This window comes from Miniopterus schreibersii (assembly GCF_964146895.1).
Source record: "Miniopterus schreibersii genome assembly, chromosome: 9".
Taxonomy (NCBI): domain Eukaryota; kingdom Metazoa; phylum Chordata; class Mammalia; order Chiroptera; family Miniopteridae; genus Miniopterus; species Miniopterus schreibersii.
The window spans coordinates 44,932,420-45,997,628 of NC_138118.1; the positions used below are offsets into that span (position 1 = coordinate 44,932,420).

General features: G+C 37.4%; 7 protein-coding genes and 2 pseudogenes across 19 annotated transcripts in view; 4 read left to right on the forward strand and 5 right to left on the reverse strand.

The window, feature by feature from the left end:
- The window catches only part of LHFPL3 (LHFPL tetraspan subfamily member 3), a 567,539-nt gene extending 522,312 nt beyond the window's left edge, over positions 1 to 45,227 (reverse strand). The window contains exon 1 of one of the 3 annotated variants that reach the window (XM_081146478.1): positions 44,479 to 45,224. In XM_081146478.1, coding sequence (XP_081002604.1) covers positions 44,479 to 44,905 — 427 coding nt within the window. In that variant the 5' untranslated portion in view covers positions 44,906 to 45,224. Of the gene's footprint in view, positions 1 to 44,478 lie in introns of all 3 variants that reach the window. The other 2 variants (XM_081146480.1, XM_081146479.1) reach the window with 2 other exon arrangements.
- A 125,812-nt stretch (positions 45,228 to 171,039) lies between these two features.
- LOC308561605 (keratin, type I cytoskeletal 19 pseudogene) lies at positions 171,040 to 173,496 on the reverse strand (annotated as a pseudogene). The gene is made up of 3 exons: positions 173,437 to 173,496; positions 172,856 to 172,995; positions 171,040 to 172,037 (listed from the first exon to the last, which is right to left on the reverse strand). The product of its transcript is annotated as a keratin, type I cytoskeletal 19 pseudogene (transcript).
- A 10,375-nt stretch (positions 173,497 to 183,871) lies between these two features.
- ORC5 (origin recognition complex subunit 5) lies at positions 183,872 to 400,023 on the forward strand. 6 transcript variants are annotated; one of them, XM_081147838.1, is made up of 15 exons: positions 183,908 to 184,083; positions 186,598 to 186,690; positions 190,336 to 190,536; positions 194,294 to 194,368; positions 197,297 to 197,408; positions 202,766 to 202,896; positions 211,990 to 212,038; positions 212,121 to 212,211; positions 218,382 to 218,434; positions 220,068 to 220,180; positions 221,149 to 221,196; positions 234,362 to 234,472; positions 252,515 to 252,627; positions 350,514 to 350,594; positions 399,975 to 400,023. In XM_081147838.1, the coding sequence occupies exons 1-15, from the start codon at positions 184,012 to 184,014 to the stop codon at positions 400,003 to 400,005; spliced, it is 1,374 nt and encodes a 457-aa protein (XP_081003964.1). In that variant the 5' UTR covers positions 183,908 to 184,011; the 3' UTR covers positions 400,006 to 400,023. The 6 variants fall into 6 exon arrangements, with proteins under 6 accessions (XP_081003969.1, XP_081003965.1, XP_081003964.1 ...); XM_081147839.1 differs by lacking the exons at positions 350,514 to 350,594; positions 399,975 to 400,023 and adding an exon at positions 261,276 to 262,052 and having other exon boundaries at positions 183,894 to 184,083; XM_081147840.1 differs by lacking the exons at positions 350,514 to 350,594; positions 399,975 to 400,023 and adding an exon at positions 313,816 to 314,167.
- LOC308561720 (phosphoserine aminotransferase pseudogene) lies at positions 280,624 to 281,728 on the reverse strand (annotated as a pseudogene). Its single transcript has one exon. The product of its transcript is annotated as a phosphoserine aminotransferase pseudogene (transcript).
- Positions 400,024 to 405,395: 5,372 nt separating the features above from the next.
- Positions 405,396 to 890,352, forward strand: RELN (reelin). Of its 2 annotated transcripts, XM_081147441.1 has the most exons (66): positions 405,396 to 405,929; positions 475,323 to 475,433; positions 555,404 to 555,539; positions 607,191 to 607,261; positions 629,241 to 629,273; positions 631,866 to 631,944; positions 646,453 to 646,549; positions 651,565 to 651,616; positions 678,924 to 679,020; positions 681,712 to 681,952; positions 697,922 to 698,067; positions 715,011 to 715,162; positions 721,415 to 721,527; positions 723,257 to 723,465; positions 724,212 to 724,340; positions 725,320 to 725,429; positions 728,978 to 729,044; positions 733,118 to 733,351; positions 734,024 to 734,185; positions 738,635 to 738,871; positions 755,695 to 755,887; positions 756,682 to 756,794; positions 766,997 to 767,134; positions 768,027 to 768,213; positions 775,127 to 775,332; positions 778,781 to 778,952; positions 779,433 to 779,633; positions 791,380 to 791,612; positions 795,771 to 795,928; positions 797,671 to 797,878; positions 799,677 to 799,753; positions 806,249 to 806,407; positions 806,593 to 806,781; positions 807,459 to 807,732; positions 812,048 to 812,188; positions 812,295 to 812,472; positions 815,699 to 815,783; positions 816,614 to 816,796; positions 818,679 to 818,850; positions 818,952 to 819,054; positions 820,777 to 821,006; positions 827,202 to 827,422; positions 829,008 to 829,155; positions 831,410 to 831,668; positions 832,532 to 832,781; positions 838,993 to 839,161; positions 851,136 to 851,276; positions 852,546 to 852,723; positions 854,076 to 854,269; positions 857,992 to 858,248; positions 861,559 to 861,713; positions 862,958 to 863,172; positions 865,338 to 865,515; positions 866,152 to 866,327; positions 866,475 to 866,581; positions 867,826 to 868,068; positions 868,988 to 869,163; positions 872,470 to 872,543; positions 873,011 to 873,172; positions 873,944 to 874,101; positions 876,027 to 876,246; positions 878,065 to 878,262; positions 879,460 to 879,558; positions 880,188 to 880,271; positions 884,039 to 884,174; positions 888,620 to 889,719. In XM_081147441.1, exons 1-65 carry the CDS (start codon positions 405,704 to 405,706, stop codon positions 884,166 to 884,168), a joined length of 10,494 nt encoding a protein of 3,497 aa, XP_081003567.1. In that variant the 5' UTR covers positions 405,396 to 405,703; the 3' UTR covers positions 884,169 to 884,174; positions 888,620 to 889,719. The 2 variants fall into 2 exon arrangements, with proteins under 2 accessions (XP_081003567.1, XP_081003568.1); XM_081147442.1 differs by lacking the exons at positions 880,188 to 880,271; positions 884,039 to 884,174 and having other exon boundaries at positions 888,620 to 890,352.
- Positions 890,353 to 905,627: 15,275 nt separating this feature from the next.
- On the forward strand, positions 905,628 to 964,943 carry SLC26A5 (solute carrier family 26 member 5). The gene is made up of 19 exons (XM_081146781.1): positions 905,628 to 905,670; positions 920,747 to 920,949; positions 922,823 to 922,962; positions 935,435 to 935,545; positions 936,760 to 936,926; positions 937,465 to 937,629; positions 939,914 to 940,066; positions 942,688 to 942,770; positions 947,047 to 947,194; positions 948,272 to 948,385; positions 952,049 to 952,126; positions 952,797 to 952,892; positions 953,128 to 953,234; positions 954,248 to 954,317; positions 955,537 to 955,629; positions 956,117 to 956,224; positions 956,859 to 957,059; positions 957,647 to 957,701; positions 958,699 to 964,943. Exons 2-19 carry the CDS (start codon positions 920,798 to 920,800, stop codon positions 958,881 to 958,883), a joined length of 2,226 nt encoding a protein of 741 aa, XP_081002907.1. The 5' UTR covers positions 905,628 to 905,670; positions 920,747 to 920,797; the 3' UTR covers positions 958,884 to 964,943.
- A 582-nt stretch (positions 964,944 to 965,525) lies between these two features.
- PSMC2 (proteasome 26S subunit, ATPase 2) lies at positions 965,526 to 979,622 on the reverse strand. Its single transcript, XM_081146782.1, has 12 exons — positions 979,431 to 979,622; positions 977,108 to 977,145; positions 976,661 to 976,742; positions 975,846 to 975,945; positions 971,233 to 971,364; positions 970,732 to 970,804; positions 970,266 to 970,361; positions 969,435 to 969,599; positions 968,123 to 968,210; positions 966,063 to 966,265; positions 965,870 to 965,966; positions 965,526 to 965,786 (listed from the first exon to the last, which is right to left on the reverse strand). Exons 1-12 carry the CDS (start codon positions 979,498 to 979,500, stop codon positions 965,629 to 965,631), a joined length of 1,302 nt encoding a protein of 433 aa, XP_081002908.1. The 5' UTR covers positions 979,501 to 979,622; the 3' UTR covers positions 965,526 to 965,628.
- Positions 979,623 to 982,172: 2,550 nt separating this feature from the next.
- On the forward strand, positions 982,173 to 1,017,744 carry DNAJC2 (DnaJ heat shock protein family (Hsp40) member C2). Of its 2 annotated transcripts, none has more exons than XM_081147158.1 (17): positions 982,173 to 982,467; positions 984,724 to 984,914; positions 989,006 to 989,081; positions 997,426 to 997,524; positions 1,002,267 to 1,002,408; positions 1,003,982 to 1,004,062; positions 1,005,173 to 1,005,238; positions 1,005,725 to 1,005,816; positions 1,005,890 to 1,006,011; positions 1,006,444 to 1,006,593; positions 1,009,549 to 1,009,637; positions 1,009,904 to 1,009,973; positions 1,011,436 to 1,011,620; positions 1,013,178 to 1,013,278; positions 1,013,402 to 1,013,509; positions 1,017,265 to 1,017,419; positions 1,017,654 to 1,017,744. In XM_081147158.1, exons 1-17 carry the CDS (start codon positions 982,404 to 982,406, stop codon positions 1,017,726 to 1,017,728), a joined length of 1,866 nt encoding a protein of 621 aa, XP_081003284.1. In that variant the 5' UTR covers positions 982,173 to 982,403; the 3' UTR covers positions 1,017,729 to 1,017,744. The 2 variants fall into 2 exon arrangements, with proteins under 2 accessions (XP_081003284.1, XP_081003285.1); XM_081147159.1 differs by having other exon boundaries at positions 982,197 to 982,467; positions 984,813 to 984,914.
- PMPCB (peptidase, mitochondrial processing subunit beta) lies at positions 1,017,416 to 1,033,464 on the reverse strand. 2 transcript variants are annotated; one of them, XM_081147160.1, is made up of 13 exons: positions 1,033,333 to 1,033,464; positions 1,032,129 to 1,032,269; positions 1,031,293 to 1,031,379; positions 1,030,784 to 1,030,913; positions 1,025,187 to 1,025,385; positions 1,024,730 to 1,024,809; positions 1,021,505 to 1,021,617; positions 1,020,510 to 1,020,653; positions 1,019,527 to 1,019,687; positions 1,018,564 to 1,018,649; positions 1,018,396 to 1,018,484; positions 1,018,184 to 1,018,259; positions 1,017,416 to 1,018,094 (listed from the first exon to the last, which is right to left on the reverse strand). In XM_081147160.1, the coding sequence occupies exons 1-13, from the start codon at positions 1,033,426 to 1,033,428 to the stop codon at positions 1,018,030 to 1,018,032; spliced, it is 1,467 nt and encodes a 488-aa protein (XP_081003286.1). In that variant the 5' UTR covers positions 1,033,429 to 1,033,464; the 3' UTR covers positions 1,017,416 to 1,018,029. The 2 variants fall into 2 exon arrangements, with proteins under 2 accessions (XP_081003286.1, XP_081003287.1); XM_081147161.1 differs by lacking the exon at positions 1,033,333 to 1,033,464 and adding an exon at positions 1,032,841 to 1,033,003.
- Positions 1,033,465 to 1,065,209: the final 31,745 nt, after the last annotated feature.

A 1,065,209-nucleotide genomic window follows, 5' to 3' on the forward strand; every position in this document is an offset into this window, starting at 1 on the left:
ATGTGTAAACACAAAGACTTGTACATGAATGCTCATAGCAGCTTTATTCATAATAACTGAAACCTGGTAACAACATAAATGCTCATCAAGTGGTAGCAAATGTAGTACATACATACAATGGAATAGCATTCAGCAACAGAAAGAAATGGACTTACTGATAAACACAATAATTTTAATAAATCTGAAAAACATGTTCTGCAAAAGAGGTATAAGACAACATACTACATATTCCAATTCTCTGAAATTCAAGAAAATGTCAATTGATCTATAATGACAGAAAGTACAGCAGTGGTAACCTGGGTTAAGGGTGAGGGGAACCACTGCAAAGAGGCAGGAGGAAAATTTTAGGGGTGATAGACATAATCTGTCTCTTGATTTTGATAGTGTTACTTAGATGTATAGTTTGTTGAAACTCAACTGTACATTTGAAATGACTGCATTTCCTGAAAATTATACCCCAAAAGAGGTGATATTTTTAAAAGACTAGGCTAAATGGACATTAAAATTAAAAACTGAACTGCCATTTGACCCAGTGATCCCACTTCTAGGAATATATCCTAAGAAACTTGGAACACCAATCAGAAAGAACTTATGCACCCCTATGTTCATAGCAGCACAATTTACAATAGCCAAGATTTGGAAACAGCCCAAGTGCCCATCAGTAGATGAGTGGATAAAAAAGCACTGGCACATTTACACCATGGAATACTATGCAGCTGTAAAAAAGAAGCATCTCCCATCCTTTGGGACAGCATGGATGGAACTGGAGAGTATTATGCTAAGCGAAATAAGCCAGTCAGAGAAAAACAAGTACCACATGATCTCACTCATATGTGGAATATAATAAACAAAATAAACTGATGAACAAAACAGATCCAGAGACATAGAAGCATGGAACAGACTGAGGGATCTCAGAAGGAAGGCAGGGGTGGGGGAATGGGTAGGAAGAGATTAACCAAAGAACTTATAGGCTTACATGCATAACCTATGGACACAGACATTGGTATAAGGAAGGCCTGGGAGTGGGATGGATGCAGGATGGAGGGGATCAATGGAGGGAAAAGGGGGACATCCCTAATACTTTTAAAAATAAAGATAAATTAAAAAAAAAAGACTAGGCTGAATGGACATTTCATTTGGGTAAGTTCAGAATTCTAGGACAGTGCTGTATCCACTTAATTTTCACAATTCAAAATTTTACAAGAATTAAGCCACAGGCAAATAAACTCTCAGTTTCTCAGTTAAAGGCAAATAAAATCTTAGCTATTTTTATTGAGAAGACATAGAAATATTTAGGAAGCATTATTAGTTTTTTTTAATGTGCAGATTTGTCCTTCCCAGGGGTTATGAAATACTAAGAAGACACTGCTGACAATTTGGGGTAGGACTGAAATGTGGAGCAGTCACTGTTTTGCCAACTGTCACAGAAAATGGTGAGGGTCGACTTATGTTAATTGACCCAGTTTCTCACAGGTGCAAGTTGATTCTTCAGAAAAGCTAATAGATATTGTTCAGTATTCCAAGCAATGAGGCTTTTGTCATTACTTTAAAAATTGATTCCAAAGAATAAAAAGATACTTTGATGAAGAGATGCTTTTCCAAACATTCAATGTGAAATGCTCCATTCCTTAAACTCTGGGTTTTCCTCCTACCTATGTGTCCCTTTTTGAGAAATCAAAACCTGATTTCCCTCCTTTTCCTATAAAGAATGGAGCTATGTCTCCCTCCAAGTGACAAATAAGCAGAGAAAAACTTTCCTAGGGATGGTTTAAACCAGGCACCTGAGAGGATGGCTGGTGAGTCAGCAGATTCTTGCCTTCTGCCCTGTGATTAAATAAGGCATGGAACTTTACAAGATGTCACAATGCATTCAGTCACCCACAACAGTTTGGGATATTTTCAACCTTCCTGCAGTCCTAACAAAGTTAGTTGGGAACTAAAAAACCATTCAGATACTTGGGAAAATGCAGCCAATTTGTGATTTTGTGTGTAAGTCTTCACCAACAAAATATCCAACAAGAAAATTAAGCTTTATACTACATCATACATCAAAATTTTAAAGTCATAACCCAGGTATACTACATACCAACAACAATGCTAACGTGCTTTGCAGGACTCCTAGAACTTTCAAAGAAAAATCTATATATTCTAAATTGTAGATATATAAATATTGCTGGCAAAATGACTAAAATAACATAATTCACTGTATATTCTAGCAATGAGGAGGAATGTAGCCATGGTTTCCCTGCCAGCCCAGAGTAATAGAGATTGGCCTGCAGACACTTGACCAACATTATTCCTTTCTTGATGTCCACCCAAAGAGTATGTTTTGACAAAAGCTTTCATAGAACAAAAATTCACTCTCACGATGCAACTTTTCACAACCTCCAGCCAGTTCAGCTTCATCTCATCATCATGACAACCTACATTCCAAGGAAAGTAGCAGGGATATTACCTGGAGAATTGAAAGAAGAAAACTTCCAGTGTTATCCTTGCCCCATGCTAGAAAGATGACTGACTTCAGAGACCTCATCTAGCATCTCCCTTCCTGTGGGCTCTGGGAATTTGATAATATACTGAAAAGTTCTCTATAAAAACTTCTTTACATTTTATTCATTGCAATTATCTACCTGAAAATGTATACTTTTTACTTGTGTACAGGCAATCTTTCACACTAAAATGTAAACTTAATGAGAGTGGAGTCTTGGTCTTGTTGAATATCTCCCGTACCACACCTCCCTCTCCAGAACCTAGGACAGAGGCTGATGCAAAAATCAAACTATGTGTTAAGTGATTAGATTCATCAATGAATGAATGATTTTGTGCTGTCCTGATGTCCTGCCACCAATAGTATTATTTATATCCTTTCCAATATCCAATATTATGAATCTTACATATTAACCAGTAGTTCCCAAATTTCAATCTGCATCAGGATCACCCATGTGCTGTAAAAGGATCTGCATAAAGATCACCCAAGCCCAACAAATTCAGCTTCAGTAGTCTAAGAATAGCACCCAAGAATCTGCATTTTTAGCAAGTATTCCAGATGATGCTGAAGCCCTTTGGAGAGTAGAGAGGTAAGCAAAAAATGATGGCAAACAGTTTAATATAGAAAATGAAGGCAGGCAGCTATGATAATGGTAAGAGAATGCCGGATGCTAGAGAACTGTAATAATAAATTCTCTGGAAAATAAAGTGACATAAATACTAGCCTGTGGAGGTTGGCCTCCAGAAACCCATTATTAAAGTGGATGATCCACGATAGTGTCTGTGAGGTTTCCTTTACTCCCATTGTTTCTGTCAAATGTATTTTTCTGGGATCAAATCTTACAAATCTAAATGTTGTCAAGATTTCATTATTCTGTGAACTCTTAGCCAATAAGAAATGTAACCATGTGTAATTTTGAGTCTTGTTAGTTTTATATCACTTTGATTACTTTTCCCCAAGTCCAATTTTTCCCAGGCCAATTTTTCCAGATTTCAGTTTTACCAAACAGATTTGGTTTTACAACTAGTTTGCCAAAATACCAAATTTTACCATGTGCAGTGTTTATCATCCTCATTTTTACTTTGCATTATCATTTCTACAGGTGAAATTCATTATGAATTAAATTTAAAATAAACTAATAGTTTGTACTTATTGCTTGAAGCAAATAGCATTAGTAAAGCAAAGAAATGTGATCTGAATGCAGGTGGAGTAAAAATATTCTGCTTTCAATTCTACTAGTTCATTGAAGATTTTTTTTTTTAAATTCCTGTTTATCCTGTGCCTAGCACTGTGCTAAAACCTAAAGACACAAAAACACACAAAGTCTATCCTAAGAAGCCCACAGTCTGGTGAAGGAACCCATACTTCCGGTGGGTTCCAAAATTATCTGCAGTAACAGTAGTCCCTTTGATGCCCTTCATATGAGTCTGTTACTAAAACCATCCCATTAGATCAAGGCAGGGAGGGCTCTGTGTGTTTCTAACACTCGGGAAACATCCACATAGTACTTCCTGTGCTTGTCTTAATTTCCATTTTTCATGTGTGTCTCTCACCCCTCATCCCTAGTCTGCAAAAATACTTTAACATCCATTCATAGATAACAGAGTTATCCTCCAAATCAACGAACATTCAAGACATTTTTCTTCCCAGATTGGGAGTTGAAATGATGGCAGGATATAACATACCATTAATAAATAGAAAGCAAAAATAACTTCAGAAATATTAAAAACATATATAATACTTCTGAATCAAGTGTTTCCCAGTTTCATCCAACTAAAAATTCAGTTTATTTCACAATTTTTCCTGAAATGTGACTGCTACTGTGCAAATAAGTAAAGAAATATATTTTTTCTCTCTGTTATTTTCAAATAAAATCCAATCACCCATTGTCTTGAAAAATTTGCTTAAAGCAGAATATACCTAATGGATATATTACTCCATTATATATTTGGGAGAAAATGGCTAATAGTTAAATAAGTAGAATACATTGGGTTAACAAAGTTCACCAGCATTATTTATTGTGGGACTTCTCGGAACGTTTAATATGTTCATGTACTTTGTTAATCATTAGTAGAGACCTAGAGCATGCAGCATTTCAAAAACTTACTTGCCTATGAAACTGCTTTTTAAAAAAAGTATCTCTCAGGAAAACTTTGGGAAACTCATGTTTAAGCCATAGCCATTTTCTTTTACTTAGAAGTATGGTCAATGACAGGCACAGAGTGTTTTATTTGGATTAATTCCACTATTCACTGGGTGATATATAATAAACTCTCAACCAGCTGATCCTCAATATAATAAAATGTGAACAGCATCCTGGGAACATTGAAGTCACAGAAGAATCAAGAATTATGCTAATACTAAGATGCAAGTATCAGATTTACTGCTCCTGTTGGTTCCACATCAATACCATATATTCAGAGCTGCAACCCTGAATTTCCGTCTCACAGGCTCTCTGACCAGAAAAGGACAAGAGCCTAAAAGTCAAAGTATACATACGAGTGTAGCTTCCTCAGCAGTACTGTTAGTTCCTCAGCAGGCTGTTAGAGGCTGGATTATGTTGTGGGTAGGCATGTGTCTCCAGCTACAACAATGAAGTCATGTTTAGGTCTTGACAACTATGGCTGAATTCAGACTGTTTTTAATGGCTGCTTGGAATAGTAACAAATTATCACCAAAGAGAAAACAGTTCTGAAAGGTCTAGAAAAGAAAAACGAGTTATCCAGCCATTAACAATCAACCCACAAATTTTTTTTCTTCTCTGAGGTTCTCAATGTGAATGAAGTGAGATAAATTCTGGTCCAAACTTTTGGTCTGCATAAATCTGTCATGGAAAATACATATCTCCTACATGTATATTTATAAATGGGGGAACACTCATATGCTATGTGCATATCCTAGACAGCTCATGGTTTTTATATTGTTGTTGCAACACTATTTGTCTATGTAAAATTATGCACTTATATACTCTTATAAGTATCCAAAATTTTCACTTTCAAATTCTAAGCATAAGAGTACCACACAGCCTACTGTGGATTATGCGTTCATATTGTGTGACCTCTACATTGTGACTTATCTGGAAGAAAAAAAAAAGAAACTTTACCTACTTTCTCAATTGGAGAAAGTCATGGTAATATCACTGTTCCAAAATTTAAGTTAAGCAATGAAAGCATCAAGTCCAAAGTGAAAACAGTGAACTATATTCTGAGACTTGGAGAACTAGAAAGCAACTGAAAAATAGAAGCGAAAGATATAATCAACTGGAAAATACAGAATCAAATGAATTAGACCCTTGCCCTAAGGGAGAACCATTTCCAAATGACACTCCTCTAATGCCAAATGCCCCTGTCCCCTGTGAGTAACTCCAGGGAAGAAAAACCATGTGCCCTTATTAGTAAGCTATTTTAATGTTATGGGAAGTGGAGAGTTGAAAATGGGAAACAAGAGTTATGAAAAAAAAAAAAAAAAAGGAATAAACCAGGTGGATTGGCTTCTTCTTCTTCCGCATGGTGCAATCAGAGAGGCAGACCAATGAAGCAGTTAAGAAAATGGGCTCTGGAAGCAGACATGTGAATTCAGATCCCAGCTTTGTTACTTATCAGCCTGAATATCTTGGGGAAGTTGTATAACATCTATTTTTCAGTTTCCTCATTTGTAAAATGGGAATAATTCCACCTACCCATACTAGTTATTAAGCTACTGCCTATCAACTTCAAACCCACACTTCTGTACTCTGTTCTTTGATGTTGGGGCTGGGACTCTGCTAATGACATTTCTGCTTTGTCATCTTGCTCCTTGTGAGGGCTCTGCTAATGGGGTGAATTGGGGGAGGGGGCAGAGGGAGACAGAAGGCCGGAGGAGGAAAAGGGACTTCTTGATTTCTCTGTCAGTTGACCCAACCTCTCTTCTTTCTACCAGTGGCACTTTGTTTCAGTAGCAGCAGTTGATTCCAGTTTTTCTAACATGCCAAGAGCCAGCCTTGGTGTACCCCCTGCCCCCTCCCTGATACACCAGCACACTGGGCTGCATTCTCTCCTTGGAGGACCAACTCTGAGCCCCTTCTCCAAGCTTCTGAGCCTTATTATTTTAACCTCTTCCCTTGCTCCTCCATCCTCAGCTGCTCCTTTCAGTGGCTGCCTCCTTACAGCTTTTGTGTTCTCTGTTTCCTTTCCCTTTCTTCAGTACAGACTTAACATGTATGTTAACATGGTTAATAATTCTTCATATTAAATTTTCTCTATTAAAATCATTGATATAGCTCTAGCTGGTTTGGCTCAGTGGTTAGAGTGTCAGCCCATGACTGAAGGGTCCTGGATTCGATTCCTGCCAAGGGCACATACCTCAGTTGCAGGCTCAATCCCTGGCCCTGGTTGGGGGGAGTGTGGGAGGCAACCAATAGATGTGTCTCTGTCACAATAATATTTCTCTCTCTCTCCCTCCCTCTTTTTCTCCTTTCCACTCCCTCTGAAAAGCAATGGAAAAAATATCCTCCCTCAGGTGAGGATTACAAATAAATTAAATAAAATGAAATAATTGATGTATGAAAAGACCAGCTACAGCTTGGGAGAAAACATTTGCAAATTATATATCTAATAAAGAACTTGTATCCACAAAATATAAAGAAGGCTTACAACTCAAAAGTAAGAAAGCAAACTATAAGAAAAAGACTGGAATAGGCAATTTACCAAATGAGACATGTGAATGGTTAACAAGCACATGAAAAAGTATCCCAAATCAGTATTCATTTAAGAAATGCAAATTAAAACCACAATGAGATATCACAACCTACTAGTATGGCTATAATCAAAAGGACAGACAATAGCAAGTATGGGCAAGAACCTGGAGAAATTGTAACTCTCATACATTGCTTGTGGGGATGTAAAATGGTACATCCACTCTGGAAAATAGCTTCACAGTTTCTTTTTTAAAAATCTTCACCCAAGGATACACTTATTGATTTTAGACAGAGGAAGGGAGAGAGAGAGAGAGAGAGAGAGAGAGAGAGAGAGAGAAACATCGATCAGTTGCCTCCAGTATGTGCCCAAACTGGGGATCAAACCAGCAACCTTTTGGTGTACAGGACGATGCCCCAACCAACTGAGCCACCTGGCCAGGGCTGGCTGTTTCTTAAAAAGTTACACATAAACACACCATACTAAGAAGTAATTCCAGTCCTAGGAATCTATCCAAAGAAATGAAAAATATGCCCACACATTATTCTTAATAGTCAAAATTAGAAAAAATGTAAATGTTCATCAATTGAAGAATTCATAAACAAAAGGTGATATATCCATACAATAAAATCTATTCAGCAATGAAAAGGAACTTCTGATACATGAAACAACATGTATGATATTCAAAAACATGCTAATGAAAGACACCAGACACAAAATACCACATATTATACGATTCCATTTACATGGAATATCCAGAAAAGGTAAGTCTACAAATAAATAAAGCAGACTAGTAGTTGTATGAAGCTGGGAATAGGAGCAGGTATTGACTGCACACAGTCTTGAGGGAATCCTCGGGCGGGGGGAGGGGATAGAAATCCTCTAAAACTGGATTATGGTGACAACTGCACAACTTTATAAATTTACTAAAGCCCTGGCCAGTGTAGCTCAGTTGGTTGGAGCATCGTCCTGTGCACCAAAGAGTGGAGGGTTCAATTCCAGGTCAGGCACATATCTAGGTTGTGGGTTCAATTCCTGGTTTGGGCATGTATGGGAGGCAACTGATCAATGTTTCTCTTGCTCCCCTTTTCTCTCTCTAAAATTAATAAATATATCCTTGGATGAGGATTAAAATAATTTATTAAAAATTTTAATTGTGTATTTACAATGGATAAATTTCATGGTCTATAAATTATACCCAATAATACTATTTTTTAAATGGTGTAGTTTCTGTCTCCCAGATGGGCCCTGACTGGTATAAACTCATAGAGTTGCTGTGAATATAATACAAGTTAATACTATATAGAAAGTGTATAGAACAGTGCCTGTCAGGTAGCAAACGCTATGTAAATGTTAACTCTTTTATTATTTGTACTACCACATATTAAGTACATGTAAGTAGCGCTTGGCACATAGCAGACACTTTATAAATATTAGTGCCAGTGCAGAATAAGGGGGCCATGCCCTTCTAGGAAGCCAGTATGGAGGTATCCAAAATGAGATATCCTCATGGGAACCATAGAACTGTTGGTCTGTGGAAATGCTGTGCAAAGAAAAACAAAACAATGCACACATGTGTACATAGGCATGTGTGTACACTCACACAGTGTCTGGAAAGAGGACAAGGATGCTGGGGCTGGGAGTGGGGACAGGGGTTGGGATATGGGGCCTCATAGAGACAGGAACAAAGAAACAAAGCTGGTGAGTGGAAAAGAAAAGACTGCAAGCCAGGGAAGTGGGCCCCCCACCCCGTTTAGGTAGCTAGGTGTCTACAAGCCTCTTGCCTTAGACAAGGTTCTGCAGCTTCTTGCTAAGCTAAAATCAGCCTTAAAAGTCTCAAACTGAACCATTCAGGTACCTCCTTCCTTTCTCCCTCACACTTTTCAAAAGAAGCTGGACAGAGGTTTAAACCAGAAGGAAAATGTTATTCAAATCCAAATTGTCCTGCTGGGGAAAATAAAATGCAAGACCCACAGCAAAGGCTGCCTGGCAGGCCTCCTAGTTCAGCCTCCTGAATTCAGGGGAACCTAAATTACACGCCCCGCTGCTAATGAGCTGACAGCTTCACTCCAAACTGCTCTTTATGTGTAAACAACCTAGCTGGAGCACTAAATGCCTAGTGAAAGGAAAGCTAGGTTCATAGGCAAGAAGATAGCCAAAGAATAATGATGACAGATTTCTCGGTGCTTCTGGGCTAAAGGCTTAAAGTTCAGAAGTACAAAAAGAAAGTAAGCCTGGGAGATATAGCTGCTTCTAGTGAAAGGACTATTAGATATATGCATTTTCACCCTGTGTCTTTAGATAAAATAATAATAAAAAAATTTACTGTGAGAGACTTCCCCCGCCTTAAGTCCCAGCAAGCCTTCAGCAACAGCCACTTTTATCTGCAAGTCACAGCGAAATTTTATTTACCTGGGCAGCCAAAAACAAAAACAAACAAATAAACCAAAATATGCACACATTTTTTTCTCATACTGTGTGAACAGATCTAAAATTTCCAAGTTGGAAAACACACATCCATTATGCTGTTTCCAAATCCACTAGTTTTAGCTGTGGTCATCAATAAGACAGCAGTCTCCCTCTTCTGCCTGCTTAAAATCTGATCATGTGTGTCCCAAAGCCATCAACAGCCCATTTTATCTGAGCCAGTATTAGTGCTGGATAGGAGTTAAAACTGAATCCCATCTTAAGACACAGAAGCTTGAGGGTAACAACACACTAATTCTCTAATTTAAAAATAGGAGAATAAGAAAGATGTGCACTCAGGGTATGAGTTAAACACAAAGCATGTAATTCATCAGCTGGAAATAAAAGGGTTGCCCTAACATTTATAGTCCGTAAGATAAGCTCCTCAGAACTCAATACCAAAATAGTCTTCTCTGATAATCAAATGCATTATTTATATGCAGTAAAAGCAGAAACTTTACAGAATCTCTCAAAAATGTCTCTTTAGTATTTTAATTTGATCATGAGAACCCAGCTAAATTGCCCCAATATAATTAATCCATAAACTCCATAGCAAACTTAAACCACTTCTCAGATAAAGTTTAATAGCAGAATAATGGAGCAAGAGGGCCCCATGTAGTCCAGGCTTCATTACATTCAGAAAACATGCTTCAGGACATTCATAATTAAGCCATAAAGTACTGTCATAAATATGTAATTAACAGCCATCCACACTTAGCAAAATAGGTGGAAAGAAACCCCCTACATTCGGCAGTGCTGTCTGTTTGATTTGTTTGTTTTCTCTTTGCTGGCTATTTTTCAAAATTCAGTAATCTTCAAATGGACTCACCATCTCTAATATACATTAGCTGGGTTCTCATTTCTCTTTCATTTTCTCATTATTATATTTACTGAATCTCTAGGAATGACTCTATATCAAGAATGTAGTCAAAGCCATGACCATAAAATATATTCATACAGGCAAGCAGAAGGATATAATTTTATATTAAATGATAGCAGAAACCCTTCCTGTGGAAGTAGAAGACACTGCTGGTCTAGTTAGGGAAATGACCCCTTATTTGTGGAGCCAGTCATGAAGAATGCAAAGGAAAGCCCTCAATGGAATGCTTTGGCAGGAGAAACTAGGTCACCTCCTCTGGATGAGACAGGACCTGCACATGCCAACCTGGTCTGTGGCCCAGTCATTGTAGGATTTTTTCCTGGCTCCATCTTTTGCCATCATCCTGGATGACACTCAGCTGAACCTACTTCTATAAAGATTGACTGAGCATCTCTATGTACCTGACAACATGCTAAGGGCTAGGATATCAAAATAAAGAAGACCTTTGGCCCTGGCCTCATTGTACTCAGTCTTGCACTCTGTCCCCTCTTCCTCAACCTTCTCAAAAGGAGAATGCAATTACCACTCCATTTCAACCACTCACCGGTCTTAGTACACCTTTGCTGGGTATTGTTTTATCTCCAGTGTTCCTGCATCTTTCCTTCCATCTTTCCTGCACTCTTGTGCCCACTAAACCTTCTCTACTCCCTCCCAGAGATCACAGGAAACCTCAAACTCTGTTTTCCTTCCAAGCCAAGTTGCCAAGGACAATCATTCCTGTCTTACATTTACACTCCCTCACCCCTTGTCCTGGTGTGACAAATTATGAAAAATATGGTGGCTGGGTCCAACACAATTCCTGTTGTTTAACTTCATTTGAGTCCTTTACTATGTTCCAAATGTTTCTATTCCCCTCCTGCTAACTCTCTTGGTCATTCTCCACACAGTGTTCCAAACTTTTTCTCTACTCCTTAGTATCTCCATCTCCCCTCCCTGCCCACACATTCTACACAGATGACCAAGCTGGCACAAGGCTTTTTATCTTCTTGATGCTCCTCACTTCCTGTGTCCTCCCTCCAGAGCAGAGAGAGGAGCATCCCCACCTTTCAGGACTGGATCTTCCACACTGGCCTCCTGAGTCACTCTTCTCACCTCCTTCACAACCTTGCTACCACAGAACTGTCCTTTCTCCTGCATCTGCAGTAATTCTCTCAACTAACTCCTTCTCTCAGTCTAAGTACAGGTATTCTAAAGTCTCTTCTAACCTAAAAATGAAATTTCTCAGTTCTGCTATCCCTCTGAACTAACGCTCTCTTCCTTCATTGTCATCGCCAAATTTAGAGCAACAATCTTCTCCCAGTTTCATCTTACAAGTGAAGAAAGCAAAGTGAAATGACCTGCCTAGGGTTGCACAGTTTGTGGATGGTACAGCGCACCAAAGCATAGGGATTCAGCTGGGCCGGGTGTGGCTCAGTGGTTGAGCATCGACCTAGGATCCAGGCGATTGGGGTTCGATTCCCAGTCAGGGCACATGCCCGGGTTGCAGACTCCATCCCCAGTTGGGGGCATGCAGGAGGCAGCCTATCAATGACTCTCTCATCACTGATGTTTCTATCTCTCTCCCTCTCCTTTCCTCCCTCTAAAATCAATAAAGATATATTAAAAAAAAAAAAAAAAAAAAAAGCACAGGGATTCAACCATTTTTCACTATAATATGATTTCCTACTCCCTAACACCTTGCCCTCTCTCCCAGCATCTAAATTCTAATCCTGACTGAACCACACCATTTTCAACCCCTAGAACTTACCCCCAAGACAAGAGGAGACTTTTTGTAGACGATCTGGGTTCTTTGGACTTCTAAACAGGGCTAAGTAGATGTTTGGTTACTATGTCTGCTATCAGCTTTGCTCTTATTTGTTCAAAGACAGTTTTCTTCTTGCAATACCTGTTTGAAATGCATGTGTGTGTGTGTGTGTGTGTTTTAGGAGGTGGTGGTGGTTAATATTTCTTTTATATTTACTCTGTTTGGTTCCCAGCTCACAAAGAAAATGCAGCCCACAACAAAAAAAGTTGCTGGATCACATACTGAAAAGCACAACTACTGGTAAACAAGCTCCCCACCACCATCATGTTGTATTATTATCAAACTGTGCCTATTGCCAAAGGTTCTTATTGCACACTCCAGACAAAATGGTTGGGTAATAATTGTCTCCTCTGTCTCCCATGCCATCTAGGAAATGACAAAATCCCAAGACTAGCTTTGGATTGCTGACTGGGATAGACACTTTTACAGAGCATCCTCCTCATTACTTCTAATACTCAAAATATAGATCTTTCAGCTGCAGCACTTGGTTACTCTAAATTTTCATGAGGCCACATAAGAAAGTCAACATCTGAATTAAATATAATCCAAGCCATGATGAAAAGCTTAATAGCTTAAATTTGTTAACCTATTAACAAGAAAAGAATGCTTGTAAAAGTGAATAAAATCAAACCTACTCTGGAAGACTGTATTATTATTCAGCAGTTTCTGGTGTCCTTCCCACTTTTTCAATAAAATGTGAATAAAAACAGCAATGTCACCCTGGGTGAGAGCTTTAAGAAGCTACATGTGCTTCACCAGACCCTCTTCCCTCTATCATTTGGACTGGACTAGGGTAAAGGAAGTGAGGCAGCATCTATTGTCAACTGATGGCAATAGGTACCAGCTCACTGCCAACAGTAATCCCCAATTTTGGGTCTGGTGGATAACGAAACTTCATTCAGTGTAAAATAGCTCAATTGCAATACAGCACAGTTGTGAAAACAGCACGGCTATAGGGCAGTCCTGAGACCAGGCCCCCTCTGGCTAGACAGCTCTGCTCTGCTCCTAGCTGGTCTGCTTTGCCCTACATTGGTCTGCTCCACTCTGCATTGGTCTGCTCTATGGGATAAGTTTTCAGGGGAAAGGGAAAGCTGACTCTCAAAGCCACAGGAGAGCTGACTTATATAGACAGAAATCCCTACCCCTGGTGCCGGATTGGTTCCTCCTCACGCAAAGGATTGCAAATTCTCGCAGTTTGATTGATCCAAAAGGCACTGTCCTGATTGGTCAGAATGGAGCTGCTTTTATTGGTCAGTGAAGAAGCTAGTGGGGATAGAGAAGTGCAGCACCTGTTGGGTGGGGGAAAGCCTTAGTCCTATAGGTTGAAATAGGAACTCCTTTACAAGAGCTGGCTCCAGTGCAGGCAGGCAGTTCAGTGAAGAAGCAAGCATCTCAGTGCAGGCTTCCCCCTGAAATGCATTTTGCATGGGACTTCCCTGTGTAGATATGGCTGCTGGGCTTTGTTTTTGTTGTAGTTTTTGTTTTGTTTTTACTAATCCTCACCTGGTGCATGGGCCAACACTCTAACCACTTAGCCGCATGTGCCAGGGCTGTTTTTAAATTTGAGCCCAGTTAGCTGATGGGAGCCCTTTTTAGTAAGTATCTTCTTTCTCAGGGTCCACACTATGGTACCCAATTTAGTAGGCACTCACTCCCAGGGTCAGTGGAGGGTTGGCACTTTCATGACCCTGAAAGTGAGTGTCAGAGGTGCCTCAATTGTCTCATTCTAGAGCCAGCACTGTCAGATAGCATTGCCCCATCAGCCTGGATCCCCAAGTGAGGACACTATCAACATGAAGCCACCCTGCCACCCACATGGATTATAATGAAAAAAATAAGTTGTGATTAAATCACTAACGTTCTGAGGGTTATTTGTTAATGCAGCATAACCTCCTAACATACACCCCTCCTCCCAACACTACAAATTAGAGACAACTTAAATTTTAGTAGGAGGCAATTACATTCTTACATAGCACAGAGGAAAGAGCATGAGCTTTCTTTTTGTTAGGCAGACCAGGATCTGTGTTATAGGTTTAACACTTACTAAGTGACTTTTTGTAACTTATACTAACTCCTCAGTTTCTCATTGTTAAATATTACTAAATATACCCTTCTAGATTTTTTTTTTTCAGAATTAAACAAAACTACTTAGGCAGAGCTCCTGGCACAATGTAAGATTACAAAACCTGGCAATGGTCATTTTTACCATATAATGAGTTCACTAATTCCAACTTCCTTTGGAAAGACAATCTGAGGCTTAATTCTACACAGTGCCTCAGAGAGTCCCCAGCAGATGAAGCCCAGTTGTCCACAGGTTAACCATCCCAGAAAATACATCCACATTGGCTTTTTTTCTTCATTTTCCTATTCTTTTATTTCCTCACTTCTTTTTCTCAGAAACATCTGCCCAAAATCATCTATTTTAAAAATCAAGACAGGTATATATCTTGAAATCACAATGGTGTCTTTCATTACTCTGAGATTTCCTTGCTACTTTGGCCCCATTACAAACATTCACTTAATCATCAAATCTAAATTGTTTTAGTAGAAACCTATTATTTTGTGATTCAGAAATGAAGATCATTACCGCAAGGCCCTCTCTGTGTTATTAATAATGTCTTATACTTTCGTAGCATCTTTCCTTGAGAAGCACAAAATTCTGCCTATACATTTTGTCATTAATGCTCATGGCAGTCCACGAGGTAGCATAAGGCCAAGGGCTGCCATCTCACCCTTTCCCCTTAGTGTTCACTCTCAGATGGAAAAGTTCAAAAGCAATTTAAAAATTAAAGCCTCTTCACCAAAATCAAGCATGAGAGATTTTCCAGATGCTATTTAGAATGTACCTTAACAATGTACAACAATTATTCCAGGCCCTTCATGACAACACAGATTAAAGTAACAACAAAAATCAATAGAAATCTATAAATGAAATCAATATGCTTTGCAAGAAGGCTCCTGAAACAATGGAAACAATGCTATTCTATTTTCTTACGTGTCTTAAAAGAGAATGACATGTTATGGCTTAGAGCAGAGGTTGACAAGCTTTTTCTGCAAAGAACCAGGTAGAAAATATTTGAGGCCTTTTGGCCTTATGGTTACTGTTGCAACTACACAACTTTGCCCTTTCCCCACAAAAGCAGCCACAAATAATGCATATATGAATCAGCGTGGGTGGTTTCCAATAAAACTTTATTTATGGGCACTGACATTGCATTTCATATAGTTTTCAGATATCATGAAATATTCTTTTGTTTTTGTTTTCAACCACTAAAAAAAAAAAGTAAAAATCATTCTTAGCTCATTTTTTGTAAAAATAGCAAGAGTTATTTGGCCCACAGGCTATAGTTACCTGATCCTTAGCTTAGAGGCCAAAATAAGAATTTCTGAATCTTCAGAGCAGATGACCTCCACATTTTCACTCTCTCTGAAGTCTTTCTACACATTCTTTGTTTTCATTTTGGACAAAAATGTATGTAAATGTATAAACACACATGTGCGCAAGCACACACACACACAAAAAGCACTTACTTAAAAAAAAAATTCACTGTGGAAATGAACCTTCCCTACAGTTGAAAATACAATGAATAGAAAGTCTGGATTTTATCATCAAGTCTGTCACTGTGTTTATATTTCAGGTGCTAGCTGATCCATCCTCACCAAACACAAAAATAGGTGGCTTGTCTTCAAGTCCAGTTAGCTCATCCCTGGTCTCCTACTTTACCTGCCCCAGTCCCCCTCTGGTCCTCCCATTCTCTGAGATGTTCCTAGATACCTTTACCTGATTAATTCAATAAACACTCATTAAAGTCTTACTCTATGCTGGGCTCTGTGACAGGTATAATAAGGTACGACAAGTGTGACTACAGACATATGGGTGGTGTACAATGAGCACAGAGGAAGTCATGGTTAACTGTGGAACAGGACACGTGGGAGGGAAGGCTCCAAAGCAGAGGTTGTGCCTATACTGTGTTTCCTAAGAGAACAGAAACACTTTAAGTGATTTACTTGCCATTATCCAGGTTTTCTTATCAGGAAACTTCCCTGGATCACCCTGTGTTCTTTAAAACTTTAGATGCCCTAGGCCTTATTTTCTGGTGACCAGCAGCCATAGTCTGAATGTTTATGTCCCCTCAAAATTTATAGGTTAAAATCCCAACCCCTAAGGTTATGGTATTTGAAGGTGAGACTCCTGGGAAGTGCTTAAATCATGAGGGTGGAGCCCCCAGGAATGGTATTAGTGCACAGAAAAAAGAGACCCCAGAGAGCTTTCTAGCCCCTTCCACCATGTAAGGACACAAGAAGTCGGCAACCCTGAAGAGAATCTTCACCCAACCATGCTGGAGCCCTGGTCTCAGCCTTCTAGCCTCCAGAACTATGAGCAATAAATTTCTGTTGTTTATCAGCCACTCGGTCTGTGGTATTTTGTTACAGCAGCTCAACAGATTCAGACTTTAGCTCTGTGGCTAAAAATCCTGAAAATCCTTGTTGGTGTGGTGTAATGGAAAGTGATAGGGTTTGAGGATCAGGCTGCCCTGGGTTGGAAGTCATCTCTGTCACTTGTGAGACCTTGGGCAAGTTACCTTTCTGAAGGTCAGTTTTATAATATGAGACATACCTCACAAAATTGTTAGAAAAAATGAAATCACACGTAAGCAGTGCCTAGCGCACCTTAGACATCTAACATACTACAACACACTCATAAATAATGGCTTTTCAATAGGTGTTCCCTACAGATTGGCCAGCCTGAAATGTGGATACTAACAGTGGCCATTTCAACATTGTGTTAGGCCATTGGTAGATACATTGGGGCAGAAATATTCCTCCCATAAATATAAAGCTGTTCATATGCTCCCATGTGCAGGACTCAAAGGCCTGAGTAAGTCAAAGGACGCCTTAGATGTATATGTCTAACGGCTCAATTTTGTGAAAAGAACCACATCATAATTCACTTAGCTTTTTTATAGTTATTGAGTCATTTAGGATGGGAACATTCACACCTCAAAAAGTTAATTTTGTCTAAAACATGTTTTTAAAGGTTAAAATCATCTATATATGAAATCAGCATACATGATGATTAATAGTAACTTTAAATTTTATTTTTTACTTGTAAAAGTGACATAAATGAAGCTCAAAGATTTTTTCAGTTATCTGAAGTCCCACTTATGCCAATAAATAGATCCTTCCTTAGTGACTTCAAATACTTAATGTTGCTTCTAAAAGAGCAAAACTATTTCCAAGGAGAAATCTCTGTTCTGAGGGCATTAACCGTGCCGGGTGTTGTTTTCAGGTGAGAAGGAAGAAGCATGGACATAAACAGGACACTCTTAGCTGGCCCTCCCTGTGCAGCTCTGCACATCAGCTCTGAACATATCCTACCTCCCCACCCCGCCCCATTAGCCTCTCCCAGGGAAGGTCCATTTCACTCCCCAACTCCAGGGCACTGTCAGAGCCCATTTTCTTGGTGATCCATAATGCTAGTTGGGAATTCATCTATGTCTGTCAGTAGCCACAAATTTGAAAAACATTTCTCTGAACTGTCACTGCTGTAAAAAGATCATTATGCTGACATCCACCGTAAGCAGAGTGAGAGCTCATGCTATACACAGAGGAAAGGCCCCACACATCACAGTTCCCAATAAAGAGCAAGTCTGAACAGCATTTATGGAGAAGAAAAGAGCCACGGCAATAAAATATTCCCAGGAACCCAAGTACAACAGCCAAGCTAAATCTCAGTTTTCTTTCTGACAGGCCAGAGATTCATGACCGTCTTCCCAATAGGCACACTCAAAACAAAAGCTCCCTGCATTTGAAGATCTCCATCGTGGGCTCTGTGAAAGCCACCAATCCTGCATTATCTTTACTACTCAATACACTTTCAAAGCCTGCCTGTGTCCTCGCATTATAAGCTGGGGATTCAGAACAATAGGCTTGAACAATGTCCATCTCTAGTGTATAAGAGCTGAGGCTGCCACTTGTCAAGGACCTGAATCCCCAAAGGTAAATACACTAAACTGGCATTTTTAAATCACATCCTACTGACCAGTAATGAGAACTGTGTTCCAATCTTGAGCCCATAGCAGTCAGCTTTGCAGAGTGCTGTTTAATGACAGTCACATTTGATTACTCTTTATTATGATAAAAATACACATAACATAAAATTTGCCATTTTAAAATGTACAATTCAATGGCATTAGTACATTCACCGTTCTGTGCAGCCATCACTAGTATCCAGTCTCAGAACATTTCCACCATCCTTAAACAGAAACCCCGTACTCAGTAAGCAGTCATTCCCCATTTCCAGCTGCCTCCAGGCTTTGCAACCACAAATCTGCTTTCTGTATCTGTGGATTTTTCTATTCCAGATATTTATATATGTAAATAGATTCATATAACATGCAGCATTTTGTATCTTTGATTGAGTCCTCTCTGCGATTGCTGTAAGTTACTTGATCCCATTATAATATAACCTGCCCTCACCCTAACATCAAGTCTGGCCTATGAGAGGTGTGATGGTACATTTTACATGTCAACTTGGCTAGGCTATGGGTCTGTTATTCAGTCAAACATTAATCTTAGTGTTGCCTTGCAGGTACTTTGTAGATGTGATTAAAGCCCATAATTAGTTGGAAGGCATTAAGAGCAGAACTGAGGCTTCCCTGAAGGTGAGGAAGAAATTTCACCTATGGTGAGCAGCTTCAGCTTACGCCCAAGAGTTCCAGCCGGCCTTTCCTGATAGCCGGCCTGATGGTTTCAGATTTGCCCAGCCAGTCCCCACAATTGTGTAAGGCAATTTCTTGGAATAAATCTCTTAATATATATCTCTTGTTGGTTTGTTTCTTTGGTTGAACCCCGACTGACACAGGAAGGGGGAAAAGGCTTAAATATGTAATATTCTGCTTTTTTTCTAGTCCACCGAAGTTGGCTACCTGAAAGTCAGTGCTTACAAAGCTTCAAAGATGTCCTATCTTAAATGATACTTTTAGAGAGTCATTTGCCCAGATGCCCTAGTCAATATGCCCTAGTCAATAACTATTACTTGCCATTAAGAGGAGGAAAAAGGCCAGACTCCATCTGTATCCTGGGTTCAGACTCATACTTGCTGACCAGGTATCTGGCTAATACTACATATAGCTTGTCAAGGAAGCACTTGTCTCACAGCTGAGACAACTCTGAGTTATGTTCACAATGCTGTGAGACCTGGAGAGCACTGGCATAGAAGTCTTTACTACTTAGCTCTTTAAGTACAGCAGGCAAGGAATTCTGCCTGCATAATACGACTTGGGACTTCCTCTTGAAGGAATAGCCTACCATGCTTTTCCAGCTTATCTCTGTCTATGGAAATCCTACTCATCCTTTAAAGCTCACCCCAAAGACTATCTACTTGATAGTTCATCCCAAGTCCCCAAACTAAATGAAATGTGAAGATTTGCCTTTGAACTCCTATAACACTCGGTGTCTCTCTTGGACCACTTAATACACTCTGCCCCTGATTTTTGTTGTCTGTGTTTGTGCCAGTCCCTCCCCCCCCATCAGATTGTGCAAGTGATGCATCATTGATCTTTGGGACCCTACAAAGACTAGCAAAGTGTCTATTAGGAGATTGTTTGTTCAAGTGACTTGAGTCTTAGGAGTCTGGGGAGCAACGGGAGCCAGAGAGTCCATCTTTAATCCTTTTGGGTCAGAACTGGATTTTTCTTTTCTTTATTCTTTGTCTGCTCCCCAACCCACTCTCCCTGCCACCCTGTTCTACCAACACTAAAGAAAAACATTTGAAATCCATAGTTGCCATGGTTGAAATGAAATTCTTCCTGGCAATGACAAAATCTGGGAGGGTTCAGAAGGGTCAGGTAAGGATGATTCCAGGCCCACGTATCTTCCCATTCTCTAGATTATTTCTTTTCATCATGTGTTTCTCAAATTTGTCCTCATCTAATTTAAAGGTTAAAGGTGTTACCTATTTCTCTGGATATATGGTCAGGGGAAGTCTGTGGTCAACACTAAGGAAAAGAAAAAACAAGGAAGATTCTTTTATCTGCTACATTCTTGCCTTGAGTCTGAATTCTGTCCCTTTCACTCCACCTGCCCTGGGCTGAGCAGTGACCAAATCTGAATATGGAACTGTAAATTGCAAGCAATCGCATTTTTCATTCTTTTGTTATAGCATGTTTCCTTCTGTTATAAAAGCTATATCCTAATATGATCATTTCACTGTTACTACACTTGTCCTACAATCTTTCACACTCTATATTATTAATGCCTACCATATTGCATATCATAATCTCTTAATTTGGTACATCTATGTAATGAACTATATCAATAATATCAAGGTAAAAATTTACCTTTCTATATTATATTTTTCTTATTAGTACGAGACTGTGTGTTGGCTTTGCCTTTGCAGTAAATGCACTAACTAATCCTTATGTGAGACTAACAACAAATCCAAAGATTGTTCTACTAACTAACTCATTCTGAATTCATGCTAGTAGAGAAAGAAGCTTTCCACTAATTTCAGGTCCAAGAAATTTCTCCAGGCACTTAAGACATACTTCAGTTATTTCAGAAGGCTTTGAGCAGGGAGTTTTAGTGGAGGAGGACTTACTATTTTATTTAAATAAATTTTACTTTTATAATCTTGATTCTCTTTGCTTAGAAATTTTTCTGAGAAGGAAGTCACATCTGATTTATACTTTTATAGATATATTAAACATACAGTGGGTGCTTGAAAAACATCAACAGATAAATTGACAGACAATTGTTAACCAAGTCCAAATGTAATCAAAATTAGAAAATTAGAAGAAAAAATGAGAAAACTAGAAGTGCCAGAGGGGATGAGAGGACACAGGGGTGCTCCTGCACTGCTGGTGGACATGTGGACTGGAGCCGCCAGCCTAAATAGCAAACTGACCCAACACAGTCAAAGTCGGTATATGTGCGCCCTATGGCCCAGCAGTTCCCAAACAGTCCTACATAGATTCATCAAGAGAGGTGAACAAGATGTTTACTGCAGGGCTATTCAGTGTGGTGGAAATTTAGAGGCAATCTGGGTGCCTGTCACCAGATGAAATGTGGGTACTACTCGGAGTACTGTGCAACCATCGGCAACAATGGGCCAGAAGTACATACAGCCACATGGATGGGTCTTCAAAACCTGGTGTTGCATGAAAAAAATAAATAAATAGATAACTAAAAGAGAAAGAAATCTATAGCAGAATACTATTTACTGAAATTAAAAATACAGGAACACAAAAGAGAAAGATATTTTTTACAAGAACCCATACAAACAAAAGGATACACGATCAGGCTTGTTATAATGGTTTGTCAGTGGGTGAGGCAGGTGATGGGAGTGGGAAATAAATGAGGGGGAAAGGAACCAATGAGAAAAAATACATAAAAGAAGAGAGAGACACAGAATCGAGCCTTGCTTTTCCACTTAATGGGGGCTCTGGACAAGTCACATAACCTCTCTGAGTTTCAGTTACATCATCAGCAAATAATAAAATCTGCCTTAAAGGAGTGTTAAGAAAATAAAGGTGCTGTGTATAAAGTACCCAGCAGAGCACTGTAAATCCCAGAGTTTCTTCAGTGGAAACAACCATTGTCACTTGGATGTTATGCAGGGTCACCCTTTGAAGCACATCCTTCCCTCTCTGTCAGGCATGGGTGCTCATAGCTTATTTAACGATGGGCTAATTGGACACCAATGAAGAAAATAAGGCACCATGATGCAAATTTTAGGTAGTTAGACAGGATTATCCTTTATCTTACAGCAATTTCTCTCACTCTGCAAATACTTCTTCCATCCAGCATCTGCTCTTTATTTACATACAAATGAATAATTTATCACTGTATCTATCAGGAACACAGACCCAAACTAAGACCTGAGGAAACATAAATTAAAAGAACTAATGTAATGACAGAATATTAAGAAATTTTGAAAAAAGTGTGATCCCTCCTCACATTACCTTCCTCATTTAGTCTCATCTAATATGCAACACTGCACATCTTATTTTACTCTACTTCAGTATAGTCACCTGTATGCTCAGGGAGTTTTAATGTGTGAATTCCTCCAACAATGCCTACTGCTAGATGTCTTACACTTCCTCACAGAGTCGACTGTAGTGTTATAGATATATGCATTATAGATATACAGAGATAGATATAGAGATAGGTATAAAATGGACAAAATGCTTGGTTTCCTGAACATGTCAGAGCTTTCAATGCTTCCTCACAAATACACTGCTGACAGAAATCAGTTTTAACCCTTTCAGAGCTTCTGTGAGGCATCCAGAACTGCGGAGGGAAAACAGCCTTTCTGCAGCCTTCACAGGCTCCCCAGTGCAGAGGAGACTGCCCTCTTAGATGTTAACTCTGAACTTTTCTAGATTGTTTTTAAATGGGTTTGGGAAGCCCCAGCTGTTATGGAAGATTAGCCAGGGGCAAGCAGCTGATTCTACCTGGATCCCACCCACACCCACTGGACCCAGACTTTTGGCTGCAGACTGGAGGTGGGCCCACATGACTCACTCGACACTGAGGGAAAAATATGGAGAAAGTTGCACCCCTACACAGTCAGCCTATTATCCTCTGCCTTGAGGCCCTCCCTCCTTCTAGATTATAAAAGTGCTGTGGTGAATAGGCAAAATCTCAACAGTGCTTAGTATAGGATTGTAAAGGGTTTTCAGGGTATAGGAACTCCAATTTTAAGGGAAGATTAGGAGGATTAGTTGGGGAAGTGGTGCTCATCAAAGGAGACATGCACTGTGTCTGAACTGTCTGGGAGACATGTGGATTGCAACAAGGAGGGGTAGGATGCTTTGAGGCAAGACCTGCTTAAATCAAGCAGAGAAAGGGATTAGAGTGTTGGGAATAATAATAATGATAATAGCTAACATTTATGGAATTCTTTTTTTAAAAAAAATATATCTTTATTGATTTCAGAGAGAGGAAAGGAGAGGGAGAGAGAGGGACAGAAACATCAATGATGAGAGAGTCATTGATCAAGCCCACAACCGGGCATGTGCCCCGACCGGGAATCGAACCCTGATTGCCTGGATCCCAGGTCGACGCTCAACCGCTGAGCCGCGCCTGGCTGGGCCGTTTATGGAATTCTTATCATGTACTTGGTACTATTCTAAGAATTTTACCTGTAAAAGTATGTTATATGTAAAATGATTAGAATATAAATATAAAAGTATAATTTTACATATAGTAATTCATTTGTCTTCACATGTATGAGGAGAAGGGAGTAGTGATCCAGTTGTACTAGATTTTTAACAGAGAAAAGGAAAGCATAGACTTGGACTTACAGGATGTAGAGACCTAGGGATGAACAGTGCCACAGTCACAAAGGGAGAGTGCATGGAAATTTCTAGGTATTGCCTTATGACACAAATCTTTACTAATGCTAATGGCAAACAAGACATTGAATGTATCCATTTAGGGTGTAAATGTAGTTGCTATCTTCAAATTTTTAAATTTCACAGATCTAGAACAAATATTCCAAAAATTTATATGAAACCACAAAAGAACCCAAATAGCAACAGTAATCTTGAGAAAGAAAAATAAAGTTGGAGGAATCATGCTATCTAATATCAAACTATAGTACATAGTCACCGTAATCAAAACAGCTTGGTACTGGCACAAGAACAGGCATATACATCAATGGAACAGAACAGAGAGCCCCAAAATCAACCCATGCCTTTATTGTCAATTAATATTTGATAAAGGAGGCAAGAGCATACAATGAAGTAAAAACAGTCTCTTCAATAAATCGTGTTGGGAAAATTGGACAGATACATGCAAAAATGAAACTGGACGACTTTCTTACACCACACACAAGAATAAATTCAAAATGGGTTAAACACTTAAATGTTAGACTTGAAACTGTAAAAATCCTAAAAGAAAACATAGGCAGTAAAATCTTGGACATTTCTCATAGCAATATTTTTTTTATCTATCTCCTTGGGCAAGGGAAACAAAAGAAAAATAAATAAATGGGACCACATCACACTAAAAAGTTTTTACACAGAAAAAGAAACCACAGACAAAAATGAAAAGACAAGGGGTTGATATCCAAAATTTATAAAGAACTTATAAAACTCAACACCAAAAACAAACAATCCGAATAAAAAATGGGCAAAGTACCTGAATAGACATTTCTCCAAACAGGACATACAGATATCAATAGACATATGAAAAGATACTCAACGTCAATAATCATCAGAGAAATGCAAATTAAAACCACAATGAGATATCACCTCACACTTGCAGAATAGCTATCATCAATAAATCAATAAACAAGTATTGGCAAGGATGCAGAGAAAAGGGAACCCTTGTGCACTGCTGGTGGGAATGCAGATTGGTGCAGCCACTGTGGAAAGCAGTATAAAGTTACTTAAAAAAAATTGAAAATGAAACTGCCCTATGACCAAACACTAATTCAAAAGAATATATGCATCCGTATGTTCATTGCAACATTATTTACAATAGCCAAGATTTGAAAGCAGCTCGTGTCCATCAGAAGATGAATGGATAAAACAGCCATTGTACATTTACACAATGAAATACTACTCGGCCATAAAAAGGAAGACAATTTTACCTTTGCAATAGCATGGATGGACCTGGAGGACATTATGCTAAGTGAAATAAGCCAGTCAGAGAAAGACAAGTACCATATGATTTCACTTATGCGGAATCTAATGAACAAACTTAACTAATAAGCAAAATAGAGACAGACTCATAGATAGAGAGCAGGCAGACAGCTCTGGTCGGGGGTTTAGGGGGAAGATGGAGAAATTGAGCAAAAGGGAAAGAACTCATGGACATGGACAACAGTGTGGTGATTGTGGGGGGAAGGAGGGTGGAAGTAGAAGCTTATATAGGAGAGATAAACGGTGATGGAAAAGAATAAAATAAATAAATAAATTTTAAAATTTACTCAGAAACTTGGAATTCATGCTTGGTCAAACCATTAAAAATTAAAAATTAAATTCATAAGACTATTTCTTGAGTCTAGAAGTTAAATTTTAGACAATGATTTTCTTTCTTTTCAACTTAATTTTCTTCTAAAAATAATTTTGTCAGCCTGGCTTTACATATGGTAACTAACTGCTGATCTGGTAGGCTAGTCCCGTTTATTGGGAGAAGGAACCCATGAAAAGCAGAAAGACTTTTCAAATAAAAATGATCCTGTAAATGCCTTTAAGACCATAATGGGACGGTGCTAAGATTTCTTTACGTTCTAAAGTCTGAAAACTACAAAATTATGAATATTTATATGAGAAAATGAAATCAGTTCTAATGACTCAAACAAAGATATATAGGAACTGGGAAAGAAAGGGGACATCCCACCATGGTTAAGAACAGCTGAATAGATGGGATATGACATGGAAAGAAGGGATTTCTGTGGCTGCCTGACCGTGGGAGCTGAACTCACAGATCTCTGCCTCAGGCTTCTGCACTGCTGTCCCACTGCCTGGATTCTCTCACTTCTCCCTTGTCCTCTCTCTCAGGTCTCATCTTAAATGGTGTTTTATCAGAGAGACTTTTTCATTGTTGTCGTTAATCCTCACCCGAGGACAAATTTTCCATTGATTTTTAGAGACAGTGGAAGGGAGGGTGGGAGAAGGGGGAGAGAGAATCATCAATGTGAGAGAGACTCATCAATTGGTTGCCTCCTGCAAGCACCCCACAAGGGCTGTGGATAGAACCTGCAACCCAGGTACATGCCCTTGACTGGGAATGGAACCCTTCAGTGTGCAGGCGACACTCTAACCACTGAGCCACACAGGCCGGGGCATCAGAGAGACTTTTCATCAGCACTCCCTATCATCATCCTGACCCTGCTGTGTTTTCTCAACAGTGTTTATCACCACCTGATATATTAGGTATTTCATTATTTGTTTGTGTTTGTCTGCACCAGTAGAATGTAAGTTCTGTGAAGTCAGAGAATCCATGTTTGGTTCCCTGCTGTATCAACAGCACCTAGAACAGTACCTGTCACTCTGCAGGTGCTCAGTAAAGATTTGTGGAATGAATGGATAAATCTTCCATTCAGGCTTTACTCTTTAATCTTGCCCTTTATCCTTCAAGTTAACATCAACTTATAGATTTTGATACTAGTCCCTTTATAGTTAAGAGGGGGAAAATAAGGCAATTCAGTGTAGCAGTTATGAGTATGAACCTTGGGACCACACCACCTCGGTTCAAGCCTGGCTTTGCTTCCTCAACACCACCGTCCAATAGAAGTTTCTACAATGATAGAGATGTTCTGTTCTGCAATGTCCAATATATGGACCTATTGAGCACATGGACCTATTGAGCACTCAAAGTGTGGCTAGTGTGACTGAGCAACTAAATTTTTAATGCCATTTAACTAAAATTTAAATTTAAGTAATTGCATGTAACTAGAGGTAACTATAGATTGGACAGCACAGTTCTAGCTGTATGTTCCTGGCAACATTTCTTAATCAATCTGTGCCTCAATTTCCTCATCAATGGAAAGAGAACAGCAACAAGAATAAATAGCACCTCATAGATTTTATGAGGATTACATGAGGTAATATGTAGTACACTGGAATTGTACATAGTGAGCTACAGTAAATGCTACTATTGTGGGCAAAAGGAGTTGACTTTGCAATAACATTGAATCCTTAGACATAACAACAATATTAATCTAATATGTAAATAAACATACAGAAATATAGGCATTTCCAAAACGTAAGATTATATCAAATATGCGATAAGTCAGAAAATAGAGCAAATATAAAAGAAATCTAAAGTAGCATGCCAACAAGTTGACAATTTTAGTTGATTATAAATGTTATTCTTTAATAAAATAGCAGTTGCCATAGCAGCCAGACATCACAAAGTCATTTCAAAATCAAAGACAAGGAGCATCTTCTTAAAGAAGCCTTGTGAACAATGTAACTGAGCAATATCATGAAAGGGATCCGTTTATGTCTGGAGTTTACCATAGAGAAAAATTCATTTCCCAAAACTGTTCTCCTTCAATATCAACCTTACAACTACACCTTAGATTCTACATATTTTCTTATATCTGAGGGTTTATTTATGTTTTTTAAAAACTTACAACAGTGAAAAAGGTAAAACAATTATTTTATAAGAAAAAAATGATTATGAAATATATCTTATGACATCACTTTATTATTGCCCTCGGAATCAGCAAACTGATGTTATTGTATTTTAAAGGAGGCTTGAATTAATTTTTTTTGTATTGTCTTTTTGTTACGCTCCAAATAAAATGGTCTTTCCCTACCTATATAGATTTTTTCATTTATAAACTCCATGCTTTTTCTCCTTCCCAGAGAATTTGAATGTCAAGCTAAATTTGCAAAGAAATAGAAGGAGGCGGGGGAGGAGAAGGAACAAAAGGGTTTTTGGTTCCCTGATTAGACGTTACCTGATCAGTTCTCCTCTTGCAACCATTATATAAATGTCTGTAAATGGAGCAGGGATAGTGGAAACTGCACAAGATTACTGCTGCTCCATCACATGCCAGTCCCATCTGTTTAGCTCCTTGAATTATACTGCTCTCCGTTTTTTTGTATTTTCCTTTGTCCTCTAGATCTTTCCACCTTGCTCTACTCTAAGATTTTATGGTTGTTACTTTAAAGGCTGAGAACCAAAATAATTTCTTTTGGAAAATAATATGTTTGAAAACAACTTTATATGTATGTTAGTGTTTACTTGGTTCTATAACATTTTTATTCTTTGCGTTAAGGTAAAAATTTATAAACCATAAAAATAAGACCTGTTTTCTTGAGTAGAGCTTAAATCATACAGAAATAATAAGATACTCAGTTGTACTGACTCTGTGGGAAAATCACTATGTTGACCCCTTCTCTAAAAAGAGCAGAGAATTTGTTTTTATACCACTTCCTAGAATAAAGCTTTGAGTTGCGGTATAAGTTAGTGCATTGGAAGATAAGGCAAATTTACAACAAGCATCCTACCTAGGCACTAAATGTACCATGGTGACGAAAACAGCCATGATCCCTGCCCTCAAGAAACTTCCAGTAAGAAGGTCAAAAGGAGCTGCAATTGCTAAAGACTACAATTCTTGCATGAGCCCTAATGCTATTCTACAGATCTCAATCTCCAACCCCAAAAGAGGGCCCAAAGGGCACCCACTGCAGGGAAGTTCCACAGCTTCTTCTGTTCTTCTCTCGCTATCATCAGCCCCCACACAAACCTAGGATCCAGGAGATCGAGGTTCAATTCCCGGACAGGGCACATGCCCGGGTTGCGGGCTAGGCAGCCAATCAATGACTCTCTCATCATTGATGTTTCTATCTCTCTCCCTCTCCTTTCCTCTCTCTGAAGTCAATAAAGATATATATTTTTTTTAAAATGGAGTAGCAATGAATTGACAGCTCCAATATGTACATGATTTCTTTTCTAGATTAGAAGAGAAATAAAATAATGAGGTTATGTGAAGTTTATATAGAACAGCAACATACTAGGTCCTTTACTTCTTTTTGTTCCTTCTGGGACTGCCTTTCGACAGTGATGACAATGATAATGATGCCAATGATGGCGAAGTTGATGCTAATACCTAACATTTATGAGTGTTTTCTGTGTTCCAGACATGAGATAGGTACTATATTTATCCTTGTTTTACAGACAAGGAAACTAGGGCACAGGTAGGCCAAAACACTGTCCCTAGGTCATACGACGACCTTGTAAATGAAGCAACCACCACACAAACCCAGACGTTTGAGAGCTTGTGCACTTATCTAGTATAGTACAGCTGCCTCCAGTTCTCTTATTAGTGATAAAAAATTCTTTCCAAACCTAAGAAGAGAGCCAATCACAAAGAAATCCTAAATATTAGAAAGTGTTTTAGTCTCTAATACACATCACAGACACACAATAAGGAAGGGTAAATTAATGAATGAAAGAATAAAAAAAGGATTGAGAACCCAAATTACAGTATTTCTGTGATTTCACCTGGTATTTTCATATTAAAACTAAAGGAAATCTACTGCATTACACTGTAGCATATACCATTGAAAGTAGAGACCTTCATTCCTTTGCTCCTAATATATATCTCATCTCAGAAAAATATGACACTAACTCACTGTGGGAGATTTATGAGTTTTGAGTAGTAGGCTCAGAAATTATAATTAGTTTGCATACATCAATTCACATTTCTCTGATCCTGTGCCTCTGTTAGCAATGACATAAATTGGTGACTGGCACTTTGAAGTTTGGAGTTTATGTGGCTATAGAACTAACCTAAGCAAAGTCAACTGAATATTATTCATGGGATTTACATCTTAGGCAATATGGCAGACATATTACTCCCCCCAAAAAACCCTCTCAAATAGAACACCTCAAAATTCTGCATAAAAATCCAGAACACTTTTTAACACACATGGCTGAGCTGACTGTAAGAGAAATCCTTAAAGGTAAGAAAAAAGACAAAGCAAGAATCCAAAGAATCAAATGCACAACAAAGCTGACACTGACCTTGGTGGCACCAGCTGAATGTTAGTGATTTAGAGTTTTCTACTCATCTTTTTCATGACACAATTTAAAAGTGATATTAGTACAACAGCAATTGCTAGAATACATGGGAGGGTATTTTGGAACATCTATATGTAAACTTTGCAAGAACATTGATTATGTTTACTTCATATAAGAAAAAGAGAACATTAAATATATTGAATATACATTCAATATTATTTATATTGAATTTGTATAAACCATACCACCATAATATTTGTAAATATTTTAACAAGTAACTTGAGCTTTCTTTCATGAGCATCTTTTTTTTTTCCTTTTAGGTTATGCTTGAGATTGGTTACATGTAATTCCTGATCAAAACTTTTAAGGATGATGTCTAAAGAAGTCTCCCTCTAGATAAGCAGTTTTTCATAAGTTTGTAACAGCTAAAAATTAATGAGTTTGGTAACCAAATTAAGAAGTTAGAAAAGAATAAGAGAATAAACCCAAAGCAAATAGACAAAAAGGAAATAAAAATAAAAGCAAAAATTAATGCTATAAAACAGAAGGTAATGGAGAAGAACAACAAAGATAAAGTTGGCTCTTTTATAAAGACTAATAACTCTGGCAAACTTTTGGCAAAATTGAGCTAAAGGAAACAGAGAAGACATCAATAAACAACTCATATGATTGTAAGAGTATGAAAAATTATATGCCAATAAATTTGAAAATGTAGATAAAATGGAAAAATTCTTAGAAAAATATATCTTTACAAACTGATTAAAGATAAAAATAAAAATCTGAATGATTCTATAACCATTAAACAAATGTAAGCAGTAGTTTAAAATCTTCCTACAAAGAAATATGAGGCCTGGACAGTTTTATAAGATAATGCCATTAAACATACAAGGAACAGATTATTACAATTGCCACAAATTCTTTCAAAAACTGAAAAAGAGAGACTTCTCAACTACTTTTATGAATCTTACATAATCATGATGCCTAAACTAGATACAGACAGTAAGACAAAGAAAAAAAATAAAGACCAACCTTACTCATGAAAATACTTTTTAAAATATTAAATAAACTATTAGAGACTGAGACTCACAGTATATATCAAAGTGGTATTGTTTTTTAAATGCAGGATTATTTTGACATTAGATAATCTAGTATTATAATTCACTTCATCAATATATATTAATACAGAAAAGTTACTTGGTCATCTCAACAGATGCAGAAAATGCATTCAATAAAATTCAACGTATATTCACAATCTAAAAAACTTCTTATCAATGTTGAAATATAACAGAACTTCCTTGACCAAATAAATAGTATTTGAAAAAATATCTACTCCATATGTCATACTAAATGATGAAATATTAAAAACATTTCCTTTAAAAATAGAAAGATAAAAAGCAAAGAATGTGTTACTTTGGAATATGTACACTAATGTGTATTAGATGATGTATATATATATATTACACGTATATGTACATTAGTATAATAAGGAATGTAGGCTAATAACACAAAACTCAGGAAAATGGCTACCTCTCTGGGTGAATATAATCAGAAAAGTGGGTGGCAGACACACAAATGGTCATTTTATATTATTCTTTAAACCATACACACAAATACACACACAGGAACATGCACACAAATGTAAAATATATTGTTCATAAGATGCTTGCAGATGAACTGAAACAATTCATTTTGCAAATATTAAACAAAACCAGAATGATAGGCTAAATAACATTATAATTACAAAAGATATTTAAATCATCTTCTCTTTCATTACATAAGTTCAAGCTTGCCTTCATATAAGTCATATTTCTATATTAAACAGATAATACTTTAACACATTTGAAAAAAAATTCTCATGTCAGCATGAAACTTGAAGAAAGAAAAATTATATATGAGGCTCGTTCTATCACTTGAAAAAAATCTCACAATTAAAACTTTAGTTTTTAGGGACCACCTCTCAATCATTAGATTGAGAGACTTTTTGTAAAAAAAAAAAAATCAATTCTTTAGCAGTACTCAAAGGAAGGGAACAGTCCTTGACAAATGAGCTCACATCAATTGCAGAATTTTTCCCCTTTGTTCTATGCACATTGAATCAGCTCCCAAATTCTAAGAGGTCCCACCACATTGCTAGGGTGCTGTATTGAACTGCAGGATCAGTACAGTTTCCAATTTTCTGCTTGGCTTGTTTAAGCACAGACACTTCAGTGGACACTGGGGCCAGAGTGGGGCATTGGTCTACCGACGAGGAATTCTGGTGAGGATTATAAATAATGTTTTTGAGGGTGAGATGGGAAGAAAGGCTTGATGTTGAGCAAGAACGTGTGCTTTTTGGAAGTTTTCCTCTAATGAACTTTCTGCACTTCAGGCTCCCAAAGAGATAAAATAGCAACTGGATTGAGCTCAGGTCTCATTTTTCAGAGAGAAAAGAAAAAAGAACAGAATTTGTGTTTTGAGTGGCTTCTAGTGACCAATGCTATATCACAACATATGACTGTGTCTGATTGCAATGGCTAGGGAGAAAGCAGTCACTCATTCCTTCTTTTTTGCTGTTGTTTTTAAGGAAATGGAGACTGAATATGATAGGTAGAAGCTAGTAATGAAATTAGATACCCAGTTTTTTATCCTGATCCTGCGAAGTATTGTTTGCCTGTGGCTGGGGTCCATGTTCTGAGTTACCAAAAATATTATTTTTAAATTCTGAAAAGTCCTTAAAGTTTCCCAAGAAATGGAATTTCATTTTTCATTTGCAAAACATGTTTGGGCTGCTGCAGAAATGCAACCATAATGCATAGTTCGTGGCCACCAAGATCAAATGGTTGTTTAGAATCCTGTAGTTCTGAATCCCTCATCTTCTTTTGAATTCTCCAGTGATGTCCCAGTTATTACAAAGTGTCCATCTCCAGGCGAAGAAACAACAGTTAAAATGTTCCGATCGAAGACCACCATGTCAATGAGTCCTCTAAAAAAGTAGGCCACTCTAGAGTCACAAAAGCTGCTCAGAAGGTCAGATAAGTTATAGAGACTAATTTAAAAGAATTTATATCAAGACAATGTGCTGTAGGAAAGTCCAGGAGGAGTTGGCTTTTTCCTTGTAGGTAAAAAGAGCTTTCCTCCTACTGCATGTATTCTGGATAAATCCCTTTTCTCATTCTTTTTCAATCTTCATATTTTCTCTTCTGCCCTCCATCTTCTAAAATGTTATCTTATAAGTAGTGTCAGGGTGAAAATGACTCTGGACCTGACCCTATAGAAGGCGAAGTTCTGATAAGCACAAGATGACAGGGCTGGAGCTCCCTCTAGAGCCCATCCTGCAGTGAATGGAGGGGTCCTCAGTAAAGTGAACTAAGTTTCTGAGCAGATCCTGCCCATTTCCCCATCCTAGCTCATCTTGCTAGAGAACCCCTTTGCAGAAGACCAAATTTTTGGAAGAGCAGAGCTGTTCGCTGTGACCTACAGGATGCATATGGGAGACTATCCAGCTGTGCTCACCAACATCTCTTTACCAGCATCTCTCAAGATGCCTAGTTAATAAGTTCCCTTGTCAATATCAACTCTCGGTAGTCACCATAAAAGGAATATTGATAATATGTAGAGCAGAGAATGTTCATTTGTTCATTTTTCAACGGTGGCTTAGGTCATAGTCATAGACGTAGTAATAACAAACTGATAGTCTCATTTTATAATAAGCTGATGTTTTTAAACCTGAAAGGAAAATATTAATAAGAAGCAATGTTGAAGTTTGTTTTTTTAAGCTTCTTTAGAAAAGCTAAAGAATTATAAGAAATTGACATGTTAATGAAAAACAGCAATATAATTTCATTTGAGCATAAGTCAGAGAATCTTAAATCACTGCTTTCTATGCTTGGGAAGAAAAATAAAGATTCGCAGATATAATATTGAGGAGCAATTTTCAAAACATTACAGCTACATTTAAAACAGAAAAAATGCTGCTTTGGATTTGTTCCTGTTGTTATATGATGTTATTACAAGTTGAGAATATTCCATTTTGCTTTTGGTAAGTGTGAAGAAGAAATAATTTGGTCATTTCCCTATCGCTTGGGGAAACTTAAGAACGCCTACGTGCTTATGTCTTAAGATAATCAAATGATTGACTCACAATGACTTTAAAACATGGCTTTTCCCCCCAAGTTTGTTCAGTTGAAATTATTAAACAGTTTAAAATCATCTCCAAAATACATTTGTGTTACTTTGAGTCATTACTCTAGACAAATAAAATGGAAGAGCTAGACCCTGTTAACACCAAATCAAACCCTTAACTGAATATGGTGTTTATTAGTAATGTACAATGTCCATTATAGGAATCACAGTGGCATTTATACAACACTGTGCAGTTTCTAAAAGAATTTCATAGCCATTATCTTTCTAGATCCACAGAACAAGGTATGTCTGGCATATACAAGTTGTGAAACAAAACTGTCCCTTAAATTGGGCATGGTGAGTTTAATTTTTCTGTCTAAATTTTTTTAATACTAACCACTCCTCCAGCCTTGTTCTCTTTAATGGTAGCAGCAGTAATCATAGCTAAAATTTATTGAGTTACTTAGTATGTGCTAGTTATACTTGTAAGTGTTTTACCTGGATTAATTTAATAATCTTAAGAACACAGAAGATAGGTATTTTTATTTAAGGTCATTATATTGAGGAAATCTAATTCTGGATACCCATGTGTTTGTCTAGGATTACACCCTACTTGCCTTCTGCTTTAATTTCACCCTATTTTTTATTTTCCTAACATTTACTTTGTTGGTAAATGCTCAGAAACAATTGGTTAACAGATGACATATTTTTAATGTTGAAAACTTTTAATCTCTTAGTATTGGGAATACAATTACATACAACTTAGAAAAATAGCATTAAAAAATGAAAAGTCAAGAGTAGTGCCAGGCTGGGCATGGCTCAGTGGTTGAGCATCGACCTAGGGTCCAGGCGATCAGGGTTTGATTCCCAGTCAAGGCACATGCCTGGGTTGTGGACTCGATCCCCAGTGGGGGCATGGAGGAGGCAGCCGATCAATGACGACTCTTTCATCATTGATGTTTCTCTCTCTCTCTCCCTCTCCCTTCCTCTTTCTGAAATCAATAAAGATATATTAAAAATTAAAAAAAGAGTAGTTAGATAACTTGGCCAAAATCATCCAGTCAATAAGTGGCCAAGTCAAGATACAAATCTTACAACCCACTTCCCAACTCTGATGCCTCCAGAAGCTGTCAGGTCTCTTATTACCCTCTCTGGAACGGTGTCTGTGACTTGGTGATCCTATTCACATCACCACTTTCACCACCAACATCAATAAGCAAATCTATTAAGAATGTTTCTGCATTTGATTCAGGGCAGGAACAGATGATACAGAGCCAGTAATGCTGACACTTGCCCTTGTCCTGTAGAATGCACAGCCAAAGATTAACAGCAATGAGATCAGAGATATAACCAAGGGGACAGTGTGGGCAAAGAACCACCCACCCAGACTCTGGGTTTGGGAAATGAAAAGGATAGGATGAGGAGTACCTCATTACGCCTATGCATGCTTGAAGAGGGAAATCTGGTAAACATGTAGACAACTATTTTCCCTGTAGACAGCAGTTCTTTCCCTTCATGTTATATAGAATGGTGCAAGTGCATATGGAAGACTTATACTAAACAAATGTAAATTAAGTTGGGAGGCAAAAGAAAGTGGTAGAAATAGCACCACACTGAGAATCAGATGTGTGTTAGTCAATTTTTCCAAGGTGTAATTTTGGCAAGACTTAATTTCTCAGACTCCAAGGTATTATGCTACAGGGCAGGGGGAGAATCTGATTTTAGTTCAAACCACTTACTGGCTCTGTGACTGTGAACAATTTTTAAGCCTCAATTTCTTCATCTGCAAAAATAGGTATTATAAACTAAACCTGTAGGGTTATTGTGAAGGTTAAATATACTAAAGTTTTTTTCAAAAGATAGTTGCTCAATAGTTAGTATTTACCATTATTATTTATAAATAAGTTTTACTATCCATCCACCTTCTAAAGGTATATCCATTTGGTACTGGTTAAGTATACTTTTTAAAATGTTTGCTTGGAGCAATTGTTGCTTAGAGGTGGACCATGTCATTTTTATATATGAATAGCCAATGAAATCACATCTGGAAAATAATTCTTATTTTCAATCAACCCATACTCTAATTGGGGTACATTAGCAGTAAAAGTCATTAATGGAGGTGAGAAAAGGCAACCAAAGCAAAATGTCTCAAATTGCTTAAGTTAAGCATATTTTACTGACTCTACCCTATAATATAGAATTACCTATAAATTGGTGCAAAAATTCATACTATATTATCATTTGCCTGGAATAGTGTCTTTCAAATGTTTTGAATGCAGCCCACAGTAAGTACTACACTATACATTGCAATCTAGTCCATACACACATATGTAAATATTTTAGGAAATGAAGGTTTCATAAAACCTTTGTTATCTATATTGTATTCATATTTTCTATTCTGTTCTAATCCAAATTTTAATGCTGATCATTACATACTAAATTGGTATCATGACCCATCAAAGTGTCGCCAACCATATTTGTAAAACACTGCAGTACAGCACTCCTTTACCTATGAAGGTTTTCAAAAAATGCCAATTAGTCAGTACACCTTGCCCAGTTAACTGATTAAAATGTGACTATTCAGTTAACTCATATTTGGTATTCTACAGATCTACAATATTGCTGGTTATTATTCATCTGAATCTTAGATAAACTCAGTCTAGCTTGTACTTGTACTATACATGTTCTTAAAATATCCTGTAAATATATTTACCCTAGATGCCCACTGTAGGTCCCCTTTCCCCATTAAAGGAACTATGGAAATCAATTTAGTTTCATAATCTGTAACCAGATTTTCAAAGAGAAACTATAGAATGCGTTTTAGCGAATTTTACAGTGACCTTTTCTTTCTTGGGTTGGCTCATCTCAGTCCTTCTCCATATTCCCATCTGCCATACAAGAACTTTGAATTCCTTGATCTTAGAATCCATTATTGGGGAGGGGGTGGAGCCATAATTTTTCTTTCTTGATAATTGGGGTTTTCACACAGCTCTGCACTGTAATGCATACTCCAGCTCTCTGCCTGTCCCGTACATACATTTGTAAGCCATTGATTATATCAAATTCAATAGGCTTTTGATGTTATCAAATTCCACAGGCTTTTCCACCTTGAATTTCCCTGAGTCTTTTTTACTCATACTTCATTTGTTTTTGGAGTCACTCTTCTAATCCTCATCATTCTGCACAGCTGGATATATTTGCATGGTTTTCAAATACTGAGCCTTCTCACAGTGCTAATACACATTTCCCTTTTTGATTTTGCACCCTCACTCTTGATCTTCATTAAAACCAAAAAGGGATATGCAGGGCACTCCCCACACAGACTATTTCCACAAATAGTCTCTAGACATTAAGTAAATGGGCCTATGATGCATTCAGTACTGAAGCTAGAGTTGAATTTCCTTCAAACTCCTGTCTGTCACTGTTTTCTAATAGGGCAAAAAATGTGGAGAACGCTCTTGATTGGTTAAGTTAGACATGTCTGATTCTGAGCTAAGGCCTCTTTTCTAATAAATAATTATTTATCACCCATTTTACTACCTTTCACTACTCTTCCACTAGCTCTTTCATTGATAAGCCATAATCTCAAAATTTTATGCAATTAGGCTAACTTCACTCAGCCTATCATTTACAATCTCTTCTCCTATGAAACACAGACACACCTACCCTGCAGGCACAGACCTGGTTTCATTAGGCTGGACAAGATGTCAGAATCCAGGTTTGCAAGACCCATTTGGCAATTCCATGCTAGCAACTCTATTTCAGAAAGGTTTGTTTTCTTCTTTCATTCTGCCCAAGAGAAGTTCAATAAGAATCATGTCTAGACTGATTGAAAAATTATTTATCTTCCTCTTGCAAGCCACTCATTTTTCTGTTTTACTTTAGGAAAAGAGATGAGAAATGTGCTCAAGATTACAGTTAGGACAATTTAACTATGAAAGGTACAATGACCCTGTGCAGGAGGAGCGTCATAGAATAGTGGCCATAATTTGAGAGCTTCATGATATGAATGATGTGAATATTTAGTATTCTGGAAGAGGTTGATTTTGTTTATTTCTCTTTTAAAATGCCTCAGCGACTTTTCATAACAGCTTTATGTTTAAGTCATCAAATAATCTACCTACTATTTGCTAAATAAACCAGCCTCTTATTTTCCATCATTATTATTTTCTTGTTGTTGTTAAAAATAAAAGTCAGCTCCTTGGCCTTTCTCATATCCAATAAAAATTCCAGTTTACACATTATAAGGAAAAATCACATTAATTAAAGCTGGTACTGACCCCCAAAGTTCAAATCTATTATGGAAATTACACTTTTAAACTCTCCTAGTGCCCAGCCAGTGTGGCTCAGTTGGTTGAGCATCATCCAATGCATCAAGACATCGCTGGTTCGATTCCTCATCACGGCACATGCCCAGGTTTCAGGCTCGACCCCTGGTAGGAGGCAGCCGATTGATGTATCTTTCTCATTGATATTTCTATCTCTCTCTCCCTCTCCCTTCCTCTCTCTTAAAAAAATCAATAAAAAATATACATTATTTAAAAATCTTAAAGAAAAAAAAATCTCTTCTAGTTATCATGCTATTAAGCCCCCAAATTAGAATTTTCCTGAAGTAGTCTTGGTTCACACCAGTGTGATCTGAAGTTCTTTCTACTCCTCTTCATGCAGTTTATCTCTTCACACCACACACACAAGTGCACTGAGCCACATACTTCAACTATAGCTATAGGCTCTGCTGTTTCTTTTTCTTTATCTTTTTAAATTTTGCTCAGTTTGAAAGATTTCTAAGGTATGCACATAAAATGTAATATACTGGCCTGGCCGTCTGGATTCTCTTTACTGGGTAGAGCCTCATACCAAACATAAACACCAATCACTGATGCCACATTCTGGTTAGGTATGTATGTATGTATGTATTTATGATTTATAGAAGTATATAAGCATCTTGTTAACATTTTTACAAGGAATAAAAGCTGTTAAATGTGCAGCCTTGCATTAAGGAAAAAAAAAATCACCTAACAGTATATGTTATGAGTTATATGGATCCTGTCATTTTTCACACATATTCACTCAAAATCTGTTATAAAAATCATTTGTTCTGATATTCACATTAATATTTTCCAACTTCTCTTCGATTGTCACATTCCTGTCACATTACATAAAAGCAAAACAAACAAACAAAAACAAAAACAAAAAAGCCCACTAGTTTCTAAATTCTCATTTCAAATCACTTCTTTATAAGCTTGGCTTAGTAAATAAAAAATTCTTAAAAGTAGAATATGTTGCTAGAAAATGAAAACTGCTCTCAGTAGGGTACACATTCTTGCTCTGCATCTGGGGAATGTTTAAAATGCTCTGGCAGATGAAAAAGCCCTCTATGGCCATTATGTAACTGAACTTAGGATGGATTAGCAGCTCTTTGAGGCAAGCTCTCCCTCATACTACTCAGCACCAGCCATTGGTAGGAACTGAATTTGGTCCTGAATGCTGAGTTTGCACTTGAGAAAGTCCCAATCTTCTTCCCTTTCCAGAGCACTCACATCATAGCTCTGCACACACGGGGCCACCCATCTGAGCAGGCTTGGCAGGCTCCCCGGCAGGTCAAAGAAGAGCACATCTGCACGATGCCCAGAAAGGAGAAATGAGGAAACCTGGAAGACATATCCTCCTCTGTCTGGATTGCTCCTGAAGGCACATGAGGAAAGCCAACGTGGACCAGGATGCCTGCTCTTATGAAAAAAAAGCCTAATCTTTTGATTCTTACGCAAACTTCAATTTTGAATAATGTGATTTTTTTCCATGAGAAACTAAGTGATAAGGGAAAATTTGCTAAATTCTAAGATATAATTGATTCTATCACAATGTGATAACAAACATGCATCAAAAAAAGTCTCCATTTGAGAATAAGCTCATCATGAATTAGGCTATCAAGTCACAACCATTGCAGTCAATGGAAGAATTCCTCTAGAACGATTACTGCTGATGCCACAAACCAATGACAAGGATGAGCGCCATGGCTTTCAAAGTATATGGTATTCACCTCTCAACATGGCATGTGGGAAATTTTATATCACTCCTTTCTCCTTTCATTCTTTGTCCCATTGATTGTTCATTTTTTAAAAAAGTCATTAACTCAACATACCTACTATGTGCCAGACATACATATTGTGTGCCAGGATACAACAATAATAACACAAGAACCTAACTCTCAAATAGTGTTTCCTTACTATGCACTGGGCACTATTCTCAGTATATACATTAGCTCATTTAATTCTTGTACCATTCTCTTGAGGTAAGGACAACTATATGCCCACTTTGCAGATAAGCAACTGAAGTACAGAGAGATTAATTCCCCAGGTCACAAATCAGTGACTATCAGAGTCAGGGTTCAAACTCACATCTTTTTTACTCCATTGTCCATGATCTTGACCTTTATGCTATATGAAGAAAGACAAACATGGCTTTATCAAACTTTCAATGTACTGGAGAAGACAGACATTAAACAAATAAATACACAAACACATCTTATCACAAATGCTGATAAGATATATAAAAAAGAGCAAGGTGCCATGAAATAAGATGGTATACCAATACAAAGGCTAGTCTTGCAGGCTAAGAAATGCAATGATTATTACCTCTGGTGATTCTCATCTCACCTAAATGACAACGTTATAAAATTTAAGATAACAAGCTGGCTAAGAGCAGCTGGGGAAAACTAAGGCTGGGAGGTCAGGGAAAATGTCTAGCAATTCAGCCCTTACCCCCTGCCATAGAGACTTGCCATCTTGGTGGTTTTTCTTGTTGATACACTAAGAGTGACAAAATATAAGGGATCTGACAACTGTAACCCCTTCTCCTATCCTTACCCCTGTGAATAAGGAAATTCAACCTGGATCAGGTGTCCCTTCTTCACATGTGGAAGAGAGTAACTCCTTATCTGCTGCCTTCAACCAAGAAGTCCATGGTGGATGTCTTAAAAAAACCTTAATTTCTGCTTTAATGCTTTAGCTTATTTGAAAAAAAAAAAAAAAAAAAAAGATTTCCTTGGCCTATAATGGCTAACACTTGGGCTTCTGGAAACAATTCAAGACATGACTTATAGTCAGTAAGACAAACATAACACCTTATGAGACTTGGAAACAGACTAAAATACTGTTTAAGGACCAAACCAAGAAAGCAGACAATCAAGTTTCCAGAGCGACAAAATTCCCTTTCCATCCTGAGTTTGGTTTTTTTAAAATTCTGGGCTTTTTTATTCTACCCGACCAATTAGAGATCTGCCTCTTTTAGTGTTAGAGAAATCATACAGACAGAAGAAAAGTCTCTCTTTTCTTCTCAAAAAGCTTTCTCTATAGATTTGAAAATTTCGCATCTCTGATTGTTGTTATTTATTTATGTATTATTTCTATGTCTTCAGTCTTTATATCAGGCATGGCCCATAAGTATAGGATTACATTCAAAGTAATGTGACTGTTAGCTCCTAATTCTGTAGTTTCACTCCACTGAGGTTATTAACGGTTTAGAGGGGAGAGCAAAAGGAAGAGGGAGAGTGTTCATAACAGCACTGTTAATCGTATAGAAAAACAACATCATTTTCAGGTCCAATAAACTAAGTACTTTTTCTAGTTTATTGTTCAGAATCATAAAAAGAATAATACTTGATGTTGTATTGCCACAAGGAAATCTCCTGCCTCATCACCTTAGTGTATCATTTCATATGGGATTTTATAGTCTACCTGACTTTAATTAATGATGTTACTATATTAAAATGCCTAGATAACTAAATACACAAGTTAATCATTTGACTTTCAATGAGGGTTAAACAGTCTCTAAACAAATGGTACATTAAGTCTCATTTTCATAGTTAGCACATTATACTTGAAAAGTCTCAACGTTAAAAAGGAATAGTCTACATGCTAGAAACTAAACTCTGAAAGTAACTTACAATACATTATGTTAAATTTCTTGTTAGTGTCATGAGACTTAAAAACAAAACTCCCCAAAACCATGTAAAATGTGAAGTTCTTCAGAAGTATCTTCTATATCCCATTCCTTAAAAAAAAATTGTGAATATAATTTACTTGATTCTTAATTGCCCCATTGTCATTATCCATTCTTTTTAATTAATATACTTCATTAATAAAGTTATGCCTTTCTGTGGTTTATCTAGAAATAAAATACCACATAAACTGCAAATAAAGGCTATTAAAATTATGCCTAGAACTTAAGGATCTGTACTGCTCCAAAAACGAAGTACATGTCCTTGTATCTTCTTTAGTACAAAGGCTATCATCACATTTTACACTGACATATAGGAAACAAGCTAATATATTTGTGTAAAATTTCTGAAAAAAGTCATATTTCACTACCCCAGAATAAATTATTTTTGTGTACTCTATTCCAGGAGGAAGAAAAAATATTGTAATAGTTACATTTTGTTAATTTCAAAGCTGGTAATTCTTTTCCAAAGATAGTTTTCTTTCCTTTTAAAAGGAAAAAATGCCCGGCCGGCATGGCTAAGTGGTTGAGCATGGACCTATGATCCGGGAGATCTCTGCTTGATTCCTGGTTGGTTTAGGGCTCGATCCCCAGTGGGGGGCCTGCTGGAGGCAGCAGATCAATGACTCTCATCATCGATGTTTCTATCTCTCTCCCTCTCCCTTCCTCTCTCTGAAATCAATAAAGCTATATTTAAAAAAAGAAAAGAAAAAAGAAAAAACAAATCTTTGGTATAGAGTACAAAAACCTCATTAAAATAAAATATTTAGAAATATGTTGTTGAGAAATCACCTGCAAATTACTTTTAGACCTTTGAAAAACAATCTAATTTGAATCACCAGTCTAAATAGGTCATTTAACTAAGAAAAATTAAAATGAGCTGTGCAGGGTCACCTCTTTTTCCAAAACATCTGCATCTTGCATCCTGCATCCTCAATGTCCTATTGTCTTCAAAGTCAAATAAGAATTAAGTGTCAAAAACAACTATAATACATTAATTTATTCCAAATCTCAAAGTTGGTCCACACATGAAATAGCCATAAAAGTCTATATATTTATATATAAAATATAGTGTGTGTGTGTGTGTGTGTGTGTGTGTGTGTGTATGTGGCAGTGGGGGGGGGGTTGGTGCTTCAAGAAGTTGGAAGTGGAAGGACAGAAGGGAAAGCAAAGAATGCTTACCTTTCAGGGGGATAATGGTATATGTATGGGGGCTCTACTGGTGCTCTTTTCTTGCCTTTCACATGGGACACACTCACAGTTCATGGCAAATGAAAATCAGCTCATACAAACTTAATACAAAGCAAGAACTTCCATGCTGGCTTAGTCTCCCACCAGCTTCTCTTACATCCAGCTCTCAGTACAAGATCATGAACCTTCTCCCTCCTGTCCAGTACCTTTAAAGACTTAATCATCCGAGGACACTCCTAAACTCAGGGGTCAAATCTCTACTCCCCAGAAAACCTTCCTGAGCATAAGAATAACTACAAAATCTTGAAGGTAACATTTTTGAAGTGTGAAAGCAATCAAGTAAAACAAAACACATGAGGAAAATTGGCTGCCCAAGACACCAGACCATCCATAAAATCAAAAGGACCCCGACAATGCTGGAAAAAGAGGGTGTCCAGTGCAGGAGAATGGAGTCTGCCTTTAGAAGGCAGGGCACCCAAGGTGGCTGGCAGAGAGGGAATCAGCTTCACGCCAGGTAGAGAAAGGAGCCGGTTTTATTTCACGAGACTCTCCAAAGCCACCAGGAAATGCGCCCCATCCTTTCTGGGTTAAAAGTAACTTTGATGCTCAGGAAAAAATACTTTCCTATTCTCCAGCTAGCAACAATCTCTCACCAACAGGAAAAGGGTGGCCGGGGATGCTAATGAAACAGGTTTTCCTCTCTGCCCATCTTCCTAAAGCCGCGTCCCCAGAACGAGACCTTGATTCTCTCCGGTTAAAGACGGAATGGAAGCACCGCTGCCGTGACGAGGAAGTAAACGAAGACTTCACGCTGGGGACCGGCTCAGAACAGTTCCGAGCGACATTTTTCCCAAAAGGGTCAAACCCAAAACAATTAGGATTTATTCATTTCTAGATGCATGATAAAAATTTTATAACTGCCCGGACCAGAGAGAAACAATTGCACTCCAGCCACCCCACCCTCACAGGGAGCCGCGACAGACCCCGTCCGGGAGAGGGACAGAGCAGGCTGACCCCCGCCCCGCCGCCTCTGTCCCCGCCCAGCCCCTCGGCGCGCTCCGGACGCGGCCCCTCCGCGCCTTTAGTTCTGAGGGGACTCAGCCCAGCAAACGCCCGGCCTCCGCCGGGTCCCCGTGGGCGGCGTCCGGGCACTTGGGAGGTTCTCAAACGCCTCGGGACAGGGGGCTCGAGCCGGGTCCGGGGAACCCCGGCGTCCGCCCCCGGGCTCGCGCCCCCACGCCCCCACGCCCCCACGCCCCCACGCCCCCACGCGCGAGCGGTTAAGTTGCCCGGCACCCGCGGCGCGCGCAGCCCGGCCCCCGGCACTCCCGCGGCTCCCGGCCCGCCCGCGCCCCCGCCTCCGCGGAGGTGAGCGCGCACTCACCGGAGGTGAGCTGCATCCAGGCACAGATCTTGTACACGGTGGCGGTGTTGCAGAAAAAGAAGAGGGTAAAGCATACGATGCAGGCGATGATGAGCATCATGGAGAGGCCGATGAAGAAGGAGGCGGCTTTGAAGGCGCCGGAGGGCAGCGTGGAGAAGTCCGTGAAGCTGCCCCTGCAGGTCAGCTCCCGGGAGAAGCCGTTGCCGATGCAGTAGTGGAAGAGCCCGAAATAGCCGGCTTGCGGGGTGTCCACGCCGTCGCCGATCCAGTAGGGCTGGATGAAGCACACCACGTTGACGATGGCAAAGCAGATGGTGAAGATGGCCCACAGCACGCCGATGGCCCGCGAGTTCCGCACATAGTTGGTGTGGTACAGCTTCGCAGCCTCCTGAGCCGGCAGCATCGCGGCGGCGGCGGCTCCGGGCATTCTCCCCTCCGCCTCCGCCTCCTGGGCCTCCGCCTCCCGCCTCTCCGCGCTCAGAGACACGCTCCCCGAGCCGCGCGCCGCAACTCCGCGGCCTCTGCCTCAGCCCAGCAGCGCCAGTTTCAGAGTCCGCATCCTCGCTCCCGGAAGGAGGGCGGGGGAGCCGAGCCCCCCTCGGCCTCCTGGCACAGCCTCGCGGCCCCCTCCCTCCTGGCCCGGGCTCCAGCCCTTCTCACCACCCTCCACCCCTCTTCCCGCCGCGGCTGCAGCTGCTGCAGCTGAAGGCGGCAAATCCCGCACCGGGCTCCCGCCCCCCACCGGCTCCGCGCCGCCCGCCCCTCCTCCTTTGCGCCCGCTGCGCGCCGCCCGGTGCCCCGGGGCGCGGAGACCCTCGGCGGCCCTGGGACGCCCCTCACGTGGCTGGCGGACTGGAGCTGGCGGAGGGGGATCCTCGGGGGGGACGGGAACACCCACAGGGGTCCTAGAGGCGATCCCGGGATCCCAGCTGGTGTCAGGAACCCCGCGCGCCAATCGAAATCTGGAACCTTTCAGCGCCGCACAGCAACGTGCTTCGACCTCCGCACCTTCGCGGAGGCGCGCGGGAGACCCGAGAGCAGACGTACTGCCCCCAGGGCGCTTCCCGGGACCACCGCGAAACGGCCCCGGCTAACCCCCGGGCTGCCCCGGACGGACGACGCGGAGAGGGGAGAAGTCGGGAAGGAGCTGGCAGACAGGAACGTTAAAGGCAAACCTCGAGGGTGGTCTCAGTTCTGCTCAGCTGAGCTGGTTCCCTCTTCGCGCTTCCCATCCTCTGCAGCCAGATGAGCTGTAGCCGTTCGATGCCCTATACATTCTTTTCAGTCAGGTCAGTTTCCCCACCAATCCTGCCATTGACGAGCTTCTGGGGCATGGAAGTGACCGTATCACAGAAATAGTTTGTCTGAAAACATTCTTACACAAGTTGTCACTGTGCTGGGTGCTAAGTGTGCAGTAAGGAAGACAGGCGATTGCTTTCATTTTCCAGGTATTTCTCCCTGCCCCACAACCCAAAGCTCCAGTAACCAGAAATGTTTTCAGAGTAATTGCCTCTGAATTATCCATACACAGTTCCTTACATTTGCATGTGGTATTGTTTTATACTTGTACTTTGTGCTGTTTCCTTAGCTTAATGTTTTCTCTTTACAGTCTTTCCTTTTAGCTGTTAATAATCCTTGCCTTTCAAATTCCATTTCTTTATTTCCATTAGTTAACTTGCTTGGTTCCTTCTGATTCTAATTTAAAAACAAACAAACAGCAACAACAAAGCACACAATCCCCACTCAAAACAATGGAACCATAAGGCTCCATAGCAGCAGCAGATTTGGGTAATAAAGTCAGTTTGAACCATATGACCACTAAATTCTCTGAGCAGAAAGGAGAGAAGTCTGTTATAATTTGCCCCTAAGTCTACACTTACTTGCACACTTTATTACAATGCAAAAACATGTATAAACTTCTTGGCAGTGTCTTGCCATGATGCCCAATCTGCCTACCTTCTTAATAGAGCAGTGAGAGACATGAGATACCAGTGGAATATGAAACTACCAGGAATAAGTAAGAAAGCTTAGAACGGCTCGCTTGGGGGGGGGGGCTCCAAAAGGTATTCAGGTACATAAATTGCTAGTATATGGAAGAGGGGTCATACTCTAAGTGATGAATACTATCCAGGCCCCTCTCCTGATAACCTGAAGATTTAAGATTGTAAGAGAGAGAGAAAGAGTAGGAAGAGGAATACGGAACACACAAGATAATGAAGCAGCTGAAACTTGGAAAGAATTTAAAAGGGTGTTGGAATCTTACATTCAGCTTTTCCTACAGGTATGAAATGTAGGTGTTACAGTTCAAGGTCCATTAGGCGGGACTTTGGAAATATAGAGGACAGAATTAAACAGTAGCATGACACATGTAAGTTTAGGCGACTAAGAATTTCTTGCAAGTATGATTGTAGAGACTCAGAAAGACTTTAAAAAATAAAGGCATTAGGGGGAGGTGGGGAGGATGACCTAAATATGAGATGGCCCAATATAACACCATCAAGTCTCTAAAAATATAATTCATGATGATGCATCTTTAGTGCATTGATGGCAATGGAAGGTCAGAACTTGTGTTAGGTTTCATTTGTCTTAACCCCTTTGAAGTTGCTGTTAAATCAGAAAATCAGAAGAGTTTTAGCATGGAAAGAGAAAAAGGAAAGATGAGAGTAATCTGATTTATGGGGCCATCTGGTAGGTCATGTGTCCCAGGCACAGATGTAGCTCTACAGCATGAACTGACAGTAATTTCTAGTGACTCCCAAGCCTTCAAATCTCCAAACCTGCTTGTTGTATGAAGTGGTCTTTCTTTAAAAATCACTGCATAAAACAGATCTTACTGTTTCCATGGGGTGCTAGAGATGGGAGTTTGCTAAGAGGGGAAAGGCTGAGAATCAAAAGCACTTTAATAGATTTTTATTGATTTCAGAGAGAGGAAGGGAGAGGGAGAGAGAGAGAAGCATCAATGATGAGAGTCATTGATTGTCTGCCTCCTGCACGCCCCCTGCTGGAAATTGAGCCTGCAACCCGGTCATGTGCCCTGACCTGGAATCTAAGGTCGATCTCCTGGACCATAGGTTGATGCTAAACCACTGAGCCATGCAGGCTGGGCTCAAAAGGCCTATGTTAGACCTCAGTGCTTAAATTGCCTTTATAGGACAAAGACAAGACTGGTGAGTGACTCAGATTCAAATGCTGTGATTCAAAGAGCTTTTCTTTTTGAGTCATGCCCAAAGAGAGCCTTAATCTCATTCTAGGTTTGAAATTGCCTCTGGGTTCGTGCTTGGAATCACTAAGCAAAGGGGCAGACTCAAGGTGTTCCCTCTTTCCAAGAGCAACTAGGGACAGATCAGTATTGGTGTACTCCTGATGTAAAGTGACAGCATGGATTTCCCCTTGAGGTGAGGAATCAGGGATAAACTGAACCCTGCCAATGGCCCTTCTTCATACCTTATCCTGCCCTGCACCACAGCAGATTTCCAGAATGAAGCAGGGTTTCCCAAGACTTGGAATTAGGGATGAGTTAGAACACCTGTAAATGTTTCAGTTGTCATCAATGAAGGCAGATCGTTCTACATCTTCCCAAATCCCTCTGTTGCCCATCTCCAATCTTGACCTTGGCAACCAGAAACCCCAGAAGTAAAACTGTACCTACCCTTAATCTAGAGTTTTGTCTAGCACCAAGCAGACTTTAGGAGTTCAGACAGCTAAGCATCTGGACAACTAATTACAATCATCAAATATGATGTGACCAGGAAAGCTGTTTTGGGGAGGAGGAAATAATAAAACTACCCTGATTCATGCTAAGAAGTTACTATTGATAGAAACCTATTTTGAAACTATAACATGATTCATATGTGCTAAATAACTAGTGGAAGTTAGTGTCATTGACAGCATCGAATTAGAAACACTGAAGACTCAAATCTCAAACTTCACTGTTAAAGATATTTTTCTCTTACTGCCACAAAGGGTCAGTAGTGAGACCCACTCTTTTCCCTAACTGTGCCTTAATGAATGTTAGGTCTATGAAAGAGAAAACAATGGAAAATTGGGCTGTGTAACACTACTAAAAAGATTCTGGATGAGTTAAAGGACTAATGTTTTGATCCCAAACTAATCCAGGAAGTATGAAAGCCATGGAGGGCAAGAGGCTTGAGATCCATACCCAGAACCATCTCTGCCTAACTGTGAGAGCCAAACGCTCTGGGGGCTCCACTTTCTCCTCTCTAGAATTCTGGTGAGGGAGAGGGAGCATCAAGTGAATTCTAAGGTCTCTTTCTGTAGTAAAATTCTATTTTCTTCTACAAAGATTATTCCAGAGTGACTTTGCAAAAAATGACAAAATCAGTACTTGAAAAACAAAACAAAACAATGAAGCAAGACCTAACAAGAGATATCAGACTCTAATGATGCAGCCATTTTATTTAAATTGAAAATACCTTCTGGCCTGGCCAGTGTGCCAAATGATTAGGCATGGGCCTGTGGATCGAAGGGTCATGGGTTTGATTCTCTGTCAAGGGCATGTACCTGGGTTGCAGGTTTGATCCCCTGCCCCTGGTCGGGGGGCATGCGGGAAGCAACCAATCTCTCACATCAATCTCTCTCTCTCTCTCCCCTTCCACTCTCTCTAAAAATCAATGGAAAAAAATATCCTCAAGTGAGGATTAAGAAAGAAGAAAGAAGAAGAAAAGGAAGGAAGGAAGGAAGGAGGGAGGGAGGGAGGGAGGGAGGGAGGGAGGGAGGGAGGGAGGGAGGGAGGGAGGGGAGAGAAAGAGAAGAAAGAAAGAAAGAAAGAAAGAAAGAAAGAAAGAAAGAGAGAGAGAGAGAGAGAGAGAGAGAGAGAGAGAGAGAGAGAGAGAAAGAAGAAAGAAAGAAAGAAAGAAAGAAAGAAAGAAAGAAAGAAAGAAAGAAAGAAAGAAGAAAGAAAGAAAGAGAAAGAAAGAAAGAGAAGAAAGAAAGAAGAAAGAAAGAAGAAAGAAGAGAAAGAAAGAAGAAAGAAAGAAAGAAAGAGAGAGAGAGAGAGAGAGAGAAAGAAGAAAGAAAGAAAGAAAGAAAGAAAGAAAGAAAGAAAGAAAGAAAGAAAGAAGAAAGAAAGAAAGAGAAAGAAAGAAAGAGAAGAAAGAAAGAAGAAAGAAAGAAGAAAGAAGAGAAAGAAAGAAGAGAAGAAAGAAAGAAAGAAAGAAAGAAAGAAAGAAAGAAAGAAAGAGAAAGAAAGAAAGAAAAAGAAAGAAAGAAAGAAAGAAAGAAAGAAAGAAAGAAAGAAAGAAAGAAAGAAAGAAAGAAAGAAAGAAAGAAAGAAAGGAGAAAGAAAGAAGAAAGGAGAGAGAAAAAAAGGAGAAAGAAAGAAAGAAAATCCCTTCTAAAATCTAATTGTTATAATTTTTCAGGCAGGCAATGGGTTCTTAGTGTTCTCCGGTGAGTTATTGCTATGACCTTGGGAAATGGAGAAAGAGATGAGTTCTAACATCTGTTACTTAATTGACTTCTGGGGCTATCACCAAGGTCAGTATCAGATCCTACTCCAGAACATAAAGATTCTAATAATGAAGCTGTTTTCACTTTCCAAGTGTTTCCTTCTGCCCCCCCTCCACCTTAGTTTTCTTTTAGGGCTTTTCAGAAACACCTCTTAGTTAATCAGTCACTAGGTTAGTGGCAATCAGATGGAGTGAGTGTTTCAAGGCCCCTGCAAATCAAGGTCAAATATGTCACAAGGCTCTGATTTCATTGCACCTTAGTCTAGACCACTTTGCAAAGAGATGCAAGCTCCACAAGTGAAAAGAAATGGGAAATAGGAATATAAGTCAGTTTCCTTCTTTCCTTTTTCCTTCTGTTTTCCTTTTTCCTCTGGATTCTGTGTAAAAGTCACCCCTTTTATCAATTCACTTTTCCAGATCCCAGCTAAGAGCATAAGCTGTTTTCTCATAAGGCTGATCCCCTCCACAGCCTATACTACAAAAAGCATCTCTCTGTCAATTTTGTAAATCCTTGATGATTTCAGAACAATTCTGTCTGAAGGCAGGTAGTGACCTCTATTGAATAAAGTACTATGGGAAAATGATCATCACTTCAGTATGATTTTTTAAGCCTGTAATGGAGCGATATTACATTAAAGTTTTAATTTAATGTGTAAGTTCTGTTTTCTTTCAATCTAGTACTAGATAATCTTTCTGATCTTTAAAAAAATATTTCTATCTAATGTTCATCTGAACGTGCTTCATGAAGTTTCCCACTCAAGGTGCACCTTGATTGAAAATCAAAGCCTTCATTCAGAACATCTACCCTCATACCTTCAATTTGGGGCTCATATTTGAAACCACTGTCTGGATTGTCAGCTAAAGACATCTTTATCCACAAAGCTTGTCTTTCCTACAATTACTTGAGTCTCCCAAACTTCAGGTTCAGCTTTTCTGAGAATCTCTCTAAACCACAGAGCATGTATTTTAAGTCTTATAACCTCAAACACCCCTCTAAATGTGAAGAAAACCCATCCAGATGCTTTCCTTTACTGCCATAGTGACACCAAAATATTAATCTTGATAGTTCAGTGCTTTTGTTGAAGAGGCACATTTTTATGCCTATATTAATCAGCATTTGCTGCAGAAGCAACACAAATTATCAGTGGCTTATAACCACAAGCATATACTTCTAACCCACACCACATGATGGTGCTGGTTGGCTAAGGTCCTACTCCAGGCAGCGACCTGACTGCAGGCCTGCTGGTATTCTCATTCTGAGGTCAAAGTTGAAGGAGCAGGCTCTAGTGGGGACATGCTGTTGACATAGGACAGGAGTATAAGAGGCTGAGGCAAATTATAAAACTTTATCTAAAACTTCTGCTCAAACATAGCACACAGCATGTCATCTCATATTCCATGGGCCAAAGCATATCTTATGAAGAGGCCAAAAGTCAATGTGCTGGGGATACAAAATCCATTTACAGGAAAGAAAGGAGTGAAGACTCAAGAGCTTCAGTCAAGTCCATTACAGTGCATGCCTCCTCTGGCAAAACTGTAACACCAACTTACTTTTCTAATGTTTCCTGGAAAGAACATTTGACTTTTGCTTTAAGACAATCTCATTTTGAATAAATGCTTCATCCTATTCACTCTTTTATTGAAAACTCTGCCTCTACTTGTGGTTTTTTTTTGTTTTTGTTTTTCATGGAAAAATTAACAAACTGAAAAAGTGTCCCATGAGAAGCTAAATTCATAATGAATTTCTTTACACTATTCAGGCATGATATATGATTCTGCCTAGCAAGGTGTGTTTAATCAGAAATGGCATTTAGTAGTTTCAAAGTGGAGAAAATTTATGTTACCTTGTGAATTTTCACAAGCCTACAGTATTTTCAAAACTTGGTATACATCCATTTAAAAAACAAAAATACCCTTGTGTACCCACAGTAATGACTTATAAAATTATTATTGTGATGTTACCTAAATGTACAGAGTAAATATTAAAAGCATAAAACTTAATTTTATTGACTTTCAGTCATGGCAGCATGAAGAAATCAGTGCATCTTCTCCCCAAAAATAAATATAAAACTGAATGAAAGTGTCAAAACATCCATTTTAAGGCCCTGAAGTTTGATCAAAAGCAAACAACAAATTGAGAGGTATTTATTCATGGATAACTTCTGGAATTTGGATTTAAAAAGTGAGAATCTATGCTTTTCTTGTCTGGAGTATATCCCTTCCTACTTACCTCCAGCTCAGTCAGCATATTGTTTTAGCGGGACAGGGCCAGCAATGAACATCATCAGCTTCTTCCAGAAGGGGGAGACTTCATTCCGAGTGGAAGACAAAAATCCATGCCAAACAACACTATTGCTGAAATTAGCAAACAGATTAGGAAATGAATGTGGGAAACTCATGACTCTCCCAGCCTAGGTCCCACTTGGGACAGCAGTGGAGTAGTCAGAAATTTAATGGAAATGAGAGAGCCGTAGAAAAGCTAGATAAGCCCTCCACACATCCCTGGCCATCTAAGAAATGACATGCACACTCAGGGAAGACAAAAAATAATTTGATGGAAAGTAAAACCTGAGCAAGACTTGAGAATTACCTGAACCCACTGTCAGAGGTAGGAAACTTTACAGGTTTGATGTATTCGAGCATAACCATTGCCCAAATCACTGCCCGAGTGCTAAGCTATGCAGACTCAGAGGAAACCTTTAGGAAACCAGACTAAAAAATCGATATAAGAATAAAAATTAAAATCACTCCATGAGAGAGACAGATTCTGTAAGTTAGTCCAGGCAAGTTACTGAAAAAAAAATCCCTTAGGAGGGACAAATCAGGGTCTAGAATTGCTATAATTTTTTATCTTAAAATGTTTGCTACTGACGAAAAACATTACAAATCCAAGCAGGTCAACAACTCTCAAATAGGATAAACACAAAGAGATCCATATGTAGATATATTCTAGTTAAACTACTAAAACACTGAAAACAGCAAGAAAAAAATTCATAGAACACTGGAATGACAGAACAATTTAAGGCTAATTTCTCATTAGAAACAATGAAGTCAGTGGCATTGGGATGACATATTCAAAATGCTAAAAGAAAAAATAACTGCAAACCAAGAATTCTATATTCAGAAAAACTTCCCTTCAAAACTAAATATCACTAAGCAATTTTTAAAAAAGGAACAAACTATTGATACATGCAGTAACATGAATCTCCAGTGAATTAGCTGAATGAAAAAAAAAAAATCTATCCCAAATTATATACTGCATGATTCTATTTATATAACATTGTTAAAATAACAAAATTATAGAACTGGATAACACATTAACAGCTGCTCAGGGTTAAGAATGAAGCAGGTATGAAAGGGAAGTGGGTATGGCCATAAAAAGGCAACTGTGGGAGGGGGAGGATCCTTCTATTGATGGAAATGACCTGTGCGTGGACTGTATCAATGTCAATATCCTAGTCATGCTATTGTACTAGTTTTGCAAAATGTTACCAATTAGGAGAAACTGGGTAAAGGGTGTACAAGAATCTCTCATTATTTCTTATAACTGATTGTAAATCTACAATTATGTCAAAATAAAAAGTTTAATTTAAAAAGTTATATGTAAAAATAAGCATATACATAATTTAAACTTAAAATCTTTCAATGGGCCAAACACTCCAATGAAAAGATGGTGATTGTCAGACTGGCTAGAAAACAATCCATTAACTGGGAATGGATAAACAAATGTATTTTATCTATACAACAGAATGTATTCAGCCACAGAAATGAAAAAACTGATACAAGCTACAAAATGGATAAACCTCAAAAACATTATACTGAATGAAAGAAGCCAGACACAAAAGATTCCTTTAAAAGAAATTTTCAGAAAAGGAGAATCTTGAGAGACAGATAAGTGATTGCCTGAAGCTGGAGGTGGAAGCAGGGACTGACTTCAAATGGGGACAAGAGAACTTTAAGGGAAAGTTAAACAGTTCTAAAACTGGGTTATGGTGATTGTTGCACAACTGTAGAAATTTACTAAAAACTCATTAAACTACACACTTACAATGGTTAAATTTTATGGCATGTAAAACTACTCACAAAATTGAATTTAAATTCCTAATACTTATACTTCTTTAAAAACCTGCTCATGAAATTATCAACCCAAAAGAAATTTACAAATTAAATGTATTTAATCACCAAACTAATAAAATTTAAATTAACATTTCCAGAATAAAACTGAGAAATTTAAAGATATCACCTAATAAAAATATTTTTCTTAAATATTATTTATTCACTTATACTAATCAACTTCATGCAAGTTGATATGCATAAAAACAAAATAATTAAGTTCTCTCGCACAGTGAATTTGGCCATGGTTGATATGGTATAGGTTTTGTAGAGGCAACAATGTCTTGACTACAATGTGCTCTCTGGCAATTCAGTTCTCACCACTTTTTTCCCTTAAAAAAACAAACAAACTACTCTATAACTGTCCTTTGCACAGTTGAACCATAATATGCTTTGGCTTTGCTTGGTGCCTAGATGTCATTCACTAGAATGTAAGCTCCATGGGGCCAGGAACTTCTTTTGAATCACTGCTGTGACCTCAAAGCATAGAACAGTACATGGCATATTGCAGATATGAAAAGAATAAATGAATACATTTACACATAAAGACCACTTTTATTATGTGTTATTACTTCATAATATTACTCTGAAACACTCTATCATTTTCAAATGATAGTATTGTAGTCACTAAATAAGAAATTAACATTGTATTTTATGAAATTGATTTTCATTTCCAAAATATCACTGCCAAAAAGAAGAGATTTGTACAATAGTAGTTATAGGATGAGTGTTATCATCTTGACATTAGGATATGTAGTGGAGCTGGACATGCTTACCAGCACATTTAAAACTATGGTTTGGTAGATCACTCAACATCAATGCAATCAAATACAAAGCCCGCCTCTGTTCTCAAAATGTTTATCTGTACTGTTTTTCAGGCTCTTTCCTCACCAGACAGTAAGTGTTTCAGATAACTTGAAATATGCTTATGTTATTTTTTAAATTAGCACCTAATTAAAAACTAAAATTACAAATTCTCCTAGAGAACTCACAAATGCTGAAGAATATGTCATGTGGATTTCAGTTTAAAGGGCACTGGCCTAAATCATCATGCATTTCACCTGGTAGTGTTTCCCAGTTTTATGAGTATTTATATTTCATTAGTGTCCGCACTGAAAGAATGAAATAGTGCTTTAACTAATTATTGTATTAGGAAGAGTGTTCTGCTTACTAAATTTTTTTTTTAGAGAGGGAGGAAGGGAAAGAGAGAAAGAGAAAGAGAGTGAGAGAGAGAGAAACATCGATGTGAGAAAGATAAATTGATCAAGTGCCTCTGGTGTATGCCCTGACTGGGAACTGAACCCACAACCTAGGTATTTGCCCTGAATGGGAATTGAACCTGTGACGTTCTGGTACACAGGACAACACTCCAACCAACTGAGCCACACTGGCCAAGGCTGCTTAGTAAATGTTTAATTGAAAACACCTTCTTTTAAATATATTTTTTAGACCAAATTCATTCCTACTGTATTTTATGGTGGAGAATTCTGAAATCACAATTGAGTATTTCTTCAAATGCCAAGGCAGATTCTTCGTTGCACTCTGGGGAAGGAGGGAGGGAAATGAAGACTGCTCACCAGCAACCTTCTAACCTACTCCCAGGAAGAGGCAATGGCAACCCTTTGGGAAAGAAGACTAGTTGCACTCCTAATTTCCCTCACAGAATGTCAGCTCTGAAGCACTTTGGCATTTGGGGGTCTTACACTCAGAATTTGTTTCCTTTATTCATTGATATAAACAAATACTTAACTAGTATCTACTAGGTTGTATGCTGTGCTAGTTGCTGGGGTTACAGATGTGAACAAGACATAGTCCTTATCTGAGGGAGCTCACACAATCAAATAACAGAGAGACAAATTGCATATTGCAATGCAGTGTGGTCCTAACATCTGAGAGAGATGCCCTCTGGAGGCACAGAGGGGAACCATCTAACTAGCCTGATTCAAGAAAGCTTCCTGGCTGAGGGTTGGATTAATGAGGGGATGGACAGAAGTAAGAACAAGCAGAGAGAATATTATAAGAGAGAGCAATAGGAATAAGAGAGCTAAGGTAGGAGAACTTCTAATTGAAAAGGAGAGGTATGTCCATTTTCTTATCATTCTTCTGTTCATCCATCCATCCATCCATCCATCCATCCATCCATCCATCCATCCATCCATCCAACAAACATTCATTAACTATCTCTTAAATTCTAGATGCTGGGTTAGGTGGTATGGATTTCAAGGTTATTAGGATTTGACTCCTTTTACTCTAGAGCTGGGGTGAGAAGTGTTCGGGCCACAGGCTGTGTACTGCCTGAAAAGCCATTTGGTCTGGCCCTACCAAGGCAACCACAGGCAGGATTAGTACTTCAATAAATCTAGGAGCTTTTTACATAGCTAATTTTTAAGTTGATAATTTCGTATGGACTGAGAATGATGTTATAAATATCCAAATGGCCCTTGGCAGAAAAAGGGTTTCCCATCCCTACGAGTCCAGTAGTCCAGGAGAGACCCAAGTAAATGTAGGATCTCCTGTCGGTTTCTTGCACCTGTTCTATTCTCTCCATCTCTACCACTCGGCTAGTCTAAGTTATTAATTACCTTTTGCGTGAACCGCTACCATAGCCACATCATTTTCCTCCTTGCTTTCACTGTCTCCTATTTATCCTTCGCTCGAGGTCCGCGTACTTTTTGAAATGCAAATCTGATTATGACTTTGCCTGTGCTGCACTTCAAGGACTTCTCACTGCTCTGAGACTAAAAGCAAAATGCCTTAGCAGGCTCCCGCCTGGACACCCCTTTCAGCTTCTCTAGCCCCAGCTTATTCTGTTCTCTTTCTCACTCGCTTCTCCAGCCACAGAAGCCTTCTTTGTGCCCTTGTTCTCACCATGGTCTGTCCTTCTGCCATAGGACCCTTTCTTTTGCATGCCATTCCCTGTGCAGGAAACGCTGTTTTAGAAATTTACTGCTCCTCATCCTTAAAATCTAAGTTTAACTCTTATTTATTTTTTCAGAAAGAAGCCTTTGCTGACCTCTTAGATCTCCTCATTCCCCCCTCATGATTTCTCATTTGCACAGTTCATCACAGTTATAATTATATATCTATTTATGTAACTATTTGAATAATGTGTATTTTTCCCTCACCAGACAGTAGGTGTATATTTTTCTTCAGCATTGGAAACATGACTCCTAATTTGGTGTTCAGTAAATATTTATTGACTGAATGAATGAACACATATGGTGTGGCAGGTTGCACTTTCCAAATATGGTCACAACAATATCTCCCATCCCACATGCTCTTCTTAATGTGTAGTTTTTATGCTTCTCCTGTTGAGAGGTGGGAACTAGCTTGGCTTATGATTACAGTAGAAGTGATGCATTGTGACTTCTGAGGCCAGGCCATAAAAGACAACAGCTTGTGACTGGTTCTTTTGAGGCCTTTGCTCTTAACATCAGACACCAAACCATGAGGAAGTCCAAACAGCCTGGAGAGAAGTCCATAAGATGAGGAACTGAGGCCCCATTCCACAGTCCTGGCTGAACAGCCAGCACCATCCTGCAGCACTGGGTGTGAGCCACCTTGAAAACAGACCCTTCAGCTCCCAGTTGAGCTACCCCAGCTGGTGCTATGTGGAGCAGTGACAGCCACCTCTGCAAAGCCTTGCCCAAATAAATGATTGCTATTATTTTAAGCTGTGAAGTTTGGGGTGGGGGAGGTTGTTACACAGCAAGAGATAACTGGAATATATAGTAAATGAGATTTGTGCTTCACTGAAAAAAAATCCAGGTTAGATTGTCAAGATCACTAAATCAGATCGAATATTTGGTCACTCACAAAGTACTTTTCGATCAACCATTTTAATATCTGAATAGAGCAGAACAAGCCTTCAAAACAGTTCATCAAAGAGTCACAAAGAAATCATATAAGGGATGTATGCCTTTTTACACAGTCTAGATCCCAACTCTCCTTTATTTCTGTCTACCTCCTTCTTCTTCTTCTTCTTCTTTTTTTTTTTTTTTTATAATATATCTTATTGATTTCAGAGAAAGGAATGGAGAGGGAGAGAGAGACAGAAACATCAATGATGAGAGTCGTTGATCGGCTGCCTCCTGCACGCCCCTTTCTGGGGATCGAGCCCCCAACCTAGTTATGTGCCCTGACCAGAATCAAGCCATGACTTCCTGGTTCATAGGTCAACAGTAGACCACTGAGCCACACAGTGGCTTCATATTCTTATTTAGTCTCTCCTCCCTGTCTTTATTTCCCATTCTTATGCTTTTGAAATCTATTGCATTGGCTCCTTCTAATCTTTGTGATACCAGGTTCAGGCCGATGACAATTAATTATGTGATTATTATAGAAGCAGCTTAAAAGACCATTAAAAGGATAATATAAATAGTTGATCAAAGGATTTTGAGTGGCATCTCTTCTGAACAAAAGTGTCTGGAATGATTTAGATTCTTGGTTGTACATTTGCATGCTTTGCGGTGTGTGTCTTGCTGGATATGTAGAAATCAAGGGACTTTATGGATTCACTGTGACATGGCTGATAATTAAGCTGGTAAGGCTATCGTGGTTGTGGCAGGGGGTATATAACAATAACTAATCTCTCTCTGGAGTACACCTTGAGAAGCACTGTTCAAGTCCTCCCCAAAAGTTAAGTGTCTACTGACAGAATGAAAATACTAAAAAATAGTATATTTTGAGTCAAGAGTGCCAGATCTTGAGTCTGGCTACCTGGATTTGAATCCTGGCTTATTATTTATTGATTGGGTGACTGTGGTCAAATAACTTATTCTTTCTAAGGCTCAGTTTCTTTAATTGTGCAATGGGTACAAATTGGTACTCCTTCTGGATGATTGTTGCTGAAAAGGTGTTTGGCTACGGAAAGTGCTCAGTAAATATCAAGTCATACATTGTATCTATCATGACTCATTGCTTCCAGTTTCATTCTAGATGGCCAGTCTGTGCATTGCCTTTATAGAAAGAGGTTTATGTGAAACAATAATGAAAGAATTGAGCCAGTTTTCGATTTTTAAGACCACCTTCATAATATCAAATCATTCCCCTTCCCATTTCTGTTATCTTCATGTTTGTTTCAGTTTTATTGTAAGTTCTCTAGGTGAACAAGCCAAATTCTCAGTTTGCCCCAGTATCTTGGGGAACCAGAATATCATTTAAGAAATTAAGACCATAGTACACTAACTAACACCATAGAGTTTTCAGTAAATTCCCAGAAATGCTACTTTACTTCCAGGGAATTGTTTAATAAAATTTCAAGTGAATCTAGATGAACACATGTTTAAATGTGATCACAAGAATGTTTTCCCAGTGATGTTAAAGGGAGAATAATAAAATGTTTTCTTTTTCAAAGAAATATCTACATAGTGCAGTGGAATTTCACTGTATTAAGGCATAACTAACATGATTAAATATAAAAGTGGGTTGAGACAACTGAAGACCCCAAATCAACTGTGCTGGCAAATTGAATGCTTTCTAGTCATAGATTCTAGACAATGAGAAACTCCTTTTCTCCTGCACTCCTGATTCAGGCCTGCAATGCAATATCAAACACTGCCAGAAAGTTATCTTTCTATATTAAAGTTAATGTGAACAAATTAATTATGTTTACTCCATGATGTGAACCTTTTAAAATTGTGGTTTTATTATATGGATATTTTAATGTAGAAATAAAATAACGAGTACTATATTGATAATGATGTGGAGCATAGTAACAAAAGTTTGCACACCTAGTAGTGTTCTAAGTGCTTCACACAAATGGTCCTATTTAATCTTCACAGCAGTACCATGTGGGAGAAAAGATTACTAGTCCCATTTTATAGATGAGGAAACTCAAGCTTAGAGAAGTAACACAATTTGCCCAAGTCCCACAAGGGTCAATAAGAGTCAAAACTCGGGTTTTAACATATAACTGTCCAACTTGAGAGCCTAATTTCTTAACCACTATGCTGTTGATAAGTTGGACTGCATTACAATTAGAACTTCTATTATTCAAAAGGCACTGTTAAGAAAGTAAAACAAACAAACAAACAAAAAAACAATGTTTGAGAGAAGATATTTGTATTACCTATATCTGACAAAGGAACTATATCCAAAATAATTTTTATATACTGTTAAAATCAAAAGCAAATAGAGACCAGCCTTGGAGGTTCCCTGAGCAGATGGCCGGTTTAGCCACACAAACATAGCTTAATTTAGCTTATATTGCAAGACTAATGATGGGATTCAGGGCAGGCCTCCTCAAAATATGCCACTTTGGAATATTGATTATTTTGAATTAAAGTTACTTAAGAAACAGCTGGTGCAAAAAGGGCACTCTGACCCTCTTTTGCACCCTCCCCAAAGGAGAAAATAAATTTCCCATGTAGAAGCTACCCTCCCTGTACCAAGAGAAAGAGGTGTCCTTATCACCAGAGTTAGGAATTCAGGGCCAAGAAGTTGTACAAACAAACTCTGTTACTTCTTCAGTAATTTGCTACCCCGAGACCAAAGCTCTTTGTCAATTCTTCACAAATAATTGTTTCTAAGTTTAAAAAATATAAAAGCTGCCTGCTTTGGTCACCTCTTTGAGCCTCATTCAGTGTTTCAGTTTGAATGATCTTGGTTTATAAACTGTTTTTTTTGGTGTGAGCACAAAAATCTTTTTACTAATTACTACTTCAGTGATTTTTTGGTATTACTTTGGATTTATGAACATTTGAATATGTGTGTGTGTATATATATATATAATATTAAAAGAATTTTACCAATTAATAAGACAAAGAATATAATAGAAAATGTGCAAAATATTTGGCCAAGCACTTCAGAAAAGAGGATAACCAAATGGTCAGTAAACATATGAAAATATGCTCAACCGTATTGTTTATCAAGAAAACGAAAATCAAAACTATAGTGAGGTGCCACTGCATACCAACCATTAATGCTAAAATTAAAAAGACAGACAGACATACCAAGTGAGAATGGAAAGCATCCAGAAGTCTCATAAACTACAAGTGAGAGTACAATTTAGCAAAACCACTTGGGCAAAGTGGAGATACTGGTTTATCAGTATCCACTAAAGCTAAACATTCCCATTCTCTATGACCTAGCATTTCCCCTCTTAGGTATACATCTTAACAAAAATGCAGGGGATTTTGTACAAATGTATATAACAAAAGACAGGTATAGAAATGTTTATTGCACCACCATTTGTAAAAACCCCTAAATGGAAACAGCCAAATGTACATCAATAGTAAATGGATTAAAAATTGTTGTATATTCATGCAATGGAATATTGTATAGCAATGAGAATAAACAAACCACAACTGTCACAGCATGGGCGAGCTTCTAAAGGTCCTGATCACCAATCCCAGGGTGTTTAGAAAGATGGTTCCCCACACCAGCAAGCAATTCCCCAACACCAGCTGGGTGTCCTGCAATTCAGCTCAATTCTGATACTATCTACCTGGAGGTAGTGTGAGATCCCACATGTTAGGGGATCAGTCCTACAAAACTGCCCCCTTCAGATACCAGTTGCAAGTCTAGGTCATCACCTGTGCTTCTGACTAACTGGCTATAGATTAGATGCTTCAACAACCCCTTCCTCGAGTTCAGTTAATTTTCTAAAGCAGATCAGAGAACTCAGAGAAACATTTTACTTACTAGATCACTGGTTATTATAAAAGTATATAACTCAGGAATAGCCAAATGGAAGAGATGCACAAGGAAAGGTATGGGGGAGGGCCCCAGAATTTCCATGCCCTCTATGGACACACCACTCCCCCAGCACCTCCACAGGTTCACCAACTTGAAACCCTCTGAACCCAGTCCTTTGGGGTTTTATGGAGGCTTCATTACAAAGTCATGATTGATTAAATCATTGGTCATTTGCAATTAATTCAACCTCCAACACCTATCTACTCCTTCCACCCCACCAGTTTGGCGGTTTGGGACTGAAAGTCCAAAATCACTGAACTTGGTTCCCCTGACAACCAGCCACATTCTTAGGTTACGTCAGGGCTTCCCAAAAATCACTTCATTAACAAAAGACACCTTTGTCATTCTCACCACTTAGGAAATCCCAAGGGTTTTAGGAGCTTTGCACCAGGAGCAAAGTCAAAGACCAAATATATATTTTTTATTATAAAGCACTGTCTCAGAAGAATATTGTTGATGAAAAGAAACCAAACATGGGATTATATATTGTATCTTTGTTTAAAGATATTCAAACTATTTATAAAGTTAAAAGATAGAGGAAACTAATTAACAATATTGGGAAAGTGGTAACCTTTGAAAGCAGCAATGGCTGGGAAGGGGCCTAAGGAAGGCCTCTGCTATGCTGATAATATTCTTTTTTTACTTGACTGGGTAGTAGGTGCATGAATGTGTTCACTTTGTGAAAACTCATCAAGCTGTACACAAAATGTCTGTGTTTCTATATGTATGTCATACTTGAATTAAAAAAAAAAAAAAAAAAGCAAGCAGCTTGACTCAAGTCTGCACTCCTAACCCATAGCTGTTAGCTAATGGTAAAAGTTTTATTTTTGGATCAAGAAACTCACTTTGTTCTCCAAATCCTTCTCTGTTGTACTACCAGAACTCCTTGGACCAAATGAATGGAGGGACCTCAGTTAGCTGGTTACTACCTTTCTTTGTCTCTAAAACAAGTGAACACAATAAGCCTTACCACAATCCTCTTCTATTTATTAAACCTTACCAAGCCTTTTCTGCATGTTTTTGCTAATTTTTTTAAAATTTATTTTTTAAATTTATTTTTTAATTACAGTTGACATACAATATTATATTAGTTTCAGGTGTACAACATAGTGATTAGACATTTAAATACCTTACAAAGTGACCACCCTGGTAAGTCTAATACCCACATGACAGATTACATCATTATTGCAAATTATTAATTATATTTTCTATACTGTACTTTACACCCTTGTGACTTTTTATAACTGGCAATTTGTGCTTCTCAGTCCCTTTCACCTTTTTCACCCTTCCCCTCAACACCTCTTTCAGCTGGCAACCATCAAAATGTTCTCTGTATCTATGAGTTTGTTTCTGTCTTATTTGTTCATTTATTTTGTATTTTAGATTCCACATATAAGTAAAATTATATATTTGTCTTTCTCTGCCTGACATTTCACTTATCATAATACCCTCTAAGTCTATCCATGCTGTTACAAAAGGCAAGATATCACTTCTTTTTATGGCTGAGGAATATTCCATTGTATATATGTACCACATCTTCTTTATCCATTCAGACACTTTGGTTGCTTCCATACATTGGCTATTGTAAATAATGCTACAATAAACATAAGGGTGCATATATTTTTTTTAATTAGTGTTTTAATTCTTGCTTTGGGATTGCTATTTCACATTATTCTTATTGATTTGAGCTTTTTGACAGCTCTTGCCCAATCTCCTATTTTTTAATATTCACCGACATGGCATACTTATACCCTTTATTTATCTCACTTACCAAACTATAGACAAATAGGAATTAAACTGAGCCTTGTCTTTCAGGACTTGCCACTCTTGATTATGATTGAGATTAGAACCCAAGCAGAAGCATAATGAAGCAGTGAGAGATCCAGAGGAAGGCTGGCCTAGTCATCTTTGAATAGTGTTTCCAATTACTAACTGAGAAATGAAACACATGAAATTAGGAATAAAAACAGAAATAGAATGAAATGCCTGAGAATTACAATTCTAAGAACTTTAATTTTTCTGTGATTTTAAAAATTGCTTGAAATATCTATGCCTATAGGCCCATGAGCAGTATTTTATGTATAATAATAAAAAAGTAATGCCCGGCCGGGCGTGGCTCAGCGGTTGAGCCTCGACCTAGGATCCAGGCGATCGGGGTTCGATTCCCTGTCAGGGCACATGCCTGGGTTGCGGGCTCGATCAGTGACTCTCTCCTCATTGATGTTTCTATCTCTCTCTCCCTCTCCTTTCCTCTCTCTGAAATCAATAAAGATATATTAAAAAAATAAAATAAAATATTTTAAAAAAATTAATATTGCCCTGCCGGGCGTGGCTCAGTGGTTGAGCCTTGACCTGGGATCCAGGAGATCGGGATTCGATTCCTTGTCAAGGTTGCGGGCTCGATCAGTGACTCTCTCATCATTGATGTTTCTATCTCTCTCTCCCTCTACTTTCCTCTCTCTGAAATCAGTAAAGATATATTTTTAAAAATTAACATTTATAGTATTTAATATGTGCTAACTTCTCTGCAAAGTGCTTTTATACACATTATCTCACTTAACCTTCACAACTACCTTATAAAGGGGATTATAATTATAATTATAGTTATCTCCACTTGACAAATGAGGAATTTGAAATTTGGAAACATTAAGTAAGTCACCAAAGATTGCCCAGCAAATGAGTGGCAGTGTTTGAATTTGAACTGAGGTCTATCTAGTCCCAAACTTCATTATCTTAACCAATATATTCTACTACCTATTACATGTATGCTGATTGGAGACCAGGGATATGAAGGCTGAAATGAGATGTATTACAGTAAAATGTCATAGAGCAAAATGTCATGGAGCAAAATTCAGGACTTGAAACTGCATATGATGCTAATCAGGTTTGATATGGAGAGTCCATCAGTAAACCCAATCATATGCCATATTATTTTATTTTATGGGACCTGGATACATTGTACATTCATCAGAGATGTCCCTACTTTCTTAACATTCATCAGCAATTATTTGTTTAGAAACTCAAGGTAGCTGTACGAGTTAATGGAGATTAATTTATAAACATTATGGGCATTACACATCATCTGGAACCATTCTTTACTATTTAATGCCAGCACTAGGCAAGAGAAAAAGGTGAACTGGAGGCTAGAGACTCACTTTCCTGTATTACTGTTGCCATGACAACTTTTAGGCTCTTCTCTGATGAACTGTTGCTATCATTAAAAAAAATACTAAGTTTTGTGTTTTTATTTTCTGTCATTGACTTTTTCAGTATGTTTTATTTCTTATTTCTTATGACCCATGGCCAGACAGACCACAAGGCATGAGTAATCATCTTAGTTGCTTTGGGGTCACATGCATTGATTTGTATAATTCAAATTTTTTAGAAACATGAAAATAATTATTGTACTTTCAACTTAAATTTAAGGCCCATTATGGTTGAAGTAATCACAATGTTGGTTTGGGTTGGTTCTGAAGGATTATGTTGAAATCAATAAGCAGCTGCATAAATGACAAGGACCAGGCTTTCTAGTCTGGTGAGGTAGATTGTGGAGGGCAAGGTTGCCTATGTGAGCAGCAGAGTAAACAGTTGGGTATATAGTGTGCCTGAGAAGGCTATGAGTCTGCCCACCTTACCTAAAAATATCTTTCCTGCTACTTGTTAGACACAGCACCTAAAATGCAACCCTGAGAGCTCTATTTCTGTGAGTCTTGAAACTTTTACTAAAATATTTTTTTGGTGTAGACTATAAGATACAGTTTACACCAAAGTGCATAAACCATAAAGTTTAACAATTACAGTAATTACTAAGTGAACACCTGAGTAACCACCACTTAAATCAAGAAATAAAACATAGACAGTACTGGCCAAGTATCCCATTCAACTCACAGTCCCTTCCCTCTTTCCCAAAGGTAACAGTGTTCTCATATTTACTGTAAAGATTTCTTTTCTTTATGGTTTTACCAGCTATGTATGCCTTTCTAAGCAATATAATTACATTTTTTCTTTTAAAAGAACTGTAAAAATGGATTTGTGCTATAGATATTCTTCAAGTTCTTGCTTCTTTTGCTAACACTATGTATAAGACTAATTTCTATTGTGGCATTTATCCACAGTTAACTCTCTACCATTTGGTATATAGTATGGCACTGACCTCTAATGGTGCATGAAGCTGAATTTTCTTTATCTTTTGAGTTGTTCATATGATTTTTCTTCAAAATTTTTTTTTAAATCCTCACCCGAGTATATGTTTAGAAAGAGGAAGAGAGAGAACGAGAGAAAGAAGAAGAAAGAAAGAAGAAAGAAAGAAAGAAAGAGAGAGAGAGAGAGAGAGAGAGAGAGAGAGAGAGAGAGAGAGAAAGAAAGAAAGAAAGAAAGAAAGAAAGAAAGAAAGAAAGAAAGAAAGAAAGAAAGAAAGAAAGAAAGAAAGAAAGGAAGATTAATGAAGGAAGATTAATGTGAGAAACATCGATCAGTTGCCTTCCATAAGCAGCCCAGCGAGATCAAACCCACAACCTAGGTATGTGTTCTGACTGGGAATCAAACCAGCAACCTTTTGGTGCACAGGACTATACTCCAACCAACTGAGCCATTTGGCCAAGACTACTTCAGTCTTGTGTTGTGATGAATTACATTGATTGATTTTAATGTTAAACCAATCTCACATGCCTGGGTTTTGCAACTATTTCCACATGTTGAGATTAGCTTCTATTTTTCCTTTGGCATACTAGTCTTATTGAGTTTTGGAATCAGGCATACACTAGCTACATAAAAGAAGTTGGGAAATGTTCTCTCTTTTTAGTCTCTGGAAGAGTTTTTCCAGAATGACTTTATCATTGAAATATTTCATTATTGAATGTTTGGTAGAATTTTCTGGTGAAGGACTTGATTTTTGTCCCCCTACCCATGAGATTGCTGAATCAAAGCTCCAGTTTCTTGGTATCCCTCCTCACAGTGGCAGATGCCCTTGGGCAGTGTTGGTACTCAGTGACTTTCCTTACCTCTCTGGGATCTGGCTTTCTCTCAGAGTTTGTCTGGCAGATTCCCACTATTTTCTCAAGTATTCAATGTTTAAAGGTACATTTTAAATAGTTTTTATTTTCAAGTCTGCATTTTTTAAGTCTGAGAAATGTAGGTCTGAATAAATGTTTGATTCCATATAAATGGATCTATAAAATGCAACTGCTTGGGAGGGTAAACTCTGAAAAGCTGATTTATTTGAGTTTATTCTTGTTCAAGTATATTCCAGAACTGAGCTAGGGACTGATGGGACAAAGGTGAAGGATATAAGGCTCTGGCCCTAAGTAAGGAAGACAAACTCTTACCTCCCATGCCATGCCAGCACCAACTTCTACTGGAAAAAGTAAGTATTGCTGCTGTCTTGTGACTCATTTGCATCATCATTTTAGTTCTGACTCCAACATAACTAGAGTCTCTGATGCCTCCTGCTGAGCCCACTTCTGGCTCTATATCTGCTCTGTTCACAGTACTAAAAACAAGTTCTGTTCTCATCTCTTTCACATCTTCAATATCTAGTGCATCACAGTTCATTAATCTCCTGAAACCATGAGATCACCCTGCCTTTGAATCTATGAGATTTCACTTCAAAAGAAGTAAGTCTTTGGAAAGATTCAGGTGACACCATCAATTGAAACAGACTCTGAAGGAAAATCCCAACTCTGGGCACTCCCACAAAGTGAGCTAAGGCCTCTCTTGCAGCTACATCATGGATCAATTTCTCTTTGGTCAAATTCTACTTCCTTTACTACCTTATAAGTACTGTTCCACAGTGCACTCCCCAATAAACTTCCTGCATGCAAATATCCCAGACTCTGTTTCATGGGGAACCTGAACCTAAGGAAAGTCTTCAAATAACTAGGAGGAGGCAGTGGGTAATATCAACCAGAGAGGTGGTGAGTGGCAAATTCTCATGACTCAAAGTTTTAACTGATCTTTGGTGAAAAGGAGAATTCAGGAAAATGGTCTACAGGAGGCAATGAGAAACAAGGACTATCTCTGCACCCAGTTATACAGAAAGTAGGAGAGAAAACAACCTTCGTTTGAGAAGGCCAAAGCAGAAGCAGAGTCCTAAGGGGATTGTTATCTTTCAGTGGGAGCAGGAAAGTGAAGGAAATGTCCATGAAGATTGAGAAGATTTCCTGATGGTGGAACATGAGTTTCAAAGAACTGGTGGAAAGGAAAAAAGTAAGATAAAAATCTAAAGGAAGGAGTGCCAGAGGGGGAGGAAAGAGAGCATGGGATAGAGAACTTGGTGGAGGAAATAATGATAGAAAACTTCCCTAGGCTGGTGAGGGAGAAGCCACACAAGTTCAGGAAGCACAGAGGGTTGCAAACAAGAGGGACCCAAAGAGACCCACTCCAAGACACATCGTAATTAAAATAGCAAATGTCAAGAACAAAAAGAAAATATTAAGGGCTGCAAGAGAGAGACAAGCAGTGACCTACAAGGGAACCCCCATAAGGCTGACAGCTGATTTTTCAACAGAAACTCTTCAGGCCGGAAGGGAATGGCATGAAGTGCTCAAAGTAATGAAAAGCAAGAATATGCAACCAAGATTGCTTTATCCAGCAAGGCTATCATTTAAAATTGAAGGTGAAATGAAGAGTTTCCCAGACCAAAAAAAAAAGGCTAAAAGAGTTCAGCACCACTAAACCAGCATTGCAAGAAATGCTAAAAGGACTGCTTTAAAAAAAAGAAGAAATAGTGAGAGAAGAGTACATCAGCATAAAGGGGGAAAATGGCATTAAATAAGTTGATATCAATAGTAACCTTAAATGTAAACAGAATAAATTGTCCAATCAAAAGACATAGGGTAGCTGAATGGATAAGAAAACAGGACCCAAATATATGCTGTCTACAAGAGACCCACCTGAGAGCAAAGACTCACACAGGCTAAAAGTGAAGGGATGGAGTAAAATATCCCATGCAACTGGAAAGGAAAAGAAAGCTGGAGTAGCAATTCTTATTTCTGACAAAACACACTTCAAAATAAAGACCATAACAAGAGACAAAGATGGTCACTACATATTACTAAAGGGATCAATCCATCATGAGGAAATAACCCTTTTAAACATTTATGCACCTAACACAGGAGCACCTAAATATATAAAAAATTTCTTGGGGGACTTTAAAGGGGAGATTGACAGCAACACATAGTGGGAGACTTTAACACCCCACTGTCAGCATTGGACAGGTCATCAAGACAAAAAATCAACAAGGAAACGCAGACCTTAAATGAATCACTAGACCTAATGGATTTAATTGACATTTACAGAACATTTCACCCCAAAGCAGCAGAATACACATTCTTCTCAAGTGCATATGGAACATTCTCAAAAATAGACCACATGTTAGGGCACAAGGCAAGTCTCTACAAATATAAGAAAATTGAAATCATATCAAGCATCTTCTCGGATCACAATGCCATGAAACTAGAAATCAACCACTATAAAAAAAAACTCAAAAATATTCAGACACGTGGAGGCTAAATAGCATGTTATTAAACAATGAATGGGTTACCAATGAGATCAAGGAAGAAATCAAACACTTCATGGAAAGTAACAGAAATGAACAGACAACAACCCAAAATCTATGGGACACGGCAAAAGCAGTCCTGAGAGGAAAATTCATAGCATTATAGGCCTATCTCAAGAAACAAGAAAAAGATCTAATGAACCATCTAATACAACAACTAAAAGAACTAGAATGAGAACTGCAAGAAAAGCCTTGAGGAAGTAGAAGGAAGGAAATAATAAAAATCAGAGCAGAAATTAATGACATACAGACTAAAAAAAAATAGAAAAAATCAATGAAACCAAGAGCTGGTTCTTTGAAAAGGTAAATAAGATTGATGCACCTTTAGCCAGACTCACTAAGAAACAAAGAGAGAAGATCCAAATAAGTAAAATCAGAAATGAAAGAGGTGATATAACAACTGACCCAACAGAAATAAAAAGGATTGTAAGAAAATACTATGAGCAACTATGTGCCAACAAATTGGACAACACGGGGGAAATGGACAAATTCCTAGAAGCATACAACCTTCCAAAGATGAATCAAGGAGAGGCAGAAAACCTGAACAGGCTGATAACAACTACTGAAATTGAAGCAATAATCAAAACACTCCCAGCAAACAAAAGTCCTGGACCAGATGGATTTACAGTTAAGTTTTACCAAACATTCAAAGAAGAATTAACACCTATTCTATTCAAACTATTCCAGAAAATTCAAGAGGAGGGAACATTCCCAAACTCTTTTTATGAGGCCAGCATCATCCTAATCCCAAAACCAGATAAAGATACTACAAAGAAAGAAAATTACAGGCCAATAACCCTGATGAACATAGATACTAAAATCCTCACTAAGATACTAGCAAACCGGATCCAGCAATACATTAAAAAGATCATACATCATGACCAAGTGGGATTTATTCCGGGGATGTAAGGTTGGTACATCTGCAAATCAATAAATGTGATACATCACATAAACAAAATGAAGGACAAAAATCAAACAATCATATCAATAGATGCAGAAAAAGCATTCGACATAACTCAGCACCCATTTCTGAAAAAAACTCTCAGCAAAGTAGGAATAGAGGGATCACACCTCAACATAATAAAGTCCATATATGACAGACTTACAGCCAACATCATACTCAATGGGCACAAACTAAAGCCATTTTTCTTAAAAACAAGAGCAAGACAGGGATGTCCACTTTCACCACTCTTATTCAACATAGTACAGGAAGTCCTTGCCATAGCTATCAGACAGGAAGAAAACATCAAAGGTATCCAAATTGGAAAGGAAGAAGTAAAACTGTCATTATTTGCAGTGACATGATAGTGTACATATAAAACCCTAAAGACTCCATCAAAGTACTACTAGATTTGATAAACGAATTTGGCAAGGTAGCTGGATACAAAATCAACATCCAGAAATCAGTGGCATTCTCATACATCAACAATGAACTTTCAGATAGAGAAACTAAAAAAACAATATCATTTGCCATTACAACTAAAAAAAAATAAGATACCTAGGTATAAACTTAACCAAGGATGTAAAAGACCTATACTTGGAAAACTATGAGACACTGAAAAAAGAGATAGAGGAAGATTTAAATAAGTGGAAGAATATATCATCCTCCTGGATTGGAAGAATTAATATCATTAAAAGTTCATACTGCCCAAAGCAATTTATAAATTCAATGCAATTCCTATTAAAACACCAACAGCATATTTTACAGACCTACAACAAACATTTTGGAAATTTATATGGAACCATAAAAGACCCTGAATAGCTGCAGCCATCTTGAGAAAAAAGAACAGAGTGGGAGGGATCACATTGCTGGATTTCAAACTGTATTACAAAACCATTGTAATCAAAACAGCTTCGTATCGGTACAACAACAGGCATATAGATCAATGGAATAGAACAGAGACCCCAGATATAGACCCACGCCGTTATGGTCAGTTAATATTTGACAAAGGAGGCAAGAGTATCCAATGGAGTAAAGACAGTCTCTTCAATAACTGGTGCTGGGAAAATTGGACAGATACATGCAAAGGAATGAAACTAAACCACCAACTTTCACCATACACAAAAATAAACTCAAAATGGATAAAAGACTTAAATGTAAGTCACGAAACCATAAAAATCCTGGAAGAAAACATAGGCAGTAAAGTCACAGACATCCCACATAGTGGAATTTTCACTGATACATCTCCTAGGGCAAGAGAGACAAAAGAAAAAATAAACATATGGGACTACATCAAACTAAAAAGCCTCTGCACAGCAAAAGAAAACAGCCTCAAAATACAAAGGAATCCCAGGGTCTGGGAAAACATATTTGCCAAGGATGTATCTGATAAGGGGCTAATTTCCAAAGTGTACAAAGAGCTCATACTACTCAGCAAGAGGAAGACAAACAGCCCAATTAAGAAATGAGCAAAGGACTTGAATAGACACTTCTCCAAAGAGGACATTCGGATAGCCAAGAGATTAATAAGAAAATGCTCAACATCACTAATCATCAGAGAGATGCAAATTAAAACCACAATGAGGTATCACTTCACACCTTTTAGAATGGCTACCATCAACAAATCAACAAGTGACATGTGCTGGTGGGGATGTGGAGAAAGGGGAACCCTAGTACACTGCTGGTGGGAATGCAGACTGGTGGAACCACTATGGAAATCAGTATGGATGTTCCTCAAAAAATTAAAAATGGAGCTGCCTTTTGACCCAGTGATTCCACTCCTAGGAATGTATCCTAAGAATCCTGAAACACTAATCAGAAAGAATATATGTACCCCGATGTTCATAGCAGCACAGTTTACAATAGCTAAGATCTGGAAACAGCCCAAGTACCCATCAGTAGATAAGTGGATAAAAAATCTGTGGGACACATACACCATGGAATACTATGCAGGTATAAAGAAGAAGGTTCTTGTTCCCTTTGGGACAAGTATGGATGGACTTGGAGAAAATTATGCTAAGTGAAATAAGCCAGGAAGAGAAAGAAAAACATCACATGATCTCACTTATACATGGAATCTGAAGAGCTTAATAAACTGATGAACAGAATAGATTCAATGACATGGAAGCATAGATGAGACTGAGGAATGTCAGAAGGATGGAGGAGGGCAGGTGGGTGGAGGGGGAGAGAGTAACCAAAGAATTTATATGCATATATTCACAACCCAAGGACAGGAACAATGGTGGGGAGAGGGACTGGGGAGGGGGATGGGACGGGGTGGAACAGGTCATTGGGGAGAAAAAGGGACATCTGTAATATTTTAAACAAAAATAAAAATTTAAAATTAAAAAAAAGAAAATCTAAAGGAGGATACATAGAATTACTTGGGCATTAGCGTGAGTGGGAGGAGAGATGACCTGGACTAATATGAGATAAAGAACATAATAAAATTAGGGCTAGGGTTGTCAAAGCAAAGCAGGCAAGAGAGGCCAGACCTGTAGAGGAAGAGGACAGGTGAGGGGTGTTGCCAAGAATGTAGAATATTGGAGGCTCATTTCCTTCCCCCAGAGTTGATGTGAAGACTGAGATGAAGTGGCTTATATTGAGCATCAATACTCTGAGGCTCTCTCTTCAGTTCTGCACAGGGAGAAGTAGTCCTTGCTTAATTTAGAACTTCTAGTACATTTTTGAGATTAGGTGAATGAATTTGCTTTCTTTCTCACAATTACAGCAGTCAGAAGCTATAAAATATACACTTCCCATCATAAAAATTTTCTTTTCCTAATTGCTGATATAGTATCAAATTGAAGATGTTTGGTTTTAATAAGAAATTTTAGAAATTGAAGCAGTGAAGCAAAAACATCCATGTTAATCTCAGCTCCATTAAACATACATATACAAAGAAAAAATGATTATCTGCAAAGTAGAAAGAATAAAATCATCAAGAAATGAAAATATGTCCATGTTTATTAGAAACCAAGGTGAGGAATAGATATGGGGAGTGGGGAAAATGGGTGTATTTAAAATATAATTCTGCTGCTTTTTAAAAATGAGGGTTTATGTTATTTGACAAATCATTTCTTCTGACAATTTCAATGACTGCTGAACAAAGAAATCCTTTCCATTTTGTCCAAAGAATTGGTCAAATGCTTATGGAGGAACAACTTCAATTCTAATGCCAGCTGTGCCCTGAGTAACCTGGGGAAAATCATTGATTTATTGATTCATTCACACACACAAAATATTTGTTTTGTACCAACTATGTTTCAGTCACTGAACTTAGTCTTGAAGATAAAGCCATAGAGAAGATGGAGACCATCCTTCCCCTCATTGAACTGGGGTTAACTAGCTGGATACAGACAAATAAAGAGGGAACTACAGTATGGTAAGTGCAAAGAAAGGATTCTACTGTAAGGTAAATAGGAATCAAAATAGTGAGTTAAATGGAAGGTGTCTGAAGCAAAAGCAACAGCTCCTGATGCCCAAGGTAGGCAAGATCTTGAGAAAACAGACTTGTTGATACATGATAAGGGGAGGGGAACAACTAGAGAGTTAAACCAGGTGAAATAGTTTGGTCTTTAGCTTGGGAATGGTGAGCCACTGATCACATCTGCATTTTAGAAATATCACTCTGACTCCTGTGTGTGGGGGCGTTGGGGAGGAAGGACTGGCAACAGGGCTTGAAGGGACTAGACCAGGTGACTTTTATTTTTTTACCACAAACATTCCATGATTGATGTAATAAATCTTTTTTTAAAGATTTTTCATTGATTTTTAGAGAGAGAGGAAAGGAAAGAGAGAGAAACATTGGTACAAGAGCTAAACATCCAGCCTAAGCATGTGCCCTGACCAGGAATCAAACCAGCAACCTTTCAGTACACAGGGCAATGTCCACCTAACTGAGCCACACAGTCCAGGGCTGATGTAATAAATATTACAGAAGTTCTGTAAGTAACCACTAGGTCATTCAGAACAGCCATGGGTTATAATAATTGCAAACACTTATTATAAACCTACTGAAGATCAGAACATGTTATAAGCACTTTATATTAATCAATGAGTTTAAAACCCACAATGATCCTTGGACACATGTTCTATCATTATTATCGCACTCCACTTTACAGAGAAGGAAACTGAGATGCAGTGAGATTAATCGTTCAGTAAATGGTAAGTCTGGATTTGCAGTCAGGCAGTCAGTTTCCAGTGCCCATGTTTTGTACCTCAAGATGTAAATATACTAACTACTCTCCTTCCCATTATTCAGAAATATAATGTCCTAGAGGAAGTATTTCCCAGGTGAAGTGAGAAGGAATCTTCCTTCATTGACTAGGAGTGGCAAACCTGTCATCTCTGCCCGCAGGTGGGATGCACTCCAATAGGAAAGTAGAAAATACCCAAACTGATTTTCTTCAATGTCTGTGCTCAGAGATCACCTTTGTTTTGTCACAAATATAAAGGTTTCTAGCTTTCATAAAAATCTCCCTAATCCCACCACCACCAAACTTAAATTGGTTAACCAACTGCTTCCTCTTTTTGAGTAATAAAGTTAGAGAAAGAAAAGTGTAAGAAGCAATATGAGCCTATGATCATGTCCTTTATAAATAGAGGTATTCTTTTCCTTTTTTAAAACTAAGTGTAATTATTCCTAATAGTTTTCAATTGAAAGTGGCTTGAGTTAAGTAAATGAATTAAATACACAGATGGGAAATCACTTTGATATTCCAGGTTTGGTAGCTGAAAGTGTTGCAGTTCTTGTGTAAAATTTCCATTAATAACAGTTTCAGAAAACTGGTAGTTTCTAGACAGCCTAGTGGTTAAGTGAATAAACTTTCAGTTTTGTTATTTTCAGAAAACAAATTGTCCCCCCAAATTGGGAGCAATTAGTATATCAAGACATTAATTCATTAAAAAGCCCACTTATATTTTAACCTAGCAACAATACTTCTAACATATTCAATAGCTGCAATTCTTACATGTGGGTTCCATTTGGGGAAACTTCTCTAATTGATCCAGATTGGAAATGCCTCATATTTTATTAATTGCTCTGATAAAACATTACTCAAAATTATAAGAGTCCATTTTCCCTTTCCTTCTTGCTTTCTGGTGTTCCTCTCTCTCACCATTCTCTGGTTAATTTAACTCACCATAGGAGCCAAATGTTAGGAATTTACACATACAGAAGCACACATCATGTCATATAGTGTTAGGATACTTCATATTTCCCTTTGTGACTTCTTAAAATCTAGTCCTATGTATTCTGTATTTCTATGGATCCAGTTATTTTCACTGATTGAGTTTAGAAATTGATTTTAACTTGCCTCTTTTGTTGTAATCTTTAACAAATTATTACTTGATGAGGGACTTCTTTAATAATTCATTCATCCAGCCTGAGTGGCTCAGTTGGTTGAGCATCATCCTGTGCACTCAAAGGTTGCTGGTTCAGTTCCTGGTCAGGACACATACCTGGGTTATGGGTTTGATCCCCAGTTGGGAACCCAATCAATGTTTCTCCCTCCCCCTTCCTCTCTCTAAGCATGTCCTTGGGTGAGGATTAAATAAATAAATAATGATAACAATTCATTCTATTTGTTTTAAAATAGTGTGTCTATTACTATGTGCCATAAAATGTGTTAGAATGTGTTAGGCCTTGAGAATACAAAAGGAAATAAGACTATTCTTGCCCCCAAAGACTTTGTGGTCCAGTGGGAGGGAAGTGATAGTGCTGTAGGGAAGGTGAAACTGGGTGCAAGTGGGGAAGAAAAAGGAGCAGAGGTGAGGGGCCCACCCTTCTTTCTGTTCTGTATTAGTTTTCTAGTGCTGTTGTAACAAATTACCACAAAGTTAGTGGCTTAAAACAACAGAAATTAATTTTATTATAGTTCTGAAGGTCAGAAATCCAAAATGAGTCTCACTGGACTAAAATCAAGTTGTTGGCAAGACTGTATTTCTTCTAGAGGCTCCAGGGGAAGGTCTTTTTCCTTATTTTTTCTAGTTTCTAGAGGCTTCCCACATTTCTTAGCCCCCTTTCATCTTCAAGGAGAGCAATCACATCATTCCAACATCTACTTTTGGGTTCACATCTCCACCTTTGGTTCTGCCTCTCCTGCTTCTCTCTTTTATTTGTAAGAACCATTGTTTTTCTATTGGGCTGACATGATAATCCAGAAAAAATTTCCCATCTCTGGATCCTTAATTTAATTAGATGTGCAAAGTCCTTTTTAACAAGTAATGTGATATGTGCACAGGCTCCAGGAATTTGTACATCAATACCTTTGGGGAGCTATTATTCTGCCTTGCACAGTGTCCAAGATACCTGTGCCTTCTCAACAGCTTTTTATTTTTTCTGCCACCTTGCTCCCTAATAATAGAGCCCAATTTTTTCAGCAGATAGGTGGGATCCCTCGATCTTAGGTGGGTAGGTCCTTATCCAAAACAGTTTTATAATCTCATTCCTTTTAGTCAGTGATCCATCTAAGGGTAGGTATTATTATAGTATCAATAATTCTGGTTGATTATAGTATCAATAACATTATGACAAGATATATAAAATGTACACAAGTGTTGTTTTAAGATCTTTACAAAAGTTTGATAATTTAATCTACACAGTAATCCTATGAAGTAAGTTGGTATAACCATTTTACCAATGAGAAAAATGAGATACATACTGGTAACATGAGTGAAGTCAAATGACTTGTGAACTGCTGAGGTGGGATTTGAGCCTCATGAATCTGGCTTCAAAATCCATACTCTTAATTGTGACACTTCTTTGCCTCTGAGGGAAAATCTCCTGAGGAGACCTTCTCTTCCCAAACACAAAAGCAAAGCTATGGGAGGAGAAAGTAATGCTTCCATCCCTTTCTTCCTGCCTTAAATAAGACATGATACCTGAAGATAGCCATCATGAAGTCATGAGTCAAGAAAAGCATGAATTAAAGACTGAGAATTACAATGATTCTGAACTTCCTGTTGAAGGTCACTAAACCAATGGTAGTAAAGATCTGCCTCTAGATTTCATACTATGTGAGAAAACTAAACTTCTATCTGTTTAATCCATTGTGATTGGATTGGCTGTAACTTGCAGCCAAGCACCTTGCTAATCAATACACTTGTGTACTACCCCATTACATCACTTTTCAAATTGCTGCAACTATTTCTACCCATATCTTCCTCTCTTCTTAGACTGGGTGTTCCTTAGTAGCAGGAGAAAGCTAGTTCAGTAGTTAGTGCCTGTGAGAGATGATACTATGATTCCCTCCCCTCCCCAGGGATTCATATCCTTGTTTTATCCCCTCCCTTTGAATGTGGGCTAGTGGTTTGCTTCTAACAAATACTTTATGGTAAAGGTGATGGGAGTCTCACTGCTGACATCAGGTTATAAAAGACTTTAATTTTCATCTTGCTGGTCCCCAACCCCTTGTTTTCCCTGATAAAGTAGGCTCCATGTTGTGACATGGTTTGTGGAGAGGCAAGGAAATTGTTACCTCAAACCCATAGCCAGCAAGAAGTTGAGGCCCTCAGTCCAACAGCTATCCAGGGATTCAATCCTGCAATCATGAGCAAGCTTGAAAGTTAATCCTGCAGTCAAATCTTAATATGACTGCAGCACTAGATGACACCTATTGAAGCCTTATAACAGAACCTGACCGAGCAAAAGAGCCCAGCTAAGCTGTGCCCAAATTCCTGATCCACAGGAACTGTTGTTTAATAAGTGTTGTTTTTCAGGTCTCTAAATTTGGGGGTAACTTATTAGGGAGTTGTAAATAAATAATTCAGTGTCCAATAAATATTCTTTGAATAAATAAATAAATGTTGAATTGGAATATGCATAAAGGGTAGAAGTAGGGAAAATATTAGGTAATGCCCAATAGAGAAGGTGATAACTAAGCTGAGATTTGAAGGATGGACAAGAGGGGATAGAATACACCCAATAGAGAAATCAACATGTAAAAGACAGAGAATGTAAGGACATGTGAGTTAGGAAACCTACTAGTTGATTGATAAGAATAGAGGGCAGGGTATCTATGGAAAGGAGCTGGAAATAAAGGTAGAAAGTTATAATAAAAGGAAAACTCTAAAAGGCTTTGTATGCCATGTAAAGGATGTGAGCTTTCTTCTCTAGGCAATGGGGAGCCAGTGAAGGATCTCCAGTAGAGATGTATTAGATTGTAGTTATGGAAGGAGGTGGAGTCATGGGGGGCTGGTAGTGGGAATGACTGGAGGGAGAACAACTGGAAGACTACTGCGATAGTCCAAATAAAAGATGAATGTACCTCAAACTGAGATAGGAATTGTAGTGGGAAAATGAGAGAGTAATTGATTCAAAAGTTTGAAGGGCAATGGGACTCCACGTGGGAGTGAAGCAGAAGATAGGATCTAAGGTGACTTGTAGTCCCTGATAGGGTGTATACCTTCACCGAGAGAGGGTCTGAGCTAGAGAAATAAAGAAAGGCATTATCGACAGAAGTGGGAGGTAAAAAAGAATGAACATTTACTGAGCACATCTGGCAGATCTACTCTTTACCTATGGTTTTACATTTATTTCTCACAAGGACTTGCTGAGTTATGCATGATGAGCCCCGTATTAATGAGGACAAGGAAACTGAGGTTCAGAGAAGTCAAATAACTTGTTCAAGATCATATATGTAATAAGTGTCTCAGAAGCTCATATTATTTCCACTCTCCCTGGTTCTCGGGGAGATTGACAAAGCAAGAGGACCAACGATGGAATCCTGGGAAAGAATGATATTGAAATGGTGGGTGGAAGAAGAGGTGCCTGTGAATGAGTCATCAGAGAGGAAGGAGATTTAAAAGAGTGGTGTCATACAGGCAGTGGTAAAGAGAGATTCAAGATAAAGAAAACTGTCAACAGGATCATTGCAGTCCTAAGAATGAGGACAGAAAAGTGGTTGTTAGTGATTTTAGGAGAGCAATTTCAATAGTGTGGTGCCAAATTTCTGGTGTCTGAAGCAAAATTTAGATAAATAAGCAAAAGCAATAAGTGCTGACAACTCCTTTTCTGAGTTTGGCTGTGAAGGGGAGAAAGATTGAGATATGTAGAAGGCACTCAAGGTTCAGGTAAGATTTTGCGTGTTTATATGATTAGTTTAGACATAAGGAAGTTAACCAAATTCTGTGCTAAGAACCTAGTGGTCAAGGAGAGACTTGGTAGATATAGGAGAGGAAGATTATTGATGGAATAAAATGTGTTAGGTGATGGGAGAAATCTGTCTGGAGAGAGAGACTAACCTCCACCTTAGTCTCCAAATTTAGTCTACACTCTGTGATCAGGAATGATTCTTGCTCTCCTGTCTGAAAAGTGGCCCACCTGGTTCCATCACTCTATATGTATGCTATTGAAAACAAGTTGATATTTCTAAGGCCTAATCCAAAAGTCTTCTTCTGAGGAGAAACACCAGACTACAAAAAGAAGTTCTAATGAAATTTCTGGCTCTACCATAATGTTTTATGTGACCATTTCTTAGCTTTTGCTCCTTTTTATCCCCTTAGATTTCTGATATATTTTAAGGATCTTGACAAAATCAGGTCCATATAAACCTCTTAAAGAAGACTTCTACTTTTCTTATACAGGAGAAAAATATCTACCTCAGAATTTAATCTCTATAATCCATAGGCAAGAGGCGAGGTCAAACAATAGTATCTAAGTAGACTTTGTTATATTTCTTACTGGGTAAAATTGTCATAACAACATCTAAGTATACTGTGATTTAGAGGTAAACAGTGCCTCTTCAGGAGCTGCTGGCTCCCCTCTCCATGGAGATGCCCAACTCTCAGTGTACAGGGACAGAACAATTATTCATTCTACATATCTCAGTAGGTTGTTTGCAGGTGGTTGTTACCAAAGTGAATGAATTATATAATATTACAATGACTAGTTGATGTAGAAATTTGACCCAGAGACCAATCCATCAACATGTTTCTGCTTGTTTCTAATTTTAGAATTCTATCAGATTAAGGCAAAATTGAGTCAAATTACCATTAGGTTCAACCTAAACTGAAGTCAAAAGGCTGTTCTTTTTTATTTCTATCTGGAAACCTATTCTATCTAGCATTTAAATTAAATGCAATGTAATAGACATGTATTTAGTGCATACAGGATGACTGAGCTGCCTTGTGGATACTAAACAAGTTCACATCTGAAAGAAAGGGAGACATATTTAGATTTCTATTCAGGTATTTTTTGGTATAGCGGTTGACATTTTTACTCTCTGTAAGCCTGCTTTGATATTGTGTAGTCACTCTCCTTAAATCACATCTCTATGTGTAGATGAAACCCCTGCCCACCTCAGTATCCCTTAGTCTTCAGCAGCAATGAATGTTAAAATCACAGAATAAAGTGGTCAGATTGTTTTCTACTCCCTCCAGACTCAAGATCAGGTTGAATATGAGTGATATTCCCACTGCACTGGACAAAAAAGGACACTATAACTGCATCATTTACATCATATTCTACCTGTGTAGACAGTCTGGTGGTCAAGCCCTATTCTGAGCCCTATGGTGGGAGAATAAGGAGTTTTTTGAAAGCTCTGAAGAGCGTTCCCAACTTTATCTGGAGTTCTCATCACTGGAGTATTTGGGGGCCATGTGCCTGAGGGGGCTGTCCATCAGCAGAGGCATAAAGCAGTGTTCTTGGCTGCATGTGATCAATAAATATCCCTTGGCCCTTCTCTGAATAGCAGAGATGGTGGCTTCAGTGTCACAGAAAGTTTCTAATTTGGATAATTATATTCAGCTTCTTTCTGATGCTCCTGTAGCTTAAACAGAAAATGAAATTCTTCATTTTCATGTCAACTACTGCTTAAGTTGCACTGCTGTGAGGTGTTGCTGTGAGCTGCGAGCTGTTAAACATCTGCTATGCCCTACTTTGGAGGTGGTTGCATTTTAATTGAATTTAACTTTAATTGACTGGAACACATTATATAGGTAATAAATCTGTTTGCAAAATGCTTTTGAGTCTATTTGAATAGAAAGATTCACATAAATATTAAAACACAATAATTTGCTTTATAAAAGATATTTTGGGGTCACATTTTTCTTAAAAGATATTTTGTGAAACAAAGTCTATTACTGAGTGTTTTTCATGAATGTACAATAAAATGCACATGATTTTTGTTTTATAAAGCTAAAAGTTTTCAGTTAGCAAATCAATCAGTGGATACATCCTCAACACTTGCTTGGCACAGGGCTGGGCTCTGGCTTTTGTAAAAAGAAGCTAACATCTAAAAATAAGTGATTTCCACTAGGGATCAGGTCTGTCTCACTAAGGCAAGCACTGGGGGGGAGGAATACAGATGCTCTACCTGACCCAAACCACCTTTTTCTCCAGTCTCCCACAAATACCCCAAAACCCACTATTAAAATTTGGTGTAAAAACCCCTTGAAATGTGAATTTAAAGGACTACAAAACTATCAAATATTCTTACAAGTTATTCCTTCAACATTTATTGAGAGCCTTCTATGTACTAGACATCTTGTCTACAGCGTTATCATCACTATTGAGCAGGTGAAGAAATTCTGAGAGGGGCAATAAATTGGCCAAGGCTGCATGGTTAATAAATACTAGAGAGGGGATTCAACTCTTGGCAAGTTGTTACAGTTTCAGCCTCCTCAGCTGGCCTCCTTGTTGATGGATTAGATGCCGCCTTGTCCCACAGGCTGAGAAGACAGACATGTACCTATCTACAATAGTGTGATGAGAACTATCACAGAGAGGTGTACACTGTGGTACTAGAGCTCAGAAGAGGAAATGACTAACTCTCTCTTGGGGATCAGAAAAATCTTCACAGAGGAGGTGTCATTTTAAACTGAGCCTTGAAGAACACAGAGAAGATGAGCTCCAGAGCACAGAGAAAAGTGCTTGGGCTTTAGAATCAAGGAGACTAGAATTTGAATTCTGGTTCTAGTTTTTAATCATTCTATTAATTTGAGCAAGGTTTTAAAATTTTCCTATGGACAATCCTTATTTTAAAAATAGGAAACACAACTAATTTCTAGGAGTATTGGAGAAGGAAATGGATAGCACAATGTTTGGCACATAGTGGAGATTCAGTGATGATCAGTCACCTTTTTTCTCAGGCAAAGAGACTTACATGTACAAAGCTTGACTGATGGGAGTGCCAGAAATTTGGCTTGGCACCAGTAGAAGGGTGGAGCATCTTGATCAGAGACAAAGTTTATGCAGATTCTGAAAGGTCTTAGATGTTCCATAAGGAATTTAGATTTTATCCTATAAGAGATTAGCCATTTTGAAGCAGAAAAATGCCATTATCAGATTTATGTCTCAAAATAACTCTGGTGTCAGTGTGAAAAATGAATATTAGAGTGATAAGGAGGCCAGTTAGGAGGCTGTTGCAGTGGGAAAGTTGACAAGTATTTTTTTTCTTTTCATTTTTTTAAAGTGTATCTTTATTGTTGAAAGTATTACAGGTGTCCCATTTCTTTCCCCCTTGACTCCCTCCACCCCTCTTTCACCCCCTCCCCAAGCCTTCACCCCATTATTTTCTGTGTCCATGGGTTATGCATATATGCATATAAGTTCTTTGGTTAATCTCTTCCTACCTCTCATCCCCCTTCCCTATTCCTTCTGAGATATGACAGTCTGTTGCATGCTTCAATGTCTCTGGCTTTAATTTGTTTGTTAGTTTCTTTTGTTCATTAACTTCTTAAAGAAAACTCTTCAACATTTTATGTAATACTGGTTTAGTGGTAATGAACTCCTTTAGCTTTTTCTTATCTGTGAAGCTCTTTATCTGACCTTCAGTTCTAAATGATAGCCTTGCTGAGTAGAGTTGTAGGTCCTTGGTTGTAGGTCCTTGCTTTCCATCACTTTGAATATTTCTTGCCACTCCTTTCTGGCCTGCAAAGTTTCAGTTGAGGAATCAGCTGACAGTCATATGCTCCCTTGTAGGTAACTAACTACTTTTCCCTCTCTGCTTTTAAGATTCTCTCTTTGTCTTTAACCTTTGCCATTTTAATTATGTTTTGGTGTGGGCCTCTTTGGGTTCCTCTTGTTTGGGACTCTCTGTGCTTCCTGGACTTGTAAGTCTATTTCTTTCCCCAGGTAGGGGAAGTTTTCTGCCATTATTTTTTCAAATAGGTTTTCAATTCCTTGATTTTTTTCTTCCCCTTCTGTCATCCCAATAATACGAATGTTGGGCCTCTTGAAGTTGTCCCAGAGGCTCCTTATACTATCTTCATATTTCTGGATTCTTTTTTCTTTTTGATCTTCTGTTTGGGTGATTTTTGTTTCCTCATGTTCTAAATTGCTGATTTGACTCTGTGTCCTCTACTCTACTGTTGATTCCCTGTAAATTATTCTTCATTTCAGTTAGTGTAGCCTTCATTTCTGACTGGTCCTTTTTTATGTCCATGATGATCTCACTAGTTTCCTTAAAAGTCTTATTAAGATCCTTGACATTCTTATTAAGTTCCTTGAGCATCCTTATAACCATTGTTTTGAGCTCTGTCTCTAGTAGGTTGCTTGGTTCCATTTCATTTAGTTCTTTTTCTGGAGATTTTTTCTGTTCTTTCATTTGTGACATGTTTCCTTGCCTCTACATTTTGGCTGCTTCCTGGTGTTTGTTTGTGTATTATGTAGAGTTGCTATGTATCCTGAAATTGGTAGGGTGGCTTTGTGTAGTAGGTGTCCTGTAGGGCCCAGTGGATCAGCCTCCCCAGTCACCTGAGCTGGGCCTTCTAGGTGCTCCCCTGTGTGGGCTGTGTGCACTGTCCTGTTGTAGTTGAGCCTTGGTTGCTATTGGCATCACTGGGAGGAATTGACCCCCAGGCCAATTGGCTGTGAGGACCAGCTGCAACTACAGCCAGAGAGCTGCTGTGCTGGAGACACCCCTATGGAGCAGGATTTACTTCAGTGGAGCTTTGGTATTCACCAAGTCCACCCCTTGAGTGTGTCACTCATGGATGTGGTAGGGTTGTAATTCAGCATGGTTAAAGTGCACCACTGGGTGCACTGTCTCTGGGGCCTTCTGGGAGGTGCAAAGTCAGCCTCTGCCTGTGCCTTGCCTGGGACCACCCAGCATGAGCTACACAGCAATCCATAGATGGCTGCTACTTGTGCTGAGCTTGGAGGTGTCCAGGAGAGGCCAAGCTATGAACTAATGCAGGCTGCCACTAATGCGAGGCCTGGGGCCACTTATCAAGAGGCATGGGGCATGTGGAGTCCAGCTGTTGCTTGTTTGAGAGATTTTAGGAAAGTGCTAAGCATGAGACTAGAGAGGCCACTTGCATAGAAAAACCACTGGAAATGGCTTGGATGAACTTGCAAGTAGGGAGGGGCAGGGTCTCCAGGAATCACCAAGGCAGGGCAAAATGTGTGAGTCAGGTGCTGGAGATTCAGAGAAGGTGCCTGCCTGCAGGTTCTGTGGGGGAAGGGCTCATCAAAGGAGCAATGGCTTCTGCCAGCTCTTCTTTCTGTGAGAAAGCTGCCCCTTCAGCTCTCGTGCTGATTCTAGGTAAGTTAGTTCCTCCCTGAATGTTCCAGGTTTCCTTCAAGCTGTTTCCCAGCACTGAGGAGCTCAGAGGGAATGTGTCTTAGTAAGTCCATGCATGGGCCCTTTTAGGGGAACTGCCTGGGACTCCAGCAGCCTCCGCTCACTCTGCCACAATCCTCACTGGTTTTTACAGCCCGAAGTTGTGGGGACATCTCTTCCTGGCACTGGAACCCTGGGCTGGAGGGCCTGATGTGGGGCTGGGAGCCCTCGCTCCTCTGGGAAACCTCCACTAACTGAGATATCCCTTCTGGTTTTAAACCACACCTGGGTATGGGACCGCGGCCGCATCTCTGCAATTCAGCCCAGAAACCTGCATATCTGCCCTTCCTACTGGTCTCAATGTGCTCCTTCAGTTCCCTAGTTGTAGGACTTCTGTTCAGCTAGATTTCAGGAGGCTCTGAATGATAACTGTTGTGTATTTTAGTTGTAATTTTGATATGGTTGTGGGAGGTGTTGGGTACTGAATTTACTTATGCTGCTATCTTGTTGTCCAGCTTGACAAGTTTTGAGACCCAAAATCTAGGTAGTGAAAGTAAAAATGGAAAAGTGACACTCAATTTATGGGATTGATGACAATATTTGACTGATATAAATTAAAGGTGACTTAAGTTTTTTAATTCATGGGTCTATGTAAATGGTGATACTACAAACCAGTTTAGGGGAGTGAAAATGCTCTGGGAGGAAAGATTATTAATCTTATTTTACATAACAATTAGAATTTGAGGAGCTGTGGGACATACCAGTTAGCATCTTTAGTAAGTAGTCAGAAGTTTGGCCTGATGCTCAGAATGGAGATCTTAACATAAATGTTAATGTAATCTAGGTGAAAGTTGAAGTCATGAGACTGAGCAAAATTACCCTGGGAGAGCAGATAAAGAATTAAGAGAAGGTCCATGGGAGGAAGTGTGGGAGAGCATAAGCATTTTAAGAGGGAACAGAAACTGTGAAGCTGAAAAAAGCCTGAAGAACTATCAGAAAACTTGGAGGAGACTTACACAAGCAAGGAAGCCAAGAAACCGCAAAAATTTCCTCCACTATTGGGAAGAAAGTTCTATAAGGTCAGGAATTTTTGTTGTTGTGTTTCACTGATATTTACCCTAGCTTCTGGCACCTTGTAAGTGGTCAATTTTTTTATTGAATGAATAAACGGTAATTAACATAAGAGGGAAGAAGGGAGTTTCAAGAAAGGGTGGCCAATAGCATCACATGTTGTGAAGAGATCAGTAGAATGTGAACTGAAAGATCAACAATTGAAAAGGCATTTGAGGCCTTTCAGTATAGTGTTCATACTTCAGTGGGTTATATTCTAAAGGAAGACAGAATGGAAATTCCTCTAAAAACTAAAAATAGAACTACCAAACGATCCAGCAACTCCTCTTCTGGGTATATACTCAAAGGAAATTAAATCAATACCTCAAAAAGATGTCTGCACTTCCATGTTCATTGAAACATTAATCACAGTAGCCAAGATATGTATGGAAACAACCTAAGTGTCCAGTGACAGATAAATGGATAAAGAAGTTGTGGTCTGTACATACAATAGAGTGTTATTCAGCCATTCTGCACTTTGCAACAACATGGATGAGCCTAAAGGACAGAAGGGCAAAACACCAAAAGGGCCTTTTGGGAGAGGGTGATAGGTGGAGTGTTCAAAATGGAAATAGTGCAGAAGTTCTTAGAATCCATAGAATGTTGAATTGAACAGGAATTTAGAGGACATCAAGTCAAAACTCTCATTTAGAGAAGCAATGTAACACTATGAGCTTGGTACTACATGAAACATTTATATATGTAACCTAATAATAGTTCTTTAATAAATGTGTTTTTCTCTTTTGCCTTTCTAGATACTTAAGCTTCACTCCATTGAGCCTGAATATCTAAATGTGGTGGCGAGAGTATATGTCTGAGAGATTAGGAACTTTAAAGAAGGAATGTAGAGTAAGAACATGGTAACATTGTAAGATTCAGCTTCTGATATGTAAAATAGGATTAGGTGACAAGATAACTTTTCCCACCAGATTTTGTCTTGAAAGAGGATTTCCTAAATTCCCACATCCCTCATATTGGCAAATTTACTACTGAGCTTGGAGAACAAAGCTCCATAGTGTTATTCCATCTTAAAAGTGACACAGTCCAGCCCTGCCGGGCGTGGCTCAAGGGTTGAGCATCGACCTGGGATCCTGATGATTGGGGTTCGATTCTCGGTCAGCGCACATTCCCGGGTTGCGGGCTTGATCAGTGACTCTCTCATCATTGATGTTTCTCTCTCTCCCCCTCCCCTTTCCTCTCTCTGAAATCAATAAAGATATATTAAATTTTTTAAAAAAGTGACACAGTCCATCCTCCAATAGGCCAGAAGGCAAGGTAGAGAGTGTGGAAGAGATGCTGGTCTTCTCAAAGAGTGGAAGAGGAGAGGAGATCATGGCAATCAGGCAGCCCAATTGGGTGCTGACCTCATCCAAAGAGACCTGATTATGAATTACACATTGCAAAGCCAAAGCTTTTGTTTAAAAAGTTTATATTATGAGTGAGGTACTCTGGTATTTTCTATTTAGTTCTATTCTATTCTATATCATTTTATTTTAAAAAAACACTGGACACAATGTCTACATTGGTTTCAGAACCTACAAATGGGTTTTGAGCCATAGTTTGAAGAACATCACTTTAGGGTTTATAATGAGGACTTATGCATTCTTTATTTCCAGTATGATGGAGAAGTTTTCTATGTTCTAATCCCATTGGAAAACATATTGGAATGTCAAAGAGGCTAATGAGAAAGACAAAGAGAAAAAATGAATTTAGAAATTAATGAAAAACAATGTCTCTGGGTTAAGAGCCTCATACCAGCTCTCCGTACCCCAAGCCAGAAGTCTAGATGTTAAGGAAAGTGAACATGGAATACAGCTGGAAGATTCTGAAGAACAAGAAAGTATAGGAGACAAGATGGGTAAAGAGAAAGTTTTGAGGGGGCACATTTGGCTCTCACCAAGGTGGCTTCCAGGAAATCACTGAAGGGAAATCTCCCACTTAAGTCTGCCTGGAACACAGTTTGCTGGAGAGAAATAAACAGGAATCATCCCTGAGAACAGTAGATGTGCAGACTTTTCTGGCCTTCTGCCAGGTGCTTTATTTGAATTGCTGATGGTCCATGATAAATATCTTTATTTGAATTGCTGATGAAGTAGGATCCAATTTTGGTATATCAGCGTTTCAGATGTGTAAGGAAGTACCTCCAATCTTAAGAAAAAAGGGATTTGACATCTAAAATACCAAATGTTTGTTACTAAAATCCTTACTTGTCTCTTTTCCTGTTCTTACTATATTCTCTTGAAGAATCTCCACTCAGCAGTCCTCACATCAGTCACTAAGTGTCAGTTAGAGATTGTGAGGAGAGTGGAATAAATGGAGAAGATTGGCCTTGGGGACAGGTATTCCAGAGAGAAAGATTTTACAGGCTGAGCTGTTAGGGTTGTTCATTTGTAAGCAAGAGAAAAAAAATAGCTAATTTAAGCAAAAGGGAGAGGGACAGAGAATGTTGATGTGGTGATTTGCAAATTCAAATTAGCAAGTATACAGTAAGGACAGGATCTAAATTAGGCTGAGTACCTCAATACCAAGTACCAATGGACAATCTCTTCTAAGCACCTTATTGGAATGGGCCAGTTCCTTGTATCAGTCTCAGTTCAAGAGTCAGCTTCCCAGAAGAAAACCTCTAATGGCCTAGCCTGGGTCATAGTCCTATCCCTTGACACAAGGATGTCAGGACATTTTGATTGTTGTGCCCATCAAGTTTGCATCTAGTGAAGGAGGGAAAAGTAATTTTCCAGAGCAAAATTGAGACAAGAGACTGGATGGTAGGCAGGGGAACACCACAGTGTCCACTACCACAGTACTGATAAAGAAGGCAGCCTCAGGAGACCTTACTAGGCCCAGAAGGGACAGAGCAACTGACATGGGTTCTGAGAGGCCAAGGATCCTCACATGGTTCATGTTCAGAACAAATATGCTTGACTGCCTACATTTCCTTCTATAACTGAATTTGGAATTCAGATCAAATGCTATTTGGATGGAAAAAAAATATGACTTCACTGGGCTGTTTCAAAGAGCACATCAAAGGAGCTCTTTATAAATAAGTTGTCCTGCTGTGTTACATAAATCGTGAAGGACTGCAACTGCTCTTCAATATGCAACTGGGTTAAGTTACAATTAATGGCAAATGTCAGTCCATTGCTAAATATATTTTTTCCTTTTCCTTTTATCCTTCCAAGGGGTAAAAATGTTGATTTCCATACCTTTGAGAATTGTGGATCAACCCATTCTATTCTCCTCATCACCTGCCATGCTATTCCATATTTTAATACTCTCCAAATGCGAATTTGGCTTTTTCCCATGCAAGTCTTTACTGAGAGCACTAGATTATTTTTAAATCAATGGAGAACACAGATTATTGAAAGATAAAGTACAGCTGTAATGCCACTTTCTTCAATGAATAAACTTCACACACAACTTGAGATGTATCTCTTCCTTAAGTTTAAGTAACATACCACACAGGCACCAGCATGCAAATCCACATTCGTATTACTGCTGCTGCTACAACTTCCACCATTGCTACTTCCTGAGTGCATGAGCCCATCTGAGGACAAAAATATCCATTTGTGATCAGCTCTTCTTTCCCCATAAGACAGAGGTATACCCTAGGAAAGATTGCTGTTTGCAGAGCTCAAATTGAATAAAATACATATTATTTGCCTCACGGCCTGCCTTTACTAAAAACTTTCAGCAATCTTCTGATTGCCACTCAATTTGTGGTCCCTGCTGCTGCTCTTTCTCAATAAGTCATAGCTTTGGTGTGAAGACAAAGCAAATTCTAAGCAAGAGCAACAGTATCTAATTTTAATGTGATGTTATAGAAGATGCCAAACACGAAACTACTTACTCAGAAGTTCCTGTGAGATTTAGGAGCAAAGAACCCCCAGATTCCAACTCCTAGGCCACTTGCTTTTTCTTGGTGCAGAGTTCTCTAATGTTGCATGAGACACCTGTGACTCTCTATTGGGCTAAGTTTATTTAACCTTATAGGTATAAAGGACCCGAAGACTGATTTCTGACTAGTTTCTATAAGTCACATAAAAAAAAAGGAGAGAAAGTGCAAAAGCTAATATAGCAACAGAAACTGTTTAAGAAGGCCACCATCTTTTTCAATCTATCAATATTAATTCTAGTTGGGGAGGAAAAAGATGACCCAGAGATAGTGAGGAATCTGAGAAGAAGGCCATCTGTTTTATATAAATGAAATTAGATATGTCAACAAACCATTCATTCACATTAGGTCACTAGACAATTTCCTACCTTCTGATAGAATACCAATTCCACTGAAAGCTGTACTTGCGTGTATATACAATAGGTTTCATATCTTTCTCTGATTTCAATTTCCTTGAAAATATACTAATATAAATGAATGAAGATAAATATATCTATGTATGCAACTCCTCCCTACTATTCTAAGGAGGGCTATTTTTAAAGATATTTGTTCAAAATGTCTAAGCAAAAATTTTGAGATATACGGAAAATTCAGCATCATCTGAGCAACCAACTAATTCTGCTTCCACTAATGTCAGCCTTGCTAGCATACCACCTCTTTAACATGTTAAATGTTGAAAGTTCAAATTTAATTTTTCCAGACCAAATACTGCATTTTTCATGACTTGAATCAATTTGAGAAAGAGACTAATTTTTATAAAAGAAAGATTACTTTCATACTTCCTGGGCTTTCTCTTTCCTGAATGAGATTGGTCTTATATGAGGAATCACCAATAACTTGTCATTATATGAAGTGCTACAGTACTACAGTAGAGCCTTAAATTTTTTTAGTTGAAAGTATCATCTTTTAATCTCCAGTATGGCTACATGTCTTCAAAGGGACCAATATTTTTCTGTCTCAGCCAATCTTGCTAAGAGCCAGGACTTAATAATTTTTATCAAAAATTACAATTGACCTCATGTAGGACTTGTTCTTCCATCAGGCATACACAGGGGTGGGCAAAAGTAGGTTTACAGTTGTTAATATGGAAAGTAATACAATAATTAACAAATAATAACACAAGAGTAAACTCTATGTTTTGCATACTCACAACTGTAAACCTATTTTTTCCTACCCCTGTAGAATCAACTTAGTCAACTGCTGCTCAATATGCTATTTGATAACTCATTGGCCTGTGAAACAAAAATATAATTTCAATATAGCTATTGAGTTCTTAAGAGATTAAATTACAGTCCTGAAAATTATGAAAGAAGTGTCTGTTGTTTCATTTCCTTTTGGCTATTCCAGAGTTTAACTGGTAGTTTCAATTTTCAGTCTAAGATCTTTTATGATTTCTTGTGTTGGACCTCTTTGTAGATTAAGGTAACTATCAATCTAAAAATTACACAATTGCCTTGCTGGGCATGGCTCAGCAGTTGATCACCGACCTAGGATCCAGGAGATTGAGGTTTGATTCCCGGTCAGGGCACATGCCTGGGTTTCAGGCTGGATCCCCAGTCGGAGGCATGCAGGAGGCAGCCAATCAGTGACTCTCTCATCATTGATGTTTCTATCTCTCTCTCCCTCTGCCTTCCTCTCTCTGAAATCAATAAAGATATATTAGAAAAATAAATAAAAATAAAAAATACATAATTGGTTAAATTAATTGCTACATATGACTAAACTGGGGGGAAGGGACTGTTTATTTTCCCCCCCAAAATTTTGCCCTGTAGTTTTCTTGAAATAATTCTCTTAAGGGATTGGCCCAGACCCTCCATTGCCCATTCTGACCAAGGTCCCCTTTATGTCAGGCCCCCTAAATAAAGGGCAAAAAGGAGCTTTACTGTCATAGCTAGCCTTAGACATAACGTGATTCAGGAACAAGAAGAAAATAACTCCCCCACCTCCCACCAGAAGCAAAACTTTCTTTTACCTGCTGACTATGGCCTAAAATTATTTTCACAGGAATCAAAGTGTCTCATTTCACAGCTAGAAATCAAGGGCAAACACTTGAAAAATTTAAACTTAATTGTAGATGAGACATAATATAACTGCAAATGCTGCTCATGAGGGTCAATTATGTAGGCTTGGGAAGACAAAAGATGGACCAGAAACAATGAGGATGAGAGGTTGTCAGTGATGAGCAAAAGAGAGTAAAAGAGAAGTTCAGGGAAATGCAGCTGTACAGTAGGTGGTCAGAAGGCTAAGAGAGCAGCTAGAGTTGTTTTGCTCTGTTGGGAAAGGCCCTAATAACAACTAGGTGAGGGGAAGTTAAGAAGAGGCAAAACTGAAAGGTGATGCCATTTACACATGTGTATTTGCTTGACTAAGATGTTTCTGGAAAGCTGTGAAAATTGGAAGGAACAGATTTTCAACTATCAATCTTGAAGCAATATTTTGGAATGTGGAAGAATCTTGAGACTGAGCATTTACACTGCAATCAAAGTGTTTAGAATGTTTGTAACTGAGTGAAATAAACCCATGATATGGCTAATCAGAATTTCCTGAAATATGTTTATATTCATGTGTCTGGGATTAAAATATTGAATGAAAATCACACTCTGAATCTCACGAACATACTTAGGAGACATTGATATGCAAAAGACAATAAAATCATCATTTTTATTTTTGGGGGGACTCTTGTAAGACACTTCAGAGGAGTATCTATGTTACTCAAGTTATAGAGAGTTTCTCATCACTGTGACAAACTAGGCTGCAGAAATAAGTCAGCAAAATACTCTAGAACAATGAAACAATTCCTAACAATTCTCTCTGGTCAATGACCTGGCCTAACTACTCAGGCAAGTAAGTATACAGATGAGAAAGAAATAGGAAAGGCAAATTAAAACTTGTCTAAAAATTGAAATAAAAGTCAAGATAGCCCGGCCGGGTGTGTCTCAGCGGTCGAGCATCGACCTGGGATCCAGGCAATCGGGGTTCAATTCCTGGTCAGGGCACATGCTCAGGGTTGCGGGCTCAATCAATAACTCTCTCATCATTGATGTTTCTCTCTCTCTCTCCCTCTCCTTTCCTCTCTCTGAAATCAATAAAGATATATTAAAAAAAAAGTCAAGATAAAGTGAAAAGTTTTGTACATATGATAAAGCAGAGTATTTAATGAAAAGTATAGTACTCATTGGCTACAAACACAATTTCAGCAAGAACAATTATATTAAATGAACCTTTTTCTTTTTGGATAAGATTTATGGTTTGGTGGAACACAGCAATATCATAGACATTTAATATATCTCGATTTTTAATAAATATTTGATGAAGATTTCCACAACAGCCTCATGTTTGGCTTGTTGACATGAAAGTGTCGTTGGTGAGTTATGGAAGCTTGAGCAAACACATTGGTGCTGTGAATGACATCGTGTGGGTCAGCCCACTTCCAGAGCAAACCCTTAGTAAAGCACACAGCACTGCCAGTGAGGCAGCATCTTCAATAAAGTGTAAGAGGTTCTTCCTCACTTCATCCTGTTCAACAATATCAGTGACTTGGAGAAAGTCCCAGAAAGCAAGATTATTCAAATTTCAAAAGGTAAAATTAGAAATAATGATTTATTCAATAAAGAAACTACACATTAGATTACATAATTACAATTTGTTGTTTCTATGAGCTAGAATACTAAGTAAAAAATCTGCAGAGTGAAAATTCAATGAAAATAAATTATAATTTGTGGATTTTCCACTAAAAAAAGAAAACCCCAAGTGTGCTTTGGAAGTGTTGTTTGGAAACAAGTTGTTTTTTATGAAAACATCTTGTAAAAGATCATTCTATCTTAAAACTAATAGTGTCCAGATAGTGAGGCAAATAGTTCCTTTACTTCTGGAGTATTGTGTTTGATTTTTGTGTGACACATTTTAAGAAATAATTGACAAATAGTGAAGTATTTAGAGGTCATTGGAGCAGCCTGGGAACCATACCTACTGAAGAACAAAAGGTAATAGGCTACTTAGTGTTGGAGAAAATTAAGAAAATCCATTATAGAGATTTAAAAACATATATTTTAAGGGTTTTCTTAGAAAGGTGAGAGAATACATTTGTTTTATATTGCCACAAAGGGAAAAACCAGATCAGTCAGGAGGCAGATTTTAATTCCATCTGAAAAAAATACTTGTTTAAATGACTAGGACAGTGATACAGGTTGCCTGGCAAGGTAGGCAGCTCCCTTTGCATCATGGACAGAGAGGCCCAATAGTGAGCTATAACAGCACAGAGGCAGTGCTTAAGGCATGAAGTGAGTAGAAGGAGAGGATATAGATTACAAAGAGAAAGACCACCAAGGATGGAACCCTGACATTGGGGTCCCTGAGGAAGACAATCCAAAGGAGACTGAGAAGAAGAAACTCTGAAGCTAGGAGGAGTCAGAAAACAGCATCATGTCTTAGAAGCCAGAGGAAGAAGCCAAGAAAAAATATAATGGTCAACAGCATGGGCACTCAAGAGACATAAAATAAGAACTGAAAAGCAGTATTTGAACTTAAATATTAAGGTCACCGCTGATCTTAATGATTTCAGTCACATTATCAGTAAAGAAGCCAAACTGTGGAGAGTTGTGGGAAAATGAGAGTGAAGAAGAAAAGCAGGAAGTGAAAGTCATTTTTTCTAAAATGTTATCAGCAAATGTCCAGAGGAAAGATAAGGCAATGTTATAAACTGAATGTTTGTGTCCCCACCCCAATCCATATGTTGTGACGCAAGGTGCCATCACAAATGTGCCCCAGCAGGCTTGGCTCAGTGGGTGGAGCGTCGGCCTGAGGACTGAAGGGTCCTGGGTTCCATTCCAGCCAAAGGCACATACCTCGGTTGTGGGCTTGATCCCCAGCACTGGTCCTGGAGCATGCAGGAGGCAACCAATCTATGTGTCTTTCTCACATCGATGTTTCTCTTTCTCTCCCTCTTTCTCTCTCTCCCCCACTCTATCTGAAATAGCAATGGAAAAAATGTCCTCAGGTGAGGATTAAAAAAAAATACACCAGTGTGATGGCATTTAGAGATAGGGTTTTGGGAGATAATTAGGGTTAGATTAGGTCATAAGAGCAGGAACCTCATGATGGGATAAGTGGCTTTATGAGAAGAGGAAGAGAGAGAGAGAGAGGGCCCTCTTTCTCTGCCAAGTAAGGACACAGTGAGAAGATGGCTATCTGCAGGCCAAGAAGGAAGTTCTCACCAGAACCCCATCATGCTGGCACCCTGATCATGGACTTTCAGCATCCAGAACTGTGAAAAACTAAATTTCTGTTATTTAAGCCACTCATTCTATGGTATTTTGTTGTGGCAGTCTGAAATAATACAGGCAATAACCAAAATAAGGTTCTGGATCAAGGGAAAGGCTTTAATTTTAATTTCTTTTGGGATGGGAAAGATTGACTATGTGTCTAGGCCAAGAGGAGGAAGCCAATGAAAAGGAAAAGCTAAAATGGAAGATAGAATGGATAATTTGCGGACCAAATCTCCCAAGGAAACAGTAGGAAGTGGAACCAAGTGCATGACCAGGGATTAAACTAAAATAGAAAAAACACTTACTGGATGTGTATGAAGCAGAGTTTCCAGATCATTACTCATCACTGGTTGTTGAAGTGTTTACTATTCTGCATTCAAAAAGTATTGGAAGAGAATAAAGTGTCAGGTTGGAGAAAAGTGAATTCCACAAAATGCTTAGTTAATCAGGATCTCTGCTGGTTTCCTACTGGCCTTCCTCCAATTATAGAAACTTCCACCTATTTTCAGGGATAATTATTTCCATTGTAGCTTCTTGGTTTTATTTTTATTGTAGCTTTATGGTGAAAAGACACAGTAACAACAACAACAACAAAAAGCAAAGCTTAAATAACTGCTTCTAGATAGAGTTGGTAAAAACTAGGTACATACATGTCTACAATAGTCAATGAAAATAAATAACACATTACTGATGCTGAACAATACTCAGCCAAAGCATTTTCAAAAGATTTCCAAAGAAAATTTGAGAGTCAGAAATATTTTTCAATGGAAAATAATTTCACCCTCTCCTGGGGTTCCTAAATGCCCATTATTATATACACGTAGCCCCTATTTCAATATTGGGTTCTTTTAAGAACACATTTAATGTTATCTAGGCTCTATTAGAATCTGCAGATAACCATTATTAGCAGAATTTAAATGTGACTTTTCTTGCTCCCATAGCTCAGGGAATTTCATGTCCTTCCCAAGTAACACCTGGTATCTCTCGAGTACACAAATAATGTTTGTTAATTCAAGTTTTATTGCTTTTTAGCATTATCCCAGGAAGTAACAAATGTGAAAATCAAAGCATGACTGTCTTGTATGGACTCATCTATATATAATGTAAATAGCCTGATTTAAGATAAGCATCCAGTCATCCTGAATTGCAAGTGGGGGAAATTTTACAACACTGCCATCTTTTGTAATAGCCACAAATTGCATAAGCATTTTATGAACTGAAAGTAGATGAAAGAGAAAATGTTTTGCCATGCCATATACAGGTATATCATTAAACTGTTGAAGATTATTTAAAATAATAATTAAGTTACTGTTCTTAAGTTACTGTTCTTAAGTTACTGTTGTGAAAGGTAAGTTTATATATGCACTTCTACAATACTTTTTAGAATAGCCAGGCTTATTCAAAGGCAGGATTGGGGATTACTTGTGAGCCCTGACATGGGAAACCTGGTGTGAAACTAGTGTATTTAGTATACTACTTCAGTTAGTAGCCAAGAACCTCCTGATGTGAGTCACTAAGTAATAATTACCTTGAACACTGAATATAGTCTTGGTTTAAAGGGGAGACTTATAAACCCTTCAGTGAACTAAACAGCTTTTGGTCTGGCTCTCAGAGTCCTTGAAATTCTCAGTTCAAGGGAGGTCAAATAATTATATTATAATGCATAAAGTTAATTCATCTTTTTCTGCAGATTATTATTATAAAAAAGTTGCTTTTGATAGAATAATTCACTGATTCTTTTTATATCTCATTTGAGTGTATATATTTGGTAGAGAAATTTTTATGAGAATATTATCTGCAGGGCCTCTATTGCCCTAATATCATGAAAAAGTAACCTTGACTGAATTAAATGAAAAGAATATACTTTTATTGTTAAGTCTCCATTTGTCTAGGAGAAAATGTTCTCTAAATCTCAATCATCTTTATCTGTTTGTCTTTCACTGAAGTGTATGACCTGTGATTTTGCAGTTATTTTCTAGTAATACACATTAAGGTGACATATCTTAGGATTTCCATTGGCAAGACAAATATAAACAAGCAAGATCAATAGCCTGATGACCACATGGATCAGAACTTTGGAGTCTTAATGTTTACCTATTATCTTTCACAGGCCTCTATTTTGGTATGTGCCATGAATACCAAGTTTACCTGCTTGGAATCTCTGAACAAAGCATATTGACTGAGAAAAAAGAATTGAGAGTAAGCATGATTGGTGCCCTCTTATTCTAACCATTAATCATTAAAACAAGCAATTTTAAAAAGTATAGAAGGGAATTCTGTAACATTTAAATTCAACATGTTAGACTGGACTCAAGTTACATTGTCTTAGGCATTCACTTTTTGGGTTACTTACAAAAAGACCAAATAGAGTTATCTATAGTAATAATTCTTCATTTATAATGCAGATTTTCAGCATTATAATTAAAGCTTTATTTATTTGCTGTGATGGTTAATTTTATGTGTCAATTTGGCTGGGCCATGGAGCCCAGATATGTGGCTAAACATTACTCTGGATGTTTCTGTGAGAATGTGCTAGATGAGATAAACATTTAAATAGGTGAACTTTGAGTAAAGCTGAGTAGTTTCTATTGGGTGGGACTCATTCAATCAATTGAAGGCCAAAATAAAACAAAAGATTGACCTCCCCTGACAGGGAATTTCCTTAACATTTAGCTTTCAGACTTGAAATGTGACATTAGCTTTTCCTGGGTTTCCAGCCTCTCGGCCCACTCTGCGGATTTTGAACTTGCCATCATTCATAATAGCATGAGTCAATTCCTCAAAATAAATAATTTAAAAATAAATTATATATATATATATATATATATATATATATACATACACACATACATACATATATATATATATATACACACATACATATATATATAATATGAATGTATATATTTGGAGAACCCTGATTAGTATACCTTGTGTTTAATTTTTTAAATTAAAGATATATGTTGTATTAGAGTCCAGTTTCAAGCAACAGATTCTGACTCTGGCTAAGTTAGATATGTGTTCCATAAGCCCACTGAATACGCAAGACTTGGACTGTCAGATGACCTTGTCTGGCAGCCTCTACCTGCAGATCCAGGGAATCTCTAGAAGGGCATTTGATAAGCATTCAAAGCAGGCACTACTGGGTCTAAATTTCAGTCAACCAATGATGCAAAAAATGTTTATGTAATTCTCTCAAACATTAATCCAGTAACTCTGCTAAGTGCACTCATATTGATATATTTAACCCAATCTAAAATTATTTTCCCTCTCCTCTTGTTCTATTTTAGAACAACATATTCTCTTTCTTCTTTCCCCTCTCCCTTCTTTCTTTCCTTCCATTCATCAACACAAGTTAACAAAATCTTGCAATTCTTTTGGAGTGTGTCTTTGATTCTTGGGTTTGACTTTATATTTGCCAACTTTGGGCTTGATGGGGGGAACTGATTCCAGGTAAAGATCTGGAGACAATGGGAGATGATACAGTGGTAAGAGGAGAATTACCTTCCCCTTGCAGGGAAACTGAGGTGAGATAATCACAGCACCTTAAACAAGTCAGGAGGACCCTCCTTGGACAGAGGAGCAAGTGGTGCTGCTTCTCCTGGAGAGAAGGCACAGGAGAATTTGTGAATTCAAAATACTCTGGATCACTCAAACCTTCCCATAAGTCCCCACTCCAATTCTTGGGGTTCCATTCTTTCACTTAACTTTTTTTATAGAGAATAGGCACTGATGGCTGTGAAATTCAACTGATATAATAAAGCAATCCAGAGAATCAAATTTTTAGTTTGGTTTTCTGATATATTATCCTACAAATACTTTTGATAAGAAATTCTATATCATAATCATAGATATTCCATGGTTTTCTGTGAACTGAAAATTTAATAAACTGAGGCTTCAATTTTCTGTCTTTAAGCTATTCAGTATAATTAGAAGCAACCAGCTTATCCTATAGCCCTTAAATTCCCCACAACCTTCATGTGTTTTCTGTGGTAACAGGTGCTTGGTCATACAAAGTCTTTCCTTTAATGGGCCCTTTACTCATGTGGCTGTAGGTGTTAATTGTATAACTTAATCAGCTCTTTTGCTGCTGTGCATGTGCCATGTGATGCCAGAATCTATCTCTTAGTAGTAGGTAGATTTTAGGATCCAACAGCCCTGACGAGTTCAGATAACCTATTCCAGATTTTCTCCATTTCTCTGTGGTTATATATCCTTGAACTATTTCTATACTCAATTTCTGCATCTAGAGTTCTTACCTATAAGAAAAAGTTGTTTTGGTTGATTCAGCATAAATTATACTTTATATTAAGATATTAAGAAGATCATGGAATTGTAGGAATAATGAAACTAAGCTTCTAGAGAAAATGTCCCCGAACACACATTAGAACTGATCTGATAAACATCCACCATAGCCCTCATCAAGCACTGATACCAAGACCTGGACTTTTCTACAACCTTTACTACTTCAAAGCCAGGGCCTCAAGCTTGCAGCCACTGCCTTCCCTCAAAGCTGAATGCCTCTTGTGTTACTCTGGACCCTCCTAGAAGCAGACACCAAGACAGAGTTACATATGCAAGGTCTTTACTAAAGGAAATACCCATGTGAGAGAAAAATAGAGGGTACTGGAATAGGAGAGGAGAGACATCCGACCTCCAACCAAGTGTGACCCTAAATGAAGGGGAAAGAGAGGGGAGGGGAGTAGAGGTGTGCTAAACTGCTACCGTCTAAGGAAGTTTCTTTGAGGAGTTTTCCAGCTGAAGTTGGTCATCAGAGAATACAAATGGGCCTGCCTGGATATTCCTGCATCATTCATTGAGCTAATGTATAGAAAGTGTGGCCTCAGTACAAATTCCATGATGGTTCTCAGAGGGCAGCAGCTGGGGCCTGTGGTCACTCATGTTCCTCATTGTTGGATGTCTGGCATTAATTCTCGTGCTTGTCACACCTTTGTCACCTTGCCTTGCCAGTATGCAGACTCTCCTGCTCCAAGTTACCTTCTTCCAAATAGTAAGCGCCATGTGAGTGAGTACCATTGGTGGAATCTATTAAAGTCGTATGCCTGTGCTTTGGCTGCACAGAAGGCTGGGAAGGAGGCATTGAATTCAAATTCCTCAAATATAGCAAGGGTGTTAAAGAATAAGTTGGGCAGCAAAAGAACATAACTGATGAAAACCTCAATAATGAAAATAAAATGACATTAACAAAAGACTTGAAACTGGGTATACTTAGTTATTTTATTAACATTTGGTAAATGGTTAAAAAAAAGCAACCTTTGTGAATATCTTTCAGCAATAGAAGTAGAAAGACTGAGCACAACAGTGACTAGGAAAAAGAAAAAGAAAAAAAAGAGGGCAGTGGTGAAAGAGAGAGAGAAGCAGGAGGGAAAGGGAAGATGCTAAAGGACATGTTGACAGGAAAGAAACTGGAGGACTGTAGGAGAGCCTAAGGGAAGGAAAAAGAACTGGGGACGGAAGAAACGGAGAAAATTCAAACCCAAGAGCTGGCCTCCAGAGGCCACACTTTTAAACATAATCCAAGATTATACAACTAGTAAGTGGCAGTTGGATTTGAACCCAGATCTCTTAACTTATTGTTTTGAAAATCTTTATTTCATCAAAATGCTTTCTGGACAATTCAAACATATTGAAAGAACTTTTTGCAAATGATTTTTTATTTGATTTGGTGAATAGAAAATTATAAAATCATGTACAAATGAAGATAGTAACTCATCGCTTGAACCATGCAGTTTACTCCATCCAGTCAACTCAAAAATACTGATTAACTGGCTCCTTTGATTCTGTATTTTGCTTTGCCTTTTGAGACCTTGCTCCTACCTGTCCTCCATCCCAGAAAGTACCTTATAGGTTTTCTTCTTGTTAACCAAATAATCCCACAGTAGATTACCTTTCTTTTCTTTTTTACAAAATTCTTCCAACTTTAATTGTGGGGGTAAGATGGCACTTTAGTTGGTGCTTCCATTTTTTCCTGTTTGTACAATTCTGACAGGACTATGTGATATACAATTTAGATAGGAAACACTTGAGTTAAGTCATATACAAAATGTGAGTAAATGAATTAATTTTTTTCTGGTGCAAATTCTCATTTTACTTAGGCCAGTAAGATTAGAGTTTTATAACATGATTTCAGATTATAATGACATTACTGTGCTAATCCTGAGGAAGTCCACTGGGTTTTATAGACTAGCTATAACAATCAGTACTATTTTATAGGTCTATGATACTGTTATGAATATTAATTGCCACTATCAACTGTTCCTAGACTGCCACCATTTATTCTCTAGTCCTTTGGCTTTACAATTAAGGCTCTATAGCAAAATCTACTTATTATTTTCTGTGCAAAGCAATGTTTAAAAATGCCTTTTAAAAAATCTTTTTAATTTCTCTAATTCTACTTTCCTATTTTTAATAAATGAATATTGTAGAAGTAGATTATTTTGGAGGGAGGCCTGATTTTACCTTTCTATTACTCATACAATTTCAGCCAGTCTTTATCCATACACATAGAATATATTATTTCCTAGCTGTTATAAATGAAGAAAAAATTTTTTAAAAAAATTTTATGGATATAAGAGTTTACACATGAAAGAAATCTCTTAGAAAAATCTGGATAATCAGGTAAATTTCAGAATAAAATAATTATGTTTAAAATTAATAGCTATGTAGCATCTACTTCAATAAGACCTAGTCAACAATACTACTTTGTAAGAACTCTTTACTGTATATCCCAAATATGACTAAAATATTTTTGTTAAAAACTTTTGTCAAAAATATACTAAGAACTCTTAAAACTTAACAATAAGAAAACCAATTAACCCAATAAAAAAAATTGGACAAAAGATGTGGATGCTTCACCTAAGAATATATACAGATGACGGAGAAGCTTATAAAAAGATGCTCAACATCATTTATCATTAAGGCAATGAAAAATAAAGCAACAATGAGATATGACCACGACCACACATCTATCAGAATGGTTAAAATAAAAAAAACCCTGACAATAGTAAACAGCACTAAACTGGCAAAGATGTGAAGCAAGAAGAACACTCATTCATTGTTGGTAGAAGTGCAAAATGGCATAACAACTTTGGAAGAAAGTTTAGCACTTTCTGACAAAGCTAAACATAGTCTTTAAAAAAAAAAAAAAAAAAGAATGTTTTGATTGATTTTTAGAGAGAATGGAAGGGAGAGGGGTAGAGAGATAGAAACATTGATGAGAGAGAATCATTGATCGACTGCCTCCTCCATGTCCCCTACTGGGAATTGAGCCTGTAACCCGGGCATGTGCCCTGACTGGCAATCAAATTGTGACTGCTTGGTTCCTGGGTCCCACTCAACCACTGAACCACACCGGCCTGGTGCTAAACATAGTCTTAACACACAATTACACAATTGTGCTCTATTTATTTACTCAACTGATTTAAAAACATATGTTCACACAACAACAGGGATATTTATAGCAGTTTTATTAATAATTGCCCAAACCTGGAAGCATTCAAGATGTCCTTCAGTAGGCAATGAATAAACAAACTGTGGTGCAGCCATACAATGAAATAGTATTCAGCAGTAAAAAGAAATGAGCTATCAAGCTACAGAAAAATATGGAGAAAAACTTAAATGCATATTGCTAAGTGGAAAAAAAAACAGCCGGAAAAGACTGTATGATTCTGATTATATGATATTTTGGAAAAGGTAGTGGAGAGACAATAATAAAAATCAGCACTTATCAGAGGTTCAGGAGGGAGCAGAAGGAATGATTATGTGAAGGCTAGGGGACTTTTGGGGTGCTGAAACTATTTTGAAACATATATAACAGTTCCGTGGGACCAGAAACACAAGCTCCCCTGGCCTCCAGAGCCAGATGCTCAAGAGGCATTCCTTAGGCAGCAGCAGCAGCAAATATCAGGGCTCCAGATGTATCTAAAAGCTCCCTTCTGGGAGAAACTAGTACCCTGGAGCACAGCAAAGGGAGAGTGCGAAAATGGCATTTACCAGTCTTAGTCCCGGGAGAGTGTACCAGCAGGCTTCCAGATGCATGTTAAATAGATGCTTGTCTCACAGTCTGATGGTTTAGTGTAAGCAGCTAAGCTTCCTTCTAAGTCTGGGTGTGACTGGCTACCTCTGAGCTGGGCCCTAGGGCAGGTGAGTCCAATCACAGGAGCACCTTAAGAGCAGTTTCTCAGGTCGCTTCAGTCTTGTGGGTGCATGGAAGAGAGCCCCGTTGTTTTTCAAAGCTATATGATTCGGGAGCTCCTCTCTCAAGTGTATGTCTTAAAAGTTGGGGTGTTCTATATGAGATTCAAACTCTTCACTCCTCAGGGAGAAGCTTTGGGTTTTGAGTTCCCTCCCTGTCATAGGTCTCCAAGCTGGGGGAGGGGTTTATGGCACGATTGTGTCTCAGCCTCTCCTGCTTGGATGTGGTTTTCTTCTTGTTTGTCCAATATGCAGATGTTACTCAGCCAGCCTTTAGGTTTCCTTAAGAGGTAATTGCTCCTTATGTAGCTGTAGACTCAGTGTATCCATGGGAGTAGGTGAGTTCAGGGTCTTCCTAAGTCTCCACCTTGAAAATGCTTGTTTTCCAGGTGACCTCCCTGCACTCCGTTGTCATTCTCCAAACAAACAGGTACCGGGGTGTTATTAATTAACCATGGAGCTACAAACATTGTGAAATTCAAGTTTACATGTTTTCAAACAACATATTTTAAATAAAGTTATTTTCAGCCAGAAGAGGAAGCTCATTTATTCCTCATTCTTGGAGGAATACCTGCCAGCATCTCCTCTGTGCCAAGCACTGCAGTAGACAGGCTGCTGCAGTGAATGAGATAGTCCCTTCCTCAGAGACTATGTGTCCTAAAAACCTTTTCAACAAAGTTTGGGTGTTTTTATTATGATGACCTTGTGGAGTAAAACTTAAGAAAAATCAATGTATTGAGAAGGAAAGGCATGGATATAGCCTTTCCACTACATAAAATGTAAATTATCTCTAGATTTTCCTGTTTATCTGGCATACTTAAAGATGCTTCTTGGATGAATGCCTGTCAGAAATTCAACTTTTTCATTGTATAGAGTGTATTACAAGTTGCAGTGGGGGAAATATGGATGTTTTCTTAAGTAGGCTAATAGAGGAGATGAGACAGGCTAAAATAAACAAGGAAACTTCTAGGTCAGGTGTTGGCAAATGTTATGTAAAGGGCTAGATACTGATGTTTAATTTTAGGTTCTGCAGCCCATGTGGTCTCTGTTGCAACTACTCAGTTCAGCCATTGTAGCATGGAAGCAGCCATAAACATTATGTAAAGAAATGAGTGTGGCTATATTCAAATAAAGCCTCATTTACAAAAAAAGGCAGCAGGCTGGATTTGACTGACAGATTCTAATTTGTTGACCCCTGCTTCAAGTGAAGGCAATTTTGCAATATATATACCCTCCCGTGGATGGTCAATATGGTGGTATACATAGAACTCCCCTTTCTTTCTCACTATAGATGTATGTCCTTCACAAAGTGGCAAGATCAACTGCTCAGATAGATAAGCCATACTTAGGACAATTGCTTTTTGAGTCAATGCCTTCCTATGCCAGAACTTCCAAAAATCACACTTAAGTCCACATTTAGAAATTAAAATATTAAATTAAAATTACCAATAGTTGGTGAAGAAAAGTGGGACAATCACTGCAAACAGAAAATAGAATAGGCCCAGACTTAGGTGAGGGAGAATATGAAGGTATGGGAAATGGCCTGGAAGGAAGGGCATGCATGTGCTTGATTGAATGCAGCAGGAGGGTTCCATGAGAAGATAATGTATTCTCGGAGTTGGAATTTTAATTTGATTTGGAAAGCAAATGGGACTATGTAAAAGAGAGACAAACTTAACATAATAAGTGTTGAGGCAGGAACAAATTGTAGTTTGGAAGCCAAAAGTATCTAGATCAATAATCTAGGCTGTGGCATGGAATGTTTAGTCTACTCTCCAGTCTAGTCTATGGCTTATGCTGAAGGAGATCAAAGACCTTGGTGACTAGGAGATGTGAAGTTGAAGGGAAAAGAAAAATTGAAGGCTGATAAACCATGATCTGGTCACCTGTGTAGACAGGACTGGGTGATATAATCCCCACTTGGGCACTTTGCATACAGAACAGAAGAGCGCTGAACACCATAATCTTTAGACAGGCATCTTGTGTAAGCAGCACAGGCAGATGATATCATAATCCTGTACGTATCTGTCCAACAAGCCCAGTTATTGCCCGCCAATGAATGACACTCTGAAGCTTTGCTTTCCTAGTATAGGATTGACAGTTCTCAGTTATTTGTCTTTGAAAGCACTACTCCATTTCCCCTTTCCTGAATCTCATCAACTGGAGTCTAAACTGTCCTGAATGTGTCCTTGTGTCAACTTTGTTCTCAGTATTTATTGTTTTAGGGGTGTTTTTTCTTTAAAGAGGTGAAACCCAATTTCTACTTGACCAATTATTTACAGTTATTTACTTCGGTTTTTTTGCTTTTTGCATTTTCATATTCTGCTTCTCCTTAGTCTACCCTATTACAATGACCCACTTTCCCCATCATCTGGTTCGATTAGGGCCAACAAGTAGTTATTGAGCATTTGCAATGTCCAGACACTGTCATAGGCTTTGAAGATATAATTATAAATAAGATACTGCATTTTTCTTCAATGAGTTAGCATTAAAGGGAATGTATTTACAGTTGATAAGAAATTTATCTATAATTATTAGACATTGTTAATGATACATGCACCATGGTAATACTATGAGTTTCTTGTAAAGTATGGATAATATCTTACATTTGCATAAGCAAAATACAAGTTCAAAATCTTTCAGTTTCAGGCAGTTTATATAAATTAATGAAACCTACCAGGTGTTAAACCTGGGGACTGGCATTCTTCTGAAGGCACCCCAATTTGAAAAAAATTTTTAAAAGCAGCCAAACATGTCTTTGGGCTATGTGGTTGAGATAATTGGATTAGTGCTTTAGTTTTTATTAAGTGAACTCACATGTTTTCATTTGACCTGCACAATAAACTGTATGGCAGCCTGGACAGGCATTGTTATGCTTATTTTATGGACAAGAAAACAGAGATTAGAACCCACTCTTATCTGCCTGAATGGTTGTAACTATTATTCCAGTAAGATAATCTAAGATATTTATTAGTATAGCAACTGTCTCTGAGGAAGTCTTACTGTGAAATATGGTCATTTAGAAATAGCATGTGAGTATAGTATACGATGTGGAATGTGACCTCACTTGTCTAGATTCTGAGGCCAGGATTCTGAGCTTTAACCTCCTTAATTACCATGATTAAATATAGGTCAGGGAAAATAGCATCTTAGGGCTGCCCATCCTTAAATAATTACTTGGCATAAAAGAAGGATGTTACAAAAAGATAAAAGGATCAATCAAACAAGTGCATATAAACCTTGTAAATGTTTATACACCCAACATAGGAGCACTTCGATATGTAAACCAAATATTGATGGACAGAAAGTGAGAGATCAACAGTAATGCAGTCGTAGTAGGGCACTTTAACACCCCATTGACATTAATAGATGGATCTTTGAGACAGAAAACCAACAAGGAAACAGTGACCTTAAATGACACATTAGACCAGATGAATTTAATTGATATTTTTAAAGCATTTCACCCCAAAGCAGCAGAATATACATTTGCTTCAAGTGCACATGGTATGTAGATAGACCATATGTTAGGCCACAAAACAAGTATCAATAAATTTAAGAAGATTGAAATCATATCAAGCATTTCATCTGACCACAGAAATCAATTGAAACTAGAAATCAATTACAAGAAGAAAACTGAAAAACACACAAAACCATGGAGGCTAAATAACATGTTATTAAGCAATGAATGGGTTAACAATGAAATCAAGGAAGAAATCAAAAGATACCTTGAAACAAATGAAAATGAGAACATAACAACCCAAACTCTGTGGGACACTGCGAAAGCAGTCCTAAGAAGGAAGTTCATGGCAATAACTACTTCAAGGCCTACCACAGGACATAAGAAAAATCTCAAATAAACAATCTAACCTAACACCTAAAGAAACTAGAAAAAGAACAACAAACAAGGCCTAAAGTGAGTAAAAGGAAGGAAATAATAAAGATCAGAAGGGAAATAAATGAAATAAAGTCTAAAGAAACAATACAAAAGATCAATGAAACCATAAGCTTATTCTTTGAAAAGATAAAAAAGACTGATAAACCTTTAACCAGATTCATCAAGAAAAAAAAAGACAGGACCCAAATAAATGCAATCAGTAGTGAAAGAGGAGAAGTAACAACTGACACCATAGACATAAAAAAAGATTATAAGAAAATATTACAAATAAGTATATGCTAGCAAAGTGGACAATCTGGAAGAAATGGATAAATTCCTTGGAACATACAATCTTCCAAAACTCAATTATGAAGAATCAGAAAACTTGAATAGACTGAGAACAACTAATAGAATTGAAGCAGAAATAAAAAAAAAAAATTAAAAATTCCCAACAAACAAAAGTCCTGGACCAGATGACTTCACAGTTGAGTTTTACCAAACATTCAAAGAAGCACTATCACCTATCCTTTTCAAACTATTCCAGAAAATTCAAGATGAGGGAAGACTTCCAAGCTTTTTATAAGAGGTCGGTACTATACTAATTCCAAAAACAGATAAAGACACTACAAAGAAATAAAATTATAATCCAATATTCCTGATGAACGTAGATGCAAAACCATCAACAAAATACTAGCAAAACAAATTCAGCAATACATTGAAAAGCTCATACAGCACCATCAACTGGGATTTATCCCTGAGATACAAGGTTGGTATGATATTTGCACATCAATTAGCATGATACACGACATAAACAAAATGAAGGATAAAAATCATATCATATCAATAGATTAAGAAAAGGCATTTTACAAAACCCAGCACCCATTTATGTTAAAAAAAAACCAAAAACCTCTCAGCAAAGTGGGAATAGAAGGAACATACCTTAACATAATAAAGGCCTTATATGACAAACCCAGAACCAAGATCATACTCAATGGGTAAAATCTAAAAGCATTTTCTTTAAGAGCAGGAGCAAGACAGCGATGTCAACCATCACCACTCTTATTCAACATAGTAATGGAAGTCCTAGCTATAGCAATCAGACAAAAAGAAGAAATAAAAGGCATCCAAATTGGAGAGGAAGAAGTAAAACTGTCATTATCTGCAGACGATATGATACTGTATATAAAGAACCCTAAAGATTTCATCAAAAAGCTACTAGAGCTGATAAATAAATTCTGTAAAGCAGCAGGGTACAAAATAAATACAGTGTGGGAAACAAGTAAGTTTACAGTGTGAGTATGCGAAGCACAGACTTTATTCTTGTATTATTATTAATTATTGTATTATTTTCCACACAAACATCTGTAAACCTACTTTTGCCCAGCCCTGTATTTAGAAATCAGTTGTATTTTATGCACCAATAATAAACTATTAGACAGGGAAACTAAGAAGACTATTTCATTTACAATTGCATGAAAAAAGAATAACATATCTAGGAATAAACTTAATTAGAGGTAAAAAACCTGTACTAGGAAAATTATAAGACACGAAAGAAAGAAATTTAAAGAGATACAAATTAATGGAAGTATATACATTGCTTGTGACTAGGAAAAATTAATGTTGTTAAACTGTCTATATTACCCAAAACAGTCTATAGATTCAATGCAATTCTTATCAAAATACCAATGGCATATTTCACAGAATTAGAACAAATAATCCAAAAATTTATATAGAACCACAAAAATGACCAAGCGGCAGCAATCTTGTGAAAGAAGAACAAAGTTGGGAAAATTATGCTATCTGATATCAAACTACACTACAAAGCTATAGTAATCAAAACAGCATGATATTGGCATAAAAACAGATATGTAGATATTGGCAAGAAACAGAATAGAGAACCCAGAAATAAACTCATGCCTATATGGTCGATTAATGTATGACAAAGGAGGCAAGAATATACAATGGGGTAAAGACAGATTATTCAATAAATGGTGTTGGGAAAATTGGACAGATACATGAAAAAAAAATGAAACTAGACCACCTTCTTACACCATATACAAGAATAAAAGCTCAAAATGGATTAATGACCTAAATATAAGACTCAAAACCCATAAAATTCCAAGAAGAAGAAAACATAGGCAATAAACTCTTTGACATTTCTCTTAGCCACATTCTATGTGACTTGTCTCCTTGGACAAAAGAAACAAAAGTAAAAATAAACAAATGGGATTACATGAAACTACAAAGGTTTTGCACAGCAAAGGAAACCATCAACAAAATGAAAAGACAACCTACTGAATGAGAGAAGATATTCACCAATGATACATCCAATAAGGGGTTAACATCCAAATTTATAAAGAACTCATATAACTCAACACCAAAAAAAACCCAAAAAACAATCCAATTAAAAAATAGACAGAGGACCTGAAGAGGACATACAGAAGGCCAATAGATGTATGAAAAGGTGCTCAAGGTCACTAATCATCAAAGAAATGCAAATTAAAACCACAAGGAGAGCCCTGGCTGGGTAGCTCAGTTGGTTACAGCATCATCCCAATATGCCAAGTTTGTGGGTTTGACCTCTGGTCATGGCACATACAAGAACTAACCAATGAATGCATAAATAAGTAGAATGACAAATCAAGTTTCTCTCTCTCCTTCAAATCAATAAATTTAAAAATAAGTTTAAAGCCACAATGAGATATAATCTCACACCTGTCAGAAAGGCTATTGTCATCAAATCAACAAACAACAAGTGTTGGTGAGAATGTGGAGAAAAGGGAACCCTTGTGTACTGTTGGTGGGAATGCAGACTGGTGCAATCAGTATAGAGATCCCTCAAAAAATTAAAAATGGAACTAACTGCTTTATGACCCAGTGATTCCACTTCTGGTTATATATTCAAAGAAACCCAAAACACTAATTCAAAAGGATATATGCACCCCTATATTTATTGCAGAGTTCTTTACAATAACCAACATATGGAAGCAACCCAAGTGCCCATCAATAGACAAGTGGAGAGAGATGTGCTATGTATACAATGGGATATTACTTGGCCATAAAAGAGAATGAAATCTTACCACTTGAGACAGCATATATGGGACTAGAGGATATTATGCTAAGTGAAATAAGTCACAGAGAAAGACAAATACCATACAATTTCACTTTATGTGGAATCTAAGTCACAAAACAAATGAACAAACAAAATAGAACAGACTTATAGATGCAGAGAACATACTGATGGTTGCCAGAGGGGCATGGGGTTGGGGGAATTAGTGAAAAGGGTTAAGGGATTAAGAAGTACAAATTGGTAGTTACAAAATAGTCATAGGTTTGTATAGTATGGTGTAGGGAATATAGTCAATAATATTGTGATAACTATGTATGTTGCCAGGTGGGTACTTGAAAAAGGGGATCACTTTTAAAGTATGTGATTGTCTAACCATTATGCTGTACATCTGAAAATAATATTGAATGTAAACTGTCATTAAAAAATAAAGTTTAAAAATTAAAATTTAAAGGAAAAATAATTCCTTGGCATGCAGAATGGGGTTCAGTGACTAGTACTTTTCCATGAGCACCCCAGTGACTAGTGCTTGTCCATGAGCACCCGGGTTGATACAATCATTCTCATCCACCACCCAGTAGGATAAGTCAGTAGACAGTCAATTGTGGCATTTTGTCTGTTCACACACTCAGGTATGAAGCACCTATATGAAAGAAACTGCTGGATGCCGAATCCTGTGGTTGGGACAGCTTTGACTGACCACAAGGAGATCCTTAGAGCTAGAAAGAACCTTCAAAATTAGCCCAAACTGGATCAAGATAGCCAGACTTTTATACTCCTACTTAATCAGTTATCAGGTGGAGGATGCCCTGGGAAGGGACATGACCTTGGCAAAAGCACTCTCTGCAATTGAGGCAATTGTTGAAAGGGCTAGGCTGGAGTGTGTTTAATCAGTATTTCTGAATGTTTCTGAAGCTCACAGAAAGAGCTGGGCTCTGAAAGAAAGGAAACATGTAATGTGTGAAAATCTAAAGTCTCCCATTGCTCCTGGGTTAGTCTCCAAAGGAGGAAATTGCTAGTTCAGCACATTTTTGTAAATTCTTTGGGGAAAAGACTTAACTCATCTCTGTAAACTCCCAGATGGCAGCTTGGTGGTTCTGTTGCAATAGATGAACAACTACTAATAAACATTAGTTGAATTGTATTTCCTTTTCTGTGTGATCTGCTAAAAGAGATGTAACCCCTGGCTAGAATAGTAGGGTATTATTCCAAGGCCCCATGTCTTAACAGTAGTCATGACAGGGAAGTGTGAATGATTAAAGTTGGCTGAGAGAAGATGCCAGGCCAACTGGATTTATATCAGGAAGAGGACCCCATTAGCTGAAACCAAGGGCTTGAGATTCCTAAGCAAGACTGATCCCAGGTCTGAAGTATTGATAAACAGTGGTGTGAAGATAACCCTCATCCAGGAATAATGATGTGATTAGTCATTAGGGAACTGTCACAAAATGGACTCCCTGGGGAACAGAATCTGAGTTCAGCATGCAGGATGTTTATTTAAAAGAATCCTTGAAATCAGTACCTATGGAAGGTAGAAGAAGAAAGCAAGATTGGAAGGAGGAAGAAGTGGAGCTGCAATACAGCCCAGTGACAGCCTTGGCTGACCTCAAGGAGAACTCTAGAGCTAGAAAGAACTGTCAAAGTTAGCACTCCCAGCAACTGGGGCAACAAATCCTTCACTGAAGAGGGACCTGGGCAGTGCATCACAGTGTCTACCACAGTGAATGATTTGTGCCACTTGGGACCACTTCTTCACTTATATTTTTGAAGCAGCTCTGCCAGAATTCTAGCTGATGACTCTTCCTGGAGGAACTTAGCAGAGAAGATTAGTGGGTTGAATTATATCCCTGCCACCCCAGCTGATCTTAAAGCTGCAACCAATACTCATCATTTATCTCCCCCAATGTCCATTTTAGATTCTCCTAACCCTCAGCTACCACATCCCTGAAGGGTCAGACCCTAGTCACCATGATTTTCTCAGGACAAGGTTGCTGTGCTTCTTTTCCACCCACCATAAAAATTGGGCATGGAAGTACCAATTGATGTCCCAGTGAGTCATGTAAGTGTCAAACAAATTTCTTATTGCTCTCATTGTTCAACTCTGCCACTTCTCAATGATCAGGGTCAATTATCACTGCCAGGATGGTGACTCTCCTTCTTACCCTCTGGTCCCTTGGCACAAGGACCCTAAAGTGTTACAGCAGTCATAGTTTATAATTCCATGGGAATTAGGACCCGCAAACCTGCAGAGGTCAGAGTTGTAGGGGTGGGAAGAACCAATTCTTCACATGGGAAGCAATGGGAGTCACTTGAGAGGGATAGCAAGCAGGGCCACTCCTGCTTTCACCTTTTGGTTTTTGGACCCATCTCTTCTTCTTACTAGGGACTCAGAACCTTATTAAGTTTTTTATTCAGAATGTATATTGTGTCCTTACATTCTTGTAAAGTATTGTCTCCAAGTTTATACATCAGTTATGCTTTTAACAGGATGTTTCAATGCCCTATTGGACTGAATTATGTTTCATTGTATGAATAGACCACATTTTATCTCTTCATCATCAGCTGATGGACAGTTGAGTTGTTTCCATCTTTTAGTTATCATGAGTAATGTCACTATGAACACTCATTACATGTTTTTCTGTGTGCATGTTTTCAATGCTTCTGGGCAATGCAGAATGATAGGAACAATGGATACCATAGTCAAAGACCTACTACCACTCCTCCTGTGCTATAAAGCAAGTCCCCTGATCTGAGATGATATTATGTGGGATCCTATGTCTTTGGACCAAATATTCTGCAAGCCCTTGAATAGTGGTGCTGGCTGAGGCCTTGTAGGGAGGAAAGGCAAACCTATGCAAGAATATGCATTGATTCCTGCCAGAATGAATTGATGGCTCTTCCAGAGTGGAAGAGATCTAATGTAGTCAACTTGCCATCAAGTGGCAGGTGGATTCTTCAGGAGATAAAAACATAATGGGAGCTCAGTGTTGGTTTCTGTTGATAGCAGACTGGATATTCAACAGCAGCAGTAACTAGATAAGTCTTGGTAAGTGGGAGCCATGCTGCTGGCCCATTTCTCCATCCCTGCCACCATGACCACTTTACTCATATGTCATCCTATTGAAATCTTTTTTTTTTTTTTTTTTTTGCTTAACTTCTAAGATACAAGGATTTCCTAGTTTTTCTTCTGACTCCCTGTTTACTCCTTCTCTGTAATTTTCCCTGATTTATTTTCTTCGGCTTAACTTTTAAACATCGACACTCAAAATTCTGACCTCTGATGTCTTTTCATCTTTAGTCACATATTCTCCCTGAGTGAACTCATCTATTGCCAAAACTTCTTTAGTTGATTCTAAGCCCTTTCTTGGATCCAGAGTGAACACAATCCTGAACTCGTGTTTACATTTTAGAAAGAGAACCCTTGAGACATTGTGGAAGATGGGTTTACCCAACCACACACCTTTTTTTATTATTATTATTAAATATTCATTGAGTTCCTATTACCCAATTGGAAATGGGAGAAATTGGAAGCAAAGAGACCAGAATTCAAGCAGGTGGTGGTTGGAGCCATGAGAATGGATAAGATCATGCAGAGTCTGCATGTAAGGCTAAGACAAGGCAAGCAAGAATCAAATCCTAGGATTCATCAACATTTAATAGACAAGCAGAATATGCTCTACTTAACCAGGCTGAACTGAAGAGGGCTCAAAATCAGCAGGGAGATTCCCCAAACTCTCTCATATCTCTTTTACATACCTTGCTTTTCCCCTTCCTCTCTCTCTCTCTCTCTCTTTTTTTTTTTCCATTAATCCTCACCTGAGGATATTTTTTCCATTGATTTTTAGAGAGTGGAAGGGAAGGGGGAGAGAGAATAGAGAGAGAAAGAGAGAGAGAGAGAGAGAGAGAGAGAGAGAGAGAGAGAGAGAGAGAGAGAGAAACATTGATGTGAGAGAGACTCATCCATTGGTTGCCTCCCTCACATGACCAGACTGGGGCTGGGGATCAAACCCAAGACTGTTTAGTGCACGGGCCAACGATCTAACCACTGAGTCACACTGGCCAGGCTCCCCTTCCTCTCATATCCTTAGGTCAGGTATCCCAGTCTCTCAAGCTGGAAATCTGAAAGTCAATTGCCACACCCTCATCTTCATCCTCTGCATTCAACTGGTAACTAAGTCTCATTATTTTTCCTGTGACATATCATTATTCCCCAAACCCTCATCTTTGTTTAGTCTTGCGTCACCTCTCACATAGAGGTGACATTAGCCTCCTACCCTCTTGGGTCAGCTCATGGGACTAAAGAAAATCTGGTACGTGCAGCCTATGAGAAATATGTGGAAGGTCTTGAGGCTGTGCCAAAAGGGGGTTTGCTACCAATTATTACTCTGTGAGGCTTCCTGCAAAATAAGAGATCTTAATTAGAATCCAAACAGGGGATCAAAAGGTCATGAGGGAGGAAGAAAGTCATTTTGCGTAACAGGTGAGAAAAGCTAGACTGAATCCAGAGAAGCACACATACAACTTGTTCCTGAAATCTTCCTCTCAAGTGTGTTTTCATTTCCTATGAGGGTGAGAGTTAGATTTTAAAGAAACTGAGCTGAATGAGATGCTAATAGATCTATCTCTTGGCCACTAGTCTGTCCCTCTCCAAACCTGGTACATGAGAGATGATCAAGTAATCTCCACACTGCTGTATGTGTAGTCTTTCTAAACAGTGAATTTTATTTTATCATTCTCTTACTTAATTGTTTCTTTTTAAAAAATTGATTTTTAGAGAGAGAGGAAAGGAGAGGGAGAGAGAGAAAGAAACATCAGTGTTAGAGCAGAACATTGATCCTCACTTCACCCCCATGCCCCCCACAGAGGTTTGATCCTGCAACTGGGGCATGTGCCCTGACTAGGAATCCCTCAACCCCCATTGCACAGGATGACTCCCAACCAACCAAGCAGCAGTGGCCGGGGCATCATTCTCTAACTTAAAAGACTTCAGTGGTCCCTACTGCCTTTAGCAGGGATTCTTAACGTGAAGGTAGTAGGTGTGAAATGGGAGAAGTGAATCTATAAATCATGTTGAATTTTCTTGCAGAATGGTATGTGTGTGTTTCTTAAGGCTAAGAATCACTGACCAATTAGATAAAATGCAAACTCCATCTGACTTCCATCTGTCTTTCTTTAGTTAAATTTTCTAATCTTATCTAAGTTTTCAATCGCTGTTCTAGCTAAATTAACTCAATTGCTCCTCGCAAACATTCACGTATAACTCCATGTCTTTGCACAGGAGCTTCACTTTTCTGGAACACTCTTATATGCCTGTGAGACTTCTTATCACCCCTCATGACTCAGCTCAAACATCAAGTACTTTCTGAAGCTTTCTCTTGACCCTTCTGGCAGAATGAGACTCTCTTGGCATTTGGAAATATTTCCATGTCTGAACTTAACACATATGTATTTGTAAATCTCTTCTCGCCTAAATTTTGGGCTTCTTGATGGTAGAGACCATGTCTATTTCATCTTCATTTCCTCAGATCCTCGACTCTGGTGTCTTAATGAATGTTTGAGGAATGAAAGAATAGTGCCAACATGTTTTCAGTTGGGGGAGTCTTGCAATTACATTGAGCTATGTATAGTGATATTGTCACAGCTTCTGGAGGGGACATGAATTCAACAGAAATGAAACTACTAGAAGGTAATTTGTGCCATGAGCCTCTCAGATATGATTGGAATTATAAAGAACACCAATTATCACTTCTCTTCTTTATAAGTAATTAACATTTCTATTTGAACCAGAAATGTTAAATTTTTAATCAGCTCATTAGGCCACAACAGTTTAAACTCTAGCTACTTCTTTTTTAAAAAAACACAACCATAACTATCATTTTACCATCAGTAATGTTCAACTAGCTCCTCCTGGACCTACCAGCAGGTAACAATTATCCTTGGATAAAACTGAGTACTGGTTATGATATTACAGGATGGGGCAAAAGTAGGTTTACAGTTGTTTAAATGGAAAATAATACAATGATTAATAAATAATAATACAAGCATCAACTGTAACATTAAGTAGTCAATGTTTTTATATTCCAATCATGTAACACAGTTGATGCTTGTATTATTATTTATTAATCATTGCATTATTTTCCATATAAACAACTGTAAACCTACTTTCAAACCACCCTTATTGGCTCAATTGCAGAATGAAAAATGGACTCCATTATAATAAATATTAAATGAAAAGGAAAAAGCTACATATGTAGACAAACACCTTCATGCTAGTCTAGTAGATTTAAATCTTAAATGCTTTGGTTTTCATTTTTAAACATGACTTTTAAAATCACTCTTACAGCCCGACTGAAATATGTTAGTATTTAAAGAACGCTTCTATTTGTGGCGAATGAATAAAGCTTTCCTAAACAAAAGTCCATTTTAGCCTAATTTTCACACAGTTCTCACAGTTTGTTTAGAGAGAGTTCAGATTCTAAATATAAAATGCAAAGGAAAGGAGAGAGGAGAAAAGAAGGGAAAGAAGGAGGAAGGGAGAGTTTGTTACCTGGTTTTATGGGAAACTTAAATTCCTTAGACTTTTCTTATTCTGAAAATCATTTTAAACGTGTGATTACATAAAATGCTAAAGGCATGTTTTTTCTTAAGTTCCTATTATTGGTGTGGTAAGAATGAGAGAGGTATTTCTGAATTTAAAGACAAAACAAAACCACACATAACAAGATTATGTATGCAATCAATCATCCTGATCACGTGCCTTTATTACAAATTGAGATGTCTTTTTGGGCACCATAAATCTGAACCAGATGCCTGAATGCAGCTTCATCCAACTGCTTCTCCTGTTTATGAAACAAATGGTGAAGATTATATCCTTCCAACTAGTATCTTAATTTATACATATTTATTTCCTACACACTTTCATGGGTGAAGTTTTCCCATTTTTCTAAATTGTGTGGAATATAAAAACATTGAATGCCCAGCCAGGCGTGGCTCAGCGGTTGAGCATCGACCTAGGATCCAGGCGATTGGGGTTTGATGCCAGATCAGGGCACATGCCCGGATTGTGGGCTCGATCCTCTTGTCGAGGGCGTGCAAGAGGCAGCCGATCAATGACTCTGTCATCATTGATGTTTCTATCTCTCTCTCTCCTTCTCCTTTCCTTTTTCTGAAATCAATAAAGAAATATTAAAAAAAAAAAAAAACTACTTAAACAGTGAGCTGCCTTACTTAAACCATTTCATTAGATTTATACAAGAGCAAAAATGGATTCCAACTGTATTATGAGTCTAAAGAAAGAATCTTGCTTTCCCTCCTGCAAAGTATTTTTTATTCTATCAACTTAAGACCAAAAAATGGGAGTGTAAATATCTGAGTAGTTGGTGCACAGGAATTTAGTAGGCTTTCCATTTGTGTCCTCCCTTCACTTTTACTGCGGATTCCAGAACTCACTTCTTGCAGACTACTCTGTCCAGGTTTGCTTTAATGCAAGTCCATGCTTTCAGGATGACAGAATGTCCTCTCCTGTCATGGATGTTGCTGTAGTCCTCAGCTTCGGCACCATCGTCTGACTGTTATGACTTTATTAACCTTTTCTATCTGATGGCTGCTCTCATGGCTCTATTTGAGGTACCTCTAAAAGAGACATATTTTGTGTTTCTCTAATTACAGAACTATCTTGACAATGACAGTTACTGCCTATAATTACTCATCCCAGTTTCCTCCGAATCTGAAAGAAAAAAAAATTGTCAAGGCTGACAGGATATTTTAACATTTCAAAAATAGTTATTTCTTTAGGTGCAAAATTGTCTCCTATCTTGCCTCCCCTACTCTGCTTAGTTGGTTGTCCCTATGCATCCTCCTCCTCCATCCCAAAAGTCGTCATCAATCATTCAAGAACAGACCTACACATATTTCTCCCCTCTGTGCCCATTGCCCCAGAGAAACCCCCCAAACATTGAATTGAATATGTGTATTTGAAGGCATTTTATACATCTGTGCAGCTATCCCATACTTCACTGCATTTTTCCACCAAAGGATGCGAGTCAGAGGAGCATAATGAACATTTATCAAAACATCAGTCTTTTAGACAAAGAATTTCAAGTCTTCTAGTCTTATTAGTGTTCCTGTGGAGGGAAAAAAAACCAAAAAACCAACAATGCACACACTAACGAATTATCTTGAAGCATACTAAAGAGAAAAATAGACACAAATCTGTAGGGGTAATGAGACTTATCTCTATGTGTTTTTTTAAAATTAATGATAGAAGTATGCCTTTTTTATACAGAATGAAATCGTTAGGCAAGAAAAAAATGACTTAAGAAAGATCACTGAAGCCATTGTGTCATCACTTGTCATACATCTCTAATTTACATTTGTGCTCTGACACAGGAAAGAACTGAAATGTGACACTTCTGGATACTAGAAATATTTGTAATGACACAGAGCAAAATTAATCATCTGACTTTCTTGCACTTACTGTATATTTTTCCTTCCAGATTGCTCCCATTGAACCTCAACTTCTCAGGGAAAAAAAGAGAGTTTATAATGACGGCAAACCATACTGTGAGTGTCTGCACTAAGAAAAAGTGATTGATGCTGTGATGTTTCTTCTCTATGAGGCTAATTAAGAATAGTGATAGCACATCTTAATTAGTAATTATTACCACTTACATTGTATTATTCATCTCAAGCCAGTCAACAAAAGTAGTGTGAATCCAAATTCTGCATTTGTCACTATGTTAACTGCTGAAAATTCAATCAGACTGTGATCTGGGAGGAATCAAAGAGCATTGAGTATTAGGATAGAAAACACCTTAGATATGAATGAGTCCACTACTTATCCACGGTAGCTATGAATCAGAATTACCTAAGGTCATTTAAAAATTACAAATGCCTGCTTGGGCCACATTCTGACAGATTTTGACTCAGAAACCTACTAGGGAGCTCAGGCATCTGTATGTTTTAAAGCCCCACAGAGAACTCCAATGACCAATAAAGATTGTGAGTTACCATCAGATCCACTTCTCTTATTTCAGAGGAAGAAAAAACTGAGACCTACACAACTTTTGAGATTTTTCCAAGAGTTATACATATAACATGTGACACTGTTTGCCTAAATCCAGCTTTCCCCACTCCCCATTCCATGCTCTGTTATATTGACCAGGATTCTTTTAGTTGCAAAGGGCAAAAATCCAATTTAAACTACCTTAAGCCAAAAAGAAAGTCTATTGGCTCATGTAATTAAGAAGTTCAGGGGTAACACTGGGATGAGGCAGTGTCTCTCCAACTCTCTCCATATGTCCACTGGTATCCTTAAAATTATATTCTACCAATTTGGGAACTCCAGTAGAAAGAATTCATTTTTCCTGATATCTCTAGAAAAACAGCAAAAAACATAAAACACTTGATTAGACTGGCTTGTGCCACTTGCTTCTCCTCTTCAGCCAAACACAAAAATGGCCAGGGGATGGAGGTCTCTGATGACAAGGCTGGGGAGGTGGAGTAAACTCTGTCCAAGAAGCATGGAATGGAAGTGGTTTGGTTCTAGAAATGTGGTTGGAAAAGATGTTAAACAAAAACAGTGTCTAGTTCATCTATCTAACCCGCTCTGAAATCTAATTCATGACCTCTAAACTTTTTAAACCATGACCTACAGTGATTAAAAAATAACTTGATTCTAAGTTTCACAAAACAATTGTTTTGTAATGCACTCATATTTTCCATTTTTTCACATTCTACTTCATTTAAATAAATATCCTTGTCCTGACTCACCAAAGTGTTTTTATGACCACAATTGATTGTATTTTGTTTGTTTATTATATTCCACATATAAGTGAGATCATTTGGTACTTGTCTTTCTCTGACTGGCTCATTTCACTTAGCATAATACTCTCTATTTCCCTCCATGCTGTGCCAAAAGCCAAAAGGTCCTTCCTCTTCACAGCCACATAGTACTCCATGGTGTAAATGTGCCACAGCTTTTTTATCCACTCATCTACTGATGGGCACTTGGGCTGTTTCTAAATCTTAGCTATTGTGAATTGTGCAGCTATGAACATAGGGGTGCATAAATTCTTTCTGATTGGTGTTTGGGGTTCCTTAGGATATATTCCCAGAAGTGGGATCACTGGATCAAATGATAGGTCAATTTTTAATCTTCTGAGGAAACTCCATACTGCTTTCCATAGTGGCTGCAACAGTCTGCATTCCCACCAGCAGTGTGCTGGGGTTCCCTTTTCTCCACACCCTCGCCAGCACTTGTAGTTCGTTGACTTGTTGATGGTAGTCATTCTGATAGGTGGGAAGTGATGACCTCATTGTGGTTTTAATTTGCATCTCTCTGATGATTAGTGACTTTGAGCATTTTTTCATATGTCTCTTAGCCATTTTTATGTCCTTCTTGGAGAAGTGTCTATTTAGGTCCATTGCCCATTTTTAAATTGGATTGTTTGTCTTCCTTTTCTTAAGTTGTATAAGTTCCTTATATATTTTGGATATTAACCCTTTATTGATGTCGTTGGCAAATATGTTCTCCCATACAGTGGGTTCCCTTTTAGTTTTGTTGGTTTTTTTTACTGTGCAGAAGCTTTTTATTTTGATGCAGTCCCATTTGTTTTTATTTTGAAAACTAGTTGATTGATATTCAATTTGACAAATAGTCAATGAGCAATTAATATTGTCCAGCCAAAAAGATAGGCCTTATGCAGAATTTAAATTACATATACAGCAGACTTTGATCTCTAAATGTATAAATAATCAAGGAGAGTATGAATAACAGTGTGGCACAGAAGGAGGAAGCTAATCAGAGGGGAAACTAGTACGGCATCTCTCAGGAAGATGACCGAGGGAATAGGGATACTGAATCTAGCCAGAGATGATGCTGGGTGAGAATCATGTAAACAGGTAAAATGGATGACATCCCAAAGCCAGAAAGTAAAACACAAAATAAGGTGAACAGAAGGTAATCCCAAGAGGCAGCCAAGAAAATGTGAGAAAACAGTCAGAAGCTGAGAGTAAAGACAATTAGCAAGATGCTGGAGGTAATGTCAGATGAGAACCAGCAGCACCTGAAAGTAGATCAAAGGCTCTTTCTACAGCTTATGCTGGAAACCTGCCAGTGGACCCCACAGTGATACAGAAGGGTCAAAGACCACCCTGCCACATCTGTTGAGTAAATCAGCCTGTGAGGATTGCACCCCTCTTCCCCAGCCTCTTCATGAGAACGTGCATTATGGCGCAAACATTACTCTAATACATACAGTTGACAAGGATCTCTACAGGACAGATAGATTGCCAAGCTTCAAAGGATAACGGAAGATTCTAAACTGATCAAACAAATCCTGTGGTGAGCTCTTTAAAGCTCACAGTGATAGTATTATGTAAGAAACACACTGAACATCTCCAAGATATTTTGTATACTTGTTTATTTACTTAAGTAAGCCTCTTTTATTCAGCAAAGCATTTGAACTAGCTCATATGAATGCTTTTTTACATAATAAAGTCTTCATATTATGGATGCTTTCTCAAACTGTGAAAGTAACCCCCAGATGTCTTTTCACACTATAAAATAGCTGCAAGGAGCCTGGCCGGTATGGCTTAGTGGTTGAGAGTTGACCTATGAACCAGATCATGGTTAGATTTCTGGTCAGGGCACATGCCCAGGTTTTGGGCTCAATCCCCAGTAGCGGGCGTGCAGTAGGCAGCCGATCGATGATTCTCTCTCATTATTGATGTTTTTATCTCTCCCTCTCCCTTTCTCTCTCTGAAATCAATAAAAACATATTAAAAAATAAAATAAAATAGCTGCAAGGAGGCCCACATGTCAGTACCTTATTTCTTGATTTTCTTTTACTCTCATCTGCATCTTTACTTCTTAGAGAACTTTCTCTGTGCATTAGCTCTGATCTTCTCATGTGAAGAAATAAACCACTTCCTATTGAAGTGACTTCCTAGTTCATTTTCTTTACTGCTTTCTTTTTCCTAACCATATATTTTTTATATAAAACTATCATCTAGTAAGCATGTGGTTGCTACTTGGCAAATCCCTTGGTATGTTGCAAGACGTGGATTTATGTTCCCCAAAAGATCCCTTTTTGCTAATAAGCTTCAGGCTGGGTTACAGCGACTGCCCACTCCTCTCTCTTCTTACCCTGCACCTCCATCTCAGGGACATAGAACATAGCCCCCGCTTCCCCTTTAGTTCCCAATGCGTGAATAAAGCCCAGTCAAAGGGAGGGAGTTACTGCTATGCCAAATTTATTGCTTCCTTGGCCAGGAAACTTACACACTGCACAGAGAGCCAGGGAGCCCTAGCCACATGCTACCTCTCCTCTTGTTTCATTACTCCCTGTCTACCCTTAGGTGAGACCAGGTCTTCAGGTTAATCAACCTTGAGAGTGATCTGCTCTGATGTTGTATTTCCCTATAGCTGAAAATAAGTGACTTGAGGAGTCTATCTTGGAACAGTTGTTCTGTGTGTGAGCCAGTGAGAGTAAAGTATACAAGTTCCACAATAATTTTTCTAAACCCTTGTGGTTTAGTCTTTTGGAATTCAGAATTTTTCAGATTTTATAAAGAAAATATGGTGCATGGGTCATATATTGTTTACTATGCCCAGTAAGTCTAGAACAACACCCTATTATCAAACATCAATCTCTCTCCAACAAAACATATGACAACTCACACAAAATAAGGCAAGTAATAACTATGAACAGCTTCAAGTCAGATCAATGCAGATATTACTTCCAGATAATTACCAAAAAACTTTCATTCTCCAGGACTTTCTACATTTTGAACTGTGGACCTGTATTCCAAGCAGTAGCTAATAATGGGTAGGGTGCAGAATATAGCGCTTGGTTATTTACTCAGGAGTGGCCAATCACCCGCTGAGGATGGTGCATTGTTAGCTCTGTGAGTCATGGGTCTTTGATCAACAGTCTTCACTTATAACTTCCCTTTTCTTGAGTCTGAGAAGTGCAAGGACCCATTCCTATGTGATACCTCTGTTTCCTAATCAATATATTGAGTCTGCTGAAATTATACAAGGTTTGTTTGACTTTAATGTGGATAATTTGTTGAGATATTAATTTCTATTTTTCCTTAGTGTTTTCCCTAATCCCCTGGTTCCAAGGAGGTAGCCAGGTCCTTTATGTTCCTTTGCCTCTGTGTTGGCAACCTCCTTCTCTGGCATTTGTTTCACAAAAGCCTGAAATTCTGGAGGAAATTATAATGGAAAGAAGTGGAAAGTGAATAATTTTGAAAAGTGAAATATAGAAAAAAGGAGAGAAAGTAGGTTTTTCAAAGATTCAGTAGAATTTGGAGGTCAGCAGTCTCCACAAGGAATGGGGACCTGAGGCAGGATTGGAAAAGTTGACAGAATTTAGGTGGGAGCACAGTCACTGGTATGGATTGAATGTTTGTGTCCCCTCCCCAAATTCATATGCTGAAGCCCCTGATATAATGGTATTTGGAGGTGAAGGTTTGGTGAGGTAATTAGGTTTAGATGAGTTCATGAAGGGGAGGCCTTATAGTGAGATTAGTGTCCTTATAAGAAGAGACCAGATTCCCTCTCTCTCTCTCTCTCTCTCTCTCTCTGTCTTTCTGTGTGTCTCTTTTTGCCACATGAGGACACAGCAAGAGAGACAGCCATCTACAAGCCAGGAAGGACATCACTGGGAACCAAATCTTCTGTGCTTGATCTTGGATTTTCCCACCTCCAGAACTGTGAGAAATAAAAGTCTTTTGTTTAAGCTGCCCAGACTATGGTATTTTGTTATAGCAGCTCTAACAGACTAAGACAGTCACCTAGCATTGGCAAAAATTCACATGCCCAAAGAACTAGAAGATCTTTTAAAAGTCTAGCAAAGACAATGGAAATATTAATGGCAACTAGGTTGGACTCAGAGATGGGAAGTATCACCCATAATATTTTAATAAGTTCCCTGGAGTCCTTCATAGGATTGGGGTGAGAGATAGGGGGTTTCAATATAATTGAGATTGTACTTTCTTTCAGCATGGTTATGAGAATTGGGACCAAAGTCACATTAAATTAGATTTTTAAAAATAAAATGAGAGTAGATTTTAACCTATGGACACAGACAATTGCTTGGAGGTGGGGCAGATGCAGAGTGGAGAGGATCAATGGGGGGCGGGGATCTGTAATGCTTTAAACAATAAAGATAAATTTTAAAAAATAATAAAGTGAGGTAATAAGTTTGTGCCCCTGAGTGTGTGGATTCATATTTGCCATCATTAATTTTCCAACATATTTCTCTCACCTTTATTATCTCTTAGCTGCTTTTTAATATATATTGCTACCCTACTCCTGATTAGCAGAGTTTGATTTATATTTTTATTCTTTATATTTTAAATTTTTTAACTTCATGTTTCTTCCTTACCACTCCATTTTATTCTCATCTTTTCTTTTTTTTTAAATTTATCTTTATTGTTGAAAGTATTACAGATATCCCTCTTTCCCCCCTATTGATCCCCTCCACCCCTGATCCACCCCTCCCCAGGCCTTCACCACACTATTGTCTGTGTCCATGGGTTATGCATATATGCATATAAATTCTTTGATTAATCTCTCCTTGCCCACTGCCCCCTCCCCTCTGAGATCCCTCAGTCTGTTCCATGTTTCTGTGTCTATGGATCTATTTCCTTCCTTAGTTTATTTTGTTTATTAGATTCCACATATGAGTGAGATCATGTAAAACTGAATCAGGAAGAATCAGAAAACCTGAATAGGATAATAACAACTGATGAAATTGAAGCAGCAATAAAAAAAACTCCCAGTAAACAAAAGCCCTGGTCAGGACAGCCTCACAGGAAAGCCTTTTAATTCTTTAAGTTGCAGGGTTAGATAGTTTATTAAAAATTTTTCTTGCTTTTAAAAAAAAAATCTATATTGTTGAAAGTATTACAGATGTCCCCTTTCTTCCAACATTGATCTCCTCCACCCCATATCCACACCACCCCCAGGCTTTGCCCATATCAATGTCTGTGCCCATGGATTATGCTTATAAATGTGTAAGTTCTTTGAGTAATCTCTCCCCACCCACTCTCCCATCCTCACCTTCCTTCTGAGATTTTCAGTCTCTTCCATGCTTCTATGTAACTGGATCTATTTTGCTCATCAGTTTATTTTGTTTATTATATTCCACATATGAGTAAGATCATTTGGTACTTGTCTTTCTCTGACTGGCTTATTTCACTTAGCATAAGACTCTCCAGTTCCCTCCATGCTGTCCCAAAGGGTAAGAGATCCTTCTTTTTTACAGCTACATAGAATTCCATAGTGTAAATGTGCCACAGCCTTTTTATCCACTCATCTACTGATGGGCACTTGGGCTGTTTCCAGATCTTAGCTATTATAAACTGTGCTTCTATGAACATAGAGGTGCATAAGTTCTTTCTGATTGGTGTTTCTGGTTTCTTAGGATATATTCCTATAAGTGGGATCACTGGGTCAAATGGCAGGTCAATTTTTAATCTTTTGAGGAAACACCATACTGCTTTCCATAGCAGCTGCACCGGTCTGCATTCCCACCAGCAGTGTACTAGGGTTCCCTATTCTCCACATCCTCACCAGCACTTGTTCATTGATTTGTTGATGGTAGCCATTCTGACAGGTGTAAAGTGATACCTCACTGTAACTTTAATTTGCATCTCTCTGATGACTAGTGACTTTGAGCATTTTTTCATGTGTCTCTTGGCCATCTGTATGTCCTCTTTGGAGAAGTGTCTATTTAGGTCCTTTGCCCATTTTTTAATTGGGTCGTTTGCTTCCTTTTGTTAAGTTGTATGAGTTCCTTTTATATTTTGGATATTAACTCTTTATCAGATGTGTCATTGGCAAATATGTTCTCCCATACAGTGGGCTCCATTTCGTTTTGTTGATTTTTTTTTGCTGTGCAGAAACTTTTTATTTTGATGTAGTCCCATTTTTTAATTTTCCTTTGTTTCTCTTGCCCTAAGAGATGTATAGGCAAACATATTGCTATGAGAGATGTCCAGGGTTTTTGCTGCCTATGTTTTCTTCTAGGATTTTTATGGCTTCAAGTCTTACATTGAAGTCTTTTATTCACTTTGAGTTTATTTTTGTGTATGGTATAAGTTGGTGGTCTAGTTTCATTTTTTTTGCATGTACCTGTCCACTTTTCCCTACACCATTTATTGAAGAGACAGTCTTTACTCCATTGTATGTTCTTGCCTCCTTTGTCAAATATTAACTGACCATAATGGTGTGGGTCGATTTCTGGGTTCTCTGTTCTGTTCCACTGATCTATATGTCTGTTCTTGTGCCAGTACAGGGTGTTTTGATTACAGTGGCTTTGTAGTATAACTTGATATATGGTATTGTGATCCCACCAACTTTGTTCTTCTTTCTGAAGATTGCCATAGCTATTCGGGTTGTTTTTTGGTTCCATATAAATTTTCAAAGTGTTTGTTCTAGATCTGTGAAATATGCTGTTGGTATTTTAATAGGGATTGCATTGAATTTATAGATTGCTTTCGGTAGTATGGACATTTTAATGATATTAATTCTTCCAATCCATGAACACTGCATATTCTTCCACTTGTTTATATCTCCCTCTATCTCTTTTTGCAAAGTCCTGTAGTTTTCCAAGTACAAGTCTCTTACCTTCTTGGTTAAGTTTATTTCTAAGTATCTAAATTTTTTCATTGCAATAGTAAATGGGATTGTTTTTTTGTTTCTCTTTCTGAGAGTACATTGTTGGTGTATAAAAGTTCAATCAATTTCTGGGTGTTAATTTTGTATCTGCTACCTTGCTGAATTCATTTATTAAATCTAGTAGTTTTTTGGTGGAGTCTTTAGGATTTTTTATGTACAATATCATGTCATCTGCAAATAATGACAGTTTTACTTCCTTCATTCAAATCTGGATGCCTTTTATGCTTTATTCTTGTCTGATTGCTCTGGCTAGGACTTCCAGTTGAATAAGAGTGGTGAAAGTGGACACCCCTGTCTTGTTCCTGTTCTTAGGAGAGTATGATGTTGGCTGTAAGTTTGTCACATATGGCCTTTATTATGTATAGGTATGATCCCTCTATTCTCACTTTGCTGAAAGTTTTTATCAAAAATGGCTGTTGGATTTTATTGAATGTTTTTTCTGCAACTATTGATATGACCGTGTGACTTTTGTCTTGCATTTCTTTATGTGATGTATCACGTTTATTGATTTGTGAATATTGTACCAGCCTTGAATACCTGGAATAAATCCCACTTGGTCATGGTGTATGATCTTTTTAATATATTGCTGGACCTGCCTGGCCGGGTGTGGCTCAGCAGTTGAACATCGACCTATGATCCAGAAGATTGAGGTTTGATTCCAGGTCAGGGTACCTGCCCAGGTTGCAGGCTCAATCCCCAGCATGGGGTGTGCAGGAGGCAACTGATCAATGACTCTCTCATCATTGATGTTTTTATCTCTCTCACTCCCTCTTCCTCTGTCTGAAATCAATAAAGACAAATACACACACACACACACACACACACACATGCATATACACACACACATATATGTATTATATGTATTGCTGGACCAATTTGCTAATATTTTGTTGAGGATTTTAGCATCTACATTCATCAGGGACATTGGCCTGTAATTTTCTTTGTAGTGTCTTTATCTGGTTTTAGAATTCGTGTATGCTAATCTTGTAAAAAGAGCTGGGAAGTGTTCCTTCCTCTTGGATTTTTTGGAATAGTTTGAGGAAGGTAGGTGTTAGTTCTTTTAATGTTTGGTAAAACTCCCCTGTGAAGCTGTCTGGGCCAGGGCTTTTGTGTGCTGGGAGCCCTTTGATTACTACTTCAACTTCCTCAACAGTTATTGGTTTATTCAGGTTTTCTGACTCTTCCTGATTGAGTTTTGGAAGGTGTATTTTTCTAGGAATTTGTCCATTTCATCCAGGTTGTCCAGCTTGGTGGCATATAGCTGTTCATAGTATTGTCTTATAATCCTTTGTATTTCTGTTGTGTCAGTTGTTACTTCACCTCTTTAGTTTCTGATTTTGTTTATTTGGGTCCTCTCTCCTTGTTTCTTGATGAGTCTGGCTAAAGGTTCATCAATCTTGTTTACCTTTTCAAATAACCAGCTCCTGGTTTCATTGATCTTTTGTATTGTTTTTTTCTCTATGTCATTAATTTCTGCTCTGATCTTTATTATTTCCTTCCTTCTACTTATTCCAGGCTTTCCTTATTGTTCTCTTTCTAAGTTTTTAAGCTGTAGGGTTAGAAAGTCTTTTAGAAGTTGTTCTTGTTTATTGAGGTAGGCTTGTAGTGCTATTAACTTCCCTCTAGGGCTGCTTTCATTGTGTCCCTTAGATTTGGGGTTGTTGTGTGTTCATTTTCATTTGTTTCTGGGAAGTTTTTTATTTCTTTCTTGATCTTATTGGTAACCCATTCATTGTTTAATAACATGCTATTTAACTTCCATGTGTTTGAATGTTTTTGAGTGTTTTTATTGTAGTTGATTTCTAATTTCATGCTATTGTGATCTGAGATGTTGATATCAGATTTCAATCCTCTTGAACATGTAGAGACTAGTTTTGTGTCCTAACACATGGTCTGTCTTTGAGAATGACCCATGTCATTTGAGAGGAATGTACATTCTGTGTACATTCTGTGTATTTGAGAGGAATGTACATTCTGCAGCTTTGGGGTGAAATGTTCTATAAATGTCAATTAGATCCTTTTGATCTAGTGTGCCATTTAGAATCAGTGTTTCTGTGTTGACTTTTTGTCTGGGAGACCTATCCAGCAAAGTCAGTGGGTGTTAAAGTCCACAACTATGATTGCTTTGCTGTTGATCTCTCCCTTAAAGTCCTTAAGGTTATTGTTGATAGGTACTTATTTATTGCCATTTTCATTCTTTACACCTATCTTTCTCTCTCTATTTCTTCTTATTTTTACAGCAGTCCCTTTAACATTTCTTTCAGCCCTGGTTTGGGATGATAAACTCCTTTAGTCCTTTTTTGTCTGGGAAGCTCTTTATTTCACCATCTATTTTGAATGATAGCTTTGCTGGGTAGAGTAGTCTTGGTTTCAAATCCTGTTTTGCATTACCTTGAATACTTCATGCCATCCCTACTGGCCTGTAGACTTTCTGATGGGAAGTTAGCCGACAGCCTTCTGGGAGCTCCTTTGTAGGTAGCAGGTTGCCTTTCTCTTGCTGCCTTTAAGATTCTCAATTTGTCTTGAATTTTTGGCATTTTAATTATGATGTGTATGTGTGTGGTCCTCTTTGGATTCTTCTTGCTTGGGACTCTCTGTGCCTCCTGGACTTGTTTGACTTTTTCCTTGACCAGGTTACAGAAGTTTTCTGCTATTATTTCTTCAAACAGGTTCTCTAACCCTGGCTAACTTTCTACATCTTTTGTTACTCCTGTGATGTGAATATTGTTACATTTCATATTGTCCCACAGCCCCCTTAGACTATTTTAATTGTTTTTCTTTCTGGTTCTCTGATTGAGTGATTTTTTCTACCTTGTCTTGCAACTTGCTGATCCAATCCTCAGCTTCCCCTAATCTGCTATTTATTCCTTCCAGGGTACTTTTTCTTTCTATTATACCATTCTTAATTTGCTTCAGAGTTTCCATATCTTTTCTCATGCTGTTGAGCATCCTTATGATCAGTATTCTGAACTCTATATCTGATAGATTGCTTATCTTCTTTTCATTTAGCTCTTTTTCTGGAGACTCCTTTTGTTCTTTTATTTAGGGCTTTTTTTTTGTCTCCCCATTTTGGCTGCCCATTTGTGTTGTTTGTATGTATTAGGTGGACCTGCTAAGACTCTGTCTTTTTGGAGGGTCTCTGGTGCAGGCCAATATCAGATGCTGTTTCTGACTGGCCTTGAGTAACCTGTTTGGAGCTATCAACAACCCATGGCTTGTTGTTCCCTCTGCTGGGGCTGAGTGCATTTGGACAGGACCAAAATGCACACCAAAGTCTACTTTCCCAAGACCTGGGTCCAGAAGCAGATCAGGCAGACTCAAAGCTCCCAAAAGTCTGCCTCTGCCTGCAGACTGATTGATCTTAGTCTCTTAATGAGCCTCACGGTGTAGACCACAATAAAGTGTAAACTCCACAGGATGGGGCAAGAGGTTTTCCAGTGGGTGGGGCAATTGCCTCCCCCCAGGCAAAAACTGCCTGGCTGGTAAAGGTCTGCCTGAGAAGGATGTCCTTTGTAGTATGGAGGAATGACTCAGCACAGGAATCCAGTTGGCTGCCCTCTGAGCTCCATCGCCAGAGCTTGAAATCCCAGATTCTTCTCACACTGCTCTAGTCTACTCTATCCTTCCTCTGCCAGAGCCCAAAGTGAGTGACTGCACATGAAACTTTGCATTGGCTCTTTAAGAGCATGCCTGCATTTCTAGCCATCTCTCCCTGGCAGACAGAAATCCAGCTGTTTTTCACAACCAGATGTTATGTGGGCACCTTTCTCAGTTCTGGTGCTCTTGGCTGGGAAGCCCAGCTTGAGGTTTAGGCCTCAGAGTTCTCAGTGGGAATTCCCAACAGCTGAGATACCCCTCTTGACCTTCAGCTGGTGCCTGTGGGAGCCCAGCCAGCCCTCTCGTACCTCCGCACTTCCTACCAGTCTCTATGTGGTCTCCGCTTTAGGTCCTTGGTTATGAGGGTGGTCTCCAGCTCATCTTCAGTTACAGTTGATTAATCAGGATGGTTTTTCTCTATTTTAGTTGTTATTCCAGTTTGGTTCTGGGAGAGTGCCATCTTGGTTAATCTCCTCTCTTCTTTCTTGATGAGAAAGAATCTCTTTTCAGAAAACTTTGGGATGACCCAGTAGGACAAGAATAGAGCTTGAATGTGACCTCCTATAACACAAATACCAAAACCAACAAACAGTTAAATTACATTTGTTTCTACCTGAGACCCTTGACCCATTTTTGTCCTCTCTTAGGTAAAGCTCTGGCTTAGTCTGGGATGTGGGAGCAGAGACTGACAGTGGGAAAGCTTTGAATCCTTAGTAGCTCTATCATCTTTGCTGCTGGGTTAATATAGAATAGCAGTGGGTGAGTATAAGTACATGTGAAGTGCCTTGAACAAAGTCCTCCATAACTGCAACAATACTCCATGAGTGACCCCCTCCTGGTTGTGTTGTCTTTGAGAATAAAAAAAGGTGAAGGATGAACTTTAGGAATTATATATCAAAGGTGTTCAGGGACTAGGAAGAGCTCCCCAAGATGTAGAATGTTACTTATGAAGGAGAACTAATAGACTCTTCGGATGTCATTCCACATCTTGAGTGGGCCATAGTTGTCTGGCTGGGAGGTATTGTGAAAAAGGAGCAATACATGGATTGAGGGCTTCCCTGACTTAACAAGCATCCATTTTTTTTATTAGGCCTTCTCAACACCCTCCCTCCCCATCCCCCAGGGTCTTCCTGAAAGTGGCCCTGAGGATTTTGCCTGTGTTGCTGCCAGATGACTGGAGGTGGGACAAAATAGCTCAAAGTTTTCACACCTGTGTATATTTTTAAGGTGATAAACTTGTGATTGCTTTAAAGTCTTGCTTATTTTTTTAGATTTATTGCTAGGAGCTTATTTTATTGTTATTGCTTTGGTAAATAATTTTTAAACTCAATTTTATACTATTATTATCATCATTTTTTGCAAACAATGTTTTAGATTTATCTATGTTTAACACTTTCTTACCATTGCTTCTTGCATTTCAGATCTTCTTTCTGATGTAATTTGCCTTCTTTTTGAAGTACAACTTTTACATGTAACTTAAGTATTGATCTGTTAGTAGCAAACTCTCTTAAGTTTCTATTTATCAAACTAAATTTATTAATTTTGTTCTCATTCTTTAAAGAAGATTTTCTGGGCACATAATTTGAGATAGTTATTTTCTCTCAGCTCTTGGTAGATATTTTTCCTCTCCTGGTCCTCCTTGTTGAGTAAGTCTACTGCCAGTCTATTTGTAGTTCCCTGTTAAGTTTCTTGGACATTCTCTTGGGCTGTTTTTATAATAATCTGTTTGTTTCTGCTTTTCTGCAATGTGGTAAGGTGGATAGAGGTATATTCTGCAATATCACATGGCATGAGAAAAGAATAGAATTTATTGGGGGACATTCATAAGCCAAGGGCACCAAGCAAGAACCTGAGTGTCTCAATTCTTCCTCTACCCCATAGAAATCTCTGCTACTACAAACCACACAACCAAGTTGTAGTGAAGAGTCACCCCCCTCACCTGTCTTTTATTGAGCAAGCATGGGAATAATTGTCAGCGGGGAAACCTCTGAGACTCCTTAGTTTCCAGGAAATGATGACTCAAATATCAGCTGTTTACAAGGAGTGTTCTGGGATACCCAACTGCCCAGAATCTTGGAGGTTTTGGAGCCAATAGGAAGTTGCAGGCTCTCCTGTTGGGGGTGGGAGGTAACTCCTGGCCCATACTAGTTTATTGTCCAGGCAACAGAGAGAGTCCTAGAGTCCCTTTCAGGCAATTCAATTGCTGTATCATTTATTTCAGTCTCTAACCTCCAGTCCCCTCACATATCTGACACAGGAAGAAAGAAAGCAATTATTTATCCTTCACTCCCACCCCCACAGCCCTTCACTTTTGGGGTTGAATGTGTCTAAGTTTAACCAATTAAGGTTTGTCATTCTCCCAGAGGACAAGATAGATTTAGAGTCCTTTTCTTGGAGCTATGTGTTCTTAGGGATCCAGTTGTTATTCTGACTCCAAGAGCGACATCTAGGGACAGAGAAGAGTAGCTGCAGAACTAACTGAAGCTATTTGTATAGTCCTTCCAACCACCCACTGAGGTCCTTTCCCCAGTGACCTGAGCTCCTGCCAGGGTAGAGTAGCTGAGACTGCTCCAGTTAAAGTCTGACACCCTCCAGCCCATTTTGGCCTGCATATTGGTTAGACTTGTCTTGCCCTCGATTCTAAAAACCATCAGCATGGAGATGTGATGAGCTCTCATGGCCAAAAGACCCACAACTAAACCTGGTAAGTGGAGTTATCCTGACTGTGAGCATCAGCAACTTCAAGGGGTCTGACCACCAAGCCACACCCTTATCCCCTTAACCAACCAGACCTGGACCAGACTAGCCTGGTTTGCAAGGCAGCACCAGAGCTGGGTGGATGGGAGAGGCATAAGTGGGACATCCTCACATTCTGGGACTAGGAGTCTGGAGTTTGGAGGGCAAAGACAAAGGCCCTGATCTCTGAAAGGAATTGAATTTCCCCATCTCCAGGGCTTTTTGTTTGTTTGTTTCCCTTTTTCAGCTGACCTTCCAGAAAGTTTTCTTTCCCTAAAAACTGCTTCAGGTTTTTATCTTTTCCATTTACCCAGCCCCTGAGCACCTTTTGTGGACCAAATCAGGATTTTTCTCAGTTCCCTGGCCTTCTGTTTCTTCACCCCACAGTAGCAGCTGCCTGCAAATGTGCAAAGAATTCTGCCCAGGACCAGAAATACATCACTCTCCTTAACAACCTTGCTGCCCAGTCAAGGGATTTTCCTACCTTGTCATGCTGTCTCCAGGTGGAATAGCCTCAGGTTCAGAGAACCCTTTTTTGCCTCTCCCATACCATTCGCCTGTCTCTCCTCTTGGGTCTGTCTAGCAATTTATCCTGCAAAGCAGGCCCTAGTGTGGTAAGCAGTTAGACAGACATGAGCAGAGCACAGATGATGGACCAGGTACAGAAATTTGCCAAAGCAGAAAGGTCTGATTGCCTAGCATCAGGAAAAACTAGGAAAATAAGGACCTCACTCCCCAGGGTAACTTTTCCTCCCCTGGAATATTGCTGGTCATGCAGTTTGGACCCTCTGACCTTTCATATCACTGGTCATGAGGTTTGGACAACCCCCCGCCCAACCTTTCCTCTCTAAAGATAACATCTAGGCCTCAGTTATATTTCAGCTCCAGGCCCAGAAAAGCAGCAAAACTGTTAAGGGCAGAGATGTTAATGATGCTCTGTTGACTGTGATTGTTAGCTATAGTTATAAGAAATATTAATCATGTTCTTTTAACTGTGATTATTCTGTTCTAATTAGAAAAGCACTTTCTTATCTGGCTGGGAGTTTTACTCCCCAGGACATGGGAATTACCCCTGGAATTCGGTCCATTCTCCTTTTTCGAGAACTGTCTATCATCATAGAAATATTAACAGCCTTGTTTCCAAAACAATGAAATCCCAGAGCCTCCCACCCTTTGTGACTCCCAGGCCACATTGCTTGTAACCTGTTAGCATTATACCTTGGCTACTTCCCCATGCCTGTAATTCCTAATTTCCAATGTAATCTTTGTCCTACCCAATATAAGCAACTGGCTTATGGGGGTAGCAGAGCAGATCTTCATGGGTGACCCTTACTGCTCTCCCATATTGCTGGCAATATTGGAATAAACACTGATATATGATTCAACCCTATCTCTACTTAATTGGCTCAAGTGGTGACCGGCAGCCCTGACCCATCTTTATCCAGTTTCAAAACCAGACAAGTGACACATCAGCTGACCTCAGAACCAGCTGCACTGACTAATTACTCCCTGACCTGACACTGACCAGTCAGTGGAGACCATGACCCTGAAAGGACACACCTGGAAAGTTGATGAATATTCTATTGAGATTCTCCCTGGGACCTCCTCTAATATCCCCACCCTTAAAAGCCCTTGAGACAGAGGACCCATGGATATTTCTCTCTTGAGAGCACACCCTAGCTTTCCCCTCCTTACCTCCTCTTTCCCCAACAAAGCATGTTACCTTTACCTTTTTCTCTCTTAAGCTCTAAGGACCTCTTCTTTTGCCTCTGTAACTTGTTTCCTGAATGCAGTTCTTCTACCGCTCACTTCTTTTACCTCTATGACTTTCTAAATAAACTTTCTCTTACCGTTTGAGTCTTGACTCTGAATTCTTTCCTAGCCAGAACTCAAGCACCAAGGTTGCTGAACCAAGGTTCGTTCTGACCCCACCAGTCTAATACTTGGTGCTGTTCTCTTCACCAACACTAGGATTGGTAGGTCATAATTTATGGAGAACTGGTCCATAAATGTATGCTTTTCTCTAAAGAAGATGTCTATTTCCTTCTGCCCATAATCAGGTGGCATTGTTGGCTTGTGACCACCTTTTCAGTCTCTCAGGTTTAATTGATATGTCTTAAGTTTAGCTAATTGAAGCAAATTTCTAGAAGACAATTTGGTAAATATATCAAAAGTCTTCAAAATCTATAGAAATTTTGACCTAATAATTCTGATTCTCAGATTTTAACTTAAGAAAGTCTTTAAACACATGTCAAGATCTCTATATAAAGATATTCATAAAAATATCTATAAAAGCAAAAATTGGTGATTGGTTAAATAAATTATGGTGCACCCATACCATTGAATTCAATGTAGCAGCTGCATTGTAGCTACTTAAATTTACAATGCAGATTTATAGTTATTGAAATGAAAACATGTTTGCAATATCTTGTAGGAAAATAACAGTCTACAGAGCAGCATAAATAAGGTAATATCAGTATGTATTTCATGTGATTCTGCAGATCATTCCCTCTTTCTTGAACGCCTCTTAGTTTCATTGACATTCTTGTCACTCCTAATTTTCATCCACTCTTTCTCTGTTGTCTCAATCTGTTCATCTATCCTTTTGCCCACTTCTGAATGTGGACTTTTTCAGATTTCCCTATTCCTCTTCTTTTATCTTCTCCATCTATCTACTCTCCTTAAGTAACCTTACTTATTACTTGAATTTGTTACCCTAAAAATAGAAGGCCAAGGTGAGAGCCAAGAAGCATTTATTTGAGATCCAAAAGAATAACTTTTGAGAAATAATGATTCAGGCAGAAACCCAAATAGTGTTCTGATTAAGAGATGAAGACAAAGGTTATTGATGAGAAAGAGAAGGGGATAAATTACCTGAATAGAAGGAAGAAATTTCTATTGGTGTTAATAAGCTACGAAAGGAATTTCTATAGGTGCAGATAAACTAGTACTGTGATGCTAATTCTAAAGAATGTCTTTAATTTTAAGTTCTGTAATTATGTGTCTGCTCTCCTGTTGGCTTTGCAAACCATTGTTCAGAGTACAATGCTGCTTTAGGCCCAGTTCAAAGGTTATTTTGCCCAGTTTTAAACATTCCAAAGGTATGAGGAGTAAGACATGCAAGGAAGTTCCTCTGAGATGGCAACTACTTCCATTTTTGAAATGGCTCTGTTAATATTATTCTACAAATGTAACAACCACTTAAATCTTAATGGCTCTCAAATCCAAGTGTTAGGTCAAATGGTTTTCCTGAATTCCAAAACCATTAGCCAACTGGGCATCACCATTTGGATGTCTGCCAGGATCCTCAAATTCTGCTTTCCCAAAACAGAACTCATCTTCCTTCTCCTCTCAAAATCACTCCACCCTGTATTCCTCCCTTCAGGGACAGCCACTACCTGGCAGTCATTCTTGTCTTCTCCCTCTTTTTAACCCAACAAGTCTGTCAATTCTACTATCAATAGCTCTCAAACCTGTTTGTTTTTCTTAATGTCTTCCTGGTGTTGGATTATCTAATAGCTTCTTCACATGATTAGGGCATTTAGTTACTGATAAAAAGAAAGAGAACAAAGGGAAGTCAGACTGTTGAGCATATTCACCTGGCAAGCAGAGGTTTATTTGCTTTATCAGGAAGATACATCTTCATACCCCAATAAATTACATCCTTATTTCTCCAAGGGGGTTAATACCTCTCCCTCATCCCTCTGGTACCCAATTGTGTGTGGGGGAGGAGGAAGCAGGGGGAGAGGACATGTTCAATAAAGTCAAAATGGTGCAGGGGGATGTTCTAGACCATAGAGATCTGTCCGTCTAACCTGGGAAAAAGATCATTGGCTAGGGGGATCGAGCCAATGCAAGCCCATAAAAATTTGGAAAGCTGATTTGTTATTTTGAAAAAGCTTTAGGTTCTTCCCAAGCCTAAGGATACATAACTCCAGGTGCACAAAGAAGCCTCTCTCCTTTCTCTGTGACCCCCATTTGCCCATGCATTCAAGAGTTCTCTCTCCACAGTTATGTGCTGGGGTAGCAGCGGCATGGCTAGCTGCCACACAGACTCCAAATGCAGTTCCAGGCAGAGCCTGGATACCACAGCACAGCAGCTGATTGCCACCGGAAACACAAGCTAAGCTAGCTAGATACTGGACTGGAGCTAAGCTTTAATATGGCACAGGATCTCTGGACATTGACTCTATTTCTGGCCCTGATTCCATGGTGAGACAGACAGAGACATTGGATAGGGCATCTTTTGGATTTTACATCACAAATAAATATTACCACCAGACCTCACCCTCCTTTGTGTGTCCCCAGAAATGCTTTTCCTTATGACACCACAAGAACCCAACTTCCAACAACAGCACTAGTAGAGTATGGGTCCCAGGGAATCCTCAGAAACTTCCACCTTACTAGCCCAAGACTATTGGTTATCTGTTATGTAAGAATTCTGTCCTCATCTGAGAAAAAGATGACCTTGATAAATGGCACCAAGAGAACAAAGATCTACCTCGCCCTTTTCCCAAGAAATAATTAATATAATTATTGCAAGGAAAAGATATTAAAACATTAGATGTTCTTCAAAATTGTACCTTACTTGGTAATGGTGTTAAAAAAAAAAAATCAACCAAGTAAATTTTAAAATCTATTTGCCTTAATTAAATGATTCATGACTCAAGCAGCATCCAGTAAATGGAGGGGGGGAGGGAGTACCCTACATGAAGGTTTTTAGGAAACCAGGTTGGACAAGAGAATAATTAGCAAAAGAAAAAAAATGGGTTGTTTCAGGCAAGGTCTTTGGGGGAAGAACAGCAGGGGTCTTTTCAGGCAGATTACTTCACTAGTGTTGATCAAGAAATTACAGACTGATTGGTTGTAAAGTCACATTCCTGGTGAGACAGGCTAGTAAGCCAGGACAAGTGAAATAGGGAAACTGAGACATATAGTTAAATGGCCAAGCAGTTTACAGCCATGTAGTATATTGCAAAATTTTATCTTCCCTAACCAAAGACACTTAAGAGTAAATTTTTTAGCCCTGGCTGGGTGGCTCGGTTAGTTGGAGCATCATCCCATATGCCAAAAAAAAAAAAAAGTAGCAGATTCAATTCCCAGTCAAGGCACATGCTAAGTTGCAGGTTTCATCCCCAGTCAGGGTGTGTATGGGAGGTAACCAATCAATGTTTCTTTCTCACACTGATTTTTTTCTCTCTCTCTCTTCCTTCCTTTCTCTCTAAAATCAATAAAATATCCTTGGGTAAGGATTAACAAAAAAAGAGTAAATGGTTTATACTTCTCCTCAACAAAAAGGTAATAGCTTAAATCACCCTACTCAGGGAGATAGATAACAAAGTATCAATTAAATTAGAACCATTTGTGCCAACCATACTGAAGGACAGATGAAGTCAGGGCAATAAATCTCATTTTGGCACATCAGCATAGAGCTGAAAAATATTGTATTGAGATCCTCCCCTAACACCTCCCCTAGAATTCCCAGCTTTTAAAACACTCAAGACAATGACCCAGTGTGCCTTTCCCCTCTCTTTCTTCCCCGCAAACATGTTACCTTTACCTTTCTCTCTCTTAAGCTCCAAGGACCCTTCTTTTGCCTCTGTAACTTTCTAAATAAATTTTCTCTTATAGTTTGAGTCTGACTCTGAATTCTTTCTTAGCCAGTACTCAAGAACAGAGGTCCAATTTTGCCAGAAACATGGGAGGGGCTGAAACTGCAACTAAGTCTTGGTCTGTTGTACTGGGAGCAAGTGATTTACCTTAAGCCTGTCATTTGTCTTTAATGGTGGAAATTTTAATATACTTATTACTGTTACCAAACAAAGGAAGTGAGTTTGTTCCCTGCCACTTACTGAGAAGCCAAAAGTCTGAGACAGGAGGTGTTTGCAGAGAAATAAAGGTTGATTCATTGAGCCAGCCAAATGAGAAGACCAGAGATGGAGCTCAAATTAGTTTCCCTGAACAAAGGCTTGGGATTAGTTTTAAGAGGTGAGGGTAAAAAGAGGTTCTACATATTTATTAATTCTATTTCAGGAGGTCTGATTGGGTAGTCTTGGAACTAACCCATCTTAGGTTAGAGATGTGGAAAGGTCAGGAGAGAACAGAGAAATTCCAATCTGGCAGAGTTTGATTTATCAGCCCTACATCTGTCCAGATTTGGTCCCCGCACCACATCTTCCTTATTGATGGACCCCTCACTTCTTAATGAGCTCTGAGTGGTAAAAGTAGCATCTCTGCTACTTGAGTTCCATGAGTTTGGTTTCACCATACTCTTGAGGTCATCTGCGGGTTATTTACCTATTTATTGTGTCTGCTCAAGCCTCTGGGACTGATCAGGGAAAACTTGGTCTAAAATGGCCGACAGTTCCTTCTGGGGCTTCACCTTCCTGCACCCGCCACTTTCTGGAGTGCACCAAACTAGATAGGTTAGCCCTGCCCTCCTACCACAAGGTAGGCAGAAGCATGGATGGTATATAACTCCTTGCCCGATTGTGCTCGGGGCTCAGACTTTGGACTTGGACTCCTCTGGGCCTGCAGGCGTAAAATAAACCTCCTGAACCCTGAGCCTCTGAGTGCCCCTTGGTCTTTCCTTAAGGTGGATGTCTCAGGTTCCACAACAGGACCAGTCTGGCCTGGCTTGGTCTGGTGGGTTGAGCACTGTGCAGCCTGTTGTTATCGCCTGAAAGACACTTAATACTAGGGAAAAAACTATTAGGGTCTGGTTTCAGTGTTAGGGCCTGGTTTCATTACTTTGCTTTATTTTGAATAAACAGTAGAGGAAGCCCACCTCTAACTGTCCCAAATAATAAATGAAAAGTTGTACTGAGACATTCCAACAGTCATTCATCTTAAATGTCTTTTATACAAAGGCACTTAATTTGCAGCATAACTGTAAATAGACATTTTATCAGCTATTCCTGTGACAGGAGAGGCAGTCACTATTAGAATTGTGGGACAGTTCTAAGAAAGAATCCTTACCAGTAGAGAACTGAAAAACCACTGTGTAGATGTAACCACAAAGAAACTTCATTTCTTTAACATGAACTTTTCCTTAATTTAAACTAGCCTTTTCCAGTCTAATAGCACCATGACACACTTGACTTCTTTCAACTAGATCCTTCTAAGATAGGAAAGATGCATGAGAAGTAAACAGACCAAAGTGAAGCCATATTAGATTCAGAGCCTGTTACATGCCACCAAATACAAAACTTGGTCAATCAGTTATGAGATAAGATTACTCATACCATAAATGAAATACAGACCACAAAATATACCTTGTAAAGGTTAAAGTAAAACCCAACATGTGTTTGTTTTTTACTTTCTATTTCCCCCACCTGTAACTTTCTATAGAAACTACAAACAGATGTAAGCTTAACTTCTAGGGGCAGTTGGGGTCCCTCTTACTTCTCTTGTGAGGGGAGACCAACTACTACTCTGTGTGTGGAGTGGGTTTTTTTGCTTGTCTTGTCTGCTCAGTAAAACCTGCTTTTCCACTTTACTCCAAGGCTCATTATTGACTTTTTTCTTTCATGAAGCCAAGATTCCTTGTGGCTCAGGGCTTGGGTCCCTGGTAGGGAACTTGTGACTCCAACATCACTTCCACCTTTGCACATACTGTACATCCATTCTCTTCCTTTTTTTTTTTTTTATCCTCACCAGAGGACATGCTTAGAGAAAGAGAGAGGGAAAGAGAGAAAAATTGATTGGCTGCCTTCTGCAGTCTCTCCTACCAGGGATCAAACCCACACCCCAGGTATGTGTTTTGACAGGGAATTGAACTGGCAACACTTTGTGCCCAGGTCGATGTTCAACCAAGTGATTCCAGTTGGTCACCATCCACTCTCTTCCCTAATCATTAAGCCCTTAAGACATCAGCTTCTGGTCAGCATCAAACTGTCTTAAGAAAAAGCTCAAGGGTGTTGACCACAGATAGAGTTTCAATCAAACTAAAGATAACATTGTTCCTCAGTTGCATTTCACCCCCAGGACCAGGAAAGCAGAACGACCCTATTGACTGCATGCTCATTGAACTAGAAAGAACAATAGCTATGACTGATATCAACCTGATACAATTAAGGAAGGATAGGGAAATTCCTTGACAAGTGGGATAAGGTAAACTGAGACAAAATAATTAAACAAGGCCAAACAATTTGAGTAATTTATAGCCAGCAAATGAATCACAAAATTTTAACTTCCCTAACCAAGGACACCATTAATGTAAGAAAACATTCTAGAGGAGGGAAGATGGCAGCACTGTGAGAAGAAGCAGAGCAACCCTGGTCCCAGCCACGGACTCGATTTACTCCTAAAATACTATGTAACCAGCTTGGAAAAACCACAGAAATATACCTCAGTGGACATATTTCCAGTAGGGAGAACAGAAGAAACATCATAGAGTCTGGTAAGAGAGGGGGACATAGAAAGGGGGAATCCCCCCTGAAGCCTATGCTGGGCTCTAAGCCCCAAAGGCTTAGAGGCTGCAAAGCTCCTTCCCCTTGGGAGTGTGGACTGACATCCAAAAGCGGGGATCTCAAACTTGGAGTGGAGGAGAAGGGAAGGAGTGTCATGCATAGAGAGCAGAGGGACCCAGGGGAGTGGTGTGCCCATGAGGAGGGGACAACGCCTTCCTAGTGAAACAAAGCTTCTAATGGTGGCTGCAACCAGCATCTTATGCTCAGGGTACTGACCATAGGGAAGGCTGTCTCAAAGTGTGTGGCACCCAAGTAGTAAGGGACCAGAGGTCTGCACTGAGCAGCCACATACAGGGGCCCTCTGCATCCCTGTAAGGCATTGTGTTTAGCCCCAGAAAGCATTTGATCTGTGTGGTGCTGGGAAGGGGAGGAGAGCCCTCCCACCCTGATGGGGAGATTCTGGAATTTTTGACCAGCCCTGAGTGACACCGTAGTGGTGTGTATGGAGCCACCCCAGCTTTACTGAGATAAGCGGTGCAGGGGAGCTGCATGGAGCTGACTTTGTGTCCCCTCCTGCTGGGTGCCTTGGAGCAGGGGCCGCAGCACCTTGCAGGGAGGATTCTTTGCTTGTGTGTTGCTTTGTGTTTTTGAATTTTTTATAGCTGAACTGGCTTTCACCTTCCTGGCTTGCATTGGGTGGACAGACCAGAGGAAGCTGGGATTTGGGTCTTCATAGTAGAATGCTTAAAATACGTGTCTGGTGTGACCAGCAAACTAGATCTAGGAAAGAAGGGGCAGAGCATGCCTACCTCTCCTGCAGCCTAGGAGCACTAGTCCCAACATGAAAGGGGATGATTCAGCTCACAGAAGCCCAGAAACCCCCTGCAAGGCACAGTCCCAATGGGGAAAGGAGAACAGCTCACAGTAGGACATTACAAGAATAAGACTCACAGGGATTACTGTTTGGGAACTGGAGGAAAAGCTGAAAACACCTGCTGGGGGCTGGGCAAGCAAAGTGCTCACTGGGATGTTTTTTAATTGAACCCACTGAGCCCAGACTGCTGAAACTGCTTATACAGAAAAGGCAACAGACTGAAGTCAATCTGAAACTGCAGCAGGCCAGTGCATGGGGAACTAGATTTGGAGGATAGGGTAGATATTGAGGAGCTGGCTGTGGAGCAGAGACTAACTCCCTCACAATGAGTGCTTGACAGAAAAACCTCTAAGTAAGGGAAATTATATCCCAAGCTACACTAACCAGCTTGCATACTAAGGACTCTACAGAAGAATCTGGAGTAAGACCAGGCAACTACAAGGTTGCAAAATAGCTGACAAGAGGAGTGATTCACAGAGAGCCTCAGATTAACCAACTACCTAAGGACACCAGAGCCAAACCTAGACAACTCCTCACATTGGATGATACACAAGTTACCTCCCAGGAGAACAGAATTCAACATACAAAACAGTGAGCCACATCTACAGACAGCATAAGCTGCCCAGAAGAAACCACCTGATTGACTTGCCCTCCACCCTTAGGAAAAAAAAGGGAAAAAAGGTGTTTTTTAAAATTTTATAATTTTTAAAAAATTTTTAATTAATATTGTTAAAAGAATTTTGCTTACTTTTTTTGTTTTGTTTATTTGTTTTGTTTTGTTTTGTTTTTCTTTGCTTCTACTATCAAGATTTTCTTGATATTCTCTGCTTAATTGCTGGGACTTTATCATTATAACCAATAAGTTTACTGCTTTTCTCTATAGCTTCCCCATATCTCTTATTGGACTCCCTCCCTGTTCTGGCTTTATCTCTCTCTCTCTCCTCTTGATCCATTGGCATAACTTTTTTCTTCTTCTTTTTCTTTTCCTTCTTTCTTTTGTTTTTCTCCCTTTTGTCTTCCTGTCTTTTTGTTTGATTGTTAATTTCTGTTATTCTCTTTAGTCTATTTTTATTTTTTATTTTCAACTATTATCATATTCCTATTCTCTTCCTTAATTTTTTGCTTGCCCTTCTTTCAGAATCCTCTCTCTGCCCCTTTGATCTCCCAGTTTCTCTATTTTTTACATTTTAGTTTAGCTTATTATTATTATTTTTTAAATTTTCATCACTATTAACAACAATATAACTTTCTCTCTCTAGCTTTACTTTTTTTCTTTTTTTTACCTTTTTTTTTTGCTTTAGAATTTGTGTTCTCTCTTCACTCTCCCAGTTCTATTTTCACTTGGGTTGTTTTCATTGTGATTGTCAAGATATCCCTTGTTTCCTGAAAGTTTAGGGGCTTCCCATAAGACTATCAGCTGATTTCTCCACAGAAACTTTGAAGGCCAGAAGGGAGTGTCAAAAAATATGCAAGGGATGAAAAGCAAGCACATGCAACCAAGATTGCTTTATCCAGCAAGGCTATCATTTAAAATGGAAGGTGAGATAAAGAGCTTCCCAGACAAAAAAAGGCTAAAGGAGTTCAGTACCACTAAACCAGCATTGCAAGAAATGCTAAAAGGACTGCTTGAAGAAAAAGAAGGAACAGTGAGAGATAGGTACATCAGTATAAAGGGAGGGAATGGCATTAAATAAGTTTATATCAATAGTAACCTTAAATGTAAATGGAATAAATGATCCAATCAAAAGATATAGAGTAGCTGAATGGATAAGAAAATAGGACCCAAATATATGTTATTACAAGAGACCCACCTGAGAACAAAAGATTCACACAGACTAAAAGTGAAGGGATAGAATAAAATATTCCATGTAAATGGAAAGGGGGGGAAAAAAGCTAAAGTAGCAATACTTATTTCTGACAAAATAGACTTCAAAATAAAGACCATAACAATAGACAAAGATAGTCACTACATAATACTAAAGGGATCAATCCAACAGGAGGAAATAACCCTTATAAACATATATGCACCCAATACAAGAGCACCTAAATATATAAAAAATTTCTTGGTGGACCTTAAAGGGGAGATTGACAGCAACACAATCATAGTGGGGGACTTTAACACCCCACTGTCAGCATTGGACAGATCATCAAGACAAAAAATCAACAGAGAAACACAGACCTTGGGGGACTGAAGATGGCGGCACTGTGAGAAGCGGCAGAGCGGCCCCTGCTCCCAGCCACGGACTCGATTTCCTCCTAAAATCTTACACAACCAGCTTGGAAAAACCAGAGAAACACACCTGAGTGGACGGAGTGTGAGTGGGGAGTACTAAAGACACATCACGGAGTCCGGTAAGAGAGGGGGGGCGTAGGAAGGGGGAGACCTCCTGAAGCCTGTGTTGGGCTCTGAGCCCAGAGGCTTGGAGGCTGCAAAGCTCCCTCCCCTCGGGAGTGCGGACGGCCTCCAAAAGCAGGGACCCCACACCGGGAGCGAAGAGGGGAAGGAGTGCCCCGTGCACAGGGCAGAGGATCCCAGGGGAGCGTTGAGTCTGGGAGGGGACGGCACCTTCTTAGGAAACAAAGCCTCTAGTTGCAGCTGTGACCAGCGTCTGGCACTCGGGGTGCTGACCGTAGGGAAGGCTGTCCCAAGGGCTGTGGCACCCAAGTGGTAAGGGACCAGAGGACTGCGCTGAGCAGCCGCACTCAGGGACCCTTTTCCTCCCTGAGGGGCATTGTGTTGAGCCCCCAAAGCAAGGAATATGCATGGTGCAGGGGAGGGGAGGAGCCCTCCCCGCCCTGAGCTCCAGGTGCCTGGAGGCTGGGACCAGCCCCGAGGGGCGCCGTGGTGGCTCGTGAAGCCGCTCCAGTTTTGCTGAGACCAGCAGCGCAGGGAGATGTGTGGAGCTGGCTTTGGGTCCCCTCCCGCTGGGTGCCTTGGAGCGAGGGCGGTGGGAACCTGCAGAGCGGACTCTCTGCCTGGGTGTTGCTTTGTGCATTTGCAAGCTTGATTGTTTGCAAGTTTGATCACAGAACCAGTTCCCACCTTCCTGGCTGGCACTGCACGGACAGACCAGTGGAGGCTGGGGTCAGGGTCTGCACTGGAGACGGTCTGAGGGGCTGGCCTGGTTCGACCAGCGAACCAGAGCTGAGCAGGGAGGGGTGGAGCCCACCAACCTCTCCAGCAGTCAGGAGCACCCCCTCCCAACAGGAAAGGGGCCTGTACCGCTCACTGAAGCCCCAGACATCCCCCAGGGCACAGTCCTGAGGGGGAAGGGAGAGCAGCTCATGGGAGGAATTTATAAGAATAAGACTCTCAGGGACTGTAGTTTGGGAACTGAAGGAAATGCTGAAAACCCCTGCTGGGGGCTGGAACGGCCAAGGGGTGACCAGAAGGTGTTTTTAATTGGACCCACTGAGCCCAGGCTGCTGAAACGGCCCATACAGAAAAGGCAACAGGCTGAAATCAATCTGAAGCTGCAGCAGACCAGAGCCTGGGGAACTAGAATCAGATGGCAGGATAGGGACTGAGGAGCTGGCGGTGGAGCAGAGACTAAGCCCGGCAGAATGAGCACCTGACAGCGACACCTCTAGGGGGAGTGATACCCTGAGCTACACTACCCACCCTGCACCCTAAAGACTCTACAGAAGACTCTGGAGTAAGACCAGGCAACTACAAGGTTGCAAAATAGCTGACAAGAGGAGGTGGTCCATGGAAAGACTCAGATCAACCATCTACCTAAGGGCACCAGAGCCAAACCTAGATGGCTCCTCACATTGGGTGATATACAAACGCCTCCCAGGAGAACTGAATTCAGCACACAAAACAGTGACCCTCAGACAACATAAGTTGCCCAGAAAAAAAACTCACCTGATCGACTACCTTTTTTTTTTTCTGCTCTTTTTTTTTTCTTTTGTATGGTTTTGTGTGTTTTTTTGGTTTGGGGGGACTTTTTTGTTTGTTTTTTGTGTGCTTGTTTATTTTTTTCTCTTTTTTCCTTAGGAAGAAAAGAAAGGGGAGAAAACTTGTTTTTTCTTCTTTTTTAAATTTTATAATAATTTTAATTCTACTTTTTTTTTAACTAATTTTTTTTTTCTTCTCCTTTTTATAAAATAATTTGGTTTTGCTTTGCTTGTTTTTCAGTTTTGTTTTGGATAGTTTTCTTGTATCCTTGCTTCTAATATCAAGACTTTCTTGATATCTCTGCTCAACGACTGGGACTTTATCATTATATCCAAGTTTACTACTTCCCTCTATGGTTTCCCCCAAATCTCTTACTGGACACCCTCCCTGCCAGGGCTTTTCTCTCTCTCTCCTCTCAATTCATTGGCATAACATTTTTCTTCTGTTTCTTTTTTCTTTTTCTACTTTACTTTCATTCTTTCATTACGCTCCCTTCTGTCTTCCTGTCTGATTGTTAGTTTCTCCTATTCTCTTTATTGTATTTTTGTTTTCTCATTTTCAACTACTATCCTATTTCTATTCTCTCCCTTAATTCTTTGCTGGCCCTTCTTTCAGAATATTTTCTCTGCTTCTATTACCTCCCAGTAGCTTCTCTATTTTTTACATTTTAGCTTACTATTAGTTTCTAAATTTTCACCAGGATCAACAACTATATACATCTCTCTCTCTCTGAGCATTACTTTTCTTTTTCTCTTTCTTTTTTGTTTGTTTTTGTTAAGCACCTTTATTTTTTTCTTTCTCTGTATTGTGTGGGGGGGTGGGTGTGTTGTGTTCTCCCTTCACTCTCCCAGTTCTATTTTCATGTGAGTTATTTTCATTGTTACTGTCAAGATATTTTGTAAAATACCTCTTGTTTCCTGGAATTTTAGTTGTGCATTGGCCTGCCTTGCCAGCACCTGTACAACAGCTTACACATCGAGGTTGGGGCTGTGACACAGTTAGCCAACCTGAGAGAAGGGTCCTCCCAAGGACTGATCAACAACAATCTAGACCCAACCACAACAGGACAACATAAATAAACCACAAAAGGGGCACCCACAAGAAGATCACGACTAGAGCAAAGAGTTCAGAGGTATAAGGAAAACACACCTCTGGGCTACACTGGACCCACAAGACAAAAATCCCATGCCACAAGACTGGGGGTCAGCAAATATATCTAATATATAGATACAAACACTAAAACCTACCAAAATGGGGAGACAAAGAAACAACCCCCAAATTAAAGACAAGGAAACATTGCCAGAAAAAGACTTTGATGAGATGGAGTTAAGCAACCTATCGGAAATGGAGTTCAGAGTATGGATGATGAAGATGTTCAAGGAACTTAAGAAGACTCTAGATGATAAGATCAAGGACCTTAGTGAAAGTATGAAAAAGGACATACATACCATAAATAAAACTCAGAGATAAAGAATGCTGTATCTGATATCAAGAATGCACTGGAAGGAATTAAAAGCAGGCTCAATGAAGCAGAAGATAGAATAAGTGACTTAGAAGACAAGGTAGAACAAATCACACAATCAGAGCAGCAAAAAGCAAAAACACTTAAAAAACATGAGGACAGTCTAAGGGAACTTTGGGACAACATTAAGAGAAACAACATTTGCATTATAGGAGAGCCAGAGGGGGAGGAAAGAGAACAAGGGATAGAGAACTTGGTGGAGGAAATAATTATAGAAAACTTCCCTAGGCTGGAGAAGGAGAAAGCCACACAAGTTCAGGAAGCACAGAGGGTTCCAAACAAGAGGGATCCAAAGAGACCCACTCCAAGACACATCGTAATTAAAATGGCAAATGGCAAGGACAAAGAGAAAATATTAAAGGCTGCAAGAGAGAGACAAGCAGTGACCTACAAGGGAACCCCCATAAGGCTGACAGCTGATTTTTCAACAGAGACTCTTCAGGCCAGAAGGGAATGGCATGAAGTGCTCAAAGTAATGAAAAGCAAGAACATGCAACCAAGATTGCTTTATCCAGCAAGGCTATCATTTAAAATTGAAGGTGAAATAAAAAGCTTCCCAGACAAAAAAAAGGCTAAAGGAGTTCAGTTCCACGAAACCAGCATTGCAAGAAATGCTAAAAGAACTGCTTTAAGAAAAAGAAGGAATAGTGAGAGAAAAGTACATCACCATAAAGGGGGAAAATGGCATTAAATAAGTTGATATCAATAGTAACCTTAAATGTAAACGGAATAAACGGCCCAATCAAAAGACATAGGGTAGCTGAATGGATAACAAAACAGGACCCAAATATATGCTGTCTAAAAGAGACCCACCTGAGAGCAAAAGGCTCACACAGGCTAAAAGTGAGGGATGGAGTAAAATATTCCATGCAAATGGAAAGGAAAAGAAAGCTGGAGTAGCAATTCTTATTTTAGACAAAACAGACTTCAAAATAAAGACCATAATGAGAGACAAAGATGGTCACTACATATTACTAAAGGGATCAATCCATCAGGAGGAAATAACCCTTATAAACATTTATGCACCCAACACAGGAGCACCTAAATATATAAAAAATTTCTTGGGGGACTTTAAAAGGAAGATTGACAGCAACACAATCATAGTGGGAGACTTTAACACCCCACTGGCAGCAATGGACAGATCATCAAGACAAAAAATCAACAGGGAAACGCAGATCTTAAATGAATCACTAGACCTAAAGGATTTAATTGACATTTACAGAACATTTCACCCCATAGCAACAGAATATACATTCTTCTCAAGTGCAAATGGAACATTCTCAAAAATAGACCACATGTTAGGGCACAAGACAAGTCCCTACAAATATAAGAAGATTGAAATCATATCAAGCATCTTCTCTGATCACAATGCCATGAAGCTAGAAATCAACCACTATAAAAAAACTCAAAAATATTCAAACACATGGAGGCTAAATAGCATGTTATTAAACAATGAATGGGTTACCAAGGAGATCAAGGAAGAAATCAAACAGTTCATGGAAAGCAATGAAAATGAACAGAAAAAAAACCAAAACCTATGGGTCATGGCGAAAGCACTCCTGAGAGGAAAATTCATAGCATTATAGGCCTATCTCAAGAAACAAGAAAAAGATCTAATGAACCATCTAATACAACAACTGAAAGAACTAGAACGAAAACAGCAAGAAAAGCCCTGAGGAAGTAGAAGGAAGGAAATAATAAAAATCAGAGCAGAAATTAATGACATAGAGACTAAAAAAAAATAGAAAAAAATCAATGAAACCAAGAGCTGGTTCAATGAAAAGGTAAATAAGATTGATGCACCTTTAGCCAGACTCACTAAGAAACAAAAAGAGAAGACCCAAATAAATAAAATCAGAAATGAAAGAGGCAATATAACAACTGATCCAACAGAAATACAAAGCATTGTAAGAAAATATTATGAGCAACTATATGCCAACAAATTGGACAACATGGTGGAAATGGACAAATTCCTAGAAGCATACAACCTTCCAAAGCTGAATCAAGAAGAGGCAGAAAACCTGAATAGGCCAATAACAACTAATGAAATCAAAGCAGTAATCAAAAAACTCCCAGCAAACAAAAGTCCTGGACCAGATGGATTTACAGGTAAGTTCTACCAAACATTGAAAGAAGAATTAACACCTATTCTATTAAAACTATTCCAGAAAATTCAAGAGGAGGGAAAACTCCCAAACTCTTTCTATGAGGCCAGCATCATCCTAATCCCAAAACCAGATAAAGATACTACAAAGAAAGAAAATTACAAGCCAATATCCCTGATGAACATAGATACTAAAATCCTCACTAAGATACTAGCAAATCGGATCCAACAATACATTAAAAAGATCGTACATCATGACCAAGTGGGATTTATTCCAGGGATGCAAGGCTGGTACAACATCTACAAATCAATAAATGTGATACACCACATAAACAAAATGAAGGACAAAAATCATATGATCATATCACTAGACGCAGAAAAAGCATTCGGCAAAATCCAGCACCCATTTCTGATAAAAACTCTCAGCAAGCTGGGAATAGAGGGATCATACCTCAACATAATAAAGGCCATATACGACAGACCTACAGCCAACATCATACTCAATGGGCAAAAACTAAAACCATTTCCATTAAAAACAGGAACAAGACAGGGATGTCCACTTTCACCACTCTTATTCAACATAGTACTGGAAGTCCTTGCCATAGCCATCAGGGAGGAAGAAAACATAAAAGGTATCGAAATTGGAAAGGAGGAAGTAAAACTGTCACTATTTGCAGATGACATGATACTGTACATAGAAAACCCTAGAGACTCCATCAAAGTACTACTAGGTTTGATAAACGAATTTGGCAAGGTAGCTGGATACAAAAGCAACATCCGGAAATCAGTGTCATTCTTATACACCAACAATGAACTTTCAGAGAGGGAAACTAAAAAAGCAATACCATTTACCATTGCAACTAAAAAATAAGATACCTAGGAATAAACTTAACCAAGGATGTAAAAGACCTGTACTCAGAAAACTACATGACACTGAAAAAAGAAATAGAGGAAGATTTAAACAAGTGGAAGAAGATACCATGCTCATGGATTGGAAGAATTAATATCATTAAAATGTCTATACTACCCAAAGCAATTTATAAATTTAATGCAATTCCTATGAAAATACGAACAGCATATTTCACAGACCTAGAACAAGCATTTTGAAAATTTATATGGAACCAAAAAAGACCCTGAATAGCTGCAGCCATCTTGAGAAAAAAGAACAGAGTGGGAGGGATCACATTACCAGACTTCAAACTGTATTACAAAGCCACTGTAATCAAAATGGCCTGGTATTGGTACAACAACAGGCATAAAGATCAATGGAACAGAACAGAGTCCCCAGAAATAGACCCACGCCATTATGGTCAGTTACCATTTGACAAAGGAGGCAAGAGTATCCAATGTTGTAAGGACAGCCTCTTCAATAAGTGGTACTGGGAAAATTGGACAGATACATGCAAAATAATGAAACTAACTTTCTCCATACACAAAAATAAACTCAAAATGGATAAAAGACTTAAATGTAAGTCACGAAACCATAAAAATCCTGGAAGAAAACATAGGCAGTAAAGTCACAGACATCCCACGTAGTGGACTTTTCACTTATACATCTCCTAGGGCAAGAGAAACAAAGGAAAAAATAAACATATGGGACTACATCAAACTAAAAAGCTCCCGCACAGCAAAAAAAAAACAGCCTCAAAATACAAAGGAACCCCACGGTCTGGGAAAACATATTTGCCAAGGATGAATCTGATAAGGGGTTAATTTCCAAAGTGTACAAACAACTCATAGCACTCAGCAAGAGAAAGACAAACAGCCCAATTAAGAAATGGGCAAAGGAGTTAAATAGACAGTTCTCCAAAGAGGACATACGGATGGCCAAGAGACACATGAGAAAATGCTCGACGTTGCTAATCATCAGAGAGGTGCAAATTAAAACCACAATGAGGTATCACTTCACACCTGTCAGAATGGCTGCCATCAACAAATCAACAAATGACATGTGCTGGCGAGGGTGTGGAGAAAGGGGAACCCTAGTACACTGCTGGTGGGAATGCAGACTGGTGCAACCACTATGGAAAACAGTATGGAGGTTCCTCAAAAAATTAAAAATGGAGCTGCCATTTGACCCAGTGATTCCACTCCTAGGAATGTATCCTAAGAATCCTGAAACATTCATCAGAAAGAATATATGTACCCCGATGTTCATAGCAGCACAGTTTATAATAGCTCAGATCTGGAAACAGCCCAAGTGCCCATCAGTAGATGAGTGGATTAAAAAGCTGTGGGACATTTACACCGTGGAATACTACGCAGCTGTAAAGAAGAAGAATCTCGTACCCTTTGGGACAGTATGGATGGTCCTGGAGAATATTATGCTAAGTGAAATAAGCAAGGCAGCGAAAGAAAAATATCACATGATCTCGCTTATACGTGGAATCTAAAGAACTTAATAAACTGATGAGCAGAATAGATTCAATGACATGGATACATAATTGAGGCTTACAAAATGTCAGAGGGAAGGGGGAGAGGGGGTGGAAGGGGAAAGAGTAACCAAAGAATTTATATGCATATTGCACAACCCAAGGACACGACAATGGTAGGAAGAGTGACGGGGGAGGGGGAAGGAATGGGGGGGAACGGGTCATTGGGGAGAATAAGGGACATCTGTAATACTTTAAACAAAAGTAAAAATTATTTTTAAAAAAAATAAATCTGTGCTTTTCTAAAAAAAGAAAAAAAAGAAACACAGACCTTAAATGACTTACTAGACCTAATGGATATAATCGACATTTACAGAACGTTTCATCCCAAAGCAGCAGAATACACATTCTTCTCAAGTGCACAGCAAACAGTCTCAAAAATAGACCACATGTTAGGACACAAGGCAAGTCTCTACAAATACAAAAAGATTGAAATCATATCAAGCGTCTTCTTGGATCACAATGCCATGAAACTAGAAATCAACCACTATAAAAAGACTCAAAAATATTCAAACACATGGAAGCCAAATAGCATGTTATTAAAAAATGAATGGGTTACCAACGAGATCAAGGAAGAAATCAAACACTTCTTGGGAAAAAATGAAAGTGAACAGACAACAACCCAAAATCTACTGGGCACAGTGAAAGTCCTGAGAGAAAAGTTCATAGCATTACAGGCCTATCTCAAGAAACAGGAAAAAGCTCTACTATGCCATCTAATGCAACAACTAAAAGAACTAGAATGAGAACAGCAAGAAAAGCCCTGAATAAGTAGAAAGAAGGAAATGATAAAGATCAGAGCAGAAATTAATGACATAGAGACTAAAAAAAAAATACAAAAAATCAATGAAATCAAGAGCTGGTTCTTTGAAAAGATAAATTAGATTGATGCACCTTTAGCCAGAACTCACTAAGAAGCAAAAGGAGAGGACCCAAATAAATAAATTCAGAAGTGAAAGAGGTGATATAACACCAGACCCAACAGAAATACAAAGGATCATAAGAAAATACTATGAGCAACCATATGCCAACAAATCGGATAACACGGGTGAAATGGACAAATTCCTAGAAGCATATAATCTTCTAAAGCAGAATCAGTTAGATGCAGAAAACCTGAATAAGCCAATAACAACTATGAAACTAAAGCAGTAATCAAAAACCTCTCAGCAAACCAAAGTTCTGGACCAGATGGATTTACAGGTGAGTTTTACCAAACATTCAAAGAACAATTGTCACCTATTCCACTCAAACTGTTGCAGAAAATTCAAGAGGAGGAAAAACTCCCAAACTCTTTTTATGAGACAAGCACCATCCGAATCCCAAAATCAGATAAAGACACTACAAAGAAAGAAAGTTACAGGCCAATATCTCTGATGAACATAGATGCTAAAATCCTCACAAAATACTAACAAACTGGACCCAGCAATACATTAAAAAGATCATACACCACGACCAAATGGGTTTATTCCAGGGATGCAAGGCTGGTATAACATCTGCAAATCAATAAGTGTAATACATTACATAAACAAAATGAATGACAAAAATCATATGATCATATTAATAGATGCAGAAAAAGCATTTGATAAAATCCAGCACCCATTTTTGATAAAAACTCTCAGCAAAGTGGGGATAGAGGGATCATATCTCAACATAATAAATGCCATATATGACAAACCTACAGCCAACATCATACTCAATGGTCAAAAGCTAAAACCATTTCCATTAAAAACAGGAACAAGACAGGGATGTTCAGTTTCACCACTCTTATTCAACATAGTATTGGAAGTCCTTGCCACAGCCATCAGACAGGAAGAAATCATAAAAAGTATCCAAATTGGAAAGGAGGAAGTAAAACCGTCATTATTTGCAGATGACATGATATTATATATGGAAAACCCTAAAGACTCCATCAAAGTACTACTAGATTTGATAAACAAATTTCACAAGGTAGCTGGATACAAAATCAACATCCAAAAATCAATGGCATTCTTATACACCAACAATGAACTTTCAGAAAGAGAAACTAAAAAAAATTAAAAAAATACCATTTACCATTGCAACTAAAAAAATAAGATACCTAGGAATAAACTTAACCCAGGATGTAAAAGATCTGTACTCAGAAAACGGGACACTGAGAAAAGAAATAGAGGCAGATATAAACAAGTGGAAGAATATACTATGCTCATCGATTGGAAGAATTAATATCATTAAAATGTTCATACTACCCAAAGAAATTTCTATTAAAATATCAACAAAATATTTCACAGATCTAGAACAAACATTTCAAAAATTTATATGGAACCAAAAAAGACCCCAAAAAGCTGCAGCCATCATGAGAAAAAAGAACAGAGTGGGAGGGATCAATTTACTACAAAGCCATTGTAATCAAAACAGCCTAGTATTGGTACAACAACAGACATAAAGACCAATGGAAAAGAACAGAGACCCCAGAAATAGACCCACGCCATTATGGGTTAATATTTGACAAAGGAGGCAAAAGCATACAATGGAGAAAAGACACCTCTTCAATAAATGGTGTTGGGAAAATTGGACAGGTACATGCAAAAAATTAAACTAGATCACCAACTTTCACCATACACAAAAATAAACTCAAAATGGATAAAAGACTTAAATGTAAGTCTCGAAAGTATAAAATTTATGGAAAAAACATAGGCAGTAAAGTCACAGACATCTCACGTAGTGGAATTTTTACTGATACATCTCCTAGGGTAAGAGAAACAAAAGAAAAAATAAACATATGGGACTACATCAAACTAAAAAGCTTTTGCACAGAAAAAGAAAACAGCCTCAAAATACTAAGGAATCCCAAGGTCTGGGAAAACATATTTGCCAAGGATGTATCTGATAAGGGGTTAATTTCCAAAGTGTACAAAGAACTCATACTACTCAGCAAGAGGAAGACAAACAATTTAATTAAGAAATGGGCAAAGGACCTGAATAGGCACTTCTCCAAAGAGGACATACAGATGGCCAAGAGACATATGAAAAAATGTTCAATGTTGTTAATCATCAGAGAGATGTAAATTAAAACCACAATGAGGTAACATTTCACACCTGTAAGAATGGCTACCATCAACAAATCAACAAACGACATGTGCTGGCGAGGGTGTGGAGAAAGGGGAACCCTAGTACACTGCTGGTGGGAATGCAGACTTGTGCAGCCACTGTGGAAAACAGTACGGAGGTTCCTAAAAAAATTAGAAATGGAGCTGCCTTTTGACTCAGTGATCCAGCTTCTAGGAATATTTCCTAAGAATCCTGAAACACTAATCAGAAAGAATATATGCACCCTTACGTTCATAGCAGCACAGTTTACAATAGCTAAGATCTAAAAACATGCCCTGCCAGGCGTGACTCAGCAGTTTAGCATCAACCTAGGATCCAGGTGATCAGGGTTTGATTCCTAGTCAGGGCACATGCCTGGGTTGAGGGCTCCATCAGTGACTCTCTCATCATTGATGTTTCTATCTCTCTCTCTCTCTCTCCCTCTCCTTTCCTCTCTCTGAAATCAATAAAGATATATTTTTAAAAATATAAATAAATAAATAAATAAATAAATAAATTAATTAATTAATTAATTAATTAAAAAAAACAGCCCAAGTGCCCATCAGTAGATGAATGGATAAAAAAGCTGTGCGACATATACACCATGGAATACTACGCAGCTGTAAAGAAGAAGGATCTTGTACCATTTGGAACAGTATGAAAGGACCTGGAGAATATTATGCTAAGTGAAATAAGCCAGGTAGAGAAAGGCAAACATCACATGATCTCACTTATATGTGGAATCTAAAGAACTTAATAAACTGAGGAACAGAAATGATTCAATGACATGGAAGCATGGATCAGACTGACAAATCCTAGAGGAATGGAGGAGGGCAGGTGTGTGGAGGAGGGGGAGAGATTAACCAAAGATCCTATATCCATTGTGCACAACCCAGGGACACAGACAATGGTGTAGAGAAGGACTGGGGAGGGGGGGTATGGCAGAGTGGAATGGGTCATTGGTCAGAAATAAGGACATCTGTAATATTTTGAACAAAAATAGAAGAAAAAAGAGAAAACATTCCAACCTTTGAAGAATTTTTTTGTGAGTTTATTTGAACCAAACTGTCAACACTGTGCTGGGAAACAGAATCTCAACAGATTGAGACAATGCTCTGGAGAATCGCAGTTTTGCACTTTGTTTTATACATTACAGTCAAAAGAGGAGATATAAGTGGATTCCGTGAAATCCATTGGTGATATATTAGGGAGGTGGGGGAAAGCAAAGTGAGGAAACCTCTGGGGTTGGATAAAAATTAAAATGATGGACACACTTCTTTTACTTAGTTGGGTGCAGGTTAGTTAACAGTCAACAATTAACTCAATAACAATGAGGGTATTTGTGGTCTCCTCAGAGTGGTGCCTGTGCTTTGAGGAGTCAAGGAAAACAAAAATTACTTTGACATTTCAAGAATATGTTATCATAGATGCAAAAAGACAATCAACAGGCTTAATTAAGGTGAAAATTGACCTTTGTTAGGGAAAAATGCTGCCTTAGGACATGACTACTCACCATAAACTGCTTTTAGTTAAAATTTTTAATTTCAGACCATCCTTCTGCTTACTTTAGGTCTCTGAGTTTGCAAGGTCACCATGCAGGCCTTTCCTGAGCTTGTCAGGTTTAGCATGTGGCCCCTTTTCTTCCACAACACTTAGGAGCAAGTGGTTTACACATTCCAGATATTCCCAGGGCAGACCAAGCTTGGTCCCTGTCCCTCTACTATATATTCTTAAAAAATGAGACTAACCAGAAAATAACCCGGACCCCTCTATATGCAGATTTTGATCAATCAATATATTGAAGGACACACCTGGAAAGCTAATGAATATTCTTGTAAGACATCTCCCTCCAACACCTCTCCTAGGATTCCCACCAGCTAAAAAAAGATAAAAAGCCTCAAGACAAAGGACCAGGTATGTTCTCTCTCAAGCATGTCCATGCCTTTCTCCCTTAGGTATGTATCTCTGCTCTCTTTTTCCTAAACTCTAAGGGTCCCCACGAGACTTTCAACCAGGGAAGCAGTGGGAAGCAGCAGCTGGGTCCAGGCTAACTCCCTGAACCTGTCTGACTTTCAAGTGAGCCAACAGCATCCCTTCCTTGTCTCAATTCTGTCACTGTGACTTTTTCTTCCCAGTAAGTTCATGCAGCCCAGCGAGGCCCACTTCTTCTGATAACATTTCTAAAAAATCAAAGCAGCCCTGCCTAGGCTCTCTCCTGTTGCTTCTTTTACCTTAAGCCCTTCTTTTGTTTCACTGTCCCCAGCTTTAATAAGCATATTTTCAAAATCACTGGGACTAGCATTGTGAAATCTTTCTTAGATGATGTCAAGAACTCACACACTACTAGTTGGCCCAAGGCAGACTTGGCCTGGCCTTTGCCTAGTTCTCCCTACCCTGGTCCCAACCAATCAGTAAGCCAGGACCCCAACTCCATTAGTCACCACAATAAATGATTTTTCCCATATATAATCTATGACCTAGTAGTCATCAAGAAGGCAGCTTTTAGATACTAGCTTATCTGTCTCACTTGTTTCTCTGGGTTTGGTGCTTTTCTCTTAAATAGACCTTTGCTTTCTTTTCTGCAAACTCCTTTTCGAGTTTTATTGAGCTTTGATGCATGCGGACAAACAAACCCCTTTAGTTCAGTAACATAGATAATATCTTATGATTATTTAACAAAAATATTAAAGAGAATTGAAAAAAGACTTTGTTAAAAAAAAACCAAAAAACCCTTTGAGTTGTCACTTAATGTTCTGTATCTTTTAAGTCATATAATTAATTTACATCCTGACAAGCAGGAGAAAGTCTTCCTTGATGTTTGACCAATAAGTTTTCTACAACACCAGAAATCAAAAATTTTTTTTTAATTGGAAAAATAATATTTGATATATCAAAAATGATTATATTCAATATAAGAAAATAACAGCATAACTGAATTAACTTGCAAATATTTTTATGGCTTACTAATAGTTTTTATTTGAAATACAGATGGGGGAAATTTGAAAGCATCATAATCTTACAAGATTTTAATTCTTAATCTGACCCTCCTTCAGCCATTCCTTATTTAAATTCCTTAAAAATTCTAAAACAGTTTAATAAATCAGAGATTTAAAAGGCCTCTGATTCCAATCTGCCTATTTCAATGTTCTCAATACTGCTGCCACTGTGATCTTTTCCAGATGCAAATACCCATGTTTAAAATTCTTCAATGGCTCCCCATAATCTTCAAGATTATGTCTAAATTCCATATCATGGCACACATCACCTTTAATGCCCAGGTCACCCTTATCTCTCCAAAATTTTTGGACATTCTCCCCTAGCCACCTTCTTCCATTTCTTTCTCTCTACCTTGTCCCAACACTTGTTCTACTAAATCATCTGCAACTTTTCTAATATGTTCATGCTCTTTCTAGCATTGGACCTTTATGCATTCTCATTCATCTGGCTAACTCCTGCTTATATTTCAGTATTCATATTAGACATTTCTTCTAGAAGTCTTCTGTAATGTGCACTTTTGACTCTATGTCTCAGTATCAGTATTTTTGTGTGAACTGCCCAAGTCCTCATTTCCACAGGGCAACACAACAAAGACAAGGCAACACCTGCACATGCAATGGGTTTTATATCATGGGAGAAAACCCTGAGCTCGGGGAATCTGAATATTTTTAGAGTGGGCAGTAGACATGCCTGCTCTTTGCTCCTGAAAGAAATATTATATTTATTATACTGGACAGGAAGCTTGTCTGCCCCTTCGTTCCAGGGAGAGATACCATCTCTATCTTCCAAAGCTGTGTGCTAGATAAACATCCTGAAAAAGATAGTGTAACTGCATAGAAACTTCATTTCTTTAATATGACCTTTTCTCCTTTCTTTCTTTTTTATTCACATGGACCTCATTCAGCACCTTGACTCACTTGCCTCTTTCTCTCTTGTATGTCCATTCCCTTAATTATTAAGCACTCAGGATGATGAGGTTCTGATCAGCATCAAATAATCTTAGGAACAGAGCCTCACTTCTGTTGACCATATAGACAGACTTTTGGTCAAATTAGATATAACTAACATCTAGGCTTCAGTTGTGTTTCAGCTCCAGATAACCTCCAACCCTCACTCCATGTGCATCCTTCTGAAACCAAATGAAGTGATGCCATGGCTGACATCAGGACATACCCTAGCACTGACCAGTCAGTAGGTACCACTACCCTGACCATGACCCTAACTCCCTTAGTCACAATGATTAACAATTTTTCCCTATATGACCATCCCCTAGAAGTCATCGAGGAGCAAGGTCTTTGAGCATGTGCTCCTCTGTAACTCTGGGCATGGGCCACTTTCTTAGGTAATAACTCTTTCTTTCTTTGCTATAAGCTCCTGCTCATGTCTTACTGTACTTTGATGCATGCAGGCAAATGGATCCCTTTAGTCCAGTAACAGTGGTCCTGAAAAAAGATCAATCAGTACCTTGCTCACAAGATAGGCAGAAATGTGAGAGTCCCATGGGAAAGTGTCTCACAACAACATCTTGGAAATAGAACCAGGATTTATGATGGATTTGTGAGGTACGAAGGAAAACAGGAAATAAATATGACTTCAAAATTGTTGGCCTAAGCAACTAAAAAATGCAGTGCCATTTTACTAAGGTAGAATGAACATGGGAGCAGCAGGTCAAGAGTTCAAAGTTTTGTTTGGACATTATATATTGAACATAGTCTATTTTGATATGTTAAATATTCTTTTTCTAATTTTTTTTTTTTTTGAAAATTTTGATTCCTGTTGTTTTAGAAAAGTTATTGGTCAAATATCAGGGAAGACTTTGACAAAATAATTATAATCATAATAATTATTGGATATTTTCCATGTTTCTGGGCACTGTGTTAAATACATCACATATATTTATTCAACAAATATTAATTGAGCACCTTGTACATGCTAGTCATTATTCTAGGAGCTGAGATACAGTATTAAACAAAGCCAGCAAAATCCCTGCCTTCCACTGCGGTGCTTGACCGCTAATGAAGGACAGTCAGGCTGCCAAGGAAGTTCAATGTGGGGGAGGTTAATCTCTCCCTGTCGATACAGGAATCTCAACCTTGTGAGGTAGGTATTATTTTTATTTTCCCCCACTTTACAGATGAGAAACCAAGGCTTAGAAAAATAATATGCCTAAGGTCACAGTTAACAAGTGTTGGAGCCAAGATTCTAATATAAGTCTGTTGAACTCCAGAGCCTTTGCTTTATTACTGGTCTTTTGAATAAGAATGTGTTCATGAATATTCACTAGTAAAAGAGACTATGTCTTTTAAGCAATGTCAAAATAGCCTGTCCCATAAATTTTCCTTAGAAATGCAATATTGAAAGTTTTAAAAGAATGTAAAACTAATGGATTTTGCTGTTGCCAGTGTGAAAGTTAACTGAATTGCTTTTTCAACTTAATATTGATTTAATTTCATTCTGATATTGGATTTCTTATATTTTACTACATAAATTACTTTTGAATATAGTTTCATTACATAGCCTTATTACTTTATTTTTCTTTTGTGGTATAATTTTTAAAATTATTGAATTAAAATAAATTTGAGTTGAGTTGAATTTCAAAATATTTGTCCTACTTAATGTAATATTAAGAAAAAATTTTAATATATGTTAGTAGTTCTCAGAGAGTATGAACCACTGAAACTGTGGTCCTGTAAATGAAAACCTGACACTTAGAGGTACTTTTTAATCATTTATCAAAGAAAAAGTTTGGGGAAAATATTTCCTGGAGCTATATACAGTGAAATTCTCAAATAATGTGACAGGGACCATAAGGAACATATTTTAGGCTAAAAGTAGTATAAAGAAGAGAGGGGGAAAATTGTGGAGAAGGGATTATTATTCACACATTTACTCAATCACACATCTATTTATTATATGTGTTTATATTAATTATTATTATTTACTGAGACTTGGCATCTGTAGCACTCAATAAGCTTCAATTACATCTTCATCTTCTTTTTTCTCCAATAGATTGTGAGTTTTATGAGGATGAGTACAATGTCTCTCTTGGTCACACTGCATTCCTGGCACTCCAGCATGATAGGTCCTCAATACATGCTAGATTAATGAATGGAACTAACAAATTTGGGTATTTTAATCCAGTTGGTGCCCAATTGACCATAAGCAAAAATATTCATAATACAAGGTTGAGAGTTTTAAGTGCTACAAGTGTAAATAATAAATTTTATGAGACTTCAGAAAATGGAAAATTTTGTTGAGAAAATTGGGGGAGTTTCATAATATTGGAGATGGGATTTAAGATAGGCAGATGTCTTAGGTTTGGTTTCCTAGAAATACAGCCTGAGTCAATGATGAAAGTGCTTTCAGATGGAAGGTTCAAACAAAGGGTAGAAAGGATGAATACAAGTGGAAATAAGATAAGAGAGCACAAGCGAACTTGGATCTAAAAAAATAAATAGTTGAGGTCCTGTCCAGGTAGCTCAGTTGGTTAGAGCATCATGGGAGCACACCCGCACCTTTCCTTTTCCCATCCCTTTCCCCCTCTTCCACCTGGTTTTCCGAGAGGGTGAGTGCACTGGGTCCTCCATCCTAAGAGTTTTAAGAGTGGAGATTTTAGGGGAGGTTTTATAGAAATAGATTTGTGTGTGTATTAGAGTCAGGAATATAAGTTTGATGTATGTATTAGACTTGAAATAAGTAACTCCATTTTGTGTGACTGAGTGTAACTGTGATGCCTGTGTGCCATGATAAGATTAACATTTTGTAGCCCCGGCTTCCAACCAGGCCCCACGCTCTGTAGGACCCCGATAAGACACACTGAAGATGCACCACACCCTTCAACTGAACTGTTAAAAGCAGGAGCTTTTTGGCCACATCCTTGGATGCTTGTCTGCCCTCCACAGACTTCGTCCCCAGCTCCGGGAAAGCTGACCCTGCCTTGCTCTGCCCTGCACCTCTCTAGGAGAACTTCCAGAGGACTGCACTGACTGACGCCGTCGTGGCCACATCCCCAGACCTGGTGTGTGTCTTTCGGTGGATCCTCCCGGTGGCCCTGCTGATGCCGAGAACCATCTGGAACTAGTAAATAAACCCTGTGTGATTTGCTTTATGTTCGTCTCTGTCTCCCTTCTTGAAATTTGAATTATTGGCTCAGTCTCACTGAACCAAAGTGTCTCTCGACCCTCATGGTGGTATATCCACGTATTGGGAGTTAGACCACCTGCGTTTACATCTCCAGAGAAACTGGGACAGAGGTCCCAGAAGATCTCAACAGAATATTCAGCAGCTTTCCAGGTGTGTTCACTCAGGGTCTAGGTCTCCACTGATTGATTGGTCAGTGCCAGAGCAGGGGCTCATTACTCAATGCATCTGGTCCTGAGGTCAACTGTGGCTGGTTTTGTCACTGGTCTGGGCCTGGAGCTGAAGTACAACTGAGGTCTAAATGTTATCTCTAGGGAGGAAAGGTCAGAGGGTCCAAACTGCATGACGATTGATATGCTAGGGGAAGAAAGATCACCCTAGATGTAAGATCCCACCCTATAATTGTTTTTTGCTAGGTACCTGGGGCTTTCTGCCCTGGTGACTTTCTGTACTTGGCCCATTGTCCTTGTTCTGCTCTTGTCTGTCTAACTGCCTACCACAAGTCTGTACCCTTATTATGTATAAAACAAAATGTAACCAAAGAACCAGCTCAAAATAGTCGTATTCTGTTTCTAACAAGATACTGAGTTGCTTTTAAGAGACAATAGACCAAAACTACAAGTCATGTTGCTGAAGCATGTGTAGAGGAGAGAACTTTAACCTACAATTGCACTTGGAACCAAAGTCTCGATGACCTCCCTGCCCCCCCACCATGGAACCAAAAAACTGGGACAAGCTTGGAATGACTAGAACTTGAACACAGGAACTCTTTCCAAAGCAAAGGGTTCATTGTGCAGTTAGATCCTGTGTTGAAGCCCCTTACCAATATCATACCACGAATGGCCAACTTCCAAAGTTTTCCAATTAAAATCTGCCCTACCAGCACTTCTGCATACCAGCCTGTTCCCCCTAATCCCTTAAAACTTGCCCTGAACTCTGGGAGACAGATGTCAGCCTTGCCTTCTGCCTCCTTGATAGTTGACTTCATAATAAAAACTCTTTCTTTCCTCAAAGGCCAGTGTTATAGTGTTATTGGCTTTTATGTGCATCAGGCAGTGAGCTCTTGCTCAGTAACAATTTTGATGACTAGAAGTGACCAAGATCTTGTGATTGCCTCACTAAGGTACCATAGCCCCTCTAGAAGGGGCCGCCACAACTGACCCAAAGTGGCCACCTAGATTGGTTTGTCTAGAAGCTCTGCTGCTGGGTTCCAGCTTCTCTGCTATAGCACTCCAGGCTCCTTGGCACTACTTTTACTTTTGAGAAACAGCTTCTGGATCAGAGACCTTCTGGGAAAATGACCTTGCTAATATGTGCTTGTGCCTAAATTGTCTAAGAATCTCTTGAGGATTGTGGGTTCAAATCCCACCCTTAGAGACTTGGGTTAGAGTACTGAGGCTAGGACTGTGGATTGAAGTCCTACCCTAGGGAGTCAACTGGAGGAAAGGTTATAATTGCTGAGGTCCTCAAAAATCAGGTTTGAGTGCAGATCTTTGTGTTTGAGTCCCAGGGTCTTGGATTTCTTTATCCGGAGAGTACTCAATCTACTATATGTGTATTGGTCTTGTTTTGTGTATATTTTGTTTAAAATTAAAGGTTCTATAATTTGCCACTCTTTAGCAAATTCTGAGAGCGTTGCCAACAGTAGCCAGTCAAACCTAAATTAGAGCTGTTCATTTAAACTCTATTGATTGTGTTGTAGGCTGCGGGAACAACACCCATGGAGTCAGACTGAACCTGGGTTCAGCAACCTCAGTATTTGAGTTCTGGCTATGAAAGAATTCAGAGCTAAGACTCCAACTACAGGAGAACATTTATTTGGTAAATTATAGAGGTGGAAGAAGTAATTCATAGAAGAAATGGGTTGAGGAAACAAGTTATAGAAGTAAAGGAAGGGCCCTTGAGAGTGAGGAAGCTAATGGTAACATGTCTAAGGGGGAAGGGGGGGAAAGGGGAAAGGGGAAAGGGGGGAGGGGGGAGGGGGGAGGGAAAGGGAAAGGTGCTGGCAGGCTGTGCTCTGGGAGGGAGAGCACACTGGGTCCTCCATCCTAAGGCTTTTAAGGATGGAGATTTTAGGAGAGTTCCTAGGGGAAGATCTCACTATATTCAGCAGCTTTCCAGGAGTATTGGTACCAGGGCAGGGGCTCATCAGCCAATGCAGCTGGTCCTGAGGTCAGCTGTGGCTGCTTTTGTTGCTTTTCTGGGCCTGGAGGTGAAATACAACTGAGGCCTAGATGTTATCACTAGGGAGAAAAGGTCAGGGGGTCCAAACCATATGACCATCGATATGCTAGGGGAGGAAAGGTCACCCTGGGGGGTGAGGTCCCACCCTACAATTTTCTGTTGATAGGCACCTGGGTCTTTCTACCTTGATGACCTTCTGTACCTAGTCCATTGTTCTTGCTTTGCTCATGTCTGTCTAACTGCCTACCACAATTGCTTGATTGTCAATTAGCCCTCTTCACCTTCAGTGAATAAAAGGTGTCTGGTTCTGGCAAGGATGAGCCTGAGTCATCAGTTTGTCCCCAAAAAGGGGATCAAAATTCAGGATCTAAAGCATTATGGTAAGTTCAGACACTGAAGCCCCACGAAAAATTGGCTTGAAATTGGGAAGTCATTGACCTAGTTACCTTAAACAAAATTTTTGTAAAATTAAGGGAAACACAAGTAGTGGGTTTTTTTAAAAAAGTATCTTTATTGTTGAAAGTATTACAGATGTCCCCTTTTTTTCCCCATTGACCCCTTCTACCCTGCACCCACCCCCACCCCAGGCCTTGGTCACACTATGGTCTGTGTCCATGGGTTATGTATATACGCATATGAATTCTTTGGTGAATCTCTCCCTACCCACCCCCTTCCCTCTGAGATTCATCAGTCTGTTTCATGCTTCTATGCCACTGGATCTATTTTGTTCATCAGTTTATTTTGTTCTTTAGATTCCACATATAAGTGAGATTATGTGATATTTGTCTTTCTCTGCCTGACTTATTTCACTTAGCATAATTTTCTCCAGGTCCGCCTATGCTGTCCCAAACTTGAGGACATTTTTTTCCATTGCTTTTCAGACAGAGTGGGTGGGAAGAGAGAGAGAGAGAGGGAGAAACATCAATTTGAGAGAGACACATGTATTGGTTGCCTCCCACATGTGCCCTGACCAGGGCCCAGGATCGAGCCTGCAACCAAGGTATGTGCCCTTGGCTGGAATCAAACCCAGGACCCTTCAGTCTGTGGGCTGATGCTCTAACCATTGATCCAAACCAGCTAGAGCACAAGTAGTATCTTTAACTGCAATTCCTTGGAATGTATTCTTCAAAATTGGTACTCTTTTTTGTAACCCCCTTTCCCCAAGCCTCCTTAATAACTATAAAGGGCAAATGAAAAACCTTGCATTTTCTCTATAATTATTAGTAATTCTGTTTGTGATTTTATCTCTGTGATGTTTTTGTTTTGTTTTTGGTCTGCATTTTTTATGTATAATATAGTATTTTCTACATGCAGATGGTAGTATTACTTTATAAACTCTGTTTAATTGACATAGGAATTAAGAGCTTATATGAGAATTCTCAAAAATGTAATAGAAACTAGCCCAGATGCTTTTCAGTTTACATGACCTGGGAAGATATTTTTATTAAAGCTTATTTAAATTTGGTTTGGTTCAGTAGACATCTTTTTTAGAGTTATTAACATTAAATATTTTTGTTTTACCTGGTTTTACAAAAATGAGTTGATGTTGTCTCTGTTGCAAAATTTGTCAGCAAGAAAATAATTCAACATGATGAAGTTTCATGGGTAATCTAGACATGATTATTGAGAGCAAATAAGTTAAAATAGGTTTAAGTAAAAAAGGTTTCTACATGGAACTGATTTTAAATTATAATTCTATTGTATATGTGCTTGGAAATTGTTTTCTAGGTCTCTTTGGTTGAAACTTTAAGTTTCGCTGGCTAGATTGGTGATAGATGGCCATTGAATGTCTAGATTATCTCTGGGTGGGAAAATAATACATTGTTAGATTAATCTAAATTGCCTACTTTGAGCTTATTATTAGAGAGAAACTAAAGATAAATTTGGATCTGTTAATATGACTTGTGCTTTATTGAAAAAGCATGTTTCTAAAAATTATATATTTGCCAATAAAAAAACTGTTTCTAGAGGTTATAAAATATAATAATAAATTTGACAACCTAAAGAATGACAATTGCTTACTTTCGGTTTTCACTAGAAATTAAGGTTTCTAGGGTTAAGAATCCTAATTAAGATGAAAGAAAATTATATGTTTTTAGTAGTAGAAGGTGTAATATATGGAAGTACTGATAGTGGGGAAGAGCACATAATAAGAATAGAGCCATGGAATACTACACAGCTGTAAAGAAGAAAAATCTCATACCCTTTGGGACAGTATGGATGGACCTAGAGAATATTATGCTAAGTGAAATAAGCCAGGCAGCAAAAGACAAATATCACATGATCTTGCTTATACGTGGAATCTAAAGAACTTAATAAACTGATGAACAGAATAGATTCAATGACATGGAAGCATAGATGAGACTGATGAATGTCAGAGGGACGGAGGAGGGCGGGTGGGTGGAGGGGGAGAGAGTAGCCAAAGAATTTATATGCATATATGCACAACCCAAGGACATGGACAATGATGGGGAGAGGGACTGGGGAGGGGGAAGGAATGGGGTGGAATGGGTCATTGGGGAGAAAAAGGGACATCTGTAATATTTTAAACAATAATAAAATTAAAAAAAAAAAAAAGGAATAGAGCCACAGTTGCTTAATAATCATTCACCTTACTAACTACAGGTAAGAAGTTTTCTTACAGACCCTGGGAGACTGGAGGATAAAACAAGGCTGTAAAAAGATAAGATGCCTCGGTGGGTCCATTACTCAGAAAAGAAATACAGTTTGAGGACAGACCAAGGACAGGATACACTTTGATTTGGTTGATGTGCCCTCTAGGAGTTTGTCTCAGGAACACTGACCATTCTTTGGTCCCAGGAATGGGCTGAGCTGTTTGTAACATCATAGAAGATTAGCCACCTGGTTATTGGACTTTGAGCTCCTGAAGGCTGGACTGCAGACTCTCCCCTCCCCTCCCCTCCCCGTTACACTTATAGCTCGCAGCGGCATGTAGTTATCTTCTCCTTCACTGGTTTATAATCAGCTGCCAGAGCCCGCCGGCAAAATCAAACGGTCCTGAGGAAGGGGTGAGGATAGAGAAAAGACAGACACAAAAAAGATGGGATCGGGAGAACTGCTGCCAGCCCCAAGTTTATTTTCTCAGCTCAATTTATACAGACACTGTTGATTTTGCTGAATAGCACCCCACCCGGCATTCCTTTAAGGCCATATGAATGCTCTTTCAAAGTAAACACTCTGCCACCTGCATGAGCTCAGACCTTGGTAACTATCTTTATCTCAGCTTGTAATGGGAACTTTTGGGGAGGATTGAGTCCTTGGCTTGGTATATGGCTTGACTGTCCCTTAAACCTTCAGGCCAGGGCCAACTTCCTAATAAGCCTTTCTGGAATTTCTGGCTGCAAGCTAAATTAGTACTGCCTTGGTGCCTCAAGGTCTGGGTCAGGGAGCAGGAGAGCAGATCTGCAGCTCACCCAGGCAGCTCCTCCATGCCTGGGGCCACAGTGGCTCCCCACAATCAGCCAATTGGTAAGGGGAGTCAGAGCAGAATTTCCAGGGTGACTGACTGTTCTCTCATTTTGTGGCAATAATGGAATAAACGCTCACATTTGATTCAACCTTGTCTGCTTAATTTGGCTCAAGTAGAGAGAGGCAGCCTTGGACCCCTTGTGTCCAGTTTCAGTACTACATTTTGAGGAATTAAAAAAAAAAAGTGATTTGTCCTAGGCTGGTTATTTCTGAAGAAGTAAGAAGAGACAAACTAAGCTGGACAAGGAAAGTTGTAAAAGGTTCATGTAAAGAAACCTTGAGAAAGAGGAAGTTTTATATGTGGTTAAACTGAATAAACATTGGAGTAAATGTAATTAAGTAAATGAATTTAAATATCAAAAGTACACCGATACAGAATTAGAGTTTGGTTCTTTTACAGTGTTAAAAGGAAGTTTTCCTGTATTGTTCTGCTCCAGATAAGATATGAAAAGTTTCCTGCCTATAAAGCAAAGATTCTGTTTTATTAAAATAGTTTTCTGTGTTTATGTTGTCTTAATCAGGTACTCGATTACTCAAGAAAGCAACCTTTTCAATCCTAAAAACTAAAGTTTTGCTAACAATAGGTAACCTGTATTTATGTTTGAGATATTTTATTTTCATTTTGGGTAAATAGATAATTTAATATTGTTTCATAAAAATATATGATCTTTTTGGTCAAGTATGCTTGAAAACTTCTCAGGGTTCAGGTTTTAAAAAGAAACTTTTTCTTAACCTGGAAATGGCTTTGGTTATTCCAGTGGGCCCCTGGAATGCCTCAAAGAATTCTTTTCTCTATCTCTATAAAAGAGAAAAGTTAAACTAAGTAGGCCTACTTGATATACTAAAATTACATGGGAAACTTTATCAAATAAATAAATAAAATTATGTTGTATTTGTATACATATAGTATTACTAAAATGTATTTTCTAGAGATTATAATCTCCAAGAGTCTACAAAATATGTTTTTAAGAATAAGCTTCTGGATTATACCTTTAAACTGATAAAGATTTATAGAACTCTAGGGAAAAACTAGATTGATGAAATACTGGCAAATGGTCTAGCAAAAAAAAAAAAAATTAACTACTGGGGACTACATGCAATAAGAATGATTATCATTTTTGTGATTTAAAAAATATATATTGCTGATATTTAAAATCTTTTGCTTCCCAGATATAAGGAAACTTGTTTCTCTTAAACTACCTACGATTTAGAGCAGCAATTTTTAACCTTTTTCATCTCATAGCGTACATAAATTATTAAAATTCTGTGGCACACCAAAAGATATATATTTTTTGTCAATCTGACAAAAAAAAAAGGTATAATTTTGAGTCATTCATATCAGATGGCTATTGTTATGTTGGCTGTTGCCATTTTTTTTGTTTGGCAATCTAAGGGCAAAGAGGTCAGTGTGCCTTACTAAATAGCCAGGTATTGCATGTTTTAAAAGTTCTTGTGGCATACCAGTATGCCATGGCACACAGGCTGAAAATTGCTGACTTAGAGCACTTTGGTAAATTATACATTTATAAGCAGAATTGAAACATTTATTTTTCTCCCTATCAGATCCCTCCAGAACATAGAAACTCTTAATGAGTATTTTTATTTTCATATTTTTAATGAGTATTTTATTTATATGATTGCATAACTTTAATAAGAATGTATTTTCTTTATAACAGGACACAACTGGAAACTGGTTTTATTTCCAAGGCTTTGACAGAATTGTCATGATTGAGACAAACATTTATAGACTCAGATATGACCAGAAAGATTTAAAGAATTAAGATTGACTTTGGAAGCCAATAAAAGCCCCTTGGAAAAGAGCCTGGTACCTTGCTGACATGTTTCACAGAAGTCATTCCAGGTGAGGAAGAAAGATTGCTTCTTGAGAGATGCAAAGAAAGAACCTCAGTATATGTTTGGGAACCCTAGAAGAGAGGAATTCACTCAAATCTGTAGGTATTGCAGGCAAAGTCTGATGGCAAGTATGTGGCTTGGTTTCTTGGTCTTAAGACGCTAATTTTCATAAGGAGATTCCTTATGAAAAATTACAGCAAAGCAGATTTAAAAGAGCCTATGTAGCCCAGCTGGGCATGGCTCAGCGGTTGAGCATCAACCTAGGATCCAAGCGATCGGTTCCATTCCCGGTCAGGGCACATGCCTGCGTTGTGGGCTCTATCCCTAGTTGGGGGCATGCAGGAGGCAGCTGATCAATGACTCTCTCATCATTTACATTTCTCTCTCTCCCTTCTTCTCTCTGAAGTCAATAAAGATATATTTAAAAAAATAAATAAATAAAAAGAGCCTATGTAGTTAATTACTATTCTTGCTGGACTTATACAAATAATCAGGCAAAGTTACTGAAACTAGACTAACTTTGCAAATAAATTAGTCCTAATTTAGCTATCTTTGGTAAAAATGAGGGATCTTTTAGAAAGAAAAATTGTTTTCAATTTAATATTCACAATCATTGATATTAGATTCTAATTCAGTTGATTGTCTTTGAGGTTTTGGTTTTTTACCGGTAAACGGGACTACATCCTGATTCTTCTGGTTTTCTTCCCCCCCACCCCCACCCCCACCCCCTTGGGCCATAAAATTTTATTGACAGGTCAGAAGAAGAGCCAGAGGTAAGGGTCCCTCCCCTCCCACTACCCCCCTACCCAGGAGCATCCACCCTTCTGCTGAAAGCAGGAAGCCCAGGACGCTGCTGGATTCAGCCAGTCTTGGTGGTGAACAGGTTGTAGAAGACATCCTGGCCCTTGAGCAGGCTGCTGTAGATGGCGATCTCCTGCTCCAGCCACATCTTGAGTCCATGAGCTGCCTGTACTCCAGGTTCTGCAGCTTGATGTCAGCAAGAACATCACTCAGCTGGGCTTCGATACTGCTGATCAGTGCCTGTATCTATGCCAGTGGGGGTCCAAAGTGAGCCTCTGTTTCCGCCAGCGTGCCTTCCATGGCAGCTTTCATGCTGAGCTGAGATTGCAGCTCTATCTCCAGACCTTGGAGGGTGCTGTGCAGGTCAGTGACCTCCTTCTTCCTAATCTGCAGTTGCTCCATGTGGCCAACAAGCTTCCAGTTCAGCTCCTCATTCGAGCTAGTGAACCAGGCTTCAGCATCCTTCCAGTTCTTCTTGGCCATGACCTCATATTGCCATGTCACGCAGGATCTTGGCTAGGTAAATGCTGGGAGTAGAATCCACCTCCATGCTGACCTGGCCACCTACCTGGCCCCTCAGAGAACTGATTTCCTTCGCTTGGTTCTTCTCCAGGTAGGCCAGCTCCTCCATCAGGCATTCAATCTGCATCTCCAGACCGGCTCTGGCCTGGGTAAGCTCATCCAGCACCCTGCTCAGGCCACTGGTGTCAGCCTCCATGCTCAGGCACAGGGTCTGCTCCATACTTGGTTAGGAAGTCATTGGCAGCAACAAGGGCATTGTCCATCTGCAGGATAACCTTGCAGTTCTCAATGGTGGCACCAAGAATCTTGTCCCGCAGGTCCTTGATGGTCTGGTAGTAGTGGCTGTATTCACGGGCTGGTTGGCCCTGCTTCTGGTACCAGTCTCGTATCTTCACCTCTAGGTCACCCTTAGCCGCCTCCATGGTGCACACCTTCTCCAGGTAGGAGGCCAGGTGGTGGATGAGGTTCTGCATGGTTACCTTCTCAGCAGGAGTCTCTCTGATTTTCCTAAATATTTGACTGCAACCTTCTGACCTAATGTTTCATTTTTCTCTCATCATTTAACTTGGAATTATTGAAAACTAACCTGCCTTTTTTGTGAGCCTTGCAATTACAAACTGCAGCTGGATGACATAATATACACTTCAGAGAAATCGCCACAACAGCTCACCCTTAATCTCAGTGACTGATGCTATATAAGCCATGCCAATAGTTTACCTGAGTGTCTGGTGACCTCATCAGAGACATTTCAAACTACAAAAGATGATTCCAGTTTTACATCTAGAAATCTTCTCAACTGACACTCTTACAAACTCAAAAATTGGTTTATAATTTGATTTTCTTTTGTTTTCATAGACATACCTCTTATTAAATACCTGATGGTATGGAATTTAACCTGTACAATCAGCCATTTGGCCCATTCTACTGCTCAAGCTCTAAGACTCCACAGACCATCTTAGAGTCCTAGGCACTTGTGTTCTTAGACAACAGGATTGGTTTAGATTATTTGTTAGCTGAGTAAGGAGGTGTTTGTGCAGTGGCCAACTCATCATGTTGCATTTATATAAACACTTCTGCAGAAGTTGAAACCCACCTAGATGAAATTAGACAGGAAGCCACCTATCTCCAAAAGTCTCTGACAAACAACCAAGTTTGACCTACTCCATGATCTTTTCAGTTGGCTTCCCCAAGGCATTGAGTCCTTCTTCCCCAATGTGGGTTACAAATTTTCCTGCTTATCTCTTTTCTAATATGCACTATAGAGATGTTTAAGCTGCTCACCCTCTGTTGTTCAATATGTCTTTTTCCCCAGGACTGGGTTCAAATATCTCCTTTTAAAACATAATCCTAACATTGGGAAACTCTTATAGCTAGGAGCAAAGCAATTGCATTCATCCTGCTGATATACATCCCTGATCAGCAGGAAGCAGCCACCAAACTCCAAACTTTCTTCGCAGTGATCATTATGATAGTTATTATCATGGTTCAGGTCCTGCAGGGCACAATGACAAAAGTTAGTTTTTATTTTTTATCTCATACTAAGTTACAGGTGTCCTGTCTTGCTGCTTCCTCCACTGTTACTGTGGTCTCTGCTTGCAAATTTACCCAGAATGCCTGCTCTAAGGCTTAGGGACCATCACAGAAGGAAGAGGTGGGCATGTGAGATTGTAAGTGCACAATGGGAGGAGAAATCTGACTTCATCGTGAAGTTAATCCACCATCTTAACTGAACCTGGACCCCATTGCCCTATTTCTCTCAAGATAGAGGAATGAACGACAAAAGTGAGGGATTTGGAACTGCAGACCATCTCAAACTGGTCCTATCCTATTTTCTAATATGATATTGAATTGCTTTTAAAAGACAACAGACTAAAACCTCAAGTCATGCAGCCAAAACATGCACAGAGGAAAGAGCTTTGACGTCCAGCTGTACCTGAAACCAAAGTCTTGCCCCTTCCCCACTCCCACCAACAGAACCATAGGACCAGGACATGACTAGAACTTAAACACAGGAACCCTTTCTGAAGTGAACTGTCCATTGTCCAGGAAGATCAGCTCTGAAGTCTCTTACCATATTTTACCACAAATGGTCAAGTTCCAAAGCTCTCCAATAGAAACCTGCCAGCACTTCCACATACCAGCCTGTTTTCCCTAACCCTTTAAAACTTGCCCTGAACTCTGGGTGAGAGAGACAGACTTGCCTCCTTTCTTTTTGCCAGTTGACTTCACAGTAAAAGCTTTTCATTTTTTCAAAACCCAGTGCAATAGTATTGGCTTCTATGCACTTTGGGGAGCAAGCCCAAAATGTCTTAAGCCTTTGGAAGAAAGGCAGCAAACACTGTCACTTTCAGGGTACATGTGAAAAGCTGTAGAGCTGAGAGAAGGGTAAAAGGAAAAAACCCTCTACTCCAAGGGTCAGAGCAGGAAATACTCTCCCACACAAGATCTCCCAAAGACACATTGCCGAGTTTATCTTCAATAGAGAGGAGGACAGGTTTACTGAGGAAAATCCAATTCTGAAGTTCAGGGCCTGCCTAAGACTAAAGCAGGACAGGACAGCAAAGAACATTCCCCACACTCTAATTAGAGAGGCAAAAATATGGAAAGAGACCACCTCTGAATTACAGGTACCCAGGAAAGGCCAAAAGTTGAGGATGCAGCAAGAATATTGAAAACAACAACAACCAAACAAAAACCCAAAACAAAACCTAAACGATGTCTTAGTCCATTCAGGCTGCTATAATAAAGACCACTGACTGGGTACATTATAAACAACATTTTTTCCTCGCAGTTCTGGAAGCCAGAATGTCCAAGATCAAGGCACCAGCATAGTCGAGTTCTCATAAGAGCTCTCTTCCTGGTTCATAGCTGGCATCTTTTTGCTGTAGCCTCACACAGTAAAAGGCACTTGGGATCTCTGTGGGACTCATAAGAGCACATCTTATCCAGAGGGCTCCACCCTCATGACTAATAGCTCCTAAAGGCCCCACCCTCCTAATACAATCCTATTGGACATTAGGATTTCCACATGTGAATCTTGGGAAAACATAAACATTCAGATCATAGGATTCAGTTTTCAAATATATAAGCATAAAGCTTTTAAATAGTATTTTCCTTGTAATTTTAGCTGTATATTTATTTATGTAAACTTTCCCACTCATTATTAATACCTTTCTGGTCCACTTTGTCACTTTTTTCAAGACTAAACTTTTGGATGTATTGATTCTCCTACTCAATATTTGTTATTTCATACATTTCTGTTTTTATCTTTATTTCTATTCCTTCTGCCCTTTCGGTTCATTCTTGCTACTTAAGTTTTACTATTTAAGTTGGACTCAGCATTAATTTCTAGATTTTAAGGCTCCATTTCCCTCTTAATACTGCTGCTTACACTGCATTCCACAGATTTCGATATTTACTATTTTTGTTATTAAATAACTCAGTATTAAATATTTCTAAAAATCTCATTTCTTATTTAACTTATTTAAAAGCATGTTTTCAAATTCTCAAACTTATGGATATTTTTTATCTTTTAATTGCTGACATCAGTTTTGATCACATTGCAATGAGAATACCATCTTTATGAGGCCAATCCTTTAAAATTTGTTAGGTTTTGCTTTATTCCCTGGTACCTGTTGGTCGACTTAAGTAAATGTGCTGCACATGCTTACAAAGGTTAATTCTTTATATTATTTGTTGCATGGCTTTGCCTGGTAAGTCAAGCTTGTTGTTTTCCAAACCTCCTATATCCTTACAATTTTTGTGTGCTTAACCTAACAATAATTTAGAGATTCTGTTGAAGTCACCTGCTTTGGTAGTGTACTTATCAACTTTTCCTTGAATTTCCACCATTTTTTTGCATTTTATATTTTGATGTAACTTTAATAGAGTTGTTCTATACGTTGATGCATTAAAAAATTACTGTACTTCAGGGTATATTGTATAATGACTCTCACTCTTAAAATCTATGTGACAAATATCCTTTTTAATCACTTCAATATCCCTGAATTTTTTCCAAGCATATTATGAAAACTCATATGAAAATCAATATGAGTACCAATTAGTAGATATATAAAGTCAGAAAGATCAGAATAAATGCTAATAAACAGGTGGTGTATTAGTTTTCTATTGCTGCTGTAACAAATCACCACAGAGTTAGTGGCTTAAAAACAACACAATTTTTTTTCTTATAGTTCTGGAGGTCAGAAGTCTGAAATGAGTCTCACTGGGCTAAAATCAAGTCTTTACCAGGGCTGCATTCCTTTCTGAAGGCTGTAAGAGACAATCCATTTCCTTCCTCTTTCCAGTTTCTACAGGTTGCCTGCATTTCTTGGCTCATGTCTACCCACTTCCAGGCCAACAATGCCTCAGGCCAAACCATTTTCACAGTCACTCTCTGGTTCTCCTCTTTCTGCCTCCTTCTTCCACTAATAATGACCTATGTGATTATACTGGGCCAATATGGATAATACAGTTTCATCTCCCCATCTAAAGGTCAGCTGGTAACTTTCATTCCATCTGCAACCTGAATTCCCCTTTACCATGTTATCTAACATATTCACAGGTCCTGGAATTAGGTTGTGGCTATCTTTGGGAAGCAATTATTCTACTTATCATGGGTGGTAAATAGAAGAAGGGAAAAAGTTGGACATCGTGCTTAGATTGAATTAAAGAGAGATTTATAATAAAGTTAGAGAAAGTGCAAAAATAATATAGCAACCTGCTTAAGTATGACATGCTCTTAAATCTACTTCATGTTTTCTCCTAATATAAATATGTGAATATACGTAATTGTTATTTATTCACTATTTATATGTTATTAAATATATTTATTTTGAAAAAAAATATTTGGTTTATTTTCAGATAATACTCTAAACAGTGTCCTCATCTATCTAGGGTGCCTTTCACAAATGTCTAATATGGTACTAAGGATGCATTACCTAATTTCTAAAGACCATGCTGGCTCTTCACATTCAAATTTCCTTGTCAGTAGATGGCCAAAGGACCTAAAGGTCACTTGGGATAAGTAAAGTCATTAATTCAATAAATATTTATTGAGTGCCTGCTTTTGCAGAAACTGAAACTTTTCTAGGTTATTTAAATTCTTAAGACTGTTTACATTTTAATATGGGAGACTGACAATAAACAAGGAAAATATATGGATGATGATAAGTACTATGAACCAAAATAAAGAAAAAAAATAGGAATGGCGCATAGCAGAGAGAGACTTAAAGTGGTCAAAGAAGGCCTCTTTAATAAGATGATATTTGTGTAGAGATATGAAGGAGTTGAGTGAGTCAGCCATATGAATAAGGTTCAGAAAAAGATTCCAGGAGGAACAGTAAGTGCAGAGTCACAAAACCTGGAGAATGCCCAGCATTTTCCAGATAAAGCAATGAGGCCAGTGCAGTTGAAGAGAAGTGAGTTTAAGGAAAAGAAGCAGATGTTCAGGTGAGGGTGGTAAGGTGTGAAGTGGGGAGCCGGTTCTATAATGTCTTATACATTTCAAGGATCTGGGAGGGAGGGGAGACAAAAGGATTTGAGCAGGGGGTGGAAATAGAATTATTTTCATAAAATTAGATTACCTTGCTAAAATAAAATCTTCTTGAAGTTTTCCATGTATTTTGTGGCTTACCTTTAGTTTCTATGATGCTATGACTAAGTTCCACAACTTTTACTTGAGATTTTCTTTCAGCTTGATTTTTTTCTTGTCCATCCCGCCTTCCCCCAATTTTAAAATTAAATTTATTGGGGCAACATCAGCTAATGAATAAATTTCAGGTGTACAACTTTATGACATATGATTACTTTTTAAACAATTAATTTGTACTTTATTAGTCTTGGGATGCCAGCACATCACAATGTATATCAGACTTTCAAAATGGCATTTAAAACCAATTAACCTGAGAAAGATGGCAGCAGACTGAGTGGAAGCTATACTTACACTCTCCTGGGATCAAACTGGAATTACAAGTAAAATAGAGAAAAACCATCCTGAATAATCAACGGCAACTAAAGACTAGCTGGAGAGCACCCTCATAACCAAGGACCTAAAGCAGAGATTGCACAGAGACTGGTAGGAAGTATGGAGGCACCAGAGGGCTGGCTGGACTCCCACAGGCAGCCACTGAGGTCTGGAGAGATAGCTCAGCTGTGGGGGTTCCCACTGAGAACTCTGGGATCTAAATCCCAGGTTGGGCTCCCCAGTCAAGAGCACCAGAACTGAGAAAGGTGCCCACATAACATCTGGCTGTGAAAAGCAGCAGGGTTTCTGTCTGCCAAGGAGATATGGCTAGAAATGCAGGCACCCTCTTAAAGAGCCAATGCACAAAGTTTCAGGTGCAGTTACTGACTTTGGGCTCTAGCAGAGGGAGGGCAGAATGGACTGGAACTGTGTGAGGAGAATCTAGGGTTGTGGGCTCTGGAGACAGAGCTCAGAGGGCACCCCTCTGGATTCCTGTGCTGAGTCATTCCTGTATACTACAGATGACATCTTTCTCAGGCAGACATTTTACTGATTTTGCCTAGGGGGGAAACAACTGCCTCACCCTGCTGGAAAACCTCTCACCCTACCCTAAGGAGTTTCTAGAGCCTGAGGCTCATTAAGAGAATCAGATTAAGCAGCCTGCAGGCAGAGGCAGGCCTCAGAGTGCTTTGAGTCTTTGCCTGACCTGCTTCTGGACCCGGGCCTTTGAATAGCAGACTTTGGTGTGTGTCTTGGTCCTGTCCAACCACATTCAGCCCCAACAGAGAAGACCTTAAGCTGAGGGTTGTTGATAGCTCCAAACAGGGTATGCAGGGACAGTCACAAACTGCGTCTGATATCAGCCTGCACCAGACAGCCTCCAAAAAGACTGAGAGTCCTAGCAGATCTACCTAATACATAGAAATAAACCCAAACAGACAGCCAAAGTGGGGAGACCAAAAAACAAGCTCCAAATGAAAGAACAAGAGAAGTCTCCAGAAAAAGAGCTAAATGAAATGGAGATAAGCAATCTATCAGATACAGAATTCAGAATACTGATTGTAATGATGCTAAACAACATGAAAAAAAGATATGGAAACTATGAAGGAAATTAAGAATGACATAGCATAAATAAAGAATACATTGGAAGGAATAAACAGCAGATTAGAGGAAGCTGAGGATTGGATCAGCGAATTAGAATACAAGGTAGGAAAAATCACTCAATCAGAGATCTAAAAAGAAAAAAACAATTAAAACACAGGACAGTTTAAGGGAGCTGTGGGACAACATGAAACATATCACTATTTGCATCACAAGAGTGCCAGAGGAGGTTGAAAGTAAGCAAGGGCTAGAGAACCTGTTTGAAGAAATAATCGCAGAGAACTTCCCTAACCTGGTCAAGGAAAAAGTCACACAAGTTCAGGAGGCACAGAGAGTCCCAAGCAATAAGAATCCAAAGAGGCCCAAGCCCAGACCCATCATAATTAAAATGCCAAACATTCAAGACAAAGAGAGAATCTTAAAGGCAGCAAGAGAAAAGCAATCTGTTGCCTACAAAGGAGCTCCCATAAAGCTGTCAGCTGACTTCTCAGAAACTCTACAGGTCAGAAGGCAATGGCATGAAGTATTCAAAGTAATGCAAAACAAGGATCTGAAACCAAGAGTACTCTATCCAGCAAGGCTGTCATCCAAAATAGGTGGTGAAATAAAGAGCTTCCCAGACCAAAAAAAAAAAAAAAAGGCTAAAAGAGTTTATCACCACCAAACCAGCACTGCAGGAAATATTAAAGGAACTGCTATAATTAGAAGTAAAAAGAGAGAGAGAGACATAGGCATAAAGAATTAAAATGGTAATAGATAAGTATCAATCAATAATAACCTTAAATGTAAAACAAGCCTCTACAAGTTCAAGAAGATTGAAATCATATCAAGCATCTCTGATCACAATGGTATGAAATTAGAAATCAACTACAGTAAAAACACTCAAAAACATTCAACACATGGGGGCTAAATAGCATGTTATTAAACAATGAATAAGATAAACAATGAATAAGATAAACAATGAACCAATAAGATCAAAGAAGAAATCAAAAACTTCCTGGAAACAAATGAAAATGAACCACACAACAAAGCAAAATCTACAGGACACAGAGGAAGCAATCCTAAGAGGAAAGTTCATAGCACCACAGGCCTACCTCAAAAAGCAAGAAAAAATTTTAATAAACTATCTAACCCTACAACTTAAAGAATTAGAAAGCTCCCCTGTAAAGCCATCCAGACCAGGGCTTCTGTTTGCTGGGAGTTTTTTTTTATTACTGCTTCAATTTCATCAGTTATTAGCCTATTCAGGTTTTCTGATTCTTCCTGATTCAGTTTTACATGATCTCACTCATATGTGGAATCTAATAAACAAAACAGACTGAAGAACAAAATAGATCCAGAGACATAGAATCATGGAACAGACTGATGAATCTCAGTGGGAAGGCAGGGGTGGGGAGAGATTAATCAAAGAATTTATATGCACATATGCATAACCCATGGACACAGACAATGGTGTGGTAAAGGCCTGGAGGGGGGCAGATGCGGGGATGGAGGGCACCAATGGGGAAAAAAGGGGGGATACCTGTAATACTTTCAACAATAAAGGTAAATAAGTAAAAAATAATAAATAAAACCAATTAACCTGAAAGCACATTTTATCACCCTATATTTTAGGACTAAAGTTTCTATGTTTGTTTGGCAAACAAATCATTGAGTTAAAAACTAGAGGATAAGTAACAAAATATTAAAAGAGCACAGAGATTTTGTTGATAGCATTAAAAATATAGTAAAACTCAGTTTCACTTATTTTTTTTGGCTCTTAAACACTATTACAAATTGAGCTTGTTTTGTAAAATAAAATTTTCTTTTTATATTTAATTAATGTTTTAATTTTAAAACATCAAAATTGTGGTTAAAGATTCTTTTAACACATAAATACTGTACTTATTTGCTCCCTGTTTACATATTTATAAATTTGGCAATTTTCAGGACCCTTTAGAACATCCCTACTGCATAACTATTGGTGATCCATGGCTTGTGATGTATTTACTTTTTCTTTTCTATAGGAAACCATTCCTGCAATATTCTTATATTCTTTAAACTAGGGCCATATGTACTGTGAGAATTCTGGGTTTATAAAATTAATTTTGATAAGTAGAAAGTCTAGTGAAATAATCTACTTGTAACTGTAAGTACTGACTTTTTCTTCAACTAAAACTTGAATTTTAATACAGCAGGCCAAACAATAGCTATTAAATGTGCTGTAGGGGATTTCAAGGAGCTTCTTAATATTGGGGTGTTTCTTGAGGATACATTCTTTCTATGAAAAATAATTATAGCACTGGAGCACCAAACATTACCTCATTTACTATTACATTTTTTAAAGGATTATTTGCAGGCTTAGCATTTAACAAATATATATTCTCTGTGGGTAGTCTAAACCAGCACTGGCTCAACTACCTATACAGAGGTGACTTCTGTATCTCCTTCTCTAGGTCAATCTTTCTAGCTCCAGATCTTAGGTTTACTCAACTTCTTTACTTGGTTATCCTGAAGACGCTTCAAATTTAATATAACAAACTCACTTTGGTCATAAAAGTAAAACTAAATTTAACCCATCAAGATAAAACTAAATCAATAAACCTCATTATTTTTTATTTAATTACTGGCAAACCTAAAATCACCTAAGTCAGAAACCTAAATGCTGTTCTCATTGGCTCACCCCTCCATCTCATTTAAGCTGTCACTGAATCTATGAAATGTATTTCTGAATTTCTCTGGATTGAGCCCCTTCCCAGTATGGTGTAGTGGAAAGACTAAGGGCTTTGGGAGCCCACCATACCTAGGTTTAAGTATATAGTAATTGTGAGATTTTGAATACATTATTTAACCTTGGCTAGTTTTTCCATTTGCTAAACAAGAATAATACTCTATTATAATAGTTAAGGTTTAAATGAGATAATATATCCATCACAGTGCCTGCCACATTATGTTTAATAAACTTTAATTGCCATTCTCTTTTGCCCCTATTCCTAGCAATTTTCAACCAGTGTACCACAGAACACTGGTGTGCTGCAAGAAAAATTTAAAACATGCAATACCTGGCCTTGGTCTGGTAGTTCAGTTGACTGGAGCATCGTCCCCATATGCTAATGTTGAGGGTTCAATCTCTGGTCAGGGCGCATACGAGAAGCAACCAATGAATGCATCAATAAATGGAACAACAAACTGATGTGTGTTCCCCCCCATCCTTTTCTTCCTCTCTTTCTAAAATCAATCAATAAATTAAAAAAACTTTTTTTTTTTTTGGAACATGCAATACCTGAATATTTAGTCAGGAGCACTGACCTCTTTTCCCTTAGATTGTTAAATTAAAAAATGATGACAACCCAACAATAGGTGTCTGGTGTGAATGAATCAAAATTAAATCTATGTTTTTGTCACATTGGTCAGCAAAATATATATTTTTTGGTGTGCCACAGAATTTTAGTAATTAGCTTATGAGTGCCATGAGATGAAAAAGGTAAGAAAATCGCTGGTTTAAGCCATTATTGTTTGAACACTGCAATAGTCTTTTTAACAAGTCAAATTGATTTTAGAGAGGAAGGGAGAGGGGAAGAGAGAGAGAGAGAGAGAGAGAAACATCTATTTGTTGTTCCACTTATTTATACATTCATTGGGTGACTCTTTTAAGTGCCCTTCTGGGGGATTGAACTCACAACCTTGGTGTATCTGGACTATGCTCTAACCAACTGAGTTACCCAGCTGGAGTCCTGCCTAAAATATTTCATTGGCTCCTTGTGGCCTCCAAAGACATAGTCCTTTTAGCATAACATAAATTGTTCCCAACCTGACCTCCTGCGACTCACTAGTTTTTTTCTAGTCCCTGATATGGGATTGCCTGTTTGCTCCCTTTTGTCTTTTTCTTGTCCTTTTGCTCTTTTGCTTAGAATTTCTTTGGTGGTCTCACAGGTGAACCTTTTCTCTTTAGATGCAGTTTCTTGGTTTCCTCCTCTGGGAAACTTTCTTAAATCTGTCCAGGCATAAGGCACTTCCTTTCAGGTCAACAATTATTTATTGTCTGATTATTATGTATGTACCAGGAACTACAGTATATACTGAAAATGGAGCTATGAAGACAGGGTTTCCTGCTCTAATAAAGCATCTGGAGAGGGAGACCAACATTTAGATGATTAGTTATACTTTTGTTAAATGCTATAAAGATGTAGTGCTATAAAAACGTTTAACAGTCTTAAGAGGGTGGGTAAGGGCTAGCTTCCCTTAGGAAGAGATATTGAAAGATTTGATGGTCCTATTGTACCGTTTATCATTCTCTCAAAATATTTAGGCAACTGTATTTAAATTATTGCTTTAAATATATAATAAGAAATTCTAATATATTATAAGAATTCTAATATATTATAAGAAAATCATGATTATGAAAAGATCCTGTGGGTCATTAGAAATGCAAGAATCTGATCATGATGTCCACAATTTAAATCTAGGTATACCAGACACTAAGCATATAATCTTTTACTTCTAGCAATAACTCAGCTAGTGCTGTTATTATTCATGTTTTATAAATAACCAAGTTGAGATTCAAAATGAATGGTTCCGTGATTCTTCCAAGTTCTCTGTTCAGAAGTCATCAAGTAGCCCCAACCCAGGGGTTTCAGGAGCCCAAGTCCTCTTTTCACTACACACTTGTCTAATTGTTTATCTTCCCAGAATCTTCTAGTGTCTGGTTTCTGGCAGGCGTTCCAAGAATACATGCATGAGAAAGCCTTATGCCAAAGGTTGCAATATTTTCACTTGTTGCCTTCACCAACCTACACGAGGACTTCCTCCCTTAGGGAGAGGCGCTCCAAGATCTGGTTTCAGGCTTGCACCAAGACTAGCAATTCCAAGTTGCTCAATCCCATTACACTCTCTCTTTTACCACCCACCCAGGATAACACTAATTTCCCACACCCTTCTCAAGGAAAAAAATCCGAGTCTGTCTTGCCCATGCCCCTTTACGGGTGCGGGCCTCCGCTCCACGCCGGCCTAACATTCCTCCAGGTCTAAAGTTCCCGGGTAATCAAAATTTCTAAATTTGGGGCCTCAAGCAGGGAAAATCGAAGCCAGGGTTTCGCGGATCATTGGGAGCCCACAGAGCCCCCTTAGCTCTTTCAGTCCTATCTCTGTAGGGCCATCCTCGCGCCCTCTCGGCCTTTGGGTGGCAAAGGCTGCGGATGGAGATGCCCAACCCGAAGCTGCAGCCTGGGCAAAAACCCTCCCTCAGGAAAGCTCTCAGAGAACCCTACCTCACCCATTGAGACTAAGGCGGGGCAAAGCTACGCGTGCGCGCTGACGTCACGCCGACGCACGTCCGCGCTGGCCCCACCCACAACCCGCCGCCGGGTTTCCGGCGGGAGCGGGCGGTGATGTGGAGGTGAAGCTGCTGCTTGCTTCGTGAGACTAGCTGGCCGGGGGCTGCGCCGTCCCCTGGTAGCCGCCAGAATGCCTCACTTGGAAAACGTGGTGCTTTGTCGCGAGTCCCAAGTGTCCACGTTGCAGTCACTATTTGGAGAGGTATTGTGGCCAAACTATCTTTTCCAAATCCCGAGGCAAACGTGTCTGTGGTCTTGCGATGTGTTCTTTTTTTTTTCTTGTGTGGGTTGAGCATCTTTTGCGTTGAGGTAGGGAGCGTTGTACCGTCTATCCTACTTCACCCAAAGTAACTCGTGTTAGTCCCTTTAAAAGACCACTGCACCGGAAGCACCGGCCTGCACCGCAGGATGTTGGCACCGGACGTGTTCGTTTGCACGCGCCACACATTTGAAATGGTGTTAACCCAAGGTAGCCAGGTATCAGTTGCTTCTTATCTTCCCCAACTCAACAAGATTTTATACAGCAGGAGTGTTTGCAGATGTAACTTCGCACAATTTAGTGAGGTAGTTGGTGTAAGTCCAGTGTGGATCGGTGATGGTTTTCAAGGTGTGGATAGGAGAGGGCCAAAGCAGTGCTTCAGGTTTAAAAATTAAGCGGCTTTTCCAGAATTGTGAAAGCCCTGAAGAAGTCTAGTCCACACTTCTAGACTCGCAGTTCAGATGCTGTTGGAGAGAAGAGGTTAAGGGTCTTCTTTGGATGGACACCCATAGGAGAGTCCTTTTCATAGGCAGTAGGTAGCATTCACCAATTCAAAACTTATTTTTTATTATATTCTCACCTTTGGGGGAGGCCTTTTGATTCCTACACAGTATTTAGACTTGGAATTAATCAGACTTGGATCTTCTCTGTAAGGAGAGTAAATGAGAGTTTAGAGTTATGCTCATTATTTCACCCCCCTCCCCACTCCCCATTTTCTGGTTTGCCTGCTTAAGTCCTTTAAGTACTTTCATCCCTGGAAATGTTGGATGACAGTCTGAGGTTTAGTCATAATGCTTTCAGTTACAGTTAGCCATATTATCACTGAGCCGTTTTTTGGGTTATTCCCTATGCATTCCTTCCCTGGAGTTGATAAAACCAGATCACTCCAGCCAGAAGTGTTCCTCCTGAAAGAGAAATATTGGCAAATAGAGATTAGCAGTGTCAACATGGTATGGACCACAGAAAGGGTTTTGTCCTTTACTCTTACTGCAAATCATGTTTAACAATATTAATATCACTTTTCCGCAAGGTGCTGTGCACGTGGGACATACAAAAAACTAGTTCATATTTTTAAGCAGATTTATTTATTTGTTCAACAACAAATATTACTGAGCACCTTCTCTGTGTCAGGCACTGTGCCAGATTCTGGTTTATTGCAGTTTATGTTAGGGAGTTCTGTGAAGGTGAAAGGTTAAATAACAACGCAAAAGTTCAATTTAATTCTAGGGAACAATAGGAAAGATGTTATGAGGTGGGATATTATTAAGGACCAAATAGTGGATGCAGACAAGTGTGGCAGGATTCCAGAAATGGAGAGTTTTAGTGTAGCTTGAAAAAATTTGCTGAAGAATGTCTTGAACTTTAAAGAATTAAAGGTGAAATATAGTATTTGTTTAGCGAGATGTTCAGCAAATATGCTTTTAATTCTTGGGACAGAATTTTTGAGCCAGTTAATTTACAAGATTGTTACATACATTTTCAAAAATGGATTAGTGTATTAAAACATTAATTTTTAGTTTATTTAGAAATTATTTTCCTGTATAAATCTTGATTTCCAATATGTGTTGCAAAAGGAAAGGTATAACTTAGTGGCCAGAATGTAATAAATGTTTATGACTATTATTGTAGTGGTAGATGATAATCATAGAGACTCTACTTTCTCATGAAAATTGCATCATTTAATTTTCTTGTAATTATTTTTAAAATGTATATCATCTCACTAGACTATGAACTCTTCCAAAGCAGATTTTGGCTTTAACTGATATTTATACTCTTCATTGCATCATTGTTTTCAGCATTTAATAGGTGTCTAATAAATGTTCGTTACGTGACTGAAGCATATTTGTAGTATTGCTTTTTGCTAGGCAGCTGACTCTTAATGTACTGCAGAAGAATCTTGAAATTGATGCCCTGGCTGGGTGGCTCAGTTGGTTGGGCATTGTCCTATGCCCCCATAGGTGGCAGGTTTGATTCCTGGTTACGGCACATGCCCAGATTTCGGGATGATCCCAAGTTAGGGGCATGCAGGAGGCAGCCAATTGATGTTTCTCTCCCTCTCCTTTTCTCTTTCTCTAAAAGTCAGTTAAAAAAAAGATAAAAATGGATTATGGTCAAATTATCCTTGAAAAGTCTCTTAAATTGCCTATAAAATCTCCTTTGAAAATATAACAGTTTGTATATATAAACCTGTACAATAATATAAAAGTGTGGGTATATATACTATATAATATATAAGCCAAGTATAATTTTTCAGAAATTTTAATTTCTTATCAGAGAAAGTGCTTAAGACTTGAATTCAAGTAAATTCAAAGTGTGGTGATGACGCCACTCTATACTCATTGTTAAAATAATGTGGATTGCATATTTTACTTTACCATATAAAACTTTCTTGCATGTTAATAAATATTTATTTTCTCTTTTGTATGTACAGACTGACAATCATCTTTTCTCCCCTAGAGACATCATTTCAGCCTTCCATCCATTTTTATTTATGGACATACTGCCAGTGGAAAGACCTATGTCACACAAACTTTGTTGAAAACTTTAGAGGTAAGAATAACCCCAAGCTCAGTATTAATTGATTTGTGTTCAGAGTCCTAGAAATGGAAGGGATCTAGGAGATTATTTAGTCCCGTTTACCTTTCTCTGAAGGAATATCATCTACATAAAACATTTCTGACCAACTTTTGTTTGAATACCTTCAAAGACTATAAACTTCAGAAAGGATTGTTAGATAACTTGAGCCTTTATGTTAGAAAGTTATTTTTTATTTCATTGGCTGATAATATTTGGGAAGAACACATATGATGATAAATTCTTCACAAAATATTAAAATCTTTTTCTTTTACTTTTTTTTTAAAATTTATCTTTATTGTTGAAAGTATTACAGGTGTCCCATTTTTTCCCCCCCAGTTGACCCCCTCCACCTCACTCCCACCCCCTCTCCAGGCCTTTACCCCATTATTGTGTGTGTCTATGGGTTATGCATATATGCATATAACTTCTTTGGTTAATCTCTTCCCACCCTCCACCCCCTTCCCTCTTCCCTCTTCCCTCTACCCCCTGAAATATGATCGTCTCTTGCATGTGTCAATGTCTCTGGATCTATTTAGTTTGTCAGATTCTTTTGTTCATTAGCTTCTTCTTAAAGAAGATCCTTCAACATTTCCTGTAGTGCTGGTCTGGTGGTGATGAACTCCTTTAGCTTTTCCTTGTCTGAGAAGCTCTTTATCTGACCTTCACTTCTAAATGATAGCTTTGCTGGATAGAGTCATCTTGGTTGTAGAAAATCTTTTTCTTTTCCATTGTTGTATTTATAATATTTATACTGATAATCCTGAAGCTCCACAGATACAAAACTGACTATCTCATCTTTACCCTGCCTTTCTTCCAATATTGCCTATCAGAGTGAATGGTGTCAATATTCACATAGTTGTCAGAACTTTCTCTTTACTCCTCTCTCATCCTTGCTCTTCCAGTAAATGGAACCAGTAAACATGTTCTACTCATTCTGCATTATTAATGTCTTGACTTCATGTACCTTTAATCATAGTCATTGGTAATCAGCTTCATTTACCATTGTTTCTTCCATGTATTTCTGCAACAATCTCAGTGCAATCTGTCTTTCACCCCATACCAGTTCATGAAAATCTCACTTAAGATCATTAGGAAAATATTTAAGTGCTTTGTCTGATATATAAGACCCCAGATAAGCAGATTCAGTTTATTTTTCATAATCTCTAAGAATTTGGACTGGAGAGTCAGGCAGACTCATGTTCTTCTTCTGGATTTACCACTTAATGCTTTCCCTATCTGAAAATGGGCTAATAGTGACAACATTTGGAATTGTTGTGAGAATTAAATAAGTTAATACATGAAAAGTGCTTAGTATGGTACTTAGTATGTAATAAGCACTCAATGAAGGTTAGCTGCTATTATTAATGACTATTTCCACACCGTATGTCATGTTCTGGGCCAGGATGAGCAAACTTTTTCTTAAGGGCCAGATAGTAAATATTTTAGGCTTGTAGACCATATAGTTTCTATCACAATTACTCAACTCTGCCTTAGTGTGAAAGTAGTTGTGGACAATATCTATCTGAAGAGGTATGGCTGTGTTCTAATACAATTTTATCAAAACATGGCCAGCCTGTAGGCTGTATAGTTTCATTTTCCCAATCCTAAGCTCTAGCTCTGAGGGTGCACGTTTTATTTAGCATACTAAATGACTTATAGTTCCTGCTCTGACTTTCAGGCCTTGGCACATAATGCTCCCTTTGCTTGGAATAGCTTCCCTGTATTCACTTGCTCGCCTCTATTATGCTGTTGCTTGGCAAATGTTTATGTATTTTGCTAGATTTTCTTGTACTTATACCTTGGGAAGCCAGTCTTGACTCTCTAAGGCAGGGGTGGGGAGCCTTTTTTCTGCCAAGGCCCATTTGGATATTTATAACATCATTCTCAGGCCATACAAAATTGCCAGCTCAAAAATTAGCTATGAAAAAAGCTCCTAGATTTACTGAATTTCAAGTCCTGCCTGTTGTTGCTTTGGCAGGGCCAGACCAAATGATTTTGAGGGCCATATATGGCCCTCGGGCTGGATGTTCCCCACCCTTGCTCTAGTGTGTTAGATTCTCCTCTGTTGTGCAACCTAAGCATTTTGTGCTTAATTCTGTCATAATACTTAGCCCTTTTAGCTGTTTCATTGTATTTGTGTTTTGCTGGCTCAAGACTGAGTTTCTTGAGATTATCCTCATCACAAAGCACAGTGTTTGACACATATCAACTTGTGAAATTTAACCTTTGATCCCTAAAAACACCTGTGCATTTTAACAGTATGGATGCCTGGCATTCATACCAGACTCACATCTGAGTGTACAAGATCCTGGATCAGGCATTTGCACTTAAGAACCCTGAGTATGAAGTGTCCATATATATATATTTACATAAAAGCGTGAAAACTGAATAAGGAAGTTATATAGTTAAGGCATATATTTCACTTTTTAACATTATAATTTTTGCTGCTATTTAATCATTGTAATTAAATAATGACTATTAGTACTTCTGATACAAGTACACAAAGAGACCCTTAGAATATGCTGCCATTAAAGGTCATGCATAGTACACAGATGGTCATAAGCAAGACACTTATTCAGAATGGAGAGCTTGTGGCTTCTAGTTCATAAAGGAATGGGAATAAAGGAAGTCAGCAAATGATGGTAAAACTGTGCCTAAGTAAATATAATGTAGCCTTAGTTGCACCATTACTCAGAGAAAGAAAAGCGCCCTTATTGGGTGAGATTTATAGGATATCACTAAAAATAGTTATAAGTTCCATTGCTTGTGCCAGTGCCACAAGTTGTCTTCCTCTGAATGATCAGTACTGCTTTTGTTATTTCATCATGAAAATCTGTATTTGTGAGCAAGCCTTTTGTTTCCTTGTTAATTTAGGAATTACCTCCATTTTGATAGTTATCTAAATAAAGAGCTAGTTCTCAATCCTCATAGGAGGATTACTATGGTGTCTAACTCTTACATTTCTTTTTTTGATCTAGGTTCATTCATCATTAAGGACATTATCTTAAAATTCTAAACGTGAAATTTCTACTAAGAATTTTAACATTCAAACGTGCTTGGGTTTCCTTATAAGAATTTTTTAGAGGAAAATACAAGTTTGCTTTGAATCCCTGTAGGAAACAAATGTCAAACTCAAATAATTGAAATGAGTTTAATGAAGAGACTATTTTACAAGGGTTGAAGAAATGTTAAGGGAACCAATAAGGGATGGTGAAGCAGTGATAGCCTTTACCTCTCCCAGACCTGAACAGGCCACAGGAGGGAGTTGCTATCAAACTCCCACAAGAACTGTAGCCTTTGACTAACGGCTACACACCTGGGGCTGTGGCCTTTGGTGGGGCTGGAAATCAAGGAAATAAATATTCAACTTCTCTCTCTTACTACTCTCCTTTAGTCTCCTGCTGGTTCTTCCCATCGGCTGAATCCAGTCAGTGCCAAAAAATAAGAGAGAGTCTGGGTGATACAGTGTGTAATGTTCAGACTTCTGGGACACAGAGCAGGTTGGAAGATTGTGGGGTATAGGTTTAAAAGGGCAAATGGGAAATATCTAGCAGAGTTACACTTGTGTATGTATGTGTTTTTTTCTACTTACACTTTTTTTTTGTTTTTTGTTTTTAGCTCCCACATGTCTTTGTGAATTGTGTTGAATGCTTTACCTTGAGGCTGCTTTTGGAACAAATTTTAAACAAGTTGAATCATTTTAGTTCTTCAGAGGATGGATGTTCTACTCAGATAACCTGTGACACATTTAATGATTTCGTTCGCTTGTTTAAACAAGTAACCGAAGCCAAAAGTCTCAAGGATCAGACAGTATATATTGTAAGTATTTAATTTCATATATTATCTCTTATTTGAAAACTGGTTTGTTTATTAGCTCATTTTCCATATATTTGTTTTGAGTCATATACAAATTTGTTTTAAGTCTCATATGCAGTGCTCTATGCAAAGTGCTTTGGGATACAAAAATGTTGTAGGTATATTTCTTATTCAAAGGAAATTTTGGTTTAATAGAAGAGTTATGACATATAAACTGACATATGACTATATGCAGAATGTGATCTAATAACCGTGAGATACAAAGTACTGACTTAGGCATATTTGGTTTAGCTTCAGGAGGTGATAACATTTGAGATAGACCGAAAAGAATGATTAGAGTGTTAATAGGATGAAACTGAGGAAGAGGGATTTCATTTGGAGGAATTATATAAGCAAATGCATACAGATGGGAATGAATGTCAAATAGTCTAGTTTTAGTGGGTTATAAGTTTGAAGGGAGAAAAAGGAAGACTAGAAAGGTAGGTGGTGGAAGATCGTTATTTCATTTTTCTAGTTAGTGAGAGAAGATAGTGACAATTTTAGAGCAACAAATGTGCTTTAGGAAGATTACTCTGAAGGCATATTGAATAGGTGGGTTGGAGGGGGTGAATGAGCGAAGGCCAGAAGAATGGTTTTGAGGCGTTTGTAGCTGTTTACATTAGAGGAAATTTGGGCCTGGACTAGAGTTGGGCATGATATGCAGAAAGGAATAAATGGAAGAGACAGCAAAAGGTCAAACTTGTCAATTGTATATGGGTTAGGTTTGTGGGGAAGGATGAATCAACTAATTTTTGGTTGGCTAAGTTTAAATTGTAGTTGTTACATCAATGTGAAAATCTTCAGCAGATAGCTAAAAATGTAGAGTGTTTTACATTAGTGAATTTTTTATAATACTTTAAGAAAATGACCTTTTTAAGAAAATGATTGTCTATGGAATTGGAATTGAATGGAGTATTCCAAGCAAAGAGGTTTATATGAGAGTACAAAGATTAGAGCGTGCCTTGTATATTCAAAGAATATCAGGGAGGTCATTGAAGCTGGAATAGTTTAAGTAAAGGGGACAGTGGTAATATTGAGAATCAATGGAAGATTGCAAGGATAGAAGCATGTAGACTAGTGTTATGGATTGATTTGTTTCCTCCAGAAATTCATACATTGAAGTTCTAACTCCTGATACCTCAGAATATGACCTTTTTTGGAAATGGGGTCATTGCAATTCTAATTATTTAAGATGAAGTCATACTAAAGTAGTTTGGACCCCTAATTCAATATGATTGGTGTCCTTATAAAAAGGAAGTATGGAGACAGACGTGCACGTGGGAGAATGCCATGTAAAGATTGGATTTATGCTGCCATAAGCCAAGGGACTAACAGAAGCTAGGAGATAGGCCTAGAACAGATTTTTTTCTCTAGCACTTCAGAGGAAGCACAGCCCTACCAGCACCTAGATCTTGGACTTCTAGCTTCCAGAAATGTGGAACAATAAATTTCTGTTGTTTAAACCATGCTGTTTTGGTGCTTCGTTATGGTAGCCCAGGAAACCAGTACAATTAGTTAATGAGGTATTTTAATAATCTAGGGAAGATATATTGGCTTAGACCAGCTTAGTAGCAATGGAGGTGGTAAGAAGCGGTCTGGATATATTTGAAGGTAAAGTTGACAGAATTTTCTGATAGGTTGAGTGTGGAGGAGGGAAAGAAATCAGGATGATTCAGAAGTTTGTGTGCACCTGAAAGGATGGAGTTGTCAGTATCTAAATGGAGAAAACTATAGCAAGTGGGGTCTTTCTGTGGGGAAAAGAGTAACCAGGAATTTGGTTTGCAGCATGGTAAGTCCTACAGAGATGTTGAATTGGCACTTGGACATTTGAGTTTGAGGCCAAGAGAGGTCCAATGTGGAGATGGTTTTTTTGAATTATGAACATAGGGGGGTAGTACTTGAAGCTGTGAAACTGGATTAGTCACCAAGAGTGTTTGAGTTAGAAAAGAGGTGAGTCCTGTGACTGAGTCTCCTGTGGCACTCCAGTGTTCAGGGAATGAGGAGATGAAGAAAAAACAAGGAGATAGAAGAAGTCAGTGGTGTACCAAGAAAGGTTGGGAGAATGCAGTGTTCTAGAAGTCTTGCTAAGCTGCCTTTTCCTGGCCATTTGGCTAGAGAGAGCAGACTTTTGGGGCTTTTTTGGTCTATGCTTGTTGGCCTTTCTGTGTTACGGCTTCTTCAGCTCTACATCTGGGATATGTGAGGCGATCAAGACAACTTAGGCAGTTTACTGTCTGACATTAGTTGCCATTCCTCTGATCTGAAGTCCCTAGCTGGTCTGCTTACTTCCCTTCACCTTTCAGAACCCTGCTTCTTTTATATATAATAGTCAAGATTTTTAGTTTCACTTGGGAGAAAGAGTAGGAAAAAGTACATTTATTCCATCTTTTCAGAAGCAGAAGTCTTTTTTTTTTTTTTAATGCAAGTGCATAGTGAAGAATACAGCAACTGTTAGTACAGTTTGGCATCATTACCATTTTGAATTATGCTAAAGAGGCTCTAGTTTAACTTACTCTTGCTTTTGCACCACCAGTGCAAACGTCAACATGGTGAAAAAGGCAAATCATATTTTAATATTACTATGAAAATAATTTTAACCTTGCCAACCTCCCTCCCCAGGGGGCCACAGATCACCCTTCAAAAACAGTTGGTCTTTCCCTGAGGTAGGGTAGGAGGCAAGATCATTGGTGGAGAGGAATTTAAGGAACATCCACCATATCAGAAGAGGGTCATTCATGTAGGTTTGAAATATCAAAAAATATATAGGAATTTTATTAGAGAAGCGATAGAAACTGTAATATTTGAGAATGAGGAGGAATGACTGCAGAATATGTGAATGACTTCAGCAAGTAGAATTTCAAATGGGTGACATCCTCAAACAGGTTTTTAAAAAATTTTTAACTTTTTTTAATGGAAATTTTAAACATATAAAAAGAATAGTATAGTGTACCCAAATGAATCCATTACTAACATGTGGCCAGACTTTTGGGTCATCTGTACCCCATTCATTGTTCCCTGAGTCACATCATGTGATCCACTAAAATATATGTATGTACTGCATCTACCCTGTATATCTCCTATATTATGTATATCATATATATGTTATTTTTAAAACTATGTACCTGTACTGTATCTCTATAGTATATGTACTATATATCTCTAAAAGATAAGTACCTTTTTAAAAAAACACAGTCCTAATAGCATTATCTTAACAGTTAAATAAACAGGGTTTAGCATGCAGTTAAACTTCAAGCAAGAAGAGTTGTACATGATGAGATTCAGAATTTTCTGTGTCTTTCTCTCAGGTCAGAAAGAGCTGTAATTTTTGTTCACGGTAGACATGTTTCTTTTATCAAATGGAAGAGAAGAATGCACATGGTCGTATTTCTTAGAAACCTAAGAAAATGTCCTTAGAGCACCTTATATCATTATCTTTTTAATAGTATACCTGTAAAATAAACCTTTTTAATGGAGCTCAAAGTCACTCATTTTCTACTTAGAAATTTGAGTTAAAACATGTCATAAATAGTCCCTTTTTAACTTATTTGACCTATTTAAAATGTCTTCCACAAATGTAAATAGCAATTAAAAAATTAGTTTTTCTTTTTAACATGGAATGTTCAATTCTTGAATTGTACATTATTAATATTTATAATATTTGTAAATGTTTTGTAAAGGGCTTTGCAAATTTATATTGATGCCGCTTTTCTTTTTTTATAAGGTTCTAGACAAAGCAGAGTATCTAAGAGATATGGAAGCAAATATTTTGCCTGGGTTTCTTAGGTTGCAAGAATTGGTAAGTAATGTATGAGAGTTTTTTCCCTATGGCCTAATCAATAGATTGTGTTGTCAACTTTTTTCCTTTTGCCAATTTGATAGGTGAGAAATGACACACATCTTAATATATTAATTTGCATTTCTCTATTATGAGTGAAATTAGCATTTTTTCAAAGTTAAAGCAATTTGTGATTTGATAACAGTTCAATTTTAGCTTTTTATTTATAATTGTAAGTGACTAACACTGCTTTCTAGTGAAAGATTTTAGGTATTTGCTAGAATAAATGGCAGTGGGCTAGACTTTGAACTTCCTGCAAAAATTTAAAAATTTTCTTTTCAGTAATTTAAGAAAATAATGATATGTCAATTCTGGATCATTTCAAATTCTATATATGGTCACTGTGTCAGAACCAGCTTTGTATTTTAATTTACAATTGTGTTGGCATTGAATGGTATTCGTACTACTTTTATTGTCATGACCTGGGAAAAGAGCATGCATCTTTCTTCATGTGTGTATGTGTCAGGTGAAAGCCAAGTATTATTACTGCAAAAACAGGGTTTTACAGTAGTTTAAATAAATAAATTGGTGAGAGAATTCATTGTTCACCAATATCAGTTGGTATAAGAATGCTAAACTCAAAATAACTGTGGCTGTTTCTTATTAGAGTCATGTTCACAAAGCGAGCAAAGATTTTGTTTGAGCAAAGTATTGTTCATCATATTCAGTTATTATTAATTTAAATTTTTTTGGTTTTCTAATTTTTCATGAACTTATAAATTTATGTTGGTTTTATAATTTCCTAAGTGCTTTGAGAATAAATAATTTATATTTACCTGGTTTTATGGCTGTATTATTTAAGTATTAAGTAACATTATAATAAATTTAAGGATATTTAGGGATAGTGCTTAGAGTATTTCCAACTTTGAAAAGTTAAACACATTGCTCAAATTTGAGAAACTGCTAGAAGTTCAAAGAGGCTTTCCACGTGCCACTGAAACATTATGTGCCTAAGGCCGACTCCTAAAATTCACTTTTAGTGATAATTTTCTAGGGATAATATGGAAAGGACTGGAGGAGATTAAGTATAGTTCTTGGTGGCCTATCTTGGAAATTTCCTGTCACGGTCCAGCCTCTTGCAGTTTGATTAGCTCTTGGCGTTTTACTACTGAGATCAGGAATCCATCTTGTTTGAGCAATGTCTCCTCCTCTCTTTTATTATTTTGTTGTGTTTGCGTGTCCACGTCCAATATTTCCCATTGCTTTGGTCTAGAACTCCCTGTAAGGAATCCAGAGGGCATTACTGCTATCCTCTTGCCCTTCCAGGGTAGCTTTCCCCATTTTTTCCTGTCATGTCCAGTAATGGTGATTATGCGTCCCTTCACAGTAGTTAGGTGTTTTACTTTTGTTTTAGTCTTAATTAGGGAAACTGAAGAAAATTAAAAGATGTACAGTAATATTCATTCTACCAGGAAAGAGAATTGTTGTCTCACATTTCTGAATACCTGCCTGGTTTTTTTTTAAATGTATTTCATTTAAGAGAAATATAGCAAAAGCATTTTCCATTTTTTATACTAAATATTTATGTGAGTAAAATGAAGTTTAAATTATGATGGTTGCTGTATATTGCAGTACTTTCAGATGAACAGATGAGAACATTACCAACTTAAAATCCTTTCAGACTGACAAATACATTTTTTTAATCTCTCAGTATTTTTAACTGATTTTATAAAATGCTTTTGAAGAATCATATCTTAAAACAAAAACAACTCAATGATTTGAATCAAAATTGTGTTTAGAGCATACTTTTTTACCCCTATAGAAATAAATTCAAGGATTCTTAAAAATTAATGAATCTATAAGACAAAAAAGCATTTGAAAGTAAAAATATTTTTCTTTCATAAAGATGCTATATTTTTTGTCAGCCAAAAGAATTTTTTCTAACTAATGAAAAGTGGAATATAAGATTATATATAAGCTAGGAATCAATAAATATTAAATTACCATCAAAGTACAGTATAATTTATGAGATAGGGCTCTAAGAATAGTTATAGAACAAAACAGCTTTCGCTTTTTAGTTTTAATTATGGAAACTGAAGAAAATTAAAAGATGCGCAGTGATCTCCACTCTACCAGAAAAGAATTCTTGTTGAAGCTGCTTGTCAACTTGGGAGATGTCAAAAAGGATATGGGAAAAATTAAAATTTGTGTTGAGAATGCAGAGGTATCTATAGATAAATTCTCACTAGCATGCATAGGGCATTTGTGGCCACTCTGTAGAAAGATAACATACATGGTGGGCTGTTCTCTTAATGTTCTTTTTCTATACTAATTATAATTTCTAAATATACTTCAAAAGATCTCTGTTTACTTAACATTGGTATTTTAGATCATACTTGTTTGTGTTTTTAATGTATATGCAAAGTCAATTTTACTTAATAATTTGTGTGAAAATACCCTTTAAAAAAACTTACGTTTTCCTAACAGTAATAATGTGGTTACATAATATGGCTTAATCTGTTTTTCTTCAACTCATATTTCTTTTTTTCTGGGTTGTTGTAGCCATTTTCATAGTGAGAGATGTTAAGTTTTGCCTTTTTTGTTTATTAATTGAAAGCTAATGATTTCTTTGAAAATGCCTATAAAAAGGTTTTGTCTTAATTATTTATGCAAATGTGTTTCTTAAATTCTATAAGTTGTAGCTTCATGGGTAACTGAAATGCTGATTAACCTAGAAGTTTTATGGAAATTCCAAGTAATTATGTATGAAAATATACAAGTGGATGAACTCCTTGATTAGGTTTTCTAAGTGTGGCATATTAACATGCAAATAATTTGTTATATGTTGGAACTTGGCTCAATTTATTTGAAAGTAAAATTCAAATGAAATTACTGCCCTGATTAAGATTTTTAAATGCAAAGTTACTTTTATTTCTTTTTCTTTTACAGACTGACAGAAATGTGACTGTTATCTTTCTCAGTGAAATTATTTGGGAAAAATTTCGTCCAAATACAGGATGCTTTGAGCCATTTGTCTTGTATTTCCCTGATTATAGCATAGGTAAATTTTAAAACATTATTTTGACAAGTGATATTCAATAAAATAGTCTGTGGAAGATTAAGCTAGCATGTTCAGATGGGAATACTCTCATGTCTTAATCTGTTAAAGTTTACGTCCAATTTAAAATAAAATATTGCTTATGTTTCTACATTTATAGAGGTTTTATTTTGGAACTCTGAGGGGTTATTCTTGTGTAATTACTACAATTTTTTGAATAAGCACTTCTCACATATTTGTGCTAATGGTTTGTTTTCACATTTTTTAGCTAGTACGTTCAAATGTAAGTATTGCAGTTGTAACACCCATACAAATAAGAATCAGACTAGGTTGCAAAGCACGTTAAACTGAAATCTTTACTTACCATGAACTTAGCTTAAGTACTATGTAAGATGTATTTTTGATTTTGTAAATCTCATTTTTTATTATTGTAACTCTTAGAGTACCAATTACTAGCCCTTGTGTTTCTCTTTTTTTTTTTTTTTGGCTTGTCTTTAATCTTAAATTTTATAGATCTTGATGGTTTTATTTTTGGATAAAAACAAAAGCTTTTTGTGTTCCTGAATAGTTTTGTAGATTAATACTGGGATGTCACTATACAAATATGATACTTCTGATTCACAGAGTATAACTGTGAAGCATAAGATTGTTAGTAGGCTTTGAAAAAAAATATCATTCCTTGACCTTGGCCTCATTAACATTATCCTTCTGAACTAATCAGCTGTAAATATTCGTCGTTAAGATCAACACCTTTTTGCCTATTTTCACAAGAACAGCAATCAAAAAACACCTTCTGCGTTAACTAATTAACTGAGATTTTTAAACAAAGAACCCAAGAATAGATGATTGGAGCCCTTATTTTAAATAGCTTCTCTTTCTTTTTTTTCTTTCCTCATTGCTTTTTAGAGAGAGTGGAAGAGAGAGAGAGAGAGAGACCCAGAAATATCGATGTGAGAGACATGTCGTTTGGTTGCCTCCTGCACACGCCCTGACTGGGCTGGGGATCAAGCCTGCAACTGGGTATATGCCCTTGGCCAGAATCAAACCTGGGACCCTTCAGTCTTCGGGCCAACTCTCTGACCATAGAGCAAACCGGCTGGGGCTCAATAGCTTCTCTTTCATGAAAATCACAAAATAAGAAGAGGAAACAGGTAGGAAGAAAAGAACAAATCAAAGGATCTCATTAAAAAGTTTTATTTGTACCTATGTCATTATTGTTTGAAGTTACATTTTTTCATGACCCGTTTTAGGCTTCAGTATTGAAAAATTACTTAGAATATTTAAGAAGATTATAAAAAATGCTGATTTTGTACATCTTAGTGAAGTTGGATTAAAGTGTGGTATGAATTATAGAATTTGATTAAAATTTTAAAAAGTAAAAAGATACAAAGCAGCATAGGTAGAGATAATTTAAATAACTAAAGTGATCTTGCCAATTTTATCGATTTTATTTTGAGAGAGGGAGGGAGGGAGATGGAAACATTGGCGAGAAACATCATCCTCAGCTCCTCCTGCACGCCCCCTACTGGGGATCAAGCCTGCAATCCGGGCATATACCCTGACCAGAAATCGAACTGGTAACCTCTTGGTTCCTGGGTTGATGCTCAACCACTGAGTTGCACCGGCAGGGCAATCTTGTCAATTTTAAGAGAGTGTTGTAAGCTAATAGATTTTTGAAAAGTATATCATAATGGAGCTAAATTTAATCTGATCATTAAATTCAAGTTCCTTTTACTTTTGAAAATTTTTTTTCTTTAAGCAAAAATACCATAATCACACAAAAAGGAATTCAGAAAGGAAGCATTAATTGATAAGCCAAATTAGGGTTAGAATAAGTAAGCATGGAACCAGGGCAAGAAGATAATCTTAGTGACTAAGTCATCTAACTGTAATTTGGTACATATGTCATCTTTAGGAATATGGTGTCTGATACTGAGGATACCCCCTCCACTCAGCAGTGACACTAGGGGCAAAATTTGGAATTCTTGCTTTCTGGTCTCTGCTACAGGAAGATTGCTCGTGTTTTGGAAATGCATTTTTTTTCTTCAGGCTGATTATAATGCAGTTGATCAAGTTTTTGGTTTAGTTATTGTATCAGGATAAGTTATGCTTAATAATAACAATCTGAAAATCTCAGTGACATAATTTTCTGTCTCACCACCTTTGTGCTATTGTCCTACATTTTAATTCTACATTTATTATAAACTTCATAATACTTTATTATTTGGGCTTTAAAGAAATAAAAAGACAAGAAAAAATATCTTTTGTTGTTTATTCTACTTGAGATTTGTTGAACTTCTTGGATATATGAACGTAGAGTTTCATCAACTTAGGAAATTTTTCAGCTGTTATTTCTTCAAAAACTTAACCACCCCTTCCCCTTTTTCTGGGACTACACTATATGTATGTTAGACCACTTGATATAGTCCAACTGAATTTCTTTTTTTGTAATATATATTTTTTTCTCTGTGTTTTATTTGGGATAGTTTTTCTTTTTGTCTTTAAAAGTTAATTCACCTTTTTTTTTCTATAAGTGTCTAATCTGCAGTTAATCCCATTCATTCTTTTCATGCCTCATTATGCTTTATTTTCCTTCATACCCTTGAGCATATGAGCATATTTATAATAGTTATTTTAATGCTCTTATCTATTATTTCTGTTACCTCTTTTATTTTGGGTTTGTTTCTGTTGACTAATTTTTCTCTATTATGGGTATCCATTATACTTCTTCATGTGTTTCGCAATGTTTGATTGAATTATATATATATTTTTGTTTTTACATGTTGGACTTTTTTCTGGTAAGGATTTAAATTACTTGAAGCTATCTATATTGGATCCTTTCAAGGCTCTTTCTAAGCTTTTTTGGAGATAGCCTCTAGAGTAGCCTTTATTCCATTACTAATTTTAGTTCTACTTTTAAGGCACAGCCCTCTGGGATCTCTTCTGAATGCCCATGCATTCAACAGAGTTTCTCCATTCTGACTAGTGGCAACATGAATGATTCACATGTGTGAACTCTGGGAACTGTTTGACTTATAGCTCTCCAATATCATTTTTCCCTAGAAGTTCTTGTTTTTAGGGGGTTTTACCCTGTTCATATACGGATTGGTATTAAACTAAGACTCAAGGGGAACCCCTATGCAGATTTCTGTAGCTCTTTCTTACATAGCTCTCTTATGTACTCTGCCCTGCAAATTCTAGCTGCCTTAGCTCCCTCTACTCTCATCTCTGTCTCTTTAACCCTGACATTAATGGATTCCTTTTGAAACTCTAAAATTACTTCTAGTTAGAAAACCTGGCAGATGGTAGGACTCATCTTATTTCTCATTAGGTATCACAACTCTGTACTCTATACTGTTATATGATGTCTGAAAATAGTTGTTTTCTATATTTTGTCTAGTATCTAGTTATTTATTACAGGATACTATTTTTGGATCCTCTTACTCTGTCATGACTAGAAGCAGAAGTTTCTCTCCTAGTTAGAAATGGTGGTTTAATGAGTACTAGTTCATACATCAGTAGTGAAATTTTAAGACACCAGAAGACCAGTCAAATGTTTTTTCCTTTCCTTTACTTACTACCTGTTAGTATACTGTTTTTAGCTTCCTGTTGGAGATGGGTTATTTTTTAATAAGTTTGAGTAATCCTAGACTATTAAGCTGACATGGCTTACTTAATGTAGAGTTGTATTCTGAGATTTTGTCTGTAGCCTTTAACTGAGCTGGTTTACTTTTACAGCAACACAGTAAGATTTCTAATTCTTATAAGACTTTCATCAGGACTGAAATGAGCCAATGGTAACATCTAATCAGCTGTCACATGTGGCACTAAGGGTCACCAGTAAGGAGTATCTAGATAGAGATGTTATGGAGGAGCTCAGGAGTACAGTCTGAGCTGGAGACTTGTTTTCCAAATTTCCTCATCCATGAACTTATACACCATCTTTTTTGCCAATATATTTTCATCTATCTGACCATTTATCCCTTCCTTCCTGCCTTTTCTCCTTCCCTCCTTCCTTTCATCTATCCAGTTATATGGAAACTTTTATATAAAAATATCTTTATCCAAGTTTTAAGGTACCCTTGGACATTTTCTGTCTATCAAATGTTTTCTCATGCATAGTTTAAAAAAAGCTTAGTGACATTAGATTTAAATTTTGCTATTAGAATATAAAAATACATAGACTCCAAAGTCAAATTTTGGCCTTTGTGTATTTTTTTCAGTAGTTGTGTCATAAAAATGCAAATAAGGTAACAGTCTTCCACCTGGAACCTGTTCATGATTATATTCTAAGCCTGAAACTAGGCTTTGGAAAAAAATTTTTTTAGATCAACTGCCCTGTTTAAAAGATCCCCTGAATATAGCTATTTCTAAATTTCTGTTTATGAATATCTATTGATAGTCCATGTACGTTATTTGATCTTGCACCTATATCTAACTCATTGTTAGGAACAAGAGAATTAGAGTGGTTAAAGTCAGGAGCTGTTGGTAAATGGCATAGTAGCCATGATAAAAATGTTCATTTAATCAGAACATTAAACAAAAGGAAATTGATATCATCAGAACATCCTATAAGAATTTTTACTTGTAAGTATTGCAAAAGTCTTAAACCTTGTAGAACTATGTTTAAAGTATCAGTCATATTCAAAGAGCTCTTAACTGAAAAGTGTAAAGAAACCATTGCACCAAGAAGTCAGAGGGAATTGCAATAAGGAATTGATTCATTACTGTAACTGGGAAATTTTGAATAATAGGTGGTGGTTTTTTCTTTTAACTGTGGTTCTACAATATGATATTTCTAGCAACATTAAATGTAAGTTTAGGTCTCTAAATTTATGATACTGTATAAAGACTTTAAGATAAAAGAGAAATAAAGATACCAAGATTGTAGGAAGAAAACATTTTATCAAAAGGGGAATGACAAAGTAAGTATGACCATTTTCATTAAAATATTTATGAATTCACAAAAACTGAGCATTTTCCAGTTTGGTGGTAGTACCCCTTGTTTATGTAGTGCCCCTTCTTGTTTTTACAAGTTGATATAGTTAGTAGGCAGAATAATAAAATAGAATCTGTATTATTTTTTGTCTGTGATATTGATTTTGCCAGTAATAATGTTCTTGAAATTTTCTTTAGATGTCATTGTTTAATATTTGTCTTAAGCAACATTTAGTAATTTTTTTAGAACACTAGATTTATAATTGTTTTTACCTCAGTTTCAAAATTTGTATTACTTTTAAAATCTTGTAGTAGTTTTATTCTTTTATTATTGGTATTTTAAACCTTTGTTATAAAATGCTAGAAGATATAAGTAGGGTGCTGTATTAATCATTCTACATTCATTTGTGTCCTGGGAACAGGGAACCTTCAAAAGATCCTGTCCCATGATCATCCTCCAGAGTATTCAGCTGATTTTTATGCTGCTTACATTAATATTCTTCTTGGAGTTTTCTATACTGTCTGCAGGGATTTGAAAGAGCTCAGACATCTGGTGAGTGAGCATTTTGCTTTAAAAAAATGTACACCTTTTCATATTTTTCCATGTAGAAATGGTGTGTGACAGGCTGGAAGCTGAAAATTTATTCTGGAAATTTTTATTTGGCCCTTTGAGGCCAATACACCATAAGATGGAAGAAATCTGTGGGTTAGTACAAATTTTGACCTGCTTAGAAAAACTTGCATTTATCTTTAGTTAGGTCTTTTCCCTCATCCTTGGAAGTATTTTCCCCTCTTCTTTCTTTTTTTTTCTAATTACAGAAAATGTAGAATCAAATGTTAAAATCAAAATGAAGAGTAACAGAAAGGTGTAAAAACTTAACAAAGAATTTCACATCTCTTTGATAAATTTGTAAGAAATATCTTTCAGGTTTTATGTATATAGTGATAGTGGCCTGGGATCTAGATAAACTTGAGAATGGTCAGAAGCTTTAATTTCAGGTCTTTCATTAGCCATTGATCTTGAGTTACTAATCTATATAAAATATTACTTTTATCATTTATAGAAAAGATTACTTACATATTTTTAAATATTAGAACAGCTGTTTATATTTCACAGACAGTTTGGAAAATGATCATATTTAATTTTTTTTTTTGACCTTTTTACTTTAATTGTGGAGATGTGAAAGAAAGGAGGTAAGAATGTCTGGTTTCCCTTTTAGAAACCTTCCATTAATAAAAAATCTTCTCTCCATGTAACAGAAAATAATAATATATCTAAGGCAGGAAAACAGTTACTTTTAAAGTGACAAATTCTATATCTCTTAGCACATTTTCTTTGCTTTGCTGTTTTTGTGTTTTGTTTTGTTTTTGCTCTGAAAAGTATTACTCAGAGGGATTCAATGTGCGTTTGAGACAGTGTTAGGAGATAACCAAGTAAAACTTGTGTTTACATTTAGTACCTTTCAGAAATTTTAGATTTTAGGCCTTTTCTGATTTAGATGTAGATACAAGCATCTTCTGAGTAAGGAACAAACAAAACACAACTTGTTCTAATTCAAGCTCATCAGTAACATCTCTCCAGACTTTGAATGTCTTGGATCCCTGGCACCCAAGGGAAATGACAGCAGAGGGGTTTACAGAGAGGAGAGAAATGTCCCTCGGTGGGATAGAGTTGGGAGCAAATATTCATCCTCTGTCTGTCCTGGGAAATAACTTGCAGTTACTGTGGTTACTGCTCCTTAGCACTGATGTTCTTGAATCCGATGGGAATCTGTGCTGGCAGCCATTTAAAACTACATTATACAAGAAGGAAGAATTATTTAGGGGAACTATTTCTAGGGAAAAAAATATAAGAGGAGAAAATATGTATATTTAAATATGGTATTTTATAAAGTCCTTTGGGTTTCACTGAGGAATGATTTTGTTTAGGGATAAGGTTATAGCTATTTTTTGTTATTGTTACATCCTATTTCTAAACTTGATCTTCAAATATGGTCTAAGGCTTTATTACTGTTATTGATACTAATAAATATAAAAAATGGTATTTAAGCATTGGAGAAGAAAATAACATGGTGTTCTTATTTCCTCCATATGTAGAACGTAGAATACAGATTTATTTTCCTTTTTTTCTTTCAAATGGATGTTATTTGTTTCAAAGTTTGCAAGTGGCATATTTCTTGAAAGTTTAATAAATCACCTGCCAAAGATTCTTTTCAGTCATCTTTTATATGTGTGTGCTTTTAAATTTGCTTTAAGCATTGGTATTTCTTTAAGTATTATATTTTGGAGGCTAGCTCTGTAGGTAGCTCAAGACAAGAAAAATAAAAGTACTACTTTGAGTATTCATTTAGGTTTGTCTTCTCTGACATTCCATGTTATTCCTAAAAAATAGTAGTTATAATTTTTAAAAAGTTCAGTTGAAGAAGTTATTTTAATACTCCTATAAATGCCAACCACAGAATAATTTGTTTTCTAAATTTTAGTTTTGCATATTTTTTAAAACATGTCACATATTAAAATTATTGTATTTCAAACTTTTTATCCCCAAATATAATTTTCTTAGAAATTATTCAATAAAATGGTTTAGCTAGAGCTTAGCAGCCTTTTAGAGTGCAGTTCCAAGTTTCTGGTGCCTGTTTTTTTGTTGTTGTTGTTTATTTGTTTGGCCTTGTGGCCAGTGGTGGTGGCTAGTGACATAGTGACAAAGAAGAGGGTGCCAAATAATTGAAGTATATATGGTAGACTGAGCAGAGGACTTAATATTAAAACACCTTAGCTTACTGCTTACCAGCTGTGTTATGTTGGGTATGATACTTCATTTTCTGTACTTTAGTTTCCTCATTTCTGAAGTGGAACTAAGAATTCATACCTCAGGTGGTTTCTATGAATGTAAAATGAGATGCTCTGTATTAAAGTGCATATAAACAAAATCTATAAAGATGTTAGGTGACATTACTGATTGCACAGTCATTTGACTAAGTATTTTAAAATACAAATAATTTCTGAGAGGATCATTGATATTTGGTGAATTATTTTAATAAAATAATATAGCTGCTTTTTATAGCCAAGACCCACCATTTCCTGGGGTTTTGATTTCATTTTTGAGCGTGGGGCTAGTTAGATGGGCCCCTGGATGTTAGAAGAGCGGGAGAAGTGGGTACTAGGCAGCAGGACTGAAGGAGCTGGCACAGAGAAGCTTTTTAAAGTACAGATAGACTTCTGATGCCTCACTCATAACTTAGTTATCTCACATGAACTGACCAACCAAGGTAATCTCTGACTACTTCAAAAGGTATCATGACATTCTCAGATCTCAAATTCTTTCATGTTTTTTTAAACAATATTTTTTGATGAGGAAGAGATTGTTCTGAAATGGTTGTAAATCTGTCCTTCATCTACCAGTGGATTCATAAAGACAGTATACACTAATGTGTTTCTGTACATATTAGTTATTTTTGCTTATTTACCATGTGATTGTTTGGTAGGAAAAAATGGTCCCTGAAGACTAAATGAAAGATTATAAAATTTTGTGAATTAAGAATCATAGTGTCTGGCTCCATAGCATATGTTCACAAGCATTATACTATACTGCCTCTTAAATAAGATCTAGCCTTTATTTTATTTTATTTTTATTTTTTTAAAATTTATCTTTATTGATTTCAGAGAGAGGAAGGGAGAGGGAGCGAGAGGGAGAAACATCATTGAAGAGAGAGTTGTTATTGATCAGCTACCTCCTGCATACCCCCAACTGGGGATCGAGCCCACAGCCTGGGCATGTGCCTCTACCTGGAATCGAACTGTGATCTCCTGGGTCCTACATTGATACTCAACTGCTGAGCCACACCCAGCCAGGCAGACCCGGCCTTTATTGAGTGTTTACTGTGTGCTGGGTACTTTTGTAAACCTCTTACCATTATTAGTTCAATTAATTTTTTTTTTTTTTTTAATTTATTGTTGAGAGTATTACAGGTGTCCCATTTCCCTCCACCAATTGACCCCCTCCACTTCGTTCCCACCCCCTCCTCAGGCCTTCACCCCGTTATTAACTGTGTCAATGGGTTATGCATATTTGCATATAACTTCTTTGGTTAATCTCTTCCCACCCTCCACCCCCCTTCCCTCTTTCCTATGAGATATGACTGTCTGTTGCATGTGCCAATGTCTCTGGATCTATTTAGTTTGTCAGATTCTTTTGTTCATTAGCTTCTTCTTAAAGAAGACCCTTCAACTTTTCCTGTAGTGCTGGTCTGGTGGCGATGAACTCCTTTAGCTTTTTCTTATCTGTGAAGCTCCTTATCTGACCTTCAATTCCAAATGATAGCTTTTCTGGTTAGAGCAATCTTGGTTGTAGTTCCATGTTTTTCATCACTTTGAATAGTTCTTGCCACTCCCTCTGGCCTGCAAGGTTTCTGTTGAGAAATCAGCTGACAGTCATATGGGTGCTCCTTTGTAGGTAACTAACTGCTTTGCTCTTGCTGCTTTGAAGAGTCTCTCTTTGTCTTTAACCTTTGGCATTTTAATTATATGTGTCTTGCTATGGGCCTCTTTCGGTTCCTCTTGTTGGGGACCATCTGTACTTCCTTGACTTGTAAGTCTGTTTCTTTCCCCAGGTAGGGGAAGTTTTCTGTCATTCTTTCAAATAGGTTTTCAATTTCTTGGTCTCTTTCTTCCCCTTCTGGCTTCCCAATAATATGAATGTTGGGCCTCTTGAAGTTGTCCCAGAGGCTCCTAATACTATCTTCATATTTCTGGATTCTTTTTTTTGTTTGCTCTTCTAGTTGGGTGTTTTTTGTTTCCTCTTGTTTCAAATTGCTGATTTGCTTCTCAGCGTCCTCTACTCTACTGTTGATTCCCTGTAAATTATTCTTCATTTCAGTTTGTGTACCCTTCATTTCAAATTGCTACTTTATTATGTTATCGATTTTCTCTTATTTCCCTAATAGTCAGCTTAAACATCCTTATAAACAAAATTCTGAACTCTGTATCTGTTAGCTTGCTTGGATCTATTTCATTTAGTTCCTCTTCTAGAGATTTCTTCTGTTCTTTCCTTTGTGACATGTTTCTTTGCCTCCACATTTTGGCTGCTTCCAGGTATTTGTATGTATTAGGTAGAGCTGCTATGTCTCCTGGAATTTGTAGAGTGGCTTTGTGTAGTAGGTGTCCTGTAGGGTCCAGTGGATCAGCCTCCCCAGTCACCTGAGCTGGGCTTCTAGGTGCTCCCCTGTGTGGGCTGAGTGCCCAGTCCTGTTGTAGTTGAACCTTGGTTGCTGTTGGGCGTTACTGGGAGGAATTGAGCCCCCAGCCAATGGGCCGTGAGGACCAGCTGCAACTACAGCCAAAGAGCTGCTGTGCTGGAGACACCCCTGTGGAGCAGGATTTACTTTAGTGGGGCTTTGAGTGTGTCACTTGTGGATGTGGTAGGGTTGTAATCCAGCGTGGTGGAGTCTGACCACCAGGTGCACTGTCTCTGGGGCCTCCCGGGAGTTGCAAAGTCAGCCTCTGCCAGTGCCTTGCCCAGGGCCCCCCAGCATGAGCTACACAGCAGTCCGTAGTTGGCTGCTACTTGTGCTGGGCTTGGAGGAGCCCAGGAGAGGCCAAGCTATGAACCAATGCAGGCTGCCACTAGTGCCAGGCCTGGGGCCACTTATCAAGATGTATGCTGAGGCCAGCTGCTGCATGTTTGAGAGATTTTAGGAAAATCCTAAGCGTGAGGCTCGAGAGGCCACTTGCATAGACAAGCCACTGGAAATGGCCAGGATGAGCTTGCAGGTAGGGAGGGGTGGGGCCTCCGGGAATCACCGGGTCAGGGTGAAAGGTGTGAGTCATGTGCTGGAGATTCAAATATGGCGCCTGCCTTCGGGCTCTGTGGGAGGAGGGCTCATGGAAGGAGCAATGGCCTCTGCCAGCTCTTCTGCCTTGGAGAAAGCTGCCCCTCCACCTCTTGCCCCAATCTCAGGCAGCTTAGTTCCTCCCCAAGTGTCCCAGGTTCCTTTCAAGCTGCTGCCCGGCGCTGGGGCTCATACGGAGTGTGTCTGAGTGAGTCCATGCGTGGGACCTTTAATAGGAAAGCCTGGGACTCCCGCAGCCTCCAGGACCCTCAACGATAGTCCCCCCTGGTTTCCACAGCTGGAAGTTGTGGGGATTTCTCTTCCCGGCCCTCTAGCCCTGGGCTGGGGGACTGATGTGGGGCTGGGACCCCTCACTTCTCTGGGAAACATCCGCCGCTGAGATATCCCTCCCGGGTTTAAACTGCAGCACCGGGTGTGGGTCCGCGGCCGAGTCTCCTTGATTCAGTCCGGATTTCCCACGTCTCTGCCCCTCCTACCGGTCTCGGTTCTTCTTCAGTTCCCTGGTTGTAGGACTTCTGTTCAGCTATATTTCAGGAGGTTCTGAGTGATGGTGGTTCTGTATTTTCGTTGTAATTTTGATGTGTTTGCGGGAGGCGGTGTTACCGCCTATGCGGTAACCTATGCTGTTACCTATGCTGCCATCTTGTTTCCTCCTCTATTTTTTTCATATCATTCTGGCTTTGGGATTAAGACAGCAATATCAAGGTGGTTCTCATCTAATCATGGATTCCTTAAAAAAGGCGAGTTTTCTCAGGCTGATCAAAGAAATGGAAATCAGAGATTTAAAGCATAATTTAACTTCTCTATAAAATGGGGATAATAATAATGTCTACTTAATGGCATTATTTGGAGAATTAAATAAGTTAATGCATATAGAACACTTAGAATAGTAATACCTGGCACATAGTAAGGCCTCATTGCTTGATGAAAATTTCTATAAATTAATGTTAATGTAAAAGTTCTCAGTTCTGATTTTTGTCCTCCTAATGTTTTGAAATAAAATGTAGGTATTCTAAGAAAGGCAAGGCAGTTTAGAAATTACTTTTACTTGGTCATGGAATATGTTTTTATATTTATACTTCATTGTATATATTAATTTTCTGTTGCTGCAAAATAAATTACCACAGATTTAGTGGCTTAAAACACATTTATTATTATGATTTAATTAATTTATTTTTTAGTCTTCCCCAAGGATATTTTTTCCATTGCTTTTCAGAGAGAATGGAAGGGGGAGAGAGAGAGAGGGAGAGAGAAAGAGAGAGAGAGATAGACAGACAGACGGACAGACACACACACGTCAATTGGTTGTCTCCTGCACTCCCCCACATTGGGGTCAGGGATCAAGCCTGCAACTGAGGTATGTATCCTTGGCCAGAATCAAACCCAGTACCTTTCAGTCTGAGAACCGGCGCACTAACCACTGAGCAAACTGGCTAGGGCAAAAACACATTATTAGCTCAAAGTTCTGTAGGTCAGAAATCCAGGTACTGTGTTGCTGGCTTCTCTGCTCAGGATATCAAAAGGCTAAAATTAAAGTTTTGGCTGAACTGCATTCTCGTCTCGAGGATCTGGGGAAAAACCACTTCCAAGCTCATTCAGATTGTTGACAGAATTGAGTTCCTCTTAGTTGTAACAATGAAGTCTGAAGTTCCCCTGTTAGTTCTCAGCCAGCAGTCTCTCTCAGGCCTCCTAGAGATCACCCACATCCTTTGCCACATGGCCCTCTCCATCTACCAGCCAGCAAGGGCATTTTGAATTCAGAGAAACTTTGCTTTTAAAGGGCTCATGTGATTAGGTCAGACTTACCTGATCATCTCCTTATTTTAACTCTCCCATAAATAGTATGGTTTTAGGGACCTTAATTCCATCTACAAAATTCCTTCATAGCAGTGCCTAAATTAGTGTTTGATTGAATAACGGAGAAGATGTGTGTACACTTGGGGCCAGGAGTCTTGGGGTGTGTCTTACAATTCTGCTTATTACAATGTACATGTATCAGATTATTTTCTAATAAATCATTTCAAATACAATAGTGAGGGCTTTCTGAAAATCTCACTAAGGGGGAATTGGAAAAGCTCCCAAATTGCCTCTCCTATCTTGTGACAACCTACTCAGTATTCATCATAGATTGTTTTGCTTCTTAAAGTAATGCAAGTTTTTCTTTGCTATATAAGCGAAATACAGGTATACCTTGGAGATAATGCAGGTTGGTTTCTAGATCACCGCAATTAAGTATTGCAGTAAAGCAAATATCGCAATAAAGGAAGTTGTAACATTTTTGCTGGCAGAGGGTCTTGCCTTCAATTTGTAAAAAAACACAACACCTGTGAAGTGCAATAAAACTAGGGATGTCTGTATTTTCTGTCTCACCTGAATAAGGCTTTGATAACATGGCATCCTTATTGGTTTAGAAGTAAATTCCCACAACATCTCACAGATCCACAATCATAAATTCAGGCAATGGGATCTGTGCCTGTAGGCAAATTATATTTTGCTTCTGTTCCTTCAACTGACAAATGGGTATAATGAAAGTTCAAGTGTCAGGAATGAGATAACAGATGGCTATAATTAGCTCTTGATGATTATGCTCCTTTTGTTACTATTATGAGTACTAGTATTCCCTGAGCACTTGGTCATTTCTTAATAAAGTTATGCCTATCCTCCCCCTCCCCCAATTACATTAATGAGACTAGTTAAGAGTAAATTATACACTTAAATGGTAAGGAATAATGGGAACTATATGGGAGAATGTACAGTGTTTTTTACAAATTGAAGGCAAGACCCTCTGCCAGCAAAAATGTTACAACTTATAAAAAAATCATCTAAAAATTATTTCTGCTTGGGCTTTTGAATTATTTTTGTGATTTTTATTAGTACCCTTTATATTTTCATTCTTTGGGTAGTTGGGAGGGCAGTTTAAAATACCAGTGGGCTTGAATTTAGATTTCATTGTAAATAACCCCAATACAATTAAGTGGGAATTTGCTTATATTTGAGGATTAGTATAGGACAAATGGGCATAACATTGGAGAGCATATTTGAATGTTAATAGCCAAAATTATGAAAAGTATTTTGTATTTGACAAATATTTTGTTTTTAAAATTCCACTTTTTAGTAAGGACTAGCTTTTATAGGTGTACTTAAATATAGAGACTGTGTTTGGACAACTACATGTACTCAATTTGCTTAAACTACCTTTCAGTAGAATTCATGGAAAACAACTAAGTAATTATGATTAATTAGTGCTTCTCAGACTTTAGAATACATAGAATTCCTAGTGAGATTGTTAAAACATAGATTCCTGGGTTTCATCCTCAGGATTTTGATCAAGTATGCCTGGGATGGTGCTAAGAACTTGGATTTATAACAATCTCAGGTAGTGCTCCCAGTTGAAGTTGTTTGAGTTGTACTGCACTGGATGATGTTTAATTTATGAGAATGATCAGACCTTGGAAAGCAAAAGGTTAATTCTTTATGCTGGGGGTATTTCATCTGTGTTTTATGGTCCTTTGTGATGTAATTATGACCTATGTCATAATTTGTAATTGTGCTTTATTGTATTACTTTATATCTAGGGGCTACTACATTAGGCAGGATTTGGCCAATTAAGGAGTATTTTACATATTATTTTACTACCATTATTGATATTTGCTGTTTTATTATTGTAGTAATAAGCTATAATAACATTTTACTTTAGCAATTAAATCAAAATAAGATTACTTGAATAGTAATAAAAATTTTACCTGAAAAATAATTTCTAATTGTGGTAGATAACTACGTTTTTTGTTTGTTTACAGGCAGTACTTAATTTTCCTAAATATTGTGAACCTGTGGTTAAAGGAGAAGGTAACTATGTAATTTTATTTATTAACTTTAAAAAAAAATTGTAAGCTCTAAATTATTGAAATTTTTTTCCCCTTTGAGGTAGCAAGTGAACGTGATACTCGCAAACTCTGGAGAAATATTGAACCTCATTTGAAGAAAGCTATGCAGACTGTTTATCTCAGGGAAATATCAAGGTAATTTTTTATTTAGTATGTATACTTATATCTTTATTTGGAATATATACTAAAGTATACAAGTTTTCCTTTACCTTCTTCACACTGGGAAAAAACTCTGGAGGTCTGAATTACTTCTTGTTGTTTTGGGAAGGACAGACAATTTTTAATTGTATGTTACACAGTTTCAAATAAGGTATATATCTAATGGTTGAAAAACGTAAAAAATCTGGATAGCTACAGGAAAATCAGTTTTAACTTTTAAAAATATATTTATGTGAGATATTTGAATGGTATCATGAAAATTTGATTATTAAAGGAATATGTAAATCAAGTCATAAGTCTACATGTGTCTTTTATTAGAATTTCATAGTAATGAAACTTTAGGAGACATGGTGGCACATAGTACAGTGGGAAGAACATGGTTTTGATTTCCAGCTCAGCCATTTTCTGCCTTACAGGGTCTGAGAAGTCACCTTAAAAATGCCAGTCCCCAGCTTCCTCCTGTAACAGTCCTTAGAAGATTAAATAAAATATGTAAAAATTATTTGTGAATAATAAAGTGCTTTATGGTGTTAGATTAAGCCTAGGTTACAAAGCAATAAAGGAAATTTAAAAACATCAGTGCTGTCTGCTTTTCTCCCTTTCTAGTCAATTTTATTATTTTTCTCTCATAAATTCCTTATTCTCTAAGCTGCTTTACTAACTTTGCTTCTAATTTAATTAGCTGGTGAACACTTAATAGTTAAAATTTACTTAAAATTTAATAGTTTCTGAATAAGTATGAACATTACAAAGATACTATTCTTCTTTTTAGTAATAAAAAATTATTGATGAGAGGTTTGGAAAGTCACAGAATAGAAAAGCTTGTGATCTGCTCTTTTAAAGGTAGAAAAAATTGGCTGTTCCTTCAGATGATTCTTATATAACAATGAATGAAAGGACTTTGTTTCTTTATAGGATAATTATGGCCACCTAAATCCAGTTCTTTCCACAGGATCCATAAGAACAGCAAATAAAACCACCTATAACCCTTTACTGCAGCATAACTAGGAGTCTATAGAGTTGACTACTGACTTCAATTTATATGTAAATAGTGAAATAACAAGTCAGCGGAGCCAGCTCTGGAGCTCAGGCTGAAGTGAAAAGTTAATCAAAGACTGCATGGAAAAGAGGAGAGGACAGTGAGGGCATGGGTTAAGATTGACTAGTAGTGGTGAAATACAGATGAAATCACTCCAGAAACAAAGTCTAACCCTGACTAGGAAAATACTGAGGACAGGTCGGAGACCCTAAGGATTAGAGTGCTGGCTACTGGAGAATCAAAAGGAAGTATCTTAAGACTGCATAGGACAAAAATTAGCATGGCAGTCCTGGGAAAGTATGTGTCTGAGGGGAAACAGGGAGGTGAATTGGAAAGACATGGCATATTCTGGTAGCTTGGTAGTGAAGACAGAGGCAAAGGGTAGAAATTAAGGATAACACCCTCCACAATTCCTATCCCCACCTCTGTCAAACAAGAAGGTAATGACAAACTCCGAAGAGAAGCCAGTTCCTCCCAGTTAAATTGGCACTATAACTATAATAAAGAAACTGCACTTGATTAGTCTTTTTTTTTCTTCTTTAATCCTCACCCTTGGATATTTTTTCCATTGCTTTTCAGAGAGAGAGAAAGGGTGATGGAGAGAGAGAAATATCGATTGGCTGCCTCCCGCACTAGCCCCGACTGGGGCTGGGGATCCAGCCTGCAACCAAGATAACGTGCCCGGGATCCTTCAGTCTACGCTCTAGCCGCTAACCGGCGAGGGCTGAACTTTATTAGTCTTAAAGAAAAAGGCACTTTAGAATTAAGAAATGTACTAAGTCATCTAAAACACTCACACCTGCATTCACAGAATCATCTGTTTGGGCATTTCAAAGTGAAGAGAAAACAAAATAGAAAAGCCATGAAAAGGTTATAAGAAGAAGTAGATTATGTGAATAAAAATAATTTAGCTGATGAAATTGCCCCTTTCCCCCCAAAATAAAGCAGAGGAAGGTATAACACAATATTCCAACCTGATGTAAAAATTTTAAACCAGCATTTTCAGATACAAAAAGATACCTTAAATTAGAAATTCAACTCAGAATAAATGGCCAAAGAAGAAGTGTTTGGGAAACAAAAATTAACCAAACAGGAATAGAATTCAAGCAAAAGTAGTTACCTTAGAAATGAAAATGAAATTTTAAGATTTCTTTGGAAGAGTAGATTCAGCTGAGAATATAATAAAGGATATTGAGGAAAGGAATGAAAAACAAGAGGACAAAACTAAACGAAGATAAAAATAATCAAGTAGAATGTAATAAAATGTGATGGGCAAAGAGGATTCAATATATATATAATTAGAGTTCTTGAAGAAAGAAAACAATGGATATAAATTAAGATCTGTTCCCTAGCTGGTTAGGCTCAGTGGTTAGTGTCAGCCTGAGGACTGAAGGGTCCCGGGTTCGATTCCGATCAAGGGCATATACCTCCGTTGCAGGCTCTATCCCGTGTGCTGAAGGCAACCAATCAATGTGTCTCTGTCTCATCAATATCTCTTTCTCTCTCCCCCCCCCCTTTCACTCTCTGAAAAGCAACGGAAAAAATATCCTTGGGTGAGGATTTAAAAAAAAAAAATCTAAAATGTTGCAGAAGTAAAAGAAGACCTGGCTTTGCATATTAAAGGATTTGTCTCCACTTGACCCACAATATTCAGTTCTGATACTGTCCTAGTTTGTTACCCTATAACAAATTAAATTACTACAAATTAGTATCTTAAAACAAGGCACATTAATTATCTTACCTTTCTGGATATCAGAAGTCTAAAATGGGTACATAGGGCTCATTCATTCTGGAAGCTTTTGGGGAAAACCTGTTTCTTTGCTTTTTCCAGCATATAGTGGCTACCTGCATTCCTTGGCTTGTGTTCCTTCCTCTGTCTTCAAAGCTAGCAACAGATCATTTTCTCTTCTCTCTGACCTCCTATCTTTTTCTTAGAAGAATCCTGTGATTACATTGGGCTACTCAGATAATCCAGAATAGCAGCCCCATCTCAGGATCCTCAAAAGTCCTTTTACCACATAAAGTAACATTCACAGGTTCCAGGGATTGGAGCATGGACATCTTTAGGCACTGTTTTTTAGCCTACTGCAGAGACTTCCTTATACTTTTCACTTTAAAAATAAACATTAAAGAAAAATACTGTCTCTGAGCCTCCAGGCAGAAAGATAGGTCACGTACAAAGGAAAGTGAATCTGTAATAAAGATAACAAATGGAGCAACATTTTCAAGAAACTCAAGGAGAGAGGAAGTGTAAGGCAAAGAATTTTATATCCAGCCAATCTATCATTCAAGTATCAGGGCTATAGAAAAACAGTTTTAAACATGTAAGAACTCAGAACACTATGCTCATAAACCCCCTCTAAAGAGTCTACGAGTGACAACATTGGTGCAACAGAGATGATTGGGGAAACTACCAAAAGGATTTTTGATGAGCACTAATTTAATTTTAGCTGAAAACTGAAATATGGGAACAAAGGTTGAAAGAATACTATATATATTACATGTTCTGACTGGATAGGAATAGCACAGTGACAAAGTTAAAAAATGCAAAAGGGGAGGGAGAGAGAAAGGGCAAAGGAGTAAAATACTCTCATTGATTGTTGTAAGAGAAGGGTGCCAAAGAATTCAGGTTAAAACTATATATTTTAAAAAGTATATTCAAAAAGTCTCACATCCATCCCTTTCACTGTTTTCCTAACCACATAGAATTTCTGGTCTATCCTCTATCTTTTTTCAAAAATATTCAAATATATACATATGTATCTTTATATCTGCAAAGGTATCTACTTCCCTTTGCAATTAATATATAATTTGTAATATGTTTCTTTCACAGAAAAGTATAGAGCAAAAAAATAAGCATTGCTAATCTGACCTGCCTCACTGAAGCATTCTGAAAACCTTTTTCTCTGTTGGGTGAATTATACCCATTTGTATTTGTTGATATGAAGTATATATGTTTTATTAACTTTGTCATGTTAATTTGCTGAAATTCTTTATGTGGTCATTGTCTTTTTGGGGGGAAAAAAAGTTAGGATACTTTGCATTTTTATTCCAACTGGTTACCTTTCTAGTCATATTATATATAATACCCTTAGTCCCCCCTTTTCTCACAGTGTGGCATAAAGGACCAGTGAGACTTTCCAGTAGTATATAGTAGAGAAATGGCAGTCTAAGACTGGTGATATCTACTGATCCATTTGAAAGTGTTCAAATTGCTTCAAGTTAAATAACTCCCATTCTTCCCTCCCCCAATATCCTTACCCCTTTACCCATGTAAAATAAGTTTTACTAAATTAAAAAAATAATAATAACCACATATTTCATATTTCCTAATTGAGATTAAATGCTTGGGATAAGCACAGTAAAGTCAGAGAAGGCTAGATCCTGGCTCAACAAACTGTTTTTTTTCTGTTGTTTTTTTAATGTATGTTGGTTTTATATAACTTTTATAAGCAGTTTGGACAATTATGAAAAAAGACTCCAACCTGGTTCCTAGTTTATCTTAAAATTCTAGCCTATTCAATGTCAATTAATACAAGTACTGTGACTCTGGTTCACCGCTGGAAATTAATAGTTCATATTTATTTAGAATATGGATTAACTTTTTAGTCAGCTCTCAGTTGAAACCCTAGTTCCACCACTTAGAAGCTTTGCAACCTGGTTAACCACTCCGACTCTCCGTTTTACCATTTATAAAAGAAAAGAAATGATAATCTCATAAGTTTATGAGGATTAAATGGGATATATTAAGAGCTGGGTTCATATTAGAAATTCAGTAAATGTGTTATTTTCCTCTCTTTCCATTAAAGGTGGTCAGTTTTTCCCTGGTTGTCCTTTGAGAATTTAAATAACAACATTAAATGTGTAATTACTATATAAGAAAATCATCAATTTAAATTGTCTGAAAGAAATGTGAAAATGCCTTCTAAATCTGTGAAGCACTATCAACTGTAAGGTAGAAGAAATGACCTGTTTTGAAAGTCAGCTTGTTAGACTAGGTTTGCTCTTATATCGTTTACTATTTTGCCTATTTCCCACTTGATATATCCCCAGAATTTTCAGCTATGCTTGCAGATTTGAAAAAATAGTTTGACTTAGTATATTTAATTTTTCTGACCTGGCATTTACTTTTAAATTAGCGTTTTAAGAGCCCTGTAAGAGACTTTTAGAGTTGGAGAGGGTCCTTACAGATCATTGCATCTAATTGCCTTGGTTATTAATCCTCACCAGAGGACATGCTTTTTAAAATTGATTTTGGAGAGACAGGAGGGGAGAGGGAGAGATTGGGAAGAGACATCGATTGGTTGTCTCCCACATGCACCCCAACTGGGGATCGAACCAAGGACCTTTCAGTGTACGGGACAATGCTCCACCCAACTGAGCCACACTGGCCAGCGCTAATTTCCTTAGTTTTTGATGAGAAGGTTATTGATTTATTTAAGGTCATACAGCTAAAACTTCAGTCTCCCAGGGCAATCTTTTCACTACACTATGGTGTGTTTCCGTATGAATTTGATTTGACATATTATCACTTCATAGTCTTAATAATATTTGGGGCTGTTTAATAGTTCTCATTGCAGGTAAGGTCACAGTGGGGCAGTGGAAATAGCATGAATTCTGCAGGCATCTACAAGGAATTCAGTTCTTAGCTCTAGTACTGACTGGCTGGATATCCTTGGGTGGCTTAACTTGTGGGGCCTCAGTTTTCTGATACAGTGATGCTTATTTTAAGTGATCATTACTGAGTTTAGAAATAGTGTATAACAGTTGTATCTAATATAGTAACTGGAACATTGGGAGTTTTACTGAGTAACAGGTAATATTTGTTGGTACTTTTTGATAGCTTTACAATTATGATCAGAGGATGAGATTTTTAAAAGAATTAACATCTGACTATTGATATCTAAGTTTATGTTGTTCTAATATACACTGTATGATTTTTGTAGAGGTACAAATGTATATTTCATGTGTACATTGTCTTGTTTAGAGGGAAATTGAATCTATTTTGTAAATAAAGTAAATTTCAGTTTTTCTAGGACTCTGTTTAAGTATGGTATATTGATTTAGTATATTTTCAACCCATTATTGCCTTTCTATTTTTTTTCAGTTCACAGTGGGAAAAGCTACAGAAAGATGACATAGATCCAGGACAAATGGAAGGTATCAAGGAAATATTGAGACAGTTACCAGAGACCCTATTTTATTACTAGTAATCAAGATACTAAAGTTAATTCTACAGATAACATTAGTAGTGTTATAAAAGTAAATTTACTTTATAAGCTATAATGATATTTTAATTGATTTTCCTTTAAGTGAAATTCCAATTTAATATGAGGAAGTAAAGTTTGTATACCAGTTTTCTGAGTGTTGGATTATATCATGCAAAAATCAAGTAGTTTATATTTTGTTAAATGCTTTTGTTAAAACAAGTACATTACATATTTTCATTTCAGTATGTATGTCATGAGTTTTATGGAATAAAATTCAACTTTATGTTAACCCAGTTTGTAGGATACATTTCAGTTTATTATGTTTTAAAAGCTTTGTGCTTTTGTTTTCTTTAAAAAAAATACTACTTTGGATTTATCCCAATAGAACAGCTTTTACTTAAGAAAAAATAAGCGAGTATCTAAAATATTCTTATTTAAAAAATAGATCAGGGGAACTGGTATGAAATGAAGTGGTGCTGAGATTCTGTTTTGTCTATTTTGGTTTCTCACTGCTCCAGATGCTATACAAGTGATTTTTAGTTGTGTGTTTTAATGGAAGGAAATAGATGCTAGAGTTAGAAAATCTGCAGTAATTGGTGTGCACTACTCCCTAACTGTGATCTTGAGCCCAGCTCAGTGTCCTCATCTAAAATGGGAAGAACATCTAGCTTTAAGTTACACCAGAGGTTCAGAGATGCTTAAGTAAAACACCTAGAATAGTGTCTGACATGTACTATATTTTCAGTAAATACCAGACTTCATCTTCCCTTATAAAAATCAGTGCTGCTTGAGTGACCCAGTTGTTTTATTTATCCATTCATTCAATCATTCCCTTTATGAAAGGCACTGTAGGGATACAAAAAAAAAAGTAGATATAGCTTCTTCAGTGAACAGTATAGCTTGGTAAGAAATTTAATTTCAGTATAATTAACTGTTCAATATAATTATAGGTGTAACGGGGGTGTGTGGGTGGGGAGAGATTAATCAAAGAACTTATATGTTTATAAGCATAACCCATGGGCACAGGCATTGGTATGGGGAAAGCCTGGGGGTAGGATGGATGTGGGGTGGAGGGGATCAGTGGGGATAAAAAGGGGACATCGGTAATATTCTCAACAATAAAGATAAAGAAACTTAAAATAAAAACTGTAGGGGAAAAAAAGAAATTTAATTTCAGTATAATTAACTGTTCAATATAATAATTATAGGTGTAAAGTTATGTGGGCCATAAGTGAAAATAATAAAGTGAAAATTCATAGTAGAGACAGATTTTCCTATTTTGGTGTGGTAGAGGAGCATCAGGAAAGGTTTAATGGAGAGTGTGGCTTTAAAGGGCAGGCTGGATAGGATTTAGACTTCAGAATAGGAGGAGCCAAACAAAAATAATAGAATGAGCAAAGCATATCAGTAATAATGTTCACTACCACCACCATCATTGTCACAGCACTTTAAGCTCAAGGAGTAGGTCATTTTGACTAGCTAATGCTGTATGGAAGTCAGAAGATAAGTGAGAAAAGATAAGAGATACTTAAAATCTAAAGGTAGCCTGTTCAATACCTTCATAAAAGTTTTTCGTTGTGTAGGTCTCTCAGCATATACTCACGTGGAACTTCCGTATTACTCTAAGTTTATTCTAATTGCTGCATATCTTGCTTCATATAATCCATCAAGAACTGACAAGAGGTTCTTCCTTAAGGTAATAATTATTTCTTTTCAATTTATTTTTAAAGATCCCATGAATAGTTTGAAATTTCTCAATACCTGTAAATTTCTAAGGGGTAGAGATTGGAATAAGAGATCGCTAAATATGTATTTAGTACTTATCCTCTAAAGGCTTTAATTTAAGATCATAACCTGAATGGGAAAAATAGTTTCATGGAAGAGTTCAGGTATACTTTATAGGTAATAATTCTAGATTTTAAAAGTGCATAAGGTTTTGTTTAAAGTATGAGTGATGGGAATAATTTTAAGGTTGCTAACTTTATTGTTCTAAAGCTTCTGTAGTGTCGTGCACTTATACATATCATTATCTAGAACATTCAGGAGCCTCTTCTGCATATACACTAGCTGAATAAATTCCATTTTAGAATTGTTTTCTTTTTGAAAAAAATAATATGCAATTTTATTTATTATTAAATGTATTTGAAAAAAATAAATGTATTTGTAATAAACTTTTATTTATTTTTTTGCCTGTGTCTCCTACCAGTCTTTTGTTGCATGAGGACAAGGACCATATTAATATTTTTTTCTATTATTGAATCCCAAGTGCTTAACTAAATGTTCTCTATCAAGATTTTTAAATATGAATTGGCAGCCTGTCATAAGGGATAAATAAAAACCCATTATCTTGAGAATTTTTGTTTTTATAAAAATAAATATGCTGTAATGAAACAATATAATATTTTTTTTTAGGAAGTATCACTGTTTTATTCTAAAAGCTGTTTCTTTATATACCAAAGTAATCTGTACAATCAAAATCTAAGTCAAATCAGACTAAAATATGTTGATATTTTAAGGTGATATTTTAGGTGATAAGTAGAATAAAGTAAAAACCTAAGATACATAAATTAGTATTGTCTGTGCCATGTTTTAAACAAATTCTGTTTTGTTTTTGTGGAGTACTATCTTTATTTTAATCTTAAAAATTATTTTCCTTAATTGCAGCATCATGGGAAAATCAAGAAAACCAATTTTCTAAAGAAACATGAAAAGGTATTTACATTTTAATTTCTCTAATGGGAAAAACTCATGAATTTAGGATACTATGGGAAATGGATAAATTTATGCTTTTATTAGTCATTTGGATATAAGAAGTTATTTGTATTGCTATGGTACTGTTATAATATTGTACTAGTATTTTGTTATGTTGAAGTGATTGAAGGCACATTCAAGGGAGCTGATACTAGAGATAAAAATTGACAAGTTTTTTTAGTGAATTAATAGATGAAAAAGATCACCCATGAATCTTTAATTAAACACAGGAGATTTTCTTCTTTTCCCCTTTGAAACACCCACAAAAATGACATTGAAGAAATGAAAAAGGCCCTAGCCAGTTTGGTTCCGTGTTTAGAGCATCAGCCTTTGGACTGAAGGGTCCAGGGTTCAATTCCAGCGAAGGGCACATACCTCAGTTGCAGGCTCGCCTGGTGCATGCGGGAGGCAACCAATCGATGTGTCTCTCTCACAACAATGTTTCTCTCTCTCTCTCTCCCTTCCACTGTCTCTGGAAAAGCAATGGAAAAAATATCCTCAGGTGAGGATTTAAAAAAGAGAGAGAGAGAGAGAGAGAGAGAGAAAGGGAAAAAGGGAAGGGGAAGGGAGGGGAGGGGAGGGAAAAGAAAAAGGTAAACAAACAAAGGATTAAACAGATAAGAGATCCACAAAATATGGAATTGCATAGTAGATAGATACACAAGTGACTAAGAAGACCAGAGAGGCTGAAACCTAAACCCTGATGCAAGCTGATTTGATCTGAGGAATCTGGAAGAGCTTAGGAATTGGAGGCATGAGTACCTTTGAAGGTGGAGGTGTGGGGCAAAAGGAGCATTTTTGTTCCACTTTTTACATCTAAACCACTGCTGCTTCTCTTGGCAGAAGATGGAGAAGTTTGAACTATAAACTTGGCACTGTAGAATCTGTGGCAGTTTTACGTAGTGAATACTTCTAAATTGATAGTGTTTTCTTAGGACTTTGAAGACTGTGTGTTTTTTTCTGTCTTCTGGCTTTATTGCTTCTGCTAAAAAAGCTTTTTGTTGTTGTTTTTTTAATTCTTTATCTGTGTTTTCTCCAGCTGCTTTAAGTTACTTTCTCCTTTTCCTTTAGTGTTTTTACAGCTTCACTGTGGTGTGTCTGGGATTCAATTTCTTTTTACTTAGAATTAGTTGCTTTCTGAATTTGAATAATGATGTCTTTATTTAGTTCTTATAAATTCTCGGTCATTAACTTTTCAAATATTGCCTCTCCTCCATTCTCTGTACCATGTCTTCCTGAGATATTGAGTAGACACACAGGTCTTCTCACTCTGCCCTTGTTCAAGTCATTCTCATTCTTCATTCCCTTTGGTCTCTATGCTCTATTCTGGGTAATTTCTTTAGTTCTGTGTTGAGATTTTTCTCTTCGGCTTTGTCTGTTCTGTTCTTTGTCTTTGTGTATTTATATCAACTATGTAATTTCAGTAATCTTATTTGTAATTTTTAGAAGATTTATTGGTTAATTTCAAGTTTGTTCATTTTTATACTTTATTTTAACTCTTAACACTTTTATTTATTTTAACTCTAGTTAAAATTCAATTCCCGGTCAAGGCACATGCCCAGGTTGCGGGCTCGATCCCCAGTTGGGGGCGTGCAGGAAGCTGCTGATCAATGACTCTCGTCATTGATGTTTCTCTCTCTCCCTCTCCCTTCCTCTCTCTGAAATCAATAAAGATATATATTTTTAAAAATACCTATTTTATATTCTGTATCTTATATTCAAGTATTAGAAGTCCTTGTTGGTCTAATTTCACATTTTCTATTTTTGCTGACTCTTGCATTTATTTCTTGTTCATTGAACATTCTGTTACTTTTAAGTGTTGACTCAACTTAATCTTTAGAATTTTTGAGACCTCAGGTGTGTTCCTTTAGAAAGGTTTTACATTTATTTCTGTGCAGGCACTTAGGAACACCAGTAACCTGGGATCATTTGAAATTCAGTTCTCTGAGGATTTTCATTTCAGACCACAAGGAGTGTGAATTTTGCTCCCACTTCATTGTTAGCCCTACTTTCTAGTTAAAATTCTCAGGGAAGACTTTTTTCTTCCCTTTACACAGCACCAGAGTTTGGAAGGAAATTTTTCTTAACAAATTCATTTGCTTCGGATAGGAAGATTTTTCTAGTATGCCCTTTCACTGAGACATCTTTGATTAGGCTTTCCACCATAGGCAGATTGTTGATTTTATACCCTCTCTCTTAAACTTGTGGCTGCTTTGGATCATAAAGGATTGGTAGGAGAGAATAATTATAGCTGGAGTGGTCAGGGAGGGATTTGTGGCAGGGCTTGCATTTGAGTGGGCACTCAGGAATGGTGAGGGTTGGATATGCAGTAATGGGAGAGGAAGACATTCTAATTGAGGAAGTGAGTTAAGCCAAGAAGCAGATGTGAGGAAGTGTATGGTATATAAAAGATTAATAAAATGTAATTGGCCGTAGTGGATGGTGAATTTCAGAGAAAAGTCAATTGAGGACAAATTGCGAGAAATATCCTTACTAGTTCCTTAAGGGAAGGAAGCCCATCTGTTCACCTCTGTATCTCAGCACTTGGTGGTATTTGATGGACGTTATTTAAGAAATGAATAAATTTAATGAGTGAATGAAGAAAATTAAAGAATGAACAAAAAGCTAATAATTTTATCTTTTAGACAGAAAATCATTTAAGAAAATTGGGGAGGGAAATACATGAGTGATGATTGAGGACTGTGAAAGAGCTGGCATTTTAGAACATCCTTGTGGAATAAGTGGATTTGTACAAATCTAGGAAAAGGACATTGTTGAGAGAGGGAACTGTCTGAGCAAAGACATCATGATGATGTCTCTAGTTCTAGATGAGCTCTATAGTTTTGACTGACTTTTATGGTAGTAGCCTCTTTTGTCTTTCATTCATGTTGTTTTAAAGTCTGAACTTAACTGAAAGCTCCCTGTGTATACTTACTAGTTTCTTTATATTTTTTTCCCCTCTCTCCCTGAAATCGTGATTTTATGCTTACTTTATGCCAAGCACTCTGCTAGATGCTACGGATATAGTGGAGAACAAAATAGCCATTGCCTCTGCCCTCATGAAGCTCTCAGTTTAATCAGCCATCAGACTTTAAAGAGCAAACCACATGAATAATTATCATAACAGTTGTTTTTAAGCTATTATATGTCTTCAATTGTGTAATTCTTTGTCTCTGTGTATCTTCAGTTGACGTTGATTTTTTTAAAGATTTTACTTTTTAATTCAATAAATAATTATGGTATCGTATCAGATTACTTGCCACTTAGTTTATGTGGAAAAGTAACAGTCTTTTTCCTCTCCTCACCCTTAGTCTCTTTCCTCACAGACAATTTCTTTTAACTGTTTCTAGTTTTAGTTTTTCTGGCATAAATATTCATAACTAAGTTTATGTTCTGTCTCTCTTTTTCTTGACACCAATTTTGATTCCATATTCTACCTCCTGAAAAGTTATTTTATTTGGTTTCTTTTTTTTTGTTTGTTTAAAATATCACAGATGTCCCTTTTTCTCCCCAATGACCCATTCCACCCTGTCCCATCCCCCTCCCCAGTCCCTCTCCCCACCATTTTCCGTGTTCTTGGGTTGTGCATATGTGCATATAAATTCTTTGGTTACACTCTCCCCCTCCACCCACCCGCCCTCCTCCATCCCTCTGACATTCTTCAGTCTGATCTATGCTTCCATGTCATTGAATCTATTCTGTTCATCTGTTTATTAAGTTCTTTAGATTCCACATATAAGCGAGACCATGTGATGTTTTTCTTTCTCTACCTGGCTTATTTGGGATATATACACCATGGAATACTACACAGCTGTAAAGAAGACGAATCTCACCCTCTGGGACAGTATTGATGGACCTGGAGAAAATTATGCTAAGTGAAATAAGCCAGGCAGAGAAAGAAAAACATCACATGATCTTGCTTATATGTGGTTTCCTCTTTTGATTCTTTCTTCTGTTCTTATAGGCCTTCATTCTCTCTAATGACCTATTTGTTGATCAAGTGAGGTATTTCTCAGACTGCCTTTTTCTCTAGGTGGGAGGCCAGTTTGCACTGAACCAAATCAGCTCAGTGAAGAAAATTAATATCAAATGCCCTATTGCTGCTAGAACACTTTAATTTTAAATTGGAAATATCTTTTCTAATTATAAAATAAAAACAAAAGTGAAAGTCAGAAAAGTATCAATAGCTTTTACAATGTGATTCTTTGTGTGTGTGTTTATTGTTTTTTTTTTAAGTACTTTATTGAATTTATTGGTGTGACAGTGGTTAATATGAACATATAGGTTTTAGGTGTGGGTTTCTATGTTACAAGATCTGTATATTGCTCTGTGTGCACAACACCCAAAGTCTCATCTTCTCCCATCACCATATATTAAGACCCTCTTCACCCCAGCCCCACCCCTTTCCTTTTGCAACCACCACACTGCTGTTTGTGTCCACGAGTTTCAGTTTTGTATCCCACACATGAGTGAAATCATATGGCTCTTAGCTTTTTCTGCCTGACTTACCTCACTTGGCATAATACACAATGTGATTCTAAACCTCCATCCTCTCCCGTATTCCCAACACTTTAGGAATTTAGCTAATTTAACTAACTTCAAGTTAATTTTTACTACTTCTAAGTGTTAATGAGGACAGGGACACCAATTCCATTTAGATATCTCAACATTTACCTATTTTCTTTCTTTTCTCTAATACCATTTTATTCATTCATTATCCATTTAGCTATTCATTAAACTAACAATCCAAAGTACTAGGCATAAAAGGGTGAATAAAACATTTCCTGTTTTCAAGACATTTGTCTAGAAAAGAAAGAAAACCACATAAACAAGTTTCTTATGATGAAAATAATAAAAGCTACTCAGCACCTATAAGTCAAACCTTGTTAAAACACCTTGCTGACCAGCTATTTCGATCCAGAATGCACCAATGCGGCTGGCTACTTTTCTGCACTTCAATATTAAATGAATGCATCTGAATAAACTTAAGTGTACTTTATTTTGTCATATCTTATATTACCATACGTCAAAATTAAACATTGCATGTATTTTAATATTTATTTTATATTTTTAATATTTTTTTGAGTGTGATATGTTGTATAACATGTATCTACATGCACTGGTACTAAATAAGTTTTACACATTGTGTTTCCCTACATTTTCCCTTAGAAGAACATACTTTACATGCCATAGTGGGACTTTTTTTACTGCTGGTTACTATTTTTTGTAAAACATGATCTTTTAATTTTCCTGATAATCTGAATGGCTAATCTTTATTTGGAGCTCTCCTAGACAAAATGGAAGAGGTGCTAGTTTGTGTGCTGCATTCGGTTGAATTTTCTGTAATCCACTTTCTAGCAATTTTGAGTTATATCATGACCCGTCAATAACTTGGGAGTGGAAACACAATCTCAGCAACGTTAGGACACAGAAATGTGTATACTCGTGACCGGTCAGTAAGGTGTCTCTGCATATGATCTCATTTAATTCTCACAATGACTGAATAAATATGGTTACTATTACTATTTTCATTTTGTAGATGTGGAAACCGAGTATTAAAGAGAAATTCAAATACTTGCCCAAAGTTACATAGTTAATGTGATAGAACTAGCATCCAAATCCAGGACTGTCTGACTTCAAACCCACCATGATGTTAACCACTATTCTTGAACTCAGACAGCTGACAAATGATTAGTATTTACAGTTTTTAAAGACTCATACAAACCAATAAGAAAAAGGCAAAAATACAATTAATAAATGGATAAATGATTTTTAAAAGTAACTAGAATGTCTAACAAACGACATAATTGTCAGCCTTATTCACTAATGAAAAATGCAATTTTAAACAACAGTGAGGTATTATTTCACACTCTCAGACTGGCAAAAATGAAACATGTCTGATGATTCCAAGTATTGGTGATAATGTGGAAGAATAAGGGCCTGAATATTCTGCAGGTTGGTGATATCTAATAAAGTTAATATGTGAATGAATGTACTTTGTATTGATCAGCATTGGCTGAGCTACACTGTTGTAAAAAAATCCCACCCACAGCCCAGTAACTTAACATAACAGGTTTATATATTGCTCATGACACAATTGAATATGAGTTGGGTGGCATTCTTTCGTCTTATGTTAAGTGATACATGGTGGCCTCCAAAGTTGCATCCAAAGGAAAAGAAGACTAAAGGATTCAATGGTTTGAAAGGCCCATCTTTACAGTAACTTACATCACATTCACCCATGTGTCATTGGCTGGAACTCAAGCATATGACCTCCATCTAACTGCAAGAGAGACTGAGAAATGTAGTCTTATGTGCCCAAGAAGAAACAGTGTTGGTGAACACACAGCATTGTCTCTTCCCTGTACTTTAATTTAGCAACCCTACTTGGAGAAACTCACACATGTGCACAAAGAGAAATGTACAGGATTGTCCATCACAGTATTATTTGTGATAGTGATGAATTTTTAAAAGGAGATAGTGATTTGTCATAAAGTGGAAATTTGTAGGGAAGTTTAAAAATGGACTAGAGCCACGTGTGTCAATACAGATAAATCTCAAAAACGTAATGTTAAAGGAAAACAATTGATAAGAGTGATATGTCCAAAATGATATCCTTTATATAAAATTTTAGATCAAGCAAACAATGCTGTGTATTTTTTATGAATTCTTCAATTTTTAAAAAAATCATTTAAAAAAATTTTCAGTTAGTTGATACACTACAATTGACATACACCCCACTGATTAAACAGTACATAACTCACTAAATGGTCATCCCAATAAATCTTGCACCCATGTGACACCATACATAGTTATTAGAATATTACTGACTATGTTCCCTGTGCTGTACTTTATATCCCCGTGATTATTCTGTAACTACTAATTTGTACTTCTTAATCACTTCACCTTTTCACCTATTCCTCCAACTCCTCTCCCATCTGGCAGTTGTCAAAATGTTCTCTGTATAAGTCTTTCAGTTCTTGTTCATTTATTTCTTTTTTAGATTCAATTATTGATACACATTTAATGCCATTTTATTTTTTATTTTTTTGAACGTTTTTTCCTTCTTCTTAAAGAAGACCCTTTAAAACTTCATATAATACTGTTTGGTGGTTTGAACCACTTTAGCTTTTTCTTATCTAGGAAGCTCTTTATCTGTCCTTCGATTCTAAATAATAGCTTTGCTGGTTAGAGTAATCTTGGTTGTAGGTCCTTGCTTTTCATCACTTTGAGTATTTCATGCCAATTCCTTCTGGCCTGCAAAGTTTCAGTTGAGAGATCAGCTGACAGTCTTCTGGGAGTTCCCTTGTGGGTAACTGTTATTCTCTTGCTGCTTTTAAGATTCTCTCTTTAACCTTTTGCATTTTAATTACTACGTGTCTTGGTGTGGGCCTCTTTGGTTGTATCTCTGCATTTCCTGGACTTGTATGTCTATTCACAAGGTTAGGGAAGGTTTCTGTTATTTTTTCAAATAGGTTTTCAATTTCTTGCTTTCTCTCTTCTCCTTCCCGCTGTCCCATGATGCGAATGTTGGCACGCTTGAAGTTATCCCAGAGGCTCCTTAAACCATCTTCATATTTTTTGATTCTTTTTTTCTTTTTGCTTTTCTGACTGGGTGTTTTTGCTTTTCTGATTGGGCGTCATCTACTCTACTGTTGATTCCCTGTAAATTCTTCATTTCAGTTAGTGTATCCTTCTTTTCTGACTGGTCCTTTTTTATGTTACTGAGGTTCTCACTAAGTTCATTGAGCATCCTTATAACCAGTGTTTTAAACTCTGCATCTAGTAGATTGCTTGTCTCCATTTTGTTTAGTTCTTTTTCTGGAGTTTTGTTCTGTTCTTAAATTTAGGCCATGTTTCTTTGTCTTCTCATTTTGGTAGCTTCCCTGTGTTTGATTCTATATATTAGGTAGAGCTTCTACATCTCCCAGGCTTGGTAGAGTGGCCTAACTTGGTAGGTATTCTGTAGGGTCCAGTGGCACAGCCTCCTGGATCACCCAAACGGCATTCCAGGTATGCCTTCCTTTTGTAGTTGAGCCTTCATGGCCGTTGACATGTTAGTGTAGGGATTTATCACCAAGTCGATCAGCTGCAAGGACTGGCTGGGACCACCAACCTCTGGATGATCAGCTGTGCAGGGCAAGACTTATTTCAGCTGGGCTCTGGTGCCTGCTGAGTTTGCCCCTTGAGAGTTTCACTGTAGAGGTGGTTGGGTGGAACTTTGACATGGTCTGAAGCTGTGCTGGCTCCTGGGAGATGCAGATCAGGGTCAAACACTGTCTATGTTATTTCTGGGGCTACCTAGCATGAGTTACAAAGCGATCTGCAAATGGCTGCTACTTGTGCTGAGCTTGGAGTTGCCCATGCGAGGCTAAGCTGCCAAGAGAACTAAGGCCAGTTGCTGCTAGTGCTGGGCCTGGGGTCACTTAGCAAGAGGTATGGGGCACACTGAGGCCAGCTTCTGCCTGTTTGAGAGATATTAGGAAAATCTGAAGCATGAGCCAAGACTAGCCATTTCTAAAGAAAAGCAACTGGAAACATCTTGAGTGGGGCCAAAAGTTGGATGGGGCCTCAGGGAATCACCAGGGTGGGGCAAACAATTTGAGCTGGGTTGCTTGTCTCAGACAGCCTGCCTGCTGCCTCTAAGGGGAGGGCTCAGAAAAGGAACCTCTGCCAGCACTTCTGTCTGGGAGAAAGCTGCCTCCTCCCTCCAACCCCCAGCTCCTGTCCTGATGCTGGACAATTCAGTTCTTCCCCACATTTCTCTGGTGCCTTTCAAGCTGCTGCCCCAGTGCTGGAGCTCAGAGGGAGTGAGTCAAGTGAATCCAAGTATGTCCATTTGCAGGCCCTTAAAGAGGAACTGCCTGGCACACCAACAGCCCTCCTTCTCAGCCACAGTCCCCACTGGTTTTTATAGCCAGAGTTACGGGAACTTTTCTTCCTGGCACTGGATCCCTGGGTTGGGTGGCCTGGTGTGGGGTGGGACGCTTCATTCATCGGGGAGGATCTCTGTAGCTTGATATATCCCTCTGGATTTTAAACTGCCACATGTGGGTGTGGGACAAGCCTCTTCTGAGTCTATGCTCCTCCTACAAGTGTGAATGTGGCTTCTTCTTTAACTCCCTACTTGTAGGGCTTCCATTCAGCCAGATTTTAGGCACTTATGAATGATGGTGGTTCTGTAGTTTAGTTGTAATTTTTTTTTTTTAATTGATCTTTATTGTTGAAAATATTACTGGTGTCCCATCCCCCCCCCAATTGACCCCCTCCACTTCGCTCCCACCCCCTCTCCAGGCCTTCACCCCATTATTGACTGTGTCCATGAGTTATGCTTATATGCATGTAACTTCTTTGGTTAATCTCTTCCCACCCTCCACCCCCCTTCCCTCTTTCTTCTGAAATACGATCATCTGTTGCATTGATCAGTGTCTCTGGATCTATTTAGTTCGTCAGATCCTTCAAGACCCTTCAACATTTCTTATAGTGCTGGTCTGGTGGTGATGAACTCCTTTAACTTTTTCTTGTCTGAGAAGCTCTTTATCTGACCTTCAGTTCTAAATTATAGCTTTGCTGAGTAGAGCAATCTGGGTTGTAGTTCCATGTTTTTCTTCACTTTGAATATTTCTTGCCACTCCCTTCTGGCCTGCAAAGTTTCTGTTGAGAAATCAGCTGACAGTCATATGGGTGCTCCCTTGTAGGTAACCAACTGCTTTTCTCTTGCTGCTTTTAAGATTCTCTCTTTGTCTTTAACCTTTGGCATTTTAATTATATGTGTCTTGCTGTGGGCCTCTTTGGGTTCCTCTTGTTTGGGACTTTCTGTGCTTCCTTGACTTGTAAGTCGATTTCTTTCCCCAGGTAGGGGAAGTTTTCTGTAATTTTTTCAAATAGGTTTTCAATTTCTTGCTCCTTTTCCTCTCCTTCTGGCACCCCAATAATACAAATGTTGGACCTCTTGAAGTTGTCCCAGAGGCTCCTTATACTATCTTCATATTTCTGGGTTGTTTTTCCTTTTTGCTCTTCTGGTTAGGTGTTTCTGTTTCCTCATGTTCCAAATTGCTGATTTGATTCTCAGCATCCTCTACTGTTGATTCCCTGTAAATCATTCTTCATTTCAAATTTGTACTTTATTATATCATCGATTTTCTCAGTTGTTTTCATAATACTCTTACTAATATGCTTGAGCATCCTTATAAACAAAATTCTGAACTCTGTATCTGTTAGCTTGCTTGGATCTATTTCATTTAGTTCCTTTTCTAGAGAATTCTTCTGTTCTTTTCTTTGTGACATGTTTCTTAGCCTCCACATTTTTGCTGCTTCCAGGTGTTTGTTTGTATGTATTAGGTAGAGCTGCTATGTCTCCTGGAATTTGTAGAGTGGCTTTATGTAGTAGGTGTCCTGTAGGGTCCAGTGGATCAGCCTCCCCAGTCACCTGAGCTGGGCCTTCTAGGTGCTCCCCTGTGTGGGCTGAGTGCACTATCATATTGTAGTTGAGCCTTGGTTGCTGTTGGCATCACTGGGAGGAATTGACCCCCAGGCCAATTAGCTGTGAGGACCAGCTGCAACTACAGCCAAAGAGCTGCTGTGCTGGAGACACTGCTACAGAGCAGGATTTACTTTCAGTGGAGCTTTGGTGTTCACCAAGTGTGCCCCTTGAGTGTGTCACTTGTGGATGTGGTAGGGTTGTAATCCAGCGTGGTGGAGTCTCACCACCAGGTGCACTGTCTCTTCGGCCTCCTGAGAGGTGCAAAGTCAGCCTCTGCCAGTGCCTTGCCCAGGGCCACCCAGCATGAGCTACATAGCAAACCGTAGATGGCTGCTACTTGTGCTGGGCTTGGAGGAGCCCAGGAGAGGCCAAGCTATGAGCCAATGCAGGCTGCCACTAGTGCCAGGCCTGGGGCCACTTATCAAGCCATATGGGGCACACTGCTGTTTGTTTGAGAGATTTTAGGAAAGTCCTAAACATAAGGCTCGAGAAGCCACTTGCATAGACAAGCCACTGGAAATGGCCTGGATGAGCCTGCAGGTAGGGAGGGGTGGGGCCTCTGGGAATCCTCGGGTGGGGGGTGAAAGGTATGAGTCATGTGCTGGAGATTCAAATATGGTGCCTGCCTTTGGGCTCTGTGGGAGGAGGGCTCGTGAAAGGAGCAATGGCCTCTGCCAGCTCTTCTGCCTTGGAGAAAGCTGCCCCTCCACCTCTTGCCCCAATCTCAGGCAGCTTAGTTCCTCCCCAAGTGTCCCAGGTTCCTTTCAAGCTGCTGCCGGCGCTGGGGCTCAAAGGGAGCGCGACTGAGTGAGTCCATGCACGGGCCCTTAAAGGGAAAGCCTAGGAGCCCCGCACCCTCCGGGACCCTCAGTGACAGTCCCCGCTGGTTTCCACAGCTGGAAGTTGTGGGGATTTCTCTTCCTGGCCCTGGAGCCCTGGGCTGGGGGCCTGATGTGGGGCTGGGACCCCTCACTCCTCTGGGAAACCTCCACCCCCGAGATAATCCCTCCCAGGTTTAAACAGCAGGAATAGGCCGAGTCTCCTCGATTCATCCCAGATCCCCCACGTCTCTGCCCCTCCTACCGGTCTCGGTGCTGCTTCAGTTCCGTGGTTGTGGGGCTTCTGTTCAGCTAGATTTCAGGAGGTTCTGAGTGATGGTGGTTCTGTATTTCAGTTGTAATTTTGATGTGTTTGCGGGAGGCGGCGGGTGCAGCTGTCACCTACGCTGCCGTCTTGTTTCCTCCTCTCGTTGTAATTTTGATGTGGCTGTGGTAGGAGGCACGGACCCTGTTTACCTATGCCACTGTCTTGACTGGAAGTTCAGTGCTGTTTTTGTTTATGGATACATACCTATTCTAAAAACTGTCGTGAAAGTGGTAAAAACACCAAGTTTTGCATAGTGGTTTCTTTTAGGGAAAGAAAGAATGTGATATAAGAAGAGTGCAAGGGAGCTTCAACTTATCTGTAATGTGATGTAATGTTTTATTTTTTTTTGCATGTATTGCAGAATGTTATGGTTTGATAAAATTTGTGTGTATACTGTTATTTATTATATTAACTTGGAGTTTCCTTTTTAAAATAAATTTATTTGTTTTTATTGATTTTGAAGAGAGGGAGAGAGATAAAGAGAAACAAATGGATGTGAGTGATAGACATCAATGAGTTGTTTCCCGCTTGTGCCCTGACTGGGGATTGAACCCAAACGCACTACCTTTTGGTCTACGGGACCACACTCCAACCAACGAAGCCGTACGGCCAAGGCGTAATCTGTACTCTTCTAAATGTTTGAAGTAGTTAATGAGGAAAGCATGTACAATTTAACAATTGGAAAATGACTTCTAAGCTATCTTTTAGAAATAGTTGAGGTAAATACTTCATGTTGTAATTCTGAGTAGGCATTTGCCTTTATAGTCATTCTTCTTTAAAGAAATAGTTATTCCCATGCATGTAAATATAGCTTCCCATTTTATTTGCCAATATAGAGTACTTAAATTCTTACATTGCTACCAAACTTATCTTATAGAGTGGACCTTGAGCACTGCAGTTTTCTAATGACAAGAGATTGTATCACATGACTTTGTATACTATTATGAACATTTTACAGTCTTTAAACTTCTATAAATTTTTCATTGTTTTGAGCTGACAGCTTATTCATAAATTAAAACATTTTATTAGTTTTCTAAGCTAGTATTTACTATAACTGATCTTTTAGAACTATTAATGTTGAGGAAATACATTTTACAGTCTGTGGCACGAAGAGGAATGGTGAGAAGTATTAGTAAATTCTAGGCTAGGAGTTGGACCTCGATCCTGCTTTTGGTTATGTGCTATCTTGACAAATGACTTGGCTAAGTCACTTAACATTTGATTACAACAGCAAAATAGGGGTGATGTTCAGGACTAGGCTGGATGACTTCTGATTCCTTTAATATTTGTTGCTGCTAAGTCAGAAAATCTTGAAGAAAATGTTAAGGGATAAATCATGGTTATGTCAGGTAAAGTTTTTACGTGGAGACTGCAAGTTGGATTTTTTAAGCATCTTTGGTTAACTATAGAATATAAATATTTTGTTACTGGGAATTTATAGTACAGAAAGTGAGTCCTCTGCTATAAGGAGAAAATCGATTTTCTTTTTTCTTACAGACAAGCAATCACCTCCTTGGACCAAAGCTGTTTCCACTAGATAGATTATTAGCAATATTATATAGTATCGTGGACAGTAGAGTTGCTCCAACAGCAAATATCTTTTCCCAGGTAAGCTTTGTGATAGGTTGTTATCTATCATCTTTATCTTTATGGAATTTTTCAGGTAGAATAGTTGGTAGAGTTCCATGCATTTAGAGTTTTGGTCAGTATGAGTTAGTTTTAACTATATAATGAACAATGTTCTTGGTAAGTAATTGAAAATTCCAAATCTTTGAAGGTATTACTGAATTTGCATACAGGTATAACTGGATAATAAAAACAGCTTAATGTTCCTGGCTTTTTTTTAAATAAAGGAATTTTAACATGAAACTATTATAATGATCTTGATTAAACAAGTGGCCTTATGATTATTGATTAATTATAATATAGAAATATAATTTAATGAAAACAAAATTTTAAAAATTTTATTTGCAAGGAAGTAGTATTATTTCCTCACATATATAACTTGCAGGTTGACAGTGCATTTTTTACAAAAATACTCTTTTATCTTCAGAATGATTAAGTTCTCAAATTTTTCACTAGATGGCAGCAGTAGCCTAAAAATAGGAACCATGACATATTTAATAAAGTTAAGATTTTTTTAATTGCCATTTTAAGAAACATTTACTAAAAATATAGTCTTAGTACATTTCTTAAATGGTCCAGAAAAACAATATTTACGATGTGAATGGATAGAAGGAAAAGCAAATGATGTGGCTAGAATTTTTGAAAAGCAGTCACCTGAGACATTGAGGTGAGGAATTTGTTTTGTGTATGTTTTTAGGCTGAGAAATATGTAAATAACAGCATTTACATTTAAATTCACAGCAAATAAATTTGGTCCCTGAGTGGATGTTAGACTTTGTAATCTAATGTGTGGTGATAACTTTTAATTCTTCACTTAAATCTTTGAGAATAAAATATATGTTTTCCATTTAAGTCATTGTTTAAGTTAAATAATTTTTATGTCAGCATTTACAGAAAATTTTATCTACCTTTAACTGTGTTCTTGAAGAAAGGTAATGTAGTCAGTTATTAGGCCATGCATATAACTAGCTAAATAGGTAGGTAGATTGGTAGCCCTAATGCCAATAGTTTAAAAAATCCAATTTAGTTTTAATCTCTATTACAGGGATTTTTTTTCCCTATATATGTTTTAAAAATGCTTTGTCTGAAAAAGTACTTTTTAATCAACTTTTCATTTTATTAATAGCTTTCTATATACAATACATATATTTTTAAAATATATATATTTTTATTTATCTCAGAGAGAGGAGGAGGGGAGAGGGAGAGAGAGACAGAAACGTCAATGATGAGATAGTCGCCACTGACCGGCCGCCTCCTGCGCCTCCTCCACTGGGGATCGAGCCTGCAGCCTGGGCTTGTGCCCTGACCGGGAATCCAACATTGATCTGCCAGATCACAGGTCAATGCTCAACTGCTGAGCCAAGTCAGCCACGCTACTTTTTTGTTTATTTTTGCTGTTGGAATAACTGTGAAATCGGTATTATGATCGTTATTGTAAGGAACTGAGGCTTGGAGAGGCTAAATGATGTAGCCAATCAATGTGACATGTGTAAATCCTTGAGAACGAAAGCCTAGGGAGGTGAGATACTTCTAAACAGAGCAGGAAGGCATTTGTATCACATCTTATTGTACTTCTCAGGTACCCAAAAATTATCTTTGTGGGAGATACAAAGATGGATAATCAATGTTTTTCCCTTTTAGAGAGCTTATAATTTATTCAGGGGGATTAAAACATGTATTAGAAAATAATGGATGGCTGTAAATGAATGCTAGTTAGTGCTGCTGAGAAGTTTAGAGTAGAGAGATCACTTCTGGATTGGGCAGGACGAGAGAAAGATGACTTTATAGAAAAGGTGAAGAATGGAGCTGGGTTGTAGAGAATGAGTAGGATTTTTTTCCTTTAAATATTTCTGACTTATATAGTGATCCATTTCTATTACACAAAAATGAGAAAATGGGTGAATAAAAAGGAAAAATAGTAGATAAAATTAGCCTTTCTTCCAGTGGACACCTTATTTCCAGTGGATAGAGTTTAGTAGACCAGATATTTATGATGGGTGGGTAATATGACCAAAGGGATAGGACTAGGAAAAAACAAGACACTTTTGTGAACCCTCACACTGGTTTAGTTGAAAGTGAATTATGTTGTGTTAGGGATAGCAGTCACTATTGCAATCTAGTATGTAGTAATACTGCCACTACCACCCATCATACCTTGTTGGTACCTTACTTAGGTAGGGCATTTTATGTTTTATAGTCTTGTCATATACTAATCTTTAAAGAAAAGGAACTGAAGCTCAGAATACCTAAGAGATCTGCCCAAGGACACATAGCAAATCACTGGTAGCATCCAGACTTGATGAAGATTTTCCCAGCAGCAGCCTTTGAGTATTGATGAACCATGCCATCTGTCTTTGTTTTCAACACTGCTTGTAATGTTGTAATTAAGAAACAAGTTAGCCTAAAATGTATCTTTATTTTTTAACCAAGTTAAATTGTTTTCCACCTTAACAATTGTGAAATTCTTTTCAATATTAACAACAGTTTTTTTATTCTTTATCTCTTCTCAGCAGTAATCAAAATGATAAATTTTGTATATTTAAAACATAGCTTTAATGAATTTATGTTCATTTGATGACAAATCATTTAGGACTTGATCTCCCTTGAGTCCCATTTAGGATACAAAGGGTGGGAGGCTACAAAGTGATGATGCAACTAACCCTAAGGAGTTGACCTTTACTTTTGGCTTGGTCAATAAAGTATCCAAGACAATCAAGTCACATATATACTGTGTGTAAGAACAAAATGTGGCAGAAATTGCATCCATAGGAAGGATATTTCTCCCCCATGCCTTATTTTCTTTTTCATCCCATTGATTCCCAGTGACCTTTACTGTTTTTTCCTTTTATTCATCCATGAAAACTATACTCTTGTCCATAGGAATGACAATTTGTATTTAACCTATGCACACATAATTTTTTAAGTGGAAAACAAAAGTGTGACCTTTGTATTAAAAGTGCTTATTCGATATGAACACTAGATGGCAATATCGTTACATTATAGTTTTTAGATAAACTAGGAAACAACTTGTTAATACTGTTTTTTGATAGAGAAAGCTGTTTGTTAATTTAGCACATTGGTTTATTTGAATAAAAGAAAATTACCTGGAGATAGTTAATGATATACATTAAAGTATGCTGTACACGCTTTCTTAAAAATATAAATAAGATTGGTAAGGTATTGTGTTACCATAAGTTTTTCCAACTGGAAGTAAATTTCTTTTTATTGGCTGTAATGTGTTTATATGTGATGATCATTTTTTTTCTATTTATTTCTTTTATATCAACTATTTTAAGGATTTATTTTGTAGTAATATGCTATTTTATAGCTTGATTTACCAGTTACATAATTATTTATAATTTCTCACATAATAAATTGATCAGATGTGTTATGTATGCTCAAAATTCTCTTGAAGCAAAAGTTTATTTCCATTGCATTTCATTTAAATCTATTCTGTAATAAAGTTATAAAAATAGTGAATCTTTAAAGTTCTTAAAATTGCAATTGAGAATAATCAAATTCATAACAGTATTAGTGATAGTATTATAGTTGGTATTCTTAATTTATATATTCTTTATTAAATTTTAAATAAAATTCTACTCATTAACTTTTTAGCCTCGAAGATGAGTAAAAGAATATTAGTACATTTAACATTTTACATTAGAATAATGCTCATATTTATTAAATTAAAATACAGTTTTTAAATTTTCTTAGACTTGGAAGAAAATTTAGCCTTATACAATTTACTATAGTTTTGCAGTCATGACCCATGGGTCATTTTAAAATTTTTCATTCAAATAAAATAAATACAGTCCCATATATACCTGAACATTGTGAATGACAAAGCTTTAATTCTGGTGGTTTCATTTTTTTTCCCCCTCTCAGCATGGATAGAATGTATAAGCTATATCACATTCAGGAAATGGCAAAGATAATTACTTTCAAAACACTTTGATCAGATATGTTATTGAAGACCATTTATCATCTTTAAAAGAAATGCTATTGAATTGTGTTTTTTCCCTCCAGATATATACTAAAACCAGGTTATGCCGTTTAACTTTATTTTCTTGAAGAAAAATAACTTATTTGCAATTTTTTGAAATATCTATATATCTGTGTGATTTTCTGTATTTTCTCTTACTTATCCTTGCCCACCCCCTCCATAGTCTTGTAGTTAGGCGAAGGCAGTAGAAGTACATACAGTTCTTTAAGACTATCATCAGGTATATCACTTATTTAAAAATATTAAGCCACAATGCTTTATCTTCTCCCAGATGATGAAATTGGTGAAGAATTTATTTCTAAGATAATTACTATAGGTTTCTAAAGTGACTTTAAAAGGAGAATTCTCTCTTAAAAATTAGGGACATTTAATTACTAGTATTTATATCACATGTAATCATTGAACTTATTTAATCAGGTGGCATTTTGAAAAATTATTTTTTAAGACAATTCTCTATAATTCTATAATTTAGAAGTTTTAAAATAATACACTTATTATATTGCTATATTATAAGAAACAGTGTACTCTGAATTAATATTAGAAGTAGCTGAGAAGAGTAGCATAGTAGCTTTAAAAAATAGTTCTTTGTACCATATTGACAATTTGCTTTTTTTTTTTTTTAGTAAGTAATGTCTAGTTTCTGAATCACTGTATATTTAATTGTATATAATTTAATAACAAAAAATTAAATTTAAATGCCTATAAATGTAATTTCATTTTTAAAAGTATAAAAAACATTCTGGAGCAAAGTATAATGTACAAATTTTTTTTTTTTAAATATACATTTCCATTTATAATTTCTCTGCTCCAGAACTTAAATCATGATATTGGGATATAGTTGGAGTATTTTTGTTACATCAATTTAATTTTTTAGTCATGAATCAACTTGAACTTTTCTTACAAAGGTTGCATTAATTCTAGTAGCATTTATATAATCTTATGCTCTACTCATTTGGGTGTTGGTTTATGAGCCATACAGGATATATTTAAACTAATTACTTTGATTTTTCCAAATGAATTTATCAGTCAGAAAGAATGATAATTTAGTTATTTTATCTAGGAGGGTGTTTTGAAGCATGTGCTTCATCTCTACAACAGCTGTAGGAAGATGTTTTTGCTATGCTTATTAGGGCAGCCAACATTTTATTCAACCAAAAACAGATTTTTGGCATTTTTCTTCAAACATAGGTAGATGTATAGTAATTTATATAATTTTTAAATTATAGCTAGTTATGTTTATTGGTATCTTAATTAAGACTTGAAACCTAAGTTATGAACAAATAAGTAGTATATTGTACGTGGCCTATTATAAACTAAGTGGCTCTTAAAAAGTTACATGGCTGTACACTAAACCCTTGATTTTGCGGGCCTTGATTTAACAGACTTTGGATTTAATGGACAAAATTTCCGATCTGTATGGCATATGTGAAAATTAACACCCTGTTAACTTTAAAGTGTTTTTAACCAAGATTTGCTTATACTTAAAGTAACAGTTGGGGTTTTTTTGTTATTAATTCACTGTTATTTTTAACAAATTTAGTGAATAGACCATATGTTAGAGAAAACACTGTAGTAATTTCATCGACATAAATATTACATATCTACATATTTAAATCCAAGAGTCACCATTTGTAAACAATGTTCAGCGAATGATTATCACAAGATCATGCTGCTTCTCTTGGGGTAATTGGTTCAATTGTCCTGTGATGTGACTTTCTGCAGCCGTTTTAACACATTATAGGGATGTTCCCACATGCACTAAATCACACCTCAGCCGTGTGCATTTGTTTACTCTCAGTGACTGCTGAATGCATGCATTTACTAGACCTATTCATTATAAATTTAAAATTACTGTAATACATATAGAAAACTTTTCTGTGAAATTAAGCTTTTCATAAATAATTTTAATTACACAAACATATCTGCATAATTAAAAACAGGGAAACTAATTCGTCAAGTTTTTAACATACTCATTTGGAAAGCCTACTTTATTATATAACAGACTTTCACCTGAATTTGTCCGTTATATCAAGGTTTTGCTATATTTCAAATACTTTATGATTAAATGTTATACTCATATCACTTTTATATACAATATTTCAAACTACTTTTCTAGATTTTTAAGCAAAAGCACTTTAACCAAATAATTCTCTATAAATGATTTTATAGACTTGGTTTATAATTATAAAACCTCTGTCTTAAAAATTAGTTTGTATATTATGTAATATTATGGTTTTATATTTTACAAATAAGTAATAACATTTATCAAATGCTAGTTCTGTAACATCAGATATCATAGTTGATGAAACACTACCCAATGTGTATTTTTATATGTTTTTATTGACTTTAGAGAGAGAGGTAAAGCCAGAGGGAGAGAAAGAAAAACATCAATAAGAGAGAGACATTGATCAGCTGCCTCCTGCATGCCCTCCACTGGGGATCGAGCCCGTAACGGGCATGCGCCCTGACCAGAATCGAACTGGCAGCCTGTCAGTGCATGGGCTGATGCTCAACCAACTGAGTCACACTGGCCACGGCTCCAATGCATATATTGATTAATTAAGAATTTGAATCTAGTAAACACAAAGTGTAGTATCCTAAAATCTAGTTATATTCATATAAAGTGATTTTAGTATGAGAATTATCTTTATAGATATTAAAGTTGGTGAACAAATGGGACAGTTTTCTTAAAAATAAATTGCTTGGATACTCTCATATTAGAAAATGTGAAAAGCTATTTATTCTTTTTCAATTTCTCTGTGCTTCATTTGGCTTGTGCCAGCATTCCAGTGTGTCTGTAATATCCAACTTAAATACTTGATGCTGTTAAGGTAAATTATATAAATCACAGAAAATATCTTGAATGCTAACATTTCTAATAATCTTGTGTGTTTTTTTTCTTAACCACAATTGAGATTGTGAGGCATTCCATTCAAAGATGGTAAAGAAGCCTTACTTGATACCTACTTCTCTGATGAATAGGTCATAAGGGTGCTGTTTGACAGAGGTGACCCTTTTCTAGCAGCAAAGAGCCATGATGCTCAGTCTTCTCTGGGGCAATAAATTAGATTCTCAAATCTCCTACTGTCCCTGGTGTGGATACATTACTGTTCTGCCATCCTATAGCTATGAGTAGGTGCCTGTTTCAGATCTTTGAAAACTGTTTTGGGATGCTTCGTATTTGAAAAGAGTAAAGTTGATCTATGATTTTTCCCTAACTGCACTTATGTTGTAAGGGATACTAATATTAATCATTGCCAAAGATAATAAGAAGGAGGGTATCTTTTACTCTCTTGCCCAGGGGTAAAAAGTTGTCTTTCTTGTCTTCATTTTTAAAAGAACAGTGTTTACCCCTACTCTTTCCTAAATCTCGTGTTAAATTTCTTCAGTTTTATCACTTTGCCTTTCTAAGTCTATCAGCCCAGCAATATGCATTTTTACTAAACTCTAGAAAAATGGAACCGTTGCTTAAGGGTGACATGTAAAATACTGCATACAGAATTTTAAAATGCATAAAGTAGGCTTTCAACTTTTGAAAAAATAGTACATTGATACCTTATTTTTCTAGGCGATATTTTATAACTACCTTTCTTAAAGTCTAGTATTGCTTCCAATAAATATACCAAATGTATACCTTTTATTCATATTTTTGAGGAAATGTATTTAACACCAATAAATTTTATTTGACTTGCAGATTTTTTGCTGAAAGCACAAAAAAAAGTTTGTGTGAATATGTGCTTGCACATGCCTATTTAGGAAAAGAAATACTGTCAGTATAGCAACTATTTAGGCAAATGAACACCTTACATATAGCTTTATGACTAGAAAACGAGTTAGGGATAAATGATTTGGAAAAATCTGCATTATGGAAGTGTGCTATATTTTAAAATATTTCTAATAGAAAGAAGATTAAAACAGATGTTGATGCTTAAGGCAATGGTTTCCAATGAAAAATTGTCTTGATTCCTTGTCAGCTCACAACTCACTGGAGTTCTTGGAGATTGGCCTCACCTGCTTATACGTACACATATTTCAGTAGCTGGTGCTTCAGAAAAGTCCTTGCCATTTCCCCTGGATGAGAAATTAGGTCCTCGGTCCCAAGTCACTATGGAACCTAATTGCCCCCTCACCTTGGATACTCTGGTGATAGCTGAATTCTTAGAATAGAAAGTAATCATGTCAGTGTAGTTAGGAGTAAGAAAGCGAACTAGGCTTATATGGAACTGCCTTATCTGTTCCCCTGGCGTCAAATGCTGTGTGTATGCTGATATTTTTTGAATTTTGTATTTCTAGCTCTGGACCCAAGTTGCTAACTGAACAGTAATACCTGAATGTGTCATATCTGTCACACACTGTTATATATCCCAAAACAAATTATTCCCTAAATCTTTTCCTTTTTTTCAGATTTCAAAACTAGTCATTTATTATTCATTCTTTACTAAGCATATACTTTGTGGCATGTATAATGTTAGGTGCCAGAAAAACAAAGATAATACAATGGTACCTCGGTTTTGGAAAGTCTCTGTTGACAAACATTTTGGTTTACCAACGCCATAAACCCAAAAGGAAATGCTTCCACTTTTGAACATGCCTCGGAAATCGAACATGCCACTCGGCTTTTGCTGAGGGCAAGACCCTGAGGCCTAGCTGTCAGCTGTTGATCCCTCGGTTTTCAAACATTTCAGAACCCAAACAGTCTTCTGGAATGGATTACATTTGAAAACCAAGATACCACTGTATACGGTTTCTAGTATTTAGTTTACTTAAGTGGAGAAATTATCTCTGGACCCTGTCTTTTGTTTTTACTTCATTGGTCAACAAGTCCAATCTATTTTTCCTCCTAAATACAAATGTCTCTTGAACTTACTCTTTTCTTCCCACCCCCACTGCCATTGCTTTAAATTCATGGTTTCATTATTTCTTAGGCTATTGCACCCACATCCTAACTGGTTTCTCTGTCAGCAGACACTTTTGGCCTCATTTTCTGCTTATACTTTTTAAATGAATTACATTATCTACAAAATCAAGTCCACATTCCTTAACAATTCTTATAAGGTCTTTCACAAACTGGCTCGTTTTCTGCCACTTCTTTCATTCTTCCTATACACCATTTACAATAAGCTGTTTGTTCCCTTACAGCACACCAATTTTTCTTTTGTATTGTTTTCTTTTGTGTTGTTTCTCTACCACTGATGAGCTCTCTTTTATGCTTAATGGTTTATCCCCCAAATATCACTTCTCAATGAATTCACATTTTATCTCCCTCCCTCTTAGTCATTCCTTTTGTACTCAGGTAATTGCATGTATACATATCACTAGCATAGCTCTCATGTTGTGTTGTTACCGTTTTATTTTGTTTGCCTCCCCAATACCTTGAACTCTTTGAAGGCAAAATCCTTGTCCTTCCATTTTTGTGACTTTGGCACAGTACCTTGAACATGGAATTCACTCACTCAGTGATGTTCTATTCCCTGAAACATACAGTTGTGGTCTTTCTGGGTACTAGAGTTTTGCAGTCATTTGTGTGCTAGCAGGTTCCAGAGATGAGAGGCACTATCTTTAGTTCCTTTGTGCATAAATACACACTGCATTTTTTGTCCGTCTGAGCTTATTTGAAGACTAACAGTTCATTTCCTGCCTTTTTTGAGAAATAGAAATTTCCAGAGGTGATGATTTTAGGTTTTATAGCTTTGACAGTATTTGCCTACCCCTTTCATTGCTGCACTTATCACCTCTACCTTATATGTGTAAATATCAGTTGAACTTGCTTGTTACATGCCACATGCTCAATGAACCATCACATCACCTGAAATCAGATCAATTGTAGTGTTTGTTGGGTTGCATGAACCTCATACACTGACATATCACACATTAAGGTTTTTTACTTAAATAATTTAATATGTTTCAGATTGTAAAGTTCCTCCAGAACAAGCAGGATAGGCTGTTTCACAAATCAGTTGACATATACCAACCTATAAAAGCATAAAAATAATGAGCATGTTAAAAATTAATTACAGTTGTAAATTGATTTTCTTTTGTTGGCAGAAAGAACATAGTTTATTAGCCTGGGAACAGGTTCACACTGTTTTAACATCAAGCACTTCCAGCTGAAGCTTGTTAGTGACTGCCTCTCAGATTAAGAAGAAAAAATCCTCTATACTGTAGTACATGAACTCCTATTGTTAAGACATAAATAATCAGCTCATCCCCTGCATGGACAAGAACAAAGAACATAATACAGAGCAAAGATTAACTAAGCAAATATTGCACAACCCCACTTAAGATGTAAATTTAAAAATATTCTATGTATAAGGAGGTTTTTCTTTTTCTTTGTGAATGCATCAGTCATGCCATAGGAGGAAATACTTAGGCTTTGAATTAGATTATTTTAAGCAAAGTAAAATAAAATATTTTGATTAGTGTCAATATGCTGCTAATATTGAAAGCTAGGGAAATACCATTTTCTTTGATAGCAAGATGCTTCAGATTTGGGGGGTTTTGTTTATTTTTAAACCAAGAACTAAGAACCAGAATTTATATTTTGAGGAAAACTGTCAGTGGAAACATGACTAAACCTTAGAGGTGAAGTCACTGACTTTTAGTACAACTTAAAAACAAAAAAAACTTCATTCAGTATTTCCTAGCACAAAATCTAAATCCTGACTTTGAAAATCTATTCTCTAAGCCACTTTTTTATTCATTTGATTTTCATTCATTTGAATTTGAACTTGGTACAATAGACAAGAAAGCAGCTGTGAAAAACAGTATATGTGCCCCTAAAATCAAAATTACTGGCAAAAGATTGTATCTTCATAGATAACAGAAACCAAGAAGGGCAGTAATAATTTTTCTACAAAGTCTTAAATTTATTTAAATAATTAAAATTATGTTAGTGTTTCAGGAAAGACTTTTTTATTGTCTTTGCTTTTAAAAATGTGGATGTTCATCCTAACTTAATTTATTTAACTATTAACATATTTATTGTGATTTATAATCATGATTTTTTTTTTTTTTTGGTAAATGACCTTTAATCCACAAATATATAAGTTGTTTTGCATTGGGAGACCATTTTCAGTGTTCTCTAATAATTTCAGGTTTTAAAAAAATCATGCTTTTGTCCCCTACGTCAAATTATTTATCTCTTAAATGGTTAGCCTTAAAAACAGTAAAATTTTTGTCTAATAAAATATGCAATCTGATTTATGAAAAGTTAAATATTTAGGTTAATAAATTTCACGTTAATATTTTACTTTGGTGACATCAAAGCCATCACATATAATAACTTGTTCACAGGATTGTCCCTGGGCAGGACATTGCCTATATTGAGATAATTCTTTATTCTTTTTGCTACGATTTCCTTTAAGTTGCTTTCTTTATCTTCAGTCTCTGTGCTGCTTGATTTCTAACCTCCAGTACATTCATGGTACCCCTCTCAGTGTGGAATGCTTCCAGAGTTGTCATTTTACTCACTTCTTCCATAAAGCTTTCTTTAATCTGTCCCAACAACGTTACCTTTTCCCTGGGTTCTGCAGCTCCCTGTGTGGGGTACTATGAGGAATATGGGCTTTGGATTCAGATGGTATTCAAACCCAGAGTTGCTATTAGCTCAATGGTCCTAAACATTTACTACTCTGAAGTTGTTTCTTCATCTGGAAAAAAGAGGTTTATTTATAGTACTTAACTCAGGGCAGGGTTGTTACGAAGACTGAAGAAACTACAGTTGATGCTTGAACAATGCAGGGGTTAGGGTTGTGGATCCACACACACGCCCAGCCCCCCAGTCAAAACTCATGTAACTTGACTCTAGAACTTAGGTACTAATAGCCTGCTGTTGACTTACTGATACCATAAACAGTTGATTAAACATTTAGTGTGTTATATGTATTATATATTGTATTCTTACAAGAAAGTAAGCTATAGAAAGTAAGCTTGTATATTGTATTCTTACAAGAAAGTAAGCTATAGAAAAAATGTTAAGAAAATCATTAGGAAGAGAAAATACACTTATAGTATTGCACCTATTTACTGAAAAGATTTGAGTATAAATGGACCTGTGTAGTAGTTCAAACCCATGTTGTAGGGTCAACTGTAACATGCCTGGCACATGTCTATATCTATAATCTATAGATAGAGGTCTGTCAATGTCTGTATCTGCTCTATAGAGCCTGGACTCAATAATAAGTTCCAATCTCTATACCACTGGTTACCCATGGTCACTGATATTAACTAGTTCCCATAGCTCTTTTTTACTCTCCCTCTGAAATTTTGTCCATACCCTTTGCTAGGTCTGAGGGAGGAGTGAGGACCAGATGACATATGTGTCCTCCTTCTGAATTTTGAAGGGCAGTAGAAAAGATAAAAGCACCGACTGTAGTCTTTATTCTAATAGTTAATAGTCTGGACAGACCACGTTCAACATTCAGCACCACCCAAAATGAGGCATTATTTTGGCTAAACATTTTTTAATATGTTAAATATTCTTAAAATTAAGTGTTAAATTTAAAATTTGGTGTTACAGCTTCAAAATTTTCTTGTAGACCTCTAGCATAGTGAATGTGCTATATTCTTTTTCATTTGGACTTTGGATTAAGTAATTTTGAAGCATCTGTTTAAGTGCCTCAACCTATTTGTTTGGGGTGACTGACTAGGGACTGATAATGTCATTCATCCTTTTATGATGTATGTTTTCTCATCCATAAAATGAGGCATTGATTTTCAGTCCTGAGAGGCTAGCTCTGAATTTTATTTTGTAATAAGTTTTACATTGGAACATTTTACTTTTTAATAAATTTGAGTGCAGTTGGTTTTTATAGCCTACAATCAGAAACAAAACTTTCACCATTTTAAAATAAAAAGTAGAGTTTTGGAAAATATAGAACACTCAGGTTTGGATTTATATATAGTTTTGTTATAATTCTGTTCTATAGAGGTAATAAGCTGTACAAGCCACATGTTTGTAGCAACATTTGGGGCTCACAACATGAAACCAGCAGCTACAAATCTCTCTTGCAGCTGAACCAGAAGTCATAAGTAATCATCTGACTTTTTAAAAAAATCCGTAAAATCTATAAACTTTTTAAAACCCGTATCACCTCACCCCAGTAACATATCAATATGAAGTAATTAACATTCTCTGATTTCCCTGCTTTAAGCAATATTTTGTCAAATAGTTTCTTTAAAATCCCTGTAAATAAGCGTCAAAACTGTTTTATTTCTATAAGTAGATTTTCGTAACTTCATAGGTACTTAAACATTTTGAGGTAAAATTTATTCTGTCACTTATAAGGTTTTTCTTAGAGCCCTCTATATTTTGTGTATTTTATCAGTTTATGTTTTTATTGAGGTATAAATGATGTAACATTGTTAGTTTCAAGTGTATAATATGATTCCATATTTTTTATATTGTGAAATGGTCATTACAGTAAGTCTAGTTAACATCCATCACCATATATAGTTATAAATTTTTTTCTTGTGTATTTTTAATTAAACATTTTTTGAGGTAATTATAAATTCACATGCCATTTTAAGAAATAATATGGGCTCTCTCCCTGTGTGCCCTTTACTCACTTTCCCTTAATGGTAACATCTTGCAAAATTGTAGTACAATATTAACAACCAGGAAGTTGATGTTGATACAGTCCACTAATCTTATTCAGATTCACCACTTTTACATGTATTCATTTGTGTATATGTTTGTGCATATTTGGTTATGTGAAATTTTATTCCGTGTGTAAGTTTGTATCTCTTCCACCACAGTCAAGATACAGACCAGTGCCATCATCTCAAGGAGCCCTCCTTTGATAAAAAAAATCCACCTTCCTTCTGCCCCTTCCCTCAATCCCTGGCAGCCATTAAATCACCACTTCTAAAATTTTGTCATTTTAAGGATGTATATAGACAGAATTATATAGTAAGTAAATTTTAAGGTTGGCTTTTTCTCATTATAATTAAATCCTGTGAGATTCATCCAAATTATTTATTGTGTATGTTAATAGTTTACTCTTTTTTATTGCTGAGTAAGTATTGCATGGTATGAATGTACCACAGTTTGCTTAAGCACTCACCCATTGAAGGACATCTGGGTTCTTTTCAGCTTTTTGGCTGTTGCAAATAAAGCTACTATGAACATTCATGTACAGGTTTTGTGTGAACATATACTTCTTTGGGATAAATGCCCAGTGATGCAATTGCTGGGTAATAAGACAATTGCATATTGAGTTTTATAAGTGCTATCAATGTTTTAGCACTTTCAGTGAAGTATGGCAGCCTTACTTCCATTTAGATCCCTTTACTTTTAGGTGTTTTAAATATTATTGTTTTTGAGTATTAGAAGGTGGTATAATTTTTAATCAAATATGATTTAGAAGAATCATGAGGAGATAGTCTCTATGGTAGAAACTCTTACCACCCATCTATCTTGCTTCTTAATGCTTAAGGTTCTTTTCTCATTGCCTTTTTGTTTGAAGAACTTCCTTTAGGTAGGACTGCTAGTGACAAATTCTTCAGTTTTTTTCTTATTTGAGAATTTTTTTCTCTACTTCATTCATAAAGGATAGTTTTTTGAAAAATGTAATTCACAATTTCCATTTCTTTTTGTGAGTATTCCTGTTCAGTCCAGGGGAAGAATAAACCTATCTGGGTAGCTTTCTTTTCTGGATTGAGGATTGAAGGATTCAGAGCCGGGTCACCTTGTGATATTGGGCTGGGAGTCACAAGATTCCCCGCCTCTATATTATTCCTCCAGTTTTGGGTCCCTATGCAGCTTACCTTCCTCTTTCTACCTTGCGGAGTCCTCCTTTGGTTCTCTTATATTAGTTCCAGGGTTTATAGTTGTCCTTAGCAGGGAAGAACAGTAAATATGAATTTGTATCATCTTGCCTGGAGAAAAAGTTCTGTATTTTTTTATTCTTTCTAAACCTTCTCTTTAGGTTTTTTCTTAGTATTTGTTTATGAAATAAGTTCCAGGGTAATTCAAAGTTCAGTTGCATGAGAAGCCTGTAACTTAGTGCTAAAAAGATTTCAGCATATTCAGGTATATTTTACCATTATTTAGAGAGCTTTTCCCCAACAAAGTTAAGTCATTCTAAGATGTTAATTTTATTGGCTGTAAAATATTTCAGTTTATTCTTTCCTGGAACTGGAGCCTTACTCTAAATCACTTTCTGCATTTGAGACCCTAACAACAGGAATGGCTACTGCAGCATATGGGAAAGAGTCTGGGCCACCTCCACCTTATGCAGGCACATGCGTATGTACAAAACCAAGACACCACTGTGAATCTGGTCCTGAATACCTTCACTGACTAAAGACTTCTGTCATGTGCCCACTGACCATATCAAACTACTTAGGTATTAATGCCAGTGTGGAGATACGGCTTCATCATATTGTCATGAACATTTAAATTTGGGCAAGGAAGTAAATCAAGTATTTTCTGTGGTCCTATTCATCTGAATGCACAGGACCTAGAGCAAGTCCTCAAGCATTTCATGGATATGCAATTGCAAAAAAATAATAATAATTTGAAGTATTGGATAATGGAGAAGATGGCTATTCTTATACTTCTGCATGTATAGAAATAATTTTCCCAGAGTTGTGTATATTTTTCCAGAACTTTTTATTTAGATATAAATTAATATGTTTCAGAGTCACAAGGTTGACCCCATAACTTAGTCTTTGTACTTGGTTTTTTTCAGTTTTACTCTAGCAATATTTTAATAAACTGTCAAAATACTTTGAAATTGTTGGTACATTTGTACAGTGCTTTATGGAATGTTCTCCTAAACTCTGTATTTGTGTATTGTTTTTTGTTCATATGGTAAGGTCAAGGAATAACAAATTTCTGAAACTGGTATTTTTTTTAATGTGAAAAATCACATCATAATTTAGTTACTTCATTTTGACTTAAATTTTTTTGTGTGTTAACTTTTCCTAAATGAGATCCCTTACCTCCAAATTGAGCAGGTATCTTAATATTTTGGAAATGCCTTTTGACTGCTACATTTTGAAGTGATACTGTATTCTTTGCACAATTTTCATGATTAATTTATCCATGGAATCCTGGTAAAACTGAGTGACTTCAAGGGACTGTCTGGTTCAGCTTACTGCCTTTGGAAATTTGTTGTAACTAGTGTGGTAAAAATAATAAAACTGTATGATATCTGAAAATATTCTTGAAATTTAACTTAAATCAATTAAGGGGCAGATTTTGTGTTTATGAAAAAATATGGAAGAAGAGTATTTTAGTATATTATTTGAGTTAAAGAATTGATTAAATATGAGGGTATTTGAATCACAGGAAAGTAGAAGTTATAAGAATATTATAAGGAAATGCCACTGGCAAAATAAAAGGTAATCAGTGGGTTTTTTTATATTAAAAGAAAAAGAACTACTAAAGAAACCTGCCGTTAATAATAAAGGGAGATTAATGTGTGAGTTTCAAATGACTGTTACGTTAGCAAATGAATCCCTTATAGAAAAATAGAAAGGATTGAAGTTCATGAACATATTTTGCCATAGGAAAGTATATTAACTTCTTTGTATCTCCCATTTGTTACAATTTCAGGCCTGCTTTTATCATGATTCCTACTTGTTTCTAAACTGGAAAGGACACGAGTTTATCTTGACTTTCAGTAATACTTTCCCCAAAGACTCCATTATCCCTTGACCCCCCCCATCCTGTTCTGTCTCATCCCTTCATCATAAAGGTCTCAAGCGACTCATATTGTAAGAGAGATGAGCTCAAGGCCTGCATTTTATCATTACTAAGTGAACTTTTCATTAAATCTCTTAACATCTGTTTTATCTGTGTTAATATATCTTCATTTTTCTTTTTGTTAGTATTTGATGTATCTTATTCTGTCCCTTGACTTTTAACCTTCCTGCATTCTTCTGTTCTAGATGTATCTCTTCTAAGCAGAATATAGTTGGATTTATTTTTTCAATCAGTCGATTTTTGTCTTATTTGTAGTATTTAGTTAATTTGCTTATAATTACTAATGCAATTTTGTTTATATCTGTTACTTTGCTTTATACTTTTTATTTGTCCTGTTTTTGTTTTTATTTTCTTTGGATTGATAATTTTTTAATTTAGTTTTTCCCCCCTCTACTAATTTAGAAGTACATGCTTTTATTTCTGTTCTCTAAGTTGCTACTTTGAAAATTATAATGTAAGTACATATTCATAGTTAAATTACCAAAGTTGAAATTTAATGAGTACTTCTATTTTTCTCTCAGATGCCACAGGACCTTAGAACATTCATACTTTATTTTCTCCACTGCCAATTTATATATTACTGGTATATTTATCCTATTTTTAAACCCATATACATTATTTTTATTAGCTATACAGGCAAATTTATTTAGATATACTATCAGGTTAACTACTTTCTCTATTCTTCATTCCTTACATTTCTGACCTTCTAAGTGGGATCACTTTCACTTGGAGGTATAGTTTAGGAATTTCCTTGAATAAGGATCTTATGATAGCAAACCTTTGGTTGTTTTTAGTTTGGACTAATCTTTCTGATGATTTCCTGGCTACTTAATTGGCAATCAGTTTTTAAAGCAAGACTAAGCCCAGGGCTGAAGGATATATTTCTTATTGCTTGTCTAACCAGCTACCCAACTCTGAAAAGGCCCACATACACATTTTAACTCCTTGATTCTCAAGGGAGTGTAGATTTGTTATTCTGAGGTATTAGAAACTCCATAAAATTCTTATGTAGAGAGAAGGAATGTGATTTATTTGTAGTTTTTAAAGGTTAGCAACTGTATGTGAGTCATTAATGGAACAAAGCTGTCTCTCCTGGAATCTTTAAAGACTCACTCTTAGTTTGATTAACTAGGACTTTAAGCATATCTACAGATTTGTGTATACAAATTTCATAGCAGTAACAATTTTTGCATATATTCTTGTGAATTCAGTTATATATTTTTATCAAAGGACTATAAAGTTTTAGAAATAAGGACATGATGTAATGTCATTGCAACATTTCCTCATAAAAATGCTTTCTTACATTTAGATTACCTCTCTAGTGACCCTGCAGCTATTAACCCTGGTTGGCCATGATGATCAGCTTGATGGACCAAAATACAAATGCACAGTATCTCTAGACTTCATCAGAGCTATTGCTAGGTAAGCAGAGAGTAATTGTGAATGTAAAATGTCTTGAATTATGTAAATTATATACTAAATATAAAAATTAATGTTCTTCCTAATGTAATGTCATTAGTCATTTAAGCAAGAAAAGATAATTTTAGTGCCAAGATTGAATAAGTTTCACTGTAGAATGAACCCTCTCATCAAATTTACAAATGACATAAAATTGTGAGAATTAGCTAATATCTTAGATGGAAAAAAAATCAAGATTCTCAAAGACCTTCATAGAATGGAATAATGGTCCCATAGTAGCAAGGTAGGATTTAATGGACATTTGACTACAAAAAACTCTTATGTACTAAAACAAAGTGGAAGAGACTTGCTTAAGTTCTGAGTATTTGAGCTAACTATAAGGTTTTAAAAATCCTGGTGTCTTCTTTGAGGGATGTAATAGGTCTGACTACTATGTGTTGACATAGGCAGGTCAAATCTGGTGTGCTGTGTTGTGCTTGGAGTTTTAAGAGGGGCATCGACAAATGGGCACTTGCTGAGGAGGCAGGAGGACAGTGGTAAAATGAGAAACCATGTCATATCCCTGACCGAGGGATGGGGTGTGAGAAAAAAGCCTTATGAATGATATGGTAACCATCTCAAATATTTCAGGAGTTGTCATGTGCAAAATGGATGGAACTAATTTTGAGTAATTGTAGAGTGTTAGAAGGTCTAGGAAAGAACTATGTCTGTCAAAATGAGAGCTGTCTAAAAATGTAACGAGTTCTCACAAAGGTGTATCTGCTGCTATGGAAAATGTACCAGCCATTTATATGAATAAATTATTTCATCTCATGGTTGCAGCTGGATAACAACCTGTTAGGACTTGTAGTAGAAGAGGTGATGTGTATGTAGACTGGCATGTGGAATAATACAATCCATAAGACAGTGCTTGCCAGCCTTTTCCTTCTAAAATCAATCATGAAAGTATTTACATTTATTTCAAAATTAATAACACATAGGCATGAAACATTACTCATGTTATGTTAAAACATGAGCCTAAAGACAGTGATTGACATTATGGATTTGCAAATCTCTAATGAATTGAAGTTCTGAAGTGTACAGGTTGGCAGCCTGTACCCTGAAGTCTCTTTTGAATTAAACGTTCTGTGATAATATGATGCAGGTATTTGAGATATTTTGATAGCATGTAGACTCTAAAACATAAAATGAGGATTTTAAAATGTGTTGTTACAGTAAAACTGGGCAAATTTTTACACAGAAGAAATTGAGCAAAAAGTTTTTGAATGCATTCAGGATGACTGTAAGGCAATAACTTTCTTTTTCCAAACAATTACATTAAAAATTCTATATCTAAGAGCCCCTATCAAAGGCATAGCTTTCAAATGAAGCATCTTTATTTCAGGGATTTTGTCATTGCTCTGAATGTGTGGGTAGTGCCCTAGCATAATCAAGAACAGGACAGAGGTCTGTGAAGCTCAGTATGGTGAATATGTAGTGATCCAAACTGAATTGGACGTGACTTGATCCACAGCATCCGCGATGTTAGACACGTGCAGAGAAACGCACTTCCATTTGCCATGTCAGAAGGGAGCAGGAATTGTAGACCTGGAATTCTGCCATAGAACTTGGCAGTTCTTTAACTTGCTTTGTTACCTTTGTTTTCTGATTCTTCCTCACTTGCTATATGGGCAGTGTCCGAAGAACAACTACCTCTGTCTTCCCACATCAGCCCCCTTCCACTCTCTCATCCCCATAATACTGTGTATTTCCTTACTGCTGATTTAACCTTCCATCCGTTCCCTTTCTCCCATATCCTTCTGTCTTTTCCTATCATTCTGCCATAATGAAAACCTGATTGTTACCTGGGGATACTCCTTCCCCTGGAGTTCTCTGTAGTGGTAGCTATTTATTTCTCAAATCCCAATCAGTTGTAGGCACTTTCAGTGCCATCTTTTTATCTTGTTGCCACTTCCAGATTGTTACTAACCCCAAATTGTTGTAAAAATGTGGGCTTTTTTGATACTCATGCAGTCTGACTCTGTATCCCTATTCTCCTACGAATAATTATCATCTACCAGCCTCCCAACCATTCTACCTTCTGTACTGAAGACTGGAGCACGTGGTTCACATACTTCTTTTCAACCTAGATTCTTGACTCTATTCAAACTACAAATCCTAACATCTGTATTCACTCTGTTCAGCATTCACTGTGTTTCACAGAACAAATTAAAACCAGCAGTTGAGAACTCCTTCAACTGCCTACATTGGTGCCCATCTTCTTTCCTTCCTTTTTCAGCATGGTGGGTTTCTCTTCCTATCTAAGGTAGGTTCTTCCACCTCAGCTCTGAGTTGCATTTTCTCCATTTCCCTAGGACAATTTTTATTCTTCAGGCTATTTGTCCACTCTCTGGCACCTAACACTGTTGACTGCTCTCTCTTTCTTAAAACTCTCTTCTCTTAAAGCCCATGATTCCAATCTCTTGTTTTTCTCTTTAGTCTTTGGCTGTTTTTTCTAAGACTCATTTGCTAGCCTATACTCTCCACTCCATCTTTAAATGTCGCTGGTTCTCGAGGCTTGGGCTTTTTTTCATGTACTTTTTCCTAGTCAGTTTTAGGTATACCCATGATTTCAACACTTTATATTAATATCTTCCTAATTGTAAAGGTCAAACCTTTCTTCTAATATTCCTTACCTTTATTGGATGTTTCCCAGCTGCATCAATACATTTCTAAAACTAAACTCAGGAATTCTAACCTCTGTTTCTGCCTGCCAGCAAAAATGGAATGATCCAGCCTTCCTCCTGTGTCCTTATTTCAGCCATCAGCACTGCAGTCTTGCCATCTTGCACAGGCCTGACACCAGGGATTCTTGACATTGCTCTCTCTCACACTCCTGATAATCAAGTGTTAGTCCTGCTGAGCCTATAAGTCCCACCTGTTGATCTCAAAATCATTCACTTTTATAACCTGTACTGTAATCCCTCTAAACCAGCCCACCATCATCTCTTCTCTAGTAGCCTCCTAATTAGTCTTCTATCTACTTTTATCCCCTTATAATTTCTTGTCTGCACTATAGCCAAAATGATCTTATAAAAATTTAATGTCACCCTCCTACTTAAGTCTTTAATAGTTTTCCAGAACACTAAATTGGGATAAAAACAGAATCTTTGAAATAGCCAACAAGGCCCCAGTGATCTGTCCCCTGGCTTTGTGCCGTGACACATCTGGCACACACGTCTTCTCTCCTAGGTATTTGTACTTCAACCTGTCTGGCTTTTTCAGTTCTTTATATTCACTGTTGATTCCCACCTTTGCATAAGTGTAGGACTTTCCAACTCCTCTCCTTTATCTAGCTAACTACTGTAGAAGCCTCAGATATACCATGACAACCATCCTACCCCCCCACACACAATTATACAGGTCCCATTTTCATGTTCTAATACTTATCATAGTTTTAACTAATTAATTTAATAATTAGAATTCACCTTTCTTCAGTGTAAGTCAACAAAGCTCAGAGACTGTATTTGTGTCAATCTCTGCTTTACTTCAAACGTAGCACAATGCTTTAAACTTAGTATATGCTAAATATATAAATATTGCATATTTTCCTATAGTTATTAGCAGTAAAACTTCAGGTGAAAGGGAACCATTGTGGGCTTGTCTTTTGGGGCAGCAAGAAGAAGGGAGCTAAAGAGACAGTGTAATTCCATATAGAGGCCTGGTAGAGAGAGGAGATCCCAAGGTAGTTACCAAAGGAGAGGTAGATAGGCCTAGATCCAGACACCTGTGGCAGACCATCAACAATTAGATCACAGTACACAGCCTAAATGTCCAAAATAAGGGAATGGATCAGTAATTTATTGTAAATTCTCATTTGAAAAACACTATATAGTTATTAAAAAATCTTACAGTTGAAGTATAAGAACATGGAGTTAAGTGGATAAATATGAGCTTAAATGGATAAAGTAGTTATTTATAAAGTATATACAAGGAAAACCTAAGGGAAGGGAGTAATGGTCAAAATTGTCAGTTCCTGCCAAGAAATAAGAGTCCATCTAATTTAATGATAAAGCAGTCACTTGTATCTTTATCAGGGACACTTTAGGAATCCAGTGGGATGGAAGTCAGATTATAGTGTATTTAAATAGTATTTATAAGGAAGTTCCTCAAAACAGCAAATAGAATGCCTTCATTCATTTAACATTTATTGTGTTGCCCATTATAATCACTGTGCTAAGCTTTGAGGATATAGCAACAAGTATAACAGTTTTGCCATAAAAAGGAAGAGTGAGGATTATTACCTGCTAAAGGTGTTATGAGAGGGTCATTATTTTTTTGAAGATTTGAGCATATTTAGATAGTGATGGGAAAGGACTGCTAGAGAAAGAACGTTAATAATACAAAAGAGAGAGATTAATTTAAAGCATCATAAAGTCCTTGAAGTGGTATATTAGCATGGGATTTAGGAAGAAATAGCCTTAGATGAGGAGGAGAATCCTTTTGCATTGTAACGAGGAAAAGGTGCGTTGAGATAGAGTTGAATATCGAGCTTTGGTAGCAAGAAGTGGAGGGAACTTTGATCTGATGGTTCCTATTTTATCTGTAAAGTAGGGTGCAAAATTAAGACTAAGGCCAGAAGTGGTAGCAGTTTGAAAGAAATATGGATATTTGAAATAGCTGCTGTGAGGAATGGAAGAAAGTGCTGACAAGGAAAGCAACTTGCTGCTAGTGTTGAGGGCCCAGTTGAGGTTCCTAACCTTGAATTTACGGGGGCACCAATCTGTGAAACTTGTGATCTTCTCCAACAGCATTCCAGAAATATGCTAGGTACTGGACAGCAAAATGATATAATTGAAATAAGATTGGGGTTTTCCAGGTGAATTCAGCAAATGCTGGCTTTTGAATGCTTGAAGTGACAAACTGTGGACCCTAGGCTAGGAAGGGAAGGAAGAAAGTAAACCCAGTAGAAGGCTAATAGTTCAGTCCCTGGCACTTAGATAGTACTCAGTAAGTATTTGTTGGTGAGGAGAACATAAAGATGTTTATGATCTGGTTATCTCAAGGTGTTCCAGATAGCTTAAAGGGAGAGATTGGGCATCAGAGGCTAGAATGTACAAATTTGTTTTTAGAGGTAGGACATTTCTGAGTTTGATCATGGATCATGAGAGTAGAAAAGAAGGCCACTGAAGGTAAAAAAGACACGTGTGCAGTGAAGTCACTAAGGTTCATGTAGATCTTGGGATGGAAAGGTAGTCGAAACTGGGTGCTGCATTATTCAGTGAGTAAGAAATGGTGATAAAGGGGCTAAAGGATGGTGAATGGAATGGTCTGAGTCTCAGAGGAGCAGAGTTTTTTTGCACGAGGACTACCTGGGGTACAGGAGAGAGTCTGACCATCATGGGAAAGAGCTAAAGAGAAGGGTTGGTTCTCATGAGGAGCCAGTGTTCAGTTAGCCTGGAAGAGGGAAAAAAAAATTCCTGGAAAGGATAGAAGTCATAGAGACCCTTATTGACCAAGGAACAGTGGAAAGATTTGGACAGAGAAGCAGTAGGAGACTGGTTCTAGAAAGGGAGCACAGGATATAGAGGTAGAGAATGGGGGAAGACAGATGACTGAGACGCTTGTTGAACATTTTCCTTGGACTGTTCTTAATGTGAATAGTAGTTCTTAGTTTCCAATTTGTTTTTCCTCCGTAGTCAGTCAGTGGGAAGACACTATAAGATAACTTAAGGTTACAACTTGAAGTTGTACAGTTGCAAGTTGTCAGAAGAACGAAGCTGAAAAAAAGAATTAAAAATCAAATGGTCCACCAAAGTAAAAGGAAATAAAATAGCCCCCGTGAGAAAGAAGTATTTTGGTATTATAAAAAAATCAACAAAATGGAATAAAAAGCTAAAGCCTTAATTAAATCCTTAGCTATATACCATGTAATTAACTTGTATTAAAATATTCTAAATTCTGATTTAGGAATTACTCTTAGGCGAGTTGCCACCAACACTGTTTGTGTTTATCCTGTTTCTTTTTAGATGCTTACTTTAAAGAAAATAATTCATTTGGTTTCTATGAGAGAGAATCTTCTACAGTATATAAAAACTGTCCTCAAATCTTAATGTATTTATATGAATCTAGTATACATCTGAAGCCATGAAAAACTAGAGAAAGTACTTGCAAAGTACATAACTCCCTTTGTAAGTTAAAACTTTCTTTAAAGTGAATTGTTTGTCTCCAAGTCCTTAAAGCACAAAGTTACCTTTGGAATATGTTATGTCAAATTCTTCCATGTCTTAGAATAATATATGTGAGGGTCAGTTGGCAAGTCACCTGTTTATATTGGAGGTGGAGGGATGGTAGAGAAAGGTAGTCATACAAGTTGAGCAGCAAACGTTTTTTAAAAGAATGATCTTACATATTCAGGTCCTGGTTAATTTAGTTTTTAATAAAAAGTTTTTAATTGTATGATTCAGTTTGCTTGAGTACTTCCCAGTGGCAAAGCAGAGAAGTAGAATATAGTGAAGCTTTATAAATGAATACATTTAAATTGCTTAGTGTTTTTAAGTCAGTTCATTCTATTAAAGAAAATTTTATTGCCCAAACTCTGCTATAGTTACACAAATAGATCACTTAATAAAGGAAAGGAGTCCTACCACTAACAAATCATAGTATTTTCAGTTGTTTATGTTCTCTTCTAGTTTTAGTCCATTATACAAACATTTATCCTTAGCTGTCATAACATAATGCAATTCTGTTCACCTTTTCCCTCTTCTTTTTTTTAAGCAGTTTATGGTTTTATTGATTTTTTTTTTTTTTTTAGAGAGAGAGGAAGGAAAAGGGATTAGAGATAGAAACATTGATGAAAAAGAAACATTGATCAGCTGCCTGCTGCACGCCCCCTTCTGGGGATCAAGCCCGGAACCCGGGCATATGCCCTGGCCGGGAATCAACCGGTGACCTGTTGGTACATGGGATAATGTTCAGCCAACTGAGCCATACCCACCGGGCCCCTCTTTCCCCTCTTAATACTTTTCCCCTCTTAATATTGATCATTTTATATGGCTATGTAATACTCTATCAAATAATGTCTTCTAATTCCATAGTATTAGAATTTAAATTATTTTAATCTTAGCTTCTTCTAAACTCTTTTTTTCATCCAATGCCAAAGAAAAATAACATTAAAACTTAGCATTAAGTTTACTTTACCATATCACTGTAGATTTGTAACCTTAAGACCCAAAGTCATTATGGGGAAAGATGCCTGGAGAGATGTACAAATTTCACTTCCCTTTTTGCCTGTGGTTAAAAATAGCTACTATGTTTGTTTTCTTCTAAGATCCTCTAAAACACATCTTTTTTAACCAATATGATTTTTTTTTAAAGTGATTTGTTAGTAGTACCTTGTTTCCAGTAAATTGTTGGGGGTATAAGTCGGGGGGGCGGGGGTGATCTAGAGTTGAATGAAAGAAAAACACATAAAACTAAAATAGCTTTTATGAAATATAACTATACCTTTTGTGTTTTTGTGCCTGTGATAAGATTTTTAAAAATTTTAGTACCTATTTTTTTTTGTTTTATTATTGCTAGTGATAATAGGATTGTTTTGGCAGTGTTTTTATGCATTTGGAAAGGTTAAGTTCTTCAGAGAGGCACAGTTGTAATGAGACAATTAGGTATTTTTCAGTCCACCACTGGGTACCACAATAGCTATGGCATCTCATTTTAGTTATTTTTAAATGTGTTTTCATAAGCAGTATCTATAATTCCATATTCCAGATTTTAAAAAATATTTGATATGTCAGTCATTTGCTTAGAAACATTTTTAGAAAGTGTATTACAAAATGATAGACAAAAACATTAATTGATGATGGTTTAATAAATAAGAGCATGCAATTACTGAATCTTTAAAAGATTCACATGGATGAGTATTTTTGCAGAATTGAATACTTTAAGGCTTTAATTTTATACTTATTGCTAGATCATTATATCTAATTATTTTGACCATTTATTCAAATAATAAACCTCCAAGTTTGAATATTTATAGTGAAGAATGAGTTTGGAGAAAGGAAAATAATTATATGTCTTTCTCTCCCTGCTATTTTATTCTGCCTGTTACCAGAGTACAAAAATACACATTCACATCGTCTGTTGTAGCGTATTCTTGGATCATACAGATTTAGTTACAATACACACACAGGTCAGCCAGTGTTAAAAGACTGAAAAGAATGAAAGCTACAAATGGGGACAGATGAGCTATGCATTCTGTAAGATAAAACAGGTGTTTCGGAAGATAAACAGTATTCAGAAGCAAAGAAGATTTAAATACTTTTGCATCTCTAATTACTTTATTCTGGTTATTAGACAAAAAGCAAATAGCTTTCAAATGAAATCTAAACTTTCTGTAGTATAATTGAAATACAGAATGTTGAATAGTTCTAACTTCGTTTCCTTTTTTTAGAAAAGCAAACTTGATGAGGGGGAAAATAAACTTTATAAAGCAACTCTTCCTAGTAACATTTTGAAAAATTGTCAGTTCTATCACCACACTTTTGACAGCACTATAGGATTATTTACCATCAGTTGTGAATTATTTTGCAGGTGCTTCCCAGAATCATACATGCAAAGCTGAGCAGTCTGGGGGGTGAGGATGCTAACCTGTTATCTGTTTTTGTTTATAGGACGGTGAACTTTGACATAATAAAATACTTGTATGATTTCTTGTGAAAACAAGCTTCAAAGCCATATGGACACTGTGACAATGACTAAGCCAAGCTGTGTTCATCCAACTACTTAGCTGGCCAGGGAGAGGAGTTCTTTGGCTCTATTGGATTTGTCCAGACAGGTGCTGGCCCAGCATGGAATCTGATGAAAATACTCTGATTGGTCTGGGTGGATGTGAGCAGAAGACTATTTACCAGGGACCCTGGAGTATTTGGAAGCAACGTGTTAATTATAAACAGCAGGGCTTGAGCACAATCTGTTCTACTCTTAATGATGTTATCTTAACACTGAAATTGCCTGAAACCCATTTACTTAGGACTACATTTTGCTGCGAACCATCCCCTGCGCTTTGAAGGTGCCAGCAGCCCTTGTATATAAGCCCAGTCCTTTCACTTCCTCTCCGCAGGAGCCTCTGCAGTTGCTTGCCAAAGCAGATTTTCCTAAGGCCACTGTTTTAAAAGATCATAGTTGCAAAATATAGTAAATAGAAGTGTGTTGTTTTTTTTTAATCCAAGCTTGTATATTCGTGTCTTTCACCCTGCTTTTCTCAAAAGGCAAGGTAGTTTGATCAGATCTAGGCCAACTTTCCATCTCTAATCCTACTCGATAACTAGTGTGCTTGTGTGAGGTTTATCTTGCAATTAACCACTCAACCTAGCTTTTTAATCCACATGATAGTTTTCTGTTTTTAATCATTGACCTTTAAAGTTCCACAATAAAATTTTTCTGTGTTATATCAGTATGAACCTTGGGACTGCTTTTCTTGTCTGTTCATATTTTTAAAGAAGCTTTCTGTTAGCATTTGAATGTTTGAAAGTTCTTCTGAGCAGATTTAAAGTGCTTAATTACAGAGCCTAGTTTAAATTTCAGTGGCATTTTATTCTTTCATTCCTTTCTTGAAGGAAAATTCTCACAATGAGCACTCCAAGGAAGCCTTTTAAAAATGTAAAGATTATCTGACACTTTCTGGATCAAAAAAACGGAAGTAGTTGTCTACTTGCATCTATTTAGAGGTAATGAGTAGAGGGAGAAGACGAATTTCTTTTTGTTTCCCTACATAAGACAGCAAGGGAAGACTTTCTTGCCCAAAGGATAGCACCCATAATGAGTGGTAGGGCACCCACAATGAGTGGTAGAGCACCCTCACTTTGAGTCTCTTGTCACACAGAAGATGGTGAATTTTGTGTCCCACAAGATGTTTAGAGAAGCTAGCCTCAGGTGAAAGCGATGTGCATTGCAAATTCAGGCTTAGATTTCCTGCACATAGAAATCCATGTGCTGTTAAAGTAGTGAGGAAAGAGTAAAGAAATGAAATGGAGTCACTCTAGTCAAATTACCGCTAAATTACTAAAGTGAAGTAGCTTGAGGCATGAGGAGACGATGGTACCCTTGCTTTAACTAGCCTGGGAACTTACGATTTGAACTTCTCAAATGTGTATCAATGCCTGTATATGTCCTATAGATAATTCGCTGAAGAACTTCGGGAACAATGCCCATGTATCCAGGCCACCTGACACCCATATCTCCTAGCATCCTTTATCTGGACCACCAAACAAAGATTGCCATCTCGGACCAATCCAGAAGCTAAGAATGCAGGACTGATTTTTCTCTCTCAAGAATGTACTTTTTACTGTTAAGAGCTCTCAATTTTTCTCTTTTCTTTGGAACACTCTGGGTATTACCTGGTAGTGTTTCCGATTTGCAAATCTTTAGGCCCTTGAATAAAACTTTGCCATTTTTAATTTTAGCAAAGCCAGGTTCATTTATGCTTGGTTGACAGTTTGGGTAGCTGATTCGGAAAAGCAGTGCCACTTGGGGAAGTGTCAGCTCTCATAGTTTTCTATAAAGTGATAGGTCTGCTGTGCAGCCTTTTTGGATAGGCTGGGACTAGTCTCCATGTCCAGGGAAGAACTTTAGAATATCAGAGGGAGAAGAGATTGTTAAATAGAAACTGCAGAGGACAGAAAGGAGGCAGTTTCTTGTGACTCTCCATGGCTTCTCCTCTCCGTTGGCCATCTGTCCACTGCCTAGCACATTGCCTATCGCGTATGTCCCACACTGAGCTATACTGTAAAATATTTTGTATCCTGATTTTCTCGGCCCCTGACTGGGCCATCAATCAGAACTTCACTGTTTTGTAATTTACTTTCTAATGGCTTGCTAAATAACTCACTAATTTGATTAATTTACTTAAATTAAGACTAACAGTTTAATATGGGTATTACCATTTTACAAGGGTCATCTGCAAATGAATTCTCTAATTGGAAGGTATAAATCTCCAATTAAAGGAGGGAATATAATGATGCAAATTATGCTGTTTGGTGGGTCAGATATTTTCGTTAAGGGAGAAAGTTCTTAAATTACACTCAGGATCTGTTCTACCTAGCTAAAAGTGATTTAAGTGGTGGAAGGAGAAGGTTACCAAGCTGTGGGTTTTTAGATTTTTTGTATGTGGCTGATCCTCCATTTTTAAAATGTCTTCTTTCAATTACCATGACTCAGATATGCATAGTCAGGTAGAGACATTAATTCCTCTTCCCTCTTTCAAGTCAATTTCAATTCCTGAATTCATTGCTGAAGCAATTCCTTTTTAATAACTCTGGAGGGGATTGTGAACTAACAAGCCTCTTACTAAGTCCTAAAGTCAGAAAGGGATCAAGTACCTAGGGCAACAGTTAAGAATTAGGGCTCTGGAGTCAGACTAACTTGGATCAAATACTGGCTGTATCTCTACAGGCTGTGTGACTTTAGGCAAGTTATTGAATCTCTGTGCCTGTTTTCTCACCTGTATAGTAGAGAGTAGAACTACTTTGTGGAGTTGTTTAGAGGATTAAATAAATTATATATTTAAGGCAGTAGTTCTCAACTAGGGGCAGTTTTGCTTTCCAGGGAACATTTACAATTTTTTGAGACATTTTTGTCACAACTAGATGCGAGTAGGGAGGGTAGAGGCCTGGGATGCTGCTAAACATCCTAAATGCATATCCCACAACAATTATCAGGACCAAAATGTCAATAGTGCCAAAGTTGAGAAACTCTGAGTTAGTGCTTAATAAATGTTAGATACTGTTATTTGTGGCCTAGAAAAAAAGGTGAGAGAATGTAGTAACATTCCAACTAAAAAGAGAGGAAGTACTCTTACCTAACTACCTGTGGAAATTATTTCTTGCTTAAAATTTTGGAATTATTTAAATGGATACAGAGCCTGGTATTTTTATTTTTAGAATGGAAGGATTACCTGTGGAGTTCTAATCCACATACAGACTTCATTACTTATTTTGCAGGATCTTGTTAAATAGTCAAAACCATCAACTGAGAATGATTGAATCAGGGAACAGGTCACTGTAGAACTACATTTTTGCCCTCAAGGTGTGATGGCCAGACAATTAGTGGTGTACCTCCAGTGGATTTAGTTAACCAACTACTGTTTAATGTAATTAAGGTGGCCTGGGCATGAAAGCTCAGTAAAAAGAAGCCTCGTTAGCCCTTACAAAGTCTGAACCACTCTGCTTGTACTATACAAAGAAAAGTAAAGTAATGGACCAAATCCAGGAATAATGATGCATCCTTCATTGCATTAAGTTACTTAGTAGGTCTCTAAAATAGTAGATGAAATGCAGCAGCTGTGCCGTGTGTGCAGTCAGGGCTATAGTAGTGTCCTCCCTTGCTACCTGATGCCTCACACTATTGTGTGCCATAATTGTTTGCATTTTATGCCTTTAGCCATGAACAGAGACTTGGAGGTAATTAGACCAGAGGTTGATATTATTCAGCTTCATTTCCTACACTTTGAAAGCTTCATCTGCTACAAAGTGTGAGTGCCTATCATATGTGAATAGTTTATTTTGCATGTAATTTCCGTCTGCTGACACAATTTGCTTTCAAAAATGCTTAGTAGAGCTCAAAGAAATCTTTTCTATCAAGATATCAACATTTCACTCAAATTTGCCATTAAATGCCCTGAATACACAGTTAGTGTTCCTTTTCCAGCAGTGACACATTCAAGAAGCACAGTATGAGAACTAGAAATTTGGTCGAGCAGAGAAAATTATAATCAATTCATTCACTTAACTGCATGTTGATGTGCAGTAATGATGGGAATTTTAGAAGGCATTCAGCTGTTTGAGTAAATATGGTAGCTTTGGCATGATGGAAAGAGCTTGGATTTTTTAAGTCAGTAAAGATCTGCTTGGATTTTGGATAAATCATCACTCATTTCCTTAGTCTGTGAAGGAGTTAAGAGTCTGATTTAACAGCAGTTCCCATAAAAGTATTCAATAATCATTCAACAAATACTAAGTACTGGCTGTGAGCCAGGCATTGTGTTGGATATAGCAGATACAGATTTCTGGTACTGTCAGCATTGGCAGAGCCATTCCTTGAGATAGGAAATCCTGGAAGAGGAGTTAGGTCTGTGGCATGAGGAAGATCGTGAGTTCAGTTTTAGACATTCTGCCCTTGGTGTCCTTATAAGATATTCAAGTAGTAATGTAAAGTAGATGGTTGGATTTAGGTTAGAGATCAGAGTTACTACCAAGTATAAAACGGGAGTCATCAGAGTAGAGGTGGCTATTTAGTGAGTTAAAGGTCTTAGTTCCTAATGTAGTGTCCATTGACATGGTGAGGAATAAACCATCTTGAAGTGACTAAAGAAAATATATAGAAGGTGGTTATAACTATTGCACTTCAACTGAAAGTTAATTTAAATTTTTTAAGTAACAATTCTTCACTATTTATGTAAACCTCATTCCCTTCAGTATATGAAGTAACAGTAAGAGACCGAAGCTAAGTTCCATAGAGTATATGGTCCCAAAGGGAAAAACCAACCCCACTTAGAGTTTTAATTTTGTGGAGAATGTTAGGTCCAAACACAGTTTGATCACATTTGTCTGACTTTCATAATACAGTTGAACTTTGAACAAACTGGGTTTGAATTGCACAGGTCCACTTATATGTGGTTTTTTTTCAGTATATTGGAAAATTATGTGGAGATCTGCAACAATTTGAGAAAAACTTGCAGACAGACTTCATAGCCTAGAAATACTGAAAAAATTAAGGAAAAGTTAGGTATGTCATAAATGCATAAAATATATTCCACATTTTCTCTTCCTTATGATTTTCTTAATTTCTTTAGCTTATTGTAAATATACAGTATATAATACATATAACATACAAAATGTGTGTTAATCTACTATTTATGTTATTGATAAGGTTTCCAGTCAACAGTTGGCTATTAGTAGTTAAGTTTTTGAGGAGTCAAAAGTTGTACATGGATTTTCGACTGCGTTGTTCAAACGTCAACTGTAAGAGAGGCATTATTCTGGCTCAGGTGTTTCTGGAATTTCTTAACCCTCTTTAGATTCATTGATAGGACTCATTCACTTGGAAATGAAGAGAGCCTCAGAGGAACTGAGATGCAATAACCCCATAAACACCCATGAGAAAGGGTGCTGAATAGAAACTCCTGCTGTTTTCTACATCAGTCTTTCTTTAATTGAGAATGTTGCTAAGTGTTAGTTCAAGTTTTGGTATACACTGTTACCTAGGTTTTCAAATGTAATGCGTTCCGGAAGACTGTTTAAGTTCTGAAATGATCGAAGACCGAGGAATCAACAGCTGACAGCTAGGCCTCAGGATCTTGCACTCAGCAGAAGCCGCGTGGCATGTTCGACTTCGGAGGCGTGTTCGAAAACCGAAGCATTTCCTTCCAGGTTTATGGCGTTTGTAAACTGAAATGTTCATCAATGGAGACATTTGAAAACCAAGATACCACTGTATTTACTTCTAGTTACTATATTATTCTTGTTATTTAAAGAAAAATATAATTTTCTTTTATATTGAGAAAGAAATGACAGGTCAGGTAGAGATCAATGGCAATCATAGCAGCCTGTGAAATATGATTGGTAGGAGAATTAAGATTGACGTTTCACCAAAGATCAGTTTTTTTGTTGTTGTTGTTTTTAAGTATATCTTTATTGATTTCAGAGAGAGGAAAAGAGAGAGATAGAAACATCAATGATGAGAGAGTCATTGATCGCTTGCAGCCCGCAACTTGGATATGTGCCCTGACCGGGAATCGAACCCTGATCACCTGGATCCTAGGTCGACGCTTAACCGCTGAGCCATGCCTGGCCGGGCGAAAGATCAGTTTTTTAAAACATCATTTATACATAAGTAGTTGAAATGTGAACCTATATCAACATAATGAAAAACATCAAAAACTAAATCTCAAATATGTGTGGCCAGTATGTCTCTTAAATGCTTATCATGATAAAATGGAAGAAGAGCAAAAGAAACTCTAAAGTGAGGAAAGAGAGTCAAACCACTTGAAGTATGGAAGGAGGAGGGCAGTGAAATACATGCTTGGCAGTGACTGCTGGTCGTACCTCCACCCCCACCCAGTATCTCTCCTTCCTTCTAAAGCATAGGAGCTGTGGCTATAAGGAGGCCAATGTCGTTGGAGCACAGGAAGCAAAAGCAGCTGTGGTAGGAGATGGGATCAGAGAGGTGATGGGGGCTAGGTCATGTGTGGCCTTGCAGGACATTGAAGAACCTTGGTTCTTGTTTTTTAGTAAATTATATTTTTAATTGAATTTATTAGGGTGACATTCATTAAATTATATAGGTTTCAGGTGTACAATTCTATAATACATCACCTGTATATTATATTGTGTGTTCACCCCAAGACCAGTCTCCCATCACCATTTACACCCCATATATCCTCTTCTACCTCCCTATCGCCCTTTCCCTCTGGTAATCACCAAGCTGTGGTCTGTGTCTATGAGGTGTTTGTTTTTGCTTACTCTCTTCACCTGTTTCACCCAGCCCCCAACCACCCTCCTTTTTAACAGCTGTCATTCTATTCTCTGAGTCTGTTTCTATTTTGTTTGTTACTTTATTTTGTTCATTAGATTCCACATGTGAGTGAAATCATATGGTACTTGTCCTTCTCTGACTGGGTTATTTCACTTAGCATTATGCTCTCCAGGTCCATTCATGGTGTTGCAAAGGATAAGATTTCCTTTTTTGCAGCTGAGTAGTATGCCACTGTGTAAATGTACCACAGTTTTTTTATCCACTCATCCATTGATGGGGCACTTGGATGCTTCCAAATCTTGGCTATTGGAAATTACACTGCAGTGAATATAGGGGTGCATATATTCTTTTGAATCAGTGTTTCAGGTTTCTTTGGCTGTATCCCAGAAGTGAGGTAACTCCATACTGTTTTTCCACAGTGTCTGTACCAATCTGCATTCCCACCAACAATGCATGGTTCCCTTTTCTTCACACCCTCACCAACACTTGGTGTTTGTTGCTTTATTGATGGTAGCCATTCTGATAGGTGTGAAGTGATACCTCATTGTAGTTTTAATTTGCATCTCTCTGATGATTAGTGTGACATTGAGTACCTTTTCATATATCCATTGGATATCTGTATGTCCTCTTTGGAGAAGTGTCTGTTCAGGTTCTTTGCCCATTTTTAATTGGATTGTTTTTTGGTGTTGAATTTTATAAGTTCTTTATAAATTTTGGATATTAACCCCTTATCAGATGTATCATTGGCAAATATGTTCTCCCATTCGGTGGGTTGTTTTTTCATTTTATTGATGGTTTTCTTTGCTGTGGAAAACTTTTTCGTTTGATGTAGTCTCACTTGATTATTTTTTGTTTTCCTTGCCTGAGGCTATATATCAAAACAAATATTGCTATAAGAAATGTACAAGATTGTACTGCCTTGGTTCTTTATTTATTTATTTTTTTTATTGATTTTAGAGAGTAAAGGAGAGAGGGAGAGAGAGAAAGGAACATCAGTGTGAGAGAGAAACAGTCAGTTGACTCCTGCATGCACCCTGACCGGAGATCAAATCCACAACCTGAGGATGTGCCCTGACCGGGAATCAAGCCAGTGATGGGATGACAACTAACTGAGCCACACTGGCCAGGGCTGCCGTGGTTCTTATTCTATGTGAGATGGGGAGAGTTTTGAGTAGAGGAGTCAAGTGATCTGGTTTTGATTGGATCCATGATCTGGCTCACTGAATGCTACATTGAGATAGGCTATCAGGGAGATGAGGGTGGAAGGAGGAAGAGCAATTAGAAGACTATTAAAATAATCCAAGTGAAAGATAATGGCAGTTCAGGAAATGGTGTTAACAGTGGAGGTGGTGAGAAGTTATTAGATTCAGGATATAATTTGAAAAAAAATGTCTAATTGGATATTGATTGTGAAAGAAAGAGTCAAGGTAGACTTCAGACTTTTTGACCTGAACATCTGGCAGAGTGGAAGGGAGAAAAGATAAGGAGTTCAGGTGTGGACATGGTAAACTGGAGATTACTATTAAGTATCTAAGTGGAGATGTCAAGGAGGCAGTTAGATAGACAGGACTGAAGTTCTGGGTAAGAAGCCCAGGCTGGAGATATCAATGTGGGATTGTCAGTATCTAAATGGAAGTATGTAATGGAACAGTGTATATAAAAGAAAAGTGGTTGGCTCTTCTGGGTTAGAAAATTTTTCCTATTAGCTTGCTGAGCTCCTGCCCTGTAGAGGGTGACTTTCCTGCCCAAGGAGTTGCTGCCAAACTGTAAGGAATCTTTTCTATGGGAAGATGGGATTCACTTAAATACTAAAATTTCAAATGTTAAATTTGTATTTCAAAAATTTCAACTGGTCCTTGCAATATGAAAAAGAAAAATGGCAGGAAAGGGGTGAGTGCATCATAGATTTAGATGTAACAATATATATCATGCCCAGCCTGCACAAAATGGCTTCTAAATACTGGGTTCACAGATAAAATATGCTCTTAAAATTTTAAAAGCCTTTGTTTTAGAGCTGTTCTTATTATAAACATTTACTTTCCATTTTAGAAATAAATAAGATTATATGGTGAATTTCTCCATTATATATAAAAGTTTCTTCTAAATAGATCTGTGTGGATTATTTGGTTATTAGTAACTATTTTTTCCTTCTCCACGAAATATCCATCTATCTCTTGTTGTGCTTTTACCCTAATCTTGACTCATCCACCACTGCATCCCACTCAGCAGAGGACACACTTGGAGTTGTGGCTCCAGACATTGGATTGGTTTGCACTGATTTTTCTCTTAATTTCCATTGTGAACAGCAGGAGTCATTTAGCAAGACAACTGTAGGAGGCAGAACAGAGTGAAACTGACAGGCCAGTATAATGATTGAAACTATCAATATGGTTTCATCATTATCATACAATAAGAGCTACCTGAGTAAGGAAGATGACAGAAGGTTACTGAACATATATTGTCCTTTGAGATGGAAAGTGATTTTTCTTAACCTCATATTTCTCACTGTTTATATGACAGTAATAATGATATTAACTACCACTTGCACATCTGTGTGCCTGGCACTGTAATAGACAATTCACATCTTATATAGTTTGGATTAAAAAAATGTATTCACCCAATAGCTGACAGCAGAATGCCTTTTAGGGAAGAAAATACCTTGGTGGGTAGTTAGGAGCAGAAGTTGAGAAAGAAGATGCAGAAACAGAAGATGAGATCCTAAAAGTACCCTGGAAGAAGTAAAGCAGCAGAAAGATGGCTAAACACTTCTGTATAAGAAAAAAATAATTTGTTTTTGATGCTGAGGATCAGGGCAAGAGCACCAAATAAGAGCCTGTAAGCTGGGCTCTATGGGTGGTTGGTACAGCCAAGGAGAAATTTTAAGTTATTGCTTTACAATTCAAGATGTGACCATTTTTTAGAACCCTTAAATTTTGTGTAACAGTTTGTTACATGCAATAGCCATGCTTTGGGAAAGATCATCAAAAGAGGCTGTTTCCTACAAATGGGTTGACAATAGAGTACATTTCTTTTAAAGCTTACAAAATACCAAGTGGAAACCACAAAGCTAGTTGAAGTAAGAAATTGGTTAGAAGTGACCATGAGAATATAAACCTTAAGCCCCCTCTCTCCAAACAAGGAATTCGGATACATCTTAGATGTGACCAACCCAAGCAAAAATTCACATGCTTTATTTTTTATAACTGAATCAACTTTTGACCCTTCTGTTGATGGTAGAAATTAATAGGCCAATTTAAGATTAACTCAGCCTTTACTAGTTTGAACTCAGCCTCCTAGGATTCCTTTCCTCTCCCTCCACCCATATTGTTAGGCCCATACATAGCTGGACTCTGTTGTGCAGGCACTGGAATAGCTGAGGACAACCTAGCTGATATCATCTGACTCAGCCTTTCTTTTCACTTGGTGAGTTAGTACATCCTCTGCAGTGGATGTAGAAGATCCTCACAGGCTGTGCCCATTCTCATAGGGCTGTCTGCGTGCCTCTTCTGCAGACCTCTTTGTCCTTGATTTTTCAATCTTGTACCTTACAGGCTTCTGAACAACCAGCCAAGCCATTCACCACTGCCCCTGAGTCTGACTGTAATCTTACCTAGGTCTGTTCTGTCTCCACAAGAAGTGATGACCACTCAAAACTGTCCACTGGGCCTGGCCAGGCGTGGCTCAGCAGTTGAGCGTTGACCTAGGATCCAGGCGATCCGGGTTCGATTCCCGGTCATGGCACATGCCCAGGTTGCGGGCTCGATCCCCGGTCAGGGGCGTGCAGGAGGCGGCCGATCAGTGACTCTCTCATCATTGATGTCTCTATCTCTCTATCCCTCTCTTTCTTCTCTCTGAAATCAATAAAGATATATTTAAAAAAAAACACAACTGTCCCCTGGGAGGATTTCCACTTACCACTGTCTTTCACTTCCACTTAGTAGGGCTCTAGTGCAACAACACACAATTTTCAGCTTTTATCAACATACAGAGCTTACCCATCCATGAAATAAAACCAACCTTTTTCGTCTTGCATCAGTTGATCATGGGGAAACCCACCATGAAGTCATAGATATTACCTGAGGAAGAGACATTGGTGCAACAGTGGATCTGGGCCACCTGTTCCTTACTTTCTTATGCTTTCTGGACCTATTTGAGGTTGATCTCTGATGTATCACTTCCATTGAAAAATTGATACCTGCTGGTGAATTGGTGGGTCTGTGAGTACCCAGTTCATCGTAATGGATAATTTCGGCCATGTGACACTTGATGTCCCATGGTTAGATGCCTAGCTTCTACCAAGACACTGTAGCATGCTAAGAGCTATTTGCTTCAGCCTGAAGGAGGGCTTTGCTACGCATCTGCTATTGGAACTTGCCAGAGGCTCCACACAGCATCCTACTCTCACAAATCTCTATTACCGTGGGACCTATTGGGTTGTATGGCCCACGAGACAAGGTTGCTTGTACCACAGCCTAGGTCCACTGCAGACCTCTTTCCTGCTCTGCTCCCCACTCAGAAATAGCAGCCCTTCATATCACTTATAGATGGGTAAGAATAGTATATGTGGCCCCCAGAATCTGAAGAAGCCTATGAAGCACTGTGTTTCTTCATTAGCAATAGGATATACACATGAAATAACTTACCTTTTGAAGGGATGTCACATCATGTCCCAGACCACCAACCCCTAAAACTTCACCAATGTGGAAGGCTTCTGTATCATCATGAGGCTTATTTTCTATTCAGCACCTGGGACATGTATCATCATACCAAGGCATTGCAATTCCTTGCAAGTTCTTGCTTAATAGGCCCAATTAATAACCATGTCATCAACACAGTGGACCAATATGTTTTATGTAATATCCAGATGGTTCAGGTCCCTTTGGGTATATTGTAACAAAGAGCAGGAGAATTAGCATAACCCTGGAATTCTTATTAATTGTTCATTATATGTAAATGAGAAATGCATGTCTTTCTCCTTCCTGATGGGTATTGAAAAAAATGCATTTGCTAGATCAAAAGCTGTGTATTAAGAAAGAACATTTCAACCCTACAACAAGAAAAAGATCAGTCTACAAAAAATGACCTCTCTTGAGCAGAAAGAGAGGCAGAAAGCTCTGCCTGATGGCAGAAAGCTCAGGTAGCAGAGCAACCAGCTCGCTTGAGATCTAAGGAAAGATAGGTGACTTGAAATATAAGAAAATCAGGATATGAACATTTGTTTAACCTGCATCAGATGCTGGGTGTCATATAAGCTCGTAAAAATAATGCAGCTAAAATTTTTAACAAATTGCTAAAGACTGAGTGTGGGCACTTATGAGAATATAGAGTTCCTGGGAGATGCAGACAAAAGGTGAATTTGCATGCATTCACAGGCTCTTCTCTAGGTGTTCACAAGAGAAACTGAGGGCAGGGCAAGACACTGAAGAAATCTTCATTGTGCAGACCTGGGAGAAGGAAAACAGCTGCTGTGGAAAGGCATGAAGCCCCACTCATATGTCTCTCCTACCTCCCCATGGGGAATGAAAAAAGCCATAAACTACTAGCGGAAAGGAAACAAATCTAATACACATTGGGGACACATTGCAGCTAGGGGAAAGAAACAAAAAAAATCAGTGTACCACTGGGGAAGATCAGCAAAATTGATAAACTTGTAGTCAAACCAAGAAAAAAGACACAAATAACTGTAAAACAGAAAGGATATAACCACTATCTCACAGATGTTGAAAGGAAAAAATAAAACATTATGAACAGTTCTATGCCCATAAATTTGATTATTTAAATGAAATGAACCAAATCCTTGTAAAACACAAACTACCAAAACTTAAGAAGTACAGTAATAGATAACCTGAAGAGCCATTCTTCACTGGAGAATTCTAACATTTATTTAAGGGATAAATAATAGCTATTCTACACAAATTCTTTCAGAAAATAAGAAGAAATGGGAACACTTCTCAACTCATTTTACAAGGCCAGCATTACCCTGATACTAAAACCAAAGATATAACAAGAAAACTTGCAGACCAATATCCCTCTTTAAGATAGATACAAAAATCCACAACAAAATATGAATGAATCAAAGCTGGCAAATATATAAAAATAATAATACACCATAACCAAGTGTAGTTTTCTCAAGAATGCAAGACTGATTTAAGACTCAAAATATCAATCAATATAATTCACAAGTCAATAGACTAGAGAAGAAAACCACATAACTAATAAGTAAAGAAAATCATTTGACAAAATCCAGCATCCATTTATGATTTTAAAAAAACTGAACTCCATGCAAATGAGAAATTTAAACCTCTACTTGATAAAGGGCATATGTGAAATACCTACAGCTAACATCACAGCTAATGTTGAAAGATCTAGCGCTTTCCTCCTAACATCAGGAATACGGCAAAGATCTTTACTCTCACCACTTCTATAAAATATACTCTCTCCATTCCCATTAAATATACTCCCAATAAATAAATTAAATATGCTGGAGATTCTAGCCCACGCAATAACAAAGGAAAAGGAAATAAAAATCATGCAGGTTGGAACAGAAGAAATAAAACTGTCATTAGTTGCAGAGACCTAATTTACTATGTAGGGAATTCCAAAGTGTCTACAAAAAAAGGCTTCTAAAAGTCATAGGTGAATTTAGCAAGGCTATAGAATACAAAGACTATACAAAAATCAATTGTAATTCTTTAAACTAGAAATGAAAAATTAGAAATTGAAATTTAAAAAATACAGTAGTACCAAAAAGCATGAAATACTTAGATGTAAAAAATGTACAAGGTTTGGCCCTGGCCAGTGTGACTTGGTTGGTTGGAACATTGTCCCATGCACTGAGGGGTGGTGGGTTCAATTCCTAGTCGGGACACGTACATATCTCACACCAATATCTCTTCCTCTGTCTCTTTTTCTTTCTCTTCCTCCCTCTCTCTAAAATCAATTTTTAAAAAGATACAAGGTTTGTATGTTGAAAACTACAAAATGATGATGATGAGAGGGCCTAAATGAATGGAGATATACACTTAAGTTTATGAACTGAAAGATTCAATATTAAGATGTCACTTCTCCCCAAATTTATGTATATATTTAATGCAATAGCATTCAAAGTTCCAGCAAGATCTTTTGGGGGAAAATTGATAAAGCTGGTTGTAAAATTTATATGGAAATGCAAAGGAAGTAGAATAGCCAAAACAATTTTTTAAAAAGCAGAAAAAAAATTGAGGATTTACACTAACAGATTTGAAGACCAAATATAAAGCTACAGTGATTAAGATAGTGAAGTATGGTTAAATGTATATACATGTAGGTCAATGGAACATAATATAGACTCCAGAAATAAACTATAACTGAATTATATTATATACTTTTTGTATATAAGATATATATATCCATTAAATTATCTTAGCCCCTTTGTCCAGCATCAGTTGATCATAGGTGATAAGTGGATAGATAGCTAGATAAATTGATGTTTGACAAAGATGCTAAGATAATTCAGTGGAGAAAGGATAATCATTTTAATTAATGATGCTGGAACAATTGGACATCCATATGCAAAACAGAAGAACTTTAACACATAATTTGGATCATATATAAAAAATAATTCAAAATGTGCTATAAATTTATATTTAAAACCTAAAACTATAAAGCTCCCAAAGGAAACATAAGAATAAATAAATCTTTGTGATCTTGGGTTAGGAAAAAATTTATTTGGACACAAAAATTGCAAACAATATAGGGAAAAAAAATGAATCATTTCTCATCAAAGTCTAAGATTTTTTTCTTCAGTTAACAAAGGAAAACACAAGCTGGGTGATCATATTGGCAAAATACTTAGGGCTGGTATCCCTATGTAAATAACTCAATAATAATAAAATAACTCATTAAAAATTTGACAAACAGTTTCAACAGCTACCTTATCAAAAAGATATAAATATGGCAGAAAACACATGAAAGACATTCAACATCATTAATCAGTAGGAAAATGTCAAGTTAAAACCATAGGGAGACACCACTACACAGGTATTAGATTAGCTAAAGATAGCAAGCAAACAACAACAAACTGAAAATACCAAGTGCTGACAAGGATGCAGAGCAACGAGAATTATTTTGATGTTGCTGGTAATGCCAAATGGTACAGCCACATAGGAAAAGAGTATAGCAGTTTCTTAAAAAGTTTAATATACACAAATCACACAACACAGCACCTCTACTCCTAAAGTTTATTCAAGAAAAATATCAACCAAAACAAAATAAAGCTCCAACCCCAAATACAGCTGTACTTGCATGTTTATAGTGGTTTTAATCATAATAAATAAAACAAAAGGCAAAAAAAGGGGGAGGGGAAGCATACCCTAAGTTTAAATTTCCCATTTTTATAAATTCTGCTACATTTTATTTTCTTAATTATTTCAAGGAGATTTATTAAATTAATTCTACTGAAAAGAAATACATTTTTTTAAAAAACTTACAAATAACTTGTGTTATTTTTCAGGAAGAACATTTTCAAATCTAATAATTAGTGACCTTAAAACTTCTTTTAAACTGGATTTTTAAATTTTATGTATGTATGTATGTATTATTGTTGACATTATTACAGATGTCCCCATTTTCTTCCCATTTGTCTGCCTCCACCAACCCTCATCCCCTCTTCCCTCTGGCCATCACCACACTCTTGTCTGTGTCTATGGGTTATGCATGTATGTTCCTTGGCCGATCCCCTTCAGCTTCTTTCATCCAGGCCCTCACTCCTCTTTCCCCTCTGACAGCTGTTAGTCTGTTCCATGTGTCCATGCCTCTGTTTCTATTTTGTTTGTCAGTTTATTTTGTTTATTAGATTCCACATATAAGTGAGATTATATGGTATCTGTCTTTCTCTGACTGGTTTATTTCACTTTGCATAATACTCTCTAAGTTCATTCACGCTGTCACGAAAAGATTTCTTCTTTTTTACAGCTGCATAGTATTCCATGGTGTAAATGTACCATAGCTTTTTGTTGTTGTTAATCCTCACCTGAAGACTTTTTCCATTGCTTTTTTAGAGAGAGTAGAAGGGATGAGGGAAGAGAGAAAGAGAGAGAAACATTGATGTGAGAGAGGGGAGCAAACCTGCTACCAAGGTACGTGCCCTTGACTGGGATTCAAACCTGTGATCCTTCAGTGTACAGGCCAGCACTCTAACCACTGAGCCACACTGGCCAGGGCTACCATAGTTATTTTATCCACTCATCTGCTGATGGACACTGGGCTATTTCTAGAATTTGGCTATTGTAAATAATGCTGCTATGAACATAGGGGTGCATATATTTTTTCAAATTAGTGCTTTGGGATTCTTTGGATATATTCCCAGAATTGGGATCACTGGATCAAAAGGCACTTACATTTTTAATTTTTTGAGGAAACTCCGTACTGCTTTCTACAGTGGCTGTACCACTCTGCATTCCCACCAACACTGCCGTAGAATTCCCTTTTCTCCACATCCCTCCCAGCACTTGTTTTTGTTAATTTATTAATGGTAGCCATTCTGGCAGGTATGAGGTGATATTGTGGCTTTAATTTGTATCCCTCTGATGATTAGTGACGTTGAGCATTTTTCATATGTCTATTGGCCATCTATAAGTCCTCCTTGAAGAAGTCTTTTCAATTCCTTTGTCTACTTTTTAACTGGATTGTCTTCTGGGTGTTGAGGTATTTAAGTTCTTCATATATGTTGGAAAATAACCCTTTATCAGATATATCATTGGCAAATATGTTCTCTCATACAGTGAGTTTCCTTTTTATTTTGTTGATGGTTTCTTTTGCTGTGCAGAAGCTTTTTAGTTTGATGTAACCTCATTTGCTTATTTTTTCCTTTATTTCCCTTGCCTTAGGAGACATATTGGCAAAAATATCGCTACAAGAAATGTTTGAGATTTTACTGCCTATGTTTTGTTCTAGAATTTTTATGATTTCATACTTACATTTAAGTCTTTTATCCATTTGTTTATGGTGTAAGTTGGTGGTCTAGTATCATTTTTTTGCATGTACCTGTCCAATTTTCCCAACACCATTTATTGAAGGACTGTCTTTACTCCATTGTATATTCTTGCCTTCTTTGTCAAATATTAATTGACCATATAGGCATGAGTTGATTTCTGGGCTCTCTGTTCTGTTCCATTGATCTATATGTCTGTTCTTATGTCAGTACCAGGGTGTTTTGATTACAATGTCCTTGTAGTATAGTTTGATATCAGGTATTGTGATACCTCCAGCTCTGTTCTTTCTCAAGATTGCTGAGGCTATTCAGGTTCTTTTTTGGTTCCATGTAAATTTTTGGAATATTTGTTCTAGATCTGTGAAATATGCCATTAGTATTTTAATAGAAATTGTGTTGAATCTATAGATTTCTTTGGGTAGTATGGACATTTTAATGACATGAATTCTTCTAATCCATGAACATGGTATATATGCTTCCATTTATTTGTATCTTCCTCAATTTCTTTCTTCAGTGTCCTATAGTTTTCCAAGTACAGGCCTTTTACCTCCTTGATTAAATTTATTCCTAGGTACCTTATTTTTTGTTGTTGTTGCAATAGTAAATGAGATTATTTTCTTAGTTTCTCTTTCTGATAATTCATTATTGGTATATAAAAATGCCACCAATCTCTAAATACAAACTTTGTATATTTCCACATTACCAAATTTATTTACCAGATCCAGTAGCTTTTTGGTAGTGTCTTTAGGGTTTTCTATGTACAATATCATGTCATCTGCAAATAATGATAGTTGTACTTCCTCCTTTCCAATTTGGATGCCTTTTATTTCTTCTTCTTGCCTGATTGCTGTGGCTAAGACTTCTAGTATTATGTTGAATAAGAATGTTGAAAGCACACATCCCTGTCATTTTCTTGATCTTAAGGGAAATGCTTTTAGTTTTTGACCATTGACTATAATGTTGGCTCTGGGTTTGTCATATATGGCCTTTATTACATTGAGGTATGTTCCCTCTATTCCCCCTTTGCTGAGAGCTTTTATCATGAATTGGTGCTGGATTTTATCAAATGCTTTTTCTGCATCTCTTGAGATGATCATGTGGTTTCTACCCTTCATTTTTTTCCTATGGTGTATCATGCTTATTGATTTGCAAATACTGTACCAGCCTTGCATAAATACTGCAACCCAGAATAAATCTCACTTGATCATGGTATATGACCTTTTTAATGTATTGCTGGATTTGGTTTGCTAATATTTTGTTGAGGATTTTAGCATCGATGTTCATCTGGGATATTGGCCTATAATTTTCTTTTTTTACAGTGTTTTTATTTGATTTTGCAGTTAGTATAATGCTGGCCTCCTAAAATGAGCTTGGAAGTTTTCCCTCTGCTAGAGTTTCTTAGAATATTTGGTAAAATTGACCTGTGAAGCTGTTCATTTGAGGACTTTCATTTGTTGGGGGGTTTTTTTTGTTTTGTTTTGTTTTTGTTTGTTTTGTTTTAGGTGTTTTAGGACTTTAATGCCCTTCACGTATTCGACATAAAATACTGATGATGGATAAACAACAGGAGCAAAGACTCTTCAGCAAGGATCTTCCAGAATCACAGTGTCACTCTGGTCAAACACGATTAATAAGAAGTCAAGTGAACAAACGCGAAAGGAGTTTAACAGAGATTGTTTAGTTTCACAGCATTACTGAAAAATAAAGAACCTACCAACCTTCTCTTCCACCTACTGAAAGAAAATAAAAGTGAATCAGGAACTTCTAAATCTTATGAAGCAGCTTCCAAAGGGAGGAAGGAAGGGAGAGACACAACTGTTGAAAACATAATGTTATAATGCACAAGGTCAAGGACTTTAACAAATTCCTGAAGTCTCTACATTTATCACTGAGAGCTGCAGTATTAGAAATATGTGTATAGAGATATAAACTATTTGGTATTAAAAACAAACCTTGCTATATAGACATATAGTATGTCACTTTTATCTCTTTATGAGAAAAATAGTGTAAAGATCTCCAATTGGCCCTTTAGCCTAGAACTCCTGAACACTCACCAGGTGATCAAGGTTGACTTGAATTAACAGCTGTGGAACCCAGGAGCCCCCATTGCTGTCATTTTTGGGAAGGATCAAGATGCAGCACCTAGCAGACTCCACCCACTCTCAATGCTAAGAGTCTGTGTCTCCAGAAACATTAACTGCACTGTGTGTAAGTCCACAGGCAAGTCTGAATACTGAGACCTAGCTAGAAAAAGTAGCAGCAAAGACACCATAAGGTGGAATCGTTAGAAAAGCTAAAGGTTTTTTTAAATGCTTTCAGTTCAAGTCAAAATTAAGGTGGCTGTTAAGTCCCATTAGCTTTGCAGAGCTGTAGATATTTTGCTGTTCTTTGAAAAAAAAAAAAAATCTAATAAGCATGTTCCTTTGATAAAATTACCATGGTTAAGTTTTTGAAAATGTTAAGTTACTTAAAATTGTGGACATTGTTCAAGAGTAGAGTATATATTAGTTAGGATGTGTTCACAGCTGATGCATCTCCAAAATTTCATGAAGGCTGCCAGCTCCTGAACATCCTGGATCATGACGGCATTGTACAGAGAGGCCCGGATGCCTCCCACAGACCTCTGTCCTTTCAAGAAGATCATATTGAGCTCAAGGGCTTTATTGAAAAACCTCTTTTCTAAAGCATCGTCTCCCTTGGCGCTGCCAACGCAGAATGGAATATTCATCTTGCTTCTGTTCTGGGGCTCCACTGGACACACATAGAATCCTTGAGAATTATCACTGATATCATAACTCATCTGAGATTTGATGGAGCTACGCTTCTCCAGGGCTGCCGCACCGCCATTGTTCTTAATCCACTCCAGGACCAAGCCCACGACCTAAACGCTGAAGCCGGGAGGTGTGTTGTACAAGGAGTTGTTTCTGGCCTGCACTTTGCACTCCAGGACCGAGGGGCCCTCTCTGAGGCGAACTCCAGCAGGTCGTCGCGGTGATCACCACCGTGACCCCTGTAGAGCCAACGTTCTTCTGCACACCAGCAAAAATCACCCCAAACTTGGAAACGTCCCCTGGCTTGGATAGGAAGTTCGCGGGCATGTCGCAAACCAGCACTGCTCCCTTGACGTCAGGGATGAAGTCAGACTCCAGGCCATGCACGGTCTCATTGGCGCAGTGATACACACAGGAGGCGTGCGGGCTGAGGGTCCAGGTGCTTGGGTTTAGAATTTTTGTGTAATTCCCAAGTTTAGGGTGGACGATGTTCACAGTCCCAAACTTCTTGACTTCTTCTGCGGCTTTACCTGACCAGGCTCTTGTCACCATGTAGTCGGCTCACCTTCCTACTTTCAGTCCAATCAGGTTTAAGGGGACAGCACTGAACTGGCCAGACCCACCTCCTTGCAGAAAATCCCCTTGTAGTTGTCTGGAACAGCTAGCAATTCCCGAACAAGATTGTCTGTGTTGTTAAGAATCTTAGCGAAATCCGATGACCTGTGACTCATTTCAAGAACACTAATCCCAAGGCCTTTGTAGTCTAATAATTCTTTTTGTATCTCTAACAATACCGAGCGCGGCAGCTTGGGGGGCCCAGCCGGAAATTGACCATTTGTTTTGGGGCGTCCATGGTGCTCCGACGCAGGTGGCGACTAAGCTGCTCTGGCTTGGCGAGTCTCTGTTGCTGTTTTTTAAATTGCTGCTTTAATATCACTAGCTGTAATCTGTCTATTCACCTTCTCTGATTCTTCCTGATTCAGTTCTGAAAGGTTTTGTTTCTAGAAATGTATCCGTTTCTTCCAGATTGTCCAATAGTTGGAATATAGTTGTTTGTAATATTCTCTTACAATCCTTTGTATTTCTGTTGTGTCAGTTGTTACTTCTCTTTCATTTCTTATTTTATTTATTTGGGTCCTTTCTATTTTTTTCGTGATGAGTTTGCTTAAAGGTTTTTCAGTCTTGCTTATCTTTTCAAAGAACCAGCTCTTGTCATTGATCTTTTTAATTGGTGGAGTTTGTTTGTTTGTTTGTTTTTAATACTCTATTTCATTTGTTTGTGTCCTGATCTTTGTTAGTCCCTTCCTTCTACTTGCTTTGGACTTTGTTGTTCATTTTTCAGTTCCTGAAAGTGTAAAGTTAGATTGTTTATTTGAGTTTTTTGTTTTGTTTCCTGAGGTAGATATGTAATGCTATGAATTTCCCTTTTAGGACTGCTTTTGCTGTGTCCTATAGATTTTGGGTTGTTGTGTTCTCATTTTCATTTGTTTCAAGGTATCGTTTGATTTCTTCTTTGATCTCATTGTTAACCCATTCATTGCTTAGTAACATGTTATTTAGCCTCCATAACTTTATGTGTTTTTCAGTTTTTTCTTATGGTTGATTTCTAGTTTCATATCTTTATGAAATAAAATATGAGTAGATGATACAATTTCAGTCCTCTTAAATTTATTAAGACATGTTTTGTGTTCTAACATGTGGTCTATCCCATAAAATATTCCATGTGCACTTGAACAGAATGTATATTCTGCTACTTTGGGGTGAAATGCTCTGAAGATATCAATTAAATCCATGTGATCTATAGTGTTATTTAAGGCCACTATTTCCTTGTTGATTTTCTGCCTGGAAGATCTACTCATTGATGTCTAATGGGGGTTAAAATCTCCTACTATGACTGTATTATTGTCAGTCTCTCTCTTTATGTCCATCAAGATTTGCTTTTATATATCTGGGTACGCCAATGTTTGGTGCATAAATGTTTAACAGAGTTATATCCTCTTGTTGGATTGCTCCTTTCATCATTATGCAATGCCCTTCTTTGTCTCTTACTATAATATTTATTTTAAAGTCTATTTTGTCAGATATACGTATTGCTATGGCATTTTTTTTTTCATTTGCATGAAATATCTTTTCCCATTACTTTACTTTTAGTCTGTGTGTATCTTTAGTTCAGAGGTGGGTCCATGTAGACAGCATATATATGGTTCTTGCTTTCTTATCCATTCAGCTATCCTATGCTTTTTGATTGGAGCATTTAAGCCATTACATGTAAAATGATTATTGATAGGTAAGTAATTATTGCCATTTTATTCTTCTATTTCTGTTCCTTTATGTTTGTTTCTCTTCCTCTTCCTCCTCCTCCTCCTCCAAGCAGGCCCTTTAACATTTCTTATAATACTGGTTTGGTGGTAACAAACTCCTTTAGCTTTTTCTTGTCTGGGAAGCTCTTTATTTCTCTTTCAATTTTAAATAATAGCCTTACTGGGTAAAGTAGTCTTGGTTGTAGATCCTTGCTTTTCAGCACTTTGAATATTTCATGCCAATCCATTCTGGCCTAAAATGTTTCTTTTGAGAGATTGGCTGGCAGTCTTATGGGAGCTCCATTGTAAGTAATTAACTGTTTTCTCTTGCTGCTTTAAAGGTTCTCTCTTTGTTTTTAACCTTTGCCATTTAAATTATGTGTCTTGGTGTGATCCTCTTTGGGTTCATCTTGTTTTGGATTCTCTGTGCTTCTTGGACTTTTGTATCTTTATTCTTCACTTGATTAGGAAATTTTGATCATTACTTCTTCAAATAGATTGTCTATCCCTTGCTCTATCTCTTCTCTTTCTGGTACCCCTATGATGCAGATGTTGTTATGATTCATGTTGTCCCAAGGTACCCTTAAACTAGTCTCATTCTTTTTAATTTTATTCTTTTTGTTGCTCTGATTGGAGTTTTTCTACCTTGTCTTCCAAATTGCTGACTTTATTCTCTGCTTCATCCAATCTACTTTTTATTTCTTCTAGTGTATTCTCTCTTTTTTTTTCCTTTAATTTTTAGAGAAAGAAAGGGAGAGAGAGAAACATCGATGAGAGAAAATAGTGTATTCTTGATGTAAGACATGGTATTCTTCATTTCTCACTGGTTATTTTTATGTTTTCTATGTCCTTTTTCATGCTGCTGTAGTTCTCACTAAGTTTCTTGAGCATCCTGATAACCTTTCTTTTAATTCTATAGAAAGACTGCTGGCTTCTATTTCGCTTAGCTCCCTTTTCTGGAGACTTCTTTTTGTTCTTTGTGAAGTTTGTTGGGTCCTGCTCCTATGTTTTTTGAAGCTGGCAACTTGATATGTCAGTTATGGGCCTCTTGGGAGAGATTATTCTGGTGCATGCCTATGTCAGATGCTGTCTGTCCCTGACCCTTGGCAACCTGTTTGAAGTTACAAGCAATCCACAGTTTGTGGTTGACTCTGCTTGGTTTGGCTTGCACAGGAAGTACCAAGCTGCACTCCAAGTCTGGTTTTTACTCTCAATGGGCCCTAGGGTGGGTCAGCAAAGGTCCCAAGACACTCCAGTATCCACCTCCCCCTGCCTTTGCCTGAGGGCTGCCTGTTAGGCTCAGTCACTGAAAGAGCCATGAAGGGGAGGTGTCATTCAGACTTCAGAGGAGGTGGTGGGTATAATCTCCTGCCCCAGAGTCACATGACTGAGTCTGTCCTGGATTTTGCCCTGACCTCAACCCCTAGTGGTCAGTCAGGTGGGGCCACCAGATCCCAGAGGATAGGTCTTCCAGAAGCTGGAAGGACATTTCTATTGGATCTCCCATGAGGGGGGAAGTGCCAGTCAGGTTCATGGTAAAATAAGGGGAATGGCCCCACCCAAGAGTCATGAGTCATTCACTAACACCCCGTGGGTCTGCCCAGACTTATACACCCCAGCCTATGCTGCTAACTCCTCAGCAGGGCTTAATATACACAGTGTGGGGTGGGCAGGATTCTAGATGGTGGCACTAGGGTGGGGTAATTGCTTTCTTCCAGGCTGATTGCTCTATCCAAAAACATTGACTAGTAGATAAAAGATGGCAGGGGACTGAGTGGAAGCTACACTGACACTCTCCCAGGACCAAACTGGAATTACAACTAAAATATATAAAAACCATCCTGATTATCAACTGCAACTGAAGACAAGCTGGAGAGCATCCTCATAACCAAGGAGGAAAAGTGGAGACCACATAGAGACTGATAGGAAGTGTGGAGTCAAGAGACGGCTGGCTGGGCACCCACAGGCAACAGGAAAGGATATCTCAGCTGTGGGGGTTCCCACTGAGAACTCTGGGGCCTAAACCCCAGACTAGGCTTCCCAGCCAAGAGCACCAGAACTAAGAAAAGTGCCCACATAACATCTGGCTGCGAAAAGCAGCTGGGTTTCTGTCTGCCAGGGAGAGATGGCTGGAAATGCAGGCACCCTCTTAAAGAGCCAATGCACAAAGTTTCATGTGCAGCCACTTACGTTGGGCTCCAGCAGAGGGAGGGTGGAGTGGACTGGAACTCTGTGAGGAGAATCTAGGGTTGTGGGCTTGGAGATAGATCTCAGAGGGCACCCATCTGGATTCCTGTGCTGAGTCATTCCCCCATACTGCAGAGGACATCTTTCTTAGGCAGACATTTTGCTGCTTTTGCTTGGGCAGGAATCAATTGCCTCACCCTGCTGGAAAACCTCTCACCCTACCCTAAGGAGTTTCTACAGTCTGAGGCTCATTAAGAGAATCAGATTAAGAAGCCTGCAGGCAGACACAGACATCAGAGTGCTTTGAGTCTTTGTCTGATCTGCTTCTGGACCTGAGCCTTGGAAAAGCAGACTTTGGTGTGTGTCTTGGTCCTGTTCAACCACATCCAGCCCCAGCAGAGGAGACCTCAAGCCAAGTGTTTTTGATAGCTCTAAGTAGAGTACTCAGGACCAGTCACAAATTAAATCTGACATCAGCCTGTACCAGAGACCCTCCAAAAAGATTGATATTCATAGCAGATCTGCCTAATACATAGAAACAAACCCAGACAGGCAGACAAAATGGGGAGACAAAAATACAAGCCCCAAATGAAAGAACAAGAGAAATCTCCAGAAAAAGAGCTAAATTAAAAGAGATAAACACTCATCAGATGTAGAGTTCAGAAGACCAATTTTAAGGATGCTCAACAGCATGAAAAAAGATATGGAAACTATGAAGGAAATTAAGAATGACAGCAGAAATAAAGAATACATTGGAAGAAATAAACAGCAGATTAGAGGAAGCTGAGGATCGGATTAGCGAATTAGAAGACAGGGTCAAAAAAAATCACTCAATCAGAGATCCAAAAAGAAAAAACAATAAAACACATGAGGACAGGCTAAGGGAGCTGTGGGACAATATAAAACATAACAATATTTGCATTATAGGGGTGCCAGAGGGATCAAAAGTATGCAAGGGTTAGAAAACCTGTGTGAAGAAATAATGCCAGAGAACTTCCCTAACCTAGACAAGGAAAAAGTCACACAAGTTCAGGAAGCACAGAGAATCCCAAGCAAGAAGAACCCAAAGAGGCCACCCCAGACACATCATAATTAAAATGCCAAACATTCAAGACAATGAGAAAATATTAAAGTCAGCTAGAGAAAAGCAATCTGTTACCTACAAAGGAGCTCCCATAAGGCTGTCAGCTGACTTCTCATCAGAAACTCTACAGGCCAAAAGGGAATGAATTGAAGTATCCAAGGTAAGGCAAAATAAGGATCTGAAACAGACTACTCTATTCAGCAAGACTATCATTCAAGATACATGGTGAAATAAAGAGCTTCTCAGACAAAAAAAAAAAAAAAAAGGCTAAAAGAGTTTATCACCACCAAATCAGCATTGCAGGAAATGTTCAAGAAACTGCTGTAATTAGAAGTAGAAATATATAGAGAGAGAAACATAGGCATAAAGAATTAAAATGGTAATAGATAAGTATCTATTAATAATAACCTTAAATGTAAAACCAGTCTCTACAAGTTCAAGAAGATTGAGATCATATCAAGCATCTCTGATCACAATGGTATGAAATTAGAAATCAACTACAGTAAAAACACTCAAAAACATTCAAACACATGGAGGCTAAATAGCATGTTAGTAAACAATGAATGAGTTACCAAAAAGATCAAGAAAGAAATCAAAAACTTCCTGGAAACAATTGAAAATGAACACACAACAACCCAAAATCTATTGTACACAGTGAAAGGAGTCCTAAGAGGAAACTTCATTGCACTACAGGCCTGCCTCAAAATAACAAGAAAAATTTTTAGTAAACTATCTAACACTACAAGTTAAAGAATTAGAAAGCTCCCCTGTGAAGCTGTCCGGACCAGGGTTTTTGTTGCTGGGAGGTTTTTTTATTGCTACTTCTATTTCATCAGTTGTTATTAGCCTATTCAGGTTTTCTGATTCTTCCTGATTCAGTTTTATATGATCTCACTCATATGTGTAATCTAATAAACAAAATAGACTGAGGAACAAAATAGATCCAGAGATACAGAGTAAGAAATAGACATCAATCTCAGTGGGAAGGCGGGGGTGGGGGAGTGGCTGGGGAGAGATCAATCAAAGAATTTATATGCATATATGCATAACTCATGGACACAGACAATAGTGTGGTAAAGGCCTGGGCGGGGGTGAATGCAAGGTAGAGAGGATCAATGCGGGGGAAAAGGGGGGCATATCTGTAATAGTTTTAACAATAAAGATAGATTAAAAACAAACAAAAAAAGTTGGCTACTGGGTTATCCGAGAATGACTCAGTATAGGGATCCTGATGGCTGTCCCCCTACATCTCTCCCCCCAGCCACTTACCCCATACTCTCCTCAGGCTTCTCTAGTTCTATCTGCCCTCCCTCCACCAGAGCTCAAGGTGAGTGGCTGTGAACAAAATTTTGCATATTGTCCCTTTAAGAAGGTGACTGTGTCTCCAGCAGATTCCACATCTCCGTGATGGACAGAAATCCCACTGCTTTTCACAGCCGGTTGCTACGTGGGTGCCTCTTCCTGGCTCTAGTACTGTGGGCTTGTTAGTCCGGCCTGGGGTTTAGGCCCCATGCCTCTTAGTGGGAACCTCCTGCAGCTGACATATCCCTCCAGCACCTCAGCCACTGTCCGTGGGAGTGGCCCAGTCCCTTTCACATCTCCACCCTTTCTACTTGTCTCAGTGTGGCTTATTTTGCAAATTCTTGGTTATAAAACTCCTTTTCAGCTAATCCTCAGTTGGCTATTCAGGGTGATTGTTCCCAGTTTAGTTGTATTTCCAGTTTGTTCCTGGGAGGAGGTGAGTGTAAGGTCCACCTACTCTGCTGCCATCTTAAAAGTCCTCCTCTGCTATATTTTCAACAACCATGCAAGGGAAATACTATTCTTTTTATCAGTGAAGGAACTAAAGCTTTAGTGGGGTTAACAGGTATATTGAAGGCACAGCTAAGTAAGATACAGAGCCAGGTTACAAACTCAAGCTGTTATATCATGACTACAATTTTGGTGATGCTAGGTTGATCAGTATTTTTTCAATAATGTTCTCTACAAACTGCATATATCACATATTGAGTCCTTGAGAATCCTAGTTAATGGGAATGTAGATACCACAAACATCAATTTCAAGGTCTCTTAGTTTACCTTTGCCAAATACTGAGTCCCGATATTTGCTTTATATTGTTTTCCAAGGAGTCCCAAAATGTTTGTGGTGAGGAGCTGGTCTGCTTCTCCTTTGAAGACTTGTCCTTGATTAGCTCAGAGAAGAACTGCAATCAACAAAGTTCTTGTACAGAGAAGGGGCAGGTGTTGCTGACAGATTTAAGCCAGGCACATCTCCTTCTCTACTGGAAATGCTTTTGGGTCATGGTGAGGGGCTGCTGCTGAAGCTTGTGACCCCACAATCATTCTTGGCTGGCTTTTCATTCTTCCAGAAAGTCATGAGCAGCCAGTAGGGACCCCGTGTGGTTCAGTTGTCATGAGAATCTGACTTTTAAATGCTGACAGTAAGAAGAAAATGCATTGAGCATAACATGCTATTTTAAAAATCTGTGACTTGTGATGCTGAGACAACATAATGGACTTATTAAGAACACAACAAGGGTTTGAAAATTATTTACTGAACCTCCTAGCCTTTTATCTGTAGATTCCCAAGCTTAATAAGAAGAATCATTAGATGTCTATATTAAAATAAAATCATCTGAAACAAAAGCCTTTTCCAAACTTGTTCTTATAAATTAATACATCTAAAAGTGTATTGGTTAAAAATACTAAGCCCATAGAAGGTCAATCGTTAGTGGTATACGGAAGGGTGAGGCGTGCTCAGTGGAGGCTGGGGCTTAGGTTAGGCCTCATGTGTGAACTAGGTTTGTAAACATGTTCTATGGAACAAATGGTGCGTTAATGACATTTGATAATTATTCTGGTTGTAAATCAGTGTCAGCAGCAGTAAAATTAAGTTAAGCAATGCAAAGGTAGAAAATAAGCAATACAAACAATAACAGCCAACATGAGCATTTAAAAAACAGCAACAACACAAAAAGGGGCTCCCATCACATTGTTTCTCCATCTGACAGTCACTTTAAGGATCATCTAGCCATGTTCTTGATGAATTCAGAGATGTCCCTTGTAGACAGTATCTTTATAACCAAGTTCTACTGAATATATATTTGTTGAATGCAAGAAGACCCAGGAAACTATAATGCCAAAATACATGCTGAGTGATGGGGAAGAGGTAATTGACTTTGCTATCATATAGTGGCACAAGGGCTGTTCACAAAGGCTATACTTGGGTCAGGGGCATGCAGTTTTGTATGGAAGACATGTAATTATAGTAGCCCCCCCTTATCTGCAGAGGATACATTCCAAGACCTCCAGTTGATGCCTGAAACTGGAGAGTACTGAACCCAGGCTCAGGTCACACACAGAGTGTGGAAGTTTTTCTGGGCTTATCAACATATAAAGTAAAAACTACTCATTCTCAAGTGGAGGCTTTCCTTAAATGGTGCTTTCTAACCCTGAGCAAAGTCTGATCTCAGTGGTGGTGGTGGTGGTAGGGTGGGAGTGGCCTCTGCCTCTATGGAGACATTTAAAAGGACATGGAAGGTTGTGCAAGTGGAGGGCATTCCTCATTGCTGAAAAGACAATGAAGGAGTTCAAAGTGGTGTTCCATGAGACTGCCCTGGCTCACATGCCCCAGAGGGAGAGGCCTCTCTCAGCTGAAGAGCCAGTGGAGTGCATTAATTTCCTATTGCTGCTGTACCAATAACCACAAACTTAGGGTCTTAAAACACCACAAATCTACTGTCTTACAATTCTGGAGCTAAGAAGTCTGAAATGGGTTTCACTGTGCTAAAACCGTCCTGTCTGCTGGCCTGAGTTCCTTCTGGAGACTCCAGGGGACAGCCTGTGTGTTTGCCTTTTCCAGGCTCTGGAAGCTCCTGCATTCCTTGCTTTGGCACCTTCCTTCACCTTTAAAGCCAACAACAGAGCATCTTCAAATCTCTCTCTGACTTGACCTCCTCTCTGTCATCACATGTTCTGTGCCTCTTCTGCCTCCCTCTTTCTCTTACAAGAACCCCTGTCATTACACTGGGCCCACCCAGATAATCCAGGATAACTTCCCCATCTCAAGTTCCTTCACTCAGTCACATCTGCAAGGTCCCTTTTGCCATGTAAGGCAATATATTCACAGCGAATAGGATGTGGACACCTTTGGGAAGCTATTATTATGCCTAATATGAGTGCTTATGAGGACTCTTCTTTGTTAAGGAGAAAAGTAGCTATATTACCATACGCAGATATTCATCAAGCACCCACCTCTTCCACCAGGCACTGTGCAGGGCATACACAGGTGAATGGGACCTCATTCTTGCCTTCACGGAGCTGCATCTAGTAAGGATGGTGGGACCAGGATGCACACATCATGTTATGTCATGATGAAGGAAAGTGCTAAGGGGCTCAGGAGACAGAAAGGTCACATCCACTTGGGTGTCAAGGGAGGCCACCTTTCACCTGGTTGGGATAAGTGCTCTGATAGACACAAGGTGGAGGAGTAGGAAGGCAATTCACCAAGCTGGACAAAATAAACAGTTCATTGTGTGGGAACAGCATGCGAGGGAGACATGGCATGTGGCCCGGGCACTGAAGAACCGGTAAGATGTTAAAGGGAAGGAACCAGTGGAAAAAGGCTGGAGGCAAGGAACACTTTCCTCTTTAGAAGGAGTGGGGGGGACGTCTGGCTGGCAGAGGAGCCTCACATAACTGGGATCACACCACTCAGTTCACCTCTCCTGTAGTGAAATAACCTTGCCCCCTGGCTTTGACCATACCGTACAACTTGTGTCACTCTGCCCCAAGTGAGCTGTTCTCTTATGTTAAGCTGCCTCCTCTCTTGGCCTTTTTAACTCGCTTCATTTTCACTATTACTTTTCTAAACCTCAAGTTCAAGAACATTTCAGTTTCTCAGGTAGTTCTGCTTTGGGTGAGATACACTTCTGGGGAACAGCCCAGCTCCATCACCTTTGGTAAGAGGCACTGGGTGTCAGGGAGTGAGAAGGTCTCACACACAGCTGTAACCAGACATGGAATTCCAAGTAGGCTCCATTCTTTACTATGTGGTTAACCCAAAGTCAGTGGTGGTGCAGTGTTCCCAGTCCAACCTTTCCCAGGACTTGGTTTTTCAAATGTGGATAAGTCAGCAGAATCAAAAAGATTTGGATAGGTATTAGGATTTTTTTAAAGGTGGGAATATATTTTCTAGAAATTTAAAGTGCATAAAAAATGACAACTTCTACCATTATCAACTTTCTTCTTTGTTAAATTAAACAGCCCAATTTTTCAAGCTGCTTGTTCTCCTTGGAATTTATCTCCAGTGATGCTGCAAAGTTAGGTGCAGGTTTTGACAATTTCCTTACTGCTTACAACCTGCAGTTCCCTGCAGAGGCCTCCTCTCCACTGCAGTCTGCCAAGTGGTTGTCACGGCGTTATTTAAACTGGAAGAATAAAGGCATTGCCTGTCATTTTCTATATTGGATGCCTTCATGCTATGGACGTATCTCCATGGAGAAATCCCGTACATAAACTGCAAGCAAATGCCTGGTAACTACAAAAGCTCAATCAGGCTATTGTTAAGAGGACAAAGCATAGCACACCGAAATATGAACTCTGTTGCATGTATCCTATTTTTCAAATGTCTAGAGAAATATGAGTTCACTGCCTTTTTTATTTTCCAAATTATATTTCAACTTCCTCCCCCAAAACATATTCAACAGTTTTTAAATGGTCACATCTTTTTTGTGAATACAATTCTTATTATTACTTTATCCAGACAATAGACTGTGTAGTAAAGGAAATATATTGCTCACTACATCTATGCATATGGATAATATTTTAGATTTATTTTTAAATGATCTCAAGTACTATATATACAAACTATATTAAGCATGTTGCATTTTAAGAAATGTTTTTTATTAACAGTAAGCATAATAAAATATAAAATAATCTTTAAAAAGTAGCCTTGCCACTCTCTAATAGAAGAATAAACAACTATAGAAAGATAAGGCTTTGCCCCACATTCTGAGATCAATTCACTGGATTTCCTTTAAATGAGAATTTTCAAGGATTCCATAGCAGGCCTCTGGAGGCCTCTCCAGGAAGACATTGTGGTCAGAGTTAGCACAAGACATTGGCCAACCTTGCGAACCTGCAGGCATGAGGGCCGGGAGCATGCTGAAAGCTTGGGAGGGGCAGGAGAGAAGAGGGAATTCTGAAGCAGAGTCTAGACTGGTGCTCCTCCAAGCATGTCTCTCCAACTGTTGTTACATCCCCACCATGACATAAGGATAGAAAGTAAGTGTTGAAAATTTTTATAGCAATTTGAGAGTAATTATGTTTCCATTAAACTTTATAATACTGCATTATATTTTATTAATTTATTATTACTAGCATTATACATCTATTTTAAAATTTTATTTCTAGTATTTAATTTTTATTGTAATATATAAAAGTATTGGTCCATTGCAGATTGGAATTTCTTTTAAAGGTCCTTCACTGAAGATAATTAGAAGCACTGGTTGAAATCAAATTGAACTATGTAAATAAATTCATTGCTCAGGAGTGCAATCTTTGTAGAACTGAATTTAGAGTATAGAAGTACAGACTGCCCTCAGTTTGTGTATTAGATGCATCTTGAGGTATCGGGTGGGAGAGGTCATTATTTCTAAAGTGTCTTCCTACCCTGCTTATGTGATTGATTCATCTATTTAATAAATATGCATGTTTAAGTGTTCCGGGTACTTAAAATACCTAGTTAATAAAATAGCAAATATGGAGTTTATGTTCTAGCGGAGGGAGATGAAGAATAAACAATAAATATAATAAGTGAGTGAATTACACAAATGTAGAACAGTAAGTAAATGATAGAAATGCAAGTTAAGTGTACCAGAGTGCTAGAGTTGTTGTTGTTGTCGGGGGTGGGGGCAGGGAGGATTTAAAATGTTATGATAAGGGTAAACCTCTTTGGGATCATGAGGGGTTAGTCACATAGCTTTATGGGGAAGAATGGTCCAGGCTGAGGGAAGAGCTTGTGCAAAGACCTGGGGGCAGGTAGCTAGGATGATGAATGAGGGAACAGCAAGGAGTAGTAGAACAGAAAGGTCAAAAGGAGGTGATAGGAGATGAAGTCAGAGAAGGAATGTGATCCCAGATCTATTAGGGCCACTGTGAGGACCTGATCTTTATAGGAAACCATAGAGCATTGTGCCTTGAGTATTAGGGTGGCATGCTTTAAAGGGCGACTCAGTCTGTTGTGTTTAGAATCATGTGATGGGAGACCAGTTAGGAGGTTATTCCAAGTGAGAGATGGCTTGGTCCCGGGTGGTAGAGGAGAGGTGGTGAGAAGTGGCAGATTCTAGTTATATTTTTATGATAGAAGTAACAGGATTTCCTGACCTAAGAGATGTAGTGTATAAGAGAAAAAGAGACATCAATTGTTTTGGTCTCAAATCTTTTTTTCTATCATTATACTCTCAGAGCTGCACTTCCTCAGAGAAACTTCCCTGAATTCAAACACTGGACTGTGGCCCCCTTTGGGCAGAGGCTGTATTTTCCCATATCTGTTTCCTTCATAAGACATGATTCCGGTTAGGTTCAAAATAAATATTTTATAGCATAAAAAAGTTATTATACTTTTATTTACACACAGGATTCGTGCATGTAATTCTCCCATACATCCTTTGAGATAATTATCAGCAATAACCCCAGCACTCTATTATTACTTACTATCTATTAAAGTATCTATATCAGTATCTATATGATATTTATTCTTATTCAGTGGGTTTTACCTCCCAATGGGCATGAAAGCAGTTTGAGCTGCTGTATTGGCTAAGTTATTATTTCTGATTTTTTTTTTTTAATTTCCATCTCAAAGAAGCATGAGGAGATGCTTCTTTAGGAGCACTTCTCTGTCATTCAAGGTCTGGGTCCTGGTGACAGCTCAATGAGAAGAGAAGATCCTTAGATGCTATCTGTTGTCAAGGTGATAGGACCTCTTGCCTTCCAGATGATCTGTTCATCAGACATGCATACCAGAGAGCTACAACTATGCCCCTTCTGAAATCTCCAATAGGACCTGAAATCTGGCCTCTTCCAAAATCTGCATTTTACCATAGGGCCCAGACATCAGCAAGCTTCTGCTTGTAGTGCCAGAACATCCTCTCATTTAAAAGCAGAATCCCATCCAGAAGAGATAAAGACACAGCTCACTGGGGGAGCTGTGCCAGGCCATGCACCAAGTCCACACAAATAATCGTACTGATTGCGGTCCAGCACCTGCAAGGCCACTTTACCATCCCAAGTGAAAGACTGGTGAGCAGCCTCCGAGTTTAGGAAACTCGCTTAGGGTCACCCAGCTAGTTGATGCAGCCAGGATTTAAATTCAGATGGTTTGATCCAAAGCTCTTTGATGTTTACCACCTCAATGTTCTGCTGTTTAACATAACATTCTATTCTGTCCTCTGAAACTCCAATCTCCCATAGAGGGAAACCCCGTGTAAAGCTATCTCTTCCAGTTTCTATAATTTACCAGTCCTGGGCATTCATCTTGACTAGATTGAACTTCAGCCAGTTCATTGTCAGCCAAGACTCCAATTTAGGCAGCCAGTGGGTAAAATACAAAAACCACCCAGCCGGAATCAGATGAAAAAAATACAGGCTGGGGTTTCTTCCATAATGATGCAGTAGGAGGTTCAGGTCCCTTGCTGATATCTTAAATACTCTCTTATTGACACTGAACATAGAGCAGAAGACACAAGAGCAGCACCCCTTCAGTGGGCCAGCATCACCACAAACCACCTTTTGGGTTTTCAGAGAGAAAGATGGATTTACAAGAGGCAAAACAAAACAGAACTCTATCCACAACACCTCAACACCTGAAATTGAATAGTGCTTGGCGATGGTAAAGGGGCACAATAAATATTAAATCAGCTAAACCCAATTCAGTTGACCACAGGACTCAACGTGGGAAATGAAACAGAATTGATTGAAATGGGTTTACCTGTCCCTTCTGTTCATCCTCCAGCCACATCTGTCCTCCCTGTTATCTGTCCTTTCCACCTGCCCAGCCCTCAGCCGTCAGGAGTGCTGTGAGCACTAAGGAAGCCACAGGGGAAGGTGAGTGGGCAGAACATGTGGGCATCGTAAACACAAGCTTCAGGGTTTTGTCTCCTCTCACCCGGGAAGAAAGGCTCAGTCAGGAGAGAAGGATCCAGAGCAGATGTGGGGCAAGAACCCACAGATTCTGATGAGAGGGAAACAAAGAAAGAGGGGAGAGGGAGAGAATTCAGAGGGAGGGGATGTAGAGGAGGACGGGGTGGAGACATTTTAAAAAGGAGGAGGAATGGAATGAGCTGAAAGGGAAGGACCCCAGCAACAACCCAGGAAGTCTCTCCAGAATGATTTGTTCATACAGCACTATTATGCCTTCCTACTCTTTTTTCAAGTCCTCATAGAACTTAAAAATTTATAATAGATATCAAGATAAACATCTAAGAAGTGTTCTTATTTTACCTATTGAGCCTGAGTGGGATGGAGCCCCATCTGCTTCAAGCCCCACTGTATTCCTTCACAGAAGCACTAACAGGTACCTGCCCCCATCTGTACACTCCTGTGCCCCCACCCCCCAGTGAGACTCTCGGGGGATGGTACTGTCTCTATAAGTCTTTATATAGTCCTGCCCTTCATATAATTCCTGCCTCTGGCAGGCACTTAATAAATAAATTAAAAACCTAAGTACCATTAAAGCCAAATCTTTGAACAGACACAAGACTACATCCTGTGCGACTGCATGGATAGAAAGTTCCAAAACAGGCAAAACTAATCTGGATTTGGGAGTCAGGATTACTTTTGAGTAAGGGTAATAATGGGAGGTGGTGTGAGAGGCCTCTGAGGTAGATGATGTTCTGTTGCTTGATCTGAGTGGTACTTTTTTGTTTCCTTTGTGAAAATTATTGAGCTGTACACTTATGATTTGCACACTTTTCTGTATGTATTTATGTATGCTGCAATAAAAAGTTTACTAAAAGGAAAAATCAGATAATTAACTACTCCAGTCAGGAAACCTATCAAAAGAGATTTAGGTGGATAAGAGATTCTAATTATACAAGGAGCTGCTTCTCCTATTCTTTCTTTTGCCGAGGATAAATTAAAATAGCTTGCAAATTATATGACAAGTCTCACCAGCACTTCCTAAACATAATTACTCAGTACCATATCTTATTTCACTGCTAATCAATCATTGATCTTTAACAGGTCAACAAAAAGAAATACATCCATATGTATGTACAAATTACAATTTAATTAAGGACCTCTAAGGACTATGTTCTATATTATTGATTCCCAAAATGTTGTTACACTGGATGTAAACCAAAAGACTTTTCTACATCGGTAAGCTTCCAGGATGTCAGACACTGAAAAGTGAGTTGGGCTTCTGATTAATTGACTTTAATAATAATAATTTTATTTATATAGAGACCTTGCCAAGGCATTCAGGGAGCTGTAAAGCAACTCATAATCCATGATTAAAGCATTATTCAAGCAGTATATAACAAGCCTCCCTTCTAAAGTAAAACAAAGGGGGGAGATGGATGGGCTGAGATATGAAGGTGCAGCAGAGGGAACAAGCTGTAGATTCAATGTGGAGAGGGTGATAAATGCTTCATTAGGGAAAGAGGGGAGTTTCCTGGGATTGGTGAGGGAGTGTAATTTAACAGAGTTGAATTGAAATAGTGGCCCATAGGGAGTCAGTTCCAGCCCTGCTGAGATGTGTTCACTTCCTCCTCTCCGAGCCTGATGGAGGAACACAGATAATAATCACATCTCTCCTGCCAGCTACATCCTATCTTTGAGCAGGATTTCTCATAATGATCCAACCAGCAGAAGTTAAGAAAATACTTATAAATTATTCCTCACTTCTTGACATTGACAAAAGATCTAGGTAATTTTCTTTTCATCAGCTCTTATTAGCAAAGTCCTGGAAAATATAAACATGTGAAAGTGACTGTGAAGGTGCCCAAGTGTGCAAGTTCTGAGAACAGCAGCAGGAGTAAAGAACGCGGTACATTAGTTGACATGTCCTTCCTCCTTCCTGGGCAGACCCTTCCCCAGCCCCACCTGCACTCCTCCCCCATCCCATTCACCCTGCCTACCCTTGGCTGTCCCTCTGCCTAACTCAGGACCTCTCTTGTCGCCATGGCTCCTCAATTAGTTTTTTCTTTTCCTTTTTTGTGACTTGTCACCAATGCATGGACATTATAAAAAGTGTGGAAAGCAGAGAAAGAGGTAAAGGAGTAGGAAAAAATTTGTCTTTAATCCAACCATGTAAAGGCAGCTGCTTTTGAGATTTTTAAAAGTATTATATTTGTGTTTGTGTGTGTGTGACATATATATGAGAAAAGCATCTCCATGGATATGTACCAAAGCATTGTCAATGTTATTTCTATGTGGTGGAATGATGGTTGATATTCACTTTTATCTTTATACCTTTTTATAATATTAGAAAAAATTATATATGGAAATCTATTCGTTAAAATCAGAGAAAAAGAAAGTAAAAAGAGTCAAGTAAGTTATTTTTTATTGAGCTTTGCCATGTGGTATTAAATATTACCTAGATTATCTTTTTTTAGGTGGAATGATATAACAAAATATGACTTCCAAAAAGATGATACGACAGATGCTAAAACATTTTTTAACAGGGAGCTAAATGTTGCAAGTTTAATTTGTGGTTAGCTTGGCAATCTAAGTAACAAGAAAGGAAAGATTCATTGTAGGAAAATTTAAAGTAATTAACAAAACCCACAACTGATGAGATGGGAGATTAAAAGCGATGCGGCCTCATCAGTAAGGTGATATGTGCAGTTAAAGAGAAAGGTTGAAATGAATAAAGAGAATTTTCCTCTAGCAAGAGCTGGAGCAGGGAATTCCCTATGGGTCAATTAATTTCACCAAATCCCTGGGTAAATCGAATAAAATCTTTATCTTATTCTGGGTAGCTATAATGACTAATATCTACCCAATAGACTACGATGCTGTCTATAATGAAATAAACCCCTCTTTTGTGGTATTTTTATTGAGGTTGGCTTTGTAATCATGTGCCTTTGTTTGACGAAGGCTGAAAAAGATGTTCTGGCCGGGGAAGAAGGGGAGCCAGAGTTTACTGGGAATCCTTGAGCAATGAGTAATTTATTAGTGGGTGAGGAGTCAAGTGAGAGCTAGTGCCCTGGATGGAATAAAAGAGCTTCCATTATTCAGAGAGTGCAAGAGAAGGATGGGGAGAGGCTGCGTGGAAGGCTGCCATAAGTCCAACAGAAAAGCAACTTTCTGGGAAAGAAAACAGACATCAGGACAATGAAGGCAACCGTATTCTACTTACTGAGTAAAAACACTGACATTGGGGAGGACAGAGGATAAAAAAGGAGTCCAGAGAAAGGCAGGTTGTAAGTGCATGCGTTTTGCTTTCTGTGTGTGTGGGACTATTTCTCCTTCAATTTGTGCCCCTCTTTTAATTGCTGATTACATCATCACCAATTTTATAGACTGTTATGTTCAAGATGAAGGATTTTTTAATAGCCTGTGACTGATGCTACAAGATTGCTGAGTCTTATCTCTTTGTGTGTGTGTACTTGCCGATGGTACGTGGCATCTGAGGCTACTGCAGAAGAAAGAAAACACGAAAGAATATAAGCTGCCTTAGTCACTCGAGGAAGGGTATCAGCTGAGTCAAAGCTGGGTTATCAGGTCACAAACTCAGGTCCAATTCTTGGATTACTCCAACGTGATAAGACTGTCTTTGAAGAGTGTTTATCAAACTGCAGGTTGGGAACTATCACAAAATTGTGAAATCAGTTGGGTGGATTGAGTTGCACTGTAAATCTTTTATGTGAGTCAGGGTGAAAAAGAAATTTCAAAGATGCTATCATAGACTACATTCTTGAATAGTAGCAACTTACAAGTTAAAAAATGAAAGCATTAAAATCCCAATTCTCTGGAAAAGTATACTTTATTGTAATAATTTTCCACAAGAGTTTTGTAGTAGGGAGAGCCCAGCTTGAGTTGTTTCAAACCAGACCAAACAAGGATGTTCTCAGAAACTGCACCGAACTGGCAGGTTAAACCTTTCAGTAAAATGAGTGATGGTGAATGTATCTGTGTGTGAGCACATGTTACCTTCTGAAGCCCAGACACCTTCAATCTACATATGTTCATCTTTTGGTAATTTAGGAAATTACATGGGAGGCTAGTAGATCGTTGAACTCAAAATATTAGATAAGAAAAATATCACATATTCATTTTGGAATATGCTACTCCGGTTTTCTTTCTAGATTTACTTCACTATTTATATTTTCTGTATAGTTGTATTAAAATGAATTTCCTTCTCTGAACATAGAATCTCTGATAGTGGAGGAAGGTGGGTGACTGAGAAGCAAACTGAGTGATTGAAAGTTGCCACTTTGAGACTAAAATTTTCCTCATATGCCCTGGCCAGATGGTTCAGTTGGTTGGAGCATCATCCTATACACCAAAAGGTTGAGGGTCCGATCCCTGGTACCTGTGAGTATGGGAGGCAACTGATTGATGTTTCTCTTTCTCTCTCTCCCCCTTCCTTTCCCTCTAAAAATAAAAACACACACGTATCCTCGGGTGAGGATTTAAAAAAAATTTGCCCCGTGTAATCCATGAAGTAGCCATTTTATAAGAGATTTTGCAACTGGCAAAATTCACACTTATAACATATATATTTGAGTATTATTTTTATTCTATTATATAGTATTTTCAGTAGAGAAAAATTTATTTTGTCCAATCAATTTTGAGTCCTGTTGAAGACAAATTTGCTTTAGAAGTACCAGAATTCTTTTACTAGGAAATTTTACACCTGGAGTCCGTGGAGGGTGAATAGCATCGTATCTTGGTGTTCATGTGCACACTCACCTGAACAGATCCATACTCTCCCCAGCCAGGTCTCTGCCCCTTTTTAGGGATGTAACCCAAGGGTTTGATGTCAACAGTAACCAGATGTAAGAAAATCAATTATTTAAGTAATAATATATCTTTATTTTAATATACTTTTGCAGATCCATACATAAAATTCCCAGAAAAACAAGGAAGCACTCAGTGAGGAAGCTGTGGGGTGAGGGATGGGGAGGGATTGAAGAAGAGAACAAGCAGTGATAAAAATCACCTGCAAGGGTTTAGCATGCAATCCCATATGGGAAGCATTTAAAAACCTCTTAAATGCTGACAATATCTCTGACAATATCTCTAACTGAAATCCTAGGCAATCAGACTTCCAGAAAGTAACATTTAAGAGCTTACACCAACAGATTGACATGTGGTTGTTGCTTTTTGAATTTTCATTTGCTGAAAATTCATCTTTCAGTCTGTTCCTCACTTAGTTGCTGGAGCTATGTAGTACTCTTTTTAATAATTAGCAATCAGATTTCTTCAAAAGAAAAAAAAATCCCTTGCAAAATTATCTTATTTTTTTTAAGTTGCTGATTAAAGAGCACTGGTTCTTGGTAAGAGTGCTGTAGATTACTTAGCAGCGCACATCTTTATTCATGAACACCCTTTGAAATTCAGTTTTGCATCTATTTTAATTTTTCTTCAAAATGAATGAAGTTATTTAAAAATGAGAATAAATACCCCATATTTAGTCCACTCAAACAATTAAAATAGTTAGAAGTGATTGTTCTTTTTGCTTAGAAAAGCTTATTGACTATCACCTAAAAGTCACTCTTTGTAATTTTTTAGAATATTAAACATAATCTCTATCAAAACTCTACCTGTCATTTCACAGAATTTGACAAGCTGATATTAATATTCATATGAAATAAAAGATGACTCAGAATAGCCAAAACAATCTTGAAAAAGAAGAGCAGAATTTGAGGACACATACTTACCAATTGCAAAACTTATTGCAAAGCTGCAAAAATCAAGACTAGCAAAAAATTAGCATATGTTTAGACATATAGGTCAACACAACAAAATTGACAGTCCAGAAACAAACCCATACATTTGTGGTCAACTGATTTTTGACAAGAGTATCAAGAGAATTCAATGGAGAAAAAATTATCTATTCAACAAATGATGCTGAATATCCATGTGCAAAAAAATGAACTTGAACCCCTACTGCATGCCATATACAAAAATTAATCCCAAATTAGACTTAAATGTAAGAGCAAAAACTATGAAACTCTTAGAAGAAAATATAGAGGTAAATCTTTGTGACCTTGGATTAGGCAATTGTTACTTAGATATCATATCCAAAGAATAAATAATAAAAGAAAAAATAGATTGATTGAACATCATCAAAATAGGAAATGTTTGTACTTCAAAGGATAGCATTCAGAGAGTGAAAATACAACTCCCAGAATGGAAGAAAATATTTACAGATCATATATCTGATAAGCATTTGATATCCAGAATAGATAAGAAACACAGCTCAATGATAAAGGACAAATAACCTAATATTATGAGCAAAGAATTTGAATATACAGTTCTCCAAAAAAGTGAATAAAAAATTTCTCAGTATCATTGCCATTAGGTAAGTGCACATCAAAACCGCAATAAGATACCACTTCATACATATTAGGGTGTTTAATATCAAAAGATGGACAATCATAAGTATTGTTGAAGATCCGGAAAAACTGGAAACCTCTGTGCTGGGGAGAATGTAAAATTGTTCTGCTGCTTTGGAAAACAATTTGGAAGTTCTTCAAAACACTAAACATAGAGTTATAATATGTCCAAGCAATTACACTCCTAGGTTTAGATCAAGGGAGTTGAAAATATGTTCACACAAAAATTTGTACCTGAATGATTATAGCAACATTAGTCATATTAACCAAAAAGTATAATCAATCCAAATGTCCATCAACTGATGAATGGACACAATATTGTGTGTTCATACAAGGGAGGATTATTCAACTATGAAAAGAAATGGAGTGCTGATACATTCTACAGCATGGGTCAACCTGAAACCATTGTGCTAAGTGAAAGAAGCCAGACTAAAGGCTACATATGGTATGATTCCATTTGTATAAAATCTCAGAATAGCAAATCCACAGAGACAGAAAATGTATCAATGGTTGGCAGGGGCTGGAGGGAGGAAGGAATGAGGAGTGACTACTAATGAGTAAGGGATTTTCTTGAAGAGATGAAAATATTCTGGAATTAGATAGTCATGATGTTGTATATTAATACCACTGAACTGTACACTTTGAAAAGATAAATTTTATAGTATGTGAATTATATCTCAATAAAAAAGACCCTTTAGGGGACAATTAGGAAATTTAGACATGGTCTAAATATTAAACAATATTAGGGAATAATTTCTAACTTTTGTAAGGTGAAAATAGCTATAAAAGAAGAATCATTATTTTTAGTGCATTCTGAAATATTCAGGGATAAAGTTTATGATGTTTGCAAATGCTTTCAAATGGTTCAACAAAAGGCAAATATTTTTATATGTGTATAAGTAAAGCAAAAGTAACAAAATATTAACAATGGGTCAATCTAAGTGGTGGGTACCTGAGTGCCTACTGTACTTTTCTTTCAATTTTATTTAAAATTTTTCATATAATAAAATTGGGGGGAAAAGAAAAAAATAGTCCCTTAAAGCTTCATCATTTGTCACAAAGTAAATACCATTCTTACCTCCTTTATATGTTAGCTGTGAGAATGAAGAGATATTTTGTTAAATGCTACACAGATTTTAATGATTTTTATTTCAAAACTGCATTTTTAGAGATTGGAGTGTCCATCACCAATGAATTGTGACAAATCAAAACCATATTTTATAAGTCAATTTTCGACAAGTCTAATTCCTTTCTTTTAGAAGTTTGAGACATGCTTTATACTTAATTCATATTATTTTTAGAACACTTTCAGGGCCATTTAGGTTAGGTGATGTGTAGTGAGCATCGATTATTTTGATGGCTGACATTATCTTCCAAGCTGCTGGGGGGAAAATGTATCAGGGCAGTCTTCAGAGAGTAAGAACAGAAACATTTGACATAGCTAGAAACTCACATCATAGGATTCTTGAGAGGAACAGCACATAAATTAGTATTAGACACCTTGTAAATAGGATTGATGAGCTGACTGAATCAAGAACTAGTAAGAAGAGCCCGGCTGGGTGTGGCTCAGCGGTTGAGCATCAACCTATGATCCAGGAGATGTGGTTCGATTCTTGGTCAGGGCACATGCCCAGGTTGCGGGTGTGATCCCCGGTGGGGGGGGGGTGCAGGAGGCAGCTGATCAATGATGACTCTCTCATCACTGATGCTTCTATCTTTCTCTCTCCCTTCCTCTCTGAAATCAATAAAGATATATTAAAAAAAAAAAAAAAAAAGAACTAGTAAGAAGAGAGAGAACTTAGGCAAAATTGAGTAGAGATAAACCTCATTTAGGCTGATAAAGCAGCCCTCTTGGTGATCAAGCCCTGGAAGCCTGGTTATCCTGGACTGTGTCTCCCTGCCAGCCTATCTTCCCTTGACAGCCTCTTTCTGACCCATCCAAACATAAAACTTTTTGCCCTCGGGGAGAGGAAGCTTTGCACCTCTGTAGACACCTTTATTGTTAAAATAAAGACAAGTTTTCAACTAACGGGTTTCATCCCTTTCAATAAGGACCTTTATAGACCTTAATATCCTGGCAACATATATAGTACCTGAATATACAACATCTATTCATTCACTCCATTCAGTTACCCACTCCCTGGCAGGCATTGCATGGAAGCCCTGTGAGAACAAGAATCCCACTGATCTTGTTCGCCATTTTATGCCATCTGGCATAAAGTAGGTGCTCAATTAGAATTGATTGAATAAATGGGTATTATTGACTGCCAAGTATGTGGCATATCTTATGTCAGGTACTGGGGTTCCTAGGATAAATAAGACATGATCCCAGCACTTAAGGGCTTTCAAACTCTTAGAAAAAACAGCCATAAATGGATTATTATAATATTGCAAGTACAATGGAAGGGATATTATTGGGCATTTTGAGGTTACAGAAGGTAGGTAGACTTAAAAAAACAAGCAAACAAGCAAAAAAACCTTTCCAAAGCTGTGATCCATGGTTATATTAGTACTGTTAGTGACAGCGGGAGTGGTTTGTTTCATTGAAAAATTACCTCTTTTCTAATAGTGTAATTTAAACCCAGAGGCCCATGTAACCAATGTTTATACTCATTTGTACATGTTGGGCAGTTCTTAAAAAGCAAGAACAAAAATACCTGGGGATGGCCTCTTCCTTGATGATTTGTGTCTGACATTACCTTTTGGTGGGGCTCTGATCTCTTCCACAGGATGTGTTCTCTGATCAATCCTGTTCAGATTCAACTTTCACTTACATACTCTCCCTGTTTTACTAATTTGTACTAACAGACATACTACTTTGAATTGCTGTTACTTGTTTCGTAAGGATAAGGGCATTTCAAAGGATAAGGGCACCTAGTTCTTTCATTTCTGTTTCATTTCATTCTTCTTCCTTCACCATCTTTAAGTAGAATTTTGCCTAAAGCTGCTATTTCATTATGGTTGATCAAATGTGTTGACTTATGACCTACCTGATTGTTAGCAACCACAACACAATGTCACCTTTTCCTTTTCCTTTTGACTTGAGGTCTATTATAATTTCCTCTTTATAAAAAATTTCTTCCCAATTCCTCCTGTGGTATGCCCAGGCCCTCTGATCCCCCTTTGTTTCAGTGACTAAGTGGCCCAGTGAGACACTGACCAGTCAGTCAGAGATGGTACTCTGAAGCAGGACTTAGATGACATTGGTTTTGTTCTATGCTCCTGTCCCTCATCTCTCTTTCCTGAGATGTGTTCTTATTATTTCTTTCCTTCTCTTCCTAAAATGTACTCACAGGGTAGGCTCTAAAACTCAACCACAGCAACACACAAAAATTGGGAGGATTAAAAATGTCTCCTTTCCTTAGATTAACTGCAATTCAATAACCTAGCAAAGTCTTAAACTGAGGATTGAAACTCAAACCATGGAATTTCATATATTTTCTCTTGCAAGAGGGTAAAGTATTTCTGGCCAGCTTAGTTTCCTCACCCATCTCAGCACCCTTCTTAACTTACATCTAGGGTCAGCGTGCTCCCAAGGGGTCGCCTGTTCATATCTGAAGTTGGCACTGGTTGTTGCCTTCTTGGTGACAACTTAATATATATGTGAAATGAAGTGGTAATTTCATTTCCTGTTTCTTGTACAAAATTGCCCAATGCACAAACTCCATCTAACAGGTTTCCACCAATAATTAGCACTCTGTAGGAAACAGACACAGGGGACTGAATAGCTTAGAGGAAAATGCCTCTGTCCCTTGAGTGTTTCCTTGAACAAAATGTTGACACATCCTTTAGGAAGAAAGGCTGAGAGGAGGGAGAGGTAAAGTTTAATGTACAACTTTCCAACTTCAACTGGGGATAAATTGGGTAAGCACTGGGATTCACCAGAATCACATCTTCTGATCATCTTGAGAAAGCAGCTTATAAGTTTAATATGATCGTAGAGATGCTCTTGCCAGGAGAACCAGGCAGTACATGTGTTATCCTTTTTTATTGACAGCTGCAACAGCAGACCTTGAATGCATTTCAGATGATGTGATCATATTCTATCAGACTCTATGGCTCTAGTGTAAACTCTGGGTAGATCACTTACTGACTGACTCTTCTGATAATAAAAATGTCAGCATATGAACATTTCTTTCTTTGGGAGCATAATAGAGAGACAGGCACTGAGGCAGCTCTGTGGTTGTATAAGCCAAAATACCATTATCAATCACCCATAATAACCAGAGCCACTGTGAGTGACTGTCATTTGACCCAGTTACCCACTTCTAGGAATATATCCTAAGAAACCTGAAACACCAATCAGAAAGAAAATACGCACCCTTGTGTCCATAGCAGCATTTTTCACAATAACTAAGATCTGGAAACAGCCAAAGTTCCCATCAGTAGGTGAGTGGATAAAAAAGCTGTGGTACTTTGCACCATGGAATGCTATACAGCTGTAAAAGAGAAAGATCTCTTACCCTTTGAGACAACATGGAGGGACCTATAGAGTATTATGCTAAGCTAAATAAGCCTGTCAGAGAAGGACAAATATCACATGATTTCACTTATATGTGGAATTTAGTGAATAAAATAAACTGACAAACAAAATAGATACAGAGACATGGAAGCATGAAACAGACTGAGGGATCTCAGAGGGAAGGGGGTGGGGTGGGAAAAGATTAACCAAAGAATTTATATGTATATAGGCATAACCCATGGACACAGACAATAGTAGAGTGAAGGCCTGGGGAGGGGGTGGGAATGGGGAGGAGGGGGGTTAATGGGGGTTAAAAGGGAATATCTATAAGACTTTCAACAATTAAGATAAATTTTTTTTTAAAAAAATGTTAGTTTGGATTCAGGTAATAGAAGTATTTAAAGTCAGAGAACTGAATCATAGGTTAGAAGTACCAAATGTCATGAACAGTCCTTGAAAGTTTCCATATGAGATACTGCTTTCTAAAAGAAACTCACATCTTAGAATAGTTATTTAATCAGAATAACATGGAAACTTCCTATGTTGATTTCTTCCAAATAACAATAATGCTTTACATACATATAGTGCAAAGATTAAGAATACAACATTGCTAATTACTAACTGTGTGACCTTGAATAAGTTTTTTAGCCTTTTGTGCCTTGGTTTCCTCATCTGTAAATTGGAATAACAGTAGCACTTACTTCCCAAGAGTCTTGTGAAAATGAGTTTATTAAGACACACTTGAAGTCCTTAAAATGGTGCCTGACCAGAGTAAGGCCTCCACAAATGTTAGCTTTTAGTACTATTTTCTTTTTCTAACTATATTCACTTGTTATTCACTATAAGCTTTGTAGTGTTAAAATATATTGATGTTGTAGTCAGTGACAGAACTAGCTTAAGCAGAGAGACAACTTACTGATTGATGGAACCCAAGGAAGTTGGACACCAAAACTGTGGGAAAGTCTCAGATGTATCTGAGTCAGGACTTGGATGCCCCCAAGACATGTTTTATTTTTCATTCCTGCCTCCTCCTGAGATCAGCTAAATTTGCCTTTCATTGTGGACTAGCTTTCTTGCCATGGATGTAACAACTTCTGATTTCAACTTAGGTTTAATTCTAATCACTTCTGACACTGATAAAGAATTGACTGCTTATTTATCATTCCCAAGTTTGAAATCCTGGAGAGGGATCCTGATTAATAGAGATTTGTAGGGGCCATTAATAAGTGGAAGCCAGGAAGTAGGGTTTTATAAAAACATGACTATCCTATTAGATATACAGGGAGAGTGAGAAGTTGATATATATGCATTATACCAGGAAAAAATTTTTAAATTTTATTGTAGTTATAATTCACATACCATAAACTCACCCATTAAAGTGAAGAATTCAGTGGTTTTTAGTGTATTTGCAAGGTTGTGCAACCATGACTGCTATTTAATTCCATAACATTTTCTCACTCCCCCAAAGAAACTTTTACCCATTAGCAGTCACTCCTCATTCCCCTCTCTCCTAGCCCCTATCAATCACTAATCTACTTTTTATTTCTATGGATTTGCCTATTCTGGACATATCATATAAATGAAATCATACAATATGTAGCCTTTTGTGCCAGGCTGCCTTTTTTTAGCATAATGTTTTCAAGGTTCATCTACATTGTAGCATGGATCAGTACTTTGTTCCTTTTTATAGCTCAGTGATATTCCATTAACTGGATATACCATATTTGTTTTTTCATTCTTCAGTTGATGGACATTTGGATTGATTCCAATTTGGGGCTATTATGAATAATGTTGCTATGAACATTCATATACAAATTTTTGTATTTTCAATTCTCTTGAGTCTATGCCTAGGGGTATAATTACTGGGACATATGCTAACTATGTTTAATATTTTGAGGAACTTCCCAACTGTTTTCCAAAGCAGCCGAACATCTTACATTTCCACCAGGAATATATGGGGTTTCAGTTTCTCTGCATCTTCAACACTTGTAATTGTCCATCTTTTTCATTATAGCCATTCTAACATGTGAAATAGTATCTCTTTGTGGTTTTGTTGTGTATTTCCCTAATGATTAATGAGTTTGACCATATTTTCATGTGCTTATTGGCCATTTGTATATCTTCTTTGGAGAACTCTCCATTTACATTCTTTGCTCATTTTTAAATTGGGTTATTTGTCTTTTTATTGTTGAGTTGTAAGAGTTCTTCACATACTCTGGATACTATGCCTTTATTAGATATATGATTTGCAAATATTTTTCTCCCATTCTGTGGGCTGTCTTTCACTTTCTTGATAGTGTCCTTTGAAGTAAAAAGTTTTTTATTTTAAGAACTTTTAATAGTTTCTTTTGGTGTCATATCTAAGAAACAACTGTCTAGTCTAAAGTCACAAAAATTTACCCCTATGTTTTCTTTTAAAAATTTCATAGTTGCGGCTCTAACATTTAGGCCCATGATCAATTTTGAGTTAATTTTGTTATATGGTATGAAGTAGGGATTGAACTTCATCCTTTTGTATGCGAATGCCCTGATGTCAAAGCACTATTTGTTGAAAAAACAATTCTTTCTTCCTTTGAATGATCTTGGCATCCTTGTCAGAAACCAATTGAACACAAATGCATGGTTTTATTTCTTTGTCTCAATTCTACTCCATTGCTCTATATGCCAATACCACAGTTTTGATTGCTGTAATTTTGTAGTAATATTTGAAGTGGGAAGTGTCATTCTCTACTTTACTCTTATTTTTCAGAATTGTTTTGAAAGCCAGCCCTAGCCAGTTTAGCTCAATGGTTAGAGCGTCAGCCTGTAGGCTGAAAGGTCATGGGTTTGAGTCCAGTCAGGGGCCCATACTTCAGTTGCAGGCTCAGTCTCCAGCTCCACTTGTGGGAGGCAACCAACCAATGTGTCTCTCTCACATCGATATTTCTCTCCCTCTTTCTCTCTCCCTCGCTCCCACTCTCTAAAAGAAATCAATGGAGAAAATATTCTTGGGTGAGGATTAACAACAAAAAATTGTTTTGAAAGCCAGAGGAGATTGTGATAAGGATTGTGTTGAATCAGCAGGTCAATTCAATCTGTAGGAGAGTTGCCATTTTACCAATACAGTGGTTTTCAAACATCTCCGTGAACGAACATTTCCGTTTTAAAAGGCAGCAAACCCGGAAGTAAATGCTTCAGTTTTCGAACACGCCTGGAAGGTGGAACCTGCCACACGACTTCAGCTGAGCGCAAGATCCTGAGGCCTCTCTGTTGGCTGTTGATTCCTGGGTTTTCCAATGCTTCAGAACTCGAACGGTCTTCCTGAACAGATTACATTAAAAAACCAAGGTACTACTGTATTAAATGTTTCAATCCATGAACATGGGTTTCTTTCCCTTTAATTAGCTTTTCTTTAATCTCTGTCAACAATATTTTGTAGTTTATAGTATGCAAGTTGTGCCCCTCCTTAATTAAAATTATTTATTATTATTTAAAAAAATTTTTTTTATTGATTTCAGAAAGAAAGGGAGAGAGAGAGAAACACATTGTGAGATCAATGTGAGAGCGACACATTGTTTGCTAGCCTCTGGCACATGGCCAGACCAGGGTTCAAACCTGCAACCCAGGTATGTGCCCTTACCAGGAATCAAACTGACGAGCGAGCTTTGGTGCATGGGATGATGCTCCACTCAACTGAGTCATACTGGCCAGGGGCTTGGTTAAACTTACTTTTAAATATTTTATCCTTTCTGCTGCTATTGCAAATTGAATTGTTTTATTAATTTCTCTTTTCAGATTATTGATTTCTGATGTATAGAAATACAACTGATTTTTGTATGTTAATCTTGTATTCTGCAACCTTGCTGAACTCATTTATTAGCTCCGATTGTTTTTTGAAATGTGTGTGGATTTCTCATAATTTTCTATATAGAAGATCATGTCATCTGTATGATCTAAAATAGAGACTGTTTTACTTTTACCTTTCCAATCTAGATGACTTATATCTATTTGTTGCCTAGTTTCCATGGTAGGATATATTATTGAGCACATTTTATAGATGGAAAAACTGAGATTCAGGTAAGTCACATAACTTTTTAAGGTTTCCATGTGCTTAGCTTGAGTTTTATTCCTGATTCGATAATGACTTGCTTAATGTCCAGTTATTTCCCTGGACCTCAGTTTACCACCTGTAAACTTTAGGCATTGAACAAAGCAACTCAATAAACATTAGAAATAGTAATAAGTGCTATGAAGGATATAAACAGGGTACTATGACAGGAGAAAATATCAGTGTGTGTTGCAGGGCAGGGCTTAGATAGAGTTGTTAGGCCTCTAACAATTCAGCTATAACCTAAAGTTTGAGAAGAAGACTTGAATTTGAAGTTCCTTCTAGGCAGAAGAAACAGCATTTGTGAAGGCTCAAAGGCAGAAAGGAATTTGACTACCTCTTACCAGACTGAAACTTAGTGAAGGCAAGAGACCTGTTTTGACTCATCAGCAAATCACTAGAGCCTAACACAATGACTGGAACATTGTAAGTGTTCATGAGATAGTTGTTGAATGAATGGATGACCAAATGAATTTATAAATCAGGTAATATGTAAGGTTTCTTTAAGTTCTGACAATTTACCTTTCTTAGTGGTTAGAGCCAAATTCCTGACTTCAAATTTACTGTGCCTAATAAGTTTACTCCAGTTCATTTTGTTCCACTCAACAGTTCATACTCAGGTTGAGGGTTTTGATTTAGCCTCTGTGCATCATCTCTGAGTTCTAGTTACTGCTAGGCCTTATAGGCACTCAAGGACCTACCTTTGTACATTTATGGCACCAATTTTGGCCTTCTATACTTGGAATAGCATTGGTGAGAACTGATAGAGTGGGTAATATGGTGTTTCAGGGTAATGGGACAAAAGGAAGTACTTGGAAAATACCCATGGCCTTGGTGACAAGGTAGAGAAATTCTAGTTCAGTTCTGCCTTTGCTCATAATCCCAATCTCTCATCAATCAGAGTCCTAGCCTGACAATAAATCTCTGCACATCTATTACCAGTCTCAGCAACTGACCCCTGGCTTATGGACATTCACCAAAATCCCACTATGTGTGTAAATGAAGAAATCAGCTTTCCCAGGGTCTTCTTCTTGGGAATACTTCATCTTCGACCCAGGAGCATCTCTTCCCTACCACCCTTAGAGGGATTCTTCTGGCTAAGGCTGTGGCTCTGGTTCCCTGTGTTATAAATGGAGTTGACTGACAACCTGACATGCTACCTCCTTTTTGCTTCATTATAATGCACTCTAATTTTTTCCTTCCTCCTCCTCATTATTTCTAGTTTGGATTTTTCTTCCTCCTCTCGTGGTATGGTGGGTTGGATATGGACTCAGAAGTGCAGAACTGAGTTGATTATGCTCACCAGTTCTTTGTACTCTAGCATCATTAGTCTGTTCAAGGCCATCTTTTGCTTTCTTTTATTTGATAATTTTTCTGCCTTCATCCTTTCTCTTCACTCTCATTCCTCCCTTTCAAACTATTCTTAATTTACTTAGGTATGTGTGCTTAATTGAAAATAAAATCTAAAGATTTTTCACATGTGTTTTTAAAGGCAATAAATAGTATTGTGCACTGTGTTAGTTTGCTAGGGATGCCATCAAAATACCATAGACTGGGTGGCTAAAGAAGCAGAAACAGATTTTTCTCACATCTAGAGGCTAGAAGTTTAAGCTCAGTGTCAGCAGGTTTGGTTTCTTCTGAGACCTCTCTCCTTGGCTTGCAGATGTTTGCCTTCTTGCTGTGGTCCTCACATGGCCTTTCCTCTGTTCATGTACATCCCTGGTTATTTCTTTGTATGTTCTAATCTCCTCTTCTTTTAAGGACACCAGTCAGATTGGATTAAGGTACCATCCTAGTGTCCTTGTTTTAACTTACCTCCTAAAGACTGTATCTCCAAATACCATTACATTTTGAGGTCCTGGAGGTTGAACTTCAACATGTGAAATTGAGGGGGACAGAATTCAGTCCATAACATACTCTATAGCTCATTTTTTTCTCTTTCAACATTCTAAGATGTATCCATGTTACTATATGCAGTCTAGTTTGTGACTTATGGCAAATATTTCTATTATATAGAATATGCCATATTTTACTTATTCATTCCCCAAGAGATGCATCCCCTGGTTTGTCTGAAACCCTTTACTACTATGAATAATGATGTGGGCCTGTGCAAGAAGTTCTCTGGATTATGTAGCAGAAATGGGCTTGCTAGGATGCAGAGTGCACACATATTAAGTATCAATAAGTACCTCCAGATTACTTCAGAATCATCTGCAGCTGTGGTTGAGAATTCCTCTTTCCCAACATCATCATCAGCACTTAGTGCCACTTTCTAATATTTTCCACTCTAATGAGCAAAAAGTTATCTTGTTTTGTTTAGCATATTTCTGACTACTAGAGATGTTGAGAATCTTTCTATGTATTTAGTAGCCAGTTAGGTTTCCACATCTGTGAATTCCTATGTAAATACTTTGTTCATTGTCCTATTTTTCTTTTTCTTTTTTAAAAATATTTCTTTATGGATTTCAGAGAGAGGAAAGGAGAGGGAGAGAGAGAGATAGAAACATCAATAATGAGAGGGTCATTGATCTGTTGCCTCTTGCATGCCCCCGACTGGGGATGGAGCCCACAACCTGGGCATGTGCCCTGACCGGGAATCAAGCCCCAATCGCCTGGATCCTAGGTCGACGCTCAACCGCTGAGCCATGCCCAGCCAGGCTGTCCTATTTTTCTTGATAATATGAGTTCTTTGTATATTCTAGACATTAATCCTTGTTGGTTTCTTGCAAATACCTTTTTCCAGTCTATCACCCCTTCCATGAGAAACTTGATCTATAGTGCCCTTCATAAAGCAAGAATCTTTACTTTTGCTGTAGTATAATTCATCCATTTTCCTAATATGGTTTGGTTTCTTATGTTTAGTTTCTGAAATTCACCCTCCCTCCCACCAATATCACAAAGATATTCTTTCGCATTTTATCTTCTTAGCTTTATATTATTTAGTTGGCTCTATATAGCTCACATTTATGTCTTTAGCCAATTTGGAGCTTGTTTTTCAATACTCATTATTAGATAGTTACTTCTCAGTACTCAGTGTCCTCTTGCCTCTTAGCCGTGTAGCCTCAGATTTTAGAGGCATATTGCTATCCATAATAAAGATTACATTTCACAGACTTTGTAGTTAAGTGAGGCCACATGACTTAGTTCTCAGCAATAAGATATAAACAAAAGTATGTGGGAAGCTGCTGGAAACATTCTTTAAGATGAAAGAGACAAGTTTCTCCTTCTATTCCTTTGATTCTTTCTGCCACCAGCTCAGACTGCTGAAATGACAGCTGGAATATCAGCAACTATACTGAGCCACGGATGGACCTTGCAGATGGGTGCCATATGCTGTGTATGGCAGAGCAGATAGCTAGGAGACTTTGAGGATACTACGAAGTTGCAGGATCAGCCCTGCATTCTACCTCTGGACTTCTGTTACAAGAGAGAGAAATAAGCTTCCACCTTATTTAACCACTGTCACTGTGTTTTGTTTTGGGGTTTTGGTTATATATGTATAGCTAAACCTCATGCTAACTAATATAGCATAAAGTAGAGAGACAGCCTTATTTTTTTCCATGTAGTGAGCCTGTCTTTCCAAACCCACCTACATAATGACTTGTCCTTTTCCTACTAGTTGTGATGTTATCTCTACCATGTATTTAGTTCTTATATAGTCATGAATGTATCTATTGCTAGGATCCCCCCACTGTTTTATTTGTCTGCTCCTGCACCAGAAAATAAATGTATACTTTATCAAGTGTTTTTTCTCCATTTATTAAAATGATTCTTCTCATTTGCCAATGCCTGTGAGGTAACTTTAACTGTTGTAAGCAATTTATTAGTGAATATTACCCCAATACTCAACATAAAAGTCTGCAGATTATTTATTGAGTTTGTTCCATTTCCATCAATTTCTCTGATTTACATAAATGCTTCTTTTCTGATACTTGTTTCCTATCTTCCATTGAATAGATTAAAATTTTCCTGTGGTGTTTGAACATTAAATATCGATTACTATTTTATGATGGTTTATTCTAATTTATTAAATTCTCACTTATGCTTAGTTTTTCTTCATCGCTATGTATAAAAACTATGAAGTAACAAAGAAACAAAGACAAGAGGAACTTTAGCATACTACGATTTTCCTTCTCAACGCCCCCCACCACACACACAACATCCTTCCCCATCTTATAGGTATCAGCTAAGTTTTAGTTTGAATTATTATGAATACACTTTCTCTTATTTGCCTTGGCCAAGGTTTAACTAAACAAAAATAAATCTTCTGATGCTCTTTATTCACCATTTCTTGTCATATATTATCACTTCCTCCTATATTAATGTTGCTTCTCAATGGAGTACCTACTCGAAGAGTTCATTGGAAGAGAGTGTTAGTGTAGTAAACTTTCTGAGACTTGTAATGCCTGACAGTATTTTATTCTATTATTACATTTAAATGACAAATTAGTTGATTACAAAGTTCGAAGTCAAAAGCTATTTTCCTTCAGCACTTGAAAGAGATTTTATATCTGTCTTCTATACAGTTTTGTGGTTGAGAAATCTGGTTTTCTTTTTCTTTGATGTTTCAGATTTTCACTATAATGTGTTTAGCATAGATTTTGTCTTCTGTGCCCTATTCAACAATTTAAATCCTGGAGTTTTGGTTGTTTCTTTAATTCTGAGAGACTCCTGGTCATTACTTCCTTAAATATGTTCTTGTTTTCATTTAATTCTTATCTGCATCTGGGGCTCCACCAGGTAAATGCTGATCTTTTTTTCATTCTTTTGACTTCTCCTTCATTCTCTCCATCTCTTTATTCCTTCCTAATACCTTCTGGAAGGGTTCCTTGACCTGATCTTCCAACCCACTAAGTTGTTCCTTGACTGCAATCTTTCTGCTGTGAAATCCATTTGTGTGCTATTCTCCATTGCAATATGTTTGATTGCCTAGTTTTCATAATTGTTTTCTCCTGCTTCACGTTTCTAATATTTCTACTTATACCTCTAAATGTTATTTATTGATTTATTTTAAATTTTTACCTGTTGCATTAAGTCTGTTTTTTGGGAGGCAAGTTTTTCATTTCTTGTTTAAATTTTATAGTGAAAATGTATTGATCCACTTTCCACACTCCCCACCATGTTCAGTGTCCCTGAAGGTTGACCTGTACCAGTGACATCAACAGGCTCCCGTGTCTTCTGGCTGCCTATTGGGTTCAGTCGCTGGGGAAACCCAGCAGGAGAACGGTGGGAGGGAAGAATGTGAGGTCAGGGGCATTTATTCTCTCAGTTTACTCTCTAGGGTGTTGACTGTGTCCTTGAGTAAAGATCAGACCACCTGTCAAGACAGCTTCCTCCCTGTGATTCTGATGCCTCCTACCACCCCTCTGCCTTTCAGGCCTGTTACTAGCTCTTTAATACTGCTATATGCTGCCCAAAAAACTATAAATAAGTCTTATTACTAAAGTATTGTCAAATTATCAGTTTGAGCTTGCCACCAGTTTCTGCTAGGACTCCGACTAGTATATTCAAATATGCTCGTGATATCTACCTGGAGAGAGGGACAAAAGTTTATTAGGGCTTACATAGTGTTTCTCCAAATGAGTTAGGATATAGGAAGCTCTATACCAAGTGATTTGGCGGGGAGTGCTCCATGGTGGAGAGGCCCTTGTGTTGAAATCCAAAATTAAGCCACCTCTGCACCATCTTCTCCGCCCTGGGAGTTCAGTCCCTCATCGCAGGAACTGCTTTTATCCAAGGATCTTGCAGTTGTTCAAACTGTGGTGGTGGTTTGAAGAGGAGCAGGTTGCTGAGGTGCTTGCCAGCTCATCTGCACTTATGCTGTTTACTTTTTACCTTTGTATCTTCTGCTGCTTCCAGGATATTATCTTATTGTCACTGTGGTAACAGCAGAGAAGGCAATGATCTGCTCAGGGCAATCTGGGGAGAGAAAAGAGCTCCACTAGAAAATGCCTTGCCAGTTTACCCCCTTTGGGGGCTATAGAGGATGCCTCATCATCTACCCACCCCAGCCACAACTACCTTTTATTTCTCAAAGAGTTTCTCATTTTTGTTTTATTTATTTTTCAAGTTGTGGAGCCAGCTCTGAGCTCTTCTTTAGCTTCCTTTGGGTTCAGTTTGGGGAAGGGAATTCCTTGTACCTATAATTGAATGTGGTTGCTCAGATACTTGTTTTGTTAGTATTGATGTTCTGATTGACTAGGGCAATAATTGCTTGCCCAGGGAAGCCTCTCAACTGCTACTGGCTCATGAGCTGATAATAGACAAGGTCAACCTTCAGAGGTCCTCCAATCTATCCCCCTAGGAAAATATGCACCCAACACTGTCACTGAGGGACAAATAGGAAAAGTCTGCCCAAGTGCGGGAAGCTCTGGCTCTACCTTCTATGGTTATTGTACTTACCACTATCTCAAATGTTAGTGGATGGCCTGATGTACCATCCAGGTCCCTCTTGAGGAATAAAGAACTTATTACCCCAGCTGTTGGGAGTGCTTCCAGCAGACAGTTTTCAGATGTCAGCTTTTTGGGGGGATTGCTTAAGCTGAAGAGATAAGAAGAGATTTGATAATGATGATCTTGATGACAGTGAAGCTGCTGCTGCTAAATATAAGGGAGGAATCAAAGAACTGTAAAAATTCCCACCTTTGAGAAGCTCACACTTTGTCAGGAATATGATTCATAAGTAAAAAGTATAATTTTAAATACAAGACAATATATGATAAACCACAATAATTTGGGAATTTGGAAGTATATACTTGATGTCCTTTAGTCAACACTACTCTTGGAAGATTCTGTATGTAGGAGGGACTTGTTTGTAAAGGGTCTTGGCTGGATGAAATTAACGAATGTATGTTGCAAATAAGGTTGGTTTAGAGATTTCTTAACTCCGTCAGATATGTCTGTCTTATTTCAAATAAGATTGATATATATTTGGGAGAATTCATTCCTGTAATGATCATGGGAGTGGTCAAAGAAAGCCAAATTTCACCACAAAAAAGTACCTACTCATCCTCTAAATAACCCTGTTGGATAGGTACTATTGTTATTCTCATCTTCCAGATAAGGAAGTGAGGCACAGGGTGGGTTAGTGACTTGCCCAAGTTTACACAGCTAGCAGGTGGTTGTTTCGGGACCCATATTCAATGAAGTTTGAGCCAAAGCTTATGTTTTCCTACCATTTTCCAAGGCAGGTACTGCTTTCCTCTGAGACACCAAAAGATGAGAATTGGCTTGAATCTGTTTATGAAGTGATAGCTATGGATAAGCTACTATACCTCTGGGAAGAAGAGCTTGTTTATCATTTTTCATCTTTTCTGCAAAAGCAATTTTTGCAGCAGCTCGAGTTATATCACAAGTAAATGAAACAGGTGCTCATTAGACTTCCAGGCTGGTATAACTCTCACTTTGCAATTACTGTAAGAGGTGGAGAAGATGAACAACCCTAATGTTCACTATGGAAACCTGAACATCATTTCTGTTCATGTGGAGTTCATTAACCCAAGTTTCTTTAGAGTGAGTTTTATGAAACAAGCAAAGGTTTCTGTTGTGGAAGGGCAAAGGAGAGGAAGATGGTGCATCTTAAAAAAACAAGAACCATTCTAGTCAGTTTGGTTCAGTGGTTAGAGCATCATTCCTCAGACTGAAGGGTCCCAGGTTTCATTCCAGCCAAGGGTGCATACCTCAGTTGCAGGCTCAGTCCCTGGCCCTGGTTGGTTCTCGAGCGAGAGGCCACCAATCGATGTGTCTCTCGCATCAATGTTTCTCTCTCTCTCTCCCTCTCTTCCCCTCTCTTTAAAAAAGCAATGGGAAAAATATCCTCAGGTGAAGATTAAAACAACAAACAAAAAAAACACAAAAAAAAACCCCAAGTAATTGAAAAAGATCCCCTGCTCTTTCCTTTTATGACAATCTCTGAAACACATATGCACAGGCTGCCTTAGTGTTTTTAATGAAAGCTAATAAGAAATGTATTTTGGACATGAAACAATACCTTACCTGAAGCTGAACTATCTTGAGTTCAGGGTTTGTAGCTTTAATGAGCAGGGAATGTGTGGTATTATAAGATGCCTGAACAGAACCCATTCAGTTTGCACAGAGACAAATGGGCTTTTTTACAAACATGTGGAGAGCAACCGATTAATCCAAGAGATTCCTGAAGTCACTAGTTTGTTTTAAGGACTCTTCTTTGGTAAAGTGTCTGCTGCCATTCACCTGTGGGTAAACATGGGATCAAAGTTCAGATTCTCTCAGGATTAATCATTTTCTTCTTTATCTACATGAAAGTTCTTTGATATGGCAAAACTTCCTTTTTCAGTTGAACTTACCGTATGTTTAAGTTTCAATCAATAACAGTAAATATTGATTTGAAAGGTCATTGTTTACTTGAAGGAAAAGGGTTATCGTTAGAAAAATTCCAATTTGCCATTTTTAAAGTCTACTTCTTTCTACAAAATAGGCTTATTTTAAAATCTTAATAATCTGAGAATTTGGTCAAAATTTCCTCACTGTTTCACTTTCTTATTTCAAAATATTTGGGGGAATTTTTCTAATTCTGCATGGATTTTGCAGCATAGTTATTATAAGCAGAGAGTTTAGAGTCACAAACATGAGCTGATTTGTAGTTCCACACCTTGTCATTGCTTAAAATTGTGTAAGATATCTCTATAAAAGGAGATAATGACAAGATCTACATTTTATGGTGGTTTTTACTTTCAAAACATATACTTAATATAAAGAATTTAGTTCAGTCGCAGTGATGACCTTCATCTATCACCCTTGACTGATGGAAAAAAAAAAAAGAATTTAGTTCAGTGCCTGGCACATACATGCTCAATAAATATTAGCTATTAATGCTATTAAATTATTTTAAAACATATATATGCAAATTATGGTGTGTGTGTTTGCATAATCTAAATACTGCTACAAATTACAGAATCTGGATGTAATTGGGCTCAGCAATTTTCTTAAAAGATCAATAAATCATAGAAGTCCTTGAACAAAGATGTGATTTGTATGGAGATATCCAACATGATATTTAAAAGTTAGATGTGCACGTCAAGCCAGCTTGACTCAGTGTTCTTTAAAATGGTGAATATATTTTCACTTTAGAATTCAAATTTATAAGCTCACAATGCCCAGGATAGTTAAAATAATATGTTTATAAATACATACTAAGCGAAATGATGATATATGCTAATTGAATATGTACACTGTGTATCTGTATGTGTGTGTATTACTGTGGCCATAAATAAATGTTTCAAATAGGGAACCACAGACCTGTCTCTAGTGGCAATGGCCTCTTTTTCTTCATAGACAACTGGGGAACTGTAAAAGAACCACACTTAAATATTTTTTCAAAATGCAGATGCCTGGGCCTCATCTTTGACTTAGTGAATCAAAATTTCCAGAAATAGGATTCAAATATTTGCACTTTTAATACTGCAGTACTGTAATAAACAACTAGAAAAGTGTGAAATATATAAAAGTATGATTTTTAGGCATAGGATAACAGACCGTGCAAGATTGTGAACCACAGAAGGAGGCAAACAAGTGAGATGAGCCCTTCAATTGCTCCAGTGTCCTGCCTGAAGGCTGTTTTCAGTCCTCAGCTCAGGAAGGAGGAACCCAAACAGAACCTGAGGGTCTCAATGAGGGGTTCTGGGAGGCTAAAGTAGCTAGGGTTTGTGGAGCAGAGTGTCAGAGAGGAGGAAGTGGTACAGAGAAAGCTCTGGAGATTAGCAGGGGGTTCCCTGAATCTGGCTGAGTAGCAACCTGTATATGCATATGTGAGTTGAAACTCCATGAGCCTGGGGAAAGACCAACCCTCCAGTCTCTACTTCCTCCCACACCCCCACTCCCCTACTCAATAATCACTCAAGATTATTTTTGCCTATTTTCAAACATTTTATAGATGGAGTCATATAATATATATATTTGGAGGGGTTGACTTATTCTTTGCAACATTATGTTTGTGAGGTTGATTCATGTTGTATGACAGTAGCAGATTCATTGTCTTTGCTACATGTTCTTTTATTATACACAGTATTTATTATTTGGCAATTAATGGAACTTTGGTTTTTATAGTTTTCTGTTTTCAGCTATTACAAATAATGGTGCTATGAATAGATAGATAGATAGATAGATAGATAGATAGATAGATAGATAGATAGATAGATAGATAGATATAGATAGATAGATATAGATAGATAGATATAGATAGATAGATATAGATGATGATAGATGATAGATAGATAGATAGATAGATAGATAGATAGATAGATAGATGATAGATAGATAGATGATAGATAGATAGATAGATAGATAGATAGAGATAGATAGATGATAGATAGATGATAGATAGATAGATATAGATAGATAGATAGATAGATAGATAGATAGATGATAGATGATATAGAGATAGATAGATAGATAGATAGATAGATAGATAGATAGATAGATAGATAGATGATAGATAGATAGATGATAGATAGATGATGATAGATGATAGATAGATAGATAGATAGATAGATAGATAGATAGATAGATGATAGATAGATAGATAGATAGATGATAGATAGATATAGATAGATAGATAGATAGATAGATAGATAGATAGATAGATAGATAGATAGATAGATAGATAGATAGATGATAGATCCAATTGGCAAGAACATTTGTTGCAAGACCATTTTCCCTTTTCTCTGACATGCCACCTTTCACATATGTCAAGTGTCCATGTGTGGGTGGATCTTTTGCTAGATTCTATTCTGTTTCATCTCTATTAGTCTTTTCTTGTGCCAAGATTACAGTCTCAATTGTAGTAGTTTTATAAGAAATCTTGACATTTAGTAGTGTGGCTTCTCCAACTCTGTTCTTTTTCTTCACAATTAGTTCAGCTATTATTAGCCCTTTCTATTCCTATATAAATTTTAGAATCAGTTGATCAATTTCTACCTTTTGGTATCAATTGTAGTAAGTGTGTTCCGGACATTTTTCCATTTTACTTAACTTCTAATCTCTTACCATAATCCTAATATCCTCATATTATATTTCCTAATCTCAAAAGGATTCATGGTAATATTCCTTTTACATTTGTATTATTGGTTATTTCTGCCTTCTCCCTTTTTCTCATTGATCAGTTGTTTCAAATTGTTATAGATTTTCATAGTTTTCCCAAAGAATAAGTTTTTTGGCTTTTTCAATTGTCTTATGTTTTTCTTTTTAAATAATTTCTGCCTTTGTAGTTATAAACTCCCTGCTTCTACTTTGAGTTTTGTTTAGTTTTATTTTTGTAACTTCTTGAGATAGATACTTAAATCACTAATTTTAAGCCCCTTTGCTTTTCTAAATATATATTTGAGTTCTATATATTTCCCTCTAAGCACTGCTTTAGTTTCATCACACAAATTTTATCATATCTGATTTTCATTATTATTTAGTTCAAGTATTTTCTGATTTATTATTTCTTTTGGGTTACATGGGTTATTTAAAATTGTATTAAGTTCTAAACATATGGGAACTTTCTAGTTGTTTTTAGTGGTGGTATTGCTATTGACATCTAACTTATTTCCACTGTGGTCAAAGAATATGCTTTCTAATTTTAACCTTATGAAATTTGTGACAGTAGCTGATGAGCAAGCATATATTCAATTTTGATAAATGATTCTATACTTGTTGGGTGTATTGTTCTACATATGGCCGTTAGGTAAAGTTCTCAATATCAGTTATTATTAATATTAAGACTTACCAGCTAGAGTATCCATTTCATTCTTCCTTTTTATTTCTCTGCTGAAGTTCTTTATTTTGTTGTTTTAGTTCTTAGAAGATGTTATCTTGAACTTCATGTCTGGTAACTGTATCAGACAGAGTAATAAACATCTACCATATGCTTTCTTATCTTGGTTTTTAGATAAGTTCCATCTTCTTAAATACCCAGGCATTTTTGGTAGGGTACCAGACACTGTACATAAAAAATGGAGAGGAAATTGAAGCTCTGGATAATGTTATCTTTCTTCAGAGAGATTTTTCTTTTACTTCTGGAAGTTGACCTTGAGTGAGGGCCTCCATGTCACCTTACAATCAGAAATTAAAATGACTTGAAGTATAATGTTAGTACCTGGCAGAGTTGGCCTATTTTCAGTTTACTCCTACTCTAAGTGCATATCCCTTTGGGGTCCCAACTCACCTTTAGAAGTAGATTTCTTTTCTTTGGCAACTCTTGAACTTCAGTTTTTGCCTCCTAGACCTGTGTCTGATAAAAGTTCAGTTCAGCTTCTTACCTACTGTTTGTAAGAATGCCATTTCCTTTGTAAGGATGGTGGCACCAAATGCCAGACTCACCTTTGGGCTTCTTCTGTGTGTGACTGCCAGCTTTTCTAGTTCTCAGTAGGGAATTTGGTCCAAATAACTAATTATTGATGGCTAAAAAATAGAACTCTTAGACCAGAGAATTTTAATCTAACAGAGTAATCTCATCTCATCTTATGTGTTAATTAGTTCATTAAACACAGACCTCTGTCTGGAACACTCCTGGAAGATTTGTGAGCTAAAAAATGATTGCTGTTTTCTGTCACTAAGTTTTAAAATGGCTTGTTATATTGCTGTAGATAACTGATGCAGATTTTGGTACTTGTGCCTGATTTGGGTACTGCTGCCATAAGTAAAACCCAAAACATGTGATTGACCTTGGCACCACATGGTTGGTGGCAGCTGGAAGGGACACAAGGAAAATGTTAGTGAATACCCAAAGGGCCTTGAGAAAAGTGTTTGTAGAAATATAAAAGACCAAAAGGAAGCTGTCAGTAGAACCTAAAGCAGGGGTAGGGAAGGGAACATCTGGCCCGTGGGCCATAATCATTTGGTCTGGCCCTGCCAAGGCAACCAAAGTTCCAGCCATCACATTAGGGGTGACTTAATTAAATATTTGACCAAATATAGCCAGCTAATTTTTAAGTTGATAATTTTGTATGGCCTGTGAATTATGTTATAAATATCCAAATGGCCCTTGGAAAGAAAAAGATTCCCCACACCTGACCTAAAGGAAAGAGAGGAAAATATGATTGAAAGCTGGAGAAATAGGGGCTCTTGTTATGGAGTAATAGAATATGAAAAATAGAAAATATGGTAATAAATTTGATGATCTAGCTAAGGAAGTTTCCAGGAAGAGCGCTGATGGTTCTTCTTGAATGTTTTAGCTACCTATAATAAAATGAGAGAAGAGAGATGAACCAAAAAGGAACTGTAGCAGGAAGAATTTTAAGATGGCCCTATGATCTCCACCTCCTGGTACTGTACCCATGACTAAGTTACATTATTTGGCAGAAAGAATTTCACAGATGTAATTGGAGTCCCTATCAGCTAACTTTGAGCTAACCAAAATAAGATTATCCTAGGTGGGCTTGACTAATCAGGTAAGCCCTTAAAAGGGAAGTCCCTTTATGTGAAGAGATTTGAAGTGTGAGAGGGTCATGGAAAGGCCATATAATAACAATCTGATAGTGTCCTCTAAGAGCTGGAAGCAGCAAGAAACAGGGACTCAGTGATACAGTCCAAGGAAATGAATTCTGCCATCAACCAAGGGAGCTTGGAAACAGATCTTCTCCAGTCAATCCTGAAGATGAGAAGAGTTGGCTGACACTTTGATTTCATTCTGCAAGGACCTGAGCAGAGGATTCAGCTAAAATATGCTGGACTCCTGATCCACAGAAATGGAGATGATATATTTGTGTTGTTTTAGCTACTAAGTTTATGATAATTTGTTACACAGAAATAAAAAACTAATATAGCAATTATTCAATTTTCAAGCAAAATTTGAAGAAATATAGAGAAGCCAGGACTTTTTAGATTTGAAAATAAAAGTATGTTTTTTCTTAACCTCTTAAAAAGTCAAACTTCTATTCTCAAATTAATGGCTTCCAAGCTAAAAGTGAAAAATTAGCTTCTTTGGTTAACACATATTTGAGGCAGTATAGTGTGTGTAGTGGTTAACTTGCTTGGGTTGAATTCTGGCCCTACCTTTTACTAGCTGTGTAACCTTGGATAAGTTATTTAAATACTCTGCCTTAGTTTCTAAATCTCTAAAATAAGCTTATTTACCTCATTAGGTTCTTGTTCTGAATAAATGAATCAATACAATACAAATAAAACAGGACTTTTGACATAACAAATACTGAGTAAATAAATAATTAGTAATTACTACTAGAACTAGCTTTGTCTCTTTTTTTTTTTTTTTTAACTTTGTTTTATTTCTTTTATAGGGCATTAAAGGCCAAGCCTAGTTTTAGGAGAGTAGGAAATACAGAGGAGGGAACAAATAAAAGGGAGGATTGGTAAAGAGTGTCAGATACACAATTGAATTATTACAGCCTGTTACTTTTGTGATGCTATTTGGGAGAAAAATAATTTTATGTTCTCAGCATGAACAAAAAAAAAAAGGAAGGAAGGAAGGAAGGAAGGAAGGAAGGAAGGAAGGAAGGAAGGAAGGAAGGAAGGAAGGAAGGAGAAAGAAAGAAAGAAGAAGAAAGAAAGAAAGAAAGAAAGAAAGAAAGAAAGAAAGAAAGAAAGAAAGAAAGAAAGAAAGAAAGAAAGAAAGAAAGAAGAAAGGAAGGAAGGAAGGAAGGAAGGAAGGAAGGAAGGAAGGAAGGAAGGAAGGAAGGAAGGAAGGAAGGAAGAAAGAAAGAAAGAAAGGTTTCCAGGCAAAGATCAGATCTAGAATGGGCTTGTAAGATTCTTTTTTAAAACCTCAGAATGATTTAAGATGCCACCTCATAGCTTCTGTTAAACAAACAAAAGTCGTTCTAAAGATTTTAAGGTGTGCCTCCCAGCCTGTCTGTTAAACAAGGGGGCCTCTTAGAATGTTAAGGGCTGGTCACATAGCAGCTTCATAAGGACTTCAAGACAGAAGAAAGTTTATGTCAAAGAGATTTGAGATTGTGGCTTTCTTAAAAGGATTAAAGCGTAGTGTGATGCATGGAGAACCCCAGAATATTTAAGAGAGTTGTGCTGGTAGAAGCACTGTCAGCCTGAACTGAGAATCAAGGTGAAGGAGCAGTACTGGGCATTCATCAAGAAAAGAACATGTGCCTGACTGTTCTCCAGAATTACTACAGACCAGTGAGCTACATGCCTCCCCTTGGGTTTCCCCCCTTTTCTAGCTTCAACATTTGAATCAGCTCCCTGACTTCCAGTTTTCTTTCTCCTCCGTGATGGTCAATAGCAAAACAAAGCCAAAGCACTTTCTTTCTTGCATTGAAACCCATGGTCTCTGAGGGATCTATGCTGCTGTTGAGAGGAAAAAACTATTGACACAAACTGTTAGGGGCAGAGATGTTGATGACGCTCTGTTGACTGTGATTGTTAGCTATAGTTATAAGAAATATTAATCATGTTCTTTTAACTGTGATTATTCTGTTCTAATTAGAAAAAGTACTTTCTAACCTGGCTGGGAGTTGTATGCCCCGGGACATGGGAATTACCCTTGGAATTCGGTCCATTCTCCTTTTCTGAGAACTGCCTGTCATCATGGAAAGATTAACAACCTTGTTCCCAAAACAATGGAATCCGGGAGGCACCCGACCTTTGCAACCCTCAGGCTACATTGCCCATAATCTGGTCCCTGAGGCACCTGCCCTTTGCAAGCCTTTTGCAATCCCAGCCCACCTTTTCTACCCCCCCATGCCTATAATTCCTACTTTTCCATGTAATTCTAAACTTTCTTCCTACCCAATATAAGCAGCTGGCTTATGGGGGGGGGGGGGGGCGGTTTGCAGAGCAGATTTTCATGGATGACCCTTACTGCTCTCCCATATTGTTGGAAATATTGGAATAAATGCCCATTTATGATTCAACCTTGTCTCTGCTTAATTGGCTTAAGTGGTGACAGGCAGCCCTGAACCATTGCAGTCCTGCTTCAAAGCTATGGTACTTTAGATTAGTTTGCTGACTCAGGTGCCCTTGGGCTGCCACAGACTTCTCCAAACCAAAGGAGAACAAGTTTGTGGGGGAGGGGGCCAACAGGCTGGCTCCTTCATTTTTACCTTCAGAATTCCCCATCCTTCTCATCAAATGCATATATGTAACCATGAATATGTGCGAAAGTGTGTGAGAGAGAATGTGTGTGTGTGTGTGAGTGTGTGTGTGTTGGGTGTTTTTCCAAGAGGATCTTGAAGCAAATCTCCTCTAACCTTTTCTCCTAAAACTGACATATGTCCTTTTTTTTCAATGGAAGAACTTCTTTTGCCCCTTTGTAACCAAATCCATTTCTTTTAAGAAAATCCATTTTCCTAAAAGAAAAACAAAAACAAAACTCTTTTATTAAACACAGGGTATATATGAAAAGGCGTGCTCATGTCAGACCATGCATAAGACCTGTTTTACTAATTATTCCCTCAGCATGACATCTCCATGGGCCAGGCACTTAGTAACCACCCTCAGACATCCCACATGTGGCCACCGAAGTCCCAGGATGTCCTTATCAGTTGCAGGCCCAGCCTCTGCACAGAAACAGAATAGAAGCAAGAAAAATCTGTCACTTGGCACATGTCTCTCAGAGACACCTCATAAAGGAAAATGTGAGCTGACAGTTACATAATCCTCCCTCCTAACATCCCACCCAAAAGCACATCCGTTCTTGAAATGAACTCGCCCAAGAAGAGTTGTCTGAAATGTGCTGCATGTGTTTTTTCCTTTCCTGAGGGAAAACCTGTTTAACTTTGGGTTTCACCACTCATAAATTATCACGTTATTTCTCACTTGTGGCATAAATATCAGTCTAGTCGGTATATGCACCCACACATCAGCTGAGACAGAAGAGAGCTAAATTTACAAAACATTAAATCAATAAGCATGTGCAAATGGGCAAACAGCATGAGATCCTTAATTTAATAAGACCACAGCACTATGTTAATCATCTGTTTTGCAACTTCTGAAGTTTTTTCCATTCCAATTTTATCATATTGCTAGAAGCCTAGATGAGTGAAGTTCCTATCTATCAGAAGAGAACAATGTACCTCAAAATAGGAAATGGGAAATATTCCCACGTTGATGAAGCCACGGTAATATCTGAAGTGCTGCAACCATTGCAAGATTCTGTATTTATTAAGGAAGAAATAAAATGCAGCATATTTTCCTTATTTCAACTAATGACAGGGCTCCCAGATGTCTCAGGAAAATATCAGTCTTCCAGATGGGAAGTAGAGGAAACTGTAGGAATAAATTAATAAAAAATAGCATTTCTTCTCCCTCTTCTGTTCTAGGGCTCCCTCAAGATGTGTCTCCAAACTCACAAGAACAAATTGACAATCCCTTCATGTTGAAAAATATTCTGCTGTAGAGAAGTACCCGCCCCCTCCATGGGCTATCCTTTTACGTCACTTAACAAATGTCATAACAGGCTAGTCTGGAGTATTTGCACCGCATGATTTACAAATGCCCAGAACTTTCCCCAAGGACAATGTACTGGAGCAGACCATTAGCAGATGAGAGATTTTATCTGGTGGAAGATATTAATAACTACTACAAATCTGTGGGAGCTATAGTCCTAAACAGTTCTGTATAAATAGTGAAGGACAATTATGTGGAGAGAGCTGAGCTGCCAGCAAAACCCAGAGTGACTCTGGGCTTGGAGTTGGCAAGAATTTGGGAGTGACCAGGAAATGAAAAACATGGCATTAATTCGAAGTCTGTGTAAATACATAAAACTGCCTGAGAGAAGCTGCTGGGTGGACTCTGGTCTCTCTACTTATACATCTGACCAGCATATAGACCAACTTCAGCCACTTATTCTAAAACTAATCCTTAGTATGGTGCCTTCCACCCTCTCTCCACCACCGTTATCACACATAAACATGGCTTCTAGGTAGCTTTTCTACTCAGGGGTGAGAAGGGGCAAGAAAATATGCTAACATGTGTAATGGGAATAAATCCATGTTTGCTACCTAGAAAGAATAATTTAGTCTATGTTTACATGTGAAAGGACAATAAATCGTATGAAGAAAACCAGAATTGTAAAATAGAAAGTCCAAGATAAAGACAATATCTGATCCCCAATAAATATGAGGTAATTTAGGAAAGAGAAAACAATAGAAAAAGGCAAAACTAAAAAAAAAATTTTCAAAGAGATTCAAGATATATTTTAAGTATGTATGTTTTTAAAATTCATGAAATATCTCTGAATGATTCATAAGAAATTAATAATGAGGTTGTCTCTAAAGCTGGGAACTGGGTGAGAAAGAGCTTACTTATTACTATATATTTTACCTATTGAGTTTTGTCCCAGGAGCATGCATTACTATTGAAATTAATAGATTAATAAAATGTATTATATCTATAACTTAACAAATTACTATCAAAAAGGAAAGACCAGAGAAAAAGAAGGAGCTTTGGAAAGTAAAAACATTATTTTTGAGGATCCTCCATACTGCTTTTCACAGTGGCTGCACCAATCTGCATTCCCACCAACAATGTGCGAGGGTTCTCTTTTCTCCACATCATCACCAGCACTTATTTGCTGGTTTGTTGATGGTAGTCATTCTGACAGGTGGGAGGTGATATCTCATTGTGGTTTTAATTTATGTTTCTCTGATGATTAGTGATGTTGAGCATATTTTCATGTCTATTGGCCATCTGTATGTCCTCTTTTGAAAGTGAAAACATTACTGATGAAATAATAGAAGAGTTGGGATAACAGCAAATATACAGAGACAGCAAATCTCACTAGTATGAGCTTCATAAAAAGAAAAAGAAGGGAAAAAAAAGATATTATGAAATAATAGAAGAAAATTCTTAGAGCCAAAGAAACATGATTCTTTAGATTGAAATTGCCTTTTTCATAATTCTTCACTTCTACTGTTTTAAAAGATAACTGCATAAAACTATAATTATAAAACTATGTTGATGGACTTACAACATGTGAGGGTGTAATTTGTATGACAATAATAGTTCAAGAAGGGAAGCAGGAAGGGATATATGTTGGGGGAAAGTTTTTATATAATATTGAAATTAAGTTAGTATTACTCTGAAATAGGTTATTTTAAATTAAGATTGAATTTACTCACCAAATTCTGAGAAGGATGAATGAAAAAACCCACAAGTAGAAATATCATTGTAAAATTTCAGAATTCTAAGGATACAGAAAAGATCTTAAATACTTCCATAGAAGAAAAGGAAGTCACCATATAAAGGAGTAAGAATCAGACTGGCATGAAGCAACGCCTTCAAAATTCTGAGGAAAATAATTTTCAAGCCAAAATTTTACACCCGATCAAATTATCAATCAATAGTGGCGGTAATATAAGGACAATTTGGATATACAAAGTCTCAGAAAATTTACATGTAAAATATTCCTTCTAAAGAATATTCTTCTGACAAAATAAGATTTAAAGGAACACAACAGTAGTGGTAAATGCAAGAAATGTGGCACTAACTCGGATACACACTAAAAAGAAATTCCAGGAGAAGAATTCTGCAGCAGGCCTGGAAAGCAACTGGCCTAAATTAGAACAGGAAGTCAAGTCAGGGGGCTCCTGTAAGAATATATTTAAGTGAAAACCAAAGGAGAATGGGGTGGGAGGGCTTTACCTATATCAGACAAAATGCCATCAACATCTTCTCTTCCTCTGATTTACTCACCTGACAATAAAAAGCAATGCAGGTTAACTCGACTGCTGTGCTATGTCTGCAAATCAGCAGCTGTTCATAACTGGGGAAACAACTGCAGCTGGGACAAACGATCTCCAAGTACAGGACCACAAATCTCACAGGTGCCCTCAGCACAGATTACCAGTGCTGTGGTACTTAAACTTCCAGTCTCTCTCTTTCATCCAGTTGTTTTACACTCTGTTCTTAGACCTCAAACCTTATACAGCTGTTTCCCATTCCTCACTCTTAGCTGATAACCTACATCACTGATTTATTAATACCGTTTCACATCATTCTGTATGATTCTTCTCATGACTGCAATCGACTGGAACAGTGTGGATACCCCCTACACACACATAAAGCCCGGCATGGTCTGGAGAAGCAGAGAAAGCCTGTCTGCAGAGAAAGAGAAGAAAGAAGCCAGTATGCAGGGATGTCAAGACAAGAAGTGGAGAGAATCAGGCTAGACTCCTATTTCCTGGTTCCAATTTCTTTCTGAGGTCCAAAGGCTTTTTTGCTCTGAGTAATGAACTATCACCTCATCTTAATGTTTAAGATGTCTATTCTCCACCCCACCCCCTTCACTCCCAGCTTGAGTTGGTTTCAATCAACTAATACAGGGAATCTGAATACTTTATGGCCCATTTGGGATTTTTCACACAAGCTACTAGACAAATTACTCTAGTTCCAATGGTGGGTTTCTGGTCTGGGTTAATGCACCCCTCCTGCCACACCAAGTTCTGAACCAGAAAATATAGGAGTCAGGCAAATGAAGACAAAAATATTAGGCTTATTGTTGATTACTGTTGAATCAGAGAGTGCAATTTAGGTGTGAAATAAGAGAGTTTCCTAATGCTGAATCCCAGAATTTAACCATCTTATCTACCCATCACAGATAGCACAGGAAAACTGTGACTTCCCCCTGCAGTGGCAGAGCCTTTACCATTAAGTTTACTTTGTGGCACATTTTCTCTGCAACCAAACAAATCACAAAGAGAAAAGAGGAGGAGAAACTGAACTATATGGTCACAGTCCTTGCTACTAAAGTGACTCAGCAGGTAAGAAATTCCTCCTTTCCTGGGGGTGAAGAAGGGGCGAGAGAGTCCAGGAGTGTTATGTAATAGCTGTCCCTTCACAAAGACAGAAACCTATGGAGGGGAAAATATTTATTCCTATGTAGTCCCACAAGCCTGGTAAAATTGCTGATTCTCTATTTGTTATTGTGTCCTTCATGTACACAGAGGCAGGGATCCCCTTTTGTGTACTCTAATGCAGTAATAGGCTGCCATTATGGAAATAAGAAGGCACATAAAAGTCAGTGAATAATGGGAAAACATTTGGGGGCATCTTTTAAAATAGAGATTTATTTATTTATTTATTTTATTTTTATATTTGTCTTTCTCTTTATTGTTGAAAATATTACAGATGTTCCCTTTTTACCCCCATTGATCCCCTCCACCCCGTTTCCAGCCCACCCACAGGCCTTCCCCAGACCAATGTCTATGTCCATGGGTTATGCTTATAAGCATATAAGTTCTTTGATTAATCTCTCCCCACCCACTCTCCCATCCTCACCTTCCCTCTGAGATCCCTCAGTCTGTTCCATGCTTCTATGTCTCTGGATTCATTTTGTTCATCAGTTTATTTTGTTTATTACATTCCACATATAAGTGAGATCATGTGGTACTTGTCTTTCTCTGACTGGCTCATAAAATAGAGATTTCTATGTAGGAGAATATCTTTGTGAGTTTGCAGGAGAAAGAGATGACTTTTTTAAAAAACAGAAGACACGCCAGGCCTGGCGTGGCTCAGCAGTTGAGCATCGACCTAGGATCCAAGCCATCAGGGCTCGATTCCTGGTCAGGGCACATGCTCAGGTTGTGGGCTCAATCAATGACTCTCTCACCATTGATGTTTCTATCTCTTTCTCTCCCTTGCCTTTCCTCTCTCTGAAATCAATAAAGATATATTTAAAAAAATAAAAATGGAAGACACATAAAGCACAGCCCATTAAGTAAAAGTCTGATAAATTTGTTCATATAATTAAAATCTTTTATGCCCAAAAGGATAGAATAATCAAAAACAAGAGACTGAGGAAGATATTTGTAACTTATATGTTAAGACAATATTTGGAATTCGGAATATGCAAAGTTCCTACAAATCTGTAAGAAAAAAACCAACCTAATACAAATTGTACAAATGATCTCATGAGGCAATTTATAGAAGATGAAAATAGAACAGTGACAATTAAATGTGGAAATATTGAGTAGAAGGCTGTATTCTAAATTACAATGATGGTTGCTTCTGCAGACAATATCAAATATCTAGTGAGGGAGAGGAATAGGAGAGAACAAAGGGGAGTTCACTTGTTATATAGCTCCTAGTTTAAAAAAATAAGAGATTTCTCCATCTAGAATAGGTATAGGAAGTTGACATATATGTATTCCTGATTAGGATTTCTTAGTCACCTGTCACAGATGATTGCCTTTGATTAATTACAGGCAGTATTCTCACAAACACCTCAGTCTTTTACAACCCTTACAATAATGTAATTAATTCCAAGCCACCAAATGTAGCTTATGGCCAAGGACTTCTTGCAAACAATTGCTTCATTGTTTTACCTGTTGTGGCTTAGATAATGTGACAGACTATCTTTTGCAATAACAATGAGATTTCTTCATAAAAGTCATTCTTCATGGGCAGATGATAGCTCATGATAGCAGCTTGTTAAAAGCTTGGGTTTCTCTGACCTTCTTTCCTGGCCACCCTATCCATATTGCATTTGAGTCCAGGCAGTAAATATGTGCCCAACCCAAAAAGATGGATCAAGGAAGTATTTAACATTAAAGCTCTTGCAGGGGAAGTGACTTACCAACACTTTAGAAGCCACTGGGACAAGTGGTCCAGGAGACTGGAATTAGATGTTGTTCTTCCAGCCTACCAATAAGACTAGAATAACATAACTGGGTAGAAATCTTTATTTTTAATACCTCATGACATAATTAAAGTGTAGGTTGATCTTTAGAAAAAAATACCCAAAGGATCTTGAGACCAGTATACTTTTTAAAGGTAATACCACAGACGTAGAATAACTATAGAACTTACTCCTTTGATAGAGAAAAACTTCTTTCTAGATTTATAACCAGGTTGATAGTGAAAAATGAGATTCGTTCTTAGTAGTAAGAAATTTCAATGCCATCTGATGTATGTGGCTGTATTATTCAGAGTAAATAATTGCAACAGACAGCCTTGAAATTTCAGGGGTTTAACACATAAAGGTTTGTTTTTCACTTTCATCACAGTCCAATGTTGGCCAAGCAGTCCTCTATCTTCTCTGGCATCTGTACATGCTCTCCAAGGTCACCTCTGCAGGGGAAGGGAGTGGTGGAGAAAGCATAGCAGTGCCTAAATGCCTAGGTCTGGAAGGGACACATCAGAGCCCATTGGTCAATTTAGTGATATGGCCCCAACCTAACTGCAGTGGGAACTGGGAAATACATAATGCAAGTGTAGGCTTATCTTTAGGAAAAAGTACCCAAAGAATGTTATACCCAACATTATTTTTAAAGGCACTACCATAGAGTGAGCACATGGGTATTTGGTAAGCATGGTCTCTGTCACTGTAGCTAAGCACAGCTCTCAGGTCATGTTTTAAATCAGTAGTCACTTATTTTTAGAAGGCAGTCCTACTGTGTTCAGAATTTACATTTTATATCCTTAAATCTATGAGCAGAGTAAGTATTGGCATGTCTAATTTAATCTTCTGGTATTGTGGAGCATATCTTCCCTCCCACGAGCCTTTTGCTAAACCTATTAGTAAAAGTTTATTTTTATGGATAAGATACTTACTTGTAACAAGTCCTTACATTTCTGAGACTCATTGGCTAGTGCTTTCATGTCAATTTTACTTTAGTCAAAAGGGGTTGAAGGGCCATTGATAATGCCTCTTAGAAGATGATCCTGCAACATTATCAAATAAATCTTTAAGATTCCTGGGTGGAGACAGATGATGCAACCCAGAAGTGAAATAATCAGTGTGCCACTGACAGTTGATTTTATATGCAGATCATAAATCTCTAGACAATGACTGATGGTGCTTGTGAACATTCTCCCACAAGCTCATCAGATGTGTTTGTCATAGTGCAGCCAGAGAACCTAGTGCTCCTATCATGATCATTGTGAGTCACACAGGCAATGGAAGCACAATGCACTTGATCAAAACAGTTTTTGCTTTGCTCTAGGGATTGAGCCTCTCAGCATAAGAATATCCCAAGAAGTGGCCTGACATCAGATTGTTCAACTTGTTTTAGTCCTTGTGTTTGAGGTTGCATTCATTTGCTTACCAGTAGTGTGTGAAGGTGGATTTGTAGCGAGTGTTGTTTTCCAGTGTTTTAGGAAATGCATCTCTCCTCTGTTGTTATAAAAGACCTTGAGCTTGTTAAAAGCAAAGAGCAACAATAGATGAGTAGGCCTTCAGTAAGACTGTTCTTAATAGTTCTAGAAATATACTAGCCACTCCATCATTATTTTCTAAGAAACTCAAAAGGACCAAAAAACACAAAAACAAGTAGCTGGAGTGATTGTACTCCATTTTTTAGATGTTGTAGATAATTAAATATAGTATTTTGAATCTTTTTATTACATGTTTTAATGGAGAAAAGCTGATTTCATGCTGTCGTAGTTGAAGAGGGTTAGGGTACCATTAAGTTCACATAGATTATCTGCAGGCCTAGGAATTGCTAATGTGTTTGAGTTTGCCCATTACTTTCACTGCCATCCTAGTTCATCTCAAAGTTTAGCATAACATATATTCTCAGGAAATCTATGAAAATTCTGCCCCTGAGGATGGGCACAAGAATAAGGATGTATGGGTATTTAGGAAGAAGTGGTTTAGATAGAAATGGCTGTTTTATTTGTTCTACCTTCCCTGCCCATTGAATTCCTTTAGTTGACCAATTAATAGCTTTGTGAATACACACTTAATTTTTTATAAGTTACATATACAAATTTCTTCATTAATGAGTATAACTTGAGAAAGATGAGGTTACCTACATATACCTGACAAAATAAATACTTTTTACATATATAATCTGTTACTTATTCTGTTACTTAATATGTTACTTAAGTGGGGCAGAATAATACAGTAGTAAAACAGCTTAAAATCAAATATCCTGTGTTCAAATTCCATCTCAGCTATGTGACTTTATGTCTCAGAGCCTTAGTTTCTTCATCTATAAAGAGAAGAAAATAATATTATCTATCTTATAGTGTCATTATAGATAACAAGATAATCTTATAAAAGGTTTAGCATAATTTAGTAATTGAAGTTAATAGTTTTGTGTTAACCTGAGTTTAACCAGGTGCTGTCCAAGGTCCTGAGGTGAACTCTGAATCACAGTCCATTATGACACAATATGAACAATACAAATGGTTTGCCTAGGGCTGTACAGTATGTACAGTCTATCAAGTAGATAGCCTCCCATTCAATCAAGTTATATCTACATAGGCCCATCCTTTTTACTAACTTGAAGTTGGACCACTGACAAACTGCTTCACATAAGTTGTATGATGGGATTAAGTGTCACCAAAACAACTAGCTTCTTAAAGAAGACAGTTGTTTTGATTTGTCCTTCTCCCCAATTAATATTCTTAATTGACAAAGTAATATCTTTGAGGAAACACCTTAATTTTAAAAGATGCATATGCAAATTATTTTTGAGTTATGTGTATGAGATTGATGTATGAAGGGAAATCATTATAAGAACCTGTTTAACTGAATAGGTATCTTATTAGCATGTTATATTTATTATTAACTTATTGTGTTTAGAATATAATGCCCAATTGGTTGCTAAACTGTCATCTATTAAACTGTACTCAATAATCAAAACCCTTCCTGACATATTATGTATTATGTAACTTTTCTTTTTTACTTCTTGCCTACCTTTCTTATGAGAGAATATAAGCTCCATAAGAGCAAGGTATGCTCTCTTTTAGTCATTCCTTGTTCCTAGAGCCTGGAACTGTGCAATGCATGTAGAATATGCTAACATATTAGGTAACCTAAATGAAATGAACAAATTCCTAAAAAGACAGAAACTATCAAAGTTGGCTCAAGAAGAAACAGAAAACCTGACGAGACATATAACAAGAGACTGAATTAGTCATTTTAAAACTTCTCATCTGGAAAATTCCATGCCCAGATGGCTTCACTGGTCAATTCTACCAAATGCTTAAAGAATTAGCACCAATTCTTTATAAACTCCCAACAAGTAAAAGAGGAGGCACACTTTCTAACTTATTCTATGAGTCTAGTATTATCCTGATAGATAAACCAGACTAACATCACAGAAAGCTACAGATCATATCTTATGAAAATAGATATAAAAAATCCTCAACAAAATACTAGCAAACTGAATTTATAAGAAAAGATTATACAACATGACCAAGTGGCATTTATCCCAGGAATGCAAGCTGGCTCAACATAAAAAACTCAGTTAATATAATATACTATATTATAGAATATAAGACAAAAACAACATGATACTTTTGACAGATGGAGAAAAATCATTTGAAAAATTCCAACTCCTTCACAACACATACACACACACACACACACACAGAGAGAGAGAGAGAGAGAGAGAGAGAGAGAGAATAGAAGGGAATTTCTCAACCCAATTAAGGACATCTACAAAAAACCTACAGATAACATCAGACATAATGGCAAAATACTGAAAGCCTTTCACAATCCACAAAATGGGAGAAAATATTTGCAAATCATATATCTGATAAGGCATTTGTATCCAGAATATATAAGACAAATAATAAAAATGAGCAAAGGATATAAATAAGCATTTCTCCTAAGAAAATATATACATGGCCAACAAACACAAAATGATGTTCAACATCATTAGACATTAGGGAAATGCATATCGAATCCACTGTGAAATACCACTTAACATACATTAGGCTGTCTATAGTCTAAATGATGGACAATAATAAGTTTTGGCAAAATGTGGTAAAGTTGGAACCTTCATATATTGTTGGTAAGAATGTAAAATAGTGCAGCAGTTTGGCAGTTTCTCAAAATGTTAAACATAGAGTAAACATATGACCCATCATTTTTGCTCCTCAGTGTAAATCCAAGAGATCAAAAACCTATGTGATGTACACAAATATTCATAGCAGCAGCATTCGTAGTAGCCAAAAAATAAAACCAAATGCTCATCAGTAGATGAACATATAAATAAAACGTAGTATTTTAGTCAATGGATATTTATTTAGTCATAAAAAGGGATGAAGTATTGATCCATGCTACTGCATGAAAGAACAGTGAAATTATTATGAGAAGGGAAAGAAGTCAGTGACAAAAGGCCACATGTTATATGATTCCATTATATAAATGTCCAGAATAGGCAAATCCATAAAAATAGAAAGTATATGTGGTTGCAAAGGCTGGGAGGGGAGGAAGAAATAGGGAGTTACTATTAGTAGTTCTGGGGTTTCTTTTTGGGTGATGAAAATATTCTAAAATTAAGTAATAGTGGTGTCGCATAACTGTGAAAATGCTAAAAGTCACTGAATTGCACATTTTAAAATGGTGAAATGCATTACAAGTGAATTATATTTCAATAAATCTGTTCTTAAAATATGAATGAAGCCTGGCTGGTGTGGCTCAGTGGACTGAGTGGTCAATCCATGCACCATGAGGTCTCAGGTTTGATTTCGGTCAGGGCATGGCCCCAGGTTTCAGGCTCGATCCCCAGTAGGGGACATGCAGGGAGCAGCTGATTGATGTTCCTCTCTTGTCAATGTTTCTATCTCTCTCTTCCCCTCCTTTTCTCTCTCTCTCTCAAATCTATAAAATCATATTTAAACAATAAAAATTTTTAAAAATGAATGAAGGGCATTTAATAGCCAAACATACCTTTCTTCCCTGTCTCTTAACAAAAGACATTGAAAGGAATCCAAATATATAGTTCACTTTCCATTACCCTCGCTCTACATCTACTCTGTCACCTTTTTCTTGAACTTTGCAAAAAACATTTGTTCTTACTTTCTCCTACCACCTTCGCCTCTCTCTTTCTCTCTAAAGCCCTACACTGTATGAATAAACTTAGCATCTCTCACAGTGAGAGAGAACTCATCCTCTTCACAAGACTGAAGGGGGCAGTGAATAGTCTGGGAGTTACAGGGTATTTTTTTGGTTGACTTGAGAAAGAAAGAAATCTGCACACATTCCCACATAAAAATTTCTATCCATATGTGTTTGTATATGTAGAAATTTGATATAACATACATTTAATGTGATAAAGCAAATTATTTTGTAGCCAATGATCCATGTTAACATAGGAGTTTCCTAAAGTGATATAACATTGTGGGAAGGATCATCTCTTCCCACTCATCCCCCACTGGGTGTCGCTGCACAGAACTTGGCTCTTCCCAGTGCCTGGAGAGGGAATGGGGGGAACAGAAAGGAGTTCTTTCTAATGTAACTGCACAGATGGAGACATGCATCATGCTAGATGCAGGGGATATACTAAGGGAATTAACCTTCGTGCTGTGAAGTGCCTGAATGGTTGCTAGATTTTTCCACTCTCTGGTTGACTGTTTTGAAAGTTTCTTCCGTCTTCCTATTTGCTCATGGATTTGAAGCTCTCCTCTCCCAGTGTGTTAGAGGAACTGGATGGTACAAAGAGTGACTATCACCATCAGCAAAAGCAGGACACAAGTCTGCTCCTTGGGGGTGGGTAGAGAAATGGTTATAGACCCTGAGGTACTTTCAAGGGAGACAAGAAAAGACACAGGGAGAGGGCCCAAGGGAAATATTCTCTGGTAATTGAGGTCACTGGAGTTACTCAAGAATCTAGGAGTAGGGTCCTGTGTCTAAAAGTGGAAATCAGAGAAAATCTAGAAAGATGAAAAAAGTCAGTTGAAAATCTTTGCCACCTCAACGCCTTTGGGTGGATTGGAAAACTATATTTCTTAACTCTGGTGTAATAACAGATAACACTCAATGGGATTTTGTACCTATATTTAATTGGTTGAAGAAGTGGGTAAGTGGCTCTTACCATTACTCCCAGAATACTAGCAAGCTCTTTGATTTTCCATTCTGAGGGAGGAGAGGCAAAGAGAGTCATGAATGGGACCAACATTCCCTTCCTTGACAAAGGGCCTTCTTTCTTGTTTACAATAATATACATTCAATTAGGGGATGAATGTTAAATTTTTAAAAATTTTTTATTATTCAGATCATGGTTATATATATACAAACACTGTTTCTACATATTTGGGGATCAGTTTTATAGGCTGCTTTATGAGGTGGTCCTTGATTACATTAAACAAATACATTGGGATTGATGGATTAATTTCAGATTAGGGGACAAGAAAGGAATTGAATTTAGAATTAATATCTTACTCAATAGAAAAAGTAAAAATATTCAGTAATTTTATAAAATGACTAAATGCCAATTCTACTTGATAAACATCCCAAGGAGTCCTACAAAAGACAGAGAGGTCCATGAGTCTGGCGTGGTTCACTCTTCCTATTAAAATAAATCTCCAGAGATTTGCTGCAGCCATCCAGTGGGAATTGTGTGCTAATAAGACCCAAAATGAAAGAGATCTAAATTCCTGTCCAGATAGATAGATGGATGGGTAGATACATGAATGGACAGATAGATGGGTTGGTAGACAAATAAACTACTGCCCTCACAGCTCAGAATTTGCAAAACATTTCATTCTTGAATTGTTCAGGCATCCCAGTGATTTAAGTGCGTCTAAAACAAACATACCTATTTTTATGATATGAGGCAAAATGACTCTTGTACCAAAATAATTCAGCATTGTCAAGGGCTGGGTCTCTTTCATTGTTATTGTTTTAATGCCCGGAAAAATGCTTTGTTTGAAGCACATTCCAGGACAAACACATCTTTCAAGTGTCAGATTTCATACGCCTGCATCTTTTCCTAGTCCCTTACCTGTCATTATATGAAACTTTTATGACTACTGGCAGGCAAAGTCCAGAAAGACAAAGGGAAGAAAAAGAGAATAGTTCAGTAAATAACATATCAGCAATTTAAGCTCAGCTAAGGAATTCGGCTCCCAGGCTCCAAACTGCTGAAGAGGCTGGATTCAGATGTAGTTGACACTGGTGAGTCATACAGATGAGCTTTAAGTGCCCCGTGTCCTAATGTTTTGGTGCTAACCCTGCTTCAACCCCTAAATAGATCACAGAATCTTACATCAATTGTTTAATCTGCTTTCCTGTTTCTTTATCTGCAAAATGAACCTACTAACATTGTACTCTCTTTTATACACAATATTGCTAGAATGCATTACAAATAAAAAATAATTAGAAAAGGAAATAACAGCTATAAATTAAATAAGTATAAATGAAATAAAGATGGTCATTATAGGCATAAAGAGAACTTTGATTTCTCCATAACAATAACAGCTTACATTTATGGAAAGTTTTACTATGTGCTAGGAATTATTCTAAATACTTTACTTATTTAACCACTTATTCAAGTGATTTAGCATTTCATCTATAACATGCAGAGAATAATCATTCTGTGCCACAAAATTGTTGGAACAATCTCAGGCATGGAGGAAGCACTCAATAAATGTTAGCTTCTATTCAGTCCACAATCTACTCTTTTTGAAAATTTGATTTTAGAGAGAGAGAGAAAAGGAGAGAGAGGGAGAGAGAAAGGGAGAGAGATTTGTTGTTCCACTTATTTATGCATTCATTGGTTGACTCCTGTCTGTGCCCTGACAGGGATCAAACCCACAGCCTTGGTGTATCAGGACAACGCTCTAACGGAGCTACCCGACCAGGGCTACAAGCTGCTTGCTCTTTTCCACTCTTTGAAAATTCAGGAATTTGTTTTTCTCCAGTTTTCTGTTATTTTTTCCTTCTCCATGATATCACAAAAGTCACATACACAGATTCTTTCCATGGTTTAGGATAAAATGTTTAGTGCTTGAAAGATTGGATGCATTTAAAGCAATAAAGTCCATGTTTACTTAATATTTTCTCTCCTATCTTCCCATCCCTTTTTGCTGAGGTTTATGCTATGCTTGCCTTGAAAATAGTCTTGATATTTGAATAGTATGTTTAAATTTACAAAGTAATTTAAAATGTGTTCTCTCCATGTAGCAGAGTGGTCTTTGGAGGAATATTTAGGCTTGTGTCTGGCTCAGCATCCACTGGGTGTGTAATATGAAGTGATTCACCAACCTCAGCCTGTTTCCTCAGGTAAAAAAATAAGTTAATAAAAATACATACCTAATTAACAAATATCAAATTTTTAAACAATTATTTGAATCAATCTTTTTTCCCTTTTTTTAAAAAAAATTATTGTTCAGAGTCGTGCAGCGGAAGCGTGCTGGGCCCATAAAAAAATTATTGTTGAAATATTACAGATATCCCCTTAGTTACATTTTTAATAAAAATTTATTCAAATAAAAAATACATACCTAAAAATATAAAAAGCATAACTCCCTTGGATTTACGTTAAATGATATAATAAGTGCAGAGTTTAGTCTAGTCTCTAAGCACAAGAGAAATTACACATAGTATTAGTGGAGATTATAATTTGAGGTAATAATAATTGTTGCCTTTCAAATATCTTTTCCATCCCAGAGAGTTAGTCTGAGTTAGCCATGGTCATGCACTTACCCTTACTGTGACCTGCTGTATCCTTACCAATAGAAAAAGGAAAAGAGATTCCAATAATTGTATTAAAATGACTAACTGCCAACTCTACTTGATAAACATCCCAGGGAAACCTAGAAAGCTAGGGGTCCCTGAATCTGGCTAGTTCCGCTCCTCTTGATAAAATAAGTCTCCAGACCTGCTGAAGACATCTACTGGGAATTGTGTCAATAAGACCACAACTGGCATGTCACCCAATTCTAGACAGTAGGACAAGAGGTAAAGTCTAATAAGGATTTTCTGGGAAAGTTCTCCTTGCTGCTAAAAAACAACTGTAAGAAAGAGCTGGTTCTTATTCTTCCTTTGGACATTGTCATGCCTGGATGTGATAATGTGAACATCTGGAACTATCTTACTGCCAGCCTGTGGATGAAGCCAATACAAGAGGAAATCAGGGAAGCTGGAACCTTGAGGTGCTGGCTCAGAGCTGCCCTACCCATGAGCTCCTAGTTTTCTTACTGCTTAAGCTGTCTGGGTTGGGGTTTTCTTTAACTTCCAGCCAAAAGCACTCTCTAATACAAAATGTTGGTAATAATAAACCAGCAACAATATATTAGAAATATTGATGAGCTTTTATATTTCTCTATAACAATTTTTTTTTTTGGTAAATATATCTTTATTGATTTCAGAGAGAGGAAAGGAGAGGGAGAGAGAGATAGAAACATCAATGATAAGAGAGTCATTGATCGGCTGCCTCCTGTATGCCCCCGACGGGGACCAAGCCCACAACCTGGGCATGTGTCCTGACCAGGAATTGAACCCCGATCCCCTGGATCCTAGGTTGATGCTCAACCACTGAGCCACACCTTGCCGGGCTCTTTAACAACTTTCAAAGAGATTCTTCAAGTGAATGATTTAATCCAAATATTCACAAGAAAGACAATCCCTTCCATATAACCCATCTAAAGGTGCCACATTCTAAGCTTATGTGTGGCAAACTGGTTTTCTGAATTTCTTGGGCTTTATATTTCAGCTGGATATGATGGAGGCATAATATATGCTTGGGCAAATATTATGATCCATGAGATGTGGCCACGTCTATTCTTGCCATCTTATGACAAAGCTGGGGTTCTCCAGTTATAGAACTTTTGTAGAGTAATATCAACTAATGGTTTTCAATCACCCTCTTAGTCTTTTTTTTATTATTACCATTGCTTTCTAATGTTCATATAAACATTGGCTTTGATGGTAGATTTTCAAATAACCAACACATTTTCAGACAAGGAATCTGTCTCTGTTTTCAGAAAATTCTATCGACATGATCTGTGTTTGATCTTATGTTTAAAATGATTTTTTCCCCTGCTAACCTGATAGCCAATATTCCTTAGATCAGACAGTCCTTTTACTCTTTGCAACCAGTACTGAGAATCTGCCTAACTTTTATGATCATGTTTTCTAACACAGTGTTGCTTCTGAAATGTTAGGGTGGTACCGAATCTCCTGGAGGGCTTGTTATAACAGTGGGGCCCAAGAAGTTGCATTTCTAACATTTTCCAGGTAATAATCATGCTCCTTGTCCAGAGATCACTGTTATAACAAAACCTTCTAATTTTTAATACATTGAATACTTAGAAGTGAAGAAAGCCTGCCATAGGTGGGAAATATTCTCAGGTCTTTCTTTCCTTTCAAAAGATAATTATGAAATTTATAATATTGTAGTGATTCATTCATTATTGGTTTGATCCATTTTTAATCTACATCTAAGAAAAGACTACTTGGACTTTTAACGCAGTTCTTTTTCAACGTTCTTCCTTGGCCCTTTTCTTCTCTTACTTGATAATCTCACCTATGTTCACTGTTTCAACTGTGTCTACTGCATAGCTATTTCTGATATTCACATCTCTATTCCTGACCTCCCTCCCAACCTTCAGGCCTCCTTTTTCCATAAGCAAGCTCTGCAGGAAGCCTCAAACTTGGGATGTCAAAATATAATCTTTCTCTATACGAATTGCTCTGGCCGGCTTTTATTTCCCAAATTCCTCTAAGCCTTCATATTTTCTGTCCTTCATCAATATACTCTCTCTGCCTTGGGAGTCCTTTGTTAGAGAATTCCCCCATCTTGAGGGTCTAGACCAAGTCTCTTTTCCAAGAAATCTTTTCAATTCTCCCTGGAGGAAGGCATTTCCTTCCCTTCCATTCTTCTCTCTTACTGGGCTCATTGATAAGATCAGGCTCACCTAGAATAATATCCTTTTTTATTAACTCGAAGTTAACTGATTAGGGACTTTAATTATGTTTGCAAAATCCCTTCACTTTTGCCTGTAACATAGCTTAATTATAGGAGTAAAATCCCATTATATACTAGTCCCACCCATCATCCTGGGGAGGTTCTACAAGGTGTGCAAATAAGGGAGTAGGAATCCTCTGGAGCCCCACCAGAACAAGACAGAAGCAACCATCCTGGTTAATACAGAATTCACACCAGAGATTTTTGTTTTGTTTTCTTTTTGTTCTTTTATATTTTATTTTTGTTTAAAATATTAGAGATGCCCCTTTGTCTCCCCGATGACCCATTCCACCCCATCCCCTCCCCCTCCCCAGTCCCTCTCCTCACCATTGTCCATGTCCTTGGGTTGTGCATATATGCATATAAATTCTGTGGTTACTCTCTCCCCCTCCATCCATCTGCCCTCCTCCATCCTTCTGACATTCATCAGTCAGTCTGATCTATGCTTCCACGTCATTGAATTTATTCTGTTCATCAGTTTATTAAGTTTTTTAGATTCCACATATAAGCAAGATCATGTGATGTTTGTCTTTCTCTGCCTGGCTATTTCACTTAGCATAATATTCTCCAGGTCCATCCATACTGTCCCAAAGGGTACGAGATTCTTCTTCTTTACAGCTGCGTAGTATTCCATGGTGTAAATGTCCCACAGCTTTTTTATCCACTCATCTACTGATGGGCACTTGGGCTGTTTCCAGACCTGAGCTATTGTAAACTGTGCTGCTATGAACATCGGGGTACATATATCCTTTCTGATGAATGTTTCAGGATTCTTAGGATACATTCCTAGGAGTGGAATCACTGGGTCAAATGGCAGCTCCATTTTTAATTTTTTGAGGAACCTCCATACTGTTTTCCATAGTGGCTGCACCAGTCTGCATTCCCACCAGCAGTGTACTAGGGTTCCCCTTTCTCCACACCCTCTCCAGCACATGTTGTTTGTTGATTTGTTGATGGCAGCCGTTCTGGCAGGTGTGAAGTGATACTTCATTGTGGTTTTAATTTGCATCTCTCTGATGATTAGCGAGGGTCCAGCATTTTCTCATGTGTCTCTTGGCCATCCGTATGTCCTCTTTGGAGAAGTGTCTATTTAAGTCCTTTGCCCATTTCTTAATTGGGTTGTTTGTCTTCCTCTTGCTGAGTGCTATGAGTTCTTTGTACACTTTTGAAATTAGCCCCTTATCAGATTCATCCTTGGCAAATATGTTTTCCCAGACCATGGGGTTCCTTTGTATTTTGAGGCTGTTTTCTCTTGCTGTGCAGAAGCTTTTTAGTTTGATGTAGTCCCATATGTTTATTTTTTCCTTTGTTTCTCTTGCCCTAGGAGATGTATCAGTGAAAAGTCCACTGCGTAGGATGTCTGTGACTTTACTGCCAATGTTTTCTTCCAGGATTTTTATGGTTTCGTGACTTACATTTAAGTCTTTTATCCATTTTGAGTTTATTTTTGTGTATGGTGAAAGTTGGTGGTCTAGTTTCATTCTTTTGCATGTATCTGTACAGTTTTCCCAGCACCACTTATTGAAGAGACTATCTTTACTCCATTGGATACTCTTGCCTCCTTTGTCAAACATTAACTGACCATAATGACATGGGTCTATTTCTGGGGTCTCTGTTCTGTTCCATTGATCTATAGACCTGTTGTAGCAATACCAGGCTGTTTTGGTCACAGTGGCTTTGTAATACAGTTTGAAATTTGGTAATGTGATCCCTCCCACTCCATTCTTTTTTCTCAAGATGGCTGCAGCTAGTGGAGGCCTTTTTTGGTTCCATATAAATTTTCGAAATGTTTGATCTAGGTCTGTGAAATATGCTGTTGCTATTTAATAGGAATTGCATTGAATTTATAAATTGCTTTGGGTAGTATGGACATTTTAATGATATTAATTCTTCCAATCCAGGAGCATGGTATATTCTTCCACTTGTTTATTTCTTTCTCTATTTCTTTTTTCAGTGTCACGTAGTTTTCTACATACAGATCTTTTACATCCTTGGTTAAGTTTATTCCTAGGTATCTTATTTTTTTAGTTGCAATGGTAAATGGTATTTTTTTTTAGTTTTTCTCTCTGAAAGTTCATTGTTGGTGTATAAGAATGCCATTGATTTCCGGATGTTGATTTTGTATCCAGCTACCTTGCCAAATTCGTTTATCAAATCTAGTAGAACTTTGATGGAGTCTTTAGGGTTTTTTATGTACAATATCATGTCACTGCAAATAATGACAATTTGGATACCTTTCCAATTTTGATACCTGTTATGATTTCTTCCTATCTGATGCCTGTGGCTAGGACTTCCAGTACTATGTTGAATAAGAGTGGTGAAAATGGACAACCCTGTCTTGTTCCTGTTTTTAAGGGAAATGGTTTTAGTTTTTGCCCATTGAGTATGATGTTGGCTGTAGGTCTGTCGTATATGGCCTTTATTATGTTGAAGTATGATCCCACTATTCCCACTTTGCTGAGAGTTTTTATCAGAAATGGGTGCTGGATTTTGTCGAATGCTTTTTCTGCGTCTATTAATATGATCATATGATTTTTGTCCTTCATTTTGTTTATGCAATGTATTATATTCATTGATTTTCAGATGTTGTACCAGCCTTGCATCCCTGGAATAAATCCCACTTAGTCCTGGTGTATGATCTTTTTAATGTATTGCTGGATCCAGTTTGCTAGTATTTTAGTGAGGATTTTAGCATCTATGTTCATCAGGGATATTGGCCTGTAATTTTCTTTCTTTGTAGTGTCTTTATCTGGTTTTGGGATTAGGATGATGCTGGCCTCATAAAAAGAGTTTGGGAGTTTTCCCTCCTCTTGAATTTTCTGGAATAGTTTGAATAAAATAGGTGTTAATTCTTTGAATGTTTGGTAAAACTCACCTGTAAATCCATCTGGCCTAGGACTTTCGTTTGCTGGGAGTTTTTTGATTACTGCTTCAGTTTCATTAGTTGTTATCACCTCTTCATGTTTTCTGCCTCTTCTTGATTCAGCTTTGGAAGGTTGTATGCTTCTAGGAATTTGTCTATTTCCCCCATGTTGTCCAATTTGTTGGCATATAGTTGCTCATAGTATTTTCTTCCAATCCTTTTTATTTCTGTTGGTTCATTTATATTGCCTCTTTCATTTCTGGTTTTATTTATTTGGGTCCTCTCTCTTTGTTTCTTAGTGAGTCTGGCTAAAGGTGCATTAATCTTATTTATCTTTTCGAAGAACCAGCTCTTGATTTTATGGATTTTTTTTTTTAAGTCTCTATGTCATTAATTTCTGCTCTGATCTTTATTATTTCCTTCCTTCTACTTCCTCAGGGCTTTTCTTGCTGCTCTCATTCTAGTTCTTTTAGTTGTTGTATTAGATGGTTCATTAGATTTTTTTCTTGTTTCTTGAGATAGGCCTGTAATGCTATGAATTTTCCTCTCAGGACTGCTTTTGCCATGTCCCATAGATTTTGGATTGTTGTGTGTTCATTTTCATGACTTTCCATGAAGTGTTTGATTTCTTCCTTGATCTCATTGGTAACCCATTCATTGTTTAATAACATGCTATTAGCCTCCATGTGTTTGAATATTTTTGAGTTTTTTTATAGTGGTTGATTTCTAGTTTCATGGCATTGTGATCAGAGAAGATGCTCGATATGATTTCAACCTTCTTATATTTGTAGAGACTTGCCTTGTGCCCTAACATGTGGTCTATTTTTGAGAATGTTCCATGTGCACTTGAGAAAAATGTGTATTCTGCTGCTTTGGGATGAAATGTTCTGTAAATATCAATTACATCCATTAAGTCTAGTGACTCATTTAAGGTCTGTGTTTCCTTGTTGATTTTTTGTCTTGATGACCTGTCCAATGCTGACAGTGGGGTGTTAAAGTCCCCCACTATGATTGTGTTGCTGTCAATCTCCCCATTAAAGTCCACCAAGAAATTTTTTATATATTTAGGTGCTCCTATATTGGGTGCATAAATGTTTATAAGGGTTATTTCCTTTTGTTGGATTGATCCCTTTAGTATTATGTAGTGACCACCTTTGTCTCTTGTTATGGTCTTTATTCTGAAGTCTATTTTTTCAGGAATAAGTATTGCTACTCCAGCTTTCTTTTCCGTTCCATTTGCATGGAATATTTTATTCCATCCCTTCACTTTTAGCCTGTGTAAGTCTTTTGCTCTCAGGTGTGTCTCTTGTAGACAACATATATTTGGGTCCTGTTTTGTTATCCATTCAGCTACCCTATATCTTTTTATTGGACCATTTATTCCATTTACATTTAAGGTTACTATTGATATCAACTTATTTAATGCCATTTTCCCCCTTTATGCTGATGTACTTTTCTCTCACTATTCTTTCTTTTTCTTAAAGCAGTCCTTTTAGCATTTCTTGCAATGCTGGTTTGGTCATACTGAATTTCTTTAGCCTTTTTTTTTTTTTTTTTTGTCATTAAAGTCCACCAAGAAATTTTTTGTCTGGGAAGCTCGTTATTTCACCTTCAATTTTAAATGATAGCTTTGTTGGATAAAGCAATCTTGGTTGCATGTTCTGGCTTTTCATTACTTTGAGAACTTCATGCCACTCCCTTCTGGCCTGAAGAGTTTCTGTTGAGAAATCAGTTGTGAGCCTATGGGGGGTTCCCTTGTAGGTCACTGCTTGTCTCTCTCTTGCAGCCCTTAATATTTTCTCTTTGTCCTTGACATTTGCCATTTTAATTATGATGTGTCTTGGAGAGAGTCTCTTTGGGCTCCTCTTGTTTGGAACCCTTTGTGGACACCAGAGATGTTTAAAGAAGGTAACTTACATAAAACATTTCTCCTGGAAAAGAGGAAGATTTTTTGTTGTTGTTTTTAATCTTTTGTTTCTGTTTTAAAATCATCACTATAGCTTAAAACATTTTTCATAAGCAGTTAGGTTTGTGTAGATAATATGAAGACTATATAGGAATAAAGTCTGAAAATATTTGTTTATTTAGTGGCTCAGTAGATTTATATGTCTGTTTCTATTATAAGGTTTTAAGTAAACATTAAAGTAGGAATGCAAACACCAGAGCTCTAATCATCATACTGTGTGATCATAGGAAATCAAATAACCTTTCTGGGCCTTGGTGTATTAATCTGTAAATTGGAGTTGGGATTCATCTTTTCATTTTTATGGTTTGGCTATAACTCTAGCTGTGGGTGTATTGATTATTTGGAGTCTGACCTTGCTCTTAGTTTCCATTAACACTAGGAGTCAGGGAACTCCCAGGATTGTGTCAGTCTGGCTTGGAAGAGCTGAATGGTAAATATTCAGGACTTTTTCAAGTTAGTTGTAAATCTTTGTAGCTTGAAATTGGCCATGTGGGAGTATTACTCCACAAAATTGGCAGATGCTACAAACAGGGCTCTCCCCCACCTCTTCTCGGTATATCATTGCCCCTGTGTACTGAGGAATGGCCACCCTCGCCCTCAGCCATACTAAGAAAATACTTTTTACTGGTACAGAAAAATGCTTGTCTTTCCTCTGGTCTTCCAAAATGTTAAGGGGCATACCACAATTTCTTAATTGTGGGTTAAAAAAGAATAAGAACTGCTTGGAACATGCATTTGGGAATGTGAAACATGGACCTTAGCTTCCCACAGTTGGTCTCTGAATAGACTATTGGAAAAATATACTCACTATATGTGGATGAATAGTGGTCAAAGTTATATGATCACTTGCTCTCTCTTTTCTCTTTCTCTCTGAACCATTTATCAGCTGCCACTTTTTTTCTTTTTTTTTGTTTCCTTCCCTGCTTGGAGATTTTAGATCTAGGAACTATCTTGCATAGAGTGTAGGAGCAGTCATTTCCTCCCTGAGCTAGGGGGCCACTGCAGCACCATGAGTGAGAACATGGTCTTTGTTCAACAACTGGTCTTACTTCTTTTTAGCTGCCTATTCTTAAACTATTTACTTAAACTTTCTGTTCCTTTGATTCCTCATACACAAGATGGAGATACAGTCAGTTCTGCTATAAGGCTTGTTAAATAGTTTTTTTTAAAGGCAAATTTTCTCAAAGAAGTTGAGCACAGTGCCCTGGTTGGTATATAAGATACACTATGAATGCATAAAACTACACCTAGCTCCATGAAGCCCCAGTGGAATATACAAATCTGCACACATCTGGCATAGACAAGGAACCACACCCATCCACATCTGGTGTTAGAGAGCTTTCCTTCCGATTTCTGATAACCCTTCTTCTACTACTTCACAATAACAAGCAGCCACTTGGGTCATGCAACCAGACACCCTTCCCTCTCATTAATTTTCCCTCTTCATTTTCAGCCTATTTTGTATTTTTTCTCTCCATTCTCTGTTTTCTCTCTTTGTCTTTTCTCTCACTCTTTTCATGTATTTCTTTTATTATCTGCATACAGGGTGGCAAGCTGGGAGCAGGTGCACAGGCCATGGGACTACAGTTGCCCACCCCCACAAACAAACTGTAGGTCTTTTTCAAGGTAAAGTACAATATTTATTGTAGTAATTATGTATTTCTTAACTATTTTGCATCTACAAAAATGCACTGCCATTTTTATTATATGCTCCCTTTTTTAAAATGTGCCACTGAAAGGTTCTTGAGTATTATCCCCAGCCTCACGTTACCATAAGACCTGTGTTTTATTGCATGATTTTGCAGTGTGGTGATTTTTAGGAACACAAAGATCATGGTTATAGTAGAACTGACTATAATATCAGTAACTGCCTCTTTCATAAGGTTGATGATTGTGAGTTAATATGTACAAAACACTTAGGTTAACTCTTGATTATAGAAAGTGGTAAATCAGCAATGGCTACTTTTGCTCCAACAAAGAGAGGACTGAATTAGATATTATTCTCCAAAGACCTTCCAACTCCAGGATTTTGTGCATTCTAGAGCTTAGGCCCCCTCATTATACATACACATGAGATGGGAAACTTGAGGCTTGCTCACAGCCATACAACTAATTAGTGAAGATGTAGGAAAGCACTGGTATCCAGGCTGTTACCTCCTCTCCAAACCAGTGACCCACAGACTAAAGGCAATAACTGAAAACTAATTGCAAAGTCATTAAACATCCCTCAGTTTCTAAAATACACATTAAATGTTAGCAGTTACAGTAAAATGTGTCAGATGGAAGGGATTCTAAGGTTCTTAGCAGTTTGGGCTGTGTTGAAAGTTATAGCTATAACTATATAGCTAGAAGGCAGATGTCTGGCCTATTCAAATTTTACTCTGAATTTGAAGCACTTTTCCATATTTGTGCCTAAAGGGAGAAAGGCATACAAGGGTAACATCCAGTCATTGGCGGACAAATGCCTAAGGGGCAAAGAGAAATCTATTTTTATGTCTCCCACCACGTTATTATCTTTTCAATAGCAATTCCCTCAACTCCCAACATTCAGAACACTTATGCCCATGGGTGAAGGTTTTTTATGTATTGCTTATGGTATACAATGCATGCCAGCTAAAAAATATGTTTTCCTTTGTGATGAAATAGCCTCAAGAGCCACTGTGACCACATTGTGTGTCCCCCCACAATGTGTACACATTTTGAATAATTATTAATTCCAATGGGTTAAATCTTAAAAGAAAGAAACATCAATTGAACTACCAGCTGTTAAGTGTGTATACATTTTTGGGGACACCCAGTATTTATTTTTAGAATTTTTTATAATTTATTTTTCAACTATAGTTCACATACAATATTATATTAGTTTCAGTTGTACAACATAGTGATTAAACATTTATATACCTTACAAAGTGATCATCCTGATAAGTCTAGTACTCATCTGACACCATACATAGTTATGATATTATTAATTACATTCCTTATTCTGTACTTTATATCCCTGTTACTATTTTTGTAACTGGGAATTGTACTTCTTAATCCTTTCACCGTTTCTACCCATTTCTCCCAATTTCCCTTATCTGGCAACCATCAATTTGTTCTATGTGTCTATGACTGTTCCTGTTTTGTTTTAAAATTTATTTTGTTTTTTAGATTCCACATATAAACAAAATCAGATATTATTTTTCTTCTCTCTCTGATTTATTTTATTTAGCATAATACCTCTAGGTCCATCCATGTTGTTGCATATAGCAAGATTTCATTCACTTTTATGGCTGAGTAATATTCCATTGTACATATGTACCACTTCTTTTTTATCTATTCATTGACCCATGGACACTTAAGTTGTTCCACATCTTGGCTATTGTAAATAATACTGCAATGAACATAAGGGTGCATACATCTTTTTGAATTACTGTTTTGGGAATACACAGAAGTGTAATTGCTGGGTCATAAAGCAGTTCTATTTTCATCTTTTTGAGTACGCTTCATACTATTTTCCATAGTGGCTGCACCAATCTGCATTCCCACCAATAGTGCATGAGGGTTCCCTTTTCTTCACATCCTCACCAATACTTGTTGTTTGATAATTTATTGATGATAGCCACTTTGATAGGTGGTATCTCATTGTAGTTTTAACTTGCATTTCTCTGATGATTAGTGATATTCAGCGTCTTTTTAAAAAAAAATTTTATATGAGTTTATTTGAACCAAATAGGACATATCCCAGGGAGCAAGATCTCAAATGCTCCTTGAGCATCTTTTCATATGTCTTTTGGCCATCGGTATGTCCTCTTTGGAGAAGTGTCTATTCAGATTCTATGACCATTTTTTAATTGGATTATTTGTTTTCTGGTGTTAAGTTGTGCAAGTTATCTATATATTTTGGACATTAACTTTTTATCAGATGTATTATTGGCAAATATCTTCTCCCATTCAGTAGGTTGTCTTTTTATTTTGTTGGTAGTTTCCTTCTCTGTGTAGAAACTTTTTTGTTTGTTGTTATCCTATTCATTTATTTTTTTCTTTTGTTTCTTTTGCCTGAGGAGACATATCCAAAATAATATCGCTAAGAGAAATATCAATGAATTTATTGCCTATGTTTTCTTCTGGGAGTTTTATTGTTTCAGGTCTTACATTTAAGTCTTTAATCCATTTTGAGTTTACTTTTTATATATGGTGTAAGAAAGTGGTCTAGTTTCATTTTTATGCATGTATCTAGAACATAATTTATTTAGATGGTTTAATGGGAATGGTGGGTCAATTAATTGTATTTGTGTCACTTCTTTGGGGGAAGATGAAACAAAAAAAATAAGGACAGCTTTATAAATTTGTGTTTTTATTTTCCAGCCTGGATTATATTAAAATAATAGCAAACTATTATTTTGCTAATGAGAACATTGGTTCTCAAAGTGTGGCCCACAGACCCTGGGAGCCCTAGAGACCTTTGCAGAAGGTCTGCAAGGTGAAACTAGTTTCATAAAACATTAAGATGTTATTTCCTTTTTTCAGTGTTGACATTTGTCTTGATATTGCAAAAGCAAGCTGTGGCACCTTAGCCCAAATCAAGGCAATGGTACCAAATTGCACTAGTAGTCATTGTGCACTTGCACTTCAAAAACAAAAAACTCTGGCTTCAATTAAGAATGCTCCTGATGAAGCAGTAAAAATTATTAAATCGATCTTTGAGGACATGTCTTTTAAATCTGCATGGCAAAATGAGAAGTGCTTACGGTGCACCAAAGTCCAATGGTTGTCTCAAGGTGAAGCAATAGTATAATTTTTGGACTTAGGAGCTGAACTGGCCACTTTTTTCAAGGAACATATTTTTTAAAAATTTATCTTTATTGTTGAAAGTATTTCTCCCCATTGATCCTCTCCACCTGGCATCCACTCTCACTCCCCCTCCAGGCCTTCTCCACACTATTGACTGTGTCCATAGGTCATGCAAATATGCATAAAGTTCTTTGATTAATCCTCTCCCCACTGCCCACCCCCGCCTTCCCTCTGAAATTTGTCCAGCTGTTCCACGGTTCTATGCCTGTGGATCTATTTTGTTCATCAGTTTATTTTGTTCATTAGATTCCACATATGAGTGAGCTCATGTGATACGTATCTTTCTCTGACTGGCTTATTTCACTTAGCATGACACTCTCCAGATCCATCCATGCTCTCCCAAAGGGTAAGAGATCCTTCTTCTTTACAGCTGCATAGTATTCTATGGTGTAAATGTGCCACAGCTTTTTTTATCCACTCATCTGCCAATGTGCACTTGGGCAGTTTCCAGATCTTAGTTATTGAACATAGGAGTACATAGATTTTTTTTCTAATTGGTGTTTTGGGTTTCTTAGGATATAGTCCTAGAAGTGAGATCACTGGGTCAAAAGGCAGTCCCACTTTAAATTTTTTGAGGAACCTCCATACTGTTTTCTATAGTGGCTGCACCAGTCTGCATTCCCACCAGCGGTGTACTAAGGTTCCCTTTTCTCCACAACCTCACCAGCACTTGTCATTTGATGATTTGTTGATGGTAGCCATTCTAACAGGTATGAGGTGATATCTCATTGCTGTTTTAATTTGCATCTCTCTGGTGATTAGTGACTTTGAGCGTTTATTCATATGTCTCCTGGCCATCTAAATGTCCTCTTTGGAGAAGTGTCTATTCAGGTCCTTTGCCCATTTTTTAATTGGATTGTTTGTCTTCTTTTTGTTAAGTTCCTTATATATTTTGGAAATTAACCCTTTATCAGATGTATCATTGGCAGATATGGAACACTATTTTAATTTGAATGAACAACTGACATAAAATACGGCGTTTTAGATTTTTCATAAATGCCTTGGTTCTAATTTTAGATATTTGTTGCTAGTGATAAAATTCGAGCTTTTAAGTGAATATTAGGATTTTGGAAAGTTTCTATCTGCCACCATAAGCTTAATAGTTTCTCAATACTTAACAACTTTTATGACAATATTGATGATGATATTAATGAGTGTGATTTTTAGGTATTGTATAATTAAATATGTCTAAATTTGTAAGATATGTATAACTCAGTGAAACAGTATTTTCCAAATGACTAATATATGATGTTACAAAATCAGGAATGTGTAAAAACAATATTCAAAATACAAGTGAGATCAATGGGTTTTAATGTGACAGCGTACGAAGAGTTCATTGGTATGGTTTCAGATTTCATATTACAACCAACCTTTAAGAAGCTTCTACCTGTTGGTTCCTGGTCAAGATGGTGGAGGAAGTAAATGGTACTTGCATCTTCCCACAACCACATCAAAATTACAACTAAACTAAAGAACAACCATCATTGAGGTCCCTTCTAAAGACCAAGGCATCCCAGCCCAGGATTTTAGTGCCAGGAAGATAAGTCCCCATAACTTCTGGCTGTGAAAACCAGTAGGGATGGTGTCTGAGTGAGGGCTGCTATAGTCCTAGGTATTCCTCGTAAAAGGCTCATGCACAAACTGACTCTGAGTCACTCACTCTAAGCTCCAGGCTGGGGCAGCAATTTGAAAGGTGCCAGGTGCCATATTTGAGTGTCCATCAACCTGGCTAACACCATTCTCCGTGCTGTAGTATGAAAGAAGAATATGCACAATTATATAAAAAAATTATTAAAATAGTTACTCCTTTTCCAACTAAGTATCTGTGTGAAGCCAGATTTTCTTCATATATTCAAAGCAACATGTTGCAACAGAGCGAATGCAGAAGCAGATATGAGAATACAGCTGTTTTCTATTAAGACAGTCATTAAAGAGATTTTCAAAAATGTAAAACTATGCCATTCTACTAAATTCTTTTTGTTTTGGAAAATAAAGTAATTTTTCATAACCAATGTGTTGTTTATGTTAACATGTTAGTTGATTTATTATGTTTAAAATAAATTTATAAGTAAATATTTTTAAATGTCTCCGTTTAAAGTTAAATAAGCCAGCCAGAGAAAGACAAATACCATATGATTTCATTCATATATGGAATCTAACGAACAAACTGAACTACCATCCAAAATAGAGACAGATTCAGAGAGCAGGCATACAGCTCTGGTGGCTGGGAGGGGAATGTTGAGGGGAGTGGAGGGATTGAGCAAAAAAGAAAAAAAAAAAGAGAATGCAGGGACATGGACAAGACTGTAGTGGCCTGGCCGGGCATGGCTCAGTGGTTGACCGTTGACCTAGGATCCAGGTGATCGGGGTTCAATTCAGGGTCAGGGCACATGCCCGGGTTGCAAGCTAGATCAATGACTTTCTCATCATTGATGTTTCTATCTCTCTCTCTCTCCCTCTCCATTTCTCTCTCTGAAATCAATAAAGATACATTAAAAAAAAAAAAAGAGTGTAGTGATTTTGGCGGAGGTGGAGAGGTGGGTGGGTGGAGGTGGAAGAGGGCATAGAGGGGATAAGTGGTGATGGAAAAAATAAAAATAAATGTCTCCATTTAAATTTCTAGAATAATATATATTAATGGATATGACCTACAAAAACAAACGCTTTTTGGGATTCTCAATATTTTTAAAAAATTTAAATGGACCCCGAATATAAAAAGTTTGAGATTTACTATCTTAGAGTTCTGAACTTGATTTAAAGATGTAGTTTTTGAAATGTGGTCCATGAACCACTAGCATCAGGATTATTAAAAATAATATATAGAAATACGTATAAAACTCAATATTCCTGGGCCCTTTCCCACATTCTTGAAATGGACTCACAGCACAAGGATGGGAAAACCTCCATGTCTGAGAAGTTTTTCAGTCATTCTGATGATCATGCAGGATCCTGCACTGGTTCAGCATCCTGGACAACAATTCCGGATTGGCTACAATTTATGACATGATCTTGGGTAATTCTGTTGGTTTCTTGAAACCTCTGTTTTCAACATAATAAGTTGGACCCATGGGCTTACAACAATAAAAGCTTATCCAGAGAGCCTCAGATAAAAGGCTTTAAGAACACCCCATATGCTGCCACTTCTTAAATTACATGTGTTAAAATAAATGACTAAAGTACATGTTGCAAAGCTATGTCCTTGACTATTAAAAATAGTTTTTACAGTAATGTTTTTAAAAACTTTAAAAGAAGCCTGCTGATCTATTATCCATCAATTTCAAAAACTCACAGCAGAAATTTTTGTTAATAGTGCATATTAGCTGGGTTCTAACCCAAAATGCATTCCCAAAAAACAATACCTAAAAAGAGAGACCAAGAGGAAAGCATGAAAAAGGTAAGTGTAGACTATCCAAAAAATTAATAAATAACAACTATAAAACTCAGATATAAAATGAATCTGAAGTGCCAAGGGGCTCTGAAAAATGAAAGCTTTTTAAAATGAGAGATGATCCTCTCTTTCCTGGGGCTGCCAGGAAAGAGATGTACAATCCTTTTAATGTTCCACTAAGCTCCAAAGTCCACTGCTTCATTCCCTCAACCCCCCTGAAGGCCAGGGCTGGCCCAGAGTTCATAAAGCTCACTTGGAAGCAGTGCTTCAAGAGCTTTAAAAGTTAAAAGCAAAAACTTTAAATTTAATATGTTGCTTCCAGAAATATCCATTTAAGGAGGTGCATCTATGGGCAAAATGTATCCTCTCTGCCCTTCTTGGGAAATGGTGGAGCTGTCACTTCTTAGGTTCTTTTCTAATAGCAGATCCAAGCCATCCAGTAATTCCTGACCACACATCTTCCCTTTGTGCCCCACATGCTGGTGCACCATTTCAAGGCAGCACATCTTTTCCTAAATAAACAGCCCCTTGCCCTGGCTGGTGTGGCTCAGTTGGTTGGAGCATCATCTCTTACACCAAAAGGTTGTGGGTTGGATTCCTGGTCAGGGCACATGCCCCACATTTCTGGTTTGAACCCCTGTCAAGGCAGGTACGGGAGGCAACCGATTGATGTTTCTCTTTCACATCAATATTTCTCTCTCTTTTTCTCTCTCCCTCTTTCTAGAATCCATTTTTAAAGAAATGAGCAGTCCCTTGATTTCCTACTCTGTGAATAGGGAATTTGATTAATATTAACGGGTCACATTTATTGAATCTCTCATGTCACATACTGAGCTCAGCAATACTTCCAACAATTCTATGAGGTACTGTTATTACGTCTCTTTACACATGAGGAAACTGCGGCATAGAGATGTTGAGTAACTTCCTAAACACTACTCAGTTAATAAGTTGTTGTATCGAATTCAATCTTACAATTGTATGACTCCAGGACTCGAACTCTGAACAGCTACTCTATTGTATTTTCTTACCCAAAGAACTGCGAGGCAGAATAACCACCTCAGGTTGGTGGGAAGAGAGGGAAAGGAGCCTCTCAGTAAAGTCTTTAAAGCCCAATAATAAGTCTTCAGAAAACTATTCTATAGATTCTATTAAATATCTCACCTGCATTAAACTTGCTTATTTTAATGTCTACTTTAATATATGAATGGTAGAAAAGCTGCGAATTTCAGGACCACGGTGGCCAATGGCTTCTGATTCTCCCTTCGCCCTTTTTTCTTTTCTGGTGTGTCCATTGGTCAGAATCCAGGGCAAGGTCATAAGTAGGGATTTTGTGGTATTTCCTAAACCTATATGCAAACAATGTTGATCTTTGAGCTAATTTTATGTTTATTCTTTGTTTCCTAGCATCATAGTAGCTCTTATGGACCATGCCCCAGCAATACTTTCTTGCATTGCACCTGAGAGGAATGGAGGTTTGAAAGTGCATTTGTGTCTGAGGGAATCACTTTTTAGACTTCATTGTAGGGACTGTTGCTGGATGCTCTAGCATTGTGGCCTTTCTGTTTTTTATGTTCCCTCCTACCTTGCAAAGCCCTCAGCTGAGCCTGAAACCATAACTTTTAGCTATCTCCATGATTCTTTTTTTTTCTGACCTCCAGTTCTTCCCCCAATAGAATCCTTCTTTATATCTTATACTCTTAAAACTGACATTTGTTTTTAGTCTAAATCTTACTCAAGTCATTCAAGAGTTATATTATCATTGACTTGAGTTTTACAGACTGTATGTACTGAAAAAATTTAAAGAAATAGCTTCTTTGCTTAAGGGAATGTCAAAAGACAAGGGAAAGGGAGGAAAACAGCTCTGATGTTCTAGAAAGCATGCCTTAGTTTCTTGGGTCTTTATTTATTTGTTTATTATTATTAAACTTCATTTCAGTGGAAAGAAGTCTTTTGAGGATTACCAGTCTGAATTTATAAGACAGTTGAATTATAGGATATGTTGGGAGAGAATGTCTTTTACTTACTATCAAATCCTCAGAGTAAATTATCAAGGTTTGTCTTGTTGACATGACTCAGGTGCTTAACAGCATGCTGTCTAAAATATTTACACAGTTGTATTATTTAATACAATAAATAATACTTATATGGTGTTTTTGCATATATTGCTGCTTGTCTTCACAGCAGCACAGTTCAGTGGGCGTCACTGATAATGTGTAGAATGTTAAAGAACTTGTTTGAAGTCAAGCAGCAAAAAAGCAGAAGAGCCAGAAGCTCTTTCCTTTCCAACAGTACTAATATAAAATGTTAAATTTGCCCTAAACAAACATGCTATCACTCAACAAGCATTTACCATGTACCTCTTAAATTAAATCACTAAATAAGTTTTACTCAAAGGTGAGTAATGGGATCTCCTCCCTGAAATTCCCTACTGAGTAAAACAGACATGCAAACTAACCTCAGTTGCAATATGGACTCAAAAAAAGATAAGACTATAGAATGTGAACTGAGTATGTATTTACTTATTTTTATCCTCACCCAAGGATATTTTTTCCATTGCTTTTCAGTGAGTGGAAGGAAGAGGGAGAGAGAGAGAGAAATACCTATATGAGAGAAACACATCGATTGGTTGCCTCCCACACTCGCCCTGACCAGGGCTGGGGATCAAGCCTGCAACTGAGGTACGTGCCCTTGGCTGGAGCGGAGCCCAGCACCAGCAGACCAGCGCTGTAACCATTGAGCCAAACCAGCTAGGGCTGAATATGTATTTAAAGTTGACGAGGAGCACTTGCTATTTCATGGAGTACTACCGTGAATTATATTGTAATATGAATATTCACCCTTTAGTTGGTTTTGTCAATTAACCTTGAACAACACTCAGCTTGTTTAGACTCTAAACTTTAAACTAAGATAATTTAGATTTTAGGTATCTTTCTTATATCATTAATCTATAAAAGAAAAAGGGAAACTTAATTCAATCCTCTTCCAAATTAGAACAAATTGCAAGTGGGTTGGGTACAAAGCACATTTTAAGAAAATTTGAAATTTAGCTCTGTTCCTAACTGAATGGTCTGTGGAATATTACCCGTGGGGCTATATATAAAAACATCTCCCAAATGTTACTTGGACCAATCCCTATTCTTGGAAGCAATGACAAACAATCCCTGACATTTTGTCTTCTGTATTTTGGTTGGAAGCAGAATCATTGGACCAATTAACCAAGCATAGAACCTGGAGATATTTTAAAATCCTTTGCCTCATATATTTAATTGATTGTGAGTAATCTCATCTAAATCTCCATAATTAGGCATTTCATGCAAGCTCTGTCTGCTAGCCACCATGCCCCCTTTTAGATTTTTGGAGAACCCTCTCTCAGGTCTTTCTCCGACAGCCTGTGGTTAATTCTGAATGCTAAGATTCTTGGTATATCACTCTCTCCTCCAACAGAAAGCAACTTTTGGCAGTGGGGAAGGCTCAGGATTTGGAATAAACAGATTTGGATTAAAATTCTTCTGCTTATTACTAGCTGTGTGATCTTGGACAATTTACTTAATATCTTTGATCCTCAGTTTTCCTCCCCCATGGAAAGAAGGTGATCATAATAAAACTTACTTTGCTAGGTTCTTATGAAGATTAATATATATATAAAGTACCCAACACAGTGTCTGGCACAATTGAGACCATGAACAATTGTTAGTTTTATTCCTAATGGCTTTCATTTGGTTTCTCATTAACTAGTAATTCAGAATCCAGCCTGAGTTATCAGTGAATTAGGCCCACGTTCCTTTCTTCCATCCCCCATCCTCTACTATCTTCCCAGATAGTCACCACCCTGCTTAGCTTGCTTTCTTTGTCCGATGGAGCCTGCTTATCTTCCCTCTCTATCTTGACCTTTCATTCATCTCCAGCTCAGAGTAACTACTCTAAGAGGTCTTCCTGATTAAATCAAAAGTTGACATGTTTATTAGCTTATCTTTCTAACATTTTTAATGTTTGAGTTTAATGTTAACCATGCTGCTGTGTATAGAATAAATACATAAAAGTATCCTTTGCCTGTTTACCCATTCAGTAGCATACAGCAGGCAAATGGTTGGTAGGAAAAATAAGTTGATCAAATGCACAAGCTAGTCTTGCTAACTGAGATCATTCTGAGAGTTAAGTCAAAGGTAAAGAAACCAAGTCATTATTTCTATGAGTTCTACTCCAAGTAACTGTGACTTTGATGAAAACATCAGTTATGATTTAGTGATAGCAAATGCTATATGACTCTTAAAGGAAGACAGCTCTCCAGAGTACTGAGCCACTACTGCCCCCTATAGTCCATACAAGATATATCAGGGAGCAATACAAAATGTTTTGCCTTGACATTCTCAGGGGGAGGTTTTATTGCCAGATCTGTTGATTGTCTACCCATCATTCTATTCCCCTCCCCCTGCTTAGTGTAACTCTGATCTTATGCAGGCATCCACAAAATGCAGCCTATGTGACTTAGGGAAAGGTGACCCCAGAACCAGCCTGGGCTTTAACTAACCTAAAGCAGCCATGGTCTCTTACCTGGGTTGGTGTAGTAACCTGTCTTAAGCAATCAGCTCATGGCATTCTCTTGGTAATGGGGCATATGTTGGGCCCATCAGACTGAAAGTAAGGAATCTTATTGCATATAATTGGGGGAGAAACTTTCATTTGCTCTCTGCTGGATGTAATGAAGAATCATGTACCCTTATTCCTTCTTGTAACTGTTCTCTGATCACTAGGGAAAACTGCTGTAGCAAAAAATCCACCTTGTGGAAGACAAAGCATTGAGATAAAAAGAACATGGGGCTTGTAATTCTTTGAGCTGCTAAATCAGCCAACCCTGACACTCTACCTACATTGGACGTTTTATATATGAGAAAATATATTTTATAACTGTTTAAGTCAGTTGGAAAGCATCCTGTTAACAGTGCTGAAAATGGGAGCAAAGGAAATACTAATGAATCTTTAAGCTCTTGTTGATTTCCAAGCTTTAAGGACATTATACAGGGTGGGGCAAAAGTAGGTTTGCAGTTGTGAGTACGCAAAACAGTTTATTCCTGTATTATTATTTATTAATTATGGTATTATTTTCCATATGAACAACTGTAAACCTACTTTTGCCCCACCCTGTATAAATATACATTCTTGGATGGCACACTTCCAAGGAATATTTTCTCAGTCTCTCTGTGATTAGAAACAGAATGGATCTATTCAGGTTAAATTTCTTATTGGGCTCTTTAGCTTTCTAAACAAGAAGTTCTTGATGTTAAAGCCCATGGGTCTGTCTGTATTCAACAAGCAACATGTGATTTCATTGCCACAAAATTCTTTCCCCAAAGCTTGGCTTCTCTCTACTTAAAAATATATCCTCAAATCAGACCACATCATCAGTTATTTTTACTGAGTTGCCCATTGGTGAGATGTCATCACCATATTTTCTTTTATTTTTTCATTCATCAAGCATATGTTGAGTACCTCTTATAAGCCAAACAGTATATAGGGCATAAACAAATGAGGAAAACCTCTGCTCTTGTTTTCTAGATTTTACAAGCAGTGTCATGAAAATTATTTGCAATATGTAGAAACAACACTTTACCCATATGCCTAGTGTTGCTTCTTTTTCCAAAGTGTGAAATAGTAATTGATTTACAAGTATAATATAATCCTTTTAGCCAAGATTTACCCATTTGCAAAGTTCTGTTATTATTTAAAAATTTTCAATTACAGTTGACATTCAATAGTATATTAATTTCAAGTGCACAGCATAGTGATTAAACATTTATATAATTTACAAAGTGATCCCCAATAAGTCTTCCACACACTTGACACCACATATAGTTACCACAATATTATTGATTATATTCCTTAAGCTATAACTTTACATCCTTGTGACTCTTTTGTAACTGCCAATTTGTGCTTCTTAATCCATTCACCTTTTTCACCCATCCCCTCCAACACCAAACCTCAGTTTTTCCTCTGTCTCTTTGAGTTTATTTGTTTTGTTTATTTTGTTTTTTAGATTCCATATATTAGTAAAATAATATGGTATTTGGCTTTCTCTCTGTTACTTATTTCACTTAGCATAATACCCTGTAGTTCCATTCATGTTGTCCCAAATGGTAAGATTTCATTCTTTTTCTATGTCCAATTAATATTTCATTGTATATATGTACCACTTCTTTATCCACTCATCTTTTGTTTGGAGCACTTAATCCATTTACATTTAAAGAAATTGTTGATAGATATATATTTATTGCCATTTTATTCATTGTTTTCTGATTGCTTTTGTAGTTCTCCGTTCCTTTCTTATTCTCTTACTCTCTTCTCTTGTATGTTGATGACTTTCTGTAGTGTTGTGTTTGGATTCCTTTCTCTTCATTTTTTGTATATCTCTTGTAGACTTTTGGTTTTTGGTTACCATGTACTTCCTATACACCACGTTATGTTTATAGCAGTTTATTTTAAGTTGATGGTCACTTAAGTTCAAACACATTCTAAACTCACTACCATTTTTACTCACCTCCTCCACATTTACGTTTTTGTCATTATTTTCTACTCCTTTTGTGTATGTGTGTGTGTGTGTGTGTGTATCCCTTAACTTACTGTTATAATTACACATGTCCTTTCTAATTTTGCCTTTTAACTTTTGTACTAGCTTAAGTGTTGGTTGATCCACTGCTTTTATTGTGTTTGCCTTTGTCAGTGAGAATTCTTTTTCTTTGATATATTTTCTTTTGTAAAAATTAATTAATTTATTTATTTTAATTAAATTGGTTAATAGGGTCATATAGGTTTCAAGTGTGGATTTATATGTTACAAGATCTGTATATTTCATTGTGTGCCCACCACCCAAAGTCAAATCATCTTCTGTCACCATGTATTAGGCCTCATTCACCACCACCCCCCTGCCCCTTACCCTCTGGCAAATATCACACTGATGTTTGTGTCTGTGACTTAGTTTTATGTCCCACATATGAGTGAAATTATGATTCTTAGTTTTTCCTGCCTAACTTATTTCACTTAGCATAATATTCTCAAAGTCCATTCATGTTGCTGCAAATGGCAGTATTTTGTCTTTTCTTATGGCTGAGTAGAATTCCACTGTGTGTAAGTACCACATCTTTTTTATCCAGTCCTCTACAGAAGAATACCTTGGTTGTCTCCATGTCTTGGCCACTGTGTATAGTGCTGTAATGAACATAGGGGTGCATATATCTTTGCAAATATATGATTTCAAGTTTTTCAGGTATATACCAAGGAGAGGGTTGCTGGGTCATATGGTAGTTCTATTCTTAATTTTTTGAGGAATTACCAGACTGTTTTCCATAGTGGTTGTATCAGTCTGAATTCCCTCCAGCAGTGAATGAGAGTTCCCTTTTCTCCACAACTTCTCCAACACTTGTTATTACTTGTCTTGTTGATAATAGTCATTCTAACATTTGTGAGGTGGTATCTCACTGTAGTTTTGATATGCATTTCTCTAATTGCTAGTGAGGTTGAACCTCTTTTCATATATCTATTGGTAATTTGTACGTCTTCTTGGGAGAAGTGTCTGTTCCAATGCTCTGCCCATTCTTTAACTGGGTTGTTTGTTGTTGAGTTTTATGAATTCTTTATATATTTTGAAAATTAAACCTTTGTCAAAGTTATTGTTTGCAAATATCATCTCCCATTTGGTCTGTTGCCTCTTGGTTTTGTCAGTTTCTTTTTGCTATGCAGAAGCTTTTTAGTTTGATATAGTCTCATTCATTTATTTTTACTCTACTTGCCTTTGGAGTCAAGTTCATAAAATATTGTCTATGACCAAGGTCCGTAAGTTTGGTACCTATGTTTTCTTCTATGCAGCTTACTGTTTCGGGTTTCACACTTAGGTCTTTGATCCATTTTGAGTTAATTTTTGAACCTGAGGACAAACTGTAATCCAGTTTCATTCTTTTGCATGGCTTTCCAGTTTTTCCAGCATCATTTATTGAAAAGACTATCTTTACTCCATTGTGTGTTTCTGGCTTCTTTGTTGAAAATTATCTGCCTGTATATATGTGGTTTTATATCTGGACTCCCAACTCTGTTCCACTGACCTGTGTGTCTGTTTCTGTGCCAATACCATGCTGTTCTGATTATCATAGCTCCACAGTATAATTTTAAGTCAGGTAGCATACCTCCAGCTTCATTTTTTTCTCTCAGTTGCTTTGGCTATTCAGGGTCTTTTGTAGTTTCATACAAATCTGATAATTTTTTGTTCTATTTCTTTAAAAAATTACATTGGTGTTTTGATGGGGATTGCATTAAATCTGTATATTGCTTTGGGTAATATGGCCATTTTAACTATGTTGATTCTTTCAATCCATGAACATATTTTTCCATTTCGTTGTGTTTTTTTCAATCTCTTAATAATGCTTTGTAGTTTTCATTATATAGCCCTTTCATATTCTTTGTCAAGTTTATTTCTAGGTATTTTATTCTTTTGGTTGTAATTGCAAAAGAAATTGTTTTTTTCATTTCTTTTTCTGAAGTTTTGTTGTTAGTATACAAGAAGGCAGTAGATTTTTGTACATTGATTTTTGTATCCTGCAACTTGCTGTATTTGTTTATTGTTTCTAATAGTTTTTGATGGAGTCTTTAGGGTTTTCTATGTACAGAATCATATCATCTTCAAAAAGTGATACTTTTACTTCTTCTTTTCCTTTTATTTCTTTTTCTTGTCTTATTGCTCTGGCTAGGATTTCCAGAACTATGTTGAGTAAGAGTGATGAGAGTAGGCATCCTTGTTTTGTTCCTGATTTTAGAGGAAAAGCTTTCAGTTTTTCTCTGTTAAGTATAATATTGGCTGAAGGTTTATCATATATTCCCTTATTATGTTGAGGTATGTTCCTTCTATTCCTATTTTATTTAGTGTTTTAATCATAAATGGTTGTTGTATCTTATCAAATACTTTTTCTGTGTCTGTTGATAAGATACTACATTTTTTATCCTTTCTTTTGTTTATGTGGTGCGTTACATTGATTGATTTGTGTATGTTGAACTGTCCTTGTGCTCCTGGAATGAAACCCACTTGATTGTGATGTATTATTTTTTTTGATGTATTGTTATATTTGATTTGCCAGTGTCTTGTTTAAGATTTTTGTATCTATATTCATCAGAGATATTGGTCTGTAGTTTTCTTTTTTGTGTTATCCTAGCCAGATTTTGGTATCAGGGTTATGCTGGCCTCATAAAATGTGTTAGGAAGTACCACCTCTTCTTCAATTTTTTGGAAGAGTTTGAGAAGAACAGGTGTTAAATATTCTTTGAATATTTAGTAGAATTCACTGGTGAAGCCATCTTGTACTGGACTTCTATTTTTTTGAGAAGCTTTTGATGGTTGTTTTAATTTCATCACTGCTGATGGGTCTATTTAGATGTTCCAGTTCTTCATGATTTAGCCTAGGAAGGTTATATATTTTCAGGAACTTATCCATTTCTTCTAGGTTATTGAATTTGGTGGCATATAGTCTTTCATTATATTCTAGTATGAACCTTTATGTATTTGTGATGTCTGTGGTGACTTCTCTCTCATTTCTGATTTTGTTTATATGGGTCTTTTCCCTTTTTTCCTTAGTGAGTTTAGTCAGGGGTTTATCAGTTTTATTAATCTTTACAAAGAACCAGTTCTTTGTTTTATTAATTTTTGGTATAGTCTTTTTGTTCCATATTTCATTCAGTACTGTTCTAATTTTTATGATTTCCTTTCTTCTGCTAACTTTGGGTTGCTTTTGTTCTTCTTTTTCTAGTACTTTCAGATGTGATGTTAGGTCGTTTACTTGTGATTTCTCTTGTTTCTTGAGATAGACCTATAATGATATAAATAAACTTCCCTCTTATTATTGCTTTTGCCACATTCCAGAAGTTCTGATATGTTGTATTGTCATTCTCACTTGTCTCCATATATCTTTTGATCTCACCTTTTATTTTTTTCTTTGACCCAGTCATTTTTTAGTAGTATGTTGTTTAATCTCCACATATTTGTGGGTTTATTTACTTCCTTTTGGCAGTTGATTTCTAATTTCAAGGCATCATGGTCAGAGAATATGCTTGATATAATTTCAATCTTCTTGAATTTGTTAAGGCTAGTTTTGTGACCCAACATATGGTCTGTCTTTGAGAGTGTTCCATGTGCACTAGAGAAGAATGTATAATCTGATGTTCTGGGATGAAAGGGTCTGTAAATGTCAATTATATCCATTTGGTCTAGTATTTCATTTAAGGCCAATATTTCTTCATTTATTTTCTGTTTGGATGATCTATCTAGAGATGTTAATGGAGTATTAAGGTCCCCAAATATGATTGTGTTTTAATCTGTTTTTCGCTTTAGTTCTGTGAGTAGTTGCTTTATATATTTCAGTGCTCCCTGATTGGGTGCATATATATTAAGAAGTGTTATGTTTTCTTGATGTAGTGTCCCCTTTATCATTATAAAATGTCCATCTTTGTCTCTTGGTATCTTGGCTATCTTGAAATCTATTTTGTCAGATATAAGTATGGCTACACCTGCTTTTCTGTGGATGATTTTTGCTTGTAGAATTATTTTCCACCCCCTTTCACTTTGAATCTACCTTTGTCTTTGCAGCTTAGATGTGTCTCTTGAAGGCAACATTTGGTTGGGTTTTGTTTTTTGATCCATTCTGCTACTCTGTGTCTCTTTATTGGTGAATTAAGTCCACTTACATTTAGGGTAATTATTGATGCAAGAGGATTTCCTATAACCATTTCATCTTCTGTTTTCTGGTAGCTCTGTCTCCATTGGTTTTTTTCCTTTGTGTTTCTCTTTGTTTTTGTTTGGTGGTATTCCATATTTCTTTCCTCTGTTTCCTCTGTTTTTTTCATGTGTTATAGCTTGCTTTCTGGAGATTTTTTTCTTTCTTTCTGAGCTTCCTCATTACCATGGTTATTCATGGTATTTTCTGGTCTTCTTTGCTAGGCATTTATTGTATTGATGACCTTTCTCTAGCAGCTTTCTCTGAAAAGGTCTTTCCACTATTTTCCAGTAGGAGACACTGAATCACAAAATTTTCACCTCTGTGGTCTCCCAGAGCTGACCTACTTGACTTCCATCAGACAGTTCAGCCAACACTGCTTGGGGGTACAATCTGTTTTGCCCTCACCATAATGGTGATCCAAACTTCTGTGGGTTCCCCCACTCCCCACACACCTCACCTGGGTATCAATCACAGAGGGAAACAGCAATTCTACTGCAATAGCTCTTGGTTTACAGATAATGTGTTCCTCAACCCAAAACCTAGGGCAACTGGAGGTGAGCTTTTGGAGTCCAAGGGGTGGCAGGGCTCTGTGGCTGTTTCTTTGTCTGAAACACCAACACCTGATAGCTGGGGCAAAACCCCTATGGTATATCCTTGCCCAGGCATCTCTGCTGGCTCAACCACTGTTCACACCACTCACCCTGCTGGAGCGCTCACTTAGACTCTTTATTGCTCCAGGCCCACAAAAGTGTCTGCTACCACCAGCTTCCTCCTCTCTCTGGGCCAAGCTGATCACCAGCTCCCAGCTGCAGGGCTGCATTATTGGCTGTCAGGGCTCTCCTCCCTTCTCACCATCCTGCTTATTCCCAGTTGCCCACCTTTAGATGCTTCATTGTGTGAGGCATGCTACTATATTGAGTAGGAAATCCTTTGTTGAATTATAGTTGATGAACTTGTTGAAGTTTCAGGGGAAGAGGCCAACAGGATCTCTCATGCTGCCATTCTTCTGATGTAAAATGTGCAATATTTTCTTATTCATACTTATCATTGTTTTCTTATTTTTCTTAAAGAAGCCCCTTTAATATTTCTTGTAATACTAGTATGACGGTGATGAACTCCTTCAGCTTTTTCTTGTCTGGGAAGTTCTTTATCTCCTTCCATTTAAATGACAACCTTGCTGGGTAGAGTAGTTTATAGGTCCCTGCTTTTCATCACTTGGAATATTTGGTGCCAACCCTTCTGGCCTGCAAAGTTTATGTTGAGAAATAAGCTGAAAGTCTTACGGGAGTTCCTTTGTTGGTAACTAACTGCTTTCCTCTTGCTGCTTTTAAGATTCCCTCTTTGTCTTTAACCTGGGCTATTTTAATTATGATGTGTCTTTGTGTGGGTTTCTTTGGGTTCATCTTGTTTGGGACTTTCTGTGCTTCCTGGCCTTGTGTGTTTATTTCCTTCACCAGGTTAGGGAAGTTTTCAGTCATTATTTCTTCAAATAGGTTCTCAATCCCTTGCTCTCTCTCTCTTCTCCTTCTGATACCCCTATAATGTGAATGCTGTTATGCTTGATGTGGTCCCAGAGGACCCTTGAACTACTCTCATTTTTAAAACCTTTTTTTTTTTTTTCCTGTTTCAATTGAATGTTTTCCACTACCTTGTCTTCCAAATTGCTGATTCGATCCTCTTCTTCATCTAATCTGCTCTTGTTTCCATCTAATATATTCTTTATTTCAGTTATTGTAGTCTTCATTTCTGGCTGATTCTTTTTTATGTTTTCTATCTCCATATTTATGTGTTTTATCTCTTTGTTGAAGTTCACTGAGATAATCTACTCTTCCCCTAAGTTCATTGAGCATAACTAGTGTTTTGAACTTTGCAACTGGCAGATTGCTTGCCTTCATTTTGTTTCATTCTTTTTCTGGAGTTTTCTTGGAGTTGTCCTGTTCTTTCATTTTGGACATTTTCTTTTTGGCTGCCTCCTGTGTTTGTTTCTATGTATTAGGTAGAGCTGCTATGTCTTTCAGTCTTGGCAGGGCAGCCTTATGTAGTAGGTGTCCTGTAGGGCCTAATGGCACAGTCTCTCTGGTCACCTGAGTTGGGTGCTTTTGGTGTATTCCTGTGTGAGTTGTGTGTGTCCTCCTGATATAATTGATCCTTGATTGCTGTTGACATATCAGTGAGTGAGACTGACCCTTAGGCTCACTGGCTGCGAGGACTGGACATGATTGTAGCAGATAGACTGTTGTATGGGGGCTGACCCCAGAGATCCTGATTCACTTTAGTGGGGCCCTGCTATCTGCCAAGTCCACCCTTTGGGTGTGTCATTATTGGTGCTAACTGGGTGGTGCTCTGGTGTGGTCTGAAACTGGCCATCAGGTGTGTTGGTTCTAGGACCTCTTAGGAGGGGCTACAGTGGAGGCTAAGGTCAGCCACTGCCTGTGTCTGGTCTGAGCCAGCTTGTAGGAGCTATAAAGTGATCTGTAGTTTGTAGCTTCCTGGGCTGGGCTTGGAGGTGCCTGGGAGTGGTTATGCTGTGACCTGAGGCTGGCTGCCACTAGTGCTGAGCCTTTGAGAGGTTTTAAGAATGTCCACAAGTGGGGCCAGGCCAGCCATTTGTGTGGATTAACCTTTGATAGAGGTTCGCAATGACCAGTGAATTGAGCGAAGTAGGTGTGGTGAGAGCAGTATTAGCTAGATTAATGGAAACTCAGATTTGGCACCCACCTGAGCCTGCCAGCTATGTGTGTGTGGGGGGGGGGTCAGATTTAACAAAGGAACAATGGCATCTGCCAGCACTTTCATCCAGGAGAAAGCTGCCCTTCCAGCCCTTGCCCTGAAGCCAAACGATTCAGTTCCTCCTTGTATGTCCTTGGTGCTTTTTGAGCTACTGTTCCTTCTCTGGAGCTGATGATGAGTGTTTGTAAGCAGGTGAGTCTATGTGCAGGTCCTTTAAGAGGACACCTGGATCTACAGCAGCCCTCTGTCTCACACAGATGTAATCCCTGCTGGTTTTCATAGCCAGGTGTTGTGGGGGCTCATCTTCCTGACACTGGTGCTCTGGGCTGAGGAAACCAGTGTGGGGCCTGGACCTCTCACTCTTCAGGGGGTACCTGAGTTATCCCTCCTAATTTTTAACTGCCATAAATGGGTGTAGGACCAGCCCCTCTGCCCCTCTTACCAGTCTCAATGTGGCTTCTTACTTATATCCTCACTTACAGGGATTATGTTCAGCTAGTATTCAGGTGATTCTCAAGGGTGATTGTTCTGTAATTGAGTTGTAGTTTTGATATGGTTGTAGCCAAGGAGGCTAGCACAGTGTTTACCAAATGTCCTCATCACCATATTTTCAAGGTTCTCATTTTATTTTTTTGAAGTGCCAAACCATTATTAGTTTAATTCCATATTGTTCTCTTTATATGCCCCTCACATTAGAAATAACTGTCTTCTAGCATGAAGATTAGTAATATCTGAGCAATTTATTTATTGTTAAAATTAAGAACATTGTCAAGTATGCTTCTCAAAAAAAAAAGTGTTTCCCCAAAGAAGGGACTTGAGAGTTATTCATAAGAATACCTAAATTTTGTGTTTTTATTTAAATGAAATTTTATCAAACCAATTAGTTTAAACATACTTTGGACCATTTGTATCTTATAATTAAATACTGCTTGGCAATTTCATTGCCTGAGTTCCTGTTTGTGCTTCCGATAGAGTTGATGCCAAGTGGTACTTCTTCGATTGTTGCCAATCAATGAGAAAGGAACACTGGTGTGCTTGATACATTGAGGATGTCTTCTCACCAAAGGAAGGCCAAACAGTATCACAACAGACCATATGAACTAGGTTTCTCAGTAGTCTAATTAGATGAAAATGGAGGAAAATTGAGTCATGAAATTGTAGCATGCCAAACTTAAATGGACTTTCATCTGAACACTCAATTACATACTAATGTTGCAAACAGAACTTAGTTTCAAACATCATTTATCATATAAAATTACATTTGGTAGCTAGCTTGTTTTTGTAGCTTTGTTTATATTTCATCAAATTCACTTTGTGCAGTTAAATATATAAAATCTATAGATTATAAAATCTATAGTATACAGAGTTTATGCTTTGTTTATTTAAGTGCACATTTAGTAACATCTCACTTTATCTGTTACTAAGTGCACAATCTTGGACAAGATATATACCCTCTTTGTTCCTGGGTTTTCTCATCTATAGTAAGGGATAGTAGTATTATTTCCTTCATTAGATTTTGTGAGGATTAAATGATTTAATATATGTAATATGTTCAGAAGAGTGCCTAAAATTATAATATGTACTCTGTGAGTTAGATTTATTTTTACTATCACTATATTTTTAGTTCTATTATAAATAAAATAAGTCATACAGAAGGTTCATCAGGATCTTTTCCTACTATAAGAATATACTAGGGTTTGATGTCTTCCCCATTTCAGAGCTTGGCAACAGATTTGTGGCCCATGAATAACAAGAGTGAGATTATTATAATATGTCTTCTTTGGCCTTATTTTTGGCTCTATTTATGCTCCCACCCATTATTTTCTTTTTTCTTTGCTCATACTTTTAATTTATGAGGTCTTGTTGCCATTTAAATGTCTTTTTAAGCTACCTTAAGTTCATTTTGGAACAGAAGGTGTGGTACATAAAAATCAATAAAAATGCATATCCACTCCTAGACTGTGTGAAAGTAGAACATTTAATAGACATTAAGGCTCACTGGGATATATTACCACATGCAGGAAGGATCTCGGAGCTCATTTCCTTGCCTGTGAGATATTTTCTCAGGAGTAGAAGTATAATATAATTGACCGCAATTATTTTCTGTCCATTCTATGAATGTTGCAAGTGTTTATTCTATTTCTGTAAAAAACTCTTTTGCAGTATATTTTTCTCATTTTCTTGTATCTCACTCACAATGAGTTCATTTAGGACACTCAATGTTTGTGTATATTTTATTTAAATTTCTAAATTTTTGATGATTTAAAATTTTTTCTAGAATATAGGAAATATAGGCATTCATGGTGAAAATGCTATGAGTCAGGTCCAGAAGAAGAGAATATTATTTGTGATGATAGTTATATAATTTCCCTTTCCTGACCTTTCTGCTCTATTTCCTAGGCCAGATTTCAGCCTCAAACATTTTGTAGTGAGATAAATGAATACCCTGTAAGAGATTTTTAACAGCCTATTAGAATTTGTTAAATGAGATGAGAAAAACAGGATTCATCAGGTGTTAAAATTTGCTACTTATAGCCCTTGGTAAAAAAATACCTATCAGTGTATTCAGAACTATTTTGCTTTTAAAGCAATTATCACTATGTGTTGGGGTTGAGATGGGAGAGAGAAAGGAAGTGATGACTTCACTTAAAAGTGTCATCCATACCTATTAAGGACCATTATTCTCCAATTAAGTTTCCCTCCTCAACCTGATATTCAACTTTAATTTCATTAATTTTTTTTCCTTTAAAAATATTTCTTGGATGTGTGGTTTATTAAGACAATGTAAAAAGAAAATAATCAAGCTGAGGAGTTCCAACTTATAAATAATTTTTTAGCATTTCTTTGTGTTTTCCGCCATCCAACCAGTTCAGACATTATGACATGACTTATGTAAGTTAATGATTTCTCCTTTTATTAATTATTGTAATTTCTACCTGCTGGACTTGCCTATAGGAATAACTGCAGAATATTTATCCTCTTAGTATTGCCATCTGTTCTTTATGTGATCAACGTCCACCTTCTGCTGGTAACATAAAGTTGGAAAGCTACAAATGACTTTTCATAGTGTCCTTGTGAAATGTAATCACCAGCTTTAGGTTTCCTTGAAATATGTACACAACAAATAATTCTGACACAGAGGTTTCTGGTTCTTTCTGATCTGTGGATCAGCCTGATATAAAAAATGACATGTGGTGCAGTGATATGAATAGTATTAATGGACGTATATTATGTTTACCAATCTCTTTCCTCCACATTTCATGGATTATTATCTTAATGCTAAATGTGTCCCTCCCAGCTTCCTTGAAATCCTGACAGCCAAGCTTTTAAGTTCAAGAAGTGAAGTTCTATACAGGAGAAAGAAATATTTGAAGAGTTGTGGTCTGTATGGTATGTTTTGAGATTCCTCTCCTACTGGCCTTGATGATCTGTTTGGAATATAGTAGACTTATTCTTCCTAGATAAAAAGTTCTGAGTCATTCATTATAATTTAAATATTCCTTGAAGGGTGACTATAAGCTACTTTCAATCACTGAAATTAGTTTATCAGGCTTTTAAAAATGAATATGTATTTCTTATTTTTTTAAAAAATGCAAACAGTTCAAAAGGGTATAAAGAGAAAAAGTTTCTTTCCCATACTCAAATTCCAAGCTACTCTTGGTATCTTCCAGAAATTATCTTTGCATATGCAGGTGTTTAATTAGGTTAAATTTTTTTCAAGTGGGAAATTCCATATATTTAAAAGATAATAGTCTTTTCCTTTATAACCACCTCCTTTATTTCACTCCCAGAGGAACTGATATTATAACAGCATTTCTCAATGCCCATATAAAAACAATTAATATCTTATAATGTCTGATTTTTTAAAATGAGAAGACACTATACACAATACTTGCTAGTTGTTTTTTCACTTAACAATACATAGACATCTATAAAGAGTAACAGATATAATCTTACTTTTTTCTTTTTAACAGCTACACAATATTCCTTAGAATGGATATACCATAACTAATTACAACTACAACAATGTTGTAATAAATATCCTTATAAGTGGTCTTACGTTCTTATGTTTTTATTTCAATAAGATGGATTCCCAAAAGTGAAATTTGTAGGTAGAAGGATATGTATATATTACATTTTCAGCGATAAGGCTAGATTTAAAAAGTGTGGCAACTCATCCTCAAATTCCTACCAGCAACATCTGAGTGTGACTTTTTCTGCACATCTTTGACAGCACTAGATTTTTATCATTCTTTGTAATTTGCTACTGCTTTTACTTGTATTTGCCCAGTTGGCTGAACATCTTTTATTATTGGCCAATGGATTTATTCTTTTGTGAATTAACCGTTCATAACCTTTCTCACTGTTTCTTTTTTTTTTAAATATATCTTTATTGATTTCAGAGAGAGGAAGAGAGAGAGATAATGATGAGAGAGTCACTGACTCTCGGCTGCAGCCCACAACCCCGGCATGTGCCCTGACCAGGAATCGAACCCCGATCACCTGGATCCTAGGTTGACGCTCAACCACTAAGCCACGCCCGGCTGGGCATCTCGCTGTTTCTATTGAGTTGTTTGTCTATTATTATTATTACTATTACTACTTCTAATTTTTAGAATTCATTGTATATTGGTGGTATAATTGGTAGTAATATTGTTGCACATATGTTTTCCTAATCAATGATATGAGAAGCAGTTTAGTGTAGTGCCCAGTTTCCAAAGCCAGACTGTCTGAGTTCAAATTCTAGGTTTATAATGTATTCATTGGGTGACCTGGAACTATAGCTTCATCGTCTAAAATATGGGGAAGATAACAGTTCTTAGTTCCTGAGGTGGGATGAGGGTTAAATGAATTAAAGATGTAGAATGTGCAGACTAGATATGGTGCCCAGTAAGCTAGTATGTTTTTGTTTGCTAATGTTATTTTTATAATATATTTTGCCCTAGAAACCTTTTAAATTGTTATACAGGATCTATGTTTATTAGTTTGCTTAATGGTTCCTGAGCTTCCTGTCATATAAAGATTTCTTCTGCCCCACAATTATGCAAGCTAATAGCTTTATTTTTCATTTAAACTTAAATACATATATAATTTGTGTATATGTAATGAGATAGGGAATATATTTTGTTTCTTTTCCTACATAACTAGCCTACTATATTTACACTATATATTAAATAAGCTGTTCTTTCTCCTATAAATGAAATGCTTCCTTTGTCATTTACTTATAACCTGATAGGTTTGCCTTCACTCTTTATTTTATTGTCTATTTCTACTATTTTTATTAAAGTAGCATTATTTTACACTTAATATCTGACAAGGCAAGTAAGTCCCTTATCAAAATTCTCTTTTTCAGAGTCTTCTCAGCTTTTCTCAGATGCTTTCCATTGACTTTTAAAACATGACTCAGTGCCCAAGCTGGTTTGGCTCAGTGCTTAGGGTCCTGGGTTCAATTCCGGCCAAGGGCACATACCTCGGCTGTAGGCTCGATTCCCAGACCGGGTTGGTATGAGAGTGGGAGGCAACCAACTGATGTGTCTCACATTGATATTTCTCTCTCTCTCTTTCCCCCTTCCACTCTCTCTGAAAAGCAATGAAAAAAATATCCTCTGGTGAGGATTAAAAATAAAATAAAATAAAATATTACTCAGTTCCAAAATATGCATATTTGAATGGAATTAAATTTACATATTAATTTGAAAGGGTAACATTTTATGAAGTTAAACTTCCTCATTCAGGATCAAGGTGTAGCTTTCAATAAGTTCATGTCTTTATTTATGCTTCTTAGTATAATTTTGTTTTTCTTCATGTATATATTTTTTGAATGATATATATATATATTTTTTTAATATATCTTTATTGATTTCAGAGAGAGGAAAAGAGAGGGAGAGATAGAAACATCAAAGATGAGAAAGTCATTGATCGAGCCCGCAACCCAGGCATGTGCCCTGACCGGGAATCAAACCCCGATCGCCTGTATCCTAGGTCGACGCTCAACCGCTGAGCCACGCCCGGCAGGGCGAATGATATTTTTATCTGTTATAAATATGCTACACTATTCTGCTGCTTATTGCTAGTATGAAAAGAACAAAATGTGTTTGTGTATTACCTCAAATACATTCTTTTAAAAATACTATTGAGTTATTACACTAGTTTCTTGGAGTTTCTATGCCTAAAATCATATCCTGCAAAAAAAGAATAATTTTGGTTTTTATTTTCCAATATTTACATGAAATTTTTGTCTAATGCTTTAGCTCTAAAATTATGTTCAACAATAATGTTGATGTAGACATTCTTTCTGCATTGTTCCTGATTTTAACAGAAGTGGTTTTAACATTTTACTATTTATATTTAGTTCAATGTTAGCTATTGACTTGTGTCAAGCAGTATCATGTTTTCCTTTAACTTCTATTTTATTTGGAGGTTTTTTTGTTTTTTTTAAATTGATTTTAGAGAAGGAAGAAGGGGGAGAGAGAGAGAGAGAAACATCTTTGTGAGAAAGATACATCGATCAGTTGCCTCCCATACACACCCCGACCAAGGATTGAACCCACAACCTAGGTATGTGCCCTGACTGAGAATCAAACCTACCACCTTTCAGTGTATGGGATGATGCTCCAACCAACTAAGTCACACCAGCCAGGACTCAAGGTTTATAAAATTAGAAATGGATGTTGAAATTTTGATAAGTCTTGTTTTAGTATACTATTACTATATTCATAACAATATTCATTTTCACACCCAATTTGTTAGTGTAATGAGTTATCTTGAAAGATTTTTTAATATTGAACTATCTTTGCATACCTGGGAAAAATTCAAATTATTGCTCTTTATATTTGTTGCTAGATTAGATTGATTATATTTTACTTAGAATTTTGCATCTATGTTTCTAAGCAAAACTGATTTATAAGTTTTTTGTTTGTACTACCTATTGGGTTTTGTCAATAAGGTCTTGCTGTCTTTATCAAATAAAGATTAATGCATTATTCTAAGAGCAAAAGTACATTAAATGACATAAAATATAAGTTTTTAAAGACTAAATAGATCTGTAAAGCCAGCTGGGTCTGTAGCTTTTCTTAAAGGTATATCTTTAGTCTTCTTTTTTTATTGGTCTCTTTAGGTTTTCATTCTTTTCTTAGGCTAATTTTGATTAATGTCTTCCATATCTGTGGTTAAATCTTTTTTTAAAAACTGCTTATCTGTTGCTTTCCTTCTTTTTTCTTAATCAGGTTTATCTTTTTATTTTTCTTAAGGAGCCTACTTTTTTTTTCAGATTGCTCTTCAAATAAGAATTAATTGAAGTGGAAAAGGGGAGACACAGGCAGAGGAGAGCAAGCCAGAGAAAGGCCCTGTGGTGGGAAGGGGATACCTGGATCTCAGCTCTAGCTCAATATTTTGCCTATAATTAGTACTTCAGGGGTTAAGTAAAGCCATTACTTTCTAGCTATCAGATTGTCAGAGGTAGCTTGGAACAGTGAGTGCTAGGATGACAAAGAGATTTCAAATAATATGGCAACTCAAATAGATTGGAGAAAGATACTGAAACCATGCTTCTGAAAATAGATATAGTTATTAGATTTGGGACCATTTATTTACTAGCTGTGCTTGGCATATTGAAGGTAGGCAAGCAAGAACTGAGTCAATTAATCACTGCTGAGTGTTCGTAAACTCACTGAGCCTCACCATTGGCATCTATAGAATGGGATGGCAATACCAACCTCATGAACTTATTTGATGATTAATTAAAATGACTATTTGTGACTGCAAGTGTTCTCTTAATTATAGAATGTTATGAAGATGTAAAATTCATGGCCTAAATCTCTACTAAAATTAGACTGTTGGACCACTAAGTCATCTACTAAACACTGATTGTGTTTTTATTTACTTGACTCTTGTTTAATAGTTTATCATTTAATAATAAGCAACTTATAAATAAATTTCATCAGCAATAGGCTGCTCATTGGTATTTGGGGCAGCATATAAAGTTTGCCTGATATGATAAGATGTGATCCCAGGGCTTCCTTAGTTCCTGAACTTCATCTTGTATATATATTACCTTATATTGACCTAATTTAACATATTCTGTTCTCATTTGAGGTCTTAAAATTGTCTGCTAGGATTGTTAGGAAACTTATCCTGATTATTGAATCTTTGAAATGTGATTTTCTTTTTCCCCAAGTTCATATTTCCTTGTCTATATGTACTGCCAAGAACCCCACCCCCATAATTTTGGCTTCAAGCTCTCCAAAGAATACTAACAATTGAATTCCTAAAAGGACTGTAACAAAAATAAATATCTCCAAGACAACAAAATCATGCCTGGTTTTCCTACTAGTAAGTATTGGGGAGTGCCAGAGTCATCAAAACCTTTGAGGGTTTACCTATGATTTCCTTTCTAAGAGAATGTCATACAGGCTCACTTTCAAATTCAGTGAACAAGTTGTTTTATATATAGGTCAATAGCCATCCTAGTAATTATTAGCCCTTTACGCCAATTATTAGCAAAACACAAAATGTGGTGGATAAAAGAAGCTTAATCCTTCTTTTAGATGTTATATCTTAGTCTAGGTTCAGTTTAGTCATAAGCAGGGAGCATTGTTGTAGTGAGGTCATTTTGAGGTCAACATTATTTTTCAAGAATTAACACTTGTCACGGGACCTGTCTTAAGTTGGCAGTTGTCATTTTCCCCTCTTTTTCCTTTTCCTTTGACCTGGAAATACCAGGGCAGGTCACTGATGCTGGACCTTTATCAGGCTGTCCTAGAATTGAAGCCATGACTCATTCTCAAATTCAGAAAAAGAGAGTTCAACGATTAACAGAGTCAGGGAGAAGGGCTGCAGTGGGAGCCCATTACTGAATTCCCTGAAAGTGCTACTTATTGACATACAGAGTTTAGGGTTTTTGGGTCAGCTAACAAAGCTGCTTGATCTCAATAACTCACCAGCCTCTGTCACCCTGTATGGGAACTGCCCTGTCCACCAATGTCAGAGAGTATGGATCCTTTATACAGAGGGGCATGTCATCTTCACTGTGGGGCATCTGGTCCCTGGGCCTTCTGACTGTGGAGAATTTCTCACTTCATCTCATGTGGAGCCTCTGAATTGCCTGTTCTTGGAGAAAATCCTCTCTCAGGCACTTTAAATGACTCTTGAAAGAACCATGCTTGGCCTACTGGATGGACTTCTGCAAAATAAAGCAGAGTGGCCAGATTGCATTTTCGTGAAAGTAAAGGAGAGTTAGGAAATCAACCCTTTTATTACATGTTAAACATTTGGTAGTAAATATTAAACATATGGATATTTTAACTCTGGGAGTATTTCAGTGCAATATCTGAGAGCTATGCATTATAAAAGCATAAAATGCAGCCTTTTTGCCAGTTTTTTCTACCCATGATATCCCCAAAATGTAAAACTAATCATATTAAATAGAGAAAACAATTATAAATGTTTAATACCTTTGACTTGAATTCTACCTTAACTGAAAAGGCAAGCAGCTAGTGGTTTACATTATTGTGTGTACCTTAAATTATTACCTATTATAAAATGGAAAGAGATTCTTGTGATCAACAATATTTCAAAAACACTTTAGACAAGGGCTATCTAGAATAAACACTTGCAAGTAAATTTAAAAAGTTGTAAATCCATCTTGCAGACAGTTTAGTGAACTAAACTGGGAGTTTTACTAGAAAGGAAGAACAGTGTCATCAGTAATTTTGTGAGTCTTATTAAAAGTAATTTAATAAGAGAAAAGCCATTAACAAAATTTATCTTATAACTAAGAAATCTAACTTTAAGAGTTATAAAATTTATCACTGTTAAGACATGGTTGCACACGTTTGCTGCTCATGCTTCACATACTAGTGCAAAATAATAATAATAGTCATAATTTTAAAGGCTTCAATTTGGCCACACTATCATATGCATATATACATATATATGTGTGTATAAATGTGTATATATATATGTTTGTAAAGTAGTAAAATAACTACCATTTCTTAAAAATGAGCATATAACTTCCAGTTAGACATTAAATTGGGTCAGAATTTTATTAGTGGATTCTTAGGTTTGTGGGTTCCCATAAAACAAAACTCACGAGCCCTCTAGAATAATCAGAACCACAGAAGGCTGACAGTGCTTGCAAACAGGGGGTTTTGTCAGATAGTTGGTTACAACCCCAAAATCTAATGCTATAGTCACACCATTTGTACCACTTGATTATTTATAAAACCACTGGATTTGAGCACTGTTGGTCATGGGTCCAAATTCATTTACATATCTTAATACTGAAGCTACAGCATTTGTCTTGTTATGTGTCTTACCTCACATTTTAATATAAAATGTGTGCTATTTATCACTTTCTGTATTTATTATATAAATGATAGAGAATTTGGCTAAGTTAAGGCTTTTAAAATTACTAATTTTTGCATTAGTACCTGCAGCTTCAGCAGCAACTTTGTGAAACCATGTCTTAACAGTGACCAGTTTTATAACTCTCATAATGTTACATTTTCAATTATAAGGCAAATTTTGTCAATGGCGTTTCTCTTATTAATCCTCTAATATTAATGAACAATGGAATGTCCATTAAGTGATTAGAAAGTAAGATATGTTATAATGGATTGTGTAATGCTGAGAAGTTTATGTCGTCAACAAAATTGTTAGACCTGTCCCTGACTTTGAGCAATATCCACATTATAGTCATTAACTAAAAAATAAAGACAAAAATACACCATTGTGTCCACTATGTGAAAAATAAAATCTCGTAATATCATAGGCATGGAAGTTGTTTATCATTTCACATTTAGTGCTTTGTTTGAACTGACCCATGACCCGTTTGAGATCAAAGTTCATGAAACTGGCAAGTAATGGTGGCATTATTTTGTGCCTCTGACATGTGAAGTGCACAAAAAAGGAATTCATAGAGATAAATTGTTTGGCATGAACAAATCCCCTTTAAGCCTTAAATATTTTCTCAAATTCAAATGAGTATAAAGAATGAGAGAAATAAATTATTAAAGGTAGCCAGTTATATTCTTATTTTCCCCTCCCAAAAGGCTTGGTATTCCTAGTTCTTATTTTTATGCCTTTCGGAGAGAGTTTCATGGTCCAAGACCCACATATTTACTAAAAATGACAGAGCTTTAGCAGTGGAATAATGCTATATTTTAGCTATGTAATGTACTAAATAGACTTATGTTTAGGTTTAACCTTAACTATGATTTACTATATTTGGAGGAAGGTGTTGGGGAAAGAAATAAATTCAGAATTGGAATGCAATGTTCCCTGTAACCTGCACAGAATTACTTCCATGGACACCTGTGTGCCATGCACAAGCCAGACCAAAGGGGAGAAGAGGAATTCTGATGCTTTACAATATAGACTTGAAAGGGAGGCTTATCCCTGGAACAAGGGAAGCCACTTAGCTGTTGTATAGGATTCCTACTTTCTGCCTCTCCCAGGCAGGGGATGAATCAAGAAAGGATAGATAGTGTTTTCCTTCTCTCTTCAGGACCATCTTTCAAATGAAGAAAAAGTCTTATATGATTTCTAAAGGGGTGACCAGTTAAGAGAAAAATGAGGGGGTAGGGTTGTCTGTCCAGGCAGATATTCACAGTCCAAGGTTTGTTTTAGGGATCAGCATGCCTAGGAAGGGGCACTATTTTGGGAATGCAGGGTCTATTTTTTGAGAATCAAGGTCTCTTGATTTTGTTAATTAAGTTCTTTTGGGACACAGCTGAATCGATTTGCTCACATATTGCCTATGGCTGCTTTCACGATACAACTGCAGAGTTGAGTAGTTGCAACAGAAAACATATGGCTTGAAAAGCCAAGAATATTTACCATCTGGCCCTTTATACAAAAAGTTTCCTGACCCCTGATCTAGACCAAACTGATTAAACTAATTGACACTAAGATGTAGATGACTAATATTTCTCCCATGACCACCCCCAAAATATTAACCTATTAAAATATTTTAGGACAAAATTAATTGCAATTATATGAATAAAATTTCAGTGGGCACTTGACATATTTTTTAGTAGATACTCTTCTTAAGGTCTAGCAGGAAATGCCTACATCTTCAGTTACATGCATCCTTCACTTAAGCCTATTTTTAATTAGCTGAACTCACTATATTTGCTCATTTCACTGTTTACTGTGCTTGGGTTGCTCTTTCCATTGTATCTGAATAATTCCTGCTTGTCCTTAAGACTTAGTACAAGTCTCTCCTAAGACATTTATTCCCCTTTGAAGCATTCCTAATACCTCTGCCATCTCATTCCATTATTTTTCTTGCTGATCCTCAATTCTAAGTACCACAATGTATATTTTTCACTTTATCGAAGTATTTGTCATGCTGTATCATAATTATTTGTCTGTGTGTTTCCTCCATTAAACTATAACTCCTTGAGAGTTCAGACTGTCTTTCTTCACTCTTATATCCCCAGGGCTTAGCATGATAATTGGCATACTGCAGGTGAACAATATTTAGTGAATCAATATTTATTAATCTTCTTTAGCTTATCCCTGATAAGCAAAATACTGGCTATTCCAATGGGAGGAATGTTTATAAGGAGAGAATCTACCCAGAAAATTTTCTGGAATACTGTGAAAAGAAAGTGGATAGATAAAATCTACATTTGTACCCTCATCTTATTTCAAAAAACTTACTTTTTGAGCACCACTAACAGCCGTTGAATTCTAACAAGGAAAAGTTGCCAACAAGGTCATGTGCTCAGAAAGTATAGATTACAGTTTTTTATAAGCCTAAGTGTATCAAGGCATTAAAAATGAGGGCAGTATTTTCTTAAAAATGAAATGTCCCTGAATAATTTTCCCATCACGTTAGTACACAGCATTGAATCCAACAGTATTAAGCAAATCCTTCTTTTTTATTTAACTTTAGTGGAAAGGTTTACAGAATTATAAATTATTATTGTAGGTCTTCATCATGGAGGTAGCAAACTGAGGACTCAAATAGGAAACACCATTAATATTATTAAGTTGTATAGAACATCAGAGTCCAGACCTCTATTTTACAATGGTCCAGACATTTCTTGATCAAGTTAAAATTTATCTTACCATGAATGCTACTTCTGAAAATCAGCCCTGATCAGCACTCATTACTAAGCAGAATAATCCATTCAGACATATTGTCAGACATCCTGTAGTTACTGGAGGACTACATGACAACAGAATAAACCTCCACGGCTAGACAATGGAAGGATATTTCAGTCTTCAGTTGATGCCGTTGTTCTGCTTATCATTCACTTCCCCTTCTTTCGGTACATTTTATTTTATGGACTCACCTCTATATCACTAACAGTCCATGTGGTTTTTGTGGGCCTGACTCTACATTCACTCACTCTAGGCTCTAGGAGACATGCTTAGACCAGACATGCCTGGACCAATCAGCATTTCTATTACAGTGATTGATTCAGGGACTGGCACAAGACTAAGTCAATCCAAGGAGACTCAACTCTGTAATGATAAATTATGCCTGGACTCGGCAGGGGCTACCATGTTGAGAGGTCCTGCCCAGGAGTGATACCACTGAAGAAAAGAGCAGAGCTGAGAGTTGGAGAGACAGTGAGTGGAGTGCTGGCAGGATTATTTAATCTATGCTCAAAGCTAGAATCTTCTTTGGATATTTCAGTTATTTCAACCAATAAATAGCATTTTTTGGATTAAACTAATTTGAGTAGGGTCTCCATTGCCTACAACCAAAAGGTTCTATCAACTCTAATGATAATGTAATGGAAATAAATTATTATCTGGAAGAGATGTCTGAGGAAAGTCCAGAGAATTCTTATAATAGAAGAGTGAAAGAAAATATAAAAGGAATGAATATTAAACATCTCTGAAAAACTTTTAAAGCTAGTTTTAAAATTAGACAAATTCTAAACTAAGAATGATATATGCAAAAAGAAGTTATAATGTTTTCACTTTCTATATTTTAGTTTCAAAATTTTGAGTATAGCATACCATTTTAGTCATATTTTGGGCACTAACATTTTGAATATTAAATACTTATTTAAGTTAGAGACTATCATTTTTCTTTAATTACATGATTTTAAAAGGGTTAATTCGTTTTATTAAAAATTTATTATGAGTAGATTCAAGATGGCAGCAGAGTACACGGATATTACACTCACGTCCTCCCAGGATCAAACTGGAATTACAACTAAAATATAAACCCTGGGACAATTGCTGAGTGGCTGAATAACCAACTGAAGACTAACTGAAGAGAAGTCTTATAACCAAGGATTTACAAAGGAAGTCACATTGAGACTGGTAGGAAGGGTGGAGATGCAAAAAGGACTGGCTCCAATCCCACAGGCAGTGGCTGAGGTTACAGAGGAATATCTCAGCTGCAGGGGGTCCCCTGAGAAGCTTGAGCTCTCAACCCCAAGCCGTGCTTCCCAGCCCAGAGCTCCAGAGATGGGAAGAGGTGCCCACATCACATCTGCTGTGAAAATCAGTGGGGGATTTTGTCCATCAGGGAGAGACAAGAGTCCACTACAGACACAGGTGCCCTCTTAAAGGGCCAATTTTGTTTGCAGCCACTCACCCTGGGCTCTTACAGAGGGTGAGTGGAGTGGACTAGAGTTTCCTAGGGAGAGTCTGGGGTTTGTGGCTCTGGGGAGAAAGCTGAAGTGACAGCTGCCAGAATCCTTGTGTTGAGTCACTCTCCCACACTGCAGACACCATCTTTCTTAGGTGGAGCACTCCTCTATACACAGCATCAGCCTGGGGAGAAAGCAATTGCTCCACCCTCTGGAATTCTTCTTGAACCACCTTGTAGAGTTTGCACACTGTTGAGGAGTCAGCTGACTGGGCTGAGGTATAGAGGTCTGGGCAGACTCAGTGGTGTCACTGACTGAGTTGTGTGGTTTTGGAATGGGGGCCATTCCTCCCACTATCCTATGAAGCTGACTGGTGCCTCCCCTTACAAGAGATCTGCTAATCTCACCCTCCAGGCTCCCGGTGGCCCAACCCTTTCAACTCCTGGTGGCTACACCCTGCTGATGTCTGGGAAGAATCTGCGATAGACTGTGTTTTGTGACTCACCTCAACTTCCCCAAAGCCTGACAGGTATCTCCCACTCATAGGACATCCACTAGCCCCACCCTCCTGACTAAAGGAAGTCCCTTCCTGATGAAATTGGGCTTTTGGCAGGATCTGGGAAAGACTGAATTGTGTGACTCTAGGACAAGGGACATTTTTCCCTTGCATGTCCAACTGGTGCAGAGTCCTCCTTTCACATGTCCAAATCTTGGTCTGTTTGGGCTTGATAAACTCAGCTGACCTCACCCTGATGACTCCCTGAAACTCTATCCCAACACAAAGGTGTGTGAGCGCAGTGTGTGGCAGGTAGATTTGATATACCCTGGGACAATTGCTGAGTGGCCCAGCACTGGCACCAAGTTTTGAACCTGTATCAGTCTGGTGATCACCTCTCACCCTTAACTGGTGACTCACTAAGAACCTTCCTCATGCAATTCAAGTACCAGATGTGCTTCCAGTGACTGAGCCTAATCATCAGCAGATCTAGGCAGATCTAGGGGTACCTTGGGACTTTTGTTGACCTGTCCCTAGGCCTGCTGCTGCTAAAAACCAGTCTTGGTGTGCAGCTTGATCCTTCCCACACACCTAACCTGAGCACAGGCAGCCACAATTATGAATTGCTTTGTAACTCTAAGCAGGTTACCTAGGGCCAGTCGCAGGCAGCATCTGACCTTGGCTTGCACCAGAGTCTCTCTCAAGAGGCCCCAGAAACAAAACACTTAGTGGGCAGCTTCAGACAACACAAGAGCAGGATCCAATTAGCTTCACAAGTGGCATACCCAAAGGGAGATCTCAGCAAGCACCAGACCCTACTGAGGCAAATTTCACTTCACGTGGTCAGCACCTACCCAGCAGCTCATACATTATGGTCAGGGTTGATTCTCCAAGTCAGCCAGCCAGCCTAAGGGTCAACCCCATCCCCAAATGGGCCTATAGTAATGAAGACTCAATTACAACAGTAGGGCCCACATAACACACACAAGGAACATTCTTGGAGCACCCAGCTCAGGTGATCAAGGAGACTGTGCCGCTGGGTCCCACAAGACATGCACTACATAAGGCCACCCTACCAAGGTTGGCAGTCATAGCAGATCTACTTAATACACAGAAACAAACACAAAGAGGCAGGGAGAATGAGGAGACAAAGAAACATGCCCCAAATCAAGGAACACAAGAAATCTCCAGAAAAAGAGACAAATAAAGTGGAGGCAAGCAACTTAGTAGATATAAAGTTCAAAAACATGGTTATAAAGATGTTCAAGAAACTCAGTGAGAACTACAACAACATAAAAAAGGACTTAGAAACAATAAAAAATGACCAGTCAGAAATGAAGAATACAATATTTGAAATGAAGAATATACTAGAAGGAATAAACAGTAGGTTGGATGAAGCAGAAGAAGACAAGGTAGCAGAAAACTCCTAATCAGAACAGCAAAAAGAAAAAAGAATTTAAAATAATGAGGATAGTTTAAGGGACCTTTGGGACAACATGAAGGGTAACAACACCTGCATCATAGGGGTAAGCAAGGGATCAAGAACCTATTTGAAAAAATAATGACTAAAAACTGCCCTAACCTAGTGAAGGAAAAAGACACACAAACTCAAGAAGTGCAGAGTCCCAAACGCAATGAACCCAAAGAGGCATGCACCAAGACACATCATAATTAAAATGACAAAGTTTAAAACAAAGAGGATTTTAAAAGCAGCAAGAGAAAGACAAGGGGGCGCCCATAAGACTGTCAACTGATTTCTCAACAGAAACACTTCAGGCCAGAAGAGATTGGCATGAAATATTCAAAGTGAGGACATGCAAGGACCTACAATCTACTTTACCCAGCAAGGCTATCTTTTAAAATTAAAGGAGAAATAAAGAGCTTCCCAGATAAGAAAAAGTTAAAGGAGTTTATTGCCACCAAACCAGTATTACAAGAAATGTTAAAAGGCAAGAAGAAGAAGAAGGAGGAGGAGGAGGAGGAGGAGGAGGAGGAGGAGGAGAAGAAGAAGAAGAGAAGAAGAAGAAGAAGAAGAAGAAGAAGAAGAAGAAGAAGAAGAAGAAGAAGAAGAAGAAGAAGAAGAAGAAGAAGAAGGAGAAGAAGGAGAAGAAGGAGAAGAAGGAGAAGAAGGAGAAGAAGGAGAAGAAGGGGAGGAGGCAGAGGCGGAGGCAGAGGAGGAGAAGGAGGAGGAGGAGGAGGCAGCACAGAGGAACATACTTTAAAAAATAAAATGGCAATAAATACATGCCTGTGAATAATCTTGATGGACATAAAGGGAAAGATTGACAGTAATACAGTCATAGTAAGGGATTTTAACACCTCATTTACATCAATGGATAGATAGATCTTCCAGACAGAAAAATCAACAAGGAAACAGTGGCCTTTAATGACACACTAGATCAGATAGATTTAATTGATATCTTTAGAGCATTTCACCCCAAAGTAGCGGAATATACATTCTGTTCAAGTTCACATGGAACATTTTCTGGGATAGACCACATGTTAGGACACAAAACAAGTCTCAATAAATTAAGGAAGACTGAAATATCAGGCATCTTCTCACGCCATAATGGTATAAAACTAGAAATCAACCACCCTTCCTCTCTCTCTCTCTAAAATGAATAAAAAAACAACAACAAACAAATGTATCTTCAGGTGGGGATTTTAAAAAAAATCATACACCATGATCAAATGGCCTTTATTCCAGGGATGCAAGTTTAGCACAATGTCTGCAAATCAACAAACATGATAAACCACATAAACAAAATGAAAGATAAAAATCACATGATCATATCAATAGATGCATAAAAAGCATTTAATAAAATCCAGCATCCATTTATGATAAAAACTCTCAGCAAAGTGGGAAGAGAGGAAACATACCTCAAGGTAATAAAGGCACTATATCACATATCTAGTTAATTGATTTCTGACAAGGGTTCCAAGACCATTTAATGGTGAAAAGACAGTCTTTTCAATAAATGGTGCTGGGAAAACTGGAAATCCTTTACACAATATATAAAATTTAATTCAAAATGGATCAAACCTATGCTAAAAAGAGTAGCTCTGTCTTCATCAAAGTATACCAATATTTCCACGGAGTAGAAAACTCTCTATATAAAATTTCTAGGACAAAGAATTTATGCACTTTTAATTCAGCTAAACAATGTGAAATTGCCATTCACCTCCCCCCAAATCCTCATATTGTATTAAATTGTATTCTTACTAACAGAGTCTATATTTTCCTTCATCATTGCCACACAATTTTTCAAACCTGATAGATAAAATATGGCACCTGAAAAAAATTGTATCTCATTGCTGTTCTTTCATTTTCTCTGATTTCCTCTGAGCTTGAGTATTTCTTTCATATTTATTAGTCACTTATATTTCTTATGCTCTGAATAACCTGTCATATAACAGCCTACATCATACTAAATTGGCCATCACTGAAAGCTTTTCCCTTAAGATCAGGAACAAGACAGGGATGTCTGCTTTCACCATTCTTCAACATAGTACTGGAAGTCATAGCCACAATAAGGCAAGAAGAAACAAAAGACATCCAAACTGGAAAGGAAAAAGTAAAACTGTCATTATTTGCAGATGACATAATACTGTATATATAGAACCCTAAGATAGCACCAAAAAACTACTAGAGCCCTGGTCAGTGTGCTCAGTGGTTAGAGCATTGGCCTGCAGACTGAAAAGTCTCAGGTTTGATTCTGGTCAAGGGCACATACCTAGGTTGCAGGCTCGATTCCAGCCCCTGGTTCAGGCACATTGGGAAGCAATCAATAGATGTGTCTCTCTCAAGTTGATGTTCTCTCTCTCTTCCTCTCTCTCACTCCCTGTCACTCTTTCTATAAAATCAATGAAAAAATATATCCTCTGGTGAGGATTAACAACACCAGCAAAACTGCTAGAACAGCAATGAATTCAGTAAGATAGTAAGATAAAAAATAAATATTCAGAAATCAGTTGTATTTTTATACACCAATAATGAACTATCAGAAAAAGAAACTACAAAAACTATCCCACTTACAATTGCATAAAAAAATACCTAAGAATAAATCTGACCAAGGAGGTAAAAGACCTGTACTCAGAAAATTATAACACCATGAAGAAAAAAATTAAGGAAGATACAAATAAGTGGAAGCATGTACCATGTTCATGGATAGGAAGAATTAACATCATTAAAATGGCCATACTACCTAAAACAATCTATAGATTCAACACAATTCCTACCAAGATACCAATGGTGCATTTCACAGTACTCGAATAAATATTCTAAAAAGTTATATGGAACAATAAAAGACCCCAAATAGCCACAGTAATCTTGAAAAAGAACAAAAGAACAAAAGAACAAAGTTGGAGGAATCATGCTACCTGATATCAAACTATACTACAAGTTCACAGTAGTCAAAACAGCATGGTACTGGCAGAAAAACAGACATATAGATCAATGGAACAGAATAGAGAACCCAAAAATAGACCCACGCCTTTATGGTCAATTAATATTTGACAAAGGAGGCAAGAACATGCAATGGGGGTAAAGACAACCTATTCAGTACATGGTGTTGGAAAAATTAGACAGATACATGCAAAAAAATTAAACTAGACCACCTCCTTACACCATACACAGGAATAAACTCAAAATGGATTCAAGACTTAAATGTAAGTTTAGAAACCATAAAAATCCTAAAACAAAACATAGGCAGTAAAATCTTAAACATTTTTCATAGCAATATTTTTCCCTGACATATCTCTTGGGTCAAGGGAAATAAAATTAAAAATAAACAAATGGACTGTATCAAATTAAAAAGCTTTTGCCCAGCAAAAGACACCATCATTAAAATGAAAAGACAACCCACTGACTGGTAAAACATATTTGCTAATGATACATCTGATAAGGGGTTAATATCCAGAATTTATAAGGAACTTATAAAACTCAACACCAAAACCACAAACAATCCAATTAAAAAATAGCCAATGGACCTGAATAGAAACTTCTCCAAAGAGGACATACAGATAGCCAATAAACATGTGAAAAGATGCTCAAAATCACTAATCATTAGAGAAATGCAAATTAAAACCACAATGAGATATCACCTCATACGTGTCAGAATGGCTATAATCAATAAAGCAACAAACAACAAGTGCTGGTGAGAATGTGGTGAAAAGGGAACCCGCATGCATTGTTGGTAGGAATGCAGATTGGTGAAGCCACTGTGGAAAGCAGTATGAAATTACCTCAAAAAATTAAAAATGGAACTGCCTTTTGACCCAGAGTTTCCACTTCTGGGAATATATCCAAAGAAACTCAAAACACTAATTTGAAAGAATATATGCATCCCTATGTTCATTGCAGCATTATTTCCTATAACCAAGATTTGGAATCAGCCCAACTGCCTATCAATGGATGAGTGGAAAAAGAAGCTTTGGTATATTTACACAATGGTATACTACTTGGCCATAAAAAAGAAGGAATTGTTACCTTTTCTGACAGAATGGATGAACCTGAAGAGTATTATGCTAAGTGAAATAAGCCAGTCTGAGAAAGACAAATAACATATGATTTCACTTACATGTGGAATGTAATGAATAAAAGAAACTAAAAAACAAAATAGAAACAGACTTAAGATACAGAGAACCGAGTGACTGCTGTAAGAGAGGAGGGCGGTTGGGGGCCTGGGTGAAAAAGGTGAAGGGAATAAGCAAACACACACACACTCACACACACACACACACACACACACACCTCATAGACACAAACTGCAGTATGGTTATTACTGGAGGGAATGTGGTGTGGAGGGAGGTAGAAGAGGGTAAAGGGAGAATGAATGGTGATGTGACTTAGGGTGGTAAATGCACAGGTGATGTATTATAGAATTCTACACCTGGAACCTATATAATTTTATTAACAAATGTCATCCCAATCAAGCCAATGAAAATAAAAAAATAAATTAAAAAATAAATATTTATTATGAAATATTTCATACATATGGAAATATATTGGAAACAAAATATAAACACATAAAATAATATAACCAACATCTGTTTATGTATCATTCTAAGAAATATATCATTACAGTAAAGTTGAAGTTTCCATACCCCTCCCCCCCCCACCCCGCCTTGGATAAATCTCTCTCCCTCCTTGCTAGAGGAAATTACCATTTTGAATTGGTTGTTTATCATTGTCATGTATTTCTCCATATTTACCATATATGTATGAATTCCTAAACAACAAATAGTGTTATTTAGATGTTAACTAAGCTTATATAAGAGTATATTTTCTCCTGCAACTTGCTCGCTTTTTTTTTATTTCAGAGGGAAGAAGGGAGAGGGGGAGAGAGAAACATTGATGAGAGAGAAACATCTATCAGCTGCCTCCTGCACACCCCCTATGGAGATCAAACCCGCAACCTGGGCATGCATCCTGACTGGGAATCAAAGCAAGACCTTCTGGTACAGAGGAGGTCACTCAACCAACTGAGTCACACTGGCCAGGCACAACTTGCTTTTTAAGTTAAACATTATGTTTGTAAGGCTCATTCATGCTGAAATGAGTAGCTTTTCATTCATTTTTGCTACTGTATAATAGTATATCTCTTTAAATATATATATATATATCTCTATTGATTTCAGAGAGATGGAGAGGGAGAGAGAGAGATAGAAACATCAATGATGAGAGAGTCATTGATCAGCTGCCTCCTGCACTCTCCCCACTGGGGATCGAGCCCGCAACCTGGGCATGTGCCCTGACCAGGAATCGAACCGAGATCTCCTGGATCGTAGGTTGATGTTCAACCACTGAGCCATGCCAACCAGGTGGTATTATATTTCAATTTCGTTATAGAACCTGGGGAGGGGGGGGAAGGGAGAGTGGAAATCTATGAAATAGAATTTTCTCTAACCTTTTACCTGAAATTTAGCATTTTCTTCAATTATGAAGTAGGCAACCTACCAGAGTAATACAATTTATTACCAATAGAAATCACAGATATTTCCATATCACATTATGGTTAGTACAGAGATCTTGAAATATAGACTAAGCTCATTAATTACTTTGAAATTGTTAGTTGTTTATCTTGCTACTATATCTAATTTAATGAGTTAATAAAAACACATGTATTGCCATAACTTTTTTAGTATGTTGATAACAACCACATTTTGATATAATTTATTTTTTATAATCCTTCATATTTTATTTAAAGGCTTTACATTTTAAAAACGCATTATATTGAGAAGAGGTCCATAGATTGTATCAGACTGCCAAAGAGGTCCTTGGCACAAATAAGGTTAATAACTTTTGCTCCCAAGCGATGCCCCTCCTAGGCATCTACCCAGAAGGAATGAAAATGTATGTCCATACAAAGATTTGTATGTGAATGTTCATAACAACATCATTCATAATAGCGAAAGAGTGAATGATCTAGCCATACATTAGAATACTCCTTAAGGAATAAAAAGAACTACTGATACATGCTACAACATGGACGCACTTCAAAAACATCATGCTAAGTGAAAGGAGCCAGATACAAAAGATAACAAATTTTATTATTTCATTTATATGAAATGCTCAGAAAAGGAAAATCTAGCCCGGCCGGGCGCGGCTCAGCCGTTGAGCGTCGACCTAGGATCCAGGCGGTCAGGGCACATACCCCGGTTGCCGGCTCGATCAATGACTCTCATCATTGATGTTTCTATCTCTCTCTCTCCCTCTCCTTTCTTCTCTCTGAAATCAATAAAGGTATATTAAAAAAAAAAAAAGGAAAATCTATACATAGAAAGTAAATTAGTGGTTGCTTGGGGCTAGGGGTGAGGAAGATAGGATTAACTGCAAATGGGCAGGAGGGATCTTTCTTAGAGTAATGGAAATGTTTTAAAATTGGATTGTGATGATGTTATACAACTCTGTAGATTTGCTAAAAGTCATTGAATTGCATTTAAAATGGATTAAATTTACGGTATTTAAATTAAATTTCACTGAAGCTGTTAAAAATGAAAGAAATTTTGCTCCGCTGTATGAATAGATCACTTACTTATCCTTCAATTAATGGATATTTAGGTGTTTTCCATTTTTTGTTTTTGCTAATAATAGAATATTACTATGAGCATTCTTGTACTTTTCTCCTATATCCACTGGGCATGCCTCTCTGTTTTAGAGTTAAAGGAAAAATTACTTTATTGCTTCAACTTTACTAGATATTGAAATATTGCTTTCCAGATGGTTGCAACAACTTATATTCCAGCAGCAACGTGTAAGAGTTCTTGTCAATTCATAGCCTCACCAATACTTGCTATTGTCAGATTTTAACTTTTGACAATCTAGTAGTTATGAAGTAGTATCTTTGTTTAATTTGCTTTCCAGCATTTTGTCATCTGGTATAAGACACTGGTATTTCCCTTCTTTGATTCAAGACAGAATAGTGTAGTGGTTAGTTGCTAGGGAACATTCTGTTTATATTTGAATTATGGTCCTACCGTTAACTAGGAGTTAGGTAACTGGAAAAATTGTTTTATAATTTTGTCTGTACATAATTTCACATTTTTGTTTTAACTTATTCCTAGAGGGCATATTTTGTTCTTGTGTTGTTGTGCTGCTCTGAGTAGTATCATTTTATATTTTTCCATGTAGGTAATTGAATCACTCGTGACATAAAAACTACTTTAATCAATATGTGAGTTAGAGTTAGTTGGATTTATATGCAATAAATTTGTCAAACTGAAGCTGCTTCAGACTTTCATGTATATTCTATTGATCATATAAACTGTATTTTTCTTTATTATTTTCATCTTGTCATCTGTATTTAATGTTTGGGAGGGCGCTAATTCTCATAATTTTCATTATCTCTTCTATTTTTCTCATCTATACAGGGGTGGGTCAAGGTAGGTTTACAGTTATTCATATAGAAAAAGACATGCAGGTTATGATTATAATACAAGAATAAACTCTGTTTCGTGTACTCAGAACTGTAAACCTCCTTGTGCACACCCCTGTATATTCTTGGCTATCTTAATTCTTTTCTTTGTCTTAATGACATTGACTATCAGAGTTTTGGGTTCTGTTGTTATGAGGTAGTTTTTGACATTTCAAAACTTTACATCATTTTTTAAAATTTTGTTTTATGTTTTTAACACTCCTTAGAATACTTATTCCTCACCCTATTTGGATATTGGTATAATCAGTAATTATGAAAAACAAAATTAATTTTAAGTCACACCAAAAGCTGTCAAATGCAATTATCGTCAAATTACTCATGCTAATACTACATATCTAATTATACTGATTAATATGTTTAGATTTGTCACTGGAACACTTAATTCTTTAGGCCATTTTACTGCACTGGTGACAAGTTTGTGTACTGTTTTTTTCTGGAACCATCAAACTGTCAGAGTGAGGGCATCAGACACACTAAATATGTGACTTAATCGACTGGAAATTTTGAAACATGAGATTTCACTCATAGGTGTATTTATTTGTAGTGGTACTACAGGTTTGTGCCCCTCGAATATAGAAAATCAAGTTAAATTAAATTACATTTCAGGTGATCCTATAAAAAATATATCATCATTGTAAACTCTGCATTATTTCATGTATTTCTAACAGGAGAATTTTTGAAACATCTTATGATTAGAATAATTTTCCACAGACTAACTTCTGGCTCCATACATTTCAAACCTTGTTACCCTTCCACTATCCACATATTTCTAGTGCCAGGGGCCATAGGACACAGTCTATGATATAACCTCTAATTGGAACCTACATATCATGACTCCAGTTAGGTCCGCAAAATGGACAGCAAAAATATTTCTGGAAGTCACTCTTTACTGAAACAGAAGCTAGCAGTAACTTAAGTGAACAAACACTGACTGTAAACCACATAAATATACCCAACTATACACAAATGTGGTGACTTCCCTTATACATACCCCTCAAAGTGCTCACGGCTGCTCCAGTGACAGTTTACACAAAGAGAAATGTGATGAAGAGGTAGTGAGAATAGAAAGGGACAGTGATCTTAACCAATATGGTCAAAATATCTTACTTCTTACATTTTACAAAAATATGACCATGTAAACCCATTTCTAGTCCCTCACCCCTACCTGGGCCCTGGAAGAGGCTCATGCAAGTGAAACGCCCTGTACTTAAACCTGTGGCTTTAGTTAGGAGGCAGAGGTCCAATTTTATTATTCTCCATATGGATAACCAATAGTCTCAGCACATTTATTGAAAAGTCCATTTTTTCCTCTTTTGATCTGCAGTACCACCTGCTGATATATTGAGTTTCCAATATAATTGGGAACCCACATTTATATGTGCTCACTGCACATGTTCTGGCTTCCCCTCATGGTTGGTTCCTTTTTAAAATGTCTTGGTCTCTTAGCAATTTCCTTTACTTTTTATAAGCCCAATAATGCAAGAAAAATATGTTTTATGCTGGATCTAGTTGTTTTATAGGAAGAGGGCCTCCAAGAATGTATACTAGGCCATACTGTCAGAAACACATGTCTCTCTCCTTAAAGTTCTAAATTATATTTTTCATTGTGAGAATGCCTGGTCATTCTTGATGGTCCCTTTTTCTATTATTTCATTTTTCTAAATTTATTAAATATATACATCTTGTATTTCAAATCTGATAACTGCAATATGTGAAGTCTTCGTGGGTCTGATTCTGGTTCTCTCATGTTTCTATTGACTCATTGGGTTCTGTTTTCTCACAGTATTAGTGATTTTTGATTATGAACATATGTTCAATGCATCTGTCATAATTCTTTGAAGCCTGACTTGTTGTTATTATTTTTTTTCCTTCCTAGGGACAATTTGAAGTTGTTTCTGCCTGATGCCTGGGAGCACTTTCAATCTAGGACCATTTTAATATTAATTCCTGGCTAGAGGTTTTTCTGAATCAAACAGAAGTATAATTTGGATAACAAACTCTTAAGAACCAGATTGTGGTTTCAAATTTTGTTGAGATAATTCCCCTGCCATCTATCTCTACTCTATGCCAATATTGAGACAAATGAGGAAATTTTTTTTTCTCTTTCACCTTTTCATTGAGAGTCTAGCTATTGATGATAGGTCAATATTTATTCATGTGTTTCCTATCACAGTGCTTCACAAACTACTTGTTTGCGATATATTATAGATACTATTGTAAAATACAACCAAAATGAGTTACTAGAAAAATGGAATGCTACTTGGATGGCACTGTACTATAACATTACTATAAAAGTTTCTAAACACTTACTTTCAATTTCTATTCATATCTCTGGACTAGTAACAGATAATTTATAGACATCTCTACAAACTCCACTTAGAATAGCACTATCCTATCATTCTTCCCACCTTGGACAGGCCCTAAGCTTTATCACCTGTTCCCACATCCTACATTGCCATTGGAATAGAAGTTCAAGGTCTATTGAAATGGGCAGATGTCCCAGAGTCCTGAGTGGGTTGGGCTTATCTCTGGATTTCTGTGTTCACTTCATTTTGACCTCTTAAGATATCATTTTATATCTCACAAGTTTGACAGTGCTTTAAAAGTAATCCCCCCATGATCCAACCCTCACTCTCCTAACTGAAATGTATGCATATGTTCACCAAAAGACATGCACAAGAGTATTTTTTACCACATTTTTTATATTTGTCCCAAACGGAAAATAGTCAGAATTTCCATTAACAGATAAGCAAATTATAATCATCTCATATATAATATGGTAATAAGAATGAACTATTGCTACATGCAACAACATGGATAATTCTTACAAACATTATGTTGAGCCAATGAAGCCAGACATAAAATCATATATATTGTATAATTCCATTTAGATAAAGTTTAAAAACAGGCAAAATTAACCATCCTAGAGACATGTTATGTCCCTGCTTGAAATCCATTCCATACCTTGGGAGGAGTGATGGCTCATGGAGGTCACAGGTATTTTTTTTTTAATCCTCACCTGAGGATATTTTTCCCACTGCTTTTCAGAGAGAGTGATGGGAGAGAGAGAGAGAGAGAGAGAGAATCATCAATGTGAGAGAGACACATCAATGGGTTGCCTCCTGCACACACTGAGCCCTGGGCCAGGGATCAAGCCTGCAAGTGAGGCATGTGCCTTTGACTGTAATAGAACCTGAGACCTTTCAGTCCAAGGGTCGATGCTCTAACCACTGAGCCAAACTGGGTAGGACTGTCCACAGGTATTTCTGCCTAATGCTCTCTAGATGCTCTTCACATGGGGTATTCCGTTTATAAAAATGCATTGAAGTTGATATTTACGATGCATTCACCTTTTTGTGCATGTTTACATTTCATTAAGAAGTTTACTTAATAAAAAGTATTTTTAAAAAGTTTACCCAACAGCAACAGTCAACAAGCTGCAAAAGCCTGAAAGTCATCTTTAACACTTCTCTCTCCCCTTAGCCTTTGTCCAGTAAATGATCTAATCTATCACCCATTCCTGTAGTTCTCTCTCTTAGTATTCTCAGTTCCATTCTCTTCTCTTTATCTCCTCTCCAGACCATCATCTCTGACCTGAGCTACTTGTACCACATCCTAACCCTTTCCTTGCATCTACTTTCACTGCTCTCCAATGCACTGCAACCAAGATAATCTTCCAAACATACAAATATGACCATGCCACATGTCCCTGCTTAAAATCCCTTCCATGCTTCACCATTGCTTTCAGGAAAAAGACCAAAATCCTTGCTGTGGCTGACGGGGTCCCGCCCCGTCTGTCCACTGCCAATGCTAGGAGCTCATCAGGGCAGCCTCCCTTGCTGTTCTTTACTCCAGCAGCACTGACATTCTTTCAGGCCTCGAATCAGCTGCTTTCCTTTCCATGTAGGCTCCGTCTTACGTGCAGGTGCTTTGGCCCAAAATACTTTTCCCTCCTCTCCTCAGGACATTTACCAAACTAACTACTCATAGGTCTTAACCTCTTCCTCAGTTAAGCTTCCACTGTTCTCTTTTTTTCTTGCCATCCTTTAAATAAAGAATGTATGCATCACTTTGATAACTCCCTTTGAGCATGCATCAGTTTGATAACTTCATCGCTGATTTTAGTAATTGATGTTGATATCTGTCTTTCCCACTGAAATGTAAGCTTTATGGAGAAGGAGTTGTATCTGTTTTGTTCACCACCATTTTTCCAATGTCTAACACAGTTTAATAGTTGTTCAATTAATATTTGCTGAGTAAGTGAATGAATGTACCTTTGCTATATTGTAATAGAAATGGTGCTGGATGGAGACAATTACATTAAAATAATGTGCTAGGTATTTATTTGAACCCTGCGAAAACTTATTAGAAATTCTTTTCTCAAAACTTTTTGGGCACTCCTATACATTCTATTCCTTAATTAATTTATTTAGATCATGTTTCTCCCTGACCCAATCTCTACATCATATTGATGTGATCTGCCCTTCCTGCTTCTCTGGCCTCATCTCATACTGCACATCCATTCTGGTGCTGCCCTTCCTGAGCCTCGAACCTCCCAAGTGTGGTCCTGCTCTAGGACCTTCATACTAGCTGTATGCTCTGACAGGATGGCTATTCTCCTACATGCTCACGTGGTGGGCTCTTCCTTGTTCATGAAGTTCAGCCCCCATTTTACTCTTCCAGAGTTGTTTTCCCTGACCCCTTAATCTAACGGATCCTCCCTGCCCTAGACACTCTCTATCACATCATCCTCTTTCATTTCTTCATAACAGTTACCAGTGGCAGAAATTATTTTCTTTATTGTAATGTTTCCTGTTCTATCCCCAACACTATAGATTGTAAACCACGTGAGGGTAGGCCCTGTATTAGCTTTATTCACCTATTCACCGCTATGTCCAATGCATCTAGTAATTTGGCATGTAGGAGGTATTTGGTAAATATTGAATAAATGTGTTAGTGACTGAGCATTCACTCATCCATTCAATATAGATTAATGTTGTCCAATAAACCTGTCTGCACTGATGGAAATAACCTATGTATTAGTCAGCATTCTCCAGAGGAAAAATATGAATAGGCTACATACATGTAACTAATAGTGTGGTGGGCATAGGCAGTTAGGCAGATATGAGCAGAGCAAGGGAGATTGGCCAGGTACTGGAAGGTCACCAGGGCAGAAAGCCCTGGGTGCCTAACAAAGGAAAATTGTAGGGTGGGATCTTGTCCCCAGGGTGACCTTTCCTTCCCTAACGTGTGGCTGATCATACGGTTTGGACTCCTTGACCTTTCCTCCCTAAAGATAACATCTAGGCCTCAGTTGTATTTCAGCTCCAGGCCCAGAAAACTAGGAAAACCAAACAATCAACACCACAGTCAAGGCTGACCTCAGGACCAGCTGCATTGAATAATGACCCCCTGCCCTGGTGCCAGCCAATCAATCAGTGGAGACCCAGGCCCTGAAAGAAGACACCTGGAAAGCTGCTGAATATTCTGTTGCGATCTTCCCCTGGGACCTCTCCTAAAACCTCCACCCTTAAAACTCTTAGGACAGAGGACCCAGCCCTTTCTCTCCCCAGAGCACCCCCTAGCCCTTCCCTTCTCCCTCCCCCTCCCAATCCCCCCAAGTGCATCACCTTTGCCTTCCTCACTTCTAAGCTCCAAGGGCCCTTTCTTTGCATCTATAACTTGTTTCCTAAGCCCACTTCTTCTACCTCTGTGATTTTCCAAATAAATGTTCTCTTATAGTTTGAGTCTTAGCTCTGAATTCTTTCCTAGCTAGACTCAAGTGCTGAGGTTGCTGAACCCAAGTCAGGCCTGACCCCACTGGTCTAACACCTGGTGCCATTCTTGCCACCCCCAACAATAGGATATAAATATATATATTTATTTATTATAGGAATTGGCTCACGTGGTTATAGAGGCCAAGAAGTTCCACGATCTGCCATCTGTAAGCTGGAAAACGTAGGAAGCCAGTGGCATGATTTGGTCTGAATTGAAGGCCTGATAGTATGAGTCCTGATCTGAGTCCAAAATCTTAAGAACCAGGAGTGCATACGTCTGAGGGCAGGGGAAGATAGATGTCTCAGCTCAATCAGAGAGGGTAAATTTTCCCTTCCTCTACTTTTTTGTTCTATTTTGGCCTCTAAGAATTGGATGATGCCCACAGACATTGGAGAAGGCCATCTGCTTTAGTCAGTTTACCAACTGAAATGCTAATCTCTTCCATAAACACCCTAACAGACACTCAGAAATAATGTTTTACCATCTATCTGGGCATCTCTTAGGCCAGTCAAGTTGACACTTAAAATTAATCATCGCAGTCTATAAGTGCTCTGACCAATATAGTAAATACTTGCCACATGTGGCTATCAAATACTTGAAATGTGCCTAGTGTGACTAAAGGACTTAATTTTAAATATTATTTAATTTCAATTTGTAGGTTAGGGCCTACCATAATGGACAATGCAGGTCTAGAGAACCTAATTTAGGAAGGGGGATTGTTGGTCAGGAAAGGTCTCTTAGAGGTAAAAACATGTAAATAGAAACGTGGAGGATGAGTTGATAGAATTCTAGTGAGGAGTAAGGTGGGGGAGGGGAAGGTATGCAGTTAAGACACAAGAAATGGGAAGGGCATTCCAGAGAGAGGAAACAACATTTGCAAATGCCTGGAGACAAAGCAGCTTAGAAAAAGGATTTTTAGTGTTAAGAAATTGGGTCCTTTTTCAGAAATTTTATGATATAAATGACTTTTTATTGACCTAGGGCTTCTCTCATCTCAATACTTTAATTTGGGAATGCATTAAGCAACATGTTCTGGCAGGAGGAGCATATCAGAGCCAGTCCTCAAATATCCCACCTTTCCCAGTGCAGTTTCAGTCCCTAAAGACTTAGCTTACCTTTTTTTACTTAAGATCCTCAATTTCTTCAGATTGTATCATGTTTTATATGTTTACTAACTGCTATGTAAAGAAGGGTTTTCTCTTATTTGGCCTTTTATTACCACTTTGGAGCCTAAAGAGTTGATTGATTTCAGTTTGTTCACCCTCGCCATATTTATACTTACATAATTTACCATATAAATGTCAAACAGAAAGTATATAAAATTTAAAAAAGAATAGCAATTCATTTTCCCATATGTATCAAAACATTTGATACTTTGGTTCAAAAAATCAATGAAAGGCAGATAATGTGTGAGCTTTTACAACTTTTAAATGTAATTCAATGTCTTTTTTTGTATTTCATTTAGATTCATCATCTCCGAATGTTTTGAAAGTTGTGGATCTGATATATATATATATATATTCTGATATTATATATCATATTTAATTTCCATTGTGCTATGATTATTCAAATTTAACACTGGTAAATAATTTCTTATCTCAGGAAAGGATTTATAGTCTAAGGATGGTTACGTGTCATTTTTTGGGTACACTAATTACTACTTCAAAACTCTTTTAATTATAAAGAAATCATCCCATTTTAAACTCCTTTTCCCACAGATTTACTCATTTCTCACCCCTGACACAATATTTTTTTTTGCAGATTTTACTTAATATAAACCAATTTTTCTTGAAAAGCACTTCTCTAGTTTCCCATTTAGTTTTACAGATTTTTGTGGAGCAGACAAATATTATTATTTTTTATGAAATAGAGAAGACCTAACCTCTCAGAAGACCATGTTTTTCTTCATTAGACAGTGTGTATGTTTTGTTTTGTTGTTATTGTTGTCAGACAAATATTCTTGATGTTTATTATGGCCCTCTAACTAGAAGTAAGATCTAAGGTTTAGCACACGAGCTGGGAAACTGGAAGTTTTGGATACCATTTTATTGTGTGACTTAAAGTAAAATGCTCTATTAGGATGATGCTATTCCTAATGTTTAAGGTGCTTCTATAACCATCTTACATATTTTCCTGATTTATTTTTAAGATTATTAAAAAGTATTAACAATAACTAGCTGAACTGGATTCAACCAAGAAAGTCTCAGAGATGTGTGACACAGTCCCGTCTAAAGGACTACTAAGTGGAGTGTACATCTACTCTCTTCTTAAGCAGCTCAACACCACTAAGGGCATTATTTAAACAGTCTCTGTGCCTGTTAATGAATAACCATGGGGCTGTAGTCAGAGGTTGGAGCTTGAGTGGATAAGAGTATAAAAGTCACCTGAATGCACATAGCAATGTTGTAAAAAGTTAAGGAAGCACAAAAAAGGCGAAGATTGAAAATAAACTTGGTCACAAATGAAATGTTCAGAAAGCCGTGGTGAGTGATGCACAAGAGAGTACCTGTCATAGGGTGGAAAGAGGGGGACCTCATGGGGATTTCGGACCTTCTGGTAATTAAGTGCTTGTTATGTTCTGAACCACGTATTAGTATTACTAAAGATGATTTTAGCAGCAACTCGGGATCAAGCATGACTGGATTTGATACCAAGCTTCTCTTCTTACTGAGTGCCCTTGATAAATTGCTCAACTTTTATGAATCTCAACTTTCCCTTCTAAAGAATGAGGATAATTATTCCTACTTCACAGGCTAATATTAGGACTAAGTGAGGTAATCTGACATTAGATAAAGAATAGTTCTCTTCCCATCTCTCTAACAACATCAACATGCATTCCTTAGAGGCGTTTTCTGGGGTTAAGTGCTGGGACTCTGGAATCAGGCTGTTCAAGTCATAGCTCTCTCATTTAGCTGTGTGATCTTGAATGAGTTTCATTATATGTAAAATGCAGATATCAATAGTATAGGGCTGTTATGAAGATTAAGAATATATGTAGTGCTTAGCACATAGTAAACATTTTTAAAGTGTTAACTAAAAATGTTTAATAGTGAGGAGTAAAGGGGGGATAAATGATGATGGAAGGAGACTTGACTTTCTGTGGTGAATGCACGATGTAATATACAGATGATGTATTATAGAGCTGGACACTTGAAACCTGTATAATTTTATTAACCAATGTCACTTCAATAAATTCAATAAAAATTAAAGAAATAAAAATGTTCAATAGTTCTGGATTCTTTCTAGAAGTGATTCATTTTGTCTTAGGCTATATTCACATAACTGGACAGGAAGATGTGGTAATAGTCTTGCCAGCTGTGGGTGAGTTTCTTGTAATTCTGTTTGGGGCAACACTGCCTGCCTGGAATAGGTGGTGGTGGTAGCTTCCCTTCTAACTAGGGTTGCAGATGGTTTCAGGGCAGTCCTAGGTGAGAGGCCTTGGAGCCAGCAGCCAGGCTGCCTTGCCTACAGCCTTTGTTACTGACACGGGGCAAATTAACATTTCTGTTTCCTCCCTTGTGAAATGGGGATAATTTTTGCCCCTCTGCGTGGTTTGAGGATTCAATGAGGTAACTTACCTACAGCTCATATAGCCTGCACCCATCACAGAGCTGCAGTGGTAACAATTATTACATCAAATACACACACACACACACACACACACACACAGCAGTTGAGCCCTTAGGGATTTTAAAGGCAGCTAGAAGTGCGCTCTTTCTACCTGCTTGAACTCAGGCTGGGTAAGAGGGAAAAAACAATTTCTTTTGTAACTAAATGACTACAGAGGTTTCCTCCCTGGACCCTGCCTTTCAACGCCCAGCCCCGCCCCCTACAAATGTAGCCAAAGCCACCATCCCTTCCAATTTTATAATCTATTCATTATTGTACGTGCGGGTTTATCTGGGTTTGGTGGAAAGCCAAGGGTGGGTGGGGACAGGCATTAAAACCTGGCAACCCCACTCCCCATCTCCGGATGCCGCAGGGCTCCCGCCAGCCGTCCTCGGTTGAAAACATGCCTTTTATTTCACTTCCCCGCAGTCTTATGTGCAGTAGCTCATTACCACCCGATTCAATCGCCGCTGCCAGCACCTCCCCAGAACGTTTTCCCCTTCCCCCGTTTCAGGGACGTTGGTCGTAACTGACATTGAAAGAAAATAAACACTGATTTAAAAAATTACAACCATCTCGCTTGAAGAACCAGCGGCAATGAAAACAGAACAGTCCAGCGAAGAGCGCCTGTCGGGGCTCAGCCGCGCCAGCCCCTCCTGCCGCACAATTCCCCGCGCCGAGCAGCGCAAACCACCATTTCCAGGCACCACTCGAGGCTGCCAATTCCACTCTCGCTTAATCTCATATTAAATCCGGCTACAGATGAGGATCTGGGGCTGCAGCGAGGAGCAGGTGGGGGGCAGCGGGACGGACTCGGGGCCCGCATGGGAGGGGAGCGTAGGGGCCCCCGGCGGTTCGGGGCCGCGGGCGATCCCCAGAACAAGTGCGGGCTCCGAGGCGACCGAGCCCCGAGGGGCGCGGGGCGCAGCCGGCGCAGACAAAGAAGCCTGAGCCAGCTCCGGTCCCCACCGCCTCTCTCCTTCCCCCGCGCCTCCCCTCAGGAAAAAGAGGGAAATCTGAGGGCCGTAGCGGACGAGCTCCTCCTTTTGCTCCTCGACAGCTAGGCAGGAGGCTCCCTCCCAGGCATTTCGGTCCCTCACGGCAGATTCGCGGGCCCCGTGACCCCCGACAGCGCCCTCCGACCCCGTCGGCTCGCGCCCCTCAGCAGCCCTTCCGGGTGCGACCTGGGTTCAAGCGCCGCACCCGGGAGGCTGCGCCCCGCACCGCGCGAGGTGCGGGCCAGGGAGCTCGAGAGGGCGGGGGCTGGCGGGCGCGCGGGGGGCGGCGCTCGGGGCGGAGGAGCAGCCGGGACTCGCGCGGCGGCGGGGGGGACTCCGCGCCCGGGGCTTTAAGAAGGTGTGGAGGGGGGCGGGCGCTTTCCCGGGACTGGCCGAGGGGCGTTGCGCAGAGGCGGCGGCAGCTGCGGCGCGCAGTGGCTTGGACGACGCGCTCTCAGCGCCCGCAGCCCCGGCCCCGCTCAAGCGCGGCCCAAAGAAACTTTGGGAGCCGCGGTCTCCCGCCGAACTTCCCTGCGGGGCTCCGCTCCCGAGCTCGCTGTGCTCCGGTCCGCCGCCTTCTCGCCTTCCCTCCGCGCGGCTTCCCGTCCCGGCGTCTCCAAAACTGCATGAGCGAGCGGCGCTCGGCGCGCGCGGCGGCATGGAGCGCAGTCGCTGGGCCGCGCGGACTTTCCTCCTGGCGCTGGTGCTGGGGGCGACGCTGAGGGCGCGCGCGGCGGTGGGCTACTACCCCCGCTTCTCGCCCTTCTTTTTCCTGTGCACCCACCACGGGGAGCTGGAAGGGGACGGGGAGCAAGGCGAGGTGCTCATTTCCCTGCACATTGCGGGCAACCCAACCTACTACGTACCGGGACAGGAATACCATGGTAGGTACCGCGGCATCTCCGCGCTCGCCACCCGGCCGGTGCGCCCGCGGAGCAGCGTTTTCTTCTCCTTTTTTCGAGGGGCTCTTTAAACAGAACCAACCCTCCCCTCAACATTGCGCCCTGTGGAGGGACACAGAACAAAGTTAGTGAGAATCGAGCCGCGAGTTGGGGTTTATTAACTACCTTCCCACACACCACACTCCCCTCACGCGTCTGTCGCTTCGCGAGGAGCTGGTACTTGTAAGAAATGCCTGAGCCTTCTCGGGGTCGGGTCTTTGCCCCTCACCCCTTGTTCGTGCAGCGGACCCTCTGAATGAACCCGCGCACCTTGTTTCCTCAACCTCGGTACTTGAATTCCAGACCTTTGTCTTGCGCCCGGTTCCCCCGGAAGGGTCCCGGATGACGCCGGGGCTGGCACCGCGCTTTTCGGACGGTCTGGTGACAGGTTGACGCGCCGGGTCCTCTGCCGCCCGGCGCGGTCGCCAGCCCGCTGCAAAGTTCCCGCTGCTCCGCGGCCGGGGGTCCCTCTCGTTTCATTCAGTATCCAGCAGCCCCCGGAGGTAGCGGCTGCTCCCAGCTCTCTATTCTTTTAAAAGTGTTTAAATGTCAGTAATTGATGCTTTTCCTGCTTCCTCTGTCACTTTAAACGTGCTGTTTATATTTAGAATGCTCTCTGTGATATTTATTAATGACTTCGTCTTTTATTTGCACAGCTTTAAATTCCAGGTAGGGGCTGGAAGGTCCTTATAATTTAAAGATATCTTTTAAAAAGGGACCATTATGGAGTCCTTCATCAAAATTAAATATTAATGAAGAAATAAAATTTAGCTCCAAGAAATACAATTTTATGTGGTGCATGTATTTTTAATGTTTTAAACTAGTAAATCTAGTTTGTGGGAAAATAAAAAGGCATTGTCTGTTTTCTGTATTTCTGCTGGAACTTCTTAATATTTCACTTCCATGGAGCATTTAAGCCATGACAGGCACTACTTAATAAGAAGTTCAAGGCAAAAATTCTTATACCTAACCAAATAGAAACTATTGTCTAGTAACCTCACACTACAGTTTCTACCTCTTGTAGGCTAACAGTTATTTACATAGCAGGAGACAATCCACGGACCAGCAGGCATTTCAGATAACCATGCATATAAAAATGAAGAATCCTTTTCTTTTTTTTTTTTAAAAAACCCTTTGTATCTACTTTAAAATGTTAAGCCTAAATAAATGCTTCCTAAAGATTTAAATGAGTGCTTTTACAACTTTCTTGTGGCATAGTGGCAGCCTCATCTGTAAAGCAGTTTAATTTGGTGGAATTTTAGACTTTGGAAGATTAATTTTCTGTAGTAGTCTCTTCTTTAATAAAAAGGCATATTACATTCTTTTCCTAAGAGCAATCTAGTGTTTTTGTGGGGTCATAAGACTGTTTAAGTGTAAAGACCAGCCAAGATGGCAACCCAGACCTAACCCAAGGGCTGATTGAGCGGGTCACTCCGTGTAACCCTTAGCAAAGGTGCTTGCCTGTTAGTAGCTCTAAGTGAGAGTGGTAGGGAACTGAGCCAAGGCTGGGCTAACAGGTATGATTGTCAGGTAGTGATGGAAGACCATGTGATAATACAAAGCCTTTTTCTGTGTGTGTTTTCCCCTGTTTTTTACATCCTTTGTAAGGTGCCTGCATAGAAAACTTAAAAATATCAAAATATGATATAGTACTTGCTTTTGCGATAAATCTAGCAAATGTAAGTCACCCTAAGTCTGACCATAATCACAGCCTTAAATTTGAAAAGGGATGGATAATATAGAGTAAGAACAAAGTGTAATACTTCAAGTTGGACATTGGGGGGAAAGTCTTGATTTGTACCTCTTGTCCACTACCAGAAAAGGTAGAGAAATTTTATTATGTAAGTTTAAGAAGATCAAATTATGATAAGGTTTGAGAATATTTAATGTCAGATATAAAATTCCTGTTATCTATTTTATCAATATTTAGATTTTGAAACTGGCTACAATAGCAACAGATCTTCAGTAAGAGTTTTTCCTTGTAAAATGTTCTACAGGTAGAAGAAATGTTTAAAAATGAAACAGTGCTTACATGTATCTCTTTTTCTCTTAGACTTTTAAAAATTAATTAGATAGTATCTTTTAAGAATTGAGCTGCTGATAACTGCTTAAAATTTAACCTAACATACCTTTGTGGTTGATTTCCTTTTATATGAAAACAAAATAGGTCATTCGGCCAAAAATTTTTAAAGCTAAGAAACCAGTAAAATATTAGCATGAGGCTTCATTTCTAACCTTCTAAATCTTTAAAACATAGCAGTCTGTAGAAAAAAAATCATTCTTATCTATTAACATTGAACTCAGCATTAGGAGGAATCTTGTTTGGGTGCAGCTCATGGCTGTCTCTTTTTTACCTAAAAGAATGCATAGAGATAGAGGTGGTATGTTCAGCGATACCCAACACAGAACATCACTGTAAATGAGACTATGTCAGCTACCCTCTGACACTTGTGCTGTGTGACAGAGCTTGGAATGTGAAATGGAAAGGCAAATATCAGTCTGGTATGAGTGGTTCAACATTATGGCTCTCTGTATGTCATATTTATTAGAGGTTTATATTGAAAATCTTTTGAAAAAAACAAAACCAAAAATATAATACTGAAGAATTTGAAGCTTGTCTAACAGAATTGCTACATATTTCCAATGTTAAGTAGTGTGTACACCTATTTGCAGTTTTGGCAACTCTGTAAACAGTGCATTTTTACTTCTACTAGTTCTCATCTCTTAATTAAGGGGTGTCATTCGGTACCCCTGTTGTTATCTTCCTATATCTTTTAAACTCTGTTGTCTCTGACTCTTGAGATGGCATTGTTAGTTGCAACAAACTGTGGTGTCTTTTCATGAGCCCACCACACCACCACAGTGCAGAAGCTCAGCAAAAAGAGGTCTCATATAACATCCTACTGAATTAAAAAGAAAGGTCTCAGGGTCAGAATATTTTTGTAGAATTTCCTTTTTTTGCACAAATCCAAAAATATTGTCATTTCCCACAACATGGTTTCCAGGCCCAAACCTGCAAATTCTTTTTTTTTTTGGTAGAAAGTTGCAAATGATGGGAAAACAGGAAATGGAAATGTAGATGGGGCAGTCAGGTAGCCATTCTCTTTCCCAGTGATGCCTGGTGATTCACTGCTCCTTTTCCTAGGAATTAGGGCTGTATTGTGAAACAATCAAATGCTGAGTTGGTGTCTGCTTTCCTTTCCCAGGCTAATTCCTCTTTCTCACCCCTACCTGTCAGGTATCTTTTTTTGTTGTTGTTTCCAGCCCCTCCCCCCATTTAATTTATAGCGACTATGTCAATATTTGTCAATATTAAATTCTCCTACAGTTTCAATTACAACTGTGGAAAGATGTTTTTTCCTTTTTGTTTAAAAGAATTTTGGCATCATTTTGGGATAGAAAGACTAGATACCACTGAAATCGTGTTAGTAAGGACCCATCAACTCACAAGATTGGCTTTACTCAGTGACCATCAGAAGGAGAGGTCAGACCTTAGGAAAAAAACATATATGAAAGCCAAGCATGGATATATGAGTCTGCACAAAGTGCTTGAACTTTGGTGAGACAATTTATCTGAATTTTTAAAAAATAAATTTTTAAATTGAGGTTACATTGGCTAATAACATTATATAAATTTCAGGTGACTAGAATCTCTGTTCTTATGGTGGCATAAGGTGGGGGAATGTTCTATTATAGTGCAAAATATGCTCTAAAATATTAATTGAGGGGAAAAACTCTTCTTTAAGCAGAAATGAATTTGTGATACGACATGATGCTTTTAAAAGGGGATTTTTGTATTTTGTAAATCCCATATCACTACCGATAGTTCTTTCATGCTACATTTCCATCCCATTACTTATTTAATCATATTGTGGGGTGGGTGGGAAAATCAGTTCCTACTGCTAAAACTGAACATTTACCTGAAAAAAAGATGTAATCAGGATAAAGTATTTAGGGCACTTTGTTGTAACAATTGCCAGTATTACTATTATACATACATATGTTCTGGAATCAACTGGTTGTTACTTAAAAATCGCTGTTCAAAGGCAGTGCAGTATAATGACCTTTCAAATACAGAAATAATGTAAGTCAGACATAATCTTTGGTAATATACTCCAGATTAAATTCCCTTCAAATAATTGATTTTAATACTTGAATTAAAGTCATCTGCTATTGCAAAGGTAACTGTTGATCAGATGTGTGGTTATTTATCCTTTTTATGTCTCAGATGCAAGGATCAGTATATTTAAACTCTCCGAATCATTTGTCAGACACAATTTATAAGTGAACTGCAGCTGTGTGATTCTTGTGTATGACTGTGAAAATTGAGCGTTTTGAAGCATTTTGCTCTACTTGTCATGTATTTCATCTCACTTTCTACCATTTAGTTCAAACACATTTCACTGAAGTGGTTTAGATTGTTTCTTAAATCATATAAATGTTGCTTTAATTTATATTTCTTGTGTGTTTCAATTCCAGCCATTAACTAAAAAAAATAAAAAATAAAAAATAAAAAAATCAGGTCTTTAGAATTATCGAAAACAACTTATTTACGCAGATATTCTTACTTCATTCACCACACTACATTACAAGAAATTATTTAATTAGAATATTTCCCTCCAATTTTTATGAATCTTTCTTTTAAACATTTTTATTTTCATTAAAATGTTAAAGACTAAAATAAGAAAGTTATTTAATCCTACAAGTATAATTTTTACAGAACTGTCTTATTCAAAATTTTTTTTTCATCTTTAAAGAGTAGGTGATAGGTATTTTAATAAGATTTTAAAGTGAATATACTATTGACTTTCAACTTTTTTCATAAATTAGTTTTATTCAAAAGGAATATCTAAAATCTGTCTTGCTTTTTTCTCTCTAGAACTGGTCAAGTTTATAGAATGATCTGGGAAGTGGTTTAGGCTGTGTCTGAGTGATGACATAACACACATATAAAGTAGGAAATGCATTTATCTAAATATTTTGATTTCAAGAAACATTTGAGTGATTAGTCCACCTCCCCCCAATTTTAGAATCATTTATAAAATAACCAAAGTGTATGATATTAATCTAATCAACCTCAGGTGACGAAGTATTAAAAACACCTTTTCAGCAATTAGAATTGAATCTTCAAATATGAAGATCCCATAGTGACTGTTCAGTTATCAATTATATAGCATATATTGCATATTAAGCTATAATTATTCTTCCAATTATTTCAGATGCTATTGTGACACCTATTTATTATGTCTTTAATCTTCACAAATATTTGCTGATGCTCTGACCCCTTTATTTCAATTTATTTACATTTGAAAAAACATAAATTGAGTGACCAGTACTTTTTGAACATTGGCATTAAAAAAAGTTGTATAGCCTGGCCAGGTATGGCTCAGCAGTTGAGCATTGACCTAGGATCCAGGAGACTGAGGTTCGATTCCCGGTCAGGGTACATGGCTGGGTTGGGGGTGCGATCCCCAGCAGGGGGTGTGCGGGAGGCAGCCGATCAATGACAACTCTCATCATTGATGTTTCTATCTCTCTCTCTCCCTCTCCCTTCCTCTGTCTGAAACCAATAAAGATATATTTTTTAAAAAGGTTGTATGTATTCTCACACAAAAATATAAAGTTTTTTTTTTAATTTAAAATTCTTTATGTCATACAGAAATAGAAAAAATGATTGGCTCTACACTCTGTCAGGAAAAGGAGAACGGCAGAATGTATTTGTTTGGATGAGTATGTTCAACCTGAACAGAGAGAAGTGATTTAGGCTGTGTCTGGGTGATGACATAACACACATATAAAATAGGAAATTCATTTATCTAAATATTTTGACTTCAAGAAACATTTCAGTGATTAGTCCACCTCCCCCCAATTTTAGAGTCATTTATAAAATAACCAAAGTGTGTAATTTTAATCAACCTCAGGCAAAGAAGTATTAAAAACACATTTTCAGCAATTGGAATTAAATTTTCAAACATGAAGATCCCATACTGACTGTTCAAACACAGGAATGATGTTTTGTTTTTAAATTATTCTTCATTCTCAGGAAATTCCCTATGACATGATCTCATGTTGGTGTCAGTTATGTATCTGAGAGTAATTTTTGTCATGGTCACCTGCCATGCCCATCTTATTGAAGGCAGAGCTTCTGACGGGTTGAATGCTGTGCTTATGGGTTAACTAGTTATTTCTAAAATGTGTGGTTCTCTAAAGCTATACAGTTTTCTTCTTTATTTGATCCCCTGTAGAAATCAACTGCAACAGTTGGATTTGGGGGTGTGTGGAAGGATCAGTAGAAATTTTGGTTTGTGGTTTAAGGTAGCACGGATCACTCAAAAAACAAAGCTCAGGTAGTTAGAGTGCTTTGAATGCCACAGAAAGGAAGTTATGGGAACTCCAAGGTTCCAAAGTAAACCTTGAAAACCCAGGTTCTCTTTTAATGCTGACTTAGCTCTCCTGAGGAAAATAAAAGTTTATTTTTAAAACAAAATAAATTAAATTTATTGATTAGAGGGTTCTTTGAAACTATATGAGAGCTCATGAGTGTTTCAAATAGGACTGGTTATTGATGACATTGGCGCCCTCGTATCAAGTGACATAGAGAAGGAGTGATAATGGTTTACCAATAACTGCTACACTCACATCAGAATCATCTCTCTCTGCCTTTGTGCTCTGCCCCTCTCCCTCTCTCTGTATCTTACCTGCTTTCTCCCTTGGCCCCTCTCCTAAGTTTTTTTATTGTCTTTCCTCTTTTGCTCCCTTTCACCATGTAACAGGTCCTTGCTTTTCCTCTCCTCTTTTCTCTTTACAACTCTGCTTCTTTGCTTTCTAGTCTTTCTCTTTTTCTTTCTTCCCTTCAGATTTTCTGTCACCATTTCTACTCCCTTTCTCTCATCTGAAACATATCAGTACATTTATATAAATTATTGTACTCATTGGATATTTGCAATAATAGAGGTGGGTGAGTAGGTTTTTTTTTGCTCTTTAAAAATTAATGTTATCTTTCTGTGACACTTACTTGCCCTTTTTGAAAATTATGGGTTAGCTATTCCTAATAGAAAAGTGGGCCCTTCCTCCTGTGCTGTGAAATCTCTCAGAAGTACTTTCAAGCCTGTAGCTGTTTAATCCTGAGTTAGCTTCTTTCCCCATTGTCAGTTGTGTGGTCAAACTGCAGAATCTGATGTTTGTGCAGAGCAGCACATCTATACACCATGAGGGAGAGTTGTAGAAATTAGAAAACTGCACAGTGAATTAGCTTGGATCTAAAGGCAACTCAGTTCACGATGCCTTGAATGCATAAGTGTATAGAGTCTTTTCTACTAAATTGATGACAGACTGTCTCTATCACCTCTGTCACCTCAAGTCATCTCATTTTCTTGCTCGTCTCATTGCTAAGGCTCATAATTGCAGTTGCATAGCTATGGAATAGTGATGTTGCCTTTGTAGGTAGCTGACATTCAACAGAAGTAAAAAAGGGGCTGGGGGGACCTTGGTATAAGACACACACTTGATTGGGAGTCAAGTAGCTCTGAGGTAAGTACCACTGTCTTTCTTGAACAATATTGGTTTTATTGTTTTGTACCATGCGAACTCTAATGTCTATTCCACCTCAGAAATTCAAAGATTCCTCGGCTGAAAGCTCAGGCTTATAACACTAGAAAGAGAAGTGCAGGGAGGCACAGTGATGTAGTGGAAAGAGTTCAGGTATTGGCAGCAGAGAGACCGTGTGTATATCTGTTCTGTGCCACTTTCAATTGTGTGCCTTTAGCAAGTTGCTTATTCTCTCCAAGCCTCAGTTTTCTCATTTCTAATCTAGAACTAATAATAGCTTTATTTCAGGGCTACACATATTAAATAAGGTAAAACATATAAGGCACCTGGTACTTATCGAATAAGTAGGTGCTTATCAGATAGTAGTTTTTATCATCTGGTACAGTCACTCGACATTAGATAAGGGCATTTGAAGGATTGTATATACCTAGAGAAGCTCTTTCCCCCATGCCTGTTCACTTTGTGCCTTGTTGATGTGGTATGTTTCAAGGGAAATTCCAAATTGGGCATATTGAGGAGGGTCACAAAATAAAATAAAATAAATAGACCCACCAGCAAATACATATTATCAGAAAGTGCTTCCAGCCAATATATATATGACTTGCCTAGAATGTAAAGAGTTAGTATTAAACTTAGCCAATTCCTAAGTCAAACCTTCCTGTTCTCAATTGGGTAGTCTTCCTTAGTTGATGGTCATGATAAGAACCACATTTTGTGCCAGGCTGGGCATGGCTCAGCAGTTGAGCGTCAACCTATGATCCAGGAAATCATGGTTCGAATCCCCGTCAGGGCACATGATCGGGTGTGGTCTCGATCCCCTGTGTGGGACATGCAGGAGGCAGCTGATCAATGACTGTCTCATCATTGATGTTTCTATCTCTCTCCCCTCTCTCTTTGAAATCAGTAAAGATATATTTAAAAAAACAAACCACATTTTGTGTATTTAGGTGTTAGTCTAGGAAAGATGTCAAAATAAGTAAACAGCAACTTCAGAGTTTAATATATTTTGTCAAGTCATATAAAATATGTCTCCAACCTCATGTAAAATAATTTTAAAGTATAAAACTATTTCAGGCAAACTAGAGAACTAAGAGAGATTGATTTTGATAGTGGATTCAGAGTTCCCCAGGTCCTCAGGGACTGAGGGAGGAAACTTAAATCCACAAGTGGGTAGGTGGTGAAGTAGAAAGCTACTTCACTTACAATAAAAAATATAAATGTTAGGATAAAGGCATTGGCTGGCCCAGTGCACTCTGTCCACTGTAGCAAAGCTTATGTAGGTGGGCAAATGACTATTAGGTGCTTTGGAACATGGAGTTAGATAATCTCAATGGCAGATTCCAGTATCTAGGAAAGCTGCTCTATCCAACTCATGTCAGTGGGCTGGTTGGTATCTCCTTTCCTGGACAGAATCAGAGGAACATTGTCCTGTTTCTAGACTCTATAATGCCCTGTTTTGTGGCATTGATTGCTTGTTTCTCTCCAGTCATTACCAGAATTCCCTTTCTGACTGATTTTGTCGAGAACAACTATGAGTACAGTCAAAAATATTCACATCCAAGGCTCCCTTGCCATGTAATTTACTGAGAAGTGGAAGTCTACTGGGTAGGGTCTTTAGAAAGATTATTGATAAAATTGATAAAGATGATTTTTAAAAAGATTCAGCAAATACTTGCTTTTTGCTCTCCTCTTACCCATTTATTCTAGGCAGGATATGGTACAAACATCTTATGACCTTGAGGATAATGCTTACATGCTAAAGATGGTGGGTTAGGAGTTTGGAAGGAGTGTGGGCCTTTGTTTATACCTTTGAGCAGCTGTACCAGCCCTGGAAGTCCTCTTCTGCACTTCCTGTACCGTAAGAAAAATGAATCAGGTTCCTGTTATTTATAGCTGAATATAATCCTAATGATTTCTTATAAGCACACATATGACCCAGTTTACATTCTCTTTTAGGTCAGTTACACTTGTATCAAGCTCTGAATTGCTCTGGTTCTCCCGTAGAATTGCTTTCTGTCACCATGGTAGAACTAGGATGTTTCCTAAGACACCTGTGATAATATATTTTCAAAATATCCCTTAAATTGTATGACTCCTGCAGATGGCAAAATAGTGCATTTTATGTTAACTTTTTAAATAATGCTTTGAGAAGGTAACCTGTGCCTGACCTCCAATTTCTGGAGTTTCTTAGTTAACTCACAATTTATGCTAGTTAGTTTCCTTCACTGAACCTTGTTTCCTGACAGTCCTATCTTTCTAAAATGCATTGTCACCATATGTAAATCCTGTTGACATTTAAAGTACTTAGATATGTGACATAGCTGTAAATGTGAGCTCTGCCCCAGCCTTAACCTTATTTGTCATGTCTGGCTCAGCCTCTAGGACCAAATCCAACATTGTCATTTGTCTCGCTTGATACATTATCGACAGAGGAAACAGGCATCTCGGTCTTACCTTCAGGAACATGTAATCTTTTTGTTTACGCCACTTTTGTTATGAATGTTGAACTATCCTATGGTCATAGTTCCAGTTCTTTTCTTGCTTCCTTTCTCTGTAAACACTTCCTGCGTTCTCATCCTGCAAAAAGATGTTATATGTCCAGTGTTTGTGATGAAGGAATATAAGGAAATTAGTTAGTTTTAGGCTCTTTTAGAAAAAGTGTGTTCCCATTCTCACCCCAAGCACTGATACCATCAAAATATTTTTAAAAAGGCAACTCAAGGGTTTAGAAATAAATTAATAATGACATTAACAACAGCAAATCCACCCGGCCCGGCGTGGCTCAGCGGTTGAGCGTCGGCCTCGGATCCAAGCAATCGGGGTTCGATGCCCCAGTCAGGGCACATGCCCGGGTTGCGGGCTCAATCAATGACTCTCATCATTGATGTTTCTGTCTCTCTCCCTCTCCTTTTCTCTCTCTGAAATCAATAAAAATATATTAAAAAAAACAACAGCAAACCCTAAATAACATTTAGTATGTGCCAGGCATTGATCTAACTGCTTTACATATATTAATACCTGTAATTCTCAGAACAACCTCCCGAGGTAGGTACTATTCTCTTCCTTTTGTGGATGTAAAAACTGAGTCACAGAGAGAGAAATGTTTTGCCCAAGATCACAGAGCTATTATGCAGTCCATCTTGCTCCAGAATCCATACTTTTAACCAGTATGCATTTAGTTTTAGAAATGATAATTATTTCAGGAAAGGGATAATAAAAAGGAGTAAGAGACATTTTTTTTTAATATATATTTTTATTGATTTTAGAGAGAGGAAAGGAGAGGGAGAGACAGAGATGGAAACATCAATGATGAGAGTCATTGATCGAGCCCACAACCCAGGCATGTGCCCTGACCAGGAATCGAACCCCGATCGCCTGGATCCTAGGTCGATGCTCAACCATTGAGCCACGCCTGGCTGGGCAGTAAGAGACATTTTAAGAAAGAAAAAACAAGAAAAAGTAAAAGCTAATTCTGTTATTTAAAACAAAAATTGAAAAATCAAACCAGAAAGTTGACATCCATGCCTAACAAGGCCGGAATTGTATAGTACTAAATATTCCTTGACAAGACATTATCTTCTAGGTAAAGTACAAAGGAAAGATATCATTTAGTATACTGCTGCTCTGAAAGAGTTCAGGTGCCTTCAAAATATGGTGACATATATAACAACGTAATTCGCAAGTTGTATTCAAATTTATTTTTGATGAATGTAACTTATAAAAATTTTAAAGTAAATAGTAAATTTGTTCTCTGACTCACCAAAAGAACTTGAATAGAGAATTATAAAGTTAGAGAAACAGTTTAAAAGGTTTTCATTGAAGTTCATCTATTTGTAATATATTTCTTTTTTTAACATATTTCTGAAGTGTTTTCAGTCTGGAGGTAAACTGAGTGATGTACATAATGAAAGTTCCGGGCGATAACCCAGAGGTTTCTGCAGTGTCAGACCTGCTCACTAGTCAGAGGTCTGCTCGCACAGTGATATTGACACCAATGGCATAACATTTGTTTTGTACTTGCCTTTGTAGGGTTGTTTTTTATGTGGATCAGGTCTTTAAAAATCATCACTTTACGTTGAACTCATTTGAGTGAGAAAAAAAGAGGAACTGCCAAGCAACCTCTCCTGCCCTTGCCCCCCAGTAATTCACCCAGGGCGAGGTCAGCCCTAGGCTTTGTGGCAGTCAGGCAAGGGTGACACATGAGGGATTGCCAGGCTATCAGTGTCTGGTATAGAGAAATGGGGTCTGCCCTTGAGTCATAATTAGGTTAGTAATACAAAAGTTTCCTCATTCGTCACTATTATAGTTTATCCCGAAGTTTGCCATCAGATCTGAACTGAGGTTCACTGACACCTGGTAGAAGCTAAAATCAGAGGGTGGAGGAGAAATTCAGGTTGATAACTTCCTATGTGGAACCTGCAGAGGTGCTCAGAGAGCCTGAAGGGAGGCCCATGCTTTCACTAGGAGAGAAAAAAATTTGCCTTAGACTTTAGCAAAAAGATAGTAGCCTTTATAAAGATATTACAGCTGTCAGGGGGTGGAGGGGGTGCAGGGAGGGAGGACTAGATGAAAGAAGGTGAAGGAATTATCCAGAGAACATACACGCATGACTCAGAGACGCGGACAACAGTGTGGTGATGGCCAGAGGGAAACGGGGGCGAGGGTGGGGGGAGAGACGGAGGTGGGCAAAGGGGGGGAAATGGGATATCTGTAATAGTATAAACAATAAAAATAAAGTAAAATAAAATTAGAGAAGGTCCATATGTAGATGTTTTCTTTTCTCAGGTAGGACAAATCTGATCATTTCTCCTTTTTAGCATTTGCTAGTGAACTGTGCCGAGTTGTAGTTCTAATGGGCAAATCTCTGAGCCTCAAGGGTGGGATCGGAAGCCATAGAACTGCTTGCCTGGTGAGCTGGCCCGATGCAGGTATTAAACCTTTTAGAATATTTCTCTCAAACACAAATGGTTTATGTCGGCCTTTTAACCGAAACTGTGAGACAGACAGTTCAATTCCAAATAAATTGTGAAATATTTTAAACACACGGAAAACTACAAGAAACAAAAATTCAAAATTGGTATCACTAATGAGTACCCAGGGGATGCGTGTCTGTATTCATTGAAGTAAAGTACAAATGCTCTGGAGATCAAGTTAAAATTATACTCATCGATTTGACCTGCATTGCTGAGTTATTTTTGCTCTAAATAAGTTTGTCCTGTCCCACTTATACCAGTTGTTCCCAAGTGTTTTTACAACATAATGAAAAACATGGAAACCCCACAAACACAGAAGATTAGGAAATCTTGAATGAGGCACATGCTTGGCCACCATCCTGTAGAAACAGTCATTAAAAAGTCCTTACTTTAATTAATTACAGACCAATAAGTGTCTATAGTGAATAAAAGTAATTAAGGATGGTTACTAAATAACCATGGAATATTACTAAATAGAGGAATTTCTTAAGCTTTTGTTTTGCTAATATGATAACAGCCTCTAAACCTTTATTTTTACTTATGGTGGAAAACTGACCTGACTTGAAGATGTATGAGTTTTATTAGCGACATAGAACTATACAGTTGGAGATTATCAGGTATATCAGCTACTGTGGTTGCCAACCATAGAAACACATATCAGCTAACTTGGGTGACAAGCGTTTATTAATAGGAGGCAGGGTAACTTGCAGAATGGAAGGAAATTCCAAACATTAGACTTAGAAATGATGATAGTATATCAAGGAGGGAGTGATCAACTATTAAAGGAATTGTGGTGGTAAGAACCATGATTTTCTGGATATTTACGTTTTTCTGGCTTTTTTTCTGATTTTCAGGGTTTTCTGGCCCCAGAGTTGAGATGAATCCTCTCCAGCTCTTTTCCTTTTTTGTGTCACTGAATTCTTATTCCTGGGACCACAGGTCTCATTGCCCTGCCTGGGGTATGGCCATCCCACTGACATGGATGTTGGGGTGGGAAGGATATATCTCCAAAGAAAATTGAGGTGCTATTACCCCAAAGAAGGTGGAGTAAGTATAGGATAGACAAAAACAACAGATGACTGCCACAGTGTTTAAGGAAAAAAAAAAGATGTGCAGTGATCTCTGAGATAGCAAGGTGCTGTGTACAATACAGACCAATGCGGAGAAGTGCTGGTCCCTGGGGTACTATAGCATCCTTCATCAGATGTGAAGATGTTCGTGATTTTTGTGTGGAGAGGAACAGGGAGCAGAACTATCCTCTTATTACATATATAGATCTAGCCTAAAAGTGATTTATTGTGCTTCTGTAGTTTTGTGAATTGTCTGATTCTCCTCTGAGATCTGCACAGTGCATTACAGACTGCCTATCCTTGTATGTGAAGCTCACATTCTCTGGGATGTGTATGCCCAACTTCACTTCAAACCCCCAGGAAACTTGCATTCAGTGGCCTGCCAGGGAACATGAAAGGTAAATTAGTGAATACATGATTCTGTCTTGATGTATCACTATAGACAAACCATCCCTACATTCCCCAGGAAGATGTCAAAGTGCTTCTCTCAGTCTTCAGCTTACCAGGACCAGGGCACCACTTGTCACAGTTGATCACCCTTCTCCTTGACACACTTTTATCATTTGGCCTCTGGAATTTCCTGGTTCCTCCCCACCTCCATTCTCCACTCTCCATTCTCAGGTTCCTTTGCTGTTTCTTCCCCTCAACTCTGCCCTTGCTCCTTTCTCCTTTCTCACCTGCCCTAACTCCCTAGGGATGCCATTTATTCTGATGCTTTAAGAGCTGTCTACGTGCTGATGACGGCCTGGACTCCTGTGTCTTACTCCCTACCCAGCATCTATCTCCACGTGGATGTCTATTGGCATCTCAAACTTAATATACCCCCAAATGAGCTTCTTGCCTCCCCTCACCCTGTCACCCCCAAAGTAGCTCCTTGAATCTCCTCAACTCCATTATTGCTGAATTCCTACAGCTGTTCAGTCCCCAAACCTCCTTTCTCTAACACCCAGAACCTGACATTGCCGCCACCCCTCTCACCTGGATCATAGTAGCTCCTAGTCACCGGCCCTGTTTTATACTTGCTCACCTTCATTCTAGTCATAAAACAGCAGCTGGAGTGATCCCATTAAAACCAAAACCATGCCACTCCTTTGCTCCTTACCTAGGGCAGCTGTGCATCCCACCAAGTTGCCGGAACAGGCCTGGCCGGCTCTGTTTTCCCAGTGTCTCATCTGGGTTAGCATTTTTTTTAATCCTCACCTGAGGATATTTTTGCCTTTGAGAGTGGAGGAGAGGGAGGGGGGAAAGAGAGAGAGAGGAGGAGGGAGGGAGAGAGAAACAGTGAGAAAGACATCAATTGGTTGCGCCCCTACCAGGGCTGGGGATCGAGCCTGCTACTGAGGTACCTGCCCTTGACCGGGAGTTGAACCTGCAGCCCTTCTGTCCGTGGGCAAGTGCTCTACCCACTGAGCCAAACCTGCCACGGCCGATTTAGCATTTTTAAATGACAAATTCTGTCATAATTCTATCCATCCCTTTCGTTGCTCCCCATCTTTGAGAAAAGCGATAGTCCTTGGCCTATAAGACCCTGTCACACCTGGCCCCTCTGTTACTTTTCTGACCTTAGATGTTACTACTTTCCTCTTACTCTTCCACTGAAGCCATGAGGACCTCTTTTTTTTTGTTCTTCAAGCTCATAAGGGGATGAGTCCCATCTCAGGGCTTTTGCACTTGCTGTTCCCTTTTCTAGCATGCTGTATCCCACAGAGCCCCATGCTCCCTCCCTTCCTGATTCAGGTTTGTATTCAAAAGCCACCTTCTCAGTGAGACCTTCCCTGACCACACTATTTAAAACCGTGGTCCCCCTCTTCCCCAATACTCTATATTCCCCTCGACTGCTTTATTTTTTTCATAGCTGATTTCATCATCTACATATTTTACTTTTGACCTGTTTGCTTTCTGTGTGCCTTCAGTATAATGCCTTTATGCTCCACCAAGATAGGGACTTTCGTCTGTTTTGTTTGCTGCTCTGTGGCCAGTGCCTAGAATAGTGCTGGCACATAGCAGGCACTTTAAACATTTTGAGTTAATGAGTCAATGAGCAAAAATAGCACGTAGGAACCCTGTCAAGTCTCAGTTATAGTTAAAATTATTGTGTGAAAATGATAATTCCAAAACAAAGTAATTAAGATAATATAAAGATGGATGTGTGAGTACAATTTCTAAATTTTGGTTTTTGATCCCATGATGACAGTGTTTTAAGAAATCTGAAAATCATGTTTCTACTTTCCCACCCTCCAAACTTACAAAATTCTCATGACTTTTGTGAGACTATGTAATGCTATTTATAGTAGCCTGTTGGATTGGCTTTGCTCTAACTATATGTTAGCATATCCAAAAAAGTTCTCATAGCAATTAGTGACTATAATTATTAATAGAAACTATAACAGACTTTAAGCTCTTATTCCCAGAAGCTCCTCTATGCTGCACCATAAATAAATTTGAAACAATTTTGATGAATGGGTAGCTACTTTGTATTCATCTGAAAGGGAATAAATAATGGGAAGAACAAGGACCAAATAGCTTGGCTCCACCCTCAACGGATCCGTAATAACCTTATAGACACAGAGTAGGACAATCAAAGAGTTTCTTAAAAGATTTCATCTTTTAAGAGAAATTTATTTGGGCAGAGATGAACCTACAAAAGGAACAGCAACTGAAAATTTTGGATCTTCATTAAATTGCATTTATTGTGTTCATCAGAGTTTCCAAACTTGTGGATATTGACATGAATGTTCCCAGTTGCTGTTCATGAGAATTACTAAGATTTAAATAGATATGACTTAAATTTTTTTTCTACTCTATTTCTAACGTATTTGAATACTTTAATTTATGAGCTTTTGAAATCAAAGGAGACTTAACTTTTAGAGATTTGTTGTGAGGTATAGCACACGTCCTCAGGGAACTGCCTCAGTTCATTTCCAACTTCACATGTTCAAGCTATGTGGCCCTGAGCAGGTGACCTCACCTCTCTGTGTCTGTTTTCTCTTCTGCAAAAGAGCACTGATGATTGGATCTGTCTCATAGGCTTGTTATGAAACTTCAGTGAGATAGTGCATACAAAGGGCAGCACAGTACTTGGCACAGATAATGTTAAGTATTATTAATGTGGCATACTTTCTGATTTTTTTCCTGTAAGGGTCTATATTTACAGTAATGGAGTTTATAGTCTTTGTTCTCTTAACATTATGTGCTCATTATATTGACATTTAAAAAACATAATTTTAATGACTGCATAATATTCTCTTGTATGGTTGTAGCATGATTTATTAATTTATATATGTTTGACATTTTGGGGTATTTTTATTTTTTTTCAATGTTATAAACACTATAATGAATATCTTTGTACATCTTTCAAATTTTGGCAAAAATTTTCTCCCCAAAGTTGAGGTCTTATGCACATAATGTTAATATATTTGTGCAAACAGATGCATCTTTGTTTCATATGTTCTCTCATATTGCTTTTCTCCTTGAGTCTTTTCCTACTTAGACACTAGGTAAATATTCACATAAATATTTTGCCTATCTTATTATATTTTATGTATTATAGTGATGTGCCTGCACTGTTAGGGCCTTGATCTCATCTATTTATGTTTTTTTCCTGATGGAGCACGTGGCTCCCTTAGCACTGCGCAGGCCTCTCTTTTGTTACAGTCACCTTCTGCTATTACCTGCTTTGTCTTAGCTGCTATTAGAAATGTTCTTGAAAAAGCTGTTCCTTGCACCATATGGATTGAATTACTGCTACAGACTGCAGTGGTTGAGTGCAAATGCCAGATGCCGCTACTTCAGGCACCTTTGCTTCTTTCAACAGTGTATAGTTCACTGTCCTGAACATGATTCTTTTTGGGATTCTAATATTCTCACTGTGGAACCCCACTGGATCAGAGGAATTGCTGACATCATGAATGTACTCTTTTGCTGATGGTACTTTTTTGGGTTGCCAATCATAAGAGCATTTCTATCTAATCCTGTAGCACATATGTTTTGTCTCATGCTTATGTACATTAGCAGTGTGTGAAGCATCTTTGTCTTTATCAAAGAAAATATTAATAAGCCAGAAAGTGAACACATATGAAATGCGAACTGTGTTCTTTCTAAGTGAACTCTCAAGTTACTCTTGTTGCTCTCAATTCTCATCCTTTCTTGTACGCCTTTCTGACAGTGGTACACTGTATCTCATCATGGAATTCTCTTTTCCTAAATCCAGTGATGCTCAACTTAAGGAATTCTCAAGGGAGGACTGCCCCCTCTATTTCAAACAGAAGTCAAGTGACTGATGCCAGTAATTGTGACATGGATCTGCCCATACCACTCCTGCATTCCAGCCCTCTCGGCACTTCTCAGTGGAACAGTGTCATACTTCTTTGCCCTGTAATTCTGAGAAATACTCAGTGGGAAAACTTAGAAAGTTTTGGTATGAGATCCAATGAAATCCTCTTTGAAATTGTCCTCAGAACTGTGCCCTTCCAGTATGAGAAGGAAACTAATCTCTAAATCTAACTTACTTGTAAGCAATTTGTGTTTTTATCCACATATATGCATGCAGACAGGAATGGGATCAAACTGAACCTACCACAGTTGGCTTTTTTCACTCAGCTAAATGTCTTAAGTATCTTTCAATGCCAGTAAATGCAGAGCTTCAGCTTTGTTTAGTGGCTATATAGTTTTACATCGTATGGATGTACCCATATATACTTAATCCCTCTAGAATTCAAGTTTGGGATAATATCTACAACATTGCAAGAGATTTTTTTAACTCATTTTTATTATCCATTCATTGATGCCCAAATAATTTCACAGTATAAATAACTAGAACAGAAATTTCAGGTTCAAAATTTATTAATAATGCTAAGATATTGATACCGACTGCCAAATTGTCCTCCAAAAAGCTTATATTAGTTAACTTTTTTTCCCCCAGCAGCCTACCTGCACACACACACAAATATTGGGTGACATAATTATTTTTAGTCTTTGCCAAATCTATAGGTTTGAAAAAAATTATTTTATTTTTACCACTTTGCTTACTAAATACTTTTTTTATGTCTCATTACTGGGGTGTGTGTGTGTGTGTGTGCGTGTGAGAGAGAGAGAGAGAAATATCTGTTAGCTCCTTTGCTCACTTTTCTATTTTAAAGTTCCTCTTTTTCATATTGATTTGAAGAGATCTTTATTAACGTTATTAATTCTTTGTAATATATGTTACCTGTATTTCCCCCCCAATTTGTCCTTTATCTTTTAATGTTTATGTACTCAAACCTATCATTTGTTTCCTTAATATAGAGTGAGAATAACACTGTTTTACAGTATGAGAGCTGAAATACTAAGTCAGACCATTGCCTTGTTTAACCTCAGCTGGACTGTGCATTTAGGTGACTCAACTCTTTTGCCACTCCGTGCATGTCCATGACTGATGGTGAAAGCACCTTGAGTATTGATGTGGGGGTTACAAATAAGTTTTAACGAGTAGGTAAATTAACATATGGAAACCATGAATAATGAGAATTGACTGTACACTGCTCTGAAAGTTACTTAACCTCTCTCTAAGTCCCTTTTCTTTATAAGTAAAAGGAAAACTTACATCATAGTGACATGACAATTAATGAGATAGTATATATTTGATACATAGGAAGCTGGTGAATGTTAGCTGCTATTGTCATATGGTTTCTGACTTCAGTGTTATACATATGAAAGCTTCTTAAATCCTCAGATGATACAGATATTCTTATGTGCATTTTCTTAGTACTTTTAAAATGTTTAGTTTTTGCATTTATCTCTCAAATTTATTTGTAATTTATTCATATCTGAGGAGAATGGTACTGGCTTAATTTTTTTCTATACGTTCTGCCAGTTTTCCCAGTTCCATTTATTGAATAGGACGTTTTTCTCCCACTAATTCTTAGCTATCCTATTCTACAGTACAAGTGATCTTTTAAATTACACTTTTTTTTTTTTTTTGCGTGTGTGTATTATTTTATTTTACCCTTTCAAAACCCATTCATCTTGAGATCAACCTGACTGTCTTATCTGACTCTCATCAGCCAAGTCTCACAAATTAGGAAGCAAGTCCCAGCCCTGCACAGGGTGGCCCCTTGGAGTGTCCTTATTTCAGCAAAGGTTTTACAAGATTCAGCAAAGAGAACTAAGTTCACTGTCAAATGCATTGAAACACAGATGCTGTTTTTAGGGTAGTTGGCCCCAGACGAGATTGGGAAAGGTAATGATAGAGGCAGCATGGTGTTCTGGAAAAGCACAGGAAAGTAGAAGGCTAGGGGTGAGTACCAGTTGTGCCACCTGGCTCTGGGTTACCTTGGCAATTCATTTCCATAGGTGTAGGTCTCTGGAAAACGGAAAGGTTGCTTAGATGAACTTCGGAAACTTTCTGACTGTGTGACTCTTTCAGTTTCATGAATCTAACTTCAAAATGGCTGGTCACTACCCTCAACCCCTCTTGCCAACGCAGGATATCTTTTGGAAGAAATGCCATCAGGTGGGATTAACAGAGGGCATTTCTTCTCTGGGGCAGTTCTTCCTCGGGTTCTTGAGGGGCTGGTGGTAGCAATGGTCACTTCTGCAGATGTGTATGGTTTTCACATGGAAATCCACCCACCCTGACCCTAACACACACTGGCAGTTCTCGGGCTGGATGTGGCACCAGGAGACCACTGATTAATCGTCTTGCCCCAGACCTTGGCATTGACTCCTTTCTTGGAAGTGCCACATTCCCTTTCTGGTTAAATTTGAACATTTAAGGAAGGAAGGAAGGCTTTTTATTTTATCTCCCACCAAAGTGAGGGTAGGATGTTAAAAGTAAACACAAAAACAATAAGGTAGAGATACCCTGGTACTTAAATATCCCCGTTCTCCTGGGGGGCCTGGGTTTAATTTTTTTCTATTTTTTTTTATAGACTCCAGGAGGCAGAACCATCCCTTAGCTGGTGCCCCTCAGGGTGGGTGTTTGGCCCTTTATTTTATTATTTAATTTTTTAAATTGAATTTATTGGGTGACATTGGTTTGCAAAACCATATAGGTTTCAAATGTACAACTCAACAAAACATCATCTGCACACTGCAGTGTGCACCCATCACCCCAAGCAAAGTCTCATTTTGTCCACATTTTCCCCCCTTTGCCCCCCTCCGCCTCCACCCTGACCCCCTTTCTCTCTGGCTGTACCACACTATTGTCTGTGTCTCTGTGTTATGTATATATGTTGTTTTTTTGCTTGATCCCCTCATCTTCTTTCATGCAGTCCCCCAAACCCCTCCCCTCTGACAGCTCTCAGTCTGTTCCTTGTATTCATACCTCTGTTTCTATCTTGTTCATCAGTTTATTTTGTTTATTAGATTCCAAATATAAGCAAGATCATATGGTATGTCTCTTTTTCTGACCGGCTTAGTTCACTTAGCATAATAATCTCCAGGCCCATCCATGCTGTTGCAAAAGGTAAGATTTCCTTTTTCTTTTTTGTTTTTTATGGCTGAGTTGTACTCCATTGTGTATAATTGGCCGTTTCTACTATATAGGAATGTTACTGATTTTTATATATTTTGTATGTAGGCATCTTACTGAATTCTCTGAATGTTTTTACAATTTCCCCCCCAGAATTTTTACAAAATTTCTGCCAGTTTTAGAAGGCATTTTTAAGGCATTAAAAAGTGAACAGGGCAGGATGGAGGGAAAAAGAAGATTGTATACTAACCAGAAAGGGGTCACAACAACTTCATATTACATCTTGCTGAATAAAATTTATTTCCAACAGGTCTTTAGGGCAAAAATAGCACACTGAAATTTTAGAATATTTGAATTGGAGGAGTTTCAAACCCCCAGATTATTCTTAGAAGTATCTCTTTTGTGAGTTCAAATGCCTCCATTTTGTGGCTGGGAAAAGCAGGATTCCCATCTGCTCACAGCAGAGGAGACAGCGAAGGCAGCCCCGGCCCTAACTGGGCTCTCGGTGCCATGGCTGGGCCCCTGCCTGTGGAATTAACTCCACTGTTCTTAGGAGAACCTTATGAGCCAGCTGCTAGTGTTATTCCTGTTTTACAGTTGGCATAATGGAGGGACAGAGAGTTCTGAAATCTACCAGAGGTTAAACTAAATCAGTCATCTTATTTCCCATCATTATGAAATTTTAACTGAATTTGATATGACCAGTTTTCATATTTCAACAAAACCATGATAATTCATATTTAACTCTTTTAAATGTTATGAGGTTTTACAATTATGTTTTATTTATATTTTTAGGCAGAATGTAAAAATTTGACATCATTTAGCATTTTTGGTTGATCATTTCCATCTTTTTTAAATGGCTCTTAATAGTTGAGTGCCCCTTATCTCTATTTGCAAATGATTTATAGAAATAGTGAAAAAAAACTACTAAATGGTTAGATTAGATTTGAACAAGGAAGCAATAATATCCTTTGCCTTGCTGGATCTTTGAAGAGATTTAATTTCTTCTCCTTTATATTTACTCATCTTCCTAAATTTATGTCATACTTTTAATTTCCTTTTATCTCTCCCCTCTACTTTTCATTATATATTTAATTTTTTTAAACAATTCTTCAATTTTACCTTGTTTTCCATCTTAATGTGCAGTTTGGAATTTCCACATTAGGAATGAAAGCACTAGCTGCAGAGACTTTATCCAAATCATTTGAGGGTAATGACCCCATCTAATCTTGGAGGGATTGGGTGAATTGTACATGGAAAGGGATTTTGGTGGCCCTGTCCATCTAGTTTTCTGTTGGGACACCTGAGAGTGGGGCAAGCCACTCATTGCTGTCACAGAATGGACAACATTTTAAATTCCCCTGTTCATTAGTACTTTGCTGACCAAACACATAGTCCACATTTGTGTTAAAGAAATTCATCTTACCTAATAATTTACATATCCCTCTTGTGCACAGTCACTTCAAACACCAGCTATCCATAAAGCTGGCCCAAGCTTGTTAGTAATTTCTGAAGAGTAAATTAGCTTGTGTGCGAGGAAAGCGCCTTATGCAATCTTTATTAGTTTTGTAGCTCTGCCATTTCTAATCTTTGGGAAAAGTTTTACAATACTTTATCCTACATATAAAGAAGGATTTGGGGGGCAGGTCAGAGTGCCAACTTTTCTTATTCATAGGAATCTTCACTGCAAACACATGTACACACAGCATGGACATACAAATACAAATACAAGCAAAGATATATAGGCACATTTAATAGAAGCTTTAGTGTTTTTCTTAGTAGTTGGTCACTCTAATCCTGGAAGAAGAGCTTTCCAGGCAGAGGCAACAATAAACACAGGAGCGTCTCTCTGTATTTGAGTCACGGTAAGGGTGGATAGTGTGAGTGGGTGGGGAATAGAGGCAGGTGAGGAGAATGGGAGAAAAACAGAATCAGTAAAGTAGAATTTCATGGGCCTTTGTAAGGAATTGAGTGAAAGGGAACCTTTTGAAGGATTCTGAGCCAAGGAGCATCTCCATCTCATTTCCTTTCAGAAGGACCATTCTGTACTGCTGAATTGAGAATTAGCTGTAAGAGGGGCAGGAATGGAAGCAGGGAGCAATTAGGAGGCCGTTTTAACTGATGAGTTGGACTAGGATGGTGTCCAATTTTAATTTGTTGAAGATAATGTGTGTGTATATGAGGAGGAGGCGGGAGGAAGATGAGGGATATAGGGAGGGAGAGGAGGGAGGGAGGGAAAGAGGAGGGAGAGAAGTCAGGATGACTTCAGGAGTTCTTGCTTGAGTGACTTGGGGAATGGAATTGTCATTTATTGAGATGAGTAGGACTGCAGGAAGAGAAGTTTGGGCAGAGTATCAGGAGCTCAGTTTAGGACATGCTAAGTTTGAGGGAGCTGTTGGACACACATGTGAGGATTGCTAGTAGGCAGTTGGATGCAAAAGTGGAATTCAGGGAAGAGATGTGAGCTGGGGATATAAATAGAGGGGTCATCTACATGTAAATGGTTTCATAAGGAGTGAATGAGGTAATAAGAGGAAGTCCATAATACTCTGCAGTTCCCTCCATGCTGTCCCAAAGGGTAGGAGATCCTTCTTTTTATTACAGCTGAATAGTATTCCATGGTATAAATGTACTTTTTTTTTTTTTTAATACTCATCTACTGATGGGCACTTGGGCTGTTTCCAGATCTTAGTATTGTAAATTGTGGTGCTATGAACATAGGGGTGCGTAAGGAACAGCAGAGTATTATGCTAAGTGAAATAATTCCCCTCATATGTGGAATCTAATGAACAAAATTAACTGATAAACAAGATAGATCCAGAGACACAGAAGCATGGAACAGACTGAGGAATCTTAGAGGGAAGGTGGGGGTAGGAAAGTGGCTGGGGAGAGATTAATCAAAGAACCTATAGGCATAAATGCATAACCCATGGACACAATTTGGGGAAGGCCTGGGGGTGGGGCGGATGTAGGGTGGAGGGGAATAATGGGGGGAAAAATGGGGACATCCATAATACTTTCAACAATAAAGATAAATAATAATAATAAAATTAATATCCATGTGCTTAAAAAAAGAGGAAGTTCATGGGAATTTACTCTAAACAGTGCATGTGATTATGAAAAATTTATCAGGTTGTGTGTTTGGAGGTTTGTGTGACTTTAAACAAATCTCTGTTTTCAGACTTAGTTTTCTTGTCTTTAGAATGGGGAAGTAAATAGCCTCAGTCATCCCTTTTTTGGACTAAATGATCTGGGCATTTCTAAAATATGAAGTCTAATGTTTCTGAATTTTTTCAGTTTGGCAGCTGAGAAGCTCAGATGCTTTCATCTTGGTTCAGTAAGATTATTTCTGAGAGCCACTGCATAATGAGTCATCTGTGTATGACTAATCACAGGTACTCTTTCTGACCCTAGTCTTTCACTTGTCCAAGCATAAGCTGTAACATGGTTGGGTGGCTGAGAAAACAGTGAATGGTAGAAAATGACCTATGAGGCTGCTTCCTGTTGGCCGAGAAGCATCTTTAAACTTTCAGGAAATCAGTCACAAATCAAGCTTTAACTTTTATTTCAGGAATCTCAGCCCATGAATCTTACTTTCTCCTTGAAATAGTAAAAGCCATGTACCAAATCTGTAAAAGATATAAACAGTTTCAGGAACAGTGACTGGCACTGGGTCTTGTTTGTTTCAGAAAGAGTGACAAACTCCATGAATTGCCAATAAAAAGTGTCTTCTTCTTAGGGGAGGGGAATATTCATCGAGTATTTAATCCACATGGGCACTGCTGGGTGCTTATTGTACATTATCTTGATTTAGTTAATCTTTATATGACCATGATGGGTAGATACTGTTCTACCCATTGTTTAGATGAGGGCTTGAGACACTAATAGCTTAAATTCCTTGCCTTGAGTTGTATCAGTAGGCCTGTTAAATTTAGAAGTTAGGAGTCAAGCTCTGGGGCCTCAGAGCTCACATTGTCCCATGATACACATTGTATTCTTAAGGTGTACAGGTCAGGAGAGCAAAATTTAGGAGAGGTGTGTCTGTCTAGGGGAGTATGAAGGGGTCCAGGTCTGTGCTGGTACTGGATCAATGTCTGCTGCTCTAGTGTGTCCAATGCTCAGGTGACAACTGGGCCATGTGTTATTATCCTTCAGGCTATTACTAATATGTTTTCAAACCCACATTAAGGTATATATTTTACCTTCCAGCAGACTTTCTGCAAATTCAGTGTATTTCCTCTCTGTCACGCAAACATGTGAGTATTACAATCCAGGAATCACTGTGAAATCTAAAAAGCCCTGTCTGAAAACATTCAAATACATATAAAACTAATACAGATGCATTTAGAAGAGGGGCCCCCTATAGGGGAGTGCAGGGGTCCTGGGATAAAAGTGGGATGAGTGGGCATCTGTGTGTGTGTGTGTACATGCCGGTGCTCGTGCATGTATAATACAAGGTAACTATAAAAGTCAGGTTAGCTTTGACATGTGGCAGTGTTTGTGACGTGTTACATGTAAAGGACTGCTTTTATGGTTGAGTCAGTTCTCTCAGAATTAGATAACTGTTTATAGTTAAAAACCAGAGGCTCATTCTCTAGTTTCAATCCCTGATATAATTATTGTAAGCACCCATTTTTATTCAGCAAACTATATATAAAAAGAATGATTTGTTTTCCTTCAGATATTAATTTTCATCTGGAGTGATGAGAAAAGTTTGAAAAATCCTTTTTCACTTGAGACAGATTTCGGAATTCTGTCCCTCTCTCTCTTTTTTTAAACTCGAGGGACAGAATTCCAGAGATATTTCCAATGAGAATGGCTTGATGAAGCCAAGGCAAACAGCCCAGTGCCCCTGCAGTGATACCTCTGCAACATTGCCTGTACACTGCCATTTTTCTTTCCTGCTTTATAGCAATTTTCTTAGTCTCCTGTTACCTGTGTTTATGCTTCCAGTTCCAAATTTGAAGTGTTAATCTTCTTTCTGGCTCAGTGAATCCCAAGACACCAAAAACATTAATTCATCACCCTCCCTTCTTTTTTTCTTTTCATGTTCATCTTTGACTGTCATTTCTAAGCACAAGTTGTAAAGTTGCCAGGACATTTCTCTTTTAACACTCCACTGATTCCATTCTTCTTTATTCTAGGACAGCCGTACTTGCCATCTACAGCTTCATCTTTACCATCTCCTTCCCTTTCAAGTCTGCACTGACATTTTAGCAGTTCTAACTAAGCTTCTTAAATCCTTCCTAACAAACCCTTTTGGGAGAAGATGTAAACATGGTTTTTTAGTCTAAAACACTTTCATGTCTTCTCCTTGTTAACCAAGCTTCTATCCAATGATTATAGTATGTCAGTATGATTTCTAATTAAAAAGTTTTGAAAGCTAGCCTAAAGGAGAGATTTTCACATAAGATTATTTTTATTATATTCCAAATTATTCTGTAAGGATATACTTTTATGTCATGCTAATTAAAATTTATATTTTTCATCATGTTTCTAAAATTATGTTTGGCTTTATCCTGGCCTTTTGTTTACAGGAGATTGCTTCAGCAATATTGTTACCTTGTTTCCTTATTGAACACTTTTAACATTAAAATCAGTTTTATCAGGATCTCATGTCTTTCAGGGAATTTATTCATTTCAGGTAGTGGCTCTTCTAGATATTAAGGTGACTCTAATGTCTAGCTGCAGCATAGTAAGTAAAACTGACATTGCAACTGAAGTTTTTAATGTACCTGAGGGACTACCAGGAACAGAGCACTTTATTGTCTATATAGAATGCAGATAGAGCAGTGGGTACCAGGTGAACTAACATGGGGAAACCCTGATGCCCTTCCAAACATATAAAATGATGGATAAAATAATATGACAGAAAAAATTTAAAATACATAGTTGACCTCCAAAGCAAACTAGGGGATATCTTCAGGTGCCAGAAACGAGAAAGGACCCAAAGACATAGTAGTTTGAAAGAACAGAAGCTTACAGTGGCCCACGGGGTTGTCTATACCTAACATATACCCAAGGAGCTGAGATTTTAACTCTGCATTAAGGATTCAGGTCTCTAAACACAAAAGAAAGATGGACCTCTGCTCCCACAATAAGGAGCAAAGCTGGAATGAGTTTTCCTGCTCCTGCATGAGTACCAGAAAATCTCTGCCCAGCAGATTTGGCATATGACACGGAAGCAGGCTTCTTGTCCAGGTTGAGAAAATAGTCACCTGAGAGAAACAGGAGCTAAAGCTTACTGTTCACATGGGCAGGGGCCTGAATCAATTCCACTCACAGTCTGAGCCAATCTGGGCCAAGAATGTAGCAAAAGCACTAGCCTACATCCAATAGCAGTTCCAGAAGGAGAAGACGCCACAGATGAGGCAGATGCAATATTCAGAAGGAAAACTGGTGAGAAATATTCTAGAACTGGAGAAAGTTTTGAGTCCTCAGGTTGACAAGAACACTGAATATCGCTGAGTAGGATTAGTTTGGATGGTATAGAATCACAAGGAATTACCACGTTGTATTCATCCCTCTGCTGTTGAGTTCTGGCAGAAAGACGTTTCATTTTTTTATTTACTTTTAATTTCTAGAGAAAGGATATCAATAACTGTTAATAAAAAAAATAACTGTTAATAATAATATATTAATACCTCTAATTAAGAACTACATAGAGTCATAAGAGATTTTGAGCTGGAAAACATTTTGTATGTCATTGAATCTACTTCTATTTTATGCTTTATTAAATCGAGGTCTAGAAAAATTGGTTGGATTACTCAAGGTCTCATAGCTATGGAAAGATAGGACTGGAATCCAATTAATATTGAACTAAATAATATGCTATTTGAAAAATATAACTACTGGATACCTGTAAGGTCTGGATATCAGGCTACAGCTGCTTCTGACATCCCTGCCTTCGTTTGATGAGCAGAATGGTCTGCCAATAGCTAAAATCTCTTTTATAAAGGATAGCCCTTGGCTGCTTCTGCAACTGATGAAAAATCTCTTTTTCCTCAATCATGCTAATTGGTGTTTTCTGAGGCCCTTGAAATTACTATCTTTAAAATATCAACATAAAATATACATGGAAGCATTTACTTCTGCTCATGTACTTTTGAAATACTGAAAATTTAGCGGTATCCAGATTGAGAACTCGTCATAATTTCTGTTTTAGTTTATGAGAACACAGAAATTGGTTCTTACCTAGCCAGACTGAAGCACTTTGATAACCTAATTATAAAATTTGTTTATGATATGTTAATTTTATGTATAATTGTTCATTTTATATATTCCATGCTATCACTTGGTCTCAAAGTATTTGGGAATTCTAGTGTTCTGTACCAGTTCAGCCTTGAATTCAGATAGCCTACCATTGGAAAATGATTGTCAGTAGATTGCCAGAAAGAATGTATGAAGAGCATCTTCTTTTTCCAATATTGGAAAATGGGAGTAAATAACTCCTCCCACCCCCACAAAGTGGTTACGTGCCTGTCACCATAGCATACTTGGCAACTGTACTTAACAAGTAGAAGAAGTAAAGGTAGCATGTGAGTTAAATAAGCCTGGTGGGGTTTTGATCTTTTATTTTCACCAAAACAAATTCACTACAGCTGGTAGTTCAGATTACGTTCCCATTTGGTGTTTACATCGGTATATTTAATATTTTTATATGAAATTCTCTCTCTGTATGTATGCATATTTCCCCCAACGACTCGCTCAAAAATATCAACACTGCCAAAACATGATTTGTCAAGAGCACATTCAGACTGCTTTCAGTGAAGCTGTGGAGAAAACTAAACGTTGCTAGTGATTGAATTACATTGTATAACTTTCTCTAAGTCTTTATGGCAAAGTGTGCAGTAAGGTAAGCACGCGGATTCAAAACCAAACAAAAAATGATAACCTTTAAATCATTATTGTGAGCTTTAGGTAGGGAAGTGTTTCAACTTTTTCAATAAACTGTTTGCAGTGTGAGTGTAGGATACTTTCAAGAGTTTGTCTTCCTTTGGAAGCTTTTTCTTGCCCTGATTTTCCCCCCTGCCATGCTGATCCTAGAGTGGATCTCCCTTAGAAGAAAGCAGGAATCTTGGAGCTTGGATCAACACACAGGATGAGAAGGAGAAAGGGAGGAACCAAACCTTGGTAATTAGTCCTTACCAGAAGGCTGGGTGTGACAGCATAGAAGCATGTGACTTCATGTAATGAAAGGATAGCAAGGGGGAAGCACCCTTTAATAAGTAAGGCCAGATCCCATTTCCATGATGAAATTTGAAGGTGGATTTTTTTTTTTAAAGCAGAACAGCATTTTATCAGCATATTTCTTTCATCCTTCTGTGAAAGTGTCAGAGACACAGTGGTATTGCTCAGCATCCTTCCTGTTTAAACTACATAATAATTTTTTAAAAAATTTCCTGAACTTTTGAATGTAAACAGCTACTGTGTATGCTTTTTAAATACACATCTCTCTAATGCTTTCTCTGGGAAAGATACTGGCTCTTCATGTCTCCCTTTACTTCTATGGATTTATGCATTTGGGGTTGTTTCCAGTGACATATTTTAGGACCCCAGAGATTTTCCTATAGTGTCAGGTTTACATCAGAAGAGAATAAGAGATACAGAAAATGTGTTTAAAGAAAAGTTTACAGAAATATTTCAGGAGAAATATTTATTTTAGTTGAAAACTGGAAAGGGCTAAGAGCAAGTTGTCAGCTCATGATTGCTTAGGTACCAAATGTAAAATTTTAAATCAACTTACTTAAAAATGAGTATTGTACAGTGTGTTAAAGTCAGGAGTCATAAAGAGTTGTACATAACTTCCGTAATTTTAAAAATATCAATATTTTATATTTTCTGACTTTGCAAAGAGACTGTAAGGATGAGATAAAGAACCAGACCTAAGGCTCTCACTGATTGTTGTACTCAACCCTCTACTGCCTTGAAGTTCACCAAATAATTAACAAACAAAACAACAACAAAATCACTGGTTTTAAACAAGCCCTTAAAAGCAGTAAGTAGCAATAGCACCAAATCTAAATTATTTTCTTTAGGATTAACTTGACAGTTGTTACAATGAAAAGATGTTTGACATCAAGTAGGAACTGGTGTCTGAATATGAATATAAGTCGCTTAGACTTTTAAATTTAGGGGCTCAAAAGCCTAAGAAGGCCTATGACATAGATAAGTGTGAGAGTTAAATCACATAAACACACACAAAGGACATAATGAAAATGTTTTCATGGTAAGGAGTGTTAGAAGATTTGATGAAAATTCAGCCTAAATGCTATAGTGAAAGGGGTGTCTTCTTAAAGCAGGCTGCTGTAGAAAAAACAGATGAAAATAACTCCCACCCTGCCAAGTGTGCCTTATTAGGACTGTGAGTTAGTGATACATTCAACATCCAAAGTAGTAATTATAGCCCGGCCGGGCGTGGCTCAGTAGTTGAGCGTTGACCCAGGATCCAGGTGATCCGGTTTGATTCCCAGTCAGGGCACATGTCCGGTTTGCGGGCTCAATTCCCCAGTCGGGGGCATGCAGGAGGCAGCCGATCCATGACTGTCTCATCATGGATGTTTCTATCTCTCTATCCCTCTCCTCTCCTCTCTATGAAATCAATAAAGATATATTTAAAACAAAGTAGTAATTACATAGTGAGAAGGCAATTACAAGATTTAAATTAAAGAACATACTATTGTATTACCTTCAAAAACTAGGTTTACTCTCTAGAACATTATTCCTCTCTATTTCATTTAGATATAATTCAAAGGTGATGTATTGAAATGTATGTTATTTGCTTACAGTTAAAGGTACTTGACTCTTAACAATTGGTAAGCTGATGAACGAGTTGGTACAAGTGGTATCGGGTTTCTAATTAATCTGATCTCTGATAGACTTGGGAGAGGACTGGGGAACACACTAGTTTAAAAAATCAGCTGCAGTTATGACATAGCACTGAAGATTCTTTTTTGGTGAAACAACATTTCTTTTTTTCAATCCTCACCCAAGGATATTTTTTTCCATTGCTTTTCAGAGAGAGTGGAAAGGAGGCAGAGAGAGAAAGAGAATCATCAATGTGAAAGACACACATCGATTGGTTGCCTCCCACACATGCCCACGACCAGGGCCTGGGATTGAGCCTGCAACCAAGGTTCTCACCCAAGACCTTTTATCCGCGGCTGATGCTCTAGCCACTGAACAAAACCGGCTAGGGCCAGAACAACATTTCAATATTACTTACCCAAATTATATTTTCAATAGTATTTCAGCAGTCTAATACAGAAATGAGAATAGATCATCAGGCAGTATACAATGTGGGAAGGGAAATATTTTTATGACAACTGTTCTTTAAATCCAAAAGCATTTATATGGAACCTTTAAGTAAAAAAAAATTCAGATATTTTTCTTATTAGTAGAAGACACTGGAAAATACCTCTAAATAACTGGATAGGGCAGATGTTAAAGCCATTTAATAATATTTGATGCCAGAAATGTTTGGTATTTATTTTAAAGGTTTATATATTTGCATAAGAATGGTCAAACTCTCAGGGTCCACTTTAGAACACATGTCTAGATTTAATGTTTTATATGCCTTCTTTTGGAGAACTAAATTCATGCTGCTAAATTATTTCATGTCTTAGTTTATTATGAATTAATGTATTAAAGGCTTTAATTTTCCATACATTTCTTGAAATTTTATTGTAGAATATGGTCTATTTTATAGAATCTTAGCAAATTATGTTAATTGTTTTAATTTGGCCAGGTCTTTAGAACATGATTTCCTTTAAAGCATATGTGCTAAAAGTTTGCTGTAAGTTGCTTTGTTTAGCATTTTGATACAGAGGTATAAATGCAGCCCACTGAACACCTGAGCATAGCTAAATGTTGCTTATAGAGCATATGAGAGGTCAGAGTAGAAAACAAAATGTTCTTTTCAAATTTATATTCTCAAAATTCCATACTGGTGTATGTGTCTACTGATAATGAAAGAAGGGGTTGTAATGTAGAATATCATTGTCCTTCTTCCTTACATGTGATCAGGCCAGTCCCAGATTTGGCCTTTGGACTATGATCTTGGGGAAATCCCTTTTCATTCAGTGGAAATTTCTGATTATAAATAATACTGTCTATTTTGGATATTTCAAATAAAGGAATTTTGAGAATTAAATTTATTAAACTAACTTAAAAATGAATATACATTCCAGTGTATGCAAATTTGACATGAAATGCTCAAATTATTTTAAAAATCAATTGCAGCAGGAAGAAGGAAGTTGAAAAAATATACACACAAACACACATACTGATTATATAAAGAAGGAAGTATGTGTGTATGTGTATGTGTGTGTGTGTGTGTATTTACCAAGTGTTTCTTTACACAGAAGACTCCTTAGGGTACCTGTTTCACATGTTTTATTGAATATTTTTAATGCATTAATGCTCAGAATGGTCATGACGTTAATGGTGCTAGATATTAATGTACATGTAGATAAACTTGCTTATGTAAAATTGTGTATCTGTTCTGAATTTGTTTTACTTCATGAAAAGTAGTGTTATTCATCTGATAAAACTGGCCATATTTTATAGTTAGAGAGAAAGATATAGATATGCAGAAATAAATAATTTATTTTGAAAAACAAAAATGCAGTATCATACTAAAAATCGGTATCAATTAGGAAAAAGTTAGAAATTTCAGAGAAACAAATTCCATAGCACCTATAAGTCTCCTAACTAGCAATGACATTGTAAAAAGTAACATTAAATAATATAGAATAATTTCTCATGTTACAATATTATGTGCATCAAAGTTAAATTTCAACTTCACTGGGAAATTTAATTTTACGAATGGGATATTTCTGTTGTAATGCACAGTATTTTACTATATCACTGTATTTGTTTTCTAGGGTTGCTGTAACAAAGTACCATATATGAGGTGTCTCAAAACAACAGAAATGTATTGTCTCACAGTTCTGGAGACTAGAAGGCTGAAATCCCCAGCTGGGTTGGTTCCTTCTGAGGAAGGCTCATGGATGGCCTTTTTCCCCATGTGCTATTTCATAGTCCTTCCTTTATGTGTGCCTGTCTATGTGTCTACATTTCCCCTTTTTATAAGGACAACAGTCATATTTGATTAGGGACCACACTAATGACCTCACTTTAACTTGATTACCTCTGTAAAGACCCTATCTCCTATTAAGGTCACATTCTGAGGTACTGGGAGTTGGGACTTCAACATATAAATTTGTGGGGGAAGGTGCACAATTCAACCCATAACAATAACTATTGTTTTGTATTTGATGCACAGATGTGCTTCCCTGATAGGATTAAAGGAACTGAATATGTTTTAAAATATAATGAGTCAGTTAATTTCCATGAAATTTTTGTGTGAGAGAGCATATATAAGAATAAAACATTATGGCGATTATTGAATTTTTAAATGCCAGCATTACTTTTAAGATGCCTGAGAGGACTTGAAATGAATGAATTCATTTTGGGAGGTTATTATTTTTTTCCACAGCTAGTGTTTAGAAGATTTACTAGACTAACATGCAAGCATGAATCCTTTGAATTATATAAAATGCCTTTAATATACCACTTACATTTATCTAGGGGAATTCATTAAAGCCAGATTTTCAGTAAGCTTCTACAAATAATTCATGGATGAAAGGCATTTATATCCCACAAGCATTTACTTTTGCTTATCACAAGTGTTTTTGTTGTTATTAGTATTATCTCTTTGCATCTGAGATAAATGTGTTGAGAATTTCATCAAACGCTTAATACACTACCATCATGTTTTCCTCTAATGTACACATCACTATGTAACCAGAATTCTCAGATATTACATATCAACTCTATTGTTATTCAATTGTAAGAGACATAGTAAAGTGTAATAATTTCAAGAGACTGTAGAAGCACTAGCATTAAATATTAAACATTTAAATGAGGAAGCACTGATTAATTCATAATATTCTGAGCAGCTCATGAATGTTTAATACCCATATCTTGCCTTGATTGGATATTATTTAACTGGAACCTTGGTCAGTGTAGGACTACTTAGTTACAATTTTTCATTTGCAGGCTCAGCTTACAAAATGACTTATTTTATTTTAGGCAAATATTATTTTGAACTTTTCACCATTACCATTTTTTTACTGTTTTATAAGCTAGAGCAGAATGAAAAATTAAAGGATAACAATATCTGTTAAATATTTTAAACCATAATTATCTTTAAAAGTAATAGTTGAGATTAAGTTTGCATAGTCTTAATAAAGTAAAAGTACCTTAGTGTACCATTTTACTTTAAAAATTTTTTAATTTAAATCACTTTTAAATTTTCAATTACAGTTGACATAAAATATTATATTAGATTCAAGTGTATACCCCTGTGATTAGACATTTATATAACTTACTAAGTGATCATCCTGATAAATCTCATACCCATCTGACACCATACATAGTTATTACAATATTATTGACAATATTCCCTATACTGTGCATTACATACCCATGACTATTCTGTAACAACCAACTTGTACTTCTTAATTCTTTCACCTTTTTTACCCATGACCCCAACACCGCTTCCATCTGGCAACCAAAAAAGTTCTCTGTATTGCCCTAACCAGTTTGGCTCAGTGATTAGAGTATTGACCCTTGGATTGAAGGGTCTTGGGTTTGATTCCAGTTAAAGGAATGTATCTCAGTTGCAGGCTTTATCCCTGGCCCCAGTTGGGGCATGTGTGGGAGGCAACCAATCGATGTGTCTCTCACATTGAGGTTTCTCTCTCTCTGCCACTCTGTGAAAAGCAATGGAAAAAATATCCTTGGGTGAGGATTTAAAAAAAAAAAAGTTCTCTATTAGTTTGTTTCTGTTCTGTTCAGTTTGTTTGTAAATTCAATTGTTGATAGATATCTATTTGTTGCCATTTTATTGTTTATATTTTGATCTTCTTAAAGAAGATCCTTTAACATTTTATATAATACTGGTTTGGTGGTCATGAACTCCTTTAGCTTTTTCTTGTCTGGGAATCTCTTTATCTGTCCTTCAATTCTACATGATAGCTTTGCAGGACAGAGTAATCTTGGTTGTAGGTCCTTGATTTTCATCACTTTAAACATTTCTTGCTAATCCCTTCTGGCCTGCAAAGTTTCTTTTGAGAAATCAGCTGACAGTCTTCTGGGAGCTCCCTTGTAGGTAACTAACTGCTTTTCTCTGCTGCTTTTAAGATTCTCTCTTTGTCTTTAACTTTTTGCATTTTAATTATGATGTTTCTTGGTGTGGGCCTCTTTGGATTCATCTTGTTTGGGACTCCCTGCATTTCCTGGACTTACATATTTGTTTCCTTCACCAAGTTAGGGAAGTTGTCTGTCATTATTTTTTCAAATAGGTTTTCAATTTCTTTCTCTCTCTCTTCTTCTTCCTGCATCCCATGATGCAAATGTTGATACGCTTGAAGTTGTCCCAGAGGATCTTTACAATAGCCCCATTTTTTGGATTGTTTTTCTTTTGGCTTTTCTGATTAAATGTTTTTTGCTTCCTTATATTCCAAATTGCTGGTTTGATTCTCAGTGTCATCTACTCTGCTGTTGATTCCCTGTAAATTATTCTTCATTTCAGTTAGTGTATCCTTCATTTCTGACTGTTTCTTTTTTATGCTGTTGAGGTTCTCACTAAGTTTCTTGAGCATCCTTATAACAGTGTTTTGAACTCTGCATCTAGTAGATTGCTTTTCTCCATTTAGTAGGTTTATTTTCTGGAGTTTTGTTCTGTTCTTTCATTTGGGATATATTTCCTTGTCTCTTCATTTTGGCAGCCTCCCTGTGTTTGTTTCTATGTATTAGGTATAGAGCTGCTATATTTCCCGGGATTAGTAGAGTGGCCTGCTGTAGTAGGTGTCCAGTAGGGTCCAGTTGCACAGCCTGCCTGGGCACCCAAGCTGGGCACTCTAGTTGTGCACCCTCCCCTCCACCATTGTGTGGGCTGTGTACACTCTCTCATTGTAGTTGAGCCTTGATTGTTGTTGGCACAACAATGGGAGAGATATATTCCCAGGCTGATCAGCTGTAAGACTGGCTGCTACCACCAACCACCTTGGAGGATCAGCTGTGCAGGGGCCTGCCCTACAGAACAGGACTTACTTCAGCAGAGCTCTAGTACCTGCTAAGTCTGCCCCTTGAGTATGTTGCTGTGGAGGTAGTTGGATGGTGTTTTGACGTGGTCTGAAGCTGTCCACCAGGTGCACTGGCTCTGGGGTCTCCTGGGAGGTGCAGGTGCCCAGTTCCACAGGGCAAAGAAGCCTGCCAACCCCAAAAACTACGGGCAGCATGGTACCTTGATTTAAATTTTTAGGTGCTCTTTTATCTTTCAGTAGATATTATTCAGCATCTATTATTTGCGCAACACTGGGGTAACGATCAGCAATGAAAAAAACACTGTCATGCTTTTATGAAGCCTATAGTTTATTAAGGAATTTAGAGATTCAACAAGTATTTACTAAATAATTAATTATTGGTATTTACAATGTGGTAAGTGCTAAGCAGGAGGAGTGTGAGATTTTGTGGGCATATTTAATGGAGCTTGCAGTCTGGTCATGGGGCTGTTAGGGAAGCTTCCTTGAGGAAAAGCTATTAAATTATTATATGACTTGCAGGCACAATAACATTTGGCCAGGGGAAGGGCTGAAAGAAGAGCATTCTGGGTAGGGGAACCACACACAAAAGCCTTGAGGTCCGTGAGTTTTCGGAAGGGAGGTAAACTGAATCAGGTTTGAATTCTAAAGTAATATTACAAGATGAGAACTGCTTTTCTCTAAGTAGAATCTGTCACATAATTTCAGTTTGTAATAATGGATTATAAGTATTCATGATCAAGACTGTACTTAGGTAAAGAAATAACAGTATGAGATTTCTTTTGCAGGGTTAGAGATAGGAGAAGAACTTTCTTACTTCAATTTTGTTGTGCTGTACTTTCCCTTGGTCAGTCTTTTGAGAATTCTTTCAGTACCCTGGGAGCTATTAATATCTGACAGTATAGTTCAGAGATTTTTGCTGTTTGCTTCTGTCTTCTCTTTCTGTGAGTGTGCCTGTTATATGTTATAATTATTATAATTCTGTTTTGGGGATGAACTAGAGGCACTGCCAGCTGGAGCTATAAGAGGGTCATTGGTTTTTAAAAAAATATCTGGGGCTGGGAACTTTGAGTTCTCAGGGAACAAACATGGAGGACTCCCTACAATGGCTTTAGTAAAGAAGTTATAGGTGCCTATTATCCCAAACTGAAACAAGCACAGGGTCATTTCCAATATCCAAAGCTCAGCCAGTGTTAGGAGTCTTCAGTATTTATTTGCTCACATTGGAGTCTTCTAGCCCCATAGGTGAGTCACTAAATGTCCCCACTTATGGGCCTCCTTGCCACTTTGGAAGCCAACTCAGACCGTTACCCGAGAACCTGCAAATCTGCATGAGTCAGGGATTCATCTTCAAGAGCAAAGGCATAGCTGTATCACATCTGGCTTCCTAAGTCCTCATTTGCAAGATGGGCACCAAAGTGCAGTTCTTTTTCTTTTCAGCCCTGAATAGTGTCACCACAAGTGAGAATTCAGGGAGCTCTTTGATGATCATGATGTAAACAAATAGTGTATCAATTCCTGACTTAAATCACCCTGACTTGAACTAAACTTGGCTGTTTCTGGGCCCCCAAGTCTTATTCTGTCACCTCTTGGCAGATGTCTAACCACAGTATTTATCCCAGGGAGAGCACCATGTCATGCATCCATGTCTGCTCAGTGAAGTTAGAGGTGTGGCCTAAGAGTCCCTGACACTGGCCACCCACTGTCTGCCACACTTTTGTAACTCTTAGCAGAAAAATCAGAATAGTTATTTATTAATTTACTAATAAGAATGACCACTGCTATTGGTACTAAAACTGCAGGGTTACTGGCCTGTCTTACCACAGTATTATCTCCAATCTCCTACAGTCAGAGTTTCTCAAGTTTCTGGAGGCAGCTGGTTCATCGCAAGAGTTCCAATGTGTACTTGATTGCTAGCCCCATAGCAGTCAGTGAGTTACCAGGGTCCGGTCTTGGCCAGCATGTGGCACTGACGCCTTACACCAGTCTGACCAGGTCCAGTGTTATATTGCCATCCAGAAAGATTTCTAAATTTTAAGGAAACTGTTGTCTATGGAAATGGTGAGGAAATTAGTAATGGTGGTCAGGATGGAAATGTGTTTCTGGCTTAGGACACCTTTCACAGTTTTGTTTTTTTTAATCCTCACCCAAGGATATTTTTTCCATTGCTTTTCAGAGAGAGTGGAAGGGAGAGAGAGAGCAAGAGAGAGAGAAATATTCATGTGAGAGAGACACATCAACTGGTTGCCTCCCTCACAAGCTCCGACCGGGATCAAACCCGCAACCCAGGTAAGTGCCCTGAGCTCAACCCCTTGGTGCACAGGAAGATGCTCTACTGCCTGGGCCTCACTGGCCAGGCCCAGTAACCTTTAAAAGAAAATAAACTGGATTCTTCCATGCCCCTTGGACAGTCTTGACAACCTGCGTTTGTCCAGAGTGTCAAAAAGTGTTGTAGCTACTTTAGGGGAAACACAAGGGGGCCTGGGATTTATAGTCAGAGCAGATTCAGTAGAAATTTCAGTATGTTTTTCTCTTTTTCATTCGTATGCAAACTCTCCCAGGGTGACAGGTACGGATGTCTGATCTCTTCTGAGGGAACAGCTTTGACCTAATGGTATGGGAGCCAGAAGGGAAAGGGAGGTTACCAAGGGAGTAATGTCATCCAGAGAGGAAGATTTGGGCCTTGACTGTTTATTGAGTAGAAGGTAATTTTAATACATTCTTGACCTTTGGAAAAAGAGGTTATTATTAATTTAGCAATGAAGTTTCCTGGCTAGGATTGAATCCAAGTGTCCATCAAGGTGCAGATAATAGGCAAAAGTTTAACAAAGGAAGGAAATATTAACCACAGCTGATATCCTGTAAGATGACTTTATTAACAAAGTCAGCTATGGAAATTTTTGGTTTCAGATATCTCTTCTCTAAATCCATTATCTAATCTATCACCTGGCTACCCACCAGGTGGTTCAACTCCAATAAGCTACCAAGTCAAATACTGGGAAGATTAAAAATTGTTTTTTGTATTTTCTTCAATTTTTTTTTAAACTGGGTATTTGTATAAAACTTAATAAATCAAACATTAACGCTGGCTGGTGTGGCTCAGTGGTTGAGCATCGACCCATGAACTAAGAGGTCACTGGTTCAATTCCCAGTCAGGGCACATGCCTGGTTGCAGGCTTGATCCCCAGCAGGGGGCGTGCAGGAGGCAGCTGATCAATGATGTTTCTCTCTCATCGATGTTTCTGTCTCTATCCTTCTCCCGTCCTCTCTCTCTAAAAGCCAATAAAAACATATTTAAAAAACTTTAATAGTATTTTATTGATGTATATTATGCCTTCAGAAAAATAACAAATAGCATAAATGTATAGCTTATTGAATTTCCCTAAACTGAACTTACCTGTGTTACCTTTATCCAGATCAATAAGAAGAGCCTTTGTAAATATACTTTTAAACAGAATTGGATCCTGCTGTTACCTGGATTTTGGCATCCTGCCTTTTACACTAAACATTTTATTGGCAAATATTCCCTACGTTACTACATATTCCTCAAAAAACAAGCTTTTGAATGGCTTCACGATAAATCTTCAAGTGGGTTTATAATTTATGTAACTATTCTTTGAATATTGGATATTTAGACTGTTTCAGTTTTTCATTATTATAAATAGCATTGTAGATTATAGTATCGAACATAAATCTCTGGCTGCATCTTTGATTATTTCCTTAGGATACATTTCCAGAAGTGTAATTGCTAGATTAAAGAGCATGAATATTTTAAAGCTCTTGATACATATTGACAAATTACTCCACAGAATGGCTGTATCCATCCACCAGAGTTCATGAGTGCCCACATTCCAATACTGGGTGTTCTCTTCGTGTGCGTGTGTATCTTTGCCTTGACAGACAGAAACTGGTGATTTGACCACTGTTTAGGTTTTCTTTTATTTTTAGTGAGGTTAATGTTTTCATATGCTTATTGAACATGGTAATTTATTTTTCTATTTCTTTTATATAGAAATTTTAAAAAACCTACAGAATTACTCCCTACTTATTTTTAAAATATTTTTGGGATATCAAAGCATATAAGACTTTAGGAGAATGTCTTTTTTAGCTCATAAAAGTTGAGAGAATGATACAATAAGTTTTCCCTTTATGCTTGCTTTTTCAAAACATCCATATAACTGGTTTTAGAGAAAAAAACCTGTGTCCATTTCTGAAATTTAAGGAAGATTGTAAATAAAATTGGAATTAAAATTATACATATCAAAGGCTTCCCCCCTCCCTTTGGCATTGGTAATGTTTTATTTCTTTTACATTATTTTCCTTTTTTTTTTTTTTTTATATAAAGAGAGGTAACATTGGTTAATAACATTTCATAGGTTTCAGGTGTACAACATTGTAATTTGATATCTGTGTACTCTATAACGTGCTCACCACCAAAAATCACTTATTACCATATATTTGATCCCCTTTACCCATTTCGCCCTCCCCTCTCTCCCTCCGGTAACCACCAAGCTGTCTGAATCTATGAGCTTGTTTTTGTTTTGTTCAAAGTCTTTATAGTTGGCTTTTCAGTACATGAAAAAGTTTTGATATTAAGGTTGTTTATCAGGCGTTAAAGATATATTTGACTCTTTGATACCATATCAGAGAGACATAAAATATAGGAAGTTTTATAACTTTAGGAACTGGAGATTTTCTAAAGTAGCTTTTCCATGAAGGCAATATAATTTTAATAAAATAAGAAGGAATTCATTTACAAAATTGAGGATGAGGTAGGAGGTCAGTTTTTTCTTGTCACATTTATCTCCATTTGCCTTTGGTTCTGCCCTCAGCCTAGTTACTGAGCAGAGGCTGCCAGGACTGGAAGGCTGTGCTGTGTTTTATGTAATACAGCAAATAACCTGCAGTTCTGAACCTATTAGGATGTGGTCTTTTTAATGTGTGTATTAATCCCTATGTTAGAATTCTGATTTCCAGATGTTACAAGCATTAAGCCATTCTTTCCTCTTTTGGAAATAAATTTACCAGAATATTCTCTGCATTTCAGATGTTAACTTTGAACTTTATCTGTTATTTGCTCTATGTTTTGATGTTAACCAAGTCCAGTTTCTTCCTCATTATTTCATAAATAACAATTTCCTATATAATAAAGGCATAGATGATTTTTATAGTTGGAAGGGACTTTAGAAATCATGTAGTCTTTTAAATTCTCAAATCCATGGAGATAGGTCAAAGCAAGAATATAGTTGTAAACTAAATGAACATATGGAAAGTTAGGGAGGGTTTATCTGCTAAGTTTACAGAAGGAATAGATTATTTTTACCAGGCAGAGGTGAGTGTGTGTGTGTATGTGTGTGTGTAAGTCTGTAAGAATGTTCCCAGCAAAGAAAACAGCAAGAACACAGGTTCTGTGATGGGAGGACGGGAAATGTGATTAGAACAGACAGCATATATTGTTCAAGATGAGGTGGAACATTTTAAATTAGGGGTTGTAGGCCATTGTTTATGTTTTTGTCCTATATCCAAGGAATAAAGAGAAGTTCTGAACTGGAGGTATGAGTGTGCGAGGAGTATCCCACAATCAGATCTACCTTTGAAAAGACCACTCTGGCTACTGTGTGGAGAAGTGAACTAGAGTGAGTGCTGAAGGACTAGTTAAGAAGTAGTTGAATCAATGCATGTGAGTGGATAGAAGCTTGGAATACGGAGGTAATAGAGGAGATGCACAGACTTGAGATATGGATGGACTTCAGATATTTGAGGACAGACTTGAGGATATTTGACTTTGTATCTAAGAGATAAAATTCACAGTATTGGAATTGGTGTGTGGGGAGCTGTGAGAGAGACATATTAAACTTGATTGCAGTCCTTGGATTTTGCACATGGTTGGATAGCTGTGCTATTCAGGGAAGTGAGGAACACAGGAAGAATCAAATTGGAGATGGTGGAATGGAGAGTGTTTTTATGCTTCATAAGGTCAGGGGCATAGCTTCATTATTGATGTCCCTCAGCTCCAGAGCAGTTTCTGGCACATAGTAGATATCCACTAAATATTTGTTACATGAATGAATTATGCATTCAGTTTTGGACAGGTTGAGTTTGAATGTGTTTGAGATTTTCAAGCGGTGGTGTCAACTAGCTATCTGGATTTATGGGAATCTAAGCTGGAGCTTAAAGGAGGGAGACTTGAGATCCATTGACATGTAGATGATAGAAGATGCTGAGGTTTCCTAGGCATAAGAAATAGAATAAGAAGTGGAGAGGGCCCAGGACAGAGCCTTAAAGTATACTTCTTAAGCAGTTGGGGAAGGGTTGGCCAGAAAGGAACAAGAAGGCATTTCTAGTTATGTAGGAAAACAAATGAAAATGAGGCTCAGAAAGACTAAGGGAAGAGAGTAGAATGGTACAGAGGAGTCAAATAAGATGGGAACTAAAAATACTATTGGGTTTATCAACATGGAGGTCATTGTGACTTTAGTGAGCTGTTTCAGTGGAATGTTTGAGGTGGCAGCTAGATTGGAATTGACTGAAGAGTGAATAGGAAATGAAGGAAGAGAGGCAATAGTTTGGAGGCAAAGGATGAGGATATTTGATTACTTTTAAAATATGATTATAGACCAACAAACAAACAAACTCAGGGATTAGGGAAACTGGAATATCTTTAACATAAATACTTAGAATGTAGAGGAATTTCATTCACTTACAACCAAACATTTACCGAGCACTTTTTTGTGCCAGGGCCTTTGCTAGAGAAATAAATGAGTCACTTTGATGGCTTTTCCCTCCTAGTGTAGACACTGTGCCAGGAGATGTGTAGAGCCTTGCATTTCAGGCACTAGTTGTTATATGCTAAAGAGTTAGGCAAGTATATAGGTTAAAATGCTATTTTGTATGGGGTATCTCCCAGAATGGCTGCTTCTTCAAAAATTGTGATTCTGTCTAGGAGCAGGTAAGGTAAACCAAACTCATTGACATTTTGAGGTACCTTTTATGTCTCTAGACTATGGGAGTCCTGTCAGTGAAGCTCCCTCTCCTGCTGCTGCCAGCCATCCTTACCCCAAAGCCAGTGAATAAGTGCTGCCACCACCACTGGTGGAATATCAGGACTACACGTGTGCTGCCAGTAAGCATGATTGCCTAGCAACAGGAGGAGGGGCTGATGTCTGTCAGCATGTGGACACAATATAGTCTAGCTCCAGGGGCTTGATGGACCCAGTGATTACATGAACTCTTCATGTCACCTTTGGAAGTTTTGGTTCTGAGGCTGGGAAGCTGGACCGTTTTTCGAACTGAATTTAGAAGAGAAAGGGGACTATAGGATATGATCATCTGGCTACAAAGATAAGTATTGAAAAACAGAATTTGGGTTTCTGGCAATGACTTAGCTATGAGACTAATGGGCTTCTGGCACAGGATAAAGCATATCTCATGAAGAAAAATAAGGTGTTTGGCAGGCACATGATTCTCACTGAACTTGAGAAGTGAGAGACAAATGCCTCCATAAATCTGAAGGAAAAAAAAAGAGTTTTCCAAGGATACCAGGTATGAAGTAGAAAGAACCACAGTAGAAAAGGTACAGAGTGAATATGAAATTTTAATACAGGATAACAATTTATTTCCTAGTTGTTATTGAGATTTTGAAGTGTCCTGTAAGGAAGATCCCTTTGTAGTCACCAGCTGCCCTGGAAGGGGTTGGGGAAAATTCCACAGTGTCGGAGTATGGATTAATAAATAGGTATTTCCCTGGCCAGTGTGGTTCAGTTGGTTGGTGTCATTCTGTGTACTAAAAGCTTAAGGGTTCTATCCCCCATCAGGATTCATACAGGAGGTAGCCGGTAGATGTTTCTTTCTCACATCAATGTTTCTCTCTCTCCCTCTCCTTTCCTCTCTCTCTAAAAAAATCAATAAAAACATATTAAAATAAATAAATAGGCATTATCGGGAAAATTAAAGGACAAAGGGCCACAAATGGAAGATTGTGCTGTGTCTCATCATCCCAGGGAGAGGTGGGCAGGGACCAGGGTAGAGCAACACCCTTGGTATAGGTCTGTGTCCCTGCCCCCATGGTTCTCCCTTTTTAGAGAGCAAGTGAAAAAAGCAGTCCTGTTAGTAGGGGAAAAATCAGACTACTTGGGACCAGGCTATCAGAAACTAAAGTTGTGTTTCTGCCCAGCTTCTGGAAACCTTGGAGCCCATGGAGCTTTGCAGCTCTCAATGGAGGAGGAAGCCACTCATTCTATGGGACGCTGAGCTTGGGTGCAGCCTCTCCTACTGAAAGAAGGAGGACCCATCTCCAGCTAGTTCCCATGCCACTTGGATTTTTAGACAATTCCACTCATGCCCCACAGGTAGAGTAAAATGCCTGGTTGGAATATAGCATAGTATGGGTATGTTTTGCAAATTTTACCAAACATTCAAAGAAGAAATAGCACCTGTTCTTCTCAAACCATTTCAAAAATTTCAAGAGGAGGGAAGACTTCCAAGCTCTTTTTATGTGCCACCTTATTTCTAATTTCAAAACCAGATAAAGACACTACAAAGAAAGAAAATGGTAGGCCAATATCTCTAATGAACATATATGCAAAATTCCTCAAAAAAAAATTAGCAAACCAGATCCAGAAATACATTAAAAAGATGTATGATCAAATGACCTTTATTCCAAGGATTCAGGTTGATACAATATCAGCAAATCAATAAAGATGATACACGACACGAACAAAATGGAGGATAGAACCACATGGTCATATCAATAGATGCAGAAAAAGCATTTGATAAAATCCAGCACCCACTTATGATAAACACTCTCAGCAAAGTGGGAATAGAGGGAACATACCTCAACATAATAATGACCATGTATGACAAACCCACAGCCAACATCATAATCACTGGGCAAGAACTAAAAGCATTTTCCTTAAGGTCAGGAACAAGACAGGAATGTTCATTTTCACCACTCTTATTCAGCATAGTATTGGAAGTTCCCACCACAACAATCAGATAAGAAGAAAAACTAAAGGCATCCAGTTTGAGAAGGAAGAACTAAAACTTGTTATTTGCAGATGATATGATACTGTATATAGAGAATCCTAAGGATTCCACTGAAAAACTACTAGAACTAATACATGGATTCAGTTAAGTAGCAGTATACAAAATAAATATTCAGAAATCAGTTGCATTTTTATATGCCAATAATGAACTATCACAAAGAAACTAAGAAGATAATCCCATTTACAACTGCAACAAAAAGGTACCTAGGGATAAATTTAACCAAGGAGTAAAAGAAAATTATGTTATTGAAGATAAAAACTGAGGAAGATACAAATAAATGGAAGCATATACCATGGTCATGGATAGGAAAGAACATTAATAAAATGTCCATACTACTCAAAGCAATCTATAGGTTTAACACAATTCCTATTAAAATACCAATGGCATATTTCATAGAACTAGAACAAATATTCCACAAATTTATATGCAACCCCAGAAGACCCCAGTTAACCTCAGCAATCTTTAAAAAGAAGAACAGAGTTGGAAGTATCATGCTACCTGATATCAAACTATACTACAAGACCATAATAAAAACAGCATGGTATTGACATAAAAACAGGCATATATATTAATGAAACAGAATAGAGAGCCTTTATGGTCAATTAATACTTGACAAGGGGGGCAAGAACATAAAATGGGATAAAGACAGTCTATTCAATAAATGGTGTTGGGAAAATTAGATACAAGCAAAAAAAAAAAAAAATGAAACTAGACCACCTTCTCACACCATAGACAAGAAAAAACTCAAAATGGATTTGAGACTTAAATGTAAGTCTAGAAACCACAAAAATCCTAGAACAAAACATAGGCAGTAAAATCTTAAACATTTCTCAGAGCAATATTTTTTCTGATATATCTCTTTGGGTAAGGGAAATAAAATAAAAAATAAACAAGTGGGACTTCATCAAATTAAAAAGCTTTTGTGCAACAAAGGAAGCCATCAACAGAATGAAAAGACAACACCAGAATGAGAGTACATATTCACCAATGATACCTCTGATAAAGGGTTAATATCCAACATTTATAACAAATTTATGAAACTCAACAAGAAAACAATTCAATTAAAAAATGGGCAAAGGACCTGAATAGACACTTCTCCAAAGAGGACATACAGACATGTGGAAAGATGCTCAACATCACTAATCATCAGAGAAATGCAAATTAAAACAATAATGAGATACCACCTCACACCTGTCAGAATGGCTATTATCAGTAAATCAATAAACAAGTGTTGGTGAGGATGTGGAGGGAAGGAAACCGCCATGCACTGTTGGTGGGAATGGACATTGGTGCAACCACTGCGGAAAGCAGTATGGAATTACCTCAAAAAATTAAAAATGGAACTGCCTTTTGACCCAGTGATCCCACTTCTGGGAATATATTCGAAGAAACTCAAAACACTAATTCAGAAGAATATATGCACCCCTATTTTCATTGCAGTGTTATTTCCAATAACCAAGATTTGGAATCAGCTTAAGTGCGCATGAGTAGATGAGTGCATAAAAAAGCTATTGTATGTTATACAATGGATTTCTACTTGGCCATAAAAAAGAAGTCTTACCTTTTGCTACAGCATGGGTGGACCTGGAGAGTATTATGCTAAGTGAAATAAACCAGTCAGAGAAAGACAAATACCATATGATTTCACTTATATGTGGAATCTAATGAACAAAATTGAGTAACAAACAAAATATAAACAGATTCATAGACTGACAACTGTCAGGGTGGGATCCTGTGTAAAAAAGGTAAAGGGATTAAGCAAAGCAAAAATACAACAACAAAAACCACAGACAAAGAGGGTGGTGGGAGATAGAAAAGGGTAAATGGGGGATAAATGGTGATGGAAGGAGACTTGACTTTGGGTGGTGAACGCACGATGCAATATGCAGATCATGTATTATAGAATTGTATACTTGAAACCAGTATTGTTTTATTCACCATTGTCACTGAAACAAATGCAATATAAATTTTGAGAAATTTAAAAAATGGTATTTTTTTTTCAGAGATACTGCAACAGATACTTTAGTATCCTCCTATATCCAATCAGCTCACAAGTGTCGTTAAGTTTTCAGGAATTTTTGAGCCAGTGTTAAACACAACGATTAGTAAAAATTAAATTATGTAAAATATCCAATAAATAATTATTTCAAAAACAAAAATTCAAAACTCATCACTTCCTAATTGTTTTATTACCTCTTACTATTGTTTGTCTCTTGTATCTCTATGGTGAAATGGTGTGCCGCTGTGCTTGTCTTCCCAATTCAGTGTTCAGTGAGGTTGCAGCTGATACCTTGAAATCAGCCGTGGTGGGAGTTTGTAATATTTGTATAATAAAATATCAGGGCCTTTTGTCACAGAGATCCAGCTGTTACACATTTAGCTGCACACCATTGCCCATGTCCTTGAATGTTGCCATTTCACTGTGCTCTAGCATGCTTTTAACTGCAATATCTGCATCTCTGAGCCAGAGGCCTTTTTCTGGAAGGTCACTCAGTTCCTGCCCACATGCACAGGAGCAGCCCTCACCAGTAAATGATGGAAATCAGTGTATAAATACCTCTAGTTCCTTTCACCTTCAAGGAGAATAACTTCCAGTTGCCCACTGCAATAGCTTATTTCATATGCACTTTCTATTGGCTGCCTTCCCTTCCCCATATCGCTTCTTTCACTTCTGTGCTGGTGTTCCCTCTGCTTGCCTCAGCGTCCACTTCTGAGAGCTGTGCAAAAGGGAGGAGAGTAGTGCTGTTTGGAAGGTAGAAGCATATTGGAGAACTTTTGGGTAGGATCAAGGGAGGAGGCAGAAATTTGATATTCTGTGAGAATCAACAATGAACTGTCCAGCCAGATGGCAGACCTGGATGATGATTTTATCATAGCTGACAAACAGCAAGATAGAGTAGTCATAAGGGACCTCAACTGTGTTCATCTAATTCTAATTCTAATTCTAATTCTAATTCTAATTCTAATTCTAATAATAATTCTAATAATAATTCTAATTCTAATAATTCTAATTCTAATTATACTAAAAGCAGAGCATATCTACTTTAAAAACACTTGTTATTAATCTACTAGGGACTGTGCTTAGAGCTGTGGGGATGTGATGAATGAGACATTGCCACTAGTTTCAAGGTGCTTATAACCTACCAAGGGATATCAAATGTATACACATGAATATTTCACTCTCTCTCTAGGGAGGGAGCATGAAGGCTTGAATCAAGGGGGAGTGTGATGTTATGATTTATAGTGACAAATATATATTTGGTCTTTTCCCCCATTTCTAGCATAGAGTTCCTAAAACCCTTAGAATTTCTTAAGTGATGAGGTCTTATTTTAATGAGGTCATTTTTGGAAAGCACCTAAGGATGGAGGCTGCTTGCCAGAGGAGCCAGCCATGTAATTAGAGGGTTAGAACTTTCAGTCCCACTCCCTAATCTCAGGGAGGTGAGAGGGGCTTGAGATTGAGTTCAATCACCAATGGCCAAGGATTTACTCAATCACATTTATGTAATGAGCCTCCATAAAAACCCAAAGGACAGGATTCAGACCTTTCAGGTTGGTCAACACTTGGAGATTCAGAGAGAATGGTGTTCAAAGAGACCATAGAAGCTGTACACCCCTTCCCACACATCTCACCCTATGCATCTTTTCCATCTGGCTGTGGATTCATACCTTTAACATTCTCTGTAATAAATTGATACTCTAGTAAGTAAATTGTTTCCCTGAGTTCTGTGAGCTGCTCTAACAAATTAATCAAACCTGAAGAGGGGGTTATGGAACCTCAGATATTTAGTGCTCGGATGTGTGCTTCTGTTAGAGAAGCACAAATGGCAACCTGGACTTGTGATTACCATCTGAAGTGGGTGGTGGCCTTGTGGGTCTTGTGGGTCAGAGCCCTTACCCTGTGGAATCTGATGTTAACTCCAGGTAGATATGTCAGATTTGAATTTAACTGTAGGACACCTAGTTGGTATGGTGTTGGAGAAGTGCATGGTGGTGTGAGAAAATCCTCCCACACATTGGAATTACTATCAGAATTATAGGGAGTATCCTGAAGGAGGTGACATCTAGATGAGGCCTTGAGGAACTGGAGAGGTTTCAACAAGGAGACACAGAGAGGAAAGGAATTCTGAGTGGAGAGAATGGTGAGAACAAAGGCCCCAAATTGGGAAAGCAGTCCTTGTAGTCACATTCTTGGAAATACAGAAGTGTACAAGAGCATGGAAGCATATGGAAAGGAAACGTGGAAAGGCAGATTAGAGGCAGGTTGTGGAGGCCTGGATGGAATTCTGGGGAATCTTGGCAAGCCTCCTAATATAATAAATGCTCAGAATACAGAGAAACTATGTAAGTGGTCTGATTCTCTGGACAGAGGCTCCAAAGGGGGAATTTTATAAGACCCAAGAGGGACAGAGGGGTCTCTAAATAGTAAATTTTAATTTAAATTGTAACTTTACATGAGGAATAAAAGGGAGAGAGCTCTGATCAGCTTCAGTTACAAAAGGCATTTTTAAAAGGCAGAAAGAGAGACACACACAACCAAGAAGTATAACCTGAAGAATGCTTTTGAGAAGTTCAAGCCGGCAATGAACTGACCTTGGAGAAAAGTGATGTGTGCTAGGAAGGCATTGATGGTGTTATGGGCTGAATTATGTCTGCCTCCAAATTCCTATGTTGAAGCCCTAATTCCCAGTGCTTCAGAATGAGACTGTATTTGGAGTTAAGGACTTTAAAGAGGTAATTAACTGAAAATGAGATATTTTGGTTGGACCTTGATCCAATATGACTGGATTGTTATAAGAAGAGGAAATTTGGGCATAGACCTGTGTGCCTAGAGGAGGACACCATGACAAAGTGACCATTGGCAAGCCAAGGAGAGGGGCCAAACCTGTTGACACTTTGATCTTGAACTTCTAGTCCCCAGAACTGTGAGAAAATAAATTTCTGTTGTTTAACCCATCTAGTCTATGGTACTTTGTTATATCAGTCCTAGCAAACTAATATACTTGGCATGAGGTAAGCTATGATTAGGGCCGTCAGCTTGGGGCAGGTGATAGAACTGATTGTCATTGCCCAGCCGATGTGCTTCAGTGGTTGAACATCGACCTATGAACCAGGAGGTCATGGTCAGAGCACATGCCTAGGTTGTGGGCTCTATCCTCAGTGGGGGGGGGGGGGGGCTTGCAGGAGGCAGCCCATCAATAACTCTTATCATTAATGTTTCTATCTCTCTCTCCCTCTCCTTTCCTCTCTCGGAAATCAATTAAAAATACATATATAAAATTTTTTTAAAAAAAGAATTGATTGTTGTTTTTCCCAGATCCATATTTTTTACTTCTACTTGCTGACATTTATTTGTAACACCCAAAATCAATACTTGTAGCATCTTTACAGTCATTCACAGATGTTTTCAGAACTGCGAAAAATTCAAGTTCCCAGATGTACATTTTCCCAGCTAAGGTTGAATGCTCTGCCATCTTATTTCAGCCCCCATAGTGTAAACAGGTCCCCTTTTCAGTCTATTTAGTGCCACATCTTTTGCATTTTTGTTGGTAATTTTCTGTTTAAAATGGGCCCCAAGTGATAGTGGTAAAGTGCTGAAAGCTATGATGTACCTTATAGATAAAATGTGTTATATAAGCTTTGTTAGACATGAGTTATAGTACTGTTGCCCTTAAGTGTTAATGAATCAATAATATATATTAAATAAGGTAGTCTTTAAACAGAAACACATAAAACAAGGTTATGTAATGATGTGTTGATAAAAATGTGATGAGAGGCTCAAAGGAACCTTACCCCATATATCCCTTCAGAGCAAGGTTCTGTTTTCACTAATGCAGTGTTCATGGAGGCTTTATAGAACATAATACCGCATACACATAAGGGGAATTGACTGTATGATGTTGGAGGGTGGTGGTAAAGTCTCTCCATCTAAATTCTGTTTTTACCTTCTCCACCGAGAAGGTTTATTCCAGATGAAAAATGTAGAACACAAGTACCTTTTGAGAAGGGTTGATGCTCAAGGAAGATAAAGAGGTAGTGAGATGACCTCTACAGGGAAATGAGCTCAGTTCTCCTGCCATGATAATGAAAAATGTACAAGTGGTGACAAAGTCACCATTTCTTTGTTTCATGGATAACAGAAGTAGTACAACTGTTTTTTAAATTTTGTTTTTCAATTACAGTTGACATGCAATATTTTATGTTTCAGTTGTACAACACAGTGATTAGACATGTATAGAACTTATGAAGTGATCACCCCGATAAGTACAACTACTGATGGTGAAGGTTTCAGCAACCACAGGCCACTTAACTTGATGTTGGTTCATTAGTAAATTCTAGAAATTCTGATAACCTACCAGCAATCAGAAGAGAAAGGGGTGCCCCATAGCATTCAGAAAGTGTTCCCCACAAGATATGCTAACTTAACCTAGCACCTTATCTCCACTTTTTTTGTGTGTGTTGAATTCATAGCCAATGTAACATTAAGTAAATGTTCTTTAAAGGTATACCTGCCAAATTCAGGAAATGGCTTCTTTTCTTTGTTATTAATTCATAGTCAGGACATACAGTGGCCTCCACTTGCCAAAAAAATGACCACAGACTCTGAAATTGCTCTTTAGTACTCACCCGGAATCCACTGCAACCTTGGCTGCTCATCCTCATTCTGGATTTATTTTAGTCTTCCTCAGTCAGAGAAAATTCCCTGGCACACATGAGGTCTCCAAAGAACAGGTGTCCCATTATATTCTCATCTTGTTAAACATCATTTGCACTAGGAGGAAATTGCAGTATAATAAAAGACAGTGGCTTTTAACTATAGTGGAATTCTTAACATAGTTTCAATTCAATTATAATTTTTAGGCCCATGGATAGCCTTCATTGGAAATTCTGTTTCCCATTAGGTGTCAACCTGGAGCTTTTCATATTACTGTAATTGGTCTATTCCAGGACCACCTACACAAAATTTACCTGGGATTAACATTAAACATGTTAATTCCTGGGCTTTATCCCAGCCCTACAGAATTAGAATCCCTAGGGGAGAAGGGCTGGGGGAGGGGGAGATGTAGGAATCTGAATTTTAATCTTTGGGAGAATTTAGTGTGGCTAATGGGTCTACCAAATAGTTGTTACTTGACTAAAAAGTAATGATTTTATATACCAGGTTAGCAATTGTAGAATATGAGTCGATCTGTGTTGAATAGATATTGGAATTGATATTTTAAATTCTGATTGGAATTCTATCTTAGATAAGCATTTCTGTTTATAAATACTTGTAAACGAGATGTACACATTTATAAAAATCTAGCTATATACAAGTTTGTCTTTCTTCCAGCTCTAGTTTTCTATGGCAAGTGTCTACTTAAGAATTTAGATCAATTTTCTCAAAAAAATCAGCAAATTGAAAACAAATATGTGCTAAGACTAGGTTAAGATTTACTTAGAAATCCTGTACCAGAAAATAAGGAATACCACAGATGCAAAGCATATTTAGTCCTTTGGAAACTCCTGTCATTTAAACAGTTTTAAATAATCAGTTGATTTTTTCTTATATTCCTAAGCCTCAAGACATTTCCTGGTAATTATTCATAGCTGGAGGGTTTTTTTGTTTTTTTTTTTTGTATTTTCTCTTTATCCTTGGAAAAGTTGTCTTATAGTTGTATTGAAAATGCAAATTTTCACTAAAATTTTCACTATAAGAGATTTTGTTATTTTAAGAAGGATTTTAAGATGCGTACTAAATGTCATATTGTAAAATATAAAGTGTGACATTTTCCATTTTACACATAGGAGAACTATTATATGTAATTACAATTTTTAAAAAAAATTACCTTTATTGTTGAAAGTATTACAGATGTCCCCCTTTTTCCCCCCATTGATCCCCTCCAACCCGCATCCACCCCACTCCCAGGCCTTCCCCATACCACTGTCTGTGCCCATGGGTTATGCTTATAAACATATAAGTTTTTTGATTAATCCCCATCCACTCCCCCACCCCCACCTTCCCTCTGAGATCCCGCAGTCTGTTCCATGCTTCTGTGCCTCTGGATCTATTTTGTTCATCAGTTTATTTTCTTTATTGCATTCTACATATGAGTGAGATCATGTGGTACTTGTTTTTCTCTGACTGGCTTATTTCGTTAAGCATAATACTCTCCAGTTCCCTCTATGCTATTCCAAAGGATAAGAGATCCTTCTTTTTTACAGCTGCGTAGTATTCCATGGTGTAAATGTACCACCGCTTTTTTATCCACTCATCTATTGATGTGCACTTGAGAAGAATGTATATTCTGTAGCTTTTGAGTGGAATGTTCTGTAAATGTAAATGAAATTCATCTGACCTACTTGTATTATTTAGGGTCACTGTTTTCTTGTTGATTTTTTGTCTGGAAAACCTATCCAGTGATGTCAGTGGGGTGTTAAAGTCCCCTAGTATGATTGTCTTGCTGTTGATCTCTCCCTTAAAGTCCTTAGAAGTTTTTTAATAAATTTAGTTGTGCCTATATTGGGTGCATATATGATTATCAGGGTTATATCTTCTTGTTGGGTCAATCCCTTTAGTATTATGTAGTGACCTTCCTTGTCTCTCTTTATGGTCTTCTTTTTGAAGTCTATTTTGTCCGATATGAGTATTGCTACCCCAGCTTTTTTTCATTTCCATTTGCATGGAAAAATTTTTTTCCATCCCTTCACTCTCATTCTGTGTGAGTCTTTTGTTTTGAGGTTGGTCTCTTGTAGACAGCATATATTTGGGTCATGTTTTCTTATCCATTCAACCACCCTACATCTTTTTATTGGAGAGTTTAATCCATTTACATTTAAGGTTATTATTGATAGGTACTTATCGATTGTCATTTTATTTCTTATGCCTATGTTTCTCTTTCTCTCTGTTTCAATTTCTTATTACAGCAGTCCCTTTAACATTTCTTGCAATGCTGGTTTGGTGGTGATAAACTCCTTTAGTCTTTTTTTTGTCTAGGAAGCTCTTTATTTCACCATCTTTTTTTTTTTTTTTAATATATCTTTATTGATTTCAGAGAGAGGAAAGGAGAGAGAGAGACAGAGAGAGATAGAAACATCAATGAGGAGAGAGTCATTGATAGAGCCCACAACCCTGACATGTACCCTGACCAGGAATCGAACCCTGATCGTCTGGATCCTAGGTCAATGCTCAACCGCTGAGCCACGCCCGGCCGGGCTCACCATCTATTTTGAATGATAGTCTTGCTGGAGAGAGTAGTCTTGGTTTCAGATCCTTGTTTTGCGTTACCGTGGATACTTCATGCCATTCCCTTCTGACCTGTAGAGTTTCTCATGAAAAGTCAGCTGAGAGCCTTATGGAAGCTCCTTTGTAGGCAACAGATTGCTTTTCTCTAGCTGACTTTAGATCCTCTCTTTGTCTTGAATTCTTGGCATTTTAATGATGATGATGTGTCTGGGTGTGGGCCTCTTTGGGTTCTTCTTGCTTGGGACTCTCTGTGTCTCCTGAACTTGTGTGACTTTTTCCTTGACCAGGTTAGGGAAGTTTTCTGCCATTATTTCTTCAAACAGGTTCTCTAACCGTCGCTTACTTTTGACCTCTTTTGGTACTCCTATGATGTGAATATTGTTGTTTCATGTTGTCCCACAGCTCCCTTAAACTGTCCTCCTGTTTTTTAATTGTTTTTTCTTTTTGGATCTCTGAATGAGTGATTTTTTTTCTACCCTGTTTTCTAATTCACTGATCTGATCCTCAGCTTCCTCTAATCTGCTGTTTATTCCTTCCAATGTATTCTTTATTTCTGCTATGTCATTCTTAATTTCCTTCATAGTTTCTATATCTTTTTTCATGCTGTTGAGCATGCTTACAATCAATATTCTGAACTCTATATCTGATAGATTGCTTATCTCCATTTTGTTTAGCTCTTTTTCTGGAGACTTGTTCTTTCATTTGGGGCTTGTTTTTTGTCTCCCATTTTGGCTGCCTGTTTGGGTTTGTTTCTATATATTAGGTAGATCTTCTGGGACTCTCAATCTTTTTGGATAGTCTCTGATGCAGGTTAATGTCAAATGCAGTTTGTGACTGGCCTTGAGTACCCTTTTGGAGCTATCAACAACCCTCTGCTTGAGGTCTCCTCTGCTGGGGTTGGGTGCGGTTGGACAGGACCAAGATGCACACCAAAGTCTGCTTTTCCAAGGCCCAGGTCCAGAAGCAGATCAGGCAGAGACTCAAAGCACTCTGAGGACTGCCTCTGGCTTCAGGCTTATTGATCTTTGTTAATCAGCCTCAAGCTATAGAAGCTCCACAGGGTGAGGCAGCTGATTATTATCAGTCCCTTAAGGAGCCCTAGGCTGTAGAAACTCCTCTGGGTAGGGCAATTGCTTCCCACCCCCATCCCACCCCTGGCCAAAGCAACAAAATATCTGCCTGAGAAAGATGTCCTCTGCAGTATGGGGGGAATCACTCAGCACAGGAATCCAGAGGGGTCCCCTCTGAGCTCTATCTCCAGAGCCCACAACACTAGATTCTCCTCACACAGCTCCAGTCCAGTCTGCCCTCCTTCTGCTGAAGCCCAAAGTGAGTGGTGCACATGAAACTTTGTGCATTGGCTCTTTAAGAGGATGCCTGCATTTCCAGCCATCTCTCCCTGGCAGACTGAAACCCAGCTGCTTTTCACAGTCAGATGTTATGTGGGCACCTTTCTCAGTTCTGGTGGTCTTGGCTGGGAAGCCCATGTCATTTGCGCTAAGGAGTGATGGGGAATGGAGAGGGAAGGGCAGATCCAGAGATATTTTTGAAGTGGTAAAATGGATAGAGGTTAAAGGAGGGAGAGGGTTATTGACAACACTCAGCCTTCTAGTAAGGACAAAGGACTGAATGGGCAATTAGGTTGGGGATCTATACAAGTTTCCAATTTCAAGTCCTTAAGACCACTTTGTAGGCATTAAGGGATCATTCAGCTGGTTCAATTTTGTCCTGCTATCCTTTCCTCCATAAAGCCTTAGTTATGCATCACCTTGTACCCTCAAACTGGCTAGGAAGCAAGACCTAGCTCCCCAAGTTCTCTTTTTCCTTGCTGTTCTTAGGAGGGAATTTAAACAGTATTTCTCTTTAAGGAATGTGCTGCTAATCACTTTTAAAAAAACAACAAGCGAGTTTTTGTTGTTTGTTTTTAATTTTAGAAAACTACAAAGTTCTAAAGATTGTTGTTTCTGGTAGATATTTCTTGATTTCATCTTCAGTTGCAGTTTATTATTCAGGATGTTTTTTCTGTATTTTAGTTTTAATTTCAATTTGGTCCCGGGAGAGTGTCAGTGTAGCTTCCACTCAGTCTGCCGCCACCGTTAAGCCTATAATTACAATTTGATGTTAAACAAATGAACTGTGCATTTATTTCTTTTTTATATAATTTATCAAATATGCTATCAATGTAAATGTCATTTAAGTTATATTCTTATTTAGTCATTATTCTTATATGAACATTTTGGAAAAGAATTTAGTTGTAGAGCAGCTACCTGTGCCCGTTCCTGAGAGTTTCTCTGTTGCATCATTTTCTTGACATTATTTTGTGAATTTCAGTGTTAGCAATTTTGGGTTTTAAGAATTGGATTTTGAAATATGGAACAAGGATTCTTCTAAAAAGGAACAGGAACACTTATTCAAATGTTATTTTTATGAACATACAGGTGGTTCAAATTATTTCACCAGTATCAAGTAGTAGCACTTTATAAATATTTGTTTAATGAATGCCTAAGTTGAGCAAGATATACATACACATACACACAAACATGTCTGATCATAAAATAAATGAGAATTTTATATTTGGCCTATATATGTTAGCTATAGGGTTTTATCGTTTAATCGTATGTATGCCATATGTGTAATTTACTCAGTATGTATTTAGACCCATCCTTTGATTTTTAACACAGTTGCTTGTAATTATATAAGTATATTGAAATGAACATACAGCAGTGTCAAATAAGAATACTATGAAAAAAAGTCTTTTTTTAAAAATAGTTTTATTTTTAAAGCTACATGCAGTTTAACTATTTCTATTAGGAGTTCTATCAATTATTAATGCTGATTTAGTCAGTTTACAAATACAACGGAGATATATCTGTCACATAACATGTATGACATACACATGAATACCAGTAATGTAATCCTTGGTAAGTTCTTGAACAAGTACACAGTTTTTGCAAATATGAAGATATTTTGAAAATTTATAATGGTCTATTATCAAACCAAACAAAACTACAACCAAAAGCAAATATTTATGTTTGAACTTGGCAGCACTATTAGGAGTCACCTGTGATTGTTACATGAGTTCAAATTGTCTTTAGTTACCCTCAGTCAAAACCACATTTTGGAGCAATCTGGAAGTACTTCTTGTTACAAAGAAATAAATCCAAGAAAGTGTAATAAAAACAAAATAACCACAGGTGTTTTTTTTATTGTATAAAGGCTTTAAACACGTGATTATAATGGAAAAAAAATTACACAAGTATTTTTTCTCTAGGCATCTGTGCATTTGATTGTAACATATTTACTGGTATATGGGCTTATGATAATTACTGGGCTTATTTTTCTCAGCCTAGAAAAGCTTAATTAATATCCATGTGTCAAGGAAAAGAAAACTCTTAGAAGTTCTTTGAGAAGGTTGGGGGTAATAAATCTCTCCAAATGCTTTCTTTTAAGGCTAATCTTTGCTTAAATTTTTAAAAGTTATGATGAGTTATAGACAAGCTAGTTTTTCCTTTAAAAAAGCAAGAATAAAAGGATAAAAATTGCTGAAAACCTGAACACCATATTCCTATTCATATCACTTTAATAATTTATTGAGTGCAGGGCCAACAATATGAAATTTTCATGTATGAGCATCATTCAGCCTTATATAAAAGTAACATGTGAAAAATAAGGTCAGAGATTAGTCACAAATACCAGTGACTCTTGGCTACAGTTCTCTAAATAATAATAATAAAGTGTCATTCATCAAGAAAAACATATTTTTGGTTCTAGAAACTTAAACAATTCATCATTATTGTAGGAAATATTTTTTAAAAATTCAGAATTAGATTATGAAAGCCAAAAGTGGGTGAAAAAAATTATTACTTTTTTAACAGCGATTGGGACTAGAATTAGGGTAGAGCATTGTAAAATTATATTTTTCTTCTTTGGTTTCAAGATCAGTAGTTAAGGAATCTGTGTTTAGCATAGATTGGACAGTCAAGAGTAGTGCTCGGGGTCTCATCTCAGGTGCTTATTCTGACATAGATCTTCAAACCTCGGAAAAGGATTTCACCTGAATAAAATAGGTGAGATTTTACCCCAAAGATTAGTGTGTTTAGAAATGCTAAGTCTGTGTGTGTGTGTGAAAGAGAGAGAGAGAGAAAGAGAGAGAGGGAGAGAGACCTAGGGAATAAAGAAGAAAGGCAATGTAGAGAGATGAAACAGGAAGATTTACTTTACACTCACCACTGTCATTTAAACTTACTTCCAAAGGGCTTAATTTTAAAATAAAACAGATTTGACTGCACCCGTTTTATCTCCTAAGAAGAATTTAAAGGAGGAAAAAATCTTAGTGGCTCTCCCTTTACTACTGGTGGTGCGGGAAGATAAGACTTAGAGACCTCGTGTGGTTCATCTGAATCTCTGAGCCTGTAATAAATATATCCTAATAGGCTTCCACAGAGATGCTGGATCCTGGTTCCAGCCAGCAAAGGCCATTTGTATAGACCCTAGAAAATGTTTTAATGCATCGTTAAATTTTGCATATATGATGGACTTTCTGTACCTGTCACAACTCCAAGATAATGCTCAGCCTTTCCTCCCCTTTCAGTGGAAACAAACAGGAGGGTGTTTGCAGGGCACTGTCCCTGCAGTGCCCCTGCGTCCCACTTTTGGAGGTGGACTGATCCAGGGCTCTTTTGACATTATTTTCACCTTCAGGTTAGTCCATCATCGCACTGCACTTAGTCTTCCCTGGAGGTTATTCTTTCTGTCTTCTTCGCCCTTCAAGGAACAGTACAAATCCATATAAAGTGAAAAAGAAAGTAATATTAACAATAATAAAGGGCTGTGATGATCCATGCAGCAGGCATCAGGTTAAACGCATTCCACAGAGCAGCCTGCTGGGCATACTCCCAGGAAGCTACCCCCAGGTACCTGGGACTTGGAAGTACCACTGCTTCCAAAAGAAGGCCAAGCTCCTGCGACCCTCTCAGGGCTTCCGGGAGAGGGAGGCTGCTGTATTTAATGCAGGCCGCGCGTGGCTTCCATTTCTTGGAGCCACCTTTTACATGCCCTTTAAGGCAAGGTACTTTCAGCTTTCTCATGGGCAAAAAGTATAATAGTACTCATTTCAGAGGGATATTGAAAGTATTACAAAAGTTAATTCTTACAAAAGACACGAGTACTTTTTAGGTATGATTCCTATGATTGTTGTGGAGGTGTCTATTAAATCTGAGGGTGAAGGGTGCTTACAGATGATCTGGTCAGCCATCAGGAAAGACTCAGGGAAGCAGGAAAGGGTGAGTGTTGTTCATTTAGCACTCAGTCCTCTAGAGATGGCAGGAGGCTATGCCAGGAGAGCAGCCCTGTCCTTCCTCCTCATGCCCCTTTGGGTAGTTGTGAGAATACATAGGTAAGGCATAGGTGATCTCTCTCTACTCACAAATGGCTAACCGGAGTCCATTCACTCCTGGCCTGATTTTTAAGGCTCTCTGTGATTCACTACTGTAGATTCATGCCCTCCCTCAGTGAATCTTGACCTCCAGTCATTTCTTTTACATATTTACTTGGATTTTTTTATTGGTGGTTGTTGGTTTGAGAGTATTATCATTGAAATGCCTGGTTTAATATTTGAAATCCACATAAAACTATGTCATAATGGAATTAATGTATTTAATGAGAAGTAGTTCAGGAGTCATGTTCTTATAGAGATTTTGAATGTAAATTGTAATGTGTTTTTGATGGTTTCTATTTGGTACACAGAACTAGTAGTAGCACTTTAAAGAAGAATCAGTAGTTGAACACACCATGAAATTTTGCAACAAATAAACTCAGTTTATTTTATTTTCAGAGTAATATGTTTGTTCCTCAGGCAATTTAATCTGTTCTGTATTCAAAAGGCAAATGAGTTTCTGTTCATAAGGCAAAATGTGGCATTTTAAAAAATATTGACAATATTAGTTCTGCTGGTGTTTTTCATTTTCCAAATATATAAAACTAGGCAATGGAAACCACAATCGGTGCATCATTACTAATACTTAATTTCAACATTTTTGCAATTTGCTGTCCTCTGATGTTTGCCATCTTGAAAAAGATGGAAACATCATTTCATATATTATATGTTTCTTTTCTGCGTATATTAAAGATCTTTTCTATAAAGTAGTAATGGAATACGCTTGAAGTGATCAGAATTTAATGGACCATAGAGCATTTTCAGGCCAGAAGCTTTAGGATGAAATGCAAACAGCATTAAATGCCTAAATTTATTTTCTCCCAGACTTTCATCTTACAGTGATTTTCTGCAAGAATGGTATTAGGCTCTTGTTGGGAACAGTTAATAGAAGCTATGGTAGATAATAACTGACTCTGTAATTAGTCATTTCAAGACAGAGGGACTCTCTGAGCCCCTGATAAGAGTTGAATTGTGTCGCTACATCATGTTTCCATTCTGCTGTCACAGCCCAGCAATTCGTATTCATAGACCCCAGCGCTAAGCTCACTGCCAGTTTAACGCAGATGTGGGAGAGAGATCTACAGCCTCCGCAGCCTTCTGATCCCTTTTTATTTTTTATTGGAGGAAGTGGCAGAGTAACTTCAGAGTGAGGATAAAGGTAAAGGTGTCTTAGTGACAAAATTATTGGAAGATTAATTTGCTATGTACTAGAATATGTATGTATATTCATCCATAAAGTATATATATGCAAAATAAACACTATTATGATTAAATGTAAAGTTCAACCAAAATTTTCTCTGACATTTCTGATTTTTGAGTACTATAATTTTTATTCTTTGAAATTAATTTTTATTTCTTGTTTCAGGAGAAACCTCCATTTTCGTATATCTCTATGAATAGCACTAGCTCTTTTTTTGTGTGTGTGGAAGAGATGTTAGATTTCACAGTTTTAGTTACATTGGATACACCGTATTCTCAGTTATTTTTACTTTATTTTTAAGTTATTTTATGTTGTAACAATGTTTTTGTATGGTTGAATTCAACAAACATTGAGCTCCCCCCATAAGCCAGCTCTGCAGAGCTTGGGTGTGATCCAGTGTTCCTGGTTCCTGAAAGCCATGGGATCACTGAGGAGGTGGAGGTCACCTCCTGAGAGAGATGACATTTGAGCCTGTAACTGAAGAATGGGATGGATTTTAACAAAAGGAAACAGGGGAAGTCATTTTGGGTGAGGGTGCTTTTTAAAGAAAGGCAAGGAGCCTGGCAGGGTGTGGCTCAGCAGTTGAGCATCAGCCTAGGATCCAGGAGACTGGGGTTTGATTCCTGGTCAGGGCACATGCCTGGGTTGAAGGCTCGATCCCCAGTGCAAGGAGTGCAGGAGGCAGCTGATCAGTGACAACTCTCTCACCATTGTTGTTTCTCTCTCTCTCTCTCCCTCTCATTTCCTCTCTCTGAAATCAAAGATATATTAAAAAAAGAAAAGAAAAAAGAAAAGAAAAGAAAAGAAAAGAAAAGAAAAGAAAAGAAAAGAAAAGAAAAGAAAAGAAAAAAAAGCAAGGCAAGGAGACAGGGAATCAAAGATGTTCTAGTTCAAAGGGTGCTTTCAGGTGAAATTTGATTGGAGTGATTAGTTCTGGCCACAACACAAAAAGCCACAACCTGAAGGTCTTTGAAACTGCACTGAAACAGGATTTAATCTGTGCATGATAGGAAGCTAGAGATATTTGTTGAACAAGGGAATGATGTAATCTGATCAGACACATTTGCTTTTTGATTATAGGTAATAATATACATGCTTTATTTCTGTGCTGGCAAGTTCAAAATTCTACTTGCAATCCAAATACTGATACTGTTTTTTTCTCTATAATTAAAATAACTGGTTTTTTTAAAATAACATTTTGATACAAAGATAGAATAGATATAAAATGTGACTCTAAGAAAAATATTTCCTGGGGAAGAATTTTATAAATGTATCATAAAAATTTGTAAAACCATGGAAAGAAGTAGATCATATGGTAGACTGAATAGTTTAGGTAGGTGTTAACCTATTTAAAGTCATTAAATTATTATTTGATGACTTTACATAAACCTATGGTGTCTGAAATGGGTAACTAACTGGTGGATCCTGTCCCATGTGGTGATACATTTTAATTTGTATAAAATATCTAGAATTGCTAAAATGTCAGGTAGAGTTTATAAACATTTTGCTAATAGGGAACAAGTTCTAAATCTCTTTTTGCCTTTCTCATTAATAAAGCCCAAATTACATTGCTAACATAGTTCTTGGCTCACAGAAACTTTATCTATATATATATACATAGCTTAGTTCTTAAAGTCTGAATGTATTATGTACTTTCTGGGGCATTTTATTATTTGGGCTAGTTTGCTTGTACTGAGTGTGTTTATAATAAGTGTATTTATGATAAATTTCTTTTTTCCCCCCTCAGCTTTTAATTTGAAATTTTTCTGAAATGAAAGGTAAAAGACCAGATAACTCCCTGAACACCCAGCACCTAGATTCAGCAGTTATTCATGTTTTATAATAAATTTATCTGAAAGTGAATTGGCACTTGGTAAATATTATTTGTTCCCCATCTTAACATTAGTTAGTGCATTTGGCTGATAATCTTGAAAAGAGAATGGTTTGCCTATTAACTGGCCTAGTTAGGTATCGGTTAGACACAAGTAGTCATAACAGCTATTTATCTTAAAGGTAGTCTAAATATAAAAATTTTATGCAATTTTTCCTTATCCTGTGCACCCAAATTTATATCTTTTAACCACAACTTTTATTTATGCAAAGGTAGTTTCATAAAATATTTTTAAAGGAAACATTTTAAAATGACATTTGCTTTGGAACATTTTAAATTCTGCAGTTTGGGACTATAAATTCTGAATCAGAGTATCAAAAACTTACAAAAATATCTGTAGTGGGAATTAGGACTGTGTATTTTACATTCTGCAAGTGAGTATATCTATACACACATGCATATAGAATCGTATGATTCATGTATAGTTTATTTAAAATACTAGACACAGATATCTCTGTCTTTAGTTAATCAGCCTCATCAAAGGGCCAAGTAGTATGGTAACCATGAAAGTTGTAAGTTTTCCTCCTAGTTCATATACATATTTAAAATAATTGTACATTCAGAAATGTGAGTTTCAAATTTTTTTTATCATGAACCATATTAGTACTGTGTATAGTAAACCGTTCCTTTAATTTATCTTTAGCCACTCTTCTGCTTTCAAGAAGATTTTTCCAACTGCCTGGGTGGCAGAAGTTTGTGGATGTAAGTGATGAGCTGAGACTAGAGACACTAAAATAGTGCTTGAAGGGTGAGTCCCAGTGGAATTAGAGGGGAAAAAGTCAGGTCAGGGCACAGAGGAAGGGAAGAGCCAGTGCATGTTAGGGGTCAGGTGAAGCTTGATGGAAGGAATGAGGAAGATACGATAAGGTAAGGGGAGAGGCCCCAAATGAAAACTGGAACTGGCAGGAGCTGATGATGCCGAATTACACAGTAAGGACAGCCAGCCAGAGCAGCCTTAAAGCCTGAAGCAATTGTTTCTGTGGGGCTTTTTTTTTTTTTTTTTTTTTTTTTTTAGGAAACCCGTATAAACTAGAGGCCACAAGTAGAGCTAAGTGGAAACATTTGTTGAAAGGGGAAAGAGAAGGGCAGAGAGAAGGGTGCTCCTGACAGTTTCAAAGTCAAAGTGTCCTTTGCATAAAATTTTCAGCATCTTGCTTGGATTGCTCATGTACTCACTACTAGTGCTCCAGTCAATAAAATGTGGGCTTCAGATATCATGAAGTTTCCTACAAACTAGCAGGGAATCCAAATGATGTCAGGTGTTTTTGAAACACAGAAACTGACCCATCCTCTTTTTGAGTAAAAGGAAACCTGGCGATCAGAAAGTTATGTCTTGTATCCCATATGAGTCTGGGCAACATTTCCTGTTTCTTAAAAAAGTCCAGTTCACATATGGATTATGTGTTACATCTCTATAAAGGCGGAAAAGGAATGCTGGTTGCACAGTGTCAAGAGAGTAGCAGATTACAAATGCAAATGTAATTTTTTCCCTTAAAAAGTACTTTGAATTCTCAACTCTAGCCAGTAGAGAAATAGATTATAATCAATTAGTTTCTAGCAGGGAAACTTTTCTTTGGGTGGTTTGTGTAAGCATACAGCGTGTGAGAATGTACATAGACTTAAGTTGGTCTGCTGTTTTTACAGATGTCTTTGGCTGTCTCTTTGCCCTCTGCATTAATTTGTCTTGCATTCTGGAAAACATTTTAAATATATAAATAGCCAACTTTCCTCTGTCTTCTTTTCTTTCCATGTGGCTTTTCCAAGTGGGATTCATCTGACATAAAGTCTAGAATTCACAACATACTTTTCCTCTGGAAATTAGTTGTAGATAAGACAAACTTGTACCAGTTTTGTATGAATGAGTTATTCCTTAATAAATATTTTAATACATATTTATTGAACACTCAAAATTGTCGGGAATTGTTCCAAACACTTAAAATACATGCCTTGATGGAGTTTACATCCTGCAGAATGAGACTGACAATAAACATAAAAACAAAATCCATTGCAAGTAAATCAGTATAATGTGTTAAACGTAATAACTACTTACAGAATAAAACGAGGAAGTAGAACCAAATACAGAACATTGGGACTGTGGAAACTGTGGGCCCAGGGGGGCAAGGAGGCATTTGCAATTTTAAATAATATGGTTAAGGCAGGTTTGAGCTAAGTCTTGAAAGAGGCGAGGGAATTGACCAGCAAGGTATCTGGAGGAAGAGAGTCCAAGGCAGAGGAAAGGACTACTGCAATGATTTGGCATATCTGAGCAACACCACAGAGGCTAGTGTGGCTGGAGTGGAGTGAGCAAGGAGGAGAGTGGGAGATGAGAAAAGAGAAGGAATGGAGGCAGATCACATAGGACCTTGTCAGCCAGTGTAAAGACTGACTTAGAGTATTAGAAACTTGTAAGCAGAGGAGGGACATGATCTGACACATGTTTTAGAAGAATTCTTCTGACTCTTATACTGAGAATAGACTGTAGAGAGAGGAGGGCAGAACCAGAAAGACCAGATTAATGCAATAATCCATGGGAAAGATGTTGGTAGCTCAGAACAGGGTGTAAGTGGTGAGATTCTGGTTATGATCTAAAGGCAGAGCCAACAGGATTAACTGGTAGACTAGATTCAGGGTATGGGAAAAGGTGATTCCAGAGTTGTCAGGTTTTCAGCCTGAGCAGCAGAAAAAATGGTGCCTCCATCAACTGCATGCATTGGGGAAGGCCACAGCCGAAGTAGGTTTGAGCGATGGGGTGGGTGCTCAGTTTTGGTTATGTTGATGTTGATGTTTCTTTGGACATCCAAGTGGAGATGTCGAGGAGCACGTTGATATATGTCTGGGGTATATATAAAGATATACATAAAGAGATCTGGACTGGGGATTGAAATTTGAGAGTAGGCAGCTTACAGATAGTATTTAAAGCAAAGAGACTCTAAGGTTAATAAATGTTTTTCTTATTAATTACATTTTTTTCTAAGCCAGACAGTGTTTAGAAATTATTTTTCACATATTTAAGCTCACTTAGCCATGAGGTTACCAAATAATATCACTGCTAGGAATACAACTAAGCAGAGAGAGAACTTGCCCAATCTGACATAGCAAGTTGATAATATTGGGAATAAAATCTGATCTTCTTATTCCTGAGATGTTTTCACTAGACCTTGGTGCTTCAGCACCCAAGGATCTATGTGAAATGCACTGATCTGAAGCAGAATGGTGAGGTGCGGAGAAGGTCAGAATTTGCTTCATCCTTTGGGTCTGGAGATGTACTGGGTGGCAGATAAAGGGGAGGTCTGGCATGGGATTAATAGCCTGGATGGACATCTAAGGAGCACAGCAGACCCTAGTTGTGCTCAGTACCCACATGAGTTACAAGCCATGCAGGCAGCTTCCTAGGTGCACATCTCTTCCTGGTGAAACATCACTAGATATGTATAAGCTATCAATAAATTGAATTTATCAGTTGTCATGGTAGGCATTGCAGGGTTTTGTTTTGCTGTGAGAAGAGTAGCTGTTTGAGACCAGAATTGAATAATTCTCAGGAAAGGCTGAGAGCTGCACACATGCTGCTGCTTTTTCTCAGCCCTTTCTCCAAGAGTGTTCAGCCTCTGTTTTAAACTGACACTGAGAAGACGGGCAGATGAGTTAATAACAACCTGGGGGACTCCACTTGTCTCAGGCCTGCTGAAGTCACGGCTCAGATTTGAGGTGGACTGTGGTCAGAAATGAAGCAGTGGGTGGAAGGGTAGATGGAGAATCCTAGGAGGCAGCAGGACTCAGGTGTGGGCAGTCCAGGGATTGGTTATGTGCAGGCATCCGGCGAGGCATATGCCAGGATAAAAGGATTCCTGTTCTCAGGAAGGGAAGAGAAAGGCAGGGCTTCAAAGTCTGAGAGAGGGCAGGGAAAGGGAGCTAACTTTTATTAGTGTGTACATAAATACATTGATAGAGAGATGAAGGATATATTTCTTTTAATTTTTACAACAAATCTGTATTACCATTCCCTTCTGTAAATGAAGGATCTGAGACTTGCCCCAACGTCACACATTGATCAGAGGTAGAGAGATGTAAGGCTCAAATTTAGGTTTACCTCACTCCCAAACTCACAAAACCCTTACACTTTTCAGAATTTTTGAGCTAGAAACCAGAGTAGAAGCATAAAGAAATGGAGCAGAGTGCACAGGGGCTGTGTTTGTGCGTTAGCACAGGACAGCTGCTATCTTACTGGACTAGGGTGGAGTGGGTAGAGAGGGAGTGGGTTAAAACAGGGTCCCACGAGTCCATAGTAAGAAACTGCAGGTGATTTGCTGTGAAGGATAAACTGAGACACAACATTAGAGTCCAGAGGTCAATATAGTCAATTTAATAGGAAGTATCTTAATCCTAACCCCCTTAGGTGGGGCACAGAAGCAGTTTAAGCTCTTTTTACCTAAGTCAAGATGAACTCGCTGAACCAAAGGATGGAGGCATCAGTAGAACCAATTATGGAAATCTGCAATAAACAAATCGGAGGACTGATGATTAGAATGTGATTCTGTAGATGAAGAGAGACTCAGATTAAGTGGTTTTGCTCAAGAACAGGGAGCAGCAGCAGAGAGCCCAGTGTGCAGATTCATCTCCCCCCCCCTTCTTTTTAGCAGTCACCAACTTTATTTTTTATTTTTTAAAAATTTATCTTTATTGTTAAAAGTATTACAGAAGTACCCCTTTCCCTCCCATTAATCGCCACCCCCTGCTCCCACCCCGTCCCTATGCCTTCCCTTGAACTATTGTCTGCCCATGGACTCTGCATGTATGCATGTAAATTCATTGGTTAATCTCTTTCTTCCTTGCCCCCTTCCCTCTGAAATACGCCAGTCTGTTGCAGATTCATCTCTTACCCAGCCTAGGGCTTTATCTGTCATGGTTTGGGGGTCACCTCCTGGCTGCCCTTGGTCCTCTTTGTCTCTAATAACAGTGATGTGGACTCCTGTAGCTTTCACTTTCCTTTTCTTCAAATATTCCTCGTGTATGTAGGTGATCTGTGAAAGATTATTAAACAACGGTTTGGCCACAGCCACCTTGCCACTTTGAGATTGGGGGGTAAGGGGTAGAAAATGGGAGAGAAGCCAGGTTAAACAGATTAAAAAATTTTTAGATGGTTATCAGATGGTCTGGACAGGTTCTTAAGTGTTTTGTGCCACAAACTCCTCATTTGTATCCTGGTAATAACAATAGTATCCCCTTTATAGAGATGCTTTAATAATGAAAGGAGATAATACATGTTAACTACTTAGCTCAGTGCCCAGCTGAGTGGTTTACAGTAGTTTACACGCCAGCACTCAAAGTAGTAGCTATTATTAAAGATGTGAAGGTGATTTACTCCAAAATCCAATACCATTTTGGAGATGGCATGACGTCAGGCTATTCTAATGATATATGTGTCTTGTTTTATGCTTTATAATATGGCTGTTTCAGACCAGTCAGCTCTACTCACTAGATATTTTGGAATTTAATTTAAACATTCTCATCAAAGTTAATGTGACTCTTCTCCTTACTGCCACCAAGCATGATGATAGCCTTGCACTGTGTACTACCGGAATAACATTACCTTCTCCCAGCTGCCTCCTACAAATGGCATCGTCTTGATCTTATAAATCCAATGCAGGAGAAAATATTATGTCAAGGAGGAAATTATGATCAATTTTTAGGGTGGTGAGCAAACTAACATTTTAAAAAACTAAACATGAGCCTCATATAGATACATTTAATTTGAACCTTTTCTTCCCAGGAACATCCTGGTTTTCTGGTTATGAAACCATTTGGAGTCATCTTATAGACTTTGGTCTAAAACTTAAAGCATGCAGCAGTCTTCCTCTCTTGTTCTCACAGGAAAAGGACTGACTGTCTTCATGCAAATTAGTCTGCTTTTGTCAAAAACTTCAGGGACTCATCTATGAAATGTAGATTCACAATAAGTGCATCTTACTATTCTTCTTTCAGCTGATGTAAGATTGTTTCCCACAGTATGGAATACTTTAAAAATAAAGTGTTTCATCACATTGCCAAAACTCCAGCCATGCCTTTGACTGCCTTCAGGGGTGGTGGCGGAGGTGGAAAAACTAGCTATTCAATACTCCATTGTTTTCATATGATTTTTCACATAGCTAGGGAAAGTGCAAATGAATGTGGAAAGATAGGACTAATGTACTAAATTTAGGACTAGCAATTATAGACACTGGACTTCTGAGCTTCTTTTTGCTCTTCTGTAATACATGTAAAGAAAATACTAACTAGCAATACTATCAGATTAATATGAGTAAAAATTTTGACAATGTTTAACACTTCAGAAATGTAACTCATTATTCTGCCTATTAATTGAGTTTTCTTTTCTTTTTCCCTTGTATTTCAGTAACAATTTCAACAAGCACCTTTTTTGATGGCTTACTGGTGACAGGACTCTACACATCTACAAGTGTTCAGGCTTCACAGAGCATTGGAGGTTCCAATGCTTTTGGATTTGGTAAGCTATCCTGCCATAAAATATCAATAATTGTCAATATTTTATACAGTTATATGTCTTATTTTAGAAATATCTGTTTTAAAATATTAGGCATTTATTATTTCAAAGAAAATAATCTGAAGTGATTTTTGTATGTTTGTTTTTGGAGTGGGGTGACTTGAAATAAGTCATGTAAATGTGCAGGCAACCATGAGCTTGGTATGACCATCTAGATCCCTCCCTCCATCCTCTGCTACTATTATACTTGGTCCCATAGGTTCATGTAAAGTTCTCCCTTCTGTCATTTAGGTTGCTAGAATTGGAATTCACTCTGATGCCCTTGCAATTATTCAGTATCCTATTTTTATAAACAGTTTTTAAAATCCTGGAGTAGGTGAAAAGTGTCATGTTAAGTTTGGCAAGTAAGTATTCAGTATGGCATGTGGAAGATAGTAATAACTGTTTAAATGATTGAATTCTATGAGTATTCATAAAAGAATGTGATTTAATATTTAAGGCACTTATATGGAGTCTTTGTCCTTAAAGTAGAGGCCTGGCAGGTTACTTATGTGGAGAGGAAGAAGGCTACATGATGGTCACTGATTTTTCAAATTGGAAATCCCTACTTTACCCATAATGCAGTAAACATGTCGAGCTGAAATTAAGTAGAACCTTTTAAGCATCAAAAATGCAAACTTGATATATCAGTTTGTGTAAGATATGAAATCACTGATCTTACTCTAAAATTGGAAAACTGCACAGGACTTCCTCCACTGATGTGAGAAGAAAGAATTGCATTATCAAAGGTGGCCAGTGTCTAGAGCTTTATTTTATCTGGGGTATTTATTAAAATATTTGACTACTTTCGATATATGAAAGAGTACCTTCTCTGTGCCCAGTCCTAGCAGTAGCTCTGCCCAGGTGATTGATGTCAAGTTATAATGTTGATGCCACATTGTCACTCTGCTGGCCCAAGATGAGGTTCACACTGTAGGGCTTAAAGGAACCTGGAAATCATTTAATCATCATGATAAACTATTTGACATTGAGGATTTGCCCTATTTTTAGAATATCTCATATAAGCTTTACAATCTGTTGGTAACTACTTCTAAGATCTAATCCTTAAGAAAATAATTCCTCTTAGAGTTTAAAAATTCCGCATTTTTAGCCCCACCCTTTTTGTGTTCTGCAGAGGTGAAAGGTCAGTTACAATTACATAGGTACATAATATACAGGGTGGGGTAAAGTAGGTTTGCAATTGTTCATATGGAAAATAATACAATAATAAATAATAACACAAGAATGAACTCTGTGTTTCGCAGTCACAACTGTAAACCTACTTTTGCCCCACCCTGTATATAACATACTACCTCTTCTTATGTTACAACATGACCCACTAGTAGGGTTGTCAGATTTAACAAATAAAAATTTATAAGACATCCAGTTAAATTTGAATTTTAGATAAATATATATATATATTTTTAGTATAAGAATGTAATATTTAGGATAAGATGTCCTGGGTTCTACTGTAGCCCAATTAAATCAAAACCTGTGGGAGTGGGGCTTGGGTATTGGTAATTTTTAAAGTTCCTTAGGTGATTATAATGGTTTTTCAGGGCCCAGCACCACTGTACTGGGTTAGTCCAGTGTCCCGCAGCATTAGCATCACTGGGAACTTGTAAATACCAAGTTCTAGGCCTTACTTAGACTTAGTGAATCAGATCCTCTGGGCATGGGACCCAGTGATCAGTTTTTAATAAACACTCCCAGTGATTTTGATGCATACTAAAGTTTGAGAACCACTCATCTAGATTAATTAAATGGGAGAGATAGACATTATTTAAATGACCATATAAATATGTAATAGTAAATCTTGCTACGGGCTAGCTAGCTAGAAGTACTGAGTGCTGGGAAAGGGTATGGCAGAGAAACTAGATCTAATCTGGGGTAAAATAGGATGTAATTAGGAAAAGCTTTCCTGGGGAAGTGGTATTGAGCTGAGATGTGAAGGATGAGTAGGAATTAGCCAAAGGTGTGTGGAAAGTGGCACACAGCGTATCTGAAGGAGGGAACAGTAGATGCAAAAGTCTCAGGTGGGAAGAAACTGGCTATGTTGTAGGAATTGAAAGCAAGCTTTGGAATGGCTGGATCTGTCATCAAGAGGGAAGTGTTAAGGGTGGATAGGAGACCAGAGCCAGACCATTCAGGATCTTGAGAAGGGGAAGCCATTGAGGATTTTAGGCTGAGGAGTGACTTGAACAGCTGTTCATTTATAAAAGATCACTCTGGGGTCAGCATGGAGAACAAACTGTAGGGTCCAGGAATGTATGCAGAAAAACTATTATGTGGTGAAAGGTTCTGATGTGGCAGGGCATGTGAGGAGTCCAGGTGGAGGCTGGCATTGGCAAGAAGGAGCGGTGTGGTCCTGGCCAGGTGGCTCAGTTGATTGGAGCATCATCCTATACACCAAAAGGTTGTGGGTTCTATTCCCATTCAGGGCACATACCTAGGTTGCGGATTTGATCCCCAGTAGGGGCACATATGGGAGGCTACCAACTGATGTTTCTCTCTCACTTCAGTGTTTTTCCCCTCTCTCTCTAAAAATCAATAATAACAATAAAAACCACATATCCTCAGGTGATGATTAAAAAAAAAAATTTAAAAGAAGCAGTATGTGGAGGAGTAAAAGTTTGGGCTGCGGAGTCACATAGACCTGTTTGCAGATCCAGTCCCCAATTCTTTTTAGCTATGTGCTTTAGCCAAAATGCTTGACTTTTCTAAGCTTGCTTTCCTTATCTATAAAAGGTGGCGATAATGGCACCTGCTTCATAAGATGTTGAGTAGTCAGAGGATTAAAGGAGTTAATTTATGTAAGCCTGAGCACATAGAAAACCCTCAGTAAAAGTAGGTATTCCAAAATTATAAATCTTGATAACCAAAGCAGTTGATTTTCTCAGTCCAGGACTTGTATATACTTTCTTTTGAGAGGAAAAAATGTTCTCAGGTGGAATTAATTTGGGTTTTACAGATCCAGACAATTTGAGAAGACTTGGTCAAATGAAGTAACTCTCATTTGCCAAGATGGAGGCTTTAAATGAGAAAAATCGTTAAATATTATTCAAAGTATTTTGTAAACACATTTTGAAAGAACATATAAAATGCATATATCATATTGCCTCAGATTTTAGCTTGTAAGCCAAACAAAAACCTATGAATGAAATTGTTAGATATTATTTAGAACACAGATACTTCAAGACATTTTCTGTGGTTACTTTGAAAGCTATAAAGGCAGTTTCACTTGAATTAGAATGTATTTTGATTCGCTTAAATTGCAAATAGTCTTCCCATCATTGGCCATCGATGGTCTGAAGAGGCTTCTGAACGTGAAGCTCATTGATGGTAGTTAGACTTCCATAATCAAATGCTCAGGTTTCTCACTAGTCACTTGGCATTTTTATAGGATGTAGGATGGATAGGTACGTGAGACCTTTTTAAGTTTTCAGTGAGATCCAAATGATTGTATGTGTATACAAGTGATAGTGGTAAATTACCTTAAAATTTAATAAATAACTGAATATTGTTAAGCAGAGTTAATCTTCATAAATAATGTTTTTTAATAGAAAGCAGAGGGTAAAATGTCTTTTTAGATAAATGGTCACTTTTTGGAACAAAAAGCACGCTAATTTTTTTGAATTTGATTTAAGTTTGACCTATTCTTTACAATTTAAGAACAAAATGAAAAGGTGTAACTTGATTAGGGTGCAGGTGAGAAAGTAGAGGTAGGTAAAATGTAAAAGAATTGCTGCTCTTTGGCAGTTTGGCAGTTATATTAGGATCAGGCTGAAATAATTTGGCATTCTTTGATCTACAACAAAAGAGTTATTGAATACATAATCTATCATTAGGCTCCGACTTTAATGGAATGTTAAGCACACATGATTTGTTTGGCATTTTCCCAACACATTGTAGGATTAGTGTGTGAAGTAAATGTGTTTAAGTAGCTGTGACAAATAAGGCAAAAGAAAGCACAGAGTTGAGTTTAAAAAGGTACTTCTGAAAGTTTTTCCCCTTAGAGTTAATTTTAATGTACTGATTGCACTGAAGTTATAGTCACTTGGCTTTAAATATAAAATATGTGTATGACTAGCTCAAATAGGACCATAATTACTCTTCAGACACTGTTGTATAAATGTAATTCACTAACATAACTACAGCCTTTTATGCAAAACCAACATTCTTTAAAACATATGCATCACTGACCAAATATAGACAAATGCCTAATAGCCAGAAATACATTAAAACAATAGTTATGCAAAAAGATGACTGTATGCCAGCAATGCGTGATTTGAAATACCTCATTTTGCTTGTCAATATAAGAAAACATGCTGCCCTAGGGAAAGTGTGATGTTTAATTATGGATATCTCTTTGTGCATCCCAGAAAAAAATGCTTCCCTCTTGTCTTTGGCATTGAATTCCAGTTCAGTCATGTAAATCTTCAAGGCTCATTGTGGTTGCTCAATAAAGGGATATTTGAATATTCTTTCATACAAAATTGTTCCTTTTCCAGTGGCTGCAATGCATTTTACTCAATATTTAGTATTCTGGCTCTAAAAGCATTTTACTACATTATTGGTATTCTGGCTGTAAAACCTGAGAATTGTATTTGTAGGTCTGATTAGTAGCAGTCACACTTTGAATTGTTAGACCTTGCATAAATTAAACTTTTGTGTTTTGCAATTCTTGAATAATTTTGCTAAGCTAATACATTAATCATTTTAGCAGTTTTTTGCTTAAACTTTTGTAATTTTCTGTGTGTTTTATTTTTTTCTGTAATAATTAGGCATCCTAGATCCAACAATTTGTTAAATTATAAGACTCTTAAAATGGCAAGATTTTATGAAATCCAAGTATAGGAAGAAAGTATTGTGAATAGATCCAAGATTTTTTTCTTTCTAGTCTTTCCTCCTAAACATCCAGCAAATCATATCATATTTTAAATAGAGATTAAGTGACTAATCTAAAAATTTTTTATTTTCAATATAACCTTTAAAGCATAGTATTAGAACTTTTTAACTTAATGATCTGATTTTTTTCAATGTGATTTGATACTCTAACTTTAGATGAGTAGGAATATACTTCCACAACAAATTATTTAAATGTTTTAAAAAAGACTTCAAATTTTACTAAATCTTATATTGGTCACTAGTTAATAGGAATGTGTACTTTACCAGTAGATTTAGATAGTATGTTAATGTTTCATTGCCAGGATGCAAGTTTTTTCTACTACTTGTGAAAATTGTCACTAAAAGTAAAAATATAGTGTCTATTTAAGCTACCTTCTGGTTATAGTTCACATTAAAAGTCAGTAGAAACTTTCACAACCTTGCTAATTATCACCAGTACTCCCGCATCTCTGGGTATGAGCTGCAGTTCAATCTTAGGTATCTGTCTGTTTGACTAAGAGACATACACTTGTAATATGAATACATGCACATATTTAGGGCTTAACGTCTGTAAAGAGGGAGTAGCCACTAACAACTTTATTAGAGGGTCCTGCATAGTAGTGGTATTTATTTACTAGCCTAAATTAAGCTAAATTACTTAGAATGATCTTGTTAAACTATTTTATCTGTCTCTTTACAAAGAAATGCTCTCTAACGTGCTTGAGGAATTTTAAACATATTGAGAGATTCAAAGGCATGACCTTTTATTGGGTATAGTAAATGATCTGTAACAAGAAGATTCTAGGTTAATTAAACAAATTACTCTAGTCAATGGTACAAGAAGCATAGCTGACAAGAGATGAAATTTACATTAATTTATCTTATTTACAGAGAATTAACCTAAATTTGGTGTTTATTCATTCCATTTGGATATGCCAGCATTATCTTCATTAAGAAATAATATTATCTCGGTTGTGTCAGACATTTGACGAAGAACTCAGGGATGTTTACCAACTCCTAAATAACTACCTTGAAAAGAATAGTGGGCGTGATGAATATAAAGCTGTTGAATTAATCTATCAACAAATTGCTAAAGCAGATGTTGAGGGGCATGAGGTTTGGGCCAAGTGGAAGAGTTAGTGGAGGAAGGCAGCTCAGTGCAGTGATTCATTACATGACCTCTGGAGTTAAGCAGCTCAGGTTTCATGCCTGGATCTGCCTCTTGCTAACTTGGATCACATACTTTTCTTCCCCGAGCCTCAGTGTCTGCATTTGTAAAATGAGGATGCTAACAACAGTGCCTAGTTCACAAAGTTATTGGGTAGGTTAAGTGACATGATCTATTCAAGACCCTAGTATATATGCTTACATTAGGTATTATATTAAGACTCAGAAGTGAGAATTTTTTTCTTTGAGTTGGGAAACAGAATGAGAAGATGGTTCAAGTGGCAGAGGTTTGAAAGAGGGAGGTTGATTTTAAATTGGATAAGGGAACGTGCCCACAGAATTTAAAGCTGGAATGGACCTTTGGCACAGTCTGGTTCAGCTCCTGTCCCAATGTATAGGTAAAGGAGCAAGGCTTAGGAAGAGCAAGTGACTTATCACACATAATATAAGCATGAGGACTGAAACCAGGAGTCCCAACATCATATTCAGTTCCCAGATATGTTTTAAAAAACATATAATTCATATACCATGCAATTTATCATTTTAAAGTTTACATTTTAGTGATTTCCAGTATATTCACAAGGTTGTACAACCAACAGCACTGTCTAATTCCAGAACATTGTATCCCCTCCAAAAGAAGTTCCATATCTGTTAGCAGTCACTTCCTAATCCCTCTCCCCTCAGTCCCTGACAACCACCAATCTCCTTTCTATGGATTTGCCCATTTTGGACGTTTCATGTAAACAGAATCAGGCAATAGGTGGCCTTTGTCCCTGGTTCCATATACTTAGCATAATGTTTTCAAGGTTCATCCATGTTGTAGCCTGTATCAGTACTTCATTCCTTTTGATAGCTAAGTAATTTTCCATTATGGATTTACCACATTTTGTTTTGTGGAGCGATATTTGGCAGTTCCCAGATTCTTAAAAGAAGTTAGGACTGAGGAAATTTGAAGAAAGAAAAAAAAAAAGTTTAAGGGTGATGCAAAGCAATGGGAACACCAAATTCCCTAAGTGTTCATCAGTGACTCTAAAACCTCTGAAGGTCTAAATTGCTTAGCCTATTCAAAGGCTCAGACCTGAAAATGGTTAAACTTAGAAATCAAGATGAATTATTCCTCTGCCCTCCTTGCTGTTCAAGGGATAGGCCACTGTGGCATGTTTTTACCGTAACCTTTTGGCCTCATTTTAGGCCATGAGATACACAAGCTAAGCTGGGTCAATGTAATTTACTAGTACAGAAATTTGGAATCAAGACTCATCAATCCCAGTCAACTACTCATGAGCTGGATCAAAGTACATGTAAACATTTGGGAGCTCTGGGCATCCATCCTCCACAGTGGCTCAGAGGAATGTCCTGCACAGAGAGGAGAAGGAGAGAGACAGAATGCTGCCTGAGGTCCCAGAGCTTTCCCTGCTTTTTAGGTTTTATTTCTACCAGGCTCAGATATTCTTGGGTTCTAAGAAACAAAAATAAAAATAGCTAACATTTATCAAGCACTTGTTATGTGCCAGGTGTGTTGCAGGTATTAATTCTTTTGAGCCTAACATAAATCCTACTATGATTATCCTGTTTTTAGATAAAGAACCTGACCCACAGAGGTTAAGGAACTTGTCCAAGGTCGAATATAGGGAGTTGCAAAGCCATAATTCAAACCTGTCTCTGTAGCCTCTCATTAAGCTCCCCATTACAGCCCAAGTCAGCTTGAGTTAGTTTCTATCACAACCAAAAGAACCTTGACCAAAAAAAGGTCTTTGTGCTCTTTCCCTACCTCCATTTCTTCCAGTCTCCTTATATATATTTTTTCAGTCACTTTCTGGCACCACATACACATATCTACACTCAGTTCCAAAATCCTAGCTGCTTAAGACCTCTATGCCCTTGTTTATATGCTTGGAATGCGTTGTGGCTCTGTTAGCTCCTGCCATCTTTTAGGGTCTCTGCCCTAACTCTCGTCCTCTATTGAGCATTTATGACTTCTCTCTGCTCCTCCCTGGTCCCCACCTCCATGGAACTCTCTACTCCCTCCTTCATGCTTACACTCTCTGACCTCCACCCGTCAGCTCTAACAAGCTATTGAATTTACTTCTTTAAAAACCTTTATGCTTCTTTGAAGACAATAGGTGGTCTCGTCATCTTCACTCTCATGGCATGTAACAAGTGCTCAATAAATAATTATTGAACGAATAAAACAATAAAAATCTTTGAGGATTCATAAGGTATTTTACTACGAGAGCTGACATTAGTAAATGCATGTATGTGCACAAGTGTGCAGGTATAGACGGGATAGAGAATATTATTGTCTTTAAGTTCAAGGATATTTCTGAATCTATATATGTACATATGTCCATACATCTATATATACATTTAGAACTAAATAAACATATGTCAATTTTATCATCAGAGATCCTGGGAAATTTATTATCCTGCCTACCACTTTGTCCCATTCTCTTCTGGAGGCAGCAGGCACCAATGCCTTCGAATAGGAGAGTGATTGACTGAGCGCCTTCTTTAGAATCAAGAGGACAGAAAGAACAAGAGATTGTTCAGTCCAGCCTCATACCTTCGATGTCTTAATGATGCATGAGGTTAAATTCTTATTTCATCTCTTAGATGTTTTAAACAATGATGACTCTATAATTTCTTGGGAACATATTCCAAGGTTACATCAAGAGAGATCATTAAGGAAGATTTTCTGATGTATGTGTAATCCCTTGCTTTAACTTCAACACGTTTTTCATATAATTTCTTATGTAATTGAAAATGATAAATGTTTTTTAATAAGTATAATTGCCACTTGTTTTTTTTCCTTTAGGCAACCCCCTTCCCACCCCCGCCCGAACCCCCCCCCACACACACACTCCATATAAGATTCAGCAATTTCATAGCATCTCTGTAATTTACTTGTTGGTTTTCTCTGGACACTCTATAGATTCTAGAGAGAGGAATTTAGCCCTGATAAGATATGTGCCCAGAAACCACTATAGGCACTTTCAAAATGTGCTCCTAAGGAAGATTTCTTCTAGGTGCTTTCTCTTCCTTATTCCTGCTCAAATTCATGTTCTCTGAATCACAGTAAACTGGTTATTCATAAATAAGAATGCCAGGAAATTCACGTCTAGAGCAGATTCTAATGGAAGTTGCCACAATACTCTCTAAGTTATGGTTTTTGAAATTATTTTGTTAAAATTTTGCCTGTTAGTGTTCAAAATTATTTTTGAAGAGATTATTCTGTCTTGGCAAATATAACCTTATTTCTGTTATTTAAAAAAAATATTTGCCCCAAAGAATGAGTTCTGAACAAGGAAGGATAGAGCACTAGGTCATTTTATGGGGTACTTTCTCAAATTTCAAAGTTTTTAAGAAGAATTCTGGAAAATGAGTTTCTTTAAATGAAGTTTTATCCCTTACTAGATAAAAACAGAATTGAGAATACTTTTATCTCTTTCTTAAATAATAATTTAAAAATTCACTTAGGAATCTTGGGCCTTTGATGATAAGAAATACTCTTTTTTGCCCTGGTCAATGTAGCTCAGTTGGTTGTTTTGTCCCATGCCCCAAGGAGGGGTTGCCGGTTCAGTTCCCTGTTGGGGCCCACTTCCAGGTTGCAGGTTTGGTCCCCTGTTGGGGAGTGTGCAGGGAGCAGCTAATCAATGTTTCTCTCTCCCTCTCCTTTCCTCTCTCTCTCAAAGCAAAAAAAATCAATGAAAACATATTTTTTAAAACGAGAACTACTGCTTTTCTAGGGGAGTGACACTTTTCAGAGTATTCCAGACTATCCATTTTCACAGGAGCTAAGGTTGAAGTATATGCTTAAGGGAATAAACCAAAGACTAACTCTGATCTAGCAGTCATTTTGCTTGTAATATGGTTTACTTTTGAGGTTTTCTAGCCCAATTTTTGGGTATCTAGATAATGATAAATCAGTTTATGTTCCAAGTTCATAGCGATTGACTTATAAATACTCTTGAATAAAGTTGGCTTCTTTCCTGGCAGTTAAATCTAAGAACAACTTAAAATAATTGTATAATGTTATTACTTCCTACAAGTAATTCTGATAAATTATCTTTGAAATTTTTAAAAAAGGAGTGAGAGTAAATTCTTGACATTGCCTAGGAAATAGTTCTGGATGCAGATGAAATTTGAAAATGATGTAGGAGTCCCATAAAGGCACTTCACCAAGTGCCGGTTCTGTTTCCACTCTTGTCTTCTGTTCTGTTGTTTGTGTTCAGCACTCTGATGCTGAATTTTTTGCATGTAGCCTAGTATACGTGTAGGCTGCACTCTGAGGCAAGCACACAACCAAATTACTGTTTTCAGGACTCTGAATGTCTAATGGAAAGATACTTGATAGTGTGGGTGTTGCCATTTTGGAAAACAGAATAGCAAAGATTGTTAATATTTTGGTAAAAGTTCAGACTGAGCTCCCCTCCTGCTTTTCTTCCTACATGTTTTTCAGACACCAGAACCATGTGTTGTTATTATCTAGTTAATTATGTTATTTCTGGTTGTCTTACAGAAAAGTTCCTCTCCACGTGAACTCTAGCAAATAGCAAGTTAAAAGTAAAGTAAATGGAGCTATCAGAGACCATGTTCTGGGGAGATGTTTATCCCTAATTGTTTTCTTTTTAAAATAATTACTTGCATTATGAGAAGATTGTTCTTTAACCTAACTTTTAGTCTGTATGATCCGATAGTATTTCTAACAATAACAAAAATGGAGAGAAACCTGTTATAAAAAGAACTCAACTGGGGTTTGACGTTCTGTTTCTAGAGCAGCTCACTGAATAATTGTGAGACTGATAAAGTTTACCTTTCAATCCCAAGCCTCCCCCCCTTTTTCTCTTCTTGTCTCCTTTTCAATAAGGAGCTGATATCAGCCACTTCTTAGAGTGAATTTTAAAATGTTGTGTTAACAGCTTTTCTCACACTGCTTCTTGTAAACATTAGTGCCTCATGATATGCTAATAGGTCTTACATGGAAAAAGAGTGTTTTGATATTAAACAGCTTGGGCCCTGGCTGGGTGGCTCAGTTGGTTGGAGCACTGTCCCATACACCAAAAGGTTGTGGGTTCGATTCCCAGTGGGGCACATAACCTAGGTTGTGGGTTCGATTCCTGGTCAGAGAGTGTGAGATAGGCAACTGATTGATGTTTTTTTCTCACATTAATGTTTCTCTCTCTTTCTCTCTCCCCCTTCCCCCCTCTTTCCCTCCCTCTCTCTCCCTCTCCCTTCTTCTCTCTCTCCCTTTCTCTCTCTCAAATCAATAAAAACCTATCCTCAGGTGAGGATTTAAAAAAATAAAAAAGCTTGGAATATGCTAATTAAACAAAATTGAACAGTACTTCTTTAATATGATCTTTTGTCTTTAATATGCTCTTTTGTTTTTCTTTTTGACATATAATTCACATAACATAAAGTTATGTTAAAGTGTAGAATTCAGCGATTCTTAGTATATTCACTGTGTTCTGCAACCATCACCACTAATTTGAAAACTAATTTCCTTCACCCCAGAAAAAAACCACTAATTTCCTTCACCCCAGAAAAAAACCCATGCCTCATAACAGTCAGTCCCAAATCCCTCTTTCTCTCATTGCCTGGCAACCACTAATCTACTTTCTTTCTCTATGGATTACCTGTTCTGGACTGGATTCATTTTATATAAATGAAATCTATAATATGTGGCCTTTTGTGACTGTCTTCTTTTACTTAACATGTTTTCAAGGTTCATCCACATTGAAGCCTGTTGAAGAATGAAGGACTTCATTCTTATTTATGGCTTAATAATAATCCATTCTATGGATATTCCATATTTTATTTATCCATTCATCTGTTGATGGACATTTGGGTTGCTTCCATTTTTGGCTATTATGAATAACATTCCTATGAATATTCATGTACAAGTTTCTCATATAAACATGTATTTTGAATTCTTTTGGGTATATAGATAGGAGCAAACTAGTGGGTCACATGGTAAGTCTATGTTTAACTTTTTGAGGAACTGCCAAACTGTTTTTACAGCAAGTGAACCATTTTACAGTTCCAGTAGCAATATATGAGGTCCCAATTTCTCTGCATTCTTTTATTAAAAAATAGGTTTAATCTTTATTGTTGAAAGTATTACAGATGGCTCCTGCACCCTACTCCTGCCCCCTCCCAAGCCCTTCCCAGCACTATCCTTTGTCCATGGGCTATGCATATATGCATATAAGTTCTTTGATCAATCTCTTCCCACTCTCCCCCCCTTCCCTCTGAAATACGTCAGTCTGTTGCATGCTTCAGTGTCTCTGGATCTGTTTTGTTCATCAGTTTATTTTTTTCATTAGATTCCACATATAAGTAAAATCATGTGGTACTTGTCTTTCTCTGACTGGCTTATTTCACTTAGCATAATAATCTCCAGTACCCTCCATGCTGTCCCAAAGGGTAACAGATCCTTCTTTCTTACAGCTGCATAGTATTCCATGGTGTAAATGTGCCAGATTTTTTTATCCACTCATCTGCTGATGGGCACTTGGGCTGTTTCCAGATCTTAGCTATTGTAAATTGAGCTGCTATGAACAGAGGGGAGCATATATTCTTTCTGATAAGTGTTTTGGGTTTCTTAGGATATATTCCTAGAAGTGGGATCACTGGGTCAAATGGCAGTTCCATTTTAAATTTTTTGAGGAAACTCCATACTGTTTTCCACAATACTGCACCAGTCTGCATTCCCATCAGCAGCGTACTAGGGTTCCGCTTTCTCCACACCCTCGCCAGCACATGTCGTTTGTTGATTAGTTGATGGTAGCCATTCTGACAGGTGCGAGATGATACCTCATTGTGGTTTTAATTCGCATCTCTGATGAATAGTGACTTTGGGCATTTTTTCATATGTCTCTTGGCCATCTGTATGTCCTCTTTGGAGAAGTGTCTATTTAGGTCCTTTGCCCATTTTTTAATTGGATTGTTTGTCTTCCTTTTGTTAAGTTGTATGAGTTTGTCATATATTTTGGATATTAACCCTTTATCAGATGTATCATTGGCAAATATGTTCTCTTATATAGTGGGTTCCCTTTGCATTTTGTCGATGGTTTCTTTTGCTGTGCCAAAACTTTTTATTTTGTTGTAGTCCCATTTGTGTATTTTCTCCTTTGTTTCCCTTGCCCTAGGAGATGTATCAACAAACATAACTGCTACAAGAAATGTCTGAGATTTTGCTGCCTATGGTTTCTTCTAGGACTTTTCTAGTTTCATGACTTACATTTAAATCTTTTCTCCATTTTGAGTTTATTCTTGTATATGGTGTAAATTTGTGGTCTAGTTTCATTTTTTTTTTTTTTTTTTTTTTGCATTTACCTGCCCAATTTTCCCAAACCATTTACTGAAGAGACTGTCTTTACTCCATTGGATGCTCTTGCCTCCTTTGTCAAATATTAACTGAATGTAATGTCGTGAGTCGATTTCTGGGTTTTCTTTTCTGTTCCACTGATCTATAAGTCTGTTCTTGTGCCAGTACCATGCTGTTTTGATTACAATGGCTTTGTAGTATAACTTGATATCTGGTATTGTGATCCCTTCAACTTTGTTTTTCTTTCTCAAGATTGCTGCAGCTATTCGGGGTCTTTTTTGGTTCCATATACATTTTTGGAGTATTTGTTCTAGATGTGTGAAATATGCCATTGATATTTTAATAGGATGGGTTGAATCTATAGATTGCTTTGGGTAGTATAAAAGGCATCCAAATTGGAAAGGAGGAAGTAAAACTGTCATTATTCGCAGATGACATAATATTGTATATGGAGAACCCTCAAGGCTCCACCAAAAGACTACTAGAATTTAATAAATGAATTCAGCAATGCAGCAGGACACAAAATTAATACCCCAAAATCAGTGACATTTTTATACACCAAAAAGGAACTCTCAGAAAGAGAAACTAAAAAAAAATCCCATTTATCATTGCAACTAAAAATGTAAGATACTTAGGAATAAACTTAAGGAGATAAAAGACCTGTACTCAGAAGACTACAGTACATTGAAAAAAGAGATGGAGGAAGACATAAACAAGTAGAAGAATATACCATGTTCATGGGTTGGTAGAATCAACATCATTAAAATGTCCATGCTACCCAAGCAATCTATAGATTCAGTGCAATCCCTATTAAAATACCAATGGCATACTTCACAGATCCAGAGAGAGTACTCTACATTCTTAATAACACTTGTTACTTCTTCCTTCCTTCTTCCTCCTCTTTCTCCTCCTTCTTCAGATAAGAAATGGTATCTGATTGTGTTTGATTTTCATTTCCCTAATGACTAATGATGTTGAACATCTTTTCATGTATTTATTGGTCATTTGTGTATCTTTGGAGGAATGTCTATTCAAGGCCCTTACCCACTTTTAAAACTGGATTATGAGTCTTTTAATTGTTGAATTGTAAGCTTAATATATTTTTTTACACCATGAGTTTTTAAAAACAGCATTAATAAGCTTTCTTACAAAAATTTATGTTAGCATGGAGGTTTTATTTTTTCCCCCAAAGAACATCTGTTTACAGCTTTCAGAGCTAGTTTTACATGGGCCAATATGGGAAGCACTATTTTAAGAAATAGTCCATTATGACTAAGCGATTTTTTAAATCCCTGGATTGCCAGGATGGTTTGATCTCAGAACATCTAGTATGTTTCTTCATTGTTTTCCAATTTTCTGACAGTGAAGAACTGCTTGTGAAATTTTTAAAAATGCTAATATTTAAAAACTAAAAAGATTAACATTTTGTCCTGTGTGTAAAAGGGCTTTTAGCCTTTATACAACCAAAAGAAAAGAACCAATACCCGGAAAGTAGCAAAAACTCAGACCTTTTACGAAAGAAGAATGACAAATGTCCAATAAATGTGAGCAAAATATTCAACTTACTGCTAATAAAAATGCGTAATTAAAACAATTATGGCCCGGCTGGGCGTGGCTCAGCAGTTGAGCATCGACCTAGTATCCAGGTGATCTCCGTTTGATTCCCGGTCAGGGCACATGCCTGGGTTGTGGGCTCGATCCCCAGTCAGGGGCATGCAAGAGGTGGCCAATCAATGACTCTCTCATCATTGATGTTTCTATTTCTCTCTCTCCCTCTCCTTTCCTCTCTCTGAAACCAATAAAGATATATTTAAAAAAACACACACAACAAAACAAACAAAACAAACAATTATGAAGTACTATATTTTTAATTTGGCAAAGATGTTTAAAATCATGTGTACTTAATTCTGACACCAGTGCTGCGAAATAGGTATTTATTGTTGATGTCAGTGTATGTGGTTTATTTATCTAGACAGCAGCCTGATAATATATAAACTGAGAGCTTAAAATGTTCATGTACTTTGATGTAGTTCTTTTCCTTTTGAGAATTTATTATAAATTTTAAGAAACTGAAATCTAGACAGAGGTTGATGTATATCATTGTTCACAAAAGCACTAAAATCTGAAAGTGATCTAAATGTCCAATAACAGGGGACTGATGAAATATGTTAGATATTAATGGGAAGGAATATTGTGCTGCCATTAAAATTATATTTTTGAATAATATTTAATGTCATGTGAAGATGGTTACAGTATAATGGACATAACCTTATGTACATACACACACACATAGTTTGGAAATTCATCTTGCTTTCCCAAATAGTTACACATCCAAATTCACCTACTAAAGAAACTATAGAAACCTTATTATTTGACATGATCAGCAGTGGTATTAAGTCAGTTTAAAAAGTTGGGCAGGTATTTTTATTGTTTATTTTCTATGAATGACTAAATAACATAGTTTGTTAAAAAGCAGTCAATCCTATGGGCAGAGTGTGGGCTAGGGAGAGGATAACTGGGAGTACTTGTATGGGTTTTGATACTAAATATGATGATCAGATAATAAATTTGCCAGTTTTGAGATGTAAGCTAAGGACCATTGTATAAATTTGGATCTACTGATGGGCGTTTCACTAGATTTTTTTGGTTTTATTTATTTTTTAAAATAAAAACCAAATTTCCAGTTTAGTTTTTTTTAAAATGGAGCAAGAACATAAGCAGATTTGTGAAGAAGTTTAAGTGTAATGATTTTTGTTTAGTAATTTTTTACAGGTACCTTTTCTACCATAATGTGAAAACAGAATTTCTTTAGCTCCTTTTTACCAAGTCTGGACATAGAATTAAGTTAGTTTCTTTATAAACAACAAATCTCTGTCTTAGGAGTATTCATTTTTCATCAGCTTATATAGCATTTAATGAAGCTGTGTTAGGATAATAACAGATTTGAGGGCACACACTAAGTAAGCAGATATATAAGGAGACACCAGAGAAGCACACTTACGGAAGCACAGAAATCAAAGAGAAAAGCAGTGGTACCTACTTCCCCATGTGCAAGGCTATTGTGACCACATGAATTGGTGAAAGACATGTGATCACAGGGACATTTACATGATTTTATGTTATGGTACTCATCAAATGACTGATGTTATTTTTAAAAGTAATTTGATAGGAATTTGAAGTAATCTCAACCTACTTTTTAACATTTTGTTATGAAAATTTTCAAACATATATTAAAGTTGAAAGAATTTTATAGGGACCACCTGCCATCTAGGTAAAATTTGTAATGATGAAATGCACAAATCTTGAGGATACATGAGAGCTGATAAATGTACACATCTGTGTGACCCAAACCCCTATCAAAATATAGAACATTACCTCAATGCCAGAAAGTTCCCTCAGGCTTCTCCTCCATCAACTCTCATTCCTGCTTCCCAGAGGCAACCACCATTTTTATTTTGTTCCACCATAGGTTAGTTTTGCCTGCTCTAGAACTGTATAAATGCAGTCATCATTCGTGTAAGCCTTCTTTCACTTAGCAGAATCAATTTGAGAATTATCCACGTTATGTGTATCAGTAGTTTGTTCTTCTTATTGTTATTATTATTATTATCATTTTTAATCCTCACCCAAGGAATGAGGATATTTTTCCATTATTTTTTTTTAGAGAGAGTGGAAGGGAGGGTGGAGGGGGAGAGAGAGAGAGAAACACTGCTGTGAGAGAGACACATCAATTGGTTGCCTCCCACGTGCACCCTGCGGGGATCGGACCTGCAACCCAGGTATGCGCCCTTGACTGGGAATCAAACCTGCGACCCTCCTATGTGCAGGCCAGTGCTCTAACCACTGAGCCACGCCTGCCAGGGCAATAGTTTGTTCTTTTTTATTATTGAGTAGTATTCCTATGTTTTTCCACTCTCCTCTTGTTAGACACCTGGGTTGTTTTACTTTTGGGTTATTATGCATATAGCTGCTATGAACATACTGTACAAATCTTTTTGTGAATACAGTTGACCTTTGAACAGTGTGGGGCACTGACCCTCCATCCCCCCAACTCTCCACACACGCAGTCAAAAATATCCAAGTATAATTTTTGACTCCTCAAAACTTAGTTGTCCCTTGGTATCCATGAAGGATTGGTTCCAGGACCCCATGGATACCAAAATCCACAGATGCTCAAGTCCCTATATAAAATAGTATACAGATCAATGCATATAGTCAGCCCTTTGCATCCACAGACTCCCAACCATGGATCAAAAATAGTACAGATATTTATTGGAAAAAACCCATGTGGTTCAAGGGTCAATTGTATATGTTTTCATTTTTATTAGGTAACTACATAGTAGTGACATTGCTGGGTCTTGTTTTATATGAAGCTGCTAGACCTTTTTCCAAAACAGTTGTGCCTTTGTACCCTCTCACCAACATACTATTAGAGTTGGAATTGCTCTGCATCTTCACCTACAGTTGGTGTTGTCAGTGTTTTTAATTTTAGCTGTTTTGGTGGGTATTTGGTGGTACCTTATTGTGGTTTTAATTTGCATTTTCCATCTAACTAATGATGTTGTGTACCTTTTCACATGCTTTTTGGTCATTTTTATCAAATGTCTGTGCAAATATTATGTCTATTTTTAAAAAATCAAGCTGTCTACTTATTGAGTTATAGGAGTTTTTAGGTACCAGTCCTTTATCAGATGTATGTTTTGTGAGTCTGTATTCCCATTCAGGGCTTGCCTCTTCCTTTTCTCAATGATGCATAGATGTTTTACATTTTGATGAACTCTAATGTATCATTTTTTTCTTTTATGGTTATTGCTTTCTGTGTTCTATCTGTGAAGACATTGACTACCTTAATGAAAATCTATTTTTTTTAATCCATGCTCTAGGTGATGGAGCCTAGAAAGTAGCTAATTTTCAATCTTCACAACCTTTGGTTGAGTAGAAAGCAGATCCTAGAGTTCATATACAACATTTCTAAAAGTTTCTCATTAAGCATTGTCTACTTGTGTAAAATAGTCAGGACATTTTCCATTATATGGCACCATTTTTACACTTAAAAGTTTTTCATTCCACATGTGCAAGCTTCTGAATTTAATGTGCCACTTTATAAAGGACTGAAATTGCTGCAGACTCCTAGATTACATTGTGATAAGCCAAATGGGCTTCAGGACACTCCCTTCACACCAGAGACACATGCCAGAAGCCAAACAGATGGTAAACTAAGCAGAAGTGACCCTCGGCATTCTCATTAGAGCAGTTGTGGAAATTTTAATGGGCCCCCATTTGCCTTGTTCTCTATCTAATACCCTTTGAACTGCCACTTTTCTTTCTTGTTACAAGTCAACAACCACCATGTATATTTTAATAAGGATTATCAAACACAATTTGCCCAGAAGATGTACAGCCCTCTAATGCTAATTAGCCAAGTTTAAATAATCACTGAGTTCTGGGATAATTGGAAAGAAACACTGTTTTTCTTGCCAGTGCATAATTACTAATTAACAGGAAGATAAAGTATCTGTGTAGCAGTCATATCTAGAAGAATCTGTTAACAGTTAATTAACCAATGAGTTGGTGCCAAGTTAATGTTGGTCAAGAAAGTTTACAGATCAAGTTCTCTTGTAAAATAAATAAATAAATATATAAAATTACATAGTTGAGCCAGAGCAGAGCATGGGTGGAATAAAAACTGTGTGACCTTGGCTTAGCATTACAGTGCTTAAGGCAGACAGTCATTACATGAAAGAATTAGTGTTTCTTTGGCTCTAAATATTAAAACCATCAACTGATGGTTGCTACTCTGCTACTTACACATAAGATTTGAGGCCTCATTAATTTGCTTTTCTCTTGATCCTAATAATTACAGGGGCTTTCTTTGCCTTAAAAAATCCTTATGAAATTGGGCTACCACTTCTGTGTTTTTCTGCTTTTTAGAGTTAGGACTTGAGTGCATGAAATGAGTAGCTGAAGATTCACAAAGAAGAAAATAGAAGCTTGACTGCAAATTTTTTTTGTTTTTGTTAATGCAGAAATTACCATTATTTTATTCTTCAAAATTATTTGAAAACAAATACATTAAGCCATTTTTAAAAGTTAACATTTTCATTAAAGAATAGCATGCTTTTAAATCTATTTTTAATTTTTTCATTTAGACTAATGAGTGAGTGGGTAGCATTGAATACACACTGCTTAAAGAATAAATTGTTTTAAAATCTCATTTGTTTGTGGAGTTTTTAATCACTGGGCAAAAACTAAAAATTTAATTATTTCCTTATAAATACATTAAAACTTTTGCAAAATTTTGGTAGAATTCAGAAGTTCTGTAAATAATAAAATACTGACTTTTAAAAAAGATAACAAGGTGATAGAACACTTGGTAAAACTATGACTTCATAGATTATGATGCAAATGAATATTTTTGCTAATTTATTTTGAAACAAATGAAAGTGAGTAAACTTTGTAGTAGAAACATTTTAATCCTTGTACACACACTTTCACATAACACATTGAAAGGTTAGGAAGAATTATCAAAGTAGGAATTTTAATATTACAGTTTATTCCCTTATATTCAGACCTCAGTTATACCTAAAAATAGTCTGTCTTGAAAGAGTGAAGGAAGGAGAATCAATGTAGTGTGTTCATTTTACTTCATTTTTGTCTGCTCTTTTGATAATAGGGTATCACTTAACCAATTTACTTAAAAATTTTTTAAATCATTTTTTATTTTTCAGTTACAGTTGACATACAATATTATATTAGTGCCAGGTGTACTCTCCATTGATTAGACATTATATAACTTACTAAGTGATCATCCTGATAAATATTGTACCTATATGACACCTTACATAATTATTAGAATATTGTTGACTATATTCCCTGTGCTGCACTTTACATCCCCATGACTATTTTGTAACAACCAATTTGTACTTCTTAATCACTTCACTTTTTTCACCCATCCCCCAAACTCCCTCCCATCTGGCAGCCATCAAAATGGTCTATGTATTTATGAGTCTGTTTCTGTTCTGCTTGTTCATTTATTTTTTTTAACATTCATTTGTTGATAAATATGTGTTTATTGCCATTTTATTGTTCATCTTTTTATCTTTTCTTATTCTTCTTCTTCAAGAAGACCCTTTTTAACATTTCATGTAGTACTGGTTTGATGGTGATGAACTTCTTTAGTTTTTTTTCTTATCTGGGAAGCTCTTTGTATGTCCTGGGATTCTAAATGATAGCTTTGTTGGTAGAGCAATCTTGGTTGTAGGTCCTTGCTTTTCATCACTTTGAATATTTCTTGCCACACCCTTCTGGCCTGTAAAGTTTCTATTGATAAAGAGCAGCTAACAGTCTTATGGGAGCTCCCTTGTAGGTAACTAATTGCTTTTCTCTTTCTGCTTTTAAGATTCTCTCTTTGCCTTTAATCTTTTTCATTTTAATTATGATGTATTTGGTGCAGTCTTCTTTGGGTACATCTTGTTTGAAACTCGTTCTGCTTCCTGGACTTGTATGTCTGTTTCCTTCATCAGGTTAAGGAAGTTTTCTGTCATTATTTTTTCAAATAGGTTTTCAATTTCTTGCTTTTTCTCTTCTTCTGGTGCTTCCATGATGCAAATGTTGGAATGCTTGAAGTTGTCCCTGAGGCTCCTTACACTATACTCATTTTTAAAATTTTTTTGGCTGTTCTGAATGGGTATTTTTTGCTTCCTTATATTCCAAATTACTGATTTGATTATTGGTTTCATCTACTCTACTGTTAATTCCCTGTAAATTATTCATTTCAGTTATTGTATCATTCATTTCTGACTGGTTCTTTTTTATGCTGTTGAGGCTCTCACTAAGTTTCTTGAGCATCCTTATAACCATTGTTTTGAACTCTGTTTCTGGTAGTTTGCTTGCCTCCATTTAATTTAGTTCTTTTTTTTGAGATTTCTTATGTTCTTTCATTTGGGATATGTTTCTTTGTCTTTGCATTTTGGCTGCTTCCTTATGTTTATTTCTATGTATTAAGTAGAGCTGCTATATCTCCCGGACTTGATAGAGTGGCCTTTGTAGTAGGTCTCCTGTAGGACCCAGTGGTGCAGCCTCTCCAGTTACCTGAGTTGGGCACTCCAGGAGCACCTCTATGTGGGCTGTGTGCACTATGCTGTTGTAATTGATCTTTGATTGCTGTTGGTGTTACTGGGAGATACTGACTCCCAGGCCAGTCAGCTTCAAGGAGTGGCTGCACTATAGTGGAAGAGGTGCTGTGTAAGAGTCAACTCTATGGAGCAGGACTTTTTTCAGTGAGGCTTTGGTGCTCACCAAGTCCACTCCTTGAGTATGTCACTCATGGAGGTGGCATTGTTGTAATCTGGCATGGTCTGAAGCTGTGGGGTGCACTGGCTCTTGGACCTCCCAGGAGGTACAAGCTTAGTCAATGTCTGTGTCCTGTCTGGGGCTACCTGGCATGAGCTACAGAGCATTCTAAAGATGGCTACTACTTGTGCTGGGCTTGGAAGTACCCAGGAGAGGCCAAGCTGCAAACCAAGGCTGGGTGCCGCTAGTGCTGGGCCTGGGACCACTTAGCAAGGGGTATGGGGTATGCTGAGGCCAGATGCTGCTTGTTTGAGAGGTTTTAGGAAAGTCCAAAGCATGAGGCAAGAGAAGCCATTTGCATGAAAAAGCCACTGGAAACAGCCTGGGTGGGCCAGAAAGTTGGGTGTGGCAGTGCCTCAGGGAATTATTAGGGCTGTATGAACAATGATAGGTAGGTTGATGGAGTCTCAGATATGGTGCCTGCCTGCTAGTTCTGTGGGGAAGAAGGGTCTCAGAAAAGAAATAATAGCCTCTGCCAGGACTTCTGTCTGAAAGAAAGCTGCTCCCTGGGTTCTCATCCTTATGCCAGACAATTCCATTCCTTCCCATATGTCCCTGGTTCCTTTCAAGCTGCTGCTCCAGTGCTGGAGCTTAGAGTGAGTGACTCCGAATCAGTCCATGTGTGGGCCCTTTAAGAGGAACACCTGTGACTTCTGCACCCTCCCTCTCACTCAGTCACAGTCCCCACTGGTTTTTACAGCCAGAAGTTATTGATACTTCTCTTCCTGTCTCTGGAACCCTGGCCTAGGGGGCCTCATGTGGGGCTTGGGATCCCTCGCTCCTTGGGGGCTGAGATATCCCTTTGGGTTCTAAACTGCCACACATGGGTGAGGGACCATCCTGTTCCACATCTCTGTCCCCTCTGCCAGTTTCCATGTGGCTTCTTCTTTAAACTCCTAGTTGTAGGACTTCCATTCAGCTAGATTTCAGGTGGTTCTGAATGATGGTTGTTCTAGTTGTAATTTTTATGTAGTTGTGGGAAGATTTGAGTACTGCATTTACCTATGCCTCCATCTTGACCAGAAGCCACCAATTTACTTTTTAATTTCACACATTCCTATATCTTAGTGATCCTCAGACTTGGGATATGTAATATTCTTTAGTTTATATTTCAGCACATCATGACAAAGATGCATATTGCTTCATGATTTTTAATTTTCTGTTGTTTTAGTGTATATTCGTGTGTCTCTGTTTGCAAAGTTAAACTTATATTCTCTGCTGGGTTGTGGTATTATCGAATTTATAAAAAACATTCACTGCTTTATGAGGTTCCTCCAGCACTGTATGGTTGCTTTAGTGTGCACATTAGATCTTTGGCATATAAAACTTAACATTTGTAGTTTCAGTGACTAGTAAGCCTTCTCAGAGAACAAGATAATTTGTTATTCATCTAAAGTACAAAACTTAATGATGCACATTTCAAGATGTGGTAAGTAACCACTCAGTATCCATATTTCAATGCATTTATTTTTTGTTTCTCTAATTGTTCTTGTGCAGTATGGGCATGATAACTTTTATTTCTTTGTGAAACTTGCCATAACCATTTGAGCTAGAGATGAACATGAAGGGAAAGAGACTCTAAGAGTCTTAGCTTGGATGCTCACAGTCCTTGGGTTCTAACCTTATGGGCCCCACATGAGGTTTCTGCATCGTATAGGAATTTCTGGGGAGCCTGGCTCATCTCCAGCTGAGTGCTAGCATCCCTATATTCCATCCACATGTGGAGTCACCTATGAATACAACTTTTGGGAGCAGAAATGGGAAACTGTAATTTTTTTTTCTCCCTCTGCAACATCTTCCCCTTCTCTACCCCTGCACTTGGGCTGTGCAGAGAGTTCCTTATGGCTTCCCTTCAAGGCCCTTTCTACATGGCCAGTCATAGAAACCTGCCCCAGAGTCTCTCTCTTCTCTTTGGAAAGTCCTCTGAATGCTCATAACTAAAGACTCCTATGGCTAAGCCATAAACTTTCCTATTATACACCTACCATATAGAGCAATGATTGATTGAAGGTATATTCTGAACTATGTCATTTCCTATAGACATATCCGAATTTCCTAAAGCAATCTTACTTTCAGAATGATAATATGAGTCTGCATTAGAAAAGCCAGTATTATGCTGACAAGACCTAGTGATTTTAGTTTTAAACTAGACACTAATTTATATTCTAGGGCATGAAGTCTGTACTGACTTGTTGAACTGAACTCATTTTTCAAAACTAAACAAACAATATATGATTGAACTCAGATTTTTAATAATGGTTTGGTCCTAGAAATTTAAAAAAATTTAATCTTAAGTTACCTTATGGAAAATGGAAACACTTATTAATAGTTTTTATGCAGGAAAAAAGACTATCTCATAGATGGATATATTGACATTTCCCCATAGTTTCCACATGAGACAGGTCCCTGGGGAAGAGATGAGGTGCTGGGGCCATGAGGAGGGACAGTGAAGGGAGGAGAGGATGTCTAGCAGCTGGTGAAAGGATCACACCAGGCTTGTGAGAGGCGTGATGACTTTTACTGGTACCCTTTACTTATTCTTTTATTTTATTCCCTTCTCTCATTTCAAATTTTTGCCCTGTCCTACTGCTTTTGACTTTTCTATGTTCTTTAAGCTCCTCTTTTTAGTCCCTCTCAGTGCTTTCACTTATTTTCTCTCCCTCTGCTTCTAGGTGGTTGCTAATTTCTTTGTTTCTTAAAAAAAATTTATTGAGGTATAACTGACATGTCACATTTTAAGTTTAAGTCTATAACATGATGACTCAATATTCGTATACATTGCAAAATGATGACCACAATTAAGTCTAGTTACAGTCATCACCATACATAGTTACAAATTTTTTTCTTCTGATGAGAACTTTTAAGATGCACTCTTTTAGCAACTTTCAAATATACTATACAGTATTATTAACTATAGACAACATGCTGTACCTTACATCCGTGTAACATTTATCTGTAACTGGAAGTTTGTACTTTTTGACTACCTTCACCCATTTTGTATCCCTCAAACCCACACCTCTGGCAACCACCAATCTCTTCTCTGTATCTATGAGTTTGATATGTTTGTTTGGTTTTTAGATTCCATATGTAAATGAGATAATACGAAATTTGTCTTTCTCTGACTTATTTCTCTTAGCGTAGTACCCTCAAAGTCCATCCATGTTGTTGCAAATGACAAGATTTCATTCTTTTTTATGTCTGAATAGTATTCCTTTGCATATATGTACCACATTTCCTTTATTTATTCACATAGGGGTACTTAGGTCGTTTCCATATGTTAACTGTTGTAAATAATGCTGCAGTGAAACATAGGGGTACATATATCTTTTCAAGTTAGTCTTTTCATTTCCTTTGGTTAAATACCCAGAAGTAGAATTGCAAGATCATATGTTCTATTTTTAATTTTTTAAGGAACCTCCATACTGTTTTTCACAGTTACTGAACCAATCTGCATTCCCACTAACAGTGCTCAAGGGTCCCCTTTTCTCTGCATCCTCACCAACACTTGTTCGTTGATTTATTAATAGTAGCCATTCTGACAGGTGTGAAGTGATACCTCATCGTAGTTTTAATTTGCATCTCCCTGATGACTAGTGACCTTGAGCATTTTTTCATATGTCTATGGGCCATCTGTATGTCCTCTTTGGAGAAGTGTGTATTCAGATCCTCTGCCCATTTTTTAATCAGATTGGTTTTTTTTCTTCCTTTCTTTGTTTTGGTGTTGAGTTGTGAGAGTTTTACATTTTGGATATTAACCCTTTACCAAATATATGATTTGCAAATATTTTCTCCCATTCAGGAGATTGCCTTTTCAGTTCGTTGATGGTTTTCTTTTAGTTGTCCTTCAGTGCTTTTATTTATTTTCCCTCCCTCTCCTTCTAAGTGGTTACTAATTTCTTTCAATTCTCTATTTATCCTTCCTTTAATCCTATATTTCTCTTGCCCACTGTCCCTCCCTTACTTTTCCCCCTCTCTTTTCAGTGTATCTTTTCTGTTGCCCTAAGCTCCCTTTCTACTCTTGTCCCCTAACCCCTTCCCTCATAATGTAAGCAGCATTTGCTCACTTGGATTATCCAGAGTGATATCATTTAAGTTCCTGGCATATTTTACATACCCAAGGAGAGTGTGGCCTATGTTTACAGTATGTCAGGAGCAGAGCACGCTTCCAAAGGTATATCAAGAGCTTTGCTGAGAAGTGGCAGCCATAGGTAAAAGACAAATTGTGAGGCACTGTCAGGTGAAAAAATATTTTTATAAAAAAAAGTTAATAAATATACTTAAATATTTTAAAATACCAAGTATATTATAAAGAGTATATTTTAAAGTATTTTAAAAAGTATAGTTAAAATTATTGAATAAGGTTTTATTCAATAGTCATCAGGGAGATGCAAATTATAACTCTCATTATAATTTTTATTTCAAATATTTGAGATACGTTATGAATTTCAAAGTACAAAAATATCACAAATGTATTAGTCCTGTAAAATTCTTAAGGACTTCAAAACAAACCTGAGCAGAGTTGGTTGTGCTCTTATAAAAAGTTATCCAAGTTTCCTAATACATGTCTATAAAATAAATACAGCTTCACTTGGCTGTGGTGAGAATTGGATGTAATTATAGAGAAAAATTACCTAGCATATAACGTGCTCTCAGTGGCTGTTTCCCTGTCTCTGCTTTCACTCTTTAAATTTGCTGTTGAATTGCTAAATGCTGTCATACATACCTGCAAAATTCCAGTGGCTTAAAACTACAGAATTTCTTTCTTTGCTTGTGTGTCAGCCCATTGTGAGTGGGTCCGGTTGACATAGAGGCTTTGCTCTGTGCCACTCAGGAGCTAAATGACTGAAAGAGGCTCTGCTATCTTCACAAGGCTTCCTAGGTAACCTTGGGCATCAATTTCCTGCTTTTTGCAGTGAGGAATCAGAATAAAAATGGTACAACTCCTTCTTAAGTGTTTTGGCCTAGAAATGATACATCACTCCCATTCCCACTGCATGAGTGAAAACTAGTTATATGGCTTAGCCTGCATTCTTTGGGGTAGGGTGAGGCTATGCTGGAAAGTGTAGTTTTAGATGGGGCAGGTGCTTCCCAGCAACAATTCTGCTCTGTGTGGGGGGAGCATGACTTTGGTGGAGAGTGGGCTGCCTCTGATACATTCTTCCTCACCCTTTGTCCCAGCATACTATATTCTTCTCTTCCTTTGGTCATTCTGTTCTCCTTGGTTAAAACCAGGGAACTTAGGGTGCTGGAAAGAGAGGTCCAGGGTATACATGATGTTATCCACAATGGGTCTGAACTGGTTGGGAAAGTAACTGAGTCCTGGAGGCTTCTAGAAATGGGGGTTAACAAGAGGAGTAAAGGAATCAGAGGTCTCAGTGGGTTTCTAAAGGCAGTAGATAAATTGATTAAACAAATGAATAATGAATGAACAGTGAGGTGAGGGTAAAATAGTAAGAATTGGAAGAATAGGAGCATTTGGTCAGAATTAATAAGTGGAACAATTTCAGGTGAGGAAAAAGTCCAGTGTGTCCTTCGAGGCGTTGTTGAAGTGGAGAGGAAGAGAAGGTAACTGGTGTTGAGTATGTCTTAGAGCTTGAAGGGAAAGCTGTAAGAGGATCCATCTATGTAGGCATTGAACACACTCAGTTATATCAGGGTTGTGTTAGAGAGAAGACTACTGGTCTGAGGCTAAGTTGTTGGGTCTCACCATCAGCACTAATTACCACATTCAGCACAATGAAATGAGAATCACCAACCTAATCAGCACATTTGTATGATATGCTGCAATTTACAAACCATTGTTATGCACTTAATCCCATGAATGTAAGCCTGAAAGCGCCTAAACTGAACATAGGGTTGTTTTCAAGATGAAAAAAAGTTTACTATTCTAGCTCAGGCTGAGTGGCTAAGGAAGACTTTTAGAGACAAATGAAGGACAACTCAGATCAATTACTGATTTCTTCTCAAGAAAATAAAGACTTTGATGGAATTCCACTTTCAATTGTTACTACCCACTTCTTGATTCAAAGGAAGAATAGGATGCCAAAATCATACATTTTTGGTACTGAGTGATTCTTCTTTTAAAAAATGTTTTTATTGATTTTTAGATAGAGAAGAACGGAGAAGGCTAGAGAGAGAGAAACATCAATTAGAGAGAAACATCGATCGGCTGCCTCCTGCAGGCGCCCTACTGGGGGTCGAGCCCACAACCCAGGCATGTGCCCTGACCAGGAATCAAATTGGTAATCTCTTGGTGCATGGGACAACCCTCAGCCCACTGAGCCACACTGGCCGAGATGTTCTCTGCATAATTCTTTATGTAGGGAGCTTGATTGCTCAAATACCAAAAGAACCTTGGTCTCCCCCATAATAGAGTCTCACAGTGTGAATCTCAAAGACAGTCTTCTACAGTTTGATAAACACATTGCTCTAGAGCCTCACTGAGATAAAGTGACAGTCTTGCTTAATTAGAAATAGAAGCCTTTTTAAAAGGTTCTCAGTGCTACCCACTGTGCCTAAGCAGATCTAAAGACACAGGTACAGTTGCAGTGTGTAAAAGACACAGGGAAAGGGAAACCAGAGGCACAGTGACCAACAGAGTAGAAAACTATTGCCAGAGGTGCCACGGGAAGAACTGGAGTGAAGTCAAGGAAACATAAGAGAATCAAGGAGTGCATTCACAAGGAGGCCATTGAACTGAAAAAAAGAATTGAATTGGTGGTAACTAGTTGGCCACAGCTTTGCAAAGCCACACTACAAGTGCCAGCTAAATCAGTGTTGCAAAGGTCACGTTTTTAGCTGGCACAAACTCTGTGTTGTGCTACCTACTTGGAGGAGGCTGGGAAAATGTTACTTGTGCCAGGCTTTAGACAAGGATTTTAGGGTGGTGCATCTAATTAGTGCCGTATTGCTTTCTAACACAGGAATATTTTATTCTTCATAGATAACTATAGAAAACTTACCCACCTGATGGAAACTTGACCAATCTTCACAATGTTAACCCCTTTTGTAATTTCAGTGTTTTTCCTGCCTGCCTGCCTTCCCCTTCTGTCTGTCTGCCTCCCTCTCCCTTTCTTTCTTACTCTGTTTCTGTCATGTGGAAAGAATAAGGTAATCCCTGGAGGGAGGAAGAATCTTCTGGAGGAAACTCTGGCTCCATCTGGTCCTATCAGTAGTGACTAAAGAGTGGGAAAAGCAACAAGGTTCTCCTTCAGTCTTCCATCAGGCCTTTGCTCACTAACCCTCTTTTGACTCTCAGAAGAATAAAATTTTATATGGCTTTTTACTCTTTCTATGAGTTGTGCACTTTAGCTCACATGTTACACATTAAATTCTTGGCAGTATTCACAGAAGAGAAATAAGGGCAACAGACCCTCAGTCCTTGGTTGTTAGTGTTTTCAGTGGGTGGAATCAGCTGCCTTCTTGCTACCAGAATGCCTCTGTAGCTCAGCAAAGCTCATCGCTTCCTAAAGGTGTGGTATCAGAAAAGCAAGCATGTTTTACTTACGTGACATAAAGGATAGATTGTTTTCACCTTCTAAAGCAGTCTGGGATTTTTTTCCTTAGAATAGTGAAAAGATGGTGTAAACTGTATCACTCCACTCTTGACATTATCGCCTGCATAATTGGCTATTTTGGCTTCTGTATTTTCTCTCTTGTCATAATCAGGGCCGGGTGACAAGGCCTCAGAACAAGTAGCTGCAACTCCTGAGTCTTTGGAATATCAAGGTCATGGCTTGTGGGTCAGTGGCTTGTAGGTCAAGTGAGAATGTCAGAGAGCTCCCAGGATCTGAGAACCAGAAAGCCAGAGCGATAAGGGTGGGTCAGTAAGAGTCATCCAGAGACGCAGACAAGTGGCTAGAATCTGGGGAGCAGAGCTGCTGTGCAATTTTTACTTTACACAAAGGCTCTTGGCAAGAGGGCTTAAAATCTGGCTTATGTTATGCTTGTCAAGTCTTGCACTTTGGTGTAGGTCAGTGTCTTCGAAGAGAAAGCACCCATGGATTACCAAGCTGCTGGGCTTCATCCATCTAGAGGATGTGTCTTTCTACTCTCTGCAGAGGCCAAGACTAGGCCAGCAGTGGCTCTGCCAGAGAATCTTCTTAGTATTACTTTGACACCATCTTTAAAAAAAAAATACAGTAAATCTCCAGAACTTATTTTGTATAACTGAAACTTTGTACCCTTTAACCAACACCTCCATTTCCCCTCTCCCCAGCCTCTGACTACTACCATTCTACTCTCTGCTTTTATGTATTTGACTGTTTCAGATTCCACATATAGGTGAGATCATGCAGTATTTGTCTTTCTGTGTCATGCTTGTTTCACTTAGCATAATGTCCTCCCAGTGCATTTCTATTGCCACAAATGACATGATTTCCTTTTCTTTTTTAAAAAATATGTTTTTATTGATTTCAGAGAGAGGAAGGGAGAGGGAGAGATAGAAACATCAGTGAGAGAGAGTCATTGATTGGCTGCCACTGGGGATCAAGCCCACAGCCGGGCATGTGCCCTGACCTGGAATCGAACCATGACTTCCTGGTTCATAGGTTGACTCTCAACCACTACTAAGCCACGACAGCTGATTTCCTTCTTTTTTAAAGGCTAAATAATATTACATTGTGTAAAAAAGTGCTCAGTGTTACGAATCATCAGGGAACTGCTAATCAAAACCATAATGAGATACAGCCACATGCCTGTTTAATGTCTGTTATGATAAAAATAAATGACAGGTATTGGCGAGGATGTGAAAAGGTAGCTCATGTATATTGTTGACAGGAATGTAAATTGGTGCAGCCATGCAGACATACAGCTACTATGGAAAACAATATGAGGTTTCTCAAAAAATTAAAATTATAATGATCATTCAATCCAGCAATACCATTTCTGGGTAGATATACAAAGGAATTGAGATCTGGATCTCAAAGAGATATCTATACTACCATGTTCATTGCTGCATTATTCACAATAACCAAGACATAGAAACTGCCAGTTTCTACCAGGGAATGAATGGATACAGAAAACGAGGCCATCTCTTTAGCATGATGTTAAATAAATGGTTCTTAGAAAACTTAAGTGATTAGATGGGATTAAACAATGCCAAATATTATTAATGTACTAACATCAAGGAAATTTACAAACTAAAGCAGTTTTTGCTTTAGCTTTTGGGATCCTCTATGGCTTTCAACAGCCAATCTCAGAGGTCCTGGTCCAAATCTTATCTGTGGGAAGAAGCTATGAAGATCCCTGGTGGTGTGGAGAGAGCAACAGCAATTCCTTGGGATGCCTCTCTAGGCCTCTCTGTACCTTTATGCCATAAATACTTACTTGATCCGAGATTCTCATGTTATCGGTGTGGGTTTTTTTCTTAGATAAGCTGATAGAGGAGAGTTTAGGTCCAGATGTCAGTTTGGGAGACCAGGGGACTTTATTTAAGGGAAATGATGAGCTTAGAACTCTCATGATGTCCTGGGATGTCTGGAAGCAATAGAGGACCCCTGCGGGGCAGGATAAGGTATTGAAAATGCTGGAGGTCTGAAGCTAGTCACTGTTTTACCACTAGCTTCTGCAACAAAAGGAGCACAGTTGATCCATGCCACTGAAAGTTTTCTCTGGAGCCCTGTGTGCTAGCTCAACCCTAGTTATTTTGCCATTTTATGTCTGTATATAAGATGAGAGATTACCATATTCTTCTTAGAGTTTTTCTGAGAATGTCCAAGGCAAAAGTAGGGAAATTGTTTTTTTTTAATCCTAGTGTTTCTTCATGAAACCCAACCATCCCTCTCTCTTTCTGCTAATGGCGTCCATGTAAACACCAAACACTTTAATTAGAGCAAAGACACAGCACATCTTCTCCACCTGACATTCTGTAAATGTCCTTCTTGTCTAGACTGGGTTGATCTCATGTCTGACCACAGAAACCTCTTAATCATTACAATATCCAACTCTTAGTTCTCCATCCCTTCCTCCCATCCCAACACCCACAACCTGAGTAAACCACAAATTTTGGCTCTCCTTTTCATAACTTCTCTTTTAGTTGCCAACATTTGGGTTAGTATCCTCCCATCCATGCAAGCCTCATCTCTCTCCTGCAGCTGACTTTTTGGTTTGTTCTTGTTCATCGTGTCAGGAGAAGACTCTTCTGTTCTGAACCCTTTGAGGTGTGATGGCTAGGCAACTTTCTTCTTTTCACCTAGATCCACCTGAGACCCATCCTAGGGAACTTCACTTCTGTGTAACTGTTAATCAGCCAGTACCAATATTGGTGTAAACTGTGAGGTTTTCTAGGGTGATAAACATTGAAGTCAGAAGAGGAAGTAACCAACATCCGGAAATCAATGACATTCTTATACACCAACAATGAACTTTCAGAGAGAAACTAAAAAAGCAATACCATTTACCATTGCAACTAAAAAAATAAGATACCTAGGAATAAACTTAACCAAGGATGTAAAAGACCTGTACTCAGAAAACTACGTGACACTGAAAAAAGAAATAGAGGAAGATTTAAACAAGTGGAAGAATATACCATGCTCATGGACTGGAAGAATTAATATCATTAAAACGTCTATACTACCCAAAGCAATTTATAAATTTAATGCAATCCCTATGAAAATACCAACAGCATATTTCACAGACCTAGAACAAACATTTCGAAAATTTATGTGGAACCAAAAAAGACCCCAAATAGCTGCAGCCATCTTGAGAAAAAAGAACAGAGTGGGAGGGATCACATTACCTGACTTCAAACTATATTACAAAGCCACTGTAATCAAAACGGCCTGGTATTGGTACAACAACAGACATATAGATCAATGGAACAGAACAGAGACCCCAGAAATAGACCCACGCCATTATGGTCAGTTAATATTTGACAAAGGAGGCAAGAGTATCCAATGGAGTAAAGACAGTCTCTTCAATAAGTGGTGCTGGGAAAATTGGACAGATACATGCAAAAGAATGAAACTAGACCACCAAGTTTCACCATACACAAAAATAAACTCAAAATGGATAAAAGACTTAAATGTAAGTCACAAAACCATAAAAATCCTGGAAGAAAACATAGGCAGTAAAGTCACAGACATCCCACGTAGTGGACTTTTCACTGATACATCTCCTAGGGCAAGAGAAACAAAGGAAAAAATAAACATATGGGACTACATCAAACTAAAAAGCTTCTGCAGAGCAAAAGAAAACAGCCTCAAAATACAAAGGAACCCCACGGTCTGGGAAAACATATTTGCCAAGGATGAATCTGATAAGGGGCTAATTTCCAAAGTGTACAAAGAACTTATAGCACTCAGCAAGAGAAAGACAAACAACCCAATTAAGAAATGGGCAAAGGACTTGAATAGACACTTCTCCAAAGAGGACATACAGATGGCCAAGAGACACATGAGAAAATGCTGGATGTCGCTAATCATCAGGGAGATGCAAATTAAAACCACAATGAGGTATCACTTCACACCTGTCAGAATGGCTGCCATCAACAAATCAACAAACATGTGCTGGCGAGGGTGTGGAGAAAGGGGAACCCTAGTACACTGCTTGTGGGAATGCAGACTGGTGCAGCCACTATGGAAAACAGTATGGAGTTTCCTCAAAAAACTAAAAATGGAGCTGCCATTTGACCCAGTGATTCCACTCCTAGGAATGTATCCTAAGAATCCTGAGACATTCATCAGAAAGCATATATGTACCCAGATATTCATAGCAGCACAGTTTACAACAGCTAAGACCTGGAAACAGCCCAAGTGCCCAGTAGATGAATGAATAAAAAAGCTGTGGGACATTTACACCGTGGAATACTACGCAGCTGTAAAGAAGAAGAATCTCGTACCCTTTGGGACAGTATGGATGGACCTGGAGAATATTATGCTAAGTGAAATAAGCCAGGCAGTGAAAGACAAATATCACATGATCTCACTTATACGTGGAATCTAACGAACTTAATAAACTGATGAACAGAATAGATTCAATGACATGGAAGCATAGATGAGACTGATGAATGTCAGAGGGATGGAGAAGGGCGGATGGGTGTAGGGGGAGAGAGTAACCAAAGAATTTATGTGCATATATACCCAACCCAAGGACACAGACAATGGTGGGGAGAGTGACTGGGGAGGGGGAAGGAATGGGGTGGAACGGGTCATTGGGAAGAAAAAGGGACATCTGTAATATTTTAAACAATAATAAAATTTAAAAAAAAAAGAAGAGGAAGTAGATTCTGAATTTCCCCACCTCCATTTCAGTTCTTCAGCAGTTTACTTGTATCACTACTAACATGATTTCTCTTTGGGAATTAAATCATTGCCAGGATCCTGGAATGAGAACAAGCAGAGATTTTGGAGGAACTACTTTATTAATTAATGAAGACCCCTCTAAAGGAACCTAGATATAAACAACAATTGCATGAAACACAAAAATCACCTGGCACTTGTCGTCATATTGCCCTCTTTATTGTTTTGTCTTAATTTCTATATTGTTTTGTTACATATATTTATTTCATCCTGTTCTTTTAAAAAATTTTTAATTAATTTTTTCCATCTCCATTGATCCCCTCTATGCCCTCTTCCACCTTCACCCATCCTATTTTGTCCTGTTGTTAATTTTCCCTTGTCCATTTTATATCTCCACTAGATTGTTAGCAAATGAGTTCAAGGGTGGGAGCTGTCTAGTATAAACTTCGTAGCACCTAATATGAAGACAGATATGCTGTGGGTATAGAATTATTATTGGAAATGAGATAACATTCCTTATGATAGTGGAAAATATGACATTTCATTAGGGAGTGATAAGTTTAAATGACCTTAATTGTTATCACAATTGTTAGTTCATAAACAGTTATCCTTATCTCAGCTGTTTCTAGATAAGATTATAGCATTATGGGATTTGCTTAATTAGAAGTAGGTTTTTTTTTTCTGTTCTGAATATCAAAATGACTTTCATGTTCCCACAAAACAAATAATTCACCATAGCTTAAAATCAAAATGTTCATTAATTTGTACATGAAAGATAATCCCTTGATTGAAAAAGGCTAATTGGGGTTAGCGTCTGTTAGTACAGGCTCAGGAAATAGCATTCATAGATTTTAGCATATGGATAAATCCCTTCTTCAAAGTTCCTATGTTGAAAAATATCTTTCTGTTGGATATCTTTTAAATAATTTGATGCATAAAGAAAACATCTTATCGGGCATAAAATGTTTGTCCATTTCCTCTTAACATGGATAATGAATTCTCTATCCTATTAACAGAGGTTGGACTCATATACCAAAGAGATGGCATCCCAACTTATTTTTTTCCTTTTCTTTTGCCCATTTATTTATTTTGGTTTTAAGATAAAAACAAGTCTAAATTGCTTTCTTACTGCAAACACCATCTATCACCTATTCTTATGGCATTTCCCATGAATAAAACTCATTAAATAATAGGCTCTAATATTTAGTTACTTCTCAGAAATTATATTTAAGACCTATTTAGTTTTATCCTTACAAATAATATAATTTCTTTTTGTAAGAGCATAATAGCTATTGAAATAATCACTTTTTTTTTCTAAAAAAGAAGGACCTAATTAGTTTGACACTAAATGTTTATTTTATAAAAGAGCTTCAGGTTGGACACACCTGTGACTTGGAAATGCATTTAATTGTAAGACATTTAAAAATTACAAACATTTAGAAAGCCATTACAGTAATACAGAAGTGAAGGTCTGAACTAGGCTAGGGACAGAAGGATTTTAAAAGAAATGATGAATTAAAAAAAAAATGTAGCCAGTTTGGCTTAGTGGTTAGAGCATTGGCCCACAGACTAAAGGAACCTGGATTCAATTCCAGCCAAGGGTACATACCTTGGCTGCAGGTTCGATACCTGGAGCTGGTTGGGGCTTGTGTGGGAGTCAGCCAATTGATGTGTCTCTCTCACATTTATGTTTCTCTCTTTCCCTCTCTCTCCCACCTACTCCCTCTGAAAAGCAATGGGAAAAATATCCTTGGATGAAGATTAAAAAAAAAAAAAAAGTAACCAAGCCAAGTTAGTGGGAACTATAGACTAAGTATATTAATGGGGAGATGAAGGGCGGAGTCTTTGGGATTAAGAGAATTAACAATGATAATAATATAGCCAGAATGATCAAATAAGGCCCTGGTTTGGCAGGTTTTTTAAAGTTCAGTTTCAGATATTGACCATAAACAAGTAGACTACTGGATATTTCTCCAGTAAAATGGACTTATTAGGGAATAAGAATGAATTGCAATTTGGGACATGTTGCCTAATAGCAAACCACATGCAAGCCCAGAGAACAAAGGAGAGGAACATTCTTTTATAGAGGAAAGGGGAAGTTCAGAGGGGCTGTTGTTGGCAGGGTCCATTGGAAGAAACTGGGAGCTTGAAATGTAGTGGCTTTTCATTTGCTGAGTGGTTTCTGGGCAAGGAGATCCTCCTTCTTCCAGCTGGAGTCATAGAGCAGAAAAACATCTTTCTGTTGGAGATGGAAAGTACACTCTTCCTGTTTAGGGTAACTGATGATGAGTGGTAGGGCATGAGAGCTTCCCCTACGGACCCTCACAACTCCAATTTAAGTGTGGTTTCTGTTTATTAATCTTCACAGAGGTAACAGAGAGGGAGACACCTGAGTGGAAATATTCAGTGGGAACAAGAAGTGAGACCGTTGCTATAGAATCAGATCAGACCTAGAGCTTTAGATGGGAGGGCCCTCCAAGGGCATGAATTTAATTAAGTAGCATTAGTTCTTTTCATATATCTCTTGCTTTGTTCATTTTGTTGGTTTCCTCGTGCTTTGGTTTAAAGAAACTTGTAATTAAAACAAGGGTAAAATACCGAATTTAGGGACCTTTTATTGATGGCTGATTGGCTGATTAGTTTGCTGGTTGGTTGGTTGATTGATTGATTGATTCATGCATTCATTTATTCATTCATGGGAGCTTTGTGGACCAGAGAATACATTGGTTTGAATACAGTATTCAATGAGATGTGATTCTGCCTTTGAGGAACTTAGAAGCTAGTGGGTTTGGGATATTTTGTATATCTGTTGCTGTCTAACAAGCCACCCAAAACTTAGTTGCTTAAAACAAAAACAATAATAATTTGTTCATGATTCTGTAATTTAGCTACACTTTCTTGGGGGAAATTTGTCTCTGTTAACATGAGGCCCCTACCTACTAAGGAGGGAACATCCAAGATGACTTTTTCACTCACAAATATGGTGCCTAAGCTGGGATGGCTGGAGAATGAAGTGATGCTTGAGCTGAGTTTTGAAGGACAAATATGAAGGATGGGGGGGGGCGAGGAGAAATAACATTTAAAAAAAGAAGAAATGATATTGGAAGACTGAGAAACAGTATTCAATGTGATGCATTCAGGGAACTTCAAGTAGGTCAGTGTGTGAAGGGGCCAGAAGAAGTGGGGGGGGGGGAGCAGAGAAAGGAGTATGTGGTTAATTGTAGGAACGAAGACTGAAGAAGTGAGCAGGGATAGATGACAAGGATCATGTTTGTTGAACAAGGAAGAGCCTAAAGCAGAGGATGTTGATGATGCCAACAGTTAAGGGTCTATTGAGGAAGAAGAGTTGACAGGAAATCAGAAAGAGCAGGCAGAGGTAGGAAACAAAACCAAGAGAGAACACCATCACAGAAATCAGAGGAGGAGAGAGTTTGAAGCACAATGAGATCAACAGATCAAACGCCCTGGAGAGATCAAGGAAGATGAGGAAGATTGAGAAGTGTCTATTAGACTTAGCAAAGAGAAATAGTGGCTGGTGGCCTTGTTAAAACCAGTTTTAGTAGAAGCAGAAGGCAAATTACAATGAATGAGCAGTTAATAGGAAGTAAGGAAATGAAAGGGAGGAGAAAGAGAACAGTAGTCAGGGGGAAATGGGAACAGAGAGAATTGGTTTGTTTAAGATGGGAGAAGCCTTGGTACACTGTGAAAAGTAACTGGTAAATAGCAAGCGGCATTCATTTACTGAGTGCTTTTTATGTCCCTGGATAAAGACATGGAAGCTTAGAGAAATTAAGCAACTTGTTCCAGGTCATACAGCTAGCAAGGGGGGAAGGAACAGGGATTTGAACGTGGGCCTCACTTTCCAGAGCTCATATGCTTAACCATTGTTGACCGTGATATACAATGATAATGACAATGACAATGGCAGTGATTATGGTAAAGGAGGGATGCCTCCACTGAATTTTAACTAATAAAATGGACATTGTATATATGCAGCCTTTACAATTATTGGTGCCTTAATTTTCTTATATTTAAAATAGCCACTTCATGATGGGTAATGATTCATGATCTACATCATGAGTGAACTAAAAATAAAAGAATAACTAAAAAATAGCTTTTAAAAAATGTCAATTATTTGTGTGTATAAAATTCTATTCTGTGTTTTACTTTTTTTCAGGTTCTAAATAGAAGTTACTTATAAATTACACCTAGGATGTGTAAGCTTTTCCACTTAGATGTGCTATAGCACCTTTCTGCTTGTGATTGTGGATGTTAAAATTGCCTGCTTCTTAAATCAGCCATCTGTTTGAAGTCTAGAAATATCACAAATGAAGAATGACTGGGCTTGGCCTTTGCTACTGTTGGGAAGAAATAATTATATTTTTGTAGTTTTTCATTTCAGAAAAGGACAAATTTTTTTCATTTAAATACACTATTATATTAAACTCCTGCTAATGGAAAATGCTTACAAGCAGTTTTTATGATATTTTGACAAACATTGCAGTGATATGTAGGTGAATAAAATGGCTCAAGGGAAAGAAAATTAATGATGTTTGGGAATGAGTCAGCTATATGATTGCATATGTGGAAGATCAGTTTTTAGAAAAGCATTTTTATTTTCCCTATTGGTGTCTTCAGTTGTCAAATATTAAAAATTAGAAATACGTCCAGAATAAAATTGGCCCATGGAAAAGACAGCAGTCAAGGTTATCAAAACATTAGAAAACACTGAATTAAACCACCCACCTATAGCACCTGCGAGAAACTGCAAAATGATGAAAATGCATATGTTGCCAAGTAGGCCATCTGCTCTAGCTAGTGTTGGCCTGGTCAGTGTTTGGAATAGAGACACCTGTCAGAGAAATTCACATGTTGCAGGAAAGATAGTTCATGTTTTGGCAGGTCATTCTCTTCCTTCTGAATCAAAATGAAACAAAAGTTTTGGCATTAAAGGCCTGCATACGCAGCACCATCCTTCCAATGGAATACAGAAGTATAGTTTGATTCTGTCACTGTAGTGGGCATTCTTATAGCACTTAATGCAAACATCAGAATATGAAAAACCAAGAGTTAGTCTACCTTCCCCGCTCCTTGCTGGCTCCAGTGATCTTTGCCTGGCTTGTAAAACAGAAGAGGAAGGAATGGCAGCAATATTATTAAAAGTAGCTAATACTTATTTGTGTCAGACGTTATATTAAGTTCTTTGTGTGTATTATTTAATTCTATTTAAAATGCTTTGAAGAAGATGTAATCTGTGTGTGAATTAAAGATAGGAGAGTTTGAGTGATTTGCCCAAAGTTGTACAGACAATACTGAGAATAGAATCCAGGTCACTCTAACTGCAGAGCTCAGCCCTTAACCATAAAGTCGTATTTATTTTCATGTCTGAAGATGTGGTTGATGATATTTCGCAGATGGCTTGAAATTCAGGATAGCTTAGACATGTCTGTTATCCTTTGCCTTACTGAGAATCAAGGTCTCAGCCTGAGGTACACTTTGACTAGAGTTATGACTTGACTCCAAGCCTCATGTTTGAAAATTAACCAAGAGTAGAGTCAAACCTTATCATCTGCCCACCTGTAGGGAAAGTCATAAATAATAGAAAGTTAATCTGGGTTTGGTCTGCAGTCAGAAGCATATATTCTGGTGGAGACAAACATTTGGACAGATACTTTAAAAAGGGATTTGTGAATCTACCTTACTTGAAGACAGGAAAATAAATTCAGTATTATTTTTTTACTGAGTTCTAGTGTATTAATATTCCACCCCTATCCTGGGCACAAATGATTGTCCAATTTTTATGGTCAGAGCTAAAATTTTTGAAGCAGGAAATTTCATCATGCATTTCTATCAGTGTGCCAGACCCTGCCATTGGAGAAGCCCCATTCACCACCTCTAGGCAGTAGCTCAGGTTGAGTCTTTAGTGACCTCCACCTACCTACTCATTTAAGTGTAGGCAGAAACATCTCAGTCCCATTCCTGGATGAGTCATTTCTCAGGAACAGCTCCAAGATGTGTGTACCTGGAAGTTGGAAGAAGAAAGCAAACACCAACAATTTGATAAATATTTACCAAAGTAGACACCAGAGATATAATGCTGAGTTAATCACCATCCTAATCTGAGGGTAAACTGGCTGTGCCATGGTTGCAAAGATCAGGGTGAGGACAACACTAAGGGAGCTATGAGAGAGGCAGAGCGTCTTCTTCACTAAGACATGACGATGCTTAATTGTGTATGTATGAAGTTGAAGGATCCAGGAAGAAGAGGGATATTCCAAAAAGGGGGGACCAGCATGTGGTAAGGCCTGGAGGCAGGAGAGAACACTGAATAACTGGAAGAAATTTAGTGTCACTAGAGAAATGAAAAATGAGAACCTGAGAAGAAAGCTGGAGTCAGACTTCATGAGGTCTTATAGGCCATACTAGGGAGCATGGAGTTGAGGATATTTCATCAGGGAAGTCATATGACCAATTTGCATTTTAGAAAGATCACTTTGGGCACAGGATATGGAGAATCAATTTGAGAAGGGAAGGAATGGAGGGGGGACACACTTGTTAGTAGTCCTGGGGAGAAATGATGGAGTGAAGCAAAAGTGATGATGGAGGAAACAGAGAGCAGTGCATCTGTTTAAGAGATAATAGAGAAATGGAATCTGCGGGTTTGGAAGTTGGAGTTGAAGGACAGTGATGAGTCAAAGATAGCACTCAGGTTATTGACCCAGGTAGAAGGTGATAGTTTTCATTCTAACAGAGGACACATAAAGGATGATGAGCTGAATCAGATATGCTGGGAAATTCAAATGGAAGTGTCCAGTGTGCAACAGTAAGGAGTTTATGGGAGGTTTTGGCTTGAGATAAAAATTGGGAATAAGCCATTTTTTATAGATTGAAGCCACAAGAGTGGATGAGATCATTCTAGCAGTGGGAAGGAAGAAGAGAGGAGTGGATTAAACTCTCAGGCAAAAAAAGGAATTTGCAGAACACCCTGAGAAGAGACAGGTAAGAGGTAGAAGACACCCTTGGGTGGGTATCCCAGTGGTCAAAGGAAGAGATTTTCAGAAGGGATGAGGGAGCCAGCAGGTCAAAGCTTGGGGAGGTCAAGTGAATAAAGCCTGAAAAGTGCCCATAAGGTTTAGCAGTACAGAGGTATTGGTCATGTTCAGTTAGACTTTCTATGTCTAGACATTTCTCAAGTGCTAAAACAGTAAGTAAAAGTAACTAATTTAAAATTGTTTCTATTTTAAAGCCTGAAATATTGGTTTTCAACCAAGGAGACTTTTAATAGCTGAAATTTTAGGATGTAAAAATTTGATAATTTTTCTATAGTTTGAATCAGAATTTTTCAGATAACATTAAGTATTACATGATATATTTCTGAAAAGAATGTTTATTGTTAAACTTTTTAGACAGAGGTTAGTTCACACAGTGAAAATAAAACAATGCACCTGTCTATAGTCTGTTAATACTCAGTGTAATTATAATATAAAGTATTACTAATGCCAATAGAAGGTACAACAGCAATACAAGGTTAATAATAGTAATAAGTTATATTTGATAGTATTTTGCACTTTTATATACTTGCATTTAAGCATAAAAAAATCTTAAAATTTAATGAATACTTTTAGAGGAACAATAGATAACTGTGATTAAGGAAAATAGATATTTACATTCTTTATGTTCAGAGTTTTCAACAATATAGTAAATCCCAAAGTTAATGCTCCACATCTTTACCCTGGTTTAGCTTGCCCTGGCATGCAGCCTTTCACAGATATATGTATTTAAAGGATAGAGCAGACATATATTTGTGGGAATAAAAAAGATATATTCTGACATTTTATCTTAATTGACTCCTTAATGAAACGCTTTTTTTCAGTCTTTCTATACAAGTTAATCCTAAAAAAGTGTCAGTGATGGCCAGTTGTTAAAGAAAGTGAGAGACAGAAACCAGAGTCAGCAGTCCCTTAGGAGTATAAAATCAAACAAAGAAATAGCTATCCTGCAACAGGAACATCTCAGTCACTGTGAGAATTCATGTTATGTTGTCTTCAGAGTGCTTCTTCAGAATGCTTGCTAGAAAGTGGCTTTGTGTGATGTTTCATTGTCTCTTGGGGGTTTCCTCTCACATGTACCTAAAATATGAATTATGCCCTAAGTCTCTTGAATCTCTTCAGAATCATTTTATTCCAGGGGAATTTCATTTAGAAGGACCCGAGGTGGATTCCATTTATCAGTTGTGAAGGAGAGATTCGGGGTTTTGAATTTTAACTGGTTGCAGTGTGACACTTCCATATTATGTTGGAAAAATTCCTGTCTTGTATACATTTTCTTTTGCCATCTAAGTCATAGATTTATATATACTTTGTAATTTTAGCAAGACATTGTAAATTTGCTTAGATTGCAATTAATATCTATCATTTGGGGGGCAATGATAGCACATTAAATCACTATTAAGCATTGTACCAACCTGTATTTAATATTTGTACAATATTTCAAAATGTGGTCTTCTAAGACATTTGAGATTTCTATTAAAAATATGTTCATATATTGTTGCAAGAATATAAATAATAAGTTATTGAATTAGGATTAGACCTCATTGGTTTAATTTCTAATAGCAGTACAAATGGGTACATTATTTCTAATATGAACTCTAGTATTTAAAGCCTCTTGTCACTCTCCTATCTCGCAGTATAGAAATGTTGAAATAAATGACCAAGCAAGACTATAGAGCTGGGATTCCCCTCCCATCCACAGATGAACTAAGGTTATTATAGTGACCTAGTGGTTGTTAAAATGTTGTTTTGCTCTTCTCTTCTTTCTCTCAATTTTATTTTATTCTTACTTTATAGCTGATGTCTAAAATAAAAATACTTCCCACCGGATTTCTCTGTGACTCTTTGCTGAATGGGTGAGCTGGCTCACTGCTGCCCCTCTACTCCTTCCGTCCATAGTCTGTAGTCAGTCAATAGAGCAAATCACTGACACAAGGTGGTTGTTCTTGTTCTGAAACCATAGACCTACAAATCTGTGACTGTTCTATATTGATATGGTAACTGTAGCCTTTTGCTTTGGAAATAAGTTCCTGGTGAGTGTGGATGCTGAGTCCTGTCAAATTAGAGGGACTTGGCAAGTTCATTGGGCATTCTACAGATCTGTCCTAACAAGGCTTTTATAAAACAAAGCTCAGAAAATTTAAGATGGTCAGTCCATAATTGAACTGCCTACCAGAACGTTAATCCAAACTCTTGAGGAAAATAACAGAATTCTCGACATGGTGTCATCAATAGTGAATATATGTAAATGCACAGGAAAATGGGACTCACAGTTAAGAAAAGAAGCAGTCAATAGAAACCAATCACAAGATGGTCCAGATACTGGATTTAACAAATACTTTAAAGCAGAAATTATGAAAATGAACAGAGGACTAAAGGAAAGTATGTTCAGTTCAAAGTATTCATGAAAACATGGTCTTAGTGAGTTTAATAGAGAATCTTAACAGAGAAAAGAAACTATAATAAAAGAACCAAATGGAAATTCTAGAAATGAAAAGTACCATTGACATTTAAAGTTCATTGGATGAGCTTAACAGCGTATTAGAGAAGGCAGAGTGAACTTGGAGACAAATTAATAGAAATTGTTCATTCTGCAGATCAAATAGGACAAAGTTTGAAGAAAAACATCAGGTGCCTGTAGGCTACTGGTCTAAACTCTGAATAATAGGATTTTAGAGGAAGAAGAGAGTGAGAGTTGGGCACAACAACATTTGAAGAAATAATGGTCCCCAATTTGATTAAAACAAAATTAATTTACAGATTCAAGAAGCTCAACAAATCCCAAGCAGTGTAAATAAAAAGAAAGTCATACTAAGCACACTATAATCAAACAACTAAAAAGCAAAGATAAAAAGAAAACCCATAAAGCAGCCAGAGAGAAAAGATGCCTGTATATAAGTAAGAGTGACTTCTTGCTGCTTCTCAGAAACAGTGGAAGTCAGGAGACTGGAATGGCATCACTGAAGTGAAGAAAGAATAGAAAACACTACCTGCCAGCTCAGAATTCTATATCTAGCATAGATAATCCTCAAAATAAATTTTAAAAAGATATTTTCAGATCAATGCCAGGTGAAATAATTCATTGTCATCGGATCTGCACTGCAGGATATTCTAAAAGACATTATTTCAGTTAAGGGGAAATAATGGCAGGTGGTAACTTGGATCTAAAAGCAACGAAAGTGTACAGAAGAGCACTGGAGATGGTGTGAATGTGAGTGAATATAAAATACGGTGGATCTTTTCCTTGTAATTTCCTAAAAGAAAAGAAAAGAAAAAACAATAATATTAAAATGTGGGGTTTAAAGTGCCTATTATACCACTTCACATCTGACTCTCATGCACCCTTTTTCACATTTTCAGCTTCTTACCTTTAAGCTTCATATGCCACACTTTAAAAAATTTGTAAAGTTATTACTTGCCTTTGAAGCTTTGTGCACAGAAGAGACGAATGAAAAAGTGATAGACAAATCTACATCACTAAGCACATTGATTATAAATAGATTAAGCACTCCAATTAAAAGCAGAAACTGTCAGACTGGATGTAAAAATCAAGATCTATGTGTATCCTGTCGTAAGAGGGGCAGTTAAATAGGAAAACATAAATGAATTAAAAGTAAATGATGGAAAAAGATACCCCCATGCAAGCAATATACATAAAAATCTGGGTGTGGCTATATTAATATGAGACAAAATAGCAAGATAAAGAGGAACATTTAATGAGGATAAAGGTACAATTCAGAAGAAGTCATAATGATCTTAAATACATATAAAGTTTACCCTTAAACAAAGCATGGGTTAGGGGCACTGCCTCCTCATGCAGTCAAAACTCCACCTGTAACTTTTCACTCCCCTAAAACTTAACTACTAATAGCCTTACTGATAAAATAAGTGGTCGATTAACATAGTTTGTGTTATATGTTTTATATACTATATTCTTACAGTAAAGAAGCTAGAGAAAAGAAAATGTTATTAAAATCATAAGGAAGAGAAAATACATTTATAGCACTGTACATATTTATTGAAAAAATCTGCATAGTTCAAGCCCTTCTTCAAGGGTGAATTGTGTGTATATCATTTAACAGAGGCTCAAAATTCATAAAGCAAAACTGAAAGAACTAAAGGAGAAATAGACAAATTTAAAATCATAGTGGGAGATTTAAAATTTAAGTCTGAGTTCCATAGCATACCAGGCAGAAAGAAAAACATGATTGTTATCTAGTTCTGTCTGATTAGTGGGGGGTGATCTGGATGGACAGACTTTTTCTACCACTAAGTTCAGGGGTGGGGGACTTACATCATAGATACTTAAACTAAGGATACCTTCTTAGTAGATTAAAGTTCTTAAATGACAGAAACAGTATACAATGGAGTTTCTTGTTTTACATTTTCTATAAAATTTAATGAAATACACTTAATTGATTTCTACAAGGTTTTGAAAACATTATTTTACCCTTTTAGACTTATTTATTTCAACACAGAAATAGAATTTAGGAAGCCTAAAAGCATTAACATGGCCCTTAGAAACTTTCTTTGCCTATCAGATGGTTTAACAAAACATTTAGCTTGGTCAATCTGAGGCTGAATTTTCACATTGGTTCCTGATATCCTATTTTACTGATTAAAAAGAGATCCATGGACTTTAGGTTATGGAGATGCAAGTGGTATTTCATTATGAAAATTCAGGCGCTGTCTTTGTATTTGGGTCCATATGGAGCACCATCCCACTTATGCATGGAGGTGGCCTTAGGGGTGGGTGCCTTTGGGTAGGGCCAATTTAAAAAAAAATAGTGCTTTGAATTTTGTCAAGCACTTGGACAGAGCAGGAGGGCACTTGGCGCCAGGAGGGAAAAAAAGGCATTGAAAAAGGAGGTGGGAAGACACAGTGGACAAATTTGGCTGACTTCACAGCGTTGCCTGGGGTCTACTCTGGTTTGGAATATGAATTAGGCAGTTTGTGATTGGTACACACTGTTTTATCACACAAAGAAAATTGGTAGACCTCCCCCCCTCCTCTTACTATTCTGTAAAATGAAATCAAGAGTATATCCACTTGTATAGTTACTAAACATTATAGCCTCCTGCGGTCAAGAGGAGATTAAATTTCAAGATGACACAGAGGAAAATATGCCAAATCAAGAGCAACACCAAAGATTTTTTTTTTTTTAATAGCATATTTAAAGGTAAGACTTCTGAGCCTAAAATTAACTTAGATATTTTAGTTGAAGATATATTGATTTTTTCTTCTAGGGAATATTTTTAGATATTCTCAGTTCATTTTTTTTTTTTCTTATTTACGTATAATAGTTGGATAGAAAGCTAAGCAACTTTGATCCAGCACATTTTAAATGGTTTGTAATATATATTCCAAAACAAAAAGTAGCACAGAATCTTCAGTAACTTCATATTTCCATGCCCAAAGGACACATAACAAACCTGTGTGTGAGTATTTTTTTTCTCAGTAAGGCAATATAATGAACTAATCTTTCTCATAAGGGTTGACATTTTAGGGTACTATTATCAAACTGGGAAATATAAATGGCCTGGTTTATCGAGTTTCTCTTTTAAATGAAGGTACAGTCTCATGATTTGAATGCAGTGTGCAACAATAAGAGTACATAAATAATATATTTTGTAACAAGATCCACACAGAAATGTTTAAATTGCTTCAAGTAAATATTAACTGTCATTTATTTAGCTGTTGCAGAACTTACATAACATCAATACAGTTACAGTTGTGTGTTTGAAGCAATCTAATTTTAGTGTTACCAGTTCTCATTTCTGGTTAGGGTTAAGTTTAAACTATTCAATTATAGTTTCTGTATTACCTGGTTTTGTTTAATAAGTGAAATGTATTTATTTATTAAGACAGTAATTAGGGATAGCTAATAATTCCTTCTCTAATTAAGTGATGAACAAAGAACCATCTAATTCTATGTCTAAAGTGTGTGTATGCCAAGGGGTGAGGGAAGCTGTGCATAGGTCATAGAGGGCAGACAGGATGATCCATTGGATGATGTGAAGAAAATATGAGAACTTCTGTTTTTATATTGGTTGTTTTACCTTTGTCCTGTTTAGGCTATATTTTATATTGTGCATAATATAATAGTATAGTAATAAGTGTATATGTTTTATAAAATAAAGACATACACACTGAGGTACATGTTCTAAAAATATTTTGCTGATAGGGATGACTAAATTTTGATCCAATTACAACACCTTTTTTTACTTAAAATATGAAAATAAGAGAAAAATAATTACTTTGTAAATTACCTACTTTGGTCACCTAAATGATTTACTGGGGTCTAAGTGATTTCAGGAGTACAATCACAAATATATAGTTTTTAAAAAATATAATCAATTGTGCATCTAATAGATGGGGCTAGCAGTGCTGCATCCATTCCTAAAAAATAAGTAAGCCCATACCTCACGCCCAAATGTAAGTCTTTAAAGTGCACCTTGACTAGATTTGGGAAAACCATCAACACAAAACAAATCCGTTTTGATTTGTTTCTCCCAACTTTAATTAGGGTTTTGTGTTTTGTTTTGTTTTAAAGTTAGAGTGCTTTTATGTATATGGTGAAATAGTACTCATTGCTTGCTTCTAGTAATAGATTCAGGAGTTTATCACATTTCCTAGACCAATTCCAAAGACAGCAACTGATAACTTTAAAAAACAATAATTCTTGCATTTGTTATAGCTTCCCAGTTTACAGAATATTCTAACTGGCATTATTCTATTTGATCCACATAACATACTATAAATAAAAGATTGGTAATATTAACTTCATGTTGCAGGTAAAGAAACTGAAATCAAGTGGTTGGGAAAATTGATCAAGGATCCATGGTTTTCAAACATCAGATGTGGATACTAAGTCAAGGTGCTTGACTCCAAGTTCAGGGATTTTCACACTCTGCCTTTCAAAATAAACAATTTTCATGAACTTTTTCATGATACCATATACATAAGGGCCTGAAATGACAGTAACTAGTCTTGTGATCTTGGCTAGTCACTTAGAGTGGAGTTGTGTCATATGTGTGTTGAAGTTGTGACAATTCAACTATAGTTGAGGGAGACAGAAGAGAATAAAAATAAATGATGCAAGTGATTCTTTCCGTCTTCCCATCCAAAAAGCACTACCTTGAGTGAAGGTGAAATGCAGATTGGAAACCTGCTGTTGCTTCGGTTTGTCTGAGTTCTTGCATGACTCCAATAGCATGACCATTCCCTGGGCTCCCTGTAACTTTATTGTTTAAGGATGCATATGTTTTGCACAACATGTCACATTTAGGCGAGCCAACTACCTCCTTTGGTGCTCTGCCAATGAAACAGTGATCTCTTCCAATGCTGAGCAACTTAGGGGATTTTTTAAAGGAAAATAATGATTACAAGTGATTTTACTTTATGTGAAGTGTAAGATGTGACTGTACCATACTGTCTTGGAGTGAAACTTCTTCCTCTTTAGAATGGGGCTAATAATGTCCATGTTACCAGTCTCAGAGGAGATTCAGGTAAAGAAATATACAGAAAAGCAGCATGAAAAAAAATCACTGTACAGGTACAGAACATGTAAGTGTTGAATGTTTTATTTAATCTAATCCCACTGGGAAAAGTCTACCACCTTCTGTATTCCATAAGGTCCTCCAGAGGCTCCCACTTTAAGACCATTTCCACTGCTTTTTCATAAATAGCTTCCGCAAAACTCCAAGAGTTGGTGTCCCATGAAGATGTGGTTAAGGAGAACACTAATGTGAGGCTGTTAAAAGGAATGCCGCCATTACAGGGGTGTTGGATTTTCAGAATAGCAGCCTGGGCCTCTGAAACCTGGGTTCTAACCTCACTCAGCTCTCTCACTAGTGACTTCTGTGTCCTTGTGATACCGTTCTAATTAACCCAGTTGCTAATTAATTAATAGGAAAGGAGCAAAGGGAAGGCCAGATAATATAGGCATGCCATTTGTGCCAGGAAGCTGCAGTTTAACATTCTTCAGGTCTGTTCCCCACAGATCCTGGGGAAAGGGATTGGCAAAGGAAGAATAGACGCATGCCCAGTAAGGTCTGAATGATGTAGGAAAGGTGATTTCCCGTCAGTCACACCTGGGAGCAGGTCATTGGACAGAATTGATGTGGCCATTGCAAGGGCACAAATTCTGAGATACATAAGTTCCTGAACAAAGGGAATTCCCTCTCTTGGTCCTCTTATGCTCCTGGCTCTCTTTTGCCAAGGGGCACACTCCCCTGCATTCTCTCACATGGCCCACAGCCATCTGGACTCCACACACAAAGGAATGATGGACTAAAATTAGCCTGATGCTGTGCTGGACTCCACTCCACCATGGAGTGGAAACTTTGCTCACTGGCTTTGCTTTTAGCTCTACTGAAGCCCCAAATGCATGTATTCTAGGACTGGTTTAAGGGAAATGGGACTTTACAAACCAAGGGATATAATTCCACACAAATAAAAATTTCTACCACATCTTATCCTCCCGTAGGAGCCTCCAGAAATTCTTATTCCAGCAGCGCCCCAGGAACCCTACTTGCACAAGCAATGGAGAAATTCCACCCATGCAATTCTCTGATAACATGTGGACAACATCACTGGGCCCCTTCCAGCTCTAATATTCTATGATTCTTCCACATGGTCCGTGGCATCCCTGTTGTCTTTGGGGTTGAGACTGTAATGATTATAATTATTTCTTCTGTTTTTATGCATTGTGTCTTTTCCTCTTAGATTCACAATGAACACTTTTATACAAAACTGCCCATCCATTTTTTATAGTTGCCAAGCTGCTCCTTATTGGTGACTGACATCGCTTCTTATTCTTCCAGTCTCTCGTGGGCTTTATTATTTGAGCAATAGGTGACTGAGCTCTTAAAGCTTTTCTTCCTTTCACCCTCTCTGTGTTTGGGCTAGCTCCCTAGCCTGTTGGACATTCTCAGCCTCAGTAAGTATTGATCTGAACTAGATTAGATGTTTACTCTTAAATAAATGGTTCTCCCAAAGTAGATCCTTATATTCCTCAGTTGGGGGGAAGAGCCATGCCCTTCTCTTATTTCCTGCTTGTTTTGGATAGGATTATAAAGGTTTTTACCATCCTTTATACCATCTGCTCCTTGCCTCCTATCTGGTGGAAGACACATCCTGGCTCCCTCTGGCCAGGCTTCGATTTCTGTTCCTTCTCAACTTTATTTTTCAATACTCCTGTACTTTCTGCCTTTTAGTTATATCCCTTCATCCTTGGATCATTACCTAGGAATTACCACATGTTTGACTTTAGATGAAGAGTTCATAGAGTAAAATTTTAGTTCTTTATTTCAGTGGAAATGTAGTGAGGACCTGTCATGTGCCATGATCCAAAAATGGGAGCCATAGGTTAGAGAACTGAAAGGTTCAGGTTGGTGGTGTGCGGGCAGGCTAAATAGCCATCTCAGATGGTGAATAAAGAAAAATTGAATTTAAGGAAAAGGGGATGGGGGATGGGGATATCCAAAGGGAAGGGCTACACAGCACTGAGTCAAAGGGTATTGGGTCCATGATAGCAGCAAAAATATACTTGGAACAATGAAACAAGGAAGGTACATGAAAGAAGTAACCGGAGAGCCTGGGCTAGGCTGCTTTGGGCACCTTGGAGACAGGTTCATGGGGTAAGCCCAGGATGAGCTGCCACTGCCTATTGTTCCCCTCGTTGTAAGTCTCATGGGATCCCCTCGCAGGGAGATGGAGATGGCACTGGCATGCTCCCCTGGTGGAAAGAGAGCACTGAGTCCTTTGTCCTGAGCAGATTTATCTCTTTCTTCCGGGTGGAAATCTTAGGAGAGGTCTCAGAGGAGTGTCTCAATAGAATATTCATCAGCTTTTCAGGTTTGCTCTTTCAAGGTCGTGGTCTCCACTGATTGGTCGGTGCCAGGGCAAGAGGTCATTAGTCATTGCCGCTGGTCCTGAGGCAGCTATGGTGTCGCTTGTCTAGTTTTGCTGCTTTTCTGGGCCTGAAGCTATAATACAACTGAGGCTTAGATGTTATCTTTAGGGAGGGAACACTCAGGGGATCTAAACCACATGACCAGCACTTTGCTGAGGGAGGATAGCTTACCCTGGGGACAAGGTTCTTGTTTTCCCAGTTTTGCCCCTGACTAAGTACCTGGGACTTCCTGCCCTGGTGAGTTTCTGTACCTGGGTTTCTGTATCTGGCCTGTGTAACACGAACCAGAAAGGCAGAAACACTAAAAAAGCAGTGGTAAAAATAAGAGAAAGAGGCATGGAAGTGAAAGGAGAGGTATGTGGATAAAGAGAAAGAGGTTGAGAGATGAGATAGATTAGATAGATAGATAAATGATAGATGATAGATAGATGATAGATGATAGATAGATGATAGATGATAGATAGATAGATAGATAGATAGATAGATAGATAGATAGATAGATGATAGATAGATAGATAGATAGATAGATAGATAGATAGATAGATGATAGATAGATAGATAGATGATAGATAGATAGATGATAGATAGATAGATATAGATGATTAGATAGATAGATGATGATAGATGATAGATAGATAGATAGATGATAGATAGATAGATAGATAGATAGATAGATGATAGATAGATAGATGATAGATAGATAGATGATTAGATAGATAGATAGATGATAGATGATAGATGGATGGATGGATAGATAGATGATAGATGATAGATAGATGATAGATGATGATAGATAGATATAGATAGATAGATGATAGATAGATGATTGATTGATAGATATAGATAGATAGATGATAGATAGATGATAGATAGATAGATAGATGATAGATAGATAGATGATAGATAGATAGATGATAGATAGATAGATGATAGATAGATAGATAGATGATAGATAGATAGACAGATAGATATAGATAGATGATAGATAGATAGATGATAGATAGATAGATAGATAGATAGATGATAGATATAGATAGATGATAGATAGATATAGATAGATGATAGATAGATGATAGATAGATAGATAGATAGATAGATAGATAGATAGATAGATAGATAGATAGATATAGATAGATAGATAATAGATAGATATAGACTAGATAGATAGATAATAGCATAAATAGAAGAGGCTAGCACCACGATGGGATGGCTCACACTGTAACTGGGAATTGATTTCCGGTTAGCGCTGCCCTTATCCTCCTAAGTATCAACCACAGTCGTGCACACATTCTCAGACAGTGCTGCAATATTTCACATTCTCTGACAGCCGAGCACTTGCAGATCCATGTACCAAAGGATCAGCCATTCTGGACTGCCTGAGATATCTTAGTGCTTCCTTCTTTAGAGAGAAAATTTGTACTTGTTTTAATCCACCCTGCTTCCTGGATTTCCTACATCTTGGCCTCATCTAAGACAGGTTAGAATTATGACCACAGTGAGCTGTGCATGATGGGCAGCTGCTGAATTAATTCATGATTTTCCCACTGTCAAAGTCTGACTTTATTTTTACATATGTGGCATTGTGATTTGTAACGAGAAATATATAGTTGGTCTTTGACCCAGTTCCTGGTACAGAGCTCCTAAAATCTTTGGAATTTCCTGTGGTAAGAACTATAAAGGTGTTTTTTGTTGTGTTAATGGATGACTTTCTGGAAGCTGTTAGGTAACCTAAGGATGGGGGTTGGTTGCCAGGGAAGCCAACACTATGATTAGAGGGTTGGAACTTTCAGTAACCTCCTTCCCCCCTCCAACCTCCTGGGAGGGAAGAGGGGCTAGAAGTTAACTCAGTCACCAAAGACCAATGATTTCATCAATTATGACTATGTAATGAAGCCTCCAAACAAACCCAGCAGAGCTTCTGTGTTGGTGAACATGTCAGAGCGCATGGAAGCTCTGTGCCCTTTTTCCATACCTTGCCCTATGGATCTCTTCCATATGGCTGTTCCTGAGTTATATCCTTTTACATTAAACTAATGATCTAGTAAATAATATGTTTCTCTGAGTTCTGTGAGCCCCTCTACCAAATTAATCAAACCTGTGGAGGGGATTGTGGGAACCTCTGATTTGGTCAGAAGAACAGGTAACAACTTGGACTTGACACTGGTGTCTGAAGCCCAAGGAGGGATCATTGGAACCTCCCATCTATAGCAGATCTGTCATCTGGCCTGGTCTTGCAACTGGTATCTGAAGTGGGGGTAGGAGAGCAGTCTTGTAGGACAAAACTCTCAATGTGTGGGAAATGAGTTCAATTATACTGAGCTGGTGTCTGGAGAGTTGGATATGGGGAACCCCGCCCCCCCCATTGAAATTAGTACCAGAACCTATTTAGCATACTTCCATCTTTTTATTTTCAATCTCTTCCTCTTCTCTGCTTTTCTTTCAGTTTATACACATGCTCCAAAGACTAAAAACAAAAAATAAACCCTGTACTTGATCTTACTTCCCCCGCAAACTGTCATCATCCCAGCTTTCCTCCTTGCCAGACTTCATGTAAAAGCACTATACTTACTCTGGCTGGTGTGGCTCAGCTGGTTGGAGCATCACCCCATACATTGAAAGGTTGCAGGTTCAATCTCTGATCAGGGCACATACCCAGGTTGTGGATTTAATCCCCATGGGAAGGCAGCCGATTGATGTTTCTCTCTCACATTCATGTTTCTATAAATTACTAAGAAATTTCATTTCTTCACCTCCTACTCACCACCCAATATATTATTGTAAAGCTTTCTTTTTGCCCATCATACTATTGATTTTACTTTCATAAAAGTCAACACTGACATTCTTAGTCAAATCCAATGGCCTATTTTTAATCTCATCTTTCCTGGTCTCTTGGCAGTATTTTACACTGTTGGTCACTCTCTATATCTGGAACTTTTTTTTTTTTCCTGTGGAACAAAAACAGGTTTTCCTATTAGTGAGCAGGAGTTTCTATAACGGTTTATGACCAGTCTTACCACAGAAACCATATGTTACCTAAAATATAGTCAGGCAGAGTGCCAACTTACTAAAACATATCTTTCACCGAGACACCTAAAACATACTTGTCTTTTTGCAAATACCGTGATTCATGGCCTGGGCTCAGCCAACCTCCACTTCTTCCCTCTCCCTTCCTAGGCTGATAACAATGGAGTCATTTGTAATATGATATATTCTTTCCAAAATGTGAACCCTAAGAGTGTGTCAGCATGCCAGGAGTTTGGGACATATTTTTTTTAACTTGGATAATATTTGTGGTTGCTTGAGATGAAGGAGTCCCCAGAGAACTGAAAGCATGTTCTAACACCAGCTTCTAGAAACCTTGTAACATCTTCAATCAAAACTGTACATCAGAAAAAAGTATTATTATTTAAGCAGTCCCTCCTCTCTTTATGCAAGGAAGAGAATACCTCCTATTCTGATGGTACTTCAACATTTATAACTCACCTTTTATTTTGTGCTTTAATGTTTGCTCATCTCCTCAGGGTAAAATATCTTTGTTATTGAGCATTGCATTTTTTTGTTGTTAATCCTCACTTCAGGATATTTTTTCCATTGGTTTTTTTTTAAGAGTGGAAGGGAGGGAGGGGAGGGAGAGAGAGAAAGATAGAGAGAGAGGGAGAAACAGCGATGTGAGAGACACATCAGTTGGTTGTCTCCAGCAGGCAGCAGGTGCCCCGATAGGGGCCAGGGAATCAAACCTGCAACCCAGGTACATGCCGTTGACTGGGAATCGAACCCGCTACCCTTCAGTTTTTGGGTTGACGCTCTAACCACTGAGCAACACCAGCCAGGGCTCAAGCATTGCATTTTATGTCTGTATTATTGATATTACTTTTTTTAATGCTAGACACATGATAGAATTACCCTCAGGGCGTTATGAAATTTTCACATCAATGAACATGCTGTTGATTATTTTAAGGACATTGGTAAAGAATCAGTAAATCATTTTTCATTTCAATAATAATAATAATTAAAGTAATAATCACTGCATTTAGTGTTTTTATAATAGGGCTTGTTATGATGTTTTTGTTTGTTTTAGAATTATGATTGGTGTATTTTCCAGGAAATATCCAGCTCTCTCAAAATTATAATTCTTAGGAATTTTAATTATTATTGTGAGATACTGGGGCTTATAGCCTACAATTACTAAAATGGATCTTAACTCTTTTCTGGAAATGAGGCCGTGGTCTGCTTTGACTAGAAAAATACAGTTACCAATAAAAGAACCAAGGTCCAGTGTTGGTGCTCTTTATAATTTCACCTTTGAAAGGAACTTGTATAAAAATCAGAGGAACTATGGGCATGAAAAAACTTTTGGGGCTGATGGAAATATTTTAAAATTGGATTTTGGTGATGGTTGCACCACTCTAAAATTATTAAGAATCACTGAATTATGCACTTAACATGGGTGAATTTTATGGCATGTAAATTATATCTCAAGGCTATTGAAAAAGAGAAAGAAGAAATTTGAAGGAAATTTTAGATTTGTATGTAGGCCTCCAATATAATTAGTGCTCTTAGGTTTTTCTTCCAGGTGCTGTGCCTGCTATCTCAGAGACATGTTAAATTTAACTCAGTACTTGTTCTTTAATAAGTTATAATAACACTTCTCTTTTCTTACACATCTTCATTAGTCCCTTGCTGAAATACAGATTTTTCTCTTTAAAAAATCTTTTACTATAAAAAAAAATATAAAAAATGCTCTAATGAGCTACAGTGTGCTCATCTCTCAGTTCTGACAAGATCAAATTCTTGGCCACTCGTGTTTCATTCACTTACCTGCCCTCCCCTTTGCCCTTGATAATTTTGAAGCAAATTCCAGACATCATAGCAGCCCATTTATAAATATTTCAATATTTCAATATAACATCTTTGAACCAGGATCCAAGTAAAATATATATGTTGTTAGAAATCAGTGCCTCTTAAGTGTCTCTTAATTATAGATTATCCCTTCATTCCTTGTTTCTTCTTCTTTGTTGTTAATGTTGAAGAAACCATATTTTTGTCCAGGAGTTTGCTAATTGTATCCTTGTAGTTTTCTTTCATCTGTTATATTCCTCTGATCCCTGAATTTTCTCTTAGTTCGGGAAGCTTGAATGGCATTGACAATATTTGGCAAAATGTCTTCATACGTGGTGGTGGAGATTTCCATCAGGAAGGACATCATATTTGGCTCTCTCTTTTTGTGATGTTAGCAGCCATGATGATCACTGCCTAGGTCCATTAATTCATTATGGGTTATAAATGGTAATATCTCAGTTCATTTATTCCTTCATAATTTATTAATTAGAATCATTTTCTAAAAATGAATGACCCCTCATCAACTATTTGGATACTCTGAAGTAGAGTTTACATGTGAAAAGCAGTATTGTTTCCAGTTTTCAAGAATGAGTTAGTTTCCAGTAATGTCCAATTTATTTTTGTGAGTTTTTAAAGAATCATTTTAAACTTATAATTTACATATATGTAATATGTTTCAGTCAGTTGAGGTTATTATCCTAATTGATGCTCAAATTGTCTCATTTTTGGCCAGTGGAAGCCTATTCAAGTTGACCCCTGCATCCCTGGTAGCTTGCTTGCTTTCTGGTATGACAAAATGTTCCAGGCTCATCATGATGTTTTATTTCCTAGACCTTTGCTCTCTAGAAGCTGTTTTCTTTTCATTGGAAATGCTATTTTGACAACACTGTTTGGGTGTTGCTCCAGTTGATTATTGTTTCTAGGCCTTTTCAGTAAACAGAGCTTAGGAGTGTATGTGTATTACTTCTTGGCCTTTTGGCTAAGGTTAAGTGTAGGTTGTGTGTGTGTGTGTGTGTGTGTTTAAGATAAAATATATCATAAGTTCTTCCTGATACTTCCATTTCAAATTTAAGCTTACAAGATTTTTACTTACTTTAGTGGTGTGCTTTAATTCAGTGTTAGTAGTAAATGTTTAACAACCTGTTCCCCAGTGAGGATGCATGAGTATCCTGATTTGTAGTGTTTGCCAACTTCTGTGGTGTAAAGAACCTCAATATTGTTGATTTGAACATTTTAAATTACCAGGAATGTAGAATCAAACTACCATATTTGGATTAATTTAGAAGAGTTCTTCTGTGTAATTGTGCCACCAGTAGACAACAATTAAGTTAACTTGCTTAATTTTACTTCCAATTATTAGGGATAGTGTTTTACTTATTTTTGTTTAAGAATTTCGGTAAATAATTTACATCATTGCAAAGTATCTATAAAATTTACAAAACAAGATTTATTCTAAGAAGTCTATTTTCTCTTCTTATATCTCTACCCTATTTCATTCCACCCCCTCAGCATAACCATTTAAAAAGTTATTGTTTATCTTTCCAACATTTTATAATATAAGTAAATGTCTCTATATTTGTACATATCTGTATTTATATCTTTATATTTATACATCTTCTTTCTTCTCTTAGATAAATAGCAGCAACCTATACAGTTTGTATGTTGTTTTTATTAAAAATTTTAACAGTATTTCTAGGAAACCAATCAATAGTAGTATATGGATATATTCCTCATCACTTTTTTATAGCTGCATAGTACTTTATTGTATGAACTATATTTATTCATCATCCCTTATTAATCGGCATTTGGGTTTTTCTAGGTTTTTTGATGTGTATTTTTAAATCTATAAATAAATTGTAGTGTAAAGCATTGGTCATCAGTTTTTAACATCAAAAAAATTTACTAATCCCTACATCTTCAACTTCTGATTCAGTGGGTCTTTATTATGTTGAATTGATTTTTTAAATCAAGTGTCTATAGTATGTGTGTATGTATGTATGTGTGTTTAAACTACTTATTATGGAAAAATTTAATCACATGTAAAACTGGACATGCTAGCTCAATGAACCCTGTGTATCTATCACCCAGTTTCAACAATCATCAACTCAGAGCCAGTTTTGTTTTATCTGTGTCCTTATTCATTTTCCCTTTCTCCATTGGATTGTTTTGAGGCAAATCTTGGGCTTGAATTTTGCAACCTAGGTGAAATCACTTAGTCTTGCTAAGTATCAGTTGTCTCCTCTATAGTGCACAAATAATCATACCTATTTCCAGAGGTGTGCTGGTAAATGTTTAAGAACCACCTCTCTGGCTTGGGGGTAAGGGGGTAGAGAGGGACAAGCCCTGATTTGTAGTGTTTACCAATTCCTGTGATGTAAATACTCACACCATGGCCAATTTCAAGCTACCAGTATGATGTCAGTGAATTGGGAAGAGATACGTACAATAGCGTTCTCTAGCCAGTATAAGCCAGCCCCACCATACCACTGCTGCTATTCCATAAGGCTATAATGAGGATTTATTGGGGGAGAAAGAGTGCAGATCATATAGTAAACATTATTAAATGGTAGCTCTTACTTGAGAGAGTCCTTCTACAAATTCTTCCTCATTATGTGTTTTTCTGCATCTAAGCATTCAGTTCTCAGCACTGTCAGAGCACCCATAAAGCAGTGTGATTCCATTCACTGACTTACTCCATATAATAATTGGCTTGCTATACATTATAATTAAAATAAAAACTTAAAATTTGATCCCTTAGGGAATATAATAAAGAAGTGTTGACGTATTTGCCTCACAGAGTTTACAATCTGATGAATATTAACTGTTTTGATGGTTGAGTATAAAGTTATTTCAGAGTTGGGTTTTGATTTTGTTGTTTAGCCTTGTCATCATTAATTACCTTCTGCTATTGATAGAAACAGCTGGGGCAATATTTAAAATTTCCATTTATACTTATGATATAATGAACAACATATGTTCCATTCAGTTTATCGTGGTTTGGCTTGCATTTTTAAAGTCAATAAAACAAGTAATTGTACTAATGCCTTTAGAGGATGTAGCTTAATGGTTTACTTACATTGCTTTGACATTTTCTTCTTGGGCATTTGAAGAATGTTAATTGTCATTGTGCACATTTGAAAAAAAATTGAAGTGGTCTCAGCGTCTTATGTTGGTTGTCGTCTCTTCCCTGTGTAATCTTACAAATTCTGAAACTCCTGTCACTATGTTCTGCACTCAATTTGTTCCGATTTTTGGAAACTTGCTAAAGATTGGACACATAAGAAAAAAAAAATCAAACTCTAGGTTTTGTGAGAAAAAGTTCAAGAGTCATTGTTATTTTGCTAGGTGAAAACTAATGAAATTTAATACATTGTGTGCCATGTTATTATAAATTCAATTAATACTTTACCTATATTATATTTAATCTAGTACTTGTAAGATTAAATATGAAACCTTTAAAGATGCCAAATGTTCAGAGAGCATTATCACGGGGGAACTGAAGTGGTCATTTCTTTTTTTTTTGAGTAGCATTAATTCAGAGTTATTCACACATTCAAAAAGTGCATTAAACATGCATTGTTTTTTCATTAAAGCTAATATGAACATTTCTGTAATCTTTTCTGCTTTCTACCCACCCACCTGACTGCCCCTCCAGTTTTAAAGCTAAAAGATTCAAGTATTTGCTACATTCTCCAATGACTGGCCCACAGTCATGAAGACTGGAAAATACAAAATTGAGGTCTTTTACCTCCACCCTTCTGTTTTTAGTGTCTTCTGGGCAAGCCTGAGCTCCAATCTTTATTATGGGTGATAAAATGTAAAATGTATGGGGATTTTTTTCCCCCATTTGGGGCTAGTATTCATTTCTCAGGCCGGTTGTACATAATAGGATTAATTAATTAGGAAATAAAATATGCATCACATAGTCAACATTTGCTAAAACAAAGAATAAAGGTTCTTGGAACGCCATTGCTACATTGCTGGAGTGCCTTTGTGTCCTGTTTACTAAAGCAGTGGGTAAACAAGGTGATGAAATAAAGATGTATTCTGGTAAGGGATACTCTAATGACACTGTTAGTGCAGGTCAGAAAAAAAGTCTCTTATAAATAAGGTAAGTATAATCAAATACTATATTTTTTTTCATGATGTTTAGGATTTGTTACTATATATTACAGTTCAAACACACACACACACAACACCAAATCCCAAAACAACCCTTTAACACCTCCCTGAAAAATATATTATTTATGAGTTTTCCTAATTCCTAGTCCCTGTTACAAGCCATCAAAGTATTTGGTGTGATTACTCAAAATTTAAAATGTTATATTTATTAAGAATGCAATTATGTCAAAGGTGAAGAGACAGAATATTGAATTATAGTAGCTAACATTTATTGAGCACTAAGAGTGCCATTCTAAGAGTTTTGCTTGTATTAACTTATTTAGTTCTTCCAACAGTTCTAAAAATTAGATATTATTATAATCCCATTTTATAGGTGAGGAAATGAGGTCCTAGAGTGTTTAAGTTTGCCAATGTCACAAAGCTATTTAATGGCAGTGGCAGGATTTGAATCTTGTCTGCCTACCACCAGCCCTGTTGTACTTAATTGCATCCTAAAGAGAATATCTAAAAATAAAGTAGACCTGATATATGTATTTTAAATGCTATAGTTAACTCCTGGTAGCATAGAAGGGAATTGGATTTCAAGACTGCTAAAGAGAGTAGTTGTGTAAAACATTACTATGTTGTAAAAGGGATAGGGGTATCAGTGAAATCATAGAGATAAATGTACAAATTTAACCAAAACCTCTGCAAAGCCTTAAAGATGTACCCCTCCTTCCCTGATGACTTATTTTCCTGGAGTAGAACAAGTGATTAGCATATTTTATTTCTGCTGTTAATGCCAAGCCTGTTTACTATGACTGGATTTGCCTGGTTGGTGGCGTTTAGTACAGTGCTTGACAGTTCTCTATGGAGCTCTTAGACATCAGCTGTAAATCATCTGCTCAGCCTCCCTGCCTGTGAGCTCCAGTACCTCCCACCTGGTACACTGGGCGCAGGCTTCCATGCAGGCACCATATGTGGGCAGATTCCGTCTCAGTGTCAGGGGGCAACACTGAAAATTAGAAGGTGAATTTGTAGCAATCTGGACAGGTCCTTACTTGTGCAAATCCTTCCTTGTAATTGGAATTGTGTTTGTAAATCCCTATACATCCAGGTGAGACTAAATTACACCCCCGTACATTGAACGGAAAGGAAAAAATATGCTAAAAAGAGGCCAGATTAACTTCCTCTAAAAACTTGACAGTATGGGTAGGCATTTTATAGTTCTACCCTCTTTCAGAAAATGCAATCACAATATTTTATGGAGTGCTCCTTATTTCATTTTTTAAAAATTGTAAAATTTACATTTAATGATAGTTAATTGGTGGTATTTCCTAGCCATTTGGTAAGTCTTTGAAAAAAGATCTTGATGCCACCTCTTGCGACAACTTTATAAAGAACCACATTATTAAAATGTAAGCCTAAACTCTGCCTGGCTCTTATTGATAACATATGTTGGACAGGGAGGGGGGTGGTTAATTAAGTTGGCAAATGAACTAGAATAGTTTTTACTAATAACTTTTGCTAGATACATTGACTTTTCCCTATTTGAAGGTTTTTAATAACACATTTAGCAGTCATTATACTGTGACTGTTTATGTGTTCTTTTAGAGTTTATATTAGCCAGTGATTTTCAGTATTAAAAAATGCATGGGTGTCAATGGGTTACCTCTCTTTAAAGATACATATCAGTTTCAAAAAGTCACATGGATTCCTGCATACAGTTTCTAATTGAGAGCTAGACATTTTTCTAGAAGTTTTCGTCAATATATTTGTTTTGGTTTTTAGTGTAAATTACCTCTTTCCCTCCTGCTGCTCACTCTTCTGACTACCCCCATTATTTTATGTGGTGTTTTATTCTCTTATGTTTTGTATTTTAGGCAAGTTTTAATTGTAAAACCAATCAATATTTAGAAAATGAGTTATTCTTATTTGATAGCATCTTAACAAAGCTTAGTCTTTTTACCTTTCAAAGTCACAGAGCACAGTCTATGGTTTCGTATTGCAAACATTTCTGCGAGTGAGAAGGCTGTACTTCCTCATGTTTCTCTTCATTCCCTTGAGGCATATTTTGAGTTGAATTATGTCTCCCCAAAAAGGTACATTGAAGTTTTAACCCCCAGTACCTACGAAGGTGACCTTATTTGCAAATAGGGTCACTGCTCACATAATTAAGCGAAGGTGAGGTCATAGTAGGGTGGGCTCCTAATCCAATATTACTGGTGGTCTTATAAGAAGAAGACAGCCATGTGAAGACACAGAGACAGGGAGAATGCCATGTGAAGATGGAGGATTGAATGATGTACCTGTAAGATGAGGAATGCCTAGGGCCACCAGATGCTCAGAGAGATTCTCCCACTCAGCCCTCAATAGAAACCAACTTGCTGATGACACCTTGGTTTTGGACCTTTAGTCTCCAGAATTGTGAGATAACAAATTCCTGTTATTTTAAGCCACCCATCAATTGGTTACCTCCTACAGGTAAACTAATTCCAAATCCAAAAATAAACTAGCTTTTCTGAAAGAATACATACTGGAAATGAAGTAAATTTCCAGTGTGTTTTCTTTTACCAATAATATAAAAACTAATATATAACTATAAATTTACATTAAAGATAATGTAATATACATAAAGTCTAAAAACTATACCATAAGAATATAAACACTCAGGTTGATGCTTGGAATGATAGAATTTGAATGAAAAAAGAAGAAACATCAAAGGGTTCAAATAGCCATGATTTATTATAAAAAATTAAAACTACAGGGGGGAAACAAATTAAATTAACCTTTAACAAATAACTTATTTTATTAAGAACTTTTTTTGTGATCATTCAAGTAAGTATGTATTCAGATAGTTCCAGGATCATTATTTTAGTCAAACCAATGTGCTTTGCTTAAAGTTAATAGAGTATAACAATTTTAAAATAGCTTTATTTTGCCTATTTTTCTTTTCCTAATTTATTTTATTTAAATCATTTTTTATTTTTCAGTTACAGTTGACATGAAATATTATATTAGTTTCAGGGTTTACCTCAGTGATTAGACATTATATAATTTACTAAGTGATCATCCTGATAAATATTGTACCCATCTGACACCATACATAATTATTAGAATATTATTGACTGTATTCCCTATGCTGTACTTTATATCCCCATGACTATTCTGTAACTACCAATTTGTACTTCTTAATCCCTTCACCTTTTTCACCCATTCCCACAACCCCACTCACATCTGGCAACCATCAAAATGTTCTATCATTCTAGGTGTGTTCAGAAACTTCAATCCTGTTTTAAACAATTCAAGGTGATTTGAAACACTAAAACTACCCTCTTCTATGCAGTCTTTGCCATTATCATGTGCAAATGTACTGAATTCATGTTATGTCATAAACTAATTCATGCATTAACTACCCAGAACATATTCAAATAAATCTTTGATAATACACAGGTGGGAAAAAAATTCTCTATGTATCTATGTTTATTTTCTGTTTGTTTATTTTGTGGGTTTTTATTACAGCCAGTTGTTGATAGATATGTATTTATTACCATTTTATTGTGTTTATTTATTTATTTATTTATTTATTTTTTCCCTTCTTATGCTTAAAGAAGACCCGTTAACATATGTAATACTTGTTTGGTGGTGATGAACTCCTTTAGCTTTTACTGGTCTGGGAAGCACTTTATATGTCCTTCTATTCTAAATGATGACTTTGCTGGGTTGAGTAATATTTGTTATAGGCCCTTGCTTTTCATCATTTGAATATTTCGTGCCAATCCTTTCAGGTCTGCAAAGTTTCTATTGATAAAGCAGCTAACAGTCTTATGGGAGCTCCCTTGTAGGTAACTAACTGCTTTTCTCTTGCTGCTTTTAAGATTCTGTCTTTGTCTTTAATCTTTTTCATTTTAATTATGATGTATCTTGTTGTGATCTTCTTTGGGTTTATCTTTTTTGGGACTGTCTGTGCTTCCTGGACTTGTACGTCTATTTCCTTCACCAGGTTAAGAAAGTTTTCTGTCATATTTTTCAAATAGATTTTCAATTTCTTGCTCTTTCTCTTCTCCTTCTGGGTTTTCCATGATGCAAATGTTGGTATGCTTGAAGTTGTGCCTGAGGCTCCTTACACTATCCTCAGTTTTTAGGATTCTTTTTAACTTTTGCTGTTCTGATTGGGTGGTTTTTGCTTCCTTATATTCCAAGTTGCTGATTTGATTCTCAGCTTCATTTACTCTACTTTTGATTCCCTGTAAATTATTCTTTATTTCAGGTAGTGTATCATTCATTTCTGACTAGTTCTTTCTATGGCTTACATGTTCTTTTTTTATGCTGTTGAAGTCCTTACTTAGTTCATCTACTCTTCCTTTACGTTCATTGACATCCATGTAACCAGTGTTTTTAACTCTACATCTAGTAGATTGCTTGCCTCCATTTGTTTAGTCTTTTTTCTGGAGTTTTGTTCTTTTCCATCATTTGAGACATGTTTGTCTGTCTTCTCAATTTGGCAGCCTCCCTTCATTTGTTTCTGTGTATTAGGTAGAGCTGCTATGTCTCTCAGGCTTAGTAGAGTGGCCCTATGTAGTAGGTGTTCTGTAGAGTTCAATGGCACAGCCTCCTGGACACCCAATCTGGGCATAACAGGTGCCCTCCCACCCTGACTAGGCTGTGTACACTATCCTGTTATAGCTGAGCCTTGATTGATATTAACACTTCAAAGGGAGGGATTTACCCCCAGGCCAATCAGCTGTAAAGACTGTGGATGGTCAGCTGTGCAGGAGTCCACACAACAGAGCAGGACTTACTTCAGCAGGGTTCTGCTGCCTGCTGATTCCACCCCTTGAATGTATCTCTCATGAAGGAGATTGGGTGATGCTTCAACTGGTCTGAAGCTATCTACCAGGTACCCTGGTTCTGAGGCCTCCCTGGAAGTGCAGACCAAGGTCAGTCACCACCTATGTTCTGCCCAAGGCCACCCAGCATGAGTTACAAAGCAAGCTGCAGATGGCTGCTTAGTGTGCTGGGCTTGGAGGTACCCAGGAGAGGCCAAGCAAGCTCTTAACCAATACCTATTGCTGCTAGCCCTAGGCCTGGGGCCACATAACAAGAGGTATGGGGCATGCCAATACCAGATGCTGCTTGTTTGAAAGATTCTAGGAAAGTCTGAAGCATGAGGCAAGAGGCCATTCATATGGAAAAGCTACTGGAAATAGCTTGAGTGGCCCACAAGTTGGGTAGGACAGGGTCTCAGGGAATCACCAGGGTGGGATGAACAGTCATAACCAGGTTGATGGAGATGCAGATGTGGCACCTGCCTGCTGACACTGTTGTTGGTGTAGGGGTGGGAGGTGCTCAGCAAAATAACAGTGGCCTCTGCCAGCACTTCTGTCTGGGAAAAAGCTGCCCCTCCAGCTCTACTTCTGATGCTAGACAATTCAGTTCCTCCCCATATGTCGTCAGGGCCTATTGAGTGGCTGCCCCAATGCTGGAGCTCATTGGGAGTGAATGCAAGTAAGTCCGTCTGCAGGCCCTTTAAGAGGAACTGCCTGGGACTCCAGTAGCCCTTCATCTCCCTCAGTCTCAATCTCTGATGTTTTTGTGTGTGTTTTTTTAACTTTCTTTTTTATTTTTTCTTAGCTCAGTAGAAAGTTTTATTTATTATATTTTTTCACTCTACTCTTAAAGGTAGACAGTCAAAAGAAATCAGAAACATCCAGAAGTTATGGGGACTTCTCTTTCCAGCCCTGGAACTCTGGGCTAGAGAGCCTGGTGTAGAACTGGGACTCAGTGGAGACCTCTGTAGCCGAGATATCCCTCCCAATTTTTATCTGCCACATGTGGGTGTGGGACCAGTTGGTTGTGCATCTCTGCCCCTCCTACCAGTCTCAATGTGGCTTCTTCTTTATATATTTAGTTGTAGGTCTTTTGTTCCACTAGATTTTAGGCAGTTCTGAATGATGATTGTTCTCTAGTTTAGTTGTAATTTTGATGTAGTTGTGGGAGCATGCAAGTACTATGTTTACCTACACCGCCATCTTGACTGTGTAGAATTCCTAATCTATTTTATTTTTTTAATTTTTATTTTTAAAAAAATATATCTTTATCAATTTCAGAGAGAGGAAAGGAGAGGGAGAGATAGAAACATCAATGATAAGAGTCACCATTGATTGGCTCCCTCCTGCATGCCCCCTGCTGGGGATTGAGCCTGACTGGGAATTGAACCTCGATCTCCTGGATCCTAGATCGATGATCAACTGCTGAGCCACTCTTAGCCAGGCTCCTAATCTATTTTAAATATGAAGTGAATTTAAGAATTTCTAAGACTACTTTGTAATCATTTAGCCTCATTGCATTACAGATTTATTTGCCTTCCTCATTAGAAAGTTATGTGTTATGAATATTTTCATCCACAGATCTATGATAGGCATATAATAAATGTTTATAGAATGAATTCTTGCTAAATAGAGGCATTACAATGAACATCTATATGGTATCAAACTAATTTAAAATGTAGGAGCTCTCCTTGGTACTAAAGAGACTCTGCTCCTTCCTGTGGGATGTGCAGAACCTTATGCTTTGTGTTTCTCATTTACCTTTACCATTCTCTATCATGAACTTCAAGACATTTTCTACCACTCTGTAGCCAACTTCCTAGAAAATCCTAACTTCTGTCCAACTCTGTTCTGCTCCAATTAACTGTACATATCTGTTGGTCAAGGCATTTAATGCTCATGAAATAGCTATAGGCTCCCCCACATTTTCTGGCCTCTTTACAGTTCAAGGGGATCATGTGAATAATTTTGATCAATAGATATGAGCAGAAATAAAGTATATTATTTCCTAGTTGAAGCATAGAATAGAGGATGTGAGTCCTCTAGGTTACTTTCTTTTCTTTTTTAAAAAAATCTTCACCCAAGGATATGTTTTTACTGATTTTTAGAGAGAGGGGAAGGGAGAGAGGGAGAGAAATATCAATGTGAGGAACATTGTTTGCTGTCTACCTTACGTGCCCCATCCGGGGATTGAACCTGCAACCAATGTATGTGCCCTAACCGGGAATCGAATCTGCAGTCTTTTGGTGTATGGGACGAAGCTCCAACTTGCTGAGCCACCCAGCCAGGGCCTCTGGGTTTCTTTATCCCCTTGCCTTGCTGGCAATGGAAGCCACACACTGAGACAGCATAGCTACAATATGGAAATATCTTAGATTGTTGAGGCCCTACATGGAGGAAAAATTCCCTAAAGAGTCTTTGACTCATATAAGACTGTTGAGTTGAGCTGCAACTTAGGGGTTAATTTGTTACCACAGCAAAACTTAATTTCCCTGATTAATACCTCCTTTTAATATAACTCATCACAGTTTGTTTACTTCTATTTTCTTTGCTAGATTAAGTTTCTTGAGAGAAGTGACTTGCTCTCTGGGCATTATGAGAGCATGGAGATGTTCCTAACCTTGGACAGTGTTGTACAGAAAATTTCATGACAGGGCTGGCTTATAATCTCATATGTGTATTAGTGATAAATCAGATTTTAGCCAATCCAGAGAAATAAAGGGCACTTTAGGCCAGGGGTCAGCAAATTTTTTCTGTAAATGGCCGGATAATAAGTATTTTAGACTTTTCAAATCATCATAAGGGCAGATCTCTATTGCATATTCTCCTCTTTGTTTTACAACTTTTCAAAATGTAAAACTATTCTTAGCTCAATGCTTGTATAAAAAACAGGCCATGGTCTAGATTTGATCCATGGCTATGGTTTGCTGACCCCTGGTCTAGGCAGAGAAAACAAGAGGAAAAACAGAGATGTATACATACAATTATATACAGTTTGACCGTAATGGAGTATAAATTTTGAATAAGCATCATGATAAATGAGCCCAGAGAAATAGACAAAGTGCAGAATGTCATGCTGAAGAATTTAAGACTACTTCTATAAGTATGGATTGCCACTCAAGAATTTAAATCAGTGGACTGATAAAATCAGATTTGCATTTTATAAAGATATATATTGAGAATTAATTTGAGGAGGCAAAACTTAACTCAAAGGGACCAATTAGGGAGCTGTTGGCACTGATCAAAGAAGAGATAATAAAAGCATGAAATAAGGCTAAAGTGGGAAGGGTAGGCAAGAGGGGGCACAACTAAAAAGTTTTGAGGTAACATCAGAAGGACTTGATGATTAACAGGGATGGAGTGAGTGGTCAGTAATTACTACAAGATTAGATAGTGTTCTTCAACTGAGACAATAAATATTATGCTAACTCATTGATGCTCCTTCTTAATCAGAGGCACTGAAGGATCTCTGCCACTTATTCCAGATTTACACCATCTGGAGTTAGAAAGCAGAGGCCCATATTCTGTCCTGATGTGGCTTTTTGGGAAATCTGTTATGCTATCCAGGAAGGGTATGGGTAGCTTTTGCTCTTGTCCATCAAATAGATTGACTGCTATAAGCAATAGCTTTTCTGTTGCACAATGCCCATTCAAGGTAAGGGATGAGGAACTCAATATATAGGTTCATGGAAATAGTCCTAATAGCCATGACCTTTTAAAACTATCAGTTATTTTAGCTAATTTTGGATCAAGAAATCCAGAACTTTATGGACTTTGAACTTGTCCTCTGTGGTAGACACAAACCATCTATGATTGCTCAACATCTTTATATAGTTTCCCACATTGTGAGCACCACCATCCCAAAATAGAATTCCCATACTTCCTTTCTAGGGAGAAGGCATGTAACTTAGTTTCCACCTATGAGACTCACTCTTATGAGGCTTGGATATAGAAGAGTTAAATATGAGGTGGGGACTGAGCATGGGGAAATCGATATTCAATCAAGTGATGTAGTGGAAACTTATTAAATTTTTTTGAATAGCTGAGGTGGGGTTTTGTGATTTCAGTCCAAATGTGGTTGATGTTAAACAGTACATGGTAGCAGCTTTCATTTTTATGTTGCACTAGTCCAATGGTGTGGTGGATATCACTCCTTGTGCAGTATCCAAGTTTATTTCTTTGTACCCCCAGAGAAATTGCCTAATAGCTCTAAATTTTTTAAAATTAGCTAGATTGTATTCTGCACCTGAGGATATCAATAGATTACCCAGAGCTTCAGTTATATAATATTACATTTTATATAAAATTTCATGGGATGAGGACAATTAGGGAAAAATGCCTAAAAAGACTTGTTAGGGGAGTGATCATTTTAAAAGTTGAGAAACACTATCATAGAAATGGGCAACAGGGTCAATTCACAGATATTACAGAGACAGAGATCGAACCTGCAACCCTGGGCTGAAGCTCTAACCACTTAGCAACACCAGCCAGGGTGAGACAGTATGGACTTTGACAGTCAAGGTAGGGAAGAAGGGAGGAGGAATCACTGTTCCTTTAAAATGTTGGGCATTTGAAGCTCGACGACTGGGATTATTAATTTAAACATTGATAAAATAATTGATAAATCAGTTTGACCTGGAGCTATATTTATGACGGCAGTCTCTAGTTATTTAGAGATAGCTTTGCTACAGACAATTATTTTAAACCAGCCAATCTGGAGGTAGAGTTCAGATAATCAGATCCTGTTTTTATATGCAGACTTTTGCGGGGCTAACCAATTGTTACCATGCCCCTGTTGTTAGCTTTGGCCTGGGCTTCATGCTAAACCTGGGTGATTTACAGTTCACTTATTTAAAAGGGGAGTTTTACATGAGAGTAGTAGAAACAGAAGGACTGAGATATATTTTTAAATGTACAAATAAAATTTCAATATTTAATGAATACTCTCATAGTTTACATGCAATTTAACATTTAATTCTCACATGAGTTATTACTTAATCATTTCCACAATTCTATTAAGTGGAGCTTATTATTTCTTACATGTTAAATAAGAATGATCATAAAACTTAATTTAAGTAACCTTGCTCAAGACTGCAGCACTACAAAGTGACGGGGCTGGATCTCAAGTGACTAGTGGCCCCTCTAGGGACTATTGATTTAGACAAGTTATTTAACTTCTTTACACTTCAGTTTCTTCACCTGTAAAATGGGAATAATAATACTTCTCAAAGTTTTTAATGAATAAATGAGTTAATCTTTGCCAACACGCAGAACTGTGCATCATTAAATACTCAGAAAATATTAACTATTATTATTCTATCCAAGGTCTTCTCTTTTCCTTCTTCCCCTTCCCCTCCTCTCCCTCTTCTTCCTCTTCCCCCTCCCCCACCTCCTCCTCCTTTTTAACTAGGATAGGCAGAGGTCTGAATTAGGATACTGGATAGTAATTCTTGTATTGCATTAAATATCCTAGATAGGTCAACAGCAATTCTTTGTCAGTGAGAAAAGAAGAGGAGAAATGGGCTTGAAAATATTGGAGGTGGCTTTTAGGGCCTGAAGAATTAATACATGGAGAGAATGAAAATCTGATTTCCCAAGAATCAATGCTTTTTAACCAACTCTAGATACATGAATGTACATGGTGTGTGAATACATATGTGTAAGCACATACATAAAAGCATACAAAAGCCAATGGTATACAATGCCAACTTTCAAATGTGTAAGACTTTCATCAATATTTGAACTCTGCTCTCACTTTTAATATTCTATTTCTCTGGTCTAAATATTTAAAACAATATGCCAGAATTTGAGTTACAGGAAGAGTGGGTACAACTATAAGTCCCCTTGCATACGCCAGCTGACTTCCAGCTATTTAGATTTTAATCTAAGGGTTCTTCTATTAGCCATTGGCCTGATGATGGGTTAATCTTGAGGGGTGTGAAGATTGTTCACAGTTTCCTGGGTCATAGGTTCTTTCAATTTATCAAAGTGTGCTTTTTTATTAATTATTAAAATTCACTCATTCATTTATTGTGTTAAGGACATTTAACATAAGATCTACTATCAACAAAATTTTATGTGTGAAACACAGTATTGTTAACTATAGCACAATGTTGTACAGCAGATCTCTAGAACTAACTCATGTTGCATAACTAAAATTTTATATCTGTTGAATAGCAACTTTCACAACTCAATAGATAATTCTCCAAATAAGATGTATGAATGGTCAATAGGTATATGAAAATGTAACTAGTCATCAAGGAAATGAAAATAAAAACCACAATGAGATATAATCTCATACCTGTTAGGGTGGCTATTATAAAAAAAAAAAAAAAAAAAGATAAGTGGTAGCAAGGATGTGGAGATATTGGAACCCTTATGCATTTTAGGTGGGAAAGTAAAAAGGTGCAGCCACCATGGAAAACAATATAGAATTTCCTCAAAAAATTAAAAATAGAACTAACATATGATCCAGCAATTCCATTTATGGGTATTTTTCCAAAAGAATTGAAGTCAGGATCTCAAGGAGTCATCTGCATGTCCATTTTCATTGTAGCTTTACTCACAATAGCCAAGATATGTAAATAACCTAAATGTCCATCAGTGGGTGATGGATAAAGAAAATGTGCTATATGCATATAATGGAATATAATTCAGTCTTTACAAAGAAGGTAATCCTACCATATATGACAACATGGGTGAACCTGGAGGACATTATACCAAGTGCAATAAACCAGTCACAGAAGGACAAAAGCTGCATGATTCTATTTATATGAGGTATCTAGTAATCAAACTCACAGAAGCAGAGAATAGAATGGTGGTTGCCGGGAACTATAGGGGAAGGGAAAATGAAGAGTTGCTTTCAATGCAAGTTATGCAAGTTTCAGTTATGCAAGATGTTTTATTTTTTAAATAAAGTTTTGCAGAAGATCTTTTCAGCCTCCCATGTTGGCTTGGGTTTATATCTTGGAAGCTTTCTCCTTTTTGATTTCTTTAGCCTGTATATGTGTAAAATTCAGCTTCTAGACTAGAAGTTGTGCTGTGACTCTAACACACACCAGGATAAGTCAAAGCAGCAGGCGCCCAGTAGTGAGGCAGAATATAGTTCTCAACCCAGCATGGTGTGTTTGGTTTGGAAAGGCTAGAGGCAGACAACGTATAATGATTGTCTACCACCAGGCAGCTGTTAAGGGGGAGGGAGAGTATGCTGTCTTAGGAGGAAAGGAACCAGTGTATCTGAGAGCTTCAGTTAAAGACAGACTTTACATCGCTCTTTGGAAAGGTTTCTGCTCCTTCACTCAGTGGCCACATAGACCTAAGTGTAATTGGATGGCATTGCTTTTTAGGGGAGCACTTTTGACCTAAAGATATCTCACTCAATCTGTATCTAACTCAGAAATATGTCTACCAAGAGGACAAAGGACATCCAGTAACTATCTGATGAGAAATTAAAGTGTTTTGAGAGGGAGGGGAAAGGGGGGAGAGGGAGAGGGAGAGGGGGAGAAGATCAGACCTTGTGGCTGGAGGCTGGGCCCTCTTCCTGCTCACACTCACCTGCTCTCTTTGTACTCCATCACTGTATTCCGAGACAATTTCTGTTGATCAGGACAGGGGCCTGTCTCATAACTGAGGTACTGTCACTTAAGGACACAGGGAGGAAGGATGCCAGTGGACAGTGTAGGAGAGAAGATGGACCTGTGTTGAAGTGAGGTTCACTAGCTCTCTTATCACTGGCTCTTGATAATTACCCTTTATCTCTAAAATGGGAATGATAATAATTGCTCTATATATCTTATACTCATTTAATCTTCACAGCCACCCTATTATTATCATCTCCTTTTCCTTGGGAAGGAAATTGAGGAGCAGAGTATTTGAGTAACCTGCCCAACAGTTCACAAGTTCTTGGTAGAGGAGCAAGGATGTCAACCCAGGCAGACTGCCACCAAGGTCTATGTTCCCAACGTTTTCCCTCTATTGCCTCTCCCACAATGTGGGAAGACACTTGGCACAGAGAAGGCATTCGGTAAATGGCATTGCTGGGAGAGAAACAGAGAGGGAAAGCAACAGCAAGAATTCTCATCTTTGTAAATGCAGTGAATGAGGAAAGAATCAAGTTGACTTAGAACGAGCTCTTTTTACATAACCAACAAGAGGTGTGGAATTAGCATGGGTCCTCATACATTTTCTAACATGCCCATAGACATGAAATTCCAGAATGATTTAAAAAGGGTTTTAGTACTTTTTTTGCTTTGAGACTTAAATCTGAAACCAAATGCCTTCAAACCAATGCTTTAAAAATTAAACATGCACAGTGTATACGTGTGAATGTGTGTGCATGCACCATTCATTATCTTGTGGCACTAGTTGAGAGCATCTTTTCATATCCATTTTCATCAGGCTTATACTTCATAGATAAGCTGCAATAGGATGTTTTCAGGAAGTTCTGTGATTACTTTTCAGCAAATAAAATTGTGTTTAGCTTTGTTGAAATGTTTGAGTACATTGACCAAGCAAAGAAGGCAAATAATAGACAAATCAAATTCTGTAAGTAAATGATTATTGATATTTGCATCAAATGAAAAGATTAAACAATGACAAAAAGGAACTCCATAATTAAATTTCTCTCTTATAATATTACATGAACTTTCCAAACTAGATTTTCAGAACAGTCCATTTTTATTCACTAATGAAAGCCTTTAGATATTACTTTTAAAGAAAAAGCAAACGATAAAAATAAAAGGAAATAGAAGTCATTTAAAATATTTGTCTTATCTTACACTTCTTATGTGGACATAAATTAATACATTTATTAAATTTCCTGACAGCCCTAGCTGGTTTGGCTCAGTGCTTAGAGCATTGGCCTGCAGATGGAAGTGTCCCAGGTTCTGTTCCAGCCAAGGACATGTACCTTGGTTGCAGGCTTGACCCCAGCCCTGGCTGAGGAGCGTGCAGGAGGCAACTAGTCGATGTGTCTCTCTCACGCTGATGTTTCTCTCTCTCCCCCTCCTTCCACTGTCTCTGAAAATCAATGGAAAAAGTATCTTCAGGTGAAGATTAAACAAAAAACAACAAAAACTTCCTGACAAAACATTCTATCAAACTTTCTGAAAGTGTTTGAAGTAATCAAATAATATTTATTTTAAGGTCTCATTGTTGTTATATATGAAGGCTGCATGTTTTACAGACAAAAATCTATAATCTTAATGTAGTACTTGCCCTTTGGTGATATCCGTAGATGTCTGAGTGCTTGAAACCTATGAAAAATAAACAGAACATGTTCTACCCATGTTAACACTAACCGTAGCTAATCACAAACTAAACAGATTTGAATAATTCACATCTTTCTTTCTTTATTTGTTTTTAATTGATCTTAAGAGGAAGGGAGGGAGAGAGAGAGAAACATTGATGTGAGAGAAACATCGATTGGTTGCTTCCCACGGGTGCCCTGATTGGGTTTCAAACTGGCCACCTGGGTATGTGCCCTCACAGGGAATCCAACCCACCACCTTTTGGTGTAAGGGCAGACGCTCCAACCAACTGAACCACACTGGCCAGGGTGAGTAATTCACATTTTTAATCCACAAAATACAGACTAAACCCAGCATGAATGTGTAATTTTCCCACGACTTTGGTTATTTTTGGTAACAAAATCTTCAGTGTGTTTCTTGGAACTGAATGCTCTACATTTTTATGAAGATAAGTACATTTTATTTTAGAAATGGAGGACCATAGAAATTCTAGTTGCAGTTCTGAAGACCCAAGGTATGCACATTAAAAGCATAAAAAGTATCCCTAAGGGAAAATGGAGTTCATACAAGGTTTAGTTACAAACTTAAAATAACTGAAGACTTGTCAGGTAAAATGACGTCCCAGAAGGCATAGAAATGTGTATTACTGTCATAAAAGGGATCGTGGAAGCAACTTTAGAACAATTAAAGGCGTTGTGAGCCTAATCTTGCAGAAGTATAAGGTGGATAAAAGAAACTCTGCTATAGATTCCTATTTTTTAAACACAACTTTGATTAAGAAGATAAATATTATATATTTTAACTACATAGTCAAAGGATTGAATGACTTAATGAATTTCAAACACCATACTTCATCAAAAGAATAATTGTTTTAAAGAGTTATATTGATTTTTTTGATATAGAAATTATACCTGGATTGTGAATATTTTATTCCTCAAATGTGGGTACCCAATATTCAAAAGAAAAATGTAGTTATGGCATGGATTCTTTAAAATCTTTCTGAAACCAAGACAGTTATCAGTCTTCTGAAACTTCAGACTTTGAAGGATATGCTTTACTTTCTTTGCCCAAAATTAGGTCAGGAGAGCCTTACTTGTAGAAGTACTTGCTTCCTCTCCTGGGAAAAAGTATAGTTTCTTTCTCTAGGTAAGAAATTCCACATGAAAATATTTTGTGTGACAGTTTATACATAACCACAACAATGAAAATAAAATCTTTATTTTTTTAAATTAAATGTATTGGGGTGACAATGGTTAATAAGATTATATAGGTTTCAAGTGTACATTTCTATGATACATCACCTGTATATTGCATTGTATGCCTGCCACCCAAAGTCAAATCTTCTTCTGTCACCATATATTACACACACATATATATTTTATGTTTTATCTCCCTGAAATATGCAGTGTAATTAAATTCTTGTATTATAGATCCAATTTTCCCTTTTCCAAGTAGTATTAAAAACTCAGTATGTATCCTATTATCCAGCATGCAGCAGGGAAAACACCACAATAAATTTAAATTCATTATCAAATTCAAATTTCAGTTATCCCAAGAATAGGTTTCCAAATATATAATATAAATCATATGTGTTAATTAGATGGTATATGTCTTTCATGACACAGAGCGACTAAGAATATCGGCAGATGCAGTCCGTTGTTTTCAGAGGAGCCTGGAAGCCGATTCTCACTGCTCTCGGTTTCCTCATTCTCGTTGCACATGTGCACCTCTGCCCATTGCGTCTGCCTTTGTGTGATATCCTCCCGTCTTTCTTCTGGTCATTTAAATTGTGCTCAGCTATGGAACTGGAAGGGGTCTTAGTGATCATGGACCAGCAGCTTACAGATGCTGGAACTGAAGCTTGAGAGAGGGCATCCTGACAAAGTCATGCAGTCTTTGGGGGCGGGAGGTGACAGTCTCTTGATTGTACCCTACTGCTGCACGTAAGTGAAAAAGTGGGGGAAACTTTAGCCTTTCCCTGAGCCTCAGTTTCAGTCTCCCTGACTCTGTAGCAAGGGCACTGGTTTGAATGCAGGCTACATTGCTTACTTGCTCTGTGACCACAAACAAGTTCTTTTATCTCCGTTATCTTAGTGTCCTATTTGGTAAAATAGAGGGAATAACACCTACCTCACAGGTTTGTTAAGAGCCTTCAAAAAGTTAATATTCACGAAGCACTTAGAATAACACCAGGCCATTGTAAGTGCTCAACAACCATTAGTTATAATTGTCCGTGGTAATCACTCTTTCTTCCCTATTTTGTATTTTTCATGAATACCACCAAGTTAGCACTTATTTTCTCACTGTTTTATTTAGAATGTTAGTGTATCCAGTTTTCTCTTCTCAGCTCAAATCATTTTATGGTAGAGACTATGTCCCATATTTCTTCTATGTACCTCCATAGGGTCTAATACAATGTTTGAAGCAAAATTAGGATTCTGTAAATACTGGGTGTGTGTTTTTTCTGTTGATTGAAAAGATAAATCAATTTCTAATAATTGCAACTCTTAGATGCTCAACTTCTAGATGTTCTCAAAGAAATGCCGGTTAAAATGTGGTAGCAGTAGAATGTGCTGGCACTCTGTGTTAGGTAAAGGAAAGACCACCACACACTCCTAGTGCTCGAAAGTACATTAAAAAGTCCTCAGGATACATATTTGGGATAGATTTAGGAGTAGTGGATAAGAAGCTAGGATATTTTGTGTTACTACCAGAGTCATTATCTAAGAAACTGCTGGGTACTCTCCAACTCTGTATTGATACCGTAGTGATATTACTTGGAGCCCTGAATTCTGGACAGCACTTTACTAAGACGATTTTACTGCATGTTGTCAGCTACACGTTAGAGTGGCTTGGTGAGCTTTTAAAACTCTCATTACCCAGGTTTTACCCCAAACCAGTTGACTCAGAATCTCTGGCACCAGCGTTTATTCAGTCTCTCCAGGTGACACCCCTGTGCAGCCACATTGGGGAACTACTGTGCCAGCCCGTTAGCCTGCCAGAATGTTGTTCTGTGGCATGTTTATTCGGGCAGGGCGCATGGTAATTATGACAGTACAGCTGCCTGATAAAATTCTGTCAAGTAATATGTAGCCTAGGCATCAACTCTCTTTCTAAGAGGAGTTTTGAGGAATGAGGAGCTGTCTGAATGTGAGTTCCGTTACCAAGGCTCTGAAACCTTACTTTGATTCATTTCCCTTCCCACAATGGCTGTGGCTGGAACTTGTGTTTCCCTTTTTGGCCAGGCTGACTCCTGCAGATGTGTCATTTTCTACACGCTGGCTCCCTGCTTTATGCCCCACCACAGGGAAGTGGCAATTCCCGAGTCACCTTCAGCACTCTGATTTCCCTGGGAGTCTCTTAGCCTTTCTAATCTTGCAGTTTCTCTGGCTTGAAGAATTTTTGTCTCAAGATACAGCTTAAAAAATGAATTCTTCAATGAGAAAAAGGGCATTGTTAGGCTATATCAAAATATAGATTTATTTTTCTAATTCTTTGGCCAGTATTACCCACTATTATGAACAACTTCCTATTCTAGAAGATTCTGTTTCACTAGTTAATGTAACATATGTGTTACAATTTCTATTGTCTTTTATTTTTATAGTTGCATTATTCTTGTACTTATTCAGAAAACATCTCTTGACTATCCGTGATGTGTTAGGTATTGTGACAGTTGCTTGGAATATAAAGATAAAGATGAAAGACCTAGCCCATCGCAGACTCCTTGGAAAGATGGGCAGGAGCAGTGATGGAGGAAGGTATGAACTGCTGTGATGACACCCGGAAGAGCACCTGTCCAAGCAGGGGTGTACTGCACTAGGAGCTGTCATATGTAGTTGGTCCTTTAATCTTCACTAAAACTTCACGACACAGGGGACATGGTATTTCCACTTTATAGATAAGAAAACTGGATCTCAGAGAGATTAAGTCGTTTGCCTTTTTCATAAAACCAATAAATGAATGTTTTATTTAACTGCCCACTTCTGGCAATGTTTTTATTAATAAACTATTTTTAGAGCAGTTTTAGGTCACAGCAAAACAGAGTGGAAAGCACAGAGATTTCCCATGTCCCCTCGCACCCCTCTTCCCCCCACCACATACACCTTCCTGTGCTATCACCATCCTGCACCACAGGGATCTATTCCTTACAACAGATGAACTTACACTGACGCATCATTATCACTCAAAGTCCAGAGTTTACATTAGGGCTCTCTTGTGGTGCTGTACATTGTATGAGTTCTGACAAATAAATAATGACATATTTCCACCATGTTAGTATCATACAGAATCCTTTCACTGCCACCAATCCTCTGTGCTCTGCCTCTTCTTCTCTCTCCCTCCTAACCCCTGGCAAACACTGATCTTTTTACCCTCTCCACACTTTTGCCTTTCCCAGAATGTCATGCAGTTGGAATTAGACGGTATGTAATCATTTCAGATTGGCTTCTTTCCATTAGGAATATGCATTTATTTATCCCTGTATTTTCATGGCATGATAGTTTGTTTCCTTTTAGCTCTGAATAATATTCCATTTGGGGGATGTACCACAGTTTATTTATCTATTAACTTACTGAAAGACATTTTGGATGCTTCCAAGTTTTGACAATTATGAATAAAACTGCTATAGATAGCTATGTGCAGGTTTTTGTGTGGACATAAGATTTCACAATTTATTTGGGTAAATAGTAAGCAATGTGATTGCTGGGTTATGTGGCAAGAGTATATTTACTTTTGTAAGAAAACGTCAAACTCTTCCAAAGTGGTTAGACAATTTTGCATTCTCACTAGCAATGAATAAGTTTTCCATTTGATGTCATTGTTTTGGATTTTGGCCATAGTAAGTGTCTAGTGGCATTTCATTGTTTTAATTTCTAATTCTCTAATGACATAGGTTTTAAATATCTTTTCATATGCTTATTTGCTATCTGTATGTCTTTTTTAGTGGAGTCTATTCAGGTCTTTTGCCCATTTTAAAGAATTGATTTGTTGATATTCTTATTGTCGAGTCATTTATTAATATTTTATATTTGAGGCAAACCTGAGATAACTACCTTATTGAAAAAGGAAAGGAAGCACCTCTGATAACTCAGCTGAGAGAGGGCCTGGCATTCACAGCTGGGCTGTGCTGTTCTCATGTTGAACATACGCAGTTTCACAGAACATCAGCACCAAACAAGACCACTCTGAAACTGTGATGGTTTGATTCAAAGACATGACCACTTTATAATCATGCCTGAACATAGACAAAAGCAAGAATGTGGTGCAAACCACCTCTTCACCAACATCCCCTCTTCTTGCTAACATGCCTGTTGCTGCTTTTTTTCAGTCACAGTGTTAGCCCTACTCAATTCTTCATGTCTCCTAGATACAAATTGATATACTCAGTGATAAAATTGCCCTCACTTTCTGATAGCACCAAGTCCAGAAGCTAAGCCACCTTTCCCTGTAATATCCCCAACAGAACTGGGTTGGGGGAGGGGGAAGGGGATGTTCCCAGGATGCAGGACTTCCAGTACCAAAATTTGGAAATTCTGGGGCCAGCTTGACCACCCTATTCTCTAAAATAACTTAATACAAGCCCAAATATTTTAACAAGCCCCTTCTAACATCCTGAGATACCTTTCAGTTAGCATAGAGTTTAGTCTCCCTTGCAGTAAACAATTCCAGTAAATCCAACCTTGTTATGGTGTGGTCCTGGTGGTCTTTGGTGATGGGCAAAGGCCAATTAAGAAAATCAAAGCAAAGCCAATACTATAGCAATGAATTTATTAGGTTACTTCTTAACAATAATGTTTTAAATGATCAATTCCCTTCTAACAATAAGAAATAGAAAGTTGCATAACTTATGGGGAGGCCAAACAACATGATGAATCTTAACATAAATGAAAAATGTCCAGAAAATATTGTTATGCCATGATAAGAAAGGCTTTGTTTTGTTGTTTTTATAACAAATGTCCCTTCCTTTCTGTCTCTCAGGGATCATGTCTGACCACCAGTTTGGTAACCAGTTTATGTGCAGCGTGGTGGCCTCTCATGTGAGTCATCTGCCCACAACCAACCTCAGCTTTGTCTGGATTGCTCCACCTGCTGGCACAGGCTGTGTGAATTTCATGTAAGTACCCACAGTGTCTGTGACCTGTACAGAAGGCAAATGTACCTCTCATTGAGTTACATATTGGGCAACTATTTAAATGTATTATTTTAACAACTTTGACTATAATGAAAGCCACTAGTTTTGATGAAAACTTTTAAAAAGTAACTTTATTTTTGCATATTTATTAATACCTCAAGGGTTCTGAATTAGATTTTAGCTGACAAAAATGCACAATAAGATAATAATGGAGAAATAAATGCAATATGAAAATTTTTGTTTAGAAAATAAGATGAAAACAGGTACAAAAAATGCCATGAGGCTCCATACACATTTTGGAAGAAGATCACGAATTTAGATTTCTGCTTTCTGATCATTAGTGACATGAGGGAAATGTGATCAGTTAAGAGATTCATGGTGGTGAAAAGTCAGGGACTCTAGAAATTCAGTAACTCTCTCATGTGCTTTCATTCAGAGGAAACTGGGAAATGTAGTGAGTAATGCCTCAACAGCATCCTTAGAGAAACACTGCACTGTGGCTCAAAGGTTGTGACTTGTGACATCGCTCATTATAGACTATACCCCTACCACTGCCCAAGAATCACCACTCATCCTCTGTAGTCATCTTTTTTTTCCATGTCATTTTTTTCACTTCTTTAAAAAAAAAATAAAGTAAAAATATGTTTTTATTGATTTCAGAGAGAGGGAGGGAGAGGGAGAGTGAGAAACATTAATGATGAGAGTGAGTCATTGATTGGCTGCCTTGTGCTTGCCTCCTACTGGGGATAGAGCCCACAACCCAGGCATGTGCCCTGACTGGGAATTGAACCATGATCTCCTGGTTCATAGGTCAACACTCAACCACTGAGCCATGCTGGCTGGGCTCATTTTTTCACTTCTAATCCATGATATTTAATTATGTACATTCATTGTGTCTCTTTCTGCTGAAATGCAAGTTCCTTGAAGGCAAGAATTTTTTTGTTTTGTTTACTGACTTTCCCCAACTGTCTAAACAGTCCCTGGTACACAGTAAGCATTTACTAAATATTTGTTGAATGGATAAATAGGCCAGTGGAGTAAGGTTAAAGGCAGTCAGAAATAGCATTCTATGGGCAGTCAGGCAAAATAGATAGAGCTGGATGGCCCATCAAATATGCATACTCCAAAATTCACCACTACCTTTACTTCCTCTTTAATAGCATACAGCTTAGTGTCAAGGGTTCCCATGACTTCCACATCACTGATGATACATTCTTTCTGCCTATCCTCTGGGTTACCAGCATGTGAACCTCAGATTCATCCCTCCAGCTGGTTGACATAGAATCCCATCATTTTTTCCCTCAGAAAATTTTTCGTATTTGAACTCATTCTCTCTAGGACCTCTGGCTAAGGTTATTGATTGCAATAGCATCCTAACTGGTCTGTTCACTTCCATCCTATGTCTCCTGCATCCATCCTACACATTGTTATCCAATTTATCTTCCTAAGATACAACCTTGATCATTCAAAACTTGTATTCCCCCAAATTTCCATCTGAAGGCCAGCCCTTTGGCATGGGTTTGATAGGCTCTTCCCAATCTTGATGTTTACCATCTTCTCTTATTTCTCATAGCCTGTACCTCCTGATAGGGCACTAATTGGTAAGACTTCCTACAATTCCTGAAACATTTTGTGATTTTCTTTCTTTCTCCATGCTTTTCCATTAGCCCAGAATGCCTTTTTTCCCCTCAATTCTAATTGTTAAAAATCCTACCCATTCTTCAAGAACTGTTTAAAATGCTCTTCTATAAGGCTTTCTAAGGCATCAACAACAGAAGTGATGCATATTGTCACATTTTGCTTGTAACTCTATTATAGTACTGATTATATTTTACTGTGTACTTATTTGAGTTAATTTCTTGCCTTTTCTATTAGAGTAGACTGGACAGGGACAACTTTTTATTTCTTTTTGATTCCTCCACAGTTGGTACAATGTCTCAAACAGAGATCTTGGAAAATGCCCCTTGAGTTATATAATGTTCAGTGATGTCTTTTCCTTTAGTTTAGTAGTAATTTATGACTCCTTTAGCATATTATGTCTTACTCATGTTAGCACTTGGAAGGATAATTTAAATTTTCCCCATGCATCACTTTTTAATTTAAAGCAAGAATAATTTTTTTGAATGATAGAACAGAAAGTAAATTTATATAAATAATATATAACTACCTACTTCCAAATAACTATAGGTTTTAATCAAATCTGTTTAAAATGATATTTGATGGCATATGGCCTCACTGTTCCTGGGATATCAAACTCTATTTTCTTCTGAGAAATAACTTAGGTATTTTAAGTCTTAGCCTCAAAGAATGTTTTCTTAGCAGTTGGTCAGAAAAATACAGTTTGGTCAGAAGTAATTTTACTAACTGCAGAGAAGTTTACACACCCTCACTGGTATTTCCCAACAAAATTTTGATGATGCAATTTGCACTTTTTAGCACTCTTAATAACATTAAGTCTCTGCTTCATATAAGTCATGACTATGTTGAACTTTAACAGAGAGTAGCTGCTCTTATGCAGGGCAGATGCTTTTGTTGATCTCATTTGCTAATTAGCTTGTGAGAAAGTACAGAAAAACTGAAGGTACAACACGGTCCACTGAAACAATTTATTTGAAATTTTGTGAAATAAAGTCTTGTAATTTCTTACCTTTGTTTCTTACTACACTATTTATTATGTGTTGAGTAGAGCTATATATAAGAGTTAACATTTGTAATTAGTATGTGCCCAGCAATACTTGAAGGGAATTGCTACTGTTCACCATTAATTTTAAACATTAAGCAAAAATAAAATAATGCATAAGCCTATTACATTTGAATGTAAATATGTGATGATTCTCTTTTCTAACCTCAAAAATTAAAGCTTCTACTTTTTAAAGTAGGAAGAATTGGTTTTTAGAAATTAAACTTCAGCCATGTTTATATGCTTTTGTCATATATTTTGTATAACTTTTTTATCATTAATTAATTCATATCATTATTTAATTTTTCACATGCATGTCTTCTTTTTTAACTGGATTTTAAATCCCTCAAGGTCAGAGACCACATTAGCTATTTTTATGTACCTAATAGTTCCTAATACTGAATTACAGACAATAGAATGCCCTCAATAAAAATTTCTTAATAACTCATAATGATATCGTATTTCATTGATTCTGAGATGCAGACTTTTTTATATTTTGGAATCTCAAAAGTAGAGTTCATGTTATAATTACAATTGGTAGCATTTATTTTATTTCCTAATGTCTTACAATTGATTGTGCCTTGGATTTGAAGAATTCAGCAAATAATATCTATCATTTACCATGTGCATGGTCTCTCTAGAGCAGCAGTTGAACGGACACTGCACCCAGTTCTATAATCTCATATTAGAGCAGCTGGTGTATGATGCAAACTCTGTGATTTTAAAACCCACTTATCTATTTAAATCCTTTAAAAAATCTTGTAGTAAGAATTATGGAACATTTGAACTGAAATCCCAAACAATTACATCATGTGCTGTGTGTGCCTTTCCCAGAGAAGAGCACACTGCATGAATAAACCAGGTTTTATAGCTAAACCACTTAGCCACATAGTAATTTGGGCTGTCTTTTTTTACTGCCTTTCTTGTTAAAAATAATCAAGTGAGAGACATAGAAGAGAAGATGGCCTGAGGATAGTTGCTGGCTGTACTGGTACAGATGTATAAAATGGATAAGTAATTAAAATCATTTTATCATTAGCTTTATGACACCTGTTGATAACATTTCAAGTAATAATTTCACTCAGAGATCTGCTTAGTAAACAGATCTTATGACAGTATAGTTTGTTTTTACTTTTATATTTGATTAGTCATTAGTCACTAATAAGCCTCAATTTAAAAGAGGCCCTTAATTATCCAAACTTCTTGGATATAAATTGCCCCTCAAATCCTAAGAGTGAGGAGGGGGTATGGAGAGAAGAGATGGAGGAAGAAGATGAGCAGGAGAAGCAAAAAGGTGGGGACAGGGCAAGGGAATGAGGGAAGAAAGGAAGGGAGGAAATCTCCAAGCCATCTAACCCTAGATATTAGTGAGAAGCCGCCAGGGAATTGGGGTTATAAAATAACAATTACAACCTTAATTATGTTTTTGAAAATTTACAATGCGCCAGCCACTATTCTAAGTAGTTTACATCTTTTAATCCCTTTTATTCTCGTAGTAATTCTGTGAAGTAGGCACTATTATTATCTCAGTTTACAGATGAGGACCCTGAAGTAGAGTGATGTTAAGTAACTCGCCTGGTGTAACTCACCTGGTGAGTGGCAGCCTGGGCGCAGAAAGCAGTCCAGTTTCCAGCAGGTGAGTTTTGCCACCTCACTGCAGTTGCTGCAACACTGACCACTGATCTATTCTATTATGATAAAATACCTGTGGTATCGATACAATGAAAAATAATAGAGTTTGCAGCATGGTATCAGAATCTCTCAACTTTTTAAAGTGCCCTCATGTTTGCTATCATCGTTTTGAGATCTACCTCTGTATGAGATATAGTGGTATTATCCAATTCATTCAAATATCGAGGCACTGATTAAAACTTCTGAAATATGGAGAACACATTAGACTACACCTTGATATGTATAATGTAGATCCATTCTTTGAATGCTGATTATATATCATTTCTTGTCACAAGGGAATTCTATATAGGGAAAGAGCATATGAATTAAAGGCAACATTTATCACCATTAGATTTAGGTTTAGCTGCTTGGACAGAGATGCTAGCATAATATTAGAATACAAATGGAACATGGATGAAGATTAGATATGTGCCCAGATTAGTGACAATTTAACCGTAAATAAACTCATAACTGAGAAAAAAGTCTTCCAGTCAAGACTGTGCAATAGGTTAATGCAGTACTCACATCCTCCTACAACATCAGAATTACAACAAAACTACAGAATGCCCGAAACCTAATTAAACAGAAGTCCTATAACTAAGGACATAAAGTAGAAGCCATGTAGAGACTGGTAGGAGGGGCAGGAAGAAAAATCGGGAGGGATATCTTGGATGCAGAGGTCCCCCTGAGGAGCGATGGGATCGAGCCTCACACCAGGCTCCCCAGCTCAGGGTTCCACAGCCGGGAAGAGAAATCCCCATAACTTCTGGCTATAAAAAAACAGCGGGATTATGGCTGAGTGAGACAGAAGGCTGCTGGAGTCCCAGGGGTCCCTCTTAAAGGGACTATGCACAGATTTACTCAGACTCACCCACTCACTCTGAGCTCCAGTGCTGGGCAGCAGCTCGAAAGGCACCAGGAACATAATGGAAAGAACTGAATTGTCCATTGAGGACTGGAGGGGCAGCTTTCGCTCAGACAGAAGTGCTGGTAGAGGCCATTTTTCCTTTGCTGAGACCTCTCCCCACAGAGCCAGCAGGTGGGCACTATATCTGAGACTCCATCAACCTGGCTCACACAATTCAACACCCCCTCTCTGGTAACTCCCTGAGACCCTGCCCCACCCAATCTGTGGGCCCACCCAAGCTGTTTTCAGGGGCTTTTCCAGATGAATGGCCTGTCCTGGCCAATGCTTCAGATTTTCCGAAAAATCTTTCAAAGGTTCACAAACCCTAAACAAACAGCATCTGGCCCAGCAGACAACCTCAGTTTGCAGACTGGCCTTTCCCAGGCACCTCCAAACCCAGCAAAAGAGCAGCCATCTGCAGATCACTTTGTAGCTCATGACAGGTGGCCCAAGCAGGACATGGGCATTGGCTGAGCTTGGTCAGCACCTCCTGGGAGGCCCCAGAGCCAGTAGACCCAGTACAGAGATTCAGACCACATCGAAGCACCACCCAATCACCTCCATGAGCGACACACTCAAGAGGTGGATTCAGAGGACACCAGAGCCCCACTGAAATGAGTTCTGTTCCATGGGGTCATCCGCTACATAGCATATCCTCCAGGGTGGTCATGGCCAGTCCTCCCAGCCAGTCAGTGTGAGGGTAAATCTCTCCTATTGACATGCCAACAGCAATCAAGGCTTAACTACAAGAAGACAGTGCACATGGACCACACAGGGGGTACATCTGGAGCACCTAGGTCAGGTGAATGGGGAGGCCATGCCACTGGGCCCTACAGGACACCTACTATATAAAGTATTCTACCAAGACTGGGAGACACAACAGCTCTGCCTGATAGATAGAAACAAGCACAGGGAAGCTGCCAAAATGAGGAGACAAATAAAAATGTTCCAAATGAACAAAACAAAACTCCAGAAAAAGAACTAAACAGGATGGAGACAAGAAATCTACCAGATGCAGAGTTCAGAACACTGGTTACAAGGATGCTCAATGAACTGAGAGGAATAGTAGATGAATTTGCTGAGACTTCAACAAAGAAATTGGAAACATAAAAATGAAGATAGAAAATATAAAAAAGAACCAGTCCAAGTGAAGAATACAGTAACTGAAATGAAGAATACATTAGAAAAAAAAAAAAGAATACATTGCAGGGAATCTGCCCTAGCTGGTATGCTCAGTGGTTAGAGCATTGGCTCACACACCAAAGAGTTGCAGATTCAATTCCCAGTCAAGGGCACACACCTGGGTTGCAGGTTTGATCCCCAGTCCTGGTCAGGACCTGAGTGGAAGGCAGCTACTCAATGTGCCTCTCTCACACCAATGTTTCTCTCTCTCTCTCTCTCTCTCCCCCCCCCCTTCCTCCCTCCCTTCCACTCTCTCTAAAAAAAAATCAATGGAAAAAATATTCTCCAGTGAGGATTAACAACAATAAAAAGAATACATTACCGGAAATCAACAACAGAGTAGATGAAGCAGAGGTTGAGGGACTGGGTGAAAAAGGAGAAGGGATTAGAAGTACAAATTGGCAGTCACAGAATAGTCATGGGGATTACAGTACAGCACAGGGAATATGGTTGGTGATACTGCAGTAACTATGTATGGTGTCAGATGGGTACTAGATTTATTGGGGTGACCACTTACTATGTTATATAAAATTCTAATCACTAAAGCTAATATAATATTGTACAGCAACTGTAACTGAGAAGTTTAAAAATTATTTTTAAAGAAAGGAACAAAGAAGAATAGAATGAATCAAGCAGCGCTTTGTTTAAGATACTGATGCAGCAGCAGAGAGTGAACTCAGGGCAACAAAGAGGTACACCGGTGATCCTTATTTGAGCATTGATGTTTTAAAGGAAACTTCTCTTAGAGAAATTACTTGTTAAAAGTACACTGAACAAGAAGACAAAATAATCATTCAAAAAATGAAGACACTAGCAGCTTCTGAATACTGGGCAGTCTTGAACTGATGCAGATGCAGATGCAGAGATTTGAAGTGCTGCCATAAGTGTATCTCAGATGCCTTTAATTTTTATTTATTTCTTTTTATTGTTGAAAGTATTACAGATGTCCTCCTTTTTCCCCCACTGATCCCCTCCACCCTGCACTCCTCCCCCCAGACCTTCGCCACACTATTGTCTGTGTCCTGGGTTATGCATATACGCATATGAGTTCTTAGGTTAATCTCTCCCCACCCCACCCCCTAACCCCTGCCTTCCCTCTGAGATCCCTCAGTCTGTTCCATGCTTCTATGTCTCTGGGTCTGTTTTGTCCATCAGTTTATTTTGTTCATTAGATTCCACATATGAGTAAGATCTTGTGATACTTGTCTTTCTTTGACTGGCTTATTTCCCGTAGCATCATACTCTCCAGGTCCCACCATGCTGTCTCAGAGGGTAAGAGATTCTTCATTTTTACAGCTGCGTAGTATTTCAGGGTATAAATGTCCAAGAAGATGCTTGATATTATTTCAATCTTCTTGAACTTGTAGAGACTTGTTTTGTGTCCTAACATGTCGTCTATCTTTGAGAATGTCCCGTGTGCACTTGAGGAGAATGTATATTCTGAAGCTTTGGGGTGAAATGTTCTGTAAATGTCAATTAAAGTCATCTGATCTAGTGTGTCATTTAGAATCACTGTTTCCTTGTTGATTTTTGTCTGGAAGATCTATCCAGTAAAGTCAGTGGGGTGTTAAAGTCCTCTATTGTGACTGTATTGTTGATCTCTCCTTTAAAGTCCTCCAGAAGTTTAGTGTAGTTTTGTTGTTGTTTTTTCAGGCTGTGACAGTCTTTTGTTCTGAGGTGGGACTTAGTTAAAGATAACTGTTAAAAACATAAATGTATAGAACAGAAGTAAAAGTATAACTTTCAAAATAGAGGAAGGGATAGGGAAAAGATTACACAAAAATTAGTCTATCAGAAGAAAGGGGAAAAAAGGCAAGTATAAAAAGTATAAGAATATAAAGTGTAACATAATATAAATACATATGTATATATGTACATATAATTACAATAAATGTAAAATATTACATTTACTAGTTAAAACCCTGTGGCTTTCAGAATGCAGTTTTAGAAATCCAGCAGTATATTGCTTCCAAAAGACAAATATAAACATAATAACACACAAACATTTAAAGAGAAGGGAAAATACATACCAGGAAAATGCTAACCAAAAGAAAGTTTATGTCACTAGATTAATATCATACAAAACCAATAAAATCAGTAATATTTTGGATAAAGAGTAATTAGCTAAGAACAAAATAACATGCAGATAGACAGAGCCGAAAGAAGATGCAAAACTGAAACCCACCTTTATGGTGGCAGAATCCTGAATACATTTTTTCTAATATTTTAATTGTATGTAGTATTAAAAATTATTTGGACAAAAATTCTCTAATTATTGGCTGAATGGATGAATAAGTGCATGAATACATGAGTAAAAAAAAATGCATCAATGCACAAATGTGCCAGAAGATTGTGTTAGAGAATTAGGGTTTTTACTATGCTATTTAACCTTCTAGGTATGTACTAGTGACAACTTACTTTATATTATAACATTTTAACTGCTCTGGAAATACTAATTTGCTCACTTAACAAAATTTTATCAGTAATTTAAATTTTTTATTTGCAGTTTGTTTTTCTCTAATAATTCAAGTGATATATAAATTCCTTTTCTAAATAGTGATTCAGAAAGCTTAAACATACTGGGATACAAACATTTCTAGTGTCAATTAAATTAAGTAAGATATTTCTTATTTTGAATTTTATTTAGACTAATTAAAGTATAAAGGTTAATGTTATTAATGGTATTGTTAAATTGAAAGGCCCAAGTCTATGTAAAACTTTGCCATTAAAACTTTAAAAAAAACACAGTTTGAGGAAATGAAAACATTTATACCACATATTTTCTGGAATTTGAAGATGACATCTTTAAAAATGAATCAGTTCACCCTGGCTGGTTTGGCTCAGTGGTTGGAGCATTGGCCCTTGGACTGAAGGGCCCCAGGTTGGATTCCAGCCAAGGGCACATATCTGGGTTTTGGGCTCCATTCCCTGCTCCCATTGGGGCATGTGTGGGGAGTGACTGGTTGGTGTGTCTCTCTCACATCAATGTTTCTCTCTGTCTCTGTCTCTATCTCTCTCTCCTTCTCCCCCTCCCTCCCTTCCACTCTCTCTGAAAAACAATGGAAAAAATATCCTCAGGTGAGGATTAAAAAAAAAAAATCAGTTCATATTTATAATTGTCTTATTAGTACTGAGAAATAAATATTAAAGAAAATTATTTCTATCTCTATTTTACCATCTCACAATATTGAGGTGAGGTTTTGGTTATCACACTGAAAAGTCCTAAGCTGGAAACAAAAATGTGTTAGTCAAATCTCCAATTGTTTCCACTACTACTATTTATTGAAAGGATTATGAATAATATGGGCATATTCATTATCTGGGCTGATGTATATTTCAAAGAGCAATGTCTTAAAATATTATATGAAAGATAAACAGTAGTACCGCTTCAAATTAAAAATGTACACTGTAGTTGCAAAGAAGCTCTAAGATGGTTGGTCCCTTAATCAACCCCTGCTTTTAACGTAAGCAAATATATTGAAAGTATGGCTGTAGGCTAAGCTACATAAGCCTTTCTTCTAAATCTGCCTGCAGGCATTAATGCTCAGATTCGAGATGGCATTCTTATTTGCTAAGTGCAAAGATGGTTACAAAAGAGCTTTTCTCACTTTGAGGATAAAAGCTAAAGTATTCTTTAATTTTGGTTACTGCCTGGCTCATCTCAGCACCATAATCGTTATTTGGCTCAAAACCAAAAAGTAGCAATACAGTGCTTACATGTCTATGGATCAAAATTAGATGAAAAATTGCTGTTTTTCAACTCCAAAGCTATTTGCTGCACATTTTACAACTCTCAGGATGCCTTTTGTAATATGTGATAACAGAGCCAACTGCAGCATCTGCCTGGAAAGAGATTACTTTAATTATGGACTCAATGTCCTATTTTCTGCAAGTGATCCCCAGAGACAGGCTTCCTGCCGGAACAGAGGTGCAAGGATGCACATGAAAGCCTACGCGTTAACCACGAGGAGGTGGACAAAGTGACACAAGGACACCCACAAACTGCCTTCATCTTCCTGGCCTGTAATATGAGGGAAGCATCTACAATGATAGGCTCTTTTTTTATAGTGATAGGTTTTTAATTATTCCAGCATCTGTTGTTATAGACTTCTGATGCTAAGGGCAAGATGAGCTTATAAAAGAGCCAAGCCTTTGACAAGTCTGTATGGGAAACAGACTATATTAAAAAGGTTTGGTGAAACAGCATTTTCTTCCAAATTGAAAAATATATGTGCTTTATCAGTTACTTGCTAGAATATTATTTAGAAAGTGAAGCTAAGTGGCGTTCTTGTCAACCCCAGTTCTGGATAACTCAAGTGCCTCATTATTAAGAATTAATTTGCCATTGAGTATGAATTTCATTAGAATCAATGTGCATGTGTTGTGTATTTCCATGGGAGTTCTTTATAATTTAACATTGATTTAACATTATGAATGGACACTTAAAGCAAAATGTTACCTTGTTAATATTAATTATAGAATTAGACTCATTTTGAAAATGAGTGTGTGACTTTTTTTTTAAAAGCATAGCACATGCATAGGATACTTGGAATTTCATCTGATTGCTCAAATAGTATAAGCATATTTTGCATTTTTTAAAAGATGGGGGATTATAGAAGAGCAACCATTGGAATTAATTTTAAACTTCAAAAGAGGTATTTAAGGGATTTGACATGGAATCATTTTGTGTGGGGGAGGGAAATATGGAACAGAAAAATGTACCTATAATCATATTAAGTGAAAACATCAGGACTTTTAAATATTATGCCAGCTAGGACATTCTTACTTTCTGGTGTTAAAATGAAATGCTATTAATATTTTTATGCTTTGGTAAAGAAATCTAAGCAAATATATCTTAGGGCACTTTAAATGGTTGCATTTAACTCTAAAAATTAAAATAAAACAGTTGATACCTTTTGGACTTTATAATAAATGCCACATTGAATAAAATTTATATATATGCTGAAATGGATTGTTTTACAAAGATTTTTGTGTTATTAATCTTGTAAATGAACAATTGAACCTGTATTATCTATCTATTATCAGAACTTATAAATAGAAGAGTTGGTTTGGTGTTTGTTTCTGTTTAAAGATCTTGGATCTAAAGAATTAAAGCAATATATATGGACTTAAGAGAAAACAGAAATATATTAGAAGAAACTGAGATTATAAATAAATAGCTGTACTAACTCATCAGTACAAAGGAATTAATTCTTGATTTTTTAAATTTTATATTTTGCTACTAAAACATAAGTTTCTTTGTTTCCTAAAATGGATCTTAGATATGTTGTGCAATCAGATATCTCATACAAATAAATACCAATGGAGATTTCTCAGTGGATACCTTGGAGCAAGACGAGATGACCTCTTCAAAGTTCAAAGGGAATCAGAGTTTTCTCTCAAGGAATGTTTGTTTATTCTGTCATTTCAACTCCATATTGCAATTAAATAACTCCAAATAAGACTTTGAAAAAAATACATATTATATTTTTTAATCCAAGAGTTGTATTTGGAATATATACTTTTCCTGCTATTTGTTTCAGACATTGTCTTTCTGAGTTTGTTTTCTGTAAAATGTCAAGTTATTTTTGGTTTCCTATATTTCATGTTTGGGTCAGAATGCAAAATGCCTTAATTTGAGTTTACAGTTTAAAAGAAGGAGAGTAAACAAATACATGCTTCAAACAGGCCTGCTTTCTTACATTTAAACTTGACAGTAAATACTACTTTTTAAATGTTTTAAAATAATTTTATTTTATGATTATAAAAGCAATGCTTATTTATTGAAGAAAACATGTACACATACATACATTCACATTCATACTTGCACCCCTACATGCGCATGCGCGCACGTGCACACACACACACACACACACACACACACACACACACGTTCCTACTATCCCAGAAACAAGAATACAAGAATCTTGGAGTATATTTCTCTAGGTGTGAGTATACAGGGTGTGGAAAAAGTGGGTTTACAGTTGTGAGTATGCAAAACAGTTTATTCTTGTATTATTATTTATTAATTATTGTATAATTTTTCATACAGACAACTAAAAACCTACTTTTGCCCCACTCTGTTCATTCAGTTTTAGTTTTTATAAAATTGGGGTTCTACCATACATTCTGTATTCTAATCTAGCTTTTTTAAACCTAACATTACATTATAAATGTCATTCTAATAAACATCCATCTACAATATCATCTGGACAGTATTCCATTCCATGGCAGTACTATAATGTATTTAATCATTCCCTTATTTATGGACATTTTGCTTGTTTCCAATGTTCACTGTTGTAATAGCTTTATGATAAACAACCTTATAGCTAATGCCCTTTGCACACTCCTAATTGTGAAAATATATTATTGTCATAGTAGAGTTGAAGTCAACCTGATTAAAAGGAAAAGCTAAGCTATGAAGTCAACATAATTAAAATAAAATCATATTATGATTTTTGTGCCAAGGCCAGCATCACAAATACTAATCGTAGTTAACTTTTCAACTTTTAACAGTGATAGTCCTGTAAAATAATGTTTGATAGTTATTCACAGGTTAAGATAGATGTCACTTTCCTTGTCATTGTTCTAATTACCTAGTCATAACTTTAAGAAAACATTGTCTCTCACTTTGCAATAGTTTTTGTTCTATTGTTAAATTGTTCTATTTTTAAATTTCAGTAAATTTCTTTTAAATGTCAGTTTTATAAGGCAAACAAATTCAATGGCAAAGCAACACATTCTGCCCCTTTTCCAAAGCTCCCTGGAAATCATAGCTCTGCAACTAACTAACCAGTATTGTGTGAGCCTTGTAATCTAATGTTTAGGTTTTTTAAAAAAAATCATTGTTATTTTTTAAATTTATTTAAAAAAATTTTTTTTATTATTTTTTAAATATATCTTTATTGATTTCAGAGAGAGAAAGGGAGAAGGAGAGAAATAGAAACATCAATGATGAGTCATTGATCAGCTGCCTCCTACACGTCCCCCCCTGGAGATCGGGCCCGCAACCCGGGCATGTGCCCTGACCAGGAATTGAACCACAATCTCCTGGATCCTAGGTCAATGCTCAACCACTGAGCCACGCCCAGCCAGGCAAATCATTGTTATTTTAGGTGTATAATTTGAATGTGACATTCTTACTTTATATTTTGTAAGGAAAACAGAGAGAATGTAAATTTCACTAGTAAATGAAAGCTTTATTGTATTATATAAATATTCACTTTCTAAATTTTTAATTGCTTAATGATTATAGGTCTTTAAAATTGTCATGAGTTGATGACATGCACATTTTTCTATTAATGCTATTTTATTAAAGCATTGCCATTGTCTATGCTTTATTTCATGCTCTATTTAGCCCTTACTGGGAAAGTAAATTCTTAATATAGGTATCTTTGAGCTTTTTCCAAAGGAAACCCTATGGACTAATTCTTAGATCACATGGTTTATTATACAAACACAAATGTGAGCATGATTAATATTGATAGTTTTAACCATGTAGAAGAATCTTTAAACTTATGTCTTTTTCACCTGGGTAAAAAGTATTTTTCACCTTTTTCTCTGCCTTTGCTATAATAAAAGTAGGACATGACCTCAAGAGAGAGGGCCTGGCCACATATTTAGAAGCTTGGTCTGCTGCTTTGAATACCTTTCTGCCATTGGTCTCAGCCCATTGATTTATAAATCACCTAGAAGTGAGAATTCATTGTGAAATATTAGAGTTTATGGGTAACACTAGACTCTTTCAGAGAATGCAGTGCTATCTAGATATAAATAAGTAGTAGGATGATATTGTGAACATGAAAGAGCAGAAAAATGGCAAAATCAGAATCAATATGTAGACAAATTTAAAGAAGTGTAAGCAAGGAAAAATAATGAGCTGTTATTACAAAATAATGGTCTATGAGTTAGTTATCAGTTCTATTCTAAGTGGAAGACTCAAGGAGCAATTATGGACTGCATCTTGAAGAAATCAAAAAGTGCTATTGTGGCGTACATGATTCCCCGAAATTCTGGAAAGTTCTCAGGGGCCATTGGAAAGAGAAGAGATGATGATGGTCTCACAGGCAACAATCCCTAGAATAGTGGTTGTAATGTTAGATAAAATTATTTTAACATAGAGTCTATTATATGTCAATGCTAAAGGAAAGGCCTTGGAACAATGTGTGTGTGTGTGCACGTGCATGTGTGTGCATGTGTGTGTGTGTGTGTGTGTGTGTGTGTTTCCAGAGAAAGAAGCTCTGGATAACCACTGTAAATCATTTTGTTTTCTTTTGGGAGATAACATCCTGCATATGATTTTTTTATATTTTTATTCAAATTAAAAGACGATTTGTATTTTCTTGATTTTTAATGTAATGACACCTATCTTGAAAGCTGTAGCTACTAATTCTACATTGAAAAAACGAAGATGAAAATTTAGAGTACACCAGAAGTGCCTTTTTTTTAGAGGACTTGACATATAACAGTTCAACTTAAAGGAACATTTATACCATGAAATACTATGCAGCTATAAAGAAGAAGGATCTCGTACCCTTTGGGACAGCATGGATGGACCTGGAGAATATTATGCTAAGTGAAACAAGCCAGGCAGAGAAAGACAAACATCACATGATCTCACTTACATGTGAAATCTAAAGAACTTAATAAACTGATGGACAGAAATGATTCAATGACATGGAAGCATAGATGAGACTGACTAATCTCAGCAGGATGGAGGGGGGCGGGTGGGTGGAGGGGGAGAGATTAACCAAAGAACTTACATGCATATATGCATAACCCAAGGACACAGACAATAGTGTGGTGAGGGACTGGGGAGGAGGGGTGGAAGGGGTCAAGAGGGAAAAAAAGGGACATCTGTAATATTTTGAACAAAAATTAAATAAATAAATAAAGAACATTTATACATGATAACTGACTTAAAATAATGTTCTTTAATGAAAAGTTTCATCAAGATTTAAATATAAAATACCTTTGAAATAAATTTTGGTTTCAAATGCATTTACACAGGGCCTTTCAGCATAGTAACATTAGGGATGAGCATGGACTTAGATAGTTAGCATTTGTAAAAAATGCTGTTTTCTCGTGGAGATTTTCAAAGTAACATATTTTGGTATGCCAATTTTAAAAAGTTTTGGGATTTACATTTGATTTATAAAGGGATTGCCTAAGCTGATATTATTATAACACATTTGTTGCATCTCTGTTAGTTCAAAGTATGACTCCCCATAACCCATAATGCTAATCCACAGTAGAAGTTTTATTTTTAAGTATAAAATTGTCACAATGCCCAATAACAGTATTCGACCAAGAAGTATAAATTACTGGCAAATCAAATGTTTAAATTAACAAAATTGTAGTAAGTATAATAGCGATACACATATGCTTAAACTTTCCTAGGTAACTTACTTTTCACTTGATAACTCAAGTCAAACTCATGATTTTACTTTAAATCTGAGGAAAATTACATCCTAAGACCATCTACCCAGCTGCCAGTCTTAGAAACCTCAACACATAGGTAAAGATTTGTTTTGTTTCCCTGGAAAGAATAAAAGATCTGTATGTCATCACGAAACATGTAAAGCTTTCCAAGACCAAATATTAACCAAAATAGGATTGTATGGCTGAGAGTTTAATTTCTCAAATATTTGCAAATGGGGGAAAAATTCCATAGCAAAATCAACTCAGAAATAGCTCCATAATAACATTAGTCTGTGTTTCTACAAATTCAATTACTTTCATGAACAAATTTTTTCAGTATATTAAGCTGCTTAATATATAACAATTGGACAGCTGAAAATCGATAGTGGAAAATAATACAGAAAGATTCCAACATATATTATGTATTTGATCATAGATATTGCTTAGGTATTTTCTATAGTTCCATCCCAAATTGCCTTTGCAACTAGCCATTCCTCTGGACAGCCAAAAATTAACTTGGATAATGCTACCTTTTTGGAAACATTGTCAAATAGGTGTATTGATAAGAGCAGAGTTTTCTTAGTATGGTACAACTTTAAGTTCTAAGGGTAGCTAGAAAGATCCAATCTTTCATTTTTAAAGATGAGAAAACTGAGACCCAGAGAGGTTAATTCAATATTACCAAGCTAGATGGTGGCAGCTCACAGTAGAACCCAAGTGTAATTCTCTTTTCTCCACACTAGGCGGATCCTTCAGCTCTTCGGTCACCTGGGCCCTGAGAGGGTATTGCAGACTGATTTCCACTCTTCTGCTCTCTCTGTTTCCTTCACATGTTAATAATACAGCAAAGAGAGTGAAGCATTACACTTAAATATCACATTGCACTTAAATACTGACCCTTGATTACTGATGAAAATGGAGATACTTTATTTGGATTTATTAAGCTACGTAGACTTATATTCTGGGTTTTCTGGAAAGGCAACTGTTTAGGTAACTGTATCCTTTCCAATTAACTAATAAATATATAAAATTTAATCTTCATTTGTTTATAAGTTAATTAGGACAAACTTCCAAATCAGAAAAAAAGCCTTTGTCATATTATCCATCCTTATTCTCAGTTAAGAATATATGATTCCCTGTGTCTTTTGGTGTGCCATCCACTACGCTAGGCTCTCTACCTCGTTCTTCTTACTTAATCTCACAAAAATCTTATGAAATAAGCAATATTATTATCTCCGTGTCACAAATGAAGAATCAGAGCCTTGAGCACTTAAATAGTTTGCTCATTACGCAGCTAGTTCGTACAGCCAGTAGAGTCAGCATGTAGCTCAGGTTTAGCCTGAGCCAATTTGGGTTCTTAATCAATGCTTTTCTGATAACTACACAGAGTTGGTTATCACTATATGTAAAGGTAGAACAAGAAAACAAGAAAAAAAAGGAACTCTTAAAACTACTACAGTTTGGAGTCTACTTATATGGAAATAGGGATTAATAAGTACTGTTCTGAGTGTTTAGAAAACCTACTATTGGGGCAAAGAGAGAAATTAAAAATTTTAAAGAAAAGAAAAAAAACATGGTCTTCTGATCCATTAAAGGAGTCAAAACTGGCATGTTACAGTAGAAAAACAGAAAAGGAAGGTGAGAAAAATGCAGAGAACAGAGATCTTCAAACCTTCTTTCTTTCCTCAGAGACCTTCTGCCTGATATATTACTTGTACTCAAAGTTTAGGATTTTCTTACTGTGCTCACGGCATAAGCTTAAGTTTTTTTGACTAACTGGGAAAATTTGCTTATGTGGAAAATCTAATTTTCCAACTATGTCCAAATAATAAAGCATTAGTGTCTGTGTGTGTGTGTGTGTGTGTGTGTGTGTGTGTGTGTGTGTGTGTGTGAATACACTGACTTTTAAAAATAATATGGCCCAGCCAGCCAGGCATGGCTCAGTGGTTGAGTGTCGACCTAGTATCCAGATCACGGTGCAATTCCTGGTCAGGGCACATGCCCGGGTTGTGGGCTCAATTCCCAGTCAGGGGCCTGCAGGAGGCAGCCGATCAAAGAAACATCATCACTGATGTTTCTCTCTCTCCCTCTCCCTCTCCCTTCCTCTCTCTGAAATCAATAAAGATATATTTTAAAATAATAATCATATGTATCTTCCTCTTAAAATAAGACAAAGCCAGATTGACTTGTTAAAGCTCTGATGTCATTATCTTCCATGCCTCAGTTTCCCCATCTGATGATAGTTTACTTTTATTAGAAGAAAATGATAAAGAATTGTTTTAGTGTATGCCTTCTTGATATTCCTGAGTGTCAGTAACTGTCTGTTATCTTTTCTCAATTCCCATGAAGTTTTACTGAGAAACTTCAAATTGGTAGGGATGTGGATATTACCACATAATAGGAAACAAAACAAAACACTGATCAGAGGATCATAGAGGATAACTGGCCAAATATGTAGCAAGAGAACAGGTTTCCAGTGACCTTCCAGGGAGACTAACATCACATCTGCTTTAACACCCTCGTTATTGACCTGAAACAAGAGGAAACAGCAAGTTAATTAAATTCTCAGATGATGCTAAATGGAGAGGTGTTTGTTACTTAATACCAGTGAGGAACAAGACAAAATTCCAAAGGTCCCTAGAGAATGTTAGAGATAGGGAATAACAACAATAAAATTGAAGCTTAAAAATGGAAGTAAATTTATCTAGAGAGGAAGTAATTTTAAACACTGATATTAGATAAGCTAGAATTAAAATGTAGTAATGATGAAAAGAAGCTTTGAGGTGATATGAAGCAGAGAATGAGATATAAGCTTGAAATATAATATAGTTAAAATGCTACTGTATTTAGGACCCTTGTATGCAGATTCTGCATAAAGAATCAGATAAAGACACTGCTGATGAGACCGCATTCTGAGTTCCTTGATTACAGATTACAAAGCAGTAAGAAAAAGAAAAGATTATTCTTTGTCATAGGCATGCAAATACCCTGCAGCCCAGGAAAATTCAGTGCTAGCCAGTTATAAGCTACAATAATAAAAGGCCCCCTTTCCCTTAAAATATGTCCCTTACCTGTCTACAGCACAGTGCATGAGGCTCTCATCTTTAGAGTAACCACTTCCAGTGAGGTTGCTATTCCAGCTGTTCCCATTAAGCTGTCCATTGATTACTTGTGAAGAGTAAATATAGAAATTATTTTTTTTAACTTATCTCTATTGTTGAAAGTATTACAGATGTCCCCTCCCCCCCATTAACCCCCTGTCCCCTGCTCCAGCCCCCTCCCTAGGCCTTCACTGCACTATTGTCTGTCCATGGGTTATACATATATGCATATTAATTCTTTGGTTAATCCCTGCCCTACTCCCTGTTGAAATACCTCAGTCTGTTGCATGCTGAAAAACTCTAGCAGCAGAGGCTGGACTCTGAGTCGAGGAGGCAGGACAGATGAATGTGTGGCATGGGATCTGCACAAGGGTCAGAAGGGCCAGGTGGAGCCAGATGGTGTCACCCTGGGCAGCTTGAGGGACTCATTTCTGAGGGCCTGGGGAAACAGGGTGGATAGGGAACACTCACGAGGTGGTAACTGATGGGGAAGGAGGAATTTAGTAAAAGTCACTTGAATTCAGATGTTTCCTGATTCACATTAAGAAAGCAAAGGCAGGGCCACAGCTGCCTATTTCCTATGGTCTGATGGCTGCAACCAGACAAAACCATTTGAATACCTAGCCTCGTTCTCACCAGCTTATTCTTTATAGGAATACTATTAGCTTTTTTAAGGGCTTGCTTATGGTAGGACCATTATATCACTCACTGGATAGGTTCATAATTTGGGCACTAAAAAAATTCATATGGAATTAATATGTGAAATGTGTTTCCCTCTGGATGGAATAAGTTTTGGGGTCAATTTAAAAAAAAAAATTTTTGTTAGTTTATGTCTGCCAAGGGAAATCCATAATGAATTAATTCTGTACAGTGAATTTTTGCTTTTATAAAATTGTTTTAATGCCAAACATTGCTTGTTTCAAATATTGCACCAGAGGCATTTATTTACAATCTGGTACATATGTAGTTTGAGCTTCTTAGCATAACTTACCGTAAATTAATGACTTGTTATTTATTGCTCAACCACTCTGCAGAAGTGATTTATAGGTTCATGCTATGCACTGGCGGTTACTTTGCAGTCTCTATGCTGGCTGTCTCATCAATATCATTAAATGAATTCACAGTGACACAGCTCTGCTACTGTAGTTTTTGATATGAGGGATAACCGAACATAAATCAGCACTTATGTTTAATTCATAAGATGTTCCAATCTCTCATGTAGGCGAGAGTTAGGTTAGAGGATGTCACAGATGTATTTTACAGTACCTCTTGTGATTAAACCCAGGTCCTTCCAAATGACTCTGTGCACCAGGTAAAAAATAGGTTTCTCTACACTATGTCATGTTTCAGATAAAAGCAATTTATTTTTATTTAAGTATGATTGGTTTCTGTTGTTGCCCACAAGCAGGATATATTTTAGAAAGTAACACTGAGAGAGGTATAATGAAAGAACAGTTACTTCAAGCTTATAATTCAGGTATATTCTTTAAGTAGTTAAATATGAGTTAATAATTACAATTTATTTTAAAATATTTTTGCCTATAATTTTAAAAAATAGACTAATTGAACATTACTCTATTACTCAAAATAGTTTATTTTTAGTAATAACTTTAAAAATAACTATGAGAGAATGGGCCTGGTTGTCTTTCCTTGTTAGTCCAGTCCAAGAAAAGGAAAATATTACAGCTTAATATATAGCAAGGGCAGTCAGTCTCTTGCTTGTTTGGAAACAAAAAATTATACAGAAAATAAAAATCCTGATATATGTATATGTCAGTTTCCTAAAGACTGGGGGTGGAGGAGAAAAAATTAACACTCCTAGTGTCACGAGAATTTTACTGGCACTGCTGTCATTGCCACAATGCTTGATATTTATTCTTTGAACCAGACACTGTGAGTGCGCTGTAATCCATGCAGAAGATGTGAGCTTTTCTCCTGGAGAGAAGGGTAATCTGGCTCCAGCTGTGCTGCGACCAGGGGTGCTGAGATAATGGTGAGATTGCCAGGTTGTCGAGCTCTGTCACCCGCCCCTGTGTAGCCCTGTGATCGGCTCTGCTGACTGTCACAAAGAAAGAATGTGACATGTTTCTGCCAAAGAAAATAATTCCAACATATGCAAGAAACTGACACGAATGTCTTCTCCTTCCTCTGGTTCCAGTTGATTAGACCTAGCTTGAGGTCATGATGATTTTAAGACCTACTTATTTGGGCCTTGCTCTGAAAAGAAGATGGATGAGCTATTGCTTTCAAAGCTCAAGTGACAAAAGGATGAGAGGAAATGACATTACTTAGTAGTGTAATAAGTAATTGATTTCATAACGCTTGGGGCAAAGGGCAGAGGAAATGTACGCAGAAGAGCAGAGGAAGCCCCAGGCATGTGAGCAGAGGAGAAAGAGAGTAAGCACACGAGTGTTGGGGAGTAGGGTGCCTTGGAGGGAAAAAATTACTAAAGAAGGGTGCTTGGTAACATCAGGATAATTGAATAGTTCCTTTTGGTGTGAATTATGAGGTTAAAAATTTATAGAAGTGGAGAATTTCTGTAAACAATATCAACCAGAAAATCTGCTTCCTGGAATTTCTATCATTTAGGAATAGATTCCATTACACACAAGAGAAAACTTGAGTTTTAGTGGCTTAAACAAATACAAATCAGTTTTTGCTCACCTAAGAAGTTATTAATGTCACACATCCTCCTACTCTGTGGGTGTTTCTGCTGTTCGTGGTCACAACAGGGATCCTGTTTTAGCTGATTCTTTCAGAATTTTTCATATCTTTACATAACATGCCAATTCTTGGTTTTCTTATTTTAGGCATTATATCTTTTTGTTGTTGTTAATCTTCACCCAAAGATATTTTTTTGATTGATTTTTTTTTTTTTTTTTTTAGACAGAGTGGGAGGGAGAGAAAAAGGGGAGGAGACATAGAAAGAGAGGAAAAAAGAAACATAGATGTAAGAGAGACACATCAATTGGTTGCCTTATACACACACACCAGCTGGGGCAAGGATCAAACCTGCAACCCAGGTTCATGCCCTTGACCCGGAAGCAAACCTGAGACCCTTAGGTGTGTGGGCCAACACTAATCACTGAGTCACACTGGCCAGGGCTAGGCATTATATCTTGACTTTCCTCAATGGAAAGTTGTTATTTTGTGATTTTAAATTGTTATTTTGTGATTTTCGTTGGATCAATGTTAACATTTATATATACTATTGATTATGTACATACCATTCACAACTAAGTCATATACTGTACCATAATTTCTTTTCCTTTCCAAACTAAGTTTTTGTGTGCCTTGAATTAATATCCATGCTTTTTCATTTGCTTTCTGTTCTAAGTACTTGTTTCTCCCCTAATTGTGTAAACCTTCTTTCAGCACATTCAGACCGATTAGGTTTTCTGTCAGTTTAAACTGTTTGTAGAAATCTCTCCTGGAGCCTCTGGCCTGTTCTAATCTGGACGGGCTGCTCTTCAGTCCTGCTGCACAGCGGAACCCTGGATCTCCCTCTCCCTCCCTCTTGCTTTGCTTCTCCAGCCTCCTTTATTTTACTATTCCACTATTCCTCTTTCTTGATATTTCCCTGAGCCCTTCCTCTGCTTTTGTCATTTTGTTATTTGGAAGAGAGCACCCTTGAATAATTTCCTGAGTAGAAAAAACTATTTTGAGACTTTGTTAGTCTGAAAACATCTTAATTCTACCCTTTTCATTGATATGTTGATTGTGTATAGAATTTTAAGGTGGAAATGTTTCCCTCAGAATTGGAAGGCAGTGTTCCTTTGCTTTCTAGCTCCCAGTGTAGCCTGAGAAGACCAAGGCCATTCTAATGCTTGAATGGCCTTTCCAGGAAAACTTTTGTCATTTACAAATTTGTAGGATTTGTGGAATTTCATGATGACACACATTATTTTGTGGTAGAATTTCATTGGGCTCTTCTACTGGCAACTCATATTCTTCAGGTCTAGGAAATGCTATTGAATTATGTCACTGAGGATGTATTCCATTCCCATGCCCATTTTCTCTATTCTGTTTCTGGAATGCCTCTATCATGACATTAAACATTTTGGACAAAGCCTCTAGTTTTCTATTTTCTTTTTTTTCTCTTCTATTTTCTGTTTCTTTTCCTTTAGCTCTACCTCCTGAGTGATTTCCTCAGCTCTGTCTTCCAAATCTTTCATTGATCCTTCAGCCCTGCTATAATATTTTAGATTTCCAATACATTTTTCCTTTTGCTTATTTCTGTTTTTTGTAGAACTATTTTAACATCATCATTTTCTGTACTCATATGTAAACTCTATTTCCTTTATATTTTTCCTTCCTAATTGTTTTAGTCTCTCTTTCAGAATAGAGAATTTCCTCAAAAGTCCATTGATCTTCGGCTGTAGGACCCTACAAAATTACCCAGAATCTCTGTGGGGTTAGTATGGGGAGTGGGGAAAGAGGTCAATGGTGGTTGTCTTCACCTTAGGTTGATCTGGTGTGGCTAATTCCCTGAGGGTCTCAGATTTTAGTATCTTTAGATTTCTCCCTTAGGCAGATCAGTTTCCAAAAAGGGTGTCCCAGTCTCTCGAAGGAAGATAACACCTAGTTTCCAGCCTTATGTGAGGCAAGAAAAGAAAGAAAGCTGGGGGTCTTACTAAGTATGTGAACTTTCATTTATCCCTGTTTTCAGCATGGTACCCTGCCCTCAAATGTGTCTGGTGTGTTTCTGGAGAATAAACCTCCAGTCTTTTGCCGATGTGATGAAGGCCTGTAAGGAGCTGCATAGAAGTAAAGAAAGCTTCTTAAATGGTCTTCAACAAAGAGTCTCTGTTTTCAGTCTCATCTCCATCCTAACTTCAGAGAGCATCTAGCACTACTGATTTCTGCATCATTTTCAGCTCACTGCTGACTCGGGATTCAGTGTTTTTGTGTGTGCTAGGTTAGTTGCAACTCATCCATCTGCTTTACAGTTTCCCAAATTGTGACGTTGTCATCTGTCCTGTCTTCTTGGCTCTTTGGGTTTATGCCTCTTTAAAAGATCCTTTACTGTATTTTAGTGAGGTTTCAAGAAGGAGTAGAAGTTGATGCTCGCATCCAATCCTACCACCATCTTTAAAACCTGACAACTTCTCAGTTACCGATTAGAACTCAGTTCAGGTATTGCCTCTCAGTCTCCCCATTCAGATTAGGAGTCCCTTTCTGTGCTGTCATCCATCGCACTTACCTCATTCCATTATAATTGTCATTTCATGTGTCTCTCTCTACTGGTCTGTGAAGTCATTCACTTGAAAGCTGTGTATTATTTTTCTTACTATCTCTAGCACTTGCAAGAAGCCGTTAGCATAGTATGTGCCAGGAAATACTTACATGAATAAATGAGCATGGATTTTAGGATAATGAGGAAGAGACACTTTTCCTGACCTAACCATCCTGAAGAGATTATAATGACTCTTGGGATTTAGTTGTGGTGCTACTTGATTTTTAAAGCCAAGAAAAAAAGATAAATTTTTTTGTTGTTGTTTTTTAAAAAAGAGATAATTCATTTTTCAGATTCTCTTGATGGTTATTTAATTCCTGTTTATTTTTCTTCTTTTCTTGGAACATAAAAGAGGTAAATTATATTTTATGATTATCTGTTAGAAAGTACTTATAGGGAGCTCCATTCCCTCTTAATAGCAAGGTTGATTACTTTAACAGTGGACTAAACTGAAGTCCCCTCTTGTTTCTCTCCACTAATTATAGATACCTCAGTTACCTAGAACTTCAGATGCTAGTGAAATGTTTGACTTTTTCTCTCTTCTGAATACATATTGTAGTATTATGCCCTCCTCGCCTGAAAAATTAAGCATGGCTCATTGAAAAATTTTAAACGATACATACTATATTTTCCTTACTAACAAGTAGAGCATTTTTTCCCCCAGATGGATAAAAACTCCTTGCAGATGTAAAACCTTGATTTTCCCTTACTAAGCAACTCAAAATCCACATGTTCTCTTCCACATATTTTCTCTTTTGAGCTGAAAAATAGTTTTGTAAACCATAGTGGGTCATTGTTTATTCCCATGGAATAGCTGATGAGAAAAGCTCTTGGGAAAGCATTCCATTGTCCCCTCTAGCCTCTCCTTGCTTATCCAGCATTTTTCTAGACACCACTGTGACCATATCCACATGTCCCTTAAGTAAAAGCCAACCATTTGGCTTAGTCTTCATTTTAAAAGTGGCCATGTGGCCAGTTAAAGCACACTTTGATAAATTAAAGAACCTATGACCCAGGAAACTGTGAACAGTCTTCACACCCCTCAAGATTAACCCATCATCAGGCCAATGGCTAATAGAAGAACCCTTAGATTAAAATCTAAATAGCTGGAAGTCAGCTGGCATATGCAAGGGGACTTATAGTTGTACCCAACTCTTCCTGTAACTCAAATTCTGGCATATTGTTTTAAATATTTAGACCAGAGAAATTGAACATTAAAAGTGAGAGCAGAGCTCAAATGTTGATGAAAGTCTTACACATTTAAAAGTTGGCATGTATACCATTGCCTTTTGTATGCTTTTACATATATATGTGCTTACACATATGTATTCACGCGCCATGTGCATTCATGTATCTAGAGTTGGTTAAAAAGCATTGATTCTTGGGAAATCAGATTTTCATTCTCTCCATGTATTAATTCTTCTACCACTTACAGAACAGTTTCATATCTGTGGCCTATTTGATCCTCATGCCAACCTAGGCAGGCCAAGTATTGTTCCCATTTTACAGATGAAGAATGCAGCTCTTAGGCAAGTTATTCTACTTGCTCAGCTTCATTCACCCAGACTGTTAGTGGCAAAACAGAGTAGAAGCTAATTGCCTTTTCTTAGACCTTGAATTACTTCTTGACTGTGAGGGTTGTTTTTTGTTTGTTTGTTTGTTTTTGTTTTTTTACTCAACCTGAAGGAATATGCGTTAGATACATGGTTAGCACTTTTAAATTCTTTCATGAAAGGCAAGTCCCTGCTAGATTTGCTGATCAGCAACAACTACACATTATTCATCCATGATCATTTATTTGTTCCCCAAATTAAAAATATCTTGGCTGGATGTGATATGTAGAAACTGAAGGAGAAAAACAATATCATGAAAAGCCACCTGGCATTGAATAACTTGAGAAAGCTGTTTTCTAACTCATTTTTGCAACTAATAGTTAAGATTTAGGAGTTTAATTTGTTAGCAAGAAGTAACCTATTACTACTTTGTACATTAATTCTTAGTGGTGTCATGCAGTAGTTCATTAGATCTATCTAAAAGATTTATTTTGTATTCCTTATAAATAATTTGTGGGTGCCGAGACATTGCGGAATCAGGCTTGGTATTACTATGCATTGTTTATGATCATGTTCTTTAAACATATTCTAACCCGGAAATTGTGTGTAGGTTTTACATTTACATAGCTAATATATGCATTGTCTCTGCCACACAGTAAAGAAATGCTTATCTGACAGGCTGTGACCTGCATAGTGTAACAGGCACTATTCTTAATTTGTCAAAGATTCAGAGCATAAATTATGGGTTTCTTTCCAGACTACTATGCAGTACCATTCTATTTGAAATAGAAAAGGTGTCCAGAAGCTTCGGATGAAATTTGAGATTTCTTCTCTCATACTATGGCTTTATTATCAATCAGGATGGTTAAGCTGGGCATAATTTAGAATAATTCTCATATGTCCTTGAAATAACCTTTCTCTTAACCCCAAACTGAATAAAATAATTGTTATATGTCCTTGAAGTAACCTTTTTCTTAATCCTAAACTTTTGTAAAATTGTCTATAAATAAATACAAGTCCCAAAGATAAGATATGAACACTTTAAAAATATTCCAACGGTAGGAGACTTTTTCCCCTACAAAAGGGGAAAATAAATGGGTGTGTGTGATAGACTGTCTCCCTCAGCAGGAGGAAACTAATTACGTGATGGAGGTCTCCTTTCCGATTACACATCATTTGAAGATCTTAAACACAGAACTCAAAGATTCTCAGTGGTTTTCATAGCCTTGAGATATTTTTGGGTGCAATTTTCATCCTTATAAAAATTTTCACCTTTTAAATAGCTAATGAACCCCAATTTCTAAAGCATTTTCTGTAACTACATCTGTTGCTAGGAGAGGAGCAGAAGAAAAAAATGACAGTATCCTAAGATCTATAACCTTGACAGTTCCTGTTGTCCTGGAAATGTAGGAGTCAAGGTTGTCATCAAGTCTTATAACAATCTTTACCCATTATAATTTGCAGAAGTGCCTAGAAAATTTTATATGCCTTTAAGTTTCTTCTAGCCTTAGAAGCTAGATATTGAACTGCAATCTCTAAGCAATTTGATAACAAGGTTTGGGTATCTATTCCCCACAGAACACAGCATAAAGCCTTATACTTAGAGGGTGCCAAAGAGTTTTCTTGAATCAACCCTTGGAGTGCTAGGCAAAATCATGGAGTTAGTCATAAATTTTCAATTATCATTAGTTCATCCAGGTGTCTTTTATTATATAATACTATGTTAATCACCTGATCTCCAACCTCTAAGAGTTTATTACACAAAGAAAGAACATTAAGTATATTAAAGACACCTAGCATATGAAGAAACATTAGTGAAGTTATGAGTTAAATAAGAGAGTTCATACATGTTTAAAAGCTCTAGATACATTAAAGTGTGGGGGTTTTTGTGTGTGTGTATGTGTGTGTGTTAATTCTCACCTGAGGATATTTTTTCTATTGCTTTTCAGAGAGTGGAAGGGATGGAGGGAGAGGGAGAGAGAGAGAAACATGGATGTGAGACACATCCACTGGTTGCCTACTGATTGCCTCCTGCGTGTGCCCCGACTGAGAATCAAACCCAGAACCCTTTGGTGTGAGAGCTGACACTCTAACCACTAAGCCACAGTGGCCAGGGCTATTAAAGTGTTTTAATCATCATTGTGAATATATTAGTATGAACAAAAGATAAATGCCTTTATTGAAATGTCAGGTTAAAAACAACAATTGGGAATGTGTTTATAAAATGTGAGTTTCAGTAGGAATAAAGGTGGAGTATTTTAGTATTGCAATCATAAAGCTGAGAAGGGTTTTAGGAAAAAAATGAGCTTATCCTTGACTCACAAGAGAGACTCAAAACTTTGGTTTTTATTTACCTATATGGGTAATTCCATTTTGATCCAAATTTAAATTCACTTAGAAATAGGGTCTGGGAATATTCATCCTATATAGTGATTGGAAATATGAAAATAACACCTTATAGTGTATGTTATCTTGTGAAACAAATACTGTTGATTTACTTGATTTCAAAAAGTACCAGCATTCTTAAAATAGTTTTATATTGTGACCATGATTACTTTGGAGGCTTTGTCTTTGTTTTAGTCAGTAAAACAAGAATTACAGGAATTCTTGTATCTGCACTCTCTATGAAAGGTGCACTGTTTAAATCCCTGTTTGGATATTTCAGATGTAGTTATATACTTATCCCTGAAGCCAATCCAAGCCTTTAAATGGGACTGGCGCTCTGATTTCATAAGGAAACTTGCAATTATATTGGTACTTAGAAGCCTAGTTTATTTTCCTAGGGATTTAATGCACAGTGCTAACATTATTCTTTACTACTAAACAAAATGCTTCTCCAAATTTCACATTTGGGTATCTTGAATTTATGTGACTTTTATAACATGTTTATATTTAAATTAATTTAAATTCTTGTGAACCTTGGTCTAAAACTAAATCCAATATGTGAAAATTCAAGTTTATAGAAAAAGTCCAATTAAAGGATTGTGATTTGTTTTACAATAGTAGTTCTTTAACTAGCAGTCTCTCCCTTTGGGCACTTAATGTTTGAATGCCCTCACCTTTTCAGGAATGTATGCATAGCATACATTATAAGACAAATATCAATTTTACTTTTGTTTAATTGGTCATATCTTAATTTGTTACTGGAAATTATAATTTTAAAAATATTTTCTTTATTGGTGAAAGTATTAGAGATGCCCCCCCCCCCATTGATCCCCTCTACCTTGTGTTTGCCCCACGCACAGGCTTTCCCCATACTATGATAATTTTTTGCACACGAATATTTTTATTTCTTTTTTCCCTCTACAAAATTTTTCAAGAATCTGTGGCTAAATTTTTAATTTGATAAATTGTTTCTTTTATTTCTTTTCCTCCTGAATTTGTGGAAGTTAACTTATCTCTCATATTTCTCTTGCCTTTGTTTTCTTTCTTAATATCATTCACAAACAGCTTTTCCCTCTAAACTGTAAACTCTGACTAAAAGGAAACCTGATTTGTACTTACTTTGTTTCTCATTCTTTCAGTAATTCAACAGATATGTATTGACTGCCTACTATGTGCATGGATTATGCCAAGCCCTAGAAATATGCATTGGTGAACATAAGGAAGTGGTGCCTGCCATAGAACTTGTGTTTTTATTGTTATTATTATTGTTGTCATATTTAATCATAATTATTGTGGCTAACATTACTGAGAGCTTACTATATACTCGGCTCAGTGTTTTATATGGATAATTTCTTTAAATCTTCACCACAACTCTATGAGGTTGGTACTATAATTGGTGAGGCACAAAGCAATTAAATCATTTATTCATGTGATTTACCCCAATAAGTAATCAGATTTAAACTAAGGTATTCATATACTAGAGCTCATGATCTTGATCACTTTACTATAATTCCCACAAATAAAATAATAATAATTTGACAAATGACATGAAGGAGAAGTGAAAGCTATAATGAGCAGATATAACAAGGAATTTGATTTAGTCTAGAAGACAGTGAAGGCCTCTCTGAGGAAGACATTTAAGATGAGATCTCAGGGATGACTAGGAGTTGGCTTGTGGAAGAAAATTCCCCCCAAAGTAGTTTCATAGCACATGCAAATGTACTGAGGTAGGAAATAGTTAAGTTGTTAGAGGAACTGAAAGCTGGCTTTAGGCTGTAAATGTAGTAGGTTGATGAAGGAATAAATAATGACAATCGAGCACTTACTTCTCTCTCCACAGAGACACAATTTGTTGAACAATAGAACTTTGCCATTGTTCTAAATATAGTTGCTTCCTATGTAACCAAATCTACTCATATTGTTGATAGACAATGCATGATTTGAAACTAGGAATGTCACTAGCTATGTAATTCCCTGTGTGTTTCCCATTTAAGATTGAAGAGACCTGGAGGTACAAAGTATTTGAATTCTGATATGATTTTAGTTTGTTATTACTATTAAGGCTGTAAATCATAGATGTTTCTATTGCTCTTTTAAATTGCAACTCTCTTACTAGATGTGGTCATGACAACCTATGGCATGTGAAAGGCAAGTAGAAAGAGGGTATAGGTCTACCACTAATGCTCAGGAAACTCACCCTATGGCAGAGAATGGCTAGAGGCTCTGGGCCTAACAGGGGACAACACAGACCAGGGGACAATGACATTGGAGTTTTTCTTAATTGGAGCCCAGTGACAAATCTGGACAGCCAACACTGGGAACCTAGAGAGAGAGGATGTCTGGTTTGGAACTAGTTGGGGGTGACTATGGTAAAAACTTCTTGAGGATACAAAACATTTTTTGCTCACTGTTTTATCCCCAGTGCCTAAAATAGTGCCTGGCAATATAACCAGGAGGTCTTAGGAGCAGGTACCTAGGTAGAAGTCTGAAATCCACTGAAACAATGTGGAAGAGAGAAAGGGAACTCCCTAGGGATGTCCATGTGGGGAAATGGCCCAGACCTGCCTTGCAGTGAAGGAGATAGAGAAAAACATACATTCTCAAGGATCATGGTTGATCCCCGAGATCCACATTTGAAGAGGCAGCTAAATTCTAAACCTCCCTGGATGACAGGACTAAATAATGTCCTTTCTGACTCTAGGTTTGGATGAAGAACAGAGGTAAGATTGACCTGTGGGTGCCAGGGATGACTCTATGCCAAGCACATTTTCCTGGGAATCATCTCATTTTGTTTCCCCAACAAAAATAGCTAGGCCCTACTATTGCCCCTGTTTTACACATGATAAACTGAAGCTGGGTAGGTTATTTAACTTGCCCAACATCAAGAGTATTATATGGCAGCTAAGATTTGAATCCAATTTTGACTACTAAGCTCATGCTCTTAATTACAACACTTTGTTTCTTCTTAAAATACATTTTTGCTTTCAAGTAGCTATTAGAACAAGACTGTAAGCTACTAAGGGCATAACAAAGAGGTATATCCAACAGCAGAGCTGGTTCAGAATTGGTTCTGCAGAGACAGTGAGCAGTGTGGTCCAGGGCTGGGCAATCAGAGATGTCTTCACAGGGGACTCCCAGAAGGGAGGAGGTGGAAAGGCTAAGGAAGCAAACTGGTAGTTGACAAGGCCACACATCACAGTGCATGTAGAATCTACACACAAAGATTTTAATCTGTGACTTATTAGCATAATTAATGATTTGTTGTTTTCTCTCAAATGAAAATTAGTTTATCAGATGTAGTAATTGAGGAAGCTAATTACACATAGCTGCACAGGGCCTGCCCCAGGCAAAATGGAATGCCTTTGGCTTTATTACCTCCTTTCTTGGCAGCATTTCCTTCCCTTCACAATTCCTTTATAGACCCTCACATGCCCGGGATTTTTATGCTGCCCTTATCTTTTCCTTCCAGAAGAAAATTGATGTAATAAATGAGTTCATAATAGGGTTGGCTGGTAATTTAATAAATTACACTGCCTGGAAATTTTTGTATTACAAAAGGGGTCTTGCTAAATGTGACATGGTGTCCTGGATTGGATACTTATGGGGCAAGGTGGGGGGCCTTATGAGAAAAACTGGTAAAATCTGAATATTAATTTCTTAATATTGCCAAATGAACCATGGTTATGTGAGAGGTTATCATTAGGGAAAGCTGAGTGAAGGGTATATTGGAATGGAACAGTCTATGCTGTCTTGGCAACTTTTCCATTAAATCTAACATCATCCCCAAATAAAACATTTAAAATAGCAAAATGATCTTAAAAAGAGATCAGTTATTTTTCAAAGGAATAAATTTCTAATTAAGAGTTTTAGGCATGTGAGTCATACCATATAGGCATGTAAGGATGACTCTATGTACCCAGTACCCATTTGCTTTCTACAGACCCTTAGCGTATTTAACCAGTGAATATTTCTGTTTTATAAATTTTGGATGGTATTAATTGTATCCAGGGTAAGAAGATTGCATCTTTTCTTCTCACTGCTGTAAAAAAATACTGAAAGACGAAAAACAAAACCAACAACAACAACAAAAATAGGCTGAGAATTAAAGTTGTAAATCAAGAAGCACACAGCCATTTTTTTCTTCTTTAGGGAAGGGTGACTGATTTCAGAAATCTAAACTGGGCAAATATTAATTGATGTGCTGGGAGATGAGTAATTTAGAAAAAACAAGATCGCTAAATTGCTACTGTTTTAAAATATTGAAAGGAAAACAGATTCACTTGGGCTTTCAAATACTCACAAAGGGTTTGTTCTTTAATGGCAACATGGAAATCAGTCTCTGTAACTTAATTTAAAGGAATAAGTGCTTAAGTGCATACACTCAGTTTAGTGTTCCAAAAGAATTTACTGTGTATAACTCCAGGAACATTAAAATTAGATAAAGAATTTAGTAACATGATTTCCCTCTTGGAAAAGGTAGACCAACTAGTTGGCACTGTGTCAGAATGAGAGACAATAGAAGCTTGTTCTATTATTTATACAAATTGACTGGTTTGGCAGTTGCTACAGCAATGAGCCATAATGAACTATAGAAAAATGAAAATGTGATTTCTTTAGCATTATACAAAAATGGAATATTTGCAGGCGGAGAATGACATTGTAAGGGCCCAAGCACTGTCAGTGGTATTTCTTGTTCTACTTTATCCAGAATGTAATACAAACAGTGTATGTTTTCTGGGGCAAAATTGTAAAGATGGGCTATCATTTTTATGCTATTAGTCATGGGGCTGTGCCTTGTAATTCCAAAGGCATTTTAAAATATTCATTTTCCATGACTAACTTTTCGCTTTTAACTATATGGTCTCTCTGCCTTTGCTTGCAATAAAGGCTTCCTTTTAGCTGAGTTCCTGAAATTGGATGATTTGTTCATGCCTTCCCAGCAAAAGGAAGAAAAAAATCATGAAACATAAGCCAACTCTAAAATACCTAATTTTGTGATTAATTGACTCAATCTCCTTTGCTCTGTTAGTGAATCCCTGGTCTTTGTGGTAAATTTTTGACTTTGAACTTGGATATTTATAGCTTATATTTTCATCAACTCCCATTTATCCACAATGGATTTTCTCTAATGTTGTGTTGAATTCCAGGAAAGTTCTTTTAAACAAAACACTACACACTTTGACTTTCCTAGCCCCAAGGGCTTGTTAGTCTAAGAGTAAACTCACAAAAAATGTGAGTCAGACAAAACAACTTTCTTAAAGCAGAAACTTGGCTTGAGCCGTCAGGGACCATTCATACACTTATCTACTGCAGAATGTGTGTGTCGGGATCTTTTCTCTTTTGCCCAAAGCAATGCAGGAAGCTGGTTATGACTGATCCACAGAAAGTGACTGTAATAGGAAATGCTCTTGACATTAGTGGGTATTATATATAATTAAACTACTAGACATGAATCAAATTTGAAGTATTTTTCATAGTATAAATGTGGTAAACAAGGTTCAGTGCAAATACTGTAATTTTGATATGGGCCGAGTTCTTACAAACCAGTGAATCTCAACCAGGGGCAATTTTGCCTACATTCCCAGGGGACATTTGACAATGTCTGGAGACATTTTTTTTGTTGTCATACCTGACATCTAGTAGTTAGAGACCAGGGATGCTGCTAAACATTCTGTAATGCACAAGACAGCCCCACACAGCAAAGAATTATCCAGCTCAAATATTGTTAGTGGTGAGGTTGAGAAATCCTTTCTGTACACCAGCTTGTGAATGACTCTACCAGAACCAACTCTGAGAACGCATTATATCATACAGCACCCCCTTGGGCTAACGGGGGAATCTCACCTCACTGAAAATAGCTTTTCTTGGTTTTTGTTGTTATTGGAGTTAAATATACATGTGATTCTTATCTCCTGAATGCAGTGACAAATCAAGGGGAAATAAGGGGCAATTCCCTGCCAGGACTCAGAGAGCAAACTTTAATTTTTACTAAAAGGTCTTTGCTTGGAGAAAGAAGGAATAAAGCAACTTGTTGATAGGGATGGTTGTAGCCAGAGTGGAAGATGCTGCCCAGAGGAAAGATGAAACATTCTGCCTCATGGAGGGAAACGTGTAGTGGTGTATCTGCCCAGACCAGTAGTTTTCAAGCCTGACAAGTAGAATCTTGTGTACCTGAGCCCCATGCCCAGAGATTCTGAATAAATTGATTGAGAATGGGTCCTGCATATTTTTAAAGCTTCCCATTTCTAGGCTCACTAGTCTAGGTGGTTTAGAATCAACCTTTTAAACACCCTAAAACAAAACATATTATATATCTAGCAAAATGTTTGTTTGTCCTACCCATGACGACCACTGCCACTCTTTATTGCCTGTTTCCATCTCACCTTCCTTTCGCTTCCCCTGAAAAAATGCACCTGCCTGAGTGTTATACTGGGTAGAAAGTTTTACATTTCTCGTGGGGCCATGGCCTGTTTTATTTATCAGGCTAATAAGTGGTTCTTGTTAGACTTGTGCTGGAACTTGTGCTATTCCAAAATCGGGCTCACTAGTGACAGAACTGATGCTGTCGCCAGGAATCCCATCTGGACACTCTCCCTAGCAACAGGGCAGCACTGGAAGCACTAGGGAGATCAGACTGGGTACGGTTCTGTATTAACCTAAGGGAGTGCATTTCTAGGTGAGGGGTGGACAGGAAAAAAATTCATTTTCATCTAGACAACATCCTAAGCATTTATCCTGGTTACTTCAATACTGTAATTTATCAACAACAGCAACAACAAAAAATGGTACACATGACTACTTTTGCATGTACTTGTAAGAGTTGTAGTTTTGCCTGCACAGGGCCCAAGGTTATGCTATAAATATGCTAGATAATTTAAGGGGACTTTCAATTAATCATTACATCAATAATTTAATGTGTTTTCTTTCATCTAAGTGTGCCCTTGGGCAGGTAAGAGAAGCACTACTTACACATTGCAAAGGAAAAATCACTTTCTCCCTGGGCTTAAAGTTGCATAATATGCAGAAATTAAACTTTGGTTTAATTGAAATTTGGTTGCAGTTTGAGTCTTTATAGTTTCCTTGGGCCACCTACTGCATTCTTTTTAATAAAGCATTGAAGGATGGCAGCATTAAAAAAAATAATAATTTAGCTCTGTTTTCTGGTTATTTCAAGCAACCAAACACTTATTTTTGTCTATTTTAACTTTAGCTTCAAGAAAAAAGAGATATATCCCAAACACACCGTAATAATGATAATAAGTCTTTAATAATGATTATATGTCTATCTACTATTAGGTTATCTATAGCCTTCTAGAATATATTTCAATTTTATTTTTTAATAGCAGCTTCATTGAGATACTCACATACCATGACATTTACCTCTAAGTATACAAATAAGTGATAGTTAGTTTATTCACAGAGTTGTGCAATCATCACCAAAAATGTCAAAACATTTTTGTTACTCCAAAAGGACACCCTTCACCCATTAGTAGTTGCCTTCCATTTCCCTGTTCCCTGACAATGACTAATCTACTTCTTGTCTATATGGGTTTGCCTATTCTGGACATTTCATTTAAGTGGAATCCTAAAACATGTAGGCTTTTGTGATTGACTTTTTAAACCTAGCATGTTTTCAAGGTTCGTGCTTGAAAGGTTCACGTTATAGCATGAACAGTACTTCATTCCTACTTATGGCTGAAGGATATTCCAGTGTATGGATGTACCACATTTTATTTAGCCATCTGTTGATGGGCATTTGGGTTGTTTCCACTTTTGCCTCTTATGAATATTGCTCTGAGGAACACTTGTGTTTATGTTTTTTTGTGTGTGAGCATATGTTTCCAGTTCTCCTGGGTATACCCTTACAAGTGGAATTGCTGGATCATACAGTAACTCAATGTTTCACCTTTGGAGGAATTGCCAAACTCTTTTCCAAAGTGGCCACAGCATTCTACATTCTCACCAACAATATATGAGGTTTCAATTTCTGCACATCCTCACCAACACTTATTATTGTCTATTGTCTTTTTTATTTTAGCTCTTAGTGGGGGTCTAGTGGTATCTCATTATGCTTTTTTCTAAATATGTTTTTATTAACTTTAGAGAGAGAGGAAGGGAGAGGGAGAGAGAGAAACATCAATGAGAGAGAAACATTGATAGGCTGCCTTCTGCATGTCCCCTGCTGGGGACCCAAGCATGTACCCTGACCAGGGATTGAACCTGTGACCTCTTGGTGCATGAGATGACGCTCAATCCACTGAGCCACATTGGCCGGGCTCATTTTGGTTTTATTTGCATTTCCCTAGTGACGAATAAAGTTGCGTATCTTTTCTTGTGCTTGTTGGTCATTTGTAACTCTTCTTTGGATAAATGTTTTTTCAAATCCTTTGCCCATTTTTAAATTGAGTTACTTAACTTGTATTGAGTTATAATAGTTTTATATGTATACTGCATACAAGTCTCACCAGATATGATTTGCAAATATTTTCTCCCATTCTGTGGGTTTTCTTACTTTCTTGATGGTATCTTATGTTACAAAAAATTTTTAATTTTGATTAAGCCCACTTTGTCTATTTTTTTTCTTCTTTTGCATATGCTTTTTATACTTAAGAAAACATTACTAAATACAAAGTCATGAAAATTTACCTCTATGTTTTCTTTTAAGAGTTTTACCTATTATATTTAAGTATATGTTCCATTTTGAGTTAATTTTTGTATATGGTGTGAGGTAGGGGTCCAACTTCATTCTTTTACATATGAATATCCAGTTGACTGAAGACCATTTGTTGAAAAGACCCCTTTTGAATTGTCCTGGCTCTTTTGTCAAAAATGACCGGAAGTTTATTTCTGAATAAAGTTTATTTCTGTGAGTGTTTATTTTTGAACTTTCAACTCTATTCCATTGATCTATATTTCTGTCCTTTGGCACTATCACACTGTCTTGATTGTTGTAAGTTTATAGTAAGTTTTGAAATCAGGAAGTGCAAGCCTTTCAACTTTGTTCTTCTTTATCAAGATTATTTTGACTCCCTGAATCCCTTGCATTTCCATTTGAATTTTAGGACCAATTTGTAAGTTTCTGGAAAATACCCAGTAGAGATTTTGATAGGCGTTGTGTTAAATATGTAGATTTGTTTAGATAATATTTGCATCTTAACAATATTAAGTCTTCTGATCCATGAACATGGAATGTTTTTTCACATATTTGGATGTTCTTAAGTCTTTTCCAACAATGTTTTGTAGATTTTCAAGTATAAATTTTGTATTTATTTTGCTAAATTTATTCTTAAGTATATTCTCCTCTTTGATCCTATTGTGAATGCTGTTGTTTTAAAATTACTTTTAGGTTATTTATTAATCATGTTTTGAAAAAACTATTTTTACATATTGGTCTTATATTCTAGAACTTTGCCTGACTTATTTATTAGTTTCAATAATTTTCTTGTGGATTCCTTAGTAGTTTCTATAAATAACATTATGCCATCTGCAAATAGAGACATTTTTACTTCTTCCTTTTAATTTTTTATTTTTAATTTTATTTTTCAATTACATTTTACATTCAACAGTTTTTTGTATGACTTTCATATGTACACTATAGAGGTAGACAATTATATAATTTTCAAAGTGAGTAATAATTCAATATTACAATATTATTGACAATATTCCCTCTGTTGTACTTTATGTGCCTGTGACTACTTTGTAACTACCAGTTTGTATTTCTTAATCCCTGCATCTTTTTCACTTAGTCCCCCAGTGTTCTTCCCTTCTGGCAATTATCAGTCTGTTCTCTGAAACTATGACTCTGTTTCTATTTTGCTTGTTCATTTATTTTATTCTTTAGGTTCTACATACAAGTGAAATCATATGGTATTTGTCTTTCTCCGTCTGACTTATTTCTCTTAGCATAATAACCTCTAGGTTCATTCATGCTGTTGAAAATGCTTAGATTTCATTGTTTTTTATGGCTGAGTAATATTCCATTGTATATATGTACCACATCTTCTTTATCCACTTGTCTATTGATGGGAACTTGGGTGGCTTCCATATTTTGGCTGTTGTAAATAACACTGCAATGTACATAGGGGTGCATATATCCTTTCAAGTTAGTGTTTTGGGTTTCTTTGAATATATACCCAGAAGTGGAATCATTGGGTCATAAGGCAGTTCCATTTTTAATTTTTTGAAGAACCTCCATACTGTTTTCCATAGTTGCTGCACCAATCTGCATTTTCACCAACAGTACACAAGGGTTCATTTTTCTCCACATCTCAGCCAACTCTTGTTTATTGATGCATTGATGGCCATTCTGACAGGTGTGAAGTAACATCTCATTGTGTTTTTTTTTTTTAATTTTATTGAATTTATTGAGCATCATTGATTGATAAAATTATATAGATTTCTTGTGTACAATTCTATAGTACATCATCTGTATATTTTATTGTGTGTTCATCACCCCATGTCAAGTCTCCTTTCATCATTGTGGTTTTAATTTGCACTTCTCTGGTGATTATTGACATTGAGCATCTTTTCATATGTTTATTGGCCATCCATATGTCCTCCTTGGAGAAGTGTCTATTCAAGGCCTCTGCCCACATTTAAACAAAATATACATATCTATATTTTTACCTGAGGATATGTTTTTTTACTGATGTTAGAGAGGAAGGAAGAGAGAGAGAGAGAGAGAGAGGGAAAAACATCCATGTGAGAGAGAAACATCAATCGTTTGCCTCCCATATGCTCCCCAATCAGGGATCAGACCCACAACCTAGTTATGTGCCCTGACTGGGAATTGAATCCTCCACCTTTTGGTGTATGGGATGAAGCTCCAACCAACTGAGCTAGGGCCCTCTGCCCATTTTTAAAATGGAGTTTTGTGGGGGGTTTTTGGTGTTGAGTTATATGAATTCTTTATAAATTTTGGATATTCTTTAGTGTATCATTGGTGAATATCTTCATTCATTCAATAGATTGTTTTCATTTTATTTATGGTTTCCTTTGCTGTGCAAATTTTTTTAGTTTGATGTAGTCCCATGTGCTTATTCTTTTTTTTGTTTCTCTTGCCAGAAGAGAGATATCAGAAAAAACATATGTCTAAGAGAAATGTCAGAGATTTTGCTGCCTGTGTTTTCTTCTAGGAGTTTTATGGTTTTGGGTCTTACATTTAAGTCATTAATTTAATTTGAAATTATTCTTGTATATGGTGTAAAAAGGTGATATAGTTTCATTTTTTGGCACGTATCTGTCCAATTTTTCCAACACCATTTGTTCTTTCCTTCTTTGTCATAAACAGGGGCAAATGTAAGTTTACAATTATTCATATGGAAAATAGAATAATTAATAAATAATAATACAAGAATACATTCTGTGTTTTGTGTACTCACAACTGTATACCTACTTTTGCCCCATCCTGTATTAATTGACCATATAGGCATGGGTTTGTTTCTGGGCATGCTATTCTGTTCCATTAATCTATGTGTCTGTTTTTATGCTTTTTTTTTTGCTTTTTTTTTTTAACCCTCACCTGAGGGTATATTTCCCATTGCTTCTCAGAGATAGTGGAAGGGAGAAAGAGAGGGAAAGACATGGATGTGAGAGAGACACATCGGTTGGTTGACTCCTGCACGTACCCCGACGAGGGCCGAGGGCGAGCCTGCAACTGAGGCACATGCCCTTGGCCAGAATTGAACCCAAGACCCTTCAGTCCATGGGTCTATGCTCTAACCATTGAGCCAAATTGTCTAGGGCAATGCTATTTTGATAAGTATAGCCTTGTAGTATAGTTTGATATCAGGTGGTGTTATACCCCCAACTTTGTTCTTCTTTATCAAGATTGCTGTGGCTATTCAGAGTCTTTTATGGGTTATTTGTTCTAGTTCTGTGAAAAATGCCATTGGTATCTTGATAGGGATTGTATTGAATCTGTAAATTGCTTTGTGTAGTATGGACATTTTGGTGATGCTAATCATTCCTATCCATGAGCATGGTATATGCTTCCATTTATTTGTATGTTCCTCAATTTTTCTTTAATGTCTTATAATTTTTTGAGTACAGGCCTTTTGCCTACTTTGTTAAATTTATTCCTAGGTTTTTCTTTTTCTGAGTCAATTGTAAATGGGTTTGGTTTCTCTCTGATAGCTCATTATTGGTGTATAAAATGCAGCCAATCAGTTCTAGTAGTTTTGGGTGGAATCTTTAAGGTTTTCTATATACAGTATCATGTCATCTGCAAATAATGACAGTTTTACTTCTTCCTCTCTAATTTGGATGCCTTTTATTTCTTCTTTATGTCTGATTGTTCTGGCTAAGACTTCTAGTATTATGTTGAATAAGAATGGTGAAAGTGAATATTCCTGTCTTGTTCCCGATCTTAAGGGAAACACTTTTAGTTTTTCCCTATTGAGTATGATGTTCGCTGTGGGTTTGTCATATATGCCCTTTATTATGTTGAGGTATGTTCTCTTTATTCACACTTTGCTGAGAGTTTTTATCATAAATGGGTGCTGGATTTTTTCAAATGCTTTTCTGCATCTATTGATATGATCATATGATTTTTATCCTTAATTTTGTTTATGTGGTGTATTACATTAATTGATTTGTTTATATTTAATCAACCTTGCATCCCAGGAATAATTCCTACTTAATCATGATGTATGATCTTTTTAATGTATTATTGAATATAGTTTGTTAATATTTTGTTGAGGATTTTTGCATCTTGCAAGGACGTTTTTAAATAAATGGAAAAATAAGTTTATATCCCTACTGAATGCCATTATACTAAAATCCAGATGAGTATAAAAACTTCCCTCAAAATGCATGCAAATATCTATTTAACTGAGTTTAGAATAGGAAAGAATTTCTAAGCATGAAAACTCTGGAAAAAATTTAGAGGGAAATTATATCATAATAAAGCTGAGGGAAAATAAAAGATAAGGTAAAAGACTTACATAATTCATTATTTAAAATATTAAAAATAAAAACAAGTAAAATTTCAACAATAACATAAAAACAATAATATAGCTATATAGTAGAATATTACTTAGTCTTTAAAAGTCTTGTTCTATAAAGCAGTATAAAGATTTAATGCAATCTTTATTAAAATACCAATTAAATTCTTCTCAGAATTATAACAACTAATCATAAAATTTATATGGAACCAAAAAGACTCTGAATAGCCAAAGAAATTTTGAGAAAAAACAAAGTAGGAGGTATCATGCTCTCTGATATCAAAGTATACTATAAATCTACAATAATCAAAACAGTATGATACTGGGATAAAAACAAGTATGTAGATCAATGGAATGGAATGGAATGGAAATAGAAATAATGGGTAGGATAGGATAGGATAGGATAGGATAGGATAGGACAGAAATAAATGCTCATTTATATGGTCAATTAATCTACCACAAAAGGGGCAAGGATATACAATGGAATAAAGACTATCTCTTCAATAAGTTGTGTTAGGAACACTGGATAAATACATGCAAAAACAAAAACAAAATTGGATCACTTTTCTTATACCATATAAAAAAATAAACTCAAAATGGAATAAAGATTTAAATGTAAGACTTGAAACCATAAAATTCTTAGTAGAAAAGATAGGTAGTAAACTCTTTGACATTGTTCTTACCAGTATTGTTTTGCATATGTCTCCTTGGGCAAGAGAGAAAATGAACAAATAGGACTACATCAAACTAAAAAGTTTTTGCACAGCAAAGGAAAACATCAACAAAACAAAAAGACAACTACTGAATGGGGGAAACTATTCCTAAATGACACATCTCATAAAGAGTTAGTGTCCAGAGTATATAAGGAAGTCACATAACTTAATACCAAGAAAACCTCAAACAATCTGAATAAAAAATAAGCAGAGGACCTTAACAGACATTTCTCCAAAGAAGACATACAGATGACCAATAGACATGAAAAGATGCCCAACATCACTAATCATCAGGGAAATGCAAATTACAATCACAATAAGATATTACTTCACACCTGTTGGAATTGCTATCATCAAAAAATCCACAAATAGCAAGTGTTGATGAGGATGTGGAAAAAAGGGAACCCTTGTACATTATTGGTGGGATTGTAAATTAAGGTAGTAATTTTGGAAGACAGTATGAAGGTTCCTCAAAAATATAAAAATAGAGCTTCTATAATACATAGCAATTCCATTTCTGGATATTTATCTGAAGAAAAAAAACACTAATTCAAAAAGATATATGTGCTCCTATGGTTCATTGCAGAATTACTACTGATAGCCAAGATATGGAAACAACCTAGATGTTCATCAATAGATGAATGGATAAAGAAGATGTGTGATTTATATATATAATGTAATATTAGCAATAAAAAAGAGAAATCTTCCCATTTGTGACAATATGGATAGACCTTTAGAGCATTATGCTAAATGAAATAAGTCAGACAGAGAAAGACAAATACCATATGATTTCACTTGGATGTGGAACCTAAAACAATGCAAATGAAAAACAAAATATTAACAGGAGGACAGTGGGATGGCGGTTAGAGGTGGCGGAGGACAGATTAACTAAAGAACTTATATGCATATGTGCATAACCTATGGACACAGACTATGGTGTGGTGAAGGCCTGGGAAGGGGGTCAGTGCAGTGTGGAGGGGGTTAATGGGGGAAAAAGGGGACAGCTGTAATACTTTCAACAATAAAGATAAACTTAAAAAATATTCAGAAAAAAAGAAAAGAAAAATGAAACAGACCCCTAGGTATATGGCACGAGCTGATGGTTGCCAAAGGGGAGGAGGCAGAGGGATGGAAATTTTTTTTAAATCTTGTTCTAAAAATAGCTAATGATATAGGAACTATTTATAATAAATATTAAATATCAAGGAATGAAACCTTCCTATTTTTAAGCAAGCAAATTCTTCAAAACTTTATATTCATGAATAAATGTTTAAAACTATGAGTATGTAGTTTACTAAAATGTCAGTAGTGACTTTTCCTGAGTATGAAATTATTTTTGCATTAATACTTTATTTTAAAATTTTTATAATATATATGAATTATTTTTATATCAGAAAATATTTAGTATTGTATTTTACGAGAGGCTTGCTTTATAACTTGCTTCCCCCGAGGTAACACTTGTATGTGCTTGCTCCAATATTGTTCTAATTTGTTATGACTAGTTAACTACTTAGAAATCCTCTCTCTTAATAGAGCCTTCATCAGCTTTGTGAATATCATAAAACATTTTAGATTTTACAGTCTTTTTTGTCTTTTTTTGAGGGGAAGGAGTGACTTTTTATCATACATCCTATGGGATATGTTTTTAAATTCTCATTCAATGTGTGCCAATATTTTCTGAAATGACCAGTCAGAACATCATCTCAATTCAAACTCATAAGTTGTCAGTTGTTATCAATCCTGAAATCTCTTTTCACACACTAAAAGCATCAAAATTGATTTTTGAAATAAAACACAATGTATATCTTCAAAACTACTATGGTACAGAAACAAAAGGTATAAAATGTGTATTATAAATATTTTGGGGGGAGAAATTTTCCTGCATGGACTGAAACTAATGATAATTGTCTAGAAAATGGCTTTTTTTTCTTGTAGTAAGGCCAGACTTCCATTTTTTTTCCTTTTTGTTTGCTTTGTTTTGCTTTCCTTTGATTTATTCATTTTTATTATTTATTTATTTAGCCCAAGGACCTTCAAACTACATTCAAAGTTAGAGTTACCTCTTTGAAAATTCCTGGTACTGATCCAATATGCAGAATGCCTCTAAAGTTTTCTGTGGTAAATGTTGAGTAAGGAAGATCTTTCTTCAGTGATGCCTTGCTCACTTTTTAATGTAGGTTAAACCTCTGTTATAAACAGTAATTTTTGTTTTCAGTGACTTCTGCTAGACTTTCTGGAAAAAGTATTTCATGCTTCCAAATCAGTGCTTGTAATTCATCCTGGAAACTATAGGCCAACTAATTCTTCCCTTGAAGAGATAGAAGCACCCCTTGTTTATGCTGAAAGATCCTTACTTAATGTCTCAACTGAGCTTATTGTTAAAATTTCAAAGACAGACAATACCTTCGACAAAATTTTTGCCAGACTCAGAGAAATATGGATTTACGGCATCTTATCATACGCTCAAGCAATTAATTTCTTTGAAACCTGATAAATTGCCCATAGTACTAACCTTTTTACTATGGATCGCAGGGGCTTAACCTTGCAGAATTTGGAAGGCACCAGCATTGGTTTTGTGTTGGTTAAGGTCGTTAGGCAGTAATGAATATGAGTTTGTTACTAGCTGTGTCTGCATTTATGATAGGCATGACTGCAAAAAGGAATGCCTGGGGCTACAATTTGAGCCACTATAAGTTAGGAAGTTCCTCTATTAGAGCTATGGAAATAGGCTGTGCTGTCCCTGAGAAGGTGTCTAAACTAACATTATCAGGGAGATCTAAGAAGGCATTATATGGTGAAGAGATTCTTGGATAAATTTTACAGAGTGAATAAAATAATTTTGGCAAGAGATTTATGTGCACAGGGGACAGGGAATAGAAAATCTTGGGGACATGAAAGAAACCATGCATCCTGGAAGCTGTGAGGACTCTCCTATGGCTCAGTTGCAAGGTATGGTGGGAGATGAGCCTGGACATGGAAGTAGGGACCAGATCCTGAAGAACTTATTAGGCAATTCTAATTAATTTGGCAGAATCCTTTAAGTGATGGAGAGCCACGGAAGGCTCTCAAGCAGTTTTAGGAAGAAAATCATTGTGATGTGGAAGTTAGATTGTTATAGGGGGGTGAATGTAGAGGGGCATTCCCATCAAGACTGTTGCAGTTTTTCAGATGATAAATGATTAAGCTCTGAATTAAAACAGTGGCTGTAAAGAAGAAGAAGGGTAAATTTGAGAGTTAATAAGATAAAATTGAAAGAATTTGCTGACTAATAAGTTTATGATACTTCTTTGACTTGAAAGACTTGGATAAAGTTTGTATTTTTGCATGAGTTAGAGGATATAGCTCTACTAGGCTCTACTAGAGTTATATATTATCTATATGTAAAACCCATTTATATATACCCACATATTAAATTACATATTAAAATAAAAATGTAACAGCTGAAAGCTCTCATGAGCTGATGCAAGCTTGTTCTAGCACACTCGTGCTACCAGTGCACATGTACTACACTATCTTGGGAAGCATTCCTAGTGATGCAGACTGCATCCAGCATGTCTCTATGCATGTGTGTGCACATGCTTATATGTGTTCACTTAACTGAATCATGGCATCATAGAGTTTTAGACCTTAAATTGACTTTGGAGATTATCTGTCACTCTTTTTTTTTTTTTTTTAAACAAATAGGGAAATTAACCAGGGAGGTTAAGTTCCCAAAGTCATAGGACTAATTTGTTTTATTTTGATTGAAAACCAAACCTAGCATCTCAGTTTTAGTAGTTAGCATTGCTGAATCACTTGGGAGGAAGCTAAGTTACTAATAACCATTAATTTGGGGGCCCTATTTAAATGATATTATTTATGTTTTTTGTCTTATAAATGAAAATTATTCCTTGATTGGAAAACAGGATTAAGTCATCTATTTGGCAATCTTTTTAAAAAAATGTTTTTATTGATTTTTTTTTTTTTTTTTTTAGAGAGAGAGAAGAAGGGGGGGGAGAGAGAGACAGAGAGAATCATCAACTAGAGAGTATCATTGATTGGCTGGGAATTAAGCCTGAAACCGGGGCATGTACTCTGACTGGGAATCCAACAAGTGACCTCTTGGTGCATGGGGTGACCCTCAATCCACTGAGCCACACTGGCTGGGGTGTTTGGCGATCTTTAAGAGCATGTAGAGTTTGTGATTACTGGATAATGATTATTAATGCTGAAATTTGTTGTTTTGAGGAGATAAAATATACATGTGACAGAGGAAAAAATCCTATGGCTTGGGAATTAAAGATGTAATTATAAAAATGAGAGCAGGAAAGCTTGGAAAAGCAAAAGTAACATATACAATCTTACTTTGCAGTGGCCTTGGCATAGTTTAAATTGAGTTTAATATAAAAATAATTCCTCCCTGAAGTTATTTATTGCTGCTTTTCATATGTTTTAAAGAATTGGGTATTTTTTTTCTTAGTAAGGGGCAAGCTGTATCCCCAACCTAATTAGAAAGTACAGTAATTTGCAGATGAAAAAGGGGGCAAGAATCTTTGCAAGTGAATTAATTCCTTTGAAGATCAAATTTACCAAACTCAGGCCACCTCTCTCTTCCCATTTAGTAACATTTCCTGGAGAGTCTCTTGGTGCAGGCATGCTGATATTACACTAGATTAACATCAGATTGCTGATTAATGAATCCTCTTCCAAATGTGAATGGACAAGCACAGTAACAGACCAGACCTCACTGGTAAAGCAGGCGAGAAAGGCCAGAAAAGTAACAACACTGCAGGTTAAGCACATTGCCCTAGATTTAAAAATGATTCTTCATGTAAATCTGTGAGCATTTCATGAAATAAAGAAACAGTATACTTGGGTAGGCATTGCAACAACTATATCAAAACCCCTTTTTATTACTTTTTTGGAAACTGAATGGCAATATTGCACATTTGAAGCAAATTGTGAACCCAAATATATATGTCTGATTTCCTCATATGTTCAAGTCATTATGGCAGGTGCCTTATGTCGGATAACTTATTTTTAACTATATATTCTTACTATTCCAGAAGCTTGAAATCTATTTAGGTACGCTGTATCTGAAGAGTGAATATTCATATATTTAAATAATAATTATTATTATTCCTAACTTTATATAGGGAATCTGAAGCTTACGGTGATTAAAGAAGTTGTGCAAAGTCAGATAGCTCCTAAGTGGCAGCTCACTATGTTCAGGTGTTGGTATTTCTGACTCCAGAGGCTGAGAGCTCAGCACTGTGTCTCACTACAATACACACTCAATTCTTAAATGGCTTGGGCAGACAGTAGCTCCAGGAGTTCAGTAAAAATTAGAATATGACATATTCTTAAAAATTCATAACAACAAAGACTATTTCAAGCTCTGAATATGGTGATCATGATTAATTTTCTTCATTTGGTAGAATCTTTAGAGCTTTTCAAATGATAGATTACAATAGCCCAAAGGGATTTTAAAATTACTTATTTTATAGGGATTCTTGTTGGCAAATTTGCTATAGAAATCTATGCATCCCCCAAGAAGATGATAGATACTTATTAGAAGCTCATTTAAGAAATTTGGTCTACTCCCCAGAATAGTGAACAATGAGGATATTTTTAAAATGCTTCTGAAAAATTACTGCTAATTATGGAAAATTTGGTGCAAGTTATTAGCACCATAAACTTGATAGACCTCCCCCCACAAAGAGAGCTCTAAATTAAACAAGTCTGAAAATAAATAAGGCCTGTCACTATATACCATAACTGTACAGTTTTATAAGAAAAGAAAAATATATGTGGGTTAAATATTGAAGGAAATGACCTCTAGAGTCTTTCATCTCTAAGTTACTGTATTTTTAGCAATTTTTGAATATATATAAATATATTTTAATATTTATATTTAAATGTATATCCATATATTTGTATTTAAATTACATACTTATTTAAATATATTTTATTTTTATGTTTAATATATTTATATTTATAGGCCCTTAAAAATTGCTAACGATATACCTCCTATAGAGTTGAATATTTTTATATTAACATTATCTGAGGATTTAAAAGGTTGGTAAAGAAAATAATGCACATGATGATTATCTTCCAATATGCGTATGTGACCTTTGTATCCCTATGGGGTTTGGGCAGTAGTGTGGCTGACATTGGCATTCAGTGCCCTTATATTTAGTAGATAACAGGAGAGATGTGAGGAGTCATGGAGGCTGTTGGAGGAAATGTGACACAGAGCTGAAAGTGGACTGCAGTGAGCTGATTAGAAGTTGAGGGATTCATTGAGCACCGTGGGAGAAGGGATCAAGAGAAATGGTATTTCTAAAGACAAACACCATGGAGTTGCTGGCCAAGTGGCCAAGGTTCCAACTGGAAACAGGAAAGTGGTTTGCCCAAAAGGAAGTTAAATAAAAATGCTTAGCTATGGACTAAAGGGTTGGAGTAGGGAGTACAAGCCAGAAGAGGAATGACTTTGAATATCAGGTCCATAAACCAGGCTCTCCCTCTGGAAAGAGATGAAAAGCTACCATTAAATTTATGAATCAGATCAATGACAATTTAAGGTAATGATTAAACACAATGATTCTACACTTGTCTGTGTGGGTTTAAATCCTGACTTTACCACCAGTTTTATGACATTAGGTAAATCACACAATATTCCTGTGTCTCAGGAAAATGGGGATAATGGTATCTAAGTTTTAGAGTTGTTGTCAGGATTGAGTTAATATATGTGGAGACCTTACAACAGTGCCTAGCAGGGGGTAAATTTCAATTCATAAAGAAGTGTTACAATACTAATAACCATATATATGGTACATGGTTTATATATATACATATATCAGTCATTATTATTACTCCTTTTCCCATCCAGAGGACTTCAGATAATGACATTAAACACGTGCTCCATAAGTCAGTTTCTAATGGCTGAGCCCTTTCTTCAAACAACATTTAAATAATTAGAACATGTAAAGGCCCGGTACTCTGGTTGAATTGATGAAGCCTGGAGCACCCCTGCTGCCCCTCCCCCTGACTCGCTTGGAGATTTCGGGGTACCACTATAGAACGCATTCTGAAAACAACTAATGCAGAGGAAAGAATCTCAGGCTTGGAATCAAAACCTGGAGTCAGGTTCTATCTGCCATTCACAGTCTGTGTGACAGTCAGCAGGTCCTCGCTGGGCCTCAATGTCCTGATTCATATGCTGTAAGAGTTAGACTAACTCAGTGGTTTTCAAACTCTGCCTCTCAAAAACCCTAAGAGTTCCAGAGAAGTGCACCAGGGAGTTTTGGGGAATGGGTGGTGGGGAGCATGCTGGATGAGGAAAGGGAACCCAACAACTTCAAAAGCTGAGACTCCTCTGTTTCATATACTGGAATTCCATATTTGCTTGAAGAATGAGAGCCACTGCTAAAGAAATTTTGACCAGATGATAGAAATTTCCTTAGTTTCAATTACTCTCTAGTTCTTCAGAAATTTATTCGTTGAACCAAAGTAGCAGAAGAACATAAATGAAAGCAACAAATCCTAAATCAGGAACTTGAGGAACAGGGAAAGCAAGAAAGTGGGCTGTTCACAAGGCTCTGTGCAGTGGCCAGGATTTTTGAGTATCTCTGATACCCACAGAAAAGGCAAAACCTCTGTTTCATGAATTTTATCTAGATACTCTGGCCCCATTGTGTTCATGGGGAGCATAGACTGGCACCATGACAACTGAGTTTATGAATCAATGAGAAATATTACCATAAGAATATTATATACATACAATCAGAAGACAACTAAAAGGAACAATTATTTAAACACTATACATTAGAGGACTTTTCTTAGTGGTTAGTAGTTTCAGAAAATATGTGCCTTCCAAAGAAAATGTCAAATTAAAATGCTGCATCCCTGCCCGGCCGGGCGTGGCTCAGCGGTTGAGTGTAGACCTGGGATCCAGGCAGTCAGGGCATATGCCCAGGTTGTGGGCTCGATCCCCAGTCGGGGGCATGCAGGAGGCAGCCGATCAATGACTCTTTCATCATTGATGTTTCTCTCTCTCTCTCTCTCTCTTTCTCTCTCTCTCTCTCCTTTCTTCTCTCTGAAATCAATAAAGATATATTTAAAAAAATAAAAATAAATAAAATTCCTCATTTCTGATTGCTATGCTACTACTAGAAGCATATGTGAGCTCAGAAGCTCTTGACTTGATTGATATTTGAACAATGAAATGTAGGGTAAATCGAGTTAACATGTTGCCTGTGGATATAAACCTATAATTGATTAGTGAGTCTATAGACCATGTTTATAGCTTAGATTGGCCTTGTATTTGGTCCTTATTTTCAGCTTGCTAAGAGCAAAGGAAAACCTATAAACATATATGAATATAGACAGAGATTGGTAGCATCTGTTTATCTGTAATTTTGATAATGATTAATATTTAAAAACAAGGATTAATATAACCAACAAGAGTTGATTACCCTTATATACTTCACATATACTATAAGTTGAAGGCTGCTCAGTGACTTTTCTCTCCAATTACATCTCCCTTCCAACATTCAAAACTCTCACTGTTGTGCTATTGTGTGTGTGTGTGTACTAAAGTATAATATTTTCAGTTGCATTGCTGAAATATGTTAGCTTGGAGCAACATCACCCATTAACACTTCAACATGGTTTAGTTTATCAGATTATTTCTAGAGAGTTGGGTCCTGGAGGACTGATACTAGTGACAGTAGTAACTAACTGAGGGATAGATATCAGAAAACTCTACAGCATAGAGGAGGAAGGTACATCCACATGGAGACCAGAGTGGGGAATGTTGGAAGCCATGTCCCATTGGGTCCCTCAAAGGACAAGATGTTGACTGAGTGGTGCACATATGGAGGGAAATGGAGAGGCCAAACTTTGCCCTCTGGTGACCAAGCACAGCACTTGCACATGACCCATCTTCAGTAAATGATGGTTGAATCAAATTATTTTTACCCTAAGATAGTTTCATCTAGAACTAAGGTTGAGATTTAATGTTAATATTTTTTAGTTGTTAAAAAGATTTTGTATAGCTTATTTTCTAAAATCAGGTTTCTTAAAGCGACATGATTTTCTGTTTTAAATTTGTTTAAATAATAAATTTTGTGCCAGAAAAATCCCTTTTAAGTAAAAACACTTCAAATATAAAGCATAAATAATTCTTCCTTTGTTAAGACAGTTCCTATTATAGCCATTGAATAACACATCTGCTGCAAGGATGTTATTTTTTTTTCACCAATCCATGTGCACAGCTCTGATTAGAGGAGGTAAAAGATACATATCTCCTTCAAATGGTGAATTAGACCCAGTAAAGCTATATTTTATTATGACAGATTTTATAATTATGAAAGCTTCGAATAGCCCTCTTTTAAAAAACATAACTTTTAAATGTAATTCTCATCTCACCTCTCTATGTGTTATGGTGACTATTGATTTCAGCAAAAAAAGTACATTGAGAGCATCTTTCTCCAGTGTTAATATCATTACTGCTCCACAAAACATTTTATATCAAGGCCTCCTGAAAAAGAAAATTCAACAGACATTCTTTCTATGCTTTTTCTTCTATCCAGGATTTGCTCACATCTGTGGTTTGCAAAATAAGCCCATAAATTTTACAATATCTTTACAAAGTAAACCAGAGATAATTCATAACCCAGGTGCCTTGGGTTAAGCCTTGCCTCTATTGTTAATTTTTTCACTGTTCAGATGCACTCATGTTTAAAAAATCATGTCCACGCAATAATGTTTTAAAGTGAGGTTTTTAAAAAGAAAAAGTACATAAGTTATCACCAAACTTATTATAAGATTTGGATTAACCTTTGCTATTCATTTCCAGGGCTACAGCAACACACAGAGGCCAGATTATTTTCAAAGATGCTTTAGCCCAGCAGTTGTGTGAACAAGGAGGTAAGACTCATCTTTGAATTCTCCATGTTGGTTCAGTCAAAATTATTTATGGTAGGTCCTACGTTCTATGTGCGAGTAAGCATTTCATTGATATTACTTGATCATGATGATTTAGAATTACTGACTTCTTCATACCCCTAATAATTATTTAGTAACTATTGATAAAGATCTGTAGGCTTCTGAAAATACTGTTAACAAAAAAAAGATAAAAATTTATCTTTTCACAATTTTTTTCTAATGAATTACATATAGTTGTACTGGAAATATAGATCTTGGTAATTTTAGAATTCTGCCAAAACACTTAATGCTACAAAAACACATCCGCTTAATTTACCACTTAAATTTATTATCGACTTTGTTGAAAATGTCTTTTATTGCTTTTAATATTTGATCATGTTATGTTATCTATATGCTTTTTTCCAGTTGTTATACTATCAATTTTAGACTTGTGAATAGATACTGTATCATTTTAGATAGGTTAAGTGTAGATGAAATAGTCACATTAAGGGACTTCTGCTTTGTGACTGCCTCATACACATCCAAGCTCTCATCCATACCAAACTCTGACAGGGGCACATATATGCATGTATACACACACACACACACACAAACACACACACACATGCACACTGAAAAGGTGAAAGCCAGGATACGTGCCTTCACACAAATTTGATCCCTCTACCTCTTGAGCTTCCACCTCACTTTGTGCATTTCCCACTTCACAGGAATTTTCTTCTGAAAAGTAATGGATGCCACCTCTGAGAGACTGAGCTTCTCAAGTGCACGAACTATGCCTCTGTGCTTTTTGATTCCCCATAACCTGGCATAGTGCCTGGCATATGACAACCACCTAAAAAGTGTTGATAGATTAAATACAAGTATTTCTCAGCCATACACCTATTTCTTTATTTAAGGATCTTGGCAATGGATACATTTGAAGCCAACTTTTGTAAATGTCCTGCCCTTTTCATCATCATCATAGACATGTTATGATTTTCTGCTTACAGAGTTATATTTTGAGGAAATTTATTAGCTTAGGAATTACATTATTGAATTTAAAGGAAATTTCTACTATCTTTCTGCTAAAGAGAATCTAATGGACATAGGAAAGAATGAGGAAAAATTATATTGGTTTTTGAAAGGCCTAAAAAATACCATTTATTATTTGTAGTAATATATACATCATCAATATGGCTTTATCTAAGTAATGTGGTACTTGATGGTTATTACTGGCACACTGGTGCTAATTTACATACATAACTCTTCAATGAGAAAACCCCATTCTAATTTTTGTTTCAAATTGCTCTTAAACAGATTTTTATTCTGTGACTTTTGAGAATGAAAAATGTGATGGCCTTTATAGTAGCCTCAAGAAATATAGTGTAAATTTTTTTCAGACTATAAAATGTTCACATTATAGAACACCACATAGCAGTGAACATAATATCCTGAAAACTGCACAGTACCAGGCAAACATGCCTAAATTTATTAACATTTACCATTACCTAAAAACTGATTTTTTTTAAGCCTGGGATTTTAGATCTTTTACATTGTAAATGAATTGCTGGAATTGGGTTTATTTAAAATGAAAAGAAAAAGTCAAGTAAAACCACTGGGGAAAAATTCTCAATCAGTGAGAGAGAAAAGGCCTCATATAGTAGTGTTACACAAGAACATGAGTTACCTGATGGTAGATGTAGATATTATTAAAAATGCTCTTCAGCCCAAGACCAAAGGAAAACATTGAGCTTTTCAATAGCACCTACTCAACTGAAATTATATCAATCCATCCAAGATAGGTGGAAAGAATACTAGCAAGAGCGACGGCTTCCTGCTGTCAGGAATAACAAGGGAAATAATTGGTGCTATAAACCATATATTTATTTTCACCCTGTCTACTTTTAATTAACACATTATTACCTCAAATAAAATAATATAAATTTAATAATAATTTACTTTGCATTAGATGAGGAATGTCTAATATGTTTTCTTAGAGGAAAAAATGACAATCTCTATATACCACACACAATGCCTTTCAATTACAACATACTTAGTAGGTTTGTTGATTTTAATCAAATTAAGCAATTTAAACAAAGCAAATTTTACTTTGTGGAGCTGGAGGACAGCTGTTATTATAAGAGTGTATTATTGGCCAAACATACTGAAAAAGTGAAAAGATCAGAAAACACTCTGGTGATGTCTTAGATAGTCTGTAATCTGCTGAAGAGGGAATGTGCTCATCCAGGAGAGCCTCCAAAGAAGGGAGGAAGGGGCTGAGTGGAGTGTAGGCTTTGGGTGGGAGCAGAGAGAAGGGGCAAGCTTCAGAGGTGGGGTGAACTCAGGAAGACATTTCAGCATGGTAGAGGCGCTCAGCAGGGACAGGGGCTTCTGAGAGAAGGCAGAGGCTTTAGGATTTTGCAATTAGAAGGTTATTGGCACTTTGACTATAAATTAGGATGGTTTCAGGAGAGGCCAGACCACCTGAGGCTGCGTCGTAGCATGGAAAATTCTTGCCCAGGCTTTGGAGTCAGTCAAGGAAAGGGAGATTATTGTGAGTTGAGAAGTAAAAGTGAGGCAGTGTTTAAAGTTGAAGCTTTGAAAAAAATCTAGAATTAAAGAGAAGGGGAAAGAGAAGGCAACCAGAGGGGGAAGCAGGCTCAAAGGAAGAATAGGCTTGAGCACTCTCTCTCTCATTCTCTCTTCACCCCAACCTCTCTCAAGATCAGAATGTATTGCCCTAGCCAATTTGGCTCAGTTGTTAGAACATCGGCCTGAAGACTGAAGGGTCCCGGGTTCAACTCCATTCACAGGCATGCACCTTGGTTGCAGGATCGATCCTCAGCTCTGGGAGGCCCTCTAACATCGATGTGTCTCTCTCACATCACTGTTTTCTCTCCCTCTCTCTCTCTCTCTCTCTCTCTCTTCCTCTCTCCCTCTCTCTCTTCCCCTCCCTTCTACTCTTCTCTGAAAAGCAATGGAAAAAATATTCTTGGGTGAGGATTAAAATAAAGAAAAAATATCAGAATGTATATATTGGCATCCAATGCCTTGCAGCCAAATACCACTGGGAGCACACCTGGAGTTGACAGATTGGGTTTAGAGCTTGATCTCCATGGAAAACCATGGGGCATCTGAATAAGAGGATATTACAAGAGGAATTATGAGATTTAGGTCTATATATCATGATTTTGACTACAGTTTAAGGAAGTAGGGCTTTACTCTGGATTGGATGCTGTCAGGAAAGGGGGTAATACTATGGTTAGGACCTCAGTAACTCTTATCTAGAGGTAGGACAGACTACAGTGAGGCCAAAGCTCTAATTGGTGAAGAAAAAACAGCTACTCCTATTAGCCAGGAGAGGGGGACACCTGGCCTTTTGTGAGCTGGGCAATGTTCTAGTTGTACCTGTGTTCAGACATGATTACCAGGGGGTCCTGTCTTGACCCATCACAATCCCAGAGTGGCTTTGTCTGAAGTTGATGTTCTGTGAAATCATTTATGTTCAGCAGAAGAACAGTGAGGCCCATCTGTGAGTGCCAGGCCTGCTCCTGGATGCCAGGGGTTGTTTTCTTTCCTTGAGGCCAAGAAGAAAATGCTAGTGGGCAGCCATTTATTTTTGGATTTAGGGTTTACGAAGACTTTGGAATCATAGAGAAAGTAGGTCTGGCTCCAGGTTCCGTGTAACCTTACTCTCAAGTCACTAGCATAAAGTACAGTCTCAGTAAATGATAAAGAGAAAGGATTTCCCTGGAGTCAAGTTTTAATCAAGGTTAGAGAGTATAAAATAAAAAAACCTAAGTAGATTAGTTTGGTGATATTGTGATTGTTTAATTATATTTTTTAAACTTATCTGTATTTTCTAATTTTTTACAGTGAACTTATATCATTTGTGTTATATTTAACAGAAGTTTCCCCCAAAATAACAAATATAGGATTATACCTGAGAAGGAGAAAGGACAACTCTGCTGAGGCAAGTGGAACAAATCACTGAAGGAATATTCTCAGTTACAGTTCCCCTGTCTCCTCCTGTGTGAAGACTTGCCTTACTCTCTTAACATCATTGATATCTGTTGAAACAAATAAGTACTTGTTTAATTACTGATGTCCCCCAACTGGAAGCTTCTTGAAGGCAGGAAGCATGACTTAATTTTTTGTTTTTCTTAATATCCAACAATGCTTGGCATAATGTTGGCTGAATATTCACTTTAAACATTTCACTATTAAAGAATCACTGTCCTTTCTATAAGAAAATCTCTTTAACCTGAACTTTGCCATGGAACACTGTGAGGCAGTGTGGCTATTACCAAAGCAAAGTTCTTAACACTGACCTCAGGTTGAAAAATGTATAAAACATCAAGTTAAGAAATCTGAAAATTGCTCACTATCTGAACACTAATGAATCCCCTCAGTGCTCCTGGGATATAAACCAGCTTCAGGGATTGTAGGTCTTCACCTTGAATCCTGAGGTCCAAAGCAACTGTAAACACATCTCCAACTGAGTTCTGCTGACATCGAAGTATCGAGGAGGAACCAGGGTATTCTCCTCTGCGGCCTGGGGTGGGTGGGGAGGTGCTAGGTTGTATACTCCTAACTGTTTTGAAAGTGGAAGGTGGTTAGGTTTATTCACCAGCAGAAGAAAATAAAGAAGTGAATTTATTTAACATTCAGTACTTTACAAGAACTAGTGAATGCCTGGTGTGAGCCAGGCACTACTCTAGGGTAGATCTGCGGATACATGAGTGAACAGAGTGGAGATTCCCGCTCTACTGGAGCCTACATTCCAGTAGAAAGAAGGCAATAAATATGAGATATAGTAAAATGATTAAATGTGATACCATATTGGAAGGTGGCAAATGCTGTAGGAAAAAACAAAATTAAATAGGGGAAGACTGCATGGTTGGGTGGAGGGGGCAGAGGCAGATTGCAATTTAATAAGGTGGCAGGTAAGTCAGGCAGACCTCATGGAGGTGACATCAGGGCAAAGGCCAAGAAGGAGGTAAGGGAGTTAGCCATGTGACTATCTGTGGGATCTTCCAGAATGTCACTAAGTGATTTTAAAGGGAAATATGGTAGTGTTTTGTGAACTGTTGTTGGAGGTGATCAAAGCAAAGATAGAGGCAATTTCAGAATAGAATGAAAATCTGAACGGAACTAGAGGAAATCAGTCTTTTGCAGGAATTATTATTGAACAATCTAGAGAGCTATAGACTCAATCCCTATTTCTCAGGACCACATAAAAGGAGTCCTGTTGAAAATGTTAATATGAGTGTGGTATATACGGGGTGGGCAAAAGTAGGTTTACAGTTGTATGTATTGAGAATAACAATAATTAATAAAAATACAAGAATAAACTGTTTTGTGTACTCAAAACTGCAAACTTACTTTGCCCCACCCTGTAAAGCCTGAGGATGAGGAATATTTGAATTTATGCTCTGATCTTAGAACCATAGAGTTCTTTTCTGTAGATTAGTGACGAAGCCAATAAAGTTAACTTGACAAAATATACACTACTCATAAGTGGCCAGACTAGAAACCAAATGTCTGGACTCACAGCCCAGTGTTGGTTTCATTATACCAAGTAGTTTGTTAAATTAAAAAATTTAAACATTAAAACTCTCAGAAACCACGACCTCAATAAACAAGATCATCACTGCTGCCTTAATTCCTGGAACAACTAGGAGAGAATGCACACTTTTTGGAGCCCTTGTAAAACCAAAGTCACAAGTGTAAAGCTGATGTGAGTGTATCAGCATGGCTGCTGCTGGTCCAGCAGTGCATGAATCAAGATGGAGACAGGGCAGGGAGAACAATGGTGCACATATCTACTCACTGGCCTGCGAGCTTCTTGGCATACAACACAAACATTGATTATTTAGCAAGGCCAGATGGCAGGCTTAACAGCCGGCAGCAGTCGTGCCCTGTAGTGCCCCAAAAGAGTGCATGCCATTTATAAACCATGCTGGAATCCTCTGTTGTTGGGATGATGGAAGTGGATATAACCAAAGGCAAATGTTTTATGTCAGGAGGAAAGGGGTCAGGCTTACAGCCGGAGCAGAAAACCTTGGCTGCTTTCCGCCAGGCTCAGCGGTTTTTCTGCTGTTCATCACCCTCAGAACAGTGAGTGGTAGAAAGTGTGGCTATGTTCTCTAAGGGCCATCAGATCACGGTGGCAGGGAGCATATTTCTGTCATTCGGATCCCAAAGTCTTTGGAATTTTTTAATCTTTTTGTAATAAGAATTGGTGAAATTTTATTTAAACTGTGAGATGGATGGAGATAAAAAGTTCAGTAAGCAATTCCATAAAGTGAATGAGGTGTTTAACCTACCTCAATATTTTTCAGCACTTTAAGAATATCTATTAATGTGAGGTGATTGATATGTTAATTAGCCTGGTAGTGGTGATTATTTTACAATGTTATATACTTAATATATACAATTTTTATTTGTTAATTATACCTGAGTAAAACTGGGTGGAAAATAGCTTTTATACCCAAATATATGAATTTTAGATCTGATCTACCAAAATCTTCCCTGGGTTATCTTTGGTTACTCAGTAGTTAATCTGACTATATGTCTTTCCAATACATTAAAATGCAATTTTTAAATTAATTCAGGCTAAACATGTCAGGATTGACTAATAGTCAGAATTGGGTTTTACCATATCTACTTTAATGGTTAAAAGTGGAAAATAATGAATGGTATGTTTCAGTTGAATTTGTCCAATGTTAAAACTTTTTCTAGTCAGAGTCATCTGTTTTCCCCATGGCTGTTTTGTAGCTTACATTCCAGTTTAGCAGTTACACTACTGCTCCTGACATCCCTGCACTTTGAAATTTACAAACAAAAGGAGCTGAATTAGGAGGCTCAGGTAAAACCTTCCAGGAACCCCCTATCTTGCTACAGGGTCTCACAGACTACCCAACAGAGGAAGGAACTGAAGCCCTCCTAGGGCAGTGACTGGCAAAAAGTGTCCCTAAGTGATCCTTACAACAGACAAGATTAAGGGGAATGACAAAGAGGCAACTCCCCAGGGCCACCCTAAAATGTCTTGCTACTGGCTTTAGGTGGGTCCGACTACTTTTTTTAATTTTCTAAAGAACAGGGTTTTGGACTGGTACTGTTTTCCCCAAGGTGATTGAACATATATTTAGACAGCTTTCTTTTCAGTCTTCAGAGCTATATACATTTCCACTTGACAGTTTTATCTAGTCCAAAGTCAAAACATCAAGATTTATGCCTGAGAAAAATTTGACATTGAGTTCTTTTGGATGCCCATAGAAGTATGCTTTCTACACAAACTGCTGTATAATCTGTGGGATTCCCCCATATTTTGAAGGACAAAGCCTAAGTTTGGATCTATATAATTACTTGGGGAAGGGCAGCAAAGCTGTGGTTAAACACATTAAATTACGATTTTATTTTGGCTTATGAAATGTTACTTCATGCAACCTATTAATCGACCTTATTTTTATACTTGAAGATTCAGTTGTTTAATGTAATAGTTAATACAGTTTTCACAATCGTGTTCTTAAGAGTTGTAATTCATTAATATTAATTAACACATATTGTGCTGTGTCCCCAGAGGACATATGTGGAACACTGTACCAGATGTATGAGAGGTGTGTGGCAGTTTCACATCCTTTTCTTAAATAGCTTGTAATATAGATATTCTAGTTCAAACCTAGAAGAGAAAGACGAAAGCACACTTAGAGAAAAATGTGAAGTGAGTGTCCCACAGCCCTGCCTTCTCCTCTGAGGACTTGTGCAACAGTTGGTCCTCTCTTGCAAATCCTCGGCTGCTTCGCCATCCCCTGCTCTCAGAGAGTCAGTAATGCAAATATGTTAAGCGCATGGAGTTTGGATCTATCTACCTTTGAGTTCGAACTTCTGTTCTGGAACTTTCTAGCTGTGTAATCTCAATTCTTTTACTGTAAAATAGGGAAGATAATAGTACCTACCCTTTTGGTTGTCTCATACCATTTCCAACAGCCTGGCACAATATTCGGTGCCCAGGAGGGACACAGTAAAGTTGTGAGGATCAAATGCAGTAGTAATGTGCATATGATATTGGCTAGCACTTAAATACCCTATAAATATTAGCTATTATTATTATTATTATTATTAGGCACTTACATTTGGATGTCATTTAGGTGCCTTGAACTCAATATATTCAAAACTGAACTTGACTTTTCCCCAAATCTGGATCCTTTTATTACAGGTCTGGTTAGTGGAGACTTAGATAAACATTAATTTCCTCTTTCTTTCATCCATGTCTGTACCCAATGTGTCTAAGACCAATTTATTTTATCTTCTTAATATCTCTCCAGTCATCACTGCTCTTTCCACACATACAGCATTTCTTCATTTCAGGCCTTCCACATATCTATCAAAGTGTTCTTCAACACAACCTCATTTAAAAATATATATATCTTTGATTTCAAAGAGAGGAAGGGAGAGGGAGAGGGAGAGGGAGAGGGAGAGGGAGAGGGAGAGGGAGAGGGAGAGGGAGAGGGAGAGGGAGAGGGAGAGGGAGAGGGAGAGGGAGAGGGAGAGGGAGAGGGAGAGGGAGAGGGAGAGGGAGAGGGAGAGGGAGAGGGAGAGGGAGAGGGAGAGGGAGAGGGAGAGGGAGAGGGAGAGGGAGAGGGAGAGGGAGAGGGAGAGGTTATTAGTACCCAATCAACTAACATTTTTGGAGCAGCTGTGTGCTAGGCATGGGGGTGCAGAGATATACAACATAGTCTCTACTCACAGGAACTCACAGTCTAATCAGCTCTAATTTCCATTCTGGCCTTTAGGACTGTGACTGAGATATAGAGAGGATACCATTCCCCAAAAGGGACCTCTTCCCAGCCAACAGGAAATTAACTCTTTTAGAGTATAGACTAAGCTTCCATGGCAAATGCCTTGAACTACAGGTGGCTTAAATAGCTAGAAGTATATTTCTCTGCCATAAACCAGTCTGGAGGTAGATGGTCCAGGGCTGGTGGAGTGCATCTGCTGTGTACAAAATATAGCTTCCATATCTGGGGCCAAGCTGGCTGCTCCAGCACTCACAGGTTCCAGCATCAGGAAGGGTAAAGGGCCAGGGAAGCATGCCCGTGGGTCACTTCTCACCCTCCTATGGACAGAACTTAATTCCTTTGTCACAGGAAGCTGCAGGGACACTGAGAACTATTCTAACTGGGGGCCCCAGCCAGTTAAAATAAAGAAGGGAAGAATAGCCTGGCTGGGTGTGGCTCAGCAGTTGAGCATCAACCTAGGATCCAGGAGATCGTGATTCAATCCCCAGTCGGGGACATGCAGGAGGCAGCCGATCAATGACAACTCTCTCATCATTGATGTTTCTATCTCTTTCTCTCCCCCTCCCTTCCTCTCTCTGAAATCAATAAAGATATATTTTTTAAAAATTTAAAAAAAGAAGGGGAGAATTGGTAGTGGTAGACCTCTAGCAAATTTCTGCTAACATTAGCAACAAGGTTTCTTGTTGTTGTTCTTCATAGTAGTAGTAGTAGTAGCAATGTTATTATTATTATTTGATGATGATAATCCTGATTATCACTCCTACATCTGAATGTTATTTAAAAGCCATGTATATATGCTCAGGCTATAGGTTAATTTATAGCTGCACTTCTCTCCTCTGCTTCATCTGTGAATTTCATCTCTTCAAGTTCTCAAAGTTCTAAGATTTTAAAAAGATTGCTACACAGTAATATTTTTAAAAATAACAATTCACCAGCAATTCAGATGGTATATTTTATATTCTGATTTTTTACTTAAAACTTTTATTTATATCATAGGCAACATTTTGAAATATGTATAGATGTCTTCCCAGAAAAGGTGAGAGCATGAGCGTGGCAAAAGAAATGAGTCAGAAGTTTTACTGTTTAAGATCTCATTATTGACAGCTCATAGTAGAATAAATCTTTCCTGAAAGCGGTTGCTATTCCTCATTTGTAGGTTGTAAAGATATATTTTAGTTTTGCTCCTATTTCATTTATTTTATAATGTGAGAAATGATAAACGGTTATGAGACACAAATCAAATTGAGATGGGAAATGGGGAAGGACAGAAAAAAGAATAATACTTCCTAATATTGCTGGTTCTGTGTATAATTTTGCTCTCTTTAAATATTAAGTAATCTTTTATACTGATCATAAGTATATTCCTGAACACAGGGAAAACTATTTTCACTCTAAATTTATAACATTTTTAGAAGCTTAGTTATCATACTTGAAGGTCAAATAGTGCTTTATTGCAATAAAATACAAAAAGTAATAAAGAAATTATTCCTGGGGAGATGAAAATCTAGGTTCATAGCTCATTAAATGGTAACTTCACGGGCCATGTCTAATTTGTCATATTTAGCTTCGGAAGTTTTATGCATTTGAATTTCAAATTAGGTGAAGAGATACCTGAGGCAAAACTACCTAGGGCTTTTGAATTCTAAAATGATTCAGGAAATATAATTCCCATAACATAATACCTTTATCTGTAAGACGTGTCTGTCATCATATGTAGATATATAGTGCTTGTCTGACTCAAAGCCTTCTCTTTTTTATTTTAAGTAATCAATAATATTAACACAAACTCATCAACCACTTCCTTAATTCATTTTTTAGGCACCCTCCTTTTTCTGCCCAGCATATTAAAATTTCCATTCTTTGTACTGAATAAATTGTTGAATGAGTTGGCTGAAACATATTTTGGAGTTACATGAGTACTTAAAAGTCTTTTTCCAAAATAAGTCAGTTAAAAGAAAAACACTTTAGTCAAAAGAACAACCTTTATGGGAATTGAACATGACCTTATTCTTTCTAATGAGACTTCATGATCTTAAAGGAAACATTTTTAGTTCTTGCCCATTGACTATGATGTTGGCTGTGGGTTTGTCATATGTGGCCTTTACTGTGTGGAGGTGTCACTCCTCTATTCCCATTTTGCTGAGAGTTTTTTTCATAAATAGGTGCTGAATTTTATCAAATGTTTTTTCTGCATCTTTTGATAGGATCATGTGATTTTTGTCTTTCATTTTGTTTATGTGATGTATCATGTTTATTGATTTGCAAATATTGTGCCAACCTTGCATCCAAGGAATAAATCCCACTTGATCGTGGTGTATGATCTTTTTAATGTACTCCTGGATCCAGTTTGCTAATATATATACATTTTTTAATTCTCACCAGAGGATATTTTTTCCATTGCTTTTTCAGAGAGTAGAAAGGAGAGAGAGAAACATCAATGTGAGAGAGACACATCAATTGGTTGCCTCCCGCAAGCACCTCAACCAGGGCTGGGGTTGGAGCCTGCAACTGAGGTACGTTCCCTTGGCTGGAATTGAGCCCAGAACCCTTCAGTCTGTGGACTGACACTCTAACCACTGAGCCAAACTGGCTATGGCTGTTGAAGATTTTAGAATCTATGTTCATCAGAGATATTGGCTTATAATTTTCTTTCTTTGTAGTGCCTTTATCTGGTTTTGGAATTAGGATAATGCTGACCTCATAAAATGAGCTTGGAAGTCTGCCCTCCTCTTAAATTTTTGGAATAGTTTGAGGAGGATAAGTGTTAGTTCTTTGAATGTTTGGTAAAATTCATGAGTGAAGCCATTCGGTCCAGGAATTTTGTTTGCTGGGAATTTTTGATTACTGCTTCAATTTCATTAGTTGTAATTGGTCTATTCAGATTTTCTGATTTAGTTTTGGAAGATTGTATGTTTCTAGGAATTTATCCATTTTGCCCAGGTTGTCCAATTTGTTGGCACACAGTTGTTCATAGTATTTTCTTACAATCCTTTGTATGTCTGTGACGCAGTGTGCAGATGATGTTTTGTTGAGTTGTACACTTGAAACCTATATGGTTTTGTGAACCAATGTCCCCCCAATAAATTCAATTTTTAAAAAAGTAAAAATAATGTGACCTCATGAGATGTTGGTAAGCTCAACTTCTGAAAGAGCATAAACACAGAAATGCTTTTTTAATAATGAAGTTTTTCTTTGCTCTCAGCATGTAATTTGTCTCGGGCAAATTGAATTGTTGATAGGAAGAATTTCTGCTTCAATTGAATATTGAGAAACCATATAATGATCCATGTTTATGATGTTTCCAAAAAAACACCCAAAGATTTAAGCTATTAGAATATGATTAAGAAAAGCATGACTCTGAGCTCCAAGATCCAAATGAAGTCATAGAAGCTAATGTGGAATTGGAGGTGTTTGCTTCCTGTTTCAGTTTACAGAAATTTTCTGATCTTTAATTTAATTTCCTCCTACAAAGCTCAGCTAGTGCCCTCTTCCCAATGTTGTAAGGACAAATTATTAATTATAGCCTGTGAGATACTCTAGATAATAGAGAAAATATAGTTAGTAAATGAAAGGTAATGTTCACAGAGTAACTCTATCTAATGCCAAACAATGTAGATATTTAACATTAGTTGGGTTTAAAAGTTTAAAAAGGGCCCTATCTGGTGTGGCTTAGTTAGCTGGACATCGTCCCATGCACCAAAAGTTTGCTGGTTCAGTTCCCCGTCAGGGCACATACTGGTTGCAGGCTCCATTCCCAGTAGGAGTCGTACAGGAGGCAGACAACTGATGTTTAGCTCTCAGATCATTCTCTCTCTCTCTCTCTCCCTTCCCCTTCTCTCTAAAAATCAATAAAAATATGTTTTTTAAAAAGTTTGGAAAAGGATTGGTAATTAGTCTTACATAATAGTGGTCAGATTAATTCACACTGAGTGGAAAATAATGATCTATTTAAAAAAATAACTCAATCCTCACCCCCCAATTAAAGATATCCCTTAGAAAGAAACTTGCAACTCTTGTGACTCTAGAGCCAGCACACAAGTGAGTTAACATATATGGGCTAAGTGCTTTTTTTTCATTTGCTCAACAAAGTATTAGTACATTCTTTTTTCTACTTTTGTTTTAAACAAATAAATACTAACCTTGTTTAAAGAGGCCAAGAAGCATACTTTTCTTAGAAAATTTTGCTACTGAATTTACTTGTTTACTTAGACTTTGTGATGTGAGTTGCTTGTCTTTATATGAATTGGGTCTCTTTACAGCTGTTTCACAAAATAATCATTCACCTTCACTATTCCTGGCATAACTGTCTTTATCAATCTGCATTAGTATGGATTTCTTATATTCAGTCAAGGCAGTTCCAGTCTTTTTCTTATGACAGCTCATGGAGATTCATAAACCATTGTAAGAATAGCACAACTGAATAAAAAGGAAGCTCTATAAGGGATACATTTTTTCAAACAAAAATTTTTTAAAATTTATCTTTATTGTTGAAAGTATTACAGGTGTCTCACTTTTCTCCCCCACTGATCCCCTCCACCTTGCTCCCACTCCCTCCCCAGGCCTTCACTCCATTATTTTCTGTGTCCATGGGTTATGCATACATGCATATAACTTGGTTAATCTCTTCCCACCTCCACCTCCCTTCCCTCTTCCCTCTGAGATATGACCAACCATATGATACATGCTTCAGTGTCTCTGGGTCTATTTTATTTGCCAGATTCTTTTGTTCATTAGCTTCTTCTTAAAGAAGATCCTTCAACATTTCATGTAGTACTGGTTTGGTGGTGATGAACTCCTTTAGCTTTTTCTTATCTGTGAAGCTCTTATTCTGACCATCAATTCTAAATGATAGCTTTTCTGGGTAGAGTAATCTTGGTTGTAGGTTCTTGCTTTTCATCACTTTGAATATTTCTTGCCACTCCCTTCTGGCCTGCAAAGTTTCTGTTGAGAAATCAGCTCACAGTAATATGGGTGCTCCCTTGTAGGTAACTAACTGCTTTTCTCTTGCTGCTTTTAAGATTCTCTCTTTGTCTTTAACCTTTGGCATTTTAATTATGATGTGTCTTGCTGTGAGCCTCTTTGGGTTCCTCTTGTTTGAGACTGTCTGTGCTTCCTGGACTTGTAAGTCTATTTCTTTTACTACGTAGGGGAAGTTGTCTGTAATTATTTTTTCAAGTAGGTTTTCAATTTCTTGCTCTTTTTCTTCCCCTTCTGGAATACCCATAATGTGAATGTTGGGCCACTTGAAGTTGTCACAGAGACTCCTTACACTATCTTCATATTTCTGGATTCCTTTTTCTTTTTGCTCTTCTGATTGGGTGTTTTTTGCTTCCTCACATTCCAAATCACTGATTTGATTCTCAGCATCCTCTACTCTACTGTTTATTCTCTGTAAATTATTCTTCATTTCATTTCATGTAGCCTTCATTTCAAATTGGTGCTTTATTATGTCATTGATGATCTCACTAGTTTCCTTAATAGTCTTACTAAGATCCTTGAGCATCCTTATAACTATTGTTTTGAACTTTGTATCTAGTAGCCTGCTTGGCTTCATTTAATTTAATTCTTTTTCTGGAGATTTCTTCTGTTCTTTCCTTTATGACATATTTCTTTGCCTCCACATTTTGGATGCTTCCTGGTGTTTGTTTCTATGTATTAGGTAGAGCTGCTATGTCTCCTGGAATTGGTAGAGTGGCTTTGTGTAGTAGGTGTCCTGTAGGGCCCCCCCAGTGGCTCAGTCTCCCCAGTCACCTGAGCTGGGCCCTCTAGGTGCTCCCCTGTGTGGGCTGTGTGCACTGTCTTATTGTAGTTGAGCCTTGGTTGCTATTGGTGTCACTGGGAGGAATTTACCCCCAGGCCAATTGGCTGTGAGGACCAGTTGCAACTGCAGAAGAGCTGGTGTTCTGGAGACACCCCTATGGAACATGATTTACTTCAGTGGAGCTTTGACATTCACCAAGTGTGCCCCTTGAATGTGTCACTTGTGGTTGTGGTAGGGTTGTAATCCAGCGTGGTTGAAGCTGACCACCGGGTGCACTGTCTCTGGGGCCTCCCGGGAGGTGCAAACTCAGCCTCTGCCAGTGCCTTGCCCAGGGCCACCCAGCATGAGCTACACAGCAATCGATAGATAGCTGCTACTTGTGCTGGGCTTGGAGGTGTTCAGAAGACACCAAGCTATGAACTAATGCAGGCTGCCACTAGTGCCAAGCCTAGGGGCATTTATCAAGAGGTATGGGGAACACTGAGGCCAGCTGCTGATTATTTGAGAGATTTTAGGAAAGTCCTAAGCATGAGGCTAAAGAGGTCACTTCCATAGAAAAACTACTGGAAATGGCATGGATGAGCTTGCAAGAAGGGAGGGGCAGGTTCTCTGGGAATCACCAGGATGGGGGGAAAAGTATGGACCAGATTGATGGAGATTCAGAGAAGGTTCCTGCCTGCCACCTCTGTGGAGGGAGGGCTCGTCAAAGGAGCAATGGCCTCTGCCAGCTCTTCTTTCTGTGAGAAAGCTGCCCCTCCAGCTCTCACCCTGATTTCAGGCAATTAGTTCCTCCCGGAATATCCCAGGTTCTTTTCAAGCTGCTGCTCAGTGCTGGAGCTTAGAGGGAGTGCATCTGAGTAAGTCTGTGTGGGGGCCCTTTAAGAAGAACTGCCTGGGACTCCACCAATCTCTCCTTACTCAGCCACAATCCCCATTGGGTTTTACAGCCTGGAGTTGTGGGGACTTCTCTTCCCTGCACTGGAACCCTAGGCTGGGGGAACTGCTGTGGGGCTGTGACCCCGCACTCCTCTTGGAAACCTCAACCACCGAGATATCCCTCCTGGATTTAAACTGCTGCACCTGGGTGTGAGACCAAAGCCACATCTCCTTAATTCCACCCAGATTCCGCCCCACCTCTCCTCTCCTCCTACCGGTCTCAGTGTGCTTCTTCAGTTCCCTGGTTGTAGGACTTCTTTTCAGCTAGATTTCAGGAGGTTCTGAGTGATGGTTGTTTAGTATTTTAGTTGTAATTTTGATGTGGTTGTTGGAGGCAGTGGGTACCACTGTTACCTACCCCATTTTGTTGTCTCTCGAACAAATTTTGAAGTATCTTATAAAAACAATGATTCACAAGGATTTCTTTTATTTTCAACAATATTAATTTATCAACATAAAAAATCCATTCCTGTTCTCTTTACATATTCAATGAAATATTAGTAAAATTACATACTTAATCTTCGGATCACTTAGTAGTTCCATATCATCTAGGAAAATGTTTGGCTAAGCAAAGATCTAAAATCTCACTGATGCATTTCATTATTGATCTAAAGCTTTGTATTCTGGAAAATTTGGATGACAAATAACTTTAAGTTTAAAAGGTCTTTGCCTTTTTCAACTGAAAATATGTCAATGTATGCCAGGTCTTCATTATTAATTCTTTGCTAAAAAAAGGTTTTTAAAAAACATGGTAGCTTTAGTGAGATTCTATCATGATTCCTACATTTTGTTGCCTTGCTTTTACTTTTTGAAAGTGAATCTTCACTTTAACTTTCTTGTTTAGCATTTTACGTTTCATCTGTGGTTTTGACTAAGTTGATTCCTTTTTATGACATTTGGCATACTACTTAAGTTATCAATATATAACTTAAGTTCAATTTCCAGTTCAGTCAAGTTACTTGAACCTGATCAGGCTTTACAAAGGATATAGTTTCTGTGGATCTCAATTACATGAAGTTTGTGAGTGAAAATTACAGAGATGTGTGCTTATTTTGAGTATGATCTAACGTTCATTGAAATGCAAATTTATTTACCCTTCCTGTGTTCTCTTAACACAGATAGTGATATTGTCTTCTAGCCTAGGATGTGACAAATTAATAGATCTTCAGAATTTTAAGTTGGATTTATTTATGCATTGCCAGTGTTCATGGATCTCCTTGGAGTGATCCATGAAATCCAGGATATGGTATATCATGATCATTGTACTTTAATTCAAAAACATCATTGAAAGTTTGGCCTCTAACCATTGCACTGTTTATAAGAGTTTACAACTTAGTGGTAGAAATTTCATACTAAACTGAATTGCCTCAACATTTATGGGAAGATAAATGATTTAATAAGTAATCAACTGTTTATACAAACCAAAGTGAACTTCTGGTGTTCTCCGCAGAATGAATTTCTTCCATAGTGTAGGATGTACATTTATTTATTTTTGTAAATCTAGAAATATCCAAATTTGCTAAGAGTTCTGTGTTAGGGTAAAAAGTGAGTTCCTCACAGCATAAAGTTCTGTCCAACCTTTATGTATAGTCTAATGTGTCTTATCAGTGAAGCTAAATAAGGACCATTTAATGAAGTTCCCTTGGTGATCTCTCTAGATAGAGAACCACTCCAGGCTGTCTCTTTCCCTCTCTCAAATCAATCTCCTCTGACAACTAGCAGGGCCCCCACCCTCAGTGCATTGTCCCATGTATATCCATGGTCAGCCTTCTGACCTGGTATTTTTATCGTAATGAAGAGGTACCTGGAAGAAAGTGAGATGTGTTTTAGACTCTGTTAAAGGTATGTCCTGTTTTCTTCAAAGCCAAAGCCTACTTCTTTAGGAACATTTTTGTTCTCTCTTATTCTTAGAACAAAACTTCCCAGTATAAGCCATTTGACAACTTTATGTGCTAGCTAGAGTTGATTTATGCAATTTCATATTCAGGAGCTGGGAGGTTGGACCTAGGTGGGTGGTAGGGTGGAGGAAGTCCTTAAAGAGGCAGAGAATCAGCAACAGACCAACAAAAAGTTGGCATAAAAGCATTCAAGCAATCAAGAAAGATGAGTCAGAACTAGTTCAACGGCAAAGGAGGAGAAAAGGTATACTTGGAGGATACCAGTTGGTATTACTTAGAAGGTTGACAAATTAGGACCTCACTGAACTATGTATTTTATATTTAATAAAGGAAAAAACATTTTTCCAAATTTACATACTTTAAGAATTTAGTGATTCATCCATGTTAGTAGCATGAGGCAAAGCAAGCCCTATCCAAGCGGGAGTGTAATAAATGATGTTGAACTATATTATATTTCTTCAGGCTATTTACTCTAATTTTTCTGTGGTATATTTATCCTGATAAATGTGAATAAGATGATGAAGTTCCTACAAGCTTAGAAAATTTTGTTTTACTACATACAATTAGATTGATACAGCCACCTGGTGAGAGATGATTGAAATAAGTGTCCCAGGCCCAGTACTGGACTAGATTTTGGACCATACATGTGTAAATATTTTTCAAGGAAATTTCCAATTTTCTTTTTATCGAGTTTAATGTGTACTGAGTATGTCCCTTTTTTGAGGAAATATTGTTTAACTATCTCAGACAGTGGATATTTTTTGTTAAAAATATTGAATTGAGTTTTCCTAACTAGTGATTTAAAATATGATTTAAATTTGTTGAGTTAAATTAAATCCAGGTGGACACTTACTCTGTGTTTAAACTGCCCAGACCACTTATACTAAAGGACTATTTGACAAAGTTGTCAGTATATTTTCACATTTTTCAAAGATTTGGATCTTCAATTATTTATTTTCTAAAATATCATAAAACATACTACCATTAAGAAGAAGCTTTTGCCCGGCCGGGCATGGCTCAGCGGTTGAACGTCGACCTAGGATCCAGGCAATCGGGGTTTGATTCCCGGTCAGGGCACATGCCTGGGTTGCGGGCTCGATCAATGACTCTCTCATCATTGATGTTTCTATCTCTCTCCCTCTCCTTTCCTCTCTCTGAAATCAATAAAGATATATTTTTAAAAAAAAAGAAAAAAAAGAAGCTTTCAATTCAATTCAGTATTTATTGAGAATCTATTACCAGTTTAGGCTGGTGTCTTATGTGGACATATTTTCTTCCTTTGAGTAACTTATTTCTTCTTCAGAGAAAAGACAGAGTACTTAATACAGAGAACAGTTCTGCATGCTGTAAAATAAGGGCTGGATTTTATGATTAAAACCAGTGGTTTTAAATTTTGGCTTTCTATCAGAATCACATGGGAGGTTTTTAAAAATACAAAGTTGAGCCTCCACTCCCAGAGACTGATTCCATGGGTCTTTTTAAATAGCCCTCCCCAGATTATGTTGTAGGTGAAAGATGCCATGTGCCAAAATAATTTAGAAAAGGTAGATATCAATTTGGATAGACTCCTTAAAATAGAGTAAAGCATCTTATAACTTATTCTCTTTATTGGGTCCAGGCCCTAGTCATCAGAGTTATTTAAAATCAAGTTGGTAACCACTCTGTAAAGTACACGATTTTCTAACCACTGTGCTGTGCATCTGAAACTAAGACAGAATAATATTGAATATAAACTGTAATTGAAAAAACAAAAAAAATTTTAAATAAATAAAATCAAGTAGGTAACTTAACTGATGTCTCTGCAGATATTTAATTATACTCATCTAACCATTGTACTGACGAGTAAATGTTTCTAATTGATATTTTCCATAAGTATTACATTTAATTTAACTAACTTATTTCCCAGTTTTTGAAGTTATTATCTTTTATATTAGTGTTATTTCCCCCCTTCTTAACAAATTTATGTCATGAATAACAAAGAACTTGTGTAAAGAGCTAATATTGGACATGGTAAACTATCATATCTTAAGAAACAAAGCAAACAAACAAAAACCCCTTTGGTACTATTCTTTCATTAGGTGCTACAAAATCTCATTTCTTGTCTTTGCAGTGAACTTTCTTGACAGAGCAGTCTGCACAGTAATTAAGAGTGTGGCCTCTAAGGGCAAACTCCCTAGGTTCCTTTACAGACCCTGTTTAGCACAGTGCCTGATAGCAGGATGTTCTCAGTAGATACCAGCTTTATTAGGATTATTTTGGTTTCTCCTTCAACCCTCTTCTCTCTTAAAATTCTCTTTTCCTTATTTCCATAATGAAGTGCACTCTTTCTCAGTTTCCTTTGATAGCTCCTTTTCTCCTATCAGTCCCTTAAATGCACACTTAATCCTCTTTTCACTTCTTTTTTATACCTTACATTCTCTCTGAGTGACTCAGTCTTCTTCCATGACTCCAGGTACCTGCTGAAGTACCTGAAATCTGGTGTGTATTTTATACTTACAGTACATCTTAAGTATTGAAATACATAGTCTGTTTTAAGATTTTATAACATTTACAGTTGAAAACCAGATTTCCATATTCAAATTTTCCAGACCTACTTAAAGGTCTTCCAACAACTGAATTGAATGTCAAAACATTGTTTTCCTTTAATATCTGCACCTTGACAATATTTGTTCATCCTTTTTTTAGAAGAGCTGACTTCACTTTCATACAAAAGCATATCACTTTCAAAACCACACCTGTCCAAGTAAATTTATTTACTCTTTTGTCAATCTAGTATTATTAACATGGGATTCACAGAGATAGTGCTTAATCTGAAAAGAAACTCCAAAATTATCAATATCAACAAGACTTTCTTCCAATTTTTCTTGGAGTTTTTGCAGAAAATTTTAAAAATTGTACATATGGATTATTGTTAGGGAATCTTCTGCATATTGATTCATGTTAGGAAAATGTATAAAACCGCTATTTATTTGTATTGTAGAGGTTTCAATTTAACATGAATTCTTTTTTCTAACTACTTTGCAAATACATTTTTGCTTTCCTTGAAGCTTCAAATTTAGCTCATTCATATGTAGTGTGACATGAGGGAACATACATCATTGTGCCGTGTTTTTGTCATTGATTATTAGATAATTGGCAATTATTCTTTTTGTTTCCAGAAAATCTTAAATTAGAGCTCACCATTCAGTGAGTCTTTGTAAAACTCTTCTGCAACTTGACCCATAAGCATTGACACAAAACACAAGATCATTAAATTTTTCTTGTATTTTTTTGAAGACTTCCATAAACTGCTGACGGTTCAGAGCATTTGCACCTATATGCTAGATGTATACTAGCAACTATATTCATGACACTTTTCATAGAGTCTGTTTCAAAAAACAGAGCACAAGTATTTTTAATGTGTATAATATGCTGGTGCAAAGCAGTAAGACAAACATCAGTTTCTAGTTTTAAAATTCTTTTGAGTCTGGATTTGTCATCTAACATAGCCGAAGCACTGACCAGTGTGATAGAAACAAATTTTTTATATCTACCTGAAATTCTTTAACTGATGTAAAAGATTTTAAAATATCTATGACATGAGTTCTAATTTTTAGATATTGAATTGGCACTATTTCTTTATAGATTTGGAAGTCTTTTGAGAAAAAATAAAACCAAAGTATTAATTGGGCAGTATCCCTCATTTTCAAACTCTGGTGTCCTGTTCTTAAAATATATATTTGAACATCCACTCCTTTGCTCATAAATGTTCAGATCATCATGCTTTCGTGGTGAAATCCAAATTCCTTAGCATTCAGTGTCATGACCTTGTCCTCTCAATCTTTTCAACTTCACCTTTTCTATTCCCTCCTCTTAAACATTCATCCAGTCATGTGGAACTTGTGGTTCTCTCTGAAGGCCATTTTCTCTTACTTCTCTGTGTCATTCCACTGTTACTCCAGAAAGAAACACCTCTCCCTCCCTCCCCCCACCTCTCTTACTCCTACTAGTCTTTCAGACTCAGCACAGAAGCCATCTTCTCTGGAAAGCCTCTCCTGACAGCCCTCTTCTCCTGGTCAGCCTGGAATTAGTATCCCTCCCTTTTCCTCCATCTCACCCCAGCACCCTCTGAACACTAACATAGCACTTACTGCACTATATTATAGTTGCCTCCACCAGATGGTAAACTGTTTGAGGGCAAGGATAGTGCTTTTTTTCTCTATTTCCCAAACATCCAGAACAGCCCTTGACATGAAATAAGTGCTCAAAAAGGTTTTGGGCATATTCATGAACTATCACATCACATTTACATTGTGTGATTCAAGAGATAGCTGACTATACGTGAATAATAAATGTGTCCTGTGTGTAAAGGGTTCTACCCTTCACTTTAAGAATAACGTGTTACTTTTAAATATAACTAAATAGAGAGTTGGATACCTTATTTTAGGATGTTTATTGGCATTTTCTTCATACTCCTTTAAAAAGCTTCTAGCTGTTTTATTTTTATGTCACCTAAGTTTTGTAATTGCATTTGTTATTGTTTAATACTGGATTTTACTTTTGTTGCTAATCAGTCATCTTTTCCTTTTCCTCTCTCTGTTCAGCTCCAACAGAGGCCACTATGCACCTGCATCTAGGTAAGTGTTTAAGACCCTGGTGTCACTAACCTTTGTGCTAGATCTACTTGTCTCACTCCTCTGGCTAAGTGGGCAGATGAAACTCTCTGCTCTCTGTGACTTGCTGATCATTAACTGACATTAGAGTCAGGTCCAGGTTATGTTTGAACACAGGAACCTGATGAGGAGACGATCATGCTACCCAGCTGAGGGCTAAATGGAAGGGCTTTCAAACCTGTTAATACATTCATCCTTAGGATTCTGTTGAGTGTGACCATTGAGAGTATTCTAATGCTGAATTTTCCCTATTGCTCCTACCACCATAAATAGAGCATAGAAGCAATGGGTAAGGAGCTCTGAGTATGGAGGGATTCATCTCATTTCAGATTTGAAATTGCTGCTCAGATTAGTACTGCATTGTAAAAAGAGAAATAATTTGGTCATTTCTTCAGAAACTGAAGTGAGACTGTTTAAATAACTATGTGCTGTGTTTAATGGCACCCTGTTAACATTACCCCCACTCATTTTTCTCATGATCTTTTCACAGTGCCATGCACTGAGCGGGCCACAGTTCTCGAGGCAGGGTTACACAGAGGTTAAGAGTACAGATTTCGGAGCAAAACTGCCTAGTCTCACCTTCACCACTTCCTAGCCATGTGACATTGAGCAAGTTACTTAACCTCTCTGCACCTCAGTTTCCACATTTGTAAGATGGAAGTAATAATATTACCTACCTCCTAGGGTTGTTATGAGGATGAACTGACTTCATATTTGTAAAATGTATAGTCAATGATATAGCAGTGTTGGAAATCAATAAATACATGAACAAATAACCATTGAGACTTATTCATGCCTTTGTAAAAATTCTCTATGAAATAAAAGAACTTTAAGAGTTAAATTTCTCATTCTTTTTCAGTGAAGACTTATTTTAAAAGCAATTTCCTACACTACACTAATAAGAATGAAAGGAAGTCATCCCGGTTGGCTCCAACCTTTTCAGGTGTCTCTCACTATGGGACTTGCAGATGGGTCAGTGATTTGTCTCTTGGGCTTTTCCTTTCAACCTATAAACCCAATTAATTTATTTTTCTCTTTGGAAGATCTGCCTTGAGAAGCTCTACTTTTATGTAATGTTACAGCTTGGGGCTGCTCTTCTTTGGCAGACAAACATAAACGCTTAGAAGCATGCCTTCTGGCAGCAGAGGCAGGCTGGTGATTCACAGCAGCCCAGCTGAGTCTCCAGTCTCGGCCAGTTGGGTATTTGAGAGAGCTGTATCCTGTAGGCATTTCAGGCACTGTGTCTAATCACTCAGAGGGATCATTAAATCACTCCCATGCACAGAATACATCACAGTGTTCTCTCCAGTGTAAATCCATATTCTCCCCGTTGCCATGCCCAAGGCTTTGAGTCTAAAAAGCCGTTCCTCTCAATACATGCTGATTCACTGGTTTCCCAGACTTTGTTATGTGCTTACCTGCTGACATACCTGGTATAAAGAGGGCAAAGATGGCTATAGGTGGTGATATCACCAAAAAGAATTTAGGAGAATGCTTCCTGATACTTGGAGTTGAATTTAATTGCTCAGTGAGTTCGAGCAAAAAAATAAATAAATAAAAGTAAAAATATTGGGGGGGTTATTTTTTGTTAATTAGATCAAAAGCATATGTAAATTAGTTTAAACAAAATTGTACAGGCTCAGAGAATTTATATTAACTGAAACAAACTTCCCAAGCAAACCATGGGAATCATATGGGAGAGATTTTAAGCACAAAATTTATGTTTTACACCTTGAATAGAAATAATTATTTCTCATACAACTTTAAAACTAAGCCCACTTATGTTGTAGCTGGCCATGAAGTTGTTTTTACTCATCCACCCTCTATTCAGTGCAAATATCAAATACTCTACAGCTTATGAAAGCATTCTTTGCTCTTAGCATGCCCAAAGTTCTAGAGCTTAAAAATGGGTGTTTAATATAATCTCAAGTGTAGTGATAGCATATTGAAAATTATGGATGGTTCCCTGGCATTCCTTCTGACTTCTATCATGATTTTATTGGGGAGTTTTACTTATTCATATAGATAATTTCTCCTATGCAGCTTTGAGTGGGGAGGGAGTTAATTTGAAACACATTAAATAAAAAGAGAGAATATAGGGAATGAGAGAAAACAAGCCAGGTTAAGGATAGTAGGAAAGGGAAGAGGAAATGGGTTAGTAAACACCAGCAATGCTAGATGACAATAAATAGAGTGTTCTCTCTCCTTCTATACTTTAAAGTGAGCTAGACACTGAATCTCTTTTGGGCGTGTTGAGCTATGAGAGGCACGTTTTGTATGACCTTTCCCTATAGGTTGGTGCTGACCTTGGCCTTCCTGCCTGTCCTGCCTGTGACACTTTAGTAGGGTTTCTCTTTGGGGGCTCTGGTTTCCAGATTCTAGGTGCCTAAACCTCAAAGCATTTACCCTTTTCCTTTAGCAAAGCAAATATAAACTGCTCATTTAAAATTCTGTTTTAAACTATTATTTCTCATAAATGCAGCACATTGACCCTTTTGTGTAGCTAAATCTATTGTTTAGTGCATTTTTTTTCTAAATACTTTTTTTTCCTTTTAGCTGAAATACATAGCAACAGTATTATCCTACGAGATGACTTTGATTCCTACCACCAACTGGAATTGAATCCAAATATATGGTAAGTTACAGGCATATGCCTCACTTAGGTTTTTTTAATGCAAAAAAGAAATTATGCTGTTGCTCCCTTGAAGCAGTTACATAAAATTAAAATTTTCTTTAGCACTAAGGTATCAGTAAGAATCAACTAGAGACCTAGGCTTAATGTAGACTGCATACTGTCTATTCTTGACTTAAGAACTGAATCTAGGTACCCCTCAAAGCCACAGGTGGTGTTAGATGTTTTTTTCAGATGTATAAGTTCTTCACATAGAAAACATTAAGCTTTAATGTGTCTAATTATTACATTTATACCAAGCAAAAGAAGGGAAATGGTTTATCTGAAATAGGAGAGGTGATTTGAATCATACTTCCAAATAACTTCTACATCATTGAGTCAACTCATTATTATATTCCAATCACTTCTTCAAAGGCTATTTAGGTGGAATTTCATGAGATTTTTGAGAACAAAAATATAATGAATCAAAATTCATTTGTTCAAAACTTGTTGACATGGGCACAGACGACAGTGTGGTGATTGCGGGGGATGGAGGGATGTGGAGGTAGAAGAGAGTATGGGGGGAATAAATGGTAATGGAAAAACTTAAATTTAACTTTAAAAAAGAAACTTGTTGAATACATAAATAGATGCATGAATTTGTTGGCAATTGTATTTTTGCTGATTTTGGAGAAATAAGCCTGTCAACCCAGAGCTACCATCAGTCTGCACAATTTGAGAGAATATCTGAATGTGGACTTTCTGTGATACTAAATATTTTTGTATACACAATTAAGGGTTCAAGATAAAATAGAATATCTAATGTAAACTTTCAAGTTGCAACCCAAATCCAAGCAATACTCAAGACTAGGAAGAGAATAATTGTTTTATCTTCAAATGTCAGCATATGATATCCACTTCTGTTTTTATTTTTTATTGTTCAATAAATATTAAGCAATAATTATTTTATTTATACAGTGAATTAAATGCAGATATGGTTTCTTCTGTCAAGTAATTTATAGTTTAGTAGAGAAAACACTAAAAACATTTCTTGGAAAAAATGGCCCTTGACCTGAGAGTAACAAATGACATATAGAGAGTGCTGGTGGTTAAATTCTAGACAGAGGAACTTTTTATGTCTTTTCTAGAAAGAAGTATAGATCTAGATAGTATAAATATACAAACAGAATCAGACTGGACAGAGTCATAAAGTCTCATAATTTATATGCCATTTAAAGAAATAATTTATCAACAAAATTTCACTTTCCTATGAACATAACCTAAATATAAATTTCTTAAAATAAATTGAAACTCTGTATTAAGAAAAACAAAAACAACTTTCTAAGCACTGCTTTTATTCAGGAAAAATTCTCTACTTCTGACATTTGGCTTTTTCATATTCCATTAATGTAGATGTTATCGGATGATTTGTTTCTTTCAAGGCAAGTTCATTTCTGTCAAGCTAATTCATTTTCTTCAGTGAGTTTTCTTGACATATACAAAATGTGACTTTTATGTGGTTCAAATTCTGTTGTTTTTAAAATCAATGAAATGTGATTGATTTTGCTTCCCCCATTTTCATGACTGAATGATGATTTCTTGACCAAAGTTATGGATTTTGTGTCCTTCTTACTTAAAGTATGGTTTTCCCTGCTTTAAAAAAAAACAAAAAAACCTTTTATTAACTTTAAAAAGTCACATGCTTCTGTCTTCTATCAAATATGCTTCAGAATAAATTTATCACTTATTGCCCACCAGCTCTTTCATCTAGCCTCTTTAAGACAAAAAAAAAAAAAAAAAAAGCCAAACTATGAAGCTCTCACTATTTGAGAGATGACTGTTGAACAACAGATATCAGGGGTTCTGAGGTCAGGCTAGTCTTGTTTGACTCCTGAACTAGGCACTTACCAGGTGGCTACCTTCAGAAAAACAAAAAGTTTGCTTCACCTCTCCGAGCCCCATTGTCTTGTCATTAAAAGTCCTTAGAGCACCATTTAAAAGTTTGATAAGCCTGAAGAGATCTGGCACCATGCGTGGCGTATTGTAGGTGCTAGATACAAGTTAGTTCCTTCCCCCATTATGCCCCTCTCTCCCCTTTCCTCTTTTCTCTCCCTTCCCCTCTTCTCCCTTCCTCTTTCCCTTCTTTTCTTTCTTCCTCCTGTGGTGTATTTGCACATTGGTCTCCTTGTCTTCTCTAAGCCTACATATGAACAAGAACCATTATATTAAAATAATCTTCAGCCAATTTATTTAAACGAGTTTCCAAGTCTTCCCTCATTACATTTGACTGAAAAACAGACATCAAGTTAAATATATCTGTATTATATGATATTTGGAATAGAATGAAAACATATTATGGCAGAAGCATAGAGAAGGGGAAAAGAGTGTTTTAGATGCCTTAAACCCCATAAAAATAGATATAAATTCCCTAAAGTCAGAAACCAGAAACCGGTAAAATCAGAAATCTCAGGAAATATTTCCAATAAAGTGATGACAAAGCCAACTTTGTTTTGTAATTCCATAGACAGTTTTCACTCTCTTGAAGTCTCTGTTTTCTTGGTACACATACTGGCATGTGAGTTTTGTGCCTTATGGTATTGCCTTTGATTCTCTGTACTCCCGCTGAATTAGAAACCACTGGGCACTTGCGGCAGCGTGGAAGGAGGAGCCTGCGGCCAGCACTGTCACGGTGCTGCTGCTGCACACAGACAGAAACGACGTGCCTGGTGTGCTGCCTTTGGCCAGCTTCCCACCACTAAAGGCATCACCAAGTAATTTTCCACAAGAGAAAAATGTGCTACTTTTATGAGCATGCTTCTTCTGTAGGGTTCAAAAAGCACCCTATACATTATTTAATTTGTAATTTTTAAGGACAAAAAAAAAGAGAAATTAAGAAACTAAAGTCATGTGTATACAATGATAGGTAAATCAGTTCAGAAGTTAATCACTCACAACTTATTTGCTTCCATTTACTTTATCTAATGAAAGCAACTTTCATCTATTTCATGTAATTCTTGTTATCCAAGTTTCTTAACTCATGTACAAATGACTATACATAAAAATAAGGAACACAAAATGATAATACTATTATTATGAATGAACATAACAACCAAGTTACTATTTCAAGTATGTGACAGCAATTGGAATAGAACCAAGGAAGTTTTTTACTGTCTGTCTACTTAGTTTAAATATTAGATTTGATCTAAAAATTAATAAATATACTTAGTGAAGAGTCCAAGAATACAGGAAAATAATGAAAGTAAGCCTTCCTCCCACCCTAGAGCTGTATTCCCTTCCTCCAGAGCAACAGTGTTAACAGTTTCTGACAGCCCTTCCAAAACTGTTTATACTCACACAAGCATAGCAGTTATGAATTCTGTTCACAAACTTGGGTGTCAAAGAAATAAAATGTTCTTTATTCTTTCTTAACCAGCTTAATTTCTTTTTATTGCCCCCCCCCCTTTCTGCCAGTGATAGAAATGTAATTTAAATCAACGTTGGCTTGCCTTCTCCCATTTTTATGATGCTGTATCTAAGTTTCAGATGATTTACTAGTGCAGAAGCAAGAGGCTGGTGGAGATGTACCTCTGGTTCCCCAGTCATTGGTTCCTGCAGATACTCACTGAGTCCTCCTCAGCTTATCTAGTCTGTGGTGACTTTTCCACACAGATAACTTCCTGTCCACTCTTTCTGGGCAGTGGCTCTGTTCTGAGCCCTGTTTGAGGGCATAGAAACTAGATGGCTGCTCCTGGACCTGGGCTGTGGATCTTTGCAACGTAATGCTCTCGTGTGCTATCATGAAGCTGTGGTCCTTCTGCCTCCCTGAAATGCAGACCATAGAGTTCTGCTCTGTGCCCCTCTAGTCTCTCTGGGCCCTGCTGAAAAAGTGGCCCTTTATCTTCCCACTGTTCCAGCAGGTTCTGATTGCTTTGTCTGAATGAGAGATGAGAAGTAAAGTTACTAGTAAAGAGAAAAACAAAAGCCCTTCATGGGAATATAGTGGTGGCTCAGGCTTGATTAGAGTGAAGCTTCTTCACCCTAACTCTGCCCTGATGCTGGAACACACGCAGATATACCTCTGGACTTACAACAGTGACTTCATTTCAAATGTATCATTGAACCCAAGGGGGTGAGAAAGAGTATGAATGGAACAACACGAATTTATCAGCACTGCTGACAACTCCCCATTATCCAGTATGTTCAATACGATTGTACTACTGATGATGGAGAGGATCAGTAGAGTCTTATTCATATATAGACAACCCTCCAACCAAAAAAAGGGAAGGGAAAGAGAAACCTCATTAACTAAATTTAGAAGGAATGTAAGGACTTACAAATATACTTACTTTATCTCATTAACATTTCACGTAAGTATCTACTACTTGTATACCAACCACACTTTCATAGTTCCTTTTCATGAATGAAACTGTTTTAATATGATATAAACACTGCCAGTATTTCATATGAATGGAAGAAAAATACTTTTTTATTAAAAAGAAATATACCTGGTAGCAAAAACTGGGAACATCTCTGATATCCATCAGCAGGAGAATGAATAAACAGTGATACATCTATACAATGGAATACTACTCAGCAATAAAAAGGAATGAATTATTGATCATTGAAACAGTATGGCTAAATCTCTAAAATACTCTGTTTAGTGAAAGAGGCCAGGCCCCCCAGTAGTTTTTACTGTTTGGTTTCATTTATATGAAATTTAGATTAGGCAAACTTACCTCAAGTGATAGAAATTAGATCAGCGATTATTTTAGGGATGGGGGATTGAATGGGAAGGGCCATGAGGGACTTTCTGGGGTGATGAACATACTATACATCTTGAGAGGGCATGGGTTACATAGATGTGTGCATTTGTCAAAACTTAAGATCTATGTATTTCACTGTGTAAAAATTTACTCAATAAAATTTTTCAACAATAAGAAAAACAAGAAAAAATATGAAATAGGGGACATTTCTGATTCATAACTTGAAGTTGAGAGACAGAGTTAAAGGAATTAAAAAGTGAATGAATTCTTAAAAACAATTTAAGTTTTCTTAAGAAGTATCTTTACCTTCTAAGCAACTACATGATCAAGGAGTAATCTTTGTTTTGCTTAGTAGATTAGCCCTTTAATGCTTGTTTTCTGAAGATCACAGAAGGCATCCAGAGTTATAACATCTGTAGGCTCTGATGTTCTAGTGGGAAACTCGGGACTATTAGAGAACATGATGATAAGTGGCAACTAGATGACAACAGATGTTTCCCCTCCAGCACAATAATACTAGCAGAGATGTCCTATTCAGCAGAGATCAGGGAAGAACAGGAGTCACTCCTCAGAAGAAGCATCTTAGATGAGTAAGTGGTGATGCCAACAGGGATATGAGACATTAAGAAGAAAGACACAAATGAAGTTGTTTCAGATCCTATGGTACATGAAGGCCTCTGTCAGTCATCAATTGTGTATCTTACAGAAAGCCCACAATTTACAGCTAAGGAAGCTAAAGCCATGGCTGGCATTGCACAGAATTGCTTGAATCAAGAAAAGCCTAGAACCCTTCCATTTTTACATATAAAAGATAAAACTACAGGATAGGGGAAATCGAGATCACAGACTTCTGCTATATTTGGTATTTTCTTGAAAATATTTATTTACTGGGCCACTTATCCTGAAATGGAGCAAAAAGATTGGTGATTTGGCTTCTTAAATTTCATTTTCTTTGACAAATATCATTTCTCAACAAAGAATATGAAAAGACTCAGATTTTAGGATGGGGGCTGAGTTATTCTAGCTGGAGTTTTATTCATTGATTAGTAGCTTAGCCCATAAGAGAAAAGAAGTGAAGCAAGCAGTAAAATGACTTCATAGTTCTTTAATGTCTTTGAGCCCCCATAAATAACAAAAACAGAAGGGACTCAATTTACTAGCTAAGTATGAGAATCATAATTAAGTGTAATTTCCAGGTAATCAGAATAAAGTAAGACTGTTGAACAATGTCCCTGAGAAGGAAACCAGATAAAAGTACCTCCACTTTGCTCAATGTCCAGCAGACCCATGGGCGGTAAGCCTGGAAGACCGTGGTGGGTGAAGGGGAGCACTAGCCATGGACACTGAAGTCTCCATACCACTGTTGAGGGATTCCCAAGGGATTTTTGTGTAATGATGATCACTTAGAGGACATATGACCTAATAGGGTTACCTGACAGAACATGGAGCATAAACCTTAAATTTTTTCAAGAACAGGTAACTAAGGGAGATTGTGAATAACGAGAAAAATCAGGCAAAATAAATATTTTCTCTGAAGGCATATCTTTGCTAGAACCCCTAATATATCAGTGGATTTTAAAATTGTGGAATTATAACTTGGTCTATAGGGTTTGATGGTCCAATATTCTGATCTTATGTGCATCTTTCTCTTTTTCTCTTACTTCCTCCTTCTTATTCCACCATCTCTCATTCTCTCTTCTCTTTTGTTATTAAGTTTATTCTCTTATTACAAATCTCTTCTCTAACCTTCCTCTCATGCTTTCTTCCCTCATGGATCTTACCTTGATGCAATTGCTCTGGGATAAAGCTTTATCTACAATAGAAGGGTTATCCAGGATGTGGCCCACTAATAAAACAAAGTGTGAACCTGGAGGCATATTATTTCCTTCTTTAATCTGTTTTAGGTGACACAAACAAGAGCTCACTCAGTGGAATTAAATGTCAAGTACATTTGAAACAAGTGAGAAAATCTTTCTTCAGGCATCATGTAGTGGAAGTCACCATAGTAGAGTGGTCAGCCTATTGTGTGCAGTAGTAGCATATTGGAAGGGTTATTTTAACCCAAATATTTGTCACTGTACTTGTTAACAAAAGAGATATCAAAATTTAAAACTCACTAGTAAAATAAGAAGAGCTTCCTTATCTTCCTCAGTAAGAACTAATGAGAAAGAATGAGCTATAAATGTAATTTGTCTTTTCACATTTAGAGCATGTTTTAGATCCTTAGAAATAAGTCATGACATCATTGAAAGTGAAATTATTCTGTCTCATGGAGTTAGCTTTCCTTGCTACTTTTTTCTAAAAACATTCCACATTTACAAAGACAATAGGTTTTTAGGGATTTTTTTTTTTAAAGCTTGATCTTTTACAAGTAAATAATCATGCTCTCTTTATCACAAAACTGTCCCTAATGGGCAAAAGTTGAGTATTCTGGTCATTGAGGTTTGAATGGGAAGTACAAGGAGCTCTGGTGTCTCCAGAAGAAGTCAGCTGAGTGCCCTGCTACCAAATGGGCTGCAGGGTTCCCTTTCCTTTGGTGGATTCACCGTCCCTCATCTGTCCTGGCCTTGCAAACTCACACATCAGATTTTGTCAGCATATGCAGTGTTGGCTATACCTGGTAGAAGAGACATCTTATCTTTGGGTCAGGAAATCACAAGAGATTTTTCTTTTCTTTTTCTTTTATTTTAAAAATACTTTTTATAATCAGAAACAATATTGAAATTATTTTAGTATCTCCACTCAGAAATGCTGATGAATAGGTGATTGTGGCTCATAGAATGCCAGATCGCTGCTTCTAAGGCTGAGTCCCAGATACTGACTTCTCCTTCAGGGGCAATAAATTCTGAACAGATAATACAGAGTCCTCCATCTTGGGGCAAACAGCATGCCTCTCAGATGAGAATTTGATGGTAACTGATTGTCAGTGAGTTTCCAGGTGATTAACTTGTTTCAGCAGAGTGCCTGACTAAAGGCTGAGTGATTTCCCTCTGATCTGATCAGAAGAATGAGCCATGTAATTAGACTGCTCTTGAGAAAATAATTTTTCAGTTATTTATTTGTTATCAGGATGATGTCACCACCAGCCATTCATAAATCTCCAGTTGTGAGAAGGAGCCCAATTTTCTCATTAATTCTCCTTTTCTTTCTTGCATCCTGAAAGTCCTCTGTGAGTCACTGCAGTAGGTGGGGCCCCTAGACTCCAGGGACATTTCACTTTATCTTCCTCTGTGAGTCCTGAATGGATGCTTTGACTTGTTTTCCAGCTTAATAATTTAAAAACCAGGATGAAAAACATAATTATACCTTCAGAAGTATACTCTCCACAGCACAAATGCATGCCACATATAATTATTTATCCCCCCCAAAAAACAAACAGACACCTAAATAATAAAAAGCAAAGATAGAGAATTGACACCAAAATAACAGTGTTCAAACTGCCAAGGAGTTTGTAATAGTGAAAAACAAAACTTTGGTTCAAAGCATTTCTTTTTCTTTTATGTTTATGGTTTGACCCTAGTTGTGTTAGTCAACAAGTACCTGCCTTTATATTTACTGATTCTTTTATGTTTTTGTTAGTGAAAAAATGATAGTTATAGTGTATATGTAAAATGGTAATGTGTTATCTAAGGTTGTACATATGCAAAGGAATATTGAATTTGTTATGTATTCCAGTCCAGCAAATTCATTCTTAATATTGTCTATGAAGTCCATAACATTTTTTTTAATCGTTGTACATTTTCACTAGCAAAACAAAATCCTTTTATAAAAGAAAAAATATTTTAAGAAAAGTCACTGTATCTTTTCAAAATAAATTCTGACAGTAAAAATGATGGCAAACTCTTTGAAATTCACTTTTTTTTTTTTAGAATCAGAGTTCTTTTCTCTTACCAGCTGCATTACAGTGGAGTGGCAAGACTATTGTACAAGGAGCCAGGAAACCTGAAACCTAGTCCTGTTCTATCATTTTTAAAATGAGGGGTTGATGAGACCTGGTGATGTTTTAGGTGCCCTCTGACTCAGACATGCAATGATCTGTGAACTCTAGTAATAGATAAGCTTCATGTGGAATCTAAGTGTGTGATAAATAGGTTCAGCAAGGGTTTAATAAATTCAGGCTTTGCATGGTCTTTGGGGATAGCAAGCATTTCCCTTAAAAAGTCTTTTAATCATGCTGTTCATGTCAGAATATATTTTGAGGTGGGTGATTTGTATAATGTGACATGGTATTTATCGGATTCTTATGCTCTGTTTTTCATTTGGGAAAGAAGAAAATGAGGGAGAAGGTTTTGCTGTTGTTTTTAGATTAGAGTAATATTCAGTATTATTTTTCTTATTAAGCAGAGAAGCAATTCATTTCTAATCTGTAACCTGGGAGGTCACATTCCTTTTTAAATTGAAAAACAACAGTTTGTGTAATTGGGATTATTTAAAACTTCCTTCTTTCCACCAATCTCTGAAGAATATGTTCTCTAATTTTACAAAGCCCATCATTTTCCTGAGAAAATTCAATTGTGAGGACACAGTTTAAATGTTAGGAAAAATCAGCTTTATTTATCTATTTATTTATTTCCTCTCTGAATATGAAAATTTTGGACTTCTCATCATTCAGCAAATTGAAACCCAGTTCTTAGGAACTGGTAGAAATTTTCCACCAGGGAGGAATAGTTTTCCAGACCTCTAGTATTCTTCACAGAGAGAACCCATTGGGGTTAAGTACCTAACTCTACTCAATGAAGTGAAATTGTTAGACACAGAGGCAATTTGAGAAAGAGGAGCATAGGAATTTGAGAGCACTTAGGTATTGTTTTAAATTCTGGGGAATTACTTTTCTTGGAATATAGATATTTATTTACATCAGTAGGTTTTTAAAACTCACCTTGTCTTTCTGACATGGATCACTCTTTTCTTCTGTAAAGCCATGACCACTCTTTGCCCTTTGTACTATTTGGTCTCCATTAAGATCATTGTGTTCATCATGAAATTATGATTTATCTATCTTTTCCTTTATGATAATGGCATTCATGTGTGTAGTTGTACAATACTTAAATTTAATGATGGAAAAAATATTAGGAAGGTTATGTTGTCGAGTCAGTATTAGGAAAGTCACCTTGATAGGCAGCACAGATTGTTAGGAACATGAATAGAAATTAATCCACTGCCAATAATCATGGGAAAGTAAGTGGAGATAGGCTCAGATGGATACACAGTGAAGGGTCCTGATGATGGTTAGAGCTTTCTAGAAACCAGACTATGGCCAATATGATTCCACCACCCCCCCCCCCGCCGAAATCCATTCTGAACCACTTCTTTTCTCACTTTGTACATCTTCCTTCTTCCTCAACCCCCAATAATATGCTCTCCTATGATTTCAACCATATCCTAAACTGTCATGTCAGTGCTTATCCCCTTTCTCTGAAGTTCAAATACATATAATCATTTTCAGCTGGTCATCTCCAGTTGTCAGCATGTCATCATCAGTTGTCAGCATAACCAGAGAGCAGTCAGTTTCCAAGCCCTGTAACTCTCTAGAGTCATGCTGTCCAATGTGGAAGCCACTGATCACATGGCTGTTGAGCACCTGGAATGTGGCTGGTTGGAACTAAGGTGTGCTGTAAGTGTAAAATACACCTCACAATTTGAAGACTTATGAACAGAGAATATAAGCTAGGTCATTAATAATTTTATATTAATTAAATGTTTAAATGTAATTTGAATATATTGAGTTAAATAAAACATATTATTAAAATTAATTTCACCTGTTCCTTTATATTTTTTAATGTCGCCATTAGCGAGTTGAAAATTACATGTGGCTCACATACATTTCTATGGAATAGCAATACTCTAGAGTGTGCCCAGTCTTCTCCACTTCACCTTATTTCAGGCACTATTATGTTTTACTTGTGTTACATCAGTAGTCCTCTGTTTTCTACCTCCAATCCATCCTTTGCTAGAGTAATTTTCCTAAAATTTGGATTTGTATCATGACTTTGGGTGTTTGAATCCCAGTTCTATAACTTCAAGCTGTGTAACCTTGGAAAATCACTTAATATCTCTAAATCTCAGTTTTAACACCCTCTAAATGGGGATAAAAATAGAGGGAGGGGTTTTACATAAATTAATTGAGGCATTATATGTAGAGTTTCTAGTATAGTACCTATTACTTAGTAAGTGGTGCATGAAGCCTTTCATGTACTGGTTCCCACTTTCTAGCCCCATCCCTTGCCACCTTCTCCAGGTGCCAGTATGGTTCCAACCACAGTGATGCACTGAAGTAGCTATTCTATGTGTGTGTCATAATCTCTGCATTATTTGTGCCCTATCACAACCTCATCTTTCTTCCTTGCCTGGGTAACTCCCATTTCTCATTCAAGACCAGTTCTGGGACCACCTCCTTTAGGAGCTTTCCCTTTCTTCCTCAGTCTGAGTTAGGTACCATCTCAACCAGTGTACTCCTGTTATAAGGAATGTAGAGCTATGGAAAATGTGATGGTTGTTGGAATTAGCAAACCCTGGGTCCAAACTGCAACTGTCATCTTCACAGCTGTGTGAATTGAGCAAATGCTTAACTTCTCTGAAGCTCAACTTTCTTATTAGTAAAATGAGGACATTGATAACTATCTTATAGAGTAGTTGAGAGATTTTAATGGGCTTTGGAATATCTGGCACATAATTGAATACAATGAATAGTTATTGCATTGGCACCCTATATTGCAATTGTGTACTTGTTTCTCTGCCTTTCCTTCTGGAGTATAAACTGGAAAAAATGACACTTTTATTCATCTTTGTACTACTAAAGCTCACCACAGTGCCTGTGCATCCTCAACACAAGTTTGTTCACTTCGAGAATGAATTAATAAGCCCTGGACGGTGTGGCTCACTTGGTTGGAGCATTGTCCTGTGCGCCAGAAGGTCTCAGGTTTGATTCCTGGTCAGGGGCTTGTGCAAGGGAGGCAACAGATCTATGTGTCTCTCTCACTTCTGTGTTTCTCTCTCTCTCTTCCTTCCTTCCTCCTTCCCTCTATCTCTAAAATCAACTTTTTAAAAAAGAATGAATTAATGAGTGATGAATGAATAAATAACACCATTGCCTGCTAGAATAGGTTGATTTGACCACCTAAAGGGATGGGCATTCAGATTTAAATTATAATACATTATGTTGACAAATATATGTCTCACAGTCAGACTGTGAGAAATTCAAGCAAAGGACCTAAAAGACCTTGGCAGGAAGCTGACGGATTTGTTCCATCAATCCTAGTTGAAGCCATTGTACCTCCAAGTAGCAGCAACCCAGCAAGTAATTCTAAATACTGATAATTCTAAATCTTTAAATTTCAACAGTACCAATGCCTTTAGAACTTTTAAGTTTCTAGAGCTATAAAGCACAATGAGGAAGAGAAAGGTCTAGTGGGGTTGTTGAGCCAAATGGGGAGAAAGGATTTATCTGTTTGCTTTTTTTCTTTTTTCACTAGTATTTTAACACCCGTTATTCCACAAAATAGAAGTGGTTCTCCAGACACATCAAACATCTGTTGTCTATTCACTGGTTTCCTAATGCCACCTATGTTAGAATCACCTTTAAGCAATATACAGGTATCTAGGCTGCACCTGAATCCTATTTAAGCAAAACTATGGGGTATTTTATACAGATATTATTTTTCTAATATAGAGTTAATTTGGGGACTGATAATCAATATTTATAGATAGAATCATTGCTGTGGGAATTTCAACGTCAGGCCTTGAACTTTACATCAGCAATGATGCTTTTAGTTTAGAGTCACTGGGGGGAAATGGCAGATAGCCATTGTGAGGGTTGAACATTTTTTCATTTTTCTTTCTGTCAAAGTTGATGTTTCTTTCAAGCAGCTTTACAATGACTTGGAGGCCAAATAATCCTCATCTAACACTAAGTGAGAATCCCACTATAATTCGTTTGCTCCTTCTCTGTACTTTTATCACAATCACAGTCCTTGAAAAAGAATAATGTATAGTTTAAAAATAGAAAAACAGCAGTAAAAATTTCATGTAATAGGTTCTCTGTGGGGGAAAAAAACTAATATACCAGTTCTGGATGAAATGGTGGAAATCCATCATCATAATAATAGCTCACACACTAACACATTATTCTTGCTGTGTGCCAGGCACTATTCTAAGTGCTTTGGACCTCAGGCCTTAATAATAGTTCTGTTCATGAAATTGTCTTATATTCATTCATTCATTCATCAACAGATATTTATGGAATACAGCATGCAAGGCATAAAATGGTGAACAAGAGACATGTTTGTTGCCCTTATGAACCTACTACTATATCTCTTCTAATCTCAAGGACATTTATTAGAATCATGTTTTATAGTAATCAAAAGAAGATTTGTATCTCCTACTGATATTTGTGATGCTTGCATTTTAAGTTTCATACCAGAAATAGTTCTCTGTTTATTCTACACACACACACACACACACAAATCAAAGGTTCTTGACATTGCTATTTCCTGGTATAGGAGCACAGCTCAAAAGATTGAAATGATAATAATTAATTCTATGCAATATACATATAGGAAATACAGTTGTTTGCTGATTTTTTACTTATTGTGCTTCTGCCTCTAGGCTTTATGGGTTACCTGACATCTCTTCATACTTTTGTCTTCCTACTTGAATGGGTGTTCCTACTCCCTCTTTCTTTAAAATAAGCAAAATTCTGAAAGGGCATAATGCAATGATCTCCAAAACAAAGGACATAGTGCTCTTTCCACAATGTTTGACACCTGGAATGTGAAAGTCTTTGAAAATGTTCTTTCTGCATGAAATACAGCTCTCATGTTGTTTGAGGTTCAGAGAGAGGAAACAGATCTATCTTTCTACAATAGATATGTAATGATTGTAGGTTGAAATGTCACGATGCAGAGCATTGTAACGCTTCCTGTAAATATGCGAAGTCAAATCTAGAATATTTGTAAATTTATTTTCTACTAAAAACATGGATAAATTTAGTTTTGAAATCCTGTCCTAAGGATTTATTAATCACTTCATTTTACAGTAATAAAGCAGCTAATTAAATTATTTGCAAAGTTGATGTAGTAACTCAATATCCAAAGTTTGCTTGAATTAGAATTTGTGTGTATTTCATATTAATATGTGGATTAAATATCTGATTCCATTATATTTAGCATGCTATATTTTGTAGACATGCAAATTTATTTGAGAACAATAATTTTAAACATTTACACTAATGATATCTCAAAAGAAAAAGATTTATAATTTGTAAAACGTCTTTTGATTTCAGAGATACAAGTTTTTAGTTCATTATATAAGTGTATATTACTTTGCTTATCTTTAATATTTGTAAACATTCTTATATTGGACATGTATGTTATATGTAATTATTGATAATACCATCTGCCATTATTAAGTACTGACTATGAGATTGGTTCTGTACTCTGTGTTTTTTATACACTCTCATTTAATCTGCACAATAATTATGTGAGTTTAGGCGGTATTATTATCCTCATTTTACAGGTGAGAAAACTGAAACTTTGGGAGGTTAAGTAATTTAGCCACCACTGCAAGTAACTGAAAGAACTGGGATTTAAGTTTAAGTCTTCTTGGTTTCATGGTCTTTCCTTAACATGTCACAATACAAAATACCATTACTTTCCTCAAAATGTTGATTTGAACTGAATAACAGTAACTATTACATCTTTCCTTACCTGAGCAATAAACCACTTTGTGCTACTTAGTTCTCAGACTGGGGCTGCATTTTGTGTTCCCACAGGGTTGAATGTCGCAACTGTGAGACTGGAGAACAGTGTGGTGCAATTATGCACGGCAATGCCGTCACCTTCTGTGAGCCATATGGACCAAGAGAATTGGTAAGTACATGTTATTTATGTACATTATTCCAAATGCATTGTTTTACTGAGCTTTTTGCCAACAAAAGGTTTTCTTCACTCTTACAGTTCAGATGAAACCTTGCAGTATTATTTATATTATGAGTCCTGTTACAAAATATCTCAAAATTGGGAACAGTAATTTTATGATTTACTTTCAAATGCAAAAATTGAGAATTCAGCAGTACAATTGGAATTATCAATGGATCTCATTAAACATGGTATGTCATTATGATTAGATAGCTTTTTAAAATATGGGTATAATATGTGTGAATATGACATATATGACACATATATCTATATATATTTCAATAATTTGTGACTTCATAAATTCTTGTATAAAGCTTTATTTCTAAAGTTACTTTCTCCTTGCAAGCCAAAAATGTTAGATGAGCAATTTTGTCACATTATTTTTAAACTTTGTTCCCTAACCACAGAGGAACTTTAATGATTTTATTTAAGTGAACGAGCACACTGAATAAACCAGTGTTTAAAATTTTAGTTTTATGCAGAATTGCTCAGGAGCAGGTTACTTTCCTGATTAGACTGATTAGACTCTGCTTGCCAAAGATAATTTCTTGGATTATATGTAAAATGAAACTTGAGCATTCTAAATTGAAAACAATGAAACCACTAGCCATCAGCATGTGGCTAATGAGCCTTTTGTTGTTCTTTGGTACTTCTTTCTGGCATGAAGAGTAGTTCATTTCACATTCTTGAAAATGGATATAGAGCAATTATTATATTATTCTGGCCCAATTCCTTTGCACCTGATAGTCTTCTCACATCTCTTCTGCTTTGCTTTTCTGCTTTCGACTTGAACTTCAGTGCTTCTCCTTTTCTCTCCCAAATCTATTTTTCACCCCCATGTCCCACATTATATTTCAAATTTATTAACTTTAAAAGTGGCCAAATGACTGGCTTCCACACTAAAAAAGCCAGGGGCATGGTGGGGGGGGGGGCGGGAGGAGAGGCTAGCTAGGCAATTAAAAGAAGATTTAGTTATCAAAATGTGAAAGTCAATTAATTTTTATAACATGGTTCTTATTTTATGCTGCTTGAATATCCCTTTTATGGCATTGGGTACATTTAATTTATTAAAAATACGAGCTTCAGAACATTGATAAATTAAAGAGTTTTTAGTTGAAATTAGAACACAAACAGAATTAATTGGATGTAAATTAAAATAATAGCTGCTCATAATTCAAGGCTCACACGGCGGTACAGTATTCCTGCAGACAAATGTGACTCTGGTACTGCAGTTCTTCTTGAAAAAATAGATGTGCTAGTACATTTAAAATAATGTACCATGATTGAATTAGTTTTCTATAAGCCTTAAAACAAAATTAAAATTTTGCCATAGTTAATTGAGCTTAGAATAAGTGCCTACTTTATAATGTTCTCCTATTCAGTAATATTTCTGGAAATGCTTGGCAAATTGTTTTTTGTTTCTACTGATTAATAGGAAATAAATAGATCTAAGAACATAATGCGAAATTTCTATTTCTGTTGCATAAAACCCTGAAGTATCTACTTTATTTGATCGTATGTATATTTAATCCTGATTGTTTCACTATATCCTAGTTTATTTAACATTAGAGTTTATACACCCAACAGGCTAGTCTTGAGTTGTGTTATATAATTAATGTGAAAAGGAAAATATTCAAAATAATTATTTTCATCCACGAAAGAAAAAAAGCATTTGCAGGTCTATATTCCCATCATAAGTACTGCCCTAAAATAAATTGTGTTGTGGACTCAAAGAGAATAGAATGAAGATATATTAACAAAGATAGGGATGTCAGTCACGTTTTACACAGTAGCTATTTTAATTTTCAATAATTTTTATACTATATTGGGGTCCCAGGAGCAAAAATATATATTTTACCCAACTTGTGTTTACAGAAGACAGATCAATCAAAGGAAAAGTGAGGAACTCAGTTGTCAGTTAAAATACTATTATGTTTACTAAAATTCAAATATTTGTATGGTGCTTAACTGAATCCAATCAAAACTGTTGTGCGTGAGAACTGATGAAAGTTATTAGCCTTCAAACTTTAAAAAAAATATTCCTTCTTATTTTTCATAAATCTAATTCTTACTGAAGCTGTGAAATCAAGAACTACAGGCAAAGATCCTTACTAGGCTAATACTTTATCTTTCAAAATGAAAAAGAGCATCCCCATTTTGTGAATTTAGTCAAATGGCGGTTTCATTATTTTTAGTCAAAGTTAGTGAGAGGTGACATCTGCTATCACATAGGCACACCATACACTTAGGTTTTCCCTGTTGCTGTGCTACGTGGCCCTCACGCATTTTACTCAGCTCAGCGATGTCTCCGTATTTCGGGTGCTGGCACCTAACTTTATTCATTTCTCTAGTCTGAGATAAAGTTAGTGAAATTCATTTACCTACTCCTTTAAGAGAAAATGTGCTCTCTCAGAGCTTAAAACAAAATTAGTTATGTTACCCTCTATTTTTAAAAGAGAAATTATTAAGTTATTCTCACATATTTGGAAATACATTTGAGCTACAAAGGTGAGTTTGGGCTAAAACACGATCAAACTCAATAAAAATTTGCAAGGAAGAGGTGCAGAATGGCCAGCGTCAGCCTGCAGGAATTCTTCAGATTCATTTAGTGATCATACTAATTTTCTAGTTTGGAGTCTATTTGATAATTTAAGAGTGCTGAGATTTGGTAGAAAGAAGTTATCTGCCAAACAATCATAGTTGCTATATTATTTATCAAAAGCCCTTTAAGAGGTGCTTTAGTTTTCAGAATGTCAGATATAAAGGCTTAATAACTTTACAGACTAACATTACATATTTGAACTCAAGAATAATAAATAATTTATAATGCCCAAAGGTGAATAAGTTTTATAGGCAATGCTTCTGGTTATTTTTTTCTCTTCATTTTTCCTATTCTTTCTTCTAGCTCACAATTTACTAATAAACTAAATGGATAAATGTACAAAAATGAGAGTTGACCATTCTACCAGACTTTAGCTTTCTTGGTGAAGAAAGAAAAATATAGAATCAATGACTAATCAAAGTCTAGGGTCACCCTCAGTTTGCACATGTAATTTGAAATTTGGCAGTATTTCAAGCAACCTGCTGTTTGCTAGCAGAGGTCACAGCTGTGGAACTGGATCACGCAGGTGACACAAGCACCATTTATTACACCACCAGGATAGGACTCTAGTATATTTAATGCACCAGCAGTAGCAATAACTATGGTGCTTTTAACTTATATAATACCATTGTTTCAAAGAACTTATATTCAAGTTGTTTCAGTTCATCCAGGTATCTACTCAGTTATATAAAATCAGAGGGGGAAAAGGTGTTCATTCAGATTTTGTGAAAAAAAATTAAAATTCCATGTGCCTCTTTGAACTTTTACATCAAATTATCCAAGTGGAAATTTGTGAGGACAGATAGTTGAACATACTCTAAAAGCTTTGGGGGGGGGGGGGGACAAACATTTTTTTAAAGGAATCTTGAAAAGGAGTTAATTACTTAAAGGAAATTCTATTGGTGCATTTTACTCTAACGAGTCTGGTGAGGGGAATGGAGCAGGAAACAAGAGTTCTGGGCTTGGTGGGCCACTTTTCTTTGAGCAGATAATCTGACAATGAGGGATTTGGATTAAACAGAGAATCTCCTCTGACACCTGGCAGCAGTATTTTTCGCAATGGTTAAAATCAACTGGGAGCTGGTACCTATACTGATATCTGGACAACTTATAAAATGCCTCTCTTTCCCTCTCCTGCATTACCTTTCCTGCTTCTTCATTAATTTTAAATCCATGTATTTAAAGTGCATGCTCAGTTGTCTTTCCAAGACGTGTTGTAGAAGCAGAATCTTTTGATATTCACCTCTCAGCTGAATCTGGCAGAACAAGACGCCTGCTTGCTCGTTTGTCCACTAGTTCAGACTGCAGTTCATGCACTGGATACCTCTTGACCCTTCTGCAGTTGTAGACTTAATCACATGGAGACCGTCAAAGTACAGGGATGAGACTGAGGATCCGTTGTGGCATATAAGAAGTGAAATAAGACAGCTTACTGCTTCTGCCATGGTGAAAACACAGTTATGCAGTGATGGGAGGTATCCCATACTTGAGCTTGCAGGATCAAGAACCCAACAAGAGAGTTATTGAAAATGAGAACCTTAATTCTCATTTCATTTGAGCTGGTATGGATCAAAGTCAGTGCTCCAAAGAATAAATGAGTAAAAAAAAAATTTAATTTAAATTTTTTAAAAATTAAGGTACCATTTCTCTTTCAGAAAGAAGAAAATTATGGAACTAAGGGAAAATAGTAGAAATGTGTGAGAAGGATATTTCTACGCCCATAATTTGATTACTTTTTTGAGGGGGTAACAGTTTTATTGAGAAGTAATCCACACATTCTACAATTCATTCTTTTGAAGCATACAATTCACAGTTTTTAGTTTATTTACAAAATTATGCAACCATTGCCACAATCAATTTTAGGATATTTCATCACCCCCAAAAGAAATCCTGCACCTATTAGATATTGTAATTCTATTTACTTTTCAAAATAATCTTATTCTTCTCATTTGATCTTAATTTACCTCCCAGTTTTTGGTTGTTGACCTTTCTGTGACATTTGCTTTGTGTCCCGGATCTGTTGACGTAGGATGGAGGGGAGGTAGTAGTGTGAACAGAGCGGGCTGTTAGTGCCCTCACAAGATTAAGATTAACAGGTAGATTGCCCTACAAGCAGTTTTGAACATGTAGTAAGAAGTATAGTAAGAGTGCCTCAGGCAGGATCTCACAGCTTTGTTTCCCACAGAAAAACAAAATATATCTGTGTTCAGACATATCAATAAAAATAAGCTAACCACTGGCTAAATACAGCCTCCGTTCATGGCTTCTTCCTTCCTCGCCTTTTTCCTCCTGCCTCCTCAGGACGTGCTTCACCTCTTCCCCCTCCTCTCTATCATGTCTTACGTTGGTATATTCCTTTTTCTAGATCACCACAGGCCTTAATACAACAACAGCCTCTGTACTCCAGTTTTCCATTGGTAAGTGTTTTTAGCAATTATAGCAACTGAACTTGGAAATGTTTGTTTTAATCATAGTGTACCATCAGGATTACAGTGCCAAATGCTTTTAAATTAAGAGTAGGGTAAGTAGCAATGTTGCAGAAAATAATTTAAAACATTTTTAAAATGAAATAAAAAATGTTTAAATGCTACATTCTGTTCCCACTTCTCTCCTGCAACAAGTGATATTTAAAAATGATTGATATAATCCTAAACATCCTGTTATAGCAAAATTACCTTACTAATTATGTTTTTCTCAGATTAAGATTGAAATCTGTTAAATTTCCTGTACTCCTATTGATGTAATGAAAGAGGTAGTTATTGGTGGCTGAGAGAAACCAATTAGGGCTTCATGTTAGACATAAATAATCTATGTTCAATTCAATCATGGATAATGAAAAAATGACTGTATCTGGCAATATTTTTAAGTGCTTTTGCATTAAAACTAAAAATTCCTACTCAAAGCATTCAATAAAATAAAGTACCTTTTGATCAAGTGTTTATAGTTTTGCTATCATGTTACTTTCTGTTCAAATTTTCATAGGTGTATAGTAATAAATAACGTGTAAAGTTCCAAAGGGAATGTTCTAGGTAAAGAAAGATATTGTCTTTTAGATGGAGGCTGGCTTTATTGATTTTGGTGCCATAACATGAAAACATCCTCCAGACACAAGGATCTGGACAGCATCCTCAAATTTCTATTGTCTGTACCCTCCTGTCTTTGGAGATTCACCATTGGTGAAAGGACTGTTTCCTTCCTTCAATTGCCTCCTAGTCCTACTTACATATCTGTGTTCTCAAAGCCAGGGACCCACTGTGGTTGACTGTGTCTAAGAGCAACTTTCTTCCAGTCATATAGTGGTTGCTTTTTTGTCAGTGTGCCTCATTTCAGCTTCTATATGTATTATGTGAAGCTTGCCTAGTTACAGTTTGGGTTATTTCCTTCTCACATTGATAACATTACCTACAATTTACAGACTCTTCAGAAATCCATATGAGGTCAGCCGCAAAAGTATCAGTAAAAACAAAATAATGAGTTTGTTTGAGGTGTTTTTTTTTTATCTATTATTAGCAAGCTTTCTATAATGACCATGTATGTAATATTTTTATAATCATAAACATAAAGTTTTTTTTTTAAGTCTGGTGCTACAAAAACAAAAATTTTTAAACTCCAACATGACAGTCAAGTAACTTAGAGATTCTTAACCAGAATAAATACATTTACATTCACCATGCTATTAATATAAAAAATAAGCTGAGTAATGTTTTCCTGTTGATCTGTATTCTGAGTATTCTTCCTTTTTGTTAGAGCAATGAATATTAATTTCAAATATTATCTTTCTGCAATTAAAGAACCACTTTAAAATATATGCCTCACAGTTCTACTACCATTTTAATTTTATTCAAGGAGACAGAGATCTAACACCAATTAAATTATTCTTCCTTAAAGGAAAAACAAAGGTCTATTTTTGTAAAGAATATACTGTGGAGCTGGCATAGATTCTTTATTTCCTCACTTTTCAGCAGCACCCTACCATGAACAATAGAGATGATGAAAAAGGGCCAAGAAGGGAAGTTACTCAGAGAATGCAGAGCGTGGTACCTGAGACCCCAAACTCAGAACAAGCACCACACCTAATGTCTTGGGACTAGACCCAAACATGTGACTAGCAAGAGCCCTTGATTTCCCCAGAATCCAGAGTGCTGCAGCCGACAGGCCTGAGAGTTGCTTGTGTTATTTTAAGAACGGATTTGAATTTTAAGTTAGAAGACAGAAACAGAATCAGGAAGGAGAGAAAGGGGGGAGGAGAAAGTAAGAGGGGTAGATAGATCAAGTTTATAACTAAAAGATAAACTTAGAAACTTTTTTTGAGTGTCAGTTTTAGAAGCAAAAGCAAAATTTTTACATGTCGTTGTTTGGGATGGAACAGAAAATATGTAGTAAAAGAAATTATAATTTATTGCTTAGGAACTTCATTGGGAAATTTGCTTACTGAATGTTGAGAATAAAATTCTTGAGAACTACACAGATTTGGGTGGCTAAGAAACAATGTAGTAGCAAACCATTACCTGTGTGGTATATGGTACTAAGGTAAATACAGTATAGTGGGCAGAACTTGGCAGCAATAGTTTTGTGTATCTCATTATTGAGTACTTGGAGTAAATAACATTATTGTGTTTATATGGATGGCATGAAGGTAAGACTGGGGCACATACACAAATTTTAAAGATGTCATAACCATGTGTATTCATCCTGAGCTTTACAAGCCCCACAATAATCAAACACAAAAATAGCAACCACAGTCAGGTAGCCATTGCATTTATAGTCAGTTCAAAGTTATATTGAGTGTGTTATAAAAAACACTGTATGTCCATAGTTCAACATTTTATATTTATTTATGTATTGTGGAATTCTTCAAATCTATACGAGTGATGTGGTTAAATTTGGTCAGTCAGATTTAGTGTCACTCCTCAGTAAGTCCTTTAGGATGTTCAGTGTTCATTGTTTGGTGTGATAATTCAGGCCTAACATATGCATTTTCTAGGGGATTCTATCATGATTTTTGACATCAGTGGCGAATTATGTTTATATGCATATATAACCACAATTGAATAAATTATTGTCCTAATGTTTTTATATTGCTCTTGTAAACATTTTCAATTACATGACAAGCGTTACCCAAGAGTCTCAAGTACCTCAGAGATATGTATACAGAAATGTCTTGAATTACTAAAGAGTGTCTTAATAAACTCTGTCATCCTAATGCAGTAATGCCCTCCCAGCTCTTCTAATATATATGTGTGTATATGTATGTGTATATAATATATGCATGCACACATACATATATATATATATATACATATAAATATACAGACTACCTGATCAAAATGAGTTTTAAAGATAAAGCATCTTAAAAATGCAGTTCTGTAAACCAAAAATTTATCACATTATCAACATCTAAATCATCTTGAAAAGCATCTCAGAATATTCTCAGAAGAACTTTTCATTTTTCCATTCCAATGAAGGATCTCATATCTATTTCTGTGCTGAGGTATTGATCTGTTACAATTCTCACTTGATTCATTAGATTCAACTTGTGGAATTTATGGTTGTAGCCTTAGAGGCATTTACCCATTTCCTTTAGATTTCCTCTGGGATAGGAAGAAAAAATTGAGATGATGCCCTTGCAAACCATTATCTTACAGATGCCTCTAAACTGTGTTTTCCCAGGCAGGGTGCTGTGCCCAAGGGAAGTGCTGGTAGTGCTTTGTATCCGTCATTCACTTAAGAATTCACTGAATATTTTCTGTGTGTCCAGCATTGACCTGAGCTAACTTGAACAATGAAAAGATAAAGGAGTGAGAAAACAAAACACTTTTATAGTACCTAGCAGTGTGGTAGAAGGTCTGGATGTGTACAGAGCATGAGCCCTCCTGAGAACCGCCAGATTGTTATAAGCTGAGATGGTCATGTGTACAGGTCCCCATGGTGACAAATCCCAACTAGGTCTTGCAGGATACAGCAATTCAGGTAGGCTTCTTTTTTCTTAAATTATAGATGTTGCCTAAGGATACCTGGGAAGTCTCAAAGTTAAGGGAGATTTTTACCGGTCACTCAATCTGCCAAGCTTGTTCCTAATATATTGTTAATGTGGTAGAAAAGTATCTAGACTCTTACTTGTTGTCTACCCAAGGATTGCTCTTATGGATTTGATGAAGGGAAAGTGGGAAGGGGACAATCACAACATTTGGGTCCTACAAATCTGTAGACTCTTACCTTTGGCAGTATGTTATAGATTATGTATCTATTTGTCAAGACTAATAGTTTCATCCAATACAATTATCAGTGTCACAAAATAACAAAAAATAAAGAATCTCTGAAAGCCAACAATGTGAGTCACTGGAAAGGACAAAAGTTTTCCAGGTAAAGAGACAGAGTGACAGAAGCAAGGCTTAGGATGGGAATGTGAGTGCCCTCCTAGAGTGGAAAGACTGGCCAGGGACAGCTATGAACAATGTCAGATAAAATTGTGTCTGTCAGAAGAGTTAACCTATACCAGCTGGGGGTTTTTAACTTATTTAATAGGTAATAGAGTTCAGAAAAATGGCTTCTTCCGCTCTTGAGCAATACAGAAATACATGCTTGTTCAATATAGCCCAACTCTTTCTTCAGATTAATAGAATTCATCAGCCAAATGGGCATTAAGATAAAACACTTAAAAATATATGCCATCAAGAACAAATAGTTTGGGTTAGGAGGTAAATCTGTCTTGTCCATCATGGTATTCTCAGCCCCTAGCCCAGGGACTCAAAATAAGTAGCAGCTCGTAAATATTTCTTGCCTGAGTGACAAGTAACTATTACAGAGACATTCATATAGCATGTAACCAAGTGCTAAATCAGTGTGATGCAGACATTTCATGCCAAGAGAGGATTTGGGGAGGGTGATCTGAGGCCCTCAATCAATGGAAAAGATGACCCAGAAGGAAATGGAGAATCACCAAAAAACTATACTTTTAGTGAAGCCAGTAGACAAAAATAGTAATCATGTGTTTACTAACTTGTTATTATTGAACTAGCTAGAATCTATTATTTGTCCATATATAGAATTAGTACTTTTTTTTTATGTTTTACTTACGAATATCCTAAAAATTTGGGGTTTTGTGTGCGTATTTATTTATTTATTTTACTGCTTTGTTTTCAATCATCTTAAGACAGAAGAAAGTCATTAAATCATAAATGTTTTATATTTACAGATTAAGATATGAAAATATTATTAGGGCCTGTATTCTCTGTGCATGCTGCAGAGTCTCTGAGATAAGTGAGAGCTACTCATTTTGTATGAGTATATTTGGAAAACTAAAAACTAGAAAATTATAAAAGTTAAAGGCACTCTTATTGATAAATCAAAAGATTGATTTGTAAAAGAAATCTGGTATTATTTCTTCTCAAATACATATAATGAATAAAATGCCACTTGTAAGAGGTATTGTAGTTTCATTCAGCAAAAAGGAAGCAGGTTTTCCCCTCAGGCCTAATTCATATACTTCTGAATTACTTGGAATTGATTCAATGGAGAAACTCTCTTAATTCTTTTAGAACAGCTAATTCAGAGGGGGGAGAAATTGATCTTTCCATACCTTCATATGAATTATTGCTCGTTTCCTCTGTGAACTTACTGAAATGTATTTCTAAATCAGACTCTCATTTTTTCATGACTCACTCTTCTTGGTAAGTAAGACCTTGGGGAATTTATTATAAAATAGTGAAAACGTCTTCTGGAAACATGCAAATCTTCAATTATGAGACTAACAAAATCTCTGGTGACTTGAGCTCAAAACAAATATAAATAAAAACAAAATTTTAGAAAATGTAGTGATAAAATTAGTTTAATACATATGCTTTATAAGGTTAAATATATGTTTTATTTGAGTGTAGATTCTTGGATATAAAAGATATTAAAATTAGTTTTGCTTATGATGATTTTCAGTTTCTCAAAGACCTATACACAAAACTGAAATACTTCTATATAGGACATTTCTGTGTTATCTAAATTCAATAAATAAAGGTTTTGGAGTCATTATAATTCAGGTTATCCTGCTCCATCCTGAAGCTGACCTGTTCCTTTTTAAGGAATGTATATTGTAAGAGACCAGTTTAAATGAACTTATATATATTTCAAATCCACCTCACCGCAAGTTCTTAGGTCTTATTTTAAGTAATAAAAGGGAATATTCTGAAATATTGTAAAATTCTACTAAGCTTCTGTAAAAAATGATTGAGATTTTGTTCATTAGACTCCACCTATGAGTGAAACCATATGGTATTTGTCTTTTCTCTGACTGATTTATGTAACTTAGCATAATGCTCTCTAGGTCCATCCATGCTGTCACAAAGGGTAAGATTTCCTTTTTTTTTTTTTTTTTACAGCCAAGTAGTATTCCATTGTGTAAATGTACCAGTTTTTTTATTCACTCATCTACTGATGGACATTTGGGTTGCTTCCAAATCTTGGCTATTGTGAATAACAAACAAGAAAGAAAAAAGAAAGAGAAAAAAAACCTCATGGACATGGATAACAAACAGGGTGGTGATTGCCAGGGGTGGGGGGTGGAGGAGGGTATGGAGGGATAAATGGTGATGGACGGAGGCTTGGCTTGGGATGATGAACATACAATACAGCATACAGATGATGTGTTGTAGACTTGTGCACCTGAAACTTGTATAATTTTGTTAACCAGTGTCACCCCAATAAATTCAATAAAAAAGAAAAAAACACATAATTATTGAGATTAATTACAAGTCTTTTTGAATTATTAAAATTGACATCTAGTTATTGTTACATGAATTAAAATACAGTTTGAAAGTAGATACTATGCCCTTTCCCTTTTGAAATATTTAATTCATTATCACTCACCTTGATGAGGGTTAAAAAATAGATGTCAGTAATTCATTCATAAATATGTTCTACTAATATTTATTGAGGGCCATTCAAATAGAAGGGACATAGCAGTGAACCACAGGATGAGAAGAAACTGATCACTGATATAGACTAAATAGTTTCTCCTCCATGAAAACTCATCCTATTGCCCCAGCCTGATGTCTCTGAATCCCCACTTTCTCTGTATTTATTTTATGATACTTATTTCACTCTGCTTTGATTTATACACTGGCCATTTCTGCATATCCGCTTTCAAGCTTAGATGTTTCCTTGGGGGCTAAGAAGTATGTACAAGTATCCCTCTTTGTAAATAGGGCAGAATTTTGCTTATAACTAGAACTCAATAAATATGAACTGAATTTAAGTCATAGGTTAAGAAAGGGATTTAGTGATGTTCCAAATTGGTGCTCAATACTATACCCATTGTTGACTACTGAGGCAAGGAGTGTGCTGAATGAACTCAGTGGGCGATATTAGAACTTTATCTGAGGCAGCAGTTTTCACTTTCTTATCAATCAAGGACTCCTGATCAAGGATTCTTCTATCAGAGAGATCTTTAGAATATGCCGTATATATCACAATGCCTCTGCATCTACTGTGTGGAAAAAGAAAACCTAAGACACTGCCCAGCCTTCAAGGAGTTTATTATCACATAGGTGGGGGGGAGGGGGGGAGGAGTTCACATGTGAAAAAAAATAACAAAGAAGGCTAATTGATGGGGTGCAGATAACAGAGAGTGAGAGCACAACCTGTTGGAAAGTCCAGTAAAAAAAGAAGGTCCAGAGGCAAGACTTCATCATTTTGGAGGGAGACTGACAAGAGCAAGCATGTACCACCCAGAGGGTCAGCATCACAGCAGAGATTTGGTGGGTGGAACTCTGCAGGGAGACAAAGCAGGGGCCACTCCAGGCCTTGAGACCAAGGTCGGAGCCAGAACAAGAGTAGTAATGCTGTCTCCAGATTCCTGGGGATAGGAGGGACGGTACTTAACACCTGCTGCCTGAGGTGGGACTGGGTTCTCCTAGAAAATGGGCCAAGCATGAGCACTGAGGTTAGATTATAAGGCCGTGGCCCTGGGTAAAGGAGAGCTGCTTGGCAAGGAACCCGGCAAAGCCTACATATTTTGCATTTTTTTTCTTGTGTTTCTCCCAACTTAGGCTCTAAGTGCTGTGGGCTTGGGAGGAGACTTGCAAAGGGTTGGGCACCTGAGAGTAGCTGGAAATGCATGGCATTCCTTAACTTGAAAGAGGATTGGTCCCTTTGTCCCTTATGATAGGAGTGGCAATGAAAAGGAAGGAATATAAATATTTTGGAAGTGAGGGACTGAGGATAGGACTGAAAGGGAGAAAGGTACAAAAGGGGAGGAGGACAGCTGTTCATTTTATATCCTGTGGTCATTGTCCATCTGCCATAAACTGGAAGAAGTTACCTAATGAGGCTTGGGAATTTCAGCCAAGGAAGTGACTAAAGGGGCAAAATATTAAGTACAATAAATCACATACTGTCACATTTATTCAGAAAGAAAGGTTTGCAAATCCAATAGCCTACTTACTAATAAAGTAAGTCAAAACAAAAATTATTGCTAGTAGCTTCATTTTAAAAATAAACAAATATAAAACAGAAGGTGAGGAGGTATTGTTTTTAACACCCAGCTCTTTCTCTACAGTTTTTGAAAGAGGCCTTTCAAGTTTAAAGGGAGCATGCTTTTAGTGTAAGTACAGAATATTTTTGAGGATTTTTACTGTTCTACTTTATTTGACATATCTTAATTCTTAATATCAGTTTTTAGAAAATGCTTAAAATGGAAATTCTGCTTCCATATAGCGGTCCTTCTTACAACACTGTCCTTGAAATATGTTTCTTCAGTTACAAATATGCTAAATTCCCACCAACGGTATTTTTTGGTGGGCAAAGCAGAGGTATAGATATAAACTCTAGATTTTCATATTAAAATAATTGATTAATTTATATCTTGAGACAAAAATACTGGACATGTTGGTTTTTCTAAACTGACCATTTTCATTAACAAAATAATGATTCAACTCAATTTCAGTCATCGTATTTTACAAAATTGAATTCATTTGCTCTTGACAGATCCAAGAGCAACTCGAGGCTTTCCTTTATGCAGAATGGAATTGTCCTTAATTAAAGTCATGTCTGTGGGCTCCTTTCGGTCACAGTTCCCATCCCTGTCATTTGGGACTGAGAAGCCCCAGGATGCTTCCTGCCCAGGCTGCCACAAAGCATTATCCAATACAGTAACCATTTATTCCTTCCCTGCCTCTTACCCATGAACCAAACTGCTGCCCCTTTGGCTACAGCTTCTGACCTTCAACAAGGCATGAGCTGCTGTCTCTGTGCAGGTGCAGGCCAGGCAATTCGAGCCTGTATTTTATGAGATCCTGAAGCATCTCATGGCAGGATATGTGGGCACGGTCAGACACAGGGACAACAGCTAAGAGAATGCCTAAGAGGGGCTGGGAGACTGTTGGCTCAGCCAAGAGCAGCATTCCCTGTTCAGCCATTCCTCATGCACTTGTCTCAGCTGTGCTCTGAGAATTGGCAAGTAGCCCATGTGGGGCCAAATTCTCATCTTCCTTGGTAAATTTTTTCCTCCATTTTCCTTGAACTCTACATTCCAAATTACTCCAGGGATAACTGATGTACATACAGGAAGGTAATAAGTAACAAAATCAATTTGCTTCAAAGAGTATCAAGCAAGAAACTAGCTCACTGCTAGAGTACACACTTGATTATGTTTTTTAAAAATTTACAAACTAATGGAACAAATTTATATAGATATGCCACAGTAAAAAACATTATTCACAGATACATAAAATCCTATAAAGTTTAGATTTCATACGAGGAGAGGAATAAAACAGACATGAAAACTAAGAAACGTGTTAAACCAGTTATCCTGAAAATTACAGCATCGTATGCTTAAACTCGGGTCCTGTTCATCAGGTAGTACTTCTGTACTTGCCATATTATCATGGTGCTGCTCTACTTACAGTGGATGACTTTGATGCCATGGGCTAATGCCCTTAGGATTTTTCTGGCAAACTCAGTCACAAAGGAAATAAAAATCTAAGTATAATACATTCATTGTTCAACATCATTGTTGTTACTGGAAAATAAACATGTACAGCTGCCTCCAATGAAATATTTGAACAGAAGTTTGTAAAACTATAAAAACATTGATCATCTGTGTAATAATAGTCCATGACTTGCTTGTGGCAGAGTTATTTTAAAGAAGAATTGCAAAGTAGCAAATAAGCTTTGTGTTTCTTGATGCTTTGGGATACAGTGAAATTATTTTCTCCCTAGTGAGCAGTACTGTCCTCCACAGTCTCTCTTAACAAAAAAAGGATAAGTAATTGCCAGAACTGCCTAATATACCAATATCTTCATGTTTCTCATCATCTTTTTCGCAATGAAGAACAAGGCAAGTCTCTTTCTTGAATGCCCTAACCTAATATCCCCAGGGAGTGAGTCCCAATTTCTAGAAGCTTCTCTAAAAGCTCCCCATTCGTTCATTGTTCTTTCCATTCACTACAATCTCAAGTTAATGGTTCTGTTCTCCATTTATCTACCTTGGAAAGATGAAAGGATGTATCGATCCTGTTAAGATTTGCTCCAGTCAGAGCAGGGAGCTCTAAGTAGCCGGATTACATCCATTTCATAACTTTATGATGTTTCTATATCAAATGCTGTTGTTTCCATGCAGCCCCTGGAGCCCTGCTTGTCTCAGGTCTGAGTTTTGAGTAATGGCTGCGGCAGCCCTTGAGCTGCCAGAATCCTCGGCAGGGGTCTGTCCAGACACTCCTCGAGCCTCCAGTATTTATGGGCCCAGCTCTACAATCTAGAGGCATGATTTCAGGCAGTACTTTTCTCCATCTATAAATTCTGCACGATCAGTTAGTGCCCTTCTCTTCCGCGGCCCTGTGGAACATTTAAAAAGACAGCTTGTTTTTCAGGCAGCGCTTTAAGGAAAGAGGCTGCTTCCGGCAACCACTGCTGAGCCCCCAAGAGGACAGTAGCTTCTTCTATTGTTTCTGTTCTGATTTACTTTGAAAAGTCCTGGGCTTGGTGGAAAAAATCATAACCATACAAAAATAAAACTACCCAGGCCTTGGGAGACTAAAACCATATGATTTATCCTTCTACTACAAAAATAAAAAGAAATAGAGAGGGCTGCTGGAGATATAGGCCGACAGTCCCTAATCTGTAATTTCATATTACAAAAAAACTCAGAAAAACAGCAAAGTTTTTTTTTTTCCACCTATGTGATAACAAAGACACACATGACCTGAATTCATTTGGCAGCAAGAACTGACTTGAAATGATTTAAGGCTATTCGTAATCTTTATTTTTATTTTACTACTTATATGACTCTTTATGCACTTCACTGCAGAAATATTGTGTTTAATTATAGAGTGTTGTTGTATAATATATGGTATATGCACCATATTACCTTTCTGAAATCTTTAAATTAATTAAATAATTTGGATCCTGAAATTTATTTTACCTCACAGGATTTTATGGACCTGTTTGGCTATTGTTCTGAGGAAGGGAGAAAGTCTTGAATTCTTAATAGAAAAAATTACTAATATTTCTACTTTTTAAGTGGCCTTGATTTTATACCAAATCAAGCTGTTCTTTAAGTTGTTTTTATGACAACTACCCAAGAGGGATAGGAAAAAAGGAAGAAATTTCTTTGTGAATTTTAGAAACTTCTTGCCTAGCAGGTATTTATAATCTCCATACATGCATATTATAGTTAATGGGCTATTGCACAATTAATAGATTTACAATGTGCTTATTATGGGCTTCATTGATTTGCACATAATTGCTACTTGTTCATGTGCTTGTGTGTTTTGGCGTTATAAACTCTTAACAGCTCTTTAAGATTCTCTAAACCAGTACTGCACAGAAGCAATCCAGTTAGCAAATCCCAGAAATTACACGTTCCCTCTGACTTTTGTTGAGTCCCTGAGGCTCATGAGGGTCAATGTAGCTTTCATTCAGGTTCGTCTCCAACATAGTCCGAAAATGAATGGCATGTTTCTAGTGTACACAAACAATTACTTAAAAGTCATTTCATCCAGCCCTGGCTGGTGTGGCTCAGTTGGTTGGGCGTCATCCTGTGCACCAAAAGGTTGCCACTTTGATTCCTGGTCAGGGCACATGCCTGGGTTGTGGGCTCGATCCTGGGGGGGGGGGGGGGTGCAGGAGGCAGCCAGTCAATGTTTCTCTCACATTGAGATTTCTCTCTCTCTCTCTCGTCCTCTACTTTCCTCTCTTTCTAAAAAATCACTAAAAAGTCTTTTAAAAAGTCATTTCATCAATGTTAATTCAATTATAATGTGATAATTTCTTTTAAAGAATATTTTAATTGAGCCAACTCTGTATTAAGTAATAGAGAAGGAAATTATAATTTCTTATTCTATTTCCAGTGTTGTCCTGCATTAAAATACATTTATCGTTTGAATGTGCCAGGCTAAGCAAATTGGAAAATGAACTACGTAATCTAGACTTCATGTTCCAGGTCCTGTGATTTAAGACACTTGTGAAATGTAGGAACGCACACACAGTACATGCTTCAGACAGGTTTTGTGGACCTGTGTCCAGGTTTTGTGGGTCCACATTTGAAGCTTATACAATATGGCTAACAGCTAGGATCTCTTTAAGGAAAAATTACATATTCAAAAATAAGCAAAAATGTGAATAGAGTGAGAAATTAAATCACGACCAATTACAGATTTTTAGAAGCTCACAATTCCACAAACATCACAAAATCCGGAAATATAACATCATAGTTAACTAAGCCGAAATGCTCTGTAATAAATTTTCTTTACAGTTTTTCACTGCATATTCTTAAATCATCTCTTCATATGACAATGTTACAATATTTTCTATAGAGAGAATAAAAAAATAATTCTGCTCCTAGCTTGGTGGATCAGAGTTTTGTTTTTTTAATTAACGTTTTACCTTCACAACTCCTTTTTGATAATATCATTTAAATGTTTAAGATCATCATCAAATTGAAAAATCTCTATTTCTTTCAGATATTAACTGTAAGATTTCAGGTCATTTAAACTTTTCTTGTGCAGTGACTAGTCTTAACTACTCTTTGAATTGACACCACTCATTAAGTGATCACCATTGGCCTTGAGTCATGATGCTAGGTGCGTTGGCACGGTGGACTGCAGGTGTGTTCTTGGAAGCTCTTTCTACACTGAAAATGACTACACTATAAAATGGAAGTTACCTGCATAACACACTAACCAAAAATAACCTATTTCCAACTCAACGTCCCCTTAGCTGGATCTCAAAAGCAGCGTGGCCACTCCAGTATCACTTAACATGAGAGGAACATGGTGAGGGAGTATTCAGAAAGGAGACGGTCTTAACCACTTGCAAATGTTATAAAAAACATGGTCATATGAACACATTGCTAGAGATCCTCCCAGAGTCTTGGAAAGTACTCATCCAAGGGAGAGTTCCTGAAGCTTAAGTCTCATTAGCTTCATGGTTAATCTGTTTCTGCCTACACTGTCTACTGTCTGCACTGACATGTTAGAATTGAGCATTACATTTATATATGTTATATAGATACATGTGTTTAGTGTGTTTTTTTGTTAATCCTCACCCAAGGGTATTTTTTCCATTGATTTAGAGAGAGTGGAAGGGAGGGAGGGAGGAGAAGAGGGGGAGAGAGAGTGAGAGAGAAAGACAATGATATGAGAGGGATACATCGATTGGTTGCCTCCCACGCACCCAACCGGGCCAGGGATCAAACCTGTAACCCAGGTATGTGCCCTTGACCAAGAATCGAACCCACAACCTTTTGTTGCATGGGCTGATGCTCTAACCACTTAGCCACACAGGCCAGGGTCATGTGTTTACATTTGATAAACTTACTGTCATTTCCAAACTTCTTTAATATCCTCCTGCAAGTTGCTTCATCTTTCCTTTCCAAATACCAATCATTCCTATCACCTTCCCTTTATTTAGTACTTTATTGCTTTTGCTTATCTCAGTAGATATATGTAGGGATCATGGAGATTTCAATATGCTGCTGCAGCTAGTATTCTGATTCCCAATAATAGTCATTAATGGAAAATAATACTTTTTTCCAATGTGTATATTTTGCACCATGTATTTTTTTTACACTCAGAATGTTTCTATGTCTTTATGACTCATTTTTTTTTTACAAACAACTTTTGTTGCTAGTATAAACTGGGAAAGGAAAAGAGCACTGGATTGGGAGACAAGCCATACTGTTCTTTCTCTGCTAATTGACCTCACATCATAACCTTGACTAAGTGGTAGAGACTGTCTGGACCCCTCACAACTTGTTTGTAGAGTGAGAGTGTTCATCATGATCTCTTAAATGTTTTCCAACTGTGGTCCTAAATCCTAGACCTGGGTGACAAGAATGAACTGTTAGTTAACCGGAAATACATTTTGTCTGAAAATATGGTTATGATGTTGTTTGTTTTAGTTAAGGCAACATCCTCAAGAAATATCAAAGTAGTTGCCAAATCTTTATTCAACCAATTGTAATTCATTTATACTTATAGCTTGTTCTGTTACCAGAGAAAGATATTAAATAGAGGAACAGAAATACAGCATCAGCTGAGCCATGTAATGTTGTTACCCAAACAATACTCAGCATGAGAGATTGAATGTGCCCTTCTCTGGCTCTTTCTAGAAGAGCATCAATCTCTATGCAGCTTATCCGCTGGAAAGCATTGTACAAAAGAGATAATGACAGTAATAATAAAATAATGCTGTAATTGCATTTCCAAAAGACCCACTTTATAAACTTTAACTGACTAAGTCTTTTCTAGATTTATTTCATTCATTCATTCAACAACTATTCACTGAGCTCCCATTCTATGTGAAGCAGCTCTCGCACTGGGGAGACAGGATTTGTGAAACAGATCTTTGCCTTGGTGGAGCTAAAATTCTGATGAGAGGAGGTAACCACCAAACAAATGAATATATCAGGGAGTAATTAATGCAATGAAAAAAATAAATCAGGAGTCAGCAAGCGAGGGGTAGTGTTTTATTGAAGGTAGCCAGGGGAAGGCCTCTGAAGATGTCTCCACTGAGCAGAGGCCTGAATTGTGTGAGAGAGTTGGCTTGGCAGAAGACACAGCCAACATAAGAGCCATGCAGACTGGACTGGTATTGTTTCACCACAAGAGCCTTATGTAAATGTCAGTACCAAATGATGTTTTACTTCTTAAGTGGGAAAAGCTGTTCAAAGGGTACACGTTTCCTAGTTTTTCCTGAATGACAGCCAAAGAGAAGTGGGACTGAATCACAAGAAAGTAACTAGGTTTTTGAGTTCACATGTACCTTTAACAAAAATAATACTGTTAATAATTGGTTGACTCATTGATTGTTTGATTGATAGATTAATTATTGTGGCTTGACTCCCTATAACAATAGTTATTTATCTATTTTGTAAATTATAATAGGGATAGTGCTATTTAAATATAACTAGAGGTAAAGGTTGATACCAATTCCAATTGTAATTTTAAATTCAGTAAAGTGGTTCATATGTCAAACCAATGTTACAATAAAATATTTGTTAGAATTATAGTGATGAGACTTTCTCACAGTAAAATGAAGCAACCAGATAGAAATAAGCTTTGCCATTCTTTTTATTCCTTTATTTTTAAATCACAAGTACCAGGTACTGTTTTATACTTTTAAATATTATTGTTTCTCTATAGTAAAATAATTGTTTCAGAAACAGATTTACAAGCTATTATGGAATTTGTTATTTGGAATATAAATGTGTATTACACTGGTACCTTAAGTGTAATCCTGATTACAGTATTATATCAGGTTAATGCTTTTCACATAATTAAAATTTTCTGAATTGTGCAGTGTTAGGATACTGCTTCTTTTGGAATGCAGCTAGCTTTTAAAAATCTCTTTTAAAATGTCCTTCTATAGATTTTTAAAGCAAATGACAAAGAAATTATTTAGAAGGTTAACATTTTGTGTAGGTTCTGAGAGTCCTGTTAGGGGTTATCACATTTATCTGGATGACAGATGGTCTAAGGAGGTGGTGTTGATGGCAAAGGAAAGGTATAGATTTAATAAATATACAGGAGGAGGGTCTGCAGGTTTGGATGGCTGGTTACTGGGGCAAAGAATGGAGGATGGGCAGGGAACCTGCAGAGAAGGTGATGCCCAAGTAAACATGATGCTTCTTCTCTGTGTAGTTTTAGTGTGATCTTCTATGGTGAAACCTGAGAGAGAGCTGAGATGATGATGAGCAGGGTACTTAGGCTAGAGGTGGTTTAATCCTTTAGATTTTTCTGTCTTTACCCAAAACAGGGCTATTATGGCCTTGAGTCATGAGTCTGAGTACAAGTAACAGCACAGAAGCTTGTCCCAACATGTTCTGACCATGTGAAAATGTAACACTATTTAGGAAAAAATAAATGTGCTTTGTGCACCAGAAGCAATATAGTGAAGTGGACAAACGCAAGGGGTCTGTCTGGTCTGTCCATTTGGCTCTGAGTAAATTTCTCAAGTTCTCTTTGCCACAGTTTCTTTCCTTACTTGTAAAATGGGCATGCACATAGACCTCTTTATAGCAACCATAATTGCTCTCTTGAGTTACTAGAATGTTTTTCTTTATGGGTGCTATTAAAACTCTAAGTGATCAGATTTTCTGTTTTCTTTGGATGATAGGAACTGCAAAATCAAATTTCCAGGCCCACTCCAGCAGTTGTATAGACCTTTTGAATTGTATCTCCTTACACTGATACATCTTGTTACCCTACTCTCAGAGCACCTTCTTTTTCTTACCAAGTAGACTAGTCTCTTTCCCACTAACACATTTACCAGTAATGCTAACAAACAAATAGATAACTCATTTGGGTCTCAGTTTCATTCCCTTATTGAACTTACAGCATTTCCACTAACGAGTTGGGAAATCGCCCAAAGTAAAAGAAACTAGAGAGAAAAAAATGTGCTGTAAGTTCTTTGATAAGCAGTAATTTGATTTAATGTTTAGCTACTTAATAAACATGGTCAGAAATTTGCTCCTTTTTCTAGGGTAAATGAATTTACAAAATGAAACAAAAAATACTGAATCATAGCTGATATCTATTAAGTAGTGTGGACTAAACACTGTTTTCTAGATGTTTTTCATGCATTAACTCCTTAATCTTCACAACAGTTATATAAAGAGATTACTATTATTATTCACCTTTTACAAATGTGTAAATTGGGCACAGAAAAAGTAAGTGACTTGCCCAAGGTCACACAGCTAAGTTTCAATGCCCTGGTTGCAACCCTGGCAGCCTGGCTCCACTGCTCACTCTCCTAAGCCCTCACTTCTTCTCTGGAAGATAGCTTACTTATGTCAGGGGAAATTTCACTCTAAAAAGTGAAGTAAAAATATTATATAGAATTATCAGTAGTGCTGACGAGCCTTGAATTTATTATCATATAGACTCCCCTCATATGAGAAAAATTAAATAAGATTTATTTAAGGATAAATGATACATTATAAGATGTACCTACCATCAAAGATTTTTTTCATTAATCCACAAAATTCAATTTAGAGTAACATTTTTCTATAAGGTTACAATATTATTTTATTAGATTTCTTTCTAAACATAAAAGTGGGTATTTTTTCCCTAAGAGCAGTGTATTAATCTAATCAAATATTCAAACAAACAAAATAAGTCAAGTTAAATAGACAAGATAATGTCTTATTATCAAGAAGATATTACATTTGAGAAACTTTTTTTAATGAAGTAGAAAATTATTCCTGATGGAGATGTCAGAATTTGTGCCTTGGGGATGATATTTTGTGTGGATTATGACTACTTTGAATTACTTTGCAAATTGCTTATTTTCAATTATGCTGGACCATTCTAATAAGAATTTACTAGTAAGTTAAATAATTCATTTGACTATCATTATTCCCATTACTTTATCAGGCTGATAAAAAGATACCAGAATTACTTGTGTAATTTGTCTCTGGTATTTTTATTCCAAACGCAGACTGGATTGTGATCCAAATCATTTTAGGGCGCTTTTTTAAATCTGAAGTTTTTGTGTTTATTGATTTCTCAGAGAGGAAGGGAGAGGGAGAGATAGAAACATCAATGTGAGAGAAACATTGACTGCTGCCTCCTGCATGCCCCCCACTAGGGATAGAGCCTGGAAACCCTGACCAGGAATCAGACCTTGACTTCCTGGTTCATGGGACCACAGCTTTTTTATCCACTCATTCATTTATGGGCACTTCCGCTGCATCCAAAACTTGGCTATTATAAAGAATACTGCAGTGAACATAGTGGTGAGTATATTCTTTCAAATCAATGTTTTGATTTTCTACACATATATTCCCAGAAGTGGAATCTTTGGGTCATAAGGCAGTTCCATTGTTAATTTTTTGAGAAATCTCCACACTGTTTTCCACAGTGGCTGCACCAATCTTCATTCCCAACAATCATGAGGGTACCCTTTTCTCCACGTCCTCACCAACACTTGTTGGTTGATTTATTGATGATAGCCATTCTGACAGGTGTGAAGTTTTAATTTTAATTTCTCTGATCATTTGTGATGTTGAGCATATTTACACATGTCTATTGGCTATCTATCTGTATGTCCTCTTTGGAGAAGTATCTATTCATGTGCTTTGCCCATTATTTTTAAATCGGATTGTTTGTTTTCTTGGTGTTGAGTTGTACAACTTCTTTGTAAATTTTGGATATTAACTCCTTATCAAATGTATCATTGGAGAATATGTTTTTCCCTTCAGTAGGTTGTCTTTTCATTTTGTTGATTTCCTTTGCTATGCAAAAAACTTAGTTTGAAGTAGTCCAATTTGTGTACCTTTTCTTTTGTTTCCCTTGTCCGAGGAAATATATCAGAAAAAAAATTTCCTACAAGAAATGTCTGAGATTTTACTATCTATGTTTTCTTCTAGGATTTTTATGGTTTCAAGTCTTACATTTAAGTCTTTAATCCATTTTGAGTTTATTCTTGTGTATGGTGTAAGAACATGGTTTAATTTTATTTTTTTGCATATATATGTCCAATTTTCCCAGCACCAGTTATTAAAGAGACTATCTTTACCGCATTGTATGTTCTTGCCTCCTTTGTCAAATACTAATTGACCATAAAAGTGTGGGTATATTGCTAGACTCTCTATTGTATTCCACTGACCTATAGGTCTGTTTTTATGCCAGTTTTGATTATTATGGCCTTGTAGTGTAGTTTGATATCAGGTAGCATGATACTTCCAACTTTGTTCTTTCCCAAGATTGCTGTGGCTGTTCAGGGTCTTTTGAACTTTCATATAAATTTTTGGGATATTTGTTCTAGTTCTGTAAAATACAGTATTGGTATCTTGACAGGAATTTCATTGCATCTATAGATAGCTTTGTATGGGCATTTTAATTATGTTAATTCTTCCTATCCATGAACATGGTATATGCTTCCATTTATTTGTGTCTCTTCAATTTCTTTCTTTAGTGTCTTATAGTATTTAAAGCACAGGTCTTTTATACCATTGGTTAAATTTATTCTTAGGTGTGTCTGTTTTTTATGCAATTATAAATGGGACTTTCTTAGTTTCCCTTTCTGATAGTTCACCATTAGAATATAAAAATGCAACTGATTTCTAGATATTTACTTTGTATCCTGCTACTTTACTGAATTCCTTTATCAGTTCTAGTAGATTTTTGGTGGAATCCTTAGGATTGTCTATATACAGTATTATGTCATCTGCAAATAAGGACAGTTTTACTTCTTCCTTTTCCATTTGGATGCTTTTTATTTCTTCTTCTTGTCTGATTGCTATGGCTAGGACTTTCAGTACTATGTTAAATAAGAGTGGTGAAAATGGACATCCCTGTCTTGTTCCTGATCTTAATAAAAACACTTCAGTTTTGCCCATTGAGTATGATGTTGGCTGTGGGTTTATCATATATGGGCTTTATTATGCTGAGATGTGTTTTCTCTATTCTCTCTTTGCTGAGAGTTGCTTTTATCATAAATGGGTGCTTAATTTTATCAAATGCTTTTTCTGCATCTGTTCATATGGTCATGTGAATTTCATCCTTCATTTTGTTTATGTGATGTGTCACATGTATTGCCTTGTGGATATTGTACCAGCCTTGCATCCAAAGACTAAATTCTACTTGATCATGATCTCTTTAATGTATTGCTAGACCTAGTTCATTAATATTTTACTGAGGATTTTAGTATCTATGTTCATCAGAGTTATTGGCCTGTAATTTTCTTTCTTTGTAGTGCCTTTATCTGGTTTTGGAATTAGGATAATGCTGGCCTCATAAAATAAGCTTGGGAGTCTTCCCTCCTCATGAATTTTTTGGAATAGTTTGAGGATAGGTGTTAGTTTTTCTTTGAATGTTTGGTAAAATTCACCTGTGAAGCCATCTGGTCTAGGTATTTGTTGGGCGTTTTTTAAAATTACTGTTTCAATTTCACTAGTTGTAATCTGTCCAGATTCTCTGATTCTTTCTGATTCACCTTTAGAATATTATGTTTCTAGAAACTTATACATTTTGTCCAGATTGTCTAATTTGTTGGCATATAGTTGTTCATAATATTTTTTTATAATTATTTTTATTTCTGTGGGGTCAGTTGTTACTTATCCTCTTTCTGTTCTGATTTTATTATTTTGGGTCCTCTGTATTTTTTTCTTGATGAGTCTGGTTAAAGGTTTGTCAATCTTGTTTGTCTTTTCAACAAACCAGCTCTTGGTTTCATTGATTTTTTTTGTATTTTTTTTAGAATCAATTTCATTTATTTATAGCCTGAAATGTGTTATTTTTTTTCTTCTACTCATTTTGTACTTTGTTTGTTGTTCCTTTTCTAGTTCATTTAAGTGTAAAGTTAGTTTATTTGAGATTTTTTAATTTCTCAAGATAAGCCTGTAATGCTAGGAATTTCCCTTAGGACTGCTTTCACTGTGTCCCATAGATTTTGGGTTGTTGTGTTCTGATTTTCATTTGTTTCAAGGTACCTTTTGATTTTTTTCTTGATCTCATTGTTAATCCATTTATTGTGTAGTAACATGTTATTTAGCCTCCATGTCTTTCTGTGTTTTTCAGTTTTTTCTTGTGATCGATTTCTAGTTTCATACCATGATGGTCAGAGAAGATGCTTGATATGATTTCAATCTTTTTAAATTTATTGAGACTTGTTTTGTGTCCTAACATGTGGTCTAGCCTAAAAAATATTCCATGTATACTTGAAAATAATGTATATTCAGATGCTTTGGAGTGAAATACTCTGAAGTTATCAAATCAATCTGATCTAATGTGTCATTTAAGGCCGCTGCTCCCTTGTTCATTTGGTTAGGAAAACCTATCTATTGATGTCAATGGTAGTGTTAAATTCCCCTACTACAACTCTCTTACTGTTGACTTCTCTGTTTATGATCATCAAGATTTGCTCTATATATTTAGGAGCTCCTATGTTTGGTGCATAAATGTTTGCAATAGTTATATCCTCTTGTTGGATTGATTGCTTTAGCATTATCCAGTGCTCTTCTTTGTCTTCTGTTATGGCCTCTGTTTTGAAGTTTATTTTGTCTGATATAATTATTGTAACTTCACCTTTTTTTTCCCTTTTTATTTGCATGAAGTGTCTTTTTCCATCTCTTTACTTTTAGTCCAGTCTGTGTATATCATTCATTCTGAGGTGGGTCTCTTATAGACAACATATATGTGGGTCTTGTTTTCTTATGCAGTCAGCTACTCTGGGTCTTTTCATTGGAGCATTTAAGCCATTTACATTTACATTTAAAGTGATTATTATTTTTTTTAAATATGTCTTTATTGATTTCAGAGAGAGGAAAGGAGAGGGAGAGAGAGAGATAGAAACATCAGTGATGAGTGAGTCATTGATTGGCTGCCTCCTGCACTCCCCTGACTGGGGATCGAGCCCACAATCCGGCATGCGCCCTGACCGGGAATCTAACCCCGATTGCCTGTATCCCAGATCAACGCTCAATCGCTGAGCCACGCCCAGCCGGGCTAAAGTGATTATTAATAGGTATATATTTATTGCCATTTTATTCTTATAACTATGTTCTTCTGGGCCTTTTTTTTCTTCTTCTCCTTCTCCTTCTTCTTCACCCTTTAACATTTCTTATAATACTGGTTTGGTGGTAACAAACTCCTTTAGCTTTTTCTTGTCTGGGAAGCTCTTTATTTCATTTTCAATTTTAAATGATAGCCTTGCTGGGGAAAGTAGTCTTGGTTGTAGGTCCTTGCTTTTCATCACTTTGAATATCTCAGGCCAATCCCTTCTGGCTTGTAATATTTCTGTTGAGAAATCAGCTGACAATCTTATGAACCTCCCTTGTAGGTAACTAACTGTCTTTCTCTTGCAGCTTTTAAGTGTCTCTTTTTATTTTTAACCTTTGCAATTTTATTTATGGTGTGTTTTGCTGTGGACCTCTTTGAGTGCCTCTTGTTTGAGACTCTCCCAGCTTCTTGAATTTGTGTGTCTTTTTCTTTCACCAAGTTAGGGAAGTTTTCAGTCATTATTCTTCCAGTAGGTTCTTGATTCCTTGCTTTCTCTCTTCTCTTTTTGGTTCCCTTATGGAACCAAACCCCAACACCCAAAGTGGGTGTTGTTACACTTCATGTTGTCCCAAAGGTCCTGTAAACTATCCTCATTTTTTAAAATTCGTTTTTCTTTTTGCTGCCCAGATTGGGTGTTTTCTGCTACTGTGTCTTCCAAATCACTGACTTGATCCTCTGCTTCATCCGGTCTACTGTTTATTTCTTCTGGTGTATTCTTCATTTCTGACTGGTCCTTTTCTGTGGTTTCTATGTTTTTTTTTAAGAATGCTATCTCTTTGTTGAAGTTCTCACTAAGTTTCTTGAGCTTCCTTATAACCATTTTTTTGAACTCTATGTCTGTTAAATTGCTTGCCTCCATTTCACTTAGCTCTGTTTCTGGAGATTTCTCCTGTTCTTTCATTTCAGGCATGTTTCTTTGTCTCCCCCTTTTGACTGTCATTCTGTGTTTGGTTTGATGTATTAGGTAGATCTGCTATGACTCCCAGTCATTCTCTATGTGCATTCTTTTGTAAATCCTTGCTTATAAGCCTTCTCTTGAGCTAGTCTTCAGTTGGTTATTCAAAATGTTCAATAATTTAGTTGTAATTCCAGTTTGGTTCTGGGAAGAGGTGAGTGTAACATACTGCCATCTTGGATCTCCTAATGCTTGTAATTTTGACTAAGTAATTTTAAGATGTCCGTTAGAGATAGCAAGTAACAGTTGGGTATACAAGTGTGAATCTCATGGGAGATATAATCCTGGGTATCATATGTTATAGGTGCTATTTAAAGCCTTGAAAGTGGGTAAGATCGCCAAAGCAGGCAATGTAGATAAGAGAAGGGAAAAGCACTAAAATTATTTGAAGTCAAGAAGGAATAGAGCAACAAAGGGGACTAAGAAGCAGCAGCCAGTGAAGTGGGAGAAAAATCAAGGTGGTGCAAGCTAAAAGGAGAAAATACACAAGAAAGAAAGAAGGATCGACTGTGGCAAATCCTGCTGAGAAGTTAAGTAACCTGAAATTGGGGAAGTGAACTGTTGATTTGACAACATGGACTTCTCAGCAGCCTAACCAAGAGCAGGTTCAGGGTAGTGCTTGAGAGTGAAAGCCTGTGTGGAGGGGGTTGGAGGGGAGAGTTGAAGAAGCGAAAGCCATCACTGGATAACCCTTTTGAAAATTTTCGCTGTAAAGGGGAACAAAAATAGGATAGGAAGGAGCAGGAGGTATGGGTGTGACTTCAAGAAAGTTTTTTTATAAGATGGGAGATTCTTTGTATGTTTCTAGGATGTTTGTATGATGATAGGAATAATCCAGGAAACTCATTGGGAAAAATTGATAATGCAGGAGAAAGAGAGTGTAAATCTTAAGGAGCAAGAGGAGATGGGATCTAGGCCACATGAGAAGGTTCACCACTGATTAGAACAGAAACATTTCATCCATTATAACAAGAGGAAGGCAGAAAATACTGGTATGGATGGACAGAGAATATGATACTTGTAGATTTGTGGGTGAAAAAATAAGGTAATTTCTCTCTTTGTTTCTACTTTTCTTAACTATATTTATTGCATTGTTAACCTAATAAGAATGAACTTAGACAAATGATTTTATATGAAAATTTTTAAAAATTAAAAGTAAAGTAAATAAAATAAGTAATAAATAATAAAATAAGTAATAAAATAAATAATTAAAAAATTTTAAATTAAAAATAAAATAAAAATGAAAAAATAAATAATAAAAAAACAGTATTCTTACACTTAACTTGCCAATACAAAGCAAGTTATTAAGATAGCATGAATTCCCAACATCATCAATGAAGTGTTGTTTGGCTGCAGGATAGATTCAGGGCATTATGTAGATATGCGACTTAGCAGAGGAGTAGAGATGATGGTATTTTTATTGCCATGCATATATGTCATGCATATTTATATATATCCATAAATTGTGGGACAAACTATAAGACAGTAAGAGGCCAGAAACATTGTTGATAAAAATATCCATCACTATATACTATGGGGTTGACTAAATAACCAATAATAATGTAAATAATAGTTACAGTAAATAACTATAGGTTTATCTGTATCATTTGTCAATTTAAAATCAAGACTTGACAACCAAGACTAACTAGAAACAGCACTGATGAGGTACCTTTAACACAGAATATCATGTCCTCCCCCAAACCATGGATATTTCAGTAGTATTTGTGTGTGTAGCTCTACATGTGAAAGCCAGATTTTGTAGACTGTTCGATTGGGGTTCTCAGTATATCCTAGAATTTCATTAATTTTATTTATGAATACCAAACTTTAGGGACCCTTAATCACTTTGTAGATTACTTCTACTCTTGCTGTGGATAAAAATGAAAATCTATGAAACTCATATGCCTCTAAGAACCAAAGAAAGTATTTGCATTTTTAGACCAGTTCAAGTCCAACATTAGCTCTCACACCATGCTTTTATATCTATGATTCTAAATTACCTTTTCTCCTTCAGCAATTCTTTAAATCTTTGCAAAATTGCTCCTTTAGAGTGAAGGGAGTGATATGCAGGAGAGAAAATAGATTTGTAAAAAAAAGGGGGTGTTTTGCATTTGATATCTGGGTTTGTCTTTCCTTTCTAGTTTTAAATGTCATTTTCAGCAATTAAAGATCCTTGATTTAAGAGTAGAAAGAAAAAGGCCTGTGGCAGGTGATACCTGGTTATTGTCTCCTCACTGAATGAGAGATGTTCTGAGAGATGTGAGAGCTCTACACCACAGCATCTGTGAGTGGGAGTTGGGGTTGGCATTAGCCACCTGGGCACACTGGGCATCCACTTATCTCAGGCAGAGTCAAGTAATCATTATCAATCTGGGCAAGGACAGTCTTATTCTGCAGACTGAAGTCTATATGGCAGTGTGGTTGCAATTCAGAAGGGTTTATGTGAAGAAAACTTCATGGAGTATATGTAGAACAGCTATACTCAGAGTGGGCATGGAGAATCATTTATTCCTTGGACTGGTGCCATTTGGAATGGTAGTTTGGTAAGAGTAGCCTCAGAGTGACTGAGGCAGATAGCCAAAGCTGACTGTTTCTCTTGTGGAGGTGGTCCTTCCAGCTGGGGACCTCCCTACTGCAGTCCACTAGACATGGGCAATGCCTCTCCTCTGATTGGCCACTTATACCTTGTAACCCAGTCCTGATCTTCCACCTGTCCATCCCTATGTTGGAGTCCCTTTGCCCTTTTGACCATCTTTTCATATGGGAATCCTTTAAGGTAACCCTGGGCTAGTTCTATTTCCAGGGTATTTGATCTCTAGCAACTGTGCACCTTTGTCCCACTAGGGGTGGAAGTGCAGCTTCATCCTGAGAGATAAAGTTTTATCCTGAGGAATTGTTGAAGGATTAATTATAAGCAGGGAGGTAACATAATTCAGTTCACTTGTAGAAAGAATACCGGCAACAGCGTGGCTGGATGAGGACATGTGAGGCTGGAGAGAGGGAAACCAACTAATCACTATTGCAAAGCCCTGGCAAAAGCTAATGAGGGTTATTGACAATGGTGAGGAGGCGATGAATGCAAAAGATATTAATATTTTAGATATGAAAGATTTAATGACTAAGTGGCTAAGGAAAAGTGAGACACCTGCCAGGTGCCTTTTTGTTTTATTTTATAGGTTCATAATCAACTTAATCTTACAACATTGAGATGGTAGCATAAGAAAATAGACAGGAGAGAAGTCATGTTTGTTATCAAGGTCATCTTTGGACACATTTTTATTTTGATGTTTATCAGCTTTGCTTCTTGCTTCTCAATTTGTAAAACAATTTACAAGAAATTGAATTTTGTAAGGAAGATTTTTGGTTATCATTTGTTTTATCCTTTCCTTTTACAGGGATTCACCTTATACAATTTGCTTTTAAGTACTTACAGTGTATGCAGCATATAGGAAGCACATAAATACCACTTAAGTTCTTTAGGCTAATTTGAATTTTCTTGTGAAATAAACAGATTGTCTGCCAGACCTCATTCTTGTTTGCATTGAAGTTTGTCCCACATAATCCTGGCAGTTTCCATTTCCAATCTCACAGTGTGATATTTATTTTAAGCAACTGCTTATGAAAGGTAGAATTTAGCAAGATCAAAGTGACATAAGGTGGATTTCTGTTTGAGCCCAGGGTTGCTGGGTAGCTTTCCTTTGAATACCTTTTCTTGCATGTTTTTCACCTATTTTGACTGTGAGAATAAATCTGGGAAAACTGCCGTTTGGCCTTTTAGCACATTGCCAGCTTTGGTGATTGCAAACTAACTGGTGTTGTACTAAACACCACTGAAATAAACTAAATGAGTCTGATGAAAGCTTGGAACTCTTGAGTGCTACAAATGTAAAAATTCAACAGATGCCATTTGCTGTAACTAAGGCTCCTCTAGCAGATGGGTGAAGGTTGAACAAAAATTGCACCATATCTTTTTCGCTTCGTTCATTTGTTTTTAACATAGTGTTAAAAATCCTGCTATTCAGTGACAGTAAACTTCTGGCATATGTTTCATGACTATTTTGGGTATCTGAAGATCTTTGAATTTACAGTTATACTATGTTTTATTATACGAATTCATTGAACATGCAAAAACAAATTTTTATCAGAGTTTTAAAACTCTCTTTGGTGTTACTATTTCCAATATTGAAAATAATAATGGGAAATAAATGCCAAATAGTCACAATGGGTTATAATGCCCCTCTTTTAAATCTTTAATGTTGTGCTATAAAGAATAATATAAATCATATTTTTCATTCATTTAGTACTTGAATTTTCTTTACAATATTTTAGTTTCTCACATACTGTCTCATCATTTAAATAACACACACAGAAGATGGTATTTTTATTCCTCATCCAGTTTAACAACTTATATACCATTTAATGCAATCACTATTAATTTATATTAACTTTCCAGAACCACGATGCATTATCAATCATCCTATAATATTTAGATATTTCTTAGCATAGACTTAAGTGCTTATTTTATCATTTAATTTAGAAGTTGGTGTATCTCTAAATAAATCTGCAATTTACCTTGTTTGCCTTTTTTCTGTTTCCTAAAATTATTTATCAAAATAATATTTATCAGAACAGTTCACAAGAAACTTCAGCATAGTTAGAAGAATGAGGAAGCAATCAGGGAAACAGCTAAATGGTTACAAAATTATCTAAAATATTTATCAGAAAGGATAATATGTAATGACACTGTTTTTTAACTTGGAAACATATTGCTATTTACAGGTTCAGGTTCATGTCGCTTTAGTTATTCGGACCCCAACATCATCGTATCATATGCCAAGAATAACACTGCGGACTGGATTCAGCTCGAGACAATTAGGTTTGTTCTCATTTAAAGTATTTTCATAAATTCTGACATAGGTGGATTTCTCTTTCCCTGTTTGCCTTCAATCTCCCACTGACTTTATTCTTCGTGGTTAAAATTACTCTGGTTGTTAATTATGTTGAGTTGCATGGACGCACATATCATGATCTGCCCTATTTAAAGAAGCATGGTTAAAAGTGTCATTTTCCATTTGGAAATTCCCACTGTCAGTAGTAGCTCTAACAAATTATTTATTTTTTGGTAAAAGCACATTTGGGATAATAACCTTTATGATGGACTCCTCTATAAAGTTATATCACCCATCTCTCTAGGTGGTGTGTCTGTGTCCTGGTTTATAGGCCTAGGAATATATCAGATTACCACCTAAATTCCTTCATCTGTCATGATAGTGAGTTAACAGCCACGAGAGTCTTTTGTATCTAATCTCTAGTTCTGTCATTTTCCTTCTAACTTCCCTAAGGCCAGTTCTAAAATTTTAAGATCATAATTATGATGCAACTTGTAATCATTTATTACATTTTCTTTATTTAAAAAAAAAATCAATAAAAATGAGGTAGGATTTTTGAAGAAGAAGCTCATTCAGGTTGAAAAGATGAAAAGATTTGGTTAAATTAGCAAGAATCAAATTATTTTTATTATTTCTGCATAGGTTAAATCATAAAACAAAATTCATAATGAATGTTTTATTTTAAGTATGGTAAGATAGTAAAAATAAAAAGATACCTTAAACTTTTATAAGGTAGTTATTCTAATTGGTTTAGTTCTTAAGTTAGTATAACTCAAGTAGAACATTTGCTGTAAGTTTTGTAGTTCTCTTTTTACACATGCTGTTTTCCCTACCGTATTTCCATGTTGAAAAAAAATGTGATTTATTTGGGGGGGAATAAATATTAAGCTCTTAGTCTTTAATACTCAACCAGTCTATCCAAAGTTTCTAGTAGTATTTTAATTTTTTTAAATGTTACAAATCTAGGTTCTAGTCTAACCAAAAACTGAGAAAAGTGTTTCTAATTCATGAATTTTAATACACTGTCCTCCTCTGTAGCAGGATAACATATAATTTATAGATGCCTGGTATAAGCCAAGCTCTGACATGTTGTGCCAATTTTATAACAGAACATTTTGGTATTCTTTTTAACTTCTAGTAATTATTATAAAAATCATTCAGGTGAATATTTATATAAATGGTGTTAAGCAAGGCAGCATAAATATTGGAAATTTTACTTATACCTCTATCTTTTCTCTATGTAATAGTTGTGTACCATAATTTAGGTAAATTGTAGTTGCTTTTTCTTGCTGGATAACAACTGCATATGTTTGATATAACAAATAGTGAATGCACACACACATTTAATTACAACACAGAGTTCACATTCAGCTGATTCCATTTGGTTTTTATTAAATGAGATTTTCAATTTTAAGTCATACATCTTCATTAATGCAGATTTTCCTGGTCACCATTTAGTGACCAGAATGAACATATTTTCAATCACTTCTGGAAACTAAAATATATTATTTTCATTATTTTAAATTCTTTATGAAGCCAAAAACATAGTCACCATGAAATATTTTAAAAGGAAGGGGAATTGATTACCCCTAAAGGTAAGGTACACCATCTATAACCTACACTGACAAATTTATAGATATATGGGCTTCATTGGTGAGTGAAAAATGTCTTTTCTGTAGTCCTTTCAGAACTGATTTATAGTAAGCCCAGAGTACTACTAGTTTGCATTTAGTACCATTTTTAATCTTTGCTAAAGCAATAATATTTACTATAGCAGGTTTCTATGTTGGGAAAATAAAATGTTTAATAAAAATATTTTATTATATAGCAGAAGGGCCTAGATTCTAACACATGTAATATAAAAATAATGTTAAATTATATCAAGTTTTTAAAGGTTGATCTGCATAAAATTGTAAAGAATTATAGAGCATTTAACTCTCATGGCAAATCTCACATTTTATATAGACAAAACAAAAGTGTATCAGCTTAGTAGAAATAAAATAACTATTATGTAAAGACTGATTATGAAACATAGCATACAATTGTTTCTAATAGATGTAAAATTTCAAAGTAAGAATCAAAATTGAAATAATTTTGTAGTTTTTCTCCTTTTTTAAAAAAAAATACATATCTTTATTGATTTCAGAGAGAGGAAAGGAGAGGGGGAGAGAGAGAGAGAAACATCAGTGTTGAGAGTCATTGATCAGCTGCCTCCTGCATGCCCCCAACTGGGGACCGTGCCCTCAACCCAGGCATGTGCCCCAACCAGGAATCGAATCCCAATCACCTGGATCCTAGGTCGACATTCACCCGCTGAGCCATGCCCGGCCAGGCTCTTTTTTCTTCTTAGTATCAAATAAAATAAACTGTGATTTTCTAGAGGTGCCATAATACTGTGTGCTATTTTTTCTTCAATAATTCCTTTACTAGCTTAGTGCCTGCCTTGTGTTAAAAGTAAACTTCTTGAAGACATTTAATATTTAAACTGTCATCGCTTAATGTGAACATCTTAATATTCAGCATATGCGAAAAGATTTAAGGGCTATGGAATTGTGAGTATTTAATCTGTAATATATATAGTATTTTTAAGATAATGAAATACAATCTTAATTAAGAAACAAAATTGACCTAAAGTTCTTTAACTGTGGCACTAATTCCCATCTCACCATATGTTCCAGAGCCCCTTCCAATGTCAGCACAATCATCCACATCCTCTACCTTCCTGAAGATGCCAAAGGGGAGAACGTCCAGTTTCAGTGGAAGCAGGAAAATCTTCGTGTAGGTGAAGTGTATGAAGCCTGCTGGGCCTTAGATAACATCCTGGTCATCAACTCAGCTCACAGACAAGTCATTTTAGAAGATAGTCTCGATCCAGTAGACACGGGCAACTGGCTTTTCTTCCCAGGAGCTACAGTTAAGGTTCGATCTCTCTTTTGTTCTTTCTCTTCTCTAAAACCTAAAGCTCAATAAACCAATTTGTACAAAGATAACTATTCTTACCAAACCTACTAGTAAAGAGGTAGGCAATGTTCTTTTTATGTTACCTTCTCTTTTAAGGATAGAAAATCTTTGTTGCAAAAACATCCATTTAACAAGTATTTTTGAGGACCCGCTGTGCCATGTGCAGGACTGAACCTAGAGAATATAACTACAAAAAGCAGATATGTTTCTTCCCTTCATGTGGCTGTCAACTTAGCATGGGTAGTTAGACATGTCGACATGCACATACAAAATAGCATAATTGTTATGATTTGCCGGGAAAGGGTAGAGTGCTGTGGAAGTACAATATATGGTACCAAATCCACACTTGAGGGTTTAGGAAGGTTATCCAGGAGAACTGGAATCCAAGCAGAGACTGAAGAGTAATTTGGAGTTGACCAGGTGGGAAGAATAGCGGTTCTAGAATCAGAAATGACATATACTGAGAGCACAAAACAAAGGTCTTGTATAGTGTACAAAATAGTCTAACAGATTTTTAAGTTGAGACTTACGCTAGTTAAGTCTAGAGACAAGGCCAGTGACAAAACCTTGAAAGTCTTGCAAGCTGCTGTAAAGTTTGAACTTTATCCTGAGGTAATAAGGGGTCACAAACTGCTCCAAACTAGAGTCACACAATCAGATTTTCTTTTGAAAGATCCTTTTGAGAATGGAGGATTCGCCCGGCCGGGTGTGGCTCAGCGGTTGAGCGTCGACCTAGGATCCAGGCGATCGGGGTTCGATTCCCTGTCAGGGCACATGCCGGGGTTGTGGGCTAGGCAGCCGATCAATGACTCTCATCATTGATGTTTCTATCTCTCTACCCCTCTCCTTTCCTCTCTCTGAAATCAATAAAGACATATTAAAAAAAAAAAAAAGAGAGAGAGAGAGAGAGAGAATGGAGGATGCAGTGGAGGGGAGAGGGCATGCAGGGAGACCAAACAGGAGGCTAATGACAGCAGTCCAATGGGAGACCATGTTGGACAGAGTGCATGAACAGGATAGGAAAATGTACACAGATTTCAAAGGTTTTTTAGGAAAGGGAATGGAGAAGATTGGAAACTTATTGAGAAGATGAAGGGATAGCATTGCCATTCATTGAAGCAGGAAACACAGGAGAAAAGCAGGTTCCCAGGAGTTAATGAATTCACTTTGGACATGTTGATCTTTTTTAACTTGAGGTATATTTGACATATAACATTATATTAGTTTCAGATGTACAATATAATGATTTAATATTTCTAAGTTTCCAAAATGATTACATCTTAACTAAAGCAAAAAGCAAGTTTAACAGTAATTGAGAAAGTATGCTTAATTACAGAATAGAGATTATTCAAGGAAAATATGCACAAGCACAGATAGGATACTCTTTGTCTAAGTAATAAGAACTACATTTTTAGTATTATTTTTTATTAGTTTCAGGTGAGCATCATAATGCTTAGACAATCATGTACTTTGCAAAATGATCCCCTCCATATTTCAAGTACCCATCTGAAACACCATACATAGTTATTACAATATTATTAATTATATTAGCTATGCTGTACTTTATATCCCCTTGACTATTTGTAACTACCAATTTTTTTCTTCTTAATCCCTTCACCTTTTTCACCCAGCCCCCCACCCCTCTCCCTTCTGGCAACCATCAGTCTGCTATTTTAGTCACACAATTCTATATCGAACTCTCCCCAAATCCTCAGATTAATTACCCAGTGTCTATGGCAGTACCCTCTCTGCCTCCCCATTCCCAACTTCTGTTTGTCCAGTAATAAGAGCTACTTTTTACTGAACACTTATTATTCTAGGTACTTACTGTTTGAAGTAAGTTCCTTCCTCCAGATCACTCATTTTTAGAAACCAGAATTTAGTAGGTTCAGACCAAACATTGGTCTCTTCCTTCTCTGCAGCTGATTTTGTTTTCTTAATCCTAGTTACTGGCCCATCTCAATATTGGCTTCAGACCTAAAGTGAACTTAAGGAGATAGGCCTATCAAAATATTTTTCTTAGGGAGGCAGAAGGTGTTTTCAGTAACCTACCTGGGAGGTGGAATAGAGTGAGAATGGTGGGACACCAAAAAAGAGAAATCAGCAGTCTAATGGTAGCAGACTTCCTCTGACAAGGATATTAAAAGCCAAGGATCATGCAAAGGGGTGCCACTGGCAAAAACTGCAGCAGCATTCCTTAATAGAAATCACATCTTGCTCCCTCTATACTTAAGACCTTTGATGGCTTCCTGTGTAGGCTTAGAAGATACAAACCAAACTCCCTGGCATTCAAGGCCCTTTCCAGTCTAGGCCCAACCTAACTTTTCATCCTCACCTGCCCCACTGTGCTCCAGCCTCACAAATACAGCAGACTTTCACACCCCATCCCTTTAGACATGCTTTTCTACCTTTCTTTTTTCTCCACCTGGCAATTACACAGCATCCTTAAGGGCCCGGTTCAAATGTCTGTCCATGTGAAGTTTTGTATAGTTAATGTCTCATTCCTCTCTGTGCTGGTATAATCATTAGATTGAACAAACAGGACTTGGGGGTGGGGCCTGGTTATAGAAACAGGTTCATCCTTTTTCCCAAGTAACCATTCAAATTCATCTCTGCCTTCTTCGCACTAAAACTAAAGCAGGTCCTAAGACAGCTGATAGACCAAAAGCATCATCTAGTCGCTCTAGTCTTCTAAACCATCTATTTAATAACATATATGACCAGGCCACTCTTGTAATCCAAACCTCAAGTTTCGTCCATAGTTTCTCCCCTCCTCCAGCTGATATCTGCTGCAGTGGGCATAGGGCAGTGGTCATCTCCTTCTCTTTCCTCACCACCCTGCACAAGTTTCAGCTTCCAAACCCTCCAGGGCTGGGTTCTAAGGAAGAAGACAAGGTGCAGAGATTGTTGTAAGCCAAAATTATTGATCCCCATCCTGGCAAGTGATCAAAACTGGCTCTCTTCTGAATCTACCAATAGGCTCCTTGGAAATCTCCCCACTCCTCGCCGAAGCTGGGGATGCAATCCTCCCAAGCATCTCTCATGCCTGTTTCTACTCTTAGCCACTGGCACCTCTGGCAATGACTACAACCTCTTTCTGCTGAAGGCTCCTTACTCCTCCAGGAAGTGGTTTGGGGGCAACATGTTAGACAAATTAAGTTGTCTCTTGTGTGCACAGGCCCAAGCCTAGTCTATGGTAAACAGTCGCCTTGGATCTATCAGTGGGAGGAGAGTAGTTACTTCTAAATGCAGCCTTCTTAACCAGCCCCCTGCTAGGCAGCTCCAGACACTAGTACAAATCCATACAGCATGCCCTTCAGGTGGCATCCTTGAAGTCCTGTACATCAAGCTTGAGAAGAGACGGTACCCTCCTTCTCTGATATGGTCATGAATGGGACTCACAGCTCACCACGACCCTCTCTAAAGAAATCATCTCTGTTATCAAGCTTCCTACTCCCCTCATCTGCAAGCTTGTGTACTTTCAATATGAGTGATAATTGAACCCTTTCACCACCTCTTTTCCTAGGTCCTTATATTTGGTCCATCACCTCACTTTGAAATAAGGAGTTGCCACCTATTTTATTGGAACCTCAACCAAACCAATGCAAAACTGTCCTTGTTTGTCTCAAGTAGGGCAGAATGATATAAGACCAAATAGAGTAATTAACTTGAGGAGTTTATATGATCTGGGGAATTGTAATTATAGGTCATCACTTTAAATCTGCCCTGGGTTGGTAGAAGGCTATTACCATCTGTTGTCTCCTTAGTAATTAATATGAAATAGATGTATAACAGTGCCATTTTCTAACACTGAACCTAGCCTTATATTTGTTGTGCTTTTTTATTTGGGAGGACTGTAAGAGGCTACAGAATTAATATATTCTTCCTATACAGCCATCTGTGTTTCTCCTCCATTCTCCTTACAAATTCATGGCCTTGCCTTACTCATCTTCCAGTGTTTTTTAAGAGAATTTGCCCGTGTGGAAGAAAAGACACACAACATTCTTATGCTTCTCTTTACCGTCATGGTTTTTCCTACAAATCCCTAAGCAGCCCTTTGTTCCTGACCAAGTAGGTGGGGTTCTAAATGCCAATAAGTATAACTACAAGCCATAAAGTTCCCCGAGCACCTCCCGCATTAGCAATCTCCCAGAGCAAGCAGCTCGTGGACTCAGTAAGGCAAGGAGCCTGAAACCCTCTCAATATTGAATCAGATGTCTTAATTATTGATTGTGATGATTTTGCCTTCTTTTACAGAATATTTCTTTTTTTTTTTAACTTTTGTATATGATTTCTGCCAGTTCACTTGTAGTTGTGAGAATAGCTATTGCTATCATAGCTGCCATTCCTGGCAGTGCCTCTCTCTATCAGGTGGCTGGGGGTATTTGTGCCACATTTAAGAATGGGAGGCACTATATAACCTACTAAGTGGTTATCACAATAAATCTCATGCCCATCTGACACCATAATAGTTACTACAATATTATTGACTATATTCCCTATGCTGTACTTTACATCCCCTTGACTATTCTATAAGTACCAAATTGTACTTTAAAAAAAAACACTTTATTGATTGATTGATTTTGGTGGGGGGAGGAAGAGACAGAGAGAGGGAAACATCAATTTGTTGTTACACTTATTTATGCATTCATTGGTTGCTTCTTTATGTGCCCTGACTGGAGATCAAACCCACAACTTTGGCGTATTAAAACAATGCTCTAACCAACTGAGCTACCCGGCCAGGGCCCAATTTATATTTAATTCCTTGACTCTTTTCACCCATCCCTCTAAATTCCCTCCCATCTGGAAACATCAAACATTCTCTGTATCTATGAGTCTGTTTCTGTTCTCCTTGTTTGTTTATTTTGTTTTTTACAGTTAATTATTGATAGATATGTATTTATTGCCATTTTATTGTTCATATTTTTGACCTTTTTTTTCCTTCTTCTTCTTAAAGAAGACCCTTGAACATTTCATGTAATATTGGTTTGGTGGTGATGTACTCCTTTAGCTCTTTCTTGTCTGGGAAGCTCTTTTTTATGTCCTGTGATTCTAAATGATAGCTTTTCTGGGGAGAGTAATCTTGTCACTGGGGTGTATCACCTGAAACTAATATAATATTGTATGTCAACTGTAATTAAAAGACTAAAAAGTATTTAAATTAAAACAAAAGAAAAACAGAAAAAAAATTAGTAAAGAAGGTATTCCAATTCAGTGTCCTAGGGGAAAAAAAGAAAAAAGAAAAAACAATGGGAGGCACATTCCCCCTGCCTGAAGTGGGAAAATCTCAGGGCAGCTTCTAGTGCTCCAACTCAGTGACAGTGGTCTTGGTTTTGCCACCAGAGTTTAGAGGAAATGAAGTGTTTTTTTTGGCCCCTTCCATTTAAGACATATAATATTAAGAATCAGCATTTCACCTTAGGTAGGATTCTCATATCCAGGAGTGATACTTGCAATAGCGTGGATACTGTATAGTAATAAATAGTAATCATCATGATAATAATAATGGGAATAGTAGAAATAGTAGTAATGATGGAATTTCATGAGTGCTTTGTAGGTGCCAGCACTATGAGAAAGACCCTATCACCCAAGTTTTATATCTATAGTAGGTGAACATTGAATATCTGTAAAAACCCTGGATGTTTAGTTCTTAATTTTCCTTAGTCACTGTTGAAACATCTGGACAAGTCTGTCAGAATCATCTCTTTTTAACTCCTCATACACATCCTACAGCCTGAGAATATTCTTAATTTTAAGTTCAAAGAAAAACTCTAAATATAAGTTTTTGAAGGGTTAGCCTGGAGCTGCTGCAACTGCCTACTTTCCATGACTCACTATCAAAGAGAAGAGCTGCAGAGATCAGTGAAGTACTCAGAAGGAACCCAGGCACAAATAACTAGGAAAGAGCTGTGAGCAGGTTTTAGTTTGTGTGTTTTTCTTCATCCTTCAATAGTAGTACCCCCTGGAGCAGAGCTTCCAAATGGATCAATATGCCATGGAGGTGAATATTGGCCAAGCAGCTGATTCATTTTTCATTTGTTTGTTCACTCTCATCTTTAGTGGTAGCCAAAAATCTGTATTTTGCAAGAATGAATGATCTATGACTCCTTGATATCTGTATGTGTGTGTCTGTGTCTAGAAGGGATAGAGAGAGTGCTTTGCTCACTCACCATTAATAAATGTTTATATCTGCTCAGCTACCCTGGATACTCTCAGCTTGCAAAGGCATAAATCACTGGTTTCTGTCAACTCTGGAATCGACCCTCAGATTAAATGCAGATCACTATGAGATAGGTGCTGGTATTTGTATTTGTATTTTTTTATTTTTAAGAAATCTTCCCATTCTAATTTCTGTGCCTGCACCTGGTGATCCTTTTCTATTTATTATCCTAGTTCATTGTGTTAACAGCAAAGAACTCCAGATTACTTCTTTTACACACTTATGTGAACATGTGTTGAGAGGTAAATCAGGGCTGAGTGTCGCAGATTCTGTTATAAAGGTTTGTTCTTTATAATAGGCTATGATTTGACCACATGTATTTAAAAGAAGTTCCCTTAAAAGGGCGGGGGGGAGCATCTGTAATACTTTCAACAATAAAGACAATTTTTTTAAAGTAATTTATTAAATTTTGCAAATTTATGCCACAGATTTGGAGTAACTAAGTATACAGAATTTAAGACAGGTCGTATCTTAACCTTCTCTCTACTACTACTTTCAGTTAAACACACTGCTTCCTCTTTCCTACATTTATTGTTGATTAATATCCAGTAGTGACAAATTTCCTGCTTTAACAAACACTGAAGGCCCTAATGAAGACAACAGCTATTAGGTAAATCAACAACCTATTAAGGGGAAACATTAAGTCAGAACAGGAGAGTTTATTAATTTTCTTATAGGTCTTATACATTATGCATTTGCCAAATTCATTGTCCCAGTGGACACTAAGCAAATCTCCAGTCTTAAATAAGAATTGAAGCTTTCATTCTAGGTTTCTGCTGCCACCTGTCTAATATTGTTTCACAAATTGCTGAATCATTAATGGAGAATGAAAGCCATTACATCCAAATTATGGAAACATATAAATTAACTTGCCTGAAATTTTAAAGTCTTATGCAAGTTGAGGCTAATGAAAAAAATCTAAGACAAATGGTGAAAGGAATGATCACACTCAAGGCAGAATTCATTTTTTTTATTAATTTTTAAATTTTATTTAAAATATTACAGGTGTCCCTTTTTCTCCCCAATGACCCGTTCCACCCTGTCCCATCCCCAGAATTCATTTTTAAACATGCTTTTGGGGACTATAATCCCCTGGCAGATCAATGCCTGCTTACTGTAATGCCCAGAAATTGAGCACCCTGTGGTCTCAACAATTCATTTCATTACTTTCTTTTTTTAGAGTATAAGGACAAACAGGAGGAAATCAGGTACGCTTTCCAGAAATGTGCTTTACAAATTGTTGTACTGGAAACTATCTGGTCTGTAACTTGAGAGATTTGAGTCCTGGCTTTCTAATGAGGATAAACCTGAGCCCAGTAAGACTTGTAGCTAGTTCATGTTCCCATGTCTTTTTCCATTAAGAATCGGAATGTTAACTGTGATTTTCTGGCCAGATTCCAGCTTGGTTAATTGCATGCTGTCTACCTAAATTCTCTTTGCTTGGGATATTCTTCACTTTGGATTGCATTGCTGTTATTGTCATGTTTCCCCCAAGAGCTGGGTACATGATATTGTAGAATGATCCAGAATATAATTTGTTAAGCTAATAGGAGTACTTTGGGGATAAAGGGTTAAATGTAAATAGTGTGCTTTTCACAATTCCCCTCAGTGCAGCCTATTTGTACAGTAATTAATGTGGAATAGCATTCGTGAAACATGGAATTGAGCCAAATCACCGTGACAAGAGTGGCAATAGCACAGAAGCAAATAATTTTGATAAATTTTATTGAAAATAACTATTCAAACAAATCCCCAGAGCCTCTCTGTCTGATGTACCCATTTTTTGTTTGTTTTTGGTCTGAAGATGACACCTTAATCACTAATTAATACAATAATTATTAAGTGACATTTATTTTATTCTATATGAATATCAAAGACATAGTAACACCCTGGCTGATATGGCTTAGTTGGTTGAGCATCGTCTCACGCACCGTGAGGTCGAAAGTTCCATTCCCAGTCGGGGCACATGCCCAGGTTGCAGACTCTATCCTCAGCAGGGGGTGTGCAGGAGGCAGCTGATCAATGTTTCTTTCTCTCAGTGATGTTTCTCTCTCCCTCTTCCCCTTCCTCTTTCTCTAAAGTCAATAAAAACATATTTAAAAACAAACAAAAAACATAGTAACATTTTTCTATCAGCTTTGTACTTAGCACACAGCACAATAACTTGCATAGTGACACTCATTAAAGTAAGGTTTGTTGAATGAATGAATAAAGATGGAGAAAAAGAGAGGAGGGAATTAACATTTACTGATTTCCTAAGATTCACCAATCTTTAGTAGGCATATTACCTATAATAGCTCATCTAACCCTCACAAAAAATCCCATTTCATAGATGGAAAAATAGGCTCAGAGAGGCCAAGTAGCTTCCCCAAGATCAAATAGCTTTCATTTTCATAGCCAACTATGTTTACTACAAAGCTGGCCCTTTATTCCTCAGTATCTTGCAGCCTTCCATGTTGTGCTTGGCATCCCTGGCCTTAATTTAAGGAAGCAAGTCTAAAGACCTCAGACACTGAAAGTCAAGTTTATCCCTGTCGACAAGGTTAACAACTGCCCTATGGAATTGTTATTCTTCCTCTCATTACTCCAATTCAAATCTGTCACTATTGCCATTTTAGAATTGTCATAACTATTGCCAAGTAATTATACACTTGTCACAAAATATACCATAAATTGAATCTTTATGAATCTTAGCATCAAGTGGTTCAAATGTGAATGATTAATGAATCCAGAAAATAACGAGAAAAAATACTTTAAGCTCCCTAAAATTCACTCTCCATGGGTGCATCTATTATGTTGACCAGAGAAAATGTACTTCAGCCCTCCTGCCCTTGGACTGTGTTCATAGCCAAGTTTTCAGTTTTGTAACTGGCATTAAATTTCCTAGAAACTGAATGTGTGAAAAATGACAGAAATTCACTTTGCCTCATGAAGGAAATCATTCTCTTCCTATTTTGATTTTTTTAATAGTATGAACATATTACCTTTAAAGACCATTGAACAAGGATATAGGAAATATGTGTTTCTATATGATTAAGCTATAGCATAGTGAAGGCCTTAGGAAGCACAATGAAGTCCAGGGTATAAGTCAGTCAATTTCCAATCACACATCTCACTTTAATCCAGAAACTCATTTCCCAATATATGAGTTTATTTCTAGTCACATCGTGGCTAATTTATGGTTCTACCAACAATGCCACTTTAATTAATTTTATTCATCTTATTTCTCTTTCCTCCACTCCTCATATCTCATCTGTTTGCATTGCCTAGATTTTAATTAAAAACCCCTCCTCTCCAAGGAGCAATCCAAAGTGGAAAAAATAATCACTTAAAATATTACAGTCATTGAAAAACTGGCTGTGGTGGAAGCCATGCATTTTCAATTTTCCTACAAATGATGTTTTAGCTTCCTTTTAAAGTGCACTTTGTATCTGAATTGTCTGCCACCAGCCAGCTTGGCTATCAAAAACAGTCTTCCAGCTGGGTGGGCTGAGTGACAACTCCTTAATGGAGGAAATGGATGGCTCTCTGCTCATGTGGAGGGAAGGCATACCAGGCAGATTTCATTCCATCTGCCACCAGCTCTCTGCAAGCTGGCATTGCCCGAATGCCCAATATACTCATTTCAACAAAAAGGATATTGTAAAAAAATAAATTGCCAGGCTACAGATGCTTGAAAGAATCATCAGGGCCATTAGACCCCGGGGAGATAATATTAAGAGGTGCCTTAGTGTTCATCTTTGATGAAAACCTAATTAAGCTATGGTGGAGGTGATTGCAAGTACTTTTACAAGTACAGAGGTGAAGTCATTAACATTTTCAGCAGAGTATAGGGAACAACCTTAGAAAAATGCTATCCTGAATTACAGCCAAAGAGTTGTTATATTGAGGAATTTGCACTGATGTTTCCTGTTGATGCTTCTCTGAATGGCAAATTTTTGTCACTTAGTTACACTGTGTTCTGCTTTTCAAGTAAAGGAAACCCATATAACAGCAAAGTAGGAAAATATTTTTGATTGACAAATATAAACAAATAAAGACTATGTTTAAGGGATTTTTTAAAATAGAGCCATTTATTTAAATTTTAAATGTATACTTAAACAATTTCAAAGGAAAATTTGTCATCCAAAAGTCATCATTTCTCTTTTTATTAAGAGACTATAATTTAGATTTAAACTGTATAAGTCACCTATTTATGATGGCATAATAATGCCACACATAAATAATTATATCAAAATTAGTGAAGAAATTTACATGAGTATATAAAGCTAGGAAATTAAGCTATGTAGTTACAATTCATATTCATAACAGATTTTTTGTTTGTTTATTGATTGGAGAGAAAGGGAGAGACAGACAGAGACAGAAACAGAGACAGAGACATCAATTTGTTATTCCACTTATTTACGTATTCATTAATTGCTTCATGTGTGTGTCCTGACCCGGGATGAAACCCGCAACCTTGGTGTATTTGGATGACATTCTAAGCAACTTAGGTACCCGGCCAGGCCTTTAAAAAAAATTTTTTTTTATTTAAGGGATTTTTAATAACTGGATATCTGCAGTACTTAAAAGTATCGAGTGTATGTCATTGATTAATGCTAAAATAATGCAACAAAGTAAAAAATTATAATTAATATACATTAAGAGGGCTAGAAATAGAAATAAATACTTAGAGCCATCTATAGAATTTATACTTTCATTTTACCCAGAATAAATGCCAGTTAACTGATATATACCCACAATAAGTCAGTCAAAAGCTATGACTCAGGAAGTCACATGCTACTTATAATCATTTTCTCAAGAAAACCTGATAGATTTGTTTGCTGCACTCAAAATAGAATAATCCTGAATTCCAAAGTATTCTTGTTTTTATCATAGCAAAATCTCATTTAACTGTCTTTTGAAGTTGTTTAGATTTTGTTATTTCATATAAATGACATGAGTTTGAATAGATGCTGGAAAAAAAGCAGCTAGGTATTAAAATCACTGAGAGCAATTTTCTGGAATTATTTTCATACTTTCAACGTGCATTTTGTTTGGATTTTTAACATAATACGTTGATGTTATACAATGCATCTGTAAGAGAAGTAGCAACAGACATCTTGCATTATTAAGTTTTCCTGTCTCAGGAGAATGTTTAGTAATCTGCCAAAATTTAAAGGGCTTTTAAATTTCTAATTGATAGTCTATCTGCACCAAAAATGAATGAGTATATGTAGTATCTTTACCATATTGTTGTGTGGAAAATATTCTTTTACATTTTACTGAAGGTTTTAAGTTGACCTGAAGAATTTTAATGACTATTCTAATGAGAAATACAATTAAAAATATATTTAAATAGCCTTCAATTTCTCTATCACTTACTGCTAAGAGTTTGGAATATAATACCTTATTTTTGGAAAATGCACCTATTCAGAAATAAAATAATAATTTTATTATAACACTTAGAAGTTTAAAAAAACAACACATTTCCACATATAATATGTGTGCTTCTAACATCATTTCTAGGGAATAGATATTATTGGTCTCATTCTACATCCTGAGAAACAGGCCAAGAGTGGTTAAATGACTTGTTCAAAACCGTGTAGCTATTAAGCAGATAAATGTGTTGGAACATGCCTTCTGATTCCAATCCCCAAATTCCTCGATGGATAGTAACTGAGTTTTCATTCCTTGTCATCTTGATTGTTTTGGGTTTCTAGTATTTCGTTCTTTTCCAGTCTTTGTCTTGTTGATTCCTGTAAGTGCTAAATTAATTGAGGTAGATTCTAGGAGAAAGTTTCAACAACCCCTACCTAATCAAACAGGTTATGGAGAAATGCAATATCAAACAAGCAGAGACTCCATCTCAATCCAAATGCTTTCAGCCATAAATTCTTAGTTCGGAGAGCATCTGGGAGAACAGGCCATTTCCAAGACATTGAGCTCTCTGTGACCAATCCTAAAATAGAATTAACAGGTAATTCTAACTTGTCTTGTAATTGTTTTAGGAATCCTCAGAACTGAGAACCCTGAAATGGCCCCTAACCCTTTTTGAGATTCTTAAATACAGGGCCTGTACCTGGTCAGCTTCTCAGTTGGCCCATTCCTGCTCAGATGTCTGAGGAATTTACCAGTCTTATAGACTATCTGCTATTTTGCAGTCCTAATATTACCCTGCTGACTCATATTACCCTTACTTCAACCTTTTAAAACATTGGATTCTACTCAGAGTGGCTGAGGCAGAAATCATATCTGATCTCCTCAGTGTTGTGGGGAGCAGAGCAAGCCATCTGTGTGTGGATTCTGTTCCTCTCCAGGCCCTGTTAACCAGAAAATGCCAGCCCCATCTTGCTATGATACAGAGAAGGTTGAGCTGCGACCTCCTCCCGAGCAATGGCTGTTTATTTTGGGTGTGTCACAACTTTTATTTGATAATGTGCACTGTACTAACTAAGACTTTGAAAAAGAGAATATTCAAAGAGCAATGCCTCTCACACTCCACACTCAAAGGACATTGGTCTACTTGGGGAGGGAGAATAAAGCTAACTCGACTCTTCTCTTAAACTTGACAGCCAGGATTAGGATGTTTTCTATGCAAAATGAACACTGACTAGTATAAACCACTGCCTGGGTTATTTACATTTAGATTCTGTATTGAGTATTATTATTTTACTATAGACTGCTAAAGAACAGTTTCTTCCCTATAGTAATAAAAAAAGTACAAAAAAGAAATCATATTATCCTTCAGGGAAAATTTCCAAAGACGGATCATACTAATTTTTAGACTCTACTAGTATGAAAACTGGTTATTACTCAAAGTGAGTGTTAAATTTTTTCAAGTTGCTTTCTTCATATTTGATATGGTAAATATTACTTGTGCTTCCTATGCTGGCACTACTGCAGTTATAGTGACAAAAATGTATATTTAATAGAGAATTTTCAATAGTTGTACAATTACAAATGGTCTGTTCAACTACCAAATGTGTTTTGTAACAGCAAAATAACTAACATAAAGATCACTTAAAATATACTTTTAGTTTCCTGAAACATCAAGACATTTTATTTTATGAAACAAGTTTAACAATATGCTATTCAACTTTACAATGATTTGAGCTTTTACATAAAATTTCAATCTCAACTTAATTAAAATAAGTATCAGATATGTTAATATAAATTTTGAAGGAGTAGTGAAACATAATTATGTATAACACAGAGTCTTAAAATATTAAACAATTCTGCACTGGCTGGGTGGCTCCGTTGGTTGGAGTGTTCACGAAAAAGGTTTTTGGTTTGATTCCTGGTCGGGGCACATACCTAGGTTGTGGGTTCAATTCTTAGGGTGTGTATGGGAGGGAACAGATTGATGTTTCTCTCTCTCTCTCTCTCTCTCTCGCTTCCTCTCTCTCTAAAATCAATAAAAACATATCCCAGATGAGGATTTTATATATTAATAAAACAATTCTGAGGTAAATGGAACCAAAATTAAAATAATTAAATTGAGGTTTAACCAGGAATGACCTAAGTTTCATGTTAAGTGAGTTACTGTTTTTATTACACAAGTACATCCTTTTAAATTGTAATATAAATTATTCCATTTTCACATGTATAAGTATTTAGTGTATGCCATTTCCTTGGATGAAGACAGTGTATTGTTTGCATTGATATCAGAGTCCTCATATTATTTGCAGATAAATATAGGCCACAGTTGTTCAGGATTCCAGAATGTGAAGATAATTGTGAAATTTACAGCTCAGTGGATTTATTATGAAGAAAGTAATTATTCTACTTAGCATTTATTGTCTTTACAGGATGCATAGTAGTAGAGGATACTTGGGTTTTTCATAGCTTGACAGTTTCTATTTACACGTAAATAAAACTGAATCCTAGTTTAGGATTCATGTGGGTTAAAGATTGCATGTGATGATCTCAGTTTAGCATCCTTGAGTAACCTGTATTCGGTGTGGTGTGAAGAAGATTCTCAGGCAGGAGATACATGTCACACATTACAGTATATCAAAGATGATACGGGCCCAGTGGATATGCTTTAATATCTCAGTGCCGTGAAGTGACTCCCCCAGGATCATATGCTTTGATTCTCTTGAACTTACAGGAACTTCTGAAAGCTTTATTTACTCTTTCAGTGTCATAGTCTGATTCCTCCCTCATATGATTTTACCAGCCTTTACCAACTTAATTGTAATAAAACATTTCTTTGTACACATCATTCCTCCATTCTAGAGCACCGCTGCCAACAGAATATTGTGGAGATCTCTCAGACTACTGTTTAAATCCTTTACTGTCATTCTGAAATACAGTCTCATTCTGAAATCATGCCTACTTACCATCTTTGACATTCATTCATATTTGTCATCCAACTTGGATTTTTATTTTTCTTGTAAACCCTGTTCAAGTCTACTCATTTATGAAGCCTACTCACCTAGACCAGCCCTGGACACAGTGATTTCTACCCTCGCTCACTCATTAGCACTTACCATATGTTGCCTTGCACTGACACCTATCTTTGACATATCTCACCTAGACTGGGAATTTTTTTTTTGAGAGCAAAGATTTTGTATTATACTTCATTATAAACCCCTTCCTCCCAGTACCTTAGTTATCGCCTTCTCCTAGTGAGTTCTCCATAAAAGATTGATTACCTGAAAAGGCATAGCCATATCATTCATTCATTAATTTATTTAATTATTCAAAGAAGATATTTGAATTTCTACTGTATGCCAAGCACTGTGCTAAGACCTGGACTACAACACAGAATAAAATGGACATGATCCTTGCGCTACAAGGCTAATAGTCATTGGGCCTAACCGATATTTTCTGCCCAATTATTTCTCTTCATATGTATTTCATTTTAAGAGTATATACATATAACTTTTAAAATGTTTTGTTTTTTATTTATTAGCATCCCTCTATATATAACTTATTACCAAAAATGATTAATGCAAATTTATCATATTTTTTAAAAGTAAATACTCAGGTTACTCAGCTCCAGAGTTTGCTCTTGCCTTTGACTGTTCACTTTAAGATGAAAAAAAAATAGGTTAAAAAAAGCTATCACAAGAAATTCTTTTTTTTTATTTGTAAACCCAGTGTTCTTTTGAAGAATAACAAGTTTTGTGATTTCTCAACACTTCTTAGGTATGGTCAGAAACTTCTACTCAAAAGGTAGCTGAGAATACATGATCATGTCAGGGATTACTTTGACCTTTTCTGTATTCCATGTTTTGATTAGCTGGCTGTTCTACTCAGGTCCCATTTACAGACAAATTGTGAAAGGCTTGAATGACAAGCTAGAACTATATGGAATATTGAAAAGGTCAGTGCAATTTAGCCCATAACCAAAGTATTGAAAATATATGACACATCATTATCACACTTAATTCCCACAACAAGCACTACGCTGAAGATGGGAAATTATTCCAATTAAAATATTCTTGTTTCATACTGAATGAGAAGCTGAGGTGGCAAAGATCAAATGGCCTCTTGACTCCTTTTTTATAGTAACTTAATAAGTTAGAAAGAAATTGTAATTGAATTAAACAAGGCCAAAAAAAAAAAAAAAAAGAGGTAAGAAGCTCTTTTGACTTGAGAGTCCATCATAGAGGGAATAATAAACTGACTTTTCTAAAAATTCTAATTATACATGAGTAAGACAGATACAGCTACAAAACCAATTGAACAGCCACCCTTTGCTCTCTTTTTATCTATAGCATAGCTGTCAGTCAGATGGGAACTCCATTTATTTCCATGGAAATGAAGGCAGCGAGTTTAATTTTGCAACCACCCGGGATGTAGATCTTTCTACAGAGGATATTCAAGAGCAGTGGTCAGAAGAATTTGAGAGCCAGCCTACAGGGTAAGTAATTGTTATCTCCCATGCTGTGTATAGCACTTACATTTATTCCACTGGACATATTTTATTATGCATATTGTTAAATAGCAAAGCATAGTTAAATCAATAACTGATGATTCTTAGACTAGACAAGCTGAAGGGTTACACTTAACCTAAACATTCTTTATTAGTAATCAACTATTTTTACACTTATTAAAAATTGGTGGTTGTAAATGCCGTTTATCTTCAGTTGAATGACTTATATCTCATCTTTGTTTATTCAGATTTTACTGGGAGAAAGGTGTGTGTTTTTTTCCAAACTGTATACAATATGAGATCTTTTCACTACTATTATATTGAGCTTTCAGGTGTCTTCCTGAAATTTATTGATACAATTATCTGATTTTCAGTAGAGTGTGGTTCTAATCTTTTAAAGTTGTTTAGGGAGTAAAATTTATCTTTGGCATATTTTTAAGGAGAAATATGGAGCTGAGATTATAATAGAAGAGACCTGAATCAGTGAGAGTGGTTTGGTGTTAGTATTTTCTGGCCATTCTGAGCTGTGTGCATTCTTCTGGGCCCTGTGTTCTAAGATACCTTCTGTTAACCAAGCAGCATTTTCATAAGTTCAAATTAAAAAATATTAAAAGGTTCAGAAAATCAAAATTCATAAGGTAGTGTAAATGGGGAAGAAATTCTAGAAATTTCCTGGTTCTCACCTGGCTTTCTTTTTACAGTAAACATATAACCAGAACACCAGTTCCCATTGTAGTATATGTTTTCTAATACTACAGTGAGGATAATACTAAATGTAATTTCCTAATGAATATTAAATAGCAGTAATTTAACTATTAACTGTGAGAAACTTTTTCATAACACATTTGAGATATAGTCATGTCTCTCTGATCACAAATTAAATCAAAATGGGATGGAATATCTAAGTACCTGAGTGCCAAGAAGGCCAATATTGCTTTCTTGGGCTCCCCACCTCTTGTGCATTTCTCAGGAAGTGCATTCTGACCGAATAAGAGGGAGATCTGACCAGCAGCCTGAGCTGCCACTGCTGCTGTTACCCCTTGCTGCCACATCGGGATCTTTCACTGCTAAAGCTAGATTTCTGCTGTGGCTGACAGCTCTGCTCTTCCTTGCCCCAGGGAAGTCTCTCAGGTCCACACTGTGGTACAGGCCAGGGTAGGCCTCTGAAGGAGGTTGACACTTTAAGGGACCCCATCCCTTTGGGGCCTACCATTGACCTCTCTGGCCTACCACTGATGCTCAAGCCCTTCAGTCCATAAAGTCCTTCTTCTCTTAGGCTCCTGTTACCCTTGAAATGCCCAGTGTCACTCCAGTATCTCCTTGAGGGACCAGCAACTGCTGCTCCTCATTTTCATCTTCATGATCTACCCAGGCATTAGACTACTTTTTTTGATAACCCTTATACTACACAGGGCTCATTCCCCTTCCCTCACCAGTCAAAGGGCCTTAATGAGGTCCAGAACTTTGACAACATACACAAGGCATCTTTACCTATCTTCTGGAAATAAAGGACCCATCACCAGCATATCAGCCCTTTCTTTCTGACCCTGATACAAAGAGCAATACAAAGGTCCTTCCTGATTATGTAGCTTGACTGCCTATGAGGGGATCCCAAATTTTGAAGCAGAAGAGATTTATTGACCCCCACTCCTTCATTTCTCCAAGCTCAGACAATCCAAACAGCAGTGACAAGTCATCCTCTTCAGTGAGACCACATCTCCAGTGATACCCAGCCCTCACCCCACTAAAGCAAAGAAACAGTTTTCATCTCCCGTGGAACCATTTCACATCAATATCTATCTATCTATCTATCTATCTATCTATCTATCTATCTATCTATCTATCTATATCTATCTATCTATCTATCATCATCTATCTATCTATCTGTCATCTATCATCTGTCTGTCTATCATCTATCTATCATCATCATCATCTATCATCTATATATCTCTCTCTCTATCTCTCTCTCTCTCCAGTAAAACTTGATCTTCAATGTCACTTACTCTTATTCTTTTGAGGAGAGATAAAAATTTATTTTTATCTATTTCCTGTCCCAGAATGCCCTCTGCACCTTTTTTTATTTAGTTCTTGTATCATGAAATCTTCTTTATAAAAGAATAAAAGAAATCCTCTACTAGTAACAGTGGAGACAGACACACACAAACCCATTCATGAATTAAGCTTAGAAGGCAATTGATTTGGTATTAGAAGAAATGAAACGTATTTTAAAAATTAATGTACTAGTCCAGAAACAGCTGGCAATATATATTTCAATTAACAGACCAGACATTCCATTTTCACAGAGCACTAATGATATAAGAGAATTTGAGGCTAAACTAAATCATCATCTTCCAAAACAAAACAAAAACAAAAAGAACTAAAAGTATTTATTCCTTAAAAAAAGAAAAAGAAAAAAAAAAGCTAAAATCAATATGGACACAGAGGAACATCAGAGCAAATTCCATTCACTCTGTGACTCGGTGGTTTCAGTTAGGTTCTTTGGGCATTCCTCTGGACTATGGAGGTATCAGGGATCGGTCATAGTTAAGAGGCTGATACTTTTAGGCTATGGCGTTGTCAACAGGTTTCTGTTCCAATAACAGGATAATGTGCTTGACAAAAGCACCTGTGCCACTCTGATTGGTATACAACTAATTCATCTAAGTTCTAAAGATAGTTTTTCTAGCAACCACACCTTGGTTTTTTTACAGCTCCTCCCCTAGGATATCAGGCCACACACCCAAGAATTATCTCACTTATGCTCCCATCTGGTGGCTCAGTTATTAAGTTGGTATTATGTTATAAAGGTATAGAATAATGGCAGGTGTTTGGGGTGATGATAAAAATGCTGGTTTAGGTTACTGTGGTGTGTGTATATGTGTGTGTCCCCTCCCCACACCCACCCAGTCTCCAGAGTTGTTTTATTGGTCTAGGAAAGAAGATTGTTATAATAATTTTTAATCATGCCTTTCGGGGGGAAATTCTGTCACAAAATCAAATTAATGTGAAACATTTTTACCTGGGGTAAAAGTTGACAAAGAAAGACACATTAGGACTCTGGTAGTGAAATTCTTGATGTGTTTTGTTTACTCAGCCAAGTTTACGGAGTATGTGTCTCATTGTCCTCCTCAGCCATACCCACCCACACACATCACTTATCGTTGTAAGCGCACCTGCTAAAATAGACAGAAAACAGATGATATTCAGAGTGACCAGTTGAGCTGATTTAATTCTGTAGCTTTGAGGTCAATTTTAAAAAACAATTAAAAATTAAATTATTAATATGAATATAATATTTTCATCTCTTTTAACTATTTTCCTCCCATAAGAAATGTGGGAGAGGAAATAGAATATGCGATCCTCTCTAATAATATTTCCAAAACATTTCACTTGAATAGCAAGACAGAAAAGAAAGCCAATAAGTCATCATGACATTTTTTGGAACACACTTTTCCAAATAGCCCTGTTTTCCTACCACTGAATCAAAGTATTTGATCACAGATCACAAGGAAGCGAGAGCTATTTGCCTTTCATATCACAACGCTATCCCAAATCCAACGTTGATAGGTTTAGTCTTTTAAAGTGGGATTTTAAAGTCCTTTTTCTTTTTCCTAAAGACCACATCTGTTACTTCAGCAAGAGAGAGACTTTAATAGATACACTGCTAATTTATGTGTCTTGCTGAACTTTGGCTTAACCTTACAAACACATCATGTAATTAGCAACTACTATATCTCACCTAGCTGAGGCTCTTTAGGTGGGAGGGGGCTTTGTAAAAAATGTGTTGCTATAATATGGAACTTGTATACTTGTCTTTCATTCCAAGTGCAAACATTGTATATTTTTACTACTCAGATACCTTTTTAAAATATCTTTCTTTTTAAAATTTATCTTTATTGTTGAAAGTATTACAGATGTCCCCTTTTTTTCCTATTGACTCCTTCTACCAGGCACCCACCACCCCTGCCCCAGGCCTTCACCACACTATGGTCTGTGTCCATGGGTTATGTGTATATGCATATAAATTCTTTCGTTAATCTCTCCCCACCCACCCCCACCTTCCCTCTGAGATTCGTCAGTCTGTTCCATGCTTCTGTGCCACTGGATCTATTTTGTTCATTAGTTTATTATGTTCTTTAGATTCCACATATAAGTGAGATCATGTGATGTTTGTCTTTCTCTGCCTGGCTTATTTTGCTAAGCATAATACTCTCCAGTTCCCTCCATGCTGTCCCAAAGGGTAAGAGATCTTCTTTACAGCTGCAGAGTATTCCATGGTATAAATGTGCCATGGCTTTTTTATCCACTCATCTATGATGGGCACTTGGGCTGTTTCCAGATCTTAGCTATTGTAAATTGAGCTGCTATGAACATAGGGGTGCATGTATTCTTTCTGATTAGTGTTTCAGGATTCTTAGGATATATTCCTAGGAGTGGAATCCCTGGGTCAAAAGGCAGTTCCATTTTTAATTTTTTGAGGAACCTCCATACTGTTTTCCCTAGTGGCTGCACCAGTCTGCATTCCCACCAGCAATGTATTAGGGTTCCCCTCATCTTTTTTTTTTTTTTCTGTCACCAGAGTCTTCATGTTAGAGGGCAACTCCACAAGTACAATGAATATTAGAGTAATTGAATCAAGACAACATGTCCAGTTTTCCCCACCTGTCCCAAGCCCTTGGAAATTACAGAAAATGAGCAAATTAATTTAGAATAACACTATAAAACAAGATAGTGTGGCCTAGTTGAATCAGGAATTAGAAAGGATTACACAGAAGAATGTGAGAAGAGGAAGGAATTTGATGGATGGAGGAAACTGTAGCCCAAAACACATGTTGGATAAGACCCTCAAAAGGTGTCCCAGTGCTGCTCCAGACCAGTGATGCTGGACACAGAACAGGATGGGGCTCTGAGGTACTGCTGTGGGCCCCACCAAGTAAGTGCACCCTCAGTACACTCACTTCCAAGCAGAGGTCTGCCCCCAGGAACAAACAGTGAGTGTGGACACTTGGAATGGAGAAGCAGGGCAATGCCAGGTGAGAACAGTAGGAACAATTTTAAGCAAATGACCTAGAATCATCAAATCTGAGTAAAATCAACTCCATAAAAAGTATCGAAGTAAAAAACTAAGAGCTGAGAAAATGGAAGTAGCAGACTAAAAAAAAATGGAACTTTTATGACAGATATAAGGAGTATCCTCAGAGGGATAAGAGAGCAAACTGCACTTCTGAAATTTAAACAGATTTTATAAGAAAAAAAAATGTGAGAAATGAAAATTTATGATTGTTAAAACAAAGACTTTTTCTCTCCCTGAATATCAGTATAAGCATAAATGAATTGGGGATTTGAGTCTTGATATATTTCCAAAACTAGGGTCATTAGATATAAGAAAAAGAGATGTAAATTATGGGGGGCAGGAATTAAACATTAAAATAGTAGGACTTCTAACATTAGAAATAATAAGATGTTCAGGAGAGCTCAGAGGGAATATATAGAATGAAATATTCAAAGAATGTTTATTATTGAAGAAAAGTTCCTGAGATTTAAGAAAGAAGAAGAGAAAAAACACCTCTGAATCAAAACAGTTAGCAAAATGAATGGGAAAAGATTTAGTCCTAGACCATCTGGGAGAAGCTTCAGAGAACCGATAGGAGAGGAAATCCTAAGAGCTTCTAGTTGAAATTCATGTACTTTCCTTGGTAGCACTAAGCATAAGTTCTAAAAAATGAAGCAGTTATTTTAATTTCTGAGAGAAAATTATTTGGAGAATAAAATTCTTCTCCAGAAAAATATTATTCAAGTCATGGGGAAAATAGAAACCTTTTCAGTTGCATAGGGTTCAGAAAAACTTAACGGAAGATGTGTACCCGGAAATGAACCCAAGAGGAAGATGAGAGATTCAAGAAAGAGTAGCACGCAAGTAAAAAATTGAAGCTTGTCTTTCAGTCTAAATAAGTATTGGGGGGGGTGTTTGTTTTTATTTCTAATTGAATTTATTGGGGTGACATGTGTTCGCAAAACCATACAGGTTTCAAGTGTACAACTCAATGAAGCATCGTCTGCACACTGCATCGTGAACCCATCGCCCCAAGCAAAGTCTCTTTCTGTCCCAATTTTTGCCCCCTTTGCCCACCTCCTCTCAACTTCTACCCCCCCCCCCCAGCTATCACCACACCGCTGCCTGCGTCTGTGTGTTATATATATCTGGTTTTGGCTAATCCGTTCACCTTACTGTTTTTGAAAATCTTTAATAAAAATTTGGAATTAACCCCAGCTGATCTCAACATGAGAGATACAAAGGGAGGTTGACAAAGAGAGGAGAACAAGGAAATAGAATACTGCCAAAGTTCTTAATCTGCTTGGAGTGAAGATATACATCTTAGTTAACTCCTAATGTTAATAGAAAACTGTAAATGTAAGTATGTGTGTTGAAAAATAAGATACGCCTAATACAGGTTATAGAACTTGGAAAGCATTAGGTTAGCACGGAACAAAGAGGACCTAGTCCAGTGAATTTCAGGAAAGTGAATAAATTACAGTAAATAGGAAACAACACAATTTGGCAGGACCCAATCTAAACATATCAGTAATAGTAAAGTTGAGTGTGTTGCATTCATTTATTAAATGAGATACAGTAGGCTTTTAAAAGTAAGCTGTGTGTTTGCTATTTATGAGAGACCCAAACTAAAATAACACAAGAAGTTGAAAGTAGAATAAGAGAAACTAATATACCAGGCAAATGCAACAAAAGAAGCAAGGAGGCATATTAAAATCAAATATTAAATCAGATAAAATAAGATTTAAGTTTAAGCATTAAAAAAGCTAAAAAATGGTATTTGGGGTGATTTCAGCATGCTCCAGCCATCTTCCAATTGCCAGTATCTCCATCCAATTCTTTACACAGGGCCTTTTTCCTTTGTATTTATTTTTGTTCCCATCTCTTACCCCACCCACTCCCCTTTGGCAGCCGTCAGTTTGTTCTCTATATCTAAGGGTCTGTTTCTGTTTTCTTTTGTTTATTCATTTATTTTTATTTTTTTAATTACACATATAAATGAGATCATATCTCTGTCTGACTTATTTCACTTAGCATAATAGCCTCAAAGTCCATCCATGTTGTCGCAAATGGCAAGATTTCATTCTTTTTTATTACTGAATAATATTCCATTGTATATATATACCACTTCGTCTTTATCCATTCATCTGTTGATAGACATCTAAGTTGCTTCTATATCATGGCTATTACTAGTAATTCTGCAATGAACATAGGGGTGCATATATCTTTTTGAATTAGGCTTTTTGTTTTCTTCAGATTAATACCCAGATGTGGAATTGCTGGCTTGTATGCCATCTCTATCTTTAACTTGCTGAGGAGCCTCCATACTGTTTTCCACAATGATTGCACCAATCTACATTCCCACCAACTGTTCAAGGGTTCCATTTTTTCTACATTCACCCCAACACTTGTTATTTGCTGATTTCTTGATGATAGCCATTCTGGCAGGTGTGAGCTGATATCTCACTGTGGTTTTAGTTTGCATTTCCCTGATGATTAGTAATGTCGAGCATCTTTTCATATGTCTAGTGGCCATCTGTATGTCCTCTTAGGAGAAATTACTATTTGGGTCCTCTACCCATTTTTTAATTTGATTGTTTGGGTTTTTTTGGTGTTAAGTTGTATGAGTTCTTTATATATTTTGGATCCTCATTCTTTATTGGATGTATTATTTGTGAATATCTTCTCCCATTCAGTTGGTTGTCCTTTCGTTTTGTTGATGGTTTCCTTTACTGTGCAAAAACTTTAGTTTGATATAGTCCCATTTGTTTATTTTTTGTTTCCCTTGCTCAAGGAGACATATCCAAAAATATATTACTGCCTATGTTTTCTTCTAGGAGTTTTATGGTTACAGGTCTAACCTTTAAGTCTGTAATCCATTTTGAGTTTATTTTTGTATATGGTGTAAGAAAATGGTCCAATTTCATTTTTTACATGTATCTATCCAATTTTGCCAACGCCATTTATTGAAGGGACTGTTTTTATCCCACAAAAGGGTATTTTATGCAGCAGTATATTTGCAGCACTTTGCACAATGCATGGAACATAATAACTATCAAAAAACTTAAAAATTAGTTGTTATTCCAACTATAATTACTATCAGTAATGGGATATGACCAAAGTGATGCTCAAAAACATTTGCTCATATTTATTAATGAGATATAAAAGAAACACAAATTAAATAGGCCAGTGAAACTCCTAAATAAGCCAATTAAATATGTTATTAAGAAAAAAGACAATACTAGTTAAAATGATAACTGACTATCTTTTAAAACCCTGAAGGTGCTAAAATGAATCAGAGTAAACTTGTTGCAAGCTGTTAGAAAATGTATATTACTTACTTGTTCTGCTTTACTTAATACCTGGGTTCTAACATTGCTTTCTATTTAAGCAAATTATTTTTATCTTTAAAAAGTATAAACAGTAACTTTTCAGATAAGAAATATATGCTCTGTATGTTAGTTAGGTTTGCTAAAATTGTTCTGGAACTCCTTCATATGAATTCTAGACCCTTTTAAAATTTGCAGCACATTTACACAGCATTTTTGCTCTTGGCACTGCCATTTTGTTAGTTTTGTTTTAGCTTTTTGTGTGTGTGGTGTGTTTTTTTATTTTGTTCATCAGTTTGTTTTATTCCACAAATGAGTGAGATCATGTGATACTCGTCTATCTCAGACTGGCTTATTTCACTTAGCATAATGCTCTCTAGGTCCATCCTTGCTGTCTCTAAGGGTACAAGAAACTTCTTTTTTTACAGTTGCATAGTATTCCATGGTGTGAATGTCCCACAGCTTTTTTAGCCACTCATCTACTGATGGGCACTTGGGCTGTTTACAGATCTTTGCTATTGTAAATTGCACTGCTATGAACATAGGGGTGCATAAGTTTTTTCTGCTTAGTGTTTTGGGTTTCTTAGGATATATTTCTAGAAGTGGGATCACTGGGTCAAATGGTAGTTCTATATTTAATTTTTTGAGGAAACTCCATACTGCTTTCCATAGTGGCTACACCAGTCTGCATTCCCACCAGCAAGGTACTAGGGTGCCCTTTTCTCCACATCCTCTCCATCTCTTGTTGTTTATTGATTTGTTGATGGTAGCCATTCTGGCAGGTATGAGGTGATATCTCGTTGTTTTAATTCAAATCTCTCTGATGATTAATGACTAAGCATTTTTTCACATGTTTCTTGGCCATGTGTAAGTCTTCTTTGGAGAAGTTTCTATTTAGATTATTTGCTCATTTTTTAATTGGATTGTTTGTCTTCCTTTTGTTAAGTACCAACTTACACCATAAACAAAAATAAACTCAAAATGGATAAAAGACTTAAGTGTAAGACGTGAAACCGTAAAAATCCTAGAAGAAAACATAGGAAGCAAAATCTCAGACATTGCTCATACCAATATGTTTACCAATATGTCTCCTAGGGCAAGAGAAACAAAGGAGAAAGTAAACAAATGGGACTACATCAAAATAGAAAGCTTCTGTGCAGCAAAAGAAACCATCAACAAAACAAAAAGGGAGCCCATTGTATGGGAGAATATATTTGCCAATGATACATCTGATAAGGGGTTAATTTCAAAAATATATAAGGAACTCATACAACTTAACAAAAGGAAGACACTGCCATTCTTGAATTTGTTAATGGCTCCTTCCTCCTCTACAAACCATCCATCCATGTGAGCATCTAAAATACAGCTGACTACCTATCTGAGAGGACCTTCTTTACTGAAGTCATATGGAAAAAGAGGGTGAAACCTGAATTCTCCTAAAGTGATTTGATTCCTGACATCCTGGGACAACATTAGCCAGTGATAGGATTTTTCTGTTGAGAATGTCAGAGTAGGTTGCTGGCACCAAATATCCAAATATCAATATGCTCACTTCTTCAACATGTCTTTGTTTTCTATAGTCCTTCCTCAGCAGTGCACCTGATCAACACTGGCCACCAAACAGTCCTGAATATCTAGGAGTTTATGTGAATGAAGAGCAGAACTCTGACACCTTAAGGAACATAGCTTGGAGTTATCTGTACTCTAGAATGTATCCAGGAGCATTAGGGAATTGAGAATTTAATTCCTCAGGCCCATAAAGTGGGCTAAATAATATAATTATCTTTAATGTATTTTGAAATTCAACAATAGAATAATAACTAAATATAGCTTGGCATGTACATAATAAAATATTATGTGGCCTGTTTATATAGAGTTAGTAACCTAGAAACCATGTGCATTATTAATGTAAGTGAAAAAGGGCAGAATACAAAAACATATACAGTATTATTACAACTCTCTGGAAATAGACATATAAAATATTAGAAGTAAATACACTAAAATATTAATTGTGCTTGTCTCTGGAATAGTGTGATTATGGGTGACTTTTTTTCTTGTACTCTATATTTTCCAATTTTTCAATGATGAGAATATTATTATCATAATTAAAAAACAAATAGAATTTCTTTCTTTAAACTTCAAAAAATATTTCCAAGTTTTTTATAACTTATACAGGTGTCCTTTCCCAGGCCATAGCCACCACTTCTGTGAAGTCTTTCCCTAATTAAAAAATAAGAATAAAAAGCTGGTAGTGCAAATGCCTCATATATATGACAGAATACCCAGAATTCCAACATACCAGCAAGACAGAGAAAAGATGCCAGAGGGCAAACAGGACTTGTCCTAGGATCAAACTTCCTTTCCCATCTTTGGCCTTGCTGACTTTTTTCAAATGGTTACAGAAAGTAATCTCTGAACTGCTATCTTATTTCTAGATCCCTCCAACTTCCTGTCCTACAGTCCTATTCTACTACTATCCATACCCTATTAAGATAACTGCTTTGTAAATTTGCTCTGGAGTAGCTCTTTCAGGGAATACATTTTAAAACAGCTAATCTAAGATTACAGGAAAAAATTTAAGCACAGACAGTGGTCTCCTCAGGTCAGCCATAACTTAGTGTCTGACAGATGATTTAATAAAGAGACCAAAATGCAAAGTACTAGTTATATATTTTAAAGACATTGCTTGCAACGTGGGACATGCCTGCAACCCCCCCCCCCAAAAAAAAGGAAATGTGTTTCTTAAAATTTAATGCTATCTAAGTGGAATAAAATTAAGAAAAAAGTAATATCAAATCAAACAATTTTATATTGGATTTCTTGTTCCAGGGGGATAGTAATAAAGAATCTTACAAATAACCATTGAAAATCAAAACTGCATATAGACCAAAAGAAAAAAAAAATCTCTATTATAGCCCTTTCAGTGTAAGTTGATGCTTTTATTAAAAATTAAAACCACAATGAGGTATCACTTCACACCTGTCAGAATGGCTGCCATCAACAAATCCACAAACGACATGTGCTGGCGAGGGTGTGGAGAAAGGGGAACCCTAGTACACTGCTGGTGGGAATGCAGACTGGTGCAACCACTATGGAAAACAGTATGGAGGTTCCTCAAAAAATTAAAAATGGAGCTGCCATTTGACCCAGTGATTCCACTCCTAGGAATGTATCCTAAGACTAAGAATCCTGAGACATTCATCAGAAAGGATATACGTACCCCGATGTTCATAGCAGCACAGTTTACAATAGCTCAGATCTGGAAACAGCCCAAGTGCCCATCAGTAGATGAGTGGATAAAAAAGCTGTGGGACATTTACACCATGGAATACTACATAGCTGTAAAGAAGAAGAATCTCGTACCCTTTGGGACAGTATGGAAGGACCTGGAGAATATTATGCTAAGTGAAATAAGCCAGGCAACGAAAGACAAATATCACATGATCTCGCTTATACGTGGAATCTAAAGAACGTAATAAACTGATGAACTGAATAGATTCAATGACATGGAAGCATAGATGAGACTGATGAATGTCAGAGGGATGGAGGAGGGCGGGTGGGTGGAGGGGGAGAGAGTAACCAAAGAACTTACATGCATATATACACAACCCAAGAACATGGACAATGGTGAGGAGAGAGACTGGGGAGGGGGAAGGAACGGGGTGGAACGGGGTGGAATGGGTCATTGGGGAAAAAAAGAGGCGTCTGTAATATTTTAAACAATAAAAAATAAATAAATAAATAAATAAATAAATAAATAAATAAATAAATAAATAAAAAGCTTTAAATTTATTTAGAACTCTCTAGAACAGTTTGAGAATTTTCTTGTTACTTTCTAGAAATTATTCCCTCTGTCCTACCTGAAGAATTATGTCATCCTCAATTAGAATACTTTTCACAAAATACTTATAAAGCTGAAGTGGGATTTTAGGTAAGTTTATAATTCAGAGTAGGTGAATTGAAAATAGATTGCCCGTCTAAGTTAGCATTGTTAAATGGGTATTTTTTTTTTTTTACAGGCATGTTTATTTTTTTAAAGCAAAACCTGCTTGTCCATGCAGACAACATACATTTATAATAAATTCAGGGATCCAGATAGATTGTGGTTAAAATCTCAATACAAAAGACCCACAGAGAGATAAAATTCAACCTTTCAACTAAGAATCCCCTTGCTTAAAGATATTTAAGCAAAAACACTTTACATACTATTCTGTAACTTTGTCCAGTATGAAGTATGAAAAAAAATCCATTATAATTTAGAAATTTATTTTAATTGCTACTTACACTTATTTTAGCACTATATTTTACAGGGGCAAGGGCGAAAAAAGGAAACTAACATTGAGACTGTAATTTCTGGCAATACATTATTTTCTCTAAACATTCTCCAGTGTAGGTCATATTTTCGGTCTTATTAGTGAGCAAGCTGAATGCTGTCTACCATTCTAAAGCCAATATTTTTATTAATGTCAATCCAACAAGAGTGTAATGAAACATAGTGTGTATAATAAAAACCTAAAATAAATTGAACTTAAGTGAAATACAGTAGAACCAAATGAAGAAAGTAATTTTTGAAATGCAATATATGCAAGGAGCCTTCAAATAGAGCTCATCCTTTACCTTCACCTAAGCTGTCATGCAAGAGGGAAAACCTGTAAATGCAATGAATGTGGAGAAGGCTTCAAAGTGCACACCTTGCTAGACATCACAGGACTCATACTGGAGATAAACCTCATGAATATAAATTAATGTGGAAGGGCTTTTACCTCTGGTGCATCCCTTAATAAATATCAGAGAATTTATCCCAAGTAGAGAACTTATGGATAACATGAATTTATTCAATATCAGAGAACTCATAGTGGGTTAAAAACCTATGAATTTGGCAAATGTGGAATCTCATAGCCAGGCTTATTCTATATCTTAGTTCAAACCTAAAGTTGCCAACTTGGTTTTATATCCTCTGGAAAATATAAAAAAGCAATTTTTCATGGATAATGTGAAATACTCCATTACCTTTAGAATCATTTATGCCAATAATAGTAGGAAAAAATCTGATTAAAACATAAGACCTTTATTGCCTATGCTAATATTCTTAGTGTTTTCATCAGCCCATAATGAGACCATTTAAGTTTTCATTCTGAATTATAATACATATAAATTAAATGCCTTTTTAAATTCTTTTTATTTGAATATTATTTGCTTATTTTATAGCAAATGTTTAAAAAAGTCTCTCTTGCAAATCTCATTTCCTACTGTTAGATAACAGTGTTGGTATATATTTTGGCATATATTCATTCAGACTTTTCTATGGTTATAACAAACAAAGAAACCCACTAGATTTTCATTTTTTATTTAACAACCCCTATTAATAGACAAAGAATTTTGTAATAAAAATTATTTGATAATTGATAAAGTATTTCTGAAAGATAAATTACTAAAAGGAAAATTAGAGAATCAGATATGTATGTATACATATATGTAAGTTTTATTTTGATAGTTACTACCAAATTTCCCTTCAAAAAATAAATATTTTTTAAGCTCATGAAGGAAATTTTGTTTAATTTTAACTTTATTAAGGTATCATTTAAATTGATATATAATTTATTGAGAAATTTTAAATTGTAAGCAATTTAAAGTGTACATCATGGTGATTTGATATATGTACATATTATGAAAGGATTTCCTCCATTTGTTAACTGACACATCATCATCTCACATATTTTTTTTTTTTTTGGTAAGAACATTTAAGTAATTCTTTCATATTATTTTTAAAAGCATTACAGTTTGAGCCAATTAAAACAGTTTTATTCTCAAACAATTCCAAAACAGCCGATAGGGAGGACTATTAGCTTTCCAGTAAAGAAACTTCTTTAAAATATTTTTGCTTACAAAAATCTTTTGTTGACATAAAAAGTACAAAGTACTTTTAAAATATAAATTAAATATTATTGTGGCCTGGCCGGGCATGGCTCAGCGGTTGAACGTCGACCTAGGATCCAGGCAATCAGGGTTCGATTCCCGGTCAGGGCACATGCTTGGGTTGCGAGCTTGATCCCCAGTTGGGGACGTGCAGGAGGCGGCCGATCAATGACTCTCTCATCACTGATGTTTCTGTCTCTCTCTTCCTCTCCTTTCCTCTCTCTGAAATCAATAAAGATATATTTAAATATATATATATATATATATATATATATATATATATATATATATATATACATATATTATTGTGATCTGGCTACCTCTAGGGAAAAACAGATTGCCTTAGGGCATTTTATTGATTATTAAACTTTATTCTGTGCTCCAACTTCACCTCACTCTATAATAAATAATAAATACCACTGTATTTATAATAAATAATTTGGGTACTTTTATTTTTAGAATTAGTCATCAAAGAATAAATATAAATTTCTATGTTGTACAGAGCTCTCCCCCTTGGGTAGACATTTCTTCAAATGCAGTTCACATAGAACCACATTTCCTTGAAGAAAAAAAATTTAAACCATAGAGAACTAACACTCCTTTTCAGGGAAATTTTCATGCCATCCTAGGTATTGCTAACATTGTAGAGCTCCTCCAATACTGCTGGCTTCGAAGATTTAGTTATGTTGTCATTTTACTACACGTGATTGTATTAGGAGAGAGTCAAAGACCATATCATTTTTAACTGGAATTTACCACAATTTTGCAACCTTAGATCAGAACTCTAAAGTCCAGGAGTGAGAGGCCCTCCACAAGTCCCTCAGTGGTTGATGGAGCTCTGGGATCCCCTCAAGGATACTTTGCCTTCAACTAAGCTCAAGCCAGCTTTTATACAAATACATAAACAAATGAGCTTGTGCTACAGAAGGCTCCTATTGAATTTTTAATAAATGCAAGATAATTTATTCAAAGTGATGAGACTTTTACAAAATGATTTTTAAGATTTCTCTCTGCTTCTTTCTCTTCAAAATGGACTAAATTTTCCATTTCACTTGATTATAAATATTTGGGTTTCTAAAGAAAATAACCTCACTTTGTTATACTCCAATAGATAGTGGAAAAATAAGAACATTGTAGAGTAAAATTAGAATAAGTTAGACTTAAAGTAAAGATTGAAAGTAAATATACAGTCTGAATTATCTCTCACACAACTCTGTGATAGATGTCATGAAAATAATTCATTTAGATTCATCTAGAAATTTTTTATTTATAACTAATAATTAAGAGAAGACTACTAATCTCATTTCTCACTTGACTAGAAGGTTCTTTTAGTCCATGACAATTCCATCTTTTCAATTTAATTTTTAACTTTAAAAATATTCTAAAGTATATAGATGCCTAAAAGCAGTCATCATATGCATCATTTATAACCTTAACTTGTTTTGTAGATCAATGGGCTGAGTGGTTTAATTGGCATAAATGGAGCAAGTGAAAGATTGATGAACCAGTGTGAATTTCTTGTATGAGTCAAAAGAGGTTCCTGATTAATTTACAATGGTCCAGTACTATTAAGAGCTTCCTCAAAACAGTTATTGTTTGCCCTAGCCAGTTTTTCTCACTGGTTAGTGTCAGCCCATGGACTGAAAGGTACCAGGTTCGATTCTAGCCAAGGCCATGTACCTTGGTTGCAGGAACAATCCCCAGCCCCAGTTGGGGAGTATGCTGGAGGCAACCAATGTGTCTCTCTCATGTGGATGTTTCTCTCTCTCTCCCTTCCACTCTTTCTGAAAAGCAATGGAAAAAATATCCTCAGGTGAGGATGAAAAAAAAGGTATTTATTGTGCTCCTGAATGATTGATATAATCTATTAAAATACAAAATAATAGGCATTTCCTAAACATTTTGGTCACAAATCTGTTATAGACTGGAATAGTTTAACATAATTGTCCTGACACAGTGCCCCCTTTAGAAATGTAACTACTAAAATAACAGCAAACTGAGAATCAAAAGATCTCAATTTTGGAGCGAAACAGGAGGTTAGCCTTAGGCAGGCCACTTACCTCTGTGTGTCCCAGTTTTCTTCATCTAGAGGCAAGTTAGTTGTGTGACTAACAATGGCCAAATTAGACATGACCAGAAATAAATACTAAGAAAGAATACGAGTTTTTAAATAGTAAATATTTTATTATCGTCTACATACCAAATACCTGTTTGACAAGGCCCAGTTTAAATCACATATCCTTTTTTTTTTTTGCCAGCTGTTATAGCTTTTCATTCTATCATTTTTTAATGTGCAAAACATCACATGAGTACTTATGACATTATGATACTGTTTTTTATGGTTCCCTGTTTTCTTATTTGATTTCCCACCTCAAATATAGGTACTTTGAGTATAAAGACTATCATTTAGCAGACATACTATACATAGTACTGATTAAATTTATCCTTCTATGGAAAAAAATAATTGTGAGTAGAGTGTGTTTAAAAGTTTGTTTATTATTTAAAATCTGTAGTATATTTTTGTTTCAGAATTATTCAATACTAAGTAAATGTTCTCCATTAAAAATAAAAGATTATATTCTTTAAAGCTTTAACTTAATATTCTAATTCTTAATTGCTCTCACTTTTTTAAGGTGGGACATCTTGGGTGCTGTCATTGGTACAGAATGTGGAACAATAGAATCCGGTTTATCAGTGGTCTTCCTCAAAGACGGAGAGAGGAAATTATGTACCCCTTACATGGACACTACTGGTTATGGGAACCTGAGATTTTACTTCGTTATGGGTAGGTACATTCTGAGCAAATTTCATTGACCTAGGGCAGATGTAGGCCAGCACCTATTCCTGAGGAAGTAAGATTGTTTGTTTTCTACAACATAAAATGAAAATTCAGGAAATATGAGTTCTACTGATTGATCAAAGCCTGTGGTGCTCACACCTGCTTCCGATGAGCCCTGCTGGAACCATCCTGTAGAGAGCTAGTCCTGGCACGCTAGGACTAGCTTGAAAACAAAAGGCCATAGTGTCTTTCTCACCTCTTCCTCAATGGTCATAGCTGAAAAGACAATGGGAAAGAACTGAGGACAAAGTAAGTCCCTTGTCCAAAGCCCTAGCTTCCAAAAAAAACAGTCATCCAGGGAAGTCATTTGTTTTCATGGGACATAATTTTTTTGTTATAGGAAGCTAAGAAAGAAACAGGTTTATAATACTTTATAGTACTTTAATAATATTCCCTACTTTCAAATAAGTTGGCAAACATGTAAAGAAAAAAGTGTTGCCCGGCCAGGCGTGGCTCAGCGGTTGAGTGTTGACCTAGGATCCAGGCGATCGGGGTTCGATTCCCGGTCAGGGCTCATGCCCGGGTTGCGGGCTTGATCAATGACTCTCTCATCGTTGATGTTTCTATCTCTCTCTCTCCCTCTCCTTTCCCCTCTCTGAAATCAATAAAGATACATTAAAAAAAAAAAGTGTTTATAAGACAAGTTTTTCTTCAAATTATTGTAAAGCAAATAAATAGTTAAAAGTTTGGAAAAATGCTAAAAGAGGATATAAGAGGTTGAAATTTGTGACCTCTCATATTTATCATTTTAGTCTACAACAGTCAAAGTTACGTATCTTTCACTGGATGTCATTCCAGAAAAGTGAGTAGGTGTCACATGCCTTCTTTGGTTGAGTGACTAGAAAAGTACAGGCAACACCTGGAAGTTAAACAGGAAATAAACATTGTCAACCTTTGATCTTACTAATATAGACATCAGTCCATCAGGACAAACAAGCCTCCTGAGTGTCGGCTTCAGCACTGGCTATTACTTATCATACATTCTGCACTTCCTGCAGCTCAGAGTTGAACAGTAAACACATTGCCTGTGCAATGCTATTTTATTTTCAACAATGATCTGTTTGGTAACCGAGAAGTTATATAAAATATAATAATGTAATCTTCTTACCATAAGGATATCCTCATATTGACTCTGAAGTTATTTGTATATTTAAAGACCCAGAGCTTATTTCCTTTAAATAATTAGAGTTAGAACTGGCTCTCACTTCATTAAGAGTGATTCCTGGGAAACCTTAAGCCATACCCTCCAAATTATAATAAACATTTAATATGACAGTCTAAGTATTTTCCCTTTTTACCATTTTGACATAATATACTTGAATTATTTATTTTTTCATAGTGAATCATAGTAAATCAATTCAATTCAATGCCTTTACATAGGATATTGTCATCTTTACATGATATTAAGTCATCTTTAATTCCTTCTGGTACAAAGCAGATTATTAATGAATCAATTAAAATGATATTGACTATTAGGTAAAAATTTATTTGAATGAGCCCAAGGTACATTATCCCAAATAAAAGTATCTCCATTCAATTAAAAAAATTATGCCCTGGCCATTGTGGCTCAACTGGTTGAGCACTGTCCCATGCACAGAAAGGTTACTGGTTTGATTCCACGTACCCAGGTTGCATGTTCGAGCTGGTTCAGGTTACGTGCATGGGGCAACCAATCAATGTTTCTCTCTCACATCGATGTTTCTCTCTCCCTCTCCCTTCCTCTCTCTCTCAAATCAATAAAAACCTACTTTTTAAAAAAATTTATGAATTCCTATTGAATTTATAGAGCACTGAGTTAGGAAATATGGAGAGTACAAATGAGGAAAATGGTATCTAAATCACAGAGTTGCTGATCAGTGAGTTAATACATGAAAAGTCCTCAAAACAGTACCAAATAAGTAATTAAGACTCAATATATCTTTGTTTACTTATTATAAAAATTACCTAGACAGAGTTCTTGCCCACATGGCATCTAACTATAAGGGAGAATGCAGTGGACTGTAATGAAATAAAAATGCTGTGAAAGTGCAGGGGAAGCTCTGGGTAATTGCAGCGGAGTAAGATAAAGCTTCATGGAGATAGATTTGAACTTGGCCATGAAAGATGGACATGATTTAAATTTAAGGGGAGAAGTTAGGATTTAAGCCAATATTTTGAGAAAAAGCACAAGTATAAAAATACATGACATATTTGGAGCTGGGTGATTTTCCCGATATAGGTGAATGGAAAGACATACAATGGAGCTAGAGAAGTGAACTGGAGACAGAGTAGTGATTTTCTTTAATATCATACTAAGGAGTTTGGGTTCTCTTTTTCTAAGTAACATGGAGCCATTAAATGATTCCTGTCAGTTTTATAATATATTCTCATCTGTGTTTTATATAGATAATTCTGGAAGGAGTATGAAGTAAAGACTGAAATAATGAGTAATTAGAAGACAGGAGACCAATCAGGGTGGAGTTAGCAGATTTTTTTTTGGGGGGGGGGGAGGCTATTTAAATTTGAATATCAGATAAACAATGAATAATTTTTGTATAAATATTGTTCATGCAATGTATTTTACCTGGCAACCCTAAGTTAGGAGGCCATTGCAACAAAGGAATTATGGCAGTGATGTGGTTTATAATGTGAAGGAGGGGTTAATAATGTGAAGAATAAATTCCTGAAGAGAAGGAACCAACAGAAGTTCACACCCAATTGACTGTGGGGATTGTGACAAGAGTATTGGACAAGACACAGATTTCTCTTCTGGATGACTGGAAGAATGGGGCCATTTCCCAAATGGGAAATGTCAAAAATATAAATAAAGAACAAACAAGTGTGGATTAGAATATTTTTATATTAAATGTGTTGCGGTTGAGGCTTCTGGAAGGCCATATGAAGCTAGAAATTCTACTCAGGATCTGAATCAGATTTGAAAGTCATCAGCATACAGGTGATAACTGGAGCCACTGGAGTAACTGTGTTCTCCCAGGCAGAAGGCAAAGTGAGCAAAAGACATGAAAAATTTTTAGGGAGGACATTTTTCTAGGCTTAGGTGGAAGAAAAAGAATAGACTAAGAATACTGAGAGTGGGCATAAAGAAATGCAGGAGGAATGTATCATCCTGCCCTAAAAGAGGAAGGGAAGAGAGTGTTCAAGGGTGAGATGACAGGGAGGTGATCAGTGGTAGAGGGAAGCCACAAAGAGAAGTCAACCAGGATGAGGGCTGAGAGCCCACCAAGGCCCCATGGTATAGAGTTAAAAAGAAATAAAGACATTTCACTGAAACAGGACTGTTCCTTTAAGAAGTTCGTCAGTAAACAGAATAAAAGAATGGGGTGTGGATCTTGAGGAGAAAGCAGAATCCAGCAAAGGTGTTTTTTAGGATAGAATACTACTGTAGGATAGGGTTTAGGGTAGTATAAGACTAGACCTATAGAAAAGACTTTAAAACTTTAGTAGCTGATGCAGAAGAAAGCAATATGAGAGGAGATTTTAGATATGATAGACAGTTTATAAGTAATCCCTCATTAATATGGCTCCTTAGGAAAATCAGTGACTGACTGTTAATTTAGACCAGGTTACATTCCCTTCTTTTCAGGCTCTGCCTATTTGTTCTTCCTGGTTTCATTCCTTGGTTCATATCAATCTACTGTGACTACCATTTCTGGAAAATCTGCTGAACTTTCAAAATTTGATTCAAGGTCTATTTCCTTTGTCTATACATTCTCTTATCAACACAAATTCGTTGAAAACCAGTATTCAGCACTGTTCTTAGAGCCAAAATTCATTGAAGACAAAAATAACCTAACATACATGATTCCTTTATTATTTCTTCAACAAATATTTATTGAGCATATGCGGTATGCCCAGTTCTTTTAGCCAACACACATCTCTTTTCTTTGAATTTTGACTGCAGTTAAGGCCACACAACACAATTTACTGCTGATTATTGTTCTTTCATGTGTATTGGTCTTACAAACTTTTTGCAGTCAGGACTTATTTCCCCTTCTAACCCAATGTCCTGAACATAGTAAATAACAAATAACTTTCCCAGTATAAGTATCTTAAAAGCTACTCAAAACAGGGTTTAAAATATTTTAAAGCTGTCCATCTAGTTTTACTGAAATCTTCTGCACTTTAATTGCTGTACAAAATGCCCCTTGATTCCTACCTTTCTACAGTATATCAAAGTGTATGAAGCTGAAGAAGAATCCAGTCTTTCTGTAGAAGCTGCTGTCACTGAAACTTCACAGAACTGATAAATTGCCCTTAGAGGGATCTTTCAGATAAAATCTGTCATAATTTTAAAGTCTTAGCTCCTTTTGGACTTTCTTATTCTGTCATTCTGGGCTGAATGAACTCCCACATGTGTTTCAGTTCTCTCTGAAAGGCAAGTGCAAGACTGTTCTTAAGACAACAGAGGAGATTCACAAGTAACAAATTAATGAAATTAGCTGGAACTGGTGGTTCAGTTCCTATGTCTTTGGGTGTGGTGCTTTAAACCTTCACTGCCTGTAACCTTTCACATTTTGTTGTTCTTTTTGGCAAGTCTTTAATATGTGCTGGGTAAGGAAGTTACATTTTTTAAATGGAAATTTAGTTGTTTTCTTGTAAACCTTTCTCCCAGAGATTGTTGTTATTTAGAATGGCTTTACTAGCTAGCTATATTCACAATAACATAAAAGTATGTAATGAAAAGCTAAAAACTGTGATATCAGATGTCAAAATCATAGTATTTTCTTTACAGGATAAGATCTACATTATCACCATATCTGGCCTCCTTGTTCTTAGTTTAGATTACTCAACTCAGTAAATATTTATTATACGCCAAGTTACATATGTCTAGCAGATGTAACATGCCGGATTTCAAAGCTTCACCGTCCAAGATACTTCTGTTATTATGATCTTTCTTGTACTGATTAGATTCTAGCTTTCTTACTCAGTATCACATATCAGTGGTTTCTTCCTAAGATAGACCTAAGGTTGAGATTGATCCAGACATTTAGAATAATTGACAATTTATTTGTTTGTTTGTTTGCTTGTTTATACAAATGGTAAATCTCAACCATAATTTGTTGATTTTACTAGATTAACTCGCAGAGGGTAACCTTATTTTAGAGTTTTGAGCTTGCCTTACTGTCACCAGATTGTTAGTAACAGAAACTGCCTATATATAAAAATTAATATTGATGGTAGTTGATTTAAGAACTGGAGGAATTTTTTTGAAAGATAAATAATTAAAAAGTTAATGTATAAATTTTGGACCCTTGGGATAGAATATTTGCCAGGAAATCCATGCACATACCTACACTACTGCTGCTATGGCTTGTTTTGTAATGAAGGTAATGGTGGGTGGGGAGAGACTTCTAGTTAGACATGTAATCCTTTCAAATTCAGCCTATGCAGACAGTTGATAGAAGACAGCAATAGTAAAGATGATTGGCCTAATGCAGTAATGAGATTAGAGGGGTAAGAGCTAAATGATATAAGATCGATGTGTGGCTTTTTCACTACCTAATGACCTTTAGTTTCAGTTACCTGCTCTCTTACTCAGTTTCATCATCAGGATACTCTTAATTACCTATCAGTTCTGATGTTCAATCATTTCCTATGACTATAAAGCAGAGTGATAAGGAATAAACTACTCTCTACCTTACAACTGTCAAATGAGGTACCAAAAGCAAAAATGAAAAATGTAAAAGAACTACATTTAAAACACAACCACCTAATATGTGCTAACATGTTGAAGATACTACATGCAACAGTTTAATTAACACTGCTTTAGAAATCTTTGATGCACACCTTTGCATACTTTTCACCACACTTTTTTTAAAACCATAATCAATAGTTCCTGAACTTTAGCCATAAAGACCTTAAATATAATGAAGTAATGGTTGATGGAAGAACAGCACATCTTTTTAATGTGGGTTAAAATATGGACATGATGTCATAGCTTGTTGCAGAACATTATTCGAGTAAGCTCATCAAGCAAATATTTACTTTGACCTTCACAAATGTCAAGTATTTTTATCTTTAGCATGGTGTATCTAAACTGTCTTCATAAATTTTTTCCTTGGGTCTGGTTACCTTTGTTTAGGGTTTTTCTTAAGTGACATCTGGGTTCTATAAATATATTCTCAAGTTTGACACTATATTTAACATATTTATGGATGCAAGTTGGCACTAACAATTTAAAACTTTTATTTTGTGCAGGAGGAATTTGTGACCCTGGAGATTCTCATGAAAATGATATCACCCTTTACGCAAAGATTGAAGGAAGGAAAGAACACATTATACTGGATACCCTTTCTTATTCCTCATATAAGGTACACATGCCAGTTTGTGTGCCAAATGGCCCCACCCCAGAGGTCAGGTTCAAAATCACTAAGACCAAGCTAGATACAGATAACTTTCTCTTCTAGCAGCCCAGGAAGTTACCAGATTTCTTAAAAAGTGGCATGGACATTGCCCAGCTGGTGTAGCTCAGTAACTATGTTCCAGGAGATCTGGTTCGATTCCTGGTCAGGGCACATGAGGGGTTGCAGGCTCAATACCCTGTAGGGGGATTACAAGAGACAGCCAATCAATGACTCTCTCATCATTGATGTTTCTATCTCTCTCTCTTCCTCTCCTTTCCTTTCTCTGAAATCAATAAAGACATATTTTTTAAAAAGTGACATGGACATTTTAACATTCATTTTTTTCTGATACAAATGAAAAATGAGGTTTAATCGGGATGAATGAATTATAGGCCATCAGAGGCAATAAGGCAGAGCCCAATACTCTGATTGACTGTTATTCTTGTCCCCAAGAAAGCCCTAAAAGTGGCTCTACTTATGTAGCTTCACAGTCTTTCTATCAGGCATAAGGAATTTTTATTCAGTATTTTGAGATTTCCTAGGAAGAAGTCATTATATAAGTAAACATTTTTATCACCTTTGCTTTTTTCATTGCTAATTAGAGCCACTGAAGTTGACCTTTTTCCTTTGTCCGTTGGACTTAGGACAGGCTCTGGTTATTTACAAACATCTTCAGAATTATGTGCGATGCTTGTCATAAGGTATAGAATTATTCTTTTCTAATAGTAGATTTATTTGTATTGAGACTACACTCACACATTCATTGTTAGTTAGCCTCCTGTCCACATTGATGGCACCCTAGGTACTTTAAAAAGTTTAAACACAGCCAGCATCTAGCACCTCCTGGTTTTAGTTAGGAAGAAAGCAGATAAGCATTGAGGCTACAATAGGGAACAATAACATGCTAAGGTCACCCAAGTTTCAGCACTTGGGATTTAATAATGGGCTATTTTTCCAGCTGAGACTCAGTAGGGCTATGCCTGCTATGGTAATCTCCATGCTTCAGACCACATCAGTTATGTAAGTTATCGTGGATTAGTTCATTGGCTCTGTCAGTTTCTGCTTAGAGTCCTGTTTTCAGAATACTTACTTTGGCAAACCATTATTAGTACTATACAAATTCAGTTTTAAAAAGGACTGATGATATGTGTAAATGTCAAGCTGCCTTTGTCTTATACTAAGGCATATAAAATGGATACAGATGCTTTGATAACTTTTAAGACCTTACACCAACTTATCTTCAGGAAGAGCGGGCCTGATCAGTCTCACACACAGAGTTCCAGGTGTCTTCAAAGGAGGAATTCTGAGGGACTAAAGTGAATGCCTCTCTGAGAACAGCATCTTCTATGTGAAATAACAAATGGAACACACAGGATATTTCCTGGTGCTTAAAAAATGGCAGTTATGCCCTGGGTGACTCAGTTGGTTGGAGCATCATCTCATATACCAAAAAGGTTGTGGGATCAATCCCCAGTCAGGGCATGTATGGAAGGCAACCGATCAATGTTTATCTCTCACATCAATGTTTCTCTCTCTCTCTCTCTCTCTCTTCCCTCTCCCTCTCTCTCTCAAGTCAATAAACATTTCCTTGGGTGAGGATTTAAAAATGGCAGTTATGTACATTGTAACTGCAAGATTGAATCTAGAAAAATTCACAGGAGGATTATGAGTGATTTTGGTTTCCTTTATTTTGAAGGTTCCATCTTTGGTTTCTGTAGTCATTAATCCTGAACTTCAGACCCCTGCTACCAAATTTTGTCTCAAGCAAAAGAACCATCAAGGACATAATATGAATGTCTGGGCTGTAGATTTTTTCCACGTCTTACCTGTTCTCCCTTCTACGATGTCACATATGATACAGTTTTCCATTAATCTGGGATGTGGAACACATCAACCTGGTAACAGGTAGGAAGCCCTGTTTTTTGAGTGTGTGAACTAATTAAAAATGAACACATCAACTTGGCTATTAAATCAGAGCAACTTCTCTGTAGGTTTCAGCTGGATTTTTAATAAACTATCCATTAAAATATACACTTTCCCCAAAAGAAAATTTCTTCAATTAACATGCAGAGTATGATTGGATAGATTTTAAGTAGAAATGACTTTATTCTAAGAGCTTGGTCTTAGGTATCAGAGGTGTTTGCACGTGCTGTGCCAGCCACCCATTCCGAGACAGATTGCTGAGAGAAAGAGAAAACAAGTAACTGGAAAAAGCTTGAACTCTTGTTGGTTAGTGACCCCCTAATAATAGGAACAGAAGTCAATTAGCACTTCAACAGCTGTGATTTCTCAGTTTAACTTGCTGAAGTGTTGCTCATGTCCTTTCTAAGAATTTTGTCATGCACTTTCGCAGGATGAAGTGGCGGTGTGAGACATGGTAATTGCCTTGCCATCTATCAAACTCAGGAGCATAAACTCCAGTTACCATTTGTTGTCTTTAAAGCAGAGTTTGTTTCTATAGTAGTAATTTAACTGCTTGCCCTTTGAAAGATGGTCAGATTTCAGTGGACGGGAAGATCATTTCAGAAACAGCATCTTAAAATTTTTTACCCTAATTCTACAGGTGTCTAATGTACTTAACGAGAGACGAGTAATTACATTTTATTTGTTATATTTCCTCTTTCGTGTTGTGCTTGTTCTGGTGTTATCAGTGTCAGCTTAGAGTTTTCTACCAACCATGGGCGTTCCTGGTCCCTCCTCCACACTGAATGTTTACCTGAGATCTGTGCTGGATCCCACCTTCCCCACAGCACCATCTACTCCTCTGAAAACTACAGTGGGTGAGTAAATTCTAAGATATTGAGAGATATTAATCCATGTTGCAGACTGAAAATCAATGAGTAAGCCTGAGACTAGTATTTTTGGCTTAATAGACAAGGAAGCTGCCCTCACTTTTTCAACTGATTTAGAAGTGATATCATAAAAAAAAAAAAAAAAAAGACTAACTTTCGTATATCTTATGTAAGATTGCAATTGTAGGATCATTCATTCTTTATGTACTTGGCTGTTATATTTTGGATTACACAAATTCAAATTCTATATAGTGATCCTGTGGTTATTGCCAAAAGGCTTATTGCCAAATTCTTACTTATGGAACTGTGAACATAGGAAGTGAGAGAAAGTTAAGCTCTGGAGTTGAACCTGGGTTCAAGTCCTGATTCTGCCATCTACTTGTGTAATGATTTTTACTCTCTCTAACTTTCTACTTTTTTTTCACATAAATTAAGGAAAATGACACACCCCTTTGATGACAGTTAAGAGAGTTAAAGATGACTATGTAAAATACTTGCCACTTTACAGAATAAGCACTAGATAAATAGTAAAAATATTCCCAAGGATAGCAAATTTAAGTTGAGAATTATTTTCTTTCTTAGCCCCTCTTTAAATGTGCATAGGTCTAGGGGACAGCAAAAGATAAAAAGTAATCAATGCTTATGGATACCCCCTCTCTGTACAGGTGATTATCATAGAATACTATGATACCTCTGAGTATTCATGTAAGAATTTCTGAAAAGAATGTCTAAAAACAAAATAAATATAATTTACTATTAAGATTATGGATGATACGGATGTTTTTAGAAGTGAGATGTTTGTTTTAAAACTATAAACAAATAAACTGCACAAGTGAATGTAAAGAGTTTATTACCAAACTTTAGTGCTACCCCAAGCACACAGAGACTAGAACATCCCAAGCATGTAAAATAAATTTAAAAGATGTGAACCATGTTGTAGAGCTGTTTTGTGCTAAATTTTTTGCAGGTGGAACCGAATAACAATTCCCCTTCCTAACGCAGCACTAACCCGGGACACCAGAATTCGATGGAGACAAATGGGACCCATCCTTGGAAACATGTGGGCAATTGATAATGGTTAGTTTATGCCCGTCTTAATCACATGCCATTGATGTAGAGTCTTCCGGTGCTTTTGTTCGTCAGCACAGACGTAATCACATTTCTAAGTCATGGTCTTGTGATTCATCAAACGCCCTTTCTTCCCTTTCTCCTTTGCATTCCATTAGAAGCCCAAGGATGCACAAGCAGGAAAAAAGGCCGCAGAATCAGCAATATTAGATGCTAGAATGTTTCAACATACATAATTTTAAAATGCATAAAGCCCTGAAACTAAATTCACACTGATGACAAGGGATATTCTAACATTTTCTTTGGATGTTTTATACAAAATTAGCATAAATACTTACCATACTGCATGTATTAAAATAACACCCATTCTTCTCTTAGTAACTACGACAACATCTGGAATGCTTATCTTTTAGATGCAGACAGCACACATAAGGAAACATCTCTGAAGTGAAACTTGTGAAGTAAAACTTCTACCTTTTCTTCAGAAAACAGTACAAAAGAAAAATTTAGATATACATAAAAATATTCCTTTATCTTTAATTTTGAAGTGAATTGTTAATTTTTTTATAATTTTAAAGCCAATATCACTTAGGATAAGTGCACATGAGAGAAGGTATTTTGAGTATTGTGTTGTATGGCTGTAAACTTCTTATACTTGTTTTTAATAGCCAACTCTCTAGTTGATAATAATTCTAATTATAGGCAGATTTAGAGATTTTTCTATTTTCAGAGAGTATATAAATTTGATTAAAGAGTCATACTACAAGAAAATAGACAGTGAGGGAAGAAGAGAGGGACGAAATGTCAATACTTAAGCAGATTCAGCATAGCCACTGACTTGTGGTGGATTCTACAAAATAGGAAAAGCCTACACCATTGTTTAATGTTGATCTTCCATGTCTTAATAATCTTTCTGTGTTTTTTAATAATCTATAAATTGATACTCAATTAATTAAATAAATTCTTAAAATTCAGAAACATCTTCAGGCAAGATACTTTGCTGATGAGGCAGTATAAAATCTTTAAATAATCTGTATTCAAAGAAGACCAATAAAAGTTCCACACTTCAAAGACCACATGAGTTATATGGACATAAACAGTGCATTTGCAAAAACATCTAAAGATGAACTTAAAATGGAGATTCTCGATTAGTAGAACATTTTGCGTAACATTTTAATTACTACACCTGTTAATTAGCTCTCGGGAATAAGTATGTCCCTCTGTATAGTGGGATATGGATGACTTTTGCCTGCTGTCATACTTTTTTCAAAGGTCCTATAATGAAATATTACTTTGATAATCATAAAAAATTAAAAAATCAATAATGAAATAAAGCATATGAAGAAATTAAGAATGCAATGAAGCACATATAAGCCTATGAAAAGAATATCTGAATTTCCTGAAGAAGGCTATTACAACATAATTCTAGTCAGAAAGTATTTACTGCACATCCTGAGCTCTCATCATCATAATTTGAATAGAATGAGAAAAGGTAAAGATATATAAAATGATCAGGGTTAGCAGTGTTTGCCAAATGCAAAACTTGGGGCAGAATCTCTTCAATTCTGTTTTTATCCTATATGTGAGGCTTTCACAAAAATAGGACCTGCTCTCTGGCTTCTTTATAAGGCAAGGAAACAACACACTCACTCCTTCCAAGAGACATATGTGTCAACTTGCCAAAGAACTCTCTTCCATTTCACTGTGAAATTCCAAAATTAAGTGAAGGAAAACAAACACAGAGATAAAACAGATCAATATCCTGCTTCTGTTAGGTATGTTCTTCCTTCATGGTGAGTTAGCTTCCACTAGTGAGTAAAGAAAGTATTTTGGAAACTATCCTGAAATTCTTAGCAAAATGGAGCAAATCTTAGCTATCACTTTTTAATTTCCTCAATTTGTTTACATTAATGATAATAGTGAGGGAAAAAAGTCTGTCCTTTCCACACTCTTAAGAAAAAGGAGCCTGAAAACTTACTCATACTGTGATTCCTAATGACTCCATCTTTAGCAGGGAGGGGTAACAACAAAATTCTTAATTGTTATTTTTTTCATTGACTTGGAAAGTCTTGTTTTATTGTTGTTGCAGGGGGAGCTTTTTGAACTATGACATAGTAGTATAGGGCATCCTCAAGAGCGAATCTGCAGAATGCAATGAACCACTTAACTGGACTTAAGAGCAAATCATTCCCATAAGCTCAGGTGTGCTGGGAAGACATTCTTAAGAGTTCCCAAGCTGAAGAATGAGGCCCCTTTCTGGTTCCTCAGTGTTCAGTGTCCAGTGGAGCCCATCAGAAAGATGGAGCAGGGAGGGCACTGACCCCCCAGGATGGTGGTGATGATCACAACCATTGGTGCCAGGCAGCGTGCTAAGCATGAGACATTTCATTTATTCTTTCCTACAAAGATAAAGAATAGGGACACTGAGGCTTAAATAGGGTAAATCACTTAGCAAAGTTTCCCTGGTGAAACCGAATTTGAATCCAGGGTTTTTTGACACCTAAAACCAATAGCTTTAACTACTATCAATCTCTTCTTCAGCCATCAGTTTCCTTCAACATGAGTTTTTCCTGGGCTGCTTTGCATCATATTTGAATTACTGTACCAGTTCATTGGATCCAGAGAACAAGTGCTTATAGGAGCACAGGACACAGGAAAGTTTGTTTTAAAATAAAATTATTTAATTTTCACATGGCTGCAAGACAGAGAAGAAAATGATCATGAGTGGTGAATTTGTTTATGCCTGAAATTGAATATGTGTTATCTTAACCATTGCATCTCTAATTCCTAATTGGTTTTGTTCCACTTTTACACTATTTGGTGTGATTTGATTGCACTGAGTACCAAACAGCTTAACATCTGAAATGTATTTGAGTCTGAGTATCTCAGAACCTACCATTCAACAATCAGGAGCCCTTTCCTTCAGCACTCCAAAGATTAGAATTCCAAAGATTAAACTTTGTAATAGCATTATCAGTCAAGCCCACCATTTAGGAAAAGATCTGCAACAACAGATTTTAATTCCCCATTTCAGGAAGGATAATTAATATTTTAAAAAATATATGTAACAATCATCTTCAGTGTTATAGATATTACCTGATAAGAATGGAAATTATAGTTTTTATTTTTTATAGTTTTTAAATTAAATTATAACCTCTCCATTTTATGATATATCAAAGTGATCCTTTGTAAATTCTTTATTTCTTCCTAAAGAAATTAAATTGTAGAAAGTTCAAGACAGAAGCATTAATATTCTGCCTGAAATCATTTTAGCTCAGGAGACTCTATTAAGGAACCCAGATCACATGTTCCTACTTTCTTTGCTGTGAAACATTAAGATCTTGAAAGAATTAAGTTAAAACAGTTCTGGCAGATTTGTATCTAAGCACTTACCTTGTAACACAGCACTCCATATGTCACACTGGATTCCTGTGCACAGCATATATACAATGGGCTCGATTTCATGAGTATTGCCTCACAAATTGTTTTATATGCCAGTGGTATCCCTGTTTTTTTCCATTTTTATGCCACTTTTCACATGCTGTCTTGCCCTGCAGTTTACATCGGTCCATCGTGTCTCAAATTCTGTTCTGGCAGAGGACAGTGCACTCGGCATGGTTGCAGGTGAGCATCTTAAAATGACACTTACACTTCTCCTTTTTTGACATGTACTTTGTATGTTGAAGCCACAAGTCATTTTAATTTAATTTTCAGAGTTTTGAAGTCTTTAAAGACCAAAAGTAGGATACTCCAAATGGAATTTAAGTATAATAAATATTAAGTGTATTTTGTAAATTGAAGTTAATGGATAAATTAATTTTCTACTCAGTTAATTGTGAACAAATTTGGCATACCTCATATAAATTTGTGAACAAATCTGAATTCTTCATAGCTGATGACTGGCTTTTCTGTCTTTACATTCTTTAATATGTTATTTTTCCATAAACTTGTTCTACTGTTCGTGAGTCATATTTTAATTCCTAGCATACTTTGTAAATGATTTATGAAAATCAGTACTGACCCATAGACCCAATGCTAAAGGAAACTGAGTGAGCCAAATTCAGCAGATTTGATAAGAAAATTCTTCTTTAAATATAACTTTGCAATCTTGCTTACTTTTAAAAATCATTTGGGTCTTCAAAATGATTACAAAGTATTTTACATTGAAATGGTGTTGAATATTAGTGTGAAATTATACATAAATAATGTAATATCTAGGTACCACTGGAACATTGTGTTACGTTTATACCAAGAATAGATATTCACATTTATTATGTCATTTCCATATTAATATTTAATTATAAAATATCCTGGAAATTCCTGAAACCACAGACAATCTTTGTTATACAGATAAGTTTTTACCAAAAGATTATCTGGTTTTTTCTTGTCCTCCAAATAAAGAGTAATTAATTAGCCAATTACCTCATTAACAGAGAACTCACTCTGCACAATGGAAATGTTTTATAAAGTTCGTAAAGAATTGAAAAATTCCTATTCATAGTTCAAAACTTAATATGCATTTCTGTGCTTTTTAATAAAACCACTAACTCCCACTCAGAAACACTGACTCACCAGATCTGTGAAACACTGACTGGTGTTTTCTTCAAGTTGTTATCTTCATCCATTTTCATAACCAGGCCATCCTCTGGTTTAATGCATTTCAAATAAAATTAACACAAGGAGGCCAGACATTTTTGTAATTTCTGAAAAGTCTTGAAAACAAATTGTCTAAAATGACAGCTGCTTTTATTAATAAAAATAGAAAGTGCTATTCCTGAAAGACCTATCTATAATTACAATAGTTATACTTTACACTTCATTTATTGTGTACAGTATCCCTGTTAGCATTCAATAGTTTTATCACAGCCACCATCTGTGTTACCCATGATGGATGCAAACAGAAATCTGAATGGCAGTTTTATGTCTCTGAACATCGTTCTCTTTTGACACTAAATATTATCCTGAATATTTACAGCCTTCACCTCCTTCTGAAGCTTTACAGGATATTTTCACGAGTTGGAACTTTAGTTTTTTGGGGTGTTTTTTTTTTTTCATATTTCTGACAATATTTTATGTAATAGTCATTGGCTTTGTTCATTCGTGGCTGAGCTAAAAGTGGCCATTACGTCCCTTTCCAGCAATATGCACCTTGTCAAGTTTGAGCAAAGTTGCACATAAAAAGAAATTCATATTCAATACCATTTATTTCCTTTAAACAGATCCTTGAATTTGGGGTCTCTGCAGCTTTGTGTCTCTCTCCCCAGCTTGCTCCTTTCATTAACACCGTTATTTGCTACCAGGATTCCACCTCTCTTGTTCCCTAACACTTTATTGCCTGTGTATAATCCCCAGGCCTTGGTTTCTAGGACCATTAGAGATGTTAGTGATGCTAATGAGGAGGACAGAGAGCTCAGAAACCTTTCTACACAGGTGTCAGCCATGTATCTTAGGAGGGGGACCTTTTTTCCTGACAGGGAAATATTGCATTTAAGGGTGGGTAGATGAGCCAGTAAGGGACATATTTGGAGTCAGGCTTCCCGTCACTCTTGAATCACCAGTCTGTGCTACCCTGCTGTTTTGCTGCAAAACAAAGGCTACAAAGTTATTTTTTAAATATGAGTGGAATCCTTATCAGCATTCTATGCAAATTGTGTAACTTTTTTTTTTATTAGTTTTTTTTTTAATATATTTTTATTGATTTCAGAGAGAGGAAGGGAGAGGGAGAAAGAGAGGTAGAAACATCAATGATGAGTCATTGATCTACTGCAGCCCGAACCCCAGGGCATGTGCCCTGACCGGGAATCAAACCCCAATCTCCTGGATCCTAGGTCGACGCTCAACCGCTGAGCCACGCCCAGCCGGGCCCAATTGTGTAACTTTTGATTAAAAGTATACTTTCAAAACCAGTAAGTGAGAACTGTCTCCAGTGTGAATCATCTCTAAATGATCACCAGTTTATCCTAACACTGGTCCTAAGAAAACACATTTGAGATACCCAAAGATGCATTGCCCTGAAATACACTCTGGCAATAGTCAGTCTTGTTGGTGGACACTAATTCCATTTTGTGGCCATATTCACTTTCGCTATGTTAAAATGTGTCCTCTTGCCCTAGCCAGTTTTGCTCAGTGGTTAGAGCATCAGCCCATGGACTAAAGAGTCCCTGGTTTGATTCTCGGTTGCAGGCTCGATCCCCAGCCCTGGTTGGCATGCATGCGGGAGGCTACCAATTGATGTGTCTCTCTTACATCGATGTTTCTCTCTCTCCCTCTCTCTCTTTCACTCTCTGAAAAAGCAATGGAAAAACATCCTCAAGTGAGGTTTAAAAAAATAAATAAGTAAATAAAATAAGATAAAAATGTGTCCTCTTTAGGTAATTTTTAAGTCCTTTTTAGAATCTACTTGGCTATTCAGAGTCTAAGTCAATGAGGTAACATGTGAAAGAAGCAAAGTGTGTGAGGCTCATTTACATGCTCTGTAAAATATTGTTTTTATTTCCCACTCCCATCTCTAATGCCAGGACAACCCTCAAGCTTCACTCTGCAGTGGTTCTTAGCATTTTAGGGACCAAGTTCTTTGATAATATGATGATTACTATAAACTTTCCCCCTCAGAATATCCAATACACATAAAAACTGGCAATTAATTTCAGCACATTCATACATTCCTTGGACCCCTCTGAGGCCAGCATAGATCCCAGTATCAGCACTAGTGAATTATGCCATAATATCACTTCATTGATATACTTGCTTTACAAAAGGCTTGTTTCAGAGCATAGGAAGCTTTGAATGCTTTGATGAGAACCCCATGCCACCCCAAAAGATACCAGTTTAATTTTGTAATGGGCTACATAGTAAATATAGTAAGAAAGAAATAGTACAATAAAAGTAAAGAATTTGAAACTAATTCCTGATGACTAAACTCCTTTAAATATAAGAAGGTTCTGATATTCAATTGCTAAGTCTTCTGTGATAAGTTTTTCACTGATAGAAGGCTCAGGGATTTCCATATATATTCTAGTCAGCTAGCATATAAACAGTGTATTCTTACAAGGCAGCAGGCAGGTTGTTGTGGGGTTTTTTTCTCTTTTCCTTGAAGCACTACTAATTTGGGATTCCACTGAGAGGCAACACAGTTCTGCTAAGGACATATATCTAGGTCAAGGGTGTAAGCATTCCCCTTAAAATGCCAATCTAAGTTTGAAATACTTAAGGATAAATTTATTTTCCAATCTTTTTCAAATACTTCTGATTACAAATATGTATTTTTTACATTTGTTCTTAAAGAAATTTATTCTAGATATCTTATAGAAGTATTTTATTTATGTTGTTACTTTTACAAATTTAATGAACATAATTATGAATAAAAGTATATACCTTTTACAAAGATTTTAAATTGGAAATGTGCACAAATACAGATCTATTTGCAGATAAATTGCTGGCATTAGTTGAAGGTGAGTGCTGAATTATTGTTGTCATAAGCTTTTTACAGCAGAGCTATGCAAAGACTGTATGCTTCTGTAATATTCCCAATCGGTCTGCCCTTATCAAGTTTCAGATTCAGAATTTCCAAAGACTAATGAGCCTTGCCTTCCATTCAATCAAGTCCTGGCTTCTGGACTTCCTCCCCCCCAGCGTAGATTCAGGAAACTCTGAAAGGATCAACAATTTAAGATTTAATTTCATGGGATCTCTTTCAGGTGTGACCCTGGATTTTCTGGCCCAGCTTGTGAGATGGCATCCCAGACATTCCCAATGTTTATTTCTGAAAGCTTTGGCAGTTCCAGGCTCTCCTCTTATCATAACTTTTACTCTATTCGTGGCGCTGAAGTCAGCTTTGGCTGTGGTGTCTTGGCCAGTGGTAAGGCCCTGGTTTTCAACAAAGATGGGAGGCGTCAGCTAATTACATCTTTTCTTGACAGCTCACAATCCAGGTGAGTGAAGGCAGGGTGGAACACATACTGAAACCAGATGATAATGATTGAATTTAGATCTATCCATTTTCTATTTTTATTATTTTTATTTTTTGCTGATATATACATATTCCCATTTATATCCAGGATGAGAGGGAGTTTACAGTTTATATAAGGTTAATTTGCCCTAGTTTTTAATAAACTAAAAAGCTCATTGATGACTTTAAGGTACTAATGACTGACTAGATTTTAAAAAATATGAAATGTTAGCATCAAAACTGTGTTCTCAAGCCAAGGACTAGTAAATTATTTATGTAGTTTTATTTATTCGACAGCTTGCAGAGGCTGATTAGATTTACCCTACATCTTCCCTTCCCCCAGTGCTTAATAAATAATGCAGTAAAGGAATGATTGGCATTTTAAGTGTACATACACAAGTCATAGGATACAAATATGTATAAATATACAGTTGCATTTGTATGGATATATCTGTATATAAATCAAGTGCATTGACCTTATCTTCTATACATGTTCATACATCTCACAGTGAAATTACATTTTATAAAAGAGGGATGAGTGGAAACTTACAGCTTTTGGGTAGTTCATTTAAATTTGAAATTCTTTAAAAATCAAAATGAACATTATGATTAAAAATGTTTATGCACACACTAATTATTGACAATTCATGTCTAGGTTTCTCCAGTTCACGCTGAGACTGGGGAGCAAGTCTGTTCTGAGCACATGCAGAGCCCCTGACCAGCCTGGAGAAGGAGTTTTATTGCATTATTCTTATGATAATGGGATAACTTGGAAACTCCTGGAGCACTATTCATATCTCAACTATCATGAGCCCAGGTATGTTGGAAAATGGTTAGAGTGATATCTCTTTCCTGGGGAGGTCGTCATTCAAATGGTGTAAGATTTCAGATATTTTTCCATTGAAAGAGGTTAAGGACAAAGATTGATGAGTCTTATGATGAAAAATTAGCAATCATATTCTTCTAATCTATGTGGCCTACTGACCTATTGTTATTTGAAGAAATTTATTCTCATATTTTGAAATGTGCATATAAGGGAAATAGTTTGATGCCTAGAAAGAGAAAAATACTTAACACTATTTTCCTCATTTAACTATAGTGTAAACTATTAATATAATTTTAATATAATATTGAATTATAAATGTTAACAAATATTTGTTAGCAATATAGTATTATAATATGTTATAATAAATCATATGAGATAATAACTCATAAAATCTGATAATCAATAAAGTTTGTAATATAATTAAGTAATGCCCGGCCAGGCGTGGCTCAGCAGTTGAGCATCGACATAGGATCCAGGCGATCGGGGTTCAATTCCCAGTCAGGGCACATGCCCGGGTTGCGGGCTGCAGCCAATCAATGACTCTCATCATTGATATTTCTATCTCTCTCTCTCCATCTCCTTTCCTCTCTCTGAAATCAATAAAGATATATTAAAAAAATAAAAATAATAATTAAGTAATGAGTACAAAGAAATTTTTCTAGCATGTATAGAGTCCCTGGCAAAGATAGAATGTGAAGATATATTTAAAGTCCTTTCTTCAGGCCCCTTCTGTTTTTCTCTGGCTTATGTATTTCATAAGCTATACTCACAGTTGTGAGATTTAAGTTTCACTTAAAGCAGGGCTACCCTTCAATGTCAGCAGAGTAGTAATCACCATAAGGGGTACAATTCTGGAAGTGTCTAAAGCATCCTCACCTCTTTCAGAACATTTCTTGATCTGCTCGCTGAAATTCCTATAAATACCAGGAAAAGAGGAGAATGGGAAAGTGAAAATACAGTTGGAGGAGGTAACACTGTGGCTTACGTTCCCAGCTGGATATAAAGAACTAACACTATTTGCCTTCCTGGAAGTCCATGTTGATCATGGGGAGATGTGAAAAAGACAAGGCTGTGGGCACTGAGGTTCACATTGACACCATGGTGACAGGCAGGGGCACTGATGACAGACTGGACATACTTGGGCATTTTTCACAGGGCTGTCCCTATAGTTAAGTATTTACATATTGATGAGAACTTTTATTTTCATAGAAAATAAAGTAGCATATAACAGAGATTATAGTTAACAACTATTAGGAGTTATAAACTCTACACTTTATAAAATTTTAAGAACACACTGGATGTATTGAATATTTTCCCTTAAAGATAAATGTAAGGCTAAACTCAACTTTCTCACTCAGTAGACACATGAATCCTAAAGAAATGTTGTGTAGGCTCTCCATCGTGAACATTAAAAGAAAATTAAACAAAAATCAAGGTGATAATAATGATGAAAACATGAAGAAAATGTCACCATCCTAAGTTAATTGGGCCTGAAGCATAATTTTTTCTAACAAGGATGGACAGCTCTAAATTCAATAATCGGTCTGTATCATAAAATTCATCGTTGTTGATATGAAAAATAATTACACATTTAATGTGCTTTTGCAAAGGTGTGTTTAATCTTGCTGCCATTTGACAGCCGCATTTTTCTTCTAAGCAGGATCAAGGTGGCTTTTTAGCATTAGGTATGTGTGTTGCTTGAGAGATTAAGATCACAGTGGAGATTTTCTTTAAAGAAGTGGAAAGAACACTTTCATTTTCTATCTATGTACCTCTGTCTATGAGGCTCTTCCTCCTTCCCCCTCTCTTTTACAAATATTAATAAAAGGTGATTGACAGAGTGGAATTTGATATATTCTAGACACTAAATTATATTTTATATGATAAATAATACAAACCATGTAAATTCTTCATAGGAGAGTTAAATATATCTTGATGCCTTTAGCCATTTGCTGTATTTTCTTCATATAATGTGCTGCCTGTAATTACTCTGAATTCCATAGTGTTCTTTTCTGTCATGGTTGTTAGAAAATGAAGTGTGATCTATAAATTAGATATGCTAATTGGCTAACCATTATTATTCCTAGCCAATTTCTGGCTTGCCTATGATTCACTCAGTAAATAAAAGAACCTTATGTGCTTGTTATTTATAAAATTTGAAGCCTGTGAATATATTTAAGTTAGTCTTTTAATTCAAACCGATTAGAATGTCTTATAAAATAATTGGTATTTTTATTAATGTAAAACTTTGTATCACTGATGAGATTAAAATTATTCTATATTTTTTTAATTATAGGGCATGTTTTTATATTCTAAAATTATTATGAAGTTTAATCTTATTTTATTTTTGTTTTATTATATTTGATTATGAGAAATATATGAGCTTAGTGTATACTTTAAAAAGGAAGATTGATACAGAAAGTTGACCTAAGTCCTTGAGTTCTCATCTAGGAATTTTCCAATCAAATGGTTCCATAGCTATTCTAACCAGCCACTGTAATATGCATAGAGTGATGAAAGCAAACTGCCACACCCCCCTCCCCCCAAGACATGAAGTAAAGGTCAAGAGCACAGGCTCTAGAGCCATGCTGCCTAGGTCCAGATCCTGGCATTGTCACGTAAAAGCTGCCTCTGTATTCAAATCTCTATCAGGGTACACTGATAATAGTTCATTCATGCAGCAAGAATTTAAGTCCTTATTGTGTGCCAGGTACTCTTCTAGGTGCTAAGACACAATAGTGAAAAACTGAAAAGGTTTCTGACTTTGCCATAAGGATATTATCCCAATTTCACAGATGAAGATACTAAGGACATAGAAGTTAAGTACCTTCCCTGCGGCTACAAAGTTATTAACCATTAGGTGTCAGAGTGGGACTTTACCCAAGTGTCTGGTTACAGGCCCATGGTCTTTATAACTCTGCCAGGGGAAAAACTGGTCATTTCAATTACCATTATCATACACATAAATATGCACTTTATTTTCCTATAAAGTTGCCTAAGACATTCTACTTTTCAGTTATTTTTTTACTTATATTTATTTTCATCAGAGAGAATAGTAACTGCTTTTAAAATTATTAATATAAAGGCAAATTATAATTTTCTAATGATACTCAAATTAAATTATTAAATTAAATCATGATGTTTTCATTGTTGAGCCAATCCAAATATAGTTTTGTTTTATTTTTTATATATGTACTATATTAATATTAATTACTTATTTAATATTTAATAAACAAATCAATATTTAGAAAAATTAAGGTGAAAATTACTGAAATAACTAAATTTTACTCTTCTAACAAACTCACATTGGTAAAAAACAATTCAGCAGACTGTGGAAAGTATTTAAAAACTATAAACCTATTATAGCTGTGTATTTTTAGTCTGAGAACTCTTTTTTAATTTATATTCCTATATTTGAATATTGATTTTTCATTATTTTAAAAGTATGTTTTCTCACATTGCAGAAACTCCTATCAGTTCTTACTAGTAGTTTGTATAGTGATAGTCATGTTATTCTACCCATATTTCCATGTACAAATTAAAGAGAAAATAGATATTTTTAATAACTTTTAATGTGTAAAAAGTTACATTTCCAGCATGTGATTTAATGTTTCTTTATGCAATAAGTAAAAATAACATAATGCAAATATTAAAATCAATCTAACTTCTTAGTAAATCACTCCTTAGACATTAAAAGTTTTTAATAATTTACTTCTAAGTGACTCAACTAGTCAATGTGTTGAGAGTTTTCCTTTGCTCACTAGAGAAAGACTCAGTCCCTTCAGTGTGCGTTTACTGCAAACACCTCTCCTGGTGTTTAATTGCTCATTGATGGAGACAAATGTTCCAATTGCCATTTGCTTCACATCTCACCTTGTATGTGGGTGTGAGCAGCATGGAACTGTGATTAATGGAGCTTTCAAGCAGATGTCATTGCAGTGACAATTAATGTATGGTTCCTACTGCTGTGTACAATAATTGCTCCTGGAAATTAGATATTATTCTCAATTTTCTTCCCCATTTGTCAGATAAAGGTTTGTTGTCATAGCTGCCATGACACAGCAAGTAACCTTGCACACTATGCTAAACCCATTGGAATAAGGAAATGCCATGGTTCAACCAGACCCAGACTCTAATATGTGTAACAAGCTGCCAAAGATCCTTTACCAGACAGACTAATCCTGCCACTTTGAGAATTGTGTTTTACTGAGTTAACTTTTATGAGAACAGATGAATGAAAGCAAAGTCACATTTTTATATTTTTAGATGTGTTTGGAAGACTTTGTTGGAGTCAGACAGAAAATTAGACTTCTCACAAGAATGTTTGTAATAGTGGAAGAACTATTTTTTAGATACTATACAGCAGAAAAAAAGTCCTGCTGTAAATGTTTGTATTTTAAGATGTCAAAGTAATATAAATTTTTACTTTTTCTCCTTTAGAATAATCTCTGTAGAATTACCAGATGATGCAAGACAGTTTGGAATTCAGTTCAGATGGTGGCAACCATATCATTCTTCCCAGGGAGAAGATGTATGGGCTATTGATGAGATCATCATGACATCTGTCCTTTTCAACAGCATTAGTCTTGACTTTACCAATCTTGTGGAGGTCACTCAGTCTCTGGGATTCTACCTTGGGAATGTTCAGCCATACTGTGGCCATGACTGGACCCTGTGGTAAGGATTTCATCTTTGTTCTTCTTGTCATTGATCCTATTTGCATGGAGGATTAGAACCCTAGGAGGATCTTCCAGTGCATCCAGCACTTAGTCATTTGTGGCAAAAATTTACTGAACATGAACCATTTGAAAAGTCATTATTATGTCTACAAGTAAGCTACCTTTAGAAGGGGGACTGAAAGAAATAACTGATTTAAATAAATACAAAATTTCACTATATTTATTAATCTCATTTTTATTTATGACCATTACATATAAAAACTCTCCTCAAAAAGTGTTGATAACTAAAGTGAATAACATATTCTTCCTTCATGGAGACCCTCCATGATCATAGTGAAATGTGAAATCACTCTAATGCTATTTTAATAAAATAATAATTAGTTCTATTTTCATGTTTACATAAAGTTCAAGAAGTTTTTCCATCCCTAATTTGTTAATCAGGATCTCCTTTATAATTCATTATATCAGCAGTATTGGACCAGTAACTCATCTACCTAATGTCAGTGGGGTTTCAAGATTGTGGGATATCCTAGTCAAGATACTTGTTATTCTTAGCTATTTCCCCCCTATGGCCATATGCAAACTTAATTATACATTAATTAAACTTAATTATACATTAAGCAACAAATAAATAATTTAAGACTATGATTACTACTTCAAGAACAGTAATAGGATGACACAATAGTGGTTAACTAGTCAGAGATTGACTGCTTTAAATAAAGAGGAGGAGGCTATGTTCAGATAGTCCAAATAGTGGATACATTCCATTCCACTGATTGGAAAATGGAAGAACAAGGAAGTTCCAGACACATGAAGATCTGGAGGAAGAGCAGTCCAACTACATGAAACTTTCTGGTCAAAGACTGCCAAAACAAGAGTGGCCTGGCATGTTCAAGGACCAGGAAGGAGACCAATGGTGATGGAGCCCAGGTAGGGAATGTCAGGAATAGAAGCCAAGACATGTAAAGAGGCCAGATCATGTAGGGCCTTCTAGGCCCAGAAATCCTGGATTAAAACTCAAGTCTGCGTAATTCCAAAGCCTATAGCTTCACCATGGTGCATACTGCCCCTCTCTCTGGGTTTCTTTAGGACTTTCAACATGATTGAGGAAGAATTGCTGAGACTTTTACTTTCTATTGAGTTATGCTCAAATCAATTTAATTTATCCAGATGAATTCACCACAAGTGTCTCCAGAGAGCATATCATAAGTGACCTCTCAGGGACTATATCATAATTAGTGGTAAATTTTACACGCCATTGCACAGAAAACTACCTCTGATGGGAATTGTGCATGGACAGTCGCATCCACACACAGCAGGCTGAAAGTCTAGTGTCAGATGCCAGTAATGGAAAGGAAGTACAGCTGATCGCTTTTGCTGCAAGCACTGTCAAACTACATACAATGAAATTTCTATACAACAAAGTATGAAAGGTGACTGTTTTCTCTAGTTGATAGCCTCAGCTGCTTGTTTTCATGGATATTCTTTTGTAATCCTGGAGCCTTCAGAAAAATAAAGGGGTGAAGCAGATAATATACAAAGATATAAACCAAAATGAAATTTGGGGGAATTTTATGATTCTGAACATTTAATTTGACCTGAATTAACAGTAATCAACTATAAACCATATCCCCTAAGATTATGTAGTAGTTTTTTCCCACCACTTTTAATACAACAAAGAGTCATATCACGAATGCAAGTCCCGTATCATGTTTATTTTCAAAAATAGTTAACATCTGCTTAAATAAACTCCAAAGTTGCTGAGCATTTTAATTTAACACTTGGGTTGAATGCAGATGACAGAGTTTAATTTCCGTGCTTTGATCAAAACCCTATGAACAATACCCTTTCACACAAGGCTGATGAATATTCTTAACCCACCACTGCTATAACTAGTCATGATATAGTTACTTTGTGATAGTACAATCATAATAATTATAGAAAACCAAAAGAAAATATAAATAACTGCACAATCCCTATGGGTACCTTGAGCAGCACAATAGGAGTTTTATTAACAACCACATGTGAGCAATCAGATTTGGCTTTCTGATCTTCTCTGAAATGAAAAGGAATTCTCTTGGTTATGAAACAACAGAGAGTGTACTCTGGCAGTGATAATGAGACTAAAGAAAGACATTAACCACTTTAATAAGGACATGAAAAATGCTTGCTGCTTATTAAAATGAAACAACCTGGAAGACCTCAAACTGTTCCCATTTTCTTAGCCAATGAATCAGAATAAAGCCCCTTTTAATGACACTGTTTTCTCTCTACTGCTATTGAGGAATATATTGTCCAAGTTCAATGTGAACTCACTTTGCTACAATATTGAAATTCAAATGATGGTATTGACCAACTATTTATCATAACATCCTAGTCCTAAAACAAGTTATTTTTTAAAGTAAAATCTTTGGAGCATATTATCTTATTAAGGAAAAATTATTTGAACATGTTAAATTAGTGGCCTGTGCCTTTCAGTGACCTTGTTTCTCTCAAGAGAAATTTTGAAATATATACATGTCTCTACAGATAGCTGGTGTTAAATTAATTATTGTTGGCTTTTCCCAGCTGTGAGTTCATTTGGTTCTCATTTTCTAACTCATGACTTTCCATGAGCATGGATGTTGTTACTGAGAGCATTCTCCAGGGAAAACTTGGACAATTACTTTTTCATTAGAAGAACTACAGTCAATATGCTATAAATCACTTTACAATGTATCATCATAAAGCATGTTTTTCTGTGGAGAAATGAATTGCTTTTCATTATTTGTAGTACTTTCCTTTCCTTCCATACACAGTATCTGAAATTAGAACCTCTGTCTACTTTATGTTCTAAAAAACAGTCTTTAAAATCTCTCACATATATTTTAAGATCACTAAAGGAATAATTTTAATTGAGATTTATTAAAGATTATCTGACTAATACTATTAGTGGTAATACCAAGGGACATTTACATTCCTCTGTCCTATCTAATAGACTGACTAGGTAGAGAGGTGGGAAGGACATAGCTGTCATGTTATGTAGGGTTTTGATTTCAAAATGGGTTCAACTGTGAAGGGATGGTTATTATAGCATATTAGTATTTGCAGTTAGTTTTAGTAGAAGAGAAAAAGAGTTTTCCAGACAAGCAAAAGCTAAAGGAGTTCAGCACCACTAGAAAGACTTTACAAGAAATGTTAAAGGAAGTTTTTCAAGTTGAAAAAAGGGCACTAATTAGAAACAGGAAAACATATGAAAGTATAAATCTCACTGGTGAAGGTAAATTTTAGTTAAAGTGGTGCTGGGTAAATCACTTAAAATGTAGTATGAAAGTTAAACATCAAAATCATAAAATGTGGTGGAGTGAAAATGTGGAGCTTTAGTACACGTTCAAATTTAAATTGCTTCAGCTTAAAATAGACTTATAACTATAAGATGTTTTATATAAGCCTCCTGGTAAGCAAAAACCTATAGTGGATAGAAAAATTGTAAAGAGAAAGGGATCTAAGCATCTCACGACAGAAAAGCATCAAATCACAAAGGAAATGAGCAGGAGAAGAAGGAAGGAAGAAAAGAATTACAAAACAGACAGAAAACTTTTAACAAAATGGCAGTAGTAAGTCCATACCTATCAAAAATTACTTTAAATGTAAATGGACCGAATTTTCCAATTAAAAGATATAGATTGGCTGAATAGATTTAAAAAAAAAAAAAAGACCCAACTATATGTTGCCTACAGTAGACTCACTTCAGCTGTAAGAACACACACAGACTGAAAGTAAAGGAATGGAAAAAGGCATTCCACTCAAATGCAAGCCAAAAGAAAGCAAGGGGTAACTATGCTTATATCAAACAAAATAGAATTTCAGCCAACAAATGTAATAAGACACAGAGATCATTATATAGTGATAAAGAGGTTAATCCAGCAAGAAGATTTAACATTTATGAATGTTTATGCACCTAACATAGGGGCACCTAAATATATAAAGCAGATATTAACAGACCTGAAGGGAGAAACTGACAGCAATACAGTATTAATACCTCACTTCCAATAGTGGATAGATCATCCAAGTAGAATATCAATAAGGAAATATTGGACTTAAAGAACATGTTAAACCAGATGAAATTAACAGGTATTATAGAACATCCTATCCAAAAACAACAGAACATATTCTTCTCAAGTGCACATGGAATATTCTCCAGGATAGATCATATTTTAGGCCACAAACAAGTCTTACTAAATTTAAGAAGATTGAAATCATATCAAGCAACTTTTCCAACTATAATGGTATGAAACTAGTAATCATTACAAGAAGAAAACTAGAGAATTTACAAATATGTGGAGATTAAACAGCATGCTAGTGAACAACCAATGGGTCAAGAAAAGCAAAAGAGAAATAAAAAATATCTTCAAACAAATAAACATGGAAATACAACATAACAGTGGAAATACAATAACCAATATGGGATGGAGCCAAAGCAGTTCCAAGAGAGAAGTTCATAGTGATAAATGCCAGCATTAAGAAACAAGAAAGATCTCAAACAACCTAGCTTTATACTTCAAGGACCTAGATAAAGAAGAATAAACTAAGCAAAGTTGTAGAAGGAAAGAAATAAAGATCAGAGTGGAAATAGGTGAAATAAAGAAAAAATAATAATACAAAAGGTCAATGAAACTAAGAGGTAATTTTATGAAAAGATAAACAAAATAGACAAACTTTTGCTAGACTTACCAAGAAAGAAGAGAGGACACAAACAAAATCAGAAATGAAAGAGGAGATGTTATAACTGATACCACAGAAAGACAAAGGACCATGAGACTATTATTAATAATTATATGCCAAATAATTGGCAAACCTAGAAGTGGACAAATTCCTAGAAATACATAACCTATCAAGACTAATTTATGAAGAGATGGAATATCTAAACAGACCAACTACTATTAAGGAGATTCTATCAGTAATCAAAGACCTCCCAGCAAACACAAATCAGGACCAGATGGCTTCAGTAGTAAATTCTACCAACATTTACAAAATAATTAATATTAACTCTTCAAAACTCTTCCAAAAAACAGAAGAAGAGGGAACACTTCCAAACTCATATTGCAAGGCCAGCATTATTCTGATGACAAGGGCACTGCAAGAAAAGAAAATTACAAGCCAATATTTCTAATGAACTTAGATGTAGAAATCCTCAACAAAATATTAGCAAATGGAATTCAACGATAAATTAAAAGGATTATACACCACAATCAGGTGGGATTTATTCCAGGGATGCAAGAGTGTTTCCATATCTGCAAATCAATCAACATTATACACCACATTAGCAAAATGAAGGATAAATATCATATGATCATATTTTCTCCCATTCCACATGTTCAGAGAAAATTTATGCAACGTATACAAGAGATAACAAGTGTTGCCAAGGATGTGGAGAAAGGGGATTTCTAGTGCAGCGTTGGTGGGAACATAAATTGGTGCAGCCCCTATGGAATACTGTATGGAGATTCCTGTAAAAATTAAAATAGAACTACCATATGATCCAGCAATTCTACTTCTTGGAAAATATCTGAACGAAACAAAATCACTACCTCACAAAGATATATGCAACCCACATTCATGACAACATTGTTAACAATAGCCAAGACATGGATAAAGAAAGTGTGGTATATTTATACAATGTAAAAATTTTCAGCCATGAAAAGGAAATCCTGCCATTTGTGACGAGATGGCTACTCATAGATACAGAGAATAGATTGGATGCCAAAGGTCGGGCTGGGGGTGAACAAAATAGGTGAAGGCGGTCAAAAGTCACAAACTTCCAGTTATAGTTTGGGGAATGTAGTGTATGGCATGATGACTATAGTTAATGATACTATATTGTATATTTGAAAGTTCTAAGAGAGTAGCTCATATATCAAATTATTACGTTGTACACTTAAAACTGATACAGTGGGATATAGCAGTAATATATCAATAAAACTGGAAAAAAATAAAGTAAAAAATAATGAGATGGCATAAAAAAGCTATAGATTTTATTTATCTTTAATGGTGCTTAAGGAAAGCTGATTTAACTATAAGAAGATTTAGAGATAAATGAAATGTAGAAGTATTGAAAGAGCCTCCTAGGTACTTTCATGGGCATAAAAATAGAAAGTACTCATTCCTTGTTATGTCCAATTTTTTAAGTTAAAATTCTCTTTTTTTCTTTATACAAGTAAATCACTAGCACTAGTCATGTTAGGGTCATTTTTTAGTAAGAAAAGTTTCCTAAAGGGATCTGTGAAGTAGAGAGAAAGTGAAAGAGCAACATGCAGGAAGTGAACTTAGCTCTGAATGACGGGAGGCCTGAGAAAGAGGGTGGCATGTGCCATGTCATGTGACAGGAGGATTTTGGAAGCCTCTTTTGTGCAGCAGCCCCATGTGGCATTGTCAGCTCTGCAGATGTGGGAAAGTGGAGGTGTAGAGGAGGCAGCTGCAGGGAGGGTGGCCCAGGTCAGAGGAAGTGGACAAATGGCTATGTGTTCAGGAGATTCAAAAAGTTTATGTTCATATTTCATGGGGCATCTATAAGCATGGACAAAGAAAAAGAAATTGTATATTTTATGAGAAACAAGAGTCACCTACAGGAGAATCCCAGGCTAAAAAATCTTAAAAGCCTGTTTATTTCATGATTTAAATTAACTACAGTTCACTTGGAATAAGAGGTAGGAAACAGTACTGTGACTCTATTAATAAAGAAAGAAAATCAATAATTTAGTGTTATATGATAGTATATGATAATAGAGCAGAAATGAATGATGAGTGGAAATGTGTTTAAGATAATAAGAGGAGCTGTAACCTAGGCACTTCTGGGTTATATGAACCATGAGGAGTCAATAATAATGTGTAGTAATGGCTAACACAAAAAGATTTCCTAATCGCTCTGGAGAAACACCTTCAAGGCTCATGCTTGTGCAGACCTAACATGCCTCTGTGGGAACTTCCAGGCCCACAGGAGGATCTAATACACATTTAGCAAGCAACAGGCCAAACATTTCTCATGAGGGCCTCCCTTTCCTTCTGCTACTTTTTGCTTAATTTTTAAAAGTACAGTTATATGTTTGAAGGTGTTAAGAGCCAAGAGTCTTTACTACATGCAAATCTTTATTGCTTTGGACTGGTCTTATAAAACTAGCCAAGGAGTTTGCCTGATAATAACATAAGGAATGTGTCATTGGTAAATATTGACAAAAGGAGAGGTTGGGTTCGTACCGAGCTGAAACTTGAGACAACCCTGATCCCTTAGGTTCCAGAAAAACAAATTTCTGATTATCCCTTTATAAGATGAACCTACCTATAGAATAGAAATAATAGCCAAGGTAACTTCTTTAGGATTTTTCTTTGATTGAACATTATCTAAACTACATACAGAAATTTTATTGTTTTAAATATAAGTAAGCCTAGAGTATTCTTGGGATTATATTTTTATAAAGACTATTAACAAGAACAGTAAATCAGCTTAAACTGAGAACCACTTCAGCTACTGTTTCACAGTAAGTGATCATTCTAGGAAGCTTAGCAGATAAATAATGTAAACATATAGAGTGACAAACAAAAGTCACTATCATTTTCAACAACTATGAAAATAGTATTTTCAGTACCCAGGCCTCTATAAAATTGGAAATACAATTGAATATCCTCCCCAGTAGACTGATAAATGACTTTCTAACATAGAGCCTATTTTTTAGGCTTTTTCATCATGAGGATTTTATTTTATTACCTGAAGCTTTTTACTCATTGATAAACTAATTTTTACATTCAATTGCGCTATTGGTCCTATTTGTGCCGGAGGTATAGCAGTTGGCTTTAGAGATGAAGATAGAAAAGTCCTTTGTGGAGGTTACATTCTAGAAGAGAGCAACTAAGCAAATTCATAAGAATATTTGATAAGTGCTGTGAAGGTACAGGAGTGGAGTGTTGGGTGGCAGAAGTTGAGAGTGAGACCATTTTAGGCAAGATGGTCAGGGAAGCCCTCCTGGGAGGTGTAAGAGTAAAGGCAGGAATGATGAGAGACCGCCATGTAAAAGTGTGCAAGAAAAGCATTACAGATGGTGAGAACAGCAAGTACAAAGGCCCTGAGGCAGGCAAGGAACAAGATTATATTAACATAAAAATTTGGATTTTATTCTTAGTGTTACGGGAATCCAGTAGATAATCTGGAGCAGAGGAATGATGTGATCATACCATACTTTAAAAGTAATTGTAGCTGCTAGTAGAGGATAGATGGTAGGGTAATAGGAGAAACAGTAGAAGGGGCTCAGCACGGAAGCTCATGGTGCCACCTGCATGTGCTTGTAATGGGGCTAGGGATAGGATGGTAGCCGTGGAGAAATGGGCCACTTGAAGATACATATTGGAGGACAGAGCCTTAGGACCTGCTAAAGGAATGGATAAAATGGCTGTTTCAAGACTAATATCCTATTGATGTTCAGACAGTTGACTTTCGAATCATTTATTTCTCCAAAGTTAGATTTCCCTAAAAATCCCCTTTGGACTAAGTAGCTAAGTGATATTTCGGAAGTAAGGGAACATACCGCTAAACAAAGTGATAAGAAAAATCTACATTTGACAATTTAGATTTGTGGTATGTCAGACTTGTTGAAACAGAAATACAACGGGCTGGGACAGTTACTTTCTGTGGAGAATGGTCCACAAAATCTCTGCAGCTGGCGAGTCATCTGGCCCAGTGGGCCCTTCCTGCCTCCTGCCTTTCATGCACTCTACCCAACCATATTGGCCTTCCTTCTTGCTACTCCAAGCCAAGCTCTTTCCTCTTTCAGTACCTTTGCATTCGCTATACTTATTCCTCGAAAGTTCTTTCATTAGTCACTTTGGGCACAGTGCCAGGGCTTCTATGCCTTTCAGGGGACTAGGAAAAGTCCAAGGGCTGGAAAAATGAATATTGTCTCAAAAAAATGATAAGAAAATTGCAAAAATAAAATTAATAAATGATAATTAGATCTTTATAAGACATAACATACATCAGCTTTATTAATTGCTAAATTTAAATATGCACAAAATTTCATGGAAATAATTTTTTGAGTTTGCTGAGAAATCACAGCCAAATGTGTATTATATTCATTACTAGTTGCCAAATAAAATTTAAAGACAAAATTATAAAATCCGCTTGAAGGTTTTTGCAACAAAAAGTACATGTTTAATGTGGGACAGGTACATTTTAATATGTTTGCTATGATGTTTGAATGGAGTTTTTAAAATTAAAAGTATCAAGGTCCTATAAAAGTCTTTAAATGGCCCTACTTGAGTATGTGCTAAACAATGAACATGGCTACACATAGTTGGAAGGATTAAGAAAAAGGTGCCTCTAAATTTTCCTGTCTCGCTTCACTTCTTCCCTCCATGCTAAACATTTCCAGTCAGGGCTACCAGGCCTTAACTACATGGCCCAGTGTGCTCCTTCTGAAAGGAAGTGCAGAGCAAGGCAACAGGAGTATGTTGAAAAGGAAAGCTGTGATTATGAATATATAAATATGTAAATGTGGATTGAGCAAGTTCACGTCAACCAAAATTGATTCTGGAGTTAATATGGATGCAATGTAAGAATAACAGGAGTAAGGAAGTTCTGGATAGTGAAAGATCTGAGATGAGTTGAAGTTATTAACAGAAACAACTAAAGCTTCTCTGTTTCTTCTCCTCTCAAGTAACAGAGACGTATTGTGGGTGAAGAGGGCCCCTGACAACTTAACTGCTCACACAGGCCCACAGGTTCCTGACCTGAGACGCGGGCGCCACAGGAGGTGAAAGGAGTTATTTTCCCCTGGGTCCTTAGATTCTCCCCTCTCTGTCCCTCAGACTTCCTTTCTCCCTTCTTCTCTCTTTGGGGGCCACAGTCCTGACTGCTTTGTGTCAACTCCTAGCTCAACTTTTACCCAGCAGAGTCTTCCTTTTTTTTAAACAGTTTACTCCAGCTGTTGAACATTTTCTAAAAATGCTGTTATGTGGGCAAATGAAGATTCTACTGAAACTTGACAGAAATCTTTGAAATAATTTCATCTTACCAACAAATTTTTATAAACTTAAAAATTAGATTTATTTATTTTTTTAGTTATTGGAATTAGCTGCTGGCATCTAGACTTCAGGAAAATTAGACTATTTCCACAGGAGACAAAGGTTGGTGACAGCTACAGATGGGCCTGTGGACTCCTAATGAAGGATGAGAGAGCCATTCTTTGTGGCTCTTGGCAGAGTCTGGTCCACCCACCTTTCCTGCAGTAGCACCCCTATCGGTGCATACAACCTCGTTAGAAAGAGAAGACAGCTCATTTGTGGTCATGGCCCCTGTGTACTAATAGCCTGAATCTCTAACTTAGGTGACAAATTACACCAAATTCTAACTCCCACAGATCAGAAGTTATCTGATCTGTTAGAGAAAACTGCTAAGTACCCAATTTTATGACCAGTTTTGTTCCCAAAGAGGCTGCTTTCTGTGAAAGCTGAATAAACAGCACTCAAGCAGCTCGACCTAAGAGCTTATCTAACTTAAGGTAAGATTCTAGTCCTGACTTGAAGAACTGTGTGCAAATTTCCAAACTGAGAAAATAGAAATAATAATGAAGAGCCTAAAGAATATAAACTATGTACTTTAAGTAGGAATGGTAAAGATAAGCAAAATAAAGCAGGCTCTTGGGACAAACGTATAAAAGAATTTGAAATAAATGCCAAATATTACATGTATTCCAAAATATCTTCTATTGCCAACTCAACAAGATAAATAAGGAACTGAGTAGCCACTTAGAAATCCATAAGGACTTTTTAAATGAAGTATTGAATAAATACATGAGAGAATAAATTATGTGCAGAAATTCCAAATTTCTTTGAAGCTGTAGATTGAAGTGAAAAAAGCTGTAATAAAATTAATTTGGTATCTGAACATTTCTTATATAGAGAATTAGTTCAGCTGAGAAACTGGTTAAGAGAATATAGTAAGAAAACCAAGGGGAAAATTAGTAAATCAGCTTATCATAGAATATGCTATGTTAAAGCCACATGTTTTACTTACTGTCTTTCCGAAATCCCACTGAGGTGATCCAGAGAAAATGCCATTCTTGGAATTTGAAACTTGAATGAGCTTCTGCAAGAAGTGGTGTTGGAAGAAAATGTGTTGATAAGAGTAGAGTGAATGAAAGTTAAGTGGTTTCCTCACCCCTGGCCCCACTGAACTCTTCTAGACTGAAGCTAGGGCTAGAGACCAGTAACAGAGGTGGTGCCATGGGTCATAGAAGGCCATAGCAACATGAAAGGGCACAGTCCCCCACACACTGAATGTCACAGAACAGAGCGTAATGCAAACCTAACATAATTACAAAGGGAAAATTGCCAGAACCATAATTCAGAGTGTGACTTTAATATTTTGCTTAAGTTCCTGATGGATCAAGCAAACCAAAAATATGTGAGGATTTAGATAAACATATGGAGGTAATTGACAAGGATGACTTAATAGACTAAGAAAAAACATGTACCCTACAGGTAAAATATATATATCCTTTCAGTGTCTATTGGACATTTGCAAAAAAAAATTAGGAACTAGGCTCAGAGGCAGTCTCAATAGATACCAGTAAAAACGACACCAGAAGCAGGGAATGTAAAGGTTACCTATTCCACCGCTTAAAATTTTAAACTTGTATTGAGGTGTGGGGGCTTCCTGAAAACAAAATATGAAAAAAAATTGGGAGCAGAGGGATATTTGCAACATATAAGACAGACTATATATGCCAATATGTGAAAAATACTTACAAATAAGTAAGAAAAAGATATATCTCAATTTAAAAAATGGGCTAAGTACATGAAAAGACTACACACACACACACACACACACACACACTACAAATAGTCAATAAACATGAATAGTGTTTTAACCTCTTTAATAATAAAAGAATTGTATAGTAAAAGACTATATGCATAGAATAGTTAAAATGAAAATATTGTCAGTGTTCAGTATTGACACGTGGTGAGAACTGGCAGCTCAGTCATTGTTAATGTTCTTAGTAAAAGTAACTTGGTACAAGCTTTTTGGGTGGCAACTTGGCAGTAAGTTTTAATTTTTAAAATTTGCTTTGACCAAGCAATTCTGCCTCGAGGAATTTATCCTAAGGAAATAATGGGACAAGCACACAAAATATACAAAGATGCATATTATAGAAGCATTGCTTATAACAGCAGAAGATGGAAACAACCTCCAAAAATTTCCATAATTGGAGATTGTCTTTATTCAATAAAACTGACAGTGCCTCACCATGTTTTTTCCATATGGAAAGATAGCAATTAAATAGCTATAAAAAGAAAATAGAGCAGGTTTATTATGATTTTATAATTTTTTTAAAAGAAAAGTGAGTGTGCATGTGTGCGTTTGTATGTGAGCATAAGAAAGTCTGAAAGTATTTACACCAAAATTTTAGCAGCAGTCATCTCTATGTAGTAGAATTGCACTTTTAAAAAAAATGCTTCTATATTGTCAGATTTTTTCCAATAAAAGTAAAATTTATATAACCCACTAAAATCATATGGTTATTTCTGTTTTGAGATATAATATTGTAGGAATAACAAATGAGTTAAAACGCCAACTTTAATCACAATATCAAGTTTTTCTGTCAACTCTAGTAAATATTCTTTAATGATTACAGGAACAATCGCCCGAAGAAGATATTAGAGAGGCTTAGATTTATTCATATGTGCTCTTGCAGATGAATCTTCTGAATGATATTAACCACAAACAGCTTTGTGTTGCTCTTCTGTTTCTCTGGAAATGAGCTCTGCACAGTGCATTCTCCCACTCACTTTGGTTATGTGTATCTGCCTTTCATATAAAAGAGGCTTTATTCTGGAGATGGAAAAGGGGCTCTGGGGAAATGCAGAAAGAGTGGTTTCTTTAAGTGAGGATAACCTCAAAACTTGTCAGTGTCCATTACAGCATTTAAGTAACTGTAGTTTTATAAAAGCTGCCATCTCCCCAAGTGAGAGACCTTGCTCATATGCCCATTTTATTTAACATTATTTAAGTGCCCTTCACAGGCATAATATTATGACATAGTGGAAACAATATCAAAGTAGGAATCAGAAGGCCTAGTTTCTAGCTTTTTAGCAACTGTGTGACCCTGGGATCAACAACTCAGCCTCTCAGATTTCTTTCTCCATAACACAATGTTAAGGTTCTCTGATGTCTTCCAAATGGTCTTGACTCAGAGATCAAATGAGATAATCCAGCTGTTGGAAAATCATGATGTCCTGCATCAACACCAGATGCTTCTGTGAGGTGTGCAAGGCTCTGAGTGCTTTAGGGATGCAGAGATGAATGAGATAAGAGCTCTCCATGTGGAGAGGCTTCCAACCTGGTCAGAAAACAGATCCTCAGCAATACACGAGACTAAGCAAGGGAGAGGGAGGCAAAGGAGCCACACTGTGGACTAAGAATAGAACACTGGAGACTCCAGTTACACTATAGTGTCATCCATCTTACCAGGGTCATCACAGAAAGCCTACTAGCCTTCTTGGAGGTGCAAATGAAAAGACACAGGAAGGTGGAAATGAAAAAGTGCTTATCCTAGTGGGAAGAGTTATCCTCATTCTTTCATTAAATCTTGTAATTAGATGCAGGAGCTTTTTTAATTGGTCGTTTATTTTTATCTTGCAAATCAACATGAATGAAACTAAACCTCATGATTCCCAAAACATTCTGTCTCCAGAATTTCTCCCCAAATGCAGATATGCACTATTCTTTTCCATGTCAATGATTATAAAACAGAAGAACTTCAGCTTTATTTTTGCCTTTATAAACATATCTTTCTTAGATATGCAAAGAGGGGCATTTTATAAATTGAAAATGACAGTCTGTGAAATTCTCTCCCCTAAAACTCCAGCTGAGTATGAACACCAGAGTATTCAGAAGGAAAAAAATAGACCTAATATTACTGGCTTTCAGCCTGTCTTAAATAAATTGTAAACAGCCAAGTGAACTTGTACTAGGAATGGTCAAGATTTTAAGGTATAGATGTCTGTGCTTCTTGTGTGTTATTTTGCTTCAGATTAAGACATCAGGATGGCTATCATACAGTACCATGAAGTGTGGCAGGTGTAACCTCTAAGTTACAACAAAAACAAGAAAAGGCTGACCACGGCATAAACAAAAGTGAAAAGGCTTATTTATCGTTTGTAGCAAGCAGTCCTAGGATATGTGGTCCACCGCTGGTAAACAGCTTAACAAGGCTCTCAGGGACCCAGGCTCTCTCCATCTCTCTCCTCTGCCATCTCAGTTAGGAGACCTCCATCTGCATGCTTGTTCCATTATTGTCACAAGATGCCTGCTGCTCCATAGGGAAGAAGGCAGTAAGAGCAACAGGTAAAGGAGCATGCCAGCCAAGTCCATCTGTATCTTTTAAAAGGCTTGTATTAAAGCTGAGTGAGGAAATCCACCTAGTATCTTTCACTTATGTCTCATTGGTGAGAACTCATTGGTAGACACAGACCAATCCCTACACCAATCCCTAGAAGGTGAATGGGAGAAAAGAGACTGTGAATGGCAGCTGGATCCGCCTACCCAACAATATCTGCCACAACTGCCCATTGAGATATTCATGCTAAGTAAAATTTTGTCACTATATAACTGTTCTCATTTCGCCTCTTGTCCTTTTATGTAATTCTTATCTTGTTTCTTTTTTAGTGTCTTGTCACCTTTAAAAGCTCAGGATAGCTCATAGAGCACACACTTCTCGGGTTTGAATGCTTCCTCTCTTCAACCAAGTTCATGGTTAATTTGTAACCATGCAATAGTTAGGTACAGGCAATATTTATAAAATACAGCATTGCCCTAGCTGGGTGGCTCAGGTGGTTGGGCCAACATCCCGGACTTACACCAAAAGGTTGTGGGTTGGATTCCCTGTCAGGGCACATATCTAGGTTGCAGGTTTTATCCCTAGTCAGGACGCTCATGGGAGGCAACCAATTGATGTTTATTTCACATTGATATTTCTCTCCCTCTCTTTATCTCTCCCCCTTCCTCTCTCAAAACAGGGTGAGAATTTAAAAATAATAATGGCCCTAGCCAGTTTGGCTCAGTAGTTAGAGTGTCAGCCCGAGGACTGAAGGGTGCTGGGTTCAATTCAGGCCAAAGGCACTTACCTGTTTGCAGGCTCTCCCTGGTCATTCGGAACACGTGTGGGAGGCAGCCAGTCAATGTTTCTCTCTCCCTCTCCCTCCCACTCTCTAAAAGGCAATGGAAAAAATATCTTTGGTTGTGGATAAAATAATAATAATAATAATAAAATAAAACATAGCATTTCTTTCTGTCTCTTTGTAGAATTTAGAGACCACTAAACCATCTCAGCAGGGAGGAATTTATAAGGAGCTTCTTGTGAAAATAATTATTTTTTAAACAAATCAAATGAAGCCTCGTTGGCTATTTCTAATTACCTTTCTCAAAAAGGGTACGGGTAGAATATTTAACTCTTGAAGCAAAAAGTAGCATTTATTTCTAATGGGAGAAGCACTCGGGATTTTTTGCCTACTTGAAAGTATATATATGAATTTGTGCCTATACAGCTTAATAGTATTTTTGTTCTATGTTGATTTATTTTGTAATACTGCTAAAAATTGCACATGGATCCATATTAACTACAGTGAAAATGTGTCCCACCACCAAACACAGCCACTGAAAACATTGTGATGAATTTTCTTTATGCATAATTTTTTGGATTTTTTAAACTTAATTTATCATATGCATATTAATTTGATTAATTACCTTTATAAATTTCTGAAATATATATAATCTGTCAAGTGGCAATACAAGTTTACTTAAGCATTCCATTTTCCCTATAGTTTGACATTGAAATGGTTACCAATTACTATGATTAGTAAATCAGCAATATTCATCATATTTTATAAAATTGACTTTGAATTTAGAATTATTTTGTAGGATAGATTCCAAGAAGTGAGATTACTGAGTTTGTATTCATGAGCAATATGTGAGTGAGTTGACTACCCATTTTCAAATACATTTGACAACTCTAGGTATTATGCTAAGGAAATGAGCCAATCAGAGAAAGACAAATACCATGTGATCCTAGTTATATGTGAAATCTAAAGAACAAAATAAACTGACGAACAAAACAGAACCAGAAGCATGGATACATGGAACAGACTGATAGATGTCAGAGAGGAGGGGAATGGAGGGAACTGAATGAAAGAAGGTGAAGAGATTAGCCAAATAACATATATACATAACACATAGACACAGACAACAGTGTGGTGATGGCCAGAGGGAAGGGAGTGTGAGGCTGGGTGGAGATGGGCAAAGGGGAGGAAATGGAGGACATCTGTAATATAGTCAAGAATAAAAATAAAGTAAAAAATAACTTTTAAAATATATATATTGCATCTTTGGTAGGTATTGTTTTATTTTTTTTTTAATATTTTTTATTTTTTAGAGAGAGAGAAAGGGAGAGGGAAAGAGAGAGAGAAACATCAGTGTGAGTGGAACATCAATCAGCTGCCTCCGGAAGGCCCCCTATCGTTGATCAAGCCTGAAGCCGGGGCATGTGCCCTGACTAGAAGTTGAACCAGCAACCTTTCATTGTACAGGACAATGCCCAACTAACTGAGCCAGACTGGACAGGGCAGTAGATTGTTTTAAATTGCATTTATTAGATTAACTGAAATCAATTCTAGAATTTACAAGATTTAAGTAAGTAAAATGAAACTATTTTGGTGTATGCTGTGAAGTGAAGAGCTTAATTTTTCCCCTAATACATTGCTGTTTTTAATTTTCTGATTGCCATCTCTGTCTTTCAGTTTTGCAGGAGATTCTAAACTTGCCTCAAGTATGCGCTACGTGGAAACCCAATCAATGCAGATAGGAGCATCCTATATGATTCAGTTCAGTTTGGTGATGGGCTGCGGCCAGAAATACACTCCACACATGGACAACCAGGTGAAACTGGAGTATTCAACCAACCACGGCCTTACCTGGCACCTCGTCCAAGAAGTAAGTCTATTTTCTCTAACACTTGTGATAGGTATAGCCTCTTCCTTTTTGCACAGGAAAGCAAAGAATTGCAATTATGAAAATTTAGGTTTGGTTGGAAAGGAGCACTGTTGCTTATAACAGAATTGACATAAAGTCAGCAGCAAATTATAAGGATGCCCCATTCTTCACTGTCAGATACTAAAGGGTAATAGAAAATGAAAATGAAATGGGAATAACTTCAGGACTGGGTACTCTAGCATGGTGTTTTGAATATTATTGTCTCTAACCCTCTTCCTCTGTAAACATGCCTTTTCTTTCCCTATAGCATGTCTTCATTTGTCCTATCTCTTTACTTGTAGGTAGACCTTATTAAGAATATTGTATCTCTTGCCTTAAAATAAAAGAAATAGACAGATTCAGTTTCTTAGAATAAAATGTACTTCTTTATATGTTTTTCTGACATTACAATAAATGCATAAATATCAGTGAATAGAAAATTTTACCAAATCCCAGTGTTTTGATACCAAGTCAGCAATGGATCCTAATCCATTTCTATTTTTCACCTGAGATTTGGAAGACATCTAATTCCACTGTGGCATCTTGTTTCAATTATTGCCCAAATATTTTAGTTTCACAAAAGGAAAAATCATGGATTGCATCCATATTGCACATAGTTAATATTATGACATTAGATTTCTCTACGGTCTTTTTTACTTAAGGGGAGTAAGTCAGCATATTGCCTCATACTCTGAGCATGTATGTGAAGTTTGAGAAAATAGAAGCTGTCTAATTTTTGCCTTGCTTTCTTTTAGGAATGCCTTCCAAGTATGCCAAGCTGTCAGGAATTTACATCAGCAAGTATCTACCATGCCAGTGAGTTCACACAGTGGAGAAGAGTCATAGTGCTGCTTCCCCAGAAAACCTGGTGAGAGACAACATTTTTAGACATGGCTGTCACATTAACCTTTACTGTCTCTGTTAGCATGACTTGAATATGAAGAAAAGTTAAGCACAATGGCAAGATGCATTTATATTTTTTGTCATAAAAAGACTCAGATCTTTCTTTTATACTGAGGTAATTTGAAAAATAGAGCTCATGAAAATTTGGTTTTTGAACTGTCCTAGCTTTTTCTGACTTCCCTTTTATACCAACTTTTCTTTTTATGGGAGAACTGAATGAGCCTGTTCCTTTGGGTTTGACATAAGAATCTAAAAACTCCTATGTCAAGATAGTTTGGATTGCAAGGCTGTTTTCATGTTGTAAAGCCCTACTTTTTATTTCAAAAGCTTAGCGTACTTTTTTCCCCTCTATTCACATTCTTTCAGTAACAATACAAATCATCTCCCAGGAAGCAGAAGCCTAAGTAACTAGGGAGAAAGTTAAACATTGATGATGTGAAAGAGAAAAGCACATTTTTTCCATAAATGTTAGATGGTTTCATTTTAGATCCCTCTGAACACTGTATGAAGAATAGATGGTAGGAGAAATAGTGAAGACAGGGAGACCGGTTAGAAGGATTCATGCATTTGGTGTTTAGTTGGCTTGGACTGATTATAGCAGACATGGAGAGAGCCATCATTTGTGAAATATGTATTAATTAAAAAGGGCTTGCTGATGAGTTTGACTGGGGCTATGGTAGAAAGGGAAGAATCAAAAACAATGTCTAATTCTGGACCTGGGAAAAATGTTAAATGGTAGTACCACTGACTGAAATGAGAAAGACTGGAAAAGGAATAGATTTGGAGTAGAAAACTAAGAGTTCTATTTTTGATGGGTGAAAAAAGGTGAAGGGGAATATAGTCAATAATAGCATAATAACTTTGCATGGTGTCATGTTTACTAGATTTATTGTGATGATCACATTGTAAGATATATAAATATCAAATCACTGTGTTGTACAACACCTGAAGCTAATATAACATTAGATGCCAACTATACTTTAACTTAAAAAAAAAAAAAGTTTTATTTTTGTGATGTTAAGTTTGAGATACTTATCTATCCAAGCAGAACTGTCAAGAAGCCAATTGGATTTATGAATCTGGAGCTCAGAAAAGAGGTTTAGGCTGAAGAGTTAAACACTATGAGTCCTATTTAAAGCCTTGGGACAAGATGACCTTGCCCAAGGAAGAGCTTTGGACTAGAAATTAGAAGGCCTGAGTTCTCAGTATGTCTCTGCCAATGGTCAATTGACCACATGATTTTAACTGTTCACAACCCCTTCAAGCTTGATTCCTTATGAGTATAATGAAGATGTTTCATTAGTTGATCTTAAAGGTCCCTCACAGTTCTGGAACTCTAGGATTCTGTGATTTGTGTAATAGAAAAAGCATAAAAGAGACAGAAATTATATTTTTCTATGGTACCTGCCTTCCAAGAGCCCTTTTGCAAAGAAGAAATTACTAAATAAACTGTTCTTAGATTATTTTATATAAAAGTTAGGCTCTATACACAAAAAATTGATTGGATAATAACCTAGAATTATTATCTCCTTTAGTTGAAGATTGAATTACTGCATTATATAAGAATACCTTCATGATGATTTTTAAAGATTCATGATTATGTCAGTGGGATACTTGAAATTTGATTTCCATGGATTTTTTTATATACAAATGTGAGCCATTTTCTAGATACTCTATTCATGCTTTGCATAACAAGCTGCTACTGAGAAAGTAGCATCTCTAACATCCTACTTTTTTATGTCTACTGGGAATATAATCAAGACGTATTTCATTTCAATGATATTCCAAGTACATCTATCAAGATACAAAAACAACACATCAAATAACTGAAATACTGGGCAAACTTGGTACAAAGCTACTGATGTTTCATTATTATTATTATTTCACCATTATTTTAATAACACTGATTTTTATTCATTGATGTGGGGTACAATTTCAAAATTATAATGGTAAGATAATATTGATAGTGCATTTTAAAGATGTCTTTTCATCCCCAGAAATATTATAAACTATTTTTCTTTTTAAATTAAATGTGCTGGGGTAACATTGGTTAATAAAGTTATATTGATTCCCAGTGTACAGTTCTATAATACATCATCTGTATATCTCTCTCTCCCTCACCTTTCCTCTCTCTGAAACCAATAAAGATATTTAAAAATGCCATTTGGGGCCTGACCATTGTGCCTCAGTAGGTTGGAGCATCATCCCATGCACCAAAGGGGCACAGGTTTGATTCCTGGTCAGAGTACATACCCAAGTTGTGGGTTTGATCCCAGTCAGTGTACGTGCAGGAGGCAACCAGTGGATGTTTCTCTCTCACATCAATGTTTCTCTCTTTATCTCTTCCTCTCCCTTCTTCTCTCTCTAAAATCAATAAAAACCTATCCTCAGGTGAGGATTTTTTTTTTAATGCCATTTAGACTTTCATGGGGATTACATTAAATCTGTATATTGCCTTGGGTCATATGCCCATGTTAACTGTTGATTCTTCCAATCCATGAACACAAAATATCTTTTCATTTCTTAGTGTTCTCTTCAATTTCTTTTAATAATATCTTGTAGTTTTCAGTGTATAAGACCTTCACATCCTTTGTTAAGTTTATTCCTAGGTATTTTATTCTTTTTGTTTCAATTTCAAAAGGAATTGGGGGTTTTTATTTCTTTTCTGAAATTTCACTGTTAGTATATAGGAACACAATGGATTTGTGTACATTAATTTTGTTTCCTGCGACTTTGCTGTATTTGTTTATTGTTTCTAATAGTTGTGTGTGTGTGTGTGTGTGTGTGTGTGTGTGTGTGTGTGTGTGTGTGTAGTCTTAAAGGTTTTCTATATAAAGAATCATGTCATTTGCAAAAAGTGACTACTTTTTTTCTTTCCAATTTGGATGCCTGTTATTTCTTTCTCTTGTCTGATTGCTCTGCCTAGGACTTTCATACTGTGTTGAATAAGAGTGGTGAGAGTGGGCATCCTTGTCTTGTTTCTGATCTTAGAGGAAAAGCTTTCAGTTTTTCATCATTGAGTATGATATTAGCTGAAGGTTTGTCATGTACGGCGTTTATTATGCTGAGGTACTTTCCTTCTGTACCTATTTTATTGAGTGTTTTAATCATAAATGGATATTGTATCTTAACAAATGCTTTTTCTGCATCTGTTTATAAGATCATATGATTTTCATCCTCATTTTGTTAATATGGTGTGTCACATTGATCAATTTCCACATATTCAACCCTCTTTGTGCCCCTGGAATGAACCCCACCTGATCCTGATGCCTTGTCTTTTTAATGTATTATTGTATTGGATTTGCTAGTGTTTTGTTTAGGATTTTTGCATCTGTATTCATCAGAAATATTGGTGGGTATTTTTCTTTGTTTGTGTTATCCTTGCCAGGTTTTGGTATCAAGGTAATGTTGACCTCATAAAATGCATTAGGAAGTACTGCCTTTTCTTCAGTTTTTTGGAAGCGTTTGAGAAGGATAGGTATTAAATATTCTTTGAATGTTTGGTAGAATTTACTAGTGAAGCCATCTGGTCCTGGACTTTTACTTTTTTGGGAGGTTTTTGATAATTGTTTCATTTTCCTCACTATTGATCAGTCTATTTAGATTTTTCAGTTCTTCATGATTTAGTCTAGGAAGGTTATATATTTGTAGGAACATATCCATTTCTTCTAGGTTATTGAATTTAGTGTCATATAGTCTTTCATAGTATTCTAGTATGATCCTTTGTATATCTCTGATGTCTGTGGTGACTTCTCTTTCATTTCTGATTTTGTTTATATGAGTCTCTTCTCTTTTTTCCTTAGTGAGTTTAGTCAGAGGTTTGCCAGTTTTATTAATCTTTTCAAAGAATCAATTCTTTGTTGCAATAATTTTTGTATTATTTTTTTATTCTCTATTTTATTTAATTGTTCTCTAATTTTTTTATTTCCTTCCTTCTGCTGACTTTGGACTGCATTCATTTTCTTTTTCTCATTCTTAAAGATGTAATGTTACATTCTTTATTTGGGATTTTTATCATGTCTTGAGATAAGCATATGTCATATCGTCATTCTCATTTCTTTCTATGTATCTTTTGATCTCTCCTTTTGACTCAGTTGTTTTTTAGTAGCATGTTGTTTAATTTCCACATATTTGTGTTTTTTCCTGGAAAAGTCTTTATTTCTCTTTCATATGTAAAGGATAACTTTGCTGGGTATATTATTCTTGGCTGGTAATTTCTCTCTTTCAACAATTTGAATATTTGATTCTATTCTCTTTTAACTTGTAGAGTTTCTGCTGAAAAATCAATAATAATCCAATGGGATTTCTTTTATATGTTATCATCTTTTTCCTGGCTGTCTTGAGAATTCTTTCTTTGTTGTTAATTTTTGAGAATTTTAATACAATGTGTTTTGGAGAAGGCCTTTTTGGATTGAGATAATTAGGTGTTCTGTTTGCTTCTTGGATTCAAGGATCCAGCTCTTTCCATATATTTGAGAAGTTCTCATTACAATTTGTTTGAATAGACTGTTTCATTCTCTCTCCCTTCTCCTTTGGGCATACCCATTATTCTGATATTGCTCCCTATTATGGAGTCAGGTAGTTCTTTAGATAGAGTTATTTTTTTTAATCTCAAATATCTCTCTTCTTCCATCTACATCATTTCCAGATTTCTATCTTCAATATCACTAATTCTTTCCTCCATCTGGTCGGCTGTACTTCCTAAACTCACTAGTTCATTCTTCATCTCTATTGAGATCTTTAGCTCCAGAATTTCTATTTGTTATGAAGATTTCAATCTCATTGGTAAAGTAATCCTTTCGTTCATTGATTTTATTTCGGAGTTCATTAAATTGCCTGTGTTTTCTTGTATCTTGTTGAGTTTTTTCAGAACTACAATTTTAAATTCTCTATCATTAAATCACAGATTTCCATGTCTTCAAATTTATTTTCTGGAAACTTTTTATTTTCTTTCTGAGCTGCCTTGTTACCTTGGTTATTCATGGTATTTGATGGATTTTTTTTTTATTTTTTTTTTTGTCTGACTGGGCATCTATGGGAATTATATATGCTTTTTTTGTAAGAGTAGCACGTTCTCTGTTTAGTAGATTGATAAGAAGTCTTTCTTTTGTTTACCAGAAGATGGCACTGAAGCACAAGTTTTTAGTTTCTCTTGCACTGTTTTGGGATCTCTGCCTGGCAGTGGAAAATGTCCTGTGTTCCCTGGGGAGGTGGGTATCTCCTCTGTGACCAGGTCCCCACAGTCTCAGGGCACCACCCTCATGGGGGAATGTGGGGGGTGACGGGGGTTCCGATCTACTGTCCCCTGCAACCAGAAGCTGCTAGCAGTGCAGCTCTGATAGGTTGGGGTGACGTGAGCTGTATGAGGCCAGCTGTTGCATTTGTGGTTTTGTTCTCCTCCCAGTAATTTCAACTGCCAGACCTTAGCTGTCTCACCTGTACCTCCACCTATCACTGGGATTAGCCACAGTGTGTGCCTGCTGCTCAGGGAAAAAATGTTTCTGCCTCTCCAGTTCTCAGGGCTGCAGATAGTTTGCTCTGTAGCCCAACACTCACTGCTACAGCTCTTTCTGGGGCCTGCTGCTAGCTTTGGGAGTATGAGGGGAGGGGAGCTCTGGGAGGGTGAAGGAAGGCAGCAGGCTCTACAGTTTTGATTTTCTGCCTGGCAGTAGTGGCCACCAAGACAACCTTGAGGCACCTCTGTATTCTCCTGGGTTTGGCCGCAGCGTGTACCCATCACTCAGGCAGGAACACTCACTGTATCTCTCTGCTCCTCAGGCTGCAGGGAGTACAGGTCACAACCTGATTCGTCCCCTCTTTCGAGACCCACGGTGAGCTCCTAGGTATCCTGTCTTCTCCCTTCCCACCTCCCCTGGTTGCTCTGATTTGCTCACCTTCAGGTGTTTCAGTGCACAGGATCTCTCAGCAGTGTCCGTGTATCAAACAGGAACCTTTTATTGAATTATAGCTGATCATCTTGTTGCAACTTCAAGGGGAGAGACCAGAGGAACCTCTCACACCACCATTCTTTTGATGTCACTCCAGAAACTATTATTCTTAATTAATGTAGTTTAAGCTATTTCCCCTCCACCCCCGATAAAACAACAGCTTTGCAGCCCTGGCCAGTGTGGTTCAGTTGGTTGAGTGTCATCCCATGCACCGAAATGTGGCAAGTTCAATTCCCAGTCAGGGAACATATCCAGGTTGCAGGTTCCATCCCCATCAGTGCATGCCTATCATATTTCTCTCCCACATCGATGTTTCTCTCTCTCTCTCCTTTCCCTCCTCTCTCTCTCCCCCCTTTCTCTCTCTAAAATCAATTTTAAATTTTTAAAAAATTTTAAAACCCTTTGCTGAGTATTTTACACTCAGATTGTATATTGCATTGTTATTTCTTAGCTTAAAAGATAAACCACTGAGTTGAAAGTTTTAGTATAGTAGTCAAAAAAGATCGATTCTCATCAATGTTTATTAGACATTTGTGAGGAAATATATTAATTGACCCTTAAACTGTTTTGTTCCAACACAGTGCCTGCCACCAACATTCATTAAATGTTGGAAAATTAAATAGAATTTTAATTCAATATGCCTAAATGAATTAAAGAGATGTTTTATTGCAAGTTATCTCTTTTTGCAAACAGAAAATAAATGTACTAGATTATTCCTCCAACCATTTGCCTTAAAGTACATGTAAGTAAATAATTGAATTCTACTTTTCCAAATTTTTTTCAAATCTCTGGGTAAAGAAAGTCAAAATATTTTTGAAAACAAACAACCCTATAGGATATTTAATATTTCTACTAAATAATACTTAAACTACACATTATTGCTATATTTCACAAAAATGTTCAACTGGTTATTATCATTGTTTTTGGATCTATAATGCTTAAAAGATCTGCTATAAGTACATGTATTCTCCTTGGCATCCTTGATGATTTTACTTATTATATTCGTTTCAAACTTCCTCAGATAGCACGTCTCTCAAGTTTTGGGAAAAGGTAGTATAGTTTAGTTTAAGCAGTAATCCTTTTGGCAAATCTTCGTTCCACTGTTTTGATTCAAGCATATGCAGCCATAAATTGAATGCATACAAGCAAATGTGGTCCCTGCGTTATCACAGATCTGTTAACTTCAGAAAATGTTCTAAATAGACAACTCAGAGTGGAAATATTTAATATGTATATACCGGCTCAGAGACATTTTATTGTATATGAACTGAGCATTTGTTACCCAATGAAAATTAATTTTGTTTTTATAAGAGACATTTACATAAGAACAGGGCTTAATGAGACAGAAACAGCTGTCATTTGCTGACTTCATAAACAAATCAACACCTAATGTCTGAATGAGTTTCAGAATAATTGGATAAATGTAATTACAGTAACTCTGAAGGTGGAAAATACGATATTTAGTCAACCCTCATTTACCTTGATTCCTCAGGTTACCTAACTATCAAGAGATGACTCAGTGTTATTTTATTTCAGTCCAGAAATTTATATGGGGGAAAATCAAATAAGGAAAGACTGTCAAGTTTTGTTGCTTTAGGGAATCCGTAGAGTTTGAATTTTAAATGAAAGTCAACTTCATTTCATAATCCACACAGCAGTAGTTCCACCTTCAAACTCAATCAAAAATGCTTAAGATTTTTCTCCTAAGAAGAGAGAGAGACAGAAAGAGAGGGGTGGCAAATTAAATATTTGTACTGAGGGCAATATTTATCAGTAATGCAGCTGCAAATCAGTGACATCACTTCTTGTGTTCTCACATGTGACCAACTGGAGATTGCTCACATGACTAATTTTTTCTCACTAAATATGAAGCCAATATTTTACCTCTTTTGCTTCCTTTTCTGTTAACATCAGCATTTTAAACTGTGGGTTGTAATTTTAAATGGAATAATCCACCTTAAGCTTATATATTTTAAGAAAATATTATCTTTTTTTCAAGAGTTTATAAGACACATGTAAGGATCAGTTTACTCAGAAAAAGAATTTAGCATGTGTCTCTGTGTGACTATTTAGAAGAATAAATAAACCGGGAAATCTACATCAGGGTTCTGAAACCCTCCAAACCCATTTAATGTTTCAAATATCAAAACTTCAAAATAATGTATGCCATGGGTTTCATGTAAGCATGTGACTATAAAGAAAATAAACTTGGTTAACAAACCACCAAAGTAATCATTAGATTTGTGAGCTGGAAGGGATCTTAGAAATCAGTTTGCCCAATTTCTTTATTTGAGAGGTGAGGAATGAGAAGCCCCTGAAGGCTCAAATTTCTCACTAAAGGTCACACAGATGATAAATTGCAAAGCCAAGGTCCTGGGGGTCAGGTCCTCTAACTCATAGAACATTCTTCATTTCATTGCCTACAGAAGTCAGAAACAGGCTGCCCTTTCTTGGCCTGTCACTGAACTCATTCACTCATTTTTTTAGCAGACATTTTTTGTACACCTATTTTTTTCTGTTCCTGTGCAAACTATTGAGACAAAAGATATCTCTGTCCCCAGAAGAGCTCACAGTCTAGTCACCTGTGGTCCTAGACTTGACTCAGATTATAATGAATCTTAAAAGAATATAGTTATCTCTCCTTTTCATGACACTGGAGTACGAGTCTGAATTTACTTCTTTTCTGCAGGGCTCTATGTTTTAAGACAATGTACCTATTTTATAGTATATTTTTCTAAAAACCATTTCTTAATGGGACTGAAAATTGCGATGGTTGTTAGGTTACAAATGTAAACTCTTTCCATTGAGGAGCTGAATCTGCCTCATTGTATGTACCATGACGAGGTCTGATATGCAGCAAACCTGTCTCTACTGGGTGCACCTCAGTGAATACAGAATTTAATCTTGCCCGGCCGGGTGTGGCTCAGTGGTTAAGCATCGACCTAGGATCCAGGCGATCAGGGTTTGATTCCCGGTCAGGGCACATGCCCAGGTTGTGGGCTGCGGCGGATCAGTGACTCTCTCATCATTGATGTTTCTATCTCTCTCTCTCCCTCTCCTTTCCTCTCTCTGAATCAATAAAGATATATTAAAAAAAAAAAAAAAAAGAATTTTATCTTACTAGGAATGAAAATGCAACCTATTCGCCACAGATCATTGGTAAAATAAACAGTAAGGGCTTAGTTTGGATTTTCACAGTCTGTTGTGTACTTAGGGAGTATTTAATATGTAGATAATTGATGCAGTAGACTTTAATGGATCATTCACAGCCATTTAGATCAACTGTATCTGAGATAGTGTGCTTGGGGAAGGTTTAATTAATGGAATTGAACAAACACAGTAATTCTGCATTTTTTGTTTGTTTTATTTTGTTTTTCACTTTAACCAAAAAGAAGTAATCATAGATCCCTGAAAATTCCCAGAGGTGAAAAATATGATGTAATTTTAAAAGAATTTTTTTGTGATCATCAAAAAATGAAAACCTTCTTGGCATTGCTCTCAAAATATTCTCTTCTTTAAACTTTATATCTGGTTTAAATGAATTAAGGTCCCAAGTGTTTCTCTATGTGTAATGGATTATTCAACTTTTTATCTCCACTTAACATCAGCTTGTCCATGAAACCTAAGCAAGTTAATATTTCAGAAATAATAAGCAGAATTTAACATTCAGTTGTTCATACTTGCACTATAGTATATTGTCTCATGTCCCCTCAACCCCAAAACAATACCCCCAAACAAAACTTTAGTTTTATATTAAGAGGTAACTGGAAGTCTCCCAATAACTATAATGAGTTTATTGTAAGAAATTGTATTATTCTAAGTTAAATGCTTCACATTTTCATCTATGAAAGAGAGGCTGTTTAGTATATATCTTTATTTTTCTTAAATATTCTTTCTTTCTTTGTTTTTTTTCCCAGCATCAAATCTCTGTGCAATTACAACAAAAATAGAAATTTTGTTTTTCTTTAAAATGTCCCAAATTGAACTAAGACTGAAATATATACAAAATAAGGAGATTTCTTTTTAACTTTCCTTCATGGTAGAATTGTTAAATTGGGTGGTAAATGAGTAGAAATTGAACTGCTACAGAATAATGATTAGTAGCTAAATACAAGTTCCAGAAAGTTGGTTATCTGAAAGATTTTGAACTCAAGATATTCTTTGTCTGTATTACTACATGTCAGTTAAAATACTGTTTCTATTACTGTCCTGTTTCTAGGTCCAGTGCCACACGATTCCGTTGGAGTCAGAGCTATTACACAGTCCAGGATGAGTGGGCTTTAGACAGCATCTATATTGGCCAGCAGTGCCCAAACATGTGCAGCGGGCATGGCTCCTGTGACCACGGCATGTGCAGGTACACACATCGGAACTGTGGTTGAGCCTCTGCTGCTCAGGATTTGTGTTCATAGGGATCCCACAGCAGAGTTATGTGGATAGACTGATAAATAATGAATTAGCCAAAAGAAAATGACCCTCCTTTCTATTCTTATTGTAGATGTAAAAGATATTGTTACATTTAAGTTAGTATAAAGCCATACGTTCTAAACTTCAAAATCTAACCTCAAGCAAGGCCTCTTGGGTTTAAACTTCCAAGTATGTTCAGTTCCAAAGTTCTCTTTGGTGGTTAAAAGAGCCTTATGATTGTTTCCCTTCTTTCCCGTGACAATCTTAAAGCACTAGCCAAACAGCTGCTACAAGCAGTCCTAACTCACTTCGCCAGAAGCACAAAGTTGTATGCAGGGGGAGATGGTGATTATAGCTAATGAGAATGAGATAAGAACACACTTGAATACTTAAAGATTCTAAAAGAGATGTAATTTAATCAGAAAGAGGAACTATAAAATGTGGCCAGAGTTACATGTTGGTTAAGCAAACATTTATATGTAGCTTTTTAAGGCTACAGGAAAACCCCACTATCATCCCTCCCTACCCCTACCACACACACACACACACACATACATGCATGCACACACATACACATTCATATCCTTCTTCATTACTACTTGATGCCACAATTCTACTGTTACAGCACTATTTCTTTTAAGAAAGTATTCCTTTTTGTGTGTGTGTAGTGTGCAAAACTGAAGGTTGTTACCACCACATATACAGATTAACATTGTAGAGAGAAATCTAGTGTGAATGCTGAGAGCAGAGCAAAAGTGAGACATAGGGAATGTTGCAGGTCACATGGCCATGGCATTCACAGATGAAACTTTGACTTGTTTCCTTGGCCGTCCTTTCTCTAGGTGTGACCAGGGATATCAAGGCACTGAATGCCACCCAGAAGCTGCTCTTCCTTCTACCATAATGTCAGATTTTGAGAACCAGAATGGTTGGGAATCTGACTGGCAAGAAGTTATCGGGGGAGAAGTTGTAAAACCAGAACAAGGGTGTGGGGTCATCTCTTCTGGATCATCTCTGTACTTCAGCAAGGTATGATTTAGAGCTGACAATCAGGTATGGGAAAGATGATCATGGCTATTTCAATATGTAACTGATTTATGGAGCAGTCTGAACTCAGAAGGTACAAATATGTTCTTATGGTTTTATTTTTCCCCACATTCCCTGCTTTTAACTTGGCTTTGTCAAATTTGTATCCCTTAACTACATCTAGGAAACTTCTATAGTTTTATCATTGTTTTTGGTTATTACAAATCTAGGTTAGTCCAGTTTTTAAATCCTGCCCCTCTTGTACCTGATTTAAATCTCATTGCTTTCCTTTCCTCCAGGGCCATCCAGTCTTGTGTCTTCGGGTTCTTTGAGTGGGGCAGGGTCTTGGTCACTTCTCACCCCAGCCTTTGGAGGGTGTGTGAACATGCAGGCCTGTGGGTGAGGGTGTAAGTGGTGGTGGAGGTGGTGGAGTCTAGAGGTTAAGAGCAGCTACTCTGGAACCAGACTGCCACTTTCTAGCTCTGTGACTTTGAGCAATTCCTTCACCTCTCTGTGGTTGGCTTCCTCCTCTATAAAGTGAGGATAATAAGAATATCTACCTCATCAGGGTCACTATGCAAATTAAATGCATTAGTGTACTTGTAAATCATGTGAGACAGTGCATAATACCTAGAAAGCACTTCTATAATTGTTTATTAAATTTGTCAATCCATTAATTTCAAGAATCTGATTGGAAGTAGGAGGAATGTGGTGGGATGAAGGTGTGCAGAGCTGTTCCTATGGAACTGAACAGCTCTTCATGGTGAACAAACATCTCAGGTCCTATTTTGGCCCACTTTGGTGGCTGCTGTGACATGTGCTTATGTGGGACTGTCTTAGTCAACTCAGGCTACTATAACAAAAATACCATATATAAAAATACCATAAAGAATATCATTAAACAGCAAACATTCCTTTCTCACAGTTCTGAAAGCTGGGAAGAAGATGAAAACACCAGCAGATTTGGTGTCTGGGGAGGACCCTCTTCCTAGTTTGCAGATGCCATCTCCTCTGTGTCCTCACATGCCAGAGAAAGCAAAGAGGAAAAGCAGGCTCTCTTATGTCTCTTCTTATGAGAGCACTAACCCCACCATGAGGCTCCACCCTAATAACTTAATTACTTGCCAAAGACCCCATCTCCTAATGCCATCCTTTGGGGGGTTAGGCTTTCAGCATATGGATTTGGGGTGCACAGAGATGAAGTCCATAACAGAGAGTCTGCATAGAAGTTTTCCTTGCAGTGTTCAGCTTCTCCAGTGCAGCACCAGGTTAGGCAGACAGGTCAATAGACACCAACTAGGGACGGAGACCGATTCTCTTAGAACACCTCCAACCCATGTTGCTGGTTTGGAATGGGGGAGGGGAACCACCTCCCTTGCCATGGTCTAAGCAGGACATTCTTTCCTTCCTTCCTCCTCCAGTTCATCTCTTCATATCATCTCCAGAAGGACTGAGGGGAAGCAGTTCCCGTTCTCTAGCCTGAGCAATGTGTCTGACCCCAGTTATTGGCAGCTCTCTTTAGAATGTGGGGTACGACACACCACTTCTTTACAGCAGGCACTACAGCCAACTCCAGGACAATTGGAAATGTCCCGCTCTTCATCACATAACAAGCACACAGGGGCGGGCGATGTACCATAGGGCTGATATGTTGGGGAATTTGGGCAGAAATCCCAGACAAGTTAATTTATGCATATCCAAAAATAGGTACAGGTTTTGTTTTGATGCAGGTGCAGAACAAAGAATCAGCAAATAAACAAAATAGAGAATGACATGAAATCAGGAATGGACTCCATTCAGTGATATTTCCTATCCACTGACATTGAAAGTCCCTGGGACCTTCCTGTTAGAGATAATGGGCAATAAGTGACTGCATACACTACATAGATCCAGATACACTGTATTATTGTGCAGAAATGGGAAGATTGTATCTCCCTTAAGTATCAATTTTAAAACAAGATTATGAATTCTTAACCAATATGTATTCAAGCACTCTAGTGAACATGTGTGTGTACACACATATTTTGAACATGTAAAGTTACATATCATTATTTCTTATACTTAATTTAAGATGATATCTGGACTCAGACTACCTGGGTTTGTACCTGGGCTCCAAACCTCAATAATTGCTTCACCTTGCACAGTTATAGCATCTTTATGTGTCTCAGTTTTCTCAACTGTAAATTGGGATGTTGGGAGGACCAAGTGAGTTAATGCAGGTAAAGAATAAGAATAGTGTTGGGCACATAGAAACAGCTCAGTAAGTAAGTGTTCGCTGTCATAATTACATCTTATGAGACTAAATTACAAATTGTTATCATTGAATATTTCCCTATATATGCCTGGCCACTAACTTAAAATCAGCATTTCAAAAGTAAAATCATTCTCTTCCCAGCACAACTCAACTTTCTCCCTAAATATTTGTCAGAATATCTGAGGGTCTTTTGGGTTTTTTTTACTTTTTTTCTCTTGTATTAGTCAGATCTGTTTTGAATTCTAAGTGAGAGAAACTAGCTTAAGTAAAAAAAGGAGGAAAACTTGTTCATGTAATCAAAACACAGGGAGGACTTCGATAGAACTGGCCTCAGAGATATCTGAAACCAAAACTCAAATGCCCACAGAGCTCTCTCCTTGAGAGTAGACTCTATTTTCAGGTCAGCTGTCATTATGAAATTGGAACCATGGCCACAGAGTTTCCTAAGCAGCTCCATAGACAATTATGGGGGGGGTTTCTGGTTTGCCAGTCACAGTGTCCTCGGGAATGGTATGCTGTGATTGGCACAACCAGCCAGAGTCGTGTACTCACTCCTTGGGCAGTTTGGCAGCCCGCACCAGTCAGCATGATTGGAATAGAGAAGGGGCAATAACCCAAAGGAAGGAAGGGCTCCCTAGACCTTTTGCAAACTACCCTAGATTAATTTATCTAGAAACGTGCTTCTATTCTGTGACTTCCCCAGCATAAATATTAAGGACGGTCTCCAATACTGCTGCCCTAACTACAGAACTTATTTTCTCTTTACAAGCATGAGCCCTCTGCCCCCCAAAAAGAAGCTCTCCACATCACCCCAGGTCTTGCCAATTTCCCTGTCTTTGCTTAGTCTGCAATGCCTACCATTATGTCTTCCATCGTCTCTGCATCCACGTAAACCTTGCAGATCCTGCTCAAATCCTGCTACTTCCATGGAGTTTTCTGGAACTATGGCAAACTACATTGGTATCTTCTTTTTTTGAAGTTCTCTCTCATCTGTGTTCTATATGGATACAGATTATATTTTTATTCTCATAGTACCCAATAAGATGCAGCTTCCTACTGACTAAGCCAACTCTAAATGAGATGTACAACTCAGAAATGGCGTGCCAAGTGCTAGGCATTTACATATCAATAAATACCCTTGAGAATGGATAGATTGGAGAATTGATAAGTGATTGTGTGACTAAATGGGGTCAGCAAGGAATAGAACTTGGTCTGCAGCCCTAACTTGTCATTACTATCACCTCACATATCCGCAAATTCTTTTAAGGGTGTTCTCCTGACACGTGGTATTATGTTTGGTAAAATTGGCACCCAATAATATTTGAGGAAGGAAGGAAGGAAGGAAGGAAGGAAGGAAGGAAGGAAGGAAGGAAGGAAGGAAGGAAGGAAGGAAGGAAGGAAGGGAGGAAGGAAGATAGGGAAACAGCGAAAAGGTCTAAAGAAATGGTTATTTTCAAATAAATATAGTAGAATTTGTTTTCTAGTGGCATTTGATTTTTAAATGGTTTAATGGGAGCTCAGTTTTATGAAGCGTTTTAAAAGTTTTGTTTTAAAGTCCCTAAAGTTTGAATACATTTCCCTCAAAATGTGTTTTATTTTATCTAAATCCTTAAAGCAGTAAGTCATTTGAACCTAGAATATTGGGGGGAAATTGGAAGGTATTTTCCACACTCCAAGAATAAGAAGGTCCCTAACCTATTATTCCAACGTCCATGCACGCACACATTGCATGTGTGTATGTGTCTACTGGTGCACACATAGCTACAATGATCATAGTGTAATAGGAAAGCTGCAAAGCACATATCACATTAAATTCTAAATTCTGACAGTTTGCCATGACCCATTTCCTCTTTCTTTTTTTTCTCCCTTTAAAACAATGTTCAGCATTTCAGGTCACTGAACAGAAGAAAATGACTTGTACTGTTCTCTAGGATAAAACATCTTCAGTGCCAAACCAAGCATTCGTACGATATTTTCCACCATTTATAAAAACCACACACAACACTCTTGTGAAACCTCTGGAACCCAACACCACAGTCTCCTGGAAAAATAACACTGCTCTGTGAATTTCACAATAGACCAGTCATTCCAACCAGCTAATTGGGATAATTGGATTTTCATAATTCTCACCTTAGATCTTTATCCTTCAGGCTTAGTTCCACATGCTGAGCTTTGCATAGGAGTTTGCTGGATTGGAGTTAACTAGCTAGGTTCTGGAGTTTTTCTTCTCAAAAATCACTCTTCCTGTAGTGATCCTGAAGCATGAAAATTCTAGGCCAGATTATAATCATCTCTGAGGTACTTCTCACTTACATTATTTCAAATCAGCAAGGAAAATCAAAAACATATAACACATTGAAAATGCATATTTTAAGATTTCCTCAAATACGTACTTAAAATTGAGAGTTCCAAAGGATAAGTTCCTGTGTCAGGATTAATTTCAGCTCTCCTTTCACTGGAGCCACATACACACTGCTTTTTTTTTGCTTTTTTTTTTTTAATCTCTTAATTGGCTTTAGATTTTTCAGTAACAGTGTACTCTTTTAATTAGTCCCAAGTATTTCCCCTATGACTTATAGCTGAAACCCTTTCTTAATTAACCTAGTGAATTTGAGTAGGCTTTAAATTCTAATTGTGGGGGGTGTTTTTCTCTAAACTATCTCAGTTTTTCTTCCTGACTTTTCACTGAACTTCTTAGGAGCTCTCTGAGACCAGTACAGAGCAGACCATGGATTAGCTTTGGCAGAATCTGGGTGGAAGAATCTCGTGATCAAGCCTTCTTTCAATCTCATTAGCATGAAAATATTCACACACAAAAGGAATCATGACAAACCTTGTCATTTGATATCCAACACCTCACAACAGGACAGTGACATACATGTAGGGAACACACTAAGCAAAGGAAGCAAGTGGCTGGATTTGATGGAATTTTTAACATGTTTAGGACACAAAGAGACCATGTAGTGGTAGCAAAAGCTTATTTAAATGATCCCTCCCAATCTCTCTATTTCCAAATGAGAGAAAGACAGACAGGGAGACTGAGACAAACACACTGACTGGGAGCCTGAGGGACTCAAGTACTCTTTTTTTTTTTTTTTAATTTTATTTTTGTTTAAAATACTACAGATGTCCCTTTTTCTCCCCAATGACCCGTTCCACCCCGTCCCTCCCCCCACCCAGTCCCTCTCCCCACCATTGTCTGTGTCCTTGGGTTGTGCATATATGCATATAAATTCTTTGGTTACTCTCTCCCCCCCCACCCAGCGGCCCTCCTCCATCCCTCTGACATTTGTTAGTCTCATCTATGCTTCCATGTCATTGAATCTATTCTGTTCATCAGTTTATTAAGTTCTTTAGATTCCACGTATAAGCGAGATCATGTGATGTCTGTCTTTCGCTGCCTGGCTTATTTCACTTAGCATAATATTCTCCAAGTCCATCCATACTGTCCCAAAGGGTATGAGATTCTTCTTCTTTACAGCTGCGTAGTATGCCATGGTGTAAATGTCCCACAGCTTTTTTATCCACTCATCTACTGATGGGCACTTGGGCTGTTTCCAGATCTTAGCTATTGTAAACTGTGCTGCTATGAACATCGGGGTACATATAGTCTTTCTGATCAATGTCTCAGGATTCTTAGGATACATTCCTAGGAGTGGAATCACTGGGTCAAAAGGCAGCTCCATTTCTAATTTTTTGAGGAACCTCCATACTGTTTTCCATAGTGGTTGCACCAGTCTGCATTCCCACCAGCAGTGTACTAGGGTTCCCCTTTCTCCACACCCTCACCAGCACATGTTGTTTGTTGATGATAGCCATTCTGACAGGTGTGAGGTGATACCTCATTGTGGTTTTAATTTGCATCTCTCTGATGATTAGCAACGTTGAGCATTTTCTCATGTGTCTCTTGGCCATCTGTATGTCCTCTTTGGAGAAGTGTCTATTTAAGTCCTTTGCCCATTTCTTAATTGGGTTGTTTGTCTTCCTCTTGCTGTCAAGTACTCTTTTTTTGTCAGGTTTCAATCTTAAACCTGTTTCACTTTCATTCCCACTGGGCATACCTCCCAGGAAGACATTCAGTGTGTTAGGCAAGTTTCATGCAAAATGTTATTTCATCTAATTATCACAACTCCCTAGAAGGAAGGTATTATTACCCAGCACCCTATAAAGAAGGTATTATTACCAATATTGTACCTTTGAGGAAAATAAAAACTCAGAAAGGTCACACAGCTGATGAACAGCATGAATAATGGAACTGAGATTCAAACCCAGCTCCAACTGATCTCAACGTATATGGTCTTTCAGATTCTCCGTTACTTTGCCTGGAGGAGATTCACAAACCAAACATTGAAAGGGTTTTAATTTAAATTAATTTTATTTTATTTTTAAAGATTTTTGAATACTCTGGTGTAATTAGCAGTTCCCAAGGATCTCATAACCAAGTCTGACAATCAGTGATGTAGAGACTAATTGAATGTGTCCAGGAACAGTTACTATAACCAAAGCAGACTATTAAGTGGTATAACTTGCTCCTCTTAATAAATGGGGACAAAATCATCTCCACATAGTGCTAGGATGCTCATATGAATTTGAAACTAAAACAACAAAATGCCTAAGCGCTCCCATATAATTGAATCTGTGGTATTTCTGTCCTTTGGAAAGGCTGGAAAAAGACAGCTGGTGAGCTTGGATCTAGATACTTCTTGGGTGGACTTTGTCCAGTTCTACATCCAGATAGGCGGAGAGAGTGCTGCGTGCAACAAGCCCGACAGCAGAGAGGAGGGCATCCTCCTTCAGTACAGCAACAACGGGGGCATCCAGTGGCATCTGCTGGCAGAGATGTACTTCTCAGACTTCAGCAAACCCAGGTAACCAAGCCCTGATGGCCTCCCAGTGGTTTCCAGGAATGGTAAAGATTACATTGTTGTTGAGGTGTTTCCGAAATGTCATTAACGGTTGCAAAAACAGACAAACTCATAAATATCTGGTATGAATACTAGTCTAGTAGATATACATTTCATTTTATTTAAGTTTCTGGACAGAAAGCATTTGCATTCATGTTTGAATTTTTAAAGAATTTGAGAAAAAACATGACTAGAAGAAAAAGAGACAATTGAATTGTTTTTAAACTCTGTGAGATAGGGATATTCCAAGCATTTGTGTTTTGTTTTACTTTAATGCACATATAAAATATCTTCATCTGTTAGATTTAACAGCAAGATGGATTTTGTCGAAAGCCTTCATGTGGCTGCACCCAGGCCTATTCTTAAGCCAGCATGTGAAAGAATCTGTGGAGCTTGGATTTTTTAAAATTTTTCACTGGCCTATCCCTGTCCTTATTTTGATGAATGGGGAATATATGTAATAAAATGTCTTAGGTAATTACTGTTAAGGAGTTTGGGAAAATGACTCGTTTAATACTAATACCTGTACCAGACAATCAATGTATTTATCTATATATAAATTTAGTTCTTTTGCAATTATGTAGTATTTTGAAATTCTGTATTTGTACTTTATATTTTATGTGTCATTGAAATCTACTCAAGGATATCACTTTTAGAGAATTCCTTTTTATAATCTCTGGATTTTCATGTTAACACAAAGACAACATTTTTTCTTTATATATGTTGACCAATTCTTATTGAGCTTTAACATACTAAAGTTGTCCCTGTTTTGTATTTTACAACTGAACCTTGTTTTATTGAAAACAATTATTATTGAAGAATAGGTAGATTCAAATTTACAAATTAAATATACAGAGAGGGAGTTGTAATGGTGCCAAACTGGCTTAAAAACACAGTTGAAAATAATTCAAATTATTTCTCCAAGTAATATCATTGTCAATCTGGACATTACTGATCGTTCAGTAAAGTGCCTAGATTACTATATAGACAAACAAAAATTCCAGAAATATTCAGCTTTATTTTTATTGGAACTTTTCTTTAGGGCCAGAATATTTCACCAGATTTTCAAAGAGTTTATGACACTAAAATGGTAAAGAAACTCTGAGTTGGAAGATATCAGAAAAAGTCCCCATTTGTGGTGACTAATACATAAATAAATATAAGGAGTAACTTTAACAAACAATTCTGAGAATCTCTGTAAAGAAAACTTCCAAACTTCCTTCAGAGATAAAAGAAAACAAATAAAAGGAAAATAATACAGCATCTCTGGATCAGAAAACTAAATATTGTGATATGAATATCTTTTAATTTATGTTTAATGCAATTCCAATCAAAATCCTGGTGGCATTTTTTTTTTAACTTTATATCTAGAAATATAAACTGGCAAAAATAGCTTAAACTTTTGAGGGGAGAATAGAGGAATGCTCTACATGATATTAAAATATATAACCTAAATAATTAAAATAGAATGATACTGGTGCATGGATAGATAGAACAAACAATGAAACCAAATAGATGACCCAGAAGTTGACTCAAATATATAAGAACTTACATATGAAACAAAGATGCATCAACTGTCAACGAGAAGAACGGTTATTCAGTCAACTGGTGTTAGAAAATGGTGGGTCAGCTCTTGGGGGAAAATATCAATTTAGATTATCACCTTACGTTATCAAAAACTGTTGAAGACTCGTTAAATATTTAAACATTTAGATTGTTATCTGATTTTGAGAAAAGATCTAAACTTTCTAAACATAAATTCAATGGAACAATTGATAAAGAAAAGGACTACTTACATAGAAATATACTATGTGCAAATATTAAACTACGTACACATGCAACACATGCGTGTCAAAAAACACACAAAGAAATGAAAAGAAGGAAAACAAACTGAGAAAATACTTGCAACCATTAAGAGAAACAGAGGGTCAATGCTGCTGTAAAGAGTTTATACAAATTATCTGGAAAAACACTAAGATCCCGATAGAAAAATGGGTAAAAGGAATGAGCAGATGTTACAAGAGGAAACATAGATGCATAATAAAACATGAATAATGTCCAACCTCTGTTGCAATAAAAAAGATACCATTTTTCAACAGTTAAATGGTCATTTTTATTTTATTTTATTTTTATTTTTTTTTAAATATATCTTTATTGATTTCAAAGAGAGGAAAGGAGAAGGAGTGAGAGAGATAGAAACATCAATGATGAGAGAGTCACTGATCGAGCCCACAACCCGGGCATGTGCCCTGACCGGGAATCGAACCCCGATCGCCTGGATCCTAGGCCGACGCTCAACCGCTGAGCCACGCCCATCCGGGCCAAATGGTCATTTTTAAAGATAATGCCAAGTGTTTTCTCCACATGGGAGCAGCAAGACTAGCACTCTGATGTCATCCTGCCAACTGTGTGACTCTTCCAGAAAGGAATTTGGAAAAATCAAGAGCCTTAAACATGACCAGTTTATTTGACCTGATAATTCTGTGTCTAGGAATCTCACCTTATGAAATAAGCTGAAGTGTAGATAAAGCTTTATGCATAAAGATTTTCATCCCGGAATTATTTATAGTAGGGAAAGGTAAAATAAGTAATAGCATATTTGTCTTATGGAAAATTATATAGACAATAGTGTGACCTTAAGAAATAATTCTACTGGCATGAGAATGTGCTTATGAAATAATGTTAAGTTTTAAACTGTAGGATACCGATATATACATATCTCATCTATAAAAAGATTACTTGCTTTAATGATATATATCCAAATTTTAACAGAGGCCAACCCCGTACAGTAGATTATGGGTGAGTTTGTGGGGTTTTTTAGTGCATATTTATGTTTTCCCACAATAAGAGCAGCTTTGAAAAAATTTTGAATGCTATTGGATTTTGTCAAATATCTTCGTCAATTGATACCTGATTTTTCATCTGTAGCCTGTTGATATTACAGTATTGCATTGAGATTTGAATATTGAATGAGCCTTGCATTCTTGCAATAAACCTCACTTGGTTGTGGAGTATAATTCTTTTTATATACCATATTAAAGCATTCCATTTTATTATAAAAATTTTTGAATGCTATTTTAATATAATAACACACAAAGGGACAACTTTTTCTAGGTATTTCTAGAAAATGTTATGACCATTGTCATAGTAGTCAAAAGACATTGTTCAGTGAATCTAACACAGTTGAAATATTGCCTCGAAAAGATACAGTTCCAAATGGAATAAACATGACCAGAACTAAGCCTGCTTACAACTTGAAACCTCTTGTCTGATCTATTAAACTGAGAAAATTTTCAAAAATATCAAGAGATTAAAGACAACTAAACTTTCTCTTATTACTATTCTTGTTATTTTAACAGCTGCTAAGACACAGCTTTCCTTTCCTAACCATAAGTGATTTGCTTTTATGCAGATTTGTCTATCTGGAGCTTCCAGCTGCTGCCAAGACCACTTGCACCAGGTTCCGGTGGTGGCAGCCCATTTTCTCAGGGGAGGACTATGACCAGTGGGCGGTCGATGACATTATCATTCTGTCAGAAAAACAAAAGCAGGTCATCCCAGTTGTCAACCCAACTTTACCCCAGGTATTTTTTTCATGTCTGAACTCCAAGGAGATAATTATAAAAGTAGATGGGATTAAAGAACTTCACACTTCCCCCAAAATTTAGTGCTTGACACTTGACATGTAATATAACTTTTCTGTGTTTGCACTTAATTTTTTGGTTCACACTTAATTTTTTGTTACCTCTTTATGCTACTAGTTCCCAGGTTATTTCGATGTAAAACAAAAAAACAAAAAAACCTGAAATCTGGCCGTTATCAGGCATGATTACTAGCGTATTTTAAAATTAGATATACAGTGGCAAAATATTTTCAGTTATTAAATCATCAGAAGAAAAAATTCATGGCAGTAAAAATAAAGATTAAGTAAATTAGAGATTCTGCTGTATTTTCCTATATATAGGAAATGGTACATGACTCTGCATGTCATGAACTAAAAATTCCTTTCTTATTTTCAAAGCTCTCAAACTGCCTTTCTGTGTTGTTTGTATTGTTTCTATTAGAACTTTTATGAGAAGCCAGCTTTTGATTACCCTATGAATCAAATGAGTGTGTGGTTGATGTTGGCTAATGAAGGAATGGTTAAAAATGAAACTTTCTGCTCCGCCACACCATCAGCCATGGTATTTGGAAAATCAGACGGGGATCGATTTGCAGTAACTCGTGATTTGACTCTGAAACCCGGATATGTGCTACAGTTCAAGGTATTTATGCACAAACTTTTACCCAGGGCAGGTCAAGGAGTAAAACATCTTCCATATTTACAAGTGAAATTGACAAAGAATGCAAATTTTTCATGTGCTATTAAAGAAGAGACTTGAACAAAAGTTCAATAATCTTAAAATGGCAACGCTTTTTAGCTTTTCCATAAGGAAACAGCTTATCTTTTTTTTTTTCATGAGCCCTAGAAGTTGTAGCTATGTCATTGTATTTCTTTAAGCTATCATGGAACTCTACTAGAATTAAAAAGGAAATTGACTTTTAGGATTTCAATCTGATTGTGACTTAATGAGTCCCATGTTTCTGAATGGTAATAGATAAGTTCTTCCTTTCAGCTTACTAGTGCATTTAGGACTTGTGAGTTATATTATGTTTTTACTATAGCATTTTCAAATAATTTCTCTTCCTTTGATTCTATAAATGTTTACTTTCATTATCATTGCCCTCTTAAAAGCTTGTTGTTCTTCAGCACTATGATAACATGTCAACATGTATAGCAAGTATTTACTTTGACAAGCTCTTTTTTCAGAAGCCTAATCAAAATTTCATTGTGTTTATGATAAAATCCCATTGGTGAATTCTGGGGTCGAAAGTAATGCAGTTTTAATGAACTAACCCAACTACATGGTCCTTACATAACGGCGGGATGCAGATACTAAATAATTTACAAATGGAATTATTAAAGAGATCGGATGTTTATAGGCAGCTCTTCAAATATAATTTGCACTGGTCTGTAAACAAGGAAGTTGATCAGTGAACTATTATCCTTTTCTGTTTAGATTTTAATGCTAAACTACAATGGAAAAACCTTTAATAACAGTATATGACTCTATATTAATTTATTGGTACTGTCTAAAAAGGTAACAAAATAGCAGCAATAGCCAGTGCATTGCCAGAATATTATGCTGTGTCTCATCAGACACTTTTTTTATTTAAAAAAAAATCAGGGTAGTATAGGTGTTAAAGTCTGCAAGATGAAATTATGAAGTTTACAAAATCTAAATAAATAAAACATTATTAAATGTTTCAAGTATTTAAACAACCAATAAAAATGCATAATACCTAAGAAAAATCTCAATTCTCAAATCACACCATCAGAATACTATTGATTTATGGCTGTCAGTTAATAATAGATATGTAATAAGGGTCTTTCAGGGATTGACAATTAATATATATTTGGCATCTGTAAGAAGACTTAGTTTCATTTGTACGAAAGTGCACAGTGCCGGTATATTTCATGTGCATGTCAAACACTAGATGCTAGAAATATGAAGATGAAAAATATGGCCTTAGCCCTCAAGGATCTCAAAAGCTAGTAAGTGAGCCAGAAAAGTAAACAGCCACAATACAGTCACAGGAGTAGAAACCGCTTTGATGCTACAGGACGACCTGCATAGTGCCTGGCAGGTGGCAGGTGCTTCAAAAGTATGTTAGCTGAATAAATGGATGGATGGATGGATGGATGGATGGATGGATGGATGGATGGATGGATGGATGGATGAGTTGAAATTGGAAGTCTCTGGAAATACAAAGACTTTGCCAGCTGAACAATGGGAGGGAATGAATTCCAGTGGAACAAAATGTGCAAATACATAAAGTGCAAATGAGAATGGAAAATTTGGAAACGTTAAAGAGTTTGGAAAATGTACCACAGAGGTCACAGACAAAGTTGATCCTAATTGGCTTTATATGACACACAAAGCCACTTGGACTTTAACCCAAGAGCAATGAATCATGGAAGATTTTTAATCCATTGAGTGCAAGAATCAGACCTGTATTTTAGAACTGTCATTCTGGCAGCAGTATGGGTGTTAACAGAAGGGGAAACTGGAATCAACAGTACATTCATTCATTTATTCAGTAAATATTTATAAAGCCTCTACTATGTACCAGAGTCTGTTCTAGGCTATGGAAAAAATAAGGATAGAGAGTGTGCACTAGAGTGCTGGAGGGTAGTTACTATTTTATAAAGGGTTGTGAGGTTGGCCTCACTAAAAAATGACTTATAAACTGAGACCTCTGAAAAGTGAAGGAGTGAGTGGGAAATAACATTCCAGACACAGGGAACAAAAAGTACAATCATCAGTCATTGAAATAAGACTGTCCTTGGAAAAGTTCAAGAAATCATAAGGATGCCATTGTGACTAGAGCAAAGAGTAAGACAAGTAGAAAAAATAAAGTCGGTCTTTGACTTCTGTTGTAAATAAAATGAGTAACAGAAGAGTGACATACTCTGCTGAGGCTTTTAAAGAATCACTCTTGTGACTGTGCCAGGAATGCACTGGCAGAGGCAAGGGCAGAGACAGAAAGGCCAGCTGGGCAACTATTGCAATGATCCAAGTAAGAGATGATGGAAACTTGGACCTCTGTGGTAGTGGAGGAGGCGGAGAAAAGTGCTCAGACTGCTGAATGTATTTCGAGTAAAGAAAGGATGCAAGAGCAGTCATCACAGTGAAAACTGAGGAGGCCAGATTAAGGCATAGCATAAGGTTATAAGGATAAATAGGTGGATCTGAGAGATATTAAAGGAGTATAGTCAACAAGTGGTATATTGGTAAGTGGATGATAGAATGGATCCTAGAACAACTCCCACATTTCTGGCTCCAGTCACTGTAACTGGAAATACAGGAAGAGGAGGATTTGTTTTAGGGGGTGGATGAAGAGAACAGGTGTGGACTTGTGGAATTGTGGGTGCCTGTGGACTGCTCAAATGGAAATGCACAGGAAGCAGTTGTGGACATTGTCCAAGGAGCTGGAGAGAGGTCATATCCGGGAGTCATAGGTATTCAGATGGAATTTAAAATTATGATTGTGAATGACATTAGGGAGCATGTATACAGTAAAAAGATAGGAAAGCCAATAATTGAATCCTAGAAAGTATCAACAGTTAAGAGTCAGGCTAGGCCAGCCGGGCGTGGCTCAGCAGTTGAGTGTCGACCCAGGATCCAGGCGATCGGGGTTCGATTCCCGGTCAGGGCACATGTTCGGGATGTGGGCTCAATCCCCAGTCCAGGGGCGTGCAGGAGGCAGCCAATCAATGACTCTCTCATCATTGATGTTTCTATCTCTCTCTCTCTCCCCCTCTTTTCCTTTCTCTGAAATCAATAAAGATATTAAAAAAAAAAAAAAGAGGCTAAATAATTAGTTTTTAAAAGCACAAACTTGTTACAGAACTGAAAGTTCCATTGACTTGCCTATTTTAGGAACAATGGCAGTCATCATAAGTCTAAGACAAAATGCTAACTATGTGTTGCACCCAGTATGACTACTCTCACCACATGACAAAGGCTTGGCTTACTAATGGGTAATGTATTAAGCGGAATTTGTGTTAGAAGAGTTTAATCACGCATCTGAAAGTCAAGTCTTTACTTATATTCTTGACTTTTAATTATATAAATGAATCACAGTAAAATTTTACTAGCCAAATTGTAAAGGAAAATATGGAATCTTCTTTTATTGAGTTTATTGGGGTAACATTGGTCAATAAAATTATATAGGTTTTAGGTATACAATTCTACAATATACCATTTGAGTACTGTGTTGTGTGTTCACCACCCAAGTCACATCTCTTTCTGTCACCATTTATCCTCCTTTTACCCTCTTTTACCTCCCCCAACCCTCTTTCCCTCTGGTAATCACCATGTTCTTGTCTGTGTCTATCAGTTGTTTGTTTGTTTTTTGCTCAATCCCTTCACCTTTTTCACCTAGCCCAGTAATCTCTCTCCCCTTTGACAGCTATCAGTCTGTTTTCTATCTATGGGTCTGTTTCTATTTTGTTTGTTAGTTTATTTTGTTCGTTAGATTCCACATATGAGTTTAATCATATGGTATTTCTCTTTCTCTTACTGGCTTATTTCACTTAGCATAATGTTCTCCAGGTCCATCCATGCTGTCACAAAAAAGAGTTCCTTCTCTTTTGTGACCAAGAAGTATTCCGTTTTATAAATATACCACAGTTTTTTATCCACTCACCTACTGATAGGCACTTGGGCTGCTTTCAAATCTTGGCTATTAAAAATAACACTGCCTTGCACATAGGGGTGCATATATTCTTTCCAAACAGTGTTTTGGTCTTCTTTGGATATATTCCCAGAAGAATAATTGCTGGGTCATAATGCAGTTCCACTTTTATATTTTGAGGAAACTCCATACTGTTTTCCACAGTGGCTGCACCAATCTGCATTCCTACCAACAGTGCATGAAGATTCCCTTTTCTCCACATCCCCACCAACACTGGTTGTTTATTGACTTATTGATAATAACCATTCTAACAGGTGTTATGTGATATCTCATTGTGGTTTTAATTTGCATTTATCTGATGATTAGTGACTTTGAGCATCTTTTCATGTCTATTGGCCATCTGAATGTCCACTTTGTAAAAGTGTCTATTCAGGTCCTTTGCCCATTGTTTAATTGGATTGTTTGGGTTTTGGGTATTAATTTGTATAAGTACTTTATAAATTTTGGATATTAACTCCTTATTGGCTCTGTCATTGGTGAATATGTTCTCCCATTCAGTGGGTTGTCTTTTCATTTTGTTGATGGTTTCCTTCAATGTGCTAAAACTTTTTAGGTTGAACTAGTTCCATTTGTTTACTTTTTCTTTTGTTTTCCTTACCCAAGGAGATATATCAGAAAAAAATATTGCTACAAGAAATGTCCAAGATTTTACCACCTATCTTTTCCTCTAGGATTTTTGTAGTTTCAAGTCTTGCATTTAAGTTTTTCATCCAGTTTGAGTTTATTCTTGTGTATGGTTTAAGAAGGTGGCCTAGTTTCATTTTTTGCATTTTCTATCCAATTTTCCCATTACCATTTATTGAATAGACTGCCTTTACCACATTATATATTCTTGCTTCCTTTGTCAAATATTAATTAACCATAAAGTCATGGGTTAATTTGGGGGCTTTCTATTCTGTTCCATTGATCTATGTCTGTTTTTATGCCAGTACTATGCTGTTTGATTACTATGGCCTTGTACAATTTGATGTCAGGTAGCGTGATACCTCGAAATTTGTTCCTCTTTCTCAAGATTGCCATAGCTATTCTGGGTCTTTTGTGGGTTTATATAAATTTTTGCAATATTTTTTCTACTTCTGTGAAGTACACCATTGGTATCTTGATAAGAAATGAATTGAATCTTTAGATTGCTTTGGGAAGCATAGACATTTTAATGTTATTTCTTCCTATTCATGAACACAGTATATGTGTTCACAGTATATTCATGAACACAGGAGATACTTATTTGTATCTTCCCCAATTTCTTTCTTTCATGTCCTATAATTTTCCAAGTACAGGTCTTTTACATCCTTGGTTAAATTTATTCCTACATATTTTTTTGAAGCAATTGTGAGTGGAATTGTTTTTCTTAGATTCTCTTTCTGATAGTTCATTGTTGGAGTTTAAAAATGCAACTGAGTTGTGGATATTTATTTTGTATCCTGCTACTTTACTGAATTCATTTATCAGTTCTAGTAGTTTCTTTGGTGGAATCTTGAGGGTTCTCTAGATACAGTATTATGTCATCTGAAAATAATGACAATTTTACTTCTTCCTTTCTAACTTGGATGCCTTTTATTTCTTCTTCTTCTCAGATTGCTAGGACTTCAGTACTATGTTGAATAAGAGTTGTGAAAATGAATATCCCTGGCTTGTTCCCAATCTTAAGGGAAAGGCTTGTAGTTTTTGCTCATTGAGTATGTTTGCTGCAAGTTTGTCATATATGGCCTTTATTACATTGAGATATATTCCCTCTATTCCCAGTTTGCTGAGAGTTTTTATCATAAATGGGTGTTGGATTTTTATCTTTTATTTTGTTTATGTGATGTATCACATTTATTGATTTGCAAATATTGTACCAACCTTGCATCCCCAGAATAAATTCCACTTGATCACAGTATGTGATGTTTTTAACGTATTGCTGGATTTGGTTTGCTAATATTTTGTTGAGGGTTTTAACATCTATGTTTACCAGGGATACTGGCCTATAATTTGCTTTCTTTTTGTTGTCTTTGTCTGGTTTTGGAATTATGATAATACTGGCCTTTAAAATGAACTTGGCTATCTTCTCTCCCTTTGAATTTTTGGAACAGTTTGAGAAGGATAAGTGTTAGTTCTTCTTTGAATGTTTGGTAAAATTTACCTGTGAAGCCATCCGGTCCAGAGCTTTTGTCAGTTTGGAGTTTTTAAATTACAGCTTCAATTACATTAGTTGTTATTAGCCTATTCAGGTATCCTGATTTTCCTGAGTCAGTTTTGGAAGATTGTATGTTCCTAGGAATTTACCCATGTCATCCAGATTGTCCAATTTGTTGGCATGTAGTTGTTCATAATATTTCTTACAATCCTTTTTGTTTCTGTCAAGTCAGTTGTTACTTGCCTCTTTCAGTTCTGGCTTTATTTGTTTGGATTTGCTCTCTTTTTTGCTTGATGAGTCTTGTTAAAGGTTTGTCCATCTTGTTTATCTTTTCAAAGAACCACCTCTTGGTTTCATTGATCTTTTGTATATTTTAGACTCTATTTCATTTATTTCTGCTTTGATCTTTATTATTTTCTTCCTTCTGTTCACTTTGGGCTTTGATTGTTGTTCTTTTTCAAGTTCTTTCATGTGTAAAGTTCTGATAGGAGCATTTAAGCCATTTACATTTAAAGTGATTATTGATGGGTACATATTTATTGACATTTTATTCTTTTAACTATGTTCTCCTTTCCTTTCTTTCTTCTGCTTCTTTTCCTTCTTCTTTTTCTTCTCCCTTCTTCCTTCTTCCTCCTCCTTTGCCTCCTCCTCCTCCTTCTTTCTTTTTCTTCTTGCTGGCCCTTTAACATTTCTTGTAATACTGGCTTAGTAGTAACAAACTCCTGTATCTTTTTCTTGTCTAGGAAGCTCTTTTTTCCTCCTGTTTTAAATGATATCCTTTCTGGGTAAAGTAGTCTTGGTTGTAGGTCCTTGCTTTTCATCATTGAATATTTCATGACAATCCCTTCTGGTCTGAAATGTTTCTGTTGAGAAATCAGATAACAGTCTTATGGTAATTAACAGTCTTGTAGGTAATTAATTGCTTTTCTCTTGTAGCTTTTAAGATTCTCTCTTTGTCTTTAACCTTTGCCATTTTAATTATGATGTGTCTTGGTGTGGGCCTCTTTGAGTTCATCTTGTTTGGGACTCTCTGTGCTTTCTGGACTTGGGTGTCTTTCTCCTTTACCAGTTTAAGGAAGTTTGGGGTCATTATTTCTTCAAATAAGTTTTCAATCTCTTACTCTCTCTCTTCTCCTTATGGAACCCCTATGATGCAGGTTTTGTTATGCTTCATGTTGTCCCAAAGGTCTCTTAAACTATCCTCATTTTTTTAAACTCTTTTTTCTTTTTGCTGTTCTGATTGGATGTTTTCTCCACCTTGTCTTCCAAATCACTGATTCTATCCTTTGCTTCCTCCAACCTATGTTTATTCCTCCCAGTGAATTCTTAATTTCAACACTGTATTCTTCATTTCTGAATGGTTCTTTTTTATGGTTTCTTTGTTGTTTTTCATGCTGATATGGTTCTCACTATGTTTCTTGTTGTTCTCACTAAGTTTCTAGAAGATCTTTATAAACATTTTTCTGATCTTTGTATCTGAGACATCGCTTACCTCCATTTTACTTAGCTCTTTTTCTGGAGATTTCTCCTGTTCTATCATTTGGGGTATGTTTCTCTGTCTCCCCATTTTGGCTGCTTCTTTGTGTTTGTTTCTATGTATTAGGTAGATCTGTTATCACTCCCAGTCTTGATAGGGTGGCCTTATGTAGTAGGTGTCCTGTGGGGTCCAGCGGCACCGTCTCCTTGATCACCTGAGCTGGGTGCTCCAGGAATGTCCTTTGTGTGAGTTATGTGGGTCCTCTTGTTGTAATTGACTCTTGATTGCTAGTGGCCCATTTGTGCTTGGGATTGACCCTCAGGCTGGCTGACTGTGAGGATCAACTCTGACCACAGTGTATGAGCTGCTGTACAGGTGCTGACCACACAATGAAGAAGTCATCTCACCTCTCAGCAGGGCCTGATAACTGTTGAGATCTTCCTTTGGATATGCCACTTGTGAAGTTTATTGGATCCTGCTCTAATGTTGTCTGAAGCTTTCTATTCAGTATGTTTGTTCAGGGCCTCTGGGAGGGACTCTGGTGCAGGCCAATGTCAGGCGCTGCCTGTGACTGGTTGTAGGTAGCTTGTTTGGAGCTACAAAGTGATCCAGAGTTTGTGGCTGCCTCTGCTGGGCCTGAGTGTGCATGAGAAGGACCAAGTATGCACTAAGGCCAGCTATTACCAGCACCTTGCTCAGGGGCAGTTCAACAAAGATCTGTCTCCGCCTGCCTCCATCTGCCAGCTGCCTATTAAGCTCAGTCACTGAAAGAGCCTCTGATGATACTTGAGTTGCATGAGGTAGGTTCTCAGTGAGTCACCAGGTAGAGACAAGTGCTGTTCACCAGACTGATACAGATTCTAACTCAGTGCCAGTGCTGGGTCTGAGGCCACTCAGCAAAAGTCCTTGGATATACCAAGTTTAGTTGCTACACGCTAGGTGCTCGCACACTTTTGTGGTGGGGTGGGGTCTCAAGGAGTCATCAGGGTGAGCCCAGCAGAGTCATCAGGGTGAGGCCAGCAGAGATCAGGCCTCAAACACACCAAGGTTTGGCTATGAGAAAAGAGGGGTCTGCACTGCTTGGGCGTACAAGGGGGAAATGGCCCATATCCTAGAATCACACAACTCAGTCTGTCCAAAATTCTGCAGTGAAGAGCCCAAGCTCAGTAGGGTGGGGTCTCTGAGAGTCTGTAGGATATGGCTAGCAGATCTCCTGTGAGGGGAAACACCAGTGAGGTTCACAGGAAAGTGGAGGAATGGTCCCTGTCCCAAAGCCACACAACTCAGTCACTGACACCTGAGTCTGCCCAGACCTTTGCACCCTGGCCAAGGCAGTTGACTCCTCAACAAGGTATAGGCTCTTCAGGGTGGCAAGAGAGGGAGTCTAGGGGATGGGGCCATTACATTCTCCCAGGCTTGTACCATGAGGAAGTGAGTTCTCCACCCAAAAAAGATGGCATCTGTGGTACGGAAGAATGACTCCGCTCAGGGATTTTTGCAGCTGTCCCTTTCGTTCTCTCCCCAGAGCCACAAACCTCAGACTCTCCTCGCATGACTCTATTCTGGTTCTCCCCCTATTGCTGGAGCCCAGGGTGAGTGGCTGTGAATGAAATTTTGTGCATTGGCCCTTTAAAAGGGTGCCTGTGTCTCTCGAGGACTCCTGTCTCTTCCTGACAGATAGAATTCCCACTGATTTTCACACAGTGATGTTATGTGGGCTGCTCTTTCTGGCTCTGGTGCTCTGGGTTGGGGAGCCTGGCATGGAGCTGAGACCCCACGCTCCTCAGTGTGAATTTTTGCAGCTGAGATATCCCTCCAGAATCTCAGTAACCACCTGTGGGAGTAGGGTCAGCCCTTTTCACATCTCCACCTTTCCTACCAGTCTCTATGTGGCATCTTCTATAAATCCGTGGTCATAGGCTTTTTTTTTTTTTTTTTTTTTAGATATTTTTACTTTTTTATTTCTTTATTTTTTTATTTATCTTTATTGTTGAAAAATTTACAGATGTCTCCCTCTCCCCCCTCCCCCATTGATCCCCTGCACCTTCCTCCTGCCCTCTCCCCAGGCTTTCACCATACTATTGTCTGTGTCCATGGGCTATGCATATGTGCATATAAATTCCTTGGTTAATCCCTTCCTGACCCGCCCCTCCTTTCCCTCTGCTATACATCAACCTGTTGCATGCTTCAATGACTCTGGGTCTATTTTGTTCATCAGTTTATTTTGTTCATTAGATTCCACATAAAAGTAATCTCATGTGATATTTGTCTTTCTCTGCCTGGTTTATTTCACTTAGCATAATACTTTCCTGGTTCCTACATGCTGTGGCAAAGGATAAGATCCTTCTTTTTTTTATTTCTTTACTATTCTTTTTTTTTTTTTTAATTTATTTCTTTAATTTATCTTTATTGTTGAAAATATTACAGTTGTCCCCATTTTTACCCCAGTAACCCCTTCCACCCCACACCCACTCCCTACCCCAGGCCTTCACCACACTATTGTCTGTGTCCATGGATAATATGCATATAAATAGAGATTAACTAAAGATCTTTCCTTTTGACAACTATATAGTATTCCATTGTGTAAATGTACTGGGGTTTTTTTATCCATTCATCTACTGGTGGGCACTTGGGCTGTTTCTAGGTCCCTTAAGCTGGTCTGCAGTTTGTTTTTCAGGATGATTATTCTATAATTTAGTTGTAATTCCAGTTTGGTCCTGGGAGGAGGTGAGTGTACCTTTACCTACTTCGCTGCCATTTTAAGGAGGTTATTGAAATCTTTTGAAAGACTGGATCAAGCGACTGCATAATCACAATGATGAACTGGTTGACCTCTTGAACTCTGGGCCAATATGACTTGCCTATGGCTCTACATTTCCTTCATCCTTTCCTACCATTCTTTTGTCATTATTGTGTTATTTTGAGTCCTTAAATTTTTTTCTATAAAATATGACTAATCTTATTTGTAGTCTTATACAGTAAAATTCTATGGTAGCTCCCAGTAACAATGAAATAAGATATGAATAGATCATTCATATAAGAGAGCATATAATTAAATAAATACCAGGAAAAGAGCTTGACATTTGTGATTATCAAAAACATAAACTAAAGCTAATAAGAAAATTTATACATTTATTAAATTAGAAAGAAACTATCTTAAACTAGAATAATATTCAGTGTTGTGGTAAAACTGATACATCTGAAACCAATTAACTGAAAATAAACATATATAAATAGAAAATTTAAAGAGTGTCTACATTTTGAGTTAGTAGTACTTTTTCTAGGAATTTATCTGGTGGTAACAAATCAACTGAAGGAAAAAAATACATTTTTTGCAATACTGCCCTTAATAATGAAACAATACGTTAAATAGAAAGTAGGAGGAAAGTTCTAGAAAGTTCTAGAACTTCAACTATGTGAACAAAATATATACTTCTTTATAAAGAGTAGATGATAAAAGTAGAGAAATAAAAATAGTTGTGCTAGGGCATTGGGACTTAGGTTGCATTTTTAATTTTTTTAATGTTAATCCTAGGATGACATTTCTCTACTTAAGCACACAGAGCAATATTAGTTTTATTTCTGGGTTATTTTGCATACTTGATGCTGTGACAAAAGCTAAGCTCTTTCATCTGAGTTGACAATGATTTCTTACTGGGCTTTGGCAAGAAAATTGAATAAAGATGTTTGTTCCACTGAAGCAGAGAGGACAGCCCTCTCTTCAGGTAACCTTTGTGTTCTAAAGAGGACAGCTTTTCATCTTCTGCTTCCCTCTGTTTATGCCATCTGGGAAAGGGGAAGAAAACGTTTCTTGGCTTCTTGGCTTTTGTCCAAGGCTCCAACATAACAGATACTGTGCTTCTGTCTTTCTTCCTATAACCCCAAGAAATTCACAAAATGGGCAACTGGTCCAGCTTTCTGCTAAGAATCATCTGTTGTTTGCCTAAACAAAGATTTCCAGAACATATGGAAGGGTCTTGGTTGAAACTGAGCTGCAGGTCTTCTCATTGTCAATTTAATGCAGACTCAATAGAAAGGGCCCTCTGACTGCTATAGCACCTAATTTGCTAAATGATGACTTGGAACTAAAACCCTATATATTTCTGCCTTTAAATAGCTAAACATAGGGTGTGCCAATCAGTTCAGCAGTGCCGCCCCAGTTCTTCTTCAGTACTCTCATGATGCTGGTATGTCCTGGTTTCTGGTAAAAGAAGGCTGTTACCCAGCTTCTGCAGGCAAAGGATGTGAAGGAAACTCCCGAGAGTTGAGTGAGCCCACCATGTATCACAGTGGAGACTTTGAAGAATGGACAAGAATCACCATTGTTATTCCAAGGTCCCTTGCAACCAGGTAAAGTCACCTTTCTTATTATGTGCTGCAGCTGCTGTTTCTTGGGAGCATATATTTATCTCAATATCTTTATTTCATACATGTTGATAACTTAAAAGAATTCATAAATCTAGCTTTATCTAGTCAAGTAATGACTCTTGAAGACAAGAGCGCTGGAATAAAATTCCTAAGGTAAGGATGTGTGTGTGTGTGTGTGTGTGTGTGCACGTGCATACATTTACACTTGTGAAAAAAATTCACTCACTCATTTATTCATCTGTTCAACAAATATTTACTGAACACTGTCCTGGGCACTAGGAATACAGCTGTGAACAAAAAATGTTAAAGGCTAAAAGAATTAAAGGCATTATATCAGATTTTACTTTACATAGACTTCTTCATAAATTAATGCCTCCCTATATAGACAATTTGAAATGTCTTGCAATATAAAAGATCCCTTTAAATGACTATTACAATAAATATAAAAACAATAGAGGAAAAGATTTAAATTCAGTTGACAGAGGAACGAGATCAGTGGATCAAGCACTTCAAGTGAATTAGTTTCATTAATAGGGCAATAAATTTAACTTTTAGTTTCCTGGCAGCTAGGACAAAGGGAGAAAATATACGATCATTTAGTTCTTTTTTTTAATATATCTTTACTGATTTCAGAGAGAGGAGGAGAGATGGAGAGAGAGAGATAGATATATCAATTATGGGAGAGTCATCATTGATCAGCTGCCTCCTGCACATCCCTGACTGGGGACTGAGCCTGCAACCCAGGCATGTGCCCTGACCAGGAATCAAACTGCGATCTCCTGGATCCTAGGTCGATGCTCAACTGCTGAGCCACGCCCGGCCAGGCACATTTAGTTCTTATTGTTGGGTAAAAATAAAGAAAGCATATACATTCTGATTTTTTAAAATAGATACTTTTTCCATGCTCAGTATTCTAGAAGAAATATATAGCATGTATATGTATCCTTATACCAGGTAGAGTAGGTAACATAGAGATCAGTATTTTTAACTACCATTTTATGAAAGATAAAGGGACATTCTTCAAGTGGACACTTTTTAATTGAATCCTATAACATAATATTAAATTGTGATTCAATCAAGACATATCTCTGCAGAGCTGAGATAATACAATAAGTGTATTTGCACTGCTTGCTGAGAATGTAACTTAATATATGGTTGGCATACTCATTAGTACAGTACCATTCAGCAATATATTCAGCTTGCTTTTTTCCTAGAATATTGTAGGATTATGCTATCCCTACACCCTTTAAAGTTCGACATGGTCTAATGAAGTAGGAGTGAAAATGAGGCATGTGACTTCAGGGCCCATGTACTTTTTGTCATGTTCTCTGCTTCATGAAAGCATGATTTAAAATGAAGCCTATATTAATCTGGGTCCCTGAGTGTCTACAAGAAGCAGACCTCCTTACCAGCCTATACTGGACATACAGCATAATCAGGAAATAAGCTTTTGTTAGGTTAAGCCACTGAGATTGGGAGTTGTTTGTTACCACAGCATAACTTACCTCATCCTGACTGATACAATGACAAAAGCTTAGCAATCTATGGGAGTGGCTTATTCATAAAGTTCTTGAAGACCATTTTGTTTGTGAATCTTTTACCTTACTGATCATCAAATTTGCTTTGCATCATCTAGCTAGGTAAACTGGTTGTGATCTCTGCCTTCCTTGTTACTTAGATGTGTATCCCTCAAAAAATTACATCATAGACTTCAGTAGACAAACTTCCCATCACAGCATCAGCCATTAAAGTCCCTAATCTCATGATCTATACCAGGTCAGGGTGTAGACATGGCTCCCTGGATATGGCTTCTCTACCCATAAGCCTGTAAACTAAAATAACAAATTATCTACCTCACCCATATCCAACATTGGAAAGACAATGACAGGATAACCACAATAAGACACTCCCACTAAAAGAAAAAAAGAAAGATAAAGAATGGGAAGCACAAGGCAGCATAGCAGCCACTGGTTATAGGAATTCTGAAAGCCAGCAAGATACTTGTTACTAGAGACTCCCTCTTCCACGAACAATGTCCAGAACAAGAAAGTTTCCTTGATTAAGACAGTTCTGCTCCCTAACCTATTGTTCTTCCCAGCTATTGGTTCTACTCTCTAGGCTTCACCTTCTGAGACATATTTCCTTTTCCATGAAAATATATCTGTGATTGCAGCTAAATAGCCATCTCGTCCTGCTTTCTGCCCATCTCAAGCTGGGCATGCAGCCCTTGTACTCCTCACCTCCACCACTGCTTTTCTCTCCACATGCCTTTCTGAAACTGTGGTCCAATCACAACTTTTCCAAATAAATAGGTGCAGCACTCCATGAAGTTGGGGAGCACCAGGTGGTGCATCTTTGCTGCAATGACTAGAATATCTGTGCTGGAAGACATCACTGTGAAAGTAGTCAACAGAATCAGGAGCCAAAAAATTAGCACTCATATCTGGTTTGAGTCCCCAAAACCAGATAATATATAGTGGAATCTGAAGCTGTAGTCTGCTTGATGTTGGGTGAAATAACCCAATTGATAAAGCTACATGTGAGAAATAAAAGAAACTTGTCCTTAATATCACAAAGTGAGCCAATATTTTGAGGCTACCAATGTATCAATATTTTCTTTGACCTCAGCTTTTGGAAGAAGAAATATTTTCCATTAGAATCCAGCTTCTTGGTTAATTTGAATACCATCCAGCTTATTGGTTGCTGACGTTCCTGAGCTCTCTACTAGAGAATAGTAAATATGTTCCAACTACAGTGTTGGAAATCTGAAAATTCTAAGTGTGAATATTGTCAAAATTTGGAGTCTAACATTACAACCCTAATGGGAGGAATTTCCCAAGGTCCAAGACTCTACAACTATATTCCCGTTTTCTTTTTCCTTTTTTTTGTTTTTGCTTTGTTTTTCTAATATTTAATTCAATGTCTTTTGCTTAAAAGAATAAGACCAATGTATTTTGAATTAGCTCCAAAGAAATTAAGTGTTCACCTTTCTCTTAACACATTGAAGAATGTGTTAATACTTTGTATTAATAGACAAGTAATCTCTGGACACTTTTACTTCTAGTAAACAACACTGTTGGTTACATTTTGCAAATTTGCCTAAAGTAGTTAACTAAAAACAATAAAGAAAAAAGTCATTGTTATAGTTAAGTGTTGCAAAATTAGCAAAACAATTGGAAGAGCCAGAAAGAAATATGCTCTGATACTGACCTATTATTTTCAGGATAACTGTAGACAAAAATGTTTCCTTTTTTGTCTACAGTTATCCTTGACAATCTTCGTTAATCTTTAAGATTTTTTACCCTTGTTTATTGATTCACTCCAAAGTCTATCAATATTGACAGCAAGATTAATTAAAATCTAGATAGCTTAATCCATCTTCCCTCTTTGATATCAGTAGAATTGAGGCAGAAAATGTATTTTCCTGGTATGAAATTATAGATGTGTGTGAGTTTCCAAATATTTAAAAAGAATAGAGATGTATTGAAAGGATTGAAAAGTTTAGAAAGCAACGGGAACAAGTTTTAGTTTGGCTGCCTCAAAACTGTTATTGTGGAGGGAGAAGGACTGGGCAGCAGCCCAGCCCACTGATGTTCCAGGGTTTTGGAGCACTGGACCAGGTCCCTCTTTTGTTCATTGGCAGTTACCAGTATTCACTGGCAGCCCAGCTGGTTGCTAAGAGTTCACAGAATGAGCATCTTGGAGATTTGCAGATGAAAAGTGAAGAGGAAGGCAACAGGTGGGAATGGAGCTGTCAGTACAAACTTAACTCTTCACTGCCAGAGTCATGGTAGTGCCAAGTAGCCAGAGCCCCTTTGTATGTCCTAGCAATGAACATCCTATTGATGGTTTCAAAAGTTTCCAAGTAGCCTCTTACAATATATAAGTAAAAACCTATAATATGTTCCTGGACATCAAAAGTCTTCTGTACCTGATACCCTCCTGATATTGAAACATTTATTCTGAAGTAGAAATCAAGGAGTTCTGAGAAAGACACCTTATGAAGATTAAGTGTCCAATCAAGCAGACATAACTTTCAAATAAATATTTAACCTCTCTTGAATTATTTTAACTGTTGTATAGTTCAGTGCTTAGCTATGAGATGTTGGTACAAGAAACATGTGTTGTTTTTCCTAACAGTAAGATCAGATTCCGATGGATCCAGGAGAGCAGCTCACAGAAAAACGTGCCTCCCTTTGGTTTGGATGGAGTGTACATATCCGAGCCTTGTCCCAGTTACTGCAGTGGCCATGGAGACTGTGTTTCTGGGGTGTGTTTCTGTGACCTGGGGTACACTGGTAAGGCCTCAGACAAGTGTCTGATTGTAAAATATTATCGCTAGTTACTATGTTTCATGTTACTTCTTCCAAGGAAATAGATTCTAAGTTTATTCTTCTTTAAGTCCTAACTGTAGGAATTTGCAACCCAAGCACATGAGGTGCTAAAATACTTTGTAGTTTTGAGCTACCTCAGGAAGAAAAATATAACAAATTTTTTGTTGATTTTAGAGAGAGAGATGGAGAAAGAGAGACTGAGAGAAAGAGAAACATTGACTTGTTGTTCCACTTTTTATGCATTCATTTGTTGCTTCTTGTATGTGCCCTGACCAGAGATTGAACCCACAACCTTGGCCTATTGAGACGACACTCCAACCAACTGAGCTACCTGGCCAAGGCCAACACAAATTTTATTAGTAATAATTAACATTGCTTGAGTTCCTAATTCATTTTAGGCACTATAGTAGTGCCTTTTATTTCATCTCATTTAATTCTAACAATAACCCTGTCCCATAATACTGTTATTGTTCCTGTTTACATTTGAGGAAACTGAGGCAAGAGAGATTAAGCAACTCTGACATGATCGCACAGCTAGGAATTGCTGGAGCTAGGCTTCAAATCCTTGTAGTCATTTTCTAAAGACCAGGCCCAAGCTCTTAATCCCTTGGCTGCAAGGGCTCCCTGTGCTCTTTACATTGCTTTTTTTTTTTTTTAAATTTATCTTTACTGTTGAAAGTAATACAGATGTTCCCTGTTTTCCACTCATTGACTCTCTCCATCTAGCACCCACCCCTTAGTCCTTCGCCACACTATTGTCTGTATCCATGCATAAGAAATATAATTCCATACATTTAAAGTTACAATCAACTTATGAAATGATAAATCCAAGACTACCAAGGAGAACTTTACAAGAAAAGTAGTTTCTGACCACAGTCACCATTGAAGGTTGTTATAAGCAAAAATAAAAAGGGAGCTGAGATTAAAGAGTAAAATTAAAGAGAGAAGCCCAGCCGGTGTGGTTCAGTGGATTGAGCATTGTCCCATGCACCAAGAGGTCACTGGTTTGATTCCCAGTCAGAGCACATTCTTGGGTTGCAAGCTTGATCCCCAGTAGGGGGCATGCAGGAGGCAGTCCATCAATGTTTCTCTCTCATCGATATTTCTATCTCCCTTCCTCTCGCTCCAAAAAATCAATTAGAACATATTTTTTAAAAACATTTCTTTAAAAAAAGAGAGAAAATAATATAAACTACAAAACCTGTTTTAGAATTTTTCCTGGAGGCAGCTTCAAACAGATCCTTCCCAGCTTTTCAGTGCCCTGCCCTTCTGGAGCATGACCAAGGGCAAACATGTGTTGTAGCAAGCCTTCAGTGTAGAGCACTGTCACCTGTGGTTTCAGGGTGGTTTTCTAAAATCTGGAATTAAACACCCCCCCCCCATTGATCCTCTAATAGAAGGACAACAAACAAACTGACTATTGTAGACAAAATCTATTTCTCAGTTTGTAAAAATCATGTAAGTAGCAAGAGCCATGTGGTTCCTAATGTCTCCTATTAAAAAATACACAATTATAGAGGCAGAATAGTGTTTCTGAGGATGTAGTGATGGCTGTATTTCAGTCAGACAATTGTGAGATACAAATTTTCATGTGTTTTTTTTTCCCCTAACACCTGTGCAAATGCTTCCTTTGCCCATGTGCTGAATGTACCTTAAAATGTGTAAAGATTTCAACAAAGCCTCTCTCCTGTTTCTTTTCTCGGAAGCTGCACAAGGAACCTGTGTGTCTAATGTGCCTAATCACAGTGAGATGTTCGATAGGTTTGAGGGGAAGCTCAGCTCTCTGTGGTACAAGATAACTGGAGGCCAGGTTGGAACGGGCTGTGGAACACTTAATGATGGCAAATCTCTCTACTTCAGTGGCCCAGGGAAAAGGGAAGCGCGGACTGTCCCTCTGGACACTAGGAATATCAGGTAAGTAGTTAATTAGTACACTTCTCCATGAACATTGTATTTACCATGGAACACTCTGTTCTGTTATTGAGGGTTTACATAACAGTGTTTCTCTATATAGATTCTGATATGTAAAAATGAAACATAACTCTAAGTCTGTAATAAAATAGGTAATTTCTACAAAGTTTATACCACAATTTATTAACCAGTATAAAGTTATCACCGAGGCTTGTATGTCAGCTTGGTTTTCTAAAGTTCTCATTATTATGAAGACAATTTTGTATTATTTTTAATATGTGCCAGGTGAAACAAAAATTTTTTTCAACTTTAAATTTAAATTTTGTGTCTGAAAATGGTGCATTCCATTTATCTAAGTTTATTTGTCTTCACTTAATGAAAACTGCTCCAGAAATTTAAAATATCTACACTGACACCTACTGGTAAAATAAGTAACTGCTTGGTTTTAAGGTCAAATGAAATAGTAGTAGCACACCTAAAATAAAACTGTGCTTTTATTTTAATCAATTAAATTATTTGAGAATTGGGAGAAAGAAAAGTAAAAAAAAAAAAAAAAAAAAAAAAGGTTTGAAACTCTTAGACCTTGTTCTCACTAAATTCTGGGGTTCTGTGTCATATTTTCTGCTTTCAATCTCTTTCCCCTTCCTTCTGAGTCCTTCTCACAGAAGCTGCCTGTTACCTAGGCCCTCTCTGTTGGTTTACCATGAACTGAAGCATAATCTCATTCACACTGAATGAGTGTCAGTTGTGAAAAATTAAACCATCTCTGTCTAAGTCAGTAATACCGGGAGTAATCTCTCCCTAGACAAATGTAGCATTCAGCTGCTGCTGCTTTTTTTTTTCTCCTTTGTAAACCAGAATATTTATTGCACCACTAATCACTGAAATTCTTAAGATGAGCTGGATGCTGCCCTCTTGGATTTAGGTGTTGTTCCTTCACAGAGTCCAGGCCTGAATCTGCAGCATACAATAGGTGCCTTATCTAACCAGTCCCAGTGGTGTTTCCTTGTTTAGCCTTTGTACTCCAGTTATTCCTCCCCTTCCACTTGGCCGGGTAGCCGTACTTGCAGCAGGTGGGCCCCTGAAGGTGGTATCCTCGAGCCACTGTGACAGCCAGCGTGTGTGTCTCGTTGTGGCACTTTCCCAGCGATGATGTTTCCCTTGGTCATCTTGCTTCTGTGGCCAAGACCAAAGAGCTCAGCTTCTTAATGTAAAAAGTTGTCCTCGTCTTGAGTTTCCGAGAATAATATTATATTGATTTAAGGAATTCTCATTTCAGTGATTTTATTTAATTACATCAGACTGTCAAAATGAAGTGGTGATAAACTGTTCCCTTTTGTTTAGATCATTATTACAGAATAAAATTAGCCGGGCCGGCGTGGCTCAGCACTTAAGCATCGACCTAGGATCCGGGAGATGGAGGCTCGATTCCCGGTCAGGGCACATGCCCAGGTTGTGTGCTTGATCCCCAGCAGGGGGCGTGCAGGAGGCAGCCGATCAGTGACTCATCATTGATGTTTCTGTTTCTCTTTCCCTCTCCCTTCCTCTCTGTCTGAAGTCAATAAAAAATATATATACATATATTTTAAAAGAGTAAAATTAATGTCATATGAATTATTTTTTAATGGTTACAGAATAACTTACTATATAATCTCTGTTGTTCCTGTTGGTCATATGCCCTTTATGTTTAAAAGTAAAACTTAAGAATTATAGGACTTTTTGTGTGTGTCAAAGCACAAAAGGCTAAATCTGTTCTGAATTCACCTATTTGTAAGCAAACTGGAGTTTTTTTCCCTTCCAGACTCGTTCAGTTTTATATACAAATTGGAAGCAAAACTTCAGGCATTACCTGCATCAAACCAAGAGCTAGAAATGAAGGTAAGCTGCTATCTTTGATAGAAACTACAGTTACTATTGGTGAATTAGTTATTTTATCTCTCAAAGTTGGGCCAGGATTTTGCAAACTGATCCACTGCCCTGAATCATTCCTTTTCTTCTCTCTGTCATTGAATGGACAGTTGCATAGAGCCATGATCTCCAAGATTCCGCATCCAGATTCTTAAACCCAAAAAGCATCATGTCTGCTCAGGGCCAAACTATATTTGTCCTAGGTACCCTGATAATTTATAACTTTCCACAGCGAGGAAAAAAAAACAGCTGAGACCTTTACATTCAGCATGGGGGCTAGAAACTTGTTTGCATAGGCCATTACTGAATGCATTTCCAATGCTACTTTCTGCCCATAAACATTCTGGGGGTACTAGAATTCTTGGGTAGAAGGAGCAGTTTCCAGTAATAATAAACATTAACTGAGCACATATTATACAAGGCCCTGTATCAAGTGTTTTATCTGTGTTAGTTCATTTAATCTCCATCATACCCCTTTGCCAGAAGTACTCTTAGTAGTCCTATTTTATGATATAGAAGCTGAGGTATAGGGAAGTCAAGCAACTTACCCAAGATTATGCAGTCAGTAAGCGGGTTAACAGGGATTCAAACCACTTGCACTGGATCCAGACCCTATGACTTAACCACCACGCTATATACTGCCTCTCTTCTTGCCCAGAACTCTGCCCTTTTAGGCATCCATACCATCCTCTGCTTCAGTGATTCAGTTCTGAAAGAAATGCAGAAGGCTTGAAGCATGCAAGGCGGCTTTCAGAAGCTCTACAAATATGATGAGGCTCCTTAAGAGACTCTGAATGTGAATTGGCTCCTAGCATAAAATCCATGGGCTTCTCAGACAGGTCCTTCTCCAAACCCTGATCTCATACATGTCATGTGAAGAGTTTTATAGCTTCTAAGTGTATTATTGTCTCAGGCCTGACTGTAAAACACGTTGGCTTAAACAGTACCTGTTAGCCAGTAGAGCTACAGATAGCTCTGTTCATAAATTCTAAATGTCCTTGGCCATAACAGTCACTAACTGAAAGCTTTCATGACTTTTTCTGAGTATCTCAGTACTTTTAGTCTAGTAATTATCCAGATCATCTACTTACTGATGCAGCAGTCTAGAAACTTTTATAGACCATGTTGTGTTCCTTAATATCTTCAAAAAGTATTTATTAAGAATCTGCTCTAAGCCAGGCACTGTTCTAGTGAGCTGCAGATACAGTGTCACCAAGAGACTGATGCATCAGTCGTGATGAGTTAGGTTATGCTACAGCTCCCTAAGTCTCAGTGGGTTAATATGTATTTCTCCTTTGTGCTGCATTTCATCCTGGATCATCTGAGGTCCTCATTCTAGCACAGAAAATAATGAAGCAGTTGCTGGGTAGATTATGGGTATTGCCAGCCATGCAGCAAATGGAGAGTGTGGTGACAGGGACAAGAAGTGCAAATTACCATGTGTCAGAAGGGGAAGAACCAGTGTGGCACCACTGACCAGAGCAGACTAAACCCCCGCCTTAAGGGCACATGCATTCTAGTGAGAGGAGTTAGAAAATGAACAATAAAGAAAAGAAATAAGCAAGAGGCTAGACTGATGTGCTCGATGAAAATAAATAAGCTGATGAGATGGAAAGTAAACTTATTCAGGGGGACATGTTGATTTAGATAAAATGGGGGGTTCCCTGAGGAAGTGACATTTAGGTAGAAATCTAAAGGATAAGAAGAAGCCAGCACAGCTCAGGAGAAGTTTTCCTGGCAGAAGAAACAGCAAACACCATGAGGTGGAAAAGCACTGTGGTCCTGGAGGAACAGAAAGAAGGCCACTGTGGCTTAGGGCTCATAATGGTTGGGGAGTGGTCTGTAATAAGGGACAGACAGGAGCTGGGCCATGTTAAGAAGAAGGGGTCTGAATCCATGTGTCTTGGAAACCAACTGAGGGTTTTTAAGCCAGCCAGCAACATAATATGGTGTTTATAAGATTACCCTATAGAAACTATATGAAATGCAAAACAAATGAATATTTCTCAAACACGTGCTTTGCCCGTGCAGAGATAGGAGCTTTGAGGGGTGCAAAAAAAAGACTTAGTCATGTCCTCAGGTAAAGCATTTTGATGTTTTCTTTAACCTTTGTAATAAAATTACTATTTCAAAGTAGTTTGTGTTTGGGATAGTGTAGCAATTGTGTGCCTGACTCCTGAAAATTACCAATCTGTACCCCTATTTGCATATAAGCTAAAAACAAAACCTCTGACCAAAGTGTATTAGGAAGCATCCACTTTTCACAGGTATTAGGCTCTCTTCTACACAACCTCTGGTTACAGTGCTGTTACATGCCTTTGGGGCAAATTCCCTTAGGGTCCCTTTAGGAAAAAACAACTTCTGCTCAGCTACTCATGAGCCATTTTCCTGAACTCACTGCTGGCCATGTAATTCACATCCCACAGGCATTTCTTAGCCTTTTATTGAAAACTGGTTGTTAAAATGTAAATCTTTCTAAATCCTTGAACAAATCTTTTTCAGTGATGAAAGTAAAGATGTTTTACTTACCCAAGCTGAAACCTCAATTTACATATTTGGAATTAAAATCAAAATTAGGTTATTTCCTATATGACTGGGCAGAATGCAGATGGAGTTATAATTTAAAAAGAGAAATGTTTTACAAGCCTTAAACGTTCGGTAGATGAGCTAAAATGGCTTAGTTTATTCAGATACGCAGTGTGTTAGATGACGCAGCTAATGAGGCTCAGCAGTTGATATAAAATATGGATATTGCTGGTTTTCCTTATTGCATTTCTCCACTCTTTCATACTTCTCCGGGGGGCATTTCTTTATTGTCCTTTGGAATTGGGAGTCCTCATCTCTGCAGACTTTGCTGCTGCCTGAAGGTATATGTGACTCTCCTGAAAAAGTAATGAGGAGAAAGGCAACAGGCAGAAACCAGATGGAGTACGGGCCTCTTGAGCCACACTGCTCATCTTTTAATGTACATCTGAATCCCTTTGGAGGCTTGTTCAAATGCAGATCCTGATTCAGTAGGACGGGGCTGGTATGCTACATAACAGATTTCTCTAAAACTGAGTGGCCGAAAGCCATTTCTGTGAGTCAGGCATTCAGGAGCAGCTTAGCTGGATAGTTCTGGCTCAGGATTTCTCATGAGGCTGCATACAAGATAAAGGCCAGGTGGGGTGCAATCCTCTGCAGACTCAGCTAGGGCTGGAAGACCTATTTCCAAGATTGCCCACTTATGTGGCTCTTGGCAAGAGGCCTCAGTATCTCAGTATGTGGACCTGTCCACAGGCTGCTTGAGTGTCCTTATTACTATGGTGAGCAGTTAGACAGACATGAGCAAAGAAAGGATGATTAACCAGGTACAGAAGGTCCCTAGAGCAAACGCCCTAAGTGCCTAGCAATGAGCAAAACTGGGAACACGGAGACCTCACCCCCAGAGTGACTTCTCCTCCCCTAGTATATCACTGTCATGCGGCTTAGACCCCCTGACCTTTCATATCTCTGGCCATGCAGTTCGGACCCTCCCCTGACCTTTCCCCTGGCATGTCACTAGTCATGAGGTTGACCCCCTTGGAGGAGGAACAGGGGCCAAATATTGGCCTCATGTGACTCCCAGGCAGGCCCTTGAAAAAACACTCCCTTAAGCATTAACCCCTAGAGAGAAGAACATCTAGGCCTCAGTTACATTTCAGCTCCAGGCCCAGAAAAGCAGCAAAACCAGGCAAGTGATGCCATGACTGACCTCAGGACCAGCTGCCCAGGTGCCAACCAATCAGTAGAGACCACAACCCTGAAAGGACACACCTGGAAAACTAATGAATATTTTATTGTGATCCTCCCCTGGGGCCTCCCCTCAAATCCCTATCCTTAAAAGCCCTTAGGACTCAGGACCCAGTAAGCTGTCCCTCTCGAGCACACTCAGGCCTTTCCTATGCCCCTCCCCTTTCTGCCCCAGGCATGTTACCTTTACCTTTCTCTCTCCTAAACTCCAAGGGCCCCTTCTTTTGCCTCTGTAACTTGTTTCCTGAGTCCATTTCTTCTACCTGTCACTTCTACCTTTGTGACTTTCTAAATAAACTTTCTCTTATAGTTCAGTCTTGGCTCTTTCTTTCTTAGCCAGAACTCAAGTACCAAGGTTGCTGAACCGAGGTCCAATTGCCTGCAACATTCTGGTGCCATTTTAGCTGCCAACGTTACGTCTCCCCTGACTTTCCTCAGAGCGAGAGATCCATGAGAGCGAGCAAGGAAGAAAGTGCAGGTGCCTTTTCTGGCCAGTCAGTCACCACTGTCGCCCCTAACATATCCTAGTTACTAGAAGCAAGGTACTATATCCAGCCTCACTCAAAAAGAGGAGGCTTAAGCTCCACTTTTTGAAGGGAAGAGTGTTAAACAATTTGTGAACATGTTTTAAAACCACCACAGGTAGGGCCTCCTCCTAGGTGATGTAAGTTCTGGTCCTTGGGCCATACTTTCAGTAGAAGATACTAGAAAGGACCAGCCAGTGAGATGATTTTATTGTCATGATGCTTCATTTCTGGTACTGTAACCTACCTCCTGAATAGGTCACCGCAGGTAACTATCTAAGTTATTGTCTCTCTCTCTCCTCTTAGTGATTGTAAACCATATCCACACAAATTGATAGCCACAAGTAAAACTAAATGTTAAAGTGTCTGTTCTTTCAGCCACCCCAAATAACGTTAATACATGGGTCATTCCTGGCCGGGTGTGGCTCAGCGGTTGAGCGTCGACCTAGGATCCAGGCAATCAGGGTTCGATTCCTGGTCAGGGCACATGCCCCAGTTGCGGACTCGATCAATGACTCTCTCATCATTGATGTTTCTATCTCTCTCTCTCCCTCTCCTTTCCTCTCTGAAATCAATAAAGATATATTTAAAAAAAAAAAAATACATGGGTCGTATTTTGAGCAAGCATCAAGGATTGGAAACTGAAGTTTTGCCAAAGGCTCCTCAACTTAACGAGAATAAACACTAGAAACAGCCTAACTTCAATTTTCTTCATGACCTTTGGTGTGACTCTCTCTTCAACACATGGGTCTCACCTCCACCCAATAAAGCACTAACTGCCCATCTCTACACCTGTATACAGCATCCTCTCTCCCCAAAGAGTTTGTATTCTTTGAGTATTTTAATCCTCTCACTAAAAATAATGATTTCTTCTATTTTAAATATGGTAGGATTTATTCTTCTGAGACTCCTAATTTTTTTCATATCAATTATTATTGTTCCTGGCATCATCTCTTATCAGATATGGTGACAATAATTCCATGTGCTATCAATAAGCCTTAAAAGACTTTCTTTATATTTCATTATAATATTTTTTAAACTCTTTGTTGATCAGCATGATATAGGATTGAAATATTCTGGTCAGGTAATAATGGGGGAATTAAAAAATCATTTTATGTACCATGAATGATTTAAATTTTTCCAAAAAGATTAAAATATAATAAAATTAATATAATGAATACAACTTTCCTGAACATAATTTCTGTGAATACTCAGAAATTACTTCAGTATCCAGTCATAATTATTAATATGAAGTGCCAGTTTTAGGAGAATTATGGAATAGGCAATTACATAGATGTCAAGAAAACCCTCTACCCCCCCTTCAAAAAAAATGTATATAAATCTCCTGTTGATTCCCACTATTTCATCATTAGCTATTTTTCCTTCGCATTCATCATTACTCTTTCCCTGCGTCCTCTTTTAAAATAAAAATGTTTCTGGGAGAAGTAACAGGGGTGACACATGAGGTCCCTTAAACTCTAATGTGCAGGTCCCTAAATCATATCACTCTGGTGATAGACAGAGGGACGTTGGGTGGATGGGATAAGTGAAAGAGGAAAGGGTGACACAGAGAAAGGAAAGTAGAACTAACATTGGAGGGGAGTGAGTTTTTCTGCTTTGCAATTCAATAATTTTACTTTATTCAGACTTCAGTGACCAAGGTCTGACAAAGTGTGAAGAGTCAGTAAAGGATCCTTCTGCTTAACAGAATTTCAAATCGGGCCTCTCTTACCATCTGGTGCTTCAGCAGAAAAGTGCACTGCTTGTCTTTGTGCTGGGGAGACTGAGATATTCCTTCTGAGTATATAATAATGATATGAGACTGTAATATTCAGGACAGAATCTAAAATTCAAATACATAATCCAGAGTGATTTTTATGTTCCCCTTACTAACCTACTCATTGCTCATACAACACTGAGTGGTCTTTAAAAGAGCTTATGAATTTTTTTTCTCCATTTCCTGGGAGTTGGTGCATTAGAAACTGTCAAGAAATTGATGAGCCTTCAGGTCTACTAATTCATTCTTTGGAAGTTAGATGTATGTGCCCTCATTCTATGAGATGCAATTTGAAGTTTTGCTGCAGTCTTGCCATTTAAAAAATACTGTTCATTGCCTTTTTTGCCTCTAGGAAAGCTGTCCAAGTAACTGGATTTATGTCTTTTAACTCAGGGCTTATTGTTCAGTATTCAAATGACAATGGAATATTCTGGCATTTGCTTCGAGAGTTGGACTTCATGTCATTTCTGGAACCACAGATCATTTCCATTGACCTGCCACGGGAGGCTAAGACACCTGCAACGGCTTTCCGATGGTGGCAACCCCAACATGGCAAGTTACTGCTCACCCCAACTTCTGTGGTAGCATTTAGGTCTTATAGTTAAAGCCACATTGTATTGTGTGTTTCTTAATTTGCTATCGATTTCTAGAGAACTTGATTTAAATGCACTGTCATAAAGATATGTATATTGTACATAACGAACCTTCTCTAACTGCCTTTATTCATCTGATTTCAGGGAAGCATTCAGCCCAGTGGGCCTTGGATGATGTCCTTATCGGAATGAATGACAGCTCTCAAACTGGGTTTCAAGACAAGTTTGATGGCTCTATAGATTTGCAAGCTAACTGGTATCGAATCCAAGGAGGTCAAGTTGACATTGACTGTCTCTCTATGGATACTGCTCTGATATTCACTGAAAACATAGGTATATATTTTCACCAGCTAAAGGGAGAATATTTAATTAACTAAAGGACTAAATTAACTAAAACCCAAGAGGAGATTCTCTAATGCAAAACTGTGTGCGTAACTGTCTGTGCTGAGGCAGGCTCTTGGAAAAAAAAAGTTCTATTTCCTCTAATATAACTTGGTGAACCCAATGACAGTTTTTGTTAGAACTCTCTTTCATAGAGCATGTATAATATGACTAAGGTTTATTAAAAGAAGAGCAAAATATATCTATCTGAAGACATTCCTTTGTTTCATAACTTGCAGAATTACAGACTTAAGACTCTATATTCACCCTTCTCGAGATAGTTAAGTTCTTCAGGTTAGCAGCCTTCCATGTTTTCGAGTCTATGTCAATCAAATAAAATTCAGTGTGTTCCAAAAAAATGTATGTGCACTTCAACAGCTTATAGCTCAGTTTTGAAAATGAAATGTATTTTAATAAACACTGCATTTATAATTATTCAAAGTGTGTGTATACATTTTGTGAGGACACCCTATACTTACCATGAGACAAAAAGTCAAAGGACATATGAGGCACTTAGGAGAAGACATGATTTTCATTTGCTACTGAACGTGTATATGACAAGCATAAATGCCAAATAAGAAAAGAGAGCACAGTTATATGCTGCCCATTAAACTTTTCCTTTTTTGTAGGAAAACCTCGTTATGCTGAGACCTGGGACTTTCATGTGTCAGCATCGACCTTCTTGCAGTTTGAAATGAGCATGGGCTGTAGCAAGCCCTTCAGCGACTCCCACAGCGTTCAGCTCCAGTATTCTCTGAACAATGGCAGGGACTGGCATCTTGTCACTGAGGAGTGCGTCCCTCCAACCATTGGCTGTCTGCACTACACAGAAAGTTCAATTTACACCTCAGAAAGATTCCAGAATTGGAAGCGGATCACTGTCTACCTTCCACTCTCCACCATGTGAGAATTGTCATTTGGCTACATGGGAGAACGTTCTTTAGGTTTCTGTCACCTAATTTGAAAATAATTGTGTTTCCACTTGGCAATTCTATTACTTTCTCATGCTAATTATGCACAGAGTGTGCCAGGAAGAAAAGTGCAAGGTACTTTGGGCTGCATTCTTTAATGTGGTGAGGAGTTCTAAAGTTTTTCAAGGCTGAGCTTTTCTTTCCTTTTTTTTTTAAATTTATCTTTATTGTTGAAAGTATTAAAGGTGTCCCACTTTTCCCCCCAATTGACCCCCTCCACCTCTCTCCCACCCCTCCCCAGGCTTTCACCCCATTATTGACTGTGTCTGTTGATTATGCATATATGCATATAACTTCTTTGGTTAATCTCTTCCCACCCTCCACCCCCCTTCCCTCTTTCCTCTGAAATATGATCGTCTGTTACATGTGTCAGTGTCTCTGGATCTATTTAGTTTGTCAGATTCTTTTGTTCATTAGCTTCTTCTTAAAGAAGACCCTTTAACATTTCCTGTAGTGCTGGTATGGTGGTGATGAACTCCTTTAGCTTTTGCTTATCTGTGAAGCTCTTTATCTGATTTTCAGTTTTAAATGATAGCTTTGCTGGGTAGAGTAAACTTGATTGTAGTTCCTTGTTTTTCATCACTTTGAATATTTCTTGCCACTCCCTTCTGGCCTGCAAAGTTTCTGTTGAGAAATCAGCTGACAGCCGTATGGGTGCTCCCTTGTAGGTAACTAACTACTTTTTTCTTGCTGCTTTTAAGAGTCTCTCTTTGTCTTTAACCTTTGGCATTTTAATTATGATGTGTCGTGCTGTGGGCCACTTTGGGTTCTTGTTTGGGACCTTCTGTGCTTCCTGGACTTGTAAGTCTATTTCTTTCCTCAGGTAGGGGAAGTCTTCTGTAATTATTTTTTCAAATAGGTTTTCAATGTCTTGCTCTCTTTCCTCTCCTTCTGGCACCCCAAAAATACAAATGTTGGGCCTCTTGAAGTTGTCCCAGAGGCTCCTTATACTATTTTCATATTTCTGGATTCTTTTTTCTTTTTGTTCTTCTGGTTGGGTGTTTTTTGTTTCCTCATGTTCCAAATTGATGATTTGCTTCTCAGCGTCCTCTACTCTACTGTTGATTCCCTGTAAATTATTCTTCATTTGTTTGTGTGGCCTTCCTTTCAAATTGGTACTTTATTATGTCCTTGATTTTCTCAGTTGTTTTCGTAATACTCTTACTAATATGGTTCAGCATCCTTATAAACAAAAGTCTGAACTCTGTATCTGTTAGCTTGCTTGGATCTATTTCATTTAGTTCCTCTTCTAGAGATTTCTTCTGTTCTTTCTTTGTGACATGTTTCTTTGCCTCCACATTTTGGCTGCTTCCAGGTAGGTGTTTGTTTCTATGTATTAGGTAGAGCTGCTATGTCTCCTGGAATTTGTAGAGCGGCTTTGTGTAGTAGGTGTCTTGTAGGGCCAGGGGCTCAGCCTTCCCAGTCACCTGAGCTGGGCCTTCTAGGTGCATCCCTGTGTGGGCTGTGTGCACAGTCCTGTTGTAACTGAGCCTTGGTTGTTTTTGGCGCCACTGGGAAGAATTGACCCCCAGGCCAATTGGCTGTGAGGACCAGTTGCAACTACAGCCAGAGAGCTGCTGTGCTGGAGACACCCCTATGGAACAGGATTTACTTCAGTGGAGCTTTAGTGTTCACCAAGTGTGCCCCTTGAGTGTGTCACTCGTGGATGTGGTAGGGTTGTAATCCAGCATGGTCCAGTCTGACCACCAGGTGCACTGTCTCTGGGGCCTCCTGGGAGGTGCAAAGTCAGCCTGTGCCAGTGCCTTGCCCAAGGCCACCCATCATAAGCTACACAGCAAACCGTAGTTGGCTGCTACTTGTGCTGGGGTTGGCATTTTCCAGGAGAGGCCAAGCTATGAACCAATGCAGGCTGCCACTAGTGCCAGGCCTGGGGCCACTTATCAAGCTGTATGGGGCACACTGCCACTTGTTTGAGAGATTTTACGAAAGTCCTAAGCTTGAGGCCACTTGCACAGAAAAGCCACTGGAAATGGCCTGGATGAGCCTGCAGGTGGGGAGGGTCAGGGCCTCTGGGAATCACGGGGCGGGGCCAAAGGTGTGAGTCAGGTGCTGGAGATTCAAATATGGTGCCTGCCTGCTCTGTGTGGGGGAGGACTCGCCAAAGGATCAGTGGCCTCTGCCAGCTCTTCTGCCTGGGAGAAAGCTGCCCCTCCACCTCTTGCCCCAATCTCAGGCAGGTTAGTTCCTCCCCAAGTATCCCAGGTCTTTTCAAGCTGCTACCCGGCGCTGGGCTCAGAGGGAGCAGGTCTGAGTGAGTCTGTGCGCGGGCCCTTTAAGAGGAGCTGCTGGGGCTCCCGCAGCCTCGTGACCCTCAGCCACAGTCCCTGCTGGTTTCACAACCCAAAGTTGTGGGGACTTCTCTTCCCAGCCCTGGAGCCCTGGGCTGGGGGCCCGATGTGGGGCTGGGACCCCTTGCTCCTCCGGGAAACCTCCACCGCCAAGATTCCCTCCCAGGTTTAAACCGGGACACCGGGTGTGGGCCCACAACAGTGTCTCCGTAATTCAGCCCCAATCCGCCCACGTCTCCGCCCCTCCTACCGGTCTCAATGCTTCTTGAGTTCCCTGGTTGTAAGGCTTCTGTTCAGCCAGATTTCAGGAGGCTCTGAGTGATGTGATTCTGTATTTTAGTTGTGATTTTGATGTGGTTGCGGGAGGCGGCGGGTACAGCTGTTACCTACACCGCCATCTCGCTTCCTCCAAGGTTGAGCTTTTCTGTTCCTCAGCAACGTGAAGGCTGCCCATCAGATTTCATTTTTAAAATAAGTATCTTCCAAATAACCAAACAGATGGCAGGGAGGGTGGAGAATGCAGTAAATCAAAGCATTTAGTATTCAACCTAAAATAGTGTCCTGTGGACCCTAGAGTTTTAAAGGATACTTCCTTGTAGCCCATTTATTCATTTTATTTTTATTCAACAGACATTTGTTGAATCTGTATTGTGTTTTAGGCTTCTGACACACAAATAAGCTGATTCCAGGACACAATACATTATTTAAGATAACAGACATCTAAGCAGTTGTTTATGATATAAAATAATAACAGGTAATACTTAGGGATATTGTTGAAACACAGGGGGATACTATCTAGCTTGGTTTGGGGAGAATGGACAGAGCTTCCTGGAGGGGCTGATGTCTGAACTGAGTCTAAATAAGTGAGTGGGGCTTGCCCAAGTGAAGAGGGCCTACAGGAGGGATGTGAGCTGTTGAAAGCCAAAACAAAATCCCAGAGACCAGAAAAAGCATGAGTTCAAGGGGAAATTCAAGGATTTGGTGCTGTCTGAGTATAACTGTGAGGCAAGAAATAGGGGAAGATAAGGCAAGGGAAGAGGGCAGGTGATGAAGGGACCATGGGTGTCACCTTAAGCAGTTTGGACTTGATGTTGCATGTGTTGGGGAACCATTTAAAAGGTGTCAAGCAGAGTGATGACATGAGTAGATTTACATTTTAGAGCCACCATGCTGGCAGCTGTGTTGCATTGAAGAAGTTTTGTAGGGAAAACAATAGCACCTGAAAATTTGCTGTTGGAATTCTACTTAAAGTAGACTGCGTTCCACATTCCAAATAACTGGCTGGCACACTCTGCCACATCACCCTCCTAAAGGAGGGCCTGCTGCTGCTGTTTGGTAAGGCTGCATGCACTTCTGGATGAAGTGGCCCTCTGACAGTTAATTCTGAATAACTAACTGCAGATACAATAGGAGACGACAGGAAATGCAATACATCATTCCAGGCCTCGCCTTCAGGGACCAGAATAGAGGCAGAAGTTCAATAGGGCTTCCATTTACTATCTCACAAACCATTTAGGACCTGTAGAACAGGGACCTCATGGCAAGAACTTCATAAGATTTCAACTTTTCCTAGTGTTTGTCATCCTAGGCCTCTTTACCAGTTCTGAATAAAGTGAAAGCCTGACAGCAAAAACTAAAATTCTGCATGTAGTTCAAACACAAAATAGATCCATAGTTCAAAATAACTTTCCCATCACACATGTGTTCGAAGACTCTTGTATGAAAGAAATAGTGAAATATTTTTAAAGCCTGTTTTATACTCTCTTGTTTGTGGTGTAAGAGGAAACAGTACCCAATATTTGGTATGAAAATCAAATGTCTTAAAGAAGAGGGAACTAGAACCTGAAGGAAGATCCTTTAAAGTAAAAGGAGAATTAAAGTAAATGTTCTCGTGCCTTCAAGGTTTCTTGTCAAACTAAATGTGTTTTCTTTGGTTAGATCTCCCAGGACCCGGTTCAGATGGATCCAGGCCAATTACACTGTGGGAGGCGACACCTGGGCCATTGATAATGTTGTGCTGGCCTCAGGGTGCCCTTGGATGTGCTCAGGACGAGGGATCTGTGATGCTGGACGTTGCGTGTAAGTTAATAAAACTGGCAGTTTCTCTTTTTTATAATGCAAAAATAAACATGGCTTCTTGAACGCAAGACAGATAATGCCTTTTCTCCACTCACTTTTTTCTTAGGTGTGACCGGGGCTTTGGTGGAGCCTACTGTGTTCCTGTCATTCCTCTGCCCTCGATTCTTAAAGATGATTTCAACGGGAACTTACATCCCGACCTTTGGCCGGAAGTGTATGGTGCAGAGAGGGGGAATCTGAATGGTGAAACCATCAAATCTGGAACATCTCTCATTTTTAAAGGGGTCAGATAAGATTCTACTTCTCCATACTACTACTGAAATTCCTTCTTTACTCTCTGCTCCACACAGATGCATTTCTGAATCTGTTCAGATGATGTATTTTATATATAATTATTGTCTTCTAGACCAAACCATGTTTCCTCTTCTATTCAGCATATTATTTATGATCACTTAGGCATGAAGTTTTTCCTCCACTTTTACTTTCTTCTTGAATTATAGATATAAAAATTATACAGGTGCAATTTTCTAGAATTTTCACCTCTAGAATATAACACTTTATGTGTTATTGACTATTTAACTTGCAATATTTTTAAAATAGTTTTATGAAAGGTCCTTGCTTTTCCTTGCTTTTTTCTCCCTGCCAATAGAATCATCTTGTGACTCTAAGAAAACCAAACATTTACGTCAAGTTAAATAGCATTCTGAAGCATTGTTAGCATTTTTTTTATTTCATCCTAGATATCTGGTTAGAGAAATATCAAGCAGTTGTATGAAACTCCGTACTGAGCTGGCACATCTTTGTATGTGAATCCATGCTTTATCAAGTCTCTCAGCATGGGACTATCAGCTAATCTAAGTGTGCAAATGAAATCTTTAACAAAAATCTGCATGGGCTTCTGTATAACCTTAATGATTAACACCTAACACTTGAAAATTAGACACCCTGGAACTTTTTCAATTATAGTTAATAGGTGCTGCCTCTCATCCTTGTTTGAATTCAGAATTTTCTCAAGTTTTGGATGAGAAAGAAAAAGTGCTTAGGGGTCTGAGATTTACAAGTCCCTAACAGTTATGAGAGACCAAAGAAATTGAGGTAGAATATTTCAGAGTGGGAACTACTGGGTTTTTGGTGGTGGTGGTGGTGGTGGTGGTGTGTGTGTATGGTTTTTTAGTCTTGTCTAAGGCTTTAGCTCTCATTACCACTTGCTCACTTCTGCTTTGTTTGAAGCAGTTGACAGGATAAAAAAGGAGACGTCCTGTGACCTTTCATAATTCAAATATTTTTCCCTAATAAATTGTTAAGCAGTAGAATTAACCTGGTCCCTAGATCCTATAAAGAAGGAAGACACATAGTCTTTTATATTTTCGTTTTAGCCACCCAAATGCAAGAGCAGCCAAGCATGATATGTATTAGACATATTATCCATCAGCCCTGCAAGATGTAGGGAGGGCTCAGCGTGTGCCATTCAGTAGGTTGTAGTTTGACCTAGAAAGGCATTCTTTCATGAAAAAGGAAATGATAGTCTCTTTTTAGTGTTTATAGATTCAGGAGTTGTAACAATTAAAATAGCTTGTTGGATGCAAAGGAATTCCTCACATTTAGCACAAATAGATTACTGAACCTGGAAAAAGAATGATAAAAGAAACATATCTCCATGAACTAGAATATATGCAGAAGCAGGGCCTGACAGATTTACCACATAATTATAAATGTCAGGTGTTGAACTAAAAACAGATATTGCAAATATAAAGAAAAGATACTTTCATATTATAGATCATACCCACTTTCAACAAAATTGCTCCTACAAAATGAAGTGTAAAATGGTTCCTTTTATGGAACAACTTGTACTTATATTCCATAATCAAAGGGGAAGGGTAGTCATAGTCCTTTATCTTGATATTAGCAAGGGGTATTTGTTAGCTGGATCTATCAACTAACCACCTCCAAGCTTTTTCATTGCAAGCTGAAGAAGACACCTTTCCCCATAACCTCAACGTCCACATGCATCAAGCAATAAAAACATCCAAGGCTTGTAAGTGTGTGAGGGAGAGTGTAATGACATTGACACATGAAGAATACGCAATCATTCAGTGTCACAGACTGAGCAGGGCAGTGAGTTATTCGGATAATAGAAAAACAACAACTGGAAATGTAATGCTTTTTACATGATAGCCTTCAATCCTGAAAGTTTGAATCTATGCTTTGTGAAGTTCAGGGATGGGTTTAAATGCAGTTGTGTTTTCATACACTATCAAATAATTCTCAAATTCTAAATGTAATATTATGTAGATTTCTTCTCCCAAAACCAAAAGATGATTTGATAAACAAAACGCTGGTATCTTATGAAGGATGGAGGGTAAGTTTCAGAATCTGACATGTCTGGGTTCAAACTCTGCCATCACCGCTTATAAACTGTTACTGGCCCTCTGAGTGTCAGTTTTACCTGCAACATGACAATAATATCTTCCCCTTGGGAGCGCTAGATGCTTTAAATGAGTAGGTGTCAGTTTTTTAACACAGCATGGTGTGGACAATATTACAAAATCAGTTCTACTTAAAACTTTTCAGCTACTGAGGAATGTGCTCTATAATAAATGTTATAAAGAAGAGGAAGAATTTGCTTTGCATAAGTACATTTGGTATTTATTGATTGATAATTAAAAAATCAGTTAACAGTGTCCACTCAGTGTCACAGAGCCCTTCACCACCAAAGAGTTACTTCATTCAGAAGTCACAGCTGAGAAACAAAAAGGCCTGTTTGGACCTTAGGACATTTGCATAGTAAAATTTTATTTTAGCGGCTGTCACCGCAGTCCTGTGAACACATGGAGAAAACAAGCTATGGAGCTGTCAATACCAGGCAACCAGAAATAGTTAATTAGCAGGAAAAATCGCTAAAGCTAAAGTGATCATTTTCCTCCGTCTTTGGCTTCTCTGCATGAGCGGTTACAGTCTGGGCACGAGGACTTGCTTAGCTATGCCTTATTTAACTTGACCAGCCAGAAGGGGTTGTGTCAGCCTGAATGAGGGCCTCCTGGGGTTGTCAGTGTGCAAAGGAATAGTAAGTTCCTAAGACTCCTTGGAACCCTGAAAAGGTAACCTATTAGTTCCCAGCTTCCAGCAGGAGCACTTGGCACATTTTCCATCTGTTTCCTCGTTGGTCCTCTCACGGCATGCTGTGATCAAAGGAGGCTATTTTTTTAAAAGGCCTGTAGATGTGTAATGCTATCATTTTTGCACTGCTTCTTATCATCTAAATCACAGCAAAGTGTGAGATTTGAGATTAGAGTTGAGATAATGAAATTGTGTCATTCAGACACAGGGAATGAAAGCCTTTAAGAAAGTGGAAACTCAATTTTTCCTTTTAAATTGGACTGAATATGGCTCCATGATCATTAAGTGTGTGTACCTATCATTTAGCTGATCCAAGTTATGGTGTATAAAATCAAAGAAAAATAATTTTTCGAATGAAATAAAATTGCTTAACATATATGTTTTTGTTTTCAGGAAGGACTAAGGATGCTAATTTCAAGAGATCTAGACTGTACCAATACCATGTATGTCCAGTTTTCACTTAGATTTATAGCAAAAGGTAGGTTATTTCTATGGGTATGATTTAATTATTTCCCTTCAAGAAAATTCTCCCATGCACAATTCCTTATCCACAAAGAAATAATGTATTTGAGGTCCATAAATTTTATCATATGGCAGAGCTAACACAAATTTGGGTACATAAATGTTAACAAATGTTCTTCTATAATAAAATTCATCTTAATATAAGGGTAAAGTTACTGATTTTATAATAATTTCATATAGTTATAATAATCATACTAGTTCTGTGGTGGTTAAATTTATCATCATGTCCCTGAGTCTTTTGCCACTACTACTTTCTAGCTGTAAGAATTGTAAAATTAAAAAATTTTAACTTAAAGAAATTTTGGATTTTCTTTTACAGATATGAATTTAAAAAACCAACCCTTTGTCATTCTGACCTTTCATATTAACTAAATAACTTTCTTGACAAATAATACCATTTGGATATAACAAATTTTCAAGTAGATTTTTGTTTGTATCCTGAGATTTAAATGTTTGACCCTCTGTAAAGCTGTGATGCCTATAGAATCAAAAATTTTTGATGTGATATTTCCTAAATGAAACACAGAAAGATGTGCGTTTATAGCTGGGGAAAGAGGGAGATACTATTGTGTGAAAATCCAAGAGTTGTTGTGTTTTTTGAGATATATTCACAGAGAAAATTCGACCTGTCATTACTTTAAGCTTCCTCCGAAGCATTTGGACTATAAAGCCTTGATGTGAATATAAGTTGGCTTATGCATGGATGCCAAAAGAAGAGTGTAAGAGCATCATACTGTTTCCCCTTTTAGCACAATGTGGTTTATGTTTGTGTTACCTTCTTTCTAGGTACTCCAGAGAGGTCTCACTCTATTCTATTACAATTCTCCATCAACGGGGGAATCACTTGGCACCTGATGGATGAATTTTATTTCCCTCAAATGATGAACATACTTTTCATTAATGTTCCTTTGCCATACACTGCCCAAACCAATGCTACAAGATTCAGACTCTGGCAGCCTTATAATAACGGTAAAAATGCACATGTTCTCTTATGACCAAAACTGACTGTGGCATGTTGATAAGTTTGTTTCTAAGGTGGGAGGAAGTGTTTATCAACTGAGTAACTTAGCTATTCATCACACACATTTTATGTTTCACTTTTAAGTAGTCTCAATTAATATTTAACTTTATATATATCTTTATCATCTCTTCATATTTGACTTATAAATCCTCTTGATGATGTGAATATAGCTGCATCTTGTCACAGGTCTACGGTTTTAAAAAATAATTCAGTATTACCATTAGGCAGTCATCAATTGTAACTACATTTTTGCTGAATTCACTTAGTTCTTCTGAGTGTGGCATTTCATTAGTGAGATAGAACATTATAGCAAAATGCCATGACAAAGTGAGAGGGCTTACACCAAGCAGATAGTGCCTTAGGTGGATAAAATATTCTTAGCACATACACTTGTTTCAGTTGATAAGGCAAAGTGAATGTATAATTTAATAGCATTTTCAAATGGTTAAAGAAAATGATTTTGCAAATTTTTAATGTTTTATCACATCCTATATTTCTATTAACTGCTGATTATAAAGGACCAGAATCTACCAAATTATGCATTTAATGGCCTATGTAAGCACAGAGATACCACATTAAGCAGATTCTTTGCAGAGGTAACACCGAAATAAATAAAAAATGTACTGCCATCTCTAAAATCTAACCTATTTCCTTTATAACTAGTAAGTCAAAATAAGTACTTTTAACTTATTGTGAACAGAAAGCATAATCTTTTATGTTTTGGCCCTTTTATATTATATTAAATATAATCTTCTATATTTGGACCAGATAAAAATTCACAGAGGAATGCAAACAGTTTCACCATCCAAAGGATATTGTCTTTGTTTTGTTTCCAATGTGCTTACCTGATTTTTCTTTATTGTTTTTACCAACTGCTTCCAAAGTGAGAGAGAGAAAAAGAGAGAAGACCATTTAAATCATCAGGTTACTTTTATGGGCTCCTGTTTACAGCTCCTTTTTTATATTTTGTAAGAAATGTACTAAAAGTAGGAATCAGTGAAAAAGCAATCTTGGGAAATCTGGATGTCGCTGCTTGGCATGGTCTCATCATCCTGTTTTCAGTTCAATTTTGCAAAAGTAGCCTGGGTTTGCCCTGATTATCTACTTAGTAATATCTTCCTAAACACCCAGCCCAAGTCATAAATCAAATTTTATGACAGCCAAAGCAGTGATTTTTACTAGTTTTCTGTATATTTCCACATATCTTTAAATAAACATAGATGTTTTGGAAAGCATTAAGAAAAAAATTAAGTATATAACAGACTATTTTATTCTGTGTAGTTTTTAACAATTAAATAAAATTATACATCAGGCAATGTTTTAATAGCCATGGCCCTTCAGCCTGACAAAAGCATGATGCTAAACCATGGGTTAACTCTAAAGGTCATGAGTTGCTCCTTGGATAGACTAGTTAGTGTACCTCCGTTCTAAGTCTGCAGGCTGACTGCCCATCCTCACAGAACCAGATGTCTTGTATATTCCCAAAACCACAAAAACAAACTCAAAGCTCACTCTTGTGGTGGGAAGGTTTGTAGCACCACTGTGATGAAAAAGGTGCCACACTTTCACAAGCTGTTTGTCACATCTTTCTTGAATTAATAAGGCTGTTCCATCCTGTGTCAATTTAATATGATTGAAAGCTTAATTTGTTTTACACTGTTACTATAATCACTGTAAATACATTGTTGTATAGTTAGTGTTTCTTTGTCTAGAGGCATATGTTTAACCTGTTGGTACAAAGTTCCTTCTGTCCTTTACTTTCTTCCATGAGCAAAATATCCATCTGATTTTCGCCATTGGAAAAACTTTCTTTATCCAAAAATGCCTTAGGTAAGAAAGAAGAAATCTGGATTATTGATGACTTCATTATTGATGGAAATAATTTAAACAACCCTGTGATGCTTCTGGATACATTTGACTTTGGGCCCAGAGAAGACAATTGGTTTTTCTATCCTGGTGGTAACATTGGTCTTTATTGCCCATATTCTTCAAAGGGGGCACCGTAAGTATTTAATTCAGAAACTAAAAATAAAACAACTGCTTGTATACAAATCACAATGAACTTTTGCCTAAATCAATTCCTTGTTGTTTTTTGTATAACAGAGAGGAAGATTCAGCTATGGTGTTTGTTTCAAATGAAGTTGGTGAGCATTCCATTACCACTCGTGACCTCGGTGTGAACGAGAACACCATCATACAATTTGAGGTACTTGTCTTGTTCTATCAGAAATGCTTTAAATTTCATCTTGAACAAAGCCTAGGAAAAAAGAAAAAAAATCTCAGATAATTTCATGCATTATGGCTTTCTATTTTTATAAAAGGACAAAACAGGTATTACATCATAACTCACTTTTATTAGTGGAACAAATTGTCATACTAAGGTTTATTTCTGAATTTTTGTCTTTTATTTATAACATAATCTCATATCTATTACAATGGGAAGTTGTTGAAATAAATTATTTTAAGTGCTATAAATATAAAAAGAACCATACTATTCTAGTATTATTATTTTCACAATTTTTATGTGTTATTTAGGGCCCAAGTCAATGTAACTACAGTCTATATCATCAGCACATTTGTATAATATTTACCATGGTGTCATGAATTTTATAGCTAAAATAATACTGCATTGTTTTTATAATTTCAAATATATTTTCTGTGGGTATTTCATTAATACTCATGAACTCTATATTTTTCAAGAAAGCAATTAATAATGTATAAAAAAACACTTTATGTATTTCAAAAACTTAGATAAAATTAGCAGAACCAAAGGTGCATTATGCCAATGTTCAGTAGTACTAACGTCCAAAGATGCTCGTGTCTTATCAAGTCCATACCAACCATTGGGCACACTTACTTAAAAAAAGTCTAATTGCATCAACACAGTTTTGAATATTTGTTTTAGAGTAACTCTTTCTATATTCTCTAAATTAGAGGTGTCTTTTACATCTCAAAGGTCTGGGACCAAATGATGCCTTAGTGAAGAAATTGTTCTGTATCTATTCTTTTTATAATATTTTCTAATTTTATTTTAAGTTACTTAAATAACTTTCTGTTATGTTTTCTAACTCTTATCCTTTAAATGTTAATAAAAAGTAGCACCTCTGGCTCTTAAGAGTTCTATTGTCAAAAGAATACAGGTAGAAACAAATGCCTAGAGTTTAAAAGGGTATCAAATCTCAATAGTTTATTCTCCAGAGGTAAGAGAAGCAAGTTCAACAACTATCAATAAATTATATAAATATAAATATATCCAGTTGCTATGATAGCAAGAAAATGTTAATAACAATGGGATGAGGGAAAGATTTCAGAAGATAAAATCGCATACACATATTTAATTAAGTTTTAGTTTAATTTACTTGAAAACATGGGAAAAGGAATGGAGCAGTTATTTCCTTAATGGTTAAAAAGGTCTTTCTGAGAATGCTCTCCCTGTGCCAGGGAAATGGTATTTTAACATTAAATACATGTTTAAGATTCTCCTCGTGCAAAAGTGGGATTGCATGTATTTCAAAGGTGTCACGAGAAGGAAAATAGAAGGTCTTTCTGTCTAGCAGACTAGAAAAAACTAATGGTTGGAATTAGGGAAATAGTCTTGTCATTACTATTACTATTGGTTTGGCTTGGTTATGAAAATAGGCCAAAGGTAAGATTTGGAATTCTGTGCCAGCCTCTGCCCTACCCTCTTCTTAGTTTTTTATAAAATGAGGAAAAATAAATTTTTCATGAGACCAGTGGAGTTTCTTTATGAAAAAGTATTATTTAAAGGTAATATATGATATTGCTCAAGCAAAACAGAGTTTCATAGTGTTAAATATTTCAGCAGGACAGTTCCTAGGAAATGGACTCAAGGAAATAATGAAATGGGGAATCATTACAAGGCTTGTTGCTTGGAGGTAAATTGATTCATTTTTTTTTCTTCCCCAAGATCAACGTTGGCTGTTCAACTGATAGTTCATCTGCTGACCCAGTAAGACTGGAATTTTCAAGGGACTTTGGGGCAACCTGGCACCTGCTGCTCCCCCTCTGCTCCCACAGCAGCAGCCAGGTCAGCTCCTTGTGCTCCACTGAGCACCACCCAAGCAGCACCTACTATGCAGGGACCACCCAGGGCTGGAGAAGAGAGGTGGTGCACTTTGGGAAGCTGCACCTTTGCGGGTAAGGCCCTGCTGCTCCATGCCACATTTATTTCTCATTTGACAGTTTTCTTCCTGACATCATCCTTTCTCCTCGACTTTATCAGGGGGAAATTTCCACCTTACATTTCTTCTTCAGTTCTTCACTTGAAACAGACTGATATATGTTTAAAACATGGGAGACTGAGCTAACATACTACTAACTTATGGTTTAAAGATAGATTTAAAAGAGCACACCAGGGCCTGACCAGCATGGCTCAGCAGTTGAGCATCAATCTATGATCCAGGAGGTGGTGATTCAATTCCCGGTCAGGGCACATGCCTGGGTTGCAGGCTTGATCCCCAGCAGGGGACATGCAGGAGGCAGCTGATCAATGACTCTACTCATCATTGATGTGTCTATCTCTCCCTCTTCCTTCCTCTCTCTGAAATCAATTTTTTTAAAAACACACTTTAAAAAATAATAAAAGAGCACACCAGGGATGGTACTCTGTCAGAGGGCTCATATCCTCATGGTTCTTTATTAGATCAATTAGGAAACAACAGAAATATGATTTTCCCCTAATGTTGTAACCCTTCCCCATTCCCTCCTCCATCACAATATAAATGCAGTTAGAATTTTATGACTTTCAAATATTTACCTATGTTTCTTATGCTGGAAAAAGACGTATGAGGATAGAAGCCCACAGAATGTTCTGGTGTCTCATCAAAAAAATTGTCAGCACTGTTTCCTCAGGTATTTCTACTTTTTCAATCTCTGTCAGCATTCTTTGTTGTTGTTTTTAATCCTCACCTGAGAATATGTTTTTAATGATTTGAGAGAGAGAGGAAGGGAGAGAGAGAGAGAAAGAAACATCTCTTGGTTGCCTCCCATATGGGTTGCCTCCCATATATATGCTCTCCAACCAGGTATCAAACCCAAAACCTGGGTATGTGCCCTGACCTGGAATCAAACCCACAACCTATTGGTGTACAGGACGATGCTCCAACCAACTGAGCCACACCAGCCAGCACCCTCTGTCAGCATTCTTGTTATATATACAAGGTGGGGCAAAAGTAGGTTTACAGTTGTGAGCAAGTGAAACAGTATTGGCACAAGAGGAGGCATATAGATCAATGGAACAGAACAGAGCACCCAAAAATCAACCCATGCCATTACACTCAATATTTGACAAAAGAGGCAAGAACATACAATGGAGTAAAAACAGTCTCTTCAATAAATGGGATTGGAAAAAATGGACAGGTACATGCAAAAAAATTCAGTAGACCATCAATTTACACCATACACAAGAATAAACTCAAAATGGATAAAAGACTTAAATGTAAGTCATGAAACCATAAAAATCCTAGACGAAAACAAGCAGTAAAATCTCAGACATCTTTCAGAGCAATATTTTTGCCTATAAGTTTCTGAGGGCAAGGGAAACACAGGAAAAAATAAACAAATGGGACTATATCAAAACTAAAAAGCTTCTGCACAGCAAAAGAAGCCATCAACAAAACAAAAAGGGAATCCACCATATGGGAGAACATATTCACCAATTATTCATCTCCAAAATATATAAAGTTAATCTCCAAAATATATAAAGTACTAATACAACTCAACACCAGGGAAACAAACAATCCAATTAAAAAATAGGCAAAGGACCTGAATAGACACTTCTCCAAAGAGTACATACGGATGGGCAATAGACATATGAAAAAACGCTCAAGGTCACTAATCAGGGGATTCCAGATTAATACTACAATGAGGTATCACCTCACACCTGTAGAATGGCTACTATCAATAAATCAACAAACAACAAGTGGTGGCAAGAATGTGGAGAAAAGGGCACCCTAGTACACTGCTGGTGGGAATGCAGACTGTTGCAGCCACTATGGAAAACAGTATGGAGTTTCCTCAAAAAATTAAAAATGGAACTGCCTTTTGTTATGGACCTAGCAATCCCACTTCTGGATATATATCCTAAGAATCCCAAAACACCAATCAGAAAGACTCTATGCACCCCTATGTTCATAGCAGCATTATTTATGATAGCAAAGATCTGGAAACAGCCCAAGTGCCCATCAGCAGATGAGTGGATAAAAAAGCTGTGGTACATTTACACCATGGAATACTATGCAGCTGTAAAAAAAAAAAAAAAAAAAAAAAGCATGGATGGACCTGGAGATTATTATACTAAGTGTAATAAGCAAGGCAGAGAAAGACAAATGCCGTATGATCTCCCTTATATGTGGAATCTAATGAACAAAATAAACTAATGAACAAAATAGAACCAGAGGCATGGATACATGGAACAGACTGACAAATGTCAGAGGGGAGGAGGGTGGAGGTAAGGTAAAGGAAGGTAAAGGGGTTAGCTAATAAACATATATGCATAGCCCGTGGACACAGACAATAGTTTGGTGAGGGCCAAGGGAGAGGTGTGGGGGCTGGGTGGAAGTGGGGAAAGGGGGACGGAAATGGGGGACATCTGTAATAGTGTCAACAATAAAGTTTTTAAAAAGAGAGAGGAAGTCAACAGAGCAGCCTCCCTCAAAATTTGTGTTTTCCCTCAAAATAAAGAACTTATTCTTTCAGGGTATGTCAAAAAAAGAAGAAAGTATTAATACTATTCTTTCAAGAGGGAAATAGATTTAGATTCCCAATGTGAAACTCAGCACTAATTAGAAGTCTTGGGTGTTCAAGCAAAACTACTAGTATTTTTCCAAACGGGTTAAAGGGAATTTTCAAGCCTGCATTCTCTTTGAACATAAATTTACTGACTCAGTTTCATATAAGCAGCATAATTTTATAATTTAATTTTTAAGAGCTTTAATATTTTGTTGTTGAATATGTTATTTATTAATTCTTGCTATTTACAACAGGATATTATTCTAATAGACAGTCTAACTGTTTTTTTTTAAAAAAAAAAAAAAAATCACTAAGCAAAATAGCCTCAAGGATCTTTAGAAGAGACAGGTGAGGAGGCAGGGAGAGTCTCTGGAGACTGTAGGAACAGGTAGAGCTGAGGATTTAACCAGTACAACCAGAGCACTGCTATAGTGCCGGGGGGATTGGGGTAGGGAGGATGAGCTTGTCTGTTAAAAAATTGGGCGAGGTAGCTCAGGAAAAATTTTTTATCCAAAATCAGTTGTATTATTTAAGATTCTATGTTGCAAGAAATATAAAGAAACATTAAAAAGTGGAAGAACTTGTGGGTAACGTACTGGGGAATAACACGGACCCCACTCAGGAAGTGCAAGGCCACTAGCAACAGAAGTTGTGATCCTCATTTTTATCATGCAGATATTAATATCATTCAGCAACCACGGCTCTCATTTTCTGGAGCTCATGATTCCACATTTCTAGAAAAGAAAATCCGAACCAATCAGCCATGACCAGAAAGCCAAGTATTCCAACAGAAGCACCGCTGCCCCAAATCCCTGCTTATGGGTAGTGTAGGCAGGGAAAAGGCCCGGAGAGCCAATCACTTAGGCACCTGTAACCAATACTATGACCATTATGTTATTACTGAGAAGCTCTGGATTATTTCCTTAATGGACCTTTAACTTCCTCTAATTGCCCAGCTAAGTATTAAATAGAAAACTACCCTACATACAGGTTGTAGGCCATGACTTTAGGTTGCCTTGACAACTGAGACTTGCTTCAGCAAGTTCCCACATGGAAAGAATACTATTTAAAGGAGTGCGAAATAAGGTCACAAAGATCTGCCCATCAGAGGATCTGAGTGAGGAGACCCACGCCAAGGCAGTGCTGTGGCACCCTGGTGCCTCCTCACTAAGCATTTGGTCATGTCCACGAGCCTGTGTTTGCACATAAGGCATGGCAATGTAATTTGGAAATTTGAACAAGAGAAATGTAGACATCAGTATGTTCACCAACTGCTTTTGAGTGTCTGTTTAAAATATACCTTCTTCAATTATAAAAGCACAGAACTTAGACCGTCATGTTATTTGTATTCCATGTCATTTCTGTTTCTATGAAAAGAAAGTAAATCTGTTGAGGAGGCATGCCCACTCCCACAATGGTATGAACCTATCTTTCCAACTGCCTTCAACCATTTCTGCAAAGAGAAGAATGTGCCTTCATAGTGTTGTCTAGTCCTTGTTTCTGGAAAAGAATTAACACTCTTTTTAAAAACCCACACAGGCATGAATTGCTGGAAGGCAAAAGTTAAATTTTCTCCAACTCAGTCAGCCATCCCTTGGACTGTATTCAGCACAGTACATAATAATGGCACAAGTGCTAGATGCTAAAAAATATATATATGACCCATGGCTAAATTACTCCTTTCTGTGCATTTACTGGACAATGGGCACCATAAAAATTATTTTAAATATTTTCAGATGCAGAAATGACCACTTTTGCCTCCATATGTAGTCAGTTCACATTTGAAGCGTAAGTGTTGAACTTCCATTGAATTTTATTCACATCACCTTTGTGTCCTTTTCGTCTAGAGTCCTTTTGTCTTTAAAACTCCTAATTGCTTTTGCTTTATACAGTTTCATAATGAGTCAACCAAAACCCCTATTTAATGAAAGCACTGTTGTGTGCTTGAAATTTTAAGTTTACATTTAAAGAACAGGTCCTTTTGAATACCACTGGCTTGGGAGAACAGACGCTGACATTCACCAGGGAGAGTGGCAGTGAGAGATTTTCAAAATAAGATTTCAGCAGAAGGCAGCCACAGTGAGACCAGACCCTTCAGCCCATTTATCACAGCACTTGCAGTTTCTGTGTCAAGGCAGGTGAACAATAATAAATATCCAACCAAGGTGGTTCATTTGTATTCAGAACACTTGAATAAATAAGAAGTTCAAAAAAATCCATGCAAGCTTTTGTTCAAAGAAACACTCCAGCCATTTCCCTCAGCTCAGCAGTCTGAAAGTTCAAAAGGTAGGAAGTGCTTCTTGCCAAGACTAAACTCTGACAAGTATTTGAAAATAAAATTTAATTATGAACTGGCATTTTGGGGGCAGCTTAATATAGAGGCTTGATATTAACAATGAAATTAAGGTTAAAATTATATGTGGGAAGTTGATTCCATCTGCTTTACTCTCTACTAAACTTTAGAAACAAAGGCTTCTAATATTGACTTCTAATTTCTGTTTTAAAATTATTCTGAATTTGGTTTTCATGATAATTGAGAATTGGACAGATTCATAAGGTACAAAAATGAATATACATGCCATCTCTTTATCTGTCCCCTCTAAAATAAATCCATCTTCTTTGAACTGAATTTTGTACATAATAAAATAAACTATTTCTGGACTCCTACCTAAATATGTAGATTATTTCCAAGGGGTATAACTTTTCATCAATAATATAAGATGATTTACTTACAAATAAAAAGGAAAATTGCCTTTGATTTAAAAAGAAATTAAGAAATAAGAGACATCTGTCTAAAAATAAATTTGATTTTTTCACTCCTCTCTTTAAAATAATCTACTGGGGCTCTCTCTTGCCAATAGAATAAAATCCAAAACATCTTAGTATGGCTCTTAAGGCTTTTCACAACAAATATCATACAGCAAACATTTATTGAACATCCACTGTATATAAAACACTGCACAGGGCACTATGAATGAGTGCAAAGAAGAAAGAGGCATGGAGATTGGCTTCTAGGAGTTCACAGCAGATAGGGAAAATAAGTATGCTTTTAAATACCTACACCTTTGATAACTTTAATAATGGAAATTTCCATAAAAATTATGGAAAAGAGAGAAATTGAAGGACTAGTTATTTGCTGTATGAGCCAGCAATTTTACTACTTTACCCAGAAGAATTGAAAATAGGTACTTAAGCAAATACTTTCTCATGAATGTTCATAGAAGCACTGTTCACAATAGCTACAAGGTAGAAACAAACAAATGTCCATGAACCAGTAAATGGATAAATAAAGTTGGTATACCCATACAATGGGATATTACTCAGTCATAAAAAGGAATGAAATTCTGATATTTCATTCATGGATGAATCTTGAAAACATTAGTTGGAATTTTGAGATGGTGGTAAAACTGGGAAGGGCTTACAGAAAGCAAGAACCTTATTGAGGAATGGAGTTAGTGTTCCCAACACGTTGAATTATATTTTCCGATTCATGAGTGTGGTGCAGTGATAGTAACTGCCCACTGCTCACTGATCAGATGTGCCTACTTCGAAAGTATGTTGTTCTGTTGATTAGATTTTGAAAGCCTTGTACCTCTTTTCCAGATCTGTGCGTTTCAGATGGTACCAAGGATTTTACCCTGCTGGCTCTCAGCCAGTGACATGGGCCATTGATAATGTCTATATTGGCCCCCAATGTGAAGAGATGTGTAATGGACATGGGAGTTGTATCAATGGAACCAAGTGCATATGTGATCCTGGCTACTCAGGTCCTACCTGTAAAATAAGCACCAAAAATCCTGATTTTCTCAAGGATGATTTTGAAGGTAATCTTTTCTTATAAGTTATATGTAGCTTTGTGAAAAAGCTTACATATTAAACAGAATTTGTAATGTGGAAGTAACTGTTAAATTTCACTCTACTATTTCATTTTTTATCACTACAATTGAAACCACCCAAGCCTTCATTTAGTTCTAAATTGTATAGGTTCCATTTTTGAAACAATGGTCAGTGAGAGTGAACAAGACCAGAATTGAGAAAAACTAAGGCTATTTTCACCACTTTTTCGATCACATGTAATTTCTCGTTAATGGTAATTTTAGAAAAATGTCTATAGCCGGTTAATCTTCTTGGGTGGAGGGAAAAGTTTCCAGAGATATAAATCCCTGTAATTGCTTTATCACTAACTCATTAAGCAGCCTCTTATCACTTTCTGTACCTCAGTTATACCAGAATCTAATATTATATGTGAAGATAATGTTGCAACATAGAAAAATGTATATAATGTAATAATTGGAATTATTCACAATTATATATCCTTTGGATATGCACTCTGATAAAACTATGGAAAAACATCCTTATAAGAGAAAGTCCTAAACAATTGGTATAGCTGTCTTTATTAGGATAATGGGATTAAAGATTTTTTTCTTTTTCCCAAGTTATCAATAGAATTTTTATATTTATGGCTTTAAGTTACATTCTAAAATTATAGTTAGGCATATTGATACAGTGGAATATTTTTTAGCCATAAAAAGGAATGAAATACTGATACTTGCTACAACAGGGATGAACCCTGAAACACTATGCAAATGAAGAAGTCAGACACAAAAAGCTGTATCGTATGATTCCATTTATATGAATCATCAAAAATAGACAGAAAGCAGATTAGTGGTTGCCGGGGGCTGAGTGAGAGGAAAATGGGGAGTGGCTGCCTAATGGGGAAAAGGTTTTCTTTACAGGTAACGATAAAGTTCTGGAACTAGGTCGTGGTGATGGTTACACAACATTGCGAATGTGCTGAGTGCCACTGAGTGTTCGCTTTAAAACTATGAAAATGGTAAATTCTGTGGTACGTGCATTGTACCACAACCAAAAAACTGAACTAAATCAAAGATGAATATCTGAGGAGATGTGAGAACTGGTTTGGAAAAATACTGTTTAATAGGAAACATCAAATTATACTGAAATTTCTCCCATTAAAACTGTGTTTTTAAAAATATGTAACACTTCTCTGATACTGTCCTCACAGTAGCAAGGACACAGTGAAGAGGTTGTGAAAAGGCCACATTACCCTCTCTTATTTTGCCCTGAATCACTACCTGACTAACCAGTGTCTTTTTTTTTTTTTTTTTGCAATGTAGAGGAGCAGAAAGGAAGGACCCATCCTGCTAGACTATAGATATTTAGGAAAAGGCCCCCTCCTGCTGTCATGTGGACCCTTAAATTATATAGCCAAGGTTAAACAATTCAAACATGCTAAAGTGTTGAAGAGACCTCTAATTCCAAAATCTATGACTTTGATGTTTAAGACTTCATATTTTAAAACTGCACGATGCACTTACCATATTTCTTAAAATAATAATATAACCATAATTGAAGTCATAGGTAAACCACATTTTTTGCCTTTTTCAGGTCAGCTAGAATCTGATAGATTCCTCTTAATGAGTGGTGGAAAGCCATCTCGGAAGTGTGGAATCCTTTCTAGTGGAAACAACCTTTTTTTCAATGAAGATGGCTTGCGCATGTTGATGACACGAGATCTGGATTTATCACATGCTAGGTAATCATTTTTTAATGCTGTTGGAAAATTACATTGTAATGTACAGTGGAAGAACATAATTGAATCAGAAAGAAGCAGAGATCTCAAGGCCTTCTGTAAGAAATGCTGTTTCTCTCTTATCAAAGACTTCATTAAGGCACAGTTTACATAATTTTTATTCTAAAATAGAAAGAGAGATGTACAATAACTAGATCAGAAATGAAACATAAACAGACAAAAGTTAATATCTGGTATTTTACAAGATGGTGACTAGGAAATGGCAATATTTTACTTACTCTAATATCAGGAAAATAACGTTACATCTTGTTTATCCATCTTCTACAGAATACTTTTCATTAGCACTTGGACTGTGTAGAAATTATTTACACCATGCTTAGTAGAAAGCCTAATTGAAATATATATACCCTCAATTATTCACAATTAACTTTTTATCCATTAGCAATTGAAATGTAGCCTTATTCTTTATAAGCATTTGTGTCCAATGATTCGCTCAAACATCCTAAGCGCTCATTTTCTAAACTGAGCACAGTCACTCAGAAACAAACATCTAAAACTGACTCAGAGGATTATGTCCTGTCAAGATGTGTATCCTTTGATCATTTGATGAGCCAAAAACTTAGCCAGGAAAATAAAAAAGACAACTTAACATGTATAAAATGCAACCCTGACCTATTTTTGCAAGTGAACAAAAAAATTGTTTTTGGTTTTTGAAACATTTCAGAGTAAATTTAAATGCATCATAACATATTATCCTCCTCTTCTTCCTAAGTCTTTTATTTATTGAATTATAAATTTGATTATGCTCCATAGAAAATATAATTCTATCTGTGAGATAGTAATTTTACAGTTAGAGGAAGCAAGATTTTATTTATCACCATCCTATTTTAATGCATATGATTTAATTTGATGCTCTTTTATTTCAGATTTATCATTGGCAGCTGAGTTCTCTAATTTAAAAATTATTAGGTTTTTCTAAATAATTCTGATATGGTTTATCTATGACTAAATTAATATAAACATTTTCCCAATACAAGTAGACAGTGTGCTAAAAGTTTTTCTCTGTAAATGATTATTATTTTTATAGATATAAACATCACTAGGCATTAACCATGGTTTGTTTTTTTTCTTCATTATGCCAATGGTAAAAGCTCCATTATTTATCTCATCTCAGTAGCATGCTGTGTAGGATTTACATATATTGACCTCAGAATGCTCCATGTAAAATCCCAATTTTCTCAGGTTATAAGATAAATGAATACACAGTTAGTGGAGATGGGGGAGAAGAGGAACCCATGAGGAATGCATGGTTTTATATATGAAACTATAACTTTTATTACAAGCCCCAATATATTTCTTATGTGTGATATGCGTACATAATTGGGTGTGTGCATTGGGTTACACATGAAGTTTATTCTGCATTACCAGGTAGCACAGCAGCCAGACCAGGCACCAGCAGTTTGCCTGCCAAAGATAACATGTGAGCTCGTTTTCATTGGCACCCTAGCTGCTTGCTGCCACTCTGTTCACCTCCCTGCCAGCTGGAAAGGCTGCACTGGCTGGCCACCACAGTTCTCAATGGCCAGTATCATCCATCTCAGACCCAGCAATAGTCAGAGGTTGGCACAACCCACCATCACTGCTACCACACACTCATGCTCCCCTGACCCTGGCACAAAAGACAGAAAGAGGCCCAGGCTTGACACACCTCTTCCAAAAGATGCCTGGCCTTTTACAAAGAGGTGTTACAACTGGTGAATTTAAATGTCTCTCCCAAAACCAATAATATGAGGTATAAGAAACTACTGGTATAACCTGAGAAGGGACGATTTTGCCAATAAATGACATAAACTACATTAATTATATTCTTCCAGTTTCCAATACTAAGGACAAGGATCCAAATTTATCTTAAATAGATAATAATACACACTCCCAAACCTGGACAGTCTTTGGAGCCCTCCTGTCTTCTTATAGAATAGCCAAAGGGTACAGCAAATGCTCACTTTCCTCAGACTCACCTCTGTGGAGAGACACAAAATATAAATATGGGTGCAGATTTCACATTGCCTTTTTTCAGATTTCACATTTTATTAACTCCCTTTCACATTAAAAAGGAAAATTGGGCTTGAAATTATTTCTTTGGACATTCGTTAAGTGATTATATTCATTAAAGCCGTACATTTTCTATATTATCCTGTGTGCTTGTCTTTTGCTAATCGTGTGAATTTCTCACTGAAGTAAATTTCACTCATGTCAGATTTGTGCAGTTCTTCATGAGACTGGGATGTGGTAAAGGTGTTCCAGATCCCAGGAGCCAACCTGTGCTTCTGCAATATTCTCTCAGTGGTGGCCTCTCATGGAGTCTCCTTCAAGAGTTCCTTTTCAGCAACTCCAGCAACGTGGGCAGGTACATCGCCCTGGAACTACCCATGAAAGCCCGTTCTGCTTCTACTCGACTTCGCTGGTGGCAACCATCTGAAAATGGACACTTTTATAGTCCCTGGGTTATCGACCAGGTCAGTCCTTTTAGGATTAGCTGTTATAATTTTGTCACTTGGTCTGAATGTGCCCTTAGATAGTACTTAGTCCAACCCCCCAGTTCAATAGAGGAAGCCCAGGATGGACAGTTAAGTGACTAGCCCAAGGGCTCACAGCTAAATTAGATATGGTATTTAGCTTCCTTTCATTCTCTTTTCCTTCAATTGCCTGAGCCTATAAAAATAAATGACACAACAGAAGGCCCAGGTCCTGCTCAGAGAGGATTCTGCCATATGGATAGATGGACTTTATCAAGCGTGATATAAGGTTACAATTCTCTGAAAAGGAAAATGTGCAGATTAGCCTTGGTGCACATGCAGTAACTCCCAAATCCTCTTTCCTAGACTTCGAAGAAAAAAATAAGTAAAGCTCCCTAACATCCTTTGGACAACTCTAAAAGATCTTCATACATAATAAAACACATATCAAATAGAACTCAAAGAACCTGTTAACATACTGTAGAATCCATGAAAAGAATTAAACTGAAATGCCTTAGGGTACAACTGTCCTTAAATAGAAATTTTACACAGAAAATAATCACATGTAAGCCAAACTTTGCTTTTCCAGCTTGGGCACATGTAGTTTCCAAAGGCACAAATTGGCCCATGAAGGCTGTGAATGGTTTTGTCAATCCTTTCATTTGTTTTCTGTAGTTTCTTGCCAGATGGGCAAGCAGACCACATAAACAAGAACATTCTGAAAGGCCCCCTAACATTGTGTTTGCTGTATAATGCCAGTTCTGAGCAATCTGACAGCTAAAAACAAACAAAAAATACTGTACTTTCTCATATCTTAAAACAGAATTGAAATTTTGTGATTTTTTTTTTAAAATACATTGCAGATTCTTATTGGAGGAAATATTTCTGGTAATACAGTCTTGGAGGATGATTTCACAACTCTGGACAGCAGGAAATGGCTACTTCACCCCGGAGGCACCAAGATGCCTGTATGTGGCTCTACTGGTGATGCCTTGGTCTTCATCGAAAAGGCCAGCACCCGTTATGTAGTCACCACAGATATTGCTGTGAATGAGGATTCATTTCTACAGATAGATTTTGCTGCCTCCTGCTCAGTTACAGACTCATGTTATGGTAAGTAGTCCATCTCCAGGTGGAGGGACAGATATGTATAAATGGGCATCTAAGGCTGCCTCTGTCAAAGGACTATACTATACCTCTGGTAAGTCTGTAAGTAAAATACAGGTGCACATTGAATCAAACCATAACTTCATTCTTGAAAAATGTATGTAAATTTATTTTTAGAAGTTTATTTTTTTAATTACCTTTTATTTTTCAATTACAGTTCATCTACAATATTATATTAGTTCCAGGTGTTCACCCCAGTAAATAGATAGTATATAACTTACTAAGTGATTATCCTGATAAGTCTCACACCCATCTGACACCATACATAGTTATTACAATATTATTGACAGTATTCCCTATGCTGTAGTTTATATCCCCATGACTCTTCTGTTACAACCAATTTTTATTTCTTACTCCTTTCACCTTTTTCACCAGTCCTCCAACCCTCCTCCCACCTGGCAACCACCAAATGTTCTCTTTGTTTATGAGTCTGTTTCTGTTCTGCTTGTTCGTTTATTTTGGTTTTTTAGATTCAGTGGCTGATAGATATGTATTTATTGCCATTTTATTGTTCGTATTTTTAATCTTTTTTTCTTATTATTCTTCTTAAAGAAGATCCTTTAACATTTCATATAATACTGGTTTGGTGGTGATGAACTCCTTTAGCTTTTTCTTGTCTGGGAAGCTCTTTATATGTCCCTCACTTCTAAATAATAGCCTTGCTGGATAAAGTAATCTTGGTTATAGGTCCTTGCTTTTCATCCCTTGTATATTTTTTAACACTCCCTTCTGGCCTTCAAAGTTTCTGTGGAGAAATCAGCTGATAGTCTTAGGGGAACCCCCTTGTAGGTAACTAACTGCTTTTCGCTTGCTGCTTTTAAAATTCTCTCTTTGTCTTTCCTTTGCCATCTTAATTATGACATGTCTTGGTGTGGGCTCCTTTGGGTTCATCTTCTATGGGACTCTCTGCACTTTCTGGACTTGTATGTCTATTTCCTTCATCAGGTTAGGGAAGTTTTCTGTCAATATTTTTCAAATAGATTTTCAATCTCTTGCTCTCTCTCTTCTCCTTCCAACACCTCCATGATGCAAATGTTGGTACACTTAAAATTTTCCCAGAGGCTCCTTACACTATCCTCATTTTTTAGGATTCTTTTTTCTTTTTGTTGTTCTGATTAGGTGTTTTTTTTGCTTCCTTATATTCCAAATCATTGGTTTGATTGTCAGCTTCATCTACTCTACTGTTGATTCACTGTAAATTATCCTTCATTTCAGTTAGTGTATCCTTCATTTCTGACTGGTTCTTTTTTATGGTTTTCATGTCCTTTTTGATGCTTACTATCTCTTTGTTGAAGTTCTCACTAAATTCATTGAGTGTCCTTGTAGCAAGTGTTTTGAACTCTACATCTAGTAGATTGCTTGTCTCTATTTTTAGTTATTTTTCTAGATGTTTTTTCTATTCTTTCATCTGGGACATGTTTCTTTGTCTCCTCATTTTGGCAGCCTCCCTGTGTTTGTTTATATTATTGGGTAGAGCTGCCATGTCTCCTTGGCTTAGAGTGGCCTTATGTAGTAGATGTTCTGTAGGATCCAGTGGCACAACCTCCCTGATCACCCAAGCTGGGTACTCCAGGTGTGCCCCCTCCCCTGTGTGGGCTGTGTACATCTTCTTGTTGTAGTTGAGCCTTGATTGCTGTTGGGACATCAATTGGAGGAGTTTACCCTCAGGCTGATCTGCTGCAAGGACTAGCTGCAACTGTGGAGGATCAGCTGTGCAGGGGCACACCCCACAGAGCAGGACTTACTTCAGCAGGGCTCTGGTGCCCAATGAGTCCGCCCCTTGAGTGTGTAATTTGTGGAGGTGGTCAGGTAGTGCTTGGATGTGGTCTGAAGCTGTCCACCGGGTATACTTGCAATGGGGTCTCCTGGAAGGTGCAGGCCAAGGTTAGCTGCTGCCTGTATTCTTTCCAGGGCCACGTGACATAAGCTACAAAGTGATCTGCAGATGTCTGCTACTTGTGCTGGGCTTGGAGGTGCTTAGGCAAGGCTAAGCTGCCAACCAAAGCCAGCAGCCACTAGTGCCAGGTCTAGGACTCTTAGAGAGGTATACAGGACATGCTGAGGCCAGATGCTTCTTATTTGAGAGATTTTAGGAAAGTGAATTATGAACCAAGACAGGCCATTCTTATGGATAAGCCACTGGAAACACCTTGAGTGGGCTCACAAGTTGGGTGGGCTGGGTCTCAGGGAAAGCTGTTCCCCCAGCAGCTCTGGCCCTGATTTCAGACAATTCAGTTGCTCACTGTGTATCCCTGGTTTTGTTCAAGCTTCTTCCCCAGTTCTGGAGCTCAGAAGGGGGGAGTCCATGTAAGTCCATGCAAGGGCCCTTTAAGAGGAACTGCCTGGGACTCCAGCCGCCTTCCATCTCCCTCAGTGTTAATCTCTGCTGATTTTTACAGCTAGAAGCTATGGGGAATTCTCTTCCTGGCACTGGAACCCTGGGCTGGGGAGCCAAGGGTGGGTCTGGGACCCCTTGCTCCTCAGGGCGACCTCCACAATCCAGATAGCCCTCTCAATTTTAATCAGCCATATGTGGGTGTGGGACCATCCCATTGTGCGTATCCACCTCTCCTACCAATCTTGATATGGATCCTTCTTTAAATCCCAAGTTGTAGGACTTCCATTCAGCTAGACTTCAGGCATTTCTGAATGATGATTGTTCTGTAGCTTGGTTGTAATTTTGATGTCTAGAAGTTTATTTTTTAAAGCATAATAATTTGAGCTTATTTTTAAGCATATATACATAAAGACGTCCTTTATATATAAATAATAATCCCCAATTTATCACCTTTTGTAAATCCAGATTTTTTTTTTTAGTACCAGATTTATAGAATAAAGGAATTTAAACACATAGAGAATGCCAGAATTAGCAATAAGATTTACATATAAATCTCTGTGTACAGGGATTTTCACTCATGGGGCTTTAGATTAGTCCAGTTATTAGCTCCTTTCTATGTCCCCAAGAATCATAAAATTTTGTTCTCATTTAGTCTTATACTCTCTGCTATCGTGGGCATAGCATATTCTAAGCCACCTTCATTATGATCAATTGCATCCTCTAATTTGTGCATGCACACACTGGCACTCACACATACCTTACACACACTCATGGACCTATGGACCTATCTTAGGAGAAATAAAAACTGACATTGTTGCATACTTTGACTCTTCACCAGAACTTGCAGAGCTATCAGGGTTCTAGGGGCCTCCTGGTCTTTCACCACCCCATGTCACTTTTCTTCTAAGAAATTCAAACTGGAATGTTCACAAGGACCTTGTTCTGTTTTAGATTCTGGGGATGCCAAAATCTGAGAAAATTGGTTACTTCCAAGGTCATGCAAAATCCAGATTTTTCATATTTTCATTAGTTTGAACTTAATGCACATTCTGGGGGATCACAGAAGTACTCTTTCTACCTCAGATTCAATCAATTAGCCAACACTAAACTGGACAGTAGGAGTGGAACTTGGAAAAGTATAAGGTACATACCCTGTCCTTAATAGGTACAGTATAGTCAAGGGGATACGTCAAAAGACTGAGTCCAATAAATGACTAAATCAAATGCTCCATAGAGTGGTACTGATGCAAAGTGTAATGAGAGTTCAAAGAAGAGAGAGATGACCAATGGATGGTCAATCCAAGGAGTTTGGTAAGATTTCATAAAGGAGCTAAGTCTCAAGTGGCATTGATTGTTGTAGTGGCTTTGAAGGGTGAATGGAGAGGAGAGAACACCCCACGCTGTCTGACAGCATAAACAAAGAAGCAGAGGTGAGGGCTCTCCTGTACTGTGGGGGAAACTATGAGCAGACCATCCTGAACAGATAATATTTAAGTCTAATGAAGCAGAGCAGAGTGCTGAATTTGAAAATACAAAAGGACTTTAAGGTCCAAGATACCTACTCCCTCATTAGCATAGGAGGTTAATGAGAACTCAAGGAGGTAAGTTATCACATGATTGGCCTGCAGCGGCACCAGGTCTGAAACTCTGCCCTATGAGCTCAGCCATGTGTACTTTCTACTGTAGGTTGGTGCAACATCTTGAGAGAGGTTGAACCAAATGATAAAGTGAAAGAGGAAAGTGGATAAGCACATTTGGCAACACAGTGCCTTAACAGTCACAGGAATTTATGCTTAACCAGGTCATGAATAAGAAGGCACAGGTACAGAAGAGTGCTACGGTATGTTTCAGAGAGATTAGCCCAGGAACTGAAGGAGGTGAGGAGGGAAGAATCCCAGTGAAGAAGCCTTGGTGGTAATCTCTGTGGGAGGTAACGAAGACCTGCACTGTGGGTCATGAAGAGAAATGGAATGTATAAAATTGATACAAGACCATGCAAGCAAAAAAGAAAGAAGCAGCAGTGCTCAAAACTAGGCCACAGGTTGAGCAGAGAGGGTAAAGGAGAGAGAATAGTAAAATTTTTAAAATAACATAAATTTTGAACCTAGAAAACTAGTGCAAAAGTTTTGTCATTGATAGAATTTGGTAGTTAAAAAGATGTTTATTTATGAGGGGAAATGATAACTGTTTCTTTAGTTTGGGTGAAAGTAGTTTTGAGTAGAGATATTCTTTAGTGAGAGGACTTTCCATATGGAAAGTGGGAACATTGTCCATACTATGCATGATAGTATGCCAACATCCAGCACCATGCCAAGCTGAATGAATGTTTGTTGAATGAATAAAATCAATTTTGAGACATAAAATTAGGCACAGAGGTCGTAGTTAAAGCCCTAAGAGTACACATGTAGAAGAGAACAGAAATGGAGTCTGGAAGAAGGCCCATAGCTGGGTTAGTTAGCGCAGGAGTCAGAGGGAAAGTAAGACAGTTGATTCAGAATAATGTCTCCGCACAGAAAAGAAAGTTTAAAGAATCAGGGAGTGATCAATAATATCCAGTGCCGCCCTACACTGTTTGGCTCAGTGGCTGGAGCATCGGCCCATGGACTAAAGGGTCCCAGGTTTGATTCTGGCCAAGAGCACATACCTCAGTTGCAGGCTCCATCCCCAACCCTAGTCAGGGCACGTATGGGAGGCAACCAGTCAATGTGTCTTTCTCACATAGATGTTTCTCTCTTTCTCCCTCTCTCTCTCCCTCTCTCTCTACCCCCCTTCCACTCTCTCTGAAAAGCAATGGAAAAAATATGCTTGAGTGAGGATTAAAAATAATACTAATAACATCCAGTGCCATGGGGAGGACAAGTACAATGAAGACTGAGACAATCCATTGTATTTAACTAGGAAAAGCTACTGGCACCTTAGGGTAGTGAGTGATCTCACACTGGCTGTACCTGAGAATCACCTGGGGAGCTTTAAAGCTCCTGACACCTTGGCCATTTCCCAGAAGAGTGAAATCACAATCTTTGAGAGTATGACCCTGGTATCAGTAGTTTTAAAAGTGCCCAGCTGATTTCAGTGTGCAGCCATGATTGAAACTCACAGCCTTAGAGAAAGTAGTTTCAGTAGGGAGGTGGGGATTAAAGCCGTTTATAAAGCCTTAAGAAGGGAAAAAAGAGAGAAAAATATAAAATGAGGAGGATAAGTTAGATGTTTCAGAAGAAGAGAAAGAAAAGAAATATCTTTCCAAAGGCCCACAGCAGGCTGCATGTTTTGGCACTAATTGCATGGCTTTGAACTACGTCCTATGCCTTTCTGATTTCCCAGTATATCCCATAACACAGCAGAGCAAGATGTGTTTATGTAATACATATTTTATAACTATTAGATTAAATCATAAATATATATAAATTATAACTATTGAGATGATTGCTTTAGCTGTATATGAAGCAACAGCTTTGTTATGTTTGTTCTGAATGTTAATCAATATAAGAACTGATTCACTAAAATTTACTTATGTTTCATTTGATTATATCCCCTTAAAAGAAAAATTATTTTAATATGGAAAGTTAATGGGGTCAGTGGAGAAGAAAAGACGACATCTGTAATACTTTCAACAATAAAGATAAAATTTAAAAATAATATTAATAACTAGTAATGTACAGAAGGAAAAATCAAGCCAGGAAACATCTCAAAATAGGAAACATTATGGGGCGGGGGGGCGGACATCAAATTGACATTTGATTGAAATGAAAACGTTAAGTAATTATGGTTCCTGGGTCTATAGACATGTATTTCTATTCAGAATAATGCTTTCTATTTCAGCTATTGAGTTAGAATACTCAGTAGATCTTGGATTGTCATGGCACCCATTGGTAAGGGACTGTCTGCCTACCAATGTCGAATGCAGTCGTTATCACCTGCAGCGGATCCTGGTGTCAGACACTTTCAACAAGTGGACCAGAATCACTCTGCCTCTCCCTCCTTACACCAGGTATGGATGCTTCTGTGTGTAGTGAGCCCAAATGTGATGTGATTTGGCATGTCAGATTTAGCACAGCAAGTTTAAATGAGATACATAAGATTTTGTTACCTGTTAATGGTATTGTCATGGATGAATTATTAAGTCAATCTTAGTAACACAGAAACCAGTTTTTGTGCTGACATTGTTCTGTCTTTTCCCAAAATCCAGGCTTTTACTGACTTTTAACTTTAATATTTTAAATAATGGCATATGCAAGAAACCAGTGGCTGGATCGGTGAGCTTCTCCAACTTAATTCACTATGCCAAGAACAAGTCTTAAATTTAAAACAGGAACATGGGATACAAAATAGATATATATAGATTCTATTTTCTGTCAGCTAAACTACTGTAAATATAGTAGTGAGTGGTGTTATATAAATGGGGTATTTGCTATCATAAATGCGTATTAAAATTAGTGTCTGCTTTTGAAATTTTACTTTAAACAGTATCTTGAAAATTATCACCTGGAGCATTTTTTTATGTGAATAACAATTGTAAATCCTTTACTTATTGTGTGTATAAAAAATGATGGTGGCTTTGCTTCAAAGGAATAGTAAAAAGATAAATGGAAAAAAAAAGAAATGATGGTGACTTAATAAAATTGCCTAGTAAATGCAGGTAAGAAGTTAAGTCTAAATTATCTGTGTGCTTGAAACTGTTTTGAGTAAAGCAGGGAATCCACCTTACCTCATGGGATAGTGCTACCTGACTCTTTTTTTTCTCCACCTAAGTAGGTGCTAATCATAGGAAAGTTTTAAAATCTGTATAGGAATTCCTGTTCCCTCCAAGAAAATGGCAATCAGTTGCTGCCTTTACAAAAGAAGCAAAGCAACCAGTGCAGTCTGTGGGACAGGAGTTATAGGGTGGACTCCCCACAAGTGAAGAATAAATCAGTCTTCCTAGAACAGAACCATAAAATTCAACCATTTATCTAGAGCATAACTTTCCTTAGGATTATCAAAAATGGATGGTTTCAGTTACTAACAGCCCAGGGCTGCTCTACAATTGCTGGCTCAGAGGTATGAGACTATATTAACTGTCAGCACAGTTGCCAAGTTTAAATGAGATACGTGAGATTTTGTTGCTCATTAAAGGTATTGCCATGCATGAATTATTAAGGTGATCTTAATAAGTAAAATAGAAAAATAAACCTCCATTAAGGCAGCAGTGTTTTAAGTCTTGATGCATTCTGTGAATTATTACCCAGCTACTTGGTAGCATTTTTCAAATAAGCGACATTCTAAGATTTACTCTAGCTAGTCATTATCCCCTTACATCTTTTACTCAAGGAAAGTAATTATTCCTCATCTTTTGATCTGTGTTTTAATTGTCTCTTACACATACCCACAAGAATTTTGACTTTCAAATGACATTTGAAAATTCTGACGAGCATTCATTTTCTCTTGCTATTGTATTGAAAATGTGCAGCTCATTTGTTATACTACCCTCAAAGCTCATATTGTACAATGGTTTTAAAGTCAACACTGCCTTTTGGATAAGTCAACAAGATCCTTTGGATAATTCAGAAAGAAACGTGGATGGTTGGAGCTCAAGCCAGACCCACTTCTTATCATGCTCTTCCACATGCCAAACAATAGAACAATGTGCCAGGCTCAGACTACTTTTCTCCAACACAAATTAACATATCTATACTATATCTGCTCTTACATCCACTCACTATTTTTTTAAACTATATCTTTATTGATTTTAGAGAGAGGAAAGGCGAGGAAGAGAGAGAGATAGAAACATCAATGATGAGAAAGTCATTGATCGAGCCCGCAACCGGGGCATGTGCCCTGACCAGGAATCGAACCCCAATCGCCTGGACCCTAGGTCGACGCTCAACCACTGAGCCACGCCCAGGCATCCACTCACTTTTTAAACATGGTGTTTCCTTGCCTTGGGTTGAACTTCCTGCCTCATCATCTGCCAAGTGCTAAGACATCAGTATTTATGTTGTCCACCAGGACAGAATTGAAAATTTTAGTTTGTAGCTCTTTCCTATAAACAAACAAGATCTGACAACTTAAAGCCATGTGCTATATAGGGTGTGACAATGTGCCATTTGTAGGTCTCTCCACTCACTCACTTGTGACCACAAGCTAGCATCCCAGTATTATTGGTACAATGGTGGTAAATCTGAGGTTGGTTGTCCACAAATTAACTTCAAACCATTAACCAAACTGAAATGGCCAGTAGTCATCAGTTAGTGATTATTCAACCATTTAGTCATTCGTTAAATACTTTTGAAATATTTAATTATGTGCTAGTTCCATGTGAGAGCCTGAGCTTATTCTTGCCTCAAGGAGCTTTAAATCCAGTGAGGAGGAAATCCCCAGTAATCACAGAAGTAAATATAAAATTCAACTGTGATAAGAGATAGACAGTTGTATGATGCTAAGACATTATATATCACAGGGAGATTTGCCTTGGTCAAGAAAGTCAAGGAATGCTTTCCTGAAAAAGGATAATTGAGGTAAAATATGAAGGATGTGTAGGAGTTAAGCAGATGAAGAGTAAGGGGAAGAGTGTTGCATACAAGGAAAACAGCCTGTTGTAGGAGGAAGCAGGTATTTGAGATACTGAAAGAATGAACCAGAGAGAGAAACAGAGAAAGTGGAGTGAGGTGTGAGATAGTGAGACCATGAAGGTCATTGTAAGTTGGACATTGTGGGATTTGTGGATTTGTTATATAAACAATGAAAAACCTGCTAGAGTGCTTGGGAATAGGGAGACATGATCAGATTTGCATTCAGAAAAGTTTATTCTAACTGGAGAACAAGTTGTGGAGGGTAAGAGTAGATATAAGGAGACTCTTAAAAAGACAGCAAGTGCTAGTAGCTTGGACTAAGGTGCAGCTGACATAAGAAATTCTAGAGAAATGGAGGCAATACAATTGACTGAGCTTAATGATGAAATGGACGTGGGAGGGTGAGGGAAAGGGCAATGTGGAAGATGACTGCCTGGTTTCTGAATTGTGAAACTGAAGGCATTCCTGTGCTTTTCACTGGGAAGGGAACACTGAGACAACTAAACTCAAGATAAATCCTACTCTACTCCAAACATTGTTACATTAAAACCTAAATAAATTGGGGTAGATGGAATCATAGCGTGTATTCCTCCCCATATACACTGGTTAAGTTAGATCTTCCTGGAATTAGCTTAACCTAAATTAGCTTAACCAGAGTGAGCCCACGGCAGGACACTATGTTAAGTTCCTGCCCTGTGGGAGGTTACAATATGATTGGGAGAAATGAGAAATATACCCAATAAACAACTTTAAAATAATACATGCTGTGTGTAATTTAGAGCTTCACTAAGGAATGGGCTAGAAATGCTATAGATATTAAGAAATGGAAGACAGTGTTCAATGCTAGAGTTCAAGAGGGTTTTGTAGAAGAGATGGCCCCTCAAAGGACAGCTAAGAATAGGTGGGTAAGGAGAACATTCTAAATTAGGGGAACTGTGTGAACAGGGCACATGAGCCTGGGTAGAGTATAGGAGCTGCAGACAGAAGCAGAGGGCTCATATCTGGAAGCTGTGGAAAGTTGTTAGTAGAGTTAGGTTAACTTATAGCGAGTTTGAAGCAAGGCAACGGAGTTAGACTTCCAGGAGAAATGAACTATGATGGGTTTTGAGCTGAGAATATTCTTCCAAGAAAAAAAGTTGGGAGAACAGAGAGACTCAAGTAAGAGGAAAGTGGCAAAGGCATTGTGCTAATGACTATACATGAAATAACGAGGGTCTGAGCTATAGCTAACATAGAGGGGAAGGGGCAGATATTATAGGACATTTCAAAGAAAGAATTTCTAAAACTCAGTAACAATTTCTTCTTTATGCACTCATCGAGAGATGACTAAAGTTTGAAACCTGAGAGAGTGGTGAGACGTGGGAAGAGAGTTAAAGTTGATTCCAGGAAGGACAATATGGCAAAATTAATCAATTAATACTGAATTAGATACAAATGCAAACATCCATTTGACAGAGATACAAAGATTGGAGACAAAGAAAGATAGTAAATTTGGAGGCATGAGCATAGAGGTGATAGGCAATGCTGTAAAATTGCATCAGCTCTCCATAGGAGAGCATTTAAAAAGAAAAGAAAGGAGCCCTAAATTTAATTGCAGACTGAGTGGAAATGACTATTAAAGGAAACAGGAGGATGCAGTCATGGAGGTAGAAGAAAAGTCAGAATAATGTGATATCCAAAAGCCAGTGAGAAGAAAGTGTCAAGCAGGAAGAAGTAGTCACCAGTAATAAATGCTACAGAGAATCATGAAGAGAAAAGTTTCACAATAAATTTACTAAAATTTTTTCAATAAGGAGATAGTCAGTGACCCTCAGAAAAACAGTTTCAGTAAGACACTGAAAATAAATACAGCCTGTCTGGCCCAAGAGCCCATGGGCTTAACCACTATATTAGTACTTCATCTTTATGGCTTGCCTGAGAGATATGGTTCTAGAAGACAGAGGAAGGGAGAGTACCAGGAGTCCTTGAGAGAGAATGAAAAAGATAGGAAGATGCCAAAATCAGTTTCATAGCCCCTAACCTGAATCTGCCTCCTCCTCTTTACTAACCCCAGACTAAAAATAACAGGTGGCTCAAGTGGCATGGGTTCTTGAAATGTCACCTGAGAACCAGGGTGAGTCAGTGGAAGGGCAGGTAACTCAAATCCACCCAGAAAGGTAGAGGGGGGAGCTGCCACTGGAAGGCTCAGGTGTGACTTGGCTATTTTAAGTCACAGTTTGAAGATGATCCATTCCCTTCTGCTATCCCTAATGACCTAGCTGATACCACAGTCTTTAAAGATTAACTACAGCACTTTGAAAGCCACGTGGTTTTAACCACAGCATGGAAGCTGCTTAATGTTTGCAGGAAGTTTAAAGGAAAGGTGATAAGCACACAAAGGGCAAGAAGATTGTGTAGCAACTGGGGAGGTGAGATGGTGGGTGGAGGAGGCTATACCTTTTTGCAGGTAAACAAATTTAGGGAGGGAGTATATTTTTCAATGATATTTCCACCTACTGTAACTGCAAATGAAGAAAAGGTCAAATAACAAAGCACAGTATTTACTGAGTTCACTATGGAGAAATATTCAAGGGAATTACAAGTTTATTTTTTAAAGGGTAGATTCTTTAAACTTTCCCTGGTATTCTTTATTTCTCTCCATTGTTATGTCCAACTTAATAGTATCTTTTGAAAGACTTTTGCCAAGCATTCATATTACTGAACATTTTATTAAAAATTTTCAATCAAGTTGAGGAAGCTTGGGACTTCTCTTACATATCCATTTTCTAATGCATTATTTTGATACTTTAAGCATTGCTGCTATAACTTTACCAAATTTCTGCTGGTCATTCAGGACTAGAGAACATAAAGTCAGTTTGTCTGATATAAATCATGGTACCATTGATTTTCACATACTGAATATATTAATAATATTTTGGCATTATACTAAAACAAATTAAATCTGTTTCCATTTCCACTACAACAGAGACTATTTAAACTATTTCCAGAAATTCTGCATTACCTCTAAGCTTTACCAGTTGTCAACCTTGTTGCCGAAGTTTGATCAGAGAATTTGAGATTTGGCTGTATTTTGTACATATTGCTATGGATAGATCCTTAAGAATTCTTAAGATTGTTTTAACAATTAAATATAAGTAATTCTCCATTGAGAATATGTTTTGTAAGTTATAGGAAGGTACTTTCATTTGAAGGATGGGCCAGTGTATATGAAGCCTTAGTGGGCTTACTCAGAACACTGTAGTTTTTATTATCATTACTGATTGTAACTATCAACAAAAATAATGCAACCTTATTTTTTTTTAATCCTCACCTGAGGGTATTTTTTCCATTGCTTTTCAGAGAGAGTGGAAGGGTGAGAGAGAGGGAAAGAGAGGAACACCGATGTGAGAGAGACACATCAATTGGTCGCCTCCCGACCAAGGTCGGGGATAGAGCCTGCAACCGAGGTACATGCCCTTGGCCAAAATCAAACCCAGGACTCTTCAATCCTCAGGCTGATGCCCTAGCCGCTGAGCCAAACCTGCTAGGGCCAACCTTATTTTATCAAAAAAAACAAAAAGGGGATAGCCCTTCTCTTTTATTATAATCCTCTAATCAAAATTCCACAGTGAGTGTGAAGGGACCACAGATTACTTTTGGCTCACATTTATCTGTTTTCCATTCAAACATACAGAATTAAAGAGAATAGTACAATATACTTCCATATAATCATCACCTAGCTTCAACAATTATCAATTCAAAACCAACCTTGTTTCATCAATAGCTCCACTCACTCCCACCCCCATGTGGAAGCAAATACCAGACATTATGTCATTTCAACTGTAAATATTTTAATATATCTATTAAAAATGACTTTTTAAAAAACATAACTGTGATATAATCACACCTAAAAGTTAATTATTTTTTATTTAATACTCAGTATTCAATATTCAGATGTCCCTGATTGTCTCATAAAACGTATTATAGTTTTTTTTCAAACTAGGGTACAAATCAATATAATTGGTTGATTTATCTCTTAAGTCACCTTTAACCTGGAGTCCCCTGCCTACCTTTCAAGCTGAAGACTCAGACACAGGAAGGTTATTTGATTTTTCCCATAGACACACAGAGGTTGAACCAGGATTATACCAAAGTTCTTCATTTGGTCTCTATCAAGGAAGAAAAAAAGGCCATATGTGTGGCTCATTTACATTCTTCTACTGCTAACTCTAATATGCTTTCCACCCTAGTTCCAGAGAGATATCATGAAGGATCTAGGTCAACTTATGAGGGTACCTTACCTTTCTCACATGTTTGGGGTCATAACCTGTAGTCCAAACACTGTCTCCTTACGTTAGTTTTCAGACCCCAGTGTATTTAATGACATTTAGGAGAAAGGAAAATTAAACGACAATATACATTCTTTCATGGTCAGATCAATGTTACCTAAAAATGCTACAGTCATTTAGTCTCCTACACATTCCTAGTATTAATTATAATCACCAAGATAATTTTCTACCAAAAATTCTCAGGTACCTAAATTAATTGTCCCCTGCTAACTGCCAAGTCTATGGTGTTCCAGCCTTTCCCTGCCATCTAGAACAACCAGGTTTCTCAGTAACACATCAACTGCAGCAATAATGTGCTGAGTCAGGAGACAGTGAGTTCTAGATTCAGTTCTAAACTGAGAAGCTGTAGAAGCCCCCTTACTTGAATGGCATTCCCAACACCTGTGAAATGAGTCACTTGTACAAAACAGTTTCTAAGAGTCATCCTCTCCTTTCAGCACCAAAGTGTGCTTTCCTTTTTGTTCATAGCTCAGTGTCCTCTTTTCCTTCATGAAGATCTCCCCCACAGCAGAGATTCTGTGTCCCTTGTCAGGTGGTCCAGCGTTTTGGAGCCTTTTACCACAAGCAATTCTTTCACATGCCTGGTACCAAAGTTCATGCTTCCTTTTTAGAGAAAAGCCTACTTTTTCTCTAGCTCTTGTCTGTAGGTCATGGTTGTGACCCTGTGTTCAGTTAATCTGATCTATGCTTTTCCCAGGTATACACCTATGAATGGAATTGCTGGATCATATTTTAACTCTACATTCTACGTTTTGAGAAACTGACAACAGCTACACCATTTTACATTCCCACAGTATTTGGGTTCAGATTTCTCCACCTCTCTGCCAACACTTATTATTTCTGTGTTTGCTTTTAATCATAGTCATCCTAGTGGGTATAAAGTTGTATCTTATTGTGATTTTTATTTCAATTTCTCTAATCACTAAAGGATGTTGAACAGCCTTTCATGCATTTATCCGTCATTTATATATCTTCTTTGGAACATTCTCCACTTCTGTCTAAAACAAAGAAAGATAGACTAATTGAGGAAATTTTATGCCAAATATAAAGGCAAGATCTTGGATAACATTTTGAAATGGGACAGACATTTCACAGCCTATAATTCAAAAACAGAGAGTCAGAGGCTTCAGCCATGACATTGACTTGCAGAAGTCAAGGCGAATAGACGTGTACATACAGCAGCAATACACACAGCCTTCCATAGCTGAACAACCATTCGTATTTAGGGGTTATGGTAGGTGGAGGATTATTCTGTAGAGATTGAGATAGAGTTTTGAGGGATTTTATAAATGAGAATACAAAGTAATAATGAACTAAGACATCCTTATCTTGTCTCAGTTTTGTGACTTAGGGCACTGGGCCTCAACTTCTTCACTGGTAGAGTGGGAGTGTTGGGCTATGTCTTCTAGTTCTAAGTATTTTATGTTATCTGCTTGAGAGTAAAAAAAATATCAGGGAATAGCGAAGAGGTTAAAAATATATATGTATGGTTGCTATCAAGGGCTTTTTCTCCTGATGATGACAACAAGGACTTCATAGATAAAGTTGTCTTGAAAAGAGCAGATTCAGACTCTGCAATGTATACCGAAACCTATGTAGAGAAAAGGTTTGGGGGAAGGCTCCCAGGGAGGGCAGTGATGGAAACCATACTATTGGCAGGGGCATTTTTAACTGCTTACCAATGGATATTTAATTATTAAATGACACTTAGGAGCACTTGCTATGTGCTATATGGATGGACAGGAAATTATATAAACTCAGAAAAGGAGCAAGGTGAGACATTTCAAGGATATGAAAAAAAGGAGAAATCTGCTTTGGGGCCATTTTCTTCCCAACTCCAGCTGGTGGTGGCTGTCATTATAAGGAAGCTTCAGGATAAATGATGACACCTGCCAAGGGACTTCAGATACTCATAGGTCGTGGAAAACACGAACTAATTAATTATCACAACACCCTTGTGAGGTGGGAAGTAGCATTTCCTAGTTGTACGGGTGGGGAAGTGTAAGCCTGTGAGCATCAGTGGTTTGGCCTCATGTCACAGTGGAGCTGTGACAGGGCTGGGAACAAGATGTCCTGGCATTTCAACTTCCAGGCTTGCATTTTTTTCATGGCTGCAGGGCTGTAAAACAGCTCAATTGTGATACAGCACAACAGTAAGGCAGCCCCGGGGCCAGGCTTGCCTCTGACTGGAGAGCTCTTCTGGCCTGCACTGATCTGCTCCACTCTGTGCCTGTCTGCTCTGGCCTGTGCTGGTCTGCTCCTCTCCGCTCCAGGGAGGCATCTTTGGTGTTCCAGCTCAGACAGCAATGGAGATGCAGTCTTCGGTGAAAAGGGAAAGGGCTTTTATTTTTAACTTCTATTCCAATTCATCCTCTTAATGAATGTGTTTCCTTTTCTTATACAATAACATTGGCTAGTGTATGTACTCCTGTTTTATGGGTACATCATTACTAGGTGTTATTCCCAAGGATATAAATCATCACATTTGAGATGGGCCTTAAAAATCATCTAATTTAACCCCCTCATTGTATGTTAAGTTACTCACCATGGGCATAGAATTTACTAGTACCAGAGTACAGATCAGAGCCCTTATTTGAAAGTATCATGGTTAGAAGTCCCCATTAAAGCTTTCAACCCCAATAATGCATCTGGCTCTTAAATCTTCTGTACAATCTCTCTGTTAAGTGGCTGCCCAGACTGATTAAACACAACCAGTGATTAGAAAGCCACCACCTACTAGGCAGCCAATGCCACCTCCGAACAGCAAGGAAGTTCTCCTTTTCCTTTAACATCAGATCACTGCCCCCTCCACAGCTGACCCCCAGCCCTGCCCACCCATCTACAAGACATCTCTTATTTCATTCTTCCTGGCCATATTTATTGCTGTTAACTTAATATCCTTTCAGTAAATGTTTATGAAGCCCAATCTTTAGGTGCCACCCACAATAAAATGATAAATAACCAGAATAATCTAATAGGAAATTACACACACACAAAAAATAAGCACTTTTGATACAAAGTGATAGTATCACTTTGATGGAGAATGTATAAAACATTAAAGGAACAAGGAAATTTCAATACTTGCCTACTCTCTGTAGACCCTGAAGGTACAAAACAGTGTTCCCCGAAAGAATACAGAGATATTCCCTGCCCTTCAGAAGCTTATAATGTAAAGAAAGACAGGAGAAATAAATGTGTTGACTTGTTATCAGAATCCAAGTGATGATGTGCTATGGAAATGTGATATTCCATTATATTATTTATAAGATGTTGCTAAGCATTAACAGGCATAGCCATTAATAAAGTTAGTCACTAAAATAAAGTGATGAGCAGAGCCACTGAGTTGCATAACTGCAGGCTCCTTCTTCACATAATGTCCTGTGAGAATGGCTGCCCCTAGATACCAACTCCCTGCACCTGTAGAGCACCTACTAAGAGCTAGGAACTGTGCCCTGAGTGTATAATGTTAGGCAAAAGGGATTAACCCTGCTCCCTTATAACTTACTCTTCTGAGGAGGAGACAGACATTTAAGAAATACGTGTGCAAATAAACATGACTACAGTTATAGTCAATACTATAAAAGGAAAAGAACAGTTTGCTATAGAAGAAATGTAATTTTTAAAGGGACCACAAAGAAAACTTTCTCTGTGAGTACCTGCCATTTCCTCTGAGACCTAAAGGCCACACAGGGGTTAATTAGGCAGAGAGAGGAAAATATGCAGGCAGAGGTGAGAGATCTGTGAGCTTTGGGAACTAAGAGAAGGGGCCCTGCTCCAGAGTGAGTAGCCAGGATGAGGGATTAGCGTGGTCCAGAGTGAGGAGCCAGGATGAGGGATTAGTGGACAGGGCCCAGCTCTTGCAGAGCCTGGTGGGTCAAAGAGGAGTTTGGGGTTGGAGTTAAAGGCAATAGGATGTGGTGGGAGGGAATTAGGTAGACCCTTCTCTGCTGGGAGTAATACGGGGGCTGGTGAGCAAGAAGGATTGTGGAGAAGTCTGTTAGTGCGTAGATGCTCCGTAAACAAATATCAAACTGAACTATTTATTTTCAGTGTGAAAATTTCAGTTCTGATCTGTTTCTTTTCTATTTTCTAAACTTAATAGAAATGTTTTCCATTAGAAAATATGAAAGCCTTGCTGTTGTTTGGTCTTTTGCCCTGCCTGAAGCAGATATATCTCAGTTGAGTGATTACCAGTCTGTTAATAACAAACGTATCTGAGTCCATAAAACAAAACTTGCTCTGGCTAATTATTTCCTCTGGGTCATTGAATGTTCAAACTCATTTGAGCCTCAGGCATTTTTTGGATTTTACTGCCACCTAGTGTCGCTGAAAACATACATTTATTTGTGTTTCTGAACAAGACACTCCCCAAAACTGTACAACTAAGCAAATATATTTCTACTTCTAGAATGGGAGAATGTTTGTTTTGGTTTTATTTATATTGCATTTAAATCAATATAAAATAAGTCTAGTCTTATTTATAACCCTCTCTGTCTGTCTAGTTATCTACGGTTTCACCGATCCTTCTGATTTTCACTCCTAGTGTCTTCTTAAAGCTTTCATGTGAAAACTCCCACAGATGCCATGTGAGTTAGACCAGTATGCCCATTCCACATGAGTGTCAAGCTTTAGGGAGCAGTAGGAGTTGAAATCCAACCCATAGCCTGCTTCCCAAGTCAAATGCAGAGGGGTTGTGGCTGCTCAAGGACTGGCATCTTTTTCTAATTTGCAAACATAAGTTAGCAGCAGCCCCAGAGTCACTCCACAGTGGTCCCACACAAAATTCAGGGCTCACTGTTCCCCTGAGGCTACTGGTTTGGGGACTAGTTTTAGTTTCTGTTTTAGTCTGTTTTTACAAGGCTCAGAAAGATCATTGGCCCAAAATTCTCAAGCTATTACAGTTCAGTTTGGTTTGGTTTTGTTAATCAGAGTTTTGCACAGAATGTTGCAATAATGAATCGTCTTTTCAGAGCACGAGTGGGGATGTCCGTGCATTTATGTTACCTTCCTTCATGCGCTTGTTCAAACGCACCAGAACACACCTTTTTTACCACATTCTTCATTGTGATTCTCTTTTTCTTCAAAGATCCCAAGCCACTCGTTTCCGTTGGCATCAACCAGCTCCTTTTGACAAGCAGCAGACGTGGGCAATAGATAATGTCTATATTGGGGATGGCTGCATAGACATGTGCAGTGGCCATGGGAGGTGCATCCAAGGAAACTGTGTGTAAGTAGATTTGTTTTCTTCCTTCTGTAGAAAATTCCTGACTCAAATTCCAGCCAGGAGATTTTTCTGAAACTGGTTTATTCATCATGTCAAAGCTACCTTATACATTTTTCCTAAAATCTGATACTGAGCTAGCTACAGAGTTTATGACGATTGTATCTTTATTCTTGCTTGGAGATTAAGAACTGAACAATAGCTATCTTGTCAGGAGAAGGCTGAATTATAACTGACTGTGTTTTCTTTCCTTCCGTGTTTCTGTGATACACCAGAACCTTGAAATAGACATTAGAAAAGGATCAGGGGTTCAGTATGTTTTAACCAAAAACACATCATTATATATTTTCCTCACTTAGGTCTGAATATATGTAATGATATGCATTAACTGTGGATTAATTGGTCTTCCTGTATTGTTTGCATAAGAAAGTATATAAATGCCTGATCAGTTTACCAGACATTTGATGGAGAGGCTTAGTATTTTACTCTTAGAGATCCTTGGCATCTTTGGAAGGATCTAAAGAAGGTGTGAGTGAGGAGTGAGTGAGTGAGTGAGTGAGTGAGTGAGTGAGTGAGTGTTGTGTAGTGTACTGCAGGCCCCTGTGCTTTATTTTCAAAGATTATACTGTTTGAGAGGTAGTATGAATGAAGATGCTGAGGGAGATTTCATCGTTCCTTCTCCACTAATCTTCACACACCTGGGAAGTCCTTCCTTTTTTGTTTAATGACTCTAGCCCATATCCAGAGTGATCTCTGAGGCTCCTGAACCTCCCAATTCTGCATTCATATTTCTTCCCACATCAAACAAAAAAGTCCGTCCTTTGGTCAAAGAGGGCACATGCTATCCAAAGTATCCTTCTGCTGTTGGGAACATGGCTTCTTGGATTCCCAATTGGCCCAAAGGCTCTATTAAAAAGACCAATTTTGTAAATTATTAGGGCCTACCAGTTTAGTTTGGCAGCTGCAACTGTTTATCAGCCATCCAGAGCTGTGTCATATAGAGACAGGGCTTTAGTAAATTCTGAAGGTGCTTCTTTCTCTCCACCTGTAAGCCCACATCACTACTTTAGGATAGTCTAGAGGCACTTAATTCACAGCTTATTTTTAACCTAAAGCACTCTCAAGGAGAGCAGATGAATTCTGGCAAGCTCTGTAAAGATGAGTAGCCTTTCATCATCATGGACTGGGAAAAAGAGTTGGCTTCACTAATCTGAGAACGCTCTTATGGGGGCTTTGTTTGATGTTGACTTTTCCTTTCTCTTTCTCCATACCCAGCTGTGATGAGCAGTGGGGTGGCCTGTACTGTGATGAGCCCGAGATGTCCCTTCCGACTCAGCTCAAAGACAACTTCAATCGAGCTCCATCCAACCAGAACTGGCTCACTGTGAACGGGGGGAAATTAAGTACCGTGTGTGGAGCTGTGGCATCAGGAATGGCTCTCCATTTCAGCGGGGTAAGTGGCTGGCTACAGGTTATTCATTTCTGCGTCCTCTGAGTTTCCCCCAAATAGCAGAGCCTCTTTTGAAGTTTAATTGGCAGATGCCAAGTTATACACTCTAAATGCACAACTCAGATCTGAACTTGCAACTTTATACATAGAGAAAATACTAATTCCAACATTTTCCTATCACAGGTCAGTTGAGACAATTTAATTATGCAGAGTATTGCCAACACAAGGCATATTTAAGTACAGGTTTTTAGAACATAAGTGAATTTCCATCCTGGGAGAGAGTGCTTGTACAATGTCTGAGGGCTTCCATCTTGATGATGCTGTAATTGAAAACTCTTGAGCTTGGGAAATATTTCGGATTTAAGGGGCCAAAATCTGGAAAATGAGCTTCAATGTTTTCTGAATTTATTAATAACAATTAATCCTTTCTGTAAATTATCTAAGAAAGAATAATGGTCAGTAATTACTAGATATTTGTATTTATAGCAAATTATTTTGTGAATGACAGCAGCAATATTAGAAAATTTATTTCAGAAATTTATGCTCATTCTACATTGCTGCCAAAAATGACTTGTTTAATAATAGTATTTATCCAATACCATAATTAAATACCCTTCATAGGCAATTTAATTTTTAAAAATTATAAATTCACTATCAGTTCTTTAATTCCCTATCATGCCCTACCTTAGAGTTTGCATTTGTGCCAATGAAGTACATTATTTATATCCAGTGTTTTAGGCCCAAGAGTAACAAGAGAACATACAATATATAGGATTTTTATGATCAACGCCACTAACTAGGAATGCAGTGTGTGTTCACAATACTCTTCCTAGCTTAGGTGGAACTCTAAGAGGCCTAGTTTTCCTCATATGTTCAACCAAGAAATCTCTACCTCATATGTTCAACCAAGAAATCTCTACCTACCTACATTAATGAGTTAATATAGATGATATTAAAATCAGCTATAAAAGTTTAAATAAAAAGCATTACAACTATTAATCATAATAAATGCCTATGAATAACTGAAAATAGTTTAATAAAAACATAGAGCACTTACTTTCATTCTAGCTCTCCTCTTGCTTATAAGAAAATAAAAGAGGATCTCCTTTGATACATCACCCTTCGTAAGTTCTAATACTGAAATTTCAAAGTTCAGCAAATATTTGCTGAGTACCAATTGTGTGCTAGAGGCCATGCTAGGAGCTAGTATAACAGGAGAGATGAATAAAATGAGTATTATGATACTGTGTGACTTGTATTACAGAAGAAAAATAAAAGGAATGGAAGCCAGAGAAAACCTATGACCTGCAATCACAATTCCTTATCACTGTCTGTTCCATTCTGCTTTTCCTTAGGGTTGCAGTCGATTATTAGTCACCGTGGATCTAAACCTCACTAATGCCGAGTTTATCCAATTTTACTTCATGTATGGATGCCTGATTCCACCAAACAACCGTAACCAAGGGGTTCTCTTGGAGTATTCTGTCAATGGAGGAATTACCTGGAATCTGCTCATGGAAATTTTCTATGACCAGTACAGCAAACCTGGGTTTGTTCTATTTTATTTCTAATAACAAGTATGATTAGCAAACATTCTTGGTGAGACCTGCCAGTAATCAATCACAGGGACCAAAAAGGACCTCAGCCTTACTCATCAGTAGAAGATGCCTCTGAGACTGACATAAAGATAAGGTTTTTGAGATGGATAAACACCTGGTTCCAGTTTTTAAGACCAACTAGTTATGTTTTTTAAAATATTTTTATTTTTTTTAGAGAGAGAGGAAGGGAGAGGGAAAGAGATTGAGAAACACTGTTGTGAGAGTAGAGCATCAGTTGGCTGCCTACTACTGCACATGCTTTACCAGGGATCAAGCTGGCAACCTGGGCATGTGCCCTGACCAGGACTCAAACCAGTGACCTCTTGGTGCATGGGAGGTCGTTCAACCAACTGAGCCACATAGGCCAGCTAGTTTTCAGATCCAAGAATAAGATAAAATATACTATCACAATGCCAATAATGAATAGGTCCAGCACCAAAAAAAACATAAATTCATGTGATTGTGATAAGTTCAGCAACATTTTGGGGAAATGGAAACAGAAAAATTATTTATTTATATAGTGTTCACTCTGTTTTGGAGAGTTGGAGGCTAAAAAAATAAACATAATAAAATGTAAATATCTTTAAGAATCTTAGAGTCTGTTTTTTAATTCCTTATTTAAAAACCCTGAATAAACACAGTACATGGGTCATTTTTAAAAATATATATTCTTGAAGGGCAGAAAGCAATCAATGTGACCAATTAGAAAAGTCAAAAGTTAAAAAGGAAAAGAGCGTATTTATTACAGTAGGAGAAAGAGGAAGAGAAGGATAAGACCACAGGGAGAGAGAAATGAGAAGACTGGAGAAAGGAGAGCAGAGTGGAGGGTGGGGAAAGGTGCAGAGGGGAGGGATGAATAAAGCCCAATCATGAGTAAGGAAAAGCATCAAAAAGAAGAAGAAGAAGGCCTGGTTGGTGTGGTTCAGTGGTTGAGCATCGACCTAGGATCCAGGAGATTGAGGTTCAATTCCCAGTCAGGGCACATGTCCAGGTTGTGGACTTGATCCCCAGTTGGAGTCGTGCAGGAGGCAGCCGATCAGTGACTCTCTCTCATCATTGATGTTTCCATCTGTCTCTTTCCCTCTCCCTTCCTCTCTCTGAAATCAATAAAGATATATTTTTTAAAAATTTAAAAAGAGGGGGAAGGGAGAGGAGGAAGAAGAGGAAGAAACGTAGATAATCTCTCAGCGTATGGCAAACCACGTACAGGCTAAATATTAGATAAAATAAAAACATTTTTAAAATATTGTAAATAATCATTAAAGTCAATGTATTAGTTAAGAATAGGTTCAGCAGTGAATGACAGAAAACCCAAAATAACATAAACAAAAGGGTTTTTTCCCCTCTATTATGTAAATAGCCCAGGGCTGCTCTAGGGGCTTCACAAGCACTAGAGACCCAGGTTCCTTCTACCTTGTACTACTGCTACACTCAACACGCGACCCCCAAAAGGGGGACTCTAGCTCCGCCACTTCCCAGCCAGCAGGAAGGAGGATGGGGCAAGAAGGGTGTGTCGTCTCCCTTGGAGGACATTTCTTGACCATTGCCCATACCTCTATTCCCATTCCAACAGCCAAAATTTAGTCACAGAGTCACACCCAGGTGCAAGGGAGTCTGGACATATTATCTTTATTCTGGGTGACTGTTCTGCCTAAAAAGATGGGCTCCTATTATAAAGGAAGAAGGGGAGAGTGGCAATGGAGGAAATGCCTGCATCTCTGCCACAGGCAAAAGATTTAAATCCTGCACTTGGGTTAAAGGTGGACACCAATAAAAAAATCCAATAGAATCTAACTGGTACACAGTGTCATAGTGCAAAAAATGTTCTCATGTATTAGGAGGAGATAATAGACAGACAAAGTACACCACTCTCTTGGTCTTTATGGAAGAAGTGATCAAGACTCTCAAGTGTGAGTTCCTGAACAGTTAAACAGCATTATATACAGGGAGAAGGAAGTTATGTTCCTGTAGGGAAAAGCATAGCTATCTAATCTACTTTAGTTTTCTAAAGGAGAAACTAATTGACCGAGACAGGAACAATGTTCATAATTTATTTAAACTTCCAGCAGCCTTAGATAAATTTCCACTCCAAAGGTTTTTCAAATGTGGTCAAGGATTTATCAAAAAAGGAAACTAATTTAGAAAAAGAAAGCTAAAAGATGGGTATCCCTCTAGGAATGGATAGATTTTCTGATATATTTAATACATTTTAATATGTTAATAAAACATGCCAAATCAATGGAAAAATTATAAAAAGATCTTATAGGGTGAACATACAAAAAGGGAGTGGGGAGGGGCACAGAGACCTTCAAAATTGAGATGCATGAGGAAATGAACTTTGGAAAAGATTATTTACCTAAAGACCGATGGTCTCCAATCTGCCAGTAACTACACAGGAAGTATGTAGGACTCATAATCTACACTTTCCTTCCCTAAGACCAAGATCCATTAAGCTGTCATGGCCCAAAAGTTGCACAAAATGATGGACATAATAAAAAAAAAGTATTTAAAATCCAGGTACTGGAAATCCAACTAAAAGCATCCTAGCATTGAATGGACCTTGATTGATCCCCATCTGGAATACTGCCTTCTATTCTGATCACTATACCTCAAGAAAGACATAAAAGAGAACAGAAGAAGGGAAACTAAAACCAACAAGGAGATGCTTGTAAACAAAACTAAAATAATGAAATCTCTTCAATGTGCAAGACCAAAACTAAGGGACTCATCATCAGAGCTCTCAGCTTAAGGGTTCTTCACAGGATGAACTTGGGCTTGCTGGCCCCATCCTGGAGCACTAATACTACAAGGCAACTTTGAAAGTAAAGGGAGGTAGATTAGCATGGATTAAAAGTGAGACTTTATGCAGAGGAGAGCAAACCTCAGGAAATTATTTTCCCTATCAGACTTTATAAGTTGTGAATATAAGTTTGAAAGGGTTTCATATATTCCTGGGGTTTAAATGAATAATTGTGACTAAGGGGTATTTCAGACCTTATTTCTAGTTCGTTAAGGTTCATGTTGGAGCTTAGAGCCATGTTTTTTTTCCATGTCTGTCCTTGGTGACTGAGTCAGGGATGGCATGCTGGGCTTGTTAGCCCATGGTTCTCACTCGGCAGTTCTTAGTATAATGTTTTCAATAACACATAAGACAAAGTCGATGTCAAACCACAGGCAACTGATAAAGTAATTACATAGAGCCTGGTACTGTCAGGCGGAGAGTCCAAATGTCCTGCCATAATCTAGTGTGCATATTTCAAGCAAATTGCTGATACTCATTAGAAGTAGAATGAAATCAAGGAGCCAGGAAAAGGAAACAAATGAAATTAATTCCAAGGTGACAAAAAACAACAACAGTCAATTGGCTTCTGTTTACCCAAGCGCATGTACTCCAGGCCTAGAGATCCCAGGCAAACAGGAAATTGTGGAGTTCTAAGGCCACCCAGGGCAGTTGAGAAAGTTGGTAGTTCCGGGATACTGGAATTGTTCATATTCTGTTTCCCCAGCGTAGTGACTCGAGAGACTTCTTGAGATCAAGCCAGTTCACCATGGTTTTTAAAAATTATTTTAGTCAGTGTACTCTCCTCAGTCGCATGTGACATGGTCGTAAACCTTTGACTTACATGAGACATTTGACAAGACTCCCCCCACCCCCACCATCATTTTCTTCCAGATTTGTGAATATCCTTCTCCCGCCTGATGCTAAAGAGATTGCTACTCGCTTCCGCTGGTGGCAGCCAAGACATGATGGCCTGGATCAGAACGACTGGGCCATCGACAATGTCCTCATCTCAGGCTCTGCCGACCAGAGGACAGTCATGCTGGACACCTTCAGCAGCGCCCCAGTGCCCCAGCACGAGCGCTCCCCCGCAGACGCTGGCCCTGTCGGCAGAATTGCTTTCGACATGTTTATGGAGGACAAAACTGAAGGTAAATTTTTCATATGCTAAATAAAAACCTAGTGGAAATGCAGTTTGGATTTGTGTCTTTTCAAAAGAGTGGAATATGAAACCTTTTACAGATTCTCAGATGGTATAGGAACAAAAAAACGGGTGGGGGGGTCACCCTTTTGTTTTTCTCAACCTTCCTAGTTTACATTACAACTAAATCTTCTATTCAAACCATCAAGTATGTTTTTAATAAATAACATTCTATAATTTTGTTAACAGAATAATTTTATTTTCTTAGAAAATTTTCATCTCTGTTTCTGTTTTCTACTTTGAGTAGAAAGTAAGCATTTCCTGGTCACTACTTTTAATATGGAGAGCCAACTATACATGTCAGATGTACTTGGGATGGCATTTCATGCTTCAGAGAGTGTCCAAGGTCTTGCTTATTACTCTTCCTTCCAATAGTGCAGTGATCCTGGTGAACTGGCAAGGGTCTTGCCATGCTATTCTTATTTTCAATGTCTTGTTTTCTTTTCATTTCATAACACTATTTTGGTCACTTTTTTTAAAGTTGTGTCTTATATTAAGTATGTGGCTTAAGTCATGCCACATCCATGGTTACACTACATAAAAAAGTATTTTCAGGTCAAGTAGAGCTGTTTAATTAAACATCTCACCAACACTGCAAGTGTTACCCAAACAGTGAAAATAGATATAATATTATCTATTCATTACCTGCAGCTTGATCCTAGAATCTTGCATAGAAAAATAGATGTATTTTGCAATAAGACTGATAAGAATCTTCCAGAGGAATGATACCTATGCTGAAAAAATTTGAAATTTGAGGAATTTTAATAATTTAAAATATTTAATTATTAATGTTTTATTATAAAAGTAATACATGTTCAGAGTGTGAAATTGAGAAAATACAGAAAATCAAGAGGATGAAAATAAAAATCACTCAGATGATAACCATCAATATTTTGGTATTTCCCTTAGATTCTTTTTTCTATGCCTTTACATAAACATATTTTTAACAAAATTGTAATTATAAGTTATGCATATTTTGTATCCTGCTTTTTTCATTTAGAATTAAATTCTGGCCCGGCTGGGTGTGGCTCAGCAGTTGAGTGTCGACCTAGGATCCAGATGATCGGGGTTCGATTCCCATTCAGGGCACATGCCTGGGTTGCAGGCTCGATCAATGACTCTCATCATTGATGTTTCTATCTCTCTCTCTCCCCCTCCTTTCCTCTCTCTGAAATCAATAAAGATATATTTAAAAAAAAAAAAAGAATTAAATCCTGATCACTTTCCCATGTTCTTAAATATCTTTGAAAATACCATTTTAATATTTGTATAATTTTTTACCATAACTTATTTACCATTTTGACATTGTTTAATATTTAATTATTCTCATTAATTCATTTATTAGTATGTCATGTGGCACAGTGGTGAAAATACATATATATTTAATAAAAATCACTTTTAAGTAGGAAAAGCTTAAAAGTAGTCTTATTCTCTTAAGAAGGTTATTAAGATTTACTTACATAGATCTCCTTCAGAACTTTGCTAAATTATTTATTTTTTCCAGTGTAATGGTTTACATGGTGAGCTTAGGATCAGAGAATAATTTAAGCACTGCTTCTGTATAAATAAAAACAAATACAGATTATTTGTTTGACTACCTAAAATACCGGTGTTTATTTTAAGCTTAATTGGTGATATACAATTGAAGGAACAAACTTCTGCCTCCTGCCTGTCTTGCAAAAATGGTATTCCTAGAAATTGTAATATCTACTTACAGGAGTTGTTTGAGAAATTGCAGAACAGATTGATGAGTTAGTTGATTAATGTATGCCTTCTTTCATTAGGATTACAGAGTTCTAGCATTAAATCAAACATGTACCTCAGAATAAACTGTCTCAAGGTATTGGAATCAGATTTCTGTGCACTTTGACTCTTGAGTCCTCTATCAGTGCTGTAGAATTAAATGTAGCTCCAAATCCCTTGGAATGAAAACTAACAGATAATGGTATTAGAGTGGTTATTTGAATCCCAGATATAAAACTGCTTGTTCTACAGGTCTGTATCATGTTCAGACAAAATGGAAAGGACACAACACAGGTGAAGGCTGAATTCCAATTAAATCGTTTGGTCTCTTCTCTGAATCCTCTGAGGCCATCCCACCCTGCAGCTTGCCAGAGGTCCCAGGCCTCTGGTTGTGCTGGTTTGTTCATCTCCGCTGAAAACACTGGAGCTAGTCAGGAAACTTTCAGAGAAAAGTTGAGCCTATAAAATCAAAGTATATTGTGAATTAGATGCAACTTGTACATATGTTTAATTTCTAACCTTTCTGGGATAAAATTATGATGTTAAAAATACTTCTTCAGGCAGAGAAAGGGAATTATGACGTGTGTGGTGGGGGGATAGAGAGAGAGATGGAGTGGGGGAGAGAATAGGATGTACTCTGCACTAATCAAGTCATAATCTTGCTGCTTAAATTGTCCTTAGACTCTTATAAGCTTTTTTTCATATTACTTTATTGAGATATAATTGAAATACAAAAAGCTATAGAGAATTAATTTTTACAACTTGATGAGTTTGCAGATAAGTATACACCCATGAAACAAACCATCATGACAATCAAGGCCATAAATTTATCAATCGCTTCCAAAGTTTTCTCCTGCCCCTTCCCTTTTTTAATATTGACTTTTCTGTATGGTAAGAGCACTTAATATGAGATCTACTCTCTTAGCAAATTTTAAAGTATATAATACAGTATTGTGAGCTATAGGCCCTGTGTTGTACAGTAGACTTCCAGAACTTGTTCACCTTGCATTACTGAAACTTTGTACCTTTTGACTGAGACTTCTCCATTTCCCTCTTCCCCCAGCCCCTTGGAACCACTGTTCTTCTCTCTAGTTCTATGAGTTTGACTAATAGCAAGGTTTTTTAATTACCCAAGTGGCACTATCAGAATTTGAGTAGAAGTAGCTAACTCACTTTTACTCATTTCCCTATCATGTTAATAAAAATTATTTCTTCTTCTAGATCCTGCCTAAAAGTTAAATATCTGTCAGGAAAAAAATGACGTTTCCCTTTGATTTTCATTTACAACACATATAATACATTCTTCTTTTCCAAATGTAAACTTATTAATATCAGGCAGTAGGTATATCAGCCTCCAAGTGTCCATGTTCCTAAAGTGATGGTACTTACGTTCATGTTTTGTCTGTGGATTGTATGTAATATATATAAGAGATTTCTACTTAATTCTAGATCTTGCTTAAAGTGAAAATTTACCTCAAGTATTTTTGTCATAAAATTTTCATCTTTTGTTTTTCAAGTGAGTGAGCATTGGCTATTCCACGATGATTGTACAGTAGAAAGATTCTGTGACTCCCCTGATGGTGTCATGATTTGTGGCAGTCATGATGGGAGAGAAGTGTACGCAGTGACTCACGACTTGACTCCCACTGAAGGCTGGATCATGCAGTTCAAGGTGAAAATGTTATGGTCTTGATTACATAAATAACCATAAACTAGCAATATAAAAATGAAGCCCTGGCCAGGTGGCTCAGTTGATTGGAGCATCATCCTGTAAAACAAAAGGTCATGAGTTTGATTCCCAGTCAAGGGCACATACCTAGGTTATGGGTTTGATCCCCAGTCAGGGCACATAAAGGAGACAACTGAAGGGTGTTTCTCTTATCGATGTTCCTCTCACTCCCTCTCTCTCCCTTCCTCTCTCTCTAAAAATCAGTAAAATATCCCTGCATGAGGATTTAAAAGAATAAAATAAAATAAATCATAGAGACAAATATCTAATATTTCATTGACTTAATATATACTTTGAAAAATAAAATTTAATGTTAAGGTAATATACAACCCAACTATCTATAACATAATGACTTAAAGTATTTTATTTCTGAACTATTTCAAGGTGAACCTTTCTTAAGAGTAAATGTGGTTCTGCTCAGAGTTAGACACTGATAGAGCAAATACTGACAAAAAATATGTTGGATACTGATTCCAGCTGGCGTTCTTTTCCTTGCAAGATTAAAGCTATTATGGTTATATCTACTTTTTTTACAAGAGCATTTTAATGTTTCTGAAGAAATAAAAGTATGGAAAACAAAGGCATGAGTAGCATTAACACCAACATCAATTTTGGCCAAGATTTTGTCAACCAATTTATTCTGTCTACCTTAGTTGCACTGTATTAGCAACAAATGTCACATTATAGCTATCTCCATCAACAAAGGGTGCTAGGCCTTATTAAAAGTACCTTCTGTTATCACTTCATTGTGTCTTACTTGTAGTTGAAAGTGATTTATTGAAAGTCATAAATTGTAGGACAAAATAGTAAACTTCGTAAAGCTGTTAGCAATCCTTCTCGGTCTGCATTCTGCCAAACAGAAGCACCAGACTATTAGCACAACAAACAACAATTTGTAAGAGGGCCCAGGGCTCCTCAGGCAGTCAGCCAGCCATGGCAAAAGCAAAGGTTTCAGCTTCTTTCCAGACTCCCTGCACAATATATTTGGCACTTTCTATAATTTGTCACCTGGAGCAGCCATGTCAACTTTCCCACCCATCAGCAGAACAAAGAATAAACCTGAAAATACAGGATAAATGTGAGGCAGTGTCTATCAAGTGATCAGCAATGTTCTTGTGCCAAGTCCTTAGAGTAGAAACATGTAATATGGGTTTAATAAATTAACAAGCTTGTTTTTCTGTTTACAGATCTCTGTTGGATGTAAAGTGTCTGAAAAAGTTGCCCAGAATCAAATTCATGTGCAGTATTCTACTGACTTTGGTGTGAGCTGGAATTATCTGGTCCCTCAGTGCTTACCTGCAGACCCAAAATGCTCTGGAAGTGTTTCTCAGCCATCTGTATTCTTCCCAACTAAAGGATGGAAAAGGATCACCTACCCCCTCCCTGAAAGCTTAGTGGGAAAGTAAGTAAAAAATTAAAATAAAGCCTGATTTTAATCATCCAGAAGTAGATTAAGGACACTGTGGTTGAACCTGAAATTCTGTGTAATTGTAGGTAAAATATTGCCTTCCTCCCTAACTCTAAAGGCTAATTGTTGACCTCCATGATGAGCTAACTCAAGGAGACCTCAAGTTGTAATTCTCAGACTTGTCAAGACAGGCCTTGGCAGGCCCTTTCATGTTCCATACCTCAGTGTCTGCAACTGAGGTGACAGAGCAATATTGATGGCCTTGGAGCCAGATGAGAAGGTGTATGTTGCCTTATGGACCTTGTAGACTGTGGTCCACCACACATTATATGCTTTCCACATTACAGCCTGTCAATCCATGATAGAGCCAGGAGCAAAATCCTAACTCACCATGCTGTTTGTACAAATCCTAACTCTTCATATTCTTTGTACAAATATGGTTTATAGGTTTCATTTTTCTCTTCTCAAAGCATTATGTTCTGCACCTGACGTGAAAAGTAATTAACCTGGAGCAGTAGTGAGCCAAGATGATTAAACTGTTCCCTGAAAAGTCTGTGGATAAGTTAATTTAAGGCAATTCCAAAAGATTTCTTTTCAACTATAAAATTAGTAAAAAAGATGCATTAAAGAAAATGATAGGTGAACCTCCACCATAGGAATCATAGAGTGTGGCTAAATGAAAAACCCTCTTGTAAAACAGTTACAATATTATGACCAGAACACATACAGCCTTTGAATAAGGTGCTTACACACAGCTTTTCCAGTGTTCTGTAGGTGTCATTTACTACATAAGCATTCGCAGTTTTCTGGAACAAATCTAAAGGGCTTGGTCAATTAACATAATAGGAAGCTAACTCAGGATGCTTTCATCTGCAGGTAACAGGAAAGCCAATTCAAACTGGCTCAATTCAAAATAAAATGTATTATATTGATAATGAAAAGAATCCAAAGACAGATGGATTCCAGGAGGAGTTGACTCACAAGCTCAGCAGTGTCTTCAAGGACATTGTTATTTGTTACTCTTATTCTTTGTTCCACTGTCCCCACACTGGCCTCGCTCAGCCTTCAACCTGGTCTCCTGAACATAGATGACTTTCAGAAAACTGGAGCAGAATGCATTCTTATGAGCAGAATGAATGTGTTCAATGAGAGAGAAAGAGTCGCTTTTCTTTCAAAGAGAGCCAGGACAAGCACCTCCTTGCATCTCATTGGTACAAATTAACTCAAGAATGCCATTTCCTGATTCAGTCAATAGTTAAGGGAATTCTATTACAATGTTTATCTCATATGTCTCATCTGGGGTAAAATGCATGCTGGGAAGCCACCACTACATCCTTGCCTCATTTTCCCCCCACCTGTTCTCTCTTTTCTTTTTTATAATGAAGTATAATTTACATTCAGTAAAATACACATATCTTAATTGTTTAGTGCATTGAGCTCTTACCATTGTGTAACCCATGTAACCACCACATGAAACAAGATACAGAACATTTATATCACCCCAGAAAGGTCCCCCATGCACTTAGAACTCTCTACACCAAGTATCTTAATATAAGGTTAATTATGAAGTTTGTATTTTTCCCAAAAGGCAGAGAACAACAATGATGAAATTAAAATCTTGGGAAAATGTCCTTTAATATAACCCTTTCAAATTTGTTTTCTAACTAGCATAGTTACTCTGAGAATATTATCTTTGGGGAATTCAGAAGTTTCTGTTTCTTAAGTGTACACCTGTGGGCTGGGTGTACACTGACAAGGCTCCGTCCAAGGATTCGCTCACCTTCCGTACAATTTCAGAAATGCAGTTAATGAACCTAAATTGAGATGCAATCACTGGACTCCAGTTCATAAGCAACGTGATTTATGATAATTTTGTGTTTTTAAATGTTCCTATTGCTTGAAATAGAGATTTCACTGTTTTCATTGTGTTTTACAAGTTTGCTCACATATTATAAAATTTAAATGACACTGGCTTTAAAGTTCCATGACTAGAAAGAGAAAGATAATGGCAGCCAGAAAACATTTTTTATCAATCCATTTCATACTCTCAGAGTGTCTTAAATGTTTTTTCTCTTGCACACTGAATGCACATGCAGGAAAATGAACCTGAATAAAGTTAACTTCTGTTTTTCACTCCTTTGCTTTTGTGTTGCTAATAGTCCAGTAAGGTTTAGGTTCTATCAAAAGTACTCAGATATGCAGTGGGCAATCGATAATTTCTACCTGGGCCCTGGATGCTTGGACAACTGCAGGGGCCATGGAGATTGCTTAAAGGAGCAGTGCATCTGTGATCCGGGATACTCTGGGCCCAACTGCTACCTGACTCACACTCTGAAGGTAATGTCAAAGCCCCCTGACGGAGCATGGTCTCGCACCATAGGCCCTGCGTAAGAACCAACTTACATGTGAGACTAATAATTTATAGTAATGTTCTTTGGGGCCCCCAGTAAATAAATCGTTTGGGTGGAAACAAAAAAAGTATGCCCTGGGTTTCTTATGTATAAGAAAATTAAGATCAAGTTCTAGTACAGTTTACCCAATTCATAAATACACCAGACTGTATGGGTTAGAGAACATAAATACTCTACATTTTTATAAGCAGACTCTATTTAAAGTCAATTTTAAGCCTTCTTTACATCACTTTTTCAGGAGATGTATTGTTGAAAGAGAATACTGCTGTTGTTATGAAATAAAGCAAATAGCTATCACACAAAAAGACATTTTCAAAATGGACTAAACAGTACTTAAATTTTTGTTCAGAAAATTCAGGGTTCTGATTTGCTAACTGCTGAAAAGTGGTTGTCTATTAAGAAAAGAGAGGTCATTCTTGGGAATTTTAGCTGATATATTATTATTTAAAATCAGCTGTAATTTTTTAAATTCCAAGATGTAATTCTGTATTACCTTAACTATCCCATAGTTCTTATCAGAAATTGTTATTTTTAACCATGTGCCACTTATTTTTCCCCCCAGACTTTTCTGAAGGAACGCTTTGACAGTGAAGAAATCAAGCCTGATTTATGGATGTCCTTAGAAGGTGGGAGTACTTGTACCGAATGTGGGATTCTTGCCGAGGACACTGCACTCTATTTTGGGGGATCCACTGTGAGACAAGCTATTACTCAAGATCTGGATCTCAGAGGGGCAAAGTAAGTTATTTAGGGGTTATTTTCATCACAACTTAGCAGATTGTCCCCAAAGCAAGGAACACACGTGGAAGAAGTTGTTATCCAAGACTTGAGTAGAATATTTGTTCTAATTTACTATTCTGATGGATAATATGTGCTTGCATTCAGATTCCTGCAATACTGGGGGCGCATTGGTAGTGAGAACAACATGACCTCCTGCCATCGGCCCATCTGCCGGAAGGAAGGCGTGCTGTTGGACTACTCTACTGATGGAGGCACGTTTCAGGGGTGAAAGCCTTACCTTGGAGCAGATCCCCAAATTCCATCCAGCGCTGCTCAGAAAAGTCTCTGCAAAGCAAATAGTGAAAGTTACAAAGAGAAAGTTACTGATCTTAGTTGTGTTACACATTCCATACATGTGACTTCTGGGTTAGCAAAATCTACCAAAAAAAGAGACAAGAGAGAAATCACATTTAAAAAAATTGTATGGTGTCAGGGGGTAGACTTATTAGGGAATCACTTCATAAGTTATGTAAATGTCTAACACCTATGCTGTACACCTGACATTAACATAATATTAAATGTTAACTGTAACTTAAAATATTTTAAGAAAAAAAATTAAATTAAATATTAAATTAAAAATCTCCAAAGTTTATTAGTAAAGAAAATCATGCTTAACTGAAGCTAGATTATAAATGATACAATTAAAATCTATTGTTTTTCTAGTTTTAGTGGGTTTTTTTTTATTTTTTTGTATGGTTTTCCAATGAAAAGAGAATTTTAAAACATTTTAAAGTGTTTTTAAAAGCTTTCATGTAAACAAGCATGTAATAAATGCTAAGAGAATCTACAAGAAAACTTCATTAATTATGAAATAAGATAGTCTGAATTTGTGAGTGTGTCATACACTATTTTCATCAAATTCTGCTTTATTATTTGGAAGTAGCTGAAACCAGAAGTAATACCATAAGGTCTTGAAAATCAGCTTAGTAGATAGATATTCTTAATAACTAGCAGATAAATAGATGGCCCTAAAGTATTTTATGTATTCAAAAGGTGTTTTCGTAAGTAATTTAAACATCCCACCTACAGTCTTATCAATTGTTAAGAGGGAAACTTCATATCAGTCCAATAAACCACAAATTGCATAGAATAGTAATAGCTATATTTTATAATACTAGTTCTTGTCTAGAAACACAAAACATGGATATTTCTCATTATTCATGAGAAATAATGCATATAGGAATATAGAACAAAATTGTAAAGGCAGAAAATATATCATTTTTATTTTAGAGTTTTTATTTTTAGCAAATATTTCTAAATACCCTTCCCTTCATAGCATCAACCTCATTTTGCAACAATATTTATAAGTGGGGAGCATTTACATTAAAGTCAGTGAAATCGGTTCTCATTGTCTGGTTGAAATTTATTTGGGAAGCTTGCAGTAGCTGCAGTATACTGGTGGTTTGTGGGCCTTTTCCCCAGATATGTTACTATGTTGATTCATTTATTATTATAGGAATTACTTGGACATTGCTCCATGAGATGGACTATCAGAAATACATTTCTGTTAGACACGACTACATACTTCTTCCTGAGGATGCCCTCACCAACACAACTCGACTTCGCTGGTGGCAGCCTTTTGTGATCAGCAATGGACTTGTCGTCTCAGGGGTGGAGCGTGCTCAGTGGGCACTAGACAATATTTTGATTGGCGGAGCAGAAATTAATCCCAGTCAACTAGTCGACACTTTTGATGATGGTAAGAAACAAGATATGGCGCAGTCTTTCCTGTGAGCCGTTGGTCTGTTTATGTCTTTGGATGAATTACTACATGAAGAACATTTAGAAGAGTGCCTAGTATATATTCAGTGCTCAGCAAATGTTACCTAAGGTTGGCAACTTGTTGAAATGTCAACTGAGAATTTAATAAATCCTGTTAAAGACAAAATGTCTAGCTCGAAATATAATTTAAAATTTCAGTACCCCAAAATAATTTTAGTTTCTTTAGGAATTTCTCTACTGCAGAGATATACATTAAAAGTGTACCAAGAATAATTTTGTAATAGTGAAAATTACCCAGGCTAGCAATTACATTTTAAAGGTTTGGTAATCATCATAGTACTAGCATTTAATAATCTTTTCTAGATTTGATTTCTCATATTGGATATATATTTATACCTATTAAATAAAATAAGAATAAATCTTGCCCTGGCCAGTGTGGCTCAGTTGGTTGGAGTGTCATCCTGTACACCAAAAAGTTGGAGGTTTGAGTCCCGGTCAGAACACATACCCAGGTTGTGGGTTTGATTCCCAGTCAGGGAGCATGCAGAAGGCCACCAATCTGTTTCACTCTCACATCGATATCTCTCTCTCTCTCCCTCTCTCTCTAAAATCAATAAAAAGCATGTCCTTGGCTGAAGATATTTTTTAAATTTATCTTTATTGTTGGAAGTATTACAGATATCCCTCTTTTTTCCCCACTGATCCCCTCCACCCTGAATCTCTCCCCCCTCCCCCCCCCAGCCTTCTCCACTATTGTCTGTGTGAGGATTTTTTTTAAAAGAATAAATCTTAAAGGGTAAGCAGAAAGCTAGAGCATAGACATTTATATAATTCAACAATAAGCCAGTCAGTTCAAGAGAATAACATGCCATATTACTTCCAACTTACCTTAACAGAAGGCACTTCCCATGAAGAAAACTGGAGTTTTTACCCTAATGCAGTAAGAACAGCAGGATTCTGTGGCAATCCATCCTTCCACCTCTACTGGCCAAATAAAAAGAAAGACAAGACCCACAATGTGCTCTCCTCCAGAGAACTCATTATACAGCCAGGGTATATGATGCAGTTTAAGGTAAGGGGAAATGGCTCTTCTGAACAGAGGATGAATTACGTTTGTGGGAGGGGATGTGGGGAGAATGCTTATTTGGACAAGTATAAGGAAATGATTGGTTTCATTCATTAAAAGAGACTTTATCTTATGGTTAAAAGAAGTAATCCTTCACAAAGGCTTTTATCAGATAGGATTATTTGAGCATATATAAAATGTATAAGTATATTGGGGCATAGCAAGAACTGTAACTGTATTTTTGTGTCTCAGATATGTAATCTTGAGTCCACTTTCCCAAACCTTGGAAATAAAAGTCTCAATAGGTGCTTCTGCCCTCCCCTTTCTCTCTTTCTCTCTCTCTCCCCCTTTATCTCACTCCGCTTTCTCTTTCTATGCCTATTACATATATCGAGCCACTTTGCTTCTTTATTTTTCCTTTTTTATTATGTCTTTCCATTTTCCTTTTGCCTCTGACTTCCAAACACAAACCTGTACATTACTGCAATTGGAACTTCCCAAATCCTCAAAGATTTTTAAAGGACTCTCAAATCTTTTAAGTGCTTATTTATTCACATAGAAGGATACAAAGGAAGACATAGGAGATCATTAATAGATTGAGAGAAAGATAAAGCAATATCAGTTGATGTCCTTATCATTGCAAAACACACTAAAAGAAAGGGCATTACAGATCATTTTAAAGAAAAACATAAGTTGTTCTAATGCCCTGTTTAAAGAGATGTGCTACAATCATGGTTAATAGTAAGAATCCTTTATTAGCAGAAATAAAAATGTATTGACAGTTGATAGGAGAATTGGGGAGTTGTTGAATGGGTACAGAGTTTCAGTTTTTTAAGATGGAAAAATTCTTCAGAACTGTTGGAAAAAAGGTATACACTCCTACTTGGGGTGGTGAACACACAATACAGTGTACAGATGATGTGTTATAGAATTGTGCACCTGAAACCTGTATAATTTTGTTAACCAGTATCACCCCAATAAATTCAATAAAAAGGAAAAAATGGATTTTAGCTCCAAAGCAAACCAATTAATGCTGCCAGAGTGCTGAACTGGAGAGAAGTCAAACAAACAAACAAACAAAACAATATTGACTTTTCTATGTTAACCTCTCTTCAGAGACTGGAGAGTGAGGCAAGCTCCCCAAATGCTGCTCCTACTCCCTCAGGATTATCTTTAACTTAGTTGCATGAAGGATGTTCAGGGTCATAGTTCATATCCAGTGTTCTCCCATCTGTCATTCTAAGCCTTTAAGAGGCTTTCCCTCTACTGGGCCCATATCAAAGTCATCATATTTGATTAAGTTGACTGGGGCCTCCTCTTTTGCTGCCTCTATCAATCTAGAACTAAAGAGACTGACATTTTCTTCTCTAACCAAATCAATTTATTTTAAAAAAAAGTTTGTTCCTAGAAATTTAATAAATCAAGTACCACTGAAACCACATTATTTAAAGTCACCATGGACTTTCTAAGCACTATATCCAACAGCTTTCATCCATTCCTCATCTTTCCTCTTCTCTCTGTACCATTGGACATGGGTGTCCTTACCCTCTCCAGCCCGTGACATTCTCTTTCCCTTTGGCTTCTGTGTTCTCTGCCAGTTCTCCTTTTCTCTTCTTGATACCTACTTCTATCTCCTTTTCAGCTCCTCATCTTCCTTCAGACTTCTAAATGGCAACATTTTTCAGTACTTCTCCTTGGCTTTCTTCTCCCACCATAGACATCCTGCCATTGGGAATTTCACTCATCCCTGGCTCCAGGTATCATATCTTTAAGACCATCTCTCAAATCCTCATAGCCAACCTTGACTCGATCACCACAATTAATTCAGTACTTTAATAGCTTGTGTACATTTCCACACCTCTGTCTTATTGGCATCTCAACTCAACATGTCTAACAATGAATTTCATATCTTTCCTCCCCATATCAACTCCTCTTTCTGATTTTCCTGTTTCTGTTAATGGCACTACCTTTCACCTGTTCACCAACTTTAAATTTTAAAGTAGTCTTTGACTTTCACTTTTCACATCCAATCATTCACTGCATCCTTTTAATTCAAGTTTTCAGTGTTCCTGGCACCCAAACCATCTTCTCTGTTTGCACTATTACCACCTCCATTCTGGCCCTAATAACTCAGTGGTCCATTAACTAGTCTTCCCACCTCTAATCTCTCTCCACTCCCACCTGTCTTCAACAGCACAGTCAGGTTGGTCTTTGCAAAGCACACCTCTGAGCACATCATTCATCTGCTCATAAACCTTTAATGATTCCCATTGCCCACAAATTAAGGTCAAACACCTTAGACTACAACTCATGGTTTGCCAAACTCAGTCCTTCTACCTAAATCTTTTTCTCCGATCTCTACCTCTCACACTCTTCCCATGTTTCAGGGGAAGCTCACATGCACCCTACTTGATGAATTTTTTAAATTAAAATATATTTGACATAAAACATTATGTAAATGTAAGTTGTATAACTTGGTGATTTGGTACATTTATATACTGTAATATGACTGCCATTATAGCAATAGTTAGCACCTCTATCATGTCACATAATTATCATTTCTTAAATACAATCTCTCCTTCTTATGAAGCAGCACAGCATTTTATTTGTATCTTTTATGATTTCCATGTCCACCATTATAATGTGCTGTATACACTCTCTCTAAAGCCAGAGTTGTTTTATTCATGAATGTATGGCTGAAATTTTTAGCACTAACCTTCTCCAGTATCAACCCTGAAAAAGGACTTGTTGATTACATAGATGATTAGGACTTAAATTTGAATCACCAAATTTGTATAACATTTATTCATTATTGATTATTCAAATACTTAATCACATATAATATAGAAGCCTTTTACTCATATGGAAATGGAAAAACCCTAAAAATGAATATTAGATCATTAAAAATTGCTATTTTTAATTACAAATAAAAATAGTAGCATCAAGGATTAGGATATCAGTTGCAGTGTTTTGAACCAGTAATACTTTTGAGTTCCTGTCCATTAATTCTCCAAATGTTACTTTCCTTTTGGCCAGTTTATATTCTCTGAATTTATTATTAATGTGTTATACTAATTAAGTAAATAGAAACAGTACTTTTTTAACCTTAATGCTCATCTTCATGCAAAATTGCATGTCCTTAAGCTGAAGGCAAAAAAATGTATTCTTGGGTTCTAGAAGGCTGCTCTGTAAAAGCTTCTATGAATGTTTTTTGACTACTGATCAGAGTCATAATGAAGACTGAAGGGATTTCTATTTATAGATATTACTTAATCTTGCCTGATACATATCAATTGTTTATGTTTATTTTAGATTGTAGTGGGTTGTGAAGCTACTTCTTGTGGTGATCCTCATTCCGTAATGTTGGAGTACACTAAGGATGCAAGGTTTGTGAAATAATTGTTACATTTCCTCCAAAGTTGAATACAAAATTCAAGTGGTTGTCTACTTTTAAGGCAACTGTTTACAGAGGAACAATATTTTGTATTAAAAGTGTCAGTTCATGTGTATTTCACATGTACAAATTTCATTCATATAAAATTTACACATATGCCTTTCAGATTTTTTCTTCAAAGAAAAATATAGTTTCATACTAGGCTACAGCCAAAAATCTTTATATTTTAAAGACACTACATTTGTCCTGAAAGTAGAACCTTCTTTTATTCGTGTTGCTCATTTTCAACCAACCTTAATGAAAATTTAAGTCAATGAAAGATCTGAATATGTATAGGAAATAGAAAATTTGCATTGAAATATCATAATTTAACCCAAAACCCAGAGCCTTACATTTACATTAAACAGGTCATATATTTCTCCTAAGAGTTGTCTAATGCAATCTCTTTTGTTTCTGCAGGTCTGATTCCTGGCACCTTGTCCAGAGCCAATGCCTTCCCTCCTCTTCAAACAGCATCGGCTGTTCCCCCTTCCAGTTCCATGAAGCCACCATCTACAATGCTGTCAACAGCTCAAGCTGGAAGAGAATCACCATTCAGCTGCCTGACCATGTCTCCTCCAGGTAGGTTGCATACTAAGGTAAACTTTGCAGAGTTATCTAGCAATCTCTACAGAGCTCATATAGTGAGCTGAGAACAACAGATAAAATGAGGCTGGAGTTTTAGTTACAGCCCTAGTACCCTGTCCCCTCTTCTCTCCCTCCCTCCTCTCACCAACCTATGCCCCCAAATGGCAACTGCATGTCCCAAGAAGAAATAGGAAGACATAGGGTCATGTTTTTAAATGGCTCATAGATCTCAAATTTTCTTTTGACTTAATACCACAGTACATGCCAAACTCAATCACAGGCCCCAAATCACAGATCCCCAGAGACCTGGAGATGGCACCATATCTTCCCCAGTGTTCTGCGCTCCCAAAGGCTGCACTCAGTCCAGATACAAACACCCTCTGGGGTGTGCAGTGTTGGTCTGGTTACAAAAAGTTGCAGGGTAAACATAATGGAGTGCAATCTTCCTAGAACAGCATTCGTTTTACTCAAAGATTTAGAAAATGATACACCTCTGTAGGAAAAAAGGGCACAGATTAATTATGGAATAGAAGGGGAAATACACATAAAATTTCAGGGAGGGCACAAGTTTCCAGAACAGCATTTGGGGGGATACTCCCAAAGTCTGAGGAATAGACATCCACTCACCTCCTTCAGTCAGTGCTTGAGGGAGAAGTTTGGGAAGCCCTTTCCTCAGAAATAGTCCCCATTCCCAGGGCCAGAGGCTGGACACAGCCATGGGAAATAATAGCCTACTGAATCCCTCCTGTTTTCTGGGACTTTCAGTGCAACACAGTTCCGCTGGATCCAGAAGGGGGAGGAGACCGAGAAGCAAAGCTGGGCTGTCGACCACGTGTACATCGGAGAGGCTTGTCCCAAGCTCTGCAGCGGGCATGGGTACTGCACCACCGGCGCCATCTGCATCTGTGATGAGAGTTTCCAAGGTCTGGATCCCACACTGCCGTTTTTAATACTAGAGAGCATGACATTCTCCTCTCAGCATGAACACAAAGGCCACTAGGAAATGGATAGAAACTCCAGCCTGAGGGATTTGCAATAGACACAAAGTTATTTATCTTTGGAATGAATTATCAAGGATAATTTAATGCTATCTACGTTGAGGTGTTTTTTAATGCAGATTTTATCCACTCAGGAATTCTACAGTTCCTCACATTCTCCATCTTCCATATAACTCCTTGCCCCCCACACACACACTTTATTTCCACTCTGGGCCTCTCTCCTTCCTGCCTAGCTGCCATCCCTGGATACTTTGCCAATATCCCTTCTCTTTCATAGCCTCTCCCAACAGCAGCTGCCACTGCCCTCCCAAGACATAGCTGACAATTCAAGATGTTCTGTTTCCCTAGTCACTCTATGACACACCAAAAAAAATGCCTTCATGACTCAGAAAGGGGGGGGGGGATGTTTTTACTGCTTAAGTTTCTAGGAGCATACTGGGGACAGTATTTCCTCAGCTCCTGCAGCCTTGCTGTCCTCTGACTCAGTGTTTGTAACAGATTTCCACCTCTATTGTTACAAAGTTCACTTTACATAATTACCATTATATTCTCAGAGCCTAATTCTTGGCATATAGCAAAGCTCAACAAATGTCTTTTGAACAAACCCTTACATTGTCTTATGCTTTACTATTTATACAATAATCCTGTAAATTAGTGAATATAGTCATTGCTGCTTTACAGGTAAAGAAACAGACAGGGAGGTTTAGTGACTTGCTTAAGGTCACAGAGCTAGTAAGTGTCAGAATGAAGATTGGTACTCACGTTGTTCTTTCCAGTCAGCCCTACTATCTCTTATAGCTGAGAGATTTATCCAAAGGGGGCCAGAGTTATGCAACTTTCCCAAGTGTACAATGAAAGAAGCCATAGGTTTGAACTGTGAAATAGAATCTAGTTAGATTTCTCAGTTGATACTATTTCCTTGCCTACAAATGAAATGAGTGTGATTAATGTAGACTGCTGCATATCTCTGATATTAGAAATTACTTAGCAGTCATTTTTCACCTGGTCTCCTTACCGCTGAGACTAGCTGGGTCTGTGTCTTAGTTGGAGAATTTTATCTTTAGGCAAATGAACAAATCAGATATCTCATAAGGAGTCCTGGATGTCTGGAATTTTCCCTCTCCCCTGACCCAGGAGAGCTCTGTGACCTTTTGATTTTAAACTATTGTGGACATTTAAGAAAGGTGGGCTATTCAAATCAATGGGAAACGCATACACATACACATTTGCTAATGTAGCGTCTTACCTAAATGCCAGTATTTCAGCTCAGTGGTTTCTGAGAGACCCTTCCAGTTTATTCATTATGCCTTTATTTATCCCAGCTTCATGACTGCATATCTTATATGTGCTAGGTATTGTGCTAGGTGCTAGAATCCAAAGATGAATGAAATACAGACCCTGCTCTCAAGAATCCTCAAATATAGAACTAGAAGAACAAGAACATGATTTGTCTTATTTTCTGCTACAAAATCATGCTAGGGGGAAAGATATTAGGTTGGCCTCTCATGCCAGGTAAGTGCCCCTTACTGAGATCCATCATTGGTAAACATGCAGGCCTGGCCAGATGCTGTGGTATTTAAATAACTGGTTTACATGAACAAGAAGTATATTAGCAACTACATATTTTAGTAAACATTGACTGGGAGATAATGAGATTTATTTCAACAGTGTTAGCCAATAATTGCTAAAATAAAAGAGAAATGTCTACTTCAGGGAGTCTACATCTGCTCAGTATTTTGTCATTCTTACAGTATTAACAATGGGTTAAATCTGAAATTGAATACTTTTTCTTAATCTTTGGTCATTCTGCTTGATGCAGCTAATTTATGAAATTATTTCTTTCCTTCTAGGTGATGATTGCTCTGTTTTCAGTCATGATCTTCCCAGTTATATTAAAGATAACTTTGAGTCAGCAAGAGTCACTGAGGCAAACTGGGAGACCATTCAAGGTGGAGTGATAGGAAGTGGCTGTGGGCAGCTGGCACCTTATGCGCACGGAGACTCACTCTATTTCAATGGCTGTCAGATAAGGCAAGCTGCCACCAAACCTCTGGATCTCACTCGAGCAAGGTAACAAAACTCGCAAAACTTCAGACATAAGATCAGTCACAAGACTGGTCATTGTCCACTGTCTGTCAGATACAGTCATGAACTCAGTGACACAGGTGTCACTAAGCAGATGGAAACCTAAATATCATTTGAATTTGGTATGCAGAAGCATTATGTTTTCACAACTCAGAATTATGCTTTGCTTACATTTACTGTAGAATTACCTTATATTTCTTCACACATACTGAGTAGCGGTGACATAGGCATAAGCCTAGAGAAATGGCTAAATATAAAAATTGATAAGTATATCAAATCAATACATTGTGCACCTTATACTTACACAACATTTTGTGTCAATTATATCTCAATAAAGTTGAAAAATAAATAAGCAAGAAATGAAAAGTCAGCCATAGATAATCTATATAGATAATTTAATATTGACCATTTGCAAGCATATAAATGTAAATATATATGTGAAGTAGATTTGCAGTCACACAAACATATATCTATATGCAGCATATGTAGTTACAATAGCTAGAAATGGAGCATGATGGATGCTATAGGAGCTGTATGTTAATACAGAATAAAGTGAGCAGAGATTGCAAATCAACTAAGGAAGTGACAGAGAAAAAGAGACCCCAGGAGGGTTGGATTTCCTTCCCCACCTGCCCTTCCCAGCTCTGCCACCTTAGCCAGTGCAAACACAGCTTTTTGTCTGTATAATTCAAGAAGAGATTCCAAGGCTCTTTCAAGGTTACAGAGTACTGGATTGGAATATTACCTGAATGCTGAAAAGTGTTCAGTAGCTACAAGGATATTTGAGAGTTAGATATTTGGTTAATAAGAATGTAGATGTATTCTTGAGGTTTTTCACTTTGGAAAATATTAGTAATGTATTTTTTCAGAAAGGCAAATTTAGGGACCTTCAATATGATAACAATCAAAATATAATAAAATTAATTCCTGTATGGTAACCATGGAGATGCCAAAAGTTGTTATGTCGTCCAAAGCCATTTTTTCCTACCAAAAAGAAGTAGTTAATCTAGAGACAACTTGACATTTTCCTCGATCCCATATAGAGCTATAACTAGCTGCTTAGTTAACAATTGTACACCATCATGTTGTGCAAATAACTTTGTTTTAATTTATGCACCTACAAGTCTTAAGTCTAGTGCTTTATTTGACCACCTACCCTAAATGGAATTACTCTTGTTAATCACTGAGGATAAATCTCCTGTTTTTTCTAATGGCAAGAATGCCTGTGAAAAGCAAAAGGACATATCAGAGAATAGCAGGCATGGTCCAGAGTCTGCATGCCTACCTCAGTTTTCCCTCTGCTCTAGTTGCCAGACGTCCTTTCCTAAAATGGACATGATGATTTATCCTTGTGTAGATGCTATTCAGCTTGGAGCTATTGGGGGGGGGGGGGGGGGATGTAGCATAAATATTGTGGTTTTATTCCTTGCCCTCCCCATGTCCTCAGCTGCCTATTTGGCCTATCATACCTTTCAGAGAAAAGGAGGAGTTTCAGGTGAAATACTCAAACAAGATTTCCAACATCATGAAAAAGAGGACAGATCTTTGAAAGTCAGAATTGTTTTCTTTGTGTAGAAAACCAGCCTTTTCAAGATTATTTTTATGTGTATGCTGTAAAAGATAACATAAACAAATCTTACTACTAATGTGATTTAGTCATAAGTCTAGATGCTTCTGTTTTTACTATATTATGAACCAGGGAATATGGTCTTTAGGAATAAGAAAGATTCTTTAATTAGAAAGTAGAACAACTTTAATATTTCCTGACTCTTGTTTAAAGATGATTTCCCTTGTGTATTTCAGCAAAATCATGTTTGTTTTGCAAATTGGGAGCGCGTCGCAGACAGACAGCTGCAACAGCGACCTGAGCAGCCCGCACGCGGCGGACAAGGCCGTGCTGCTGCAGTACAGTGTCAACAACGGCATCGCCTGGCATGTCATCGCGCAGCACCAGCCGAAGGACTTCACCCAGGCTCAGAGAGTGTCCTACAACGTCCCCCTGTGAGTGGCCTGAATGGGGAGGCATTGTCTCTCACAAGAGCCCTGAGAGTCAGAGTTGGAGCTAGAAGTTTGATGAAGTTACTGGATCAACACCACAAACGGAGGTGGTGGCAGAACTAAGACGAGCCCTGATCCCCAAAGTTGCATTACTGCTTCCTATGAGAACAGCAGGCAGAAACTGAAGCAAAAAAAGGGCCAGAGGGAACAGGGAGTAAATGGTGCCTTTTGCATATTTTCTTTTCTCCAATCAGTATTTCCAGTCACCTAGAAAACAACATTTTTAATTTTCTCCTGGGTATGCTTATGTGAAATTTTCTGAAGATAGGCAACTATGTCACTTTTGCTTAGCTTTTCATCACTTTCGTACCCCTAGCTTCTAGCACAGTGCCCACCACACCGAAGATACATCATGTTTGTTGACTGAGTTTCTCTTCCCAGTACTAGTGTAGCAAGTGGAATAAGGGGGAGAGATGGCCACTTGGGCTGTTTCCAGATCTTAGCTATTGTAAATTGCCCTGCTATGAACATAAGGGTGCATATATTCTTTTGCACCCTTGCAAAAGGGTGTTTCAGGTTTCTTAGGATATATTCCTAGAAGTGGGATCACTGGGTCAAAAGGCAGCTCCATTTTTAATTTCTTGAGGCACCTCCATACTGTTTTCCACAGTGGCTGCACCAGTCTGCATTCCCACGAGCAGTGTACTGGGGTTTCCTTTTCTCCACACCCTCGCCAGTACTTGTTGTTTGTTGATTTATTGACGGTAGTCATTCTGGCAGGTATGAGGTGGTACCTCATTGTGGCTTTAATTTGCATCAAGCTGTGCTACATTTACATACTGGAATACTATGAAGCTGTAAAAAAGAAGGATCTATCACCCTTTGAGACAACTTGGAGGGACCTAAGCAAAATAAGCCAGTCAAAAGAAAGACAAATATCACATGATCCTACTTATATGTAGAATCTAATGAACAAAATAAACTGATGAAGGGAGAGACATATGCAAGTATTACAAGTCCTTGAGTAGCCAATAAAATTTAATGCTGCTCAGAAGAGTACTGTGACCTTAAGCAAATCTGAATTCCATACCCAAAGTTTTATTGATTTAGATTAGCCTATATTTTAAGTCTGGTAGTCACATACCAGAAAGTTCTCTGTTTCCTAGTGTTTAACCACTTTGTCCTCTCTCTATGGCCCAGGGAGGCACGGATGAAAGGAGTTTTATTGCGCTGGTGGCAACCACGCCACAATGGAACAGGTCATGATCAATGGGCTTTGGACCACGTGGAGGTCGTCCTGTGAGTATCCGATACATAGCATCCCATAGTCATTTTAGAAAGGTTTGGCGTTCCTTTGATATGGCATGTTCCTTAATTCAGTAAGAACTGTTCCTGAAGAGATGCCCACAGGGTTTTGGCTTATACTCTTCAGCAATTGCGATCTATAACTCAAGTCAACATGAAATAATAAAGCCCCCAGTGTAACTTAATGCACCTTAGAAAACTCAATAAGCGAAAAGTTTATTTAAGGATCAAAAATTGGATCGAAGAAAAGTTAAATTGGATCAAACAAGTCTCCAGATAAATGGGAAATGATGCCTTCACCAGATCTGGGTTGCCTTATAGAATGAATGACATCCTGAAAAGAGACATGATCTGTACAGGTTAATCTGCAGAGTATTACTAATTAATGTGCCCAGTTACAAAAACCTGTCTCAGCCACAGATGCCTGAGGCTGTCTTCCATTTAATGCAACTAGAACAAAGAATTCTTGGTTTCAGTTTCCTCCTGACCAGCCCCAGCAAGCACCTAACAAGGGAAGGGTGTTCCCCTTTGGTTTCTCCCATACAGTAAGGTTGGCACCACTCTCACCTAGCTGGGTTGACTGTTCCACAGAGAGATGACTTGCTTTTTCTCTAACAATCTAGTTCCTGTAGAACTGGAATGCTTATGTCTCGACGGGTTCGGACTGATGGCTCCAAGTGGTTGGCAAGGAGAGGCGAATCTTCTCGGTAGATAGGTTCAAATGTTCATTCTGTTTACCAAATAGATAATGAAATCAGTCCCTTGGCTGATTTCAGTCATTTGAAAGCAAATTTAAGTAATTAATTGGTAGGAAAACTACCAGATTTGTTTTCTTTCAATCATAGCCATGAGCTGAATTTTTCAGTCTTGAGTTAGCCTTTGTCTTAGTTTTCACTGAGGCACCTGCTTGCATGGCATCCATATCAACCCACAAATCCAAGCACAACCTGGTCCCTACACAAGCCCCCACTGTGCGCTCTGCTGCTTTGGACAACTTGCTGGGCTCTGCCTCCACAAGACAAAGTTGAAGTTTCAAATAATAGTCCAGACTCATTTGAATCTACATATGAGGCTGATGTCTTACTTAGATATTGATTTCCTCAGACTGCGTTAATCCAGAATAATATAATAACCTGGTTTCTAAAATGAATACATACATGCTAAAGCCAGAGAGCAACGTCCAAATAGACCAAAAACCATCCCTAGAGCCATTCTGCCCTGACTACGCTTTTTTCAGAGCAGCACTTCTCAATCTGATGAACATCAGAATCCCTTAGGAGGTTTTGGAAGCATCAGCAAATGTCCCAATGCCCAGGCCCACCCCTACGGATGATTTGATTTAAATTGATCTGCAGTAGGACCTGAGTATCAGTCTTTTTTAAAGCACCTCAGGTGATTCTAATAACCTAGTTGAGAATCAAATTTAGAGTCAATAACCACTTTATATCTTTCAAGTCTCTTGCCAAGACAGTTTACATTAACGGGGCTTCCTGTGCCTGACAAAGCATTACCAACTCCCAAGGAAACCTCAAAACTTAACAGTCCTCAAAAGAAGGCAGGATGCCACTACTGCCCTTAGGTAGACATAACAATTCTTAATATATCATATGTTTGAGTAGCTATTTCTTCTCCAGCCACCCAGCCAAGCAATTGCAGTTACCTGTTTTGGATTTCAGAGGTGTATCATTACCATAAGTCCCTCCCTAGGACTACAGTTAAAGACTAGGTGGGGTCAGAAGTGCAAATATACTCCCCTGGTAGGAAATAACCCTCACAACTTAGAAGCAGAGCTCTGTTCTCTGCTCCCTGTTGACCTGCTGCCCCCGAGGCCCTCAGAACACAAGCTTCACTGCACAATTCCCAAGGAAACCTCAGAATACCTGGTGTTGGTACTAATTTTTATAAGCAGCTACCAGCATCATGATATTATTACAAGAATCAAGTTCAGATTGTGTGAAATCTGTCACATTGATTACACCCATTTTTTCTCTTATTTTTCTGGAGCAGTAATCTGTAAAGATTTCACTTACATTCCAGCTCCAGAATTTTAATACTTTGAAGAATTTATAACTTACCACGCACCTCTCTGCTCTTACTCTGTGTTTGTCTCAAACTCTCAGGGCACTAAAACATTTCAAATGGTAAGAGCACACGGCCACACATGCACTGTTGCATGATTTGAGTTTTATTCTGCATCTTCTTTCAGTGAATAATTTAAATATAACTTTATACATATCACCATATAATTTTATTTATATGTATTACACATATAATTTTAAAAGCAAATGCTATCTCTTTTATGACAATTCAAAAATTCATCACAATTAAAGGACTTTATTATTTTTCTTTTTTGGAGAGAAATACTTCATGAAGCTGAGTTCAATAAATGAGTTGTTTAAAAAATACAATACAAAGAATAGATACTTCCAGAAATGTGTTTTTGATATTTTGCTCTTGCCTTAGGAATCAACATTTTTTATGCCATTGTATCCTTTCAAAGTATTTCTTTTCAGAAGAGTCACAAAAAGTTTTAAGGTATTCACTAGTTAATATGCCCTTGGTGCTATACAAAATAATTACTTTAATTCATTGATTTTATGAGCTTAAAGTAAAAAAGAAAGTTCCAGAGAATTCAGAAAAATAAAATATAATAATTTTCCAGATTGTCTTTCAACCAACTAAGGCGCAAAGAAGCTAGCCAAGGTTCATGTCACGATTCACAAATACTACTAATTATAACTTTGCTACCACAGATGTACATTTAGAATGAGAGAGAAGGAATACTCCAGAAATTCCTATTGATTCAAAATATTCTCTCTATCTACTATACTTTTACATAATAATAGTTAGTTATATAAACTAGTAACCTTAACTCCTCAGGTGTGCAGGGAAGAGGAGACTGAGGTCCATATCTAAAGAGATACAAGCCCTACCTAACTGAACATACTAATATGAATTTGCCACTAATGGTTGGGGGTATACATTTTTAAAATGCATTTCCTTTTCTGAGTGAAGACTGGCCTTAATTTAGCTTTATTACCATAGTTTCACTTTTGAGCATGTGCACTAAGGATACATGCTAAAAGTCCCTAGAAAGAAAAATTGGTCATGCATGGTATCTTGAATTTAACCTCAGTGCTGCCCATATTAACCATAAAGATACATGAATTTGATGAGAACAAATTGAACACTTTTGAAAGTATTTCAAGGTTTAGAAATTCGTCCTAAATGAACAAGATACATAATACATTTTTAATTTAATGTCTTACTTTTAAAATACTCCTTGTGGAAATGGAAGGATTTGAGTTTCATAAATATGGATATACAGAATGACAGGCCCCTCAACATAAAGATAAACACCACCATTTACCATTTAACACGCAAAGTCCTTTGTGCTTGGTGCTTGTTTGAGAGTATACTCTCCCACTCTGATGTTTTTCAATAAAACCTGCCCTTGAAAAGCACTTTGTGATGATTAGCCCTTGCTAATCTGCCATGAAACAGATGAACCAAACTGACAGATCACATATTTCCAGCCTCACTAGCTTACAAAAAGTTCTCATTCTGTAAAGTCTGAATAATGTAGCATAACACAATCATTGACAATCAAGTGTCAGAAACCTAATTTCTCTGAATTCATTTGCTAGTATAGAACATTGTTTTTCAGTAAATGTTTGTGAATACATTTGGGCAGATCCCTCACAAGATCCATGCTGGTGGGGTTCTTCTTAGGATAAAAGGGAGTTCTGTGTCTTAATTATTTTTGTTGGGCACTCATACTTCTATCCTAAGAATCTCCTTCACCAAACTGTGCATTTCATTCACACATCACATTTCCTGTGTACGTGTCTAAGTCACAAGCTGTCATGTGTATAATGGACTGGGCCAATTTTTGCATGTGAACCTTAAAGCAAATTGCTCAGTAAAGAGTAAGCCTGTGTGAATTGATTTTTTAAGAAGTAAATTATTACCACATTTACTGAAAATTGGAAACCAATATGTTGCTAACTATGGTCTGAAATGCATTTATCAGATTTTAATAATATGTGTTCCATCATGGCCATCCCTTTACGCTATTCATTATCAAGATACTGTCACATTTTTGGCACAAATGATTTATGGAGATGAGCATATTACATTTGTTGCAAAGAATATTCATCCTTTATTAAATTTGACTGTTATCTGATATAGATTAATTTTATATTTTTAAAAGCCCATTCCTTAATATATTCAGGAATAAGTATTTTCTAAAACGTGAATAATTTGAAAATCAGATAATAAAATTAATGGTGGTACTTTCATATTTAGACTTTATATGCAACATTTATGCCAAATGTAGAACTATAGATACATCTACCTTGACATATGGTTATGAGCAAATATTGCATGTTGCATTACATAGGAAAGTTCAATATATGTATATGTTAGGTATAGAAGGATAAGAAATAACATCTTTAATTTTTATTTTCAAAAGAGATGAAAAATCCTATATTGCGTCTAAACCTGATCAGACTTTTATGACTAATCACAGTGCTGCATGCATTGAAAGGCATTTTTTAACTTGTGTTATATTTCATTATTTGCTGTCATTGGTTTTCCACTAGAGTAAGGTAAGTCCTCTTACTAATCCTGGGGTACTGTTTACTAATAGTTTCATAGCTGTACCTACGTTAACTGAGAAGTTTTGTTGAAGACCTTTGCAGTTGAAAAAAATCTATGAAAACAAAGTTATATGTGATATTGAGATATACAGGAATTTTTAAAACCTATATCATATAAACTCGGAGTTCAGCCAAATTGTGATTATTCTCAAATGTGAACAATATTGGGTACAATAGCATAGACAGGAGTGCTAACTAGCATTCCTTCATTGGGAAACAATCTAACTCTGTGCTTGGGACTGTATTAGGTGCTGTTGAAGTAGTCGCAGTTTATATATTTGTTATGAGGGGAAAGTAAAAACAGAAATGTGTGCAAAAGAGCTAGAGGTCTGATTAAATGTAATGTCTTTTAAAAGACTGATTGTGCTACACATGTGTGAGGATGCCTTACTTCTCAGTTCTATTCTAAGTTAATAAATGAATTGGCAGAAGGGAGTGGATTTAGTCATAATATTTGTGAGCTGTAGATTTTATCCTTAGGTAAGATCGGCCTTCTTTAACATATATTTACATTTGTTCCCAAATGGAGATACTTAGGAAAGAAGGTAAAACTATTATCTTTTATTAAACACTAACATATTATGTTACAAGTTTTTATTTAATCCTTACAATTCCCCAAGGTATACATTATCAGATATTATTTTATTTGTCAGAGAAAAGAAATATGAAATCTTCAACATTTGAGAGCTATCTGAGCCTGCACGTATTTACATGTAGCCTTCCTGAAAATGCATGGCCTTGACAGTAAAAGGTACAGCACCCTTTCTGCAGGGGAGTTTCATGGATTGATCTGAATAGCAGTGTTCCATCTTACAGTGACCAGTATTTCTCTGAAAGATATAACAGTCCCCTGGATTCTTATTTCTGCATTTGTATAAAGCGTTATTTATTGTATCATATGTTTTGATGCTTAATGAATTAGTTACTGATCAGTGAAAGTGCCTAGATATCTATGAGCTCAGAGTAGGCCCCCCAAGATTCCATCCCCCCCCCATTTCCTTTAGAATCTATTAAAAATCAATTGATTTTTTTCATAGTAAATGACCTACGGTAATGGCTCCAGTTGGGAGTAACAATTCAAAAGAGCACAGTCACCAGTTCTTGAAAGATCTTGCAATATCTGTATTTCCTATGCAGAAATAGGGAAGCATTTTATAATTTCATGTGCCATCTAAGTCCCTAAACTCCCTAAGTGATAATGGAAATTTAAGTTAGCATTTCCAAGAAGCCATTGATGTTCATTCTGTCTTCTTTCAGTGACTTAATGGAAAAAATTTTAAGTGGACCTAGTCCTATCCACAGCCAAAGCAAATTGATGTCAAGTAGCAAATTGATGCCTTGGGATAAACATTATCTGCTTTCATTGGATGTATAATAAACATTACTTTCCCTATAACTGCAGTGAAGAAATAAATCTTTAAAATTCTTTCACACCTGTTATTATTTTGGTTACAAGGCTATCTATAGCTATACATCTATGTGTATCAAAAACAAAAATAGGCTCACAGATCTGCTCCACACAAAAAGTAAACATGAGATCTTTAAGCTTATTTAAAATTTCCCTAATGCCCAATCCTGTAAGTTAGACAGTTTTGAAGCCACAGTAACTGTTTAATAACCATGTCAGTTTATTAAAGGATTCTAGAGACAGACAGCATTTTGGTATAGCTTGCCATGGTGCTTGATTTTAAAAAGCTTATGAACTGGAAAAATCTGTTTCATTAGATTCCAACCTAACTGACTCCAAAGATATTTATGTTTTACATACAAAATTACTAGTCAGTTTCAAGGATGCTTTGAAAATGTGGCCATTTTTAATGTGACTATATAAACACTACGCATCTATTGCAAACATCTATTGCAAATGCTGTGTGCGTATCAACATTTTCAGGGATCCAAAGATATGCTACTGATACATAAATTTATTTAAAATTAAAAAGTATCGAGTAAATCAGAATGCCCCTAAATTAGATAAAAGCTTCCATGCTGGGCCAATAATCAAGGTATTAAAGATCTAAAACCTGTTAATATTTATTCTCTCACATATAAAGGTGGAGAATTTCAATCAGTCCATAATATATAAATAGTTATATGAAGAAGTTGCTCTAAAGCCATAAAACATGCACATCAACTTTTGTTTAAATTAAGTGTTCCTTTGTTCCATTGAGATAAGTAAACATCTTGAATGTTCTGAGTTTATCTTTTTTTCATGTAAAATATTTTAACTTTTTAAATTCTCTTTGAGTACCTTATATCTTTAAACATGTTTTCAACAGAATAATTTTCATTGCTTTAACTTTGCAATTATTCCTTATAGTTAAAGAGTAATGATTTACAACAGGAATCCAATCAGTAAGTCATCAAAAGTTCAACAAACATGCCTTGACCACCCACTGGTGAGGCAGGAGGCCCAGGGCTGTGGTGTGGGGGTGGGGGGTGGGGGGACAGGCTGCTACAGAATCTGGTCATGGGGAGCCAAGATATGAACACAAATTGTCTCTATTCAAAGCAGAAAATAAGCACTATGAAAGTTCAAAGTAGCGGGGGGAAATCACTTCTGGAGGGCGTGAGCAACAAATAAAGTGCAATTTTTCCTTGAAAAATAAGTAGAAATTTAGGAAGCGATGTTGAGGATTGGCAGATGAGGCAGATGGAAGAAGTCCAAGGTGAGTTTGGGTAGAGCAGCCTGTACAGAAATGTAGTCGAAGAAAGACTGGAAAACAATAAGATTAAATGAGTAGAGGACTTGAAATAGCTGGCTAAATTGACTTAGATGTTGCTCCATAGACAAGGGGATTATGAATGTCTTTTTGACAAGGTGAAGCCAGGATTTGAGGGAAAGTTTACTGAAACTTGTGTGCATGAATTTGCAATTACAAAATAGTCACAGGATATAAAGTCCAGCATAGGGAATATAGTCAATAATACTGTAATAACTTTGTATGGTGCCAGGTGGGTAATAGGCTTATCAGGGGGATCACTTCATAAGTTATATAAATGTCTAACCACTATTCTGCACACCTGAAACTAATATAATATTGAATGTCAACTGTAACTGGAAACTTTTTTAAAAACTTTAAAAAGATAAAGGCATTTGGGAGCATTTCAGCATTCCAGAAAGACTGGACCAACAGGCACCTGCTCCCCAGCTCTCTGGCAAACTCAGCATCATTACAAATCATTAAAATATTTGCCTATAAAAAGAAAAAAAATCCACTGTATGTATGTGTGGGAAGATACACACATACATACAAGTAAACATTCGATGATACTAATTAGTATTTCATGGTTCCTTTTCAGTGGTGTTTTACACGGGGAGAGAATGAGGCCGCTAGTTTAGGGGCCTCTATATAATAGCTCAGGGAAAGGGCCCCAGGTGACCTACGGCACTGGCAAGAGGGCAGCTACTGCCAGTCCCAGTATTTTGTGACTAAAGAGGTAACAGGATTCTTTCTCCTGACACTTGACTAGTTTAATACATTAGGTCATTGTCCTTTTTTTGGTCACTGGGTTTACACAGGCAGCAGCTAGTAGATAATGATCCTTTTGAAAATATATTTTCCATACCAAAACAGCTGTCCCTACGGGTATTGCGCAATTTCCTATGGACTCCCAAAATCCATTCTCAGTATTTTTATCAGCTTCACACGTAGTGCGTATGAATGTGTGCATGTATGTACATGGCGAAGGTATGTACACACAAATACAATTATACATTCAATTACACTTTCTCAGTTTCTGATATTTTTTCAGTGGAGTGTCTCTTTCATAAGGTCACATTTATAGAATATGACCCCAGCCGCTTATTGTTTGAGGAAGGCAGTGGAATCCAACATTCAGGGAAAAACTTACTTCTTCATTTCCCTCAAGACTGCATAAATCGGAATGTCATGCTGATTCAGTGAACAAGTTTGTTTTTTCTTTGTTTGTTTTTGCTTTTTAAGCTTTAAATGAAAATGTTTGCTAAAGGAATCAAATTATGTTTCCTACTTAATAAAAATGTATTTAAATAAGGCAATGGGTAACAGCACATGCTGTCTCTCAAGTGAAATTCACCCAAGTAAATGTTTTCAGAAGAGTCTCAAGAAAAAAATTAAAAATCTCAAAACAGCTTCAGTCCACTTTTGCTATGAATCAAGAGTTTGCCTTTTTTTTCTGGTTTGGAGCTCACTCATGAATAGAAGGGGATTTCTTCAAGGCCACAAGCAGTGAATATGGGTGTCAACCTTCAGTTATTCTGTGCCGGGGTAGCAATGTCATCATGACCTATTAACCCTGAAATTTTTCAAATATCAGGGTAACTTAAGACTTAGACTAGATTGCACTTTCGGTGATTGGACTTACATGCTCTTTCTCCTTTCCCTCTCTGCCTCTATCCTTTCTGATGTTAACAGCACCCGTAAACAAAATTACATGATGAATTTTTCACGGCAACATGGGCTCAGGCACTTCTACAACAGAAGACGGAGGTCACTTAGACGATACCCATGAAGAATCAAAACGTTTATTTTTCCTTCCAACATCTGATGTGTTGTTTTTCATTCTTTTAAACCTCTCACTGCATCTGATATCAGGAAGTTCCTGTGAAGGACTTGGTGATTCACTGAAAGCCCTTCTCAAGACCGAACGCCCACCACTTTCCCACACTGTGAACTAATGCTAAGTGACTTATTTTCTCATAAGTAAATGTCTTCATGTTGACGTGTCCGTGAAAATTGTGATCTGTTGTAATATCAGTTATAGTGGCAGTATTGAAAATAAGAAATAGTTTAACAGGAAAAAAAGTTTAAGCACAAAAATTTAAGAGATTTTATGTTTAAAATGGCATTTAACATTCTTGGTCACAGAGCTATTTAAGTGGACTGTATTTCAGCTATGTATCATGTTTTTTATGATTAAATTATCATTGTGTGTCCTTTTATGTATTCTCTTATACAATATAACACATTGACACTGTATTTACTTGTTATGTTGCAATATTTTGCTGCTGAATTTTGGGCTACTTATATTCTGCAGAAAATTCATTGAAATACCTACTCAAGAAGATAGTTGTAAAGATATTGTATCTTAATATACTCCTTAAAATGTATGTCGGTTTAGCGTTGTTTTGTGGATAAGAAAAATGCTTGACCTTGAAATATTTTCTACTTACAAACTGTGGATGAAAACCCTATCTCCCACAAAGGAGTTCCCATTTCCTTGTCTAAAGATTTTTTTAAGTGTCTGTGGCTGATTTACTAAGAGTAACTGCCATCCTGTGTCTGTGGTAACAGAGTGATTTGTAAAACAGTGGATGTTTTCATTGTGTTCTCTTTGTGGATTGTTTTTCCTGCGGGTCATATTCATACCTTTTGATGAAGTTGTACCAACACCAGCAACATTGTAATGGACCTGTAGCCCTGAACTCTTTATTAACTTAACTAAAAGGTTGCACTCTAGGGTGAACCAAGCTAAAAGCCCATGCTTAAATAAAATTATGTCCAAAAGCCATCAGAAGCTCATTTGTCCTTATTCAGTCTTAATTAAATTTTGTAGCCCTGGCCGGTTTTGCTCAGTGGTTAGAGCATCAGCCCTTGGACTGAAGGGTCCTGGGTTCAATTCTGGTCAAGGCACGTGTGGGAGGCAACCAATCGATGTGTCTCTGTCACATTTGATGTCCCCACCCCCACCCCCACTCTCTCTGAAAAGCAATGGAAAAAGTATCCTCAGGTGAGGATTAAAAATAATAATAAATTTTGTATAAGGTTTGTAAGCCTGGTCAGGTTTGCAAAGAATAATGTCAAATATATTTACTGGTGTTTTGTTTCATCATTGAGAATAGCAATTGGAAGCCACACTTTCAACTTAGCCATTTTTCTCTTATTCAGCTTTTTCTATTAATTACTCTGTAATTACACTAAGAAAAGTCAATATAGAGTTCTGAAAACCTTACTTAACTCCCGAGAATTTTGTTCTCTGCTAACACAGTGCCAGTTCATAATAAGCACTCATGCATTCCATACATTTCAGCAAACATTTATTGAGTGCTCTCTATGTGCAAGGCACTGTGCTAAGTGTTGAGGATAAAAATAGTGATTGAGACATTTTCCCTGCTTGTTTTTAACATCTACAAAATAAAAAGTATGTTAATACTATTGAATTTGTTAATTTTTCCAAAGGATTCAAAATAATTTGTTGCAGTCTGGGCCCATAAATGTTTATAATTATTATATCTCAATTGTCAATTCTCCTGTATTGGTTCACAAATTGCCTCTTGTTGGTTCACCACTTGGTAGCATTTTGCATTCATTTTCTCATTGGTACAGGGGTTGAATTTCTCCCAAAGTTTTATCTTTCTAAGTAACTTGTGTGTGCCATAGACCTACCTGCTGCTGACTAGCTCCAAGATATTTTACAGTGCTCCCATCCACCTGTCCTCCTACCATTCAAACAGAATTGAACTCCCCACCCGTCCATCTGCTCGAAGTTGTAACAGTGTAAGTGAGGACTTATATCTAATTGGCTTATTTAATTTGAAAATATAATCAATTAAAGTAGGACTTCAAGTATTGTTGGTTCAACTGACCTAACTTGCTAAGGTAGACAAAGCTTAGTAGTAGCAGAAGTTTCCGTGTTTTCAACATAGTTGTCCCTTATTCACCATACATTTTAATGGAAACTGTACTCAATATCTAATCTTAAATATATTCAATATCACATGTATTTCACCTTTTACCTACGAAAGAACATATGTATATTATTTGGGAAATTCTCCCAACTGAGGTTGTCACTAGTACTCTCCTCCTTACGTTCCAAGGCTTAAAAAAAATTATACCTGCCCTCGCTGGGTAGCTCCGTTGGTTAGAGAGTCGTACCAATATGCCAAGGTTGCGGGTTCAATCTCCGCTCAGGGCATATACCAGAATCAACCAATGAATGCAAAAATAAGTGGAACAGTAAATCAGTCTCTCTCTCTCTCTCTCTCTCTCTCAATTCATCTCTAAAATCAATAAACATATCCTTGGGTGACGATTAAAAAAATAGAATAAATTTTTTTAAAAAGATAAAAAAACAAATCTAGATCCCTAGACATATCATTACACAAAAACAAATCCCAGATAAATGAAAGACAAATTGCAGAAGTGACCTTTACAACTTTTAGAAGAAAATATCATTATGGAATCATGGGAAAAAATTTCTTAAACATGAGGCAAAACACATACCATAAAAGAGATTGGTCTGTAGTTTCACTGGATTAGTTTCTAAAATTTCTGCATAACAGAAGAGACCATAAAGTGGAAAAAAACAGCCACCAAATGGGAGAAGACAGAACCACAATATATAATCAATAAAGGACTAGACTCTAAAATATATTAAAAACTCATACAAATAGATAACAGGAGATAATAACCTAATTTTTTTAATGGGCACAGAATAGGAACTGAAGGAAAAACTAAAATGACAAAAGATTTAAAGGTGCTCAGCCTCACTAATCATGGAAACAGCATTTAAGTAACAATGATTTCATACCTAACCATGGTGGCAAAAATCAGAATCTGAACACATTGGTGTTGGGAAAAGGAACTCTCATGAGTTAAAAGGGACTCTCATACACTGCTGGTTTATACTGGTACAACCTTGTTTTAAAATGTACATTTGTTATTATCCAGGTCTGCTGAGACCAACAGGTCAAGAGATGATGGCCATTGAAGAGCTACTAAGAGGAGGGGGGATGCCACACGATGCAGGGGGAGCACCAGGTCTGTGATGAGGCAGAAAAATTGAGGGGAAAGCATGGGCATGAGCCTTTATTGTGGTCTCCACAGGAAGGGCAAGGCAAGCAGGTGTGGGATTGGCCAATTTCAATAATTTCTGCAGGCTCTGGGATTTGGAAACTGTTTCTACTTGTCTGCTACCTGGTCCTGGGATGATTAAAGCAGAGGAATGTTGCCTCCTTATAGTTTAAGAGCCTGATAGAAAAGGTGGTTTAGAGTATGGGCTTTCCATTGGTTAGTTTGCATATGAAAGACAAAATCCTGGGAGAGTTGTTTGCTATCTCAAAGAACTGGCTACAAGTGTTGGCTAGGATGTGGAGAAAAGGAAACCCTCCAGCACCGTTGGTGGGAATACAGATTGGTGCAACCACTGTGGAAAACACTATGCAGGGTCATAAAAAAATTAAAAATGGAACTGCCATTTGACCCAGTGGTCCCACTTTTGGGTATATATCCAAAGAAACCCAAAACACTAATTCTAAAAAATATATGCACCCTCACATTCTATGAAGCATTATTTACTATAGCCAAGATATGGAAGCAGCCCAAGTGCCCATCAGTAGGTGAGTGGATAAAAAAGCTTGGTACATTTACACAATGGAATACTACTCAGCCATTAAAAAAAGAAAATTTTATCCTTTGCAACAGTGTGGATGGACCTAGAGGGTATTATGCTAAGTGAAATAAGTCAGACAGAGAAAGACAAGTGCCATGTGATTTCACTTATATGTGGAATCTGAAAAACAAAATAAATGAACAAACAATATAGAAACAGACTCATAGAAACAGAGAACAGACTGATGGTTGCCAGAGGGGAGGGGGGTTTGGGGAAGTGGGTGAAAAAGGTGAAGAAATTAGGAAGTACAAATTGGTAGTTACAAAATAGTCACGAGGACATAAAGTACAGCATACGGGATATAGTCAATAATATTGTAATAACTCTGTATGGGCGCAGGTGGGTACTGGAAATATCGGGGGGAACACTTTGTAAAGTATATGATTATCTAACCACTATGCTGTACACCTGAAACTAATATAAAATAATGTTGAATGTAAGCTATAATTGAAAAAATAAAATTTAAATTAAAAAAAAAGAATTGGAGCCCTGGCCAGGTGGCTCAGTTAGTTGGAATGTTTTCCATAAACCAAAAAAGGCTATGAGTTCGGGCACATAACTAGGTTGTGTTTGATCCCTGGTCAAGGCTCATATGGGAGACAACTAATTGATGTTACTCTCTCACATCAATGTTTCTCTCTCTCTCTCTCTCTCTCTCTCTCTCTCTCTCTCTCTTCCTCCCTCTCTCTCTAAAAATCAATAAAAACATATCCTTGGGTAAGAATTTAAAAAAAGAATTGGAATGAGCAAGTGATTATGCCAGTGTTCTAAATTAAAGAGAATTATGGGATATTTACAACTTATCAGGCCAGTATTTTGTGTCTCTAAGCTGACATAATAATTTCTTTAAAATGTTGCACCAGCCTGGCCAACATGTGGAGAGTGGTTTGAATAAATTAAAGAAAATGCTGGGAAACTGGAATTAGTAGGTAGATCTGAGATAACAGCTGAGGAATAATTTTAAATTGTCTGACAAGAATTCTACTAAGGATTCATACTTCTCCAGAGTAACTGCTTCATTTACAAAATACAGTAGTAAATATAAAAAGCAACTACACATTTTATTGTGCAGGAAGAAAAAGTCAGCTGTTATTGAAAGAATTCCAGTTCAGAGGTGAGAGGTGTCATTATTGCTGCATCTTCCAGTTAGTCTTCTGGGTGCTTATTAAAAATGAATTTTTACAGTTTTTTTAAAAAATCCAACATGGATGGAATTGATGCTGTCCTTACAGACACGGAGACCACACAATGACAATGGAAAAGTTTGGAGCTCCCCAGTGGCCTTATTACCTTATTCCAGTGTCTGGCCCACAGACCAGAAATCATGCCAGGACAGCAGAGAAAGAGAAGTCTGGAAAACATAGCTTTCTATGGAGAGGGTGGAATAATATATGGGTACATGTGTGTAATAAAAAGGTACGGAACTGTGTGTAAGGAATCTTGCCTCAGTAAATCTAGAGACAGTAAACTGACACCGAAGTTCTTACAGGAATCCCTTAACATTCTTACCTGTGGGAAGCACACATACTGCAATTTAGGCACGTGTGAACACCTCTGCAGTCACTGTAACAGAAACTAAACTCCCTTAAAGGCTAATGAAGAAACCCAATCACTCCTAATTCTAATGTAATTTCTTTCACATTAATATTTTAGGTGATTTGAAGTTGATTCTTTAGTCTGCCTCTTAATTTCCTAACTGTAACAGAATATTTATATCCTAGTATCTTCCATGCTTGGAGCTTGATAAAATAGCAAAGGAGGAAAGCTGTCTTTGGGCCTCTCTCTCTAAGACACACCCCCACATAACCAGAACCCTGCCCAAACCCCCACATCACAGAAAACCAGCTTTGGACCCAGTGCTACAGATGTTAACCAATTCTCACATGGGGGAGAGAAAGGGGAACCCAGCTTTACTGAGTATCAGACACGTGGTTAAACATTAACATATTTATCTCACAAAAATTGTTACTATAGAACATAACTTTTCCCCAAGGGATTTTTTTTTTAAATATATCTTTATTGATTCCAGAGAGAGGAAAGGAGAGGGAGCGAGAGAGAGATAGAAACATCAATGATGAGAGAGTCATTGATCGAGCCCACAACCCGGGCATGTGCCCTGACCTGGAATTGAACCCTGACCGCCTGGATCCCAGGTCGACGCTCAACTGCTGAGCCACGCCCGGACGGGCAGGATTTATATTTTAATAAGCAGTGCTAAACTGCTAGAAATGCTTCAAGATCCAAAAGAATGAGTTTTTAATGGTGAGATTTCAGGTATTTGTTTAGCTGATTGAGGTAGATATTTTGGCAAAAATGCCATGAAAGTCTTCCATTTAGATGAATCAGGCTGTGGGTTGATCATTAGGAGGCTTGGGGCCCAGGGCCCAGGTTCGCCTGAGACTTTGGACCTACAGATTAGTCCACTGGACCTGTTTCAAACCCTTAGTGCACACAAATGCTCAGCATTTGCTATTTTAAGTACCTAGGATGGTATATCTTCCCTGTCCCATCTTGTGCGGCCCTAGTAGGTGAGCCCTTATAACCAAGAAAATGGACCTGATACTCAATTGAAAGAGATGCTTAGGAACTGTCTACGCCAGAAACAATGATGTTTATATATTATGCCTATTTTTTAGATGACACTTTGTCTCAAGTCCTTGTTAATGGCATGCTGTGTGTGATTGGGGCAGATCCAGGTTTTGTTGGCCTGAAATTTATACAATTTGGTGGACCTTCTTTAAGAAAAAGAACTCAAAATTATAAGTGTAAAATTAGGTACAAAAGTGAATATTTATTTAGAATGGGAAAAGAAATCATAACATGTTAAAAATTTGCAAATTTGTAAAAGTTGACAAATATCACAAACATTATCTGGAACTGTCAAACTTCATCAAGAAAGATGGATCAGAAACACAAAGATGTCATCCAATATATTGGGATACATAAAATAAGGAACTTCATACACAGATGAACTCACTATTTATTTGAAGAACTAATAGCTAAATATTCTCTAAATTTGATGAAATCTATAAATCCAGAGATCCTAAAGGTTCAACAAACTTCAAGCAGGATAAATAGAAAATCATTCTAATGCACATCATAATTAAGTGGATAAAAATTGGTGCTGAAGAGAAAAAATTTTTTTAATCCACACCCGAGGATATGCTTTTATTGATTTGAGAAAGAGAGAGAGAAACACTGACTGGTGGCCTCCTGCTTTTGTCCTGACCTGGATGGAACACCACAACCTAGGTATGTGCCCTGACTTGGAATCAAACCTGCCACCTTTTGGTGTACAGGACAATGCTCCAGCCAAGTGAGCCACCAGGCAAGGGCAAAGAGAAAAATCTTAAAATAATCATTTTCCCATTCCCAATCTAATACAAATTCCTCACAGTGCTCTGAATTCAATCCCCTCTTGCCTCTCAGCAAACTTACTGTCAGGGACTGTGAAGAGTTCTAAGATTTTACTCTATTTGCAAACTCACAAGTTAGCCTGCCACTGTTTTGCAGATGCTGACAGAAGACACAAGACTCCTAGAGAAGCAGTAATCTTCGTAATTCTCATAAAATCTAGTGATGAGCTTGCCCTTTACTTCTAGTTTTCCTCCTACTGTTCTGTTTGTGTGTTCTCAGACTTCTTAGCAGGCTAAGCCTCTCCCACTTAAATTATCATGGTGGCCAGCATCTGAAACTCCTCTGCACCCACTGTGGTCCTTTCCAATCCATCCACCAAGCAGCACCTAGATTGATCTTTTCAAAATGCAAATAGGGCCCTGGACGTTGTTCTCAGTGGTTAGTGCACAGCTCTACACACTGAAGGATCATGGGTTTGAATCCCAGTCAAGGGCACATACCTGGGTTGCAGGTTTGGTCCCTGGCCCAGTCAGGGCTCCTGCAGGAGGCAACCAATTGATGTGTCTCTCACTTCAATGTGTCTATCTCCCACCTCCTCCACTCTCTCAAAATCAATAGAAAAAATATCCAAAGCCCTAGCCAGTTTGGCTCAGTTGTTAAAACCCTGGCTCATGGACTGAAGGGTCCCAGGTTTGATTACAGCCAAGGGCATGTACCTCGGTTAAAGGCTCAGCCCAGGGTCGGGGCGCATGCAGGAGGCAACCAATCAATGTGTGTAAAAAATATCCGAAAAACAAAAAAAATTGCAAATATAATCATGACACCTCCTGCTCAAACTCTTCAGAGTTCACATTATTCTTAGAACAAAAACCAAAATTCTTGACATCACCCACCAAGGCTTAAGTGATCTGGCCCCTCCTTCCTCTCCAGCTTTATATTACACTGCTCCACTCTCTGTGCTCCATCCACAGTGGCCATCTTCGTGCTCTTCCGTTCCTCAGATGCCATGCTACCTCCACTTACAGGGCTTTTGCTCATACTAGCTCCTCCTCACCCCACCTCCAGCCATTTATGTTGACACTCCACCTAGTCTGCTCTGGATTCGGTTTTGTATTTAAAAGTGTTCGTACTGATCCAGTGTGACTCAGTTGGTGGAGCGTTGTCCCATGCAGTGAAAGGCTGCTGGTTCAATTCCCGGTCAGGGCACATGCCTAGGTTGTGGGTTTGATCCGCAGTAGGGGTGCTTACAGGAGGTGACCAATCAATGTTTCTCTTTCACACTGATTTTTCTCTCTCTCTCTCTCTAAAATCAATAGAAACATATATACTTTTAAGTGTTTATACATCTAGTTGTTTGTTTTTTGTTTTATTGTTTTTAAATCATTTACCCAAGTTTGTAGTTATACTTTTATTAAAATTATTGTCTAGCCAAACTCTGTACTCTCCTATTAGGTTGTAAATTCCATGACAACCATTTACCATTATACCCTCAAGTTCTGCCACACAGTATTTGAAAACTTGTGTGAAAGTCGTTAATAAATGAATATATGGGTACTTCCAAAAACTTAATATCATACTATTTATTGGCCTATGTCATTGGGCAAGTCACTTAATATTAGTCTGCTTATTCGTCTGTAATATAAGAGACATAATATCTACTCATGGAACTATTGTGACAATTAAGTATATATATAGCTTTTAAAATGACCATGTCTTTTTATCAACAAAAATAATGCTTTTTAGCCAAAATACAAATGAGAAATTGAGAGGCTATCTTTGTCACATATATCACAGATAAAGAACTAATATTCCTTTTTTAAAATTTTTTTTAAATATATCTTTATTGATTTCAGAGAGAGGAAAAGAGAGGGAGAGAGAGAGATAGAAACATCAATGATGAGAGAGTCATTGATCAAGCCCTTAACCCGGGCATGTGCCCTGACCGGGAATCAAACCCTGATCGCCTGGATCCTAGGCCGACGCTTAACCACTGAGCCACGCCCGGCCGGGCAGAGCTAATATTCCTAATATACAAAGTTCTTCTACAATTGAAGGGGTGGGGGAAAGGTCAAAAAATCTATAGAAAAATGAGCAAAAGATGTGGACAGAAAATTCAGGAAAATGGATATAAACAATGACCCTTAAACATATGAAAAGATGTTCAATCTCACTCATTACAAGAAAAATGCTAATTAAACCTCACTGAGATACCATTTCTCACCCATCAACTTGGCAAAATTCAAAAGCTTGACAGTCTAAGCGTGGAAAGGCTGTGGAAAACAGTCCTCATACATTAGGGGTAGGAATGCAAAATGACATAAACTTTAAGAAGACAATGGTAATAGTTAAGAAACCCACACATGCACTTACCTTTTTGACCCAGCAAACAGCAATCCTAAAGTTACACCTCCAAAAATATAAAAATATATATATGTACAAGGTTATTCATTACAGGATCATTTGTAACTTTAAAATATTGGGAACTACATAAATGTCCAAACACAGGTGAGTGTTTAAACACCACACACAATGGGGTACTGTGTAACTGTTAAAAGAAAGGACAACTTCAGCGAAGTGATATGGAGTGATTTCTATCAGATACATAAAAGTGGAAAGATCAAGTATAAAGCACATACACAGCCACCATTTGTGTAAGAAAGGAGAAACAAGAACACATATATATATTTGCTTAGCTTTACAAAAAGAAAGAAATACGAAGAACAAACCAGAAAATCACGGAGTTGGCTACTCACAGGGGACTGGGTGGAATCAGTGAACAAAGGAGGGAAGACACTTCTCTGAGGATACCACTTGCATAGCTTTCACTTTGTGGATCATGTTAATGGTCTACAAATTCAAAAATTAAATCAAGCCATCAAGGATGGAAAAGAGGGGAGAGGGATAAAACTGAAAGTAAACTCACCTCCAAACTAGAATTAATAGTATCTAACTCACGAAGTCGTTGTGATATGAGCTAATACGTGTAAAGTGCTTAGAACAGTGCCTAGCACATGTAAACACTGAACAAGTGTTAATCAGTATTCCTATTACAATTGTTGTTACATTAGGTACCTGAGTGCTGCTTCCAAAAGTTGTTTATAATCAACCTGTCTATGATGTTGCTACTCAAAGGCTAGTTTTCCAACAGCCCATCAGCACCACCTAGGGACTTGTTAGGAATGCATCTCCCAGACCTTCTGAATCAGAATATGCATTTTTAACAAGATCCCCAGATGATTCATATACACATCATAGTTTAAGTACTGGGCTGTAGGACATGTTTATGACAAGATAATCTCATCAGATGGCAAGGCCAAGTGTCAAATGAAAGACACCAGAAATGCACGTCACTTGAACCCAATCCCACCTTAGTATCTCATTCTGTTAGAATTTATTCAGAGATGTTGAAAGCCTGGAGAAATGTAAAATTGGTTTTACACACATGTTCAAAAGTAAGTAATTCCCTGGCACAGGACTCTCAGAGTAGTCTGGTGCCCTTGAAGAAAGTGCCTTCATGTGGAGTAGAGAGAAAATTTCTAGCTCTTCCTCACGTGCGGAAAGGACTGCGACAGAGCTCCGGGGGTGATGCCTCACCGCTGCTCACCAGGTGGAGTCTCATTGTCAGACGCCATCGGTGTCTCCAGGCTCGCTTTTCAGCTTTAAGACAGGCTTCGGAATAGCTGGCTCATCACAGGTGTCACTGCAATGTGTACCCGCAGCAATGCACAAAGCAGGAAAACAGATGACCCTGAGCCCACTATGATCCTTGCTAAGACACAAGGGCAAGAGGAAAGCTTTTATATTGAAATCATTTCTACTCCTCACATTGAATTTGGGTAGTCTGAAAGACCGCAGAGTTCTCGTGCATCCTAGTTGTTAGAAATGAAACAGGTTCCCTCCTCCTTCCCTTCCTCCCTCCATCCCTCCCTTCCTTCCTTCTTCCCTCCCTTCCTTCCTTCTTTCTTCCTTCTTTCCTCCCTCCGTCCCTCCCTCCCTTCCTTCCTTCTTCCCTCCCTCCCTTCCTTCCTTCTTCCCTCCCTCCCTTCCTTCCTTCTTCCCTCCCTCTCTTCCTTCCTTCTTCCCTCCCTCCCTTCCTTCCTTCTTCCCTCCCTTCCTTCCTTCCTTCTTCCCTCCCTCCCTTCCTTCCTTCTTCCCTCCCTCTCTTCCTTCCTTCTTCCCTCCCTCCCTTCCTTCCTTCTTCCCTCCCTCCCTTCCTTCCTTCTTCCCTCCCTCTCTTCCTTCCTTCTTCCCTCCCTCCCTTCCTTCCTTCTTCCCTCCCTCTCTTCCTTCCTTCTTCCCTCCCTCCGTCCCTCCCTCCCTTCCTTCCTTCTTCCCTCCCTCCCTTCCTTCCTTCTTCCCTCCCTCTCTTCCTTCCTTCTTCCCTCCCTCCCTTCCTTCCTTCTTCCCTCCCTCCGTCCCTCCCTCCCTTCCTTCCTTCTTCCCTCCCTTCCTTCCTTCCTTCTTCCCTCCCTTCCTCCCTTCCTTCTTCCCTCCCTCCCTTCTTTCCTTCTTCCCTCCCTCCCTTCCTTCCTTCTTCCTTCTTTCCTCCCTCCGTGCCTCCCTCTTTCCCTCCCTCCTTCCTTCCCTCCTTCCTCCCTCCCTTCCTTTCTTCCTCTAGTATCCCTTCCTTCTTCCCTCTCTTTTCTTTTCATTCTCCGTTTTCCCCCCATTTATATTCCTTTCTCCTAAATAGCATACGTTACTTTACTTTTAAAAAAACAAAAAGTTGTTTTGTACATTCTTGCTTGAAAGCCTGGAAAAGACTCTGTCACTCATCATCTTGTTGCACAGTGTTTGCAAGTAACGTCAATGGAAGGCAGCTCATCAAGGTTTTCTGATCTAAAGAACATAATAAGCTGATGAACAAAATAGATTCAGTGACGCTGAAGCATGGAACAGACTGAGGGAGCATGGAACAGACTGAGGAAGCTCAGAGGGACGGGGGGGGGGGGGGGGAGGATTAAACAAAGAATTTATGCAGAGACCCAGAGCCCATGGACACGGACCGCAGTGTGGTGAAGGCCTGGGGCGGGGAGTGGTGCAGGGTGGAGGGGTTAATGGGGGAAAGCGGGACATCTGTAATATTCTCAACAACAAAGATAATTTTTTTAAATCGCACATTGTCATTCAGCATTTTAACGTTCCTGTGTCAATCCGTCTCCATAATGACTGTATTTGAAAATATAGGTTAGGGTGTTTTCATTTTTAAAATAATAATAGACAGTGTTTGCTACTTGAACGCTAACGTTTCTTGTGCCTTCTCCGGCCTTTAACCTCTCAATGCCGCCTCCTTCCCGCCGCTAACCCGGGAAGCCCCGGAGGAGCTCCCGAGCGGCGCCGTCCTCCCCACGCCTGGGAAGTTCGGGTGCTGGTGAGAGACCCGGGTTGCAGAGGTCGCGCGCGGCGGCGGCGGGCGGCGGGGCGGAGCGGGGCGGGGCGGGGCGGGCTTGGGTTACGGGCCTCGCGCGCCCTGCGGCGCCTCCACAGCGGCGGGCGCCTCGTCCGAGAGCCGCGCGGGGAGGCAGCGGCGCGGCGTCGAGGCGGCGGCTGGAGCGCGGCGGGCGGCGGCTCCGCCCAGGGCAGCGCGGGCTGCGCCGGCCGGTGAGTGCGCGCGGCGGCCGCGGGTCCGGGCGTCGAGGGGCGGCCTGGGCGCGGGGCCGGGGGGAGCGGGCGCCCGCAGCGCTGACGGCCGGGCCCGCAGGTCGGCCCAGCGGGGCTCCCGGTGTCGCCGCCTCTCCTGATGGCTCTGTCTCCTCTCTGCCTCTTGCTCCCACTCTTTCCTACAAATAATATTCGGCCACTTTGACTTGCGCACACCTGCGCTCTCCAACCCCGAACGGGACAAGGTCTCCAGAGTGCCGTCCTATGCAGACCTCCCCACAGCCTCCGCCCCAGCCGCAGCAGCAAAGGTCTGTGGTGGGGTGCTGTTCGCTTGTTGGTTTTTTACCAGACCTTTGCAGCTAGGCGGTTTGACGGCCCCTTGCACCCCGGCTAGGTAGACGTTTGCATCCCTGCGCGCTTTACAGCTTGGCTTTCCTCACTTCTCAAGCGCCTTGACGTTGCTCCGCAAACGCCCTCTGTGGCCACCATCAGGACTCCCTCTTAGTTCTAGCCTGTTTGTATCCCGATCGATTTTCTTAAAAAACAAAACAAAAACTTAGCGTTGCTCTCTCCCGCTCCCGGAGACCAGGAGCTGCCTCCAGTTTCGCCAGGGTGGGTCTGCCCGCTTCTGCCAGTCGCGGGAGCCCCGCTCAGCGGCGGGGCAAAGCCTGAACCTCGGGTCTCCCGCACCTCCGCACCCGCGGGGTTGCGAGCCTGCCCGCCCGTGAGCCTGGTGGGGCGGCCTCCTTCCCGAAGCCCTTCTCCCTCCTGCCCCTGCCCGTGGCAGGCGCTGTGCCACAATTGCGCTCCTGATATTCTGGGCGCTGGAAGCTCCCGGGCACGTGTAGTAAAGACGGCGGGCGGGGGTCAGCTCCCCGGCGCGGCGGGCGTTCTGGGGTCAGGCCCGGCGGCGGACCTGCAGGAACGTGGGGCCGCGAGGAAGGCAGCCCGCGGGGCAGCGGGAGGCGGGAGGAGCCTTTTCACCGCGATGCTGCTGTGATCAGCCCGGGGCCTGGGATTTTAGAAACATGAATGAAGCGTTTATAATTACAAAAATGGCAGTTTGGGGCAGGGGACTGAAATTCAGCTTTTTCTTATCTGAAAACTGCGAACAGTGTGCATTAGACATAAATGTATAATCTTAGGTAAGCTTGGGAATAGAGGGGAGATAGAAGTAGTGACAGGAAGTACAGTTAACCCTTGACCAACACTCGTGTGAAGCGTGGGTCCACTTACACACGGGTTTGGCTTTTTGGTTTTTGGGTTGGTTTTGTTTTTGTTTTTGTTTTTTTCAATAAATATGTACTGTACCGTAAGTGTATTTTCCCTTCCTTGTGATTTCCTTAATAAGATTTTATTTTCTCTAGCTTACTTTATTGTAAGAATACAGTATATAATACATATAACATACAAAATATGCTAATCAGCTGTTTATGGTATTGGTAAGGCTTCCTGATAGTAGTTAGGCTATTAGTAATCAAGTTTTGGGGAGTTAAAAGTTATGCTTACATTATTGACTGCACTGGGGTTGGCGCCCCTAACCCTTGCATTGTTCAAGAGAACTATATAAGCCTTTTTGAAATGAAATTTGAAATAGGTTCTTTCTAGGCAGTCCTAATTACTATAGTTATTTCTTTGTTGCAGAAAGCTTTCAGGTAGGGGTCAGGAGGCTGGAGAGAGAAATTCAGACTAATTTGCATTAGAAAGAAACTTAGGGTGAAGAATTCCTAGGTAAGGTTGCTATGGCTGATATCTTAAGTGCACTGCTGGAAAGCTTTCTAGTCTGTTAGGTAACACCTGAAGCCCCAATGCCGTTACGTAGCATTTCTTTTTTTCTCTCTTTAACTACTCTGAAACTATACAGAGTTACACCTTCCTCATTAATTTATGAGCGATACCCAGAGAATTGACTCAATCCAACAAGTATTTGAATGCCTTCCCTGTATGAGGTGCTTTTCTAAGAACTGCAGAAGAATGGAAAATGAAGGAATTTTCCTACTGAAACAGCAGTGGACTGTTCTGTAAGGTCGCACTGCCTATTCAAGTTAAAATAAAAAACATCCTAAGAATTCTGAAACACTAATCAGAAAGAATATATGCACCCCTATGTTCATAGCAGCACAGTTTACAACAGCTAAGATCTGGAAACAGCCCAAGTGCCCATCAGTAGATGAGTGGATAAAAAAGCTGTGGGACATTTACACCATGGAATACTACGCAGCTGTAAAGAAGAAGGATCTCTTACCCTTTGGGACAGTATGGATGGACCTGGAGAATATTATGCTAAATGAAATAAACTGATGAACAGAATAGATTCAGTGACATGGAAGCATAGATCAGACTGACGAATGTCAGAGGGATGGAGGAGGGTGGGTGGGGGGAGGGGGAGAGAGTAACCAAAGAATTTATATGCATATATGCACAGCCCAGGGACACGGACAACGGTGGGGACAGGGACTGGGGAGGGGGATGGGACGGGGTAGAATGGGTCATTGGGGAGAAAAAGGGACATCTGTAATATTTTAAACGAAAATAAAAATAAATAAAATAATAAACAGTTGAGCTTTCATTTCATTCTAAATGTCAAGAGTGTCCCCTGCTGTCGTAATCATTTTGTAATTTTTCTACCATTGCAGATAGTCTGCATTTTAGTAATACCAAAGTAAAAGTTTTTCTAGGAAATGACTGAGAAGACATGTCCATTTTTCCTATCATTTGCATTACCATTGAGTCACTGAAGTCGACATCAGCAAGAAAAATGAGATGATGATTTCCTTCCTTTGGTTTCAGACTAGTGAAATCTTGCATGAAAGAAGACAGAGCCAGCATGGATAAATTTAACCTTCTGGTGCTTCCCAAACTGTGTTTTACTAAGTCCCCCCTTTTGGAGGATACGTCAAATTTCACGATAGCTTTTGATCCTTTTGGAGGGTAGTTCCAGAGGCCAATTTCATAAAATCTTTCATTGCAGAGACCAACACCACCAATGTGATTATCTTCTCCCCAACTTCACCTTTGAATTCTTGGGAGCTTTTAGGAGGGGACAGGTCTTTTTTAAAATCTGGCCAAAGCTAAGGGCTTTACTGCCAGAAAAAAATGCACACCCATTCAAAAACATTGCATTTGTTTCCGTGGGTTCCTGGTGCTCAGGAATAGATGTCAACTTTAGAACAAGGGCAATGAATTGGTCAGAGGTTTGGTAAATGGAAATGAAGCAAGGAGTGGGTATACCCACAAATTGAGTGGATGTAATTTAATTTACTTTTGAAAGGCCTTTGGAGTAAGTATTCTGTGAATGGGAAGTAATAATTGTAATATTTGTAAAGGACCAAAGATAAATTAGTACTATTAATTTTTTTTAATCCTCACACAAGGACATGTTCGTTGATTTTTGGAGAGGGGGGAGAGAGAGAGACATCAATGTGAGAAATACTGATCAGTTGCCTCTTGTACTTGCCCCTATAGGGGATCGAACCCACAACCTAGGTATGTGCTCTGACAGGAATCAAACCCAGGACCTTTCTGTGTATGGGATGATGTTCCAACCAACTGAGCCACACTGGCCAGGGCAATCCACTAATTTTTAGTTGATAAAGATCAGCTTTTATCTTGAACATTATGTATCTCATTTTTCAAATTTTTTTTGTACTTCTCAAGGAAAGTGCTTCTCAGATGGTTTTCTTCCAGTACTGATAGTTTCTCACATGCCAACTTTTGTAGCCATGAATTGCTAAGTATGGAAATGGTTGAGTTCAAAATTTGATCTCTCTCTCTCTCACATACACACACACACACATAGTTCACCTTTAGGAGGGACATGTATACATGTATCTTTTTATATATAAATACCATTTCAATGTAAACCACTGTGAGAACTGTAGTTGTGTCTTGGGAGAGAGTTTATTTCTATTAGAATGAATGGACAGCATTAAGAAATATTTTAGACATAACTTCTCTCAAAGAACAATCCAGCAACTGCAGATTAACTTTCCTTTCTTCTATGCCTAGGGCCGAGGAGCCAGCTCTCATCCCCACTGATCAAGGTTTCACTGAGCTGCACTAGACTTCCCAGCTGGGAACCCTGTCCACTCCCCCTTGTGCTACACATTAGATCTAGGTAAGTAGAGGGCCCCCTGGAACTAGTAAAATGGGAGAGTGGGTCATAGGTAGTAATGGATTACACCTGGACGAAAGGATTCCTTAACATTTCCAGAGGCCTGAATCACACTGAGAGAGAATGCCAGAACCATCCAAGCTCACTCTCCTCTTCTAACTTGGATCAGGACCAGCCTATTTGATTCTTAGATATGAACCAGTTTTAACTTATTCTTCAGTAACAACTGGGTGGCTGGCCACAATCCTAGAATGTCATTGAGAGACATTTATTAGAGGAATAAATTAATGGAGATCATGATTTTAATCCAAACTCTCCACTCTCCCGTTAACTAGGTGTGTGATCTTGGTCAAATTACAAGTCAATTAAATCCTTTGGACCTTAATTTTTTTATATATAAGGTAAGATTGTCATGTGGGATTCATGGTTCTTAATGCATTTGAATCACCTGGAGAGTTTATTTTTTAAAAAAAAGAAAGGAGGGGGAAAGGGGGAAAGGAGGAAAGGAAAGGAAAGGAAAGGAAAGGAAAGGAAAGGAAAGGAAAGGAAAGGAAAGGAAAGGAAAGGAAAGGAAAGGAAAGGAAAGGAAAGGAAAGGAAAGGAAAGGAAAGGAAAGGAAAGGGGAAAGAAAGAAAGGAAAGGGGAAAGAAAGAAAGGAAAGGGGAAAGAAAGAAAGGAAAGGGGAAAGAAAGAAAGGAAAGGGGAAAGAAAGAAAGGAAAGGGGAAAGAAAGAAAGGAAAGGGGAAAGAAAGAAAGGAAAGGGGAAAGAAAGAAAGGAAAGGGGAAAGAAAGAAAGGAAAGGGGAAAGAAAGAAAGGAAAGGGGAAAGAAAGAAAGGAAAGGGGAAAGAAAGAAAGGAAAGGGGAAAGAAAGAAAGGAAAGGGGAAAGAAAGAAAGGAAAGGGGAAAGAAAGAAAGGAAAGGGGAAAGAAAGAAAGGAAAGGGGAAAGAAAGAAAGGAAAGGGGAAAGAAAGAAAGGAAAGGGGAAAGAAAGAAAGGAAAGGGGAAAGAAAGAAAGGAAAGGGGAAAGAAAGAAAGGAAAGGGGAAAGAAAGAAAGGAAAGGAGAAAGAAACTGGGTCAGAGATTCTGATTTAATTGGACTGGAGCAGGTCCAGACATCTCTCTTTTTTAAAGCCCCTGTACACACACCCAGAAAATACTAATGCCTAGCCAAGATTGAGAATTACTGACTTAAATAATCATTACTAATTGATTCTAAGATTGTGTAACCTAAAGACAGAAAGCAGGCCCACAAAATTCTATTTGTACACTGCATGGCCCAGTATTACATACACTTAAATGGTAACCAACCCTAAATATGCCTTTCTAAGAAGCAGTCCAAATCAATCGATTTCCGTTTATTCAGGGCAGGTGGTGTGCCTCCTCAGTTCACTGGTCCCACAATGCTTTGTGAGTTTTCAGCAGCTAGTACGTTTTGATGGACTGAATCAGGTGTAACTCTACCTATGCAAGATGGTTAGTTGTTCGTAAAGATCCCCAGAGACGATTATCTGTCTTCTCACAGTATCCATGCCAGTGTTTAATAGCCTGTTGAAACTTTCTCCTAGAGGTGATCTGTGACTTGTTGGGGTGTGGGAGCAAGGTGTCAGCAAGGGATAGGGATGATCGCCTTGATTGTTGCTGAAATGTGAGCTTCTGTGTCCAAACTGAGATAAAAAATGATCCTCACACCTTCTCAAGTAGTTGTATACTATTGAGTTACCAGAACTAGGATAGGAAAAAAAGAGCACATTGTTTACCTTAATCATTTGTTGGGATCTAATCTTGTTGCCAATACATAAATTCTGCAAATATTCACTTTGAAAATTATTCTTAGACTTAAAGGTATAATTTATGAAATGTAATCCATGAAATTTATTTCTGTTTATCCTACTCTTTCTTTCTCCTACTGCCCTTCACATCCCAAACACCTAGAAGAAGAAAAAACAGTGTATGTGTGACTGTCAGATCAGTTAAAGAAAGATGGACGTGAGTTGACAAAAGATGGAAAGGCATTAAGGAGGAAACGTAGAACAAGGGTAAGAAGGCCCATGGATTGCAAGGAACTACATTTAATTTCTTCCTTTTCTCTCTGCTTGGTCTTATAGTTGCTACAAGTTTATTCTTAAGCTTTAAAAAAAATTAGGCAAATCATTGTATCCCACTTACTATGTGCTGGTAAATGTGGGCTTCTGGCCCTAGCCAGTTTGGTTCAGTAGTTAGAGTGTCGGCCCATGGACCGAAGGGTCCTGGGTTAGATTCCGGCCATGGGCACATACTTCAGTTGCAGGCTCTGCTGGGCCTTCCCAGGTCGGTGCAAGCAGGAGGCAACCACTCGATGTGTCTCTATCACATCAATATTTCTCTCTCTCTCTCTCCCCTCACCTTCCACTCTCTCTGAAAAAGCAATGGAAAAAATGTCCTCAGGTAAGGATTAAAAATAAAAAATAAATGTGGGCTCCTGGCCCGTGATTCCTGTATGTTCTCTGTAGTCTTCATTGAATGGTGTCTCCTTGGGTCAATTGGCAACCCTGATATAGTTGATTTAATCCAGCAGTGACCAATTCAGAGCCTGACTTAATTCTAAATAATGACTTATGCTGGGGAATATTTTTTTCTGGAGTGGAAACCTTTGGTGTCTTAGAGGAATTGCCCTTACCTTATGTCAAAAATCTGGGGGAGAACTACAGAACCAGCTCAGTCCCCACCTTTCCATTGACCTAGAGCTGGTTGTTACTCAATGATATTTAAAAAAAAAAAATTGTTTTCTAGTATTGGATTCATTTCATGTGTTTATTGCTGATCATTGTTCCAAAGATTTAGTAATATTGGGCACATGCTGTTTTGTTATTTTGGAAGTTATTCTTTACCTACTTTTTTTTTTTTAATTTATCTTTATTTTTGAAAGAATTACAGATGTCCCCTTTTTTTCCCCATTGACCCCTTCTACCCCACAACTACCCCCTGACCCAGGCCTTCACCACACAATTGTCTGTGTCCATAGGCTATGCATTTATGCATATAAATTCTTTGGTTAATCTCTCCCCACCCCACCTACCCACCCCCACCTTCCCTCTGAGATTCGTCAGTCTGTTCCATGCTTCTATGTCACTGGATCCATTTTGTTCATCAGTTTATTTTGTTCTTTAGATTCCACATATAAGGGAGATCATGTGATATTTGTCTTTCTCTGCCTGGCTTATTTTACTCAGCATATTCTCCAGGTCCATCCATACTGTCCTAAAGGGTATGAGATCCCTCTTTTTTACAGCTGTGTAGTATTCCATGGTGTATATGTCCCACAGCTTTTTTATTCACTCATGTACTGATGGACACTTGAGCTGTTTCCAGATCTTAGCTATTGTAAATTGTGCTGCTATAAACATAGGGGTGCACAAGTTTTTTCTGATAAGTGTTTTGGGTTTCTTAGGATATATTACTAGAAGTGGGATCACTGTATCAAAAGGCAGTTCCATTTTTAATTTTTTGAGGAACCTCCACTCTGTTTTCCATAGTGGCTGCACCAGTCTGCATTCCCACCAGCAGTGTACTAGGGTTCCCTTTTCTCCGCATCCTCACCAGCACTTGTTTGTTGATTTGTTGATGGCAGCCATTCTGACAGGTGTGAAGTGACACCTCATTGTGGTTTTAATTTGCATCTCTCTGATGATTAGTGACATTGAGCATTTTTTCATATGTCTATTGGCCATCTGTATGTTCTCTTTGGAGAAGTGTCTATTCAGGTTCTTAGCCCATTTTTTTTATTGGATTATTTGCCTTCCTCTTGTTGAGTTGTATGAATTCTTTGTACACTTTGGAAATTAGCCCCTTATCAGATGTATCCTTGGCAAATATGTTTTCCCAGACCCTGGGGTTCCTTTGTATTTTGAGGATGATTTCTTTTGCTGTGCAGAAACTTTTTAGTTTGATGTAGTCCCATTTGTTTATTTTTTCCTTTGTTTCTCTTGCCCTAGGAGATATATCAGTGAAAATTCCACTACTTGAGATGTCTGTGACTTTACTGCCTATGTTTTCTTCCAGGATTGTTATGGCTTCATGACTTACATTTAAGTCTTTTATCCATTTTGTATTTATTCTTGTGTATGATGTAAGTTGGTGGTCTAGTTTCATTTTTTTTGCATGTCCCTGTTCAATTTTCCCAGCACCACTTATTGAAGAGACTGTCTTTACTCCATTGTATGCTCTTGCCTCCTTTGTCAAGTATTAATTGACCATAATGGGTTGGGTCTATTTCTGGGGCCTCTGTTCTGTTCAGTTGATCTATAGGTCTGTTTGTGTACCAATACCAGGCTGTTTTGATCATAATGGCTTTGTAGTATAGTTTGATATCCATCTTTACCTACTTCTTAAAATGAGTTAAGGTAGCAGTAAATATACTAGAAAAGGGTGGTTTTGTCATCATAACTTTAAATCTAATGAAAACTTAATTCTTATCAAATGCCCAGTAACGTATTTATATATAAGCGTATGTCCTCCCACAAATCTAATTTTTTAAGGTAGTAAGTATAGTCAGGGTTGTTCTGGTCTTTAAGATCATCATTAGTTTGCTCCTTAAATCTTTACTGCCTCAAAACAATTAAATGTTGGAAGATAACTAGAAATGATAAAATTTTTTTAACTAGTCCATTTTGTCCAACACTTTTAACAACAATCTCCAGAGCTAGCAGGGGTTTTCATTTCTTCCTTTCTTCCTTGATTCACTCATCTGTTCAACAAATGCCTAATGAATTCCTACTATGTACCTGTTCTCATGTAGCTTTAAGTTTCATGAAGGGAGGGAGGAATTCAGAAAATAAGGAAGCAAAATACAGCGTAGGTTAGACAGCGATGAGTGCTATGGAGAAATATAAAGCTGGGAAGAAGACAGTGGAGTAGTTGGTTGGGTAATATGTATAATAAGGTGGCCTGAGAAAATAATCTTGAACATAGACTTAAGGTAATGAAAAAGAAAGTTATGAAATATCTGGGAGTGGATCTTCCTAGTCAACACAGAGCCCCTGAGTCAGGTATGCATCTGGCATGTTCACAAAATAGCAAGATTTGAGTGGCTGGTGCAGATTAACAAGATGGGAGGTAGAAAGAAATGAATCAGCATAGGTTGTGGGGCAGGAGTTTGGGAGGGTGCTGAAGATCACATAGGATCTGGTAGGGCCTTTTCAGTGGGATATTTGTAAGGTGATAGGAAAATGAGTTTCTTACAGTTTAATCAAAATAGCAATAGCTCCATGTTCTCCATTTCTTCATTGTTAAACCTTCTAAATGTTCCCCAACTGTCCTTTTCTCACTACATCAGCCTCTACCCATTCCTTCCCTTGTAGTTCCTTTACCCCAAGGCAGGCTGTGAAATGGGATTCAGTCTCCTATTTTCCTTGCTTTCTTGATGCCCTGAAGGTTAGATTACCCTTGTGTTTTAAAGAATGTGCTTCTAGTCACTAAAAAACTGGTCAGTCCCAAAACTATCACTCATGAGAGAAATAAATAAATTTATACAAAATGTTTTCTTGGTTTATACTGTAGCCCAAATACAAAGTGGTTGCCTTGCTGATGGGCTGAATTTAGCCTGTGTGTTTTGTTGGGTCTGCACATTATTTTATAAAAATATATGTTGGTTTCCAATAATTAAAAAATTTAAAAGTTTTCATTAAAACGTAGTTTAAAAAAAAATAAAAATAAATGTAGTTTCAAGTTCTCTTTAAAAATTGGATGTTCTATTTCTATGAAGTTCTAGAATAGGCAAAACTAATCTACGGTGATAGAAATCAGAAGTGAGGCTGCTTGACTTGGGGGTGTGGCAGGGATTGACTAGGTAAGGACACAGGAGACAATTCTGGATGACAAAAAGTTCTATTTATAGTAGCCTAAAATGGGTGGCAAAATTCATTAAACCATACACTGATCTTTGCAGTTCACGGTATGTAAATTGAACCTCAACATAAAGGACATTCAGAAGTGGAAGCCAACATTCAGTGAGAGCTGAATAGTAGCTGACCACTTTGGGCTTGACGCATGCTCTCTAGATTGGCATAGACTCACCTGGTTTGCTTCAATCATTGTCATTACCTACCTGGACCCTTATAGATGGTATTGGTGTATGATTCCTACAGACTCTTGGCAATTTTGTTTTCAACTTTAAATGGGGAGCAAATCTGAAAGGGCCTGATATGCTTAATTGGCAGTGAAGAAAATAGTACCTGCCTCCTAGGGTTGTATGTGAAGCATGTAACAAAAACAAACCTGATAACTTGGATCAGTCAAGCAGCTCACCTACATCCATCTCTCAATTAGTGGTGTACTCAATGAAATCTAGGACTCTCAGAGGTCTCTGAACATAACTCTCACTCTTCCTCTCAAATGCCAAGGGGCTCCTTCTCTGAGAGGATAACAGAAAGCACCTTTTACTCTTATTATCAGCACTTAAACTTACTTTTATTATTTTTGTTATTAAAATAAGAGTGTCTACTGTGGAAATAGAAAAAGTATAGGTAAAAAGAAAACAAAATTACCCACAATTTGTTTACTATTTTGTGGTGAATCCTTTCAAATTCTTCTTCATATATCTATATATTTTGTGTTAAAAATGTGTTCAATTAATAAAATTTAGCAGACAACTTCCCAGTTTACAAAATGAAAAATAATAAGTCAAAGATTAAAGATTATGGACTAAGCAAAAGCATTTGCCTTCTCCCTATTCTATAACTCTTTTTAAATGACTGTAAAGTTTTATCAAGACTAGGAAGAACTCTGAAGAGAATGGGATAGGAAAATGTTTGGAGGAAAGTTACTGATGAAACAGAACCAAGAATTAGTGTAAGTAAGACCACCATGGGAATGAGGTGGTCCTTCTAGAAAGAAGCTCTGAGCACGGAGTCAGCAAGGACAGAGGGCAGGCATGAGAAGCAGGGGCCTGAAAGCAGAGAATTAATGGGAAGTCTTGAATTTAATGTAATGTGAACTAGTGCTTCTAGTATGAGTTTGGTATTTTAGATAAATTATTTCTCTTTCTGCCATTTGGAAAGTGGTGGGCTTTAGCCTGAAGGCCAGCTCTTGCCTCTTCACCCTAAAACAACCTAGAAGTCAACAGAGCCCACTGGTACACAAACCCTCTAATCACCATTTCATTCAGGGAAGGATCCTATCCTGGAAACACTTGTATACATGATAGTGAAGGAAAACGACACCAATTAACCAGAAAAGTCAATGAAGTTTTTAATTTAAAAAATATATAACCAAGAATAACCTGCCGTATGAAGGAGAATGGGGGAAAAAATAAGCAATTACTAATGCTAGAGGGGATATAATTTAAAACAACTTTTTTAAAAAAAAATCTGAGTAGCCTCAGAGTGATTAAAAAGATATTGTTTCCATATAACAAAAACAGAATTCTATTAAGAAGGAGCAACCAGAAAACAAACACAAATACCTTGAATTTTTTTAAATGTTATTAAAATAAAAAATAATTTGTTAGAAGGCTAAAAGATAAAATTTAAGAAACCTCCTAGAAAACACAACCAAATGTCAAAGAGATAGAGAACATATATGATAGAAAAGACAAGAAACATAGAAAAGCAGCTCTGTATGTCCAGTACCAGTCTGTTGGAGCTCTAGAAAAAGAAATAGAAAATGGAGGGGAAGAAGTTGACAAATACAAGGAAAAATTTTCCTGTTGTTGAGGAAAAGTATGAGATTAAAAGGGTCCATCAAATGAAAGGGGAAAAAATTCACACAGAGATACAATCATTACAAAACTTTAGAATCAAAAATATAGAGAGGCTCCTAACACTTTCTGAAAGGGAAAATAAAGTCACTTACTTAAGATTGACATAAGGCTTCCTTCCTGTTGGTGAACTGGATACTAAACTACACTGGAGTAGTGCCTTTAAAATTATGAGGGAAAATTATTTTGAACTTAACGTTCAGTTGCCAGTAAAATTATCAATTAACTGTGAAAATGGAATGAAGACATTTTCAGACATTCAAAGACTCAGGCCATTTACTTCCAAGTACCCTTTCTGAAGCAATTGCCTAAGGAAGTGCTCCAGCAAAATAAGGGTAGAAAGTAAGAAGGAAGAAGATGAGGAATAAGAAAGAGTCTAACTACCCAAGTGCAATTACATTAACTCCTAGGCTAACAGATGTGTACCATGAGGCTTAGAAAGAAATTTATACAAATAGAACAAGTAGTGAGCTGCAAGAAGAATGACTTCAAGAAGAATTAAGTAAATGTCATTTAATAGATAGAACCAATAATGAACAATAGTCATATAGTTCTAATAATGGGCCTTTTAGCAACACAGAGGACTAAGTTGACTTATACAGACTTTCCTCCAGTGCAAACACACAAAAATAAAGGATAAAACACAATTAAATGTTTAAACAGTTAACTTTGAAATAAAGACTATCAGAAGAATACAGAAAGGTGTTTTAAAAGAGCAATAAGTGCAGATTTCTACTCAGCACAACCCAGAGGAATTTCTCTGTGGGATACAGATCCTAGGATGTGAGGATGGGGTTGCACCATTCAAACCTGGAAAGAAGACACGGTCTCAGGACCAAGGAGACAGCGAACCATTTCCTTCCCCTCTTATTTAATATGAGCTCACAGTTTTTAAAATCTACAAACCACCGTAAAGGAGTATCAACAAACAGAGGAAATAGAAGAATCAGACCCCCAAGAATTTAAAATAATGGAAATATATGAACAAAATATTAAGTGTATTAAAAATCATTAAAGGGATAAAAAGAATAGAAAACCAAAGAAAAATAGTACACTATAAAAAAGAACAGCATATTTCAAAAAGAAGATATAGAAGTGAAAAATATAGACATTGAATCTTTTTAAATTAATGTACCAGCTAAACAACATATTAGAGGCAAGGTAGATTAGTAAACTTCAAGCCAAATCTGAGAAAACTATCTAGAATCAGCCCATTGAGATTAAAAGATGAAAAATGTCAGAGGCTAAAAGATACAGTGATATCATGAGAAGCTCCAATATGTGTCTAATAGAAATCCCAGGAGAGATTAGAGAAAATGAATCAGCCTATACTGGTTACATAAGTAAACAAATTAAAAGAGTAATATAATCTGGCAAAAATAGAAGGGAGTAGGGTAACTTAAATATTCATTTTCCATGGTAAGCATTCATAGATAATGTCTAAAGTTGATAAGTCAAAAAAATAGCCATATAATTATATTACTTAGAGCTGTGGTTCTCAGTCCTCAAGATTTGGTATCAGGTACAAAGATTCTAAATGCACAGAAAAGTTCCACACATGTCTCACCCAAAATACTAACGGCTGATTTAGAGTTAAAAATAAACTTACCAGAACTAAAAACAAAGATGATTTTTAAGGAAATGGTTGCTTCAGGGAATAAAGCTAGAGTTTGGGAGAAGGAGGGTGGAAAACTGTTTCTGTTTCTCATTAGCCCTTCCATAATACTTGCAATTTTATTGTATCTGTATTATTTTGACTGAAGTTATTATTTTAGAAAAAGAAATGACCGTTAAACCAGTAGAATCTTCTTCCATTTTCACTTAAAGTAGAGAACTTTTTCTTATTAAAATATCCGTCATTCAAACTTAAGCACCAATTTGAATTATTAAGCATTTTACCCAAAAGAAGATCCCAGAGGCATATCTTGATTGTATTAGTGATCTTTCAAGTGTTCCTAGTTGGAAAATAAATCTTAAAATTTATCAACTTAGGTAGTCACAACAAATTAATGCTGGAAGGGATTCCGTTTCTTTAATGGAACTGAATCATTTTTCCATGGCATGGTGGTTTTGATAAGTAGTTCTATATAGGACAAAGGAGAATGGGAATATAGTCAAATAATTAGAGCATATGGCTTCAAATTGGAACCCAAAGCCATACTTTTATAGTCCTCGAAGACCTGGTCCTATTCAACCTCTGCCGTTTCATTTCCTATAACCACCCAAATCACAATGCTTTTGGTATTCCATGAACATTTCCTATCCATTTTTACTTTTCATTTCTCTCTGTAGAATCATAGGCTCTCGCTTTTGCCTTCTACCCATTATTCAAGAGCTACTTCAAATCCAGTGTCCTCTCTGAAGTCTTCCTTGGCCTCTAACCTCGATTCTAATTTTGTTAAGATCACCATGCTTCAAAAACAAGTCACGACAAGGGGGGATGCATGCCTATAATTAACATAATTTAGATAAATTAGATAAACATTTTGACATAATTAATCTCACACACCGTTAATGAGGCAGCATAGCATAAGAGCATGGTTTCTGAAACGAGCGACCTAAATTCCAATCCCAGCTGTTATTACTCCATGGGAGCCACAGATTCTTCATCTGAAAAATGTGCATAATTTTTACCTTACATAGATGCCGTGATTTTTTAATTGCTCAATCTCAATAAATATTAACTACTATATGTTTAACTATTGTTGTGTATAAATAAGAAATTCACATAACTGTGATTTTCATATTATTTTAAGCCAATTCGTAGTTTTATGTACTCACTTTGTAAGTTACCCAGTAAAGTGAGCATTAACATTGTTTAAATATGAACTAGTTTTTATTACTACCACGCATATAAACTCGCAAAGATCAAAAAGCAAAATCCCTGCCCTAGCCGGTTTGGCTCAATGGTTAGATCATCTGCCTGGGGACTGAAGGGTCCTGGGTTCCATTTTGGCCAAGGGCATGTACCTTGGTTGCAGGCTCAATCCTCAGCCCCAGTGGTCAGGGCACGTGTGGAAGGCAAGCAATCGATGTTTCTCTCTCTCCCTCCCTCTCCCTCCCCCTCTCTCTCTGTCTCCCCCTCTCTTCCTTCCATTCTCTAAAATTCAATGGAAAAAATATCCTTGGGTAAGGATTAACAAACAAAAAATGATGAGGAAACTAAGACCCAGAGAGATAGGTTATTTTTCCATATTCATTCAACAAGCATTTTTGAGCCCTATGAGCAGTCACTGTACAGAAATCAATAGTATTGGGTTTCTGTTCTCATGGAGCTCACAGTCTCGTTTCCCAACAGGTTGTTCATCAGTCTCACCCCATGGGCTTTAAAAAATACAGATTCCAGAATTACTAAGTCAGAATCTTGTGGGGACCTGGAAATCTGTGGTTTCAAGCTCCCCGGGTGATTCTGACATGCTCCTGATCTACTTAACCCTGTCATCACAACATAGAATGGCTCAGCTGCTTGAGATGCAGAAGTAGGGTTAGACCCTGACCCTGACCTCCAATTTGGAGCATCTTCCATAAAATCATAGTGAATCATCATTATTCCCAAGCAACTAATTCTTGCTTTTAGTTTGAAATTTAAAATGTTATTGCTTTGTTATAATAGTTTTAATCTTTCAATTACAGTTGACATACAATATTATATTAATTTCAGGTGTCCAACAAGTGATTAGACATTTATATACCATGTGAAGTGGTCACCACGATAAGCCTAGTACCCACCTGGCACCATACATCGTTATTACAATGTTATTGACTATATTCCCTATACTGTACTCTACATCCCCATGACTGTTTTTATATTGTTATAATTTTTACTTATAAATATTTGTGCCTTTTCAATTTGATGACTGTTTTAAATAGGAAATGAGTTTTGCATTTTGAGAATATTTTTGTATAAATCACTATACTATGCCCAAGTGAGTGTAGTTGAGTTCATTTTCTCACCTACAAAGTGAGGGAGTTAAATTGGATGATCTCCAAGATTACTTTCAGATCTAGAAATCTATGATAAAAGATGTTCTAAATTATTTTTAAATCTTTTATTTTATAGCTGTGGAAAATGGGGCTTGAACCTCTAGGTCAATTTACTTTTCTGTCATTAGTATTTTTGTTGGATGACCTACCAGAATTTTCATCCCTTTAAGCCATCTCAGAAGTGACTTTTCTCATGTGGGGGTTTGTTTTACAACTTGGTGATTTATAATTTCTATCAGCACTCTGGAAGCTCATTATCTGTCAGATAAGAGGCTGGTCATTTGATCTCCTTGTATTGGTCCTTTGGTTACTTTGCCTCTCTTATTCTGATAAGGTGGTTATTGATAGCCTTCATGGCTTTAATTATTTAATCATTGCTGATGAGCATTAAAAGTTCCCCAAAAGGACAACCTTTCATTATAATATGCTCTTCGTCTTTCCAGTCCTTATCCCTCCCAGCAGTCCTTTCCTTTCCCACTTAAGACATCTCTAAACTGCCAAGCAGTTATCTCAAGGAGGTCACAGACTATAGCCAGGGTCCCAACACTTCAAAAATATTTGAGAATCCCCTCTTTACTGTCTCTTCCTAATCTACAGAGAGTTATGGTTGCCTGATATAGCAAAAAAAATATGTGTATAAGATACCCAGTTAAAGTTAAGATAAAGAATAAAATTTTAATATAAGCATGCCTCATGTGATATTTGGAATATACTTATACTAAAAAAAATTATTTGTTGGGTACTGACATTCAAATTTAACTGGACAGTCTATATTTTAATTGACAAACTACAGAGTACATACCCTAATGCTTTCCTAAATCCATCTAATGTTTTGAGATCTAAATTTCTGAGATTTGCTCCTAATTTAAACCCTGAATGATGTGTTTGTAACAATTAAGACTACATTTGCATGAAGTGTAGTGGATGTTGCATGGCCCACCTACACTCAACTCCCTTTTGTCATGAGAATATAAGAATCAAAACAAGGCTTTGCTTGAGAAACCTAAGCTAGGTATTTTTCTCTTTGCAATTTTTTATTATATATTTCAAAGACACATATAAGCAAAGACAGTGATGTAAAGCATTGCACACAATTTATTTACACCCTAGTCAGTTCTTTTTGTTTGGTTGAGTAAATAGGTGGGTGGGTGTGGGTTTTTACACTCCCATCTGCTAAGTCAGTGGTTTTGAACTTTGGCTGCACATTAGAATCACCTGGAGAGCTTGTGCACTCTCAATCCCTGCCTGCCTCCCAGACCAATTAAATCAGAATCCCTGGCTACAGCCAGGCATCAGTAGCAGTTAAAGCTGCCCAGGTGATTTCAATGTGTGGCCAGGGTAGAGAACCAGTTCCCTAAATGAAAATATCAAATTCAAGGAACCATTTTTACTGCTAAATCACGCCCTTATATTTCAAATTCCTCTTCAAAACTTTATTTCATGTACTTTTCAGTAAGCGTAGTCTATTAAACCTTGGTGTAGAGCCCGGGCATTGCTGTTTTCTAAAAGATTCTGGGTTCAGGCAGAGTTAAAAGCCAGTATTTTTATATATGTCATATAGCCACCCAGCCCAGTTATTCTTGGATATTGTGATGTTCCTAGAGTATCCATAAAAAGTTAGATGAGAGAGAGCCAATCAGCTTTGCTAGCGTAAAACAAAAACCATACAACCTTTATTTTTCAGATTCGGCTGCAAAAATTCTGACTTAGTTACATCAAGGTTTTACTGTACTTGGTTGCATTTGCTGCTAGAATTGTTTTTTATTTTAGACTTGAATTTTCAGCCTCCTTGGACCTAATCATTTACTTTGCATGATATTCTGGGGTTGGTCACATGAGCCTGATTTCATTGCAAATGTAATTTCAGTTTGGTGAAAACCTAACTTTTCACCATGAGGGAGTTGTATTAACCAATATTGGAAACCCCCACACTCCTGTGGTCACCACACAAGCACCCAACTGTTAATTCATCATAACCCCCAACTCCTCTGCTATTCATGTGCTTCAGTTGGTTTAGTTGTTATTGTTGTGCACTTAATTTTTTATGATAAGGTATGTAGTTCAAATATACAGACAAATACAAAGAATCATGTAACAAACACCAATTTACTTACCACACAGCTTAATCAGATCTTAACATTTTGCTCTATTTGTGGCAACTCATTTTTTACAGACTGAAACGTTGCAGATCCACTTACTGAAAGCTTTCTATCTCTTCCGAGGCTCATTCCCCTTCCCTTCAAGGGTAACACTATCATGGTCTTAGTGTTTATCATTGTCATACATGCTCTTGTACATTTACTACTTACATGTGTGTCTATAAACAACAGATATTATTGCTTTATAAGTTTTAAAACTTTGAATATTGTATCCTCAAAGTATTCATCTGTGCCTTGCATTTTTATTGAAAATTAAGTTTTTGAGATTTATTGATGATGACACATAGATTTAGTTCGTTTGTTTTAACTACTACATAGCATTCAATTTACAGCCATAACAAATATATTTTTATTGCATACAGATAGGCATTTGGGTTTATTCCAATTTTTATTATCATAAAGCTATAATGAACACTTTTATACACATTTCTGTATGTACAAACATATTGGGTTTTTATTCCTTAGTCATTTATTTTACCCTTATAAGTAGTATTCACCATTTAACAACAAAAAAAATTATTGACCATCCTAATAGTCTCACACATGTCAACATAATCTACTTTAAAATAATATTATAATATTGCATTGATGTTTTTAACTTACAGCTTTTCACAGAAGTCACCAGGGACTTTCCTCATAGAGTCATAGAAGCCTCAGCTCAGAACCATAAGTTAATTTAAGGTGTAATCAAATGTGAATACAGAATTGTTAAGGAGGCTAATATACTTTTAAATCTTGGATTCAATTTAAAAACTGATCTTGCCCTTTTTTCCTTGGCATATTAATGGTCAGAGTTGACTTGATTCACAATTCCCCTAATACAGAGCTAGAGCCAAATGACTGCAATAGTTAGCTATTGAATTTAATATGAGCTTTATTGAAAGTACACACATTATCCACTTATTGCCTTGGGAGGGGGATTTGACTTTTATTGATTTGATTTCATTTATTAGTGCCTACTATGTACAGATAGATCACTGTGTTAGGTGATCCTGGCAGCTCTGGACCCCAGCCTGCTCATCTGAGGACCTGTTTATCACTGCCCACCCACTCACTGTGTGAGCCAAGTATGAAGAAATCTTCAGAAGAACTTAGAATACCGCAAGGAAGTGATGCTTAAGAACAGTCATCTGAATTAGAGTGTTTATTTTCTCCCTAGTGACACTGAATTTTAGCATCTGAAATAGAGTTTTTCTCCCTAGTGACACAGGAAATGCTTGTCTCCTGCTGTTGATGAATAATTTCAGAGTACTATGGATCATGCTGAAGAAACTGAAATCCTTGCGGCAACCCAGAGGTACTGTGTGGATAGGCCTCTCTTTAGCCATCTGGCCCTCCAGGAAAGACTGCACAAGAAGGACAAAATTCCGGATTCCATTGGGGATAAGCTGAAACAGGCATTCACGTATGTTGTGTTTTAACCTGTTTCTTTTATTCTGGCATTCATAAGAAAGAAGCAAGGTCAAGTGTATAAGGAAAATCTGATGAAATGGAGAAAAAAAACAAATGGTGAGCGCTCTTCATTTGCAGAACTGTCCACAGGGTTGTCAGTGATAGATCTTTGATTGAACATGGGCTTCATAATGTATTTCACCATTATTAAAATCCTACCGTGCCTTGGGGATGTATGTGTAAAGGTTTATATAAGTAACCCACTTTCTAATTCTCCACCACATTCAAAATATCCACCTCTTCCCTTTATCTCTCAGAATGCTCCAACCATTCTCTTTTTTTCTATCCTTGACTTATACCCCATTTGGCAACCTAGAATCTAAGTCCCCATCCTAAGCTGTCAAGGACACTCAATGTCCTATGACCCTTAATGTTGGAGACACATACACAGGCATGTTGCATGCCTGGGTAAGTTAATACATGTGTGCCTATTGATAGCTCCCAAACTTCAAAACCAAATCATTTGATTATTGCCTCCTGAACCCTTGAGACCACACCTCCTGTGCTCTGTGTTCATTTAAGCTTCACAGTGGCCCTGTGCTCAAAGTATAATCATCAGTAGAGGTGAAAAATGTATACACTGGATTCAGACGGTCTGAGATTTAATCCTAGTCCCAACCACCTACCAGCTGTGTGCTTGAGTTTCCTGCTCTGTAAAATGAGTATAATAATAGCACTTACATCACTGGGAATTAGGCATATGGCAAGCAATATATGATGTATATGTATATGTATATGTATATGTATATGTATATGTATATGTATATGTATATGTATATGTACATGTACATGTATATGTATATGTATATGTATAGATATACACACACATATATATACATATATATGTAGCTATTATTAATACCTCAATTTTCTAAACAAGATATCAAATGTAGTTTGTTTTACTCAGATTCATTGCTGTTGCCACAATTGTCTCACATTTGCTTCTAATATTTTTCTTCATCTAATTACCAAATACTCTTAACCATTAAAGACACTATATAAAATACCATGCATGCTGCAATAATGTGCTGTATTTTTAATGGAATAAATTGCTTCCTTGTCACCAGAACGACTTAAGGCTTTCATAGTGGCAATGGAACTCATCTGTCCATACTCTTACTCAGTGATGTCTTTGATTATTGGCATAGTCTGGCAAAAGGACTGGCCAACACCTAGAACTTGGTCTATGTATCAAAGTTAATTGAATCATATAGGGTTTAAATGCAAGGCCTTGGTTTTATCAGCTTGGTGTTCTACTTAACCAAGACACCCAGGCATAATCGATTCAGCTATTACACTCCAGTGGCAAATGGTGTTTTGAGTTTACCTAGTCAAAGACCCTAAAGCAATGGGCACATGTTAATAATGCTCAAAATACCTGTATAAATCTCCTTCATTTTATAAGGAAGGGGAAAACAAATGGGAAGGTGCTGGTCAATGGTTCCACATTCGAAAATTAACTCAATCAGTAAATAATTCCCCTACTCTGCTTTATACCAAAGCAGAAAGTACAGTAAAGATTTTATCTATTAAAATAATAGTTTTTGGATTATCTCAATTATTCAGAAGCTAAATTTTTCTTATTTTTCATGGTCAGTTGTAGAGCATTATAATGGAGCCAATTTAGATGCTCCCAAAAACAAAAAAAAACCTACAAGAAGCAGTTCTTCCTGTCTCTGATCCCTGCAGACTGAAAAGATTATCCTCAGTGCCACTGGTGAATGTTTTCCTTATTATTCCAGGATATTAGGAAGGAAAAGTGCCTTGGTTTGAATTCTACAGAAATGTTCCTCATTTTTTTTCTCTGTCTTTCTTTGTCCTCCCAGATGTACTCCTAAGAAAATAAGAAATATCATTTATATGTTCTTACCCATAACTAAGTGGCTGCCAGCATACAAATTCAAGGAGTATGTGTTGGGTGACTTGGTCTCAGGCATAAGCACAGGGGTACTTCAGCTTCCTCAAGGTCAGTAGAATATATTTATTTATTTTTGTTTGTTTCTCTTACTACCACCTCCTCAAACAATTGCTTGACCTTTTTTTCTGTTTAATGTCATCATAATTGCAAATTCATAGCTTTTATTATATCATTCTAATAACCTTTACCTGTCTAAAAGAATTCTTCAGAAAAACATAACCCTTAAAAAGCCCCAGAGCTAGTAGTAAGAGAATCTGGTGATACTGTTTTGCAGATCAGTACAGTTAAGAACTGGCTGGGTTAATCAGACACTGTGAAATGCTGTTGGGGTTGTTGTCGTCATTAAAGTTCTTGACTATATGTTTATATTCTAATTATAAGAGACCATGAAATACTGAATTCCTCTGCATTTGTGTGGTTTTTATATGTGATATAAGAATTTAAGAACATCTCATTAATTTATTCATCTATTCATACTTGTTTATCAAGCATCTGCTTGTCCCTCCTTCCCCATCCTCATGGAACTAACTCCCCAATCAGGGAGAGAGACCTGAATCAAATAAAAGCACATATATATTTTTAATTACAAGTGATGTTAAACACTATGAAGGGAAATACAGAGTACTATGAAATAATCACAGGGAGACCTAATTTAAGTAGGTAAATCACAAAAACCTCTTTAAGGAAATGAGATTTGAGCTGAGACCTGAAGGATGAGAAGGAGGCATGTAAAGAATGTGAGGAAATGCATTTCAGGCAGAAGGAATAGCATGTGTGAAGGCACTTGGCAGGAAAAGAATCTGGTGTTTGAAGACTTGGTTTGAAGATTTAACAGAAAGGCAAGTATTCTTGGAGTGAGGCGGGCAGGGGCAGGTCAGCCTAGCCTTGTTAACCACTTTTGGATTCATTCTGAGTGCAGTGAAAGCCATCAGCATGCTTTTCACTTGGGTTTCCTTTGTAAGAGGTCATTGACACTGCTGTTTGGGGAATGGATTTGGTTGGTGGGAGGGGCACCAGAAGGAATGTGGGGAGATCAATTAGAGGTGGCAATGACTCAGTATAGGCAAAGGTGATAATGGTTCCAACAGCCTCTAGGTCATCTGTTCAAAGATTTATTCCCTGATCTAATTTCGCAAAAATTAATTACCAAATTATCAATTTGTCAAAAAAAAATCATTTCCCCTAATGATTATTTAGCTGAGTTTTCAATTCTACAATTGGCTAATTTACCAAATATACTGAATCTATTAAACAAAAGCCTTAAACCTAGTGTAAGACAGTTTTCCATAGGCATTTTGGAACCAACATCCCAAGGGTAGAAAAGGCAGAGGTGAGGGAAGGGAGAGGAGCTGACAGAAGCCCAGCATCTGACATGGAAAACAGAAGTTAACTCACATTCAGTCAAGTTGGACTGACAAAGCTACAGGAAATGACTGCAGTGAATCCGTGCAAACTAATACCACAAAGAAATCCTCAGGATTTTGCCTAGTTGGGTTTTCACTAAAATGCCATGTCACAAATTTATTTTTGACCTGTTAGCCTTCTTCTATCATAAACTGGGGTGATAGTTATAAAAATGGAAAGATACATGCTCTATTTTATGCTAAAATTAGCAATACTGGCTGTTGCATTGATCTGGAAGAGAATAAGGAAGCAGGATGTGTCAAGAATTACTTTAGGTTTCTGGTCCAGTGAGTTGGATGTGGGCACAATGAGAAAGAAGGATGGTCAAGAATGACTCTCAGATTTCTGGTTCAAATACCAGAGGTTCAAGTGCCAATCTCAGACATAATAATGGAACAGAATTAAAGGGTAAGTGTGAACATGTTAAATTTGAGATGCTTGTGAGATAGGCAAATAGACATTTCATGTTTATATTTAATATATGATGGGCTCAAAAGAGATGTGTGGGATAGAGAACTCAATTTGGGAATCTTTGACATATAGGTAGCACTTAAAACATGGCAATAGAACAAGGCCACCAAAAGTGAGAGTATGGAGTGAAAAGAGAGGGGAGCCAAGATCAAAGTCCAAATAGAGAAGGAGGAACTAGCAGGAGAGACTGAAACAAAGTATTTGGGGGAGACCCAGGATGGTGGCAGAGTAAGTGGAAGATGAGGGGAATTAGTCAAAGAGCTGTCCAAGGTTTAAGCCTAAATGAGTAGGACATGATGTGCTCAGCAAATCAGACCACTGGAAAAGAGTCACTGTGAAGAGTGAAATGCTGAATTCTTTCTTAATCATGTTAGTTTAAGGTAACATTATGAAAGTAAAACAAACCAGCACATCAGGCAGTTGTAGACACAGGTGCATAGCCCAGAAGAGGAATATCGATGAAAAATATTAGGGGATCCAAGATGGTGGCAGAGTAGGTGGAGGCTACACTCACCTTCTCCCAGCACCAAACTGGAGTTAAAACTAAAATATAGAACAATCAACCTGAATAAACAACTGAAGACTAGCTGGACAGAAGTCTATAACCAAAGATTTACAGAAGAAGCCACATCAAGACTGGTATGAAGGGTAGAGACACGAAAAGGGCTGGCCCTGCTCCCATAGGTGGCGGCTGAGACTGCGAAGGGTAATCTCAGCTGCAAAGGTTCCCCTGAAGAGCATGTGGTCTCAACCCCATGCCAGGCCCCCAGCCCAGAGCACAGAGCTGAGATGAGGTGCCCACATAACATCTGGATGATAAAATCACCAAGGATTCTGTCCACCAGGGAGATGAAGGAATCTGGTAGAGACCCAGGCATGCTCTTGAAGGGCCAGCACACAAAATCTCCTTTGTAGCCATTCACCCTGAGCTCCAGCAGAGGGAGGGCAAAACAGACTAGAGTCATGTGAGGAAAGACTGGGGACTGTGGCTCTGGGGAGAGAGCTGTAGGGACAGCAGCCATGATCCCTGTCCTGAGTCCTTGTCCTATACCAGAGACACCATTTTTCTTAGGTGAGCACTCACCTCCAAAAGATATCAGTCTGGGGAATGTGATAACACCATCCTAAGGACTCCCAGTTGTGCCACCCTGTAGAGCTCATACCCTGCTAAAGAGTTAGCTGCCTGGGCTGGGTGTAGAGATCCAGGCAGACTTAGAGGGTATCAGTGACCAAGTTTTGTGGCTCTGAGGCATGAGCCACTCCCCCCACCTTCCCCCAAACCTTACCTGCATCTCCCCCTCACAGGAGATTCACTAGCCTCACCCTCCCTACTCCCAGCAGCCCATCCCTGTTGAAATCCAGCTACTGGCAGAATCTGGGACAGACTGAGTTGTATGACTCTAGGACTGGGGACATTTTTTCTTTGCAACCTGACCAGTGCAGGGACTTCTCTTCACTCAACCAAATCTCAGTCTATTTTGGCCTGATAAACTCTGCTGGCCTCACCCTGATTACTCCCTGAAACCCTACCACACCAAAAAGGTCTGCGGGCACCTGATGGGTGGCAGCTAGACTTGGCATATTTTGGGACTTCTGCAGAGTGGCCTCAGACACAACACTGGCACTGAGTTTGAATCTGTCAATCTGGTGACAACCACTTGCTCCTACCTAGTGACTCACTGAGCACCTACCTCTTGCAACTTGAGTACTGCCAGAGGTTCGTTCAGTGACTGAGCCTAACAGGCAGCCAGCAGCCCGGGGCAGGTGACAGCAGATCTTGGGGTGCCATGGGCCTTTTGCTGAACTGCCCCTGGGCTCAGTGCTGGTGGAAGCTGACCTTGGTGCAAAGATTTGTCCTTCCTATGCACACTAAGGCCCAGCACAGGCAGCCACAAACTCTGGGTAGCTTTGTAGCTCCAAACAGGTAGCCCAGGGCCAGTCACAGGCAGCATCCGACATTCACCTGTACTAGAGTCCCTCCAAGAGGCCCTGAACAAACACACCCAGTAGTCAGCTTCAGACAATATCAGATTAGGATCCAATAAGCTTCACAAACAGCATATCCAAAGGGAGATCTCGAACAGCACCAGACCCTGCTGAGGCTTATTCTGCTTCATATGCTTAGCATCTGCATAACAGCTCATACACCATGGTTAGAGTCAGTCCTCACAGTCAGCCAGCCTGAGGGTCGATCCCACACATGAATGGGCCAATAGCAATGAAGACTCAATTACGACAAGAAGGCTCACATAACCAACACAAGAGACATTCCTGAAGCACCGGGTTGAAGTGACAAAGGAGACTGTGCCACTGGGTCCTACATGACACTTACTACATTAGGCTACCCTATCAAGGCTAGGAGACATAGCAGATCTACCTAATACATAGAAACAAACACAAAGAGGCAGCCAAAATGGGGAAACAAATAAATAAACCTCAAATGAAAGAACAGGTAAAATCTCAAGGAAAAGTGCTAAATGAAATGGAAAAAAGAAATTTACCAGGTATAGAGTTCAAAAACTGTTTATAAGGAGCATAGTGAGAACTTCAAGGAATTTAGTGAGAATGTCAACAGCATGAAAAGCAACATAGAAACCGTGAAAAAAAAAAACGGTAAGAAATGAGGAATACCATATCTGATATCAAGAATACACTGGAAGGAATAAAAAAGTAGGTTGGATGAAGCAGAGGATCAAATCAGTGATTTGGAAGACAAGGTAAAAAAAAAACACCCAATCAGAGAAGCAAAAAGAAAAAAATTTTTAAAAATGAGGATAGTCTAAGGGACCTCTGGGACAACATGAACCATAACAATATCTGCATCATAGGGGTACCAGAAGGAGAAAAGAGAGAGCAAGGGATCGAGAATTTATTTGAAGAAATAATGAGTGAAAACTCCCCAAAACTGGTAAAGGAAAAAGGCACACAAATCCAAGAAATGCAGAGAGTTCCAAACAAGGTGAATGCAAAGTGGCCCATACCAAGACACATCATAATTAAAATGGCAAAGGTTAAAGACAAAGAAAAAAAAATCTTAAAAGCAGATATAGAAAGACACTTACCTAAAAGGGAACTCCCACAATACCTTCAGCTGATTTCTCAACAGAAACATTTCAGGCCAGAAGGGATTGGCATGAAATATTCAAAGTGATGAAAAGCAATGAACTGCAGACAAGACTACTCTACTCAGCAAGGCTATTATTTAAAATTGAAGGAGAAATAAAGAGCTTCCCAGACCAGAGAAATCTAAAGGAGCTTATCATCACCAAACCAGTATTACAAGAAATGTTAAAGGGTCTTCTTTAAGAAGAAGATGATGATTAAAAAAAGAAAAAGGAAAAAACGAGGGACATAGTTATAAAGAATAAAATGGCAATAAGTATGTACCTATCCATAATCACTTTAAAACTAAATGGCTTAAATGCTCCAATCAAAGACATAAGGTCGCTGAATGGATAAGAAAACAAGACCCATATGTATACTGTCTACAAGATACCCACCTCAGAACAAAAGATACACACAGACTAAAAGTAAAGAGATGGAAAAAGTTACTTCATGCAAATGGAAATGAAAAAAGCTGGATAGCAATACTTATATCTGACAAAATAGACTTCAAAGCAAAGGCAATAATGAGACAAAGAAGGACATTACATAATGATAAAGGGAGCAATCCAATAAGAGGATATAACCCTTGTAAACATATATGCACCCAACATAGGAGCACCTCAATATGTAAAGAAAATCTTGATGGACATAAAGGGAGAGATTGACATAATACAGTCATAGGGGGGGATTTTAACACCCCATTGACGTCAATGGATAGATCTTACAGACGGTAAATCAACAAGGAAATGGTATCCTTAAGTGATCAGATAGATTTTATTGATATCTTCAGAGCCTTTTACCCCAAAGCAGCATAATATACATTCTTTTCAAGTGCACATGCAACATTTTCTAGAATAGACCACATGTCATGACACAGAACAAGTCTAAGTAAACTTAAGAAGATTGAAATCATATCAATGACCATAGTGGTATGAAACTAGAAATCAATCACAAGAAAAAAACTGAATAACATGTTAAATACCATGTTACTAAACAATGAATAGGTTAACAATGAGATCAAGGGAGAAATCAAAAGATACCTTGAAACATGAAAATGAGACTACAACAACCCAAAATCTATGGGACACAGCAAAAGCAGTCCTAAGAGGGAAATTCATAGCATTATAGACCTACCTCAAGAAACAAGAAAAATCTCTCCCAAAAAATCTAATTTTACACTTAAAGAAACTTGAAAAAGAACAATAAACAAAGCCCAAATTGAGTAGAAGGAAGAAAATAATAAAGATCATGGCAGAAATAAATGAAATAGAGTCCAGAAAATACAATACAAAAGGTCAATGAAACCAAGAACTGGTTCTTTGAAAAAATAAACAAGATTGACAAACCTTTAACCAGACTCATCAAGAAAAAAAGAGAGAGGACCCAAATAAATAAAAATAGAAATGAAAGAGAAGTAACAACAGACACCACAGAAATACAAAAGACTGTAAGAATACATTACAAACAACTATATGCCAACAAATTAGACAACCTAGAAGAAATGGATAAATTCCTACAAACATACAATCTTCCAAAATGGAATCAGAGAAAATCTGAATAGGCCAGTTACAACTAATGAAATTGAAGCCATAATAAAAAAGACAAAAAAACCTCCCAAACAACAAAAGTCCTGGACCAGATAGCTTCACAGGTGAATTTTACTAAACATTCAAAGAGGAATTAACACCTAGTTTTCTCAAACAATTCCAAAAAATTCAAGAAGAAGGGAGATTTCCAAGATCATTTTACCAGGCCAGCATTATCCCAATTCCAAAACCAGATAAAGACGCTACAAAGAAAGAAAATTATAGATGAACATAGGTGCTAAAAGTCTCAACAAAATATTAGGAAATTGAATCTAGCAATACAGTAAAAAGATCATACACCATGATCAAGTTAGATTTATTCTGGGGATGTAAAATTGGTACAATATCCACAAATCAATAAATGTGATACATCACATAAACAAAATGAAGGACAAAAATCATATGATCATATCAATAGATATAGAAAAAGCATTTGATAAAATCCAGCACTCACTTATGATAAAAACTCTCAGCAAAGTGGGAATAGAGGGAACATACTTCAACATAATAAAGGCCATATATGACAAGCCAACATCATACTCAACAGACAAAAATGAAAAGCATTTCTCTTAAGATCAGGAATAAGACAGTCACATCTGTTTTCACCTCTCTTATTCAATGTAGTACTGAAGTCCTAACCACAGCAATCAGACAAGAAGAAGAAATAAAAGACATCCAAATCAGAAAGAAGAAGTAAAACTGTCATTATATGCAGATGACATGATACTGTATATAGAAAACCCTAAAGATTTCATCAAAAAACTACCAGAACTGATCAATGAATTTAATAATGTAGCAGGATACATGTTCAGAAATCAGTTGCATTTTTATACACCAATAATGAACTATCTGAAAGGGAAACTAAGAAAACAATCCCATTTACAATTGCATGAAAAAATAAAATAAATTACCTAGGAATAAGTTTAACCAAGGATGTAAAAGACCTGTACTTGGAAAATTATAAGATACTGAAGAAAGATACAAAAAAGTGGAAGCACATACTGTGTTCATGGATAGGAAGAATTGATATCATTAAAATGTCCATACTACCCAAAGCAATCTATAGATTCAGTGCAATTTCTATCAAAATACCAATAGTGTAGTTTACAGAACCTAGAACAAATATTCCAAAAATGTATGTGGAACCACAAAAGACCCTGAATAGCAACAGTGATCTTGAGAAAGAAGAATAAACTTGAAAGAATCACACTACCTAATATCAAACTATACTCCAAGGACATAGTAATCAAAACAGCGTGGTACTGGTATAAGAACAAACATATAGATCAATGAAACAGAATAGAGAATCCATAAATATACCCATACATTTATGGTCAATTAATATTGGACAAAGGAAGCAAGAATATACAATGGGGTAAAGAAAGTTTATTCAATAAATGGTGGTGGGAAAATTGGACAGATATGTGCAAAAAAAAAAAAAAAAGAAAGAAAGAAACTAGACTACCTTCTTACACCGTACAAAAGAGTAAACTCAAAGTGTATTAAAGACTTAAATATAAGACTTAAAACCATAAAAATTCTGGAAGAAAACATAGGCAGTAAAATCTTGAGCATTTCCTATAGCAATATTTTTTCTGATATATCTCCTTGGGCAAGGGAAATGAAAGAAAAAATAAATAAATTGAACTACCTCAAACTAAAAAGTTTTTGCACAGCAAAGGAAACCATCAACAAAATGAAAAGACAACCCACCAAATGGGAGCACATATTCGCCAATGATATATCTGATAAGGGATTAATATTCAAAATTTATAGAGAACTTATAGAACTCAAGGCCAAAGAAACAATCTAGTCAGAGGACCTGAATAAACACTTCTCCAAAGAGGACATATAGGTGAACAATAGGCATATGAAAAGATGCTCATGTCACCAATCGGCTGAGAAATGCAAATTAAAACCACAATAAGATATCACCTCACACCTGTCAGAATGGCTATTATCAATAAATCAACAAACAACAAGTGTTGGTGAGGATGTGGAGAAAAGGGCCTCATGCACTGTTAGTAGGAATGCAGATTGGTACAGCCACTATGAAAAACAGTATGGTGTTTCCTCAAAAATTAAAAATGGAACTGCCTTATGACCCAGTGATTCTACTTCTGGGTATATATTTGAAGAAATACAACACACTAATTTGAAAGAATATATGCACCCTTATGTTCACTGCAGCATTATTTACAACAGACAAGATCTGGAAGCAGCCCAAGTGCCCATCAGTAGAGGAGTGGATAAAAAAAGCTGTGGTGTATTTACATAGTAGAATACTATTCAGCTATAAAACATAAGGAAATCCTACCACATGCAACAGCATGGATGGACCTGGAGAGTATTATGCTAAGTGAAAAAAGCCAGGCAGAGAAAGACAAATACCATATGATTTCACTTACATGTGGAATCTAATTAACAAAATAAATAAACAAAATAGAAACAGACTCATAGATACAGAGAACAGAGTGACAGCTGTCAGAGGGGAAGGGGGTTGGGAGCTATGTGATAAAAAGTCAAGGATTAAGCAAAAAAGAACACTCATAGACACACACAACAGTATGGTGATTACCAGAAGGGAACGGGGGTCGGGAGGTAGAAGAGGGTAAATGGTGATGGAAGGAGACTTGCCTTTGGGTGGTGAACACACAGTACAATATACAGATGATGTGTTATAGAATTGTATGCTTGAAACCTATATAATTTTATTAACCAATATCACCCCAATAAATTCAATAAAAATTTAAAAATTAAAAGAAAACAAGTACCTGAAAAGGGGGAAGGAGAACCAAGAGTATGAAGTATTACAGAAAGGAAGAAATTATTTCAAAATGGATAATCCAGTAGATTGTGCTTTATTGAGCAGTATAGGTCATCCTACAATCAAATTTGTATGGAAAAGGTATTTTTCTTCCCATCACTAGTCAATGAAGATAGATAAATACCAAAAAAAAAGAAATAGAGAGATCTAAGAGATAGTAAATTAATTTCTTGTGGTTGATAAATGATTTAAATTAGTAAGAAGACTTTATTAAGCATGGCAGATTGAATATATGCTTCTATCTCTAATTCATTTAAAATCCCCCTAAAATCATGATAAAGGACAGGAAACTGGTATAAACTAGCTAGGATAAAGAAAATGGGAGAGGAGACACTGTGGAGCAGGGGGGGGGAATGTCAACCAATGGACAAGTGACAAATGAATTATCAGAGTTGAGGAAGTTAATATTTAGGTGCCTGCCCTGTAGAACATTGGGAAATTGGAGCCCCCCAAGTTTTGTCAAAGGTGAGAGTCAGGCTGAGAGCTAGAAGCAAGGGAATCAGTTGAAAGTCTGTGTAATAGACATAGACAATCAGGTCCCCACACCCACAGCATGCAATGGATGATAGAATAAAAGTATTAAAAGATGTCGGGACGATTAAATAAAAGTCTGTACATTGAACTGTGAGCTAACAAAGGCTTTTCCTGGCCTGTTCAGCTCCAAAAAGCCTGCAAGAACTGATAGCCCAAGGCAGACAATGAACTCCTCCTCAAGAAAAGAGCTATAGTGATAACTGGGGGGTCCCCAAGGAAGATGCTGGCTGGTCATCCTGTTGCCCTACAATAAGGCTCATCAGTAAACAATGTGGGCCAATACGCATGAAGCTTCAAGAAGGATAGAAAGCAATCCAAACAGAAGGAACTCACTGGGTACATAAATAATGGAGAGGGCAAAATGAAAAAAATGTGTGCACTATAATATCCTTAGCAAGATATAAAGACATGTTGAACCCATGAAACAAGATCTGGATGCAATTTTATAAAGAACATTCAGAGACTAAGAAAAAGCTCATAGATATTAAAAATATGACAGCTGGAATAAAATATTCAGTCAAAAGTTTGGAAGATAGATGGAGGTGGAAGAAAAAGATAAGTAAGGGATAAAAGACCAGAGGCTTGATACTATTCTATCATACATCTATTGGGAGTCCCAGAAAGAAGAGGGTAAACAGAAGGGAAGAGATTATCAAACAATATTCTCAGAATTTGAAGTACACGAGTTTTCAAACTGAGAGCAACCATCAAGAACCCAGCAGACCCAGCCGGGCGTGGCTCAGCGGTTGAGCATCGACCTAGGATCCAGGTGATCGGGGTTCGATTTCCGGTCAGGGCACATGCCCAGGTTGTGGGCTCGACCAATTACTCTCATCATTGATGCTTCTATCTCTCTCTCTCCCTCTCCTTTCCTCTCTTTTAAATAAAGATATATTTAAAAAAAAAAAAAAAAAGAACCCAGCAAACTAAATGAAAAATATCTTAAGACACACCATATTAAAACATCAGGATACCAGGGATAGATAGAAGATCCCAAAACTTTCTAGAATGGAAAAAAAAATCACATAACTATGATATAACTAAGGGGAAGCTGGAAAAAATACACATAATAGAAAGTCAGTAGTTTTTCTAAAACTGATAAACTAAGAAATAACAATGCAAACATATTATTTAGAGCAAGGCTTCAACCCGCACCCTGTACATTGTTTGTTGTGGGGACTTTCCTGTGCACCGTGGGATGTTCAGCAGCATTCTTGGCTTCTACCCATGAGATGCCAATAGTGGCTCCCACTTTCAGTCATAATAATAAAAATTATCTCCAGATGTTTTCAAATGTCCTCTGGGGAGCAAACCTCTGTTGTTGAGTACTGCTGATTTAGAAAAATGGAGATAAATGGTGCAAAAACAGCTAAAAGTGTTGGAGGTGAGTACCTCTGGGGGGTGGACCCTAGAGATAAGGCAGAAGAGTGCTGGCTCTTCCTCAGAGACTTGTTGTACTTTGTTTTTTAAACTATGGACATGCGTAGAGATAAAATTTGTGTTTTTTTTAAAAGACAACATTAAAGTGTTTCATATATTATTACATATGAAACAGGAATGCTTCCCCAACTACTTTTGCTACAATTATTTTTTAATAATGTGACACTGAATTAAGTGAATTTTCTAGCTGCCCCAGATGTTTGGCTGAGGCCCCGAAGCAGAGAACAAAAGTTGTTTATTGCCTCCACATTCTGAAGAGAGATTCCGGACCATCTATGCAAAACTATGCGTGAGACAAAGAGACTGATGTTAGATTTGAAATGAGGATTTTCTAGAGAATTTTCTAGAGGTGAAAGCACTATGCATTTCCTCTCCATCTAAAGTCAAGGAAGGAAGGAAGAACTGCAAGACAACCACTCAGAGCATGGGACATATGTCCCCTGGAGTTTGAGGGAAATATTGCCTAATTATTGCAATAAAAAAAATCTGGTAAAAGGGTGTAAACTGCCTATGAGAGCAAAATAAAGAGAGAGCTGTCCAGTGTGCATGGCCTGCACTCCCAAATTTTCATGGGTGAGATGCCAAGCTTTCCCTTTGGATAACTGAGTGCCCAGAAGGCAACCAGGCTTGGCTCATTTGAAAGGTACCTGCCCAAGAAGACTGCCTACAGGAGGAGCATATGCCAACAGAAACAACCTGGAAGCTGTAAGGGCAGAAGCCAGGGGGAGGGGGCTTTACATTGGCCAGGGAATGGTACAGTGGGAGTTCCTTATTGAAAAGGGGTCCCTAAAGAACCCACAAAAACAGCCCATTAGAGAAACAGCCAGCATTTGGGCATCAACAGCAGATTACAACTGTGCCAGTCAAGTAAGACTTCCTGCCCTTATCTAAGTTGGGAAAGAATAAAACAGAAAAAATATATACCTCCTGGCAAAGAGTGGATGTAAAGGGAAATTCTCAACCTGGACTCTCTAAGCACAAAGGTAGTATTACGTGTAGGTTCGGGGTGGAAGGGTGGGCTGGTTAAGACACTTCTGCTTAAGTTAACATGATTTTCATTTGTTCATCAGAGATAAAGAACCAAGAGAAAAATATATATAAGCCTCTGTTTTCTAATGATCTTCCTATTTCTGTTTGGTATTTAATCCCACAGGGTTAGCCTTTGCGATGTTGGCAGCTGTGCCTCCAGTGTTTGGCTTGTACTCCTCCTTTTACCCTGTTATCATGTATTGCTTTTTTGGAACCTCCAGACACATATCGATAGGTAAAAGCTTATACTTGATATTCTAGTACCTTTCATTTTGAAATGTGCCAAAGAAATAGCATGTTTGGTATTAGAGCATCTGCTTAATAATTTGTTACTGCATGCCCAATAGGTGCTTTAAAAAAATACACTCCCCCCAAGATTTCTAGAACTAATAGCTTTCTTAAAATCTTGGCATAATAAAAAAGAAAGACAATTTTCTTGTGTAAAAAGAGCAGTTGTTAAAACCTGTGAAGTAAGTGCTTTAGTTCATAATACAATTTGCTTGCATCTGGTTTTTCTTTTTATTTATTTCATTAGTGGCACTGCAAGTTCCTAATTGCTGCACATGTATTGCACTTTTATCTGATTTTAGGCTCTGAATTGTACATGGATTCCCTTTAATGTATTTGGTATATTTAGGATCAGATTTATATGGATTTCATGTTAGTGTTGGTGCTGCATGAGGCTGCCACCAGCAAACACAAGCACAATGTTTGAGATGTCCATTCCTAGGTAACAAACATCCCCCAAATTTAGCAGCTTAAAACAAGAATCATTTCATCATGTCTCACAGTTCCTGTGGGTCAGGATTTGGGAAAGGCTCATCTGGGCAGGCCTGGTTTAGGGTCTGATGCAGTTGAGAGTTAGAAGAGAGCTGGGGCTAAAGCAGCTACAGGAAGCCTGAACCTCATCCTCTCTCTTGTTTCCTCTCACCTCCTCCTCTTCCCCTCTGTTCCGCTGTCTCTCCTCTGTTCCCCACTCCTCTCTCCCTTCTCTCCATGTGGTCCTAATTGGAGCTTTCTCACACTCAGGGCTCCAGCACAAGCAAGTGTAACAGCTCTCGGGTGGAAGCTGCATCACCTTTGTTGCCTAGCCTCAGAAGTCAACAGTATCACTTGTGCTACATTCCTTTGGTTACTAGTATGTCACAAGTCCACCCAGATTCAAGGAGACAGAAATTAAGAATTAGTCTACCTCTTAATGGGGAAATGTGAAAGTTCTAGAAGAATCTGTGGGATGGAAGATACCATCATGGTCATTTTTGGAGAATACAATCTGCACACACACAATTTACATATAAACCAGGAGCAGTGGTTTAATGCTTAAGGAGAACAGTGCAATTTTATTTCAATGATGATTTATTGACCTTACCTGTGTTCTCTAGAGTACTGGCAGCAATCACATCAGATACACTGCAAATGATTTGCTTGATTAATGCTTCACTGTTTCAGGTCCTTTTGCTGTTATTAGCCTGATGATTGGCGGTGTGGCTGTTCGGTTAGTACCAGATGATATAGTTATTCCAGGAGGAGTAAACGCAACCAATGGTACAGAAATAAGAGATGCCTTGAGAGTGAAAGTCGCCATGTCTGTGACCTTACTTTCAGGAATCATTCAGGTAAGACTCATGGATGGGGAAATGGGCTCTCATTTGTTCATTTCATAAATATCTATTGAGCCCTCTTGGCTGGTCTACATGGTGGGTAGGGTCAGCCTGCAAGAACCCAGAGCTCAGAGTTCATAGCACTCAGGAGCACAAGTCAACTATATGCCTTACTTAAATTGATATTTTTAGGAACTAGCAAGCCTCAGGTGGGTACTTTAGAAATTCCAAAAGCAAGAAAAGCTTGAAGCAGGATTGGTTAGTAAAGGGAAGAGGGCTTCTTTTATCTGCTTGGAAGGAACAGGAAATGACATTGACTCAATGTGTCCTCAGTCTGAGTGTGCCCGATGCTCTTTGCGACTCCGAGCCACTCCCAACCATCCAATGTTTTCTGTATAACCAGTGATTGATTTGTTAGCTGCTTAACTGCTGCAGGTACAAGTTTGTAGTGTTAGAAAGTGGTCCAGAAAGAAATTTGTATGTTTTCCGTTGGTTTTAACTTCCTGATCTATCATATGATTTATTTGTTTCTTTGTCATTAAAAAAAAAATAGTTTTGCCTAGGTGTCTGTAGGTTTGGATTTGTGGCCATATACCTCACAGAGCCCCTGGTGCGCGGCTTTACCACTGCGGCAGCTGTGCATGTCTTCACCTCCATGTTAAAGTACCTGTTTGGAGTTAAAACAAAGCGGTACAGTGGGATCTTTTCAGTGGTGTATGTAAGTAAGCAACTTACTGCTACTAGTTTTTCCTTCTTTATTTTTCCTCGTTGTCTTCTGTATCTCTTTCAACTTCAAGGCTCGCTTTCCTTTTTTCTAAGGATTTTAATTAAATGGAAAGCATTCAGATATTCTAAAGCTTTTCTGAAAAGAGCACTACAAAAGGAATTAAACCTTAAAGTCCCATTTTATTAATGTTCATGAAACTGCCTACCTTACAAGGAATTTTTTGCTAGATCTTTATTTGGTGGCTACACCTTTACCCTAATTAGCTGAAAAGACAACTTTTTCTTGAGACAGAATTATGTTCTCTTTGGGAATAAATAATTTAAAGGCATTATGGGAGAACCTGTCTCTGTCAAAAACTGCTTACTCAAGCAGGCAAAAAAAATAAGTCTATAGGTGCCCTCCTTCCCTGGAGCATGACCTTGCCTTCCCCTCCCCCTTCCCCCTTCCTCTCCCCCTTCCCCTGCCCTTCCCCCTTCCCCCTTCCCCCTTCCCCCTTCCCCCTTCCCCCTTCCCCCTTCCCCCTTCCCCCTTCCCCCTTCCCCCTTCCCCCTTCCCCTCCCCCTTCCCCTGCCCTTTCCCCTTCCTCTTCCCCTCCCCCACAGGCAAGTTACCATTAGCTTACTCACTCCCAAGCTCCACCCTTTCTTTACCTCTATGACTTGTTTCCTAAGCCAATTTCTCCTAAGAATTAAAAATAGCCCGGCTCCGCGTGGCTCAGCGGTTGAGAGTCGACCTGGGATCTAGGCGATCAGGGTTCGATTGCCGGTCAGGGCACATGCCCGGGTTGTGGGCTCAATCAATGACTCTCTCATCATTGATGTTTCTATCTCTCTCTCCCCCTCTCCTTTCCTCTCTCTGGAATCAATAAAGATATATTAAAAAAAAAGAATTAAAAATAAATAAAATTTTTAAAAATTAAGTCTATTAAAGATTTGACTAACTCAATTAACCAGTTTAATCTAATAAAAAATATACAGACCCTTGTACCCAACTCAGAGGAAATATAAATTCTTTGTAAGCACATAGGGAACAGTGGTAATAACCGATCATGTTGAAACTTACATGTGAAACTGATCACAAATTCTAAAAATTTAGTAATTTTTTCACAGTGTAGTATAATTAGTAATAACTAAATATAGCTTTAAAACCTCCAAACATTTAGAAACAAAAAAACCTATTTCTAAGTAACCCATGGATAAAGGAAATTTTGAAATAATTAGAACAAAATGAGTTAAAGTACTACATATTACAACTTCTGAGATGCTGTTAAATCTATTCTTAGAGAGAGAAACCTGTAGCCTTTGTAGGTATTTATGTGCCGACACTGTCCTAGACACAGCAGTGAGTGAGCAAAACGTACAGTCCAATGGGAAAACAAATAGTAAACTATTAGTTGTATAAATGTGTAATTAATTACAAATACTGTTTGATGCTATGAAGAAAAGGCACTGGCTACTATGAAAGCTGAATAGGAAGACCTTTAGATTAGGGGTCTAGGAAAGTCACTTTGAGGAAGTGTCATTTAAATTGAGTCTTTCATGGATTAGAATGGAATCAAACTGTAGGAACATTCCCTAAATAACTAAATTCTTGATTTCTCATAATAGCTGGTAACATGCTTCTTACTCTGAGATTTCTCTAAATGCCTTGTCACTCAGGAAACAGAAAAGATTAGCACCTGAATATGCTGTAGTCATTGCTAGGAAAGGTATGTAGCCTGGGCTTAGTGGTAACCTACTTTCCCAGGGTCCAGATGAGTATTGACTGTATTTGGGGTGCTGAGATTGCAACCTTAGAATAAAATTAAATGACTTTCTTTAACTCTCCTGGGCATCTTTTCAAATTTCAGCACTCTCTTGCCTTCAAGACCCACCTGATTCCTCTTTCATCTGCTAACAATGATTTCCCCCTTTCAGCTCTTAAAACCTTTTCTATGTGTTTACCTTTGGATTGTTTTGCTGGTATCAGCTCCTAACCCTTTCCTAATGCTCAGGACTCAAGTACAAGGGTTACTCTTCTGAATTTTATAATACTACATTGACACATTAGTGTATCAAAGAACACTAAGATTGTTTGGGTAAGAATTACAACTTTAAAGTTGCCTAACTAGGTAAAAATTGCTTCTAATTGGGGAAGCTACAAAGAAAGCGATTTCAGCCTGAGAACTCTTGACTAGAATGTTCGGTACTGGGATGACTGTGTGAATTAGTGCACTAGAGTCTGTCTGCTCAGGGCTGCTGCCTGATGTAAACCCCCAGTGTTCACTGTGTTACAGAGTACAGTTGCTGTGTTGCAGAATGTTAAAAACCTCAACGTGTGTTCCCTAGGCGTCGGGCTGATGGTTTTTGGTTTGCTGTTGGGTGGCAAGGAGTTTAATGAGAGATTTAAAGAGAAATTGCCAGCACCCATTCCTTTAGAGTTCTTTGCGGTAAGTCAACTTTCAGCTATTTCTGTGAGGGATGCAGAAGTGGACAGGGGGTGGGGGAACAGGGAGTTAGAACTCTTCCACTCAGTTCGGCCAAGAGAAGGGTAGAATTTGTCAAGAACTTCTAAAAATACACTGACAAGAAAGAAAATTAATTAGAATATAGAATGGATGATTTTTAAAATATAGGTGAAGACTCTGTAAATATTTTAATATGAATTATCTGTGATTGATGAAATTAGGGAAGATTTTTTCTTCCTCAATGTTTTATTGTCTAATTGTTTTATAAGGAACACATATAACTTTAATAACCTGAAAAACTTAAGCTATTTCAATTTTGAAAAGAGCAAAAGACAAAAATTCCCAAACTTTCTTGGTTCCTAGCACTCCTAGGCCTAGAGAAATACCTAACGGTTTAGGAACTGTCTAACAATTAACTGTTTGTAAAAATAATGCACATAAATTGAAATAAAGTATATTTTTATTACAATGTTAAACAACCTCAGTGTATTAATGGGATGTGTGAAGGGTGGACACTTCACAACTCCTCAGACCTTGGAATCAGATGGATACTACTGCCCTCATTTCCTGTTCACTTTGATTTTGCACAGTACCTGCTTTCTACCACAGCAACCACTGAATGCCCAGCTTTGCAAAGATATAGTGTTACCAAAAGGAATGTAGTAGGTGCCCTGGCCAGTGTGGCTCAGTTGGTTGTGCATCGTCCTGTGCACCAAAGGGTTGCTGGTTTGATTCCTGGTCAGGAGACATGCCCAGATTGCAGGCTCCACCCTCAATAGAGGGTGTGCAGGAGGCAGCCCCTCAATGATTCTCATCTTTGATGTTTCTCTCTCTCCCTCTCCCTTCCTCTCTCTCTAAAAAAACAATCAAAACATAGTTTAAAAAGGAAAAAAGGAACTAGAAGTTTGCACAGTGTCTGAGAGAGGTTTTCCTTGAAAGTTCCTTCCCAGTGTCCTGTGAGTTCCCCTTGGCACCCTGGGGCACCTTGATGCATAATTTGAGAGCCATAAGGATAAAAAATATAGATGTCTGATGGAAATTTAGCCAGAAGTTTGAGCCACAGAAACACTTGGCCAATATTATAGCTCACAAGGAAGCCAATCCCTCTGATCCTTTTCCATGCTTTGGTCTTGTCTACATCCCAACAGGACTGGCTCTAACAGTTTCAAAAGCTGTTCTCTTATTGGGGCCGGGCACAGAGTTCCTGTTTTGTCTTGGAGTGTGGCAAGAGGTTCTCAGCTCCTTTGTATGGCAAGGAAGACAGGCAAGGCTTAATTGTGAAGTAAATGGTGAAGATTGCCTCCTGGCCTGGGTTCCTGGTTCTGTCCATTTCCAGGTTCCCTTTAACAGATTCCTTCATGTTTCCCAGGGCAACAGTTCTCCAGAATTTTATCATTGTAATTATAGTAAACTAGTGTTTTTTAAATTTCTTATCTAAGTTCTCCTCAGAGCAAGGGAGAGAAAAGCCATACTGGAAAATTGGGGACAGTCTTTACAACTCTCCTTAAACACAAAATTTATTTTTTATCATGAACAAATGTTTGAGTTTTGCATTCCATTTCATAATATATCTGTTTGTGTTGATCGGAAAGCAGGTTTTAAATTATTTACCACTGCATAAAATTGATGCTCCAGAAACAAGCCATATTTATCTTGTGAATTTGAATATTCTGAGCACTCTCTGAGATGCACAACTAATACAATTAAGGGTGACAGACATAACTACGACCAACAAAAAGGGGCCTTTCATCAAAGGGCCAGAAGCACCATGCCCTTGGTCTCTCAGGCTGCTGTGTCAATAAGCTCACCTTATTAAGGGTACCCTGCAGCAGCCACCACTGTGAGGGACTGGCTCCCTTCCCTGAACAGCCCTAATTCCTTCCCGACAGCCCACTCAGAAAGCTCTGTAGCTATGGTTCTTTGGGATAAAGAAAATTGCTATTCTTACGTCTGTTATTTTTTTCATCTTGTTGCTCACTAAGAGTTGTACTTTCCATGCCAACTAAATCTATCTCTGGCAATTCAGGAAGCTGGCATACAATGACACACGTGTGTGATGGGCACTTGCACTCTGATCCTTACAGAAATGAGAGAAGACAACTGCAGGGTGCTCTACCCACACTTGGTGCTGCTCTCCTGGAAACAGGGTCAGCAGGAGGGTTGCAGATCCAAACACACATTTTATAATTATACACTGTCATCGTTACCCCCCCACACACACACACACAATACACACTTCAGTGACCTTTATTCATGCCATGTTATCAGAGATGCATTTTACGTCGCCCACATGCACAGCCAACTCCTGAAAGGTTTTATGGCCTCTTCTGTTTGCAGCCAACTAGCCAAACACCTCAGCATGGAACAGACCAAAATAAAGAGGACAAGATTTCAAGGCCACAAGGAAACTGTAGAGTCCATTTTAATTTTGCAGGGAAAGTCATTAGGAGTATTTAGAATTGCTGGAATCTAACTATAATTCTTCTTTTTAAAACTGAAAGGTAAAGTGAGAATAGGTTTGGCTTGGCTAACAAATTGAAGCTCATTTTTGTGGCATTTGAATTTTCATCTGTAAAGGATGTTTGGGTTTGTGTTTGTTTTAGGTGGTAATGGGAACTGGCATTTCAGCTGGGTTTAGCTTGCACGAATCGTACAATGTGGATGTCGTTGGGACACTGCCTCTGGGGTAGGAAAATCGTTTTAAGTAAGAGTGTGGCTTGAATAATTGATGAATTTATTATGGTTTCTACCTCCTGCTTTAGTGTTCTTACAGTGAAAACCTCTTTTTCTCTATATATCAAATAGCTGAGGGTTTGGTTGGGCTTGTTGGTTTTCTGGGGTTTTGTGTGTGTGTTTTTTAGTGTGTGCATGGGTGGTGTTTTTTTTTATTGTGGTAAAAAACATAACATAAAATGTACCGTTTTAATTATTTTAGGTGTACAGTTTAGTAGTGTTACATATATTCATATTGTGAAACTGATCTCCAGAAATTTTTCATCCTGTAAATAAATCTGAAACTCCACGCCCATTAAACAATAACCCTCAATCTACCCACCCCAACCCGCCCTGACAGTCACCATTCTACTTTTGTTCTATGAATTTGACTACCTTAGGTACCTCATATAAGTGGAATCTTACAGTATCTGTCTTTTTTGTGACTGGCTTATTTCACTTAGCATAATGTCTTCAAATTTCATCCATGTCATAGCATGTTTCAGGATTTCCTTCCTTTTTAAAGCTGAATAAAATTCCATGGTATGTGTAACCAATTTCTGTTTATCCATTCATCCATCGGTAGATAGTTGTGCTGCTTCCACCTCTTAGATGTTGTCAATAGTGTTACTATGAACATGGGTGTGCAAATATCTCTTTGAGACCCTGCTTTCAGTTCTTTTGGATGTGAGATTGCTGGATCATATGAGAGTTGTATTTCTGACGTTGTGAGGAACCTCCATGCTGTTTTCTGTAGTGCTTGCACCATTTTACAGTCCACCAACTGTGGCATGTGGTGTTTTTGTTCTGTTCCCTATTGTTTAGCATTTACTGGTTTTTAAAATCTCTCCTTGGAAGACATAGAAATTAAGAGCAAAAAGACCTAAGTCTAGCCAGCCACTTTCTAGCTGTGTGACCTTGGGCAAGTCACTTATCCTCTCAAAGCCTCAGTTTCCTTTCCTGCCAGGTAAGCATGGTAATTAATGCCTATTTCAAGGGCCACTGAGAAAGCCACAGGACAGTTAGTGTAGCACCTGGCATACACTGTAAGTGTTCATATGCGATAATTGAAAGTTCTGTGGCTCATTATTTCAACAACTTTTCTAGTTTCAAATCATATATTACTTCTTTGCCTCATTTTTTTTCTTGTCTCAAACTCTTTAAATTTTTTACTATTCTCTTTAATTGAAAGAGAGTGACTGTGAGCCTCTCCTGGTCTAGCTCTGTTCCTCTCTGACACTCTCTGGTAGTCTCTGTGCCTCTCTATGTCTCTGTCTTTTATACTATCCCTCTCACCATCCTCTTCTCTTTTCCAAAAACCCTGAATCAGATATTTGCCCTAATGTTGAAGGTTGACAGAACCTACCATATCCCATCAGACATCGCCTCTAGTCCTATCTAAGAATCTTATGGGAAGCACACGGAGCAGGAGTTGCTCTTAAGACAAAGTTCACCCCACAGAGCAAGTGTTGAAGGAGGAAGCATGCGCTCTACTTCAAAACAAGTTGCTATAATGAACATGTTACTATGGTTCAAGTATAACACAGTAATAATGCTTGCTTTTCTGTTTGGACTGGTAATTTATACAATACTTTAATATCCACCATCTCAGTTGCTATTCACAATAATACTTTTGATATATACGTTATCCCCATTTTACAGATAAGAAAGTTCATTTATTCTCATTTATACAGCATGTGTTTATTGAGTGCCTATATGTGCCAATGGCACAGCAGTTAAAACCAAAAGCAAACATGTAAGCAAAAATGTCTTTGGTTTCATGGAGCTCATATATTACCGGGGGAGACAGACAATAAACAATGAGTGAGAAGTGCTATAAAGAGGAAGCCAGGTAAGGGATAGGATGGGCTGGGGTTGCTGTTTTAGGTAGAATATCAGAGAAGGCGACATTTGAGAGACATGAATGAGGTTTCGTGACTTGCAGTGAGTCCCAGCCTGGACCCAGTCTTCCGATACTCAGCTGTGCGCACTTTCCATTACATAGTTAGTCATGTGATAAACATTGGTCTTTGACTGGATCCAAGAGATAACCCTACTGAATAACTAATCACAAATAATTTGAATAAATGTAAATTCTTACACTTAGACTTCTTTTAAAAATTCACATGCCACCATAATTTCTATCTAATACTTTCCTGATTGCATTGTACCCAAACATGCTTTCCCTTTATAAGAGCTGAAGTTTTTCTTTTCTAAATAACATTTCACCTTTCTGAAACTTGGTTACCCAGAAAGCTTATCTTTCTGGAATTTTTCCCAAAACCAAGCAGGAAACAATTCCTACCTACCTATCTATCTGTGTATAATCACACTATTTCAGTTATCTGTGAGTCTTATCAGTGGCTTAAAGCAGCATCCATTTCTTTGCTCACAATCATCAATCTAGGTAGGGCTCAGCTGGTGGTTCTTTTGCTGGTCTCACTTGGGGTCCATCATTGCTGCTATAAATGTCTGAAGGAGCGACTGGGGATGGAACACCCAGGAAGGCTTCACTCACACATCTGACACCTCAGCTGGAGGGCTGGAACTGCTGAGGGCTGGCTGGCTTCTTCTCTCCACATGGTGTTTCCAGCAGGGTAGCCAAACTGTTTACTCAGGGCTCAGGGCAGGACAGAAAAGCAGAAGCTGCCAGGCCACTTAAAGCGCTCACACATCACTTTCACCACATTCTGTTGGTCAAAGCAAATTGCAAGATTTAGCCAGAGGGGAAACAGTTTCCACCTCTAGATGGGAGAGCAGCACATATAAGAATGGGAGGAATTGTTGGTCATTTTGAAAGCAAACTACAATATTTATCTATACACGCGTAAATACATACACAGTATAGTGTCCAGAAAGTGAGCTATTAAAAATCCCAGTTGTGGCAATATATTCTGTTTCTTGGTTTACTTTCCTTAATTCATTCCAAAATAAATCTTTTTCTCATATTCTTATTCCTCAGACCCAAAGCTGCTACCAGGCCTTCCCTCTTGGCTAATGCTTATGTAGCAAAGTGTGAGGGAAAGACAGCAAATTACTTGACATCTGCAAGCATCCATTTTTTTCACCTATAAATTGGGATAATAACAGTACCTATCTAATAGGATTGTTGTGAGGACAAATGTGATGACATATATCAAGCATGTAGCACATAATCTAGGCTTTATATATGTTAGATTTCTTTCCTCTCTCCCCCTCCCTTTCCTTTACCCCAGAACTTGAGACATCCCCTTTGTCACTGTGGTACGACATAGTAGGAGAAAAAGGCATAGGAAATTGGTTTCTTCATGGTTTTTATTGTACTTAGTTGATGAGCTATTTGACCTTGGACAAGTTGCTTAACCTCACTATGCCTCATTTTTCTCATCTGTAAAATGGCCATTATGGTGGTGCCTAGCTCACAGGGCTACTGGAGATAAATAAGCACAGAACTTGGTACAAAGGAAACACCTAATAAACAGATGTTACTGTAAGAATAATAATATTATGCATCAAATAATCAATTGTTATTAGCCCAATGCCTTGAATTAGAGTAGGTACCTTTGAAAACCTATATTGCTCCTTCCCCCATACTTTTCTAGGGAATCCCTATTTTTTCCTTTAGGACAAAGTTTCCAACCTATTAGAATGAACCACAAAAATTAGGTTGCCCATTGTGGGGCTTCAGGAGTTGCATTTTTGGCCCCTTCAGACTCCCAGAATTCCCAGGTGAGACCCAAGAAGTATAATTTGCTGCTGCTCCTTTCCCATGTTAGAAACTCACCTAAAGGGATCCTGGGAAGAAGCAGAGTCCTTATGTGAAATAACAAGGGAAAGGAGTGAGAATACCTACTGTTGCTCGGACAGTAATTCTCCTCTAAGGTAACCCTTGTCCGACACCCTCCCTGCCCTCAGGCTTTGGTTCGAATGTCTTGTGGCAACAGAGCACTCTCTCTTTCCTGTTCTGTGTCTTACTTACACCTGCCATACAGGTGCCATGAGGTGTGAGGTTACTCCTTTTCTAAATAAAACGGCATCTAATCTTTGCTGATAACCCATTCAGGTAGAAAGCTGGTACCCTGGGGTTGGGGCCTGGAAAGAACTTCTGTGTGTCCAGGAGGGCCCTCCTTTTTGCCAAACTGGAGCAAACAAGAATCCAAGCATTGATCACCTCCTTTGCAAATAATGCCCCTCTGAAATGCTCCCCTTTAGTTGCATGTTTGTTTCCCAGTGGTCACAGCACTTGGGTTAAAGTCAGCTTGATCTTTCAGGCTACTACCTCCAGCCAATCCGGACACCAGCCTCTTCCACCTCGTGTACGTGGATGCCATTGCCATAGCCATTGTTGGGTTTTCAGTGACCATCTCAATGGCCAAGACCTTGGCAAATAAACATGGCTACCAGGTTGATGGCAATCAGGTAAAAATTATTCATTTCTTACAGATGTTTCCTAATAATACAATCATCATGCTCTGCTCTGAAAGGCAAATGAACTTGATTTCTCTGTCTTGGTAGAAAAACTTGTAGTTTGATGGTGGATGTGTTTGAAACATGAATTTATTCAGCACTACAATTTTTTCATACTTTATGTGGATTAGATCATCAGAACACTGAGGTACAGAGTCCTGCCTCACCCCATGGGCAGAGTTCCAGCTAGAAAGGTGAAATCTCCAATCTGAGGTTTAGAGTTTGCCATACTCCTATTGATGTTATCACTATTTTTATTTTTTACTTTTTTATTTTATTTTTCAATTACAGTTGTCATTCAATAGACGTTATCACATTTTGAAGCTTACAGATTTGAGAATAAAATGTTTTTCCAGAACTATTTTTATTCCACAGGAAGTTTTCTCTTTGGAGTATATGATTCATCACTCAAACTCCACAATATATTCTTTGTCACCTTCTTTTATAACATAGCTTCAGATAAGATATTCAATCCAAATACCATGAGCTATAATTTTGGCATGACAATGACTGTTTTAACATGCTATGTGTTTCTAAGGAGACTAGATGTTCCACATTCATATGAAGCACAGTGATCCAACCAGGAAGACCAAGGCAGCCCTGAGAGCAGGGCTCACTAACTGTCCCAGGAGGGCACTGCCATGTACTCATGGATGAGCAAGAGCCAAGCATTCAAAAATTGTCAATGCAATAATCCACAATCCTGTATATCTTAAACAACAAAAACATTTTATCCCTTTGGTTGCAGTTTTAAAAAAAAAAAAGCATTATTTGTATAGAGAGTATTTGGGAAAGAGGGGGCTGAGGGAAGCATTTATCTCCAACACTAAAAATCCAAAGTGCTTCCCCCCACACACACACCTTAAATTATGTAATAATTCCTATTTTGAGTTCATACTAAACAAATTCTTATATCTGAAAACAGAAGAAACAGCCTATACTGCTGAAAGTGTGAATTATGTTGGCCATCGCGCCTTTCTTTTTAAAGAATAACCCATCTCTTTTGTGCTTTGTTTCCACATGGAAAAGGAGCTCATTGCTCTGGGACTGTGCAATTCCATTGGCTCACTCTTCCAGACCTTTTCAATTTCATGCTCCTTGTCTCGAAGCCTTGTTCAGGAGGGAACTGGAGGGAAGACACAGGTGTGTACACAACTGGCCTCTCAGGACTGGTGATTTGGGTGGTAATTATAAATTTTAATCCCTTGGTTATGTTCTGAATCCAAAGCTACTAGCCTGAAGATCTATGCTCCAGTGAGCTCTCCATAGTGACTCAGAGAAAGGTATGATTGATTTAAGCAAATCCTAAGGAGCTAAATCTTAGAGGAAAGCAGTATGCTCTCCAGTTAAATCGAAAAATTGAACAAAACTCCCTGCTGCCAAAGTTGAGACATAGGATGTTGTCATGAAAGCCTGACAACTTTCTGTTCCAATAGAACTTTCTGCAATGATGGAAATATTCAGTATTTGCACCATTCAGTATGGCAGCCACTAGCCACATGTGGCTCTTTTTTTCCTCTTTTTTTAAAATTTATCTTTGTTGTTGAAAGTATTACAAATGTCCTTTTTTCCCCCCATTGATGCCCTCCATCCTGCCCCTCTCCCCCAGGACTTCACCACACTATTATCTGTGTCCATGGGTTATGCATATATACATATAAGTTCTTAGGTTAATCTCTTCCTACCCACCCATCTACCCCTCCCTTCCCTCTGAGATTCCTCAGTCTGTTCCATGCTTCTATATCTCTGGATCTATATTGTTCATTGGTTTATTTTGTTCATTAGATTCCACATATGAGTAAGATCATGTGATACTTGTCTTTCTCTGTCTGGCTTATTTCACTTAGCATAATATTCTCCAGGTCCGACCATGCTATCTCAAATGGTAAGGGCTCCTCCATTTTTACAGCTGCGTAGTATTCCATGGTGTAAATGTTCGAGATGATTGATATGATTTCAGTCTTCTTGAACTTGTAGAGAGTTGTTTTGTGTCCTAACATGTGGTCTGTCTTTGCGAATGTCCCATATGCACTTGAAGAGAATGCATATTCTGCATCTTTAGGGTAAAATGTTCTGTAAATGTCAATTAAATCCATCTGATCTAGTGTGTCATTTAGAATCACTGTTTCCTTGTTGATTTTTTTTGTCTGGAAGATCTATCCAGTAAAGTCAGTGGGATGTTAAAGTTCCCTACTATGACTATATTGCTGTTGATCTCTCCTTTAAAGTCCTCCAGAAGTTTTTTTTTTCTTCTACCTGTGTAAGTCTTTCGTTCTGAAGTGGGTCTTTTGTAGACAGCATATATCAGGGTCTTTTTTTCTTATCCATTCAGCTACCCTATGTCCTTTGATTGGAGTATTTAATCCATTTGTATTTAAGGTTATTACTGATAGGTACTTATCTATTGCTATTTTATTTCTTTATGCCTATGTATCTAATTCTCTATTTCAACCTCTTATTACAGCAGTCCCTTTAACATTTCTTGCAGTGCTGGTTTGGTAGTAATAAACTCCTTTAGCCTTTTTTTTTTTGTCTGGGAAGCTCTTTATTTCGCCATCTATTTTGAATAATAGCCTTGCTGGATAGAGTAGTCTTGGTTTCAGATCCTTGCTTTGCATTACCTTAAATACTTCATGCCATTCCCTTCTAGCCTGTAGAGTTTCTTATTAGAAATCAGCTGACAGCCTTCTGGGAGTTCCTTTGTAGGTAACAGGTTGCTTTTCTCTTGCTGCCTTTAAGATTCTTTCTTTGTCTTGAATTTTTGGCACTTTAATGTTGATGTGTCTGGGCATGGGCCTCTTTGGATTCTTCTTGCTTGGGATTCTCTGTGCTTCCTAAACTTGTATGACTTTTTGCTTCACCAAGTTAGGGAAGTTCTCTGTCATTATTTCTTCAACAGATTCTCTAACCTTTGCTTACTTTCTACATCTTCTAGAACTCCTATGATGCAAATATTGTTATATTTCATGTTGTCCCACAGCTCCCTTAAACTGTCCTCCTGTTTTTTAATTGTATTTTCTTTTTGGAACTCTGATCAAGTGATTTTTTTCTACCCTGTCTTTTAATTTGCTGATCCGATCCTCAGTTTCCCCTAATCTGCTGTTAATTCCTTCCATTTTGGGTTTGTTTTTTTTTATTTCTACTATGTCATTTTTAATTTCCTTCATCGTTTCCATTTCTTTTCTCATGCTGTTGAGCATCCTTATGATCAGTATTCTGAACTCTATATCTGATAGATTCCTTATCTGCATTTCATTTAGCTCTTCTTCTGGAGAATTCTTTTGTTCTTTCATTTGGGGCTTGTTTTTTTGTCTCTCCATTTTGCCTGCCTGTTTGGATTTGTTTCTGTGTATTAAGTAGATCTGCTAGGACTCCCAGTCTTTTGGATAGTCTCTGGTGCAGGCCAATATAAAACGCTGTTTTTGACTGGCCTTGAGTACCCTGTTTGAAGTTTTCCACAGCTTGTCATTCCCTCTCTTGGGTCTGGGAATGTGTTTGGACAAGATCAAGATGCACTCCAAGGTCTGCTTTTCCAAGCCTTGTGTCCATAAGCAAATCAAGCAAAGACTCAAAGCACCCAGAGGCTGATTGTTATCAGTCTCTTAATGAGCCTAAGGCTGTAGAAATTCCACGTAGGGCGAGGGGTTTTCCAACAGGGTAGGGCAACTATTCCTTCCCCCCCCCCCCCCGGGAAAAGCGGATGACTCAGCACAGGAATCCAGATGGCTGCCCTCTGAGCTCTATTCCCTGAATCCATATCCCTGGATTCTTCTTACACAGCTCTGGTCCACTTTGCCCTCCCTCAGCCAGAGCCCAAGGTGAGTGGCTGCACACGAAGCTTTGTGCATTGGCCCTTTAAGAGGGTGCCTGCATTTCCAGCTGTCTCTCCCTCACCGAAAGAAACCATCCAGATGTTGGGTGGGCATCTTTCTCAGTTCTGGTGCTCTGGGCTGGGAATCCCAGCTTGGGGTTTAGACCCCAGAGTTCTCAGTGGGAACCCCCACAGCTGAGATATCCCTCCAGACCTTGAGCTGCTGCCTGTGGGAGCCCAGCCAGGCCTCTCACACCTCTGCACTTCCTACCAGTTTCTATGCAGTCTCCACTTTTCATCCTTGGTTATGAGGGTGCTCTCCAGCTAGTCTTCAGTTGCAGTTGGTTTTTCAGGATAGGTTTTCTATATTTAGTTGTAATTTTAGTTTGGTCCTGGGAGAGTATCAGTGTAGCTTCCACTCAGTCTGCTGCCATCTTGGAATCTCTATTTATTGACTGCAACCTTGGCACATTGGGGTGATACTCTAACCACCACATGTGGCTCTTAAACACTTAAGATGTGGCTGGTGCTGCCAAGACCTGAATTTTTAACTTCATTTAATTTTAATTTGTAAAATTTAAATAGCTACATATGTCAGGTGTCCACCGCATTGGAGAGCAAAGTCTTGTCTGAACTCTTCTGGCCCTTATGGGTCTCAGATCAGCATCACACATCTCCTTTTCTCCACCCCTGGCAAGAACACTTCTGTCAGGGTATTTAAGCATTTCAGCGTCTGTTTAAAAGCTGTAAGAGGAACCCAAACTTCCCAAAAGTGGGAAGGAGTTACAGGTTTGTGTAATGGTTTGGATGACTTATTTGAATTCATATTTTCCTTTTTGTTTGTTTTTAATAATTATTATTTTCCAAAAGTAGAATATTTAGCCGTATGAAGGAGTTCCATATTTTCTTGATGGTCCCACATTGATTATCTAAGACCAACCTCTGCTGGCCCCTTGTCTCCTAAAAGCCCCTTCCATGTGTCTTTTCTCATGCAGCTTGCAGGTTGTTTGGCCTCGTTAATGATCCTGATGGTCATATTAGCCACCGGATTCCTCTTTGAATCATTACCCCAGGTGTGTAGCTTGGACTTGGTGTGAGGTTTCTCCATGTGTACAGATTTTGCTATTTTTATTTGTTTATATTTTTGTGGCTATCTCATGGTTTTTACTATGACCTTAGCAGAGTGGTGTGAGAAAGGGCCTAGGCTAGGACCAAGGTCCTGCTCCACAATCTACCAGCAACTGGGACCTTGGAAAAGCCATCTCAACATTTCTGGGTCTCAGCATAGTGGGTGTTTGGACTGTCTAATCTCCAAGGTCCCTTCTGTCCTTGATCTTCTCTGGCCTTATACTGCCATTTAAAATTTGAGATGGCCTACACTCATAAGATATTTGTTTACTGATATATTTAATCTAGTAGAGATCAAGAACACTATAGAGTAGAGAAAATCATAATGTAGAAAGACCATGGGTGAAATAATTCCTTGAGTACGAAGTTTAATTTTAACCTCTTAACTATCATGCAGGTTTGCTGCTAGGATATAAGCCTGGTTTTCCAAGGCCAATTTTAGCTAACCAAGTCCCAAAAATCCAGGTGTTCATGGCTCCAAATGTACCATCACTGCCATGTAGGAAGTGAGTGGGGAGAGGACATGGGGAGGGCAGCAGGAGGACAGTGAGGAGCCAGCAAAGGGGGCTGTTTGGACGCAAGAGGAGGGGAAAGTGTGGATGTGCTGTGTTTCAGGCTGTGCTGTCGGCCATTGTGATCGTCAACCTGAAAGGAATGTTTATGCAGTTCTCAGATCTTCCCTTTTTCTGGAGAACCAGCAAAATAGAGCTGGTAAGTAACAAAGGTGATGCTAGGTGATTGATCATAGCAACTCATGACTTACTGCTGATGAAAATGTGAGAATGATAAATTAGTGCAGTCAGTTGTTAAATGCAGTATACAGTTAGGCAAGTTAGGTACTGTGTGTGTGTGTGTGTGTGTGTGTGTGTGTGTGTGTGTGTGTGTGTGTGTAACTCTAGGAAATTGTTAACAGGATTCTCCATAAAGCTTTCTGTGTTTTATTCAGACCATCTGGCTTACAACTTTTGTTTCCTCCTTGTTCCTGGGGTTGGACTATGGTTTGATTACTGCCGTGATCATCGCACTGATGACTGTGATTTACAGAACACAGAGGTGAGTGCACAGATTGGGATGGATGAGAGTGTACTGTCTGGGATTGCAGTATTGACTTTAAATGGATTGTATTTGTCAACAGACTGAGCATCTTCATCACAGAGGCGGTGTTCCTCGAGTCCAGTATCAGGCATATAGTGTGTTCTCTGAATACTTATTGAGGGAATCCACCCAGAAAATCAGCTAACATTTGTATTGTGTATTCTCACTCACAAAGCACTTCCATCTACATGCCAAGAAGCACCAGGACATAGTAGCAAGACTGTGGAATGTCCGATCAAAGACCTTGAGACGTACTCTGGATCTCAAAGCTCCCTGACCTTGAACAACTCACCTGGGCCTCAATTTCTCAAACAAAACCTAAGAAAACTTCTATACTAACTGGAGATTTTTATTTTCTCTCCACCCCTTCAGTTGACTACCCACACCCTGGTCAGAAACTCTTAGAAACAAAAAGAAAACCTCTTCTTCTACTTTAAAATTAGAGTAGGAAGACAGTTCCATCTACTGAGTGGAATGAGAACTTGAGTTACATATGGCATGACTTGAACTCTGCACAGTTCATATTACCCCCATCTTTAAATGCCTGAGCCTTTTGTTCTGACCAGATCATTGGTGTGGTATGTGTGTGGTGTGGTGGGTATGGTGTGTATTTGTGTATTTGTATGGTATGTGGGTGCAATTGCATTGTGTGTGTATGTGAAGGGTGTGTGTCATATGTGGTGTGTGTGTTTGTGTGTGTGTGGTTCGTGTGATTGAGGTGTATTTTCTGCATGTGTGTATTGTGTATGTTGGGGGTGAGGTGTAGGGTGTGTGGGGAGTGTTAGGCTTGGAATGGCACTGGGAATGTGAGATATGTAGAGCCCTCTGCAAAGACACTATATAAGGATCAAGTATTCCTGAATTCACTAGCAAATCCACACATGACATTTAAATGTGCACGACTTCATGTTTCAATTACATAGTGAGTCTCAACGCAATGATATTTTAACCCACTCACTCTCTCTCTTCAGTCCGAGCTACAAAGTCCTTGGACAGCTTCCGGACACTGATGTGTATATTGATATAGATGCATATGAGGAGGTAAGGCCTTTCTATCATTTTAAATGGTTGTAAGCATGTGATGTGATTGGTTAACTAAATTTTATTTTTACTTAGGACAAAAAGTGGGGGTGAAAAGGAAGGAGGTGTAGTGGTCAAAGTGAAAGGACTGAATATTGATTTACTGTCTGGATTCACTTATTTTTTTTCAACCCTCACCTGAGGATATTTTTTCCATTGCTTTTCAGAGAGAGTGGAAGGGAAAGAGAGAGAGGGAAACATTGATATGAGAGAGACACATGGATTGGTTGCCTCCTACATGCCCCCGACTGGGGATTGAGCTGGCAACCTGGGCATGTGCCCTGACCAAGAATCAAACTGCGATCTCCTGGATCTTAGGTCGATGCTCAGCCACTGAACCACGCCAGCCTGGCCTCCTGCTTCATTTTTAATAGTTAAAATTAGGCCTTAAAATTTCCTTGATTTTGAATGCTCTTTTCTTACATGGAATCTCAAAGGACTTTTACAAAATCTTTTAAAACTAGTGTTGTCTGGTTGTTTTGTTTTCTGTTTGGGAAGAAATTCTCAGACTCACCATAAGGCATGAGGGATGAGATTGATGCTGGGATTACTGTTTCCTCCTCCTCTCAACAAATTATATGCTGAATTACTTGTATCCAAACTGCATTCTAGAGTTCAGGGCTTCGTGATAAAATATTCACTCTGAGCCCTGGCTGGGTAGCTCAGTTGGTTAGAGCATCATCCTGATTCACAAAGGTTGCTGGATCGATCCCTGGTCAGGGCACATACAAGAATCAACCAATGAATGCATAAATAAGTGGCACAACAAACTGATGTTTCTCTCTCCCTCTCTCCCTCCCTCTCTTTCTAAATTCAATAAAATAAACGTAAAAAATATTCACTCTGTTTCAGTTGGGTCCATTTCTACTCCTGCCTGCATTTCATTTATTCGCCTACTTCTTATAGTCTAAATATTTTTCAGTTCCTTTTCTTTGTGTCTTATGGTAAAAGTGAAACACAGAAAGTCTGTTAAAAGAAGTGGGAAGATGTGCCTTTTTTAAAGGCTTCTCAGGATTCCTTCCTCCAGAGCATGAGTAGAGTGACATTATTTTATCTAAACACTATTAAGAGGGCCCTTAGCAACCTCTGTATGAATTTTCAAGTTGGAGGAGGGAGGCAATTGCAGTTTTAATTCTGAAATATTTATATGTGTTAAATTCACTAACATTTTATTTCTCAGGTGAAAGAAATTCCTGGAATAAAAATATTCCAAGTAAATGCCCCAATTTATTATGCAAATAGTGACTTGTATAGCAGTGCATTAAAAAGAAAGGTGAGTCACAAGAAATTAATTTTATACTGTTTCTCTGTATGTGTGTGTGTGTACATATAACCTTTCTAAAAAATTTTTGTGAAAAAATAATTTTAGATTTCTTACTCTTGGGATCATATGGATTCCTTTGGTAATGATTAGAACTCAACCTCACACTGCCCAGTTTATAAGAAAACCTCACAATCGACCCACAGAGTCTCTTAAATATAAGAATCTGAGAAATCTAGGTTTGAAAACTACTTTAAATTCTCTTTAATATGTTTGCTTTTGGTTGTCTTGAATCAAGACCAAGAATAAGGAAGGGTACTAATGTTCGTGTAATGAGGGAGTAACTCAGTTCATTGGATCTGAGGGAAGGGTAGAGAAAGGGTTGGGGTGATAACTTGGCATAGAAAACCATAAAGTGGGGACATTTAAAGATTAATTGTATTCGAGTGGGTTCTTGGGCGCCAAGAAGTGATTTTGCATATATTGCTCTTCTGTAAAGACGGGAGTGAACCCAGCACTTATAATGGGAGCAAGAAGAAAGGCCATGAAGAAGTATGCTAAAGAAGTTGGGAATGCAAACATGGCCAACGCAACCATTGTCAAGGCGGTGAGTGGTCTCTTCATCATAATTTTCCCTTCTCTCTTGATCCATAGTGGCCCTCACCTTTATTCATGATTGAAGTTTTAACACAGCATGAAGTCCCTAAGATAGGAAAGCTTAGAAACAATCTAACTATCCTTTATGTATTAAAGATGCATGATAAAGTGGTTATGAGAATGCTTCTGAAATAAGTAGTGATATGGGCCCAGGAAAATACTGTTTCAAAAAAGTAAACATCAAACAGTACCTTAATAAATTTTATCATTAGTACCTGGCCATAGATTCATTCAGCTTATAGTCAAAAAACTCAGAGGATGGTTTTTACTGTTTAGGCTTATGGTAACTTATGGTCTAGCATCCTGAAGTTAATGGAATTATTTTAGAAGTTAGGGGAATATCAATATGATGACTAAATAGAGTGGATTTCATTGAACAAAAACAGGGAAAGAAACTGAGCTAAAATTGAATGTTATGTACACATCCTTTTTGTCACATTACAAGGCTAGGATATGGCAAATATTTTAGAAAAAATCTGGTATAGTCAGTAGCTTGAAACTCTAAGGACTAATTTTTCCTTATAACTCTGAGGACCAAAATATGAGCTGTTCATTGAATTCTGGTGTGGTTTAATTTTTGACAGGATGGAGAAGTAGACGGAGAAGATGCTACGAAGCCTGAAGAAGATGATGAGGAAATAAAATTTCCCCCAATAGTCATCAAGAGCACATTTCCTGAAGAACTACAAAGGTTTATGCCCCCAGGGGACAATGTCCACACCGTTATTCTGGATTTTACCCAAGTCAATTTTATCGACTCTGTTGGTGTAAAAACTCTCTCAGGGGTAAGCATCATCGTGAACAAGTCATTTACTCTCTCTCTGCCCAGTTTTGCCATTAGTAAAATCAGAGAGTTGAACTAGAGTCCCTTCCCAACTATTAAACATTTTTTGTTTTTGTTTTTTTCAACTTTTCATCATGGAAAATTTCAAAAATAGAAAGCATAGTGTAATGAATATCCCCCAGCTTCAACAATTATCAATTTATGGTCAACCTTGTTTCATTTGTCCCCCACACCCACTTTTCCCTTCCCTTATTTTGAAGCGTATGCCAGTCATCACATCATCTGTAAATATTTCAGTGTTTATCTCTACAAGAAGATTCTTTTCAAAGTCATTACCATTATACCTTTATTATACCCAAATAAAATTTAACAAGAATTCTTTGTATTCCTAATTATCACTGTCCATATAAAAATAAGAAATATACAATCATTTTTAAATGACTAATTCAAAAATGCATAATTATTGAAGCAAAGTAGTTCAAGTGAATGTACTGAAGTGTCTTATATTAGTGAAATACATATTGGTAAAAAGAGACTTGCATCTGGCACAGTCAAGGGAAACTAAACTTTATTTCAACATTATTACAGATTGTAAAAGAATATGGAGATGTCGGTATTTATGTGTATTTAGCAGGATGCAGTGGTAAGTACACTTCTAGAATGAAGAGAATTACCATTTTGTTTTGGTTTCTTTTTTTTAGTAACTGCATTTGCAAATATTTCCCCCTAATTTTAGTTTTTGGTGAAAATGAAAGTTTCCTTCTGAAAATCACTCTAAAGCTAGCTTTGAAATTAGCCACTTACAGGCACCCCTGTCACTGAGATACTTGTGGCGGGCCTCCTGAGCCGCAGTTGGCAGAGACGAGCTAATAAACCATTGCTCTATGCTGGTATATTTTTTAGTAATTATTTAATGACTGCCATTAACAGAGTTACATAAAATCATTTAGGTGTTTCCATACAATGCCTGCTTTCTTGTTTTATATTCAATTTTGGTTAAAACAGTGCTTGAAAATGAACTCTACATAATGGCAAAAATAAGAACTGCTTGGTCACGTGCTCTGTCAGCATCAGGCACTCTCAGACCTTGCTGGTGTGAGTGCAAAATGGAACAGCCTCTCTGGAGGCTTTCAAAACCACAAATGCGTTTGCCTTTTAACCCAGCAAATCCAGCAATGTGCTACACACATTCAGAACAAGACATGTACATGGTTAGTCGTCACAGTACTGTGTAAAAACAAAAGGCTGGAAAAACTCAACTATCAAACACAAGGGACCAGCTAAATCAACTAGGCTACATCTACAAGATCAAATATCATATAGTCATAAAAAATTAAGTGAAAAGATTACATTTTTTAAAAATTTAGAATAATATATATAGTATGCTTTCTTTTGGGTAAGAAAAGGGGGGAATAAGAATAAATGTTTATATATTTACTTATATTTGCATAAAGAAATACTGGAAGAATGCACGAGAAAATAATGAAAGTAGCCACTTGAGACTGGGGTGTGATATCATGGGGACAGGGATTGGAGTGAGACTTTTTATTATATTATTTTAATATTTGAACTGTATGAAAGCATAATTTTTTAAGACTGATACCCAGAATGTGGGCTAATTTTATTTTCTTCTTTTTTAGCACAAGTTGTGAATGACCTCACTCAAAACCTATTTTTTGAAAATCCTGCCTTAAAGGAGCTGCTGTTCCACAGCATTCATGATGCAGTTTTAGGGAGCCAACTCAGAGAGGCACTTGCTGAACAAGAAGCCTTGACTCCTCCGCCCCAGGAGGATTCAGAGCCCAATGCCACTCCTGAGGCGTGAGGAACTCAGCCTCTCCCGAAATTATTAATTTACACATTTTAAATACTAGATGCAAGATTTTTTTTTTTCTAGAGGTAAATACTAGTAGTCAAGGCTTGATTTGGAGGGTGAATGACGCATAGCAAGATGTATCTTACTTGTGTGTGTTTTTTTTAAATTGGCTATTTCCAAGATAAATTGGCCTCTTACCTGCATTTATTGTGCAGTGACCTTTCTGTTACTTTTTAGTATTATCTTTGTCAGCTAAGCACTTACGAATATTTCTTTTTAAGTACTTTACCTACAAATCAGAGATGCTGTCACCAGAAGGGTAGTGGTTCTTTGCTTTTGTACTTCCTGCTCTACAGACTTTCTTTAATTAGGGTTATTGAACAGAGGTGGCATACCCACAATTTTCTAGAAGTTCTTTTAAAATAAGCTTTGTTTTTATAGAAGCAACATAAGTGCATTACAGAAAAATAGAAAAAATAGATGAGTAAAATAAAAAAATAAAAACATTATGTTGCCACCACTCAAAGATCATCGCTACCACCTTAATGCACATACTTCCAGATCTTTATGAATATGCATTTACATCTTTGAACCAAAATAAGGTCATACTCTACATAGTGTTCTGTAACCTTTTTTTCCCCCACAATAAACAATCTCCATTTTCTCATTCCAGAACTTTTTTTTTTTAATATATCTTTTTTGATTTCAGAGAGAGGAAGGGAGAGGGAGAGAGAGAGATAGAAACATCAGTGATGGGAGAGTCATTGATCGGCTGCCTCCCACATGCCCCCAACTGGGGCTTGAGCCCACAACCCAGCATGTGCCCTGACCAGGAATCGAACCACAATCTCCTGGATCCTAGGCCAATGCTCAACTGCTGAGCCTTGCCCGGCTGGGCATCGTTCCAGGACATTTTTACCATATTCAGATTTCTCCCACTTGCCCCCAAATTTGTAGTTGGTTTGTCTAAACTAGTATCAATTCTATGACCTTACACTATAATTGGCCATGTCCCTTTAAGTCCGTTAAGCCTATCTTAATCTAGCACAGTCCCTTTTTTTATGACATTGACTTGTTAAAGAGACTGGGGCAGTCGTCCTGTAGAATCCCATATTGTTAATGTGTCTACTTGCTTTCTTAAGGTGTTATTTAGCTTGTCCTTTATTTCCTGAACTACCTGTGATCTAGAAGTTATATCTAGAGGCCTCATGGATTTGAATAAAACAGTTTTTGCTAGAATATATCATAGCTGAGACACACACTTCAAATTGCATCACATCAGAAAACAAATCATATCTAGTTGACCCTACTATTAACAATGCTAAAATAAACAATGCTAAAATTGGATTAGCGTAACAGCCTAATCCCCCAATTATGTTTTCACCTTTATGACTAGTGAGTTACCTGCTTGGTGTTCCTATGGCATCGAGTGAATTCCCAGTTCCCCATTAGCCATTCAACCAGGGGTTTTAACATCTAGTGATAATCCTTGCCTAAATCAGTAAATATTAAGGTTTGTGAATTTTTTCCAATTTTATTTCTTCTGCATTATTAATTGGTGTTTATGTAAACTATAGCTTTCCTTCCTCAACTTGAGCTATTTAGTCATCCTTAAAAACTGGAAGGGTAGGTTTATTTTTTCCATTTAATTATCAACTTCCAAGTAAGAAGTCAGTTTAATAAAAAGATAGTGACAAATTAGGTTCTTTTAGATTTCTGTTTTGGTATAATTATAGACTCATGAATTTTTATATTTTTAATGTGTTTCCATCTGTTATTCTTTTTGGTGCTAAAATTGTCACAACTGACCAGTAGGAGCCCCTAGGACTCTAATAGTGATGTAGCCTTAAAGACCATGTATTTAACAAAATAACTCTTAAGTATAACTTAATATTTTCCTTAGAAGTCCATAAGAGTTATGTTAATTCTTCATCCAACTCAGTTTTAAGCCTATGAATGAGTAAAATGCTTCTTTCAAGCACTCTACAGTTGTTCCAAAGGAGTGGGGAGACTGTTAAGCCAATTTGTCATCAAAGGTTCTTATTCTTAATAGTTGTAACAGGTCACTAATTCAAAGCACAAATATTAGCTAACCTACCTAAAGCCTCCCCTGCTAAGATTTCCGGCTAATAGTCAGTTTGTCTTTTATTGACTCCTTGTTTTAGTTTTCCTGAAGAAAACACTGCCAGGAGAAAAGTGGTCAGATCCCAGGAAAGGACTGTTAGCATTAGTCTACTCAAAACCAAACTCTATGGTTTGTTTGCTTTAATTCCCATGAGGTTTCTCAGTAACTTTACTAGTGTAATTCAAAGTAGACCTCTCCTTTCTAATCAATTGTTTCCCTAGATCTAGAGTAAAATTATATTTACATCCAGTTATTTCCTTGGTATTCATCACACGCAAGATCCGATACATCTGCATTCTGATACAGACTGCCTTCTGAAAGAGCATGTAGTTGTAGAACCTCAGCTTATACTAGAAACTTTTGTAAAAGGGCCTGCATCATTTCGGCCATTAAAGTAGAACTTAAGGATTTTAGACAATGTTATAAAATACTTCATTGCATATTCCTTATCAACAGCCTTCAACAAACGCTTAACACATAGTAGAGACTCAAGTCCTAGTTGTTGATAGGTTGAAATTAGTGTACAAAAAAAATATTTATCTATATCTTACAAATTTGTATTTAACTTTTCTGTCCTTTAATGTTTAACCTATTTTGAATAGAATTCTACCATACACTTAAAAAGCACTTGTCTTACTGAAGGGAAATGTTTTGTTTCAACTTGCCTCTGAGAATCTGAGTGCATTTCAAAATGTATTTTATCTATATGTCAATATTTTGGAATGTTTTACTTAAAATTATTTCATATAGTGGAAAATTTCTTGACCTTTTTTATGTAGTCTAGTTTTGTCTCTACCTTCTTTCTGGATTATAAAAGCTGCTAGTGTATTGCTTTTTATGTTTTTCAGCCCTGATTCAAATTCAGATTCTTACTGCCCTATCAAAATGGGCATAATGTACATGATATAGGGACTAGCCTTTTTTATGATAGTAGGGGAAAGCCGTTTTCAGGAAGGTCCCATACAGAGAAATGTTTGGTCTTTCTGAAATCCTGGGTAACATGACAGTGGTTATCTCTACCTCATGGATGGATGGAATGTTTGAGAACAATGTGAACCAGGGCTCAGGAAACTCCTAGTTCATGTCATAGACAATGACTCTGTGTAATCATATGGCAGCTGATAGTGGGATCCCAATTGCCAATCTCATCTGCAGTGGGACTCAAATAGTGAAGGAAGGATATGAATCCTCTGCAAGCCCTGGGAGTAGCTCCTTTGTAGTTTTCAGGTAACATCTAAAATATCCACTCCATGTGGTTTGATCCTGTATCCTTACCTGTTTAACAGAGAAAGGAGGTGCTTGCCTCCAAAGGTACAGTGTGAGAAAGTAAGTCTGCCCTCGTGTGTGCATGGGGAGGGCAGCAAACCCAGAGAATCTGCCCTGGAGTGAGTAGGTGTATTTTTTGTTTTAGGGGTTGGGGGTGGGGGGTGGTGTGCCCTTGTGTGGGGATGAGGGAGGGAATGGTATGTGGTGGGGAAGGCTTTATCTACTGTGTCTGCCCCTTTAAAGATAGTAAATCAATTTAAAGATCCAATAAAACTTACTTGGTGTGAGCCTGTATGCTTTAGTGAATGCAAAAATACTGTTGGTCCTTTTTAGTGTACCTTTCAGGAATCCTTTTAGGATTCAGTATATTTAGATTCTTGATAATATGGTTTGAATACTGACAAAAGTTGACATGAGAACTGATAGAAGTATTATCTAATTCTCCAAACATATAGCCAACCAAAATGTATGAAATGGTTTTGAAACCCCTCAAATCCCAACAAAATGTTCAAAAGCTAGCTGCCTGCTTACTGATTTGGATGTAATCAAGTTTGAGCATCTCACAAACCCATCTTGCCTTTGAAAAAGGCCTACCAACTTTTTCATTATACTGGTATATAGCATTAACTTTATGTAACAGATGAACCTGACATTTGTGGAAATTCAATTTTTATAAATCTGATCACATTTTTAATTTTTTTTTTATCCTCACCCAAGGATATTTTTTCCATTGCTTTTTAGAGCAAGTGCAAGGGAGAGAGAAAGAGAACAATCGATGTGAGAGAGACACACTGATTGGTTGCCTCCTGCACGAACCCTGACAGGGGCCAAGCCCGCAACCGAGGTGCATGCCCTTGGCAGCATTCAAACCCAGGACCCATCAGTCTGCGGGCCGACACTCTAACCATTGAGCCAAACTGGCTAGGGCTGATCACATTTTTAAATGTTAAAAATAATTTTTAAAGTATCACTACAGTATTATTTCTCTAGTCACAAACCCTTTGTATTCTGATTTATCTGTCAGTACCCTGACATGTATAAACATAAACATGTATCTCTAGACACATATATACACATTTACATGCACATACACATTTTAGGTGGAGTTACTAGTGAATGTATAGTTTATCTTTTCAAATATGGTATAAACATGGTAATCTAGTGTTGATACTATCTGCATATACATGCCTGGGCAGAAACACCTACATTTTTCAAATAACTTACTGTACATTTGATGTGTGGCCAGTTAGATTTTTGTCCTGTAACTGAGATGTCAAGATTCAAAGCTTATACCATGTCAGGCCTGAGTGAGGTCACGTATCCAGTTTGAGTTGTCTCACGTTGGTGCATATGATGTGAGTATGTGGCTATGTGAAAAAGTGGTAGGCCTTCAAGGAGCATGTTCTAAATGCTTACATTTATCAAAATACTACAAAAACATACATTTTTAGTCCTTCCCTTGACCATATTTTATTATAAGCAGAACCTACAAATGGTTTGCTCTATTTTATATCTCATGAAAGACTAGGGCAGGCTTAGGGAAAAAAAATTTTCTGGTAAACTTCACAAAAATGAAAAAGCAAAAAAGAAAGGATGTGTTTAGATTTTATGAATAAAGGGCTTTAATTATTCAGCTTGAAAACTTTAAATATTTCAATTCAATATTTATAGCATTTTCTATGTTGTCAACTTTCTCTTTTGTGAATTAAAATGTATCCAGCTCAATTTTGCATTACTTACGAATATTGAACTGCAATAAAAACATTCTTTATTGTGGTTGTGTCTTAGTATTTGGGGAGAGGGGGTAATGGGGTGGAAAAGGGGATTTGGTGATGTTTGTAAAAGAAATAATTTTAAAGAGATCTGTTGAGAATGTTAATGTAATCTGTATTTAGACCAGAAGTCTAATAGGAGCTTTACCAATATTTAAACTATTAATTTATAAAATGGAAATACGTACTTCTCTGTATGAAGCCAATTCTGGATTTTCTAAATTATGTGTATACATACTTTTCTTTCTGCTTTACTACTTCACAGGTCATTAAAACCAGCAATTCTTCTTAATTTGAAATCAAGTCAAATAGCAAATCAAAACATATTACATCAGATGCTTCTTCCACTTTAAAAATATTTGTCCTTGCCCTGGCCACCTGGTTCAGTTGATTGGGACGTTATCCTGTACACCAAAAGGTTGCAGGTTCGATTCCTGGTCAGGGCACATACCTAGGTTGTGGGTTCAATCTCTAGTATGGTAGGCAACTGATCAATGTTTCTCATATTGATGTCCCTCCCTCCCCAAAATCAAAAACATATCCTTGGGTGAAAATTTAAAAAAAAAAAAAAAGTTTGGCCTAAGCTTTATTATTCAACGTAGTAGGGGAAAACCATCGAAATGCATGTGGTCATTTGCCCAGATGGGCTATTCTAAGTTTCCTTTTTTAATCCTCACCAGAGAATACTTTTTCCATTGCTTTTCAGAGAGTGGAAGAGGAAGAGAGAGAGGGAGATAGAAACATCGATGTGACGCCTGGCCAGGCATGGCTCAGCGGTAGAGCACTGACCTAGGATCCAGGCGGTCCGGGTTTGATTCTTGGTCAGGGCACATGCCCGGGTTGCGGGCTTGATCCCCAGTTGGGGGCGTGCAGGAGGCGGCCAATCAATGACTCTCTCATCATTGATGTTTCTATCTCTCTCTCCCTCTCCTTTCCTCTCTCTGAATCAATAAAGATATGTTAAAAAAAAAAAGGAAACATCGATGTGAGATAGTTACATTGATTGGCTGCCTCCTGCTCGAGCACTGACCCAGGCCTGGGATCAAGCCTGTAACCCAGGTACATGCCCTTGTTCAGAATCGAACCCAGGACCCTTCAGTCCGTGGGTCGATGCTCTAACCACTGAGAAAACCAGCCAGGGCCAGATGGGCTATACTGATGAGGGCAGAAGAGTACACTGGTTAGGAGCACAGGAGATAGAGCTGACAATTCCAGCTCTGCTACAAGTTAATTTGATAGGAAAGTTTTTGCATTCATTAGATCAAGATTCATTGATCTACCTCACTGAGCAGATGGGACGGTACAATGACATCTGTATAGCACCCAGCCAATATATGCTTAGGACATACATGCTCGAAACAAGCACTTTATCATATGGAACACTTAAATAGTAGATCAGAAAACAACATACACTGTAATAAGCTTTTCTGCCTAATATTAGATATCACCTTTTATTGTACTACAGAGAAAAGTCTGAAAAAAAGCATACAATTTTCAAACCATTTATTTTTTTGTGTGCAATGGTTATTAACAAGTCTACATAAGCTTACGATTCCAATGAAAAGAAGTGTTTTCATGAAAGCTTCAGGGCTCAGTTGTATGTCATATAGCGAGGAGTAGCACTGAATTTGGCATAGGACTTAATGACCTTATTTACAGCTTCCAAGAAATCCTTCTCAGTAGCTATTTTTCGCCGTGCTCTGATGGCAAACATACCAGCTTCTGTGCAGACACTTCTAATCTCAGCACCTTTCAAGCAAAAAGAAAATAGGCTTAATTAAAGCAGCCTGGACAGACAGACCAGCAAATATAAACAAGACCTTTCAACCTACCAGTGCTATTTGGACACAGTCGTGCTAACAATTCAAATCTGATATCTCTTTCAACACTCATTGAACGCGCATGGATCTTGAAAATGTGAGTCCGACCCTAAAAATAGAGAATTGAATACTATTACAATGGAAAACATCACAGGAAGAAAAAATTTCAAGAATCCTGTTTCTAAAAAAGAAATTATTTTCTTACCTCTAGATCAGGTAAGCTAAATTCAATCTTCCTATCCAATCTCCCTGGCCTCATCAGTGCTGGATCCAAAGTGTCAGGTCTGTTAGTGGCCATAAGCACTTTAATGTTGCCTCGAGGATCAAAACCATCCAGCTGATTAATCAGTTCCAACATCGTTCTCTGTACTTCATTGTCACCTCCAGCACCATCATCAAAACGAGCCCCTAAGACAAAAGGAAAGATCTCTCCAGTCACAGGAGCACTATGCATAACCTGAAAGTACTACAAATCTGAGCTCAAAGCATGCCCCAGTGCAAGTGAATATCCAGGTTTAAGCAACTCCTACAAGACCTGCCTGCTTTACACAAAACAAATTAGAAAGTGAATCTTTCAAAAGACTCATCATAGATTTATTTATCGTAGGATCCCTTGAAGTATTTTTTGAATCCTCTTTAAGGAACTTTTGTTTTTAAATCACTCAAAAACACCTCCATTGTTTAACACAATGTACACAGGGACTAGGCAGCAGAATAAATGCAAACTTCAGCCCTATAATGTGAGAAACTGCCACACTCTTCTACATTTCTCAAAACTGTCCTTAAAAATAAGGCTAAAGCCCTGGCTGGTGTTGCTCAGTGGTTAGAGCGTTCACACACACTTCCACAGCACACCAAAGGATCCTGGGTTCAATTTCTGGTCAAGGGTATGTATCTGGACTGCAGGTCTGATCCCCAGCCTCGGTGGGGGCGGGTGGGGGAGGCAACCAATCAATGTGTCTCTCTCACATCAATGTTTCTCTCCCCTCTACCTCTTCTGTCTCTCCCCCACCTTCCTTCCCACTCTCTCTAAAAAAAAAATCAATAGAAAAAATATCCTAGGTGAGGATTAACAAATAAATAAGTAAAATAAACCAACAGTAAGGCTAAATCAATAATACAGTAGAAATATAACTTACACTATCACACTATTTTGAATACATTAGAGTACTCTCAGTTAATGTCTCATTTCAACCAAAATAGCAAAAATAAAACAAAACAAAAAAAGCCTTCAAATATATATTTTCATTTTTAAATTATATAAATACATACTGTTTATTAATGCATTATGTGTATTACAACACAAAAATGAAAAATTTAAAAATTAGATTAAAATTAAATATGAGGAAAAATTTTAGTATTTTCTTTCTGCACCCTAATACTGTTTTATACACAACTCACTTTGGAAAGCAGAGCTTCAGAGCATCCTGACATCCATCATAAGGCTTATTCCAACAATACTATAAAAATGACTTCAGAGTCACCACACTGCATCAATATACTACGCTCAGGTTAACTACTTGAAGACATTAACTATAGGCTGTCCAAACCCAACAACATCCATCCAGTATAAAAGCAAGTTCTAAGTAACCTAATCAGAGTCCCCAAACAGTGTTACAAGGTCCACTATATTTTCAAGTCATTTTTGTCACCATGTTCCTTAAATAACAAATGTCTGGACATATGACACTTCTCCAGCTAGTAAGTATTATTACTTTCACAGACTATAACAATAGTCAAGGCCTATAGAACAGTTTAGTTTTCAAAGTTTATCACATTCATTACTTACTTTAAAGCTCTCAAAAACCCATGAAATAAACAGGGCAGGAATTATCATACCCTTTATAAGATGAGCAAACTGCTGATAGCTAAAATGACTTGTCTAGATTGCACAGCTAATACTCTATTTCATTAGATCTATGAAGCCAACAGTAGCAATATTTTATGTATACTTTATGAAATACCACCACCAATAAAATTATGCCCCAGTGAAGCTGTATCCCAAGTTAGGAATTGTTAAAGTGTGAAAATGTGTTGTATGAATAAAGTTAGGAAAGTACAAAGACTTTGAGAAATAGCAATGCTATATAGCATTTCTTTTTTCCTTTATGGTATAGCCCTACTGTTTATCAGATCTGTGGCACCAATGTGCCAGAGCTCACAGAAGAGTTGGAATTAAAACTTTTACAAGATGAACCTATCATACTACTTTAGGACTCTCATGAATCCCAACCCTAAAGTAGTTCTCTAAAATACCATCCATACCTCCAATAGCATCAATTTCATCAAAGAAGATAAGGCAGGCTTTTTTTGTTCTGGCCATTTCAAACAGCTCTCGAACCATTCGTGCCCCCTAATGAGAAAAATAATTTGTTAATTCAGAGTTGGTTTTAAAATCTTTAAAAATATATTAAGAAGTTATACTCAAAACTTTTCAATATTGCTAACAGTATTCTCAACCATTATTACCTAAGGCTTTTTCCAAAAAACTGAAGTCTGTTACCTATTCCATCAAGTTAATCTAATTAGCCTCAAATTAACCTTTTTAGCCTTAAGTAATTTCATGATTCCATACCTAGTAAATAGCCAATAACTATAAAACCCAAAGAGGTCAAATTAACATTTAGGTTAAATAAAATAAAGGCACAATTTCAATCAGTAACACTTGAGGAAATAAAAGCATCTGATTTATCACTTGGCATTTCTGATCACTGAATTTGATTTGTAAGTGTTGCTCAAGGAATAAAAGTACTATACCGTATAGCTCAATTCCCAGAGCTCCTTTTCTAATTCTTACTGTAAGTATTCTAATCATTAAAGTTTCAGATATAATAGATACAGCCCTAGACTTACTTTCTAATGAAAAAATCTGTCTCTCTTTGTGTGTGTGTGTGTGTGTGTGTGTTTGTACATAGACAGACACTCCAAATTCCCTCTTTCTCATTAGACCATAAAAGGCTGGCCCTAAAGTAAAAGCATACTTTGGAATGTATTCATCAGGCATTTCTGGGGTATCTCTCTTATAAACCAAATCTGTAGAAACTGTTGTCTTTCTGAGGAGGAAGCATGATTATTAAAAATCTTAAGCAGGCCCTAGCCATTTTGGCTTAGTGGTTAGAGTGTCAGCCTGTGGACCGAAGGGTCCCAAGTTTGATTCCAGCCAAAAACATATACCTCGGTTGCAGGCTCGATCCCCGCCCTGGTTGGTGCACGAATGGGAGGCAACCAATTGATGTGTCTCTCTCACATCGATGTTTCTCTCTCTCCTACTCTCTCTGAAAAGCAATGGAAAAAATATCTGTAATACTGTCAACAATAAAGATAAATTTTAAAAAATAGAAAATGTTTGAAAAGAAAAAATATCCTTGAGTGAGGATTAAAAAAAAAGAAATGTTAAGCAGTTATTTATTTCCAGATGACTACAAGGGAAGGCTGGTGGCTTCTACAACTACAATCCATCAATCAAGAAATTTCGGGTCTCAATCTTTTGATGTGAAACTGCCATTTTAATTTCATCCCTGCCTTATATATCTTTTACAGAGCTACATATTCTTTGATTACAATCAATTTACTTTACCTCACCAACGTATTTCTGTACAAGTTCAGATCCAATAACTCGAATGAAGCAAGCATCAGTCCTATTAGCAACTGCCCGAGCACAGAGTGTCTTGCCTGTACCCGGTGGACCAAAGAGCAGCACACCCTTGGGAGGCTCAATACCAAGGTTAACAAACCTCTCTGGCTGTGATGGAGACACAATTTTTATAATTATCACTTTTGTATAATAAAAATAAGACTACTTCTACATCAATATATTTAAACCAAAATTATTAAGTCCACAATCTATATACTTAATCTAAATACGAACTTTACTTATTCTAAGGTATAAGATGTAAACTAGACTCATATCAATACATAAGGCTGAATGGCTTTTAAAGGCATTTCTACTATCCAGGCTCAACAAATTTTTTTCCCTAATTTTAAAAAAATTACAGTGTTTAAAGAACAAAAGTAGTTTCTGGTATTTAACATACTAGTTTTCTATCGTCCCAAGCTTACTTTGATTCCATTTAAGCTCATTTCTTCTTGATACCATTAAAACACACGGTATCTTCTACAATAAGCTATAATATATTTAACATACTGCTAAAAGTTATACCTCAACCTCCTGTGTCACTTAAAATAGAAGATCTTTCTTTTTATGAATAGGCTTGACCACTCAATCCTTTTGCTTTCTCTTCTGGAACTTACCAACTCTCCATACCTTGACCCTCTATCCCCTCAAAAATTTTCATTAAGGAAAATATAAACCTTAAAAAGCTACCTTATGTATAGGCAAGTTTAGTGCACAGTGTACAAAAGGTTATCATACAAAGAAATTTTAAATGCAACAGACTCAGTTACTTACATGAAGTAGAGGGGTTTCAACTACTTCTCGAAGTTTCTCAATCTGTTCCTTACAGCCACCCACATCACTGTATGTGACATCAGGTTTTTCCTCTACCTAAAAGAGAGAAGAAAATGTACAACATATAGCCACAGACTTTTGCATACTAGTCCAAATATTCTATCTAATAGAGCTGACCCAATACCCTAAAAGGAAAATCAGACTTATAGCAAGTAAGAATTTTTTTAAATGGAATATACTGCCCAGTGTTAGAACCACTTGCTATATTATTTATGATACTAAATGAGAGACAAACTAGTAAAGACTAAAAAAGACTTTCTCAACTGAAACATGGTTTTAAAAATTTGGGCAAATCAATATATACCCACATATTAACAGTTTATAAGTTAAAGTTTAAAATTTTTTTGAGATGGATGCAGCTGTATTCTAAGTCATGCCATTTCTTTTTCCCTCCATAGTTTCTTACCTGCATCATGGTAACTGTTGGGTCAATCTTAGGAGGCAGTGGAATGTGAATTTGATACTTATTTCTGTCCACACTAAAAGGGTAAAAAAAATCCTCACTCACACATTCAAAAAATGTTCTAAGTGAGTTATTACGCATTCTATACACATTAATTGCATTAATTCAAGCCTCATAACTATCTTAAAGCAAGTGCTTCCTCCACCTACACCATGTTACCTTAAAAAGACTGGCAAGCTCAACTCTCAAATTCTGCACTTACTTTGAGTATAACATTTGAAGTCATTCATAAAAAGCCATAGTGGGAGTGGGGAAAAAGAGGAAGATGGGAGGTCAGGAAGCGGGTGCACAAGAAAGGATCTTCAACTGTAGTACTCTGTTAGATTATTCCTTGGTATTCCATGGCAACCAGTAAGTACACTCATTCAAAAGAAAGCCAAGGGTGTGAATGCGACATGGTATCTTTAATGAAAGACGAGTATTTATTGTAAATAGAAATCTTACCCGACTCTCATCCCTTCTTCAATGTCAGTAGGTGCTACCTGATCACTGAGGTCGACCACAAACTTGGCAAACTGCTTCACGTTGATAATGTACTTCGGGTCCTCTGAATCAGCATTGATTATCTTTGTACATCTAACACAGCAAAAGACTTGATTAGAGTAAGGAACCTAAACCACTAATAATGAATTCAAGTAACTAGAGTCTCCCCTGGGCATGCAACACACTAATGAGCAGGTGTAAACTAGAACTGCAGAAACTGGGCCACTGTTAAAAGATCCTTTTCTATAGAATATGCTCAATCTCAAGGGTCCACCTAACTTAAGCCAAGCCATAGAATTTTCAAAAGATACATACCCCTAGAAAATTAAACCCAAATATTTCATCAGTAGGAAGTTCTCTAATTTCTTGATTTTCATAACTATATTCCTTTATTAGTGATACTTCTATCTTAAGTCAGCAATTTTCAACCAGTGTGCCACAAGAATTTTTAAAACATGCAATACCTGACTATTTAGTCAGGGGCACTGACTTCTTTTCCCTCACATTGTCAAATAAAAGAAAGACAACAGCCAACACAACAATAGCCATCCAGTGAGAATGAATCAAAATCATACCTTTTTTTGTCAGATCAGCAAAAATATATTTTTTAGTGTGTCACTAAAATTTTAGTAATTAGTTTGTGCGCCATGAGATGAAAATGGTTGAAAACTGCTGTCTCAAGTTACTCTCCTTTTTATTTTCCCTATCAGAAAACAGTCATTGTCTTAAACTAAATAATAAATGTTTTTCCATTCTTTCCTGAGTTTATAGTTCAAATCCATTTTTGTTGTTGCTACTTTTAACTTAAATGTATTATTTCCTGTGTGACATAATGAAGGCAAATTTGTAATAGTACGTACACTATATAGAAAATACTCTACTGCCTTTCCTCTTCTATATTATTTGTCTACTGAGAAAAACGAAAACAGAACTCATGTTACAACCCATGTCATAAGTTGTGACAGAAAATACAGGGAAGTACAAAACTATCTCTGGAGTATGTATGTAGGTAGCACAGAAAGTAAGGTAAAGATACTTTGTCCTTGAGGCATAACTGTGTGAAAGACTCTGTTTCCTGTTCCTAGACAAGGTCTACCAGGAGATAGAATTATATATATAAAAAGTATTTATCACTACTTTACCCGACAGATCCTGCCAACACTATATGCATAGATATGGATTTTTTAATCCACAGCTGAAAAAGTAAAGACTATACAGGGACCTCAACTTCCAGAATGGTGAAGTAGGGGCCTTCGAAAATATACTCCTCCTTGAAAGCAAAGTGAACACTGGCAAATACAGTCAAAAATTAACATTTTCCCAACTCTGGAAATGGGGAAGGAGGAGTTGCAGGAAGCCCAACCCTCAGAGAACTGTCACTATGTGGCCTGTCTGGCAGTTCAGGACTTGTGTTTATTTGGCCTGACTCAGAGCTCACTCTGTGTTAATACCCCTACCCACAGGGCAGTTGTTGAAAACAAGCAGAGACAATTATTTAACATCACAACTGTCTGAGGCAGCATTATACCATGTAGGGAACAAGAGCCTGACCAAAATATTTCAAAGGAAAAACAGCAATGATAACAAACCCTGGGGAAAGGGGAAATCTGATTTCCAGATCTAACATATTACATTACTCAAAACAACATCTGTAATATGGTCAACAATAAATTTAAAAAGAAAAAAAATTTTTTAAAGTTATTTCCACCAAAAAAATATGTGACAAAAAGAAGTAGGAAAGTACGGCCCATACATAGGGAAAAAGCTGTCCACAGAAACTGTCCCTGAAGAAGCTTAGACACTGGTCTTACTAAACAAACACTTTAATCAGTATCATAAAATTTTTTTTAAAAACTGAAGGAAACCACGTTTAAACAATGGTTTAATGAGTGTATGGACATCTCACTAAATAGAGAATATCAATGAAGATAGTAATTAGGCTGAAACAGTATTTGGCTATAAAAAAGAAATGATGTCCTGATACATGCTACAACATAGATGAATCTTGAAACATTATGCTAAGTGAAAGAAGTCAGAAACAAAAGAGCAAACATTTATATGCAATATCCAGGATAGGCAAACCCATACAGACAGAAAGTAGATGAGTGGTTGCTGGGAGAAAGGGGAATAGGAACTGCTAATAGGTATGGGGTTTCTTTTTGGGGTGATGAAAATATTCTGGAAAGAGTAAAACAGAAGTCATCAAGAAATACTGGGGCAAGAGGTGGGGTGGTGTAGTGGTGGTGATAACTTTAATGAAAATGAGGAAGGTGGGGAGGCGAGAGGGGAAGAGTGAGTAAGGATAAGTGAACCTGTTGCTGAAATCCTCCAGCCTTCTATCTCCACTGTTCTTCTAAAATATTGGAGATTACAGACAACAGGAGACTGAAAACAACTGATCTGGGAAAAATGACCATCCAAATGCAAAGATCTAAAGATACTGACAATGCCCTTGCCAGTATGGCTTAGTGGGTAGAGCATTGGCCCATGCACCAAAGGGTTGTGGGTTCGATTCCCAGTCAAGGGCACGTACCTGGGTAGTCTCTCTCACATTGATGTTTCTCTCTCTCTCCCTCCCTAAAAAAAGAAATCAATGGAAAAAATATCCTTGGGTGAGGATTTACAAAAAGTAAAAAGAAAAAAGAAATAAAGATACTGATACTAAAGATTCCGCAGCTAAACATCCAACCATACACGGTATAGTGAAACTTAGAATCAACATGCTTTACTATTGGATCTAGAGCTTCTATAGCTTTTTTGGTCTCCCACTAAAACCAAAGCCCAAAGTAAGATTACCAGACATCTCGCATAGAGGACAGACACCAAACAAGCAAGGAGAAAAAAACACCTCAGAGGAAACAAACCTTCCAATTACCATTAATTTGCTTAAAGATGAAAACATACTACAACCATAATATGCCAAAAGAACATTCAAAAAACAACAAAACACATACAATAATGGAAAAAAGAGTTCTTGGGTATTAAAAACTTGAGAAGAGTAATAGATGAAAAATCAACAGAAGGACTCAAATACAAAGTTAAGAAAATCTCATAAAAAGTAGAGAAAAATAAAAAAGAAAAGCAAGAGAGAAAGATTAGCACATTAGAGGAGCAATCCTGATGGCCTAATATCCAAATAATAGAAGTTCAAGATAGAGGACTTCTATTATATTTCAGACTTCTGTTATCTGGATATTAGAAAATGGAAAGTATGCTTGATTCGGCAGCACATATAGTAGCACTGGAATGAACACTGTCAACAACAAATAAATTTTAAAAAACATAATGGAAGACACTAAAAATAAATTATAAATAAATAAAATTGGGACAATACAGAGATTAGCATGGCTCCTCTGAAAGGATGACACGCAAATTCATGAAGCGTCCCATTAAAAAAAAAAAAAAAAAAAGGAAAGAAATTATTCAAATAGTTTCAAGAAAATGTGCCACACTGAAGGACATGAGCCCAGCACCATCGATAAAAACAGACCAACACCAAGGCACATGTCATGAAATTTCAGAGCAAGTGAGAACAAGAGGAGACACTACAACTTTCAGAGGAAAAAACAGGTCACATATACAGGACTGGGTATCAGAATGGCTTCAGACTAACACTGGAGACAGAGGACAATGGAACGATGCCTTCAAATTTCTGGAGGAAGAATTTTATACCAGTCAAGACATTTTCAGACATATGTGGTCTCAAAACATTACCTCCAAATGACCCTCTTTAGGAAGCTACCAGAGAATAAAGCCCATCTAATGAGAGTGAAAGTAAACCAAAAAGAGTTGGTACACAAGCAATAGGAGAGAGGCAAAGGGAAACCCCAGAAGTCATGGGATGATTGTGATTCAAGAGGAATGAAGGGCAACTGGTCAAACTGAAGGAGGGCAGAAAGTGCTGGGATGACGCCTTCAGGAAGATGAACCCGAGAGAATACGTGATATTGATGCAGATGGCGCACCTGAGGTATACATGGGAAAACCTGATGGACCTAGTGCATTTGAAGAGCAATTTAGACAATCAGGAAAAATTGAGGGCCTGAGTTAGTAATATACATACAAAACCAGGCTAATGAAAAAACAAGACAATTATGACAAGGAAAACAAAAAGTGGTACAAGAATGGAAATGTAATCACAGTTTACTTCTTGGCTCTTTGTGAAAAGGGTTTACTTAGCCATAATTATAAAAATACTGAATACTGATCTGACCTAACTTTTTATACAATTATCTTAGGAGTATGTAGGGATAGGAAGATATACAGCAGGATTAAGAGGACCAAACTACTTTCAGTAGTTATGTATGAGAAAGGGGCAGTGGAAAGTGAAGATGGAAAGAAAGATTTTCACATTTGCCCTGCATTTTTCTGTATCATTTGAATCTTTTATATAATTATGTCTTCACCTACTTCTTGAATAAATGTTTAAGGCATAAAATTTTAAGCCCAGATACTTTTGTAGAAAGATTTATTTACTTGGAATTTGGAATAAAAATCCTTTATGAACTATCGCATTATACCCAAGACTCTAAAAAGTGCCTGTAATAGATAAAATAAATTTCCATAGGACATACCTCGCAACCTGTAAAGGCTGTTCACTCTGGAGTGTTTGTTTATCTGCAGCCAAATCCCAGAGTGCTGGTGGGGCCAGGCCAGTGTCAGACTCTTTAATACCTACGTAAAGAGAGATTACAAAATTCATTAAAAGGTAATACATCACCCTAAAGCAAGCTTTCTCAACCTCTGCACTACTGACATTTTGAAGTGAATAATTTGTTGTGGGAGTGTGCTGTGCATTATAGGATAGTTAGCAGCATACCTAGACACTAGCCACTAGGTGCCACTAGCACCATCTCCCCCTCAAGTTATGAAAATCAAGAATATCTCCAGACACTGCCAAATATCCTGGGGGGGGGGGCGGGGCAAAATTGCCTCAGCTGAAAACCACTACCCTGAAGTAATCACAAGCCAAAAATTTAATACCCTATTTGACATTTTTTGTGGTAAAATACTATAAAACTTCACTTCTCAAATTCCCAAAAATTACTAGGCAATAGCCCACTTACTTCAAGCAATACCATGTGAGATCATATTTTTATTTAATAAGAAACTTTAACTTATTTATTAGAGTTTATTGAACTTGGCTTTGACGAATAGAAACATTCCTTCCTTAAAGGACGATGTCGTTTCTTAACTGCTTAAGAATTAAACTTGTTTGTAAAAGGTAGTAAAAGATTATTAAATGAGACCCAATTTCTTAAAAGACAGGGAGAATAATAATGTCTAAAAATCTATAATTCATGAAAGAGCAACATTTGTATTTAAAATCCTTTGATATAATTAACATATTACATTTAGAGAGAGGAAACAGGAATTAAAATATATATACCAGTGAGCTCATTAATTTTCTTGAGAAGTTGTTGAATGTCATCTTCAACCTGCTTGATCTGCCTAGAGTAAGTGCTCTGACCCTAGGAGATAAAGATCAGTTTAATGAGAGTATCAGGAAATTATCAATTTATTGAACTACAAAAACATTTAACAGTTCATACATTTCAAGTACAGAAAACATTTGTGTAAATTATTTCAAATATCTTTCTATAGAGTTCCACACTTAATTACAAATAGTATAAAAATAATGTATAAACTTAGACACCATGAATATTAATACTCTGATCTATTCTAGATAGAAAATGTAGGAAGGTAACTTTATTTCAGTTAAGATTACTATAAACTTCTAGACATGCTCTTCTAATTATTCTGGAAGAGCAATACCAATAATAGTTCTTATTTCAACATATAACATCTGTATTTTGTAGACACTAAAAGGACTTACATAAGTTTTCAACAAGGCAATATCACCCTCATCCAGAGCTGAAAGAAAAGAGATAATACATGAGATTCAAACAAAAGAAATTAGAGCTAACAATTCTCTGTTCAATTCAAACCTCATTAGTTGAGTGAGGAAAAATGTACAAAGTTGCAATGATGATATAAATACAACCTTCAAACAGTACTTGGAATCATGGATAATTGGGTGAAGACAGATTAAAAGAAAAATACACAACACAGATGCTGGAAAGTCTCAAAGTGATGTGATCCAATAAGAACAGGGAGGCCAAAGAACAGTTTGAGAATCAAAACAACTGGCACCAGTCCCAAGAAAGTCAAGCATTTGCTAAGTAACCTAGGAAAAAACATTTAATCTCTGAGCATCAGTTTTCTCATCTGAAAAACAGAGATAATGGCTTTTTCTACCATGTGAGAGATACAGTCAGAAGATGACTGACTGCAACCTGGAAGAGGGTTCTCTCACCATAACTCAACCATCAAATACATTCATCCAAGAAAGGAAGTCCTCTGCAGTGAGTTCATCTTGCATGATAAAGTTAAATCTAAAAATACATAGTTTATAGCAAAAGCACATATAAAAAGGAATTATTTCCCTAAGAATTAAAGTCTAAGGTCCGCATGGGTTCCCAGATCTCCACTATCCAGTAGTTATCAGCCACTGACACTGCCTTAAGATGCCTAAAATAAAATTTAAAATTAAGAAAAAATGACTTTACACGCTGGCCGGGTAATTCAGGTGGTTGGACTGTCATCCCCATACAGCAGATTTTGGGTTCAATCCCCGGTCAGGGCAATACAAGAAACAACCAATGAATGCATAAACAAATGGAACAACTAATCAATGTTTTTTTCTTTCTCGTTCTCTCTCAAAAAAAATCAATGAGTAAAGAAAAAGGAAAAATAGAGGTAATAATTTATCCTCACAGTGTTGCTATAAAGATCAAATAAAATATGGATGAAGATCATAAAATGCTATACACGCATTAGGCATTAATTGTATCCAAGGGATAAATTTATTAATACTTTTACAGAATAATACCCAAACAAATACACAGATGAAATGTTAAATCTGCGTAACTAAGTTTTCCATTAGGTGACTGAGTACCTCTGAGGTTTACAGTGCCCTAAAATATTTTCAAAGGAAAGAGCAGAATATGGGATGAAAGTAGAAAGGAAATGCCCTTCCTTTGGGAGGAGGTTGGAAAGAGAGGAAAGGTTGCTAGGAGAGGTTGAAGTTGTTTAGGAAGGGAAGAGTAAGGGAAAAGAAGAAAAAAACACCATAAGAATGCTTTAAAATTGTCTGTAAGGAACAAAAGAAGAAAATAGCATAAAGATGAGACTACGTAAGGGGCTACTGGGAAGAAATTATGTACGAAAACGGTGTGCGGCTCTCTCATGCACTGTGGGTAAAAGTGGTACAGTCTAGGAGAGTCATTTGGCCCTATCAAAATTACAACTCCATTTCTAAAATTTATCCTACAGCTTGTGTTGGTGCATGTGGTGAAAGTTATATGAAAGAGGTTACTCATTTCTTTATAGTGGCCAACAGAATGGGAGAAATCTAAATGTCCATCAATAATAATTTCATACATTACACCCAGAAAACTGGAATACTATGCCAATGCAGAAACACACAACACTGGCTCTATATAATGATATGAACGTATCCCTAATATATGTAAACACTGAAAAGCAAGATGTACAGTATGCTGCATTTATGTAAAAAATAAGAGGAATATATAAACAAAACTGTATATGCATTGAAAACGTCTGGAAAGATAACGCAAAATGGCACCATTAGTTGCCTCCGTGGATAGGTGGGTGGCTGGGGCCAAGGATGAGGCACTTGTCAATGTATCTTTTTTTCTCCCTTTTAAGTTATATGTATGTAAATGTATTATCTAGTTAAAGGAATTTTTTTAAAGAAAATTATGTTTTGGGGTCCTGGCTCCAAGCTGTCACACTTAAGGGGGCGCAGGGACAGCAAAGAGGATCCAGGTGACCACGCACGGCCAGGCGGGGTTAACTTTTCACCGCCCGCAAGGCCAAGCAGGGTGCGCGACTTCTTCAAGACCTGAGAGCTGGACGTGAATAAAAATGTCGATCAGCGGAAAATGAATATAGAACTTGGGGCGGGATGAGAGAGAGAGGAAGGGCTGGCAGGTTAACCCAGCCGCAGCCCCAGATCAAATCACCAGCGGCACAAAAGAGAGCGAGTACGGAGCTCCGGACATGAATCCAGGCTCTCCTCCCGGGCGAAGCCTGGTCCTAACCCCGGCCCGGATCTCCTGCCCAAGTCAACTGACCTCGGATAGGCTTGTCTTCCTTCTCCTCCTCTTTGGTTTTCCGCTGATCTGCACCGAGGTAATCCGGCATTTTAGAAGATCCAACGCCTAAACTGCAGAGTGATTACACAGCACCTTAGCCGCTTCCGTTGGCGCTCCTCTTTTTCTTCCCCCCCGGAAGTAGAGCCGGCTGGGCGGGCCGCTTTACTCCGCGCACGGGAGGCGGAAGAGAGGCTTGGGAGACCCGCGCTGACGTCAGGGTTGCGGTTATGGGAAGGAGGAAGAATTCCGTGAGAATGGAACCCTGGCCCTCGCCTGGCCGAGCTTCCTTGCGTAACAGATTTCAAGACCAACCGTGGCCCAGTCGCTGAGTTTAAATCCTGATTTAGTTATTTATTTACTCTGTACTCTTCGGCAACTTCTTTACGTATGCTTTAATTATCCCTTTACTTCACAGTGTATGTGGAGGCTTTAAATAACGTTTATCATTAAGTAACAGTATATTAGATATGCAATAATAGTGACTAGATCTACAAGTAGAGTGAAGGTAAACAGCAGTTGTCATTAATTTGAGTTAACTAGGGATGAGGAGGTAAATGGTTTCAGTTTTTGAGCCTGCTACTAAAGCAGAGTGGTACCATCCTGGTACAAGGAAGTCAGGGGAAAGAGCATGGTTTTTTTGAAAGAAATGAGTTTGGGGAAAGAGTTTAGCCCTTCTGAGCATTAGTGGGCACAAAGTGAAAAGGCAATGTACAGGAGAGGAGAAAATATTACTAATCATATGTGTGATAATGGTTAATATCCAAAATATATAATGAACTACAACTCAACAAGAAAGCAAACAACCAGATTTTTAAAATGGGGAATGGACTTGAATAGACATCTCTCCAAAGAAGATAACATAAGTGCCCAACAGGCACATGAAAAGATGCTCAATGTCACTAGTGACTGGAGAAAAATTAATCAAAACCATGAGATACCACCTTATACTCCATTAGAATGGTGACTACAAGAAAGAGCCGGGCCAGCGGTTGAGCCTGGACCTATGATCCAGGAGATGCTGATTGGATTCCTGGTCAGGACACATGCCGGGGTTGGGGGGGAGGGGGGCGTGCTTGAGGCAGCAGATCAATGACTCTCGTCATTGATGTTTCTATCTCTCCCTTTCTCTCTGAAATCAATAAAGACAATTTTTTTTAATTAAAATAAAAGTGTTGGTGAGGATGTGGAGGAAATGGAAACCTTGTACAGTTCTTGGGAAAGTAAAGTGGTGTAACTGCTACGGAAAACAGTATGGCAGTTCCTCAAAAAATTAAATATAAAATTGCCATATGATCCAGCAATTCCAGTTCTGATTATATACCCAAAGGAATTGAAAGTAGGATCGCCAAGAAATATTTGCATTTCCTGTTCATAGAAGCATTATTCAAAGTAGCCAAAAAGCAAAAGCAACCCACTAACAGATGAATGGATGAATAAAATATACTGTACATGCAAAGCAATATCATTCCTAAACATAATACAATTGTGAGAACATTGTGCTAAGTGAATAAATCAGTCACAAAATAACAAATATTGTTTGATTCCACAAAGTAGTCACATTCATAGAGACGGTAAGATGATGGTTGCAGGGAGTAGGGGGAAATGGAAATAAGGAGTTGTTTAATAGGTATAGAGATTCAGTTTTGCAAGATGAAAACAGTTCTGGAGATTGTACAATATAGTTAATGTACTAAATGCTACTAAACTACACTTTAAAATGGTTAAGATATGAATTTTTTGTTATGTGCATTTTACCACACTTAAAAAAAAAGTACCCTTCATGATCTTGGAGGTGATAGTGAGAATGGATGGGGGAAGTGGGAGAAAAAATTAATATTAGGAAAGTGGAATCAGGTTATTTTGAGACTTAAAGCCTGTTTTAACAGTAGTCGCATTAATAAAGGAGTCAGGAAGAGGATTAGGGGAGATGATTAGCTTAGTTTTTGAAATGTCAATTTTGTAGTGACAATTTTGTCATGCGGGAAAATTCAATGTATTTAACAGTGAAAATGTAATTCACAGAGAATAATTTGCTAATTTCTGGTGCTTTTTCCCAAAGAGTGGCACATCATATCCTCTATTTTGCCTGACCTATTCCAGACCGAATAGAGGAATAAGGGGGTGAATCTTCACTCACTGTTTTCCTTCTGTTAGTTCTTCCTTTTGACCTCATTCCAAGAAGGAATCATATAGGACTACAGTTGATTTTATTATACATTAAAAAATTAAGTTCCGGAGTCCTGTAATTGGGACAATCTTTACAGAAAACTTCACACTTTGGAACAGGATAAAAAGTTGCTGGCCTTGGATTAGAATCTAACGCTAGAGAAGAATTTCTTCTCCAAATGTTACAAGGATTAAACTAGATAATGCAGGTAAATTACTTAGTAACAGCACACAAAAAATGTTAGCTGCTATTATTATTTAGGAAAATACAAATGCATTACAGGTATATGTACAGAATTCCTATGAAGGTACAGACTAGAATACTTATCTTTTTCATTTTGATTATGCAAGTATAGCTTCTGGAAAAATCAGTGGTTAGAGTCAGACTAATTAAGTATAAGTAACTTAAAAAATAAAAAGAATATAGTAAAAGCTGCTTTAGAAAATTATGCTCTACGTATTGCACCTGGAGGCGTAAAATTTGTAATCATTTTTATCGGGGAACTGATGCGTCTAGGAACCTTTCTTTTATGAGTCTTGGTACCAGCGGGAACTGAGTCTGGAAGAACTAGGCCTGCCGCACACGTCGGCTGGCTAGGGGGTGGAATGGCCCCTACTCGAAAAGTCTAACCCGGAAGTAGTTACTGGTTGTCTCCAGGCGCCGGTTGCGGGGCGTCGTAGAGCCAAGGCGCGAGGCTCGGACCGGGAGGTAGAACTGTGGGGCTCTAAGCGCGCTCCGCCAGGGACACGAGTTGCTGCGCCCGCGGGGCTGGCCCCGGCACCATCATGCTGCTCCTGCCGAGCGCTGCGGAGGGCCAGGGCACCGCCATCACCCACGCTCTGACCTCTGGTACGTGTCCACTCAATCCGGGCTCCGTCTCGCCTCAGCAGCCCCTGGCGACTAGCTGCCGGACGTGTGCGGCCGTGACGAGTGTCTTTTTGCTCCCTGCTGTACAGTAATCCTTCCCCAGACTGGGAGGGAGGGGGCGTCTATTTTCTGCCTCCAGTTTTCTCCTCTCGCGGCCGCTGACTCATGGGTTGGGCCGAGCAGTTCGGGACCGAACCCTCCAGTACCCTGATGCCCGCTGCGAGCTCCCCAGTGCCCGAGGGCGTACGAAAACCTTTCTGCTGGTGCTCTACACCTTTCTCCCCCCTCCGTTTGCTCCGGCTTGGTTTTTTAAATGGCAACTCAGACACTGATCTTCATGCTCAGTATAAAAAGATCTTTGCCTGTGCTGCCGGTGAGATCCGTGTAGAAAGACTTTTAAAGACAGTCATTAAGTGAAACTTGTCCCGCTACTGAAGGTACATAGATTTATAGCCCAGGACAGTGGTGGATATTGTAAACTTTAAAAAGAGTCCCCCGTTTCAGTGACCTACATGAATTACCATAGCCGCTTATATAGGCGCTTGTTGAATGTGGTTTTCAACGTATCGTGGCACATGTTGCATTCGTGCTCATAGAAGTCTCTATGTATAATCTTAAAACCAGAGGGAAAGGCTTGAAAGGTCTTAAGCATTCCCGCTGTGTTCAGTTGGGTGGAGCCGCCTCTGGTCCACCGGAAGGCTGCGGGTTCCATTCCCCTCAGAGCACACACCTAGGGCGCGGGCTGGATCCCCCTCGAGGCGCATGGGGGAAGGGCGCCTAGGCGAAGGCTAGGGATGGATGTTTCTCTCTAACGTGGACGTCTTTCTCTCCCTTCCCCTCTCTGTAAAATCCATAAGCATGTCCTCGGGTGAGGATTTAAAAAAGAAACAAACAAAAACTACACACACAAAAGCATGTATACCTAGGTAAAAAAATAAAAAAAAGTCACCGTCACACAGATAGTACTTCTTGAACATACTGTTTGAATCCTCTCCTGCGCATGGGAGAGGAAATCTTAATTTCCTAAACTAATTAAAACATGAAAAGTCAGTTATTTTTAGAAAAGCATGGCCTTAGGTACAAGGGAATACTTACCTCTGAGTTATTGATAACTGAACAAAGTACAGCTTTTTGCTTTCCTGTGGAATATGAAGTCAAAATTAAGATGTTAACTTTTTTCCCTGATCTGAATTACATTTTTTGAAATGTTAATATACAAATGTACAGTGATTTATACCTTCACTTCCAAAGAATAATAAAACCTTACTTTTATACAATTTTGTGATTTTTCAAAGTGCTTTCACGGTTTGTCATTCAATCTTCGAAGGAACCATTTAAGAGAGATATTTCCTCCCATTTTGAGTTGAAGACATCTCTGACTCATTTCACATGGCCACTAATGGTCAGACCTAGACAAAAATCCAGCGCTTCTGATTCCAGTCCAGAAGCGTTGAGCTTGGTCTGCTATAGCACAGTTGTATTTGTAAGTTCCCATTAGCCGCTGGAAAACTGTCTTTCAGATCAATCCTAGTGAATTCTTAAAAACTTTTAAAGTTATTTGAATTCAAGGTTTTAATAATTAAGATACTTTTAGTTATTATTTTTTTTTAATCCTCACACGGGAATATTTTTTCTGTTGCTTTTGAGAGAGAGTGGAAGGGAGAGAGAGAAACCTCAGTGTGAGAGAGACACATCAGTTTGTCTCCCGTACATGCCCCTACTGGGGTCAGGGATCAAGCCTGCAACCAAGGTACGTGCCCTTGGCCAGAATTGAACCAGGGACCCTTCAGTCCATGGACCAACACTCTAACCATTGGCTAGGGCAGTACTTTTAGTTGTTTTTAGAAGGTTGTTTTGTTTTTGACAAGGCTAGCTCTTTTTGATTATCATTATTGTTTTATTACAATTATTGGTCTAAAAGTAAAACAGTTTGCAACATTTTTCCCTGTTCCTCACCTTCCTCTCATATCCCCAGAAAAGTGTTGGTTTATTGTCGACATTGATAAATGTTTTGTTTTCTCAGCTCATTGGAAGAGCTTGATTGAATACTCCGTAAATACTAGGAAATGATTATTTATTACTAACCCGAGTGTTAACTGGATTATTGCAGCTATTTTCTTAGTTGATGGTTTTAAAATTACATTCTGATGCTATCACTGTTTTGATCTTATTTACTGCCTTGAAACAGATTTATTCCATGCAATACATTGAAGCCTCTCTTAACACTTTCAATCACAGCCTCAACACTCTGTCAAGTTGAACCTGTGGGAAGATGGTTTGAAGCTTTTGTTAAGAGGAGAAACAGAAATGCTTCTGCCTCTTTTCAGGAGCTGGAGGATAAGAAAGAGTTATCAGAGGAATCGGAAGATGAAGAATTACAGTTAGAAGAATTTCCCATGCTGAAAACACTTGATCCTAAGGACTGGAAGGTATTTAATAGCTGAATCTTTTGTTCAATCAGATGCTTTGTTACACACAGGCAATTTTCTCATGATTTCTCCATTAATAAACCATGTTTTAAGATGCTTCAATAAGGTAACTAGAATTGAGTACCTTTTTACTGTTAAGACTTGAGTGGGATAGTACTAGGCATAGAGTACTCTCTGCTGGAGAAGTCTAGGAAGATCTCACAGAGAAGATAATGTTTGAGCTGGTCTTAAAAGGATGAGAAACAGTTTGTGAAGCAGAGAAGAGAGAAAAGGTATTCTGAGCAGAAGAAATAGATCTGCAAAGACATGAAGGAGTAAAAGAATATGCACCACCTTTTTGGAAATTAGTTAAGACTAGAGTAGGGTTCTTGAGGGAAAGTGGTGAGAAATTTTGCCTGAAACAGAATCTAAACCAAATTCTGTAGTGTCCTTTTTATGCCATGCTAAGGAAGGAATTCAAATTTTCTTTTCAGGGCAGTAGGAAGTCATTAAAAGTTTTAAGCTAATTTTGGAAAAGTAAATCTCCTGGCAGCACAGAAAATTGCTTGAAAAGGGAGGGCAGGTCTGGAGGGGAAGTGAATAGTTTGCTAGTATAGGTCTAATATAATAACCCAAGCCTTCGCATGAATACCTGATGCTTGAAGTAAATTTGTGGCGGGATTTTGGGGAAGAAGGGACAGATTTTGCGGGGAAGTAGACTTGACTTGAGAAGCCTTGGTGACCTTGACTGTGTGTCACAAGAGAAGGGACTTCTGTGCATTTGGTCTTTTCACCAACACTGGGATGCAGGAAAAAGAAGTTTGTGGGGAGTGTGGTGTTTGTGTTCAAATTTGGCTATGTCAAAATTGAGGTTCTAGTAACTTACTGGAGAAGTTGTCTAGTAGATGGTTAGAAACTGATCTGTGACCTGGAAAGAGATTAGAGCCAAAAATATTTGCAAGTCATTGGCATATAGGTGGTAGTTGAGGCTGTGGGAAATTGAATGACATCAACCAAGGAGAAGAATATAGACAAATAGGTACTGTATTATATTGCTTAGGTAGGTGCTAGTATAATATTTAGCTGTACATACTTTGGAATTAGAGTGTTTGAGTTCAGATCTGATTCTGCCCATTTTGTGTGCTGAAACCTTGGGAAAGTTATCTGACATCTCTGCACCTTATTTTCCTTATTGGCACAAGATTGCTAACAGCTCAAAGGATCATAGTGAGGATTAATGAAATGATGCATATAAAAGCATTTGACCTAGTGCTTGGGCACATGATAAATTCAAAACAAATAGTAGATAAGAAGAGTTTCTCTCATCGGTTGACATGTTAAATGAGGTAAGGCATATGTATAAAGCACTTAGAAAAGTATATAAGCACTTAGAAAGTGTGACTTGATTCTCCTCCCATCATCAGTTTTAAAAGAAAAGAACAACATTGAGGAGCACAGCACAGGTAGATATTTAAGGGTGGGCAGAGGAGGAGAAACGGCAAAGGATACCAAGAAGAGTAAAAGAAGTAGAAGGAAAACAAAAAAACACATTTGTTTAACAAAGGTTTATTAAACATCAGGCACTATACTCTTTCAGAAACTAAGGGAGAAGGAAGCCTCAAGAAGGAAAACACTGTCACCAGTGTCACTGCTTTGGAGAGAGGTCAATCACATAACATAAATAACGATGAAAAGCCACCAGAGTTGGCAAAAGACGTTTAGTTGAGCACAGTGAAAGCGGTTCTAGTGAAATAGTTGGGATGGCAAGAAATTTCAGTGAGTTGAGGAATTACTAGGAGGTGATGAAGTAGAGACCTAGATATAAAATACTCTTTCAAAGCTGTGTTGTAAAGAAAATGAAAGAAAACAGTAACTGAGGGAAAGGAAGGGTCAGGAGGACATAGAATTGGGAAACATTGAGATCTACAGGAGAGAAAAGGAAGAAAAAATGGAGAAGGTCTTTGGTATAGAAAAGAGTAGGTGACATCAGAGCAAGGTGGCAGGGTTCATATATTCTTTTGTTTCATTCAACAAATAGGGATCAAGCACCTGCTGTATGTCAGATACTTCTGGTTCCTAAAAATACTGTGCTGAACAAGACAGTATCACTGCTTCCATAAACCTTATATTCCAGTGAGGAGATAATAAGTAAGCAATCAAGAACATGACCACTAAGTGCCGGGCAAAGAAGAATAGGGTGATGTAATAGAGTGTTCAGATGACTGCCTTAGACTGAGTAGGTGGGGAAGGCCTGTAGAACTGACATTTAAGATAAAACCTGGATGGTTTGCAAAGATCAGGGAGAACGGCATTCCAGGCAGAGAGCTTGTACAGAGGCAGAAAGAAGTTCGGAATGTGCCAGGAACTGAAAGATGGCAAGTGGCTGGAGCAGAGTGAATGATGGAGGGGTGAGGAGGTTAGGAGTAGTGGTCCTCAGTGGAAAGCCATTGTAGAGTTGGAAGCACTGGCAAATTTTAAGTACTTCGGAGTAGGGGGAAAAAGAAGCAAAGATGGGGAGTCTGAGCATTTACAGGGTTCTTACCATATTCCAGCCCGGCATTCAATCAGGTCACCTAGGATCAAAGTGTAGAGAGAGACCAAAAGAAACGTCAGGACTGAGCTTCACATGTCATTGAGAAACCAGTAAAAGTGGCTGAAAAAGCTACTGAGAGGTGTGAAGAAAACAGAGTGAATTCGCTGAAACTAAAGGAAGATAATGTTTCAAGAAAAGAGTCAGCTGTGCCGCCTCTGGACATTGAAGTCAAGTGAGGGTACATGGGTGATCTTGGGTTTGGTACCTGGAAATTGATATTGAAGAGAGCAGCTTTGTAGCACCTGGGGTGGAAGTAGACAGAGCAGAACCAGACTGGAGTGGTTTGAAAATTAATGCTAGAGGGGACAGCTTCTTCAAGAAGTTTAGCACTGATAGGCAGCTGAGAAATGGGGCAGTAGCTGGAAAAGGGGTCAGAGAATGGTGGTTTCCTTTTTTAAAAAAAGATGGGAGATAATAGAGCATCTTTTCATACAGATGGAAATAATCCAGTTGAAATTTAGTAGATAACTGAAAGATGCTAGTATTTGAGTAGCCTGAGAAGGTGATATTCAGAACCAAGGTGAAGGTTGGAGTAATTTGTCTTGGTAGTACAGGCTTTCTCAATTATGAATGAAGGGAAAAGGAAAAATGTGTGGATGCAGATAGAATGGTAGAAAGATGCTAGAATTTGAGTAGAGTAATTTAAATTTTTTAGGTAAGCAGGAGGCACAGCCATTGATGAGAGGGTGGAGAACAGTCTGTGAGGTTTGAAGAAAGACTAAAAGACAAAAGGTAATAGTAATCTTAGTGAGTGGAAGGGTGAACCAGCTGGAACAAAGTATGGTTGCCAGTTCTAATAAAGGGGCCAATCCCTGTGAAGTTTGCATTCCTGAGTTTGAAGGGAAACCAGTCAGCCCTATTTGACTTTTTTCTCCCATGTTTTATGTTCTCAAACTCCCCTTCCTCCCCACTCAATCTTCCATACTAGATATACCCTTTGAGTTCTGTAAGGAGCCTTCACTCCAGTTGCTACCTGAACTTCTAAATTTATAATGATGTTAACCAAAGCAGAAATGAAAGCATGTGCTTCTATTGAGAGAAGCCTCATCCCTCAATTTCTCAAAATTTCCGTTTAACTTACCTTCTTTGTTCCACATGACTCTTGTTCTTTCCTATCACTGCCCGACCCAATTTAGTAGGGCTGCTGTAATGCTCCCTTCAGTTCTGAAATCTTCCTGGCTATACTTCATAGGATATTAATAGGTTTTAAGAGAAAAGGGGGTTCTATGGTCAAGGAAGTTTGGAAAATGGTGGGTTTTACAGGTTTCTGCTTTCTTAATTGCAGGACTTCTTGGAGCCTTTATTAGGCTTACATGCATACAAATCATCAAGAAGGCTATACAAGAGTCTTCATTTCCCAAACTTAAATGACCACAGAACCCATATTACACAGAATGTCTCAGTGGACTCCTATCATGGGAACATCACTTCTGGGAAGCACTGTTTTAGGGTGCCAAAACACAAGGGATAGTATATATTGCTGCATTTCATACTTGAATCCCTTTTGTGTCTTTATCAGAACCAAGATCATTATGCAGTACTTGGACTTGGCCATGTAAGATACAAAGCTACACAGAGACAGATCAAAGCAGCACGTAAGTACTTAGTTATTTTGAAATCAGATATCTGGTATAGGAAATGTTATCCTTTTGAAAAAATGTGCAGGATATTAGTCTATAGCCATAATTCTAGATTGAACCACAAGTGTCATATGGTTATACCAATGCATGACCACACTCCTTTACTTTCAGAACCAGGAAAAAAGCAATCAGTCTCATGGGTGGACTTTTTCACTAGGAATAAGAAATCAGGGTGGTAAGTGTGTGTGTTTTGTGACAGGATAAAGAACATTCTTCCAATGACAAGCTTTTAAAACATATTTCACCTTTCTTTAGAAGTATGGCCCCCTGTATTTAGTAGAAGCTGCATTGTAATTTAGGGTTTTTTGATGTTATTTTGTGGTCACACCTTTGTTGATACCACCATTTACTTCTGTCCAAGAAAGAGTTATCCGATGCTTCATTATTATTTTTATTGACAAGGTTAAAAGTTTGGGGTGGGGAGGGTTGTTTGGAAGCCAGTCTTCATATCCCTTACAAAACACCATCGCCTTACTGCTCTTAAATGTCCTGTCCTTTTGCATTTCTATGAACATACTTCCCTGTACAGCTTTTGATTCAACTAATTAGTAAAGTTTCATGAAAGAGTGAAGGTGATTAGTTTTCTGTGTTTTTTATCTTAGAAGAATGTTCTGCCCTCTACTCTAGAGAATGGATGTTGAAGTCAGAGGAGAAGATTGTGGCCATAGGGAAAAGGAATAGGGAGTCAAGGCCAGTCAAGAAGAGAAAATATTGTACATAGAGGGAAATGGTTGAAGGAGACCTATCGCATGTTGGAAAATGCTAGTTGAGACTAAGTATACATGATAAACTCAAAATTTTCTCTATTAATGGAAATCACAGAAAATATTCTTTAACCAGGTGGAGGAATTTATCAGATTATTTTAGACCTATTAATGAGTTTCTTTAAAAGCTGACGTGATTTTGCCCTGCCGGGCGTGGCTCAGTGGTTAAGCGTCGACCTAGGATCCAGGCGATCAGGGTTTGATTCCCGGTCAGGGCACATGCCCAGGTTGCGGGCTGCAGCCAATCAGTGACTCTCTCATCACTGATGTTTCTATCTCTCTCTCTCCCTCTCCTTTCCTCTCTCTGAAATCAATAAAGATATATTAAAATAAATAAATAAATAAAAGCTGACATGATTTTAGACTAAGTACATGTTAATGCACATGAATAGTCATAAAATACATAAATGCCAGGAAAATTCATTTGTCGTGGGAAAGTATTTGCAAAATCTTACTGTATGAAATAGTGTACCAATACCAAATATGTCTTGATACATATGAATTTGTGACAGAGCTAGATGTGATTTAAAACTATGAAAATAGTTGGTGTTTTTAGGTGAAATAATTCTTTTTCTCTGAAGATTAAAAAATGTACAATAAGTTGTAAAGGAAACATCCATTTGCTTCTGTTAGGTCTGTTCTTTTTATTGACATACATTGTTTATTCTGTAGCCAAAAATTTTACAACCCCAGTGCACAGGGTATTAACATTAGGAGTTATAATTCACTGTCTTGTTGAATATTATTGTTTATTCAGAAGGAAACTGTTGTTCTCTGACCTCTGTCACTATAAAATAGACTGTTGCTACTTAGTGCTTTCTGAAATCTTGTCCAGAAGTAAAAATGCCAACTTAGTGTTTTCAGATCTGTAATTATTAGTTAGTACAAACAAACCTAATAAAAATGTAAGTCTGCCCGGCCGGGCGTGGCTCAGCGGTTGAGCGTCGACCTAGGATCCAGGCCATCAGGGTTCGATTCCTGGTCAGGGCACATGCCTGGGTTGTGGGCTGCAGCCGATCAATGACTCTCTCATCATTGATGTTTCTATCTCTCTCTCTCTCCTTTCCTCTCTTTGAAATCAATAAAGATATATTAAAAAATAATAATAATAATAATAAATCAATAAATAAATAAATAAAAATGTAAGTCTGATGGCATTTGAGAGCCTTAGAGTTTTTGCATTGTATTACAAACATGGAAGAGTTTTATTTTTGTTTAATGTATTTTGAATTGCTATAATGAAAATTAGGAAGTCAATTAAGGGTGAATAAAGTTAGTGGTCTTTTTTTCCTTCTTTGCATTTCTGAAAAGAATAAATTACTGGAAAAGTTGAATGATAGGTTAAGCGAAAGTACTTGAATACTAAAGGTGATATTTCAATTGCTTATATAATTTTATTCTTGAAGTAAAATTGCCACACTTGTAAATGATGTATGTGGGTTTGATATTCTTTGAATGGAAATAAAGTCTTTGGTAATTTGAACTTTCTGAATTTAATAATTTTAGCTTAAAATATTTCTGATATTTTAAACTAAAACTTTCACATTAAACTTCTTTAAAATTAAAAATCATATTTAGAGACTTTTTATTATAATAGTATGAATGTACAACAAAAGCCCCTTTGCTAATGTGTCCTTAGAACACTCCAGAAACTGTCTTTGGTTAGGGGAAAAGAAGAAAAGAAATCTTTGAAATTTCAGTAAACTTATAACAGCTGCTCTTAAAATACCTTTGTTTCTTTTTCAAACCAACAATATTCTTGGTTGTTTTTACCTTATTTTTAATACCAGGTAAGTTCTTTTGCCTGCTCAGGGACAGAGTATAGGACAATCTCAGGACCCCCTAATATACGTGAACAACTAAAGATAATTATGCAGAAAAATCAGTGAAGAAAAAAAATAGTGCAGCATTAGAGGAGACTATCCAACAAAAACTTGAGACATCATCTTGCTCAGACTTATCACAAGGTTCAAAAGAAAATTTAAGCATCTATTACATGTCAGTGAGATGTGAAGACACTGCTTTGGGGGCAGTGTAGGCATTGCAGAAAGACATTAGGGAGAAATAAGTAGAATTGCCTGGAAACAAAACATGAAAGCAGAGTTTAGAATTACAAAGTCTGACATACAATTAGAAAAAAAAGTAAAGTAGTGGACAACCTTGAGGAATGTTCCCAAGATTCAGAGAAAAAGAATAGATGCCAGATTTTCCTAAGAAAGAAGGCAGAATAAATGTAACAGTAACAATAATTGCAAGTAATGGAGAAAAGTTACCTGATTTATGAAAAGATATGTATTGAGCCCTACAGGGGTGGCTCACTGGTTGAGCGTCAACCTGTGAACCAGGAGATCACGGTTCAATTCCCGGGCAAGGCACATGCCGAGGTTGTGGGCTCGATCCCCTGTAAGGGACATGCAGGAGGCAACCGATCAGTGACTCTCTCTCATCATTGATGTTTCTATCTCCCTCTCCTTCTCCCTTCCTCTCTCTGAAATCAATTTTTTTTAAAAGATATGTATTGAAGTTGAAGATATTTATAGTCATATGACTTAGGTTTCCTGCTCAGCACACACTTGCAATTCGAAGGGGAACAATGTTTAAATTAGGCCTGAGCTGCACAGAATCTGTTTTGCCAGCAGGGGTAGAAGAGTACTACAAAGAGAAGCTCATGGCTTTCCCTCATGCCCTGGCAGTGGAAGTAGCCTGTGTGCAGTTTCTCTAGTGCCCAACCATGGTGCAGTCATCATACCTCTGAACCGTCCAGGATGACTTATTATTCCTAGCTACATAGCCTCCAAGCCTGATAGTCTGGCTCTCACAGAGTTTTGTGAGCTGCCTAATAACCTTTAATAAATTATTTTTCTGCTTAAACAAGTTAAAAGGTGAAAATGCCCCTTCTTCAGTGTTAGTGGTAGCAATAATATACTTGACTATAAGAAAAATCTTGAAGCTCAAAAAACCCAAAGATGTATATGTCGCAGTTTCTTGCAGTATATGTAAAAGTATGCCGACAAAAACATTTGTACAAAAATGTTCATAGCAGCTTTATTCAAAATATCCAAAAACTGAAAGCACCTAAATGTTCACCAACAGGATAATAGATAAGCAAACTGTGTTCGTATGGTGGAAATAGTACTCAGCAGATTGAAAAGAATAAATTACTGATACATGGGAATAGTGGTGAATCTCAAAACATGTTGAGCAAAAGAAGTCAGATATAAAGACATAATGTATTATTCCATTTACATGAAGAACATGCATAAGTAATCTATGGTGATAGAAATCACCAGAAAGAAAGGGGTTGCCTCAGGTGGTAGGGGGTTGGGATTAACTGGAAAAGGTTACAAAGGAACTCTGTGGGGGATAGAAATGGTCTATATTTTCTTTTGGATGGTAATTACTTGGGTGTATACAGTTGTCAAAACTCATTGAACTGAATGCAGTCGGCCCTCCATATCTGCACATACCACATTTGCGGATTCAACCAACCTCGGGATGAAACATTTTCAGGCGGAAAAAATTTATGTTGTTACTGACATGTACTGTGTAGTTAAACCTACAATGGTTGCATCTGTGCTGAACAAGTGCAGACTTTTTTTTCTTGTCATTATTCCCTAAACGACACAGTATAACTATTTGCACAGCATCTGCATTGAATTAGGTATTGTAAGTAATATAGAGATGATTTATTTCAAAGTATATGGGAGGATGTGCAAATAATACACCATTTGATATAGGGGACTTGAGCATCTCAGATATTGGTATTGTGGAAGAGGGGATGTCCCAAAACCAATTTCCTGCAGCTATGAAGGGACAGCCTTACTTAAAATCTGAACATTATCTTCTATATAAATTTTATCCGAATTCAGTAAAATAGATGTGATTAAACAAATCCCAAAAACAGTCACTTGGGAAATTAAGTATATGTTCTTTTGGACCTAGACAGATATCTGTTGTATTAGTAGATTCTTCTCACGAAAGTACAATAACTGCCTATCAAAACTTAAGGGATGGCAACTAGAGTTGTATCATAAATAAGTTTATTGCCTTAAACTATTGTTATGTTTTTTGTTTTTTATTTTATTTTTAAATTTTTTTATTATTATTATTTTAAATATATCTTTATTGATTTCAGAGAGAGGAAGAGAGAGAGAGAGAGAGAGAGAGAGAGAGAGAGAGAACATCAATGATGAGAGAGTCATCATTGATCGGCTGCCTCCTGTATGCCCCCAACTGGGGATCGAGCCGGCAACCCAGGCATGTGCCCTGGCTGGGAATCAAACCTCGATCTCCTGGATCCTAGGTCGATGTTCAACCGCTGAGCCACGCCCAGCCTGGCTTGTTATGTTTTTTAAAAGTGGGAAAAATAAAATAGGCATTCAATTCAAATGTTTAAAAGAATATCACTAAGGAAAATGGAGGAGAAAAATAGAAGAGCTAAAACGGTATCCCAAAATGGATTTATAAGAAGAAAAAGTAAATAGTGAAATACAGAAAGAAAATCATTACAGAAGATATTTTGAATTGAGAACACTATTAAATGTAGCAATGCATTTGAAAATTTTGATAAAATTAACTTTTTTTAACTGAGGAAGAAATGTTAAAAGTTACAAAAGAATAACCTCCTAAAAAATGGTTTTAGGCTCTTGTAATTTCTTAGGTGAATTATTTCAGATGTTCAAGGAATTTAAAATTTTCATGCTGAACATAAACTGTTTTGGAACCATTTCTTTTGTGAAGTTAATATACTCCTAGTATGAAAACCTGGCATAGCCCTTGCCTGTGTGTCTCAGTGGTTAGAGTGTTGACCTGCACACTCAAGGGTCATGTGTTAGATTCCCTGTCAAGGGTACATATCTGGGTTGCAGGTTGATCCTGGGTGTGTGCAGGAGGCAACCAATTGATGTGTCTGTCTCACATAGATGTTTCTTTTTCTCCCTCCCTCTCTCCCCCTCCTTCCCTTCCACTCTCTTTAAAAATCAATGGAAAAAATATCCTCAGGTGAGAATTAACAAAACAAAACAAAACAAAAAGAAAGCCTGGCAAAGAAAGAGAAAACTATGGAGACTATAAAAAATCATGGTTGCCAGGAATAGGGAGAGATGTATAGGCAGAGCACAGGATTTTTAGGGCAGTGAAAGTACTCTGTATAATATTATAATGATGGATACATGTAATCGTACATTTGTCCAAACCCATAGAATATGCTATACCAAGAGTGAGCCATAATGTCAACTATGAACTTTGAGTGATTATGATGTGTCAGTATAGGTTCATCAGTTGTAACAAACAGATTGCTCTGGTGGGTGATGGTAATGGGCGCATGGGGAGAGGCTATGCATGTATGGGAGCATAGGAAATCTCTGTACCTCTCAATTTTACTGTAGACCTAAAATTACTCTAAAAAAATTAGGTCTTAAAAATAATAATTAATAAATAAAAATTTTAAAACCTAGTGAAGAGAGCTTTAAAAAACCACAAACAGATCGCATCCATGCATGTCATACGAAATAAAAAGAAAAATCCCAGTTAAAATAATAGCAAACTGAATTTAACCATACATTACTAAAAGAATTATGCCCATGAACAAGTAGGATTTCTCTCAGGAATCTAACATAGGAAATACATTAATATGGCTAAATATGTTTATGGCTTAGATAATATTATGTGATTTCCTTAAGTAGATATCCATTCCTTTTTGATAAATAGAACTTGGAAAAGAAATGTAGTTAATTCCCTACTTTGAAAAGTATTGCAGACCCACAGCCAACAAACTTAACTGTGTGGCATTGGTGATATTACCATTAAAGTCTATGGAGGGAGCTAACTTGACCATTATTTTTTACACTATGTTGTGAGTGTGAGTCAGTGAATTAGATATTAAATAACAGAGAAGACTATTGGAAAAAAGGGAAGAAATATATTCTTTGTAGGTAATATAGGATCTACCTAGAAAACCAGAGAGAGTCATATCAATGGTTAGATGCAGGAAAAGTATGCAGAAATAATACGCAGTTTTTGGAATTTACCATCAAATATATTGGAAAGCTATTGTCCTTTTAAAGTAAATCCTGGGGCAATGATAGGTAATCAGAAACAAACCCTTGTAAAACTTACTGTGAGGCGTCATAAATGAGTAGAGATGGAAAGGATTATTAGGTGGGATTAGGACTTTGAAAAATGACAAGTTTAGATGTTTGCTTCACTGTATTAAAATTCCAAAAATATTTAAAGAATTTTTTTTTTAATTTTAATGCAAACTATTAATGAAATTGGAAACATATATCAAGCTTTTGGAGAATGAAGGACCTTCTAGTTTTATAAGTACTAGAAGAAATTATAAAGGAAATGATCAGTAAATATAAATAAAAATGACTGAATGTTTTTTAAGTGTAAGTTCCATTCCAGCAGCTGGGAAAGCATTAGCACCAAGCATGAAGGACTGAGAGGCACATATAAGCACAGGGTGCGGCATCAGGCTGCCTGAGTTGGAGCGGACTTGAACAGGACTTTGTACAGGTTACAGCACTTGGTTACTTAATATCTCTGTGCCTCATTTTCCTCATGTGTAAAATGGAGAAAATAATAGTACTTTCCTCATGGGGCAATTGAAAAGATTAACTGATAAATTATGCCTGGTACATATTAAATGCTTGATAGATGTTAACAGCTAGCCATTATTTTAAAGTAACTCACAGACTCAGAAGAAAAACTGATCTCTCCTTCCTCCACAGGTAAAGGATGAAAGATAGAAACAGAAAAGAATTGTTGAACACAAGGGATAATCAAAGTCTTAAATAATTACATCCAGTACTGGTGAGGCTGTGGTGAAAAGAAAAGGATGTTCACATAGGAGAATGAAGTGGTATAACTTTAGAAGAGAACTTGTTTCTACATCTTCAGTCACTAATTTCACTTTAAATATATCCTTTCAGTCTGAGGGCTGATGCTCTAACCACTGAGCAAAACCAGCTAGGTCTGTAAATATATCCTAAAAAGAAAAAATCCTAAATATGGAAAAATATTTGTCTACAAAATGATTAAAATTGGGATTTTTTTATAATAGAGAAAAATTTGAAACAATATAAGTATCCAACATTAGAGAAAGAGTTAAATTATGGTAAACCTACTTGAAATGCTGTACTAAGCACTAGCAATCATTTAAAAAATTTTTGAAGTTTATAACAACATGGGAAATGGAAATGCTATAATGTTAAGTTGAAAAAAAGCAGAATATAAATTGGTATATATGATATGATTGTACCTAAAATTTTTGAAGCATATGCTTAAGGAAAAATATGTCTGTTGAAATACACTAAAATGTTAACAGTAATCGTCTTTAGGTCCTGGCACTTTGGCCACTTCTTAAAATGATTCTTTGTTTCTCTGTAATTTTCACATTAATAAATTTATGTTTTGTCATAGGAAAAATATTTTTAAATTACCATTATGATTTTAGAAATGATTTGTTTAGCTCATCTTTATTTTTAGTTTTGATGTCTAAAGTAACAATCTAAATCTGGTTTATTTTATAGATAAAGCAATGGTTTTAAAACATCACCCAGACAAACGGAAAGCAGCTGGTGAACCAATAAAAGAAGGAGATAATGACTACTTTACTTGCATAACTAAAGGTAAGAAAATATATTAGAGTCAGGAATTTCTAATTGTGATGATTTATTAATTGCTGGGGTTGGTTTTACAATGTATACTGTAATTCATTTAACTATACTATCATATTAAAAATATTTTTAGTTACATGTGGTTATTTCTGGTAATCTTCTCCAGAACCTCACTACATAAAGTGAGGTTCTCCCAACCAGCAGCATCAACACCACCTGGCAGCTTGTCAGAAGCTTAGGAATGCAGAAATGCAGACCTAGTGAATCCGAATCTGTATTTTAATAAGATCACCAGGTGATTCTTATGAGAAGCTAGCTCTTCCTGGAGTGAATTCATATGTGTTACATCTAATGGTGAGAATACTAAAATCTTTCTCCATTTCAGATACTTTATGGGACTAAACTGTTCCTCAGACGTTTTGCTAATTTGTATCAAGAAGTTGTTTACATCCTAATGAAAAGACCCACAACTGTTTATTGCTATTTATATAACCATATCCTCATTAAGCAAATTAATATAGGTGCCACCATTTCTAAATGTGAGTTTACATTTTGATGCTAATTTTTTAAAAATTGTATATATACCTTTTAAACACATTCTTATTGGCCCACTTTTACGCAGTGCTCAGGATGCCTGAGATCCTTTGATCTTTCACAACCTTGGGATCTAACAGTTTTCTCACAACTTCTTTTTCCTCAGAGTCATGTTTTTTTAAGGGATGATTATTTTTTTAATAATTTTTTATTTTTTAATTACACTTAACATACAATTTTATATTAGTTTCAGGTGTACAACCCAAAGATCAGACTTTTATATAACTAACAAAGTGATCACCCCAATAAGTCTAGTACCCATCTGACACTGTACATAGTTATTACAATGTTAATGACTATATTCCCTATGCTGCACTTTATAAACATCCCCATGACTATTCTGTAACTACCAATTTGTACTTCTTAATCCCATCACATTTTCATCCATCTCACCAACTCCCCTTCTATCTGGCAGCTGTCAAAATGTTCTATGAGTCTGTGTCTGTTTGTTCATTTATTTTGTTTTTTAGACTCCATGTATAAGTGAAATCATACTCAGCACAATACCCTCTAGGTCCATCCATGTTGCAACTTGCAAGATTTCATTCTTTTTTTATGGCTGAGTCTTATTCCATTGTCTATATACACCACTTCTTTATCCATTCGTCTGTTGATGGACACTTAGGTTGCTTCCGTATCTTGACTATTGTAAATAATGCTGCAGTGAACATATGGATGTATATGTCTTCAATTTAGTGTTTTGGGTTTCTTTAGATAAGTATCCAGAAGTGGAATTGCTGGGTCCTTCTTTGTCTCTTGTTATAGCCTTTGTTTTAAAGCCTATTTTGTCTAGTCTAAGTATTGTTACCCCAGCTTTTCTTTGTTTGGTTTGTTTCCATTTTCATGAAATATTTTTATCCATCCCTTAACTTTCACTCTGTGTTTCTTTTGATCTGAAGTGATTCTCTTGTAGACAGCATATGTAAGGGTCATGTTTTGTTATCCATTCAGCTACTATATGTATATGTCTTTTGATTGAAACATTTAATCCATTTGCATTTAAAGTAATTATTGATATATATAGTTATTGCCATTTCATTATTCATATTTTTAAATCTTTTTTCCCCCTTCTTTTTAAAGAAGACACTTTAACATTTCTTGTAATACTGGTTTGGTGGTGATGAACTCCTTTAGCTTTTTCTTTTTTCTTTTTTTTTAAGCTTTTTTTTTTTTTTAATCCTCATCCGAGAATATTTTTTCCATTGCTTTTCAGAGAGAGTGGAAGGGAGAGAGGAAGAGAGAGAGAAACATCGATGGGAAATAGACATATCGATTGGTTGCCTCCCACATGCACCCCAACCAGGGCCAGGGATCAAGCCTGCGACTGAGGTGCGTGCCCTTGGGCGGAATCGAACCCGGGATCCTTCAGTCCGCAGACCAATGCTCTAACCACTGAGAAAACCGGCTAGGCCTAGCTTTTTCTTATCTAGGAAGCTCTTTATATGTCCTTTGTTTCTAAATGATAGCTTTGCTGGGTAGAGTAATCTTGGTTGCAGGTCCTTGCTTTTCATCATTTTGAATATTTCTTGTCAATCCCTTCTGACCTGCAAAGTTTCTGTTGCGAAGTCAGCTGACAGCCTAATGGGAGCTCCCTTGTAGGTAACTAATTGCTTTTCTCTTGCTGCTTTTAAGATTCCCTTTGTCTTCAACATTATATTAGTAATTATGATGTGTCTTGGTATGGGCCTCTTTGGGTTCATCTCGTTTGGGACTCTCTGTGCTTCCTGTACTTATATTTCTATTTCCTTCACCGGGTTAGTGAAGGTTTTCATCATTATTTTTTCAAATAGCTTTTCAATTCCTTGTTTTCTCTCTTTTCATTTTGGTTTCCCCATGATGCGAATATTGGTACACTTGAAGTTGTTCCAGAATCTCCTTAAACTATCCGCATTTTTTTTGGAGTCTTTTTTCTTTTTGCTCTTCTGATTGGGTGTTTTCTGCTTATATATTTTAAATAGCTGATTTGATCCTCTGCTTTATTTACTCTACTGCTGATTCCCTGTAATACAGTCTTCATTTCAGTTAATGTAGTTTTCATTTCTCACAGGGTTTTTTTAATGTCTCTATCTCTGTTCTTTTAAAAATATATTTCTATTGATTTTTAGAGAGAGAGAAAGGGAGAGGGAGAAAGAGAAGCATTGATGTGAGAGCAGAACATCTATCAGTTGCCTTCTGTGTGCCCCCTACTAGGGATCAAGCCCACAACCTAGCCATGTACTCTGCCTGGGAATTGAACCAGCAACCTTTCAGTGCATGGAACAACACCAGCCAGGGCCCTATCTCTATTTTTATTTCTCCTGTCTCTTTGTTGAAGTTCTCACTAAGTTCGTTTACTCTTCCCCTAAGTTCATTGAGCATTCTCATTCTTAGAACCAGTGTTTTGAATTCTGCATCTAGTCGATTACTTGTCTTCATTTTGCGTAGTTCTTTTTCTGGTGTTTAGTTCTGTTCTTTCATTTGGGACATGTTTCTTTGTCTCCTCATTTTGGCTACCTCCCTGTGTTTGTTTCTGTGTATTTGGTAGAGCTGCTCTTATGTGTCCTGGGCTTGGTAGAGTGGTTTTATGTAGTAGGTGTCCTGTAGGGTCCAGTGATGCAGTCTCTTGGGTCACCTGAGCTAGGTGCTCCAGGTTCTCAACCCATGTGGGCTGCATGCACACAGCTGTTGTAGGTGAGCCTTGATTATTGTTGGCACATCAATGGGAGGGATTTACCCCCACGCAGATTGGCTTCGAGGACTGGCCACCATCACCATAGAGGATCTGCTGTTCAGAGGCTTACATCACAGAGCAGGACAGGCTTCTGTGGGGCTCCAGTGCCTGATGAGTCTGCCCTTGAGTGTGTTTCTCATGGAGGTGGTTGGGTGGTGCTTTGGCATGGTCTAAAGCTATCCACCAGGTGCCCTGGCTCTGGGGCCTCCTGGGAGGTGCAGGCCAAGGTCAACCTCCACTCTGCCTTTCCCAGGGCCACTCAGCATGAGCTACAGAACAATCTGCAGATGACTGGTGGACTTGGAGGTGTCAGGAGAAGACAAGCTGTGCATGTACTAAAACCAGCCTAGGGCCACTTAGCAACATGTACAAAGCACACTGAGGCCAGATGCTGCTTGTTTGGGGTTTGTGAACCTTCGAGAGATTTTAGGAAAGTCCGAAGAATGAGCCAAGACAGGCCGTTTGTATGGAAAAGCCACTAGAAAGAAATAGCTTGGGTGTGCCTGCAAGTTGGGTAAGGTGGGTTTCAAGGAATCACCATGGCAGGGTGAACAGTATTGCCAGGTTGGTGGAGACTCGGATATGGTGCCCACCTGCTGGTTCTATGGAGCTAGGCCTCAGCGAAGAAACAATGGCCTCTGCCAGCACTTCTGTATAAGAGAAAGCTGCCCCTTCAGCTCTCACCCTGATGCCAGATAATTCCTCCTCCTATGTCCCTGATGTTTTTCAAGCTGCTATCCCAGTGCTGGAATTCATAGCAAGTGAGACCATGTAAGTTCATGTGTGGGCCCTTTAAGAGGAATACCAGGGACTCTAGCAGCCTCCATCTGTCTCACTCAGCCACAGTCCCTGCTGGTTTTCATGGCCAGAAGTTATGAAGTCTTCTCTCCCTGGCACTGGAATTCTGGGCTAGGGGGCTTGGTGTAGGGCTGGGACTCCTCACTCCTCAGGGGGTACCTCTGTAGCTGAGCTATCCCTCCTGATTTTTATCCCTCACATGTTAGTGTGGTACCAGCCCATTCTGCATCTCTGCCCCTCCTACCAGCCTTTGTGGCTTCTTCTTTGTATCCATAGTTATAGGACTTCTGTTCAGCTAGATTTCAGGAGTTCTGAATGATGGTTGTTTTGTAGCTTAGTTGTAATTTTAATGTGGTTGATGGAGGATGTGAGACCGCCTTTACCTGTGCTGCCGTCTTGACCGGCAGCCACAGGATGAGTATTTAACTATTGTTTTATCATTTGCCTTCCAGAAGAGGCACTTAAAGAAGTTAAGTGCACTTATATCCAGTAGTGCTAGAGTTTTCACTGCATAGATTAAAGTCTACTCCCAAGCACACCGAATTTTTAAATGAAAAATAATAACTTTCTTTTAAAGGAAGGGGAATTTTTTTCTCCCGCAGGGAAAAAAAAGTCACAGCATGGTAATGTGACCTTATCATTTTTTCCTCAGCTTATGAAATGTTATCTGATCCAGTGAAAAGACGAGCGTTTAACAGTGTAGATCCTACTTTTGATAACTCAGTTCCTTCTAAAAGTGAAGCAAAGGACAATTTCTTCGAAGTGTTTTCCCCAGTGTTTGAAAGGAATTCCAGGTGAGTTAAGGCATCCCCTTGTGATCATTATGCTCTATTGCAGTGATTTTCAACCTTTCTCATCTCATGGCACACATAAACTAATTACTAAAATTCTGCGGCACACCAAAAAATGCACTGTTTTCTGCCGATCTGACCAAAAAAAATAGGTTTAATTTTGATTTATTCACACCAAACGGCTATTGTGTTGGCTGTTGGCTGTTGTCATTTTTTTATTTGACAGTCTTAGGGAAAAGAGGTCAGTGCCCCTGACTAAATAGGTATTGCATGTTTTAAAAATTCTAGTGGCACACTGGTTGAAAATCATTCCTGTATTGGCTTGCTTCTTATAGTCTCTAGGTTTCTGTTTTGCTCTCTAAACAGAAGTTCTGCTTTTCCATAGTGAAATTCTTTTGTAACTTATGGGATGTTTTTGTTTTGAGTTTCCCGTAGGGGACAGAACTGACTTTATGTACCGTAATACTGTTACTTAGGTGACAGTAATTTCCCATTTTTTGCTTCTCCTTTATTATTAATGAACACATTACTGTATTTGGCCCATTAACATTTGAAAAAAGCTTTTGTTCTATTCTTTTGAGCATTTGTTTATCTTAACATTCTCTGACAAAGTATGACTTACATTTAAGATTAAAGCATATGTAATTTATTTCATTTAAATTAGTTTTTACATAGGATGTACCAGTATTCTAAATTGTTTGGTTTCATCTGCATTGAAAGATTTTTTCATAGAGCACATCTGGACTGCACATTGGAGTCAACTGGAGAGTGAAAAAATCATGATGCCTGGGTTTCATCTAAAGAGATTGTGATTTAATTGTGATTTCAATTTGTTTTCCAATTCATGTAGGGTTTTTAATGTTCCTAGGTGATTCTAATGTGCAGTCATGCTTGAGAACCTCTTTGATTAGCCATTTGGTGTGATCTAATATTTCCTCTCATCTTTCTCCTCACATTTGTTTTGTAACAGTGTTGAAGATGGTAAAAATAATTTTAAAAAGCAGTGTATTATTTTTTTGTGGAATGGTTTTATAGAGTGGAAAACATGTCAGTACACAGCCTTAGGATTCTTTCACAATGTGCTGTACGTGATGGATAAGGTGCTGAACCTAAAAGTCTGACTCTTAGGGGGAATGTGGCGGTGATGAGGGGGTGGAAATTTGTTCTCTCTGTGAGTATTAGCATTTTTTAAAAGGATAGCTAAGCCTGCAGGTTGCTTCTGTACTACCTGTTTATGGGCAGGAGCAAGTGTGCTTGGGAAAGGGGGCTTAGCATCTATTTTTCCTAGCCAGCCACTGGCAGCTACTACAACCCTGTAATTTACAGACCTGAAGATAATCTGGTGGTTAAAACACCATCTCATTGTTTTCTCTCCTATTCCTATCCATCCTTGTCCTCTATTGCACCTGCGTTGTTCAACATATCACTCCTAATTTTCCAGCTCCATCTCTTAGTCATAGAGATTCTAGGGGAGAGAGATTTTAGTGGATAAGTAAAACTTGTTTTTCATAAACTCATTTGACTGGTGAACTTTTATACCAAATATTTGAGTTGAGTTTTTCTTTTAATATTTCAGATGGTCAAATAAAAAAAATGTCCCTAAACTTGGTGATATGAATTCATCATTTGAAGATGTAGATGCATTTTATTCTTTCTGGTAAGTGAATACACTGATTTTATGCTGCTGTCTTTTTTTTCTTTTTTTCAAAGGATAAGTATTCAGTAAGTACTTGATTGACTGTTCATAAATTAATCAAGGGATCACAAACACTTTATTCAGAAAGTAATGTTTTCACATCACACTCTATTAGCTCCTGTCTGATATTTAGGCTTTTCTGATTGTTTTTTCAATGTTTTCTATTAATCAGATTTCTAGATGCCAACCACACTATAGTGGTAAAAAATGAAAATTGAGTAGTCATTTGAATTGAATAAAAAAAAATACATCTTTACTTAGCTATCTTGCTAGTATAAGTACTTGATTACATGTGGAGGAAACAGTACTATTTGTCTCTGTAACTAATTTATAATTTTATTTATTTTTTGTTAATCCTCACGTGAGGATATTTTTTTCATTGATTTTTGAAAAGAGTGGAAGGGTGGATAGAGGGCGGGGGAGAGAGAAACATAGATGTAAGAGAGAGACATTGATTGGTTGCCTCCCACATGTTCCCCAACAAGGGCTGGGATCCTGCAACCCAGGTACATGTCCTTGACCAGGGATCAAACCCTTGACCCCTTTGTCTGCGGGCTCATGTTCTAACCACTGAGCCAAATCGACCAGGGCTAATTTCTTAATTTTTATTAAGCACGATATTCAGTGGCTACTTTATATGTGCTGTATTTACTCATTAAGTATTTGGTAAATTAGAACATAAAATCCCTGTAAAACAAAAATTATAAAATTTAGCTCTATCAGTTGTAGTTGCTAAAAATAACCTCTACTATGGTTACTTTTAAGAGTTGACAGAAGAGTGAAGGTCAAGGCAAGGAAAACTTAAGTCCCCAGGGAGAGAGAAACCTAATAGCAGGAAGGTTTGATTTTTGACCAGGAGAAATGATAAGTATATTTTAGATTTTCATACCAACTACAGTGTCAGAAAAGAAGAAAAGACTTGAGCATAGTGTTAATTCAATACCAAAAGGGAGGGGAGGAGGTCTATTAAAACAAAGTCATCCATTTGACATTAATATTTTTTAAAATTGTATACCTCTAAATTAATGTAAAGAGCTTATTTGTTTTTGTTTTACCGATTTCTGTCTCCAGGTATAATTTTGATTCTTGGAGAGAATTTTCTTATTTAGATGAAGAAGAAAAAGAAAAAGCAGAATGGTATGTATATAAATCATTAATAAAGGAAGATATTTATTTGGCTTTTTGGTATTTGTAATGATGTAAAAATATACTACATATATTTACTTTTATATTTTCTGTTTTTGTATTCTTTTTAAATAAGTTTTTGATATTTTGAGACACTTCCTCTCACAAGTTAAGCTACATGAAGCCAGATCAGTAGTCTAAGATATTCTTAAGAAAGTTCCACAGAACAGAATTGTCCAAAAAGCTCAATTCAGTAAATTCTTTACCTTTTGATTGCTTAACCTACATTTTATTTTAGTTTTCCCTTGGACATTATTTGCCATAAATGTTCCAAAAATATTAATCCAAATTAATTACAAGTAGAATCACACTTTAATGTTAATAACATTATCATATAGCTTTGTAACCTTATTAGACATTATTTACATACAAATTTATACTACATTTTCATTCATATCTATGAGCAATATTTTGTTTCTGATGTTTTGTATTTTATAGTCGTGATGAGAGGAGATGGATTGAAAAGCAGAACAGAGCAACAAGGGCACAAAGAAAAAAAGAGGAAATGAACAGAATAAGAACATTAGTTGGTAAGTATAATTAAGTTTTTTAAGTTTTTTAATTAAATGTTAGAAATTCAAAGATTAACTTTTTTTCTGGTAGACAATGCATATAGCTGTGATCCAAGAATAAAAAAATTCAAGGAAGAAGAAAAGGCCAAGAAAGAAGCAGAAAAGAAAGCAAAAGCAGAAGCAAAACGGAAGGAACAAGAAGCTAAAGAAAAAGTAAGATGACATTTGATGAAGTTGGACTTTAAATATTCTTAAAATCTTTAATTTTCAGATCTAGTTGGAAAACTATAATCTGGAAGCAGAGAAGTGGGTGCTACTATGAATGAATCATGATAAGTTGGTACTATTCATAGTTAGAAGGATCTTCCTTACCAGGAAATTGAGCAAAAACATGAAGTTATATAAATTTATTTAATACCATGCTTATTTCTAATATGTCTGTTTTGCATTCCTAAATATGTTTGTAGAACTTTACCAGCTACTTTTCCCTTTACCAGCTACAGTTCAACCTTCAGTTTTCAATAAGTTGATGTATCATCTTTTTTCTAATTTAATTTATTAAAAGATTGAATTTTTTAATAAGATTATAGAGCATTTAGGAATTCTAATTTTCTTATTAAAATTATTTTATTCCCCAATTTAAAGCAAAGACAAGCTGAATTAGAGGCTGCTCGATTAGCTAAAGAAAAAGAAGAAGAGGAAGTTAGACAACAAGCATTATTGGCAAAAAAAGAAAAAGATATCCAGAAAAAAGCCATAAAAAAGGAAAGACAAAAACTTCGAAACTCATGCAAGGTATGTCAGACTGACTGAACAAAGTAGATAACAAGTAAATCAAGTTGCTGATTAAACTTTATAATATTTCTTTTCTTATACCATGCAAATATAACTAAATTGTTGTATACATTTTATCTCAAAATGTAAATGTTCTTAAATTCACTTTTTAAAAATTTCCCCCACATGCATATTTTAGTATGCAACTCTGATTTTTTTTTAATATAACTGCCATGCCATTTTCAAAATTAAAAAAAAAAACTTATTGAATATTCTAATATTCAGTCTATATTCTTGTCTTCTTGATTATTTCAACAATGTCTTTTTATAGTTTATTTATTCAAATTAGAATCTAAATAAGATCATCACAAAGGCTTCAGTTATGTGTTTCCTAATTGTGGCTGTAACAGCTCCCTGTCATCACACTCTTTTTCCCTGCCCACATGGCCATTCATTTGTTGGAAAAACCAGATCATTTATTCTGATAATGTGACACAATCTGGTTTTGGCTGGTTGCTTCCTTAATGGTGTAAAATTAATTCTTATCTTAGAAAACGTTCTTTTAGAAGTTAAACTTCGGTGTTTTTAAGGATTTAAAAGCTTTCATTTTTATCTAAATAAAGGGATATGATTTGGGTGAGTACTGGTAGTTTGCATTCAAGTACAGTTTGCACTAAAAAATGTTGACCAAAAATACCAGAAGTTTTCAACTGTAGTTTTGTCCAAGAGATGTTCTTACATTTTAAACTGGTAGAGTCAAAGACTAGCATTGTTCCTTATCAGAAAATATGAAGTATTTTTCTTAGATTTCACCTAGAAAATTGTTTTGAGAAGGATGCAGTATATCGTAGTAGTAAAGAACATTGGCTCAGGGCAAGCTGCCTTGGTTTGAAGTCATTCTCCAGTTACTGTCTGTGATTTTCAGGAGATTGCTTCAAACCCCTTTGTCCCCCAATTTCCTCACTTATACAGTAGCTGAAATAATACCTAGTAATAGAGTTGTGAAGGTTAAATGAGATCATTTACATGTAGTGCTTGGCACATTTGGCGTATAATGTGAAATCAATAAAAAATTTTAAAAGGCCAATTAGAAAAAAACCTTGAATAGTTCTTAGAGATGATGCTTAAATGAGATTAAAATTTCTAGCATATGGTAACTTTGTTTTATTGCTCCTTTCCAGTGTGAGTTCATTTATTTATTTATCAAATATCTGATGAGCACTTACTATGTGCCAGGCAATTATAATTGATGTGGATATAATGGTGACACAGTCCTTGCCTTAAAGGAATCCACTGGTTAATGATGGAGAATGACAAACAACTATTTCTGACACTTTAAGATGAGTACTAAGATGAGAAGGTACCAAAAAGGTAGTCAGGGAAGGCAATCTGGATCTAGTAGGATTTAGCCAGGTGAAGCAGAATATGTATGGCATTAGCAATGGGAGATCAAGGAACATTGAGAGAATGCAGAGTTTCAGAGGTATGGGGTTTAATGAGCCAGAGGCAGCCCAGGAGATCAGGAGGAACCAGATCTTGAAGAACATTCTATGTCTTGCTAGTTTAAATCTGATCCTGAGTTGGCTTTAGTCAGGATGCTGAGAGAAGACTAGAGTTAGAGAAGCCAGTCTTTTGCCATAATCCAAGTGGGAGTATTGTGGCATGAACTAAAGTAGAGATGATAGGAATAAAAAAAGGTAGGTGAAATGAACTGACATTGAGGAGGCAGAATAGGCTGCTGCCTGTTGAGTATCAATTATATGTTGGAGGTAGTAGAGGAGTGATAGTTACATATGTCCTGGTTCCTTGCATGGAATACTGAATGGGTGATGGTATAATTCAATGAAATAGAAAACAAAGGAGGAGGAAAATGTTGGAGGAAATGATGATTTCAGTTTCAGGCATGTTGAGTGCAGAGAGACTCAAATGAAGATAGGTGCTGGTGTGTACAAGTCTGGAGTTCAAGAGTGGGATCATTCAGTCTGGCTGATATGACTCAGTGGATTGAGCATTGTCCCATGCACCAAGAGGTCACCAGTTCAATTCCCGGTCAGGACACATGCCAGGGTTTTGGACTTGGTCCCGCAGTAGGGGGTGTGCAGAAGGCAGCCGATCAACTCTCATCGATGTTTCTCTCTCTTCCTCTCTTTCTAAGAAATGAATAAAAACGTATTTAAAGAAAGAATGGGATCATCCACATCTCAGTGGCATGAGTAGAGGAGATGGCCCAGGGAGATGGGGGGAGAGAGGAGGGTCGAGAATGAAACCCTAGCAAACACCAATAGTCAGGATACTGATAGATGAAGATCCTGAGGAGGAGTGACCCAGATGGGAAGAAAATCAGTGCTTCTGGAAGCCTAGGCAAGTACCAGCAGTAAGACACAGTGGAACCTTATTGAGAGCCAAACTGTATGGCCTAAGGAAGCTAGAAAAGTAAGGAATGGGAGACATAAGTGTCAGCAGCATGGGAAGTACTTTCCAATTCTTGTACATCCAGATATATCACGGTGTTCTATTATAAGCATAATCTTTAGTTAATAGAATTTTTCTAATACCTCCTATTAACACATTATCTTTTTCTTTAATTTCAGTAAATTTAAAATTTCTAGGAAATTTCCAGTTCAGCACATGCTAGATAGAACAGGCAGCCTAACAAAGGGATTTCAATTTGAGTCATACAGAATTTGATTTTTAAGTGGTTCTCAGAAGAATCATTCTGACTTTTATAACATCCAGAGGTCTTCTGCACCATCACCATTTTTGTTTTGCTCTCCCACCCACTTGTTAATGCCTTTTTATTGCTAGCAGGTCAGGGAGACCCCTGGGAGGTCCCTCAAGTATGGTAGTTGATGGTCAGAAGGCCATATGTTCACCTCAAGAACCTCTTGAGAACTTCATGCTTTGTAATTGTGCTTATGGATATATTTTTGAGTGTCATTAGATAAAAGATGAAAATTTTTGTGTTTGTGCTTCTAGACCTGGAATCATTTTTCTGACAATGAGGCAGAGCGTGTTAAAATGATGGAAGAAGTGGAAAAGCTTTGTGATCGCCTTGAATTAGCAAGGTATAATTACAGAACTAACTTTGAAGCCTTCATCCCTGGCCAGGTAGCTCAGTTGGAGCATGCTCCTGGATAAGCCAGTGTTGCGGGTTCAGTCTCCGGTCAGAGCACATAAAAAAAATCAGCTGATGAATACATAAATAAGTGGAACAACAAATTGATGTTTTTTTTCTCTCTCTAAAGTCAATAAATAATAATTAAAATTTAAAAATGTATTGAAGTCTTTTCCTGGACTTCGTATAAAGTTTCATCTCTTTTCTCCCCCTTAGTTTACAGTGCTTGAATGAAACACTGATATCATCTACGAAAGAAGTAGGAAAGGCTGCTCTGGAAAAACAGGTAATGGAGGAACACATCACTTCTACTTATATTTAGCATTTAATTCTGCTTATAGTATTGCTTTCACCTCAGTATTTCTCCACCTAATATATAAGTTACTATGAGGGCAAAGAGAGCTTTGCTTATAGTAAGTGGTACTGTTGATTTAAATTGCATTTAGTGATATGGTTACAATATATGTTTGATTTGTGGTATCCTATCACATTAATCATAGGTGGTTGTTTTTTAATCATTCTTAGAAAAAATAATTGTTTTGGCCATTCCTTGAGCAGTTTTGTAGGATAATATTTAGAACCAAAAGATATATTTTTTCTGTCTAGTCTGCACCTTTTATTTTACAGATGAGGAAACAGGCCCAGAAATTCAATTCAAAGCAATAAGTATTAATACCTACCATATGTAGCAGTATGCCCAGGTGATTCATAGAAATGCCCAATGCTATTGCTGCCACAAAGGAGTTCAGGAACAATTATGCCGAAGAGAAAAGGCCTAAGGATCAAAGATGGAGGGCCCACAGTAAATGCTGTAGGTTAGACAGCAAGTGCCAGCCCCAGGTCGGAGTCGTCAGGGAAGGCTTAGTGAAGGGTTTGATCCAGCCTGAAAGAATGGATAGTGTGAAAATGAATGTCGGCAATAGCATGAACTGTAAAATACAGGTAGCATTAGAAAGTTAGGGAGAGATGAAGTTGGTTAGGAAATGTAGTGCCAAATTAAGCATGTTTTTAATACCATGGTGACTAGTTTCCATTACTGCAGATCTTTGAGTAGGAAAGAGTTAACACTGCACTATTAATCTGGCATTCATAGACAGGATGTATTAGGTAAGTGCAAGTGACTAGTTATAAGACTCTCATTGGAAGGGCTTGGACTGAGAGAGAGATGATGGGAATCATTGGAATCACTGGGATTTCGGTGGGATTCTGAGGGATTGAAGTGAGGAAATGAGTCCAAGATGGACTCCATGATAGCAACCACAGAAGCGACAAGGTCAAGTAAAGATTTTCTTTTTTTACTTGTGCATGTTTGATGAAAGATTGTAAGTGACAATATAAAGGGTAGAACTTCAAGATAAAACAGAGGCCCCTTTGCTGTGTGGTTACCTTTTTGTAGAAAAATAATTGAAATTATCTGCTGAAAGAGTGGGTATGAGCTTAAAGAGAGGTTTGAAACGATCTTGTGTGAGTGAATAACCCAGTGACTGTAGAATTGACAAGTAGTGTCCAAGGCAAATACAAGTCACATGATATAAATACAGGGTAGGTCAGGTGAAGGGTAGTTCTTAGTTCCTTAAACAGAGCTTTATAGCCGGAAGCCAGAGTAAAAAGCTTGATGTGGTTTTGGGATTCGCCTGGGTCATTGTCAGGATAATACTGAGAGTTGAAAACCACAAACCCCAGCCAGAAAGGGAGTGTACAGTAGCAAGATGCTTTAAGTCCCTGATTTACCTATTATATTTGTGTAGATAGAAGAAATAAATGAGCAAATTAGAAAAGAGAAGGAGGAAGCTGAGGCTCGTATGCGACAAGCATCTAAGAATGCAGAGAAGTCAACTGGTGGAGGTGGAAATGGCAGTAAAAACTGGTCAGAAGATGATCTGCAATTACTAATTAAAGCTGTGAACCTCTTCCCTGCTGGAACAAATTCAAGGTACTGATTTTGATTAAATCTCTCTTCAACCCATACTGTTGCCTGGGGATAATGTAGACAAGCATCAAACAGCACTGGTTATAGCAGGAACTTCCAGAGATATGCTTGAGTCTAGACAGCTGCCTTCTACTAAATTCTGTGCCACAGTGGGAAGTGTGAAAAGCAGAGTGCATTTTGAACCTACTAGTTTATCAGCTTACACCAACATACACATACACACACATATATATATACAGCAGTATGCTTCATCAGTTACTCAGAAATTAAAAAGTCATGAGACAACCCTTGACTGTTATGTTGGCTTATTCCATGATGGCTTGTATTAGTGATTAGAGTTTGTGTTCATAGTCTTGTTTTGGTTTGGTTTCATTTTTTTATTGTTCAGAATATTACAGATGTTCCCTTTTTTCCCCATTGACCCTTCCCCCCCCACCCACTCCCCTCCCCAGGCCTTCACCACACTATTGTCTGTGTCCATGGGTTATGTTTATATGCATATAGATTCTTCGGTTAATCTCTCCCTACCCACCCACCCCACCTTCCGCCTGAGATTCGTCAGTCTGATCCATGCTTCCCTGTCACCAAACCTATTTTGTTCATCAGTTTATTACGTTCTTTAGATTCCACATATAAATGAAATCATGTGGTATTTGTCTTTCTCTGCCTGGCTTATTTCACTTAGCATAATATTCTCCAGGTCCATCCATACTGTCCCAAAGGGTACGAGATCCTTCTTTACTGCTGCATAGTATTCCATGGTGTAAATGTCCCACAGCTTTTTTATCCACTCATCTACTGATGGGCACTTGGCTGTTTCCAGATCTTAGCTATTGTAAATTGGGCTGCTATGAACATAGGGGTGCATAGATTCTTACTAGCTGGTGTTTTGGGTTTCTTAGGATATATTGCCAGAAGCGTGATCACTAGGTCAAATGGCAGTTCCATTTTTAAGTTTTTGAGGAATCTCCATACTGTTTTCCATAGTGGCTGCATCGATCTACATTCCCACCAGCAGTGTACCAGGGTTCCCCTTTCTCCACATCCTCATTTGTTGATTTGTTGATTTGTTGATGGGAGCCATTCTGACAGATGTGGAGTGATATCTCATTGTGGTTTTTGTGTTCATAGTATTAATTCATTGTTGCTTCCCACCTAAGCCTGAGCTTATTGCAGAGTTTTGAGTTTAGAACTCAAAGAAGCCTTAGAGATCCAGACTCCCTTATTCTGTAAATCAGTAAACTAAAGGTGTTTTCATAATCATTTATCTCCTTAAGCATGTGTCCAAATGGTGGGATACACAGATGTGTGGTTTTATTTCTGTTGATTTGTACACAGGATCTATAAGGTTTTGTACAGATTTGAAACCAAGATTATATACAGTTGATTTAAACATATGAAAAGCAAAACCTATAGTCCAGGCAATAATGATAGTAATTAGACCACCAATTTAGAACCGTTCTATAGATATCATAACTAACCCTTCTGCATTAAAAATGTTAGTGTCATTCTGGTTTTTGTTTTGGAGGGGTTTTTTCTTAATTGTATCGATTGCTCTAGATGGGAAGTTATTGCTAATTACATGAACATACATTCTTCTTCTGGAGTCAAGAGAACCGCCAAAGATGTTATTGGCAAAGCGAAGAGTCTTCAAAAACTTGGTGAGTTAGTTTTGCCAAATCAGTTTCTTTGCTATACCTTGAGCATTTTAAGATAATCTATGCAATTTAATGAAAGACTAAATGAGATGATCTGTAAAATATATAAATGTTTTCATTCCTCAGACCCTCATCAAAAAGATGACATAAACAAAAAGGCTTTTGATAAATTTAAAAAAGAACATGGAGTGGTGCCTCAAGCAGACAATGCAACACCTTCAGAACGATTTGAAGGTAATTAAATTTTTTGTATAAGTAGAAAATGCTAGCCATGTATCCACACTGTGTAAAGGTATACAAGACCTACGGTCTGTGTTCAGAATGACTGGGAAGTATAGTGGTTAGACTGGAAGAGGCAAAGCAAGCATTTTCAGGACAGTCATAGATTTACTTAACACCACTGAGAATTGCAGTTCTTCTACTTTGGATGTCATTAGGGGAGAGGCTGTTTGTTTTGTTCACCAGATTTTACAGATCAGTGCTAAAGGATATTGGGACAATTGAAATTTGAGCAGGTCTGTAGATTATAGTATTTTATCGAGGTCAATTTCCTGACTGAAAAATACACTGTAATTGTGTAAGAAAATGTCCTTGTTTTAAAGGAAAAACATACGAAAGTACTTAGGAATAAAGGGGCAGCATGCCTGCAATTTACGTGGTTCAGAACAAATGTGTGTATAGAAAGAGTACGCAGGTATGGTAAAAGTTTCACATGTGGGTAATTGGGATAGACTATACAGGGATTCTTTATATCCTGATTTATTTCAAAATAAAAAATTAAAAACTATTAGGGTGCTGAGATTGTCTTGGTATTCTAGCTAATTTTATTGCCCTGGACCAGTGTGTTTAACTGTAAGTCATGACCCAGCCTCCCTAAGCCTTTTTCATAAGTGGGTCATGAAATATATTTAATGGGTCATGAATAGAAAATGCCAGAGCATTACACCTATTTTATAAGTGAGTATTATTTGTGAAACTTTTATTCATGTATATATATGTGTTGACATTAATTGCTGACAGTTTGAAAAACTTCTTTCACTTCATGCATTTGTGAGCCCCTTAAACTAAGCTCATCTTGGATATGCTTTCCAGATCATAGTTCCAAATGTGTTTGGGGATTAACTAAAAGCCTTGACTTTTACATATCAACCCGTCCCTGTCCTCTAATAGTCCCACTTTTCCTGTATTCTTAAGATTGGTTTGGCTTATCATCCCAAAATTTCAGTTTGAAAATATTAAGGCATTCTATAGAGGAAAAACTCATTCTGCAGTTGCAAAAATCGGGTGATTTTGGGGGGTTGGGGGTAACTAGGCTGGGCATTATTTTGGCTCCTTTAAGAAAGATAAAGTAGAAGTTTAGAATGCTTGGAGGGGCAGTTATTAAGGGGTTTATTCTCCTGCTCCCTTTTGTCCTTCACAGAATAGCATGCAAGAGTCAGGTGTGAGTGCTCTGTTCTCAGCCCTTTCTTATGGGACTTGTTCTTTGTTGGAGGCGGACACCGATGGTTATGCAAGCAACCAAGTCCTTTTCTGTGAGGAGAGATAGGTGACCCTGTGAGAGCAGGAGTGATGGCCACGACACCTTTACCTCATTTAAAAATGTTTAATTGAGCCCGGCCGGGCGTGGCTCAGTGGTTGAGCGTCGACCTAGGATCCAGGCGATAGGGGTTCGATATCGGGTCAGGGCACATGGCTGGGTTCCGGGCTCGATCAATGACTCTCTCATCATTGATGTTTCTCTCTCTCTCTCCCTCTCCTTTCCTCTCTCTGAAATCAATAAAGATACATCTTTTTTTAAAATAATGTTTTATTGATGTTTAGAGAGAGAGGGAGAGAAAAACATTGATGTGAGAGCAACACGTCATTGGCTGCCTCCTGCATGCCCCCTACCGGGGATTCGCCTGCAACCCATGTGCCCTGACTGGGAATCAAGCTGCAACACCTCAATGCCCTGAACCATACCCAACTGAGCCACACTGGCCAGGGCGACCTCTTTGATGGGTTTAAACGACAGTCCCCTCTTCATTTGCACCTGTAATCAGCATGCTGTCACCATGTTTTAAATAGTGATTTCTCAGGAATTTTACATCATAACATTTTCTATTTATTTTGGTGTTGTGAAGTAACTGGAGAACAGGAGAAAATAATTATACATCATTTCCAAGAGAGAGGAAATGAATTAAATTTATCGTGTTACATGTGGGCTTCAGACCAGAAAAAGGAAATTCTGCTAACGGCTTTCTGTAACTTCAAAACTCCTAATCTTGCTTCAAATACAAATATAAGTTCTCTGCCTTGTTATGAGTAGGTGTGTGGTGGTATTGTTTAATTTGTCACAGTGTGTGTGTGTGTATGTGTTTGAATTGGAAAGTAACTTAGGTTTCTAGGCTTCCCTCTGTACCAGAACCCATAGGAAGCAATTTCAATTGCTACTGCAGTTTCACTATGTGGTCTGAAATAAACTGCAAGTACCCATTAACATAGAATAACCGAATCAGCTTTTTAACCATTTAACACTTATTGAAGTGGAATGTATAATATTTTCTTAGGAAGAAATATATTCCTGAGTACGTTTTCTCAAAATAAAAGGTTTAGTTAGTTTTTAGAAGGTATGAAAGTGCACACAACACAGAATCTAAGCTCACCTTGCCTCTACAGCACTGAAACTTTGGGCACTTGGCTCAATTTTGCTAAGTTGTTTCCTCCAGTGTAAAATAGAAATGGTTTCCAGGATCTCATGTAGTTCAAAGTTTTGTAACTGTAACGTAGCTCTTTTCACTATCCTATAAGGAACTAGATCTATCAGAAATCTCAAATGACTTGTGATTGTATTTTTGAACCCACAAGCCCAACAGTATAATTTAAATCTGATGTTTAAAAAAATTCTGGTGAGCCTGGCTGGGCGTGGCTCAGTGGTTGAGCATCAACCTAGGATCCAGGCAATCGGGGTTCAATTCCTGGTCAGGGCATATGCCCGGGTTGCGGGCTTGATCAATGACTTTCTCATCATTGATGTTTCTCTCTCTCTCCCTCTCCTTTCCTCTCTCTGAAATCAATAAAGATATATTAAAAAATAAGAAGAAGAAAAATAAAAAATAAAAAAATTCTGGTGAGTATGTTAGGTGGTAAGAGACTGGCAACATAAGGCAAATATTTCCTGTTGTGCTTTGAAAAAGCCTTTGAGCCCAGGCCAGCGTGGCTCAGTTCATTGGGTGTCGTACTGGGCACTAAAAGGTTGTTGGTTCAATTCCTGGTCAGGGCACATGCCCACATTCAGGAGGCAGCCAATCAAAGTTCTGCTCTCACATTGATATTTCTCTTTATCTCTCCCTCCCTTTCTCTAAAATTCAATAAAGCCCGGCCATCGTGGCTCGGCGGCTGAGCATCTGCCTACGATCCAGGAGATCGCAGTTTGATTCCTAGTCAGGGCACATGCCCAGGTTGCAGGCTCAATCCCCAGTGGGGGGTGTGCAGGAGGTAGCCAATTGGTAACTCTCTCATCATTGATGTTTCTCCCTCTCTCCCCCTTCTCCTTTCCTCTGTCTGAAATCAATAAAGATATACTTAAAAACAACAACAAAAACTTTGAAGACATATTTTAAAAATCAATTAAAAATAATTTTTTTTAAATCCTTTGAGAGGCCCTGGCCAGGTAGCTCAGTTGGTTAGAGCGTTGTCCCAATAGGCCAAGGTTGCAGGTTCAGTCCCTGGTCAGGGCACATATAAGAATCAACCAATGAATGCATAAATAAGGGAAACAACAAATCTCCCTCTCCCTTCCTCTCTAAAATCAATTAAAAAAAGCCTTTGAGATATTTTCCTGGGATGTGAGCTATCTAAAATGTTTTCTCCCTTTATGTGTCTCATCTCTAAAAATTTAAAATTACACATGACAGATTTGAATGGGCACTTACCAAGATACCTATGCACCAAAAGACTCATTGGAAAGGTGTTCCAAGACATTTTTCTATAACAAATTTTTCTCACAGGCCCATGCACAGATTTCACCCCTTGGACAACAGAAGAACAGAAGCTTCTGGAACAAGCCTTGAAAACATACCCAGTAAATACACCTGAAAGATGGGAAAAAATAGCAGAAGCAGTGCCTGGCAGGACAAAGAAGGACTGCATGAAACGATATAAGGTTGTAGATGTTTTGAGTTTATAGATTTTTACTTATTTCAATACCACAGTAGTTGTGGGCCAAAATTACAAAGACATGACCAATCTCAGAAACTTTCAGAGCTCTGAGAGTTAGTAAAATCAACCTTTCAGTAGTATCTTTAATTATAGATTTATCCAATTTGAATGTTTTCCATATTTATCCCAAACACTAGAAACGTGTACCAGTTCTAAATAACACCTTCTCCCTTCCTAGGAACTTGTCGAGATGGTAAAAGCAAAGAAAGCTGCTCAAGAGCAAGTACTGAATGCGAGTAGAGCCAAGAAATGACTTAAGACAATCTTTGTTGTGTGTGCATTTTTATAATAAAACTGAAAATACCTTACAAATTTTCATTCTTAAAATTATACTTATGGTGAAATTTTGAAAGTACGCCATTCAAACATAATTTCTCAAGAGATCTACCATTCGCTTTGGTAGTCTTATCCTTTTAAAGTCTTGCAGTATTTCATTCAAATTTCCAAGTATGTATGTTCACTTTTTTTTTCTTTGGGGATTGATAGCTTAAAACTTGCCAGTCTCTGTTAGTTTTATAAATATATATGTTCAAAATATTTTGATTAGGAGCATTTTAATCACGAAGCCAGCACATGTTACTGCGAATCCTGTTAAAATCTGGTAGTTGCTCAATGGGACCTAAGGATTAAAAGAAAAGAAAGTTAAAACTGACTAAAAGGAAAGTACTTAGCCAACTTTCTACATAGGAGAAAAGTGGCCAGGCTTACCAACAGCAGCAATAGCTGGACTCTTATCATAAATATATTTGGTACATACTTCTCGAATTGTCTCAGCATTCACAGCCTGAAATAGAGAAGATACTAGCATTCAGAACTTTTTGTAGTAAAGACAAATTCTATACCTGGAATGATAAACATTTTTAGCTTTTGTAATAAGAATACCTTTACACAAGACCCAGTAGTAAGAAAGAACAACTTACATCAACTCTTGCTTCAAGCTCAGGGATGGGAATTCTTCTATTATAGCATAACATTTGCCTTCCAATATCTTCACAAATTGGAGTGGAACCTGTTTAAAGAGAAAAAAAAGCTAAGCACTGTAATATATATCAACCATATGAAAATAGAACTTACATTTTTATTCTTACCATCGAGTTGCAACAACATGTTTGTTTTCAGAAGGTTTTTGGCTCGTGCAACTTCACTTTCAGTGACTCTTGTACAGAGTCGTATCCTAAAAACCAATTGGAAAAATCAAAATGTCAAGTAGTTTGGGTATGTTTTATGTTAACCTAAAGAAAGACATGATGCTATATTCTATGTATTATATTACAACCTGACTTCAACTTATAAAAAAAACTTGGAATTACTAATGATCCCAATAGCTCAGCAAAAGCTAATCTATTACTGATTGTTTTCCTGTAATTGTTAATTTCTGAAAATAGTATGACTGGCAGACAGAGGTTTAGTACAATATAAAAACAGGATAACCACATTTTGAGAAATGCTGTAACGATTTGGAGTCTTCATGAATCCCCATCTGCTAGGCTCTGGTATGCTAGAGGATATGCTAGAGGATAAGTCAGTTTCTTGGGTAATTAGTTTCTCAAAAGAATCCAGTTCAATTTAACTTGAACCTGACACTTAATAACTATATCCCAGTCAATTAGATTTAGATAGATGTAAGCCATTTAAGAATGGTGGAGAAAAGGAAATGGAGGAAAGTTTTCCAAGAAGCTGTGGGCCTTTCTGCCTCTATCTCAAGGTACTAGTTTTGACTACAAAACACTACATTTTTCTTTGAGCAATGGCAACTTCAGATTCATTTTTATAACATTTAGAGATATTTTCCAAACTTCTAGTTGGCATTTAAACATTTTAAACTTTTAGGATCTCCTTTCTAAAGTAATCTTAAAGTATTTTTGATGCTGAAATCAGTTCAACTTCACATAAGACTTAGAAGAAACATTTATGATCTTTAACAACATGGCTGCTACTAGTCTTGTGCTTTTGATTAAATGCTAATAACATCACCATCAGAAAATAATCACCATCAACAGCGTATAAAGCAAACTAGGCTAAAACGTGAATTCTGGGCAAGATTTTCTCACCATTCTTTTTGAACAACATGTAGCATGTCTGCAATAGTGGCTGGTTCACAAACCATATAGATTCCCCATAATCCTGTATCTGTGTAGGAAGTGTTGAAAGACTGGAAGCTGTGGCAGAGGTTGCCATGACAGGTGAGCTGGGCCAGCTTGCTAGATAAGTTCTGTAAGGAAAAAAAAATTGTCCAAGAGAACTGTAGGTATACGTGTCCAAATTACAAGAAAGAATAATGAGATATGAGGCAAATAGTGAATGCCCTAAGAGGCTGAGTTTCTCAGTTTTATCCATCAACACCAATCAAATAATAAATTTAAAATTCAATGAGACCAAGAATTATACTTATCTCACCAGCCCAATGTATCCCCAGAGAAAGTCATAATGTAAAAAGCAATGAATCCCTATAATTAACATAATTACACTCACTTCTAAAACAATACATTGTTGTTATCAACCCAATCTGTAGGGTTCTTAGCTATATGGGCTTCAAGACTTTAAATTATACTGCATGTGAAACCTAAGATATAAAATGTATTTTGTTGAAATCTTTGAGTACAAATATACTCAATTTTGAAGCAATTTCAGACTTACAAAAGTTACAAAAACAGTAAAAAGAATTCCCTTTATCCAAATTACATAACAATTCTTATATTACCATGTTTATCATTTTTAACATATTTTTTCAACTATTTGACAGTACATTGCAGATGTGATGCTTTTTATCCCTAAATACTTTTTAGTGGGACTTATGAAAAACAAGAAAATTTAACTTCACAGTAATTACTAAAATAAGGATATAACATTGATATAGTATTATTAACAACTTCTTCTATCCTTATTCATCATCCCACTAATAAACTTTATGGCAAAAGAAAAAAAAAATTCTGGCCCAGGATGCAATCAAGATCAATCTGTATTTTAATGGTCAAAATTCATAGTACAGAGTTCTGTCTTGTCATTATGGAAAAAGACTTTTAAAATCACTTACCATTCCTCCTCCAAAAGAGCGATCCCAGTTGCCAATCAGTGTGTTTGCAACCATGAGACAGATTGTATCTGGATGTGCCCAACCAACAGCTTCAACAGCTATTGCAAGGTGTGCCAAAGGCATCTTGTCATCTCTGACTCGAATCTAGTTAAGAAAAAGAAAACAAAACGTAGTGAAGATTACCACTATATAACACACTTAACAAGAAAAACAAATTCACCAGTCCCGTTAATTGCAAAGTTAAAATGCTTACCATGACTCTTATTTTGTTTTAAACTATTAGGCCTCATTACATTGTACAGTCTAAACTAGAAGAATTTCTTAAGTTAGGGAAAGAAGACTTTTACCAAAATGTCTCCAATTAAAACACTACAGACATAGCCACTAGATGATTACCTGGTAAAAGAGGACTGCATTATTTCACTGGTAGAAATCAATCTTTTGTGTTTGTTGATCAGAATTTTTTTATCTAAATTTAAGCTAATATTGTACTGCCAATGCTATAATTCTATGTAACTGCCAACATGAGGCCTCCTTCCAGACACTACTTTGAGCATCATTCCTAATGAGGCTTAAAGCTATAGCTGACAAAGCAGCAGATTCTCTGCAGGTTCTGGCTCTATGGGCAGAAGAAAGCACTTAGCCAAGAGTAAAGCTAATGTGAAAGTAAAAATTTGGGATGTTTTTAAAATAAAAGACTACTTTTATACCTTACAATATGTAAACGGGTATCTAGCCAAAGAAAAGCACAAAAAGACCAAATTATAACACTGCCCTTAAAACTCTGCTTAGGAAAAATAGATGGTTAAATAACATGGAACTGGAAGGAATATAAGCAGATGAGCCCATCCTCTTTCCTTTTTCTGTGTTTCAGTTTAAGCCTTTGGTTTCCTCCATTTTACTCCTGTTAAAAACATGCACATTTTGTAAAGTCATTCTTAAATACAGCATAAGAAACTCTGAGGGGTAACTACTACTTAGGAGGCTTGCCCTACCTCACTTCCTGTGAATTTGCAGGGAGGCAGAGCTGGTATTTCTCCTTTGTGTGTGGACAAAGAGTCACCAAAATGAAACTTTGCTAACTCAAGCAGTTCATCATGGGAAACTCCTAAATTAAAGAAAAATATTTCACATATCTAGCAGCAGTACAATCTAAAGCAGACAATAAACTGGCAATACTTCAGTTTACAATAACTCGAGGTAATCTGACATAGATTACACATGAACTATTTGCCTCACTTAACCATTTAAGAGTAACTTCATACAGCACACTTTTTTCCTTTGTTGTTGTTATAAAGATTTTGGTTGCACAGCTTTGTCATTCTATAGAGCAATTGACAGTTTTCATCAAAATACCTATGGATTCACAGGAAAAGATAATGAGACAGTTTGAAAATACCACATATCCCATACAAAATGACTTTTTAAATTTTCTAAAGTGGAGAAGAATATGAGCTCTAATGCTTAAAGAAAGCTGGATACACAGATATGCTTTTCTCTGAGCTCTGCTATCAGAATTCAGGAACAAAATAATTTCATCTAAATTTCGGAATAAATCCCTAGCTCTCCAAACACTTATTACTTGCTATCCAAAACTTAAGAATTACTTAGATTCTATACCCCTTACTATCCAAATGTGGGACCCTAACAGATTCAATCTTAGAGAAGGATTCTTAAACACAAATGTAAACTTAGAAAACAAATTTAGGCATGTGCAAGTGGATTAAAAAATATTGCCACGAAATTTCTTTAAGTAAAACATTCTATTAAAATATAAAAGCACAACTTACACCCATATTTTCCAAACAAATCTGTGGTATAAGATAAGGCAGTACATGCTTGTACATTTTCAGAATCCCTATATAGGAGAACCACCTTGGATACCAATCCAGAGGGTAACAAAAGAAGGAAAATCCTCGTGGTACAAGAATGACAAGCAGAGACTGAAAAACGATGAACATGCACACAGTTCTCAGCACCTGATGACAACTGCTTCCACTGTTTTCTTACCTTCATCTGTAGCCCTCCTGGTTGGATGTTCAGAGACTCAGCTGCTCCAACACCAACTCTACTTACCTCTATCCAAAAGGCAGGAGAGCCAATAATTTTTTTTTAAAGAAGCCAAGGTCTGACTTATTTCACTGAATTCAAGATGCCATTGTTTACAAGGCACATCATTAATATATCAGTAAGACAAAAGGCTAATTAAGACAAGCCATTAACTATAAGTAATGTCAAAATGGACTCATAAACTACAATAAAACCCGTTGTGTTCATATGCCACCACCAATGGCAGAGACATTCCAGACAGTTTGGTTGCTGAGGTCTCACCTAACCAACAGTCTTCCCGTTTCCCAAGAGAATTTTGAAGCACACTGCTTGCCATACAAAGGTAACATAATTTAGCTGAGAGCCACAATGAATAACATGTTTGAGATATTTAACCCTCCTTTTCATCTCCATTATTTCCAAGTAAGAAGTCTATCCACAACAACTAGAATTTTAATTTACTGTCACTTCTAATGGGAGAAAAAATTAAATATTTATACTCCATCTATCTTCACTTTGCCCTAAAGAGAAAGAGAGAAAAAACTAGAAACCAATAAAATGCACTATTTGCCTAAATTCAGACTGCCAGGAAATCTAACAGAATCTAATGTGAATTTTCTTATTCACTGGCTTCAAACATGTCCCCAAAGAAGCTATGTCCTAGTGCCGGCCACTTGCATGTTTGTATTCCCATTAAACATTCTCATGGTTCCCTATGTACTTCCCCTTCTCAGTAATTAGTGTTACCGAAAGAATGAGCAAATGAAAGAAAGAACATAACATATCCATTCCATGACCAAGGATGAAGCTGGTTCTCAAGAAATAATTTAAAATCTCAAAAGATTCCCAAACTGTAGAGCACTATCTTCCAAGTGTCATTGTCTCCCAGTTTACTCATGCCCTTCTTTTGCAAGTAAATTCCATTATGTATGTACACTTATGTGTACATCAGAGAGTTTATACATTTTTCTATTAAAAAACTCTAAGGAAGATCGAGGGAAAGTCTGGTTCCCCTTACACAACACAGTAAACAATATGCTCTGTAAATACTCTTAGGACATCCCCCAACAGGATCAAACTAATAACCACATCACTGTTTAAAAGTACAGTAAACCCTCGATTTTGCATACCTCAATTTAACAGACTTCAGATTTAATGGACAATATTTCTGGTAAGTCATATGTGAAAATTAACACCCTGTTAATTTTAAAATGCTTTTAACAAAGATTTGCATACAATTAACAGGTTATTTCTTGTTATTAATTCAAGTACTTTTAACAAATTTTAGCAAATAGGCCATATGTTGGAAAAAACTAGTAATTTCGCTGACACATATAAATATTACACATCTACAACTACAGTCTACATATTTAAATCCAAGAATCACTGCTCATAAACAATGTTTGGCAAATGATTAGCGTAATCACACTGCATCAGGAGGAGTAACTGGTTTTGTCGTCACATGGTGTGACTTTCTGCAGTTGTTTTTTTTTTCCATTTATCTTTATTGTTGCAAGTATTACAGATGTCCCCTTTTTTCCCCATTGACCCCTTCTACACTGCACCCACACCCTGCCCCAGGCCTTCACCACACTACTGTCTGTGTCCAAGGGTTATGCATATATGCATATAAATTCTTTGGTTAATCTCACCCCACCCACGCATCCCCACCTTCCCTCTGAAATTCATCAGTCTGTTCCATGCTTCTATGTCACTGAATCTATTTTGTTCGTCAGTTTATTATGTTCTTTAGATTTCACATCTAAGTGAGATCATGTGATATTTGTCTTTCTCTGCCTGGCTTATTTTTAGCACAAGTGAGCCAATGTTCTCACATGTGCTAAGCCACACCCCAGCTGTGTGCATTTGTTTACCTGCAGTGACTGGTGAATGCACACACTTACTACACCTATTCAGTATAAATTTAAAATTACAGTAATACATATAAAAAACTTTTCTGTGAAATTAAACTTTTCATATATAATTTTAATTACACAAACGTGTCTACATAAGTAAAAATAGGTAAATGAACTAATTTGTCAATTTTTTAACAGACACACTGGGAAAACCTACTTAATTACATAATGGACTTTCGGCTATTAGACACCCCCTCGCCCAAATTAGTCCATTACATGGAGGTTTTACTGTAATAGAAATATAAATCGACTAACCTCCAGCAGCAGCAAGTACTATCCTTGGCCCCTTATAATGTGTGGTTATATAATCCACTAAGTCCTTACGATTTATAGATCTGTAAAATGGAGTAAGAAAAGCAATATTAAAAGGAAATTAAAAAGCACAGATCGTCACATAACATACCTAAAATTAAATTAGACCTTAAAGGAAATCTAAGTTAAATACAGTCAGAAAACGGATATTGGCAACAAGTATCAAAGAATTTCAACTTTTTTATATCAAGAAAAAAGATTTTTATACCATCACTTGTTTTTTCCATAAGTAGTTAGGAGCTCAGACACCTGGGAGTTAGGTGGGGCTAAAGTATAGCTAACTACAGTTTCATTCAGATTATCAGGGGAGAAGGGGAATTACTTTCTGAATGTTTATGAATGTTAATTTTCACAATTTGCAAGTTTTTCTCAAAAAACAAAATATGAAAATTATACCTACTTAATATTTTCAGTTGGTCCCAAAATTGTCCGTCCAAGTGCAGTATTTTGATAAGCTGTGGCATGAAGATAATCAAAAACAACTTCTTGTAAGTTGGTTTCAACTTCCTGCATCTCTCTAAGGATTACTCCACGTTCACGTTCAATCTCTGCTTCTCCCAATGTGCTATTTTGTATTATATCAGCAAGAATTTCTACAGCTAATTGAAAATAAAACATAAGAAACACTAAGGATCTTAATTTTCACTAGTAAAATCTAGTAAACTAGCACCAGAAACCATGATACTGACCATCACTCAATACTGACTAAATACTTAAACTGAAAAGAAACAAATTTTTCTATACACTTGATATATCTAAAACGGGTGGGGAACATCCAGCCCTCAGGCTGTATACAGCCCAAGAAATCATTTGGTCTGGCTCTGCCAAGGTAACCACAGGCAGGACTTGAAACTGAATAAATCTAGGAGCTTTTTTCATAGCTAATTTTTAAGTTGATAATTTTGTATGGCCCCCAAATGATGTTATAAATATCCAAATGGCCCTTGGCAGAAAAAAGATTCCCCACCCCTGATGTAAAAGGACAATATTAAAAATTTTTAAATGTAAAATATACCCTGTGGTATAGAAAAGCTTAAGAGAAAATTCCTAAATCTGCCAGAGGTCCCACAACACTTAATGACTCTACCTACAACCACTTCAAAAATGTCATGGACATCTGCATATGTGTAAATTATATGAAAATTACAAAGTAGAAAATTAGCCATATTAGTCAGAATATCTAAGTATGTACAGAGAGTTCATACCACTTAAGTATTTACTATCCAAGTTCCCACAGCAATGAGGCTGCTACATAAACAAGCCAAAAATCATCATAATCTAAAATATGGCCCCAATGAACCATTTACAGAATTAGTGTCCTCGCAAATATCCTTCCCCACTTAACTTAATGCCCGTGTCTATTTCCCACCCATCTGGTCAATGTTGGCTAAATTCTTACCATTACCAAAGTCACTGATAAATGATGATCTAACAGAGCTGCAGCAGTTAACATTTGATGATAGGGTGCCAAGAGATACACATGACTATCAAAGGATTAAAAGTGACCCTGGGGAAAAACTGGTGGTATCCTCAAATATTTATACAAGAATAGCCCTAATTTGCAAATAGCAAAAAATGAACTGAAGGATATCATACCATGCTATTAAGCAATTTTATCAGAAAAGTTACGTATCTCTTCAAAAAAGAGAAACCTAATCTATTCTTGAAGAATTAGTATGTAGTTGCAATCACAATCTAAATTTTAGTAAATATAAAACAGAGGTATAATTTTAGTTCTTTTTTTTAACTCTATTATAAACTTCTGTTGTTTTAAGTTCACTTTAAGAGGCTTTGTCTCAGACGAAATTATGTTCAAATACTAAGTACTCCCTGTAATTACCTCTATAAACTGCCCAAAATGGCAAAACATATTGCTGGAGTAAGCTGAGGCTAAGATCATGACCAAAGGGAAAAAATTATCTATAAAAACAAAATCCATTTGTCCAGACAAGAGAAACAGAGGCCAAGATGGGTGAAGAGCCCAAAGTCAGACAAGTAACCCTCCTTTTACATGGGACTGGTAGTTTAGACTGGTACTTGCTGCACAGTATTTATGATTTAATCACAATCTTCCTTATTTCTTTTGAATGTATATTTAATATTATATATGTTAGTATAATAGTACATGTATTTAATTTACAAATATACCTATATTGAGAATGTATGATCAAGTCTCTTTCTGCTAAGGATGGGTGAACATGAAAGTCAAAATAAACATCTAATTATTACCTCATACAGGAGGCTTCACCGGACTAAGGGCATAAAAACTCAAGCAAACCCCCAAAGAGGGAGCTGCTTCAGAAAGCACTTCCAATCTGAATTCTTCAAAGAGCCCATCTGCTTTTCCAATCCCACTTGCAGGAGCTGTCCTTCTCAGCCAGAAGCCAGGGAGGAAAAAAAGTCTCCCACCTTCTCTCTTCCTTTCTCTAGACCCATTTTGTTTTCCCTCCAGTTCTTTGTGTAAAAAAAAAAAAATAGAGGGACAGGCTAAAAGGAACAACCCTTTCAAGTAGCCTGGCCTAGCCCTTTGTTCTTAGTCTCTAGGAAGTCCTGGGGCAAAACTGGTTTCTAAGGAAATCATTAAAAACCTTACCTATGATTTGTGCAATTCAAACCAACACACCATCCATTTTTGTCATTTTTATTGGTTTTGTGCAGAAGTTAAGCTACCATGCAGGTATCTGCAGGTGGTCCGTTTTTTGTTATGTGTTGTTTTGACAAAGCAACCTGGCATACTGAATCTGAGTGAGAAGACATGTAAACCACTTACTAGCTATATAATCCTGGGCAAGGTAGAGTCCAGACCTCAATTTCTACAATTGCAAAGTGAAGACACCTACTTCATTCACTGGCTTCAAACACATGATAACCATGCAGATCAAGTACAATAATATGTACACACTTGTGTAAAGTCTCATTCAAATATCATTAATAAAAGCCTATTAGTAGGAATCCAAAACCCTAAAGTAATAAAATTAACTACAACTACACAGACCCTTAAACATTAATAATTTCACCAGTTAGCACTAAAACTGCTAAATTTTGTTTCTAATTCTATCACTGGGAAAATGTTTTATGTAATAAAACATTTCTTTTAAGGAATTCAAAACAATCCAGCCAGCATGGCTCAGTGGTTGAGCATTGACCTATGATCCAGGAGACTGAGGTTTGATTCCCCGTCAGGACACATGTCCAGGTTGCAGGCTGGATCCCCAGCAGGGGGCATGCAGGAGGCAGCCGATCAATGATTCTCATCATTGATGTTTCTCTCTCTCTCCCCTCTCCCTTCCTCCTTCTGAAATCAATAAAAATATGTTTAAAAAAACAAAAGAAATTCAAAACACCCTAGTAGCATGGTAACTACAACAAAGTGGTATGCTATGCTGTCAGAATAATTATTTCACTTCCACAAAGTAAAAATAAAATATATTTTATTGTTATAAAAATAACCAATAACTGAAAAGTGAACACCTGCTTATTTTGCTCTTGACCAAGAGGTTCTGTAGCAAACAAGGAATAAAAAATATGCTCCTAGTCAGAGCAAGAAATAAAAGGGATCCAAGTTAGAAGGGAATAGTAAAATTGTCACTATTTAGAGATAACATGATATTTTATATGGAAAACCTTAAAGACTCCATCAAAAAACTGTTAGAACTAATAAATTTAATAAAGTTGAAGGATACAAAATTAACACTCAAGAATCTGTTACATTTCTATACTCTAATAACAAACTATCAGAAAGAAAAATTAAGAAAATCTCATTTACAACTGCTTCAAAAAGAATTTTGTACCTAGGAATACTTTAACCAAGGAAGTAAAAGACCTATGCACTGAAAACTGAGACACTGATGAAAGAAAATTGAAGACACAAATAAATGGAAAGATATTCTGTGTTCATAGACTGGAAAAATTAATATTGTTAAAATGTTCATCTACCCAAAGCAATATACAATTCAGTGCAATCGCTATCAAAATTCCAATGGCATTTTTCACAGAAATAGAACAATCAATCCTAAAATTTGTATGTAACCACAAAAGACCCAAATAGTCAAAGCAATCTTGAGAAAGAACAACAAAGCTGGAGGCAACAAGCTCCCTGACTTCAAACTATTACAAAGCTACAGTAATTGAAAGTTTGGTGTTGACATAAAAACAGACATAGATCAATGGAATAAAATAGAGGGCCCAGAAATAAGCTCATGTTTATATGGGCAAGTAATCTAAAACAAAGGAGCCAAGGATATACAACAGGGAAAGGACAATCTCTTCAATAAATGGTGTTGGGAAAATTGGACAGATACATAAAAAAGAATGAAACTAGACCACTCTCTTACATCATATACAAAAATCAACTCAAAATGGATTAAAGACTTAAACATAAGACCTGAAAAAACTCCTAGAAGAAAACACTGGCAGTAAGTTCCTTGACATAGGTCTTGGTGATAATTTTTTTAATCTGCCACCAAAAGCAACAAAAACAAAAATAACACGTGGGACTACCTCTAAAAATCTTCTGCACAACAAAGGAAACCATCAACAAAAGGCAACCTACTGAATGAGAGAGGAAAAATCTGTAAATCATGTATCTGATAAGGGACTAATATCCAAAATACATAAAACTCATACAACTCTATAGCAGAAAAACAATCTAATTAAAAATTGGACCAAAGATCTGAATATACATTTTTCCAAAGAAGTCATACAAATTGCTAATGGGTATAAGAAAAGATGCTCCACATCACTAATCAGGGAAATGCACATCAAAACCACAATGGTATCACCTCATACCTGTTAGAACAGTTACCATCAAAAAGACAAGAAATAGCAAGTGATAGTAGGAATGTAAATTGGTGCAGCCACTGTGGAAACAGTATGGCAGTTCCTCAAAGTATTAAAAATAGAACTATCATATGATCCAGCAATTCTACTTCTGGGTGTTCACCCAAAGAAAAGGAGAACACTAACTCATAAAGACATATGCACCCTCATGTGCACTGCCACATTTTTTACAATTGCCAAGGTATGGAAACAACCTGTCAATCAAGGAGTGAATGAATTATTCAACCATAAAAAAGAAGCAAATCTTGCCATTTGCAACAACATGGATGAACCTAGAGGACATTATGCTAAGTGAAATAAGTCAGACAGAAAAAGACAAATACCACACGACCTCTCTTATATGCAAAATCCAAAAAAACCCTCAAAATCCTGGGCTCATAGATACAGAGAACAGATTGGTGGTTGCCAGAAGTGGAGAGTGGGAGAGATGGTTGAACTATTTTTTGTTTTTAGTTTAAAATGACTAAAAAAAGAAATTAATGGAAAGAAAGGTCAGAAAGAACCACACTCCAGGATGAGAATCTAGAATGTACAAATACAATAAAGAAGTAAGCAAGTTTTGCCCTGGCCAGGTGGCTCGGTTAGAGCATCATCCTGCAAACCAAAAGGCTGCAGGTTCAATTCCTGGTCAGGGTACATACCTAGGTTGTGGGTTCGATCCCCAGTTGGGACACATATGGTAGGCAACTGATTGATGTTTCTCTCACATCGATGTCTCTCTCTCTAAAAATCAGTGAAAACATATCCTCCAGTGAGGATGAAAAAAAAAAGAAGTTTTGTTTAAAATACAAAGTCCAGCAATCAGTAGATATAAAACCTGTTCAGGTGTATAGAAATAAAAAATTCAGATAACAGGGTAAAGTGAGAGGGGTAAAAAACAGTAGGCAGTAATAAATAAATAAATACAAACAAAATTATTTCACTACACAGGTATGGCTCTGGAGGAAGTATTTTTGAATCAAGCATTAGGGCCTGGTTTACACAAGTCTTGAGCCTAAAAATATTTGATATCATTTGTCCTATTGGGAGAAAAATAAAATAAAAATATTTTTTACATTTCTGGGGGTTACCCTTTCACAACAGACATAATAAAAACAGTACTAAATTGTCTTAACTCTTGTGAAAATTATACATCTCCAGTATAAATAACAACAATACCTCTTGGCAAATCTTTAGAAAATGCTTTGGCATAATATACAGTCTGCTCTCTGGAGGTATAGGCATTGAGATGAGCACCCATGTTTTCAATCTCAAGTTCCAGATCTAACTGGGATCTCTTTTTGGTGCCCTGAAATAAAAGAAGGGGGAAAATATTATGATACCTTCCTTTATCCCCTATCTGCTCTAAACATTTCAGACAATGAGTATGAGAACATAAGCCTATGTCAGTTTCACACAAGGACCAAATTCGGTTTCAAAAGTACATTAGGCTTCAGAAATCGTGATATATTTTCAGATAACCCTTACGTCCCAGAGAAAATCCTTGCTTCAACTCTACAGAGCAATTATAAGTAATTATTTTAGATAATTATTCTGGAAAAAAGAAAAGATTTTTAAAATAAAACATGCTATACTGTTGAAGTCGTTTTTCCTGCCTTAGAATGAAATGTTGTGCTTACTGTCTCTTAAAAAAAATACATTTTTATAAAGTATGTCTGATAACTTGCCTTGAAAGCCATATGCTCCAGAAAGTGAGCTGTTCCATTATTCTTCTCATTTTCATATCGACTCCCAGCATCAATCCAGAGCCCAACCTTAATGCAACCAAGGAACAATTAAGTAAGCAATTAAGAATCATTTTCTTTCTTTGGGGGAAATGGTAGTGGGGATGAGGGAGAAGGTTCCTTCCTTTTTCTGACAAATGCTTCTAGTCCTAACACTGAAGTTTTCTTGCCTTAAGTGGATTGATAGTATATTCCTATGAACTATGAAATTTAAAAATTTTGGTCATCCAGACTGCTGGATGCTTCACAGAGAACCCAGATTCTTAGTCCAACTTGTGCTACAGCCATTAACAACTACAGTATAAAGAACATCAGAGACTGTCAAATATCGGTTCGAATCCTGGCTCTGTCATGTATTAGCTGTGTGACCTAGGACAAAACCATTTAACTTGTCTAAACTTGTTCCTCAACTATAAAAAGGATGATTATGTCTAATAGAAAGAACTGTTTTAAAGATCAAATAAAATATAGTATGTACAAACAGCTGGCACAGAGTAGCCCAGCAAATATAACTCTTTCATTACTATCAACATTACCAACAATAAATAATATAATAATAGGCTACAAAAAACAGATGTAGACACTTAAACAAGGTACACATGCACCCAGTATGGAAGTATCACTGGAAGAAAGATTTACAAGTAAGCGTCACCTGTCAAGGCAATGTAACTGCCACTATTTTTCAACTATCAGCCAACTAAAAAAGCTTAGCTTAAAACCAACAATTTGCTCTCTCCTCATGAGGAGTCACTCAAACAGTGGCTGCCTGAATCACTTACTGTGCATGTTGAAAGCCCAGAATCTTCAGAGGCCACTCTGAGTCCATTCTCCAAACGTGTCACTCGTGTTTCAGGAACATTCAGAACAACTTGTGTAGCAGCCTGTGTACTTCTCAATCTGTTCCGTCCAAAATACAATGACTGGTTGGAGTTGGAGGGGTAGGAGGGAAGAACCAAAACACATCATTATTCTGATAGTCACTGTTGATTAAAAACCTAAATCCATCTCAAAGAGGCTCTTTCTATACAGTACTCTTCTATCAACTTTTGTTCCACTGGGACCCACTCCTTTGCCTGGCCTAGGAGCTTTCTTTGGTTCCTTAATTGACCCTCTCCTACAACCAGAAACATGCCTACCAGCATGTCCTTCCCTTTGGAAAAAGGAGCACTTATTATTGTTATCCAGAGAGAAACTTCTTTTATTTCAACACCTCTCACAGAAATGTTTGATAGTCATTAAAAAGGGAACGAGCAGGAGGGGGAAAGCCAAGAAAGGGAGAGTAAAACATAAAAATACTTATACACAACGTAGAAATGAGTTAGGTTTTCACTGCTCGAGAAAAGCAAAATGTTTTGAAAAAGTTCGGAAAAGAGAAGATAGGAAGAAGGGCAGATGCTCAAGGTATCACTGGCTGACAGACTTGCTGACACTGACCGCCAGCCTGTCCGCAGTCTGTCTTTTCCTGTATACATATGCTGAAGTCCCACATACCTTGAAGAAAGTCAGAGGCTCAGAAAAATGCACAGACAAAACTCTCCTTTAGCTACCCTGGTTTGCAGGAAACCCAGCTGAGGATGAAGTTCAGTCTTAGGCAAAACAGGACTTCGGGGAGAGAAACCATCTCACTCTTTCACTTTCGCCCAATTTACTGTGTTTTTAGTAACCAACACGCACTCTTTAAGACGACTCCTCAGTAACCGGCGGTAGAGGGGCTGGTAACCAGGGTCATCCCCCACGTCACCGCAGGTCACGCGCAGCGGGCGACCAAAGCCAGCCCCGCCCCGGCGGGAGTTAGGGTCCCAGGCCCTCCGGTGCCCCGGGGGTCCCCTTCGAGGGGCGGGGCGGGGCGCCCGCCGTCGGGGTGGGCGGCGCTGACGCCCGCGGCCGGGAAGGGCGCTGCGACCCAAGTCCGCCGCGCGGGGTCCCGCCGGAGAGGCCCCCCCCGCTCCCGGGCGGCACCCAGACCAGTGGAAAGCAGCTCACCCTTCCGGCAGCGCCTCCGACCAGGAACCTCTCAGTGAGCCCCCAGAGCCGCGGCCGCGCCGGCAACAACACCGCTCTGGCCGCCACCGCTGCCATCTCTGCTGGGCGCTCGGTGGGTGATGTGCTTCCGGGGTTGTGACCTGAGGCGGGGGCGGAGGGGCAGCCCAGAGGAGAGAGAGGGTGCCACCTCGTGGCCAAAGCGGGAATGACACTCCCGGAAGTGGTCACGGCGGGAATCTTTCTGCGCCTGGTGCTGAGCGGTCTACTGGAAATAATGCATTTGGGAGTCTGTAGAAGCCCCTGTGTCTTCAGTTACTCCTGGCGGCTGTGGCTCAGTTGTTTGAGCACTGTCCCTGCCCTGAAAGGTTTCCAGGTGGATTCTGGTCGGGGCCCATGCCTGGATTGTGGGCTCGATCCAGGTAGGGGGCGGGGCGTGCGGGAGTCAGCCGATGGATGTTTTGCTCCCACATCCATGTTTCTACATCTTCCTCTCCCTTCCTCTCTCTATAAAAGTCAATAAAATATATATTTAAAAAAGATAACCTGGTGCAACATATTATGCCATTGGTGGCTGAAATTGACTGGGAAAAGTGAGATAAGATCCATAACTGACTATCCTGAAAGGAAGCATCTAATGGGAGAGACTGGCTAGTGAGGGCAGGGAAGGATGTATCAGTGTCTACCCCTAATTACTCTTCAACCCTTTACAGTCTGGCTTATTGCATTGCATAGAAATTGGACTTGGTGAGGCCATTAATTGCTGAAAGATGGACACTTTACAGACCTTACTTACAGTTGTATTGGCAGAATTTGACATGACCTCTGAAATTTTCTTATAGCATGTTAGAGGTCCTCCTCCTCCTTCTTCACCTTCTTGGGCAGCTCTTTATTCACAGATCTTTTAAGGAAACTAAAAATAGCAAGCACTGTTCTAACTGTGCTATTGTTATGCTCATTTTACAGATGTAGAAACTGAGGTAAAATAACTGGCCTTAGGTCACAATGCTAATAACAAGCTGCCTGGCTCCAAAGTCTGTGCTCTTAAATAGCATAATAATTTGCCCTAAAGATTGGTATCCCCAGGGTTCTAGACCTAGGCCTCTTCTACTGCACATTGTTCCTGAGGGTTTCCATTTCCACCTAGGGACTTCCCTGTCTAGCCAACTATCCCTTTCCCTTGAGCTCCATGCTCACTTAACCATTCAATTACTAGACAACTACATCTGAATATCCCATTGTCGCCTCAATATCAACTTGTCCAAAATGCAATTCACTGTCTTGCTCCTAAGTCTCTTCCTGTAATAGCCAATGCAAAACAGCCACTGATACCTCCATTCACCCAAACATTCCAACCAGAAACTTGGGTTTCATTCTCAAGTCAAAGTCAAATTAAAACCCCAATGAGATACCATTTTACCTACACTAGAAAGGCTAAAATAAAAAAGTTAGACAATATCAACAATTTTTGAAGATATGGAGAAATAGAACCCTCATGCACTGCCGGGGGGTGGGGAGGAATGTAAATGATACAGCCACTTTTGGAAAGAATCTGGTGTTTATTCAAAAAGTTAAATATAGCCCTGCCCAGTGTGGCTCTCTTGGTTGAATGCTGTCCCATGCACCAAAAGGTCCCTGGTTTCATTCCCAGTCAGGGTACATGACCAGGTTGCAGGCTCAATCCCCAGTAGGGGGCATGCAGGAGGCATGTTTCTCTTACACATGGACGTTTCTCTCTCTCTCTCTCTCTCTCTCTCTCTCTCTCTCTCTCTCTCTCTCTCTCTCTCTCTTTCTCTTTCTCTCTCTCTCTCTCTCCTTTCCTGCCTCTCCAAAATCAATAAAAATATATTTTTTTAAAAAGTTAAACATAGAGTTACTATTTAACCCAGCAATTCCACTCCAAGGTGTTTACCCAAGAGAAATAAAAGCATATATCCACTTGTATACTAATAAGTCGTAATAACCAAAAGTTGGATACATCCCACATGTTCATCAGCAGATTAATGGATAAGTAAAATTTGGTATATCCTTGCAACAGAATATTAATTAGTAATAAAATGAAGAACATATAAATGCAACAACATGGATGAACCTTGAAAACATTATGTTAAGTGAAAGAGGCCAGTATATTCGATGATATATGAAAGACCATATATTTTATGATTCCATTTATATGAAATGGAATAGACAAATCTATAGTAGATTAGTGGTTGTCTAGGGTTGGGGAATATGGGAGGGTTAAAAGTTGACAGTTACTGGGAATGGGGTTTCTTTTTTGAAGTGATTTAAGTGTTCTGAAATTAGTGGTGATGGTGACACAACTTTATGAATATACTGAAAGCTACTGAATGGCATACTTTAAGTGGGTCAATTATATAGCATGTGAACTATATCTCAATACAACTGTTACCAAATATTGGACAAAGGATTTGAATAGATATTCGTCCATAAAAGATATAAAAATGGCCAATAAACACATAAAAAGATGCTCAACATCATTATCCATCAGAAAAATGCAAGTTAAAGCTAATGCTAAGGTACTATTTCACACACACTAAGATGGGTATAATGAAAAAGTCAAACAGTAACAAGTGTTGACAAGAATCTGGAGATATTTCAACCCTTAAAATTGCTAATGGGAACATAAATGATGCAACTGCTGTTGGAAGCAGTTTGGCAACTCCTTACCATTTGACTCAGCAATTCCATTCCTAGGTATATACATGAGAAATGAAAATATATGTCCACACAAAAATCATACACAAATGTTTATCATAGCATTATTCATAATAGCCTAAAAGTGAAAACAACCCAAATGTTCATTAACAAATGAATAAACAAAATGTGGCATATCTGTACAAAGGAATATTATTCAGCAACAAAAAGGAATGAAGTATTGATACATATTACAACATGGATGAATTTTGAAAACATTATGCTATGAGAAAAGCCAATCACAAAAGGCCACATATTATATTTTCCACTTATATGAAATGTCCAGAATAGGAAATCCACAGAGACAGTAGTTTAGTGGTTACTAGGAGCTGGGGGCATGGAGAAATGGTGAATGACTACTAATAGATATGGTTTTATTTTTAGAGGTAATGAAAATTTTCTGAAGTTAGATAGTGGTGATAGTTGTATAACCTTATGAATATACTAAAAACCATTTTATTTTACATTTTAAAGGGGTAATCCTATGGTATATAAATTATATCTCAATAAAAAAAAATGCCCTAGCTGGCATGGCTCAGTGGTTGAGCATCGACCTATAACCCAGGAGATCGAGGTTCCATTCCCAGTCAGGGTACATGCCCAGGTTGTGGGCTCGATCCCCAGTGGGGGGGCATGCAGGAGGCAGCCAATCAATGACTCATCATTGATGTTTCTATCTCTCTCTCCCTCTCCCTTCCTTTCTCTGAAATCAATAAAGACATAATAAAAAAAAATACCCCAAATCTCACCATCCAAAAATTATTGCCATTAATATTATGGTAACGTTCCAGATATCTTTCTATGCATGTATATGACTAGAAAGGTAGATTGAATGGATGGATGAATAAATGGATGGATAGATGGGTGGATAGCTATATTGATTGAGTGTATAATAAATGCTCTTTAAAAGAATGAGATAATACAATAGACACTATGTTTATCAAAAAGTATCTGGATATCTTCCTTTTGTCCCCGTGTTGCAGAATCACCTCCCAAAATTCAGGTTTATGTGCCTGATGCCCTAGTTGGCCAAAACATTGAGACACCGGTGCTTGGAGACAGAGAAAGGTTTATTCGATTTGGCTAAGACAAGAAGACGACAGAACAAAATTTCTCAAATCCAGCTCTCTCAAAAAAGCAAAAGTAGGGAGTTTTTATGCAGCTATGGGAGTTGGGGGGTGGGAGGAGTTCCAGGAAACTCACAGACAACACTTTTTTCACATCAGACTCCTGGGACTCAGCAGCTGGTGACAGAAACCTTGAAAACATTATTTCTGCAAAACAAACTCATAAATTCTCCTTGTGACCCTGAAATTATCTCCTCCTGCTTAACAACGGGGCACACATCAGCAATTTATGACTAGATTCATGAGAACAAAAAGAGTTGAGCAGGAAGAGCGGGTAACATGTGAACAAAGGCCTAATTAAGAATCAAATTATTTTGTTTTAGCTGACAAAAATACTAGGGACATTAAAATCACAAGGGGCTTGGCTATACCCACCCCTCACCTTTATCCATTTTATTCTGTGCTTTAGGATGGTGACCTACATAGATTGCTTGATTCATTGGGCTTCTAGTTGGGTTTAGTCAGTAAAAGCGACCACAGGACACAGCAGGCTGGGGAAGTGACGTGGGTACATTTATTCCTCAGCTTTCTCCCTGGCGGTTGATGCATTTCTCTACGAAGGGCCCAGCCTTCTTCACACAGCTATCCTCTCTCTGTTCAAGCGTCCTTTCCTTTCCCAGCTACCTTTGAGACTAAGTGGATACAGGTCTCAGCTATTGCTACCTCTGCAATACTGTAATCCCCCTCGTTGGTTTCTCTAAACCCTGCCCCTACATTTGTAAATAGTTCCTTTATTAACCCCTCTTCAAATTGATGGGGAACTCAAAGAAGTTAAAAAAAAATTAGCTTTGATTATATGGGTAATAGGCTTGATAATTAATGCATGTAAAAAGTTACTGTTCCAGGAACTATGACTGAACCAATGCAGACTCCGGGAGGCCTGCAAGCAATTCGACCCTTGTGCCCTGGAAGGACTGCAAGCTACCAAGATGGGATCTGACTCTTTGTGCTCCAGGGAGAGAAGGTCCACTGCCCAGGATGCAGATAAAGAATCACTGGTCAGCAGAGGAAGGGATGCTCGGAAAATGACCAGACCGCAGCTTTTATCTGAGTAACCTTTTACCTGATTTCCAAACCCCTTACCTACTTTTGCCTGAATTCCAAACCCTTTCCCTACACTTTTCTTCTCCTCATAAAAAAGGCAGACTTGAGATGAGATGTAAGATGGTCTTTGGGGTACATAACCCGCCATCTTCTCAGATCGCCGGCCATCTGAATAAAGGGCCCACAGAGATTCAATTCTGGTCTCTGCTTATTGGTTCTGGTAGTGACCGGCAGCACAAACACCGACCTTTCCGGTTTCAAAATTACCCCATTTTAACGTGTCAGGAACTAGACTGCTACAACGTTTTAAATTTGTGTTAATCAGTATTAGTATAAATCAGCAGTACATTTAATATTTATTAAATTGTACTAGGATTAAAACTGATTCGATAGCAGTATTATCAATCAGTATTTTATTTTACTTTAATAGAAGAAAAAAGAAATTAAAGTGAAACTGAAGGAATTGTTGAATTTCAAAAACTTCCTTACCACAAAAGATATTATTTCCCAAAAACTACTTTGTTAGAGGTGAAAAGCTATTGTTTAGATTGAAATACATATATTTTTAAACCTTCTCTAAAGATTTTTAAATACATGTTTCAATCTGAACAGAAGCTCTTAACTCTCAGCTTTGAAAGAGAAATGCATTTGAAATTTCACATTTTCTCTGACATCACTCTTTCGTCTTCTGATTTTTGTTAGTCAGATTATTATTTGCATTACTCAAATTTATCCCTCAAAAAATAAAAGAAAAAAATTATCCCATTCATACTCTCTTCTGTAACCATCATTCCCATAATTGTTTGGTACTCATCATAATATTTAAATGGATCAGTGTTTATCACCAGCCCTTTTATGTGACTTCTCTATTACTGAGTTCTTTATGTTCATTAATCTTTTGACCGAATTTTATTGTCAAACAGTTATTGCTATTTTTGTTGTTTTGCATATAACATCATGGGTGCTATATTTCTTTAATTTTTCATGTTTGACAATGTCTGCCTTTGCCTTTTTTATACTTGAATAATATTTTATCTGGGCTGAGTAATCTCAGGTCCCCTTTCATTTTCTCAGAATTTTATAAACATAGCTCCATTATTTTCTTGAATATTTCCTTGGAGAAGTCTGAGGCTAACCACACTTTTTACCAACCTTAAATATGGCTTGCCTTATCTGTTTGAATACATATAAAATTATTTTATTCTTGAAATTTGAGTACTTTTTCTGTCGAGTGATTTTTATCAAGATTTCAAGGAACACCGTGTTCTTTCAATCTGCAGATTCACTTAGTTTTTTAAATTTTTTTAATTTTTATTTTTTATTAATTGATAAATTTTAGAGAGAGAGAGGAAGAGGGAGAGAGAGAGAGAGATTTGTTGTTCCACCTATTCATGAATTCATGGTAGCTTCTTGTATGTGCCCTGATCAGAGATGGAATCCAAAACTTGGCATATCGGGCCATCACTCTAACCAAATGAGCTGCCCAGTCAGGGCCGAGATTCACTTCTTCCTTCATTTTAGGAAAATTCTCTTTGAATAAATCTTCTGGCATTCCACTCAGTGGGTTTTTTTATTCAAGAATAGCTGTTATACTTATGCTAAATTACTTTATCTGTCTTTTATATTTATTAGCATCTCTCTAATTTCTTGAAACTTTGTCATTTTCATATATTTTGTGATTGTCTTGAACTAGAAATAGACCCACATACATTTGCCCAACACATTTTTGGCAAAAATGCAAAAGTGAGTGAATGGTCGAAGGATAGCCTTTTCCACAAATGGTGCTGGAGCAACTGGATATTCCCAGGCTCCCCTCCCTCCAAAAAATGAACTTCAACTTAAACCTCATATGTTATACAGAAATCAATTCAAAATGAGTTATACAGACTTAAGTATAAGTTGTAAAACTACAACTTTTGAAAACACACAGGATAAAATCTGTGACTGTAGGGCTGGGCAAAGTCTGTTAGACTTGACACTGAAAGCATAATCTATAAAAGGAAAAGTGATAAACTGGACTTCATCAATATTAAAAACTTGTGCTCTGTGAAAGACACTGTTAGAGGAAGAAAAGACTAACTACAAGGGGGTGGGGTGGGGGGAAATTGAAGAGGTTAAATATATAGTGATGGAAGGAGACTAGACTTTGCATGGTGAGCACACAATGCAATGTACAGATGATGTATCATAGCATTGTACACTTGAAACATATAATCTTATTAGTGAGTGTCACCCCCATAAATTCATTTTTTTATCAATTTCAGAGAGAGGAAGAGAGAAATATCGATGTGAGAGAGAAACAGCTATCAGTTGCCTCTGGTTGCCATCCGTTGCCTCCCACGTGTGCCCCAACCAGGGATGAAACCCGAAACTCAGGCATGTGCCTTGACTGGGAATGGAACCTGCAACCTTCCAGTGCATGGGACAACTCTCCAACCAACTGAACCACACTGGCCAAGGCTAAATTTAATTTTTTTAAAAAGATGAGCTAAAGACACATAGAGCAATTGATGTACGTTTAGAATATATTTTAAAAACTCTCAAAACAGTGAAAAATAAACAATCCAATTACAAAATGGGCAAAATACATGAACAGGTATTTCCCTGAAGAAAAAAGCACATGAAAAAATGTTCAACACCATTAGCCATTAGAGAAATGTAAATTAAAATCAGAAGATATCACTAGACATGTAGCAGAAGAGCTCAAGTAAAAAATAGCAATAGCACCATACGTTGGTGAGAATGAGGAGAAACAAGGTCTCTTATACATTGCTGGTGGGAATGTAAAATTCCACAGTGGTACAGTCACTGTGGAAAATTGTCTGGCAGGTTTAAAAGAAAATTAAATATGTGCTTACTACACAATCCAGCAATTATACCCTTGGGATTTATCCCAGAGAGATGAAAACATCTATATGAATATTAATAGCAGCTTTATTCATGATAGCCCAAAACTGTGTTACTCAGCACTAAAAAGGAATGCACTCTTGATAAATGCAACAACATGAATTATATCAATCTTAAAAGGTCATGTACTATGATTCCATTTATATAACATTGTTGAAATGACAAACTTATAGAGATAGAAAAGAGATTACTGATTGCCAGGGAATGATGTGGGATGGAGAGGAGGACAGAGAAAAGAAGGAGGTGAGTATGGGTATAAAAAGGTGGCATGAGAGATCCTTGAGGTGATAAAATTATTCTCTATCTTGAATGTGGTGATGGTTACATGAGATAAAATTTCATAGAATTAAACACACACAAATAAATGCATGTAAAACTGGTAAACTCTGAAGAAGGTCAGTGAATTATGTCGATTTCCTAGTTGTGCTTTTGTGTTATAGTTATGCAAGATGTTACCATTCGGATAAAACAGATGGAGGGTACATGAGATCTCTCTGTATTATTTCTTACAAATGCATGTGAATCTACAGTTACTTCAAAATAAAAGGTTGAATTAAAAGAAAAAGTGAGGTTAATATTCCCCCCCCCAATTTTTTTTATTGTGAGAGAAGAAGAGTGTGGGAAAAGTACACTTTCTATCTATTGATCATCATATATCACAATTACACAATCACATATTCAAACACACACACAAACACACACACACCAGTCCCAGAGGTTCTTATGCAAATTGAAATAGGAAGAGAAATTCAGAACTGTTCATCTAGCCATAACTAATAAGGTCATAAAGAGAACTGCAAATGAATTGGAGCTAAAAATCTTTGCATGTTTCATAAAGCTTTCCTGATTCAGCCTTTTCTACAATGGGCCCCTGGTGATGAGGGAGTGATCAGTGCATAATGTGACAGTTTAAGTAACTCCCTGTGTCTAGCTGTGGTGCTGGCAGCCTTGAGCCCAGTCTGGACTCATTGAAGTGCTTTGGCTTTATTTCTTTTTGTCTCTTGCCTCTTAATGGAGGTTAGACTGAATGGGAAGTAGACCCTGAGCTGAATGTATAATCGCCATGGGAACTGAGGCCACAATCAGTCCCTGGGAATGTGGCTCATGGCCCCACATGTCTATTGCCATGGTCCTTCTTGTGCACTTTTCCATGTTCTGAATGTTTCTGAGTTTGAGTGAGTGTGTGCCTGTGTGCCTGTGTGAATCTTTACAGGTTAACTGACTTGTCCTTGAGGACAAAGGGAGAAGAAAATGTAGGACATTTTATACAAATAACTTCACATCCTTCAAAGTTCTGGTTTGTGCTTATTAGCTAGGGAAAAAATCAATTATAATCTAATATAATAGAGGAAACGCAATTTTTTTAAAATCTGAATTCCTTACCCCCATGCAGGTCACCATTTCTCCTCTGTGGGAAACTAAGTCCAGATTTATGTTGCTAGCAAAATCTGACTTTTGTCTTCCTCAACCTCATTTCCTCCTGGTCTAGATGACCCCAAATTAGGAGGATCCTGCTGCACCCAGTGGTGTTTCTGGGGTCCTTAAATCATGGATAGCCTCCTTATTTTGTGCTTCTCCATTGTTCATCCTTTCAGTGCTCCTTGATTCACACAGGATTAACATGCAATGAAGGTTTCTGCCTCTGGTTTCTGTTCACTCCACAAACCTTCCTGGAGACTCTTCCTGTAGTGGAGGGATTCAGTGCCTTCTAGACAAGTGTTCTGCTCTATCTGTCCCCAGTGGTACCTTTAGGATACACTTAAACTTGATCAGTGTTCAAGAGAAGAGTCCGTGGTGCTTGGTAAAGTAGAGGGGGGACAAAAAAGACAGAGTCTAGGTTCTAATTTAATGTGAGGAGAGCAAAAAAGACCTCAGAACAAACTTGCAAGAATATGAAATCACTTGGGTGCCAAGATGTGATTCTTCAGATGTGGGTATGATTCTTGGTGTAAGATTCTCACAGAAGTAGATTGAACCTATTTTCAACATTTGCTCAGTTATCTGGTATCAGAGAAAAGAACAGGTGATTCAGAAACTGTGGGGATGATGATTTGCCAATTAACCAACTTAGATTTCCAAGGAGAGAAGCTTAGTCAAGTCAGTTTGGTTACGTATTTACCTACCTACCTGGATCTCCGTATGCCCCTCTTCCTTCTTACCCCTGGCTGATTTCATCAGATTTGGGTAGAGATCTCTAATCCTGAAGAAGAAATTTAATGATAAAGATACTTATCCATAAGCTGTTATGAAACTTTCTTCTATTGATCTCTTCTTAGTTTCAGTTTGTGGTAGGCAGAATTTTAAGATTATCCCAAATGACCCTCTTGTATAATCCCCCTCACATAGAATATTATTTCTGTGATTAGGTTACATTATATGGCAAAGATTAAGGGATTTTTCATATGGAATTGAAGTACCTAATCAGTTGAGTTTGTTAATCAAATAATTCTGTGTGGGCTTCACCTAATCAGCTGAGCCCTTTTAAAGGGTCTAGAGGTAAGAGATCCTCCTGCTGTCCCTGAAAAAAGCAAGCTGCCAATAGTTGTATAGCCAAAGGAAATTAATTCTTCCAACAACCATGTGTACTTGGAAGAGGACCCTCCAGCCTCAGATGAGATCCCAGCCCTGACTGACACGTTGATTGCAGCTTGGTGAGGCCCTGGAGTAGAGAGCTCAGGTTAACCATGCTCAGACTCCCAACACATGGTAACTATGAGATAAGTATACGTTGTCATAAGCTACTAAGTTTGTGTTCATTTGTTATACAGCAATAGAAAACTAATACATAATTTAATCTCCAGAAGTTCAGCTGGCCGTTGCAGAGTGGCTATTTTGTTACTTTGCTTTATTGTCAGTCTCTTTAGTAGCCTTACCAACCAACAGGGATAGACAGAAAAAAAGTACCCCTAACACCAGGTTTTATAACAGTGTTTTTCACACAATAGACAAAAAGAGGGGAAATAGTATAAATATAAATTCTTACCTTGATCTTCCATTAAAATATAAAACTTTTCCCATCACACACAAGCCATTACCAAATTTTATTGATTCTACATCCAAACTATATCCTGAGCCCATCTTTTTCTTTCAATTCCCATTCCACCTTAGTCTAAACCACCATCACTTGTAGCCCAGACAACTACAAACCAGCTCTTATCTGGTTTCCCAGTATCTCCCCTTTCCCACTTCTAACTCATTTCTGACCAGTTCAAAGTGATAGCAAAATATTGGAGGAAAGGTTATGTCATTTCCCTGCTTGAAACTTTTCAATGGTTTCCCACTCTCCTTAGGATAAAATCCAAAATGATCTAGGCTCTCCCCAAAATAATCTTGATCCACTTTTCCTCTACCTCCCAATTCTCCAGCCCTACTGATCTTTTTATTTTTCTTCACGCACTGTGGGAAGCTGCTGTGCCCCCAGGATCTGCTCCTCACACGGAGGAGCTGCCTGGGTGAGCTGCAGATCTCCTCTCCTGCTCCCTGACTCAGACCTTGAGGCACCAAGGCAGTACTAACTTAGCTTGCAGCCAGAAATTCCAGAAAGGCTTATCAGGAAGTTGGCCCTGGCCTGTAGGGTCAAGGGACAGTTAAGCCACATCCCAAGCCAAGGACTCAATCCTCCCCAAAAGTTCCCATTAGAAGCTGAGATAAAGATAGTTACCAAGGTCTGAGCTCATGCAGGTGGCAGAGTGTTTACTCTGGAAGAGCATTCATGCAGCCTTGAAGGAACGCGGAGCGGGGTGCTATTCAGCAAAATCAACAGTGTCTGTATAAATTGAGCTGGGAAAATAAACTCGGGGCTGCAGTCACGAGCTGCAGTCCTCCCGATCCCATCTTTTTTGTGTCTGTCTTTTCTCAATCCTCACCCCTTCCTCATGACCGTTCAACTTTGCCGGCGGGCTCTGGCAATGCACATGTCGCCTCTGAGCCTGGAGTACCCTTCTCTGCCTAACTCTTACTAATCCTTCAAGTGTTAGCTCAAAAGTCACTTCTTGAGAGAAGCTTCCCCAGACACTGTAGTAGATGTTGCTTAAGGCCGCATGGCAGGTGAGTGTGCATGGGCAAGGGGTGCAGGTCACAGAGCAAGAGAGAGCAAGGGAGCAGGAGCAAAGCAAGAGAGAGAATTCTTGTTTAATCCTCACTCGAGGACATGCTTAGAGAAAGGAATGGAGAGAGAGAGAGAGAGAGAGAGAGAGAGAGAGAGAGAGAGAGAGAAACACCGATTGGTTGCCTTCTGTTGGGGACTGAACTCGAAACACAGGTATGTGCCCTGACCAAGAATCGATCCTGCAACTTTTTGGTGCACAGGATGACACTCAACCAACTGAGCCACTCTGGCCAGGTGAGAGAAGTCTTTGTCTGGGGATTATAACTAGGAGTTTAACCAATTAACCCTTCAGGATTTCATGTTCTTTAAATGGCTCCATCCCCCGAGCCAATTATCTCCTTCCCAGGTGAGACAGATAGACAAGTACCTTCCCTACATCACCCTGACTTCACTGCACATGCACCCAACTTCCCCTTTGCTTTCTTCCTATTATTAATATTAATAAACTAGCTAATGACAATAATATCGTGACTAGAAGGGAAATGAATTGGAGATGTTTTGTTGTTTTGGGTTGTTCATTGGAAACCTAATAAGTCAGGGCTTATGAGCCTAACAGTCTGTTTTGTGTCTGATAGTCACCAGTGAATATTTTTAAAATAATGAAAACTTATTAAATGCTTTATTATTCTTAAAGCACATCCATATACATTATCTCTATTTCTTCTTGCAGTATACCTTTGTAATAGTGAGATACTTAAGGCAGGTGTAAATATCCCCATTTTATGGTTAAGGAAACTAGGACCCTGACTGACGAAGTACTTGCCCAAGTTCATATAATTAGTGAGGAAGAAATCTAAGACAAGAAACTGAAGTTGTGTGTGCCCTCTTTGGAGCATGCCTGTGCCCTTCTTTCAGGCATGTACTTTTTAAAAAAACAACTCTGGGGGCCCCCATTGAACTTGCAACCAGGGGAACAGTGGGCAGCAAAACAACTGAACCTGGCTCCAAGGCCCTTTTCCTCTGACTTTTCAGTGAACCAATAACCACCCTACCTTGGTTGATTTCTTTCCTATAACATCTGTGGAGAGCCCCGCCTAGGCTCTCTCCTGTTGCTTTTTCTATCCTAAGCCCTTCTTTGTTTCACTGTACCCAGCTTTAATAAATATACTCTCAAAAAAAAAAAAAAAAAAAAAGGAACTGAAGTTGTAACTCTAAATCCAGCCATCCCTCACTCCCACACGGCTTGAGGAGAGGATAGGTAGTTGCTCTGGGCTCAGATGGTTCCCCCTTCCAGCAAATGCTGAGTCGCTCAAGTTTGGTGACACAGGAGCTGTGGGGGGTTAGATGAGACCTGTGGTTCTCACCTTGGGCCCCTCAGAAAAGTAGTGCTGTGTTAACAAGGTGTTCTACCCCTGAAATCAATATAAACATCTTCCCCAATACTCACATCTTGCCGACCAGTCAAGTATACACGTTTCCAGGTCCAAAGGTTGCTGACTGGTCAAGAGATAACTCGTGTCTGCACTTACATTGATTTAAGTGATTTTAAACACCTTGCTGACTGGTCACGAAGGAAAAGTAGCAGGCTGCACAGGCAAGTTCTGGCTCGAAATGGCTGGTCGGCAAGGTTAAGCTAACTGATAAAATGTTCTCCATTTCCAGTTTTCTCTAGGAACTCTCTTCTGAAACATGTCAAAGTGCATGAACCAATAGCAAGCAAATATTAGTTTAATATTAAAATAATAAAGATATTATTAGGAAACTGTCTTTTGTTCGTTGTCGATTTGTATCAAACAATTGTATTTTCTCCTGGCCCAGTTGTTCCAAGTTCACCTGATGGGATGAAATGTACCTGTGTTTCAAGGACAATAGCCTCCCTATCTTCAGTCTCGTCTTCCTCAAACCCATCCTTAACCCCAAAGTTTAGTGGCTCTCTATCATCTTCCAGATGAGAGCTAAACTTTATAGCAGAATCCACAAGGCTCCCACAACCTGGCCTTGCCAGCTCTCCTGTCTCCTGTCACTTTCCACTTCACTTTTTTGACTCCAGTCACCCACCCATAACTTCTCACACTCTGAGGTACACCCCTCCCCCACCTACCCAGGACTCTGCGCCTTTTCTTAAACCACCTCTGCTGCCTCAGAGCCCTTCCTGACAAACTGCGCTTCCTCCGAGGTTCAGTTCACACAGCACATTCTCAAGGAGACTTTTTTTTTTTTTAATTTTTAAAAAATTTATCTTTATTGTTGAAAGTACTACATATATCCCCCTTTCCCACCACCCCCATTGATCCCTTCCACCACCACCCCTTCACCACACTACTGTCTGTGTCCATGGGTTATGCATATATGCATATAAGTTCTTTGATTAATCTCTCCCCACCCACTCCCCCACCCCCGCCTTCCCACTGAGATTCATCAGTCTGTTCCATGCTTCTATGTCTCTGGATCTATTTTGTTCCTCAGTCTATTTTGTTTATTAGATTCCACATATGAGTGAGATCATGTAAAACTAAATCAGGAAGAATTGGAAAACCTGAATAGGCTAATAACAACTAATGAAATTGAAGCAGTAATAAAAAAAACTCCCAATAAACAAAAGCCCTGGTCCAGACAGCTTCACAGGGGAGCTTTCTAATTCTTTAGGTTATAGGGTTAGTTTACTAAAAATTTTTCTTGCTTTTTGAGGTAGGTCTGTAGTGCTATGAACTTCCCTCTTGGGACTGCTTTCACTGTGTCCCATAGGTTTGGGGTTGTTGTGTGTTCATTTTCATTTGTTTCCAGGAAGTTTTTGATTTCTTTCTTGATGTCTTTGGTAACCCATTCATTGTTTAATAACATGTTATTGTGATCTGTGATACTTGATATTATTTCAATCTTCTTGAACTTGTAGAGACTTGTTTTGTGTCCTAACATGTCGTCTATCTTTGAGAATGACCCATGTGCACTTTAGAGGAATGTATATTCTGCAGCTTTGGGGTGAAATGTTTTGTAAATATCAATTAAATCCATCTGATCTAGTGTGCCATTTAGAGTCACTGTTTCTGTGTTGACTTTTTGTCTGGAAGATCTATCCAGTGAAGTCAGTGGGTTGTTAAAGTCCATGACTATGACTGCATTGCTGTCGATCTCTCTTTGAAAGTCCTTAAGGTTATTATTGATAGGTCCTTATTTATTGCCATTTTAATTCTTTATGCCTATGTTTCTCTCTTTATTTCTTATTATTATTATAGCAGCCCCTTTAACATTTCTTGCAGTGCTTCTATTTCTATTTCTAATTATAGCAGTCCCTTTAATATTTCCTGCAATGCTGCTTTGGTGGTGATAAACTACATTAGCCTCTTTTTTTGTCTGGGAAGCTTGTTATTTCACCATCTATTTTGAATGATAGCCTTGCTGGATAGAGTAGTCTTGGTTTCAGATCCTTGCTTTGCATTACTTTGAATGCTTCATGCCATTCCCTTCTGGCCTATAGAGTTTCTGATGAGAAGTCAGCTGACAAACTTATGGGAGCTCCTTTGTAGGTAAAAGATTGCTTTTCTCTTGCTGCCTTTAAGATTCTCTCTTTGTCTTGAATTTTTGGCATTTTAGCTTGGGACTCTCTGTGCCTCCTGAACTTGTATGACTTTTTCCTTGACCAGGTTAGGGAAGTTTTCTGCCATTATTTCTTCAAACAGGTTCTGTAACCCTTGCTTACTTTTAACCTCTTCTGGCACTCCTATAATACAAATATTGTTACGTTTCATGTTATCCCACAGCTCCCTTAAACCATCCTCCTGTTTTTTAATTGTTTTTTCTTTTTGGGTCTCTGATTGATTTTTTCTACCCTTTCTTCTAATTCACTGATCCGATCCTCAGCTTCCTCTAATCTGCTGTTTATTCCTTCCAATGTATTCTTTATTTCTGCTATGTCATTCTTAATTTCCTTCATAGTTTCCATATCTTTTTTCATGCTGTTGAGAATTCTTACAATCAGTATTCTGAACTCTATAACTGATAGATTGCTTATCTCCATTTCATTTAGCTCTTTTTCTGGAGACTTCTCTTGTTCTTTCATTTGGGACTTATTTTTTGGTCTCCTCATTTTGGCTGCCTGTTTGGGTTTGTTTCTATGTATTAGGTAGATCTGCTAGGACTCTCAGTCTTTTTGGAGGGTCTCTGGTACAGGCCAATGTCAGATGCAGTTTGTGACTGGCCCTGAGTACACTCTTTGGACCTATCAACACCCTCGGCTTGAGGTCTCCTCTGCTGGGGCTGGTGGGGTTGGAAAGGACCAAGATGCACACCTCAGTCTGCTTTTCCAAGGCTGGGGTCCAGAAGCAGATCAGGCAAAGACTCAAAGCACTCTGAGGTCTGCCTCTGGCTGCAGGATGATTAATCTGATTCTCTTAATGAGCCTCAGGCTGTAGAAACTCCTCTGGATAGGGCAAGAGGTTCTCCAGCAAGGTGGGGCAATTTCTTCCCTTGTCTCAGGCAAAGGCAGCAAATTGTCTGTCTGAGAAAGATGTCTTCTGCTGTATGGGGATATGACTTGGTACAGGAATCCAAAAGAATGCCTTCTGATCTCAATCTCCAGAGCCCACAACCCTAGGCTCTCCTCACACAGTTCCAGTCCACTCTGCCTTCTCTATGCTGGAGCCCAAGGTAAGTGGCTGCACAGGAAACTTTATGCTTTGGCTCTTTAAGAGGGAGCCTTCGTTTTTAGCTGTCTCTTCCTGGTAGACAGAAACCAGGCTGCTTTTCACAGTCAGATGTTATATGGGCACCTTTCTCAGTTCTGGAGCTCTGGGCTGGCAAGTCCCACCTGGGGTTTAGGCCCCAGAGTCCTCAGTGGGAACCCCTCACAGCAGAGATATCTTTCCAGACCTTCAGTTGCTGCCTGTGGGGGCCCAGCCAGCCCTCTCTCTCCTCTGCACTTTCTACCAGTCTCTACATGGTCTCTACTTTTCCTCCTTGGTTATGAGGGTGCTCTCCAGCTTGTCTTTAGTTGCAGTTGATTATTCAGGATGGTTTTTCTATATTTTAGATGTAATTCCAGTTTGGTCCTGGGAGAGTGTCAGTGTAGCTTCCACTAAGTCTGCTACCATCTTTAATTTCTTACATTGACTTTTAAATTTTAACTTTCATTAGCTTATATTTCTAATGGGTTATTTATTTACATGGTTCAAAATTCAAAAGGCTCCAGAAAGTAAATAAAATGCCTTCTTTTAACCTTGCCCCCTAACCACACATTTCCCTTCCACAAAGACAACCAATGACTCCTTCTCATGACTCTTCTGAGAGGTTGACCAGTGTATACCAGCAAACATATGTGTAGGTAGACTCTATAGTCTTTATTCCTTTCCTTCTCCCTCCCTTCCTTTCTCTTTTATACAAATGTTAGCATGTTGTATGACATTCAGCTTATGCTTTTTAAAATATCAGTGATCACTCTATAGCATGACATAAAGATCCTCATTTTAAATATACAAAGACACAGCATTCCACTGAATTGATGTCCTATTATTTACTTAACCAATTCCCAATTGATGGATAGTTTATTTCTAATTTCCTGCTATTGTAAACAATGCTACAGTAGATGACTGCACACACATATCGGTTAGTACAAGCTGTGTTACATTGAAATGATCTCCTTATCAGTCTGCCCTGGATTGGGCTAGGAGTTTCTCTAAGAGAGGGAATGATGCATTATGCATCTCTGAATTTACCTGCTTTTAGCAGAGCCTAGCATGTGATAGGTATGCAGTTTAAGTTGGTTGGATTGAAGGTATTGTGCAAGGAGTAAGCTAATCTCTATGTGCTTTGCCACCTGCACAGGTCTGAGAACCACCAGACCCACGGGTCTTTAAGGGTCTGTTTGGTTAGTCTCTGTTTGCCCTCCCCCACCCCAGCGATTCTCTGTCCCTCTCTATCTGATCTGGATACTCAGGAGGGAGCTGAGTCTGCTGACAGATCATTCAGGTTCTCCACCTCTGGCTTCTCTCGGGGTTTATCAAATGGGAAGTACTGCCAGGGGATAAACAGGGGGAGAAGAGGGAGACAGAGGTTCTTCTTCCTGCTTCTTGCTTTTGTCCCCAGTTAGGTTCCAGCAGTGGCTGTACCTTCCTCTGGGTAGGACTATAGCTCCCTGCATAGCTCCAGCTCTCCCAGTGCTCAACACTGTCTTCTGCCCTTGCCTTTCAGACCCAGGGCAGTAACAGCTCTACTGATAGTCCTGGGTGCTTCCTCATCCTTTGTCAGTCCCTTAGCCCCACCCACATCCCTGTAAACCATCTTGCAATTAAAACTATCTTCATTTAAACACTTTGCATAGAACTCTGCCAGGACCGTCACTGATATAGGGTCCCTCTGAACTTGAGATTCTACCATTCTAAGCCTTGATAGTGAGTTTCCCAACCACTTTTTGAAATATAAAGAAACATAACAAAAGCTGCCTACACAGGCAGTCAAACCATACCTGCTCCCCAAAGCTTATAACAATAGTAATAAAGAAGTATTGAAAAGATGAAGCACCTAAAATTCCCCCTTGTTCTGCTGTAACTACTTTGCCAGCATTAGCATTGGTGATTCAGCCTGAAATATTAATAACAATACACACTGGGTGAGTGTTTTAATACTTTAGCCTAGAAGTTCTTTTTACTTATCGAAGCAGAAGATAGGAAATGAAAAAACAGAGCAAGCAAATAAGACCAGAAAGATTTTATGGGAATTAAACAGTATTCTGCTTTATACATTCCTTATCTTGTATATAAAGTTTTCAATGTGTGCATTTCTTGAATAAGCTGTTCATTAGTGGGCTGTGAATTGCATTTTTAAAAATATCTATAGCTTGTCCTCCAACCAATTAAGGTGAAAATAAGGTGTTTCCCCCCCCCCCCCATGATTAATAGCTGAGCAATAGCTTGAAGAGTCTTCATGGCATGGAGATTGAGTCTTTGTACTTTTGACTTGTGAGGGAAATCTGCTTTAAAGAAAGACACAATGGCTGCAGATTGCAGTGTTGCTCATTAGCAAAACTCATGCTTTTGAAATTGGTGATTAGGATTTTCCTTCAGGGAGCATCAGGCTCAAGGTCTACACACACAGTTTTTGCTTCTAGACATTAGCTACAAGAATTTTAAAAGACACACAAAAAGCAGACCTGTTACTTTGTCTCAAATCAGTCTGCTTCTAAGATAGCAGGAACTTTCTCAGGCATAAAAAGATAGTTTGAATGGTTCATGGGGGAGAAATCCTTTCCCTACCTTGAAAGTAAAGGGATGAGGGGAATGACAAACAAAATGATTCATTTATTTGCAACAAATAAATGGAAATCTCTTTGGGGAAATATATGCTAGATATGTGCACATGTGTATATGCACATAGACAAACATACACAAGGAATCCTGACGTTTTCTCATCTACAACTCTAAGAAGAGATTTTCCTTTAAAGCTAGTATTTATATGGGACTAAATTTAATAACATGTTTATTTTATTTGTTTTTAGACAATTACTTGTACTTATCTCACATCAAATCTTATATATGTATATTTTTCTTAAAACTATTTTCATTTAGAATAGCATTGATGTAGCAGTAATCGAAGATAATACCTTTAATTTTAATCAGGTGGGGACATTTCATTCATGCATTATACTAATGTATGCCTTTCTGGTTGACGAGAGATGTTACATTATCTTAAAATATGGCCAATGTTATGGTTTTAAACTTCATAATGGTCATCTTTTACATTTGTATTTTCAGTCCCATAACACTTAGGAGCTTTATTAGGTGTCTGTGACCAACTTACTGCCAAAGGATGCAGGTAATATGGTTGTGTTTCTATGGAGAACTAGGCCCATATATTATTATAGAATATAAAACTAAATTGTATATATGATTGTATATATAACTAATAATTACTCAGTTTATATGAAAGTTTACAGTTTCCCATGAAACTGTTATTGGTGGAGTGCTCTCTGTGTCCCTACCTATTGCCAGTGAAAGTGGGGTTTTTCGGGTGCCATGGGTAAAAGAATTTCCTGAGGCCCCCAAAGGAGGATGAGGTATCATGGAAAGTTTTATCGGTGATGTAAAATTAAGGTGGTTCCTTTCCAGGGTCCAGTCTCCCTCATCCTGCCACGGAAAAAGTCCATCTTGTCTTAAACAGGGCAAGAATTAAGCCACTGTCCAGAGTTTCTGCTCCATATCAAAGCACAGTCCAGTGCAGCATCTGGCTAGCTTAGCTTGTGTTCCTAGCTACAGTCCATTGTGTGTGGGATCTGCCTGGCCACGGGCCATGCAGCTGCTAAGACTACATTGTTATGGAGATGCACAGGCAAGCGAGAAACAGAAGTGCAAGCAAGAGAGAGAATTCTTTGTCTGGGGATTATAACCTTCCAAGATTTTGTGTGCTTGCAGTGCTCTACCCCCTGGCCAATTATCTTTTTCCCCAGATTAGATTGACAGGTAAGCACCTTCCCTATGTCATCCCAACTTCACTGTGCCTGTGCCATCTCCCCCCTTTGTTTTACCCCTTTCCCCTGTGATCTGTAGGGAATGGACCAGTGGTTCCCTGGGGAGTGTAAAGGTGCAGCTTCCTGTTGAAGCTGCCCAGATGACCATGCTTATAATGTCTGGCCTCCCCTTCGCTCTCTTTCTATTATCAATGCCAACTAGCTAGCTACAATGGTAACAAAACCTTTCTGTTTTAGTGCTTACAATTACCTAGCAATCAGGTAATATGATCACCGCCATCCTACAGATGAGAAAATTGAGGCTCTGAGAAGTTAAGATCACATAGCTTGTAAGAAATCGAGGTGAGATGCTGAAAAGAACCTGGAGCTCTGACCAAGTCCTATGCTTTATGGACTCCACTCTTCTAAGGCTTTATCTTAACAAGATGTCTGCAGAAGGAATTTCCCAGAGCAACCTTGGCCTTGAATTTTATGGTACTAAAGACATGAATTAATTTAATGCAATGAAGGAAAACTTATTCAGAGAGATTCTCCGTAAGATATCTTTCCTGTTCTGCATTAGAGGATCAATGTAGAAAACGGAATAGTCTTTACTAGCACAACTCAGCTTAATGGGGCCTAGCATACTGGTCCTTACACAAAGAAACAGTTCTATCATTAGAATCATTGACACCATTTTCAATGACATCTAAATGGCCTTAATTAAGTATACTCTATACTTACCTGTCAGTCTACTAGGGGAAAAGATAATTGGCTAGAGGGGTGGAGCCACTGCAAGTACATGAAATCCTGAAGGGTTGATTGGTTAAGTTACTAGTTATAATCTCCCTCTGTCTCTTGTTCTTCTTACATTGCTCCTGTTTCCTTGCACTCACTTGCTCTGTCACATGCACTCGCCTGCCATATGGCTTTAAGCAGCCGCATGGCCCATGACCATACAAACCCCACACACAAAAGATTGCAGCTGGGAACACAAGCTAAGCTAGCCAGATGCTGGACTGGACTGGACTGAACTTGAACATGGAGCAGAAACTCTGGGCAGTGGCTTTGATTCTAGCTCTGTTGAAGACAAAATGGGACTTTTTCCATGGTGGAACGAAGGGAGATGGGACCTTGGAGGGGAACTCCCTTAATGTTATATCAACAATAAAGCTTTCCACAAGACCTCACCATCCTATGGGGGCCTCAGGAAATTCTTGTTCCCCAGGCACCCCAAGAGCTTCACTTCCAACAGCAATAGGTGGAGGCACAGAGGACATCCACTGATTAAAAAAAAAAAAAAAAAAAAAAAAAAGAATAGCAGGGCTGCTTTTTTCTTTTTCAGTTTGAGCTGATTTTTTTGTCCTTTAGTTTCAGACAGACTTTTACTCTTTCAATGGGGGAATTGAAGGGGAGAATATGGGAAGGAAAGTTGAGTAATTTCCTTAGTCATTCAGCTGACCTTCCTTTGTACTGTGATCTCGACCTTGGTTTTGGACCTTAACGATTATCATTGGTGTCTGTGACCTTCAGCTGCTCTCTCTGAAGCAATGTTTATACTATTACCCAAACAAGAATATTGAAAGCATGCTTATAAAGTTATAAATGACAGAAAGATGAAGGGACAGAAATTTCTGGATGACTGACTGGAATGAACAATTTATGAAATGCTAAGTGCTTGCCAGGCCCAAACACCTTGAATAAACCATCCTCAGGCAATACTTTCTGATGTTACTGTATTCTAATCTTTGTTAAAACCAGATCATTATCCCCAGCCCCAACACACCTTCCATATTTAAAACTCCTCAGAGGCTTTCTAGTGCCACTGCTAAATGATCAGGGCCCTACCTACCTCTCCAATTTTATCTTCTAATTTCTTCCCCTTACTCCCAATAGTTCCACCAACCAGGCCTTCTTTCTGTTCCACAACACCGACCTCATTCCTGTACCCAGGCCTTTGCTAGAATGCTCTGGAATGTGCTGGAATGCTCTTGCAGAGATTCTGACAAAAATAACTTCTTCTCAATATTCAAGTATCAATTTCAATTTTATCTTTTCAAGAGGCCTTCCCTGTCAACTCTATCTAATTCTTGCCCCCAGCCCAGGATTGCTCTGTCTCATCACATTGTTTTTTACGTAACAGTATTTATCACTAAATTAATTTTCCTTGACTTATTTATTGTCTTTCTGTTCCATTAAAATGACTGGTCCCTGTGGGCAGAGACTTAGTGTATATCACCAGCAGCTATAACAACATCTGGCACATAATTGGTGACCAATTAATATCTATTGAATAAACGAACACATTTTTGTCAAGTGACCCCATTGTGTTGGCCACATCTGAATGGAGTAGGAATTGCCATTCTAGCCAAAATCATCTGTTCAGCTAGTCATGGCAGAGCAGTGGCCTGTGAGTAGTCTGCATGAGAAATCTGCCCAACAGTGTGCTACAGACTATGTGGTGCCTCTCAGATCCCATCGGATTCACATTAAGGGCATTTTGCATCCCAGATATAGCAGGAAGGCAGTAGAAATAAACAGCAGCAAAAGGGGAAATAGAAGCAAAGTTAATAGAAAAGCAGATAGAGAAAGAAACAAAGACAAATTTGGGGTCTCGAAACTGGTTGGTGGCATTCGCATTTGGATTGCTTTGGGCTACCAAAGATGTTTTGGGCGAGGAGAGTTACTGCTGTATCCTAAATGATAAAAATTTGTCCAGTCTTCCATGAGGACTTTTTTCCTTATATCTTTCAATAAAAGTTTATCACCTTCCTCATGTTTTTGCCACATGAAAGGCAAAATGCCCTCAACAGGCTAGGGTGATTTCATACGTATAGGCTCTCCCTTTATGTTCAAAGAAGCAACTTACAAATATCAAGACTAATGGAAGATATGACTAAACGGCAACCTAAAAACAATCTTTTTGCAAATTGAAAGTTCAGTTTATATTAATAATGTGATGACTGAAAATAATAATTTCATCTTAGGCAACTTTTAAATTTTTTTATTGATTTTTTGAGAGAGAGAGAGAAAGATCAATTTGTTGTTCCACTCATTTATGCATTCATTGGTTGATTCTTGAATGTGCCCTGACCAAGGATCGAACCCGCAACCTTGGTGCATCAGGATAATGCTCTAACCAATTGAGCTACCCATCCAGGTTCACTTAGGCAACTTTTATAACACTACAGTGTTCTACCCTGAAGAAGAGATCTTCCCTCTCCATTCTGCACATCCAACTCTACACACTTTATGAGAAATTTTATAGGAGACCCCAGGCTAAGTCTATCTGAATTCACCGCTGGAATTTGGGTAGCATTGCTGTGCCTGGCTGGTTGATGGACAAATGAGCCTCTTGGGATAGAACAGAACCAAAAGGAAGAGTCACATGGCTAACCCTGGCCTGGTTACAAAGCCTTAAGTGTTAAAGGAAGAAATGGTCTGGGCATAAGTTTTGTTTGTTTGAATTTTTCTGATTCAAGCAATCACCCCCGCCCCCCTCAAATTAATAACTGATTTCTACAGAGAGGAGACAGGAGTAAAATAATTAAACTGTAGTTTCACCAAAATTCTTCAAGACTTTGGGGGTTTTGAGGTCTAAGCAACACATCTTTGGTCCTTGTGGAAGCTAATCAACCATATGGGAGCAGTCTTCCCACTCCTACTCCCATATGGTTGATTATCTTCCATATGTACTTATGGCCTTTACTGGGCTCTGGTATATCAGTTATGGTTCCCATAGTGAGAGGGGTGTCTGGCACAAGCAGCAGAGCTGGTGACAGCCGAACAAGCAGCAGCAGGAAGGGCAGCTGACCAGACAGAGCACAAATGAGATGCCTCTTGGGGACTCAGAGAAATAACTGCAATACATCCCAAGGGAGGCTAGAGTTGTGATCTGTGTGTGATATATCTTGAAATATGAAAAAGGGTCTGAAAACAGTGACAAATGAGTAATAATTGAAAAAAAATTTAGCTTGGGAAAGAGACATGGAGAAACACGATAGAGGTCTTTCATTGTTTGGGAGCAATTGGGAAATGGAAAGAAAAGGAAAACTATTTGTCAAGTGCCTACTCTTCATTCATCTCTTCAGAATAATGCCAAATGCCTCTGCATTTCTTTTGATTTATCTCAAAAGAAATATTTCATTTGACTTCCACAGTTGTCGTTCCTTCTGTTTTTACAAATGAGAAGACTGAAGCTTAGAGAATTTAAAACATGTACCTGAGGTAATGTAGCCAATCAGTGGTTAAGCTGGGGATCATGCCATAAATCCAGTGGCATGCTGGCAAATGTAACCAGCAGCTCTCTAGGGTAAAGAAACCCTGGTTTGTAGTGTCTGCTGATTTCTGTGGTTTAAAACTCCCATCAAGGTGGATTTCAAGCTACCAATATAACATCATCAAACACAAGGTTGGGAGAGATGCACACGAACAGTTCTTCCAAGCTGTATGAGACAATCCAGTATACCACCTTAATTACTCCCAAATCAAGTTTCTTCCCAGGATCAGATTTAGTCTCCATGGAACAGAGGATGCAATAGCTAATGACTAGAAATTTAAAAAATAAAATAGGCTGGTCTCAGGTGGTTGGTTCCCAACCCTAATGCAGAGACAGCCAGGTGTGAGTTTATAAGAGAAGACTCATACATCAGTTGATGGTTGTTAGGGTTTCCATGCCTTGCTGTGTATCAGAGTCACCTGTTATACATACAAATTAGGGGAACCATAGCACAGAAGTTAAAAGCGCAGACTCTGAAGCCAGGCAGCTTATATTATCTGGCTCAGTTTCTGACTGGCTGGGTGACAGTGGGCAAGTCCTTTAACCTCTATGTGCCTTAGTTTCATCGATAGCTGGTGATGATAACAATATTTGCCTCACAGGGTTGTTGAGCAGGTAAAATGAGTAAATGTAAAGTGCTTAGAACAGTGCCTGGAGCATAGTAAACACTATATAAATATGTGTTATTACTACTAAGACTTCTCCTGGGTGAAGCCCATCTGTCTGTACATTAAACATACTTTTCCAGTGATTTTTATGCAATCACCTGGGCTTATCCATAGACAACTGGGAAACCACTGAAGTCTGATTTTTGCTCTTTGGGCATTGAGTATCTTCTTATAAGAACCATGGCCAATCCAAGAGTGAATCTCAGGCTGTCCTTGCAAATCTGGGACATTCTGTAAACCCTAAGCTCACTATGATTGCACTGGAAATCACACAAATCCTTATCCTTCCATAGAAGACCTAGGTTGCAGGATACTATATAAATCTTTTTTTTTTTTAAAAAAGAAATAAAACTAATTCACAATCAAAATTTCATCTTACTAATAGCACAGAACATGACAGAGGTTGTAGGTTAATCTGAATTTCTAAAGAACACTGTAATTTCCACTAATGTCCCCCTCAATGTACATAGACAGGTATATGATAAACCTTTATTTCATGTTTCGCCTGGATCCATGTAGGGAATCCTTAGGATTCTAGCCTTGCTTTATCTTTAAGAATTGAAACAGAGAATAGTTTGTTTTACAAGAGGGTTAACTATCAGCTTTGATGCTGGGGGAAGTCTGAGCACAAGTGGGGCACAGCTCTACCCACCTAGATGGTAAATATATATTACCTAATGGGATGCCTTTAGACAGTGCTTTCCACAGTGTAAATTGTGGAAATTTTGATTTTGGAAATAAGGATTACATTTTTTCATTTCCATCCACAAACTATTGTTAATTGCTAAATGGTATTTCTTAAGCAATATAATGTCACATTAGCGTTATAAAAAGCAAGTAAGAAGATCATCTAATTATTAGATCTCTCCATCCAACAGAAGTGGGCCTGAGCCTTGTCTCCGCATCTCACTATCCTTGTGCCCTCAGGAAAGTTAATTAGCTTCTCTAAATCGGCTTCCTCCTCCATAAAAAGGGTGTAATAATGCTTAGTGCCTGAGTTTGTTATGAGGATTGTAAAGCATTTAGCATAGTGTCTGATACATGGAAAATGTACAATAAGTGGTACTTTAAAAAAGTAAGCTGAATCTCAAATGTAAAATTCTAAACTGACATAGGTATATAGTATAAAATAGCAAAGGAATACACAGAGATGACTACATCATAAAAGTGATAATGATCAAAGGCACACTGTAAATTAACATCCGTCTATATATTGTGAGAAGTGAGTTAATAGGCTTTCTAGGTGTGTGGAAATGATAGCCTCATTTCCACTTAAAGGAGGTTTTCTGAGTAGGTTTGTTTTTTGTATTTTGTATCAAGAAAATGGAAGATATATCTGAAGCACTCGAGGAGTGAGGGTGGGGGAGTATTTTTTATGCTTAAGAAGGAAAACTGAAGGGCGACAGTTTTATGAGTTGTTACTCAGAATGGTCTATGAAGGACAGTTGTTAAGTAGCTAACATAAAATTCTAAAGTTTTAGCCTCTGCCTAGAGGCATGCAAAGATGCAGCCGCTGACAAATTGTGTGTGGCTTCCTGCCATCTGCCTCAGTTAAGAGCTTCTAATCAGCAGATTGCTGTGCAAAGTAGCTCATACTGTTAACTCCACTTAGAAACTGACTTTGAAGCAAGGTCAGGAGAGATGCTAAATTGCACGTACAATAAGTATCTGAGGATAACTTTGAATTGAATCATCATACAAATCTGCCTCAACTTTTCCTCCAGAGCTCTGAATGTCTTGCTGAATCATCAATTTCCTGTCCTCTTGTACTTTACCTCCATCCCTTCCCATTCCCCACCCTGCCCACCTTCAACTAGGTTCTCAGAATTTAGAGAATAATTATTCATCTGTGTATTCAGTCCACAAACATAATATGAGTGTCTGCTGTGTGCCAAGTACAGAAGTAGGTGCTAGAGATATAAATATGAATCTGACAGAATATTTGCATATGAGTAGCTCACATTCTGATTTTGGGGAACAGAAATGGAAATAAATATTCAACTATAATTTGATAACTGCTTTAGTTTTCCAAAAGCACCAAGGCAAAGATGACCACTCTGCTTTGGGAAGATGAGAGAGCTTCTCAAGGTCGGTGATTTAAGGTTTGAGTGTTGAGGATGAATTCTGAGTGCTCGGGGTGAAGGTGGGGAAGAAACAACATGTGCACAAGCTCGACGTGCTTATGGTTGATATGTAGACTTTGTGGTGGAGAGGGAGGCTGGGTAGGTAGGCTGGAGAGAGACTGTAATAGCAGTAACATGGGAAGGTGAAATTGAAAGGTAAAATATGTTTTGCAACAGCTCAGAATTTTAGAATTGGAGGGGACCTTAGTGGTCATGTAGATTGACTTCACAGAGGGTTAGGGCAGTTAATGACTTGTTCTCGACAGGACCAGAAGCAATCTCTGTCAACACTAGGTCCTCTGCTCCTTTCTCAGAAGCCTCCAATCGCTACTGCTAGCACCAACCAGGAAAACTGATCCTGTAAGTCCCGAGAATTTGGTCTCTCAGAGCTCACCTAGAAGTCACAGTATGGAGCCTATATCTATAGTCCTGTGTCCATTCATTAATGTTATGCTAACTTGACAAATGTTTTATATATATTGTCACCAGACTTCAAAGACTGCTTAAAAGAGAGTGTATTTGTTTTCTATTGCTGCTGTAACACGTTACCATAAATTTGGTCAGTTAAAACAACACATATTTGTTTTCTTACAGTTCTTGAGGCCTTACGCCTAAATCAGTTTTACTGGGCTAAAGCCAAGGTGTTGGTAGGATTGGTTCCTTTTAGAGGCTCTGGGGGAGAATCCATTCCTTGCCTGTTCCAACCTCTAGAGCAGGGGTGGGTAACCTTTTTTTTTGCCCAGGGCCATTTGGACATTTATAATATTATTCGCGGGCCATATAAAATTATCAACTTAAAAACTAGCTACGAAAATAGCTCCTAGATTTACTGAATTTTGAGTCCCACCTGCAGTTGCCGTGGCAGGGCCATACCAAATGATTTTGCTGGCCAGATGTTCCCCACCCCTGTTCTAGAGGCTCCCCACATTCTTTGGCTGTGGCTGCATCACTTCAGTCTCTGTAGCTATTACCATATTGCCTTTTTTCCTTTGACTTTCTTGCCTCCCTCTTATAAGGACCTTGTGATTACATTTAGAGCCTTCTTGGATAATCCAGGTTACTCTCCCCACCTCAAGATCCTTAATTTAATAATATCTGCAGCCTGGCCAGGCGTGGCTCAGCGGTTGAGTGTCGACCTAGGATCCAGGCAATCGGGGTTCGATTCCCGGTCAGGGCAATGCCCGGGTTGTGGGCTCGATCAATGGCTCTCTCATCATTGATGTTTCTATCTCTCTCTCTCCCTCTCCTTTCCTCTCTCTGAAATCAATAAAGATATATTAAAAAAAATAATAATATCTGCAAAGTCTCTTTTGCCATATAAAATAACATTTATAGATACTGGGGATTAGCAGGTAGATATCTTAGGGGGAAGGGAGAATTCTTCAGTTTACCACAGAGAGCAGTATTCTTTGCCCCCAAATTGGAAGCATGCAGATGTCATGTACCTGTTTGTGGCAGAGGACATGGGAATTCAAGGGCAGACGGGAAGGGCTAGGACAAGTAATCCCCCTTAGTTACTCAGTCTACAGGTAATCAGATACCTGATTATTTTCCAGGTAGAATATATATTAACAATGGCAGACTCATCTTAATCTCTCCACTTTTGAAGTTCTCTCCTGTATTTTTGTAGCTATTAATCCACATGGAAAGCACTATATCTAAGAAGCTAGAATTCCTGTTTTTAAAATAATCAAACCAATCAGCATTACTTACTGAGTTTAACTATCTGGAGCTTAGATTTTGCCTTTCACCTGAATCTTTTAGATTAAAAAAATAAAATAGAAAATGAAAACACTAACTCAAAATGCCCCCATGTTTATAGCAGCACTATTTAAAATCACCAAGACATGGAGAAAACCTAAGAGTCCTTTGATGGGTGAATGGATAACGAAGTTGTGGTACATATATACAACAGAATATTATTCGGCTGTAAAAAATGAGGAAATCTTACCATTTGTGACAACATGAATGGATCTTGAGTGCAAAATGCTAAGTGAACTAAGTCAGACAGAGAAAGACAAATACTGCATAATCTCACTTATATGTGGAATCTTAAAAAAAAATTTAGGTAGGTGGTCAAAGGTACAAACTTACAGAAAAACAAAACAAAAAACTATCAGTAAAAAAAAAATATTACTTTTCCCATAACTGAAATACTATATCTAGTTAGTCTGTATTTTCTAGTCTGATAAATGCTAGATGAAATTCAAAGTATGCCCTCACAACTACTGTGTGTGAAATTACTCTTAAGAAGCAAAGCGGTTTAATTTTCACTCATTTCCTTGGATCAGCTGCCTCCTCCAGTTGCTAACACCATCCTTTAATTGGGAGATCTGTAGTGATCTCCAAATATTTTTGTGAATGCCATAAAAATATCTCACCTATATATGTTTGTTTATAAATTTTATAATGTTCTAATGTACTGATACATGTTCATTATGAAACTCAAAATCAGAAAGTAAAACAGATAGAAGTTCTATTTTTTTAATACCCACTGGGTTGGGGCAACCCACTTCAGAAGCCACTGCTGTAAGGTGACATAATCTGACTCAATAAAGAATTTCCCTTGGCTATTAATTATGCTTTTAAAAAGTAGAGAAGGTTTGGGGAACTTTTTCTTAAATATCCCTTTCCTTCAGGTAGAATACAATTTTTATTTTTAAGTATCTGACTCTATACTTTACCTTTCCTTTTCTGGCCCACCTCAGATACTAAGAGACTAGAAGAAAAAGTAGCCTAACACAGAAGTCAGCAAACTTTTTCTTTAAAGTCAGAAGTAAGTTTTTTACGCTTTGTGAGTTATATGTCTCTGTCACAAATACTCAGTCCTGCCCTTACAGTGTAAAATCAGTCATAGACAACATGTAAATGAATGAATGTGGCTGTGCCAACAAAACTTTATTTATGGACACTGAAATTTGAATTTTACATAATTTTCAGTTGTCACAAAATATTATTTTTCTTTTGACTCCCTCCCCCCCCCCCAACCATGTAAAACTGTAAAGGTCATTCTTAGCTCATGGGCCATACAAAAACAGGTGGTGACCTATAACTAAGGAACTCCTAGAAGAAAACAGGAACGTTTCATGACATTGAGCTTGGCAATAATCTTGGATATAATACCAAAAGCACAGGTAACACAGCAAGAATAGACAAATGGGGTTATATCAAACTTAAAAAAACTTTTCACATTCAAAAGACACACTCAACAAAGTGAAAAGGTAACCTACAGAATGGAAGAAAATATTTGTAAATCATATATCTGATAAGGGGTTAATATCCAGGATATATAAAAAATTTTACAATTCAACAAAAAATCAAATAACCCAATTAAAGAATGGGTAAAGGGCTTGACTAGACATGCCTCCAAAAATTGTGTAGAAATGGCTAACAAGAATAAGATGTTCAACATCGATAATCATCATGGAAATGCAAATCAAAACCATAATGAGTTATCACTTCACAATCATCAGGATGGCTACTCTTAAAAAATAAAAACAACCCAGAAAAATAACAGGTTTGGCAAGGATGTGGAGAAATTTGAACCCTTGTGCACTGTTGATGGCATTGTAAAATGATGCAGCCACTATGGAAACAGTATGGAGGTTCCTCAAAAAATTAAATTAGAATTCACATATGATCCAGAAATCCCACTTCTGGGTATACAACTAAAAGAACTGAAAGCAGGGTTTCAAAGAGATAGTTGAACACGCATGTTCATAGCACTACTATGCACAATAGCTAAGAGGTGGAAGTAACCCACATGTATTCATCAATGGATAACTGAATAAATAAAATGTGGTATATACATACAGTGAAATATTATTCAGTCTCAAAAAAGGAAGGAAATCCTACCCTGGGTCGTGTGGCTTAGTTGGTTGGAGTGTCATCCTGTGCACCAAAAGGTGGCAGGTTCATCCTGGTCAGGGCACATACCTAGGTTGAGGGTTCAATCCCAAGTTGGGGCGCCTATGGAAGGTAACCGATCCATGCCCCCCCCCTTTCCTCTCTCTAAGCACGCCCCCACCAGACTTGCAACCAGGGGAGCAGCGGGAAGCAACAGCGCATCCCAGGCTACTCCCCTGAACTTCTCTAAGGCCCCCTTTACTCTGACTTTCCAGTGAGCTAACAGCAGCCCCACCTTGGCTCCCTTCTGTCAATGTGACTTTTACTTCTTAGTGAGTTCAACAGCCCACGTGGCCCACTTCTTTTCTATAATGTTTCTAATGAGCCAAAGCAGCCCCTCCTAGGCTGTCCTGTTGCTTCTTCTACCTTAAGCCCTTCCTTTGTTTCACTGTCCCCAGCTTCAATTATTCTCTCAAAATCACTTGGACTCTTGTGAAATTTTTCCTGCACAGTCAAGAACCCACACACTACCAGCCAGCCTGAGGCAGACCCTCTCTGGGATCAGTCTTGTCCGGTAACATAATCAGCACCCTATCTTCATATATTTTCCCCAAAGCCTTTTTTATAGAGCCTCCAAATGTTACAACTAAAAATGGCCACAGAAACTTATAGAGTCATTTTGGACGGTA

Coding starts and splice junctions, on each gene's coding strand:
- ORC5 (XM_081147838.1), top strand. CDS start 184,012: ATGCCTCACTTGGAAAACGTGGTGCTTTGTCGCGAGTCCCAAGTGTCC. Junction 197,409..202,765: donor TTTCCCTGATTATAGCATAG/GTAAATTTTAAA, acceptor TCCTGGGAACAG/GGAACCTTCAAAAGATCCTG. Junction 212,212..218,381: donor TATCTCAGGGAAATATCAAG/GTAATTTTTTAT, acceptor ATTTTTTTTCAG/TTCACAGTGGGAAAAGCTAC.
- PSMC2 (XM_081146782.1), bottom strand. CDS start 979,500: ATGCCGGATTACCTCGGTGCAGATCAGCGGAAAACCAAAGAGGAGGAG. Junction 975,946..976,660: donor GAAAATTAATGAGCTCACTG/GTATATATATTT, acceptor CTCTTTACGTAG/GTATTAAAGAGTCTGACACT. Junction 968,211..969,434: donor TACAGAAATACGTTGGTGAG/GTAAAGTAAATT, acceptor TTTTCTCATTAG/GGGGCACGAATGGTTCGAGA.
- RELN (XM_081147441.1), top strand. CDS start 405,704: ATGGAGCGCAGTCGCTGGGCCGCGCGGACTTTCCTCCTGGCGCTGGTG. Junction 755,888..756,681: donor CCTGGCACCTCGTCCAAGAA/GTAAGTCTATTT, acceptor GCTTTCTTTTAG/GAATGCCTTCCAAGTATGCC. Junction 858,249..861,558: donor TATGGAGGACAAAACTGAAG/GTAAATTTTTCA, acceptor TTGTTTTTCAAG/TGAGTGAGCATTGGCTATTC.
- SLC26A5 (XM_081146781.1), top strand. CDS start 920,798: ATGGATCATGCTGAAGAAACTGAAATCCTTGCGGCAACCCAGAGGTAC. Junction 953,235..954,247: donor GTGATTTACAGAACACAGAG/GTGAGTGCACAG, acceptor CTCTCTCTTCAG/TCCGAGCTACAAAGTCCTTG. Junction 957,060..957,646: donor GTGTAAAAACTCTCTCAGGG/GTAAGCATCATC, acceptor ACATTATTACAG/ATTGTAAAAGAATATGGAGA.
- DNAJC2 (XM_081147158.1), top strand. CDS start 982,404: ATGCTGCTCCTGCCGAGCGCTGCGGAGGGCCAGGGCACCGCCATCACC. Junction 989,082..997,425: donor GAGACAGATCAAAGCAGCAC/GTAAGTACTTAG, acceptor TTTATTTTATAG/ATAAAGCAATGGTTTTAAAA. Junction 1,013,279..1,013,401: donor GAAGAGTCTTCAAAAACTTG/GTGAGTTAGTTT, acceptor TTCATTCCTCAG/ACCCTCATCAAAAAGATGAC.
- PMPCB (XM_081147160.1), bottom strand. CDS start 1,033,428: ATGGCAGCGGTGGCGGCCAGAGCGGTGTTGTTGCCGGCGCGGCCGCGG. Junction 1,024,810..1,025,186: donor GGACCAACTGAAAATATTAA/GTAGGTATAATT, acceptor TCCATTTTACAG/ATCTATAAATCGTAAGGACT. Junction 1,018,650..1,019,526: donor CATGTTGTTCAAAAAGAATG/GTGAGAAAATCT, acceptor ATTGGTTTTTAG/GATACGACTCTGTACAAGAG.